Genomic DNA, 1,140,331 nt, shown 5'->3' on the forward strand with positions numbered 1-1,140,331 from the left:
CCATTTGGGTGGGTTACCTCTAATGCTAGCAATTTGGGGGGAGGAGGGGTCCAAATGCCTCAGTGCCCAGGCTACCCTGTGGGGGAGGGATGGGGTGGTTTGGGGCTGTCCCCATGTCTGCAGAGGTGCCATGATATCCAAGGGGAGGTGGGGGTGATATGAGGGGACCTTCAATTTTATTTTGATATTGGGGAACCTTTTAAAAGTGATGACCTGACCTCTGAGGAGCTGGTGTTGCCGGTGTCTTCAGATCCCGCACACCTCTCTCCTAGCAGGAATCTTTCCAACCTCCAAGAAGGTGTGTGTGAATTGCCATCTGGATCATACCGATCCACTTACCAGAATTTTCACAGCTTTTCCTGCTGGAGATGACACTTGGAGGGAAATTTTCCTGTCCCACCTTCCAAGGGAATCATATGGGTGGGAAGTGGGCAAGGCAAAGAGTCGACGATGTTGGGTGGGATTTTACGGTTTTGGGGTGAGCACAGCCAGAAAATCTCACCTTTAGTCATTTTTTGGAAGAATTGTATTGAATGTTAACTTGTTCTAGTCATACTACGCTTCTGTAAGTGCATTGATAAAACCTCCTTAAAATTCAGTAGATTCACCCCTTCTATCTAGTGATTTTCAAGGGCTGTGCAAAATTTCACACTTGTATCCCAGGGTCTATTCCGCCATAGATTGATGGAATGAAAGGTTTCTCTTTCTGCTCTTGTTAATGCTCCCACAGTACTTTTTTGAAGCTGGGATTAAGGAACATGACTGGGTAAGGGAACAAGGGAATTTGTTGGGCATCTCAAATGCTTGGTGATGACCCTAGAGGATAAATTCACAGATCACGTATTGCCACACTCATTTGCCTAGACCAGGAGAAGAACGGCAACACTTTAGTGCCAATTCTTGGACCTTTCTCCCTGGTTGTTTTGGTTCAGTGAATTAACCCTCAGACACCAACAGTAGAAACGGTGTTCCATTGTCCATGGAGAACATTGTCTCAATGTTCTCAATGTTGTCTCAATGTTCTCCATACATTGAGCAAATGCTAAGGCAACATGACTTTCCTGGCATTGTCAGAACCACTGAGTACAATATGCTCATACTGACATTAAGGATACTGAACAAGTTCTAATAAAATTTGCTTGCAGGGAGAAAGGACAATTGCAAGGCAAATAAAGATAGAAGTGGTGTCCCAGGGAAAGAAAGCAATTATTTCATGGTCGTATGGAGGAAGCATGGGAGAGATTTCAGAGCTGGCAGCAAGGGAAGGTTGGGATGAGGCATAAACGGGAAGCATGCCTTAAGCTGCGATATCACAGGTATAAAGCAGTAGTGTCACAATTGGAGAAGAAAGTAGAGTGTGAGATACTTACAGCAGAAGATATATTGATATGGAGAGAGAAATACTGAGATATGGAGAGGGCATGAAGATTTGAGAATAATGAGGGAGAAATCATTTGCTCAATCTAAAATAGCAGTGCTTGAAAAGTTAAAGTCACTATAGTCCCAGATGGCCATCCTTTGATGGGGAGTGGCAGTGATTTAACCTGAGGATCAGCACACCCCAGGCAAGGGGCAATGTTGAGAAGATGGGGCCTTCATGAATAACTTCAGCCAGTACTGGAATTGAACCCATGCTGATGGCATCACACTGCATCACAAACCAGCTGTCCATCCAACTGAACTAAACTGACCCCCAAATACTACAGCATTCCCAAAATAGGCATGTCTATATATACAATATAAATACAATGGCACACTTAAAAAGATGATGAAATTGAACTAATTATGCAGGTTTTCTACATTTACATTTGAAGAATAAAGAATATTCCTTTAAGGATCAGAAACAAAGTCGATCTGAGCAATTCAAATCAGTTCTCAGTAAGTATGACTTCAGTTATAGATGCCTTTGGAAATTAATGAAATCTGAATGAATGCATTGAATTAATTACAAATACCACCCAGAAGAAATGAATGAACCCTTAGCAGAATGTGACTAATCACTTTAAACCTAATGTCGTCCTCATCGTCTTTTTGGAAGGGTTGACCAGACACAGAAAGTAAATCAGACCACATTCAGATTAATCTCCTTTGCCCATACATCAACAATATTAATCTTAAATGAACTAAAATGAGCGAAGGTAATACCAGGGGCATGGCAGATTTCAAAGACAGCCCCATTGTCTACCGCTCCATCAATTCTACAGCCAGCAGGACAAAAACCCTCAAACCGACCGTAAACTGATGACTGCGAGGTCAACACAGATTATGGTGTCATAACCTCGGCGTATATTGTTGTCATTCCTCAGACTGCAGAGCTGTGGAGGGTTGTTGGAAGGGGAAAAAAAGGCTGCATGGTGATCTGTGGTTCTATTTGACTAACCCTTGACTTCTTATACATTTTAAAAATTGCTCGCTGTATGTGATAATGAGAAGTACAGATGGCTGTCGGGGTGCCGTGTTTGAAGGCTTTGTGTGTTCCATTCAGAGTTTTGACTGTAGTTCCCCAGAGGGGGGCAGCATATGGACAGCTCACACAGGTACTGTAAACGCCCCTCGCTGCAGAGTCATTTTTTATGAGCGGAGTATGTGAAATTATGTAACTGATACAACTCAAGCTTCTTGGAAGTCATTAGACTCAGATATCGTATGTACATTTCATCTTTTTACAGTGCTGTGAAATGAAGCACCTTTCTCTGCTTGTAGTAGTCACTGTCTGCCCTTAGCTGTCATCAGACTGTACAGAACTCAGATATATAACTGCCTCCTGAGATTTCGGTGTAATGCGTGATATTACTCAGTAATTCCCGATGAGTAGTACAAACAGGTGGGCAATAAAGTTTTCATGTCGAAAATATTCCTCTAATCTAGAATTGCACACAGTTGCTTTACAGCCATGTTCATTAAAAGTGTTGACAATTCCTACAATTTTGTCAAGGTCACTTCATGTTTATTTTCATTATAATCCCAGTGTTTTGATTTTCTTTCCTGTGATATATAGGATTTGATACACCATCTCACTGTATAACATTGAACAAACCTCCCATTGTGGCTGCAAGTGTATTTCTTGGCTAAGGAATGTGCTTGTGATATATCAGAGGGGTGAATCATAAAGTCAATCAAATAGAAAAAGAATGAATCTTTACTAACTAGCCTAGTAAAATATTGTTGGTATTATATGTATTGTATTATATATAATTAAGTTTAGTTTCCAAAAGCAATTTAACTCAGCTAAAATTATAATTTCATAAGCATTTTTAACCTGCAATAATCTTAAACTTTTTCCCTTATCATAAAATGGTGTTGCATCAAAGCATTGCACCATAAGCATTGTTTCTGTATCCTTTCTGGGATACAGAAACAATGGTTATCTGGGAAAGGCTGAGAATAGAGATAAGGTAAAAGAAATTTGCAAATATATACAAATATAATCTCTGAAGGTTGTGCTGGTTAGGTGTGTTGACCATGTTAAATTCTCCCTCAGTGTTACCCAAACAGGTGCCGGAGGGTGGCAACTAGGGGATTTTCATAGTAACTTCATTGCAGTGTTGATGTAAGCCTGCTTGTGACACTAATAAATAAACTTTTAAAAACTCTTATATACCCTCTACAATAAAAATTACAATAAAAATGAAATTTACAGAAGTTTTGGGGCAGAGTACATCAAAGATTGGTACATGGCACAATAAGATGCAATAGTGCAACAGAAAAAAACTGCTTAGTAAGGTAAAATAGGTCATGTCAATTCTTTCATTTCTATCACTTGAACCTCAATCTAGACCAGCCTTTTTCAATCAGTTCAGAAGGGTCATTCTTGACTCAAACTGTTAACTGAGTTTCTTTCTCCACAGATACTGCCAGACCCACTGGGTATTTCCAGCACTTTCTATTATTAGTTTTCTGTTTGCCTCCTCCTCGTAAGAGCCATCATGATGTTGCTGGCCAGTCTTAAATTGAAAATGCCTCCATACTTCTATGCCATTGCCAAGAAGATAATGTAGGAACTTGCTGTGATCTGAGATGTGATTTCATTGAAAGGAGGAATTTGCAGGTGACGGAGAGCTATTAGTATGTGCTTATTGTACTTTTATTCTATGATGTACTTTTTTTTACGTAAATATGTCCATACAAACTAATTGTGCATGTGAGACAAAGCAGCACCAAGAATAAATAAATGTGCCTTGTGTGTTCATAATATTCTAATTATTCACCTCACAAAGCAAAATGTGACTCTAAGGGTAATTCATGCTTGAACACCAGTCACACTTAACAGAAGTTTGCATCTAAGAACTACCCACCATCTCCTTCATCCATAAATATACAAAATGGAACATATATAGGCAGGCAGCACGGGGGAACAGTGATTAGCACTGCTGCCTCACAGCGCCAAGAACCTAGGTTCGATTCCTAGCTTGAGTCACTGTCTGTGTGGAGTCTGCATGTTCTCCCTGTGTCAGTGCGGGTTTCCACCAGGTGGTCTGGTTTCCTCCCACAGTACAAAGATGTGCAGGCTAGTTGCATTAGTCATGCTAAATTTTCCCTTTGTGTACCTGAACAGGTGCCGGAGGACTAGGGGATTTTTCACAGTAACTTCATTGCAGTGTGAATATAAGCCTACTTGTGACTAATAAATAAACTTAATATATGGTGATGACGAAGAAGTAAAAGGCATGTAAATAAAAGTGGCAGGAGCTTCCACTGCTTCTTCTCTCCCTTTCTTTATCCCACCAAAACAAATTTTCCCATTGCTAACCTTTGCCTTAACAGACAACTCATAGCTTTCTCTACTTTCTCTCCTATCTTCTCTCATACCCTTGTTCATGGGACACTCTCCTGCTCCCTTGACTCTATTTCCACTAAATTGTTACTTCCCCTGAGGCCCCCATATTAGCCAATATTGTTAACAGTTTCCTCTGCTCAGGACCTGCCAGCTCCCCTTTAAACCTGCCATCATCACCCTGCACACTCCCACAAAAAACACCCTCAACTCCTACTTCCTTATCTCCAAACACCTTGTCCTCTCCAAAGTCCCTGAAAGTCCTTCCAAAGTTTCTGTTCCTGCCAAAGTATCGAAATAGCCATTATCAAAGTCAGATATTATGGCCAGAATGATCCTGCCATTCACGCCAGTGGGACTTTCCCATCCTGCTGCAGTGGACAGAGATTTGCCTGTGCGTCAGATTCTCTGACTTCACTGCAGTGGAAGTATAGCATGAACGGCCAGTAAGATTGTACCCATTATCTTATGCGACTGTGATAGTTCTGCAGTCTTTGACAAGGCAGACCACATCAGCCTACACTTAAACCTCTCCTCCATTCACCAGTCGGAATGGAACTTCATGACAACTCGATAATTATGCAAAGCCACAAATCATAATACAGTTACTGGGTTTTATGGCTGAATTCATCACCTCCCCGCTCACTCCCCCTGCCACCCCACCATCATGAACCTGGCTCGCCATCTGAAGCAGTGCAAGGTGGGGCTTTGGTGTTATTAATTACATGGCATGCTGAGCCTGAAGGTCCAGGGTTTCCTCTCCTCCACCACACAAATCACGGGCCACCCTCACCCCCCCCTCACACATGACACAGGCATTAGGGTGACCCAACTCCCACTCAGACCCCCATGCAGGTCCCCTTTACCCTCACCAACCCCCCTACCAGGGGAGCATGGTGAAGTCAACCTCTTGCCCCCAGACTGAACCCACCCAAGCCTATACCCAGGGCCCTTGAGGAACACTTCCTCTGCAGCTTGGCAGTAGCCAGTTCCAATCGCCCTTTGCCACTCTGAGAGGCCGAGATGTCAGTACCAGGGTGCTAAGGTGCTGGGGATAGTGCACCGTTGGTATTGTCAAGGCGCAAGGCCTGAAAAGGGCCCTGAGTGGGAAGGGAGGCGGTTTGATGGGGAAGTAGGAGGGGCTATTTAGGTCGGGCCACCCTCATGCCTGCATGGTGTGGGGGAGCTCCCTGTTATTTGTGGGTGGGAGGAAGACGCCCTTCTTTGGTAAGGGGTTGCTGGTGTTGGGGGGTGGTGGGGGACACAATTTCAGGTTTTGGGACTGTCCCTGAGTGCAGAGATTGGGGCATCCCAATGTCAGAACAGTGGGACTACCTGGCAGGTCCTCCAAGATTAGTTCATTCGCGTCTTTCAGGCGGATGAATCCCACCTGACAGACGATGCCAGCACCAATGGGAAACATTCCTATTTTCTCGCCAGCATCTCTGCAAAAGGGAGAGCTCTATCCCTTTTGTTTCTCTTCCTGATGTATTGCAATATGCATCCCCCCGCCTCCCCATTACCCCCCAGTTCCTCTCATTTCTGCTACATCCACCCACAAACAACATCAGCTTTTGTCACTGCTGTGCGTTTCAAAATGTTGAATTCAATAATTTCAGACTTAATCTAGCATAAAATATCAATTTGATTGTGCAGATCTGGAATGTTAAAGGAATCGATGATTGTTGCCTTTTACCAAGAGAAGTCATAATTCTCAGCTTTTTCAGCTCCTTTTGTGAAGAGGTATGAATGTTCAGATCAATGCTAAACACAACAATTATCCACTTGTACTTCCTTTGGATGAGGAATTTATTTTATTTACATACATTTTGCAAATTAAATGAACAGAAAATGCCCCTTAAGATTAAATTTGGTTACCAGTGAAATCTGGATTATTTGCTATAATGGAAAAGAGTGAAGATTTCAGAAGTGGAAGAAATGTTGGCTACCAACTGATTTACTGAGAAATAACAATGGCCAGGATTCTCTGAACTTGTCTGCAGCTGGGATTCTCCAGTCCCGCCACGGTGAATGGAGAATTGGCTGAGCATGAAATTCTCTTTCCTCGCTGGCAGTGGTGATGGGGCGAATGAGATTGGAGAATGCTGGCCCATGTCCCACAATTGTTTCTAGGTGTTCTCTATTACACATAGGTAAATAAGGAAACAAGGTTTACCTGCTGAAAATTGTTCTTTGTGGCAGCACGCACTGTGGAAGTGTATACCTCTTTAGAGTTTTGCAATCATGTGATTTGTGCACACATGCAATTGACCTCTGTGCTTCACCCCCTGAATTCTGATTGTGATTGGCAGGAACCCAAGGGCAAAAAGGAAAGGTCAGTGGTTTGACTCCATGAGCTGCACTTCCCTGAAACTGATCTTTATAACGGATAGCATTGGGCAGGACAGTTTTGAACAGGTAAATAACTACAACATCAGCATCAAAAAGTTTTATCACCAATTAATAATGAGATGAGGAACTTGAAAAAGTGAGTCGACCATTATTACTTTTTTAAACAATCTTCTATTATAATTCACACTTACAGCCTTCTACCTGATCATTTTCTAAATTTATTTTAAAGATATATTAAAAACATTTTAAATGAAACTAATATGTAAACATTACTGACCGAATGGTGTGGGTGTGACCTCTTTAGTTGTGATGTGGCCATATTTTAAAGATCAGTGGTTCATACTTTATTCTGGTTATTTAGTTAAACTAAAAAAAGTGAAAGCGAATTAATATGAGTAGATTGCGCAGATAGATGTAAGATTAAATTTAATGTGGAAAATTGTGAGGCAATGTCTTTTGGGAAGATCTAAAAGAAGAGAACATATACGGTAAATAACAGCACATTTCAAAAAACTGTTCAGAAAACAAGAGATTTAGGAATTCAGATACACACAAAAGTCTTTAAAAAGGAAGGATAATCTGTTAAAAAATATATTATAAATAGAGATACAGAGTACAAACATGGCGGAAAGCTAAACCCATGCAAATCACCAGTTAGCTTATAAATAGAGCTGATATTGGCTTCAATAGTAGCTTTAATAGTTCATTAAGTGTAATATGTGTGATAGCGAATTCACTGTGCATTTGCATCTCTCTCAATTGTTACTTCTACTGAAGTCAATGGAAATAACAATGAAGACCAGTAAAAAGGGCAATGGATTCACAAGTACCTGCTTTACACTAATCACACAAATTCCAAATCTGTTTAAACTTTGAGTGTCTTGCTTTAGGGAGGATATGTTGATTATATGATGAAGAATATACCGGGAATAAGAGGATTTAATTATGAGGGAAAACTAGAGAAGCTGGAGTTTTTTTTACTTCAGAACAAATTGTTTCAAGGGGAGAACTGATAAAGGTGTTAAAAACTGAGCTTTTACCGGAGGCTAAGAGGTTCAAAGGGGTTCAGTGAGAGAAGAGAATGTGGTTGAAGTACAATACAAGGAAGTGATCATAGATTGCCTTATTGGCCGTAGTTTGATGGGAGCAACAAAGCCATGTAAGATGGCAAGATCAAGAGAGTCACCATGAACATGGCAGGAGAACTTATATGGAGAAAGGGATTTAATGATCAATAGGAAGAGAAGTGTACTTAGAGGAGAGACTTTGAGAAGAGTTGAGGTGTAGGTTGAAATTATGAGGATGGAAAATCAGAGATGCGAAGGGCCAAATGGTCTCAGAGCTGTGAATTTCTCTGGTTGTAAAAAGACAAGAAGTTGAAAGCAGGAGCCATCTATTAATCAATTATTACAACTTCTCTGATTACAGTCCCATTGGAAAAAGGTGAAAGGTTTGTTATGGATTGTAAATTCAGGTGGATTCTGTGAATTTGATGAGGTTTTCAGGGATGGACCATGGAATAAATGAGGCATTGCTGAATTCACAGTAACTAGGTATCATTGGTTATTAAAAATAAAGACAACATTTCAAAATATTAATGTAGCTATTGTTTAAAAATAATAGACACATAGCACTGCCTAATAACACCAGACCTCAAAGGATAATTCAGATCTGTTTTATAAAAGTACTACTTTATAATCATAATAGCTTATTGGAAATATTTTTGAAGCATACAATATAATTTTAGGATCTAGTACATCATCAAATTTCAATTAAAATTTGTTAGGACAAAGTGTACAAGTGAATAAATTGCTCCAAAATGTTACACTAGTGATCAAATGGAGTAATATACCAATTATGTAAAATCTAACAGAATTTCAAACCAGTATTTATCTCTAAGATAAAGACAGCCATGTTAACTTGAAGAATTCTGAAATGGTTGGTTAAAATCAATATTAAAGTCACATATGGAAACAACAAACTCAAAATAAAACTTTAGTAATTATATCAAGAAGTATGTGTGGATATTGTCCAAGGTTGTGATGTTATAAATTATACATTAGTTAGATTTTCTACAGCTGAGGACTATGAAATCTGACTCTGTTTCTTTCCAAAATATCCCAGTCCTGATTCATAGCAAACAGTGATCCTTCCTGTTCTTTTCAATGCTCCATTCTCATTCACATTCTTGTTTCAAACATCTTTTATGTCCATTGCATCATAATCTGATAACTGTTTGCTTTCAAGTCTCTTATAATCATGAAAATGTACTTAATATTTGGGTTGCATATGCATTCTGTAAATTATGCTGCTACAAACGCAATTACAGTAAGTCCAAACTGTTTAAATGACTCATCTTAAAACTATAAAAATGTGGTAGTCTTAATCCCTGTACAGGAATGATATGAATGACAGAACTCATATAGCTTTCACAGTAAATGCTGTGCATGTCTGGAGCTATTTGTACAACACAAATAACTATGTACACTTTAGGTCACATAGTTGTTCAAGATAGGTAATGAAGAAAGATGGTAACTGATGAAAAATAAGATTGATTCCCTAAAGTTCTGCTGTAAGAACCTTCTATTGTTGGCAGAACATGTACAGCATTGAATCAGACAGCTCCACTGTATCTTTCAAGGCACTGGTTGTAACGTTGACCATGTTTGTCAGACTTCAATCCAAATATGCATCAAGTTGGTCTCAGAAGATTTGTTTACCAGCAGTAACATAGAAATGAGACCATCTGCATGAGAGCACACAAAACTTTCAGCAGGCAACAGGCAGTTCTCTAAAGTACAGGGCTTCATTGATGGAACATTTATAGCCATCAGTAGGAGTGGTGCATCAATTGACAAATTATTCATGTCTAAACTGCATTTGTGGCCCTATGTGATTACACTGTAGGTTTATTGATAGCATCTCAGGGCTAATCACCACTAATCATTTCTTCCTAACTGATGGCTCAGCTGTAGTCATCACCATCTCCAGTTAGGTCATGAATTGACTAAGCAACTGCTAGCTGACTGCTCCTGTCCACTAATTGCTTCTGCTGTCGTACTCAGATAGGGCTGGATGTGTTAGACAGATCACCTTAAAAGGTTTATTGCTTGTTTCTGAATTGCTGCAGTTACTGGGTGCCCTTTGCTGATGGCCAGGGCCCTGGTGTGGACAGATTTTTAGCATGGAACATGAAAAACAGTATCAAGCTGCTTTCATGCTGATCTCTCAAGGCCAGAAGTGAGAACTTTCTGGACACTGAGCCTCAAGTCTCAACTGGGATGGACACAGTCCCAGTGAACATCTTTATTTATATGCATCCTCTATCCTTAGGAAAGCTCCTTCATAAATGTCGGAAAAGCAATGCTACATGTTTCACACACACTGTACAGGAAACTCTAAAACTTCTTAAAAAACCTTATGAAGCACTTCTGCTAGTTAGTGACCACAGCTTCTTTTCCTGCCCTAGTAAGGTATGGGTTCATCAGTCCACAAAGCCGACATTTTCTCTTGTTTTTGCTCAGCTGCTACCACTTCAATTCCCCTGTGTTCAAACCAGCATGATGTATCACTGGTTCCCCACTGGTGTGCTTGAAGGCAGGGAATATGTAAAATAAAAAAGGAGGCCTGCCTGTGGCCTTCCCACCTATCCACAACCTGTCTCCTATATTATGGAGGGTGAGCAATGCGCTCACCGCCCTTAGACCTATCGCGGTCCTTAAGCTAACTGCTCCTTAAGGACCTCATTCTGCCTCTGCTGTAATTTTTTTGTCCAATGGGGAAAGGTGCGCAGCCTGAGAACTTTCACCACACGGGCTTTGTTCGGGCATGAAGTGAGTGTACCTCCTTTAGGAGGTCCCCTGTGTTTCATTTACAAATTACATAAAATCTGTGCCTTCTCATTCTCAACCCTCTTACTAGTATGAACAGTGACTGTCCAAACCCCTCATGATTTTGAATACTTCTATGAAATGTCCTCTGAACCTTCTTTTCTCAAGGAAAATAATCCTAACTTCCCCAATTTATCTATCTATCTATAAAGTTCCTCATCCCTGGAACCATTCTCATGAATTTTTTTCTCCATCTTCTCTAACGCCTTCGCATCTTTCCTAAAGTGCGGAGGGTGCCTGGAACTGGACCTCCTCCAAACAGCATACACTATTTCCATCCCCCAGTAAAAATGGAGGTTGATGGGCAGGATTTTACATCCGTGCTTAAACGAGACTGGAAATTCCCACCCGAGGTCAACAGACAGTCTCGTTGTTTGCCCCTCGCCTGCTTTGATTCCCTGATGGAAGCAGCAGTAGAATTCCAGTGTATATGTTTAAAGGAATATACTTATGTAATGCAATTTTTCAGATACTTTTGAGAGTTACTCATCATAAAAAATAATCCCTGAAAATCGCGTTCTTCGAAGATTTCAATTACAAGATAGTAATAAAGAAGGCAATCAGAAAAATTATATCCAATAGTTACTTCACACCTTAAAGAGTGCAACTGCATACTTCACTGATGCAGCATTTTGCATTTGTTTAAAGCTTCTTTGCCTTGGGCACAAAGTTGGGCAGAGCACAAAAATAGATGGTTTCTCAAAAAGATGTGTGACTAATCAGAATGTCTGCTGAAAATATAAGATCAAATCCTTTATAACACAAGTAGATATGATCTATGCACACTAAACATTAAAGTGTAATTTTTCAAAACCAATAAGAAATTTGCACACGCTATCAAATGTAAAAGAAATCACCTTCGGTTGATTAAGTATGTTATTATGGACTTCAGATACTATGGAAGGGCTTCATTTTGTGTAATTATAACCCAAATCCAATTAAGCTGACAATAATTTATAAAATACATTACAGTCTCTAAAGCATGCATCACCACAGAGGGAATTGATGAACATGGCCTCTAGTGTTGTGGTTCTCATCCATATTCAATGCACTTCATTTGACCTTTAAAATGGACATAGATGTTCCCTGGGTGTTTTGATAAGAGGCCTAGAGTTCACTATTTGACAAAGACATACACACACTTGTAAACGTCCAGACACATTGTCCCAACATGATGTTTACTTAGGTGAAAATATCAAAAGTGAAAATAAAGATTGTAAACAGAGCTGAATTTCAAATTGTAAGTTTATTTTTGTATTAATCAATTGGTGAAATACCCAACTAAATTATCTGTATAAATATGTATGGCTTACACATAGAATGTAAGTTTATTGTTTTAAGAATGTTATTTATTTAAACTAATCAATCTTTGTGGGATGTCCTGGAGGGGAGATTCTGACCACATATCTGCACCATTAATAAGTTCACCAATTTCCACCACCATAACAGTGCTGAATTCCAATGCTGCCTCAGCTCATCTGCTGATGAAACTCTCAGTCATGCCTTTGTTACCTCTAAATTTGATTATCCAAACTCACCACTGACCAACCAGACATATCTTACCCACCCAAATCATGAGTTTATCCAAAGCCGTGTTCCAACTCACAATTGTTTCCATTCACACTACAATTGTGCTTGCCAGCACACATTGGCTCCCACTTAAGCAACACCTCAATTTAAAAGTTTTCGTCTTTGTTTTCAAATCTCTCCATGGCCTTTCCCTGCAATATCCCTGACTTCTCCTCAAGCCCCACAATCCTCCAAGAAATCTGCATTCTTCTAATTCTAGCCTCTTAAGCATCCCCAAATGTAATCATTATTGATGGCCAGGCCTTCAGCTGCCAAAGCCCTAAGTTTTCCATTTCTGAAACCTTGTCTGTTTCTCTCCCACTTTTCTCCTTCAAGACACTTGTTAAAACCTTCTTAAGACCAAACTTGTGATCATCTGCCCTAATCACTTGTGTGGCTCAGTATGAAATTTATGTGCTCTTGTGAAACACCTTGGGACATGTTATTGTGATAAAACAATATAAAAAGAAGTTACTAGTGCCAATCTGAGATCAGAATTGGTTTTCATCTGTAGGCTAAGAAAGTGAAAGAATTATCTTGAGTTACCACTTCTGATCAGTAAGCAGAGATCCTTATTAAATGCACAAATGTAGGCATTAGTGGAGGACCCAACCAATCTTGGCCCTGATAGTTCCCACATAGTAACACAGACTCCTGACACTTAAGCTAGGAGGAGATGCATTAACATGTACAGGAGCACTGCTGACACTGAGCAAATTGTTCTCTATGTGATTTATCATTCAATGCCCGTTATAGATAGAAAAATAATGTGAAAGAAGTAAAAGGGATTCATCAAGCAGAGGAACTTACAAAAACAATTGTGGTCATAGCACTGAGAACTTTTAACTCTCCAGAGGTTGACGAGGATTAAAACACATGACGATACAGTAAATGATGAGTTTATGGAAAGTGTCTAGTCAGTTGAAGGTCTATTTTCTAAGTACAATGTTCAATAAAGAAAGATGGAGCAAAAACAGGAAATGCTGAAAAATCACAGCAGAATCTGTGGAGAGACACGAGAGCCAATGTTACAAGCGGGAACTCTGATAAGGGGTCATCCTGACTCAAGACATTGGGCGGGATTTTACAACCTTGCTCAGGTGAGCTTGTAAAATCGCACCCGGGGCTAACGGAGAATTCCATTCTGCAAGGCGGTAGAATTCCGGCCGTTGGCTCTATTTTCTCTCCACAGATGCTATCAGAGCTGCTGAGATTTTCCAGCACTATCTGTTTTTGTTTCAGGTTCCAGCATCTGCAGTATTTTGCTTTCATCTGAAGAAAGATGGAGACCTGGTTCTAAATAATCACCTGGGGCAAATAAGCATTTAGGATCAGCGATCATATCATCACAGGAATGAAGATTGCAATAACACAGGTATAATTAATTGAAATGACCACTTTCTGGGTCACAATCATATTTTTGTGATTCTGTAATTTTTCAGGTGAAGACAGATTTTAAAAAGTTTGAAAAATATTTAAATATTTACATTTTAGTATTTTGCTACTGAAAGTTAAACACTAACACTGCAACTTTTGTTTAGCAAAATGAAGTTCTGGATTGTTATCTAATGAGAAGACATGGCCCAAAAATAATATTGAAGACCATTGAAAATTAAAAATGCTATTTATACTCAAAACACCTCAAGCAAAATAATAAATGGTCTCCAAAAATTATACATTTAGTAAATTGGTGGTGGTTTAATATAATTCATCTTTAATTAGTCTTGAAACAATGTGATTAATCCTTTCTTCAATGCTGTGACACTCAGGTATAAATTGTTGAATGTCAGAATTTAATGCTTCTATAATGGTATGGATTGTGCCCTCTGATAAGAACAACTGTGACATGTGCCATAATTCACTTCCACTACAAGAATCAATCAACTCATCTCTCATAATTGTAGTTTACCAGGAAATCAGCAGATTAAAATGTCTACCCTGGCCCCATGACATCTGAGATGGACGGTGACCTGTAGTTGCAATGATCTCTTCTTCCTAACACTACAACTTCAGGAAATGTTGTCTTTTTCCACTATTTTGCCTGTGGTGTGACACCTAACCTTTCTTAGCATTGCTACTTGTGCATTTCCTTGTGTGAAAATTAGGAGGACATCAAGAGCCCGAAGAATGTTCCTTTCTGCTAAGTAGTAAGGACCAGATTAAATTGTTGAAGTATGCAGAATTCAGGCCCTGTAATTAAGAGCTCTTCTATTTGGGCTTGATCCCCTGAGCCTGAAACCTTTCATTAAAGTATTATAGGTTCTCACTCTCAGTGTATCACCCCTGTCCTGAACTATATGGCCAATCCCAGCCCCTCAGGCATGTTTAAAAAAATATCTTCCAATCTACCTAACTAGACCAAATCAAGTAGACCTGGTTTAGTGCAGTTCCGGTGGTGATGTAAACTAGCCTTGGGGATGCTGCAGAGCAGTGAAGCTTACAAAATAGAAACTAAACCAGCAGTTTGATGAATTATCTAAACTGCCACAGAGACTTAGAGAAAGTTCAATTAAAGTCCTGTATATTGTGACAGCTTTAGAAATGGAATGCCTTTTCATTTGTTGCTTCTGAATTCAGTGGTTACATTGAACTGAATTGTGATTATAAATTAACAATATATAATACTTACAGATCAGCATTTTTAAACATCCACCCTCTTTTTTATTATTTACACTTAGGAAAGTGTTCAGCAAAACATTACTGACTGTGATAGTATATCTGATAATGCATTTCTTTCACTTTTCCTTTGTCAGAATTTTAATAAAAGGTAGCACTGCTGCCCCACAGTGCCAGAGACCCAGGAGTGGATCACTGACTGTGCAGAGTCTGCATGTTCTCCCTGTGTCTGTGCGGGTTTCCTCCTGGGTGCTTCCTCCCAGAGTCTGAAAGGCATGCTGGTTAGGTGCATTGGCCATGCTAAATTCTCCCTCAGTGTATCCGAACAGGTACCGAAGTGTGGTGACTAGGGGATTTTCTCAGTAACTTCATTGCAATATTAATGTAAGCTTGTTTGTGACATTAATAAATATAAAAAAACTAAAATGCAATAGTTTAATGGTGTAAAAACAATAATATTAAAATATATCAAAAATGCACATAGTCAATCATTCGTTCTTCTGCTGTGATGTTTTCATTTGTAACAATCTTAATATCAAAATTCAAATCAGTCCACAAGTATCATGTGAGAAATATTTCACAAGTGTATGCTATAGTTAAAAGTATAATTTCTGATTAATATTATAACAATTTGAATTTAGATTTGTGGCCTACTTACACTTTGAACACCTAAGAGTGTTTTCCTTTTCATAGTTGTTAAAGATTAACTTTAAAATCTATTTAAATATTTTGCCCCTGTTGGGCAAGCTAAATTTCCAATAGCAATGTAATTGGTAAAAGATTTTGGATTAAGATTGCCATACCCATTATGTGATGTAGCTCCTGTTTGGGAGGTTTTTAAAACAGGGGCCAATCACTTCTGCAGGTGGGTGAGAGGCTGCATATATGCTGTAAAAACAATTATAATTATAGAATCCCTTCAATGTTACAAAATATCTCAAGGTGCTTCATAATTGGTGATGAGTTAAATAGAATGGAGTTTGGGTTAGGTGGCTTGAGGTCCTTTTGAAGAACCCTTTTGAAGGTGAGAAGTGAGATGGTAATGTGGGCAAATTTGGGAAGGAGTTGCAAATTGTGGGGATGAGATGAACAAAGTGACTGATGAATAGAGCTGGGGGAGAGCAGTCCTGGAGTAAGTCAGAATTGTAAAAGAAAGGGTACGAGCACCAATGGACTACAGTGAATTGCAAATTAGGGAAGTGAATGGAATGAAGATGAGGATGAGGATTTTGTAATCAATGCACTGAGGGAGGAAAGCCAACACAGCTCAATAAGGGTTGGAGTAATAGGTGACCAGTGTTTCATGGGAGGTATGATGGAATAGATGAAATTCTGAATGAGTTGTAATTTTTGTAGGATGGGGATGAAGAGACTAGTGAGAAGGACTGGAGCTGATAAAGGTATGGGTGAGAATTACAGCAGTAATGGGCATGAAACAATGTCTGCAATTGGAACATGGTGATGAACTGGGTGTGGGGTGAAGTCCAACTCATGGTCAAATAAGACAGCAAAACTTCATACCCTTCTATATTAATGTGTTCTTAATAACATAATCATTCAAAGCAAAACAAAATAAATTAAACTAAATGGAAGTATATAACACAGCTTTACTGTAATAAATACTGTAATAATAACCCTACATGTGTCGGCTTGGCTAAATAGCACCCTTGCGATTATGGGTTTAAGCCCCATACTGAGGTTTAAGTTCCTGAACTGGTTTGACATTTACTAGTGCAATACTCAGGGATCTATCATTAATGTACCATTGAAGTTTCACATATCTTGTTCTTTCTCAACTGTAGCATTCAGAGTATTTATTTATTTATTTTTCAATTGCGCCATTTGAATTAGAACATAGGATCCCAATAGTGCAGAAGGAGGTCATCTGGCCCATCAAGTCCAAACTCACAACAATCTCTCCCAGGCCTCTATCCCGTAATCCTATGTATTCACCTTGCTAATCCCGCTGACACTAAGGGGCAATTTAACATGGCCAATCAACCCAACCCACATATCTTTATGATGTGGAAGGAAATCAAAGAACCCGCAGAAAACCCATGACATGGGGAGAACATGCAAACTCCACACAGACATCACCCTAGGCTGGAATTGAACCCAGGTTCGTGGCGCTGTGAGGCAGCAGTGCTAACCACTGTACCACCGTGCTGTGGACATGTTGGAGTGACATAAGCCAAGAAAACACCTTAATAGAGACTGATTAGTCAGTGAAATTGGTCTGTTCTGACATCAGTTACAGAGCAAGTTCAGCCTTTGAATATTTGCTTTAGTTTAACAAATGCTGCACAGGAACTGGTGAAATGAAGATTGGATTATGGTATTGTACAAACTCTGAAACTGGCCATTTGCTGTCATAATAATTCTAAGCAACAGTTGTATTCCAGTTCTGGTCAGCTCAGCATTTCACTCCATAATTCACTGACTGATATGCAGGATACACGGCACTTAGTTTTCAAAATTATATTGAATTACATTTTATATGTTAGCTACCTGAGGTAGGTTAAGGGAAGCAGCCAATGTTATTTCCACACCTTCCTAACACAGCGGTAGACAGTACCTGGCTTATTCCACTAGTGTAAACAAATCTGCTGGGATCTAAGTGAAATGTGCTGACTTCATTTAATTTTGTTATCAGTGTAATGTGCTACAGTACATTTAAACAATGAACGTAATAATTAATGGAATGTAATGACATAAAATCCAACAGTTTGTTAAAATGAACAGATTAGTGTTTGCCAACCTAACAATCTCTAATTCACGATAGGTGAGGAGCTGTATGCAAATATTGCATTAATTTTAATAATGAATTATTTGAAATTGAAACAAAATTATTTGTAGAATGTGGTCATTTTGTTTCAATCAGATTTATGAAATGACATTTCATATTTTCAGTGTGTATATGTGTGGGTGCACATGTGTGTATGTGTGCACGCGTGTGTGTGAGTGAAAGTTTGTGTGTGAGGAACGTGTTATTGTCATATATCTGTGAAGGCATTTGCTATTGTGTGTGTGTGTGTGTGTGTGTGTGTCATTGTCTGGGTGAGGATGTGTGTCCTGCATGAATGTGTTATTGTGCACTGTACGAGAGTGTTATTTTGTGTGTGTGTGTGTGTGTTGAGGGTGAATGTGTGTGAGTGTGTGTTTGCATGTGTACTGTGTGTGAGAGTGTTTGTGTGTGTTGTGTGTGAGAGTGTGTGTTTGTGTGAGTATGTGCATTGTGTGAGTGTGTACATTTCTGTGAGCAAGTGTATTGTGTGAGAGTGTGTGTGTTTGTGTGCTTTGTGCGAGAGTGTGTGTGTTTGTGTGCCTTGTGCGAGAGTGTGTGTGTTTGTGTGAGTGTATGTATTGTATGTGAGAGTGTGTGTGTTTGCGTGTGAGTCATGTGCGCGAGTGTGTGTTTATGTGTGTGTCACATATGAGAGTATGTGTGATTGTGTGTGTCATGTGTGAATGTGTTGTGTGTGTGTTTGTGTGTGTGTTTGAGAGTGTGTATGCCATGTGTGTTTGTGTGAGTGTGTTTGCACAAGTGTGCATTGTGTGCGAGAATGTATTTGTGTGAGTGTGTGTGTTTGTGTGTGTGTGTTTTTGTGTGTGTGTGTGTGTTTGTGTGAGTGCATGTGTTGTATGTGAGAGTGTGTTTGTGTGAGTTTGTGTTATTCCTACTTTTCTCGACACACTGTTGTTAAGCTGCTTCCTCCTTCTTTCAAGAGGCCTCCTTCCATATTCAATCCCGCTTTGATTCCAAGTCCGAGCTTAATTCCATTGTCATGATTGGAAATTAATTCTGGTAATGTCCTCAGAGAGCTGGGAATGATCCGAAGGGTAAAACTTTATATTGAATGCAAACTGCCACAAACCACGTTGGATTTTCTTTGTAATTTTCTTCGCTGAGTCTAACCAGTTCTTTTGATTTCCAAAGTTCTGAAATGTCAAACCAAAGTAATATTTTTCAGATGACTGAGCTACTCACAGACTTTGTCAAAGAGAAGCTGTCCCTTTTCATGCTTTCTCAACTTCCACATGTATGTTCAGGGCCACACAGAAGAGTCACCTTATCCCTGTCCCTTTTTTTGTTTATTGGCCTTAGCTCCTCTGTCAGGTAGTCCAACTCCACCTTCTGTTATGAAATGGTATGCTCAAAATTATTTCCAGAGCCTCCAATTGTGTATCTTTCTGTTCTAATGTTCTGGATCTTCATTATCATTTTCTGCACATTCTGTGGCAAATTAACAGATCGGTTTCTTTAGTGTCAGAATTTGTTGTAATTATGGTTTTAAGTGATCATTATGGTAGTTATGCTGTTGCGAAATCCATTGTAGTTCACTTGAACATCAGTTAGAACAGTACTGTTTCCCTGAGCATCCATGTCTATGCAATCTGTGTAGATTCATTATCACAGCAGTTCATTTGGAATGATGGTACAGTTTCACCAAATAGTAATACTTCACATCATTGTCCTTTTCTTCTGTCTGCAATCGTAAAATACTTCTGCTTCTCAATCTCCATCCTGAGATTACATATGATTGCTAATTAATCTACATTTTTCGTGTCCTAGATGATGAACTGCTGCCAATGGTCCTGCAGTTTATAATCAGTTTATTTCATCAACCCAAGAACAGGGTTCAAATCAGTCAACTTTTTTTTTGCGTCTATCTCTGCACTTGCACAATTTCCTTCTTCACATCATCTTCTAGAAACTGATTCTCTTTCTCTGCTTTCACCAGTTTTACATTGCAGTCAAATGTTTCTAGTCATGCCTTCATTAACTAAGATTTGTAACTATCCACCAGCCCTTGGTAATGATTCATCTAGACTTTTGGCTGCTGCATTTCAAACTGAGCAAACATCAGCTTCTCCTTCTGAACCTGAGCCAACATGAGTGGATTAAGTCTATGCAGATGTTGCTTAATTGGAACAACATTTTCTACATCTATGTCATGCCCAATTACTTTAGTACCTCCCAGTTTGTTCCATATATAGCTGTCTCTGATTGTAATAACTCTTTCAGATCATTTTGGTTTTACTCCCGAAAATATCCCAGTAATATAACCCAATTTTAGATTACCTCCCTTTGTCCAAACTAATTTGAGGAATGTCAAATTCAGAATCATCTGGATTTGTTTCTTCACTCTGAACTATAACAACTAGTACATCCCTCTTCTGCTTTCGCGATCAAAATACTATTCATTCTATCTAACATTCTGATCAAATAATTCATCTCACTCAATTTTCTTTTGATTTAATAAGGTCCGCTAAGCAATGCTTTTAATGGATCACCTACCAATGGCAATAGTATTAATACATTCTCTGCACTAACAACACTACAAGTTTTTGATCTCTTATCCACTTCTTTTTTCATCACATGCTGTGCCATCTTTAAATGCTGTCTAGCCAACTCACCACTCCTAGTTGATCTCTCCCTAAAGTTTGATACTTTGCCATAAAGCTCAACACACTCATGCTATTATAACGTTTATGGGGCAATCTTACCATTTTGTTCCATCGGCCAATAGACAGGGTGAGCTGGAAAGACTGCAAGACAGCCAAGAAATTGGGTTTGCCCTTAATTTCTCACCTCTTGCGATCTTACCAACACCAGATGTCTGGTGAGATCAGCCTCGTGCCCGTAAAGGTTGATTACAATATTGAGGTTGATTACAATATTTAAATATATTTAACTTGACTCTGTGACTTTGCACGGAAAGATTTTCTCTGCAAGGATCACATATGATCCCCATTAATGGGGCCCAGATGTGATAGCCTCACTGATAGAACCAGAGGCCATTGAGGCCCCCATCCCAGGAGGTCAGGGATGTCTTTGGGCAGTGCCAGGATGCAGGGTGGCATTGCCCACCAAGCATCTGGCATTGCCAGCCAGGCACACTGGCAGTGCCTACCTGGCATTGGGCAGTGCCAGGGGGCAGGACCAGGCCAGGGTTGGCCATTCAGTGGGGGGGAAACCACTGCTGCTTTGTAACAGTAATTGTTAGGGCAAGGAGGGACCGCTGTCACTCTGCAACAGTGATAGGAGGGTTGGCAATCAGCCATGGAGTACTGTGGTAGCAGGGGTTTCAGCCATGAAGGCCAGCTATAGCTAGGAGAAGAATCGACAGATTCCTGAAAATGTTCAATTGCGCCCTCTGGTGCTATCAGCCAGCTTTCGGACAGTTTAGGCCCGTCCACTACCCCCCCACAACCACTGACAGGAAACAAGTTTGTCAAGATATTTTTCCCTAAGTCAAATAAGATTCGATTTTTAAGTCACCTCAAAAAGTGATGTTAATTTCTCCCATTTTCACACTCATTTGAGACTCTGAACTTTTTTGCTAAGATTGCTCCCATTCAAATTTTTTGGGGAAAATTCCATCCTAGAGGGCGAATTTTCCCATTCTGCCCATCACTGGAATTGGAGTGGGTGAGAGGCGCACCATTGAAAAGTCCGTTAACCTTGGGTGTGATTTTCCAATTTTGGGACAAGTGTAGCTGGAAAATCCAACCCTTGTTTTTTGTGTGTAATTGTGTGTGTTTGTAAGTGTGTGCTATCGTGTGACTGTGTGTGTGTGTGTTGGTGCAAGTTGTGTATGCATTTGTGTGTTATCATGTGTGTGTTTGTGAGTGTGTGTGTCATTGTGGCTGTGTATGTTTTGTGGTTGTGTGTGTATGTTATTGTGTGTGAGAGAGGGTGTTTGTGTGAGAGAGGGTGTGTAGGTGTACAAATCTATGTCTGCTTGAGAGCACAAGCTGTGTGTTTGTATGAGTGTTTTATTGTATGTGTATGTTGTGTGTATGTTTGAGAGTGTGAGTTATTGTGTGTTTGAGTGTGTTTTATTGTGTGTGCTGTTGTGTGTGTGTTTCTGTGAATTGTTTCTGTTGTTCCGGTGAACATCTTTTGAGAAAATCTTCATTAGTTTGGAAAAGCTGAATAGTCTGTGAAAATATTTCCCATCCCATGTATTCACTTCCTCTGTACCAAGTATTCCAAAGTGCGAGTGGCTCCGAAAAGAGTAGGGTATTAACAACAAAACCATTCAGGCAAGTGTCATGATTAAACTCTGGCCAGTGAAGCCAGCGAATCCAAATATTCTGGGCAGTTATCCCGTTTGACTGATTGACAAATTCACTGGGATTTTGGTGCCTCGTCCTCAATCTCTAAATGAGGCAGGACACCTGGGGTTCGGGCACACATTTTCACTTCTACACAGTAGAAGGTAACCTACTGGCAATTTAAAAGCAGCAAAATAATGGTTTAAATCATTAATGATTCATCAACTCATTTTATTTCATTGTCAACTTATCTGGAGAAAGAAGGTGGAAGGTTCTGATTTGTCTCTATTATATCATCCTTCAGCCCTGTTCCCATATGTGCCAGTGCTGCTAATGGATCTCCGCTGTGTTAACCTAAAGCTACAGAGCATCAAACTTTTCATTTGGCCAAAGCATAATCCTTTCTTCAAAAATATATTCAGTAAGAAGTCTCACAACACCAGGTTAAAGTCCAACAGGTTTATTTGGTAGCACAAGTTTTTGAGCACTGCCCCTTCATCAAGAGAGTGTGACGCTCAGGTGTTTCACTCAGATGTGACACAACATTGTAATACATTTACCGTAAAAGGGAATTGGCAAGAAAATCACTCAGAGGGTGCACTGTGTTGTTTCAGAAGCGAATGTGCAATGTGTTCCCCGATTACAGGCATGAGACAGTAGCCCATTGGATGAATTGGTTGTTGATGGGGATTGGGTTCTGTCCTTGGTCTGGGTATTTTGAGTGATAGAATTCACTTCATCCCAGGTCAGAGTTTTTAATCTTGGTTCTCAGGGACAGATTACCATTGCCACCAACATTCACTTTGAACTGAACTTTGCAGAAAGATTTCCAGGAAAATGAAACAAACCCTGGTTCTCGTTCATTTCACCTTGTTATACAAAAATCTGTGTCAATGTTTTCTGTGCAAGGCTCTTTGTTCATATCCTCAGAGCGAACATCCCTTCTAATTACACTGTCTGGCATGGAATCAACTGCATTTCATTAAAAAATGATCTCAATCTACCTAAAACTGCAGAAGCACCACCATCCCTTGGAGTGACCCAAAGGCCCATAGGAACTCCAAGGGAGGAGGAAGGGCTTGAGCCCATGCCAGGGCCTCCCAGCCAGGAGGCTGCAGCTGTGACTACACCTTCAGACGCCCCCCTTCCTAATACCAGGCATCTCAGGGACAGCGGTATGAAGAGGATGTCATGGATATATCCCAGACACCTGAAAGCCAGCCAGGGCCCTCAAGGTCCAGGCAATCCAGGGGACATCTGCCACACACATCACAGGCCATGGGGCATGTTAGACAGCTGGCCCCCTCAAACTCCAGTGTACATTCTGGGGACACATCAAAAGGTAGTGATAGGCCACATAAGGTTCAAAAGTTGTAGTAGCACTAAGGCGGCACAGGTGAAGGGCAGTACTAGTTAGATACATATTTAAGCACTTTACCGTTTCCTGTTCACATGTTATTATGTTAGTTAACATCAATTAGACACTTTTATTGGCAGCAATAAATATTTTTTCACTCACCTGTGACGAACTCGTCTCAGATTTTCCTCTAACAGGAATGCTCTTACCCTGCTGGTCACTGGGGGGACTCTTGATGTTGATGTCAGTGACACTTTGTCACTGAGAAAATAAAGGCATGGCACCCCAGAACCTATGAGAGATTCCCTCCTCTCCCCCACCCTACCCATCCCGGGGCACTGTACGGGGTTTACTGACCCGCAGGAGAGGGGCCTGATGTCTGGTGCTGTGCTTGAGGAGTTTGAGGATCCGTTGAGGGAAATAGTCATCACGAGGGAAGAGGTGTTGGGACTTTTAGACAGTATAAAGACGGATAAATCTCCGGGGCCTGATGGCATCTATCCCAGGCTGCTAAGGGAGGTGAGGGATGAAATTGCTGGGCCTGTGACGCAAATCTTTGTCTCTTCTTTGGACACAGGTGAGGTCCCAGAGGATTGGCGGATTGCAAATGTAGTACCGTTGTTTAAAAAGGGTCAGAGGGATAACCCAGGGAATTATAGGCCGGTGAGCTTGACTTCAGTTATAGGCAAGCTAATGGAGAGGATCCTCAAGGATAGGATGTATGAACATCTGGAGCGCTGCAATCTGATCAGGGATACGCAGCATGGCTTTGTTACAGGGAGGTCGTGCCTTACGAATCTAGTGGAATTTTTTGAAGAGGTGACAAAAACGGTTGACGAAGGACAAGCCGTTGATGTCGTCTATATGGATTTCAGTAAGGCGTTTGACAAGGTCCCTCATGGTAGGCTGATAGAAAAGGTGAAGGCTCATGGGATACAAGGCCAGGTATGTAGATGGGTGGAGAACTGGCTTGGGAGGAGGAGACAGCGGGTAGTAGTGGAAGGCTCCTTTTCCAGTTGGAGGTCTGTCACCAGCGGTGTGCCGCAGGGCTCGGTACTAGGACCTCTTCTATTTGTAGTATATATTAATGACTTGGAAGAGGGGGTAGGTGGTGTGATCAGCAAATTTGCTGATGACACTAAGATGGTTGGATTGGCAGGTACTGAGGAGCAGTGCCTGGCAATGCAACAGGACATAGACAGGCTGGTAGATTGGGCAGATAGATGGCAAATGGAATTTAATCCGGAGAAATGCGAGGTGATGCACTTTGGCCGGAATAATGTGGAGGGGAGTTATACGATAAAAGGTAGAACTATCCGGAGTATAGATACGCAGAGAGACCTGGGGGTGCAAGTGCACAAGTCCCTGAAGGTGTCGGTGCAGGTGCAGAATGTGATGAGGAAAGCGTATGGTATGTTAGCCTTCATAGGAAGGGGTATAGAATATAAGAGTAGGAGTCTGATGTTGCAGTTGTATAGAACGTTGGTTAGGCCTCACTTGGAGTACTGCGTCCAGTTCTGATCGCCGTACTACCGGAAGGATGTAGAGATCCTGGAGAGAGTGCAGAGGAGATTTACCAGGATGCTGCCTGGTATGGAAGGGCTGTCTTACGAGGAAAGATTGAACGAACTTGGGCTGTTTTCCCTTGAGAGATGTCGGCTGAGGGGGGATCTAATAGAGGTTTATAAGATTATGAAGGGGATAGATAGAGTAAATGGTGGTAAGCTTTTTCCGCTATTAGAAATGGATAGAATGAGGGGTCACGGGCTTAGGGTGAGGGGAGCTAGGTATAAGACAAATATTAGAGGGCAGTTTTTCACGCAAAGGGTAGTGGGGGTGTGGAATGCACTGCCGAGTAAGGTGGTGGAAGCAGGCACGCTAGGGTTGTTTAAGAGTCACTTAGACAGCCACATGAGCGGGCTACATATAGGGGGATATAGTAGGCCTTACTAAACATTGTAGGCTTGGGATTCCGTTTTTGCCTCAGGGATGTTACAGTCTTTGCCTGTTTAATAATGAATTTTTTGTCTCCACAGGCATTTAAGTCCACCTTGTTGACCAGCAAGGGGCATGCATGCGGCAGGTTGTAGTGGGCTGCTCTTGGATGTTGCTTCGGGAGTTGCCTATTGCTTCATGTCGTTAGTGTGCTTAAACTGGACCATCTCGAGGGCAACATGACAGCTCAGAGACTATCTCTGTTGCTGTGCGGACACATGGATTTGGGCCTGTGTCTGTGGGAGTTTGCGCGTTCTCCCCGTGGTTGCGTGGGTTTCCTCCGGGTGCTCCGGTTTCCTCCCACATCCCAAAGATGCGCTTTTAGGCTGATTGATTGGGTAACAAATTGTCCCTATATTGGACCTCCCTGATCCTCGCACATTAGGCGTAGACTAAAATCATGAATAGGTCACTGAGACAATGGGACGGCGGCGCGGGCTCGTTGGGCCAAAGGGCCTGTTTCCCGTGCTGTGTTGTTCTTTGTTCTTTGTTCTTTGTTTACCCCTTAGCCACTCCACAGGTGTGGGCCCAGGTGCCAGTGTGCACATAAAGCTCAGGTAGGAGCCAGATTAGTTTGCATCGGGGTATCATCATACTGGTGTTTAGCCAGTCATCATCACTCTCCTGCCTGCTAAAGAAACTCGCTATCACAGCGTACCCAGGCCCACCACTCCAGTATTACAATGTTGCAGGACTTTGGGGGTGGGGGGGAAATGGAACCCCAGCAACACAGACCCCTAGTGAGCAAAGTGCCTGATGATCGGGGCCTCCCATATTGCACTCGCATGTCTGATCTTTGCTACCAACCCTCCAGTAACCCTCCTGGGTAGTGTTACTTAGCGTTGTCCTTCTCCCCCTCCTGCTGGGCGGCCTCCTCTCCAGCAACACCCGGCTGGTCAGTCTCCACGTGCTCCTCCACCAGAAGGTCTCTTCACAGCCACAGGTTGTGCAGGGCACAGCACACCACCACAAAGCTGGGCAATATCAGAGGGCTATACTGGAGGGCCCTGCCACAGTGGTCCAAGCACATAAACTGCATTTTGAGGAGCCCTCTGCACCACTCCACTACTGAATGGGTGGCAATGTGGGCCTCATCATATCAGGTCTCCATCTCAGTCTCAGGCCTCCACACAGGCGTCATCAGCCAAGTCTGAAGCAAATAACCCATATATCCCATGAACCATCCCTGCATCCTGGGCTCCTCCTCAAAGACTTCCAGGATATCTGCACTCCTCACGATGGAGCTGAGATGTATGCTGCCGGTGTGTCTGGCGTGGATGTGCATGATCTTCATCTTATGGTCACGCACCAATTGCACATTAAGGGAATGGAAGTCCTTTCTATTCGTGAATCATTGACTCTGAACCAGGGCCTTGAAAGCGATATGGGTGCAGTGTATAGCCCCCTGCACACTTGGCATCCCCACGATGGCCGTGAATTCTGCAGCCCGGGCTTCCTGCAAGTCCTGGTCTGGTCAAATCCAAGATACTGGTGAAATGGCACAGGTGTTGCACTGCCTCCTTCGAAGCCCGAGCCATCAGCAGCACATAATGTCTGCCAGTTGTTCAAAGGACACTCACGTGCGGAACTGCCAGGATCTCGGTTCCCTCCTCCTCTCCACCCACTCCCCCACAGGGTGAATGACGGCCATGTCCTGCCTCTAGTGGCTGTTTCCCTCTCCTCAGGCGAGTGGTAAGGTCTGGGCTCTTCCATTCACTATTCTTCCTCCTGCTGCTCCAGCAGCAACCAAAAGAACAGCAAGGTCAATCTGTTGCATCGCAAAAAGATATCATCAATCTGAGTGGCGGGTGGGGGGAGAATTTGGAGAAGGGGAGAGACAGATGAAGAGCTTCAGGAACTCTGCTTGGCCCTAGCCCAGCCCATACTGCCCATACTTCCCATCCCCTCCACAGACCCCCAGCAACACAGGCCTCCATCCTCCCCCAGCAACACAGATCCCTCGTTCCCCCCAAAAGCTCCCCAGCAACACAATCCCCCCATTCCCATCCCACAGCCCCCCAGCAACACAGCCCCCCATCCTTGCCCACAGACCCCCAGCAACACAGACCTCCCATTCCCCCTCAGCAACACAGTCGCCCCATCCTCCCCCCCCAGTAACACACTCGGAACCAATGCAGTAGTGACCACAGGCAGTGCTACTTGAAAAGATGTAAGGCTGCAGAGCTGCCACTTCATGGGGTTTCCAGCAGCATCCCTACGATCTGAGGTCAGTGCTGAGATCCACGTCTGTGCTGAAAATCCGACATCAGACACCATGATCAGCAACAGGCCCCCACCACACCCACCCCCCAACACACTCGCAGAACTCTCCCAACTCAAAATACAACATGACCACTATGAAACAACCCCCTGTGAACACCACAGAGCCACCCGATTGTAGGCACTTACCTCCTCACTAGCCTTCACTGATGGAGCGCCAGAACCTGGCTTTCACAGGGGAGCTGTTTTCCAGACCAATCCAGCTGGGACAAGTGAGGTGGTAAAGGCAGGCAGGCTGATAAATTGGGACGTGCAGCTTGCTAATTGCATTCAGATGAATGGAAAAATATTTAAATTGACGTCTTGCATGGTTTGGGTGGGCCCTGATTGCGCCCAAATTTTTCCCTTTGTAAAAGAGGAACTGGCAAGAAAATGGGCATAAATCGCGTTCATTGCTTCATGCCCCAATTTACAAGATTTTCGCGCCCAAAAATGAGGGCAACATGTTGGTAAAACTCTGCCCCATAACAAATCACTCCAAGAAAGTACAGCAACACCATAACAAATCTCTGTCCAAAAACCTACAGAGATACCATAACAAATTGCCCCAGAAAAGTAGAGACAATATAACGAATCTCCACAAAAAAGTGCAGAAACACCATAACAAATCTCTCCAAAAACATACAACAATACCATAACAAATCCCCAAAATATAGAGACACCAGAACAAATCCCCCCAAAAAGTACAGAAACACCAAAAGAAATCTCTCCCCAAAAAGTACAGAGACACATAACAAATCTCCCCAAGAAAAGAACAGAGACACCATAATAAACCCCCCAAGGAAAGTACAGACACACCATAACAAATCCCCCCAAGAAAAGTACAGACACACCATAACAAATCCCCTCAAGAAAAGTACGGAGGCATTGTTACAAATCTCCACAAAATATACAGAGATACAAGAAAAAATCCCCCCCCCCCCAAAAAAATAGAGATACCTTAACAAATCTCTGCAAAAAAAGGACAGCCAGCTTAACAAACCTCTGTGCAAAAAATACAGAGACAGTAGAACATATCTCTCCAAAAAAGTACAGAGATACAATAACAAATATTTCCAAGAAGGTACAGAAACACCATAACAAAACTCTCCAACAAAGTAGAGACACCATAACAAATTTCAGTCCAGAAAAGTACAGACGCACCATAACAAATCTCTGTCCAAAAATTACAGCCATCATAACAAATCTCCCTAAAAAAAGTACAGAGACACCCTAACAAATCCCTGCCCAAAAAAGCACAGAGACACCATAACAAATCTTTGTCCAAACAATGCAGAGGCATCATAACAAATCTCCCCAAGAATGTACTGAGACACCATAATAAGTCCCTCCCCAAAAAAATGCAGTGCAACCATAACAATTACCCCCAAAAAAAGACACATAATAAATCTCTCCCCAAAATAGTGCAAAGACACCATGATAAATCTTTTCCCAAAAGAGTATAGAGATACCATAACAAATCCCTCCCAAAAAAGTGCAGAGACAGCATAACAAGTCTCCCCAAAAAAGTAGACATACCATGACAAATCTCCCCAAAAATTGACAGAGACACCATAACAAATCTCCCCAAAAAAGTACAGCCAACATAACACATTTCTGACAAAGCAGTACAGACATCATAACGAATCTCTGCCCAAAAAAATACAGAGACACCATAACGAAGCTCCCCAAAAACGTACAGAGATACCATAACAAATCTCTGTCCAAAAAAGTACAGAGACACCATAACAAATCTCCCCAAGAAAGTAAAACCTTCATAACAAATCTCTCCAAAAAAAAGTACACAGATACCATAACAAACTTCTGTCCAAAAAGTAGAGACACCATAACAAATCTCTCAAAAAAGTACAAACACGCTATGACAAATCTCCCCAAAAACTGACAGAGACACCATAACGAATCTCCCCAAAAAAGTACAGCCAACATAAATCTCTGTCTGAAAAAGAACAGCCAACATAACACATTTGTGACAAAACAGTACAGACACCATAACGAATGTCTGTCCAAAAAAGTAGAGACACGATAACAAAGCTCCCCAAAAACATAGAGAGATACCATAACAAATCTGTCCAAAAATGTAGAGAGACACCATAACAAATCTCCCCATGAAAGTACAGCCAACAAAACAAATCTCTCCAAAAAAGTACAGACACCACAACAAATCTTTGTCCAAAAATGTACAGAGACACCATAACAAATTTCTCCAAGAAAGTACAGCCAACATAAATCTCTGTCTGAAAAAGAACAGCCAACATAACACATTTGTGACAAAACAGTACAGACACCATAACGAATGTCTGTCCAAAAAAGTAGAGACACGATAACAAAGCTCCCCAAAAACATAGAGAGATACCATAACAAATCTGTCCAAAAATGTAGAGAGACACCATAACAAATCTCCCCATGAAAGTACAGCCAACAAAACAAATCTCTCCAAAAAAGTACAGACACCACAACAAATCTTTGTCCAAAAATGTACAGAGACACCATAACAAATTTCTCCAAGAAAGTACAGCCAACATAAATCTCTGTCTGAAAAAGAACAGCCAACATAACACATTTGTGACAAAACAGTACAGACACCATAACGAATGTCTGTCCAAAAAAGTAGAGACACGATAACAAAGCTCCCCAAAAACATAGAGAGATACCATAACAAATCTGTCCAAAAATGTAGAGAGACACCATAACAAATCTCCCCATGAAAGTACAGCCAACAAAACAAATCTCTCCAAAAAAGTACACAGACACCACAACAAATCTTTGTCCAAAAATGTACAGAGACACCATAACAAATTTCTCCAAGAAAGTACAGCCAACATAACAAATCTCTCCAAAAATGTACAGACACCATAATAAACCTCTGTCCAAAAAGTACAGAGGCACCATAATAAATTTCCCAAAAAAGGACAGATACCATAACAATTCTCTGCAAAAAGGTATAGCCAACATCACAATCTCTCCAAAAATCACAGCCACAATAATAAAATCTCTGTCCAAAAAGTACGGACACCATAACAAATCTACCCAAGAAAGTACAGCTACCATAACAAATCTATCCATAAAAGTACAGCCAACATAACAAATCTCTCCAAGGAAGTACACAGACACCATAATAAATCTCTGCCCAAAAAAGTACAGAAACACCATAACAACTCTCCCCAAAAAAGTACAGAGACGCCATAACGAATTGCCCTAGAGAGGTACAGTGACATCATGACAAACCTCCACAAAAGAATACAGAGAATGCATATTGAATCTCTCCCCTAAAATGTACACAAACATCATGACAAATCTCTTCCCAAAAAAGCACAGAGGCACGATAAGAAATCTCTCCCCATGTGATACGGAGACACCATAACAAATCTTCCCAAAAAGGTACAGAGGTACCATAACAAATCTGTGTCCAAAAAGAGTACATTCACCGTAACAAATCTCACAAAAAATTACAGAGACACCATAACAAATCTCTCCCAAAAAATACAGAGACATCATAACAAATCTCTGTCCAAAAAAAACCAAGGAGGCATAAAAAATCTCCCCAAGAAAGTACAGAGACACCATAACAAATCTCCCCAACAAAGTACAGCCACCAATTCTCTACCCAAAACAGTACAGAGACACCATAAAAAATCTCCCCAAAAAAGTATGGAGACCCCATAACAAATCTCTGTCCAATAAATACAGGGGCATCATAACAAATCTCTTCAAGAAAGTACAGCTACCAAATCTCTGTCCAAAAAAGTAGACACCATAACAAATCTCTCAAAAAAGTACAGACACACCATGACAAATCTCCCCAAGAATTTACAGAGACACCATAACAAATCTCCCCAGAAAAGGACAGCCAACATATCACATCTCTGTCCAAAAAAGTAGAGATACTATAACAAAGCTCTCCAAAAAAGGACAAACACCATAACGAAGCTCTCCAAAAAAGGACAAACACCATAACGAAGCTCTCCAAAAAAGGACAGACACAATAATAAATCTCTCTCCAAAAAGTACAGACACCATAACAAAGCCCCCCCAACAAAAAAAAGTACAGCCACCATAACAAATCTCTATCCAAAAACAGAGTTATGATAACAAATCTCCCCAACAAAATACAGACACCATAACAAATCCCCCCAAATTTTACAGAGACACCTAACAAATTGCCCCAGAAAAGTACAAACACACCATGACAAGTCTCCCCAAATATTCACAGAGACACCATAACAAATCTACTGAAAAAGGTACAGAGTTACCAGAGCAAATCAGTGTCCAAAAAAGTACAAATGCCATCACAAATTTCTGTTCAAAAAGTACTAGAGACACAATAGATGTCAATAGTACTAGATAACAAATCTCCCCCCCCCAAAAAAAAGTACAAACACCATACCAATTACCCCCAAAAACAAATCTCTATCCAAAAAAGTACAGACACCTTAACAAATTTCCCAAAAAGTACAGACACACCATAACAAATCTCCCCAAAGAATGATAAAGGCACCATAACATATCTCCCCCAAAAGGTAGAGATAGCAGAGCAAATCTCCCCAAAAAGGTACAGAGATACCAGAACAAATCTCCCCAAAAAAGTAGAGCCAACCAAGAATTCTCTGCCCAAAAAAGTATAGAGACACTATAACAAATCTCCCCAAAAAAGTACAGACACCATAAGAAATCTCTCTTCAATGGAGACATCCTAACAACTCTCCCTGAACAAGCAGAGGTGCCATAACAAAATCATCCCTCCCTCCACAAAAGAAGTACCGAGACACGATAATAAATCTTTCCTTAAACAAATATAGCGACATCATAATGGATCTCTCCTAAAAAGTGCAGACACCATAACAAATTTCTCGCCCAGCCTCACAGCGTAATGGCAGAAAGTGATTCTGTGGGACAGCGGGTTGCAAAAAATGTTTTTAACTTGATCTGTGATTTCATTTGTTCCCTCCTAACAGGTATTTTTAGTGTGAGGTTGTTTATCTATGCTCATGTCTGTCATTTTTGCATTTGTTTGACGCCGTTATTGTTAAAGCCAATATAAATGTAATTTGTACTGTTCTAATTTTAAAGGTAACAATTAAACTACATTCCAAAATTAATTCAAAAATTTCAATGCAGTAAAAACATTGCAACTATTGAGCCTGTCACGAAAATTGCCCAATAATTCGTTTTTAATCGTGAGCTATACAAATAAATTTAACACAAGCCTGCTTGTGTATGATAAGGTATGTTCGAATACGAGTACCAATCTATTCTGTAATCTGTGAAGACACTTGCAGTGAATAAGGTGTTTTGATTGATTAATCTTTTGTTTGGGTGTTTGATTTTTAATTGCTCTGAAACGCAGCCTGTGTAAGCAAACAAAAATAAAGATTGTCCACTTAATTGGGAGACATGGCAAGTTCAGAAACGAACCCAAATAATCCAATCTATCTAAGAAGACACGGGAACAAGTGCGATTGTGAACTTTCGAAGCGGATTTCAGAGCTTTCGCTGCACATTCCTTTTATGCAAAGTGAGAAGGAATAAGATACTCCAGTCCCGCCTTCTGCTGTTCAGTGAGCAGCAGACAGGTGAGTCCATCGAATCTGTGAGTGGAAGAGGTCAGTACAATTCATAGGATGAAACGTCACAAGAAATCACAGAGAAACCCTGCTTATCTATTCTGAAGCTTCGTGTTTGCAAAAGTAATTGCTGCACTTTCATCTTTTGAAGCGTTAGGAACAGTTTGTTGTATTAGATTAAATAAAATGTATCTGACTTTCAGCACGTAAAAATGTACTGAGAGTTTCGCAGTGCCTTTGAACAACTCGCAGAGAAAGACAGTCCACTAAATACGAGTCAACAGTTACTCCACACAGCTCCCATCGTCTTATAAAGGTGGTGGACAATGTTTCCAGTGAAGATTTGTTTCAGTTAAAGTTGATTTCACAAAGTAGCCTGTGGAATCTACCCATGCACTGGGGCAATACCAGGTACCCTGCCTTGAAGAGTGTTGTTAATGTCCCGGTAACATTAGTTTTATTGCGCGCGGTATTTAAAAAGGGAAAGCTTCACTGGTCCTGGGGAAAGAAAGCATCTTATTAAAGCAGTGCCCGGCAGAAGACCGTATTAAATTTGAAAACAAATTTTTTCAAGTTTGAATGCAGGGAAAGTCTATTACTAAAACGCTATCCGAACAAAACGACATGTCCGTTTTAAAATACACGCACAATTGATACTCTGCCCAATTGCGGGTTGTATAGGGATTACAGAACTGCAGTTTGAAGTGGCCAGGGCCCTAAACGCTTAAAATTCCTTCTATAAATGTCTGGACTTCACCCCCTTATTTAAATCGCTCCTGAAAAGTGGGTTGGCCATACTTTGGCGTAGTCTTCATTTCTCCCTTATGTAGAAGGGTGTCTGATTGTGTTTGAAAATGTTCCTCTGAAAGGCCTTGAAGCGTTTTACTGGATAAAGGCGCTATATAAATGCAAGCTGTTAAGGGAATTAAGCGGGATAGGGGTCTATTGAACGTATCTCCGGTCCCTCTCGATGTCATTCTGTAATGATGGTATAGATGATATCTATTACTTTCTGCTTTTCAGAACAAAAAATGTCAAACATCCGAAACATTCATCCAACTTTCTATACCGGTACTTGTAAAGAATCTTACAGGACTCGGAAATGCATTTTCAGCAGTAAATATTCCATTACAATGACGGGTAATATCATTGAGGGCTCTTCATTTCAATTTCGCGTTCATAATAAAGTTTCTCTATCGACTGTAAAGCAGGAATGGAGATCACAAAGAGATAAGTCTTGTGCGATTATTTCTACTCCTGCTTTACTGTGACACAGCTGTGATCCCCCGACTCTCGGTCAGAAGCTCCCAGGTCTCATCGGAGCATTTGATGGCCACGGAAGGTGCGTTCAGAAGTCGGCGAGCGAGGTTGGCTGCCGGGGGTAAGAGTAAGAGATTTAGTGGTCAGCCATGCTCGACACGCAGCGGCGCTTTTCAAGCTAAAACCTCTGGTGTCAGGCTAGCGAATCGTTCCAGAAAAAAAACACAGCCGTGTATTCTGTCCGCCTGGTGTATCGGGCGGGACGGGAAGTTAGAAGCAACTCCTTTAATTCGCAGGAAAAAGTTAAAGAATCAGGAAGCACTCAGGCAGAGAGAAAGATGTACCTGGCGTTACGTTAACACTTGAAATAAAGCATTCATAAAATGCTTAAATAAGAACTATTAACACTCTCATCAGATTTTTAAATTGACCTACCTCGCATTAAGTTGAACTTTCTCTACACCCTAGGCATTATTTCCTGCACTCTCTCTTTTCCTTTTCTATGATCGATATGCTTTGTGTAGCGCGCAAGAAACAATACTTTTCACTGTATACTAATACTTGTGACAACAATAAATCAAATCAAATCAAATTCTCTAATATTGGCTCCAAACTGGCCTCCCAACCTTTGACCCATCTTTCCTTTAAAATATGAATTTAGATCCGAATTCTCGTTTGGTTTACTTGAAAGTACAGGAAGTGGCCGTTTCATTTCAGCAGTGTCGGTTCACCCACACCTTAGGAACTGAAGGAAATCCGAGACTACTCCGTGTTTTGGAACAAGCCCTCGCCACGAAAGATTCGGTTTCAGTTATGTTTATTTGCTTCGCCTAAAGTAAACACACACACACAGTTTCCGGGTAAGTTCTCTCCATTCATAGCCTCCCTTCTCCAACCCAAACGCCGAGCTCAACCCAGCATCATTCTGTACCTGCTGGCAACTAATCCGCGCAATCAGACAATTACAACATCTTCCAAATATAATTGCCAACCATCACTAAATCATGCGTGACAACAGTTCGGAATGTAGGCAATGCTAATGATAATATACAGTCTGTGTAAAATGAATGAATGTTGTAGCCGTGGCTCACGCTAACAGGTCAGCGGCCAGTTTGGTTTTCTATTTACAGGCACTAAAATAGCAACACGTGCAAAGATATCATTCGGCAGGGAAGCCAGCATTGCCACCTTGCACTCCTTGCTCTAACTGCCTTTAATCCACTTTAAATAAACATAGCATCACCTCTTCTGGAGCCCCCTTTCTGTTCCGTTCAAACATCAAGGGTTCAGGGCTGGAGGGAGGAGCAGTAGCATCGCGTATATTTCCCCCCTCTGCGTTGTGAAGTCAGAATAACAGGTTCCTTCTCAGTCAATAAGGAAAGAACTGGGATTAACCTTCTTACGCAAAACTAGATGTCATTGCACAGTCCTTTGAAATATTTGATGTTAAATCATAATGATTAAAATAGTAATAGTGTACACCAACTGTATTCAGGCGAATTCTGAATGCTTAATATTTATGGAACAAATTAGTTCATTGTGTTTGCTGAAGATTACAAGTCGGGTTACAAACTTTTGCACCGTAGTTTTAATATGAAAACAGGTACACGGTATAAATTCTACATTAACTGTAAAATGATAATTGAAATAAAATCCACAATATGGGGGGTGTTGGAATAGCCTAACTATTCAATTGTTAGGCTAAGGTACCGTTCGCAATTCGAATTACACCTACATGAAGTACAATCGGATAAATCCCAGGTTTAAACGCGCAGTTAAGTGATATGCCGCAAATATGTTCGCCATTATATGTGATAAATGTACATTTGGAAACAAGACAACTTCTCCAACCCCTCATTTTCAACTCTAGCTCTGAGCGTGTGCCACGCATTTAAACAAAATAATTTCGGGAAGCTTTGTTCAGTTAGAGTGAACATTTTTAATTAGAAAAGGGGGAGAATAAAGGAAAGGCAAGTTTAAGTACAGAAACTGCAACTGATAGCATCTCAAAGTAACTACAGCATGACAGGCGCAGAATTACAACGCGAAAAAAACACTGCTAAACCAGATGTTTGGTGAATCCCATTCAAGCAATGAACCCGAGGCCTGATAGATACATCCGAAAATACAAATTCAGAAAGGTCCGAATATCAACTTGACAAAAACTGCTGACTTCTCCGTATATAACGCAGTGTTCGACAATCGATTAGTCCGAAACTGCGATAAGCAGAAATATACTTCATCCATCTACCAAATTAATTTACTCATCGGTTACTTAGTGCATTATTTCCCAGCTACAGATTTCAAACAATATTTCGTTTGACACTCCAAACACTTGTCCTTGTTTTGTAATGTTCCTTGTGTAAACAAATGATTTGTGCCGAAACGCTGCCAACTGACAGGGAAGGCAATCGGACTTCTCCATGGCATTAATAATAAGGACACTTCGATAGGAAAACAAGTCAATTATACCAAACAAAAACTACACTAAAAAAATTACTCACATCGTTACTCTATAAAAAAGGGGGCATATTTCTGTTCTAAGTTTGGTATTCTTTATCTTGATGGTTACACTTCTGGGCCGTCTCTGCTGTGAATAAGGTTATTGACGCTGAAGTTGTTGCACAGGGAGCCACTCAGTCCACTCTGTTGGCCTGAAACTGGGGATTGGTAGTAGTTCAACCGATTGTGGAAGTCGCCTGTGTTATGCATTGAGTTGTGCGAAGGTGAGTAAGAGTTAAGTCCGGGGAGAGTCTGTCTGCCTTGTGATAAATCGCCCAGCAGTCCCCCAGAGGAAATAGGCCGGTGCATCCCATTGCTGCTGTTGACCATGGAGCTCATGTTCGACACAAAGTTGCTATAGCAGGAGTTGGATTGCATGGTGGGTGAAGGCGAGGCTTTGGGATCACTTGCGGGCCCCGGGACGTTCTCCAGTTCGGGAGAAGCAGCAGCCCCCAGGATGCCGGCCGGGTCTGCAGCTTTAATACTGCCCTCCTCAGTCTTGTCACTCAGAGGGTGTCCACTGGAGCCCGGAGTGTCCGAACGGCGCTTTCTTTTCCTCCTGAAATTCCCATTGTCAAACATTTTCTCACAGTTGGGATCTAGGGTCCAGTAGTTCCCTTTACCTGGAGGAATAAACACACCGAGTCAATCAGTCAAATGGAAGGAGTTCATGCATAACCAACTCAACATAATGCTTTAAAAATAACACCCCACCCCCTCCCCCCATCAACATCTTGGCTTAATGCTTCAAAAATAACAATTCCGTTCAGCTGAGTATGGAACCACAGAATGGAATTTGAAACAAATTGCAGTTTTTTTTGAATGATCAAGTTCATTCTAGCAAAGTTGCAATTGATTCAAATCTCTCCTACCCCCACCCCCTCCCTTTAAACAGGCACCTGACTGCAACTCGGGAAGGGCAAACGCAATGACAGGTTTTTCGCCCACACTTTCTGAAAACAAACTTTGCAAAGATGTCCCGCTTCCAATTCCGACCCAACTCGGGTTGTGAGCTGAACTTCAAACTTCAGCCAAGCAACTGCCAAGAGAAAACAAGCGGCTTATTATCAACCCGAGTCATTAAGGACAGGGGTTTAGAATTGTTACATGGGGAAAACGATCAGAAAGGGAATGGGGAGGAGGGTCAGAAAGGAGCAGAGTTGTATCCAGAGTCTGTAGCGGGAATTGCCCGGTGAGTGTCTGTATACAAAAAACATTTAGTTCTAGCCCCATTTCCTCTCTCTTTTATCAGAAGGTCATTTTTCTAATCGACTGATTTGCGAATTGGATATAACACAAAAAGCTCCCCAGAGGTGGAGAGAATCAAACTGTACCTGGATCGTCCTCGTCCCTGGGGACTTTCTTGAAGCAGTCATTGAGGGAGAGGTTGTGGCGGATGGAGTTCTGCCAACCCGCTTTACTCTTCTTGTAAAAGGGAAAGTTCTCAGCGACGTACTGGTAGATCTGACTGAGGGTCAGCTTCTTGTCCGACGCGTTCTGGATGGCCATGGCGATCAGCGCAGAGTACGAGTAAGGAGGGCGAACCATCTTAAAGAGTTCCTGCTGACTGGGGAGGGACAGCCAGCCCAGCTCCGTGCCCCCGTAGCCCGAGGGAGGCGGCAGGAACTGCCGCTGGCCCGTCCCGTAGCCGGACGGGATGTAAGCCGCCCCATTGCTCCCGGGGAGGTAAGGAGAGGAGCTCATGGTGGCTCCGTTGAGCCAGAGGTAAGGGTTGGCGCTCGGGCTGGTGTAGTCAGCCAGCCCGTAGCTGGGCGGGTGGGGAGAGGGTCTCTGAGGGTGGTGGTGGTGGTGGAGGTTTTGCGGATACACGCTGAAGTTGTCGCAGTACACGGCCATGTCCAGGATCTCCTGCGCGTTGGGGTGTTGGAGAGGGGAAGGTTGAGGATTAGGAACCGGCTGCTGTCCAAAGGCATTCATAATCCACTGGGGCCAGGCTGGCTGGGGCTTTAAAGAGCAGAGGGGCGAGCTCTGATCCCAAACTGTGCTCTCTGAGAGCCGGAGCCAAGTGCGGCATTTAAATAATGACTCGGTGCATCGCCTGCAGTCTCAGCCAGAACAGGTAGATCCATCTGGCTGCACCTCCCCCCCGCACACACACCCACACTACCAACAGCAGCAACCCACCCCAGCATCCACACAGGAGCAGGGCAGAATCCTCAAAAGTCCCGCCAACTCACAATGTGGGACACGAGACACTCTGCACACTTAATTCACATTTCAATCCTGAATGTGTTGCAACTTTCCACATGTTTGACATCGTTCTCAAACAGGTAACACAAAATCAATGTTTGTTTTCCCCTGGCGGTTAAAAATTCAGAAAGGTTTACAGTGCACCCCCTTCCCCAACTTAATCCCCAACTTAAAATAATTGTACTTACCAATAATGCCAGACAGATGAACTGTTTGGAATTAGAGATTGCAATCCTTTCACCTTCTGCATCCTGTCCTGGTCCCTTTGCAAAGAAAAACAGACTGAAATGTGGCAAATTAGTTTGCTCCGTTTAAATAACTAAATAGGAGAAATCTTTCTGAAATTACCACCAACAGGACTGTGTATGTGCAAACTCAACCCGAGCCAACACTCAGCCTGGGTGACTTGGAAGCTATTCTTTTTGTTGCAGAAATAAACAGCCAGAGATTGATCAATACAGTTAGCAACTCGGGGATCAGGACGAAGAGAAGTTATTTTGCATCACTTGAGGCGAAACATGTATATCTGCTCTTGATGTTTACCGGCAAACACTTCAGCCTATGCACTCTGTGTACTGGTTAGATGGGGAAATCATCAGGATGTTGTGACATGTAATACTTAAGCCTAGTGCCATCTCCCAAAATATTTCGTTGTACACAGAGTTATAAGTGTATTCGTTCATTTTTCCAACTGTAGTGTTGTGGTTTAGAGTATGTGAACTGTTCAAATTATTTTCTGTGTTCTAGGACAGATCCAAGCAATGGGGCTTGGAGGTTGTCCTTTCCTGCCCCCTCTTGGTAGTTCAGGCACTAGGCAGGATCACCAGCACTGCACCATAGCTTCCCACTGACACCCTGTTATGGGGCTTGAAGCACAACCTGGTGTTGTGAGACTTCTTACTGAGGCTTGAAAACAGCCTTATGAGCCAGGTGGCAGGTAAAGCTGTGCAAGGTCGAATGAGAGGGTGAGAGGCAAGGAGATCTGTGGGGGATGGGGAGAGCTCTGAGAGGACGGGTGATCTGCGAGGGTGGGCTCAGGGAGCAGTTAGAGAAGGGGATATCTGAGGGTAGGGGAGGAATGGGGAGGGCTGTGAGAGGAGGGAAAATCTGCAAGGGTGGGCTGGGGGAGCAGTTAGAGAAGGGGGTATCTGGGGATAGAGGGGGAATAGGGAGACCTGTGAGAGGAAGGGGAGATCTGTGGGGGGAGGGGGCGAGCTGTAAAAGGAGGGATTATTTACACTACAAAGCTTTCAAATAAGAAGCACTTACCTTTTCTTTGGCTTTTTTGGAGCAGGAATCAGACCTCAAAGACCAGTGAGTTGGGCCATGCCCACTATTAACAAAAACAAGAATATTAAGGGACCATGTAGCTGTTAACTTTCAGTTCAAACGCCATTGCCGCCATAATCATAGAGTACAGCACAGAAAAAGGCCTTCAGCCCATCATACCCACACCAGCCATTTTCAATTAGGAACATTGAACAAATTGTTACAGAATGATCTTCAAATAATGCAAAGAAAGTATTTGTATTTATGTAGTAATTTTCACATCCTTAAGATGTTGCCAAGTGCCTCACAGCCAGTTAGTTAATTTTGATGTATTCTCGTGGTTGACTATCTATAAAGACAAAACACAATTTATACACAGTCAGTTCACACAAACTGATGAATGGCCAGTTACCATAATCTATTTTTGCTGGTGTTGATTAAAGGAGAAATGATAGTCAGATCATTGAAAACACTTCCTACTCCTCTTTGAATAATTCTAATAATAAAAAGGCAAACAAGGTATAGCTTTGACATCTGAAAGACGGCAACTTTGTCAATCCATTGGAAGCAGTTTAGAGAAGGTTCACTCAGCTAATTTCTGGAATGAAGAGGTTGTCTCATGACGAAAGGTTAGTAGCTTGTGCCTGTACTCATTGGAGTTTAGAAAAATGAGAGATGACCTTATTGAAACACATAAGATCACTGGAGTTTAGAAGAGTGAGAGGGGATCTTATGGAAACTTATAAAGTTCTCACAGAATTAGACAGGGTAGATTCAGAAAGAATGTTCCCAATGGTGGGGGAGCCCAGAACCAGGGGGTCATAGTTTGAGGATAAGGGGTAAACCTTATAGAATTGAAATGAGGAGAAATTTCTTCACCCAGAGGGCAGTGAATGTGTAGAATTCACTATCACCAAATGTTGAGGCCAAAATGTTGTCGGATTTCAAGAATAAATTAGATATAACTCTTGGGGCTAAAGGAATCAAGGGATATGGGAGGAAGGGGGTATCAGGTTATTGAATTAGACGATCAGCCATGATCAAGGTGAATGGTGAAGCAGGCTCAAAGGGCTTCTAATTTCCTGCTTCTAGTTTCTATGTTTGTATTCTGAGGGGGCTTAGATGCTGAGAGGATGTTTCCCATCATGTGGAATGTAGACCAGGGGGTCAAATAAGGTATCTGTAGTTTAGAACAGAGATAACAAGAAATCTCTTTTTCCAGAGGGCTATTCATCTTTGGCATTCTTTACACTTGAGCAGTGGAGGTTGGGTCAGTGAATATATCCAAGGCTGAATTGGACAGATTTTTGATCTATATGGTAGTTAAGGGTTACAGAAGGCAGGAAGGAAAGTGGAGTTGAGGCCACAACATCAGAAATAATCTTACTGAAAGGCAGAGCAGCTCAATGAGCCAAATGGGCAACCTCCGCCCTTTTTTTGTCTTATGTTAATGCCGCACTAGAATATTAGTTAGTTTAGGTCCTGGATTAGGGTTTGACTCAGAATCAAGAGCTCTATAATGGATATATATTTGCTATTTGAAGAGGGATTCGCCAGAGCTCTTGATTTCTGGCCAGTGACCTTTGTCAAAAAGCAAAAAGTATGTTGCAATTGAGTGAGGTTTCGTTTGTTATCCATCCCTAATTTCCCTCAAGAAGTTGATTTTGAGCTGCCTTCTTGAGCCTTGCAATGAAAATACTTTCACAGTGCTGTTAGGGAGGGAGTTTCAGGATTTTGACCAAGTAATAATAAAAGAACAGCAGCACGTTTCCAAGTCAGGCTTGGTGGGTGACCTGGAGAGTAACATGGTGTTCCCTGCAAGTGCTGCCCTCGTCTCTCTAAACAGTGGAGGCTACAGGTTTGGAAGGTGCTGTCAAAGAAATCTTGGTGAGTAGCTGCACTGCCTTTTGCAGGTGGTATACAGGCACAGTGGTTAGCACTGCTGCCTCACAGTGCCAGGGAGCCAGGTTCTTTTCCCGGCTTGGGTCACTGTCTGTGTGGAGTTTACATGTTCTCCCCATGCCTGCGTGAATTTCCTCCAGGTACTCCAGTTTCCTCCCACAGTCCAGAGACACACTGGTTAGGTGTATTGACCATGCTAAATTCTCCCTCAGTGTACCTGAACAGGTGCCGAAGTGTGGCAACTAGGGGATTTTCACAGTAACTTCATTACACTGTGAATGTAAGCTTACTTGTGACTAATAAATAAAGATACTTCACTGTGCTCCCGTGGAGGAAGGAGTATATGTTGAAAGTGGTGCATGGTGGCAATCTGCTTTTTTCTGGATGGTATGAAGCTTCTTGACGGTTGTTGGAGCTGCACTCATCCAAGTAATTGGAGAGTATTCCATCACATTCTTGACTTGTGCCTTTGTAGATCAAATAGGCTTTGAGGATATAGGAGATGAGTTACCTATCACAGAATTCTGAGACTCTGACCTGCTGTTGTAGCCATAGTATTAATGTGGTTGGACCATTTAAGTTTCTGGTCAGTGGTAATCCCATGATATTAATGGTGGGGGATTTAACAGTAGTAATGTTGTTGAACATCAAGGAAGATGGTTAGATTCTCTCTTGATGGAAGTGGCTATCGCCTGATACGTATGTGGTGCAAATGTTACTTGCCACTTATCAAGGCAAACGTGAATCTTCTCTAGTCTTGCTGCATAACGACATGGACATGGGAGAAAGGCAGGGAGCTATAGGCCAGTTAGTTTAATATCTATTATTGGCAAGATGTTTAAGTCAATAATCAAAGATGAAATAGCTAATCATTTAGGAAAGGTGAATATAATCAAACCTAGCTAACATAGTTTTATGAAAGGTAAATCATGTTTGACAAATTTGCTTGAATTCTTTGAGGATGTAACAGGAAGAATAGATAGAGGGAAGCTGTAGATGTAATGCATTTAAATTTCCAAAAGGCATATGACAAAGTGCCACATAAGAGGCTGGTGCATAAAGTAAAAGCCCATGGAATTGGAGGAGTGCTGTGGAACAGACCGAGGAAGAACAGGAACCTAATGTGAATGCACCACATATCATTAACAAGCACTCACATTGGATATTGAGGCCACACTGAATATTCAGCTGGCACCAGTGTGATGTCATGTTGGTGCCATTTACAACAGCTCTACATAAGCATGAACCCGATGCTGTCACCTCCGAGGGGAATATTAGAAGTGAGTGCACAGGTGGTCATTTCTTTCTGGGCAGTTCAACACTCAAGGGGCACCAACAATACTGGGGACACAAAGAAGTGCAGCTCAGGGCTGGAAGTGAGGGTCGCTATCACCATCTAAGGGGAGGGGTGGAGAGGGGATGGTGGGGGGGGGGGATGTGGGTGGGTACCTCAGAAGCCTTACCTTCCCCTCATATAGGGTCACCCCATGCTCCAATGAGATGTGCTGACTGACAAGCAGGCATCACTTCCTGGTTCCTCCATGCTGGATTAGTGTTCAAACAGTAGCTGAATGGGTTCCCTTCCACATTGGAGCTACAAACTGAATGGAAGGCGGCCACAATAGAGGGGCAGTATTGGGCGTGACTATGAGGTCCTGCAATCCTGCTTTCTGAGAAGCCAGACTACAAAGGTAATGTGGGGATATCAGTGGTGGGGAGCTACCTTGCCTCATGAGGCAAAAAGACCCTCTCCCTTAGGGGAGGGTGACTGCAGTGAAACCTGAAACCCTCACCCAGTCAATGGTGTGAAGCCAGACGGATTACTGGACAGGAAGTTTAAATCCACTTCTCTGTGAACTCTGACAGTCAGGTACAGCAGTGACAGTGCATTGATTACTCTCATGCAAGGCTGCTTAACTGCACAGCATTGAAGACCCTGAAGAATGAGGCTGTCCTCTAGGGGATTGCTTCAAAAGCTAATTGTATATCACTCAAGAATCAGCTGTGACTCACCAAGATAAATGTTGTTGGCAGAGGGACTAACTGACAATTCTTTGAGGATTCCAGTGTGTCAGTTTAATATCCAGAGCTAGATCTAGTTATATGGTCTAGGGAACAAGATTCCCTTTGAAACACCAGGCCCCAAGAATGTAGATGCACCTTTCAATTCAAGCTTTAGCAGTTCACACTGTGATGAGCTCCCTGGCAAGGTAGGATGGTGGTATCCGGCACCTCTCCCCTCTATATCACGTCCAGCATCATTTTTGAGGTGCCCCATCAGGATGCAGACCTTGTTGTCATGCATTTTTTCTGATGCACTTTGGTGCTATGCAAAGTTGGGACTTATATTCTTTGGCGTAGGTGTGGGTCAGATGCCATGAGACAATGGAAGCTCAACACTATTCACCCTGCTGGAGTACAGAGTAAGCTATGTCGGAATTGGCTGTAGTAACAAGAGGGAGGGAGAGCAGAAATTCACACAGCTAATGGGAAGAACTGGGGTGGAAGTCACAGACACATGGAACAATGAAGGTCAGGGCTCTGGGATGACTCCTCAGTGCTCACTGTGATGTTCTCAATCTCTCAGTGCCTGATTCAGGATAATCATAGAGTCTGTTGAGTTGGTCTGTCTACTGATCGGGATTGACCAGCTGCAGAGACAATGATGTGTTGCTGCACACGGCCAGGACCAGCAGGCTGTAGCTGCTTAGGGAGCAGGAACTCACATGGAGGAACAATGTCAGAGACAGTGGCAACCAAGGATCTTCCAGCGTTGATGTTCCTACATTCAGTTGTCCAAGCTGCAATGCCGGGGAAGTATGCGTCTGTCCTGGGGACAGTGGGCCACTTCTGACATATATGGCACCACATGGAACTGGAAGACACCCAATGCCTGTGGTCCTGAAACCGATAACCACTCTGAACTTTTATGCAAGTGGTTCATTCCAGGGCAGCACAAAGGACATCTGTGGAATCTCCCAGTCTGCCACCCACAAATGTATGTCGTTTAATTATCCATCACCATTCACGACTGGATATAGCAGGGCTGCAGAGCTTTGATCTCTTCTGTTGGTTATGGAATCAATCAGCTTTGTCTGCAGCATGCTGCCTCTGCAGTTCAATTTGCATATAGTCCTGTATGGTAGCTTCATCACATTGGCACCTGGGTTTGAGGCGCTGCTGCTTACATATTAAAAGCAAATTACTGCTGGAGTCTGAAACCGAAAGAGAACATGCTGGAAAATCTCAGCAGGTCTGGCAGCATCTGCAGGGAGAGAAAAGAGCTGACATATCAAGTCCAGATGATCCTTTGACAAAGCTTTGACAAAGGATCATCTGGACTTGAAGCATCAGCTCTTTTCTCCTTACAGATGCTGCCAGACTTGCTGAGATTTTCTAGCATTTTCTCTTTTGGCTGCTCCTTACATATTGTTCAATACTTGCCTTTGAACTGGAGTTGTCCTATCTCTTTATAGTATAACGTTTATGTACCTTTAAGAATTTTTTTTAAATCATGTTCTCTGCAGATTGCAAGCAGTTTTTTTTTCATTGTGGCACTGGATGCCTGCTTAGAAGACCTTTTATTGCCGCTCCAATTTTTTTTAAATGGAGTTTTGTTTACTTTTACTCTGAGTTTCGTGCAGTGTCTGGGATTTTATGATCTTTTGAATTGTTAAGAAGAAGATTGATTGATAAGTCAAAGTCAGATGGTTCCTCCACAGAGGAATAAGAACATAAAGAACATAAGAGCTAGGAACAGGAGTAGGCCATCTCCGCCATTCAATAAGATCATGGCTGATCTTTTTGTGGACCCCAAGCTCCATTTACGTACCTGCTCACCATAACCCTTCATTCCTTTACTGTTCAAAAATTTATCTATCCTTGCCTTAAAAATATTCAATGAGGTAGCCTCAACTGCATCACTGGGAAGGGAATTCCACAGATTCACAACCCTTTGTGTGAAGAAATTCTTCCTCAACTCAGACCTAAATCTGCTTCCCTTTATTTTGAGGCCATGCCTCCTAGTTCTAGTTTCACCCACCAGTGGAAACAACTTCCCTGCTTCTGTCTTATCTATTTCCTTCATAATCTTATATGTTTCTATAAGCTCTCTCCTCATTCATCTGAATTCCAATGAGTATAGCCCCAGTCTACACAGTCTCTCCTCATAAGCCAACTCTCTTAACTCCGGAATCAACCTAGTGAATCTCCTCCGCACCCCTTCCAGTGACAGTATATCCTTTCTCAAGTAAGGAGACCAAAACTAAACACAGTTCTGTAGGTGTGGCCTCACCATCGCCTTATGCAGCTGCAACATAACCTCGCTGTTTTTAAACTCCATCCCTCTGGCAATGAAGGACAAAATTCCATTTGCCTTCTTAATTACCTGCTGCATCTGCAAACCAACTCCTTGAGATTCCTGCACAAGGACATCCAGGTCCCTTTACACAGCAGTATGCTGCAATTTTTTACCATTTAAATAATAGTCCCTTTTCCTGTTATTCCTACCAAAATGGACGACCTCACATTTACCAACATTGTACTCCATCTGCCAGACTCTCACCCACTCGCTTAGATTATCTATATCCCTTTGCAGACTTTCAGCATCCTCTGCACACTTTGCTCTTCCACCCATCTTAGTGTCATCTGCAAATTTTGACACACTACACTTGGTCCCCAACTACGAATATCTATATGTAAATTGTAAACAATCACGGTCCTAACACTGATCCCTGAGGCATACCACTAGTTACTGATCACCAATCAGAAAAACACCTATTTACCCCCACTCTTTTCTTTTTGTTAGTCAACCAATCCTCTTTCCATGCTAATACATTACCCATAAGACTGTGTACCTTTATCTTACCTAACAGTTTTTAGTGCAGCATCTTGTCAAATGCCTTCTGGAAATCCAGATACACCACATTCACAGGTTCCCCATTGTCCACTGCACATGTAATGTTCTCAAAGGATTCCACCAAATTAGTCAAACATGACCTGCTCTTCATGAACCCGTACTGCGTCTTACCAATGGGACAGTTTACATCCAGATATCTTGCTAAAAGTGAATTCAAGGATTCACTTTCAGTTTTGGTTCAGAGTCAGAGGCTGTTCTAGTTTTCTAGTGTCAAACAGGTTTTCTCTCTCCCTGGTATTGTAAGTTCTGCTGGCTAGTGGAAGCAGGTCTTATTGCCTTCCTCGAGTGAAAATTCTGCTGTTGGTGGTTTGTTAGCTAGTAACTAGAGTGTCTCGCTTTCTCCCTGGTGTTTTGGGAAGCTGTTCTGACTTCAACCTTGCCTATGTATATGTCAAGGCAGCTGCAGAATCCAATCAAAGGACTAAATTCCAGCATCATATGAGCATTCGTATTTTCTGTGCTAAACCTGTGGCAAGCATATGTCTTAAGGAGATTTGTTTGGTTGGAACATTTCATGCAGTTAAGGTTTCTACAATATCATGGTTGTTTTTTACTTGTCAGTAATGGGTAAATGTTTTTGCTTTGTGTCAACTGTATTCTGAAATAAACTTTGTTTGATAAAAACTCTCTAGTGGGTCATTTGAATTGTACTTGAAGGGAAACATCTCTTCCTTACCCTAGCCAAATTCAAATTGCAAAACTTATGATCCAGGCGGACTTCATAGAACACTTTAGAGTTTCTGATCTTGAATTATAACAATAGCAATGGTCGAGTGGGGGATATACTGGGCCATGAGGTTACAATATCTCATGGATGCCCAGTTTTGAGCTGCCAGATCCATTCTGAACCATTTAACATGGTGGTATTGCAACACAACACGGTGGAGGGGGTCCTCAGAGCAAAGATAGGAGTTCATCTCCACAAGGACTGTGCTGTGGTTACAATTATCAATACTGTAATGGATAGGTGCATCTGATAGAGGTAGATTGGTGAGGTCAATATCAAGTAGGTTTTTCTCTTGTGTGGTTGTCATATTCTCTGCTGCCAGCCCAGTCTGGAAGTTATGTCTTGACCAGATCAGCCAGCAAAGGTATGATTCTTGGTGGTGGACACTAGACATCTCCTAGGCAGGCATTCTATGCTCTTGCTACAGTCAGTGCTTCTCCCATGTGATGTTCTGAGTGCTGACACATCAGCTCAGGGAGGAAGTAGATGGTAACCAGCAGAAGCTGTTCTTGCCCATTGTTGAGCTCAAACCATGAGATTTCATGGGGCCTAGAGTCCATTTTGAGAATGGCAGAGCTGCTCCATCCTGAATGTAAATCACTGGGATAGACTCAATGTAGATCACTGGGTCTGTCCCAACTGCCATGGCACAAAACAAATGCAAGTTGGTAATGAAATTCCTTGGATAGATGATGAAAGGTATAATTTTGCGAGGTTGTCCGATTGTGATTTGAATTTATGTCTTTGGATCATTAGACCAGACCTCGAGGTTGCTAATCCAGTAACATACCCATTACCACAATAACGACTGTACTCTTAACCACTATAACGACTATAACCACCATTGCCCTAACCACTATGCTGCCACATCTATCGACTTAAAACTGTAGAAGCTAATATTCCATTTTGTCTTGAAAATTCAAAGATTGGGAATAGCAATCATATTGCAGCATCAGCTTAAACACGTGCTTTGCTAGCCTTATTTTTAATGGAAATCTATCCCCAGTGATGTTTTCTTCTAAGTTTCTCCCGTAAGTACATATTAATTCAACAAGTTTGGTGAACTTTTATCTGTATTCTTCTTTTTATTTTCTTTCTGCATCAACATTAATCTATTTTTTAACTCGAAGCACTGAAGGAGAAATTGGAAGGAACTCTCTTGATTTTTTTTCAGTGTTGGTTCACACGAGGACAGTGGTGTGCAGCGCGTGGGCTGCACTGTAAAATCAACATCCCCCCCCACAGGTGCAGGGAACCTCCACCTCCCCCCCCCACCCCATGAACACAGGGAACCACTCCCCATGAACACAGGGAAACCCCCCATGAACACAAAGAACCGCCCTCTATGAACACAGGGAAACACCCCCATGAACACAGAGAATCCCACCACGAACACAGAGAATCCCACCATGAACACAGAGAACCCCCCCCCTCCCATAAACACAGGGAATACCCCTACCATAAAGACAGGTAACCACCCCATGAACACAGAGAACCTCCCCACCACAAACACAGAAAACCCCCCTATGAACACAGAGCACCCCCCCCCCATGAACACAGGAACTCCCCCCCATGAATACAGGGAACCTCCCCCTTCCACTGATACAGGGAACTGTCCATTGACCTCCCCAGAGGAAGCCCTCCCTTATCATTGCCCTCTGGCATGGCCCTCTGGTACTGTTCCCAAGTGCTAAGGGGCAGTGAGTGGGGCAGTGTCAGGACACATCCCAGGCATGTCTCTCTCCCCCAAGGAGCTGTACATACCAGTGCGTGTATTCTCTTCACCTGGTTCGCATTTCTCCAGACCTGTTGTAAACCTCACCGATGCGACATCACATTGATGAAGGGTGGGATCTGATTGTGGGGGGACGATACAGTGAGAAGCCCACTAACGACATTAAAATGTATTTGAATGGGGTTCCCCACTGTATGGCAGTAAATCTATTACATCACTGGGGACTATCGCGTTACAAGATCTCGCTAACGTGAATCTCATTTTTGGCCTCTCACAAGACTTTGTACCCCAGTAATTAATTTTTACCTGACATTTTTAACATTTGAATCCTGAAATTCTTAAGTTTTTTTCAGTTTTCACACAATTAGGATTTTGTCCCATCACTAATAGAACAGGCAATTATGGTGCAATCAGCACAAGTTATTTATTGAAATTATTTATCTGTGGTATGAGTGAAAATAAAAACTTTCACAAAACTAAATAATTGCACAGAAAGTGCCAACTGAGAATTACATTAACTCTTTTTTGCCTTTAATGAGACGTGAAAGGTCACGTTACTTACTCACACCCATAGAAATAAATAATACAGCACCTCGTCACATTCTTCACACATTTTCATGTGTTCTACAAGCAATCAATTACAATTTTCAAGTGTGTTTAAAGTTGGGGTGGCTTTTGAAGGCAGGATGAGATCAAGCAAACAGGAGTAATTCTGTGTGTGTACTGCTGATGAGCGTGATGGCAGGGAGCACGCATATGTAAATAAGCAAGAGTTTAAAGCAAATTTGCAGCAGTAGGTCAGAGTGAAGATATACATTTGTAAACAAGGATGAGGACCTTGAAATCATTGCATTGGAGCTAATGAATCATCGCAAGGACTGGATCATAGTGAGTGAGCTCAGTAAACTATAGGATATGGGCAATAATGTTCTGGATGAGTCGATGATTGTGTAGAGTGAAGCTTACAGAGAAGTTCGGTTTGACGCATGAGTTGAAGTTGGGTGATATTATCATAGGATCATAGAATCCTTACAGTGCAAAGGAGGCCTATTGAATCTGTACCAACCACAATCCCACCCAGGCCCTATTCAGGTAACCCCACTTTTTTATTCTGCTAATTTCCCTAACACTACAGGGCAATTTAGCATGGCCAAGCCACCTAATCCGCACATCTTTGCACTGTGGGAGGAAAGCGGAGCACCCAGAAGAAATCCAGTCAGACATGGGGAGAATGTGCAAACTCCACACAGACATCCACCCAAGGCTGGAATTGAGCCCAGGTCCCTGACACTGTGAGGCAACAGTGCTAACCACCATGTCACCCCTATTGTATATGGAAAAAGTGAAAATTGGCCTTTAGATGTGTGGTTTGAAACTCAGTTAAATAATATAACAAAGTTGCATACCGAGATGAAGATGAGCAGGGATAGGAAATCAAAAGCAAATTTATGAAGCTTCTGGCAAGAACAGAACAGGATGTCTTCGGTGGTGTTGCTGTTGTTTAATTGGAGGAAGTTCTGACTCATCTGCATCTGATGAATGGCAGGTAGTCAGACAGCACAATAGCAGTTATGAAGCCAAGTTTAATAGCAAAGAGGCGAAGCTGACGATCATCTGTGTATATATGGAAGCTCAACCAGTGTTTCCAAAACATTGACTTCAAAAGACACCATGTATATGAGGAATAGGATGATGCAAGATGTCAGAGCTAAACAAGCTGCCACTGGAGGGGAAGCTATTGCAAGAGATATGTTAATTACACTGGGGCAGTTAGAAAAAAATTGAGGGTGACACGGTGGCACAGTAGTTAGTACTATTGCCTCACATCACCAGGAATCCAGGTTCAATTCCAGCCTTGGGTGACTGTTTGTTCAGAGTCTGCATGTTCCTCTCGTGTCTGTGTGGGTTTCCTTTGGGTGCTCCAGTTTCCTCTCACACTCCAAAAATGTGTGATTTAGGTGAATTGACCATGCTAAATTGCTCCTTTGTGTCCCAAGATATGTAGGTTAAGGAGAATAGCAGAGTAAACATGAAGTTATGGGCAGGGGATGGGCCTGGGAAAGAAACTCTGTCGGCAAGTCAGTGCAGACTCGATGGGCAAATGGCCTCCTTCTGCTCTGGAAGGATTCTACGATTCTATGATGGTGGTAGATCACAGAAAATAAGTTGAATAGAAGGTGGAGTGATTAACCAAGAATAAAACTACAATTAGCTTTTTGCCTCAGCAAAGTCAAAAATGACCCCAATTAACTGTGATCACAGACATTAGGGCCCAGAGCAGGGAGGTTAGCCGGGTAAATATGTGGTGTTATGGGAATAGGCCTGGATGGGATTGTGGTTGGTGTAGGATCCATGGGCCGAATGGCTTCTTTTGCAATGTATGGATTCTATGATTCTATTCTATGTGCTGTAACCAGTCTCTGATTTAACAATTCCCAATTTCATTTTGTGAATGTGTTGTTCAGTATGTTATAATATTCCTGAAGCTGATGTAGACTTCAGAACATCAACACATTAAACGTTTAACAAGATCAGAGACAGACAAGTCTCCATGTGGTATAACTAAAACTTGCTGTATACCTAACATTATAATCTCAGATAATACTTTATTAATAAAGCAGTTGCAGAAAAATTGATATGTTAAAATAATTCACCAGGCTCGCGTAGGGAGAGGGGGGTTTGGTTGGTCAGTCAGTGGGGGTTAGCCAGGGGATGGTGAATGCTCAGGGGATCGATTGGGGCTGGGGGAGTTGGGGGCTGTCAGTAATGGGGTAGGGATCATGTCGTCATTAGAATGGTTTGGTCAGAGGAGGAGTTGGTTGGAGGGGTTGTGAGTGAGGAATCAGTTGACTGAGAGATGGGATCAGGTGACCACTAGAAGTCATTCAGGTTATCAATGTGGTGGGGATGAGGGGAAGAAGAGGCAGGAATGGGGTCAGTCAAGGTGGGTCGAGTGGTTGCATGGGTAGGCAGTGGGGTGGAGTGGTTGGGGGTTCAAGTGGTCAGTGAGCTGATGAGGGTGGGTGGTCAGTGAGGGGGTGGAAGTGGGGAGGTCAGTTGGAGAGGTGAGTCAGATGGAAAGTTGGTCGGGTAGTGTTGGTCAAAGGCTTGGATAGTTAGTGGGGGAGACGGTTGGTTGGTTGGTGGCGGTTCAGTTGAACAAAGTCAGTAACTGGGGTTTGGATGGCTAGTTGGGGTCAGGCGATCAATGGGAGTTTGGGGTTGGGTGGTTAGGGAGAATGATCAGTGGGGGGCTGGGGTCAGGTGGTCGGGAAAGTGGTCAGTGGATGTGGGGGTGGTCAGTGGGTGTCAGGTAGTTGGAGAGTGGAACAGCCTCATGGGGGATTGAGGGGTGAACCCGAACACTGTTCCCCGAGACCCCTGCCTCCAGACATACCAGTACCCCTCAGCAGAGCTGGTCTGTCAGTAGTCCCACCACTCCAAGCTTGTGCTGATGATCTGCAGAACTGTTCTCTTTATTTAATTGATTTGTAGGATATGGGTGTCTGTGGCTGCCCTGCATTTATTGCGCATCCCTAGTTTCCCAAGGGTAGTTGAGAGTCAACCACATTTCTGTGGCTCTAGAGTCACATATAGACCAGACCAGGATAGCGGATTTCCTTCCCTAAAGGACATTAGTGAACCAGATGGGTTTTCTGACAATCAGCAATCTTTTATGGTCATCAGTAGATTCTTAAATCCAGATACTTTTACTGAATTCAAATTCCATCATCTGCAGTGACGGGATTCAATCTCAGGTTCTCAGAGCATTATTTAAGTTTTTGGATTAATAGTCTAGTGATAATACTATTAGGCCATCAGCTCCACTATGAGGGCGGACCTTCCTACCAAGAGAGGGACAGAATTGCCATATAGCAATTAGAATTGCTCCCTGTGTTAAATTGCTCAGGGGCAGCCATTGGAGTCATTGGAGGTCTACCCCAACCCCTGACCATGTAGCTGGGGGTATGAGAGACAGCATCCCATAAAGTACAGCCCTATGCTTCCCACATCAGTGAATCATATTTGACTTGAACAAAATAATGTCTAATTGCTCAATTGCATTCTCTTTCGATTGGCCAAAGTTTATCTTTGCAGTTTTCTCTTTAAAATACCTGGTTAACCACCTATGTCTCTCCCTTTGTTCTTTGTCTCCATCTGTTCAAAACAACGAAGAAACCAGAAACTTCTCAATATAATAGCTTTTTCATTTCCTGGTCAGGTTAGTAAGTTGTTCTTTAATTACAGTTTTCAGGGGAACAGCTGCAAATCTTAACAGAAGAGCAAAATACAGCACTGCTGAACATCTTAAATTAAAACAAAAATGCTGGAAGTACTCAGCAGGTCAGGCAGCATCTGTGGAAAGAGAAACAGCAACATTTTAGGTCAATAACATTTCCATAAGGCCATAAGATATAGGAGCAGAATTAAACCATTTAGCCCATCGAGTCTACTCTGCCATTCAATCATGGCTGATATCTTCCTCAACTCCATTCTCCCACTTTTTCCCTGGAACCTTTAATCCCCTTACCAATCAAGAATCTGTCTATCTCTATCTTAAATACGTTCAATGTGCTGGCTTCCACAGCCTTCTGTGGCAATGAATTCTTTAGATTCACCACCCTCTGGCTGAAGAAATTCCTCCTCATCTCGATTCTTAAGTGTTACCCCTTTACTCTGAGGCTGTGCCCCCAGATCCTAATCTCTCCTACTAATGGAAACATCTTCCTCATGTCCACTCTATTCAGGCCTTTCAGTATTTTGTAAGTTTCAGTGAGATTCCCCCCTCATCCTTCTAAATTCCATCGAGCACAGACCCAGAGTCCTCAAACGCTCCTTGTATGTCAAGCCTTTCATTCCCAGGGTCAGTCTTGTGAATCACCTCTGGATCCTTCCAAAGCCGGCACATCCTTCCTTGGGGATTGGGCCTAAAATTGCTCACAACATCCAAATGGTCTGATCAGAGCCTTATAAAGCCTCAGCAGTACACTTTAAGTTCTTGATTGAAATGAATAGCTTTTTAAAATTACATTTCTAAAAATGTCAGAAATATTCTATTGCTGGTATGAGATATGGAACATGTTAAATTGGGAAATTATTTATAAACTTCACATATTTGATTGTTAACAATAAATGAATAATTTTAAATGCCATATTTCGTTCCCCTATCTGAAAATATTGACATTGTTTGCATTTAAGCATTGAAAAGCAAACATTTAGCCATCATTTAACATAATTTTCTTTCAAAAGCAATCAATTATTAATAATTTCACATTGCAAGTCACGTAATTGATATCATTATCATCAGTTGTCCCAACTGGAGCATTCAAACTTTTATGATGGACAACTTCACTTACTTTAAGCATTCGACATCTAAAACATTCATAGTTTATTTTATATATTTATTCTATTTCTATATATCTGAATATTGGTAGCTTCAAAATCCTAAAATTGAGCTATCTTTAGGAATTCTGGACTCTGTTGCAATGTGTACTTTTTGACAAGTAGCTTTTTTTTTGTGATCAGTGCAGCACTCCTCTTCCCTCACCGCACCCTCCCCACAACTACCCCACAGAGAAATTTTCTTCCACCCCCCCAAATCCCCCAAATTGCAGCAATTTTCTTCACCCATATTCCCCTCCTTTTCTCCCCTCCCTTCCCTCTCTCTCTCCTTCTCCCATCCCCATCTCTCCCTCCACCCACCTCCCTTCCCCCTCTATTCCCCCCTTCCTCTTCCACACACTCTCTTCCCCTTTCTCCCCTTTCCCCTCTCCCTCTCTCCCCCACCTCTCCCCCTCATCCCTCTCTCCCTCCTCTTCTCTCCCTTTCCCCCTTCCCTCTCTCCCCCCTCCTCCCACCCAATCATCCACACCCGCTCCTTACTCTCTGTTATCCCCTATTCTCCCTCTCCATTCCTTCTTCCTTCCCATCTCTCCCACTACCACTCCTCTCCCACTCCCACTCTTCTCCCCCTTGAGTTCAGGGGAGAGGGAGTTTAGACCCTGAGATGGAGGGGAGGGTAGTAACTTTAGATTCTTTGGGTGGGATTTTCCAGCTGCACTCACCCCAAAACTGGAAAATTCCACCTGAGATCAATGGACCTTCGCATGGTCCATCCCTGCCCACTGCAATTTCCGTGGTGGATTGGACAGGCAAACTCCCCGAGTCTGGGGAGCAGGGTGGAAAATATAGACCCTAAGACTAAAGTGAGTTAAAACTGATGGGGATCTCAAGTGTGTACTGAATAATGGAGTGATATTTTGGACTAAGAGTGAAAACTAAATTCAGATATTAAGTAATTCATTTCCTTGTATTTTTCAGTGCAGTTTTCTGAATGCATTTGCTGACTTTGAATGTGCTCGATGCCTTTGAATACTTTATGCCATTTGATCACATTTGATACCAAAGATGAAAAAAATGCAACTGATTGCAAAACACTTTCCAAATGAGGACATTTGGACCAGGATTCTCCAAGCCCACTGTGCTGCTTGAGTAATGCACAGGCTGGGAGACATCAGTGGGGACCTTTAGCGAGACTCGCAATTGGCGGGACACCGTTTGCAAATCTCCGATGCCCATACAATTAGCAGGCCCGGAATGATATTTTCCAGACCCGCCTGCATCTCTCCCCCTCTGCCGGGAGAGGTTCCCACCAGGAGGGTTTACAACAGCTCCCCACTAATGGGGAACAGGTACCCTCTGCCGCTGGTAGGGACAGAAGCCATTGAGGGTCTCCCGGGAGATCAAGGGCAAGGAGGGTGCCCTGGGCAGTGCCAGGCTCTGACCTCTCCCTACTGACAGATCAGCAAATGCGCAGTTGCCTCTTGTGTGGGATTAGGCCCCACCCCCCACTTTCCAGTGTGAATCATTTTGAGGCACTCTATTGCACAGAGTGTCAAAGATTTGTTCAGGTAAGTACGCCCAATAAACTGGTGGGAAATGCTCCCGTCTTCCTGACCATTGGTTTTTTTTCAAGAGAATCCCGATCTTGATGTTAAATTGTTGCTGATTGTTTCTGAGTGCATTTGAAAGTAAAAATTATGATAAAACTTTTGTGTAATGTATCAGATGTGTCAAAATTCAGTATTTGTATGGAAATTGATTGAGTTGCACACAAAAATCGTCATAGCTAAAGGCATGATTTAAAAAATGACGAATATGAAACAGAATTTTACCCTTCTGCCCACCACAGGAATTGGAGCGGGCGAAACGCAGACCATCGAGAGGTCCTTTGACCTCGAGCAGGATTTTCTGGTTTCAGTGCGAGCGAGGCTAGAAAACCCCACCCAGTATCTCTAAATTTCAAATTTAGTAGGAAAAACAAGACAATATTATTAAACATATTCATTGTAGGTAAAAATAATGTATTTAGACACTGCCTCCTGGTGTCTGGTTTAGAAGCTGGTCCAGATTCCTCTCTGATGTTTGTGAGGGGTTTAACAGAAACAAACTCTGAGACATTTTCAATCTGGTCCTTTGTGACTGGAAGTGATACATTAGCACTAAATTGGGAATCAGGTTTTATGGATGGCGTGGTGGCACAGTGATTAGCATTGCAGCCTCATAGAGCCAGGGACCTGGGTTTGATTCCCGGCTTGGGTCACTGTCTGTGTGGAGTTTGCACTTTCCCCTGCATGGGTTTCCTCCAGATGCTCCAGTTTCCTCCCACAGTCTGAAAGATGCGCTAGTTAGGTGCATTGAACTGAACAGATGCCAGAGTGTGGCAACTAGGGCATTTTCACAGCAATTTCATTGCCGTATCAATGTAAACCTACTTGGGACTAATAAATAAACTTTAACTTTAAGATGCCTGCTACCGATTGTGTAGAAAGAATCACTTTGGTGCACTTGTTGGATCCTTAGACAGATTAAAACAATTTGTTGTAGAGTTTTATTCTGTATGTAACTATAGTGCACAGTATCTGACTGTAAGTACATGATTGGATCGGCATCCATCTTCCCCCTCATGCTTCTAGGAAGCACATTTCAATGTCTTTCTACTTTAAGGGCACAGTTTAAAGGCCAGTTTATTGTTGTTGATGATGTTGGCAGTGGGTCCCAGAAATGAAAAACCTTCATGCTACAGCACTGGCATCTCTGAGGTGAACAAAACATGAAATTTTGTAAAACTCCAGAAGATTTTAACTTCCATAAGATATTGACAATGAACCCAATAACAGGGGTAATTTAAGTAAGGGGCGATTCCTTCACCTTAACTGCATTTCTATAATGCATTGCTTTCACTGGGTATATGAAATACTTCTCTTCTGTACACAATACTCCTTATGTTCACACATCCTGTCCCTAAGCTCAGTAAAATGCAGCGGAATATCTGAAAGCTAATGCTGTAAAGAAACATCAATAACAACTGCAATAACAGATATTGGCAGAATGACAAGAAATCAGATTCTTTCGGGTGAAAATTTGATTTTTAAAATAACATTTGCAGTTGACCAAAGGGATGGAGCAAATGTGCAGACTGGAAAAGACCTTGTGATCCTCCTGGCTACTATTAAGTTCAAAAAATATTACACTCCAATTTTTAAAGTTCTCAATCCGTTCTTTCATATGTTGTGACCAAGTTCAGAGGGGTGAATAAATTCTCCTCTTTTCCACCCCTGAAGATGACTATAAAAGAGTTTTTTTAAGTGGTGGTTTCTTCATAAAATCCCTGCAGTGCAGAAGGAGGTCATTCAGCCCATTGAGTCTGCACCAACAACTGCTCTCCACTTGAACTAAGAATGGATTTTCATCCCACAATTATTCCTACTGTCTTTCCTGGGTTCCTGCAGCATTTCCATCAAAGTTACAGCAGATTAGCAGGGAAATCCACAGTGGAAATTCTCACACTTCATGCCCAATAACTTTTCTTGTCTCCAGTGAAATCTCAATTTCTCTAGTTCTCAAGAGAATTTGGTGATTCACTCTCTGTTATGAATGTATCTACTTTCCTCTGTCCAAATGTCTCCACTGCACCTAAAATGTAATGTTACCCCAGGCGTGAAAAAGCTGTTCAATAGCAGCTCACTTACTTCGTGGTATTTTATATTGCTCTGGCTCCAGAATTTAGATGCCTATACTAAGTCCAGGTGGGATGTAGAAAGATTCCATGGCACTATTCAAAGAACACAAGCAGTTCATCCTAGGTCCTGGCCAACATGCAGAATGATCTAAAGTAAGCAAGGACGGCATGATGACACAGTGGTTGGCACTGCTGCTCACAGCACCAGGGACCCAGATTCAATTCCTGACTCAGATCACTGTCTGTGTGGAGTTTGCACATTCTCCCTGTGTCTGCGTGGATTTCCTCCAGATGCTCCAGTTTCCTCCCACAGTCCAAAGATGTGCCGGTTCGGTGGATTGGCCATGCTAAATTGTCCCTTAGTGTCAGGGGGACTAGCTAGGGTAAATACATGGGATTAAGGGAACAGGACCTGGGTGGGATTGTGGTTAGTGCAGACTCAATAGGCCGAATGCACTGTAAGATTCTATGATTCTATGAAGCAACATACAACATGAAGCGGGAAGTTGGAATTTGAAACAAAAACAGAGGAAGCTGAAAAAGCTCAGAAGGGCTGCCACCATCTATGAGAAGAGAACAGAGTTAATGTTTCAAGTCAGGGAACCTTGGTCAGAACACTGACCATCAAACGAATACAAGTGTCACCCACCCACAAAGAAAAGATCACAACTAACTGCAACCAATCATCATCAGACCAACCAGCCCTGGGACACCTTCCATCACCTTCCATTCGTGCCTTACGAATCTAGTGGAATTTTTTGAAGAGGTGACAAAAACGGTTGACGAAGGACAAGCCGTTGATGTCGTCTATATGGATTTCAGTAAGGCGTTTGACAAGGTCCCTCATGGTAGGCTGATAGAAAAGGTGAAGGCTCATGGGATACAAGGCCAGGTATGTAGATGGGTGGAGAACTGGCTTGGGAGGAGGAGACAGCGAGTAGTAGTGGAAGGCTCCTTTTCCAATTGGAGGCCTGTCACCAGTGGTGCGCCGCAGGGCTCGGTACTTGGACCTCTTCTATTTGTGGTATATATTAATGACTTGGAAGAGGGGGTAGGTGGTGTGATCAGCAAATTTGCTGATGACACTAAGATGGTTGGATTGGCAGGTACTGAGGAGCAGTGCCTGGCAATGCAACAGGACATAGACAGGCTGGTAGATTGGGCAGATAGATGGCAAATGGAATTTAATCCGGAGAAGTGCGAGGTGATGCACTTTGGCCAGAATAATGTGGAGGGGAGTTATACGATAAAAGGTAGAACTATCCGGAGTATAGATACGCAGAGAGACCTGGGGGTGCAAGTGCACAAGTCCCTGAAGGTGTCGGTGCAGGTGCAGAATGTGATGAGGAAAGCGTATGGTATGTTAGCCTTCATAGGAAGAGATATAGAATATAAGAGTAGGAGTCTGATGTTGCAGCTGTATAGAACGTTGGTTAGGCCTCACTTGGAGTACTGCGTCCAGTTCTGGTCGCCGTACTACCGGAAGGATGTAGAGATCCTGGAGAGAGTGCAGAGGAGATTTACCAGGATGTTGCCTGGTATGGAAGGGCTGTCTTACGAGGATAGATTGAATGAACTTGGGCTGTTTTCCCTTGAGAGACGTCGGCTGAGGGGGGATCTAATAGAGGTTTATAAGATTATGAAGGGGATAGATAGAGTAAATGGTGGTAAGCTTTTTCCGCTATTAGAAATGGATAGAACGAGGGGTCACAGGCTTAGGGTGAGGGGGGCTAGGTATAAGACAAATATTAGAGGGCAGTTTTTCACGCAAAGGGTAGTGGGGGTGTGGAATGCACTGCCGAGTAAGGTGGTGGAAGCAGGCATGCTAGGGTTGTTTAAGAGCCACTTAGACAGCCATATGAGCGGGCTACATATAGGGGGATATAGTAGGCCTTACTAAACATTGTAGGCTTGGGAATACGTTTTGCCTCAGGGATGTTAGTCTTTGCCTGTTTAATAATAAATTTTTTTGTCTCCACAGGCATTTAAGTCCAGCAAGGGGCATGCATGCGGCAGGTTGTAGTGGGCTGCTCTTGGACGTTGCTTCGGGAGTTGCCTATTGCTTCATGTCGTTAGTGTGCTTAAACTGGACCATCTCGAGGGCAACATGACAGCTCAGAGACTATCTCTGTTGCTGTGCGGACACATGGATTTGGGCCTGTGTCTGTGGGAGTTTGCACGTTCTCCCCGTGGTTGCGTGGGTTTCCTCCGGGTGCTCCGGTTTCCTCCCACATCCCAAAGATGTGCTTTTAGGCTGATTGATTGGGTACTAAATTGTCCCTAAATTGGACCTCCCTGATCCTTGCACGTTAGGTATAGACTAAAATCATGAATAGGTCACTGAGACAGTGGGACGGCAGCGCGGGCTCGTTGGGCCGAAGGGCCTGTTTCCCGTGCTGTGTTGTTCTTTGTTCTTTGTTCTTTGTTCTCTTTGTTCATCAATGGGAGAAGAAAATGAAACCACGCCCACATTCCAGTATGACCTCCACCCACCACCAAGAGCAAAAACTCCCAAAGGGTGACACAGTGGCAGAGTGGTTAGCACTGCTGCCTCACAGCAACATGGATCCAGTTCAATTCCGGCTTTGGGTGACTGTGTGGAGTTTGTATTTTCTCCCTACGTCTGTGTGGATTTTTTCTGGGTGCTCCAATTTCCTCCCACAGTCCAAAGGTGTGCAGGTTAGGTGGATTGGCTTTGCTAAATTGCCCTTTACTGTCCCAAGAAATATAGGTTAGGAGGAATAGTGGGGTAAATATGTGGAGTTATGGGGTAAGCCTGGGTAAGAGTTGATGTAGACTCAATGAACCAAATTGTAGGGATTCTATAACTCTAATCTCTTAAACTAAGGAGAAGCAAAAGGGATGTAAGACCTTCAAACTGCCTGAAGCTCTGATATCAAGGAGTGGAAATGGGGTAGTAAGAACATTGTTAATGCATGATGTTAATGTTTACAATCAAATAGCATAGGGTTAGAATAGTTTGTTGTTGGATTATTAAACTTGGTACATGAGACTTATATTAATGTAAGACATGAAGTAAACTGGAAATAAACTAATGTCAGTCTCTATCCAAGTTATAGAGACTTGGGGGAAGGTGTAGTAGAAGCATCTGGTATCTTAAGGGTTAACATGAGATTGAGTCCAGTACCCACCACGCGATGATGTAAGAAACCATGTGAACTAGAGCCAGGGCCAGTTTAGAGATGTGCAGCAATGTGTAAGGCCCTGATATGGAATCCTCTCCTTATAGTATAAATATGTAGGTTATTATTTTCAGTTAAGGTATAGACAAATGGTCATGTGAGAATGTGATGAAGTGGCTACAAAAAAGGTCACGTGGCGTGTCCGTGGGAGTGACGTGTGGGCAGAGCACATGTGTTGTATTTCATTGCTGAGTTCAGGAATAAACTACCTTTGTTGGAATTCCCTGATGTCGGTGATTTAAGGAACCCCCCAATATTCTACAAAAGGCTTTCTTGTAACTTATATAAAACTGCTTCATGGGGTCCAAGTAACATCCTTCAAGGGCAGTGACAACAGAATATATCATGGTACCAGCAGTAGGATTCATCATATCTCTTAACAAAAACATATTCATTTGTCATTTATTTTAGCTACCATTGGTGACAATTTGACATGTGAAAACTGGCTATCTTTACCAAACACTTCAAAGATGAATTCATTTTAGGTGGAATATTATGCAGATATAGAAAGGTGCTGCATAAATACAAGTCCTTTTTATCTTGATGCAATCATAAAGACATTTTGACTGAATACTGAAAAACAACATTAATATGAGATTTAACTATACATGGATGGCACTGCTGCCTCATAGCTCCAGGGACCTGGTTCAATTCCCAGCTTGAGTCACTGTCTGTGTAGAGTTTGCACATTCTCCCCATGTCTGCAAGGGTTTCCTCCAGGTGCTCCAGTTTCCTTCCACAATTCAATGATGTGTGGGCTAGTTGCATTAGCCATGCCAAATTGCCCCTTAGTGTCCTAAGATGCATAGGTTAGAGGGATTAGTGGGGTAAATTAGTGGGGTTACAGGGATAGGGCCTGCATGGGATTGTTGTCAGTGCAGACTCGATGAGCCAAATGGCCTTGTTCTGCACTGCAGAGATTCTATGTTTTCTCTATGAAGATTCAGGCTGGAACTTACTGGCCATTTAGGTCAGTGGGATCGTCTGGTCATGCAACAGCCCCCCCATCCCCCACCGCAGGGTTCACAGCACTAAGGGACAAATTCACTCGGAAATCCCCTTGACAACAGCAGGACCAGAAGATCCCATTGCTGCCACCCCTGCCGTGGCAAAATCCTGCCTTTTTTAGTCTGTGCTTTTCCTAATCCCACTTCAGGCTGATTTTGCAAACATGAGAATAAACTCCTTTTTTAAGAAGAAATTTTTGAAGTGTTCAAATAAACTACACATTATTCCCTGAACAGGGAACAGCATCAACGGCATGTCTGGTATGAGCCAAGGAGTTATTGTCTTCCTCTGTTGATACTAATTACTTCTATGTTGACAAAATAACATTTTTTCTTACGAGGCTGGAGCGAATGAGTTAGGGAAAATTTCATGAAGTGATTATGCTGCCCTCAAGTGGTTGAAATTTGATATTATTTCTAGAAATGGGATCTGAATGGAACTTAACAAATGATGTACTTTCTAATTTCAAAGGTTAATATTTTCCTCAAGTAATTTATGGAATAAAAGATCATTCTACAGCGTGATTGTTATTTTTCAGATCAAAACACTGAAAACATTTATCCTGGTTCAGAACGAGTTTTTATTTGTTTCTGTTATTTTATTCTAAGTGCAGAATAACTAATAGAATTGTAGGTGAGGTGAGTCAGAATCCTTACACAATATCCAAATTGTAACACAGTGGGGCAGAAGTTGAATATTGCTCAGACATGATATTGAAATTTTTTGGCTTCACTCACTCATCAGGACAAATATAAGAATGCAAAATTTTAAAATTGGCACCCCTTTTCTCCTGTAGTGTAAATTGTTGAGATCATTTTTAGTCTAATGTTCTTGCGTTTGTCCAGATGAATCCACAGCGTAGAGCTTCGGTAACTTGTCACCCTTTTCAGCTAAAACACAAAGATGAGAAAAAAAATGCGTAATTTATGCTGCGCTGCTAAAGAATCACCTCCCCTATAATGACAGGACCCTCAGCAAACAAACCAAATTAGAGAATGATTTATGCTATCCATTTAGAATTTGTTAGTTGCCAGGGTCTTTGTTCCTCCTCTCTGTAGTAATTTACTGTTGTATCTCTGCTGTTAATTACACCTGTAGCGCTATGAATGCTTTCCAAATTTGATTTCACAATTTTGTTTTAATGACCTGAGTGTTATTGCTTCCAGAAACTCAGAAGTTTTCATTTTGAGCATTCCCGATCGAAACGCAGTGCCAGAAGTGGTTGGGACTGGGACTGAGTGATTGAACAAAGAAGAAACTAGACTTGCCCACCGATATAGGAAAAATGTACATTTGGGGTTAAACAATGAATTTTTCAGTTTGAAGCACTCAGTTTGGGGACAGTGTATAAACTAAAGCTGGCACTCTTTGAGTTCACCAAAGTATGTTTTTAATGTGTGAATGCTTCAATACTGGCATTCTGTGATACCTGGATGATAAAGATTTGCAGTTAAAGGAAAGCACTTTCGTTTTGAAACGTAAGTGCATTTGAAATAAATATTCATTGAAAATCACCTGTTGAGGGTTGCTGATGAAGAATTGAGAATTTCAGCTTGTATTATTACATCTACACCACCAGAGGACAGTGTCCCTTCTATTCCCTAAGATCTGCTGCAAGATGAAATTTAAAGGTAACAACAGGACCTACCCACACAATCATTTCCAAAGTTGTTTGCTCAGCTGCTGGCATTCGGAGCTAGACCAGAAGACCCCTGGCGATCTCAGAATAATCAAAGTGGAAAATGCCATAAAAAGACAAAGTTGTTTGATAAGTTAAGATTGCAGGTAAACTCTCCAGTTAATAAATTTTCATCATTCCGGCGGTAAGGCTGAATTGGTCCCATGTCAATAAAATGCAAACACTGCCAATGTTTTCCCTTCTTTTCCTATTCACTAGTACTTTATTTCCAATCAAGATAGTAAATAAAAGCATCTCGCCTGTAATAATTGCAGTTAACTTGACAGGCTATCCAGAGAAAAGCACTATTAAACCCAATTGAAATGTGATTAACTCTGGAGCTGTGTAGTATTGAATCTCCTTCCTGCATCCTTTAAAGCAGAACATTTCACACCCTAACAACTAGCTGTATAAAAATACCCCCATCCCCTCTCTGACTCTTTCACTAATTGGCCGTGATTCTCCCATCCAAATAGCGCAGCGGGCCGGCAGGATCACGCATTGGCCGATCTGTGGGGTTCCCGCGAGCGTTAGTGCAACTGTTGCATCTCCCAGGACCGGATTTCCGGCAGTGTCTGCGCAGGCTGGGAAGCGGGGTCAGCATTTAAATATTATGTAGCATAATTCTCCAGGCCCGCTAGCATCTCCCATCCCGCCAGAGTGTTTCATTCCAACGGGGTTTAGCATAGCTCTACATTATCAGGGAACTAGCGGCCCAACCCCGCGAGAGTGAAGGGGGACCATCAGTGACCCACAGGGGGTTGGGCAGTGGGAGGGTGGAGGTGCCTCCTGAGCACCAGCACCCTGACAGAGCCCAATAGACAAAATGCCCATACCCAGGAGTACCTTTGCACATCCTATCAGGCATAGGGCAGTGCCAAGGGGACAGGGCATATGGGCAGGGCCTAGGGGTAATTGATGAGGATGGGGGCTCCTGCTGCCACTGGGATCAATGGGGGCAACAGGGCAAACAATGATCGGGGGGGCAGGGGAAATGGGGGTGGTCTGCTGTGGGAGGAGGTGTCTGCACTGTGGGGTTGGGGGTTTGGCATTGCAGGAGGAGGGGGCTGGAGATCGAGGCAATTCAGGACGAGGGGACTATGATCGAGCCATGGGGGTGTTGGGGAGAGCAGGACTGCAGGGGTCCAGAGTTGGCCTGCGACCGAGCTGGCCAGGAAACAGGAGGCAGAAGTTTGGGGCCACTGAGCATGACAAGAGCAGCAGGTATCTGGGAGCACCACCACCAATCGGTTCTTCTCCAAACTACTCACCATCCTGACTCGGAAGTATGTCATTGTTCCTATACTGGTATTGGGTCAAAATCCTGGAACTCCCTCCTTAACAGCGGTGTGGGAATACCTCCAACACGTGGATTGCAGTGGTTTAAGAAGGCAGTTCACCACCACCTTCTCAAGGGCAACTAGGGATGGATAATAAATGCTAGTTTATCCAGCAATGCTTGCATCCTGTAAAACTGAAGAAAGAAAATAAAACTCTGTCCAAGGTCTTGATATCCTTTCTGGGACATGGTATCCAGAATTGGACACAATAATCCAGTTGACGTCTGACCAGTGATTAATAAAAATTTAGCACAATTTTCCTGCTTTTCTATTCCATGTTTCTGTTAACCAAGTCAAGGATCTTAAAAACTTGTATGACCAAGAATAGTACAATTATTTTTAAGAGCTTTAGAAACCAGTCTGGTTTTTCTTTACTTCCTATTGCCAGGATTCTCTGGCTTCCCTGCATTGATTTTTTTGGTGTTGGAAGATGGTGAACCGTTTGCCAGGGTTGGGAAGATGTTGCTAAAAGCCTAACTCACCTGGAGGCTGAATATCAGCAATCATCTTTTTGACTGCTTCTGTCCTCCATATGTGATAAGTGACCCGGAGTGTTGGGCCTGCATTCTCATCTTTGGCCATTATCACAACATTCCTGTCTTGCCGAGATCCATTGGTTTTATTTGGCCTTAAGAATTGACTTAAAGATTCTAAATCTGCATCTTTAAACTGCTACATAAGATCATCATCCATATTTCTACAAATGCCGTAAATCTGTCTATGCACTTCTGCCCCTCTAACACCAGTCTAGTTCTTGCTCCTGCTGCTCTATCAGTAGCCATTCATTCAATTTTTTGATTATCTTTGGCAATTATTTGTTTTGCGCCTGGATTTGTCTGTGACTCTCTGCCATGTGTTTAATTTTATTTGTTCTAGCACTATTCTTAGCACCAGTGGATCTCTCAGTGAGGTGGTTGGAAGAAGGGGGTAACCAACAAAACGGTGCTAAACAGGGTCTGACAGTGCAAGAGACATCCTCACACATTGGGCACACACACATATGTATGCTTCCCTTTGGCATGTGATCAGTGTGCACGAAAACCCCTCTCCCTTTCAAAAACACCCTGACACAGCAGCCATAACAGTATCATTTAGAAATGTACATGTCTTATTAATTTTAATATTGAATGCTCCCTTAGAGATACATTCCAATCTCAGTGTGTCACATTTTTAGTGGCTCTGCATATCTTAATTGCCCATACTTGCCAGGGTGCAGGCTCCGGCCTGTCTTCGAGGCAACGGCCACGTCAAACATTTTTCAGGGGCATCAGATAGCCAGATAATTTCCTTCCAGCAACAAGTCACCATGCAACAGTGAAAAATAATCATTTTAAAGCCATTTGCTGTGTGCTGAGACTCTTCTCACAAGTGCTTAACTGTTTGTGGTATCAGGATTTAGCTGTGTTTTCTCATTTTTCACCTATTAATAAGATAAACACTGCATAAGCTGCAAATCTGAAACAAGAAATAGAAAATGTTAGGAACACTCAGCAAATCAAGTATTGTATTTGACAAGATCAAAGAAGATAATGTTACGACTAAAATGTTTACTTACCTGTTGTATATCTTCAATCTTTCAACAACCAGTTCTGCGTTAAATTATTTATACCAGGCAACCTATACCAATTTGTGGCGTAACAGCACCAATACTTAAGTGTGCTGAATCTGAATAGTACCAGATGATACCAAATTTCTAATCCCCACTGTGTTGCACTTTGTTAATTTTTGAACATTTCACACTCTGGATTGTAAATTTCTGCAAGATAATTTGGTGAAGGGTGTGAGATCATTGGTATTACATCATAAGAACATAAGAACATAAGAAATAGGAGCAGGAGTAGGCCATCTAGCCCTTCGAGCCTGCCCCGCCATTCAATAAGATCATGGCTGATCTGTCGCTGCTCAGTTCCACTTTCCCGCTTTCTCCCCATAACCCTTAATCCCCTCTCTTATCAAAAACCCATCAACCCGCGTCTTAAAAATATTTAGCGAGACAGCCTCCACCACTTCAACAGGCAGAGAATTCCAGAGATTCACCACCCTTTGAGTGAAGAAGTTCCTCCTCAACTCCATTCTAAACCGCCCCCCTTTTATCTTGAGGCTGTGCCCCCTAGTCCTACTGTCTTTTTTGAGCGGGAAGAGTCTCTCCACCTCTATCCTATCCATCCCATTCATCATCTTATACGTCTCAATGAGATCTCCCCTCATTCTACTAAACTCTAACGAGTACAAGCCCAGTTTATTTAGCCTCTCCTCATAGCTCAACCCCCTCAACTCCGGTATCAGCCTAGTAAACCTCCTCTGCACTCCCTCCAAGGCCAAAATATCTTTGCGCAGGTGCGGCGCCCAAAACTGCACACAGTACTCCAGCTGCGGCCTCACCAATGCCCTATACAGCTGCAGCAAGACCTCCCTACTTTTATATTCAATCCCCTTCGCTATGAAGGCCAGCATCCCATTCGCCTTCCTGACCACCTGCTGCACCTGCAAGCTGGGTTTTTGCGACTCATGCACAAGGACCCCGAGGTCCCTCTGCACCGTTGCCTGCTGCAGTTTTTCGCCCCGTAAGTAATAGTCCTTCCTACCATTCTTCCTACCAAAGTGGACCACCTCACACTTGCCAACATTAAATTCCATTTGCCATTTCCTGGCCCATTCGCCCAGCCTATCTAGATCCTTCTGCAGACTCTCCACACCCTCCGCACAATTTGCCATTCCCCCAATCATCCCTGTACATTCGCACCTTCCACATGTCACTTGCAGTTAAAGTGTAAAGTACATGAGGATTGCCCAATTGCAGAGTGTCATAGAAATAGAATCATAGAAACCCTATAGTACAGAAAGAGGCCTTTCAGCCCATTGAGTCTGTACCAACTACAATCCCACCTGGGCCCTACCCCCATATCCTCCCACTAATCCCTCTAACCTACACATCTCAGGATACTAAGGACAATTTTTAGCATGGCCAATCAACCTAACTCACACATCTTTGGACTGTGGGAGGAAACTGGAGCACTTGGAGGAAAGCCACGCAGACATGAGAAGAATTGCAAACTCCACACAGACAGTGACCCAAGCTGGAAATCGAATCCAGGTCCCTGGAGCAGTGAAGCAGCAGTGCTAACCACTGTGCTTCCGTGTCACCCTTTTTCTTAACATAGAATCATAGAACGCTACAGTGCAGAAAGAGGCCATTCAACCCATCGAGTCTGCATCGACCACAATCCCACCCAGGCCCTACCCCCATATCCCTAACACTTTACCCACTAATCCCTCTAACCTATGCATCTCAGGACATTAAGGAACAATTTTAGCATGGCAATTAACCTAACTCGCACATCTTTGGATTGTGGGAGGAAACTAGAGCACCCAGAGGAAAGCCATTCAGACACAAGGACAATGTGCAAACTCCAAACAGGCAGTGACCCAAGACGGGAATTGAACCCAGGTCTCTGGAGCTGTGAAGCAGCAGTGCTAACCACTGTACTACTGTGTCAATTGGCATTACCTGGACCAGGAATACTTTGAAACAGATAAATGAGGCATTAGCTGTAATATAGCTGGGAAAGATCATACAAATAAGGAAAACATACCCAACAAGGAACCCTGAGTATTATTAATCTATCCAAAGTAAGTTGCTAACTTTATTATAACATAAACGAACATGTTTATTATACAGCACACATACTCACTTACAAATCCTAATCCAATCATGTTGTCATGTATTGCTGAAGTTCAATAATTAAAATTGGCAAAACACCAATTTGCCTGTTCTCATTCTTTTACATAACTTGACCATTCATTTTTGTTGTAGCCTGGGCATCTGCAGCTGTTAGCAACTGTAGCAGTAGGCATTGTGTTCTTTCTTCTCTGGCTTTCATCAAGCCTTCATCAAGTCCATGTCTCAATGTTATCCACTCATTCAACTTTCTTCTTCCTCTTCTGTTTTCACCTTCAGTTTCTCCTACAACTATTACCAGGATAAGTCTATCGGATCTTCATTTCCAATATCTGTACTTGGCTATTTTTCTTTCTTTGGCAACCCTTTTGATTCCTGAACTTCTACTCTTTATTGAACACACTCATTTGTTTTTCTGTCCATCCAGCAACCTCTGCCACTACCCACGTTTCAAAATGACACAGCCACAGTGAAGAGAATGGAAATTAAGTCTACTGGCAGTGGAACTAATAAGACTATAAGACATAGGAGCAGATGTAGGTCATTCAGCCCATTGAGTCTGTTCCACCATCAGTGAGATCATGGCTGATTTGATCTGATAATCTTCAAATCATGACACAACAAAAAAGGTGGGAAGGCATGTGTTGAGGAAGACACAAAGGATGGAATTCTCCAGCTGATCACACCCTGTCCCTGCTGTCAGCAAGAACTGAGAATCTGACGCTCAGCCAAATCGCTCTGTATCACTTCCTGCCCCATAACCCTTGATTCACTCATTGATTAAAAATCTGTCTATCTCAGCCTTGAATACACTTAATGACCCAATCTCTACAACTCTCTGTGGTAAAGAATTCAACAGACACCTTCCGAAAGAAGAAATTTCTCCTCATCCCCTCTTTATTAGCAACCCCCTGTACTCTGAAACTATGCCGTCTGGTCTTAGATTCTCCCACAAGGGGAGACGACCTCCCAGCATCTACCCTATCACCCCCCGGGAATCCTTTATGCCTCAATAACGTCTCATTATTCTAAACTCTAATGAGCACAGGCTTAACCTGTTCAACTTCTCCTTATCAGAATATCCCACCATATCCCACCTAATATACCTTCCCTGGATTGCCTCCAATGCCAGTATATCTTTCCTTAGAAAAGGGGACCAGAACTGTTCACAGTATTCCAGGTGTGGTCTAACTAGTGCCTTGTATAGTTTTAACATAATTTCCCTATACTTGTACTCCATTCCCCCTGAAATGAAGACCAACATTTCATTTGCCTTCCCTATTCCTGGCTGAACTTGCATGTTAGCTTTTTGTGATTGATGCACAAAGACTCCCAAATCTCTCTGTGCTATAGCTTTCAGCAGTCTTTCTCTGGTTAAATAATATTCAGCTCCTTTATGCTTCCTTCCAAAATTTTCCTACATTATATTCCATCTGCCAAGATTTTGCCCATTCATCAAACCTATGTATATCTCTCTGTAAACTCTTTGGACTGGATTCTCCCACCTTGCCCACAATTGGAATTCTCCAGCCCTGATACAGAGAGATTTGGCTGAGCGTCAGATTCTCAGTTCTTGTTGACAGCAGGGACAGGGTGTGATCAGCTGGAGAATTCCATCCTTTGTGTCTTCCTCAACACATGCCTTCCCACCTTTTTTTTGTGTCATCTGCAAATTTGGCAACAGTACATTCACTTCCCTTGTCCAGGTCATTAACATATACTGTAAATATTTGTGGCCCCAGCACTGATTGCTGTTGCACTCCACAATGACAGGTTGCCATCCTGAAAATTCCCCTTGTCACAACTTTCCACCTTCTATTAGTTAGCCAGTCCCGTGTCCATGATAATATACTATTGCCAACACTATGGGCTGTTATTAAGTAGCCCTTTTGTAGCACATCTTATCAAATACTTTCTGGAAATCCAAGTATATTACACCTACTGGTTCTCTTTTGCCTATTCTGTTTGTTATACCTCGAAGTATTGTAATAATTTTGTCAGGCATGATTTTATATTTTATATATTTCTAAATGCTCTGCTATTACATTATTCATAATGGACTCTAACATTTCCCCAATGACAGATGTTAAGCTATTTGCCTATTGTTACCCATTTTTTTGACTCCCTTTTTGAAAAAGGGTATTGCATTCAGTTTTTCAGTACGCTGGGACTATTCCAGAATTTAAGGGTTCTTGGAAGACTACTGCCAGTGCATCTTACTTTGTTTAATAAGATAATATGCTACCCATGAAGTCTAGGATACGTATTGGCCTTTAGCCTCATTAGTTCCCCTGGTACTTTTTCTCAGTGATAGTTATTGTATCTATTTTCTCCTGTACCCCCTCCTCCTACACTACCCCGCCCCCTCACTCCACCATCACCGGCCTTTTTCCCTATGATTATTTAATATTTTTGAAATGCTATTAATGTCTTCTGCCATGAAGACTGATGCAAAGTGTTTATTTAACTCTCTTGTCATTTTCAGATTCCCCATTATTATTTCCACAGTCTCATTCTCTAAGGGGCTTTTGTTCACTTTGGCCTCTCTCTCTTCTGTTGTAAGAGGCTCTTATTGTCTGTTTTTGTATTACTTGCTAGCTTATCTTCTTTTCTTGTCACATTGTATTTTTTTTTCTTTCTGCTTAATGCTATCCTTAACCTCCTCAGTTACTGTGGTTGATTTATCCCCTTCTTAGAAACCTCCTTCCTCACTGGGATACATCTTTGTTGTGAGTCACAAATTATTTTCATAAATGTCTATCATTGCTGCTCAACCATCTTTTCTACTGAACTCATTTCCCTGTCCACTCCAAGCAATTTTGTCCTCATTTATTTGTACTTACCCTTATTTAAGTTTAGTACAGTTGTTTCTGACCCAAGTTTCTCACTCTCAAACTGAATGCTAAATTCTACCATGTTACGGTCACTGTTCCCAGGGGATCTAGGGATCTAATCCCATTGGTTGCCTAATTGTCTAACATAATTCTTGTCTGAATGTGCTGTAGTTGCAGAACTTTGCTTTTATCTGTCGGTTGTGGTACTACCTAACTCAAACCGTAGTCTTCTGCATTTGGTGTTTAATATGCAGGTGCCCTATATTGTAACTTCATTTGGTCAATGTCTCATTCTATGGTGTGCCATGTGTTACTCTGAGTATTTGAATCAAGATTGGTATCTAGAATCTATGGTAAATGATGAATCGCAGGTGTGGTATATATATTACGTGATATTGTATATTTTGATGGTATATAATTCTGCTGCTGCTAATGGCCCACAGTACATAATGGATACCTAGTTTTGTCTATTAAATCAGTCCAATTTGGACAATGGTAGAGCTACACTATACAAAGGAAGGTTGCAAGATCTGTGAGATAGTTACTTTGACCAATGTAGGTAGATGTGTCTGCCACAAGGAGTCTGGTAAGACTCACTGAAGTTATTATTCCAGTGCTAAAACTATTACTATTTTAAATGTGTCCTCTATTTATCAATTCGCTGACCGGTAGAACTATAATTTTTCATGAATAATTACGATAGGGAAGCAAGAAATGAATGTAACCTTTGCATGCTTCAAAAAATCAGTTCACCTTTTCACATTCATTTCACAGTAGACATAGATTTTATTAAAATGATAAATATTTCCAATTCTTAAGGCACTTAACTTGTTTATTGCAATAAGAATGGCCATCAGTGCTATTCCCTTCACAGCTTACTGCTCCCCACTAATTACAGTCTGTCTGTTTTTAATGGAAGTCTTGGAAGAAATAGAAAGGAACATATCAAGCTGTCATGACTGTACCTCATGTAATGGTTGTGCATGTGAGAGTAATACATTTGTGTTGACATATGCATGAGAAAACGGACAGCCCCTGATGAAATGAACAAGATTCACACCATCTCCATAGAGTACAATGGGTTTTGGTTTTATAACACATTAAAGATTGTGCTCTGGTAACACACTGTTTTGTGAGTACTGCCCTGTTTATTATTATGGTCTCTCTGATACTGGACATTAGCCAGCTAACTTCATTAAAAGGTTTGAGCAATTTGCTGTAGAAGAATTCAATTATTCTGACATTATTTTTTTGTTTCAATTTACGGTCAAATAGCGTGAAACCTGGTCTTACAAATACTCAAATGAAGAATAACTGAAAAATATGGTGGGGGGGAGTTTTCCCATCCTGCCCACCACAGGAATCATAGCGGAAAGAGAGGGTGGACCATGCAAAGGTCTGTTGACCTCAGGTGGGTTTTTCCAGTTTTGGGACAAAGGCAGCTGGAAAATCCCACCCATGGACAACTCATGATAGTCACGAATAATTTACATTATAAAAGATGTAAGAGGTCAATCATATATTGATTGTATTTGGTTACATGCAGGCGGTGACACAATGGGTAGCAGCTTGCCCCTGAGTCAGAAGATCTGGGTTCAAATCCCACCCCAGGGCTTGACAGCTAAGAAAGGTGCGTTCATAATGTGGACTTGCAGCCGAGTGTGTCAACTGCAAGTCCTTCCAACTATACCGACGGTAGGTGGTAAGAGTGGGAGAGGCGACTGGTCAGCCATGGTTGATGCAGAGTAGCACCCCTAAAGCTATGAGCCTCTGGTGATGGACTAGCGACCTGTTCTGGGAATTACTAGCCATGGAAACAAACACAAATTTGCCTTAGAGCACCATTAGGTTCTGGAAAAGAATTGGAATATGTAGATGGTAGGCATTAATTGGAGCTTCACTTCATAGAATCCTACAGTGCAGAAGAAGGCCATTCGGTACCCAAAGGAAATCCATGCAGACACAGGGAGAATGTGCAAACTCCACACAGATAATGACCCAAGAGGAAAATTGAACCCAGGTCCCTGGTGCTGTGAGGCAGCAGTGCTAGACACTGTGCCACCATGCCACCCAGTTAGCTCATATAAAGACAGCATTGAAAGTGCATTGTGGTTGAGTTAGGAAGCGTATGTTTACAATGTTTAACTCTTTAAATAAAAGTAAGACAGATTAAATATCGGCTCAGTATCAAAGTTCATCACAGAATAGCCTCTTTGAAACAATGGATACTACAAATCACAGACTACAGCCAGCCTTCAATGTTACATGACTTATTAACTTAATATATTTTACACATAAACAAGGGGCAAGGGCCACTGTAAACTTTTTAACAATGTTATCTGTGCCTAATTACAATGGGCTGATTTCAGTTACATTTCGCCGAGGAGCATTTCTTCACTGGCCACAATGACTGATGGTGCTCATGTTGTGCTCAAAATTGTTCTGAAATGTGCTTTTTGTCCCCACATTTCTGCTTAAACTTATTTACCTATCACCAGATAAAAAATATGCCGCGAACCGAGTGCAATTTGGCAGTGCTTTGAAACATAATTTGAAAAAAACACAAAAGGTTGTCTTAAAAATGCTTTGTTGAGGTATCTAAGAGTTGTAACTTGGTAAAGTTCAAACAATACAGTGAATCTGGATATATTGCAAAAGATAAAGGTTGAAATTTTCTGATGATGCCGCCAGCGTGACCCATGGGAAAACCCATTGAAAGCGGTGGGACTGGAAGCGCTCACTGCCAGCCAGTGGCATGCCACCTCCACCACTGCAAAACATACACAGGGGGAGGGAATCCAGCCCAAAAGTTTTAAATAGCAATGTCAATTCATAGCCTATGAGTAACCCAGTTCTAAATGAGTCAACGTGATTGAAAAAATATACTAAACTATTTTCCAGTTAGTTTGGGTGCAATATTCAGTTTCTTGGTAAATTCTTAATAAATGGATTCAAAATTTTTGAAAACTTAGCTATTAGGTTCACCCAAATGACACAATTTAACCTTTGGAGCCTCCGAGAAAGCTTAGAAACAACATAATTGGATGAAGCTCCCAGATTAAAGTTTATTTATTAGTATCACAAATAGGCTTACATTAACACTCAATGAAGTTACTATGAAAATCCCCTCTGGCGCCTGTTCGGGTACACTGAAGGAGAATTTAGCATGGCCAATACATATAACCAACATATCTTTCGGACTGTAGGAGGAAACCAGAGCGCCTGGAGGGAACCTGTGTGGACATGGGGAGAACACACTGCACAGATGGTGATCCAAGCCAGGATTAAACCCAGGACCCTGGCACTGTGAGCCAGTAGTGCTAACCATGATTAATGCGGCCTAGGGGGTTTGGCAGTTTCGAGAACAAACCCTTTTGTAAAACTGGTGCAAAAAAAATCACAGATTTACAAGTTATGCTGGTTGCAACTTGCACTTAAATTTGCATGGCCTTTAGTCCCGGTTATGCCTGTATTGGGTAAATAACATCAAAAAGAACAATACAAAGAACAGAAATGTTTGGTCCCCATGTCTCATGATCATGAAATGTAAGGCATATGTTTAAAATTAGGTTCAGGAATAGTTTGAAAAATGGTTCTAAATCCACATGTGATTCATTAAATCCTCATTAAAGGGAAGTCGTGTCTGACAAATTTACTGGAATTCTATGAGGATGTGTCTAGGGCGGTGGATAGAGGAGAGCCGGTGGATGTGGTCTTTCTGGATTTTCAGAAGGCGTTTGACAAGGTACCTCACAAGAGGTTATTGCAGAAGGTCGAGGGACATGGAGTTGAGGGTAGGGTGTTAGCGTGGATAGAGGATTGGTTGTCAAATAGGAGGCAGAGAGTGGAGATCAATGGGTGCTATTCGGATTGGCGGTTGGTGACTAGTGGGGTGCCCCAGGGGTCGGTGCTGGGGCCTCAGCTATTTACCATTTATATAGATGATCTGGAGGAGGGAACCGAGTGCAGGGTGTCGAAATTTGCTGATGACACCAAGATTGGGGGAAAGGCAAATTGTGCGGAGGGTGTGGAGAGTCTGCAGAAGGATCTAGATAGGCTGGGCGAATGGGCCAGGAAATGGCAAATGGAATTTAATGTTGGCAAGTGTGAGGTGGTCCACTTTGGTAGGAAGAATGGTAGGAAGGACTATTACTTACGTGGAGAAAAACTGCAGCAGGCGACGGTGCAGAGGGACCTCGGGGTCCTTGTGCATGAGTCGCAAAATCCCAGCTTGCAGGTGCAGCAGGTGGTCAGGAAGGCGAATGGGATGCTGGCCTTCATAGCGAGGGGGATTGAATATAAAAGTAGGGAGGTCTTGCTGCAGCTGTATAGGGCATTGGTGAGGCCGCAGCTGGAGTACTGTGTGCAGTTTTGGGCACCGCACCTGCGCAAGGATATTTTAGCCCTGGAGGGAGTGCAGAGGAGGTTTACTAGGCTGATACTGGAGTTGAGGGGATTGAGCTATGAGGAGAGGCTGAATAAACTGGGCTTGTACTCGTTAGAGTTTAGAAGAATGAGGGGAGATCTCATTGAGACGTATAAGATGATGAATGGGATGGATAGGATAGAGGTGGAGAGACTCTTCCCGCTCAAAAAAGACAGTAGGACTAGGGGGCACAGCCTCAAGATAAAGGGGAGGCGGTTTAGAACGGAGTTGAGGAGGAACTTCTTCACTCAAAGGGTGGTGAATCTCTGGAATTCTCTGCCCGTTGAAGTGGTGGAGGCTGCCTCGCTAAATATTTTTAAGAAGCGGGTTGATGGGTTCTTGATAAGAGAGGGGATTAAGGGTTATGGGGAGAGGGCGGGAAAGTGGAACTGAGCCACGACAGATCAGCCATGATCTTATTGAGTGGCGGGGCGGGCTCGAGGGGCTGGATGGCCTACTCCTGCTCCTATTTCTTATGTTCTTATGTTCTTATGTGATGACTGGACCCCAAATAAGTACTTTCAACACAAAATTTATCAACTAATGACTCTCTATGTAAAGGTTAGCTAAAACTATATCCAGCAAATGATCATTTGGCATATTCAGACACTGGAAAAAAATGGTTAGCTGTTGCCATTCTCTTTCTGTTCATACTTCACAGTTTCCACTGTTGGGTATAAATAGAAATCCCCCTATGGGGATCCAATAAGGGCCTACCACAGCACTGCGCCTGGCATTGCACCTTGGCACAGGTTGACACTTTCAGGTTGGCACTTTGCCAACCTGACAGTGCAACATGTGACAAGGGGCAATACCAGAGTGCCCCTGTCCCTGGGGCTATACTTTACACCCCCAGAGGGATCCCATAGACTGAATCTCATTTTTGAAAAGCTGTTGTAATCTCGCTGACGTGACATCATGTCGGCGAGGTTTGAATATTGAGTGAGGGGGATCGCCGTGCGGGTGGGGAGGTGGGGGAGGTTGGATAATGATATTCAAATGTTTTGAAATGCATTAAAATGGCATTCTCATCCTTTGTGGGCGTGAACCTTGTGGCATCACTATCAAGGTGCAGGAAAAATCAGGAAACACAATCTGTCTGATGGGAATCGCATTTCTTGATTCTCCCCAGATTTCCACCCCCATTACCATTTTCTCTGGCTGAAAATCAACCAATATTTTTCATTTGAGGCATGGAAAACGTTTGAGAAAATACTTCCACATCATAATGATGTGGAAATGCCAGCATTGGATTGGGGTGGGTACAGTAAAAAGCCCCACAACACCAGGTTAAAGTCCAAATTGGTAGTCGAGCTTTCAGAGCGCTGCTCCTTCCTCAGCAACTTCATCAACACTCACCTGATAAAGAAGCAGCGCTCCAAAAGCTCATGGTACTAAATAAATCTGTTGGACTTTAACCTGGTGTTGTGAGATCTCTTATTGTGCCCACATCATAATATTCATGGTTATGTAGTAAAGGTACAAGGTTCAAAATAATATCATCAATTAATTTTCCTTTATATCATGATGTGGTTTTTCTGTATGGAGCATAGTTGAAATTAATTTTTATCTGGTTAATAAAGCATAAAATGTTGAAAGCAAGACAGATACATGCAGTCACTGCACTGCACTAAAGCTGACTTTAAAATACTGCCTGAACATCACAGAATATTTATGCACACCCACTAAATGGCAGTGTTTACAGTATTCCTTCTCATCATGGCACAGGCAAATTGGCTACTGATACAGTTGTTTTTAACAGTCACCTTCTCCCCTACAGCCTCAGTCCGATACAAGAGGACATTGAATATAAAACAAGGAAGTGTTGTTGAGTTTGTACAAATTATTGGAGAGTCCGCGGTTTAACATTGCCTATAATTCTCTGCACCAGCTCTGCTGTACGGATCAGGCACAGCAAGACTTCACTAGAATGATAGGTCATAGATAGAAAGAAAGGTTTGGAATATCAGGGAGAGTGTCAGAAGTCCCACACTCTTCATGTTTAGACTGCTGGCCACAGAACATACAGTCCGTATGTTTGAAACTGACTTTTGTAAGCAAGAGTGGGGAGGAGTTGAGCAATATGCTTCCCCATTATATTCAACCCTATGTTCCTCCCACTCCAGCCTTTTGTACATCCCCAATTTCCCTTTCCCAATTACTGACATCTATGCGCTCAACTATATGGGATTTAAACTCAGGAATTCCCTCTACCATAAGATGCTTCTTAAAAACCTTGACTAGGCCTGATATCAACTTATATGACTCAGTCCAAGTTTATCTGGTAACATTCCTGTGAGTTGCCTTGGAACATTTTACTGTATTAAAGACTCATCAGTGATGGGAATCATGGATTGGGATATGAATAAAAAAGCCTGTATCCCACCAATGGAAAATTTGTTTGGAATTATGTTCTCCTGACTTTGAGTTAATGGCGGTTTGAGTTTCTATTGAGCTACATTGGGAACCACATTTGCATTCAATTGCATCTTATGAATGCTCATTCCAACCCTTGGAATTACATATCTCCTCCAAATAAAATCCTCCCCTCCCAACAAATAATTCAAATAGTCAATTTTATTACTGTAAATAAGTGGTCTGGTCCTGGCGAACTTCAGTTTATCCCCGACTTGGGGGTCAGTAGAACTTGCCTTCACCTTACTTTAAGACCATAACTGTGAAATAACAGTAATACAGCTACACACAAGTGGTAGGGCCAGAGGGAAGGGCTGAGATGGAGGTAGGACTTGGGGGGGATCATGAGAGGGGAGGGGTGTGAGACAGAGACTGGAGTAGGGGTGTTCAAGGTACAGTGTGGAATAGTGAAAGATTGTCTGGGGGCAAGAGTTAAAACTCTATCCATGGAAGAGTCAGAGACTGTCCTGGGATTGAGGCCACGTTGTTGGGGGAGCGGGGGGAGTGGCGGGATATATTTCAGAGTGGCTATCCTGGGGCTGTAAACGCAGAGCTCTGCATTGCACATATCTTGGATGGGGGAAGGTCTCTCTGGCCTGTAATAGTTATGTACAGAATGATGCACAGGGCATGGCCAAGCACCTCAGACATTTAGTCCTGGGCTTCGAGGCATATTGTGAGGTAGAGGGCGCAGCAGTACGCAGGGAAATCAACCAGCTCCTGAAGATCAGTAGCTGAAAAGTCATGGGGGGATATTGAATGGTTTTGATGGCCAGAAGAAGGATCCCGAAATGTAAGTGTGAATGTGGCATTAAGAATGGGAGGATGAGGTTGATGTAAGGCATGGGAATTTCAAGGTTGAAAGGTTCAGGGGGAGACCAGGAACATCGACATGGACAATGATGGAGCCAAAGGTGACAGGGGAAGGCTGGATAAGTGTCAGGAGCGTAGAACCATAGGATCCTACAGTACAGAAGGAGGCCATTTGGATCATTGAGACTGAACCAATGACAATCCCCCCCAGGTCCTATCCCCATAACCCCATACATTTACCTTAGCAAGTCCTCATGACACTAAGGGGCAATTAAGCATGACCAATCCACCTAATCCGCACATCTATGGAAGGAAACCAGATCACCCGGAGGAAACCCACACAGACACATAGAAACATAGAAAAACTACAGCACAATACAGGCCCTTTGGCCCACAAAGTTGTGCCGAACATGTCCATACCTTAGAGATTACTAGGCTTACCTATAACCCTCTTTCTTACTAAGTTCCATGTACTTATCAAATCCACAGGAGAATATGCAAACTCCACACAGACAGTGATCCAACCCAGGAATCGAACCCGGGTCTCTGGCGCTGTGAGGCAGCAGTGCTAGCCACTGTGCTGCCCCCAAGCAATGGAAATTAGGTGACGATGACAATGGACGTGGTTGACAGGAACTTGGTGAATGATAAGGGGAGTTTGGAATCTTGTCCCATTTACTATATTAAGAGCACCATTTTCACAATCACCAAAGAATGATCCAATGTGAAAAACAAGTTTGAGAAAAATCAACAGGGGAGAGATATCAGGGCATGTCGGGGGAATTAAAAAAAAACAATGTTTGATCAATTGAAACAACATTCTATAACTGCTGCTTAATCTTTGCCTCAGCTGAGTGCCGGATTCGAGGGTCTAATGCACAATGAATGAGCTTTATGCATGGTATGCATTCAGGCGAGAATCCTTAAGTTTTAGTGTTGCGGCGCATTTGGCCTAAATTGGTATCTGAGGGTCAAGCAATAAAGTGACGTGTCTGCTATACAAAAGCAAAATGGATCTCACAAACCTCAATATTCCCACCATGCTTACTGTTATGACATACATACAAGGAATGAGTATCAATAGTTAGTTTGTAGATGACAAGAGAACAACTAACAATAACCTGCCTGAGGCTTACAGCACATTGATTTTCTGAGGCTAATTAGCATTTTAGTTTTTAATACGCAGTCACATTTGAGTGACTAAGCCACCTGTCATCCTCCAGGATGTAATGATCCTGCAGATTGCATCTTAGTCCCTACATGGATGCCATGTAGAGACTGAGGGCAGGTCAAGGGCTACAGACTGGATTCCTGTCTTGAACACAGAAAGAGATCATTAAAAGGGAGCTATCATTGACTGCTCAATTATATCTGTTCGCAGATACAAGGAGGAGTGGAGAATGTAGACAATGCTGCCTTGTTGATAGTTATGATTAGAATGAGGGGAAGATGGATCTATCACTGATTAGTAATGTCATTATTAAACTTCATTAGCACCTCCTTAAGCAAGTCCATAATGCAGTCCTTTCAACCAGGGCATCAACAAGTAATGGGTGTGGCAATTTCAATGGCTAGAAAGCAAATGGACGCACTCATGACAGTAGACACCAGCTTAGCAAAGTGGCCAGAGCAGTAAAACAATCACCAGCGGTTACCGCTTTACCATCCCAGGAGGGAGCAGCATCCAGACAGCACCATCTCTCTAACTGCCAGCTCTCATCAATGAATAATGCATCATCTTGCTACTGACCTCCAATAGCCCTTCGTACATCAGAATGCAGTCATGTATAACCTAATGCACCTATAGCTCTGAGGTTTGTTTGTATGATGTACAAAGAGAGTGCCTCATCATGTCAATGGTTTGATGAATAACAAACACTCAGGACCCTCAATCATCGGGAGTCTGACTAGCTTCATGAGGAGAAACCTGGTCCAGCCAGTATTGACACTGCAGTCAATACCAACTTCTTCTCTTCACAGAACCTGCTGAAGACTTAGGAGATGTGCAAAGGCATCACTTTCAAAACATGACAGGCATTGCCCAGCTCTCAAAGGACAATCCATAACCTAAGTATTGCAGCACAGTGGCATAGTGGTTAGCACTGCTGCCTCACAGTGCCAGGGACCTGGATTCACTTCCAGCCTTCGGGACTGTCCGTCTCTTAAAGCCAATTCCAGAGGCTGATCAGACTCAGACTCAGCAAGGGCTTGGTATCCAGCAGTCTCCCAAGTTTCAGAGAAACTCCGCTGTCACTGCGTCCATGATCTGTGGACTTGTGTCAGTGAGGGTGATCATTCAGTGATGAACCTGCACCTATTCTAGAACTAGGAACCACTGAGATGCATTTCTGCGAGTGGAGGGTGTGGGTAAACGGTTCTTCGACGGTCCGTCTGCTCCCTCAGCTGAGTTGACTGGGGCTGAATGGTTGGAAGGAGAACATCGTTCACCTTTTCTTGCTGGTAACTGGAACAGAGAGAAGTGAGAATTAGTGATTAGCTAGGCAGACATTATAGATGACTCACAACCATCGTCCTCATGTTGTCGATGTAACTGGATGTATCCTCACTGGCTTGTTGGGGGAGGTCAACTTTGCCTTCCACCCTCGAATGATCCCTATTCCCTTCAGCCAGCTCTGCAACCTGTTCCTTCAATGGTGGAGTATCCTCAACTCTTAAGTCTCCATTCCTGTCTTCACTCTCTCCCTTTTTTTTAATGGAAATTTTATCCTGCATAAAGACAGATGGGTTGACTGTGAGCACTATGGATGAAAGAGCAGTTCAGAAGCATGCACGCTTGCTGTGTGTGCTGATCCCTCCCCAGCGAGGGATTAAGATGCCATGTGTGCAGGAACTTCCATGAGATGGGGCTGGCAGACATGCAGCTGGTAGGTATTCAGTGCTGACGTCCCATCCGCCAATAATGCATGACATCCCTGTGGGCTCTATCCCTTAGACTACTTGATGTCCTTATGAGAGTGAGAGTTTGGTAAGTCTCACTTACCCTGGCAGAGCAGAGCACATCATTCATCCTAATTCTATACTAGAGTGTGGGTTTTGTTTTGTTTCTCCTGGGTGCTAACCTTCCCAGCAACCTACTCCCAGACTGGCCTGTCAGGAGGGACTACCTCCTGCACCCATCCTGAAGAAAGAGGGCCTCCTGCCTTTCCTGGATAGACTGGGGGAGAATCCTCCAGACCGGATTTGCTGAAACCTGGTGCGATGGTTTGTTTTTCTCGGTGCCAAGGATTACCTATCCGGTCGGACACTGGGGCTACTGTGTGCGAAAGTCTGTCCTCAAACCATTTAATTATGGCACAATGGTAACAATGGGTCGGGTGATTCTTTATCCACTCCACCACGAGATTCTCTGAGCACCTTTCTGATGCACAACCGATGAGCTGAAAAGTAGATGTTCAGCTAACCGGCCACGCAGCGGGAATTACGAAGCAGTGCCTGGTTGTCTGCGATAGGTCAGCAGTGCCAGGGCTGGCACTCTGGGCAACCCGATGAGGGTGCTCCCCTTATGCGTGTGTTGGGGGGTGTGGGGGGGGTGGAGGTGGGGGTAGAGCTGATGCCTGTGAGGGGGAGGGAGGAATGCCTCAATACTCTCTTAGTAGTGGAGGTTGTGGGGGGGGGGCAATAGGGAACACTGCCCCCAGTACTTGCATGGTGGAGGTGTGGTCACCCTAATGAGAGGTCCTCCGTGTCCGTGAGGGAGTTGGGTGGAGTTTGTTTGCAGCACCGATCAAGGTGTCCTTTAAAGATGGCGCCTCGATCTGTGTGGAGCCGGCCTAGTTGGCTCTATCAGACCACGCCCCACCAGAGTGACAGTACAAACCACACCCCCAGATTCTCTGTGCACGAAGTACCAGAAAATCTAGTCTGAAAATTTGGCCATGCATTGGAGAGATGCACACCAGTTTTCAATCAGAGCCTGACACTCCGACAAATTTTGGTAAAATTCTGCAAGCTAACTTTTCTATCCACCACTGCGCTTAGTCTCCAGAATAAAAATTTCTACCTGTTATTTAAATACAAGTTGTTTTTATTTTAAAAAAATTACAAGTGTATATATATTGTATATACATCCTGTTCAAGGACATTTGCAGCCATGAGGTGACAAATTACCTCCTTACCTGATGAAAATTCTGTAATTCTCTGAAAAAAACAAATGAAATAGTGGAGTTCTTTCTCTCTCTCTCCACTATGATAGAGAGAGAGAGAGAGAAATAGTTGGCAATGCAGGAAGGGAAACAAAGATATCATGAAGGAAAAAAACCTAACATGAAGGAGAGTGACAGATGTGGAGGAAGAGAGAAAAAAGCAGAGAAGTGGAGAGAGTATCAGAAATGAAAGATGGAAATAGCCTGGACCAAGGAATTCTGTCATAATTCTGCCTGAAAGTGACTTAATCAGACACAGCTCATTCATTAGCTCAAGACATCTTGTGGCACAGTGAGGCATTCCTGCCTCTGAACCAGAAGCTTTGGATTCAAGTCCCACCCCGGGATTTGATGGCCAAGGAAGGTTCATAATGCAGTCAATAGGTTGAGCAACAACTTGCAAAATCTTTCCAACACGCCAGTGACAGTAGTATGAATGGGAGAGATTCCTGGTCAACCATGCTTGATAGAAGCCTCTGGTGACAAGCTAGCAACCTCATCCAGGAAAATACCTCACTTTGAGAACAGATGAAAGTCTGCCTTGTGCACCACCAGGTGTGGGAAGGAAAACGACAACAACACTCATTAGTTGCATCACAAAGATCCAGATTCAGATGTTGTTCTAAAAGATTGCACTCTCTCATCCTCCCTCCCCCCTTAACACAAATGTACCTACTTGGAGTGCAGGGATTCAAAAACGCACCTTCTTGAGGGCAATAACTGCTGGCCTAGTTGTTGAAGATATTCTTTGAGACTTGTTGGGACTGGATTATCTCTGAGGGTCTTTGCTAGGCTATTAAATTCAAGCCTGAGTTAGATAGATTTTACATCAGCTAGGGAGTTAAGGATTTTTTTAAAGTTTATTCCTTTTTTGAAGTCATAAAGCCAAAGCCATATCAAATCAGCCTACAATCTTTTGACGATGGAGCATGCTCAAAGGGTTATAAGGGTATAGTCTTATATCTTATGTTCCAATGAACTCCCATGGCTGTTTAGCTAGGCCTGGCATGGTTCTGATGGGAAGCTCAGAAGAAAATTAATTGCTTATTATACCAAGTTCTGACCAGGACTCAAATTGCGCAGTAGACCTTGTATGACTTAGAGCCTCTACACGCTGCTTATCAGGTAATGGCCATGTAGAATCCCTACCCTAGAAATTCCTAATTTTACACAGGGGGCTCAGTTTGGGATGAGAGGAAGTGAAAAGCAATCTCGACATGGAAAATAGTGTGAGACAAAGGACGGGGTTGAAATTTCAGAAATATTTGCATTGCCGCCCTGCTGCAGAGTTTCCAGTGGTTTTCGTCAAGTGGGTAAACCAGATGCACCCATCATGGCATGGGTGTTTGCCAACCCTTTGTAAATGAAATTCCCTCCCGTTGACCATTCATACTCCAGCAGAATCAATGCTGTTGGGTGCACAAGAGAATGATCACGATGTCAATGCCCTGATTGTATTGAGTACATAATAGGCCTGGTGTCTTTGATATGATTTGGTTTGATTTATTATTGTCACATGTATTAACATGAAAAGTATTGTTTCTTGCAAGCTATACAGATAAAACATACCATTCATAGAGAAGGAAATGAGAGAGTGCAGAATGTCATGTTACAGTCATAGCTAGGATGTAAGATAGATTAATTTAATTCAAGGTAAATCCATTCACAAGTCTGACAACAGCAGGGAAGAAACTGTTCTTGAGTTGATTGGTATGTGAACTCAGACTTTTGTACCTTTTTCCCGACGGAAGAAGGCGGAAGAGAGAATGTCCAGGATGCGCAGGGTCCTTGATTATGCTGGCTGCTTTGCCAAGGCAGTGGGAAGTGTAGACAGAGTCAATGAATGGGAGACTGGAGGCTCGTGCCTGGTTCAGGATCTACGCAACAGCAGAATATTTCTGTCCTTTTTTGCACTATCATTTGCTATAATACAGCTTTTTATGTCAATTTTACCAGCTTGATGACAATGTTTTGCACATAACACATCTTTATTGACAAAAATGTTTCATTCTTGTAAGAAGTGCCACATTTATGCCATTAAAGTAGTAAATTGTGCTGATCACTGCTCAGCCATCAGCAAATCAAAATAATTGACTGCACTTAGAATCATAGAATCCCTACTGTGCAGAAGAGGCTATTCGGCCCATCTGCACTGATTCTCTAACAGAATATTTTACCCAGGCCCTCTCCCCACTCTCTCCCTGTAATCCTACACATTTACCATGGCTAATCTTTTCTTATTTGTTCATGGGAAGTGGGTGTCGCTGGCTGGGCCAGCATTTATTGCCCATCCCTGAGGGCATTTGCAAAGGGCAGTGCTGCAAAGCAATTATAATTTCTTCACAATTGATGGCAATTAAGCCTGCTGGTCACCCCAATTTCTAACATAGAATTTCTCTCTCATAGTGATATCAAAATTCACAGCGACAGTTTCTAAGTTAAGAATCATGTGGCTTCAAAATAATTTGGTTTATGTTAGAGATTGAATTGTTATTGAACAAAATACTGCCTGTGAATCAATATATATCTTTATATTAAAAAAAAAGATTATTAACAGAGTATTCAGTGTCCCCTCCAATCTTCTGAGTAAAATATGGATGTGTATGATAAAGGCAAGTTCCAAGCCATTTAAAATCAATCGCTAAAATTTAAATGGACCAAACTCATTAATGAAATGGCAATCATTTTGATGAATCACATAGGCTTGTTCAATTTATAATTGGACTTCCACAAAAAATGCTTTGCACGTTCTAGCCTTGTATTAAAGTTCAAGGATTTTTTGATACATTGAAGAAAATAAGATGTCTGTGCTACTTATTTATGGGCTTGTAAAAGTACATTGCAGCAGCGAGCCTGAAGTAATGGAATCTATTACGTGCCAGGATTTTGCCATTGTAACGACAGTGTCAGCGATCGGTCTCATCCCTCCACTGAAACCAACAGCAAATTCTGGAGTCAGCACATGTGCAATTACGTGCAGTGTTGTCAATGATTCTGTGCTTTCCCATAAATTGTGCTGCTGAAGTCCCAGCAGGCTGCAGTCAAATAGAAATCACCAAATTGATAAGAACTTGTCCCTTTATACCATTTGTCACATTGTAAAAATCCACACCTTTTGAATGAGTTGCAACTGGGTTTTTAATGGCATGTTATATTTACAATTATTGCTGCCCATTCCCACTGTCACAGAGAAATGAATTTCGTGATTTTGGAATGTCATTTTTCTTCTATTAAGGTTATAAACACATTATTAAAATAATATATATTTAAAAATATATATATTCATGATATTTCAGCTTAATCTTCGGGCAAATTTTCCAACCACTCCTGCTGGTGGGGATCTTCTGGTCGCTCTGAAGTCAATGGAAATTTAAATTCATCAACGCATCTATCACAAGGAAACCTGCTGTGACAGAGCCTGAAGGCCTCAGTGTTACTGTATGTCCCAATCATTTATTGCACTTAATTTAATTTAAACATTGCCCACAACTCAGTTCTGGCACTGCTGCGCTAGACTTCCTCCCACTGAGGGGGCAGAAGTCCCAGGTTCACCGACTGCTGGCCGTGCATTGGGCTGTGGTGTGACTTTGTTTAATGACAATTCCCTTGAAACCAACATTTCATCTGGGGGTGGATGAGTAGTAATCTCCCCACCCCTTGTAAAATTCAGCCCATTGCATTTAACATCTCTAATCTTCGGCTGCATTTACAATAAAACTCAACCATAGTGCAGGGTGGACTTACTTCTCACCAGTAAAAATACAATGTCAGGATCCAGCCCGACATTTAAATAAAGGAGGGTGAAATTTCCTAAACAAGCAGCACATTTTAATCCACTCTGCTTCATATTCAGGTTGGGTGCTGAGTGTGGATTTGCACTCATAGGGCAGAATTTACCTGTCCCACCTGCCTCGGGAATTGTAATGGGTGGGACATGGACCATGCAAAGGTCCATTGACCTCGGGCGGGATTTTCCAACTTTGGGGCGAGTGTGGCTGGAAAATCCCGTCCATAATCTCTTAGCAGTATCATGTAAAGGCAGGTGACCACCAAATTGATTAAGGAATGAATGGTTTCTTAAGGTAAGTAACTATACACAGAGAGTGATAGAAAGGCTACCCATACCCCAGACTTCTAACTGCCGAGGAAAACCTGCGCTCAGCTCCAGGATTTGTGTGCTCCAGCCCAATCAGCCAAATGGGTATTATGACCCTCTAAGAGCTTGCCCCTTAAAGGGGCACACTACCACACCCCTCCTCTTTTAAGTTCCCGATGAACACAATTCAATAACAATAGAACTACTTGCAAAATTATACAACAAATGGGTTGAGAAAGTTTAGAGCAAGAACAATTTCCTGTGGTACCACCTTGAAGTTGTTTAACCTGTATACTTCAGAATTCTTTTCAGGGTTATTTTCAACACTGCACTGGAGGATTCTCATTTGCTGGCCCCTGGTAGGCTCTGCTTAATCTTGCATTTGCTTTTAATGTGTCCCCTCATGTGGTATGCATCACGTGTAGATTCCCTGAATTTACATCTCTCCTGGGGGTGATCTCTCCCATACTGGTAGCATTCTCCATAGCTCCTTGTCTGAGAACCAAATTCCCTATATTTCTGCAACCTCATTTGCACTGAGCCTCTTTATTCATTACTTCCACTGCCCTTCTCCATGGCGCCTCAACTGCCAATGGCTTCCCGCCAAACATGGTGGACTTTGCCTGCTTGCATGCTCTGCAATTCCATCACACCGCCACATCGCCCCCCCACCCCCACTTCCTGCCACCCCTCCGCACCCCCCCCCCCCACCCCCCCCCAAGCTTTCAGGACTTTCTAAGGCATGGACAACTCTAATTCCTTCTTTAACGTAATCTCTGCCTCTGCTAATAATTTCTTCTGTATAGTTGTTAACACCACAGACTAGCCTGTCTCGCAACATGTTGTTGTGTGCAGAGCAGAACTTGTACCTATTGGTCTCAGACGTGCCACCAACGCCATTATTAACTCCCCTGAGGCTCTTGTCATTGAATCAAGTTTGTATTGCTGCATTATCACTGAGGGCTTCGGGTGATAATTCCACAAGCTGTGTGTTAGGGTCAAATGGGTCTAGTTTCCCAGAAATGGGCACTTTGAAACTGACAAACCTCTTAATGAGTTTGCTTCAAAAAGACTTTCACACAAGGTCAGTTCTCCCGATTTCTGCAGCAGTGGAAAGGAACACCAATTGATCCTCAGCGCCAAAAGTAGTATCTGCAAAGATGGACAACCACCAAGTTGATTAATAAATAAGCAGTTTATTATAGTAAGTAACTATGTATACAGAGTGAAATACAAGCTACCGTTCTCCTGATTGCCAAGGAAAACCTGTGCTCACTCCAGGATTTGCACACTCTGGCCTGATTGGACAAACAGGTCATATGATCCTTTGAGAGTTTACCCCTTAAAGAGGCACACTACCACAATTAATGTGAAATTACATTGCATTATACAGCACCCACTGTTTCAGTGTAAATGTAGCCTCATTTGTAGACAACGGAAGTTAGTCATAAATGTTTGAAAGCAACTGTCCTTTAAATGTTAACTTGAAGGATCCTACGGAGTAATTTTCACTTTTTCTGCGTGTGCAATAATCTGATGGATCAGATAATCCACGTGTTATAGGAACAGCAGGATTTTCGCTTCCCTTGACTGCAAGCGTAGACAATCTGCCCATCACCTCAGTGCCTGAAGGAGGACGTCAATTGGATCAGTTCACTAGCAAGAAGACAATGGACTCGATGTAGGATGATTTCTCAAGTAAAACAGTTTATTCAAGCTTGTAAGCAGGGGAGAAGCAATCAAGATTGCTCTCAAGGTATTTCTCAAGGTACACGAGTTTGTAAACTACATTTATATCTTTACAAAATTGTATACTCATCCTCCCAACTGCTTATGTAACCAGCCCTCCTCTGTTCTGATCGTAGTTCAGGCTGACCCTTTACATGATTCTCTGTTCTTGCAACTGTATTACTCCCACATTGTTCTTCTTTTCAGTATTCTTTCCTGATTATGAGATTGAATTGTCACATCTGACCACTGGTCTTTCCCCTAATGCAATTATGTCTCCTAACACAATTAGAAGTTACATCTCACCCTTAAGTCTTTTATGTCCCCTAACAGCCCCCAAGTCTTGAAGGTGAAAATTAGCCTGTTTCTTGGGAGTAAAGACCACGGGCCCTATTTTACCATTGTGTTGCGCCCGTTTTCAGGCGCAAAAACGTGGTAAAGTCGGGTGTGAAGCCATTAACGTGATCCGTACCTGCATCTGCGCCCACACAGATGGCCAGTTTAGCGAAACTCAGGAATGGCTACAATCTGCTTCATGCCGGAAACGGCAATTTAAATGGATTTGCATGTATTTCAATTGAACTGCCCGCCCAACTTTATCAGCATTTCCCCCTTTACAGCCGAGTTCACCAATCTGGATTCGCGCCTAAATGAACCTGCTGAATAAAAGTCTGAATCGGGTGCTCCAGCTGCTGAAGAGGCGAGTTCAGAGCTTCCAATGGCTCTCTGACTCAGATCAGTCGGGGGGTGTGTTGGGGGGTGGGGAGTGGGGATGGGGGGGGAATCAGATCACTCTCTGTTTGGGGGGGAGGGAAGTGAGGCCAAAGCATTCTCTGGGGGTGTGGGGGAAGAGGAAGAGATCTGAATTACGCCCAGATTCAGCACTTACAGTGAAAATGGTAAAATCAGGTCCCAGGTGTGCCTTGGGAAAGCTGATTCTGAAACCATCAGTTCTCACTTTACAGTTTAAAGGGGTTTGTGGTTTTTATGAAAAGGGACATTGGCATATGTTTTCTTGTTTGAAATATTTGAGGATTTTATTTTAGTTGCTGGAACAAGTTTCTTGAAGATAATGTACACTGAAGTGGCAATATAAAAGTACTTCAATCATCCATGTAGATAGAGGAACAGCATGCATTTGTGCCTTGCAGATCTGCTCTCTAATGTTCACAGGGAACAAAAATATTGATCTTAAATTTCTACCCTGGGGGTCACAAAATATCTTTAAAAATATGCATGCTCTGCCTTAACTTTAGGACAGATAAAATGTTGACAAAATGTAGACAGAGCTCGCAAGAGACCTGTTGATATTTCTAAATAACATGAGGTCTGAGACTTGTGATTTATGTATTAATGCATCAATTGCAAACATTCTGTGCAAATAACACGACAAATACTGCCTCCCCCGAGGACCCCACCACCATAGATGTCAGTCTTCAAACAATTCAACTCTCTTCAGGTTTTAATAAGAAACAGAGGATTGCACTGGATACTGCAAAGACAATGGGTTCTGACAACATCCCAGCTACAGTACTGAAGATTTGTACTGCAGAGTTGACCTTAGCCAACCTGTTCCCATACAGCTACAATACTGGCATCTACTAGACAATGTGGAAATTTGCCCAAATTTGTTTTCACAAAAAAAAGGACAAATCCAATCCAAACTATAACAATAATGAGTCTACAATCAATCATCCATCAGATAAAATCAACAAGAGAGAATCTAACCATCTCCCTTCGATCTTCACCAGCGGGACGGCATGGTGGCACAGTGCTTAGCACTGTTGCCTCACAGCGCCAGGGACTTAGGTTCAATTCCGGTCTCGGGTTACAGCCTAGGTGGAGATTGCACTTTCTCCCCGTGTCTGTGTGGATTTCTTTCAGATGCTCCAGTTTCCTCCCACATTCCAGAGATTTGTGGATTATGTTGATTGGCCATTATAAATTGCCTGTGTCGGGGGAATTAGCAGGATAAATAGGTGAGGTTACGAGGATACAGCTTGGGTGGGATTGTTGTCAGTGCGGGCTCCATGGGCTGAATGGCCTTTATCTGCACCGTAGGGATTCTATGATTTCCATGAATCTATTGCTGGTGAATGTAACAACCATTAGCTTCCTGCGGGTTACAATTGAACACTGATTGGGCCAGCCTTGTAGATACAATGGCTACAAAGCAGGTTAGAGAATAACAATTCTGCGGTGAGTTAACTCACCTCCTGACGTCCAAGAGTCTGCCCACAATTTACAAGTCCCAAGTGAGGAAGGAATATCATGAGCCTGCATGAATGCAGCATCACCCACACTCAAGAAGCTGAACACCCATCCAAGACAGCAGCCTATTTGAATGGCACCCCATCCACCACCTAAAATGTCCATTCCCTCCTGTGGCAGCGGTTGTAATATTGTGTCTCACTGCTGCAGGGGTATCTCAGTGAGGAGACATTTAAACATGAACTGAGTGCTGCTAGTCCTTAACTACTCATAGACCCAATGGTAAGGCCATGACAGAGTGTTGTATCTAGACTGTTCACTCAGGGTCTCTTAACATATGATAGACCAGGCTTGTCCAACACATGGCCTGCAGGCCACTACCTGACCCATCAGACCTCTCCATTGGCCCGCGGACCCCCTGCTCAAAACATCAGGAAGTGAATTGGAAGAATTGCTCTTCCAATCACAGGCTGTATCTCTGTCAGGTTTGCTGTTGCTAAGATCACAAGTGAGCCAATCAGCAGCAGATATGGGAGAGAACCAGATTTTGATTGGAAGAGCAATTTTCTTCTGCCTGAGGCTTGTAGATACGGTTGGACAGGGGGTCTGCTGGGGATGGAGGTAGATTCTCAGGATAGGGGGAAGTGTCAAAGTGGCTGCAGGGTGCTGGGGGGTGCTGTATGTGTGTATGTGTGCAAGTGAGGATGTGAGCGAGTCTAATTCATCCTCATCTCCACATACCAACATACACATGCTAATTTACATAGTGGTATGGGGGCAGGTGTGTGGATAAGTACCCCAAGACTGAGAGTGAGCTGGAAAAACACAAGTTTCCTTATCACAAAACATCACCATTTCTTTATTATAAAGTTCCGTATGACTCTCTCATACTCTAATGGTCACCTTTATTAATTCTATCATTTTAAGTTCTCAATTTATTGCTTTGAAATTGCTATATTTTTATCAGCAACTTGTTTCTTTTCTTCATACCTCAATATTTTACTGAAATTCATATTTATTGTTGCACTAAACCTTATCTTTTTGAAATCTGCTCATTGACTCCTTGTGTGAGTGAGAAAAGAAATGAAATGTAGCCCCTTCCATGAAAAGATAACACAAGACTGATGTACATCATATCATCAGTGGTGTTATTCTCCAGCCCCATGTTAACTCTTGCTCTGCTGAAACACTTTACAGTACCATGGCAATGCAGGCATTATCACAAGAACCCCCCTTCTTCTCCAGAAATCTTTCCTCACTTTTACTGATCATTACAAAATTGTAGGAGGCTATTAAATTTAACTTTTTTTTGCACAGGTAAAATTGAACTGCCATGTATTTTGTCAACCATGCTTGGGCAGCAACTGAGAGAAAGAAAAGAATAGGGAACAGGGTGTTCATTGCAAATGATACAATTAGTAGTCAGATTGCTCTGTACCAGGAAGCAGTTTAGACACAGATGAGGTGTTGAAGAAGCAGCAGCAAGAGAGAGAGAGGCAGCCATCCGCCAGAACCAGCTTAGCCACAGATTTGAAGCTTAAGGCAGCAGAAAAGCAGAGGAGAGGGGCAGCCATCTCAGGGAAACAGCTCAGCTAGAGATAAAGTGCTGAAGGCAAAAGCCAATTTTGTGCAAAAGGTCATTTTCTATGCTGAACCAAAGACTATTCCCAAGTCCTGGTCACTTAAGCTGAATGGTATGATATCACTGTTTAGATTTGACTAATAATTTATGGTTGTTGTTTGGGAAACAGGGGTCTCAGCAGACTTCAGGATTATGGGGAAAAATAATTTGGATTTTCAGTCTTTGAGGGACTAAGCACTTACTGTTAATTTGTCAATATAAGATTGTTCTTGTGTTGTTTTATTATCTTTCTTCTATTTTAATAAATATTTGTTATTTGTCATTTAATGAAAGAGGGGCCTGAGAGCTCTCTGTTTCTATAATTGTTTCTCACTAATATCCAAAGAAAACCACAGGAAACCAGCGTTTCAGGCTGGAACACTCTTGCACCTAACATCCGTGACAGTTTTGCAACACAATACAATTTTTATTTGTCATCCCTACTCCCCCATCTCAAGTCTCTGGCTTTATGAATTCAGATCGTCTTAAGGTTTGAAAGTTCTTCTACATCATCGTCTGTCATATTTGGAGGAATGGTACTAGTATTCTGTGATCTGTGTTGGATAGCTCCAATTAATTAGCTTATTGCACTCCTTTGAGTTATGTTTCTCTTTGTTAACAACTCTTCTACTTTCTCTGGACACTGTGGGTTTGTCCCAATCCTTTCCAAAGGGAACATGCTTTTTGCTGATTTCTAATGTGGACTGAATTTTCTCTTTCTGTGGTAATGCCATGCTCTTGCTGAATGTTTATGTTTTGAAAACAAAACCTGCATTTCTACTTGTTTCACAATTTCAGCCAAACATTTCCTTGCTGTTTTACTATCAAATTGCCTTGCATGCTTATGAATCTTTTCATCCATCTCAATGGTTTTCAATGTGCCTGAGACATCCAGTGCTTTTCCTTCTGCTAGTTCCCTGTGCTTCAGTGTTGGGTTTACATTTTCCAATCACATTTCTGTCTCCTTTTTCTCTGCCTGTAACAGAACCTTGTCCTTATTTTTGGTTTCACTGTTGTCCAGATCTGTCCCCAGCCAAGTCATAAGTTGTTTCAATTCTATAATTGTGCAACTCATAGCTTCATTATCCGCTTTTAGCCTGGAAAGTTCTTCAACTTTTCCCTTCAGTTTTTCCATTCGCTATTTTCCAGTTCCCTTCACTATTTTCCATTCAGCTGCTTCTCCAGTTCTTCTGTCTGCTTCTTGTAGCCGTTATCTTCCTCCTGGAATATGGAACATTGCTGAATCTACTATCAGTTGATTTGTCAGCTTCAGAGTGATATGAAACTATTTGTCCTTCCCTTTATGATTTTCCAGAAGAATAAACTTTGTCCTGAGAGATTCTTGGAGCGTGTGAAGGACTTTCAACAGGTTTTCCCTTTCTTTACAAAGCTTGCTTGCTTTGCGGCTTGGTGGCACAGTGGTTAGCACTGCTTTCTCACAGTGCCAGGGACTTGGGTTCAATTCCTGGCTTGGGCCGGTGTCTGTGCGGAGTTTGCACGTTCTCCCTGTATCTATGTGGGTTTCCTCCTACAGTCCGAAACACTGGTTAGGTAGATTGGCCATCCTAAATTCTCCCTCAGTGTACCCGGACAGGTGCTGGAGTGTGCCAACTACAGGATTTTCACAGTAGCTTCATTGCAGCGTTAATGTAAGCATACTAATAAATAAACTTAAACTTTATACTTCATCTTGAACTTTCCTGTGATTCAGTCGAGTCACCATGAGTGTCTTCTGTTGTGCTTCTATTTTGCTCTTTGAGACAGTCTTCGTTTCTTCATGGTCATGCATCCATTTGCATTTGATCTTGAAGGACAATCAACAGTTTATTCTCTCAATGCTCTCCATCTGGGGTCTTTAGTTGCCTTCTCTCTGGTATCTTTTGTTGTGTTTTGCGGTTTACTGGGCGTGTGCTAAAATACTCCTGTGTTTGGTGAAGCCATTTCCTCATCACAAATTTGTCTGGCTTTTCTAATTTCCTGTCCACGGGCACTTGTTTTATTTTCATATATTTATCACTTTAAATGTGTTCTCACTTTAAGACTGAGCGTCGTCACCATTCTTTGACCCAGGCTGTAGTTGCTAGGATACAGTTGGCCTCCCACATCTTTTCTGATGTCTTGTTGCTGGGCAGATTTTTGCAGGTCTAGTGTTTCGCAACAAATGTACCAGTAAAGATATGGAAGCCGCAGTCTAATGGCCCTGTTAGCCGCAGGCGCAAATCCCGTAATGGCCACTAAAGCTTCTGAGCAGCCAAAGAGAGGATAGGAACATAGAAAATAGAAGCAGGAGTAGGCTATTCGGCCCTCAGTTTGAGATCTTCCAGCTCCCACTGGTGACACCATTTTTAAGGCATGAATCTCATTTCCATAAATGTTAATATATTGTCATGTGATTACTGGGCTTGATGCTGTAGTGTCTGACTGTGACATATCCTCCCCAATGGCAAAAATGAAAACTGGTCATGGTGACCATGCCAGGGGTGCACAGTAAGGTATAGCCCCAGTTGGTGTTGGAAGTGACCAGGCAGTGCTCCTGGCATTGCTCTCTGGCACTGCAAACCTGGCAGTACCAAGGTGATAGTGCTAAAGGTGGGCACTCTGGATGGGGTTCCTCATTAATGGAGTGGCGGGGGGGGGGGGGCGATATTTTTTAAGCAGGAGGTTGTGTTTGTATTGGTGTTTGGGGAACATGGTGCTTGTTGGGGGGAGGTGTTGTCTACGTTGGAATGGGGTTGGACTGATGCCTATGAAGGGAGGTGGGGATGAAACCTGTGAAAGGCTATGGTGATGGTGCCAGTGATAGAGAGAGGCTGCCCCGAAGCCTGTGAGAGCTGAGAGGGGGGGAGGAGTGACCCGAAGCTGGTGGGGAAGGGGCAGTCGGGTCACCCCAGTTCTTGCACGGTGGGGCATGTTGTGGCTTCAGCCGGGCTAATGAGGTTGGCTTGCTTGAGTATGAGCTACTTGATGAGTCCTAATTGATGGTTAGATCAGGGAGCCTCATGCTCCCTATTTAAAGCAGGTGAGTCAGTCTCCCAGGCTGCATTCTGCAGGAAGCAACTGGAAAACTGGCTGTGTACAGATGTATGGTGTAAATAAAGTAACTTGATGACGGGATTTTTGCCTCTGTGGAGTTATTACAGGGGGGAATGCCCCAATCTTTGTATTGTGGGAGGATGGTGCCCTAATCTTTGCATAGAGGATGGAATTCCCTTTCTGCATGTAGAGGTTGGGGGCTGTTCCCCTTGTCCGCTAGGGTGCCCCAGTCTCCACGAGATGTCCTGATCTCCGTTGGTTTGACGAGTGGGGGGTGGTGGGGGGGGCGGGGTGTTGAATTCTATGGAGGGGAAGGTGGGGCCTTAAATTTAACTTTTTTAACGGGCTCCCTGATCTCAGAATCCCGGTTTTGCCAGGATGTTCAGCCTCTGCCTCTTCAACTGTCTTTATGATCCTCGCCAGCACTTTGAAATTGTACAGAGTGCTGCTAAATCAGGGAAGGGATGAAGCCAATGAGTTTCACACAGCTTTTTCTGTCTGATCCAACACTCTGTGCATTTGTGGGAAAATTGCAACGAGAGCGTTCCAGCTCTTTGTACTGCACTGGGCTTAGAACAAGGTTATGCCTCCGCTTTAAGTTGGAACAAAACGTTCATCATTTTATACCACTTCCCTTCAGTTTAGAGTGCTTTTCAAAACAAGATTTCAACATTTCTGAAATGTTTGGAAGGGCTGCATTCAAAGTTTGTTCTAACTCTGAGGAATTTTTCCTTCTTTTTAACTGTGCTCTTCTAGTTTCTATATTCAACTCTACCTGCCATTTATCCTGCAGGTTTTCCTTTTCTCTACTTGCTGTTTTTGTTTGCTTTTTCATTACTGAAGTTGTCTTTCAGTCATTTACTGAGTCTGTGGGAATGTTATCCTATTCTACAACATAAGTACATCTTTTTTGTAATTTTTTTGCTTACCGTTTCATGAATTAAGTCTTTAATGTTCCTGAGTTTTCTGTCATCAGCTTTCTTCAACTTTTTGTTCAAGTTTTCTTCTCAGCTGCATACCTTTCTAGTCCAGCTTCAATCTTTCATACTTTGGGATCCTGTTCTGGATCGATGTATTTAGCTGCCACTTTTCATATCACCACGGATCAACATGTTGGATTATGGTACTATCTCTGATGTGATTTTTTTAGGAGATCCCACCACTGCCAACCATCTTGTAGTATTGTGCCTCTGCCACAGAGGTTTGTCAATGAGGCGACCCATCGACTTTCATGTTTAAACCCAGTCTTTAGGTATGGTCCAAGGTATGGTCATGCATGGAGATGTCCCAAGCAGGCAGGCTACTTACTTACAGAGTGTTACTTCTAAACTGTTTTCTCAGAGTCACTTAACATGTGACTTTATACCTCATACTATGGGCAGTGTTATTCCCCAGACCCATGTTAACCCTGCTGTCCTGAATACCTTTACAATACAATAGCAAGCAGGCAATGTTACAACAATAACAGTGAGCACCATTTACAAGATAACTGCAGCAACTCACTGATGCTCTTTCAACAGCATCATGTAAATCCGCAATCTCCGTCACTTAAAAGGAAGTGGGCAGGAGAAGCATGGGAACATCACCAATTGCAAGTTTCCCTTCTTGTCACTCACCATCCTGACTTGGAACCATATTGCCATACTTTATTGTTGCTTGGCTAAAACCTTGGAACTCTCTCCTTAACAGCATTGTGGATGTACCACATAGATACAATGGTTTCGGAACACTGCTCACTTTCACCTTCTCAGGAGCAATTAAGGATGGACAATAAATGTTGGCTTCCATAGAATTCCTACAGCACAGAAGAGACCATTCAACTCATCGCATCTGCACCAACTGTTTAACAGAGTATCTTACTTAGGCTCACTCCTCCCCACCCTATCCCCGTACCCCAAACATTTCCAATGGCTAATCCATCTAATCTACACATCTTGGGATACCAAGGAGCAATTGACCATTGCCAGTCCATCTAACCTGCACATCTTTGGAGTGTGGGAGGAAACTGGAGCGCCCAGAGGAAACCCACGCAGACATGGGGAGAACATGCAAATCCCACACAGACAGTCACCCAAGGCTGGAATTGGATCCCTGATGCTGAGAGGCAGCAGTGCTAACCAATGTGCCACCGCGTAGCCAGTGATCTTTATATCCTAAGAGCAAATTTTTAAAAATACATCTTGCACTAACGATCATAACCAAATTACTAATGGAAATATTCAATTAGAAGACGGTAGGATCGGTGCATGACCTTAGTAGGTTAAAACCAACCTATTCTAACTGACCATTTCTCAAAATTCCATCAAGCAATTAGGGTTAAAATCATCCCTATAGCCTCTGCTATTGTTGTAACTTTTGATTTTTCTTCCAGTATCTGAATCTAATGGACTCTGTCAGTCTTGAAGAGAACAAAGGTGTAAAGGCATTGAAGCAATGGAGATGATACATTCATCTCAATTCCTGGTAGTAATTTTTCCCTCAGTCAAGTTATTTATATGTAGCATACATATAATTGTCATTAAGACAAAAGTAAATACATATATTGATAAAATCACTGTGCTGTTTGTCTCCTGGAGAAAGACATTGATATTTACGGAGGAATGCACTGGCACATCGGGTTAATTGGCAAGTCAAGTGATTCCTAATTTCAATCGTAGACAGTTCAATAAATGCTATAACAGAACAACTTCAGCCTATGTGTTATGCATCAGAATTCAGAATAACTGAAGACTTTCAATTCTTCTGACGTGCATTAAGTAACTGCAAGCTTTTTAAGATTTTTGATAAATGAATCAAGGGCTTACCTACGCGGTGAATGGTTTTGCTTTCCCATTAGCATTTCAAATGGAAAGGTAAATTTAATGATTGACTAGTCTAACCTTTTTAACGTTTCCCCCTTTATCAGGAGGTGAATCTTAGGTGAAACTATCCACACACCGCACATATCCTCATGCCCCATCAAAATAACTCTAATCTTACTACAAAGCCTTAAAAGTTGCATATTTGCAAGGACAAGATGAATCATTCAATCCAATGCCGCATTCTTGAAAAAAGTAGGATAAGAAGCCTAAACTTGTTTATATTCAAAATTTGAATTTAAGAACACTGCTCTAATTATTTGAATGGTGTTGGAGTTTTGCAAGCAACCCTGCGTTAGTGAGCTCTGATGCTGAATAATGCAGCACCTTCAGTGACCTATGTTTTTATATGCTGTAGTGGGTTCTCTCCAGTCTCACAAAGCAGTAATCTTCTGTACCATACATTCCATTACAAATCTCATCTGGTGACTATTGACACTGTATAATTTTCAATCCTATAATGGAATTGACTATGCAGTTGTTATTTCTTGAAGGATAAAGTGAATAAGAGGGACACATATATAGTTTATATAGATTTTCTTACTAAATATGAGTTTAAAACAGACAGAAATAAATGCTTTAACCTACTCTGAGTTGTATTTATCATGACTCACAGAAGAAATATTTTTGCTCTATCTATTGCAATGCACTGAATTTTCCATTGTGTTTTCGCATGCAGACTGTAAAGCATCAAGTGAAACAAATATATTAAGCTACATTCATATTGTAGTGTTGTAAACTGAATAATTCAAGAAGAGTTCCTTCTTTTTTTCCGATTTTTTTTCTATCATCTTATCAGCTGAAAAATGACCGTTAACGCTTGAACTTTTATAACTTGTTTTGGTTAAACACACAACCGTTTATCTTATGCATGCCTGAGAATGGAATGAGATATGATAATGTTGCAAACGTGAGCAACATCTTTTCCTTAAGCATTGTGGTTAAGATTCAGGTTGCAAATCACTTCCATACTGAATATTCTTGGTGTTGCAATGAGCATTCACATTCAATTGCCTGTACCTTCTGGGTAAATATTAACAGAGAGGCATCGAAACAAAATGAAGCAATCAAAATACAGCATGGGAAAGCTTTTCCAAATTAATTAACAATTAATTAGCAGCAAAATGAGTGTATTAAGGCTAAGTTAGAAAACAAAGATGGTTTCCACAATTCATACAAAGCTCAGTATTTAATTGATCACACGTTGTTTGGCTTAATATTGGATTATAGCTAATTAGTCATTCAATTACAAAAAAACTGCATGTAATAGAGGAATTGCTGTCCCAGTGTGGCTCCCACCTCAGGGAGTTCTGAGCGCAAGCAGAGACAAACAACAATAATCAATAAAATGCAGAGATCATTTAAACACATGTTGGTTAATTTAAAGTCAGTTTGAAAAGGAACAACCTGAATTAGATTCTTGACCCTCTAGTGTTGGCCTGATGACACTTTTACTTTTAGAGTATGGTCTTATATTAAAAAAAACTCAAACATCCCCCCCACCCCCAGTGTCAGATAGGCAAAAAAAGCATGGATTATTTTTTTAGAAATTTAAACAATAAAGCAGATGGTTTGAGGGAAATGCAAAAGTTTGTTCACCCAGACATCTGCGATGGACTGATGTGAGTCTCTGGGATTCTCAGATACTTAAGTGTCATCAGACAAGGAAATGACTAGAAAAATAATCTGTCTATTGAGCTGTAGTGGTTTTGATAGGTTCACTACTTCTCTGCTCCAGCTCCAGGGCAAGATGTAAAAGCAACGGGATTGACAACTCACAACCTCAGGGAAGCAGGTGAAACAACTTACAAAGCACTTTACTGAACCAGCCAGGGCCCAACATGTGCTAAGAAGAACTTCATGCACAATGGGAGGCGTCCACACTGGGGCAGGTAATGCTTCAGACAGAATGTAACTCTATATTCTCTGTGTCATTATTATTGATGAAACAGGAGCTGAGACTGAGGGCTTTTTAACACTTTGCATAGTTCTGAGCACTCAACCATTCCGCGTCCTCGCCATCAGACTCCTAGATGGGAGACTGTGTTTTTTCCTGTCACATCTTTTGCTGTGAAGATTTTGTTTTCAGCTATAAATCACCTACAGTTTGGAGAATAACAGCACCCTTTAGGGTTATGTCCAGACTAATCCATAATTCCTTCAAAATTTTTTTTCTCTAAAACAAAGGCCATGATTTCAGGCCTCAATTTGTCAGGGCTTCAGGGCTGTTTTTGTCAAACCATGCTTTTAAACGAGGGTTAATCAGATTTTTATCTGGTGCCAAATACCAGAGGAGAGGCAAGGAAAAACCTTCAGCTAGAGGAAAAAAAAACTGAGTTTGCATTTGGCTGTTCGAAGGCCTCAAGCAGTCGTGCTCATAACCTCCCACATAGACTTGCAGCCTAGTATTAATACTTTCATCACCTAGTTTTAGAGTTCATTAAGAGTCTCAGAGTTTCCATCTACCAGGAAATAGAAGTCATGTAGCATCACCTATCAAACTTCTGACACAGTTCCATTACTGAAAATATATCTGGTACTTACCAACTCCCCCAGGAGATCAGCCTACGGTAATGATGGTTCTAACATCATGCACTGTTCATTTCACAAATGCAGAGATCTAACATCTGAGACAGTTGAAGTTCATTTGGTGCCCCTTGAGGAGCAGTTACAAATCAGTCTCCGTCTGACATTCTTTATTTCAAACATTTCCCTGTTCAATATTTGACCAGGCACTAAATTTAGTTTGCACTAAATAATTGGTTCAGCAGAAGTCAGCAATCATTTTTGCTAAATATGTGTCCCTACTAACTATGGGACATTAATTGTCATATTCGCTGATATTGTGAAACAGTACGGATAAAAATTGTGGAATTAAAGTTTATTCATTAGTCACAAGTTGGCTTGCATTATGAAGTTACTGTGAAGTAATGAAGTTACTGCGAAAATCCCTTAGCTGCCACATTCTGCTGTCTGTTCGGGCACACTGAGGAAGAACTTAGCATGGCCAGTCCACCTAACCCACACATCTTTCAGACTGTGGAAGGAAACTGGAGCACCCGGAGGAAACGCACACAGACACAGGGAGAATGTGCAAACCCCACACAGACAGTGACCCAAGCTGGGAATTGAACCTGGTGCTGTGAGGCAGCAGTGCTAACCACTGTGCCAATGTGCTGTCCCAAGGCGTCACTGAATAATTCATTCACATCTTGTACTGCTTGAATTATTCCTGTTTCAGCCAAAATGTTTAAAAAGTTCAAAAGGTCATAAACATATATTTTCTTGGCTTGATGCATGACCTTGTTGAGATCACCAAAGAACAAATTAAAAGCAACATGTTGACATAAGTTTGGCCACCTTTATCCAAACCACTAGCCTCTTCTGCCACTGCTTTGGTTGTATCAGCAACACAATATGCCGCCGATATTTGTATGGACACTGCTGGCTAAACCAGGTACAATCTGCCAAAATGGTAGCTCTGGTAATGAAAACTCATAACTGGAAATAATCTAAAGATGAGTCTTGAAGATTTCAAGTGATGGGGCTGTGATTTTTTTCTTCTGGCAGCTTGTTATATTGTGGGCTTGTCCTTGGGAAAGTAGATTATTGATAAACTGTCTTGGAAATAAATGGTCTTTGTGGTTTGTGTGGATAGTGCTGCCTTGTGTTTTGTCATTGCTGGAGGGCACCAGGTACTTGTGTCTGTCAATTCCCACCAGTCCATTCCATATTTTATAAAACATTTTTTTCCCTTCTGTGTGTAGTGATTCCCATTCCAAATCTTTGATCAAGGGTGTGACATTATTATTTCAAGTACTGATTCATGCATAAATGTGCATCTTTAGATCACGACAACCTTATTTATATCTTTCATTGTATACAGATCCCACATTCAAATTACATATTCCAGAATTGAATGACCGAATGATTAGTACACCATAATTCTGATATTTCTGTTGCAATACCGAAGATCCCTCCTCATAAATCCAAGAACTGTGTTTGCTTTGGATATTATCTGCTGAATGCAGAATCCCCACTAAAGATTGTTTCTAAGCTGAACCCCCAAGTATTGTTGCGTATCTACCCGCTGGAAAATTTGATTACAGAGCTTAAAGTTATCTGTTGGCAGATCTTTTTTTGTGGCAATGAACATTGCATTGCATTTGTTTGGCATTAAATGCCACTTCGCATTGCTCCTGTCACTTCTGCAATTATCAAAGATCATTTTGCAATGAATTAATATAATCATGAATTTTCCCTGATGCATAAATCACACAGTCAGCTACAAACAGTCACACACTGTTTTTCAACTTGCTGGGAAGGTCGTTTCTGTATGTCAAAAATAATTAAGGTCTCAAGTAAAGGTTAATTGGCCATGGTAAATTGCCCCATAGTGTCAGGGGGATTAGTAAGATAAATATGTGGGGTCAAGTTGATAGAAATTAGGTGGGATTGTGGTCAATGCAGACTCAACGGGCTGAATGACCTCCTTCTGCACTGTAGGGATCCTATAACGGTTAGAACATGGTAGATGGAATATATGTTAATAAGTGTGAAGATATCCACTTTGTTAGAAAAAGCAAAGGCAGAGTCTTTCTTAAATAGCGAGATCTTAGGAAATGTTGATTCCAAAGGGATCTGGATGTCCTTGTTCATGAGTCACAAAGTCCAATTCTATGTTGTCCTTCATCGCAAGGGGATTTGATTGCAGGAATGAAGTTGCCTTGCTGCATGTGTATGGAGCCTTGGTGAGACCGTACCTGGATTATTGTGTACAGTTTTGGTCTCTTTATGTAAGTAAGGATATAATTAATGGAGGGAGTGGAACAGTGATTAATCTCTGGGATGACATGATTGTTTGATGAGGATAGATTGAGGAAACTGGACTTTTATTCTCTGGAGTTTTGAAGAATGAGAGGTGATCTAATTGAAACTTACAACATTTTTAAAGGGTGTGACAGAGCCAGCATGAATGTTTCTTCTGGCTGGTGGGTCTAGCACAGTCTCTGAATGGAGGGCAGGCTATTTGGTACTGAGACCAGGAGGAATTTCTTCACTCAGAGGGTGTTGAGTCTTTGGAATTCTCTACACCAGAGGGCTATAGAATCTCAATCATTCAGCATGTTCAAGACAGAAATCGATAGATTTCTGGATACAAATGATATTTAAGCAGTGCAGGCAAGTGGTGCTGAGATTGATAATCAACCATGATCAAATAGAATGGCAGAGCAAGCTCGATGGGCTGAGTTGCCCACTCCTGTTCCTATGTTACAGTGTTCCTTTATGTTTTTTGGGAGAGGACATCTTTAGGAGAGGATGAAATTTCCATCACACACCAACCTGGATTTCAGCTGCACTCAATGCAAAAGCTGTCTGCTGTTATTTTCCACTGGTTGTCAATCAATAGCAGAATATTTAATCTGCCATCAGTTGACCTCTTGTTCCCAGATCTTCAATAGTGTCTCTGGGCGGAAGTTAACCATAGAATCATAGAATCCCTACAGTACAGAAAGAGGCCATTTGGCGCATCAAGTCTACACTAACTCTCTGACACAGCATCTTACCCAGGCCCACCCTCCACCCTATCCCATAATCCCACACACTTACTCCGCTAATCCCCCTAACCTACTCATCCTGGGTTATGGTTTTCCCTGTCCCCGAATCGGACATGAGGGAACAGCCCACCTCTTCCTTTTGAGTCTTCTCACCTGGCAGCCCCGCCCCCACTTGCCACTGGTTGAATACGAGCAGCAATGGAATTAATTGCCCACCTAAGGGGGTCAATTAGTTGCAGGGCAGGACAGCCAACCACAAGCTTTCCCGCTACTGATCTAATCAGGACAGAGGCAGGAAGACAGCAGCAGCACCGTCCTGCTAATTAAATGCCCCTCTGCCTCAAGATCTCCCTGGAGGAGGGCATTAAATTTCACTCCACCGTTAAATTTTTTAATGGTGAGTTTTCATCCTCTCAATTGCTGTTTGGTGGTTCAGAGTGTGAGTGTGTGAGATTGAACTGAAGCATTTGTAATCATTTCTTTTACCTACAGCTGACTGTGTAGCTTACTTTTGTTCCTTGGAGACTCATTATTTCGAGTGGTTTGCTTGATTATTTATTTATTTCAGTGATATTGGGATTGGTTATACCAGTCAGGTACTCTGACTGACCTGTGGAACATTATCCGTAACAAGCCATATCATTAACCTAACTGTTAGGGGGGTGGGAGCAGTAAAACCTAACATGTCGGTGGAACCAGCTTCACAGTGCTTGAGCACCATTTTGCTAAGGTGCTCTGAAATGCCAGTGAACAGGGAGATATCTTCCCACCCACCACAGAGAACGGGCCTTCCCACTTCATCGGAGACATGTGTTTCCCCCCACACCGACGCGGGTTACCGGCACCGGGGCATCAGGGCCCTCCCGATGGGTATCTCTGGCTGATTCCCATCATGACTCCTGACATTCCCCCCCATCATCATGACTCCCTGCACGATCCAGCCCTGCATACATACCCCTATGTAGCCTGTCTGAATAGCCTCCCCCCATCAACGCCATCCAGGCCCCACCATTGGCACCACCAGGGTGTCTGGTGGGCACTGCCTGGCCATGCCAGGGGCTTCAATGACCTCCGAGCCCCCTCTGTCCCCACCCCGGCATGACCAGCTTACCTTGCCTGTGCCAGTGCAGACCAGTCGTGATTCACGCCAACATGAGGGCTCACTGGAGAGGCTTGAAGCGTACAGGAAGGGGGGAAACAGCTGTGCCAAGCTCGCTAATGATTGTGAGATTCTGTCAATCTCATGCTAATAGGTTTCACGCCCAAAAATAGTTGGTGCTATTCAAAAAATTCCAGGAAGATGGCAAACTGTTTCATGCCAGATGTGAATTGGATTGTTTGCCTGGCACTCTGTTTTCCCAGCTTGCCTTGCTGATCAATGGGCATGGTGAGGTGGTCAGATCGTGGCCCTTTTCAGCTCTTTGCTCGTACTCTTGCAGCAGACTCTGGAACCACTGGAGACTGCTACACCTATTGGTATTTCCTCTATCTCGTTTTCACTCTTCTCATATTCTCATTGGGTTCACACATCTTTTATTTCTTTGATTTTGCTTATTATTCCTCCACTTGTTTCCTACTAACTTCACTTCTGCCATTCTGTCATCTCCCATTCTCCACCTAAGCGCACTCATTTCATTTTTATTTCTCTTGCTCAATGTGTGTTTTTTCCTTTTCCCTGACCCTATTCCTTCTAGACTACTGTTGATGAGAAATATCTGAGGAAGGGTCTTGCGTATGAAATGTCAACAGACTAACTTCTGCCCCTCCATAGGTACTACCTGAACCTGCTTCAGTGACTCACTTCTAACCCAAAATGCTACGCAGTTGGCTGAGGTATTTGGAAGGTTTGATTTTAAATCCCTCTGAAGGATGGCTTCACAGGTGGAAGACTCACCATAGTTCAGGGCTCTGCCATGTGAGAAATAATAATCTCACATTTCACAGATGCAAAGCATTGGTTAGAAAATACATTGGCCAGAGCTCTACCACTTCAGCCGCCACGGAGTCCGAGCAGGCACGGATCCGACAATGTTATTCTCTGTTGACCCAGAGCAGGAATTTCCGATCTTGCTCGAGTGAGACCGCAAAATCCTGCCCATTGCCTGGGCTATTTAGAAAATCGAGCATAAAATCTGATGATGCTAAAACCAGGGATTGTAATGCATGAAAAACACTCGGCCATTCCTTTCAATGCACACAGCCCTCACGCTACCTACTCATTTACATGATGAAGTGTCTAACCAATGCTAAGCATGCTGTTACGTGACTGAGAGCCTGATTAAGGGGTTTAAAGCATGAGAGACTCATACAAGTTAAAGTCAGTTTATGTCTCTTAAAGGGGAAATGTATTTTGACTGGAACTTGTACAGGAAGACATTGCCCAAACAGGGAAAGGTACAAGAAAATATTTACATTTATGAAGAAAGACTTGCACCTATTGTAGTGCCTTTCTTGACCATAGAATGCACCAAGGCATTTTACAATCAGTGAAGTATTTCAAAAGTGTAGTCATTATTGTAAAGTAGGAAATAAGTAGCCAGTTTGCGCACAACTAACTCCAACAAACAGCAATGCAATAATTGTCTGATTATCTATTTCTTGTGATGTTGATTAAAGGCCAACTTTTATATCAGCTTGGGAGTGAGACAGGGCCTCGATTTAATACAAATGAAAGACAACACCTCTGCCAGCGCAGCACAGTGTTAACCAAGTTAAAGTCTAACAGGTTTATTTGGTATCACGAGCTTGCGGAGCACTGCTCCTTCATCAGGTGAGTGGAGAGTTTGGTTCACAAACAGGACATATATAAAGAGAGGGATAATCATAGGTTAAAGAGGTATGAATTATCTCAAGCCAGGATAGTAAGTAGGATTTTGCAAGCCCAGGCCAAATGGTGGGGGTTATACCTAGTGTGACATGAACCCAAGATCCTGATTGAGGCTGTTCTCATGTGTGGGGAACTTGGCTATCAGTTTCTGCTTCTGGAATAAGACTTAAAGGCAGGAAGCAACTGATTCTCACAAACAGGCAGACTGCATACTGGAGGGTTCTCAGGATGCAGCTCTGGAGGTGGTCAGAAGAGAGGGGACCAGGTTGCTCTTGATGAAGACACTGTGGAGGTGGGATCAGATTGCCAGCATTGGTCATCTCATCCTGAAGACCTTCCGCAGTGCTGGAAGAAGTTCAATGACTTCTGATGAATGGTCAAGATCAGTGAATACAACTATAAATGCTATCTCCCACCGCTGCACCTCCTGTCTCATATACTGCCCTATTCACCACATCCCCCCGTATCCACCTAACGATAATCTCTATCAAGCATGAGTCATACTTCATGTTCATTGTCTCACTTCACCCTCACACATTTAGCTCCACTGCAAGGCTCATGCTCACAACTCACAGCCTGCATGCACTACAGGCTAATCAACAATCACAGACACATCACCCCAACACATTCAATGGCACACTTCACTCTCTCTTGTCAGATAAGATAATGGAGGCAGCAGCAACGAACCGGCAGAAGGCAGATAAGGCTGCATGTCCTCAATCCCAACGAAAGAGACAATGCTCACTGTCACTGAAGCAGCCATAACTAAAGTAATGGCTAGCAGTGAAGCTGAAAACATTGAAAATGTTGGTGTGCTCGTACCTAATCCACTTTCTCACATGCCCCATCCACCCATACCCTCTTCTGATTTACAAGCTGCATTTACCCACAATCCTACTCTGGTCGGGGCAGTACAGTGGCACACTGATTAGCACTGCTGCCTCACAGTGTCAGGGACCCGGGTTTGATTCCCAGCTTGGGTCGCTGTCTGTGCGGAGTCTGCACGTTCTCCCTGTGTTTGCATGGGTTTCCTTTGAGTGCTCTGGTTTCCTCCCACAGTCCTAAGATGTGCAGGTTATGTTGAATTGGTCCTTAGTGTCAGGGGATTAGCAGGGTAAATACATGTGGTTACAGAGATGGGGCCTGGGTGGGATTGTTGTCAGGCTCCGCGGGCTGAATGGCCTCCTTCTGCATTGTAGGGATTCTATGGTCCCTTTCTCCTTTCAGAATTGTCCCCTGAATGGCAGTGGTGGAAGAGCAAAAGGTGAAAAAGAAACTATTGCTGAAGAGTCAACATCCCTTAGTCTCCCACTCACAGCCATCAGATATTGACATGTGTGTACTTTAAAGGTTAGCTAAAAGGCTAGCAACCAAGTGGCCTATAACCTGCAGGGGGAAAGGTTAGCCCAGAGAGAGTGAGGTTGCAGACAAATTCTCCTGCAGCAGGCTCAGGTGGGACTTCAAGTGCAGCGCACATAACTGGGAGAAAATAGTCTGAGCAGAACCCCTGAAGTAAAAGCAAGACATGTGCTACATCACTGTCTGGAAACCTCAGCAACCTCAACCTCCACATCTCCAAACACTTCAGCAGAAATCAATCAGTAACATGCTGAAAGTGGTTGATGATCCCTTTAAATAGCTCTGGTGGTGGAGGGCCGGGGGGAGGGGGGAGGTGCAGGGTGCTTACTGTTGCTGAATGCGTGTTCAGCTGTGTGAGGTTAAGAGAGAGTGTTGATTGAAGCATTCAAATTGAAAATGCATCAGCGTTGTATGAACTGCCTACTCTGTATTCTTCTGCCGTACACCTTAAACACCCAAACTAACGACCTTTCCAAATGCTGTCCAATGCAGCCTGCACAGGAAATCTGCAGGCACCATTTTGGATACAAAATGGCACTTAGCCCCATAATTACAGACATATTACAACCCTGAAGTTTTTTATAAATATGTGACACATTTGCATTTAAACATTAAGGTCTGTTTCTCCAAAATTGCAGCTTACTGCAAACTGCAGTGAAAAATGCATTTTACTGGTTGGCAAATCGCAAACCTTTCACTACTGTGGAGAAGTAAATGAGTCAGTTGTGATTTATCACATAATACAATCACCTGAACATTTTTCTGCGTATAGAATCATAATCTGAGGGGCTGCAAATTCTTTTTCATTTAGGGCCATTTTTCTGGTTTCACCCATGTCTGTGATTTAAGGGATGTCATCATTTATTCCTCTTTCCCCACACAAGTTGCCTAAATCAGCTTTTGAACTTGGCCAAAAGCTGCTGTACCAAGTGGCATGTTAGATTTGAGGGATGTGTTGTTGAAGAACTGAATTTTAACACCTCAGCAATGTGTGAAAAAGCCTTTATTAGATGCTGAGTGTCTGTTGAAACAAGCACAAGTCTCAGCTTGTCAACAAAGAATGCTGTGCTGTTCCAAGAAAGCTGGATTTTCCATGGGTGGAGTGGGAATCAGAGAATTGTTCCGGCACAGAAGGAGGCCGTTTGGCCCATCTGTCTGCACCAACTCTCCAAATGAGCATCATGAATTAGTGCCATTCCCCTGCCTTTTCCCTGTAACTCTGCACATTATTCCTACCCAAGTAATCATTTAATGCCCTCTTTAATGCTTTGATTGAATCTGCCTCCACCACACTTCCAAGCAGTGCATTCCGGATCGAGACCACTTGCTGTATGTAAAAGCTTTTCTCTCACATCACATTTGCTCCTTTTGCAAATCACTTTAGATCTGTACTCTCTAATTCTTGATCCTTTTACAAGGGGGAACAGTTTCTCCCTCTCTGTCCAGCCCCTTCATAATTTTGAACACTTCTATCAAATCTCATTTGGGCTTCTTGTCTCTAAGGAGAACAGTCCCAACCTTTCCAATCTATCCTTATAACTGAAGTTTCTCATCGCTTGGACTATTCTTGTAAACCTCTTCTCCACTCTGTCTAATGCATTCACATCCTTCCCATAGTGTGCATACAATATTCCAGCTGAGACCTAACTAGTGTCTTGTATAAGTTTAGCATTACCTCCTTGTACTCTATGTCACTACTGATAAAGTGCAAAATTCTAGAAGCTTTAACTGCTTTCTCCACCTGTACTACCACCTTCAATGATCTGTGCACATATAAACCCAGGTCCCTCTGCCGCTGCATCCCTTTAAAATTGTATCCCTTAATCTATGTTGTCTCTCCATGTTCTTCCCACCAAAATGCATCACCTCACACTTCTCAGCATCAAACTTCATCTGCCATCTAACTGCCCGCTCCACCAACTTGTCCATTGCCCCTTTGAAGTGCTACACTGTCCTCTTCACAGTTTACAATACTTCCCAAGTTTTGCATCATTCGCAGACTTTGAAATTGTCCCCTGCACACCAAGATCTAGATCACAGGAATCACTGTTGGAATAGTATCCTTGGGTGGATGTCAGTGAAATAATTATAGAATCCCTACAGTACAGAAGGAGGCCATTCATGTCTAGCTCGCCCCTCCGATGAACTTACCACCCGGCCCCACCCCTTTCGCTATTCCCACAACCCAGCACATCCACCATAGCTAATTCACTTAACCTACGAACTAGGGGCAATTTACCATGGCCAATCAACCTAATCCACACATCTTTGGACATTGGGCTGTGGGAGAAACTGGAGCACCCGGAGGAAACCCACGCAGATGCAGGGAGAACATGCAAACTCCACACAGCCATTCAAGACCAGAATTGAACCCGGGTCCCTGGCGCTGTGAGGCAGCAGTGCTAACTACTGTGTCCCCATGCCACCCATCGGGTGTGTTGCCTTGGTGCTGATGACACCACCCTCCCTCGTCCCATACCAAATGTGTGGCCACGGTGACATTGTTTAAGCTGCAGCCACAAATGTTAATAGGAGACACTTTACACACATTCACACAATAGAGGTGAATGTACTTAAAAGTGCAAAACTTGACAATATTTCTCCTGAACCAGAGTTCATAATCATGATACAAATCTTTCAGACTCAGCGTATCTTAGTGCAGTGTACAATTGCAAAGGGAGTTTGAATTCCTTCGAGTGGTTATTGTGAATGTTGACTCACCAGATCTTCCCGAGCTCTCCATATAGAATGAGTTTGGATGCTGCTAACTCTTTGCCCCCTTGTGTCTTTTTGGAGCTGCTCATTACTTGTCGGATTTTTTTCCTTCTGCTGGCTCGAAGTGGTTATTGTGAATAATTACCTGACCACCATGCCAGCTCCTCTCTGCAATATCATTGTGGGTTCCACATGGTGCTCTATTCCACGGCGCTTACAACTGTACAAAATACTATTTTAGCAGGTAATTAACAATCAGTAATCAAGGAAGTAAATGATACATAATGATCAGATCATAACTCACCTTTTTGCTTTTCCTTACCAACAACTAAACAAATAATTACATATGCATACCTAGTATAATGATGAGATCTGACGCCCCATGACCGTGTCTATTACTCTTTTTTTATTTAGTAATCAAAAAATGCATTTAGCCACATCTGGATTCCTAGTTAACTACTTGTGACTAATGGTGAACGTATTTTCTAAAACTGGTGTAACACTGCTGTGTGCTGCTCTGTGCTCTCTCAGGAATCTCGCCATCTCCTGTGGTGTGGAGAGAATGTTAATGCTTACAGCACATTGTTCTGACACATGCTGAAAAGAATATTTTGGAACAGATTCTGTGAAATGATGGTTCCCTGTGTACTTTAGCAAAGGTCTCCTTTTTGCCGATGGATTTCAGCCAATAAATCTGAAAAGAAATGCAATTTGATATCCATTGTAAATCACACTCTCTTTAGTTCTAGCTGCGTTCCTGATTTTATCCATGGCTGATGTTAAAGGGGTTTTACAAAAATCTGCCAACTTCATCTACTTTAGATAAGAGTCATCTATGAGCACGTTCAATCTCTAGGGCACATTGCTCTCCTGATTGCTAGCTAGGTCTAAGTGGTCAATTTTGACTTGGTGAAAATGAAGTGGAAGTTGGAGAGGTTATGAATTTACCCGTTAAGATGGAGCAGGTTCCCTTACTGCCTAAATCTAGTATTTTAAATTTAAGGTGTAAAGAGTATCCTACCAATGGGGGATTTTTTAAAAAATATGCAGATTGTGTAATGATGCAATAACTTGGGCCTGAGCTATTATTTTAGTGAAGTCTGGTCGAGTGAGGCAATGCTTCCAGCAGAGTAAGTTTTAACAAAAATTGATGTTTCTTGTTGTCTAAAAGGGAATGAAAAGTGCCCCCCCCCGCCTCACTTCCCAGAAGGAAACTGTGGGCCTCCTCTGCCCTAAGCTTCCTTACCTGATGATAAATCCCCTCCTAGAATATTTATGCGACCATTCCTGGGTCCCTTACTGCCCAATGTATTGTTTCAGTCATAAAGACAGCAAGTGACATTGAAACACAAAAATAGGAGCAGGAGTAAGCCATTTGCCCCCTCAGGCCTGCTCTGCCATCCAGTATGAATGTGGCTGATCATCCAGCTCAATAGCCATTGCACCTTCCCCCCATATCCTTTGATCTTTTCCATCCCAAGAGCTGTATCTAACTCCTTTAAAACACGCAATGTTTTGGCCTCAACTCCTTTCTGTGGTAGCAAATTCCATATGCTTCCCACTCTCTGGGGGAAAATGTTTCTCTTTATCTCTGTCCTAAATGGTCTACCCTGTATCTTCAGGCTATGACTCCTTGTTCTGAACTCTCCACAAAATCAGGAACATCCTTCTTGCATCTACCCTGTCTAGTCCTGTTAGAATTTTGCAGATTTCTATGAGATCCTCCACATTCTTCTGGTTTCCAGCAAATATTATCCTAACTGTCTCAATGGGCAGGATTTTCTGGCCGCGCTCGGCCCAAGACCAGAAAATCACGCCCGAGGTCAACAGACCTTTGCATGGTCATGTCCCACCCATTACAATTCCCGTTGTGGGCAGGACAAGAAATTTCCACCCAATGTCTCCTCACATTTCAGTGCTGCCATCCCAGGAATCAGTCTGGTAAATCTTTACTGCACTCCCTCCGGAACAAGAACATCCTTTCTCAGATAATGAGACCAAAACTGCACACAATATTCCAGGTGTGGCCTCACTAAGGCACTATACAATTGCAGCAAGACATTCCTGCTCCTGTACTATGAAGGCCAACGTGCCATTTAATCTCTATACCACATGCTGCATGCTTACTTTCAGCGATTGGTGTACTAGGCCATCCAGGTCTCGTTGCACATTTTGAATAGTTAGGTTAGAATTCTCCTTTCTCACATGCCCCGCTACCTCTGTCATCGAGAACGAAGAATTTGGCACCCAACCATATCTCATACGCTTAGAGCAGCGGGACTGGACAACACCCGCCGTGGATGGAGGTTGGAGCATTTCAGCCTTAAAAAAATTCAACAGCTGAGCGAGTATCTCCATGTGAGTAAACATACCTAGACATGCAAAGCTTCATCCTGCCAGAGGATTCGGAGTTCCAACTGGACAGTATAAATGACATGCTGCTTGGCTGTGATCATACATGCCACCATCAGCCTTTTGAAGTTGACAATATTTCGACCTGTCTGACAGCAAGTCAACAATTTACAATATGAAGCAGATTTTCTCCCCCAATAAGGAGGTTATCAGGATCAACCATTAAATTGGTTATGTGATTGCACCAAACCATTAGAAGCAATGAATCCCTATTTCTGTATGTTGAAGCAGAAATGTTTTCAGATGGGCTGACGGTTTCTGTGAGTTGCAATTACTGCTTTGTCTATTCACAGAGTATTCCAAAGCTTTTCAAAACCTGATCGTCTTCAAAGGAACCATCTGGAGCATGTCAATCATTTGTCTCACATGAAGATTTTTTTTTGCAAGACTTGACAAAAGGAGAGGCCTGGAAGAGGAGTAGCACACTGATCATTCAGCACGTCGGAGCTGGAACAGGAGAAGAAATCATGAAGTGATATCACAGGACAATAGATCACGTGGGGTGAGTATAATGGTAAGCTTTTAATTGAATTTAAATTAATCAACTATAAAAGTAAGACTAGATCAATTAACTGGTAGAAGGAATCTGGACTCTTTTGATAATTTATTATATCATTTTAATCAGTGTTCAATTAATTAATCAGATCCAGGAGATAAAGTTGAAATTAAATAGTAAGTTGCAGTAGCACTAAAGGGTTCTGAATTTTTCAACAAATTAAAATCTGATGTATATAGATAATAAGTTAAGTAAAAACATTTAAGTTAACTGCATTAAAATAACATGATGTCCACGCAAGGGAAGCAGCTGATTGAGTAGCTCGTGAATGCATTTATTGAATCTTAAGTTTATTTATCTTAATTTAGTTAATAGCCTAATAAATAGAGGCACGGTGGAGTGCACATCCTTCTCCAAGTGGGAACTCCAGGATGCTTTTGACTGAAAATGATTACAAATGCTATGACTGTTACACCCACATGATGGGTTCACCATCACTGAAGATGGGATGTTCATGGAGCCTCTACTATCATTGTCCACCATCATTTACAACTAGATGTGGCAGGATTGCACGGCTTCTACCTGAATCATTGGTTGTGGAATTACGTAAATTCATCTATAACTTCACCTATAATGTAACACTGTTTTGTAGCTTCTCCATGTTGGCACCTTATTGTCTGGTAACCTTGGTGCTGTTATTGGCACACTCTCCAGCACCCTTCACTGAAGCGGGACTGGGCACCTAGCTTTATCATAATGGTGCAGTGAGTAATATGCCAGACCATGAGGTGATTGAATGTAATGGAATACAACTCCCCACCTCTGAGGGCCCACAGTGCCTCCTGAATCTAAGTCTGAGTTGCTAGATTTGTTCTTATCCTTTCACATTTGTCACAATGGTAGTGCAACATAACATGAGGGAGATTGTCCTCAGTGTGAATATGGAACTTCATCTCCATAACAATTATTTGGTGGCCAATTCTACCAACACACTCATGAGCAGATGCACTGGCAATAGTTAGATTGGCAAGGAGGAAGCCAGATAGGTTTTTATCTTGTGTTGGTTCCCTCACCACATACTACAAGCTTGGTGAAAGTACACGTCTACCACAATCGATCCTTGGAAGACTGCAAAATAGATGCAATATATGATTGAATTTCTAGGCCTTTTTTTTGTCCCTGCAATTTAGCTGCTTGAGGGGAAAATAATTTTCAAAATACATAATCAAAGATGATTCTTAATTTAAGTATTGTATATACGTAATGAACTAATCTCGCATGGAAGATAAACCAATTAAAATAAATCTTATAAATAAATGTAAAGACCTCCAAGTTTTTTTAATTGTATATGCTTATGAACATGCAAATTAGAATAGATGTAAGCCACTCAGTCTGTCGAACCTACTCTCCCATTCAATAAGATCATGATTGAAACCTCAACTCCGCATCCCTACATACCCATGATAACCTTTCACCCCCTTGCTTAGGAGGAATCTGTCTGGCTCTGCTTTAAAAACATTCAAAGACTCTGCTTCCATAATCTTTTCAGGAAGAGAATTCCAAAGATTCACAACTCTCTGAGAGAAAATATTTCTCCTCATCTTTGTCTTAAATGGGTGACCCCTTACTTTTAAACAGTAACCCCCTAGATCTAGATTCTCCCACAAGAGGAAACATCCTTTTCACATCCATCCTGTCAAGACCCCTCAGGATCTTATATCTTTCAGTCAAGACACCTCTTATACTTCTAAACTCCATCAGATAAACGTATAACCTGTCCAACCTTTCCTCAATCCTCAAAGACTATCCTGGTATTAGTCTGGTAAAGCTTCTCTGAACTGTTTCAAATGTATTTACATCCCTCCTTAAATAAGCAGACCAATACTGTACACAATAGTACAGATATATTCAACTGAAAGATGGGGCAGCACGGTGATACAGTGGATGGCACTGCTGCCTTACAGCACCAGGGACCCAGGTTCGATTCCCGACTTGGGTCACTGTCCGTGTGGAGTTTGCATGGTCTCCCCGTGTCTGCATGGGTTTCCTCTGGGTGCTTCAGTTTCCTCACACAGTCTGAAAGATGTACTGGTTATGTGCATTGGCCATGTTAAATTCTCAGTGTGCCTGAACAGACCCTGGAATGTGGCAACGAGGGATTTTCACAGTAACTTCATTGCAATGTTAATGTAAGCCTACTTGTGACATGAATAAATAAACTTTAAACTTTAACGTCTCTACTTTTACATTCAATTCCTCTCACAACAAATAGCATTCTATTAACTTTCCTAATTACTTGCTGTAGCTGCATGCTAACATTTTATAATCCATGCACTAGGACCCCCAGATCCCTCTGCATCTCAGAGCATGAGTCTGACTCAGAAGGTTATTTACAACAGTGACATCAATGTCATTGTCAACAAAAAGGCATTAGGCTGCTTTGCCAAAAAGATAATTGGTGTCACAACAGATTAGTTCCTGGAAGGTTTTGATAAGATGGAGAATTATTTTTGCACAGACTAACAAGTACCACTATTGTCTGTAGTCAGCATGATGCCTCGGATTTTATTCAGAACTAAGCATACATTATTGCTTTTAAAAAATCAGGAGATAATTAAGTTTGACCTATCTGGATTGGAGACATAATAGGAAGAAAAATAAAAGAAAATCAAGGTGATAAGATGTCTGAAATAAATTATTTGAAAGAGGGAAGAACAGAAAGAGGAAAAATAATGTGATTATTATTCTTTTATAGTTACCCCCTTGCTCCCCATTTTGAATTGTCTGATTCCTCAATGTCTTTTTTGGAAGATCAGCTAACTAAACTGACGGTAGTCCAGTGAGACTACTTCCCTCTCATCACCATCCTGGTAATGTTTAAGAAGGGAGAAGTATGAAATCCTAAGCAAGTCACCAGTAGTTGTGCCAGTTTCTTTCTGCATTGACGTTTGTTCTGATCTTTGAGTGGGCCTACAATCCCGGTGTGGAGAACTTCCATTGGATGTGAGGAAGTGATGTGCGCCAGCATTTCATGTTTTTTTTGGAACATGCTGCTGAACATGACGCCAGGAGAAAAGATCCAAGTTCATCCTTCAGACTTGTCAGATGTAGTGGAATCAAAAGAAAAATATTTCAGACAAGAAGTATCTTTCATCTTCCCAATTGTTTTTGAAAATCCTATTTGTGTGATTAAGAACTGTTAGACTGTGGGGAAGTACAGTTTCAACAATCTCAGATTTTAATAATGAGATCTATAGAACGGATTTTAACTTGCAACCTGCTGCAAAGATGGCCCGATTTTGGCTGTTGGCAGGATTTTTTGGTCCTACCATTGTCAACGGGGTGTCCCACTGAGTGCGCCCCTTGCTGCCGGAAGACCCATGGTGCGGTTGTGCCGTCAGCAGGAAGATCCAGCCGGTGTGAACGGCAGGAAAATTCCGGCCATAATTACATCAATTCAGTGAATTCTGTTACTTAATCTTTATAGGAATGAAATAAATGTTATTGGTGCTGGCAGATAATCTCATGGCTGAATTATTTTAACAAGAAGATCCTTCATTGTTTAGTTCTATTACGTATTGGTGGAGTTCCTCCCTTTGCAATCTCGTCCAGCCCCACGATCCACTGAAAAATCTTTGTTCCTCAAATTCTGGATGTTTGAACCACCTAATTTCAATCACTCCACCTTTGGTAATCACACCTTCAGCTGCCTTTGGCCCTAAACTCTGGGATTCCCTCTCAACATCTCTCTCCCACTCTACATTGCCGTCATCCTTTCAGACACAACCCTAACACCTAACATTGACAAAGCTTTTGGTCACCTCCTACGTAGCTCGGTGTTACATGTTTCATAGGCCAGAATTTTACTGCTTGCCCGCCCTGAAATCTGGATGGGCGAGGCTCGCAGAACAGAATTCTCTGTTGGCCTCAGCGGGATTTTACGAGTCTCGACCGAATGAGGTCGTAAACTCCGGCCCATAATGTGCCAATGAAGTGCATTGGGACATTTTATTATGTTGAAGACATTACATAAATATATATGCAGTATGACTAGCTGCTCAAATGGGCATGTTCTCAATAGTTCAGTGATTTCTAATTGATTGAAGTCAGTGAGGACTCCAGCAGGGGAACCCCAGGAGGAAGTGTAGAATCAGTGGGTTTCTATGTTTAACTGTGCACGTACAAACATCAGAAGTTGCTGTCAGTTTCAGCAGAGTAATGACAATGGACACTGACAGTTGTCTTTATTACTACAAAACCTGAAGCATAATCTCTAATGGGCGATGCAAGCTGCTCAGACCAAAGAAAATTACACAATTTGAAGATGAATTCAATGATAAAAGAAGGAAATTGATGGTTGTTAAAATGTGTGGAAAATTTTGCACGTGCAAATGAACAATAGAAGTGCAAATTACATAATCATTTGAAACAAGGGAATGTGATTTAGGGTCAGTAGAATATCCATAGTCTGTAAAACCAATACCTCTCAATCGCTCAATCCCTTAAGTAGCAAGTTAAGTCCCTCTTAAATTTTGTTATTTTGTCTATATACACTTCCAGTCTTGGTAGTTCATTTGACAGAGTCAACAACTTCTGCTTTAAGTCCAGTAGTTAAATCTAAACCATATTCTATGGTTTTAGCATTTGTGACAATCTCAAACAGACTATCGGGGTTCAGTTTCTCTCTTTCCTGAAAAAAATCTTGGATACTTGTATAATAACTTCCTAAAGCTTCTTTTCTCAAAAGCAAATTCTTCAACCACTCCTCATAGTTTATGCCCTTTAAACTAGAATTTAGCTTTCTTGTTTTATTTCTGTACTGTTTCAATGTCTAGATATATTTGCAACAGTATTGTGACCAGAATGCCATGGAATTGGTTCTCAGAATGTGGCTGTATCAATGCCTTGGACAGATTAATTTATATGTCCTGTGATTTATATTGTCATTTGATTATACTGTGTATCCTACGATGACAAGGTCTGTGGCCCATACCTGCTGTAGCTGAATGGATAGTAAGCAATATTTGTTCCTATGACAGCATTTCAAAGGACAATGCTGCCATAGAATGTCAGAAGGTTTATATCTCATTACCCTCTGTGGGTACAGTAAGCAGAACCAAATGGAACCTTTGTAAGGTTTAATAGGGTAGTTCAAATTAAATATAAATTGATTTAACTTGTGTGCATTATTCAGTTCCAAATCAGCCCGCTAAAATGCTGAAGTTCAGGCAATACTCAATGATAACGCAGGACTCTAGAATAGCAAATAATATCAAAGTCTATTTTAAAAGGAAAAACCGTGTGCTTAGCAAAATGCTCAATAGACTTTTGAAACTTCAATCCAGTTAGAAGTGTAAATTGAGCTCAAGTTTCCACTCTCTGACAGCAATTTCCCTGAAATCATAGAATCATAGAACACTTACAGTGCAGAAAGAGGCCATTTGGCCCATCGAGCCTGTACTGACAACAACCCCACATAGGCCCTATTCCTGTAACCTCATGTTACCCTGCTAATCCACTGATACTAAGGGGCAATTTAGCAAAACCAATCAACCTAACCCACAAATCTTTAGACCATGGGGGGAAACCACAGCACCTGGAGGAAACCCTGTCCCAGGGAACACTTGGTACCTCTTATGAATAAAGTACATCTCTCTCATAACTAACAGTAAAGATGATTCTCAAAACCTCAACTGTTAACTCTTGAATTAGCTTTACCTCATCTTGAATTGGTCTTTTGGGCAGTGGGTAGCTTCCCTGCCTCTAAGCCGGAAGTTTTTGGTTCAAGTCCCACCCCAGGACTCAATGGCCCAGGAAGGTGCATTCATAACGTGGAAAACAGGTTAAATATCCTTCCAGATTGCCAATGGCAGGTGGTAAGAGCAGGAGAGACTCTTGATGAAACTATTCTTGATGTGGAGTGGCACCCCACAAGATATAAAGATTTGGTGATATGTTAGCAACCTGTTCCAGGAACAAACTTGCTGTGGGAATAGATAAAGAAATCTGCCTAGTACACCACTCGGTGTGGGAAGCAAAGCAATTACAACAATAATTTGTTATTACTGGGTTAATTTAATCAAATTTAACCATTTGCGCACATTGCTCTGCTGAACAGAACAAAGAGACTATTCGTGAGGTTTCCCTTATCTGAATTTGTACAAATCTCTTCATTGACATGCATTTGCGGGACATTGATCAGAGACTTTTAAAATCAAACAGGCTTCAAAAGAGCTGAGAGATTGTAGCCAGCTGCTTGCTCAGCCGAGAGCTGCTGGAGTTCTTTCTGCTTGATATTAGATCGCAATCTGAGGGTGTCTCAGTCCCCAAAAGAAAAAAATAGATTTCAAATGGCCATTCAAGTCATATGATTTTCTTTTTTCATGGTGATTTCAAAATGATGTTTATCCATTCTCTGAGACTAGCTGAAGCTTCAGGAATGATAATGTCCCAGCCATTAGTTTTTCTTAAGAGTTTCCCTCAATATGGGTGGCATGGTAGCACAATGGTTAGCATTGCTGCCTCACAGCGCCAGGCTGCTGGATTCAATTCCCACCTTGGATCACTGTTTGTGTGGAGTTTGCATGTTCTCTCTGTGTCTGTGTGGGCTTCCTCCAGGTGCTCTGGTTTCCTCCATCATTCTGAAAGATGTGCTGGTTAGATGCATTGACCCTAACAAGCAACGGACTGTGGCGACTAGGGGAATTTCACAGTAACTTCATTGCAATATTAATGTAAGCCTTACTTGTGACTAATAAACTAACTTTAACAACATTGAGCTTTTTGTGTTGGAAACCCAGTGTCTTGGCAGACCCTCTTATTCAGCTAGAGGGGTAAACTGAACAAGATGCAAATGATGCCCATTGTCCCCTTTTGAAATGGACTTGGACAACCCCCAGTGTAAGATGGATCTGTTAACTCTATGGGACGAACAAATTTTGATCTGTGAGTCCCCTGGTTTTGTGATGATGGCGTCCTTACAATTGGGTGTGAGATTCCATGATGAATGGAGGATTCTATTGTTCTTGTAACTTCTGTTTGTAGCTTCCAAAGCAAAGGGCCAATCCTGTAGTTCAATAGAAGGTCAGTTTTAAAAATAGCAAAAAGCAATAAGTTTTGATTCATACAGTTTAGGATTTATTTTCATGTCTTATTGACTTAACAGTAGTATAGGAGTCTGGCATAGAAAAGGTTAACGTGCGTTTGGGTACAATGCCACCCACAGTTTGATGTAAAGGAACATACAACCTGAGTCTCAGGGACAGTCTTGGACTGGAGAGAGGCAAGCATGGAGCGAGCTCCTAGCTTAGATGTTATACTAATTACATGTATATTGTTACAAGTAGTTAATGAACATTTTACTGTTAAACTATACTCGACTCCGAACCACTTCATGAGACCGACAAAACTACACACAGCATCTTACAATAAAATCCTCATGATAGACAGAGATACATTGGGATAACCTAATCCTTCTTTGATGTTGTCTCACTCGCCCACCCTTCAGTTCTCCTCCTTGTACTCCTAACTTGCCAATTCAAACAGAGATTTTCAAATCCTAAAAGCAACAAAAAACTAAACAAAATTAATTACATTTAATATAGATTAGAGCTGTAATTTCTCATTGTGCAGGAAAGAAAGACATCAGTGGATTTCCAGATAAAGTAGCGGCTGACTCATGTGATATTATGGATGTATTTATTATAGGACTCTGTGGCATAAAAGTTGAATGCGGTGGTGACCTTCATGGATGTTGGTCAGGTATGGCAGATGGTTAACTGCCCTTGCAAGTTTTCATGGGCCAGATGGCATAATGAATCACAGCTAATATGTACAGAGCTGTTTAGTTCTATCCGGACAGCTGACTCTGTTGTAGTACTCCTGGTCTTTTAATCGTTCACCTCCCATGTTGTCGATTTCTAATTATCCCTCCTCCTCCTATGCAATATATAAAGTTGCCAACTCTACTCCTTCATGCTATTTACCTTTCTATTGCTGCAATGATAATTCAAATACCTTTTCATTAAACTCAATGATCTAGATTTCCAGCCTAACCCAGCGTGAGCAAATTTGCAGTGGATCTGGGGATTCCTGGCAGGAAAATTACTTTTTATTCATTCTTAGGACACAGGTGTCACCAGTAAAGCTAGAATTTATTTCTCGTGAAAGTGTAAAGTTGGGCATTTTGTTCTTGAACTGCTGAAAGTGTTCATCCTAATATTACCATCACCTTATACCCAAATCCGGAACTCAGGTCTGATAGGTGATGCTATCACAATTAAACACAAATGAGGAAACTACATTAATGGCTTTTTCCTGAAATTTGCTTAATTTGAACAATTGTTTGCAAAGGACATCTGTTAGCTTTGAGTGTTTTAACATTAAAAATACAGTATCAACTTTGAAAATAGAAAAGCTCTTTATTACTATGTAGCGCAATGCCTGTCCGTATAGCATGCAAGAAACAATACTTTTTCCTGTATGCGAATACATGTGACAATAATAAATCAAATAATAAATAAGTTTATATTTGTACTGGGGGCAGTACAGTGAAGATTCACTAGCTTGGTCCCTGGAATGAGGGGTTATCCAGTGATGAGATGTTAAATATATTCTCTGGAATTTAGAGGAGTAGGAAGTGATCTCATTGAAACCTAAGTTCTGATGGAGCTTGGTAGAATGGAGGCTAAAGATTGTTTCTGCAGGGTGGGGAATCTAAAATTCACAGTCTTAGTTTGAAGGGACAATCGTTTACGACTGAGATGAGGAGAAATTTCTTCATTCAAAGTGTTGTGAATCTTTGGAATTCTCCCCAAAGGGTTGTAGATTTTCCTTCATTAAATGCATTTAAGACTGGGATAGACAGATATTTGGTCTCAGAGAATTAAGAGAAAGGGTGAGGAAATGAAGTTAAAACTCATGAACTGTCATAATTGTATTGAATGGTGGAGACCGCTCAATGGGCCATATGGTCTACTGCTGCTCCTGTTTCTTGTATTAGTGTCTGTGACTCCAACATGTGAATGTCACATGCACTGAATTAACTCATGATGCATTTATTGTAAGGAAGCCACACATGTTTGGGAAGTTATCAGCCTGATGGTTGGTTAATTGGGGATAAGGAGTGCTTCCTGCTGCATTGAGGGGGGGAATCATATGGCAGGGCAGGGTGAGGTGGAGGGGCTCAATAATGAGATTAAAATGTATGCAGAAGTATTAAAATGAGGTTCTCGCCCTTTGTGGGTGTTAACTCGATGACTTCACTGGCAAGGGGCATGGAAAACTAGAAACCACAATCTCACAGGCAAGAATCATGTTTCCTGATCCTCGCTGATGGCCAACGCAGGCTGAAAATCACCCCAATATATTTATCAATTAGATAAATTTAAATAAGTATTGCAGATTTTGTTTTGGGATTGACAGCAGAGCTGGGAGATCAATGAATACATTATTAGACCTACTTATTTATTTTTACCAATCAATTTCAATTTTAACACTCAGAAAATGATTGTTCATGACCAAAGGAAATATGAGTTATGTTTGTCGATATTGATTAATGCATTAACTCTTGGACAAATGTAGCTTCCAAAAAAATACTATTAATGCCACTTATTTTAACATTTAAAGCAAGATTATCCCTGCAGGATTCTGGACCCTGCCATCTGGTTTAATTTGAATTCAGAAACCTGCCCTCTGTGGGGAATAGTCATCAGTTGTAATTTTGCCCGAATTAGCCAATTAAGAATGACGGGTAGGCTCTTTTAGCTAGAGGGCCAATAGGAGGTGACACCCTCTCTCCAACTTCAATATATAAAGTAAAAAGAACAGCAGCTTGGCTATTATTGTTAGGTAAGGAGACAGTACCCTTCCAAAGAGTAACCTTGGGCTACAGGCGAAGCCAGGCAGTAAAGTTAAGTTCAACCTCCAAAAAGAGGCCTTAGTAGGCCTTCATTCATTTGAACCAGCTATGTATTGCTGGCAGACAAATAGCCTTGTACATCACCCGTTCCCGCCTCTGAAAAAGCTATCCAGCTTGAAGTGGAGAATGATGCTTTTTTTTTCAGCACTGGCCAAATTCAGGTGCAGAAGACAGGTTCTTGGTGGCTTGACTTGTTTCCCATCCTTTAAGCTCCGATGAGATGATTCCCCGTTAGCTAAAACTTGGGAGGTTACCTGCTGCTGATCTGTCATTGAGGATGCTGGAGGGCTCCTGAGGAATTTTCTCCAGCAGAATTTCCATGTAGAAGATTTTTTAATTTACTAGCAATTGTAGTTGACCTTTTGGCTCAGTAAGATAAATTCATCGACCCTGGCTGTTAATAAGAGTGTGCATGTTAGGCCGATGCCATTTTACACAAGGTGAGAACGCAGTGGTATTGTCACCAATCCAGAGGTCCAGGCCAATGTTCTGGAGATTGGAAAAAACTGGGTTCAAATCCCACTGTGGCAGATGGTAAAATTGGAATTCTGTAAAACAAATCTGGAATTAAAAATCTAATCATGAACACGAGACCATTGTTGATTGTCATAAAAACCCATTTGGTTCACTAATGTCCTTTAGGTAAGGAAATTTGCCACCCTTTCCCAGTCTGGCCTACGTATGATAACAATGTGGTTGACTCTTAAATGCCCTCTGAAATGGCCTGGCAAGCCATGCAGTTCAAGGGCAATTAGGGGTGGCAATAAATGCTGGCCCAGCCAGAAGTGCTCATATCCCATGAACAATTTTTAAAAAATGATTCTTTAATGCACAGGACCTACACCCGCATAGTGTTACTGATCAGCATGCTAGTTCGTTGGCTCTATCCCACCCCGGGGCCATTTTCTTTAAAGGTAGCAGGCCTGCCTGTGTGCAAACAGGAAGATAATGGCCACTTAAAACAGCTGAAGGAAGTCGATGGTGATTTTCCGGTCGGCCTCCCAGTTTCCCCGGGGTGGGGGCGGGGGCGGGGGGAGTACAACTGGAGGTGTCTTCCTGTCGGCAGGCGAAGGGGAAGGTGAGTTCTCCAGGCAAACATAGAGCCCCCCAGGTCTGGTTGCAGCATCAGCCCTTGTCTTCCAGTGGAAAGGTTCCCCCCACAATGGCCCAGTTGCAAAGACCATGGCATCCTGCTTCTGTTTTCAAACTGAAGACCTCCTATTGACCCTCCAGCCTGAAAAGCACTGTCATATGCTGATCCCACCCTTTGGAGAGTAGTTGGTCAAATTGGAGTGAAACACAACTAAGTAAGTGTTTCCCAAACGGTGCCAATTTTTGACCTCCATTTGCCCCATGGTGGGACTCCGAAGCCAGCAGGAAAATCTTGCTCCACATGTTCTAAACATCAGTCAATAATGATATCTTATAGAAGACCTTTTGAATATCCAAACCTATTACATGTGCTGCAGTTCCCTCATCTACTCTTTCTGTTACTTCCTTCAATGAATGCAATAAGTTATTCACTTTGGAAGCAAAAACAAGAAGGCAGATTACTACCTGAATGGCTGTAAATTGGGAGAAGGGAGTGTGCAGCGGGACCTGGGTGTCCTTGTGCATCAATCGCCAAAGGTAAGCATGCAGGTGCAGCAGGCGATAAAGAAGGCAAATGTATGTTGGCCTTCATTGTGAGATGTTTTGTGTACAAGAACAGGGATGTGTTGTTGCAATTATATAAGGCCTTGGTGAGACCACACCTAAAATATTGTGTGCAGTTTTGGTCTTCTTTTCTGAGAAAGGATATTCTCGCTCTTGAGGGAGTGCAGCGAATGTTTACCAGGCTGATTCTAGGGATGGCAAAACCGATGTATGAGGAGAGATTGACCAGGTCAGGACTGTTTTCACTGGAGTTCAGGCAAATGAGAGGAGTGCGGTGAGGTGGGGGGGGTATCTCATAGAGACTTATAAAATTCTAATGGGACTTGAGAGGCAGCACAGATGTTCCCGATGGTGAGAACCAGGGGTAACAGGCTAAAGATACAGGATAGACCATCTAGGACGGAGATGAGGAGACATTTCTTCACCCAAAGAGTGGTGAGCCTGTAGAATTCATTACCACAGGAAGTAGTTGATGCCAAAAGGGATGGCGAGATATAGTACTTGGGGCAAGTGGGATCAAAGGTTATGGCTAGAAAGCAAGACTAGGCTATTGAGTTGGACAATCAGCCATGATTGTGATAAATGGAAGAACAGATTCAAAGGGCCAAATGGCCTTCTCCTGCTCCTACCTTTTATGTTTCTATGGAAGTTCAGTTTAGAATGACCTTTCAGTTTGAAATTCTAGCTGGCTACTTTTTAATAAAATTTGCAGTTTCTAGATAATTTTCTATTATATGTTTGAGTAAGCCTTTCCATTATCTCCCTTACCACTGACATTAAGCTAATTAGTCCCTGAACCTGCTACAGTGGGATCATTGAATTTCATCTTGCATTAAATGGAGTAATAGATTACCAACTAATTGAAGTCAACTCATTTCTAACATGGAATAGCTTCTGTTTCCTTTTGTGTAAAAATTCAAGTGCTACTGTTATAATTATTAATAAGAAATGATAATAATATTCCCTGGCAACATGGAAATACTGAAAGAAATTCCAAAACTGCATCAGAAAGGTTGTGGTAATAGATGTGCCCTTATTGCATTTATCAGATTTATTAACAATGGGAGCCATACATAAGTCGATTATAATAAAGAATGTATTTTACAATAGCGTTTTTATGGTACTTCCTTATTAATGAGGCATCCATGAATACAGTATATAAGATTTATACCAAAAGATTGTTGTGCTTATATATATAATTGTGGTGTGTTGCAGTGATATATTCTATTGCATATTCCTTACCATTGACCAAACACAGTAACTGTTTCCTTATTGATTGTTTTATGCATCGGAAAAAAGATTTATTAGGATGAATGTTACCGCACAGTGTTTTCCAATGTCATAAATTCCTATGAATAGGCGAACTGAGACTAGGAGGTAAAATCATTCATTGAAAGGGTTGTATTTACATATCGGATCTTACAGGGGAATCTCAAAGTGATCCACACGGTGAATCACTTTGAAATGAAATAAATAAGGCATGGTCTGATTGAGCTGTGTGACCTATTTTGCCAATGTACATTCTATGTAAGTAGGTAAGTATAGCTACCATTTTCATACAGCAAGGTCCCACAGAACGGCAATGAGATTATCTAGTAATTGCGTCGAGCCTCCAAGAGAGGAGCAAAAAGGGGTTCCCACCAATTCCCCAACTAATGGGTGGGACTCCATTGCACACACATACTGAGGGTAATTTTTCTACCTCGCCATGCCTGGCTTGGATCATGTCGATCCCAATAAATAGCATGCAAGCCTAAAAAGTAGGCTTAGTGCCCAGCGCCAAATCATTCCGGTCCCTTTCTATTGGCAAAACCGGATCGTGCCCAAAAAAGGGTGCAAGGTCAATTAGCATATTTAAAGTAGCATTTAAATATGTTGAACCCGTTCAACACTAGATTCTCACAGCTCCCGGGACCTTCCGACCTACAGACAATGGTGAGAGTCACTACTGGTCTCAACTAGTGCAATGGAGGCCCTGGCCCAACAGTGCCCTTTAGAGATTGCTCACCTGGTAGTTCCCAGCATGGCAGAGGCTGTGCCATGGGAGTGGCGACTGAGTAGAGGTGGGATCTGAGTGGGAGCTATGACAGAGTGGTGTCAATGATGTGGAGGCTATAACAGGGAGGTATAATGGGGGGTTTATGATGGGGGTTGGTCTAAGTTGGGGAGGCCAAAACAAGTAAGCTATGATGGTGGGACAATGACAGGAAAGCTATGATAGAGGGTTGGAAGGGGTCATAATGGGGATATGCCAGAAGTCATGGTGGGGTGCATATCCAGGATAAACCAGGGGGACCCATTGGGAATGCCCCAGTCCAGCAATCCATGTTGGGGGGTGGTGGGGAACATGCCGCCAATGAGGGGGGTGGGTGGTGGACAATCCCATGTCCATGGGGGAAGGGAAGGGGTCTCCCAGTGCACTGTGAGATCAGGGCATCCTTGAAAACGACACCCGTGTACTTTGCAGCTGGCCTCACCATTTAGCCTGAACGCCACTGGCATGCAAATCATCACTGTCCAAAATAGTGACCAAATGTGGAACAAATGCGACCTTGAGCCCACTTGACAGACCACCACGGATTGCTCCAATATTCTCTGCGTTATGTCACTTTGCCCCTCGTTCTAGGTGGCGTTGGGCTTATTGGGCTTAGCCAGGACTCATCAAACATTGTTATGGGACTGTTGATGTTCATTTGAACCACCGGCTGACAATGAGAAACCCCCTCAGTACGGCAATGGTCAGTAATTATGTGCTAAAAACTTGGACAGATGCTTGAACCCACAACCTTCATATTCAGAGTCAAGACTATTATCAGCTGAGCCGATGCAACATTCACGCCAACAGTCCTGGAAGTATTTATATCACAAATAGATTGGTGCTTTTCTTTTTTATGCGTGTAGCAGAAAAGTTTATTAACTAGCAGCTTATAATGATTAGTAGGAGAAAAGTTCACTTCCAGATAATGTATTCTAGACACTTAGCAGTTGAATGGCTAATGTGAAAAACGATTAACCCGCATTTACGATCTCTATTTCTCAGAGAATATTCCCTTGCTAAGGTCACTGTTCTTTTGCAGTCGTGTCAAATTTGTCATTGTCATGCCACTCCATCATGTGTCTCGTTCAATGGGTTTCATACTAATTGGAAATATATCTGCCTTCGTCTGAAGAAAATGGTTCAGAACACATTTTTCTTTTATGACAGTGCCTATAGGAAAGTGTGTTTGTTTCATCTGAATTTCCGCAGAACAAAATAACATGGAAAAAATCCAATCTTCTTCTTTCTTTAAAATGGGAACAATCACATTTCACCTCTTGCAGAAGCTATGATCACTTCATATGAAAAATAAATCAGAATGCAATTCCTTTGCCCTGGAAAATATCAGTTTTCTAAGTGTAATAATGTTCTAAACATAAAACCAGTGACAAATATTGATGACTGAATAACAAAATATATGGTATACTAACCATTTCAGAAAGATATACCAGAACATAGTATTACACTGAGCTGCTGAAATAATAATGATGAATGAAGTACTTACCATTAGTCATCACTAAGTAGATCTTTAGAAACTGAATCACAGTAATTCATTACACCCAAATTCCTTATGCATTTAAAATGCCAAGGAGTGGCCAGGCACTGACTAAAATGGACCTTAATGCATTAATGTAACAATTTAATACTATCTTTAGCATCACTTAACAGCACCATGTCTGGAAGAAACCATACATAAGTGTGGAGGAAAGTGAATGTAATGTGGGGTTGAGAGAGTGAGAAAATGATGAAAGTGCACATTACATGAAACAGCCTGAATTGTGCTACCACAAAAATCCATTTATAAGACAATGATGCAGAACCCAGTTACAATATGAACTTAACTATTTGAAATATGAAGGCCTATTGCTACTTTCGTTATAGCTGTATGTGTTGTATCTTAAACTGCCATAAATACTACTTGTAAAGTTGAGATTTTGAGGCCAACTTTTTTGGCCAAAAGTCAGGGGTTGAATTTGATATTGGTTATGTTATCGAGAGGTTGATTTCTGTGCTTGATTTGGGCCCAAGTGAAATCCAAAATATTTACAATGAAATTGAATCATTAACTTTTCCAGGATTATACTTTGGTTCAGAAATTTTTCGGCTTTGACCTTAAACACTTTTACATGAGGTATACGAAAAGCTTTAGGCCAGAAATCATGGGGTCAACTTTTACATGAAATCAAGTAGATGTGGAATATTCTGCAACTTCTTACATATATATTATGTGTATAATATGTATATTTAATATACATATGTATATATGACAAAAGTAAAAGACCACAGGAGGATAGGAGATTGTTTTAAATAAGGGTCATTAGCATTGGGGCGTCTCTGGTAAGGCAAATGGATATGGTACAATAATAATGTTTTTTTTCTTTTCATTCACAGGTTTTAAGTTGGTCCGCCTTGTGTCCAACGTGGGGCATACACGCGATGGGTCATACTTGGGCTGCTCTTGGTTGTTCGAGATTGGCCTAGTGCTTCACTGTGTGCTTAAACTGGACCAGATACTGGGCAAGACGACAGCTCAGTGACTATCACTGTTTGCTGTGCAGACACATGGATTTGGGCCAGTGTCTGTGGGAGTTTGCGCATTCTCCCCGTGCTTGCGTGGGTTTTCTCCGGGTGCTCTGGTTTCCTCCCACACCCCAAAGATGTGCTATTAGGCTGATTGGCAGTAATAAATTGTCCCTAAATTAGTTTCCCTCAATGTGGATGGCCATAAAACAATAGATAAGGGTCATAGGTGGAGGGGGGGGACTGGTGGTGTTAAAATGGCGGCGCGGGCTCGTTGGGCCGAAGGGCCTGTTTCCCGGACTGTTTTGTTCTTTGTTCTTTGATATCAATAGACTGGTCAGGTGAGCAGAGCAGTGGCAAATGGAATCAGAAAGCACTTTTTCCATTAGTAGAGTGGTCCATGACTCGGGGGCTTGAATTTAAAATAAGAGGTAAAAGGCTAAAGGGGAGGTTTGAAAAGAAATGTTTTCATACAGAAGGTGGTGAGAGTCTGGAATTCATTGTCTGAGAGGTTGGTTGAGTCAGAAACTCTCACGACATTTGAGAAATATTTAAACTTGTGCTGCCTATTGGGCCGTAGACCAAGTGTTGGGAAATGGGATTAGTGTGGTCAGGTCCTTGTGAATCTGCATGAACATGATAGGCTGAATGGCCTCCTTCTGTGTTATAAACGGCTATGAATTTATGAATCGATAAATCAATCAATTCCATGGAAATGCAGAAAAAAATCATACTTTACTTTTCATAAAATCAAACATTGCAACTTTATTTTATTCTGGTGAAGAAATATGGGGAAGGGGTTGGGGGGGTGGGTGGGTGGGGAAGGGGTGGGGGGGTGTTCACCGACCACATCAGATGACCGGCAGGAATCCTGATGCCCCGAAGAACGGAGCGTCGGCCACAAATAGGGATTCCCGCTGAGTATGAGGGCCATCTGGATTCACCCAGCCCAATCACGTTCTTGTCTATAGCAGGCGGCAACCCGATTATTATGCAAACCCGCTAATAGAGTGAGTGAGGTTGACAGCCCATTCACCCCCCTCACCCCACTCACCATTCACCCACCTCTCCATTGGGGAATAAACTGGGTGAACTCTGGAGTTGATACTAACCAGCGGGACCTGGCATGCTGAACCCTGGAGGTTCAGAAGCGCATTAATAACACATCATCAGTGAGGGACATCCACACCCCCCACCATTTAAATAATGGGTCACCCTCCCCCTATACAGTTTTATAGTGCAGTATTTTGAAATGACCTTTCATTGACAGCTTAATGGATTTCTACTCAGCCTCCTGTCAGCTGTGTTTATTTACCTTTCCCTTCATGCTTGAATCCACCTCATGTACCCACATTATTCCTAACCACAATGTTTACTAAAACTCTAAGTCCAATTGCTGCAGAATGGAGTGTTGCAGTGAATTAAAAGACCGCCAACCATCCAGTGGGTATGGAGATTTAAGTTTTATAGTTTATTTATTGACGTCGCAGGTATGCTTACATTAAAACCGCAATGAAGTTCCTGTGAAAATCTCCTAGTTGCCTCACTCTGGCACCTGTTTGAGTACACTGAGGGAGAATTCAGCACGGCCAATGCACCTAACCAGCACGTCTTTCCAGCATGCAGACATGGGGAGAACATGCATACTCCACACAGACAATGACCCAAGCTAGGAATCAAACCTGGGTTCCTGGCACTGTGAGGCAGCAGTGCTAACCATTGTGCCACCGTGCTGCCCTAGTAACATGGCCACTTCAAATTTTCACAGCTGACAGACAGGAATAAAAATGTTGATCACAGGGTGTCTGAAATCTCCAAACAAGATGTTATCTTCAGGTCTGCAAGGGCTAGGAGAGCCCAGCCCTGTTGGCAGCTAAAAAAGTAATATCATTCAAGGTTTCCTGCTCACCTTCTCAGCAAGGATTTGGCAGCTGGAACAATGAGATGAGTGAAAAAGGATAATAGAATTAAAATAAAAAATAACAAGTGGAGCATAAAAATAAGATGGTTATAAATTTACACTACAATATATTCACTAATTTCACTTGTGTACACTAAGCTTTCGCTCACAAAATACATGAACCAGTTTTAGGATTTATGTGCCTAAATTAAATACACAGCTTTTCTAATGAATTATGGGTTTACAGTTTTCAACCTGAAATTAGTTAAAATAAGTGCTAGTATTAGTATCTTTGCCTGCCATGAATCTCCCAAAATTTCTAAATTAAGGCTTAACTTACATTTCCTACGGTGTTTCATAATCATATCTTCTTTTGCTAAAATTGAAGTTCACTGATGTTGAAAATAAATAAACCTAATCAGGTATTCATTGATTCCTTAGCTGTGCCATGAATCCCTAAACAAAGTCTGTAATACTAATTTAAAAGTGATGCATGGTCTCAGCATACCCAGAATTCTACTGAATCTCAGATTGCTGCCAATAGTGATTTTATACAATATTTACTTATCCAGCAAGATAATTTTAATAATAAACCCTTTCTAAACAATTTTTAACAACTGTACAAAACATTTTTCAGCAAAAAGCTTTTCACTTTGACATAACACCTGCAAATTTAACGATCCATGTTTTGTCAATGATGAGCTGACAGCATTTGCCTCTGACCTTGAATAAAACTCTCCACAAAGGTTTCTGTAGCATGGATGCTGCCTTTCCTGATATCAGTTTAGTTTAAGTCTGGTGTCAAGTCAAAGCAATTTCTGACAAGTCAAAGCAATTTATTAGTGTCATAAGTAGGCTTACATTAACACTGCAATGAAGTTACTGTGAAAATCCACTAGTTGCCACACTCCAGCGCCTGTTCAGGTACACTGAGGAGGAATTTGTAATGGTCAATGCATCTAACTAGCATGTCTTTCAGACTGTGGGAGGAAACCAGAGCACCCGGAAGAAGCCCACGCAGACATGGGGAGAACATGCAGACTCCACACAAACAGTGATACGAGTCGGGAATTGAACCCGAGCCCCTGGCACTGTGAGGCAGCAGTGCCAACCATTGTGACACTGCTGTCATTAAGCAAGATGAGCAGCCAACCACATTGAAGTATTCACAAGGACAACAACCTGGAAGTAAAATGCACCAACTTTTTCACTTTCAATTAAAATTTCACATAAAGTCAAATCAATAAATCTACCATAGTCAAGGGAAAAGCTGAAATATCAAACCTGAAAAAACAGAAATATAAATCTGTTATTGTTTGATGGAGCAACAGTGAATAAATGGCAATATCGTTTCATCTCAAGATGGTGAGTGACTTGGAGAGAAACTTGCAAATGATGGTGAAACCTTGCATCTGCTACCCTTGTTCGTCTATGTGTTAAAGGTTACAGTTTGGAAGGTGCTATCAAAGTAGTCTTTGTAAGTTGCTGCAGTGCATCTTAATTTGGTACACACTGCCACGATTGTATGTCAGTTGTGGTGAGAACAAATGTCTAATGGGATGCCAAGCAAGCTGGCTGTACTGTCTTGGATGGTGTCCAACTTCTTGAGTGTTGTTGGAGCTGCATTCAACCAAGCAAGTGGGGAGTATTCTATTACATCCCTGACTGGTACCTTATTAATGATGGAATAGCTTTGAGGAGTCAGGAGGCGAGTTATTCACCACAGGATTCTAGACACTTATCTGCTCTTATAGCCACAATATTAATATTGCCGGTGCAGTTAGATTTTTCAGGTCAATGGTGACGCCCCACATCTTGCACGCAGGCAAGAGTTCCTGCATTAGTTGAAGGGCTGTGAATCAAACTGAACACTGTACAATCATCAGTGAAAATCCCCACTCAGACTTCATGATATAGGAAAGATAATTGATGAAGTGGTTGAAGATGTTTAGGCCTAGGACACGACACTGAGGAACTCCTGGGATTCTGATCCAATAAACACACATCCATATTTGTGCTTGCTATGACTGTAAGTCAGTGGAGAGGTTTTACTTATATATTTTACTTATATATATGGTATATCCAAATCTTTTAGTTCTGTAAGGATCCTAGGTGTGTATCAAGAAACTTCACAGCTACATATTGACCAGAATTCTCTGGCTATTCACGCCAGCAGGATTCTCTGGTTGCATCGGCAATGCACCCCTACTAGCAGATTTCCTCCCGGCGTGGGGCAGCTTCAATGGGAAGTCCCATCGAAGCAATGGGACCAGAGAATTCCACCTCCTCTCTCACCTCCTTGGCAGGATGGATTTCCCATTTGTCCATTGTTGAGTGCTCAGCTACACGAAGCTTCATAGAATCATAGAATCCTTACAGTGCAGATGGAGGCGGTTTGACCCATCGAGTCTGCACCAACTGTTTGACGAAGTATCTTACCCAAGCCCTCTCCCTGCCCTTTCCCCAACACCTACACATCTGTCATGGCTAATCCATCTAACCTACTCATCTTTGGACACTAAGGGGAAATTTACCTTGGCCAATCCATCTAATCTGCACATCTTTGGACTATGGGAAGAAACCAGAGCACCCAAAGGAAACCCACACAGACACGGGGCGAACGGGCAAACTCAACACAGACAGTTGCCCAAAGTCGCTATTGAATCCGGATCTCTGGCTTTGTGAAGCAGCAGTGTTAACCACAGTGCCACCATGCCACCCAATTGGTTCCAATTGTATTCATTTGCACAGATGTCAGACTGATGATAGAAACAGTTTTTAGTATCTGACTTATCCGACAGCTAAGAACAAAACAACCAGTAAGAAAGAGATAAAGTTGTGACTAGAACTGAGTTTCTGACTTTCAGTGAATGAGTTGCTGGAGAATGAAACCCACAGGTTGTAGCTTAGACAAAGCTAACCCATGTTGTTTCACTTAGAAAGAATCATAGAAACTACAGAAAGAGGCCATTCGGCCATCGAGTCTGCACCGACCACAATCCCTCCCAGGCCCTACCCCAATATCCCTACATATTCACCCACTAATCCCTCTAACCTACACATCTCAGGACACAAAGGGGCAATTTTAGCCTGGCCAATCGACCTAACCCACACATCTTTGGACTATGGAAGGAAACTGGAGCACCCGGAGGAAACCCACACAGACACGAGGAGAATGTGCAAACTCCACACAGACAGTGCCCAAGCCAGGAATCAAACCCAGGTCCCTGGAGCTGTGAAGCAGCAGTGCTAACCATTGTGCTACCATGCTGCCCACTTCTGATAAGATGCCACTGATTATATTTACAATGTTTACAAGTCTTCTTGATGAGGTGGCATTTTGTTACACTAGGGTATTACATGTATGATTCAAGTAATAATTTTAAATATTTATGTTACCTCTCAACAGGGAAGAAAAATTCATAATTCTTGCAATTAGTGAATTTTGAGACAAGTTCCATGTCATTTCAAACCACTGCAATATGCTGCCTGGTTTGCGTGGAATAACACTGAAGTCCAAATCCACAGGGATATTGTACGTTGTTCTAATGAAAGTGGGTTGCCTGCAGAGAAGTTGAGTTCATTTAATAATTTATCACTATCTCTTGTGTTGGCCAATCAGATAAATTATTAAAGCAATTGATATTATCAAATAACATGCATAAAATCAGTTTGCTATAAAACATTGCAGTCTGAAACTTCACAAATAATCTTTTTATTATAAAGCAGCATTCCAAAAAGATTTTTTAAAATTTTCTCAGCAACTTTCTCTTTTAATGTCCCAAACATTTTTACTAAGTAAGCAAAAAGATCTTTAGAAGATGCAAATTTCAGTATAATTAGTATCTTTGACGCATACTCTACAACAACGATTTTAACTGTATTCCTATAGATCAATACCAAACAGTGAATTCCCATGGCGAGGTTCCTCTGTTTATGATACTCTGAGTAATTCAAACTATCCACCAAATGGTGGCAGTATTTTCAAGACCAAATTTTTAGGTTTGAACTTGATGTCAGAAATGTTTTCTCTTTGTAAATAGTGAATATGAGTGAGGAAAAGGTTCCTTCAAAATTAATAACATACAACTAGACTCAAAAAGTTTTCATTGCATTTTCTGCAATGTTATATCTCCTGCAGTGTTTCACATGCAGAGGGAAAGGCAGCCTCTTCAATCTGCCCTATCTATTTGCTGTACTGTTTGTCTCCATCACTGTTTTCCAGCACAATCAGTACCAGACAGGATGTACTGCCTGAAACTGTAAACCTGCTGTACAGAAACATTTACTGCAAAGTTAAGTATTACAGTGCTGTGTATCTCAAGGATATTACCTGCAATGGCTGTTAAAGGAAAATCTCTGCAGTCTAATTGAAATTGAATGCATAGCAGACTCTAGATCCAAAAGCAAATCTGATGCAGAAGTGTCATTATGCAAACCAATTTCTAATCAGCAAGCATAAAATGTTCCTACGTAATCATATAGTAAATAGGCAGTCTAGCATAATTGACCTCCATCATTCAGACTCGCTCATGCGAGATATCTTATTTTCTATTATAAGTGACTACACTACGCGGGTGTTAATGGTAATTCCTCTGCCCAAGGATATGATAAATTAAATATTGGCTGCCTTAGAGTGTCTTAAAAAGCAGTAAAAGAAATTAAATAATGTACATAGCTTCATAAAACATGAAAGTCTTATCTTAAAGCAAGACAACTATTCACATTTGCAGTATTATGGAATTTTTGCCTATTTCATCCAGTTACCGCCAAGCTGCAATGACAGGACTTAGATCTATTGATCTCAACATTTATAACAGAAGGGCAAAAGGAGACAGGTTCACTTGTAGTAATGATTTTGGGTGGTGTGGATATATGCTGTAACCATCCTACAGTTTTATTCTATTCACACTCAATGATCAATCACACACGATTCATTCCAGAACACATTTGGAAAAGAAACCTATGGAATAGCAATTAGAAGTGTAACATTTCCAGTGCATACTGAAGATGGTATTCTTGATTAAAACTCATTCAGATGAATCTTCTCTACTTGTGAAACAATTCCTGGAACATCCTGCCAGCCATGCAATACTACACTTAATTTAGATTTAGTTAACACTGCGGTAATTTTTTTTGGGGGGGGGGGCGGGCAAATCCATTACATACTTTGCAGGACTTTGCTGCACTATCATTCTATTGAATGAAACCACTGTGAAACTGTGGCTAAATTATACAAATTAACCTGGAAGCATTGTTGCTCTTTAAATCTGTACAAATGTCCTTAATGGCACCTGTTTTAACTTGTTTAAAATTTTAAAAGCACAAAGAGGGATCAGCACACCCAACTGTAGCCACTTGTGTCAAATCAATTTCACATACTGGTTGATGTCTTGTAATATGGCTTTTTGCAGAGCAATAAGAATATTCATTACGTGTATGTGTTGTGTACAATGTATGGCACTCTGTATATCTTTGGATTACTCATACACCCCACATTATAAACTTCAATTTAAATGCTGCAATAAAAGGCAAACAAACACTAAACCTGCCCCAACCCTATATATCAACCTCAGGAAAAACATTTTTGAAGGGATTTTTTTTGTACCCAAAAGTAAAGCAAATTGAAATTGCTCTGTGGAGCGCCTGTGTGATTGTGCTGTAATTCCTCATTACTGTTGTATGGTTATCAGGGATCAATGAGCAGGAATTACCATGGTTCAATGTCAGATGAGGTTCTTCAGTTAGATTGTTCCACAGACTGATCATGGCAGCTGTTCCCAGATGGCTAAGGCCCACCGATGATTATCAGTTAACGGGAAACAACAACAAATGCGATTCTCTATTTCTTTTTCACCACAAATCATTCACTGCCCGAAATAATTGTCCAGCAATTACCTAGAAAGTGGCACTTTTTTGATCAATTAGACTACTAGCAGTGACACAATAGTGGATTGGTCCTATGGTTAATATTAGTCAGGAAACTGCTTTGGCAGTTTTGCTGTGGCCATGTTTGTATTTACACCCCTTTTATAATCAGTCAATTTTTTTTATTCATTCTCAGGACGTGGGTATCACTGCTGGGCCAGCATTTATTGCCCATCCCTGAGGGCATTTAAGAGTCAACCACATTGCCGTGGCTCTGGAGTCACATGTAGGCCAGACCAGGAAAGTATAGCAGATTTCTTTCCCTAAAGGGCATTAGTGAACCAGATGGATTTTTACAACAATGGTTTTATGGTCATGATTAGACACTTAGGGTGGGATTTTCCCATCCTGCCCACCACGGGAATCGTAGCAGATGGGGACAGACCATGCAAAGGTCCGTTAACCTCAGGTGGGACCTTCCAGTCTTGGGGGAGTGCAGCCAGAAAATCCGGTCCTTAATTCCAGATTTTTATCGAATTCAAATTTTATCTTCTGCTGTGGTGGGATTTGAACTCAGGTCCCCAGAACATTATCCTGGATCTTTCTCTCTCTCTATGTACCATTTTATAACTAACAGATAAAGAGACCTTCATTCTATTGATTGGAGCTGAATTCAAACTCAGCTCACAGAGGTAAAAAGAAAATGCATGCTGCCATGTGGTCATCGATCAGACCCTTAAATAGGCCTTGGATGATACTGCGAGCTGCTTGATATTCATTGTCTTTTCCTGTGCTTTCACTCTTATTTGTCAGGATTAGTTTAGCTAGTTGATCTTAGTATGTGCTTTTATTGGGACAAAGTACCCTGGGGCAGAAATGTATCATATCCAAATAATCTGCTGCAAGTATCTTTTAAACCCATCTTTCAATTTAGGTGCTTTGTGTTCGATGTCAAAGGGGTTTTGCCACTTTTTCTTTGATCAGCACCTCAGAGGTAAAAACTGAAAGGCTGACTGGCATGGAAGCCCGCAAGACACGATTAGAGAGATTTAGACTAAAGATTATTGGGCAAATGAAAATATGAAGCATTAACGTATTAAGGTAGGCAAACGAGACCAAGACACAGGCAAATATTTAGTTCAAATAACAGAGTACCTGTTCATTATTTACAGAAAATGCAATGCATTTTCTAATTTGTTTCAATATATGCAACATTTTGGTTGTTTGCACAGAGTTGTGACTTGCATTTAAATGTGACTTAGCGGCGCTGCACAAGCACCAGCTGTTCCTCGGCAAACCGCAGGTGCACTGCACTGATGCAATTTCTTTCTGTCATTTTGCATCTATGTCATTAATCAATAAGCATCTGTTTCCTTTTAATTTTCGCAGATAACTACATTCAGGAATTAATTTCTTTCAGCACCTTCTAGATTAATGGGAAGTTTCTTGCTTTCCATATAATCTCAGTGTGGATAATTCCCGACTCCGTCACGAAGGAATGCAAAGCAGCAGTGCTAATATAAACTGAAGGTGCAACCCCAATTCCAGACTTACCTGTGGCCCCCGTGCTGACAAGGCAAGCGGCCTGACATTTGCAATGACCAAGCTGCCGGTGGAGGTGTGACTGGTGCTGGTAGTTTGTGCATAAACTTTAATGAAGCCTGGAAGCACAATCGCTGTCGACCTTATTCAGTCTGGCCTATACGTGATTCCAATCTGACACCAATTTAGTCGATGCTCCAATGAAATGGCCTAGTAAAATGGCTCTGTTGTACAAAGCCACAGCAAAGAATGACATTGAATATACAGCGCTGAAACGGGGCATTTGGCTGCCGAGTCCAGATCATTTTTGCTTTACACAAGCAACCAACCTACCTTACCCTATTAACATGCCCCTCCATTCCTTTCTCCTTCCTATCTGGTGCTTAATTAATTTTCCTTAAATGCAATCTCACCACACTTATTCCATGGCAAATTCCACATGACAATTAACACAAGACGCCAGCAGCAACCACGTCAGGGGAATGCATAATAAATTTTGTACAAATCTAGATTGCTCTTTTCTATGTGTTTTAATAATCCTGTATGTTTCCAAAGCGTCATCCTTTTCAGGATTAAATGCACAACACTCTCCAAGAGTTTCTTCGTAACTCAAATCTCTGACACAAGGGCCTTTGTCTTACGTTCTTTATACTAACTTGAAAGATGCTTCAACAAAACATATTAAGAGGAATTTTCTCAGGAAATGTCAAACAGGAGAGAAAACGGGAGGTTTTCTTGTCCATTTTTCTAGAAAGGTAAGTGGTAGCACTTTATGGCATTCTACACATTACTGAAATTCCTGCCATTGGTGGGGTAGAACCTATTCACACTGGGAAGATGTCTGCAGACTGCTTGTGGCACCATTGTGCAGGTGCCCTGGTCTTCCAGTCTCCCAGTATATTCTATATTGTAGACTGGGAGATCTGTCATTGCCCAGTGCCCCACCCAGCATTGTGCACCAATACCGCCACAGACCTGCCCCACCCCCTCCAATCGCCACCCCGACCCCCATGGAACCCCCCATTCCCTGGATTGCCGCTCTCAACTCCCAATCACTGGCCTCCCAATTCACTGGCCCATGTCAATCACCACCCCCCCCCCACCCCCAATTGCCAACCCCCTGGTTTCAGGCCCTCTGATCACATCCCCCATCTCTGGCCCTGGGAACCAGTTCTCACTTCCCCGATGCAGAATTCCCCGCCTTCCTACAAACCGCCCCCCACCCCCGACCCCTCCATTCCTCCCTGTCAGGCCTTGCTCCATCAGGGTTCCAGGGTTGCAATGCCCCATGGATGTTAGCTGGCCCTGTCCTCGACCACCTAGATGACTTCAATGGCCTCCAGTCCCATTGGTGATCCATCACAAAGAACAAAGAAAATTACAGAACAGGAACAGGCCCTCTGACCTTCCAAGCCTGCACCGACCATTCTGCCCAATTGAACCAAAACCCCCCTCCCCTTCCGGGGACTATATCCCTGTATTTCCAGCTTATTCATGTACTTGTCAAGATGCCCCTTAAAAGTCACTATTGTATCTGCCTCCAGTACCTCCCCCAGCAGTGAGTTCAGACACCCACCACCTTCTGTGTAAAAAAATTTGCTTCATACATCTCCCTTAAACCTTGCTCTTCGCACCTTAAACCTGTGCCCCCAAGTAATTGACTCTTCCACTCTGGGAAAAAGCTTCTGACTATCCATTATATCCATGCCCCTCACAACCTTGTAGACTTCTATCAGGTCACCCCTTGACTTCTGTCCTTCCAGTGAGAACAAATCAAGTTTCTCCAACCTCTCCTCATGGCTAATGCCCTCCATACCAGGCAACATCCTGGTAAATCTTTTCTGTACCCTCTCCAAAGCCTCCACATCCTTCTGGTAGTGTGGTGACCAGATCTGAACACTGTATTCCAAGTACGGCCGAACTAAGATGCTATAAAGCTGCAACATGACTTGCCAATTTTACACTAAATGCCCCTGCCGATGAAGGCAAGCAGGTTGTATACCTTCTTGACTATCTTCTCCACCTTTGTTGCCACTTTCAGTGACCTGTGTATCTGTACACCCAAATCCCTCTGCCTAGCAATACTCTTAAGAGTTCTGCCATTTATAGTATATTTCCCATCTGTATTCGACCTTCCAAAATGCATTGCCTCACATTTGTCCAGATTAAACTCCATCTGCCATCTCTCTGCCCAAGTCTCCAACCAATCTATATCCTGACGTATTCTCTGATTGTCCTCATCATTATCCGCAAATCCACCAACCTTTGTGTTGTCCGCAAACTTACTAATCAAACCAGTTACATTTTCTTCCAAATCATTTATATATATTACAAACAGCAAAGGTTCCAGCACTGATCCCTGAAGAACACCACTTGTCACAGCCCTCCTTCCAGAAATGTACGCTTCCACTGTTACCCTTTGTCTTCTATGACCAAGCCAGTTCCATATCCACCTTGTCAGCTCACCTCTGATCCCATGCAACTTCACCTTCTACAATGAGGGACTTTGTCAAAAGCCTTACTGAAATCCATGTAGACAACATCCACTGTCCTACTGTCATCAATCTTTTCATCACTTCCTCGAAAAACTTGATCAACTTAGTGAGACACGACCTTCCCTTCACAAAACCATGTTGCCTCTCGCTAATACATCCACTTATTTCCAAGTGGGAGTAAATCCTGTATCAAAGAATCCTCTCCAATAATTTCCCTTCCACTGCTCACTGGCATTTAATTACCTGGATTATTCTTGCTACCTTTCTTAAACAAAAGAACAACATTGGCTATTCTCCAGTCCTCTGGGAACTCTCCTGTGGTCATGATGTGGAGATGCTGGCGTTGGACTGGGGTGAAACAGAAAAGAAATCCCACAACACAACTGGTGTTGTGGGATTTCTTTCTGTTTAACTCTCCTGTAGGCAGTGAGAATACAAAGATTTCTCTGAAGGCCCCAGCAATTTCCTCCCTTGCCTCTGTGTCTTCTGGGTATATCCCAGCAGGCCCTGGGGACTTGTCAACCTTAATGTTTCTCAAAAAAACCCAATACCTCCACCTTTTTGATCTCAACTTGACTCAAACAATCTACACACGCTTTTCCAGACTCATCATCCACCAAGTCCTTCTCTTTGGCGTATACTGACGGAAAGTACTCATTTAATACCTCGCCCATTTCTTCTGACTCCACATATAGATTCCTTCCCCTGTCCTTGAGTGGGCCAACCTCTGGCTACCCTCTTGCTCTATATATATGTATAAAAAGCCTTCTCTGGTCCCAGTTGGTGGGGAACATCTATGATCCTCGTTGGTGAGCACTACAGATAGGAAAGGTAAGTGAGCCCAGATGGTTGCATCCCAGTGTCATTAGTGACGTGCAATCATCATTAACACTGAAATCAGCCTCATGCCCTTCCCAGCTGCTGAAGGGGGAATTCAAAAGGGTTGGGGATGGCTCGAATCTCTTGGGTGGAAGGCCCTGGCATGGGCTCCAGTCCTTCCTTACTTCCTCCCTCATGGTGCCTGTGGGCCCTGGTACACTTCATGGGATGAAGGAGCAGCTGGAGTGTGCTCGATGGGAGTCACAGCAGCGGCCGCAGTGGGTGGGGGGCCGCGGGGAATCGTGGGGTTGCTCGATGCCGTGTTATCTTCCTGGCGTGGCTGATTGTGAGTGCAGTTGGAGTGTTTAAATGCAGCTTCCCCTGCTTTGCAGCACACAGCAGCAGTTTATGGTGAGTCATGTGCCTTTCATTGCACTGAGTGTCAAAAGATTGCGATGCAGAACGTGCCAGTGCAGTTTTCACCCCATTTTTTTCACCGTTATGACACTTAGAAATTCTGGAGGAAAATTCCTCCCTCAAAAGTTTACTTGTATTAAGATTGCTAGTGATACATTGGGCATGCTTGCTTCGTGGCTGCATCTTTGACAATTATAAAAGGAATGGACAGCGAATCACATAATTTCGTGAAAAATCTAAAAGGCAGTGAATGTTAAATGTGATTGTAATGATGATGTACAAATTTGGATTAGACAGCAATCAGTTGATAATGAAATTGCAGCCTAAAACACATGAAGAATGGTTACAATCAAGATGCTCAAGTTCTATTCAATTGACAGAAATTCTCACTGATCAGAAATGTTCACTATTTCCATTTAATATCATCAAGTGATAGGAGATCCAGGGGCAATGAGATGTAATGTGATTAATATGCTCTGCACTGTCTGAATGGAGATAAATCGCATAACTGCCTTTAAGGGAAAGCTAGATAAATATACGATGGAGAAAGGAATAGAAGGTTATACTGGTAGGGTTAGGTGAAGCAGAGTGGGAGGAGGCTGGTGCAGAGGTTAAACATTTGCATAGCTGGGTCAATTGGCCTGTTTCAGTGTCATAAATTTGATGTAATTCTCATGTAAACTTAACCCGAATGTTCAAGAAAAGCTAATTCCCCATCAGGTATTCATGCAGAGAAACTGACATCAAGCTTCTTTCACAGCATGCTAACTAAGCAAGATGTGAAGTCTAGATGAATCAAGGGGCATAACTATTTGTCCTTTCTTAGTTCATCAATTATTCATATATATTCAGTTTTAATTAGTTATTACACTGCTCATTATTTATCTTTTATGTGTATAAGTCTTCTGTAATTGCAGTATACCCATGATGTGCATTAAGTAATTTTGATAACTGCATCTCATAATTGTGGTAAATGGTGTAGCACCTTATTTATGACATTCACTATGGGGAAATCTTCTGCCCCCCTTTCTTATGCTGTCAGATTTCAGAGGCCCTTCTCATCAATGAGCTCAGTGTGGATGAATACATAGGAACGTAGGAGCAAAGGTCATTTGGCTCCTCAAGACTGCCCCACCATTTAACTAGTTCACGGCTGATCCTCCAACTCAACATAATTTTCCCATACTGCCCCTATATCCTTTAATGTCATTGGTATCTAGAAGGCTGTCGACATCTGCTCTGAACATACTAAATGACTGAGCCTCCACAGCCGTCTGGGAATCACTACCCTGTGACTGAAGAAATTCCTCCTCATCCTGGCTCTATTCTGAGACCCTTTTGTGAGAGCCCCCAACCAGGGGAAACATCCTTCCTGCTTCTACCATGTCAAGCCCTGTAAGAATATTGTATATTTCTACAAGATCTTCTCTCATTCTTCTAAACTCTTGAGAATACAAGCCCAATCTCCTAAGTCTCTTCTCATAAGACAATTTTGCCAAACCTGAACATTGATCTTGCTGGAAACTTGTCTGACATGTGATGATAGTTTTCCATTTGATGAAGCCTCCCCAGCCAACTATTTGTTGTAAATGGCCACAATTGTGTAGCACCCCATTTATGATATTCACTATGGGGAAATCTTCTGCTCCTCCTTCTTACACTGTTAATTTTCAGAGGCCCTTCTCATCACCTTTTCCACTCAAACCACTACAGTGACAGGGTAGTCCTTATCACTAAATCATACCACTATTCTTCTGACACTTTTCCCTCCACTGAACATCTTGCCTTGTTCCTCCCGTTTAGTTTATAATGTACAATCCTCACTCTTCACTCAAGTACCATGCCAAGTTTCATGAGATATCTTCACTGTTTTTTACCCTTGGCTTCTGCGCTGAGCACCTTCTCATCCATAATGATTCCAATTTCCATCTGAAGTCATAATGCCCTCCCTCTTCTAGTCTCACAGTCTCCTATCCTCTCAATCTCTTCCTCCATGTAAATATCCCTACCAATATTCACAACCATCCCCTCAGCCTCACCTTCTTCTCAATCTCACCATCTAATGTAGTCTCAGTGCTTCTACCATGCCAATCAAAAATAAGATCACCTCTGCTTGCATCTCTCTCCACTTACTTCCCTCTTCCCCCTCCCAACTTCATTTCCTTCCATACCAGCCCCTGGAAAATACTCTCCACCAAGTCACTTACAATGATATCTTCAAATTCCCTACAGTCTAGCCTTTGGAGTTCCATTCACCACAACATTTCCACAACTACTGCTCTGTTCTGTCACACCTTCAACTCCACCTTTGATTCCCATCTCTCATTAACGTTCTTTCTCACCTTAAGCTCATGCAGGGTTTGAGCAAAAAAATCAAGGCTGGCCCCTCTGTGCAGTACTGAAAGAATGCTGCACTGTTGGAAGTGCCATCTTTTGGATGCAAAGTCAAAGTCTGCCTGTTTGATGGATGTAAAACTTCCTTGGCACTATTTTGAAGAAGAATAAGGGAGTATTCACGGGACAATTTTTATCCATTAATCAACATTACAAAAGAACAGATTATCTGGTCATTATCATATTACTGTTTGTGGGAGCTTCCGCTTCATAAATTGGTTGTGATGTTTCATTCATTACAGTGGGGATGCATGGTAGCACAGTGGTTAGCCCTGCTGCTTCACAGTGCCAGGGATGTGGGTTCAATTCCCAGCTTGGGTCATTGTCTGTGTGGAGTTTACACATTCTTCCCATGTCTGTGTGGGTTTCCTCTGGGTGCTCTGGTTTCCTCCCACATACTGAAAAGTGTGTAAGTTAGGTACTTTGACCCAAACAGATGCTGGACTGTGGCAACTAGGGGAATTTCACAGTAACTTCATTGCAGTGTTAATGTAAGCCTCACTTGTGACAATAAATAAGCTTTAACTTTACTTCAAAGACTATACTTCAAAAGTGCTAAATTAGTTGTAGAGTGCTTTGAGATGTCCAATGGTAATGAAAAGGATTACTTAAATGCAAGTTTTTCTTTCTTCCTGGTTGTTCCCCTATACAATCCTGAGTGCCACTATGTTTAGTATAAGGGACAAAGAATTGGATCTTATGGTGAACAATTGGTTCAGCCTTTTCTGGCTGGGACTGCAGTAAGCACCATCATGTCCTGCCCCCCTCTACTAAAACTCTTCACTAATTCCAGAATCATTCTCAAATGCAAAGACAACTTTTGACTTCTCCATTACGAGATGCAGATTCTACCCTACTCACACCTCCAACCGTATCAGATCAGTCATGGTCTCATTGAATGGTGGAGCAGACTCAGTGGATCAAATGGTGTAGTTCTGCTCCAACATCTTATGGTCTAATGGTCTAACAGGTACAAGGAGCTTGTGGGCTGGTTCGTCACCAAGATTCAGACCATCCACCAGCTACATCTGCATATCCCCTCATCTCTTAATCCAACAAGCCAGCTTTCCCCTAAGCTTGCTCCTAACCAGCCTTGAACTGTAGTTCCTCTCCCATCTCTTGTAACGCTTTCTTCCAGTCCATCTTATCTATAAGTCCATAATTTCTCGCTTGACCTTATTTCCATTTTTGCCAGATTCCTTTTCCCATTCTCTACCACAGAGGGATGTAGGTGCTTAATTGTTGAGTGTATTCAAGATGAGATGGATAGACTATTCGGGCACTTAATGAAATATGGGTATGAGCTGGGAAAGTGGATTTCAGATAAAAGGTTTGCCATGATCATATCGAATTGCAGAGGTTGACGGGATACTAGAACCTCTCCTGGCTCCTGGATATAAGGTAAGATATAAAACGTTGGGCTGGACGTTGTGCTTAGTGGTGAATTATGACTTCATTCCAGACCATCCTCATTATCAGTGAATGTGCGTAGCCTCTGTGCATTTCTAAGGAGTCAGCGTCTTGCAAATAGATAGCTAAAACTGACAAGCTAATGCCCATTAGGTCAAATCAAAATGACTCCTGCTTTTATGCAAACTCAATAAGATAAGAATGTAGATCAAACTGATCCATGCCCCATATTAACAATGGCCATGCTTTAGTGCAGCACCAGGTAAAGCAGCTTAATTTGCATCCTGTTCTGTTAGCTACAAGTTAATTAAGTAATGGAGACTGTGTTATCTTACAGGTGCTCACCACATATTCTGACTAAATGTTAAAAGTGGTTAGGAGTATATCACATGACAATAACTTATTTAATCTTTTTAATAATTTCAAAGATTATGACTGAATCTGAATGGTTGCAGTGAACTAACCACCAGCACAGAACGAGCAGCAAGTGGGTAGAATGAATCTGCTGTTTGGCCGTTTATGCCAGTGGTAGACTCAAGCCATTTTGAGTACCAGGCCATATTTCCATCATGCCTACAAGCTATGGCCGTCCCACAGCAGCTTTCCAGTAGTGGGAGGGTGAGAAACAGTTGGCTTCAACCCTGAGCTGACCAACCATCTCTGAGTGAGTGAGAGGCCTCAGATAGAACATTATATTGGTTCTGAGTTAACTCATCTTCTCTAACTTGAGCAGGCTGGGTGAGCTAATGGATATTGGCTTGGCTTGGATCATTGTGGGACTTCTCAGAGTATGCCATTTCCAAAGATCAGTAACAGTGTTAAGCTGTAGCAATGGAACAATATTTCTTTTTTGTTATTCATACATGGGGTAGGTGAGCATTTATTGCCCATCGTTAATTGCCCTTGAGATGATGATGGTGAGCTACCTTCTCAAACTGCTGCAGTGTCGTAGGTACACCCACAGTGCTGATTGAGAGGGGGGTTCCAGGATTTTAACCCGAAGATAGTGAGGGAATGGTGATATGTTTCCAAGTCAGGATGGTGTGCAGCTTGGAGGGGAACTTCCAGATGATGATGTTCCAAGGTACTTGCTGCCCTTGTCCTTCTCGATGGCGGCCACCATGGGTTTGGAAGCTGCTGTCAAAAAGGGACTTGGTGAGTTCCTGTGGTGCATCATTTAAATGCATGGGCATGCAACATACAAATGTATGAATGGCTTTCATCTTCTTAATGCTTAATTGGAGGAAATTGCAGCTCATTTACAGTCTGAACTTTGGACAAATAGGCTGTCAACATAGAGACAATGGGTGGTCTGAATGGAAGTGAATAATTAGAGCTGGGTCAACAACATGGGGTAATTTTGAGCCCACACTCTCTACAAGAATGGCAGCGTGTGCTCAAAATCCAGAGAGACTCAGAAAGCACGATTCACAGCAGCAGGTTCCGATCTTCCAGCCCTCTCAGCGGTAGTGTGAAACATGCCACGGGACACCAGGAAGCTCATTTTAATACGCTATTGCATTACATTAGCGAGCACTCTCTCCAGGACTCTACCCCCCATGTCCCCCACTGGATAACTAGTGTTTACTACGTGTTCACCTAGACATGAACCTGTTGTGGGGATCCCCCCAGGGGCGTAAAGGTGAGTGTAGCCTTCGAGGGAGTAGGACATAACAAGACAGTGTTACGTTATCCTCAATGGAAGTGCCCCTTGGCACAAGTTGGTACTGCCTGGTTAGCACCAAGCCAGTGTCAACCTGTGTCAACTGACAGACCCCAGTGGCAGTCCCTTGGGAGAGGAATAGATTCATTCTGATTTGTTTGTGGGCCAGGTACAATGGAAGGGCAGAGATTGCCAGTGATGACTCTTTGTGCGGCAGGGGTAGGGGGGAGGGGTGTCAGTTCTGACTGTGGGGATGGGGGGGGAGAAGGGGCCTTTGATCGGGGGAATGGGCCAATGATCGGGGGTGCTGACTCTGTTTGAGGATGGGGAAGGGAGGCCCTGAGACCTGCTTGGTGGGCTGGGGAGGAGGTTTATTCCTGTTATGATTGGGGCGCCCTTTAAAGATGGAACCTCAATCTCAGTGCAGTCAGGTTTTGCTGGCATATTGAGGCCCTGCATTCCCCCCCACCCCCATATGACGGAGTGAAATACACCCCCTTAATTCATTCTTTAGGCAAAGTGTCATAAGATCCAGAGAGAAAACTCATGGTTTTCTCACTGGAAACAACACTGCCATGTTTGGGTAAGGTTTCTCCCCATAAATCTGATGCCACATCTTCAGATGATGTTGCTGAGTGCAACATATAGCTGGGGTACAGATACTCAAAGGTAGGACAGGTAAAAGCCTCACTCAGAGAATGGAGGAGAGGTATTGAGGCCGGATGGTATGGATGGCAATGAACTGCATTGAGGATAAAGTGAGATTGTGCACCAACATTGGAAGGTATCATTTATGACTGTGACGACACTCCTTTCAATTTTGTAGCAAAACTAGAAGGCTGATTGATGAGATTCAAGCATGTATTTGGGAACCAACACCAACACTTTTAGAAATAAATTGTGGCCAAATTGATCAATGGACCCTATTGGGGCAGAACACAGAGAAGTCACGACCAATGAGCATCTTGTAACTAAATTGCAGCAGGATTTCTCCTCCCATGTTGCAACCAGTGGGGAATCATCTCATAAAAGCACAAGGTATGAGTTAGAGGAATGAGAAGCAGTCTATAGGTTTGCCTTTAAACTACTAAAGCCACATGTACTTTAAAAAGGTTTCTGTACAGACGGTGTTATCGTCATAGCTGCTGACCTTGGATTAGTAAGTGAAATGAATACCAATAGTGTTTTTTTTCACAGGAAGTAGATGTTGCTGGCGAACAGTGTTTATTGCCTTTCTTAGTTCCTTGAAGAACTGTGGGCATGTTGTTCTGGATTGGCTACACAGTTGAGAGCATACTCTCTGAGCATACCTCTTTCTACCTGCTCTCCTTCTTTCTGCTTTCCTTCTTCTCTCCCCAGATGAATTCCTTGATTTCGACAGTTAAAAAACAAGTCATGCCTGAAGCCCCTTAACACTTCCAGACATACCATAGTACTGCAAGCAGCTTCAAATGCCAAAACCCCACACACAAGATACAGCAAGAAAGAAAGTATTTTTGAGTACAACTGAGGATCCCTTTAAAGAGCATTTCAAATGATCACTGCAGAATTGATACAACTCAAGTGGCAAAATCATAGAATCCCTCCAGAAGGAAGCCATTCAGTCCATCGAGCCTGCACTAACAACAATCCTCCTCAGGTCCTAGCCCCGTAACCCCATGAATTTACCCTGCCATCCCCCTGACACGAAGGGGCAATTTAGCACAGCCAATCGGCCTTACCCCCATATCTTTGGGCAAATATAACTGAACAAGAGAAATAGAAACAGTGGGAGCAGCAGTAGATATAACCTTACAAAGTGTGGGGCTTGTGATACATGATTACCTGGCACCCATTTCTTCCAATGTAGGCAGCACACAAACCTTGTGCAACCTGCTCATTCCATGATAGTTGCTCACAACCCTGCATTGAACGTGCTGCTAAGTGACTGCACTTCTCAACAGGAGATTCAAGCGCATGCATGGCTAGCATTGCTCAAAGCTAGTCTGAACTACTCTAAGGGGCATTGTTTTATGGATGGAACAGATGCCCGAAGTGACTGAGGAAGATTTTCTCAAGGAAGAGGAAGAAGAGTGATTAGTAGCGTTGCAGGGAAGTGAGAATGATCCAAGGTTCTCAGACGCAGCATTGGAGGCCTTGGTGATGGAACTGAATAGGAGAATTGAGATGTTCTCTATCCATCGAGGGACAGAAGTCCCTCCAGATGGATGCCGAAGAAACAGTATTTCTAGATAGACATCATCAATGCTAACAATGTAACTTCAAAGACATATTTAATATCTCATAACATCAAGGTCAGTGATTCCTCAAATGTCAAATGCTGACAATTGAATCTATAGCCTCAGACATTGCTCAGTTAATTAACTACCCCCTTCAATCACCTACCGGCAAACATTCATACTTGTACTCATGCCTCACATTTATAGTTTCAAATCACCTTTGCTCACTTCACATCACCACAAACCTCATGCCATATTCCACAGCTTGCATACAATTGCTGGAATCTTACCACTGAAAATGCCGGCAGGATTTTCCCACCCCATTACAGTGAAGGAAGATTTAGCTAGCTGCAAAATTCTCCAACCTTGCTGCAGTGGGACATGGCAGATAAGTTCACGCCCACTGATCTTGACAGGGGAATCACCTAAACTTATTGCACCACACCAACTGATACTCCTTCATCTCCCTGCAGGTCAAGGTACCACATCACACCAGACAGCATCACCTCACAGAATCCCCACAGTGCAGAAGAAGTCCATCTGGCCCATCAAGCCTGTACCAACAACAATCCCACCCCATCCCTATAACTCCTCATATTTACCCTGCTAATTTAATCAATTTAGCATGACCAATCAACCTAACCCGCACATCTTTGGAGTGTAAGAGGAAACCGGGACACCCAGAGGGAACCCATGCAGACATGGGGTGAACGCATAAACTCCACACAGACAGTGACCCAAGGCCAGAATTGAATCCGGGTCCTTGGCGCTGTGAGGCAGCAGTGCTAACCACCATGCGGCCAACAAGCCTAACTAGCAAGGGAGAAGCACATGTCCTCACCCCCATGGAGGTTTCAGAACTGGATTACATTGGATTAGCCACAACAGGGAGCCTGGCCAATAATGGCACTGAAAGAATTGAAGATGATGATATTCTCATAATGGATCTCCACTCCCCTCCGATCACACAATCTCTACTGATTTACAATCTGCACGTGGTATGAGCATGCACCTGTTGTGTCGCCCTTTCTCCACCCTCTCTCACCACAACTCTAGTGTTGTATCCTTTTCCTTTCAGATACCAGGTACTGTGGTGATGGAAAGGAAAGTGAGAACACTTGCTCTTACACTAACAACCACCAGCTCAGATAGCGACACTGAACGTACTTTAGAGGGCAGTTTAGGAATCTGCACACAATGAGACTAGGCATAAGTGGCCTGCAGCCAAGCTAGAGAATAAGGGTAGAACAAGCGTCAGCTCGAGGGTAAGGTTGCAGACTCTGTTGCAGACAAGTCAGATGAGGTGGACTACAGAAGAAGATTTGTAAGTTTAAACACACATAGCAAACCAGCCAAACAGCCTGAGGCACATGTCAAGGAGGAATGCAGCCTGAACTTAACAGAAAGTTTTGTGCAGAGTTTGGAATCTACCATTTACAGCATGGAAATGGTGGTCAATGCCAGAACAACACTTGTGGACCTAACTATGATGCACCATCTGATAGCTGATGTCCTCAGTCCGTTGCAGTACAGGCAGAAGCCACCCAGTGTCTGGATGTTGGAGTGGAAGCTCTGACTGAGGTTCAGAGCACTACCATCATATTAGTGTTCAAAGCAGTTTGCAGGGTCGAAGAGCAGTTCAGCAATCTGACCTCAACACCATGAGGTGCCACTCAGGCCAGTGGCAGTGGCTCTGTGGAACGCAAACCTACTGTCCTCTCTCAGGGTGACAACATTTATCTTCACACCATTCCACCAGCTGCCTGTCAAGTAGGGAGCCCAAATGGTTGCCATCCACACCAGGATGATGTTCTGGTGTGCCATCCACACCAGCATTCTAGGTCCAGGGCTGCATGCAGTCACTCTGGTGAAGCTGAGATATCTGACACACAGCATGGTATTTTGTGGAGGTGACACGGGTCTGAGCTCCCTTGTCACCTCTTTCTGGAAAGGCCCATCAGAACCACACCAAGCAAAGGCTTTGAATTGAGGAGGGACGCGGGCACTGGTGAGTGATCACAGGAGACGATACATAGTGGAGGGAGGGTGAAGAAGTAACGGCAGGTGAGTGGCTTTCAGTGGATGCCCCCCTTCCAGATGCCAGAAACTCGATCAGGCACTGAGTGCCTTTGAATGGGGGACTTCCCGTGGAAGCCCAAAAGCAAACAAGTCTAGTGTTTGAACACCAGGCTTCCCCCATGGCAAGCCTCCTGTCTATTACTGGCATAATACTAACAGTAGGCATAAGATTCTGTCCACAGTTTCTCAGAGGTTGAGGCAGAGGAATTGCAGCCTTAAGACCCTGGATGGATATGTCCTCCTGTTGAGAGCCCATCCCCTGATCCTCCTCTTCCCTCTTCCTGCACCTTGTCCCCCTCTGTGATGCTTCTGCTCAATTTGCCTATTAAGATGCAAAGTGAAGACAATACAAATGATTACCTCCAGGTCTGCGAGAAAGTTTGATCAGAACCCTTGAAGGCAGAGACAAGGCCTGCAGCATGTGCCACACCACTCCTTGTTGATCTTAGTACTAGTAATTAGCAGAACAAACCACCAAGAATTTCTAAAACTGTAACATCAAATAATAGCAATCAATTAGCAATTTACTTGAAAGTAGTTGATGATCCCTTTGAACAGAACTGGTGGGGTCTTTCCTGCTGCTGAACACATGTTCAGCTGTGTAATGTCAAGAGAGGGCATTAGCTGGAACATTAAGATCTAAAATGGCATCATTGGTATCAAATAAGCATCACACACTCAACAAAAACAGAAAATGCTCGAAAATCTCAGCAGGTCTGACAGCATCTGTGGAGAGAGAATAGAACCAATGTTTCGAGTCAAGATGATCCCTTCATCAGAATTTTTATGTCAGATTCCAGCATCCGCAGTATTTTGCCTTTATCTTAGCATTACACACTGATCGACGGCCTGCCTACTCTGCGTACTTCTGGCACCACTCTCTGTCCCCACGCTAACATTCTTACCAAAACGGAATCCAGTGTGGTCAGAAGTCTGCACATGTAGCGCAGGCGCCATTATGTACCTGAGCCGCCACTCACAATGCTCAGAGCATGAGCTACACAATCGAATCGAGAGCTTATATTTTCAGCCTTCTCCCCTTTCAGCTGTGAGCACATATAAGGTTGTAAATAATACCAGTATTCTTCACTAAATAAACTTTTCCTCTTTTTTTTTCCAAAGTCAGCACAAAGCAATATTTCTACCAAGTGGAAAACCCTCTGAAAAACCCAGCTCAGGAATATTTGCATCATGCAGAAATTCATTTTCCAACATTAGTTGTGCCAAGGAATGTGTGAAAATGTATGAAATAGCCTCCCTCATTATACCAACTGCAACATCAAGAGGTGAAAATTAGAGCTTCATCTGAGCACTTTCTCTTTGACGACACCAAGTGCATGTCCCAGATTTACAGAGGGTGACTGATATGCAGATGAAGATTGATTTTCAAATTAAATTTAGCTGTTGTCCTCGTTGAGGCCACTGGCAATTTATAGTTCTTTCAAACATAAACTATGTGAAACTGAAACTATTTATGTTACCTTTCCACCGACATATTATTTCCAGATGTTTTCTGCAGATGTCAATGTGGTTCACACATTTGACTTTCATGTTTTTAATTTCTTTGTTCTTTCCTCTGCTCCTTCAACATCTCATTTTACAGGAAAAATTGTCTGCGCAAATGAAAAACATAATTCTTAAAGACTCCACACAGAAGTAACTTTAAGGCAGCATGGTGGCACGAATTGATAGCACAGCTGCCTCACAGTGCTGGGGACCTGGATTCGATTCCCAGCTTGGATCACTCAAAGCTCAAAGCTTTGACAAAGGATTACCTGGGCTCGAAACATCAACTGTTTTCTCTCCTTACAGAAACTGCTAGATCTGCTAAAATTTTCCCACGTTTTCTCTTTTGGTAGCTGGTTAGGTGCATTGGCTATGCTAAATTCTCCCTCCATGTACCTGAACAGGCGTCAGAGTGTGGCGACTGGGGGATTTTCACAATAACTTTATTGCAGTGTTAGTATAAGCCTACTTGTGACAGTAATAAACAAACTTTAAAAACTTTTTAAAAATTAAGAAAATATTTGTGATACGCGTGCACCCCAACTCATCAGCAAACTGCGCAAACTGCAGAATGGAACTTGTGTCCACAGATGCTGTAATGTTTCAAAGAAAGTTTCATTACACACATTTGGGTTTGCTGATCAATTAACAGTCACTGTGAAGTTAGCACAGCTTCATGACACCCCATAGACATCCTGACAAAAATTGTGTGAAATAACTGCAAAAATTGCTTTAGTTGGTAATGTTGGAAACTCTGCGTGACATTTTGTGTGAAAATTCACACAATTAGTTAAGTGTTACTGGTCTAAAAACATTACCAACTGCCTTAATTGTTGTCTCTCACTGATCTCAAAATCCAGATCCTTAATTTCTAAACTAAACATTCATGATTATCCATCTTATCTGCAGCATAACGCTACAGGTCAGCCCTTCATAATCTCTTCTTTCTTAAACTTCCTAAGTTCATGAAGGTCAGGGGTAATAATCGTGGGGAGCTAATAATTGTCAGGTAAGCAGTGACAGCATCAGTTCAGGTCAAATAGAGCAGACTCAGGTGGAAGTTAAAACTCACAATATACTGTCACAATCAACAAACTCAATTTTCCAACGGGTGTCTGGAACCTGATGTTGGGATCACCACCAGGTCCCAGCCTGGCACCCCATGGATGTGCGCCTTTATTTCACAGTAGACAGCCAATTAATAAGTCACCTCTGCGCTCATCATCCATTAAGGAAAACTGGTGCATTCCTGAGATAGGAGTGGAGGAGATCACAGCCCTCTGCAATGCAGAATGGCAGCCACAACTGTGAGGACAGAAACTCAGGTTTGGGGCGTATCTGGGTTTAAATATGGAGAAAGCTCCTGGTCCATTAAGTGGTAAGACAGTGTTAATGACCACCTGGAGTATTGACCAATTTCCTGCTGTTTTTCCAGCTCACACCAACCTAATTTTAAAAAATTCATTCATGGGATGTGGGTTTTGCTGCCTTTGAGAAGGTGGTGGTGAGCTGCCTTCTTGAACTATTACAGTCATATGATGTAGGGACACCCACATTGCTATTAGGGAGGGACTTCCAGGATATTGACCCAGTGACAGTGAAGAAATGGCAACGTATTTCCAAGTCATGATGGAGAATGGCTTGGAGGGGAACTTCTAGGTGGTTGTGTTCCCATGTGTCTGCCGTCCTCATTTTTCTAGGAGATAGTGGTTGTGCATTTGGAAGCTGCTGTCAATGGAAGCTTGGTGAGTTCCTGTAGTGCAATTGTTAGAGTAAATCTATCTGCAGCCAAATGGGAAGAACATACCCTTCAAACTTTCAGTAAAGAGCCATCCTGTTCAATGATCAACATTGAAATTAGTATCGTATGTATTCATCCATTTCCAAGCTGCATTGGTTCTCTTCAGGTTTTTAAATATTGACTGGGATTTTGCCATTCTAGTGACAGCCGAACTGTGTGCTATTTGTTGCCATTAAACTGTGAATCTGCCAGAAACTTCTAACATTAACACTCGTGCAGTTAAACATAGTTGATGTCAGTGACACTTCATTCCTCCCCGGGATGAGCTGGTGTAGTTCACATAGATGAAAATCTTACCAATCAATGGATTTGTTTAAAGTTTATTCATTAGTGTCACAAGTAGGATTACATTAACACTGCAATGAAGTTACTGTGAAATTCCCCTAGTCGCCACACTCCGGTGCCTGTTTAGGGATACTGAGGGGGAATTTAATATTGCCAATGCACCTAACCAGCACGTTAGCACCCAGAAAAACCCATGCAGACACAGAGAGAATGTGCAGACTCTGCACAGACAGTGACCCAATCCAGGAATCAAACCCAGATCCCTGCTGTGAGGCAGCAGTGCTAACCACTGTGCTACTATTTGGGTGGAACTTCAACTGTTTATGCAATTTGTCTTGTAAAAATCCATGGAGAAGTCAACTTTATTGGATGAGGCATAACCAGGTGTACTAGTTCACAATTACTGAACCACCTCAGTATTCTTGGAAAACTAATTTTATACATGTGAAATGTCACATTTCTCTATCATGATTGAAAATGTTCCATAGTCTTTAAATTAATTTAATAATTTGCTTATAACATTTCAACATGTGCCTTAATCCCATCAGTATGTCCCAATCTTCTGTTTACTCTCTGTAAAATGATTTAAGGAATGACAGATAAACTGTGCTCTTTCTCCCTGGTTTGCTGTCTGTGAGAATTCTTCAACATCATTGGCTGTTTACCCCTATGACTACATCACTGTTGCTGGATGCCACAATTAAGCTGCCAGCTGAAAAGATGAAATCAGCACAGGGATCATGAAACCCTTGTGAGCAGCTTTCTTTGAGATCAGTGAGAGCATTAACATTCTGTTACTGTCCACAATATCCTGGCTATTAAATCTAGCCTTTACCCTAATATCTTACATTACATACATGGTTCAGAAATACTCACCCTTAGTTAATTTCTATTTGTAGCTGATTCACTCATTCAAACTTCTATGTCATTATGCAAATATCTTCCATCAACTAGCTGCTGTACAAACTTATTAACTGGTTCAGTCATGTGCAAATCACTCAGCAAGGAGAAAATCAGCCAATTAGACATTGCCACACAAAGAAATTTTAAAATCTTTTCGTCTTCCATTTTCTTTCTTACAAATTTAATGATCTGGAGCTCAAAGTAAGTTTTGTAATGTAATATAAACATTAAAAACTTATCTATTTTGCAATAACATGATTATATTTACCTATAGAATTATCTTTGGTATCATTAAGTACCTTTAACAATATCTATACTCTGAGACCTCAACCTCTCTGTAAGTCCAGACTTGATTTATCATTCTCCCTCAGGCTTCACATTAAAAGGAATTACCAACCATAGATCTGCCTGCAATTCCCAGGAAAGTGCGACCTGAGTAATATGAACAATCTCACAGTATATTTATGTGCATGATTATCTTGGTATGATTTGACAAGTGCTTTCTCACAGAAATTCAGGACAAAACATGTCCAAAAATAAATTTTGGAACCTTAATTTGGAGTAACATGACACATTAAAATGATTGAGTTTCATATGGTCATTGTTTTACTTGAGAGAAGAGAAATAGAGAAATGCACTCAAAGGAGCTGGGCAGCATGGTAGCACAGTGGTTAGTCCTGCTGTCTCGTAGCACCAGGGACACGGGTTCGATTCTGGCATTGGGTGACTGTCTGTGTGGAGTTTGCATGTTCTCCCCGTATCTGCGTGGGTTTCCTCTGGGTGCTCTGGTTTCCTTCCACAGTCCAAAGATTTACAAGTTCAGTGAAAATTGGCTGTGTTAAGTTGCCAATTAGTGACCCACAGATACATAGGTTAGTGGAATTATCAGGGTAAATTTGTGGAGTTGTGGGGATAGGGTCTGGGTAAGATACTCTGTTGGAGAGACAGTAAAAAGTCTGACAACACCAGGTTTTAGTCCAACCTATTTATTTGATAATATACTCACAAGCTTTCGGGGTTAGCTCCTTCGTCAGGTGAATGGAGAGACAGTACAGACTTGATAGGTCAAATGGCCTTTTTCTCTGCTGTAGGGATTCTAAGGGTTCATTAGTGCACTCTTGTTAATAGTGAAAATGTGAAGAGAATAGTTGACTTAAAGATTTATTTTGTGCAGCACAAACAAATAGACCACTTATTTTCCAAGAACCAATTTAAAATTATTTCTTCAAGGCAAAGAGATATTTTAGGAAATCCTTACTGAATTCTTTCACTGGAATGTACATCTTCACCCTCCAAGTTCCTCATCCCCCACATCCTCCTTATAACAGCAATATCATTAATTTACCATGGACAATGCCACATGAGATCCACTACTCTTATTATTAAAACAGTATATCACATTGCAACATGATATATCAATACTCCTTCTTCATGGGAAAAAAACCTGGCAATCAATGTTGTTACAATTGATTGGCCTATAACCAATTTAATATAGCTCACCCAAACATCTTTTACTGATTGATATTTCATTTTAGCCTTTGTGATTCACTCATAAGGAAATGTCTTACCCAATAAAAGGCAAACCAATCAAATTGTTCAAAATACTTCTTGAAAGGGTTTCATCTGCTCTTTCTTTCCCTTTAGCCAGCTGAATATGGACTCAAAATAAGACTTCTAACAGAATAAAAGAAGTTTCTGGCATTCACAATTATATAATTGAGTTCGCGCATAAAGTTGGAGGTCACGGTTGGACACTTTCATTAATTCGTTTACAAGGAGGTACCATAGAATCTCTACAGTGCAGAAGAGGCCATTCGGCCCATCAGTTCTGCACGGACTCTCTGACAGATTGGTTGGGATTTTCCAGCCGGGCACGTCCCAAAACCAGAAAATCCCACCCAAGGTCAATGGACCTTTGCATGGCCCATCCCCCCCACCCATTATGTGGTGGACAGGATGGGAAAATCTCTCCTATTATCTTGTCCAGACCATCTCTCCCACCTATCCCTGCAACCACACATATTTGACATAGTCAGTGAACCTGACAGGCGCAGCTTTGGACTGTGGGGGGAGACCAGTGCACCCAGAGGAAACCCACGCATACACGGTGGGCATGTGCAACTCCATACAGACAGTCACCTGAGGCCGGACTTCAACCTGGGTCCTGGAACTGTGAGGCAACAGAGCTAATCACTGTATAAGCCACTAGTAAAACCTAGAATGGACAGTTTTCACCACTGCAATTTCTACTAGTTGTTAGAAAGTTACAAATTATGCTCAATTTCCAGAATGCCTGTCTCTAGCAATGCAGTATCAAGAATATCCCAGTATCCATCAGTATAATAGACTCAGCTGAACTATGGACATATCTTTCTCTTGACAGTTTCAGTGCGTGTCCATTTTTTCAAATGCTTTGAAGAAGTGCTGCGTGACACATTTTGTACATTATTTTCCCATGCAATATTGAGCAATTTGTACATCAGACAGCAAGAGGGAGAGAGAAATAGAAACAGTCCAATGGCAAGGATTTCTTAAAATTCCTGCTTTTAGAGAAATGATGGGCTGAATTTAATGGCTGTTCCTGGAGTCCTGTCCACCAGCTAGAGAGTTGATGGGAACCCCACCTCAGCCATTTCCAGGGTCATGATGCAATTAAGTCCCAAATAATTAAGTACTTAGCTGGCTGCTGTCAGGATGGAACACACTGCCAGTGGAGGTGGTAGAAGCAGATACATTAGCAATGTTCAAGGCATTTCTTGATAGATGCATGAACCAAAGGTGAAAAGAGGGATAGAAGGCACATGTGGGTAATAAGTAGGGGGTCTAACTAAGGATTAGGAATGGGCACAGGCTTAGTGGGCCAAAAGGCCTGTCCCTGTGCTGTGTGGTTCTTTGTTCTTCTTTGTTGTTCCTGGACCTTTCAAGATGAAGACATGTCCAAGAACTACCAGCCAATCAGAGACGAGGTGCAGTGACCACTATTGGGACTGCAGGAGGCCTGGGATGAGAAACATTGGCCGGAATTTGCCGCTCTCGCACACCCTGCTGCCAGCAAGAACTGAGAATTTGGCACTCAGCCAAATTTCCATTCACAGCAGTGGCGCCAGAGAATGTTAGCTGCAGATCAGGTTGGAGAATTCCAGCCAGCGATGGAAGTCCCATGAAAAGGGGCAGCTTCCTGGGGCTAGCCATGCAATCCTGAGTGAGGGAGAGGTGTTGGGGGTTAACATGGAGGATGGTGGAGGAATCAAAAATATTTGCTTCGTTACAAAGGAATATTTTAGGAAGCCCTTACCAAATTCTTTCACAGGAATGTACATCCTTCCCCTCCAACCACACCTTCCCTATTCCCCACAGCCTCCCTACAACAGCAATATAATTGATTTACCATGGACAATGTCACAAGAGATCCACTACCATTACTAACATATCATAGGAAAATACCAGTGGCAGTGGGATGAATGGTGGTCCTGAACTGATCACCTAAGGATCTCAATTGGGCCTTTCCTGCCTTTGATTTAATTGATGGGAGCTGGGAAGCTGATGGATTCTCCGCCAGCCAACATCTTCTCATTCTATTAAATAGCACCCCTCTTCCTCTCCATCTAAGCTCCCAGCCCATTCCAGATGAAGGGAGGCAACAGTGAGCATTAAGTTCCACCCAATGTTCAAACAGTGGGAATAAATTGAGAGAGAGAGAGAAAAAGACTTTGATTACATTAGCTATTTTTTCTTGACTGCTAGTGTTCATGAATGCAAACACTGAATTACATAGCAGTACAAGTTACATTTTCAATTTCCACAGCGGGTAATGAAAACAAAAGGAGGAAAGATGGATTTTCAATGTTCTGTTCACAAACCCTTCAAAGCAAAATTGTTGTCAACATTCAAGTCTGCAAATCCCCGCAGCCATCTCATCAAATAGTATCAAAGTGAAAGAACTACTGCCACCCCACTGCTGTACATGCTGATCGTTAAAGATGCTAACAGATATAATTAATTAGATGCACAAAGGTGCATACAATAATAATGAAAGCAATTGGTTCAGAATCTTCATAAAGAAATGGAGAGATTCATGAAATTTAATCTTGAAAATGTTGGTTAAAAATCTCAAAATTTTATGCATTACACACTTTTAAGTTAACGGGGAAAAGATTATTTATTAGTGTCACAAGTAGGCTTACATTAACACTGCAGTGAAGTTACTGTGACAATACCCTAATCATCACACTCTGCCACCTATTCGGGTACACTGAGGGAGAATTTAGCATGGCCAGTGCACCTAACCAGCACGTCTTCCAGACTATGGGAGGAAACCGCAGCATCCAGAGGAAACCCAAGCAGACACGGGGACAACATGCAGAATCCACACGGACAGTGACCCAAGCTGGGAATTGAGCCTGGATCCCTGGTGCTGTGAGACAGCAGTGCTAACCACTGTGTCAATGTGTAAGTTATCAGGAGAGGTGGTGGTATTGTCACCGGATTAGTAACCCAGAAACTCACGTAATGCTCTGGAGACCTGGGCTTGAATCCTACTGCAGCATACGATGCAATTTGAATTCAATTAAAAAAGAGTCTGAAATTAAAGTCAAATGATGATGATGTAACATTTGTCATTAAAACCCATCCGGTTCACTAATGTCTTTCAATGAAGGAAATCTGCCATCCTTACCTGGTCTGGCCAACTTGAAAGTATCCAAAGCCACGGCAATGTGGTTGACTTTTAAAATGTCCTTTGAAATGGCCTAGCAAGTTACTTGGTTCAAGGGCAATTAGGGAGGGACAATAAATGCTGGCCCAGCCAGCGAAGCCCACATCACATAATTGAATAAAAAGCAAATGCAAAGTCCATTGATGTAGCACCATTTCAAAGTGATACTATGTAGATTGCACCAAGTGTAAGGATGTACCATAACCCGTGTGAATGTTACTGATGAATCCTGTGCAATTCATGCAAGTAGCATCCTGCAACACTGTCTGGCTCCACTGGGAAAGCAGCATAGCCTACGTAGCGCCATTGTGAAGACACATTTAGTCCCAAGTGTCCTGGCTGGGCTTACATTCATCCAGTCGGGTGCTAACTCAATTTCCACCTTGTGAACCTTTGGAGGTGAAAATATGGAGCAACTTATCTCTGCTTCAATCATTTATCGTATTTGCACCTAGAAACAGTTCCTAGCCAATTCTTCTATTTTCCATTCAACAGTGGACTAACAATGCTAACACCAATGCATTCTTTAAAAGAGTGAAGTTTATGCAAATCTTAAAGAGGCCCACTGCACATTGCCTCCTGAGAATGCATTCATTTTATTTCTTTGATGTTGCATTTGGTGCCATCCAAAGTTAAGGGTTTCGCATAGTCAGCAGTAACCCCAGTGCAAACTTGCCAATTATAGCCAGTTGCTGGGAAGACTCATTTTTACCAGGTCTTCTTGTCAGCTTCCCTTAGTGAGTTTACACTGAGACTGCCACTGGCCTTCTGAAGTTCAATGGCAATAATACAGCATCAGAAAATACAAAAACCCCTGTTAATAAAATCGCCTCTCTGCTGCTCATGACCATTTGCACTGATGCATGTTCACGTCTGCAGTTCCACTGCCAAAGCAGGATAGCCTGATTTAATCAGATAAACACCAAGAGCTGATTCACAGATGTAGAATCTTGGAGTCCAAAATAAGCAAGCACCAATATAAAAATGGCTGTGCGTGTCTGATCTTTCCACTTCTAATTCTACCTTTCAGTAAATATCAGATGGGATCCATTATGGGTGGGCAAATTAAAATTTACCCCATAAATGTCTATGTGAAATGCAGATGATTATTGATGGCTGTAAAGTGCATCTTTATCTCACATTTAAATAGCCTATGATGTTTTTACAGGTGCTGAAAATCTTGAAACTTCATACACTCATTTTCGAAACTTCACCAAAAAAAAATTCTGTAATTTCTACCTAACCAAACACAACGTTGAGCTGCTGCTCAAATGTTCTTAACTTGATTTAACAGAATCAGGGAAAATACAAGCAAATTTAATGCTGGAAAATACTTTTCTTTTTAGCATCTCCCCAATTTAAGAAAATTAGACCCAGCCTCTGGTCTTCAGATACTTATAGCTTATATTTCACAAGGTGACAGCCTTTTAATGTTCCACATAAACAAAAATCTGCTGAAAAATGTCAAACAAATCAGATGGTTGACAGATATTGGGGAATTATCAAACACCACTGTAAATTATTCCTGAAATATGCTTAACCGTAAGGTTTAGAATTTGCATGTACACAAATCAGGATTGATTTGCATTATTAAACGCATGGAAGCAAAGTGCGTACAGGAAATGAATCTCATTAATTTCTTCCCTTGAGACACGTTTCTAATCTATGTTCCTACAGCTGATTTTATTTTCCACATCTTCAGTTTGCCTTCTAGTAGGAGGTTCATTTAAATAGCAATCAGTTACTGTGACATCCTGAGGTCAATTTCTGTCTGGTGACAATCAGACAGGATATAGCAGTTCAAAGTCAGTTGGGGGTGGTGAGGAGAACATAACATAGTCATCGCTTATATATTACCCATGGTGACATAGAATGTTCAGCACAAAATTAGGTCTTTCAGCCCAATCAGTCCATTGTTTATCCTCTATTTACTCATCTCATCTTTCCTCTTCTAAATCTAGTATCATAACCATCTGATCCCTTCTGTCTTATTTGCATAGCCTAGCTTCCCCTTAAACACAGCGATACTACTCAGTTCAGCCTCTTCTTGTGATAGCAACAAAAACAGAACATGCTGGAGAACTCAGCAGGTCTGAAAGCATGAGTGAAGAGAGAATAGAATCAATGTTTCAAGTCTGGATGACCCTTCAGGAGAGCGGTACAGTTGCAAAAGCAGCTTCCATGCCGTAGTGAAGGCCGGAAACATATGGCTGAAGGTGATGAAATTGCAAGACAGGTGAAGTGACTGCCAAGAAGTTGGCAATCATCTGTCAAGTAGTGAAAGCACCCTCTCAGAGCATTCTCTGTGAACAGTAGCCTCTTGCTAGGCCATGGCTGTAACTCTTCAGTTTCACTAATTAAAATCTTCCCAGCCTGTCAATTTCACTAATAAGTACTAACCTACTTGCACTCACCTCATGATTCTGGTGACTTGTTTATAGCTTAGGAAACAGATTCACTGGCAGTTAGAGACAGAACATTTGGTGAAAAATACACATTAATGACCTATTTAGATGTTTAAATTACTTACCCAACAGCTGCACAGAAATTCCCTATTCTTGGATGAAATCCAGAAGTGGACAGGATGATGGTGGGTTCCCAAATCAATACACTTTGAAGGGTTTTAAATGTTGGCATGCACCAAAATATACCTCCTCTCGCCTGTTGAAACTCTATAAGCCCAGAGTGTCTCAGTGAAGATTCTTCAATCTGACAGTCTCAGATTGAAGAGTCTCACTATTTCTTTTCTCTGCTCAGGCACACCACAAATGATGTAGACACGCCTGCGTTGGACTGGGGTAGGCACAGTAAGAAGTCTCACAGCACCAGGTTAAAGTCCAACAGGTTTATTTGATAGCACAAGCTTTCGGAGTGTTGCTCCTGCTTCGGGTGAGTGAGGAGTTGTGTTCACAAACAGGGCAGATATAGACACAGACTCAATTTACAAGATAATGATTGGAATACAAGTCTTTACAGGTAATCAAGCACAGGTTAAAGAGGTGTGAATTACCTCCAGCCAGGACAATTAGTGAAATTTTACCCGTGCTTAATCCTCTCTCCACTCACATTGTCTGTACCTGTAAAGACTTGATTACCTGTAAAGACTCGCATTCCACCATTGTCTTATAAATTGAATCTGTGTCTATATCTGCCCTTTTTGTGAATGCAGCACTTGACTCACCTGAAGAAGAAACAACACTCCGAAAGCTTGTGTTATCAAATAAACCTGTTGGACTTTAACCTGCTGTTGTGAGACTTCTTACTGTGCCCACCACAAACGTATAGGGCACCACACTGGATTCTGACATTGGGTTACAGTTGAGTCTCTGCTCGAAAACCTGCAACAGCTATCTAGTGAATAGTGAGTGCAGATTCTTTGGCACTGGTGCCCAAACTAGGGCCATTGTTTTTAAGTCTCCTTTTGGTTCCTTGTGAGCTAGGAAGAGCAGAGATCCTTTGCTTCCTCAAACAGTCCCCATCGGTGACCAAACCAGGGTTCCCCTCCAAAAACACTCAAGTCTCTGGGGTCCCCAGTAGCAGCCACCTGGTTTTAACAGCCAGGCTGCCATTTTCCACCGACAACTCAGAAAGCGACTTATTGATGGGGTCTGCTCACTCAAACCACTGTATATCCCTATTGATGACTCCAGAAGGCCAACCATTCATCCTGCTACCTTCCCACCCAGTCTTGATTCATGACTTAGGAAATGCCAGAAGTTAATAGTGCTACACTGTTCTTTGGAATCAATGGCAGCAGCTTGCAAATTGCTTATTTTTTAATCATTTTTGAATTGAATTCTAAATTCAAATTGGGCCAATTCAAATTTATTCTCAAATAGCTGGAAATCTAACAGATTTAGACACAGTTATTACTATTCCATCCTCTTAACGACTGAAATAAATTGATTGTATGACCATCAATATGGGGATATTAGTGTCTGAGAACATTATTACTTTGTGCACCCAGTATCATTACTGAACATTCACCAATCCAAATGTAATTTGAGTTAAATAGAGGATCTCAACAAGAGTACTTTTATAAGCTGATGTGTGAGCTTTATTCTTGCACAAATTGCCCTTATGGTCTCTCGGAATGAGATTGCCAAATTAGTCCCAATTAGTTCTGAATGATAGTCAGTTTTATGCAGTGGATTACTAGCTATGAAGAACCGAATAGAAACTGTCCAAACCCAATTAATAAAATGCCCAAGGGCAATACAAAACATATATTCCTCCTATTAACCTGCAACAAATTCTTATTCCAGTAGTTGAAAATATTATAATGGCACATAGTGAAATTTTGGTTCAATTTAGAACCATAGAAACCTTACACTGCAGAAGAGGCCATTTGGCCCATCGAGCCTGCACTGACAACAATCCCACTCAAGCCCTATTCACTTAACCCCATGTATTTAACCTGCTAATCCCCCTGACACTAAGGGGCAATTTAACATGGCCAATCCACCTTAATCCATGCATATTTCCAGTTGAATTTGAATAAATTTGAATTATTTAAATTTAAAAAACACATTTCTACTCATGTACAATCGCCTTCCCTGCTCCATGGTCATATAACATTATGTTGTAAATATAACACTGATTAACCACAAGCCCTATCCCTACAATCCCACCTATTTACTCTGCTAATCCCCCTAAGACTATGTGTGGAATTTTCCCATCCTGCCCGCCATGGGAAACATAGCAGGCGGGATAGGACCACGCAAAGCTCCTTTGACCTCAGGCAGGATTTTTCAGTCTTGGGGCGAGCATGGCCAGAAAATCCCACCCTATGGGGCAATTTAGGATGGCCAAATAAACTAACCTGCATGTCTTTGGACTGTGGGAGGAAATTGGAGCACCTGGAAGAAACCCACGCAGACTTGGGGAGAATATACAAACTTCACACAATCACCCAAGGCCAGAATTAAACCTAGGCCCCTGGCGTTCTGAGGCAGCAGTGCTAACCATTGCGCCATTGTTGATCCATTCAGTGGGAGAGGTCCTAATTAGAGACCATTGGAAAGCATTTTGTTTTGCTTTTAATGGTGTTTTTGCTTTGGTGGAGGTAATGGATGACCTTGGGAATAGATACCCGAGATTGATATTTCCTTAGGTAACCATTGAAATAAATGCTTGATTTGCATAATCAATTGATCACCATGGACACAAAATAAATTAAACAATTAGATCAACAAACACAAAAATTAGAGAAATAAGAACCTGTGTTCCAATTGCCGGCTGCAGAATTCTGCAGAGAAGTAGGGGGTGATTCTCCCAGCTCACTGAGCTACTCAATCAGAGGCCGTGTAGCAGGCTTCCCACTGGGCATCTTCTGCACCATTGGGATTCTACGATTGATTCTATGAAGTCGTTATTTACAAGACAATAGCCAATAATTGTCCGACAGACATATATGCATTGGATGTCAATGCTATCTATTGTGTTCAGAGTCATAGGGTGGAATTTTATGAGTTTTTTTCTAAGTGTCCAACTAGCATGAAAATGCGAGAGTTCTTGATCGGTTTTTCATGTGGGTTTTCACGGGACATCTTTTCAGACTTTGAAAATATGGGCTAGATCATTTCTAGCCACTAGAGTGGAAGAGGCTTAATTCGCCAGACAGCCAGCAGCTCAGATTGGAGTCACCAACTGCTTATGTCCAGAAAAAGCCCACAGGATTCCAAGCCCATGCCAGGGTCTTCCACACAGGAGACTGTGGCTGTGGCTGCATCTTCTGACTCCCTCTTTCCTGATATCGGTGCATCTCAGGGGCAGAGGGGTGAAGAGGGTGTCATTGAAACGCCCCTGACACCTGAAAGCGGCCAGGGCCCTCAAAGTCCAGGATCTCCAGAGGATGATTGCCAAGGGCATCATAGGCCATGGGGCACAGAAGGCAGCTGGTCCTGGGGAGACAGTGAGATATAGTGGTAGGTCATGAAAAGTTAAGAAGTTGTAGTGGCACTAAGTGTGACAGATGAAGGGCAACACTAGTTAAATAGAATATTTAGGCACTTTAACATCTCACATTCATGTGTTTTTATATTATCCTTTATTTTGAAGGCACTCTTACTGACATTAATGAATGTTATTTTGCCCCACACCTGTGGCTAATTTGTACCTCAGTAGCCTCTAACAGGAACGTACTTATCCTGACAGAGACTGGAGAGACCCTGAACTTGATGTCAGTAGGGGAGGCCCCTCACTGCACTGCTACTGTGAAAACCAAGGTGCTCAAATAGTTCACTAACTACAGTGGGTGGCATGCTCAACTGGCAGCATCTGCCATGGCATCTCCAGAATCCATGAGAGATTCCCTCCCACCCTACCCCACCCGCCCCAGGGTCCTGCATGCATGTTTACTGCTCCCTTACCCACCGCCCAGATGTGGGCCCAGATGCCAGCGTGCATGTGGAGCTCAGGTAGGAGTCAGACTAGTTTGCACCAAGGGATCATCACAATAGCACATTGTGCGTCATCATCACCCTCCCGCCTGCCACAGAAACTCGCTAACACAGTGTACCCAGACCCACCACTCCGCTGTTACAACTTTGCAGGAGATTATAGGACTGCGTTGGGGTAGGGGAGGGGGATGGAATCCACATGTGGCAACACAGGCCCCTAGTGACCAAAGCACATGGTGGTGAGGGCATCTCTCGCTGCCCTCAGTGCCTGACCCTTGCTGCCACCAGCCCTCCAGCACCTGGGTGGTGTTGCTCGTCACTATCATCCTCCTCTTCCTTCGCTTCCTCCTCCTGTTGGATCGCCTCCACCCAGCAACACCTGGCTGGTGAGCCTCCATGTCCTCCTCCTTCAAAAGGTCTCCTCGCTGCTGCGCCAGGCTGTGAGGGCAAAGAACGCAACCACAATGCAGGACGATATCAGGGGGCTATATTGGAAAGTCCACCAAAGCAGTCCAGCCACCTGAGCCGCATTTTGAGGAGCCTAATGCACCGCCCCACTATTGAATGGATGGCAACATTGGTGGGCCACATTATACTGGGTCGCCACCTCAGTCTCAGGCCTTCACACAGGCGTCATCAGCCAAGTCTGAAGTGGGTACCCCATATCCCCCACAAGCTATCCTTGCACCCTGGGCTCCTCCTCAATGAGTTCCAGAACATCGGGGCCCCTCAACATGAAGCTGTCATGCACACTGCCAGGGGTGTCTGATGCAGATGTGCATGATGTTCAGTTGATGGTCACACACCAACTGCACATTAATTGAATGAAAGCCCTTTCTGTTCATGAATCTTTCTGGATTCTTCACTGCTATCTCATCAATCTGAATGGGGGGGGGGTGTTGAGAGGCGGCGAGATGGTTGGGCAAGGGGAGAGACAATGGAGAGGTTAAAGAACTTGCTCACCCCCCAGGCCAGCAACACACACACCCCTCCCTTCAGACCCCCAGCAACACATTATCCACCTACCCACCCCCACAGGCTTCCAACAACACACAGTCCCCATATCACACCCTCCCACATCCTCCCAGCAACACACACTCCCCACCCATATCACACCCCCCCACATCCTCCCAGCAACACACACTCCCCATATCACACCCCCCCACATCCTCCCAGCAACACACACTCCCCATATCACACCCCCCCCACAGCCTCCCAGCCACACACACTCCCCACCCATATCACACCCCCCCACAGTCTCCCAGCAACACACACTCCCCACCCATATCACACCCCCCCACAGTCTCCCAGCAACACACACTCCCCACCCATATCACACCCCCCCACAGTCTCCCAGCAACACACACTCCCCACCCATATCACACCCCCCCACAGTCTCCCAGCAACACACACTCCCCATATCACACCCCCCCCACAGCCTCCCAGCCACACACACTCCCCACCCATATCACACCCCCCCACAGTCTCCCAGCAACACACACTCCCCACCCATATCACACCCCCCCACAGTCTCCCAGCAACACACACTCCCCATATCACACCCTCCCCACATCCTCCCAGCAACACACATTCCCCATATCACACCCCCCCACAGCCTCCCAGCAACACACACTCCCCATATCACACCCCCCCACAGCCTCCCAGCAACACACACTCCCCATATCACACCCCCCCACATCCTCCCAGCAACACACACTCCCCATATCACACCCCCCCACATCCTCCCAGCAACACACACTCCCCATATCACACCCCCCCACAGCCTCCCAGCAACACACACTCCCCATATCACACCCCCCCACAGTCTCCCAGCAACACACACTCCCCACCCATATCACACCCCCCCACAGTCTCCCAGCAACACACACTCCCCACCCATATCACACCCCCCCACAGTCTCCCAGCAACACACACTCCCCACCCATATCACACCCCCCCACAGTCTCCCAGCAACACACACTCCCCATATCACACCCCCCCCACAGCCTCCCAGCCACACACACTCCCCACCCATATCACACCCCCCCACAGTCTCCCAGCAACACACACTCCCCACCCATATCACACCCCCCCACAGTCTCCCAGCAACACACACTCCCCATATCACACCCTCCCCACATCCTCCCAGCAACACACATTCCCCATATCACACCCCCCCACAGCCTCCCAGCAACACACACTCCCCATATCACACCCCCCCACAGCCTCCCAGCAACACACACTCCCCATATCACACCCCCCCACATCCTCCCAGCAACACACACTCCCCATATCACACCCCCCCACATCCTCCCAGCAACACACACTCCCCATATCACACCCCCCCACAGCCTCCCAGCAACACACACTCCCCATATCACACCCCCCCACAGTCTCCCAGCAACACACACTCCCCATATCCACCCCTACAGAAACACGCACTCCCCATACACCCCCCACAGGCTCCCAACAACATGCATTCCCAATGCCCTCCCACAGCCTCCTAGCAGCACACACTTTGTACACACCCCTATAGTGCCCTAGCAACACACATTCCCCATACACCCCTACAGCGCCCCAGCAGTACGTACTCCCCATACCACCGCCCACAGCCCTCCAGCAATACACACTCCCCAACAACACACACTCCCCATACCCCCCCCACAGCACCTCAGCATCAGATACTCCCCATAACCCCCAGCAGCCCCCCAGAAACACATACTCCCCATACCCACCCCACAGCGCTCCCAGAAACACACACTCCCCATGCACCCACAAAGCGCTCCAGAATGGCAACACATCCGCCCCCCCATTCCCACACCCAAAACCCATGCAATCATGGTGAAGACAGTGCTGCTTGAGAAGTCCTGAGGCTACAGCACAGCCACTTCAGAGAGTTTCCAGCCCATCCCCCATCAGCAACTAGTGCTGCCAGTACTAGGACCCAGAGCCAACTTTCAGACACAAGGTCAGTGCTCTGGCCCGGATATCCCATGAACAAGTGGAGATCCCATAAACAACAACAGCCCCCAATCCCTCCACACACTCATGGGCCTCCCTGACCTGCAACGCAACAGGACTGCCAGGAAATATTCCCTCCTGACTAGCATGGAGCAGATTGAAAGCAGAGACTCACCTCCTCACTCACCCTCAATGCTCAACCACTTGATGCAACTTTTATAGAGAAAGTATTTTCCTGACTGATCCAGCTGAAGGGAACAAGGTCTTTAAGGCAGGTGGGTTGGGACGATTGGGCGTGAAGCTCACTAATTATATTATGATGAATGCAAAAAAATGCGAATTGACATTCTGCCCATTTTGGAAGGGGTCCCAATTGCATATAATTTTTTTCTTGGTAAAATGGAAATGGCCAAAATTCCCAGTAGTCACATCATGCCTGATTTTACAACATTTTCCTGCCGCAAAACAGGTGCGATGAGGTCATAAAATTCATCCTGTAGTCATAGAGTCATTGAGTTGTACAGTGCAGAAAAGACCATTCAGCCCATCGAGTCAATAACAAACAGTAAAGGAGCACTAATCCCATTTTCCTACACTTGCTCCATATTCTTGAATGTTATTATATTTCAGGTGCTCATCCAAATATTTTTTAAAGGTTGTAAGGTTTCCAGCCTCAATGACCTTCCCAGGCACTGCATTCCAGATTCCCACCACCCTCTGAGTAAAGAAGTTTTTTCTCAAATCCCCTCTGATACTCCTGCCCCTTACCCTAAAAACTATGCACCCCACCCCCTGTGATTGACCCCTCAATAGAGGGCAACAGGAAGCTCCCAAGAGGACTGCAGACATGCTTTTGAGACTTTTAAACTTTGCATGTCAACTCAAAGGCGATCCTGGCTTGTGACTGATGAAAATTGAGATGGTTCAATCGGGAAAGCATCAAACATTGGGCCTGATTTTATCATCAAGTTGGGCCCATTTTCGGGCACGGAAACATAGTAAAGTCAGGCGTGAGGCGAGTAGCATAATCCAGGCCCACCTATGCGCCAGTTCCCCCTTTACCAAGGTCCGAAAATGGCCACAATCGGACGCAAATGGCCCAAAACGGACGCGATGGCTATTTAAATGCATTTGCATGCATTTAAGTTGACACAATGGGCTGCATGCCCAACCTTACCGGCTCTTCCCCTTTAACCCTGAGTTCACCCATCCAGAATCAGTGCGAAACATACATGCTCCACAAAAGTCCGATTCCAACGCTGCAGTTAGTGAGGAGGTAAGTGCCGAGTGCCTGTTGGCTCCCTGCTTGAGATTGGTGGCAGCGGGGGGAAGGTGGGTCCAACGGCTGTCTGCTTGAGAAGGGCTGCACATATGAGTTTTAGGTGAGAACAGAATTAGGCACAATTACTTAAATTGCTTTCATCGAGAAAGAACTTGCCAATACTGTCTCAGCAGCAGCAACCCTATAAAAGCAGAGAGCTGTTGCCTGATGAATCATGTCTCAATACAAGTCAGCAAAGGGAAAAGGACTAAACATAAAGGTAAAAATAACATTCCCACTGCGATTAATTTCTCACTTGTCATAGCCATCGGACATGACATTCAGAATGAACAGTAGCATTGACTTTATAAACACTAGTAATTGTATCCCTCCCTCGTTCTTTTGACTCAGTCCCTTGGGATTGAGTGTGACTTGCTTCCACTGCAGTGCAATGGGTTCTGAGATGTCTGCTGAGTCCAATGTGTGAGCTGCAGACTCTGCCACATTTGGGATGGGTGGTGCTTGCAGTGAAGGGTGGGTGTGTTTTTTGGAGGTTCCCTCGAATGCCTTGACTTCACCTCTGCACATTTCCTGACAAATGGCCCTATTTTACCATTTTGATTCTAAATGCTGAGCAGACTTGAAATCGGGAGTGTTTCATATCCAACGTTTAGGCCCCATATGCACTCTGCCTGCAAAAATATCAGCAATTCTGAATCGGAATGCACAAGCCTGACTGCGGGGTTTAATGCACCAAAATACTGCAGCTTCGATCTAATTCCTAGCTCCCTAAATTCTTCTGCAGGACCTCATGCTTTGTCTACCTGTATCATTGGTACCGATATATACCACAGTTTCTATCTGTTTGCCCTCCCCCTCTTCAGCCCTTCAGTGGTCCTGACACCAGGAAAACAACATACCATCCAGGAATCTCTTTTGCAGCTGCAGAAATGCCTGTCCATTGCCCTTACTATTGAATCCTTTACCATACAGCCGTGACATTCTTCCTCCTTCCCTCGTGCAGCAGACCCACCCATAGTAACATGAAATTGGCTGCAACTCATTTCCCTTGCATAGTCACCACCCCCGTACAGTACAGAAAGAGGCCATTCGGCCTATCGAGTGTGCACCAACCACAATCCCATCCAGGACCTACCCCCATATCCCTATATATTTTACCCACTAATCCCTCTAAACTACACATCTCAGGAAAGTAAGGGCCAATTTTTAGCTTGGTCAATCAACCTAACCTAATCTTTGGACTGTGGGAGAAAACCTGAGCACCTGGAGGAAACCCACACAGACACGAGAAGAATGTGCAAACTCCACACAGACAGTGACCCGAGCCAGGAATCGAACCCAGGTCACTGGAGCTGTGAAGCAGCAGTGCTAACCACTGTGCTATTGTGCCGCCACATGTGTGTACACAGACCTCAGGCGCGCGCGCACGCACACACACACACACGCACACACACACACGCACACACACACACGCACACACACACACGCACACACACACACGCACACACACACACCATCCCCGCCTGATCTTCCAACCCGAGAAAGGCTGCCGCTGCCCATTTTAGTGCCTGATTAGCTTTTGCCACTCAATCTAGCCGACCTTCCTGAAAAGAAGTAAATTGGGGTCCTTTCCGGCTCTCCAGCCAGCAGGGAAAATCCTTGTTGCTGTCAATAAATACCAACCATCAGTTTCAGTCACTGATATTTTTCTCATATTCATTCTTGCTTAGTTCATTTCATACAGTCAGTCATCTCTTATTCCAATTAGTAGATTATGCCTCTGCAGCCTGCTAATCAATATGCTTCCAACAGCTGTAAAATTCATTTGGAAACTGGCAATGAAAAAAAAGTTAATAGGCAATGTTTGTGGGCCAAACAACTGAACTGTGATAGTGAAAAATTAGCTGCTGAAAATCACAGAGACGACAGGGTTGAGCAAAGTGTTTATCTTGGAATTAATTTTCTTCAATACTTCAACCTTATGTAAAAATATTAAAGATAGAAGCTGGTTAATGAGAGAAAAGAACATGCTCACTAATGGGCAGAGTTGCCCTCCAGACATATTATTAAATTTGCATTAATTACAAAACTAAGATATTATTCATTTTATGTGAAACATCAGTAAAATGCATTGATTTCAAACACTGTTGGAAATTAACGTCGGTGATGTATTTTCAATGGAAGATAACCTGAGACAGAGCAGAGATGGGGCAGTGCACCCGAGGTGGAAGTGGGATCCTTGTTGGTGGAGAGGATATGGGATGGGAACTGGTCACCCAGGTCTGAACTCTCTGGTTTATCCTCAGACAGTGAGGATATACATATATGTATACAGTGGTTCAGACTGCAGCCTCACAGCGCCAGGGACCTGGATTCAATTCCCAGATTGAGTGACTGTCTGTGCGGAGTCTACACATTCTCCCTGTGTCTGCATGGATTTCCTCAGGGTGTTCCAGTTTCCTCCCAGACTCCAAAGATGTGCAGGTTAGGTGAAATGGCCATGGTAAATTGCATCAGGGGACTATGTAGGTAAAGGGTAAATGTATGGGGTTATGGGGATAGGGCTTGAGTGAGATTGTAGCTGGTGCAGACTTGATGGGCCAAATGGCCTCCTTCTGCATTGTAGGATTCTATGACTCTAAGGTAGTGGCCAGGAGAGGGATGGAATTGGTGGCTAGTGAATGGAGTTGGTGGTAGAGGCTGCATACAATGGCTTTGTTCTTCTCGATATTTAGTTGGACAAAATTTCTGCTCATCTAATGCTGGATGTCAGAGAAGCAATTTGGGAAATGAGAGACAACGAAAGGGCCAAGTGAGGTAAGGCAGAACTGAATGTCATCAGATTCCTTGCAGAAGCCAACTCCATTCTTCTGGATGATGTTGCTGAGGGGCAGCATGTTGATGGGAAATAGAAGCGGTGGGCTTCGGGGATTGGGGGCAATGATAGATCCCTGGGGGACTCCAAAAGGTAATAGAGTGGGAGTGGGAAGAGAAATTATTACAGATGAGCCTATTGATTGCAACTGGACAGATAACAACAGAACCAGCGGGAGGGAGTTTCACACAGCTGGACAATGGAAGAGGAACATTCAAGAAGAATGGTGTGGTCAACTGTGTTACAGCCAATCAAGAAAAATGAGGAGGTATGGTTTGCTGTAGGCACGTACGATGGCTTATGTAACTTTGACATAGGCCATGACTGAGACAGAAACCTAATTGGAGGGATTCAAACATGGAGTTCCATAAAGACAGGCATGGATTAGAGTCACAGAGGAGTCAAGGCTGACTTTTTGAGAAAGGGTTAATGACAGCAGATTTCAAGGGGATAGGACAGCACTTGTGAAGAGGGAACAATATTTTGAAATGTGGGATATGATGAGAAATTGGGTGGAAGAGGGTCAAAGGAGCAAGAAGTGGGTCTCATCGACAAGATGAACTTAAAGAAGGCTTGCGGCAAGGTGAAATGGAAACTGGGAAATGAATGAGTTCAGGGCCAAGGCAGGAGGAGATTTAGCTTGGTGGGCTAGGGGAAGGCAGCCACGGCGACAGCTGAACTGATCTTCTCAATCTTGGTGACAATATCGGTGACCTTGTTGTTGGAGATAGGGTCATGGGAAAGGGGAGACGAGTTTAAGAAGATTGTTTGTGATGTGGAAGAGAAGCTAAGGTTTATCTTCGCATTCATTGGTATGCCTGAAATTGTGAGCGGTTTTGGCAGAAAGTAAGATACCATTGTGTTTTATATGAAAGCAAAGTGTGGATCTACTTGCTAGAAATCTGAAATAAAAACAGAAAATGCTGGATAAACTCAGCAGCATCTGTGGAGAGAGAAACAGTGTTAATGGTTTGAGTCTAAATGACCATTATCTTCATGATGAGACAGAGTACAGGAAAGAGATAGAGAATCTGGTGAACTAGTGTGACAATAATAATCTCTCCCTCAATGTCAACAAAACAAAGGAGATTGTTCTTGACTTCAGGAAGTGTAGTGGAGAACATGCCCCTGTCTACATCAATAGGGACGAAGTAGAAATGGTTGAGAGCTTCAAGGTTTTTAGGTGTCAGATCACCAACAACCTGTCCTGGTCCCCCGAATGCCAACCTATAGTTACCAATACTCTACTTTCTCAGAAGACTAAGGAAATTTGGCATGTCAGCTATGAATCTCACCAACACTTACGGATGCATCATAGAAAGCATTCTTTCTGTTCGTATCACAGCTTGGTATGGCTCCTGCTCGGCCCAAGACTGCAAAAAACTACAAAAGGTTGTGAATGTAACCCAATCTATCACCTAAATTAGCCTCCCATCCATTGACTCTGTCTACACTTCCCTCTGTCTCAGAAAAGCAACCAATGTAATTAATGACCCGACACACTCTCTTCCACCTTCTTCCGTCAGGAAAAAGATACAAAAATCTGGGGTAATTTACCAACCAACTCAAGAATAGCTTCTTCCCTGCTGCCATCAGACTTTTGAATGGACATGTCTTGCATTAAGTTGATCTTTCTCTGCACCCTAGCTTCTTCTTTATGAACGGTATGCTTTGTCTCCTCTTTGTAGTCTACATAAATGACTTAGAAGAGGGAGTAGGTGGTGTGATCAGCAAGTTTGCTGATGACACCAAGATGGCAGGGTTGGCGGGTACAGAACTGGATTGTCAGGTGATACAACAGGATATAGATAGGTTGGTGCAGTGGGCAGATAGGTGGCAGATGGCATTTAATCCTGACAAATGCGAGGTGATGCATTTTGGAAGGAATAATGCAGAGAGGAGCTATGTGATAAAAGGTAGGCCGATTAGGAGTATAGACGTACAGAGGGACCTGGGAGTGCAGGTCCACAAATCCATGAAGGTTGTGTCACAAGTGGAGAACGTTGTTAGGAAGGCTTATGGGATGTTAGCCTTTATAGGAAGGGGCTTAGAGTATAAAAGCTGCCGTCTAATGCTTCAGTTATACAGAACGTTGGTTAGACCGCATTTGGAGTACTGCGTCCAGTTCTGGTCACCTTATTACTGGAAGGACGTGGAGTCTCTGGAAAGGGTGCAGAGGAGGTTTACCAGGATGTTGCCTGGCATGGGGGGACTGGGTTACGAGGAGAGACTGAAGAGACTGGGGCTATTCTCCTTGGAAAGAAGGAGATTGAGAGGGGACATGATAGAGGTATATAAGATACTGAAGGGAATAGATAGAGTTAATAGTGAGAGACTGCTCCCTAGACTGGGTACGAACACAAGAGGTCATCACTTAAGGGTGAGGGGGGGGAGGTATAATTTGGAGGTAAGAGGAAGGTTCTTTACACAGAGAGTTGTGGGGGTCTGGAATGCGCTACCGAGTAGGGTGGTGGAGGCAGGCACGTTGGACTCGTTTAAGCTGCAGTTAGATAGGCATATGAGTGAAACGAGAATGGAGGGATATGGTAGGGGCTATTAAATAGGGTTAAACCTCAGGAGACACCGGAAGGGCAGGCTGTATGATTAATATGATTTGTCTTTATTCCACAGGTGGAGGTCCACCTCGTATCAAGCGAGGGGCATGCACACGGCGGGTTGTGCGTGGGCTGCTCTTGGAAGTCCGGGAGTGGCCTAGTACTTCATGTCGGTGTGTGTGCTTGATCCTGGACCGATAGACGGGCTCCACAACAGCTCAGTGACTAGCACTGCTAGCTGTGCAGATACATGGATTTGGGCCTGTGTCTGTGGGAGTTTGCGCATTCTCCCTGTGGTTGCGTGGGTTTCCTCCGGGCGCTCCGGTTTCCTCCCACACCCCAAAGATGTGCTCTTAGGCTAATTGGTTTCCACCAAATTGACACTATTTCTTCCCTGAATCTGACTGAGTAGGGTCCCATTCGTAGACATGCAGGGTAGAATAGGTGTAGGGTGATGCGGCGGCGCGGGCTCGTTGGGCCGAAGGGCCTGTTTCCCGTGCTGGATTGTTCTTTGTTTATAATGTGTAAGAATCAATCCTTTTCACTGTATATTAATACATGTGACAATAGTAAATCAAATCAAATCAAATCAAATCAAAATAATCAAATCAAAAATCTTGCTTCAACCAAGTTGATTGATTTGTAAGTAAAGGTTTGAAATGCGACTAGATATTGGAAACAAACAAATAGATAACTGAAAATAAGTGGCCAATAAAATTTTACAGCCCTGCTAATGTATTTTCATTAACCTTCTCCCCTTAGAATATAACTTACTTGCCTGGATTAAAAGAGTACACTGAAAAATGCTTAATTGACTGTGAAACACTATGTTATATCCTGAAGTCATGAACTGAGATATATAAATGCAAGGTCCTTTTTTATTTCCCTTTTGCATTAGTGGTCCAGCTGTGTGTTCACAGGAAGATTATTTTTACAATTTTTGCCTGCTGCTTTTGGCAATCGTTTTATCGTTTTTGATGTATTGTAAACAAAAATTGCAAACTGCGATTAGTGAGTAAATATTTTAAATGAACGTGCAACACTTTCTATGTAGTTGCAGCTCTGTGCTTAAAAGCTAGGTGAGGTTACACTCAGGCACTTCACATTGGCAATGTCACCGATAGCAGGACCTGAATACTCCTGTTCTGAATGCACTAATATTAAATCTAATATTAACAAGTCCATTTCCATAACTGACAGCACCAAGGGCACATCTTTCACTGGGTTCAACAGGCAGAAAGATATCAGCAGCACGGAACAAAAAAAACCATCCTCTAGTCTGGTGAGAGGATCAGAGGTGATAGATATACAGCCCTCTTTCTCCCCATTGACTGTCCAACAGGGTCCACAATGACAGGCTGGCAGAAGTCAGAAATTATTCCCAGGGCAGAAACACAAAGATCCCCAGAGACCCCTGACAATCATTCTCTAATCTTCACAAGTTGCACAACATGGGATAGATGCCACTTTCCATGGAACCAACTCCCAGCACTTGCCACTGCCTTCAGGAGGGAGGGGAGAAATTTTGGAAAAATGCCTTTTGCTAAATTACATTTTGCAAATAAATCAAGGAGGCAGTAAAACAGCTCTTAGCGTGAAATAGGATCGTTTCATTATAAATCACAAAATGATAGGCATCTTCAGGAAAGTAAATCTGCAAGTTTTACTCTCTATGATCTGATGCAAGAGAAGTCATGAGATTCGCATTTACATCCAAAGAATACAAATTCCCTCATTTGGCTGTGTTCCATCAACTCGCACCCTGTGAGGTGTATTCAGAGACAAAGGGCAGTAGATTAAAGCTGGCACAGATCAATGCACTCCTGCTAAATGCTGCCTCATGTTAACTAATCATGAGACAACATTAATAACAGCCATGGAGCAGTCATTGCTGTATCCTAGCATATGAAAATCAGCACGCTATTGGTGACAGTATAAAGAACAAAGAACAAAGAAAATTACAATACAGGAACAGAACTTTGGCCCTCCAAGCTTGTTCTCCATTTCACCCAGAACCTGAAAACTATGGTTAAAGTGAGAAATGACAAGGTGTTTGAAGGCCAGCATACACACAATGGGCCGAAGGGCCTTATTCAGTCTGTAAACTCAACGACTCAATAACAATCAAATCTAAATATCGCTGCTTCACAAAAACAGAGAATCATTTTTTAAAATGATATAAATGGGACCATCAGAGCCATTTGAAAGAGAAAAGGAGGCTGGTTAGTTCCTAATCCCAGCTCTCCTCTGCAATTTATCTGGGAAGATTCAGGTTCTGAAAAGGTGAACATAAAGTCTTGTGAGCCCATCAAGCTGAGTCCCTTACCCACCTTTACATTGTCTGCACCTCAAGGGAATCTCCAGGAAATTTTGGGGCAAAAGTTAAACATAGAAAATAGATAAGTGATCCTGGCTTTCCCAACATATTTTTCTAAAATATAACGTATTCACCAGAAGTCCATCAAAAATCAAGGTTATCTAAAGAAGTTCTAACTCTTGTGTGTGGCCACTTCACATTGGGATGTCTGAAGAACCAAGTAGCAAGATAAAAGAGACCTCAATCGCTAAGCACATTTTTTTAAAACTCCCTAATGGGATCCATTGGGTGCTCAAACATGGAGCCCTTTGGCTGATTATTTTAAGTCACATCCAGAAGACGAGCCTCTGTTGAAGATTTCTCAGGTGCGAAACAGCAATCAGCTTTCCTGCCCTGAGTCAAGCTCCCTTTCTCAACTGCTACATTGGTCTGTGGAAATGATCTGAACCAGCCTCAAGTTTGGTCAGGATGTGCAGCCTTCAAAACACACTGTGCTTGAGACATGCCCATCGCAATGGAAAATGGAAAATTGGGATATTGCTGTCAATACTGCTGTGGGAAGAGCAACTTGTAATAGAGGTGGGAGAAGAGAGAACATGTCATAGAGTCATTGTGGTTTATTGCATGGAAACAGGCCCTTTAGCCCAACTAGTCCACGCTGTCTTTTTATTTTAAGTCCCTAAGCTAGTTCCAATTGCCCGCATTTGGCCCATATCCCTCTATACCCATCTTACCCGTGTAATTGTCTAAATGCTTTTTAAAAGACAAAATTTTATCCGCCTCTACTACTACCTCTGGCAGCTTATTCCAGACAGTCACCACCCTCTGTGAAAAAATTGCCTCTCTAGGCCCTTTTATTATCGCTCCCCTCTCACCTTAAACTTATGCCCTCTAGTTTTAGACTCCCCTATTTTTGGGAAAAGATGTTGACTATCTAGCTGATCTATGCCCCTCATTATTTTATAGATCTCTATAAGATCACCCCTAAGCCTCCTTTGCTCCAGAGGAAAAAGTCCCAGTCTATCCAGCCTCTCCTTATAACTCAAATCATCAAGCCCCGGTAGCATCCCAATAAACATTTTCTGCAGTCTTTCCAGTTTAATAATACCCTTTCTATAATAGGCTGACCAGGACTGTGCACAATATTCCAAGTGTGGCCTTACCAATGTCTTGTACAACTTCAACAAGACATCCCAACTCCTGTATTCAATGTTCTGAGCAATGAAGCCAAGCATGCCGAAAGGTGAAAGCAGAGAATAGGAAAGGCCCAATGATTTCCGAGAGAAGAGAGAAGGAGCACAACATTGAGAATGATATGATTAAGAATCACCTTATCAATAAATATTGGAAAAAGGGCTTGAACCTCTGCCATTATGGTTTTTGGATATCTACAGTAATTCAACAAATTACCATAATTTGGATTCTGTTTCTTTTCATCTTTCTCCCTATAAGGAGCCATGCCTTTTAATCAGGTTCTCTATAGTTACACTTTCTATTTTAATGATTCCACAGTCTGCACCAAAGCTTCTGAAATGCCCTCTGCTTATTAACCCTCAGGCTGTGCTCAACTAAAGTCAAGAAGGATCTTGGCAGTAACCTCCCATTCCCATACATGGTCTCACAGCTCATCCCTCTCTTACAAAAGTGACACAGTCTCTCTAGTCTTTACTTTGAAAAAGGTTTCCAGATGCACCAAAACAGCTTTTGCCATTGTTATATTTTTAAAAGGGTGGCAGCTTGCTTTACGGGCTGATCACATGGTTGATGGCGATGTCATTAGGGTATTTCAGAAGCTTCTGTTTTACTTTCCATTTGTACTCTGTGCAGTGCGGAGAACATCTCCTTCAATAAACCTTGTTGCTAATTTGAATTGTTAATGGGGATGGGGGTGCATGGTCGATCTTACGAGAATTTGGCAAAGTGCTGGTTCCAATGTGAAAAATGGAGTGAGTCACATCAATAGCTCTGACTGAATCTTGAGCCCCATTGACAAAACCTTTTATGGACAATGGAATAACGCCATGCCCGCAGTGACCTTCCTCTGATTCACCCCAGCTCTACTTAATTGCACCAATCACTGAGGAGATACATATAAACAGCTCCCAACACTCCCCAGCATTTATTCCACAGCGACGGCAGAGGATGGCAGGCAGGAAGCCTGCACCATGAGTCTCGGAGACAGCCCTCACTAGAGTGCAGGATGCACTCTACCCCCACTCCAGGAGAAGGCCTCCCACTGATTTTCCTTGTCTTCAGTTCTGACGAAGAGGCACCCTAACTCAAAACATTGGCTCTATACTCTCTCTCCACAGATACTGTCAGAGCTGCTGAGATTTTCCAGCATTTTCTGTTTTTGTACAGCAGCATTAAACGATAGAGCTGTGCAGGTAGAGGTGGCTGCGCTGTCATGTTCTTGGTCCACTCCAGGTGTGGCCATTGTTGGCTGAAATAGCTGCCTTCAGCACTTTAAAATAGCCGGCATAACTCAGAGGCCAACCTCTTAAACACATTCTTTTCACAATTCACTAATTAGTGTAAAATTACCTTCAGCCAAATAACAGCAAAATTCCAGAAATTTTTGTTAACACGGTGCAGAGTTGGGACACAGAAATGATCCCAATATCCAGGTCACAAGCTCAGACTGAAAATCCAGTCCCTCGTTTTTGCCAATGTTGTCTTTAAAGGGTCTATCTTGTCCTTTGGCCTTTTAGCTCCCATCTATGACATCTATGTATGAATACAAATCAGTGCCTGTTTTCTATTCTAGCTGCTATTTGATTTTATATTGCCTTTTTACCTCGTCTAATATTTGTTTTTGTGTGTTTATAAATCCATAATATGTTGTGCTTCCTTTCAAGTACTTCTGCTTGACCTTTTTAGATTATTTTGACCTACTTATTTGACTACAGTTGGTTAGAGAAATGATCTGTACAGCAACCCAAGAGAAAGTTAAAGAATTTGAAAGCTGATCTCAGTGGGTGATGGACTAAATATACGGGGAAAGATGCATGTCTAAAATTAAACGGGAGTGTCACATGGACAATGTGAAATGACTAGCACCAATAAGTAGATGATTAATATTTGAATCTTGTAGGTCAAAATTAATCAGAACTGCGTTAAATGGAAATTAAAGAGCTGAGCACTGATTGACTGAATAAACCTTTATCATTCTTGACTTATTTTAATGTTCTTACCAAACTGGCTTTTATTTACCAGATACTTGTTTGTAAGTTTTCTTCTCCAATCAAATTATCCATCAGGTTCAAAGCCTTGATTACCTTATATTTACACCATCACTTTAGGTCCTTTGTCTGAAGTGGACCACATTTTTCCTCTACGGAATTAACACACCTGCCACCTCCCCCCCGCCCCATCCCCCAGCCATCAATCCACTTTTCCTGACTCCAATTCTCAAGCCAGCCCAGGCCCGTGTCCATCACTGGGCCTGAAATGAATATTTCTGCTCTCTGAACACTAACCTTGACTTTACCTGCACCTCTCACCAGTGTAGTTAATTTGATCGCTAGTGTTCCCATTGTACTCAACTTGGGGTCAACCTTCTGAGAATTAGGCAATGTGTCAGATCCAGCAAGAAAAGCGGAATGAATCTCACCGTTAACTCCAGCGTAGATTCTGACCGAACTTTGAGACTGATTAACCAAAGTTTTTATGGCCACGAGAATCATGAACTCCATGGTGCTGGGCTTCAACTGGATGTTGCAGACATTGGTAAGGATCCACGAGTATCAGCAGCAGAGGGAGGCAGTCTTCTGGATTTCACTCCAGCTGCCCCTCTACACTGTGGAAGACCACCAGATCCATCAGGCGCCTGAAGCAATGGGAATAATCTAGGTCACACCCCAGGGCCTACAACCCAGGAGACTCTGGGAGTGCCCAGCCCATCTGAGTCCCCCCTTCTTTTCAGTGACACATCTTCAGCTCACACACTGATGCAGGAAGCATTGCAACACCTGTGCTGCCCGAAAGCAGGCCAGGGTCCTACAGCTGCAGGCCACCTAGGAGACGCCCATGTAGGTCACCTCAGGAAACAGGATGTGGATGTCAGCAAGCCTCCTCAACCTCAGCTGCAGGTCCTTGGGAAACATCTAGACATAGTGGGGGTGGGGAGATTAAGGAGTGATAAGCATCTAATTGGCATGGGTGAGAGTACGCATATGTAGACAAGTCACCATAGTATATAATTACAAATAATAAAGCACTCTTGTCACTCACACAGCCTCTACCTCGTCATTTCATGCCACGAGCTCAGTGGACCCAAGCACACACCCAGCACTTCATTCTTGTGGAGTGTGAGAATGACTGTGCTATGTCTCTCCCACAGCGAGGACAGAATAAAGAAGCCCTGCCTCAGGCAGCCCCGCGCACCCACTCTCCACCCTTTACAAACCCCTGGCCACCCTTCCCGAGATGCCTGAGGAGTAATGGCTACCTGAGCATTCACTTCCAATATCCCCCCTTGGAGGTGAAGTTGCCAGGTTCATGCTTACGTAGACCTATTGTAAATGCTGAATATTTAGTGTGGCTTCAATATCCGGAGTCCTCACTAATGACATGCTGATGTATCCAAATTAGGTCCCTGGCCTCCTATGGCATGATCCCCATCGCTCTGCTGGCAAGGTTGGTTGAAAATCGGAAAATACAAGTCTAATCTCTGCATTTTGAGCATCGCCATTACTCCCGTGGACAGTGACTCTGGGCTCAAGATTCCACCCACTATCATTGTTGCCTCAGACCTGAGCTCACAGGTCCCTGTACCTTCCTATTTCATTCCATTCTCTCGCTGTCCTTGCTTACATCCTTCATTCCATAGTAACCCTAACTGGAGCAAATGTCTCTAGCTTGCTCTCCTTCTCCTCTTCTTGACTCCTCTCTGACATTTCAGAACTAGACCCTTTCGGGGGAGAAAGCAGAAAGAATTTTCCCATCCTAAAGGTGTTAGAAAACCAGAATTTTCTACCCCAAAAGGCTATGCTCCTCAATGCCAGTGGAATCTCGGACAATTGGAGTTTTGAAGACTGAGGTCAATAGATTTTTGCTGGGTAAGGTACATGCAGTTTAGACAGGTAAATTAATTTAATGTATAGATCAGCAATGAACCAGCTGAATAATAGACAACACTCAAGGGACTGAATGACTATTCCTGTTCTTCTTGTTAAAACCAATATTACATCTTTTCTGGCTCAGAAGTGTGTGCAATCAACAGGAAGCAGAATCTAATTCACTACTAACAAACTGGCAATGCTGCCCTTCAAATGACCTAAGTTGATCATATTGATCCAAATGGAAAGAGTTAATTATTCTTCTGAAACACTAGCAAACTAATGTATTGGCTAAAATGTTGACTGTCAATTTTTTAACCTAACAATTGGTATACCTAAGTCTCAGCATAGTTAGGCTTGAGGTTTATAAGACCTCTATCACCAACAAGCATTTCCTCATTTGCTTTCTACCCTCCAAATTAATTTACAGATAAAATAAGTGGCGAATGTGTAGCAAATGTGCCCTCTCAGATGGATGTAAAAAACCCCTTGGCACTATTCTGAGCAGCAGAGCGATTCCTGATATCCTGGCCAATATTCATTCTTCAACCATCATCAGTAAACCAATATCGGGGGAATTTCATAGTAACTTCATTGCAGTGTTAATGTAAGCCTTACTTGTGACTAATAAATAAACTTTAAAACTTTAAAAACTTCAACTTTAAAACCAGTCATTTTTCCCTGTGGGAGTTGTAGAGCTTGACAAGGTCATTAGCCCTGCTGCTCATAGTCCAATTGGGTGGGAAATGTCAGATGTGACTTTGTTCTCCTGAGGCGGCACAGTGGTTAGCACTGCTGCCTCACAGTTCCGGGGGTGTGGGTGATTATCTGTCTATGTGGAATCTGCACATTCTCCCTGTGTCTGCATGGATTTCCTCGCACAGTCCAAAGATGTGCAGGTTAAATGGATTGTCCCTTAGTGTCCCAAAATCTGTAGGTTAGGTGGATTAGCAGGGTAAAGGTATGGAGTTAGAGGGATAGCGTAGAGGAGAGGGCCAGTGTAGGATGTTCTGTCAGAGACTCGGTGCAGTCTCAAAAGAGCCAAATGGCCTCATTCTGCACAATAGGGGTTCTATGATTCAATACACATGGGTGATGTGAATCTGGGAGTCACATCAGATACACGGCCATTGACCAGTTTATATTATCCCTAGTCCAAGAATGCAAGTAGCCACTATATTCTTTGGGGACATTTCTGAACCACCTTATTCTTATTGTAGATATTGTTTGCAACTTTGCATTTTTCTTTGATATTTATCAGCTCAGTAAAGCACCATGCTTCCTCATTTTATAAGTTTACTGGCATGTGTTCACTACAATTTGTCACAGTGCACAATTACTTGGGTGACCAACATTGAAAGAATGAGAATAACAAAATGTAGTTTACTTACTTTCCTGGCCTGTGTCCTAGATAGAGTATTACTTCTGCCTCACTTGAGGAACATAGTTTTTAAGAGCAAGAGAATGCAATTTTGTCAAAGAAGTCCATTCTTTCTTCGTTGATTATACCCCAACCCTCTTGATTTCTCACAATCATCTACAAACAATAGAAACATCCTTTCTGCTGTATCACAGCTTGGTGTGGCTCTTGCTCTGATCAAGGCCATAAGAAACTACAAAGGATTGTGAACAAAGCCCAGTCCATCATGTAAACCAGCCTACCATCCATTGACTCTATCTATGCTTCCTGCTGCCTCAGAAAAGCATAATCAAGGATCCCATGCGCCCTGGACATATTCTCTTCCACTTTCTTCCATCAGGAAAAACATACAAAAGTCTGCGATCACATACCAACCAACTCAAGAACAGCTTCTTCCATACTGCCACCAGACTTTTGAATGGACCTACCCTATATTAAATTAATCTTTCTCTACATTCTAGCTGTGACTGTAACATTACATTCTGCACCATCTCCCTTACTTCTCCCCTATGTACTCTTTGAACAGTATGCTTTGCCTGTACAGTGCACAAGAAATAATACTTTTCACTGAATCCCAATACATGTGACAATAATAAATCAAATCAAACTTCTCTTTCACCAGAAATATATTTGGTTGCCTTGTTCATGCCTTGTACCGATCCCTCAGTTGGCAGTCAGCAAGTCTGCTTGTCTAATCTGACATTATTGTTGCAGAGAGCCTATATGTATCTGTTTTTATTTGAACATTCTTTCAAAATTATAAGACACAAAATTTATTAAATGCTTTCATGAAAACAAAGCATCTGTAACATCTTATGACATATTGCAGTGTAGAAATAGACATCTAAACCAATACAGAAATCCTGCGCATATGTCTGCCCATTATCCTATATGATAAGAATAATATTGGGAATAACATATTTGCCAAACTGTGCACAATTGTACAGAACACACTTGCTAACTCTCCCTTTTAGTAAGTTCTACTTTCCAGATGAGTGTCATGGCTTCTTCAAAAAAATACAATCAATTCGGAACGTCACTTCCATCGAACTGAAAAACAATGCAATCTAAAACGTAGAAACAGAATCAGTCTTAGCAATTACAGACCCATTTAGTTGAGTAGCCTAAGGTTAGGAATCTATCTTGAATGCAAGCCTCTGTTCTCCCAGTTCTGAGCAAAGTTTTAACCCTGAATGATGTGACCCTGTGAACTACTTACTCTGTCTTATATAAGTAAAGAGAGGCCTTAAGTGACAATCTCAGCGACTGTTTTAGTATGATTCATGTACTTGAAGTGGATCATAAGTCACTGAGGAACAAAAGTGCCTTCAAAGCTCAGCAGCATCAATACTTGGAGCTTTTGAAGATTTTGTGTTTGAAATTACCTTCCTCACTCTCTTTGGAGGGTATGAATGTCTGACACGAAAGCATTCAACCTAGATTCAGCCTATTCTAAATAAAATCTACATAAAAATGGAGGAAATAATATAGCTTATGTTCAACGATAGAAAAAAAAACTTTTTTAATATCAATTTCCTGATATATTATGGAATTCTGAAACTGGGTTGTTTGTAGATGATCCCGACCTCTTATCCACTGAAGACTAAAATGTGTGATAATGAGTTGTATCTCTCCAGCTCACCAAAACCTTTGCCAAGATGACTTATTTTGCTGATCCATTTTTCAGCTAGCTGCTAGCTTAACTCATTAGAATCTGCTGAAAAACTGTTTTCACTATCTCAACATGGGTGTCATGGTGGCACAGTGGTTAGCACTGCTACCTCTCAATGCCAGGGACCCGGGTTCAATTCCTGCCTCAGGTCACTGTCTGTGTGGTGTTTGCACATTCTCCCTGTGTCTGGGTATGTTTCCTCCAGATGCTCCGGTTTTCTTCCACAGTCCAAAAGATGTGCAGATTAGGTTGATTAGCCATGCTAAATTGAAGCTAATATCAGCGGGATTAGCAGGATAAATACGTGGGGTACGAGAATAGGGCCTGGGTGGGATTGTTGTCGGTACAGTCCCAATGGGCCGAATGGCCTCCTTCTGTACCGTGGGATAATATGTGCAAGTTAGGTGGATTGGCCATGCTAAACTGCCCCTTAGCCTCAGGTTAAATGTGGTTACAGGAATAGGGCCTGGTGAGATTGCTGTCAGTTCAGGCTCGATGGACTGAATGGCCTCCTTCTCTGCTGTAAAGTCTATGATTCTATTCTATGATTCTATGATCTACTGCCAAGCAGTCAACAAAAAGATATGGCAATACATTAGGACTCCTAATGTATTCAGGTTGTCTTCTTGGGTGACTCAAGAGTGGTAGTTCTTCAACAGCAGGTTGTAAAATGTTATCTCACTTATAGTTAAATGGGCTTTGAAGAGTATGAAACTGTTACAATGTATTGACTGGTGCATTGGGAAGAGGGCAGGTGAACTCTGAATCATAGTAAGAATGCAATTTTCTTTCAGTTTCAGGTTCCAATTCAGCCATTACGATCCAAAACACAGACATCCATGAAGCTTAATTGAACTTTCTATCCAGTTGCATTGTGAGCTGGAAGATGTAGAAGGTAGAGAAGAGGTAATGTTATTAAGAAACTGTTTAATTTCTACCACTCACTCCCCATACTGTTAATGATTGACTCACGTTTTATGAGGGATTGGGTAGCATTACGTTCATAGGTAAGCCCATTGATATGTAGGCTAAATATTAGTGCCACAAGTCAGGGGTCTGAGGCAGGTGGGGCAACATTTAGTCCTGATATGGAGGTGCCAGTCTTGGATTGGGGTGGACAAGATGAGAGGTCACACGACACCAGATTATAGTCCAACAGGTTTATTTGAAATCACAAGCTTTCAGAGCACTGCTCCTTCGTCAGGTGAAGTCAGAGAGAGGCGTTCAGACATAGAATATGCTCCGCCTACATATCCTGTGCCTGCACATCTTTCTCCACTTCACTTAATGAAGGAGCAGCGCTCCAAAAGCTTGTGATTTTAAATAAACCTATTGGTCTATAGCCTGGTGTGGTGTGACCTCTCAACATTTCATCCAGACGTGAACTGTTATGGCAGCTGTCTTTCATTTCTTTGACAGAAAGTGACAGTAATTTGATCCTACATTTTTTTCACAAAGTCTGATTGGTGGAAGAGAAAATTCAGAATGGAGAATTGTTCTTGCTAGAATGTGAGCTGTCATTTTTGTAGGATGGAAATGGTGAGAAATCCAGCTGGAAAGCAGAAAGACACATACACTTCAGATGTTTAACAAACGGGAAAGCATAAAGTTACAAACTTACAAATGTTATTCCAAGAAAATTGTGCTGTTGCATTCTTCTTCCATGTTGCAGATGGCTGAATGCATTGAATTTATTTAAATGCAATCTTTTGCTTGTTCAATGTAACAAAATAACAAAAGACATTCGATTTATTTTGTGTGTCCAGTAGTGTAATTTAGTATTTGTGAATATCATGACTGGGAACATCCACAAACCTCATGCCTATAAATTGCAGGGTACATTTGTAATCATGAAATGTGCTCTGAAGTAACCTGTAGGCTGCACTTGTAATTTTTTTAATATAGGGAAGTGACATATATTTTTGCAGTTAATAGAAGTCTTATTATATGATAATTAATGTGAAAAGGGTACCCTGGACTTTATTGTGCTTTTCATTTCCAAGCTTAAGATTCTTTTCTTACATCATTTTCTTCTCTGTTCCAGCATATACCCTGCAGGATGAATAATGGACCTAGTTTATGGGATAATTGGGTGACTTGCTTCTAAGTATTCACAAAAACTGTTCTGAAAGCAATCGGTGGGAGCTATACAATATGATCCAAAGTGATCCTTCCGTCACTTGTCCTTTATGCTATCATATGAAATGCTTGACAGTCTTTGCGTAGCAACATGGCCTAGAGGTTAGGAGTTCAGCCTGGCAGGAGATTGAGAGACCATTTAGCCTTCTAGCTAAATGTAGCAGTGTAAAATGAATGAGGAAAAACAAATAATTTACAAATGGCAACCTGAAATAGTGGGTTAGGTGATGTGTGCTCTCTACCCACCAATTTTCCTTTACATCTACCAAATGAGAATAAACTGCAGTACATCAGTAAGGGATCATGTAAAACACTTATATAAACCTTAACTGTCACGTTGAGGATTCCCAAATATCGCTTTGGTTAAATATCGGTGAATTCTGTTTACATACCAGGTAGGCTGATATCATATTCATGTAGCTGTTATGAACTAGTTTATTACTTGTAAACATTGTGACAATATTTGATTTTTTTTTGTAGATCAAAATCTAGTACTTCTGGGCTGTGGATTGAATTTTGTTCTATGACAAAGTAATGTGATTTGAGTAAACATCCATAGCCAAATCTGACTTCCCTCATCAGAATGCATTACAATACACAAGACTAATTATTGTTTGCTTGGTTAATGAGACAGGGAGCTCTTCATCAGAATTTAAATCGACAGTCTGACTTTAATTTTTAGTGTACAGCTAAAGAGTGATCGCAATTATCACTGGAAGAAATTATTCAGAAGTGGCCCAATGTTACTGCTTGAAGCCACACTTTTCATATTTTATTTATTTCTGTTTGAGGATCAGTAGTACTCTGAATCCTGTTAAGTTTATGATTTCACACTTGAACAAACAAGTTGGAAACAAAATGGCTGGAATTTAGAACACCTTCAGTTTCCAATTAGATGGATACTGCTGCTGCAAAGTTAATGGAGGACTATTTGACATTACTTCATCAGCTGCTTTGGACAAAGTTTGTTGTCTAAATATGGCCATTTGCCTCTTATGCTCAACTCTGTTCAGATCTTCAAGCTCTCTGCAATAACATTTTCAGATACAGGGTGGAATTTCCGGTTAAGCTTGCTTCAAAACTGGAAAACCTTGCCTGAGGTCATGGTCCATGCCCTGCCTGCTATGATTCCCATGATGGCTGGGACAGGAAAACTCTCCCCGTAAATTCTCACTCCTTGGGCACTCCTCACTCTCTTTGTCTCACCACTGGCAGTCAAGCAATCAGCCACCTTGACTCTAAGCTCTGCCTGTATGCTTCTCCACCTCTTCATTTTCTTTTCAAGGGCCTCCTTAAGCAATTACCTCTTTGACCAGGCTTTTAGTCATTCTCCATCTTTGTCTGATTGCCCTCTTGTGAAATACTTTGGAAAAATTTCTTTTGTTAGAGGTGCTATGTTGTTGAATTACATGTGTGGGCTAGGTATATGGAAGCCTGCAATTCTTCGCAGAGTTCAGCTCACATTAGCGCTTTGAAACGGAATCCTTGATGAGGAATTACAGATGTACATGCTCAGTGAAATCATCGTAGCCGAGCTTTAGAAATGAGGATGAAGTGCCACTACTAATTTCATCACAGGAACATGTATGCTCATAAACAATAAGCCAGTGATTTGAAGTGATCTTTTTGCCAATTATTCATATTAACCAGGATTTGTCTCTCCAATCCCATTCTGAAGTACAGTTAATATCAGAACCACCAAAAATGCCAACGGAATGTATTTTTGTCAAGTGTTCAGGTGCAGGTGTTTGGTGAATCTTGTCTAATTGGAACCTTGTGTTAAACATTTGCATCTGTAAGATTGTGATTCCAATACAGTGGTGAGCTACTAACATTACTAATTTGTTCATGACAACTATCATAGAATGAATCATAAAATCCCTACAGTGTAGAAATAGGACATTCGGCCCATCAAACCTGCACTGACAACAATCCCACCCTGGTCCCATCCTTGAAACCCCACACATTCATCCTGATGTCCCCTAATACTAAGGAGCAATTTAGCATGGCCAATCACCCTAACCTACACATTTTTGGACTGTGGGAGGAAACTGTGGGGGGGGGGGGGGGGGGGGGGGGGGAGGTTGTTGGGTGGTTGTTGGGTGGTCAGTGGGTGGGTGGGGATCATGAGTTGGGGGGTTGTGAGTTGGGGGAGTCAGTTGGTCAGGAGTGGTCAGTTTATTGGTGGGGGTAGATGTCCGGAGGTCAGTAAGGAGGGTCAGTTGGGGGGGGGGCGGAATGGGGGTGGGGGTGAGGATGGGGGAGGTGTTCAGTTGGGAGAGGCCAATTGAATGTTTTAGTTGGGGACTGTAGTCTGGGTGGGGTATTGTCAGGGATTGTAGTCAGTAGGGTGCAGTGGAGGGACAAATTGAGTGCACTTTGGAGGGTATGGGGGGAGTTATGGTCAGAGCTGGAAAGGTGTAGATGGGACAATGCAGTCAAGGGTGGTGTAGACAGTAGAAGCTGCTCCTAATTAATCTGGAATAAAGTGCTAGCCTTATTATTAATGATCATGAAACTAATGCATTGTCATAAAAACCCTTTCAGGGGAAGACCCTAAAGTGGGCTGGCCTACATTTCACCCACAGAAATGTGATTGATCCAGTCAATTACTGTCCCATCAACCTACTGTTATTTCTGGAATAATACCCTCTTATGAGAAAAGATAATTAAGCAGTTTTAAATAAGTTTGAAACCTCTTGCCCGTGGCGGGCTGTGTGCAAAAGGGGTCACCTGGTAGTTTAGAGTTATGGAAATAAAACACAAACTTGGAAAACTGTGTTCAAAAGTTGGTTTTGGTTCTGGTTCTGTTTGAGAAGAAGAAAGACTAGCTGCTTCTGAAAAGAATTCAGCAGCCTTTCTGCAGTCTAGGGCAAGTCCACAGCTGGAAGTGAATAGAAGCTGATCCTAAGCTACTGTATATGCTGGAATTGAGTATCTGCAAGTGTTCCTCCAGCCCACCTGAAAAACAGCGCGAGTCATTGATTGATTTGTAAATCAACACTGAGGGGATGACCATAAAACCCAGGCGTGATTCAAGGACTCCACCATCTTTCCTTTTCCCTTGAACAATATGCTTTAACCCTTTGGCAGAATTCCTCTACTTTTATTTATTTTTGGTGTTTGTGTGATTTAATGCATCCCAGAAGGGTAATTAGTTTACTCTCATCTATCATACTCTACACCAATAAGCTTTGTCTTTCCATTTGACAAGACTGGTTTCATAATAAACTGATATGTTTGTTGTTTATTAAAAGAAGCTTGGTTAAAGTCTCTTTCATCCTGGGTCTGACAATAGTGAAGGTAAACAATTGGCCATTTCAGTGAGTGAAATAAACTTCTAAACCAAAGATGCAGAGTGCAGAGTAATGGGGTTAATCAAACTGCATATCTGTCCCATCCCAGTCATAACTACTTCTTAAACCTTAAACCAAAGATGTATCATCTAATAATGGGTTTTGAGCTCTAAATTTCTTCCTTCTTTCCCCTCAGGGTAGCATGGTGGCACAGTGCTTAACACTGCTGTCTCACAGTGCCAGGGTCCTGGGTTCAATTCCAGCCTCGGGTGACTGTGTGGAGTTTGCATATTCTCCCCATGTCCATGTGAGTTTCCTCTGGGTGCTCCTGTTTGCTCCCACATACCAAAGATACGGGGGTTAGGTTGATGGGCCATGCCAAATTGCCTGTTAGTGTCGGGGGATTAGCAGGGTATATACATGGGGTTATGGGGATTGGGCTCAGGGTGGGACTGTTGTTGGTGCAGGCTCAATGGGTCTCCTTTGCACTGTAGGGATTGTATGGTTCACAGTACATTTAATCTGCTGGTGTGTAAAAATTTTCCTTAAGATCAAAATCCTTTCCATATATTAGTGACAAATCCTTTCACAAAGTAATCCATCATTCCTTTACCCTTCAGTGTGCATATTCTGATAAATATGGAAACATGTTTTTAAAAACAAAAGCCACTCCATTTACTGTGCTGCCTTTCTCACTCCTGGCCTTACATTAATGGCTACTTTATTGAACTTTACCAGTTCATAACTATTAGGAGTGTGGATTTACAATAATTTAGTATGATTAGCATGAATCTGTAAAATATTTAAGAAAGTCTGTATCATTGTAGAAGTAGGTTGAGGAATAGATATAAAAGGTTATTCATTGGGACTCCTTCAATTCTGCTCACCAATCCCTATTGCTGTTCTCTGCATCAACTTACATTGCAATTCATTTACTGGCATCATTCACATCCTTAAGTTAAGGCAATAAGAATCTATTCAAAAAGTTGCTTTAAAACTGGAGCCTAAATCATTCCCACAAATTGCTGTGTGCCTCTGTGTCGTCCTCTCTGTTTATAAATCCCTGTAAAGCATGTATTCAGTCTATCTGGCCGTTACATGTTAACATTCACTATGAGCATGTCTTCATATTGTGTACTCTTTTAATTTATCCCTGGGTTCACTTTTCTATATTATTTTCCCCATTTACTTTTATTGAAAACAAACCATTTGCGTACAGGCAATATTCTCTATAGTGGCACCATTTGTAAGATTTGCTTAATATACTCCTGATAATGATGGAGTACACACATAGCTTAATGGATATGGAGCCTTAAATATTAAGGCCCACTTTAGATGTAGCAGCATACATTTTTAAAATTACTCCGTTTTGAGTAAATTCCTCTACCACTGATGTCATATTAAAAAATAAATCTTCTGACATTAAATCAATAGCTCTGTTAATTTAGTAAATGAATCACTGAGTATTTGGCTAAATGTAGAAGGATGAAATACTGCAGTCTCTGCAGAACAGCCTAGTTGCCATGGTGCAAATCCCAGCCTTATGATAAATAAGAGCAAAGAATCACATTTTATTAGGTCTTATGTTTTATGTCACGTTTTCTAATCGGAAAACAATGATGTAATGTGAGAATACTTTAATCTGTCAAACGTAATTCTGCCACAAGATAATTATAATGAGGTGGTCCATTTGACTCATTTGGTTTGTCCATTCTGAACCATCTTATTGTCTGTCATGGCAATATCTAATTATTTTTTAAATGCATCCAAGGTTTTCACATCTTTGTTGGGTGGTCCATTCCATGCACTGATTTACTCTCTCATGAGAGGACCTTCATGGGCATAAGAAATAGGAGTAGCTATCAGCCTGCTCAATATGATCATAGCTGATCTTTTGCCTTAATTCCACTTCCTTGCTCCACAAATTCCTTGGATTCCCTGAGAGATCAAAAATCTATCTATTTCAAAAATATGATGGCATCCACATCCCCCTATAGAGAAATCCAAAGATTCAGAACCCTTTCAGTGAAGACATTTCTTCTCAAATCAGTCCCAAATGAGACTAACTGATTAGCATGAATCTGTAAAATATATAAGAAAGTCCGTACCATGCTTGAAGTAGGTCGAGGAATAGATATAAAAGATTATTCAATGGCATTCCTTCAGTTCTGCTCAGCAATCCCTATTGCTGTTCTCTGTATCAGCTTTCAATGCAATTCATTTGCTGGCATCCTAAGTTAAGGCAATAAGTTAACATCTTCTTAATCTAAGACTGGGCCCCATGGTTCAGATTCTCCAGCCAGGGAAACAACCTTGTTGCATCGATCCTGTCAAGCAGAATCTAATATATTTCAATGAGATCTCCTCTCATTTTACTAAACTCCAGAATGTATTGGCTTAAATTATTCAGCCTGCCTTTGTAAAACAACTCTCTCATCTGAGGAACCGAGCTGTAAATCTTCACTGTACTGCCTCCAGCGTAAGTATATGATTCCTTAGGTATGGAGATAAAGCTGCACATAAATTGGTGTTGTCTCACCAAAGGTCTGGACCAGTAGAATAACATTTTCTTGTTTTTGTACTCCAATCCCCTTACAATAAATGCCAACATGCCATTTGCCTTCCTAGCTATGGCAGAGTAAGAAGTCTTAGAACACCAGGTTAAAGTGCGACAGGTTTATTTGGAATCCAGTGGGGAAGGAGCAGCGTTCTGAAAGCTCATGATTCCATATTAACTTGCTGGACTTTAATCTGGTGTTGTGAGACTTCTTATTGTGCCCACCCCAGTCCAACACAGGCATCTCCACATCATAGAAATAACAGAGATGATATAAGTGAGGCACCAGACAATATAAATATGATAAATATTGCCTCTCGAATTGGTTAAGATAATCTAAAATGGGTCAGAGAGGAATTTTCTGTTCTCATTCCATAATTGGCCATGGATTCTTATCTTCTTTTTCCCATAGAGATATTTGAATCATCAATAGTCACAGAGAAGGTGCCTGAAGATTCAAGTATGGCAAATATTGTATTTTTGTTTAAGAAGGGCTGCAGGGTAAAGCCTGGGAACTACAGGCTGGTGAGCCTCACATCTGTAGTGAGTAAGTTGTTAGAAGATAGTTTGAGAGACAGGATCTACAGGCATTTAGAGAAGCAAGGACTGATTAGGGACATTCAGCACGGCTTTGTAAGTGGAAAATCATGTCTCACAATTTTGATTGAGTTTTTGAAGGGGTAGCCAAGAAGGTAAATGACGGCGATGTCGTTGATGTTGTCTACATGCACTTTAGCAAGACCTTTGACAAGGTACTACATGGTAGGTTGTTGTGAGGTTAAATCTCATGGGATCCAGGGTGAGGTAGCCAAATGCATATAAAATTAGTTTGATGACAGAAGACAGAGCATGCTCGTAGAGGGTTGTTTTTCAAACTGGAAGCCTGTGACCAGCAGTGTGCCTCAGGGATCGGTGCTGAATCCACTGTTATTTGTAATTTAATATAAATGATTTGAATGAAAATTTATAGGCATGGTTAATAAGTTTGCATATGACACCAAGATTGATGGCATTGTGGACAGTGAAAAAGGTTATCTAGGATTGCAACAGGATCTTGATCAATTAGACCAGTGGGCTGATGAATGGCAGATAGAGTTTAATTTAGATAAATGCGAGGTGATGCATTTTGGTAGATCGAACCAGGCCAGGACTTATTCAGTTAATGGTAGGTTGTTGGGGAGAGATATCTAGGGATACAGGTTCATAGCTCCTTGAAAGTGGAGTTACAGGTGGACAAGGTGGTGAAGAAGGCATTTGGCATGCTTGGTTTTATTGGTCAGAACATTGAATACAGGAATTGGGACATCTTGTTGAAGTTGCACAGGACATTGGTATGGCACATTTGGAATACTGTGTACAGTACTGGTCACCCTATTATAAAAAGGATATTATTAAACTAGAAAGAGTGCAGAAAAGATTTACTCGGGTGTTACCGGGACTTGATGGTTTGAGTTATAAGGAGACGCTGGATAAACTGGGAACTTTTTTCTCTGGAGTATAGGGGGCTTAGAGGTGATCTTATAGCAGTCTATAAAATAATGTTGGGCATAGATCAGCTAGATAGTCAATATCTTTTCCCAAAGATACGGGAGTCTAAGACTAGAGGGCATAGGTTTAAGATGAGAAGAGATACAAAAGGGTCCAGAAGGCAATTTGTTCACACAGAGGGTGGTGAGTGTCTGGAACAAGCAGCCAGAGGTTGTAGTACAGGCAGGTACAATTTTGTCTTTTAAGAAGCATTTAGACAATTACATGGGTAAGATGGGTATAGAGGGATATGGGTCAAACACAGGCAATTAGCTTAGAGGTTAAAAAAAGGGTGGCATGGACAAGTTGGGTCAAAGGGCCTGTTTTCATGCTGTAAACCTCTATGACTCTATGAATCTACAGGGTTTCTGGCAGATAGGGGTCTGATGCTAATGCTTCACCATTCATAAAATAGCTACAGATGAAGCAGAAAGAAATTAAGGACTCTCACTAGACTCAGTGCTAAAAACATATGATCATTGTACAGTAACAATCCACAAAGCCGACAGAATAACAGAATGTTAAACAACATGCTGTCACCAAAACAATTGAAGATATATCAGAAGAAAGCATGATCAAACCATATAGATCATGTCTTACATATTACGTTCAGTTCTGGTTGCTAAAGCAACAGAAATCCCCAAACTAACCACCCTCTCCTCCTAACAAACATCACCTCAACAACCACCTCTCCCCAACCTAAAATATGGGTGAACCCATGCATCCATTACTCTCTTCCTCCAGGGGTCCTGACCTTGCCTCCCCCTTTTTTTCCCCTCACATAAATATACCACCCCTCCCCCCATCCCTCTGTCCACCACCCCACACAAGAAAAAACTAACGTGAGTAACAAAAAAAAGAAAAAAACCCAGGAGATAAGAAGAGAACAAGGCATAATATAAGGACAAAGCATCACAAGGGGCAACGGTTGGACATGAGCCAAACAAAAAGAGGCAGAGCAACAACAAAAGAGAACATGTCCCCTCTCTGCCCGACCCCAACAACCCTATTGTAGTGGCGTGCCTGGTCAAGAATTGAACTATTAAGTCTAACTAGTGACATGATTAAGGTGAAAAAGATAGTAAGTGGTACGGAAAAGGTAAATCCGGGATATTACTCTGGGTTAAATTGTTCAAATAGGATTTCTCCGATAAGTAAAGCTCAAGCTGAAATTTAACTTAAGATTTTAAATTTGACTTAGAACTTTAAAACTGTAAAGGAAACTGCAATGCAGACAGAAAATTCTAGAAGTTCTCAGTAGATCTGGCAACACTTGACTGGGATTTTCTGGTCCCAACACTATCAGACAGGAACATTTGGAGAACTGTTGACCTTTACCGGTTCTCTGTATTTTAAGTTTATTTATTAGTGTCACAAGAAGGTTTACATTGACACAGCAGTGAAGTTACTGTGAAAATCCCCTATTGGTCACACTCTAGCACCTGTTCGGGTATCCAGTCCTGCCCATGATGACATCGGCCAGTCCATAGGGCTGGCAAATCCAGCCTAATGTTTCAGGTTGTGGTTTCTCATTAAAGAAACTGCAATTTAAGTGACCTAGTTAACAGAAACTGTTCGTCAATGTCAGCTAAATGTCAATTAGTTGAAAGTGGCTGTTTGAATAGGTGTTAATTGCTGTAGCGTGAAGCTGATTTAGCAGCTGCAATTTGGGTCTGAGTTATAAATTCTGCAGACAGTGTTTGCTATCACACACACAAACAGAAAATGCTAGAAAATCTCAGCATGTCTGACAGCATCTGTGGGGAGAGAACAGAGCCAACATTTCAAGTCTAGTTGGCCCTTTGTCAGAGTTGCTGTGGGTTACCACACATCGGGCAGAAATTAATGTAGGAGTGTAGGAAATCAGTTAGATCTATTTCCTCAATGTCATTTTTCTGCACTATCCCCATATCCCTTGATACATTTATCATCTAGATATGCCCAATGCCTGAGTCTCCACAGCCCCGAGTGAAAAAAATCCTCCTCATCTCTGCCCTAAATAGTCTACCTCTTATTCTAGTTTGAATCTCTTTTGAAGAATTGTCATGACTCACTGCACAAGTCAGCATGGCTTGTTCTAAAAGCCTACTGTCTTCAGGGTTCAAAGGAACTCTAACTTCTGCATATGACTCCTGCTCTTCTCCAATCCACTATCTTGGTATAATCTAGCAATAGGAATACAATTTTATCCCTTTCTGAAAAATGCAAATTGTCTAAAACCTGTTTCTGGATGGACATTTGAGACCTATTTTTTGCCCACATCAATGTGGTAGTGTGTAATTCCACCTTGTAATGAGTCCCGTCCATCACATTGAACCTTATGAGAGTGTATCATGCCCATAAATGAGGTCATGATCCGAGGCTGAGAATCTTAAATTTGAAATTGCAAAATAAAAAAATGAGATGACTGTTCATCTCGGTTCAATAATAAAGTTCATTATTAGTCACAAGTAGGTTTACATTAACACTGCAACGAAGCTACTGTGAAAATCCCCCAATCGCCACATTCCGGCACCTGATTGGGTACACTGAGGGAGAATTTAGCGTGATCAATGCAGCTAACCTGCACGTCTTTCAGAGGTGGGAGGAAACCAGAGCACCCTGAGGAAACCCATGCAGTCACAGGGAGAATGTGCAGGTTCCACTCAGACAGAGACCCAAGCCAGGAATCGAACACAGGTCTCCAGCACTCTGAGGCAGCAGTGCTAACCACTGTGCCACCATGCCACCAGGTCACTGCTACACAATTTCTAAGACTCATTATGTGTCACGTAATGAGAATTTATAATTGATGACAAAATATTTTTGTGGTCAGTGTGGAGAGTTTACTTGCTATTCACAGTATGTCTTACCACATTTCTACAGCTGAAATCAGCAGCTCACCATGCAGAAAATCATTCGCACGATAATTATAATGAAGAGGACAATTTGACCCATCCTAATTCAATCTCCAGATTGACCCTATGGTCACCAAATGTAGCATATTATTTCTTAAATTATTCTAGGATTTTCATTTCTGCTCGATCTAAAAGTCTATTACATTTGTTGATTACTTTTTGTAAGAAGAACTTCCAAATAATCAGTCTTAAATTCACCTTTTACTATTCATTTCAAAGAAATTGAAAGGGAAATAAAATTAATCTCAACTAAACACAGAATCATGTGTGCATTTTCATAAATAATAAGTCTTCCAATGAGAGCACTAAAAGTTATTAAAGGCATAAACCAGGCTTGTCTGACCCAGGGCCTGCAGGCAATATCCAGCCTGCCAAGCCTCTCTACCCAGCCCACGGAGTCGTGTTCAAAATGTCACTAAATGAATTTGAAGATCGTTCAAAGAACTGCCCCTCCAATCAAAGGCCGCTTCACTCCCACGTTTGCTGTTGCTAGGATCACTAATGAAGCAGTGACTGTGGGAGAGAAGCAATCTCTGACTGGAAAAGCAGTTTTCTGAGGCTTGGAAATATGGCACAATGGCAGTGCTGGGAGGGAAGGAGGTGGCAGCTGGGCAAAGGGGTGGAGTGACGGCTGGGTAGGGACGGAGAGGTTGATGCGAGGAAATAGAGGGGAGGGAATGACTATCAGACAGGTGGAGGAGACTGGCTGCTAGTGGGGTGAGAGACCCTGGGAGCTGGTGGCAGGAGAGATAAACAGACTGCTGGCAATGTGTGTGTGTGTGTGTGTGTGTGTGTGTGTGTGTGTGTGTGTGTGTGTGTGTGTGTGTGTGTGTGTGTGTGTGTGTGTGTGTGTGTGTGTGTGTGTGTGTGAGAGAACATATGCGTGCGTGTACAAGTGAATGAGTGTTGTGAGTGAGAGAATGTGTGTGTTCTGAATACAGATCTGCGTGTGTGTGAGCGAAAGAGTGTATGAGCAAAGGTGTGGATATATGTGTGTGTGTTAGTATGTGTGTGTGTTTGTGTGTGTGTGTGTGCATGTTTGTGTTTTTGTGTGTATGGGTGTGTGTGCGTGTTTGTATTTTTGTGTGTATGGGTGTGTGTGTATGACTGTATGAGAGCACAGATGTGGGATGTCTGAGTGAGACTATGTGCATGCGTGAGAAAGAGTTTGGCTTACTCCCGGGGCAGGGTTTTCTAGCTGCATTTGCCCCAAGACCAGAAAATCTCCTCCAAGGTAAACAGACCTTTCTATGGTCCATGTCCTACCCACTACGATTCCCATGGCGGGCAGAATGGGAAATTTCACTCCCAGTCTCAGGGTTCACACTGACCCTCACCTCCCTCAACACTAACCCCCACTGTGGGTGAGGGTGAGTGAATAAGTACCCTAACAGCGAGTCAGAAAAACACAATTCGATCCTCATACAACCTAATGGTTATCTTTAGGAATTACTCAATATTTTAAATGATCAGTTTATTGCTTTGACATTGTTTTATTTTTGCTCCAGAAATTATTTATTTTCTTTACACTACAACATTGTATTGAAACGTTGTTTAACATTATGTCATATCTTATCTTTACAAAATTTACTCATCAGTCCTGGAGTGAGAAATAAATTGAAATTTGGCCCCTTGCATGAAAAGGTCTGGCATTTACCCAGAAATTCTGATCATTTGAAATTGTGCAAATGTCTGAGATCTTTATGGAATTTGTAGGAAAGGTTTAGAATAAGGGCAGGGAGAAGATCTGCCACTCTCTGTGAAATACCATTTTGCTGATCGCAAAGAAGTTATCAATCCTCGATTCCATCACTTCCACACTTAAAACTACTCAATCCAACATATGCGACGATAAAACAAGAGCATTTTAAAACAGCAAAAGAGGAAAGTTGACCCTGCAACTTCAAAAGTAAATTATCTTTCACTATGTAGTTAAGATGTGGAGATATCAGCATTGGATTGGGGCTGGCACAGTAAGAAGTCTCACAATACCAGGTTAAAATCCAATAGGTTTATTTGGAATCACGAGCTTTCAGAGTGCAGCTCCTTCCTCACCTGATGATGTGATTCCAAATAAACCTGTTGGACTTTAACCTGGTGTTGTGAGATTTCTTACTATGCAGTTGGACAGAGACTGATAAATTCAATTTGTCAAAATTTGGTGCCATTTTCCTTTCAGGCTCCTCACTTCATTTGGAAGTCTTCCCTGAAATTAATTTTGGTTTGGGACATTTCCTTAAAGTAATGGCATCCTGGAGTTCCCAATGAGGATTGTGGAGCAAAAGGAGGAGGAATAACAAAGATGATGGGAGCACACATCTGTACCGCAGAAGACCCAAACTGCTCCGCAGATCCCCAGCCGTCAGGGTTTCTGGCACGGACAAGATGAGTTGAATGTCCCATTTCAGTTCCAAATATCCTATGAACATAACACTGCAGTTATGCATAAAGAGGTCTTGCTTACGCCAGGGAGCCTTGACCCATACTGGATAAAAGCAAATTACTGCAGATGCTGGAATCTGAAACCAAAAGAGAAAATCAAAGCTTTGATAAAGTTTCATCTGGACTCAAAACGTCAGCTCTTTTCTCTCCTTTCAGATGCTGCCAGACCTGCTGAGATTTTCCAGCATTTTCTCTTTTGATCTCTTGATCCATACTAGTGGGAGATCTGCAAACTTCTTTTAGAATCTTACTGTGGCACAAGTTCCTGGCCAATGTATCACTCCAAAAGGCAACGAGTTAAATAGAGAAATACATAGGAATTACAAGATGGAGTTTGTGAGTTCAGCCTAACCTCACCATGACTACATGATGGAATATTCTGAATGATAATCACACACTCGGTTCCCATATTCTTTCATCTTCTTATCCAGATCATCTTGAGTGTTGGCAGATGTGTCAAATTTCCAAGTGCTTCTCTCTCTGTTGTGACTTCAACAGAAACAACTGAACCAATAAATATCCTCAGAACTTTGCATGAAGACGTTTCCCTTGCTCTGCCCTAACTCTCTTGTACCTAAACTTCCATCTATGGCCCCTCATTCTTGATCCCTTTGCGCAAGTTAATTTGTCACTCATTCTTGCATAAGGACAGTAATTAATGCTGAGTTTGCCAAGGCAGCCCAGTCCAGTTCATTACGTTTGATGTAAGAAAGAGATAAATGGGTGAGTGGACCATTAATTATCAGATCACAATATCCATGAGTGCTTCGAGCTATAGATTGTACTCATGTAGCCATACAAACTCCTGCTGTCAACCCACACTACTATATGAACCAAAAGGGATTTACTTGCATAATGTTCAATTAATATGCAATTACAGGCACAGGCTTATGCGTGTCAGTGCCCAGTATTCGGGAAACTGTCATGGTTCATTCATTCTTCGGTGGCCGTTCCTCCTGCAATATTTCAGAATGAAACGTAAGGAGCTGGCTATCTTCCTGGATACAAGGTGGGTGCAGGACCTCCCACAACTTCATCCTCTGTTACAAGATCATAAAATAATTACAGCTGTGAAAGGCAATTAACCCATTTAATTCATCTATTCAGAGAAATCCAAGCAATGCCGTTGTAAAATCCAATTGTTTTTTAAATGATTTCAGGGATTTCACACATGAGAAAATAATTCCTCTAGCTTTCAGGCACAGACTGGTTTATTTGATAACTATTGGAGAACTCATCTCACTCCTCCCATGGACGTTGATTCTTCAAAGGGCATGCATGCATTTCACAACTCTTTAGGGATAAAAGCTTAAAGATAAGTGCCAGTGAAATGTATTACTTCATATTAAACATAATCCCTGGTGATTCTCAATCATCACTTTCTATTTCCCTCTTATGTCTCTGCACACTCTAGCACATTTCACCAATCATAACCTCTTTCTAGATGCCACTCAAGTGTCTAAAATGCAAGCTGCTGCCTCACAGCACGAGTTTCATAGACGGACGACTGCCTCTGGGAGCCACTGCTCGACAAAAGAGCGACTGCAGGTGGCATCACCAAACCTAGTGCCAGGTCACATTCCAACTCGTAACCTGGCGCTCTGTCTGGACGCTAATTCGTTCAGGCACCTCGAGGACTGACAGAGATGTTCTCTCGACCTTCATTTTCGAGAGCTTCACCTTGTTTACTGTGCATAACTAAAACTGTCTTTCCCTGATCATTACCTCCAGGAAATTTGGAAGTGATCAGATAGATCGTGGGGTGGGCTATTGAGAGCAGAAAGGAGGACAAATGAAACAGCTTGGCCCATTCTTTTCCCCCCAGTATATAAAAATAGGGAAGTCTTGCATTAGTTAGACCTGGAATACTGTGAACAGTTTTAGCCCCCTTACCTAAGGAAAGATATACTGGCATGGGAAGCAGTCCAGAGAAGGTTCACTAAGTTGATCCCCTGTATGGAAAAGTTTTCTTATGAGGAGAGTTTCAGTAGGTTGGGCCAATACTCATTGGAATTTAAAACAATGAGAGGGAACCTTATTGAGACATATAGGATTCTCAGGACACCTGGTGGTGAGAAGTTGTTTCCGTTGTGGGAGAGCCTAGGATCAGAGTGCACAATCTCAGCATAAGGGTAGCCCATTATGAGGGCTATAGAGACTGGTTTGTTAAGTATGTTCAAGGCTGGGATAGACAACATTTTAATCAGTAAAGGAACAAGGGTTATGGAGATAAGGTGGGATAGTGGAGCCAGGAATATTATATCAGATCAGTCTTGATCTCATTGAATGATGGAGCAGACTCGATGGGCTGAATGGCCTACTTCTGCTCTTATGTCTTCTGATCTTATAAATGCCTTATGCCCCTCAGGTGATAGTTTTCAAATATTATTCACCCTGTCCCCTGTAGGCTGCATCTCCCTAGTACTGCTATGCTGAGGATAATATTAATTGTATGTCTCGGTTGCCCCATGTAGGAGTTCAAAGAGCGATTGAGTGACAACTGGAAACTTTGTGACTCTAATGCTGAAAGCTTCAGGTAGTAATGTCTCAGGGCACGATTCTCTCAAAAAAATTCTAAGCGTTGAATTCGTGTGAAAACTGGAGTAAATCCCACTGGCTTTTTCAGCGGGATTCTCAAAATGAATCTCCCACCCTCTGTGCACTGCACCAATGGCCCCCCACCAATGACCCCCTCCACTGGCAGCCCCAGTCCCTCCCACATCCCTGACATCCCCGACAGGCTGACCTCACCCTTCCACCGCAAAGGCCAGCCTTGATCGCTGGCCTCCCTCCTTCTGTCACTCAGCCCCAGTGCAGAGATGCAGCAGGACCCTCCACTCCCTTGGCACTGCCCTATACTCATTGCCATGATGCCCCTGGAGGATTGGCATTTTGCCCCAGGCTGGCACAGCCAAGGTGGCAATGCCCAGGGGCCACCCCCTTCCCTGGCACTTGACCATCAGGAGGGGGCCTCTCCAGTGGGGTCAGGCCACCAGCTCCCGGTAAGTGGGGAGATACAGTAAATCCCGTTGGTTTGAACAACTCCTGGCGGGGGAGAGGCTAGTGGGCCCAGAGATTGCAGTCCTAGGTCCACTAATGCTACTTAAATTATATTTAAATCAGATTTAAAATAAATTATGTAGTATCACGCCAGAAATTAGCACAGAGCTGATGGCGCCTGAAATCCGACTGTTGAAGATGTATGGAGGCCATGGCACCCAGCAGGGAGCCCTTGCGATGACCTTTGCCCCCAAGTCTCCCGGCCCACTGTGCCACAAAAGCAGTGCAGCAGGCTGGGAGAATCACCACGGTGGTGTCTGGATACTTGTGTGGATAGAATGTCAGATGTGATTGTGAACATTGGCTCTTCATCATGTTCTTACTGACAACACACGTAATTCTGGAACGTTGATTAAACCAAAAGGACCACAATCAAAATGGGCCCAGCTGTTTCGTAAGAGGTTCACCAATCCTGCCCAGTATGGGAACGTCATTAAAAAATATTCCACACCCAAGTTGCTGGTCTGGAACTCACTGCCATAACCATCTACCTCTGCAATTTCCTCACTGTTGGACAACTTGGTCTTCTTTTGTATCAAATAATTGCCTGCTTTGCTCTTAATTCTTCACAAAGTGTTATGATCCCTGTAGAGAGTATTCATGTTTAAAGAAAAATCTGAATACCCAGTAATTAACTAAAAGGGCCACACCACAAAACTTCATTTCTTTTAGAGGAGGTAAGACATGGGTTTGGGTGGGGGGAGAGGGGCAGGGCTTCAAGCAGTTGAGAGCTACTGGTCTCCCCACTTGGTACTGGCCTCTATCCAACATGGAAACATTTACAGTGAGGTTGTAAATTGGTCATAATTGACCATTTAAAGGCCTCAATTATTCCCCAGTTAGACGGGCTGCCTTACACCACTTGTGAAATTGCAGTGAGCTTTGGGTTGGGTGGACAGGTGCTGAGCAAGGCATCCATGGCCTTGCACCCAATTTTACGCCCCTCTTCCTGAAACCCCCTCAGGAAGACAATAAAATTCTGCCCCAAATCTGACATCAGGCTTGTCAATTTTGTACCTTTCATCTTCTAGGCTGCAAGTAACAGTTTAGCTAGGCAGCAGGGAAGAAGCTGTTCTTGAGTCAGTTGGTAAGTGACTTCAGACTTTTGTATCTTTTTCCTGACGGAAGAAGGTGGAAGGGAGAATGTCTGGGGTGCGTGGGGTCCTGGATCATGCTGGCTGCTTTGCCAGTGCAGCAGGAAGTGTAGACAGAGTCAATGGATGGGAGGCTGATTTGCATGAAGGACTGGGCTACATTCACGATCCTTTGTAGTTTCTTGCAGTCTTGGTCAGGGCAGGTGGCAGTTTGAGCAAGATCTGGATCAATGTTTCCTGTACAGAAGTAAAAACATTTCTCAGAACCTGAACAAACTGGTCGTCATCTGAATTTTCTTTGGGCGCTTGCATCTCTTGCTGATGGGTTTAGCTGTTGTGTTTGAGGTGACCTTTTTGTGAAATTAAATTGGGCAAAACGGACAATCTTTTTCACCTTTGTCAGACTATGCGGTAGGATTGTTCAAGGCACCTGAAGCATGACTTTAAATGTCCATGGTTTGACCCATCATGATTCTGACAGACGAATGGATAAGGCTAGCTTTAGATATAGCATTGTTCAGCTGACTTCTGGGAAAGTAAACATTTGGCCTCAGAAACTTGCCTTTCTGTGGTAAAGAGGGTGAATCGTCACAAAATAAGCACATTGTGACAACTCTCAAAATTTAACTGTACACGTGAAGGCAAAGATGGGGAGGAAAAGTCATTTTTCTTCATGAAAGTGTTACTCTGCATTGACAGCTGTGACCATATGTTTGGAGTGTTATTTGCACTGGATAGTGGGTCAACTGAAGTCTTTTAGATTGGGATTGACAGAATTGTGCTAGGTCAAGGCACCAAGGGATACTGATCAAAGGCGGGTAAATGGGACTGAGGTGCAGATCAGCCTGGATCTAATAGAATGGCAGATCAGGCTCGAGAGGCATACTCCTATTGTTCTTATAATTGGGAAAAAAAGTAGAGTGCTGTGATCATTGTATTTCTGTCAGAGCTAGTCTCTCTCACTGAAGTAAAAAGCTAACAGGTTCTTCATTTGGTTGATAGATTCACCTAGCTGGTCATAGATTGAGTAGGTTGGTTTTATTTGAAGTTACCAAAATGTGTGTGATACCTCAATGCACTTTCATGCTGATTTTACTGTGGCCTGAATTTTTAGGATGGTGAGTACTCAGCACCAATAATCTGATCAGTAGATGCATTCCCACTGCCATTTCACACTCTAACGAGCATCGAATGGCATTAATTGGCCGTAATTGGAAGAGAGTTCCGCCTTAGAGAGCTGTTGGCTGATCAGATTACCTAACAGCTCTCTAGCCAATCCAGGCATAGTTTTATAGTGCTAGAAGTACTACAGCACTATGTCTGAGACAGACCCCCAGGAACTGCAGTAATGGGAAGTACCAGGGCCCCTCGGGACAGAGTTCACAAAGGGCTGATTTTGCCCCCAGTCTGAGCCCACCCAATCCCCAAGATCCTTGGGAGACCCTTCCTCTGCAGTCTGACAGCAGCAGAGGGAACATGGACACAGGACTTACCTCCTCGACCACCCCCATGGGGTCCAAGGTACCAAACCAGGGTCAGTGTCGTGATGCCAGGGGGCAGTGCATCATTGCCATTGCTAAGGCGCAGGGTCTGAAGAAGGGGCCTGAGCGGCTCAGTGGGGGTGTAAGGGGGGAGGTCTATTAAGGGGGGGGACATGAGGAGGAGATTCTAGTCGGGTCACTCTCATGCCTGCGTGCTGTGGGAGGGAGTGATCTGTTATTTGAGTGATGGGAAGGGGGAGGATATCCCTCTTCACTAAGGGGTTGGTGGTGCTTCCCTGGTTAGCAGTGGGGTGGAGGGTCACCATTTCCATATTGGGGGCGGGGGAGTGTCCTGTCGATGCTCTTTATAAATGTCACCCCGATCTATGAAAAGCCGGGCTGGCCGACATGTTTCCTGAGATGCATTAATTTGCATCCATCAGATGGGGGAATACAACCTGACAGACACTGCCAGTGCCAGCAGAAAACACACTAGGTTTCCCACTGCCGTGGGCACTTAGTCCTAATTCAGGAGAATTGCACCTTTTATTCCATCACGGGAGGAGAGATATCCGTTGTAATTGAGATTATTGCAAATATTGCTGGGAAGAAATAGAGCATTGTATAAAATTAAGAAATAAATGCAATACTGATAAATCATGGAAATCGAAATTAATGTAACCTGAAAAAAACCATGTATTTTTTTTGGAAGACTTCATAAAATTTAATTGATTGATGGATATAAGAACTGGCAGTTAAATAAATGAATGCGATATGTCTCAGTAGTCGCGTACATCAAGTGTGTGCAAAAATTTTATTATAACATATAACTCGATGGAATGTGAGATTTTGGCATTGACAATTAAGAATATCTATCTAAAGGGGAGGGAGAGAGAGAATATTTATATACCATTAAGAAATAACTTGTGTAAAGTAGGGAATGTTGGGAGGTGGGAAAGTTAGAGAGAACAGATGGTCTCCTCTAAATAAATTACAGACAACAGCTCAGTTGGCAGCTGAGTGGTTGATGTAAGTCTCAAATAATCAGTTTGTAAATGTTTTCTAAATTTGCTTACAGCTTTTCTTTGACTTGATTCAAATAACAGAATTGATGCAGTTTTTGTACAACTTATTTGGGCAAAGAAAAACAGGCACAAATAAATAATTGGGAACTTATAAAATTAAATGGATAGTGAAAGACAAATCTAAAATATTGTTATAAGGGAGTTTTTGGAATTGAGTATAAGTCAGGAACTTTTTTGACAGTCATGAGCTGATGTAATATTTCACTGTTCTCTGTCAAGCAATCAAGTATCCCAATAAAATGGCTTGTGTTATTTCTGCATCAATCCATCATTCAGCCTTCCTTGGAAAGTATTTTCTATTGTGCCTAAAGGCAAAGATTGCTATCCTGCATCTTTTAGCTACTATACTTTACATGTTTACATCTATTGAATGTTGTGCAAACTGAAAGCAAGTTGGAGGGAGCTAAAGCAGTTGACAGTCACTGTGCTGTTGATGCTTTTATAAATTAGAGGTGAGTTGAGCAGGTAGATGTTTCCTATGGTATCTCTGAAGTAACTGTCATTATATTGCTTCTTAGCTGTTCAAGATTTAGCTTGACAAGAGACACTGGAAATACTGAGTTGCTTGTTTCCACACAATTGAGCATTCATTTATGGAAAATGCTAATTTTCAAGATTGAGGAGCCCTGGAATTTCTCAAAAGAAGTTACTATGGTGCTGCATGAACTAATTCATATTTATAATGTTAATCATTAAATGGAATGGTAAGTCATGACGTGTTGTCTAGGGGATTGATTTTTTTTTGTGTGTACACAGGTAAGTTTCCTGATCGTTTCTTCCTCTTGATTCTCTGGCAGTGTAGAGAAACACATGAGGCAGATGGAGCACACGCTGACCTGTTCTAGTAGCTTGATTTTCCAATAACAGGTCACTAGACTGAAGCCAGAGCTTGAAAGGCATGACTATGAATCAGGCACAGTTTGATTCAGGGGAGACCAGGAGTTTCTCCCACTCTTATCGCCTGCCATCAGTGTATTGGAAGGATTTACAGGTTGATAATCATGTTTCAAATACACCTTCCATGGCCATGAAGTCCTGGATTAACACTCAAACCCGGCAGAGGCAGGCATGCCACAAGGCCTCCCTTCCAAAGGTTTAGTAGCACAAAAATCGTTGGGGTATTCCTGACTTACAGCTTAGTTTATTTCCCCCAGACACACAAGTATCCGAGACTACAAAACTATAAGTCAGAAGGGATACAGAGAGTGTGGCTAGAATATGGATAGGGAGAGGATATTGGAGCAAGGCTTAGAACTGAGGATAGCATGGTTAGCACTGCTGCTTCACAGCGCCAAGGATCCGGGTTCAATTCCGACCTCAGGTCACTATCTGTGTGGGATTTGCATGTTCTCCCCATGTCAGCATGGGTTTCCTCCAGGTGCTCCAGTTTCCTCCCACAGTCCAAAGATGTGCAGGTTAGGCTGATTGGCCATGATAACTTGCCCCTTAGTGTCAGGGGAATTAATGGGTTGAATGCATGGTATTACAGGGATAGTGGGGCGTGGGTGGGATAGTTGTCAATGCAGATTTGATGGGCTGAATGGCCTCCTTTTGCACCGTAGGGATTCTATGAGATGGGGCAGTGTTATAGACTCAGCAGGAGATGGAGCAAATATAGCAGAGTCAGAGGACAGGGTGGGGAACAGCTAGACACGGTTACAGACTGATTGGGAGTTAAATAAAATGTAAAATATTTGAGTAATAATGTGTCATGTATATAAAGTCTATGCAAATATTTGAATATATTTGCATTCAATTGAATCAAATGGAATATTTTGGCATTGAGATTGAAGAATATATTATATATATATATATAATCTCTATATATAGAGAGAGGAAATGGCAATAATGGGAGGAAGTAAAAGGCCAGGTGAGACAGGCTGAAGTGGAGCAGGTAGCCGCTGCAAACATATTGCGCAGTGGGCAATGGGGTGCTGATAGGGAAGGGGTGGGAGCAGTGATAATGTTCCTTTTTCACCCATTGTGGGAAAGCAACAGCTGTGTGGAGGATCTAAAAAGCAGGAAGATGAACAAGAACTTGCATTTATACATTGCCTTTAACATACTAAAAGTGTAAACAGCTTCATTTTTAAAGAAAACTTTGACATTCTACCAAGATTTATAAGAAGAGATGACTAAAGACATGGTCAACAGATATGTCTTAAGAAGTATCTTAAGCTAAGTGAGACAGAGATTTATAGAGAGAATCCCAGAGCTTAGAGCTAAGTTGAAGGCACACCCATCAATGGCAAAGAAAAGAAAACTGAGGAGGTGCAAGATATCAGAATTGAAGGAGCACAGGGATCTTTGAGGATTACAGGAGGTTTTCGAGATAGGAGGAGTGAGGCGCTGATGAGGTTTGAAAACAGGGATGAGAAGTTTCACACTGATTTATTGCCAGAGCAAGACAAAATGTCAATTTGTGACCATTGAGGTCATTGCCGAATGTGACGTGATAAAAGTTAGGATATTATAGCTTTGCAAGGGATCAGGGTTTGAGAATGCAGGTGGAGGGTCAGCCAGGACAGCATCGGAATAGTTCAGCCCAGAGACAACAAAGGCATGGATGCCTGTTTCAGCAGCAGATCAGCTGTGGCAGGGGTGGAAATAGGTGATGTTATGGAGTTGGAAGTAGAAAGCCTTGGTGATGAGGGCAGATATAGGTTTCAAAGCTCAGTTCAGAATTAAATAAGATGCCAAGTTTGCGAACATGGCTAATGCTTGGGAAAACAACCATTTGACCTTACCAATAAGAATAAACTCCTATTCAAACAATACTGAATAGTGAATGTGCAGCAAGTGCAGTGCAGGGTCAAGCAAGATTATGGTGAGGTAGGGATGAGTGTTAACAGCATACATATGGCCGAGATTTTCCATAAGGAAACTGATGTGTGGCTTGCGAGCAGACTTTTCTTTCTATGCTTTCTAGGACTTAGTAAATGAATGCCAGAGACATTTCCCACACTGTCACACTGGCAGGGCAGAGCCTGATAGAGCTGGCAATCATGTCTGTCTCCCACCCAGGGGCTAAACTTATCAAGGTAAGTCTGGATCTCAGAACAACAGGAAAGTTGTGGCTACGATGCAGAGCCTTCCTATTTGTCTAGGAGGCTCTTTTATAGCTTGCCCTTACCTGCATTGTCATCTGATGGCTGAAAACACCAATGAATACCCGTCCTGCTACATAACTGCATGTATCGCACATGCCTGCTGCTGGCCCTTCATATTTTAATTTTATTGTGTGCACCAGCTCCCAAAATGCAAGTGGAAGCTGCACTCACTTCCATTTCCAGTTCCACCATTGGGACCCAAGTCACTTGTTAAATTTCGCCTTTGATGTTGACATACACCCTGAAACATTCAAGTAAAACTTTCCATTTAAAACTAGATGCTGAAAAATACCAGAGGAGAGCATAGAATTCTGCTCTCTGCCTTAAATAATCAGAACAGATTTAGGAGGGACTAACAAAGAAGTGATGGTGTTTGGTAGCTTTAAAGGGCCCAATTTCACCTTAGCAAAATAACACATTACCAGGATCAATGCCCATCATGGTGCAATATGTGGCTTAAGTAATAATCTTGAGATTACTATTCTGTAGGCCTTGCGTTTTAATCTAAATCCTCTCTCTTGGATCTGACTTCGGATGACCCTGAACTGTGGTCTTTCCTAGTTGTTAGCTCCAATGTGAACGATGACCTCTAGCTGCTCACTTCCCCTTTCCAAGAGTCTGCATCTATTACTTTAGGCACAATACCCTTGCACCATAGGCAACATACCAAACATTGGGTTATCATCAGAAATAGCTATGTTTCTGCATTATTATATACAGCCCTACATGAATTACTTTCCTGCCCTCCAGTTCAATCACCCTTCCCTTATTTCCTCAGGTAGCTTTTTGTTCCATGGTGCTGCTCCTGACCAGCTTTCCTGAGCCATTATCCTTCATGTTCTGTGTATAAAGAACTATATATCTTTTAGACAAGTGCAAAAGTTAAGGGATCCCCTCTGACTTCAATTCATTTTGCTTTCTGTCTCCATGTGAATGGTCATTCACTTACCATCGCTTGCTTCAATTTCAAACTCTGACTGTCCTTCAATCAGTAGGGGTGAACATCATCTGAATTATGTGAACCATAAAATTCTCTTTGTTCTATTTGCTGCGCAGCTCTGAAGTTCCTTGTAATCCGTACCCCCAAACACCTTGTGGATCCACATCATCCATGTTGCACAATTATATTCTGTCCTTGTAACCCTTCTTATCTAGTCTCTACTAAATCTTTCTGACTATTGAAGACAAAAGGACAGTATTTTATGCTCTCCTGTGTGGTAAGCTTGGAGGCAGGAAAGGCATTTATTTGGATGGGGTGGTGGTGATTGGGTGGTGGTTGGGAACCCTTCCATGTTTCCACCTCCACCCCAATTAAGTCCATGGTGGGAAGGCCTATGGGTTGTCTTCCTGTCCCGTTGCCAGTTGAGGTCCTTAAGCGAGCAATGCCTAACTACGTGCATCATCCTGCTGCTGCCGGTATTCAATCAGACAAACAAGCCTGCACTGGTTGTTTTTTTTCTCCCAAGGGAATGGGAGTGGGGTGGGGTCCCTCATTGCAAGACACCCAGTGCCTGCCAAGAACCAGTCCTCTGCCTCAACTGCTGACACCCCTACACCCGCTCTTCATGACCCCACGCTGTGAAATCCCCCTCATCACTCACCTGAATCCAGGGATACACTGAAGATTTGGGTGTGAGCTGGTTGTCATTCCTACAGCAGCCACTGCCTCCTGTGGTGCTGCTCAGCAAAAGAGCTGCCGGCCTCTGATTGGTCACCGGATCTCTCACTTCCTGGGTCCTGATCCTGTGGAAGGCCAGCCAGTGAACTCTCTCTTGCCTGATTGTCAGGTAATACCAGCAGCCCTTCCCAGCAAGAGGTAATGTGGGTCTCTTGCTGGCTCTCCAGCTAGTGGCCTCCATAAAATTCCCTTAGTGCTGCCACAGCATTAAATTCCCTTTAAAACTGAAACCTTTTACTCAGTTTTATGCCTCACTTAACTTATGTGTATCTCTTGAGCTTGTCTCTTTCAATCTGGAGCTGTTTTATATATCTAGTGGAACTTAGACTTTGTTGAGTTAATCTGTCTCTTTGGGCTGAATTCTCTCAAGCTCCTGCTGGCCGGTTTAATGGCAGCCTGGCTGGAAGAATCTGGCGGGTGGTCCAAAAATCGGTTTTATGCTGGTGAGGGTTTACAACGGGAACTTCCGCTGGTCCCAAACATGGCAGATTGGGAAATCCTCTGGAGGCTGGCATGAAACTCAACTGCATCCCACCAACAGGATTCAGTCGAAGGCCTGACCACTTGCTCGATTCTCTGCGCTGTTAGCAAGAAGACACACTGGTTCAAAACAATTCTAGAACAACATGGTGTGGTGTCAGGACTCATCTGAACAATGCCTGGGGCTACCACTGGCGTTCAGGATAGAGGCCATTGATAACCTTGGACCCTGGAATACCACAGCAGTCGGGGGGGGTGGGGTAGCATGTACAGACAGACCTTCCAAATTTGGTGCTGTTGGTGGGGTACCTGAGGTGATCAGTACTGTCAGGAAAATTCAGACAATACAGGACTCACGAAGCCAGTGACTCTGAACCAAAGATGTAACTTTATTTAGAACAGCAGCTGTTGGGAGAAATCAGACAAAGGGTTGAGGCCGCTCTAAGACAGATCAAATCAAGTTCTAATGTATACAGTTCAATACAGGTCAATTGTAGATTTTTCTCACATTAGCTTTGAATAAATCATCTTCATTATACATCAATCAGCAGTATACCTGCCATATACTCTACCCAATCACATCTCTCCCTATAGCATCACTGTATTTCATTAGTTAATTAAAAACAGATGATCCTTCCTCTCTTGACTCAAACTAATTTCCCCGTTGCTGGTTACCCTAGACACTGGCTACAAAGGTTAAACTGTGTGTTTCCATGGGTTCTATTAAAGATCACTGCCAAATCAGATGCACATACACATCTGGACATACGTTCATGCTATTTGGACAGTGAATAGACTCTATTCATGAAGTCTGATTAAGTGCTCTCATTGTTTCTACCACTAGGTAATAAATTAAACTCTCTTAAGGCTATAGAATTCTCTCAGAATATGATTTGACCTGATGGACTTTACCGTGATGCTTTGCGGGGTTTACCTTGACTAAAGCATACAATAATTCTTAAAAAATACATTGATACATTCAAAAATATTACCATATATGCTTTAAATCTCAATCACTTGTTTAAATCTCTTAGTGCATTTCATATGTGTGTAAACTGCCTTTTTATTGGCTTATAAGTCTGTGTTTTAAGAATCTTTTCCCTTAATGCTGGTAGTTCTGTCAATGCCTTAATGTCTAATGTTTCAGGACACTAATCTTATTACCCCTCTTCAGGTGCCTTGGAGGGAGTTAATTTTCCAGCCTTAGAATGTTCCTGGAGATAGTGGCGGCACAATGGCAGTGTTCAGCACTGCTGCCTCGTGGTGCCAGGGACCTGGGTTTGATTCCTGGCTTGGGTCACTGTCTGTGGGGAGTTTGCACATGCTCCCCTTGTCTGCATGGGTTTCCTCCCATGATTTGAAAGCCATACTGGTTAGATGCATCAGCCATATTAAATTCTCTCTCAATGTACCCGTATAGGTGCTGGAGTGTGGCGACTAGGGGATTTTTCACAGTAACTTTATTGGGGTGTTAATGTAAGCCTACTTGTGCCACTAATAAAAAATGTCTTTTTCCACCTTCTGGCCTCACAATGTTCCCAGAGATCCATCTTCATTTTCAGGAAGTCCACCTTCTTCCTTCAATCATGCGTTAGTTCAATAATGGCACCCAGATAGGACAGCACACAGTGTGCCATCAGGCTTGCCCCACTGCGCAAAACAACTGGTTGCATAATTAATTATGTTGGGTTATGGCATGTTTTCCTGCCAGCCTCTGCAGTGGGAAACACTATGTTCCCAGATGGGAGAACTCTGCTCTTTATCTCAGCTGGCGAACCTGACCAATTAAATATTATCACCCACGTGGCTCCTTTTTCCCTGTGAACTAACAACTACATACTTGTATTTGCTAGTGCTACAAGGGAGGATTTAAACTAGATTGGCAGGGAGGTGGGACCCTCAGCAGCAGGGAAGCAAATGAGGGGCTGAAAGGAGATGCAGTACTTAGCAACAACAAGCTGAGTGGACATAATAGGCAGGAGCACGCAGGGAGCAGGGAAAACCTATTGGATTAAATTGCATCTGTTTCAATGCAAGAGGCCTGACAAGTAAGGCTGATGAACTCAGGGCATGGATAGGTATGTGGGGCTGGAATATCATAAGCATAACTGTAACATGGCTAAGGGAGGGACAAGACTGGCAGCTTAATGTTCCAGAGTACAGCTGCTTTAGGCAGGACAGAAGTGGTGGAAAGAGAGGAGGGAGAGTTGTATTTTTGATGAAGGGTAGAAGTCAGAGATGAAATAACTGAGGGATCATCCAGTGAGGCTTGGTGGATGGAACTAAGAAATAAGAAGAGGATGGTGATCTTATTGGGGTTGTACTATAGGCCCCCAAATAGTCAACGGGAATTAGAACAAATATGCAGGAAGGTTGGGGAGACTTGCAGGAGTAATAGGATTGTCATAGTAGGGGATTTTAATTTTCCTAACATAAACTGAGACTGCCATAGTGTAAAGAATTTAGATGGGATGGAATATAAAGTGTGTTCAGGAAAGTTTCTTCAGACAATAATGTGGAGGGTCTTACTCGGGAGCAAAACTTGATGTAGTCTTGGGAAGTAGAGCAGGGCAAGTGACTGAGGTGAACATGCGGGGCCGCTATGGAACCAGCGGCCTTAGTTCAATTAATTTTTAAAGTAGTTGTGGAAGGGAACAAAACAGGTCCACAGGTGCAAGTTCTAAATTGGAGCTAGGTGGATTTTGATGGAATTAGACAAGTTTGATGGAATTAGACAGGAGCTTGCAAGGGTTGATTGGAGTAGATTGTTTGAAGACAAAGGGACCTCTGGCAAGTGGAAGGACTTTATAAGTGAAATAGCTAGAATTCAGGATTTATATGTTGCTGTCAGGGTGAAGGACAAGGCTGGCTGGAGTAGGGAACTCTGAATGATAAAACATATTGAGGTTTTGACCAGGAAAAAGGAGGCATGGCTCAGGTACAAGTAGGGTATTCCCTGGAAGTATATAAGGGATGCAAAAGTATACTCAAGAAGGAAATTAGGAGAGCAAAAAGGAGGCATGAGGTAGCTTTGGCTGAGAGGACCAAGGTGAATCCAAAGGCATTCTTTAAGTCTATTAAAGGAAAAAGATTCTGAGGGGTAAGATATACAAGCATTTGGAAAGACACAGTTTGATTAGGAATAGTCAGCATGGGTTTGTGGATGGGAGATCATGTCTTACAAATTTGTTTAAGTTCTTTGATAAAGTAACCAGGAAGGTTGATGAGGGCAGGGTGGTAGATGTAGTCTATATGGACTTCAGTAAGGCCTTTGTTAAAGTTCCACATGGTAGGCAGCTCTGGAATGTTAGATCACAAGGAATCCAGGGGAAACTGGCAAATTAGATATACAACTGGCTTGATGGTAGGAAGCAGAGGGTAATGGTGGAAGGATGCTTGTCAGACTGGAGGCCTGTGACTCATGGTGTGCCTCAGGGGTCAGTGCTGGGCCCATTGATTTTTTTAAATCTATATCAATGATTTGGATGAGAAGGTACAAGCATGATCAGAAAGTCTGCAGATGACACTAAATAGGTGGTATTGTGGACAGTAAGGAAGGTTTTAAAAATTGCAGCAAGATTCTTGATCAGCTGGTGAATTGAGAAATGGCAAATGGAGTTCAATACAAATAAGTGCAAGGTGTTGCATTTTGGGAAGTCAAATCAAGGTAGGACTTTCACAGTGAATGGTAGGACCTTAGGGAGTATTGTGGACCAGAGGGACTTTGGAGTTCAGGTGCACGTTCTCTAAAGGTGGAGTCACAGGTACAGAGAGCAGTGAAGAAGGCTTTTGGCATGCTGGCCCTCATCAGTTAGGGCACTGAGTATTGAAGTTGGTAACTTAGGCTGCAGTTGTACAGGACATTGGTGAGGCCATACCTGGAGTATTGTGTTCAGTTCTGGTCATCTTGTTATAGGAAAGGTGTTATTAAACTGGGGAGAATGCATAAGAGATTTACAAGGATGTTGCCAGGACTCAAGGGACTGAATTATAAGGAGAGATTGGACAGGCTAGGACCTTTTTCCTTTGAAATGTAGGAGATTGAGGGGTGATCTTAAAGAGGTGTATAAGATCATGACAGGCATGAATAGGTGAATGCACTGAGTCTTTTTCCCAGGATTGGGAAATTGAGAACTAGAGGGCATTGGTTTAAGTTAAGAGTGGAAAGAATTAATGGGAACCTGAGGAGCAACATTTTTACACAGATTGTGGTACATATGTGGAATGAGCTGCCAGAGGAAGTGGTTGAGGTAGGGGCATTGACAACATTTAAAAGGCATTTGGACAAATATATGAATAGGAAAAGTTTAGAGGGATATGGGCCAAATGAAGGCAAATGGGGTTAGCTTAGATGGGCATTTTGGTTGGCATGGACCAATTTAGGTCTACGGGTTGTCTCTGTGTTGTAGATGCTATGAAGGAACAGATATTAACTTTTAGACAACTAGAAAATGTAGGCTTATACAATGGCATGGAATTAATGCTGGATTGTGCTTTTCTTAGTGCAATTCACCTGCCATTGGCAAATCAGCATAAAAGGTCAAGGCATCTAAACTGCAAATTACATCCCACGCAATTTGAGTTTCTGAAATCATTGCATTGATTTTAAAAAAGTATCATGCTGGAAGCTGGCCTGCCCACAAAACTAGGCATGCCCTCAGATTGACTTAATCACTGTATTAATCACTAATGCTGCCAATTTGCAGACCTTCAAAGAGGCTCCTAAACTTAAAAATAAGCAAAATATTGCAGATTCTGGAATCTGAAAGAAGAACAAAGGATGTTGGAAAAACCCCGTACGTGTGGCAGCCTCTATAAGGAGAAAAAATAGACTTAACGTTTCAAGTTTATTTGGCTTTTCATCAGAACTAACAAGGGAGAATTGTGTTAGATATTAAACAGTAACTGTGAGAGAAAGCAACAAAATACAACCTCAAGAACAAAACACAGATGGCTTGGTGTATAGAGTGGGGTGGGGGGTGGAGGGAGGGAGGGAGGGAGGGAGGGAGGGGTGGGTGGGGGGTGGAGGGAGGGAGGGGTGGGTGGAGGGAGGGAGGGAGGGAGGGAGGGAGGGGTGGGGGGTTGGAGGGAGGGAGGGAGGGAGGGTTGCATAAAGGCATGACTTTTCTCCTCCATCTTAAATCCCTTTATAAATATCCCAATCATGCCATTGCCCATCCGCAGTCCTCCCTCACACATATGCCAGGCCATTTGTTAATTTGCTAAATGTTTTACAATCTCTTACAGCTACAGTTTAATTTATTAGTGTTACAAGTAGGCTTGCATTAACAATGCAATGAAGTTACTGTGAAAATTAATGATTTGGATGAAGGCACAAAATGTAACATAAAGCTTGCAGATGGTAGCAAGTTGGGTGGGAACTGTGACGAGGATGCAGAAATCATTCAGAATGATTTGGGCAGGTTGGGTGAGTGGGCAAATCAATGGCAGATACAGTATAATTTGGATAAATGGGAGATTATTCAATTTGGAAGCAAAAACAAGGTAGGTTACGACTTGAATGGCTGTAAATTGGGAGGGGGGAGTGTGCAGCAGGACCTGGGTGTCCTTGTGCACTGAAGGTAAGCATGCAGGTGCAGCAGGCAGTAAAGAAGGCAAATGGCATGTTGGCCTTCATTGCGAGAGGTTTTGAGCACAGGAACAGGGATGTGCTGTTGCAAATATACAGGTCTTTGGTGAGGCCACACCTAGAGTATTGTGTGCATTTTGATCTCCTTTCCTGAGGACGCATGTTCTTGCTCTCAAGGGATTGCAGTGAAGGTTTACCAAGATTGATGTATGAGAGATTGACTAGATTGGGATTGTTTTTGCTGGAGATCAGGTGAATGAGGGGGGATTTCATATAGACTTATGGTGACCATCCAGGACCAGGAGTCACAGTCTAAGGATTCAGAGTAGACCATTTAGGACAGAAGTGAGAAGACATTTCTTCACCCAAAGAACATAAGAACATAAGAACATAAGAAATAGGAGCAGGAGTAGGCCATCTAGCCCTTCGAGCCTGCCCCGCCATTCAATAAGATCATGGCTGATCTGTCGCTGCTCAATTCCACTTTCCCGCCCTCTCCCCATAACCCTTAATCCCCTCTCTTATCAAAAACCCATCAACCCGCGACTTAAAAATATTTAGCGAGGTGAGTGGTGAGCCTGTGGAATTCATTATTACAGGGTGTAGTTGATACCAAAACATTGAATGTATTCAAGAGATGGCTAGATATAACACTTGGGGCAAATGGAATCAAAGGTTATGGGGAGAAAGCTGGATTCAGCTATTGAGTTGGATGATCAGGCATGGTCATGATAAATGGCAGAGCGGTTTTGAAGGGCCAAATACCTCTTGCTCCTATCTTCTATGTTTTTATCCCCTAGTTGTCGCACTCTGACGCCTCTTTGGGTATATTGAGGGAAGTTCTAATGAAAAGTTAAGTGGCCTTGAAACTCTGTTTTCCCTCTTTATTGATGCTGCCATCCGGAGATTTTCCAGCATTGTACGTTCTTGTCCCTTAAAATTGAACCTTTTGTAGGACACATATACTTCCCTTTTAACATTTACCTATAAAAAATGTTTAACATGCCATGAAACTGACTACTTAACTCCCGAGAAACAAGTAAATCTGTAATGTTCTATAATCTTCAGCTATCTAAAATCACTATTTCATGGCAAAATAAAGCAATGCTGAAAATCTGGAATAAGAACAGAAATTGCGGTAAATGGCAGCATTTGTGGAGAGAGAAGCAGTTATGGGCCTTGCTCATCCTGAAATTGTAAAATCCCCCCTGAGGTCAACGGACCTTCCCATGCTCCGCCCCTCGCCCGCACCGATTCCCATGGCGGGTGGGTCGGTAAAATTCCGGCCAGTGTTTCAGATTGTGTCCTTTTATCAGATGCTACTAAGCCTGCTGAGTATTTCCAGCAATTGTTTTGGTTTAAAATCACGTGGCGGACTGAACACTGATTAAAAATGCTTATGATTTGTGATCAATCCGTTTTCAGCTGTATTAGCAGAACTACTTGTGAGACTTTTTACTTAGCAGAACTATACCAGGTTGCCATTCTTCAACGAATCAGGGAATAGTTTTAATACAAGAAAGAAAAACAATTACCTTCCAAAGTGCTGTCCAATTGCATTAACTTACAGAAAACTTTACACATGCGGATGAATTTGAGCAGAAACACGAGCAAAAGAAAAATCAACTCTGAAAATGAGGTGGATTGTCCATTGAGCTCAAAGAGAAGCCTTTCTTCAATGTTCCTTAAGAGATATTCCTAGCTCATACCTACTTCAGAAACCAGCTTACTAAATTACTGCAACAGTTTATCTCTACTGAACTTTGGGCTTTCTTGGCTTTCTCTTCCACTAAGACCCAAAAGGCTTTTTTACTGCTGAGTTGGAAAAACCAATCCAATAACTTCTTCAAATCTGTCAAGAAAACTGACTCACTCTTGGGATACTAATTTGCCAATTTGTATAACTTATTGACCTCTAATGGAGCAGCTGATCAAGATATGCACGTGCTATCGTCTGGATAATTTGGGAGGTTTTCGCATTATGCCTATCTATCTGCACTAAACATTCTCTATAATTGCTGTTTTGTCCCCTTCTAACTAAGGTGATATTAGTTATAGTTTGCATATATATAAAAAAGTACAAAGAATAAAGAAAAATATAGCATAGGAACAGGTCCTCCAAGCTGACCATGATACTCTAACTAAAAAAAAGCCTTTTGCCCTTACTTGACCTATATCCCTCTATTTCTTTCCTATTCATATACCTATCCAGATACCTCTTAAATGTTGTTAATGTGCCTGCTTCCACTACATCCTCTAGCAATGTGTTCCAGGCACCTGCCATTCTCTGTGTGCAAAACTAACCCCCCCACATCTCTCTTAAACTTTCCCCCTCTCACCTTGAAGCTGTGCCCCCTTGTAATTGACACTTCCACCCTTGGAAAAAGCCTCTGTCTATACCTCTCAATTTTGTAGACGTCTATCAGGTCTCCCTTCAGTCTCTGTCTTTCCAGTGAAAACAATCCTAGTTTATTCAACCTCTCCTCATAGCAATATTCTGGTGAACCTTCTTTGCACTCTCTCCAAAGTTTCCACATCCTTCTGATAGTATGATGACCAGAACTGCATGTAATACTCCAATTGCAGCCTAACCAAGGTTTTATATAGCTGCAACATGATTTCTCAACTCCTGTACTCAATGCCCTGGCTAATGAAGGCAAGCATGCCATGTGCCTTCTTAATCATCTTGGCTGCCTGTGTTGCTACTTTTAGGGAATTGTGGACCTGCACGCCCAGATCCCTCCATTAATGTTAACGTTTCTAAGGGTTCTGCTATTTAAAGAATAATTCACACCTAAATTTGATCCTCCAAAGTGCATCATCTCACATTTGTCTGGATTAAGCTCCATCTGCCATTTCAGTGCCCAAGGTTTCCTGTGTCCTATCTGTTTACATTTTGTTGTATTTTCTGACAATCTGTGGCACTATCAGCAACTCGGCCAATCTTTGTGTCATCCTCAAACTTACTAATCAGACCAACCACATTTTCCTCCAGATCATTTATATATACTACAAACAGAGGTCCCAGTGCTGACCCCTGTGGAACATCACTAGCTACTGATCTCCATTCTGAAAAACACCCTTCTACCGGTGCTCTCTTCTCAACCAAGCCAGTTCTATATCTATCTAGCAGGCTCACCCTGAATCTGAAGTGATTTTAGTTTTTGTACTAGTCTGCCATGTGGGACCTTGTTAAAACACCTTACTAAAGTCCATATAAATTATATCCACAGCCCTTCTCTCATCAATTTTCTTCGTCACCTCTTCAAAAAACTCAATCAAGTTGGTAAGCCGTGACCTTCCCCGTCCAAAACCAATTGCATGGTTTATCACTAACTAGTCCACTTTTCTCCATGTGTGTATATATCCTGTCCCTCAGTAAATTCTCCAAAAGCTTCCCTACCACTGATGTCAGGCTCATCAGCCTATAATTTCATGGATATTCCCTGCTTCTTTTCTTAAACAAGGGCTATTCTCCAATACTCTGGAACCTTGCCTGTGGTCAAAGAGGATGTGAAGATATCTGTTAAGGCCTTAGCTATTTTTCCCCTTGCCTCCTGCAGTGACCTGGGATAGATCCCATCTGGTCCTGGGGACTTTTCTACTTTAATGCAATTTAGGATAGTCAGCACTTCCTTCTTTGATATTTTGACATTCTCTATAGCGTTTACACACCTATCCTTAACCTCAACATCCGTCATATTCTTCTCCTTGGTGAATACCAATAAAGTACTCATGAAGGATTTTACCCACTTCCTGAGGCTCTATGCATAGTTTCCCTCCATTGTCCTTGAGTGGGCCTGCTCTTCCTCTAACTATCCTCTTGCTCCTAATATATGCATAAAAAACCTTGGGATTCTCCTTGACCCTGTTTTCTAAAAACATTTCATGGCCTCTTTTAGCCTTCCTAATGCCACGTTTAAGTTCCTTTCTACTTTCACTGTACTCGTCAAGGGCTTTGTCAGTTTTTAGACCTAGACCTACTGTATGCTTCCTTCTTCCTTTTGACTAAACTCACAATTTCTCTTGTCATCCATGGTTCCCAAATCCTGTCATTTCTATCCTTCATTTTTGCAGGGACATGCTTGTCCTGCACTTCAATCAACTGATCTTTAAAAGCCTCTCACATGTTAGACGTAGGTTTGCTCTCCAATGGCTTCTTCTAATCCACATTCCCCAGTTTCTGTCTACTTTAGATGTAATTGGCCCTCGCCCAATTAAGCACTGTCACCCGAGGGCCACTCCTGTCCTTATCCATGAACCTATGAACTTGGAAAACATATCTCTACTCAAGTACTTCATTAATGCAAAACCTGATCTTTTGTGTACTCTGAACAATAAAACCAAAATCAGAAACATCTTACATTTGGATTTTCAAATAGCACCAACTTTTCCAACCCTCGGAGATGAGGGGGTTGGACTATGAAGAGAGACCAAATAGACTGGGTCTGTACTCGTTGGAGTTTAGAAGGATGAGAGACATATAAGATAATGAAAAGGATGGATAGAGGAGAGGTAGAGAGATTCTTCCCGCTCAGAAAGGACAGCAGGACTAGAGGGCACAGCCTCAAGATAAGGGGGGGAGCAGTTTAGAACGGAGTTGAGGAGGAACTTCTTCACTCAAAGGGTGGTGAATCTCTGGAATTTTCTGCCCGTTAAAGTGGTGGAGGCTACCTCGCTAAATATATTTAAGTCACGGGTAGATAGGTTTTTGGTAGGCAAGGGAATTAAGGGTTATTGGGAGAAAACAGGAAAGTGGAACTGAGCCACTTCAGATCAGCCATGATCTTATTGAATGGCGGGGCAGGCTCGAAGGGCTAGATGGCCTACTCCTGCTCCTACTTCTTATGTTCACATCTGCAAGTTTAACAATAGACTAAGGGTGACACTTAACTGAAGGATAAAGCAGACAAAACAAATCTAATTCACTGACAATGAAAATTTCAGCCACTAAAACTTTGAACATTTTTGTTTTTATTTTGGGAGTCAGTAGTGAATTGATTAATCTAGTTTCACTCATATCATGATTACAGAAAATGCTAAAAATTACATTTTAGAAATCATAAAATCATAACAAAAGAATTGTAAAAAGTTAGTTGGCATATTCCATTTCCCATTTTGACCCTATTAAATAAAACAAAAACAAGATCTTTTAGCAAAATATGACCAATAGTTTACAGTCAATAAGCTTCAAAATCTAAAAGCTCTTATTAGGAATAAATCCATTTGCAGAATTATACTAAGCAATTGTAATAAATGTTGACACCATAAAAGGAGTTTTAAAATTTCAGCTTCATATATATATACATACTTCTGTACATAATGATTACACTCCATGGACAAAGCAGTAATTTGTTTCATCAAAGACTATTACTTTACCCGTCTTATTGAAAAAGTAAGCAAAATTTCATATCTGAGAATGAATCAATTATTGAATAACTATTTAAATTGAAAATCAAGAAAAGTAATATATTCTAACGCAAGTGTCATTGGCCCGGATTTTGCAGTGGTAATAATGGTCAAAGTATCAGTGTTTGTTGTCATTACTCCTGTGAAGCTGACAACAACCTCTGGAATATTTGCATGTGAAGTTAAAAGCAGAAATCCAGAAGTTGCTTTCAGTGATTCTACGCTTCTCTATAGGGTGCACTGCTGAAGTCCCTGCAGACTGTAATCAGTTGGAAATGAGGGATTCCCCGTTTACACTGTAATAACACTGTTAAAACCCTCTAAAATGTTATACTTTGCTAATGAGGTGTACCTTATTTGTCTGAAGAACCTGTCTCGCCCTGGATAACTGATTTTCTATTTGTGCAAAATCATTTTTGTTCTGTTCTGATCAAAATTGCTAAATTTTAATATAATGATGTATTTTGATGTTTACCATACTTCAACTTTAGATGTGCCAAATGTTTACTTTATGCTGAGGAATTAAAATACATGAAGGATAATCAGTGCTCCCTGGCTAGTTGCTACGAAAATTCTTCAATGTATCTAGCTATTTTCCCTGCTTTTTTGAGTGAGTTAATTTGTGACAAATGGACAGGCTTTCTCAAGCCATGACAAGTTTGGTTTGACCATCAGCAACAGGAGGACAAATGTTATGGGATATTGCCAAACCATCATCTATCAGCATTGACAATATGGCAGTGAGGTTGATGGCTTCACATATCTAGGTTCCACAATCACTAACAATCTGTCACTTGATACTGAAATCAACATACACACTACAAAAGCTACAGCTGTTATGTCCAAGCTGAGTAAAAGTGTGGAACAACAGCAACCTGACTGAAAATATCAAACTGGAAGTCTATCAAGCTTGTGTCCTCAGTGCATTGTTCCACAGTGGTGAGACTTGGATAATATATGCTAGGCAAAGACCTTCTGTATTGTGAACTGGCTACTGGGTCATGATTTCTAGGCATTCACACCTCTGCTACAAGGGCACCTGTAAATGAGATATGAAGATGGCAGATATTGATACTGAAAACTGGGAGACAGTCACTGATGGCCAGGATTTCTGAATGCAGACTAGAAGGGCATTGGAAGAGTAGAAATGAAAGTTGTCTGAGAAGAGGGCTAGAGAAAACAGAGGCCAGTGGATTGTACATCTTGAAGCTTCTGAGTCACAGGCAATGCTTAGCTGGCCATCATGGCACAAACCATCGTATGAGGCGAAAGGCTTCCACATCCTACCCTATTTGATGTTATCGCTATTGTTGGACACCTGGACTCTTTATTTGCTGTCAAGTTCAAACTAATGTCAGGAAGGATGAAATTCATGCCATTGAGATTGTTAGATCTTTGTAGACATCTCCCTTCAAGTTAGTAATGAGCAACATCACTTTGTTGCTGACCACAAAATCCAGACCATTACATCAGTCCCCTAACCAAATGCCAGGAATTTTCATCCACTGAGCAACATTTCCAATCTTACAGCACAAAAGAAGTTTCAAATATAACATTTCAGCTGTTTTAACATTTTATGTGCATATTATATGTATTAGTTAATATTTAAAATTCAGCAGCAGAATCTGTTGGCTAAAGTACATATTTTTTGTCTCCTTATTTGACTGTTTAGACCTAAATGAGGTGAATTTTTTTTATGTCCCTTCAATTTGAAAGGCAAAAGAATGGACAGGTTGCATTTTCTGTCTTTTGTGTAGCCTGGAATTGGTATTGGGTACAGTGTCAGTACTGTACAATCCCAGAGTCTACTGATGTTTGCTTCCGAGTTGTCTTTGGAGGAGGAGGAGGAGGCGTCTTGCTTGGTAGAGGTGGTGGGAGCTGTTGGAAAGAAAATCACTTTGGTGAGCTGTTCATTTCTCATTTACAGAATCTTTAACAGCGACCTTGGCTTAAATTGAATATTGAGCACTGGATGGCCTTAAATATATTTAATGCTATCAATTTATGACAAAGCTACAAGTACACCAGGATAAAGCACAGCATTGATTTTACTATTTGCTATAACTGTTTGCTATAACTACTTTTTAACCTGTTAAATGTCATCATTTTTTCTATTATGCAGAACACATTTAACTCAGAAATTACTTTGAAAATTACAGTGAGAACTGGACTCATGTGCAATGAAACCACAACTTCAGATGAGGGGTAGATGTGCAGTTAAACATGGAAATCCAAATGCTGGTGTCAAAGTTGCACTGTGAATTTTGCAAAAATAGCATCTTGCTTTCTGTCTCACCACTGAAAGGCAGAGAATGGTGTGATAGTGCTATATTTATACAGTAGATATGAATTAAATTTGTCAGAGCAAGTTAAATTTTGTCTATTTCATTCTAAAGTACCTTTTAGCACTGTGATAAATATTGAATTTACTCTGGCTCTGAAAGTATATGATTACAAGCATGAACTCTTATTCCTTCACAGTTTAATTGTTCATTTCAAAAATATAAAAACTGAAATTGTTATAATTCTTTATTTTTTTCCTTTCAGCCACTTTCTTCTCTCTTAATCCAACCTTTATTTCTCTCTTTTTTGTACAGATTTGGCATTTAACTGACACCCCCCTCTGTTTTACAACAGCAAATTGTGGACAATATATTTATCGAAATATAGAATCAATTTTATTGAGAAAGTTTTGAAGTTTGGTTAAGTTTCTACTATTGTTAAATGTTAGTTGTTCAAAAGTAAGTTCAATAAATTTAAAGAAATTAATCTAAGACTGTTTTTGCAACATTGATAAAGGTTGTTTATATCAACTTATCAGCAAGTAACTTGTAACTTTACAGTTTTATTCCAGTAACTTGATAAAGTGTTACTGGAAAAACTAAATTGAACATTTATCTGAGTAGTAAGGAGGTGATATTTTAGCCCATATTCGCCATCTGAACGAATGGTAATACAGACTTAAAATCAGGAGAGAATTGGGAAACAGAGAGAGATTGCGTTTCGCGATTTTCCCTGGCTTCCCACCTCCCCACCCACTGGTGACATAGTGAGGTTCACACATAAAGGGCAAAAATCTCATTTGAATGTATTTTAATATGTTTGAACATCATTAACACTGCCACCCCCCCCCACCCCCATATATTCCCCACTCGCCGTATTTTCAAACCTCATCAACATGACTTTAGAACGGGTTCACCCAGCCCTGACTATTAGTGGTGGTGGTTGGGATGGGGAGGAGGAGATGCTGGCAATGACTGTTGGTTGGTGGGATTGTAAGTTAGTGTTGATCGCGTTGGCAGGGAGGGGGATGTTGCCACTGATCATGGGGGGAGTGTGTGTGTGTATGTGTTGGGGGGGGGGGGGGAAGATGTCGGTGTTGACTGGGGAGGGGGGCTGGGGGGAGTCAGTTTAAAAAATTGATTATGGAAAGAACAGAGAAGTATTGCTTGTTAACTTCAGATCATAGTTACCCTGGGTTGATGTAGGGGAGGTGTGATAGAAGTGGCGAATTCTTGACTTTCAGTCAATGTTCCATAATCACCACTGTTGCCTTTAACAGGAAGTGGAGGTGGAATTCCAGTCTGCTCAGGATTATCTGCGCCATTAAGATCCACATCTAGAAAGAACAGATTGAAGTTGTATTCGGATTTTAATCATGATCTATTTGGACTGTAGCATTTTCTCCTGGATACAAGAATATACTGTAAAATGCAATTTATTTGATAACTTTCTGAGCGACATGAACTATTCTAACAAAATTGTATATAAAATGGCAAGTACACTAATTATAAGAATATTCAGGAATATAACAGATTTGCAAACAGCTTATAGTATTCTGTGAAAATGATCTTACGGAGGAAAATCAACAAGAATTAAAATTTTTTTTACAATAAGCACCATATGCTCCAAGAGTAATTTATGAACTGAAGCTGTAGAAATTCTACTTAAGTTTGGCCAGCAACATGTAAGTGTGGAAAGTGACATAATTATATCAAATAATACTTCTAGTCATACCAAATAATCTTAATAGCGTAACCTGATGTGACTAATTTGAATCCAAATAATAATAAAATCTCAGGAAGGTTTCAGAGTGCCAAAATCTGGTTCATTATTGACTTATTCCTTCTATATAGAACTCTAAATGATGCAGAATTTACTCCCATACATTTGGAGACATTATCATCTGTAGCTGGAATTGCTCTTTTCAGCATAGACCAGATATTTTGTTTATTTTTGATGAATATATGTTATCTTATATATATCAGTTTTGCTCATCTTGTATCTGGAATTACAAAGGAATTTTTTTTTCTACATTTCTTCCAATTATTTCTATATTGTCCATACACAAACACAATGGCCTTGCTATTTTTCTCTCTCTAACATAGACACATTATTTGATCATAGGCTTTGTTATATTTTTGAGTAAGATAATGCACTGCTGTTGCTGCCCAGGTATAAAAGACAGTGCTGCCTTCAATTTTTTGTCATTTATCAAGTTTTTAATACCTATGAACATACGTATTTAACTGAACAAATCAAATGAACAAAATATTTGGAATTGTAGGCTTATTCCCAATTGTTTTGATGGTCCTATTACAAATTAATCTTGCACAGCAAAATTGATTACAAAGAGCGCTAATTAAAGAAATTACTAAACAATATAATTATAGTCACAACACTAGCTAGTAGCCACAATCTTACGTAATGAGTTTCAGTCTTGAGCTTCACTGTGTTGGTCTATGTACAGAATTCATACACCATAAGCATAATTTTTTGCTGGCAGGAAAAATGGAGGGCAGCTGCCTGCCAGGTTTTCTACTGCATTTCCAACGCTTTGAAAAAATAAAGGAAAAGGGTGGATCCCACAATGTCATGCTGGCAGGGCAGGCTCATTCAACAACTCTGTCTCCAGAGAGGTCGGTCGTGCACCGATCCAAAAAAAATTAGATGATAAATAAAGAACTACCTCCCCCTCCCCCAACAGACATGGAGCCTACACCCCACGGACATGGGAAACCCATGACACCCAATGGACACAGGACAACCTCCTAACGACACTGTACAGCTACCCCATGGTCACATGACCCCTCCCCTCACTGATCAACTCAATGGAAGATTCCCCCCTCCCCCCATCCCCTCCTCCACCCTGGCAGTGCCAAGGTACTGCTCAGGCATGACCATCTCCCCCTAAGGCCTGTACTTATCTGTGCACTCTTGGCGGGGACTGTTCGCTGGGTTCCTGTCAGGACCTGTTGTAAACTCTGCGACATAAAGTTAATGAACTCAACAGGAAATCCTGCCAGTGTAAGCGACATTTTGAGATTGCCTTTGGATTCTCTGTTGCTCCAGTTTTTCCACCTACTGAAAGCGGGGGTTCAAAATTCCGCCCCAATGCCCCCCCCCCCCCCCGATCTGGATTTTGTGCCTAGTGGTGAAGGAAGGGTGTTCACATAACGTTCACTTTCTTGTTGTGAACTTGATTGTAGCATTTTTCAGCTAAGTTAAGTTAGCAGAATTAAGCTACAGTGATGTCATCATGTTATTCAAGCAGTCAATTACATTAAAGAATATTCACAGGCAGTGAAGCAGAAAATTAGTAAGTAAATCACGTTTTATTAATTTTACATATTTTTTAGGGCCAGATTGGTTGTTCTGCAGTAGTTTACCCAGATTATAAACAGTTACATTTCACTGAACAAGATTTAACTTTTTATGAGGTTTCTTACAGTGACACAGGAATTGAAAATAGGACATTCTTGTCAGATCAGCTTATGTCACTGGTGGTGGTTCACTGCGCAGCCAGTGGCATAGTGGTGAAAGACAGTTCGCAACTTCAGGTAGTGTGTGTTAATCTGCGTACGTGGTCAGATTCAATGAGTAATGGTCACCATCAAAAACTCTCTAACTTCCAGGTCAGTGCTATTCATAAATGGGATAGTTCCCAATAACTATCTTTGGATTTTCACCTTCGTGGACCCTTGAGGATAACAAGCAGAACAATCAGCCAGAACAGGCAACTGCCCTTCTTGCCTATGAATTCAGGCACTTCAACACTGATATCCCTGGCCTGCAAGAGACCTGAAGAACAGGCGAAGGGCAGCTGAAGGAAGAAGGGTGTGGTTACAACTTCTTCTGGAGAGGAAAACGCGAGGATCAGCTCAGGATGCATGGAATCTCGATCAGCTATTCCTGAAAATCTGGGCAAGAAGGAATCCCTGCCAGATTCAGGGACGCTACCATCACCACCATGTTCAAGAAAGTCAAAACAGACCGTGGAAAGCACTGAGGAATCTCTCTACTCTCTATCGCTGAGATCATCGCCTAAATCCTCATTAGCCACCTTCTTCCAATCTCTGCCTTCTGGAAAGCCAGCTTGGCTTCTGACCAAATAGTGGAACAAGATATAATTTTCACTACTCCACAACTTCAAAAGGAATACCAGGAACAACATCAACCACTCTACATGGCCTTCATTGATTTGATCAAGACGTTTGACTCAATCAATTGAGAAGTGCTATGGAAGACTCTGTCAAAGGCTGGCTGTCTGGAGGTGGGGAGGCAGTGGTGTAGTGGTTATTGTCACTGAATTAGTAATCCAGAGGCTGAAGATAATGCTTTGGGGATCTGGGTTCAAATCCCACTATGGTACTTGGTGAAATTTGAATTCAATAGAAATCTGGAATTAAATGTCTGGTGATAACCATGAAACTGTTGCTGACTGTCATAAAACCACATCTGGTTCACTAATGTCTGGTAAGGAAGGAAATCTGGTCTGGCCTACATGTGACTCCATATCCATAGCAATGAGGTTGATTCTCTCTAAAATGGCCTAGCAGATCACTCAGTTTAAGAAATGGGCAATAAATGCTGGTGGCCCAGCAATGTCCACATCCCCTGAACAAATTAAGAAAAATAAATTCATCAACATCCTCTGACTCCTCCACAACAAGATGTGAATGGAGAAAACATGACAGAAATATGACTGGAGTCAAGCAGGGATGTGTTATCACCCAACCCCTCTTCTCCATCTTTATTACGACTATCCTTCATTTTGACACGAACAAGCTTCCCAGTGGAGGGGACATCATTGACAGGATGCTCGGAAATCTTTTCAACCTCAACCGATTGATATTCAAGGAAGAAACGACACTGGCATCACTTGTAGAACTTGAGTATGCAGATGACAACGCTATCTCTACTCTCTTGAAAGAGAAACACCAAGTCACTCTTGATGCCTTTGCAGAAGAATATTGAAGAATTGTCTGAGCCTCAACCTCAACACTCAAGGATGACAGTCTTTGACCACTGTGACATCTGTACTGATACTAAGGTCCTCATGCACAAGACAGTCATCCTCCTCATTTTTCTATATGCTCATAAACTTGGACCTTTAGATGCCAACTGAAGGCCGTGGAGTGATACCACCAATGCTGTCTGAGATGGATTCTCCACATCAGCTGGGAGGACAGGCACACTAACATCAACATTCTTGAAGGAGTCAAGAACACTAGCATTGAGGCCATGGTCATCCGAAACCAACTCTGCTAGGCCAGCCACATGCTTAGAATGCTCAAGTCCTGACTTCCACAACAAATCTTCTTCGCCCAGCTCAAGGTAGGCACCCAAACAAGAGGAAGACATAGGAAATGCTTCAAAGAAATGCCTGGAAACTCTCGCTCAGAAGAAACCTATTTGGAGGAACCGCTTGATCAAATGGACACAACTCTTCGAGAATATCTGACTGCAAGATGAGGTCTGGAAAGGGGTCTCAGAAAGGAAAGCCAGAGATCTCAAGTCCAAGGACCAATTCCACCTCTCAGACACAACTGCCAATTGTTCAGTCAGAGATGTGGCTTGGGCTCATCAGCCACGCAAGGACCCGTAGAACACATGGCCAGTGACACAGAGTTTCTTAGTTGGACAATCATACTCATCAGTGACTGGTCACCAAAGAGGAAGAGTTTACAATAAAACTAAGATTAAATAAATCAACGTTGCCATTGACAGAAAAATGTAGGTAATTACAGATTTGGTTTCCACTACTTTTCCAGGTAAGGCATTCCAATTCCCCATAGTACTCCATTTAAAAATAAATGGTCCTTATTGCTCCCTTTCTTTTTTTGCCTTCTACATCACTTACACACCCAACGGTGGAAATAGATTTTTTCCCCTTGTCTTGAGGGGGCGGCACAGTGGTTAGCACTGCTGCCTCACAGCGCCAGGGACCTGGGTTCGATTCCCGGCTTGGGTCACTGTCTACGTGGAGTTTGCACATTCTCCGCTGTGTCTGCATGGGTTTCTTCTGGATGCTCCAGTTTCCTCCCACAGTCTGAAAGATGTGCTGGTTAGGTGCATTGACCTGAACAGGCGCTGGAATGTGGCAACTAGGGGAATTTCACAGTAACTTCATTACAATGTTAATGTAAGCCTTACTTGTGATTAATAAATAAACTTTAACTTTAATCCCAGTTTATAATACTAGACAAGTCAGGGCCCAGATTAAAACCTGGCTTGAAGGTCTTAACTTGTTTTTTGCTTTTTTAGAAACCTTGGAAGAAATTTATTGAACAAATTCACAGAGTTTACTATTAACATAAAGAATAAAATAATTATTAAACAAGGAATAAAAAAACTATACTAGATGAAAGAGTTGGAAAAAACTTAATCCAAACACCAGAAAATGATTCAAATTCCTTCTATTCCTTTTATCCCAGCAATATCCTTACAAACACAAAAATCCAGTGAAGATTTATCACAATCTTTATAGCAAGGTATCTTACTTGGGCTGATCCAGTTGCAAACAATTTCTGATAGATTTTTGAACATTCTCTGGCTGCTTTTTACCCAGATGGTATCTCTCACTGAGACACACAAAACGAACTCACTATTACTTCATCTGTAGATCAAACACAAGTTCCCTAAACTCTAACCCTGGTGACCTTGCAACATTTTTTGTCAGAGAACTTAGAACTCTCAAGGAGCAGAGGGTGCCCATTCGACCTATTCTGTCTTCTCTCTCTGACATAAACTTCTTTTCTATGTTTTTGTGTGTCTCTATATTTTACTGCATCCCTGCTGCTGGGCAACAACAGTTTTTTTCTACTTTGTGTTTTCCCCCAAATCTTTAAACCTTTGTAACCCATCTCTTCATTTCAAGGGTTGTAAAATATATTAAAAGTGTATGTACACAACAAATCCAAAACCTGATCTTTTTGTTAGAAAGCTCTCTAGACTTCCTCACACCACATTCACAAAAAAGCTAAATGGAAATAAAACTGTGTTCCATTTTTCTTAACACACAAATACACATTAAACTTGAATTTATACACTGCTCCCAACACCCTATCATATTGAAACTTCTAATAACATTGAATGCTTATATCAGACATCCTCTTAATCTTTTTATTCCATTGAAAAGAGACCTGGTTTTTCTAGACTCTTATAACTAAAGTTGCTCATCCCTACAATATTGCAATAAATTGTTTTTGTAATCTCTACATAAACTAAACTTCTTCCTGACCTAGTTTTCTCAGATTGGGAACACCATATTCTGGCTACAGCCACATAAATGATTTGTATTGTTTTAGCATTATGTCGTTGTTCTTGTGGTCTATGCCATTATATCTAAAAAAAACTCACTTTCATTAAATAAAAAAAAGTTGTTTTATTATGTACCTTCTAACTTTAAAAGATATATGTACGCATCATACTGCATTTAATTTCACCCATCCAAAAAGATCCTAAATTGCTCCTATTCTGGAAACCGTTTCTGAGCAAATATCAGAGATTTTGCCTCTACCACTCTTACTGGCAGAATATTACATACATTATCACAGTGTAAAGAAAAATGCTAACATCAGTTCCAAATTTACCTTTTACTACTAGCTTGAACTCCATTATCTTATTCTATTCTTGATAGCTTTATTCAAATATTCACCATCTCCCTTTTCCAATTCTTTAACTATTGCCTTACTGTTAGCTTTTAAATGCTTCCTTTCCAGGTTGTAAATCTTGTGTCTTCCCTCATAACTGAGACATCTGCCATTATGGATTGGCCTTGTGTCTCTAGGCCTTGAATTAATCCCTTATGTCTTAGTGACTAGAACTAAGCACACTGCTTGACCTGCAGTTTGTCTTGCTCACTAAGTAGTTTGTCCAAAGTTAATTTGTATTCTATTGCTTTAGTTTTGCAGTTCTGCACTCTATTGGCTTTATTGAGAGCATTGATTGGATACATCGGTCTAGAATTTTGAATGCACTTGAAAATGAGCAAGTATTGCACATTCTTGTTTCTGTGACTACATGTAATTTATACAGGGATCTTATATAATGAGCCAGGCCTGCAGCTATTGCTACCTTTGCTGATTATTGGCTATAGACTTGTCTTGGGAGGCAAAAAATTGAGTTCACTGATGATAGCTGAAGTCACCAGCAACAGTTGGAGGGGCTGTTCACTCGCTACTGACAGCACTGAAGCATCATCAAAGGCTAAAATACTAGGAAGCACAGAAAGTGTGTATAGGTTTTCAATTGCATTGATGGAGGTCCTGATCCATAGTGCACTTTTTTACTTAAAGGGTTGTAGAAGTCTGTAACTCTACCCTCCATTGGCTATGGTTGCTGGAACAATTGAAGCTTTCAAGACTAAGATTGCTAGATTCTTATTAGATAAAGGTATTAAGGTACATAATGGGCAAATGGATTTGAGGTATAGATCAGCCACAGTCTAACTGAATAGCATAGGAGGCTTGAGGGCCTAATGAATTTCTCCTATTCCAATGTTCTTATAACTCAGGACACTTGAGAGGTAACTGAAAAACACCTTGTGTTTTCTGGATATGCAACTGGGTTGATTAATCTTTGCATCAGATTGAAAGTCAAAGTCTTGCGTGATGATACTTCCAATACTAGCTTCTCTGACTTTGTAAAGTTGGCTGAATAGGGAGAACCTTAATGGAGTTTATTAAATTGAACAAATCTGTAATAAATCCCTTAAAGGGATTTCTTGTGCTGATGCGTTGCTTTTCTATCATATCAGTAATGCTGGTTTTGATCAGCAAAGCAGAGTTATATAAGGATGGCAGTGGAGATGGGATGCTTCAACTGCAGCATGTGGATGTTGATGGAGAATTCTGCAATCCAGGACAATTACAATAACTGTCTGCATCTTGGGGGCCCTCAACTCATTTGCTGAGCTGGAATCAGAGGTGTAGACATTGCATACAGAGAGAGAGATGTAACTGGACACTTTAATCCAGGAGGCCGTGGCACCCCTTAGGTTAGGTGCTGGTCAGGGATAATTGTGTGTCACTATGATTCAAGCAGGCATCCTCAGGTGCAGTACTGGAGGTGCCTTCGTGTTGCTCTTTATCTAGCTAATGTTCTTGTTGCAAGTGCTGATGAGGGCAATGAATGAGCAAATTGACCACAGCACTGGTATTGAAGCCCATTCAAGTAGAGTAAAAAAGGATGTGTAAGTCATAGGGTTTTAAGCACAGAAAGAGGTCTTTTGACTCATCATGTCAAAGTGGTAGGATAAAGTACAGTTAGAGGAATAGACACTGCTGTCTGCAGCCACAATTGGTGGTTCTGAACGTTATGTTGGCTGCTTAGTGCTAAGTTTAGAAACACCTCCTCAGATTGAGGAAAAACTTTAAGGGGGAGGATTAAGTTGCTGGGTTCCATGTAGAAATCAACACAATGGGTAGAAATAGGAATGAGATTCTAATCAGAATGTGGGAGGAGCTAGGGTACGTAGAATCATAGAACCCCTACAGTTCAGAAAGAGGCTATTCGGCCCATAGAACCGACAACAATCCCATCCAAGCTCAATGCCCATAACCCTGTCTAAACCAAAATGCAGAACTTCACAAGTAATAATTTCTGGAATGCTATCCAAGCCATGGACTAATAGACATAGGGACAAACAGATTAGAAAGTTAAATGCATGGCTGAAGGAACAGTGTAGAAGATAGGGGTTCACATCATGGCATTCTGCAAACAGAACTGGGAAAAGAGAGACAAAAACACAAAGTACTCGAAAATCTCAGCAGGTCTGGCAGCATCTGTGGGGAGAGAATAGAGCCAACACTTCAAGTCCAGCTGATGAAGGGTCATCTCTCCACAGGTGCTGTCAGATCTGCTGAGATTTTCCAGCGTTTTCTGTTTTTGTTTCAGATTCCAGCATCCTCCGTATTTTGCTTTTATTATGGGGAAAGTGGGAGCTGTTCTCTTGGGATGGACGAGCGAATTGACCGACTGGGGATTTTAAACTAATGAAACGTGAGGTGCGAGGATAAAGAGAAGAATAAATTCAAACACAGTAACAGAAATGTCAAGGCTGTTTAATTGAATAACAATTTGAGTAAAAATAAGCAATGGCTTAAGAAGAGACAAATAGCAATAGGACATTATTGACTAAGATGGCATCAGGAAAAAGTAGATAAAGTTAAAACTAAAGCCAAAGACACAATACCTGAACGTGTAAACCATCAAATAAATTAATACCCTCGTACATAGTGCACTGGGAGATCAGGGTGCATGCTCAAAGTGCCCTCTAAGCAGTCAGCACTCAGCCTGAATAGCCTCCCAATCCCACTCCCCTTACCAGCAAGAATTACACTTTGCCTCATTTTTTTAAGAGCCATAAGATTGCGCTTGGGCGCATTTCTCTCCCGTTTTCACGTTTGTTTGGCACTTAGAATTTTTTTGGTAAAATTGGCCCTTACCACTCCCCTAACCACCTCAGTCTTTTGCGAATAAGGAATACAATGAAATTACATCAGTAACTGAAAAGTATTAGAAAAATAAGCAATCGTTATTAGATAAAGGGACAGAGTATATTGCTGCCAAATTTGCTGTCGGACAAAAATAGGTTGGAAAGCAAATTCTGAGGAGGAAAGAGAATCAGCATTGGGATAAAGTGAATGGGCAAACAAAATTCCAGATGGAGCATAATGTGGAAAAATGTGAGGTTATCAACTTTGATAGGAAGAATAAATAAAACAGATTATTATTTAAATGAGGTTAGACTAGTGAATGCTGCAGTACAACAGGATTCTCAAACATGCATCACGAAAGTTAGCATGCAGGTACAGAGAGTAATAAGGAAGGCAAATGGAATGTTGGCCTTTATTGCAAGGGGAATGGAGTATAAAAATAGGGAAGTCTTGTTACAACCACATAGTGCGGTGGTGAGATCACAGCTGGAGCACTGCATATTGTTTAGGTCTCCTTATTTAAGGAATGATATACTTGTATAGGAAACAGTTCAGGGAAGGTTCACTCAGCTGATTCCTAGGATGACAGGTCGTCTTATGAGGTAAGGCTGAACAGGTTAGGCCTATACTCACTGGAATTTAGAAAAATGAAAACTGATCTGCCTGAAACATATAAAATTTGGACAGGGCTTGACAGGATAGATACAGTGAGGATGTTTCCTGTCATAGAAGAATTTAGAATTACTGTGCATAATTTAAAATTATGGGCTCTCTGGTCTAAGATAGAGGTGAGGAGGAATTTATTCTCTCAGTTGATCAACCATGATTTTATTGAATGATGGAGCAGGCTTAAGAGGCTAAATGGTTTATTCCTGCTCCTATTTTTTATGTTCTTATGTTTGACAAATCCTCAGAACTGATGGGATATAGGAATAGAATAAGAATATTAGATTGAGATATATGATTATATTGAATGGTGGAGCAGCCTCAAATGACCTCCTTTTTCTATTTCTTATGTTCATAAGAATCTGAGCCATGACTTAGAATGTTGATAAACACCTTAACAAACGTATGCAATCACTTGGCAATTGATTTTGGAACTGGATACTTTGGTTGCTTCACTGCTGAAAGCTGACTGGCATGCAGAGAATCTGACAAGTTAGTTAATTGTGGTTAATTGTGTAGGAGTTGTGTTGGGCCTTAGGCCTTTAAAAGCTCTTTGGTCAACTATGAGGGCCAATATAGAATGTGCTTGCTTGATGGATTTCTAAGGAATTAGGCTTATCAATAACCAATGTTTCATGCTTGCACCTGTTTCCAATTTATCCTGGGCAAACAGTGTCTGATCAAGCATAACTCTGAAGTGTCTCCATGCAAAGTAAAAACTGGTTTGGGCTTGCTGTCAGTTAACGTTACCTTTCAACTATTAATTTGCTCATGAGACTGTGCGCTGCAAAAGGAAGCAGGGGAAATGGGTGCGCAGTCAATGTTTTCAACAAGTAACGTGGGTTTGGGATTGCTAAGGTTGGATTGCCAAGGTTAAATTGACAGAAGTAGCTCAGAAAGTTACAAGATGGCATGAGTTGTTAACATGAAATAGTGTTTGTCATTTAAATGGAAACCTAAAACAAGGCCATTTATGTTTCAGTGAAACTTCTTTATATCTTCTCTTAAAAATCAATGCAATCGAATAGTTGACTGCTATGAAAAACAAATACAATGCTTCTGAGATATATCACAATACTTACTCAGGACAGGCTGTAAGGAAAAAGATAACTTGGCTTTGGGAGTTACTGGAGTTTGCATTGGTGAAGAAGAAAACCGTTTATCAGGTGCCATTATGTTAATCACCTGGCTCTTTGGTCTCTGTGGCCTTAAAGGACTGATCTGAAAACAAGACATAAGTTGTTTAACGTAAAGGACTAATATGTGAATAAAATCAATTTGTTTTACAATGCATGAATGTCTTGTCATAATGACAAGTTAATATCCAGACAGAAGATGAGGATTTGCTACTTTGCTGATACGATACATTTGCTATGCATTTGATAAGATGACATTAATATCACAATTCTTAAGTCCTAATTCTATTTCTGTGAAAACATGTTCTGCTGTACTGGACCAAGCAGATCAGGAGGTCTCAAGTTTGATGCTTCTATCTTAATGTTCCAAAATAGGAAAAAGAATCAGTCAACAATTTTGTTTCAGAGTTAATTGGATTTGAGTTTGATGTCATCACTATCCAACAGTCAATAAGCACAAATAATCTGGGATCACACATGAGAAATAGCAATGTACTTGAAGATTGGTAGCTCTTCTGCAAATATACCCAATAGGAGCAACCAATTTCAGAACAGGAGGAAATGTTGGGAAGACAAAATCTCCATTTTATCTTAATCTATTTGATGCAATAGCAGGAACAACTGCAAATATTAGAAATCGTTTTTGACTGCGTGAATTTAGTCCTTATAATACAATCTCATCAAGTTTTTACTCCATACACATCTAGCTTCATGTTCACTATTACAGTAAAATCATAAAGCTCCAAATAAAATCACTATAAGTAGCAATAACTTAATCAGGCAAGATGCAAAACTTCATTTTAAAAACAGAAACACAAAAATAGAAATATAAAAAGATAAATACAAACTGGTTAAATGGGACCTCTGATGTTATTTTGGTTCTCACATTTTTTGATGGGAAGCTAATGCTCAACATGAGTAGGACTATTTAATGTATATTGCGTTACAAAACTTTTTGCAAATAAGTGCCTAGCTGATGGGAGTTTAAAGATCTAAGCAGCCTCCTCCAATCTGCTTCACTTCTCAGTGCTGTTTTCATCATCTCTAAATGGTTGATGCATTTTCCATGTACTTAGTCACTTAGGTGGGATTTTCTTGTCCTCAGCACTTGTGCATCCTTATTATCTCTGTTGTACTTGCAAAAACAACTTTGTTTTGAAAAGTTAATGTGAATCCATTATCTCTTGTTGACAATCTGACTGTGACATTAAAGTTGTTACAATGCAGTACTCAAAAAAAGTGACATAAAGTGAAGTTTTAAAATATAGAAAATCGTTGATAGTAATTTACGTTACATCTTCAATGTAAACTGCTCAGTTTCTTAATGCTACATTATTTCATCTGTACTTACAAAGTGCAATCTTGCAACCATTAAGCAGTTCCTCTTAATTATCTCCTGGTTTTCAGAACTTGCATTTTAAGTAATCACTGAATATTTAAATGACAGTTACTTTATTCGGAAGTTGACATAACTCCAGTCCACAAATTATCATGCAATTACCGTTTCAGAGAGAATCACTGCCTCTGTAGACTGGCTGGAAATATCAGTAGTTTTAAATTCTTTGTCAAACATTTCTTGATGTCTGCTATTTCTTTTCTCCTTTTTGCGCTCTCTCTTGTCTTTGTCCATTTCATCCTTATCCAATTTATCCTGAGATCTTGAATGCATCTTCTTCGGAAGAAGGGGCTCAAGAATAAATCTAAAAAAACAGTGATTAATAAGAAAACCTTTTTTAATAAAAGAAATAATTAAATTGTTGTTCATTGAACTATTTCTATTAATGCAATTTGGAAAATAAGATCTGTAAGAAATATTTCTGGTACAAAATATTTCTGATGGTACTTGGTAAAACTCTATTGCAGCATTCAAGCAATGTCTACCAGCTTTCAACTTTTAATTTTAAATCTTCAACATATACTTATTTTCATGAAGATGCAGAAGTAGCTTCCCAAAGATCAGTGGTCATGTCTGGATTTTCCATACTGCATTATTTTATTTGTGAGAATAACCCTGCTCAGAAAACTGAATGTTAGCCTGTTGCAATATATTCTGAAACATGTCATTATTCTAATGTGAATAATAACTATACTGCACTATACCATAGAAAAATGCTTAGATTATTAGTGATATAGGATGAAGCATTAAGGCTATCTAAATTGGACATAGGAAACAAATTAGACTTTTGTAAGCAAAATTAGACTTTCGTAAGGAATAGTCAAAATCAGTTTCCTTCCTCTCAAAAAGCTTTATTTCTAAATTGAACCTAACAGTTCAGCCTAGCATACATATCTTACTTGTAATACTTTTGAATTTGAAAACTTTTTTATTTTAAGCAAGGCAAATTTTGAAACCAATTTTGTATTTTTTCTTGTTCCAGTCTATAATTAAAAATCATTACCTGACTAGAAATGAGCAGATATATGAAGAAAATAATCTGAGTTCCAGCAGATGGAACCACGAGGAAGCATTAGGAAATCAAGTACATTCTTAGCTTGTCTTTCAGCAACATTTCAATAGATTAATATTAATTTTTCAAAGGTTGCAGGATTGATTGGTCCCATTTACTACGATTAGAGTTTGTCTACCATCATCATCATCATCATCAGTCCTCCTTGTGAAAACTGATGAGAAGAATGTATGTAGTATGTCTCCCATCTCCTCATGATCTATAACAGCTTTTACCCAATTTATCCTTTAATGGACACAACTGACCTATGACCTTCTTTTGATTATCATAGTTACATTCTCTAGAATCATCTTACCCTATGTGATCAGTCTCTACTCTCCTTTGGCACAAATACACTTCCCTCCATACTTATATCCCAGAATGAATTCAAATCACTTTTGTTTCCCTTTATCTTTATTAAGTATTTGTGTTTCATTTTCAGTTAATTTTAACTTCCTTATTAAACTACAATGGTATAGATTTTATTTTTCGGCCTTATGAAATATGTCTTGTTTCCTCATGACTCGTCCTGTATAATAGTATAAAATACATTCTAATTTTCTTTTGTTCTATTCTGGTTTTCTAATTATTGTCTCTCAAGATTTTTCTCAAAGATCCAAACTCTGTTCCTCCGAAGTTTCATACAGTTATAATCCTGGATCATAAATTTTTGTATGAAATCTACTAGACCAATTGCTCCAACCCAGGTTTTCACTAATCTCTACCTTATTTAACAGCTTTGGTAAATTATTAAACATCAAATTCACCATAGGCTGATGTTTAATGGAGGGAAAGGGGGCCTTGCCCACCAGCTAGACAGCCAGTGAGAGCCCCTAGTTGCCTCTTTCTGAAAAGGCTTTACAAATTAAGTGCCATTCAAGCACTTAATTGGACAGCTGAGAGCTTTCCCCCAAGTCCAGGACTGCCGATGGAAGTCCAATCAGAGACTGGCATCTCTGCTGAGTGACACTATCAGAGAGCAGACGGTGGCTGCTGGTGGAACAACACTCACCTCAGGCCTAGGAGTGTTGCTGGATCCCAGGTCACAGGTTAGTTATGGTAGGAAGGGATGTTGGCAGCCAAGTAAGGTAGGGTTCCTCTAAGTGGGCACTCCCTCATCCATGCCTACTCCCCACTTCCAGATAGGACACTGAGTGCCTTTGGGTGAGGGACCCTGCTTGGGAGCATGCAAGGAACGCAGTATAGATATGCTGGTCATGCTCTCTGCATGACAAATTACATTAATGGGGAAAGATGATGGCATAGTGGTAATGTCAATGGACTAGTATTCCAGAGACCCAGTCTGGCAACATGGGTTTAAATCCCATCACGTGATAATCTGCAATATAAAGCTAGTCTCAGCAATGGTGACCTTGAAACTATCAATTATTTTACAATAATTGGCCTTGAAACTATCAATTATTTTACAATAATTGACCTTGAAACTATCAATTATTTTACAATAATTGGCCTTGAAACTATCAATTATTTTACAATAATTGACCTTGAAACTATCAATTATTTTACAATAATTGGCCTTGAAACTATCAATTATTTTACAATAATTGACCTTGAAACTATCAATTATTTTATAATAACTGATAGTTTCAAGGTCACCATTGCTGAGACTAGCTTTATATTGCAGATTATCACGTGAGGGGATTTAACCCATGTTGCCAGACTGGGTCTCTGGAATACTAGTCCATTGACATTACCACTATGCCATCATCTTTCCCCATTAATGTAATTTGTCATGCAGAGAGCATGACCAGCATATCTATACTGCGTTCCTTGCATGCTCCCAAGCAGGGTCCCTCACCCAAAGGCACTCAGTGTCTTATTTGGAAGTGGGGAGTAGGCATGGATGAGGGAGTGCCCACTTAGAGGAACCCTACCTTACTTGGCTGCCAACATCCCTTCCAATGGTCCCTTCAGGGAAGGAAATTGTCATCCTTACCCTGTCTGGCCTACATGTGACATCATACATATAGTAAAGTTGTCCACAGAATTGGACTAGAGATGGACAATAAATGCTGGCTTTGCTAGTGATGCTCACATCCCAAGATAAATTTTTAAAAGTTGGTGATGAGGTGGGAAGGCCATCCATGGGCCTTTCTGCCATGGACTTAAGCGGAGTGGAGGCAAGAAGACAACAGGACACCCATCCATCATCCTCTGGCTTGATTAAATTCCCCCACTACCAAGTTTGCCACGGTGGAGGGAATTAAATTCCACGCACAATATATGTTCTAGTAGCCAACCTTGTCAACTTGCTTATACTGTAACACATTTTAATTGTCCCCATTTGTCTATTCCATCTCTAGAATGTTTAAATTGCTCTATAATTATACTGCAATATTTGGTGTAGCTCTCCTCATCTGCCTAAGCAATTCCCTAAATCTCCCTTTTTTGGTCGATAACAATTTTCAGTTAATAATTTTCTGTCCTCATCAGTTTGATCTGTATTATTCCAACATTATTCCTTCTATTACTATAGCCACTCATTCTATAGATGATGTATCAATAATGTAACTCTCTTTGTAGTTTTATCACTGAGACATTTTATTACACTTGATTTACCCTATATCAATACCAACTTTATTGTTAGCTGCTTTTATCTTGAACTCCAGTACTTTATTTCTGACATTCTTTGCACTTGGATAAAAACATTTAAAATCATCCTTCAAAACTTATCTTTCTTACTTGATGATTGTGTGACTGAAATCATCTATTTCCCCTTTTCAGTCAATCTTTAAAATTCACACTCCCCCACATCTTAGTAGTTAAAATCCTCCCTCTACTGCACTATTTATTTTGTTTTCTGTTTTGGTACCTCTGCAATTCACAATATTTGTATATTTTTGGACGACCCTCATACAAATCAGGAGCATGTAGCAGAAAATCATTATGCCAAGTTCTCTGTACCTTCTTATGGTTCCTCAGAATATTTAGAAAACTGGATGCATTCTTGCAATAGGTACAGGCTCAACACTCAGATGTCAATGGAGCGGTGGGTGGGGGTGGGAGAGATTTCCAGCCTCTATTTCCCAAAGCTTGCTCCACAAGGATCCCAAATGTACAAGTCCCTCAAGAGGTTGGTCATACACTTGTCAGGCCATTCCTATCCAGATCAGAAGATGAGGAGGGAACCCCAACTGAATACTGAAGAGTATCCAAACAATAAATTCCAATTCTCAGCAACTGAAATTTGGGAACCATGGAGCTCCATTTCCTCCCTCATTTTCAGGCACCCTGTTTTGTTATGTATGAGCTCAAATTGCACATGAATATTTATTTATTTAGCAACAACGGTTGTCCTCATATTTGCCAAATTTCTCAGAAAGCTAATCATATGAACTCTAAAACATACCCATCAGAACCAGGCCTTGATGGGGTACTGTCAGATGATATGGAGGAGACTGATGCAACTGATAGCGGTCTTGGAGTTGATGGCATCGTGAAGGATCGTACCATTGAACGAGGCCGGCTTCCTCTACGGTCATCAGGATTTGCAGACTGGAAATAATAAATTTACATGGTAAACTCATATTCAACTTCCAAACGTAATGAATGCTTTGCTAACACTTTTAAGATACAGTACCGTGCAAGTGTGACATTTCTGTACACAGTTACACAATCATCTTGAATGAACATGATTCCGTAAAATGTGACAATACTCAGAATTCATCTGCTGGTTTAATCTGCAAGATTAAAGGGGTTGGCACAGTGGCACAGTGTTTAGAACTGCTGCCTTACAGCACCAGTGATCTGGGTTCGATTCTCGGCTTGGATCACTGTCCGTGTGGAGTTTGCACATTTTCCCTGTGTCTGCATGGGTTTTCTCCCACAATCCAAAGATGTGCAGGTTTGATAAATTGACCATGCTAAACTCTTCCTCAGTGTATCCAAACAGGCGCTGGAGTGTGGCGACTAGGGGATTTTCACAGCAATTTCATTGCAGGTGAGTGTAAGCGTACTTGTGACTAATAAATAAACTTAAAAAAAAGTGTAGGAAAGAAACTTTGGTGTGATACTAAAATTAATGTAAAGTATGTATCCATCTTACAGCTAGTAAGGAAATACTGATCTTGGAACAGTCGTTACCCAAATGCCTTGCTGAGTATGAGAAATATGCTTAGACATGCAAAGTTCTGTGGCAGAGTTTTAGGCGAACCAAATAGTTCCTGAACAGATGGAGGCACCATTCAGTGGACAGACTGCATGTCAAGATGACAATAGCACTATACTCACATATTTAATGCCAAGTTATACAAGTTATCCAAGAAAAATAGGGTGATAATAGTTGAAGATTTTCATTTTCCCAACATTGACTGAGACAGCCATAGTATTAGAGGGTTTCATGGAGCAAAATTTGTTGAATGTATTCAGGAGGAATTTCTCATTCAGTATATGGATGGCCCAACTAGAAAGGGGGCAAAACTTGACTTCCTCTTGGGAAATAAGGAATAAGTGACAGAAGTATTAGTGAGGGATTAATTTGGGACCAGTGACCATAATTCTATTAGTTTTAAGACAGCTAAAGTCCCAAAAGTTAAAATTCTAAATTGGGGCAAAGCCAATTTTGATGGTATACAGCCAGAACTTTCAAAAGTTAATTGGGGGAGTCTGTGGGAAGGCAAACAGATGGCTGGTAAGTGGCATGCTTTCAAAAGTGTGTTAACCACGGTTCAGGATAAACACATTCCTCTTAGAGTGAAGGGCAAGGCTGGCAGAAGTCGAGGACCCTGGATGACTTGGGATATTGAGGCCCTGGTCAAGAAGAAGAAAGAGGCACATGACATGCATAGACAGCTGGGATCAAGTGAATCTCTTGAAGAGTATAGGATGTTTAGGAGTAGAGTTAAGAGAGAATCAGGAGGGCAAAAAGGGGACACGAAGTTGTTTTGGCAGATAAGGCAAAGGAGAATCCAAAGAGCTTCTACAAATACATAAAGGGCAAAAGAGTAACAAGAGAGAGAGTAGGGCCTCTTAAGGATCAACAAGGTCATCTATGTGCGGATCCACAAGAGATGGGTGAGATCCTGAAGGAATATTTCTCATCAGTATTTACCGTTGAGAAAAGCATGGATGTTAGGGAACTTGGGGAAATAAATAGTGATGTCTTGAGGAGTGTAAATATTACAGAGAAGGAGGTGCTGGAAGTCTTAAAGGTAGATAAATCTGCGGAACCGGATGAGGTATATCCCAGAACGTTGTGGGAGGCTGGGGAAGAAATTGTGGGTGCCCTAGCCGAGAAATTTGAATCATCGTTAGTCATGGGTGAGGTGCCTGAAGATTGGAAAGTGGCAAATGTTGTGCCTTTTTTAAGAAGGGCTGCAGAGAAAAGCCTGGGAACTACAGGCCAGTGAGCCTCACATCTGTGGTGGGTAAATTGTTGAAAGATATTTTGAGAAACAGGATCTATAGGCATTTAGAGATGCAATGACTGATTAGGGACAGTCATCGTGGTTTTGTGAGTGGAAAATCACATCTCACAAATTTAATAGAGTTTTTTGAAGGGGTAACTAAGAAGGTAGATGAAGGTAGCAAATGGAGATCATTCCATCACACTTTTGATTTGTGCCTTAAAGATGTTGGACAGGAATTCCTGCAGTGATGACCTGGGGTTGAGATTACTGTCCTCCAAAACCCTACTCCAACCAGCGGAGAGTTTTTTGTTAGGGGGAACTGGAAGGGAGTAGGAAAGGTAGTTTTAGATTGAGTGGACCACTTAACCTGCAACCTGTGTGCCCACTCCACAAACTTGTCTATGACTTCATGTAGTTCTACACTACCCATCTCTCAGTTTATAATGCTTCCAAGTTTTATATCATCTGCAAATTTTGAAACTGTCCCCTAATCTAGATTAATATATATCAAGGAAAGCATGGTCCCAATAATAATCCCTGGGAACTAAAAAAAAAGCAACTAAAGAATGCCTCCAGACTGAAAAATATTCAACATTATTCTTTGGTTCCTATTACTCAGCCAGTTTTGTATACACAACATTACTGTCCCTTTTATTCTATGAGCTATAACTTTTATCACAAGTCTGCTGTGCGTAATTGTACTAACGCCTCCTGAAAATTCATGCACAAAACATCACCAGCATTGCATCCACACTTTATTACTTGTTACCACTCAAAAAATGTCAGCAAGTTGGTTAAACACAATTTCCCCATTAGGAATCGATGCTGGCCCTTCATATCAACCTACATTTTTCCATGCGACTACTAATTCTAACTCAAATAATTGTTTCCAGAGTTTTCCATGAAAGAAGGTAAAATGGTTAGTTTGTAATTGCTAGCTCGTCCTTACAACCTTTCTTGAACAAGGACACAACATTTGCAATTTTTGGTGGCACAGTGGTTAGAACTGCTGCCTCACAGCGCAAGGACCTGAGTTTGATTCCCAGCTTGGGTCATTGTGTGGAGACTGTATGTTCGCCCAGTGTCTGGCTTTCTCTCTTTTTGAACAAGGGTGTCACATTGGCTGTTTTCCAATTTTCTGTTACCCTCCCAGAATTTAGCGAGTTATGAAAATTTTTAATCAATGGGTCCACTAACTCTGCAGCCACTTCAATTGAAATACTAGCTGCACTTAATCGGGTCCTGGCAACTTGTCTACCTTTAGTCCCCTAAGTTAGTTTAATACTCTATTCCTTGCGATTGGGATTTTTGTCAGTGCTACCAAGTTGTTTGAAATTAACCCATCTGATAACTTAGGGATATTTGCAATGTCTTCCATGGTGAAGACTAATGAAATATTTTATTTGGCATATCTGACATTTCTTTGTTTGCTGTTATCAATCCACCAATCTCATTCAGTAGAAGTTCCACATTTACCTTAGCCACCCGCTTCCTACTTTGATATCCATTGAAACACTTATCATTTATTTATATGATGTATGCAAGTTTTCTCTCAAAATTCATTTTCTCCCTTCTTATGAGCTTTTTAGACTTTTGCTGCTGGATCCTAAAAGTTTCTCAGCCCTTTGGCCTACTACTATCCCTTTCCACTGTGCATATCCTGTATTTCAATTCATAATCCTTGACCTCCTTTGTTAACCATGGAATTTGCCTCTTTCTCTTGGAATCACTGTTTTTGATTGGGATAAACTCCTGTTGAGTATTTTGGAGCAGATGTTTGAATATCTGTTCATCTGCTGACCTGCATCTTAGCTTCTTTACCCAGTTCACCTTAGGCAACTCCTCCCTCATACTATTATAATTGCCCTTATTTAAGCTGAAGATACTGGTTATGGACCTATGCCATTCATCCTCAAAGTGTTTCTGAAATTCTATCATATTGTGATTAATACCCCCTCAGGGATCCTTAACCATGAGATCCCTTATTAATTCTTCATCGCTACACAAAACCAAATCTAAATAGCCTGTTCCTGGGTAGGTTCACCAACATACTGCTATAAAAAGCAATTCCTAATGTTCTCCACAAATTATTCTTCTACGCTATCCCTGCTTGTTTGATTTGTCCAACCAATGTGCAGATTAATGTTGCAATCTGTGCTATCAATCCATCTATCTTGTTGCAAATGCTCAAAGTTTCTCCTGATAGGTTGAGACATGAAAGTTCCCATTGTGGGCAGACATTCAATAGTCTGGAGGATCCTGATCTGTGGGAAGCGACAGATATATTGTGCTGGTGTTTAGTGATAGTTTCTTGAACCTTCAGGAAATGCTCCTAATCCTCCTGGCCCACAGGCAGTGCTGGAAAGTGCTTACCTCATAGATTTGACCCTTGTTTCAACCACTGGGTACCACTGGACACCTGATCAGAATGAATGTTCAAAAGAAGAAAGGTAGTTTAAATGACCAACCCACTGCTCACAAGTGGGTAGGTTGCCCGTCCAGTGGAAGTGGATGATTTCAAGGTGGATTTGTTTCCTGTTTTAAATTGTTTGCATTTTAACCTCCAACACAATCTCAACCCATCATTTTTAGGAGTTCTGATCCAATCCATTACGACAGCAGTGGTTCATAACAAGGAGACGTTCATCCATAGATCTCTGAAGGTGGAAGGGCACATTAATAGGCTGGTGAAAAAGGCATATGGGACACCTACATTTATCAATCAAGGCACAGGTTACAAAAGTAGGGAACTCATGTTGGGGTTGTATCAAACAGCTAGAGTACTGTGTGCAGTTCTGGTCGCCACATTAGAGAAAGGATGTGATTGCACTGGAGGCAGTGCAGAGGAGATTCACCAGAATGCTGCCTGGCATGGGGCATTTAGGTTATGGAGAGGTTGGATAGGCTTAGGTTGTTTTCATTGGAGTAGAGAAGATCAAGGTGTACAAGATTATGAAATCTAGATTTCAGAGCAGAGTGGATAAGGAGCAGCTTTTCCCCTTAGTTGAAGGGTCAGTCAGGAGGGGAAAAAAGTTCAAAGCAGGAGGTTTAGGGGGGATGTGAAGAAAGGCTTTTTACCCAGAGGGTGGTAGGTGACAATCTGGAAAGCACTGCCTGGGAGAGTGGGAAAGGTGAGTTGCCTCCCATCCTTTAAAAAGTACCTGGATGAACACTTGGCAAATCATAAGATTAAAGGCTATGGGCCAAGTGCTGGTAAATGGGAGGTCAGGTGTTTCACGTGTCGAAGCAGACTCAATGGACCAAAAAGCCTCTTCTGCACTGTATGATTCAATGAATCTGTAACAGGCAGCTACTAAAGACACATTCTGCTGCATCAAACAGCAGCTTAAAAAATACCCAAGAGGTGGAAGGCCCCTATGTTGATGTAGTAACATGCTACATAGAACAGACTCAGATTAGTATGAGCCTCACAGCCCTCACATTTTGATTTGACTGGCCCGGATGAGCAATCAGATGCTTTGTGGGTCAGCTCATGAAGGTATTCGCAGATATCTTCAACCTCTCTTTACAACAATCTGAGTCCCTATCTGCTTTAAGAAGACGACCATCATCTCAGTACTTGAGAAAAGCCAAGCAACAGCCTCAATGTTTATTGTCTGGTAGCTCTGACATACATCATTATGAAGTGCTTTGAAAGGCTAGTCATGGCACGAATCAATACCAGCCTCATGGACTGCCTGGATCCACTACAGTTTGCCTACCGCCACAACAGGTCCACAGCAGATGCCATCTCCCTGGCCCCTGCACTCCACTGTGGAACACCTAGATAATAAAGATACCTTTGTCAGACTCCTATTTATTGACTACAGCTCAGCCTTCAAAACTCATCTCCAAACTCCATGGTCTGGGCCTTGGCTCCTCCCTCTGTGACTGGATCCTGAACTTCCTAACTCACAGGATAGGCAACAACATCTCCTCCATGATCATCCTCACCACTTGTTCTCCACAAAGCTATGTTTTCAGCCCCCTACTATATGCCTTATTCCCTTATGACTGTGCGGCCAAATTCCCCTCCAATTCGATTTTCAAGCTTGCTGAAGATACCATGTAGTGGGTTGGATCTCAAACAATAATGAGACAAAGTACAGGATTGAGATAGAGAATCTGGCGGACTGGTGTGGCTACAATAATCTCTCCCTCAATATCAACAAAACGAAGGAGATTGTCATCAACTTCAGGAAGTGTAGAGGAGAACATGCCCCTGTCTACATCAACAGGAACGGAGTAGAAAGGGTTGAGAGCTTCAAGTTTTTAGGTGTCCAGATCACCAACAACTTTTCCTGGTCCCCCTATGCCGACGCTATAGTTAAGAAAGCCCACAATGCTCTACTTTCTCAGAAGAATAAGGAAATTTGGCATGTCAGCTACGACTCTCACCAACTTTTACAGATGTATCATAGAAAACATTCTTTCTGGTTGTATCACTGCTTCATATGATTCATGTTCTGTCCAAGACCCAAGAAACTACAAAGGGTACTGAGTGTAGTCCAATCCATCATGCAAACCAGCCTCCAATCCACTGACCCTATTGACACTTCCTGCTGCCTCAGCAAAGCAGCCAGCATAATTAAGGACCTCACGCACCCTGGACATTCTCTTCCATGGGGAAAAAGATACAAAAATCCGAGGTTACGTACCAACCAACTCAAGAACAGCTTCTTTCCTGCTGCTGTCAGACTTTTGAATGGACTTACCTTGCATTAAGTTGATCTTTCTCTACACCCTAGCTATGACTGTAATGCTAGATTCTGCACTGTCTCATTTCCTTCTCTATGAACAGTTTGCTTTGTCTGTATAGTGCACAAGAAATAATACTTTTCACTGTATACTAATACGTGACAATAATAAATCAAGTCAAAATCAAATCAAATCAAATTAAAATCTTCAATTCTAGTAGCTCATTATGACAATGCAATGAGCAATGAGGTGTTTCTTCACAAGGAGTGAGTCAGAAGGCAAATTATTGCTCTACATATTCCTTGGGGCTTATATTTAGGCATGAATCACCACCACGTGCTTTGAGAGGCATTAAGATGCCCAGAATGAAAGGACAGGGTCACTAGAATACTGGCTATAAAGTAAAAGGAAGCGTAGAACAAGTTACTGACTTCCAGGTTGTGCTTTCCTCCTGTTTCTAATTAAAAACATATCAATGACTCCGTGAGCTTAACAAGAATACATATGAATATACACATTAGAAGCAGGTGTAGGCCACCAGCCCAATCGTTTACTCTTTCAATAAGATCATGGCTGATCTGTTTGTGACCTCCACTCCACCTTCCTGCTTACCCCCAATAGCCTTTCATCCCCATTGATCAAGAATCTATCTACTTCCGCCTAAAAAATATTCAAGGACTCTGCTTCTACTTCCTTTTGAGGAAGAGAGTTCCAAACATTTATAACCCAAGCAGCTGGACTAAATGAGATAATCTATTCAGTCTTTGCTGAGTTAGCTAATTTTAATTAGGGTGCTACAACTTTTATCAGTGATTCTTGTCTAACAAGTGATATGTGCACTGATACAAAGACAAAATGCTGCAAGTGCTGGAAATACGAAATAAAGAGGAAAACAAAGCCTCACATACTCAGCAGGTTTTGCAGCATCTGTGGAGAGAGAAACTGTGTTAACATTTCAGGTTAAAGACTTGCTTTGGTGCATTAATTTTTCTGCATAGTTTGTTGTTCAGCAACACATTCTGAAAGTCTGGGTAAATCTTGACTTGGACAGGAGGGCTTTGCTTTGTTTTTACCTTCTACCCACTGTGACAAATTAGTCTTTGATATCCAATAATGGATATTTGATCAGTTTTCCTGTGGGAATGGTAGGTCTGTGGAATGGTACCACGCAAGGAGCAATTGTCTTCACGAGATAAAAAAATTGATGAGAAAAAGAAAAGCATCAATGGGGCATCTTATCTATGATGTGTATCAAAAGGTCTGCAAAAAATACTCACGAATGTTTTGACTCCATATTGTTTCTCCACTTTTTCTTTCAATTGTTTGAAACAGGTTTCCAATCTCTCATGGAAAGGCCTCAATGCTTCGGTTACCTTCTCACCATGAATGCGGACGCCCTCATTCAGGAATGGAATCTAAACAATTTTAGAAACGCACAATGATGCCGATGTTCGACAACAACTTTCAATTGCACATTTCCATTTACAGAACAAATGTCTCAAAAAGCTCTTTGCAGGAGAGAGAGAATTTGGAGGGAACTTGTGAGGGGTGATCAAAGATACTGGTAAAGAAGCAAGTCTAGTGAAATAAAAACAAATGCTGGAAAAACTCAGCAGGTCTGGCAGCATCAATGGAGAAAAGAACAGTTAACATTTTGAGTTCAATATGACTCTTCCTCAGAGTTGAAGGGAGGTAGAAATGTTTTATGCTGTTGAAATGGAGAAGAAAGGTCAGGGATAGGTAAGAGGGAAGGTGAGCTTGAATAACAAAGACATCATGGAACAAAAGTCAAAGGTAGTTGTAATGGTTACAGTAAAGAAACAAAACATTAATCCGGAATAAGAGTTAATGGCAAGCGTTACTGGTAGAATAAAGGCTAACAGGGCCTGAAAGCAAAACCATTGGCCGGGATTTTGCGCTCCTGTTCGCTTTAGGGTGTTTGGTGATGGGAGAAATATTGTGAGAAGTGCAAAGTCATGTTTTACGTCGGTATGATCACATGACACAATTGTCCCCTCCCCTGTCAGTGACAGGGCCTTTTTCCCAATGTTTAACATCAGGAGCATCATTTGAATACATTAACATATATTTATCAGGACCATACGTGGGAATCATCTTCCCCCATCAAAAAATCCATCCATGGCAATGTGACAGCAGAATGGCAGGAAGCCCAACTGGTCTCTAAAAGTGTGCAATGGTGAGTAGACCTTCCAGGTGAGCTCAGGTGAGTGCAGCACTCAAGGGGGAAGAGGGTCATGACTGAGTAATACCCTGGCACGCTGAGCACTGCCCAGGCATCCTGCTGGTACTGTAGTGTCAGGGCAGTGTCCAGATAGAACAAAGAACAAAAAATCAGCCCGGGAAACAGGCCCTTCGGCCCAACGAGCCCACGCCGCCATCTCAACACCACCTGTCCACCTCTCTACCCTCGACACCTGTCTAATGTTTTATGGCCATCCAGATTGAGGGAAACTGATTTAGGCTCAATTTATTCCTGCCAATCAGCCTAACAGCACATCTTTGGGGTGTGGGAGGAAACCGGAGCACCCGGAGAAAACCCACGCAAGCACGGGGAGAATGCGCAAACTCCCACAGACACCGGCCCAAATCCATGTGTCTGCACAGCAATCAGCGATAGTCACTGAGCTGTCGTCTTGCCCAGTATCTTGTCCAGTTTAGGCACACACTAACGACATGAAGCACTAGGCCAATCTCGAACAACCAAGAGCAGCCCCAGTACGACCCATCGTGTGTATGCCCCTCGTTGGACATGAGGTGGACCGACTTAAAACCTGTGAATGAAAAGAGAAAAAACATTATTATCATACTATACCCATTTACATTACCAGGGACGCCCCAATGCTAATGACCCTTATTTAAAAGGATCTCCTATATCCACCCATCTCCAACTCAGTCATGTGCCTGTCTAAGTTACTCTTAAAGGACTCTAGCGTGTTTGCCTCCACCACCTTACTTGGCAGAGCATTCCATACCCCCACTACCCTCTGTGTGAAAAACCTCCCTCTAGTATCTGTGTTGTACCTCTCCCCCCTCACCTTAAGTCCCTTGTCCTACATGTCTCTATTATAGGAAACAGCTTACCTCTGTTTACTCTATCTATACCCTTCATAATCTTATATACCTCTATTAGATCCCCCCTCAGTCGGCGTCTTTCAAGGGAAAAGAGCCCCAATTTCTTCAATCTTTCCTCATACCCCAGTCCTTCCATAGAGTCCTGGTAGTGCCAGGTCAGTGTTCAGATAGCACCAGTGAGGTGTCAGGTAGTGCCTAGGGGATTGCCAAGGGGGGAGGGGGAGAAAATAATATTTTCTCACTCATTCTTGGTATTTAGTGGATTGTCCATAGTTCATTTAAAACCATTGTTCCGAATTTGTAACATGACAGCATTCCTTTCATGCCTAAAAGCACACTTTGTTGTATTGTGTTGTAACTATGTTGCTGGCTTGTAATAAACTCAATTTGTTCATATATTTAATTCTGTAAAGTGTGTTATTACTTTTATTTTAATCTTTTGGATTGAGTGTTAAGTGGAAAAAAATGAATAGTGTTATAGTATTTGCAAATTATAAAGACTTCTTTTTATGACCAGTGTTGGCACCAATTACTCAGTTGCATAGTTTGAAACTATAATGCACTAACACTAAATAAAATGCTATAACTTCAATGAAGTCTCTTTACAACACCAATATATTTTAATTTCTCAAACCAGCCATTATTAAGCAATTAGTGTTGAAATATACATCAATTTATGTACAGTATTGACTGTGATAATTTTAATAAATGTGAATTTCCAGTAAATGGATAAAAATTTAAAGTTTAAGACTTTTACTTTAATACACAAACCAAAAGCTTTGATACGCTGATGTTTTTACTGTAATATACAAACCAGAACATTGTTTAAACACTATTTCAGTAGGTGACTTACACTCTGAATTGTAGAGAAGATCCCCCAGTTAACATTTAAAACAACTGAAAATCTCCATCTATGATTGCACTTTGCCTATCCCTTCTTTCTTGAGGGACCAGTCCAAATGCTTCTTCACTCTACTTTCCTTTCCAGTTTGATAATTTCTAATCTGTGTACTGACTTCCATGGTGTGGATTACTCTGGAGCTGACTCCCTGTAGCCGATACGCAAGCTCTCACCTGCATTTTGCCTGGTGAATAATAAAGATTTTCCAGAGTGGGCCAAAATACGGCAGATGGAGTTTAACGTGGATAAGTGTGATGTCACGCACTTTGGTCAGAAAAATTGAAAGGTGACTTGTTATGTAAACGGGGAGAGACTTTGGGGTGCGCAGAGGGATCTGGGTGTACTTGTCACAGAGTCACAGAAAACTAGCATGCGGGTAAAGCAGATAATAAAGAAAGTGAATGGAATGTTGGCATTTATAGTTAAAGGAATAGAATATAAAGTTGAGGAAGTATTGTTGCATCTATACAAGGCATTTGTGAGGTCTCATTTGGTCCCATTATTTGAGGAAAGATGTACTGGCATTGGAGGCAGCTCAGAGGCGGTTCACTAGATCAATTCCAGAGATTAGGGATTTGTTGTATGAAGAGAGATTGAACAATTTGGTTCTATACTCTCTGGAATTTAAGAGAATGAGGGGAGATGAAATTGAGAAATACAAGATGATAAAAGGTATGGATAACATAGACATGGAGCAGATGGTTCCTCCTATGGGGCGTTCTAGGACAAGGGGTCATAGTCTTGGGATAAGGAGTAGTAAATTTAAAAGAGTTGAGGAGAAATTACTTCTACCAAAGTGTTGTGCCTATGGAATTCACTACCCTAAAGTGGTGGATTCAGGGATAGTGAGTAAATTTAAGGAGGAGTTCGACAGATTTTTAATTGGTAATGGGTTGAAAGGTTATGGGGGAAAGGCAGGAAGATGGGGATGAGGAACATATCATGCCATGATCGAATGGCGGAATGGACTCGATGGGCTGAATGGTCTAATTTTGCTCCTATATCTTATGAACTTTATCTTCTGGCACTCTCTCACTTAAATTCTTGCAGACTGGCCTTGACCGTGAGATTCACTGATGCAAATGACAATTTGCAACTTGATTTTACATTGGCTTTCTATGAACTCTTCCCACTCAAAGTCTATCTCTGTGGCAACATGAATCACACGGGTCTTATATCCAGGTAGAAAAACTCATTAGCTATTCTTTAGACCTCACAATTTCATACTCTCTTGGAATTAAATAGACAGTTTGTAGTGTAATCATTTACAAAACGTTACATTCTTAATACCACTGACAAAGTTATACTGAGTGGCCCATAGTTGTTGGGTTTATCCTTACACCTTCTTCAAACAAGGGTATAATATTTGGAATTCTCCATCCTTTGGCATCATGCCAGTATCTAAGGATTGTAAGAATTATGGCCATCTCGGATGCATCCAATCTGTTCCCAGTGACATATCAACTTTAAAAAGTCAATCCTCCTTATATTACTTTTTTGGTCAAGGCAAATGCAAAGTACTCATTGTATAGAAGACTTTTAGATTCTCTATACTGTTAATTGCCAGCTTCTTTTTATACTCTCTCTCTTCACTGCTCCAATGTCATTTTTCACTTCCTCTCTGAAATTTCTATAGTAAGCCTGGTTCTCACTTGTATTATCAACTGACATAATCTTTTTGCTTCAGCTTACACTCCCTCTCTTTTGTCATTCAGAGACTTCTGGTTTTGGGTTTCCTTCCATTGCCTCTTGTGGAAATGTACCTCAATAGCATGTAAACTATTTCCTCCACTTTTAAGACTACCCTGAAAAGCGTGAAGTGATGCACTTTGGAAGGAGCAACAACACAAGGGAATTCTCAATGAATGGCCGGACACTAGGAAGCTCAGAGGAATTGGGGGATCTGGGGGTGCTTGTCCACAGATCCTGAAGATAGTAGGACAGGTTATTAGGTAGTTAAGAAGGCATATGGGACACTTGCTTTTATCAGTTGTGGCACTGATTATAAGAGCAGGGAGGTTATGTTGGAACTGTACAAAACTTGGTTGTGCCATAGCTGGAGTACTGTGTATGGTTCTGGTCTACAGGAAAGATGTGATTGCACCGGAGGGGGAGCAGAGGAGATTCACCAGGATGTTCTGTGGGATGGAGCAACTGAGTTATGAAGAGAGGTTGGATAGGCTCGGGTTGTTTTCTTTAGAACAGAGAAGACTGAAGGGGGACCTGATTGAGGTGCACAAGATTATGAGGGGTATGGACAGTGCGGATAGGAAGCAGCTGTTCCCCTTAGTTGAGGGGACATAATTTTAAGGTGAGGGACAGGAGATTTAGAGGGGATCTGAGGAAAAATATTTTCATCCAGAGGGTGATGGGAGTCTAGAATGCATTGCTGGGAAGGTAGTAGAGGCGGGAAACCTCACAGTCTTTAAGAAGTACGTAGATGAGCACTCAAAATGTCATAGCATTCAAGGATATGGGTCAAGTGCTGGAAGGTAAGATTAGTGTAGATATAATGTAGTTTTGTCAGATCAGACTTGATGGGCCAAAGGACTTCTTCTGTACTGTATGACTCTATGATCTCATGAAGTCTCATTGCATCAGTTCAAACATGGACAAGGTAACCCTCCACGTACCAATACAGAAAGTTTCTGATTTCAACCTCCCATGAAGCTCATGGGCATCCATACAAATCATGGCAAATGTGAAAACCTGATGTACAAGTTGAAAATTAAAAGCTCTTATATGTGCGACTGTGGTCATGGAACATGGAATACATAAGGGGGAATTTTCCCATCCCGCCTGCCATGGGATTGTAGCGGGCCGGGGGCAGGAGGGTGTTGCAGACCATGCAAAGGTTTGTTGACCTCAGCAGGATTTTCCAGTTTTGGAATGAGCATGGCCGGAAAATCCAGCCCATATGCCAGAATTCTACTGCCACATCCGCCATGGAATTGGAGCAGGTAAGGGGCAGATAATAGAAATACCCATTGACCTCGGGCAGGAATTTCTGGTCTCCCTCGAGCAAGGCTATAAAATCCCACCCATAATGTCTGACTCATAAATATGAAGAGTGTATTACAGCACCACTATTGACTGAGCTGGATTTGTCCTGAAGGACACAGCTGAAAGATGTGACCTGCAGCAAGTCGTGAGTGAACCGACAAGAGGGAAAACCTACTTGACACAGCCCTCTCTGACATATGTGTCCATAACAGTATTGGCAGCAGTGACAATTGCATACTGGTGAAGCTATTGTACTGAACTACTTGCAGTTCAACGCTAAGAGATCCCACAATCAATGGATCAGATCTAAGCTCTGCAGTCTTGCCATGTACAGTCATGAATGGTGGTGGGCAATTAAACAACTAACAGGAGGTGAAGGTTTCACGAATAACCCCACCTGCAATGATGGTGGAGCCAAACATATCAGTTCAAACAATGAGGCATTTGCAATTATCTTCAGTCAGAAATGCCAGGTGAATGATCCAACTCGGCCTCCTTCTGAAATCCCTAGCATCACGTACCAGTCTTCAACCAATTTGATTTCTTCTACATGATATCAAGGAACAGCTGAAGACACTGGATATTGCAAAGCCAATGGGCTCTGACAAGAATGCAATGGCGGGACTGAAGACCTTTGCTCCAGAACAAGCCACATCCCTCGTCAAGTTACTCTTGTACATCTAATTGACAATGTGGAAAATTGCCCAGGTATGTATAGACCATAAAAATGTAGGACAAATCCTACTTGGCCAATTACATCATCAGTCTATTCTTGATCATCAGCAAAGTGGATGGAAGATGTCATCAACAGTGTTATCAAGCGATACTTAGTGAGCAATAACCTGCTCACTGATGCTCAGGTTGGGTTCTGCTTGGACCATTCATCTCTTGGCCTCATTACAGCCTTGGTCCAAATATGGACTCAAGAAGTGAGGCAATATGATGCAGTATGGCACCAAGTAACCCTAGCAAAACCGAAGTCAATGAGCATCAGGGAGAAAATTCTCCTTTGGTTGGAGTCATACCGAGTGTAAAGGAAAACATTTGTGGCTGTTGGAGGTCAATCATCTCAATTTCAGGGCATATTGCAGGAGTTCCTCAGGCTAATGTCCTGAGCTCAAGCATCTTCAACTGTTTCATCAATGATCTTCTTTGCATCATAAGGTCAGATCACAAAGCTTAGTGCCATTTGTAACTCCTCAGATATTGATGTGGACCACGTCCACATGCAGCAAGGCTTAGACAACTTTCAGGCCTAGGCTGAAAGGTGGCAAGTAACATTCGTAACATACTAGTGCCAGGCAATGACCATCTCTGACAAGAGGGAATGTAACCATCTCCTAAGGGTTTCATTAGCATTACCAATGCTGAATTTCCCCACTATCAACATCTTGGGGGTTACTGTTGACCAGAAACTGAACTGGACTAGATATATAAATACTGTGGCTACAAGAGCAGGTCAGATGCAGGGAATTTTGTGGCAGGTAACCTACATCTTGATTCCCCAAAGCTTGACACCATCCAGGACAAAGCAGCCCACTTGACTGGCACCCCATCCACGAACTTAAATATTTACTCCCTCTGCCACACACACAATGGCAGCAGTGTTTACTATCTACAAGATGCATTGCAGCAAACAACCAAGGCTCCATTGACAGCGACTTCAGAATTAGCAATCTCTTCTATCTAAAAGGACAATGCAGCAGATGTATGGCTACATCATCACTTGTAAGTTCTCCTCCAAGCCACACATCATCCTGACTTGGAACTCTATTGTCATTCCTGCACTGTCACTGAGTCAAAATGAATTCCCTTCCTCACAATACTGTGGGTGTACCTGCACCACATGGACTGCAGCAGTTCAAGGAGGCTCGTCAACACGCTTTTAGCAAAGCGTCCCCACAGTAGGCTACTGCAGAAAATGCAGATGCATGGGATTGAGGGTGATTTAGCAGTTTGGATCAGGCATTGGCTAACTGATAGAAGACAGAGGGTGGTGGTTGATGGGAAATATTCAACCTGGAGTTCAGTTACAAGTGGTGTACCTCAGGGATCTGTTTTGGGGCCACTGCTGTTTGTCATTTTTATAAATGACCTAGATGAGGGTGTAGAAGGATGGGTTAGTAAATTTGCTGATGACACCAAAGTCAGAGGAGTTGTAGACAGTGAGGATGGATGTTACAGTTTGCAGAGGGACATAGATAAGCTGCAGAGCTGGGCTGAGAGGTGGCAAATGGAATTTAATGCAGAAAAGTGTGAGGTGATTCACTTTGCTAAGAGTAAAAGAGTACAGAATATAGGGCTGATGGAAGGACTCTTGGTAGTGTCGACGAGCAGAGATATCTCGGGGTACATGTGCATAGATCCCTGTAGGTTGGCACCCAGGTTGATAAGGTTGTTAAAAAGGCATACGGTATGTTAGCTTTTATTGGTAGAGGGATTGAATTTCAGAGCCATGAGGTCATGTTTCAACTGTACAAAACTGTGGTGCAGCCGCACTTGGAGTATTGCATACAGTTCTGGTCACTGCATTATAAGAAGGATGTGGAGGCATTGGAAAGGGTGCAGAAGAGGTTTACCAGGATGTTGCCTGGTATGGTGGGAAGGTCTTATGAGGCAAGGCTGAGGGACTTGAGGTTATTTTCGTTAAAAAGAAGGTTAAGAGGTGACTTAATTGAGGCATACAAGATGATCAGAGGGTTAGATAGGATGGATAGTGAGAGCCTTTTTCCTCGGATGGTGATGGCTAACACGAGGGGACACAGCTTTAAATTAAGGGGTGGTAATTACAGGACGGACGTCAGATGTAGGTTCTTTACTCAGAGGGTAGTAAGGGCATAGAATGCCTTGCCTGCAGCAGTTGTGGACTCGCCAACTTTAAGGGCGTTCAAATGGTCAGTGGATAGACATATGGATAACATTGGAATAGTTTAGGTTAGAGGGTCATTGGATTGGTTCCACTGGTCGGCGCAACATCGAGGACCGAAGGGCCTGTACTGTGCTGTAATGTTCTATGTTCTAACACATCTCAATGGCAATTAAGGGTGTGCAAAAAATGTTGGCCTATAAAAAAAGGAGATGGGGGGCCTCAGGGGGAACTGTCTTTGTCCATTCGTAAACATTAAGAACCCCTTCAAATCTTCGCTGAGCCTCGAGAAACCTAGTAAAACCAAAATTGAACCTTTTCCCAAGTTCTCAGATCCCTAGGCTGCCCTTCATGCTAATAATCAGTGTTTCCAGTAGCACTGCTCTTGTACAGGCACTAGATTCTATGGGACATCTGCTAAAACATAAATATAATTACACCAGTAATTATCAGTTCAAACAGCTTTCTTCCATCATTTTAATTGTGATTTATTTTGATAGTTGTTTGGTTAGCATTCAGAAAAAAAACTGAAGTACCCCTGTAATTGTCAACAGTGTGGCTTTATTATTTTAAGGATTGGACTTTAAGTTCTTTTTTATTCTGCTGTATCATAATCTGAAATATGTCACAATATGTGGGCAAATCTATATTTCAAATACTTGCTGGAAAATGGTTTGGTGGTGAGTGGGAGGTTGTGCCCCAGTAGCATTCTCCTGTATGACTAAGGCCATGGAATGATGCGTGGGTAGACAGCAAATAAGACGAGATACAGATTTATGGAAGGAGCTTTGTGCAGATTTGTACAGCTGCAGGGATAAAACAAATATGTTTTTAAACACTATCTTAAAGGTCAGAAACTCTCCCACTCGCACATAAATTGACCAAACTGTGTGATGGCAGAACGCTATTCCTTATGAAGACAGCTTTTGTAACTGAAATAGGTCTGTGATTCAAATCATGGTACGTGCAAAACCACTGGATAATCTCATTAACTCCGAAACAACATAAATGTTCTGTGCTTAGTACTGGATCAAGGACAATCCTTACAATGAAATTTCCAGAAGCATAAAACCACTTGTTTTATATAGTTATAGGTAGCTCCTTTCTCTTGAGATAGCTTTGGCGTCCAATTTTAATTGTATTCTCCAATAATGTCTAACAAAATATTTCCGGCCATAACCATTTTACATTAAAATAGTTTCATCCTTCAGATCTTGCTTCAGCTTAAAATGTTCGGATTACCTGGGGCTTCAATTTTAATCCCCCCCACCCCTGTGGAAGAAAGAAGGAATGGCAGTTAAAATGCAGCTGTGGGCTTGCGCACTATTCCTTCACTCCAATCTGGCCCCTCCAACTTAAATTGGCAGGCACCAAAGCCACCTGACTGAAGCCAGCGGGGTCCTTCTTAAATATGCTGGCTGTGCTCTAATCTGTTATTCTAACCTGAAGCTTGGGTGAAGAACAGTGGTGCCTTCAATGCCATTCCAAACCTGCCAGGAACAGCAGTCAGGGCCAAAATGTTCTTCCTGTTTGGCATTTCCACGGTTTATTATCTTACAAACCAGCATGCTGCACAGCATTTAATTATCTCTATTTGTGCTTATCCCTATAATGTTAATCATATCCTTAACAAGCCATTCATCTTGCTTTTCTTGTAAATATTAATTGACACACCATTAGCTAGGCGTCTTATCCATATTTCAATTATTCTGTCGGAGAAAATTGAATTTCTTCCAGTTCCAAGTCTTGTTTCAGGATTTCTAATTCATACCTGTATTTTCTGTTCACATTTAACCTTTTGATTTCTGATCTCTTTATACCAGATGTTGGAAAAACACGCTTATTGTAATAGAAAAGCAAAATATTGTGGTTGCTAAAAATCTGAAATAAAAACTGTTGTGAAATGAAAATGGTCTGATTTTTTGAGATACCAACTGCTGGCAATAATTCCGTTTTTGTCATTTTCAGCTCCTCTTGACCCATTTTATGTTTTTCTCTTGTCTCACTTTTACTCTCCTTTCTCTTCCACTAGCATTCCTTCAATCACTTCATGCCTTTCCTCCATCACGGATGTCCCCTTTTCTTCTTCCCCATCTTTCTCAGCCTCTACAATTGTTTAAAACCTGTTTTATCTCTGACTTTTTCCTGTTCTGCTGAAGTCATTAACATTGTTTTTCCCCTCACATAAGCTGGTTGACCTGAATTTTTCCAGCATTCGGCACTTTGATTCACCTGAACAAAGCTACTTAAACAGTACAAATAACATAATTTTATTCCAGATTTAAAGCATTACGGTAATATTAACTACTAAATGAAACACAAAGTAGAATTTATGTCATAAACACATTTAAGCGGCTTTTCATTTGTAATGGCTGTTTTTTACATTTTTTATTTTGACTTCAGTTTTTCCATCCAAGTTTCATCTACTTTAATCCTTTTCACTAATTGGAGTTGATGTGTTTTATTACTTTAACATTTATTTCAATATTTCCTATATCCATTTTAAAGGTGGAATCAAAGATAATGATCTTTAAAGATCTTGTTTGTACAAGCAGCGTAGTTTTGTCACCTCATGGATGGAGGATGAAATTAGTCAATCTAAGATGTAAAAATTGGGTCGGAACTAGGAAGTGCTTCATTACAATAAATAGTATTGTTGCTTCAAAGAGAAGCAAGCCAAACTTCTTCTCAACTGTAACAAATGGTGGGTGTGACAATCTATTTGACAAATGATAGGTCGAGTCAATAAGTGACAGTTAGGATATTCTGGGGAGGCCAAAATCACACCTTTCACTCAATTCTCTATTGGGTCAGAATTCAAAAGGTATACTTTTTGTATCTTAGGATATGATGCTTGGTTTGACATCCTCTAGGATAGACAGAATTAACATCTGCCACTAGTCACCACCCTAATAGATGGGTATATGATGCATACTTTTCTCAGAAATAATCAAACAGATAGACTGAAGTGCATATTTATGACTCAATAATACCTCAGGTGTTTTGTCAGCCAGGGTTAGGTCGAATGGGCTGACTCACAAAAAAAGGGTAAAATTACTAAGTGATTTATATCTTTATCAATGGGGAAAAACACTCTGGCAAATTTTTCTTAACTTCAGTACTCCAAAGTACTAATGTAACAAAACATTAAAAACCCTCTAAATTATGAGACTATATTTGATTTGAACTGAAGCCAAATACATTGGGTACATTAACAATGCAGGCAGATTGCTAACTGGGCAGTTCACACAGATGGATGACAGAGTAAACCTGTCATAGAATCGGAAATAGAGCCATCTTGATTCATTTGAATGTAATTAATGAAACATCTACAAATTTTTCTAAGAAAAAGTTATACATCTAAGGTTGCTCTGATTGTGAAATCATGGCTTGCTAAATGCCAGCTTGCCTTTAAAACTAAGCAATATACCCTATTGGAACATTCTTAAATTAAATAAACATCCTTGCATATAGTTTTGGAATAATTGGTTTTTCAGCAAGTTATTATTTTTTCTAAATTATCTCTGCCATTAACACAATATAATTTGATATTGTTAAGGAAGCTAGACTGATGGAAAATTTATACTCATTAAACACAGTCCAAATCATGAGGTTACAGAAAAAAGGCAGGGTTTCTATGGACCTGGGGCAATGTCATACAATAAACTCCCACCTTCTCTCTTATAGATTGCAAAATGTTGAAGATTTTAGAACCTTGGGTGAAGGTAGGAAGTAGTTGGAAGGATTGGGGCTAAAATCATTGTGGTACATAAATAGCATGGACTCAGGAATTCAAAATACAATTTCAAAACTTCCGGATGGAGCAAGTTAGGGGTTGTAACTGAGGCTTAGCAAGATAAAATGCAAACAACATCAACAAACTTGCATGTAAATATGAATGTAAATGACAAATGAATTTCAATATAGATGTGTGAGGTAGTGCATTTTGTACAGATAAGGGGCCACATAGTCCTTGGAAAATAATACCTATTTAAGACAGAAATTCAAGGGATCTAGGGGTATGGATTCACAAATCTTTAAAAATAGTAATGCAGGTTAACAAAGTCATAAAGTGTGCAAACAAAGCATTGGAGTTTATTTCGAGAGAAACAGAAATTAAAAGCAAAGAAGTTATGTTGAACAGAGGTCAAAAGAAGAGCCATACTGGACTCAAAACATTAACTCTGTTTCTCTCTCCACAGATACTACCAGATCTGCTGAGGTTTTTTATCACTTTTTTTTATATCAGATCCGCACCATCTGTGCTATTTTGCTTTTATTTTAATGGGATGGATCAGGTGGACAGATCAAGTAACAAATGATGAAGTGCTGGAGAATGAACAAACACAGAAAATTGTTGAATCTAATTAGGAAAAGGCAGAGGGACCAGACGGGATACCTTTTAACAGGAAACATACTATTATGAGATGTTACGAAGGGAAGAGATCAAGTAAAACATGGAAGAGGAAAGAAGAGAACATAACATCCCTACTGTACAGAAGGAGGCTATTTAGCCCACTGAGTGTGCACCAACTCTCTGATCGAGCATCTTACCGAGGTCCACCCCCTGCCCCTTTCCCTTAACTTCATGCATTTACCCTTTAAAATCCCTAACCTACATATCTTGGGACACTAAAAGGCAATTTAGCACGGCTAACCCACCTAACCTTCACATCTTTGGAGTGTAGGAGGAAACCAGAGCACCTGCAAGAAACCCACACAGACATGGGGAGAATGTGCAAACTCGACAAAGACAGCCACTCAAGGCAGGAATCAAACTTGGGTCCCTGGTGGCTGTCAGGCAGCAGTGCTAACCACTGTGCCACATGATGCCTTGAAATTTGAACAAAATTACTGCAAAATGAGAAAAAAAACTTGGACAGGGCTATGAGTCATGGAGAAGACGATGAGGCCAGGGTCTACATTTGGGTACAGCATATAAAATGATAACGAAGATGACCAGGTAAAACTGCCCCAATACTTGTGTTTCTTTTAGTTCAGTCCCTCAGGCCCTGGAAGGATATGCAAGGGTTGAATCTTGACCTGGTTTTCTAGTCCTAGGGGAGACCTTTTTCTACTGAAAATCTGTCTGTTAGATTCAGCTCATTTCTGAAAAGGTTCGTCAGGGATTGAACCAGGATCCTCCCCTTGCATTCATAAAAAAAACTCGTAGGACACCTACAAATATTATGTTTGTTAATAGTGATGCCAATAAAAGATAAAGAGAACATAGCATCATTCTCCACTCCCTGTAATTTAATGAATACTGTTATGCGCCCAATTATTGTACAGTTATTGGACAAGTGTGATCATTGTTAAGAAGTGGAATACACAGCACAATCTGGGAGGCATGAGTGATAGCGAGTCATAGCGATAATGCTAATATGTAATTACATACAATATCTACAAACAGAACTTTTCATATTGTTGTACTTAATTAGTCACAGGGCAAGATCTCTTTTAATCATCAGAGATTATTATCAATTCCAGTTTTAAATAACTACTTTATTTTGCAAAAATGTTTTTGAGATCTATAGAAAAAGGTGTTTAAACTGAACTTCAGTTTATGTTATATGATAACTAATTTTCTGAATATGTATTACCAATGTTGCAGAAGGTGCCAATGAAGTACAACAGGCTACGAGTGTAAATGCAGGTTACTGTGTGCAGATTAAAAGCATTGACAGAGAAAATATTAAGTCTTTTAGTCTCATATGGGATTATCTACTGACATCTGTGTGTCACAATCTGAAACTCATGATCTTGTGATACTTTTTCTGTCAGATGAAGTGACAGACAACTTTTCACCAGAAAAAATGCAGTGCTGTCTCACAGGTTGCTGGTTTATTCCTTCCAAGGCTCACAACATCTCAAGTGGTTAAAATCATACGGAACTTACCTGCCATGCAATGAGGTCCTTAAGTTTTTCAATCTTTTCATGGTCTTCAGCGTGTTCCTGCAGATATTTTTCAGTGAAGAATGCCTGGTGTATTAAAAAAAACTCATGTCGTTTTATCGAGAACAATTAAGAATTTATTTTGAGTGTATAATCATAATACAACTTGGAAGTGTTGCTGTCATTATTAGAAAATATGTGAAGGGGGGAAACCAAGCTTCGAACTTTAAGCTTTAGTAAATATAAAACAAACATTTTCACCTGATGTAGAAAAATGTGATATTAAATGATTTATTTATCCATACCCTTGCTTAAATTAACTGACTGTGACGAGGTAAAATCTATCGAGAAAAAATATTAATTTATAATAGATTGGGTAATCTTAAAATTAATCTGATTATTCAAGGACAATGTAATTTAAATAAGGGTTTATGACTTTGACATCTGTACTGTTAAATAGAAAAGAAGGGGAGGAAAAAATCAATGACCAAACCTTTTCATAATTGGTGAATCCTCCCATTACTGCAGGATCCACAATTCCATTCAGCAGCATGGAGAGAGGGTTAATCGGCAGGTTTGGATCATTCATGTGCTGTTGAACCATGTTATTGATCTTCTCATTCGTTAACTCCATTGTTTCTATCGCATTTTCTAGCGGACTTATCTCAACCTACAAAGACAATATATATGAAAAATATATACATATAAAAATATAACCTTCAGACTAGCACTTTTCTGCTTTAAGTAATTATAATTTGAATGAGTTCTGATATATTTGTACCATGCTCAGAAAGAGAGAAATTAAGGTATTTTGCATTTTATTTCAGCCGCAAAAAGCAATTTCATGTTTATCTCTAATTTTCTCTATTATGACCATTAACAGCAATACATGTTCCATAATCTGAAGAAAATCAGGATTCAAAACGGTTTATAATCCTCTGACCTGAATTTTTTTGGTTACTAAGTAATGAGAATTCCATTATCTTATAGAATCCCTACGTTACAGAAGGCAGCCATTTGGTTGCTCGAGCCTGCACCGACAACCATCCCACCCAGGCCCTAACTCATAACCCCACACATTTACCCTGCTAACCCTCCAACACCAAGGGGCAATTTTAGCATGGCCAAACCACCTAATTCACACATCTTTGGACTGTGAGAAGAAACTGGAGCACCCGGAGGAAACCCACGTGGACACAGGAAGTACGTACAAACTCAACACACTGACCCAAAACCGGAATTGAACCTGGATCCCTGGCATTGTGAGGCAGCAATGCTAACCACTGTGTCTCCGTGTTCTATTATGTCAGTTCCAGAAGGTTACATTCCTCACAGTTATGTCCCTGAGAAGTCACCAGTCTGTGCCTAAAGATACATTCAGGTAAGTTATATAAAATTAAACAAATTAAAAATAATTTAGTTTGCTTTAAGCATTGTTGCAGTATTACTCCTTGGATGACAAACATCCTGTCAACTATAATCTTGGATTTCAGTCGCTATGATTCGGTTCAACAATCATATCTAAACATTAAAATACACCTTAGGTAAAACTGGCTGTGTAATCTAATCATTATAGCCAACATCAATAAATATCCACAGCATAGAATAATGGCCTGGATTTTGAGGTCAGCTGTGAACAAATAACATGTCCCATTCTTTATACTGACATCTTCCTACAGATTTTGCTTGGACAGGTTATGATTAAATCCCTCTGCATATACAACTACAAATACCCAAAATCTGGTCACATGCAAACTACTTGGCTTAATAGATTGTGGAAATTTGGATTGGTGAGTTCTGTGCATCATTACAATATGTTTAATCTCCCTTCCCTCTAAAATACCTCTTTATTTGAATTTTGACTGGTAACTTACTCTGTAGTTGACATGACAACAGTAACAGTACAGTAGGACGCCCAGAATAAGATGAATCTAAAATTAATCCATCAAACACTCTGTCCAAACAAACCTATGTCCTCAAAGCTGGCCACATTCTTGCCTCTCCAGTGGAAATATGCTCTAACTGCACTTGTTTGCTTGCATACATCTCAAAATGTTGATAACAGATTCTCAGGCATTGTAGAAAATAAAGTCAATTCCTCTTTTGGAAAGCCAATTTCTTGTCTTGTGATATTGTCTTGCAATATTTTTGAACATTTTTAAAAATTCATTCTCATTGGAGACCTGCATTGTGTTTGCTGTTTCGAATAATATATTTTTATTGCACACGTTTACGTCACATTAAAATTTCAACAATCTGATTGCAGGTTTTCAAACATGCTGTTCAAACATGTGATCTGCATGGAGCATGAATACGTTAGTCGAAAAACATAAATTTTACAATTCAAAGAGGAAACATTTTGGTGTGAAATTGGTGTTTTTTAGGCCCCAATTGTCTACATTAAATTCTGCTTATTTATATCCATTTAAGGTTTGTGCATATCCTGATGAGATTGGGAGGAATGCGTTTTGGCATTGGCAAAAATGAGTGTGACATTGGGCACTTTCCGTGCCAACCTTTAGGTTTGCACCCATGTAGGAAACTTCAGGCCTTGTTCTGGCATAACATGTTTATTTAAAGAAACTTTGCATTTCTGAGTGCTCTGCTATATCTGTACTATTCTGTTCTTTTCTCAACTACAGAGACTCCCCTGAAGAAAGAGCACGCTTCTAAAGCTTGCGCTACCAAATAAACCTGTTGGACTTTAACCTGGTGCTATGAGACTTCTTATTTTACCTATTTACCTCAACAACTTCCTGTGGTAGCAAGTTCCACATTTAACCAAACTGAGTAAAAAAAATTCTCCTTATTTCTCTATTGAATTGGTTAGCAACCATCATGTGTATCATCCCTAGTTTTGGATTCTTCCACAACTAAAAACAGTCTCTCCACATCTAGTTAAACCCATTCAAAATTTTAAAGATCTCCATCAGTTCTAAGTCTTTTTCTAAAGATAACACATTTTAGAATTGAAAGTAGGGAGTCTACAGTTTGTAGTCCAAATATCTAATCAGATGGTAATAAATTTAGTTTGTTTTTGGATGGACAAATCCAAACATTCCATTCGATATTTGAATAAACTATTACACGGCATAATTGGATTTCTTTAAATGATAATGAACTTGTTTTCAGAACAAAGTCACTTAATCTGACTGACAAAAATATTACTGGAATATAGCAATGAAACGCTGATAATGTCAGCCTATCAGCATGGGGGAGACAATGCCTAGTGGTATTATCGCTAGACTATTAATCGGAAACTCAGTTAATATTCTGGGGACCTAGGATCGAATCCCACTATGGCAGTAAAAACATATCTGGAATTAAGAATCTACCAATCAACCATTGTCGATTGTTGGAAAAACCCACCTGGTTCACTAATGTGCTTTAGAGAAGGAAATCTGCATCCTTACCTGGCCAACATATAACTGCAGAACCACAACACTGTGGTTGACTCTCAACTGCCCTCTGAAATGGCCAGCCACTCAGTTCAAGGGCAACTACGGATGGGCAATAAACGCTGGCCAGCCAGCAATGCCCATTTCCACAAATGATTAAAAAATATTGGGCTGTAACTCTGCCATACAGAATTCAGCACCTTAGATCACAACTATCATTCCAAATTTATTGGACAGTAGTTGCAGTAATAGCTTTCCTATAACTTGTTACATGTCGTTGGGGCCCTATTTTGCTTTTTTACTTGTCCCTTTTCTTATTTGTCACAAATAGGCTTGTATTAACACTGCAATGAAGTTATTGTGAAAATCCCTTAGTCGGCACACTCCTGCCCCTACTCAGGCACACTGAGGAAGAATTTAGCATGGCCAATGCACCTAACCAGCACGTCTTTTGGACTGTGGGAGGAACCCTAGCTCCTGGAGAACGTGCAGACTCTTCACAATGACTCAAACCAGGAATTGAACCTGGGACCCTGGCGCTGTGAGGCAGCACTGTTAACCACTGTGCCATCATTGCCTTACAGCATCACACTTTTTTGCATTTAGTCACTCCTGGCCTATCACGTATTACAGATCTTCTCTTTGTTCTCACAAGCCCTCTGATCCTTGTTCTGCACTTGCTAAAAGTGGAAAATCTCTTTAACATCTTGCAGTTTAATGAAATTTATCCACTTGAAGGTTAATCCTGTTTCACTCCTCACAGATGCTATCAGTATGCTGAGTATTCCACACATTTGCTAATTTTACTTTGGATTTCCAGCATTTTGCTTTGGTGTAGGTTTTATTTTCAATATCCAAGTATGCTCTGCCATTGTTTCTACTTAATTTGAAAAATACTCTGCAACTTTTGCAAAACAAACTTCAAAAGGCAATCTATTCTAATCCTTACTGTGATGTTAGTGTCCCTTTAAGAAAGGTTTTTCTTTAAACAATGGTCACAATCTTAGACTTTCTCTCTGTTTTCATTTTGAAGTTTTACCAGTTAGCTGAAAGCATAGCTTAGTGCCATTCTGCAGTAAATAATCTATGTTTTACTGGCTGCAGTAAGGAGTCTATGTTTTTGATGTTTTGAGGAGCAAATGATTACAAGCTGCTCTGAATTTTCAAAGTCATTTGAAATCAGCATTCAACCCAGGGAGCTGGATTCCAGTTTTATGAGAATTATAGCCTGTGCAGTGATAAATCTGTTTAAAGGATTTTGAATATTGGATTTTAATTGGAATACATTAGAGATAATCATTAAGAGTTATACATTACAGTGGTTGTTTTGTTTCTTGTTTGGAATTGATAAAAATTCTCGCTAATTTTCTTACTATACATGTTAACTATATTGAACTGTGTATAATAAAAGCACGCTGTGGATCACTTAAATTATACCTAAAGTGAAACATCTCATGTTCGTCCTAGCCAAGTTCAAAATGCAAAACTTATGGTTCAAGCAGGCTTCATAAAACACTGTGGACTTTCTAATCTGAACCAAAACACTACCCCTGAAATTCTACTCATAGTTCTCATTGCAAAAGGTTGATTCCCATTCAATCCAAACCAAGTGCCAAGAGATGCAAGTAGGCATATACATTAAAATTGTCTGTCTTTGACATATTTTATTGCCTTCTTATGACAAAAAGTCTGTTTGCTTTTCCTAATGTTGCCTTTAATCATGGTGAAGGCCAGGTTAAGTAAATTATGAATCAAATCACATCAAGGAGTGAATATTAATAGATGCAATTAGATTTACTTAGCATCTACATCAGGGTTAACAAAAATCAAATAAAATTTTCTGCAAAGCTATATACTAAGTCGTTCCTTGTATATTCAGTTCTTGACAGGAAGTCTGATGATGATGATAGAAAAATCATTTGTTATGTTCTATGAAAACCTGAAGAGGAAACTTAAAGTAGTTGAAGGGAGACAGCACAACTCACTGAAACTTGAAAGTGATATGGATGGTTGCTACCATGATCAATTTTGGATAGTAAGCTAGTAAAATAATCTGTTTGAATCCTTTTACAATGATAGTCACAAGTTGATACGCTTGGACAAACAAAGCCATAACAAATACTTTTCTCTTCCCACAAAAAATGATGAGAATTTACCCCACTTTAGTGAATAGTAGTTTTCTTAATAAATGCCAGATAATAGATTGCCACTTATCTGGCATAACCATGTTCTACATTTTTGATAAAGCACTTACGAAGTAAATATTCAGTTCAACATTATCAGATCATAAATAGCGTTCTCATTTCATCAGATAGTGGATACTGGTCAATCAATTAATTCATTTTATTGTCCATACAGGGATTCATTCTGGGTAAACTGCTTGCTTGTGAAAAAAGTTACATGTGAATGGGTAATCTTTCTTTTATTGTTATTATTCAATCACAAAGATCTAACTTTAGTTTAAAATTATATTTTTCTTCTTTGGCAGTCCCTTAGGATCGAGGATGATCTACGTCCACTCCAAGGAAGTGGGTTCTATGGTAGCTGCAAGGTCCAATTCTGGAGCTGCAGAACTTGTCAAAGGTTTGGCAGGTAGTGTTTGATGAGGTGGGTGGGTGGGACACTGTGGATTCTACGCTCTCTTTCCCCTGTTTACACTTGGCTTCTGTACCTGATGACGCTCAAGGTGAATGGTGCATTTGCAGATCATCATCTTCAGTTTGTGTATTCCAAAACAAGTGATTCCTATGTGTTGATGGGGATGTTACATTTATTTCAGAATGTCCTTGTAGCATTTCTTCTGCCCTCCTAGGGATTGTTTGCCATTGCGGAGCTCGCAGCAGAGCACTCGTTTCATATGTTTTGTATAGGGCATGTGGACAATAATGCCTGCTCATCAAAGCTGGTTCAGCATGACCAGTGCTTCAATACTGGGGATATTGGCTTGGAAGAAGATGCTCACGTTAGTTTGCCTACCCTGTTAATGAATTTGCAGGATTTTGAAAACGCAAAATTGATTAAACTTCTCTAGGGATTTGAGGTATCTGCTGTACATTGTCCATGTTTCTCTTGCATCAGGAGGGCAGGGATCACAGCTGCTCTATAGACCATGAGCCTGATGCTTGCTTTGAGGTTTTGTTATTTCTCAGGTGACCAAAGCACTGGCACATTGAAATCAATATTGGATTTCATCTTCAGAGTTTGCCTGAGTTGAGAGGAAGTTCTCAGGCAGGGGAAATGATACTTTCTTTCACATTTTAAAGTTTAGCAGAGTTTCTCTCTGTGCCGGAGGACTTGTTGTTCCATCTTGTTGATCCATCTGCATTGGATGGCTTTTTCGACATCGCAGCGAGCTACGGTTGGTGAGGTGGTGGTAGGTACCGTGTCATGGGATAGTATTGAGGACATTTGCGGTGAAGACTGCATCTTGATTCAAGAGGTCCTCACAGTGCTCTCTCCAGCTGGCATTAACGGCCTGTTTTTGAATCTCAGTGGACCATGCATAGTTTTAATTGCACTGAAGCCATGCATATTGTGGTTCATGGTGAGTTGCTAAGTCTCCTGTGCTCTTTCCACCCCCATTTGTATTTTAGGTTGTTGGTTCTTCATTGCACCTTGTCCTGCAGTTGTTACAAACTAGACTCCATTCATTAGCTGAGCAACTATTCCATGTTTGTGCTCTGCCAGCACTCTGGACAGAACTCATATACTCCTGTCACATGACCCGTTTTTAGTTGCGTCATTATATGACCATTCGGACTATATCTTTTCCTTTAAATTGAGACAATCAGTGGTACTGAGATGCAACAGTATACATGAACATTAATTGTGTACACAACATACAGATTTAAAAGGCTAACAATACATAACAGTTTACATATGATGAGACATAGATTAAGCTGCTGCAATTGGTGCGTATCTCATTGCAGTTACTCCACTCCCTCTCTTTTGTTGTATGTAGATGAGATTTAAAGACCAGTTGCAGGCTAAGTGGTGACGTAGTCCTGGTTGATCACACGTCCTGAGCATGTCGTAATGGCAATTGGTTGTGCTAGATTTTCTCAGGCTGGTGTCCTCAGTGTTGACAGCCTAGGACATTCCCTCAATGTATTCAGTGAATGAAGAGCTCGCTGCATTGGCCTCTGGAGTAGTCCACATATAATACAGATGTGTTGTAGGCTGGATGACAGGAATGCTATGGCATCTGTTGGTCCTTGTTCTGATACCTCTAGGAGGTGACAACAATTGTCCATGTAGTGGACATCATCTGAGGTTATCATACAATTGTTCGGGTATGGGCCATGGCTGTGTACCACCATCAACTGGTCATAGTCACACGTGGTCAGGATCCTGGCTGTTTGATCAACTGTTGGAGGGCTGGGTCTGTGGGCATTTTGATCACAGTGCAGGTTGCTTCTCAATTGACATTTCACGAGAATATCATTCACATTGGTTCCAAGTTTGAGCTACGTTGAGCCTTAGCGGTAGGGATTATTGTTCTAGTGCACCTGAAATAGAGCTGTTGAGCCGTTGAGGCCTGGCCCTAGTGGAGCAAATTTCACAAGTTCAGGAGTGTAGCATAATAATGAGATATTCTGGGAACATGTCTCTAGAAGATAGTTGGCTGAGTGCTCAAAGTCCCATGTGTGTAGCGTTTAAGAATTGGTGAGCAATGTCTGTCATGAGTCTCGGAGGGATGCCGCGTGGCAATGTATCTCTTGAGCTTGCTGATGACTGTGTTACACATCATGTTTGGCAGACAGTTGAGTTCAAACCAGCCAGAATAAATCAACTAGGGCTGAATGTTGCTTACCATTCCAATTGATTATATCAGCTCTGTGGATAACTATGGGAGGTCCAGAACTTCATGTAAGTACAGTGGTTCTTTTGCTTGATGCAACTTGAGTGCTTGCATGATACCTATCTGGAAACCTCCCTTTCCACGTCAGCATACATGACAGGGCAGTATAGTGATTGCTTGGCCCTGTATCTGGTTTCTGCTTGAAAGGATTTTAATTTTCTTGAGGTAGGATAATCATGTAAGTCCCTTAGCTGCTGTTAGTACACACTTGTAGTTAGTAACTACGATAATTGTTCTGTTGTTGTCATTCATACGTCCTCTAGATTCATCTTTTGTTTCTTTATTTGTCTCATTACCTCCCACCTTTGCACCATTATCCCTTATGTCATTTAACACTCACCTATCACAGACCTACCCTTTGTTTCCAAAGCCCCCACTTTTTTTGGTATATTTGCTAAAGAAATTAAATCTTGGACCTTTTGCTGTTCTGACTGAAGGTCATAAATCTGAAATGTTAACTTTGTTTTTCACTCCATAGATGCTATACGGGCTGCTGAGTATTCAGGTTTTTTATTTCAAATTTTAAGCATCCACACCATATTGTTTTTGCACAAGAGGTTTTAGAGACAACTAATTTACAGGTATGACTTTATATTCTTTTCTTAACAAGATCACTGTTACATGCCTGTTTAATGGGTTTTTTAAAAGCTATGCAGAATCAGTAGTATAAACCTATATTTACGTACACCTATATTAGTTATGTATCATTTAGAAAGTACAAAAATGTATTACAAAAAGTTAGCCATAAATTGGTCAGTTACTTTTCAGATGCTCCGTTTTGATGTGTTTCTGTGCTGACAACGTTGGCTTTTGAAAAAGACTTAGGCCACAACATTACACTCCCCTCTTGGTGGGTTTTGAGATACTGTGAAAACATGAAACTTCACATATGATATTTGCTCTGGGTTCCCCCTCTGCCTCTACCTGATAGTAATAAGTGATCACTTAAGGGCCCTTTCCCAGCCAATCTCAATTTTTAGGCTGGTGGATGACAGTTCAGGGGAGGAAACACATAAATAAATATAGTTGGAGCTCAACAGCAGGGTGGGTGGTGTTGGAGGAGAAGCTCTCTGCAGATGCTGGGTGCCCTCTCCTAAGCCCTGATCCCTGGTGACCATTGGACTTCCCTCTCCCACCCCCCCATCCACACATGAACCCCATGAAACTCTGGTTAAACCCCTTGCAATCCCCCAGCACGCTCAACCCTTGCTTCCCTGGGGCCACTGTCACTTTTCTTGTCCTCCAGTTCCCAGGACGTCATGCCAGGCAGCTCCTTGCAGTGCCTCTTCCAGCCACTGCAGCACTATCCTTGGAGCACAGCCGACCACTCTGACTGGCTGGCAGCTCTTCCAAGGCAGGACATCCTCCTGAGTGAGAGGTGAATGTTTCACCTTATGCCAATCGATGCTGGTTAGAGCACAGTTTGGCATTGGTGCTGCTGGATTTGGTAGGGATGTGTTCCCCAAGACCCCCTCCCAATCCTGAAAGTTCAGGCCTCGGTGTAAAAACCCAGATCAATCTAGAGATTTTATACAGTTGAACTAAATTATATAGTCATCGTGGTATCATTTTTCATCATCATATGAAATCAGCTTCCATGGACAGTAAGCTACTTTGTGTCCAACCATTTGCACAGATTTACTTGTAAGTGACTTAACTACTTTTTGGGTAGAATTTTACATTGCCCTGCAAATGAATTTGCAGGCTTGCATGGGGTTGGGAGAGGTGGCAGGATGGCATGTAAAATTCAGTGGCTGCCTTTCCACTATTTACCCAACTGCACTTGACCTGACCATAATTTATGGGCAGCAAGTGAGGCCTCAATGGTCTGCTTGCCTTCAAAGTAATTGAAATTCTTAAATAGCCAATTAAAGACTATTTAAGTGCCATTTCCCCCACAGTTGCAATGTTTTGGCCAATAGGAGAAAATGGTTTTCATGAGAGTTTGCTGGGGCCTTAGGTGGATAAGGGGAGGTGCCTCCTTACCACCTTTGCCAACAGGAGGCATCTGTCCCCCCGCTGCCCCTAAGTTCTGTCCCCACTGGGAATCCCTGCCACTTGTGCACCCTGGCACCATCCCCATTACGCTCTCCAGATCACCCCCATATCCCTGAGGCTTCCTAACCTGTCCCCATCGATAATCCCCCCATCCCCAAACATCCAGTCCATACTTCCTATTCTTCAAAGAGTGGATGTTGTCCCAGCAGTGGTCATCACTCCTAATAGTGCTGCTGGGACCAGACAGCTTTTGATCAGACTGGCTGGCAGCACTTGGTATTGTGACTTCCTCCCCAGATGGTAGTGCAAGGCTCATCTCAAGCTAATTTTAAATGGCTGTTGTTCAGAGGGGCAAGAGTTTTATGATGAGGGGGAAAACACTGGCACCCATAAATCCCTGCTCTATGCTTGGTTGATTGAAGATTTTCCAACTGCCTGAGTAAATATTATTTTGCTTGTTAACTGGTACTCATAAAATACTGCAACAATGGAGGAACTCTGGTTGGAAAAGCTTTTGATGAGTTAAAAACTGACCAGATCAAAGGCACCTTAAGGAAATTCTTTTAGATGCTTTATTGTATAGTTATTAGTTCAGGTGATAGCCCAAAGGAAATTCACCAAAGAAAACCATATGCGTAAATAGAATGCTTATCATTGTAAAAGCTTGCATATACCTCTGAGCTGAAACATCAATACATGGCTGATTTAAGCTTCATCTCTTATTGATTGATGTCAGCAGTCAGTGGACTGAATAAATGATAGCAGCAAAATAATTCAAAAGGTTTTCCGTTTAATAAAGAGAAGTCAAGAATTAAAGTATTGATTGTATTTCTGGGAATATGAAATAATTCTTTTGCCCTTTACTGTGCAGCAGTACCTTCAACCTCATCTGAGAGTATTTATAATATTCCTTTGGTCAACTCATCAACTGTTAAATCATAGGAACTTAAGGAGCCCATCAAGCTTGTTCCACTATCCAATGAAATCATATCTGATCTTTATCTTAATCTAAGTACTTTGATTCCGTAACCCACAACTTAGCATTGCCTAACAAAAATCTACCAGTTCTAAAAATCTCACTTGACTGAGCCTCAACAATTTTTGAGAGAGAAAGGCCTCTCTCATCTATACTATCTAGTCCCTCAAAGAATCTTCTATGTTTCTATCACCTATCATTCTTCAAAACTCCAATTAGCATAGCCCAACCAGCTCAACATTTCCTCATGAGGCAATCCTTTCATCCCAGGAGTTAGTCAAGTGAATCATCTCTGAATTGCCTCCAATACGTTTATCCTTCCTCAAGTAAGGAAACTCCCGGTATGGTCTTGTCAATGCCCTATCCAGTTGCAGCAAAACTTTCCTGCTTTTTTATACTCCATTCCCCTTGTAATAAAGACTTCCTAATTACTTGCTGTACCTGCATGTTGAAGTTTTGTGATTCACATACAAAGACATGCAGATTCCTCTGTACTGCAGCGCACTGAAGTCTCTGTCCATTCTGCTTTTCTTGTTTCCTGCCAAAGTGGTCAACTTTACAGACTCTTTGTATCCCCCTCACAACTTACTTTCTTAACTATTTTTCTATCAGCAGCAAATCTGGCTACAATGCAGTTGATTCCTTTATCTAATTTGTTAGTGTATATTGTAAATAAGCCAGCACTTGTAATCCATTTCTAATTGCTCTTGGGAGCTGGTGGTGAGACATCTTCTTGAAGCGCTGCAGTCCATTTGAACTAGGTACACCTACAGTGTTGTTGAGAAGGGGCTTTCAGAGTTTTGATCTAGTAATGGTGAAGAAACAGCAATATAATTCCAAGTCAGGATGGTGTGTGGCTTGGAACGGAATTTGCAGGTGGTCATGTTCCCATTCATTTGCTGCTCATCCATCTTGGTGGTACAGGTTGCAGGTTTCACCTGCAGTTCATGATCCCTGGTGAATTTTTGCAGTGCATCTTGTAGATGATTCACATTGCTGCCACTGTGGGTCACTGATGAAAGGAATGAAATTTTAAGGTAGTGGTTGGAGTGCAAATCAAGCAGGGTGCTTTGTCCTCGATGGTGTCAAGCTTCTTAAGTTGCACTCATCCAGGTAAGCTGAGCCATCTCACTCCTGATTTGTGTCTTGTAATGGTAGACAGGCTTTGGGAAGTCAGGAGGTGAGTTACTCACTGCAGAATTTCCAGTCTGTGATCTGATCTGCTTGTAGTAGGTACTCTATTTATACAGCTGGTCTAACTCAGTTTCTGGTCAATAATATCCCTCAGGATACTGATAATGAGAGATTCAGCGATGATAAAGCATTGAATGTCAAGAGGTGATGGTAAGATTCTCTCTTGTTAAAGATGATTGTTGTGCGAAAGTTAGTTGCCACTTAGCCTGAATGTTGTCCAGGTCAGATCTTGTGGCATATGTGCTACAAGTATTAAAGGATGCCCACATGTCAGTCCTTGGCCTGCTGCAATGCTCCAGTGATGCTCAACTCAAAATAAAAGAACAATAAACCTCAACCTCCCATCGTGCACTTGACAGACTTCTGGACTCAACACTGAGTTCAACAACTTCATAATTTCAAGTTTTCCCTCCATCTTGTCTCCTCCTTTTTTGTTTTCTGTTAGTAATTTTGTCCTGGCTTGTCCCAAAATAACACCACCCTTCCCTAACATGGCCATATTCCCTTGCTGTTCAGTTTTGCTCCCACTGACCATTGACCTATATTCTCCTATTAACACATTCTATCACCGCTATTGACATTCTTCAGTTCCCAATAGCACCATTAACAGCTTCCTTTGTTTTATGACCATGACATTTTTGTCAATCTCTCCTTTGCTCTGACCAATCACTGACATTCCACTCTGCATATGCCCTCCCAATCCCTGTATAAGGTTAATCATACTTCTATCCTTCTTCAGCTCTGTAGTAGGGTCATATGGAATCAAAACATTAGCTGTGTTTTTCTCACCACAGATGTTGCCACCAGAAATATTTGTTTCTATTATAGTATCTGAGCATTTGTGAATGGCACTGAATCATAAGATCCCTACAGTGCAGGAGGCCATTTGGCTCATCGAGTCTGCACCAACCACAATCCCACCCAATTCCACGTTTTTACCCTGCTAGTCCCTCTGAAATAAGGTGCAATTTAGCTTGGCCAATCAACCTAGCCCTCACATCTTTGGACTGGGGAGGAAACCAGAGCATCTGGAGGAAACCCACGCATCAAACACCCCCAGTCCTGGCCTTCTGATGGAGGAATGGTCACTGGTGAAGCAGCTGAAGATACCTTGGCCCAGGACACTACTCTGAGAAGCTTCTGTGGATGTCCTGAGATTGAGATGATTGACCTCCAACAACCACAACAATCTTCATTTGGGTCAGGTATAACTCCAATACATGGAGAGTTTTCCCAATTCCTATGGACTTCAGTTTTGCTAGATGTCACACTCAAGTCACAGAAGTAGGCCGTTCAGCCCATTGGGCCTGCACTGACTCTTACCCAGGGTTTAGCCTGTAATCCCATGCATTGACACCATTAACCTCTATATCTTGGGGCACTAGGGGGCAATTTAGTACGGCCAATCAACCTAACCTGTGCATCTTTGGACTGTGGGAGGGAACCTGAGCACCTGGAGAAAACCCACATAGACATGGGGAGATAGACGTTTCTGTGGCTATAAAAGATACTCCAGGATATGTTGCCTCCCTGGTGCTTCAGTCAAGGATGTCCCAGAACGGTTGTAGGACATTCTGAAGGGGGGAGGGCTGTTGGGGGGAGTACAAATTGGTACAAACGACATAGGTTTAAAAAAAAGGATGAGGTCCTAAAAGCAGAATATAGGGAGCAAGGAAGCAAGTTGAAAATTAGGACCTCAAAGGTGGTTCCCTCAGGATTACTACCAGTGCCACATGCTACTGAAACAGCGAGATATATGGGTTGAATATGTGGCTGAAAAAATGGTGCATGGGGTGGGGGGGTGGAGATGGGAACCGATGTAGGGATTAAGAACAAGGGGAATCAAGAACAAGAGAAAAGGACAGCAAGCAGAATAAGAAAAGGACAGCAAGCAGAATAAGTGATACGCAAAGAAATCAAGGGCCAGAACCAGATAAGGACACAGTAAAAAAATGTAGGAATGGGACAAGGAATTTTAAAAGGACGAGCCTTAAAGTTTAGTACCTGAATGCTCGGAGCATTTGAAATAAAATGAATTAATTAATTGTGCAAATAGATGTAAACGGATATGATATAGTCTCCTTTAAAAGGTGCCTGACGCCATATTTTTGTGTCAGAGAGGCAGGGGTAGGCCTGAAGCAGTAACGGAGGAAGATGGATGACAAGGCTGGCAGGCTGGAACACCTATTTTTCTTTAGTGGGATATGTGCCCAGTTTTAATGATGAATGCCAGGCATTCAGACCCTCATGCCACATCAACCCCTGTGCCCTCTCCACATCATGTCTCCCCTTTAGCTACTCACTATGCACCATGGGCAGACTTCTGGAGGCATGTTCTCATGAGCAGTTAGGGATGAGCAATGAATGCTCTTGCCAGCAATGCTCACATCCCATGAATGAATAAAAAAACTGCCATTTCTTGATTTCCAATTACAACATGAAAGTGTAACAGCTCAATTAAATTAATTTTCATAGAATTTATAGGATATACATAAAAGCACAATATCATTAATATTTAAGAGCCTGGTAAATATAATCATTTAAGTTATAGATGCAAGAAATTATTTGTTATGGTTGGACAGATGGTCAGGTTCCCACATGCCAAATTTCAAAAATACTGAGAACCTGATGATAGCAAGTCTCGTATCCTGCTTGCAAAACTCAGTTGAAGTGTTCACAGATGGCTTGCAAGACTAGCAGACAAAACAAAATGATGCCTTCTTGCAAATGATTCAACAGCAAAATTATGTCAATGTAATTCCTAATGTATGAGTATCTCCTCTCAGAGAGATACTGATGTTAATTTTTAAATTCAAGAAAATTTCTTGGTCATCTCCTCTTAAATGCCACAGAAATTGACTACTTTTTAAAAAAAACACCATATCAAAGTTTTTTTCCCAAACCCATCCTATTCAAAATGTAAATGTAGGTCAATAGATGGTGGGGTCCTTCGGCCTTATAATGGCAAATGTTGCTCCATGAATAGCTTGCTCTTACAGGTGAAATGATCTGATGAGATCTACCAAAGGCAATTTCAGGTAAACAGAGCAAACAATGGCAACTTTAATAGGTTACCCATTTCAAACATAGAGGAAATTTTGAAACATAATGGTGCACAAGTGGCAAAACTTCACCCTTCCAATCACCAACATCCACAAGCAACAAGGGAAGAAAAAGGTTATTAAAGGCTGAGGCAAACTAAATAATTTGTACTCGAATTTATTCACACTGACAGTACTATTAATAGTTACTGTTTTGTTTTTGCTCCAAACTGTAATCATGTAAGATTAGCAGGAGAAACTGTTAAGATGCCAATGTGAAACACTGCTATGTCTAGATTTGATTCCAGTATATAATGAGCAACCTCAAAGATTAAACATCTTAAACATCTCCCTGCCTTTTCAATGCAATTGTGAATATTTTTGTGGAAAGAATTTATGTACACATTTCTCAACATCAGTTTCCAAAGGTTTCAATCAATAGATTTAAACAGGATAAGGAAATGAACTGTATAGCTGTTTTTACTAATCCTTATTAATGTACTTCAGAAAAGACAGAAATCTCACAAATGCTGGCTACAGCTAAAGGTTATTCATTGTACTACATTTCAACTTGAAATTGTGCAGTATGTAGCTTGCTATTGTGCTTTATGTTTGCTTTCTTTAATGTTCTTCAGCTTAGTCCAAATAATCCTTTCCAAAACTACTCTGCCTGGATGTGGTGGTGGGGGTTCAGGTCTCCCTGGGGTTGTTGCGGGGGGGGTTGTTGAGTCCACTCCTGGGATGCCAGGGCCCAAGTTTGCTCCATGAGGTAGTGACTATTGGTGTAAAATTGGCAGATACACCCGAAGGTAGCAATATAAATTGCTTTGTTGAATGGTTTCCAGTGTAGTGCAATTGTCCAGGGGAAGTTAGTGTTTCTAGACAATTGTCACACAAAGCCTTATCTCAAAACTTCCAAGGAGGATTCCCCAGCCCATCTTTGGGCACCCTCCAAATCTGACACTGGGGAAGTTGCAGGCCTGTGTGTTTTGGACTTTCAGGAAAAGAAGGCTTACAATGCCAAAGAGATGGTCTAAATTGGGAGAATAGTGCCACAATGTGGCTGAGGGCAATTGAGGATCTGGCAATTGAGGTTGCAAGAGTGACTTCCAAGCTCAATGTCGGAGATGGTGAATCGCCCATAGCAGGGGCAAATGGCTCTTTTAGAGACATCTTGGAACATGCTGTCAATGATGGAGATGATGGTGATAATGCATGAAGCGGATTGGGAAGTTGATTTGAGGGAGAGTACAAAGGCTGGGTTGCTTGCTAAGAGTTACACTTCCATCAGGAAAAAGATACAAAAGTTTGAGATCATGTACCAACTGACTCAAGAATAGCGTCTTCCCTGCTACCATCCGATTTTTGAACGGACTTACCTTATATTAAGTTGATCTTTTTCTACATCTTAGCTATGACTGTAACATTACATTCTGCATCCTCTCCTTTTCTCCTCCTCTATGTACTGTATGATCAGTATGTTTTGACTGAATAGTGTGCAATTTTCACTGTAGGATCAAGAGAAACCAAATATCCCAATACATGTGACAATAATAAATCAAATCAAAGATGGTTGAAGGCATTGCCCTGGAACTGTGTGTGCTCTCACAAGAGGCTTACTCTAGTCTTAGGACTAAGGTCTTAGTCTTCAAGGCTTACTCTAATTGCTTCCTTTTGTGTCTCATACAGATCCCATCACTGCTTGCCCACCCCAATAGGCTGGTTCATTCCTTTTTTTTTGTTTTTATTCCAATTCAATCAAATCAAGTCCAATTCAGAGTCTCAACAAGTTGAGACATTCGAGATCTGAGCTGACAAGACAGGGCTCTCACCTCCTGTCTTGGGCTTGAACTACATGCTCCAAGCTGATTGGAGCAGGCATTGCACCTCTTCCAAGGCTTGATCTTATTTGCATCTTAGCCAACAGGCTGAGATGCCGCTTTTAAAAATTGCTTCAAATGAAGTTAAAATGTAATCTAATGATTCTAACCAAGTACAGCACGTCGATATTACACTTGATCTTAGCCAAAAGGCCGAGAAGCAAGATACTACACCTTGGGCATCTGGAAGATGAAGAGATGTCTGAGGAAGCATTGTCATATCTTTACAGCCTAAACTCTATGAACACAGGTATTAACCCAATGTAGGGATACTGCAAGTGCTTTAGATTAGTGGCACCTGGTGGAGTGCTGGGACTAGAGAGATGTCTGAATCATGAGACATCCTGTGCACAGTCCTTCTGAGAGGAATAGTTACAATGGTGTTTTAGTAGACATTGAGGTAAGGCCTCAGGACATATATTTTGGGCACAATACTTGAAGCACTAGCAGCAAATGTATGGATATCTGTTATAGTTCCCTGAGGCAATGAGAGCTCACATACATTGAATGGAGAAGTTCATTGAGGTGACGAGCTCAAACATGTCTCAGTGACTTGATTATCTGAGCTCCATCTGTGAGGGATTGGTCATTCTCATGGAGAGATATATGCAGCCTCACACAGAGTACATTCAAGAGCAGTGTGGAGCCCTGCAAAGGGCTTAGGTCTCACTTAGTAGTCTGGAGCAGGCTGTCAGTGTATGAGCGTTGACCTGCATGGAGTAAGTGAGGAGTTGCATTCCCTAAACAGGATATTTATGCAGATGGCACAGCAGTGGAGAGAAGGGATGTGTACTGTACTCCAGCAGCCAGCCCTATTTATCTGCCTGAGTGCCAACCCCAGGCTTTTGAGATGGGTGAGGAGGATAAAGGTTTCAACATCACTGCAGCACCCTCATCCTCCATTGCTTCCCTAGCCCCTCTGCCAGACCCCTCACCTGCGCTATACGTTTCAGTGAGAAGGGCTGTCCGTGGAGAAATGCAGGGAATGCAATCACAGGCAGCTCCCTGATGGGTGTTCCTAAAAGATGAGTCCAGCCATCACATTCCTCAATGTTTTGTAGAGGAGGCGAGCAGTCTTCCTCTACTCAAACAACTGTTACATTGATCTCCAATTACTTTATATATTAGTTAGTCAAAATAATTTGCAAACAATATGCAAGATCAAATAATAATTTAAATAAAAATCTTTCAAAATCTTAGTTGGCAATACTTAAAAGTATCTGCTGGAACTCCTTATAGCAAATTATATTCCAGTACGGCATAACTGGTTTTAGAACGTTTAGGGAATCTGCACACTTGCATTACATCTAACTATAGAATCAGCTACATTAGCTTTAGATATTAATCACTTTAGCGACACTACTACTATTGTTCCATATAAATCTATAAATAATGCAACCTTATGTAAAAGTTTCCAACATTGCGTTTCATTTTGCTGCAAACAAAAACATAATACCCATTGACCAAACGGTTTATGAAGTCTAAATGGACGAATTACATTAATTTTATCTGCATGGTGCATTTAGTAGGTGGCTGATCATGAACTTTCTGGGTCATGCTTACCATCGAGACAGATTTCACTTCAAACCATCTTAGAATGCCAGGCAATTTGTATGCTGTCACATAAGTGGTCCTTTCAATCCACATATTCTATGGAAACAATTTAAAGCAATTAGTTTAGCTTTGGAAAATAAAACCACCGAGAATCACACAATTAAATCTAATCTGCACACAACCGCACTCATCTGACACAATTCAAAAAAATACATTTGACTTCTGTTTGTATGGGTGCGAAAGAACTGAAGCGCCTTTATAATTATGTTAGTTTCTGTGGTATCAGATTTGTTGAAATTCTATCCTCTCCTTTTTCCAAACAGTAGCAAATCAGGCAATGTGGTCATTTATAAGTAAGCAAAGCACTTGCTGTTCGATCTGATTTAAAATCTGCGATGAACAACTTTTCTTAACCTCTGAACAGTTACACAAATATTGTAATGGATAAATTAGATTGTGTTACAACCCAACTGAGAGCTTAGATTATTGAAGATGGGAGAAGCTTGAGTGATTAGATTCACAATAATAAACTGCTCCCTGTAATCTTTCAGCATCCATCCACGTTTTTAAAATTAAAAATCTTTTGCCATTAGGTGATCATACAAACTAAAGAACCAATGATTAGTGAAACGATGAAGCGCACAGATGGTCATAATGCTATGGAGAACAATTTGAGACTTCACAGAAAATCATGTTCTGTTAGATGATGAATTACAATGAAATTAAAATAGAAATAATTGCAACATATTTCCCTATCAGCTTTCAAGTGTACCTTGTTATTGAACACACATTGAAAAATTTGCATTGTTGTGGTCTAACTACATTACACTGTAGCAATAGAACATTTTTGCACAATAGTTGTTTTCTTTTAACTCCAGACATTTTTGTCCTTTCTGTTTTATATCTTTCATACTTTTAAAATATTTCATATTTTTGAATATTACATGGAATGCGGCAAGATGCCTGATCAGATCAGAAATTACCTTAATCAGAGGAAGCAAAAGATACATGAAGCAGCATTAGAAGGGAAGTTGCTGATGAGCAATGGCTGGCGATTAGTGAAATGTCACAGGGATCAGACTATAGTTTAAATCATGTATACATGGTTTTATTGAAGTATCAAGGTTTTGAATGGTATGGATGAAGCAAGTTATAAAAAATTAGTTGATATAAACACAAACTCTATGAACGTGATCTTATCACCCGTTCACATCACACTCCCACTGCAACAAGGTCAGAGAATTTGGCTGCCAGCCAAATCTCTTTTCACTGAGGTGGGATGGGAAAATCCTGCCAGCGTGAACAGTGGTAAGATTCCTGCCTATAAATGGGAGCATAGATTTAAATCTAAGAGGAAAGTTGAATAGACTACGATGTATAAGTATTTTAAGATAATTAAACAGGCTGCTTAAGAATTGAGAGTCTGAAATTTTTTTTTATCTTTGGGACCAACTAAATATACCACAAAAGTATTTTCCAGCCCTCTCCCATTACAATACTCTCTCCTTTAATTAATGCAAATATTAAATAGGAATTCAATGCTTTAAATTGCCAAATAGCAAATTATTAATAGAAGTGATTTTTATAAGTCTATTCAATTTATGCCTACTTCTACTAAATAAGAACTTGCTGAAAAATAAAATTTATAATTGCGACAAACATAGAATACAAATGGAATATCTTACAGCGAATTCATTGTCTGGGTCTTTCTCTCCTTTCCTAATCGGCCTTGAATACTGGAACCGCTGCACCTCATTCACTGCGTAAAAACTGTAAAAGAAAACATCACAAAAAGTGTAACAGTAAAACAATTATAAGTTAAAACACGATTGGCCAAAGCTAAACCTACTGAGTACTTTGATAAAAGCTCTCAGACCATTCCTATGATAAAGAAGAAATTAAGTTCAGAAGTGATACAGTCAACTGAATACAACTGAATTTTCTTAGAGATATTTAATATTCGTAACCCTCTGACATTAAATCATGCTAGAATACAAACTTTAAAACATAACTTATTCCTTGCTTTGGATCTTATTCATGAACAAATCTACTCAGGCATGCAATGTATAGCTGCAAAGAACTATACAGCAGCAATCTATAAGGCATTGACAGCAAGCAGCTGATGATAGAAGATGCCACAAACCAAACATCATCTAAACCCAGAAATGACGTTGCAGTTTCAAATCACTTCCGTGATATAGAATAAATTGTTTGTAATCTTATTTGGTTATGGTCTGAGAGACAGTAACATCTGACACACTCCACAATGTTGGAAGAGCCATGACCTCTACATTGAGGTGGACATGAAGCAAGGCAGAACATCGCTAGCTTCAGGAGAAAGGTACGTGAGGATGATGAAGGGAAGTCGAATTCCTTCCCCCACGACAGTGCAGTACATTTCTCCTTCTCTGGATCCTTTCCAAAAGGCTTTCTAATTTCCCATCTGAGGATTTGTGCACCCTCTTTCCTGAGCCATGCTGAAACATGACACATGTACTTTCTGTCAAATTTAGATTATGGTAATCAGCAATTTGCACCAAGAATTGTGTACTAAATCCACATTTTCAAACAGGTGTGCCTAACTGGTGCAATCACTCTTTTGCCAAAATAACCCCAAACGTGTATCTAATACTATATCACTCGGCTTCAGAGGGAAAAGTTTCTGTAGTAATTCACCCAAATGCTAGTTTCCCATCACTGACACCCTTTATAGTGCACCATAGGAAATGGCTGCTCCCATAGTTTACAGTTAAGTAATCTTCATCTCCGCACCTACAGCACCGGTCCAGGTAAAGTTACAGGCTTAAAAACCCTATTGACAGCTTCCCTTTGGGGAGCCTCTGCTCAGTAAGGCAGCTTGTACTTAATAAAGCCCACATGTTGATCTATTGATGATTCCCCATGGCCTTCATGGTCGTCATGACAGTTTACAAGGATTAGGTATTGGTTACACAAATAGATTGGAGAATCTGGGATTTTTTTACTTAGAGTAGGGAAGACATTTAAAATCAAGAAGCGTTCAGATCGAGTAAATGAAGAGAAACTGTTTCCAACAGAAAGGCTGGTTAGCAGAAGGCAGAATTAAAATGATTGATGAAAAAACCAAGTCACATGAAAAAAGTTTTTTATGTAAGGGGTGGTTAGCATTTGGAATGCAATGCCTGATACGAATGTGGGCTAGTTTAGCTGGCTGATGGCTTCAGTGTGGTGCAGAATGATGCCAACAGCAGAGGTTTAATCCCTTTCATGGCTGTGTTAGTTTCTTCGAGAGCTACCTCCTTGCTTTGCCCCATGCTTTATGGAGAGTGGTGCCCCTAAAGCTACATATCCGACTGTCTCTCCCTAATGGAAAGGGAAATCTATGGTCATTCATGAATTACAGCTTATTTGCCTGATATGGTGGTAAAACAGATTCAATAGTAGTTTCAAAAAAAAGAATAAATACTAAAAGCAGAAATAAATTACAAGGATATGGGAAAAGAGCTGGAAATAGGGACTACCAAGAATCTTCTTCAAAGGAGCTAAAACAAACTTGTTAGTCTGAATGGTTTCCTGTACTGCACCACTCAACGGCACATTGGCACAGTGGTTAGCACTGTTGTCTCACGGAGTCATGGACGCGGGTTTAATTCCAAGCTTGGGTCACTGTCTGTGTGGAGTCTGCACATTCTCCCTGTGTCTGCATGGGTTTCCTCTGGGCACTCTAGTTTCCTCCCACAGTCCAAGGATGTGCAGGTTTGGTTGATTGACCATGGTCACTCCTATGGATGTAATCTATCTGGACTTCCAGAAGGCATTTGATAAGGTGCCACACAAGAGACTAATCCAGGTTAGATCTGAAGGGGTTAGGAAAGAATATTGGCTTGGATTCCCCCAAGGTTCAGTTCTCCGATCACAACTATTTACAATCTATATCAATGATCTACAAGCAGGGACAGAGTGTAACATAGCGAAATTTGCTGATGACACAAAAATGAAGATGATGAAAAGTTTACAAACGGATATTGACAGGCTAGAGGAATGGGCCAGAATCTGGCAGATGGAGTTTAATGTGGATAAATAGGAGATTATGCATTTTGGCTGGAAAATAAAAAGGCAAATTACTATTTAAATGGGAAACAGATTCTAAAGGTGTCTTTGCAGAGGGATCTGGAAAGTCTCAGGAAGCGGTATACAGATGTAGAATGTTATAAGGAAGACATATAGAATCTAGGCATTTATTGCAAAGGGGCTAGAGCAAAAAAGTAGAGAAGTGTTGTTACAACTGTATAAGGCATTGGTGAGACCACACTTGTAGTACTGTTTTCAGTTCTAGTCACCTTCTTTGAGGAAGGATGTGGTGGAGCTGGAGATGGTTCAGAGGATGTTAATTAGATTGACTCCAGGTTTGAAGGGGTAGCGGAGTAGCTGGGGTTTGTACTCGCAGGAGTACAGAAGAATGAAGGGGGGGTATATAAAATACTCAGTGGGTTTGATAAAGAAATGTCAATCAATTGTTCTCCCTTCTAGAACAGTCTAGGACAAGAGATCACAGCTGTAGAGTAAGAGGGGGAAGGTTCAAGACAGAGATAAAAAAAAGCTAGTTCTCACAAAGTGCTGTGAATCAACGGAACTTATTACCCCAGAGTGTCGTGGATGCAGAATCAATGATTTTTGATATGACTTATTGTCACATGTATTAACATACAGTGAAAAGTATTGTTTCTTGCATACTATACAGACAAAACGTATGTTTATAGAGAAGTAAACGAGAGAGTGCAGAACATAGTGTTACAGTCATAAGTAGGGTGCAGAGAAAGATCAACTTTATGCAAGGTAAGTCCATTCAAAAGTTTGACAGCAGCAGGGAAGACGCTATTCTTGAGTCGGTTGCTATGTGCCTCAGACTTTTGTATCTTTTTCTCGAAGGAAGAAGGTGGAAGAGAGGATGTCTGGTGTGTGTGGGATCCTTAATTATGCTGACTGTTTTGCCACGGCAGCAGGAAGTGTAGACAGGGTCAATGGATGGGAGGCTGGTTTGCATGATGGATTGGGCTACATTCACAACCTTTTGTAGTTTCTTGCAGTTTCAGGCAGAGCAGGAGCTTTGATACAACCAGAAAGAATGCTTCCTATGGTGCATCAGCAAAAGTTGCTGAGAGTCATAGCTAACATGCCAAATTTCCTTAGTCTTCTGGGAAATTAGAGGCATTGGTGGGCTTTCTTAACTACAGTGTCGGCATGGGGGGGTACCAGGACAGGTAGCTGGTGATCTGGACAACTAAAAACTTGAAGCTCTTGACCCTTTCTACTTCATCCCCATTGATGTAGACAGGGGCATATTCTCCTTTATGCTTCCTGAAGTCAATGATAATCTCCTTCGTTTTATTGACATTGAGGGAGAGATTATTGTTGCCGCACCAGTTCATCAGATTCCCTATCTCGTTCCTGTACTCTGTCTCGTCATTGTTTGAAGCCCAACCAGCTATATTGAATGGATTGAAGAAAGAGATAGTTAAATATTTGATCAAAAGTGGGATGAAGGGCTATGGGGAAAAGGCAGGGAAGTGCAGTTAGGATGAGATGGAGATCGGCCATGATCATGTAGAATGGCAGAGCGGGCTTGAAGGGCTGAATTGCCTTCTCTCGCTCCTAATTCCTATGTTCCTAAATTGCCTCTTAGTGTCCCAAGATATATAGGTTAGGTAGATTAGCCATGGTAAATCTGTGCGGTGAGGGGGATTAGGGGAAGGGACATGTTGGAGGGGGGGGAAGCGGGGCAGACCAGAGAAAAGGAAGGGTGCAGGGGGTGGAATGAGTGGGTCAGTCCAGATGGGAAGGGGCAGTCTTCCTAGCTCAGTGCAATGGCAATGGCATTATGAAACCAAATGGAGACAAGTGTGAAATATAGCAGGCAAGAAACATACAAAAAGCAACACGCTTTTAATATAATGTAACATAATGCTGTCCACCCTACTGGACTCAACATTTAACAGAACAGTAACTACAACGCTAAAAAATAGTAGAAAATACAAGAACAGAAAATGCTGGAAATCCTCAGCAATTAGGCAATACCTGTGGATAGAACAGATAAATTAACCCCTTGGGTGTGGATTCCTTGTTAAAACCGGTTAATTAATTTATTCTCTCCACAGTTCATGGCTAACCTTCTCACGGTTTCCAGAAATCTCTGTGTTAGTTCCAAATGTCCTGCAGTATTTTTTCCTTTTTTTTTTAAAACAGCAGAATACAAGTCAGAAAACATTGTAATCAAACAATGTATTGCTCTGCTCAGATTGCAGCTTGAGTGCTTTGCCGAGATCCAGTTGCCAAGAAACAAATGGAGAATTCAAATGCTGGAGACAGTGCTGAGAAGAGCCACAAACAAGGTTGAAAACAAGTGGAAGCCGTCTGAGTTTTGATAAAATATGAAATATAGTAAATGTAAATATAGAAAAGCAGACTCTTCATCCTGAAGAGAATGCATCTCAAAAATGATCTCATATAGGCAGCGTGTGCAAGATGGTAAATTAAATGGAAAAGGTCAATCTAAAATACTGCATCAAATTAAATCGTGATATTATGATAAAAGGTAACTTAAGGAATAGTATTACAAAATTCTTCATACAGAAATTGATAAACACCACAAATGAACTTTTTGAGAGGATGGTGAATAAAGAACTATGAAAACATTTAACAAACAATATAGTTGCAGCAAAGGGATTTAAAGGGCTGTTTGTGTTTGATGAATTATGATGGGTCAAAGGGCTTTTTTTGTCCAAATGAATCTTGACATATGTATAAAATAAAGCAAGGCAGGTAGAAGATATTACCTCAATATTTGTTCCGAGACAGTCTTGTTCTTGAACTTTGGTGGGAGTTCACGTATGGCTTGTACTGTGAAACACTGAATATCTACAGGAGTTTGTTAAAGAATTTACTTCAATTTACTTCTCAATTACCATCAGATATAGCTGAATCATATTAAGCACTCTCGAACTTTATCCAACCCACCATGAGCAACCATAACTACACACATCTGGCCACTGCTTGGAATTATCCCCTTAAACTCACTGACCTCCCAGTCCTCCTCATGATCTACAGCTGACCTCTCCTAATATCTCACCATATTTGGTCCACCATCCATTTAGGTTGATGACAACTCCATGAAGCATCTTGGGATAATTTATTTGTATGTTAAAAGCTTTATGCAAATATTAGTTGCTGTTTCACTTCAAAATGTTGCAATTCTAAAGCAATCATCCATTCTTCTTGAAAATCAGTTTTAATCCTTTTCACTACAGCTATTTTATTAAAATATATGAAAATTTAATTTGCAGTATTGAAAATTAAGGATGATATTAAACAGTGAATAGGTACTTTGGTAAAAATTGTATGTTTTATATACTGTAAGAATAGCAATAAAATCCTAAATCCCAAATCTCAGGTAAATATAGATGCTGATTCCTCACAAGATATCGAAAAAAGAGGTTCACCTGTATTATTGTCAATGTACATTGCACTAAATGTATCGAGTACTTGATTTATATAAGGAAGAAATGGTACCTTTATGGAACACTGTTTAGCAATAAAGATTTCTTCACTCCTTCTCTATGTACAGGCAATTAGACTTTGACCACAATATTGTATCATTTTGCCAAAGCTCCTACTACACTATAAACACTACAGGTGGAAAACCATTAACTAGGAGCTATGCTAACCAAATTTGAAGACATATATCAAAGAAAATTGAAATAAACTAAGTTTGGTTTTAAACAAAACTACTTTTTGGCATTCAATCTACCTCTAAGTCCATCCTGACAATTTTAGTTTCAGCCAATTTAAGGAGAGTTTTAGAAGAAAATGCAAGGCATTAAATAACTGGTTAGATAGAAATCATAGAATCATAGAAACCCTACAGTGCAGAAAGAGGCCATTTCACCCATCGAGTCTACATCGACCACAATCCCACCTAGGCCCTACCCCATATCCCTACATATTTACCCGCTAATCCCTCTAACCTACACATCTCAGGACACTAAGGGGCAATTTTAGCATGGCCAATCAACCTATCTCTGATGTTTGTGGCAATACCACGTGAACATAATGCCTAGTGTTGTCATGAGGACTTCAATAACACACACTTAACATGAAAATTTAACTTCAATAACCATCCAGCTGAACAATTATCAAATTTGTCCTTTTAAATATGGCTATAAAGTGCATTTTGAATTTCGCACAAATTAGAGTGAAATGCTGTTGGCAACAATTTATTATTACTGGTTGTTGTACTAGTGATAATAATTTCAGCTTATGAAATAAATAATGTACAAGAAGTGCTTTGGATCCATTACACGAAATAAATCTAATGAAAATTTTCCAAAATCACAACTAGCATGCACACTCATATTTTCTTCATTTGTGCATTTCTATTATTAAAAATTGTTTTGCTCAGGGAAGTAACCCTTCCCTGCCCAAAGATACACATTGCAGCACATTCTAAGGATACACTGTCCAGAAGAATTTTTAATATCATCATTTGGAGGAGATGTTGTCTTCATTTTTTCTGCATTTGGAAATATAGTGAACAGCCTTGCTTCAAAGTCTTCACGTCGCTCGTACTCCTTTCCTCTGTAAATGAACATCTTGTTCTGGAAAAAAAATTAAAACATAAAATTTCATGAAGCTCCTTCGCTAATCAGAACAGTTAGCTCTTCTGCAGTCTCACTGCTGCACAGTATAGATGGAGAAGACAGTAAAATTTGTCACCCCCAGCTAATCTTTGTCATGGCATAACAACATTTCACAGTAATTTTTATTTGGCAGTGGTACGAGTATTACTTGTTCTGGCTCTTTCACAATTTTGCAGTTGAACACAAAAAGAGACTGCTCGATACTTCCAACGTTCTAATCCAGTTTCTTCTATACTGTACTCACCATCTTCTTGCTTCTACGTATTCAAGTCACCTCCTTTCCTATTAAAAGTCTCTCTGTGATTTTGTCTACCCTTTTACATCTGCAACTTCCTCATCCTATCAAAGTCTAAGAACTTTCTTCATCCGAGGTTTTGTTGCTTTTTACATCACCTCTGTTTTATCCCCATCATTCTCATACGAGTTACTTTTTCCCAGGACAGAAGGCATTCTACACCCTTAAGGCACTTAATTCACATGAGGATATTGCATTGCAATTAAGGAATAGAAAAACAGCCATAAAATTAGCTGAGAGATATCTCAGAAAGAAGATAATGTGTAGCTGTAGCAGTAAAGGTAACAGTAACATTTATTGTTAAGTAACTTCAGAAGTGTCATATCAACATGCTGTGCTTGGTTGAAGTCATTAGGTTACATTTTAGCTTCATTTGAAGCAATTTTTAAAAACGGCATCTCGGCCTTTTAGCTAAGATGCAAATGAGATCAAGCCTTGGAGGAGGAGCTACGCCTACTCCAATCAGCTTGGATCATGTAAATCAAGCCCAAGACAGGAGGTGAGAGTCCTGTCCTGTCAGCTTGGATCTGGAATGTCTCAACTTGTTGAGATTCTGAATTAGACTTGATTTTATTGAATTGGAATAAAAACAAAAAAAAATACAATTTAGTCACTAAAAGATACTGTAGGGCAGATTCAAATTGATTCTCAGAATATTGTGAAGCTGCCAAATGACCATTTCCCATAAACCTGACAGGACTTTTAACTTCTTGGACCAAAGCATGCTGGTATTGACTTCTGAACAGGTGTCAAGACCTGAATGGGTACTTGCAAGCCTTGAACAGCTTGAGTAGTGGCACACAGTGGCCTGTAGTGTGCAAAGGTAACACAAAGGTAAATCTGTAGGCACTGAAACACTTGAAGAGAGTAACCCTACAGGTGCATAGCAAGGATCCAGGTGGCTGTGATTTTGCTTCTGGAAGAAAGGGAGGACAAGGTTGAAGATGGGGGCTGAGCTTTATGATATGGAGGTAAGTAGTAATAAACAGCAGCTGCTCACATAGTAAATATAGGCCAGGGCCTCTGAGGCAGGCAGAAGAGTCAGGTGATTCTGTCTGCTTCATCCCTAATTGGGTGCATGGCCACTAATTGATTGACTTGTTCAAAATCCAGAAAAGCAGAGTGTCAGCCTTAGATCCAAAATTCTGCACTACTTGATACTTACGCTCCAGATTGGGGTTGTCAGAAATAACTAGCATTATTAATACTAAAATAGACAGTTACTTCGATAGATTAACAAAATCAAAAAAGCTCCATGGGTGATCAATGGCTGGAATAGGACACGTGCTCTGAAAGATACCTGTCCATGTCTTCGGTTCAGACATAATTTCCTTAGACTGGAAGTTAGCTTCTGTGTTTCTTATTTTTGGAAAAGGGCATAGATCAGAGCTAGGAAACTGTAGGCTTTTATCATCATTGGGAAAAGGGGCCTTTGGAAGTTCACAAAATGGCTTCTGAATGGGGCTTTCGACAGCGATTTCAGGGTCAAAGTGATTCTTGGATGCTAAGTTTATACAGTGCAGACCTGAGTCAAATGGTTTGTTTCAGGAAACAATATCACAAACACTTCTCCTGAGGACATCCTACTAGATGATTGGTGCTTCACACCCACTTGTAGCTTGCATGTCATGCTGTCTTGGACAGACATTAGTGCTAAAGTTATTTCCACAACTGAAAACAATAGATCCAGAGGTGATCTTTATGTAAAGATTTCTCATTCCATGACAGGGATGGACGTATGTTGTCTGAGGCCATTTGGTTGAGACAATGGCGGCATGGTGGCATTCTGGTTACAACTGCTGCCCCACAGCGCCATGGATCCGAGTTCCATTTCAGCCTTGGGTGACTGCCTGTGTGGAGTTTTCACAGTCCAAAGTCGTGCAGCTTAGGTAGATTGGTTGTACTACATTGCCCCTTAGTATCCCAAGATGTTAGGGGGTTTGGTGGGGTAAATGTGTGGGGGTGTGGGAATAGGGCAGGGTGTGAGCATGGATAAGATGACAGTTGGTGCAGACCCGATGGGCTGAATGGCCTTCTTCGGCACTGTAGGTGTTCTATGATTCTATGAATGGCCTCCTCCATTCCAACTGAGGTGAAATTTGAATCCATGTCCCAAGAGCATTGGTCTTTTGGAAATCCAGTGATATTATCACTATAACTCCATTTCCCTCCAAATTAATATCAGTACAAATGTGAAAGACTAGTTTCGGAATGGGCTTCAATTCTGCAGACCAGAAGTTATTGTTAATGGATAAAATGACTATATGGACAGGTGGAGTAAGTACCATGGTGACAGGCAGTGAAAAAGTGTTTTAACAATTACGGTCTGGCCATCATGATGTGGACAGGCTTGGGAGACTAGTTGATTGTTTCCTGCCCATTATTTTCATAGGTTCAAAATGCTACTGGTCTTGCATGTCACTACCAGTCCTCTAGGAGAACAAACTGATTTTTCATTGTCTGCAAATAAAAGGGAATAACATATTTTACAATGCTGCAGAATTTTACTTTGAGGGTCGACACAGGTTATATTTCAAGAACAACAATTTAACTTTGCTAAACATATTAACATACCATTCAACAAAAATGTGCAATCTGAACCGCAGTCCTTGGCTTAAAAGAATTAGGGGTAATTTGCAACTGCTACCACTTACCTGTTATCGGAAAAATGCATGACCAGAAACTAAAATGTCAGTGGGTATCTCAGGCACCTATTAATGTCCAAAGCCCACTTGGAACGCCTGAAGTAAAGCAGCAGCAGGCTTTCTGAAACAGATGACAGTTGTCTTAATTCTGCAAATTGCCATCCCATACCATTGCAGGTCCGTGTGTCCAATTTTCAAGTATAAATGGGTGAAATTCAGGACAGATTTGAATCAACACACAATGAGAATTCTGGCTTTTCAACGGACTGCAGCACTTGCATTGATTTTCTTTACTCTAGTTCACTTATGAGTCAGTGTAAAGGTCAATTCAGTAGATTGACAGCGAAGATGATTGCTAATGTACACCACACACGAATGAAGGCTCCTCATAAAATAGTCTAGGAAATTCATTTTCTCCTTTGCTTTCCAAAAATCTCCACCCTGATAATGAATCACTGCCTCCAAACTCTGCTGGCTGAAGAATGGGAACTGGCCAATCTGCTACACTTCCAAATGCAACTCAGCAGGAGGGAATGCTAATAAGGCTGATGGCACTCTGGCATGAAAAGACATGTCCTGCTAATTTTGCATGTTTTTTTATTCATGCATGGAATGCGGGCATCGTTGACTGAGCCAGCACTTGTTACCCATACTAACAGCCATTGACCTGAGTGGCTTCAGAGGGCATTTAAATGTCGGCCACACTGTTATGGATCTGGAGTAATGTGTAGGCCAGAGTAGGTAAGGATGGAATAGTTCCTTCCCTGATGAACCAGATGAATTTTTATGACAAACTATAGTTTCATTAGAGTTCCGATTCCAGATTTTACTGGGTTCAAATTTCACCATCTGCTGTGGTGGGATTGGCCTCCAGAGTATCATCCCTGGTCTCTAGATTACTGGCCCAGCAGCAATTCCACGACACTACTGCTTCCCACTAATACTTCTCTTTTGTATCCTGTTTGATTTCACTTTCATTGTTAACTGAAAATGTGTCAGTCTGGACATACAAATCCATTCAGTAGCTTGTTTTTCATTTCAAATGAATCAAATGTAAAAATGTAACAGTGAAAATTCATGACTACCTTTTTCATGTTTTACATTTTAAGTTGTTTTCTTTCTTCTGGTTATATCTTCAAATGCAAATTTTTAGTCATTCTTACAGAAAGTTGTACATTTCTACTTTTAAGTGTTCAGCAAAGTAGAAGCTTAAAAATCTAACTGGAAAATACATACATTGATCAATGACAAAATAATTCTTTTTCCAGTGAGATTACATACACAATTTCTAAATGTAGGTTAAGGACCAAAAATATATATTTTTGTTTTCAATTAAAAGCCTAGAAGAAATCTTAATCTTTTAAACCTTCACAGATTGAGAATTCATGTTTTTGAAGGACTGCAGCAGTTGTATTGATCAGTTATACTCTAGTTCACTTAAGAGTCAGTGTGAAGGTCAATTTAATAGATTGACAGTGTAAATGATAGCTAATGTACACAGAAAGGTATTTTAAACTTGGGGAGTTTCAAAAACTACAATGGAACAACTATTATAGACATTTTTAAAGTGTTTTCAATAAGTTGCACTGCTAATTTATATTCCTCTCCATGGAACGCAATGACTTCAGGCAAGTTCCAATGGAAACTTTTACAAGATATTCATAAGACAACTAGAATTGAATGTGAACATACATTTTAGATTCACTTGTAATCTATAAATGTAATTTTGTATTGGATGACATGATAACTTGATTTAATTAATGCAAATAATTAAATTTAGGACATACAGCTAGTGCAGTAAAATTACACATGTAAGTAACTGTTTTAATCTATCAGAGGAAAGGTATGTTCAAAAAAACAGATACCATTGTCATAGAAGAACATTACAACTTTCTTTTCAAATCCTGTAACATGAATAGGGTAACAATACTGTTGTCAACTGTTTTGGGCCATGAGTAAAATTATTCACCTGAAATTAGAAATGTGAGTAACATTTAACATTTTTTTGTTATACAACAAATTCTAAATGGCAGCTAAGGGACTTTGATAGTACAAGGATGCTGCAAAGTCATTTCATATCCAAAAGCTGAGTTAAAATAAAACTCAAATTGATGACACAGCAGTCTAATATTTTCTGTAGCAGTATGGGTCATATCTAAAACATGTTAGGCAATGTCAACCCAACTCTTAGTAGAAAATTAGACATAAATAATCACAAATTGACTCCAAGGAGTACATTTTATGCTCTTTCTCTGAAAAATGGGGATGCCTCATTTTCATTACAAGTGCTAACGTAAACTATAACAAGTTGTGTTTATACAGCATTTTACATACTAAACTGTCCCAAGGCAAAAAGCTGACACCAAGAAATATTAAGGTAGATGATCAAAGCTTTTGGAAATTCCAGGAGTTAACACCTTACCTAAACGCACGGCCAGCATTGATGGTGCAATTAAAAAGGACATGCTCAAGAGGGCAGAATTAGAGGAGTGCAGCCATCTTGGATGGTCTGGAGCTGGTGGACAATACTGAGCAAGGGAGTGGTGAGGCCAAGAAGAGACTTGGAAATTTGTGGTGCTACTTAGCCAGGAGCCAACATAGGTCAGTGAGCAAAGTGGTGAAGCGTGAATGAAAACTTTGTGCCTGTTGGAATATGTGGGCAGTAGAATTTTGTATGTTTAATGCTACATTATTCTGTAAATAAGCAGCTTTGACAATATAATTCAATAAAGTAAATACAAAGCTCCCAACAAGAATGCGCCACTTACAATGGCACTCAGTTCATAGAATACACAGAATCCCTACAGTGCAGGAGGCGGCCTTTGGCCCATCACGTTTGCACCGACTCTCTAACAGAGTATCTTACTAAGGCCCTCCTGCCCACAAAATCCCTGCAACCCTGTGCATTTACTATGGCTAATCCACCTCTGGACACTATGACATAAGTTATGAGAACCAATCCACCTAAGCTGCACAGCTCTGAACTGTGGGAGTAAACTGGAGTACTGGGAAGAAACCCATGCAGACACGGGGAAAATGTGCAAACTCCACACAGACTCCAAGAGCGGAATTGAACATGGGTCCCTGGTGTTGTGAGGCAGCAGTGCTAACCACTGGGCTGCCATGCCGCCCTTGACATCTTGGAAGCATTTAATGAAATTTTAAATCAGTATGAACATTGAAACATTTGTTAAAGCAGATTTTGTAGGTGCAAATTTTGACTAAAATACATCTGCTATAGTTGTGATTACCTCAATTTATTCACCAAGCATTGCACTAACTGTTAACATCTATAATGGAATGCTGTGTACAAATTTTTGATGGGAAATATGGTTCTAGATTTGCAAGATAAGCAAAAACATAGCACAATGTCACTCATTATATGAATGCAGGGTCAACTTGCAAAGTACCTACCGAGAGGTTTGGAGAATTTCCACAACTTAAAGAGGATTACAAAGATGAGACATGCATAATTATTTGAAAGAAGCAGAATAGGATATCTATGGACTTGAAGGAAAGACGTAGTAACAGATATTCAGCCAAATTTTCCTGCAGTAGGGCACGAATGATATTTGCTATTAATTTGACTTGCCCTTGCATATTTAGGTTTTCAAATATTTTCGCATGTGAAGTCGCTGAATGTGCAAGGTGATGACATTGCAGCAAGAGAAACAAGAGAAACAAAGCATCTGGGGTCCGAGCAGACAGGACAAGCAACTGAATACTCCCTTAATGAATCAGATTGAAGCACGATGAAATAATTATCAAAATAATTAAAATGTAAATACAATAATTAGATTAATGCATGACTAAATCAGGTACAAAAGAAAAATGAGGGAAAGGAAGACCAAATTAAAGAAAAAAATGTCAGAACAGTAGAGCAAAAAGGTATTTTTAAAAAATCTCCAACAATTAACATTTGAAAGAATGAGACGCCACTCTTGTAATAGTTAAGTTTCAGGTCAAAGATGTTGACTGGCAGTGAATAAAATGGGGCTGAATTTTCCAATGAGTGACAATCATTGGGGGATTGACACTTTGCTTTTGTTTACATATCTTCATGAAGCTCCACATTTCTTGCCTAGACTACAGAATCAAGCCTCTCTAGAAATGTGGAGCATACGTGTTCCGAGACCACCTTCATAGTGCAGTGGCATCAAAGGAACCAAGACCAGCCCCCTTGTTTTGGCACGAACTGCCAAATTTCAGCAAGTTTAAACATTCCAAAGCCACTTTGAGAAACTACAGAGAAAAGGCAAGGGTGTAAGTTAAGTGGGTGAGGAGGTAAGGTGGCAGGTCTGTGGGTAGGGTAGTAGGTAAGTGGGTGAAGGAATAGACTGGGTTGGGGGATCGTGGGGAGGATCAGATGGGTACAGAGCTTGGTGGTTGGGTGTCAGGGGGAAGATGGGGGCAGAATTGGGAATCAGTAATAGTTACTAAGCCGTTAGAACTGATTTTAATCTTTCTAGTTTTCCCCCGAGTGTTATTCTGTTAAGTGAATTGGAACTATCTTTAATTTTAACTCTGCATTTTGGAGGATTCCAGCCGCAGTGTAAGTATAAACTTTCTGGAAGATTCCTATGTAGTCAGTGTGTGGGCACTTCCAAGGAGACCCCTAGTGCTCCTTGGAGGTTCCTCTGAGATTCAATCATAAAGAGATTGGAAGTTCTGGGCCATTTATTGTGTCATTAAAAGGTTACTTAGACTGAAATGGACAAAGCTTAAATTTTTGCAGCTGAGTTTAGTTTATATCTACCACATAAGTACAGCATTGTTATGCCGCTATTCAATGCACTTTTGATGTCATTTTTGCAAGGCTAAATGTGCAATTGGCAGCAATTTTAGGCATGTGTTTAATCATGCATTTGCCCTTCACTTGAAGTTGTTGCACCACTTGGGTATTAATAATGGCAAATACTATTTACCTCATTGTCATTTTAAACAGAGGGCAAAATTTTCTCTTTTTTTTGCAAAGTGGCATAATGGTGGGAAAATTAGCATGGAAGCCACTGGCCCGAAGAGCAGCTTCCACTGCCATATTTGTAGACAGGAACGTCTACAAATATGGCAGTGGAATGCCATATTTGATGTTATGGGTGGGTCCCATAACATCATGCAGGCAGGCCCGCCCCACCAGTCTATAATAGGGCACCCCAATTTAAAGAATAAAATTAGAACCTTTCCCACCACCCCACAAAATTCCTGTTCCCTCTGGAGCTCATGACGGAACTTCTTTCCTCAATCCCCCATCATGACAGAACACCTCCATCCCTCCTTGGTCCTCAACCCCCATTCTCCACCTCCCTTTGGGCATTGGCAGGAGCAGTGCAACAGAGCAGTGATTGGGCAGTACCAGGGCATTGCACAGGTTTTACCCTCTTTCCACTGGGGGATGTATGCACCAGCACACCTCCAGCAGGTTCTGCCCACCAGTGGAAACATGTAAATAATTTCAAATGCAGATCCTAACATTGAATGGTGGGGGTGGAGACAATCAGGAGGGGAAATCCTGATGGCACGGACCACGTTTTCGGACTCCCACGGGATTTCCCACTCCTGCCACAGATCCCACCACATGAAAACTGGAGCAGACAATCTATCCACCCTTATATTTTCAATATTGATAGGAAAATCCTATCAATATTGAATACAGGAAAGCAAGCTTCAAATTGTCAATCTCACAGTGAAAGATCATAAGGTTAGTTGGAGTTAGAAGCAGAAAAAGATTCACTGATAGTGAAGGGATCACTCCACTGAAGTCGGCATTCAAGCTGCTTAAAGCTGCACTTCTGAATTTAACATAGTTTATTTTAGATGCCTAATATTATTGCTGCATGAAATTGCAAAAAAAGTACTGGTATATAATTTGTTTTCTATTTTGTAGTACAAATACAAGGCATAAGCTTTTCACAGTTAATTTGTCAAGAAAGGGAGACCAGTTAGAACGATTAGTGATTTTTCAGAATTTGAAATAATAAGATTACCTTGTGGTTAATAAACTTTGAGTACATGCTAAAGATGCAAAGCTTTCCTCTGAAAGCTCTTGGCTGCATATTTCCCATTATAACATAATTAACAGTGACAATACATATGTCACTGTGACTAAGTTCTCTGAGAGAAAATATTTAAATAGTTCCTCTGCAGTCAGCTAAGATTTTAGTGTATCAGAAAAATTAACTGTTTCTCTCCATGGATGCTGCTTGCTGAGCATTTCCAGGAATTCACCTGTTTTTACTTCAGATTTCCAGTGGCTGCAGTATTTTGCTTTTGCATAAAGCCTGTAAAAGGTACTTTAGGACTGTTTCATGTTCATGGGATCCTTGCCTGTCCAATATGAGTATCATAGAAACCCCACAGTGCAGAAGGAGGCCATTTGGCCCATCGAGTCTGCGCTGACCACAATCCCACCCAGGCCCTACCCCCATATCCCTACATATTTACTCGCTAATCTCTCTAACCTACGCATCTCACAACATTAAAGGGCAATTTTTAGCATGGCCAATCAACCTAACCTGCACATCTTTGGAGTAATGGAATGTTGAGTTTATCCAAGACTCGGATTATTAGTTTATGTCTCCTTGCATTTTTGGGGGGAATTTCTGAGTCCCCTTGTCACTGGGAGATTTGACATAGAATGGAAGAATCTTTGAAAAGCAATCATACTTGCCAAATTGGAACGATAATTGGGTTTTAGTCACAACTGAAATATTTTCATTTTAACAGTAATAGATGTTGCCTTTTATTTGTTCAGCCCAATATGCTTTAATTTCAAAATATTTTGCTGGAACAAATACTGAAAATCTAAACTTACATATGTATAATTTTCAGCCATTTACACAAGTTAGAACATAACATTACATAGAATTTTACAGCCCGGAAAACGGCCACCCAGCCCAACAGGTCAATGAAAGCATTTATTCTCCACATGAGACTTCTCCCATTTCACTTCATCAAGCCTTCTGCTATATATGAGTCCCTACAGGTGACGGTGTGGCTCAGGTGGTCATCATTAGTGTAATTGCTTGTTTTTACATCATAAGTTTATATTCCTGATTTTCTGAATCATCAGCTTCTGCTAGCTTTCTAAATTAGCATGTAGGTTAACTCATAGGTCACCTTTTCAGAAAAGGTTGTGGAAGCTTGCATATGGCCATGCTTTGCAATGTTTGAATAAGACTTATAGAACTTATCATAAATTATTTCAAGCTAGTCAAAATGATTTTCAATGTGACAAATGACTGTTCAGAATGAAAATTTTAACAGAACTTAATTTTACAAAGTTAATGCAAAAGTATAGCATTCTGCACTAGTGAATCAGAATAATTGGCCTTATTGATGATTAAATAATGTTGGAAGAGGCTTTTGTGGAGCATCATCACTGGTGAAGACCTATTTGGCTAGATAGCCTGTTTTCATGCTGTAAAATTCTTTGCAAGTTTTTGTACTAATTTATGTAAATTACAGAAAATTCAAAATATTAATTTCAGTTTTCAGTATTTATCAAAATATTTTTAAATTAAGGCATATTGTGTTAATTCATTCAGGTTAGTTGTGAAGTAGGAAATCAAGAACTAAGTTTTTACCTGATGTTAGATTTATTTACAGAATGCAACAGTAAAAAATGTTTGCCTCCTCCCTTGGAAATATCCTGTATTCAGTAGTATTGTTACACACTCTTTGGCGTATTTAAACTAATGGAACCAATTATGAAAGGGCACAGGAAAAACACTTGGGCATAAATTATTAGAACTGGTTCCAATCACATTCCTTAGTGAATCTCATCAGCCTGTGAGTATTATTGTACACTTCAACAAAAATCAAATAAGTTAAACAAAAATGAGAGAGAATGGCAGCTCCCGTTGGGACACTGTAACTAAAGTAAGACGTCCGAGGAAACATAAATAACTAAACCAAGTTTCATCTATTTTGCATTCCAGCCCTTGCCCTGTTCATTGGCTGTGGAAGGCTTGAAGCATGCGCCCTCTCCAGGATCACCCAGCTGTGAACACGAGTCAGATGATTTGATTTATTATTGTCATATGTATTAGCATTCAGAGAAAAGTACTGTTTCTTGTGCGCTATACAGACAAAGCATACAGCTCATAGAGAAGGAAATGGGAGAGTGCAGAATGTAGTGTTACAATCATAGTTAAGGTGTAGAGAAAGATCAACTTAATGCAAACTTAATGAAAGATCAACTTATGCAACTTAATGCCAATTCAAAAGACTGATAGTAGCAGAAAAGAAGGTGTTCTTGAGTTGGTTGGTACGTGATCTCAGACTTTTGTAGCTTTTTCTCGACAGAAGGAGGTGGAAGAGAGGAAGTTCGGGGTGCATAGGGTCCTTAATTATGCTGGCTGCGTGCCAGGGCAGCAGGAAATGTAGACAGAGTCAATGGATGGGAGGCTAGTTTGCATGATGGATTGGGCTACGTTCACGGCCTTTTAGAGTTTCTTGCTGTCTTGGGCACAATAGGAGCATAACAAACTGTGTTATAACCAGAAAGAATGTTTTCTACGGTGCATCTATAAAAGTTGATAGAGTCGTAGTCAAAGCTATCTTTTGAGAAAGTAGAGGCGTTGGTGGGCTTTCGTATCCATAGTGTCAGCATGGGCAGGGGGGGAAGTGGTGGTGACCAGGACAGGTTGTTGGTGATCTAGACACCAAAAAACTTAAAGTTCTCGGCCCTTTCTGTTTCCATCCCTTTGATGTTCTCCTCTTTGCTTCCTGAAGTCGATGATAATCTCCTTCGTTTTGTTAACACTGAGGGAGAGATTATTGCTGCCGTACCTGTTCACCAGATTCTCTATCTCATTCCTGTACTCTGTCTCGTCATTGTTTCAGATCTGGCCATTACGGTGATGTCATTAGCAAACTTGAAAATCGAATTGGAGAGGAATTTGGTCACATAGTCATAGGTGTATAAGGGGTATAGTAAGGAGCTGAGAACACAGTCTTGTGGGGCTCCAGTGTTGGGGATGACTGTGGAGGAGGAGTTGTTGCCTATGCTTACTGATTGTCCTTGACCATCCTCTGCCTGAGCCTTTTGAAGGCCAGACCCAGGAGTTGGCTTACATGGAAGTCCTCCTCTCTCCATCCCCTCTTCTGCACCGCGTGACCAAAGATCAGGGGTGAGTATTACCATATATGAGTTCAAGTACTTCATCAAAGTCCTTCACCAGTGTATTATTAATCTTGATAATACAATTAACACACTATTAAAAGATTTTCATCTTTTCTTTAAAACTTTATGACACACAAACAATATTTTAAAATTGAAAAAATGATTTTGCATGTTCAATATACTATATGACAACACAGATGTTCTCCTTCTAAGACCTCCTATAGTTTATTTGTGCAAACATTTCTTTCTGTAAAGCAATCCAACAACTGGTGGCTTGCAATGACCAACAATTAATTCCCTCAGACTGATTATTATCAACTTCAACTTGCAAATTCTCCTTGTCAAGCATCACTTCAAAATTTCTGTTGTTCTGCTTTGGGATATTTTGAGTCACATATGAAACACCTGTTAACAGTCTGTACTTCCTTGAGTTTTGTTTATCTATTATTATTCCTCCAATCTTGGTGTTTGCTAGATTTGCTAAAAATGACTTTGTCCTCATTCCTTCTCTATTTTTCAAAATTCAGATTCAGAAAATAGAGATGGATAATCATACTTTGTCAATTTACACTTGTTTTCAGTTCATTCTTCACAAAACAAAGATTACAATCTATCTAATTTTATATCTTAATTTCCAACTTTTACCTTCACTGACAACCATCCTCTGCTCCCATGTTAAAATATTCATAAGACAGTTAGTGAAGTAGGAAATCAGATGCCAATCTTTTACTTCACACCAGATTTACAAATATTTGCCTCCTCTTTAAGCAACACCCAATGTCCTAATAGTCTTTCTTTATCTGTGCTCAAGGTACTTAATCAATTCCCTTCACCTGTGTACTCTTCACCATAATAATACAACAAACATACTATTAACATATTGGCTGAATAGAAAGTTATTAAAAAGTTAACTGTAATTTTAAATGCACCTTACAAAACATCACTCATTTCAAGCCAAGTATTACAGACATATGTAAGTATTCAGTACATCTCGCAATTTGAAAGTGATCACTTACAAAACTAGCCTTATTTCCTCACTTTCAGTCAATTCATGCAGGGTATGCAGTCTTCACATGCTTCACTTCAAAATTTAGACATTCATTGGTTCAAATTGAAAACTGATTAGTACAGTTGGGAATCTGAAGTATTTTCTGAATGTCAATGTGTCACCAACTCAGTCATACAGTGCATCATCCAAGTTTCATAATAAAATGCTGCTTTTCAAGTGATCATGGTATAATCCATTTCTATAGATTAACATTTTGTGGATCTAATTTTATAAACGGGTACATTTTGATATAAATGGTACATTGCACTTTCTAACTTATAACAATGACATGCAAGTGGTACTGCAATGTACTGTATTATTATGTTTGAATCCGTTCAAACTTCACATTATACATAATTTCATATTTAGTGAAATACACATTGTCCAATAGCTTTCACTGATATTTTATTGTCTATATTCTCTTTTAACATACATCTTGACTTGAGTTGCTGAATATAATTTACTATTTAAATCCCCGGACACAAGGATATCTGAAATATCAATGCCTTGCATCATAAGTACTGCAAATAAATGGACATTAAAAATCAACCATGTTTATCTACATAGATTGCTAGTTGAAGGGGCACAAACACTCTGCCGCACGCTTGGATAAAAATTCTCTCTCATATCATAATTATTGTAATGATTTTGATCATAGAATTCCTATTATGCAGAAGGAGGCCATTCAGCCCAACGAGTCTGCACTGATTCTCCAACAGAGAATTTTACCCTATGCTCCATTCCCATAATTTCACTCATTTACCTCGCTAACCCCCTAAACCCACACATCTTGGGACACCAAGGGGCAATTTAGCACGGCCAATCCACCTAACTTGCACATCTTTGGACAGTGGGAGGAAATCCATTCATACACAGGGAGAACATGTGAACTCCAAACTGTGAGGCAGCAGTGCCAATCACTGTGCCACCCTGATTTACCCAATGTATATTTTAATTATGTTTAAATGTTGGATTAAAGAAATTGAAAATAAGCTAGAGTTATTTGTAAGGGAAAGAGAGTGAATGTGAGACAGCAGGTTGTAACAGGACATTGACTTGGATATATCCATGTGAGACAGGTATAGTATGATGCAATTTGTAATGCACAACTGATCAAAGGAAAGATAGCAGCCTGATGGGTCTTGAAAAAGACACCAGCAATGTCTGATAGTTAAAAGGCTAACTCTGTATCAACAATGAGTAGCATGTGCAAAGAAGACCAGGCACAGGGGCTGATTGGACTGTGATTGTTACAATGCTTTGAACAGACAGTGACTGAATTCAGACCCATCTGTGTCGTACTCCTGACAGAAATATGATCCCCTGACAGAGACACGACTCTGAGCATCTGTGACCGAAAGACAGTGATTTATTAATGCCTGGCTGTGAATACATGACTGAAAGCTCATCACTGACAGCAGGATCTCTCAGGAGAAACAAAGGAATTTCTGAAGCAGACCAACCACTGCAGAAGTTATCTATATGTTGCTGTGTTGTTTCCAGACTGATTATGATCACCATATTTCTATTGTCCACTATGAATATCAAGTTAGAAGCTACTGATACACAACAAAGATTCATATTGTGACTATTCACAACTACTTATGATGAACTGGTTTCTCTAAACCTCCCTTTGTTAAGAGAGCTCAGAGCAAATAAGTCTAGAAGTCTGCAGATTTTGAACTCTGGGTAAGTGCACAAACAATATGAGATCTGAATTCCACTAGTGGTTTTGTCTGGAACTTTCCAGGGAGTTGAGGTAATTCTGGGACTGTGCAAAAATTCACATTACCCTCAGTAGCCTGCTTAACAACATTTTAAAGCCCATTTTTAAAAGCAGTGACACTTCGGGTCAGTTATGTACTGATGGTTTGTCAGGGCCTCCTCTTGAATACCGCAGGCTCATAGATGTCAGTCTTCAGTCAATGTGATATACATCACATGATACCAATACCCTATACTGCAAAGGCATTGGGCTCTGATAATATTTCAGCAATAGTAGTGAAGGCTTGTGCTCCAGAGATAGCAATGACTCAAAGAAAGCCATTGCAGCACAGCTACAACACTGGCATCCAGCTAGAAATGTGGAAAATTACCCAGGCATGTCCTGTCCACAAAAAAAGGGGACAAATCTAGTCCAGCAAATTACCTCCCCATTACTTTACTCTTGATCATCAATGAATTGATGAAAGCTCACTAGTACTCAGGTGGTGAGAACTTTCCATTGGTTGGAGTCATACCTGACATAAATGAAGATGGCTATGGTTTACTTATATATCACTCCATTCCAAGAATATCACTGCAGACTTCCTCAGGCTAGTGTCCTAGCCCAACCACCCTCAGGTGTTTTAGCAATGATTAGTCCCCATCATACAATCAGATGTGGGGAAGTTGCTAACGATTGCACAGTCCAGTATCGTTCACAATTCATCAGATACAAAAGCAATCCATGCAGCAACATGAAACATGCAGGCTATAGGAAGTGCCAGGGAATGGCCATCCTCCAACAAGAGAGAATCTAATCATCTTCCCATAACATTTAACAACATTACCATTACTGAATCTCCCACTATCTGAGGGTTGCGATTGACCAGAAATTGAACTAGACCAACCAAATAAAAAATGTGGCTACAACAGTAGGTCAGAGGCTGGTGAGTTGATGGTGAAAACTCATTTCTTGATGCCTCAAAGCCTGCCAACCATCTACAAATCACAAATCAGGAGTGTGATAGAATACTCTTCACTTGCCTGGATCAGTGCAGCTCCAATAACACTCAAGTAGCTCAACAGCATCCAGGACAATGCAAACTGCTTGATTGGTACCCCATTCACCACTTAAACATTCACTCCCTCTATCACAGATGCACAGTGACAGCAATGAGTGCCATCTACAAGATGCACGGCAGCATCTCAATAAGGCGCATTCAACAGCATCTTCCAAAGCCACAACCACTAAGGGCACCAGATGCTTGAAAACACCACATCTGCAAGCTTTCCTCTAGGCCAATCACCATTGTGACTTGGAAATATAATGCTGCTCCTTCTGTGATACCACTGTACCTTTAAGAAAGGTTTTTTTTAAAGTCATGATCTCTGCAGCTCTCCCAGCTTCTGTGTTTCTCAGCTCACAGCCTTAGCTGAAGTCATTATAGCACCAGCTTGTCTGGAGATGTCCTTTTATTGCTACTTCAAAGGTTTAAATGTGATCTGTTTATTTTAACTCTGGGTTGTTCTATGGTTTTGCATTGTTAGGAAAAAACTGGTTGGCAGGACAGGTGATAGGAGTTTTTTTTTAGTTGAGTTGCAGTTTGGTTGAGTTTTAGATGGGAAGTCAAGATGAAAAGTTGTCTCTCTCCCTGATTTTTGGAAATTCTGCTAGGTAGCTGAAAGCAGTGCATCTTGCCTTCCTTAAGATTCTGTTGTTGATGGTTTGCCTGCAGTCTCTCCCTGTTTTAGGCAGCTGTCCTGAATTAAATTCTTCTGAGTCTATCCAGAGAACTGCAGACTTCATCCAAAGGGCGCAATTCCAGAATTATGTGAGCCTTAGTCTTTGCTGAGTTAAACTTGTTTAAAGGGTTTTCTTGGGATTAGTTTGATTGGAGTACATTAAATTATTTGTTAAGGGCTTTTTACCATTTATATAGATGATCTGGAGGAGGGAACCGAGTGTAGGGTGTCGAAATTTGCTGATGACACCAAGATAGGGGGGGACGGCAAATTGTGCGGAGGGTGTGGAGAGTCTACAGAAGGATCTAGATAGGCTGGGTGAATGGGCCAGGAAATGGCAAATGGAATTTAATGTTGGCAAGTGTGAGGTGGTCCACTTTGGTAGGAATAATGGTAGGAAGGACTATTACTTACGGGGCGAAAAACTGCAGCAGGCGACGGTGCAGAGGGACCTCGGGGTTCTTGTGCATGAGTCGCAAAAACCCAGCTTGCAGGTGCAGCAGGTGGTCAGGAAGGCGAATGGGATGCTGGCCTTCATAGCGAGGGGGATTGAATATAAAAGTAGGGAGGTCTTGCTGCAGCTGTATAGGGCATTGGTGAGGCCGCAGCTGGAGTACTGTGTGCAGTTTTGGGCGCCGCACCTGCGCAAAGATATTTTGGCCTTGGAGGGAGTGCAGAGGAGGTTTACTAGGCTGATACTGGAGTTGAGGGGGTTGAGCTATGAGGAGAGGCTGAATAAACTGGGCTTGTACTCGTTAGAGTTTAGAAGAATGAGGGGAGATCTCATTGAGACGTATAAGATGATGAATGGGATGGATAGGATAGAGGTGGAGAGACTCTTCCCGCTCAAAAAAGACAGTAGGACTAGGGGGCACAGCCTCAAGTTAAAAGGGGGGCGGTTTAGAATGGAGTTGAGGAGGAACTTCTTCACTCAAAGGGTGGTGAATCTCTGGAATTCTCTGCCCGTTGAAGAGGTGGAGGCTGCCTCGCTAAATATTTTTAAGACGCGGGTTGATGGGTTTTTGATAAGAGAGGGGATTAAGGGTTATGGGGAGAAAGCGGGAAAGTGGAACTGAGCAGCGACAGATCAGCCATGATCTTATTGAATGGCGGGGCAGGCTCGAAGGGCTAGATGGCCTACTCCTGCTCCTATTTCTTATGTTCTTATCATGGTTTTGCTTTGTTTTTTGTTTGTAATTGATAAAAGTTCTTGCTAATTTTTTTATTATACATGCTAACTATATTCTTAAATAAACATGTTTGATAGAAGCTTTAGTGGGTCATTTGAATCATACTGAAGTGAAACATTTCATGCTTATCCAAGCCAAGTTCTAGATGCAAAACTTGTGATCCAGGCGAGCTCCATAGGACACTTTGAAGTTTCTGACTTTGAACTATAATATTGTCACTGGGTGGAAGTCCTGAAATTCCTTTTCTACTGGCACTGTGGGTATACCTACATCACATGGAACGCAGTGGTTCAAAAAGCAGATTCACCTTCATCTTCTTGAGAGCAATTAGAAATGGACAATAAATCCTGGCCTAACCAGTGATGTCCACATCTCATGAATGGATAAAAAAGAAAGCATTTATGTTTAAAGCTATGAGCATGCCTTTATTTACACAATAAATTGCCTTTCATTTAGTGCAACAACAGTATATCTGCTGCTAACAATGTGGTTTGCTCTACTGGCTCACTGCTTTGCAGAACACTTCAGTTCAGTCTGCAAGCATAATCCACACTTTCAATGGCTTGCTATTTTAATTCTCCACTTTGCACACTGACAACTCTGCCACAGTATCATGCACTGCTCCGATGAAGCTTCACACAAACTCGAGGGACCTCATCTTTCGACTTGGCACTTTACAGCCTTCTGGATTCAAACTTGAATTAAACAATTTCAAACTGTAATCTCTGCCCCCATTCCCCCGCTCATCAGTTTGCTTTCTTTTTCCATGTGTTGGTCCTAATTCTATTTTTTTTTGTTTTTGCTCTTGTATGACAATATTTATTCTTCTGCCATTCACACTTCTTTTGGACCATCTTTTGTTTCTTTTCTTGTCCCATTACTGCTCCCTTTGGCTGCGCCAAATCTTTTATTTAATGTCTTCCACCTTTTGTCCCATCACAGGCCCTCCTGCTTTTTACCACCTCCCCCATTTACTTAAAAGCCACTTCTAACTATTTCCAGTCCTGTTGAAAGGTCATGGTCTGAAATGCTGACTCTGTTTGTCTCCTCACAGATGCTGCCAGACTTATAGAATATTTGAAGGATTTTCTGTTTTCATTTCAGATTTTCAGCATTCATGGTAATTTACTTCTGGAATAGCAAAGTTATAACCCATGATTGCAATACTGAGCGAGAGAATTTGGGGTTAATTCATTCTCTCAAAGAATTGTTCTGATGTGAATACAAATGTGTTTAGCAAGGATGGCACAGGCAAAGATCCCAATGCACAGATTCTCTGTGCGTTTCCTACTGGCCAAAGAAGTTATTACCTGGAAGCAGGCCAGAAACATGTAAAAATACAGAAAACCAAAGTGGCTACTATTCAATAGAAGATATATGCATTCAAAAAAATCTTATATTTAAAGTACGAGAATTCAAGTTATAATTCTGTGCCAATTTACTAGGTTCTTGAAAATTATTCTTTGCTCAGTCTTGTACAAAGATTTTAAAAATATTATCCGAGAAACTGCCAGCACCATTCTTGAGATAATGAGTTTTAAATGATCTAAATGAGTGTGTTTTAAGTCAAAATAAGTTCAGAATAGAACATGCATTGTTGAAGTCTATGGCTCATAAAGATGTTTAAATTCAGATACAAAATACTAGTGACCGTCAATAAATGTGAATGCATAAGTCCATCTTCGTTTGTATGTTCTTTGTCTACCAATAGTTCTTTTTGAAAAATTTAGAAGGAACTCATCATCTCAACACTGCTTTCTAGTCTGTCCTTTGAATTGTGTATCTATAAAAGCATTGAGCCAGTCAAAAAACAGTAGGCAATGACTATTTTTAGGAAATGGAAATAACAAAGTTAATATTTATGTTTAATGTATGTTGGTGCTCACAATGAGACATTCTTATAAATATTAATATTGGAGAATAAGCATCAAATCTGTCAAGGTATTACTGATGGTGTAGCAGAACCACAGAGGTCAATTTGACTATTGCATCAACGCAGCAGGTTTGACAGTTGTTTTTAGGGACAGGGAAAGAGAAAAATCAATGTTAGTGAATACATAAGGCTTTAATATTGTTTGACTCTTGTCTAACTTTTTCCTAGATATTTATGTTGCAAGATGGTGTGTCTCAGGGGTCAGTGCTGGGCCCATTGCTGTTTGTTATCTATACCAACGATTTAGATGAGATGGTACAAGACATGATCAGTTTGTTTGCAGCTGACATAAAATACGTAATATTGTAGACAGTGAGAAAGGTTATCAAAAATTGCAACAGGAGCTTGATCAGCTGGGGAAATGGGCTGAGAAATGGCCAATGGAGTTCAATACAGATAAGTGTGATGTGTTGTATTTTGGAAAGTCAAATCAAGGTAGGATTTTCACGGTGAATGATGGGACCTTAGGGAGTACTGTGGAACAGAACGACCTTGGGGTTCAGGTGCACAGTTCTCTAAAGATGGAATCACAGGCATTTAGGGCACTGAAGGTGGCTTTTGGCATGCTGGCCTTCCTCAGTTAGGGCATTCAGTATAGAAGTTGGGAAGCTATGTTGAAGTTGTACAGGACATTGGTGAGGCCGCACCTGGAGTACTGTGTTTAGTTTTGGTTGCCTTGCTGTAGGAAGGATGTTATTAAACTGGAGAGAGTGCAGAAGAGATTTACAAGCATGTTGTCAGGACTCAAGAGACTGAGTTATAGGGAGAGATTGGATGGACTAGAACATTTTTCTTGGAGCCTTGGAGACTGAGGGGTGATCTTATAGAGGTGTATAACATCATGAGAGGCATGGATACGGTGAATGCACTCAGTCTTTTTTCCAGGATTCAGGAATCGAGAACTAGAGGGCATAGGTTTAAGAGGGGAAAGAATTAATGGGAACCTGAAGAGCAACTTTTTTTTTACACATAGGGTGATACGTCTGTGGAATGAGCTGCTGGAGAAAGTGGATGAGGCAGGGACATTGATAACATTTAAAAGGCATTTGGACAGATACATGGATAGGAAAGATTTAGAGGGATATGGGCCAGATGCAGGCAAATGCGGTTAACTTAGATGGGCATTTTGGTCAGCATGGACCAGTTTGGGCTGAAGGGTATGTCTCTGCGCCATTGATTCTATGATTATAGAATCTCTACAGTGCAGGAGGCCATTCAGCCCATCAAGTCTCCACCAACCACAATCCCACCCAGACCCTATTCCAATAACCCAACATATTTACTCTGCTCGTCCCCTAACACTTGGGTCAATTTAGCATGGCCAATCAACCTAACCTGCACATCTTTGGGCTGCGGGAGGAAACCGGAGCACCCGGAGAAAACCCACACAGACACTGGGAAAATGTGCAAACTCCGCTCAGATAGTGACCTGAGGCCAGAACTGAACCCGGGTCTCTGGTGCTGTGAGGCAGCAGTGCTAACCACTGCGCCATTGTGTTGCCCCCAAATGATTCTAAATTATAACTGTTCAACATTCACCTGTGCCATAAATATCTTACTGAATAATGCTGGAGTCAGTAATTCATAGTACATTTCTATCCCACCAATTCTTTCGCCACTCTCTGGGAATATTTCTGATTCTGAACAAAAGAAGTTATTGACACCTATGTGAAAGGTATCCCGGTATATTAAACAAATTAATTGAAGTTTTCTGTTTTGTTCAAATATTTTCCATACCAATCTCAAAAATTAAAAATGAACTACCTCTTACCCGAATAAATGAAGGAAAGCCTTGGCCATAGTATCCTACAGCAAAATAATCCGGTTTTGCGCGTATCACTCTGACAATATTTTCATAGAATTGGGCTTGTTTTTGCTGCAAAAGTGATTCACAAATCAGTTTGGATGATTAACAGCTCACGCAAGAAAAAATAATTACAAAGTATGTTGCATGATCCACCATTTAATGTCTTACCAGCAATTCACTGAGTTGTTCATAATCAAACAGTTCATTTTCATATTGTTCTGCAAGTTCTTTGCCTAAAGAAATTGCCTCCTCCCACATCTGATAGAGAGAAAACAGGACACATAAAGCAGAAGCACTTAATGTTTTCTAATTACTCAATGTTGTATACTAATCTCTATGCACATAGTGTTATGTCAAGGTTAGTATGTTCTACTTCAATTCATTGTTTTTGCTAGCAAAGATTCTGATTATACGTGCCTTAGAAATTGTGCAGTAATTTTTGCTCTGAATAACAACAATGTTATTCTGAACACCCATTCCCATTTCTTTCACTGCTCCAAAAAAAGCAGTGTACACATTAATGAACTTGGTTGCCTTTCATCCTGCACTGATTAAATATCCTGGATTTATATTATGCTCTTGATTTGCAGAGCATGAATGAATTGCACAGTTTACCTTCAAAAGATTAGACATAAATTTTACTGAAACAGAGGGACTCAGGGTAGGGTGGAAGTTTGCAGATTGTCATGGGGCATTGGCAAATCAGGAATGTGAATTGGAAGATCGGTGTTACAGCGTGAGAGATCAGGAGTTGGACACCTTGAGGTGGACTGATTAGGAGTGATGGGGAGGCTCCTTTAATGTGACATTGAGAGTAACACCCTTGCTCCTTATGGTACCACAATCAGGTAGGTAACTTGCTTTTGTTGCAAACTTCCATTGGACTGGTTTTCCTGAGTTTAGCCTGTGACAGCGCTGACTGCCTCAAGAAAAATAAATATCGGAAATAGACAATTTGCTTCTATATTGAAAAGTTCTAACACCTGTTTCAACAATAGATAATGGACACCTCTTGTTTGCCCTTACTCGATATGGGAGGTGTCACATTTCAAAGTAGAAATGTACTCCCACTTCCTGCCTGCCATTTTGGGACCTTTGTGGGCTGTGCAACCCCTGAAAAGAAGGTACTTTTAGTCCAGTGAATGCTAAGAGGATATGGATATGTAAATTTTCTTTAACGATTTTAAAGGAATGTATATATCCAATGTCAGGCTGTTTAAAAGAACTGGCAAATTATTATGTATAGAAGAAGTATAAATGTGAACAATTTAACTTTTTGATTGCTAGCAAACCTTTTCTTTAGCTTCTTCATTACAATTAAGTTGATATGTGCATAGGCTGATAGGCTATTCCTTTGCTTTACCTGGAATATTTCAACAAACAGGATATTTACCAAGTTCAGGAAAATACAATGAAGGTTTTGTTATTGATTGTTTATATTTTTGATTCTTTCCAGAGGAGCAGGTAGATGGAAACTAATTTTCAAAAGTAAACTATAAATTGATGAGAAGGTCAATGAAAAATTGTGTTCTTATTACAGAACACAAGAATCCCATGTCTTTTGACCCAACCCAAAATAAAAATTCCCTACTTCAAACAATAAGATTGAGTACTACCACTTGCTATGGGGAGAAATTCATGATGCAGTGATGACTCTGAGATCCACAGTTCCAATTAACAACATGGAACAGAATTCTATCCTGGGAGAAGCAATTGGCAAATGTTGGGACTGATGAGGTCCGAATTTATTAATGGAGGTACCGAGAAATGGAAAAGAGAGCAAAAATGTCAATCTGAATAATTGTCCAAATTTTGCTCCTGAGGGAGATGACTCAAGTTGAGAAACTTTCCAACTTGGTAGTCTTGTCTTAGTTTAATGAACCCCCTTCGACACAATTTTCCTACAGAGAGATGCACCAGGATAGAACCCACAGACCCTTGGAAGCAGATCCTAAAAGGCCTGCCTCAGCTCTCTGGGACTTTGTCCCAGTTATTTTAAAAGCTGTTAAAGCCTCCTTCCTCACATCCCTCAACCCCAAGACTCTGAACAGCCTCATATCACCTTCATGCAAACCCATGCCCTCTCAAGTTCTCCATCCACACCCCATGACCTCTCAAATCACTTCTATAGCCACCCAATATCCACCACAGGCTTCAGGAGCAATCTGGAGATGAAAAAAAATGAACTCCTAACAATTCAAAACAGCTTTCATTCATTCACACTTGATCGTGCAAAACCTACATTCAAAATATCCATTCAAAACTCTTACATCTCTTCAAGTGGTTATCTTTTAAAAAACGACCTTCCATTCAGATTCCAAGTCAAGTAAATCTAATCCTTTAATAGCCTTTTCAAACTATCATTGAATTCAGAACCCTTTGCTGAGTTAATTGTAGCTTTTCAAATTCAGGCAAACATTCATAATTGCATAATGATAGACCTAGGAACTCCACTGGAATTTCATGACCAGATGGTATTCTTTTCTAACCTACACCAGATGGTTTGCCAATCAAAGCAGCCCAACAGAGGGATATTTTTAAAATCTCACTGACAAATTCAGCTAGTTTTATTTTGCATGCTTAAAGAGAGGGGACTTAAAAAACTTCAGATCACAACACTTAAACAGACTTTATCCACCTTCAAGATAATTTACATCTACACCATGAATTTGTGACTCCCATAGGTTAAGACCGCTGGAACAGGTCGGGGTCTAATTGAACTCTGCACTAAATTCAAATGGCTTGCTGAGTTTTTGTTTCCTTTTGGTGTGATTTATGTCTCGCCCCCTTCTTCCCTCTCCTGACAAGATAAGATCTTCAGAAAAGGTGGTAGGATTTTTGCATTCCTGTCCTGTCTGTCATATTTAAAGGTCCATGGCGTCTTCTCGACCTCACAAAATGACGGACCAATGTGAGACATGAAAGTAGAGTTTAAGCATGAATTCATTTCAGGAAGAAGTGTAACAGCTGAATGTGTTGAGTGTGGGAGGTACAATTTCAGGCGGCCTTCATGGAAGAAAAGTGTCAACATGGAATGAAAGCAGACTAATATCAGCCTAACAGGGTAGGTTGGGGCAGTTGGAGCGAAGGAGCAGAAAAGTGGTATATTAAACAATACAATTAATGTAATAGTTAGCAACAAAACAGACCAATTTTTATCACAATAACCATTATTGGGGCGGCATAGTGGCTAGCACCGCTGCCTCACAACATCAGGGCCCAGGTTCGAATCCCGGCTAGGTCACTGTCTGTGTGGAATCTGCACATTCTCCCTGTGTCTGCATGGGTTTCCTCCAAGTGCTCCAGTTTCCTTCCACAATCCAAAGATGTGCAGTGAGGTAGATTGGCCATGCCAAATTGCCCCTTAGTGTCAGGTGGGCTAGCTAGGGTAAATGGGGATAGCACCTGGGTGGGATTGTGATTGGTGCAGACTTGATGGGCCGAATGGCTGCCTTCTGCATTGTAGGATTCTATGATTCTGATTCGATGATTCTAACTTAACTGCAGTGTTAATGTAAGGCTTACTTGTGACTAATAAATAAATTTTAACTTCTCCTTAATTTCTCTACAAAAAAGGATAATCTGTAATTTTTGTCACAATGTTCCATTTTTCCAAATGTTGTACTGATATGGAACTTCTTAAAACAGTAAAGTAGTTCAGGGGTTAAACCAATATTTATGTAGTCAATGGATTAGGCAATATACAATTAATAAGTGTACCATTATCTTCATACGCAATATAAAATTTTTAAAAAATTAATTACGTAGTAAAGTGCACATAAAAATAGAAAACGTGACCTTTTAAGATATTAAATTGTTAATGTTATTATACAATCAATGAAAAATTGTGTGATTATGATTATGTCGGTGTTGGCAGTTGAACAAATGAGACAGTTAAGAAACTAGTCTGATCCAGTTCAAAATTGCGTGGGAAGAATATAAGTATTTAATTAGCATAATTTAGCTCCATGGAAGCACAGCCTGTTAAATATCCCAAGAACAATAAGCTTTTAAATTCAAAATCGTATCTACTGAATGCAGATTTAAGTATAAATAACAATTTAAAATACAATTAGCACAGATCATTAATTATCACAGTATATAGCATTTTAGTATATGTATTAAATCTGTTTAAAAAATGTACAGTTGTTTTAGCTACAAAGGCTTTTAATATGTTGTCATATAAGGAATGATTTTCCTGACACCCCAGTTTCCAGAATACAAAGATCAGGGTAAAAGTGAAAACCTGGGTAATTGGGTCACCATCCCTTTAAATTATTTTGGGAATTCTGGGGGCTGGCTGGGTGAACAGAACTTTACTTGTAACTGTATTAAGTATGGACCAATTAGGGCAATTCAAATTAGTTGGCTGGGAAAATATTCAGTCTTGCACCAGACTTTCAGCACCCAATACTGAATAGACATCATAGCACAGGTGCATGCAGAAACATGGCACTGTGAGGTACCTCCAAAATTTTCAAGTTCTTAGTATATATCGGATAGGGTCAAAACCTGTAAGGTCAGAATTCTTTTGAGTTAAACGTTCTCCCTTCCAGATGTTTACATCTAGTCAGACCTCTGCCGGCAGCAGAAGTTGAAGATTTGGGAAGCTCATCTACCAATGTTATGTCCTGCTACAGGGCAGGCTAATATTCACAAAGGTAGAGGTGAGTAGCAGGGTATCCCAGATCACAAAAATTGTTTGGCAGAGGAAACACAGGTGCCCTTGGGCAGGATATGATTCTTGGCCACACAGCCTTTCAGCCGTATTTAATTTGGAAATGAATAGGCTTAGACTTAGTCTGAAGTAGAATCAAATAATTCCTACAGTACAGAAGGAGGCCATTTGGCCCATCAAGGCTACATGAGCAACAATCCCACCCAGGCCCTATCCCTGTAACCTCACAGATTTAGACTGCTAATCCCCTTGATGCTAAGGGACAATTTAACATGGCCAATCCTCCTAATCTGGAGGATGTCTTTGGCGTGTGGGAGGAACACAGTAAAAAGTCTGACAACACCAGGTTTTAGTCCAACTTATTTATTTGATAATATACTCACAAGCTTTCGGGGTTAGTCCCTTTGTCAGGTGGCCTGAGGCCAGAACTCTCCATTCACCTGACGAAGGGACTAACCCCGAAAGCTTGTGAGTATATTATCAAATAAATAAGTTGGACTAAAACCTGGTGTTGTCAGACTTTTTACTGTGTTTACGCCAGTCCAACGCCGGCATACCCACATCGTGTGGGAGGAAACCAGAGCACGCTGAGGAAACCCATGTAGACACTGGGAGAACATGCAAACCCCAAATAGTCAGCCAGCTGAGGCCAGAGTTGAACCCAGGTTCGTGGCATTGTGAGGCAGCAGTGCTAACCACTGTGCCACTATACTGCTATATATTCTGAATTATATTCAAATGGCATACAGCGAAAGGTTTTTTTTTAATAATCACAGGTTGTATTCTACTTCTTGATCTAGGAATGTTCATGCTTTCTGACTATTATTGCTAACATTTTAACACATTAAATCACTTGTGTTTTAAACTGGAAGTAATCTTCAACACTAGGATGTGCAAGCTAACATTGGAAATCTAGCCAAACTTGAATGACATAAAATAGTGCTGGTTTCAAAATGTTAACGTGGCTTAATACTTATTTAACCAGTTTACGGAAAATCTATCACTGTTAAAGCAGATGCAGCAAATGCAACCTGAGTGTGCTAAATCTGAACCATTAACGCAAAATAGAGCTTATTTCACAGAAAAGGCTCTATCTCAACTTATGGACGCAGTGCTTGAATGGACACAAGTTCCTATTGGTTTAGCGCAAATCAATTCTGAGACCAGGTGCTAGCATCTCTGACAAGATGGTTCTGTTAGGGTGAACATTGGTATCCTGCTGTGCTTGGGTCAAAGAGTGGGTCCTAAGAATTTGGAAGTCCTGTAATATTGCTGCATACAAGTATGTGACTGCCTTACATAAATTTACAGATAACTCATTGGGGATAATTTGTAGAAACATGATGCAATACGTTATTTTATAAATAAGCTCTTTTAGTGGTACTTGCAATAAGTTTTGCCTGGGGACACAACAGTATAAACTTTATAAAGATTTATAAACTACGCAGTATTAATATTGCTAATGAAAACATTATTTTGTAATGACATCTCATATTGATAGGGCATTGAAAAATAATTTTACCTTTCCTTTATCAAAGTAATGGATAATTTCCTGGTAAAGCTGTTCCTTCAGTTGACCTTGGGTCTGTGCTTGATATCCATCTCTCTGATTCAGGTGAGCTGCACAGGGCTGTTCAGACCACTAAACAAAAATAACAAAAAAAGGTATATTTTTATGTAATACACATACATTTCTAAACTCATCAGTATCAACTACACCACTGCACCGTTCATATTTGCTGCATGGATGGAAGCAAATCCCTCACCACACCAGTTTCACCATAATCCCATTGTTCTACATTTTCCCTTAAAAGGATCAAATGGTCTCTGATACAACTACTCCCTGTGACAGTGTAACTCATAGCACATTTTCAATTTAATGATCATCCATAAAGGAAATAATTTGCATTAATAGCAAGATGAGAAAATATAACCTACCAAGTGCCCATTGTGAACAACTGGCAAACAAAGGGTTAAGCACAAAACTGACTAGCTTTTGGTCTTCGAAGATGCAGTTCATTCTCTTGCAGATTGCACAATGAAATTATGAATGCAATTGTGAAGTAAAGCTTGAAACTGGCACAACACAAAGATTCTCCACATACCGTCCAAAAATGCATTGCCAATACTATAGCAACCTATACCTGACTGACCTACAAGAGGTCTTTTTTCAGTTTTTCTTTTGTGCTTCTGCAGTATCAGGATTTCTTACATTAGCCTTTAATTTTATTTTTAAACTTGTGCTGTAGTTGCATTATTTTCTTCTGATAGATATGATTGTTCCTTTCAATCAGGAGATAAAGCTGAGTATATCCCACTGTGTTTGAATTTTCAAAGTAGAATCAAAGGAGCAAGCAAATGGAATAATTCAGTGCTACCCCTTCACACTGCTTCAGGAACTGAACTAAGAACAGTGTCAGCCAAAGTCTGGGAGCACTTCTACTTTTTAAATGCTAACTAAGTATTCAAATCCCTTGATTTCTTTGGTTGAAAATTCTACTTTTAAATATGACCTGTTTAAACTTCATATGCTGCAAAATAATAATAAAGAGTTTAGCTGTGTCTTCTTTCAGCACAAGGGTACTGCCAGAACATACATGTCAATGTATTTATCAGCTATGACATAGAAGAATAGATGAGGGGGAAGAAAAATAATTATCTTAATTAATTATCCATATTAGATGCTGGCAGTATACAATAGGCTTTCACAATTTGGAAAACAGAATCTAGTAGACATTTAGGGGCCTCCTCATGTAAATAGCCATAAAATGTGGGAAGAATGCTACTTAACACACCTGATCAATTTGGAATTGGTATTGGATTTTTATAATTGGGATTGGAAGATTATAATCCATAAATCTGATTACAAATAGAGGATATAACATTAAAATAACATGGCAACGTTTGGAATAAAATGCAGGAGTATATGGTTAAAAATTAAAAAGATTGAATGGTCCAGATTATGCAAGGAAAAATCATTTCATAAGTTCTTATAAGTTTGAAACGTGAAGTGAGAGACATACCACCAGGTCAAAGTTGTGGAGTGTGGCACTCAATGTAGCCAATAATAATATAAAATTTCAACAAATAACCAGGAAATAAATATCTGCGGCATTTTAATTTAATCTGGAAAATTTATTTACTCAGAGTACAGGAAAGAGGTCAAAGCATTATCAGAACTGATAAAGCTTCCTTGCCTTTCAGCAGTTGGAAATAAATTTGAAGCAGTGGAGTAATCAAACAGAACAAAGAATAGTACAGCACAGGAACAGGCCCTTTGGCCCACCACGTCTGTGCCTCTCTAATAATGTTTTTGCCTCTACGTGGTCCATATCCCTCTATTCCTTGCCTAGTCATGTATCTATTCAGGTGCCTCTTGAACGTTGTTATAAAATCTGCTTCCACCACCTCCTCCGGCAGCATGTTCCAGGCATTTACTACCCTCTGAGTGAAAAACTTGCCCTTTACATCTCTTTAAAACTTTCCCCCTCTCACTTTCAACCAATGTCCCTGAGTAATTGGCGCTTTGACTCTGGGAAAAAGACTTTGACTGTCCACTTTGCCAAAGCTTGTCATAATCTTGTAAACCTCTACGTCCCCCCTCATCCTCTGATGCTCCAGTAAAACAATCCAAGTTTGATCAACATTTCTTCATAGTCCATATCCTCCAAACCAGGCAACATCCTGGTAAATCTCTCCTGCTCTCTTTCCAATGCGTCAACATCCTTCTGATAGTATGGTTACCAGAATTGTACATAATACTCCAAATGCGGCCTAATCAAAGTCTTATACAGCTACAACATGATTTTCCAATTCCAATGCTCAATGCCCTGACTGACGAAGGCCAGCATGCTACACACCTTCTTGACCACCATGTCTACCCAAGTTGCCACCTTCAGGGAACTGAGGATCTGCACGCTTAGATCCCTCTGTTTGCTAAGATTTTTGAAGGTGCAATTATTTACTGTACATTTTCCTTCCGCAGTAGATCTTCCAAGTTGCATCACCTCAGATCAGCATATACAGGAAATCATATAACCTCAGCACCATTTTACAGAGCAGAAACTTGTGTCACAATTTCCTTTGAAGCCAAGTGGGAATCTCCTCACCATTTGGCTAGGATTAGATAGGACTTAATCACAAATAATACTATAATGAAGTAATTGTAAAATATTTGATGTGGCAGTTAGGAGGATTTACCCATATCTCCTTTCAGGCCTGAAATACTTTAAGAACCAAAGGCAATCGAGAGGGATTCTATTTCATGGTAGCACTAATATGTTCTGCTATAAATTACTTCAGTAAACACAAGCCTGCTGTACAGTCAAAATATTGATTTTAAATAGTTGAATGTCTCACCTTGGCTCAATTATAAAATTCATGGGCCCTTAAGTCTAATACCACTCCTGTCAGCTCTGGTCATAGGGGTAGTTGCAGTCCCTGAATACTAGGTTGATATCCAACAGGAAACCAGAACCCAATGGGAGCGGAATGCCTCTCCATTGTCACCCTATCAAGCAGGTGATTAGTAATTTAGCCTCTGAATGCTGGGTTGAGATATAATTGCATCCAACAAGAGTAAAGGAACAACATTCCCCTATTTCCTCTCAATCATATGTAACTGATCTGGCATCACGACCCCTTCCACCCACCACTACTGTCAGGCTAATGACCTGGTCACATAATAATTATATTCATTGTGTACGCAACCCAGAGCATGATTTTTTAGAAGAAACATTTTGCCTCATGCAACATAAAGCATGGAAGAGAAAATTAGAACCTAAGTAAACTAACCCTGACACATATAAAATATTGGAGTTGTTCAAAATATTTACTGAAAGCCAAGAATTCAAAAACAAAAAAAACATTATTTTTTGACTAGTAATCGCAGAGGACATAAATATCAGCCAACTGATGACAGCAGACATATTAATAGACTTGACTTACACTAAAGGGTACAAAACGATTGCAAACATCAATTTGGACCCCCAATACAGATGTAAACATATGTAAATATGGTTTCATTTCAACAATGTACTTGGGCATAAGACTTCTGTACTGTTAATATTAATTAAATAATATGTATTGATCATAGAATCCCTATAGCACAGAAGAGGCCATTCGGCCCATCAAGTCTTCACTGACATTCAGACAGAGTATCTTATCTAGGCCCTGTCTCCCGCCCCTTCCCTGCAATGCCATGAATTTAGAATGATTAATCCACCTACTGTACACATCTTGGGCCACCAAGGAGCAATTTAGCATGGCCAATCCATATTATTCATATATAATTTTAAAAAAAGAAAATCAATGCACGTCAGACTCTGTAAAAACTGTCACCATTTACCTGCAGTTCTATTTATTCCTGGTACCATTATCAGTATTTATAATGTTAAAGAATGGTCAAGCAATGATAGAGCAAATACTTGGCCTTTTGGCCTTTAAATCTGATTGGGATAATGTTCGTCTTCAACAACTGAACACAAATCTGGCAGTGCAAAGCAAGTCACCCATCTCTTACAGGGTGACTAAAATGAAAATAAGGCCGGTTCCATAAAAGATGGGGTTGACCGTTTCTTAAATTATTGTATCCACCTACAGAGTGCCAAAAGTCCAAATGTCCACACGGTGTCAGTGAGTAAAAAATCATAATGTGAAGCTGATGGTCCACCACCTCCGCCCACCTCCTCTCACCCCTCTGCAATACTCCACTCTTCTATGTCGCCCCAAATCAAGAATGCAGCACGTGGAAATTTCCTGATGCTTTGAAAGAGAGCTGATACAAAGCTTCTCCAGAACTGCACCAATTGTAAAGAAATCATTAACCACCGTCCAACTTAATGGCAAAACTATAATTTCTTTCTCCGAGACATTTCTGAGTAGACAACATTGTGTCCACTACAACAGATCTCTCTTTCTTTTATAATGTCCTAGAAATTCAGGGCTTTCTCAAAGAAGAGAGGGAAAGGAGGAGGAGGGGCTGAGTTTTGTTTCCAGTCAACATTGCAGGAAATGAGCGGGGGGGCAGACCCTCTCACCTTAATTTTCTAATTGTATGATCAATTCAAACATGGCTACCCCATGAAGTTAGCTTTCAAAAAATATGGATATCAACACAACAATATCATTATTGATCTAACACAATCTGACAGCCAGAGTCAAAAAAATCAAACTTAAGTGGTGTGGGAAACAGAAAATTCACGCGAGCACAACAGAAGCTGCACTTCTGAAGGTAATATTAAGGAATAGTGCTGAGGGAATGCCAATCTACATCTTATCAGGAAAAAACAAACACTAAAACCAACAATTGAACCACCTGCCAGGAGCCCATCAGCTCATCCTATTGGCAGGATGGCTTGTGGAAAGATAATAATTGGCAACAATTCTGGTAGTAGATTGGTAAAGATAATGAAATCTGCTCAGGGAATTGTGAAGAGGAGTGAGTAGTGCAGCGTCAGTCTATTCTCTAGGATGTGCAAGCCCATTAATTGGCAATAAAATGATAATTCTGAAAAAAGTCTGAAATATGGCTGCTACACTGTCCAACCTGATACCCTCTGTGTGCACAACAACTTCTTGGAAAGAGAAAATGTTCCACTTTCTGAATATTCCTCACATTGATGAGACCGCAAATTTACACCTTACACTCATCCCAGCAAACCTACAGCTCAACTTTTAATACCATTATTCCTATGAGACTCCAAACTTTGTGGCCTGAGGCTCGGCTCTTCCCTCTGCAACTGGATCCTAGACTTCCTAACCAACAGTCAGTAAGGATAGGCAATGACACCTCCTCCACGATCATTATCTACACTGGTGCTCCACAAGGCTGTGTCCTCAGCCCCTTACTATACTCCTTATACACCAATGACTGTGTGGCCAAATCCCCCTCCAACTCGATTTTCAAGCTTGCTGATGACACCACCATTGTAGGTCGGATCTCAAACAATGACAAGATAGAAAGAGATAGAGAATCTGGTGAACTAGTACAACAACAATAATCTCTCCCTCAATGTCAACAAAATGAAGGAGATAGTCATCAACTTACAAAATCATACGTAATAGAATCTTCCTATGCAGAAAGAGACCATTTAGCCCATCGAGTCTGCACCAATCACAATCCCACCGAGGGTCTAGCCCCATAACCTCTTGCATTTACCCTAGCTCGTCTGCTGACATGAAGGGGCAATTTAGCATGGCCAATCTACATAACCCGTACATCTTTGGACTGTGGGAGGAAACTCCAGAGCACCCAGAGGAAACCCATGCAGACACGGGGAGATTGTGCAAATTCTGCAGAGACAGGGACCTAAGCCAGGAATCGAACCTGGATCCCTGGTGCTGTGAGGCAGCAGTGCTAACCACTGTGCTACCACGCTGCTGTCTACATCAAAGGGGATGAAACAGCAATGGTCGAAGGCTTCAAGTTTTTAAGTGTTCAGATCATCAACAGCCTGTCCTGGTGCCTCCACACTGACGCTATAGTTAAGAAAGCCCATCAATGCCTCTACTTTCTCAAGAGACTATGGAAATTTGGCATATCTGCTACAATTCTCACCATCTTTTACAGATGCACCATAGAAAGTGTTCTTTCTGGTTGTATCACAGCTTGGTATGGCTCCTGCTCTATCCAAGACTGCAACAAACTACAAAGGATCATGAATGAAGCCCAGTACATCACTCAAACCCAGCCTTCCATCTGTTGACATAGCCTATGCTTCTCGGTGCCTCAAAAAAGCAGCTAGCATAATCAAGGACCCCATGCACCCTGGACATACTCTCTTCCACCTTCTTTCATTGGGAAAAAGAGACAAAAGTCTGAGTCACGCACCAACAGTCTCAAAAACAGCTTCTTCCCTGCTGCCATCGGACTTTTAAATGGACCTACCTCGCATTAAGAAATTTCTCTACACCTTAGCTATGATTGTAACACTACATTCTGTACTCTCTCCTTTCCTTCTCTACATATACTTTGTCTGTATAGCACGCAAGAAACAATTCTTTTTGCTGTCGTGAGGAACCTTCTGGGGGTGCAAATGTGAGTACAGCCCCAGCTGAAAAGGGACATACCTGGGCACTGCCCCCTGGCAAAGGTGCCAGTGAAAGCCTCATGGGGGCAGTGCCAGGATGCCTGATGGACACCGACAGGTGTCAGGTTGATAATACCAGGCATACACTTGGGGTCCCAAGTGGCACTGCCAGGATACCAGGCTGGCAGTGCCAGGCTTGAACTGCCCAAGGGGCACTGCTTGCCCTTGACCACACTGGGAGGCTTCAATAGCCTCCCACCGGTGAGGCCACCATGCCTAGTCCCTGCTGTTGGGGACCATAAGTGATCTTTGTTGGTGAGGGCCTCCACCGGTGAGGCTGTCAAGACGACTGCATCCCAAGCTCACTAATAATATTTAAATAGCCTAATGAATGTTAAAATTAGCCTCGTGCCTGAGATTGAAATGATAGATTGGGCAGGTAATGTTGCGAGAGGTCGGTGGAATAAGCCAGTAAAATCGTCTCGAGTCTCCTGTGGCACTGAACCTCTGATGTGCTGAGGTTAGCTGGATCGCTGCTTGCACACTCTGAAAGCAGCACAGTAGCATCTTCTGCAGGCCCTTCCATCTTGCTCTCCCGCTGCCTTTCACCCCTCTACCTCTCCTCCCAAAGACTTCTCTTTGTAACATTTCCTGTGGACACCTAGCCTCCTCTGAGGAGGTCCCTCTGCAGAGTACACAATCCCCATCTGTTGAAATGCAGATTACAGTGCCCCGTGCACTGATGACTGCAACGGACAGAAATACGCAAAGAGAGTCGATAAAACAAAACTGTCCTCAAATGAAAACAAAAATAACTCATACAGCAAATGCTCCTGCCTTCTTTTATTCTGCCCTTGGATGAGCAAAGTGAAAAAAGCAGGATGGCCCTGCGCACGTTACCTGTGCGACAGGCGTGAAATTGCACAGGCAACATAAAATAACCTTCAACTGCCCTTTTAATTGCCTGAAGTAGCTGAATGTCAGTGGGCCCTTTCCACTCCTATGCCAACTATACTAGCGTATGAGTGCATGATGATGATGTTGGGATATGCATCTAACATTTTTTTGCAATATTTTACAGTCTTCTAGGTTGGGCTTATGCCCGTTACTGCCACGTAAAACTCTGGTCCTGGTCTGAAGTTATTCCAGTTGAGATAGCAGTACTCCTGACATCGAGTAATTCCTGTGTGGCTAGGATTAGTGATTCCCTTATGAAGCATTAATTTAGACTCATTCATCAAAAGTAAACACTCGATAAACTGATTCAAAAAATCTGGTGTTCATAAACAGTACCTTGGAAGGACTCAATATTTTCAAACAAAGGAAGTGTGAAAATCAGAAAAGCGTTCTACATTTCTGTTTTGCATTTGTTTACAAACACAAGGTATTGTACTCTCATAAAGCTTTCAAACTATGGCCATAATTTGATGCCTCCCCAGCAGCAGATTTGGAGATGGAGGATCATTTAATTGGATGAGAGGTACGGAGTGGGGATCTCATCACCTTCCCACCTCCACTCAATTTAGTTCGGGCAGAAAGGTTTGTCCCAATGAGTCATTGAGACCCTCATGTGGGCAATTAATGCCCACTTTAAAGGTCCCCTCCTTTAAGGCAGGCAGTAGAGTTGCCATGCAGAAATCTTGGGAAGCAACTAGATGAGGGCTTGCTAGCAGTTTCCCAGGACAGAATCCTCATTCAAAAGGCACACATGCATAATAGAGGGACCCAGCATCTGGATGGGGCAGCTGTTGACTGGGGGAGATGACGACAGAGATACCCTGTTCCCTTCCTTTCAACCCCATCTCCCACAATGTGAACCCCCTCATCCTGTTCTCACTCACCTTTGGTTTTGGGCCCTACATTATTGTGGTGGGTGCATTACTAGCAACTGCTATTGCTGCCAGTAGTGCTGTTTGCAATACAGAATTGCTGTTCTCTGACTGGTTGACAGCACTGAGGACAAGGGATTTCCACATCCTTAATTCTGGGGAAGGCCTTATGCTGTCCACTTAAGTGCCTGATAGGTACATAACAGGCTAGGCCCTCCCCAATAGAGATGAAAGAGTGCTCTTGACAGCTGGAGTGATTCTCCTCGCCTGGAGTAAATTTTGCCCCAGATCTTTATGAGGCGGATTACACAGGTTTTGTCTGGTCTTTGTGTGAAGCAACCTTTTCGATAAAAACAGTGCCGTGCTTAAAATATAATACAACATATGGCAGGGTGATATCTCCAAACCTTTGAAACACAGTTGGAATTTGGAATATGATGCCACAATACTACATTACTAACTACAATGAGAAATGCAAAATAGGAGATTCACCTACTGGACCCATTACACAGTGAATTAAGTTTCATGAATTTAGTGAAGCCTTCACCATAATGATGACAGTCTTAAAGCTTAGAAAACAATTTGATACCTTGAGTTAAAACATTACCTTAAGAAGTTTTGCATTAAGCAGTAATGTGTAGGCAGCTTCAGTGTAGTTGTCACACTCTTTGTGCAGGTCACACAGCTTGTATAGATACCTAAGGAACAACGTTATCAATTTTGAACATATTGAATACGAAATACTGTACAGTGCTCTGAAGAAACTCCTAATATACCAAATTAAACAGGTTATTCTGAAGTAGAATTTGAACAAATCAACATTTGCTTGTATTACATGGGTGGTTTAATTTTGCCTGGGGACCTCTGAGTTTGGGAGTAATCTTATGCAGGGACTCCTGCTAAAGTACGCATACATGGAATTCAAGCGAGTATAAGTTCAAACAAGACAACACTCCATTCAAAGCACACAAATGATTAGTAACCATTGGGGAATGGGAGGATCTGTGGAACTACACCCAAGGAGCCAAAGTTTGCAGGAGAGTGTGGAAGGGGGAAAATGAAGAGTAGTAACATTTGCTGAATATATTTCAATAGCGAGTAATGCCAGTAAATACTGGCATAGTAACGCAGTCAATTACGATGCTGAGAGCTAGATAGCCATGAAAAAACGTCACAGTGTAGTATTTTTTCCAAGTTAGACGATCACTGGTCTCTGCTCTTGGCCACTGAGCTATTGGTCTGTGATTGGTGGGAATTTACCTTGTAGCACTGAAACAAATCACAGGGTGAAAAATTGAACTTTGCCCAAATTGGGCAGCAGATTAACAAAGCAACTATTTTTGTGTGCCATTCCCCAGTGGCCTGGGCCTCAATTTAAATTTGACCCTGCCTCTTATTCATATTATGCAGGCAGGCTGTGGACATGAATTCAGAGATTCAAAACGGCTCACCAATGGGTCCCAACCAAATTCCTCTTAATTCTTACTTATATGTTGGAAATGAATTATTTGTAATAATCCCACTTCAACTATACTGTGAAAGTGCTTTTGCATACCGGATGTACATTTCTTCTCTCTCAATTTCTTTGTAGAAATTCTGAAATACAGATCAGAAAATATTTTGCTTCCAATTTTGTAAATATACATAATTTTTAAAGTAATAACTATCTTAAAGCAGACAAATAATTTTTACTTAAAGACTAATGAGCTGATATTCAGCCTGTGTTGGCCATCAGAGAGCGAGCTGAGTGGGTGGGAAATATGGTGAGAGTCTGCAAACGCAATTCTCTCTGGCGAGATCGTATTTTCTGATTTGCCAAGCCCCTTGCTGGTGATGTCATGAGGTTCATGTCCACAAAGGGTGTGAAGCTCATTTTCATATTTTTGAATCATTTTGAGAATAATTACCCAGCAACCCCGTGCCAACACGATGTCATGCTGGCAAGGTTTGCAAAAGCTTTATGAAGGCTTGAATCAGCTTTGTAGGCGCAAAGGTAGACATAGTCCCTCGGGGGTTGGGGGGGGAGGGGGGGGGAGAGAGAGGGGTGGGGGAGAGAGGGGGGGGGGGGAGAGAGAGAGAGAGAGAGAGAGAGAGAGAGAGTGCCAACCTAGCAGTGCCAAACTGCGCCAAGGGCGAGTTTGTCTGGGGAGTCACATGTCAGGGTTCTCATTACTATTACAGAATTCGGGACCAAATTCCAAACAGTATTGAGATAAGACTGTGTCTTTGGCCATCAGAAAAATACGAGTCACGGAACCAGATTATAATCAAAACAATCCAGAGATTGGCATGGACTTGCAGGTTAACACAAGTTATTAATGGTGAGTGTACGGTGGTGGGTGAGGCCATTAAGGGGGTGGGGGGGGTATGCAGCTACCAGGAGTGGGGTGTGAGATGGTGAGCACTAATGTGGAATTGCAGGCATGGTGGGGGGTAGTCAGCAGTGCGGGGTGGGGGGTGGTGGTGGAGGGAATGCTGGTGAATCTTCCATGGTGGGATTGGTGAGACCCTTCGATGATTGTGTGGGAGGAGTCATCTGCGATATCTCCATGGTGGCAGTGGCGGTGGTGGTGGTGTAGGGTGGGTGGGAGGGGGGGTTTGTTAATCTTCAGTGCTAATCAGGGTGCCATTTAAAGATGGTGCCCTAATCTCTGTGGAGCTGGACTAACCAGCTCTTTCAGGCTCCACCTCACCAGAGTGAGGATGACAACCCCGTTCAGTTATCTCCTTCCTTCAAAGAGTCTCAAGATCTGGGCTAAAAGTTCAACTGTGCAACTGGAGAGCTCCACTCTGACACCAGAAACAATCTTGCCTAAGTCTAAGAAATGGAGTAAATTCCTAATTATTCTGCATAGCATAACTGGATGCCTGCTTCACAAGAGCAATGGAATTTCAAAATGGCATATTGCCAATACATCAGAGCAGCTTAGCTGAACAATGAATGCATAGAAATGTCAAGTCCCAGTTGCTCCCTTACTGTTGTAATGGTCTCTTAAGGGCAATTTAACTTAGAGGTTAATTCCCATTGTGATACACCGTTTGGCCCTATTAATGGGAAGCACATCCTCTTCATTTTTATGTTCAAAAATTTCTGAGTTGATTTTTATAAAATTAGCTCTTTGAGTTTGTTAAATTTTCACAGAAGTAAATCTTTCACATTGTGAATCTTTAATGCACCTATTATACTGTTCTAACTGGTATAGTATTGATGCGTTTTATTAGTGATGTGACCAAGCAGTTATGGTTAAATTACCCACTTGCAGTGCTGTTGATTGGGAGTAGACAACACTCTGGGGATGTATATTCAAACCGAGATTATTAGACTCTAATTGCCAGTGAAATTTCACATGACTTAGAGATGGGATGATTAGCTTCTTTTAATTATTTGAACTTAAGGGGTGGTGAAGAAGCCTTTAGAATTTGAAAAAAAATGAAGATCACTGCAGCGATGTGCAATATGAGCAGTGCAAGTCTGTCTTTTGCAGTGGCGACCAACACAAATCATTTGTTGCAAAAGATCAAAATGCACTAAAGCCAGGCCAAAATGGTCATATTAGGAAATACTTTTCACATAATGAGTGGTAGAAGTGTGGAACTCTCTCCCTCAAAAGCAGGGACAATTAAACATTTTAAATTTGAGATCTGCTAGCCAATGAAGAGATATGAAGCCAAGGTGGATGGCAGCTAAGATATAGATAAATCATGATGATCTCGCTGAATGATGGAACAGGTTGAAGGGTTAGCCTATTCCAATATTTGACATATATGCAGCCCTGTCAGAAAGATCCAATTGCCTAATTGTTATTAAGCTCTTCAAGTGCTTTTGCCTAGAACATACAAACATTCAGTGACATGAACAGACATGAATGTGCTCAACTGTTTAGCTATAATAATAAAAGTCAGTGGTACACAAAGACCATCTAACTAGCTGCTTATGATTTACCTCTTGCATTTCCGAAGTATATTTGTAAGTTTTTCAGCTTGAACAAGGAATTATTCAACAATGTGATTCTTTAAGGGTTACTTTAAGCTAAAGTAGGCTGGTCAGCCTTTTCCCATGTCTGCTTCAACTGATGGAGAAATATTTCAGATTTCTTTTAAATGGAAAATGACTTAATGTTTTATATTTCATTGTAATACACATTTAGCTGGTAACAGGCTTTGTCTTATTACAATTGTTGCCATGATAGCAGCACAGAGAATCTTGAGAAACAAATGGCCACTTAAACTATTAAGAAAACTCCAGAATTAGTGGGCACATCTAAAACATAAGTCAGTTTATTTGCTTGTCTTACTTTCAGTATCGATTTAATATTTGGAATTTAATGCAACTACATCACTGCATTCCAGATTTAAAAATAGGTGACAAACAAGCTTACTCACCCATGTGGTCTGTTACAAGTCCAAAGTCCTTTTCCAAATAAGGTAGATGGACTGGTCAATAAACATCCTGTGTTTGTCATTTGACACTTTGAAACGTACCAGTGTATGGGTTTGGATGAAGGACCATCATGATGTGATGGGATGATGTGGGGGACCCCTTCACATTTGTCTAATACATAATGTGTTTTTTGTCCATGGTGAACCAGAAAGGCAAGTCAGCTAGAATGTCTTCGTTATTTTGTTGACAGTCCATCCTTAAACAAAGGGATGTGTGAATTTCCCAATGGTTGTGAATGGTCCACATTTAATTAAGCTCAAATCTCAGGACTCTCTGGAGTAGATACTGCCAAAGGCCACATGGTTTTCATTTTAACAATCTGTTCTTGTTCAAAATTTTAAGGTATTGTCTGAAAGTTCATTAATATACTAGAGCATGGTACCATTATATGTACTCCAAATTCCTGAAGTTAATCACCATCATAAAAACATTCACAATAAACACTTACCAATACATTAACTGTACAACTCATTCGGTTTTCTTTGTTTTCATCATGCATGATTGTTCTGTAATCCAAAAGCCTCTCCATAAGCCTGACAACCAGCATGACAAAGGTTTCACCATTCTTAGCAAGGTACATGTGCTTTCTACAGTGTTCCAGAAGGCTGGATAAAGTAGTAAAGAGCATATTAATTTCATGCATAGGGAAAAAATAATTGAGGTCAAATTTAAAGAATTAGGATGTTATATATTATTCATACATTTCCATCATAACAAAGTCAAAATATCCTGAGGTATAATTGTTATGCTATTTGTCTCTGTTACAGGATAATTTTTCTCATTAATTGACACTTACATCTTCTCAAACAGCACTTTGTACTGTTCATCTCCTCTGCCTCCTTCTACTTCATGGTCTAGCTTGGTGATGATCTCATTTTCAAACTATAATTAAACAGTGTATATAAGCAATCAGCATTACATTTTGTTGTTAATTCAATGCAACTATTTCATTTATTTTAGATCTTTTATGATTTATAGACTGAGAAATAATGCATAAAATAACTATTCGTTTCTATCTTGCTTCATTGATCATCACGCAATGCATTTCAAAATGACCCTTTGTTAGTTTTAGTGCATTTGCAAACATTGGCAGGAACAAAGAGTAAATCTGTGGAAACCATGCTAGCTCAAGTAGAACTTTTTGCTCACTCTTTGATGAATGGATTACTCATCTTACTCAAATAAAACAATGTTTAACCTGTATGGATGAAAGTAGACAACTAAAAACACTGAAAAAATTTAAACACTGGAGTGTGAGATCAGATCAGTCAACTCCTTCAAACAGCCACAAACACGATAGAGCGAATAGTTTCCCCTTCTATCTCTACGAGACTTTGCAGATAGAATGCTCTTTGCTTTTTAGTTTTATGGGGTAATATATAGAAATATTTGCACTCTTGGAATGACTGCACAAAGAACATAATCATTAATAGACATTTGTGTCACTGTCGAGACATAAAGAAAATTTCATGTCATGATTCAGGAAGTCTGACTGGAGAGAACATATTACAGAACGCAAAGTAAAACCACTACATTAGTACACACAGTCGTCTCTGGTAGGGACACAATTTAGCAGGCCCAGTCCTGGGTCTGCCTTATAAAAGGCTCAGGTAATGAGTTCTAGCTGGGCAGACCACTGATTGTTGGCAGGGAACTCATACTCAGTGAGCCTCACAGGGAGATCAATCAGTGACTCTCCATGGACCTTGTGGGGGTTATCACAATTTATAAAGTCATTTTTTGCATTTTCCAAAATGGACAATTGCTGAGCTGACAAGATGGCTGTCGCTGCTCACATGCTCTCTTCCAGAAGTCAAAATTAACAAAGGGTCACAAAAAGATGTCCAAAATGGACAACTGTTGAGCTGACAAGATGGTTCTAGCTGGTCACATGCTCACTTCCAGCAGAAGTCAAAATTAACAATGGTTAACACCGCAAATATCTGGAATGTAACACACTTCTTGCACAGTACAAACATTCCAATGTAGCCAATGCAATAGCCCAGCTAGTCGGTCTGCTCCAGCCAACCTCGAACAAAGACAACCCTTCACAGATCCTTATCTCCAATAATGGTGGTAATGGCCTAAACATTAACACAATGGTTTCAACAGAGTCTTTCTTGTTTAACAACTCCAACCTGGTATCACATGATCAAGGCTTGGACCATCTGACTTCCTTTAATTATATAGTCTTTGAACCTTATGGTCAGTTACTATTTTGACCTCCATGAGAACAGAACTCCAAGCAACAATGTGTGCTGTCTACTATCAAGCCGGTGGCAACAAAAACCGTGCCTCCGGAGTATCTCACTCTGCATGCCTTCTCCCTTTGTGAAAGTCTCACTCTGAAAAGACGGATCAATCTATAACCAGTCAACCTTCCCTCGGAAGAAACCTTACCATAGACTTCTGACTCTAAGCACATGAAGCAATAACTTGTATTTTATTGTGGTTGTGCCCTGCACCCTCTTCCTTACCCCCTGCTTATTGTGCAAATGCGAAAGGGATGGATGTTGCAAAGCACCTCTCGCGTGTATATGTGTTGTGTTTTTCTTCTTTACTCATAGGATGTGGGTGTCACTGGTTGGATCTAACTGTCCTCCATTTCAGAGTCAACCACATTGTGACCAAACCAAGTAAGGGTGGCAGATTTCCCATTTGACATTAGTGAACTAAATTATATTTTATGACAATCGACAATGGTTTCATAGCCATCATCAGATTTTTAATTCCAGAATTTTATTCAATTCAAATTTCACCACCTGCTGTGGTGGGATTTGAACCTGGGTCCCCAGATCTTGCCCCAGGTCTCTGGATTCCAAGTCCAGTGGCCATGCCACTATGTCACAGCCTCCCATGAGATGTAAAAATGAACCAGATTTTTCAACTTTACCTTGCCTTGAGTATGCTGTAAGTTATTCATAGCTGATTTAAGGGTTGAGGAAAACAGGCTACCATTTCATAAAGCAGGAAATCAGAATACAAAAAAAAACCTGTTTACGGACAAGTAGGGGAAATCAAGATAGCTAAAATTAATCCCTTCCTACTGTCTGTGACAGATGAATCCACCATTATTGGTTCTTTGAAATGCCATTTTCACTGAACTTTGCCCAAGTCACAATTGGTGTTAATTTAATACTGGCATGAGAAGTCAACAAAATGCTTCACAATTTATTTTGAATTATGTTGTACCTTATACGTAATTAACAAGTGCATATTTCACTCTTTTGCTCAATGTCACTTCGGATGTTATGCATAACAAATTGGATTCACTTTAATCAGTCCCACACATTAGGTGTTGAGGCCTCTGCAAAATTTGAAGCATTATTATGTTTGTATAAAAACAAACATAGTCTTTATGTATCTATAGGAAAAGGTGGACCACAAAATATGTTCTGATGAAAGGTCACAACATTAGGTGTGATTCTCTGATCTTATCTGTTCCTATTTCGCTGCCAGCAAAAATGATGGATTTGGTGCTCAGCCAAGAGTCCATTCACTGCAGCAGCATTGGAAAATCCCAACAGCACGTGAGGTCAGCAGTTTTCAGCATAACTTTGTTCTGTCTCCACAGATGCTGCCAGAACTTTGTGCTACCAGCACTTTTGGTGTTAAATTTGCTTTTGCAGAAATATGTGCACTCAATTCTCTAAAATACATCAGGAGCATTTCATGCAGTTAATCAAGCATAAGAGATGCATTGCCCTCTTCTTTGCTCCAGATCCATCTCACTGACCAGCTTTTTGATTAGTCATCTTCTCTCCTGATGTCCTCTGCATCTTTGTACTGACAGAAAGAAAAAAAACCCAGATGGTGGTAATGTGAAATTTATAAATGGCAGGAGACACAGCAGGTCAATCAGCATCTGCATAAAGGTAGGTTAATGTTTTTGACCTAAATCAGTCATCTGTGTTTTTTTTAAAAGCTATATATATCTCCTATTTTATATTTCTATTTCTTTGGTGCTCAATTGATTTTCTTCTCTCCACCCTGAACTCTGACACTTTTTGTCTCTGAACTCATTCATTTTTTTTGCTACCAATCCATGCTACGCATTTCAGCACAACAAAGTACAACATGCATTTTATATTAATACATTTTAAATTCAGCTTCTTTTGCTTCTTTTTACTCTCTTTCCTTTATAGGTTCCCATTTTATGGTTGCTAAATGTAAATTGTGAGCCAGTGTGCACAAAATTTCTATGATACTCTATTCCCTTCATTGCACACTGCAGTGTCCTCACCAGAATGCTTCGCAATGTCTGATTTCCCACCGCACCCAACCTTGTAACGCCCTATTGCCCTCATTATCCCTATAATGTCTGATTCTTTTCACCTTTTTGTCCAGTGATGTCCAATTCCCCTCACCACCCAGCATTGTGATGTCGGATTCCCCTTACTACTGCCTGAGATATCCAGTTCTTCTCACCTTCTTGTCCAGTGATGTCCAACTCCCTTCACCATCCAACCCTCTGATGCCCTATTCCCTTCACTATTCCTGCAATATTTGATTCCCCATTCCACCCAAATATGCTGTCTGATTTCCCTCGCTATCAATCTTTTGTGATGCCTGATTCTACTAACATTCTTCATGATGCCCAATCCCCTTTACCACTGCTTCTTGATGTCTGAATCACTCACCATTCACCTGCAATGATCAATTCCCCTGCAATCTGATTCCCCTCCGCATCACCTCCACAATGTTTGATTTGCTTTGCCACTTCCTCGTGACACCTCCTCGCCCTCAACCCACTCACAATTCAATTCGCTACACTATCTGTCCACAATGTCCAATTCCCCTCATTTATGGTCACATAATTAGATTTAAGAAAAAAGTTTTAAAACCATAAATTTTTCTCCCCATTTACTTAGGCTGTTGATGAGTGAAATAAAAGCTACCTCTTTTGCAATAAATCGTTAGTTGCTAAAACTGTCCAATAATCCCACTTGATAGACTTGTAGTCTTGACATTATGGCTTTAATTTTGTAATCATACACATAGAATTGATGTTATAGGCTAATTTTATTATTTACATGTACTACATTTCTGCTCCAGTACTTTCAATAAAAATCAGAACCTGATGCGATTGCATAATTAGATAATCTGTTCTTAAAGAAAGCAAAATCAATGTTAGATCCAACATTTTGCAAAATTAAAGTGTTTCAAACAGGTTTAGATTGCATTTGAAAGTAACAACCTTAACAAGAACCTACATTTCTATAACAAAGAAACAGACCTCTTGCTTTATAAAGTAGAGGGAAAACTCAATGACTAGGTTTGTGTGTAAGATGCATAACTTGAGAGAAGTCCCAACAGGGTCCATTTGACTGTATCTCAAAAAAGTTTACTCCCAAAAGAGAGAAAGGAGTAAAAAAAATCAAAATATTTTAGATGCTGGAAATCTGAAATATAAATAGAAAATGCTGGAAATACTCAGCAAGGTCACGCAGAATCTATGGCGAAGGGAACAGTGTTATTGTTTCAGGGCTGTGATTCTTTGTCAAATCAGGAGAGAAGGGATTAAATTGCTGGAAAAAGTTTTAGAGAAGTTAGAATGTCAAATCATAGCAAAGAAACCAGTAGATATAAAATTTCAAATATGGGTGGAGCTAGTTAAGAAAACCCTTTTTGTCATGTAACATTTGTGTATTAAATTTCACCTTTTAAGTGAGAGAAATACTGAAAAAAGGCAATATAAAATGAAGGATACAATTATAAATGGGGTGCAGCAGCAGAACAACCTGGGAGTTTATAGGCACAACTATTGAAGGTAGTAGAGCAGGTTGATAGAGGTTTTTTTTATTCTTCAAAAGGTATGGGTATAGCTGGCCAATCTATCATTTAAGCCCATCCAAAATTGTCCCTGAGAAGGTGGTGGTAAGCTGTTTTCTTAAATCACTGAAGCCATGTGGTGTAGGTACACCCACAATGCTGTTAGGAAGAGAGTTTCAGGGTTTTGACTCAATGACAATGAAGCAATAACAATATATTTTCAAATCAGGATGGGATGTGGCTTGGACGGAAACTTCCAGGTAGTGGTGTTCCCATGCATTTGCTGCCTTTATTCTGCGAGGTGGCAGATTTCAAAGGTGCTGTTGACGTAACTTTGGTGAAGTGCTGAATTATATCTTATAGATGGTACACACTGGTGCTGTTATGCGTAAGTGTGGAGGTGGTAAGTGTGTAAAGATGGTTGATGGGGTGCCTAACATGCAGGCTGCTTTGTCCGTGATGGTGTTAAGCTTCTTTAATGTTGTTAGAATTAGATTCATCCAGGGTAGCTATGGAGTATTCCATCACACTCCTGATTTGAGCATTGTAAATGATGGATAAGCTTTGAGAGGCGGGAGATGAGTTACTCGCCACAGATTTCCCAGCCTTTGACCTACACTTGTAGCCGCAGTATTTTTATGCTTGGTCCAGTTCAGTTTCTGGTCAATGGTAACCCCAGGATGTTAACAGAAGGGAATCCAGTGACGGTAATGCCACTGAATATCAAGAGCAGATGTTTCGATTCATCCTTTTTGGAGATGGTCATTGCCCGATACTTGTGTGACGCAAATATTACTTGCCACTTGTCAGCTCAAGCGTGGAGTTTGTCCAGGTTTTGCTGCATTGGACATTTACTGCTTCGGCATCTGAGTCATCGCAAATGGTGCTGAACATTGCATTCGTCAGTGAACGTCCCTACTTCTGACCATAAGATGCAGGGAGGTCATTAATGAGGCAGCTGAAGATGGTTGGGTTCAGGACACTAACCAGAGGAACAATATCCTGGGATTGAGATGATTGGCCTCCTACAACCACAACAACCTTCCTTTGCATTGGGTATAAATTCAGTCAATGGAGATTTCTCCCCCCTGATTACCACTGACTCTAGTTTTGCCAGGGCGCCTTTATTTCACACATTGCCTTAATGTCAAGGGCAGTCACTGTCACCTCATCTCTTGAGTTCAGCTCTTTTCTTCATATTTGGATCAGGGCTGTAATGAGGCCAGGAGCTGAGTGGTCCTGTTAGAACCCAAGCTGAGCATCAAGTAGGTATTGCTGTATAAGTGCAACTTGATCGCATTATTGATGGTTGAGAGTAGATTAATTGGATGATAATTAGTCAGCTTGGCCTGTCCTGCTTTTTATGGAAAGGATGTTCCTGGGCAATTTTTTACATTACCAGGTACATGCTAGTGTTGTAGTTGTATTGGAATAGCTTGGCGAGATTGCGCTAGTTTAGAGCACAAATCTTCAGTACTATTGTTGGAATGTTGTCAGAGCCCCCTAACCCTTTCAGTATCCAGTGTCTTCAGCTGTTTCTTCATATCACATGGAAGGATCAAATTGCTTGAAGACTAGCATCTGTAATGCTGTACATCTCAGAAGGAGACCAAGATGGATCCACTCCACATTTCTGGCTGAAGATGGTTATAAATGCTTCAGACTACTCTTCTGCACTGATGAGCGCCCCATCATTGAAGATGGGATATTTTTGGGCCTCCTATTCCTGTTAGTTGTCTACTTGTCCACCATCATTTATGACTGGATCTGGCAGGGTTGCAGGGTATCAATCTGAACCATTGGTTGTGGGTTTGCTTAGCTTTGTCTCTTATATACTGCTCCCACTATTTTGCATGCAAGTAGTCCTGTGCTGTAATTTCACCAAGTTGATGCCTCATTTTTAAGTATGCCTGATGCTGAACATGGCATGTCCTTCTGCATTTTTCATTGAAACTCTGGGTTGAATCTCTGGCTTGATGGTAATGGTAATAATGGGGGATATAATACAGACTACATATTATGGTTGCAGCTGAATACAATTCCGCTATTGCTAATGGCCCACAGAGCCTCATGGATGTCCTGTTTTGAGTTGCTAGAGTGTTTAAAAATCTATCCTATTTCCTATGATGGCAGTGATACACATGATGGAGGGTATCCTCAGTGTGAAGATGGGATTTCGTTTCCGTAAGGACTGTGCGGTTGTCACTCCTGCTGATACTATCATGAACAGATGCAACTGCGACAGGTAGGCTGGTGAGTACTAGGTCAAATAGATTATTCCCTCTTGTTAGTTTACTCCCAACTGCTACAGACCCAGTCTTGAAGCTAACATCCTTTAGACTTGGTCAATGAGGCACAGTGTACTGAGTCACTTCTGGTAATGGACATTAAAATCCCACACCCACACTACATTCTGTGCCTTTGTCACCCTCAAAGCTTCCTCCAAGCAGTGATCCACTGAAGTAATATTGAATCATCAACTCAAAGTGGAGCAGGAGGTTTTATTGCCCATGCTTGACCTATGCTTTGAGACTTCATTGCAGACTCTGAGGCAACTCCCTCTTCACTGCAGGTGGGCCAGGACACACCCAGGGATGAGATGGGTGGTGTCTGTTTCATTGTCTGCAAGGTATGATTCCGTGAGTATGACTATGTCAGTCTGTTCCTTGACTAGTCTTCCCAATTTTGGTGCAAGCTCCCACATTAATATGGGGGACTTGGCAGAGTCAACAGAGCTACATGTTTTCTTGTCCAGGTTGATGATGGATGGTCTGCCCGGTGTAATTCCTTGTCCAATTTTCTGCAGTGGTGGTTCGATGCAACTGAATGACTTGTTTGGCCATTTCAGAGGGTATTTAAATATATGCTTTGGGTCTGGAGTCTCATGTAGGCTAGACCAGGTAAGGACAAGCTGTAGTATGGTAACATTTTGTAGCTTTTTTCAACTTATAAAATGTTTTTAAAATAGTGACTTTATTTGAACTGCTCAAGAGTATCTGGTTGGATGTTTCATGATACCTTTTAAAAATAACTGCAGACTGACAATAGTAGTCGCTAAAACATGCAACATTCTGGGATCAGCTGCAATAGGATTAAAGTGGATTTGAAAGCAAAATTGCATGACGGCTCACAACTTCCAGTATAACATTTTCTTCATAACATTATCATGCACATGATTAGAATCATAGAAACTTACAGTGCAGAAGGAGGCCGTTCAGCCTACGTATGCTCTTTGAAAGAGCAACTGGACTAATTCCACAGCCCCACTTATTTTTTTGCAACCCTCTTGAGTTTTTTTATTCAAAAACCTGCCCAACTCCCTTATAAAATAATTTTTAAAAATCAGCTTGCACCATCTTCTTAGAGACAACATTTCAGATCTTGACACGTGAGTAAAACTTTCCTCACCTCTATCCTAGAGCTATGACCTCTGGTTATTGACCTTCACACCCAAGGGTACAGCTGTTCTTTATATACACTATAAAACCTTTCATCCTTCTGAAAACCTCTTAACCAATTCTGTTCCAAAAGAAAAAGCCTTAATTTTTATAATCTCTCCTCGTGACAGATGCTTGTTATCATTGCATCATAATTATCAATATGGATGACTCTACAAATAGTATTAAACTTCACAAAAGAAAATAATCTTTTAGTCAGCATCAATGCTTTGTGAATTAACGATCTCTGCAAAGATTTCTTCGACCTGACCCTTTTGAGACTTTTCAGCTGGAACTTCTGAACCCAAACGAAGCGATCATCAAACAGCCCAGATATCACCAGGGAAGACCATCATCAGGGAAGACAGGAAAATTTGGCATGTCCACTATGACTCTCACCAACTTTTACAGGTGCACCATAGAAAACAGAAATTCTGGTTGTATCACAGCTTGGTATGGCTTCTGCTCTGCCCAAAACTGCAAGAAACTACAAAGGGTCATGAACGAAGTCCCGTCCATCATGCAAACCATCCATTAACTCTGTCTACATTTCCTGTTGCCTCAGAATCAAGGACCCCACCAACCCCAAACATATTCTCTTCCATCTTCTTCTATTGGGATAAAGATATAAAAGTCTGAGGTCGCGTACTAATCGACTCAAGAGCAGCTTCTTTCCTATTGCCGTCAGGCTTTTGAATGGACCTACCTTGCACTAAGTTGATCCTTCTCGACACCTTAGCTATGACTACATTCTGCAATCTATCCTTTCCTTCTCTATGAACATTATGCCTTTTCTGTATAGCATGCAAAGAACAATATTTTTCACTGGATACTAATACATGTAACAATAATAAATCAAATCAGGACATGCCTCTTTTACATGAAGATTCAAGTAGGTTGTTAACGGTGCAAGTATTTCACTAGAGCAGTGAGTCAGTGAGTGTCAGTTCACTTACACTGTTTAGTCTCTGAGTTAGACCAGGTATTAACTAACGTAACATTTCCAGAGTAATTATGCAGGTAAGTCCCACAAATCTGGCGAAAGTTTCCAACACGAAGCTCGTGCAGAAGACTTTTCTGGAGCGCCCCAGACAGCAGAGATAAGTCCATTGGAAGTTTGAACTTCCTGGGAAATTTCTGTGCATGTGTTAGGACTTGATAGGGTCTTGAAGCACATCTCCCATCTTATCTCAAATCTTTAGTGATCCATGCACCAAAAGATTTGGGCCTATATATATTTGTGGGAATAAATATTTATTTGCCTTACAAGTTTTACTTACAGATATATAATGAAATGCAGTCATAGTTAAATGGATTTCAATATGATCTTGAATTCACTTACCATCTGGAAACTTCTTGTTGAATGAAATTCACATTGCATCATATCAAAGAATATTGCAATTGTGGCTTTTCTTAGTTCAGTTTCTGGAATAAGAGTCATCTCCAAGATGGGACCCACCATTTCTGGGATAAATTTGATTTTGTGTTGGCCTTGAAGGAAAGAATAGCTCATAAATAGAAACAATTACATATTTTGTCAAAAAAAAATACCGTAACTGTACAAAATTAAGCAAACTTACAAAGGCCTGTAACTTGAGTTCAATTGCAACTCCATTCATAGTTACTTAACTTGGAATCCAGCTTCTCCGATCTTGCCCGACCTTTTGGCTAAGGCCAGGTGAGATCTGTGTAGTGCAGATGGTCTTCTGTTCAGAGATGTAGCATTGGAGGCGGGCAGGACACTTCTTATGGCATTGGTTGCCATAAAACAAGTAAATTTAGATGTCCAGCCACTTTGACAGGTCAAGGAGAGGGTAAGTGTATGACTTAGAAATCATTGAAAATCATAGAAACCCTACAGTACAGGAGGCGGCCATTCGGATCATCGAGTCTGAACCGACCACAATCCTACCCAGGCCCTACTCCCACATCCCTACACATTTACCCACTAATCCCTCTAATCTACACATCTGAGGACACTAAGGAGCAATTTAGCACGACCAATCAACCTAACCCACACATCTTTGGACTGTGGGAAGAAACCGGAGTACCTGGAGGAAACCCATGCAGACACGAGGAAAATGTGCAAACACTCCTGCGGGGCGAGTGAGGGGTCAGGGAGGATAGTGGGTGGGGGTAATCATGTGGCAAATCTGGGGGCCGAGCAAAAAAGTGGGAGAAGGGTTAGAGTCCCATGTGAATTGGGGTAAGTAATGCAAGGATTTTGAGAGCTTAATGAGGCGGTTGGAGGACTGGTGAACGAAGTCCAACGGAAGGTTGGGATGGGGGAAGTTCTGTTGGATAAGGGGTGGGTTGGGGAAGTCCCTCAAGCGGTTGAGGAGTGAGGGAGGAGTCCAGGGTGGTCAATACAATAGTTATCCATAAGCTTGAAGTGATTTTTGTCGTACTTGTTTTTTTTTGGTAACAACAGCTGTATGACAGTTAGAATCACCCAAAGTTTGTGCTCTAAATCACCTTTTCAGGTAGTTCCCATTGTAAGGCAATTGCCTAAAGTTTGAACTTCCCGGGCATTTGTTATGCAATCCTCTCCTGGGAACTTCTGGACAGGTTTCCCCATAAAAGCTGCCCAGGAGCTCTGAAGTTACAGCCCAAAATGTGCCATGCATCGTAACAATTTCCTTCTTCATCACAAACAATGAATAAAACAAGAATGTAAAGACAATTGAACAGTTTTATGTAGTTAATATAAATTGAGAAATCATATTAACTTTTGTTTTTTGAACTTTAATCAACTGTCTGACGTGGGCCTATCAATAGAACCACAGCAACATTCTAGTGATGTTAATTGCAAAGTCCCATAGGCAGTGGCTGCTCACTGTGGGTGGATTTAAGAAATCACCTAATGTATGTCTTCTTCCGCAAATCAGAACATTAATGAAAGCATGAACTCCTAAAGCAGATTAGGCAGATAGAGAAATTGCACTTTAGGCAATCCTTTCAAATTATGCACTCAGTGAAATAAATAGCAACAAATGACTTCAAACTGTTTGCTACTTGGGTTGGGGGAGAACAATTCTTTATTGTTAATGACTTAGCACCCCTTTGTCCTCCATCTCACCGGGTCATACTAGGATTTGTATGTCATATTTCTGCATTTGGAAGAGTAACTACAATACACATTGAATGGTTTCTGATTATGTTGACTCCACTGAGATGCACTAAAAGGTAGACATCTGGCAGTGAAATGCTCTTGAGTCAGTTCTACTTCAATAACTAGCATTATACCATACATCAAATAATATTACCTTTAGTACTTTTAGCCTATTTCTGTTTATTATTATGACTTGGCATAATATTACCAGTGATAATGGTATTGTATTGATGGAGGAGTATAAAGCTTAACCTAAACTTTTTTGCACATCTATCTCTCCTCTTTGAACACGCTTTGTAAAATATATCTTTTTGGCTAAGCTTTGGATTATCTATCATGTGGCTTGGTCATGTTTTGTTCTGCAATGTTCCTGTGAGGTGTCTAAGAATGTTTGCTATATTTAAAATGCTATGGGAATGAAGTTGTTGCCAACAATGGAAAGATGAATTAATAGGAAAAAAAGTCAGTTCCTTAATCCATTATCACCATTTAAAAGAAAAACTTGAGCAATGCAAACAGTCATGTGAGCAATACATTTATCACTCAAGAACTTGAAGTCTTGATGCTGTCAATGCACCAATTCAGGGTGACTTCATCTGGGGCTAAAAGCCTTCCAAAAAAAAACACATGCAAATTTTAGGAAGAAAATTTGTTGCTTGAATCATTGCAGTCACTTGGGACTCTTGCACCAATTTGCAAAAGGGAAGAAGACAATTGATAACTGGAGGAAAGCGAAGATAGGTGTATTTATCTATGTATGCACCTTTGAAGGGTGCATGCACTTGATACAAGATTAAGGAAGAAACTCCTCTGAAAAGTACAGTTTTAAGAATTGTACACAACCAATGTCCTTCTGAACACACGAGACAGATGGCACACTTCATGAAGGTGGAGGTAGCTAAGATGAACAAGGAGTTGATGGTCCACTGTAGATAATTAACATTGGACAGAATTTTACGTAACCCTGCTGGCAGGTTTGCAGGTGGAAGGTGGCGTAAACTTCTTCAAACTTACCTGGTCCTGGACTCCTGGAACTTAGACTCTAGACACTGCAAGTAGCCCCATTCCACTGCAGCTTTTGAGGCTAGAGGGCTATCGGCCAAACTGATTAGTCAGTGGCTCTCTGGGGTGGGACATCCTCCCAAGTGAGTGTTTAAAAAAAGGATGAAGGAATCATAGAAAGCCTACAGTGCAGAAAGAGGCCATCTGGTCCATCGAGTCTGCACCGACCGCAATCCCACCCAGGCCCTATTTCCATTTCCCTACATATTTACCAGCCAATCCCTCTAACCTACACGTCAGGTAACTAAGGGGCAATTTTTTTTTAGCATGGCCAATCAACCTAACCTGCACATCTTTGGACTGTGGGAGGAAACTGGAGCACCCGGAGGAACGCCATGCAGATACAAAGAGAACGTGCAAACTCTACAGTGACCCAACCCAGGAATCGAACCCAGGTCCCTGAAACTGTGAAGCAGCATGCTAACCTCTGTGCTACCGGGCCACCCACTGTTAAATGGCTATGAGGCAGCCAGTATTGCCAGCACTGTGTTCACTGCCAACTCCTCTGATGTCAGGTAGGGAAACTGTCATCTGAAAAATCCTGGCCATTGTCTCCTTTGGAGGGCATTATTAGTTGGTCAGAAATCATGAATGGAGGAAACACCTCATCTTGTAGGAATCATCCCCTTCCTGTCAATCATGTCTGCCTTTCTTCTGCTTCCAAAAATGGAAAAGACAGCTGCTTCCTGCAAATGATGATCATGGATGTGCATATATTTCTGCGGTTCAGAATAACCTCATTACTAATATAGCGCAGCACTTCATTTGCATTTAGCACTATGGCATCCATAAAGGGAGCTGTTGATACCCATGTGTTTCAGCAATGATTCGGTGGGTAGCACTCTTGCCTATAGAAACATCAGATCAGGAGTAGCTTATTTAGCCCCGAAAACGTGTTATAGAATCATAGAGCAATAAAGCACAGAAAGAGGCCCTTCGGCCCATTGTGTCTGTACCGGCCATCAAACACCTATCTATTCTAATTTCCTTTCCCAGTGCTTAGCTGGTGGCCTTGTATGTAATGGCATTTCAAATGCTTATCTAAATGCTTCTTAAATGTTGTGAGGGTTCCCACCTCTACTACCCTTTCAGATGGTGTGTTCTAGATTCAAACCACCCTATGGGTGAAAAGGTTTCTTCTCAAATCCCCTCTAAATTTTCTGTCCATTTACATGTTCTCCTCGTGTCTGCATTGGTTTTCTCTGGGTGCTCCAGTTTCCTCCCACATTCTGAAAGACATGCTGGTTAGGTGCACTGACCTGAACAGGCGCCAATTTGTGGTGACAAGGGGGAGTTTCACAGCAACTTAATTGCAGTATTAATGTAAGCCTTACTTGTGATGAATAGACAAAATTTAAAAAACTTTGACTAATCTATTTACATTGCACTGTAATTGAAGGCGTATTTCCTCCAATTTTTGTTCCATCATTCATTAAGATCATGGCTGAATCCCACATACTCACCTTTTCCCTGCATTTTTTACCTTTGGATAGCATAGATCCAGAAATCTTGGGCCCGATTCTCCCGTCCTGACGTGCATGATTTTTGATGTGTCCGGATGGGAGAATTGTGTGTTGGCCATTTTGCGCATGCGTTCCCGATGCATGCGTGGTCCCCACAGCCAGAGAGCAGGCACAGTCAGGACTGCGCTGGAAACCGGCAAGAAGAGAGCTAAATCATTTAAATTTGTTTCTAATGTATCTTAAATCTCATTATTGGGCTCAGCATGGGATTTACTGGGCCGATAGCATTTCCCACCCCATCAGGAGTACTTCACTCCGGCGATGTTTAGAGTGGCTCCCCACTTGCGGAAACTAGTGGGACACCCTGCCGGAGTCCAGCAGCAGGTGTGGTGGTGGTGGTGCTCCCTGGGCATGGGCACCATGGCACTGCCAGCTTGTAACCCCAGTACTGCCCGAGGGGCAAAGTGTCAGTGACCGGGGGTGCCTTGGCACAGCCCAGTCATAGGGCAATGCCAAGGGGTGAGGCCTAGGGTACGTGCAGGGCCAAGGGGGTAGGGCCAAGAGGACAGGGCCTAAGGTAAGGGGGCAGGGCCTAGGAGCGATTGGTAGGGGTGGGTGATCCCGCTGTAACTCTGCATTGGGATTGGTTGGGGCTGGAGGGTGGCTAGCAATCGGGACCAGCTGGGGCGGGTGGTGATCAGCCTCCATCCCTCTGTTGCGGGGCAGTGGGGGTCTGCCTCCCAAGTCAGGGGGGGTGTCTGCTAGGATGGGGGTGATGGGGGGTGAAATTGCCACTGCTGGGGAGGGGAGGGAGGAGGTGCTTGGGGATTGGGGCAGGCCCGGAAATGCTCTGTGGGGTTGTAATCAGGCATGGGGAGTTTGGGGAGGGCAGCACTGCGAGGGTCCCAGGCTGGCTAGCAACCGAGATGGCCAGCAAGCAGTGACATGGCAGATCGGGGCCATTGCGCATGTGCAGAGGCCAGAACTGTCAGACTCTACTCCTTGAGCTTTTAATGATAATCATGATTGTAACCTCTGCATTGCACAGAGTGTGGGAGATTCGGGTCTGAAGTTGAACTGATAAAGCAGTTATGATTGACACCAGTTTTCCTGCCAATTCAGCACTTTTGGGAGAATAGGGCCCCTTACTTCTAAAATTAACTAATCTAGAATCAATTGCCATTTACAGAAGAGGGTACCAAACTTGCATCACCCTTTGTGTTGAAATATTTCTTAATTTCACTCCTGAGAGATCTGGCTCACATTATTAGAGAGTGGTCTCCAGACCTAAACTCCCCATCCATTTGAAATTATTTCTCCCAATCTACCCTATTTTCTCTTAATAGCTTGAAAACTTTGATCAAAATACCCATAAGCCTTCTGAACTCCTGGAATACAATCCTAGTTTGTACAATTTCTTTTTATAATTTAACCTTTGCAGTCCAGGTGTGCACTTTCCCCGATGTCATTATAACTTTCCTAAACTGTGGTGCACAGAACTGCTCAAAGTGCTCCAAGTTTGGTCCGACCAGGGCTTAGAGCTGAAACATAATTCATAATCTATCCCCTTGTAATTTATTCTGCTCAACAGAAAAGCCAGCATTCCATTAGTCTTTTTGATTACTTTCTGTATCTGTTCAAGGCGTTTTAACAGTCAATGCACCTGGACTCTTTGGAACTCCACCATTTCCAGCTTTTCATTATTTATTTCCAAAGTGGATGACCGGCTAGCAGATTTCTAGGGATGGAATCTCCACGCCAGGATCCTTGATCCTGGGGAAAGTCTGTTACTGCTCACTTAACCCTCTGACTGGTACTTAATGCAGCACGTCTTCCTGAAAGTAGATGACTATGAGCTCTCTAGCAGATGGACAAGACGTCTGTTGTCTTCATGAAATTCTGCTCCACGGAATTAACATCTGTAGAAATTCTCCAGTTAACTGCTTTAAAAGAAATACAATTCAATTCATCTGGCATGATCTACTCTTTTCAAATCCATCCTGGCTGCCTCTTCAACTGAGAAATTTAAAGATGTTCCACTGTTAATTGCAGATTCTAGGAATTTTCAGACAATGCATTTTAGGCTAACTGGTCTATAATTCCCTGGTTTCATTCTGTTGCATTTCTTAAATAGTGGAGTGACATATGCTGCAGAAATGGTTCCTGAACTGAGAGATCTTTGAAAAAATATAGCTGCGCCGTTGGCAAAATTCTCACTTACTTCTTCCAAAACCCTAGGATGATAACCTTCCAATCCTTATTCTTTAGTGTCATTACCTTCTCCAGTACTGTTAATGTGTTTATGTAAATTAGTTCCTATCTTTGATTCAACAGTAGTTTCCTCAGAATGTCATGTGTGCAATTTCCTTATTTATAGTGATATCATCATTATCAATTTTCAAGGGTCTTCTGAGTCAAAAGGTTGGGAAGACCCATTCCAGAGACTTGAGCAGAAGTTACAGAAACTGCTGTAGAATACAGAAATGTGTACACAGTTGGAAGTGCCATCTCTTCTGTGAAATATTAAAGCTAAGCCCCATCTACTTTTAGCGCCTCTCCCAATGAAGACTGTGGTCAAACAAGATTGTGTCATTGCACTAACTCTCCTCCATTTTCCTCACTGCAATACTGCTCTAATCTCCAGCAAGTTACTAACAGATAAAAAAAATCTACAGATTGATAGGAAATTGCTCAACCTACATTGTCTGCAATCTAAAACCAAAATCATTCTAAACTCAGACTTTCAGCTCGAGTATGCAGACAATGCTAGTCTGTGTGCTCACTCAGAACTGGTCATTGTCAGCCCCTTCTCCAAAGCACATGGGAAAGTGGACCTTTTGGTAAACACCCGAAAAACCATGGCCCTCTTGGCAAGACATCTTATTCATATGCCTGACACCAGACTCCTAAACTGTTCTATTTGGAATTTGATCACAGCAAGAGACTCCCAGGAGGACAATGTAAGCACTTGAGGGATATCCTGAAGTTGCTGAAATGATTAAACATCACCACTGTTGGATGCAACTCCCTGGCTCATGACCAATCAAAACAGAGAAAGTTTATTCTGCGAGATAGTGTGATGAACAGATTGGGAAATTTTGTTGGAGCAGGCAGAGACATAGTAAAGGTGTTGGAGAGAGTGCACAAATCTCCAAAACCTCATCTGCTTTACCCTTCAATCAAAATTGCTAGAAAAAGTAGCAAGCCTGAGGATTGAGTGAAGTTCAGCAAAGAAGGACAAAAAGATTGAGTAAGACAGGAAAAATAGAGTATGAGAGTAAATTTGCAAGAAGCATAAAAGCAGTTTGTAAAAGCTTTTTTTAAATATTAAAAGAAACAATATAAAACAGGAGCATTTATAATAGAGAACAAGTGGCAGAGCAATGAAATAGTTTAGTTCTGTTTTCATTAATGAAGGCACAAATAACTTTTCAGAAATGCTAAGGAATTAAGGGTCTTGTGAAGGAAATTAGTATTAGCAGAAAAATAGTACTGGAGAAATTAATGGGGCTGAAAGCAGATAAAACTTCAGCCTCAAGAATAAAGCAGTTGGCCATGGAAATAGTGTATGCATTGTCATCTTCCAAAATTTTGCAGATTCTGGAACAATCACAGGAGATTGGGGGAATAAATGGATCTTTTTTGAAGAGGCAGGCAGTGACTAGATGGACCCTGCAGGAACTAGTGCTTGAGCCTCAGCCATTTACAACATACATAGATGATTTAGATGAGGGAATCAAAAGTCATATTTTCAAGTTTGCTGATGACACAAAACTTGGTGGAAAGATGAGTGGTGAGGAGGATATTAAGAAGGTACGAGGTGACTTAGACAAGTTGAGTGAGTGGGCAAATACATGGCAGGTGCAAAATAACATGGATAAATGTGAAGTCAACCACTTTAGACGGAGAAACAGAATGGCAGAGTATTATTTAAATGGTGAGTGATTGGGAAATATCGAAGCACAAAGTGTCCATGTACACCAGTCACTGAAAGCAAACATTCAGGTACAACAACCAGTTAGGATGGATAATGCTATGTTGGCCTACATTGCAAGAGGACTTGAATTCAGGAACAAGAGTGTCTTACTGCAGCTGCACAGAGCCTTGGTGAGGCCACATTTGTTCTACTGTGTGTAATTTTGGTCTCCTTATCTAAGGAAGGATATACTTGCCGTAAAGGAGGGCAATGAAGGTTCATCAGACTCATTCCTGGGATGGCAAGATTTTCACATGAGGACAGATTGAGTTGGCTGGGCCTGTGTTCACTAGAATTTAGAAGAATGAGAGGGGGTCTAATTGAAATGTATAAAATTCTGACAATGCTGGACAGATTGGATGCAGGGATGTTGTTTCTTCTGGCTAGGGGGAATTTAGAAAATGGGTCCACAGTCATGGGATACAGGGTAGGTCATTTAGGATTGAGAGGAGGAAAAACATTCTCATTCAGAGGGTGATCTCTTGAGGAATTATCTACCACAGAAAGCTGCGCAGGCCAAGTCACTGAATATATTTAAGAAAGAAATTAATTTCTAGACTTTAAAGATGTCAAGGAGTATGGGGAGTCAGCTGAAGCATGGTGTTGAGACAGATGATCAGCCATGATCATACTGAATGGCAGAGCAAGCTCAAAGGGCTGAATGGCCCAATTCCTGCACCTATTTTCTATGCTTCCAAGATCTGCCCCACGTGTGGCAGAAGCTGTGGATCAAGCACTAGACTATCTCAGAGCCCATCAATCTGGAGAGGAAGCAAGTCATCTTTGATTAGCAGTCTCAGAAAGATACTTTAGTAAGTACTTTATTGGCTGTAAAATGCTGTAAGAAGTCTTGTAAATATAAGTTTTTCTTTCATGGATGATATCAATGAGGTCACTGGAAGAAACGCCACCAACCCTGTTTGGCTGATAATTCCTTTCCACAGGGAAAGATAATGACTATCATCTGCTTGACATATGCGACTTGGGAGAATGTGGCTACACAGAAGTTATGGTGTTGTAGGAAGAGCTGCCCTGTTGCCTGCAGGTCATTCTGTAGAAGGTGGTAGAACTATTTGACAGCCAATCTTCAAAATTTGAGGTACAAAAAGATAAATGTTGTCTGACATGACCAGACATGTATAGAAGAGGGTAGGCAATGTAGATCCTGAGCAAAGTAGACAGAACATTTCAGTTGTCGTTACACCTGCATTTGATGGTCCTTGGCAAAAATTCTCTCCTGATGTTCAGCATGTTTGGAATCTGAATTGGAAGCTAAGATTCAGCACTTCAAATAGGATTATTTAAATGGTTGAAGCAACCAAGAACAGCAAAAGGGAAGTATTGGCCAAAATCTCAAAACAACCATACTTCCAAAACAACTGATACGTGGAGGAAAATGCAGTTGAATTTTCCCAGATATATAAAAGAAACATTGTTTCCTAATATTTAAGTGTTTGTCTATATGTCAGAAATGTGCTTGAGCAGGCTGGGCCGAAGAATATGTACCCATTTTAAATGAGTGAGCAACATGTCACGGGCAGACCCTAGCTGGCATCATATTTGAATAATGATCTGATGTGAAAAGGCACACACACCATTTTCTGTAAAGCATGATCAGAAATCAAAAGCACTGTAATTGGATGCATGTGATTGCACACACCAAATTTCATGATTCCACTAGAATCCAGTATGGTCCTTGTTCAGCTTTGCCGAATCAAAGCCTTGAATTAATTCCATCTGAAGGTTATTGGGGATTAAAAAAAGATTCACACTCACAGAAATACCTGCTACCTTGTGTGATTTGCAACTGGAAGATATGCAGAATAATCCCTTAGTAAAATCAATTTATTTTATATAAAAGGATAAATGGATGATTAAGATGCATTAAAGGTTGTAGTGGCACATAAAGATGTGATAAATATCTTCAGAAGGTCATGCCTTCCATTTTGCTAGATGTGTCTCTTCTGTGTAATGTGAAATAATCACAGTTGAATGATGGATTGTGGGGCTGGTTTAGCAACCTGAAATTTCACCAGATTGTCCTTGAGAACTGGGATCTGTTCATCTTAGAGATTTTGGTTGCCACTGTAAACCACCTCAAGGAGATGAGAAAGAATGTATTGACACAAATTGGGGGCTGGGGTGGAGAAAGCATAACAATAAAAATTATAAGAGGTCTGATGGCCCAAATGGTCTTTAATTCCTTATTTCATTTTCTGTTTGTGGTTTAAATTACTTTAGAGATGACAATTTTTACACTAAGGAGTTATTTCAGGTAACATTCTCCTTATTTGTTTTTGAAAGTGTAATCTTGGTAATATTGGTCAAAATCTTCCCATCTCCAGATTGATGGAGACCAGACATACAACTGAAGATATGTGTCCGAACCCTGCTGCAGTCCTGATGAAATGATAGATTACAACTTAATACAACATCTGGGTAACTACATAAAATGACCCCTACAGTCATGCACGTTGGACCCCTTGCTGAGTAACTCCTAACCTGAGCACCCTCTCAACCTGGTCAGCCACTTCCCTGACCATCTGACTAACTCCTGATGCATCCCCCGCTCCCAACTACCTCCACCATGATTATCTCTCCCAACCACCCAAATACCTCTCTGACAAGACCAGACTACAGCCGGGACCACTCCCTGATCTCATGTGACCATCTCCCAACCTGATCTACAGCTACACCACCAGACACAACCCACGGCGTGCTGTATTTCTGGAGAAGCTGGGCTTGGAAGGTTAAAGGAGAAATGTGAAGCAGCATTAAACTGCTGGAATTATCACACAGAGCAGCAATCAGATGATGATTGCTGTTCCTTGGAAGATCCAGGCCAATACATTGCTTAAAAACAGATTCAAACTAAGGAAATTCTTCACACTTTTTTACTAATTTCAATGTTACCAGGAAAAAAAAGATCAGAAGAAAGCCTGCTGGCATCCCCTTCAATCAACAGCTTTCGAAAAATAACTAATGAGCAATGCATGCCAAATTCTATTGCAGAACATTTGTTTCAAATGTTGAGAAATGCTTTAAGAGAGTGCTATTAACAAGCTTTTGTAGTTCAGAGTGTTAAATCTTATTTGCACTGGGTGACAATATATAGTTAGCATTTCACAATCATACAAGTCATCAGCATTCACAGGCCATCAAAAATTTGCATGATCAAATTTTCCTCACAATTTTTTTATGGAATGAATATCCCATCTTTTAAAACCATAACATCGCAAATCAAAATATACAAAAATACACAGAAAATGACGAACTATCAAAGTTTTTTTTACATTTCTGAAATAAACACTATAACTTACATAGGAATATTAGATATGGGAAATACCAGCAGGAAAGGGTTATTCAATCCCTTGAGTCGATTCCTCCATTCAACCACATCACGACTGACTTTTTAATATAATTCTTCATGGGAAGTGGCTGACTAGGCCAGCACTTATGCCTGTCATTCATTGCCCTTGAGAAGGCAGTGGTCTGCTGGCCTTTGGAATCGCTGCTGTCAATGTGTTGCAGGAACACCCACAGTGCTGTTAGGGAGGAAGTTTCAGGATTTTGACCTAGCAACAGGGAAGGAATGGTGATATAGTTCCAACTCAGGATGGTGTGTGCCTTGGAGTGGAACTTGCAGGTGATGTTATTCCCATGCATCTGTTTCCCTTGTCCTTCTAAATAGTTGAGGATGCAGACTTGGAGGTGGCAGCCTTGGTGAGTTGCTGCTCATCAAATGGTACACACTGCTGCCACTGTGCATTGGTGGCGAAAGGAGTAAAAATTTAAGGTATTAGATAGGGTGCCAATTAGGTGGACTGTTTCGTGCTGAACTTCTTGAGTTCTGTTGGAGCTGCACTCATCCAGGCAACTGGAAAGTATTCCAACATATTCCTGACATGCCTTGTAGATGGTGGACAGGCTTGGGGGATTCAGGAGATGAGTTACTCTCCACACAATTCCCTGCTCTCTGAAAAACTCTTGTAGCCATGGCATTTATAAGGTTGGTCGAGTTCAGTTTCTGGTCAATACTAACCCCAAGGATGTTCATAGTGAGGGTTTCTGCAATTGTAATACCATTGAATGTCAAGGGAGATAGGTCGATTTTCTCTTGGTGAAGATAATCATCGCCTGGCACTTGTGCAGTACGAATGTTACTTGCCACTTATTAGTCCACTCCTGAATATTGTGCAGGTTTTGTTGCACATGAACAGGCTGCTTCAGCATCTGAGTCATTGCAAATAGTGCAGAATATTGCGCAAATATCTGTGACCATCCCCACTTCTTACTTTATGATAGACGAAAGATCATTGATAAAACAGCTTAAGATTGCTGGTCATAGGATACTACGCTGAGAAATTCCTGCAGTGATGTCTTGGGACTGAGATGAACGACCTGCAATAACTACATTTGTACTGTTTGACCAGTGCAGAGGTTTCTCCCTGATTCCCACTGACTTCAGTTTTGCTAGGGTTCCTTGATGGCACACTCAGTCAAATACTACCTTAACGTCAAGGGCAGTCACTTTAATCTCACCTCAAGTTTGGATCAAGACTATAGTGAGGCCAGGAGCTGAGTAGTCCTGGCAGAACCCAAACTGGGCATCAGTGAGCAGATTATTGCTAAGTACTGCTTGGTAGCACAATCGAAAACACTTTTCATCACTGATCTTCTATGTCAATGTCATCTGCACGCACTAGTCCCATATTCCTAATTCTCTTATATCTATAAATGTATTGATCTTTGCCTTGAACATTCTCAACGGCAGTATCTGCGGCACTTGTTTATAAGTTGGGGGGCTGAAGTAGATATGAGAGTGATTTCCACTTGGGGAAGGGGCAGCTGGCCACATATGACCTCATGCTGTTCAGCTTATTACATATGCATGCATGAGAAACAAAATTAATCTTCCAGCAAGGTGGGCAGGAAGTTGCTGTCCCTGTCGGCATTGAAAATCCTGGTGCAATATTTAAAGGGCAACCCAACAGCAATTCATCCACTGCAAACCAGGAGTACCAGCCCGGCTGTCGTTCAACGGAGTGAACTACTGCTAATAACAGGACATTGGAGAGCAATGTGTGGCCTCATAATTCAGTAAAGCCTCTCTAACCTTTCTCTTCCAGGCCATCCAGGAAAACCAGGTGATGTGGCTTTTCAGGAATGGCCGCAGGAGGACCTCCCTTCTGACCACAGTAGCCTGGACAGATGGTGCATGTGTGACGTGCTTACCCCCTTGAACAAGCCCCAGTTGAGTCTATCTTCCTTCCCAGATCAACCTCTTAAATAGTTGTGGATTGAATGGCTTCCTTCCCTTGACAACTCGTAACATGCCTTGGACAGTTTGGCTTCCTTCCCTGGACACTTTCCTAACATGATCTGGACAGTCTAGTTTCCTTTCTTAGACATTCTTCCACCTTAGGCCTGCCTGCCTCCCCTGTCCAGCCTTTGTGCAATTTGGAGTAATGGCACTCGATTTCGATCAAGGGGTTGAAATTCCTGAGTGGCCAAAGCAGCAGCTACTTGCTTCAAAGTCCAGGCAGATGTCTACCTTGACCGACGCACATCATTTATATGCAGTCATAAATATGACATTCTAATTTCTTGCTAACAGAGAACTTCACTTGGAGGAGGCACTTATGACGAGCTAGCCTTTTAATGGGCATGCATGACATACAAATGCAAGCAGAAGGACTTCCCGACACTTTTCACTAGGAAGTTCGATCTGCCTTTAAAATCTCGAGAACTTAATTGCAAAATTCATCCTGCCACTGGGGAAGTGATTTTTGGTGTCCCATCAAATCAAATATCCCTGCCCACCAAACCTCTTGCTGCTAGCAGGCCCGGAAGATCCTGGCCAACAAGTGGGCCTGCACAGCCCTCTGGGGTAGAGAATCCCAAAGTTTCACTACCCGCTGAGTGAAAACATTTCTCATTTTCTCAGTCCTAAATGACCTGTCCCTTATTCTGAGACTGTCTGCTTGGTACTAAATCTCCTCCACCTTGAGAAATATCCTTCCTGCATCTATCTTTCAACCTGTAAGAAATTCCCAAGTTTCACCCCAGTATGAAAATCACAACAACAGGCAGCCATTTTTAATTTTGGCTTTGCAGAGCCAGGAATTCTCCTATCTCTGTGCATCTGACCTGGCAGTAAAAGTATTGGCTAAAGTGTTTGTTTAGTTTCACTGCCATTTCCTTATTCCACATTATAAATATTCCTGTGCCAGCCTATATTTGTCTTCACTAATCCTTTCCTTTTTACATTCTTATAGAAGCCTTTACAATCCATTTTTATGTTTCTCACCAGTCTACTGTCATATTCTATTTTCTCCATTCTTTATCTATTTCTTTGTTGAATTCTAAAATTCTCAGGCATATTATTTCTTTTGCAACTCTATAAGCCTATTCTTTTAATCTAATACAATCTTCTCTTTTTAAGATCTTTTCTTGTTAACTCAACGAATAAATAGTGAAGATCTGAACATGCAGAAACAAGTGGACAATAATCCCGATGTGAAATAACTTTGCTGAGAGCAGGTGAACTCTTCCCTGAGACAGGACTCTGGGATTAGTGCAGTTGAACAGGGATGAGCTGGAGCTGAAGTCTCCCCGGGCCAGCTTCAGGGTTCCGGGTTTTCGACTGAAGACAAACACTGGCCTCGCACAGACACTGATCCTCAGACACAGCTGTTCCCTTCCAGGCTCATTTTAGGATGCTACCTTCAGTCTGGAAGATGTTTTATTTTTTCCTCCTGTTCTGCCTTGGCTTCTTCCAGCTCTCATCTGAAAAACCCCTTTGGTGATGGGAGCAGGTTTGGCCCAAACATGGAGATCTACCCCTTTTTCTTGCTCGTTTCCTCTTCACAACAATGTTTCCTCATGTCTCGCCAACTCATCCAGAACATCTGGCCTCCACTCCACATGGACTGGGCTGGATTCTCAGCTAGTCTTGCTGAATGTTGGCCAGAATTTCTCATGTGCCGGTGATCGGTGATGGAGCAGGGCCATTATGGTCACTCAGCTGCCATTAGTTCCAAGCATTAAAGAGCAATCGATAAAATAAATCTATAGCTATCTACTTTAAATCTCATACAAACTTTTGAACAAATAACCCTCTGCTCAAGCTGCAGACTGTGAATCAATCACCTGCCAAAGTGCTTTTGTGTGGGCATGTTGTAAAGCAAAAAACAAAATGGACCAATTACAGAGAGCATAATTCTTTTCCAACATTTTTTCTTATTTGGCATATTTTACGCTTGAAAATATTATGCGAAAGTTGATTGGATAAATGCGAGGGCATACTGCAAAAGCAAAGGACAAAATTTTGTGGCATACCAGGACAGTTGTCATGGCTCACCAGTACGGCCCATCGGTAGAAAACCATGGTCCTACACTTTGCAAGTGTATGAACTGCGCTTTTGTAAAGATTTGGTTGGTTTATTTTTCTATATTTTAAAAATTGGTATATTTTGCTCACGGCTACACTGTTCATTTCTCGCTGTTATGCAAAGATGAAATTTCAGCCAAAGGAAGTATGTCACTGAAGCATTAAACCACCTTCAGGATTGTTCACTGTAAATTTGACGCATTATTTTATAAAAAGAATATGCAATGCAATGTATTTTTCTGCTGGGACCATGGAACTCTCAAAGGGAAATCTTCCATCAGATCTGCATGGTCTAGCTTTGAACCTTGGCAGACAAAGAACAGGCTACTGCACTATCTTGATAATGTCTGAAATAGCTCCTGATAATACCTCATTTTTCTACCACATATCCTATATCATGCTGAACATATACCTCCCATCATCAAAACTGCTTTCTCCCAGATGAATTGCAACTTATCTCCACTCTTGCATCATTTTCACTGTGCTCAAAGCTTTGTCTATGCCTTCTTACCACTAAGAACTAGATCAAAGTCTTCTCATACTTGGAGATAATTTCGTGCGCACATCAGAATTATTTTTGAGGGGGAGCAATAATGTAATATTTTATGCTATATTGATGTGATTTCTGGCTATAATGACATTTAGTTTATTGAAGCATACTTCTGAGTGTCATTGTATATTATACCGATGTTCTAAATAAAAAGTGATCTTACTGATATTCTCCAAACCTGAGGATTTGTGGTGTCAAGTTTTTCCACTTATTTTTCATCTGGTTGTAATGGTTAAAAACAGAACCAGAAAAAAGTTCTTAAAGTTCTTAAAGTAAATTAAAAGTGGTTTAATGATCCTTAACTAAAATCATTAGAGGAGAAACATACTGACAATTAAAATGATAGACAATAAGAATAAAATGGTTTTTGTTGATGTCGCTTCTGATTGGAGTATTCTTGCCTTGGTATTACAAGTTTGCACAGAACCGTAAAAACTGCATTATTCTTTAGTTATTTGTTTATGGGGTGTGGCCGTTATGACAAGGCCAGCATTTATTACCCCTAACTACCCACAGGAAAGGGTGATGAGTCACCTCCTTGAAAAGCTGTCGTCCATTGCAGAAGTTTTGAAACAATTGATTGACTTGCTAGGCCATTTCAGAGTAAAGAGTCATCCACATTACCAGGTTGGAGTTACATATAGACTACACCAGATAAAGAAAGCAAGTTTGCTTTGTTAAACGACATTAATTACCAGTTCAGTTTTTATGACAATACAACTATTTTATGGCCACATTATTGACTCTAGCCAGATTTATTTTTAAATGACTGAATTTAAATGCCTCAACTGCTGTGGTGAAATTTGAACTCGCGTCTCAGGAATGTATATTAGTCTAGGTCTTGTATAACTATTCCAATAATATAACTGCTATGTTACTATAGATATTTTTGGATGTGGATCTTTTTAAAGAATTGAGGCATTTTCAAGCTGTCCTGGCTAATATTTATTCCTCAACTAACAACAAAATTGATTAACAGATCACTTATCTCACTGCTATTCACCAGACCTTGTCTCTAAAATCATTAACTTTTAGAAGGACATGTGAAGCACTATAAATATGAAGCTTTTTTTCTGTTTATTTTGTGCACTCCAAATTAATATCCATTTTAAACAATGGCCATGTTAATTGCAATCCTGACAAGGACAGTGAGTTAAACTGAAAGTATACTAATTTCCTTGCATCAAAAAGCATTAATGTTACATATTTTTTCAAAGGTACAACTTACCAAGGTTATACCACATGTCCCTGATCTCAAATCCTATTTGTCTCCTCATGTCACCGTACCTGAGAAAAAAACATTAGTGCAAATTTACTTTGATACCCTGAATATTGCACTTGTTTGAATACAGAACCAATTGTTTCTGAGGAATAAAATCTGGCAGCTGAAACATACATAGGAAGATCCCATACGAAAGGACCCTGTTGACACTCAGATCAAACAGCATCTGTTTTAAAAAAGCAGTTCAAAGGGATGGGAAAAGGAAAACAAAATACAAAATGGGGTTCCAACATTCCATTTCTTTTGTTTGTTTTTATATGCTGCTCACCTGCAATATCTTACAGTTCTGAAAAAAGGATAAGGGGCTTTGACTAGAAATGTTAGCGCCGGTCTCAGATGCTGACTGACCTGCTGAATGTTTCCAGCAGTTTGTCTTTGACTGAAACTTCAACACCTGTTACAGGAGGATGTCCTTTTATTTAAAATTACCATTGTTTGAATAAATTTGCCTGCCAAACAGAAGTGTTTAGAATTTGGGGAACAGAACGTGGGAAGAGATACAATGGACTAGACTCTCTCCTCTAACACCTGGGGTGGAATTTTCCTGTCCCACCTGCTACAGAAATCGTAGCATGCAGGACACAGACCATATGAAGGTCCATCGCCCTCAGCAGGACTTTCTGGTCTTTGGGCGAATATGGACAGGAAATCCCACCCTTGATCTCCAATCCGTTAAACTGATATGATATAAAATCTTCTTGGTTCACTTAAATTAATTTCACTTTGAATCTTATTGCAAGTAGTCTCCATGTAGTTCCCACTAGCCATCATAGGCATGAGAAATATATCCAATAGCACACCAGTTCACTAACAGGCAGTTTTTAAGGTTTAGGGTGCAGGGGTAAAGTAAGAAGAATTTAACTTTGCACTCATTATATCTGGTGAAGGAATACTTGATTCCCATAATGTGTTAAGTGAAAAGTGATCCAATTCCTAGGTCCAATATCCATCACCATGATAAGCACGACATAAATAAATAGTAAGAAAAAAACTGGGAATTAATTTTTGAAGATAACTGTTTATTTGACTGATATGATTCCAAATAACAAGCCTTTGCATGAGTTTTGAATCTTTATGAATTTTGTTTGATGTTAAGTTCTGAATTTTAACTAACCAACAGTTAATACCAGTCTCCTTTATTCACATATATTCAAATAAATTCCGATTATCTAAATACTCTTTTATAAGGTACTTACTTCTTCAGAGAATAGCAATCATAAAAATATAAAACACAATTTAACTACTAAAACACGTACAGAGGTTTCGAAGTGATGTTCAAATATTGATTCAGCTTTCATCTCAGCCCCAATTAACTGAGGTAATTTTCATAGTTATATACTTAATTAATATAAAAATCATAAAATGTTTTGATTGCGTTATTAGTATGCATTAAAATGTGTTTAATAAAGCAATCTCCAGGAAGTTCAAAGTCTTAGTGACAAAACCACTGTTGCCAATTACTTGATTCACTGACTCATAATTTTTCCAAATTCCAGGTTTGCTTCTCATTTGTCTGAGGGCAGCACAGCCTTACGCTTCTCAGTAACGTTATACATGCATCATAAAGCACAAGGTGTGTTGCAAGCTCACCTGAGAAAGTAATCTTTACATTTCTAAGAAACAGAAACAATTTTTCGGTCCACTCTTTACTATCAATATTCTCTTTTCTCTACATGCTTTGGAATGTGCACACATGCATATGTACCTTCTTCTACACAACAGCAATTCAAGTTTGTCTTGCAACTGCAGTGTATTTTACACAGCTTTGTTAAAATGTTGTATTGCTAGGTACAAATATAACTGTGACAGTACATTCAAGTGCCAAACAATATTCTAAATATCGTAGGGCCAATTGGCATCTGCCCTGGCATTGTACAGGAGCAGCACATTGTACAAGTCCAGGACCAAAACTGTCACCATTTCCTATTCATGGGCATCTCTGGTTCAGGCTGATCTCTTGGCTAAAAATTTAATGAGCAATTTGGGCTGGAAACACCTCATCCCATCTCTTTTTGCATACTAAAGCTAGCCTACGTCAACTGTAGGCACATCTCTATCACCCCCCAAGACTGCCCTGGAAATCTCATGGAAAAGTAAAAATAGCAAAGATCACTGAAGTTGGTCTCTGTCCCTCGATGTTCACAATTCCATCCAGGAAATGGATAAATCCTAGATACAAGGCTTAGAGAAATCATCTCAACTCTACTGCAACATAATTTGATTTACAGTGTTACACAAAACTTCACATTCATGTTACAGTAATTGGCAGTCAAATGTCTATTCCTAACCACATTTGGTGAATAATAGAGGAAAAATGTACAAGAGAAAGCTGCGAAAACAAATCAAGATTGAATGAAGGTGACACATGGTTCAATATGCCCTTGAGATGTTCTGAGGAATAGCCGTACACTGGCAAAGGGGAAAACATCATGAAGAAAAATAACTCATGGCAATCAAACTACACTGTGTAATTCATACTTTCATAAGCAAAGATTTTAAGCCTCCTGGAGTTGGACATACTGGCTGTGAAACATCAATTATTAGCATAAATTGCTACAGTAACTAAAGTATAAAATCATAAAATATTCACTTTCACATACTAACCTGTTGTCAAAACACAAAGTCTTACGCTATCCTATGCAGCATATTAAAGATATAGGTTATATAAAAAAATTGCCTTGCCCTCCTACTTTGCTATATTTTCTACATAAAACATTTAAAAGAATGTTTGCATAAATACAAAGCAAGCCAGCTTTACTTATTACTAAAGTGCAGCATAAAGTGGCCAGTTCTTCAAAAACTCTCAAACGTGGTATAATGTCTGTGATAGACACCTTTGAGACGCTTTAAAGTACTGACCTTTGCATATATCACTACAATGGAATTCAAAACTGATACTAAACATCAGGTAGTATTATTTTGTTTCCTGAGGTGCAGTGGATATCTATATTTATCAGGCAATTCATTATCATTTATTCAATACTTCTCATGCTAGAAAGCAATATTTTTATGTTTTTATTTCTACCATGAAATAGCATTTCTTTGTTACTCACTCTCCTGGAAGCGCAGGAACTTGCTAAGACACAGCTCTAGACGTTCCAACATTTTTCGAGGATCTCATTGCACCCATTTTAAAAAAAAGATAAACTGCAGACCTTGTAGATATATTGGTTTTGTTCCTATGGATTGGAAGGTAGCAAATGTAACCCCACTATTCCAAAAGTAGGAAGAGAGAAAATGGGGAACCAAAGGTCAGATTGCCTGACATTAGTGGTGAGGAAAATATTAGAATCAATTATTAGGTATGTGTTAACAGTTGTTGTCATCCTTTCATCTGTTTAAGATGATGAACATGCAGCAAATCCACTGGGGATGGGGTAGCTTTAAATATTGAAAGCTGATGGCTGAAGAGACCGATCTGTGAAAAGCAGGTTCTGCCACAAGTGCTGCAGGTGAAATGACTGTTGTTGTGGATTATTTTTTCCCGTGTTAGTGCCTGTCACCTAGCTATTTCAGCCACTGATTACCGTTACGTGCAGCCCCACAGGTGGTGTCACCATTTTTCTTCGTTATCAGCTAGTATCTCGCAGGTGTGAAACTTGATGTTCGAGGTCTTCATGTCATGCTTCCCATCTAAACTGACGAAGTTTTAAGCAGAGTCTCACTCCATGTTCTGTAGTACCAGGAACCACCCAGCCTCCCTGGCTGCTTTGTGCCAGTGGGAGGCTCAGTGGTGAGCACTGTTGCCTCACAGTGCCAAGGATCCAGGTTCAATTCCAGCCTTGGGTGACTGTGTGGAGTTTACACATTCTCCTCGTTTCTGCGTGGGTTTCCTCCAGGTGCTCCGGTCCCTTCCCACAGTCCAAAGATGTGCAGGTTAGGTTGACTAATCATGCTAAATTGTCCCTTTGTGTCCCAAGATGAATAGATTAGGGGAATTAGTGGGATAAATACGTGGGGAGACGGAGATAAGGCTTGGGTAAGATGCTGTGTTGGAGAGTTGGTGCAGACTCAATGGGCCAAATGGCCTCCTTCTGCACTGTAGGGATTCTATGGTTCCCTTTCATGTTTCGAGCAATTGTAAGAGAGCCCTGCTTTTTACTAATGTGCCACAGACCATTTTTATGGGGGCTGGGTATGGCCCATCTGCCATATTCAGGAGAGTCTCACTCACTGACTTAATACCTGGGAGTCATGCCCAGACACCTCAAATTAAATAAAATGTTAAAACGGCTTGGACCTTACATCAACGAACTGGAGTGAGCTCAAAGTTTATTCCACTGACTTCACAGTTGCTGCTGTCCTAAGCTAAAATTAGCACAAGAATGCCAGTACATGCTTGACTATTAACACACCATATATAATGCATTTTGACAGTTAAACTAACTAGGCCTCTTCTTTTACTTAATAGGAAAATAGGTTTTAAGATGTAACACACTTTAATCAAAAGACACAAAGTTCAGTCGATTTATATAGCAATTGATTTGACTGGACAGGAAACTATGCAAGTTGATTTAATAGATTTCATGTCTGTTGACTTAAATTTTTGTATATATGTTGACAGCTGTCTTCTTATGCTATTTTTGTTCTGCAATGAACCACTGTACTCTTCATTCATTTTGGCACACAGATGATGTCTCATTAAGCTCGGAAGAATATCTGTTTTCCTTGTCTGACAACTTCTGATAGATTAATAATGGATTCAGTTATAGTACAAATCCACAAGGCATTAACCCTTCTCAGCTGCCATCTTTAATGTCTATGAAAGTACTGCACCACTAAGGATAACTTGCTGTAATTTGTAACTGATCCTCATTACAAAAAATAATTTTATCTTTTAAATAACCCTAATTTGATCCTCAAAATTTGTCTTCTCAACTTTTTGGCTACAGGTGCTGTACAGAGATTAAAATTCTCAGTTTTTTGCTACTTTTGTTTAGAAATGAAGTTAATGTAGGAAAGATATTTTCAATAAAAGCTAATCTGTTTCCAGAAGTTAAACATAATGACATTAATGTGCAATTTCAATCCTGCCAATTTTTCAGTATGTCAATGATGTTTTGGGTACTCTATGTTCCTTCCAGTAAGTGAAGTAGATAAAAGTGAGGAGTGTTTGTTGTTATTTTGCAAAACGTTTAAACTAACTTTAACATAATTTTGCAATGATGGATATAAGAAAGTTTAAAGCGTCTGACACAAAAAATATCCTTTAACTTTCCCAAAGCCTAGTAGTTAAAGGCACTACACACACTATTGTGGTATAAAGCCCTGAGCAACAGGAGGCCTGAGATTTGGTTTCTAGTTCATACAATGTAGAATGGGACTACGAGGAGAATTACAGGAGGGAAAGAACACATTACATTGGAAAGTGATAGGGGAAAGGATTTTGAGAGTAGATCTGGAAAGAAATTAAGCAAGAGGCATAAGAAGGGGCTGAAAATTGGGGCTTCAATGGAAAGTTGTTTGGAGACAGTTGCTAATGTATTTAAGATATATTATTTAATCGATACATCAGACTTTGATAATGCTGGCTATTGCAATTGTAAGTTTTTACTTTTTGGTCCAACTATTGCAATTGTAGACATTGTCATTTGAGTGAAGATGTTTCTTATTTTTTCATTTGCAAGATATGGGTATTGGCTATCCTCAATTTAAGAAGGTGATACTGAGCATCTTCTTGAACTGCTGGAGTACCTGTGCTGTAGGTACATGTGGATTACTGTTTGGCAGGGAGCTCTAGGATTTTGTTCCAGCAATGAACAGCTCCAAGCCAGTATGGTATGTCACTTGGAGAAATTGCAGGCTGCAGGGTTTCCTGTGCCTATTGCCCATCTTCTAAGCGGTAGAGATCATGAGTATTTTGATAGGTGCTGTCAATGAACCAGGTCAAGTTACTACAGTACATTTTGAAAATGGTACACAATGCAAACACATTGCACCAATGAAGGTTTACGTGGGAGATGGAGTTCTGATCAAGTGACCTTATTTGTCTAGGATGGACATTTTTTGTATTATTGGAGCAGTCAAGTGGACAATATTCAATCACACTATTGACCAGTGCCTTGCAGATGTTGGAAAAGCTTTAGGGACTTAAGGGGGATTCCTTTGCTGCAGAATACTCTGCTTCTGATCTCTTCTTACAGCCGCAGTATCTGGCTGGTCCAATTATGTTTCCGGTCAATGATAACCCCAGTGATGTTAATTGGGATTTAATGATAGTAATGCCCATTGAATGTCAAAGGGATGTGATTAGACTCTTCCTTATTAGAAATCAAAGTTTATAAATTAGTGTCACAAGTAGGTTTACATTAAACTGCAATGAAGTTACTGTGAAAATCTCCTAGTTGCCACACTCCAGCACTGTTTGGGTACGGTGAGGGAGAATTTAGCATGGCCAATGCACCTAAACCAGCATGTTTTTCCGACTGTGGGTGGAAACCAGGGCTGGGGAGGAGGGATGATCTTTCTCTGCACCATAGCTATGACTGTAACATTACATTCTGCACCCTCTCCTTTCCTTGTCTATCTCTGGTAAGCTTTCTCTATATAGCACAAAAGAAACAATACTTTTCACTGTGTACTAATACATGTGACAATAATGAATCAAATCAAAATCAGTCCAAAGATGTGCAGATTATGTTGACTGGCCGTGCTAAAAATTGCCCCTTAGTGTGAGGGGGATTAGGAGGATAAATACATGGGGTTACGGGAATACGGCATGGGTGGGATTGTTGTCAGTGCAGACTCAAAGGGTTGAATGGCCTTCTTCTATACCCTAGGGATTCTATGGTTCTATGAAATCAAATTAAAAACAACGGAGAGTGTCCTTGCTGTGAAGATGGGATTTCACTCAAGGTTATTTTTACAATGTTGTCATGAACAGATGCTTCTGTGACAGATAGATTGGTGAGAATAAGTTCAAGCAGATTTTGCCCAGTCTGGCAGTTATGTCCTTTGTGACTTGGCCAGCTTGATTACTAGTGGTGTTATCAAGATGTTGAAATTGCCCACCTAGAGAACATTTTGTGCTCTCGCTACCATAAGTGCTTCTTCCAAATGGTGTTCAACGTGGAAGAGTACTGATTTATCAATCGAGGGAGGACCATAAATGGTAAAGAGAAGGTACCTTGCCACTGTCAGAAGTTAATTAAATAAAGTCCAATGAGGTCAAACCTTGCAGCTAAGTTTCACTGAATTTTCAAAGGTATGCAGACTCAGCTTTGACAGGTTGAAGCTAGGGGACTCCTTCCATTGCTTTGTATAAAACAAGGATAGACTGATAGGTTAGTAATTGGGTGGAATAAAAACAAAAAGCTTTGGAAAAACTCAGCAGGATTTGCAACTTCTGTGGCGAGTTTGAGTCCAATATGACTCATAGAAGTAGAAGCAGGAGCAGGCGTTTCGGCCCTTCGAACCTACTCTGCCATTCATTTTGATCATGGCTGATCATCGAATTCAATGTCCTGATCACTTCTTCCCCCACCCCCCCCAATATCCTTTGACTCCTTCAGCCCCAAGGGCTATACCTAATTTCTTCTTGAAATCAGAAAATGTTTTTGCCTCAACTACTTTCTGTGGTAGCGAATTCCATACATTCACCACCCTCTGGGGAAAGAAATTTATCTTCACCTCACTCTAAAAGTTCTACCCTTTATACTCAAACCATGACCCTTAGTTCTGGATTCCTCCATCACTGGGATCATTCTGAAACCACTCTGTCTAACACTTTTAAAATTTTATAAATTTCTATGAGATTCCCTCTCACTCTTCTAAACTCCAGCGAATATAATCCTAACTGAGTTTGTCCCTCCTTATATGACAGACCTGCCATCCCAGGAATCAGATAATGACACCAAAACTGGACATAATACTCCAGGTGTGGCCTCACCAATGCCCTATACAATTGCAGCAAAACATCCCTATCTCAATATTCAAATCCTCTCGCTATGAAGGCCAACATCCCATTTGCCTTCTTTACTGCTTGCTGTACTGCGCACTTACTTTCAGTGACTGACTTTCCTCAGTATTTAACTTGAATCATACTGGACTCAAAATGCTAACTTTGGGCCTGATTCTCCCATCACAACTTGCAATTTTTCTGGCAGGTCCAGTCAGGAGAATCGCGTCGTCAGTCGTTTTTTGGTATTGCCAGGAATGCATGCGCATCTCCCAGAGACAGAGAACAGTCGCAGTCCAGACCACGCTGGAAACTGGTGGGAAGACAGGTAAGTCATTCGAATCTTTTTTTTACTGTAGTTTCAATATGTTTTGTATGTCATTATCGGGAACTTGCCGTTCCCCATAGAATCTCCCAACTCGCCAGGGGTACTTCATTCCAGTGGATTTAGAATAACTCCCCATGTTTGGGGAACTAGCGGGAACTGTGTGAGAGCCATGATCGGGGGGGGGGGAGGGGGGGGGGGGGAATGTTGGTGTAGTGTACTGGAGGGGCAGCACTGCAGGGGTCCTAGGCTGGCCAACAATCCAGCTGGCCAGCAAACAGGGAGACTGGCAGATCAGGGCCACTGCGCGTGCGCAGGGTTCCAGAGTTGTCAGTCTTTGACGCAAATAGGCCCCACCCCCTGGGCTTTTAATGAGATTCCCGATTGTGACCTCTGCAGTGCACAGAGTGGGGAGATTCAGGTCTGAAGCTACACTGAAAAAGCAGTTGTGAACTAGAACAGTTTTTGATTTTGATTTGATTCATTATTGTCACATGTATTAACATACAGTGAAAAATATTGTTTCTTGAGTGTTATACAGACAAAACATACCGTTCATAGAGAAGGAAACATGGAAGTTCAGAATGTAGTGTTTCAGTCATAGCTAGGGTCCAGAGAAAGATCAACTTAATGCAAGCTAAGTCCATTCAAAAGTCTGATAGCAGCACGGAACAAACTGCTCTTGAGTCAGTTGGTACATGACCTCAGACTTTTGTGTCGTTTTCCTGGTGGAAGGAGGAGAAAGAGGGAATGTCCGAGGTACATGGGGTCCTTAATTATGCTGGCTGCTTTGCCGAGGCAGTGGAAAGTATAGTCAGAGTCAATGGATGGGAGGCTGGTTTGTATGATGGATTGGGCTACATTTACAACCTTTTGTAGTTCCTTGCCATCTTGGGCCATACCAAGCTGTGATACAACCAGAAAGAATGCTTTCTATGGTACATCTGTAAAAGCTGGTGAGAGTCGTAGCTGACATGCCAAATTTCCTTAGTCTTCTGAGAAGTTAGAGTGTTGGTGGGCTTTCTTAACTATAGTGGTGGCATGGGGGGATCCATGCGAATGTAGGATAATAACTAATTTTAACTAATGGTGTGTTTGTCTAAACAGAGTCAAAGTATTTAACTTTACCTAGGTTTCCCTAGGAATCAGAGTAGTGTTTTCGTTAGGTTAATTTATAGAGACAGATTCATGCGCTAACGGGAGGAGCTAAGCTTTAGAGAAGATACACAGTTTCTCTTTTTTCCCACCAATTCAGCACTTTTGGGAGAATTGCCCCGTTTGTTTCTTTTTCAACAGGTGCTGCCAGACCTGCTGAATTTTTTCAGTAGTTTCTGTTTTTATCTCAGATTTCCAGCATCCATTGTATTTTATTTTTAATTAAGTTCTGATTTAGTTAATTAAGTGGGCCGGATTTGTCCTTTTTATATGGATAGGAAACACCTGGGCAATTTATCAGGTAAATGTGCCAGTGAGTTGTACTGGCACGGCTTGACTAAAGGTGAAGATAATTTTAGAGCATTTATCTTTATTATCACCGTGATGATATTGTGCCTTTAAGAAATGTATTGATATCATGTTTCTTGTAAGGGATATGTTTAAAATTCAACTCTGTGTGTTACTGATTTTGAAGAGGAGTTTTAAGTCTGTAAGTTGAATATTGCTTGAATTGGAACTCATAGGGATGGATTAGCAGTTAAGAATTGTATCTTGTCATGTTTAAGTATTGTTTAATTGATAAAGGTTAAGTTAATTAATTTGCTAAAGTTAAACTTTATTAAATAAAGTTTGTTTCGATTAAAGCTTATAAACAGTGTTCCCACAATTGTTAAACACATTGTTATCAATGCTTATGGTCTGAACTTACACACATAACTAGCTTAGAGTCATAGAGGTTTACAGCATAGAAACAGGCCCTCCAGTCCAACCTGTCCATGCTTTAAGCTAATTCCAATTGCCCGCATTTGGCATCTTGGGTAACACATGGCCTTTGAGTTGTACCCTATCATAAGAACATAAGAAATAGGAGCAGGAGTAGGCCATCTGGCCCCTTGAGCCTGCCCCGCCATTCAATAAGATCATGGCTGATCTGTTGTGGCTCAGTTCCACATTCCCGTCCTCTCCCCATAACCCTTAATCCCCTCTCTTATCAAAAACCCATCAACCTGCGTCTTAAAAACATTTAGCGAGGTAACCTCCACCACTTCAACGGGCAGAGAATTCCAGAGATTCACCACCCTTTGAGTGAAGAAGTTCCCCCTCAACTCCGTTCTAAACCGCCCCCCCCCCTTTATTTTGAGGCTGTGCCCCCTAGTCCTACTGTCCTTTCTGAGCGGGAAGATTCTCTCCACCTCTATCCTATCCATCCCATTCATCATCTTATATGTCTCAATGAGATCTCCCCTCATTCTTCTAAACTCTAACGAGTACAAGCCTAGTTTATTCAGCCTCTCCTCATAGCTCAACCCCCTCAACTCCGGCATCAGCCTAGTAAACTTCCTCTGCACTCCCTCCAAGGCCAAAATATCCTTGCGTAAGTACGGCGCCCAAAACTGCACACAGTACTCCAGCTGCAGCCTTACCAATGCCCTATATAGCCACAGCAAGACCTCCCTACTTTTATATTCAATCCCCCTCGCTATGAAGGCCAGCATCCTGTTCGCCTTCCTGACCACCTGCTGCACCTATCATAAGTTCTCACCTCAGGAAAAATGAAAAAGAACACATGATAAAATTAAAAATGCCAAAACTAAAATGTTTCTTCTCTCCCTCAACAAGTTGTTAAATTTACTTGCAGAGATAGGTGGTGCTTACTGGAGTTCATAGCAAGGCTATGTAGCTAGTTATTGAAACAGAGTCCGCACTTACTGTTTCACATTCATAGCACACACACTGAGACACAAATAATTAGTTTTAGTCCTAAACAATAGCATAATATCTCACTGAACAACAGTTTCTCTTTTATTTTAAAAGTCAGTTCCTGCCTGGTTCTGAACTGAACTAAAAAAAATCAGAACAGTTTGGGACTAAGTTCAAACCAACAGCAAACCAATTACATGATATTTTATGTAGCTTTGCTCAACTTACGGTACAGCTTTGAGTTGCAAAATTAGAGTTTAGCTGTAGTGAAGTTAGCTAATCTACAAAAATATCCCACAATACTTCAGTGACATCAAATATAATTTTATAATGCCACGGACAAGACGTGGGGGTTTAAACTGTCCTGATTTGCCAGTTCTCTACCCATCTGTAAACAGGAAGGTGCTTCTACAAATTCTGATTTCCTCCTTTATAAGTGGCATTGTATTTTCCCCAAGTCTTAATTGAGGTAAGATTCAATAAAAACGGTTAGAGTCATAGAGTCAGAGGAGTTTATAGCATGGAAACAGGCCCTTTGACCCAAATTGTCCATGCCGCCCTTTTTCTTTAAACCTCTAAACTAATCCCAATTGCCCGCATTTAGCCCATATCCCTCTATACCCATCTTATCCATGTAACTATCCAAATGCTTTTTAAAAGACAACATTTGACCCACCTCTACTACTACCTCCGGTTGGTTAATTTATGCTTACACATACACACTCCACAACAAAATACAAGTTAGGGTTGTAGAATCAAAACTCCTAAGGAAAAGTTCCTTCTAAGGTCAGGCTGACTGATCGTAGAATGATCCAGAACAGGACTTCCATGATAGAATAAGGCATGCAGAGGAATTAGGCTGAATTCCTTGGTACCAGTAGGGTGGCAGTTTTGATGATGGCCAAAATTCTTTCTGCTGTCACCTGCTTAAAGAGTGGCAACATAGATTGTCATCAGGAGTTCTGTTCTTGCTGAAGGGCAAAGCAATAACTCCCCGAGTTCAGTTCCACTGGACAATATGATAATCCAGCTTAAGTGATACATGATATCACTACTCTTCAATGTTGGGTAAAAGACGGTTGAAATCTTGAGACCTCTAATTGGAGTCAGGATTCCTTTTATTCTTGGAGACATTAGTTTTGGGTTCACTAAATGAGGCCCTCTTCTTGAGAACATTAAATTAGCACCTTTATTGGACATTAGGATCTGTGAAGGTTTATTTTTGTTCAAAGATGGCTGAAGCAGATCAACTATCTGCTGGCCCATTAAACTGGCTGGGTTGAAATGTTAATACTATGCAAAGGGTGCTACACTCCAGAGATTTGAGATGTTAGCCTTTGTTAACTCAAACTTCTGAAAGACAGCATGTGACCAGTTGGATCCATCTTGTCAGCCCAGCAACTGTCCATTTTGAAAAGCACAAAAAATAACTTTATAAAGTATTCCAGCTGACAAATATTTACCTATTTTCTTTCACATCTCAACTCTATAGAAAGGACATCCTTCCTCATATAAAGACACCAAAACTGCATACAATACTCCAGATGCAGCCTCACCAATGCCCTTTATTATTGCAATACAACATCCCAATTCCTATATTCAAATCGTCTCGCTATGAAGACCTACATACCATTTATTTGCCTTCTTTACTGCCTGCTGTAGCTGTGCACTTGCTTTCAGTGACTAATGCACAAGGACACAAAGGTCTTGCTGAGTAACCATCTCGCTCAATTTATACCCATTCAAGTAATAATCTACCAGCAAGCGGACAATCTCACATTTACCCACAATACACTGCAACTGCCATGCACATATCCACTGACACAGCCTGTCCAAATCACGCTGAAGCATTGCTGCATCCTCCTCATAGCTCACCCAACTTTGTATCATCTGCAAATATGGAGATAATACATTTAGTTCCCTCTTAATATATGATGTGAACTGTTGGGGTTCTAGCACAGATCCCTGTGGTAGCCCACTAGTCACTGCCTGCCAGTCGGAAAAAGACCCATTTTTCCAACTCTTCGCTTATCTCTTAACGACTTTTCTATCCATCTCAAGATGCAACTCACAATCTCATGTGCTTTAACTTTACTCAGTAGTCTATCATGTGAGACGTTGTCAAAAGCCTTTCAAGCAGTCAGAAATCCTTTAGAACTAGAGGTGTGTGGGGTGGCTCAAAATATTTTCCCTATTCCCACGTAACACAGTCAGCAAATTGTAGGGTTTACTTTGCAGTCCTCTGTTCACTGGCACCTCCGTACCTTATGACGTGAATAATTGCAGATTAAGGCTGAACACCAGCTTCCTTGAATTCCCTTTTGTCACTGAGAAAAAACTGCAATAACAGATATGCAAAAGTCCCTCCCATTTCAGTTTTACAGCTCTGGAGGTTCAGGTTTGACCATTATAAGATGACTTGCCATGAGCAGAAACCTGATATAATGATACTAAAGAGAAATAACAGGTCTAGTAAAAAAAACAATTAAGTCCAATTGTGATTTTTTTTTTCGAAATACAGGCCATGTATGTCTGCAATTCAGCTGCACCTTCATCTATAGTAAGGCTCATGATGAACTCCGCAATGTTTGAAGTCTGCTCAAATAGGCACACACGGAAGTCTTGAGACTTTAGGCCTGAGAGCTGAACGTTGGTGGGTGGCAAAATCTAACCAACCGTGGTATTTTAAAAGGGGATACGCATCCCCTAAGGGAAGATTTCTTTTCTTTATAAACTAAACAACTTTATTTTTGTCTTTGACTATTTCCCAATAATGTTTCTCTTGTTTGTTGACATAAGATGGCAATTTCAAGATTTATTAAATGCAAAATATCATGACCGCTCAACGAAGAAAAATACGTACACAGATTGTGATACTAATTGTTCAAATTAGAGAAGCAGTAAACATTTCTTTCCAAGTAGAAGACCAGGCAACATTTTAAGGAATCTGTTTATCATGAAAGTGGAATCATTCACTTACTTGCTGATAATTTTGGCACGTTTTGCACTGGAGAAGTTCTCCAACTGAAGTGATTCTTGAGTGAGAAAAGCAACAGCAAGGTGAAAGTAGTTGTTCCATAACTGTAAATTAGACATCAACAGGAAGTTAGAAACATAAAATCATCAATCAAACCATATGTGGATTGATGACAGATGCTAATTTGTTTGAAGTGCATCACGTTTATATTGGTCAGGATTCTGCGGTATAAATAACAGCAAAGGTATCAGCATTCTTTATTATTAAAGAGTAAATAGGAGAGAAAACTCTGACATCTGCACATGCACAGTCAAACATGGATTCAGGAAATTGCTGATCAAGTTGCCTTGCTCCTCAACAGCTTCGCAGTACTGATATCTGACTTAGAAATTCACTACTGTAATACATGGATAATAATACCCGTTATAGATACCACTAAAATCACCAGAATAGGTTAAGACTTCTCCATTCTAGTGTAAATGGATTTTTAATGGAATTGTGAGTCTTGACTACTACCAAATGACCACTCTGGTACTGAAAATTAACTTTTACAAACATGAGGTTTCATTCCTTCAGATATGAATTATAGTTGGAGATTTAAAAATATTTTATTAATTTTTAAAACCTCTTTCTTTTGTCTCTTTCAAATTCATCTTTTTTCTTGAACCGATTTAGTATTGCATTAAATACTGTAACTTAAACTTCTTGGTTCAAGCAGGCTCTGTATACCTCAGTAAAGATTCCTCAATTTGATTGCATGTCTCATCATACATGTCCCAGTTTTGTTGTACAGGATACCACACTATAATAGATTTCTAATTGCCACAAGAAACTCAATTAAAATCTGTGAGCAAGTGCAATGAAAGGCTTTATTACTGACTGCAAATTATGGCCCAATATTTTAGCATCTTAGAACATAAGAAATAGAAGCAACAGTAGGCCAATGATCATGGCTCTTCTATAACAATACTATTTTCCTGTCCTATACTTCAAATTTCCTACAGGCTAAAAAATCCACCAATCTCAATTCTGAATGTGCTCAACGACTGAACAATTACAGCGCTATGGAATAGAAAATTCTAAAGATTCAGGTCCTTCTTCAGTGAAGAAATTGTTCCTCATCTGTCCAAAATAGCCAACTCCTTACTGTGAAATTTTACACCAGGTTCTACACATTCCTCCTGCTTCTTGTCATCTACCCTGTCAATCGCTTTAAGAATTTTGGATGGAATCTTCCACACCCACCAGCAGTAGGAATCGTAGTGGATAGGGATGTTAAATTTGGTGATGGATGAGGTCCATTTTCTGGGAAATTAGTTTGGAATTTTGTTTTCCAACTTTGATGGTATCTATGTCAGCAACCACCACTAATTTGCATCTCATGAACGCTTATCAAAAGGTAAACACACTGAACTAGGCTCCCCCTTCCAAATTAAGTGCCGATAATTAGAATAGTCTGTTTCCTGACTATATATGAGTAACATGCATCTGGTATGCTTCAGTTCATCAACAATTTTAAGTTACGTAGATGCTTCTTTCCTTTAAGAGCATCGCTGCAATATTTTGCGTGCTGGTATCAGAAGCTGTGCCAAGTATGGACACAGCAGGCAATGTTAAAGGGAGAAGAGGGAGGCAGGGCTAGAAGGGGATGTAGAAGACAGAAGAGAAGGGGAAAAACGGAGGCAGGACTGAGGGGAATGGTTTAAGCAACAGAGTGCAGTAGTGAAACACTGTTCTGGTGCAAAAATTATAGCACTGTCAAGGAGGAGTCAGAGACTGTCTGGAGGGAGGGGTTATTCAGTGGCCTTCAATCCTCTAATCTGTGAACTACAAATTTACAAGCCACTAAGTTATATGTGACAAACATCGTTTTCATATTATTATAGTCCTTAACATTGTCCACATGAAAAGCTAATCCTTCAAATGAACACAAATTCATTAAATGCACAGTCAGACTATGAATTCCATGTCAACTGGCGTTCTGTGGCATAGTAAAAAGTCTGACAACACCAGGTTTTAGTCCAACCTATTTATTTGATAATATACTCACTAGCTTTCGGGGTTACCCCCTTCGTCAGGTGAATGGAGAGTTCTGGCCTCAGACAGAGCATATAAAGCACAGACAGTTTAGAGATTACTGATTAAAATGCGAATCCTTACACCTAACCTGCTGTTCAAGACCTGAAGTGGCTGATAATGTGAGTGGAAGGAGCACTGATCACAGTTTAAAGAGATGTGTATTGTCTCCAGACAGTACAGTAAGTGAGGTTTTGCAAACCCAGGCAAGTCATGGGGGTTACAGATAGTGCGACATGAACCCAAGATCCCTGTTGAGACCGTCATGTCGCACTATCTGTAACCCCCATGACTTGCCTGGGTTTGCAAAACCTCACTTACTGTACTGTCTGGAGACAATACACATCTCTTTAAACTGTGATCAGTGCTCCTTCCACTCACATTATCAGCCACTTCAGGTCTTGAACAGCAGGTTAGGTGTAAGGATTCGCATTTTAATCAGTAATCTCTAAACTGTCTGTGCTTTATATGCTCTGTCTGAGGCCAGAACTCTCCATTCACCTGACGAAGGGGGTAACCCCGAAAGCTAGTGAGTATATTATCAAATAAATAGGTTGGACTAAAACCTGGTGTTGTCAGACTTTTTACTGTGTTCTGTGGCATCACAGAGGGATTATGTGTAGTAATGTTAGGCAGCTCTTTAGGAGCAACGTAAGTAGCTGGCTTCATCAGGATTACTACATACTTCGGGCATCACATGCTTATTCTTGTTTAACGGAGATATCAAATGCCACCAAGTGAAAATAACTATCATCACTCAGCATGATGCATGGGAATGGGAACTAATAAAGGAATAACATTCATCCTTTATAGTACAGACAGTGAAAGATTATGGTGCTCCATGTTAATTAATACATTTACCATAACCTCAGTCATAAAATAAAGGCCAATGCAAAGTATACTTGGGAGAAAAGATTCCAACACTAGTCACATTAATTACTCATACATCCACAAACTACAGACTTCAGCACAGAAATGATCTCTGTCCTCACCAACAACCTGAGCAGCCTCCTCCTCATAGGAGTATACTTGGCTTTGGGGTACCCTCTCCAGCCTTCACTCTCTACTGCCAACTATGAATAAAGACAGATAGATTGACTGTGAACACGATAGATGCAAGAGCAGCTCAAAAGCAAGTCTGCCTGCTGTGTCTGCTGATCTTTCCCCAGCAAGTGAGTAAGAAGCCATTTGTGCAGGAGCCTATCAGAGATGGGGATCTTAAAGTGGCTGGCAGGCATTCAGAGTTGAAGTCCCATCTGTTCATAGTGTATGACATCCCTGTGGACTCTAACCCTTAAATTGCCTGACGTGTTTATGAGAATGAGAGTTTTGAGTGAGGAAAAGATTCACTTACCCTGGTGAAGTGCATCTGACAATTTATTTGTTTCTTGCACTGTAGGGCAGTCCTTTTTTGAATGCCATGGGCATTAGACTCCCCAGTAATTACCTCCCTGGCCACTGTGATCAGATGGGTGGGCCACCTGCTCCCATCCCGAGGAAAATTAACCTCTCGTCTTTCCTGATGACCTGGAGGAAAATCTCCAGGGTGATCTTGCTGAACTGTGATGCAGAGGGATCTCTTTAGTGCCATGGTTTACCTGTTCACCACCACACCTGGTCTGCAATGAGTAAATGTGTGTACAGCCGCTGTTTAAATGTATTACCAGGACGTTTGATCCTGAGGCAACACTGGGGTGAATGAATCATTGCCTGCATTCATTTATCCACCCTGTCACAAGCTTTGGCAAGCTTCTCACCAATGCAAAAATAATGAGCTGGAAAGCGGAAAATCAGGCATGAAAATCCACCCAGCAGGAACAACACCAACTTTTCCACCCCCTGCCACACTTAGTTTATAGAAAATTCCATCCTTATTTTTGAAAGATCACTTTTTATTATTTGAAACTCCAGAGAATATAGCCCATTCTACTCCACCTCTCCTTATAGGTCAACCTCTTATCCTAGGTATCAATCAAATTGACAGTGACTGAAGTTCAACGAACGTCACTGTTTACAGATTTCCATATTATTAACATATAATTTTCATAAAGAGTGTCGAGAGTGAAGCACCAATGACCCTGGAATGCTTATAAATAGCAGTGTTTTGCATCATACTTAAAGGAACTAAACATCCCTTTTATTTGATCATTATACTTTTACACACAAACGAAGGTAAAACTCATTTTCATTAGCAATGACTCATCTTTATTACCTCTTTTCCATAGCATCTTTAGTTCATCCCCATAAAATTCAGATACATATAAAGATAAAAGGGATTTCTCCGTTTTCTTGCTTCCGAGCAAGAAACGTGGGGATAAATTTTGAACTTGTTTTCTGGGTGTAAAACTGGAATGACAAAGTAAATTGCTTTCATTGAAACTGTCCAATTTGTAATTGCTAGAGATTCCCAGCAATCCATTATGAAGTTACAAAGCAAAGCTGCCAAATGCAGGATGCTCTCTCCCTTGTAGTCAGGCCCGGGAACTTCCCTCAGGCACTGGGAATCCACTAGTGAACTATATCTCACATTTCACCCTCACTTCATAAAGGCGTCCTCTTCCACAATGACGTCAAATAAAAGTATCACTTCCCATGTTATGAAACACCATCAACCCATCTCAGTTCTTCCAAAGCTTCCGAAAACTTCCAAAGCTTCCCGATACAACCAAACGCAGAACAATTCTTGTATGTTCCTAAAGTCCAAAACCATTCCATCAGGCTCAGTGTCATATTGCATCCAGTACAAGTTAGCTGCATTTTCCTACCTATACAGCTGAATGGAGGTGTCTTGTGGTGCAGTACTGGTTCCAGGTTCAAGCCTCACTCAGGCCATGGAAAGGCCATCACGAACATCTTCTGAGCATCCACTTTGCTAACCCCCTTAAGGCATTGGCCCAGTGGTATTATTGCAGACTATTAATCCAAATAGTCTAATGTTTTGGGGGCCCCAGTTTGAATCTCACTACAACATGGTGAAATTTAAATTCAATAAAAAATACCTGGAATTAAGAATCCACAGATGACCATGAAACACCCGTTTTGTCAATATCTTTAGCATCCTTTGCTGAATTCCATATCCTCTCAAATTGTGAACATCCTTATTCCACTTAATATTTTGATCTAATTCACAATCTGCCCTAGCCAACTAACACATCATGCCCATTTTTACTGTTATGTTCAGATCCAAGGCCTTAATTTCAAACTTAGTACAAAATAAAATAAACCGTTATTGCAAAGTTATTAGCTAACCCCTTTCTCTTGCACATAACTGGGCCAGGATTTTCTACTACCATCTGATTGGGCGGGTTAAGCAACCGGAATGGAAAATCTCACGAGAAGGCCAAATCGTGTTTCGTGTCTACGTAAATGCATGACGTGATTGTCCTTTCATTCCATCAATGACGAAGCAGTTAATGCCAGGAAGATCATTTGAATAATTTATCACCTCAACATCAGGCCTTTATGCCTGAATCATACATCCCTCCCTTTCCACATAAAGAAGTTAATTCATGGGCAAAATGGTGTGAAACTCAACTGACCTCCAACTGGTCACTCAAAGTGTGCATCTATAGCAAGCAGACCTCATGGGGGATGGGGAGGGGGAATTGGGGGGGAAGAAGGTAATGCCCAGACACTAACCGAACACTGCATCTAAGGTGCAGGGGGCAAGAAGAAAAGTTCCCAAGTGATTTGTTATGCGCTGGGGTAGCTTTTAAAAATGGTGCCCTGGTCTTCAAGGGTCTATGTTGCTGATGGGGCAGGCTCAATTAAAGCCTGCCCCGCCACCGCTACATCATAGGACTTATCTTTTTACGTTTCTCAGACTAAGTCCGGGTCAATAGTGCTTCAACACTGCTTTTCCCATCCGCTACCAGCCTTTGCCAATATTGCACCCTGGATCTAAATAGCCTATTCTCTCGTTGGTTCCTCAACATTCTATGAATTCATCCTTGACACTATTCTGCAAATTTGGTTTACCAAGTCAGTAGAAATATTAAGGACACCCATAATTACTGTATTATTCTTGTTATGTTCCTGTTTTATACTCTTCCAAGCACTACAACTACTGTTAGCGAACCTATAAACTGTTCCAACTGTGTTTTTTGCCCCTTGTTCTTTCTTAATATTTTCCAAATTGATTTCAAAACCCCCAGCTACTGGTTATCTAGAAAGGTATATGTCTTTTGACAGTGCGGAAGATAACAAATTGTGGTGCAATGGACTGGACGGTGATTTCAAGGGTAGATGAAGCTCTTCAGCTTGCTTAGCAACTCATCTATGAGAAGGATATCTCCAAAATCAAACTTGCATCCTTTCAGCTACTAAGTCTGTGAGACACATTGCACTAGGGTAGTATTATTAGCAGCTTGAATGAGGGAATGGGAGAGGCTTCACAAATCCCAGCTACTTAAATATACTCAATATGCAGATTGTTCAGCAAGTTGTCACCAACCAAAATATTAGGCATGCTAAGTTCTGTGTCAATGGGGAAGTGATGAAAGAGACAGACAGAGGATGCTACTGGAGTCTTCAGTCATTACCATGCATACAGGTGGCCTTGGGGTGATGGTCACTCTTCATAGATAGGGGAAGATGTGTGTATTGCATCTTCTTGAAAACGGAACCAACCTTTTACTGTACAGCACTGTTCTCTCTAACCAGGGAAGAGTAAGAACAGGAACCAAACAAATAGCTGACTCAATCTGCCCCTGCCAAGCATTGCTCTTGGTTGGTCATCCATTTGTGATGTAAATCAATGAAGCTTTGCTCACAGAACGTTAGAACACTTCTAGACGACATGAGACCAACGCAAAGAACAATGCGCATACTCAGAATACCAAATTGTTACACTATCAGAACAGCTGGCCTAAGTGAAACAGATCTGGCTGAGGAGTCACAACTGAGAAGATTGGTGCCAACTTCACATTCTATTGGACTGGCAAGTCCAAGGACCAACCCTGCCAATCCGGCATGGGCTTTGCCATTCAATCTGAATTAGCACAAATGCTTGACTTACTTCGTACAGAGATCAACCATCGATTTATAGTTCTTGAGTGGCATGCAGCATGCATTTGTGCCTATGCTCTAACAGTGACAACAAAGCCATCACAAATACAGTTTTTCAGCAAGCAGACAAACTGAAAGTAACATGGACGCACCATCGATTCAAACACTGGCACATGTTGGACAATTTTATTTTACGATGAAGATATTTCAAGGATATATGCTCTACTGTCTCCCTTAGAGGTGCAGAAAGAAAGTCTGAACATCGGCTTGTCAGGGTTGTGGCTTTGAAGGTAAATTATAAGGCAGTTCGATACAGAGTCAAGCCACAAAGGAAGCTTGATGTAACTATTGTCAAAGACATGGCTAAGAGACAAGAATTGGAATACAAATCAGCCACAGGAATCCCGGAAGACAGTAGTGTCATTGAAGATTCTTGGAAAAAGTCCATGTTGGGCAATTTTGTTGTACGAAACAAAGACATTAATCTGAGCTCAATTTACATGCAGCTCATCACAATGGAACAGCTCCCCTTTTCTCCAATACTACTATCAGTGTGAATCAAAGCTCCTGCCTCCCACATCATTCTTTCCACCACACATTTAACCCTCTAATTACTTTATCTTTATTTCAATTTGTAAATGGCACAGGTAACAATCTGGGGATTATTATTTGCTGGCAAAACAATATCCATTCCTAATTGTCCTTGACAAGGTGGTGGTGAGCTGCCTTCTTGAACCACTGGGTCCATGACATGTAGGTACCCACAAAGTGCTGAGAGGGTCCAGGATTTTCATCCAGTAACACAGTTCCAAGATAGGATTGTGTGTGCTTTGGAGGGGAACTCACAGGTATGGTGTTTTCATGCATCTATTGCCCTTATCCTTCTAAGAAGTAGAGAATGTGGGTTTTGCAGGTGCTGTTGAAGGAGTCTTGATGAGCTGCTACCCTGCTGCCACTTTGCATCAATGGTGGAGGGGATGAATATTGTCAATGGGGTGCCAATTAAGACGACTGCTTTGTCCTGGATGGCGTCAAACTTCATGAAGGTTTTTGGAGCTGCACTCATCCAAACAAGTAGAGAGTGTTCCATTGTGTCTTGCAGGTTGTGGATAGGCTTCATGGGTCAGAAGGCAATTTACTCATAGCAAGATTTATGCAGCCTCTGACCTGATACTGTAGCCATGGTATTTATCTTGCAGGTCCAGTTCATATCTGGTCAACGGTAATCCATAGGATTTTGATAGTGGCGGATTCAGCAATAGTAATGTCAATGGGAGGTGGTTAGGTTCTCTCTTGTTGTGATGGTTATTGCCTGGCAATTGTGAAGCATGAATTTACTTGCCACTTATCAGCCTAAGCCCTAATGTCGTCCAGATCTTGCATTTATGGGTGCAGACGGCTTCAGTACCTTAAAATGTTGGTGAACATTGTGCAATCATTAGTAAACATCCTCACTTATGACCCTATGATGCAAGGAAGGTTATCACTGAAACAGTTGAAGATGGCTATGACACTACCCTGAGCCCTGCAACAGATATCCTGGGACTGAGACGATTGACCTCCAACAACCACAACCATCTTCCTTTGTGCTTGGTGTGACTTCAGCCAGTGGAGAACTTTCCCCAATTCCCACTGACTCCAGTTTTGTTAGGGTCCCTTGATGCCACCCTCAGTCAAACAATGCCTTGATGGCAGTCACTCTCACCTCTGAGTTAATTTTTCTGTTTCGACAAAGGCTGTGATGAGAAGCTGAGTGGGTCTGGCAGGACCCAAACTGAGTGTCAGCGAGTAAGATACTGATGACTAAATGCAGCCAAATAGTACTGTTGATGACAACTTTTATCACAATACTGATGATGGAGCGTACACCAATGGGGCAGCAAATTGGCTGGGTTAGTTTCATCTTACCATTTGTGGATAGGACATACCTGGGTAATTTTCCACATTGCCAGGTGGATGCCAGTGATGTTGCTGTACTGGAATAGCATGGCTAAGGGTGCAGCTAGTTCTGGACCAACTTAACTGATTTTTGTGATATAATTAAGGAACTTCCAAATATGCAATTTGATAATTTTCTTATGAATCATCTAAAGTAACATGACTGGCAACCACATTACTAAAAATGACAAGATTGATGCCACTACATTTTAATCATATAAGTTATGCTAATTCATTTGCAAGTTTAACACACTGTTCCAGTGATGAAATCTCTACAGTAAGGAAGTACAATCACATCTATCTAGGTTTGACCTCAACCTCTTGTATAAAAATGTAAACTCGGCAGATTTCAAAATTTGATCAATGATAATATATTTCTGTGAGCATTAGTGCCTGCATTACTGGAAAAAATAAATCAGTGTGTTTACAATAGTGTGAAATGTTCAGAACTTGGTGTTTTATGTTTTAAAGAAATATATTATTTTATCATTTTTCAAAAGCAATGGGGATGGGGAACTAGTGAACAAATGGAAAATACCAGAGCGATTTGTCCTGACACTACTTATATTCAGTCAAACATTTTACTGGATCAAATTCTACACATTTATCTACATTTTAAACACAGCCATGTGCTATTAATTTAGAACCAGTGCAAATTTTACTGTCAGTAATTCTTGTTAGAAGTCTGATGCATTTTCATGCATCACAGTAAGCTGTTTCTTATTTTCATAATTTCAATGTCTTTGAGAGCAAGTATATTAATGGAATTTTATGCAGTTGATATACTCTGCACTTGGTCATACAATTCTCAACTTAATACAAGAAATGCAGCAGGTGAAATGTGAAAACAAACTCATGAATTTGAATTTGTCACTGGATCCGAAACTTAGAATTTCTTGTCAAACAATATGATAGCTGTATCTACACCATATGGATTGCACCAGTTCAAGAAAGCAGTTCACCGTCACCTTCTTAAAGGCAATTAGGAATGGGTAATAAATGCTATCTTTGCCTTGTAATGGGACTTAATATCAAAAAGTTAACATACAGATTTAGTAATCTGGTTAAAAAACCTGCAAACATGTAACAATCATGTAATAACAAAGGTACACAAATACAAAGAACAAAGAACAGTACAGCACAGGAAACAGGCCCTTCGGCCCTCCATGCCTGTGCCATGCATTGGTCCAACTAGACCATTCATTTGTATCCCTCCATTCCCAGGCTGCTCATGTGACTATCCAGGTAATTCTTAAACGATGCCAGCGTGTCTGCCTCCACCATCCTACTTGGCAGCACATTCCAGGCCCCCACCACCCTCTGCATAAAAAATGTCCCTCTGATATCGGAGTTATACCTCGCCCCTCTCACCTCGAGCCTGTGACCCCTCGTGATCGTCACCTCCAACCTGGGAAAAAGCTTCCCACTATTCACCCTATCTATACCCTTCATAATTTTGTACACCTCTATTAGGTCTCCCCTCATTCTCCGTCTTTCCAGGGAGAACAACCCCAGTCTACCCAATCTCTCCTCATAGCTAATCTAGTAGGTAATGGAAGTGGTGAACGGGATGTTAAAAGGGTAATGTTGTATTAAAATTATATTGTATTACAAACCAACGCACCATTTCTACAGTGCAGACACTGAAGCATATATGAATATTATTTAAGTATTTCACTGAGGACCCAAACCATGTAACGAAGATGGCTATATTGGTATGATTTCCATCCTGCATGTTACAGGATGGAATATAATTGAACATTATAGTTGTTTTGGTCGCGTTGGGACATTGTGTAAGTAACCAGCTCCAAAATTGGATAAATCACCTAAGGGATTTCTCAACTTAATACAAGTTGAAACTGTTCATGGTTGTAGACTTTCAAGTTTTGTAACATGAAGGGTGTTGCAGTACGACTGGTGCTGTGGGTTTAAGATCAATCTTAGCACGCACTTTTATATTCTTTCAATGTGAGCACTTTGCATGTGTGAGGCCAAAGTGTCAAACAAGCACAGCGTATTTGACCAAGGGATAGATACAGCCAATGCAAGTCAACAACAGGTATGGACAGGGAGTCTGAAAGGGTGAGTGATCTAACAATGGACATCCATTTATTTGTTTCTTTGTAGTATACTTTCCACTTAACCATCCCATTTCAATTTGGCTTGAATGTTAATATTCAAGATTTTCAAGGCTTTTACCCTAGTCAGGGTGCTGCTGCTGAATTTTGTATCAAGAGCCATGTACTCATGTCTATTTTCATGGCATCACATTTAGTAGCATTTAACTGCATACGGTTTCGCCATACCATTCATTGAAGGTGTTGTGGTGCAATGGGTGGCATGCCTACCTCTGAGCCGTAAGCTCTGGGGAGTTCCACCCCAGGACTTGATGATCAAGGGTAGTGCATTCATAACATGACCAGCAGGTTGAGCCTCAACCTGTAAAATCCTTCCAACGTGCCAATGGCAGGTAGTAAGAGTGGTAGAGACTCCAGGTCAGCCATGCTTGGTGTAGAGTGGCATCCCTCAAGATATAAGCCTCTGGCAGCCTGTTCCCAGTGAAGCTCGCTCACAGAAACAGATAAAAGTCTGCTTTGTGAACCACTAAGTGCGGGAAGAAAAACAACAACACCACCATTCATTGAGGGTGTCATGAGTTTTCTGAACCTCACTAACTGCACCCTACAACCTGGACTTTGTGAATGTTGTACTGTCCATATATCTGAGGCCGGAAGAGGAGACAGCATCATTAACAAGGATTAGGAAAAACAAAATCTTCACGGTATCTGACATACTGAGTGTGGTCAGTGAGGAAATCATTATCCCATTGGACAAGATTCTAATGTACATTTAACTTTCTCAACTTCTGAACCACAACTGTGTGATCAAATCTGTAAAATTCCTTTAAAAAAGATGTTTTAATAATTGTTGAGGGTGGTCTCATCTATTCAGCATTTTTATAAAAAAGGTTAGTAACATCAAATGGACAGTGAGTTGTTAATCTTCCAATGCATTTACCAAACTGATAACAGCCAAATGGGGAATCAATGTTGGATAGTTATCACTTAGTCATGGGCTGCTTTGTAATCTTAGAGAAATGGTCTGTCAGTGTGATGGGATTAAGTTTGCCTAGTGCTGCTGGTTGTTGTTTTGGCACTGGAACAAAACCACTTGCTTCCATTGATGTGGAAGTAGTCCTTTAGCAAGGGCAGCCTTCAAGATATTGCATATCGGAACACTATACTTATCAGCATAGAGTCATATAAACTTGGCTAGATCTCTCTCTCTCTCTCTCTCTCTCTCTCTCTCGAGTAGTTGAATTTCCAGGTTTAACCCTAAGGTTTTCTACAAGTACGTGAAGAGCAAAAGGATGAGATGTGAAGGAATAGGACCTATAAAACGTGATGGTGGGAAAGTTTGTATAGAACCGGTAGAAATAGCAGAGGTGCTCAATGAATACTTTCATAGCGGTATTCACAGTGGAAAAGGATATCGGTAGTTGTAGTGTAGGCTTGCGGCCAAATGAAAAGCTTGAGTATGTGGACATTAAGAAAGAGGATGTGTTGGAGCTTTTGGATAGCATCAAGACAGATAAGTCACTGGGACTGGCTGGGATGTACCCCAGGTTACTGTGGGAGGTGAGGGAAGAGATTGCAGAGCCTCTGGCGATGATCTTTGTATCATTGATGGCTACTGGAGAGGGTCTGGAGGATTGCGGATGTGGTTCCTATATTCAAGAAAGGGAATAGAGAGAGCCCAGGAAATTATCAACTGGTGAGTCTAACCTCAGTGGTTGGTAAGTTGATGGAGAAGATCCTGACAGACAGGATTTATGAACATTTAAAGAAGTACAGTATGATCAAAAGTAGTCAGCATGGCTTTGTCAAAGGCAGATTGTGCCTTATGAGCCTGGTTGAGTTTTTTGAAGATGTGACTAAACACATGGACGAAGGAAGAACGGTAGATGTGATTTATATGGACTTCAGCAAGACGTTTGATAAGGTCCACTATGCAAGACTTATTGAGAAAGTGAGGAGGGGGGAATGGGATCCAAGGGGGCGTTGCTTTGTGAATCCAGAACTGGCTCGCCCACACAAGGCAGAGAGTGCTTGTAGATGGGTCTTTTTCTGCATGGAAGTCAATCACCAGTGGAGTACCCCAGGGATCTGTTCTGGGACCCTTGCTCTTTATGATTTTTATAAATGACCTGAATGGGGAAGTGGAGGGATGGGTTGGTAAGTTTGCCGATGACACGAAGGTTGGAGGTGTTGTGGATAGTTTGGAGGGATGTCAGAAGTTGCATAGATAGGACATAGATAGGATGCAAGGCTGGGTGGAGAAGTGGCAGATGGAAATCAACCTTGGTAAGGGTGTGGTGGTTCATTTTGGCAGGTCAAATGGGATGACGGAATATAGTAAAAAGGGTAAGGCTCTTAGCAGTGTGAAGATCAGAAGGATCTGCGGGTCCGGGTTCATAGGACTCTCAAATCGGCTTCGCAGGTAGAGGATGTGGTTAAAAAGGCGTATGGTGTACTGACCTTCATCAATCGAGGAATTGAGTTTAGGAGTCGGGAGATAACGCTGCAGCTGTGTAAGACCCTGGTCAGACCCTACTTGGAGTACTGTGCTCAGTTCTGGTCGCCTCATTACAAGAAGGATGTGGAAGCCATTGAAAGGGTGCAGAGGAGATTTACAAGGATGTTGCCTGGATTGGGTGGCATGCCTTACGAGGATAGGTTGAGAGAGCTCGGTCTTTTCTCCTTGGAGAGATGAAGGATGAGAGGTGATGTGATAGAGGTGTATAAGGAGGGATGTCAGAAGTTGCATAGATAGGACATAGATAGGATGCAAGGCTGGGTGGAGAAGTGGCAGATGGACTTCAATCTTGGTAAGTGTGTGGTGGTTCATTTTGGCAGGTCAAATGGGATGACGGAATATAATGAAAAGGGTAAGGCTCTTAGCAGTGTGGAAGATCAGAAGGATCTGGGGGTCCGGATTTACAAGGATGTTGCCTGGATTGGGTGGCATGCCTTACGAGGATAGGTTGAGAGAGCTCGGTCTTTTCTCCTTGGAGAGATGAAGGATGAGAGGTGATGTGATAGAGGTGTATAAGATGTTGAGAGGTATTGATCAGGTGAATTCTCAGAGGGTTTTTCCCAGGGCTGAAATGGCTGCCACAAGAGGACACAGCTTTAGGGTGCTGGGGAGTAGGTACAGAGGAGATGTCAGGGATAAGTTTTTCACTCAGAGGGTGGTGGGTGCGTGAAATCGGCTGCCCGCAGTGGTGGTGGAGGCAGATTTGATAGGGTCTTTTAAGAGACTTCTGGATGAGTACATGGGACTTAAAGGATTGAGGGTTATAGGTAAGCCTAGTAGGTAGAGATGTGATCGGCGCAACTTGTGGGCCGAAGGGCCTGTTTGTGCTGTAGTTTTTCTACGTTCTAACTCTTGAAAACACCAGGGATGACCAGTTGAAGCTCAGGAGTTTTTCTTCCAAAAAACTGAAATATGTTTGCTAGTCGTCTTATTTTAGATGACTGATAACAAAATTGTCAGATTGAATCTTGGAGAAGTTCTTCAATTGCAGCAGAATGAGATTAGTCTTCAGCAATATTCAACTTATAACAGTAATAATAATAATCGTGCTTCCATTGTAATTGTAAGATATTCTGCAATATCATGTTTGCTTCACGATACAGATTGGGCACAGCATTTATTATTATTCTCATTTATTACCAAACACACTATTTGGAAACATAACCAATTACATCAGTTGGTACTTGTTTTTATCATGAAAAATCCAATAAGTCTTGTATATATTATTTGTGTTATAATAAACAATAATAGGACTATGCAGGGACATAATTTCCATAAAGGCTGAATACTTAGGAAACTTATTTTCAATCCTGATTATTACTGAATCTATGTTAACTGAACATTGCAGTGCAGCTTAAGCCTTTGAAATTGCACATCTTTAACTGATGAACAACAGAAATAGTTTCTGTGAATTTTTAACATTTAAAAGTAACTCCTCATATTTTCTGCAAGTCCATTTTTGGATCTTTGTCAGAGCAGACAAAGGGTGATCTAGACTTGAAACGTTGGCTCTATTCGTTTCCCACAGATGCTTTCAGAGCTGCTGAGATTTTGCAGTATTTTCTATTTTTATTCTAGATTCCAGCATCTGCAGTGTTTTGATTTTACTATAATCTATCCTTGCATTCTCCCTCCTTTCAGTACTGATGTACAGTCTAAGACTTGAACCATTAACTCTGTTTCTCTCCTAATAGATGCTGACAGACCTGTTAGGTTTCCCCAGGTTGTCTGTTCTTGTTTCAGATTCCAACATCTGCAGTATTTTGCTCATTATAATTTATCCTTATCAGTTCCTTGTCTACATTGTATCCCATCCACAACAGTCACCCCTCACCACTGTGCACAGTAACAGCATCACAGGAACTCATAAAGGCTCCTTAGATAGCACCTTTCAAACCAGTGACCTCTACCATCTAAGAAGGACACAGGCAAAAAATACATATGAACACCACCACCTTGGAAATAGATTGATGTTCCTTCAGTATCACTGGGTCAAAATTCTAGAACTCCCACACCAACAGCATAATAGCTCAAGAAGGCAGCTCATTGCCATCTTCTTAAGGGCAGTTATGGATGGGCAATAAATACTAGCCTAGAAACCCAGGTTCCTTGAATAAATAAAAAAAGGATGACCATTGAAGGTATGTGGTCCAATTTTAACTCGGTTAAAGCCCATTTACTTACACGAAGTTAAAATTGAATGCAAGGAATCAACTTCCCCATTTGTGCTGATGATACTGAGCTCCATCTCTTTGGCAGTTTCAACTTCTCCACTCTCTGCTATCCACAATCAGTCCTGAATGAACTTCAGTTTAATCCAATAAAATACTGAGAAGATGGCTATCATTGTAATCTCACCACTACTCCCTCACAAATTCTGTATCCCATCTCCTTTCATGGACACTGCCTTAGGTTGAACCAGACTGTTTTTAACCCAAGCTTCTTCATTCATCTGAAGCTGTGTTTCAGATCTCAAATACATTCCATCAAAAAGACTGTCTTGTTTCACTATCATACAATTTCATGTCTCTGCACTGCCGTCTGATTGATAGAGACAATCCACTGAGGGTTGGCTATTCCAATACTCACCTGGTTGTCCTCTTGCCCTCCACAGTTCAAAAAGTATCTCATAATTTATTGCCCATATCCTATCCCACCCCTGTCCAGTTCATTCATCACTTTTGTGCCTTTTAACCAACATTGTCTTTGCATTGTTCAAGGACTCCAATTTAAAATTCTCATTCCCAATGTTAAAATCTCCGAATCTCTTCATGGTTTTACTCCTCACCTCTAACATTTTCTAGCCCTACAATCCTCTAGAAACTGCATTTCTTTGATTTTGACTTATTTTACAGCCTCTGACAATGTCAACCAGACCATCCTTTTATTATCCAGTTTGCTCACTTGATTGCAGATTTATTTACCCAATTGTGGTCTGAGCATTGCCAGCAACGGCTTCCCTTTCTATTTCTACATCCTTAAGTACTGAGTCTCTCAGGACAGACTATAATCTATCTTCCTCAGCATCTGTAGGGAGAGAATACAGCCAACGTTTCAAGTCTGGATGAGCCTTCGTCAGAGCTGACAAAGAGTCATCTAGACTTATAACATTGGCTCTATTTTCTTCCCATAGATGCTGTCAGACCTTCTGTCACTCCTCCACTCCATCATTGGCAGCCAATCAACAGTGACATCGTACCTAAGCTTTATCTGTCCTTTCTGAAACCTCTCCCCATTCAAACTCTTTAAAACCAACCTTTGCTTAATGCTGTGTTTAGTAATTATGTTTCTCCCAAGTGCATTGAGACATTTTTCTATGTTAAGGCGAAATTGTAAGTTCAGACTAATTTGCAATTTCATGTTTAAAGGAAATTTAAGAGTAATGCATGTAGGCCATACTCATGGGGTTTACTCAAGATCATTGTTGTCATTCTCAGGAATAATGGGAAATCTTTCAGAACCAAGGAGATGTTTTTCTTTGAAATAAACATATTTTGTAGATACACATTCAGGTAGCAGCAAGTAGAATAGAACAAGCCAATTAATTGGGGTTGTTTGTCTGAGCTAATTAGGAGCTGTTATTTATGAAATTACCTTCAGAATATCCGAACAATCTTTACTGGGCTATTCCCACAGGTATCAAATGAGCTAGAAAATGTCCATGACATATTAAGCTGTCTGAGGTCTTTTGCAAGGAAGAGGCTTGATAGGCTAATTACTCCAGCAGTCTTTATTAATTATGTATGTTCTAATCCTTTTTTACTAGGCCATAGTAAACTCCACAAATGCGAATGACAAGCGTACATACTTTTTCTTCAGTGAGTAACAGAAATGTTGAATTGGGGATTCCCCTTCTTCATATCCTGTGGGTACATCTGCTTTGAATATCTTACATAAAATGAGACATCGTTGGGGTGTGAAGACTCCCCAAACAGGGTACAGCCAAGTAAGATTTATTACCTTGAAACATCTTCAAGGAATATCTCTATTTAAAAATAATTAAATGCTTAAAAATTAAAATCAAGAAGTCTGATGATAATCTGTTTTATATTACATAATTAGAAAACATTCTGTTGGTTGGGAGAAACAGTGTTGCTTTAAGGCCACAAGATCTAATTATTTAGTAAACAGAGCTTCAGGCTATTCAGTTTAAGCATGGTCCATATTGATTTACTCATGCATATGCTGGAATGTAATGCATGGTTTTCAAATCTTCTAAAACTCAATGCTACCCAAGACTGCCTGAAGTGGAAGAAAGGCAACTGAAAAGGAGCTGAACGCCTCAGGTTTCAAAACAAAGAGCAAGCTGAAGCCAGGTGTCAACAGCAAAAGGAATGCTTGACAAGCCAAGCACACTACCCACCCACTTTTCCAACCATCATCTGCCCCACCTGTGACAAAAACTTTAGCTCATGGATTGGACTCCTTAGTCACCTGAGAACTCATTTTAGTGAGGAAACAAGTCATCCTCGACCCCAAGGGACTGCTTAAGAAGCCGCCACATATCTGCTTGGAAAACATAATGATTCATATTAGAGGACCGCAACTGTGCAAGGGAGTAGAAACTGACATTTTCTACCTACTGACTTCCTTTCAAAAGGGATTATTGAAAAATGAATGCATTGAGGAAGGAGAAAAAAAGGCCCAATCAACAACAGAGATATCTCTTTGGGAGCATAAGATGGGAACAGAAACTGTCAGGTATGGGCACAAATGAAAAGTGGGGCTTTTTCAAGGAAGAAATACTGCATGCCCTTGATTGGTATGTCCCTGGCAGGCAGGGAGGAAATGGCCAAGTGAGGAAACTGCGATTCACAAAGGAGGTTGAATGTCTTGTTAAGAGGAAAAAGGAAGCGTATGTAAGGATGAAAAAACAAGGTTCAGTCGGGTCACTTGAAGGTTACAAGGTAGCTAGGAATGAGTTAAAGAAATGGCGTAGGATAGCTAGAAGGGGGAATGAGAAGTCCTTGGCAGGTCAGATAAAGGAAAACTCCAAGGCTTTTTACTCTTATGTGAGAAATAAAAGAATGGCCAGGGTGAGGTTAGGGCCAGTCAAGGATAGTAGTGGCAACTTGTGCATGGAGTCAGAAGAGATAGGTGAGGCAGTGAATGAATACTTTTCTTCAGTGTTCACTAAGGAGAGGGGCCATATTTCTGAGGATGAGTGCGTGATACAGGCTGATAGGATGACGGAGGTAGATGTTCTGAGGGAATTTTTTGAAAAACCTGAGAGTCGATAAATGCCCTGGGCCAGATGGGATACATCCTAGGATACTTTGGGAGTCAAGGGATGAGATTGTGAAGCTTTTAGCTTTGATCTTTGGGTCCTCACTGTCCATGGGGATTGTGCCAGAGGACTGGAGAGTGGTGAATATTGTTCCTGTCTTCGAGAAAGGAAATAGGAATGACCCTGCTAATTATAGGCCAGTTAGTCTTACTTCAGTGGTCGGTAAGTTAATGGAAAGGGTCCTGAGAGATAGGATTTATGACCATTTGGAAAGATTCAGTTTAATCCGGGATAGCACGGTTTTGCGAGAGGTAAGTCCTGCCTCACAAATTTGAATTCTTTGAGGAGGTAACTAAGTGTGTAGATGAAGGAAGAGCAGTTGATGTCGCATACATGGATTTTAGTAAGGTGTTTGATAAGGTTCCCCATGGTAGGCTCATGAAGAAATTAAGGTGTCAGATAGAAGGAAATTTGCCCGATTGGACAAGTAACTGGCTGTCTCACAGACGACAGAGGGTGGTGATGGAAGGAAAATTTTCAGACTGGAGGCCAGTACCCCAGGGATCGGTGTTGGGTCCTCTGCTATTTGTGATTTTTATTGATGACTTGGAAGAGGGGGCTGAAGGGTGGGAGAGTAAATTTGCTGATAACTCCAAGATTGGTGAAGTAGTGGATGAGGTGGAAGGCACTTGCAGGCTGCAAAGAGACATTGATAGGATGCAGAGCTGGGCCAAAAAGTGGCAGATGAAGTTTAACTCTGATAAGTGCAAGGTGATTCATTTTGATAGGACAAACTTGAATGCGGATTACAGGGTCAACGGCAGGGTTGTGAGGAATGTGGAGGAACAGGGAGATCTTGGGGTTCATATCCACAGATGTCTGAAGGTTGCCACTCAAGTGGATAGAGCCGTGAAGAAGGCTTATAGTGTGTTAGTGTTTATTAACAGGGGGTTTGAGTTTAAGAGCCGTGGAGTTATGCTGCAACTATACCAGACGTTGGTGAGACCATATTTGGAATATTGTATTCAGTTCTGGTCACCTCACTATAAGAAGGATGTGGAAGCATTGGAGAGAGTGCAAAGGAGATTTACCAGGATGCTGCCTGGTTTGGAAGGTATGTCTTATGAGGAAAGGATGAGGGAGCTGAGGCTTTTTTCTTTAGAGCGGAGGAGGATGAGAGGCGACTTAATAGAGGTTTATAAGATGATGAGGGGGTAGATAGAGTGGACGTGCAGAGACTATTTCCTCGGGTGGATGTAGCTGTTACTAAGGGGCATAACTATAAGGTTCATGGTGGGAGATATAGGAGGGATGTCCGAGATAGATTCTTTACTCAGAGAGTGGTTGGGGTGTGGAGTACACTGCCTGCTGAGATAGTGGAGTCAGACACTTTAGGAACTTTCAAGCGGTCATTGGATAGGCACATGGAGCACACCAGAATGATAGGGAGTGGGATAGCTTGATCTGGGGTTTGGACATAGCTTGGCACAACACTGAGGGCTGAAGGGCCTGTACTGTGCTGTACTGTTCTATGTTTCTATATTTCTCTATGTTTCTCTCTTTAACTGGTCATATAACTCATTTCTACCTATGGAACTTTACTTTCTTCAGAAAGACTGCTGTTTGCTTACTAAACTATAGTGGTTACAGTTCAAAGGTAACTTGTCACAAGTGAAGGACTTTGTATGACCTAAGAACATGAAATGCACTCAAAGTAATGTTTTCCTTCTTTATAATGTCATCCGTATCCCTGTGAATTGGTGGAAATTAAGATTCTTACAGCACTCTCACTTTTTGGCACAAACATATCCATCTTGGTAAATTAGATAGCTTGAGTGGCTGTGCAGGAGTGTGGTCATCTGCAGTAATTTAGGACAATGCAAAACAACCTAGAAAGTCTAGTAGTGACTGCAGAGATCTCCGTACAAATATGCACGACAGCTTATGAGAAGTGCAGTCCATCATTATGTGCATGACATGTCAGCAACTGATGTCCAATTGTTGGAGCTTTATTCCACAGGTTGTGTATTATTTATTTGGAATCTTCTTTTTACTCATTTTCTTGTTTTTTGCATAAAAGACTACTCCTCTGGAAGTGAGCATCACTCCATACAAACCAACTCTCAAAAACATGTACCAACCAGTCCAATGTCTGTAAATATTTTAAGGCAGGGGCTTGAAATGAAAAACTCACCATTATATTTTAGCTTACTTCATATGTCATTAGATCTCTCTTGATCTCCACAGATTTAGAAAGTGGTACAATTAACATTTAGCAGGCTGCAATTTAAAGTAGTTTACAGAACTGATTCAGATTTAAGAATAAACACAATGCCTTGATAATGCACTATACCCTGACTGGCATCAGGAAATTCTTCTACATGGGAATTCACTTGGCCCATAGGCACATTGTGCCAGAAAGATGAGCTGATGTCAATGCAGCTATGACTCAAATTAGCTATCACTAAAAGGGTAAATTCTGTATGCAACATCAGATAATACAACTAAAGTTACCCTTTCCCTTGCTGGCTGAGGTTATTCACGAAGGCCAGCCTTCATAACCTTGCCCCTTATCTGAGGTGATCCTCAGGTTAAACCACCACCAGGAAGCTCTCCCCTTAAAGGGAAGAGTAGCCTATGGCCATCTGGGACTATTGAGATTTTACCTTTAGTTATCCTTTTAAAGATTACTATTAAAAGTTCTGTTGCAACACACCAATGTAGGCTGTCAACTTGCTTGAGCTGGTAGCATTTTCATCTTTGCACCAAAAGATTCAGTCTGAGCCCCACACAAAATTTGTGCTCATATAACCTTAGCCATCGTCCCCCTACACCAGCAGCCCCGACATTACTCTCCAAACCAATCTGATCCCCTCTATAGAGCTCCTCCCGATCTCTGACCTGCACCCGCCCCCCACCAACCCTAGCTCCAAAACAGCTGACTTCCACCTTCTCCTCAGCTCCAACACCCAACCCTAAGATCCAAAGCACTTTGGTTTGTCAAGGGGCTTAAGTTTCAATGGGACAGTTTACCTGGTTTACAGCAGCTAAGGCTGTTTAAAAAAAAGGAGTAATGGCCTCCTTCAATTTGATGTGCTGCTGTTCAATGCTGGGCCTCAGGAATGAACCGCACTGCCTGAATCTTGCCCAGCATAAGTTGGAAGGTTGGACGAGGCAGGCTTGAAAAATAGTCTCCTTGGTAATTGGGCACGGAGTGGCAATCCAAAGCTGATTTCAATTCTCATGAAGTTATGGCCCAATAATCTATAGGGAGCGATTTGACTGCAGCTGAAATATTATGATTGTGCTGAAACAATTAGCTCATAGAAAAAGTGGTCCAGTAAGGCCCCCTCTGGGAATTGAATCTGACTGGGAGAATGAAGAAAGTCAAAGCAGAGCAAGTCAAGCAGCTAGGAAAGGAAGTGAGGAGGGGAGAAGGGCTCTTAACAGGAGGACTATGATCTTGGCTGGTTGACTTAATTTATAACTGCTGCAGACACGATCAGCCAGGTGGCCTTTTTCTATGCCATAAACTGTCTATGATTCAACTGCGAGGACTTCTGCATTATTTTGAGAGTCCATCCTAGTTAAGCAAAATATCATTTTGCCAGTTGTATTGCAGATAGATTTTTAATGTCACAAGTTTCAAAATGCACGAAAGGAACCTTCCTCTTCCTTGTTCTGTCGAAATTTATATTGTTGTTATTCAATGCTTCATGCATCTAGACTCTATAATCTTCTTAAGGTACTGCCAGTATTTTCTTCAATATTCCACCTTCACTCAACACAAGATCCACCACTTAGAGTGGGAATGCCAGTCTCAATGCATTTTCCCACTTTACCTGATGTCTGGTATAACAAAACAAATTTGAAAATGCACACAAGGATTTTTCATCTTTCATCTCTCCACGTTCAAGCTGGTGAATATTTATAGTGCCATTACTCAATGCACCATGCAACCACTCTACAATCTCAAGAAAGATGTCTCTTTATTGCCCCACCTCTGCCTGGTTCAATATTAAACAATCTGAATCTATTCTCTCATCTTAATTGCCAAGCGAATTTTAAAACAAAGCTGGTAAACGTCTAGTTCAGAAATCCAGTAAGAAAGGTTTGCAGCTACGATAGGAGTTCTGGAGATTATAAGGAATAAGGACTTAATGATAAGTAACATAGTTAAATGCAGACAGCTGCTCAGACTGCCCAAAACAGTTATAGGTTTACCACAGTTTAAAGTAATTAACATCTTTGTAACTAACATCTATAGTAATGATACTATAGGAGGCTGTCTGGGACAAAAGAGGGCTCTGCCGCTAAAAAAGATTCACAGGTAAATTCATCTCACTGCTGTCTATGGGAAGCTAGTGACCAGAAGGATGCCATGTTTATTGCAATAATAACAGAGTATGCATACCAAAGGTTAATCATCAGGTGGAGTGCTCTCAAGTGTTTCAAACTACCTTACAGTAAGATCTCTTAATCATACTGAATTCTGAGGTTTTGTCAGTTCATTTCTCTCTCCACACAAAATGAAACTATCTATCCCCACAAGCTCCATTTAAAGAGATATTCATGATATATTCTTTGCAACTTTTATTCTTCTTTTACAATATGTGCCCTGGAGTCACCCACAAGAATCTGCAAACAGAAACATAATTTCTACTTTAAACAAGACAAATCCCACTGTATGACCCAAAGATCCTAGCATGTTGGTCTGACATCACTTACCTGTAGCTCAAAGTTTGCTTGATCAAGAAATTTCTTGTTTAGCATATCTGCATACTGATTTATTGCTCGGAGGAAGACTCTGAAAGATAAAAACAAATAAAAACACACTGAATTGCCTCCTCAAATGATATCAATTCTGAAAGAACCTGAAAATATCAACAACTTAATGAAAATTGTACAAAGAAAAACACCAATTTCATTAAATATATTTTCGAAGATGTATCAGCTTCCTTTGAATATAAACATTTTTGCAATATTATTTCAGAGATCAAAACGTGCTGCATAATACAGAATACAAAGTGAATGTACTACATACACAAAGGACATTTTTACTAATAGTCAAAAATTAAAAGTCAAAACAAATGAATGACTTTTATTCTGCAGGAGAAAATGGTACATAACACAAGACAGAGGAGTAACTGCCTTCAGCAGCTGCCTGGATTGGAGGTATTGAGGCTTAGCATTTGAGAACAGGGTCACTGGTTGTTTCTTATATCCCTTTACATAACTCAGAAAAACTGCCAGCCTGACAATATTGTGAAATATGTCAAATGCAATGTGCAATCTATGCCAAACTATCTCTTACTCCCTTTCTCTTTCAGCACTCAGTGCTGAAAACCTCGAGAAGAAGATACCTCAAAGTGGGATAATACTTCTCATGAGGAGGCACTGTCACCCCATGTTACACCCCAGAATCAAAGCAGTGACTGGCAATCTGGACTGGTTACAGAATGACTGAGGAAGGTCTGTTTGTTTTGATGCAGCTAGCATGAAGGATTAACAGCAGGGCAAGCACATTGAAGGTGGTTTGCTAGAAACTAAGGACCTTCTTCAGAAACTGGAAGGCAGAGGAAGAGCAGTGTGTGTGTGTGTGTGTGTGTGTGTGTATGTGCGCGCACGCGTGTGTGTGTGCGTATAGCACCACTGAGCTGTCTGCTTTGCATAAGACCTGCTCTCAGGATACTGCAGCTGGGTCTTGTAGCAGGCATTATCAGCCTATGTAGTTTAGTGCAAACAGCTGCCATTGAGACTCCAACTTGGTGAACCTTCGTGGAAAAAGACACCAACTTCCAACAACATATGAATATTGTAAAAATGCCAATATTTATTAATACACAATTAAACAGAAGAGTAATTATTGATGGTATTGAATTATTCCAACATCACACCTGTTCTGTTGCTCGCTCTTGAACAGGAGTAATCTCAATACTTTCCCAATATCGCATATTCCTGTTTTGAAATGCTATTTCAAGTCCCATCTAAATTTAAAATAATTATCTTAATATTCACTTAATATAAGGAATTGAAATAACTCCTAACTTGTCCTGTCATTTTCTATTGACAATCCTGTGTCTTATTACTGCTTTCTCAACTAGTGGAAACAATCTGGTAATCAAATCATTTCATGATTGTGAAATCTCATAGTTTCTCTCTTTAAACTTTTATTAATAATTTTCTGAGCCCTTCTTCAAAGCTGTAACCCCTTGTTCCTGCATTATACCAGTGAAGCTTCACTGTAACATTTCCACAGCTCTAACACACAGGATGATTAGAATACTCTACTGTGGACTAACTAACAAACTGTACAAGCCTAAACTTAAGTTTATTTATTAGTCATAAGTAGGCTTACATTGCAATGAAGTTACTGCAAAAGTCCCCTAGTTGCCACACTCCACTCCTGTCCAGGTACACTGAGGGAGCATTTAGCATGGCCAACGCAGTAACCAGCATATCTTTCGGACTGTGGGAGAAACCGGAGCAGTCAGAGGAAACCCACTGGAGCAGTCAGAGGAAACCCACTGGAGCAGTCAGAGGAAACCCATGCAGACATGGGAAGAACATGCAATCTCTGCACAGTGAGCCAAGCCGAAATTGAACTCAAGTCCCTGGCACTGTGAATCAGCAGTGCTAACGACTGTGTTAATCTATTGCTTCTGCATTCAATGCTTTCAAAAACACAGAAAGCTCTTTGCATCTTCATGCCAGTTTATTTATTTATCTTTAAATATATATAAATATGAATACCTGTAGATTTTTCCAAAAAATTGCAACATTTTCCAAAATGTTCAACTTCACATTTTTTTTGTATTGAACTACAATTGCAACATATCAGCCCATTGCATTATTCCATCTACCAGCTCTTATACTCTTCCTTCGTCATAATCCTAAGCTTGGCATTAGTAGCAAACTTTAAACCAGTTCCTCTTCTGAGCACATCTAAGCCGGAAGCAGTCCAAGTTATATACAAACACTTAGTTTTTTACTGACTCTAATTTCCTTAAATATCTCAGAAGTGTGATAGCATTAGAGGTAGTTTTTATCCAACATCTTGAGCAGAAATTGGGCATCTAGACAACTAAAATTGCTGTACATAAGTATTTGTTTACAAAAAAATTTTCATTTTTGACAGCACGTTGCTTCGTCAGTCAGTTTACATTTGGGTCATGAGACCCAACCATATCACACTTTAGGAATGATAAAAGTGAATTACAGCGGATACTGAAATCGGAAACGACAACAGAAAATGTTGGAAAATCTGAGCAGGTTTGACAGCATCTGTTGGGACAGAATGGAGCTAACATTTCGAGTCTGGATGACCCTTCATCAGGTTTTAGGAATGTCTTGTTTCATAGCTTGTGCAGGAGACTTGTGCTTGGCAGAGATAAAGGAAGTTACAGGTCTGTTGACAGCCCAACAAGCTACTCTGGAAGCTTTTTTCATTTGAGAGAGAAAGAAAGAGTGCTATTGCTATAATATTCAATAAAATTAAGATTTTGACTTTATAGGGCATCAAGTTTTACAGATCTCCCTACCTTGAGAAGAAAATGTTATCACTGACTTCTCACAATCGTCACTGACTAAGTGAAAAGCTTGCTGTCCAAACTTAAAACACCATAGGTAGCATACCAGAACTATCAGAATCATCAACGCAATACCCGAGAGGCCAGCATGAATACTTTTCCGGTTTCACCCTCCCCATCTGCAGATCATTTCACAAAATTTTAAATTATTGCTTTATTGTAAATGCACAGAGTTCAAACAAAAAATCATGAATAATGGTGGTGGATGAAATCAAATTCAATTGTTGCCAACCTCCAGGACCAACAGTGCAAACTATAATACAATGGTAGGCTTATAATGAAATACATAGTGCCCAGGCACAGGGCCCCAACCAAATGGGGGGCCTCTGTGCTGGCCAGTGGCTTTGGGGGCATCAATCAGAGCCTATTAGCAGGCATTGCAGAGCAACACTGGGCTCTGGTTCGTCGAGGCGATGGTGAGTTGAAGGAGAGAGCGAAGATCTCCGAAAAATGTCTGGAAAAGCAGCAGCAGCAGCCAGGTTTGTGACCCAGGGCTGAGGAAGTCAGATATTCAATCCAAGGACTCCCTTCTAAGATTGATGGGGGTTGGATAACTTTTCCAGAATTATTACCTTCTGTGCAAGAGCACATGCAGTTTGCCTTAGAAAGTACAATAAAGAAGTCTTGAGATTTTAAGTTTGTTTTTGTTTCAATTTTGTAGCTGAAATGGAGGTTGCCAGTATATAGGAAATTTTGTGGGAAATTTCTGAGGCCTGCCACAGTAAAATTTCATTTTCAATTTGTTGTGGTTTCCCAAAGAAAGTCAAGGAGCTTGATTCCAAAATCTATGTCCACTTGGATATGTCTCTGTATATGCGTAAATCACTTGGGCAGCTTTGTTCAACAGCCAGTAATTCATAACATAACTTTATTATACATTGCTAATTTAAAAGCTTCACCTGTACACAAGTCTACTTAATTATTATAATTGCTATTGACTCCTCTTCTGAATCAGCCTCTTGCTGGTTTAAACCCAAAATACATGTGGATTCTTCATAAAATGAATTGTGACAATGTAAAAGTGATATATTTTGTTTTAGCACATAAAAACAAGGACTAGTTTCTATCTTACAGTTCATGTGCACTTTTGACCTCAGTTCATTTATTTCCAACATTCTTTTTCTTTTTCTTCTCTTTATCCAGTGGGCATTTCCTTTTCCTTCTCATCATATGCCCTTATATTTCTCCCTTCTAAAATCCCTACACTCAACCCTGAATTACTGCTCAATCTTTCTACTCGCCTGCTGAACATACTCCAACCTTTCAAGAACTTTCCTCCAACTCTGGACCCATGTTCATTCCCCACTTACTTTGCACCACCATTGGCAGCTTTGCCTGAAACCATCCAGGTATGCCCTAAGCTTCGGAATTTTTCCACAAATCCCACCATCTCTACTTCCATCTTAAAGTGGTTCCTAAAGTTCACCTTTTCTCTTTCCTAATGTTTTCTTGAATCGTGTGCTGCTAATTTTTATAGTTATATCTATGTGAAGTGCCTTGGGATATCTTACTTAATGAAAGTGCAATCCAAATGCAAATTGTTATTGTTGGAAATAGCCCTGAACCTAAATGTGAAGCAGGATACATTGTCACTATGGGCACAGATTGTCCTTTATTACCCAGAGATTCCAATTAGAGGATACAAGATTATGCCATTTGTCCCTGCTGGATTATTTAGTCTGAAGTAGCCAGATGAGTTTTAACTAGATACTCTTTTGAGAAACTCTGAATGACAACTTAAAACCAAAACTAATAGTGATGATCTAAAAGAACAGGAGGAACTAAAATAATGCTGTGGCATTTTATATTATATAGCAAAATCCGAAAGGGAGTTCTGAGGTTTTGGTTCAAAGCTATTTCTGTTAAGTTTTCTTGGAAGGAGTGCATGTTCAATTTCAGTCAATCCTACTGTACGCATTTTTAAATATGAATCATTCAGTTGTGTACAATGGATCAGTGAATGGTTTGATTAAGGTCATACCTCTGCCATTTCATTATAATGATCATTTAGAAAGAAGCCTGTGATTTAATACAAAAGAAGTTATCTTGAGACAGAAAGCAATCCTCATAGAAGACCAGCACAGGTATAATTAAACTGGCTACAAGGAGAAATGATCTGCTGAAGGGAACAGATAATAAGTACCGTCAGTTTGACGAAGTCCAGCATTGAATATCTGAACAAAATCCTGCAATTCATATTCGCTTTCGTGAAGTCATAATATCAAAATATAATAGTTTACTTTTCTTAATTGAAAAATGCTTAATTCATATCACATCAATCCATTTTTAATGCTAAGCTCCCATATTACATTATTTACATTGCTTATTGAATAATTCAAATTTCTGAGCATTAAACATTTCAAATGATGAATAGATGGCTTTCTATCATATCTTCAGCAATAAATTATTTAATTAGAAAGCAAAGCCATCTAAAACTCATGTATAAATTGAAAAACATTGTGGGCTTTATTAACTTAAAAGCTCAATTCAGTTATATCTTCTGGCAAAATGCAAAAATGTTGAGATAATCCAGCCAATTCAAGACAACTGTTTCTTATTAAGTGAATAATGAGAGGAGCATGAGGCATCATGAGTTTTGGAAATGGACCTTCCCTCTTAGGCTGAAATTAAATAACATAAATGAGCCAAACCATTAAGGAAACCCCAAACCATCACTGTAATTTCATCATATTACATCTTGCCTAATAGCCCTGGACCAAATTTCCATCCCCCAATGGAAATGCAACTCAAGTCACAAAATACTGAACTTAGTTTGGTTTATTAGAAAAACAATTTTCCTGTGTCTTCCTGAGTTTGAGCCATTTCTGTGCGATTTTTGGCAGGTACTGGAAAGCCTTGGTGTAAATTACATACACACCTTTTCAAGGACAGGGTTCCCATTGTGAAGACCACAGGAAAATTTAATTCCTTTTGCATACTATTTTTATGTGCTGGCATGGGTTCTGAAAGCCAGGTGAACAGGTGCGGCAACAGTAATCTCTCCGTCAATGTCAACAAAACGAAGGAGATTGTCATCGACTTCAGGAAGCATAAAGGAGAACATGCTCTGCCTACATCAATGGGGACGAAGTAAAGAGTCCAGAGCTTCAAGTTTTAGATATCCAAATCACAAACAACCTGTCCTCATCCTCCCATGCTGACACTATAGTTATGAAAGCCCACCAATGTCTCTACTTTCTCAGAAGACTAAGGAAATTTAGCATATCAACGACGACACTTTTACGAATGCACTATAGAAAGCATTCTTTCTGGTTGTATCACAGCTTGGTACGGCTCTTGCTCTGCTCAAGATTACAACGAACAACCAAAGATCAATCCATTGTGCAAATCAGCCTCCCAACCATTGACTCTGTCTACACTTCTTACTGTCTCAGCAAAGCAGCCTGCATAATTAAGAACCCCATGCACCCCAGACATTCTCTTCTCCATGTTCTTCCTTCAGGAACAAGATACAAAAGTCTGACGTCCTGCACCAAATGACTCAAGAACAGCTTCTTCCATGTTGCTGTTAGACTTTTGAAAGGACTTAGCTTGCATTAAGTTGATCTTTCTCTACATCCTAGCTATGGACGAAAAGGGATTGGTTTAGGTTAGTGGGTCATTGTTTTGTAACTGGTCGGCGCAACATCGTGGGCCGAAGGGCCTGTTCTGCACTGTAATGTTCTATGTAACACTACATTCTGCACTCTCTCATTTCCTTCTCTATGAATGGTATGTTTGTCTATATAACACACAAGAAACAATACTTTTCACTGTATGTTCATACATGTGACAATAATAAATAAAATCAAATTTAAAAAAAACGGACCTCCTTAGAGTTTGTGACCACCATGGTGCAGATTGAGGAGGTGGGAACCTTCTGAAAGGCGAGTGTAAATTGTTTTGACACTTTCAAGAGTCACAATTAGATCTTACATTGGAATGCAGATGTGTTTCTATTATTCATCATAGGAATCTGTCCTACAAAATAAGTTGACCCTTACGTTGACCAGCATTGATTAATTGTTATTATGTATTGCATTAGTTTTCCAATTATCTAAAGTCCCATAACCTCCTAAAATTGTAAAAGCAAAGTCCTGTCAGCTTCTTTTGTCATGTTTTGTGCTATGATTCGAAGCAATTGACATCTCTGGCTGTTTGAAAAAAATGCTGCTTTTGAAAGTTGAAAACAAATCTCTGCACCTGTTCCCTTCCACTGATTGATAGGCACTCTCCTCTGAAAATGGTACTCATTCTATGGAGCCATTTCTGGTGAACCGGCAATTTGAACTTCTGTCGTAAATTGGCTCCTTGGAACATCTGATGCCATTGCAACTCTCAATGGTAGTAAACACCTCAGCATTCACTGTTATTGGGATCAGAATTTGTTGCCTTGTCCTCCTTTGATTACTTGACTGGTTTTCCTAATTAGGAGGAGATAGTGTTGTGCAACTCAATAAATTTCCTGTGTTTTGTTCTGGGGTAGATCACAATCAGGTCAATTCTACAATGACAGCAGCAGCTGCCTTTCTTTTAAAACTGTCCCAAAATAATTGGAGTGATTTAAAAAGTGATCAGTCTTTATAATATATGAAAAGTTATGCTATGCTTCAGAAACTGGGTGCAACAGGGATCAATTCTACAGTACAACTCCACCTAATTCAGAAATCTATTGAATTCAGAGTCCTAAAAAGTAAAATGATAAATGATCAGATGCAATGAGGCATGGTAATGATCAGCTTGTATGTGACTAATACCAGTGGGAGAAACATACCCAAGGTAGCTAAGAAAGGACATGTTGTTTAAAAAGTTTAAACAGGAAAAGTCTGGTAATGGATTGTCAAGTTTTCCTCTTGCATGTGGAAAGTACAGTTGAATCCTGGCTTTATATCCTATTGGACTGGTCAAAATAATGGGATTCTAAGGACTGTAACAGACATGCAGAAACTTTCCTGAGAACAGTGTGGAGGTATTTGCAAATGCTTATGAAAGTATTATTTTAATAGTTTTTAAAGCCAATATTTTACTTTTCTAACTGTTAATGACACTATAATAATTCACATGTTTAACAGTTGATTTGGTCTGTTTTATCTTCAAGACTAAATCACAAGTGATTGCTCTTTAAACTTTATCAGACTAACTGATATTTTGAGGCAAACCAGTTCCAAGTTGAGCACTGTATTTTATAGCAAATGACAGAATGCATATGGAGACAAATTGCTGGGAAGAGGACAAGGAATGTCAACGACTTCAAAATTCCTGTAATCCTCCCTAATTTCATCATGTAATTCTGGTTTGGACCAATGCAACACAACAATGTAGCTCAGGGGTAATTTCAACCTCTCTGAACACTGCCAAATTCTTCACTTCCTTTTGTAATGATACCTGCATGGCAAAAGCAGTTTGGGATGCTGTTCAGTCACGTGATCCCAACTTCCAACAAAATTCATTGCATTCAGCAAAGATATTACAAATTCTTTATTGACTCCATAAGAGGTTAGCTTTTGTCTCGCCAGAGATGTCCCATGGTGATCCAAGACTGATAACTTCAGTTTCCATCTGCTGTTCTTATTGAAACAGAGTAAGAAGTCTCACAACACCAGGTTAAAGTCCAACAGGTTTATTTGGTAGCAAAAGCCACAAGCTTTTGGAGCACTGCCCCTTCATCAGGTGAGTGGGAGTTCTATTCACAAACAAGGCATATAAAGACACAAACCCAATTTACAAAATAATGGTTGAAATCTGAGTCTTTACAGGTAAGCAAGTCTTAAAGGTACAGACAATGTGAGTGGAGAGAGCGTTAAGCACAGGTTAAAATGATGTGTATTGTCTCCAGCCAGGACAGTTAGTGAGATTTTGCAAGCCCAGGCAAGTCGTGAGGGTTACAAGATAGTGTGACATGAACCTTATTGAAAGCCAGACAAATTTCACCTTTCTTTGAGTAGAAATTTCAAGTTGCTCAGGGCCGTTATCAACAATGAATAATACATTTCTATTGTAAGCACTTCTACTGGGGAGGTGGTGGTGTAATGGTTTTGTTACTGGACTAGTACTCCTTCCTTTAGGAAAGGAAATCTGCTATCCTTATACTTCTGACCTAACATGTGATTGTTGTAATGGGTGATTTTAACTTCCTAACATAGACTGGGATTCCTTTAGTTCCAGGGGCTTGGACAAGTCAAAGTTTGTTCAGTGTGTCCAAGAGTGCTTCTTGAGGCAATATGTAGATAGTCCAACTCGAGGAGGGGCTATCTTAGACCTGGTTTTGGGAAACAAGCCAGGACAGGTAATTGATAGCTCAGTGGGGATCATTTCTATAAGATTCAAGGTACTTGTAAAAAAGGATAGAGCAGCCCCAGAGTAAAAGTGCTAAACTGGGGGAAGGTTAACTATGACAGTATCAGGCAGGAGGAGGGAACGTAGACTGAGGGTGACTGAGAGTAAATCCACATCTGATACATGGGAGTCTTTTAAAAGTCAGTTGTTAACAATTCAGGACAAACATATCTCTGTAAAATTGAAGGATAAACATGGTGAGATTCGGGAACCCTGGATGGCAAGAGAGATTGTGAGCTTAGTGAAACAGGAGGCATTCAAAAATTTCAGGAAATTGAAAACAGATAAGGTTCTTGAGGAATACAAAGATAGCAGGAAAGAGCTTAAACAGGGAATTAGGAGGGCAAAAAGGGGCCATGAAACGTCCTTGGCAGACAGGATTAAGGAGAATCCTAAGGCTTTTTATATATATGTAAGGAAAAAGAGGGTAGCTAAGGGTAGGTCCACTCATGGGCAGTGGAGGGAATTTTATGTGCAGCCAGATGAGGACGGTGAGATCTTTTGTATCAGTATTCACAAAGGGGAAAGGTATGGTGGATGGTGAGTGTAGAAAAGAGGACATTGACATTCTAGGATATGTTGATAAAAAGGGAGGTGGTATTGAAGGTTTTGAAAAAACATTAAAGTTTGGAGAGTAGTTAACATTATTCCTCTGTTTAAGAAGGATAGAAAAGACAATCCAAGAAATTACAAGCCTATGAGCCTTACATCAGTGGTGGGAAAATTATTGGAGAAGATTCTTTGGGACAGGATGTACTCATACCTGGAAGCGAACAGGCAGCATGGTTTTGTGAAGGGGCGATCATGACTCACAAACTTGACTGAATTCTTTGAGGAAGTGGCAAGAAAAATTGACCGGGGCAGGGCAGGGGATGTTGTATATATGGATTTCAGTGAAGCCTTCGATAAGGATACTCATGGCAGGCTGATACAGAAGGTGACGTCATATGGGATCCAAGGTGATCTGGTAAGATGGATATAAAACTGGTTTGGGCATAAAAGTGATGTGGAGATGCCAGTGTTGGACTGGGGTAAACACAGTAAGAAGTCTCACAACACCAGGTTAAAGTCCAACCAGTTTATTTGATAGTAAACTGTGTGTGCCTTTATATGGTCTTCTCTGATCAGAACCTTGGGCATAAAAAGCAGAGAGTAGCAGAGGAAGGGTACTTTTCTAACTTGAGGTCTGTGACAAGCAGTGTTCTACAAGGATCAATGCTGGAGCCTCTACTGTTTGCAATATATATGTAAAGGATTTGGAAGAAAATCTGATTAGTAAATTTGCAGTTGGTACAAAAATGGGCGGAGTAGTGTAGTAGTAGGAGGATTGTCAGAGGATGCAGCAGGATATAAATCGGCTAGAGTCCTGGGTTTAAAGATGGCAGCTGGAATTTAACACAGACGAATGAGAACTGATGCAATTTGGAAGGTGTACTGCAGAAGTATACAATAAATGGTAGAGCCCTTAGAAATGTTAGCATACAGAGAGATCTAAGTGTGCAGATCCACAGTTCTCTGAAAGTGGCAACTCAGGTGGACAAGGTGATCAAGAAGGCATATGGCATGCTGGCCTTCATCAATCAGGGCGCTGAGTATAGAAATCGGAAAATCATGTTGCAGTTGTATAAGGCCACATTTGCAGTACTGTGTACAATTCTGTTTGCCACACTACTGGAAGGATGTTGACGTATTGCAAAGGGTGCAGAAGAGATTTACAGGACGTTGCCTAGTTTGGAGGATATGGACTATGAAGCAAGGTTGTACAAACTTGGATTTTTTTCATTGGAGCACTGGAGGACAAGGATGGGGGTGGGGGGGGCTTGGTGTGAAACCTGTTAGAGGTTTACAGGCTTGGATAGTCAGAGTCTTTATTCCAGGGTCGAAGGGTCAGTTACTCAGGGGTACAGGTTGAAAGTGAGAGGGGGAAGTTTAAAAGAAATGTAAGGGAGGAGATGGTGGAAACATATTCGATAACAATGTTCAAGAGGCACATGGATAGATACATGAATAGGTAGAGAATAGAGGGATATGAACCACATAGAGGCAAGAAAATGTGTGTCGGCACAGACTTGGTGGGCTAAAGGGCCTGTTCCTACACCCGTACTGTTCTTTGTTCTATTCTGGCAATAGTACTGAAGACTTGTGCTCCAGAACTTGCCACACACCTGCCAAGCTGCTCCAGTACAGTTCCAACATTGGCATCTGCCTAATAATGCGAAACACTGCCCAGGAACATCCCAAACACAAAAAAAAGGACAAATTCAACCTAGCCATTACTGCCCCATCAGTGATGGAAGAGATCATCAACAGCGCTGTCAAAAATATTTGCTTAGCAATAATCTGCACATTGATGCTGACTTTGAGTTCCACCAGGATCAATGAGCTCTTGATTCAATACAGCCTTGGTTCAAAGATGGATAAAAGAGCTGAACTGCAGGGTGGAGGTGAGAATGACTGCTTTCGATGTCAAGGCAGCATTTGACCGAGTATTCAATCAAGGAGTTCTCACAAGTTTGATTTATTATTGTCACATGTGTTAAGATACAGTGAAAAGTATTGTTTCTTGTACGTCATTATAGACAAAACTTACATTCATAGAGTACATAGGGGAGAAGAAAAGGAGAGGGGGCAGAATATAATGTTACAGTCATAGCTAGGGTGTAGAAAAAGGACAACTTAACATGAGGTAGATCCATCTCTTGATCTAACCCAAGGGTTCTTTAAAAGGAAAGCCACTTCCAATTTCTTACATTAGATCACTTGATCAAATAATAAGTTATGAAAATTCCAGTGATTTTTTTTAAACCAGTCAATAAATTCTTCTCCAATGTCATCAAACATATAACCATTGTATGTCAGTGTTGGAATCTGAGATCATTTGGGTGCAGTTAAGGTACATTCCTATGATGGAGAAAGGTAGGGAAAATAAATTCAAAGCTCTCTGACAACGGAAGGGATAAAAAGCGCAAGATGAAGCAGAAAAAGAATGTGAATGACTAATATTAGGTGGATAATATAATTGAAAACCAAGCTGAATACAGAAGGTTCTCAGGGGAGAAAAGAAAGAGAAGCAAAGTGAGAGTATAGGAAAAGGCTGGCAGCTTATTAAAGGAAATCCCAAAGTCTTCAATAGCCATATCAATAGTAAACGTGCTTAAAAAGACATGTGGAGCTGATTGGTGACCTTAAAGGTGATTAACTTATGGAGACAGGGACATAGTTTAAGTACTAAATGAATACTTTGCACCAAAGTTTTTAACTGAGGAAGAAGATGCTGCCCAAGTCATAGTGAAAGAGGGGGTAAGTTGAGACACTGGATGGGCTGAAAATTGAAAATGAGGGGATAGGAAGAGAAGGAAGTAAGGTGGAAATTGTGGAGGCATTAGTCATAAATGTGAGGGTAATACCACATGACTAGAGAACTAACAATTTAACACTCTTTTCAAAGAAGGATTTGAGAATCCGGTAATTACAAATTAGTCAGTTCAACCTTGGTGGTGAAAAAGCTGTTAGAAGCTATAATCTGGACAAAGTTAACAGTCACTTGGACAAATACAAATTAGTTGAGAGCCAAAACAGATTGATAAGGGCAAATCATGCTCAACTAACTTGTTTGAGTTGTTGATGAGGTAACAGAGAAGATTAATGAAGGCAATGCAATTTCTGTGGTGCACATGGATTTTCAAAGGGTATTTGCTAAAATGGAGGAGTCTTACCAAAAAGTGGCAGTATGTTGTTTCTGGCGAGAAACCAGCATGCAGAGAAATGCATTGAATTATCTCCAAATCTTACAATATTCTGCCTAAAAATAATCAAGCGGGCATGTTTCATACCATCACACAGAGGATACACTGACAAAATCTGACTGCACTGAGATCGAGGCGTCGCCTTTCAAGAGTGCCCTGATCATAACAGGAATAAACTTCCCCCTCCACTCACAGGTCTCAAGGGCTCCCCTCCCCCAATCAGAGTCAGCACTTCTCTACCCCCCACACCTACCACCAATCATCGGCCCCTTACTCCCAACCTCCCCCACCAGTGTCACACAATTGACTTGTTAGTAAAGTGGAAGCCCATGGAATCAAAGGGACAGTAGTAGGATGGATGGGAATGATTCCAGGGATGAGGAAATTCAATGGCGTAGATAGACTGGAGAATCATAGAATCTCTACAATGCAGAAAGAGGCCATTTGTTCTATTGAGTCTGCACCGTCTCTCCAAAAGAGCATCCCTTCCAAGCTCATGCCATCGCCCCCATCACCCTGCACATTTACCATGGTTAATCCATCCAACCCACATATTCATAAACACTAAGGGGAAATATAGCATGGCCAATCCACCTAATATGCACATCTTTAGAGAAGCAGAGGAATTTGAAATAGTAAAAGAAAATGCTGGAGATACTCAGCAGGTCAAGCAGGATCTGTGGCGAGAAATACTGTTAACATTTCCACTAAATGACCTTTCATCTGAACTCTCAGAATTACAGGGCTGATTACAATAATTGGCAAGGCCACTAGAAGTAAAATTTATTTATTTATCACAAGTGGGGTTACTGTGAAAATCCGCTAGTTGCCACACTCCAGTGCCTGTTCAGGTGCACTGAGGGCGAATTTAGCATAGCAAATACATCTCACCAGCACATCTTTCAGACTGTGGGAGGAAACTGAAGAGCCTGGAGGAAACCCATGCAGACATGGGGAGAACATGCAAATTCCACACAGACAGTGCCCAAGCCGGGAACTGAATCTGGGTCTCTGGCGCTGTGAGGCAGCGGTGCTAACCACTGTGCCGCTGAGAACAGAAGGAATTATTTAATCGGTGAGTTTTTATTCACAGCCTGAAAGGGTGGTTAGCAGATTTAATGTTTTTTTTAAAAGGGAATTGGATACATATTTCAAAATATTGTAAGGACTTGGGTAAAGTTCAGGGGAGTGAAATGAATTTTATGCTCTTTCAAAGGTCTGCTACTGATATGTTGGCCCAAACAGCTTCCTTCCGCATTGTATTATTCTGTAGTTAGAAGACATTTAATGCACCATCTTTTGTCTGCAACGAAAACATTTTTATTGTTCCAATATCCCAACCAAGAGATCATTACAAATTGCAATATATAGTGTACAACATTGGCTTTCCAGGTCCAAAGAGCATGCAATTATCCCAGGACTCCAATGCATGGAACAGTGCTCATTTTCAAACCCTTCCAAAAACAATATTTTTCAACGCTAAATCCCACCATGTTCTTCTGACTCTGATCTGCTCTGTGCAGCCCATTCTAAAAGCATGTTTTTTTCGTATTGATTACAAAATCCTTTGCTGAATAGTTTCAATATTTTGGATGCTGGAAAAACATACTTTTAAATTCAGTTATTAAAATGATATGACAGCTGAAGGAACATTTCCTCTTGCTAATGATGAACCTCAGACAAATCTTTCTCAGGATAAAGTGATAAATTTGTCTTGACATTTATTATGATATAGAGAGACTTGCTACTAATGATACTATTATACAACCTGGCGCTTTGCAGATCAGATAATTATATCATAAAAGTCACATTTGCCACAACTGCATTTTTCAGTTAAATCAATGAATGTTGTTAAAAGTATGATTAGTTTACTAGAGAATTATTTTTGTTAAAAAAAAATCAGGGTGCCTTTTACAATTTAAATTAATTCTCCATCATATCTCAACCATAATTTATTTCTGCTCAGTAAGATCTAATGGGTTATAAATCAGTTGACTACTCCTGGGAATTAGGGGAATGAGATAATATATGCCCCCACTGCAATCAGGCCTGCCACTTTGTTGCAGGTCAACTGGAGCGTTAAATAGTCAAGAGATCATAATGTTGTCTCTTTCATGTCGTGTGGCTACTCCCTTGGCTTTCCAAATCTAACATGAAGTACAGAACAATCAGTTCTGCAAGATAGCATATCATCTATTGCAAACAGGACAACTTTATGATAAATCTATTTCCTATTTCTTATGTTCTTATGTTCTTATCTGTTTTAACTAAAATCTTTAAATTGTTTTGTTCTACCTTTTTTTGTCAATATTTACATGTTTGAACTATGTAATTCATCAAGTTTATTAACCGACTTGAGGTAACCATGTACTTTGTCGGTGAAATATTATTAACTTGCAATCCCTGAAGGCAACCATATGTTCAATCTCCAATAGTTGTAAAGCTAGCATGGTTGAGCCAGCAACTGAACTACTGGAGCATGAGGATTCCAATAAATAAAACAAAAAACTAACAGTAAATATATCTGAATACATCAGGGGGGTTTAACAACTGATGTTTAATGTTCATCAAGTATTATATTGCATTAAAAAACACTTACATTTCATATATTTTAATTACAAAAAAAGAAATAATGCATGAAGCACCTCAGAATTCTTCCTGGAATTACAGCTTAATGGAATTTGTGTGCATACATACATGCAAGTCTTTTTATTATATTGTCATCCCACATATAATTTTAAGAGAGTAAACATTACCTTCTCCAATAAAAATTCTGTCATTGCATTGTGAACTAATAGCTACATGTAAGTTGATGCAAAAAGTTCTATTGTCAAATTAATTTGAAAAATCAATTGCTCTAATCAAACTGCAAATGGTTATTAATTTAGTTCATGAGCAATATGAATTTTATGATGACAAATATAATAACTTACTGCTTAAAACATGACCCGTTGAGTATTAAGTATTGTACTTTATATAAAGTGCCGTGGGCATTCACACATGACCACAAAGAAAACACATCTAATAATATACTTAGGATTAAATTAACCGTGTGATGAGCTGTGCTCTAAATCTGAAGAGTCTAAAATTCAAATCACAAAAACAATAAAAGTTCACACGATAGACATCTATGTTTTTATATCACCACGTGAGGAGACAAAGAACTATAGCCCTTTGGCACAATATATCTTCAAAATTGCAAACGCGATCATTGCATACTTTATCAAACTTCATTTGACAGCTCAACAAAGCTGCACTACATAGTGGGATAATATGGTTTACGTTCTGGATTTCTGGTCTCGAGTAAAAATATTTCTTAATCAGCCTTTTTACATGTTATGGAAGTTTACTCTAGTATTTACAATCTGGGTTTTTTTTTTAGTTTTTTTGATTCTTTCAGAAACTGCAACTTTATAATCTGTTTTGTATTTTTGCCCATGTTGAGGAATACTGTCCCAAATTAAGTGCTGGGTGGGAAGGACATGATGTGGAAATCCTGTCCACTGGTGTAGAGTTGTCACTAAGGCTTAGTAATAAGTCACTTAAGTCCAATTAAACAAGTTCTTTGCACTTCAGTGGTGGTTTAGGAAACTCACAGGATTCAAACAGTTCGCTGGTGCCTCCCAAAATTGCTCAGCAAACCTTGTCAGTTTGCGTGTGACTTATAAGAGAAGTCCCTTCTTGACAGGTACTCAGTGGCCTATCAAGGGATTCGGCATTAAGAAAGGGAGTGGGGGAAGGAAGCTACTGAAAGCCAACCCCTACCTTTGTCTCCAATGCCTTCACGCTGCCCCACACATCTAGTCCAGGGATCCAGCACCCAATTATGTGACTTTGATTGCAACACATTATTCTCTAATTCCTCTACAGTTTTTAATATGATTGTCCACTCAATTCTCCTCCAATCTTTGGCTGTCCATTTCTATGGCACTGTCTGTTCCAATGTAGCCATGCCATGGCTTGGAATGGGTTCTTCTCCTGTGTGCTGGTATATTGCAGGATTCTAACTTTGGCACTTTCCTATTTCCTATCTGTAAGCAATCTTTCTGCAATGTTATCAGTAAATACTGGATTTCCACGTGCATGCTGATTACACATGGTTTCAAGTTTCTGCCACTAGCCTATATCTAATAACTCTTGTGTTGTAGGGGATCAAGTCAGCGATTAACCTTGAGTAAAAAGCAAGATATCCTAGAATCACTGATAGAATCCCTACAGTGCAAGAAGAGACTAATCGGCCCATTGAGTCTGCACCGATTCTCTGACAGAGTATCTTACCCAGGCTCTCTCCCCACCCCATCTCCATAATACTACACATTTACAATTGTAATTCATCTAACCTACACACCGTGGGACACTGAGGGCAATTTACCATGGGCAATCCATCTAACCTGAAAAGCTTTGAACTGGGGGAGGAAACTGAAACAACCAGAGGAAACACATGCAGACAGGGGGAGAATGTGCAAACTACACCCAGTTACCCAAGGCTGGAATTGAATCTGGGTCCCTAGTGCTGTGAGGTGGCAATGCTAACTAGTGTGCCACCTTGATTCAACATTTTGCCAGCATTCCGAAGTGTACTATGATTCAGTATTAAAGAGGCGGGGAGACACAAAGTGAATTCCGAGACATTGTGAAGAGGACGGCAGAGAGAAAGCTGAGTAACATCAAGGAACGTTATTAATTAATGCATGTGCAAAGCAGGAACATAGTGAGGGGTTGAAATTACATAATGAACTAAATAAAGCTATGTTGTCTATTTCTTCTGCAGGAATTTTACATTATTCGTTTTTGCAATTATTTAAAATTCTCAGGAAGTAATTTTATGGAACGGAGGAGAACATAAATTATTAGAACATGATTGATCTAGAATTCATGTACTTCTTGAAGTAATTTGCCATATTTTTATTATCTGTGATTTTTATCTTAACCTGCAGATGGGTTTGTAGAGAACTAATAAGTAGACTGGATTTATGTTTATAAAGTATTCAGTTCATAGAATCCCTACAGTGTAGAAGGAGGCTATTTGGTCCGTTGAGTTTGCACTGATCCCACCCAAGCCTTATTCCCCCAACACCACATATTTACCCTGCTAATCCCCTAACACTAAAGTCAATTTAGCATGGCCAATCAACCTAAGCTGCCTATCTTTGGACTGTGGGAAGAAACCCACGTAGACACGGGGAGAATGTGCAAAGACACAGACAGTGACTCAAGGCCGGAATTGAACTTGGTTCCCTGGCGCTGTGAGGCAGCAGTGCTAACCACTGTGTCGTGAGTTAAACAAAGAAAACAAATAATAAAATCTCACACTGACAAGTTCAGGTAAATCAAATCATCTGTGCAAATAGATTCAAATTAACTTGCAGGATGCAGGAACACGTACTTGAACATGGGCAACATTCTTCTTTTAATCCCATAAACTGAGCTGATCGATGATGTTTTCCAACTGATGACTTGGCTGACACAATTAAACCTTGCTCAATGAGAATAACTAATTTTGAACATCAGTTCAAACTGCCTATTAGCCTGGTCTTTAACACTTTAAATAATGGAGAACTCTTATTTATTGAATTTAGAATGTCACTAAAGTACCATATAAGTTAAATCTATCTTCTGTATGTGTTTGCCCATGAAGAAACTTTGTTAAATACAAAGGTAAATCATTAGAAACTATTGTATGGCTTTCTACTATCCTGGACACATTATTCAAACTGATGAACAGATTTGTGTTGATAAAGTAATGAAGTTGGATTATACATCTAGGAACTAAAAATAATGGATGCCTTGTACCAAACATTTCTAAAATACAAAATGGGGAATTATTAAATTTAGCTCTGGTTTATGCAGAAAATTTATGAACCAGTTAACAACCACTCCTGAGAAAAACAAAATACCACAGGCACCGAAAATCTGAAATACAAACAGAAAATGTTGAGGATACTTACCAAATCAGGTAGCATTCTGTTGAGGGAAAAACAGACTTAACAATAAACTTCTGTCAAAATTGAAAAATATTGTATTCACTGGAACTTGTATAGAGGAGCTCGAAATACCTGTTGGCTGAAAAATGGGATTAGTGGTTATGATCTCGATGTTGAGCCTGGAAGGTGCCTTATAGTGAAATATGGTTCCTCAATCTTCCATTCAACTTCATTTAGACCGTATAGGAAGCTGAAGAGAGGGGTCAGGGTGGAAGTGGGACAGGGAATTAAAACTGTTACTAATGGCAGGTCAGGGATACATTTGCAGATTGAATAAGAACGTTCAGCAGAGCAATCAACCAATCTGCATTTGGTTTTCCCACTATAGAATAGACCACATATGGTAACACCACTACTCCTGGCCAGTTGGGAGATGATTGCATAATTCCTGTATCAATCATTTCTGCAGAGTGTACTGCTGGAATTGGCTTTTTAACATGTATTATTTTGTATGTAATTATCCTCCAATCACTGCATTTTGTTGGAATAATCACTTTGCTTTCAATCTGAAGATGGTACAGCAGGGTTGGACATACATTCTACTTTCTGTCATTTGTAGAGGATTTTCAAAAAAGCTCTGGAGACTGCTACAGTGTACTGCTTAAGCAGGCTGTTTAAACAGGGATCAAATTTGGAAGGTGTTGTAAACCAAAGAGTAAAGGCAAGGCAAGACAGAAAGGTCCTAATATGGGAAATGATAAAGAGACCATGACAGAAAGTGAGACAGAGCACAAATCCAAGAATATATCAGTAAATAAGGCTAGATGTGGCAAAGATATTAAAAAAGACAAAACTAAAGGTTCTGTATCTGAATGCATGTAGCATTCAAATCGAAACAAACAAACTGATAACATCATTAGAAATAAATAAGGATGATCTATAGCCATTCTTCTTTGGCAGTCTCTTAGTGCTGAGGATAACTTACTTCTACTCCGGGGAAATGAGTTCTGCAATGGCTGAATAGTCCAATCCTGGAGTCGCAGGCAATGCTATAGGTTTGGCAGGTGGTGTTTGATGAGGTGGCTGGGTTGGAAGCTCAGGATTCTGTGCCCCCTTCTGCTGTTAATGCTTGGCCTTCACGTGCTCTGCCCAGTTATACTTGAGGTGATTGGCACCTTCTTGGATGCTTCTTGTCCAGTTTGTGTATTCTAAGACAAGCGATTCCCATTTTTCGATGGGGATGTTGCATTTGGGAGGCTTTCAAAGTGTCCTTGTAGAGTTTTTTCTGCCGTCCTACTGATCACTTGCCGTTGCGGAGCTCTGAGTAGAGCAACTGTTTCGGATGTCTTGGGTCAGGCACATGGACAATGTGGCTCGCCTATTGCAGCTGGCCACGTGTAATCAGTGCCTCGATACTGGGGATATTGGCCTGGGAGAGGACCCCAAGTTGGTATGCCTCTCTTGCCAGTATATTTGCAGGATTTTGCAAAGGCAACATTGGTGATATCTTTCCAGAGATTTAGGTATCTGCTTTACATTGCCCATCTTTCTGATGCATGCAGGAGGCTGGAAACTACCGCTACTCTATAGACCATGAGCCTGGCGCTGGATTTGAAGTCTTGGTCTTCGAAAATTCTGTTCTTCAGGTGTCTGAAGACTGCATAGGCACATTGAAGCCAACGTTTGATTTCATTGTCAATATCTGCTCATGCCGAGAGGGGTCTCTCGAGCAGTGTGAAATGATCCACATTGTCCAAGGTTCGCCATGTCTCTTGATGGTCAGGGGGCAGTTGTGTACGTCAGGAGCGAGCTCTTAGAGAACCTCTGTTTTCTGGATGTTTAGTTTGAGGCCCATTCTCTCATGTCTCAGTGAATGCGTCAACAATGGTTTGTAGCTCGGCCTATAAATGATAGAAATTGGGTTGGTCTTGGTTCTAGCCTGGAGGTTGAATGGATTTTCCACTTGTCCGATAGATTAGTTCCACTCCAGCAGGGAGCTTCAAGCTGATGGTGGAGTGTTGCAGCGAGGAAAACGGAGAGATGACACAGCCCCATTTGATCCCAGTTTGTACTCATATTTGGTCTGTGGTCATTCCATTGGTGAGGATCATGACTTGTATATGAACGTAGAGCAGACAGAAAATGGTGACAGCCGAATTTGAGGAGGGTGTTCCACAATCCCCCACGGAGTCGAAGCCTTCTTCGATCTCACAAAGGCTATGTTCAGAGGTTGATATTGCTCGCTGTGTTTTTCCTGGATTTAGCATAAGCTGGTGATCATGTGTGTTGTGCCTCTTGATGGGTAGAAGCCATGCTGAGATTCAAGGAGGAACTCTTCAGTCACTAGGCGGCAGCGGTTAAACAGGATTCTGCGGATGACCTTCTCCATGGTGGAGAGCAGGGAAATTGCTTTGTAATTTCTACAGTCAGAGCTGTCACCTTTCTTGAAAATGGTCACAATTAAAGCATCACTGAGATCTCCTGGCATGTTCCCTTCCTTCTAAATAAGAATGATGAGGTTGTGGATTCTTATCAAGAGTGCCACTTCGCTGTGTTAATATTTCAGCTGGGATTCCATCTGCACCAGAAGCCATCTTGTTTTTCGGCTGTTGAATGGCTTTTTTGACTTCACAGCGAGCTGGGGTTGTCCTGAGATTGTGGCAGGTGGCAGGTAGCAGGTAGCATTATGCAGGATACTGTCAAGGGCACTTGTGTTGAAGGATGTGTCTTGATTGAGGAGGGTCCTCAAAGTGCTATCTCCCGCAGGCATTGACTGCCACTCTGTCTTTGATGAGCACCTCTCTATTTTTGGTTCTGAGTAGGGTGGGTCTCTGGATGCTCAGAACACAGATGGTTTTAATTGTGCTGAAGAAGCTGTGTACATTGTGATTGTTGGTAAGTTGCTAAGTCTCCTGCACTCTTTCCACCCACCATCTGTTCTTCAGGTCGCAGGTTCTTTGTTGCACCTCAGCTTTATGATCTTATGGCCATTACAGAGATATGGTTACAGGGTGACACAGATTGGGATCTGAATAGCAAAGGGTATATGACATTTAGGAAAGACAGGAAGGTAGAAGAAGGTAGAGAGATAGCTTTGTTATTTAACGATGGTATAAACACATCAGGTAAGTATCACCCAAGTTTAGTAAACCAGGATGAAGAAGCAGGTTTGGGTTGAGGTAAGAAATGATAAAGGCAAGAAGTCACTTGAGGGATTGGTGCACATGCCCCCTAATTTTAATGACAACAGTAAGATAGAGTATAAAGGAAGAGATGATAGGGGCTTTTCAAAAAGATACAGCGATAATCATGGGGGACTTCAAAGAATAAAGCATAGGAACAGGCCCTTTGGTCCTCCAAGCCTGCATCGATCATGCTGCTCATATGAACTGACAAACACCTACCCTTGCAGGGACCATATCTTTCTATTCCCATTCTATTCATGTATTCATCTAGACACCCCTTAAAAGTCACTATCGTATCGCTTCCACCACTTCCTCCGGCAGTGAGTTCCAAGCACCCACCACCCTCTGTGTAAAACACTTGCCTCATACATCTCCCTGAAACTTTGTCCCTCATACCTTAAACCTACGCCCCCTAGTAATTGACTCTTCCTCCCTAGGAAAAAGCTTCTAACTATCCACTCTGTCCATGCCCCTTATAATCTTCTAGACTTCTATCAGGTCAGTTCTCAACCTCCATCATTCCAGTTTTCCAAGTTTTTCCCACCTCTCCTCACAGTTAATGCCCTCCATACCAGGCGACATGCTGGTAAATCTTTTATGTACCTGCTCCAAATCCTCCACATCCTTCTGGTAATGTGACAACCAGAACGGAACACTATATCCCAAGTGCAGCCTAACTAAGGTTCTATAAAACTGCAACATGACTTGTCAATTTTTAAACTCAATGCATTGGCTGATGAAGGTAAGCATGCTGTATGCTTTCTTGACTACCTTCTCCACCTGCGTTGCCACTTTCAGTGACCTGTGTACCTGTACACCCATATCCCCCTGCCTATCAATACTCTTAAGATTATGCCATTTACTGTATATTTCCCATCTGTGTTACACCTTCCAAAATGCATTACCTCACATTTGTCTGGATCAAACTCCATCTGCCATGTCTTTACACAAGTCTCCAACCGATTTATATCCTGCTGAATCCTCTGTTAGTCCTCGTCGCTACTGGCAATTCTACCGACCTTTGTGCTGTCCGCAAACTTACTAATCGAACCAGCTACATTTTCCTCCAAATTATTTACATATATATATCACAATTAGCGAAGGTCCCAACACTGATCCCTGAGGAATGCCACTAGTCACAGCCCTCCATTCAGAAATGCACCCTTCCATTGCTACCCTCTGTCTTTTATGACCGAGCCAGTTGTGTCCATTTTGCCAGCTCAAGTCTGATCCCATGTGACTTCACCTTCTGTGCCAATTCAATTGACATATGGACAGAAAAAAATCAGATGAGCAAAGGTACTGTTGATAAAGAGTTCATAGAATATTTATGGGATAGTTTCTCAGAACATCACATTCTGGTGTTAATTAGAGGCAGGCTACACTAAACTTGATATTGTGCAACAAAATAGAATTAATTGATAACTTCATAGTGAAGTCACACCTAGGTAGCAGAGGTCATAATATGATTGAATTTTATATTCAGTTTGAGGGAAAGAAGAGTGGGTTCAATAATAGCATTGTAGACTTAAATAAAGGCAATTATAAGGGTATAAAACACCAAGTGAATTGGCATATGAGGTCGAAAGAGAGGGCAATAAATATGTAGAGGCAGACATTTAAAGGGATATTTTGTAGTACACAGAATAGACATTCCAATAAGAATAATTCCAAGAGGAGGACCATTTGTTGGTTACTAGCTAAAGATATGATCAAATTTAAAGAAAAAAACATATAACTGCAAAAAAGGGTGACAAATCAGGGGATTGGATGGAATATAAAGAACAGCAAAGAATGACAAAAAGATTAATAAGGAGGGAAAATTAAAGCTGCGAGAGAAAGCTATTTGGAAATAAGGAGTTTTTATGGATATTTAATTAAGCGTTAAGAAAGTGAGCATTGGTTTCTTGAAAGTTTGAGCCTTGGCAATTAATAATGGAAAATAAGGATACAGCAGATGAATTCAACAGGAATTTGGTATCTGTCTTTTCACTACAAAGCAGACTTGTCCAAAGCATGGCCCATGGGTCGGATGCAATTGGTGAAGCCATGTATGCCATGGGTTATGTGTTAGCACTGCTGCCTCACAGCACCAGGGACCCAATTTTGATTCTCGGCTTGGAACAGTGTCAAATGAGCAGTGACCGTGTTCCGGAGCCAGGGGAAGAAATGAACTGGGGCTACTTTGAGGAGACACTTTCTGTGAAGTTCGTGTGAGAGTGTTAGTATGGATGAGAGAGTTAGTAAGTATGTTATGTGAGATTGATAGAGTTTTAGTTTGTGAGGGACCGTGCATAAGTATGTGATCATTAATGTGAGGGTAAGTGTGAGTGTAATTTTGAGAGAGTTAGAGTGTTATGTGAGAGCGATCGGGTTTTAGTTTGAGGATCAGTGAATGTTAATCCGAGAGCATAAGTGTGAGAGTGTAAGTGTGAGAATTAGAATGTTGGAGTGGGGTTTCCAGCCTCGCTCGCCCCAAAACCACTGTGCTACCCATTTTAACGCCTATTCTAGTTGTGCTTTCAAAGGATTAAATCACTGTAACATGTGTTTTTTTGAGTAGTAAAGCATTCATTGTGTCATTTTGCACAATCAGATTTGTGTAAGATTGCATGGAGACTAACAAGTGCAGTGGGAAAGCTATAATGACAATATGGCTACAATAACCTTGCATTTCACTTCTTTAATGTGCAAAGTAGACAGTTAAACCTTTTAAACAGTCTATTTTGGCAGAATCTAAATACTCCAGATGCAGATCACAAAACACAATTTTGAATGAAATTTTTAAGGCTCTGGAGGAGAAGGTGTGCTCTCAGGGAATAACAGCAGAAGATGAAACTATCAGGCAGCAGATGAGGATCAGGGGTACGGCTCTGAAGTAAATAGCAAATGTAAGCCACCTGCACAAATGATAATAGATAAATTAGAATGAATGCAGGTCTCAGCTGGCACTGAACACGGACACAGATACAGATACAGAAGGCTCTGCCACAACAATTTGTTTTTACACAGTAATAAAATGTCCCGGGGTTCTTCACAGGAATGTTCCCAAATAAAATTTGCAATTACTCAAGTAAGGAGGCATTCGAGTGGATAACCAAAAATTAGCACAAAGAGGAAGGTTTTAAGAAGGTCTTAAAAGGATGAAAACAAATCAGAGCAGCGAGGTTTTAGAAGGGAATTCCAGAGCATAGTGACCAGGTAGCTGAATGCGTGTCAACCAATGTTGGAGCTATTGAAATCAGGGATCCTCAAGAAGCCAGAATTAGCACAGGTTTGGTGGAGCATCGTAGGGACGGAGGAAATGGAGAAATAGAGAGTGACAAAGGCATGGGGAAATTTAAAAACAAGGGCAAGAATCTCTTAGGGAGTGCACACCATAAGATCTCCTATAATCAAAATACAGAGAGATCATTTGGAATCTTTGCAGCAATGTGGTATACTTATTTCTTTGGCAATTTATTCAGGAATAGTAGGTTATGTAATCAGGCATTATGTTCCAAGGAATAGTACAGCATGCTAGCCCGAGGAGTAACAGCTGTGATCTTGTAAGCATCTTTTCTGATATTTGGAATTATCTTTTGGGGAGGTAGGTGCAGTGCAGGACAACTTCAATTCAGCTGCGGAGTTATGATTTGCAATATGCTGCAGAACATTTTTTTTTAAAGAAGTCAATGTTAGCTCTGTTCAATACATAGAAGGTATCATTAAAAGTGTGCTTCAAAGATCTGTTGGGCAAAGTGATTATCTTACAGTGTTCTAAAAATACATAAACAAGGCAACCAACAATACGAAAGGAGAACATTACGAAGTGGAGTAGGAGTAAACCATGCAGACCATGAATCTAGCTCCATCATCCAATCAGATCATAACCTAACTTATATATCAACTCAACTTTCATACTCCATGCTCATAAGTTTTAAATCCCCTAGTGGACAAAAATCTATCAATATGTCTTCAATATATTCAATGACTAAGTACTAACAGCCCTCTGAGGTAGCATATTCCAAAGATTCTTAGTTTTCCAAGGTAACATATTTCTCCTTAGTCTTACGTGGTCAAAACCTTATCTAAAGAAGATAATCTCTGTGGAACTGACAGTTTATACTCATCTTTTTACCATAATGTCATAGTTATTTGTGGGATCAGAACATGCCAAGATAAAACAGCTTTCTGCTAAGTAGGATGCATCATGTTAGCAAGTGTGAGGTTATCCACTTTGGCAGAAATAATAGTAGGAGGGATTACCATTTAAAGGGCGAAAAGTTGTAGCAGGCTATGGTGCAGAGGGACCTAGGGGTCCTTGTGCATGAGTCGCAAAAACCCAGTCTGCAGGTGCAGCAGGTGATCAAGAAGGCGAATGGAATGCTGGCCTTTATAGCAAGGGGGATAGAATATAAAAGCAGGGAGGTCTTGCTGCAACCGTACAGGGTACTGGTGAGGCCGCAGCTGGAGTACTATGTGCAGTTTTGGTCGCCGCACTTGCGCAAGGATATATTGGCCTTGGAGGGAGTGCAGAGGAGGTTCACTAGGCTGATACCGGAGATGAAGGGGTTGGACTATGAAGAGAGACTAAATAGACTGGGTCTGTACTTGTTGGAGTTTAGAAGGATGAGGCGGGATCTTATAGAGACATATAAGATAATGAAAGGGATGGATAGGGTAGAGGTGGAGAGATTCTTCCTGCTTAGAAAGGATAGCAGGACTAGAGGGCACAGCCTCAAGATAAGGGATGGACAGTTTAGATTGGACTTGAGGAGGAACTTCTTCACTCAAAGGGTGGTGAATCTCTGGAATTCTCTGCCCGTTGAAGTGGTGGAGGCTACCTCGCTAAATATATTTAAGTCACGGGTAGATGGGTTTTTGATAGACAAGGGAATTAAGGGTTATGGGGAGAAAGCGGGAAAGTGGAACTGATCCACTTCGGATCAGCCATGATCTTATTGAATGACGGGGCAGGCTCGAGGGGCTAGATGGCCTACTCCTGCTCCTATTTCTTATGTTCTTATGTAAATTAGCTGATCAAAAAAAACTTTCTGCTTAAGATTAAGGGACTGATGTAATGTGCAACTTTTACACATTACATTCACCTGAAAAAAACAAAAGGATAGCAGAGATTTTGGTATGAAATTATTGAACTCAAAGTTCAATCGAAAAGACTGTCAAGGACTTAGTCGAAAGATGAGGTGCTGTTCCTTGAGCTTACACTGAGATCCACTGGAACACTGCAAGAAACTGGGGAAAAGAGGTCAGCATGAAAGCAAGGTGGAGAAGTAAATGGCAGGCTGCTGGAAGCTTGGAGTCATGCATGCAGACTAACTGAAGAATGAAAATGGTCGTGCACTCTATGTTTGGTCTCCTCAATATAGCAGTTAGTGAACATAATATATTAAATTGAAAGAAGCATACATAAGTCACTGTTTCACCTGAAAGAAGTGGTTGGGCCATGGATACTATGGATAGAATAAAAAATATATGTGTTTACGTGGAAAGGTGGATATGGAAAGGAGCTGTTGGGGTTGACTGAGACATCACAAATTGTGTCTTTAGAGTGCTGAAATGGAAGGGGAAGAGGTGGTTGATTGTGGCAAAAATTGCAGACGTAATCCATTAAATATGGAGGATGGTAGGGTGGAACACGAGGACAAGAGCAACTCTAACACAGTTCAGGGAGGGAGGGAGGGAGGGAGGGAGAGGGGTGAGAGCAGAAGTGTGAGAAATGGAATGGACACTATTGAGAGCCTGGTCAATTTTAATGGGTTGTTTAAAGGAAAAGGAAGACATATCAGAAGTAATAGTATGAAAGGTTGAACCATTAGAACAGGTATGACTGGGGAATGTAATGCTCTTACAGGACAGGGACAAGGTAGGGACATGTTCAGCACACAACTTTGTGGGCCGAAGGGCCTGTATCATGCAGTAGTTTTTCTATGTTTCTATGAAATAGAATGTGAAGACGTGTATTCAAGGTAATTCTGGAGTTTAGTGAATAATAGCCTATTCTTGGGAATGCAGATGGAGATATTGAGGAAAGCAAGACAATAGTCAGTGATGGGCTATGTGAAGGACAGAGAAGGGTGGAATTTGGAAACAAAGTTGATTACATTTTCCAATTCTGAGTGAGAACAGGAAACTGCACCATTACAATTATCAATGTGCCGGAAAACATGGTGAGGAAAGGGGCATGTGTAAGACTGGAACACGAAGGACATGCTATACAGCCCCAACAAAAGGGAGGCATGGCTAGGACACATGCAGCTGTGGGGCGAGAGAGACTGCATCAAGGAGCCCTAGCAAAACTGGAGTCAGTGGGAATTGGGGAAAATGCTCTGATGGTTGCATTTATACATAGCACAAAGGAAAATGGTTTTGGCTTTTGCAGGTCAGTCATCTGAGCTCCTGGACATCAGTGCAGCAATTCCTAGGCTCATCCACTGCTTCTTCAATGCCCTTCCTTCCACCAGAAGTGGGGATTTTCGCTGATAAATGCACAATCTTCAGAACTCATGACTCCTCAGATACTGAAACAGTCTGTGCCCAAATCTAAGACGAAGCAACCCGCTTGATTTGCATCCTTTCCACAAACATTCAGTGTGCACAGCAGCAGTAGTGTGTACCACTTACAAGATGCAGAATCACGGAATTGTTGTGGTGCAGAAGAGGGCTGCTTCGCCAGTTGTGTCTGCACCAGCTCTCCAAACAAGCATTATGACTTAGTACCATTCCCCTGTACCTCTGCACATCGTTTCTAGTTTATTCTCACATCTCATTTTCTTCTTTTTGCAATGCAGGATTTCACCAAGACTCCCTAGACAAAAATTTCCAAAGCCATGACTGCTACTATCTAGAAAGAAAAGGGCAGCAGATACAATGAAACAACACACGTGGAAGTCCCTTCCAAGGCACTCCCTATACTGACATGAGAATATATCACCTTTCCTTCACTGTTGCTGGGTCAAAATCTTGGAACTCCCTCCCAAACTGCACTATGGGTGTACCTACATCACATGGATTGCAGCATTCAAGAAGGCAATAATCACCACCTTCTGAAGCATAATCATGGATGGGCAGTGATGCTGATTAAGTTGGTGAAATACACATCCCTTGAATGAATGAAAAAAAAATATCCAAAGCAAAACCTTTTGTTTAGAGAAAGTGAATAGAATTAAAAATGAAGTTGTTCAATGTGAAAATAAGTTCAGCCAAGTGCTGGCAGATAGAGGCCGATTGGATCTCCAGGAAGAAACAAAGACCGATCTGGTGGGGGAATGGTAGTGAAGAAAGATTGAATGCCCAAGTGTCAAAGAATTTGTGTTCAACCTCTGTAAGGTTTGTCAAATAACAGAAGGGACGGGAGAGAAGCAGATAATTTGAGACAGATAATGTTATGCTGGCAATGCACAATGAAAAAAATCAACAGAGGACAAGGGGCCCGAGGAAGGGACCCAGGTGAAGGGAGAATACTTGAGAAGGTAGAAAGATCCAACGTATAGTGGAGAACCTCTGGCCAAAAATGTAGACTTGAAGATGAAGACAATGGAAGAAGAATCCAGTGTCATGCCCAACCTGAAATTCATTGAAGTAGTTGCGGCCTTAACCAAAGACAGATTGTTTAAGGTCGAGAGGGGAAAACCAGAGGGCGTTGTGAATGCAAGGCATATGGCAATATTAGAAGAAAGGATGGGGTCGGAGGGAAGTAGAGAAGTGGAAGGCTTTGACAGGGTGTTGCTACACATGAGTTGAAATTCTCCTCAAAAGGAAGAAAATTAGTTTGTTGTTTAAGTGTCACATGAGACATAAGGATGAAACAAAAGAGTAGATAAGGACAGCTTTGAATCGGTACTGCTGAAGTGTGAATCGGTACTGCTGAAGAAAGAGATTAAGGGCATGCATATAATGATGCATGACAAAGTGTGGAACTCAAGACGCAGCAATAACAGTGGTTTGAGGAACAATTCTGGAGGCAATTCGTTTCTGTTTTAAATATGTTAAAAATGATCAGTGAGAATTTGGAAGACAAGGACCAAAAGAAGCAGCAGAGACACTTCTAGTGCTGTTACTGCAACTTTAAGTTTAAACATGCCTTTTCAAAAGCACCATGCACAAGGCAGAGACATCTCAAGATGTCTTCAAATGCTGATTACTACAGGTTGAACTACGCTTACGCACAGAGCCCAGGATTTTCTGTTTCTTTTTATTTTATCAAGTGGGAAATCATAAGATGGTGACCATTAAAGTAGAAAGAACAGCAGAATTCCTGTGTCTATATTAACACTGATTTTTTTTACAGGGGAAATAATTAGCAGGAATGGTGGCATAATGGTTAGCAGAGCTGCCTCAAAATACCAGGGACCCAGGTAACTATCTGTGTGGAGTTTGCACATTCTCCCCTTGTTTGCCTGGGTTTCCTCCAGGTGCTCTGCTTTCCTCCCATAGCCCAAAGATGTGGGTTAGATTGATTGGCCATGCTAAATTGACCATAGTGTCAGTTGGATTAACAGGGTAAATGTGTGGGGTTACAGGAATCGAGCCTGAGTGGGATTGTGGTCGGTGCAGACTCAATGGGCCAAATGACCTCCTTCTGCACTGTAGAGATTCTATGGTTCTATGAAAATACAGTGCTGCAGAAAATTACTGAAACTCCTATACAATTAAAATGTCTTCTACTTAAACCATCCATGTTTGAAATGGACAGCACTTACATTGGTCAAAAAGTTTCAACTATCATCTACCAGCATTAACATCAATTTCAAATTTGCCAGTTATGGTGTCTTAAGTGCTCGGTATACTTTGGATAGACACTTTAATGTTTGTTAATTTATTTCATACTCTGCAAATTGTGGCTTGGATTTTCTGCTTAATTAGCACCACATTAAATCAGTCTGGAATGTGCTGTCCCTTTAATTAAGTTGGCTTCAACATGCGTTTACAGTATGTTGGAAAGCTCCAACAGTGGATGCTGATATTCTTTGGGCCAAGGTTTTACTCATTACATGATCATGTTTAATCTGCACAATTGTGAAGTAATTGATGCTCTTAAATGACTGTACTAATCCTTTTTTTTCCCTACCATTCCCATTAGATCGATATAAAATTATATCCACATTAATTTTGTATGTTCTTATTATAACGTGGTGGTACTATGGAAATTTACAATTTTCACAAATTATAAACAGTATGAATTGGAAGAAATCTTCTTAATTTTGTTGCATCTTTGGGAGAAGTGATGCTCATCTCCTATAAAGTCTGTCAAACATTACACATCACATCATCGTGCACAGTGGGGATACTCATGCACAAGCTATAGGCAGTGGAGAATGTAGTTTGTAAGTGAAATGTCATAAGAGGATATTCTCAAAGTTCCAAATATTGACTTCAAGAGTTAACGTTCTTAGTTTTTTTCCTTACGTGGGATATTTAATGAAACAGGGTTAGAGACAAATTTGAGGGTTACTGAATGGAACATTAAAAACAGATTAAGACAAGGCCAATAAGTGAAATAACTTCCACAAGGCCGGTGTCTCTTCACCAAATCCAGACTTATTTACATTAGTTAGTAATACTCAGACAGGTACTTCCCCATAAAGAATATGTACCCTGAGTGCCAGGAACCCAGACTCCATATTGTATCCTCTGCTGAACTCCTGGATTGGATAGCATTAACTCAATTAGGGAGCTCATAGTCTAACAGGTTCACCTCATGGACCTTGTTAAAGTCATTACAACAAATATTTAATAAAATACAGCTTAATCTCATGTGATAAGGCACTAGGTCTTAGACGGCGAATGATAACTGTACAGAGGCTCACAGGCGACAACTTAATCTTAATTTTAGACCTTACATCCAATCCTTATTTTTGTAAATACTTTGATTTGTTATTGTCTCAAAGTGTCAACGTGCACTTAGAAGCAGAACTGATTGGTGCTCTGGTGTAAAGATTAAGAAACTGGGACTTTTAAAAACGTACAGTGTTGTGAGGTTGGGGGTTATAACTATTAAGTGACAAATTTAGGTAGACAATTCTGTCTGTATTACAAATGCAGATGAAGGAATTGATAACAAGAAAAATTGACAGGAAGTGCAAGCAGAGTTTTACTATATGATTAGGATATAAAGTAAGTGTAATGTACCTACTTATATCTGGCAGGTATACATTTAATCAATTCGACTGAAATCATTGACAGAATTATGACAAGAACTAACATCAAAACATAAAATAAAGAAATTTTGAATCTTGCATTTTGATAAATAAAGCTAAGAACCACCAACTCACTTCTAAACGGTTAATGTAATAAACCATTCATTACATTTACGAGCTAAGAAACAATAAATAAAGCATAAGCATTTTTCAACACAACATGGGTATTGAAAATTTCGGATTTAGTGTAGCCAATTTGGAACTAAAAATTGCTGTCAATTATGGTGTGTTTTTGCAAGGACAGAAAAATATGCCATCATAAGTATCCTTTAAATGACAGCTATGACCTCTACAAATATTGTTAGAGAAATATTGCAATCTAACAGTATTCTTGATAAAATGTAGCTTTTATTGCTACTGCATATAGCAAGGAAACCAAGTTCTAACTTTATCTGTTAACTGTACTAATCACATTGTATGATATAGGTGAAATGCTTCAGTAATTAATTTATATTATAGACTCAAAGGCACATGGGAAGATTAGCAATTTAAGGCCATTAGGATTTTTCTAAAATCAATCCTATTACAAGCACAGATATCAAATTTAATAGATAGTAAACCTAGGGTGAAGCACAGAATAATGTCTTACATTCAAGGATTCAAATAATACAAATCTGAAAGTAATCCTGTGAAAACAATTCGAGTTTAAAATTAGGGCAGCACACAGGCACAATGGTTAGCAGTACTGCCTCACAGCTCCAGGGACCGAGGTTTGATTCCCAGCTTGGGTCAGAGTCTGTACAGAGTTTGCGCATTCCCTCGTGTCTGCGTGGGTTTCCTCTGGGTGCTTCGGTTTCCTCTCACACTCAAAAGATCTGCAGGTTAGATCGATTAACCATACTAAAGCACCCCTTCTGTCCCAGGATGCATAGGTGAGCAGGATTAGTGGGGTAAATACGTGGGGTGACAGGGATAGCGCCTGGGTGGAATTGTTGTCAGTGCAGACTCAATGGGCCGAATTGCCTTCTTCTGCACTGTAGGGTTTCTATGATTCTATATAGTACTGGTGGTCTAATGTTAAAACCTTACAGATAACTCAACAAGGCACGACACCATAAATACATATTATTGAACTTTGGCAGGAAACAAATAATGTAATATTTTCTTCCTCCCACTAGCGATGTGTAGTTTTTTTCCAGTTCCCTCCAAGACATTTGAAATTCCATTCTCCAATTACCTCTGTGCTATATTGTATCAGTAGGCATTGTTCCTCAGACCTTCTCCTCCATGAATGATGATTTTTGAATATGCGCACTACCAATCTCTAGATACGGAAAATAATTTATTCTCCAACCACATTCTTAGCAGCTAGCATTATAGTGGTTTGGTAACATTTTCACTGACATGTGAATAGTTAGTTTTTCAATACTGCCTGGTTTTTGGCAGATAAAGCTGTGTGGAGGAAGTGTGCAGCACAATGGTCTTTAGGCTTTTGGGTTTTGAAAGCTACTTTTGATTTTAATATAATATTTATATATTTCTACTTCACTACTTTTTGGGAAAGCAGACCTGCATTTTTCTACCTAGTGGAATCAACTGTCTCAACTGTAAAAGTGCTGACAAATATGATGTAAAACAGGGGCAAAACAGTGATTAAACTTCAAAAATAACTAGTTGGTCATGAACTGCCTTAGGACATCCTGAAGGTTTAAATTGATGTTCTTTGTTTCATCCATTTTTCAAAATGTTTGGGGTACATAGCTCAAAAATTTATCACTTACATTTGATCAGTGCAGAATTTGACTCATTAGGCAGCAAATATTGGATGAAGTCAACCTTCACTAATGATAGCCAAAAAAACAATATAAAATCTATTCAAATAAATGGTTCATCTGTAAAATATTGGCAAATCTTAGAGGCTACTAGGTAAAGCTTTTATGGAATGGGTTTCATGTGCGCAAGGCTTATGAACAGAGCAGCTGTTCTGTTAAAAATTAATTCGTAGATGCAGCTCTTGGGAACAACATGACAGATGTGATGCTAGACAGAGAAAGGCTTGTGATACGCAAGATCAAAAACAGAACAGGGAAAACATTAAACTGTAACGTGCATTAAAAATGCCAGTTAGTTCAATATTTCATGTAAGAGTAGCATATTAATCCCAACTGAAGAGCAGTTTCAGTAGAAATCTACACGTCCAAGTTCTTCACATAAGAAATCTGCATCATAATCAGAATTGATTTTTGGCAAAAAGCAGCCAATTACACATACTGTTGACACTTTGAACCTCTGAATTTAAACTTACCATTCATTAATTAAAACACATTATTATCTACATGACTACACAAAACTGTAAATTTAGCTGATTTATTACTGATGTCACGGTTGAAGCTACTGGTATAATAGTCCTCAACTTTAAAAGATTGCAGTGGGCAAAAGGCGCGCCCTAATTTAAGAACTAATTGTTAGACAGAACTGGGCAATTGCAGCATTGCCCCATCAAAAGTGTGTTACAGACATACAGCAATATGAATAACAAGCTTGCTTTAAAGTATCGACGACTTTGTTGTACACTATGACAATGTGATTGCAGAATTATCAAGATTGGAATTAAATATTCCAAGATAACTTTATTGTTAGAAGAGATTGGCAAAATGGAAAAGCAGGGAGGTTTGCTCTGAATATGAAGGTTGGAGTAAAGATAGAAGGGAGAAAGGATCTGATCTTGAAAACCTAGCCATAGACACAGGGTAGATATTGCGAACTAACAAGAGACAGAAAACACATAATAATAGCTTATAGACCTCCCTCCCCGCAAATGGTAACGATTGTATCGGGCAGAGTATAAAATGGGAATTTAGAGGTGCATGTAATAGCGATTATGGGAGACTTTAATCTTCACATGGATGGGTCAAGGCAAATTTGCAGAATGATGTGAAGGATAAGTTCATGAAATGAATTCCAAGACAATTTTCTAGAGCAACATATTAAGGAACCAACTAGGGAACAAGCTATTTTAGATCTAGATTTGTACAATGAGACATGATTAACTCATAACTCTTACAGTAAAGGAACCTCTGGGAAAAGTAATCATAATATGTAATATTCCATATTAAGTTTGAGTGTGCTTTATTTAAACCTTAGACTAAGATCTTAAATGTGAACAAAGCAAACAGTGTTGGTGAGAGGTGGGTTCACTAAAACAGATTGGGAAACTACATTAAACAAAATAATGGCAACAATCATTAAATCAAAATTTGCAACAAATATGAAAATCCCTCAAGAAAAGTGGTCCAAGTGTAGTGAACAAGAAAATGAATTAAAGGTAGAAGGAAGGAAAAGGTTCACAATATTGCTCAAAACAATGGTAAACCAAGAACTTGGGAAGATTTTAATATTCAACAAAGCCTGGTTCAGCAAAGCCTGACAAAAAAGATAAAACAGGAAATTAATGTAAACTTGCAAGAAATATAAAAACAGACAAAAGTTTCAACATGTAAAGTTTCAAAAGTAAACAGTAGTCCCTTCAAGGGGTGTTTTGTGGCACAATGGAAACACCCTTACCACTGAACCAGAAGCTCAGGCTCGAATCTCAGTCCTGGACTTGACGGCCATGGACCATAATGTCGTAACATGGTCAAACGGATTGATTATCTATATACAAATCCTGCCAAAATGCCTATGGCAGATGACGAGCAGGAGTGTTTCCTGGTCAGCCAGAACCTACAGTGGGCAATAGCGAACTACTGTAGTAGCTTGTCAGTCAGGTATAATAATGAGCCAATACATGATTGCCAATGCCCTCTTAGAACATGGTACCTGAAAAGAGAGAGAAAGAGAGAGAGAGAAAGAGAGAGAGAGAGAGAAAGAGAGAGAGAGAAAGAGAGAGAGAGAAAGAGAGAGAGAGAAAGAGAGAGAGAGAGAGAGAGAAAGAGAGAGAGAAAGAGAGAGAGAGAGGGGGAGAGAGAGAGAGAGACAGAGAGACAAAGTCAGACACAGGATAAATTATAATGGGGAATGAGGAAATGGCAGAAACATTAAATAGATGAGGTGAATATGCCTTTATGGTAGAAAACATATTCTGGAAGCAATTGGAAACTAAGGGTCCCGTGGAAAATGAGTGACTTACGGATATTGGTAAAGAAAGGTCAATGGGACTGAAACAGGACAAATCCCCTGTGTCTGAGAGCCTACAATTTAAGGTTTAAAAAGAGGTGGCTACAGAGAAAACCATACATTGGTTTTTCCTAGATTCTACATCAGTCCCCATGAATTGAAAAGCAGCAAATGCAACCTACTATTCCTGGAAGGAGGGAGTGAGAAAATGGAAAGTATCCCGTCTGTTCGCCTGATATCAGTGGCCATAGAGAAAATGTAAGAATCTATTATTAAGGATATGGTCAACAGAGTTATGAAAGGGAAATGATGATTGACAAATTTTTAGAGCATTTTCAGGATGTAACTCGTAGGATGGAAATGGGGAAGTCAATGGATGTAGTGAATTTAGATTTTCAAAATGTATTCAACAAGCTATCACAACATTAGGGTAGATGGGATTAAGTAATATTTTAGCATGGATTGAGGATTAGTTAATGGACATAAAACAAGGGTAGGAATAAATGGATCAAAATGAAATTAATTAATGGGATACAATAAATTGTATGTCAGACATCATTAAAAAGGGTGCGAGAATAAATAAATCTTACTATAATTATAGAGGGCCTTGATGAGACCACACATGAAATAGTACACTTAATTTTTGTCTCCTTACCTAAGGAAGGATATACTTGCCTCAGATGACATACAAGGACAAGTGCTTGGGCCTCATTTACTTACAAATTATATCAATGACTTAGATGAGATGATTGTGTACAAAGTCCAAGTTTGCTGATGATACAAATTAGATGTGAAAGAGGGCTGACTAACGTGCAAGTACAGTAAGCAATTAAGAAAGCAAATAGTATATTAGCCTTTATTACCAAGGAATTGGAGAATTAGAGTAAAGAAGTCTGCTGTAAAAGAAGTGACCCATTTCATGAAGAAATTAAGGTGTTAATTGAATTAACAGAAGTTGAGAAAATAGAGTACACTGTGCAACATTTGAACTAGTGCTAAGCACCTAGTGAAAAAAGTACTACACGTCAATGTGGGGATTACTGTTGGAAAAAAGCCAAATACTTGTGACAGAAATTAGATGATAGGGCACAAAGACTCTCAAAGATTCAGTTAAAGGCATCTAAAAACAATTGATGAGACTTATTAAAAATGTTTTCGTGGTTTACAATGGACAATATTAGCCTGTTTCAATGAGCCACAAAGACAAACTTCATGCCTTAAAAAAGCCAATCGTAAAGTCATCTTTAGGACGTAAAGGGTTGAGGTTATCATCAACTCTCCTCAACGGCTGAGACGAAAGACACTCCGAAGAAATAATATAATCTTCTTCAATCAATATTTATTTGAGTATTCAATCTTTAATTAAGGTGGAATTAGACATTGTATGTAAATTTAAAGTGCAAAAGTGATGTCATAATCAGCATTGATTGACTACAGCTTACACTCTCAGGGAATACAGTACTGAATCTGTATTTCTCTTAGAATGATCACGATCAGTACAGTAAAGTGTTTGTCTTTAAGTACCATATATTTTGTTGTGTAGTAATCTATTGATTTGTATAATCTATTGATTTGTATAATCAATATTCATAAGCACGTATAAAAGAGTTGTAGGGAGGAACTTCTCGGAAAAACTTCCTAAGTGCCAAACAAGCATGAAAACAAGAGAGAATCGCACTGACTTTTTGGGTGAGCTCCCAATTGCTACTATACAGTGCTTAGTTTTAAAAAGGCCCAGATTCAGTTCCATTGACAGTGCTCTCTGTTTTAAAATGGTCAGTAATGAACATGTTTAAATTCAGTATGAGAAAAGTACAGGTCTTGGAGGCTCCCACTTCACCTTTAATGAAAAGTATGTTCTAATAGGATTAGAGAAGGCACTGGTTCTCAGCACATAATATGCTCACTGATAATTATAAAATAGAACAGGTATGTATTCTGAATAGTTTGTTTTTCCATGCACATTCAAAGCACTGTTTCTTTAAAACAAAAGCTAGCTTTACTGATTGAAAGTGTGAAATTTATCCTCTAGTTTTTCTCAAAATTTGTTAGAGGAATAACTGGAGTAAAATTGCTCACAGTTTAAATGAAATATTTAACATTAGCAGACTTATGTACCTAAGATAGTGGGGAATTGAGTTTATTGAACATGTTCCGATTCCATCATCTGTGTTCAATTAACAGAATCATAGTTTTCTACATAGAGATCAAGTTGATGCCTAGGTTTGTGGGAAGGACTAAAGTTTCCAAGGAAATTTTTAATGAATGCAGAAAAGACAATTTAATACATAAATGATGTCACTTCATTGAGAAATACGTTTTTTTTGAATTTGTTAGCTTATTAAGGCTTTATTTTCTGTTAATATGCAAAAATAGGCAAAATATTCTTCAGAAAATATTTGATTTGATTTATTATTATTGTCACATGTATTGACATACAGTGAATGCATTGAAAAGATGGAATCATTTGTGGGGGGAAATAGTACTATCCTATGTCGTGGTGTTACAGGCACTAATAAATCATAAGATTAATGTCGAACATCTGAACAAAACACTTACTGGCATTAGATTGATAAGTAATAGGTGTAACAATTAAATGTAACAGATAAGTGTGGACATTTTAACATTGGGTTTATTTGGATGATAAACTATCATAACTATAATTACTATCTTCCTCCAGACCGAGTAAGTTTAAAGAGTGACATTTCCAAACATAAATAATTGGATTTAAAAGTCTAATGAAACCATTATTGATTGTTAAAAAAACATCTGGTTCACTGATTTTTCTCGGGAAGAAAATCTGTAGAGCCATAGCAATGTGGTTGATTCTTAAATGACCTCTGTAACGGACTCAGTTCAAAGCAATAAGGGATGGGCAGTAAATAAATGCATAAATAAATAGTACTTGTGAATGAAGGAAAACAAGTTGAACAGTAGAAGTGAACCGGGGAATAGCAGTAGGCCATCCAGCCCCTCAAGCCTTCTCCACCAAACAACAGATCATAGCTGATTAACTTTATTTCCCCACCTTTGTTCCACACCTCTCGATTGGCATGTTGAACATAATATACCAATCTCAGTCTTAAAAATTTCAAATTGACACTTAAGTGATTTGCAGCTCTCTATTATTTTATATTTCCTGATTTCAGGAAGGAAACCTGCCGTCTTTACCTGGTTGGGCTACATGTGATTCGAGAGCCACAGCAACGTTTTATGCTTTTAAGTAATTGTTTGGTATTTCAGGTTTGAGTATTGCTGAAAAGTGACATGCTGTGGAAACTTTTCATCTAGTGCTCATCAGGACAGTTCACAAGAATATCAACAGTCAAAGGAATAACAATTTATACTGCACGAAAAGAGAGTATTTTTACCTGAGTTAGTTTTAATAGTAAAACTACCTTGTTAGTTAACTCTAGAGATCTGGCTAGTTTATTTCTCCTTATAGCTCTACATACTGTCACATACGTACAAAGTTAAAAAATCTCAACTTTAAAAATTTAAACGCTGTTACAGCCAACTCAGGAGATACTTATTCATTCTTCTAGACTTGGTTGTAACATTGTCCAGGAAGGGGTCAGGGAGATTATCTGCTGCTTCCTGGGGTTACAGTTAATAAAAAGATGTAAAAGGACACAGAATTGTCAGGCTTTAAACACAAGGTTATGAAATAAAGTCTGAGTATTGAAGTTAAAAATTCAAAAGATTATTTTTTGCAGTTGTAGTCTGAACCACTCCCCTGCAGCACTCCACAGTCAACCCCAGCACCGTCTACCCTTCCTATGCAAGCATAAAATATGTAATACCTGTTTTTCTAGCTCCTCTCTTTATCCAACATTCAAATCATGTCTCCCAGATGAAATAGGCACTTACTTGCACTCCGTCTAATTTAGTATACTGTATTTGCTACTCTCAATATGGTCTCCTCTGCATTGGCGAGACCAAACAAAAGACTAGTTGAACACAATGCAGAGTGCCTCAGTCCAGTCTGTAAGCCTGACTCCAAACTTTCAATTGGCTGTCATTTTGATTTTTCACCTTGCTTCCACTGATTTTCCTTTCCTTGGCCTCTTGCAGTATTCCAGTGAAGTTCAACACAAGCTCAAGGAATGGTATATCATCTTTTGATTGGACATTTGACAGCCTTCAGGACTCAACAGTGAGCTCAACAACTTTTGATTGGAACACCTGCTCCCATTTTGTTCTTTTTTTCTTTGCAAGTATGTTTTTTTTTCTTGTTTCTCTCTTTTTTCCTCTTATTTGCTTTCAGACAGTAACTATTCATGATCCCACATTCATATCACTTTTAAACACATATTTTGTTTCTTTATTTGTGTCATAATGACTCCCTTGGTCTTGTATTATATGCATCTTTTTGTTATTTCATCTTGCCTGCTCTCCACCATATGTCAGACCATCCCTTTTGCTCATTGTTGTATGAAAATGCTGCTTCCTACACCAGTCTATAAATCGTTCATTAAAATTAAGAGTAAAGGACCCAAAACTGACCTTTAGGGTACAGCATACACCCACCTCTCAGTCTGACCATCATCTATCCACCAACACTCTGATTCCTGTCACTGAGGCAAATCCATTTTCATACCACCAATTTCCTCATAATTCCATGGATTTTCATCTTCTTAATACATCTCATGCCTAGCACATTATTCAATGTCTTCTGAAAATGCATACATATACTAATCATGATCAGCCTTTTTCGTTACCTCATTATAAGAAAGAGCAAGTTTATCAGACATGATTTGTCTTTAACAATTTGAAATTGTCTCTCCTTGACCAACTCTTTCCAAGTGAAAATATATTATTTTTCTAATAATGGATTCCAGTAATTTCCACGTCGTTACCTGGTTCATTCCTCTTATCTTTCTTGAACAACAACTTAATATTAACAACCTTACAGTGCTCTCGCAGTACTACTGTAACCAATCAGGATTTAAAGATTGTGATCAATGTCTCTGCTACTTTCAGCATCTAAGATGCGTTTTATTTGGGCCAGAAGACTAACCAAATTTCAGTAACGCTAATTTTTTTAGTATGTCCTCTCTACCTGGTAATAGCTTAATAGCTGAAAGTGGATTTTTGATGTTAAAAAAAATTGGCTACCACATTTTCCATTTTGTAGTATTATCATAGTTCCTACAATTCTAAAGTACTTCATTGGTTGCAAAATTATTTTGAACATCCTGAGGTCACTAGAGGTGCTAGAAAAATATTTTACTGCCTTTCATTTCGCTTTACTCTTGTCTTTAGGCCATTTGAATGTACATAGGAACACATCCTCAGGAAGAATGATTTCAACATATTTAATCAAATCCCTGATTAACAGAGTCACTTAAAGGATCATTATAATTTCTGTAGGTCAGAGAACGCAAACAGAATTGATCTCGCCACAATTAACAACTAAGTGATTCTCACAGGCAAAGTTTTGTCTGAGTCATTCTTCCAAATTACCCAACATTCAAATTACAGGAGGTTTGAGTACTTAGATCAGGTTTATTCACACCCAAGTCATAAATTAATACTTGTGATAAACACAATGCTCCAGAAACAATTCCAACCATTTAGAACAATCCAAGGTGTTCAGGTTACTATGTGCTGAGCACTTTTGGGTATTTCAGAATGGATAAGGAGGAGGGTACTTAATATCATGCCTTCTTTTCCCACATTGAATAATCATCTTCAAGATTTCCCCTGACACAAGCTATTCCCTAAAAAAAGTACATTTCTTTAATTAATTTTATATTTGTTAAAAAAATTACTACAAGTGAATTTTACTGAATGCTTTTCCTTACCTTTAAAATATCACATCATGTTGAACTCCAGTGAATGAGTGAATGACATATCCAAACTCAAAAAGTTGCTAGTATAAAGCAATGTGATAAATGTGAACAGCTACTGAGTCAAGAGGTTAAACATACAGTTCTTAATTCATGATTGCCTTCAAAAAGAAGATGGCCAGATACCTTCCTTTCAGGCCCACATTAATAAAAAGGAAACTACCTACGATGTGCGTAAGCTAATAACTCTGTAAATTCCCTATACTGAAAACTAATGCTTCTCAAATCTACAAAGTTTTTGCTGCACATACTTTATAAATTTAAATACTTATGCACTATTTACAGAGAGTTATACCTCAGTAACAATTCCAATTTTTGACTAGAAACACAATTCTTCTGAATGATAGGATCCTACATTTGTGTGACCAATTGTCACAGAAGGAAAAATTCTAACAGGAGAGATGCAAATTGCTTTTCACCAACTTCCACCTGTAATCTATTTCAGTCAGAGGAACACAATATAACTGTCTCAATTTATGATTTTCCTTCTCAACCAACAATGAATTCATTAAACAAAGTCTAATCACATCAACATGAACACCTGAACTATCGCGATTCAGTGCACCGAATCAGAGTTATTTGGCTGTAACAAGATGGTGGACAACACATGAATTTTAAATATCGTCTGGCATTTTAACACTAAGATTGACTCAGAACAGCAAGTTAACGTGAAGATAATTCAATTTGCGAAAGTGGTATGCATTTGACAGATTAAGAGGGGAATAACAAAAAAGCAAAGCCAAAGTTAATTATATCTGGTTATGTTGTTTTTAAAGATATCGGATGTTTTCAAGAATTTAACTTTTTACACTATTAATTTGTGAACATAATTTGTGACATGATTGCTGAACTGAAAGCCAAAATTAAGATTATTTCTATGAACTAATCTTTTGAAATGTTCTCTCCATTTTGTTGTTGATTTCAGGCACAAATGCAATATTGGATGAAACATGAAGCAACAATATTGTAGTAAGTATTCAGTACTTTTCTCAATACTTACTTGTTCTGCATCATGTTCATTATAACCCAGTCAGCAAGATAGACGTTCTTTCCAATGAGATCCTTGAACATAATGAATGTTTCCATCAGAAAGTCCTGAAATAGAGCACATGTTTTTATTGTTTTTGCAAAGAAAAGTTAAGAATGTATTAAAAACCAACAAATGACCAAATAGGTAAATTGTTCAACAGTAGTTTGTGAACAATAAAATTATTTATTTTACAAAATTTGATGCATAATTTCAAGCTTTTTTCTGCAAACTCCTCCAATTCCACATTCATAACTGCAAAGTAAAATTATTATAAGTAATATTTTAATATTGTAATTATTTCTTTGTAGTTCTGCACTTGAGCACAAATTGTCATCTCTACATTATTAGAATTATAATCAGCATTTTATTCTGAATGCTGTCTTTCGCAATGCATATTATATTTTGGGACCACCCAGATGAACTGTGCATAAATTTATACTTTCTTGTTCCAAAGTCTAGTGTGCATTTTGAAATGAGGTAATTCATTCTGAATTACGGTTGGTTTACCCATGACACAGGAAGTTAGAACATAGAACACTACAGCACAAACAGGCCCTTTGGCCCATAAGTTGTGCCGATCATATCCATACCTACCAGGCCATAGAACCATCTGTAACTCACAATCCCATTAAATCCCATGTACTCATCAAAGTTATGCGCTCATTCTCACAAAAATGCAGTACTGACGGATTGCTATACGATCAGAGGTACCATCTTTCCGATGAGGCAATGCCTGGCCTCTCAGATAGTCATGACCAATAATTATCCCTCAATCAACATCACTAAAACAGAACATCTAGTCACTGTTACATTGCTCTTTGCAGCCCTTACTGTAACAAGTTTTCTGCTGTGTTTCCTACACTGCAAGGTGGACTCCAAGTCAAAAGTATTTCATTGGTTGCAAAATACTTTGGGACTCCCCCATTATGTAGATACGATTCCTTTCTTTCATTCAACATTTGTGCCTTAAAGTTGTTATGTAATTAATTTGAATACTTTTTAGTTCTGTATCTCATTCCGCAAGGTTTCTGCTAACATGAGTCATGTGGTAAACCTAGGCGTACTACCTCAAATGTAGGGGCATATTTGTCTGCAGCAATAGTTTTCTCAACCGATGAAATATGATGATACAATAACTATGGACGTGAATTGAGGCTGTTCCACCAGAAACAGTGGCAGAAATAGAATCCACCAAATGTTTTATATCTGAAATTTGAAAACAATAGAGAAGTACAAGAAGGATGGTGTGGATCATTCTTTCGAGAGCTGTGCAGTTACAATGATAGGGCAAGCAGCTTCCTTTTTGCTGAGAATTTCTACAGTTTCCACATGGAAATCAGATATCATCTCAGAAGCTGAGCACAAGGCCCCTGACCTGCTCTAAAGAAATATGTGATTTCTATGTTATTTCAAGTTCCTTAATGACTCAGTTGATAAGATCATTGCCCAATGTGAAACTACAGTATAGGTGTACAGGACATGATCTTATGGCTCATCACACTGATCAACAGGCGTGGCGAGCTGGTAAGATAGTACGACAGATGAAAAATTGGGCTCACACCCGGTTTCTCACCACTCAAGATCTTGCTAACCCCGTTTTGCTGGTGAGTCAGCCTTGCAGCCAGAAAGGGCGCGAAGCTGATTTCAATATTAATGACATGTCTTACGTGTAATGAACAAGCCTCAGGAGCTATCATGTGGCCACCCTTACCTTAGCCCCCTTGCTGATTGTGGTCCTCACTGGTGAAAATCACAGATGGGCTCCACCAATATGGACCAGATGTGACAGCCTCGCCGTGGGACTGGAGGCCACTGAAACCTCCGGGTGGTTGCGGTCAGGGCCAGGCAGTGCCCATAGGGTAGTGCCAGTTACCCTAACTGCCAGCTTGGCATACTGACACTGTCCACCGGGCACGCTGGTAATGCCAAGGGGACAAGGCCTAAAGGAGGGGAGTCTGATGGCGGATGAGAAGGGGGAACTCTCAGGGGGGAAGTGGGTGGTTGACCAGTCATATTTTACAATAAAATTATTAAATGAATGATTAAAATGCCTTTTCCGCTTTCATTATAGCTTTTCCTGCTTCCAAAAGTGATGGCTCGGTGTTTATATCTGTGCCTAGAATTGTGCCCAGAACTGAGAGCTGAATTTGGATTGCACAGTCTGAGCATGTTCAGTTTGCCTAAATTCTCAGGTTGCTTCAATAATGTTCAGTCAACTCTGCTAATGGGACATATTTTTCTTTAACTCTGTGTACTTTCAGTCCAGCATCTTTCCTTCAAATAATTTTGAAAATTATTGTGTCACAAGCATTACTGAGGACAAATTTATATTGTGTTTGCTTTTCTTTTGAAAAGAGTGAAAGAAACCAACATTATGGTGATGCAGCTGGTATAGATGTTGCTTGCTCCTCTATGAAATTTAAAATATATTACAGTTGTAGAAAGGAAAAATTGGAGAAAAGAAATATGTACACTATATGGGAATCTCTGATCTGTTGTAACTTAACCTTAGGGGGAATAAATGGAATGAGAGAAAGCGGATGAAGCATTCAGGATGAGGTGTGTGACAGCAGAGCAAATAAGAGTTGACAGTGTGGGTTTGCATGGGCAATTCAAAAGGTACAAGTACATATTGTGACAGGATTGAGGAAGAAGGTAGTAAAGTCAAGAGGTAGCAAATGTGAGGATAATGAAGGGGGAGAAAGAAGAATCAAATGGGAAGATTGTGATGGACTGCCAATTTATAGGATCCAGCAATATTCCATTAAGCTTTCAAAACCACTCGAAGAGGCTCCAAAGTTTACTTTCAAAAGTGTTATTAAGACGACAAAGTAATTTTTATTATAAATTTGAAATGTATTGTCAGAATGAAGATACTGCAACACTATCACTGTGGCATACATTTCAAACGCGATTGGCATCTGTTCAATGCACCATACACCTCAGTTCAGAAAACCAATTGCGCAATATTATGCAAAATTAGTTGTTCCACTTACCACAACATCTGATCTCATCTTCCCATATGTCTTGATTAAATGGGCATAATGATAATCTTCCATCTGCCTCAGGATGGCCGTCATGCAAGCAACAAAGTTGCCCTGAGGTGAAAAAGTGTAATTACTGTTAGATCAAAAAAAAACTGCCATCATGTGCTTTACACAGCACTTTCAATTATATTATTATCTGGAAATATTCTTTTTTATTTGGTTCTTAAAATCTCTATGGCTTAATACCTCTATATCTAATAGGTCAATGGGTTAATTTAAAGGCAAGTTTAGGATTAATGCAAAGTTATTTTTAAAGCTGTTAAATTGGTAATGTAAATCAAGCGAGGACCCAGCCCATATGCTCAGCAAAACTGTCACATTCCCTGGCACTAGTAGTCTCAGGTCACTTAGATTTGATGCCACAAGGTAGTGTCAGATTTAGTTACAAAGTTTTAATGAGATCTGTTGGATCTTCTGGACGCTTCAGGATAATTTTCAACTTACTGCTGAAGCATTAGCTAACATTGTAGGTCAGGTGCAAGTTTAGAAAGTGACCCTCATATACTGCTTCTTGAAGGAGAGATCTTCCAGATATTGATTCCTTACTGTTGTAGGGTACATTACTGATTTGGGTCTTTTTCTCTGTTCTGGCTCTTGGTACTGTAAAATTTACCCCGTGTACTTTATGTAATTGACTCCACAACATGGAATTAACATAAAGCAAAAATGAACCTTGACTTATGCAGTTACTTTAAAGTTGTTACTGTGGCTTGCAATATTAACTTGGCCAGAGTGTAAAATCTGCATTTCTGGATTGATTTGACTTGTCTGCGTGCTTAGCATAACCACTGACAGAAAAAAAGAGGCAAAAAAGGATTGAGCTGGCAGGTCCTGAGCAGAACGAGGGGCACAAACAGCACTCAATTGCTTCTGCTCTGGTATTGCCTTGTCTCTTGGGAGAAATGAAGCACCTATTGGGGAACTTTTCCATGATACCCTGGCATCTGAGCCACATCATTTTCCTTATTGCACAACTTCCAGCATCAGCAGCATTAGTAATAGCTACTTGTAAAGCTACTTTCAGTAATTTTGAACATCTGTGAGAATTCACCCAATTGACATTTGAGAGAAAAAACAATCTGAGTACCATCCATTACTAGCGCTGTTTGTTTTTCGGCATATGAAGCAGTTCAGTGGAAACTTCCTTGCATATTCTGCTAATTAACTAACATTACTGTTGTGGAGGATCAACAGAAATCTTGTTTAAGTGTAGATACAGGCTTTCCCCTGCTGTTAGTGACTGAGCATGAGGAGGCCAGAGGGAACTCCCATCATGAATGCTTTCTAAATGAATAAATATACACAAAGAGCTGTTGCTTGCTCAGGTGTAAAAATAAATAAAAATAAATTGTGGCTTTTGGTGCAAATATTGTATATTGAACTCATTTACAAAAAGGGACAAACTCACTCTAGCCTGCACTACAAAGAAAATGACTACTGAAATGCACAATGGACAAAAGGTTAGCATATCTGCAAATTACCTTGCATTGTTGCATTTTAAAACTTTAAAATTATTACATTTTTAAATCTCAAAAAAGGTTGGTTTCCTTAGTGCCCAAGCATATCAAACATTTATGAATGGTAATTTTTAATAGATTTAGAGTAAAATATAGTCAATACATACAGAATATGCGCAAATACATGCCAAATATATATGGCATCTTATGGAACATGATTCCACAGTCTAATTTTAGAACATGCACCAGAATAAACTCGTAAATTTGCATATTTTATACCATTTAGCCATCATTGTCAGTTATGAACCATCTGCACTTGTCTAATCCAATTACCATAACACAAAGCAAGCCATCTTTTAAGGTGGCAAATAATAAAAGCAGACCTATTACAACAATTCCAAACACCTGCATTTGATGGATTAATGTTTAAGCTTTGGTATCTGAGCTTGCTAACCAAAATCAGCAGCATTCCCCAATCTACAATTCATCTTCATCTGAAGTTGCTCATCCAGGTAATCAGAGCTCGACTACAAACAATGGTTAGGAGTTTCTAATCTCATAATTATTTAATAGAAAGTCCGAATCTCAGAATAGAGCATAGCTTTGACTTCCCCAGAATAGGAATGCCATATACCTATGAGGCAGGCTTGACTCACTTATACTCTGAATTATTGCAGGGGCTCTAGTCTATTCTCTCCCACCTTTTGACTTTTTACTCTGGCTGGTTTTCTCTCTGTCTCTGCAAAGCACTTGAAGCTACCAGGCCAGGTTTTCGAGTCTTCTGTTTCCCCGTCTGGCAGCATAATGTTACAAGTGATAATAGAGTTAATAGAGACAATAGGTTTCTATTATTGTCTCTATGTAAGAGGAAGGCAAAAATGAGATAAAGGTTAAATGAAAACTGAAGAGCAGAGTATGAAAAAAGAGCAAAAGCAGGAGTGATGGGGAGGCAGGAATGATAGGAAGCAAAATGAGGGGGAAAAAGTATAGCTGAAGTGGAAAGGGAATAAACATGGGAGCAGGGGAAAGAAAAACAAGAGACATACATCAACCAACTGTAATTTTACATACACAGTCAAACATTAGGACTGTGACCGTTTGTTCGATATTCATCTCCCAAATCAGCACCAAATAAAATCCCAGCTACTTGCATTTAAATATTTGCATTTTTGCACAGCTCCACCTTAAACTCACAATGTAATAAATTGTGTGCTTCAGTTTTAATCATCCAAGTGCCACAAGACCACAATTTCACACTTGCTGGCTGAGAAGAAGTGGGTCTGCAAATGCTATGCTCAGTTGATAAATAGGAAAGTAAAAATTAAATGTTTTAACTAATTCCAATATCATTTCATATTTTACTTGAAGCAATCTAAATGTAGTGTTTGTCTCTATGACTGACATGCTTTCTGTATACAGCTAGGTTTCTAGGTTTGGTGTTCTCTTAACTATGCTTGTAGAAGATTATCAGAAGACTCATGGACGTTTTGCCACCAAAAACAAAAAGATTGTTTTGGGTAGGATTTTGGAAGTGTCAATCCCAGCCTAACTTGCTTGAATTTAATGGTGGTGAGATAGGGGAGAGCAATCAAGTTGCTCACAGGGGGTAGGTTTGCAATATTTAGTGCCTCATTTTTCTACTTACTTTTTTTTTAGAATGAGTACATACGCTTGACCAACCCAATTGAAATGTCACCCATCACTCCCACAACTCTTCCAATCACCTCCACAAGGCCTACTATCCCCTTCATGTGGTCTTAGTCACTTTACCTGGCTCCTCGGTGAAGCCCTGATCATCCTTTCAGATCTGATCTGCTCCATTTCCTGATATTTTCTGGCTCCATGCCCTAATTATTCTATGCGTCACCTTCAGTCATAGTGATCCCTGGGTCTGGGTACCAACGTTCCCCAACCTCCATCCTCAAACATCGCTAGCTCCCCTACAGGTACCAAAGGACAGCATTTGACCGGCTGTGGTCAGGAAACTAGACAGCAAGGGAAGTAATTGGGTCACGTTGTTAAATTTGGGAAACGCATTCTACTATATACCCAACCCAATATAACATGATTAAAAATATAAGAAAGGCACCGCAGGACAAGCACTATCACTTCACAGAACAAAGATAGTACAACCGACAGCATAAAGACTAATCTACACCTCAGCCTCATCAATCAATAAATAGTATTGATGGCAAAGGAGAACTACCATTGAAGAAACTCACCTTAAAATCAAAATGTGATCAGACCACATACAAGCTTAAGATCAGATACTGTTTCAAAAATGTGTTAAGAAAGGAGATATGTTTTATGTTAATGTGTGTTCAAGGTCTTATTACAGTAAGGTTAAATATATTTAACTGTATTATGTTGCCACTCTAAAGAAAATGCATTAATGTGAATTTCCAGTCACGTCTGATTGCTGCTCTCATCCATCAACTTGTGCTCTGAAGGCACCTATTCATATAAAAATATGTATGAAAGAAACATAAAATGATTCTGTATGCATGCAGTTTGGATAGTTGGCTCCCTAGATGCATGAAAACCCATTTTCTACTAACAGGTCTTTTACTGTCTCAGAATGGATAAAGTGTTCACATATTCCTCATCAGTCTTAAAATCTCAGATTTAAACTGAATCTAATATTTTGTTTACCAAAATCATTTAAAATTATACCAGGCGACTTAGTTTTCTGGCATGAATTTCACAAAAAATGAAAAGAAGCTACCAGCTGCAATTAGATTTAACAGCATGATTTGATTCTGATTTGCATTTTGAAATTTAACAAAACCATTGCTATCTCAACTATAATAAGCAAATGAGCTCCTGTCCAGATAACAAAAATCACAGCACTTGCTGGTTTTTGTTGGTATGCCTGCCAACAGTTCAATAAGTGCTGTGTGCAAGGTATTGTAGCCACTTTTCTAATGCTATATATAGAGTTTATATCATTCAAAAAAATCCAACAACCACGATTTAAAAAAGATAAATACTGCAATACTGTAAACCCACTCCATGGGTTTCTTCCGGGTGCTCGGTTTCCTCCCACAGTCCAAAGTTGCGCAGGTTAGGTGGATTGACCATGCTAAAATCGCCCCCTAATGTCCCAAGATATGTAGGTTAGATGGATTAGCTTTGGTAAATGCGTGGGGTTTCAAGGTAGGGCGGGAAAGAGAGCCTGGGTAAGATACACTGTCAAAGAGTAAGTGCAGACTCAATGGGCCGAATGGCCTCTTCTGCACCATAGGGATTCTATGACAATACAGCAAGCAGCAAAAATAACATTAACATATCCAATTCAGCTTCTGGGAAATTCATGTTTATTCCATCAAGCATTAGTAAATGACTTGGGTTCAAGTTTTAATTGGGAGCATCCCTGAGGGAAGTGAACTCTACTCTTTCTTGCCGAGGACAAAGTGGCAACAGCTGTAATAATTAAAAAAGTAAATATTATGATAGGTAGTAAACACTTTATACTGTATTTAGAGATGCAAGGACTGATTAAGGACAGTCCGCATGGCTTTGTGAGTGGAAAATCATGTCTCACAAATTTAATGGAGTTTTTGAAGGGGTAACCAAGAAGATAGATGAGGGCAGTGCAGTTGATGTTATCTACATGGACTTTAGCAAGGCCTGATAAGGTACCACACAGTAGGTTGTTGCACAAAGTTAAATCTCACAGGATCCAGAGTGAGGTATCTGAATGGATACAAAATTGGCTTCTTGACAGAAACCAGAGGATGGTTGTAGAGACTCGTTTTTCAGACTGGAGACTTGTGACCAGTGGTGTGTCTCAGAGATCAATGCTGGGCCCACTGTTATTTATCATTTATATTAATGATTTGGATGAGAATATAGAAGGCATGGTTACTAACTTTGCAAAGACACCAAGATTAGTGGCATAGAGGACAGTGAAGAAAGTTATCTCCAATTGCAACGAGATCTTGATCAATTGGGCCAGTGGGCTGACAAATGGCAGATGGAGTTTAGTTTGGACAAATGCGAGGTGATGCATTTTGGTAGATTAAACCAGGGCACGACTTACTCAGTTAATGGTAGGGCGTGGGAAGAGTTACAGAACAAACAGATCTAGGGGTACGTGTTCAGAGCTCCTTGAAAGTAGAGTCACAGGTGGACAGAGCGGTGAAGAAGGCATTCACCATGCTTGGTTTCGTCAGTCAGAACATCGAATACAGAAGATGGGACGTCTTGTTAAAGTTGTACAAGACATTCGTAAGGCCACACTTGGACTACTGTGTGCAATTCTGGTCACCCTATTATCAACAGGATATTATTAAACTAGAAAGGGTGCAGAAAAGATTTACTAGGATGCAACCAAGACTTGATGGATTGAGTTACAAGGAGAGGCTGAATAGACTGGGACTTTTTCCTCTGGAGCGTAGGAGGCTGTGGAGGTGACCTTACAGAGGTCTATAAAATAATGAGGGGCATAGACAAGGTAGAGAGTCAATATCTTTTCCCAAAGGTAGAGGAAACTAAAACTAGAAGGCATAGGTTTAAGGTGAGAGGGGAGAAATACAAAAGTGTCCAGAGGGGCAATTTTTTCACACAGAGGGTGGTGAGTATCTGGAACAAGTTGCCAAAGGTAGTAATGGAGGCGGGTACAATTTTATCTTTCAGAAAGTATTTAGATAGTTACATGGGTACGATAGGTATATAGGGGTATGGGCCAAATGCAGGTAATTGGGATTAGCTTAGGGGTTTTAAAAAGAAAGGGCAACATGGACAAATTGGGCCAAAGGGCCTGCTCCCATGCTGTAAATCTCTATAACTCTATGACTCTAATTCAAGATATAGGGTTTACCAACATATGGTAATTATGTGAAACGGTTCAGCATTTTACGTCATAACGCAGAAAATACATTTCAAGATTACATTTCAGACTATTTTAGTTATTATTATTGTCACAAGTAGGCTTACATTAACACGGCAGTAAAGTTACTGTGAAAATCCTCTAGTTGCCAAACACAGGCACCTGTTCAGGTACACTGAGGGAGAATTTGGCATGGCCAATGCAAGTAACCAGCACATCAACAGACAGAACAAAAAAAAACAATACAGCACAAGAAACAGGCCCTTCAGCCCTCCAAGCCTGTGCCACTCATTGGTCCAACTAGACAATTCGTTTGTATCCCTCCATTCCCAGTCTGCTCATGTGACTATCCAGACAAGTGTCTGGATAGTCAAACAATCCCAGCGCGTCTGCCTCCACCACCCTTCTTGGCAGTGCATTCCAGGCCCCCACCACCCTCTGTGTAAAAAACGTCCCTCTGATATCTGAGTTAAACCTCGCCCCTCTCACCTTGAACCTGTGACCCCTCGTGATCGTCACCTCCGACCTAGGGAAAAACTTCCCACTGTTCACCCTATCTATACCCTTCATAATTTTATACACCTCTATTAGGTCTCCCCTCATTCTCTGTCTTTCCAGGGAGAATAACCCCAGTTTACCCAATCTCTCCTCATAGCTAAGACCCTCCATACCAGGCAACATCCTGGTAAACCTCCTCTGCACTCTCTCCAAAGCCTCCATGTCCTCCTGGTAGTGTGGTGACCAGAACTGGACGCAGTACTCCAAATGTGGCCTAACCAACGTTCTATACAGCTGTAACATCAGACTCCAGTTTTTATACTCTATACCCCGTCCTATAAAGGCAAGCATGCCATGATCAGCAAGAGCAAGCCCTCCACCCTGAAAACCTTGGATGAATCTATATCTGAGGTCACCATTGCAGATGTCAAAGCATCCTTATTGAAGGTCAACCCATGGAAAGCAACTGGCCCAGACTGGATATCCAGACGAGCACTCAGATCCTGAGCTGATTAGCTGGCAGGGTATTTGCAGACATCTTCAGCCTCTCTTTACAACAATCTGAGGTCCCTATATGCTTCAAGAAGACGACCATCATCCTAGTACCAAAGAAAAGCCAAGTGCAGTGCCTTAATGACTATTGTCTAGTGGCTCTGAAATCCATCATTATGAAGTGCTTTGAAAGGCATGAATCAATTCCAGTCTCCCAGATTGTCTGGATCCACGACAGTTCGCCTCTCGCCGCAACAGGTCCACTGCAGACACCATTTCCCTAGCCCTGCGCTGAACTCTGGAACATCTAGATAACAAAGGCACCTTAATTAGACTCCTACTTATTGACTACAGCTCGACCTTCAACACCATTATTCTACAAAACTCATCTCCAAACTCCGTGGCCTGAGGCTCCGCTCCTCCCGCTGTGACTGGATCCTGAACTTCCTAACCGACAGACCGCAATCTGTAAGGATAGGCAACAACACCTCCTCCACGATCATCCTCAACACCGGTGCCCCACAAGGCTCTGTTCTCAGCCACCTTCTATACTCCTGATACACCTATGACTGTGTGGCAAAATTCCTCCCAACTTGGTGTTCAAGTTTGCTGATGATACCACTGTAGTGGGTTGGATCTTAAACAATGACGATACAGAGTAGAGGAATGAGATAGATAATCTGATGAACTGGTCCAACGACAAGAATCTCTCCCTCAATGTCAACAAAATGAAGGAGACTGTCATCAACTTCAGGAAGCATAGAGGAGAACATGCCCCATCTACATCAATAAAGTACTAATGGTCAAAAACTTCAGGTTTTTAGGTGCCCAGATCATCAACAACCTCTCCTGGGCCCCCATGCCGACACTGTAGTTAAGAAAACCCACCAATGCCTCTACTTTCTCAGAAGACTAAGGAAATTTGGATTGTCAGCTACATCTCTCACCAAATTCTACAGATGCACTATACAAAGCATTCTTTCTGGTTGTATCACAGCTTTGTATGGCTCCTGCTCTGCCCAAGATTACAAGAAACTCCAAAAGATTTGGTGCATGCTTCACTGGTGTACTGGTGAGGGGAGATTGAAGGCATGGGCCAGACAGATTTGGTTGCAGGAAAACCCAAGTCCAACAGGTTGAACAATGTTTGCAAATACTAATTCTCATGTCTATTGATTGCTTTTAGAACATTGTTCTTTGTACAGGCTGGACTTTTGCTTAGGAAATGATGAGTGCGAGGCAGGAAAGTTTCCATTGCTTTGAAGGAGATTCACCCTTCTGGATTTTCATTATGGGAATTGGGCTAACCCAAGAAGATGATGTGAGGCAGCAACAGAGGTGGGCAGATGTCAAGGTGTGCAGACTAGGTCTGCCTCCATTTAATCTGATATCAGCTCAATTGTAATCATGACTATCTTTACTCATCATTCTCCTTCTCAACCATACTCACTCCCCATGACCTCTCCATGCAACCTCAATGCATAGCTACTTCCCAATATCCACAATGAATAGGCCACAGGAGCATGTGTTAGCAATGGGAAGTATTTGAAATAGATATGAAAAAAATTAAACATCGAAAATGCCTAACCATTCACACTAAAAGCAAAACTTGAGATCCAATGCAAAGTTAAATCCCCTCAAGCACATTCAGTTGCAAAAAGAAACATCTATTCAGAAACCACATCAAAGGCAGTTAATACTCTAATAGTTCACATGAAATACTTCAATAATTCTTAAGTTGTCAAACTGTTTGTACAGCCTCTTGCTGAGGTAAGTTTTGAAACATAGCCAAATATTCATAATGGGCTCAGCTATCAAACTAAATCATTACAGCTCCAAAAAAATGCAGCATGTTGACATTCAGAGAACAGATTTGTTTGATTTTTCTATGCTTCACTTGATGGTTCATTCAAGGAATTTCAGGATCAGGTGGCTTTTTTTTTAATTGACTCCTACTCAAAACTGGGGCTCCCCCCCACCCTGGCTCACAACTACATTGAGATGCATAAACCATATCCTTTGAAAAAATGGCCCAAATCCACTGAAACTCTGGTGTGTGTTTTGGGAGAGGATGGTGACATCTGGATGTTGCTTTAAAGATTTATAGACAGGTTGGGATTTCTTGAGCCTTCTGCTCATTCCTCGTTAAACTATTCCTTAACTGTGGACTTTTGCATCTGAAACTTTCCCTCTGAACTTGGCTATACCAAAAGTCCAACTCACTGTTAGAAGTCTTTCAGTTAACAAGATTTTAGCCAACACACAAAATTTCAACTGAACTTTGCTTGGGAGATATTTTTTTCTTCTGTAGCTAGCTTGTTCTTTGACCTAACATAAACAGCTTGAACACTGAATCAGATCCCTATAATTAAACTTGTTGACTTTTTTTTAATCTATTGTTTATCCCTAGGCAATCTGGTCACATAATCATTTTCTAGAAGCTAGGTGTTTTACCAGAAATCATATCCAAAAGAAACTGTGTTCGTAAAGGGACCATCACATCTTCACAAACCCCAAAAAAGCACATTGTCTGTCACAGTGGGAGGGTAATTTAAATAAAAGTTAATGAAAATGCCTGCAACACAGGTTAATTATTCCCAATCTAGCATGGTATCCCATCTCTAAACTGTGAAATGTTATCCTTTTCTTTAGGCAAGCTACTACTAGACCATGTTCAATTTCTAAGTCATGTATTTATTTAAGTTCATATACTGAATCCATGTTGTAATAGTGCTTTATGTGGTCATTTTTCCTGAATCTGTTCCTGACATGGAACTTTGCTCAATAAGTGTTGGTTATAGAATCAGCCATGGAAATCTGCATTATCATTTGGCTAGAAGCCTCATCCAGGGAAAACAATACACTATAATGAGGTGCAGTTATGTTACATTGGATATATAAAAGAAATAAGAACACAAGAAATAGGAGCAGGAGTAGGCCATCTAGCCCCTCGAGCCTGCCCCGCCATTCAATAAGTTCATGGCTGATCTGAAGTGGCTCAGTTCCACTTTCCCGCTTTCTCCCCATAATCCGTAATCCCCTTGCCTACCAAAAACCTATCTACCCGCGTCTTAAATATATTTAGCGAGGAAGCCTCTACCACTTCAACGGGCAGAGAATTCCAGAGATTCACCACCCTTTGAGTGAAGAAGTTCCTCCTCAATTCCGTTCTAAACTGCCCCCCCCCCTTTATCTTGAGGCTGTGCCCTCTAGTCCTGCTGTCCTTTCTGAGCGGGAAGAACCTCCCCACCTCTACCCTATCCATCTGACTTGGACAAGTTGCAGAGCTGGGCCGAGAGGTGGCGGATGGAGTTTAACGCGGAAAAGTGTGAGGTAATTCACTTTGGCAGGAATAACAGATGTGTAGAGTGTAGGGCTAATGGTAGGACTCTGAATAGTGTTGATGAACAGAGGGATCTAGGTGTATGTGTACATAGATCCCTGAAAGTTGGGAATCAAGTAGATAAGGTTGGTAGGAAGGCATACAGTGTCTTGGCGTTTATTGGTAGGGGGACTGAATTTAGGAGCTGCAGCGTCATGTTGCAACTGTACAAAACTCTGGTGCGGCCGCACTTGGAGTATTATGTGCAGTTCTGGTCCCCACATGAAAGGAAGGATGTGGAGGCATTGGAGAGGGTGCAGAGGAGGTTTACCAGGATGTTGCCTGGTATGGAGGGGAGGTCCTATGAGGAGAGACTGAGGGAATTGAGGTTGTTCTCATTAGGAAGAAGGCGGCTAAGAGGGGACCTTATTGAAACATATAAGATGATTAGAGGTTTAGATAGGGTGGACAGTGACAGCCTTTTTCCTCGGATGGAGAAAGCTAGCACGAGGGGGCATAGCTTTAAATTAAGGGGTGGTAGTTATAGGACGGATGTCAGAGGTAGGTTCTTTACCCAGAGGGTGGTGAGGGATTGGAATGCCCTGCCTGCTGCAGTTGTAAATGCGCCTAGGTTGGGGGCGTTTAAGAGATCCGTGGATAGGTTTATGGATGGAAAGAGAGTGGTTTAGGTTAGAGGGTCATTGGCTTTTTAATTGGTCGGCGCAACATCGTGGGCCGAAGGGCCTCTTCTGCGCTGTAATGTTCTATCCCCTTCATCATCTTATACATCTCAATAAGATCCCCCCCTCATCCTTCTAAACTCCAACGAGTACAAGCCCAGTCTATTCAGCCTCTCTTCATAGTTCAACCCCCTCAACTCCGGTATCAGCCTAGTGAACCTCCTCTGCACTCCCTCCAAGGCCAAAATATCCTTGCGCAAGTGCGGCAGCCAAAACTGCCCACAGTACTCCAGCTGCGGCCTCATCAGTGCCCTGTACAGTTGCAGCAAGACCTCCCTACTTTTATATTCAATCCCCCTCGCTATGAAGGCCAGCATCCCATTTGCCTTCCTGATCACCTGCTGCACCTGTAGGCTGGGTTTTTGCGACTCATGCACAAGGACCCCCAGGTCCCTCTGCACTGCAGCATGCTGCAGCTTTTCGCCCTTTAAATAGTAGTCCCTCCTACTATTATTCCTGCCAAAGTGGATGACCTCACACTTGCCAACATTGTATTCCATCTGCCAGGCCTCACCCACTCACTCAGCCTATCTAGATCCCTCTGCAGACTTTCTACACCCTCTGCACAATTTGCTTTTCCACTTATCTTTGTGTCATCAGCAAATTTTGACACCCTACACTCAGCTCCCTCCTCCAGATCATCTATATAAATGGTAAATAGCTGAGGCCCCAGCACCGATCCCTGGGACACTCCACTAGTCACCAACCGCCAATCCGAATAGCACCCATTGACACCTACTTTCTGCCTCCTATTTGACAGCCAATCCTCTATCCACGCTAACACCTTACCCCCAACTCCATGCCCCCTAACCTTCTGTAACAACATTTTGTGCGGCACCTTATCAAACACCTTCTGAAAATCGAGAAACACCACATCCACCGGTTCCCCTCCGTCCATCGCACTAGACACATCCTCATAGAATTCCAATAAATTTGTCAGACACGACTTCCCCTTAATGTAAAAAAAAAGTTTTGAAATCTGATTACAAAATAACTGAAGTTATGAATCTCTTTGATCAACAACATTGCACTCTCACAACACCTGAAAGATAAATATTGATGCCTCGTAAAAAAAATTGATGCACCATGATTAAGGCATCATTATGCTACTCCTAGCAGCAAATAGGGGATGAGGATGATGCTAATGTTACATGATTCTACACAATTATTAGAATTTATGAAGATAAAATGGGTTCTGTGATACATTTCCTACCAGTCTAGGACAATTAAAACATTATGGCAGCAAAATTTACTCAAGAATTGCAACCAATATTGATAATCTGGCAGTAGGAATAGCGATTTAAAACTCTCAGCAAAAGGAGATGCCATTCCAGCCTATGTGAAAAGATTTCAAGCAGCTCTCTTCTACCTGCAAGATGAAGTATTAAGATTGATGAAACACTTTTGATACAAAATTTGTAATGGTCATGCTTGTTTGGGTAGAACTGATCTGACATCAGTGATGCCACTTTGGAATTCATCCCTCCAACTAACACCCTCTCATAACCTCACCCAGCTGAGCATGTGTTCGGCAGCAGGAAAACCCTTTCACCAGCATTATTTTTAAGGGAATCATCAACTGTTGAGAAGTTAGTTGCTGGTTACTTTGTTATGGCAGGTTCTTCACTTTTGTAAATGTTTGGTGCTTTCTCCAGTTATTTAAAGTCTTCAGGGAGGTGGTAGATGCTGAAGGAGCTTTTGCATTCCTTAAGATTTCTGCACAAGCCACTTGTTCTCAGAAATAGGTGCATTCAAAGTTAAGTCCTTAGCAATACACCATGATTTGGAGAATGAATACAAGATTAAAAGGGCGCACACAAAACAGGACATACTATTGGAAGGGGGAGGGGGAGGAAGAGGAGTTAAGCCATCAGCAGAAGGCCATATCCACTCAGGGTGTTCTGGAAACAATTACCCTGCCTGACCTTTCACCAGGAATAATGTACAAGATGTCTGTCTATACTTTATTCAGAAATTTTCATTGAAATCTGAGGTCCACTGTAGCTATATCTGCAACTTCAGAGCAAGCATTACCAACGGCTGAAAAGGAGACAGTGCTAATGGGTTCTTAACCATGTGGCTGTTTGCTTGATGGAACTGGATACGATTGGAAAGTCTTGTATTTTGACATCCATTATTGCATAAGGAAAGCTACTGATGCTCTCTATTCATTGCAAGATAACTACATTTCAATCTTTTAAGCCCGAAAGAAGTAGGTGAAGGGAGTACTTGTCATCACCAGTATTGCAAGCTTCCCAATGGCACAGGATGCTTCTGACCGCAAATACCACTTTTAGGGCATCTTATGTCACTTCTGTACTATCCAAGAACTGAATGGAATTTGCCTCCTTCAGCGTGCAGCTGATGTATGACCACAGGCAACAAATCATACAGGCCAATGCCTGGTATTCTGACAGCAGTTATGATTCTTTCATTCTGCAACAATCCACTGTGCCAACTGATGCAACATAATCTGCAGCATGTTAACCTATATGGCCATCCCGAGAGGAAATTCCTTAATTGCCACCAACTATTATAAGGCAAACAGCTCATGAACCAAAGCATGAGCAGCAGCACGTGAAGGAGGAAGTACAGAGGAAGCAAGCTAGCCAGGCATTCTTTGCTGGGCAGTCAGTCAAGTACTCATCCATGTGATACTATTAACTGCAACCCCATTTCACCAAGTTATGCACCAGATTGTCCCTCTGTCACAGATCATCACAGTGTATGCATAACCGCAATGCAAAAGTAAAAGCCACCACAAGATAAAAATTCCAAACCAAATTTATAAATGAATTCATTCCATATAAAAAAGCCGACTGAACCAGCCTGGTGCAATCCTTGAGTGACTGACTTCCATGTGCCTCCGCTTGTTGTACTGCTCATACAGAATGCTATTTCAGTGGCTGCAGCATGGCTGGCTAAACGGTCTTACTTTTCATCGGAGGAGATGGCAGATGACCTTGGAGAAAGACACTGAGCAGCTTTAGGTCTTGAATGCCAGGGATGGAAGGAGAAATGCTATCTTCCTGAGAGTGGAAAGCAAGTTTATGCTCTGTGATGGCACAGAGGTCTTGAATGCCAGGGATGGAAGGAGAAATGCTATCTTCCTGAGAGTGGAAAGCAAGTGGTGGCACTGCCATTTGGGCATCTCTTAACATTATTAAGCTACTGGAGGACAAACTGCTGTACTTGCAAGCCCCTTGCACATTAATTTGCCACAATCTACTACTGCAGCACTCAGACTTCTACTAAAAGCTGCTTGTGCTGCAATGGAAGTAGAAATATCAGCCATGAGATGCTCAATTGTGGTTCAGTACACATGTGCTTAAGCAGTTGATCATTTCCAGGCTGGCAAGGAAGTGCTCCAGCCTGTGCAAGTTTTATGCCATACTGATGCTGGACTTCTCCATGCTCCTTGACATTTCCTGTAGATTTTCCAGGATACCAATAATTGTGTTGTGCTTACCCTTCAGACACATTCTGCACTATCAAAATGTTTGTCTGAGTCCTCCACAGGTGTGACTTTACCCTTTAGTGAGCTGGCACCTGCATTAACTTTCCCCTTCACAATGGCTGCAGGCCATTTGTGCCCTGTATCTCACCATGTGCCGATCCCACTTCTATATTATTCCCTAATTTATGCAGGATGTCAGTATTTGAGCTGGTGGTTGAGTGTGAAATTAAGTGATAGTACATCTTCATCACTATTGTCTTGCTGTTCCTACACTCCTTGGCCAGCTTGTATTTCTTGGGTGTCTGTGGTGCAAAGAGAAGGAAAAAAAAGGTATGTGTTTACGCAACTGCAGCTTGTAAATCAAAAGATATTGCAGAATGAGGCGGGAGAGTGGGAGGAAGAAAGGAGGGCATGAGAAGATTCAAGAATGAACCAAATGCCTCTGTTCTACTCTGCCACCTCCAATTACTTGCCATTTTGTTCTGCAAGAAAAAGGGGAGTGTGGCTAACAATGCTGTGCAATCTGTTTGGTAATGTTTGGTCATGGTAGAATAGCACTGCACTTTGTATAATTTAAAATGTCTGCAGCACGGGTAGGTTTTTGAGGCTGCAGTGGAGCATTTCAATGACTTAAATTGCTTTTAAATGCATGAAGTGTGTGGTGGATCCAAAAGTATCTGAGTTACTTGGTAGGATATAGAATCTGAAGATATTGGGTGGAATTTTCCCCAGAAAGTTTTATGGGCACAATCTTACAAAAAAAGTTTTAAGTTCTGAATGAGCAAGAAAATGGGAGGGAATCACACCGGTTTTTTGACGAGCTGTGAGTCACAATCTTCTGACGCATGTTGCAAGAGAAAAGAGCTCTGATGCAATTCTTGCCAGGAAGGGGCAGGGGCAGAGCCTAAGCTTACCGGTGGAGCCTACGGCTGAGCTCTTGGCGTGCCATTGTGCAGGTGCCCCGATCTTCTAGTAAACTAGGAGATCTCCTGACACTGACATCACCACCCCATTCTCGTATTCTCCCCTTCCCTCCCACCATTGGTATGGAGCTCCCCCCTTCCTGGCCAATCACCACCCTTGCAGGGATTCCTTTCCTTACCGGATCACCATCACTACAAAGCACCCCCTTCCCTTCCCGATCAGCACGCCTGCAAATTTCTCTTTGTCTGTGAAATCACACATAAACAGGATGGTGAAGATGATGTTTGGCTTCACTTGCCTTCATCGTTCAGCGCTTTGAGTACAGGAGTTGGGACATAATGATACAATCGCAGAATACATTGGTACGCCCACCTTTGGAATATTGCGGACAATTCTGGTCGTCCTCCTATAGGAAGGATGTTAGTAAACTGGAAAAAGTGAAAAAGATATTTGTTACTGACTGGAAGGTTTGAATTATAAGGAGAGGCTAGATAGGCTAGTACTTCTTTCCCAGGATCACTGGAGAATGAGGGGTCACCTTATAGATGTTTATAAAATCATGAGGGCTATAGATAAGGTGAATACCCAAGGTCTGTTCCCCAGGGCAGGAAATCCAAAAGTAAAGGCACAGGTTTAAGGTGTGAATCGCATTTCTGACCTCCCATGTTACCTCCCTGATTCACCAGGCTGATTGACTGTCATGGCAAATGTGTAAGATTGTCACTGACCATGACAATTTGTGAGGTCAAATGAATTTTTTGAGGCACTGTATCCACTTCCACAAAGTTTGACACTTGGTATTGACCTCTAAAGAATCTGCTGCCACTGTATTGTAGTGTCTGGAGAGTCTCCCAGCTCCCCACTGATCCAGGACATCTCTTACCTTTTCCATCTCCTCAAACAACATTTCCATTCCACAAACTTTGAAGCCTGCACACTCCCTTGCTATGTCATTCTTCAGTGTTTCACAGATCTGACTTCCTATGTGACCACATCGCCTGTTCCAGCTACATTTCATCTTCCCTTTTTGAAATGTAAGCAAGTTTTAACTGATCTCAGCCACTCACAATACTGACTCCCTGCTCAGACCTCCAGCCCATCAACAACACAATTAGTGCTGCTTGGGCACCACAATGCTTCAGAACAACAGCTACACTCCCGCACTGTACTAAATTAATGCAGGTTAATTATACATTGCACTTGCTGTGCTCATTTTTGAGGATCATAAAACGAACCTCCTTTGTCTTGGAATGAATAAGGAAGGAGACTAGGAAAACCAAGAAGATTTAATGTATCTAGGAAAAACACATTTTCTGTTGGCAATGAACTTATTTCTGATATTCAAGAATTAAGCCAAAATGTGGCATCGCCCCACAAGATTTCTGTCCTTCATGACTGCAGATTATATTTAGAACAGGGAGGAGACTTGGAGAAAAACAATATTTTAAAATAATTCAACTTTATGAGATGGAGTTCTAATTTAGAAAATGAAGTTGTATTTGATTAAGAGAATACCTACATAACATCCCATACTTTCTCTTTCACTTGACAGCGGCATATAATAAATGCCCAAATAGACATGTAATTTCAATGAAATTGGAGATACAAAAAGGATTTTTATAAATTAATTTTATTAGCTGCAAGCAGCAGGATTTTTCAGTCACGTCCAACCCGAGACTGAAAATTCTATTCAAGGTTAAAGGACCTTTAAATGGCTCGTGAAATTTTCCATCCCACTCGCAACAATTCCCACGGTGGGCAGGACCGGAAAATTTATCCGAAACAGCTTTTTCCTTTCTAAGTCAATAAACCAACAGTGGATACAGTTATACTGTCATTTTCATGTCTCTGCACAGTGGATTCAGGTATATATCAATTGGAAAATAATTGTAGCTCTGCCTCTTTAAGAATCTGGCCCTCAAGTGCAACAATGGTGGGAATTCGCTAAAATGAGGTATACTTATAAATTAGCAATGGCTTCTGCACAAGTTCAATCAGGTACGAAGAGCTATTTTTTCTCAGTGAAAACTGCTATGACCACAGTTTACCTCACACAGGTTTGCACTCTACAGAAACTACAGTGAACTTATGTTACTGTATCTGCAGTCTTAATTCTGTGCTGCAGCCTTAATGTGTGTTCTTGACAGTAAATCAAATTGATTAAAATACCATTGAATGTGTTCTACTGGTTATTTATAGTAACACATCCAACAATGATACTCAGAATCTTATTAAAAAAATTGATTTAAAAAATGCCCAAGTACTTTACTTTTCCTCTAATTACGAGTATATGGAATGTGGATTAGTTAGAACACATTGATGAAATGGTTATACATTGTAAAGCATTTGCCTTAATTTCTCTACAATACAGACAAACAATGCTCCAAAATTCAAATTTCAAGATGCTTTCCTTAAGTAAAGTGTGCAAGCATTCTTGATGCCATGAATAACAGAAACAAACATATTAAAGGCTCCTGGTAAAATGAAGAGCTGACTACTTATGAGATTCTGGCAGCCAAATAAGATTGATGTCTTGGATAAAATAGCTATTGCAGCGCAATTAAATCTATGGTTCATCACTATAATCTGTATTATTCATCTTTTTCAAGAATAAAGAAATCGTTAATTTTGTTGCAGCATATTTCTGTAATTGGGGATTTTGCAGCCTCTAATATCAGCTAATGGTTAAATTTCAATTTTGAAATTTTGCAGGTACACTTTCTATTTTAAATGTGTAAAAGTTGCTATTTTTATAATTCAAGTAATGCATTTGAGTATATTTACAACAATCATAATTGCAGCATTTCTGAGTGATTCCGTCGCATGACATTTCACTTAAACAGCTTCTGGTTGTCTGACATAATTAAAATTTACTTTACAATACCAATAATTCATTAAAACAGTAAAAGCTTATCGCCAGTTAATAGACTCAAGCCACATGTATGGCAGCCATTTCTTCAGTACTACTCCAAAACCTCATTGTTATTTTCCATAATTCCCCTTTCAAGACTCATCACAATCCACTCAAATAGATTCTTCGGTAGGATGTTCCAGTCCCACCCAAATTACTGGACGTTTGCCTGGCTCATCACATCTGCCACGGAGGATGTGCCATGCCAGAGTCGAATATCCCACCCCATTCAATAGATTAGATTTTGCAATGCATTTGTTGAACAGTTTTCTCTCGCAAATCACAAAAGTTCCCATAAGCCAAAACATTCCCCAACGATCCAGAAGACGTATTTTTTTGATGATTCTCTTTGCTGAGCCCCATGACCAGCAGATTAAGAATTATCTTTACTTGCAGTAATCTACTTATTGGATTTGCCACAGTATAATACCATTATTTTCAAACTGACAGGGTACTGAGCATAGACCAGAGATTTCACAAGTTGAAGTAACTGGAGATAATTATTTCCAATAAATGGAATTATGAACCACAAATAAATCTTGCAAATGCTGCATGTACTGGAAAGCTCATAGCCTGTTTGATTAGCAGCTCTCTGAGGGAGAAGTTCCTGTTGCTGAGAAGTGGAGATTCCAACTCAAGCCACTTGATGGTTGTGGCCTTCCTCCAGAAGTAGACATGCCCATAGAAACATAAAACCACTCATGTTTGGATGAAGCACAACACATGGTTATTCAAACTATTTTAATTGATTATCTGAATATTGACATGTATTATTCCTTCTTCTCATTCAAACACATGAAAATAAACTATTTTAGCTCTTAGTAGTTCGAAATAAATCTAACAAGCCCACTGGTCATCATGTGTGATTATGGTCTTTACTGGTCCTAGCATCTTGATAGAACTTTTGTTAACATTCGCAGGACAATGAATAGAATATCTTGGTCTGTCAAATCTTTTTAATATTTTGGAATCCCTCTTATTCTTCACATGGTCTATCAGCAGGCTTTGATAAGAATATTCAGCCCCACTGCAGTTACAAAATACTAAAGAAATGTAATAAACATTGATCTAAAAAGTTAGTAACAATATGATACATTGACATATCATATCATCTACCTTCCTGAAATTAACAAGATTTCAAGGTTGTAACAGACCATACTTGTATAAGAAGAAAACATTCATATGCAATTTCCATCCTCCTTATGTCTTTATGAGCTATGCGCTAACCAAAATCTACCTGCATCTAAGTGCAAATTTGATTCAAGAATACTCTGAGAACCATGCTTCATTTGCTCCTTTGTTGCCAAGGCTGGATGGAAAGTCAGAACTGCCAGCCTAATTTTAAATAGAATTCTGTCATCTTCATTCACAATGTTTAAAAATTTGCGTAACGTGCATCGAGACTTCCTCTCAACCCTGTTACCAGGTGGATTTCAACAAACTTCACAACACATGTAGTGAAATCAGTTTGTGGCTACAAGTGGCTTTTAAATTCTCATTTTGTACCCAATTTAGATAATCAGTTATCAGACTAAAACACGGGGAAACATATTTCAATACAACAAGGAGGCTTAAAATTACTGGTAAATCCCATTGCAATTTCATGTGCCTGTAATACTGTTGTTTTAAGCCTACTATACATTTATGGAATAGTTTGCAGATTAAGAACTAATTTCTGTTTCAATCATCTGCCTTTTATCCAGTGAAATATAAACCTTATCAAATTTATCTTGAACCCTCTCATTTCAGGAAAATAAAGAACGTGAGTAATCGAAGTGTTGGTTAATTTGGCTGTATTAGTGAGAAGAACAGATGACCGCAAAATAGAATGGAAGCTTTTACCTACAGAAAATAGAAATAAGGATTACCACATCACTAAATTTCCTCAAAAATGGGAAATTAGAGGAATTTCAGTATGGAACTTCTGCAGCACGACACTAAAGTGGGAAAGTAGTGGGTCATGGTCAAAATTTACAAAAATAACTGTGGTTGATGAAATTCAACACGGAGAATGCTGAATCAGCTAGTGGAGAAGCATGTGACCTGTGACTGCCAGTAGATTCAACGCTTACTATGTTCAGTCCACCACTCAGCTTTATTCGCCAGTCTAAGACTATCATGTTGAATTTGTACAGTGCTTGAATCAGTCCATACATTGAATTCCAAGTTCAGTTTTGTTCACCAGGGCACTAAAGAAACAAGCAGCGTACAAAGATGCAGTGGAAAATAATGTGGCAGATGATTAGTTTCTGAAAAAAGCATTAAGGCTGAAAAATACAAAAACATTCAACTGAAGCATAAACGGAAGAGAGCTAAATGATAAATAATAACCTATCTGGAACACTATGTCAAAGTAAACCATGATAGTTCTGGTAAGAATAAGCTGATCAAACATGCAAAAAACTGAATAGTCTTATAGAGGTGAAAATGGAGGAATAAACTCAAATTTTGCAATTATTAGTTACTCTGCTGGGGAATCCATATGTTTCTATAAAAGAATGGGCAAGATGGGCAAACTGTTCTTCCTCATTTATCTTTGTGTACGTGGAGAATTCAGAGAAGTGTTTCCTATCTGTTATGGAACAAAAGTTACATTTATAATTGTGTAAAACAACTTTGGATCTTAATTGTAACTTCGTCCTTCAATGCAAAACCAGTTGACCATTAATCACAGCTACAATTTTCTGATTAGTTAAGGCTATTGCATTATTTCAGAGACCGACATACTAGACATTAGGTATTAGAGTTAGTAAAGGCAGAGAACTGATTATCTGCAACACACGTTAAGCGTTAGATTCCTTTCAAATGATTATCAGCAAGACACTTTTTCAATGTGACACTGAAATATTCTCAGATTCTCTATCTGGCCAGTACCATCAAATCTCCTTATTATCATGCTACTTTGTTCTGGTTGTCATACAATTTCAAAAGAAGAAGAAAATAATTCCCTTTTCATTTCTATCTTTTAGCATGCTTCAGGCAATAATGAATGTGCTTTGTGTCTCAATTTTCTGAGCATTAGCATCACAGCATCCCTGAAACAAAATCATTGTCTTCCTCATCTAACAACACAAAAAATCTGTAGCATAGAGATTAACATCAAATTTCTTTCCTGATCTGAATGCACATTCTGTATTCATATCCTATTTGGTCCCATCACATATGTTAACTTGCTTCATGTCCATGTGAATGTACTTTCATATTTCAATTGGGATTATTAGAGAATTTTGTACTCTTCATACTGGTCATTTTCTCTGTTGACTTAATATTAATTTCTCTGTTGTTTTTAGCGTATGCAGTATGATTTCATGTTCTTTTATTCACAAGTAAGTGCCTTGGTACTGTACAAAAATATTTGCTCTATGATTCACAGCTATTCATTCTCCATCAATGGTATATAGTCTGCATAAACAAGGCAGCCAGAAATTCTGTTTATGGTCTCAACCTACTAGAATATCTGCATGTGCAAATATCATGGAAAAATGAAGCCAGATGCATCTTAATGCCATACAGTTGATTAGATGTCCACCACATATTGTCAAGGTTCACAATATAACAACAGTCATCAGGCTGAGATAACAAAACAGCAGTTGATACCCCGAAGACCCAGGCTCAGATTTCAGTTGATACCACTGGGAATATTCCAGTTGATCACTAATTAGAAATAAAACTGCAAACTGGTGAGTGTAGAATGTTCAGGCTTGCAAAACTTAATGTGGCACTTGGAAATAGTACTACACATATTATGATGTAGAGAGTCACATGGGAGTAGTATAGTAGTGAGACTGCATTAGAATAGCATTCAATCAGCCTGGATTCTATTACATATGTATGCAGCTATGTGTTATCAATAAACAGCTACTGCTCAACCATACAAGCCTTTAGATTTCTTCATGAGACAATATACAAGCTTTCAACATGGTGGCAGCTGGTGAAAGATGCCAAAATTCTCAAAAATGAAGTAATAAAAAAACTGCAGACTGACTTGTGATATGAGCGCCCAACTTGAAGACCTAGAGATCAGCTAAGAAGCACCATTACAGGCATGGAGGCTGAAGGCAGAAGAAAGGTCGACCGCGCAGTGTAAGAGGACTCCACCAGAGCACATGGAAGTGTTGCAAGACTCAACAAAAGCAGTCAAAGGATCTAGCCAGACCATAAGTAAGGCTGAATTAAGCTTTTAAATTCAGTGCAATAATTAGCAGATCAATTGTTTCAATGAGGGTGGCTTGAAGAACTCTGCAACCTGGATCCAGAGTTGGTGTTATAACACATGGCGATTAAGTGCTAACAGAAAAAAAAGAGAAGTCACAGCAAAAGATTGGCTTCAATTCGATTCCCAAAGCTTAGGAAACTAAAACAATTTGTTCAAAAGATGTTCTACAAAAATGTGTAAGTTTAAAATGGCTCTGTAATTGTGACGGAAACTCAACAAACTCTGATAAGAGCAGAAAGAGAAAGAAGGATCATTGCAAAGTTGCAATTCGCTAGTGAATACTTAAATATTTGTTTTGCCAGGAATTACAGATTCCAACACCTCTCAAGCTCCCAAAGGACTCTGCAATGATACAGTAAGATAGAAAGGGGCATCCACATTGTTAAAATGCTCTTGAAGAAAAGTGACAACTTTTGATATACCCCACTACAATGCAGATTAGCCCCACTGAAGCTGCTGATGGACAGAAAAATTTGTATTCAACTTCCTATGCTACTGAAGAAACTAATCCCAGGATTGGCAGACAGGCATTAAATTCAGGACCAGGAACAGTCCCATCAACGGTGACAAGCTTCCATTTGCAATAAAAGGTACTGTACTAGAAAACTTTCTAGGCTGAACAGCGGTGGCTAGGTTCGAAACAGGGATCTTGACAGAGAACATGTCATTGTCCTGATGGATGAAAATCAATGACAGTCTTACTTCATAGATACCTCAGAAGTCATCTCCTCATGCCTTATGGTAAATCTCTTACCATACATTTGAGTGAACTAGATGTCAAACCCAAATAACTGCAACACCAAGTATTACTATTTCAACTCCAGTCTAACAAAGTCAGTCCAAAGAGGTTGTAACTACTCAAATCTTGAAAAAAAAAGATCTGGAACTTGTAAAGCCTCCAGAGTGATTACTTAAAGTCAGGGACTTGGGGGTGGGGCTTGGTAGAGGTTGCATGCTAATATTGTTGTAAACAAATTTGGGTAAAGACTTGAGGGTGTAGTGTAGTACCAGGATGTTTGGGACTTTAAAAGTAAATGTGGGACTGGGGTAATATTACTATTGTGACCCTTTTTAAAGTGGTTTTGCTTTAAAGTGCTTTTTTTTGTGCCAAGGTTCCACTTAAAGTGGAGTAATCCCTGTTTTAATAGTTATGAACGGGGTGCTTACATCCTCACACCTCAACGTGATGACACCATCACATTGGGGTGCTTGCACAGCCAGCTCCAGAAAATGTGTGTGAAGCCTAGCTTGCGATCGTTGCAATTTTATCCTTTCTCTTCATTTGAGGAGCATTATTTTGCTGTATTTTCAGGTAACCCACTGCACTGAACTAAATTTTAATTTTAAACTTTTTAATGTACCCTCATAGTTTTGGAAGAATTCTCCACTGGACTGTATCTTACAGTACAGACACTGCACCATAAACTTTGTTTTCCAAGTTCCTTTGCTGCTAGTACAGTATGCATTGTACTGTACAGCACTTTGGAGGAACCTGGTGTAAACTTGGTGTTTCAAAACAGTTTCTGCAATAAAGAAACCTGCAAGGCAAGGCACCAATCTTAAACTCACTTACTGTACAGTATTTGAGACTTGTGATCCCACCTGACCATTAGCCAGAGCTGCCCTGCAACAGGTAGCAGTAAGCCTGCTGCTGCAAGAAATAAGGAAAAACCTCACCCTAGCTTGAAATTAGATGTTTGAAAATGGCTTGAGGCAGGAGAATGCACAGCTAATGTTGCGAGTGAGCTTGGCTATCAAATACAATAATGGGAACAATTTATGGTAACACTGACAAAGTCTTACACCTTTAAGTGCTGGCAGGCTGAGTCAGTCTAGAAGCAGCATTATGACAAGCATGGAAAGACTCTTGGCTGTTTGGATTAAGGCCAAAATCAGTGACAGGTGCCTCAGTTTTTGGGATCCAAGAAAAAGCCAAAAGCCTGTACAAAGCCTTACAGAATGAGCAGGTAGGAGTTCACAGCCAAAAAGGATGGTTCAACCATTTCAAGAAGCATGCCTGTCTACACATCATTAGAGAGTCTAGCAAGGCAGCTACTGCTGATACATAAACAGCTGTTGATATCCCTGCTATGTGAAGAGAGTCACTGAAGGAGGTGGCTACTCAGCAAAAGAGATTTTCAATGTTAATGAAACAGAACCTTTCTGGAAATGATACATCAGCAAACACATATTTTGCAAGAGAAGGCAGCACCAGGATTCAAAGCTGCCAAAAACTGACTAACTGTTCTCCTTGCTGGGAGCACTGAAAGAGATTTTAAGTTAAGTTAGTATGTCAGTGTGAGACATTTAGAGGTTACTTTGAGAAGCATCTGTGTGCCATCTGGCACACGAATAAGAAAGCCTGGATGATGGAGGCATTCTTTCAGGAATGGTTCTCTCCATTTGCCATCCCTACCTAGAGGGCATATTGTGTGAGAGAAAATCTTGCCTTCAGATTTTGCTCCTATAGGATAATTACCTGGATCATCTTATCAGCCTCGATGAAATCTCTGAAAACGTGAAGGTGATTTTCCTGCTACCCAACAGGTCTGCAATGATACCTGTCCATAGATTAGGGAGCAATAGCAACATTCAAGGTCTACTGTCTCCACTGTACCTTCTCTCAACTCATCAAGGAAACTGATGGTGAGAACACATCATCAGCCAGGGAATTTTGGCATGGCTACGACCTTGCTGATTCTTGGGAGGAAGTCACATCATTGTATCTGAATGGTATGTAACGGAGGCTGTGGTCTGAGTGTGCTGGTGGCCAAGAATCTCATGACATTCTTCCTGAGGTTTCACATGAAATCATGACTTTGGTAAAGGAGGCTAGCTTTGATGAAGTGAATGAGGCTGATATGCTGAAATTGCTTGCATCCTATGCAGTATAATTGTCTATTGAGGACTTAATGCAGCTAAAGTCAACAAGCTGAAGAGGATGACAGTGCTGAAACACCACCCATTTGAGTTTTATCAAAGGAACAACTGTCAAGATTTTTCTAACTCATGGACAAAGGGATGAAAATTTTAACAGAGAACGACCTGAACAAAGAACACAGTGCCGGAGAGAACAGAGCATTCAATGATTCCATGAGCTGTTTAAAGGTCTACCAGAAAAAGTAAAAGTAAGCTGTCTAACAGACCTTGGATACACTTTTCTAGTGTGTTGGGGATCCTGGCCCTTTATGCCATTAACTCCACCAAGATCTGGTTGTTGCACACAACTTTCAATTCAAAAGAAGCAATGTTTTCAAAAGATCCTCAAAATCCAGTGGCAAGAAAGGTGGTGCAACAGCAAGGTCTTCCCCTGAGCCAAAATGGCCAACATTAAGGCTCTAAATCGCAACTCTGATGCTCTAAATCATTCAAAGCCACCTCTGCTGAAATGCTTTAGGCATGCCCTCAAGCATTTCTGAGTATGTCAAACATCACCAGCAACTTACGGTGACCAACCAGAATGGGAGTTCAGTTGGGAATGTACAAACAAAATAAAACACTTGCCCACATGTGGTAGAGTCTGCAGATTATTCATTGCACTTATTGTATCAGCAATTCCAGAACCCATAACTGGAGCAAAAGCAATTCACCCCCAGCCGGGGTGACTGCTTACGAGACACTAGTTGTCTAACTTATATTAATACAGTATGTCTGTCATATTCAGTGATTTCTCTTCTATTTTGCAATTTATTTCAGATAGGAATGCACAGCATTGCACATGTATTATACAGAGTTTCAATTTTGTATATTGATTTTTCAGGCAAAATTTGTCCTCAGGAACCTAAGTCTGACTTCAACATTGATTCCCATGGGAAACCATGCTTCACATAAAGGGGTTTCACTGAAAGTGGTAATTTTCAGAAACACAACCATCACATTAATTGAACGCTCCCCATATATATGTAGTAAATAAACAGTTATCATTTAACCATTCAGGCCTTGAGACCTTTTCTTGAGACAACAAGCTTTTTTTTGTCCTAATCAGGGAGAAGTTTTTAATCTTACTGCTGGTAAGCTTGTCATGTGAGAACTACAGGACATTTGGTGTGCTCAAGATAATTATGTGCAGAAAGTATCATCAGGACACAACAGTGATAAGGGATTTAACACATAGGGGAATAGATTGGCATTTGTGTGAGTATAGCTGTGATCCCAGGATGGTACAACCTTCCTAGTCCAGGGTCAAGGATATCACTGACAGGCTGTAACACCAAAGAGAGATTACAGAAAATGATAACGCAGGTGAATGCACGGTTCATGATTCCTGGGGAACTGCGCCCAATTCCCCGGAAGGTGAGACATGAACTAACAGTTTGCATGTCAACAAGCTGAGATCAATAGTATAGTATGGGGGGGTGGAATTGGGCAGAGTGAACATTAATTTCTGAAAGGAAGACAAATTTTTGACAACCCTGTTAGAGCCTTCTGAGGATATAACCAATAGAATATATTAGACAGAACCAGCTGATGTGGTGTGTTTGGATTTTCAGAGGGCATTGGATAAAGTCACACACAAGAGGTTAGTTAATAAATTTAGACCACGTGAGATTAGGAATAATATAATGGCATTGATTAGCTAAAGAGCAGAAACACAGACTAGCGGGCTGAGAATAGTGAGGTATGGCAAGGAGCAGGGCCTGGGCCTGCGATGATCTGGATGTGGGAACCATCTGAAATTTATGATCCTTTCCCAACCACCACCACCGACCACCCCCATCCCTCCACCAGGTTCCATTGCCACCACACCACTGACCTCCCCCCCTGCCCCCCCCCAAGATCTATGATAAGGCAAATATAAGGTACATATGAATTAACAAGCCAAATATGTGTGAACATACATTGCACAATAGATGACAGATGCGACTAAAACAAATTCCACGAATTACTCAACAGTTCCACTCAGACATCAGTAGCAGCCAATATCACTGAAACTCTCTGCCTCACAAGGAATTCCAGTCTTCACCTTTGAAGATCTTCCTTGGAATTCTCTCCGACAGTCGCTCCAACTTAGATGACTTTGAAATCCTGCAAGGTGGATCATTTTCAATCTTGTCTCACAAGATTCTGTTCCTCTGGATCCCAGAGTACTCCTTCAAGCACCAACTCACAAGCACAATTTCATCTCCTCAGCCACATCAAGCAGAACACAAATATTCCAAAGGGGTAACTTTGCCCCAGTCGCTCATATCACAGTGTCACTAGTCTTCAGTTGCCTTCTTGGTTCTTCAGGGATTCTCTTGAACCCGCTTCAATTGCCAGACACAGATGGCATCACCAACAGCCAACCTAACAGAGTTTCAATTGCACCTCTTGAGATTCTGTTCCCTTGGATTCCCAAGAATGCATTCAAACAGCAAATTACAGACTCAGCATCTGATCTTTTGTCACACTAAGCAGAATGTTATTGCTCCAAAGGGATACTCTAACCCTACTGACCCACAGTGCTTTCCTGTTCAGAACTCATTTTTCTGTTCCTCTCCTTTTCCTTAACTTAACTGGGGCCTGTTTTTTCCCCTTGTCTCTATCCCTCATCCGTGACTTTGTTTTGGGACGTCTCCCCATCCTTTCACTTCTCTTGGGGATCTCCTCAGACCCTTGCCTGAGACACAATTTCCCCCTCTCTTTATATTCAATTGTGCTGGCCTGTCCTGAGCCCAAAGTACTTATAAATTGTAGCACTGTGCATGCATAGCCCACTCCCGGCACACAAATACACAAAGTCCAAGGTCTGTTAGGAGTTCCCAACCTCTGAATTCATCAGAGTAAGTAGAGCTTACATTCCCTTGGAAGAAAGAACGCTTCAGTACAGATAAATTTTTCATTTTGTTCTACAATTATACTTGCTGTATTATAGTTATGAAAGTTTAACCAAAGCAAAGGTCAATACACGTAATAAGTAGGAATAGGAGGATTTAAACATCAAATAACTATCTTACTCAGAATCTGCCTTTTGTCCTGCACCCTTTCTTTAAACTTTAAATATAATACCAATAATTACATGATTTTTGGCTACAATCCCTGCATGATCAACCAAAGGTATTGAAGATAAATTAAAATTTTCTTTAGAAACATCTTAGCCAGCTTGAACTCTGCTTTGAACTCTGAATTTCAATTTTGCTGGTGTGACTGCAAACCAATACTCTAGCTGCCTTCCCCTCTTCACATATGGATGCATATTTGTCACACTATATGCAACAAGTGACTTCTGCATAGGTATTGCAACTTTAATACGGAAGAATATGAGGGGGTTTTCTTCGTTCTTTCTGTTAATGGAAACATGCCTCCAAAAGGTCTTTAAGTTTGCCAAGGGAACTGGGTGTGTCTGCTGACAATGAGCTTCAAAATTATCTTCCTCAATACTGCCTTCGTAACAGACTTTCTCTTTTCATTATTTTGATCAACAACTGATTAATATGTTTGCATGAAGGGAGTTTTGCTATCTGTACTCAAGTCAATTTTACTTTATTCACAATTTGTGCCAGAGCCTTCAGAACATATTCACACGCTTCCTATTGATGTTGCCAAATTTGAATTATCATTTCCACTTTTTTTTATAATTTTATTTATATACTTGTTTCTTCTCTTATTTTCCAATTCGTTTTTAAGTTTTTCAGTTAGCTGCAAAACCTTTATACAAGTTTAACAACTTTGCATGGACATTCGGGTACTTTTAAAATATGGTTACTGACCACTTTTCAATTCACTCATGAGCTCCTCAATCTTTCTCTTTTAATTTTCCTCATGTGCTTTTAATGTCTGGATCTGCTCTCACATATCAATGTTTCATCTTCCATGTTCTCCAGATCGTATCAGAGATCAACTGCCCTTTTCAAAATGCAGTTCCAACAGTTCATCAGTCTTGATTTTTAATTCTGCTTTCAACAAACTGTTCTGATTCATCACCAACATCTTCTCCTGGTCAAGGCATTTCTGCTGATACTTAGGGACTTCTGATGCTTGAAGTTCAACAAGTTTTACCTTAACATCTACCTTTGTTGAATTTGCTTCTACAAGTTTATCATTCAGACATTTCAAGTTCTCATTCAAGTGTTCTACTTCCTACCACCAACACTCAAATGCTCTCACTAGATCTTGTTTTTCATTAGCAAATTCATTTCTTGTGTGTGAAAGTTGGTCCTCAACACTAATCAGATTTTCCTTCAATTGCTCATTATTGGCAATATGCTTCTCATGTGTGGCCACAATAAGTTTTAGGAGTTTGACAAGATTAGCAGAATCGAACACTGGCTGCATCACAGTAACATGGTGATAACTATCTATGATAGCCAAATCAGTGTCCAGAAAAAAATTTACCCCTTCAATAGATAAACTGGGAACAATTTCCACAGTAACAATTCCATTTACTCAGTCAAACTGTAAACTGACTTTATACAAGGGAACAAGTTCACTTCATCAAACTATCTGGAATACAAAATGCATCATCAACCACCATCAGTGACTTATCTGCCCGAATGTTTCTCAAAATATTGATTTGTTTACTTTATTTGACACAAGCATGAGCAAACATTTCTCCCTTTGAGATAAAACTTCTAAAACCTGCATTGGCATGATTCACTTCAAGGGAGAATTATCTGGACTACCCTGAGTCATATCCTCCTTTCTAGGTCTGAGGGAATGTATTTCACTTGTACTATTGCTATGAGTTTATCACTTTTTTTTTATAAGCCTCTTTAAACATTTATAGGACTGTGACCAGTTTATCATTAGATTTCCAACAACTGGCTTTGAGCTGCCCTACCTTATGACAAAAAAAATACCAGTTTCTTTGCATCCTTTTTATTCTCGACGTCATCATTTTTATTGACTGGAAAAAGCTTCTGCCTTCTGCATAAAGTTAGACTGTTTTCTATTGCCCCAGTTTCCCCAAGGATTTAAAACTGGAGATCTACTGCCCACGAGTTGCCTCTATGATTTATCATATCCATCAGCCAAAACTACTGCCTCTCCTATCCTAGAAAACTTATGGTATTCCAGGTATGACCCATAGTACTATTTTGAAATTCTTCCAGAGTTTGCACCCTTAAATTCCAAATGTTTGTTCTGAGTTCTGTGATTGAAAACACATCATTTCTTTCTCCCTGGAAAATACTATAAATGTCTCACTCAATCTTTTCTTTGAAGATCAAAATTCCAATTGATATGCTGCAGAGACCAACCCGTAAGCAGTAAGTACAGCAGTTTAACTACTTCATAATCGGAAAATCTTTCTTCTGAAAGGCAAGAATACATAGTCATAGCCTGATCAACCAAAACATTTTAGAAAATGAGAGTCCTTGTGTCCTTTGGCTATTTTAGCTTTGCAGCAACATTTTCAAATGAGATAAAATATCTCAACTCCATATTCCATGAATTTACACAATAAGCAAAGGCTCTTTATAATATCAAAGCTCGGAATAGGACTCATTTCCTCACCTGAACTACTCCACTCCCTTTCATCCAGTAATCCTAATATTTTCTCTAGCCAGTTCAGCTATCTAATTTCTTTCTCTCTTGGGAGCTTTCGATCTTTTTTCTTACATCTTTCCTCCCTCAGTGACTTTTCTCTCTGCAGTTCGAGCTCTTTCATTATTTTTCCATCTTAAGTTGCTTTATCTGCAACTGAGTTCCAATGCGAGATGCCGTACTATTACCTCAGTTACATCTGCTTTCATAGCTCCTGCTTTTAACTCTAATTCAACATTTATGCAATTAACCTAGCCTAGGTTAGTTGTTTGAAATAATTCAAAAATAAATCTTCCCTCTTCAGAGAAGTTACAGCAATTAACAAAGCAATTCTGATTTTCAATTGGTGTAGCAAAATTCAACATGGAAATCCTATCAAACTTAACCTCAGCAAATATCAGCACTTATATTTATCCATGCATTTGGAATCCAACGAGATCTTCCTCCAATTTATGTTATGAACCTTGGCCAGACCCCCACGTCTTCGGTAAGATTTGGCCTGGGACCACTGAAGTTTTGTTTAAAGTAGACAAACTCTTAGATTCAATACAATTGCTTAGCAAAAAGAGTCACAAGATTCCAAGTGTTTTGAGCAAATAAAAATGAGCTTTACTATACAAGGTCAGAGCAACAAAGCAATTTACAATATAATATTCAAAGCTAATATGGGTTACGTATGAATCAACAGGAAAACTGTGGTTGAACACACCACACTGCACAACAAATGACAGATGCAACTAAAACAGATTCCACAGGTTTCTCAACAACTCATCCAAATACTGGTAAAACTGGGTCAATCGATCTCACTAAAATCCATGTCTTTCACAAGGGGTTAAAATCTTCACCTTTGAAGATCTCACCTTGGAATTCTCCCCAACAGTCACTCCAACTCAGACAGCTTCAACAAAAGCCCACCTTGCAGTGTTTCAATCTTGTCTAGTGAGGTTCTGTTCCTTTACGTTTCTGAGTACTCACCAAAGCACCAAATTATAAACAAAATTCAGCTCTTCGGCACAGTGGGCAGAACACTGCTCCTCCAATGACTTACAGCATATAGTCACCAAACTTGATCTGTCTTCTCAGATATTTAAGATTATTTGTGAGCCCTCTTCAATTAGTAAACTTGGACATCACCAACAATAGTCTATCTTTCAGGGTTTCAGTTTTGTCACCTGCAGTTTTGTTCACCTGAATGTCCAAGTATGCGCTCAAACACCAAATTACACAAACTTCAGATCTTTGGCTGCGCCATGCAGTACACTACTGCCCTACAGTGGTACCCTTGTACCAAAGGCCAGCAGCCCTTTTCTTATTTGGAGCTTGTTTCTTTGCCCCTCTCTTTTTCCTCAACTTAAATTGGATGCTGCTTCTGTTCACCTGTCTTCTACTTGGGGCTTTTTTTGGGAGATTTCTCCCAGTCCTCTTTCTCCTTTTTTGGACTTCTCAGTCTCCTCTTCCTGCCCTGCCTGGGACCCAAATTTTTCAAGGCACTCCACTTCCCATCACCTTACCCAGATTCTCATATCTTTATTTCACTTACCGTAAGCGCATAGACGCTGAGCCTTTTCTGGGCACAGAGAACTTATGAATTGCAGAACTGTGCATCCCGTTCCCAGCTTGCGCATACTTAAAAAGTCCAAGATCTGTTAGAAGTTGAAGTTTCCAACTTCAAAGCACAATAGGGTAAGTATAGCTTTCATAACAGTAATATTTCCAAATTTGTTTATGACACACAACCAGAATGCGAGTTCTCAGAAACTTTCAAGGGGATTTAGATAGATTAAGTGAATGGACAGGAATGGACAAGAAATTATCCAGTTGAGGAGGATAACCAGAAATGCAGTGTATTTTTTAAATGGTGAAAGAATGGGAAGTGATGCTCAAAGGGACATGAGTGTCTTGTTCATAAGTCACAAAGTTAAAATGCAAATAAGGAAGGCAAATTGTACAGTGCTATTTATTGCAAGGGGATTTGAATAAAAGGAGGAAAGTCTTGTTGCAGTTGTTTTGAGCCTTGGTGAGTAAAATTCAGCACGAAAATCTTAGCAAACTTAACCTCAGCAAATATCAGCACTCATATTTATCCATACATTTGGAATCCTGAGATTCACAAGCCTAAAACCTTTGCCAGGTGCCAAAAATTAAATACTGCAGAGGGTCTAGAGGAGTATATTATATGTAGGGGTGAAGCTACATGGATATTTTGAAAGCAAATAGAGGGTATGAAAAAATATTTGGAAAAATACCCAAAGAAAATCCGAGGATGAATTATAAATACAAAAAGAGCAAGTGAATAAACTAAGAAAGGAGAAGGACCTATTACAACCAGAATGGAAACCTGCCCCTATCTCAGAAGTCTGATATCGTTTGCATTGAACAACATTCATGTGAACTCAATTGATATTGGTGACACTCAAAAGCAATCATTTAGCTATCATTTATCATCCATTGCACTCAAAGTAATGATTTAGCTATTATGTGATATCAATTACACTTAAAAGTAATCATTTAGTGAATATTTGACATTGGTTTTAAGTGCAAACAATAATTTTGGTTATCAAACTGTACAAGTACCATAAGCATCAACTGTCACAAACCATAGTGCTTAAACATTCGCAGTTAAATCACTTAAGCATTTGGACACCAAAAACAATCATAAAGTTTATTTTCCCTATTTCTGAGTTCATAAAGATTCATACACCACAAAACTGAGATAACTTTAGAAGATGCACTCATTTTTGATGAATTTTCTTTGTGTCGTTCTTTGTAACCTTTACTCATGCACTTGCTCTATTTACTCTTCACACTGTAGCCCTCTCTAAGCATAATAGAAACACATTTGGAATTGAACCAACCCCGATGCATACAAACATTTGTCCAACATGAATCTAACTACAGATTTTACACTTCTGGTCACTGCATTATAGAAAGGATGTAATGATACAAGAGGGCACAGAGGAGATTTACAAGGATGTTGCCAAGGCTGAAAGATATTAGCTGTCTGCTCAGGTTGTTTTCACTGGGACAGGCAAAACTGAGGAAAAACTTAATTGGAATGCATATAATAAAATTTGATAAAGAATGGGTAAGAAGGGCCTGCTTCACTTAGCAACAAGTTCAATAGAAAAATTAGAAAAGAATGGAGGAGGGTTTTTACAAATTCCATAACCTACAAGAGTTGGAAGTGGGATTAGGTTGGGTGGCTCTTTCTTGGTCCAATGGCCATTTTGTCATGTAGATTTTTATTATTCTAAAACTGAACACTTTTAAGTGTTCCTTAAGTGCTAACATGATAGCCAGGTGTCTAGTTTCAAGAAATTTGCTGCTTTAGATTGTCCAGGTCCTTTGGAGAAATCACAGTTGAAAGCAAGTCAGTGTCTCACTGTAATCTGATAATTGAGCAACAGTCATTTAAGAATTCTGCTGACAGTGCCCAAAAGACATGCTGTGTAAGCATTATTACAGGAGATTGTTTGGCTGGGATAAATTATTTAGTACTTCAAGGTAGAGGCTGTGAAATATTTACTTCTCCTTTCCGTTGCAAAGGATATCAACATAGAAAACAGCAAAATTTCTACAATGGCCAAATATCAAATTTATTTGAGAAGCAAGGAAATTGTAATGAGTGAAAATATGTTGAGATAGAGAGATTAATAGATGGTTCGGAAGAGCAAGGAAAATTAGGCAAGATACAACCATGTATATGACTTGCCTGTACCTGAATTACATTGATTGCTTCAGCCAGATATTTGCTTTATGTCCCAATAACATGCGTTTTTGAGCATAAATATACAAGAAATTCGACCCCTATTTTTGATATCAACGAGTTTGGAAAACGATAGAGAATGGAACCATAAAAGCGGAACAGAATTGACTTGTGACTAATGCTACAAAGCATAAGAGGAAAATACAACAATGGTGTTGCACTAAAATTAAGATTTGACAACAATATTCATAAAAGTGTCAGATGATTTAGAGGAAAGTCAAAAAAGGGAGCTGAGGTACAGATCATCAAAGATCTAAGTTAATGTCAAAACAGCTCAAATAACTTAGCCTAATCCTGTTCCTAATTTTTCTCTTATATTCCATTGCTCATAAAATACCGTCAACTGCAATTCAGAGAGCAATTAATTGTGCTAAATGTTCTGAAATAATTTGGCGTAGAAAATACCAGGTTAAGTACATGTATTGTTTATCATATAAACATGGAAATTTTGTACACTGCACTAAGTACATAACAGCCTATGTTTAAAATACATGAGGCACTGTGGGCATTCATTACAGCAAATACATATTTAAAAATTTCAATGTTTCTCTGCTAAACATGCAGTTTTTATTTTTAATTTTCCATGAACATCTAGTTATTTCCTGCGGTCACAACATAAATCACTGTTCCATCAACCCACTGATAAATTCCTATGTTCACTATGCTAATTAATTCTATATACAAAAGAAATGCATCTATAATATATTTGCCATTTAACTAACAAGAATCAAAGTTAACACTTTTCTATGTAACTTCCAGAGCACTTCTGCTTAGCATATAGTTCTGTTGGCAAGTAGAATGAATTGACAAACTGAAGCACTTACTGAAACACACCTTTCAGCAAAAATATTTTACGGGCAAAACAAAATCATAAATCATGTAAAGAACATTAGTAAAGTATTCTTTAGAGCTCATATTTAAAGGGCTTGTTAAAACTGAGAAATATATAACTGCCAAATACAGTGGTAATGAAAGAGTTTATATTCTGAAATTTTACAGCAGACTAGTTCTAAAAGATACAAACATTTGGAATGAATCTGTTTCTAGGTAAAGGTTTATTAGGAAATACTGGCCTGGATAGGTTGGCTGAATGTATAAAAACTGCTGTAACATTTCTACATTGAAGCATTAGTTCAGATTATGCTACATTACATCACAGAAAATCAACAGGACAGTATTCTCCCACGTTCCAAGTTAATAATAGCAAAATACAACAGGTAACATCATGATCATATAGATGGTAACAATGATGTTTCCTGTTTCACATACATAGAATGCTATGGAGATATTATGTTGGACTGGGGTGGGCACAGTAATAAGTCTCACAATATCAAGTTAAAGTCCAACAGGTTTATTTGGCACCAAGAGCTTTTGGAGCACTGCTCCTTCATCAGGTGACTCATCAGGACTTTAACCTGGTGTTGTGAGACTTCTTACTATACATAGAATGCAGCAGTTAGTGGGAGTGCAGTCAGCTTGTTGCCTGCAGTTTTTCTTTTCCGCATGTACCGAGATTACCAACTTAGACAATAGCTTCCATAATTGCTAAATGTAATTCTCGGAGCCCTCTGTTGAATTTTGTTAGGGGGCAGTCTTCAATGGTGTGAGTCACTGACTGTGGTACACCACACTGCAGTTAGAGTTTCCAGCAATTTGCTGCACGATCTTAGCGCAGAAACAGCTGAGATGTGCCAGATGGAGAGTCAGTTGCAGGTTGAAGCTGACTGTGGGATCTGTGATCAAAGAGTGGTTTCTGTTGATGACATGTTGGTTCCGTTCCTGCTGCACAGGGCCTCTGCTGTTCTTCCTTGGCACGGTGGTCTTAGTCATAAAGACTAGCGTGGTGGGAGGAGAGCAGCAGGTACATTGGTAAGGTCATTGTGTAGTAGCAGGCTTGACTTGATGTAAACCTTCTCCAGGACCTTTCTTGTTGCAACCTTTGTCCTTATGTGAGGGGGCAAGATGTTGCTCGGGACTGGGAGTCAATGGAGTTGAGTTGATTGGAAAGTACTTGAGATGATATGCATTGCTATTTTGAGCTGGTATCTACAAGCCTGATATGGGATGAGTTGTACCATACTGGTGCACAGTACTCTACAATCAATGCAGAGTTATAAGATAATGGCAAGAGCTGAGGTCCTTAAAGTTTGAGCACCCATGAAGAGTCAACAAGTCTGCTCAAGAGGCTGTTTAATGTTTTAATCTTTGTTGCTCTCTTGCTCAGATTTTTTTTGTATGTCAATTTTCGGTGAAAGGGAATGTCAAGATAAACAGGATGTCGTTTGTGACTTATTCTCTTGATGAGGACTGGGGTAAGCACAGTAAAACGTCTCACAACATCAGGTTAAAGTCCAACAGGTTTATTTGGTAGCACAAGCTTTCGGAGTGTCGCCCCCTTCTTCAGGTGAGCGAGGAGTTGTGTTCACAAATAGGGCATATATAGACTCAAGCTCAATTTACAAAATAATGGTTGGAATGCAAGTCTATTGGTAATCAAGTCTTAAAGCTACAGACAATGTAAGTGTAGAGAGGATTAAGCACAGGTTAAAGAAGTGTGTATTGTCTCCAGCCAGTTTGTGAGATTTTGCAAGCCCAGGCAAATTGTGGTGGTTGCAGATAGCATGACATTAATCCAAGATCCTGGCTGAAGCCATCCTCATGTGTGCGGAACTTGGCTATCAGTTTCTGCTCAGCAATTCTGCGTTGTTATGAAGGCTGCCTTGGAGAACGCTTACCCGGAGATCAGAGGCTGAATGCTGACGTGTTCCCCAATAGGAAGAGAACACGCCTGCCTGGTGATTGTCAAGCAATGTTCATTCATCTGTTGTTGTAGCTTCTGCATGGTCTCCCCAGTGTCCTTGGGGCATCCTTTCCTGCAGTGTATCAGGTAGACAACACTGGCCGAGTCTCAAGGATATGTACTGTGTACCTGGTAGATGGTGTTCTCACGCGAGATGATGGCATCCGTGTCATTGATCTGGCACGTCTTGCAGAGGTTACTGTGGCAGGGATGTGTGGTGTTGTGGTGCAAAAAGCGTCGGTCAACCTTGGACCAATATTATTTATCAGTGCCACCTGTGGAAGGGTCTGTCACTCACAAATTGGCCTCCAAACTGCAACAGAAGATGCTCAATACGAAAGTGACATACATTCTGAGTGCAGCCCATCATCTCTCTAGATAGATGGATGCCTAATTAGCTGACTAATCAATGGCAAGCTTTTCCTTACACTATCAAAACAAATCACACAACTGGAAAGAGTGCAAAGAAAATTTAGGAGGATTGTTGCTAGGACTAGTGGCCTGAGTTATAGGGAGTGGATGGTCAGACTAGGGTTTTATTCCTTGGAACATAGGAGAATGAAGTGTATAAAATCATCAGGGCTATAAATAGGATGAACACACACAGTCTTCTTCCCAGGGTAGGGGAATTGAAAACTAGAGGGCATAGGTTTAAGGTGAGGGGGGAAGAATTTTAAAGGGGACCTGAGGGGAAACTTTTTCACATAGAGGGCGGTGTGTATATGGATTGAGCTGCCAAAAAAAGTGGTTGAGGCATGTTCAATAACAACATTTAAAATGCGTTTAGATAAGTACATGGATGGGAAAAGATTAGAGGGATATGGGCAAAACATGGGCACTTGGGACTAGCTGGGAGGGCATCATGGACCAATTGGGCTGAAGGGCCTTTTCCCATGCCATACTGCTCTATGATTCCAAATTTTGAATACCTCTATCACAATGCCTCTTAATCTTCACTGTTTACTAAAAACACTGCAACTTTTTTCTGCTGTTTTGTTAAATAAGCCTCATTATTATTATCTTACTCAATCACGTTTAGGCCTTTCCAAGGTCTTAACATACTTGAAGTAAGGCACCTGAAACTGAAAACTAGTATAACTGGCCTAATCAAAAATTTGCACAGAACATTTCTGAAAGGACAAATATGTTGTTGACGTTTTATGTCTTGCACTATGTTTCCCTGTGGCTTTCTCCACAATATTTTAACTAATCAGAATTGATTTGTCAACCAATCAATACTTTTTCTTCCTGTAGAATAAATTATGATCATTTGAAAATTGACATTTTTACTTTTATCCTAATAAGTGGGAGACAAAAAGCTTCAGCCACATGTTTCTCCTTTCAGCAATACTCAAGTTCTGTACTACCAAGTGACAAGTGCAAATTTGATATAGTCTCTTGAATTTATATTCTTGGTTCCCATTTATAGCATTCAGGATCTCATATTTTATTTGACACCAGCCTCATCAACTCATCTTCCAACTTCAAAAATTTGTACGTCTAAACCTTGAAAAATCATGTTGCACTTCTACTCTTTTTCAGGTTTTACCATTTGTTGTATGCATCCTATTCTTTCTTCCAAGACCTATTACCTCACACTGCACAACACTGAATTTAAGTCTAAGTTCGCTTGCGATTGCTTGCAGTAATTTTTAAAGTTAATCAGGAAGCACTAACCCCCAGTAACTTCTCTGTCCTCTGTAAATTTTAATACATTTGCTCATACTAGAGTCAAGAACATTTCTATGTATTCATAACAATATGTGTAACATTGATCTGAGTGTAGTGGGGAAGAAATCACTGCCGTTATGTATAAAAACGTTCATTCACGTGCAAAGAAGGCGAGGCATTATCTTAGTGGTATTTTTGCTAGATTATTAATCCAGAAACTCAGCTAATGTTCTGGGGACCTGGGTTTGAGTCCCACTATGGCAAATGGTAAAGTTTGAATTCAATAAAAATGTCTGGAATTAAGATCATGAAATCATTGTCATTTGTCGGAAAACCCCATCTGGTTTAGTAATGTCCTTTGGAGAACGAAATCTGCCTCATTTACCTGGTCTGGCCTACATGTGACTCCAGAACCACAGTAATGTGGTTGACTCTCAACTGCTCTCTGAACAAGGGCAACTAGGGATGGGCAATAAATGCTGGTCCGCGCCCCATGAATTAATAAATAAAAATTCTCATTAAATTTGAATGAGACCATATTTTAGGACTATTTGCTTTTAGTTTGTAAAAACACATCATATTACAGGAAATCTATTTCAGCCCATTTCTTAGCTTCTAATGAAGAATTTGTCATAATTCTTCACTACAACAGAAACATTAAATTTAAGGACTGGAGTCTTCTTAGAATCTGAGTGCATTCCAGCTGTGCTTGCAGTGATTATATAATCCAATTTATCATAATCAATAAAACAAATATGCTTATAATAGTCTGCAAGCACTGCACTTTGCCACTTTCATAACTGAGCACTTTACTTTAGATCAGATTAAACAATAATGGTCGTAGAACTTCCTAACTGTTCCAGTCAATGTAGTCATTGAGATGTAGTCTTCCATTCACCCCTCATTAACACCTGAAGTAGAAAAATATGGACTTACTTTTTATTCAGCTGTGCAATGAAATAAAGCATCTTCATAATTTGATATTAAAACCACTTAAAAGTGAAAGTGAAAAATATAAAGGTCTATTTAGCTATCGAAGGCGAGGAGTTGCGTCAACAAGACAGGAAGAAAAATCTCTTGTCTCAATGCAATTAGAAAAGTCCATGCATGCACCAATTTACTGGCATGTATTGGAAATATAGATTTGCATCTATGATTTTCTCTGAGCTAATTCCCTGGTCTCAAAAATTCCCTCGACAGGAAATATTGGGCAGAATTCTCCCAAAAACATTCTAAGAGTCAAATTTGCAGGAAAACTGGAGTAATTCACGTTGGTTTTTCAGTGGAAGTATACATGAGAATCTCCCACACTCTGCACTGCAGAGACCACCAGTGTGAATATCATAGAACACAGAAAAACTACAACACAAACAGGCCCCTACAGTGCTGCAAGCCCAACACCCCCACGGCCCAATCGCTGCACACCCGACCATTCCCGGGCCAGCCTTGACCCTTCGCACCCCCCCAATCCCACAATGCCCATATTACCAGCCCTCTGCCCTGCTCCCCCCTACTGTTCCACCAGCCCCCTCAGCAGTTTTGACACACCCCCACCCCCAGGCAGTGTCAAACCCCCAGGAGACAGACCCCCGCCCCAGCAGTGCAGGCCCCAAGGAGACAGCCCATGCTCCCCAATGGTTGAACCTGCAATCCACCAGCCCATCTCAATCAATGGCCTTCCTTCTGCCCTGATCAATCCCAAATGCAGAGTGGCAGCGGAACCCACCCACACCGACTGATCACCCCTAGGCCCTGCCCCCCTAGACTCCACCTCATAGGCCCAATGAGTATGCCAAGGTGTCCCTGGACATGGGCACTTTGGCCCTTAGGCAGTACGAGGGGGCACAGGCTGGCACTGCCAGGGTGATGTGGAGATGCCAGCTTTGGACTGGGGTAAACACAGTAAGAAGTCTCACAACACCAGGTTAAAGTCCAACAAGTTTATTTGATAGGAAACCCACAAGCTTTCGAAACGCTGTTACTTTGTCAAGTGAGTGGAAAGTTCTGATCAGGGCATATATGCGTTCCGAAAGCTTGTGGGTTTACTATCAAATAAACTTATTGGACTTTAACCTAGAATTGTGAGACTTCTTACTGCCAGGGCGCCCATGCCCACAGGGCATCACCCCCCTGGCTGCCTGACCCCCTTAGGGGTCCAAATGCCCCCCTTTCACTCCAGCGGGGTTGTTCCCATAGTTCCCTGAAAATGGGGAGCTGGCGTAATCCCCACTGCACTCTGGCCGGATGGGAAATGTTAGCGGGCCCAGGTAATTCATAAGAAATAGGAGCAGGAGTAGGCCATCTAGCCCTTCGAGCCTGCCCCGCCATTCAATAAGATCATGGCTGATCTGTTGTGGCTCAGTTCCACTTTCCCGCCCTCTCCCCATAACCCTTAATCCCCTCTCTTATCAAAAACCCATCAACCCGCGTCTTAAATATATTTAGCGAGGCAGCCTCCACCACTTCAACGGGCAGAGAATTCCAGAGATTCACCACCCTTTGAGTGAAGACGTTCCTCCTCAAGTCCGTTCTAAACTGCACCCCCCTTATCTTGAGGCTGTGCCCTCTAGTCCTGAAAGTCCAATTCAGTCCAATTCAGTCCCGGGCTGACGAATTACACCAAAAACAGATTGAAAATATATGAAAATTACTTACCTGGTCTTACCAGCAGTTTCCAACGCAGATCTGATGGCTCCAGAAATCAAGGCGCTGGAGGATGCGCTTGCAGCGGGAACTCATGCATGAATCCCACACATGCCCGCCTGAGAGATTCTCCCACCCCAATATGCTAGAAAATTAGCATCGTAGGTGAGAAATCACCCCGTTAAATAGTGCTCCAAAGTGTCAAAGGAGAAAAACTCAAGAACAAATCACTTTTTGTACATACCCTGAATATCTGTAAGAATATTTCACACAAAACATTTCAGTCATCATGATCGAAAATGTGAAACATATTTGCTTGCACAAAAATATTGTTCTATTATTATGAAAGTAGATATGTTATAAAAGTAAAATATTTGAATCTCTAGTTTTTAAAACTATTCGTAACACCTTGATCCTAGATGTCACCAATTCAGAGAAATATTCCACATTAGTAATATAGGAAATTTTAGGATTCAGCTATCCCTCAGTCATCCTCACATCAGTTAGCTTGTCCATATTTCCATTGGACCTGTTTTGAATGTACTCTTCAGTGTTCTGCAATGAAAAATACCTACAATGCAATTCAGAGTTCTAATATGATTTATTTAGCTTATTTTGGTATATGAAATTTGTTCTTTGATGATCAAATCAGAAGGAACAGTATGGCAGAGAGTGGGGGTCAATGGGTGCTATTCGGATTGGCGGTTGGTGACTAGTGGGGTGCCCCAGGGGTCGGTGCTGGGGCCTCAGCTATTTACCATTTATATAGATGATCTGGAGGAGGGAACCGAGTGTAGGGTGTCGAAATTTGCTGATGACACCAAGATTGGGGGAAAGGCAAATTGTGCGGAGGGTGTGGAGAGTCTGCAGAAGGATCTAGATAGGCTGGGCGAATGGGCCAGGAAATGGCAAATGGAATTTAATGTTGGCAAGTGTGAGGTGGTCCACTTTGGTAGGAAGAATGGTAGGAAGGACTATTACTTACGTGGAGAAAAACTGCAGCAGGCGACGGTGCAGAGGGACCTCGGGGTCCTTGTGCATGAGTCGCAAAAACCCAGCTTGCAGGTGCAGCAGGTGGTCAGGAAGGCGAATGGGATGCTGGCCTTCATAGCGAGGGGGATTGAATATAAAAGTAGGGAGGTCTTGCTGCAGCTGTATAGGGCATTGGTAAGGCCGCAGCTGGAGTACTGTGTGCAGTTTTGGGCGCCGCACCTGCGCAAGGATATTTTGGCCCTGGAGGGAGTGCAGAGGAGGTTCACTAGGCTGATACCGGAGTTGAGGGGGTTGAGCTATGAGGAGAGGCTGAATAAACTAGGCTTGTACTCGCTAGAGTTTAGAAGAATGAGGGGAGATCTCATTGAGACGTATAAGATGATGAATGGGATGGATAGGATAGAGGTGGAGAGACTCTTCCCGCTCAAAAAAGACAGTAGGACTAGGGGGCACAGCCTCAAGATAAAGGGGAGGCGGTTTAGAACGGAGTTGAGGAGGAACTTCTTCACTCAAAGGGTGGTGAATCTCTGGAATTCTCTGCCCGTTGAAGTGGTGGAGGCTGCCTCGCTAAATATTTTTAAGAAGCGGGTTGATGGGTTTTTGATAAGAGAGGGGATTAAGGGTTATGGGGAGAGGGCGGGAAAGTGGAACTGAGCCATAACAGATCAGCCATGATCTTATTGAATGGCGGGGCAGGCTCGAAGGGCTAGATGGCCTACTCCTGCTCCTATTTCTTATGTTCTTATCTCCCTATCTCCCATTATCATCATCGCAACAAGCAGCAAGATCATAAACTACCAATACCTTGACTTAAGAACATAAAAATTAAGAAAAGAGTAGGTTGCTCGGCCCCTCAAGACCTTTCTACCATTCATTAAGTTCATGACTATCTAATTTTAAACCTGAACTTCACATTCCTGTCTACCTCTGATCACCTTTCACCTATTTGCTTATTGAGAATCAAAGACTTGGCTTCAATCATCCTTTAAGGAAAAGAATTTCAAAGTCTCACACCACCAAGGGGGAAAAAATCCTCACCTCTGTTTTAGATGGGTGAACCCCTTATTTTTAAACTTTGGCCCAGAGACTGAGATTCTGCCACAACAAGAAGCTTCCTTTTCCTCATCCATCCTGTCAAGTCCCCTCAGGATTTTATACATTTCAATCAAGTTGCCTCTTACTCTTCAAAACTCTTGATTGATTTTGGTGAGTTGACTGAAGTGTACAAAATTATGAGGGGAAGAGACAGTATAAACAGGATAAAATTGTTTCCCCGGCAGAGAATTCAACTACCAGAGAACATAGATTCAAAATAAGTGGCAGGTATAGAAGGGGTATGAGGAAGAACTTTATTTGCAGAGGGTAGTGGGTGTCTGCAATTCATTGCCTGAGTTTGTGGTGGAGGCAGAGACTCTAAACTCTTTTAAGGAGTACTCAGATCTGCACTTTTAAAATGCTGTAAGCCGCAGGGCTATAGGCTGGGTGCAGGAAGGTGGGATTAGAAAGAACAACTTTGTGTCCTCAGCTGGCATGAACAAGTTGGACCGAATGGCCTCTGCCGTAACTTTTGCAGCCTCCTTACGTCCTCCTTACAACTTAGTTTCCTACTATTTTGAGTCATCCGCAAATTTAACTATACCATTGATTCCTTCATTCAAATCATTTTGATAAATTGTAAAGAGTTGAGGCCCCAGTATAGATTCCTGTGACATACTGTTCTTCACGTTCTGACAATCAGATAATGACCCATTTATGCTGACTCTTGATTTCCAGTTAACCAGCCAATCTTCTATCCATGCCAATATGTTACCCCTAAACCATGTGCTTTTACTTCCCGCAAAAATCTTTAATAAAGAATCTTATCAAATGCCTTTTGATTTACTGTTATACAGGTCACAATTCTGCTCTCTTCAAACACAAACCTAGTTTTGATGAGCAGCATCTATAGTCGTTGATGTTGGATGCTATTCACAATTCAAGTAGTAGCAATATTAAAATCACACAGAACGTTTTCATATTTTAATGAAATGCCAATGGCGACATGCATATCCCATTAAAAGCTTGAAATGAGTTTTATACACACGTGGTATGTCTGCAGTGGGCTTCAAACTTATTCAGTTAACTTTTCTGCTGAAAGCCTGGAGAAAAAGAGGTATATATTGAGGAGAAGATGATGGATTTTAGATGGGGAATCCAACACAGTGGAACAAATAGGTTTTCAAAAGTGCTTTTGGAACAAGCAAGGTCAAGTTGTTTTCTAAGTGCTTCCAGAGCAGAGATATAGGGCCTGATTTTAACTCTGTGCAAGTGGCTGGGTTTTGAGATTAATCAAAATCACACAAAATCGTAAGTGCTATTAAATATGGAATTGAGTCAGCATTTAAATCCGATTCAAACACCTTTGCTATTCCCAGAAATCATGAATTTTTTTTAAAAAAATGGACAAGTGCACTCTCAACAAGTTGAGAGAAAGCCATCTGGTCTAATAACATTTGCAGGTACAGTAATGTGAAAATCTAGCAGACAAGTGACATATAGAAAGTTCCAAAGACTAAGAATAAATTTTGGATAGGACACAAGGAGTATTCTCTTGCTCTGCCATGGGAGTTTCTTTATTTCCACAGGAGAAGAAAGATGGGTATCATTTGATGTCTCATCCAAAAGACAGCCTGCATTCCGGTAATGCTGAAGGATCAGTATCCACTTGAACTCCTGACCATCTTAATCAGAACGGCAAGTGCTACCAATGAACTAAAGATGGCATTAATTGACTCAATTTCACAACTTGCCATGGTGAACTTTAGAGCTTGATATTACAAAAAGATAATCCCGAGGCTGAAAGCAGATCCCAGCTGTCTGTGGAGGATGGTGGGACCTGGAGGCAGGGTGTGAGATTTTATCAGAAACATCCAATTAAAAGACCACTATAGCTCAGTTTAAGGATAGAGGCCCAGCTATCAGAGATTCCAGCTGAAACGGAGGGCTGGTAGATTAGAAGCACCACCAATAGAGGTGGCTGCTGTTGAGGCAGAGGGAGAAAAGGGCACCTCCATTTAATGATGCCCGCAAAGTGCAGGTGCAATATTTTGTTAATGTGCCAGTGTCATATTGACAGAAACTGGCAATTAGAGGGGTGGGCCCGCCAATGGTGGAGTTGCAGAGAAATGTCAGTGTCATCGAGGGTCCTTCCATGGTATGGCCATAAAGGAATGCACACCCAATTCTCCTCATGCTTGGGAATGGCTTGGAGGCTCCCTCAATTTACCCATCCTGATGCTGGGTAAGATGCTGGCAAGGAGTCAGGAATTAGCCATTAATTGGCCAATGCCATTCCCACTGCTGACAATATCCCCTGGCTTCCATTCTAACACTTCTCACTGCTATATTACAAGAACTCCCGCTTCCCAACCTGACCCCAAGGGCTTCTAAAATTCAGCTCATAGATTCTGAACATCTCAGTGTTCATACCAAAATCATTGCAGCACTGAATCTTACACTATGATCAAAGACCTTGAATAGTGTCCTCTGACAAAATGTATAGATGGACATGCATTCTAGGTGCATTAAGAGTTCTAATTAATAAAGTTGGCAGAGGAACCAAAATGAGCAATTACATATGCTGGGTGATTGCAACGTGAGCAGCACACTAACTTAGTGCTCTCTGCTCATTTCAATTATTTTGACGTTCACCTAGCGCTAACCACACTGTTGATCAAATAAATGCATCAGCAGGGAACCAAAACTGTGCAAAGAATATCATGCCAATGTTTGAAGTCAGGATGACCTTTTGGCAGAGCTCTGATAAAGGGTCACCCTGACTCAAAACGTTGGCTCTATTCTCTCTCCACAGATGCTGTCAGATCTGCTGAGATTTTCCAACATTTTCTGTTTTTGTTTCAGATTCCAACATCCACAGAATTTTGCTTTTAGCCAGTACTGAGTGGCCATCTTAATTGCAGTGAATCAAACTCAGATGACACAAAATTCCGATGTCAATGTAGTCAACCATTCCCACTGGCAGAATAGCAAATCTCAGAATGACATCCATGATAAACCAAAATTCTGCACTGATCACTCCAGATTAGCTAAACCTGACTAAATTCATCATATGACGATGCCAACCAATCAGAGCAGAATTAAGCCATACAATAACATAAAATCATGGAGTACTAGGTAAGCATCATTTGGCATTGCGATCCCCCTGTGAAATGATATACAAAACCTACAATATTAAACCTGTGAAAAGGAAGGTGAAGTTGACACAGCAGGTGTAAAACTGAGGTGCGAAGCTCAAGGCAGACATGCGAAAGAGTGGGAGAGTCCACCATTAAGTTTTTCCACCATTATGAAGCACAAAGTGAACAGCCTAGAACAGTTTGAAAAATAGGCATTTTCTCCAGCAAGGAAGATGATGAGAATGCCAGCCTATCCTGACTTTGAAGAAGCTCTGCTAACACAGTTCAATGCAGCCCAAGCAGAGAATGCTCCTATCTCCAATTCAATTCTTCAGGAAAAGGGAGGTATCTAGCAAAGAAGCTGGACCACATGGAGTTCAACTACAGCGAGGGATGGCTGAACTGATTAAAAACAAGGCACAGTATCATTTTCCATGTGGTTAGGGTCAATGATGAGGGTGCAGCATCTGTGGCAGTACTGCCAGATGATTAGCTCCAAAATGGTTCTACCATGTCTTTATTGGAGTGAAATCAAAGTTAAAGGTCATGAAATGGTTACCTGGCACAAAATGGACTCTGGGAAAAGATATTAAGAGGCACTAACTTTGGGCACAGACAGTACACAAAGAGTTAAAACCTGTAGTGTTTAAGTTACCTTGAGGCACCTTAAACATGAGATAAAAGCAGACCCAAAACAATGAAATTGATAATGAGTTCAGCCATTCTTGGGGGGACATAAGTGTACATAACAAGATCAGCCATTGATCGGGACATAACTGCATAAATATATCTACTCTATGTACAACGATATGATAACTGTCGATGTCCGTACTTGTCTGCTCAACGTTTAACGATGTGCTAATGGCTAATGTCCGTACTGTCTATTATCTAACAAAAGGTATAAAAGATGCTCAACTACCCATGTGTAGTTGAGAAGGTGCCGGCGCTTCTCCCAAAGCTTTGTCCGAATAAAACTGTTTGTCGAACCTCCAAATCTGACTCCGAACTGGTGTCTTTCCCACAGCATCTTGAACAAGTATGAAGAAACCGAGATGAAAGAGGACTGTTTTACTTTCCTCAGGAGTAGATGGGAGATTGAAACTCGAGGGGTGACAGGGGGTTGGAACCATGGGAGTGGATGTGGGTGATTGAACCTGTTACATTGTGGCATTCTATCATCGACAGGATACAGGAAAGTTGCTGTTCTAGGCTGCCCTGGATCAGTGTTCCAGTCTTTACATGCTTATTGCATGATTGTTCAATGATTCTGCCTGAGAAAGGACTCCACCCTCTGGATTGATCATTTACTCTCAGTTTATAATGCTTCCTTAAGTGAGTGATTCACATCTGCTGTACTGTCTTTATTAAAGAGACAGAGGCCACATACACACAGAATGTCAGGGGCGGATGGTATAATGGGACTTCAGCAGGGAATAGGGGAGTTGGAGATCAGGGTTGGGGGGTGGTGTCAGCAGTCGGCGGTGGTCAGAGTTCATAGTTGGGAGGGTGGATGGGGGTGGTCAGAGCTAGGCATAATCAGACATCTGGGATGAGCGGAGTGGGATTTGGAGGACTTGCGGCGGGGTGTTGCAACTCGGATTGGTTTTGTGGAGTCATAGGTTGAGGTGGCAGGGGTTGGTTGGAAGTGTCAGTCAGGTGGGGAGAGGGAACAGTTGGGCTGGATCTGAGGTCTGGAGGTGTTGGAGTCAGGGAATGAAGGTCAGTCTTCAAGTGTGGGTTGGTTGGGTTGGGGGGTCAGGGAGTGTCGGGTGAATCAGAGATGGAAGGGTCAGTTTGAAGATAAGGGTTTCAAGGCTGGGGTGTTCAGCTCATGGGTAGATGGGAGGGAAGGTTTGGAGGTCAGGCTCCAGTTGGACTTTGGAAGTGGAGCGGCTCTAAGGGTAGGATGTCCAGTCAAGCCTGTGGGGCAACTGAGTGGTGGACTGGCGGGGGGGCGGGGAATTCCCATGAGAAGTTGAGGTATCGGGGAAAAAAAAAATTGTCTGTTTAACGGAGTCCCATGAGCTTTGGGGCAGTCCTTTGGGGAACTGGGCCTATGGAGGTGGAATTGTCAGTCTGGGTCTGGGTCAATTGATACCCGGAAGTTCTAATTTTTTTTTGAGTAACTGCTTTTTCGCATTGCGTCTTTGGGGTACCTTCCAAATTCAATGCTGAGGAGTTAGGAAGTTACAGCCCATGACATATGGCCCATAAGTATACACATGGAAGATGTCTTTTTGGAGCTCCAACAGCATTTAGAACACCCAAAAATGGGTGCGTCATATCCCAAATTCTCACCTTAAGGCTGAAATGTACATACCAAATATATGTTACACGTACATTTTCAAAGTCTGCTTCAGTTGTGTAAGTCAGCACTGCACAACATATAGCAAATATTGGTGCCCGCTGAATTGTTTCATTTCATAAATTGGCATAACAAATTACAGCAAATAATTTAGAACTACAAATAGTTCTAGCAGCTTAATTGCAGGTTGGAGATGAAAATATAATGCACATGATCAAAGGAGCACTGAATATGTCTTGTAAATCGGAAAGGGGGTACTACAATTCATTGGCCCCTGTCAGAAATCCAATAGAGCTGTTAAGCCTAAGCACAAGCTAAATTCCTCATACGTTTGTCTTTCAAACAAATGAATAATTATACTGCTAAGAAGATCACTAACCCCAAATACATTTTGTGGAAAGTGTCAAATATATGCTCTGCTTCCAGGAGCAACATATGCCATACTTCATTAACTTTGAAGACAAAAGTCCTCAGTTGAACACCAGAAAATAAGCTTTACCTGCAACAGGTTCAGACTCGAAGTTTTTCAAAATTTTTTTTTAAATACACATTTTCCAACAGGTCAGTTTGTAGTAACATACAAATCTGATTTTGTGAAAATGCATCCTCAAGCCTTAGTATTATTTAGATTTGTTACTCAACATCTAAATGGCCAGGCAATATTATAAACACCAGCATTTTTCTAAAGAATTCAAGACATCTCCATGAGGAATTGTAGTCTCTATCATTATAAAACTATTCCTTAAAGTTACATGATAAATATTCTAAATTCTACTTAGTAAGCTCAACAATACTCATCAAATCCAATTAGATGACAATTCAAAAAAGCCTTGCATTTATATGCACCTTTCATGACGACTGGGTGTCTCAATGCGCTTTACAGCCAATGAAGTATAATCACGGTAGAAATGCAGCAGCCAATTTACACAAAGGAAATACCCATAAATAGCAATGTGGTCAGGATCAGATAATTTGTTCTTTTAATGATGTTGACTGGGGGATAAACATTGTCCAAGATACCATGAATAGCTTCCCTGCTCTTCTTCAAAATAGCGCCATGAACTCACATCAACGTGAACGGACTTCTATTTAATGTTTCATTCACCTCCAAATGTGGAGCATTTCTCTGTACTGCACTGGACTTAAATAGTGCCCTTACATAGTAAAACCTCCCAAAGTGTTTCATAGGAACGTTATAACACAACACTTGACAAACAGCCATATAAAATGATATTAGGGCAATAAAAAATTAAAGCATGATAAAAGAGGTTGATTTTCAGTAGTATCGTAAAGAAGAAGAGAGAGGAGGAAAGGCCAAGACATTTAAGGACAGAATTCCAGAGCTTAGGGCCTTAGCAGCTAAAAGCACAGCCACCAATAGTGGAGCAATTAAAATCTGGGACACCCAAAAAGACGGGCATCAATATCTCAGGGTTATACAGAGGAGGTCAGAGAAATAGGGAGGATTGAGGACTTGGAAGAATTTGAAAACAAGGATGAGAATTTTAAAATCAAATTACTGCTTAACCAGGAATCACTGTAGATCAGCAAATATAAAGGTGAAATGATAAATGATGAACTCATGTGAGTTATGACAAAGAATGCTTAGCTTTAGATGACCTCAGGTTTACAAGGATAGCATTTAATAAGGACCACTACAGTAGTTAACACTGTTGCCTAACAGCATAGGGACCCGGTTCAATTCCAACCTTGGGTCACTGTCTTTGTGGAGTTTGCACATTTTCCCTGCGTCTGTGTGGGTTTCCTCCGGGTGCTCCAGTTTCCTCCCACACTCCAAAGATGTGCAGGTTAGGTTGATTGGCCATGCTAAATTGACCCTAGTTTCAGGGAGACTGCTGGGTAAATATTTGTGGTTGCAGGAATAGGGTCTGGGTGGGATTGTGGTCAGTGCAGACACAATGGGTCGAATGGTCTTGTTCTGCCCTGTAGGGATTCTATGATAACATTATTTAGCTATTCAATAAACTATGCATTTCAGATTAATTAAAGATCATCATAATAACTGAGTTATTCAATAAAATGCACACAGATTCTTCATGAACGATATAAGCAAACCGAATTACAGAAATGCAAACGCCAACCATGTATTACAGCATTTCAGCCCGTAAATCTGAACAGAAAAATAACTTACATTACTTCATTTAAGTTTATGTACAGATCCCAAATAAGAATTGTATAGGTTTGACTTTTGAAAATGAGGGTAGAAGATAACAAACACACAAGTTGGCTGTTATCAAACAAATTGTAAGTATGTTATCAGTGATTCAGATTTTAGTATCACAGCAATCTTAAGGCTTTACTTTAATATTTTAAGAAGTGTTATGCCTTGATTGGCATTGCAGCAATGACTGAGACTGCAAGTGTATTAATTTACTGATGGAAATTTAGGATGAAAAAAAATGATTGATATAAAATAGATTGGCATTCTTGCAACAATGCAGTACCAATTTATCAAACTGCAGTTAAACATTGCCATCTACCATGGTTGGTACATCATAGGTTCATTATTGAATCTTGAAATGCTGGCTGGTCTAGGGGAAGGCAAGACTAGATGAGTTAAGAACACTTTAGACCCTTACAATAATTTGGTATTCATTTAAGTACTAATTACATTATCAATTAACCATGCAAGACATTGCAAATGGGTTGAGAAAAGGATAAGTCTTAACAGAGACAGTCAATTAAAACAGAATCTTACAGCTCAGACTGAAGAAGTATGAACTGTAAAATACAAGTGAATGCTTTTTGCATTTAATAATTTAGCAATAATTTTTTTCAACATCGTGGCCAAGGGGACAGTAGTCAGTAACCGAGGGAAGGTAAGCTCAGGATTCTTATAGAATTGGAAGTTGGATTGTTGGCACCACTGTTGGATGAACTTACCACGACCACCATGGCCAAAAAAGAGAACGTAATAGTTGTTTCCTCCCTTCCACTTACTCTTCTGTTACTCAGCAAATACCTGGCATAATGGGTTGTGCCCTCATTATAGAGAGGTCGTGCAAAAGGCAGTCGGCCACAATAAATCATGAAACATGCTCCACTGAGTGCTGCATCGTTCCTCTAAGCGATCCAGGCAACGGAAACGGTGGTTTGAGCACCGCAATGGTCTGTTCAATTACATTATCAATGACGGGAAGGCAGTGGATAGTGGCAATGCTATTGGACTAGTAATCCTGAGAACCAGGATAGTGCTCTGACAATTAGAGTTCAAATTGTACCATGGGCAGATGGCAAAATTTGAATTTAATAAAAATCTGGAATCAAAAGTTTAATGAAACCAGTCACTAATATCCTTTAGGGAAGAAAATCTGTCATCCTTACCTGATCTAGCCCTACACTGACTCCAGATCGACAACAATGTGGTTGATTCTTTTACGTCCCCAGGGAGGCTGGCCCAGCCAGTGATGCCCACATCCCATGAATGACATAAAATAAAATTGCATGGCAACAACTTGGCTCTCATAAAATGTATGCTGCCCACATGTGGTTGATTTGCTCTAGTCATGCACCTGATGATCAAAGTGCATTCAAAGTGTCAACAATCAATGTGTCCTGCAACTCATATTAATTCTTGCAGCTAGCTGCGTTCTTCATCGATGCACGAGCTGAGTGATCCATCGCTAAGAGTTGTACCAGGTTTCGATTCGGGTCTCCAGAGAGGCTGTCTGATCCTGGACCGCACAAAATGCTCCCCTGCCAACGTGGCTATGGAGCTCCAGCTTGGCGTGGCCCACGGCAAGCCCTCAAGCGATAAGTGAAGAAAAAGGGGCGCTTGAATGGCATTGAGTGGCAACTCTGCTGCCGGGCCAAAGCTCGAACACGCTGTCACACCCCGCAGCAGACAGAGGCAGAGTTCTCTGACGCCATCGTTTGACGGAAGGCTCGAGAGTTCAAATAAGGATGGTCCAGCAGACTGATGCGGAATAAAAACATCATGACAACTAACAGAACACCGACCATTCACTGTAAGCTGTGCTGGATATATTTGCACCTGAAATGCACATTCAAGTTGTGGAAGCCTATGCGGTTCTGGTACATCTCCACATTTAGATGCAGCGTTCGATAAGCAAAACATGCAGCAAATAACACTCTACATCATGGAGAATCCTCCTAATCTGTTGAAGTCCCATGCACAGTCCACCTGCTCATGCCTGGAAAGATACAATGTAACATTTGCTATCTCCTGAGATGCGCATTATTATTCAACCACCTCCCCCCGCCCCATTTTATTGAGCAATGGGTGGAAATATGGGAGGTACTAGCTTTTTCAGCATGGAAAGATCCAAATGTGAAGAAATTAATGAGAATGGTCACCTTCATAGCCATTGCAGCATCACATCATTCTACCCCGAGGTCAAAAGTCTGGCGGCAACAGGTGACACATTTCAGTGAACACCTCCTTCATAAAATGAAATACTGTAAACATTTCTCTTCGTTTAGCTTAAGATGAAAGAACACTTATTGAAGAGCTGGGGTGGACATGGTCTCCCACTGAGAATCCTTCGTTCCTCCTTTTCCTGTTTTTCCGATCAGCATGTCTGTCTTTGCATTATCTTTGCCCTAACCCTCCTTGTGATGATACAAGTCAAGACAGATGGAAATTACAGCAGCCATGACTGAGATTAAGTATCATAAATAGAATCCTTGAAGAGAGAAGAAAGACTGTCACAAAATGCAACACTACTGTCGACAAAGTTCATCAACTTTAAATAAGAGTACAAACCAGACCAACTTAACAACATCTAACAGAAATAAATCAGCAACCGAAATGTAGTTGATGATCCAACTAAATAAAAGTGGTGGGCATTCCTTCTTCCTATTGCTGAATACATAGTTGGCTGTGCGAGGTTAGGAGAGGCTATTAGCAGGAGCACTGAAGTCGAAAATGGCACCCTTATAGTCGAACTAGCACCAAATGCAAACTGATACCTTGATCAGACAATTCTGCATATTTCTGCTCCAAGTTCCTGACATCCGCAAAAGCTATCTCACCAAGAAGGCACCTGGCTCAGCTCACACCAATGGTGTGCATACAAAAATCAAATGCAATTTTATACACAAAATCTCACCAGTAATATGATAAAATGCATGCCATGAAGTCAATTCCCCGGCCGATCACAACAGTGGGATTCTTTAATCACACTGGAAGCACATTCCCAGCCCACAGGTTTCCTGGCGGCATGGGATGCCTTCAAGTGGGATCTCACATCGACACTAGCAGAACCAGAGAATCCAGAAAATTGCTGCCAGCGAACGGCATGCCACACCTCTCCCACTGAGGAAAACACAGGTGGGAAGCCAGAGAATCGCACCAGTTGTCTATTTTTCCCCTGTTCAAATACTCATGCATAGAATTCCCATCCTCCCTTTCCAATGGTCTTTATTTCCAAGCATCCGAGATCACCTTTCCCTCTCCACAAGCTGCTACCGTGCCAATTACCAACACGTACATCAGTAAAATATTGTGGCTCCTGCAGGGATAATCCATGTGCTTTTTTAGGATGGCTTAGCAATCTTTATCTTTAGTAGAGAATTTCTAGGCACAGCAATACTTTGTATGGCAAAGTGTGAACAATAGAAGCACATTACTGACAAATCACACTGTTTTTGCTTATGAAACTAACCACACCAGGTACCATTATATTTTTGGGGTAAAACATTAAAACAGTACTTTTTACACCTAGTTTGTTTCTGTTAATGTGAAAATGATGCATGCCAATCAATTAGCTACAATATTCTCATTTCCAAATTTTCTTACAAATTTAATAGCATATGTTAAGGAGAGCATAAGTTTGTTTGCATTACTTTATGTATCATCTCAAAGTGGCAATTAACATTCCATAGTGTGTTGAACCGAACAAACTAAAAACAATATATTGACAAAGAAATAGTGCACTTGAAAAGATTACAAACTGGATGCTACGTTTCTTGGCAGGACAGGGAAGATGGAAAGGAACTGAGTGATCCGTTTACTCCCAACCTCACTGTCTCTGTTCATTCAATCAAGTGTCAGATGGCTATCTAATGACCATCCAGTTGGAAGGATGTCAATTATAGGTGCAAGGGAAGTTCCATGCCCAATTGATACCACAGAGCCGGGACATCATGTGGCAGAGCAGCACTTCTGTGAAAAGGAAGTCGGTCATGGTTGGAAATGTAAATGCCCCTGCTCTCAGAGTCATTCTTTATTCTGTATTGAAAGCTCAAAAAACACAAAACATGTCATTAATAATCATACAGGCGCTACATCACTTTCCCCAGCAGAATGTGCTGGTACATTTAAACAAGGTCCCAATGGCAGGTATTTTCTACTACCCTGAGCTGTCCCCTTACAGCAGGCTTAAAAGCTGTTTGTTCATCCTTCACCCAAAAAATGCAGGCTATGAAAAATTGCAGATGATTGGGTTATTAATAAGCTTAATAGTTTCTCAATTAACAATTTTGAAATGGCAGATGGCCTACTGATTTCCACACCAGCTCACCTTCCCCAACTTGGGAGAAAGGCTCAATAATGTCATGCATTACTGGCACAATGTTATCATGTCAAATTTTTCAGGGGACAGAGTACTCAGTTTGGGAACGCAGAATGTAACACTGCGTGCACTAAAGTCTGCAATTATCTTGTAGAGGACAAAGTGCAATTTGAACACTTTCAATACAATATTCTGATAACATGCATCCTTCAGTCCTTTAACCAACCTCACAATCCCTTCTGCTACATGTTATAACGTTCTTAAATGTATCGCCTAAGTAAACTTTATAACCCGCACATACATTAAAACCTTCAGGAGTGCAAGCAATAAGACCCTTATAGACACAAATCATTAGTAACAATGACAAGCTCAAACGATTCTTAGACATAAAAAGTGCCTATGCTAAACGTTAAATGCAATTTTGGCCCATCTATCAAATTACATTTCAGTGCTCTACAAAACTAAACTCATACTATTGACTCAAATTACAAACATTTGCAACTCATATTAGCCAGCTTAGTACTGCTGAATACTTACAAACCATTTTTATTGTTAAATAAACTAGTAATTAAGTTTTAGTTCACTCAAATTGAAATTGTAAATTGCAATGAAATATAATAATAGGTTATTCATAAGTTGATATGCATTTGAAAGGGTATTACATAAAAATTCTGAACCTGGACAAAAAAATGGCATTTGAATGATCACATACAGAAAGATGATTTTCTTGGGCAACATGCATAATTTAGCTTCACATACATCTAAGCAGGGGTAAGTACTAACAAGTGACTGTTCAAATGAAATGCATCTGCAGTTTCTGCATGTTATGATTCCCCAATAAGAAAAATCTCCAGAGTCACATTACAAGTCTAAGAGCAGTGACCTATTTAATGTCATTGAAGATGCAGCAATATGAAAAGAATTGCTTTTAGCTCACCAACTAATGATGGTAGTGCTCCCAACTGACTAAACTGATGAACGACTCCCAACAGTTCAACGCTATATGCGTCAGCTGATGCAGACAGCAGTCCCTTCGCAATTAAATAAAAGCTGCCAACTTTCAGTATGCACTGCTCTCACATGACAGCCCTAGCTTTGAAAATATTATGTTATATTTTATCTGAATGCAAATTAACTGTATGAATTTTTGAATTTTGGCTAAAATGGATGCAATAAAATTCAGATACTAAAAGTAGCTTCAATTTAAAAAAATGAGTTTTAAAAGGAATCTATACAGCAAAATATTCTTTAAAACGTAAATGTTCTGTCACTAAGTGGCAGGAGAAAGCAATAATTAACTAAACTCCCATGCAGTTTTAGTTAAACTAATGGTTCAATAGTGCTCAACAGTATGACAAGCTCAAAGACTAGAAAACATTAAGTGAAGTTATATTTTTGGAGTTTTTTTTGTTTAATGATCAATTTACATATTAGTGCATAATTATAAAATGGTCTGAGTATCAGATTCAACAAATTCATCAAATTCACCTACATTTGAATAGGGGTTAAAATCAGTTATATTCTAACTCTCCCTAGTGGGGAGCCAGCAACCTACAATACTACAGGAATTGATTGTTTTCTCTCAAATGTCAGCATGGAACATGTGGGCAGAAAACATCCAATTAAAAAAAACTGCAGCAAAATATCATTTTTCACTCACTTCAAGAAGCCTAGAATTCAGTTTGTGTAATAGCTTGCTGGCATGTATCCACTGTAGAAACATCTCAGCCAAGATGATAAGGAGGCGAGGTCTTGCTTTGCATACACAGCTTGCCAGTAGCAGCTGATAGAAATTGGACTTCCCCAGCAGCCTGGAGAGCTTGCACACGGCAACTCAGTAACAGGAAATTTCATAAGTGCGTGGCTGCCTCTAGCGAAAGCATCGTTGGTCACAGCTGGCTAAATGTCTCACTGTTATGAAGAGAAAGGTGCAGACTAAATACTGTGGACGAGAGGGAACTTTGAGCAATAGCTTAATGTGCAGCCTGGAAAGTAATCTAACAATTCATATTCTTCACTGCTGGATCATTACTGAAAATCTACTCCACATACACATGGATTTTTACAACAGACGCAGCATACAGGCGTTGCGCTTTCATTTCTAATTTATCCAAAGGTAAGCAATCATTTCTATTGGAATTTTAGAACTCTCTCATTTCCCACAACAAATATTTAAATTAATTTCTGACAGATTTAATTTAAAAATGCAGCTGCTGAATATGTATAACACAGACCTTAAATGCAGCATCCTTAATAGATTATCTTGAAAGGAAAATCATGTTTTACTTGCACTTTGTAACTGTAATCATTTCCAAAGTCTACAATACTTTCACATTGAATATAATTGCATTCAATTTGAGAAATCTGTCAACCAGAATCTTGTACAAACATCCAAATCAAAAGAGCTTTTTCACCTGCATCCCCAATGCAGTAGTTTTTCTATCATCAAATAATTTATAAGTGTCTGCTTGACAGAAATAATTTAGAGAACAGGCAAGCAAAAAGCCTTCTGTAATACATTGTCCAGTGAGTTCTGATGGTCAACGATGACAAGTAGAAGCCACAAGACAAAGATGTGAAATAATAAGAACATTTCAGAGTAATCATAGTACAGCTTGCTTTTTATTGTGTGCCTGTTACCCTGGAAATCCCCTTTAAAGATAAAGCAACGCACCATAGCTCTATGCTGCAGAAAACGTGATAAATAATACTCTCATAGCTTTTAAATCATTCATGAAAATATTCCTCAGTTTTGCAACTTTACAAAAATAAATTATTTTTTCTACACTGCGAGCAACAATCTGGAAACAACATCTCTAATATCAATTTTGAGCTTGCTACAGTGGCTTACAAATAGTTAGGCACAAGTGAACAGCAGCCCATCTTACCATTTTGTTTCATACCTCTGGCTTGCAGCATGGAAAGGATTACTTCATTTTAACCCTTCGCTTCCTCCTTAATGGGTAATTTGATCATCAACTTTAATGTTACATAAGATCAAATTTGCTGATGGATTGTGAGGATACTATTTTTGTTTTCCCATCTTTAATATTAAATGATTATAGAACATCTTGAGCATTCCAAAGTCAGACAGCTAAATCAGAATAATCTACCAATCTAACAAACATGACCAATATCTCTCAACAGCTAGATGCATGAGCATCTATAGGTATTTACATTATTTTATATGATTTAATTGGCTTAGTCTGGGAAATAAATAGAAAGCTCAAACAACTAAAGTTATTTTCTGAAAAATAGCTCACACAATTAACACTGAAGGTTTAAAATTAAGAATACATAGTAAAAAAAACTAATTAGGTCCAACAAAAAGTGATGAAAAAAGACACTTTGTGGTGTTTAAAATTGGTTATCTAACTTATAAGCAAATGTTATGATCAAGTAATCAATGCATGATGAGATAACTCAGTTATTTCTTTTAATCTCAGTATTTTGAGAGAAAAAATAATTCTAATATTAGCATTTTACTAATGGTCAAGTACACAGTCAATAAAATTAGAGATACACCATCTCAGTGCTAACACAGTATATTTATTTGAAAGTTTTAAAAAATAAAACCTTGAGATTTTTCATCATATTACTATTAGACAGAATTCCATCAATTCACATCAGCTTTTCATGAAGTTGATTTAGAGTTAGTAGACTTAAAAATTAAAATAACAGGAAAGCATTTATTGTCCAATGTTTTTGAATAATATCAAGTATTAAATAGAATTTACAACTCATGTACCTTGCTAAGGATGGTCTTCATGCAAGTGATACTTTTTACTGGAAGCTCTAAATGAGGTTTTAAAAGGTGTCTGCTTTTATTAACTAGAGCTGTAAAATACTGTAAAAGACTCTACTGATCCTTGACTAAAACTTATTTGTTTAAAGAAATTTATGCATTATCTGATCTTTTTCAATTTGGAACTGATTTGCATATAGAATTCATTGCAGATGGAATCTACATAATAATTGATTCAGTTGAGTATGCCCCTGGTCAGTTTGTCATTGCTAAATTTACATTAGATGCACTGAAACACGACAATTTCAAATAGCACTTCTTGGTAAAAATCTATTCTTGGTACAGAAAAAATGGAGAAATTAATATTTTCTTACTTATACTGAGTAAGAATCATGATTTAGGTATAAAATATGAAAGAATTATAACTTGTAACCCAAAGGTAACATCACAATTATAATGCATAATCCCACTTCAAATAGATCTCACAAACTTTCTGCTTTTCTTTAAAAATTATTATCGCCATACCAAATTATACTGAATTTCATTATTTCCAAGACATATATCTTGACTGCATTTTTATTTATTTTAAAAGTCAAATTTCCAATTATCCACATTATGAAATATAATCCAGTATATATGATAAATAATGAACATCATAGCACAATCAAATAGCTGTTTGAAAGCTAATAAATGTGTTCATTAAGGATAAACTGTAAACCAAACCAATTAATGATTCTGATTTCTCAATTTTTAACAATTAATATTTTCTATCTTTGACTTTTGAAAATTCTTTGTGAATCACTTGATATTAAACAGGAAGTAACTCTTATCATGTTACATGCCATAAAAAAAACAATAGTAGGAAGCAGAAGAGACAATTTTGAAGTATAGACCTCAAAAAGTAAGAGGATTATGTGACAGCCGAGAGGACATAATCCTTCAAACAGTTACACCATAGGTTCGTTACATTTTTAATTGTAAAGTATCCTTAAAGTATGTTAAACATTTAATGGTCTTGTAATATATGGAGCTCAAGATATTCAAATTGTACCTTCCAACACATCCCAACTGGTTGCCTTTGGATCAGGTGAAGAGGTAGCATTGTCCTGGAACTACAATGATATTTGTCCACATCATGAATTATGAGTTACATAACTTTAGGAGGTAATTGTGCAAAATTACAAGTACTTTCCACTTTCAAGGCATTTCTGCCTTTGACATTTCTTATTGACGTCACACAGAATTTCGAAGTCAAAAGAACAAATTATTGCCAGCACAATGTTTATACTAAATTTCCCTACATCACTTTTATTATATCTTAAATTAGCTCCTTTTTTATAACCTGTTACTACATAGGGGCCTAGATGTTGTGTCAGCTGTGGTTCAGTTGGTAGAACTCTGACTTGAGTCAGATGGTTGTGGGTTCAAATATTACTTCACAGACGTGTACAAAATTCTATAATGATACACCAGTGCAATACTGAGGATGCACTGACTGTTGGAATCGTCCTCTTTTGGATCAGATATTAAAACAAGGCCCTGTCTCCTCTCTCAAATGGATGAGTAAGAGAGTATCCTCAGTGTCTTGGTCAATATTTATCTATCAATCAACATTTTTAAATTATTATCTAGTCATTATAACTTTGCTTGTTGGAGCTTGTTGTGTGCAAATTGGATGCTGTTTTTCCAGCACAATGGTGACCTCTCTTCAAAAGTACCTCCCTGGTTGTAAAGTCCTTTGGTGCCTCTGAGGACCTAAAAGTTACAATATAATTAGTCTTTCTTTTTCTTTTTAGCTGCCATAAAATGTACTGTGAAAATAAAGAACTGAATAAAAGAATGAAGAACGTAGGAGTAAAAGGGTTGTATGCATGTGAACAATACAATGACTGTTGCTATGATACATGAAGTTAAGAAAGAGAAAAAAAAGGAAAATGTTCACTTTGGAAATAGTTATCTCTATTCAGCTGTTCAGTGTTATCTGAAGTAGAGTTTTTTTTTATAAACTGTAACAAGACAATTCACCTGTAGCAGGTTTAAAGGAAACAATATCTCTTTATGTTGTGCTGTCTTGGTTGAAAATGTAATGTTTTTAACAAAATCTATTTTATACTTCTTAATGCACTAATTTTTGGGCTTAAAGAAAGTAAATAGAGTTTGAATACCATAAATCATTCTGCAGTAGAACAACAGCCAAGCATTAAAAAAGATACAAAGGTTCAACAGAACATTTCAAAAGTTTCATCATTTTAATTATGGGATACATTTTTGCTGTTGGGCATTGCGAGTCTGCCATTCACCCGTTGGCATTGGCCTTAGCCTTAGCCTAATTAGTTTTCATAGTTGGGGTTCACTAAAATGATTATGGCAAGATGTTACCATTGTGCGAGGATTAAACATATTGGGACAGAGGTGGGGCAAGAAATCAGGAGTCTCCTATGTGAAGCTCAGCCAGATGTGAGATTTAAAAGGAAGTGCTGAGGTACCAGACTAATGGTAGCTTCAATATAAAAGCAAAATACTACAAACGCTGCAAATCTGAAATAAAACCAAAATGCTAGCAAATCCAGCAAGTTTGGTAGCATCTGGTGGAGAGAGAAACAGAATTAAAGTTTTGAATCCATATGACACTTCTTCAGAGCTCTGAAGAAGTTAGAGTGACTCAAAAAAAGACTCAGTTTCTCTCTTCACAAGGTTAAAATGATCCCTATTTAAAGACTAAAACAAAGTAATTAGACTCTAATGTAAAACAAAGTCAATGGCTGTTGAAACATAGTAATTAGTCACATTTAAGGTGTTTGTGAAACTTCATCTGTTGTCCCCATCAAGTTTACTTAGAAAAATAAGATTTCTAATCTTTCCTTTTGGACCAAATATCCTTTTTGGTATGCATCCCATACCTTTCTGTTGTAAGGAGACCGCATTCTTACTGCAAACCAATCTCGGTAAATGAATATTCTCAGTAGCGAAGGTTCAGATTTATTCAAACACAGTCCAATAAAGATACAAATATAAAGTGTTTTTTTAAAATCAGGCATTTACATCATTGCTGTCAAATTGACAATACTTGACTTTTGAAGCCGCTAAAGGGGCTTTTGCCTGCTGATTCCCTGAATGAATTCATCAGCACCTGCTTGTACTTAGCTTGTGCATTGACTCAAATCAAAGATTATATATTTCTTGGAAAGGTCTATTGCTTCATTTCCAGCACCATCGCCATTCCAGGTGTGTACTAATAAATACAGACTGTTATAAAAAGTTTAATTGCAATGAAACACCAACAAGAACAATTGTGATGATATATTCTGAAATGTCTTTTCAAGAATTAGATGTTCATTTGATTTGATTTAATATTGTCAAATGTATTGATAGAAACTTTAGATAGTTTTCAGTTGATCTCTCACCTTGAGACAAACCAGTCTTGCTCCAAAACAATAGTGGCCCTAGCACAGACTAGCAAAACCATCAGATTTATAAATTTATGTTTTTCCAGTTTTGCCATAATGTTTAAGCTGTAATACATTCAGGATCAGAATATTCTCTAGTGAAATCAGTCAGTAGGCCAGTGGGATGGAGTTGAGAGGGATGACTGAATTCAGAAAGGAATTACATAGCCTAAAATTAATTTTCAGTAACTTGCAAACATGTTTATTAGTGCTGGAGGAATTTGGGTTAGAAAATAAGTTTTTGCTTATGTATGTATAAACTTAGCACTTTTAAGTAGGTGTGATCTGAAAGTGGTGTTTACCACTAATATTTTTAAATTACAACATCTTGTTGTGGAGACAAGTTCATTGTATCAGTTCAATAATAATTTTGCAACAAAGCTTTTTATCCTTTAAGTTTGTGACACATTGCAAACTGTGTTTTAAAAATTATCTCCATTGTTTTCAATTATAGGTAAAAGATGGTGAGTAAGGAACCAAGCAAATGCCAACTCAGTACAGAGAATGAAGCTGAGCAAGCAGCTTGCCAAACACTGGAAATGAAGTATGTACTGGATCCAAATAGGCAGATTAGAAAAAGAAATAAAGCCCTACAGGTGAGATTTAAAGATATTCGGGAAGCTCAGAATGAACAAGAGAAGAGGCTTTCTGCAGCACAGCAACTGGACAAAAAAACAATGAAAGCTATTTCTTATAAGGCAGCATATTGCAAATACATGACAGTGCCTGCACGGAGGTCAATCCCAAATGTAACCAGAAGCACAGGTGTGCAGACATCACCTGATCTCAAAAAGCGGTATCAGACATTCCCTTTGGAAAGGAAGAAAGTGAATGTCATTAAAATTGCTCCAACAGTTGACACATTCAGGCGACAAAATAATGATTGGGCAGTTAATAGTAAGCCCAATAAAGACTCAGGAGTACTCACAATTAGCAGTGCAGAGGGGACAAATCAAAAGAACCCAGATACCAGCTCAAATAATATTTTCATCAAAGTGAATAAACAAGCTGATAGTGACAGCTTTGGTGATTCAAGCAGCAAAGATCCAGAAGAGCCCTCTCATGTATTAACGTTGACCGATTCTGACCCAACTGAGCAAAATTACCAGTTGTGCAATATGGCAAAATATGATAAGGGGGCATCAGAAAATCAGAACTTTAATCAATCAGCATTATGTGAGCTGCAGCTAACGGAGTGCTCCTCCTTCCACTTAACAGAAGCCAACTGTGAACTTAAACAGCTTGATTCTTCTAATTCTTTTACACAGGACTCCCCACAAAATGTGACAGCACGGGAAGTACATGAAAGAACTTTGCATCCAACCAGTCTGCATTCTCTGCCAGTGAATAGTCAAGCCTGTTCATTACAATCCCCGCAAAGTGAAGGAGAGCCCTCTGAATCCACTGTATCAAACATTACACCCAGAGATGAAAGTCAAATTCAGTCTAATCAGGCAGCAGTATCTGTAATGGAGACAAATCAGCAAATCATGCCTCTTACAGAAGCGGTGGATCTGAAAGCACAGCTGCAAATAATGGAAAACCTGATCAGTTCCAGTCAGGAAACCATTAAGGTGTTACTTGGGGTTATTCAAGAATTAGAAAAAGGTGAAGCCCTCAGAGAAGGGTAAGATCACAAAAAATTGTTTTATGAAAAGGTATACACGTATATACTAGTTTAAAAATGAATGTCCAAATAACAGAAGTCAGGAATAGAACTGTTACATGACTATCTAGAAAGTGGGAGATAAGAATAAATGTCAAAATTATTAATGAAATACATACTGCATAAAACAGATGATTCAATTTTAATATATTGATCAGTAAAATTCAATGTGGATTCTCCAAATTTCTAAACACCAAGTCTAACAGGACTAAATAAGTTAAACAGCACTTATACGTTTTAGATCAATAGGCAAAGTGCAATACACAACCAATAGTTCTACTGCCAGTTGCACTTCGCTGCAGGTTACAATGAGGTCATTGAAGAAATAACCTCTTCTTATCCCTGTTAAATAAATGTACAAAGTTCTGCTCATGTGACACTCCATTCCAATGTCCCCCAGGAAGTTCTGGACCAGCTGGAGTATTTTCACTGTGGTGATGCCTCTGGTCAGAGTTATACTACAGCCAGTGAGAACTGTAAGTGGTATAAGATGATTTCCTGAAGGATTATCATATTTCACAACTAAAGAGTGAGATTGTGATATGAGGAAAGTATACTGAGTATGTTAGTTATGTTCCACCACACTGTTCCTAAATTAAGGAAAATCTGTTATACTACGTTTGCAAAAACAATTACAATCCTTGTTTGATGTAGGTGGCACTTCATCTCTATTCAATCAAGCAGCATCAACATGAAGCACATAAGTCATATACACATGGCTGAATGAAGTTCCACTGGGAGGAGTTGATAACAAACTCCTTTTTAATTTAGTTCAATCTGTAAAGACTCTTTTAAATGCCTTTAAAAAATCCTTACAAAACTGTTTTGTGAATTAAATCTGAAGTTCTCAGATTATAAGTAATTGTGTTATTTTTGATTTTAAAAAGTAATCAGATTTGCAACCCAAACTAAGAAAAATTAAAATTCCACAAATTAGAAGGCGAGGACCAAAATGGGAAAATAAATAAAACAAGTCTATTAAAACTTAGGCAAGCTAGAAAAAGAAACACAACTGAGACCATTTTAACAATGTCCAAACCAGCAATTTTGAAAAAAATACATCAGGATATATTTTAAGAGTCATGTAGGATTTTAATAGACTAGTCAAGGAAGAGGGATATTTGATAGAAGTGAATTATAAAGGAAAAAATAAAACAGAAGGTAAATTTGACGTACATTTGGAAGCACTTATATTATCTTTTCAAAACTAATCCAATTTATTCTTTATTAATATTTGATTATATGAGGCAGTAGGTAAGAAATCACTGTTGCTGTTATTAGGGGACAAGCAATTAGTGCAATCATATAACATTCTTTCTTCCAGTATTTTAATCCTTTAATATAGTAATTTCTAGTCTTTTATGTATTCAATCCAAGACATCATGATCGATTATTCAACAAAGAGCCATAGTCACCTTGGTGTGAACAGTAACCTTGACAAATGTTTCCAAACAATCAACATTTTTCAGCTTTCAGCTTTTAAGTTACCAATAATTGATTTAGGAAATAGTTGAAATTAAGCTTTCAAACAATTCAAGTAACTAAATGAAAATAATGTTTTTGCATTATGCAAAAAGCAGATTTTATTAAAATATATTTAATTTATTGTAAAGGATTAGACCTATGTTGATGTGAATATCGTCCAACTAAAAAACAATGATGGCTTTATGTGCTTAGCTGCTGTATAAATGGCTTTTCTAATCAATTAATGTATTACATTCATGGAAGTCCTCAATACCATAATGCCTATTTGCTCCCTTTAAGAGTTTTATTTATTAAATTACTATCAGCCTTTATATGTGGTCTTTGTTTTCAATTGCATGATTGGAAATAATTGCCCTAGTATTAGTTTGAAGGCAGGGAGGGAGTAGGGTAGATGCTATTTTGTGGTTAGGATGCACAGAAGACCAGAGGAATAGGAGAGAGGTCAAAGACTGCAGCCAGGGAATGTAAAGGAGGGAAAAAGCGAGAGATTGGAAAGAAAAAAGGATGGTGGGAAATTGCAAATGGAGGGGATGGGGAAAAGGAGCAACATTACCACTGAGCTGCATGGGTGCATTGCCACACAGCCTCATTATAATATTAAAAGGAATGCGCCACCTCCTGGGAGCAGATTAGTTGTCTGCCTTCATCCTGCCTCCATTAAAAGTGGAAGTCAGTGAGCTTGAAATAGACTTAAGACTTAAACATCCCACATGGCTCAAATTCAGCCTTTTTTGAGGTTGAATGATCTTCAATAGTTCATAAATTGCAGCAAACTTTTTCTTCTTCATTTAGAAATATGGGTGTTATGGCTACCATTTATTGTCCATGTTTGGTTGCCCTGAGAAGTGATGGTGGGCCTCTTCTTGAATCATTTTAGTCAATATGGTGAAGATGCAGTCACAATGTTATAGCAACTTGATACATCAGAGTGGCTTTCAATAATGCAAGAAAGTAAGAGTCAACATACAGCGTGGGCTAGGAGCCACATCCGTGTGCTTGATTCGGTAAGGGAGTCAAGTGTTTTTCCATAAGGGATATTCATGCATCAGTTGGGTTTTACTGGCAATCTGACAACTTTGTGGATACTTTTTACTGATACTAGCATTTAAACTCAATTAAAAACTGAAAACATCCATGGTGAAATTTGAAATCTCACTAATATAGTATAGCTATATAAATAAGATTGAATGTGAACAATTGTTCAAGATATCCCAAAGATATTAAGACTGATTGTGCACACTCTCATTACTTTAAAGATTAAAAAAAAAACCTTCTGCATGTGATCCTGCTTTGCATAATAAACAGAATATGGCCTTTAAAAGTGCCAAAAAAGTGCGAAAATGGGAGTTTCAGATCCGCATTTTCAGTGAGGCCACAAATGAAATTTTACGTCACTTTGTGCAAAAAATGATGCACAATCTATTTCCCACCAGTAGGAGAGGGGGCAAGGCTAAGGGCTGACCCCAACCCCCCTCTACAATCACTAGCCTCTTCACTCCTTTGGATATCCCCTCTCCCTCCCAGTCCAGTTGATCCACCCCATCAGCATGGCTGGCTCCACCTGGCCCAGTCAATCAGCCCCACAGACAGTTGCAGAGTGAGCAGCTCACCTCACCCCACCCCCCTCTCCCCTTGTGTTCCCTGATCACATTCCTACCCTTTTCCCTTAGGCCCACCCATCAGGTCCTGCCTCCTTGACACTCCACAGTGCCAGTGTCAGGCTGGCAGAACCAGGATGCCCAGTGGGCAGTACCAGTGCCAGGCTGACACTGCCCATGGGGCACTGCCTATTCCTGCCCCCAATGTCCCTGAGGGCCTCCATGACCTCCAGTCCTACCTGCAAGGCTATCGTATCAAGTCCCAGTTGATGGGGACCATACACGATTCTCGCTGGTGAGGACCTTCACCCGCGAGGCCAGTGAGAACATTCACTGGTGAGGCCGCTAAGACAAGCAAGCTGTACGATAGCATTCCAGAATCACTGATAACATCTGAATCAGCATTAACATTGCTATAAATACTGAGATCAGCCTTGCACCCAGCTAGGGCGTGAGGCTGATATTGCCAGAAATCTCAGCCCAGTATGATCACCAGAGGCGAGAAACTGGGCATGAACCCAATTTTTCACCTCTCGTGCGATCTTACCATTTGCCCACCCATTCACCAGTGGGATGAGGAGGTCTGATTGCCTCCCTATTTGTTCTTTTGGAGTGGTGAAGATAAAGAAGAAAATGTTAAATTAGATCCACAAATATGTATGCCAAGGTCTGAAAATAAGTGGATCATCTAATTAGGCATGCAACTGCTCAATAGCATCATGTGCAACTTAGAACATAAAAATTGTGAATCAGACTGCAATTTCAGGCAGCACCAAAAGCAAGTTAAAGCCCTAGATTTTCGCAATGGTGGAGAGATTCTCCATCATTGCAAAAATGGCGGGTGAGCTTAAAATCCAGAAGTTCCAACCCTGAACCCAGCACCTACCATTTTCATGGAGGTGGAAATGGGCCTGGGTCAGGGTGTGCACTTACAATTTCACAGAGGCAACTGCCCACTTAAATCAGCAACTGCTTCCATTATTTGTGATTTTGGGGAGCCAAGTATGTGAAACATGACAAGCACAGGTTTGACCTAGTTGGAGTAGGACTGAATTTTGGAGAGTTACTTGGGTAGGTGGCTATTCTTTTACAGAAGGAGGACACCGCTTTGGAGATGGTCATGGGCAAACTTTGGAGGAGGTCAGATACCCCTAGGGATTGAAGTAGGAATGAATGTGTGTAAAAAAAGATGAACTTCTTTACTGTCAAGCTCAATGTCAAAATGAACTGTCCAAGGCAACAAACAAACTGGTAAGCATTTAAAACTCCTGCACCATAAATCTTCGAAAAAACTGTCTGAAGTACCTTTTAAAAAAGCTTGCTATTTCGCTTTGTCTGATTTGATTTAATTTATTATTGTCAGATGTATTGGTATACAGTGAAAAGTATTGTCTCTTGCGTACTGTACAGACAAAGCATACCATTCACAGAGAAGGGAAGGAGAGAGTGCAGAAGGTACTGTTAAAGTCATAGCTAGGGTGCAAAGAAAGATCAACTAATGTGAGGTAGGTCCATTCAAAAGTCTGATGGCAGCAGGGAAGAAGCTGTTCTTGAGTCGGTTAATACATGTCCTCAGAAACATATGCCTGAAGGCTTATATTACCAGATTAATGCTGCAGACTTATAACACAACCTTTCATTTTCATAGTACGTTGCCTTCCATTTCACAGCTTTATTGATAGCTCCAAGTGACTATAAACCTATGAAGTGGGACTATAAATTCCAACGTTTGTTTCTAAGTGGGGATTAAGCACTTGAATGAAATACTTGCTTTTATAAGGATGTTGGAATATAAATATACTGAAATGGGTATGCATTATTAAGACTATTATTACTAAATAGTGAATTCATCAATGAATATAACTTTATTTATTTAATCTCGACATGGTTTCTGAGTATGCCCTTGACAGATGCTGGGTGAGTTGGCATGGGTGAGTATAAAAGAATAAAGTTGATTGTCAGGCATTTGTTCACATAAAGTTAGTACTAATTTGGCACAGGGGCTCTAAAAGGCCATAGGGTAGACAGAGAGGGAATTTGTGTTGGTATGGAGGGTATGAGGGTCCATGAGGGTGGGTGGGGCATGGGATGGCATGAATGGGCTTTGGAAGTGTGGTGGGAGGCTTTGCAGCAGTGTGAACTGGAGGGCTATTTTATGTTTTATTTAAACCGTCAACACAGCGCCAGGGCACAGGGAGGCCTTCCAACCAGCCAGCCTTTTCACTTTTGCAAAATGGTGTGACTCTCAAAGAACCCTGCCACTCTAGAACAACTTTTATCCCAGGTCAAACTTGTGGAGCCGAGAAATGTTCCAACCTGCGCTCCCTACCCAAGAGCTAAAATCCAGGCCAAAATAATACTGTTTGCATGCAAAACAATACTGAAAAAGGGCTGCTTTCTTGCAGTCACATATAATTTGCAGCCTTATAATTTATACAAGGAATCTCACAGACTTTAATTTACAATATAGAACACTTTATAGTAAACCTTCTGGCTTTTGCACTAACGTACTCAACTGCTTCTAGACAAACAATACTCTTGGTCTCTTCGAACTAGCAACCAATATTGGCACTACAACAAGGAATCAGGATGTCATTATATTGAGAACTATTTTTGCTACAATAACATTATAGGGAATACAAATGTTTCTTTCAAAATACACATTACAGTTATCTTTTGCTGTTAGCAATTTTCAACATTTCTAAAATCTTTAAGTTTCATTGCTGCCTGAGGGACAATACAAATTGCAAATGCAATATTGCTTCTGATATTACTATTTCTTTGGGGAAATTGTTTTCAATTTCCAACAATAGAAATTCCTGTGCTGTGGAGAATAGAAACTAACTTAAGAACCCTGACATGTAGAATTACTTTTGCACCCCTGCTTTTTACTTGGAAAAACAATTGAATTTTTCCTTATCCTTTAATTTAGAATCCTTTACCAGAACAAAAAGCACGCTGCTTGTTTTTCACTTGAAAGCACATAATAGCTCAAAACAAAATAGAGTTACAGCCAAAATCTTGCTTTGTCAAAAAAGACTGCTTACTTCTAGTTTTTTTTTAATTAGGTTTTTCCTAACTATTCATACCTGGATAGAGCTGGGCAATGGAACTGACTGGACTGCCCTACCGAGAGCCAACATGGACCCGATGGGCTGAATGCCCTCCTTCTGTGCTGCAATGACTTTGGCCAGTAACTTCCTGGCTCCCCAGTGTCAGATTTGGGGGGGTATCCCAAAGATGCACTGAGGAATCCCTCTTGGAAGTTCACAGGTAAGGCTTTATGCGGCATTTGGTCAGAGGCTTTAACATCACCTGGACAATTGCACTGCACTGGGAATTTTTACACCAGTTTTACACCAAAGTTACTCTGAAAGAATTAGAAAAAATAAAAACAATTCTAATTTCAGCGTAACTATCTGAAACACCCAGACCAAGACCTACATGGAATATGCCCCTACAGTCCGAATCCCCCAACCCCTCGCTCTTCAATCCCCAGAGTATTCCCAATGCATCTCCCTCCCACCTGAGGGATTCCCCTAACCCCCTGACCCCAGCTGCATCTTGTAATATTCAACTTGTAATATCCCTCCCTCTGATCTGCCCTGCCCCCCAATGCCCTCTCCCCTTCCCAGGTCAGTCAAATTCCATTCAGAGAAGGCAGTGTGTCATTACTGGACTAGTAATCCAAAGTAATCCAGAGATCCAGAGCAAGATCTGGGCATCTGGGTTCAAATCCCACCACAGCAGATGGTGAAATTTGAATTCAATAAAAATCTGGAATTATAAGTTTAATAGTGACCATGAAACCATTGTCAATTTTCTAAAAACCCATTTGGTTCTGCTATCCTTACCTGGTTTAGTCTACGAGTAACTTCAGATCCACAACAATGTGATTGACTCACAAATGCCCTCTGAAATTGAGGGCAGTTCTAGACAGTTAGTAAATGCTGGCTCAGCCAGTGACATCCTGTGAAATGAATTAAAATACTTACCTGAACACGCGCCTTCTCCCTGGCTGCTCAATTTCACTGGGCCCTTTAAACCAATCTGCTTTCCGGTAGCCAGTGTCATAGAAAAAGAGACCTGGCCTCCTTGTGCTCGGTGGAGTTGCATCACACTGTGGCTTGCAGAAACACTTCCCCTGCAGGCTTCAAGCAGCTCTATTCAGCAGTGGTTTAAATAAAGTTTACCAGAGCAGGTCAGTGCACTTTGAACTCCTTTATTCCAGCAGGCCAGGACCTTGTGCTGTTAGGTGGAAGTAACGGTCCTCTATGACTCACGGCTTTAGGTAGCATACAGATTAAATGATATATAAAAATTGATTTTTTAATGACTATCCCTCCATGTAGAGCACTGGGATCAATCAAATAAACCAAATCAGATCCCTTTATCCCTCCTTTATCTCTCTTATTCTGGGGGTCACAAGTCTTCTTCAACAGTCCTGCTGACACAGAGGTGGGAGATGCAACAAAAATACCCAGACCATATCAATCAAATATTCATGGTTAAAGAGGGAATAAGAATGTAATTGTTATATTTAAAAGTTGAATTAATAAACACAATATACAAAGAATGACAGAAAAGAGAACAAAAATAAAAGAAAATGCTACATCAGGGCTATTATATGTTTAATATTGAAAATGGTCAATTCGCACAGAAGCAAGATGTTCAGATTACAACCTGTTGAACCTACTAAATTGAGAAGATAGCTGCAAAAGATCTGAATTTATAGTAAGGTGGAAGCTAAATGAATAGTAGCTATCTTGAAATTGAAAAAAATCTGAGCTCCTTAGACTTGTTGGAAGTGAGGATAGCTTTTCCCCTCATCCTTTTCATAGTCTTAATATCCTTGCCTTATTTAAAAGCAGTAAAATGGTTACCCAAAATCTGGTACAACTGGCATCAATTCAGATGATATTCCCAACGGTTGTACCTTATTTCAGACACAATATGGTGATCTCATAACTACTTAACTCCCAAAAATATTTTTTGATGGGACAACGAAGAACCAGGCATATCATCAATACTTTTGTGGTAAGGAAAAATTCAATAACTTGGAAAAACTATCTGATCAGGCAACAAAGCTCTGAACTGAGAATGATTGCTTTTTGTGATCAAGCTTCATCTGGTAAGATTAGTGGAAAGGCTAAAACTACAGCAATTGCTCACTGGAGATAGAATTTGAAAATTCTGAGGGCATGTCATCTGAGGAAAGCATTGGGTTTTGGAGCAATTCCAAAATACAATCTGAAATAAAAGTGGAAGAGCTTCTCTTTCAAACCACATACAACAAAATGGCCAACAATGAAAGGAAATCATAACTGCTTCTCCATATTGCTAATAAAATATAGTGGTTCTAATTGTTAAATATAGACTTAACATATCTGTCATCCAAGCAGCCTAAGCAAATGCATCAGATATACCATCAGTGTAATCAAAAATCTTTATTGTAATTATATGTCAGATACTAGGCAAATGATGAGTCAAAAAAATCAGCTGGAATCCCTGTAAACCCTGTGCATTTATGATGGATAATTCCACCTATCCTACACATCTTTGGACATTAAGGGGCAATTTAGAGTGGCAATCCACTGAACATACACATCTTTGGATTGTAGGAGGAAACCCACGCAGACATGGAGAGAACGTGCAAATTCCACAGTCACCCAAGGCCGGTATTAAACTTGGGTCGCTAGCATTCTGAGGCAGCAGTGCTAACCGTTATGCAACGTTGCACACTTTCTCTGTTATTCTTAAATAAGTATACCCTTTCTGCATTTTATTTACGAACGACTGATACTTTTTCTATAACCTTAATGGACAAGTGCAACAACCATGCACCTATAGATTCATTTTGGTGAAAGGCTGCAGAGCACTGGAGAGGTATGTCATACATTGGTGGAGTGGACATCAATATTAATGTTTAAAAATGTTATGATGATTATACTGACATGCAATACACTGAGTGTCAAAGGAAATTCTGCCTGAAATTGTTTTAACGTTAACATGTTTTCCACATTAATGGCATGAAAAACAAATTAAATGTTAGTGTTGAAAAACAAATGTCAAGGTTATTTTTCTATCCTGAAAATGGAAAGAGACATTATTTATCAATCAATTTAAATATTTAAGTTAAAATGAAACTTTTAAAAGTAACACTCACATTAAATGTTGGTAATTTAGTAAATCAATGCTAACTGGAAAACAAAAACTAAAATATGTAAAAAAATTCCCCAAGTTACTTTTCAACTATTCCCTCAAAACTAATTAAATTTACTTTTGCAATATAATGTGCATTTTTATCTTTACAGGCTCTCCTATCGAACAGGACAGGATACTGCAAATTGTGACACCTGCCGAAACAGTGCGTGCATTATTTATAGGTAAGGTACTGAACAAAATAAAAACAAGATCATTTTTGATAACCTACCATCTCCTTAGAAATTCAAATTTCTTGTTCTGTCTCAAAAAAGTATATTTTTAAATATTACTTAATGGTAACAAAGACCTTCCTTCAGTTAATTATTTTTTGTTCTTTGAATGTATTTAAGTCTCTAAAAACAATGCCTTCTCAATCAATGCAAGAAAGCCCAAGACACCATCCTTTGGAATACTAGCAATGGTAACTGCCACACAAGTTCTTTGAATCAAAACTACATTTGTAGGTTTTTAAAATTCTTTCATGGAATGTGGGCATCACTGGAAAGAGCAGAATTTGTTGCGCTCAAGTAATCATCACATTAACTTTGAAGGAAAAGAGTTACTTCAATGGGGGAGATCTGCAAAATCAAGCCACAGGAGAAAAATTAATACCCTGGCAAATACCTCCATTTTAGGTAGATATTGTATTCTTTGGCAGTAATGGTAACGAGGTTCAACGAAGCAACAAGAATGCTGAAATGTCGCAGAAACAATGATACAAATCCAAACTCACACTAAATCAGAAAGAAAATGAGGGCTAAACTGGGCAGGTGGTCCAAGTGTGGAAAATGAACTTTTTAAAACAATGTAGGTAAGTTCATCCATAGTAAGCAATCTTAACGTCAATCTGCAATTGTTCAACCTCCCAAAGAAACAAGTTCCACATGCCATAGGCTGTGACTGGATGTGATCTAATCTAAGGATCATCATACCTCAGGTGAGAGGCAAGGTTGAGAAGGCGGGTCTTCACGAATAGCCTCAGCCAGTAAGAGAATTGAACCCACACTGCTGACGGCACATTGCATCACTAACCAGCTGTCCAGTGAGCTGAGCTAAACTGACCCCCAAATATTGATTCCCAGTGAGCAGGGTTTGAACCTGCATGGGGAGACTTCATTGGATTTCAAGTCTAACATTTTAACCACTCGACCATCAATGTTGAAGAAATAGGGCATAATTGTAAGGTTTGGGAATAAATTCAAAGAAAAGCTATTACTAGGGTTTTCAGTGCCCATATCTTCAGCTTACAACATCACTGCACTGATGTAGCTGGGTCAAATCATGTTGATTGTGCCTGCTTGATGCTTTGTACACAGGGCACGACTCACCCAAATCAACTCTAAGTGACCTTCAGAACAGTTCCAAGATTACAAAATGTTATGCAGTGGGATAAGGATGAGACAAGAGGGAGCAGCTGCAGGACAGGGACAGAGAGCATAAGCCTTAATAGAATGTTCACTGTATGCTTCAACAATGAGGTTTTTGATGTTGGCTGTCTGCTGGTACATCTTTCAGCTGCAACTGGGGCATCTGATCTTCATGTCCACCAGCCTCGGTGATTCTCCTTGCTCATCTGTTGTGGAACTGTCAGTGAAGGGAGTTTCATGAGGTGTGCCAACAGCTTACATTCATTTGTACTTACAAGGGGGAGGAGGTCTTGGTCGATTAATATATCCTGCGAGTGACAGGAGTTGAAAGAGGGCTGCCACCTGCTGGGGATTGTTAAATAAAACCAGGGTTAGGCTAGATTTAGAGTGGATTGCTGATTCAGGTATGCATGGGTCCAGATAACCAAGTTGCATGAAGTTGGCATTGAACATGAGACCTCACAGCTGTTACAGGACATAAATAGGAAAGAACACCTCTATCAGTTAAATGCCTGTCTAAGAGTAAACACACCATGAAGCTGGACAGCCAAGGCACCCCCATCCTGGGTAAGGGGAGCCCCCTGATTTCCCCTCCTTCCCTTCAACACAAACCCACTACTCCTAGTTGTCATGCATTATCTCCCCATGTAACACAGAAGACTTTAAAGCAGGCCACTTGCCACCTTGCTCCCCCTGAATCCCATTGTGCCAGGGCCCAGCTTTTCAGGAGCATCACCAAATTACAACTGTGTGACTTCTGGCTGGGGAGTTAGGTGCTGAATCGGCTTCCAGCCCACTAATGGAATGTAAATCATAGACTTGAATAATTATCAGGTTTCCGCCAGGTTGGGGCGGGAAGCTGATTGGGGTCAGGAGGCAGGCCGAGTAATTTTGCCACTCAGCAGGAATGCCCAATTCAGCAGGAAGTTGGGTGTCCGCCAGCAGCAAGCAGGATCACAACCTTTAGAGGAATCCTGTGCATTTGGAAAGGTAGCAACACAACATTTAGAAATTCCACAATTAAGTGTACAAGTTGGTCTGGATTCCAATAAAGTGATTATGCTTGAAATGCATGTATACTAATGTATAATAATTACTTTTGAAAAGATATGAGGTGACTGATAAAGCTCCTTTCCTTACATCTGGTAGCCTCTCTTGCTCTGAAAGATAGTCAAAGTGCCAGTGGTCAGAATCCTTCAACCCCGCCTGAGGCTGGGATTCTCTGTGAATGGAGTTTTGGCTGAGTTTCAAATTATGTATTCTTGCAGACAGCAGTGGCGGAGTGAAAGAGATCAGAAAATCCCTGCCTTTATCAGTTGATTGTGGAATTTCATCAGTTCTAAGTGGTAGGCCCAATTCATATGGCTGCACTTTGGCCCTGATAAGAATACCCAGCATTTCAGCACTTCAGATGTGTGCAATAGGTACGGATATCTCTTCTCCCACACAAAAATCAAAGCATTTGAAAGTCAAAGACCTCCCACCAAAAGCCTTTCAAAATATCTGAGGGTGCAAGAGATGTGTTCTGCCAAAATTAATTTAGCACTTCATGAATTAAATCAATGTCATTATCTTTCTGTTTTTTCTACCTGTGGAATTATTTAAAATGTAAATAAGATTTGTCATTGCTCTATGTAACAACCTGGCAGTATAGTTTTACTGCATTTTGGATTAAAAAGGAAAATAATATGGCCACATCGTGTTCATCATATTGCTGCTGATCTTTTTAAAAAGAGGCATTGCTATTCCTTTAGCATGCCTGTCCTATAGATAACACATTTGTGTGCAGGCTTTGATCCATAAAACACCCGGAAAAAATTTCTTCACATTGTGCCTAAGGTTGGTTCACTCCAGATTTAACATTGGTTCACCAGGATAAGCAGCTCCATGGCTATGGCTCTCATGGGCTTTTCCAATAGTATTTATGGAGTGTGGTATGTGAATCATACAGGTAGTGGCCCAGTTCCACATGAGAATCAAGATATTTCTGAGTGGTCTACTCGAACAAATTTCTCCTCCTCAGTCTTTTTATTAAAACTATGGGCTGAGTTTAATCAGCATGGCCAAACTGCCCTCAGCAGCCAGAATGACATGGGAAACCATTTAAGCCTTTGAGAGGCCCCCAGGCAATCTAACAACTAATTAGTTGTCACTGGGACTTCCATCTCTTTAAAAGACGGGAATCTATCTCCAACAACTGCCAACCAATCAGAAGGCAGGCAGCTCTTCAGTCTCATCAACACCCATGGCTCAGCCTGCACCCAATGGAAAAGAAGTTATCCTCACCAATGAAAACAGTGGCCAAGGCTGGAAGTGCACTCAGTGGAGAGGATATTGTTCTTATAAACATGAGAGTGAAATCTTGAATTGCCGAGGTCTGTCAGGCAGGTCTGGGAAGGAGATGGGAATGGGTGTTTGGTGGAGTCAGATAGCATGTAGACGCAAGGGTAGCCAATGCCAGATGAACAGAGTGTGTCTGATTAAGAAGGCAGTTCTTTATTAAGCCCACAAAGAGGCTGCTAAGACTCACCAGGTTGTCTCCCCACAAAGCAGAAAGCCCACGACTATTGATAAAATGCTAGAGGTGCTGAAAAGAAACCTGTAATTGGCCACATAAGAATGTTACACTCTAATATAGACCAATAACTTTTTGTTCAAAATAGAGAAATCTCAGTTACCCACTGGAAGAATAAAGCCACAAGATTCCATGGTTTTAAACAAACAAAATAATCTTTACAAATCTGAAAAGTAAAACAATCTACAATCTCTATCATACTCTAACATTCAGAATAAACATGAGATAATCATGGTTAACAGGCAAACCATGGTCAAACCCACACTGCACATTAAATGGCAGATGTAACCAAGACATATCCCATGGTTTTCCTCAGCAGCCCTCCCATACATCAGTGATCACTGAGAGTCACAATCTCTCATTCAAACTCTGTTTTCCTTACAAATGAAATTATAGCTTTTTAGAAGCAGTAGAAATTTGCCCAAGACATCTGAAATACAGGAGATGCTTTAACAAAACATCAAATCCTCACTTTCAAAGATCTGGCCTCTGAATTTACTCAAAAGCCACTTCAACTTGGACAGCCTCAAGGACTGCTGAACTCACAATGCTTCATTTTCATCTCTTGAGACACGGATTCAGGAAGCTGCACTCCCACCTCCAATTATCAGTATACCTCAAAGTATTTACAGTCCTCTAGATTCACTGGATGTTTTTGAACTTCAGTCTCCCTGCCACTCTGTCAACTCCCCAGGAATTCCCTTGAACCGCATCTGCACAGATCAGCTCCCAGGGCCTATCTGGGAGCTACAAACCACACAAAGTCCAAATTGCAATTAACAGCCTTACCGAATGTTCCCAGATCTTATCCTGTGCCCTAACAGCCTAGAGCCTGCTAACAGCAGCACATTTTTAGTGTGGTGCCTCTTCACCTGCTTCAAAATGCTCAGAAAATACACTGATATATTGAAAGCAAAAACCTTATGTTCCAATCATCTCCAGGGTAATGTAGCATTTCATTGTTGACCGAATGATTTTAAACTAATTTAGCTCCAAGTCCCAAAACAAAACAACTTTTCGGACTGCACTTCTTTGCAAGCAGCAGAAACGTCACAGGTGGGATTTTCCGGCCACGCTCGCCCCGAAACTGGAAAATCCTGCCTGAGATCAATGGACCTTTCCATGGTCCGCCCCTCACTCGCTACGATTCCTGGGGAGAGTGGAATGGCAAAATTTGCCCCCTCATTTCTAGCTCTTCAGCTAAATAAGCACACCTGTTTTAGGATCTTACCCTTCTAGCAGTTAATCCCTTAAATCAACATGGCCCCACCTTCTAATTGTAATAGCCTCCAAACTAGTTAGTTGCATTTATCCCATTTTCTGCAATTAAATTTTCATCTTGCCAGAACAAAACATTATCTCTAAAATATTAACATGAACGATGATCTAGATATTTGTAACAAGTCGTGCAATTAGACCTCTTGATAGGAGGGCAGTCCTTCACCGCGGTAAAATGCTATAGTGACAGGATAGAGAGGGCACTTCAAACTCTGATATCCCACGCCATTTTACAGACTCATCTGCTTCCCAGCCCATCCCTAGACAGCTTGTAAAATCCAGTGCTATCTTTCTGTTCTTAATAATTATTTAAAAATACTGGAAAAATGGTGATTTGCTGCAATATGAATCACTGCTTTCCATTTCATTTTTCCTATCCATAAGCTGAAACCAAAGCCACAGTCCCTCTGGAATAAGAACAATTTGAAAATGCTCTTGCATTGTAAATATCAGATTATAAATAAACTGCAGCCATGTTGTTGAGATGTGGTACAAGGTCAATACTGAACTGAGATAGAGGCAATCCTGCCACTTTATAAATCATTTGTGTGACCCCTCTTAAAATACTGTCTCCAGCTATGTTGTCACAGTACAAAACAAAATTTCAACTTTGGAAGGGAACATTAGAGAGAAACCCAAATGACGAGGTGGAGGGATAGGATTATGATGTTTTTAGTTTTATGTACGAACTACACATAATGCTATTGTGCTCTGACAAACTATTTCATCCTGTCTAAGACAGTAGAAGCAGAAAACATATTGGGATGGCATGGTAGCACAGTGGTTAGCACTGCTGCCTCACAGTGACAGGGACCCAGGTTCAATTCCAGCCTTGGGTCACTGTCTGTGTGGAGTTTTCACATGCTCCCCATGTTTGCATGGGTTTCCTCCTACAGTCCAAAGATGTGCAGGTTAGGTTACTGGTCATGCTAAATTGTCCATTAGTGTCAGGGGTAGCTATAGCTCGATATTCCTCATGTGGAAAGGAAGTCTCATTGTTAATGTTCTTGAGTTCTCGCTGCAAGTAACATGGTCACAGAAGACTGCAATAAAGCAATCAATAATTAATTTGTAATGCGTAATCTGTGTTCATGGTCAGTCCTCATTAAGGACTCAACATGTAAACGATTACCCATACAAAATGATACCATTAAGTTGTGATTTTTGTTATCTAACATGCTGAAAGAGGCTTAATCAATGCAGTTTTTCAATATGGAAGTTAACTGAAAAGTAATGAAACAATGCAAGTGCAGGTAACAAATCTGAGAACTTCAATGAGAAATGCAATGACGCAGTTAGTTTGAAAACTGGAAGGATCAAGTAAACTTGCCAAAAATTGATATCCCTCTTACAGCACTGTCAACTACTTCAAGTGATACAGAATGAAAGCTGTAGCACACAAGTATATCAATTTTGTGCTGATTGTTCAAGTACGTCAGTCTGTTCCTTAATAAATGATAAAGCAGTGCTTAGAATTCTTAAACTAATTAATTTTCCCTCTAGACAATTTGTGGTACTTTGAATACTAATATGATAAAACATATGTGTAGGTTAGATAGATTAGCCATGGTAAATGTGCAGGGTTAAAGAGATAAAGCATAGAGGAAGGGCCTGGATGGAATGTTTTCAAAGAGTCAGTGCAGAATCGATGGCGAGATGGCCTCTTTCAGCACTATAGGGATTCTATAGTTCAATGATTGTCTAATGACTGGTTAACATTTCGAAGATAACTCAGTATGCCGAGGTATGGAATCTTTCAAAGTTAAAGCTCTCCTTTATTGCCAACTTATGTTAGTTTTAACATACAGTTCAACATTTCTTGTTAGTGAAAGAGATACCACCTGGACAGATTTATATATATAATGAGATATAAAATTCAAATCACTGCAAATATAGATTTACTATACAGTATAACATCTCAAAAAAGATAACCATGGGACTAAGTCCATGCTGGATTTCAGATCCTGCCAGTTTTGGATTGGCTTGTTTGGTTGGATCAAGGGTCACAAGGCAGCTCTTAAGTGTGAGAATGACAGCCCGCAAAGCTGACAATTATTTACTGTGCCACTATATCAGTTCCAGGCCTTGCCAAACGAGTTGGTAAGTTCAATTAATCATCTAATAATAAGTAAAATTCATGCACCAGTAAGCTTCGTTTAAAAATGAAGGCTAAAATCCCAGTCCCCAAATGTCCACTCTGAAAATCCAAATATACTAAATCCATGTTCCACCTTAAATATTCTGCTAGCTACACCCTGGTCCATTAACTTTGCCCCATGCCTCTCCCTTTCCTTTGGTTTACCATTTCCAAAAGTCACATTCCATAGCATACTTAAGGCCAGATTTTCACTACTGAAGGTAGTCTGAGTCAGAAATCTCCTGACTTGGCAGATATAAAGGGCCCAGTCACGCGCACACAATTTTTGATCCAGGGAAGAAGGGGCAGGACTGAATCAGGCCCATCAACCCTGGAAACAGATCAGTGGCAGTCATGAGGTCAGGCTGGTTAGAAGGCCCACTTCCAAGGTTTTGTTCCAGTTGTTTAAATAGTCCTCTAATGTTCACTCTTCACTCACTTCTCATACCCCTCAAGCCCAGCCACCATGTATGCATGATGTACAAATTCAATGATGTACATTGAATTATCCAATAACAAGTCCTAAAGTGCTTAAAAAATATATAACACCAATTTGGAAATCTGAAAACTGATTGCTGTTCTGACAACCCTATAAAAGTATCAATGAGACGAAGCTGTTTGGAATTTTATCACCAAAAAAAAAGACGGCCAGGTATCTGTTATTCCAAACAGCCTCATTATGAATGTTTGTCTAAACTCTAAGATTCACAAATAGATTTGCTTAGCAAAGGTTCTGTTTTGGTCGAGTGGAAGTGAAACGTTTGCTTTAATTGTAACCTCAAAGATACCTATCGAAAATGTAGTATTCTTTCTTGACAAAGAAATAATAACAATTGTTAAATAATAACAATTATTATTGCCAAATAATGTATGTTTATTTGGAATGCATTAAAAGGTATGAAGTGAGGGAGAGCTTCTGGTACTGGGACAGTAAATGCCTCTGTATGATTGATATTTTTACAGAGTTATGAGAACAGCAATACTTTCAGAGTAGATTTCTAAGTGGGTGTTTTATTTTCCTCAACACTTCAGGATTCGATACTCTTATTATATTGCTTCTGTATATCATACATATGCTAAGTGGACATCAGAGATACAGGTCTAACTGAAGGCACAAAGGGGAATGGGGGCATGGATAAGACCTTTAAGCTTTCTTTCGGAAGGTTCCTGAGTCCAGACTATGGTTCACAATTCCTTTTGGTGCAATGAACTACAAATCATTCAGAAGCTGGCCCAACATCACAAAAAATCTATGAAGTGGGGGTGGTAAGGTAAGAAATGCAGTGGAACTGATCTGAATGGATGTTTACTATTCTGATCCTTGTTATGCACCGATGAAAACTGCTGGCGTAAGAAATTGGGGCAGAAATCACAGTGTTGGATCCTGCCCGCCATTTTTAAATTCCTCTGGAATCGACCATACTTTGCAAAAATTTGGGTCTTAGTTCCCAACCTTGATCACTTTGCTACTATGTCTCAGTAACGTATAATAAATCAAATTCATTTTTCTCTATGGTCAAGATTCATTAATCTTGTTATGAATGCTTTGTGTAGTTCAGATATAGGGCCTTTAATTTTTTTTTTACAACTTTTCCTGACATAGCCTTAGTCGCCAATGCATTATTACCATATCAAACTCTTGGAGGAAAAACTCATTTGCGCAGCCAAACTACATGAATTCCCCACAGATGGGCAACATCACAGAACATGGTGTGGCTTGTCCTCGAGGAATTGACAGAAGTGCAGTAATCATTCCACCTCCTGCTACTATCTGTTGATTTTACACAAATTTCTACCATTCTCTACATATTTGATTTCTCTCTTCAGACTTATAAATTGACCTCTTATCCAAACCCTTTTTTCCTTCAAATCAGTTCAAAGTCCAAATTCCAGTCTAGTTCTTCAATTCGCCAGGACAGTATCTCCAGTCCCAAGGTTATTACCTTTAAGGTTCTGCTTTTAAATTTTGATTCTAGCTGCTCAAGCTCCTTCAGCAGAACCCCACTCGTAGAAATCAATGAGTTAGGTTGAACTACCTGTATCTCAACAGTTGGATACTTCACACGCCTTCAAGTTTTCCAGCCACGAGGAGATGTCCTTAACCCTAGCACTGGGTAGACATTATAGCCTCAGACTGCTGGTTGTAACCTACTTCCTTAACCATACTGATCCCTAACATTACCATATACCTTTCTGGTCCCACAACTTGAGTAGTGCATGGTGCTATGGTCCATTTGTCCATCCTTCTTGCAATCTTTATACTTTTCCATATGAGTAGCAAGTATCTCATCCGAGTTGGACAATGGCAAAGGCCAAAGCTCCTTTGTCAATGCATCTCCAGGCCCCTTACCTCCCTGAGTTGCAGTCACCCTCTCTCTAACTACAAACAAAACCTAAACCACAACCATGCTAAAGGCATGTAACTGTCTCCTGGAAGAAAACTGCCAGCAAACTCCACCCTTCCCTCATGCACTACTTTGTCTACACCTCAAATTCAACAACTCAAAGAAAATTCCTCCAGTTGCACATACTTACCTGAGGCAGGTGCCATGGATCACACTGCTCTCGCAAACTACAGCCTGTAGCAGATGGAGCATATCTCCTGCATTGCCATTCCTAACTACCCATCTTTAGTATATAATTATAGTTTGGGTGCTTTAGATAGTGTTTTAAAATTCATTTGTTTAACTAATTGAAATTATTAATTTTTAAAATATTAATTATACATTCCTAGCTTTGAATGTTTACTGCCTCAAACATATACAAACATATCTTGCACTGACTCTCTAGTCTCACCAAATACAAATCTTCCTACTACTCTTACAATGCATTCCATTAAAGTTGTGAGCTGTGTTACACGCTGTCCTTCAGCAATTATAACATCTTATTCACAATATTTGGTTTTTAATAGATTTCTATTCAAATTAGCTGCACTACATTGTTGTGTTTAGATTGATAGCATGGAGGAGTTGTATCTTGAGCACATAATCCTTTTCAAAATTAGCAATGAAATATGAAATTATCTTGCATTGCCAAGTTTATTCAGCCATAGTACGAGCTATATTCTTGTGAAATAATGTATGTTTTACAATCATTGTAATACAATTTGTTCAGTCATTTTCCATTGTGATGTAGTTTATAAAATGCCAAAAATATTCCTGAAGGATTATGATGGTAAACTGAACATATAAATTTCAAGGTGAGCAGGAAAAATAACTTAAACATTACAGTAAGGAAAAATGGCTGTGATTTGTAGAAAAATCGTTCAGCAAAATCGAATGACACTCCAAGAATTATTATTGTTGAAAATAACTGGGAATTTAAAGGTTGACCTTTTCTTTTCATGTATCATTTAATCTTGTGGTTCTCCAATTCTACATAGTTGCATTATAGGATTGTCTGTTAAATAGCATAATCATATATGATTTATCTTTGCTGATCTTCAAGCCCAAGAACATGAAGCTCATAATGAATTGCAAATAATGTTTTTCGGAGAGTGGGTTCCTTGTAGTCTCATTGCCCAAGCTTTGACTGCTTTATTTGTGATGTAACATTTTCAGTCACAAAGCAACACTTTAATTTTGTTTTTAGATGTGCCTCCATTCCTTATGTTCATCATACAAAAGATAGCAAGAAGTCTCACACCATGTTAATGTCCAACAGGATTATTTACAATCACAAGCTTTCAAAGTGCTGCTCCTTCATCAGGTGAGCGTTCCGAAAGCTCATGATTCCAAATAAATCTGTTGGACTTTAACCTGGTATTGTGAGACTTCTTACTGTGCCCACCCCAGTTTAACATAAAGAGACTTGTATAGAGATTCGATCAGGCCTGTTATCTTTCCTGACAACTGTTGTGAACTTTTTGAGATATGGGTTTGGAAGAATTTAGTTTACCTTTCTGTTAACATTGCACTTTGAAATCATCTGCACATGATGTTGTGCAATTGCTTGGGTATTTCTATATCTTTGGCTGTAAGTGAGTTCTGCAATACTTACTGCAATTTTATCCTACTCTTTAGCGATAATTGTAAAAATGTGATCTTTAACATTGCTGCCATTTCATGTCTCTTTTATTTAGAAATGTACATTTTAAATTTTATCATCATAGAAACCCTACAGTACAGAAAGAGGCCATTCAGCCCATCGAGTCCGCATCGATCACAATCCAGGCCCGACCCCCATATCCCTACATGTTTTACCCACTAATCCCTCTAACCTATGCATCTCAAGACACTAAGGCAATTTTAGCATGGCCAATCAACCTAACCCGCACATTTTTGGACTGTGGGAGGAAACCGGAACACCCGGAGGAAACCCATGCAGACACAAGGAGAATATGCAAACTCCACACAGACAGTGACCCAATCCAGGAATCAAACCCAGGTCACTGGAGCTGTGAAGTGGCAGTGCTAATCATTGTGCTACCATGCCGCCCAATGATGGATGAAGTGTGAGAACCATATTGTTCCTTAGTACCCTACAAACAACAAAAAGATCGCATTTGATGCACTTAGAATATTCAGCACCTACTTAAAAAAACTTTTTAAAATTATAAAAATCAACTCTTTTACTGAGACAATACTCTAACAACAGACATAATCAATTTAAACCACAAACAGTTCCTTACTACTGATCACAAGATAGCTCATGTAAAAAAAGGAAGTAATTGTAGTTTATTCACTACATTTTTGTTGCCAATGTGATTTCAAGACAAATTGATGAATCATGTCATAAACTTCATCCAGAAAGAGACAAATTTTCTAAGTAATCAAAAGTATCAAAATTTCTACAACACACAAAACATTATAGCCTCCCAAATTTTACACAGACTGTCCTTTTGTATCATACCTAGTTACCTGTTAAAATGCTCACTATCTCTGTTAACTAACCAGACTACGTAAACATGGGGCCATTATAAATAGATGGTAATATTATGACATCATCCATGTAGCGCCCCTGAAGAAATCATGCTTCACCCTCTCAGTTTCCTACCTTAGTGATGTGGATATGCCGGCGTTGGACTGGGGTAAACACAGTAAAAAGTCTGACAACACCAGGTTTAAGTCCGTGATACGTTTGCCTAAAAAAACACCCAGTCTGAAAGTTGCTGGCTAGGGTGAATGTTGGTCCTTTAGAGGATGAGAAAGGGGACCTAGTGGTAGGGGATGGGGAAATGGCTAAGGTATTGAATAACTTTTTTGTTTCTGTCTTCACGGAGGAGGACGTGAATAATTTGCCGGGTGTTAGCGATGGAAAGGTGGTAGGACTGGAGGGTCTTAATGACATTACTGTTACTAGAAAGGCGGTGCTCGACAGACTGGAGGGGCTGATTGTGGACAAGTCCCCAGGACCGGATGGAATGCATCCGAGGGTTCTGAAAGAAATGGCAGAGGTGATAGTGGATACCTTGGTGGTTATTTTTCAAACGTCGCTGGATTCCGGGGAAGTGCCGGATGATTGGAAAACGGCTAATGTTACGCCGTTGTTTAAGAAGGGTGCCAGGCAAAAGGCGGGGAATTATAGGCCGGTTAGTTTAACGTCTGTGGTAGGTAAAATGTTAGAGTCTGTCATTAAGGAGGAAATTGCGAGGCATCTTGAAGGGAATTGCTTGATAGAGCAGACGCAGCACGGTTTCATTAAAGAGAAGTCGTGTCTGACAAATTTACTGGAGTTCTATGAGGATGTGTCTAGGGCGGTGGATAGAGGAGAGCCGGTGGATGTGGTCTTTCTAGATTTTCAGAAGGCGTTTGACAAAGTGCCTCACAAGAGGTTATTGCAGAAGGTCGAGGGACATGGAGTTGGGGGTAGGGTGTTAGCGTGGATAGAGGATTGGTTGTCAAATAGGAGGCAGAGAGTGGAGGTCAACGGGTGCTATTCGGATTGGCGGATGGTGACTAGTGGAGTGCCCCAGTGGTCGGTGCTGGGGCCTCAGCTTTTTACCATTTATATAGATGATCTGGAGGAGGGAACCGAGTGTAGGGTGTCGAAATTTGCTGATGACACCAAGATTGGGGGAACGGCAAATTGTGCGGAGGGTGTGGAGAGTCTGCAGAAGGATCTAGATAGGCTGGGCGAATGGGCCAGGAAATGGCAAATGGAATTTAATGTTGGCAAGTGTGAGGTGGTCCACTTTGGTAGGAAGAATGGTAGGAAGGACTATTACTTACAGGGCGAAAAACTGCAGCAGGCGACGGTGCAGAGGGACCTCGGGGTCCTTGTGCATGAGTCGCAAAAACCCAGCTTGCAGGTGCAGCAGGTGGTCAGGAAGGCGAATGGGATGCTGGCCTTCATAGCGAAGGGGATTGAATATAAAAGTAGGGAGGTCTTGCTGCAGCTGTATAGGGCATTGGTGAGGCCGCAACTGGAGTACTGTGTGCATTTTTGGGCGCCGCACCTGCGCAAAGATATTTTGGCCTTGGAGGGAGTGCAGAGGAGGTTTACTAGGCTGATACCGGAGTTGAGGGGGTTGAGCTATGAGGAGAGGCTGAATAAACTGGGCTTGTACTCGTTAGAGTTTAGAAGAATGAGAGGAGATCTCATTGAGACATATAAGATGATGAATGGGATGGATAGGATAGAAGTGGAAAGACTCTTCCCGCTCAAAAAAGACAATAGGACTAGGGGGCACAGCCTCAAGATAAAAGGGGGGCGGTTTAGAACGGAGTTGAGGAGGAACTTCTTCACTCAAAGGGTGGTGAATCTCTGGAATTCTCTGCCCGTTGAAGTGGTGGAGGCTGCCTCGCTAAATATTTTTAAGACGCGGGTTGATGGGTTTTTGATAGGAGAGGGGATTAAGGGTTATGGGGAGAGGGCGGGAAAGTGGAACTGAGCAGCGATAGATCAGCCATGATCTTATTGAATGGTGGGGCAGGCTCGAAGGGCTGGATGGCCTACTCCTCCTCCTATTTCTTATGTTCTTATGTTCTAATTGAATGGCTACAAGTACTAAGAAATAGATTTAGCCTGGGGCTAATTTTATTTTATAATTTCATTGAAAAATATTGATTAGAAATTTGTGATCATACTTACTCAAGGCATTATGATTTTATCTTATAATACAATCTAGTCTATATCTTTCGCTTGGTAATCTTTGCTACGGTAAAGACATCTCCAAGATGAGTGGGAACACTACAGGAAGAATGGGATTCTTTAAAGCTACTGCTAAAATAGCACTTTCCAATCTTCCCCTTCTTCTTGAAAATCCTCCATATGTATTTACTGCTTCTGTAAACTAGTGGATTTATGACTGATGATCTATACATGGGGATACTCATTTCCACATGTCTCAAGGTCCTGAGCTTTCCTCCTTATTTGCTAATGACAGCCTTCCATGTTCAACATCAATGATCAATGAGCAACATGATTAGGAAAGGAATACATGAAGTAGTTCCTCTTTGTCTTCTCTATATGCCCGTCATGAAAATGGAAGTCCTCTTCTCGAGAACCTTCCATGTTCAAAATCAATGAGCAACATAGATTATAGAACCCTACAGTGCAGAAACAGGCCCTTCAGCTCATCGAGTCTGCACCGATCACAGTCCCATCCAGGCCTACCCCATGTCCCTACACATTTACCCACTAATCCCTCTAACCTACACATCCCAGGACACTAAGGGGCAATTTTTAGCATGGCCAATCAACCTAACCCACACACCTTTGGACTGTGGGAGGAAACCGGAGCACCCGGAGGAAACCCACGCAGACAAGAGGAGAATGTGCAAACTCCACCTAGACAGTGACCCGAGCTGGGAATCGAACCCAGGTCCCTGGAGCTGTGATTAGGAAAAAGGCATGAAGTAGTTCCTCATTGCCTTCTCCATGCATCCTTCATGAAAACATGTGAACATTGTCATTGGCCCTGCAGTTTCCAGCCCTTCAGCCATCACTAGAAATTTGCCACTTTTGCCATTGACCATTGCTATTAACCCAGAGTATTGGAGCTTGCCTGGGCCTGAAGGGCTACTCTCAAAAGGGCACAGAAAACCTCTGAGATTCCAAATGGCCTTTCTAACCTATTAGGCCATCACAGTGCTAACTGTGCAACTTTAGGCAAATTTGACAACAGTATTAGCCCAATACAAGGCCACAAACACCCAAATAATGATGTGCTAATGCAGCTACATTTCATCACTTTTTTTTATCTATTCAGAAAGTCTGCACGCTAAAAATATTCACTTCTTTTTACTTCAATTTTTCCTATGAACTACAGATGTATTACTGCAGATTGGACATTGCTTCCCTATCTTTGTCTGCACAACATCAAAATGGAAAACTAGATATCCCTCGAACTAATGATTTTTAAAGGTGACAAAATCTAATATGATTTCTCAAAAATCTTTTTTTGCTTCCCTAATTCTTGGGGTAATTGCAATTATTTTTATTCTGGGAATGGGCAGTCTTCGCGATGGTGCAATCATGCGGTTGTCAAATATAACACCAAGATTGGGAACAGTCCTATCTGCTCAGTGAGTTGCCAGGAAGAGGATGGACTTGGTGGCTAGAGAAACGAGTTTGTGATGGGCAATGAAGATAATGCCTTCAGGCCTCCCAATACTTAATTGTAGAACTATTTTGCTCATCCAGTATTAAATGTCGAACTAGCAGTCAGACAACTCACGCATAGCTGAGAGGGGTGGTGGTAAGGTTGAGCAGCGCATCATCAGTGTAAATGTAAAAACTAACATCTTTGGATGCTGTTGCCAAAGGGCATCATGTAAATAAAAAATAAGAGGGGGAAAAGATAGAGCTTTTGAGCACATAGTACAGGAGTGGGAAAATATGCTACAGCAAATAATTTTGTCTACGATCACAAGTACAGTAAATTCTTCACTACCTGGTGTAAATGGGGAGCAGGTGGTGCCAGTTAATCAAAAATGGCAGTTACCTAAGAGTTTTCATAAGAGCATAAGAACTAGGAGCAGGGGTAGTCCATCTGGCCCCTCAAGTCTGCTCCACCATTCAATAAGATCATGCCTGATCTTTTTGTGGACTCAGCTCCGCTTACCTATCTGCTCACCATAACCCTTAATTCCTTTCAACCAATCCTGGGTGATCGCATGGTCATGTAGGTACTGAGGTCTTAAGTGAGGTGCAGGAACAGACAAATCTAGTAAGCAGTGCAGAGGGAACATGGTTTTGCAGAACTGTGGAAGGCTGAGGACAGTGCAGGGGAAGGTTGCTTATATCATGTATATCCATGAGTTTGACAATTTTTATCTTTTTATACCTTTTCTGTGTATATCCACCTGCATGATAAGTTTGGCTGGCCCCATCTGGTATTTCAGTGTATATACCAGATTCTCTCTCTTTTTGTTTGGCATCCTTTATTAGCTTATCTTCTAACTTGTAGTAGCCACTAAAACCTCTTGAAAATGAGGGCTTATGCTTCCAGTTCCATTCCAAGCATATTCTATGGCCCTTGTTCATGTCAAACAAATTATGATCTCTACTAGCTCTCTTAATTGCTTCTAGACGACTGCTACATGATCTCCGTCTGAAAAACAGAATCCCTTTCACAAATCCATAAATTTTTCCCAGGGTATGACCTGGTCCAGTTTCAGAACTCTCCCAGCGTTTTCTGGCATTCCACATCATTCCTTCATTTTGCCAATCCATGTGCCTTACTTTCTGTCCCTCATCTCACACATTTGGCAAATGTTCAGTATGTCCCAGTGGCTTCTCCTGCTCTCCCTATAAGGGTGGCATCACTGGCCCTTTACTGGCATAGATGTTGTTCTAGTGCCAAGTTTGAGGAGTTAACTTATTCTATACTTCAGAATCACTTTGTCCATATTTAGTCAGCCTCTTATATGCCATATTCTGTTCCTCATAATTTTACAACATATGCGTATATGAAATGCACGGTGCTTGTTCAGATTCTATACATGTATAATCAGTGCCAATTAGCCCCAAGGAACATAGCCTTAACTGAACTGATTGCTATATTGCAAAATTACTGTTTTTCCATCATGACCTACAAACTTACCTGGCCTTTCCCCATTTTCGTCCCTTCTCCTGTGTAATATATAATGTCCCCCGGATTACAATTTATTTCTAATGGCCTTATAAGTTTTGCTAAACTTTCTCTGAAACTTTTGCCTTCATAATTGCCCTTTGCACTGCATGCGGGGCATTCAATTGCTTAGAAAAAATGGAACTAATTGCAATTCCCATCCAAGGGCTGAGAATGATCTTACATCACCAAAGGTATTTTTGGATTTCTCCTATAAACTAATTAATATTTACTAATTAAAATTTACTGGAGTTCTATGAGGATGTGTCTAGGGCGGTGGATAGAGGAGAGCCGGTGGATGTGGTCTTTCTGGATTTTCAGAAGGCGTTTGATAAGGTACCTCACAAGAGGTTACTGCAGGAGGTCAGAGGACATGGAGTTGGGGGTAGGGTGTTAGCGTGGATAGAGGATTGGTTGTCAAATAGGAGGCAGAGAGTGGGGGTCAATGGGTGCTATTCGGATTGGCGGTTGGTGACTAGTGGGGTGCCCCAGGGGTCGGTGCTGGGGCCTCAGCTATTTACCATTTATATAGATGATCTGGAGGAGGGAACCGAGTGTAGGGTGTCGAAATTTGCTGATGACACCAAGATTGGGGGAACGGCAAATTGTGCGGAGGGTGTGGAGAGTCTGCAGAAGGATCTAGATAGGCTGGGCGAATGGGCCAGGAAATGGCAAATGGAATTTAATGTTGGCAAGTGTGAGGTGGTCCACTTTGGTAGGAAGAATGGTAGGAAGGACTATTACTTACGTGGCGAAAAACTGCAGCAGGCGACGGTGCAGAGGGACCTCGGGGTCCTTGTGCATGAGTCGCAAAAACTCAGCCTGCAGGTGCAGCAGGTGGTCAGGAAGGCGAATGGGATGCTGGCCTTCATAGCGAGGGGGATTGAATATAAAAGTAGGGAGGTCTTGCTGCAGCTGTATAGGGCATTGGTGAGGCCGCAGCTGGAGTACTGTGTGCAGTTTTGGGCGCCGCACCTGCGCAAGGATATTTTGGCCCTGGAGGGAGTGCAGAGGAGGTTTACTAGGCTGATACCGGAGTTGAGGGGGTTGAGCTATGAGGAGAGGCTGAATAAACTAGGCTTGTACTCGTTAGAGTTTAGAAGAATGAGGGGAGATCTCATTGAGACGTATAAGATGATGAATGGGATGGATAGGATAGAGGTGGAGAGACTCTTCCCGCTCAAAAAAGACAGTAGGACTAGGGGGCACAGCCTCAAGATAAAGGGGGGGCGGTTTAGAACGGAGTTGAGGAGGAACTTCTTCACTCAAAGGGTGGTGAATATCTGGAATTCTCTGCCCGTTGAAGTGGTGGAGGCTGCCTCGCTAAATATTTTTAAGAAGCGGGTTGATGGGTTTTTGATAAGAGAGGGGATTAAGGGTTATGGGGAGAGGGCGGGAAAGTGGAACTGAGCCACGACAGATCAGCCATGATCTTATTGAATGGCGGGGCAGGCTCGAAGGGCCAGATGGCCTACTCCTGCTCCTATTTCTTATGTTCTTATGTTCTTAATATGGTCTATAGTTTCAACCAGTTGAAGTCTACAGGTGTGTGAGGGGAAAAGGATTGGTAAAGACAAATGTAGGTCCCTTACAGTCAGAAACAGGGAATCAGAGTCCCAACAGTGCAGAAGGAAGTCATTTGGCCCATTGAACCTGCACTAACAACAATCCCACCCAGGCCCCATCCCATAATCCCACATATTTAATCTCTGTGACATTATGGAGCAATTGAGGATGGCCAATCAACCTAACCCACACAACTTTGGGCTGTGGGAGGAAACCGGAGCACTCAGAGGAAACGCACACAGACACGGACAGCATGTGCAAACTCCATACAGTCAGTTACCCGAGGCCAGAAGTGAATCCGGATCCCTGGCGCTGTGAGGCAGCAACGCTCCACTGTGCCACTGTAATGGGAAGCAAAGAAATGGCTGACCAACTGAAAACATACTTTGGATCTGGTTTCATAAAGGAGGACACAAATGAGATATCAGAAATGTTGGGGAACATAACATTTAGTGAGAGAGAGGAATTGAAGAAGATCAGTAATAGTAGTGAAATGGTGTTGGGGGAATTGATGAGATTGAAAGCCAGTAAGTCCCCAAGACCTGATAATCTACATCCCAGAGTTCTTAAGGACATGGCCTGAGAAATAGTGGATGAATTGGTGGTCATCTTCCAATATTTTATGGAATAGTTCCTACAGATTGAAGGGTCACTAATGTAAACCCACTATTTTAAAAGGGAGGTAGAGAGACAACAGGTAGATAAACCAATAAGTCTGACATAGTAGGAAAATTCTACTGTCCATTATCAAAGATTTTGTAGTAAATTGGAAAACAGTAGCAGGATTGGACAGAGTCAGCATAGATTAAAGAAAGAAGAAGTCTGGCTTGACAAGTCTACTGGAATTCTGCAAATTGATGAGGGGGACCCAGTGGGTGTGGTTTAATTGGACTTTCATAAGGCTTTCAAAAAAGTTCCACATAAGTTCCATGTAAAGTGAAAACACATGGGATCAGGAATAATGTATTAGATAGAAAACTAGTTGGTAAACAGGAAACAGAGTAGGAATAAACAGATCACTTTCCAACTGGCAGGCAGTGACTAGTGAGGTACCACAGGAATCAGTGCTGGGACTCCAGCTTATTCACTCAATATATTGATCATTTAGGGAAATAAACGTGATATCTCCAAATCTGAAGATGACACAAAACTGGGTGGGAGAGTAAGCTATGAGGAGGATGCAGAAATCCATCATCAGTGTCATTTGGATAAGTTGAATAAGTGGGCAAATGATTGGTAGATGCAGTATAATTTGGATAACTGAGAGATTATCATCCACTTTGGTGGCAAAAACAGGAAGGGAGATTACTATCTGAATGGCCAGAAATTAGACAAGACCTGGGTATCCTCATACACCAGTCACAGAAGCAGTTAAAAAAAGGCAAATGCTATGTTTGTCTTCATAGTGGGAGGATTCGATTGCAGGAGCAAGGGTGTCTTGATGCAATTATACAGGGCCTTAATGAGGCCCACAGCAGGAATACTGTATGCAGTTTTGGTCTCCTTATCTGAGGAAGGATGGTGAGACTGACGTACAAGGAGAGATTATGTCAATTAGGATTGTATTCACTAGTATTCAAAACATTGGGTTGGAGTGGGGGATCTCATAGAAACCTAAAACATTCTAATGGGACTAGACTGGGTAGATGCAAGAAGGCTTTTCCCAGTGGTAGAGGTGTTCAGAACTAGAGGTCACAGTTTGAAGATACAGGGTAGACGGTTTAGGACAGGGATGAGGAGAAATTTCTTCACCCAGAAAGTGGTCAGCCTATGTAATTCACTACCACAAAAAGCAGTTGAGGGCAAAAGATTGAATGTTTTCAAGAAGCAATTAGATACAGCAATTGAGACAAAGGAGATCAAAGGATGGGGGGGAGGGGTGGTGGAAGAGAATGTGGGATCAGGCTATTGAGTTAGAAGATCAGCCATCTGTTTATTGCTCCTTGGTTACTCATAGGGTTCATTCTCACAATTACCCAATTACTGACATGTAGAGCTACCAAAAGATTCTCTGTTCTTGTTTTTTTATATAGTTCTTCATTCGTATTGATGGTTGTGCTCCCATTGAATCCTTCATTTTTTGTGTTACTGCTGAATAGCTCATTCGTGCCATGAAAGTGCTGGACACAAATGTATCCCCAGAATTTTTTTTTAACCTTCAGAGATTCCAAATGTGTATCTCTTTCTGAGAATCAAATTCCAGACAAAACCAGGCGCTTATCCATGCTCGATACTTTAGCACAGTCCAACAATTTGAAAACAAACACTGAACAAGGAATCTCAAAAAAGAATTTCTGCACTCTTGTAAGTAACTTGTTAAATTTCATGATATAGTCTTCTATGGAATAACCATCCATCCTTTCAAATTTATCAAAGTCTCATCTTCCCCACGTGCATTTAATAGATCATCTTTCTTACCAATTTTATCCCGAAATTTTAAGAGTTCATCCAAACCTCCCTCCATAACCAACTGACAAGCCTCTAGCTCCAAAAATATTTTGCACTGATCCTGCTTCTGTTGGGAAGTAAAAGTGCTAAGTCCAAAGCTAGCTTTTTCTTTGGTGAGGATGTAACCCATGTCCACAGATCTACTTAATTCTTCCATTGGGCATAAGGTTCTGCTTCACAGAACAATTGCGGAAAATCACACCCTGATACTTTATTCTTGGTTTCAGCTGTTCTTTTCCAAAAGTAACTCCAATTAAAATCTTCTGTCTGAAATTAAGTCTTAATTTCCGATCTTCAACTTTAGGCCAACCATTCTGTGATACCAATGTTAACAGAATTCAAGTCAGTTGGTGAAGTCAAAAATCAAGACACACAGCTTTTCTTTACCGAGTCCCACAGCCTTCCTTCAACCCCCAATATCCCAGCTGTCCCCTAGTTATATGATCGAAGCACTTAGTTAAGCAATGCCCTTCATCTGTATTTCTTGACAATATAAACAATACAATCAACATACTATTAATATTATGGACTCCCTTCCTTCCTGTCATCCCCACCTCTACCTAACTTCTTAGAGAAAAGGTCAGCTATCAAAAGGAAACAGGACTTTAATTAGAGAAAATGTATTATTTACATATAGCAACAAAAATAATGCACTAGAAAGCCAAGAAATACAGTGAAGTTAAATTCAGATTCTCTTAATATATCCCAGGATCATTTCATGGACATCAGATTGAAAGTCTTTCCTTTTTTTATGTCCTTACAAATGAACAAGTTTTTCCACACATCTTTTTGCTACATATAAGTAACATTTTTCATATATGTTTACTCAGTATGCTTAATGTCAGCAGCTATATCCAAACAAATTGATCTTCTGGAAAAGAACTATCCAATATCTGTTCATCATCATTCTCATATGATCCAGCAATGTCTCCCTTGACATTGATGAACAATAAGAAATTTTTTCACATACATTTAAATCAATGTAAAGCGCACATATATGTATTAAAGGAAAATACTGCTAAGGCTGATATTTACTCCGTTCAGTTCAGTGAATTTAATATAATTGCCATAATATTGCACAATGCATGGGAAAATAAACTAGGTAAATTGTAATAGTTCATCTCAGTGCTGCTGAAATACTCGTCCAGTCTTTTTTTAACTCATTTTCTGCTCTGATCACAAAAGCATTGAAATGCAAGTTACAGTAATTCATCAATTCCTCCATTTACACAAACAGGATCAATTTATACAACAGCACAGGGAAATAAATTGAACACTACAACCTCCACACATATGCCAGGGATAGGGATTTAAACCACCCGTTCAAATAATTCTTGTGCAACATATAATAGTGCTCATGTTTATAATTTCTGCTACTTACATTAATGCTCTTCCATTATCAACAAAATACCACCACAATAAAGTCTTCTGATATTATATACACAATAGAAACAGACCAATCATGCTGCTGTTTATGCTCTACTCGAGCCTCCTCTCAACTTCCAAATCAAAACCTACATCGCCTTTCCCTTCTCCCTCATATGTTTGTCTGGCTTTTCCTTAATTGCATCTACACTATTTGCATCAACCGTATCTTGTGACAGTGAGTTCCACATCATCAGTCTTTTCTGTAAAGAAATTTGTCCTGAATCAATTATTATTGGATTTGTTGTTGACTATCTTACTCTATAGCCTCTAATTATGTTTTTCCCCATTGAGAGGAAACATTCTCATTATACTCTCTCCATCAAAACCATTCACAAGTTTAAGACAATAGGCCATCCCTCAACTTTTTTTGCAAAGAAAAAACTCAGCCTGTCAATTCTTTCCTGTTATGTATATTTAAATATTTCTGGTATCATCCCTGTAAATCTTTTCTGCGTCCTCTCCAGTATTCTCTATCCTATTAACAGTATGGCAACCTCAACTGCAATTAGTACTCAAAAGTTGGTCTAACCAAGGTTCAGTACAAGCTTACCGTAAACTCCCTACATTTCAATTCTATCCTTCTAGAATTAAAGCCTATGGATTTTTAAAAAATATATTGCTTTGCTAACCTGTGATATAACATTTAGTGATTGGTGTATTTGTACTCTTGAGAGCCCTTTGTTTCTCTACCTCACCTGTACTTCAAACTTCCGATGCATGACATCTCTATTCTTCCAATCAAATTGTATAAGTTCACATTTATCCATGCTGAATTTCATTTGCCACTTATTTGTCCATTCTGCAAAATTATCAGTGATCTGTAACTTTTTTTTGCTTTCATGGCATGTGTAAATCACTGGCAAGACCAGCATTTCTTGTCCATCCACTAATTGCTCTTAAAAAGGTGGTAATGAGCGACCTTCTAGAACCGTACATCTGGTGTAGGTGCACTCACAGTGTGTTACATAGGGAGTTCCAGGTTTTTAACCCAGTGGTAATGAAGGAAGAGGAAAATAGTTCCAGGTTAGGAAGATGTGTGGCTTGGACAGGAAATTGCAATTGCTTTTGTTCCCTTGCACCTGCTGATCTTGTTCTTTGAGATGGTACAGTTCACAATTCTGGAAGGTGCTATTAAAGAAGCTAGTTGCTGCACTGGATATTATATAAGTATATTTTTACACACTGCTACCACTATGTGCCAGTGGCAGAGGGAGTGAATGCTTAATGTGAAAGCAGAAACAAATCAATGATTTTAAAGGAAATTGGTCGGTCACTTGAAAAGAATAAACTTGCATATAGATTAGGGGAATGAGACTGACTGAATTGGTCTGCCAGGTACTGATCAAGCAGATTGCTTTGTCCGGGATGTTGCAAGGATCTTGAACGTTGTTGCCAAGGGGCCAAAATCCCTTATACTCAGACATGTGCCTGATAGCTGGTGGACATGTTAGGGAGTCAGGGAGTGAGCGGACGAACAAATTCCCAACCTCTGAGTTACACACGTAGCGGTGTAGTGGTATTGTCACTGGATTAGTAATCACAAAATCCCTACAATGCACAAAGAGAGCATTGGGCCCATCGAGCCTGCACCAACCACGATCCCACCCCCACATCCCTAATCCCTCTAACCCATGCATCTCACGACACTAAGGGGCAATTTTAACATGGCCAATCAACCTAACCCGCACAGCTTTGGACTGTGGGAGGAAACCAGAACACCCAGAGGAAATCCATGCAGACACGAAGAGAATGTGCAAACTCCACACAGACAGTTCTGGAGACTCGGAGCAAGATATGGGAATCTTTGTTCAAATCACACAGCAAATGGTAAATTATGAATTCAATTAAAATCTGAAATTGCACCAATCAAATAATGACCATGAAACCATTGTTAATTGTTGTAAAAAAAAATCTGGTTCACTAATGTACTTTAGCGAAGGAAATCTGCCATCTTACCTGGTCTGACCTACATGCGATCCAGATCAACCACAATGTAGTTGACTCTCAAGTGCCCAGAAACAGAAGGCTATTAAGAGGGGGGAAATAAATGCTGGCCCAGACAGCAATTCCCATATCCCATAAATGCATTTTAAAAATCCAAAGCATTTATATAACTGAACCTGTTAAGTTTCCCCAGATGTGATGGTGAGGGATTTAGTGATGGTTATGCCATTGGATGACGGTTAGATTCTCTCTGATTGGAGATGGTCACTACCTTCCAGTTGTGTGGCATAAATATTACTTACCATTTATCAATCCCAGGCAGAATGTTGCCAGGTCTTGCTGCATAAGGACACAAACAGTATCATAATAGGTACTAAACACTATGCGATCATCAGTGAATTTCCCCACTTCTGACCTTTTGATGGAGGTAAGGTCATTGATGAAGCAATGTAATCTATTGTTTCCACTGTCCGCCTGAGATCAGTAGCTGCATTTTGAGTTCCAGATAAACAAGCAATTGAAATTTCAGTCAAAGAGAACGACATCTGTCTGAATAACAAGCAGAGTTATCTCTCAGAAGTCACAATTAAAACATTTAGAGAGCAGTGGGGGGACTATTTAGAATAAATTGGGTGAGGAATAATAAATGAGAGCCAGCATGGATTTGTTAAGGGCAAATCATGTTTGAAAAGCTTGATTTCCATTTTTTGATGAGATTACAGACAATAGGGCAAAGCAGTTGATAGTGTATATATAAACTTTCAAAAGGCAATTGATAAAGCAGTCCATATTATCCTTGTTAACAAAACTGAAGTCCGTGGGGTGAAAGGAGAAATAGGAACAGGGAAATAAAAAAGATACAAAATTGTCTAAGCAATTAAAAACAGAAAGTTGTAGTGAATAGCTGTTTTTTCAGACTGGAGGAAGGTATGTGATATTCCCCAGGGATTAACACTTGGACCATTGATGTTTTGATATAGATTACGGACTTGGGGCAGGATTTTCTGGCTATGTTTGCCCAAAAGCCATGCCTGAGGTCAATGGACCTTTGCATGGTCCATGTCCCACCCACTGCAATTCCCGTGGCAGGTGGGATGGGAAAATTCCACCTGGGACTTGGAAATATTGAGCACAATTTTGAAATGTACAATTGATACAATAAGGAATCAATACGAAATGTACCAATGGATCTCAAAAGGACACACAGAGCCTGCCCGAATGGACTGCCAATTGGCAAATCAAATTCAAAAAAGTTAAATGGTATAACTATAAATGGGGTGCAAGAGCAGAGAGACCTGGGCATGATTATGCACAAATATTAGAAGGTGAAACAACAGGTCAAAGAAGCAATTAATAAAGCAAATCCGATCCTGGACTTTATAAATAGCAGTATAGAGTACAAAAGCCAGAAAGTTATGCTAAGTCAATATAACTGGAACAATGTGTTCAATTTTGGGCAGACTTCAAGAAGGCCAAGGTCGAGGTCACCCAGCAGCCTGAATGAAATAATTACAACAGAATTCATGATTTGCTAACTTCATTCAAGTAGGAGTCACAAAATCCTTCAGAAGCCAGAATAGACACACTATTTTCCCCCAAAGTAAAAGGTTTACTGATTTTTTTTTTAACAAACCAGTCAAGTATTTTATTATGTTAATGTATAGCTTATTATAATTCTGAAGAAAATGGTGGAGTGCCAAATGCTTGTTATTTATGTCCCACTTAGCAGCTTTGATTTATTACGGTCACATTAGATTCCTCCACTGAAATGCAAGTTGTTGCAGCGTGGCTATGAGATCATTTTCATTTCAACACATTAAGGAAACCTCTGAATATCTCACTGGTTCTTTTAAATTTAAGTTGTCAAAACAAAATTTGCACCATAATGCAAATACATTCAGAACTTTTCTTATGTTGGAGTATGATGTTGGCAACTTGTCTGCCAACTTAAAAAGCTGACTTAACAGTTTCAAAAAAACTGAACAACCACCTGAAGAAAAGCTTTTGACACTGCTTCAAGGCGACTGTAAAAAAAATCAGACATTAATATTTGTATTCGTGTTTTAGAATCAGAATCCTTAATTCAATGTGCTTGTATGAAAACTGAAATCCAATGACCTTGCACATGAACCACAGAGAAGATACTTATAACAGTAGTGTATGAATCGTGCGTGTGTGTCATGGTTTAACACTGAACCAAATCAATGTTTCACATGGGCAAAACAATAATATAGTATGCTTTTTAAGGGAGGAATGTTTATAATGCAAAATTAATTGTTAGGAGGAAATTGTGGCATACACATCAGGAAGTTTTAATTATTTTACACTTCTTTGGTGCATTTTTCAACCTCTGAGCATCCTTTTTAATCTGTTTTTTGTCATCCCGGCGAACCCCCTTTCGTATCTTTGGTCTGTTAATGCAAAAAGGATGCAGACTACACAATAAGGCTTCACAAAAGAAAAATAAACAGATAATCTGTTTTTGTTGAGGTGAGGGGGAGGAATCTTGGCCAGCATTTCAGAAGTGCCTTGTCTGTTTTAATCTGATAAAATTTTTCCTGTCAACCTGAATAGGCAAGATGGAGCCTCAGCTTCACATCTCACTTGAAAGACAGTGGTTCTAACAATAAATTGTTTTTTTTAAGTCCTTAGGATAGCTTTAATCCCACAAACGTTCAGTTCACAAGATGAGAGCGTACCAAAATTATTTATGTGGATAGAGTAAGCATGTTATCAACTTCTCAATTTTTACAGTTCAGTTCTGTAAATACAATGGGTCAAATCTTTCAATCATCAGTGTTGGACATATGACCGAAGGTGCAAGTCTGGGATCCTGTGGATGTCTTGGAACACGGACCTACATGGGAATTGCCTGGGAAATTTCAACTTTGATAGGCAACATCTATGCTCCTCAAGACCCTCTGCAAATGTCTCCTACTCTGAGTTAGAGTCAGAGACTTTGGGCAGTTCCATGGTACTTAGCTGGATACTTATTCAGGAAATATTAGAGTAATTAAAATTTAGTCTACACCTGGGTAACTCCACAACCAATCATACCTGACTTCTCCTCCCAGTTACCTCTGACAACCCTCCCTTCCAGACCCAACTACTTACCCTCCAACTACCTTCCCAATTATATATCTACGTTCTCAATCTGACCACCCCTCTGATCTGAGCACTTCCTCCAATCTGACACCTCCCACCCGACTATCCTCATAACCACCCCACGACTCCAAGCCATTCGCCCACCTATCCCCTACCCACCTCTAACCACCCATTTAACCACTCAGACATTCACTAACATTCAAACTAGAACTTTAAATTTACCATAAGGCAAAGAGTGCTGTATAAAAGTCGTGTCCTGTCTCTACCCAACTCTATTCCACTCCAAAGGAATTTCCTGATGGGACACTGTATGGCATGGTCTGTGAAAGCTAGACTCAAAAGATCCCAGAAGAACTGCATAGCAGCATCAAGGCAGGGGATTTTTTGAGCTACAGAAATCCAACCATCACTACTGAAGATCTAGGCCAATATTATGTATACAAGTAGTTTGTATAATTTGCACATCATGGTTCATTTCCATCTATAAAAATTAGCTTTAGATATTTTAATTATTTTTCTTGAAGAGGAAAATACATGGCATGTCAATTTTATTTGGCAAGATCTGTATGGTATAATTTTAAGACAATTCCCTCTTGTTGTAGTTGCCTCCCACGAGGACATCTCATCTTTGTGCGTCTGACATATATCCTTTTATCAGTTTAAACCTGTCAATTAGATCTCTTAGTCTTTGAAACTCATAGAAACACAAACCAAATTTATGCAACCTGTCCTCTTCGTTTTACCCTTTTAATCTTGGTATTATCGTGGATTTATGTTGTACTCTCTCCAAGGCCAAAATATTCTTCATGAACTGTGCTGCCCAAAATCAAATGCAGTACTGCAGATGGGAGCGAACCCATTTTCTGCAGTCCCACTTAATCCTGGCGTCATTACGTAAATACACACATCTTTTGAATGATCTATCATAGAGCAGGAAATTGGCATGATTTGCATCTGTCCCCAGACTAAAAAAGGCCTATTGAACATCCCACTTCCAACAAATAACTATTTTTTATTTTAAACATTACAAGATTTTAAAAGGAAAATTACAGGATTGTTTAACATCTTCAGCTGTAAACAAATGTCCAGAATTATAAATTCTACCATAATGGGGCAAGTGGCATCTCCTTAACATGAATATAATTCTCTTTATCATTAGTTAGCCCATGTCAACTGCAATCAGATCTGACTGTATACATTAATTCATATTAAAGGGCAGCTGTAAATAAATAAAGGGTTTCCAGTTAAATAAAACAAGAGTGCAACTTGAGCAGTTTTCAGTGCCTTTAGAAAATGGGTATAAAATTCCAACTCAAATATCATCTATGTGCTGTTGAATATTTTCCTCATGATGTGCAGGTATCCTATTTAGTACAATTTGAGATGAAGCATTAGCACAGATGGAAGGATAATAAATCTCACTGGGATACTTAAACTGATGCATTATACTAGAAGGGGTACTAGTTAACACACTATTAATGTTTACAATCTTTATTATTTTATACCAAATGATTTACATGCTGGACTAGTGGTTTTGTTCTGGTATGATTCGCTAGACAATGTTATGTTTTCATAATCTCCTGGAGAAAGGAAAAGGTGTTGCTCAATGTAACTTCATTGATCCACACAGGCTCAATGTTTGTCTCCTCCTACCAGAAGTTCTGCTATTGAAAAGAGTGTCTGTCATACCTCAGGAACTATTCTGAGCCTCTAAAAAATTAAAATCAAGCAAAATGAGAATTATGAGAAATAATTCCCCAATTTGGTATATCAATAGATACTGGAATCTGTGGGGAAATTGTAAAGTATTCCTCTCAATGAAATCTACAGCACAGAATAGGTTTTCTGCCCATCAAGTTTATACTGGTGCCAATAATCCAACTGGAGGTATCTACTTAATCCCACTTTTTTGCTCATCTTATATACTCTTATTTTTTATTATTTACCCAATTCCCCACAATTAAATACAGCCATTTGCTTCATTAAAATACAGCCCTGCAATTCTCTGAGCCTGCAATAAATCATTGGATAAGCATTCAATTCTGTTTTAATTCAGGTTGCATTAAGATGTATTCTGGAAACAAATCATGCGCATTACTAAATTATTTAGATAATATGACAACATTGTTTCAAAGTCTATCATCTTGACGTATAGAATTTGATTAAAATGTCTTTTGATGACAACATACATGAACATACAGAAACAATACAGTCCTCCACTCATGTCACATAGATTTGAAATGAATAGAAAAATAATGAAAAATCCTAATGGTCCTGGAATAATTTAAGTTGAAAGGGAAAAAGGAAAAATCTAACTCAGATTTAATTTGGTTATAAATCTTCACTACACCAGTTTAATGTTAACTTTGTGCAGGAGCATTTTACATTCAGACTGACCCAGTGCACACAATGGATGTTATTTACATATTAGCATGTAAGATTAACAGTGCAGTCACCCTTTAACTAATTTAAAACTACATGTATTATTATCTCCTAGCGTTGAATTAGACTTCAAGCAACAAGAGGACAAGTTCCAGCCTGTTATGAGAAAACTACATCCTACTGAAGAAACTCAGATTTCAGCCCTGCCTTACTCACAAGAATTCTGTTCATCCGCCTACCAAAAGCAAAAACCTAACAAGACTGAATCTAAAAAGCATGGGAAATGGAAACTGTGGTTTCTTTAACTAAACTATTAAAGATTCCAAATGTCAATTCCATTCATTTGAAGTGACCCCTTTTTGACTGGTTTAGAAGTTAAGCTGAATACTCAAGAGTTTAAAATCAGCCAACAAGTCATTATATGCACAAGGCAGCATTCAGTACAAATGATCCATTTCAAAAGATTTTCGTTCTTATAAATCACTACTATGCAGGGGCATGAAATAGCGTACAGTTTTTGTTTTATTTACAGGTCACAGATGGAGAGTAAAATAATAATTTAAATGGATGTATTCAAAAATTATTTGTATTAATCCTGCAAACACTACGATTTGGCCTGTTAATGTCAAGCTGTCATTTCACTTTGCTAATAAGCAAGATATTCTGATACATTCATCCATTAAAAATATAGCAAAAACACAGAGAAAGTTGTACTTTTATAGGGATTTTCATCGTTATGTTTAATTCAAGAACCTTAAGTCAAGAGCACGAAATTAACATTTTCAAGCACATTACGGATTAGGGAGGGAAAAGCACAATTCTTCAAATAAGCACATCGGTGATAAATGTCAGTGATGTTTGTCAGAAGGTTTTTACTTGCCAAGTGATAACCCTACAAATCTGCTTACAAAATAGAATCACATTTAACTTTAATACATATAATGCTTTCCCAAATCTGCATTATGTATGATCCACATGAAAAATCTGAACTATGCCTAAATGCACAAGCAGTGACACATCTTTAATCATTTCCAGTTGATAGCTCTGAGTGCAGGCTATATTTTTCTCCATTAGGAAAATTTTAATCTACTGGTATTTGAAAATCATGTTGATTGGAAATATCGATCATAAATGTATGTATTTTGTTTTTCCAAGAGGAAAGAAAGAGAAGAATTATTAACAGCTACCTAAAAACAGTTTTTAAAGATCTGTGCATAATGTAAATACGTTATATGAAGCTGCATATAAACGATGATATGATTACACAGGATTAAGAGTTATATTGCTTTATATTGTAAAACTAAATGTTACGAAGAACCTTCACAGAACACTTAAAATAGCATTTATTTCACATATACCTTAGAGTTCACAAGTACTTTGCACTACAAAAAAAACTTTGTTTTCTTGCAAAGTTTCAAGAGTCAGTTGAAGGCAAATATTAAGCTAAAGTAATGCAACGGGCATATATTGAACAGTATATATATGAAACCGTCTAACTGTAAAAACTGATTAAATAAATCACAATTTTGTATGTAGCGTAATCTTGCTGGGAAATTATTTTAACATTTATCTTTGAAAACTATTACAATAAATACCACAAATTTTACATAAATTTCAATATTGTTTTAATTCGCAAACTAAATTTAAGTAGTCCTTGAAACCAATATTTTATTTCATAATATATTAACTTTGAAGCCTTAGAATTTATTTTTAAAAAATAGCTCATCATTATGCCATTGAGAATATAAGGACATGATTATTTTGGAGATCAAAATTACGCCATACCTGGAGCAAACCAAATATTTGAGTTAAACATTAATTGAAAACAAGAATCAACCTAAAGGTTAAAACTATTGTCCCTCAAAAATCTGTATTTAATTTTAAACAATTTATTTCCACATGTTTCTATCTAAATCTCTACAGAGTTTTAATTTTTAAGCAATTTGAATATTTAGCTCATTAACATTTGTTTTTAAACCTGTACAATCACCATTTGGAGTATGACATCTCATACTATTGTAATACAAATGTCCTTTGAGGAAAGAAATCTGCCATCCATACCTGGTCTGGCCTACATGTGAATCCAGATCCACAGCAGTGACTCTTAAATATCCTCTGAAATGACCTCGCAAGCCACGCAGTTCAAGGGCAGTTAAGGATGGGCAATAAATGCTGCCCAGTCAGTGACGCCTACATCCTATCGGTCAATAATAATGAACCCTTTCGCTCTGGGTATACAGATGGGGGAGAGGGATTTCCTGTTTGCCATTTCAAGCAAAATGAGAGGAATCATCTGTCATGGTAAGGGACTAAATCCGAATAGGTAACCAAATACATTTTTTATTCTTCTCCCTAAAGAAAGAGGCTGCCCACATAAATGCATCATTACAAAGGGCATTCAAAACATGAACCATTTTGATTTTCAATTGTGCAGTATCCCAAGAATTTGTGAAAAGGGGCTGAAACTTTCTCTACGTAAGTTGGACAACTTGTATTACAAAATATCACTGTGATAACTCCCATCAGTCCATGGGGATCACTATTCGATGGACAAATTCCCCTGGTAACAGTCATTAGTCTGCCAGCTGAACCTCATTACGTGGGCCTTTTATAAGGCTGGCCCTGTCACGCTGAACTGTAGTCCCAGGAAGGGACAAGTGTGTGTATACAAAGTTTTAATTTGCATTCTATAATAAACAATGCTCCTTTCCAGTCAAGCTTCTTGAGTCAATTGGCGAGCAGGAACCAAAATCAATTTTGGATAATCTTGCCTTGCTTTTCAAGACAGTGATGGAAGATATTGAAAATGTTGCTGTTTGGGATACTAGAAAGTTAAGATGCAGCTGTGGAGGATTGGCCCCAGTATGACAAAAGAATGAGATATTTCTTCTGGGCAAGCAGAATAGAAGGGGAGGACCAGCAAAACGTCATTCCCCTGACCGCCTGAGAGGCCCCAGCTTTCAACATCATAAAGCATTTAACCTTCCTGGCAGTCTCGGATTCAAAATCTTTTGACAAATTGGTAATATGGTATTGGACCACTACGACCTTAAACTGTTATACAGCAAAGCTACAGGTTTAATACGCCAAATAGACTCCCTGAGGAACAGTCACTGAATTCTCACGCGACCATGGAAATTGTGTAACATTGAATACAGATCAGCACTTCAGGAAATGTTACAGGATCATCTGGTCTCTGGAAGTGATAATATTGCAACCCAAAGAAACCTGCTGACTGAATCAATTCTGCACCTCAAAATAGCCACACAACTGGCCTTTTCTTGTGAAAACACGGAAAAAGGAGTCCAGAAGCTTCAGGGGTCCATAGATGGTACCATCCTCAGCCTTGGACAACCTGCATACCGCAGAACCAAATCCCCAGCGGATAACCCTGGCATTTTCCATTTGCTGCCAAAAAAGGGAAATTGGAGTTGGAGGCCGCAAGATTCCAGAACTAGACGAGAAGTCTCTTCACAATTCAGTGAGGAGAGAGCATATCCATGATGCACTTGTAGTCATAGGGTCTGCCCTAGGCAAGGCTACCGGAAAAGGCAAAATGCGTACCACCCAGGCCAAAGAGCCAAGTCACCTCTGAACAGGGCCTTACAGATAAATCAGCTCGAGAACGAGGAATTGATACAGCTAAATTAAATGCAAATTGGCTCCAATCAAGGTTAAACTCCAGATAAATAGCCAACCCCAAGATATGCAGGTAGACCCAAGAGTCGCTGTATCTACTATTGGGAAGCAAAATTTTAGCTGACTCCAATTGGGCATTTTGCCTTTAAGCCCATGGCACGCCAAGGCTAGATTGGCCACATATACAGGTGGGCCCATACGTACTGTTAGGAAAACTGTAACCCCAATTATGCATGGGCAACAGACAATCTATCTCCCCTAACAGTGGTGTAAGGACCCAGGCCCAGCCATTTGGGAAGGGACTGATTACAGAAAACACGCCTGGTTGGCCACAGATCTTTAAATTGGGTACTGACATTTTATACAAAGTCATTAGGAAGCATCCCAAAGTATTCCAGGAAGACCTCAGGAAGATTAGAAGTACTAGGGCCAAGATTGATGGACACCCAGAGGCCATACCTAAACACTTCAAGGCACGACCGGTTCCCTATTCTCCGAATTGGAGTGTCTAAAGGAACTTGGCATTATATGCCTAGTACAGTTTGCTGAATGGACCGCATCAGTGGTCAGTTTTAAAACCTGACAATTCGATCCATCTCAGCAGGAAATGTAAGTTGATGGTCAACAGAGCCTCCCAATTAGACAGATACCACACATAGAAGACTTATATGCAAAGCTGGCTGGGGGTTACATATTTTCCAAATTAGATATGAGCCAGGCCTATCTCCAGCTGTAGCTTAAGTTGTCATTCAAGTAGTATGTCACCATAAATAGAGTATAGAAGATGGTATCATCCTGTGGAGAGCCCGGGTGGTTGTCTTGCATCCAGGCCTGTGATCAATACTTCAAGAATTGTACAATGGCCACCCAGGAATTTCTCAGATGAAAATGCTACAAGGAGTTATGTTTGGTGGCCTGCCATTGACGGCGATATTGGTAACCTGGTCAAGCTATGCAAAACTTGCCAGAAAAACCAGAAGGTCCATTAGCAGCCTTGTTGCCCCCCTGGGAACGGCCAGGTGACCCGAGGTGTGAGTACATGTTGACCCTGCACAGTCATTTATGGGCTCCATGTTTTTAAATTTCATCAACACCAGCATCTTATAAGGTAAAACCCAGGAAGAAGACCTTAGAGAAGCATGTAGATCACCTCCATCACTGGGAACTCTCCACAGAAGCAACTGTTCCTGTGGACACGTCATTGTCGGCTTGTGGAAGGGAAACTCTGTGTCCTAAAACTTCAAGAGTCAGTTATCTGGACAATAAAGATTCTGGCCCGGACATGGATGCAGAGGCATTGGATATCCAGTCAGAGATCGGCACCAAGGACAAGTCCCTGCAGTGGCTTTTCACGGAAGAGGAGTCTCCCTATCCGTTACACACCCCCAGGTGGTTGTCTTGCATCCAGGCCTGTGACCAATACTTCAAGAGTACAACAGCCACCGAGGAATTTCTCAGATGAAAATCTCGGAAGGAGTTATGTCTCGTGGCCTGGCATTGACCCTATGTGTGAGGAAGATGAGGCCACAAAGAGCTCCATCGTCATGGGAGTGAGAGCCAACATTTGATACTTGTTCTCGTTAGAGTTTGTACTCGTTAGAGTTTAGAAGAATGAGGGGAGATCTCATTGAGACGTATAAGATGATGAATGGGATGGATAGGATAGAGGTGGAGAGACTCTTCCCACTCAAAAAAGACAGTAGGACTAGGGGGCACAGCCTCAAGATAAAGGGGAGGCGGTTTAGAACGGAGTTGAGGAGGAACTTCTTCACTCAAAGGGTGGTGAATCTCTGGAATTCTCTGCCCGTTGAAGTGGTGGAGGCTGCCTCGCTAAATATTTTTAAGAAGCAGGTTGATGGGTTCTTGATAAGAGAGGGGATTAAGGGTTATGGGGAGAGGGCGGGAAAGTGGAACTGAGCCACGACAGATCAGCCATGATCTTATTGAATGGCGGGGCAGGCTCGAAGGGCTAGATGGCCTACTCCTGCTCCTATTTCTTATGTTCTTATGTTCTTATGATCCTCGTGAGTGAGGTGGGCAGGGGAGAATAACCCCCACAAGATCATGGGGAATCTCTGATTGATTTCTCTGTGGGGCTTGTTGAATACGAGTTCCCCTGCTAACAGGCAGTGGCCTGCTCAGCTGGAACTATTATCTGAGTCTTCAGACTGGGATTCTGTAATAAACTATGTTCCTTTGCAGTTGGGCTTCCTGAGTCATTACAATCACTTAAAAATGTCCTGCTCTAGGGTGATTACAGATCTCACAACCTTGATTTCTCTTTTACCACCCATTTAGCTTCCAAGATTTTGTAGTTTGTCCTTCTATATTGTAATCTCCCTTTCTCTCACAACCAGTCCTCCCCCAATTCTGTCTCACGTGCTCCACCCATGCAACCCCAGTGTTCCTCTAGCAACAGGAATGTATTGAAGGGGAAGATACCAGGAAAGAGACCATGCTGAATTATAAGACAGAACTAAAACTGACAAAAGAAGTAAAAACATAGCCTAAAAGGAAATTAATTGTGGAGGACTGGGCAAGTAATATTAAAGATAGTCTGTAAGGGGCACAAAGGACTAAGAAGCCAAGAGAGCACATAACAGTTCAGAAAAGACTGCAGGATATGGCTCTCCTGTATGAACACCTTTAACACTTGGAAATAGTCGGTTTTACTACAGATAGTTACATAATTCTATTTTCATGAACAAAACATTGAAGATAAGTGTCAAATTGTGTTTTCTTGTAACTTTTTGCTTTCAATTAACAACTATTTATTTTTATATATTACTTCAAGCTAAAATCATTAGCTTGTATCACGCTGCTCATCATTATTTGGATTTCTTGCTCCATGGATGTTTAAATAATTATCATATTAGGTATGTTTCATTACCTGTTCAGAACAAAAGAGGGAGCCCAAATAAAACGTGGCTTTGGAAGAATGAATTTGGTATTTGAAAGATTAAAAGTATACTTTGCCTCAACGTGGTAGTGGTCACAGACCAGGGAGACTGCAAATAATCCACCCGACGTCAAAAGTCTCCTCGTCAAAATTCAAAATTTAGTGAGATAGTTATTTTTTGATTCTTTTGAGTTAACTGGACTGTTGCAATTTCCATATTCAACAAAATATATTGTTTTTCAGATAATTACTACCAAGTTATACTGCTGCATAATATCACAACATGGTTTAAAATCAACATACCCCAATATAACACAAATGTCTGGAAAATAGTCTGGGATGTATGGGAGAGAAAACTACTATATTAGAACAAAATAATTAAGAAGTTCTTTATACTCCTACATCACCTGCACTAATTCAATATGAGTGTATATATGGTGCTGTAGTAATGGCTTTACTACAATAAAATGCAAATTCCAATATTAACATCCCAGAACAGGGCAGCAACGTTCAATCAGTTATTAGCAAATCAGATTTCACTGCAGTCAAACTTTTAACCAACTACAATAATTTTTTTATTGTTTTAATAACTGGTTAACTTAATTGTCACTCTAATCCGTTTTGTTGAATGGAGAACTTCTAATATACTGTTCATGGATAGAAAGAGGCTTGGAATGTGTAATTTCTAATTTTTACCACATTTCTGCTCTGAGGTCCTCAATAAAAGGATCTGCATCCATAGGTTAAACAATATAATTATCATTCCTTAACAAAGCTTTGTTAAACAATTTCTGAAAAGATTAGTCATAGTGATCGTTCCATTCACCACACAAAGCATGAGTTCTAAGATTATAGGATGGAACCTATAATCTTAGACAGGTGGTGGAGATGGAAAATGCCCAGACTGAGGGGCTGAAGTGTATATATTTTAATGCAAGGAGTGTAGTGAATAAGGTAGATGAGCTTAGGGCGTGGATTGCTGTTTGGGATTGTGATGTGGTGGCCATTACGGAGACTTGGATGTCTCAGGGACAGGACTGGGTACTTCAGGTGCCAGGCTTCAGGTGTTTCAGGAAGGACAGGGAGGGTGGCAGAAGGGGTGGTGGAGTGGCACTGTTGATCAGGGACAGTGTCATGGCTGCAGAGAAAGAGGATGTCGTGGAGGGACTGTCTACAGAATCTCTGTGGGTGGAAGTTACAAACAGCAAAGGGTCGAAAACTTTGCTGGGTGTATTCTATAGGCCGCCCAATAGTGACAGGGAAGTTGAAGTGCAAATAGGAAAACAGATTCTGGAGAGATGTTTTAACAACAGAGTTGTCGTGATGGGAGACTTCAATTTCCCAAACATCGACTGGAATATCCCTAGGGTAAGGGGTTTGGATGGGGAGGAGTTTGTTAGGTGTGTTCAGGAAGGTTTCCTGACACAGTATGTGGATAAGCCTACGAGGGGAGAGGCTATACTTGACCTGGTACTGGCGAATGAACCAGGGCAGGTGATGGATCTTTCGGTAGGAGAGCATCTTGGAAATGGTGACCATAATTCTATCTCCTTCACAATTGCGTTGGAACGAGATAGGATCAGGCAGGCTAGGAAGGTGTTTGTCTGGGGTAAGGGGAGATACGAAGAAGTCAGGAAGTTACTTGGACAAATAAACTGGAAGGAGGCGTTCTTAGGGAAAAGTACTGAAGGAAGGTGGCAGATATTCAAGGAATGTGTGTCTGGAGCTCTGAATGACAACGTTCCGATGAGACAAAGGGGTTTTGGTAGGTCGTGGGAACCGTGGTGCACAAAGGCTGTTGAACCTAGTCAGGAGGAAAAGGAAGGTGTACAAGAGGTTCAGGGAATTAGGAGAGGTTAAACATCTTGAGGAGTATAAGGACTGTAGGAAGGAACTTAAAAGGGAAATTAGGAGAGCCAGAAGGGGTCATGAGAAGACCTTGGTGGGTAAGATTAAGGAGAATCCCAAGGCCTTCTATAAATATGTGAAAGGTAAAAGGATAAGAAGAGAAGGGATAGGACCTATAAAAGGTGAGGGGGGAAAGGTTTGTGTGGAACCAGAAGAAATGGCAGAGGTGCTTAACGAATACTTCGCCTCAGTATTCACAGTGGAAGCCGATCTGGGAGATTTTGTTATGGATTTCCAGCAGATGGAAAGGATTGAGTACGTGAATATTAAGGAGGGGGATGTGTTGGAACTTTTGAATTCCATCAAGGTAGATAAGTCGCCGGGACCAGATGGGATGTACCCCAGGATACTGTGGGAGGCGAGGGAAGAGATTGCAGAGCCCCTGGCGATGATCTTTGCGTCGTCAATGGAGATGGGAGAGGTTCCGGAGGATTGCGGATGTAGTTCCTATTTTCAAGAAAGGGAACAGAGATAGCCCGGGAAATTACCGACCGGTGAGTCTCACCTCAGTGGTTGGTAAGCTGATGGAGAGGCTTCTGAGGGACAAGATTTACGAACATTTGGAGAGGTTTGACATGATCAGGAATAGTCAGCATGGATTTGTCAAGGGCAGGTCGTGCCTTACAAGCCTAGTTGAGTTCTTCGATAATGTGACTGAACACATTGACGAAGGAAGTGCCGTGGACGTAGTGTACATGGACTTCAGCAAGGCGTTTGATAAGGTCCCCCATGCAAGACTTCTTGAGAAGGTGAGAGGGCATGGGATCCAAGGGCCTTTGGCCTTGTGGATCCAGAACTGGCTTGCCTGCAGAAGGCAGAGAGTGGTTGTGGATGGGGCTTTTTCTGAATGGAGGTCAGTCACCAGCGGAGTGCCTCAAGGATCTGTTCTGGGACCCTTGTTGTTTGTCATTTTCATAAATGACCTGGATGAGGAAGTGGAGGGATGGGTAAGTAAGTTCGCTGATGACACGAAGGTTGGTCGTGTTGTGGATGGTCTGGAAGGATGGCAAAAGTTGCAGCAGGACATAGATAGGATGCAGGACTGGGCGGAGAAGTGGCAGATGGACTTCAACGCGGATAAATGTGTAGTCGTCCATTTTGGCAGAACCAACGGGATGAACGAGTACACTATCAAGGGCAGAAGTCTGAGTAGTGTTGAACAGCAGAAGGATCTTGGGGTCCGGGTCCACAGGACTCTTAAATCGGCCTCTCAGGTGGAGGAGGTGGTCAAGAAGGCGTATGGTGTACTGGCCTTCATTAATCGAGGGATTGAGTTTAGGAGTCGGGAGGTAATGCTGCAACTTTATAAGACCCTTGTCAGGCCTCATTTAGAGTATTGTGCGCAGTTCTGGTCGCCTCACTGTAGGAAAGATGTAGAAGCTATTGAGAGGGTACAGAGGAGATTTACAAGGATGTTGCCTGGACTGGGAGGCATGCCTTATGAAGTTAGGTTGAGGGAGCTGGGACTCTTTTCCCTGGAGAGACGAAGGTTGAGAGGCGACCTGATAGAAGTTTACAAAATGTTGAGAGGAATAGATAGGGTGGACTCTCAGAGGCTATTTCCCCAGGTTGAAATGGTTGCTACGAGAGGACACAGATTTAAGGTGCGGGGAGGGAGGTTCAGAAGTGATGTTAGGGGTAAGTTTTTCACTCAGAGGGTGGTGAGTGAATGGAATCGGCTGCCGTCAGTGGTGGTGGAGGCGAACTCGCTGGGGTCTTTTAAAAGACTTCTGGATGAGTATATGGGGTTTAATGAGATTGAGGGTTATAGATAGGTCTGTAGGTTGGTAGGTGTTGATGTGATCGGCACAACTCGTGGGCCGAAGGGCCTGTTTGTGCTGTAGTGTTCTATGTTCTATGAACCAATTACACTAGTCTGGGAACTCCTTACAGTCTTCTAACTCAAACCATATAGCAGAAGCAACACAGCGGTCATACCAGGAGAGACAAACATAAAATTAGAGCCATGACAGCTCTGACGAAGAGTTATCCTTGAGACATTGGTGCCATTCTCTTTTCATAGATGCAGGCAGACCTGCTGAGATTTTCCAGCATTTTCTGTTTTTGTCTCAGATTCCAGCATCCATAATAATTTGCCTTTATCTAGATGGGAAAGCAGGCTGGGTTAAGGAGATACAGAGTTTACACATGGATATTGATAGGCTAGAAGAATGGGTCAGAATCTGGCAGATGGAGATAAGTGTGAGGTTATCCATTTTGGCCAGAAAAATAAAAGGGCAAATTGTTATTCAAATGGGGAGCAGATTCAAAGGGCATCAGTGCAGAGGTGTCTTTGTGCATGAATCACAGAAAGTGGGTATGCAGGTGCAGCATTTAATAAGATAAACAAAATCTTGGCACGTATTGCAAAAGGACTGGATTTTATAAGTAAAGAATTGTTGTTACAATTGTATAAGGCATTGGTGAGATCACACCTGGAGTACTGTGTCCAGATTTGGTCTCCTTACTTGAGGAAGGATGTAGCACTGCAAGCAGTTCAGAGGAGGTTCATCAGAATAATTCTTGGCATGAAAGGGCTGTTGTACAAGGAGTGGTTGAATAGCTTGGGCCTGTACTCACTGGAGTTCAGAAGGAGGAGGTGGGATCTGATTAAGGTATATTAAATGCTGAAAGGGATTTACAAAATGGACATTGAACAGATGTTCCCCCTTGTGGAATGGTTAGAACAATAGGTCATAGATGTAGAATGAGAAGAGGTAGACTCAAAACTAAGATGAGGAGAAATTACTTCTCTCAGAGGGTATTGAATCTGTGAAACTCACTGGTCCAGAGTACAGAGTGCCGTAGATGGTTTTTTTGAACCAGTATATTGAAGAGCTAATGAGGGAACAAGTAGGTTCTGCGCAACGAAGAGGGCTTAATTCATTAACTTGTTGTGTGGGTTCCTTTAGGGAAGAGTGACCATTACATGAAGGAACTCTTCATTAGGATGGAAAATGAAGTCACTCAATCTGAAGCCAAAGTTCTAAATCTAAACAAAGGAAACCATGAAGGTATGAGGGGTGAGTTGGCTACAATAGGTTAAAAAGGCATCACCAGGACAGGCATTCGCTAATATTTAAGGTACAAATGTATGCATTGCTACAGTTATACATTTCTTTCTGGTGCAATAGCATAACAGGAAAAGCAGCCCAACTATAATTAACAAAAGAAATTAAGAATAGTATTAGATCCAAAGAGGAATCATATAAAGTAGCAAGAAACAGTAGCAAGCCTGAAGATGGGATGCAGTTTAAAATTCAGGAAAGGAGGATCAAGAGATTATAAGAAGGGAAAAAAGAATACAAGTAGCCTTGCAAGGAACTTAAAAGATGCCCATTATAAAGGGAGTGATAAAAGAACACTTCAAAAACAACAAAAGGATTAGATAAAGTCAACATAGATTTATGAAAGGGAAATCATGTTTCGCTGCTTACTGAGTTTTTGAGGACGTAATTAATAGAATAGTAGTAATTCTAGTAAGGAGAATTATGTGGTGTATTTGGATTTTTAGAAAGCTCATGATAAAATCCCACATAAGGGGTGTGCAAAACTAAAGCAGGTTTGATTAGGGGTAATATACTGGCGTGGGTTGAGAATTGGTTAGTAAACAGGAAAGAGAGAGTCAGAATATATGGGTCTTTTCCAGAGTGACAGGTGGTGACGAGTGGGGGAGCACAGGGATCAGTGCTTGGGCTGCAGCTATACAATATGTATCAATCATTTGGAATCAGGGAGAAATGTATTATTTTCAAGTTGGCTGACAACGTAAGACCAGGTGGGAACGTGAGCGTTGAGGGGAATGTAAGGGAGCTTCAAGGCAATTTAGACAATTGTGAGAGTGGGAAAATACATAGCCGATTCAGTAAAACGTCAAAATACATTTAAATGATGATAGATTAGGAAATGTTGATGTACAAAGGCAGCTGAGTGTCTTTTGATTCAATTGGATTTAAAATTGTCACATGTATTGATATTCATTGAAAATTATTGTTTCTTGGATGCTATACAGACAAAGCATATCATTCATAGAGTAATAAGAGAGAAGAAAAGGCGAGGGTGCAGAATGAAGTGTGATAGTCATTGCTAGGGTGAAGAGAAATGTCAACTTCATATAAAGTGCATGAACTGCAATGGCTGCACTGATGAGCAGGTATGATGCTGTTTACAGCAACTGCAGTCCATGTCCTCTTTCCATTCTATTGCATTAGAGCATCATATTAGGCACTCCCTGCCTGTAGCACAGCCTGCAGACTGTCATCTGTGAAGCAAGGGGCACAGTGCCCACCTAAACTGGCAGGCCTACCTTTCCCACCTGATGTAGAGGCCATTTTAAGGTCCACTTTTCTTAGGTGCCTTGACTAGCTCCATGTTCCATCCTTGCAACCCCGAGCAGCTTTTTACCAGCTGCCTGTCCTCCTTTTATTTTCTTCCAATGTCATCAGTTAACCATACACCTACCCAAGCTCCAATCCCACTGTCAGTGCAAGACCCATGTCCAGCCAGGATTCATAATGGCTGACCGTTACTTGGCCATGATGTGGAGATGCCGGCATTGGACTGGGGTAAACATAGTAGGAAGTCTCACAACGCCAGGTTAAAGTCCAACAGGTTTATTTGGTAGCACAAGCCACTGGCTTTTGGAGCACTGTTCCTTCATCAGGTAAGTGGGTGTTCTGTTCAGAAACAGGGCATATAAAGATGCAAACTCAATTTACAAAATAATGGTTGGAATGCAAGTCTTTATTTTATTGTCTCTTTTAGTTTATTGTCTTCAGGATGGCTGGAGACAATGCACATCTCTTTAACCTGTGCTTAACCCTCTCTCCACTCACACTGTCTGTACCTTTAAGACTTGATTACCTGTAAAGACTCACATTTCAACCATTATTTTGTAAATTGAGTTTGTGTGGTGATGACAGGGTCAATTGAGACTTTCATAAGGGAATTGGATCATTATCTGAAAAGGAAAGGTATTGCAAAGGGAAAAGTCCTTCAGAGGGCCAGCACTATGTTCTTATGTAGCCATTCTATGAATCCACTCTATGGTTCTACAATTGGCTTGAGCCGATTGCCTCCTCTAGATCTCTCATTAAATACAACTCAGAATACAATGAATTATCTATTTACAATTCATAGCAAACTGGAACAATCCATAATGCACCATTAAGAATCAAATTTATGGATCCTAAAGTAGGTAAAATGTATTACATCTCAGGGTGATGAGAGGATATGAAGTCTTAAAGCTTAGAAGTTCAAATTACCACCCATAAATCTAACCTTCCCCACATACTAATAAAGAACTGGTATAGAACTTATCTATTTTAATAATGATGCTAATTTACTGTGATTATTTTGATAACATAAGAAAATATCACACTAAAATGATATTCCTGTCACGTCAAAGTATGCCAACAATGGTGCATTTTACATGGTTTATATATGACAACTGTTCAATAACTAAACATGTATTGTTTCATACTTCAGTATTATTATTTTACAAAATAAAGTGCTTGGAATGATCTTTCAAGATTATAAACTCAACAAGCAATAGATTGCAATTGCAGTTTGCATTATTTAAGAATCATTCTATTTCCTTATTCACACGAGAATCAGTGGGAAAAATGTTATATTTAAATCTACTTGACAACTATTTGCATTCTGCAGCATTTTAAATAAGAAAAACATCCAACGCGCTTTAGAAGAAAACATTAAAAAGGGTATGCTGAGGCATGGTTGGATAGTCTGGAAAACTGATCACTGCAAAAAGATTAAGGAAAATGAGGAGGCACAATGCCCCATAACAGTCACATATAATTTGTGATTTTAGTTAGCAGGGTCTTGGTCTGCTAAGCCAGACTCAAGGGGAGCATTTAGACATGGGCATGGAGCTAGGGGGCTCCAAGATGCCCAAGAATCTTGAGGTGAAAATAAATTTACAGATGAAGGTGACTGTTGAATGAGGAGAGTTTGAGCAGAAATATACGCTGGTTTTAATACCGCTCATGGAAAAATGTCAACAAACATGGAGTAGGAGAGTGAACTAGTGGTCAGGTGTTGGATTGAGAAACCAGCACTTGGATCTCATGGAAGGGATGAGTATAGAAATGGTGGGAGAATAGAAGAAAATCTGGGAGAAAAATTAGTGTGATAAAAGATCAGTGATGGGAGGATGAAAGGGTAAATGATATCAGGGAAGGGACAATACAGTACGCAGTTTAACTAATATATTGACTGCAATCAATACGGACCTCAATCAAGATATAACTTTATAAAAGGAAATTTTATTGGAAGAGTAACATACTATTCAATTGTTTGACTCTATTAGCACAATGGTACAATGCTCAAAATATGATGGAATCTCAAAATATGAACCAAGCCAAGAAGTTTTTTGTTCCAATTTCAATGGCAAAACTTGATATAATGCAAACATAAATCTATTACTTCTGTGAGTCAATGCTACTTAGGATCTCCATGAAGATTTCGCGATAAAAATGTTAAATTTTAATGTAGACCTCATCAAATACTCAAAGGAAAACTACCATAAACTCAACCTTTACTGACTGAATTCATTCTGGCCAAGAATCACACTTTCTGCTCATCTTTAATACCCCCGATATGCTCTCTTCCATCTTCTTCCATCAGGAAAAAGATACAAATGTCTGAGGACATGTACCAACTGACTTAAGAACAGCTTCTTCCCTGCTGCCATCAGACCGTTGAATAGACCTACTTCGCATAAGTTGATCTTTCTCTACACCCTAGCTATGCCTGTAATGCTACGTTCCATACTCTCTCCTTCCCTTCTCTATGAACAGTATGCTTTGTTGTATTGTGTGCAAGAAACGATACTTTTACAATATACCAATACATGTGCCAATAATAAATCAAATCAAACACAGGAAGGTGGAAAACATTGATAGTCACAATAACAAAAAAGTTCATGAAGGTGACCTTAATGGCCATAAGCAGAGAAATAATGGGGGTGATTCTCCCACCCCATCATTTTTTAGCACAGCAGGCCAGGACAATCATGCAGGGGTGATTTGCAGGATTCCCGTTTCTATCTTGCTAGCATCTCCCAGCACTGGATTTCCGGCACAGTCTGCTCCACACCAGAAACTGGTGGGGAGGCAGGGCTAGCATTTAAATGACATTTTTAAATTGCTGGTTTTAGCCTCCAGGGCAGGAATTGGCCTTGCCACCGAAATGTAATAATATTCACACTGGTGGTCTCAGATTCTAGTGAGAACTCCCACTGAAAAAAGCAGCGTGAATTACCCTCATTTTTCCACAAATTCAATACTTAAAATTTTTTGGGGAGAATTCTGCCCAATATTCAAATTAGAGTGTCTATTCCATCACCAGTGAGTAACTTGATTTTAAATAACTGAAAATGACTTCAAAAACTACACATTCGCTAATTTTATTGGGGCCAACTAGTCAGTTTCTCAGTAAATTAAAAATAATCTATATTCCAGAAGTTTCTATAACTTCCTACTAGCACCCAACAACAAACCAATTCCAATTTGAGAACACAGTCGAGGAGAGTACCTTCTGTCAACCATGCTTTTCAATGCTATGGGAGAAAAGATAATAAGGATGGGTTCAGGAAGAGTTAGCCAGAGAAATGTGGCTACATCATAGAAGGTTGCAGCATATGGAATCTTAGATATGTATATGACAACGCTCTCAAAGCCAGAACAAAGGAACAGCTAGAGCAGAGCTTCCTAAACTGTGGGTTATGACCCCTGGTGGCGCCATGAGACAAGATTACAGAATCTGAGCTCCAATCCAGCAACAGCAGCCCTGGAGTTCAGACTAAATATTAAACAGTTGTGAGGCCCCTTTGAATCCTCACTCTTTTTTCCTGTTGGTGATTGTGGCCCAATCAGGATTGTTTGCTGCTGCAAGCAAAGCTTGTGAAAAACTGAGTGTTTCCTTTTTTTTCCCAAAACACTGCAGATCAAACAATTACCCCCATGCTGAACATCTCCTCCCCACTGTTAACAGCCAACCCCTCCATCTAAACTCAGGAGTTGAAGAAGCAAAAGGATTACTAAGTACAGGTATTGAGAGAGAGACAACCAAATATGGACATTTAAACAAAGAAATTACATCTGTGTTCTGGCAGCAATTGAAGAAGATATTGGGGGTAAAAACAGAAGAGGAAAAAGTAAAAGCAGATATTAAAGTGGACTGAGGGAAGCTTGAAGAAAGCCAGAAAAGGTACAAGACAATGTCAATGGTTCCACTATGGCTATGGTACAAACAATTAACAACAAAGAATTAGCTTAATTTTAAGAGCTTTGTCAAAGGTCTGCAAACTAGATGTGGCTAATTTTGTGGTCAAATATAACTTTTATTGCTGCATTTAGAACTATAGAACATTACAGCACAGAAACAAGTCTTTTGGCCCTCCTTGGCTGTGCCAAACCATTTTTCCACCTAATCCCACTGACCTGCACCTGGACCATATCCCTCCATATACTCATCCCCCAAAGTTTTTCTTAAATGTTAAAAGTGAGCCCGCGTTTACCACTTCATCTGGCAGCTCATTCCACACTCCCACCACTCTCTGTGTGAAGAAGCCCCCCCTAATATTCCCTTTAAACTTTTCCCCCTTCACCCTTAACCCATGTCCTCTAGTTTTACTGTCCCCTAGCCTTAGTGGAAAAAGCCTGCTTGCATTCACTCTATCTATATCCATCATAATTTTATATACTTCCATCAAATCTCCCCTCATTCTTCTACGCTCCAGGGAATAAAGTCCTAATCTAATCAACCTTTCTCTGTAACTCAGTTTCTCAAGTCCCAGCAACATCCTTGTAAACCTTCTCTGCACTCTTTCAACCTTATTAATATCCTTCCTGTAAACCAAAACTGCACACAACACTCTAAATTCAGCCTCACCAACGTTTTATACAACCTCACCATAACATTTCAACTCTTATACTCAATACTTTGATTTATAAAGGCCAATCTACCAAAAGCGCTCTTTACGACCCTATCTACCTGTGACACCGCTTTTAGGGAATTACGTATCTGAATTGCCAGATCCCTCTGGTCTACTGCACTCTTCAGTGTCCTACCATTTACCTTGTGTGTTCTATCTTGGTTTGTCCTTCCAAAGTGCAATACCTCACACTTGTAAAGGCAAAGGTGTACAGAAGATCAAGGCAATTCAAACGCAATTTGCACTTAAAATTCTGTGATCTTCTGAATTGGTGTGGTCAACAAATCATGCCAAAAAAAACACAACCTAGCAGATTTTCCTGGTCAGTACCTTTATACTTAGCCTACCGTATAATCAAAATGACTTATTAACTGTTGTCAAGGATTTTCACATCATGCTAATGCAATATTCAGTCAAATTTGAGTTATTCATTTGTACAAATCAGTACTTTCACACAAGCCACTGAACCAGACCCATCTATAGGTTCTGTAAAAATAAATCCAATAAAGTATGAAATTTAAAAATGGCAGTGTTTTCATCTTGATTGTTCTATGTATTTTTTTGTACGTGCACAGATCAATAATCCCATCCCCCAATCCCCAAAGTAAAATATTCCTTTCAATTTTTGCATCTGTTTTCCCAACCTGTATTATGCCTGCAAACATGCAACCAGATTTGTTATTTGTTTCTTGCTGTGCATTTTTGCTCATTCATTTCTTTCCTTGATATCTTATTTGACTTGATCAGTTTCCTTTTGCTTCCCAGTATCTTGCCTAACTCTTCAAGATTGAATTTAACTCTGGGAGAGCACAGAATAAACAGGATGCAAGCTGCAGAACACTCCACCGCTCCCCCCCCCCCCCCCCCCACTCTTCCCTCCCTCCCCCCGAAACACACTGCAAGGCCCTGAATATTTTAATTCATGGGCCTTATTTCACCCACAAAAGTCCCAAGGATTGAAATCTGAACCAGCAAGTGGAAGTTGAAAATGAGTCAGGAAGCAAACTCCAGCAGCATTAAAACAAAACTCACTGGTGCTTTTTTTGGCAACATGCTGATGGTTGCAAGCATTTGGTGGCACTTCAAAGAACAAAGAACAAAGAACAACCCAGCACGGGAAACAGGCCCTTCGGCCCAACGAGCCCGCGCCGCCGCATCTTCCCACACCTAAGAGCACATCTTTGGGGTGTGGGAGGAAACCGGAGCGCCCGGAGGAAACCCACGCAACCACAGGGAGAATGCGCAAACTCCCACAAACACAGGCCCAAATCCATGTATCTGCACAGCTAGCAGTGCTAGTCACCGAGCTGTTGTGGCGCCCGTCTATCGGTCCAGGATCAAGCACACACACCGACATGAAGTACTAGGCCACTCCTGGACTTCCAAGAGCAGCCCACGCACGACCCGCCATTGGCTACCCAATGCTGCTAAAATCTATTTTATATTACCCATCATGTTTCAGTTTATCAGCACCATTGATGATACCCAGATTTCATGACAGAATAAGCAACTTCACATTATGTATAGGACACATTATGATACAGAAACCACCAATTTCAATACAAGTCATACTATATCCACATACAGACATAAACAATTTTGTGCCTTTGAAGTCAACAATCTGTTCTGCAATCAGGAATTTGTAACAACTGAAATAAAAAATTCAAAAAAATTGCAAACAATCAAGCATATATATCCTACAAGACAGAAGCTGTAAACCAGGTTGATCAGCCAGCCAAAAACAACCTATCTGAATATATGATTTGTAACACAACGCTTTACAAGCATGCTTTAAAGTTTGGTCCGCAAAAGTTTAGTACAGACCAAAGTGTTCCTTTGTTGGTGCCTTCAGCAACTGCTGCATCAACCTATTAATTTCAATTGCCTATTATGGAAACAGAATTTTGTTAAGAACTGACATTTCAGCTAAAATAAAACCATTTTTTATCTGATGCAATAATTTGTGCAAAAAAATCTTAGTTCAGCTTACAAAGCATAAACTTAAATAGTATTCTTTCTACTATCTATTTTTAAATTACAAATTACTATTAATATAACATACTGTGCATGTTAAAAACTATCCAGCTACATGGCATTAAGAATAGCAATTTTACAGAACATTACATTCTGTTTGCACAAAGTTCAAGTTGGAGGCACACAAGCTATTCCTGTGTTATTCTTTGATTATGCAAATGAAGCACAACATTCAGAGGCTGTACAAGATGATGATCAAGAATCTAGCATTTTCTTTGTTATTCCAAACATTTTTTGATTTCTACTCATCTCAATTCCACTCAGCACGGTTCAGGCAAAGTGAAGCATGCAAATGTCAGATAGGTCACCACTCAACATGGGAGAAAATTCCGAATATATGATTAAGAAACAGCAAGCAGGATAGAGAGCTAGGCAAAACTAAGAAAAAGTCATCCATAAATGGAAAGGCTGCACGATTCAATTTTGAATAAAATTGGAAAATGATTTTCAAAAGCAGTAAGATTTGCAATACTGAATTTCTGCTACAGAACAAAGGTGAATAAATATACATTGAGTTGAAATATCTGGATCTGACAGAATATCCTTGAAATAGACGTGCAAGTACAATCATGTTGCAATGCTCCTAGCAGAATACCACTCATCTTAGAGATTTCAACTTAATGTGCAAGAAATCCACAGCAAGAGTTGTGAGCTTGAAATATTAATTGCCAGGCAGTCTAGCCAGCATCCACACTCTGCACATTGTAGAAATATGGAGCTGGATTTTCCTTCTGGTTTAGGGCCCTGATGTTGGGAGAACTTACGGAACCCAGCCCCTCATGGCTTCCAGCTGGATGTAAAATGTGATTTTACTAAAAAAGACTACAATTTGGTCCCCAGGGTCAAAATGGCTGTTGAACTGATAGTGGCAAACATGAGGAGGAGCCAGTAGTTCCAAAGAGTACGCCCGATTGAAAGAACAAACAGCTGCCACTATGGCGCTTGCCATTTCATTAACAGGTAGAAGACAGAGTAGATCTGTGGGCCAGCAACACTTCAGGCACTCATGTGAAGATACTCCTGTTTTTCTGATGCCTCCCTAGGTCATTTTTGGAGGCCAAAGAAGCATACTTTTCTCTAAAAGCCAGAAAAGGCCATCCAACCAAACAAAGGAGACATGGTTGGAGTGGTTCCTGCTGTAAGAAGCTGTGTCACTGTGAAAAGGACATGAGTTCAAATGCCACAAGTGTTTTTTTTTCATTCATTTGTGGGACATGGGCATTACTGGCTGGCTAGCACTTATGCCCATCCTTTGTCGCTCTTGAAAAAATGGTGGTGAGCTGCCTTCTTGAAAAGTCCTGCAGAGTTGAGCAGAATTGCAAAACCTTGAGTCACTAACTGAGTTCCAGCAGTGAGAGATGTCTGCCCTCATCTAAGAGTTCCCTTAGTGCAGGTCATGAGCACAGAATGGAGAGATCCATTGATTAAATATGCTCTGCTAGGTCAAGCTTTTGAGTGCATGAGCCCCTTTGGAAATCAGTGGAAATATATACGTGGCATCACTCAAGAGTGGATGCAGGAGCTGTGTGCTGACATGCAGAGAATGAGACACAAATTCTGTAGATCCAACTAGTCTGTGGGGTTAACTACACAAAGATGTATGGAGTGAATGCATCCCAGCTGTTGATTCTTTCTAAAGGCCACATATGCTATTAAAAGTTTGAAGAATGCTTCCCCTGCCCTTCTGATTGAGGAATGACCTGCACAAAGCTCTGTGACAGAGGCTGTCCCTGCATCATTGCCAGTGCAGCAGTGTTTAGAAATGCCCTCAATGGCAACTGCCAATTGCTCATTCACCAATTTGGTTTATAAGCATGCTGCATGTTAAGCCAAAAATAAAACTTCATTTACTACTAATTCTTTTTGTAGAATCCACCTACACAATGTCACCTAAAATTCTATGCTTTCTATAAAAAAGTATAATTACACAATTTAAACATTATCTGTGCTCAGATCGTAGGAGCGTATAATGGAAAGTTTTAACTTGTCAACAGATTATTTCTGCACTATCAATAATCACTGGGTTCAAATACAAGTCATTATTGTTGCAAGAACAACACATTATAGAGTATCTTTAACAAATAAATCCACTTTAAAACAGCGTCATCAAACAAAATTCGAGCCACATATGGAAATATGGATCAAAAAGGCAAGTTTTCAGGAGTGTCTTGAAGGAGGAAAGATGGGTGGGGTGTGGAGGAGCCCAGAGCTATGGCTTTGACAGCTGAAGGCACAGCCACCATTAGTGCTGCAACTGAAATCAGAGTATACAGTTATCACAAAAGATTGTAGGGTGAAGAAAATTAGAGTTTGGGATGGGCAAGGATATGGAAAAATTTAAAAACAAGGAGAAGAATTTTAAAATGAGGTGTTGTTTAACTGAACCCAGTGTAGGACAGCAAGCACAAGGGCATGAGTGAATGGGAGGTATCAAAAGTTATGCTACAGACAACAGTGTTAATACTCTCAGTTGAACCCCCATCATTATGAAATCTACTGCAAACAACACAGGGGCAAAATATTCATCTAATTGGCTATCTATACATTCCTTTCTGGTGCAAAAAACAAGAGAAGTGGCCCAACCTTACAGAAGTGGCTTACAAAAGAAATTAGTCTCGTGTTAAATCCAAAGAGGAGTCATATAACATTGCTCAAAAAAGTAGCAAGCTGGAGGACTAGAAGAAGTTCAATATTCAGCAAAGGAGGACAAAGAAATTGATTGAGAGAGGAAAAATAAATTGAGAGTAAACTTGTGAGTTGCATACAGTAGACTGTAAAAGTTTATTTTATTACCAAAGACAAATATGGGTCCCTTACAGTCCAAAGCAGGAGAATTTATAATAGAGAACAATGAAATGGCGGAGTAACTAAACAACTACTTTAGTTCTGTCTTCACAAGGACAGACATAAATAACTTCCCATAAATGCTCAGCAATCAAGGGTCTAGTGAAAAGGAGCAATCGAAGGAAATTAGTATTACCCAAAAAATAATATTGAAGGAATTAATTAGACGGGAAGCCAATTAATCTCTGATAATCTATATCTCAAGGTGCTTAAGGAGGTGGCCATGGAAATAGTGGGTGCTTTGGTTGTCATCTTTCAAAATTCTGTAAATTCTGGAATAGCCTCAGTAGATTGGAGGGTTGCAAATGTAACACTGCCAATTAAAAGAGGAAGGAGAGAAAACAGAGAACTACAGACTATTTAGCCTAACATTAGTGGCAGGGAAAATGCTGGAATCTAATATAAAGGAGGCAATAACAGAAAACTTAGAAAATATCAACGGGATTAGACAAAATCAATGTGGAACGGAAATCACTTTTGACAAACCAAGAGAGAGTTTTTTTGAGGACATAACCAGCAGAATAGATAAGGGTGAACCAGTGGATGTGGTGTATTTGGATTTTCAGAAAGCTTATGATACAATTCCATGTAACAGGTTAGTGTGCAAAATTAAAGAACATGGGATTGGGGATAACATATTAGCATGGACTGAAAATTGATTAACAGACGAGAAATAGAGAGTTGAAACAAATGAGTCTTTTTGAAGTGGCAGACAGTCATTAGTGGGGTTCCAAAGGAATCAATGCTTGAGCCACAGCTATTAATGGCATATATCATTGATTTGGATGACGGAACCAAAACTAATATTTTCAAGTATAAGAACATAAGAAATAGGAGCAGGAGTAGGCCATCCAGCCCTTTGAGCCTGTCCCGCCATTCAATAAGATCATGGCTGATCTGTCGTGTCTCAGTTCCACATTCCCGCCCTCTCCCCATAACCCTTAATCCCCTCGCTTATCAAAAACCCATCAACCCGCGTCTTAAAAATATTCAGCGAGGCAGCCTCCACCACCTCAACGGGCAGAGAATTCCAGAGATTCACCACCCTTTGAGTGAAGAAGTTCCTCCTCAACTCCGTTCTAAACCGCCCCCCCTTTATCTTGAGGCTGTGCCCTCTAGTCCTACTGTCCTTTCTGAGCGGGAAGAGCCTCTCCACCTCTATCCTATCCATCCCATTCATCATCTTATACGTCTCAATGAGATCTCCGCTCATTCTTCTAAACTCTAACGAGTACAAGCCCAGTTTATTCAGCCTCTCCTCATAGCTCAACCCCCTCAACTCCGGCATCAGCCTAGTAAACCTCCTCTGCACTCCCTCCAAGGCCAAAATATCCTTGCGTAAGTGCGGCGACCAAAACTGCACACAGTACTCCAGCTGCGGCCTCACCAATGTCCTATACAGCCGCAGCAAGACCTCCCTACTTTCATATTCAATCCCCCTCGCTATGAAGGCCAGCATCCCATTCGCCTTCCTGACCACCTGCTGCACCTGCAGGCTGGGTTTTTGCGGCTCATGCACAAGGACCCCGAGGTCCCTCTGCACCGTTGCCTGCTGCAGTTTTTCGCCACATAAGTAATAGTCCTTCCTGCCATTATTCCTGCCAAAGTGGAAAACTTCACATTTGCCAACATTAAATTCCATTTGCCATTTCCTGGCCCATTTGCCCAGCCTATCTAGATCCTTCTGCAGACTCTCCACACCCTCCGCGCAATTTGCCGTTCCACCAATCTTGGTGTCATCAGCAAATTTCGACACCATACACTCGGTTCGCTCCTCCAGATCATCTATATAAATGGTAAATAGCTGAGGCCCCAGCACCGACCCCTGGGGCACTCCACTAGTCACCAACCGCCAATCCGAATAGCACCCATTAACCAACACTCTCTGCCTCCTATTTGACAACCAATCCTCTATCCACGCTAACACCCTACCTCCAACTCCATGCCCCCTTACCTTCTGCAATAACCTCTTGTGAGGTACCTTGTCAAACGCCTTCTGAAAATCAAGAAAGACCACATCCACCGGCTCTCCTCTATCCACCGCCCTAGATACATCCTCATAGAACTCCAATAAATTTGTCAGACACGACTTCCCCTTAACAAAACCGTGCTGCATCTGCTCTATCAAGCAATTCCCCTCAAGATGCCATCATCTTGTATGCTGATCACACAAATTTTGGTGGGAAGCTGAGTGGTGAGGAGGCTTCATGGTGATTTAGACAAGTTAAATGAGTAGGTAGATATGTGTCAGAAGCAGTATGACCTGGATAAATGTGAAATTATCCACTTCGGATGGAGAAACAGAACGGCAGAGTATAATTTAAATAGTGATAGATGGGAAATGTTGATGTACAAGGGGACCTGGGTGTCCTCGTACAGAAGTCATTGAAAACAAGCATGCATTAGTTAGGAAGGCAAATGGTATGTTGGCCTTTATTGCAAGAGGACTTAAATACAGGAGCAAGAAATTCTTACTGCAGCTCCTTATCTAAGGAAGGATACACTTGCCATAGAGGAATGCAACAAAGGTTCAGCAGATTGATTCCTGAGATAGCATGATCATCGAATGAGGAGAGTTTTTGATCAATTAGGCTTGTATTCACTGGAAATTATTACCTTCTGACAGCGTTCAACAGATTGGATGCAAGGACAAGAGCAGAGGATGCAGGAAAAACTCAGCAGATCTGGCAGCATCTGTAAGGACAGAACGCAAAATAATTCGCCAAAGTCTTGCTCCCGTTCGCGTCAGCAAGATCTTAGGGTCCCACCGATGGCACACCCCTGCCACAGGTTTCCTGGCGGCAAGGGGTTCGTTCAACAAAAAACTCCATCAACAATAGCAGAACCATGGGATATCATTACCAGTGTGCTGCCAAACACACCACAGAGATAGAAAATTCCACCTGACGTTTGAAGTCCCTTTGGCTCTTCATCAGAACTGAAGGGAGGGAGAATGAGTTAGATATTATGAGTTTGACATTAAAGTGCAGCTGTGAGAAATTGCAACAAAAACTAGCAACTTTAAGAACAAAAGACAGATGGTATGGTGTAGGAGGGAGAGATATGGTATGCATTGAGGCAGGGATATTGTTTCCTCTGGCTCAGGGGTGGGAGTCTCAGAGCTTTCATGAGTACCTCAGTCGGTTCACAAGGGCTCACAGAAACCGGGTAGGCCACTTAAATGTATGACTAAAATGATGAGAAATTTCGTCATTAAAAGAGTGATAAACTTGTGGAATACTCTACCACAGAAGGTTGTGGAGGTCAAATCACAATAGACATAAGGAGGATTTCAATCAATTTCTAGACTAAGTGTCAAGGGGTATGTGGAGAGGGCATTATAGTACGGCATTGAGATACAGGATCAGCCACGACCATATTGAATGGCTCTAAGTGTTTCTAACTCTCTCAAACTTCATTGCTGAATAAAATAAATATATAACAAATGAATCTATATTACAAGATCATCCAGTAAAATGGAAAGATTCACTAGATTACTAGACTGCACAAAATGTGATCAGCCATGATCATATTAAATGGTGTTGCAGGCTTGAAGAGCCGAACGGTCTACTCCTGCATCTGTTTTCTGTGTTACGTATGAAGCTCTGGTATCCTAACCACATTATTCCTTCAGTCGACTTGATTAAAAGTGGGCGGGGTTTTCAGTACAGCCCACCGCATGTTTCCCAGCAGCAGAAGTGGCCCACTATTGGCCAGCAGCAACATACTCTGGTCTCGCCATTGTCAATAGGGTTTCCGGTTGAATGCACCTCTCGCTCCATGAAACCCGCAGGAGGGCTCTGCCATCCGGGGGACTGGAAGATCCTGCTGGCGTGAATGGCTGGAAAGCTTGGGTCAGTGGCGTAGTCGGCGCCATTTTGTGGAACCATGCTTTGTGTAAATTGGCCGTATAGGAACAGTGACTGCAGTTCAAAAGCAATTTTTTTGCTAAAGTACTTTATCATATCTTGAGCAAGTGATTAAATGCATGCATTTTTAAACTAATTATCATTGATATGTTACAATTTAGATGCTTATGTCAGATGTTGGACAACTGATTAATGGTGAAGAACAACACCAACAGCATGGCTTCAATTCCCATACTGACTGAGATTACTTATGAAGACTCTGCCTTCTGAACCTTTGCCCTCGCCTGAGGTGTAGGTTAAATCACACCAGTCAGCTCTTCCTCTCAAAGGGAAGAGCAGCCTGTAAACATCTGGGACTATGGTGATTTTATTTTTTTTTACATTTAAGATTAGAAAAAACTTGCCTTTCACATTCCAAGTCACTTTACACATAATGAATTACCTTTGAGTCGCACATGGGCGACTGATTGAGAAGGTTAGAGCACATGGAATTCAGGAACACTTGGCGAGATGAATCAGAAACTAGCTCAATAATAGGATACAAAGGGTAGTGATAGAAGAATGTCCGTGTGACTGGAGGCTGATGTCCAACATGTACCACAGAGTTCAGTACTGGGACTCTTACTGTTTATTACATACATAAATGATATAGATGAAAACGTGGGGGGAAATGTTAAGCAAGTTTGCAGACGACACCAAGATTGGTAGGGTGGTTAATAATGAAAAAGATGGTCATAGATTTCTGGAAGATATCGATGGGCCAAGCAGTGGCAATGGTATTTAACCCTAATAAGTGCAAAGTGATGCACTTTGGAAGAAGAAACAAAACTAGAGAGTATTTAATGAATGGCAGGACACTGGGAAAGTCAGAGGAACTGATGGATCTTGGGTACTTATTGACAGATCCTTGAAGTCAGCAGAATACGTGAATAGGATAATTAAGAAGGCATATGGGATGCTTGCTTTTATGTATCATAACATAGATTATAAGAGCAAGGGGGAAATGTTGGAGTTCTACAAATCATTGGTTAGGCCACAGCTGGAGTATTATGTGCAGTTCTGGTCACCTTTCTACAGGAACGATGTGGTAGTACTAGAGGAGGTTCACCGGGATGTTGTCTGGGGTGAAGCATTTGAGCTACAAGCAGATTGATAGGCGTTGGAGCAGAAAAGGCTCAGGGTGGACATGATTGAGGTGTACAAGATTATGAACGGTATGGACAGGGTGAGTAGGGAGCAACTGTTCCTCTTGGCTGTGGGGTTATTCACAAAGGGGCATAGTTTTAGTATAAGGGGTAGGAGATTCAGAGAGGAAAGAAAAATTCACTCAGAGGCATGCACTGCCTGGGAAGATAGTGGAGGCTGGAAACCTTACAACGTTTAAAAAATATTTGGATGGGTACTTGAATTATCATAACATTCAAGAATATGAAATAAGCACAGGAAAATTGGAATAGCAAGTCTCTAGTGGTAAGTATCGTAGGTGAAGATATGATGGGCCGAAGGGCCTTTCCTGCGCTGTATGAGTCCTTGACTATTAACCTAGATTACATACTCAAAGACTAGAGAGGGGCATGAATCCACAATCTCCTGATTTAGATGTAAGAATGCTACCATTAAGGAGGATGAAACTTAAAGCATTTTCAGTGGACCTCTTTAAAACAATTCCAATCAAATAAATAACACAATTCTAAGAACTAATCTAATCTTGAAAATTAGCTTCTAAATATAAACTTTTTATTGCTTTATCTGAAATTTCCAATTGTCATAGGGTTTGGCAGAAGAAGAAATTTTGACTATTTTGGCTCCATCATAGGACATGTTCTCAATTCAAACTGAATCCAATTTTATACACTGGAAGATAGCAGCCAGGCCATTTGGTGTTTTGTTTGCTATTGGATGGCTGACCACTTGGATTGAAATACAATCTTCTGTCAACTACAAATTCAACTAATTGTAAAGTATGCATTTATTACAAACTGTATTAAGCCTGTCATCAGGAAAAATATAACAAAAACTTCACAATATTGTACCGGGATGATTCAGAACTCTTGACTTTGAAAATCCATATCGACAATGGATGAATTTTAAAAGAAAACTACTACAATATTGGAGAAGATGAAGGCATTACCTAAATGCAAACTGTGTCTTTCTCTTTTAAGAGCTGATGTCCAAATTTATGAAACAAAATATAAGTAAAGTGTCACAATTACTGGAAACCTCAGGACTGAGTCCAGGTCAGGTTTTGGGAAAAAAAATTGGAACCATAATTCAATGAATAGGAGGTACATAAAATTGTGAGGCTAAATTCTGTTGAAATACATATTGAAGTCTTTTCTATCCAGCTGAGTTTCTTGCCTTTCTACAACACATTCATGCCAAGGTGCTTCATCTGTTATTTTTTTACTGAAGCCAACAAAGCTAGATATGATATATTAGGGGTATTTGCTGGTTTTGTTGATATGATTGCTTTAACTTTGTGGCCCTGCACAGTGTATCACAATCACTGCATGCATGAAGAGATCCTTTATCTTTTAACCTATACAGAGTTATCCATTTTATTAGCCACAGGGATTGGGTTGGGCAGGTTGGGTGAGGTGGATCAGGCCGAGATAAATCAGGTGGAATCAAGGATCACTCCAACCACTCAGAGTGCAGGAAATGTCAGGTATGTGAAACGGATAACTACTTGACACTTCAACTTGCCAATGCAGCAACTCTTTGACAGATTGGACAGTCAATTTTTCACTCATTTAATAGCACTTTTCTTGCATGCCCAGCTTACAAAAATATCAAAAGTTTCCAGACACTGCCAATTGGAGCAGAAAATTTCCAACTCTATGATAATAAAATTAATTTGGACAAAAATGACACATATACTAAAATGCTAAAACAAGATTTTTATATATTCTCATGTTGAAGGTATTGTAATCTTCCATCCATAAATCTGGGTGATTGCCATTTTGCTCCAAAAAGCAAGAAAAATTCACACTACCTTTAAATTGTTCCCAAAAGAAGCAACATTTATCTGTCATAGGGCAGCTTTATAGTATAAAATAAATTAAGGCACACCTATTTTCCCCAACCAAGCTGCATTCAAACAAAAGTCTTTTATTTTTAAAATCTCCTAAAAGCACATCAAGCTACCATTTAATATAATTGTCAGTGACTTTAAAAGCTTACGGTGAAAACCTCATCACAAATTGCATGTCAAATACAATATTTTTATTGAAAATGTATACAATTTAAAATTATTTCCCATTAAAGATTTCAAATATTTTCATTTTTAAGTTCACATTTCTCAATGTGAAAGTTCATAAATGAAGGAAATACTGGCTGGAATTCTCCAACCTAACCTGCAGCTGAGGTTCACTGGTCCCTCTGCAGTGATGGAGTTTTGGCTGAGCGCCAAATTCTCTGTTCTTGCCGGCAGCGGTGGCGGGAAGTACAATATCAAAAAATTCTGGCCATTGTGAGCTGCTTTGTATCAACAACAAAGTGACATCTGAGCCTTCCTCTATGACCTGAATCTCTTTATCCAGGAAGGAACTGATGACAGGAAAATCGCGGGTCTTGGTCCACTGACAAATACTTCTTCCTTTTGAATCTTACATAGGCCAGTGTTGAGAACGCACATGTAGACTGTGGGAAATGGTAAGACTACTGCTATATTGCAGTCTGAAATGGATAGATATTCTTGTCTATCAAACAAAAATGTGTCCAGAGGCATACCCAATCAAAGTGATCCATATTCGGGGAGGAAATGACATTCAACCTTCTACTGTCGTGTTTTAAAATATGTGGAAAGGAGGTTGAATATAGTTCTGCCAGCAGGATTTGCTGATACCAGCTTGAATATTTCAATTGAACCACTTGCCACTTTTTCCTGTCAAAGAGCCAGTTTTGATCTGAAGCCTTGAAGTTTATCTATGGCAGTCAGAATTTCTTGTTTTTCCACTACATGTTAACATGCTCATTCAGATAGCTGAATATATTTTAAAGAAAAGCAAGCATAGCACACCAAGAATCATTACATTTTAAATCTTTGTATGACAATGTATGCAGAGCCAAAAACACTTGTGGAGTTAGGGAGCTGAAAAACAGAAAGGGTACCTTTCCCTGAGACAGGCAACGACACCTGCATGCAGGAGAAAACCCTGGTACTCAGCTCTCATCTCTTCATATAAAATAGCAAATAAGCACAATTTCAAAGAACGTGACTTCACTTAATTCACAATTTTCATTGATCTAACACCGCAGCTCACACAGATGGAATTGTTTTGGCAACGAGTGCTTTACGGTGCAGGATATAGTGGCTAACTGGGATGTCAGGATTCTGTTCTTTTATCTTACTCATAAATCCTTTGATTTTTTTCCCATCATGGAAGTGGCTCCATCAGTGCAGATGCTATTGCACTTGGTCCAGTTAAGATTGTTTCCCTCTAGATAAGCAGTTGTGACACACAAGATTTCTTCTTCAGTCGCATGACTAGCCAATTCTTTGCAAACAAAGAAATTCTCTTTCATAGAATCAACATCAATATCTGACATTAGCAAAGAGCTGGCATTGTACGTTATCAGTGCAGGGCAAATTTTCCACTAATTTCTGCTGAAGCACATGTTCAATATCAACTGCTATTTTGGAAATATGCTGCATCATTGTACTATTTTTCATAGTAACTTAATTGCAGTGTTAATATAAGCCTACTTGTGACATGAATAAATAAATTTAAACTTATCAGAAAGTGGTACATTGTTGATTTCTTTGGTAGCATTAGCTCGCATCATTACTCTCAAAAATTTTGCATGCCAGTAGACATAGGATTACAGTAATGGTGTGCAACTTGTTTAATTTTACTATGAGCTCAGTCACCAGATAACATCTCCTGCACATTATCTGAAACCCAACACATGCCATCATGCATTGATTTTGCTTTATGTTTTGTTCTCTCAGGTGCTTGAAGTACTGTACATCATTGCCAGAGAGTGAATGGTGTTTGGTATTGAAATGGCGCTTAAGTTTCCTTGGTGCTATTGCAGCATTTGAAAGCTTTCTTTTACAGATTAGACACTCTGGAACAAGGCTAGAGGAATCATCAATCCACGAAAATCCAAAGGGCATGTAGCTGTCGCTTGATTGTCTGTGCATGAATCTCACCTTTTCTCCTGAAATTCTGTTCTTTCAGCTACATCTAAATCAGAGCAGGATTCTTCACTTCTTATCCATCCCTTCAGAACTTATCCACGTCAAACTGTGGTCAAACACATCACACTGGTTTTGTAGCGGGTAGGTCGTGCCTTACTAACCTTATTGAGCTTTTTGAGAAAGTGACCAAAGAGATGGATGGGGGTAAGGCAGTTGACGTGGTATATATGGATTTTAGTAAGGCGTTTGATAAGGTTCACCATGGTAGGCTTCTGCAGAAAATGCAGATGTATGGGATTGAAGGTAGTCTAGGAACTTGGATCAGGAATTGGCTAGCAGATAGGAGACAGAGGGTGGTGGTTGATGATAAGTATTCGTCATGGAGTTCGGTTACGAGTGGTGTGCCTCAGGGATCTGTTTTGGGGCCACTGCTGTTTGTAATTTTTATTAATGATCTGGATGAGGGTATAGCTGGGTGGATTAGTAAATTTGCTGATGACACCAAAGTCGGAGGTGTGGTAGATTGTGAGGAAGGGTGTCATAGTTTGCAGGGAGACTTAGACAGGTTGCAGAGCTGGGCCGAGAGGTGGCGGATGGAGTTTAATGCGGAGAAGTGTGAGGTGATTCACTTTGGTAGGAATAACAGATGTGTTGAGTATAGGGCTAACGGGAGGACTTTGAATAGTGTGGATGAACAGAGGGATCTAGGTGTATGTGTACATAGATCCCTGAAAGTTGGGAATCAAGTAGATAAGGTTGTTAAGAAGGCATATGGTGTCTTGGCGTTTATTGGTAGAGGGATTGAATTTAGGAGTCGCAGCGTCATGTTGCAACTGTACACAACTCTGGTGCGGCCGCACTTGGAGTACTGTGTGCAGTTCTGGTCCCCACATTACAGGAAGGATGTGGAGGCTTTGGAGAGGGTGCAGAGGAGGTTTACCAGGATGTTGCCTGGTATGGAGGGGAGGTCCTATGAGGAGAGACTGAGGGATTTGGGGTTGTTTTCGCTAGAAAGAAGGCAGCTAAGAGGGGATCTTATTGAAACATATAAGATGATTAGAGGTTTAGATAGGGTGGATAGTGATAGCCTTTTTCCTCGGATGGAGAAAACTAGCACGAGGGGGCATGGCTTTAAATTAAGGGGGGGTAGTTATAGGACGGATGTCAGGGGTAGGTTCTTTACTCAGAGGGTGGTGAGGGATTGGAATGCCCTGCCTGCTGCGGTTGTAAATGCGCCTAGTTTGGGGGCGTTTAAGAGATCCGTGGATAGGTTTATGGACGAAAAGTGATTGGTTTAGATTAGTGGGTCATTGCTTTTTTTTAACTGGTCGGAGCAACATCGTGGGCCGAAGGGCCTGTTCTGCGCTGCAATGTTCTATGTTCTATGTTCTACTACAAAATAAATGCCCTCCAGCATCTGTTTACAAGCACACTTTCTGCTCTTTGGCCATGCCAAGATGAAACTCCTCCAAATGTAAATCCCTACCCCAATGCCATGCATCATGAAGTTATCAACCTTCAATGGCCTTCTCGATCTTTGGGCCTTCTTTTGCAATCTCTTTGACTACAAGGGCTTCACCTCAGCCCATCTCACTTCAGGTATACTCCTTGTTTGTATCCCTTTCTCGAACTGGAGTTTGTTTGTCCTTTTCTTAGCTTTACTGTTATTTCACATGCCTTTCCAAGGTTTTTGCACACTTTATGCACTTTCATATTTTGAGCAGGTGCACAGGGCCTTCCTTGTCTGCTTCTTGGTCAGCATCTCCAAGTCGGAAGAAACCTAGGATCTCCCGTGCATGTACAGTGGTGGGGAAATGCTGCACGTGCATGGCTTGCATTATTTTATGCTGATAATCTGAATTGCACTTGCCAAGAAAGGGCTGTACATGCGCAGTTTGAATACTCTACATTGGTCATGTGCAGGTGCTGTGTGGCCCTTTGTTGGTTAGCACATGTGTGAAAGGCCGAAGGTTCATCTGGACTTGGAGATGCTGACCACAGAGCTGAAAATGAAGGTTAGATTTAGTTTATTTACACTGATTTTTTTCTCATTTTTAATCTTATTTTGCAGCACTGTTATGGGACTTCATGGCAGACCACTGCGTCGTGACACACCAGTTGGGAACCTCTGAGCTAAACCATACACAAAATGCTTGGCATTTCCCTGTCCTAAAAACAAGCCTTTGGGTTAAGAAAAAATACTGACAGACTCTTGCTGTAACAAAGTAAGATCAAGATTTTAAACCCATCAAATAGTTGTTAGTCTAGCCATCATTGACCTAAGCCAGTTACGGATAGCTCTGATTTAGATTCAAAGATTAATTTCCACAGGAACTTACTATTAGATCAGAATCACGCCCCATAGAAATGACTGTCCTGTTGACAGTTCTCAGCAGTTTCTCCATAATTATCTGGACATGTCGCTGAGTTGGTCCCTAGAATAGAAATCAATCAACAGAAACTGTTATTAACAATAACTAACAAAACCAAATATGATGCTTATCATTAGAATCCATTTCATTCAAAGAAAATAAGTTATAATTGCACTCAGAATTAAGACAACAGAATGAATGTTTAATATCAAAGTTTGCAAGATAAAATGCAGGGGTTGCTATCTATTACAGTTTTGTGAAATTATTTCTCACCAATTGTCACTTGCACCAACACAATAGAATGGGATTATAGTCTCAAAATAAGGGGTAAGCCTTTTAGGACTGAGATGAGGAGAAATTTTTTCACCCAGAGGATGGTAAATCTTTGAAATTCTCTACCCTAGAGCTCTGTGGAATATGTTCAAGACAGGGATTGATAAATTTCTAGGTAGTAAAGACATCAAGGGATATGGGGATAGTGTGGAAAAACAGCGTTTAGGTAGAAACCCAGCCATGACCTAATGAATGGCAGAGCAGGCTCAAGAGGCTGAATGGCCAACTCTATCTCCTAACTTACTATGTTCCTAAGTAAACCACATTAAGGCAAAGACTAAATATACCAAAACATGTGCACTATTTTCAAACAACAATTGAAATGATCCAGAAATGCATTTGTCCATATTGGGTAGGCACTATCTCCAACTGAACAGGCCCTTGCTTCCAGGGCTTCTCCAATGCACAAGGGCTCAAGTAGCCACTGGGAGGTACTCCAGTCTGCCTAATTTTCCATTATTTTTGTTTGGAAAGGAGAGTTCTAAAGAAGGTGAAATAATGGCATCCTGATGCATCTGAAAAATAATGAATTTATGAGGCATTTTTATATGCCTCTTCCTATGAATGTCAATATCCACATGCACTAAAAACTTGAATTTTTATTGCACATTTTATAATACATAAGTGGCTTCAAAAGGTAAAGTGAAAAAAAAATCATTCTATACGAGCGGGGTGAAGTGAGCCAGGTCCAGTTCACGAGTGTGGCAAGGCTGCGGTCCAGTCCAAGAGCAAGGTGAGACTGTAGTCCAATCCAGCAATAAGCTGGTAAGGTTGGTCCCAGCCTAGGAGTGAAGTGAGGCCAGGGTCCAGATCAGGAGCAGCAAGGCTGGAGTCCAGCCCAAGAGCAAGGCAAGATCAGGGTCCAGTGCATGAGCGAGGCGAGGGTCCAGTATGGGAATGAGATGAGGCCAGAATGCAGCCCAGGAGTGAGATGAGGTCAGTGAGGCCCCAGGGCCTGGAGTGAAAAAACAAGTAGCTGGAGGAAGAGAGAGGAAGGCAAAGCTGTATGAAACGAGTGGGAGTTTAAAAGGAAGGAGAGGGTGGAGAGTGTACAAGGAGGGGGAGGAATGTGGAGGCTGCAGGAAGCAAAGGAGAATGTAGAGACTGGAGGAAGTGAGGGAGAAAGAAGAGGGAATGAGGCGGTGTATGGAGACAGGTGGGAGGGGCACTGATGGTGGCCAAGGGAGAGTTTAGGCCAAAGGAGGTTTAGACCTTGCCTTTTCAGCAGCAGGGGAGACTAAAATGAATTAAAAACTGATGGGGATCAAGTGATGCTCTCATGCATGTACTATACAGTAGGACAGATTTTTTGGGCAAAATGAAAAACTTAATAAATCTGAGATTATTAATTAAGTACTATCTTTGTATTTTTAAATGCAGAATGCCGAGTGCACTTGATAGCTTTGAGCTCACTGGGACACGTTTGAGCGACCTGGGGATAGCTTTGAGCGTGTGTATCAAATTTGATATCAAATTCATTCGAAATTACAACTATTGATGTAAAATCGTAGTTGGGAGCACTGAATACATGTGAAAGCGCAATTATGTCACTGACTGTTTCTGCAAAGTCGCCATGGTGCTATCCTCAGTTGAATGCTGCCTTAATGTCTACACATTTTGCTGAAACATCATTGGAATTTTGCTTCCCACAACTGATTCTACTGAATTCCTTTTGAAGGAATGCAAAGAAGAAATTATGGTATGACATGATTGGCAAATAAAGAAAGTCAATTAGAGCACTTTATGATCCTGGACTAGACCTCCAAATTTTTAGTAGGGTTCAGTTATGGACGCATAACTTTTTTCTTATAGTAAACAAAAGTTTGAGATTCACAATACTTGCTAAAAGAATCAAGCTGCATAGATTCCATGGGTTTAGGACAAAGAAAAATAAACTTTACTATACATGGTTAGAAAGAAAAAACAATTCACAACATTTACATTATACTCTAACATTCAGGATGAATATGAAGTACATACAACTGTGCTGGAACACACCACATTACACAATAAATGGCAAGTGTAACCAAGGCAGATTTCCCTGGATTTTGTAACAACCCACCCAGACATCAGCAACACCGAGAATCAAACAATCTCACTGAAACACTGCCTCCATCACAAAGGATCCCAGTGTTCAGATTCGAAGATCTCACCTTGGAGTTCTCTCCAAAGAGCGCTCCAATTTAGCCAGCCTCAATGATGGCTCACCTTGCAGGATTTCAAAATCTTTTCCCTTCAATCCATTCCCTCGGATTCCCAGGTCTGCATTCCAGCACCAATTTACCAGCACAAATTCAGCTCTTTAGACGTGCTGAGCAGAACAGTAATGTTCCAAAGGAGTGTGTTTGTCCTAACTTCCCGCAACATGGAGTCACCAACACGCTGCTGCTCTCTTTGATACCAGGAATTCTCCGATTCTATTGCCAGGACTTCTGCTCAGCCCTCATCACTTAAAGCCTGCTAACCACAGACATTTTTCTACTAGGAGCCTCTTTCTCTACTCCTCTTTTTTCCTTAATTAGGATCTTTCCCTGCCCTTGTCTGGGACTCCCTTTGATCATGGTGCTCCTCCCCTGGATCAAATTTTTGCATCGTGTACTTTTTGCACAGTTGCACCAGGCTCTTCCTTGACCCAAATAACTATAAAAATGCCTGACTGCATGTGCGCTGTCCACTCCTGGCTCTCATATCATAGAATCCCTGCAGTGCAGAAAGTGCAGTAAAAAGTCTGACAACACCAGATTTTAGTCCAACCAATTTATTTGATAATACTCACAAGAAAGTGGCCAGTTAGCCCATCGAATCTGCACTGACCCTCTGAAATAGCATCTTACCCATGCCCACCCTGCTCTCTATTCCCGGAACTTCACACATTTACCCCACAAATCCCCCTAACATTCAGATAATTGCACATTAAGAGCATGCCCAATCCATCTAACTTGTACATTTGGATTGTGGAAGGAAACTGGAGCATCTGGAGGAAACCCACACAAACACGAGGAAAATGTGCAAACTCCACACATTCACTCAAGGCTAGAATCAAACCCAGATCCCTGGCACTGAGGCAGCAGTGCTAATCACTGCACTACCGTGATGCCTGTGAAATATCAGAGACTTGTTGAAAATTGAGGTTCCCAGCTTCTAAATGACAAGGTAAGTTTGGTTCTCATGACAAATGAAGAAAAACTTAAGTAATAAGAACAAAGAAAAAACAGATTGTTTCAACATTTATGGCACAGTCAGACAATGATAGTACAGATCAACATCTGATAATAACATCTAACATAACATCTAACATAACATCTAAAATAGAAACAAATTGAAATATAATTTTAATATTGTATTTTAACATGAAAAGACATTAATCTATATAGAAAGATCAACTGTCAAGTTATAACTGACAAAAATGGATAACCTACTAACCCCATCCTTTCTGTAGAGTACTTCTAAGGTGTTGCTCAGCAGCTGGCAGCATGCTTCCAGTTCTTCTTGTTTCTCCAAATGATGCTTCAGTTGTTCAGTCATCATTGGTAAAAGTATGTCTCTGCAGTCTGGATATAGTGAGTGGCACCATTTGAAATAAAACAAAAACACTTATTAGGTAATAAGCAGAAGTTCATTTTTCACTATTTTGTTTGGCTTCTTAAACCTGAAAAAGCACCCAAACTGCATATGCATTTGTGTCAATAATCAACCTTGCAATAAATTATTGCATTTTCAGATACAAGTTGCCTCCAACACCCTCTCAAGAAGTTCACCCCAGACTCCAACCACCCTCTGGGTGAAAATATTTTTCCTCACGACACTTTTACTCCTTTTGCCAATTATTTTGAATTGGTGCCCTCTAGTTCTTGATGCTCTCTAGATGATGTCTAACCAGAGTATTGTACAAGTTCAAAATGACCTTGTTACTTTTGTACTCAATGCCCCTAATAATAAAAGCAATGATACCAAAAGTTTTATTACTGCTATCTCAACATGCCCTGCCATCTTAAATACTTACATACATATACACTGAGGTTCCTTTATTCATATACATCCTTCAGAGTTTCTTCCTTTATTCTGTACTGTCTAGCCATATTCTTCCTACCAAAATGAATCACTCGCACTTCTCTGCATTGAATTTCATCAGCCACTTGTCTGCTCAATTTTCCAACGTCTCTGTCCTTTGAAATTCAAGACTATCTTAATCACAGCTGACAATGTTTCGAATGTTCATATTATCTGCAGATTTTGAAATTATGCCTTGAACACCACAGTTTTGGTCATTAATATATATAAGGAAGAGTAAGGATCTCAATACTGATCCATGACAAATCTTCCTCCAATCTGAAAAACAACCAAAAATAACTCCGTTTCCAGTAACTCAGGTAATTTCTTAACCAAGTGCCTACTTTCCTTTTTATTTCATAAGCTAGAATTTTGCACTCAAGCAGAGCTTTGATCTGATCCATTTGTTGTGGGATTGTTTGTCTCTGTCAATAACATGCTTCTTCTGCTGTCTAGAAGGCATGCAGTCCTGTACTGTAGCTTCACTAGGTTGACAACTTATTCTTGAAAATAGTTGGTGCTGTTCCAAGCACGCTCTCCTTCATTCTTTATTGAACCAGGCTTGTTTCTCTTCCTTAGTGGCAACGGTCAAGTGAGGGATATGCCAAGCCATGGATATACAAATTGGAATCGAATATAATTTTAGTACACGATAGCTCACAGAGTCTCATTGATGTCCACTTTTGAGCTGCTAGATTTGTTCCAAAGAACCCTACCCAGGTATATTCTATGTTCTTCCTACCCTCAGTGTGTATGTGATAATCAATAGGAAGGTTCCTTGACTATGTTTAACCTGATGCCATGAGACCTCATGGGATTTGGAATCAAGGTTGAGAACTCCCCCTCCCTCCTGTTTGTATACCACTGTGACACCACCTCTGCTGTCTGTCCAACCAGTGGGACACAACATATCCAGGGATGAGGACAAGTAGGCTCTGTGATATTTGCTGTAAGGTATGATTCAGTGAGTTAACCATGTCAAGATGTGGTTCAACTGGCCTATAGCACAGCTCTTCCAATTTCGCCACAAATCCCAGATGTTAGTGAGGAGGGTGTCGTGTGGTAAGTTGGGCAGGGTGTCCCTTTATTGTTTTCAGGGCATAGGCGTATACTATTCTTCAGAATGTATTTAAACAGTTGTACTAATTCTCTGAAGGAGGAACTGCTGAAATGTTGTAATGACGCACAGCATTTACTTCGTAGGGAAAGTAAGTTAAGAATTACAAATCTACCTAAATTTCAAGATTATATAAGTCTTCTTGATGATTCCTCTGCAGGATCTATTTGGCACAGAATATTTTGAATAAAAGATTGACAGTTATGCAGTTAATCGGTTTTACACATGCCCTTTGGAAATCATATTTTATTCAGCTCTGCAGATCCAATATCTTCACCAACAGAGACAGGTCCATTGTTCTCATCTTTTTGGAAGCAGGTGAAGATAACAGTTCTACTATTGCCATGTACAGCTTCTCTAGATCACCTTGCTTCCTTTACTTGACCTATTACCATTCCCATTTAGGTCATCAACCTAAAACAGTCACCCTATTTTGTGCTCTACAGATATTGCCTGACATACATTGTATTTCCAACGCTTTCAGTTTCAGGTTTCTGTCATTCAGTATTTTACTTTTGCATTTTTAAAAGGATCATGTGGTTTAGTATATTAAATTCATATCTTTTAATCTCTGAATTTGGATTCAAATCCAGTCTAGACCAATTGAAACAAAATCTACTTGTAAAAGTCATCAGAGAAATGGATTTAAGCCCTCTCAATTCACATGTTACTGCATATATACCACAAAAAGAAATTTGCCCATAATTCAAGAGAAACTGACATTTTGGTCAGGAAAATATGTATTATGTGGGAAACAGAAAACAAATTGGTACAATTCGAATCATTTAAAATTGGGAGAGGAGTGTATTTTTTTTTAACAGCAAAATAGAAGATAATTTGTTTAGTATCTGATTAACGCTGGGAATTCAAAGCAGAAAATACTTATTACTGGCAAATTTATGGCCGTAATCTTCTGGTCAGCAGCAATGCTGGGCACACAGCATTGAATATATTACCCTACACAACGTTACTGTTGTTTCTTCAGGGATATTCAGATCCCAGTTAAAGAAATGTGTAACACAGTCTCTTCTGTCTAAGTCCAACGAGCTGACTACAGTCAGTGAAAGGAGGGAACACATCTCCTTTTTATAGCACTAGCTGCTGTATTCAGGTAATGATGAGAGGTCACACGACGCCAGTTCATAGTCCAACAGGTTGATTTGAAATCACAAGTTTTTGGAGCACTGCTCCTTTGTCAGGTGAAGCGGGGAGGGTCTCCGTTTCATGTGACGAAGGAGCAGTGCTCCGAAAGCCTGTGATTTCAAATAAACCTGTTTGACTATATATAATCTGGTGTCGTATGACCTCTCATTGTATTCAAGTAAGTTCCTAAATGTGCAAGTTTTTTCAGAAGTGTGGATTACTGAATGGATGAGGGTATAAATGGGTGACAAATAGTTAGATTCTTAAGATACATGTAGGTGACTGAGGTGGTTGGGTGATATTATCTGGTCAGGTCGGGATTGTAGCAGGTGTTCGGGGCATGAGGACGTGGGATTGTTGATGGTTGTCACATTGAGTTGTTGGATGGTAGTCACATTGGGTTGAGGGGTCAGTTGGCTGGTCAGAGGAGGTTTTGAGGTGAGGCTGAGAGATAGTCATCGGGAGGACGGTAGTCAAGTGGACTGTGGGTGGTTGGGTCAGATCAGGGGAGTTCGGAGGGGCGGTGGTGGGGTTAACCAGGTATTTAGAGGTGGGAGAGGGGATTGATTGTAGAGTTACCCAACTGTTAGACAAGGTTTTCAAAGTCTAAAATTTCAAGGGTAAATATGCAGAGAAGACCCGTGTTCCTAGCCCAAGTCTCTGCCATAAGCTCAGGACCGAAAACTTTTGCAGACTGTCCAGGGCAGCAGAGAAGCAGCCCATTGGAATTTGAAACTTCCCGGGCAGTTCCTACATTTGTCTGTGTGTAAGGTTCCTGCAGAAGTCCTCTGACAACATCTCATCTCCAATGATCTGGAGATGGAAAGGTTTGGACCTCTAAGTCAAAAGAGGAAGAAAAATACGCACTCAGAGATGCAATAAAAGTCCAGCAAAATTAAAGTTCATTTGATTAGCTCTGATTGTTCATTTATGAGCGACTTGTTACTCCCCTGTTTTAATGCCAACTCAGAGTGGCGTTCTTAAGCTAAGCCCACTATAAATTCTTATCCTTTACACAACTATTTGATTTAAGATTTGCAACTTATGTTATTCAAGCAGAAATGAGATAGTATGAATGGTAGGCTACTCTATAGTCTGCACATTACACAAGAAAACTGGAGAGAATGATGCAAGTAGTAAAAAATTATGAATGATTTGGGTTAGCTGTTTGTACAGACTGTGGTAAAGCATTAAATTACCCAAGACCAGTTCAAAATAGTATTTGAGTTTAAATTTAGCTGCTAATGGAAGAGTGTAAATTAAACAGTAAATAAACAATTCCATATCAGATGGTATGCAATAGTTGGGGTTGACTGGCCCTTGTTGGCTGGATTCATTTTTATAGTATAATAGAAATACTTTATTTGGAATTTAATATAATTGGAATATGTAAAAATGAATATTAATTGTTACCATGGTTTGTGATACAGGGATTTATGGTGTTAAGACCACATTGCACCCTTAGATAATCCGATTAGATACGCAGCTCTTCTTTCTGCCTCCTTGATATTATTCCCACATTTATTCCATTGGCAGGATTGTTTTCTCTTGTGCCCTGCTGAAAGCTCAGTATAATATTTAATCAAATTTGGTCCAAAAAAAAACTGCTAACAAAGGCTAGTTTGAACACTGCCCCCAATTAAACTCTTAAGGTTCTAACAGGAAATGATCAGAGTCTCTTCCTATAACTTTTAGTTTCACGAGCTGCTTTAACATAGTCCCTCAATAAGTGGCTCCATAAAAGCAGCTATAAAACTTTTCTGACAGAAAGACTGCAATTTTCAACTGCCTGAAACCACACAGGATTGTATCCTCAATCCATTCATAGACAATGTTATACTAGCTCACCTTGTTCCACATTAGCAAATGTTCTATATGTTAGAATAGACAGTAGGCAAATCATTCCAAGTGGAATAAGTTTGTGTGTGACATAAGACAGGTCATTTACATCCCAAGTGTTGCCTGTGAATTAAATCTCAAGCCACATATATTCAGTTGTTGCTACTCTTCATGTTATGTACTGTATGTCTTGTCTAACTTGCTGTACTTTGCAAGACAATGCATTATGGGATATCAGGATCCACGTTCCCTTGTTAGTTCAACTGCTGCAGCAATAAAACAATGTTAATCACCTCCTGTGTTTACTTGTGTACTGACTGATCTTGAAAGACACTGGGACCAAAAACATAATTTTGCTAGTTCATTTGAAGGAACAATGCTTGTGGTGGTTGTGAATGCTCATTCCAAATTATCAAAGGTTTCAGTGATGTCCTCTATTATTGCTGAAGGTACAATTCAAAGGTGAAGAAAAATGTTCAATTGTTACTGGTTATCAGAACAACTATCCATTGTGACAGACAATGGGCCTTAATTTGGCTTGCAGGAAGAATTCTTTGAGATGTAATGGAATTCATCACGTCACCTCAGCACCATGCCATTCATCCACCAATGGATTGATACAGAGATGTGTTCAACTGAAAGGCATCATAAGTTCCTCATAAGGACTACTCAAAAGCATCTGGATATATTTCTATTGACATACTGAAACATGTCACATGGTATGACTAAACCACCTCCAGAATTCCTACAAATAGGAGAACAACTGCACACTTACTTTGATCTGTTGATACCAAAAATAATCAAGAAGGAATTAATCTGCCTTCATTAACAAGGCCAGCTTGATCCAATGTTGTATTTAACATACTGACATTTGGTTTGGGCCTAATTTAAGCAACAAAATCATCTGCACACCAATCAATGACTTATATTTGGAATTGGATCAGTGGGCATACAAAAAGGTTTAGTATGTGATCAATGTGGAGGAGGTTATGTGGATAGCCAAGAGACTGGTACTCATTCATGCCTGATATCCATTAGATTTGAGATTGCATCTGGAGTAGAGATCCCTACGTACCAAGAACCAATAGCAAGAACCAAACTTCAAAGTTTTCATAAGGCCTCATTAACTCATTAGTTTTTTTCTCCTTGATGGTCCTTTGGTTTGAGGATGATTTGCTTTCACACCACTTTGATAAATGTGCGCACTCCCTCTGACGCCTCAACATGTTCCACCCACCCAGAGGAGCTGGCTTTGAGCGATGAGTGCTGATTGATCACCTTTTCTGCCGTTGGATTTGGAGGATCTTGTGACGATATTGTTGGTAGTACTTCTGCAGTGTTTTACAGACCCCGCTGAATGGTGTCGAACTCTCCATAGAATAGCAGCACAAAGAAAATGGGCCCTTCACTAAACTAAGAAAACTAAGACTCTCTTCTAACCAGTTTCCACACAAAACACCTCATCACATAAATTTAGATCAATGGCAAGTTCCTAGAAAAGGTAGATCATTTTTGCTATCTTGGAGATCCACTTCTTGAGGGAGGCAAAATACAGCATCATTGCCTCCAAGGTGTAAGATCATGGTTTATTGGGTAGCAGTGATTTATTGGGATGGATAGGATAGAGGTGGAGAGGCTCTTCCCGCTCAGAAAGGACAGTAGGACTAGAGGGCACAGCCTCAAGATAAAGGGGGGGCAGTTTAGAACGGAGTTGAGGAGGAACTTCTTCACTCAAAGGGCGGTGAATCTCTGGAATTGTCTGCCCGTTGAAGTGGTGGAGGCTGTCTCGCTAAATATTTTTAAGACGCGGGTTGATAGGTTTTTGATAGGCAAGGGGATTAAGGGTTATGGGGAGAGGGTGGGAATGTGGAACTGAGACACGACAGATCAGCCATGATCTTATTGAATGGCGGGGCAGGCTCGAGGGGCTAGATGGCCTACTCCTGCTCCTATTTCTTATGTTCTTATGTTATTATGTTCTTATGATTTTGATAAACCATTGTGCTAATTATAATGCTGGCTTCATTCTTAAATATAGAAGTATCGGAAGACAAATGTTATGCGGGTTGGTTACAAATTGAATTTAAAAGTTAGGAGTTGCTATTTGTTGAGTGAAGTCAGACCAAACAGATGAGTTACAGTATGCCACTAAACAAAATTTCACTGGTGGGTTAAAAAAGGAACTTTTGTCAATTTGAACCTAAAAATAACCAAACGAACCTTATAAATATCTCCAAATTTGCAGATAACACAAAGCTGTGGACGAGCTGTGAAAAGGGTGCAGAGACCACAGCTGGATTAGTGTGTGCAGTTTTGGGCTCCTTATCTGAGGAGGATATTCTTGGTCTAGAGGGTGGTTTACCAGAGAAGGTTTACAGACTAACTTCTGGAGTTAATGCGACTGACAAGTGAGAAGAGATTGAGCTGGTGAGGATTATATTTGCTAGACGAACGAGGGGGAATCTCACAGAAACCTATAAAATTCTTACAGGGCTAGACGGGGTAGGCGCAAGGAGGATGTTCCCCATTGTGGAGGAATCCAGAACTAGGGGTCATAGTCTGAAGATACAAAGTAGGTCATTCAGGACTGAGATGACAAGAAATTTCTTCATCCAGAGAGTGGTAAAAGCCTGTGGAATTCACTACCACAAAAAGTAGCTGATGTCAAAACATATTATGTTTTCAAGAAGGGTTAGATATAGCTTTTGGGGTGAAAAGGATCAAAGAATTTGGGCAGGGAAGGCAGGAACATGCAATCGAGTTGGATGATCAACCCTAATGAATGGCAAAGCAGGTTCAAAGGGCCAAGCAGTCTATTCCTGTTCTGATTTTTGATGTTTTTCATGTTTCTATCATACTGCTGTTTGTGGGAATTTACTGTGTGCATATTGGCTGCCTATTCCCAAATTACTACATTGGCTGTAAAATGCTTGCAGACATCCTGTGGTTTGAAAAGAGTTACACAAATTAAACATTTTTTTATTAATAAATGAGATTTCGAACAGTTATTGCCATGAAATGCTTATGAAATTAACAGGAAAGTCTCCTGTTAGTGAAATTATAATACACATCTATGAAAAAATGTTTTTGCCCAGCGAGACACATTGTTGTGTTCACCCAACAAATTGCATTTCTATAATATTCCTCGTACAGTACAATGCTTCAAGGTGGCTAAAAATGCATAGACGCAAAGTAGTGGAATGAAGAGGGAGAAGGGCACCTGGAAATGGAAAATTGTCAATGAAGAGGGCTGGAAGACTTCTTCCAAAGACATGTACAGAAGGAACAATGATGTGGAGATGCCGGCATTGGACTGGGATAAGCACAGTAAGAAGTCTCACAACATGAGGTTAAAGTCCGACAGGTGTATCTGGCAGCACAAGCTTTCGGAGCACTGCTCCTTTATTGGGTGAGTGGGAGTTCGGAGCACTGCTCCTTTATTGGGTGAGTGGGAGTCCTGATGAAGGGGCAGTGCTCTGAAGGCTTGTGCTGCCAAATAAACATGTTGGACTTTAATCTGGTGTTGTGAGACTTCTTATCAGAAGGAACAAGGCAGAGGTCCAAGAGTCTTCACAGGATAGGGGCAACGTGGATGAAACAGAATCTCCTAGTGGTAAAACAACAATGTGTATGCCATTATTAAAGGAAGAAATGGTTTTGTGATAGAATGCAAAGCCCGGAAAGATCATGGAATTAAGTTAGGCAAAACCATGCAAGGACTTAACAGCTGAACAAGAATCTTGAAGCCAATTAATCAGGGAAGAGGAGGCTAGTGCTAACTGGTGGGTAGCAAGGGGCAGAGAGACATAGAGCGCCTTTGCCTGGATCAAAATGCAACACATTGTGTTTCTGACTGTAGGTAATTAAAATCACTGCAACAAAAGCAATATTGCCTCTTGAGATGATTATATCCTATAACTATGGGGAACCTGAGAAAATGGGGAAGAATTAATAATTCCAAGCACAGGTACACAATACTTCAACCTTCATCATTTTGTCTGCTACATGCAATGAACTAGCATTGATCTTACAATGACCTTGGTAAATCAATAATCTTACAATTTTTTTGCGTTTCAAAGAAATCTCTCCAAAAAGGAATGCCAACGATCAGTTATCTGTTCACAAATATGATGCACGATGATGTCAAATAACAATGATTAGCTATCCCTGTTCATTGCATTTTGCACTGATACAAACTTAAATGATTAATAACATAGCATTAGACATTCTCAATGTTTTGCTTATCTTTATAATAGAGCATACATTGAAAAGTTATATATTTTGACAACTGGCATACAAATAACTAACAAAGTAATCTCAGTACATCTATGAACAGCACAGTGGTCGATACGTTGCCTCACAGCATCAGGGACAGGGTTCGTTAACAGCCTTGTGTGGCTGTCAATGTGGAGTTTACACATACTGTGTCTGCGTGTATTTCCTTCCATGGTTCAAAGATGTGCAGAGTAGGTGATTAACCATGGTAAATGTGCAGGGTTATAGGGATAGGCCATGAGTGGAAGCAATTAGGAAGGCAAATCGTATCTCAGCCTTCATTGCAAAAGAAATTGAGTTCAGAAGTACAGATGTCTTGCTGTATTAATACAAGGCCTTGGTTAGACCACACTTGGGGTACTGCATGCAGTTTTGATCTCCCTACCTTAGAGACTCTAATAAGAGGAATATACAGGAGGTTCACTCGGCTGATATCAAGGTCAGTGGGACTGTCCTACGTAGAGAGATTGGTTCAATTGAGTCTGTATTCACTTGAGTTCAGAAGAATGAGAGGTGGTCTGATTGAAATGTATAAAATTCGAACAGGCTGGATAGAATAGATGCAGGGAAGGTATTTTCCCTGGATGGGGAATCTCGAACCAGGGTACACAGTCTCCGGATACGGGATAGAGCTTGTGCATGCAACTGTGACAGAGACTACATCAACGGGAGTGAGACTTCAGCCAGAGAGAAAGTATTGGAAATTTGGAACTGAGTAGGAATTCAATGCTGAGGAGAAAGAGGTGCTCATTTTCAGGAGGAGCGGAGGGGCAGATCTATAAAGGAGGCTCAAGGAATCTCTCTACTTCTACCCTATCCACCCCCTTCATTATCTTATACGTCTCTATAAGGTCCCCCCTCATCCTTCTAAACTCCAACGAGTACAGACCCAGTCTATTTAGTCTCTCTTCATAGTCCAACCCCCTCATCTCTGGTATCAGCCTAGTGCAGAGGAGGTTCACTAGGCTGATACCAGAGATGAGGGGGTTGGACTATGAAGAGAGACTAAATAGACTGGGTCTGTACTCGTTGGAGTTTAGAAGGATGAGGGGGGATCTTATAGCGACGTATTAGATAATGAAAGGGATGGATAGGGTAGAGGTAGAGAGATTCTTCCCGCTTAGAAAAGATAGCAGGGCTAGTGGGCACAGCCTCAAGATAAGGGGGGTGCAGTTTAGATCAGAGTTGAGGAGGAACTTCTTCACTCAAAGGGTGGTGAATCTCTGGAATTCTCTGCCCGTTGAAGTGGTGGAGGTTACCTCGCTAAATATATTTAAGTCACAGGTAGATATTAGGGAATTAAGGGTTATGGGGAGAGAGTGGGAAAGTGGAACTGATCCACTTCAGATCAGCCATGATCTTATTGAATGGCGGGACAGGCTCGAAGGGCTAGATGGCCTACTCCTGCTCCTATTTCTTATGTTCTTACGTTCTTATGTTAAGAGCAAGTGAGAGGTAGAAGGAAATTGAACTGTGAGGTCATAGCCAGCAGTAAGTGATTGGTTGGTGACTAAGTAGCTTTTCTTTTCTTTTTTCCCCCTCTTGGCACTGTAGTTGTTGTTGGGAATTAAGTTAAGGGTTAAGTCATACCAGGGGTTCCCAAGCCTACATCAGGCTCCTCTTGTACGATGTGAGAATTCTTCACGTGCAAGAAATGTGTCCAACTGCAGTTCCTGTTAGCTTGATCGCTCTGGAGCTGCAGATGGATTCACCTTGCAGCATCTACGATGCTGAGGAAGTCGTGGATCAAACTGAATTGGTACATCGCAGATAAAAATTACTGAGGGAGATAGTGAATGGGTCACCACCAGAGGAAGGATCGGAAAACAGTGCAGGGGCCCCTTGCAACTATCTCCCTCCAAAACAGATATACCGTTTTGGATACCACTGGGGGAGATGGCTCACCAGGGGAAGATGGCAGCCAGGTTCATGGCACTGTGGCTGGCTCTGCTGCATAGCAGGGCAGGAAAAAGAGTGGCAGAACTATAGTGAAAGGAGACTCAATTATAAGGGGAACAGAGAGACATTTCTGCGAACAAGACTCCAGGATGGTAAGTTGCCTCCCTGGTGCAAGGACGTCTCAGTGCGGCTGAGGGCATTCTGGAGGGGGAGGGTGAACAGCCAGCTTTCATGGTGCATATAGGCACCAACAATATACATAAAAAACAGGATGAGGTCCTACAAGTTAAATTTAGGGAGTCAGGAGTTAAAATAAAAATGATTACCTCAAATTGCTACCAGTGCCATGTGCTAGTCAGAGTAAAAAAATCTCAGAATAGCTGAGATGAGGAACGGTGCAAGAGGGAGAGATTCAAATTCTTGGGGCATTGGAATCGGTTCTGGGGGAGGTGGGACTGCTACACATCAGACAGTCTGCGCCTGGGCAGGACTGGAACCAATGTTCTAGGAGGAGTGTTTGTTAGTGCTGTTGGGAAGGGTTTAAACAAATGTGGCAGAGGGTAGGAGCTGATGCAGGAAATCAGAGGGAAGTAAAATGGGAACAGAAACAAAAGACAGTAAGGGGAAAAGTGTAAGGCAGAGAAACCAAAGACAAAAATCAAAAAGGGCCACAGTACAGAGTCTGTGGAGAACTCAGTGAATGGGTTCAGTTAGGCTAACAGAAATAAAACACAGGGAGAGTGTACAAAACATGACAGGATAGATGGTCTGAGGTGAGTTTGCTTTAACACAAGGAGTATGATAGGTAAGGCAAATGAACTTAAAGCTTGGAACTGTGATGTTGTGGCAATTATAGAGGCCTGGATGAAAGAAGGGCAGAACTTGCAGCTTAGCATTCCAGAATTTACGTGCCTCAGGTGAGATAGAGAGGGTGACAAAACAAGTGGAGGTGTTGCTTTACTGATTAGCGAGAATGTCACAGTTATACAGAGGGAAGACATCTTAGGTGGGATCATGCAGTGAGGCCGTATGGGTAGAATTCAGCAACAGGAGTGGTACAATCACACTGTTGGGATTGTACTGCAGACCTCCCAACATCCAGCGTGAAGTGAAGGAACTGATATGTCAGCACATTATGGGAAGAAATTAACAACAACAGGGTTGATGTGATGGATGATTTTAACTCCCCAACATAGACTGGGATTCCTTTAGTGCCAGGGACTTGAATAGGGCAGAGTTTGTTCAGTGTGTTCAAAAGTGCTTCTTGACAATAATATGATTGTCCAACTTGGGAAAGGGCTATCTTAGACCTGGTTCTGAGAAACAAGTTTAGACAGGTGATTGATGTCTCAGTGGGAGACCATTTTAGGAACAATGATCACAATTCTATAAGTTTCAAGCCACTTGTAAAAAAAGGCCAGAAGTCGTCCCAGGGTCAAAGTAGTAAACTAGGGGAAGACTAACTATTTCCTGTATTAGGCAGGAACAAGGGATGTAGACTGAGGACAGCTATTTGATGATAAATCCACATCTGAATTGTGGGAGTCTTTTAAAAGTCAGTTGTTAACAATTCAGGACAAACATGTCCCCTTAAAATGAAGGATGAAGATGGAAACATTCGAGGACCCTGGATGGCAAGAGAGATTGTGAGCTTAGTGAAAAAGAAGGCGACATACATAGATTTCAGGAAATTGAAAACGGATAAGGCTCCTGAGAATACAATGATAGCAGGAAAGAGCTTAAACAGGGACTTAGGAGGACAAAAGGGGGCCACGAAATGACCTTGTCAGGCAGGATTAAGGAGACTCCCAATATGCATATATATATATAGGGGAAGAGAGTAGCTAAGGAAAGGGTCGGTCCCCTCAAGGACAGTGGAGGAAATTTTTGTGGACCCAGACAAGATGGGTGACATGCTTAATGAGTACTTTGGATCATTATTCAAAAGGAGGAGGATGTGGTATGTTGAGTGTAAAAAGGAGGATGCTGACATTCTAGGACATGTTAAGATAAAAAGAGAGGTGGTACTGGAGGTTTTGAAAAACATTAAGGTGGACATATCCCCATGGCGAGATAGAGTTTAACCCAGAACACTGAGAGAAGCAAGGGAAGAAATTGCTGAGGCCTTGGATAAAGTCTTTGTATCCTCTTTAGTCATGGGCAAGGTACCAGAGGATTGGAGAGTAGTTAACATTGTTCCTCTGTTTAAGAAGGGCAGAAGAGACAGTCTGGGAAATTACAGGCCTATGAGCCTTATATCAGTGGTGAAGAAATTGGAGAAGATTCTTCGGGACAAGATATATTCACATCTGGAAGAGAATAGGCCTATTAACAATAGGCAGCATGGTGAAGGGAGGTCATGTCTCACAAACTTGATTGAGTTCTTTGAGGAAGTAAGAGGAAAAGGTTTCCATGTCTACTGTTCTTTGTAGATCATTTAGGTCAGAGATGAAAGTTTCTTCACTCAAAGGTAGTCAACCTGTGGAATTATCTACTATAGAAGCCTGTGGAAGCAATGTCACTAAATGTATTCAAGAAAGTGATTTTTTTTTATTTTAATGGCATTAGGAGGTACAGAGAGAAACCAAGAACATATACTGTTTGAGGATCAGCCATGAACATATCAAATGGCGGAATGGGCTTTAAGAGCCAAATGGCCTACTCCAGCCCCTAGTTTCTACATCTTTGTTCTGAATATAGCATTTATATTACAATCAATGTTTCAGGCTAATTTCAAACCCATTGAAAGTTAGATGGAGTAATGCAACAGCAGTCACATGTGATTAATGTACTCATCAGCACTGGAGTTTCTTGACTTTTTTTGTAAATAAACCTCTGGGATTCTGAGGCATTTACTAACACAAAAACATTTTCTTTGAAATTCCTCCTACAGAAAACTGAAATGGAAGTAATAATGAAGGATATTGCTGCTCGTGGAGTTAATTTAATTGGTTCAAACTCTCATTTTTTTCCATAGTACAAGCCTAGATCAAAGCCTGAAAGAAGCCCTAGCACTATAAAAATGTCACTTTAATTACTGAAAATTCTTACTCACCATGCTGTGTGAAGAGGTCACTGTGCACTATTTCTATCAAACAGTACAGCTTCTGACGCACAAGTCTGCCTGGTGCAACATTGTGGATAAAATCTGTAAACAGTTTACTGCACAGAAAGGCAATTAGTCAAACCATGAATAAGTTATGATTGAATTAAAGCCTTAAATATACTATCAAAAAACAGTTTATATTCAAAATTATCTCTTAATGAGGTTCACCACAAGAAGCTAAGAACAATTTTATAAATCATAAATAAATTCCAACACTACTTAATTTTGATTCCTCGAGAGATTCTGCAAACAAAAATAAAATCTACAATTTTGTAGTTTGTAAGGTATTATTGGATTATAGGTTTTTATAACTCAATATTCAAAATATTGTTTTCCAGCATGCATAAAGGATTCTTCAGATTACTTAACCTGTTTTTTGAAACACACACACACACACACACACACACACACACAGATCTATAAGTTGTTAGAATCTGACTTTCAAACAAGCCATTTGTAAAGCAAACATTCGTTCATAAAGTTTCCAAACTTTATGATCACTTTCTTCTCCATATGATAAATTAATAATTATTATTTTAGCCATCAAGTACCAATGTACACATCTCACTGCAAAATATAGATTCCATGCAGGGCTATATCTTCTATGAAAGGAACAGAAGACTTTTGAAAATTAATAGAGGGCGCAGCAATGAAAAGACATCACTAAGAAACTATGGGTTACAAATTCATCCATGATATTTTTATGGCACGGGGTTAGATCTACATGATAAGCTTCAGGATAGAAAATCAGTTGAAGCAATAGCTCTAAAGAGCTTTTTGATCCTTAAGAGAAAATCATTTCTCTGATGAAGAGAATGGAAACAAAGTACTTTATTTTAGGGCTGCACCTTGGGATGTCCTACTGTAATAAATGCAGCAAGAAGTGCAATCCTGGTTTGAGGACTCTGACGGACTTAGTAATTCAAAATCTGAACCACCCAGGTTCATTGTACTCCAGGACCCTGTTAATGAATGATCAATAAACTGGGAGGCATTTGGCACAGTGGTTAGCACTGATGCTGCAGAGCACCAGGGATCCAGGTTTGATTCCAGACTTGGGTGACTGTGCAGAGTTTGCACATTCTTACCTGCGTCAGTGTGGGTCACCTCCAGGTGCTCCGGTTCCATCCCACAGTCCAAAAATAAGCCAGTCAGATGGATTGGCAATACTAAATTGCCCCCTAGTGTCCAAGGATGTGCGGGTTAGGTGGATTAGCCATATTGGGTGCACGGGATTACAGTGATACAGTGGGGGGGGGAGTGCCTGGATGGGATGGTCTTTCAGAGAGCCAGGGTTATAGTGATACTGTGGATGGGAGTGCCTGGGTGGGATGCTCTTTCAGAGAGTCAGTGCAGACTTGATGAGCTGGATGGCCTCTTTCTGCATTGTAGGGATTCTATGGTTCAATAATGGACCCTGCATGGATAAACTCTAAAATATAAGTGACAATCTCAAAGAGTTCTAAGTTATATTGCAAGGAATAAAGAAACATAACTTGGGTAATTAAAATGCATCAAGACAACCCATCCCTTACCTAAGCTCCTTGGGGTCAAATACCAGTTTCACATCGTTGACAATTGTTGGCAGATATTTCAAAGCTGCTCCCTACAAAACAACCATAGATAACATAAGCTGAGCTCTGAAAATAAATAAAACCCTTCAAATGTATTTTTGGAAATACCTTTTTTCAAAGAAGCAATTTAAGCTTTTTTTAAATTACCAGAATTCTTGAAAAATTATAGACACCTGTCCTCTTGTGGTTCCTCTATAGCGAAAGCAATAATAGAAACATAGAAACTAGAAGCAGGAGTAGGCCAATGAATGCTTCACCATTCATTTTGATCATGGCTAATCATCAAATTCAACATCCTGATTCCCTCCTCTCCCCATGTCCCTTGATTCCTTTCGCCCAAGAACTATATCTAATTTCAAACTGTTATAAATGAACAAGCTTAAATATTTTACAGTTGCTTAGTCTGAATTTTCTGAAACAATCTTAAGTAATGCATACCCATTTACAAACCTAGTTTAAGCATAGGTGAAGAAGCATTCTTTATTTTAAAATTACCAGCAAGTTTTACCTTAACTGTAATTGTCTGATCTGAAGCACTGCTCATCATGTCATTGATTGACCTGAAGAGCTGCCTCAAGGAATCCATAAAGTCACTTTCTCCTTTATCTTCATACAATCTTAAAGGAACCAGAAACAAACCGGATCAATATCTTATAATTCAGTTAAAATTTGAAAAGGAAAAAAGCAACTGTACTTGATGAATTAACTTGTCTCCTAGTTCCAAATATTGAATTATTAATTCATCAAAGCTTTTAGATATATTATACATGCATGGTTCAAGTAGACACAGAATATTAAATATAACTATAAATTGAATTCTGCAATGCCATTATATTCAGCCCTTTTCCAGTATCACTGGTATAATATTACATGCATGTGGTCATGGAAGATGTGTAGATTAGCTAAGATTTGCACAATTAATAAAAAAGATTTTTATGGATAAGGTACAGTGGTTTCAGTACTTCTGAACAGAATACAAATTTTTGTTACATATTCTGTATCTGAATAAAAATTGTAATCTGAAGTATTCCATCAAGTAGTCTTGGCCTATGATGACAAACACCACAGACTTCTGATGAAAGTATTTGTTAAAGAAAGGAAGCTCTTGGTCCTATATCAAAAAAAGGGCAGAATATAATCTGTTCCACTAAGGCTAAAGGACATAATAATTACAAATTAATGGCATGCTTTTAAATTGAAGATTGAACAAAACATTAAAAATGATGAGCCTGTAGTAAAAATCCAGCCTTAATCATGCAATACATTGTTCAATAAAATTTGGGTTTCACTGATTGGTGTTATAGCAGATAATTCATCTTCCTATTCCAATTTGTAAATTGTATTAGTACGAATTCTGGGATATCTTATTGTATACAAACATTTGGCATTTTGAAAGTTAATATCATTTTATTATGAGAATAAAGTAGGACCTTTCATAAAGGAAGTAGATAAGTCTCTCTTTTTGCTTTCCTTTATGTTCAAACTGAGAAATGTCATTACTAAAGATACGAAGAGCAGTTAATGCCAAATTACAAGTTATTTTGTGTCGTGAATTCATGTCCCCTTGAAAATGAACTTGGGTTCCAGAAAGCCATATCTCTACCATAGCTGCAACCCTGAAGCTAATGGCCATTGCTACACTTGGAAGGGAGGTAAGAACTGAAACTGATGCTTGGAGAGAAGTGGAAAGCAAAAAACTAGCACTGGGAAAGTTTGAGTGATTGAGCTTGTAAATAACATGATATACAAACATATGTCCAAACATACAAACATAATAGCAAGTACAGCTCACACTCTAAGAGCTCTCACAACTACATAATAAAAGGAATAATGCCACTTTAAGAATAATCAGATTCTGTGACCTTCCCTCAGCACTTTTCTCAGCAGTGGGATCCTCTAGTCACTCTGCTGTCAGCGGGAATTCCCACTGAAGCCACCCCACATCACAGAGAACCCACAGCAGGTGATGCACCACCGATGAGAGAATACCACTGTGAATAATTGGAGAGGTCCAGCCAATAGCAACTAAATAAAATTTGATTTTAATTAAATGATATTCTAGAAATGTTTTTATGTTTTAGGGATTGAGCTTTACAACATACTCTGTAATTCTATGCAGCTGAAAATGAATGGCATGATATTTTCTTTATCTATGAATAATTTTTATCTCTCATCGAAGTTGAAACTGTGAATTTACAACAAGGTAGACGGCAACTCTGTGCCTCACCCTCCCTCACATACACCTCACATGCACAGGTGTAAGAAAATGTAAATATTTTAACTAGTATGCAAAGAGTGATAATTTGAAAAATGCGCTCAAATTAAAATGAGTAAAAATATTTCTCTACCTTGGTCTATATCAGACAAATGCCATTAGTTCAAGCCAACCAACTAGCTTTTGACATAACTATTAATAATCAGATTTAAAAAAGGGTTCAACATTAAAATTGGTTGTTTCCTTTATAAATTAATTCAAATTGTAGTGAGGAAAGATACTCAGTTTAATGCATCCTTAAAATATACGGAACATAAAATAGATGTCTAATCATTATGCTCTTATTTCCTTCTCAGCTTAGAAAATACTAGATATGATACATAGTTAAACTTTGTTTCTCACTCCATAGAGACTGAAGTGTATTTCCAGGCCTTTTTGTTTCTAGTTCACATTTCTAGCATCTGTAATATTTTACTTTCGTTAAATGAATACTGAATGAATAAAGCTTCTGAATAGTTGGCTTGTTTTTCTTCATGTAATTAAAGCAAAGGACGATCAGAAACTGCCTAACGCAACAAAACTAAAATCAGCAGCTCACCGACTGAATGGTTTCAGTGTTCCTAAGAAATTAAGTACATTTCATGTGTTCAGACTACACAATCTATATTAAACTAGCAGCAGAGCTCTGACCAAAAATATGAAACCCATATCCAATCGGTAGCAGTGAAAACTATAAAAGACAATTCATAAACATAATATTATTTTGCATTGTGTAATTTTAAAATTTTTTTTGTTTATATTCTTTTCCAAATTCTCAGATATGCATCTGTAATCTATTTCCGTATCTTAGCATACTACAATCCCGATTTCCAATGAGAGATCTTCTGGTAAATTTAGATTTACCAGAAGATTTACCAGAGGGGCAGCACGGTAACACAGTGGTTAGCACTGCTGTTTCACAGCTCCAGGGACCTGGGTTCGATTCCCAGCTCGGTTCGCTCTCTGTGTGGAGTTTGCACATTCTCCTCGTGTCTGCGTGGGTTTCCTCCCACAGTCCGAAGATGTCCAGGTTAGGTTGATTGGCCATGCTAAAATTGCCTTTAGTGTCCTGAGGTGCATAGGTTAGAGGGAGTAGTGGATAAATATGTAGAGATATGGGAGTAGGGCCTGGGTGGAATTGTGGTCGGTGCAGACTTGATGGGCTGAATGGTCTCTTCCTGCACTGTAGAGTTCTACGATTCTAAGATTTAACGCAATTACTGTTAGAAATTTTCAAAATGGTACATACAACAAACACTTTCTGTTGCAGGAAAACTTCCTAAAGTGTTATGAAAAGTTCACACCTAATTCATATGTTTTAGAATATAACTTTCAGTTTTAGGAATTAAAGATTTAACTATAGGTGAATAGGGACATCTGATTGAAAAACCGATCAATCATCCTGAACTAAATGCAATTCAACAAGCTTGGATTTAATTACAGTTAAAAGTTAACCTGTGTTTATTTTACAGGTCTAGACTTGAATAAAGCTTAGAGAAACATTTCTAGAACTCTTGGTAGAGAAATGATGTATTTTATTATTTCCATAAAAGGAGGTAAAAGTTTTAAATTCTGGGAAAAAGGGTCCAAAACTCCATTAAAGATAGAAATTACTCACATGGGTCACAAAATTGTATAATTGTGTTGATGGTAAAATAATTTGTTTACATTTATGTTGGAATGTTTCCAAAGCTTGCCACATTGCTGTAGAGATAGTGATTCAGGACAGAGCCTTGGTTTACTGTTTCTTTTGTTCCATTTATCCACACGTTTGCTGATAGAGGCAAGCAAATTAGTTTGGGAACAAACAGACAGGTGCAGAATCGGTCTTGATTTAGGCTGCAGGCCACTGAATTGAAGCAGCACAGAAAATAAATGCTAGTAAGTTAAGCCTGTACTGCAAGCAATGTAAATGCGAACTTCATTCTTCATTATGTGGAACACAGGTGGAACACTATCGTAGTTTGGATTTCACGAGGGAAAAGAGGCTGACAAAGAGGACCTTTATGGCAGATAGCAGGGAGCAGATTTAGCTTTGAAAGCTGTGGGAAGGCAGTTGGATATCTGCTGGCAACCCAAACAAGGAACTGAGGCAACCATGCTCGTGAATTCGGTGAAAAGGTGGAAGGTCACATTCCAAACAAAATAATTGCTTTCAAAATTCATTCATTAAATATGGGCATTTCAGACCAGGCCAGATTTATTTCCCAACTCTAACTGCCCTCAAGAAGGTGGCGGTGAACCACTGCAATCCATGTGGTGTAAGTACATCCACATTGTGAGGGAAGGAGTTCCAGGATTTTGGCCCAGTGAGAATGAAGTAACAACGATATATTTCCAAGGTGATGAGTGTTTTGCTGCCTTTGTCCTTTTAGATGGTAATACCAACGGTATGGAAGGTGCTATCAATGAAGCTTAGGCAAGTTCCTGCAGTGCATCTTGTAGGTGGTACACATGGCTGCCACTGTGCGTCAGTGGTGGAGGAAATTAATATTTGTGGGTTGTAGTGACAATCACACAGAGTGCTTTGTCCTGGATGGTGTCAAGTTTCTTGAGTATTGTTAGAGGCTGCACTCATCCAGGCAGGTGGATAAGATTCTATCAGATGCCTGACTTCTGCCTTATAGATGGTGGCCAGGCTTTGGGGAGTTAGGAGGTCATAGAGGTTTACAGCATGGAAACAGGCTCTTTAGCCCAACTTGTCCATGCCACCTTTTTTTCAGCCACTAACCTAGTCCCAATTGCCACCTTTGGCCCATATCCCTCTACACCCATCTTAGCATTTAACTGTCAAAATTCTTTTTAAAAGATAAATTTGTATGTCTCTACTACTATCTTTGGCAGCTTGTTTCAGATACTCACCACCCTCTGTGTGAAAGAAATGCCCCCCGGACCCTTTTGTATCTCTTCCCGTTCACCTTCCCGTAGACCTAAGCCCTCTAGTTTTAGACTCCCCTACCTCTGGGAAAAAATGTTGACTATCTTTCTTACCTATACCCCTCAATATTTTATAGACCTCTATAAGACAACCCTCAAGTCTCCTACGTTCCAGGGAAAAAAGTCCCAGTCTATCCAGCCTCTCCTTATAGCTCAAACCATCAAGTCCCAGTAGCATTCTAGTAAATCTTTTCTGCACTCTTTCTAGTTTAATAATACCCTTTCTATAATAGGCTGACCAGAACTGTAGACAGTGTTCCAAGTGTGGCCTAACCAATATCTTGTGCAACTTCAACAAGACATCTCAACTCGTGCATTCAATGTTCTGACCAACGAAACCAAGCATGCCTTCTTCACTACTCTGTCCATCTTGTGACTCCACTTTCATGAAGCTAAGATCTGTACCTCAAGATCTTTTTGTTCAATAACTCTCCAATGCCCTGCCATTAACTGAGTAAGCCCCGCCCCGATTCAATTCACCAAAATGCATCACCTCGCATTTATCTAAATTCAACTCCGTCTGCCATTCATCAGCCTATTGGCCCAATTGATCAAGATCCTGTTGCAATCCTGGATAACCTTCTCTACTGTTCACTATGCCACCAACCTTGGTGTCGTCTGCAAATGTACTAACCATGCCTCCTAAATTCACATCCGGATCATTAATATAAATGACAAATAACAGTGACAAATAACAGGTGAGTTATTTGCCAAAGGATTTCTAGTATCTGACCTTCTCATATAGTAACATAAATTATATGGCTGGTCCATTTCAGCTTCTGGTTAATGGTACCACCCAGGATGTTGATATTCAGTTAAAGCAACTTTCAAATTTGGTCTTCCTCATTGTGGAATTTCAGGTCCAACTCCGACGAGCATATGCGATCCCCAAATCACAGCAACATGAAACCAAACCGAGTTCCGTACATTCAGTCTTTGCCACAAAGGACACACAACTGCAGAACCTGCTCAACTCAACCTGGATGGCACAGATCCAGCACTGTTACCTTCGAGGTAACAGAAACAGCTGCAGCAACCTCTTTTCTTTGCCTATTTTAGCCACTCGATCTAGACTCTTCTCCTTGGGTGTTCTTCAGCTTGTTTGTTTTGCTGCAGTGGATTCAATAACTGCTACTGATCAAGGTCCTTTTAGATCTTTCAACAAAGTTTCAGTTTTGATTTCTCAATCTCAATTTTTTTCCTTAGAAACTGGGAAGTTCAGTTCCATTTCTACATTTACCATTGTTGCTTCCCTTTCAGCTTCATTTTCAGCTCAGCTTCTGTTTTGAGGTCAGGTCTGCCTCATAGCATAGAAATTAAAGTTAAAAATATAGATTCCCTTACATTCAGGGGAATAAGAGTGAATTCTGGTGGGCGATGGCATACCTTTGAGTTGGTCACAGGAAAAGTGATTGAACCTTCAAGATTTTCATAATGTACAAATCTTGGGGAAAGTAATAAGTGGAATTATGTTCATAGCATAGGTAGTTACAAACCATAGCATTACTAGTGCTTGTTTCTTTTACGTTTTATATACAATAACATTTTTGTTTCAAGATAATGAAATCTTGTGACGTACTACTCTCAGTTAAATACTTGATGTTCAGATTTCTCTCAAACAGCAAGTCTCCAATAGGGACCATGACAAAATCATAGCTGGAAACTGTACCTTCCGGAACATTTCGGCATTTTCATTATAGGAAATCCAACTATATATAATCATCTAGATTTTCTTGAAGCAAGTTCAAAGCTCATACACAATTTGATACTTGGGACCTTACTTGAGTTATGCGACAACACCAAAACAATCCATCACATAAATGTGTGGCGTGGAAAAAATGATTGTACAGCAGCTAGCCTTCTGCTACATCTTTGGAGAGGAGAGGAGAAAGAAATGCGAGTCAAGCGGGATACAGAGGGAAGGATTTTAGGTAAATGCATTTGAAAAAGCTCCTGTAATTTTAAGATGTATGGGTAGTTTTCTGACAGCCTTTACCAGTATAGACAGGACCCAAGAAAACCAGTCAAGAGATTGAGCATCTAGTTCTTAAAGCCAGTCTCTCATCCAGTTATTTCTGATCATTATCTCAAAACTAGATAATTGTGCACAGGCCTGTCACACAAAATGTGTACCAGCTTCATGAAAAGCTCTGAAAAGTATTTTGTTTTTGTGTGCATACTACATCTTAGGTTTCTCACTAAGAGAGAGGTAGTGCTGCGACTTTATAGGACCCTTGTCAGACCCCACTTGGAGAACTGTGTGCAGTTCTGGTCACCTCACTATAGGAAGGACATGGAAGCTATTGAAAGGGTGCAGAGGAGATTCACAAGGATGTTGCCTGGATTGGGAGGCATGCCTTATGAAGATAGGTTGAGGGAGCTGGGACTCTTCTCCCTGGAGAGACGAAGGTTGAGAGGCGACCTGATAGAGGTTTATAAGATGTTGAGAGGAATAGATAGGGTGGATTCTCGGAGGCTATTTCCCAGGGCTGAAATGGTCGCTATGAGAGGACACAGATTTAAGGTGCAGGGAAGCAAGTACAGAGGAGATGTTAGGGGTAAGTTTTTCACTCAGAGGGTGGTGAGTGAATGGAATCAGCTGCCATCGGTGGTGGTGGAGGTGAACTTGCTGGGGTCTTTTAAAAGACTTCTGGATGAGTATATGGGATCTAATGGGATTGGGGGTTATAGATAGGTCTATGGCTTAGTAGGTATACAAGTGATCAGTACAACTAGTGGGTCGAAGGGCCTGTTTGTGCTGTAGTGTTCTATGTTCTATGCAACTTTTTAATTTTTAACCAAAGACTCTAATATACTTATACGGATCACATATTAGATATTATAGTCTTTAAAATGCATGGTAGGATGACACTATACATTAAATATTAAAATACTGCAGTAAAACAGTATAAGCTGTCATTTTGACTAAAATGTGTTAGAACAAGAGGGGGAATGAGCATTTTCTAAAGTGTAAATAACTGTCAGCTTGAATTAAATGGAAAATTTACAGATGCAAGCTGCTATAATTGATCAAATATAAAACAGAACAATAAACAATATGATGGATATAGTTTAATCAATATAAAACTTGGTGCAATCTTCATCTCCAATGAAAACAAATATATTACACATCAACTGTACTCCTGAAACTAAAAATTGCAGTGCATGCCTTTTCTTGAATGCATTTCAGAAATGATGTTGGTGAATTGCCAAAAGATTATATCCATTACAATTAAAATCTACACTTTGGGTTCCCCTGACACCTTGATAGACAAATGTAGCAGCTGGTGTAATACTGAGTTACACTAAGAAAGTCCAAGAACTGATATATCTGATCTTGCCCAGAGTAATGATGAAAATAAACCAATTAACGTAAGCAGCCATGGGATAGGGAGCAAGGGGGAAAATAGCCATAGCAAAAAGTACGATGAACCTCCTAATCCTGATCAGAATTCTAATAATGTACCTGGACACTAGTTGAGGAGAGGATCAAACTCATCTATCAGATTGGTTGAATAGCACACCAACACTTTTTGTCTGGGCTTGAGTCGGTAGCGGGGGGGGGGGGGGGGGGGGGGGAGGTAAGTGAATGATACAGTTGCAGCAAGTGATTTGTTACTTAAATTATACAAAAACTAGCATTATCAATGTTGCTAGATTACTTCTGAACATTACAGAAAAATTTATTAAAGCAGCGTCTGTAGCAATTGCCAGGACTATGCAATCAGTCAAACCGTTTGAGCAATAGTCACGTGAACAATAGGCAAATGACACACTGTTAAGCTTCTGGTAGCCATGGAAATGTATCCTAATTTGAGTTACTTGTCTAACTTTGGGAAGCATGAAAAGAATTGAACAGGAAAACAAAACCACATTGAAAATCAGTGAGGGCGATTGTCCCATCCCACTGCACTGCTTTTTTAGTGCAGTTAGCCAGCAGACTCAAGTGGAGGCCGTTTTGCGGGCTTCCCACTGGGTGCCACAGCCTTCATGCATCTCGCAGCCCAGTGCCTAATATATGAAAATTAGGATCTGCATATATTTTAAATATCATTAGCGGGCCCGCTAGTCTCCCACCCCCTCACCTACCAGAAATGGTTCACTCCAGCGGGATTTACTATAGCTCCCCACTTGCCGGGATCTGGCAACCCAACCCCGATGGAGTGAAGGGGTGACAATCAAGGCCCCCCAGATGGTTGGCCCGCCAGGGAGGAGAGAGGGTGCCTCCTAGACAGTGCCAGCATGGGTCCTCCAGCACTTCCTATCAAGCACCAGGCAGTTCCAAGGGGGCAGGGAACCAAAGGGAACAGGGCCGTCAGGGCACGATCTGTTGGGGGGAGGGGGGGGGGGAATAGTCCCACTGCCACTCTGCACTTTGGGTTGCGACAGAATAAGGAAAGCCAGCAAGTGGTTGGGGTTGGGGGAAGGTGGGGAGCAAGCTGCTGGGGAGAGGGTGGTTAAGGGGGGTGGGGGGCGGGGGGCAGGGGGGGCGGTGGCGCAGGCGCAGGCGCATTGAAGCTGCAGGTGGGGGAGGTGTTGGACCTGCCGGTAGGAGGGTGGGTGGACGGAGTTGAGGAGAAGCTTCTTCACTCAAAGCGTGGTGAATCTCTGGAATTCTCTGCCCGTTGAAGTGGTGGAGGCTACCTCGCTAAATATATTTAAGTCACGGGTAGATAGGTTTTTGACAGATAAGGGAATTAAGGGTTACGGGGAGAAAGTGGGAAAGTGAAACTGATCCACTTCAGATCAGCCATGATCTTATTGAATGGCGGGGCAGGCGTGAAGGGCTAGATGGCCTACTCCTGCTCCTATTTCTTATGTTCTTATTTCTTATCAGAGTAGAGGGGAGATCTTGCCTTGGACAACAGGGCTGTGCCCAGGAGGGAGGGGTCGAGGCTGGCCCGGGCATGTTTGGGGGAGCCAGCAATCGAGCCATGGGTGGATGGGGGGGGCAGTGGGTGGTTCACAGGGCTAGCCAGCAGTCAAGCTGGTCAGCGATCGGGAGTGTGGCAGACATGGACCAACGCGCATGAGCCAATCTTGGGGCAGACAGATCGGCACATGCGCAGTTGCCTGCTCAGCACTATGCTGCCAGCTTCTCCAGCATTAATAGACCCCAGTAACTGAATTTCAGTGTGATTTACTCTAGTGCACTTTGCAGTGCATAGATGTGGGAGATTCATTTTGAAACACCCGCTGAAAAAACTAGCAGGATTCACTCCAGTTTTTGCGCAAATTTTTTTGGGAGAATTGCCCCCAGTAAGATTAAACTAACAAAATTTTATCCTTCCTACATATAAAGTGTATACATCGGTCACTTAATAAACAAAACAAACACGTAAAATGCAAGATCCCGAAATAAGTTGCATACAAAATACAATAAAGATTTATTCCAAAAATCAAAATTTTTGGTTCAATTTCATGGCCCCTGCCACAGATGGGCTTTTCCAGTCCTGCTGAAGTCAATGAATTTGTGAACAGCTCATCACACTTTCCAGCTCTGCCCCTGTCACAAAGATGCTGTAAAATTCTGCCTTGTGTTATTTTGTTATTCAAACAAAATGCACGTAATCTCTAAAATAATCTAACTTCGCTCTGAAGCAGGCACGGAATCATAAAATGGTTAAAGCTCAAAAGGATTCTACCAGACCCATCTTGAACATATCAGCTCTCTGCAAGGGCAACTCATCCAATCCCACTCAGCCATCCTTTCCCCATCATCCTGCATCACCTCAAATGAGTATCCAATTCTCTTTTAAAAGCCTTGATTGAATCTACCTCCATCAAACTATCAGGCAGTATATTCCAGAACTCGCAACATAAAAACTGTTTCCTATAATGTTGTAGTTGTTCCTTAATCAGTGTCCACTGGTTCTCAATCCTTCTGCCAGCAGGAACAATTTCTCCTGATCCACTCTGTCCAGATTTTTCAAAATTTGAATATTTCTATCAAATCACTTCTTCTTTCTCCAAGGAGAACAACCCCAGTTTCTTTAACCTATTCACACAACGAAAGTTTCTCATCCCCAGAATCATTTTCACAGATTTTTTCTGTACCCTACATGATGCCTTCATATTCTTCCCAAAGTGTGCTGCCCAGAACTGGACAGAATATTCCACTTGATGCCGAACCAGTTTTTCTACAAGTTTATCATAACTTTCTTGCTTTAATGCTTTGTGAAGCTCAGAATCCCATATGTTTTATTAACCACCTGTGCTCAGTGCACAAAATCTGAATGCAATCTGTGACCTCCAAACAAATGCAACTAGAGGATACTCACGTTTAAATATCAAGGAGTGGGGGGGCATGATCAGTCATTTGGCACAGGTTCATTTGGATGGAAGGTTTGACAAAAGAAGATGAATGATAAAGGAGACTTGGCCTATTTAGTTTGTGTGTGTAGCCCACGTAGTTGAGGAGAATACTGAGATACAGGCTTTTAGACCAGATGGGATTGAGGTACTTAAGGAGGAGGTGTTAGCAATTCTTGAGAGTATGAAAATACGTAAGTCCCCTGGGCCGGATGGGATTTACCCTAGGATTCTCTGGGAGGCTAGGGAGGAGATTGCAGAGCCTTTGGCTTTGATCTTCATATCGTCATTGGCTACAGTTATAGTGCCGGAAGACTGGAGGATAGCAAATGTTGTCCCTTTGTTCAAGAAGGGGAGTAGAGACTATCCTGGGAATTATAGACCGGTGAGCCTTACTTCTGTTGTGGGCAAAGTTTTGGAAAGAATTATAAGGGATAGGATTTATAATCATCTAGAGAGAAATAAACTGATTAGGGATAGTCAACATGGTTTTGTGAAGGGTAGGTCATGCTTCACAAACCTTAGAGTTTTTTGAAAAGGTGACCAAAGAGGTGGATAAGGGTAAGGCAGTTGACGTGGTATATATGGATTTTAGCAAAGCGTTTAATAAGGTTCCCCATGATAAGCTATTGCAGAAAATGCAGGTGCATGGGATTGAGGGTGATTTAGCAGTTTGGATCAGGCATTGGCCAGCTGATAGAAGACAGAGGGTGGTAGTTGATGGGAAATATTCAACCTGGAGTTCAGTTACAAGTGGTGTACCTCAGGGATCTGTTTTGGGGCCACTGCTGTTTGTCATTTTTATAAATGACCTAGATGAGAGTGTAGAAGGATGGCTTAGTAAATTTGCTGACTACACCAAAGTTGGAGGAGTCGTAACAGTGAGGATGGATGTTACAGTTTGCAGAGGGACATAGATAAGCTGCAGAGCTGGGCTGAGAGGTGGCAAATAGAGTTTAATGCGGAAAAGTGTGAGGTGATTCACTTTGGTAAGAGTAACAGGAGTACAGAATATAGGGCTAATGGAAGGACTCTTGGTAGTGTCGACAAACAGAGAGATCTCAGTGTACATGTGCATAGATCCCTGAAAGTTGGCACCCAGGTTGATAAGGTTGTTAAGAAGGCGTAAGGTGTGTTAGCTTTTATTGGTAGAGGGATTGAATTTCAGAGCTGTGAGGTCATGTTGCAACTGTACAAAACTCTGGTGCAGCCGCACTTGGAGTACTGCGTACAGTTCTGGTCGCCGCATTACAAGAAGGATGTAGAGGCATTGGAAAGGGTGCAGAGGAGGTTTACCAGGATGTTGCCTGGTATGGTGGGAAGGTCTTATGAGGAAAGGCTGAGGGACTTGAGGTTGTTTTCGTTAGAAAGAAGAAGGTTAAGAGGTGACCTAATTGAGGCATACAAGATGATCAGAAGGTTAGTTAGGGTGGATAGTGAGAGCCTTTTTCCTCAGATGGTGATGGCTAACACAAAGGGACATAGCTTTAAATTAAGGGGTGGTAATTATAGGACGGATGTCAGAGGTAGGTTCTTTACTCAGAGGGTAGTAAGGGCGTGGAATGCCCTGCCTGCAGTAGTTGTGGACACGCCAACTTTAAGGGCATTCAAATGGTCAGTGGATAGGCATATGGATAACATTGGAATAGTTCAGGTAGAGGGTCATTAGATTCGTTCCACTGGTCGACGCAACATCGAGGGCCGAAGGGCCTGTACTGCATTGTAATGTTCTATGATCTTTTAAATCACATAATCTGGGTGCTAATGTGGAGGCCTCTATGAATTTCCTCGGGCCATATTAGGTAGCTTAAGAAACTTCCAATTCAGGAAATATAATTAGCCAACATGATAAAATATATTTTTGAACATTTTTCGATGGGTTCATGAGGACAACAAAAAACATTACAACAAATTTAATACTCACTGATTAAAGAGTATTCTTGAACGAACAATGAATTTGAAGACATATTCTAAGGATTTCATTGCTTTGAAGAGTTGGTCTGTCACATTAGGTTTCTCTGCATTGTCCACATAGTTTTTCAATACTGTGGTAAGTTTCCTGGTTAAAAATTAAGACGTAGTCAGTTCAATTTATGCATATTTTGATGATTTAGAAAATTAAACCAAACATATCATTATCAGCAGGAAGCTTGATTGCAGATTGTTCCACCAACCCTTTCCACAAAACCAATTTTCTACTGTTGCTAAACCCCGAGTACATGCATCTCCTGTGTCAGATGGTGATCCTCTCCTAGGATAGTAACTGAGATTTACAAGTAAGATTCAATGTAAATTTCACTACATCATTTCACAGTAGGCTGAAAAACCAGACCCCTTACACTTCAGGGCATCTCTTTCGAGCAAATGTATTCCCAAAACCTAAACAATGCAAGCATGTTGCAACATTTGTATTTTCTTGCAATTTTTTGCAAAGGATCTTAGTACTGGAGAATGGAACATTTAAAACATTTTATATCCAGTTTTAACATGAAGCATTCATGTCTGATGCAGAGAATAGATCCATTTATGTTAACTAATAAATTTATTTTAATCCTGATCTCAGGATTCAGCTCTCCACGCTATCATAAGACTATAGAGACACTGAAGAAGGTACAAAAATCACCTAGAGTGATACCAGAACTGTGGCATTACACTGAAGAAAAACTGAACAGGTTTCGGGCTCATTTCGCTCAAAATGATATAATTGAGGGCACACCTGATAGTGATGTAAAAAGATTATGTGTTTAATAGTGAAATCATGAAGAAGATGTTGCCACATGTAGGGAAAATTAACAGCCATGAATATAGATAGTCACAAATAAATCAAATGGGAATTAAGGTGTAACTCCCTTTTCCTGAGGGGGGGGAGCTTGCTACCACATGGAGTATTTGAGGCAATGAGCATAGATGCATTTAATGGGAAGCTGGTTTTATCTAGCATATGAGGAAGAAAGGAATATAAAGAGATGTTGTTAAGGTGAGATGAAGAACTGTGAGTAGGCTTACATGCACCAAAGCCATGGCCTTGGATCTAAGGTGCTGAATGGTCTGTTTCAGTGCAGTAAATACTATGTAACATGTGCTGCATTACTGCTGCATTTCAATTTCTCCAGGCATCCACTTGAACTGTCAGTGAGACAGTCACCCATAAAATAAAATTTGGAAGCTCTAGACTACGGACTTGCGCATGAGATCATTCCACTTAGGCTCCTAACACTGAGAAGAAAACAGATAATTTAAAATTTCTATCCATTCTATTCCATCATTATAAGCCATAATATTGTCAACGCACCAACAATATAAGGATTATGGTCTTCAGAAATCTTTGTAAATCGTCTAAATGCTCCATTGCAGAAACCTGCTGTTCTCTGTTTATAACTCAGCACAACCTCAACAGCAAGGCAAAATGGCAAAAATGACCACTTATTTAATAATATTATATGATCCATGATAGCATTCTCTTGTTAGGATTTGAAAGCAAGCCAGACCTTTCCAAAATGCGAAGAGCATTATTAGCTTAGAAGAAAGCAAGCAATGTTCAATCAGAAGGCAAAACATCAAATGAAAGTCTGTGCATCATGTCCTTGACCAAAATAAAGTGTCTTACACACATGGATACCTATCACAATGTTTGAGAGTCTCCAGATCAAACTAGGATATATGTCCAAATCAAAGTCGCATGTGATTTGGAGAGGTACATAACAGCACTGAAGTCCTAGCTGAGTGTTGCTCTTGTTCTTTTGGTGGAAAGATCATGTACAGAATGAAAAAAGATGCAAAATGAAAGAGAAAGGATCAAGTAACAAGATTTCCAATGAAGGATAGCTGTTAAAGAAATGGTACTTGCACTTAAAAAGGAGTTGCATTAAATATCTCCCAGATTGAGAATTACAGCTTGCACAACGAGCAAGAAAACAAGTAGTAGGATGAGTGAATCTGAGTCACTGAGATACAACTCCAGTCAACAAACTTTATTCCCTTTGGAGCCGAGCGGGGTTAACAGGCAGTTGGATGGAGTATGCTGAACAAGCAAAACAAACCAAGTCACCTTACAAAGCTACACCAGACAAATTACACCATTGTTATCATATACCACCCTTTGTTTATTACTTTCCTTTCACTTTAAAATTCTTCATAAAAGCTCCTGAAGATGAAGGATGGCTTACTTCCACACCAGTTCATTCAAATAACTAATAACGCCAATATTGATCAGCAGACTCAGCTTGCAGGGCAGATGGTGTTAGAAGGGTCGACTAAGTGGTATTTGGAGTGTGCTCCCGGAGTACCTCGACTTCACCTCTGCATGTTCCTCATGAAATCTCTGTGTTTTTGATGCCAAGCTATGTGATCAGACACAAACCAGTGTCTCCCATGAGTCTATAGGTATGTTTTCATTGTCCTCCTGGGACTCTCCTCTGCAAACAAGTTCTACATAGAGTAATTGATCCATGTGTCAGACATACAAATGATATATCCCACCGTGAAACTAATTTTGATCGATTAGTGGCTTAATGGTGGGAAACTTGGCTTGGGAGATAGTGATGTCGTTGAACTGTCTGTTTTGTCACCAGTTTTGGAGCATCTTGCAAAAGAGCCATTGGTAGTTTTTTCTCCAATATTTTGAGGTGCCTACTGTACATTGTCCAATTCTCCAAAGTATAAAAGATTGCGGAGATCACTGCTAAAGTATGATCTTGGTCTCGGGTTTGAGATCATTGTCCTCAATTATACTTTTCTTCAACCAACTGAAGGCTGAGCTGGCACACTAGAGACAATGATGAATTTTTTCTTCTGCCTGCTTCCATCTAGAGGAGGTTACCTGGAGTTCAGTTGCTAAGTGAGCACACACAATACAGCTGAATGACTGAGATTGCAGTGGTTTTGTTTTTGGATTGAAGATGGCGTATTCAGCAGATTATTTCCGCAGTCTGAGGAGGTGAGATGCAGTATTGCAACAAGGGAAATGGAAGAGTGTAGGTGTAATGACACAGTCTTGTTTGTTTTCCTTCTTCCACCTAACACACAATGCACAATAATTTGCCAACAAACTTTATTTGAAGAGGTATATTACTGACAGCATTCTAACAGGGTTCTCTTCTATTTCTACTGCTGACCCAGAGTTTTCACCAGTACCTCACAGTAACTTAGAACACTAAATCAAACAGTATTTCAGTTCATGAGTGGCAGCACAGAGCACTAGATGAATTATAAAGCATAAGTTAAGGAGAACAGCAATGGAGATTGTCCAAATAGTTGGCTTAAGAACTCACGAAATTAGAGGAGGCAGGAATGAGAGCTTCATTTAGATCATGGGATGATGATAAGAAGTTCAAGTGACCGCATGTTTGGTACCTATTATGCTCTGTACTTGTGGGAAAATTGCCAAACAGAAAATTCCACCAAACACAGAATGAAGAATAATTTGCCATGCAAACTCTATTTGAAAAGCTATATTACTGACAGTATTCTAACAGGGTTCTCTTCTATTTCTATCGCTGCTCAGGAACAGCTGACCCAGAGGTTTCACCAGCACTTCAACTTAGAACACTGAGTCAAATAATATTTCAGCTTGTGAGTGGCAGCATGGAGCACTAGATGAATTATCAAGCATAAATGAAGAAAAACAGTTGTTAACAGCAATGGAGATTGCCCAAACAGAACTGACTAAGCCTCAGAAGGCAGGAATGAGAATTTGATCAAGGCCATGGGATGATGATAAGGAGTTCAGGTGACTGTATGGTTGATACCCATAATGTGCACCCTGGTAAAACTGTTGAACGGAAAAGTTTGTGACTGATAGATTTAATTGATTGGAAATGTAATGCCCTCCACCAAGGCATGTTTGCAGACTGGGAGGCAATTAATTCTCACATAACAGTCTCACCCTAAGCTGCTGATATTCAATTAGAGGCAGTTGTGACAGTCATCACGCCGGCTGTCCGAAAACCAGGGCATCCCTTGTTGTCAAGCATTCAACACCTGATCAGCACCTGATATCGAGAAAGATGAGCCCATCTTTCTTTCCAACACACCCCTAGGCCAAGCCAACAACTCCTCCACCACCCACCACTTGTGGCCTGGGTCCCTCATTAATCCTAAGCCTCTAATTGCCGACAACTTCCACCATTCCCAGTGGTACTGCCTGCAATAGAGAGGTGCCTGCCTCTGATTGGCCAGAGGTTCTTGGGAGGGGAGAGATGAAAATTTCCAGTTGCACTGTCTTCAAAAAGCACTTACAATAGTCAGCCTTCTCCAAAGGAGGCAAACGTGAGGCACTGGCTGCAGGCTTTTGACTGTCCTCCAGCAACTGATGAGGTGACCACTCCCAGATTAAACTCAGAGGGGAACAAAGCGAGTGCTATCTCAAAAAGGCATATATTGCCTCCAGTATGCATTTTCGCACTACATTTTAATTGATTTCATCATCTGGTTGCATAAAACTTCAAGACTGTGGTCATTTTCACAATGGCCAGAGCCATTGTCATTGACCTTATCTGAATGTTCAGTGAAATAAGGAACCTATCTGTTTCTGGTGATCACACATGATTCAGATCTGCTGTGTGTTCAAGTTGCTATTCCTCAGTCCATAATCATGGCAAGTTTAGTAAAGGCAGGTAAGAATCTTTTGCATAAATGGGTGCTTTTTTTTATTCATTTGTGGGACATGGGGATCGCTGGTTGGCCAACATATATTCCCCAAACATTGTTGCCCTTGAACGATACAGTTGAGTGGCTTGCTAGGCCATTTCAGAGGACAGAGAGTCAACTACATTGCTGTGGCTTCACATATAGGCTAGACCAGGTAAGGATAGCAGGTTTCTTTCCCTAAAGGGCATCAGTGAATTCACTCCCAACAACCGATAATGGTTTCATGGTCATCAGTGGATTCTTAATTCCAGGTATTTTATATGAGAGACTTCAACACCAATAATTTCCCAGTGACAGTAGACCTAGGACAGAAGGATGACCCAACTAATTTTCAGACCCCCATACATGAGTATGGTCCTGACCAACACAGCCAGCTACAACAGCTGAAAGGTTTACATTAAGGTGTGACTGCATTGGCAGAAATTGAACTGGGGGCTCTCAGTCACAGCGGTAGTCTTCCAGATATTCAATGGTCAGCAGGATAGCTTCAAGTTAATCAATAAATCACTTTAATGAGTATGAAACAAAGAAGATGTGTATCTTGTGGATACTTCTCACTGGCAAACAATGCATAACATTTTACATACAAGCAAAATACTGTGGATGCTGAACATCTGAATTAAAAACAAAGTATTGGAAGTACTCAGCAGCCTGCCAACATCTGTGGAAAGACATCAATGTCTTGAGTAGAATATGACTCCTTTTCATTTTTGGCACAGAACACCAACTTTTTTCTTTCCACTGGCGCTGTCAGTTCTTCTGAGTGTTTTCCACATTTTACACATATTTTCATACAAACACTAGTTCTCACTAGTTGTCTTGAAAATAACTAATCATAATGCATTAAATTTCATGCAGATTTTAAGGAACAGACCATATGAAACACTTACGTGTAAGCCAAGGTTGCACTGAAGTGTTTTTTGATATAGGTTTCAAGGACAGGATTGAAATGCTGGAATTTTCTGTCAGCAATCAGCCCAATAATAAATACCTGTATTGTGAGGGAAAAAAAAGAGTTGAAATAAACAGTATCCACTTATTGAGCCTGTAACTCGAATAAATCTATATCTAACTGTTTAACATGATATTGTTGGCACAGTGCACTGTACTGAATAAATAATACAGGAATAAATAAATGCAACAATAAATTTACAATTCTAGTAACTCCAAATACTATAATTACACTAAAACTAATTTTGTTGGCAAACATTGACAAATGATTCTGCTGTTTAAGGTAAATGCAAAATAATTAAAGTTTACAGTAAATAGCCATATACAATCAGAGCCTATATCTACTTAGTACCTTTAACTTGCAAAATCTCCCAAGACACATTACTTAAGATACATCAAACAAAATTTGACACAAAGCCATATAAAGAAATATTCTGATAGGGCACCAAAAGCTATGACAAAGAAGTAGGTTTAAGTAACATTTTAAAGCAGACAAGGGAGGTGAAGTGCAAGGAGGGGGATTAGGAAAGGAGTGCAGTGCTAATATTAATGTTCTACATCAAGGTCTTTCTTTGGCTCTGTCAGAAGTTTCTGCTCCCCAATCCTCTAAGCCAACTCCAAGACATGACCTAACCCACCTTTTTCGCTACTTTTTTAAAATCGTACAAGTCATTTCTGTTCCTTAAATCCCTAAGCATCTTCCAAGTTCACTCCTCCTTTCTGCAACATTTTCTTGATCAAAGTAAAATAGTAGGGCAATGTAATCTAACAATAAGTTAAGGACATTATCAAGAAACTGCAAAAAGCAACCATTTGTGAATGGTCACTCAGGAGAATCTACCAAACAAAACAAATAAAAGAAATTATACATTCAAAATGCATTTTCCTTCATTTAATAGTTGTTCTGTCAGGTTCTGTTAAATGAAAGAAGATCCTAAGCATGCGCTATGTGCACAATTTCCGAGAAAGTATCAGGACGAATGGTCAGGGCTCCAGGGAGAAGGTGGCTGAGTGGCATTAGGTAAATTGCTCCTTCGTGAAGGCCACGAGCCGCCTCCTATACTTTAGCAATACTGTAGCATCAGCAAAACTTGAGCGGGTACAAAGCATCCTAGAGTGAGAGGGAAAATCAGACAGATGTCATTGTCCACATGGGCATGAATAACATACGTAGAAAGAGCAGCAAAGTCATGCAACAGCAATTTAGGGAGTTGGGGAGAAGATTAAAATGCAGGGCTTCGAGGGTAGTAATCTCAGGATTATTCCCTATGTTATGTGCTAGTGAGGCTAGGAACAGGGAGACAGCGGCTAAAGAACTAATGCAAGAGGGAACACTTCAGATTTGTGGATCATTGAGATGTCTTGCAAGGAAGGTGGGGCCTGTACAAGAAGGACAGGGGTTACACCTGAACTGCAGTGGCACCAATACCCTGGCTGGGAGGTTTGCTCATGTGGTTCGGGTGGTTTAAGCTAGCGGGGTGGGAATCAGAACAATAGTGTAGACTGTGAATAAGCATGGGACCAAGGCTATGCTAGCTATGAGGAAGAGCAGACTGGGGGAGGTAGAACTTAGTGGGCTTGGAAGCCTGGAGGTCTGGAGTCCATCTGCTTCAATGCAAGGAGTATAATAGGCAAGACAGGTGGCCTTAGAGCCTTGATTCATATGTGAAACTTAGATGTGGTTGCAGTAACAGAGATGTGGTTAAAAGAGGGATAGGACTAGCAGCTAAATGTTCCAGGATATAGGTGGTTTAGGTGAGATGGGGGTGGGGGGGGGGAAGAGGCAAAAAAGGTGGGGGAGTTGCAATACTGATTGGGGAACATACTACAGCAGTAAAGAGGAAGGACACCTTGGAGGAATCATATAATGAGACACTGCGGGAAGAGCTCAGAAACAGGAAGGGGCAGTCACTACTATGGGGGGGTGGACTTCAGGCCTCCCAAAAGCCCGTGGGAAGTTGAAGAATGGCTAAGTAAGTAAATTCTGGACAGATATCAAACTAATAGGGTTACTTTAGTGGGAGAGTTGAATTTTCCTCATATTGACTGGAAATCCCTGAGGGTTAGGGGTCCGGATGGTGAGGAATTTAAGTGTGTCCAGGAAGGCTTTTTGGAACAATATGTAGATAGTCCGACTAGAGAGGGGGCTCTACTGGACCTGGTATGAGAGAATAAACCCGGCAAGGTCATCAAAGTTGCAGTGGGGGAACATGTGGCGAACAGTTACCACAATTCTGTAAGTTTTTGGATAATCATGGAAAAGGACACGTGTTGTCCTAGGGTTAAGATGCTAAATTTAAAGAGCAGTTGATCGGAGTGCGGGACAGGCATGTGCCTGTGAAAAGGAAGGACAGGAAGAGCAGGGTTTGGAAGCTGTGGATGACCAAAGAAATTGTGAGTCTAGTCAAAACAAAATGATTCATACACAAGATTTAGGCAACAAAAAAAAAATGAAGCACTTGAAGAATACAGGGAAAGTAGAAAATAACTCAAACATGGAATTAGAAGGGCAAAAAGGGTGTCACAAAACGTCCTTGGCAGGCAGGATTAAGGAGAATCCCAAAGCATTTCATACATATACTAGGAATAAGGGGGTAGCTCGAGAAAGAGTTGGTCCACTCAAGGACAAAGGAAGGACCTTATGCATAGAACCAAAGGAAGTGGGTGAGATCCTTATGAGTACTTTGCATGGGTATTCAGAAAGGAGAGGGACACGCTGATTGATGGTGTCTCAGTGGGGTATGTAAACCCTCTAGGGCAAGTCATCATTATGAAGGAGGAAGTGTTAGATGTATTAAAAAGAATTAAGGTAGACAAATCCTCAGGGCCAGATGGCACCTGTCCAAGATTACTGAGGAAGACAAGAGAGGAAATTGGTGGGCCTCTAACAGAAATCTGTGTTTTCTCGTTGGCTACAGTTGAAGTCCCTGAGGATTGGAGGATAGCCACTGTTGTCCCGTTATTTAAGAAGGGTAGCAAGAATAACCTGGGTAATTAAAGGCCAGTGAGCTTGGCATCAGTGATAATGAAATTGTTGGAGAAGATTCGCAGGGATAAGATCAGTACACATTTGGAACTGAATGGTCTTACTAGCGACTGACAGCATGGTTTTGTATGAGGGAGGTGAGTTTTTTGAGGAGACGGCAAAAATGATTGACAAGGGAGGGTTGTAGATGTTGCCAACATGGACTTTAATAACACATGTGACAAGGTCCCTCCTGGCAGGCTAGTGCAAAAGGTTAAATCACATGGGATCAAGGATAAACTGACTAAATGGACCCAGAACTGGCTTGGCCATTGAAGACAGACAGTAGCAGTGGAAGGGTGCCTTTCTGAATGAAGGTCTGTAACTAGTGGTGTTCCACAGGGATCAATGCTGGGACATCTGTTGTTTGTAATATAGTTATATGACTGGAAGAAAGCACAGCTTGATTAGCAAGTTTGTGGACGATACTAAGATTGCTACAGTTCTGGATAGTGATGAAGATTGTCAGAGAGTACAGCAGGATATTGATAGGCTGGAAAATTGGGCAGAGAAACAGCAGATGGAATTTAACATGGACAAATGCGAGGTGATGGATTTTGGCAGATCCAATTCAGGTGGGAGCTATAAAATAAATGGCAGAACCATCAGGAGCATAGATACACAGATCTGGAAACACATGTCCACAGACCTTAAAAATGGCAGCACAAATGGTGAAGAAAGCATATGACATGCTTGCCTCCATTCATCAGGGCACTGAGTATAAAAGTTGGCAAATTATATTAGAGTTATACAAAACATTGGTTCGGCCACATTTGGAATACTTTGTCCTATTCTGGTCACCAAACTACCAGAAGGACGTGGAGATTTTGGAGGAAGTACAGAAAAGGTTTGTCTGGTATGGAGGGTATTAGCTATGACGAGAGCTTGAATAAACTGGAATTGTTCTCCCTGGAAAGACGGAGGCTGAGGGGCAACCTGATAGAAGTTTATAAAATTATGAGGGACATTGATAAGGTGAACAGTTGGAAGCTTTTTCTCTGGGCAAAAATGACAATTACAAGAACACAAATTCAAGGTGAGGGGGAAAGGTTCAGTAGAGATGTGCAGGGGAAGTTTTTTTACAGAGGTTGATGGGGGCCTGGAATGCACTGCCAAGTGAGGTGGTTGAGGCAGACACATCAGTGATATTTAAGACTTATCTGGATAGACACATGAACAGGTGGGGAATAGAGGGATCCAGGCAGTTGGTCTAGATAAGACAATGTGAATGGTGCAGGCTTGGTGGGCCAAAGGGCCTGTTGCTGTGCTACACTGTTCTTTGTTGTTCTGACTGCTATCCAGTATTGTCTTCAGCTTCCAGCATGACTTACTGGACTACTGTTCAAAACAGATCGATGGCAAGCTACTAGGAAAATTCCATTATTTTTTCAGTTTCCATTTATTGATTATCTTTCAAAAGAAGGCTGAGTAATTCATATAATTTAAGAATAAGGTTATCATAAAGCTTACAATAGATATAAAAAAATGTAAATGCAATTGAATCATCATTGATGTAAATTGTTTTTTTTGGAAAAAAACCCACAGAACAATCTGTTAATTGAATTGTTGTGGGAAAATCACCACTCGGAGTTAGATTTAAAGATTCAACTTGCATTTTTTCGGACAAAGCTTTGGGAGAAGCACTGGGCTCTCTGCAGTGCTCACAGTCACCTTCTCAACTTTAAAATGGCAGCTGAGCTTCTTTTACACATTTTCAAATAGTGGACAAGTAGGGACATCAGCAGTCAGCACATCGTTATACATTTATGCCCTTCTTTCAACAACTGATCTTGTTAACGAAAGTCATTGTTTTGGTTCCGCCTTATCTCAAGCTAAGGTGATCATCTGGGCCTCAAGGTCTGATTTATTTCCTGTGGTAATTAGACACTAACAGGATTTGACTCATTGTGCAATGTCTGTACCTAAGTCAGCACATCTTAATGTCTTTTCACAGAGTCCATTTTGTGCCAGATAATCATCTTGTATCTTTTAATTACGGGTTTACTCCAACAGATTCAAAAGGGATAGCTGTTATAATTAAAATAAATTATTTACAAATTGTTTCTGTGATGCACCCTGCTTGCTCCAAAATTCTCAACTTGTTCATGATAAGTACAAGGAGAATTAAATTTAAACTGTATAGTGCATCCTCAAAAATATCATTAGAGTGAGTACTGAACAAGTGTCATTCAGAAAATGAATATATTTATAATCTCAGTTTAAGAAATAGTAAAAACATAATCCCTTTAACACTGAAAAGTAGTAAGCCTCCAGTTCTCCAGTAAGCCTACAGTTCTCAATGTTCAAAAACATGCATGCATATTACTCTACTCATCTACACTAGAAAGGAGAAAAATAACAGTTGAATTAAATAAATTACAGCCAAATATATCTTTGTCAATCACAAAAAATATTATGCTTAAAGGTTAATGATTAAAATGTCAGTCATTGTAACTACCAGAAATTTTGATTGATTTAAGTGTTAGAATTAAAAAAATAAAAATAGCTGCAAAAATGAAACTTACCAAAGAATCAAAAACTAATGTGTCAAAAGTGTCACTGTCAGAATTCTCCATCATGATGTTGAAAAGTGCATCAAGTGTATCTTGTAAAAACTGGAAGAAAAATGTTTAGATTTGAGTATCCTCAAAGCGATACAACATCAAGAGTTTATTCTTCAAATAATATCTTATGACAAAGAACACAAAAGCTTTTGGTGGAACATCATTGATCTGTGTAAAATATAACCTGATGCCCTGCACCTTTCTTCATTGCATTTCTAAACATCATAGAAATTTCGATGTGGGAAGTAGCCACTTGGACTATCATGGCTTGGCTAGTGGTAGTTTCACTCCACTCCAATTTTGCTGCTTTTTTTTATATTCAGCAAGAATTGTCTTAAATCTTGTTCCTGCCCAACAGTCACATTTGACTTGGCTTCAATAATCACAAAATATTCCCTATTCTGCTATATCTAACTCGCCATCATGTTACAGCAATAACCTAACATTTATGCTTTCTTTTCACTGATTTCTACAAAATAATCTCTCGGTATTTGCTGCTTAGAACTTTTACATAATCTTAAGCATTGTTATCAAGTTTGCACTAACCTCTCTGCTCAACTGAATACCCCATCATAAATACCCCAGATACATTGTAACTTTATATTATCCTTTCTATCATCTTATTGAATCTGTACAAAGTCTTCCCTTTATATGAATGCCTGGGACTACAGGCAGTACTCCTGGCTATTATCCACGGTTGATAAATAATTCCCTTACTTTTGTATTCAATTACTGTAAAATTCAAATTCAAAATACCAGTTGCCTATGTGGTGGCCTTTTCCACCTGCATTTGTCCTGACTTTTTTTTCTTTGCTTTTTGATAGGAAAAGGGGAATACAATATGCATTGTACACTAACTCCAGCAAACTAGATTCAAGATTTAACTTATGACTTTAAATATTAAATCTGCGTGCAATAACCCATGAACATTAATGATGCAGATTTCAAGTCACAGGAAATTAAGCTTCAATCATCACGATCAAGACTGCAGTCTTGAGCAAAGCCAGAAATATAACAATGCTTCCTGAACACGTGAATCAATGAAACACACTGATCAACTGGTGTACTTTGTTTTTAAGCAACCTCTCCTGAAAGCACTTGACATGGAACTAGAATATTCCTTCTCAAAAGGCCAGGGCTCAAGCTGTGTTATGGATGGATCATGTTCAAACATTCTGTCAGTATGGAACATTTCAGGTGAGTTATGATGTGCACTTGTGATGAAGTTGGAGGAGAGTCAATCCTCCTCAAAGTTATATAACTGAATACAAAGCAGATACTGTGAATATCTAGAGAAAGAAAAACTGCAGAAACTGGAAATCTGAAACAACAACTGAAAATTAATGTAGAAAAGTGTGAAGCAATGGACATTATAAGGAAAACTGAGGAGAAGCAATTAAAACAGAATGATACAATTTTAAAGAGCATGAAGGAATAGAGAGGACTGGAGGTTCACATGCACAAACTTTTCAAAGTGGTAGAGCAAGTTGGTAAGGCACTTAAAAAAGCATGTGTTTTTTTGTAAACAGGGAGATGGTATACAAAAGCAAGGAAGTTATGCAAAACATTACCTTCACCTGAGGTATGACCAATGATTTACTGTGCATCCAATTCTGGGCACCATACTATGGGGTAGGATGCTAAAACCCTTTGAAATGGTGCAGAGGAGATTTATTAAAATGGCAACATGGATGAGAGCCTTCAGCGATTTGGGGCAACTGGAGAAGCTAGGATTGTTATTCTGTGAATCATTAGTCAGGGTTTTAATGAGTAAACAGAGAGAAACTGTTTGCACTGGCAGAAAGATTGATAATCAGAGAAAACAGATTAAAGACATACAATTATGTAAATGACAAGAAGCAAAAGCTTTGACTAAAATGAGTGAAAGCAGGACATATGTTTTATCGCCCAGCATTTCCATTTATAAAATTATTAAACATCAAGAAAAATTGAGCTGAGGATAGACCATTTATGGACCACAGCTGAGTTATAGAAAAAAGATGCAAAATAAATAATTGGTCTCTTAAAAACATTGCTAAGAACATTCAGGGTATATGAGGAATTATAACACGGGTAATAGAACATGTGAATAGGTGACAGAAGAAAATAGCTGAGAGAAAGCATGTAAGGAGAAAGACTGGAGTGCAGGCCTTACATCAGAAAGCATATCAACCAAACTAAATCAAAAAAATTAGTAGCAAAAGAAAAATAAGAAATAGAAAGGAACTAGATTTTTCATGTAGGAGATGCATAATTTCTCAATTACAAATGCTCCCATCTTCATTGTATTTATATGACAGCTTATTAACTGATCAACTCGTCATAGTTTGAATTAATACAAACATTTAGCTATAATATTTTGCCAGAATGGGCACATAAAGTAACCTATCTCCACCAGCAATCAATGAGTAATAAAGCTTTATATTTAGCAACAGTTCTAAAAAGGAAAACTGAAAACTGAAAGAAATTTCTCAGATAAGTACTTCCTTGTTCTGAAAGGAACATTATTGTCTTCGTAGGAGTTGCATGTGCATTACTGATGTAACGGACCTCATTGCTCAAATGTTCCCAATTACACAAGAGGACAAAAATTTAAAGCAGGATAGACCACAGGCTCTTCAAGCCTATCCTGTCATTCAATACGATCATGGCTGTTCTACGCCAGCCTCAATTCCCTTTGTGCTATTTCCACATATCCCTCTATTCCACAATCTATCAAAATGTTTATCCACCACTACTTTAAATGCTTATGATCCAGCTTCCACTACCCTTTGGGGTAGAGAATTCCAGATATTCACCACCCTGTGAGACAAGAAATTTCTACGCATCTCAGTTTTACATCTTTTCGATATGCATAAATTAAGTAATGCAATAAAGGAATAATACTTGCATGTCCTTTATAAAAAGATTATCATGTTATTATATCATACCAATCTTGAATTTGTGTTTCCTGAAGGGACGCAAAATTCTCTTATCAAGTTCATTGCAAAATCTAATTTATTTTCTGATGGATAAAAGCACAGAAAAACTAATTCTTGCCATGGTAAATGTTAAAAATGATGAGGTGTATGAAGATGCACGTTAATTATGGGAAACACTGGGCAGAGATTTTTTCTAAGTGTCCAGCTGGCATGAAAACAGTTCCTGATCGGTTTTTGGGCGAGTTTTCACTTCCAATCTTATGAACTTAGTCATTGAAAATATGGGTTAAACTGTTTCTAGCCATTAGAGGTAATGGGCAGGGCTTAACTCGCCAGACAGCCTGCAGCTCAGACCAGAGCCACAAACTGCACATCCACAGTAAAAGCACAGAAAAAGCAACTCTCCTAACAGAATACCCCTGGGCCAGGTACAGCCACCCCCTACCGCCGTCACCACACGGACATCAGGGACCCATCCCTAACATTACTGACCCCTTACTGTCACACCTCCCCAATCCCTTCACATGGCCCCTTCATCAGCCTCCTGGCCCCAATTGCTGAATGACATGATCTACTCTCTCCCCTGCCCCTGATCAGAGGCACATTACCCCCACCTCCCCTCCATCAGCACATTTGCAAGTACTGACCTGGCATCCCCTTCGAGGTAACAAGGCAAACTGCATTAAGCTCCCTGGAATACTTTAATGGTCGACTGACTCACCCAAACTTTCTGCAGATGATCTTCCTTAACAAAGAAACAGTCCATAAAAACCCCAAGGATGGACAGACAGGCAGGTAGTGCAGGAAGAAATGGCCTCAGGAAAGACCGTCCCCAGCTTTTTGGATGCTGATTTGCCCAGGTTGCTGGCAGTAGAAGAGGCAAAGTGGGGCACCCTCTTTCCGCCAGAAGGCAAAATTTTCTTCTCAAGTTCACTGCAAAATCGAAGCACAGAAAACTCATTCTTGCCCTCAAGGAAGGGATAGAAGTGCAACTGGGAGGCAGTGGCAGCGTACGTGAGTGCCAGGGCACTGGCCAGGAGCTCCACAAGGCACTGCCGCAAGAAACTGAATGACTAATCCGGTCAGCAAGGGTGTGTTTAACCTCATCCAGCATCTTCCCCTTAAATGACACCCAGATCTCCCCCCACTCTTGGCACCCTCCATGGTTCCAGCACCTCCATCCGCCCCCCAAGAATATCATAACCTCTGTTCTCTGAGGGCCACACCTGATATCCTCCAGGACACATGCAATCAGATTTTACATGGCTCCTTCTGTCCCCACAGGAGAAAAATGCCTATAATGGCCTGGAGTGGGCGAAGACAGGGGCAGATCTGGGTCCTTCCCTCTTTGAGGAGCGGGCCCTGGAGCTTGTGGAAGAGGAGGGGATCAGCACCATGAGCGACAGCATGGTCAAGCTGCAGTGCAGAAATGAGCACCTGCCAATCCTCCATTCGTTGGAGATATCTGAAGTAAGTTGCATGCAACCCAGATTCCTCTCCTCCCTTTCACTTCACCTTGTGTCCTGTGTTGCAGAAAGGGACACCTACTTGTCGGGGCCATCTGAAGGGACCTGTAAGGGTAGCAGTAGTTTTGGGTCAGCTTCCACCCTGCAGTTCACCACCCCAGAGACTCTCACATCGGTGGGTCAACTTAGCGGCAAAGCATCTGGGTCACTCACTCCTGCACATGACACATCTACGATGTACATTGGGTGGAGAAGGGCACATAGAGTCATTGTCATAGAGGTTTACAGCATGGAAACAGGCCCTTCGGCCCAACTTGTCCATTTGGATCATATCCCTCTATACCATTTGTACCCATGTAACTATCTAAATGCTTTCTAAAAGATAAAATTGTACCCACCTTTACTACTACCTCTGGCAGCTTGTTCCAGACACTCACCACCCTCTGTGTGAAAAAATTGCCCCTCTGGACACTTTTGTATCTCTCTCCTCTCACCTTAAACCTATGCCCTCTAATTTTAGACTCCCCTACCTTTGGGAAAACATATTGACTACCCACTTCGTCTATGCCCCTCATTACTTTATAGACCTGTACAAGGTCATCCTTCAGCCTCCTACACTCCAGAGAAAAAAGTCCCAATCTATTCAGTCTCTCCTTATAACTCAATCTATCAAGTCCCAGTAGCATCCTAGTAAATCTTTTCTGCACTCTTTCTAATTTAATAATATTCTTTCTATAATAGGGTGACCAGAATTGCACACAGTTTTCCAAGTGTGACTTACCAATGTCTTGTACAACTTCAACAAGACATTTCAACTCCTCTTTCACATGGGGCCTCACTGGAGGCGAGGACTCAGCTGGCCCCAGGCTACATGTTGGGCCTCTCTCAGCTGCTGGAGATGCAGCAAAAGAACCATGTAATGCAGGAGGGACTGACTGACTGACTGGACTGAGTGCAAGGCTATAGGGAGGAGCCCCAAAGCTTTCAGGTGGATCAGCTATTGTCTGTCTTGCATGGTTCCCAGGCCAACACTGCAAGGGTAGTGTCTGCAGTGGAAATCCTAGAACAGGAAATCCTCACCGTGAGTGGCAGAGTCCAAGCTATGGCCAGGTCACAGCAGGCCGCAACAAACTTATCAAAATTCTTCGGCCCATAGCTGAGGGGCTGGAGAGCTTGCAGAAGACCCAGCAGGCCATGGCTGCAGGCCTTGAGAATGTGGCCCAGGCACAAAGGGTTATGGCTGAGAGGCTGCAGAGCTTGCAGCAAACCCAGTAGGACAGTGCTGAGGCATAGCGAACTATGATGTAACCTTTCAGAACATGGCCATTCAAAGGGTCATGGCTGAGGGGCTGCAGAGCATAGCCCAGACTCAGAGGGCAGTTGCTGCTGTCACTGACAGGTGGACTCTGACTCAGAGGACCGTTGCAGAGGGCTCAACCACCATGGCAAGAATGCATGTGGCCCTCCTGGACTGGTAGGGCCAAGTAACACCGGAGCTTCTGCAGCTCACTGCAGAAGCACCCTCGTCGCATGGAGTGATCCAGGGACCCAGAAGAATGCCAACATAGGAGCAAGGGCTCGAGCCCATGTCAGGGCCTTCCATCCAAGAGACTGTGGCTGTGGTTACACCTTCTGACTCCCCCTTTCTGATGCTGAGGCATCTCAGGGACAGGGAGATGAAGAGGGTGTCATGGATATGTCCCTGACATCTGGAAGCCGGCTAGGGCCCTCCAGGTCCAGGTGCTCCAGAGGACATTCGGCAAAGGCATCATAGGCCAAGGGGCATGGCCAGGAAGCTGGCCACTTCCACCTCCAATGCACATCTTGGGGAGACACCGAGATGTATTGGTAGGCCACATAAAGTTAAGAAAGCGTAATGACACTAAGATGGGACGGGTGAAGAATAACATTAGTTCGATAGAATATTTAGGCACTTTAAAGTCTCACTTCCATATGTTTTTATATTATCCATTATTTTGAAGACACTTTTATTGGCACCAATAAATGTTATTTCACCCCACACCTGTGACTAATATGTCTCTGATTAACCTTTAACAGCAATGTACTTCCCCACCCTCTCTCTCTCTTCCACCACCTCCCCAGTACAAACACATGCCCAATAAAGTTCCACTCGGGTCCACTCCTGACACTACCCTGTCACACAGGTTGGCATGGTACCAACTTGGCAGTTCCAACTGCTGCTTGAGGCAGTGTCTATGCTGGTGAACATGGACTGGAAATCACTCTCAATATTTCAAGTCAATGACTTTTCATCAGAACTGGGAAATGGTAGAAATGTGATATGTTTTGAGCCAGCAGTGATAGGAAAAAGGACAAAAGGAAGTTCGCTGAGACAGTAGAATGACAAATAGTTACTTATGAAGTGGAAAAGGAGACGGTGAGAGACCAAGAAAAGAAACAAAGAGACTCAAAATGTACCCAGCAGCAGATATATGAAGTTATCAAAAACCCCTACTATGATTGTCGCCTTCTTGATGGTGATGGTCAAATCAAACCTTTTACAGGCATAAGAGAGTCTGTTCATTTCCCACTGATGCTGTTCCTCCTTCAGAACTCCATACGCTCTTGCCTTGAATCTCAGGCTGGCAAGGCTGAAGGGCTTTCTGCTGGTTCTGGTATATAAGTCTATAGATGAGCTCAAGTTGTATAACAGTAGCAAAGAGAAGAATATGTTAAACAGTGTTCATGTCAGTACACAACCCTGTTTGACCCCACTGTGGATCATGAAGGGTTCCAAAGTTGGCCCATTATTACTGACCTTACCCCTTATGTCATCATAGAATGAGGAGATTACAATGAGCAGTTTCAGTGGCCACCAATTTTCTTCAGCAACTTAAATAGGCTCACATGAACAAATTTCTTGATGAGGTCCATGAAGGCAATATTGTGGTCTCCTCAGCTCGTGGCATTCTTCTTGTAACTGCTGAACTGAGAAGATCGTGTTGATTGTAGATCTTCTAGTTATGAAACCATACTGGAAAACGGGATAATCGAATGATCCAGTCTCATTAATTGAGGAAGAAATCTGAGCGTGAAGACTTAATACATTCAGAGTTACACAAAATAAAGTCCAATGGATGACTTGGGTACAATTCTGCCCCTTCGATGTTCTCCAATGCAGGGACCATTAGAGGCTTTTAGGATGGCACCAAACAGGCATCAGTTTCACCAGCAAGGAAACAGCTCCAGTAAAAACAAAGACATGGAAGATTCCAATGAAACAGATGGAGAGATGGGTAGAACATTAACTTGAGTTGTACTCCAGGGAAAACAATATCACTGAAGAAGCTTTAGATAACATATACAGCCTGCTTCTCATGGAATTGTTAGATACTAAAGGTTGACAAAGCTGAATTCAAGCACCAAAAACCAGCACTCCTTCGGTATCTACACAAAATATTCAGCCTCTCCTAGAGGGAAGCATCAGTAGGATGTGTGTGCTGAACAGATGATGATCCTATACAAGAACAAAGGCAACCACAGCAATTGCAACAACGATTGAGCCATCTGCCTCCTGAATATTGTGGGAAAAACATTTTCTCATGTTACCCTCATCATCTATGTTACAATCATGAGATATATTTTTAAGTTTACTTATTAGTCACAAATAGGCTTAAATTAACAATGCAATGAAGTTACCAGACTGTAGGTTTTCAATTTAGGGCAAAGGTAGGGAGTCATATCATTTGTTCTGCAGTCTGACAGCTGGGCAAAGAGTTCCAAAGATTCACCACTCTTTGAGAGAAGAAATTCTTCTTCAAATCTATTTCAAACAAGAACCCCCTTCTATGACTATGCCTTCTGGTCCTACACTTTTTCATGAGTAGAAACATCCTCCCAACATATACCCTGTCTAACCCCCCCTAAGAATTTGTTTCAGTCATATCATGTCCCAAAACTCTTCCAAACTCCAAGGAGTACAGAGCCAACCTGTTTAATCTTTCCTCACATGGCACTCCCTTCATATTTAGAATCATCCGAGGAAATCTCATTTGAAGGGGTGACCAAGAAAATAGATGAAGACAACGCGGTAGCATTGTCTAAATGGACTTTAGCAAGGCCTTCGACAAGGTCCCGCATGGTAGACTGATCAGTAAAGTTAGATCACAGGGTATTGACAACGAACTAGCCAACTGGATACAAAATTGGTTTGCTGGTAGATAGAGGATGGTGGAAGAGGGTTGTTTCTCAGTTGGAGGCCCGTGATCAGTACTGGGCTAACTGTTGTTTGTCATTTATATGAACGATTTGGATGAGAACATAGGTAGAGGCATGTTTCGTAAGTTTGTGGATGACACCAAAATTGGTGATGTAATGGACATTGAAGAAGTTTATCTAAGAGAACAGCAGGATCACGATCAACTGGGCCAGTGGCCGAGGAATGATAGGTAGAGTTTAATTTAGGTAAATGTGGGGTGTTGCGTTTTGGTATGACAAAACAGGGCAAGACTTGCACAGTTAATGGTAGGGCCTCAGGGAGTGCTGTCGAACGAAGACACCAAAAGATAATCCTTGAAAGTGATATCAAAGGTATCCAGTAGATAGGCTGAGAGACTTCACTAGTGCATTCTGGGAGAAGTCAGTCAGCAACATCTACTAAAAAGTGGAAAGCAGAAAAGGCCACTGTGAGAAGGTAAAAGGGAAGGTAAAAATTTTATACATTTTCTTAAATAATTTAATTGGTGCTGGAAATGTCAGACAGTGGAGTTAAGTGCTGCACTTGTGAGATGTGGCAGATCTGTAATGCTTCCAGCATCTCGGACTAAACCTGCAGGAAATGTACCCAACTGCAGTTCCTTATAGACTGCATGGATAGGTTGGAACAGCAGTTGGATGCACTTAGGAGCATGAAGGTGACTGAAAATGTCACAGATAGAAGCTTTAGAAATGTGGTCACGCCCAAGTTGCAAGCAGATAGATGGGGCAGGCAGTCACAGCAGGAATCCCGTGATCATCCCGCTCTCTGACAAGTAAACATTTTGGATTCTGTTGGGCGGGGTGGGGGTGGGGGGGCTATCAGGGGATAACAACAACAGTAGCCAAAGCAGTGGTATTACAGCTGGCTCTGTTGTTAAGCAGGGAGGAACAAAGAACACAACAGCAAACATTATAGGGGACTCTATAGCTAGGATGCTTCTGTGGATATGGAAGAGACTCCAGGATGGTATGTTACCTCCCCTGGCACCAGGGTTCAGGATGTCTCTGAACAGGCAGAAAGCATTCTGAAGGTAGAGGGTGAGCAGCCACAGATCATGGTACATATTGGTTCTAACAACATAGGTAGGAAGAGTAATGAGGTCCTGCAGCAGCAGTTTAGGGAGCTAGGTAGAAAGTTAAGAAACAGGACCTCCAGGGTTGCTCACTGTGCCACGTGCCAGTGAGGCTAGAAATAAGAAGACAGTACAGCTCAATACATGGCTAAACAGCTGGTGTAGGAGGGAGGGTTTCAGATATTTAGACCATTAGGGTCTCTTCCAGGGCAGGTGGGACCTGTACAAGAAGGATGGGTTGCATCTAAACCGGAAGGGCATAACTATTCTGTAAAAAGTCTGACAACACCAGGTTTTAGTTCAACCGATTTATTTGATAGTAAACTCACAAGCTTTCGAGGGGACTCCCTCTTCGTCAGGTGAATGGAGAGTTCTGGCCTCGGACAGAGCATATAAAGCACAGGCAGTTTAGAGATTACTGATTAGAATGCGAATCTTTACACCTAACCTGCTGTTCAAGTCCTAAAGTGGCCGACAATGTGTGTGGAAGGAGCACTGATCACAGGTTAAAGAGATGTGTATTGTCTCCAGACAGCACAGTGAGTGAGGTTTTGCAAACCCAGGCAAGTCACGGGGGTTACAGATAGTGCAACATGAACCCAAGATCCCTGTTGAGACGCTACGACAACTGATGAATGAACATCGCTCGACAATCACCAGGCAAGACTGTTCCCTTCCTGTTGGTGAACACTTCAGTGGTCACGGGCATTCAGCCTCTGACCTTCGGGTAAGCATTCTCCAAGGCGGCCTTCACGACACACGACAGCGCAGAGTCGCTGAGCAGAGACTGACAGCCAAGTTCCACACACGAGGACGGTCTCAACAGGGATCTTGGGTTCATGTCGCACTATCTGTAACCCCCGTGACTTGCCTGGGTTTGCAAAACCTCACTCACTGTGCTGTCTGGAGACAATACACATCTCTTTAACCTGTGATCAGTTCTCCTTCCACACACATTGTCGGCCACTTTAGGACTTGAACAGCAGGTTAGGTGTAAAGATTTGCATTCTAATCAGTAATCTCTAAACTGTCTGTGATTCATATGCTCTGTCCGAGGCCAGAACTCTCCATTCGCCTGACGAAGAGGGAGTCCCCTCGAAAGCTTGTGAGTTTACTATCAAATAAATCGGTTGGACGAAAACCTGGTGTTGTCAGACTTTTTACTGTGTTTACCCCAGTCCAACGCCGGCACATCCACATCATGATAACTAATCTGGCCAGGAGGTTTGCTGGTGTCACGTGGGAGGATTTAAACCAGCATGGCAGGGGGGTGGGAACCAAAGCAAAGGTGAATTAACTGAAGGGGAACCAGAGAGTAGGACCAGTATGACTCAGAGAAATAGCAGGCTGGGTGTGGTTGCTATTCAAAGAGGACCTGGTGGACTGAAGTGCATTTGTTTCAATGCGAGAAATATAATAGGTAAGGCAGATGAATTTAGAGCTTGGATTAGTAGTGAAACTATGATATTGTTACCATTACAGAGGGAAGGACAGGGTTGACAGCTGAACATTCCCGGAAACCGATGTTTCAGGTGGGACAGGAGGGATGTAAAAGGGATGGCAGAGTTGCATTACTGGATAAGGAGAATTTCACAGCCGAACTGTGGAAGAATACCTTGAAGAGCTAATACAGCAAGGCAATATGGATAGACCTCAGGAAGAGCGTGGTCACAATGTTGAGGGTTTAGTATAGGCCACCCAATGGCCAGCGGGAGATGGAGGAACAGATATGTTGGCAGATTTTGGCATGGTGTATAAGTAGCAGGGTTGTTGTGGTGGGAGATTTTAACTTCCCCTATATTGACTGGGACTCAGTGCTAAGGGTGTGGACGCAGCAGTTTGTAAGAAACATCCTGGAGGACTTCTTGAAACAGTATGTAGATAGTCCAACTAGGGAAGGGGCCGTACTGGATTTAGTATTGGGGATGAGCCCAGCCAAGCGGTCGACATTTCAGTAGGGGAGCAGTTTGGGGACACCGAACAAAATTCAGTAAGCTTTAAGCTACTGATGGATAAAGATAACTGTAGTCCTCAAGTTAAGGTGCTAAATTGGAGGAAGGCTAATTACAATATTAGGCAGGAACTGAAGAATGTAGATTGGGGGCAGATTTTGAGGGCAAATCAACATCTGGCATGTGGGAGGCTTTCAAGTGTAAGTTGATAGGGATTCAGGATTGGTACATTCCTGTAAGGATGAAGGATAAGTAAGGCAAGTTTTCGCAACTTTGGATAAGAGATATTGTGAGACTAGTCAAAGAGAAAAAGGAAGCATTTTAAAAACCAGGTGGCTGGGAACACACACAGTATGGAATACAAGGAAAGTGGAAAGAAACTTCAGCAAGGAGTAAGGAGGGCCAAAAGGGGTCATGAAAAGTCATTGGTCAGCAGGATTAAGGAAAATCCCAAGGCTTTTTATACGTATATAAAGAGTAAGAGGGTAGCCAGGGAGACGGTTGGCCCACTGAAGGACAGGGGAGAGAATCTATGCAGGGAGCCAGGGGGAATGGGTGAATTATTAAATTAGTACTTTGCGTCAGTATTTACCAAAGAGAAGGAATTGGTGGATAATGAGTCTGGGAAAGGGTTTGTGGATAGTTTGAGTCATAATGTGATCAAGGAGGAGATGGTTTTGGGGTTCTTGAGAAACATTACGATTGATAAGTCTCCAAGGCCTGATGGGATGGCAAAGGAGGAAATCACTGGAGCCTTGAGAGAAATCATTGTATCCTCATTGGCTACAGGGAAGGTCACAGAGGATTGGAGAATAGCCAATGATGTTCCTTTGTTTAAGAAGAGTAGCAAGAATAATCAAGACATTTATAGGCCTGTGAGTCTTACGTCAGTGGTAGGGAAATTATTGGAGAGGATTCTTCGAGATAGGATTTATTCCCACTGGAAGTAAGAGGACATATTACTGAGAGACAACATGGTTTTGTGAAGGGGCGATTGTGCTTACTAACTTGGTTGAGCTTTTCGAGGAAGTGATGATGATGATTGATGAGGGGAGGGCATTAGATGTTGTCTGCATGGACTTCAGTAAGGCCTTTGACAAGGTCCCTCATGGCAGACTGGTGCAGAAGGTGGAGTTGCATGGGACCAGAGGTGAGCTGGCAAGGTGGACACAGAATTTGCTCAGTCATACAAGATAGAAGATAGCAGTGGAAGGTATGTTTCTGAATGGAGGGCTGAGACAAGTGGCATTCTTCAAGGATCAGTGCTGGGACCTTATATATGATTTGGAGGAAAATGTAACAGGTTTGATTAGTAAGTTTGTGGACAAACAAAGGTTGGTGTATTTAGATAGCGACGAAGACCATCACAGGATACAGCAGGATATAGTTTGGTTGGAGGCTTGAGCGGAGACTTGGCAGATGGAATTTAATCCGGATACATGTGACGTAATGCATTTTGGAAGGTCTAATAAAGATAGGAAATATACAGTAAATGGCTGAACCTTTTACAGTGTTGGTAGGCAGAGGTATCTGGGTGCGCAGGTACCCAGGTCACTGAAAGTGGCAACGCAGGTGGTGGTGGTCAAGAAAGCATACTGTATGCTTGCCTTCATTGGCCAGGGCACTGAGTTTAAAAATTGGCAAGTCACGTTGCAGCTTTATAGAACCTTAGTTAGGTCGCACTTGAAAAATGGTGTTCAATTCTGGTCACCATACTATCAAAAGGATGTGGAGGCTTTGAAGAGGGTACAGAAAAGATTTACCAGGATATTGCCTGATATGGAGGGCATTAGCTATGAGAAGAGGTTGAAGAAACTTGGTTTGTTCTCACTGGAATGACGGAGGTTGAGGGGCAACCTGATAGAAGTCTACAAGTCTTTCCCCAGGATGGGAGAGTCAATTACGAGGGGTCATAGGTTTAAGGTCCAAGAGGCAAGGTTTAAAGGAGATGTATGAGGCAAGTTTTTTTACGCAGAGGAGGGTGGGTGCCTGAAACACTCTGCCGGGGGAGATACTGGAAGCAGATACAATAGTGATTTTTAAGGGATGGGATGGGAATGGAACGATGTGGTCTCCGGATGGGTAGAGGATTTAGTTCAATCGGGCAGAATGGTTGGTATAGGCTTGGAGGGCCGAAGGGCCTGTTCCTGTGCTGTAATTTTCTTTATTCTTTGTTCAAAGGTAGACAGGGTGATGAAGAAGCCATTTGGCACACTTGCCTTCATCAGTCAGTGCACTGAGTACAGGATTTGGGACATTATGCTGCAACTGTACTAGACATTGGTAAGGCCACATTTGGAGTACTGCATATAATTCTGGTTACCTTGCTCTAGGAAGGATGTCATTAAAGCTGGAAAGGGTGCAAAAAAGATTTACAAGGATGTTACTGGGACTGAATTATAAGGACAGGCTGGATAGGTTGGGACTTGTTTTCCTGCAGCATAGGAGGGTGAGAGGTGATCTCAGAGATAAGATGAATAGCCATGGCCTTTTCCCCTGGGTTGGGGAGATTTAAGGTGAGAGGGAAAAGATTTAAAAGGGACCTGAGGGACAACTTTTTTCATACAGAGGTTGGTGTGTAAATGGAATGAGCTGCCAGAGGAGGTGATAGACGCAGATACAATTATAACATGTAAAATACATTCGGACAGGTACTTGAATAGGAAATGTTTAGAGGGATTTGGGCCAAATGCAGGCAAATCAGACTAGTTCAGTTTAGGAAAACTGGGTGGTATGGGCGAGTTGAACCAAAGGGCCTGTTTCCATGCCATATATCTCTGTGACTCTATCCTTCTTAATTTTTTTCTCTCTCACATGGTCATGAGTCTTTGGAACACTCTTCCTGAAAAGGTGTTGAAAGCACAATCTTTTCATATTTTTAAGGCAGAAATGGATAGGTTCTTTGTAAGCAAGAAAATGATACGTTATCAGGATAAGCGGAATACAGATTTGAAGTTACTATCAGATCAGCCATGGTCTCATTAAATGATGGGAGTAAACTTGAAGGGCTGACAGGCCTACTGTAGCTTCTTGTTCATATGAATGTTCATATATTCATACTCCCTTAGTGCTGCACTGAAATATCATCTTGGATTATGTGCTTAACTCCATAGAGTGGCACTCTGTTTTCTGATTAACAATAGAAGTGTTACCACTGAATCAAGTTTGACACCTTAATTAAAATCCATCTGCAAGTGTAATAGATGGCTTTAACAATATTTGATAAAGCTTCCTGTTACTCTAAGTTATTTTCACAGTTCAAGCAAGTCTTTTTCTGACTTGCACAGATTTTGGCATCAGTATCTAAAGGAATCTAATTACCTTAACAACCTCTTCTCCATCCACTTTCATCAACTGTCTCAAGTTCTGCTGCAGCAAATTTGTGTTTGACCGCCATTTCAAAAGTCCCAGGAGGTCCACTGTAAACAAACCAGATATATAAGACTTCCTTACTGATCAGTAAGTAAAAAGTCAATCTAATCCCAAACAATTAGACAGTACAAAAGTTGTTGTAAGTAGCGACATCTTAATTTTATCATTGTATTTCACATGGCTGTTATGAGTAATTTGTTTTATCCACAATGGTCTATTGTACACACAATCAATAAAATTTAAATTTCATAATGCCCCCACACCAACTCCCATGAGAACATTTACTTTGGCTGAGTTGTGAACGAATACTAAGCTTAAACCATTAAAACCAAACCAACAGATGGGTGTGTTACTAACCACTCTTGATTGTGAGACTGCACCTGGAATATTGTGTACAATATTGGTCTCCTTATAAAAGGAAGGATGTAAATGCATTAGCAGTTCATACTGGATTTACTAACCTAATACCAGTATTGGGCAAGTTATCTTATGAGGAAAAGTTGGACAGGCTAAACTTGTATGTGCTGGACTTTAGAAGACTAAGAGGTGACTTTATTGAAACATACAAGATCCTGAGAGATTTTGATAAGGTTGATGTAGAGAGGATATTTCCTCTTTTGGGAAAAGGTAGAACTGGGGGTCATTGTTTAAAAATAGGTGATGCCCGTTTAAAAAATGAGATGTCATACAACCATTAGAAATAGAAATAGGCCATGGAGCACTTTGAGCTTGCCTTGCCATTTAATAAGATCATAATGGATAACTGGTGGGTGGAATTAAATTTACCCAATAAATTGGTCTTTGTGAAGTAAAGACAGTAGATAGCACAGTTTCTTCTCAGATTTCCCAGAAAAGTCTTATTTAAGCTGGGTCAACATCCTGGAACTCCCTCCCTAACAGCACTGTGGGTATACCTACTTCATGGGGTTACGGGGATAGGGCCTCAGTGGGATTGTTGCTGGTGCAGGCTTGATGGGCTGAATGGCCTCCTTCTGCACTATAAAGATTCTAAGAGGACTGCAGTGTTTCAAGAAGGCAGCTCACCAACATCTTATTAAGGGTTCCCATGGGATGCGACACCCACATCCCATAGGAGCCATAGCGGGTGGGACACAGAACATGCAAAGATCCACTGACATCAGGCAAGATTTTCCAGCTTTGGGGAGAGCGTGGCCGGAAAATCCCACCCTTGGAATTGAAAGATTAAAATGGGATTTTGAATGTATTCTTACTTCAAGATATCAAAACAAAGTTCAACACACAAGTTGAAAGACTGCAACAAGTGCTGAAATAATGTCTACTTAGTGCAAAATTGTAACATTTTGAAATTATATTTTGCTTTATTGCCACAAGTTGAGTTAGAAACTTCACCTTCTTTAGAGAACCTGCATCAGGCCAAGCCGAGTTTCATAAACACATATGGAATAATACTATCACCCACATGGACCTCCAGTGTCTGTTTAAAGAAACAGTTACGTTGCTAATTTCCAACTTGAGGGTTGTCTGAATGGCACGGCTAATTTATTCCCAATTATAGTTAGCTTTGCGCCGTAAGCCCACAAGACACAGAATTAAGATCAGCAAGCTCAATTAACAAAGGGCCATTAGTCAGAGAAGAGACCTTAATCCATCAGTCTGAATTTGATTGTAAAACTGATCTCAGGTTTTACATCAGAAGAGAGACTTATTCTGTGCGTCAATATTGTAATACCATTTGTTTTTATAATTCTCAAAGCATTTACTGACATCTAAATATTGCTCTGAAGTTTCCAAAAGGTAGAAAAGAACCATTATGCCACCAAATTAAGTTTACACCCATACTTCAGATATACTTTCAAACAGAAGCTAACACATTACGTCTTAACCACATGATAATTAGAGGGAAGATGTGCTAACTTCACACTTCAAGTCAGCTAAGAGGTAGTATGTTAATTTAAGATATTTTTCCCTAAGCCTAACCCTAACTTCCCTAACTTGCTTACTTTCACATTGAAAAATCAAAAAATTGATTTTTCCTCCCAATCTTTCTTTATCTCCTGAAGGTGTCCTTCTTGTTCCACAGCTGCCATCAAAATGTTTACTTCCTCTGTTAGTCAGGGAAATAACTCCTGGCAGGCTGTTCTACCATTTGGGTTAGTATTGACCAGAAACTTAACGAAGCAGTCATACAAATACTGTGACTATAAGAATAAGAATAATAGGTCAGAGGCTGGAAATTCTGCTGCGAGTAACTCACCTCCTTTTAAAATTGTAGAATCCCTACAAAGCCATTCGGCCTGTCGAGTCTGCACCAACTCTCTGACAGAGTCTTACCCAGGCCCTCTTCCCCCATCCTATCCCAGTAACTCCACACATTCACCATGGCTAATCCATTTAACTTACACACCTTGGGACACTAAGAAGCAATTTTGCTCGGCCAGCCATCAAACCTGCACATCTTCGGATTTGTGGGAAGAAGTCGGAGCACCCAGAGGAAAAGCATGCAGACACAGGTAGAACATGCAAACTCCACACAGACAGTCACCTGAGGCTGCAATCAAGCCTGGGTCCCTGGCACTATGACACAGCAGTGCTAGATACTATGCCGTGTCACCTGTGCCTGACACCCGAAAGCTGGACTACCTTCATTAGACAGTACTTAGAAATGTGATGAAATATTTGCTTGGATGAGTACTGCTCCAACTACACTTAAAAAGTTTGATACCCTCCAGGTCAGGACTGCCTGCTTCATTGGCACCTCACCCACCACCTTAAACATTCACTTCATCCAGTACTGATACCCAGAGGCAGCAGCACATACCATTTTCAAGATGAACTGCAGCAATTCACAAAGACTCCTTTGACAGCACCTTCTAAACCTGTAACTTCTACCACCAAGAAGGACAAAGCAGCAGATTCATGGAAATACCACTAGTAGATACCTCCCAGCCATAAGCCACCGTGACTTGGAACTACATGACAGCTCCTTCACTGCTGCCCTTGCTAACAACACTGTCAGTGTACCTACATTAGATGGACTGTAGCAGGTCAAGAAGGTGGCCCACAAGGGTAATTAGTGATGGGCAGCAAATGCTGGCCTAGCCAGTAACAACTACATCCTGTGACAGAATTAAAATAACACATAACACACAAAAGTTCTGACAAATGATCCTGAACAGAAATATTAACTCTTATTTTCTCTCCCAACAGAAACTGTCTGGTCTCATAAGTATTTCCAGCATTTTCTTCTCTATTTTAAATTCCCAGCATGTGCCATATTTTGTTTTTATCACAAACTAATTATATTACATCCTACTCTTATGTTGGGCAGTTGAATTAATGTGCAAGTGTTCAATAACCAGAAGAGACAGCAAAGTTTTGTTTCCAGCTACCAAATTAACAGTAACACAAAACTGAATAACCCCTTATAATGCAAGATACTCCAGCCAAATCAAAAATGTGAAACTGCAAATAAGTGTGTACTGAATGAACACCTGGGCATTTGGTGAAAATTAAAATGTTAATCATGTTCCCAAAAACTCTTGTCTGTATTTGGTGCTAACTGGAAAGTACTGTGCAAGTAGAGTACCGTTCTTCCAGTGATAGACAGGATAAATACTCTATTGAGCATAGTTCAGTTGCGTCCCGAAAACCAAAGAAATTGTAATATTTTCCACACTACCAGAAGGATGTGGACGCTTTCAAGAGGTGAACAGAGAAGATTTACCAGGATGTTACGTGGTATGGTGGGCATTAGCTATGAGGAGAGGTTGGAGAAACTTGGTTTGTACTCACTGGAATGACAGAGGTTGAGGAGTGACCTGATACAAGACTACAAGATTAGGAGGGGCATGAAAAGAGTGGATAGTCAGAAGCATTTTCCCCAGGATGGAAGAGGCAATTACTAGGGGACATAGGTTTAAGATGCGAGGAACAAGGTTTGGAAGAGATGTACAAGGCAAGTGGCGGGTACCTGGAACTTGCCACCAGGCGAGATAGTGGAAGCAGGTATGACAGTGACTTTCAAGTGGCTTCTTGACAAATCCATGAATAGGATGGGAATAGAGGGATATGGTCTCCGGAAGAGGAGGAGGTTTTAGTTCATTCGGGCAGCATGGTCGGTCTAGGCTTGAGGGGCCAAAGAGCCTGTTCTTGTGTTGTAATTTTGTTCGTTCTTTGTTTTTAAGTGTTTCTCAGCTCTACCCATACAGATTCCACATCAACTAATATCTTTCCTCACCATTGCGTTCATTTCCTCTTGAACCAGCAATGCAACTCTGCCCCATTTCCTTTTTTGTCTGTCCTTCCTTAATAATGAATACCCAGGGATGTGCATTTCCCATCAGCTTTGACAAAGGGTCATCTCAAAACATCAGCTCTTTTCTCTCTTTACAGATGCTGCCAGAACTGCTGAGATTTTCCAGCACTTTAGGAGGTTAGCTCGCAAATAGAGAGAGATTGTCAACAGTGTAAGAGGGAGGATAGACATGTGACGGAGAAGGAGAGCGTTCAGACCGAAGGTTTGAGATATATCTATTTTAATGCTAGGAATGTTGTGAACAAAGTGGATGAGCTTACAGCGTGGATCGCTGCTTGGAAGTGTGATGTGGTGGCCATTACAGAGACTTGGATTTCTCACGAACAGGACTGGATACTTCAAGTGTCGGGTTTCAGATGTTTCAGGGGGGACAGGAAGGGAGGCAAAAGAAGTGGGGGAGTGGCACTGTTGATCAGGGATAGTGTCATGGCTGTAGAGAAGGTGGACGCCGTGGAGGGATTGTCTACGGAGTCTCTGTGGGTGGAAGTTCGGAACAAGTAAGGGTCAATTATTTACAGGGTGTTTTCTATAAGCCGCCCAATAGTAACAGGGTTGTTGAGGAGTAGGTAGGGAAACAGGTCCTGGAGAGATGTAATAATAACAGAGTTGTCGTGATGAGAGACTTTAATTTCCCAAATATCAACTGGAATATCCCTAGGGTAAGGGGTTTGGATGGGGAGGAGTTTGTTAGGTGTGTTCCCTGACTCAGTATATGGATAAGTCTACAAGAGGAGAGGCTGTACTTGATCTGGTACTGGGTAATGAACCTGGATAGGTATCAGATCGCTCAGTGGAAGAGCATTTTAGGGATAGTAATCATAACTCTATCTCCTTTACACTAGCATTGAAGAGGGATAGGACCAGGCAAGCTAGGAAAGTGTTTATCTGGAGTAAGGGGAAATATGAAGCCATCAGGCAGGAAATTAAAGGCGTCAATTGGAAGGAGGTATTCTCGGGGAAACGTACCGAAGTAAAGTCGCAGATTTTCAAAGAACGTTTGTCTGGAGTTCTGCACGACAACGTTCTGATGAGACAGGGAGGTTTTGGTAGGTTACAGGAACTGTGGTGCATGAAAGTTGTAACAAATCTAGTCAAAAAAGAAAAGCGTACAAAAGGTTCAGGGAGCTAGGTAATGTTAGGGATCTAGAGAAGTATACGGCCTGTAGGAAGGACCTTGAGGAGGAAATTAGGAGAGCCAGAAGGGGTCATGAGAAGATCTTGGCAGGTAAGATTAAGGAAAACCCTACGGCATTCTACAAATACGTGGAGAGTAGAAGGATGAGATGTGAAGGTATAGGACCTTTAAAATGTGACGGCGGGAAAGTTTGTATAGAACCAGTAGAAGTAGCAGAGGTGCTCAATGAATACTTCGGTATTCACGATGGATAAGGATCTTGGTGGTTGTAGTGCAGGCTTGTGGCAGACTGAAAAGCTTGAGTATGTGGACGTTAAGAAAGAGGATGTGTTGGAGCTTTTGAATAGCATCAAGATAGATAAGTCGCCGGCACCAGATGGGATGTATCCCAGGTTACTGTGGGAGACAAGGGAAGAGATTGCAGAGCCTCTGGCGATGATCTTTGCGTCATCAATGGAGACGGGAGAGGTTCCGGAGGATTGCAGATGTGATTCCTATATTCAAGGAAAAAGGGAATAGAGATAGCCCAGGAAATTATCGATCGGTGAGTCTAACCTCAATCGTTGCTAAGTTGATAGAAAAGATCCTGAGAGACAGGATTTATGAACATTTAGAGAAGTATAGTATGATCAAAAGGAGTCAGCACGGCTTTGTTAAAGGCAGATCATGCCTTACGAGCGTGGTTGAGTTTTTTGAAAATGTGACTAAACACATTGACAAAGGAAGAGCAGTGGATGAGGTTTATATGGATTTCAGCAAGGCATTCGATAAGGTCCCCCATGCAAGGCTTATTGAGAAAGTGAGGGGACATGGGATCCAAGGGGACGTAGCTTTGTGGATCCAGAACTGGCTTGCCCACAGAAGGCATGTAGATGGATCTTTTTCTGCATGGAGGTCAGTCACCAGCAGAGTGCCCCAGGGATCTGTTCTGGGACCCTTGCTCTGTGTGATTTTTATAAATGGCCTGGACGAGGAAGCGGAGGAATGGGTTGGTAAGTTTGCCAATGACATGAAGGTTGGAGGTGTTGTGGATAGTTTGGAGGGATGTCAGAAGTTGCAGCGTGACATAGATAGGATGCAAGACTGGGCAGAGAAGTGGCAGATGGACTTCAACCCGGATAAATGCGTAGTGGTACATTCTGGCAGGTCCAATGTGATGAAGGAATATAATATTAAGGGTAAGACTCTTAGCAGTGTGGAAAATCAGAAGGATCTTGGGGTCCGGGTTCATAGGACTCTCAAATCAGCTTTACAGGTAGAGGATGTGGTTAAGAAGGCATATGGTGTACTGGCCTTCATCAATCAAGGAATTGTGTTTAGGAGTTGGGACTTAATGCTGCAGCTGTATAAGACCCTGATCAGACCCCAGTTGGAGTGCTGTGCTCAGTTCGGGTCGCCTTATCACAGGAAGGGTGCAGAGGAGATTTACAAGGATGTTACCTGGATTGGGTGGCATGCCTTATGAGGATACGTTGAGAGAGTTCGATCTTTTCTCCTTGGAGAGGCGAAGGATGAGAGGGGACCTGATAGAGGTGCATAAGACGTTGAGAGGTATTGATCAGGTGGATTCTCAGAGGCTTTTTCCCAGGGCTGAAACAGCTGCCACAAGAAGACACAGGTTTAAGGTGCTGAGGAGAAGGTATAGAGGAGATGTCAGGGATAAGTTTTTCATTCAGAGGGTGGTGGGTGAGTAGAATCAGCTGCCGTCGGTGGTGATGGAGGCAAATTCGATAGGGTCTTTTAAGAGACTTCTGGATGAGTACATGGGACTTAATAAGATTGAGGGTTATAGGTAAGCCTAGTAGGTAGAGATGTGATCGGCGCAACTTGTGGGCTGAAGGGCCTGTTTGTGCTGTAGTTTTTCTATGATTCTATTTAGATGCATTTTCCATCCCTGGTCACCCTGCAGCCATGTCTCCATAATCCTGACTATATCAGACCCATGAACATCTATTTGTGCAATTGACTTATTGCGAACACACATTAAGACACAAAGCCTTAAAACTTGTCTCGTTAACATTACTTGTTCCATTCCCACTATTTTTCACTTTGTTTGGTTCTGGCTCCTATCGCTTTTCTTACACCCCTTACAGTCTTTTGTTCTTGTCCTTGATTCCCCTTCCTCAGACTCCTTTCAGAAAGAAGTCTCAATAGGTTAAAGTCCAAGAGATTTATTTGGCAGCACGAGCTTTTGGAGTCTCAGAAGTAGGTTAACAGTGGAAGGGTGCATTTCTAAATGGAGAGCTGTGACAAGTGGCCTCAGGGATCAGTGTTGGGACCTCTGCTGTTTCTAATATATTTAAATGATTTTGAGGAAAATGTAACTGGTTTGATTAGTAAGTTTGCGGATGACACAAAGGTTGGTGGATTTGCAGATAGCGATGAAGACCATCAGAGGATACAGCAGGATATGGATCAGTTGGAGACTTGGGCAGAGAGATGGCAGATGGAGTCTAATCTGGACAAATCTGAGGTAATGCATTTTGGAAGGTCTAATACAGATAGGAAATACACAGTAAATGGCAGGACCCTTAAGAGTATTGATAGGCAAAGGGATCTGGGTGTACAACAACACAGTCACTGAAAGTGGCAATGCAGGTGGAGAAGGTAGTCAAGAAGGCATACGGCATGCTTGTCTTCATTGGCCGGGACAATGAGTTTAAAAATTGGCAAGTCTTTTTGCAGCTTTATAGAACCTTAGTTAGGCCATACTTGGAATATAGTGTTCAATTCTGGTCGCCACATTACCAGAAGGGTATGGAGGCTTTGGAGAGGGTACAGAAAAGATTTACCAGGATATTGCCTGGCATGGAGGGCATCAGCTATGAGGAGAGGTTGGAGAAACTTGGTTTGTTCTCACTGGAACGATGGAGGTTGAGGGGCAACCTGATAGAAATCTGCAAGATTATGAGAGGCATGGACAGAATGGAGAGTCAGATGCTTTTTCCCAGGGTGAAAGAGTCAATTACGAGGGGGCACTAGTTTAAGTTGCAAGGGGTAAGTTTAAAGGAGATGTACGAGGCAAATTTTTTACACAGAGAGTAGTGGGTGCCTGGAACTCATTGTCAGGGGAGGTAATGGAAGCGGATATGGTAATGACTTTTAAGGGGGGGGTCTTGACAAATACATGCATACTATGGGAATAGAGGCATATGGTCCCTGGAAGGGTAGGGGGTTTTAGTTCAGTCGGGCAGCATGATCGGTGCAGGTTTGGAGGGCTGAAGGGCCTGTTCCTGTGTTGTAATTTTCTTTGTTCTTTGTTCTCATCCCAGTCTAACGACAGCATCTCCACATCCTTTCAGAGTCCCATTCCACTTGCCATTTTAGTTTAGTTCCCATCTCCTGCCAGTTTATTTTACTAACGAAATAAGGTAGTTTAGTAAGGATGTACAGGACAGGAATAGATTTGAATGGGATGTTGTGGTTCTATGGAGAGTCAAACAGCTGTCAAAGGTAAATTATGGATCGAGTGAGTTTATTTCTCATTTCCATTCTAAAAGCTAAAGTAAAGAAATAAAGTAAATCAATTGCGGGGAAATGCATTAAAGAAACTGGATGAGACAATGGAGAGATCAAAAGGAAAGAACATGTTTAAGGAGATACTGAAGCCAATGTGTGCAGCTGATTTAGATCTCAGCAGATAGCTGGAATAGCTGGTCAAATCCCTGCATGTGTGAATGTAGCCCAACATTAAAAGAAAGCTCCTGTTAATTTCAGCGGGGGCCCTCAAGAGAAATTAAAAGGTACTGTATGGTAAAAGTCACTGGACTTTTATATATTTTCAAATCTATAAGATTTGCCAAACAGATACAGGAAAGCTTAGTTATGAAGGTGGTTAAAATAAGATTATTCAGAATTGTCGTAAAGTATAGGGACTGTGTGAATCCATTGTTCTGTTAAAGTGTAACTCTATTTTGTTTTTTCCTCTTTCTTAATAAACATTTACTTTACTCTCAAATCATCACAAGTAGCTGGGGACATCATTTCTGGATTTCAAAACTTCTCATTATACAAACTGCAAAAAGAACAAACATGAAGCAGTTGTTCTAAATTTCTCTTCTGGCATTTGAACAACTTGGCACTTACCATCAGCTATGATTTAACAGTAGTTACTAGCTAACTGGTTTCATGCAGTTTCTGTAGCTACAGTTCAATTACATAAATGCAAGGGTCTTTCATGCAACTAGTAAACAAGTGCAGTTTGTTACAAAGTGAATACCTAGGAGTTTGCCATTGGGGAAGAGTTAGGTTAGGAAGGGAAGGAGATTGCTTTTGCTTTCCTTTTGTTTTTTCCAACATTTTCACCCAATAGAAATTGATTCTTACTCCACTACAGGCAAAGAAGCTAGCTGTTTGGTAAATATCTGCTAAGTATTTAAGGTCAATTCTATTCCTAAGATTTAAAATAGTACAGGAACTGGCAGTATGGCTAATAAAATATATAAAACAAGAAAATAATTGAACAAAATAATAAACACATTAATGATAGCAGTGCAAGTGATGTGTCACAGCTGTAGCACGTAGGTTGCCAGTGTAATACAGAAGAAACAGGTGCACACTAAGTGCCTGCAACACAAGAAGCTTCAGCTCAGAGTCACTGAGATCGATTCCGAACTGCAGACACTGCAACACATGAGGGAGACGGGAAATAACCTGGATGCATATAGAACATAGAACATTACAGTGCAGTACAGGCCCTTCAGCCCTCCATGTTGTGCCGACTTGTGAAAACCAATCTAAAGCCCATCTAACCTACACTATTCCAATATCATCTATATGTTTATCCAATGACCTTTTAAATGCCCCTAATGTTGGCAAGTCCACTACTGTTGCAGGCAGGGCATTCCATGCCCTTACTAGTCTCTGAATAAAGAACCTACCTCTGACATCTGTCCTATATCTATCACCCCTCAATTTAAAGCTATGTCTCCTTGTGCCAGCCATCACCATCTGAGGAAAAATGCCTTGAACCCGGACGCAGTCACACCCCTTAGGATAAGGTTTTCTGATTTAGTCAGTGGATAGGGACAGGACAGGAGAACATGACTACAAGTGAAGCAGGTAGAGGGACCATGAGGGCAGGAACCTCAGCCTTTGCAATTGTCCAACAGGTTTGTGGTTTTTTGAGCATGTTTCAGTCACAGAAGGCACTGTAGGATAGATGAGCTAACCGACCATGGGGTTGTATACCAGAAGCCATTCAAGTGGAGAGACCAAAAAGAAATGTAGTTGATAGTAGTAGACAGTCTAGTAAGGGAGATCAACATAGTTCTCTGCAGCGAAAAGAGTCCAGATGGCTATGTTGCCTGCCTGTTGCAAGGTTTTGGGGCATCTGCTCAAAGGGAAGGATCCAGTTGTGGTGATACATGTAGGAATGAACAGCATAAGCAGGATGATGACATTGCATATTCAGAATAATGAGCTAAGCACCAAATTAAGAAGCAAAACCTCTCAATTATCACCTGAGCCACATGCAGACTGAGATAGAGCAAAAAAGATTCAGGAATTACATGTGTGGCTGGCTAAAAGACTGGTATAGGAGAAGTGCATTCCAGCTCCTGAAACAGTGACACCAATATAGGTAAGTGCGATCTGTACCATTGGGACAGTCTACACATGAACCATGCTGGGATCACTGTTCTAGCAAGCCATGTGACTAGTTTAAGTTTATTTATTAGTGTCACATGTAGGCTTATATTAATATTGCAATGAAGTTATTGTGAAAATTCACTAGTCACCACACTTCAGTGCCTGTTTGGGTATACTGAGGGAGAGTTCAGAATGACCAATGCACCTATCCAGCATGTCTTTCAGGCTGTGGGAGGAAACCAGAGCACCTGGAGGAAATTAACACAGACACGGAGAGAACGTGCAGACAGTGACCCAAACCAGGAATCGAACCCAGGTCTCTGGCACTGTGAGGCAGCAGAGCTTTCCACTGTGCCACCTTCCAAGGAATGGATACAAGACATTTAGGAAGGAGAGAAAGTTAGAAAAAATTGGAGGAGTGGATCTATTGACTAATGAACACATTGAGAGGGATGACAAGTTTAGGAAACCTGGATATAGAACTGGTTCAGATAGAGATAAGAATTGATAAAGTCAAGAAATCATTTGTGGGAGTAGTGTATCGGCCCACCAACAGTAATCATACAGTTTGACAGAGTATAGAGGAAGTAATATGGGAAACTTGTCAGAAAGGTACAGTGATAATATAAGAAATTTTAATCTACACATTGACTGAAAAAAATCAGTTGGGCAAAGATAGCCTAGATGAGGGATTCATGGAATGTTTTCAGGGTAATTTGTTAGAACAGTACAATTTGGAGTCAACCAGACTGCATGCAATACTAGACCTGGAATTATGCAATGAGATAGGACTAATTACTGATGTCATAGTGAAGGCGTTTTTAGATGGTGGTGATCATAATACCATTGACTTTTACATTCTAAAATAAGGGCAAATATGAGGGGATCAAAGCAGACCTCGTCAAAGTTTAGGCAAATTAGGTTAAGAGTTAGATTTATGGAGAGCAGAGTGGAAGATATTTAAGGGGATATTTCAGAATATAAAGAACAGATATATTAAATGAAAAATAAAATGCCAAGGGGAGGACCCACCATCCAGGGTTAATTAAAAGAGTTAATGATAGCATCTAACTTAATGAAAAGGCAAATCAATGTGCAAAGATGGGTGGAAGGTCAGAAGATTGCACAGAATACAATAAAATCAGAACAGCTAAAAAAAAATTAATAAGGAGGAAAAATTGATACATGAGAGACAGTTAGCTAGAAATATAAAGTCAAATAGTGAGAGTTTATATGGATTTTTTTAAAGAAAGTTAACGAAGTGAGGGTTGGTCCAAAAGAAAGTGAGTCTAGGGAATTAGTAATGGAAAAGGAGATGGCAGATGAGTTGAATAGGTGACCAAAATAGAAAATGCTGGAAAATCTCAGGAGGTCTGACAGCATCTGTAAGGAAGGAAAAGAGCTGATGTTTCGAGTCCAGATGACCCTTTGACTTTCATAGGAATGTTCTTAGGAGGAAAGATTGGACAGGCTAGTTTTGTATCCTCTGGATTTTACAAGAATAAGAGGCGTCTTGACTGAAACATACAAGGTACTGAGGGATCTTGACAGGGTGGATGTGGAAAGGATGTTTCCACTTGTGGGAAAAATCTAGAGCTCGGGGTCACTGTCTAAAAATAAGGGGTTGTCCATTTAAGACAGAAATGAGTTTTTTTTCTCTGAGGGGGTGAGAGTCTTTAGAATTCTCTTTTTCAAAAGATGGTAGAAATATTCAAAGACTTGGCTTCTAAGGCAGAGGTAGTTAGATTGTTCATGAGCAAGAGGGTGTAAGGTTATTGGAATGAGTTGAGGTTACAATTAGATCAGCTGTGACTGTATTGAATGGCTCAAATGACCTCCTTGAGCCCTTGTGGGGGAGTGGGCCTACATAGGATGTTCTTTGGGAGTGTCAGTATAGATTAAGTAGGGCAGATGATCTCTTAGAATAGTCTCCTTCTACACTATGCAGTTTATAAGATTCCATGAATGGTTTGACTTATTCAGAGAAAATTAAACAGAACCAGGAAAATATCAGCAGGGGCTGCAAATCTGCCTCTAAACTCAGTGAATTTTTGAAAAAAAATTGTGTTCTCTTCTGTTCCACATTCAATGCTCCTATCATTCATTAACAATCTTAATGATTTATTTTTGTAAAAAAAATGCAAGCAAGATAACCAAAAGTTTCAAATGTTAAAACAAGGTTAGTGGATAAAATTCAAAATGCTGAAAATGAATAATAAGCATGGTCTAGTTAAGAAATTGCCACTTTCCAAACTAAACAGCACATTTAAAATTGCTCTTTTCAATATCTTACCATTCTGTGTGAGTTTTGTTGAACAGACCAAAGTAGAAATTTGAAACGAATCTTTGCTGATGGCAAAGTTTCCAAAACTGTGCATATTTTTCCCAGTCATTGTGTAGCCTTTCTCCTCAAGCATTGGTTTAGTTGCTGGCAAATTTAAGTATGGTGATGCATCTTCCAGTTTTTTGGCATCCCACTGTACAGAAAAAAATCTTAGACTCATAATGTTATAGTTTAATATATGTATGAAAAGAACTTAGCAGATAACCCAATACCTTCTTCAGTTGTCCTGAAAACCATTACATACAAACCATTAAATGCAAACATACCTTGTATACAATTAGGTCATGCTCTCCATCTCTTAGCGTTGTTCCATCATACCTCATCAATTTCACAAATGCCAACGCAAATATCTTCTCAGATTTGTCTTTGGCTAAACAAAGAAAGTCTTAATGAGTCTTACATGATTCTTGTTCAACATGGAACATCATGGTTCCATGTTGAAAAGTGAACTGTTAATGCATGTCTACATTTGTAAAACACATGATAAATTTAGCAACTGAAGAACTGCAATGTGCTAAGCATAGCACTTATCTCTGTGAATTGGAGTAGAAATGTCAGGAAAAAAGGTAGTATTTAAAATAGAGGAAATGTGATATGAATTTGATGGAAGAATCTCTCAAATCCCAAAGACAACAAATTTTTTTTGAAATACTAAATGCACATACAGGGTTTTTATTTTCATTATCTTGCATTTACATTTGCAATGTATTCATAACCTTCATCTAATAGTAGAAATATTTGCTTTCATGCAATATGTGCCAGCAAATGGACAAGACAAGCTGAGAATGGCAACAATGGACACACCTCAGGAGATTATAGATGCTTGAATGGGGCCATTTTAATTCCAATCAGCTTCACTGAAAGCCTGCAGTCAACTTTGTCTCTCTTTCATTGGGCAATTACAAATACATATAGAAAACTGAGACTAGAATCTTCGCCACCTGTTAATTTTTTGCAGTATCATTGCACAGGCCAGATGCGATAGTGAACTCTGACAAGCATTTTACACATAAACACTTTATATCTAGTACACATAGTGCAAATATATATTTTTTTTAAGCACAGATGCTGCTATTGATTATCAAAAATTGCTTTGGAAGAAATAGAACTTTAACTTATCTAAATCTGCTGCTAAATGAATTTACATGTGTCCTAATACATACCTATTATTGAATTTTCAATCTGAACTGCATGATCTATCAGCTGATTATTTTCGACCATTTTGGAGAGGTCAAGAGTTGAGCTTATATGTGCTCACCAACACTAACAATGGAAATTTTTCATGCTGCATTCTAGATACATAATGCACAAGGTCAAGTTTCGGATCATAAGAAGCATGAACCAACGGAAGTCAACTTTTGCAAATAAAAGTGTGGCAAAAATCCCATTCATTACCGTAGGTCACAGTTTTAAAAATACATGCCTAAAAAGTGCAGATTCTTGATTAATAAATGTAAACATGACGAATAACTTCATTTTAAGAACCTAAAATCTTAGGTTCATAAATACTTACAATCTTGAGATGATCGATGTCGGAATGTGAACCTTAAATGGCTTCGATTTACATCTTCAATAGGAATTGCCACCTGCAAAGTAATATCAATATACCCTTAAAATAAGACTAAAATAATACCACTCATGGGTTTATTTTAACTTTTGCAATTCAAGCTTATATTCAGAGGACATACCTTTACTGTCTCAAACCAACGGGGCTGCTTCACTTGATAGTAAATAACAGATTTATATTCAGAGATACCGTCATCTTCCGCACCAGGAAAAATTACATTCTTTTAAAAACAAGAAGCAAACATCAGTATGGACTTAAAAATGTAATAATGCATTTAAGGAATTAAAAAAATACTGAAGAACCTACAAAACAAAATGTTTGAAAGGCTTAGGGAATTTACATGAAGTTTGGGCTCAGCTATCTCTGACGTTCAGGATATAATTCACACAAAAACACAGTTGAAGCAATAATTGTTAAATAACAAAAACATAACACAAAAATACAAGACCCAATTCTGGAAAACATTATTTGTTGCATGCACAACAGCCTCACGGTTGTGTCATTGGTGGTGGTCATACCTCCAAACGCTTGCCTTCTTCATCATATACCATCATTGTAACCTCCACATTCTTGGAAGTTGTCTTACTGCCCTTGTCAAACTCCCCTAGCACCAGTGTAACATAGATGTCATTACGAACATCACCTAGATGGGGAAATAAGGATAAAGATTCTTAAACAATTTATTTTATTATCACTGTAGGTGAAAGAAAAAATATTTTTTCTGTATTAAGTCAAATTACTTATAAATAGAGGTATAATCATCTGAAAATAAATTTTTCATGCAAATTAGAATCGCTATAACATACAAGTAGGATAAACAAAATTGCACACAGTTTAATCCTGACCAGAAATAGCATTTAAACCACTAACATTCAAAAGTCGGCCAAGCATCATTTGGTTACAAAGTAATTTGAGAAAATCAAATAGCAACTTTTGCACAGGCTGAACTTCTGAAAATACAGGACGATCACGTTTGACAGAAACATCAATAGTGGGGCATGACCTATTTTGAAAGGCCCTATTTCCAACAGGACATAACACAAAATACATTTCATGATTTCCTGGCCTTTATCCAATGATAACAATTGGAGATTTTGTGGAGGAGGTTTACAAGAATGGTTCCAGGGATGAGAATCTTTTGTTATGGGGATAGATTGGAGAGGTTGGGAATGTTCTCTTGGGAAAAAGGGGAGATTTAATGTAGATGTTCAAAATCACAAAGGGCTTTGACAGAGTAGGTAAGCAGGACTGTTCCCGCAGATAAAAGAATAGTTTGAATAGAAACAATGCGCAAGGGTGTAGGGAATAGATAGGGAAAATGGCGCCAAATCATAATGCTCATTTGGAGAGCCCACGCAGACACAACGGCTCCTCCTATTCTGTCACAATACTGTGATAAGTATTAGCGACAAAAAGCTACAATTCAGTTTGTATTTAATAATCAATTGAAAAACATGAGGCAGCAGGTAAAACCTAACTACCTCAACTTCCTGAAATAACTGAAATTCAAACAATTTTTTGCACGATGATGTGAACAGGCAGATGTCAAACAAAATATCAGTTCACAGATTACAGATCACAAATATTAGTACAGATTAAATCCAACGTCCTGACAAACAAATGGTCATATCAGCCCGATCAAACTTGGTTATCACAGAATTCTTCAAACACCATTCCTGTTGAAAATAAACATGAACTTCAGGAACATGAACTCTCAGTGAACAGAAAGCATGTTTTTTTCCTGGCAACATTCATTACAAGACAAACATTTTATTTCAATACTGCAGGCCAACAGATTATAATGCCAGCATTCTCTTTGAGTTGAGGAGATTAGATATTACCAAATCCTGCAGAGTTTAAGTCACCAAGTCAGCCTTTAATGGCAAAACAGATGCTTTTCAGATAGATTAGTATCCGGCCATATTTGAACCATTAGATTTCGCCCACGCAAGATCCTTAAGTATTAACTGATGCCAAGTAGTTCCATGAATCAAATTGTGCCATCCAATGGTAGGCTGGGGATTCTTTAGGAACCCCTGGCCACCCAATAAAAAAGATGAAGCATTTAAGACTAGTTTTAGCATAGTATTGGCTTCTTTAATACAGTTACAGAACATGATATATCAAAAACTAACCACTCAGGTAACAAATCCAGTCTAACCTAATGATGGAATGACATCTGCTCAGGTGTCAGATGACACCTGTTCAGTTTCTGTGCCTGCAAAGAACATTGTACAAAACAGTCAATGTGCACAGGTATTGCAAAATAACTTCTTTTTGATAAATTCCTGACAGTAGCATGATTTAATGTAAACATTACACTTGTTAAAACAATAGAACCATAGAAAAACTACAGCATAGAAAGATGCCATTCAGCCCACTGCGTCCATGCTGGCCAAAAAAGAGAAATACAAAACTAGCTGCTCATTTTAATCTCACGTTCCAGCATTTAGCCCATAGCCCTGCAAGTCACAGCACTTCAAGTGCAGCTCCAGGTACTTTTTAAATGAACTGAGTATTTCAGCCTCAACCGCCAATTCAGACTATGAATTCCAGATGCCTGCCCGCTATTCTCTGGTTGAAAAGGTTTTTCCTCATGCCCCCTGCTACCGATCAAGTTAAATCTAAAATTCTTCGATCTATGAATAGTCACTTTTTGCAAAATTTTATTTCCTGACATTGCATTTTCATCACATTATTGTGTGAGCTTTGCCACTATAAGTTCCTCATGTTATAATGGAACTGTCTATCTAAACGTGCTGCTTTAAATCAAACCCTCCCACCAATAATGCACTGTAACACCAAATTTTACACCTCCACAACCCTAAACTTTCAGTTCAAAGAAACTCCTGCGCTCCAATCCTGTTTCTCTGCATTACAAAGTGACACTAATTTATAAATTTATTTATAAATAGTATCAAATCCAAGTATGATAAACTGGTCATTGAAATTAAAATCACTCTGCCGTTTCTTTTCACAAACATGCCATTATTATTGGCATCCTCTGCTTCGGGAAATGCACCCATGGTGAATGTCACTTCAGTATTCAACATTGTCTGTTGTGGTTACAGAGGGCCAAATCATGAGTAACTGCCCCATCCGCAGCTGGTACACATAAACAGCATTGGCTCAAAGTCAACTGATTTTTTTTCTGGTAGGCACTCTTCTGCCATCTGGTCTCTTCTTTTGTCCTCTGTTTTTTCCATGCCCTCTCTAACCACTCGTTTCCAGGCACTCCGGTCAGCAGTGAGGACATCCCATGCTTTGACTCCAATCCCAGTCAACTTGAAGTCCTGCTTTCAGAAATTCTTGTATTGCAAACGTGTGCAATCTGATGATCTTGCGCCAACTGCCAGTTCACTACAGAACACATTTTTGGGGATGTAGCCGTTATCTATTCAGCTCACAGGATCCAGCCAATGGGTTTGATGCCGGCTGAAGAGGGCAAACATGCTGAGGATCTCCACACACTGATGTACTTTTATATTCGGCACTCCATCTCGTCAGGAGATGCCCAACATATGTTTGGAGCAACAGAAGTGGAAGCAGTTCAGCTGTTTTTCTTGGCTTGCATAAGTTATCCATGCCTCATGACAATAAAGAAAGATGCTGAGAACACAAGCATGGGACACACTGTATTTTCAGTTAGTTTGCTGTTGGTTCATGATTCAACTTTTCAAGTTTGACATGACAACTGTGGTCATCCTGATGATTTCTGCAATCAAGGAACAGGTTACTGGTAATTGTTGATCCAAAATACGCAAAGTCATTGATTTCCTCCAGAGTGAGATTGTCAATGTTGATGGAAGGGGCTTTTACAGCCTGTCCCATAATTTTGGTGCTCTTGACATTGATTCTCGGTGTGACCTCCTTGCAGGCCAAAAAGAACCAATCTACAAGTTGTTGCAAGTGGACTTCAGCATGGGACACCGACATACATCATCAGCAAACCGCAACTCACAAATTAGGACATTACACTTTGTACTTGGCACACAATCTTGTTAAGTTGAATAGCTTGTTGTCAGTTTTAGCAAGCAGATAGACACCCTAATTTGAGTCGCTGAAAGTGTACAGCAGCTTGGAAAAAAATATGCCATGACACAGCCCGATTTTAACCCACTGCTGATCCTGAAAGCCTCCAATGACACTCCATTGTAACTGATGAAACTGTGCATGTGCTCATGGATAGAACAAATTATGGCCAGGAATCCTGAGGGACAGCTTATTTTCCACTATAGTTTAAAGAGTCCAACTTTTGTGTCTGTGCTGGGAAGAAAGATTTGTGCCTCAAAATATGTATGACACAAAAATTGTCACCTTGCACAAAAACAAAAGGGATCGCATTGATTGCAACATTACTGAGGCATTCCCTTATTAAGTATTGTGGGGAAAGTCTTTACTCTTATTGCTCTGACCAAATTGCAGACCTTGGCGTTGTGTATTTACAGCAAGCCTCAGTATAGCTTCAGAGCTGGCAAATGGATAACTGTTATGATTTTCTCAGTTCAGCAGGTATAGGAGGTGTGCTGCAAACAGCACAGACCATTTTACATTATTTTCACAGACCTTCTTCAACCTTTTCAACAGAGGCAAATCCCTTTAAATTTGTTTGTAATATTAATATACTTACAAAAACAAAATTACAGACTGACAAAGTATGAACTACACTTAAATTGTTTGCTAACAAACTTACCAGGCATTATTATTTCAGGGAAACCCATTTTTCTTGCAACTGCTGTGGTTCTGTCAACTAGATGTGGAAAATCTTTTCGTATTTGATGAACATCGCCTAATAGCAGCTTCATTGTCACCCACAAACCTAGGTAAATAAAAGATACAAAAAAAACTTTCACAAAATCACCCTTCAAGCTAATAGATCAGAAGATTTATTTTCACAATCGAAAAGGAATTTTTCAAATTTAGTGATATTCACATTGAAATCCAAGGGAGAATAATAATTCACCAATATGTATTTATCCTTTTTAGTTTTATGAATTGTTGATAAGAAATACAATACATAAACGTTTCCACCATATCTATCCAAATATGGAGACAAACTGAAATGGGGTCAGGAAACAAGGTGGGGGACATCGTGGCTAAAAATACAGCTAGATGGATCAGACGAAGGAGGAATCTGTCAATAAACAAGACATCATTCAAACACGTGATGCTGATGTACACATTGAAGGATCTCCGAAACAGTAGGAAAATGGTGGTGAGATCTGACAGGGAAACAGACTGAACTGAAGGTTTAAAGGGGCTGGAGATATTGTAGAAGGCAGTATCTGCAACAGAAGCAAAGATTGAGCAGTTTATTTGGCTGATTTGGAAGAACTAGTGTATGTGCCATGATGAAAAAGTTCGACTTGATGCATCGACTTGGATCAATCCAAAAGGGATTTCAGCTTGAGATGGCAGAAGCTGAGCTGGGGTTTAATGACAGATATTGGCAGGGATCGGGAAAGGTGAAAAGGGTGAATGTCAGTATGGTAAAAGGAAATGGGAACTGAAGACAGCAAAGAAAAGAAAAGATTACATTTTGGAACTAAAAGACAAGGAAACTCAGGCCTGGAGCAGAGGCCAATGTAAGAACACAGAAAGGCATGGTAGTTATATCCTATATATATAAGCCACGGCATGATCTACACCAGAACACTTGATTCTTTTAAACTATAAATTGAAATTGATGCATCAATTGCTCTTCCCAGCCTTCAGAATGAGTTGGCCCTGCCTGACAATTATAGCCATGTGTTCAAAAGTCATCAAAGCATGATCATTATTAAGAATCACCAAGTGAGGAGGTAAATGCCAAACGTCCAACGGCTCTCCGCTCGAGATCAGTGGTGGTGGGTGGGTGGGTGGGTGGGGGGGTGGGGGGTGGGGGGAGGAGGAGGAGGAGGAGGAGGAGGAGGAGGAGGAGGAGGAGGAGGAGGAGGAGGAAGGAGAGTCACTGCCACTCTGACTGCGATCAGAGCGGGAAGGGGCCCGCGATCGGTCTTGGGGGGGGCGGGGGTGGTGGTGGTGGTGGCAACAAGGGGATCAGTAATGCTGTGGGAGTGCAGCAATGTTTGTGGAGGCCCGGGAAGGATGTGGCAGGGGAATAACATTCTATCATCTTTTTTCTGCGCATGCACAGTTGGAGATGCCAATCGGAGCTGCAGGGTATTGAGTACATTAAGCCCCACCCGCAAGATTCTGCACAGTGATTCAGAATCACTAATATTTTTGCAGGCCGAGTGCATATGGGGGCGCCTCAAAACGGCTCTAAAAGTCAGATCTGAAACACTCCCAGTTTCAAGTCTGCCCAACACTTCGGATCAAAATGGCAAAATAGGGCCCAAAAACAAATAGTTTTTGATTTGATTTGATTTATTATTGTCACGTGTATTAACATACAGTGAAAAATATTGTTTTTTGCGCGCTATACAGACAAAACATACCATTCATAGAGAAGAAAATGAGAGACTGCAGAATGTTGTGTTACTGTCATAGCTAGGGTGTAGAGAAAGATCAACTTAATGCAAAGTAAGTCTATTCAAAAGTCTGACAGCAGCAGGGAAGAAGCTGTTCTTGAGTCAGTTGGTACGTGACCTCAGATGTTTGTATCTTTTCCCGTAGGAAGGTGGTGGAAGGTCCAGGGTGCATGGGGTCCTTAATTATGTGGGCTGCTTTGCCAAGGCAGCAGGGAGTGTAGGCAGAGTCAATGGATAGGAGGCTGGTTTGCGTGATGAATTGGGCTATATTCACGATCTTCTGTAGTTTCATTTCGGTCTTGGGCAGAGCAGAAGCCATACCAAGCTGTGATACAACCAGAAAGAATGCTTTCTATGGGGCATCTGTAAAAGTTGCTGAGAGTCATAGCTGACATGCCAAATTTCCTTAGTTTTCTGAGAAAGTAAGGAATGTAGTGATCATGTGATAGATTGCAGGGCCATTCAACTCTGTTTTGGCCAAATTCAACTCTGTTCCTATTGAATATATACTCAGTTTAAAAAAGTTATGATTTTAGTTGTGCCAGAGGAAGGCTGATATAAAAGCTCCACACTGGTATAACAGTGAGTAATTTCATTAGATTTTTCCTATTTATACTCTGTTTTGTTGAAAATAGAGCAATGCACAAAAATTTCAGAATGTTCTGCTAAAGGAAATATATTTTAATCTCTCTCAAATTTATTTTGCAACAAAACAGCACTTACCTTGACCCTTGTGGTTTACTTCCTTGGCAGCAATGACTTTATTGATCACAGTCTGAAGGAAGTCATTCTCCCCTGCTACCCTGGGTGAAAAACGGGATGATATGTTCAGCTGCTTGTGTCGAATGGCGTCATCCAATGCTAGCCTGGAAGGTGCACATGACGACCAACACCACAAGAAACAGAAGGGCCACACAAACCAGAATTCACAGTACAAAGGGACACAAAATATCATTGCATAAATGCAACAAACAGTTATTATCAGCCAACGCAAGGGACAGGACAGATGGATAACAAGAAAGACATAGGAAGATCATTATTCAAGAAAATGCTGATTGCACAAGAATAAATGCAAATCTGCATCACTATGACTAACATCTTCTTTAACCACATAAGCCCTTCCCCAGCAGAGTAATGAAAACAATCACCCAGTAGCCCAGAAAATATAAAATCTTAATGTGCCCATGTCTATTTTCAGAATACAAAGGAGCTCTCCCAAAATTAGTGCTCAAAAAACATCTTTGATACAATTTGATTACAATAATAAGACACACATACACAAACGTCTATTAACTTGCACTGATTTAATCCCTATTCCTATGTTTCATGCATAATATAGAAGAACATTCTCGATATTAATCAAAGTCTACCCTCATACTTCTATGGTGCAATTATTTAATTCAAGTCTTTTTTACTCTTCTTAGATAGATTACTTTCCATGGAAAACCTCTAAAATTGGTCCCACCTTCCGGAAATCAGATGCAATAAGGAGGCTATTGAAAAGGCAGGGAATCAGAAATACCCACATACTTTGAAAGGTGGATCCCTGTAGAGAAATAGTGGAAAACAAGAAATAGCTAATAACAATACTCCTTAGACTCCATTACATATACTGTCTGAATGGTTAACTAATAGTCCACACTGTGGTGGCACTTTTGAGCGAATTTTCCACTTACAAGTCAAATAATTCCCAACAAATTATATTTGCCCACACTGAATTCTATCAGTTAATCGATCAAATTTAAAATTTCTCAGTTTGCTCTCTTGTTATTACATAACTTGCTCTTTTGCAGCTTCTGATTAATAAACTAATATTAACGAGATTGCAAACATAATTCTAAGACTGTGAAAATCCAAGAACACAAAACAATTCCTGCCTTACTTGCACTCAGTAATGTTTCCTACCTTGATAGTTCATTTGCTGCATATTTTGCGGTTTTTGTCATGCAATCTTAGTTAACTGACAAATTCAGCAAAAAAAATCCATTTTTTTTCCAACTGCAGATAAAACCCTAATACATATTCAAATAAACCATAGCTGTCCTAGATCATAGCAGCACTTCAGAAAATAAATGCTGTCAAGTTGGTTCCTACTTTTCTCAGGATATTTATCTGCTTTCTAATATCCTCACCCTCCCTACTCCATGATTCGACTGAAGTTTCCTGACTCCTTTTTTAAACAAAACCATTAACACCTATGTAAAAGCTAGCAAGAAACTTAAATCAAACCTGTTAAACCCCTCTCTCCCCAATGCTCCAAACTTCACCACCCTCCACTCACAATAAATTCTATTTTACGGCAGATCTTCCCTTTGATATTCAACATTATCTTGAATAGAACTTAATCACAGCCTAGCTTTAAATGGACTCCAATATTTCAGGAAACTTTACTAGCAATATAAACAAGCAAGAAAAAGAATCAGAAAAGACATGTAGCTAGAGTTTCCCACATATCATGTTGCAATAATCATAAAGAAATACAGAAACACATAAGCAGCTCAAGAGAGAGAGAGAGAGAGAGAAGCACCAAATCTTGGAAGGGTTGAAAGATTTGCTTATGTAACAAACATCAAATCAACTGAAGTGTAGTCTACTGTAGGCATATCAAATGTGAAGTATTTTTAAACCATCTACCAGAAACATCAAACTACCTCGATTATCTAAATGGATTTTTAAAGGTTATAATATTATGCATGCCCAGGACTTAATGAACAAACTGTTTGATGGTATATTTGATCCTGAATTTCTGAGATCTAACCAGCAGATTTCTAGGTTTTCACTGCTATCATCTTGCAATTTGACAATTGCTCCAAATCTGTTCATTTGCTGCATGAGAAACTAGAAAATGGGGAGAAAGGCTTGCGTCCAATAACTTTCAGCCAATTCAAAAAGGAAATAGGAAGAGTGCAGGTCCAACATATTCCCTACAGGGGGAAATGTAAGAGCAATACGTTCAGAGAACTGAGTGTTTAGGACAATTCAGGACTGGATAAAGAAGAGATTTTAGCAAATCCAAAGGGAGCAGTTCAGTTGTAGCCATAGAGGAACATAAGAAGTGCAAGAAGGTACTTAAGAAAGCAATTAGAAGAGCAAAAAGTAGGCACAAGAAAGAATTTGCAAACAAGATTAGGGAGAATCCTAAGATATTCTATAAATACATTAAGAGGAAGAGCTTAAGCAGGGAAATAGTAGGGCCTATTACGGACCAAGGGAGCAATCTGTATGCGAAGCTGCAAGACACTGGAAGGGTGTTAAGTGAATTCTCATTGGTCTTCACTCAGGAAAAGGAGAACGTAGGTACAGAATTCATGAAAAGGCACTGTGAGGACCTTGAGCAGTTTGTCATAGGAAGTGTAGTAGTATTGGAGGCTTTGACAGGCTCAAAAGTGGACAAATCCTCAGGCCTCGATGAGCTGCATCCCAGGCTGCTGTGGGACGCAAGGCAGGAAATTGCAAGCGCTCTGAAACAAATTTTTAATCCTCTCTGGCCATGGGAGAAGTGCCAGGGAATTGGAGGGCTAATATGGTCCACTAAGAAGAGTAGTAGAGATAAACCAGAGAGTTCCAGACAGGTGACTCTCATGTCACTGATAGGGAAACTATTGGAGAAAATTCTGAAGGACAGAATTAATCTCCACTTGGGAAGGCACGGGTTGATTCGGGATAGTTAGTATGACTTTGTCAGAGGGAGGAAAAGCCTAATAAATTTAAACAATTTTTTTTCAAGAAAGTTATCAAATGTACGAATGGGGGAAGTGCAGTTGACATGGGTTATGTGGATTTTAGCAAAGCCTTTGACAAGGTCCAATATGGGAGGGAAGACTGATTGAGAACGTTGAAGTACATGGAATTCAGGGGAGCTTGACAAGATGGATCCAAAACTGGCTTAGCAATATGACACAAAGGGTAGTTACAGAAGGCTGTTTGAGTGACTGGAGGACAGTGTCCAGTGGCATACCACAAAGTTCAGTGCTGGATCCCTTATTTTTTGTAAATTTGGAGATGACACCAAGAGTGGTAGGATGGTTAATCATGACAAACAAGGTTGTAGGTTACAAGAAGATAGAGATGGGTTGGTCAGATGGGCAGAGCTGTGGCACATGATATTTAACCCTGATAAATGATAATGCACTTTGGAAGAAATAATAAGGGAGCATTTAATGAATAGCAGAACACAAGGAAGCTCAGAGGAATAGATGGATCTTGGGATACTTATTCACAGATCCCTGAAGGCGGCAGAACAGGTTAAGAGGGTAGTAAGGAAGACATAAGTGAGACTTGCTTTTATCAGTCATGGCATCGAGTATAAGAACAAGGAGGTTATGATGGAGCTGTACAGAATGTTGGTCAGGCCACAGCTGGAGTATGTGTGCAGTTTTGGCCACCTCACTATTGTGATTGCACTTAGACAGAGTACAGAAGAGATTCATCAGCACGTTTCTTGGATGGAGCATTTGAGCAAAAAGGAGAGACTGGGAAGGCTTGGATTATTTTCCTCACAGAAGACCAAAGGGGGCATGATTGAGATGTATCTGAAATTTCACCTTCAAAATACTTTAATTTTCGGTACCAACCAGGATTTTCACAGGAAATTGCTTTACTGCTTTACTTAAGACACCGCATCAATCCCTTTTATTTGTATTTCATTATACTGTTGCATTCAAGAAAAGGAAATGTTCAGTTTGTTACTTGTACTTTACTGATCTTCATTTCCATTTTTTACCTACAATGGCATCATATGTATATGCAAAGCAAAGTATTGCAACACAACTTTCTTATTGCAACACAGAAAATTCTGCAATATGGGCCATTTTGGATTTATAAAACAAAGAACAGCATAAAATCGGTTAACTCAATCATTTTAGCTTTTGTGAAGTAATGCAAAGTAAATAATTTCAATAAGTTTGTTATCTACCTAGCCTAATAAAAACATAATCATTGACATTGCACTAAAATACAAACACCTCCAAATATCATTAAACATACAAGCATACTTTATAAGATTAAATAAACAGAAAATATATTGACCAAGGATTGTGAACCACCAAGATCTATGACTACTTACGGTTGGAATGGAATGAAATGCTGTTTGTCCTCATCATCTACTTTCCCCGTAATTATGTCAGTGACATCCATGACTGAAATAATAAGACAAAATGTTTTTTCTTCAATTATTTGAAAAGATTGGGAAATCTTGCAGGATGTTGGTAATACACAAGCTGACAGAGATTCAGCACTCACTTACCCAAATTAACTCCATTTAAGAAAATCACTTTTTGGGCTGAATCACTTGGACTCTGACCTGATGTTCCAACAGGTCAAGGTATCATTGAATTCTGCTGTAGATCTATATAGCCTTTGTTTTAAAAATTGCATCATGTTATCCTTGTCCTCCTACAAAAGGAAAAATAGCACATCTTTGTCTCCTAACCTAGCTGTCAGCAAGCACAGTATCAGATTAACATATACCAAGCAAACTTAACAATCAAACTGAATGAAATAATGAAAAAAGTTGGAAATAATTAGCCAATTCCACAAGGTGGAAGACAAATCCTTGTCAATGGAGGCTGGATCAAATTGACCAATAAGGAACTCATGTTTAGAAAACTGCTTGCAGTTTTAGGCTTACTACCATTATGTACTGAAATGTAGTCAAAGTAAACAAAAAGAGCAACAACGATATAAGAAAGATACAAGACATAATCTTCAAAATGCATGAAGACAAACATGGAACTCTGTTTTCAGTGGTATTTTGCATGGGTATTTGCACATCATAGCATAATTCAGGTCTTTAATGATGTATTAAATAATGCACCAGCAAACAAATGCTGGCAATTTATTTCATTACTTCATTCAGTTTGATTGTTAAGTTTGCTTGACATATGTTGATCTGATACTCTCCTTGCTGACAGCTGGGTTAGGGGACGAAGGAAAGGCTAGATTTGCCATTTTTCCCTTTGTAGGAAGACTAGGATAGCATGATGCAATTTTAAAAACGGATGGATAATAGAAGTGAGGAGCAGGAAGGCAGCAAATGCCATACCCTTAGCATCAGTGTCCTTGAACAACTGCCTGGACATATCAGAGAATCAGTGCTGTAGGAGACTGTGCTGATCTAAACAGATGGTAATTGGAATTAAATGGGGTTGCCATTAATAAGAAAGACCATGATCAGATTATTCAGTACTCCTTGCCCACCCTCCAATGGATTCCAGGGATTTTTCAAAAACCCACCCAGATGTTAGTCACATTGTGAATCTCACTGAAACTTTGTCTCTCTCATGAGGATTTACAATCTCTATGTTCAAAGATCTTGCGTTGGAATTCTCTCCAAAAGTCACTCCCATTTGATGGCTTCAACAATCACACAAGGTTTCAATTTCAATTTCTGAGATGTGTTGGATTTCCGAGTACACTCAAGCATCAAGTTATGGGCACAATTTGAGATCATAGGCTGTGCTAAGAACACCACCACTCCAAAGTGATAGCTTTGCCTCTTTACTTAGTCTCCTTCCTGTAGCCCTTTCTTTAACTTGAAGCCTGTTTCTCAATTTTAATTTAACTGAACCCCATCTCTATCCTTTTTGTTTTTGTCCCTCACCTGGGACACTTGCTGGCTAACTGACTGTACACTGACCCGTGAACTAATTGTGATTTATCACAGCACTCCCAAGAGGGTCTCTTATTGCTAGGCAGGAACAAATGTAATAAGCAGTGGGGCACCCTCTCCTTAAATGTTACAGTCTCCACAGACCACAAGTTTATATAGCACAGGGACACAAAATGAAGGGACTCTCAACAGAATGGACACATCAACATCTGATCTAAGAACATCTCACCCAAGCGAATTCGGCTCTGGCCATGTCCCCTCAGAGTATCTTTGCCAATCTGTTCTGCATCTATAACCAACATAGTGAACTTGATTCACAAATATTTGTATGCAGTGCTCCTCTTGTGGTTTGGATGAGGTTTCCTGATCATGTGTCTACATGCAATGCACATGATGATCATCCTCTTTATTCAGGAGACAGATGAGGCACTTCCAGAGGCTGCTGTACCAACGTCAATGTACAGGTAGCCTACGACATAGGGCCCTTCTGCATAAATGGTCTCTCAGTCAGGGAGGCCAAGGAAGCCAATGATGATGGTGGTGTCACCTGAAGAGTGGTACCCATAACCATCTTCAATGATTGTCTCAGCTTAATTAATAGCACAATTTCAACAGCTACATGTTTCAATGAATGCAGTTTTGCATTCACTTTGCTTCATGCGAGAATGAACAAAAAGTAGAATCTACTGAAGTAATGTCCATTTTTGGCAGAATGAGATCACCAGCATACTGAGGTCTATTCTATCTAGATATATGTGATTTTTGGTCTGTGCCAGTGCAGTATGTGCAGGAGTCCGCATTTTACTTGAAGTTGCACCTGACAAGTTGCATATTATTAGTGCAAAGTTTTATGCTGCATTTAGAGTTATACCTTAAGTGATCCAAATTTTCCCTTTTGCACCATTATGTCTGATTGTGCACATGCAGCCCACTACAGTCCTGTCTCTCAAATATTGCATGCACACCAATCTATGTAAGCACAGCGAGTGGTTTATCAAATTCTTGTCCAGCACTCTTTTTAATACTTTAAACCCAACAGAAATATTGAAGAATTGAAACCTCATTCTTCCTGAAATATCATCCAAAATGGTCAAGATTCATACAAATGAAAAATAGATTTCTCAGGACCTTTAACTATACTTCACAGTAACACTGCTAATGTAAGCCTACTTGTGACACTAATAAATAAACTTAAACTTACACTTGTCAGTAAAGAGATGAAATCAGAATTTTTTGGGGACCACAAATGCTCAAGAAACAAACCAATAAAGAAATGACCGTATAATAAATAATTCAGGCAATCTTTTGGAGATGATGAGGAATCAAGTTATCAATGCTTTCTCAGCAGCCAAATACTGATACATTGATTAGGATCCCTTCTGAAATGCATTACGCAGAAAATCACTTAGAAAATCAAAGCGAAATTAAAGCAAACAGCTGAACAGATGATGTCATACACAAACCATGCAAATCTTTAGAGACGACTTTTAAAAACAGCAATTTGTAAAGTTCAATGTCATTATCCTTTTCAATATAAATATACGTAAAATGTTTCCCCATATGGATGTCCATATCCAGATGAATCATTTGTTATATCCCACTTCATTGAGTAATCATAATTGCTGCTGGACACATTGACAGCTCCCAGCTGAAATATAAAGATAACTGAAGAAATCTAATGAAATTATAATGAAATCCATTATTAACTGTTTTTTAAAGTAATTAGGCATAGTCTACAAGGAATCATAGTCATCCCTCACCATTAGAGAGAGATAATTGGTTATATAGTTTAAGGGGTCCATATTAAGTATGGGACATGGGAAGGGGTCAGGCCTTTGTGAACCATCACAGTCAGTACAGGGATGGAACCGTTGTTGCCTCATTCTACACATTTTAGGCATCCAGCCCCCCTGAGGGCAAGGCCATGGTCACACTATAGCCAGGCAGCCAGAACAGTGAGGTCCTCGAGTGAATAGGGGCAACTTGAACCCCAGGGCTGAGGAGGGCAAAATAGGCCTGCTCTTTCAATCAATTAAAATCAAGGAAGATCAGCCAATTTGAAGCGACACTATTAATCTGGCAGTCAAAGGCTCAAAAGATTAAAGGCCAGGCAAAAGGGAAAACCAAGGCAAAAAGACATTTTGTCATGTTACTTTACAAAGTTTCAAGTATCGGGCAGTGCTCAAACTGCACATTCATCCTCCTCTGCCAAAATTATCAGTGAATTATCTGATATTGCCAATTTCTGGAGATAGCACATCGCTTGAAAAAGAAAAACGAGAAGAAATGAACTTTGAAGTGGGAGTGGAACTGCAAGCTACTGGTCAAGTTCATTATTCTGCAGCTGAAGTGAGGGAAGAAGCCAACGCTGAAGGCATTGCTTTATGGCCAAAATCTGTTCCACTGGGTATGATTGAATACTTTGAAATAAATAGACCAGAGAACACGGATAAAATGGAAAGTTTGACAAAAGAGTTTGATGTTGGAGGCTGAAAACAGTTTAGAAGTCTTCATATGCCACATTTTCTGAGGGTGAAAAGAAATGGCATGATGGAAAGGAAAAATTGGTTGCAAAAAGCATATGAAAAATCAAGTGGCAGGGTGGCACATCGCTGCCTCACAGCACCAGAGACCTAGTTCAATTTAGACTTTGGATGAAAGTCTGTGTGGAGTTTGCACATCCTCCCCATGTCTGGATGAGGTTTCTCATGGTGCTCTGGTTTCCTCCCACAGTAGAATGCATGAAGGTCAGGTGGATTGGCCTTGTTAAATTGCCCCTTCATGTCCCAAGATGTGTTGAGGGAGATAGGAACTAGGTGGGATCCCATTTCAGAGAGTTGGTGCAGACTCAATGGGTCAATGGCCTCCTTCTACACTGTAAGGATTCTATGATTTCTAAAACACTATCAATGTTGTGGCTCAAGGGAAAACAATCTTTTAACACACAAAACCTATGATGACTTCATCACACTAATGGCATAACAGTTCAGAAACCAATTCATTAATAAAGTTAAAGACACCAAATGTTATTCCATAATAATTGATTCAACACCAAACGTGAGTCCTGTGGACCAATTAACATTAATTCTAAGATATGTCACCAATAATGGTAAAGTTATAAAGGAAATTTTCTGTTTTGTTCAACTATAATTCCACACTTCTAAAACAACTGTTTAGGCAATCATTGCAAATTTAGGTTTGGACATCATAAACTGTGGGCAGAGCTTCAATTCTGCTGCAAATATAGCAGAAAAATATTCAGGTCTACAAGCAAGACCGAAAAATGCTAGCCCCTGTGCATTATTCATCCTTCTTTCCAGTCATTCCTTGAATTTAGTCTACAATGCTAATGCTAAAACATGTGAGGCTGCCAAAGATTTTTTTGACTTTGTTCAAAGCTTGTATGACGTTTTTTCGGTTTCCCCACATCCTTGGAATATGCTGCAATCACACTTGGAGAAGGCACATGGAAAACATCTGATGGTCAATCGATATAAAGGAATGCTTATTATACATAGTCACATTAAGTTCAGAGAAACCACATATGAAAGCTAAAGCAAAGTCCTTAGCAAAGCAGTTTGGAAGGGACCATATTGCAGTTTCTACTGCTCTGTGAATCCGTTTACGTCAAAGAATCAATGGCGTCAACAAATCGCTGCAAAATGTTGATACAACTTCAATGAATGCTTCACAATTATCCTTAGACGTTTTGTCATGAAAGTTCGAAATTACTATATCTCAATGGAAGTAAAGATACTAATATTAACAAAGAATATTGACTCTGCTGATGGAGCAAGAATTCATTTTTGATAAAGCTAGAAATAATGAAATCACTTCAAAAGGAAAGAGAAGGTCATCATTGAGACTGTCAATGTTATGTGTAATACAACAATGGTGCAATTGCAGAGTAGAAGTGAATTTCTGAAGAAAATTGTTGAATTTTTTCTGTATTTTTCAATAGAAATTTGGGAGAGAATCTAAGAACCATTGCAGTAAAAAAAAAATTGAATTCTATTTGGAGGACATAAACACAAATCTTTCTGAAGATGAGGTGAAACAATTCATTCATTTCACCAATAATGATGAGCTCCATGCTTTAAGATCATTAGCTGAATTGTATAAACTTGTACATGATGGTTTGTGGGCAATTTTTCCAAATGTGGAGATCATTCTGAAAATATTTTTAACAATACTTGTCACAAAGCTTTCAGTGAACATTCTTTCTCTGTATTGAATAGTGCTAAAAATGATCTGCAAAGTATGATGAGTCAAGACAATCCAAAATGTTGCATCTTTATAAGGTTTTACCTATAGTTATATTGTCAGGAAAAGCTGTCTCGATTGCCATGGATTACAAACAATTGATGAAGGAAGAAAATTTTAAAAATACAGAATTCTTTCATATTCTCTTGTTTAAATTCTATTTTTTAAATCGGACCACGATTTGCTGGGCTGATATCATGGTTGTCACATGTAGACAGTTATAAACAGTGAGTAACTGCTATCCCCCATCACTCTCAATATTGGCCTTCAGAAAGTCTCTTTTGGACAAAGAATGGAATCCTGCCAGACAGTTGCCAGCAAAGCCACTAATATTGGACTTGGACTCACTGGACTCCACTTGATCGAATATTTGCTCCTGCACTGGACTTTTTCTGGGTCATTCTGTCCTGCATCAGCCTGTGCTGCAGTCATATCATTGGCTGATTTCTCCATCTCACGGCTCATTGGCCAGTTCCATTTTGCTTGCTTCTCAAAGATCACAACACTGACCATCTCTACAATCAAGCTGACAACAGGTAGACTTAGGTTTCAGATTAGTTACATACTTATTTTCATAAGCAAAAAGCACTAAAGCAGTTAAGCAGTGATTTGTCATTTGTGTAATTTTTTTTGCATTTTTCCAGCATGCATTGTGAATTTGAATTAATCAGTTACAGGCTTATTTTCACCAATTTCAAAGCATTGAAGCAACGAGCAGTGATTTGTGCACTTGCAACTTACAGTATGGATTTGAATTCAGCGTTTACAGGTTTGTTTTCAGAAGTTAAGTAGTACTGAAGTAGTGATTTGTGTGCTTTTTTGTGAATTTTTGTGGTCTGCTTTGTGCGAGTTGAGGGTGGGAGTGCTCAGGAGGGCAATGTTGTCATTTGGGACGGACCTGGACATCACTAGTGGGTGAGTCTTGACATACTGGTGGGCGGATCTTGATGTCACTGGTGATGGAGTGCCATATCATCAGCGGGATGGGATGTATTATCACGGGCGTACCCTGACACGGAGACAGAGCACTGGACTCCCAAAAGTGTAAGACCCCTCTGGGAACAGCTCAAGTCAGCTTTCTTGGGCAGTCTTTTTTTTTTTAAACAGGCTTCCTGTTGTCTACACATTGAAATACATCAAATTGACAATGCTGAAACAGCAAGCCATTTGGTCCAACTGACCCATTCCAGGGTTTCCCAGCCAGGCAAGCAAATGACCTTATCTGTATTTACCCACTCTGTTCCCGGATGCTTTCATCCTACAGTCCTCCATTAACCTTTTCAAGTGAGTTACTTATTCTCTTCGTCAGCTAAACACTGAACACTCTTCGGCAAGCAGCTTTTATCATGTATTAAACCTTTGGAAGATTAGAATTCTACAAATACCCCTACAAGCAGTAATGTTATTAAAACTTGTTTAAAATTCTAAAATTGCCTAAAGGAAGAAAATTAAAGAATATTTACAGTAGTTAATCCAAGTGATGTCATTAATATATTTTATATTGAACAGCTGAGTCTTTACCTGCTACTCCAAAGGGTCTTCTCAGCCCTGTAGTGAATTTCTTGGTATTATTGTCCTTCAGTTCCATGCGGCCCACTCTGACAATCTGGCACACAAAACTAATTTTTGCTCTTTTAAGATCTTTGCTGCCAAGGTCCTGTGAAAAAACAGAAATATTCTAAATATTTCAGTTCTGATGTGGTATACACATTCATCAAAATACCATTACCTCTCTTTTCCTTTCACAGACGTTGACTTTGGTGGATAAGTTAGTAATACTGTCATCTCTTAGTCTCAAGGTTCTAAATTTCAAGCCGCTTTCCAGGACTTAAGCAAAAATCAAATACTGAGGAGCACTGCACTAATAAACTTCAGATGAGATCTTGAACAGAGGTCCCATCTGCTGTTTCATGGAGACATAAAAGTTCCCATGGCTTTTGAAGAAAAGCAGAGGGGTTCTGCTAAGTGTCTTGGCCAACATTTAATCCTCAATCTTCTCCTCCGCCTCCCTGTCTCAGGAGACAATGGGTATGTGCCAAAAGGGTCACTGGAGTGACCTCTCCATAGCAAGTGCCTAGGCGGGATATATATATATGGAAGTTCAGGGTTGCTCAAACATCAGAACCTTCTTGGTCTTGCTGATGAGGCCCAGAGAAATGTAAATCACAACATCTGACACCTGTTTTATTACAGGCGCTGCTGAAAACATGTTCCATCAAAAGGCATGCATATGTGCATACACACAAACACAAAGTGACAGGCAGTTTTAATCCACCTAACCTGGACGTCTTCGGACTGCTGGAAGAAACCCAGAACACACTGTGACAATCAGCACAAACACGGGGAGAACATTCAAACTCCACACAGACACTTGAGGCCAGAATCGAACATGCGTCCCTGGAGCTGAGGCAGCACACTAACCACTGCACCACCATGCCACCCAACCCTCAATCAATATCTCTAAAACAGATTATCTGGTCATTATTACGTTGTTGCTTGGGGAAGCTTGCTGTGTGTGGATTGGTTACTGCATTTCCCAAAATTACTTCAATCACTATACTTCATAAGTAAGTCCTTGATTGTAAGGCATTTTTGATCATGAAACTCACTTTATAAAAGCAAAATTGTTTATATGCTTCTTTATGCACATTTTTAAAAATTGAGACAGTTTACTGATCTGATTCAAGATATGTTTTAAAGGAAAATCTCTGAATTAATATTCTAATTAAGACAAAACATTAAAGTTGACCTTTAATTACTAATTGACCCTATTTTCAGGTGAGTAATTATGTATCTTGAGACGTTATTTTAAAAACGAACATAAAAAGGTCCTTTGATAAGCAAACTCTACCTTAGAAATAGAAAGCTTTTAAATGACCTTAATTTTTCATGCTAGACAGTGACGGTCACCTGTTTACAGTCAGGGTAGGATTAATGTGGAGGGACAACCTTATTTAAGGAAATTACTGGTCTTCAAACAACAGTTGACACAAGCCTGAGCCAACATCCAGGTATCATTATCCACCATTTCCATTTGATCACAAGAATACTGCTGGAAAAGCAAGAATATGGTGCCTTTTTTTCTCTCAAAACTTGATCAGTTTACCAGTACCACTGCATTTTCAAGGCTGGGTGTTGCCAGAAGACAGAGGACATGGTCCACAACTACAACTACTTATATGCACTGCAACCTGATACATCTGTTGTGAAGGAAAATGGTTTTAAACTAAAGTCTTAGCATTTTTGCAATAACAGCTAAATTAGAGGTAGAAAATTATTTTGCATTGTACAATTCTGAACTGAACATTTATGTAATTAAGTAATGGAAATAATGGCCTATGAAGATCTCGTTATTGAACAATAGGGTAGATAATCTGTATTCTTTTTAGAACCAAAGCAAACGTCTGTGGGTTTCTCCTCCAAATCCTCCAGATGACTGCCACATGGAAGTTTCCAAACTCCACTCCCAAAAACCATGCTTTAAAGTCATCTCACAATAATGTTTTCCATCAGCAATTTGCATTCCAAAATCTAGTCCAGGTTTCCAAATTATTCATTCAGACAAAGATTAATGATCTGGATGAGGGTATAGTTGGGTGGATTAGTAAATTTGCTGATGACACCAAAGTCGGAGGTGTGGTAGATTGTGAGGAAGGGTGTCATAGTTTGCAGGAAGACTTGGACAGGTTGCAGAGCTGGGCCGAGAGGTGGCGGATGGAGTTTAATGCAGAGAAGTGTGAGGTAATTCACTTTGGTAGGAATAACAGATGTGTTGAGTATAGGGCTAACGGGAGGACTTTGAATAGTGTGGATGAACAGAGGGATCTAGGTGTATGTGTACATAGATCCCTGAAAGTTGGGAATCAAGTAGATAAGGTTGTTAAGAAGGCATACGGTGTCTTGGCGTTTATTGGTAGAGGGATTGAATTTAGGAGTCGCAGCGTCATGTTGCAACTGTACACAACTCTGGTGCGGCCGCACTTGGAGTATTGTGTGCAGTTCTGGTCCCCACATTATAGGAAGGATGTGGAGGCTTTGGAGAGGGTGCAGAGGAGGTTTACCAGGATGTTGCCTGGTATGGAGGGGAGGTCCTATGAGGAGAGACTGAGGGATTTGAGGTTGTTTTCGTTAGAAAGAAGGCGGCTAAGAGGGGACCTTATTGAAACATATAAGATGATTAGAGGTTTAGATAGGGTGGACAGTGATAGCCTTTTTCCTCGGATGGAGAAAGCTAGCATGAGGGGGCATGGCTTTAAATTAAGGGGGGGTAGTTATAGGACGGATGTCAGGGGTAGGTTCTTTACCCAGAGGGTGGTGAGGGATTGGAATGCCCTGCCTGCTGCGGTTGTAAATGCGCCTAGTTTGGGGGCGTTTAAGAGATCCGTGGATAGGTTTATGGACGAAAAGGGATTGGTTTAGGTTAGTGGGTCATTGTTTTTTTAACTGGTCGGCGCAACATCATGGGCCGAAGGGCCTGTTCTGCGCTGTAATGTTCTATGTTCTAAAGCTGCCATCCCATTTTTCACAAAGAATCCAATATCTAGATTTTACAGCATCCCTTTCAGGATTTCTTTGCTTTGACTGCTGTACAACTGTTCCCAAATGCTTCAACTCCTGATTCCCAGATTCTATTAAAATTGCATCAAACTCTTAATTTACCTCTGTAATCTGCTTTCCCATTTCAATTCTAATTACTGCAACTGTCTCTTAAACTCAGGACACTTTGTTTACTTTTCCCTTGAACTCTCCTGAACAACATTTTGGTCTCTGTTCTCATCAGTCTTCAAGACATTCTTTCTGTCCCAATTTCCTGGTTATCTGGACTGCATTGGTTCTTTGAGAAGTCTGCCTCTTTGCAGCTCCCTTTCATCTCCTGGTCAGGTTGAGAGATGTTCACTCCTACTGTACTTTCTTCAATTGCCAACAAAGTCAACTAAAAACTAAATTCAAAAGTGCATCCACCTTGAAAGGTCCCTAATTGCTAAGCAATCACTGCTACTTCTGGCAGCTTCTATTTACTCGTCACGCCGTAACTCTATGCAAAATAAAAGCACTGTTTGAGTTGAACCTACCCTCACAAATACAAATACCTTTGTCCAGTTTTTTAATTTTTTTATTTGATTATTGTTACACGTATTGGTATATAGTGAAAAGCATTTTTTGCACGCTAGACAAAGCATACCGTTCGTAGAGTACACATGGGAGAAGGAAAGGAGAGGGGGCAGAATGTAGTGTCACATTCATAGCCAAGGCGTAGAGAAAGATCCACTTAACATAAGGTACGTCCATTCAAAATTCTGATGGCAGCAGGGAAGAAGCTGTTCTTGAGTCAGTTGGTACGTGACCTCAGACTTCTGTATCTTTTTATTGACACAAGAGCATGAATCTAACTATAGACTTTCCTCTTCCTTCCACAGAAATATTAAATCAATCCCACTTAAAACGATACCTTACTTCTAATGTTTACCAATAGATATAAATCCCTTCAAACAATCTTTGTTTTCCTAACACATTACTCTGAGGGACTCCTGCAATGACACCCTGAAACTGAGATGATTGACCTCCAACACCCACAATCAGCTTCCTTTGTGCTAGGTATGATTCCAATCAGCAGAGAGCTTTCCCCTGATTCCGAATGACTTCAGCATTGTGAGGGCTCGTTGGTGCCACACTCAATCAAATGTTGCCTTGATGTCAAGGACAGTCACTTTCACCTCAACTCTGGCATTCAGCTCTTTTGTCCATATTTGAACCAAGGCTGTAATGAGGTCAGGAGCAGAGTACCTTGGCAGAACCCAAACTGAACATCAGTGAGCAGGTTACTGCTGGGTAAAGTGCCATTCTATATGAGCTGTTGATGATACCTTCTATCATTTTGCTGATGACAGAAGGTAAGTTGATGAAGCAATAATCAGCAGAGTTGGATTCGTCCTGCATTTCGTGACAACATACCTGGGTAATTTTCCACATTGCCAGGGAAGGGAAACTAGTTCTCGAACACACGTCTTCAATACTTTTGCTGGATTTTTGTCAGGGTCCATAGACTTTGCAGTATCTAGCGCCTTCAGCTGCTTCTTTATATCACATAGGGTGAATTGAATTAGCTGGAGAATGGCCACTCCATTCTTCTAGCTGAAGATTGTTGCACATGTCTGAGCTTGTCTTTAGCAATGAAGTGGTGGGTTCGCCTTCACTGCAGCCTCTCCTGGTGAGTTGTTTAACTTATCCACCACCACTCATGACTGGATATGGCTGGACTGTAAAGGTTAGATCTGATCAATTGTCTTTAGCTCTGACTATCACATTCAACTTTCGTTGCTTGGCTTACATTAGTCCTATGTCATAGCTTCACCTTGTTGATAAGAGAGGGGATTAAGGGTTATGGGGAAAGGGCGGGAATGTGGAACTGAGCCACGACAGATCAGCCATGATCTTATTGAATGGCGGGGCAGGCTCGAAGGGCTAGATGGCCTACTCCTGCTCCTATTTCTTATGTTCTTATGACAGGTATGCCTGGCTCTGCCCTTTGTATGCCCTCCTGCAATTTTCATTGAACTGAGGTTAAACCCTCCATTTTGATGATAATTGCAGATTGGAGGATATGCAAGGGCATGAAGTTACAGATTGTGGTTTTATGCAATTTTGCTACTGCTAATAGCCCATCGTGTCTCTCAGATATCCAGTTCTAGCTGCTAAAGCTGTTCAAAACCTACGCTATTTTGCATGGCAGTAGTGCCACACATGATGGAGGTTGTACTCAAATGTGAAGATGGAACTTTGTTTCCATTAGAACTGGGCAATGGTCATTTCTAACTTTGCTGTCATGCAATTCTGAAATGTAGATTGGTGAGGACAAGATCTAGTTCATTTTTCCATTCTTGTTACCTCCCTTACCACCTTCCGCAGACTCAGTCTAGCAGCTATGTCCATTAGGACTTAGGTCAACAGTGGTGCAAGTGGGACAGTCTTGGTGACAGGCATTGTAGTCCCCACCCAGAGTACATTGTGTGCTCTATCTTCAGTACTTCCTCCAAGTAATAAGGGGAAGAATATTGATTCTTCAGTTGAGGGATGGTGGTATCTGTCGTCAGTGGTCCCTCAAAATAGAGGACGACATCTGTCAAGTTTTGAGCCTTCAGATGATTGACGAGGTTGATCCTGGATCCACATGTTTCTCTATAGTGGGGGCATGCTGTTGAGCAGGGGAACAGAATTCGCAGCCTCGGGTTGGCCCCTCTCTCCTTTTGACAGGCCAGATTGGATCTGTCGCTGAGGCCAAATGGCCTACACCTGCTTCTATTTTCTATGTATATTTCTATGTATGATTGCATTGTCCTGGGCAGTACCGAGGAATTCCTGCATTAATGTCCTGGCTTGGCAATGTCGTCAATAATTAAAACCATCTTTCTCTGAATTAGGTACGAGTCCAACCAATGGAGATTTTTCCACCAATTCCTAATGATTTCAATTTTGCTAGGGTGCAAATGCTGCCTCAACGTATCACGCGCCACTTCTGGAATTCAGCTCTTTTGTTCACATTTGGACTAAGCGTTTAAAGGGGTCTGCATCTGAGTGGACCTGGTGGGGTCAAAACCAAGCATCAACATGCAAGTTATTTCTGAGCAAGTATCACGAGATAGCATCACTCAATGACACCTTCCATTGCTTTGCTTATGACAGACAGTAGACGACAGCTCACAGTAATTTCATTGCAGTGTTATTGTAAGCCTACTTCTGACACTAATAAATAAACTTCAAACTTTACACTAATAGAGTGGTAATTGGCCGGACTGAATTTGTCTTTCTTTTTTTTAAAGACAGGACATACCTCAGCAATTTTCCAGATTGCCAAGTAGATTCCAGTATTGTAGCTGTATTAGAACATCTTGGCTACTGGCACAGCTATTTCATTAGTCCAAAGTCTTTTGCATAACAACCAGGACGTTATCAGGGCCCAAAGGCTTTGCTATATCCAGTGCCTACAGCCATTTCTTGACATTACTTGCAGTGAATTGTATTAGCTGAAGGCTGGCATCAGTGATGCTGGGCACCTCAGGAAGAAGTTGAGATGGATCACCCATTTGGTACTTCTGGCTAAAAATGATTGCAGAGGTACAGCCTTGCTTGCTGGGTTCCATCATCATTGAGAATAGAGGTGTTTGTGGTGCCTCCATCTCCAGTTAGTGGTTTAATTGTCCATACCAATCATGACTGAACTTCAGAGCTTTGATCCATTGTGGGATTGCTTACCTCTGGCTTAGGCATGCTGCTTCCACTGTCCAGCATGCATACAGCAATATGTTGTGGCTTCACCAGTTTGGCATCTTACTTTTAGCTATACCCATTGCTGCTCCTCGCATGTCCTCTTTATTTCATACTAAATGACCATTGGTCCCCTAGCTGGATGACAATGATCGATAGAGAAATATGCCAGGCCATGATGTTAAAAACTTATTGAATCTACTCAATTGCTGTTGATGGCTCACAGTGCTCTTAAACGTCCAGGTTTAAGCTACAAGGTCTATCCTGAATCCAACCATTTAAACATAATGGTTGTGCTACACAACATAATGGGGCTTGGTCTCCACAAAAGCTGTCTAGTGATCATTCCTAGCAATACTATCATGGACAGATGCATCTGCGACAAGTAGATTGGTATGGTCTAGGGTTCAGATAAGTTTTCCCCTCATGTTGGCTTCCTCTTCACCTGCTGCAGACATATAAAAGCCTTCCCCAGGGCTTGACCACCATGGTGAGTAGTAGCACTAGTGAGTCACTCTCACTAATGATCAGTGAAGACTCAAGCCAATAATATACTCGGTCCTTCTTCCAAAAGGTATTCAACATGCAAGAGCACTGATTCATCAGCTGAGGAAGGGAGCTTTCTTGCCAATGTTTGACCCAATATCGAGTCTCCATTGCACCCAGAGTCAACTGCGAGGACACTGAGGGAAAATCCCTCCTGACTGTATAGCACTTTGCTTTAGCTTCTAGTAATTTTATATATCATTGGGACAGAACATATCCAAGGAAAGCAATAGGGAAGTGTGGGACATGGGCTCCAAGATTTGAATCAGTTTGTATGACTATGTCAGGCTTTGCTTGACTCATCTGTGCAACAGCTGTCCCAGTTTTGGCCATCAGAGGTTCGCATGAGGATTTTACAAATTTAACTGTGCCTTTGTCACTTCCAGTGTCTAGGTCAATGCTAGGTAACCCAGCTGGTTTTATTCTCATTTGAACTTTCTGGAACTGCTTCATTCAACAGACCGACTTGCTAGACCCTTTCAGGCAGCACCTAAGAGTTCCCAACACTGCCATGCGACTAAAGTCAGAAATGGGCCCAACCAGGCAAGCTTGATAGATTTCCTTCTGTGAGGCACAACAGTGAACCAGATAGATTATAACAACAATCCAGTAGGTTCATGATCATCATACTGAGGTTAATTTTTAATTCCTGATTTATGAATTAATTGAATTTGAGTTCAGGAACATCAGCCCAACATTACCACGCTGCTACCATTCCCCATTCTCCTCAGGTGAAGTGCTCTCCTTGTATCATGACAATTCAGAAATTTATTAATGAATGTAGTATATCCAATCTGAATGGCAGACTATATGCATCATTTCAATAAAATTTGAATTTTTTAATTTATTCTAGTGTTGAAGCTTTCCACCTTTTTTTTAAACATTCATTACTATGGTCATATCGTGTTGGCTTTTCTTACACTCTCTCACTTTGATTTCAATACAGCAATTTTCTGAAAAAGATGTCAGAATGCAGTCCTTTAAAACTTTTAAATTAAACCTAACCAAATTAAAGCACAAGGAAAACCTGTTCAACTTCAATCTCATTTCCATTTTTTAGCTAACAGCAAGGCATCAGCTACATCATTAGTCTCTGCATTGCATAATCAATTTAAAGTAAAAGTGAACAAACAGAACAAAATACCAGTCTAACATTTAGTGAGTAAAAAATATTAAAAGGTGAAAATAGCTTACAGTAAATAAGTGAGCTTAAAGAACAAAACACCAGCCTAAAGTTTAATCACTAAAAAATTTTAAAAGGTAAAAATAGCTTACTGTAAATACGGCTTTCAAGTTGTTTAGCCGGTCTATGTCTTTTGGAAGGCCTGAGCTCGCCCATCGAACTAAGTAGTTCTCACTGCAAAAACAAAACTAATTTTTAAATTTTGATATTCATCACACATTCACACACAATCCTCACTACTCCTATCTATTAGTACATTTTATGTAATTTTAGCAATAGAAATCATTATGACACCAAACTATCATTCTGCAAAAATGAACTGTGGAATGCTAACCAATATACAAAATATATTCTCCCAAGTTTACGAGACTATTAGATAGTCAGTATGCATATAGAAATACACAGTTAAGTGTGCTTTTTATGGTCACATCCAGAATGCATTCCACTTTAGAAACTAATGGTAGAAAACAAAACAGTGACAAATACCATGGATGTGTAGAATCATGAATTCATATAGTTAACAAGTTGGTGATTATGTATTTTTTAATTGCATCTGGCATCAGATTACTACACCTAGTAACAGGCCATCTAGTCCGACATTTCCACACTAATGTTTCAGCTCCACAAGAGACTCCTTAATCTATTCCCATCAACATACTTTTCTGCTTATTCCTTTCATCCTCCTATTTATCTCCTGAAGACATTTTTGCTATTTACCTCAGCTACCTTTTGTGGTACTGAGTTCCACATTCCAACCATACTCTGGAGGAAGAAGTTTCTCTTGAATTGTTTATGAATTTATTTGTGACTCTCTTATGTTTATGGCCCTTAGCTTATTCCTACCCTCAAACTCTTTCATAATCTAAGGGCGCTCTTGTTTCATGTTCCAATCTGGTCAAACATTCCTGAGACCTGTAACCTATCAGCTCCGGTTTCAGTTTAGTAAATCCTTTTTGCATCTTCTCCAATGCCTATATATCCTCATGATGGAGTAAAGCTGTTCACAGTACTCCAAGTGTAACCTAATTCAAATTCTATACAAGTTTGACATAATTTCTGCTATTCAATTTTATCCCACTAGAAACAAACCCCGGTGCTGTTTGCTTTTTTTTTAATGGCCTTATTAATCTGTGCCACATTTCTTGTGATTTATGCAGCTCTACCCCTAGATCACTCTGTTTCTCATTTAGACATTTATTTTCCAAGATGTGCAACCTCCTTTATCTTCCCTACCAAAATGCACCACCTCACACATCAATATTGAAGGACAGTTGCTAATGGCATACTCATTCCACAAGTATCTTCCTGTTTTTGTCATTGCCCTTCTCTATATTAACGATAATTCTGTCAGTTCCAAAGTTTGAAACTATATTTACAATGCCTGAGCCAATGTAAATGGTGAACAATGGTTGAAGCACCAATTCCTGTAGAAAACCACTCATCGATTTTGCCAATCCGATTAACTACCCTTACCTCTCTGCTGTTTTCTGATTTGCAGCCAGTTTGCTACTTGCTACTTACATGTGCTGATCTCAAACATAAGTTTACTAGGACAGATCTTATCAACTGCCTTTTTGTAATCTAAATAGATACATTTTCATACAATTAAACAAAGGTTGGTCAAGAATGACGTTCTCTTTTGAAATCTGTGCTGATTACCCTCATATTTTCAGTTTCTAAATACATTTTCATTACATCTTGAGTAAGGATGTCATTAATTTGCTTGCCTCTACTACTACCTCTGGCAGCTCATTCCAGACATTCACACCCTCTGCATGAAAAACTGCTCTTAAGCCTCCTACGCTCCAGGGAAAAAAGTCCCAGTCTATCCAGCCTCTCCTTATAACACAACCCATCAAGTTCTGGTAATATCCTAGTAAATCTTTTCTGCACTCTTTCTAGTTTAACAATATCCTTTCTATAATAAGGTAACCAGAACTGTATACAATATTCCAAGTATGACTTTACCAATGTCTTGTACAACTTCAACAAGGCATCCCAACTCCAGTATTCAATGTTCTAACCAATGAAACTAAGCATGCTGAATGCCTTCTTAACGGCAAATTGTGCGGAGGGTGTGGAGAGTCTACAGAAGGATCTAGATAGGCTGGGCGAATGGGCCAGCAACTGGCAAATGGAATTTAATGTTGGCAAGTGCGAGGTGGTCCCCTTTGGTAGGGATAATGGTAGGAAGGATTATTACTTACGTGGCGAAAAACTGCAGCAGGCGACGGTGCAGAGGGACCTCGGGGTCCTTGTGCATGAATTGCAAAAACCCAGCTTGCAGGTGCAGCAGGTGGTCAGGAAGGTAAATGGGATGCTGGCCTTCATAGCGAGGGGAATTGAATATAGAAGCAGGGAGGTCTTGCTGCGGCTGTATAGGGCATTGGTGAGCCGAAGCTGGAGTACTGTGTGCAGTTTTGGGCACCGTACTTACGCAAGGATATTTTGGCCTTGGAGGGAGTGCAGAGGAGGTTTACTAGGCTGATGCCGGAGTTGAGGGGGTTGAGCTATGAGGAGAGGCTGAATAAACTAGGCTTGTACTCGTTAGAGTTTAGAAGAATGAGGGGAGATCTCATTGAGACGTATAAGATGATGAATGGGATGGATAGGATAGAGGTGGAGAGACTCTTCCCGCTCAGAAAGGACAGTAGGACTAGGGGGCACAGCCTCAAGATAAAGGGGGTGGGGGCGGTTTAGAACGGAGTTGAGGAAGAACTTCTTCACTCAAAGGGCGGTGAATCTCTGGAATTCTCTGCCTGTTGAAGTGGTGGAGGCTACCTCGCTAAATATTTTTAAGACGCGGGTTGATGGGTTTTTGATAAGAGAGGGGATTAAGGGTTATGGGGAGAGGGCGGGAATGTGGAACTGAGCCACGACAGATCAGCCATGATCTTATTGAATGGCAGGGCAGGCTCGAAGGGCTAGATGGCCTACTCCTGCTCCTATTTCTTATGTTCTTATGTTCACCACTCTGTCCACCTGCGACTCCAATGTCAAGGAGCTACGAACATGTACATGTTCTATCACTCTCCCCAACACCCTGAGTGAATCCTGCCCTGGCTCAATCTACCAAATGCATCACCTCACATTTATCTAAATTGAACTCCATCTGCCATTCATCAGCCCACGGGCCCATTTGATCAAGAACCCGTTGCAATCCTAGATAACCTTCTTTGCTGTCCACTATACCACCAATCTAGGTGTCATCTGCAAACTTACTAACCATGCCTCCTAAGTTCTCATCCAAATCATTAACACAAATGACAAGTAACAGTGGACCCTGTTATTTGTAATTTGTGTTAATGACTGATCCCTGTGGCACATCGCTCGTTCACTGGCCTCCAGTTTGAAAAATAATCCTCTACAACCACTCTGTTTTCTGTCATCAAGCCAATTTTGTATCCAACTGGCTACCTCACCCTGGATCCCATGACATTTAACCTGGTGCAACAACGAACCATGTGGTATCTTATCAAGTGCCTTATCTCATGGCAGAACAGGCTTGAACAGGCAAATTCTTGCTCTTATTTCTTATTGTCGTCCTTCAAATGAGCTGGCACAGATTTGATAGGCTGAATGACTTCCTTCTCTGCTACACCAATTAATGAGACTGGCATTGATGTGGATACAGCATAGAATTAGCAGAATCATCCAAGGATTCAGGGCGGCACAGTGGTTAACACTGCTGCTTCACAGCTCCAGGGACCTGGGTTTGAATCCTGGCTCGGGTCACTGTCTGTGTGGAGTTTGCACATTCTCCCCATGTCTGCATGAGTTTCCTCCAGATGCTCCGGTTTCCTCCCACCATCCAAAGATATGCAGGCTAGGTTGATCAGCCATGCTAAATAGCCCCTTAGTGTCCTGGGATGCATAGGTTAGAGGGATTAGTGGGTAAATTCGTAGGGATATGGGGTTAGAGTCTGGGTGGGATTGTGATTCGTGCAGACTAGATGGGCCAAACGGCCTCTTTCTACACCATAGGATTCTATAAATTAGAAGTAAAAGCTGCAAAACTCAGGCTATTTGCTCATGTTTGGATGGCTAAGGGTGGTCTAATTCAAATGATAAAAAGGTAAAGACACTTAATCAGATAATCATAGAGGAACTATTTCCTCCGATGGATAAATCCAGACCAAGAGGGGACATTAGAGCGAAGCCATTCAGGAGAGAAATCAGGAAACACTATTTCACACAAAGTGTAACTGAAACCTGGGCCTCTTCCCCAAAATCTGTTGATGTTGGACCAGTTGAAAGCTTCACGTCAAAGGTCAATACATTTTGGTCAGGTAAGTGAATCAAAGGCAAATAAATGGAGATTAGTTTGATTTTTGTTTATTTGTTCATAGGAAGTGAGCGCCTCTGTTAAGCCCAACATTTGTGGCCCAATCCTAACTGCCCTTCAGAAGGTGGTAATGGGTTGTCTTCTTGAACCGCTATCATTCATGATCAGCCATGATAAAATTAAAAAATAACAGGATTGAGGAACTGAATAGTCTATTCTTGTCCTTAAAGCAAGTTCAGTCTCTTCCTGCCAAACTGAAAAGATCTAAAAAAAAGGCAGAATGGATTTTAACTAACATCCCAGCATAAAGGTGCTACAGCTGAATCTGTTGTGATAGGGTGTATAAAAAATCTAGGCGATTCCTGTTTGATTTTTCAGATTATACAACAGCTTTCTGCCTGCAATCGCATGAACAGTAATTGTGAAACAACAGTGAGGATAATGAATGCAATATTCGAATAAAATCTTATTTTGAAAAGAGATAATACAAAGATGTTGTACAGTGATTCAGGGTGATTTTTTTCCAAAAAGCACATAAAGGTGAACCTTCAGCATCTTTTCATGGGTTGCAAATATGATCATTACTGTACTATATTTAAAAAGATAAAAGTATGAGGGTCTCGTAAATATCAAAGAGACTAGTCTGTTATTCTGATGGCCTTACTGTGGAATGCAATGAATATACATATACCCTTTGTTGAAAATTTTTGCTTAGGAAATAGATGAATTTAGAGTTATCCACAATACCATAATGTGAGCCAAGCCAAAATTAGACTGACCACCAACCTGATAAATTTGGACATAATAGGGTCATATAAAGACATCAAGACTTCAGCATCTTCTCCTATTTTGCAGACAACATTCTTTAGAGTTACAAACAGACTGAAAGAAGGTGTAGCAGCAAACTTCGCTTGTCTGTTTATGTCAATGTTATGCTTCTGAGACTGCAAAACAGACAAGAAAAAGTTATTTTGGGTGCTTAGAAAGTTATCATCTACAAAAAGCAGCAGAAGCATACACTCTGCCAAGAACTAGCTTTTCCATTCATACAAATATCACTTTAAAAGATTTTAATTACCACACGATATGGAGACGTATTTAACCATTCTAGAGAGTGTATTTTATTCCCCAATTTTAAGGCAGAAAATAATTAGAATGGTTTCCTGGAGCTAAGAAAAATGCTCAAATTGGAAGTTACATTTTTATCACTACATTTTCCCTATGTATGAATGCAGAAACTTAGATTGCAAAGTCCCAAATTATCACAATTTAAAATAACTTGCAAGCTTTTAGCATTCAGATTCCAAAGGACTTTTTTTTAATTCTTTAATTAAATGTGAGCATTGTGGACAAGACCTCTCTGTTAAAATATGCTCCAAAGTACAACAGTCTTGGTGCTATCTGCTACTATGTTTACAACGCAATGGCCATGTTGCTGTATTTAAAAATCAAATTAGAGGTGATCTCAGCATACACATTTCATTGTAGAAATACATACTCAACTTAAGAAACATTTTGGTTACAGCTTTAACTTTAAACTAAAATTTTAAAAATCATGCAAGTACAACCACATAAGAACTCCAACATGGAAACTTAATTTAACATTCAGGTCAGCAAGCTGTGAGATATTTGGGGTGAATAAGGGTGTTCATAACTAAAGTTGTGAATAGCAGTAATAACTGCATTGAAAGGAACAGGAGCTTCTATTTACAAAGTTTTGGCAATCTCATAAGAGACAGATCGTTTCTATCAACGAAGTCTGCTCATCTTCCATTGCCACAGCACACTGCAGTCCTGCTCCAAGAAGCAGAATCCCAAATTCACAAAGCAGTCAGAGACAAAGGAAAATAAAGGGGAATGAGGGTTTTTGTTTTGCAATTGGCAAAGTTATAGTTCTATACAATCTTTCACGATGACAGATCCATTTTCAATAACCCATCTCAATACATTGTACATAATGCAATCATAAATCTCTTAATAAAAACAGGTTTTGATTTCTTGATATATAACAAACAAAATGAGACTTCTATGTGATCAATCTAATGTACATAGCTCCAACTTAGGTTTTAAAAGAATACTATAACATTTAAAGATAAATTCCCCTCTTGCTGTTTCTATCGAAATCTTCTCACATCAGGCATCATACTCTAAAAGGGACTCTATAAATGGCCACTTAGAAATGTATGTCATGTATAACATTCTCAGACTGTAATCATAATTTCAGTAGCATCAGCCTGAAGTTATCTTGGGTTGTTTGTAATTCATTCATTCACACATACTGCATTGTCTATATATACTAACCTTGGGGCATTAATAACTTGAGGTTAGAGTCATAGAAATTTACAGCATAGAAACAGACCCTTCAGCCCAGCTTATCCAAGCCATTCCTTTTTTTAAACCCCGAAGCTAGTCCCAATTGCCCGCATTTGGCCCATATCCCTCTATACCCATCTTACCCATGTAAATGTCTAAATGCTTTTTAAAAGACAAAATTGCACCTGCCTCTACTACTACCTCTGGCAGCTCGTTCCAGATACTCATCACCCTCTGTGTGAAAAAATTGCCTCTCTAGACACCCTTGTCATGTTCAGGAAGCAAAACAATGATTATAAACATTATTTTTGACAAAGCTTTGACATAGGGTCATCTGGACTCAAATGTCAGCTCTTTTCTTAAAGATGCTGCCAGGCCTGCGGAGATTTTCCAGCATTTTTTCTTTTGCTTACAAACATTTTGCTTTAAAAGAAAAGCTGATTAAGCCAGTTACTTTACAGAATATCCAGCTATGATGACCAAAATTATACATTAGTTAGGTTTAAAGTTTACTAGATCTGTCAAATTGACCATGTTCAAAAGATTGGAACTGACTGAGTGAGCATCATCATAGAATTCCTACAGTGCAGAAGCAGGACATTCGGCCCATTGGGTCTGCACCCACTGTCCAACAAAGCTTCCTGTCCAGACCCCTACCTGAAACCTTACATATTTACCTCATTAATTCTCCCAAGCTACACAATCTGGAACACACCCCAAGGGAAAATTTATCACGGCCTATCCACCTAGTCTGCACATCTTTTAACTGTGAGAGGAAACCAGAGTACGCGGAGGAAGCCAACGCAGGCACGGGGAAACTCCACATGGACAGGCATCCAAGGCCAGAATTTAACCTGGGTCCCTGGAGCTATGAGTACAAAGATCAAAGAAAAATGCAGCACAGGAACAGACCCTTCGGCCCTCCAATCCTGCATCAACCATGCTCCCTGTCTGAACTAAAACCTCCTACCCTTCTGAGGGCTATATCCCTCTATTCCCATCCGTGTCATGTATTTGTCAAGATGCCCCTTAAAAGCCACCATCATATTTGCTTCCACTACCTCCCCCAGCAGTGAATTTCAGGCACCCACCACACAACTGTATAAAACATTTGCCTTGTACATCTTCCTTAAAGTTTGTCCCTTCCCCCTAGTAACTGACTCTTTCACCCTAAGAAAAAACTTCTGATTATCCACTCTGTCCTCATAACCTTTTATCAGGTCACCCCTCAACCTCCACCAATCCAGTGAAAACAAACCAAGTTTCTCTAATCTTTCCTCATAGCCAATGCCCTCCATATCAGGAAACATCCTGGTAAATCTTTTCTGTACCCTCTTCAAAGCCTCCTTTTGGTTGTGTGGCGACCAGAATTGAACACTATATTCCAAGTGCTACCTAACTAAGGTTCTATAAAGCTGCAACATGACTTGGCAATTTTTAAACTCAATGCCCTGACTGATGAAGGCAAGCATGCCGTATGTCTTCTTGACAATCTTCTCCATCTGTGTTGCCACTTTCAGTGACCTGTGTACCTATACACCCAGATCCTTCTGCCCATCCATACTCTTTGAGAGTTTTGCTATTTACTGTACATTTCCCATCTGTATTAGATTTTCCAAAATGCATTACCTCACATTTGTCCGGATTAAATTCCATCTGCCATCTCTCTGCCTGATCTATAATCTGCTGTATACTGACAGCCCTTATTGCTATTCGCAATTCCACCAAATTTTGTGTTATCCACAAACTTACTAATCAAACCAGTTAGATTTTCCTTCAAATCATTTATATATAAATATATATATTTAATATATATATTATATATATATTACAAACAGCAAAGGTCCCAGCACTGATCCCTGAGGAATGTCGCTAGTCACAGCCCTCCAATCACCCTTCCACGACTACCTCTGTCTTCTATGACCAAGCCAGTTCTGAATGTGAGGAAGCAGTGCTAACCACCATGCCATTGTGTCACACAAATCATCATCTAGAGCAGATTGTTATGGGAATTGTTTTTTGGGGGGGGGGGGGGGGGGGGGGGGGCAGTTTAGGTCGGAGTTGGGGAGGAACTTCTTCACTCAAAGTCTCTGGAATTCTCTGCCCATTGAAGTGGTGGAGGCTACCTCGCTGAACGTATTTAAGTCACGGGTAGATAGGTTTCTGATAGACAAGGGAATTAGGAGTTATGTGGAGAAAGCGGGAAAGTGGAACTGATCCACTTCAGATCTGCCATGATCTTGTTGAATGGCGGGGCAGGCTCGAAGGGCTAGATGGCCTACTCCTGCTCCTATTTTTTATGTTCTTATGGGAACAATGACCAAAAACGTCAGCTGACAGTTTATTAACTAGACAATTATTAGTTCAAAATATAAACTGAATGAATAGGGGTTACTTCCTAGTGTGTCAATACACTAACGGAATATTAAACAAGGGATTCTAGAAATTTACTGCTGCAAACACTAAGCCATTTCAGAAATCAATAGAATATTGACTTGCTAAATGAATTAGTTCACACAACACTGAAGCCAAGTTTTAAGGCAGTTACAACAATTAAAATTAATTCATTTCCTCAGCAATTTTGATTGCTGCTACTACAATTAAATTTTACAACTCTAAAAACAAAAACCTGAAATTATGCTTCAGTAATAATGGTACGACCCAAAGGCAAACAGGGCAAGATTTCTAACGTTTGTTACTTTTTATCAGTCATAAAGATCTGTATAATTTAGCGAAGTATTCCTCCATTCTCTCACTATTTATTGAGCTGATCAGGTCTCACCAAATAATGCTCAGGAAGAAATATTCAAAGAGCTGTTTTCTTTATAGGGAACCAAGACTGAATAAAGGAAATTTCTATTTTTTCAATATTGCAAAAATATTTTTTATGTACAAAATATGTACAATCTTATCACAGATTAAAATGCATTACTTGGCAAGACTTGCATATAAATTAATTAAATAAAACTTGCAATTTCATAAAATCGCAACAATTCTGAATTAATATTTTGTTGGTTTTAACAGCAGATTGTAATATATTGACTGGGCTAGGTTAGTAACTATACATTTCAAAAGCAATTGGAACAGACCTAAGTTGAGGCAAAAAGCTTGCAAAACATCCAAATCCACTATCTAAAAGGGACGAGTTCTTCGAGACTAAACTTTCTTCTCAAAATAACGTTCTATTGAGTCACTAGCATCACATAATCTTATATTTGACATACAAGTTACAAACTAACATTTTTTTCCTGACTGAAATAGCTTTGGTACAAGACATGGAGTGGGATTTTACGGCCTCACTCGTCCCAAAACCGTAAAATCCCACCCGAGGTCAATGGATCTTCTCACTGTCCGCCCCTTGTCTGATCCAATTCCCGTAGTGGGGGGGGGCAGTAAAATTCCAGCTATGAGGTCTATAGGTCTACTCAAAATGATCTCTATCGTCTGCATGCATAATAAGAATGAAGGCTCACTTAAAGCGATGAACCATTTGGGTCACCAGCAATCACCTGTTGACAACTTATTATAAAAGCATAAAAAATAGGAACATGAGAATATCATCAAGCCCCTGGAATCTGTTCCACAATTCATTAAGCTCGTGGATGACCCACTTCAACTCTACTTTCTTGAATTATCACCACTTCCCTCATACAATTAAGGCATGGAATTCTGTATTTTAATCTGCTGTTTCATTCACCACTACATTGTAGGCAATTATTGATCGTGAGAAGTTGATTTTATTATCCACTACGGAAAAATTAAGAAGCTGTGGCACAAATTTCACACTTCAGTGAAGCTAGGTTGAAGCTCCATTTTGAACATCACTAATCTAAAATTGTCAACATCTTCGAAGGTTGTGAAATGGTCAATAAGTTTAATAGTTACTTGTGCCATTTGCATTAATGTAAAAGCATAGCAGAAGCACAATCAGCTGATGAATTCTTATTAACCTTTGGAAGATGGCACTGATTTATTTTCTTTCAGACTTAACCTTGAATTTAAAATGATAGGGGTTTGACACGATTCATGTTGGTCATTTCTAAATTCATCCACAGTTTATCCAATTACAGGAAAGCTGCCTCAGTGTAGGACAGTGAATTCATTTGTCAATGTGCCCTGTTCTTTGGTGGTAGCATATTGGCTTCTAGACTCAACTTTCCATGCCAATTCAGGAAGTAATTCTCAAATACATGCTAAATACATAGAATGGACTTTCAGATAGAGAATAGGAAGAGAGAATCCAAATAGTTTTTAACTAGATTTGTATTTTTCTACACATTCAGCTGTCCTGCTTTGATCACATCTGTAATACCAAGCAATTGGCTTCAAGTTTCGGAATCTAAATAGATGTAAATTAGGAACGGTACTGATATCAAAACTAATTACTGGGTAGACAGTTATCACTTGCCCTCATTTCCTCCCCACCTTAACATATCTCTGAGGCTTATCCTGAATCACCAAAGCTTTAAGGCTTGCATGTATAACATGTTCAATTGCTTTTTGGAGACCTTGATACAACTCACAAGATGTCTAATCACCTCTACTTGTGAAATCATATCATCAAGAAAGATCAAGGAAGTTGGTTAGGAAGCCTTTTTGTCTTCTAAATCAAAAATGATTATTGCTTGGTCTATTATGGTAATATGTTTATTCCTAATAATCAATTTTAATTTTGTATTGTATTGAAGACTAATGGTGTCTGTAATGGACTAATGCAGTTTTATCAACTCTTCTCGAAAATAAGCAGCACATTATCTTGATAGAAGTACATATGCCAGCTGAAGCATGTTGCACAAAATATAAACCAGATATCTATACTGAAAAAAACTTTTGATTTTGTTACAAATAAAACACAATCCTGCTGACCTAAATATTGTTAATGTTGCATTATGCAGAGGCTGCTTTACAAATATTCTTCAATGGAGAATTGCATTGATTAGAAGTGAACATTGTATCACCTCATTTTAAATTACACAAATTTACTTGAAAAAAGCATTATATTAGAGACACTAAGCAAGCAATTAATAACCTCCATTCACAAAGTATTCAGAGGTTATAAAAAAAATTCAACTAAAATGCAGTTTAAAAACTCATTTTGGAAACAGCACAGGAATTTCATTTGCAAAAAGAACAATGCTCTAATTGAGAGGAATTGACTTTAGTAAATATTACCCATAACTTATGATCTTCACTTTGGGATTATCAGTCATATGTTCAGTGCTAAACCACGGCATAACCTAACTTTTGATGGTTGTTTGCCAACACACTGCATTGAAAAATCTTCATCAGGTATGTGATGTAAAAACAGTTCCCAATGGGTAGTTGAGTAGCACTGATTGGAAAAAATGCTTGCTTACCACTAAAAACCAGAATAGGTACCAAATAAAACCTTGAATTTATTTATTCATCTCTTTATAATCCCCCTTTCAAGATTTCTGAATTATTATTCACGGAAAGATAAGTGGCAGGACAAAGAATATTGATTATCTTGTTTTGAGTGGCAGGATATGAAAAATTGAGAGAGAAATCCTGGCTTCAGCTCCCTATTTACACAATATTTGCCCAGACATGGTGCTAGTTTTTTCATTACTTAAAGGTGAAAGACTAATGCTTTCTGTGCATCCACAAAATAATGTTTCCATTCAATTGAAGGAAGTGGGTTTGACAGAATACCTCTCACCTCCTTCATCAGGATAAAAGAGGCATTAATATCCTACTTTCCTCTGCCTTGCAATTAGGTAATGGTGTTGGTACTCAGCCATTCTTTCATCCTCCGCTCCTGCAGCCACCCCATGCCCTTGATTATAAATATGTGTCTGTCACATGTAGCTACTGTTTCAGTAGTGTCAATCGCTTTCTTCAGCGGTCTTTATTTTCTAAAATGCATAAGAGGATTAGTCTTGATTAAAAGTTCTGAAATATTTCTCAAGTAAAAAGTATATCACTAAGCTAGGAAATATCATATCAGTTAGGCAGGCCTGCTGCAGGAACTGACTCATCATGAATAATGAGAAGGAAATCGGATGGAGGCTAGAGATTCAACAGTATAGTTATAGAGAAAAATAGGTCCTGCTTCAAAGGATCATTATAAATTAAAAAAAATGTCACTGAGCCACATAATGAAATATGAGGTCAGATGACCAAAAGCTTGGCAAAAGAGGTGAGCTTTAAGTATCTTAAAAGAGGAAAGGAAGGGAGAGAGTCAGAGAGGTGTAGGGAAAGCACTCCAAGTTTAGTACATAGGTAACTGAAAGCGTGGCCACCAATGGTGAAGTGATTAAAATCGGGGATGATCAAGAGACCAGAATTACTGGAGCTCAGATAAGGGTTGTGGGGCATGGAGGAAGATTAAAGATAGGGAGGGACATGACCATTTTAAAACAAGGATAAGAATTTTAGAATCAAGATGCTGCTTGATCAGTAGCCAATTTAAGTCAGTGAGCACTTTAGGGGTGAAAGGGAAATGGGATTTGCTGAGAGTTAAGGCACAGGAAGAAGAATTTTAGATTGGAAGGATTGAAACAAGGAGTTCCATGAAAGACAGGAACATTTGGAAAGCAATAACATACCAAAGAGAGGAAAGGGAAGTTGGAGATGGAGTGGTAATTTGCAGGGTATAATCCTGAAAGTTTCTATTCTTCAGGTACCAACCCAATTCCTTTTTAAAATTATTGAAGATATCTGCCTTCACTATCTTTTCAGGTAGAGCACTCCACACCTTAACAAATTAGAGTGAAAAGATTTCTCTTCATCTCCCCTCAACAGAAATAAGAGTTTTCTCCAACTATTTTATCAAAACCCCTCAATAACTTGAAAGCCTTTATTAGGTCGTCATTTAACCTTCTTTGTTCTACGACCGTACTATAACTTTTCCAATCTCTCCTCATAACTTCATCCTTGATAACATCCTGGCAAACTTCCTCCATACTTACACATTTTTCTTGAAGTATAGCGCCTAGAATTGTCCACACTATCCAGCTAGGGCCTAACTTCATTTACACCTTTATCAGATGATCTATTTTCTTTTATATTTTATACATCTATTTATAAGCTCACGTACTCTACATTTTTTTTCAATCAGCTGAGCAACTTTCAATCATCTTTAAAGTTGTGTACATCAAATTGTGCATATATGGACACTAAGGTCTCTCTACTCATCAACATTTGTCAAAGTTGTGCTATTTATGATATACTTTTTTTCCATATCATGCATAATTTCATGTTTCTCCACATAGAACACATGCCATCATTTAACCTATTTAACCACCCTGTCTACGTCTTGAATTGAATCCCAAATTAAACCTCAAGGACCATCAATGCAAATCACCACCAGTTTGAAAATCATTCATCCAACATCACCCTTTACTTCACGTCACTAAACCAATCTTGTATCCATATCATCAGTTTGCTAATAATTCTATGTGCTTCAATCTTCTAACAAATCACCAGGGTGGTACTTTGTCAATGCCTTTTGAAGATCCATATATGTACAAGATTACTTCAACCAACCTCTTCTGTTACCTCAAATTGATTCAATCTACTTAGTTAAGTATGATTTATTTTTAACAAATCCATGCCTTTCCAAGTTTATTTTGTCTCTGATAATGGCTTTCAATAACTTCATTACCACCAACGTAAGGTTGACTGATCTCGTAGTTTCAAGGCAATCCTCCAGCAATGTTCCTGTATCCACTGAAGATTGAAAGATAAATCGATGCATTTTATATTTCTATCTTGGGTTTCTTCCAATACTGAAGAAATGCTTAGGAAATCAGAAGCACAAAGGGGCTTGGGAGTCCTTGTTCAAGATTCTCATAAGGTTAGCATGCAGGTTCAGTCAGCAGTTAGGAACGTTAGCATTCATGTTGAGAGGGCTAGAATACAACACCTGGAATGTACTTCTCAGGCTGTATAAGACTCTGGTCAGACCTCATTAGGAGTATTGTGAAGAGTTTTGGGCCCCATATCTAAGGATGGATGTGCTGGCCTTGGAAAGGGTCCAGAGGATGGTCATAAGAATGATCCCTGGCATGAAGAGCTTATCGTATGAGGAACGGATGAGGAATCTTGGTCTGTACTTGTTGGAGTTTAGAAGGATTGGCGGGGGGGGGTGTAATATCATTGAAACTTACAGGAGACTGCGACACTTGGATAGAGTGGACGTGGAGAGGATGTTTCCAATAGTAGGAAAAACTAGAACCAGAGGACACAATCCCAGACTAAAGGGACGATCCTTTAACACTAAGAGGTGGAAATTCTTCACCCAGAGAGTGGTGAATCCATGGAACTCTTTGCCAGAGAAGGCAGGCCATTGAGATAGATAGGTTCTTGATTAATAAGGGGATCAAGGGTTATGGGGAAATGAAAATGGAGATGAGAAAAACATCAGCCACGATTGAATGGCGGAATAGACTCGATGGACCGAGTGGCCTAATTCTGCCCTTATGTCTTATGGTCTAAGGACCGAGGATGCATTCCACTCAGGCTAGGTGACTGGCCCACTTTCAGTAATGTTATTAGTACATCTTCAGTTTGGTACATTTTTAACTGTTAGCACATCTTTATTATTATCCTGTCCATAATTTCCCTTTCTTCTTTGAAGAGTCTATATTTGGCTTCCTAATAAAAGCAAAAAGAAAGACATGTGTAATGTATTTCACATGGCTTAGTCCTGACCTGAAAATTTTTCTCTGGGTCTTCCTTCAGCCCAAAATTTCTCACACAGACCAGACCCACTTACATTTTATATGTCCATAAATTGTTTTAAGGTTAACCTTTTCCTTTAATCCATAACTGCCTCCCAAAAAAGCTCTGCCATTTGTCATCATTTTTTTTTGTTTTATTTTGACTTTAATACTCTTTGTTATCCAGAGTGCTTTAGCTTTGAATGATTTGCCTTTTTCCTTAAAAAGGAACATGTCTATCTAGTCTGTTCATGAACAATTTTCTCCCAGAATGCTCCCCACTACTCACTTACTGATTTATGTGGCAATCACTTTTCCCAATCTACTTGCCCCAGTTCTTTGGTCAAATCTTGGAAATTAGCTTCCCAAGTTGGGCATTTTTACTGTTGATATTTTCAGGTGTCTTTTGATTATTACTTCAAACTGAAATATGTTGTGGTCACTGTTAATGAATTTCAATACAGGATCCAAGTAACGTCCCAGAAATAGCTGTAAATTAGGAAATGGATGGAAGGTAGGAGCTCAAGAATATTACAATCACTGGCAAGTGATACTGTAAAATTCGAGCTGCAGGCTGAGCCTAATGAACATCGTCCTATAAACTTAAAAGTGGCTCACGAGATAAAGTTTTAAATCATTAGTCACAAGTAGGCTAACATTAACAGTGCAATGAAGTTACTGTGAAAAGCTGATGCACTGGTTTTAGTTTTCCAAAATTACCTGGATTCAGGGAAGGTTCCATTAGATTGGTAAAGACAGGATGAATCTCCTTTATTCAAAAAGGGAGGGAGACAGAAAGCAGAAAACCACAGGCCAGTTAACATAAGATCTGTTGTTGGGAAAATATTAGAAGCTGTCATTAAAGATGTTATAGCAGGGATCTTGGAAAAAATCATGATCATCAGGGAGGGACAACATAGTTTTGAGAAGAATTCATATTTAACCAATTTATTAGAGTTCTTTGAAGAGGGAACATGTGCTATGGACAAAGGGGAGCCGATGGATATACTGAACTTATCCAGAAGGCATCTGATAAGCTGTCACATCAAAGATCAAGATAAAAGCTTATGGCTTATGGGTTAACATGCTGGCATGGATAGAGACTGGCGAACTAAGAGGAAATAGAGGGCAGGCATAAATGGATCTTTTTCTGGTTGGCAAGATGTAATGAGGGGCGTGTCACATATCAGTGCATGGGCCTCAATTGTTTACAATTTCTCTCATGACTTGGGACGAAGGAACAAAAGATATGGTTGCTAAATTTGCTGATGACATAATAATCAATAGGAAAGCAAGTTGTGAAGAGGACAAAAGGAGATAGCAAAGTGATATGGATAGAAGAGGGGAGTTGGTAAAGGTTTGACAAATGGAGTTTAATGCAGGAGAATGTGAAATTTCCACTTTGTCAGGAAAAATAATGAGCATATTACCTAAATGGTGAGATTGCATTCTCTGAGATACAAATGGACCTGGATTTCGGAGTGCATGAACCACCAAAGACTGGTATACAGGTGCAGCAAGTATTTAGGAAAGCTAATAGAATGTAATTGTTTATTGCAGTGGAAGTGAATACAAAAGTTAAGAGGGATTATGTTTCAGTAATACAAGGGAGACTACATCTGTATAGTGCTGGTCTCCTTATTTAAGGAAGGATATAAAGGCAACGAAAGCAGTTCAGAGGTGTACTTGTCTAATGCCTAGAACGGGAGAGTAGTTTTAAGAGGAAAGGTTGGACAGGCTAATGTATTTCTGCTGAGTTTAGAAAAATAAGAAGTGACTTGATTAAAACATGCAAGATCCTGAAGGATCTTAACAATGGTGGATGTGGAGGGGATGTTTCCTCTTGTGGGAAAATTTAGAATAAGTCACCACTGCTTGGTTGCCCATTTAAGAGCAATGAGGATTTTTTTTCTGTCAGAGGGCGAATGCCTTTGGAATACTTCCTCAAAAAGCAATGGAAGCAGAGTTTGAATATTTTTAAGGCAGAATTGGATAGATTCTTGATAGGCAAGGGGGTGAAAGGCTATCAGGGGAGGGTGGGAATGTGAAGTAGAAGTTTATAATCAGTGTAGTTATGATCTTATTGAATGGCAGAGCAGGCTCAGGGCCTAAGTGGCCTATTCCTACTCCTAATTCATATGTTCATACATTTATATGATTTTTTTTACTGTAACACATTCTACTTGTCTTACTTTATTTCTGATAAACAGAACATTACTGCTTTCTTCTTAGTTGGACTGGAAACATATTGATCAAGAAGCTGCTCCTGCACCCAATGGTAAATCCTCTCCATCATATCCTTAACACAACATTAGTCAGTCTGTATTAGGGTAATTAAAGTGTCTCAATATTGCTACTGTATTTTTGTTACACACATTTGAAATTTGCCAACAAATTTGCTCACCATTTCCTTCTCACCGTTTGAAGCTGTTGGAATAAAATCACAGCAACATCACAACACTCCTTCTGTTCCTTAATTGAAGTCAAATCGATTCAGTTTTTGGACAATCAGTTTCAAACTGTTTCATCATCTTCATTCAACAGAACTATTGCTCCTCCTCAATTTTCTCTCATCACTTCTGAATACTTGGTAAGGAATATTAAAAATGCATTCAGTATCCCTGATCAGCAATGCCCAATATGCAATCACATCGCAATTCAATGTGGGAATCTGTGCCTACTACTCACTAACCTTATTACATCACAGATAAAGATAAACACAAACCAATACCTCCTTTGGCTCTTTTGCTTTATTCCTCAATCTTATCCCTGCAATTTTTAGAAATACCTCAAAAATACCTCAATTTTACTGCATTTCCTATCTTCCAACTTGTAGAGATTCCAAATAGGACTACCTTACATTGAGGTCATCAATACAAGATAATCATTAATAAATGGGGCGGCAGTGGTGCAATGGTATGGTCACTAGACTAGTAATCCAGAGACCCAGGGTAATTCTCTAGAGACCAGGATTTGAATCCCACCATGGCAGATGCTGAATTTGAATTCAACAAAAAAAATCTGGAATTAAAAATCTAATGATGACCATGAAACCAATGTCAGTTGTCATAAAAATCCATCTGGTTCACTAATGTCTCTCAGAGAAATAAATTTCCCATCCTTATCCGGTCTGGCCTATGTGTGACTCCAGATCCACAGTAGTGTGGTTGACTCCTAAAATACTCTCAGCAATGGGCAATAAATGCTGGCCTAGCCAATGAATTAAAAACAAAAGAATTTTTGGAGAATTTACTCAAGAGAACATGAAACTGATTACAACATGAAGTGGATGAGGTAGCTTTCCCTTAAATGTATTTAAGTGCATGGGCGAGAAAGTAGTTATGTTGACAGGGAATGATGAAATAATGTAGGTTAATCATGGAGCATCAGCATAGATCAGTCAACCAAATAATCTTTTCTCGTGCTGCAAAACTTTGATTTGTGTAACCTGAACATTTCATAAATGAATGGTGGATTAAAAATTGTACCGTAAATTTTCACCGACCAGTATAATTCATGAGATTATTTCTTGTAGATGACTGGAGAGAGTCAAAACATCAGAAACTCCACGTATGTAGGGGGCACAGCCTCAAGATAAAGGGGGGGGGGGGCGGTTTAGAACAGAGTTGAGGAGGAACTTCTTCACTCAAAGGGTGGTGAATCTCTGGAATTCTCTGCCCGTTGAAGTGGTGGAGGCTGCCGCGCTAAATATTTTTAAGACGCGGGTTGATGGGTTTTTGATAAGCGAGGGGATTAAGGGATGATCTTATTGAATGGCGGGGCAGGCTTGAAGGGCTAGATGGCCTACTCCTGCTCCTATTTCTTATGTTCTTATGTATGCAACCCAAAAAGACCCACCCAAAAAAATATGCAGTTCACTAATCCTTTGTGCAGAAATGAGAACTAGGAAAGTAATAAAAGGATGCAAGAAATAAACTGCAGATCACCACACACACAACTAACATTCATATCCAAATTCAAATCCCACAAAAATTAAAGTGAGAGATAAAATAATAGTTTGTCCCAGTTCACCAACTGTGCTTCGATTCTCAATGACTTGGCAACATGTGCAAATGTAACAAAATTACTTACACAGCATTGAAGTCAAGACCCTAACAATAGTGGGATAGCATGTTTGCACTCAGCACCTTAAACTGTGCTATAATGCAATTTCAGAAGGTTGGCATACAGTCATAAAGGTTTACAGGATGGAAGCAGGCCCTTTGGCCCAACTTGTCCATGCAGGCCTTCTTTTTAAACCCCTAAGCTTATCCCAATTGCCTGCATTTGGCCCATGTCCCTCTACACCCATCGTACACATGTAACTATCTAAATGCTTTTTAAAGATAAAATTGTACCCGCCTCTACTACTACCTCTGGCAGCTTGTTCCAGCCACTCACCCTTTGTGAAAAAGCTGCAGCTCTGGACACTTCTGCATCTCTCACCTTAAACCTGTGTCTAATTTCTTTTATATAATAATACTTTCTTCTATTGTATTTGTTTAATTATTTGAACACTTTAGAATTTGTTTATAATATATACACTCCTCCTTGAAGCTGTCTGAAGTCAAGAAGAAAATGATAATTTCAATATATTAAAACTGCATTTCAAAAGCAATTAATTGGACGTATTGTGTTGTGAAAGATCTAAAAATAGTGAAAGGAAGTAGATAACTGAAAGTCATGCCATCTTTCATTATAGATTTTCCCAGCAATTTATGTTGGCATCATTTTCTCTATTTCTACTTCTCGCAAGTGTATAACCTAAACCTATATTCACATTTCTCTTCCTCTTTTTGTTGGCAGTTGTCTGAAACAGAAGTCATCATCTTTGATGGATCGATTTCCTGTTCCTTGAACAAAATACAGCTGTACCTTCACTCATCTGAACTGCGTTTGTTTATTGCAAATTTTCCAGCCATTTTTGAGTTCATTCTGATAGCTTTTTCCCTTTCCTCTGAGCAGCCTCTTCATCAACTTTGAATTTTCACTAATGTCCTGCCTCCTTGGGCTTAGATTGTTCCTATACAGCTTCCAGTTTAAGCACTGCTAACTGGCAAGGACATTCTTGTCCTCACTTTTCTGATATTGCATGTATACTCTGTTACTCCTGCTGCTTTAATAAAATCAGCCTCATTTTCACTTCTATCCAAGATACTATTAAATCTGTTTTTGAAGTTATGCTCTTTCTAGCTATTTGTTACAAATTTGAACAGCATCTTTTTGGTCAGCAATTTGCTGGCCACATTTCTGCATTTCACTCAGCTCTTTCTTTACCACCTAATTCCAAAGTGCACTCTCTCACTGCTGACACACCACAGTGCATTTTTGTACACCAAATGTGCACAGTCCCAGGGGTCACTGGTCTTAGCAATCAGATACATCACAAGTCCTTCTGTGACCTTCCAGACTTCAAAAAGCGGCAGAATAAACACCATCAGACCATGGTTTAGATTATAGACTATGGAATAGGTTTATTAAAAATAGCAGATAAGCAGTAGCAATATAGAATACAGATTAAATAGGACAGTCTTTAAATAGAAAAATATGAAAACACAGCCCTATGCCAACAGCTTTAGTAATATCAGATCTAAGATAGCATCTTTTAACAATAACATCACATGAGATTTGTGTTCAGGACTTCAAAGAGCCACCCACTACTCTCTTGATGGCCTCAGAACAACAGCTACAGACCTATTTAAAAATATACTTTCCATTGCCTTTGAGGTTCAATTGGAAATAAAGGAAATCGAATAGGAATCTTGCAAAAACATTAGGCTGCAAGTGTACACAGAATTGAAACAAAGAATGTTCAGAATAGCAGCAAATTCCAAATCAAAATAACTGTCGCAAATACATTTGCTATTTGGCTCCCAAACTTCATTCACAGAATTAACTGTTCACACAGCAAAGGCAATAGCCATCAGAATTGCTTTTGGTATCAACGTAAAATGGTTTTGCCATTAATGAATATTAGCACTCAAAAGCCAGCTGGACTTATCCCAGCCAGTTTGTCTAGGAGATATGCTGGCACAACACAATGCACAGCTCTCAAACTGGATTATCTCTCTAATGATTGTGTTTTAACTCTGGAATGAGCATGAAGAAAACGAACATCCACCATGGACAGTTTAAGTTTTGTTTTTATCATTTGTAAAGGGCATTATGATAAATCATTTGTATAAAGGTAATTCCTATGATTGCCCAGTGAATCTGTAAATAATATGTATTCAGATCATTAAGTTAACTACAAAATTTAAATGTGGTGCAAAACATTGGCACTTATCCAGGTTTACACTGTTGCTCACAGCAAGAGAGTCAAATTCAATTCTGCCACTTCAGTGGAAAGTTTGCTGACAATCAATACACTGCCTTAAAAAGTCAAATTTTACTTATGTACTTTAAACTCACTTAAGTCAATGGCAACGAGTCTTATGAGAAACAATAAATAAAAGTTGGAGCTTACCTATTATAAAACCATTCTTATAAAATTTATTTCAATTTTTTGTTCAACAATAAGGATTTTACAATCAAGTTGCACTAACTATTGGCAGTATTATGCAGACACAAATTTATGAATCAAAGTGGGAGTCAAGAGGAACTGGAATACTATGGGGCATGTGCAATTTTACAATGTTTGCTCAGAGATAATGATCATCTACACTGTTTGCTAAACTGATCACAACGTCCGGATGCTACCAAACGTGTAATTTAGATAAATGACACTAATCAAAAATTTAAATGTTTACCTCAAGTAACATGGGTGGCACAGTGGCTAGCACTGCTGTCTCACAGCGCTGGGACCCGGCTTCAATTCCCAACTTGGGTCAATGTGTGTGTGGAGTTTTCACATTCTCCCCATGTCAGCGTGGGTTTCCTCTGGGTGCTCAAGTTTCCACCCACCATCCAAAGATGTGTGGATTAGATTGATTAGCCATGCTAAATTGCCCCTTAGTGTTAGGGGGACTAACAGGATAAGTACGTGGGGTTACAGGTATAAGGTTTGGGTGGGATTGTTGTTGGTGCAGGCTCGATATGCCGAATGGCCTCCTTCTGCACTGTAGGAATTCTATCATTCTAAAACCTTGCAACATTTCCCTTACTTCACCGTACGCCATTAAGAGAATTTGGAAGGTAGAGAGGACATCGTCTTCATGTTCCTTTTTTCCCTAAACACACTGCAAGATTATCCAGTATTTAATTAAGTTTCATACACAAAAAATTCACTGCAAATTTGACAAACATTTTCAAGGTCTTTAGCACACAAGCATATTTAATGGGCAATGCATAAACATTGAAACCAGACAAAAATTCAGAACAGCATGAATTACAGCAGTTTAACTGCAATTGACTATTTATTTTAATCACCTTTTCTTCCTCGATTCTTTCTTCTATCCGTTTCAATGCCATCTCGTGAGCTCTAAACAAACTGATGGTGCTAGTTTGATCAGGATCTAAAATGTTGCCATCTTCATCTCTTACCACCAAATCGAGATCAAGGATTCTGGAAATTAATAAGAGTAAAATTGTAATAAATTAAATATATGACATATCTCTAAATGTTCCCTGATAACTCCAGGTAAAGCAAAGCCCATGGTGATCTAATTTCTATGTTGAATAATACGCTCCTGTATGAGTCTGCAAAATTTACTCACCATAAACACCTTTGACCAACACTGTTGTGTGAGCGTGTGCTCACAAGAACTTGGATTGTGGCAACGTCGTATGCATCTTCCCACTACATTTTTAAGATTTAAAGAAGCATGGCAGTAAAATGATCACTCCTTTCACTAGAACGGAGATTAACACTTGTTTTTTAAGAAATAGTGCACTTTTTGTCTGTCCACACTTCTCTGGTGCAAAACAAATCAACATAACCAACATAATGACAATAGGTTAATTAGACATTTTAAAATATCAATTGTAACATTTGGGTACTGAATGCTGTCCACATGGGACACGTTCTTGTTTTAGCACCATTTTAAACCTGATGTTCTGATGTTTTTACATATGTGATATTTCTTATTGCTTTTTCCCAGGATCAGATTCTGTTGAAGTCTTTGCTGAAAGAATAACTATAAATTGTTAGCATTTGCTACCATTGTACAACTTACAAAGGTATCTTAAGGGACTTATGTTTGTATGGGTTGCCATTGGAAGGTACAATATTAGGTAGGTTTAATTTAATGTTTATATGCCTTTCTACTTGGGTTGTGTTTAGATTTCACGTTGAACAAAGTATGTTTGTGTGGGGGTCAGTTCTGGCTCAGATTCTATTGTGGTAGAGGGCTACGGTGTGAAGAATAAATATCATTGCTTAGCTATTAGGGGCCTTGAAGGGTAAATCAAACAACATTCTTTGCTGTTTAGTTTTTAGCTGAAAGCTGGCAGCAGTTGGAGGCTGGTATTGAGCTAGAAGGTAATTCTCGGGTCTGCTTGAAGCTGGAAAAACTGTAGGATGGAGTAATAAGCAAGAAAGCCTGCTCTAGAGGGATGAAAGGACAGTCAAGAGACCCAGGGAACTGTGACAAAAAGATTTCAGAAAACTGAAGTTAAATCAATAGAAACTAAGGTATTATTCAGAAGAATTCAAGGAAGAGGAAACCAGGTTAAAGAGACAATTGCATATAACTAGAGTTAAAGTAGGGAGTTGACCTTCAGAGGTAATTAAAACATTTGATGTTTAATAAGAACCTTGAAAGCAATTGTGGCCCTTCGAAATAGTGAAAGCCATTTGAGGCAGAGAAAGCCAAAAGGGGTTGGTCTGAAATCATGGCACAGCCTTGCTGCTAAAAGTGGAGTTGAAAGCTCTGGTCGAAAGTTTCTTTTGGAATGCAGATGGCTAAGAGAATGAATTGCTATATGAGAAAGTTTTAAAACATATTTTGGGAATAGGGTTTGGAAATTCTCATATGACAATAATTTGGGGAGACAAATTCAAAAATCCTAATTGTGTGCACTAATGAGGATACTGTAGATTGAAATGGATTTTATCATCCATGTCAATCTTAAAATCTGTCTGTATTGGTTAAGCTAAAGAAGTATTATATTATAATCCATTTTTTAGTTTTTTTTTATTGTTGAAACTAGTTAGTAGTCTTGTGACTTTGTTCCCCCATGTTTGATAAAAAAAGTTATAATCTTTAGAGCCAGGGTTCCATTCAGGGATCTTCCGATCCTGTTACAAGGTCATAACAAAATCCTGTATTTAAAGAAGTGCTGATACTACAAAGATGCTATTTTGACTGCAAATATTTTATTGATCTCTACTTTGATGCACATGAAAACATGTGGGGGTCGCAGAGCACTGGTGCGATTTTTTAGGCTCAATTCAGATTACTGCATTAAATTAAACTGAGATGAGTGTGCATCGGACACCTGGGGCAGATTTAGTTTTCAGCACCACTAAATTTAAAAAAAAATCCTTTTTATTCCCATTTATCGCACTCAATTAATCTTTGAAGTATGTGCATGTTTCACAGAGGCAGTCATTCACTGCAGTTTATATTACGCGCAATCTTTTCATACATGCACATCTTTATTTTTCCAAAATCAGAAGTTTTGCTTTTGTTAAAGTCTTCCATGAAAGAATATTTAGAGATGCTGTAATTTAAAAAGTACTGTGGAAATAAATGTTTTTGCTGATCTATGCTACAGTGCATGCAGAGCAAGGACAAGAATATAAGGGCATAGGTTTAAAAAGAGGCCTGTGGCGCAACTTTTTCCATGCCGAGGGTGGTGCACATATGGAATGAGCTAGCAGACGAGATGGTAGAGGTGGGTATAATTACAACATTTAAAAGACATTTGACAGGTACATGAATAGGAACGGTTTAGAGAAATATAGGCCAAACAAAGACAAATAGGAAGAATTCAGTTTAGGAAACCTAGTCAGCATGGAGGAGTTGGGCCAAAGAGCCTGTCTCTGTGCTAACACATCTCTATGAATCTACATGACAAACATGTAGTTGCGAATAGCTGATGGTGGAGGCAGCAAAAACAGCACACGGTAGATACTTAATTTATTATAATAGTTTCGGTCTGCCCACATTTCTGATTCATCAGTGCTTGATTCTGTAGGTAGAGCTTGGAGCATGCAAAGACACATAGGGCACACCGAGGTCTAGACTGTGCATCACACAGTGACTGCCAATAGTAGGTAGCAGGAGAGTGAGGAGGGTTGTTGAAGGAAATCAATAGAGAGGTAAGAGGAGCCAACAAAGGTTATTAGGGATAGGCAAAAATGTGGGGTTGAGATTACAATTCTATCAGCCATTATCTTAATGAGCAGCAAAGCAGACTCAAAAAGGTCAAGTGGCCTATTTCTGCTCCCAACTTGCTTATTTGTATAATCAAAAAGCAGAATATTGCAGGTATTGGAAATCTGAAATAAAAAGCAGAAACTGCTTGTTATAGCAGCATTAGTGCAGAGAAACAAAATTGTTTCAGACCTGTGACTTTTCATCAGGAATGGGCAAAGTTATAGAAGTGGTAGGTTCTCAGCAAAAGATAGGTGAGAGAAGGACAAAAAGGAAGATCTACGATCAGGTGGAAGTCGAGAGAGATTGAATGAAAGAAGAAAGAATATTCCAAGGACAACGATAATGATGATAGGGCAACAAAAGAAACAAATGGTGTGCTTCAAGCAAGTGTGTTGCTGACTGAAAGAACAAACAAAGAAAAGGAAAGAAAATAGAACAGAGGTTAATATCTGAAATAATTGACTTAATATTGAACAGTGAGGGATGCGATCTTACTCGTCATTCACACCACATTCCCACTGCAATGAGGTCAGAGATTTTGGCAGCCAGCCAAATCTCCACTCACTGCGATAGGATGGGAAAATCCACTGGTATGAACAGTGGTACGATTCCAGCTAAGATCTGTTCCTCGAGATTATTTGATCTCCACTGAAGCAGTGCGGTTGTTAGCCTAGCTGGAGGCATCTGGATGGGGGTGGAGGAGACAGCACGGGAGTGATGATTGGTGGTGATAACAGTGAGAATTGATGAGAGGGAGAAAAATGGGAATGATGATATACCTGATCAATTGTGATAATGAGCAGTTTTTGCCTGTCTGTATTGTGCTGATTAATCAGTAGGTTGATCTAGGAGGAGGAGCTTAATTTACACACAGAACAGGAGTGCATGATGCAGATGTGGCTGCCAACATTTTACGGCAACAGCTTGGGGGAATGGTTGGTGAAATTAAAGAATAGAAGATAAATGAAGCCCAACAACATTGCTGACCTGCCTGGAAGAATGGCAATGATGGAGGGGAGTTGTTGGGAGCAATGGCTATGGGATGAGCAAAATACATGGGAGATATTAGTATTTGCTGAATCGCGGATAGAGATAGCATATGAAGGGGGATGGAGTTGATATAGAAGAGATAAAGGAATGTGATGGGTATTGCAAAAGAGGGATGACATGTAATGGGATTTAAAATAAGTACCACTACAATCAAGATACTAATGTGAAATCAAAACTTTGAGTTGTCACGACCATCAACTGGCTGCAGTATATTAAAAAAAATGAATATTTATGAACAGTTATGAATACTTTCTATTCAGGATAAATGAAAATAGCAGTATCCTTATGTTCAATTGGTGATTTGTACCATAAATAGTATGGGAAAAAATTCACCCTATTCACTTTGCTATAGGAAAATGCCAGATTACGTTGGTAATTTTATCTTTCCTGTGACTTAATTGGCCTTACTTAAAGCAGAGTAAATATTATTCCCCACACTTTGATAAAGGCAATATTAGGAACTCATTAATTTCAACATCATTTAAGCAATGTGAAGATCTTCTTCATTTCTGGGGTTAATCAATAATTCCCTGGTTACCCACCTGTTGCCAATTATAAGACCATTGCTAACAATTTTCAAATCATTTCTGTGTGCACAGTCACAAATCTTCACATGCAAATTTATGCCACAAAGCAGCCTATTATGCAGTTTCACAACGGAAGCAGCTATTGTCATGAAATTATTCATCCCTGCTCTTTCCATATTTCTGAAGGTCATCATACTATTGGGACATGAGCATTTTAAAAATAGTTTTAAAAATGAATAGAAATTTGCATATGCATTTTAGAAGAAAAGATCATTTGAGCTGACCGAGGATACGAAGATAACAGCCTTTCCTTATGCGTGGATATCGAGAACTTGGTTTCGATGCATTTTATGGCTTTGCAATGAATGTTACAAATTTATATACAGTTTGAAGATGAAATACATATATTATGTCTCACTTAATCATAGTATTAACAACATCTAATGCCAGTGATCATTAGTAATACCTTCATTCAAGATTTTATATCTGACCACTCAAAACTATAAAACCAAATGTTCATCGATGATTAGGTCAGATTTTTCAAAATTATGGATAATGGTTATTTGACTGTCGAGATAAGCACTCAAGATATTCCCAAAATTAAACCAAGAGAACGATAGGCCGTAAAACAAAAGGAATTACTCCTCTAAGACAAAAACAAATGTTGAAGGAGATTTTGGTGACACAGAAGAGGAGGTTGAAGAGGTGGCAGAGGATAGACGCAAGTACAAAAGCACCCATCTTAAGCACAATGAATTCATAGCCACTCCTCAGTTACTTTTGACAGTTGATTCTTAATTATTGAATTAATCTCATTTGTTCTCAATCACAGAATTAATGCTCGGACTTTGGTCAAATAAGATTACTATTATTTTGGTCATTCTATCAATTCTTAAACTACCACAAAATGTTTGAAGATTTACTAAGACCACAGATGAGCATAAATGCACATCAACTGTCCCATGCAAAAAGTGATGGTCAGCAGAATAAACATTCCATTTAAAATAGACAAGCTACTAGTGTTTAAATTGCATAATTATTGATCAGCAATACCAAAACTTCACTGACTAAAATAGTGTGAAGATGTGAAGAACAATACATGTTAGTTTATATGGATGTGTTATATTATGCAGACCTGTTGCCATAATCTATTTTGGCTGTGACTTTCTGTTTCAGTTCCTTCAGTTCATCTTGTGGGAGTGTTCCAGAAAGTATCTGAGACCGCCATTCAATAAGATCATACATCATGTGCCTAACACGGCTGAACATCTCTCTGCTGTCATTCTAAAGTAAAAGAGATTTGAGTAGAAAATTAAATGCATTGTATAGGAAACAAGTAGAGCTTTACAAAACCATTTGCAACATCATTTAACACAACTGTTTAACAAGTTAATCTTGCAACTAGAATTTAAGGAACCAGGGAGATGGCTAAAAAGCAGAATTTTAAAAAGGCAAGCAACCTCTGGATCACTTCCGGTGTCATATACCAGAGAGAGCAGAAACAGCAGATTAATGTATTTCATCCAATTCAGCTGGTCAATGGTAACCCACAGGATGCTGATAGTGGAGGATTCAGTGATGGTGAATGTTAAAGTTGAATTCTCTCTTGTTTGAGATAGTATTATCCTATACATTAATGGCACGATTGTTATTGGGCAGTTATCAGCCCAAGCCTGAATGTTGCTGCACAATAGACATGGACTGCTTTAGTATCTGAGCTGCGTAGAACACTACTATTGTGTCATGATTGACTGCCAATAATCATAACCATATTCTAGTTATATGCTAGTTATGCCTCCAATCAGTGGAGAAATCACCCTCCACACAATCAGTCAAATGTTGCCTTGACGTCAAGGGCAGACACTTTCACACCACATCTTGAATTCAGCTCTTTTCCCTATGTTTGAGCCAGGACGTAGTGAGCACTGTCAACAACAACTCCCATCACTTTGCTGATGACCAAGAGTAGCCTGACGGGGTAATAATTGATCGGATTGTATTTTTCATACCAAGATTAAGAACAATTTCATTTTAAAAAACAATCGATTATTTTAATATCCTCCCTCAAGTGTTCAAAAATTAATTTTAATATCCTCGCTCAAGAGGTCAAATTCTGGTATAAAAAATGTACCGGAAAAACAAAGTAAAATAATTCAAGAAAAGTATTCAACCTGTCATCCAGTATGATTGAAATCTAGCAGCACTACTTAAATGTCACATACCAAGAAAGTAATCTTCATTACTGCGCTTCATATAATGACAGTATCACTTCAGAAAACCAATGTAAAAGATAATAACCAGCTTAAACCATAAAAGTGTGTGTGTGTGTGTGTGTGTGTGTGTGTGGGGGGGGGGGGCAGGGCAGGGGGGGTGGAAATAAAAAAAAATTTCACTCACAACATATAACTGTCGCCAGATACTTGACCATTCTCGAAGGGTTGTAGTGACTTCCTGAACCAATGGAAGCTCATTTGGTATAACCGTTTCATGTTGCCTTGAATGAAATAAAAAAGTGGTATAATTATATTCTCATTGCCAACTAATTTTTCCCATTTTGATGTTTTCTTTCAAAAATATTTCTGCTTCAGCAACAAGACCAGATTTCATAGAAAATGCCACATCTGCATCTTATTAACAATTGTGTTTTTGTATTCGCTTTCCACAAACTGCAGTACCTGATATCATCACTTCAATCACTTTTTTTTCATCATTTACCGCTGAAGTTGTTAATATCAAAATGTAATTCAATTTCTTTGTGTGACCTGATGCCTGAAGCCTTTGAAAGGGCCAGGTTTGTTTTCTTAAAAAGACACTAAGTCCACTATATCCTAAAATAAGGCTTTAAATAAAAATAAATTTCAAATTGAAAGCAAATTTCAATACAGCTAACACCCTCATTCAAGTTTCTACAGGAAGGCTTCAACCTGATTCAAAAGCCTGAGTTTAAAATAGATTTTTACATTATAATTGTTCAGTTATGATAATCACATTCAGAGCACGATTTGCACATATTCTTAACAAGCAATCTGTACACTAATGGGAACTAAAGGGTAAAAGGATGGAGATTTAAAAAGAGCAACTGAGATCCAAAACAGGGATTTATAAAAGAGGGAATTAAGCAGTCAGAGCAATCATTTAAAGACAGCATGGGCTCAGAGTCAAAGGGAAGCGGGGTCAGGCTATGTGGGAAGCAAAGTAACATCACAGGAAGGCGAAATGTGTGGTGAGTTTGATGGTCAGGTCTTAAATTCTTCTAAATTAATCAAATATGAAGTAAGGCTAGGTTGATTGATTAACAAAATAATTAGTAAAAATACTAAAAAACTGAAACCAATTTTATAACAATTACAATCAGTGCTCAATTAATCAAATCTCAAAAATAAAGTTAAGATTAAAAAGCAAAGGGTAATAATACCAATGTCAACACAAGAAACAGTTGATGAGTGAGTAGCTGCTCAGTCCTTATTTATTTGAGTAAGAAGTTTATCAGTCTGATTAATAGACAAACAATAATATAGCTGGAATGCAGCTATAGTGAAGTCCATAGAACCACAGCTGGTTCAGGTAAACAGGAGGTAAGGAGGAAGAATTGGGAATGAATGTTGATAGGGAATTTGACAATTAGGGGAACAGGCTAGTGCTTGGAGCTCTACAGCCACAGATGTGAATGCAAGATGGTATGTGTCTCCTCGTTGCCGGATCAAGGACAGAACATGCTCAGAAGAAGGATGAACCACTATCAGTCGTGGTTTAAATCAGCAACAAAGACATGAGTAGAAAGAGGTATGAAATCCTGCAGAAATTGGAGAGAAGGGAAGAAAACTAGCAATCAGATCTCAAAAGATAATAATGTCTGAATTGCTCTCAGTTGACATCCTAGTGGATATAGGAGGATACAGCATGTGAATGCATGGTTCAGGAAACACTACAAGAGGGAGAATTTTTGGTTCCTGATACATTGGTTCTGGAGAAGATGAGGCCTGTACAGGGAATATAGGTTGTACCCAAACAGAGCTGGAACCTATATCCTTACGGAGCCATTTGCTAGTTCCATTAGGGAGTGTAAGAACTTGAAAACATGAGCAAGGTAAAACAAGGTGCACAGATAACTGGGAGAAATGAATTGCACTGGAGTAGGAAATAAGGTGGAAATTAGTGGACTCCACATTTACTGTGCATGTGTATGAATGCATCGAATATAGTGAGTAAGTTGGTGAGCTGCAGGTACAGGTACATACGAGAATACGATGTGTTAATAATGAAGACCTACCTGAAAAAAAAATTATATATAAAATATTCCTGCATACGAGGTATTCAGGGAAGAAAACAAAGGAGGTGAGCAATAGTACTGATTAAGGAGAACATGATTGTGAAGAGAAAAAGTGTTACAGAGATGAAGGACACACTCTATTCGGTTAGAGCTAAGAAACAATAGAGGAGCCATTCCACGACTGAATGTATTCTATTGGGAAAGATAGAGACGAACAAAAATGCAACAAAATTTCAGAAAGGTGCAAGATCTATGGGGTAGTTACAAACAGGGGACTTTAATTATCCTAAGAAAGACTGGAATTGTAATAGCATAAAAGCAAAGAAAAGAAAAATATCTGACTCTAAGGACTGAGGTGGCTCAAGTCAATCAAGTGTTAGTAGAGGAACATTTAGATGACAGTGATCCTAGTATAAGATTTAAGTTGGTTATGGAAAAGGACAAGGAGCAAGTAAAAAAAAGTAAGTGCAGGGAGGGTAAATTCAATGCAGTGAGAATGGAACTAACCCAGGCAAACAACGGAGATACATTCTTGGGAGGGTGAAAAGTAGGACAAACAAACCCTAGATGACAAAAGTGATGAGGGTGATATAAAACAGAAAAATAGATGCATATGATAGGTAGCACATAAATAACTGAACTGAAAACCAGGCTGAATATAGAAAGCTCTGTGGAGATGTAAAAATTAGAGAAACAGAAAAAAAAAAGTAGAGAATAGTAGCCAACAAAAAAAATTCCAAAAGTCAAAGCACACAAGAAGGAGAAGGACAGCGAAGTGAAGAGTGATCAGGGATCAAAAAAGCAGATTTTATTCAGAGAGATCTAGGGCATTTCTGAGATACTAAACTGATATTTTGCATCTGTTTTCACTAAGGAAGATGGTGCCCAAGTCAAAACATGAGAGAAAGTGACTGAGACACTGGATGGGCTAAACATTAATCAAATAGTAGTATCGGATAGGTTGTGTGCGCAAAAAGTTGATAAGTCCCCAGGGCCGGATGAGACAATATATGGGTGAAAATTGCATTGACACTGGTAATTCTCTTTCAAACCTCCCAGAAATTATGTCAGGGAACTGGAGAATTGCAAACATTACCCCTTTGTAAAATGGAGTACAAGGATAGCCCAGCAACTCTAGGACAGACTTTAACCTCAGCTGTAGGAAAACTATTGGAAACAGTAACTTGAAACAAAATTAATAGTTGCTCAAGCAAGCATATTTAAACATAATTAAGAAGTGAGTATGGATTAGTTAATCATAAATCACTTTCAACTTGCTTGTGTATTGAAGTAAGAGGGCTGTGCTATTGATATGGTGCAGATGGACTTTCAAAGGCATTTGATAAAGTGCCACATAACCGACCTATCAGCAAAATTGGAAGTCTATAGAATAAAAAGGACGGCCACAGAATGAATAAGGAGCCTAATGAATGACAGGAAACAGTAAGGATTAACAGTTGTTTTTCAGACTGAAGGAAAATATATAGTAGTGTCAATGTCAGGATCTCTGCTTTCCTTGATCTTTTAACACTGACCTAGACTTTGGTGTGTAATGCATGATTCAAAATTTGCTGATGACGTAAGGTTGAAGTATTGTGAACTTTGAGGGGAACAGTGATATGGACGGCACAGTGGCACTGCTGCCTCACTTCCAGGGAACTAAGTTCAATTCCAGGCTTGAGTCATTGTCTGTGGAGTTTGCATGTTCTCCGTGTGTCTGCATGGGTTTCCTCTGGGTTCCCTGGTCTCCTCCCACTATTCAAAAAACACGCTGGTTAGGTGCATTGGCCATGTTAAATTCTCCCGCAGAGTACGCGAGCAGGCACCGGAGTGTGGTGACTAGGGAATTTTCACAGTAACTTTATTGCAGTGTTAATGTAAGCCTACTTGTGACACTAATAAATAAACTTTAAACATATTTCAAGAAGGCTCTTACAGCTGGTGGATGAGCTGGTGGATGGAATGGATGGACAAGTGCCAGATGAAATTTAATAATTTTGGTAGGTAGAATGAGCAGGTGCAACACAAAATAAGAGTTACAATTCTAATAGCATGCTGGATAACGGAGGCTTGGGGATATATGAAAACGTAATTATTAAAACCCAGGATTCCACATGTTTTATGATTAGCAACACTGGGTTCAAAAGTGAGGAAGCTATAATGAACCAGATTAATACTAGATTTGAGATCAGAGTCCAATTCAGGGCACCACACTTTAGGAAGGATGTGAAAACATGAGAACGAGCACAGAAAAGATTCCCAATCATGGTTCCAGGGATAAGAAACTTCAACTATGTGGATAAATTGAAGAAGTGCTGTTCTCCATGCAGAAGGGAAGATTTGATAGAGACATTCAAAATTGTGACGGGGTCGGAATAGAGTAGATAGAAAGAAAATGTTTCTGTTGTCAGAAGAATTGAGAACAGAGGACAGAAATCAAAGATGATCAGCAAAAGAAGCAGTGACATAAGGGAAAAAAACTTTAAATATAGGTGTTAGGATCTGGAATTATCTGCCTGAGTGTTGTGCAAGAAGATTCAATGAAGGCTTTCAAAAGAGAGTTGAATAATTACTTGCAGTGAAAAGATTTGCAAGACAACAGAGAAAAGGTCAGGAGAGCACGGCTAGGTTTCAGAGAGCTGGCACAGTTTTGATAGGCCTAATAATGACCTTCTGTGCTGTAACTATTCTATTATTCTTTGATATCTCATTATCCTCTGAATAAACAAAGGTATCTGTTTTTTGGAGACTTCACATCAAGGAAATATAAAAATATATCAATAATTATGCTTTTCTGTTTTGAATGCCTCACAAACGACAGGAAGTATGCTTGAATAGCTACAGCTGTTTCTGTAATTGCTTTGTTGCAAAGGTAACAAACCTTATTGAAAGAACAGATTAAAGCCAGAAATTTTGCACTCCAGTTTCAGCATCGTCACAAACAATACTCTGCATAATACCGCTGTTTCTATTAAACTTCCTACTCGTTGTGAGCAATGTCATTGCTAATTTCAAAAACACAACTACAGCAAGAATTTGAGGAAGGTACTTTTCTCAGGTGGGGAAAGAAAAAAAAGATGAAGAATTCAACTTTGCTTACCATAGTCTCAAATGAACCATTTCAGAGATAAACTAAAATAACCCAAAAGGAGAATGCAGGTAAAGGTGAGTTTTTGGTAATAGGTACATTTTACTAAACTACTTTTAGTTTGAAAACAGTGCTGCAAACAAAACAGTGGAGTGCTATATTTTTGGGGCAAAATAGGGAAAAAGGAACTGATTTCCATTGTAGTCAAGCATAAATAATGAGATAATTGTTGGCTGTGATATGAAATTAGAGACAAAGATTAAACTACAATCTTCTGTTAATTCATAAGTAATTTAAATAAAATATCACAGAAACAATGTTTGGTCAAAATTATTTCAAATTGAAAATAATTAAGTCTGTGGACTTTGCCTGAGGCTGAGAAAACCGTCACTGCAGAACTTAAATCCAGCTTCCCTTACATATTGTATACTAAGCAATGATACTATTCACAGCTAAAACATTAAAGATTGAACTTTGCTATTAATATCAGAATGCAATTCTCCAGGAATTACCCAATCTTTCCTCGTACGACACTCCTGCCATCCCAGGAATCAGTCTGGTGAAATTTCACTACATTTCCTCCATGGCAAATATACCCTTTCTTGGATAAGGGCAACAAATCTGTACACAATGCTGTGGGTGTGGTTTCACTAAGGTCCACAGATTCACCACTCTGGCTGAAGAAAATCCTCTTCATCTCCGTTTTAAAGGATCATCCCTTCCTACTAGTGGAAACATCCTCTCCATGTCCACGCTGTCCAGGCCTTGCAGGATCCTGTGAGTTTCGATAAGATCGCCCCTCATCCTTCTAAACTCCAACAAGTACAGACCCAGAGTCCTCAACCATTCCTCATACGATAAACTCTTCAATTCCAGGGATCATTCTTGTGCAACCTCCTCTGGACCCTTTCCAAGGCCAACACATCCTTCTTTAGATATAGGGCCCAAAACTGCTCACAATACTCCAAACTTGCAAATGCAAGTTCTTAATTGTATCTTAGAACTCTTCCACTAATATAAATTACTGTTTTTCGAAAGGCATACTTCCTTTTAGCAAAGTCATTCAATTGTTTTCAAATGAGAAGTAACTAATTGTTTTGTTCTTAGTTCAGTTTCGCTTGGAGACTGCCAATTATTATTTATGACTTTATACTGTATATGGGCGGCATGGTAGCACAGTGGTTAGCACTGCTGCTTCACAGCTCCAGGGACCTAGGTTCGATTCCTGGCTTGGGTCACTGTCTGTTTGGAGTTTGCACATTCTCCCCGTATCTGCCTGGCTTTCCTCCGGGTGCTCTGGTTTCCTCCCACAGTCCAAAGATGTGCGGGTCGGGTTGATTTGCCATGCTAAATTGCCCCTTAGAGTCCTGGGATGTGTCGATTAGAGGGATTAGTGGGTAAAATATGTAGGGATATGGGGGTAGGGCCTGGGTGGGATTGTGATTGGTGCAGACTCAATTGGCCTAACGGCCTCTTTCTGTACTGTAGGGTTTCTATGATTAGTTCACTGCTACTGGCTGTTTAATCGCCTTGAAGAATACCTCAAGTCAATCCCAAAAGGGTCCAGAGAAGGTGTTTGGAAACATCAGCAAATAAATTTAGAAATGTGACCCTTAATACAAAAAAAGAGATAGTGATACTGTTGGAGAATACCACTGTCCGCTACCCTCCAGTTTGAAAAATAACCATTTACCATAACTCACTTAAGCTGACTCTTATACTATGAGCCACCATTTGTAGCCAGCCTATTATTTATACGTGATAAAATGCTTTTTAAAAATCCATGTAGAGAACATTCATTGTTTACCCTTCATAAACCTTCTCTGTCATTTCATTAAAAATTCAATTGGTCATTTGGCCGTATGAAAATCGAGTACTGCTGAAAACAGAGAAATGTCTAAATTTTTGTTAGGACACCTCATAATAATACCAATAAGGAGGAAACAACAATTGATATTAGTATGAGAGGCGTACCATGGTGCATTCTCCATGGTAACGCCTCTATCAGAGAGCACTTGCTAATCAATCATTGCTCTTTTGTCATACAGTATAAATTGTTTTCTGCTTATATTGGTATTCTTGTGAGGTGCCCTGATGAGTTCCAGACAAAAAGATTTGATATGCCTCTTTTTTCAGCAATATTTGAATTCAATTAGTTTAGTTGAGCATGATCTGCCTTTTACAAATCTGTGCTAGCTATCCTGAATTAATTCAAATTTCTCCAAATGCCTGTTGATTTTTCTCAAATTATTGTTTTTAAAACCACATCCACCACTGATATTAAACTAACTGGCCTGTAGTTACTAGCACTGTCCTAATGCTCTTTCTTGAATGAAGTTATATTTGCCACTCTCCAATCCTCTGGCAGGGAGGTCCTGCAGCATAATGGCTCACACCCTGCTTCTGAGCTAGAAGTTCTAGGTTCAGGTCCACTCCAGGGCTTACTGACCAAAAAAAGTGCATTCATAACACAGTCAAATAAGTTGATTACCTGCACGTATTTCAAGCACACATACTGCAGTCGGTAAAAGTGGGAGTTACCTTTCTCAATCATGTTTGATGCAGAGCAGCACCCATCAAGCTATAGCCTCTGGCTTCATGCAGAGATATGATCCAGGGAAAAATAAGCTGCGGAAAACAGATGTAAGCATGTGCTGCCTCGTGCATCTCTAGTTGAGGAAAATTTTCCAAGTCTAATACTTTGGCCTGTATACCTCCGCTGTATCTAGACAGAATTAGAAGGTTACCACTTCCTTTAGCAAACTAGGATGCAAGCCATTCAGACCAGTTCAGTTATCCACTCTAAGCAAAACAAGCCTTTCAAGTGCCTCATATCTGTACCATCTCCATTCCAACTGATATTTTGCCACATTCCTCCATCTTCATAAACACCAATATAAAGTAATCAGTAACCTGCACCTCTTATCCTCCTCCCGAATAGAGGGCATATCACCACAGGGATCGGTGTTGGGTCCTCTGCGATTTGTGAGTTTTATCAATGACTTGGAGGGGGCTGAAGGGCAGGTCAGTAAATTTGCTGATGACACCAAGATTGGTGGAGTAGTGGATGAGGTGGAGGCTGTCGTAAGCTGCAAAGAGACATTGATAGAATGCAGAGCTGGGCCAAAAAATGGCAGATGGAGTTTAACCCTGATAAGTGCAAGGTGATTCATTTTGGTAGGACAAATTTGAATGCGGATTACAGTGTCAACGGCAGGGTTCTGAGGAATATGGAGGAACAGAGAGACCTTGCTCATATCCACATATCTCTGAAGGTTACCACTCAAGTGGTTAGAGCCGTGAAGAAGGTTGATAGTGTGTTAGCATTTATTAATAGGGGGTTAGAGTTTAAGAGCTGTGGGGTTATGCTACAACTGTATAGGACCATTTTGAATATTGTGTGCAGTTCTGGTCACCTCACTATAAGAAGGATGTGGAAGTACTGGAGAGAGTGCAGAAATTTACCAGGATGCTGCCTGGTTTGGAGGGTAGGTCTTATGAGGAAAGGTTAGGGAGCTAGGGCTTTTCTCTTTAGAGCAGAGGAGGATGAGAGGTGACTTAATAGAGATTTATAAAATGATGAGGGGGATAGATGGAGTGGGCGTTCAGAGATTATTTTCTCAGGTGGATGTAGCTGTTACGAGGGGGCATAACTATAAGGTTCAAGGTGGGAGATATAAGAGGGATATCCAAGGCAGATTCCTTACTTAGTGTGGCTGGGGTGTGGAATGGACTGCCTGCTGTGATAGTGGAGTCGGACATTGTAGGAACTTTCAAGCAGTTATTGGATAGGCACATGGAGCTCACCAGAATGACAGGGAGCGGGATAGCTTGATCTTGGTTTCGGACAAAGCTCGGCACAACATCGAGGGCCGAAGGGCTGGTACTGTGCTGAGTTCTATGTTCTATTTCTTACCGTCGACTTATTATTTACATTCCAGGAGAAGATTTGGGGTTTTCTTATGTGTTGATTGCCATTAGGTTCATATTTTCTTTTGGCAAATCTCATTTTCTTCCTCACTTTCTCACTCAACAGCATTTTACCTGGCTCTCACTTGATAAAATCATTTTAAAGGAGCCTAGGCTTTGATTCCATTTGTTGGAATGTACCAAGCCTGTACCTAATGCATTCCTTCCTTAAAAATCACCCATTATTCCATTACAGTTATATTTAATCAGTCTGGCTCAGTTTTAGCCTGGTTAGTTCCCTTTTCATCCTTTTGCAAATGCCGAAAAAGAGAGAAACAGAATTTAAGTTTTGAGTCTGTATGATGACTGACTGAAATGTTAACTTTGTTTCTCTCTCAGACCTGCTGAGTTTTTCCAGAATTTTTTGTTTTTATATCACCATTCTAGTTCTTGTCCCTCTTTGTGATTTCCTGGTAGATTTGCTCCTTTGCCTCTCATTATTTGGAGGTCTAGAGTATCCCCTGTTGTTTCTCAACTCTAACCAAATGGATTCTGGCCTTGTGCCTCTCAAGGAGATCCGCTCTTTCCACCCATATAACGTATTCCATAATCAATACTACCACCATGCCTCCTATTGTCCCTCCTAGCTTTACGGAATACTTCACAGCCTGAAATATTAAATATCCAATCCTCACCATTTTAAAATGATGTTTCTGTATTTGCCACAACATCACATTTCCACATAGCTTTTGTATTTGTAGCTCACCAATCTTATTCACCACACTTTGTGGATTTAGATGCAATTTATGAATAGGAGATTTGATTAGATGGTTTTATTTAAAATGTTTTTGTTAATTAGAGATAAAACAATGTCCAAGAATGGAGGTTGTGAAATTATACTGAAATCTACTCATGGATAGACCATGTGATTTGGTTGCCATATGGACAGAAGACCAAGGTGAAACTCAAAGAAATTTAAGTGCTAGCTTTTACACTTGAGACAAAAGAGGAGCGAGCTGATTTTGTTTAACAACGGTCTCTGCTTCAGTCAGAGAGATCTAGGGGAGAAGAGTAAAAACAGCAGCTGCTATGTCAAACAAAGGGAAAGACTATTTCTGTGTTAAATCACAAAACCGAATGCAACTACGAACAGTTTCCCTCATCGGGACCTATGGAGATATAAAAACCAGGAATAGCCCATTCAAATAACTTATGTTGTTTTGAAATTTTACAGTCTTTTCATAGTTCACAATACTTCCAATTTCCATATTGCCCTGTACAGCAAGATCTAGGTCATCAGTTTATTTCAGGAAGAGGTGGAGCCCTACCACTGATCCCTGGGAAAGTCTACTTTATACTTTCCTCTAGTCTGAGGAACAACCGTTCGCCACTACTCTGTTTTCTGCTTCTCAACCAATTTTGTATCCATACTGGCATATTCGCTGCCCAATACTCAATCATATAGATTAAAAATACAGGATAAATGTTTCATTACATCTAAATTAAACAACATTGAACTGAATATTAATATATCAAATGATATTAGTCAGCAGGATTCCATCCTGCTCTGCCCAAGACTGCAAGGATCTACAAAAGGTCGTGAATGTAGCCCAATCCATCACACAAACCAGCCCCCCATTCATGGGCTCTGTCTACACTTCCCGCTGCCTCAGCAAAGCAGCAAGTGAAATTAAGGACCCCATGCACTGCGGACATTCTCTGAGAACGCTTTGCTGCTGGAAGTCAATCCAATTAAACTCAGGAAGGGTTGCTTGAAGGGATCTTTAAAACATCACTGCAAGACTTTTCCAGGTGGTGCAGGGAGGAGAGAGCCTACTGGATTGCCAGAAGGAATTTGAGACTTCATCAGAGGGTATATACCTGCTAAGAATATGGTGTATTCTCTATAGCACACAACATTGGGAATAATCTAGAAATTACAACATGCAAGGTCCTACTTTTCAACTTTCTTTTCTGCATCCAAAAATCTGACCATAGGACCTCAATACCTGCCCTCTCCAGAGGACAACTTAATTCTTACTATTTATCATTTCCTCCTATGCAGTATCATGGCCTGAAATGCACTGTTTCAAGACACTGTCACTTCCAGCAAATCCAATGCAGGTACCTACTGGAGAATAGTAGACACTCCAGGCTACTGTATTCCAAGCCTGTATCTATACTCTCAGATTCCCATCTATCTACTATCCAGAATACTTATTGCCTGTGAAGTAATATGTAAAGGAAAATCATCCTAAACAGCTTAGGAATCATTTTAAATTTGGGCTCTTTCAGTTCTAGTATCATGCTTGTGAATCTGCACAATTCTCAAATGAAACTCATAACACTTTCTCTGCCTTTCACTTGAATTCTGCTGAACAGAACCTTGTTCAATTTATTGTTCTTTGTTCCTTTAACTTAACTGTCCTCCAGGGACACAGAGTATGTCCCAAATTCCCGGGTTTCTAGATTTTCTTCTGTTCAGGGAAATATTTCCCCTGCAACTCCCTTGTCTTCTCCAGCTTAAAATTAACTCAGAAGTTCTTTCTGTTCTAGGGCGGCCCCTGATTACTAAGAAACAACCTAGTTTTCATTTAAGCCTCGTTTGCGTTCACATCATAAATTCTCATTACTGTACAAGCATTTGAACCAAACTGAAATCATTAACCCTTCAAATATAAAACCACAAATTAAACTAACTTCAAGCTTTGCCTTATTTCTAACACTCAGAAATATAGACCATCTTATACCACCTCTTTTTGCTGACAGAAGATTTGGGCAGAGTGTGATGTTTTCCAACTTTTTTCTATTGAATTCAGTGCCAAAGCTCAATTTGAACATTTCTAAAATTCTGCATTGCTGCATGATTCTCACTGTCAAGATCTGCAGCAGTCTGGAAAACTTAGAATGCCAGTGAGGCTCTCTTCATGTCAAAGTCTTCAGCTGATCAGACCACATACCCAAAATATTGTCAACAAATTTCAACAAGATCTTGCAAGTCTTCGTGTAACTACAGTAGAGGAATCATTAAACATGTTGCATATCAAATGCTTCACTTTAGCTGTCAGCTGTGTAAAGAAAGGGTAAATCAAAGGAACAGGAATGTGAATTGATATTGCAGTAATGCTAAGTTTTAACCTTTGTCCTGCCATGTGAAATTACTCCTACATTGAAACATCTTAAAATTTCTATTTAATTATAAAAAGAGAACGTATAAGAAAAGTGACTGAACTTAAAGTTGATAACAAAGACACCCTAAAATTAACCAAGTCACACGATCAGTGATAATATTCTTATAAGAAGGGATAGAACAACTGCAAAACTTTGTTTGTTCTACTGCTTGGGCAATCAGATGTGTTGCAGTTAAGTATTCCAAGTTTAGGTGAAGCACAAAGCTCTGGATAGGGGGAATGATGGGTATACTAAAGCTCTGCCCAGAGACAGGCCATGTGATTTGGTATTCATACAGAAAAAATCCATTCCAACACCTCTTAAAATCAGACAGTGAGAGTGAACGCAAGAGCGAGCTCAAGAAAGCAAGTGAAATTGCCATGAAATGTGTGTTAGCAAACAAGCAGGATGCCGGTGAAAGCTGGTTCTCTGTTCAAAAAGCCGAAACAAAACAGATGGGACTTTCGGAGAGTTTATAGGATAAAAAGTCGCTGAAGTGAACCTTGCAGATGGAAGGTAGTTCTAAAATTCTGGATCATTGTATGATTGGCAGAAGTGTGGTGCAAAGTGAAAGGAGTTGTAAGAAATATCTCAATTACATTAGTTAATGCAAAAGTATCTGTTCTTTAGTTTGATATATCAGTTGTCTGTTAAGTCATGCTTGATTTTTTTTGTTACAGTAAAATCTTAATGTGAAACATCGTCCTTCAATTATTTCCATTGGTTATTTGAGAAATTCATTTATTTTTAAAAGTTATCAGTCTCTAAGGGGATAGTAACATCATACAGAATTGTTTTTAACTATACCACTACATAATGTAAAGACCTGCTGATTGTCAGGTAATAAGGATTAGAGAAAGGTACAAAAGAAGTAAACTGTACCACAAATTTAGATTAGACTATTTAATCGATTGGAATGCTGAACTTAAAGCCACATAACATTGATTTCCCAAACGTCATGCTTGTTGTGTTGTAGGTACTTAAGTATATGCTGAAGTATCATTGCAAATCCTTTCGACATAAAAAATTTATATGTGCTTGACCTCAATGTTTCACAAACCTTATGGAAAATGAAAAATAGACAGAATACATAATGATAAATAAAGGCTTCCGCCAACAGTTCAACATTATCAGCTGCACTTTCTATTTCAGCAGCTTTGACTAAGAATCCTGTATTCCTACTTGTAGAATTCTGACAGAAAACTGGAAAACAAATGCTTAAAGACTACAGAGACCTGCTTTGAAATTTCAATGGCGTAGACTTTCCAGGTCAGTATCAGAGAATGAGCACACACAATACAGCCTTTGCACCGTTTGGTGCCGACTTCAGCAGGGATGCAAGGACAAACAGAGGCAGACAGCCAATTGTTGAGCATAATTACAGCACAGCCATGTCCCCTCTTCTTGTCATGAACTGAAAACATGTCCCTTAAGTTCTGTTTCCTGTTCAATGACTTGCACTGTTTTAAATAGAGCTGCCATCCACAACACTGCACAACGTCCCCTCACTGACCATACTAACCCCTTCTTACCCCCCAAAAAGTTTTCAACTTCCTCAGCTCTGATAATGCTCAACGCTCCAAAAAGGTTCACCCCTTAACTCTTACAATGTTCAGTTCCCTCACCCCATGACAATGTTAACCCTCTATCCTATGAAAATGTTCAACACCCCCTCTTCCCCCATCATCCCACATTTCCCAACAATGCTGACTTTTTAAATCATCAATTGGGCGGGAGCCAGGGATTTAAAAAGGGAAGTCTGGAGAGGACTGGGAGGCATTGCACATTGTCCAGAGGGGGCAGATGGGGTGAATATTGCCGGGGTGGGGCAGAGGTGGGTACACATTACTGGGAAGTGAGGGAGTGAATTTGCCAGGAGGAGCACTGAACGTTGCTGAGTGTGCTTTGACACTCCAACTGATTTACTTAAGAATTGCACTGACTTCATAGCTGCTTTGAAAGGCTCTAAGTAAATCCATGCAAAAACCAGGGGAAATGTAGGACACACAGTCCAAGTCTCTGTGGATATGACCATTTGAACCCACTGTTGTCGGAATCACAAAGCAGTCAGGGCAGGGTAAAACCAGCAACTGGAAGTTTAAATCTTGAAAGCATGCACATCAGGAGATCCTCAGGGTCCCTATACCCAACAGCGACTTCAGTTCCCTTGGAGCTTTTCCCCATTTCTGAAGACTTGGGCCAGGAGTGTTCAGAGTAAGACATTTCAAGTAGAAATTATTGCAGCTGCAAGGCATGCACACTGCAAAATACAACTGGGCTCAGAAGCACTAGGAATATCAACATTTCAAATGTCAAATGTCAACATTTCTGATTTTTCTCCTTTGGAGTTTGGGTCTCTGAGGCAACTCAGTAGAAAATACAAGCCCAAGTTTCTATAAGAGCAGACATCATGAAATAGCAAATGTACTATAAACCACCTTCAGAATATTTATTAACATTCAGATTTTCCCCAGCTTACCAATAATCAGTACATCAAAGTGTGTACATCATAATCTGGAGAACAAATATAAATGCTTAATTTTAAAAGCATTATATGCTAACAATTATCACAATTCAGTTATAATAACTCTCAAAGCATACTCTACAAGATTGTCAGATTACAATATATAAACAAGCTGCCTGCAAAAGACAAAGAAAAGTGCCAATTCCAAAGTCACAACGCAAACCAACAATAGCTCAGCAGTTTACTAGATCATTTTATACATATTTTCAAACCAGTTTAGTAGTATTTCTACAAAGCATAAAGTACATTAAATACAAAGTTGTTCATCTAAGTAAGGAACACAACCTGATAACATTTGATAAATGAACTTCAATTCAAAATGCAGAAGGCAGTAGATTTTTAACTTCTGTAAATTAAGGAAACCTCCATTTTGCAATGATATTGCAATTCTTTGTACACAAATGTTCATCATTGTGCAAACCTTTTAATCACTTGGATCTTCCATGAAGCATTGTTTATGTCAGATTGCCACTCCACTTGAACTTCTCTATGCCTCGGTGTTACTCTGCATTTCTTGCCAAGTCTTCCAAGCCTAACTTCACCAGAAATGCAGAGTGCAGCATCCCTTGAGAAACTCCATTGCAGCAGTGTGGCATCAGTGGAAGATGAGATGCACCCCTTTTTACAGCAGTAGCTGCTCAAACATCCAAAGTGAATGTGAGTAAACAAACGGGTAGGCAAGGTAGTGGGTAAATTGTGGCTAGCAAGGTCGAGAGAGATAGTCAAGTCAGAAGCTAGTCAGGTGGTTGGAGGTAGTTAGGGGGTCAAATGTCGTCAGTGAATCGATTACTATCGGAAGTCACAGAATTATTGGAGGTGCATTCCAGTTTAGCAGTAATCAGGTCTTGAGCAGGTACAATCAGTCCTGTAGTTACCCAGATGTAGACTTGGATTTTTCTCTGTAACGTTTCCTTGGTCACCTATTCAGATAAGTCCCACTGAACTATTCCAAAATCTCTAATTCTGGCATAGAGTTGGAGACATTTGTGGACAGTCCCAGGGAGCAGGAGAATTCCTCACGGAAAGTTCGAATTTCCCAGACAAATCACAGAGGTCAGCGCAATGGTATTTCCATCAGGTCCTGACTCGCATCTTGAGTCATGAATCCATTGTTATTTTATATTAATATTCATCAATGACAATGTTATAAATTTTGATTACTCATTTCATTTGTACTGTCAAGACAACTCAGCACCTGCCACCATGATAATTTTTCAATAAAATATTAATTAGCAAAATGTTTTGGGGTGAAATTTTGCTTTATTCCTGGATTCAAAACTGAAAAGTAGTACTTTCTCTATTTCAGTCACTGAACCATAAAATGTTCTCAATTCATGGACTATATGAATTTACAGTAGAGTAAATTTCTTCCAAATCTATCTCAACTTCAAAACAACACCCAATGTCTCAGTAGTTTGATATTTTTCATTCTTCACTCCAAAGCTTAAAAAGAAATCATCACTTGCAAGATAATCCTGCACTGTAGACCTGAAACAGCTTGAAATTACCCATAACTGGCAAAAAATATCAATTCAAATTCAGGCTCTACAAATAAAATTGCATAATGCTAATACAGTCACAAAATTACCCCCGCCCCTCCATGTATCCTGAGAACATGGCCCCATGTTTTAGATTCTCCAGTTGACGGCAACAATTTCTCAACCATATCAAAACCTTCAGAATTCTGTAGGTTTCAATTAGATCACCTCTCATTCTTCTATATTCCAGAGAATATAAATCCAATTTACTTAATCTTTCATCATTAACCTCCCCCTCCTCATCATCATATGCTTTGCTCATCTCCAAAGCATATATATCCTTTCTTAAATGTGGAGATCAAAACTACGCACACTATTCCCAATTTAGAGTGGTATGGTGACACAGTAGTTAGCACTGCTGCCTCAAAGCATCAGGGACACAGATTCCGTTCCAGCCTTGGGCGACTGTGTGGAGTTTGCACGTTTTCTTCGTGTCTGCATGGGTTTCCTCTGGGCTCTGATTTCCTCCCACAATCCAAAGTTCGGCAGGGTGGCCATGGTAAGTTACCCCTTAGGGTCCCAAGATGTGTAGGTTAGATGAATGAGCCATGAGAAATTTGTGGGGTTACAGGGATAGGGTAGGAGTTGGGGCCCGAGTAAGATGCTCTGTCGGAAGATTGGTACAGACTCAATGGGCCAAATGGCCTCTTCTGCATTATGGAATTCTATAGATTCTATGTGATGACACCAAAATTCTGCACAACTCTAGCAAGACTTCTTTATTCTTGTATGCTAATGAAGGTTTGTGTCCTTCACTTAAAAGCAGCGACTCCAAATTTATACTGATTTTCCCAAAAGCAATAGTTTATTATATATACAAACACTTTTTAAAAGTGGTTTATATCTCCTCTGTTATTGCTGTAGGCTCAAGTTTCATTTAATTTGTATATAAAGATATGGTATAAAATTATCTTATTCACAAAGAAACACAAGGTGGGTTATTAAAGGGTATTTACAGCCAGGAAGACATCAGATGTTATTAGCAAAACTGGCAAAATAGTCATTAGGTATAATTGAGAACAATATTGCTGAGAGATGCAAGTTAATGAATAAAATGCAACACAATTCTAAGGATACAGAAGTATTACTCAGAATGCACAGCTCACCCTTTGCCTTCAACTGTTGCTTCCTTTAACTGAATATAAGAAGCTGGAAAAATACCCTGTAAGAAAACAAAGTTAAGTTAGAAAAAAGTGTCTTTTTGCCATCAGTAATTGCGGTTTTATTTTTTTTTAATTTTACAAAATATTTCAGGATTCTGTCAAGATTGTTACATAGAAATGTTAACTGCCAACTGAATTAGCACAGAAGAAAACATCACATAGTTAACATATTGCTGGACACAACTGTCATATTCCACACACAAATGTATTCATTAATGCACCAGCTTCAATTTAACCAAATGCTGTAGTCAATGTTCCACAACTGTAATGAGAACATTTCGTAATGTCACAAAGCTCAGCTGTACAACTGCACTACAAGCTATTTTCAGCAGACAATAGAACTTGGACACACCCTATATCAATATTGCATTGGGGGTCTCTTGAAACGTCATAAAAAGAGATGAGCCCAAATGAACCATAATCAAATAACTGCAAAACCTTAAAAAGTACCTTTTCTAATTGCCTCCACGAGAAACCTGAACATTTATTTAGAAACACAAAGGTACTTCACATTACAAGATCTCAGTTTACCTAGCAAAAAAACACAGTGGTTTAACATTTATTATCTAAGGTCAAATTAAATCCAAACTCTCAACTCTTTTTTTAAAATCACTGTTTTGTGCATTATAACTTGAAATTGAAAAAAGTATTCCGAAACCAGGCTTGTTGAAATTCCATGTCGCTGAGCACCATTTTTTAAACAAGAATATTTGGATATTTCTGTTTTGAATAACATACAAAAAAGGTGATTTTGTAATTGAGCTCCTTTGTTTATGTAAATCATTCTATTCACATAATTCTGTGTTGTGTTCTTTTAACAAAATGAGAATACATGGGACTTAAAAAAACAATTTGTGGTTGAAGTTATCAAAAGAAATGAAAATGTATGCCAGCCACACAATTTCCTTGTTTTCCACCTTTCATGCAAAACCAAGTTATACATTATAAATAACTAGATTTAGTTTAATTTAATTTTTTGTAATTACATATGAGAGAATAAAAAGCCTGAGCAACATTGCATCGCACCATTTGATGAGCAGCTCTTACACACACATAACTAACAGGTTATGAATCAATCTTTCGCACAGCATCTGAATAACGTCCTGTATTCTTGTTAAATTTGAGTTAGGTTTTGCTGCTGAGAAAGCAAAGATGATGCCCCGAGGAACGCTTATGCACAAGAAGGCTGATTGGCGTTGTTTTGTTTAGAAACAACTATAAATGGAGACAGACTAATTACTTTAATATATTCCCTCAGCAAATACTAAAAATTAATAAATTTCATAATTTAACAAAAGATATACAAAACAGAACATCCAAGGCTAACTAAAATGCATAATCTCAGATTTAAGATTAGCATCTGGCATTAATTGCTATTTCTTACAACTTGTATCGAGAACATTTTCCTAATTTCACTTCTAATAGATCTAGCGCTGAATTTTACACAATGCCCTCCAGTCCTAGACCCTCCAACCAGCAGAAACATTCTCTCTCCGTCTACCACATCCAGCTATCACTTTGGTACAGTGTGCACTCCCTCCAAGGTCAACATATCATTTCTCAGAGTATGATGCTGAGAACTACTCACTGCACTCCTGGTGAAATAAAACTATGGCTTTACACATCTGCAGTAGTTTATAGCTGTTACAGTTCCCAATGCATATTTAACTTTTAAAATTTTATCAAAACATTCAAACACATTTTTATATCCCATTCAACACGAGCAGATGACCCATTTACAGTCAGTAAACAAGGTAAATCAGTTTTTCTTACAAACTGTTTTGAAGGGCACAGGGATAATTTTAACTCCTTTGACTGGAAACAGATATATCGGTCTTCTTTCCGTTCTTCCACAATTTTAATTCAACCTTCTGGTTCAAGCAACCCAGTGGTCCTTCTCAATCAGATGGGAGTCTAATTAATGTATGCAAATTCAGATCCCATGATGTACAATGTGTAATGGGTTAATTAGCCAGGATGTTAATGATGTTGATTATGTCACATGACCAATGGGACAAAACTTGGGTTTACTGTGTCCAGAAAATAATGTAATTATGAGGACTTGAATGTAAGTGAGGTAAATAAATAAGACTATGCCCAATCTGAATAAGAGAAACTTCATTCAGTTAGCAGACAACACAAGTAAAAGGCAATAATTCAAACTATGGTGGTAGTGCTGAAGGTTGCAGTTTAAGAAAACCAAAGCCATAGGTTGGTAACCCGTGACTAAAGTCCTAGGAAAAGCTCATCTTTGCAAAGAACAACAAAAATAAGGGCAAGGGACAGTGAGCAAACCACTCATGTCTACAGCACTGAAAAGCCACTACCCCTTACACAACCCTTCAAAAACATTAAGGATCCACAGCAAGGAGGGTGATTGGAGCTCTGGAGGAGCCATTTTGAAATATACTGAATAGCTTTGGGCTTTTATATGCAACTGGGGCATAATGAATGATAGCCTGTTGAGACAAGGAGTGGAGGAAGCCTCAGCATCCTATGAGATTTTGAGGGACTTCAAGAATTTCTTTTATTAGTGTCACAAATAGGCTCACATTAACACTGCAATGAAGTGAAAATGCCCTTACTGCCACACTCCAGCGCCTGTTCAGATACACAGAGAATTTAGCATGGCCAATGCACCTTATTAGCACATTTTTTTGGACTGTGGGAGGAAACACACACAGGCACAGGAGGACGTGCAAACTCCACATGACCTAAGCCAGGAATCAACCCGGGTCCCTGGCACTGTAAGGCAGCAGTGCTCATCATTCTGCCCTAATTATTTCGTCCCCAAGAAGAATCCATTTATTGAATGTGTGTGTTTCAACCAAAGTAGCCAGCAGTAGGTGAACCCATTGATTCGTTTATTAACATCTCATATAAACTGGCCAGTATTGCAACTACAAAGCTTTAAAATATGAGTTCATTCTCAACCAACTCGATTTGTCAGCATTCTAAATGAGGTGACAGCAGACTTCTTGCAAAGTAAAAGGGATTTGTCGCTTGGGAAGGTCAAACAGTTTGCAAGGCAGGTACAGCCAGCACAGCAGAATTGAGGTGTACTTCAGAGTTACGGCGAGGGTCTTTCCAGTATGTAGACCCAAAGTCAGGAGCTCTGCCAACCAAAATGTTAGCAAAAAACCCGCCAAAGCGGCTGAGTCATTGAAATGCTCCTTGAAGAAATCAAAGATCCCAATAAGCTGTTCAGGCCTTTTGGGCCAGAACTCTGGGGGTACATAAGAACTTAAGAAATAGGAGCAGGAATAGGCCATCTAGCCTGCCCCGCCATTCAATAAGATCATGGCTGATCTGAAGTGGATCAGTTCCACTTACCCACCTGCTCCCCATAACCCTTAATTCCCTTATCGATCAGAAATCTATCTACCCGTGACTTAAACACATTCAACGAGGTAGCCTCCACCACTTCAATGGGCAGAGAATTCCAGAGATTCACCACCCTCACCACCTTGAGGGGGAAAACTCTGTTCTAAACTGCCCCACCCCCCCCCCCCCCACCTTATTTTGAGGCTGTGCCCTCTAGTTCTGGTTTCCTTTCTAAGTGGAAAGAATCTCTCTACCTCTACCCTATCTAGCCCCTTCATTATCTTGTAAGTCTCTATAATATTCCCTCTCAGCCTTCTAAACTCCAACAAGTACAGGCCCAATCTCTCAATCTCTCCTCATAAGCTAACCCCCTCATCTCTGGTATCAGCCTGTTGAAACTTCTCTGTACTCCCTCCAAGGCCAATATATCCTTTCGCAAATAAGGGGACCAAAATTGCACACAGTACTCCAGTTGCAGCAAGATTTCCCTGCTTTTGTATTCTATCCCCCTTGTGATAAAGGCCAACATTCCATTCGCCTTCTTGATCACCTGCTGCACCTGCAGACTGAGTTTTTGTGATTCATGTACAAGGTCTCCCAGGTCCCTCTGCACAGTAGCATGCTGCAACTTTTCACCATTTAAATAATATTCCATCCTACTGTTATTTCTTCCAAATACAAAACAGAATTTAAACTGGATAGTGTAGCTGGGGTCACAGTCTTAACAGACAAATTTGACATGATTCAGGACTGACTTAATGAAGTAAAAATCCAGTTATCCAAAATAAAGCTACACAGTCCAGGAGGGACAGGCCTCAAAATGAAGAGTCAGATCGCTACAACATTTAAGCATAAAAATAAAGAAATTAATGTATCTCTTTATATCTTAGAGAGCCAACAATTTGTCCTGCTCAGCATGGTAGTATGGGCAGGACTTGTTCTTCTCCAAATAGGTGACAGTGGAGCAATATTCAGGAATTCATTTCTAAAGTTTTCCCGAGGATTAGGAAAAAAGTTGAAGTCAACTTATTACACAATGAGCCAATCTTCATTGAAGAAGCACCATCCATCAGACCACAGAAACAGACTGCAGATCTTCACTGCTCCAAGGCTCGAAGAGGTGGAAACAGGATGCACCAACAATGACAGCAATCATCCGCTGGATAAGCTTCTCGACCTTGGTTTGCTCTTTTTGTGACAGAGGTAAAGAGAAAGAAGCCGCCAGAGAGGCAGATGATCTGCAAAGACTGACAGAGGTACCAGACTTTACTGTACTCTAACTCCACTGTCAATCATGGTTACGTCTTTGTTGACTCTTTTGAGGAAAATCATCCGTTTAAGAAGGTAATAAAAAAGTGAATTTGTCTACTTATTCCACTAAGCCCATCAATGACATACATTAACAGTTGCAAGCAACCAGCAAAAGCGGGAAAGGCAAGATGTAGAACTCCAATTAGATCAAGTCAATAGTGAAAGTTCAGAGCTTATTAATTTGTACAAATGTGAGATACAGTTCTCACTTGGACCTCATCCACAAGCCATGGGCGCACTCAAGCTTCTTTCAGTAAAAATCAGAGGCCAAAACTACAGAGCTTGTACAGCTGATGAGCACCTCAGAAAAACTTTTTAAAAAAATCAATTATTAAATGGACCTCAAAGACACTGAAATTAAGCAAGAGTTACCCAAAGAGAACATTGAACTAAAAGCCCAACCATTAGCAGTCATACAGCTCTACCAAGTCATAGAGAAGTGTTTACACAATAAAATGGTACAACGTGCAGTTTTGGGCGCCGTACTTACGCAAGGATATTTTGGCCTTGGAAGGAGTGCAGACGAGGTTTACTAGGCTGATGCCGGAGTTGAGGGGGTTGAGCTATGAGGAGAGGCTGAATAAATTAGGCTTGTACTCGTTAGAGTTTAGAAGAATGAGGGGAGATCTCATTGAGACGTATAAGATGATGAATGGGATGGATAGGATAGAGGTGGAGAGACTCTTCCCGCTCAGAAAGGATAGCAGGACTAGGGGGCACAGCCTCAAGATAAAGGGGGGGCGGTTTAGAACAGAGTTGAGGAGGAACTTCTTCACTCAAAGGGTGGTGAATCTCTGGAATTCTCTGCCCGTTGAAGTGGTGGAGGCTACCTCGCTAAATATTTTTAAGACGCGGGTTGATGGGTTTTTGATAAGAGAGGGGATTAAGGGTTATGGGGAGAGGGCGGGAATGTGGAACTGAGCCACGACAGATCAGCCATGATCTTATTGAATGGCGGGGCAGGCTTGAAGGGCTAGTTGGCCTACTCCTGCTCCTATTTCTTATGTTCTTATGTTCAAAAGTAGATTAACATATTGTAGTACAGGTGTGCCTGCATGGGTTTCCTCTGGGTGCCTCCCACAGTCCAAAGGTACGTAGGTTAGGTGTATTAGCCATGGTAAATGCATGGCTTTATGAGGATAGGGGGAGTGAATCTAAGTAAGATACTCTTTCAAAAGGTCAGTGCAGACTCATTTCTGCACAGGAGAGATTCTAAAGTTAAGGGTTAATGGTAGTGTTATTTAGCTAATGATATTAATGATAATGTGAACATGACATCAGGGTCAAAATACCAAGAAACTCCAAGAGGGCAAGACACAGAACACAATGTCCAAAGAACAATGCACTTGCCATGAGGTCTTAGATGTTAAAAGTGTAAATAAACTGGTTTTAAGAGAAATATTACAGGCTATGTCCCTGTCACTCAAAGGAAAACAAACTCCATCCAGCTATAAGACAACACAAATAAAGAGCAATGAGCCAAAAGAAATTGGATCCTGACACAACAAGAAGGGTATTTTTTTAATCCTTTGTGATACATACACTGCCTAGCAAAACCAGATGGTTGAAAAGAAGCCTCAAAAAGTTTATTCTTGTTAGGGGTAGCAATAGCCTAAATACTGAGGGTCACCCAATTCCCTGCTCCCCCAAAAACCTGCCTTTGTGTCAGCAGAAGCTACTATCAGAGCACCCAATTTTGCACCAGTAAGTTGCAACAGAACACATGTTGGGGCACGCAGCTCATCAACACCTCTGACCCAGGTCCAGCCCAGAAAATTAAACACCCTGGCCTGCAACTAAAGGAATCAGGCAGTCTGCCCAATAGTTAAAAATGACCTCTCACATTCTGCAATTCAATCAACTTATAATTAGGCTCAATAGTTTATGGTGATTACATCAATTTCTATTAGGGCATAAAATTCTGGAATTTTAATGGATTGAGTTCCACAATATCATGCATTGTTTTGTAAAATAGTTGCCTTGACCAGAAAAACAATCTTCAAAACTAGACCGGGAATAATGAGCTAGTAGCAAAATCAATGGAAAAGGCTCCTTAGGCAATGATGGAAGCAAATAGAACTCATTCAAGTGCAGATTTTGTTTAAAAAAAAGCATCTTGGAATACAGTAGAAGTAATTTGAGATGTGACATATGGTAAGTGTAGCATGCTTGGCAGGACATTTGACCAGATGGATCCCAGTCTTTTTACGTCTTTCAATTTCTTGGTTACAGCTCATTCAATAATGTCCAAAGAAACAGCTATGTAAATCCCATAACATACATGTTTATATAAACTTTAAATTACTCACCTTTTTGGCTTTGCGTCGATGTGTATATCCTCTATACCAACCTAAAAAGAAAAATAGCTTTAAACACAGCTAATAATATGAAAATATAACAATGTTAAGTCATTATGCAATATATCCGAATTTAGCTTAAGATCATGTAAAAATGGTTAAGATTAACAGAATAAGGAAAGCAAAACAATCAAAATAAAATGACAGGAACCATGGAAACTCATCATTGCTACTGCTTTGAATGGGAAGGAGTTATATAATTACATTAACCTGTTTCAGTGCAATTCTCAACCATTTAGGACTGAAGTGAGGAGAAATTTCTTTCATCAAAAGGATAATAAATCCTTGGAATTCTCTATGTACCCTTGGTCACTCAGGGGACAGAATTTTACAGCACCACTCCAGTAGATTTGTAGGCAAGCTGAGAATCCCTTCCCATCGCCCTCTCTCTGCAATGTTATGGATGGAACAGTAATCAGCCAGATTAGATTCCTCCCGCACTTTGCGGATGGAACATACATGACCAGTCTTCCACTTTATCAGATAGATGGGTACTGTAGCTGTACCAGAACAGCTTTGCTAGGTGTAGCTAATTTGGAGCATAAGTCTTTTGGACTATAGTCAGGATGCTGATCTCCAGAGCACTCAGCCATTTCTTGACATCACAGGGTGTGAATCGAATTGGCGAATGACTAAGTTCTGTGCTGCTGACGACCTCAGAAACAGGGAGATCAAGTTGGATTGTCACGACTGAGTGAAGACAATGGCAACTCAAGGATGGTAATGGAGGAGTCCAGGACATTGGTTGAGCAGTTTGCCCAATTTTGGTCAAGTTCCAGAGGTTTCTGAGGAGGCCTTTGCTGGGTTGAATGGACTAGGTTTGCCTTTGTTGCATTTGGCATCTAGGTTGGTGCCTTTACTCTATCACATTGATACAATTGAGTGATTTGCAAGGCCATTTCAGAGAGCACTTAAAAGTCAAATCACATTTCTGTGTATATTTGGACTTGCATGTATGTCAGACTGGGGAAGTAAGGCAGAAAGCAGATGTTTATTTTTACTAGTTTTCATTACTTTTTCTTTAAACTGTAGTTTCATGGACACCATTGCCAATACTAGCTTTTTGTCGAGATTTTATTTAGTTAACAGAATTTGAACTCTCAACTGCAGATCATTACACAAACAAACATAATCAGTGTACTGTTCTAATGTTGACTGTGTCACTGAAAGTTGCCCCCCATACCTTCATAATTTCCTTTGTTCAAAGACAATGCCCTGGCTAAACTACCTCACTTTCAAACATAATGGAATATTCTACCATATCATGGTCGTTCATTCCTAAAGGTTATTTTACAAGATGATTAATTAGCCCTTTTTTGTTTCGTAATACTAGATGTAAAATAGCATGATCGTTAGTCAGCTCCTCACTTACTGCTCTAGAATGCCATCCCTAGCACACTCCAGAAACGTGCCCTCCATGGTAGGAGTGCTCATTAGATTTACCCAGACTGCGTACAGATTGAAGTCATCCATGGTTACTGTAGTACCCATGCTACTCTAATCTCCTGATTCATACCATGCCCCACAATGTTTCTGCCCCTTGCAGGTATTTTGTAAGCTCCACTCAAACAGATTCCTCATTTTGTTCCAATCTGAGACCCTCCCTTACTAATGTATTTATTCATTTCTTATTAATGGTGCAACACCATCTCCTTTTCTTTTTTGCTCATCCTTCCTAAATGTCCCTGAATATTCTGTGTCACACAGTCTCCATGTTTCCACAAAGGCAATCAGGTCATGCCCACTTAGTTCTATTGATGCCCTCAAATCTGTGTATTCAGGTAGCGAGACCTTAACTTTGTACTTTTCCCCCCCCCCACAAACAATCTTCCATCAATTGAAATAATGTCTAGGGCAAAGGAAGATGGTGTACTTATTGGAGGCCAATTATCTCAATCCCAGCACATTGTTGCAAGAATTCTTCATGACAGGAAAAACCTAACTACCTTTAACTGCTGCATCAAGGATCTTCCATCCATCATTATGTCATAAGTAGAAGTGTTCACTGATGATTATACAGTGTTCTATGTCATTCACAGCTCCTCAGATAATGAATGTCCACAACTAGCAAGACCGGAACAACATTCAAGTTCAAGCTGATTCGTGGCAAGTAACATTCATTCCACACACGTGGCTGGCAACAACCACCTCCAACCAGGAATGGTTGTTGGCAGTTCTGGGGTGTAGATGTTTCAGTAAGAGTAGGGAAGGCAGTAAAAGAGGTGGAGGAGTAGCATTGTTAATCAAGGATAGTTTAACGGCTGCTGAAAGGCATTTCGAGGATGATCAGCCTACTGAGGTAATGTGGGCTGAAGTTAGAAATAGGAAAGGATCAGACACGTTGTTAGGAGTTTTCTACAGGCCCCCAAATAGTAATAGAGATGTGGAGGAGGAAATGGCAAAGCAGATTATGGATAGGTGCGGAGGTCACAGGGTAGTTACCATGGGTGACTTGAACTTTCCAAATATTGATTGGAACCTTTATAGGTTGAATAGCTCAGATGGGACACTTTTTGTACAGTGTGTGCAGGAGAGTTTCCTGACACAATATGTGGATAAGCCGACAAGAGGTGGGGCCACATTGGACTTGGTACTGGGTAATGAACCAGGCCGAGTGTTAGATTGATTTGTGGGAGAGCACTTTGGAGATAGTGACCACAATTCGGTGTCCTTCATTATTACAATGGAGAGGGATACAGTCACATGACAGAGCAAGGTTTATTATTGGGGCAAGGGTAATTATGATGCGATTAGGCAAGAATTGGGGAGCATAACATGGGAGCAGAAACTATCAGGTATGGGCACAAACAAAAAGTGGAGCTTTTTCAAGGAACAAACACAGCGTGTCCTTGATAGGTATGTCCCTGGCAGGCAGGGAGGAAATGGCCGTGTGAGGGAACCATGGTTCACAAACGAGGTTGAATGTCTTGTCAGAAGGAAAAAGGAAGCATATGTAAGGATGAAAAAAAAAGATTCAGTTGGGTCGCTTGAGTGTTACAAGGTAGCTAGGAATGAGTTAAAGAAAGGGATTAGGAGAGCTAGGAGGGAGCATGAAAAGCCCTTGGCGGGTTGGATAAAAGAAAACCCCAAAGCCTTTTACACTTGTGAGAAATAAAAGAATGACCAGGGTGGGGTTAGGGCTAGTCAAGGATAGCAGTGGGAACTTGTACATGCAGTCAGAAGAGATAGGTGAGACGTTGAATGAATATTTTTCTTCAGTGTTCACTAAGGAGAGGAGCCATGTTTTTGAGGAGGAGTGCGCGATACAGGCTGATAGGATGGAGGAGGTAGATGTTCTGAAGGAAAATGTATTAGCAATTTTGAAAAACCTGAGGGTGGATAAATCCCCTGGGCCAGATGGGGTACATCCTAGGATACTTTGGGAGGCAAGGGATGAGGTTGCAGAGCCTTTGGCTTTGATCTTTGGGTCCTCACTGTCCACAGGGATACTGGCAGAGGACTGGAGTGTGGCAAATGTTGTTCCTCTTTTCAAGAAAGGAAATAGGAATGACCCTGGTAATTATAGGCCAGTTAGTCTTACTTCAGTGGTCAGTAAGTTAATGGAAAGGGTCCCGAGAGATAGGATTTATGACCATTTGGAAAGATTCATTTTAATCCGGGATAGTCAGCATGGTTTTGTGAGGGGTAAGTCCTGCCTCACAAATTTGATTGAATTCTTTGAGGAGGTAACTAAGTGTGTGGACGAAGGTAGAGCAGTTGATGTCATATACGTGGATTTTAGTAAGGCGTTTGATAAGGTTCCCCATGGTAGGCTCATGAAGGAGATAAAGAGGTGTGGTATAGAAGGAAATTTGGCCAATTGGATAAGTAACTGGCTGTATCATAGAAAGAAATCTGACAATACCCCAGGTTAAGTCCAACGATTTATTTGATAGTAAACTCACAAACTTACAGGGTTTCTCCCTTCGTCAGGTCTTACTGTGTTTACCCCAGTCCAACGCCGGCATCTCCACATCATGTATCATAGAAGACAGAGGGTGGTGGTGGAGGGAAAATTTTCAGACTGGAGGCCAGTAACTGGTGATGTACCACAGGGGTCAGTGCTGGATCCTCTGCTTTCTGTGATTTTTATCAATCGCTTGGAAGAAGGGGCTGAAGGGCGGGTTAATAAATTTGCTGATGACACCAAGATTGGTGGAGTAGTGGATGAGGTGGAGGGCTCTTGCAGGCTGCAAAGAGACATTGATAGGATGCAGAGCTGGGCAGAAAAGTGGCAGATGGAGTTTACATAAGAACATAAGAAATAGGAGCAGGAGTAGGCCATCTAGCCCCTCGAGCCTGCCCCGCCATTCAATAAGATCATGGCTGATCTGTCGCTGCTCAGTTCCACATTCCCGCCCTCTCCCCATAACCCTTAATCCCCTTGCCTATCAAAAACCTATCAACCTGCGTCTTAAAAATATTGAGCGAGGCAGCCTCCACCACTTCAACAGGCAGAGAATTCCAGAGATTCACCACCCTTTGAGTGAAGAAGTTCCTCCTCAACTCCGTTCTAAACTGGCCCCCCTTTATCTTGAGGCTGTGCCCTCTAGTCCTACTGTCCTTTCTGAGCGGGAAGAGCCTCTCCACCTCTATCCTATCCATCCCATTCAACATCTTACATGTCTCAATGAGATCTCCCCTCATTCTTCTAAACTCTAACGAGTACAAGCCTAGTTTATTCAGCCTCTCCTCATAGTTCAACCCCCTCAACTCCGGAATCAGCCTAGTAAACCTCCTCTGCACTCCCTCCAAGGCCAAAATATCCTTGCGTAAGTGCGGCGACCAAAACTGCACACAGTACTCCAGCTGCGGCCTCACCAGTGCCCTATACAGCTGCAGCAAGACCTCCCTACTTTTACATTCAATCCCCCTCGCTATGAAGGCCAGCATCCCATTTGCCTTCCTGACCACCTGCTGCACCTGCAGGCTGGTTTTTTGCGACTCATGCATAAGGACCCCGAGGTCCCTCTGCACCGTCGCATGCTGCAGTTTTTCGTCTCGTAAGTAATAGTCCTTCCTCCCATTATTCCTACCAAAGTGGACCACCTCACATTTGCCAACATTAAATTCCATTTGCCAGTTCCTGGCCCATTCGTCCAGCCTATCTAGATCCTTCTGCAGACTCTCCACACCCTCCGCACAATTTGCCGTTCCACCAATCTTGGTGTCATCAGCAAATTTCGACACCATACACTCGGTTCCCTCCTCCAGATCATTTATATAAATGGTAAATAGCTGAGGCCCCAGCACCGACCCCTGGGGCACTCCACTAGTCACCAACCGCCAATCTGAATAGCACCCATTGACCCCCACTCTCTGCCTCCTAGTTGACAGCCAATCCTCTATCCACGCTAACACCCCACCCCCAACTCCATGCCCCCTGACCTTCTGTAATAACCTCTTGTGAGGCACCTTGTCAAATGCCTTCTGAAAATCAAGAAACACCACATCCACCGGCTCTCCTCTATCCACCGCCCTAGACACATCCTCATAGAACGCCAATAAATTCATCAGGCACGACTTCCCCTTAATGAAACCGTGCTGCGTCTGCTCTACCAAACAATTCTCCTCAAGATGCCTCGCTATTTTCTCCTTGATCACGGATTCTAACACTTTTCCTACAACAGACGTTAAACTAACCGGCCTATATTTCCCCGCCTTTTGCCTGCCACCCTTCTTAAACAACGGCGTAACATTAGCCGTTTTCCAATCTTCCGGCACTTCCCCGGAATCCAGCGACGTTTGGAAAATAATCACCAAGGCATCCACTATCACCTCCGCCATTTCTTTCAGAACCCTCAGGTGCATTCCATCCGGTCCTGGGGACTTGTCCACAATCACTCCCTCCAGTCTGTCGAGTACCGCCTCTCTAGAAACAATAATGTCATTCAGGCCCTCCACTCTTACCATCTTTCCATCACTAACACCCGGCAAATTATTCACGCCCTCCTCCGTGAAGACCGAAACAAAAAAGTTATTCAAGGCCTCAGCCATTTCCCCATCCCCTACCACTAAGTCCCCCCTCTCATCCTCTAAGGGTCCAACGTTCACCCTAGCCAGCCTCTTCCTTTTTATATATTTATAAAAACTCTTGCTATCCTTTTTTATATTAAGCGCTAGCCCAGCTTCATAGTTTATCCTACCCTTCTTTATCAACTTCTTTGTCATTCTTTGATGACATTTAAACCTCTCCCAATCCTCTTCTCGCCCACCACTCTTAGCTACTCTAAATTCCTCCGCTTTTAGTTTAACACTTTCCTTCACCTCCTTCGTTATCCACGGCTTATTACCTCTCCTCCTATGGTCCTTTTTGACCATCGGAATAAATTTCTGCTGAGCACCAAGAAAGATCTCCTTAAAGATCCTCCACTGTTCCTCAGCAGACCAACCTTCCAACGCGCTCCCCCAATCAACATTCGCCAATTCCTCTCTCATCCTACCATACTCCCCTCTGTTCAAACAAAGGATACATGTCCGGAAACCCACTTTCTCCTCCTCCATCTGCATCAGAAACTCCACCATACAATGATCACTCTTCCCAAGAGGATCCTTCACCGCAAGGTCCCTAATTCTACCCGCCTCATTACATAACACCAGATCCAAGATAGCTCGCTCCCATGTCGGCTCCAACACACACTGTTCGAGGAAACTATCCCGGCAGCATTCCAAGAACTCCTCCTCGAGCCCACCGCGTCCAACATGTGTCGACCAATCAGTATGTAGATCGAAATCCCCCATAATTATCACCATCCCATTCCTGCACGCCGCATTTATTTGCGCATTAACAGCCCGCCCCACCTCCAGATCATTATTTGGGGGCCTATAAACAACACCCACCAGCGTCTTCCTCCCTTTGCTGTTCCTAATCTCCACCCACAACGATTCCACTTTCTGCTCTTTGGTTCCTATATCATCCCTTACTACCACCCTGATGCTATCCTTAATCAGCAGGGCTACGCCCCCCCCCCCCCACCTCCTTTTTCCTCCTGCCTATCCTTCCTAAACACTTGATACCGCTGATAACGCTGATAAGTGCAAGGTGATTCACTTTGGTTGGACAAATTTGAATGCAGATTACTGGGTCAATGGCAGGGTTCTAAGGAATGTGGAAGAGCTGAGATCTTGGGGTCCGTATCCACAGATCTCTGAAGGTTGCCGCTCAGGTGGATAGAGCCGTAAAGAAGGCTTATAGTGTCTTAATGTTTATTAACAGGGGATTTGAGTTTAAGAGCTGTGGGGTTATGCTGCAACTATACTGGACATTAGTGAGGCCACATTTGGAATATTGTGTTCAGTTCTGGTCATCTCATTATAAGGAGGATGTGGAAGCATTGGAGATTTACCAGGATGCTGCCTGGTTTAGAGGGTAGGTCTTCTGAGGAAAGGTTGAGGGAGCTGAGGCTTTTCTCTTTGGAGCAGAGAAGGATGAGAGGCGACTTAATAGAGGTTTATAAGATGATGAGAGGGATTAATAGAGTGACATGCAGAGACTATTTCCTCGGGTGGATGTAGCTGTTACTAGGGGGCATAACTATAAAGATTCATGGTGGGAGATATAGGAGCGATGTTCGGGGTAGATTCTTTACTCAGAGTGGTTAGGCTGTGGAATAGACTGCCTGCTGTGATAGTGGAGTCGGACACTGTAGGAACTTTCAAGCGGTTATTGGATAGGCACATGGAGGGGATAGCTTGAACTTGGGATTGGACATAGTTTGGCACGACATTGAGGGCCGAAGGGCCTGTACTGTGCTGTACTGTTCTATGTTCTATAAGAGAAAGTCAAGTTATCTCTTATTGACATTCAATGGTATTAACATTACCAAATATCTTATTAGAAACATTCTGGGAAATACCATTGATCAGAAACTTAACGGAACCAATCATATATACCAAATTAAGTGAGAAACTGATGTTCAATGGTCTCATTTCTTGACCACCATCCACAAGGTATAAATCAGGAGTGCGATGGAATACTATCCAGCTGTCTGGATGAATAAAACCCTAACAACACTTAAAAAGCTCAACATCGCCCAGGACAAAGCAACCTTCTTAGTTAGTGCCCATACACAACCATTTGGCCCACTGCATCTGCACTAGCTCTCCAAATGAACATCATGACTTAGAACCATTTCCCTGCTTTTTTTCTCGTACTCCTGCACATTGTTTCTATTGAAGTCATCAGGGTTTGCATGTCTATGGGTTCAGGTTTCATTTCAAACAGTGCGTGGGAATTTCCAGCCATGCTCGCCCTAAGACCGGAAAATCCTGCCCAAGGTCAACAGACCTTTTCACGGTCTGCGTCCATGCTGCTACAATTCCCATGGCAGAGTAACGGTAAAATTCTGTTTAGGATTACAAAGTTTATGGTGTGAAGATAAACAGCCGTTAGAGAAAGATGATGCCATTGCTTAGCAACCAAAGTCCTCCTTTAGATTAGAAAGAATTGAGTTTAGTTTTAAATTGGACCCAATAGCAGTTGGAACAGGCAGCTGGAGAGGGTGCAGCTCCCACAGGAGTTACCAGAAAGCAAGTCCTGGAAGCTAAAGAACAGATAGCTCTAAAAATTAGGGAATGAAAGGAGCAGTTTCAAGAAGACTGAATCAAAGGGACAAAGGAACTGGAAGTTAAACAAGGTACTGTTCAATGAAATTAAAGAACAGAACAGAGTGAGGCTCCCAGGTAAAGACAGCTGAAAGGTGAAGACCTGGTGAAGCTGGCTAGCAAAAAGTCAGGTATCTAAAGTAATCCTATGGTTGGTGATACTTTAATACAGCCTGTGAATCACTGGTTTTCTGTTGGTATGACTAGGTATCTGAAAGATTGTGGAATCTTGAATGCACGCAGCAATTCAAGGCACAGCAATGCTGAAAGCAGAGACTGAAGTCCAGAAGTAGATCAATGCTGAATGCACCTGAAAGAAAACTTTGTTTGGAAGAAGGTTCCATGTTGTGTCATTCTGAGTGTGGCGTTTGGAAACACCCATGTGGAAGCCAGAGTTCCAGTGAGACCAGTTAGCCTGTTGGTTTACAGAGACTGTGTCCTTACCAAAACTAATATATTCAAAGGTATATTCTGTAACTCACATTATCCTCAAAAATCTGTGTACATTTGTGAAGATGTAGGTGGGGCGAAGGAGTATTCTATTATAGTCAATCTTTTCATTTTCAATCAAAGTTTTAGTTTTTTGTTATAAGCAAATTGGCAGTGCTATGACTCTATTCATTCCCATTTCTTAAAAAGGAAAAAGTTATGTCCACTGAGCCAGCAGTATCAGTTGGGATAATAATGCTGTATTGAATACATCAATTGAACTTGCCTCTACCACACTTTCAGACAGTGTATTACAGACCTAAACCTTGTGTAAAAGTTTTTTTCTCACCTCACAATTCCATCAACAATGCATCCATCGCATCCTCCAGATTCAATGGGAGAACCCTTACCCCTACCACCTAGTAAGCTAGATAAAAATAGTTAAAATCCATAACAAGCATCCTGAAAAATGTGAGGTGATACTTTTTGGAAGGAATATTGTGACAAGGAAGCATTCAATGAACGGCATTACACTAGGAAGTTCTGTGGAACAAAGGGACCTTAGTGTGTTTGTCCACAGACCTCTGAATACAGAAGGGCATGTTAGTAGGGCAGTGAAAAAGGCATAGAACAGAATCCCTCTAATGCAGGAGAAGGCCATTTGGCCCATCAAATCTGCACTGACCACAATCCCATCCAGGTCCTAACCTTGTAGCCCTCTGTATTTACCTTTGCTGGTCACACTCACATTAAGAAGCGATTTAGCACGGCCAATCAACCTAACCCACACATCTTTGGACGGTGGGAGGAAACCAAAACACCTGGAAGAAACTCACACAGACATAGGGAAAACGTGCAAACTCCACCCAGATAGTGACCCCCAGCTGGATTTGAACTCTGGCACTGTCAGGCAGCAGTGCTGGTCACTGTGCCACGTCAATTTGCATTTACCAATCATGGCATACATTTCAAAAGCAGAGAAGTCATGTTGGTATTGTACAGAACTGAGAGCAGTTCCGGTTGCCACATTATAGGAAGGATGTGATCGCACTGGAGGGGTTGAAGAAGAGATTGACCAGGATGCTGCCAGGGATGGGACATTTAAATTATGAAGACAGGCTGGATAGGCTTGGGTTGTTTTCATTGAAGCAGAGAAGACCCAGAGGCAACCTGATCAAAATGTACAAGATTATGAGGGGCCTGGAAAGAGTGGATTGGGAACAGCTGTTCCCCTTAGTTAAGGGATCAGTCACAAGATGACACAGGTCCAAGGGTAAGGGGCAGGAGGTTCAGGGGGATTTGAGGAAAAATCTTTGTATGCAGAGGGTGTTAACGGTTGGTATGTGCTGCCTGGAAGGGTGGCAGAGGCAGGATGCCTCATATTTTAAAAAGCACCTGGCATGTCATAACACTCAAGGCTATGGGTCAAGTCCTAGTAAATGGGATTAGGTGGGAGTTCAGGTGTTTCTCGCGTGCCAGTGCAGACTCGATGGGCCAAAGGACCTCTTCTGCACTGTATGAATCTATTATTCTATGATTCTATGAGAGTACTTTCACCAGAAAGAGGGTTCACGAAGGTAGCTCACCATTATCCTTTCACGAGCAAATTAGGGATGGGCGATAATAGCTGGTCATGCCAGTACACAGTCATTCCATTAACAAATATTTTTTAAAAATCTGTACTGAAATTAAATCAATTACACTCAATACAGTAACATTGGCAGAAAAAACAAACAGCCAGCTTGCCTATTTTTTTCTAGCAAATGTTTCCTACCACAAGTTGGAACGTTAAGTTATTGAACAAAGGATGTGGACAGGATAGCGATTAATTGAATTGCCCCAAGGTACCTGATACATGCTGTAACAGTAGTACAGGTCCATCATGTAGAAGCTGCAAGCTTGAATAATAAAAGAAAAATCGATAGAAACTCCAGCCTTTATCCTCAGACCATATAGAGCAGTAAGTTCTTATACACATGCTATTTTAAATTTCCAGAGGGAGATTCAGAGAGATAGTAAAATGATTATTGTCAACAAGGTTTACAAAAATAAACCTCGCCCACTATACTTCATGGTTCTATTTAGATTTCCACAACAATGTGGCCCATATCTTAACTCACACCATTCCATTCACCCATCACCTGTGGTCAGCAATTTATCTTTGCTTTTAGACCGCCAACACATTACTCATCCTCATTTACCAATCACTACATGGCCTCACTCCTTCCTGTTCCTCTAACTTCCTCCAGCCCTTCAATCCTACAAGAAGCTGGCATTGCCCTTCATACATCCTCTCCTTCCTTCGCTGCAGCCTTCAGTTGTCAAGGCCGTAAGCTCTGGAGATCCTCCTCACACTTCACCTCTCTTTTCCTTTAGCTCTTTAACTAAGAATTTGATCACTGTTTCTAATGTCTTCTTCTTTAGCACTGTGTCAATTTTTGTCTGATTATGTTTCTGTGAAATGCCATGGGGTGTTTTATTATGTTGAAAGTACTATATAAATGCAAGTCATTGTTATTGAATATATTGGTCTAGAGTTTGCAGAGCTAATTAATGATAGAAAAACTGTCAGCATCGACCATCATTGTCCACTAAAAATGAGAACAACTTCAGGAGTTCAAACATACAGAGTTATATAAAAAGTCCAGAAGTTGTTGTCGACGATTCTATGCATCTCTGGGGGTGTGCTTTTATTTTAATTCTTGCAATAGATGTGAGCATCGCTGGCAAGGCCAGCATTTGTTGTTCATCCCCAACTGCCCTTAAGAATGTGGCAGTGAGCCACCTTCTTGAACTACTGCAGTCCATCTACTGTAGACATACAGGTATGCATACATTGTTGTTAGGAAGGGACCAACGTTGGTTTGCAGCAGGTAATTAAGGCAAACAGAATTTTGTCCTTCATTGCTAGATAGATGGAGTTCAAAATAGGGAGTTAATGTTGCAGCTATAAAAGGTACTGGTGATGTCACACCTGGAGTACTGTGTTCAGTTTGGTCTCCTTACTTGAGGAAGGATATACTGGCACTACAGGGGATGCAGAGGAGATGCACTTGGTTCATTCCGGAGTTGAAAGGGTTGGCTTATGAGGAGAGACTGAGTAGGCTGGGGCAATACTCATTGGAATTCAGAAGAATGAGGCGAGATCTTATAGAAACATACAAGAATATGAAGGGAACAGATAAAAGCAGAGAACTTGTTTCCATTGGTGGGTGAAACTGGGACTAGGGGGAATGGCCTCAAAATAAGGGGGAGCAGATTTAGGACTGAGTTGAGAGAGAACATCTTCGCACAAAGGGTTGTGAATCTGTGGAAATCCCTGCCCAGTGAAGCAGTTGAGGCTCACTGAATGTTTTAAGGCAAGGATAGATACATTTTTGAACAGTAAAGGAATTAAGGGTTATGGTGAAAGGGCAGGGAACTGAGCTGAATCCACAAAAAAAAATCCGTGATCTTACTGAATGGCGGAACAGGTTCGAGGGGCCTGATGGCCTACTCCTGCTCTTTATGTTCTTATGCTCAGTTCCTTCATCTAGATCAGTGACGTTTAAAGTGAAAAGTTGTGGTCCCAACACTGACCCCAGCAGAACTCCACTTGTCACCAAGGGCCCTTTTATCCCCACTTTCTGCTCTCTGCCAGTCGGTCAATCTTCTATCCATGCCAGTATCTTGCCTCTAACACCATGTGGCACCTTGTCAAAGGCCTTCTGGAAATCCAAGTATATAACATCCATTGGCTCACCTTTGTCTAACCGGCTCATTACCTCCTTAAAGAATTCTAACAGATTGTTAAGCATGACCTCCCCTTGGTGAAACCACTCTGACTTTGCATTATTTTACTTATTTATTCCAAAATTTCATCCTTAACAATGGACTCGAAAATCTTACCATCGACAGAGGACAGGCTAACCAGCCTGTAATTTCCTGTCTTTTGCCTCTCTTCCTTCTTAAACAGGAATGTTATATTAGCAATTGGCCCTCCCTGACTCCAGTGATTCCACAATGATCACCACTAATACCTCCATCATCTCTTCAGCTATCTCCTTCAGAACTCTGGGGTATAGCCCATCCGGTCTAGGTGATTTATCTATCTTCAAACCTCTTAGCTTCCCTAACATGTTCTTCTTAGTAATAGTCATCATACTGACTTCTGCCCCCAACTCTGAGTTTTATAGGTTACTGGTGTCTTCCACCATAAAGACTGATATCAAATGGTTAAGATGCAACAATAGCTCTGATTCTAATGTCTGTATCTTGCATGAAAGATTTTCTTTGGAAAACATTAAATAAAAATATGCGATCCTGGGATATGCTAAAATTACAAAATTCAATTTGAGGAAGGCCTTTAGTTTCACCACATTTGATGCTGTCGTTTTCATACTTTGTTAAGAGGCTGCTGATATGGCACTCCCGTCAAATGATTAAGTGTTGCAACCAAATTTTGCAATTTACCTACATATTCCACTACTGAACAGAATGTGCAAAATCAATGATGTATTTTTACAAACGTATCACTCCTCCAAAGACTTTGTTAGAATAAGATAAAAACTCATGACAAATAAAGGCGATTCAGCCCTTTGAAGCTTGTCCTCCTGGTACTCAGGCCTTCCTAATCCAGTAAAAGATTCAAGACTCCTTAAGCCTTTTAGTTTACCTATATCTAATAAATTCTAAACATTTCATGCCTTTTAGGATGTATTTTTGCAATAATGCCTCTCTGATGTGGAGCTTTTCTAATTAATAGCACATGTAAGGCACAGCAGGCTCGAAGGGCCAAATGGTCTCCTCCTGCTCCTATGTTCTATGTTTCTAAGACATTTAGACAAGGAACATAAGAAATAGGAGCAGGAGTAGGCCATCTAGCCCCTCAAGCCTGCTCCGCTATTCAATAAGATCATGGCTGATCTGATAGTGGGTTCAGTTGCACTTACCTGCCCACTCCCCATAACCCTTAATTCCTTTATTGGTTAAAAATCTGTGACTTAAACACACTTAACGAGGTAGCCTTTACTGCTTCATTGGGCAGAGAATTCCAAAGATTCACTACCTTCTGGGAAAATAAGTTCCTCCTCAACTCTGTTCTAAATTGACTCCCCTGTATTTTGAGGCTATGCCCCCTAGTTCTTGTTTCCATTGTAGACACTACAGGATGTTCCTTCAATCAAAATAATAAGAAAAATGGATGTTTATATACCATTATTGACCTCAGAATAACCTAAATTATTTAATAATCAATGAAGTATTTTGAAAGTGTAATCATTATTGTAGGAAATGCATCAGCCAATTTTCACATATCAAGCTCCCTCATACTTAGTTTTGATGATGACTAGTTTGTTTTAATGATATAAAAGCGAACTACTACAGATGCAAATTTGAAATAAAAAGCTTGAAATACACAGCAGGTTGGGAAGTATCCATGAGGGGAGAGAGAGAGTTAACATTTCAGATCAATAACCTTGCATCAGAATTGGAAATAATATTAGAGGTGCAAGAGGTTTAAATCAACTACAAAAGGTAGGGAAAGGAAAAGGGATAAAGAACAAAAAGGAAAGCTTGTGATAAGATAGAATACAGGAGACATAACAAAAGGTATGATGGTGCAAGGCCAGAAAGGTGGTAATAGGACAAAAGAAGAAATAGGAAGAATGGGGCCAGAGATGTAGCAAATGACCAAAGCAGACTCATCAACAGCTGCTGTCCAAAGGGGAAAAAAGAATGGGAGTAGAGGTTATAATCTGGAGCTGTTGAACTCAACATCAAGTCCAGTAGGTTATAAATTGCCTAATTGAAAAAAAAAGGTTTTTGTTCCTCTCCTGCACTTTCAATGAAACTCAAGACGACAGAAGTCAGAATGGAAGTGGGATGGAGAATTAAACACACTATTTTGCTTGCAGACTGAATTAAGGTGTTTTGAAATCATACCTTGTGTTTGATCATCCTAACATAGAACAGACCATATTGTGAGCACGGGTAAATTGCCATTTCACCTTCAAGGACTGGTGGGAGGGTAGGAGGCAAAGAGATGAGTGTTAAATCTCCTGCATTTGGAGGAGAGAATATGTTTTGTTGGAGATAATTGAGGTATAGAGGTAATAGCCCCTTTAGAATATCATAGGAGAGAAAAGGGGAAAATGTATTTGTTGAGAGCATTGCATTAGCAATGGTGTAAGTAGGGGTTCATATATTACCACCTATTCACACACACACCCACAACATGCAAGTAAAATATGGATATGTGTATTTAAAGCTCATAAATCCCATTTAACAACCTGATTTTATGTCAACGCCATTCTTGAATGGTTAGTTTTTATAAGGCTGTGTCCCACATTTTTTAAACTTTCCTAGGTTGACATAAATGTGGGTGGCATCACAACTTCCTAAATGGCTACCTGAACTAAATCAGAAGCTGTTTGTCTAAACCTCTGGCAAATGTAGGGGTTTATTTTCTCCCAAATACAAAATGAACTGAGCAACAAAGCCAAATGAATTAAGTATTCAAACTCAGGTCATATCCCAAAGACTGGATGAGATAAAAGTCTCAATTTAGTGTCTGAAGGTTGCAGATCAACCACCTGTTACAGAAACATCCAGACTTCTTTTCTATAAATGCAAAGGGGATTAAGGAAACTCCCATCCTTAACTTGTAATCTGGTTGTAACTGTTACAATGCTTGAATCTGGTTTCTTTCCCAAAATATTATCTTGTCTGAAAGTCACAGAATTAAGAAACTTGTTACTGAAACAGAGGTACATGATCGAATTCTATCTCCCAAGTTTTAAGTCTTTCACTTAGTTATGGCCAAGGTCCGTCTAAGCAAATATTGAAAATTACAGAAGAGAATTATCTGCATTCTCTTGTAGAACAGTATCCATATGAACTCTGAACAATATAAATGTTTTTAAACCAATAAATGATCATTGACCAAGCAAATAAAATTTAATTCCTAAGTTGACCACATTAAATGGGTTTCATTGTATCTAGGAATAGTTAACTACATTATTTCTCTGTTCCATGTGAAGTAATGAGAACAATTTTTAAAATGGGGTCTTTAACACACAGTTCGGTTTCAGAGCTCTAAATTGTGCTAAATTTCCTGTGTTTTGGAAAAAGCAGCTTATCTTATTCCTTTCCCTGTCAAACACACATGCAGTCATGATAGCAGTTCTGCAGGAAGCCATTACAAAATAGTCACGGCTTGCAATGGGAACTTTGCTTTTGATGACAAGCCATCCCTCCACTACTTCCGTAGGACTACCAATGATACCTAAAATGACAACCTCTTACATGAGTCGACATCTTACAACTCCTTAGCAATATCAACTTCACACTTTCATACATGAGACGGCACAGTGGTTAGTACTGCTGCCTCTCAGTTCCAGGGACCTAGGTTCAATTCCCAATTTGGGTCACTATGTGGAGTTTGCACGTTCTCCCCATTCTACATGGGTTTCCTCCGGGTGCTCCAGTTTCCTCCCACTATCCGAAAGATGTGCTGGTTAGCTGCATTGGCCATGCTAAATTCACCTGTACCCGAACAGGCTCTGGAGTGTGGCAACTAAAGGATTTTCACAGTAACTTCACTGCAATGTTAATGTAAGCCTACTTGTATGCAAATAAATAAATGTAAAACTTAAACATTGAACTTAAAAAGTCAAGTATGAATGCCAGTTCAAATTAATTTTTTTAAGATACTATCAAAGCTACAAATTTCAATCACAAAGAGAAAGAGAAAGAGAAAGTAAACAGTAATATCCTGATTTTAAACATCCACATTAGAATTCACAAAGTATTAGAACTTGCCTTCATAAGTTTCCAATATGTGCACTGTATCACCAATCTGCAGAGGAAGTTCCACTTCCTCCCTGGAGTCATAATTGTATATTGCTGAAGACATAAAAAAAAGCAAGGAAAATATTTAAATTTAGTTCAATATTACATAAATTTCTATCAAGACTAAATTTTTTAATAACTTTTCTCTTCAAGTGTGAGCAGTCCACAATGTAAACCCACATTTGAACAACTGACAGCATTTGCACACCCAAGCAAGAATATTTCTAATGACAGTACACTTTTGAGTGCTGAGGAGTGTGGTAATGAAGGAAGCAAGGATGTGTGGGTTAGGTTGATTGGCCATGGTAAATTCCCCCTCGTGCCAGGGGACTATCAGGATAAATAAGTGGGGTTTCAGGGCGTGGGTCGGATTGTGATCAGTACAGACTCGATGGGCCACTGTCAAATACTGTTATTTCATGAACAACCAGCATGTCTCCCAGTTGGACTCATTTTGTCCTACTGCTTCTGGAGTCTCATTCTTTGAGCTTTTTTTTCCTCTTTTACCATGTTATATCTTTGACTGGAAGATATATCAGATGTGAAAGAGGACAGTTCATAATTACTCTCTTCAGAAGAGAGCTAAGTCAAGAATCATAACAGACAACAGAAGTAATGATAGATCAAAGTAATTTGGTGTGCAAGTTATATTCTCTACTTACTTTTAATGGGAAAGTATTACAGTATCTGTTTAGCTTGATAGACAGCATGTTCAGCATCAAATCAGAAGCTGTCATTACATAACCTATTCCAGGAACAACAACGCTTTAGACTGATACTCCCACGCAATATTATGGACTACACCTTGCTCAGAGTGGCAATCAGCATTGGACTGCCACTCCATGCCTAATTACCTATATGCCCACCTTGCCCAACCTTCTGAATCAGGCTGGATGAGATCGAGGCCTAAAGTCCAGCAGAATCGGTTTGAAGAAGGGCACACTTCCTTTTTACTGCATTAACTGCCATACATCAGATAAGTTAAAAGCTCTATTGAATTTGCCAGGCTACAGAGAAGTAAGCGAGCAGGGCAAGTGGATAGGATTTAGGAAATATGGGGCTAAATCACTGCTCAGCGAGTGAGAGGTTAGACCTCAGGGGTGAATGGAATGGAGTTCGGGAGGGGGGAAAAAAGCACTGGGACGAAAGGGGAGATTGCACCTCGGAGGAGGGGAGGATCAAAATGCTCACCTCGGGGGGCAGGGGCGGGTGTGTGTGTGTGTGTGTGTGTGTGTGTGTGTGTGTGTGTGTGTGTGTGTCAAAACTCACAGTGGACAGGGCTGGACCTCCAGTCGCAAGTGGTTCAGAGGGAGAGGGTAGTCAAGTCAAGCGGGATTGTCATGCCAGTGGGGTGAACCCTAAGTAGGTGTCAGGGAATACTTTGATGGAGGGTGGTTTGTCGGTGGATTGGGGGCCGGGGGTGTCAGGGGTGTTTAAAATAGTTACTCAGAACTTATAAAGTTTTAATTCTTACAACTTTTCGAAGTAACTATTTGTGTAACAGATCCCAAACAATCCAAAGCTTGATATTTAAAATTGCATTTTCAGATGGTTCCTAGTGCAGGGCAATTGCCCAGAGGAACCATGTGTTTCTGGGCAACTGCTGTACAAACTCATACCTGTGAAATTCCAGGGAGGATTTCCCAACGCACCTTTGGAGTAGCCCCCAAATCTGAGTTTGGAAGGTATGGCCCTATTATGTGCCAGAGATGCTAACCTTCAGTAAATCAAGTAGTAATTAAAAAGTTTCCACTATCTGCAGGTAGTTCCCTGGGTCCTGGACAACATTTCTCCCTCAACACCAAAAAATCAAATTTTCTGGTCATTCATTTCATTGTTATTTTTGACAAGTTGGTATATGCATATTCTAGATAAATGCACCACAAATCCTTCAACACCACAGAACTGAAAAATTTATAACTGTTGCACTTTTGAGACTTCAATCTTAGAATACATAGTTTTCTTTATTTCCTACCAACAACAGATTTTTCTCTCAATAAATGTTTAACACCAACTAACAGAAATAATATGTATTCTTTAACTCATTGTGTAAAGCTAAAACACTCATCTGTAATAGGAAATCAAACTGCAAAGGTTGACAACATTGCAACTGAAATTATTTGCTCCCGCTACCATTATAAATCTACTGCATCCAACTGCATTCCATCAACAATGCCATATTCTCATCTGTTCTGTTAGTTGAAGCCTGTTTTCCATTAAGTTGTTTTCAAATAGAATCATGAAAATACATGAAACTAGCAATATTTGAAGAAAAAGCAGCCAAAGGAACTGAATAAATCATTTTCCTCAAAAGGAGATTTTCATGAGACATGTTAAAGGAAAAAAAAATCAGTCGCACTTTATATAGTTTTAAAAAAGGATCCTTGATTTGTGACCTAGGTTGAAACTGAAATGAAGTATTAAAATCAATTTTTACAAGTTATACCACAGATGAACGTTTGGAAGTTAACAAGACACCTCAACAAATTTGCACAGTCATCTCAGTTCATGCTCAAGTTCATGTCACCATTCTTCAAGAAACCATCTGTCAGCATAACAATAAAACTTGCATACAAAACTGAAATACGTAATATAATCTCAGATTCTAATACAAATTTATCCACACACTGGGTGGCACGGTAGCACAGTAGTTAGCACGGCTGCTTCACAGCTCCAGGGTCCTGGGTTCGATTCCCAGCTCGGGTCATTGTCTGTGTGGAGTTTGCACATTCTCGTGTCTGTGTGGGTTTTCTCCAGGTACTTTGGTTTCCTCCCACAGTTCAAAGATGTGCAGGTTAGGTTGATTGGCCATGCTAAGAAATTGCCCCTTAGTGTCCAGGGATGCGTAGGTTAGAGGGATTAGTGGGTATAATATGTAGGGATATGGGGGTAGGGCCTGGGAGGGATTGTGTTCAGTGCAGATTCAATGTGCTGAAGGGCCTCCTTCTGCACTGTAGGGTTCTATGATTCTACGACTTCGCATAGAAGCAGAATGCATCCTAATAGACTTAATACCTCCGCAGCTGAAGGTGGGCAGAGGTCATGCTTCTGACCTGTTATTTTCAAGCAATATATATCAAAAGCTACTGGATGAATTTCAATGAAACCTGGTCCACATATAAGGTATGGACTAAGGAGGATGTGGATCCCGAATCTTTTGTGTTAAACTGATCCATTCACATGGAGAGATGGTGCATAGAGACTTATCTTTCAAATGTTGCTGATAGTCTTAGAATGTTGCGGATTGTCACAGCTGTCAAAACATGAGCTGTTTTCAGAGCTGGTTGTTGGATGTGGATTGGCCTGAAGTCTCCTCCATGAGATGGAAGCTTTTAATAAAAAATATTCAATTTTTCAGTTTTAAGAATGTAAAAAAAATGAAGAGGCACAAAGTAAGCACATAGCTCCACCACACTGTGCATAATTACAATTACCCAGCTCTTTCAAGGCTTTTTCCTGCCTAACTGATGCTCTATAATTAAAAGGGTGAAAAAGAATATTTTACAAGAGCTTTAGCCATTCCACAGCCAACAATTTGATCTGAAAACTCTGCTCACGTTTTGATAGCGGTGACAAATTCCACTACAGCAGCTGATATAATCCACAACATTCCAGAATAATCAACATTATAAAGATATTCACCATATCATCTGTTAATTGATGCTTCAATAATATTTCCAGGATCCAGATCCACACCTTCACAAAAAATGAATCAGTTCTTCTTTGGGCCATATTCTAGGTGCCAAAATTTGTTGAAATCTATCCATTAGCTTTTGCGATATATTGCTCACAAGCAGATAAATTGAGTACTAGATTAACAGAGGCAGAAACATTACATTTCACATGTTCAGTGGTGGAAGTAAAAAAGGGAACAGAAACAGGAGAAGACCGTACTCCACCATTCAGTCTCATCACTGCTGATCTTGGGCTTTAACTCTACTTTGCTACCCACTTCCCAGATCCTTTTATTCTCTGAGACACCAAAAATTTGTCTATGTTAGCCTTAAGTACAGTCAAAGAACATCAACTCTCATGGGGTAGAAATTCTAAAGGTTCATAATCCCTTGAGTGAAGAAATTTATCTTCGTCGCAATCTTAAATGATCAGCCCCTCATCTGCTTCCTTTTGTTCAATATTCCCCATCAACCTTAAACATTCATTTCTAGCACCACCAACACATCATGGCAGACGTGTATACCATCTACATGATGCACTGCAGCAACTCATCAAGGCTCCTTCGACAACACCTTCCAAACCCACCATCTCTACCAATTAGGTTGATTGGCTGTGCTAAATTGCCCCTTAGTATCAGGGGGTTAGTAGGATAAATAAGTAGGGTTGTGGGGATAGGGCCAGGGTGGGACTGCAGTCGGTGAAGGCTCGATGGGCCAAATGGCCTCCTTTTGCACTGTAGGGATTCTATGATAGAAGGACAAATTCAAGAAGGTGACTCATTACCACATCAGGGAAATTAGGGATAGACAATAAATGTTGATCTAGTCAGCAAAACTCACATCTCAATGTATTTTTTAAAAATCCCCAAGCAGAGAAACAACGAGCCAGATTCTCCAACCTCATCTGGAATGGAGATTCTCCAGTCCCACTGCAGTGAGCTGAGATTTGACTGCGTGCCAAAGTCTCTGTTTTTACTGGCAGCGTGGTGGGGTATGAATGGCAGGAGAATTCTGGCCAACATCTCATTATCTACTTTGTCAAGCCCCTTCATAATTTTGAATGCCTCAATGAGGTCATCTGTCATTCTTCCAAACTTCACAGAACATAACTCTAATGTGCACAACCTCTCATCTAAGGACAACGCCTCTATACCAGGAGTGGATTTACTAAAAACAGCAAACACAGGAGAAGCTCACCAGCTCTGTCAGCAACTTTAGCTTTGTTTCTCTTTTCACAGCTACTGCTTGGGGTTTTCCCAGCAGTTTCTGTTTTTATTTCAGATTTCCAACATCTGCGGTATTTTGCTTTCATCCCAATCTCATGAACCTTCGCTGTACTGCCTCCTATCAATACAAGTATGTCCTCCTCAAATACAGACACCAAAATTGCATTCAGTATTCCAGGTGTGGCCTCACCAAAGCGCAGCACAATTGTAGAAGGGCTTCTTTATTCTTGTACTCCAAACTCTCTGCAATAAAGGTTAACATGCTTGTGCTTTCCTATTTGCTTCCTAAACATTGACGCTAACTTTTTGTGTTCCTTGTACGAGTACACCCAAGTCTTTCTGAAAATCAAATTTTATAACTTTCAGGACTTTTGAGAAGTATTTTGCTTTTCTATTCTTACAACTAAAGTGAATAAATTCACCCTCTCCCAAATTATCTTCAGGAGGGGGAGCAGAGGTGGGGACCTGCAGGAGATACTTCCTGTGTGGGAAGCATAACCTACATTACCAACCTTCAGGAGAGGAGCAGGGAGGCAGACCTGCAGGAGATATTTGCAGATAAGGGCACAAATAAACAGCTCAAGGAGCGCAGCCTACGTCATTCACAATCGGAAGGATGAGCAGGGAGGCGGGCCTGCAGGAGATATTTGTGCAGTGGAGAGAGGAAGTCCCAAGAGTCTAGGAACACCTTAAGTTTGAAAATAGAGTGAACAGTGACATCGCAGGAAAGCAACAGCTTGATTGATTGAGAATGGTCTTGCCCTGCTGCAGCAGTAGAGGCAACAAGGGAGAGAGCTGATTCCTAAGCAGTGCGTCAGTTGTTTACAGCTACATTAAAAAAAGGTATGAGTTCTGTTTTTTTTAAAAATTAATAACTACTTATGCCAAATAGAAAATTATTTAAATAATACAAAGATAAGTAGAATTAGACAAGGAAACTAAGTTAATCTAATAGGAGTATTTTATAAGACTAAGTAATTAGAAATATTAGCAAGTAAGATGAAATATGTTCAAGTTTTAGACATGGCAGGTGAGGTCAGCTGATTGGAATGTGTGATCTGTCATTTGGGGAAGCCGTTGACTGCACTGGCATCCTGGATGACCAATATGCAGGAAGCGCTCCAACTGCAAAAACTTGAGGTTCAGAACTTGAGCATTCATGAGGCTGAAAGTTACATGAATAGCACATTTAGAGAGGTAGTCAGATTGCAGCCCAAGGAATTGAAGGAGAGAAGCATGAGCATCATGCAGCACAAGGTAAGTAGGCAGGTCATACAGAAGTCCCCTGGGTCCTGCTCTCAAGATGTGGAGGTGCTGGTGTTGGACTGGGGTAAACACAGTTAGAAGTCTCAGAGCACTAGGTTAAAGTCCAACAGGTTTATTTGGCAGCACTAGCTTTTGGAGTCTCACGCTCCTCCATCAGGTGAGCGAGGACTTGTGTTCAAAAACAGGGCATATAAAGACACAAACTCAATTTACAAGATAATGGTTGGAATGTGAGTCTTTACAGGTAATCAAATCTTAAAGGTACAGGCAATGTGAGTGTCAGTGTGAGACATCCTGCTCTCAATGAAGTTTTCCATTTTGAAAGCTGCTGGTTTCTCAAGGGAGTGCAGTCAGAGTCAAGCTTTTGGCACTACATGCAGCCTGATTGTACAGGAGGGGAGAAAGAAAGAACGATAGCGATAGGGACTTCATTAGCCAGGGGAACAGGCAGGCATTTCTGCAGCCACAGACCTGACCCCAGTATAGTGTGCAACCTCCCTGGGGGTAGGGTCAAGATGTCACTGAATGGTTGCAAGGAGGGCATCCTAAACGGGGAGGATGATAAGTGTGAAGTTGTGATACACATTGGTAATACCAATATGGATACAATGAAGGATAAGGTCTTGCACCAAGAATGAAGATGAGGTCCTGCATCAAGAATTCAGGGAGTTATGCAGCAGATTTAAAAGCAGGACCTCCAAGGTGGTAATCTCTGGACTATTCCCAGTGCTATGTGCTAGTGAGTACAGAGATAGGAGAATAGGGCAGAGAATGCGCGACTCAAGAGTTGGTACAGGTCTTGGATTCCTGGATCACTGGGAACATTTCTGGGCAAGGTGAGACAATTACAAGTGGGACAGTCTGCACCTGAATCAGAATGGGTTTGCTCGTGCTGTTAGGAGTTTAAAACTAGTTTGGCAGTGGGAGGGGACACAGAGCATTAGTACATTAGGAACGCAGCATGCTATAGTAAAGGAACCAATACAGAGGGAGTCCAGTCATTTTAAGTTCCAAGGGAGTACGGTGAGGCTGGATGGCCTCTACTTTAATGCAAGGAGCATTATAGGGCAGATTGATGAGTTAAGGATGTGGATTGACATGTGGAACTGTGAAATTGTTGCCATCATATATGTGGTTGAATGAGGGGCAGGACTGGCAACGCAATATTCCAAGGTATAGGATCTTCAGGTGCAAAAGGGGAAGATGTAAATTATTGATTAAGGTTCAGTTACTGCAGTGAGGGATGGCATCTTGGAAGGGTCTTCAAATGAAGCTTTATGGATACAGTTTAGGAATGATATGGGGGAGTGCTGTAATACAATTCCAGCAGTCAACAGGCAATTGAGGAGCAGATATGTAGACAATTCACTGAGGTGTGTATTCAGGAGAGCTTTTCACGTCAATAGGCAGGAGGTCCAACATGAGACGACATGGTGCTGGATTTAATTCTGGAGGAAAAAAGCCAAATAGGTGTTCAAACCAGCAGTGGGGGAGTATTTTAATGATAGCGACCACAACACAGTATGATTTAAGTTTGTTATGGAAAAAGATGATCTGCAAAAATCGATTTTGGATTTGAAAGAAGCCAATTTTTTATTAAAGGCAGGATCTGACCAAAGCAGACTGTAAGAGCTTCTTGTGAGAAAATCTACAGCTGAATAACGGGGACCATTCAAAAAGGATAAGAACATAAGAACATAAGAACATAAGAAATAGGAGCAGGAGTAGGCCATCTAGCCCTTCGAGCCTGCCCCGCCATTCAATAAGATCATGGCTGATCTGTTGTGGCTCAGTTCCACTTTCCCGCCCTCTCCCCATAACCCTTAATCCCCTCTCTTATCAAGAACCCATCAACCCGCTTCTTAAAAATATTTAGCGAGGCAGCCTCCACCACTTCAACGGGCAGAGAATTCCAGAGATTCACCACCCTTTGAGTGAAGAAGTTCCTCCTCAACTCCGTTCTAAACCGCCTCCCCTTTATCTTGAGGCTGTGCCCCCTAGTCCTACTGTCTTTTTTGAGCGGGAAGAGTCTCTCCACCTCTATCCTATCCATCCCATTCATCATCTTATACGTCTCAATGAGATCTCCCCTCATTCTTCTAAACTCTAACGAGTATAAGCCTAGTTTATTCAGCCTCTCCTCATAGCTCAACCCCCTCAACTCCGGTATCAGCCTAGTAAACCTCCTCTGCACTCCCTCCAGGGCCAAAATATCCTTGCGCAGGTGCGGCGCCCAAAACTGCACACAGTACTCCAGCTGCGGCCTCACCAATGCCCTATACAGCTGCAGCAAGACCTCCCTACTTTTATATTCAATCCCCCTCGCTATGAAGGCCAGCATCCCATTCGCCTTCCTGACCACCTGCTGCACCTGCAAGCTGGGTTTTTGCGACTCATGCACAAGGACCCCGAGGTCCCTCTGCACCGTCACCTGCTGCAGTTTTTCGCCACGTAAGTAATAGTCCTTCCTACCAAAGTGGACCACCTCACACTTGCCAACATTGAATTCCATTTGCCATTTCCTGGCCCATTCGCCCAGCCTATCTAGATCCTTCTGCAGACTCTCCACACCCTCCGCACAATTTGCCTTTCCCCCAATCTTGGTGTCATCAGCAAATTTCGACACCCTGCACTCGGTTCCCTCCTCCAGATCATCTATATAAATGGTAAATAGCTGAGGCCCCAGCACCGACCCCTGGGGCACCCCACTAGTCACCAACCGCCAATCCGAATAGCACCCATTGACCCCCACTCTCTGCCTCCTATTTGACAACCAATCCTCTATCCACGCTAACACCCTACCCCCAACTCCATGTCCCCTGACCTTCTGCACACAGGCCCAATATGTTCCTTTTGGTGGGGGGGTCTTTCGGGTACAGGCCCCAATATGTTCCCTTTAGGGCGAAATGTAGAAGCAACAAGTCTAGAGAACCTCAGATGTCTAGGAACATACAAGATTGATAAGAAAGAAGCAAGTGGCTTTCCGTAGACATAAAAGAAGCAAATCAAAATAAGTGAAGTATAGAAAGTTAACAAAGCAGTTAAAAGACCAAAGGGGGCATGAAAATCCCTGGATATTCTGTAAGTATATTAAGGGGGAAAAGGATAACCAAGGAAAGAGTGCGGCAAGGGAGGAAATTACAGGGGCTCTGATCCAAATTTTTAATTCCACTCTGGCCACAGGAGAGGTCCCAGAGAATTGGAGGACAGTTAATGTGGTTCCACTTTTCAAGAAGGGTGGTAGAGATCAACAGGGAATTACAGACCAGTGCGTCTCACATCAGTGATAGGAAAAATAGTGAAGAAAAATCAATCTCCACTTGGAGAAGTGAGATTAGAATCAAGAATGCAGCACTGTTTTGTCAGAAGGAGGTCATGCCCAACAAACTGAATTTTTCAAGATGGTAATCAGATATGTAGATGAAAGTAGTACAGTTGATGTAGTTTATATGTTTACAACTAAACAAATTTGTTGCTTAGTCTTTTAGACTCCCTTATATTTGCCATATCCAGAATATTCCCTATCATTAGTTAAAAAGTGATTTAGCAAAGGAAAATGTTTGTAAAAAGAATGCAGACATTGTTTGGACTAATAAATGTGGCCAAGTGTTTCACAAGTAATAACTTCAAACAAAAGGAACCCAGTTGTTTTCTGTCTCTAACTTTTGCCAGGACCACCATCACCATTCAAGACCTTGGGAATTACCACTGGTCAGAAGCTGAACTGAGCTAAACACATCAATATTGTGTCTCAAGAGAAGAACAAAGGCTGAAATAAGTGGTTCAACTTCTGACCTTTCAAACAAAATTATTTTTAATCCACAAGATCCACATGTCTGCTTCAATCTTTTTTTCTGCTGTCTGTAAAATTTATAAAAACAAGTGAAGAATCATCACTTTCTCTTGCTAGTTTGCTGTCTGTGAGAATTCTTAATGCAATTAGCTGTTTTGTCTGCCCGATGACATCACTGTTGTCGGATGCCTGGAGAACCTCTTAACATGGCATGAGAATCAAACTAATACGGGAAAAGGTGAAATCCACACCAACGATCAGTAAATCTTTGTGGACAGCTTTGACATTGGCAATAAACGGTGCTACCTCATTACCAACCATGAAAAAAAGTCTTTAGTGCCAGCTGTGTAAAAAGTGTTAAAAACCTACTTGTCAATCTTTGATCACACAGTACAGTCCAACTCTTAGAGGTTCTGCATTTCATCCATGTTATCCATTTGCACTTACTTAAATTTCAAGTAGTGCTTATGTGCACAACTCTACCACTTTAATACTGATCGAAAGAGCAATAAAAACAAATCACTGAACAGCTACCACTGCTAGTGAGCTGATTTATTGTTTGGTTCCATGAACTGGAGAGTGAGCACAACTGTTTCAACCCAAAATAAAACAGAACACTTTAAAGCACTTTAACTGGAAACTTTGAAATTGATATTAATGTAAATGGTTATCCACTTTTTGGCTGACATTAGTGACTGCCCATATTAAACCTAGATATTTCAAGTAATGAGGAATCTACCTGTAAAACCTTTGCCTATAACATCTGAATTTTGTTTAACTAATACAAGAAAGGTATTATCACAGCTTTGTCCAAGATGACTGCAAATAAGTTTAATGTTATGAAGTTGAATTTAATTTCCCATTTCCTACATCTCAGAAGGAGCAGCTAAAACTGAAGCTCCAGGAAAATTTGTACAGATAATAGGTTTAGCAATATTCACAAAATGATTACAAGAAGATTACATGTACAAATTGTTGTACAGGTTTCTCATTTATCTAGAAATGTAGCTAATTTTATCAGGCACATTTTTCACATCACCATTGCTTCTGCCTGTGTTTAACAAACCAGCAGGGTCTGAATCTAGATCAGGCAAGTAAAATCTCATTCACTTCAGAAAGGAATATTCAGACATAGGTTTTCATGATAGCTCGTAAAATTTGTCCATTTCTCAAACCAACAGAGGGAAAATTTTTGAACATGTCAAGTAGCTGATAGGAATTCAGATATTTTTCAGGTGGTAGCTAATTTGTCAGGCTATATTTACTCTAGTTTAACATATTTCAAGCTCTAAATCAAAGAACAATAAAGAGTACTTCAGCAAGTTAAATGAGTTCAATGGAGGAAGTTTTTAGGAGTGGGGAAATAAGATTTTTCCGGAAGTACTGATAAGAATCAAGTCAAAGCAATACAGAAGAGGCACTTAATGCAACATGAAGCAATATGAATACTAACTGAAGAAATCCAAATTTATTGAAGAGAAGAACAACAATTGTGATTTTTGATGAGGAGACATGAAAATTAACATTGAACTTGAAATGGAGAATTTTCAAAAAGAATGAGAAGATTGTCCTCTCTTATAGTTACGTTCTTACATATTTCTACAGTTTAAGATTACAGCTTTGAGCAATGCTAATTATTATATTAACAAGCATTTATTCTCATTTTTTATTTCTAAATTTCAAAGGGAACTAATATTTACCCAGTAATAGTGAAAATGGGTACAGCTTCAAAATTACAGTTCAAGTTTTTACTGCACAATATCTTTCAATGGTTGGGTTGATTGAACATGGTTCAAATAATTGAATTTCAAGATGAAGCCTAGTAATATCACCACAATCTATTCCTTTTCATTTTATCACTTCTTCCATTTTAAATGAAAGCAAGACCAGAAATCTTTTCCAGTTGAGATGCTTTTGTTACGCGTGATGAGCAGGCCTCTTATGGTTGGTGTTCCAAGTACAAATAGACAATCTTCCAAGTAACAGTATAAACCAACTACTTTCATAGGTTTTTTTTGTCACCAGAATAATTCCGTAGTTCTGCTGTTATACATACTTAGCAAGGTCACTGACACTTCATTTCCAATTTCTGGAAGTAGCACAAACAGCAGAACCAATGTCTTTTGTTATTCCTGAAAGGCTGTCAAGATTACAAAGGAAAAGTGCAAGTCCTGGCACATACAGAAAACTATGAGCAGAATTTTAACTACCTAAAGCAGCACAGGCTTGGATGCGGCCAGGAGGATGAAGTCCCACAAAACAACATTGTGCCAAGAATCACTCATAGTCCCGCCTACTTCTAGGTTTAACCTGGGTGGGATTGCAGGTGCTATGAGGTGGCACAGTGGCATAGTGTTTAGCAGTGCTGCTTCACAGCACCAGGGACCCAGGTTCGATTCCCAGCTGAGTCACTGTCACATTACTCTTCGCATCAACCGGTGAGAGATCCTCAAAAATAGAACAATGATTTGCATTCAACTTTCCCTTCCTTTTTAAGTAATCCTATTCCTCCTCAGAACCAGTGAAATCAGAACTGCAGTCACATCAACAATTATCCTGCTCCAAAGCTGCTCCAGTTGCCTACCATCTACCATGCCCGCATTTCTGAAGAACATGCAGACAATTATGTGTGCGAATAACATTTCAACATCTGTGAGACACTAAGCAAGAATACTCAAGCCCATAGCTCAAATTTATAGTATACTTCAAAGCAAGCTTTTTGTTTGTTTTACCGAACATTTCCATTAATCTCCATTATATCCCCCATCAATCCCAATTAAAGCTGAGATACACTTACCCACATTCTTCACTCTTAAATGAGGTTATAAGACGAGTATAAAATCCAGCTGCTACATTCTCAAAATGTTCTTTTTTAAAAACTTTTCTTTAAAATGAGAACTTAACCCAGATTTTGCAGTGGTAATGGCAGCAAAATTATCAGCGTTTGCTCCATTGAAACAAACAGCAACTTGAGGTCAACAAATGCATAGAATAATGCAGAAGTTGCTGTCGGTGATTCCACACTTGTCCAGTGCATGTGCTGTTTCAGCATCTACAGGTCACAATCAAGACAAATAAACTGATTAAGAAGAACTCCCAATACTGGTAGATTCGCTGGAAAAACTGTTGAAAGGGTGATCTTGTTTAATGAAATTTATAATAGCATACTAATTTGATAATTACCACTAAACACCCTAACCATGGCTAAAAAGATCAAAGTCTCCATGAAACTCCACAATTTAAAAAAAAACTTTCAAAAAGATTTTTTTATTTTAACTTCTATATTAATTCATTTCGAACATAGAACATTACAGCGCAGTACAGGCCCTTTGGCCCTCGATGTTGCGCCAACCAGTGGAACCAGTCTAATGGCCCGCTAACCTAAACTAATCCAATGTTATCCATATGCCTATCCACGAACCATTTGAACACCCTTAAAGTTGGCAAGTCCACAACTGCTGCAGGCAGGGCATTCCACGCCCTTACTACCCTCTGAGTAAAGAACCTACCTCTGACATCCGTCCTATAATTACCAGCCCTCAATTTAAAGCTATGTATGTCCCCTCATGTTAGCCATCACCATCCGAGGAAAAAGGCTCTCACTGTCCACCCTATCTAACCCTCTGATCATCTTGTATGCCTCAATTAGGTCACCTCTTAACCTTCTTCTCCTTAACGAAAATAACCTCAAGTCCCTCAGCCTTTCTTCATAAGGCCTTCCCACCATACCAGGCAACATCCTGATAAACCTCCTCTGCACCCTTTCCAATGCTTCCACATCTTTCTTATAATGACCACCAGCCATTCCAAGAGCAATAGGCAGGTAATTCAGGAGTCCCCTGGGGTCTCACTCACAAATCGGTATTCCATTTTGGAGGCTGATGAGGACACTGGTTCCTCCAGGGAACGCAAACAAATAAAGCTTCCGGCATCACAAGCAGCCTGTCAGTACAGGAGGAGAGAAGAGAGGCAGGACAACAGTAATATGGGATTCGACAGTCAGGTGCTATCATGGTTGTACATGTGACTTGAGGATGGTATGCTGCCTCCCTGGTGCTAGGGTCACGGATGTCACTGAATGGCTGCAGAGCATCCTGAAGGGTGAGGGTAATAAGGCAGAAGTCATGATATATGTTGGTACCAATGACATTGACAGAAAGAGGGATGAGGTCTTGCATCAAGAATTCAGGGAGTTAAGCAGTAGACTGGAAAGCAGGACCTCTCGGGTTGTAATCTCGGGATTACTCCCAGTGTCATGTGCTAGTGAGCACAGAAATAACAGAAGTGTGAAGGTGAACGTGTGGCTTAAGAGTTGATGCAAGAGGGATGGTTTTACATTCCAGGATCACTGGGACCATTTCTGGGGAAAGTGGGACCTATATAAGCGGGACGGTTGACATCCCAACTAGAGTGGAAATAATATCCTTGTGGGATGTTTTGGTAGTGCTAACGGGATGAGTTTCAACTAACTTGACAGGGATGGGGGACACAGACTGTTAGCAGAATAGAGACACAGCACAACACAGTAAACCAATCAAGCCAAGGGAGTGCAGCTGTGTTAAGTTTCAAGGGAGAAAGATCAGACTGAATGGCCTCTACTTTAACACCAGGAGTATTGCAGGTAAAACAGATGAGTTGAGGGCAATGATTGACACATGGAAGTGTGATATCATAGACATAGCAAAGACGTGGCTGAAGAAAGGGCGTGATTGGCAATTCAATATTCCAGGATATAGAATCTTCAGGCAAGAGAGAGGAGGGAGTAAAAATGGAGGTGACATTGCATTATTAATTAAGGAGTCAGTGACTGCAGTAAGGAGAAATGATATCTTAAAGCTTCATTTGATGCCCGCTGTGGGTAGAGCTTAGGAATAAAAACGGGCAACCACATTTATTATAGACCCCTCAGATAGTCAGCAGGATGTTGAGGAGCAAATATGTGCATAATTCATGAAGGCATATTAAAAACAATAACAATAGGGTTATTATATTAGGTGATTTCAACTTTCCCAAGATTAACTGGCAAAGCCATAGTGTTATGGGTTTAGATGGAGTAGATTTCTTGAAATGTGTACAGGAGAACTTTTTAGATCAATACGTAGCAGGTCAAATAATGGAAGAGCTCTGCTGAACTTAATTCTGGGGAATGAAGCCAGACAGGTGGTTGAGGTGGTGGTGGGAGAGCATTTTAGTGACAGTGATCACATCATGGTTTGAGCTGGTTATGGACAAAGAAATAGACACAAGTTACAAAAGAGTTTTGGATTGGGGGCGGGTGGATTTTAGTAAAATAAGGCAGGACTTGGCCAAGGTAGACAAGGAATAGCTACTAATGGGGAAACCTACAGAAGAGCAGCAGGGGACATTCGAAAGGAAAAGGGGAGAATGCAAACCCAACATGTTCCCTCTAGGGTGACAGGAAGGAGTAACAAGCCTCAAGAACCATGGTTGACTAGAGATTTTCAAGATATAAATGAGAAAAAGGCAGGCTTGTATCAACTACTGGGGAGCAAATCGGTGGAGGCATGAGTGAAGTATTTAAAGTGCAGGATGGAGCTTAAGAAAACAATTAGGGAAGCAAAGGGAGGGGAGGGATATGAGAAAACTCTGGCTAGTAAAAGTAGGGAACATCCCAAAATATAAGAGGATAACCAGGGAAAAGGTTGGGGCCCATTAGGGACCAAGGGGGCAATTTGTGGGTGGAGCCAGAGGACATTGACAGAGTGTTGAATAAATACTTCACATCTTTCATCAATCAAGATAAAAAGGATGAAGGTATGGATTTCAGGGAGAGAGATGAGAGGTTCTTGAGCAAATTGACATAGGGAAGGACAAGGTATTGGCAGTGTTGGCAGCCTTAAAAGAAGCTAAATCGCCAGGTATGGATGAATTGTGCCCTAGGCTGCTGTGGAAGACAAGGGAGGAGATTGCAGGGACTTTGACCCAATTTTTCAATTCCTCTCTGGCCATGGGGGAGGTGCTGGATGACTGAAGAACAGCTGGTTCTGTAATTTAAGTAGGGTTGTAGCGATAAGCCATGAACTACAGACCAATGAGTCTCACTTCAGGGAAACTGTTGGAGAAACTTCTGAAGGCCAGCATTTGTCTCCAATTGGAGAGGCAAGGCTTGATCAGGGATAATCAGCATGGCTTTGTCAGAAAGAGGTCATGTCTACCAAATTTGATGGAATTTTTTTAAGGCAGTGACCAGGTGATGACATAGTGCAGTTGATGTAATTTATATGGATTTCAGCAAAGCCTTTGACAAGGTCCCATATGGGAGACTTTTAAAGAAGTTAAATGCACATGGGATATAAGGTAATTTGATAAAGTGGATTCAAAATTGGCTCAGTTGTGGGAGACAGAGGGTGATGACAGAAGGCTGCTTTGTGACTGGTAGTTAGTGACCAGTTGGGTACCACAGGGATCTGTGTTGGGTCCCCCCCATTATTCATCAATTACGTAAATTACATTAATGACTATGTGCGGGGTAGGATTGGTAAGTTTGCAGATGACACAACGACTGACCCGGATTAACAGTGAGGCAGAGTGTCTTGGGATACAAGAAGATAAAGATGGAAGGGTCAAATGGGCACATCAGTCGCAGATGGCAGTTAACCCTGTTATGTGTGAGGTGATACAGTTTAGAAGGAGAATTTGATCAGGAAGTACTCAATACGCTAAGAGGTTCTGTGAAGCAAAGGGACTCTGGTGTGTATATCCACAATTCACTGGAGGCAGAAGGGCATGTTAGTAGTAAAAAAAGAGTGGAACCATGAAAACATTGGCACTTAATAGTTTCTCACAATTTGAAAATATTCTATTCTTGAATTCTTCCCAGCGAAATAACCTCACATTTTGTGGAAGGGTAGGAGGTTTTAGTTAAATCAGGCAATATGGTCGGTGCAGACTTGGAGGGCCAAAGGGCTGTTCCTGTGCTGTAATTTTTTTATTCTTTGTTCTATTTCCCCAGGTTAGTGAAAAAGGCATATGGGACACTTGCCTTTATCATTTGAGGCATAGATTACAAAAGCAGGGAAGTCATGTTGGAGTTGCATAGAACATTGGTAAGGCCACAGCTAGAATACTGTATGCAGTTCTGGTTGCCACATTATGGGAGGGATGGGATTGCACTGGAGGGGGTGCAGGAGAGATTCACCAGGATACTGCATGGGATGGAACATTTAAGAGAGACTGCGTACACTTGGGTTGTTTTCATTGGAAACTGAGGGTAGATCGGAATGAGGTGTACAAGATTATGAAAGGCATGGCCAGAATTGATAGGGAACAGCTATTTCCTCTTGAAGGGGAAGTCACAAGGGCACAATGTGAGGGGTAGGAGGATGAAGGGGATGTGAGGATATTAAAGATAGAAGGATGGTAGGAGATGAGGGCCTAAATGCGATTACTATCACTAGAGAGGTAGTGCTTGATAAACTAATGGGACTGAAGGTGGACAAGTCCCCAGGACCAGATGGAATGCATCCCAGGGTTCTGAAAGAAATGGCAGAGGTGATAGTGGATGCCTTAGTAATTATTTATCAAAATTCGCTGGACTCCAGGGAAGTGCCGGAAGGCTGGAAAACAGCTAATGTTACGCCGCTGTTTAAAAAAGGTAGCAGACAAAAGGCAGGGAATTATAGGCTGGTTAGTATAACGTCTGTAGTTGGTAAAATGCTAGAATCTGTCAAAGAAGAAATAGCGAGGCACCTAGAACGGGTTTGATCGAGCAGACGCAGCACGGATTCGTTAAGGGGAAGTCGTGTTTGACGAATTTATTGGGTTTCTATGAGGATGTGACGAGTGCGGTAGACAGAGGGGAACCAGTGGATGTGGTGTTTTTAGATTTCCAAAAGGCGTTTGATAAGGTGCCTCACAAAAGGTTGCTGTAGAAGGTTAGGGTGCATGGAGTTGGGGGGTAAGGTGTTAGCATGGATAGAGGATTGGTTGTCTAACAGGAAGCAGAGAGTTGGTATCATTGGGTGCTATTCTGGTTGGCAGTTGGTGACTAGTGGAGTGCCGCAGGGATTGGTGCTGGGGCCTCAACTGTTTACCATTTACATAGATGATCTGAAGGACAGGGCTGAGTGTAGGGTGACGAAATTTGCTGATGACACAAAAATGAGTAGAAAAGCAAATTGCGTGGAGGGTGTGGAAAGTCTGCAGAGAGATCTGGATAGGCTGAGCGAGTGGGCGAGGGCCTGGCAGATGAAGTATAATGTTAGCAAGTGTGAGGTTATCCACTTTGGCAGAAATAATAGTAGGAGGGATTATTATTTAAAAGACGAAAAGCTGCAACATGCTACGGTGCAGAGGGACCTGGGGGCACTTGTACACAAGTCGCAAAAACCCAGTCTGCAGGTGCAGCAGGTGATCAAGAAGGCGAATGGAATGTTGGCCTTTATAGCGAGGGGGATAGAATATAAAAGCAGGGAGGTCTTGCTGCAACTGTGCAGGGTACTGGTGAGGCCACAGCTGGAGTACCGTGTGCAGTTTTGGTCGCCGCACTTGCGGAAGGATATATTGGCCTTGGAGGGAGTGCAGAGAGGTTCACTAGGCTGATAGCAGAGATGAGGGGGTTGGCCTATGAAGAGAGACTAAACAGACTGGGTCTGTACTCGTTAGAGTTTAGAAGGCTGAGGGGGGATCTTATAGAGACGTATAAAATAGTGAAGGGGATGGATAGGGTAGAGGTAGAGAGATTCTTCCCACTTAGAAAGGATAGCAGGACGAGAGGACACAGCCTCAAGATAAGTGCGGGGGGCAGTTTAGATCAGAGATGGGGAGGAATTTCTTCACTCAAAGGGTGGTGAACCTCTGGAATTCTCTGCCCGTTGAAGTGGTGGAGGCTACCTTGCTAAATATATTTAAGTAAAAAGTCTGACAACACCAGGTTTTAGTCCAACCTATTTATTTGATAATATACTCGCAAGCTTTCGAGGGGTTACCCTCTTCGTCAGGTGAAATATATTTAAGTCATGGGTAGATAGGTTTCTGATAGACAGGGGAATTAAGGGTTATGGGGAGAAAGCGGAACTGATCCACTTCAGATCAGCCATGATCTTATTGAATGGCGGGACAGGCTCAAAGGGCTAGATGGCCTAATCCTGCTCCTATTTCTTATGTTCTTATAACCTTTATACTAGAGGGTGGTGATGGTGCAAAATGCACTGCCTGAGAGGGTGTTAGGGGCGGGTCACCCTACATCCTTTAAAAAATACCTGGATGAGAACCTGGCACGTCTTAACATTCAAGGGTATGGGCCAAGTACTGGTAGATGGGATTAGGTGAGAGTTCAGGTGTTTCTCGCATGTAGGTGCAGACTCAATGTGCTGAAGGGCTCTGCTGCGCTGTATGATTCTATGATTGGTAGGTAGCAAGTCTAACACCACAATAAGAGAGGAGAGTAGAAATAGGGAGCTTAAGGGCAATTAACCTGACAGCCATTGGGAAAATACAGAAATCCATTATTAAGGAAATGGTAACCTGGCACAAAATTAATCTCATTAATGAAAATGAAATTATATTTGACATGTCTATTACCAGCACAGCAGATAAAGAAGAACCAGTAGATGCAGTATATTTGGATACTGGAGAGGCCTGTGACTAGATGCTATACAAAAGGTTGTGATAATATCAGAGGATTGCTCAAAGGACAGAAAAAGTAGGAATACACAGAATTTTCAGGACAGCAAGTTGTTACTAGTAGGAGGCTGCCAGAATCAGTGCAAGCGCTGCAGCAATTCACAATTAATATTAATGATCATGGAGCCAGTTTTAACTTAATATATGTGCTGACAATGCAAAATTAGGCAGGAAAATAACATGTGAAGAGGATACAAAGAATTTGCAAACTAAGACAGAAGGGTTGTGAATGGGCAAGAGGTGAGATTTAGTATAATCTGGGGAAATAGAACAAAGAACAAAAAAATTACAGCACAGGAACAGCCCTTTGGCCCTCCAAGTCTGCACTGACCATGCTGCCTGATTTAACTAAAACCCCCTACCCTTCCACAAAATGTGAGGTTATTTCATTGGGAAGAATTCAAGAATAGAATATTTTCAAATTGTGAGAAACTATTAAGTGCCAATGTTTTCATGGTTCCAATCCTTATCTAATTAATTGTAGCTGGAGAATTACCCATGATCTTTCATCCCATTCCCACATGGCAAACTCTATGTCCCTGCGGACCTATGCTTGGCGTCCTACGTCTCAGAGAAAAATGGCAATTTCCACACGTACACTAACAAGACACTGTTTTACTTGACAGCCACTTCTCCCCTGATCTTTCTATTGCTGCTGAGTCATCAGACTGCTTGTCTGACATCCAGTACTTGACAAGCAGAAATTTCCTCAAATTAAATATTGGGCTAACACCATTTGTTCGGCAAATCAGCAATTATTGTCCAATTACTGCTTCACCCCGATGCAGCTCTGCATTTCTGTCCAAATCTACCATGTCTGTGAATGGGGAGATGGAAGTGAATGAATGCCCTTGAATCGTGGGGTGTGGGGACTGATTGAATGCTTGTGAATGGAGGTGAAGTGGATGAATGCTCATGAATGGGGGTGTGGTGGTGGTGGTAGTGGATGAATGTGAGAGAGTGGACAGGGTGAAAGTGGATTACTGCTCACGAATGGGTGGGTGGGTGAACACACTAGAATGGAGGGGAAGTGGATGATTACTCCTGAATAAGGGTGTTGCAGGGATGAATGAATATTCGTGAGTGGCGGGAGTAACTGGATGTGAATGCTCGTGAATAGTGGCTAACTGGATGTGAATGTGTGTTTATTTGTGGAGGCGGGTGGATGAATGCTCATGAATGGTAGAGCGGACAACTGGATGTGAATGCTAAAGAATGGGGGTTAACTAATTGAATGCTCGTTTATTTGCTGGGGGGTGTGGATGAATGCTTGTTTATTTTGTGGGGAAGGGGGAAGTGGATGAATCGGGGTAGTCGAGTCATGTGGATAGTCAGGTAAGGTGAAAGGGATGTGTGTGTTATAGAATCCCTACAGTGCAAAAGGAGGCCATTTGGCCCATCAAGCCTGCACCAACAACAATCTCACCTGGGCCTATCCCCATAAACCCATGTAATCCCCCGATACAGTTTAGCAAGGCCAATCAACCTAACCCGCGTATCTTTGGGCTGTGGGAGGAAACCCACGCAGATACGAAGAGAACGTGAGAACTCTACACATTTAGTCACCCAAGGTCAGACGGAATTATCCAACATTTCCAACTTTAACTTGGTCAGTAGTCTGTGATTTCCAGTTCAAGTACATATTCTATTATTCTCTATCTTCTACCAGCTATCCAATCTTCTAACTAGTACCAATTTTGATAATTCTGTTCCACAACAAAATTTGCATCATAAAGGTAGACAATCTTCCCCATAAATTTTAAAAACCCACTTCTCCTTAGTGAAACTCCATAAGTACATCACTAAGAGTTCGGGATATTGGAAAGGAATCATAAGAATTTAGGCTGATCTGAGAGAATGTTTATTCTACAAACTGTGCAAAAATGAATGCTGAACTTGTCACCATCCATGAGCTACTGTTGCCAGCAATATGAAAAGTCTCTTGCTAATCACTCAAATACAATTCCAAATGTACAACAATAAACTACCCCATCCACCATCAGAGGCTACAGGGAAATTAAAATTGGGCAAATTTTTTCTCCTCTGGCTGAAACCTTTGAAGACATTCTTAGTACAGGTGGCGATCCCAGGCCTGTTCCCAGCATAGTTACTGGACTTCTGACCACCTTCTCCCTTCTTTTTCTGCTTCTTCTCCTCCACCCTTCTGGTACCACAGGATGTTGAACTGGTTGAACTCATCATCCAGATTAACTATTCCTTAACCTCTAATCACAGGCTCCCATCCTGCCCTCCTTGCTGCTCCTTTAAATCATAGATTCTATCTCTGGAGGAGTAGGAGTGGGACAAGGGAACCTGAGAGAGGAGGAACCAAGCATGGGAGAGACAAAATCTGTGACTGGAGAAGCAGCTACTCTCAGATCTGTCTCTGCCACACTCCTGCTCCTCGGATCCAACTCTGCATCATTTTCCCACTCACACTGAGACACCTGCATTTACAACTGTTCAGCCATAATTAAACTAATAGGTACAGGGATGATCTTTGTTGAATTTTTTGCCTCAGCTTTTAATTTTTTTGAGGTTGTGGGCGAATCCATCTGTTAGCCCCATGTATTTTGATCCCTGATTCTGCGCTAATATTATCTTACGTGCTTCAATGTGAACTGTTATTTGTTAACACCCTTATAAAGTCTCTTAAGATGTTTCACTACATCATAAGTCACTTTATGAATACAAGCAGTTTTTGTTGTTGCTGCTGAACCTAATTTTTCCAAAACAGCAGAGGCTCACATCAGAAAAGGCTGTTTTTAGCCGACTTAACTTTAGTTTTTAGTCTGCAATGTTCAGCTTTATATGATTCCCAATAGAAGTTAGATAAAGTAGTTTCTTTCTTGCTCCCTCCCTAAATGAAGCTTCTATGTCATTTCTGCTGAAATTTTCTTCTACTTCGACCTTAATTTTTAACTTCGTCATAATTGTATTGTTCACTATTCTGTAGCAATTGACAAACTCCCATGGATTCTCACAATATTACTGCTCTTCAGTTTAAATCTTGGAGTTGACAAATTCAAACAAATCAATATCACCAACTGGATTTTGTCAGTTCATCTGCCAACTTTGTCTGCAGGAAGTGCGTCCAATTGCAGCTCTTCAGAGACCGCATTGTTCAGTTGGAGTGGCAGGTGGATGCACTGTGGAACATACAGGAGGCAGAAGTTTGATAGACACTAGTTACAGGGAAGTTGTCACACCCCAGGTTCAGACAGATAGATGGGTGACTGCCAGGAGAGGCAGGCAGGTGGTGCAGGAGTTTCCTGTGTCTATTCCCATTTTAAACAGGTCTTTCACTTTGGATGCTGTTGAGGGCGGCATGGTAGCACAGTGGTTAGCACTGCTGCTTCACAGCTCCAGGGTCCTGGGTTCGATTCCCAGCTCCGGTCACTGTCTGTGTGGAGTTTGCACATTCTCCTCGTGTCTGCGTGGGTTTCCTCTGGGTGCTCCAGTTTCCTCCCCCAGTCCAAAGATGTGCAGGTTAGGTTGATTGGCCATGCTAAGAAATTGCCCCTTAGTACGTACGTTAGAGGGATTAGTGAGTATGATACGGGGGTAGGGCCTGGGTGGGATTGTGTTAAGTGCAGGCTTGATGGGCCGAAGGGCTTCTTTCTGCACTGTAGGGTTCTACAATTCTATGAGGGGGATAGCCTGACAGGGGGAGATATCCAGCAGTAGCCTGGCCTATGACACCACAGCTGGTTCTGCTGTGGGAAAGGGTCGGGCAAAGAGTAAGCGAGCAGTAGTAATAGGGGGCTCGCTAGTTAGAGGCACGGACAGGCGTTTCTGTGGCTGCAACTGAGACTCCAGGATGGCATGTGCCTCCCTGGTGCCAGGGTCAAGGACGTCACTGAGCGACTGCAGGACATTCAAGGGCAGCCAGAGATCGTTACACATATTGGTATCAACGACACAGGTGGGGAAAGGGATGATGTCCTGAAATGTAAATGTAGAGAATTAGACAGAACGCTAACGTGCAGGAACTCAAAAGGTAGTAATTTCAGGACTACTATCAGTACCACATGCTGGTGAGAATAGGAATAGGAGGATTAGACAGATGAATGCCTGGGTTGTGAGCTGGTGCAGGGGGCAGGAATTTAGATTTTTGGATCATTGGGATCTTTTCTGGAGAAGGGCTGATCTGTTCAAGAGGGATGGGTTACATTTGAACTGGAGAGGGACTAACATCCTGGGGGGAAATTTGCTAGAGCCACTCAGGAGGGTTTAAACTAGTTTGGCAGGGGGTGGGATACAAAGCAGTAGGAAGGCAGAAGAGAAGTTTGAGGACAGCACAGAAGTTAAAGAGAGCACATTAATTAATAAAGGCAGTGTCAGTAATCCTAGCACCAGACAGACCAAACAGAAGCAAGACACAGAGCAAGGGAAGACCAGATAAAACTGCATTTATTTCAATGCAAAAGGCCTGATGGGCAAGACAGATGAACTCAATACGTGGGACTGGGATATTATAGCAATTACTGAAACATGGCTAAGGGAGGGACAGGACTGGCAGCTTAATGTTCCAGAGCACAGATGCTATAGGAAAAATTGAACAGGAGGTAAAGGAGGAGGGAGAGTTGCACTTCTGATTAGGGAAAGCATCACGGCCGTACTGAGAGAGGATATACCCGAGGGTTCGGCACTGAGTCTATATGGGTAGAACTGAGAAATAAGAAGAGGGAAACCACTTTGATTGGGTTGTACTATGGACCCCCTAATAATCAGCGGGAAATTGAGGAGCAAATATGCAAGGACTTTACAGATAGCGCCAAGAAAAGTAGGGTGGGAATAGTCAGAGATTTTAATTTTCCAAATATTGACTGGGACAGCCATAATATTAGAGAGTCGGATGGAGAGAAATTTGTTGAGTGTATTCAGGAGGAATTTCTCATTCATTATGTGGATGGCCCGACTAGACAGGGGGCAAAACTTGACCTCCTCTTGGGAAATAAGGAAGGGCAAGTGGCAGAAGTGTTAGTGAGGGATCACTTTGGGACCAGTGTTCATAATTTTATTAGTTTTAAGATAGCTATGGAGAATGATAGGTCTGTACCAAAAGTTAATATTCTAAATTGGGGCAAGGCCAAATTTGATGGTATCAGGCAGCAATTTTCAAAAGTTAATTGGGGAAGTCTGTGGGAAGGAAAAGGAACGTCTGGTAAGTGGCATGCTTTCAAAAGTGTGTTAACCAGGGTTCAGGGTAAACACATTCCTCTTAGAGTGAAGGATAAGGCTGGCAGAAGTCGGGAACCCTGGATGACTCAAGATATTGAGGCCCTAGTCAAGGAGATGAAAGAGCCACATGATGGGCATAGGCAGTTGGGATCAAGTGAATCTCTTGAAGAGCATAGGGGGTGTGGGAGTAGAGTTAAGAGAGAAATCAGCAAAGCAAAAAGGAGGCACAAAATTGTTTTGGCAAATAAGGCAAAGGAGAATCCAAAGAGCTTCTACAAATATATAAAAGGCAAAAGAGTAACAAGGGAGAGAGTAGGGCCTATTAAGGATCAACAAGGTCATCTGTGTGTGTGGATCCACAAGAGATGGGTGAGATCCTAAATGAATATTTCTCATCAGTATTTACTGTTGAGAAAAGCACGGATGTTAAGGATGTCTTGAGGAGTGTACATATTACAGAAGTGGTGGTGCTGGAAGTCTTAAAGCAGGTGATCAAGGCAGCAAATGGAATGTTGGCCTTTATAGCGAGGGGGATAGAATATAAAAGCAGGGAGGTCTTGCTGCAACTGTACAGGGCACTGGTGAGGCCGCAACTGGAGTACTGTGTGCAGTTTTGGTCCCCACATTTGCAAAAGGATATACTGGCTTTGGAGGGAGTACAGAGAAGGTTTACCAGGCTGATACCGGAGATGAGGGGGTAAGCTTATGAACAGAGATTGAATAGACTGGGCCTGTACTCGTTAAAGTTTAGAAGGCTGAGGGGGGATCTTATAGAGACTTACAAGATAATGAAGGCTAGATAGGGTAGAGGTAGAGAGATTCTTCCCACTTAGAAAGGAGAACAGAACTAGAGGGCACAGCCTCAAAATAAGGTGCGGGGGTTGGGGGTTTAGAACGGAGTTGAGGAGGAACTTCTTCACTCAAAGGGTGGTGAATCTCTGGAATTCTCTGCCCGTTGAAGTGGTGGAGGCTACCTCGTTGAATATATTTAAGTCATGGGTAGATAGACTTCTGACAGACAAGGGAATCAAGGGTTATGGGGAGAAAGCGGGAAAGTGGAACTGATCCACTTCAGATCAGCCATGATCTTATTGAATGGCGGGGCAGGCTCGAAGGGCTGGATGGCCTACTCCAGTACCTATTTCTTATGTTCTTATAAATCTGCGGGACCTGATGAGGTATATCCCAGGACATTGTGGTACTAGGGAGGAAACTGCGGGTCCCCTAGGCAGGATATTTGAATCATCAATAGTCACGGGTGAGGTGCCTGAAAATTGGAGAGTGGCAAATGTTGTGCCTTTGTTTAAAAAGGGCTGCAGGGAAAAGCCTGGGAACTACAGGCCAGTTAACCTCACAGTTGTGGTGGGTAAATTGTTGGAAGGTATTTTGAGAGACAGAATCTGCAGGCATTTAGAGATGCAAGGACTGATTAGGGACAGTCAGCATGACTTTGTGAGTGGAAAATCATGTCTCACAAATTCAACTGAGTTTTCTGAAGGGGTAACCAAGAAGGTCAATGAGGACAGTGATGTTGTCTACATGGACTTTAGCAAGGTCTTTGACAAGGTATGTTATGGTAGGCTGTTGCATCAAGTTAAATCTCACAGGATCAGAGTGACGTACCTAAATGGATGCAAAATTGGCTTCTTGACGGAAGCCAGAGGATGGTTGTAGAGGGTTGTTTTTCAAACAGGAGGCCTGTGACCAGCAGTGTGCCCCAGGGATCAGTGCCGGGCCCACTGTTATTTGTCATTTATATTAACGATATGGATGAGAATATCAGGGGCATGGTTAATAAGTTTGCAGATGACACCAAGATTGGTGGCATGATGGACAGTGAGGAAGGTTATCTCCAATTGCAGCAGGATCTTGATCAATCAGGCCAGTGGGCTGACAAATGGCAGATGGAGTTTAATTTAGACAAATGCAAGGTAATGCATTTTGGTAGACTGAACCAGGGCAGGACTTATTCAGTTAATGGTAGAGCATTGGAAAGAGTTACAGAACAAAGAGAGCTACATAATTCCTTGAAAATGGAGTTAGAGGTGGACACAGAATGGTGAAGGCGGCATTCGGCATGCTTGGTTTCATCGGTCAGAACACTGAATTGAGTTGAGATGTCTTGTTGAAGTTGTACAAGACATTGATAAGGCCACACTTGGAATACTGTGTGTAATTCTGGTCACCCCATCATAGAAAGGATATTAATAAACGAGAAAGAGTGCAGAAAAGATTTACTAGAATGCTGCCCAGACTTGATGGATTAGTTATAAGGAGAGGCTGAATGGGCTTTTTTCTCTGGAGCGTAGGAGGCTGTGGAGGTGACCTTATAGAGGTCTATAAAATAATGAGGGGCATAGACAAGGTAGATAGTCAATATCTTTTCCCAAAGGTAGGGGGCATAGGTTAAAGTGAGAGGGGAGAGATACAAAAATGTCCAGAGAACGGTGTGTGTCTGGACAAGCTGCCAGAGGTAATAGTAGTGGTGGGTACAATTTTATCTTTTAAAAAGCATTTAGATAGTTACATTGGGTACGATGGGTATAAGAGGGACATGGGCCAAATGCGAGCAACTGGGATTAGCTTAGGGGTCTAAAAAAAATAAGTGCGGCATGGATAAGTTGGGCCAAAGGTCCTGTTTCCATGCTGTAAACCTCTGACTCTGTGAAAACTAACCAACAGGCACCCCGCATTACCCTATTCTTATCAAGTCATAAATATAAAGTAACCAAACAGCCCAGAGGATGAGACAAGAGAAAGGGCGTGGGTTTGCAGAAAGAAATTGTTCTTGTGCATTTCCTGCCAGTCACCTCAATACAGCACTGGTAGAGCCTGAAAGGCAGCTTTCCGCTCTCCAGTACATAGATAAGGTATGACACAGAGTAAAACACCCGTAAGAAACAACAACACTTAAATACTTCTCTACGACTGCAGTGAAATGAGATTTATTTTGCTGGTGAAAGGAAAAGAGTATTTGGACAAAATGAAATAAGTTTTTATTCACATTTGAAAGAGGGTTGAGAAATGACGTACAAACAAAATTTCTGAAAGGATTAGGAATATACCAGAAATGAATTAGTTAAGTTTTTTAAAACAGAAGTAAATGTAAATAAATGCCAGCCAGCGCAAGACATATTTGTGAAGGAATAATATGTAGTAGTTTTTAAATAATCAAAAGTATTCATTCATAGATGTCAATAGTTTCTTGACCAGTATTCCACAGCCAAATATTTAAAAACAAGTTTGCCACATGTTGTCATTTTCTACTTTTGAACCAGAATTTCACAATGCCCTACAAAGTGAAAGTAAAACATTAATCACCCAATTTGCACATTTAATTTCCAGGTTCTAACAATGTTCCTCAACTGTGAGAAAAGTTTAGAAACCTTTGTTAGAAATAATAAACTTTGTTATCACTGCACTTTTTCATGCCTTCACCTATCCACAAGTGGCTTTAAGAAACATTGTGTTCTGTAATATTGTCAAGAACTATGTTTGATCGGATTTTAATCCGAGTACATGTTGAAAGTATTCCTTCTCCTTTTGCATTTCTGATCTTTCCATCTATTCTTAAATTGTCTTTCATCACTTACTGTCTCTAATCACACAGAACATTCAGTGTTCCATCCAACAGCCAACTGACAACCAAGGTAGTCAATCAAGACAATTTTAAGAATTCCAGTCATTCAAAAAGTTTGAAAAGTCATAAATTGCTTCAGATAGATTTTCTAAAATTATAAAATAAAAATAATTTGAACTGACTTGCAGATAGTTGAACAAGTTTCTGAAGTTATAAAATAAAAATAATTCAAACTGACTTGCAGATAACTGAACAAGCAATTTACACCCATAATGTTTTCAAAAGTGGTGAATTTCCAGCCGATTTGGGAGGGAAGCTTGTGAGTCTATTTGACTTATTCTTCTTCACAGGAAGCAAACAAAACAAACCCCATCAGGTTCATCTCATTACCACCCATTAGCCAACTATATAGCATAAACTATCTAATGAACCAGAGAATACTGAATGGTGTACATGAGCCTAATAAAGTTTAGAAAGGGGATCTTCTTAATTGCTTGGTATTTATCCAGGTTATATGGTAAATAATTGAAATAAAATTCAAACTACTGTAATTCTAAAACTCCCAAACATTTGTGGTATAAATTTAGAGCTATGTGCTAGCTGTTAGTTCAGTGGTAGCACTTTCATTTAAGTGGCCCGACTTTAAGGGAGGGGGGCTCATCCCATTCCCCCCACAAGGAAGTTCAGTACCATTCCAACCAATGCTGAACAAGGCAGCCCCAAAGTGGCAAATGCTGGGCAATCTGATTGGTTAGCAACTCTAGCCAAAAATGAGTCATGGAAGCTGCTAGGACTACAAATAAGTTCTGGGGTGAAGAGGACATGGATCCCTGAATGAGACTAGTCAAGAGTAAGGATCAGGGAGCTCAGGAAGAGGGGGTAATGAGGGCTGGAGGCAGGTTTTGGTGGCCAAATGCAGAGGAACAAAGGGAGCAACATCTTCAGGTTAATCAATGGGCAAAAGACACCCCCCCCCCCCCCCAAAGAATGTGCCCCCTCCTTCCTTCCCACTTTTAAACAGTTTGCTTCAATAAAGCACCTACTTACTCTTGTCAACACCAATGTTTTATGACATGGGCAGTGTAACATTTGGATCCAAAAGCTTGGTAACAAGCTTGATTGGTCAACAATTATGTATCTAAAAATCACATCCTACTGTATTATGGGGACTGGGTCGTGAATGAGTGGCACTAGTCACTGCTGAAAGCATACGGAGTGTCACAGAACAATACAGAACAGACAACTGCCATCTGACCCACTGTGTGTGAGCTAAGTCTTTGAAAAGAGCTATCCAACAAGTCTCACTTCTGTTTTTTGGTCCAAGAACAGGATCATAAATGGGTTACAGTGCAGAAGGGGTCATTGGCCCATCATGTTCACCAGGAGGAGCAATTCAGCTATTCTCACTCCCTCACTTTTTCTCCTTGGCCCTATAAATCTTTTTGCTTTCTTTTATCTATTTCTCATTTGAAGGCCTTGATTCAATCTTCTTGAATCACCAGTGTGGCAGGTGATTGCAGATCCTAACTACACTCTGCATAAGTAGCTTTTCTGGATGTTACCAATGCTTCTTTTGCCAATCTTGTCAAATTGATGCCTTCAAGTTCTTAACTCTTCCACCAATGGTTGAACAATATAGTTTTTGGCACAATTTTGAACATCTCTATTAAACCTGCTTTCAAACTTACTTTCTTTAAGAGGAACAGCTCCAATTATACCAATCTACACACAATACTTAAGAGCTTCACACTCATTTCCAAAGCCATTCTTGTAAATCTTTTCTGCACTCTAATGCCTTCACATCCTTCCTAAAGTGCAAAATTGAACATTGAGGCTAAACCAAGGTTTGATCCCGGTTTGTCATAAAATCCTTGCTTTCGTACAACGTGCCACTGTTTATGAAGCCCAGGAACCTGTATGCCTTATTACCACTTTCTCAACATACCCTGCAACTTTCAATGATATGTACATGGATCCGCATCCCTTTAGAATTATGCCTTTTAGTTTACAGTGTCTTTCCTTGATCTTTCAAACAAAATGAATTACTTCACACTTCTCTGCATTAAATTTCTTCCACCATTTGTCCATTATTCCATCAGCCTGTTTAAGGTGGATAACGCTTCAATCATTATCCACCTTACACTGCATAACACTTCCAAGTTTTGTCTCATCAATAAATTCAGAAATTGTGCTCCAGAAATCCAAATCTAGGACACTAAAATAGAACCATGGCTTTTCTTCATCTAACGCTGACCCCTGGGAACATATATCTCACTTCTGTCCAAAAAAACATATGTATAGTGCCACTATTCCTTTTATTCCATGGGATTCAGCTTTGTCGAGAAGCCTGTTATGCGACACTTTACCAAATCACATGCACCACATCAGTTATGGCATTCATCAACCTCCTTGTTATCTCAAGCAAAAACGCATTCAAATTAGTTAAATATGATTTGCACCTTAAAAATCTGTGCTGGCTTTCCTTGACTTAATCCACAACTGTCGAAGTGATTGTTCATTTTATCCCTAATTGTCAGCTCTAAAAGCTTTTCCCCAACAAAGATTAAATTGACTGGCGTGTAGTTGTTTGGCTTATCCTAACACCCTTTTTGAATAAAGACGTGCAACACTGGCAATTTTCCAGTCCTCTGGCACCTGCAGGATTATGGCCAGTGCCTCTGCGATTTCTACCCCTGCTTCAAGCAGTATCTTTCAATAGATCTCATCCAGTTCTAGTGACGTGTCAGCTTTAAGCACAGATAACCTATCTAACATCTTTGTCAATTTTAAGCTAGTCTTGTCTCTAAACTTTCACTATGACTTAGCATCTTTTTCCCTCAGAAAGGCAAATGTAGAGTAGCCATTTAGTCACGTAGATATGCCCCCACTTCCATGCATAAATCACATTTTTTATCCCTAATTAGCCACTTCCATTCTTTTACCACCATTTACTTTTTATATGCCTGTACAAGAATTTTGGAGTCTCTTACGTGAGCTGCCAGTTTCTTCTAATACTCCCGCTCTGCTGTTCTTATTTCTCTTTCACCTCCCCTCTGAACTTTCTATATGCAACCTGGCTATCTGCACCTGCAGCTTAGCAACTTTACAGTTCACATGCCATACAGTAACAGATGTGCTATAAACATTTAGACATTATAGGTATTTCATTCCCTCTTAGACTGACTCCATCAAAAACCAAAACATTTCCTGCTCTAGAGCTGTCTGTTTTTTCCCAATTTTCTGTGCACCTTGTTTTTCCTTGCTTATATTACCTAATTCCCATACTCCTATCAAGTTAGTTCAAGCACGCCACAACAGCAATGGCAGATTGATCCACACATATATTGTCTCCAGCTCTGTTCAGGCACAATCTGTCCACCCTGTACTGGTCCGTCTCTCCAGAACTGGACATAGTTTAACATTTCCAATCTTTCAGCCCTCTGCTTTATCCAGAACTGAAAAACAGTGATATATTGTGGTCCAGGCAACCTTGGATTCATCTCATTCAAATGGGGTGTCTTTTTTATTTTAAGCTCTACCAACCTATTACCTAACTCCTAATATATTTCTCTTCTACCTTTCCCTTGGTGGTGACTTTGGTAATATACTCTTTATTGAAGACAGATACAAGCAGTCATTTCATACTTCAAACATGCCCTTTGCGTCCACAAGATAAACTTCTCTTACATAATCAGCATAGGTCCACACCAGTGTTTATGCTCCACAAATGCCTACTCCCATTTTTCCTTCATCTAACCCCATCAATATATCATTTCCATTAACTAGCTCATCTTAATTACATCAATGGCATTCAATTCAATTACTCCTGGGGTAGTGAATTCCATATTCTAATCATGATAAAGATCAATCAGTTTTTCTAAGTTCCCTCTTGGATTTATTGGTGACAGTATATATCCCCAGTCCCTAGTTTTGGTTCTCTCTCCTTGTGGAAACATCTTGTCCATGACTGGCCTATTGAACCCTTTCATAATCTGAAAATTCTAATGACAGATCACCAGTGCCATTCCCCACGTTTTCACTTTCCCAGAGAAAAGGGTTCCAGTTTTTTTGGTCCCTATTATTTCTGTTGACTAATGATTGTATTCCCTTCATTTAACTCATTAATCTATCCTTGTACTCTTTCTCATCATCACCGCTTACTTTTAACAGAGTATAGGTCTGTTCGATTCCAAATCCCTTCATTTCAAGGATTTTTTCTATAAGTTCATCCCTTTTATTTGATTTTACCACTGGAATTTTAACCTTTTCCTCTCCTGTGAAAACAGAATCAAGATAACAAATCTGCTATTACTATGTTGTCTATTACAATATCACCTGTGTCTGTCTCTAATGTGCCCACTACTCTCAATCTCAACCTATTGATAAAAACTTCACATTATTTGTAAGTGTTTTTAATGCATTCCATTTTGCAGCTCTTAACATTTTTCAGTCACTTTGTTGCTTTCTATAATTCTCCCTGTCCACTGGGTTGCCGCTTTACTTGACATCGTGAGTCATTTCCTTCAGCTTCATGGTGTATCATATCTCACATGTTAGCCCTGGCTGTTCGACTACACAAATTGAATTTTTGCTCTTTAGGGTTACATATCGGTCTTCAGTTTCGAACCCTATATCATTATCTTTCATTAGGATCCCCTACTTCAACCTCCACATCACAGCCTTTGCCTTAGCTCATCTGTTGCTGAAAATCTCATCCTCAGCATTGTTACCTCTACACTAGACTATTCCAAAGTTCTCTTGGTTGGACTCCTACTTAGCAGTCTTCATAAATTTTAACTCATCAAAAACTCTTCTGCTCTTACTCTAATTTGCAACAACCCATCACTGCGGTGTTCACCGACTCAAATTGGAACCCAGTCTAGCAATGCCCAAATTTTTTAAAAATTCTCTAAAACAGAAAATGCTGGAAAATAATCATCAGTTATGGCAGTATCTGAGGAGACAGAAGCAGAACTAATGAGTGGAATTTGAGCCCACATTCACAGTTAACATAAACAGTGACGTGACCCAAAATCTCAAGTATAAGAAAGCAAGGTTTTCACTAACAAGATCTTGTTTCCCAATTTTCCACGCCTCTTGCAGGTGATGTAATAAGGTTTCTGCCCAGGAAAGTCAGGAACTTCATTTCAATAAATTAGCATCACATTAGCGGGCCAACCCACCATCACCTCCAACTTAATTGAGTATTCAAACTGAGTTGGCGTGACGTTACACCACTGCAGTTTACAACTGCTCTTCAAAAACAAACCAGTGAAGTCATTCTCAGCGCTGAAGGGGTCGAGTCCCAGTTGTTTGGGGATGGTGGGAGTGGTTGCAGCTCCCAGACCTAGTGCGGACCTCTGTTATTGTCGTGCCATTTGTCACAAATGGATATGACACATGCGGGTGCAATAGTGTCCCTGTCATGCATCTCGTGTCAACCTTCCTGGGGCCTAAGCAATGGTTCTAGGGCGGCAACTAGAAGGGGGTTGAGTGGGAACTGCCACTGGGTCAACACAGGGGGCAAACGCAAGGCCCCAAGGTGGGGTTCAGTGACACTCGAGGTCAGATGGGCAACATGAGAGACTCGCACAGGATAATTTGCTCCAGGACCCTGCCACAGAGAGGACAAGGATTCCATTCACATTTCATCCCCATCCTTAGTCTTTAAGGGCTTGAGAAGTGTGGACAGGTCCAGCCAATGATCCAGGAGGCCAGGCCATTAGAGATGTTATCATGGGTAGCTGGTTGAACAAGATAGAAAGCTCATCATGATCCGCTACCCACAAGAGCTGACGGAATGAAGATTAAAATTAGTAATAACGTTGTGTGTAATCTGGTGGCTTGAATAATGTTCAATGGAGGTCATGGATAAGGTTTCTAGGTCACAGCAGTGTATTGACAGGCGGGAGGCTGGTTTGAAGTGCGTATACTTTAATGCGAGGAGCATACGCAATAAGGTGGATGAACTTGCACTGGTGCCTGGGACTTCAATGTTGTGGCCATTACAGAGACATGGATAGAGCAGGGACAGGAATAGTTGTTGCAGGTTCCAGGGTTCAGATGTTTCAGTCAGAGCAGAGAAGGTGGTAGAAGAGGGAGAGGCGTGGCATTGTTAGTCAAGGACAGTATTACGGTGGCAGAAAGATCGTTTGATGTGGACCTGTCTAGTGAGGTAGTATGGGCTGAAATTAGAAACAGGAGAGATCACACTGTTGGGAGTTTTTTTTAAATAGGCCTCCAAAAAGTTCCAGAGACGTAGAGGAAAGGATTGCAAAGATGATCCTGGATAGGTGCGAAAGTAACAGGGTAGTTGTTATGGGGGGGCTTTAACTTTACAAATATCGATTGGAAAAGCTATAGTTCGAGCACGTTAGAGGGGTCAGTTTTTGTCCATTGTATGCAGGAACATTTCATGACACAGTATGTAGACAGGCCAACAAGAGGTGAGGCTACATTGGATTTGGTACTGGGTAATGAACCAGACCAGGTATTAGACTTGAAGGTAGGTGAGCACTTTGGTGACAGTGACCACAATTCGGTTACATTTACCTTAGTGATGGAAAGGGATAGGCATATACCGAAGGGCAGAAGTTATAGCTGGGGGAAAGGTAATTATGAGGCTATTAGGCGAGATTTAGGATACATAGGGTGGAGTAGGAAATTGCAGGGGCTGGGAACATCTGAAATGTGGAGCTTATTCAAGGAGCAGCTACTGCGAGTCCTTGATAAATATGTACCTGTCAAGCAGGGAGGAAGTGGTTGAGCAAGGGAACCGTGGTGTACTAAGGAAGTTGAATCTCTGGTGAAGAGGAAGAAGGAGGCTTATGTAAAGATGAGATGTGAAGGCTTAGTTAGGGCACTGGAGAGTTATAAATTAGCCAGGAAGGAGCTAAAGAGAGAGTTAAGAAGAGCTAGAAGAGGACATAAGACTTTGGCGGATAGGATCAAGGAAAATCCTAAAGCTTTCTACAGGTATGACAAGAATAAAATATTGGTTAGGGCAAGATTAGGGCCAGAGACAGCAGTGGGAAGTGGTACATGGAGCCTGAAGAGGCACTGAATGAGTATTTTTCGTCAGTATTCACGCAGGAAAAAGTCAGTGTAGTCGAGGAGAATACTGCGATACCAGGTAGTAGACTAGACGGGATTGAGGTACATAAGGAGGTGGTGTTGGCAATTCTTAAGAGTGTGAAAATAGATAAGTCCCCTGGGCCGGATGGGATTTACCGTAGGATTCTCTGGGAGGCTGGGCAGGAGATTGCAGAGCCTTTGGCTTTGATCTTCACGTCATCATTGGCTTCAGGTATAGTGCCGGAAGACTGGAGGATAGCAAATGTTGTCCCCTTGTTCAAGAAGGGGAGTAGAGACCATCCTGGGAATTATAGACCGGTGAGCCTTACTTCTGTTGTGGGCAAAGTTTTGGAAAGAATTATAAGGGATAGGATTTATAATCATCTAGAGGGAAATAAATTGATTAGGGATAGTCAACACGGTTTTGTGAAGGGTAGGTCATGCCTCACAAACCTTACCGAGTTTTTTGAAAAGGTGACCAAAGAGGTGGATAAGGGTAAGGCAGTTGCCGTGGTGTATATGGGTTTTAGCAAAGCGTTTGATCAGGTTCCCCATAGTAGGCTATTGCAGAAAATGCCGATGCATGGGATTGAGGGTGATTTAGCACTTTGGATCAGGAATTGGCTAGCTGATAGAAGACAGAGGGTGGTGGTTGATGGGAAGTATTCAACCTGGAGTTCAGTTACAAGTGGTGTACCTCAAGGATCTGTTTTGGGGCCACTGCTGTTTGTCATTTTTATAAATGACCTAGATGAGGGTGTAGAAGGATGGATTAGTAAATTTGCTGACGACACCAAAGCCGGAGGAGTTGTAGACAGTGAGGATGGATGGATGTTACAGTTTGCAGAGGGACATAGATAAGCTGCAGAGCTGGGCCGAGAGGTGGCAGATGGAGTTTAATTCGGAAAAGTGTGAGGTGATTCACTTTGGTAAGAATAACAGGAGTACAGAATATAGGGCTAATGGAAGGACTCTTAGTAGTGTTGACAAGCAGAGAGATCTTGGGGTACGTGTGCATAGTTCCCTGAAAGTTGGCACCCAGGTTGATAAGGTTGTTAAGACGGCGTACGGTGTGTTAGCTTTTATTGGTAGAGGGATTGAATTTCGGAGCCGTGAGGCCATGTTACAACTGTACAAAACTCTGGTGCGGCCGCACTTGGAGTATTGTGTACAGTTCTGGTCGCCGCATTATAAGAAAGATGTGGAGGCATTGGAAAGGGTGCAGAGGAGGTTTACCAGGATGTTGCCTGGTATGGTGGGAAGGTCTTATGAGGAAAGGCTGAGGGACTTGAGGTTATTTTCATTGGAGAGAAGAAGGTTAAGAGGTGACCTGATTGAGGCATACAAGATGATCAAAGGATTGGATAGGGTGGACAGTGAGAGACTTTTACCTCGGATGGTGATGGCTAACACAAGGGGACATAGCTTTAAATTAAGGGGTGGTAATTATAGGACGGATGTCAGAGGTAGGTTCTTTACTCAGAGGGTAGTAAGGGCGTGGAATGCCCTGCCTGCAGCAGTTGTGGACTCGCCAACTTTAAGGGAGTTCAAATGGTCAGTGGATAGGCATATAGATAGCATTGGAATAGTTTAGGTTAGAGGGTCATTAGGTTGGTTCCACTGGTCAGCGCAACATCGAGGGCCAAAGGGCGTGTACTGCACCGTAATGTTCTATGTTCTATGAAATAAATCTAGTGAGCCTTGCCTGGAAGAAGTTTATTTTGTAGCACATCAATTAAGCAATTAAAGTAAATCAAACAAAGCACCCAGTCTAGAACAGATCACATTGTGAGTGACAAAAACAGTGAACGAGGTTGAAGTAGTTCACATAAATCACTGCTTTACCTAAAGGGGAATAAAAGGGCCTTGTATGGTGAGGAGAGGCAGCAAAAAGGTAGGTGTTACATCTCCTGTTTACATGGATAGGTGGCAGGGAGTGAGGCAGCACTGTCTGAAATTTCTATTTTGTAAATCAAAGAAAAAACATCCGTGAATGGTAACAGTAGACATAAAATGCAAGATGAGAATTAAAATAAAAAACTAACAGGCGTCTTTAAAACATTTTGTGAGCAACATGCAAAATAGTCAAGTTCATGTTAATCCTACAATTTCTCGAAGAAAATATTTTATAGAGGAGTTCTTGGACTGCAATCCGACAATATTGCACATAAGCAGTCCTTGACTTCACAATGTTACGATGAATGGCACTTATGTTGTTTATAAATTAACACCCTGTTTCAACTTTATAATATTGATTTTGACTTTACAATGCCATGCCAGCACATTCACAGATGTGCATTGACATTCTGCATCACCCATCTGTATGACTGGACAATGTCAGTCCAGCCATCATCTTTATTAGATTGGAAATTAGTGTTTTATTCTGTTAATCCACCAATCAGCCAACATCAGGTATTTTGAGGCACAACTGTCATGACAGCGCTCAATGCATCAGACTCTCAAGGTTACAGGCAACTACATTGATTGATGGTCTTGTTATATCCCCCACACTGAGAAACTTATGCTAAGGTGTACAGGCATCAGCAGTCGCCTCAGCAACTTGACAGGGCAAGAACTGAGAGGATTAGCACCTCCAGATGCCCATAAGCCTTGGTTCAGGAACCAATTCCCCACTTATAACATTGCAAATCAGAACTGATTTCCCCATAGGAACAATGTTTTAACTTGCCACACAGTTTTCATGAAATAATTTGTGTCATAATTGCAAGGACTGTCTACACTTTAAGACCCTAATAACACAGCAAATTTAATCCTTGAAAGGGGAGGGGGCTGTGAATAATTGTGATGTATTTGCATGAAAATTATTAGTTTATTTAGTTGCCAACATGTAATACAGCTAAACAACATGTAATAGTGCTGTATTGACCATAAATTGTCATTTAACCAAAGGGATGTCAACATTCATGGTTTCAGAAGTAACATGCCTTTTGAACAATATGAAACCTCATCAATGCAGCAGAGCCAACACAAATGTAACAACTGCTTTCACAGTGCCATCCACCACTTTATTCCAGCAATATTCAGTCTAAGGATTCAGTCCACTCTACACCATTTTAGAGTTAGTACAGATTTATTGCTCACCATCAAGGCAGATTCATCACCAGAATACAGGTAGACACTTCCAACAAAGAATTGCTAGTACATATTTCCATTCATTGACACCAGTGCTGTGGAATTCTCATTATAAACAAGGAAAATTCTTCAAAACTGCAAGCATCAACAGGTTACATAACTGCTTCAAAGGCAAAAAGTTCTCTAACATAATCTAGATGTAAGCAAATGTAAGCAGCTCCCATTGTCCCCACCCTAAAAATTGGTATGTGGAATCTGATATGAAAAATCCAGTAAATTATGACTGGACAAGTTTAAGCCAGTGTGACATGATCATACAGCATTTACAGAGAACCTGGAATGTGTTGTCACAATACAAGGTTTATTTGGAGTTTTCTTGAATATATCTGTAGTAGCAGCAGCAACAGGAGATACAACAAGAGAAAACTATATGCACAGTAACTTTAATCGTGGTTATTGTTGAAAGCACAAAAATTCATAGATAAATTATACTAAAGGTACAAATGAGATTTTCTATAGCCGAATGGATGGTTCAGCAAGGGATTAACTAATAGAAATAGCTTAACACAATGGAAATAGAAGTGACATCAAAATAATACCATATGCAGGAAAAGTGGGAAGATCATTTATAGTGGACTGATAACTAAAGAACTTGTATTTCAGGGCACACAGTCATCCATACTACAATCTAACACCACAAGAACTTATTCAATTTACTGTTCTGATTCACTGAGTATAGGAAATTTCACATTTAAGATACTAAACTCAAAATAGCAAAATGGGATGCCACAATTTTCATTGTTTGCTGATCATTTATTGTCTGTTTTGATTTACAGCACCTCCAAGAACGAAGCTGTCCTGTGCCCGCACACCAGACCCAACAACATTTGGGCTACGGCTACTAAGTGGTGTAGCCTGATGAGTATTCAGTAAAGTGAAGACACTAGCAAAGCCTAACAGTTAAAAGGGCTAACTCTATCAGGCTAAGAACTATGGAAGCAGCAGGAACAGGATGTGAAGAATGGAACAAGCACGAGAGTTGACTGGACGGTGGCTGTTGCTGTACCTTATACAGACAATGAACGAAGACAGATCCCTGTATGTCGTGTTCCTGGCAGAATTATGACCTCCTGACAAAGGCACAACTCTCAGTATTCATGACCAAAAAGGCTGATTGATTAATGCTTGTCACGTAAGTGGAAGCATGATCAGTTCCAGCAAAATCTCTGAGAGACAAAAATACATTTAGCAGCAGTAACCCAGGATTAACCACTGTGGAGGGAGCAGCAAGACTCGGAAACATCAGAGCAAAACCTATCAACAGGGAATCTTTTAAGTTCACCTCACCACAGGTAGTGTCTCTTAAGTCATGACTTTGTGTATTTTGTCAAGTGCTGATACCTTTTAAATACAGGTGTATATAACATTGTAGGTCAAAGGTTGGTTGCTTTGCACGTAACAAAATGTGATGCCTGGTGTAATTTTGTGCTAACTTGGTACAATACAATAAAGGAGATTTGTTGTATAATAATTCAAGAGTTTGAGTGTCTTTGTCCATGGCATCAGATGACCCAAATTCGAAGGCAAATAACATTCATGCCATGCAAGCACTAGACAATTAAAATATTCAACAACGAGTTTAACCACCTTCCCTTGAAATACAATGGTATGAGATAGTACATGCAGTGGTGGTCACCTTTTAAAATTCTATAGATTATGGAATAGTTCCTAGAGATTTAAGATAACAAATGTAGCCCCACTGTTTATGAGCAGGGTGGGGGCGCAAGGAGAGAGAGATAACAGACAACAACCATCAGTACCAGGGAAATGCTGAAGTCTATAATAAAGGATGTGAGAACACAACACTTAGAAAATAATGGTAGGATTGGACGGTGGCAACATAGTACCCAACCTGGTGGAGGGGGTGGCAAAGACTCTGGAGTGGCATTTCAGAAGTCTTAAGTGTAGAAGCAAGACAGCAATGAAATTTCAGAATGATGTAGCCCAGGTAAGGGTGCCTACTAGCTTTGCCTATCCCTGAAGCAGAAAGCAATTGTGCCCTCTAACATTCCTGAGACTCATATTCATCAAACTAACCAGCTTTCATGAGTTAGCCCTGAACAACGTCAGCTGTCCACAATCTCAAAGTCAAGGAATGTGATGAATACTCAAGAGTTCAGGGCTAAATGCTTAGGCATGTGCCGGACACCAACAACAACCCCAACTTTGCTGTTTGTAATATATATATATATATATATAAAAATGACTTGGAGGAAAACGTAACTGGATTGATTAGTAAGTTTGCGGATGACACAAAGGTTGGCGGATTTGTGGATAGCGATGACCATCAGAGGATACAGAAGGATATAGATCAGTTGGAAACTTGGACAGAGAGATGGCAGAATTTAATCTGGACAAATGCGAGGTAATGCATTTTGAAAAGTCTAATACAGATAGGAAATATACAGTAAATGGCAGAATCCTTAGGAGTACTGATAGGCAAAGGGATCTTGAGGTAAGGTACACAGGACACGGAAAGCGGCAATGCAGGTGGAGAAGGTAGTCAAGAAAGAATACGGCATGCTTGCTTTCATCGGCCGGGGTATGAGTTTAAAAAATTGGCAAAGCACATTGCAGCTTTATAGAACCTTAGTTAGGCCACACTTGAAATAGTGTTCAGTTCTGGTTTCCACACTACCAGAAGAATGTGGAGACTTTGGAGAGGGTACAGAAAAGATTTACCAGGATATTGCCTGGTATGGAGGGCATTAGTGTGAGGAGAGGTTGTAGAAACTTGGTTTGTTCTCATTGTAGCAACAGAAGTTGAGGGGAGACCTGATAGAAGTCTACAAGATTATGAGCGGCATGGACAGAGTGGATAGTTGGAAGCTTTTTCCCAGGGTGAAACAGTCAATTACTAAGGGGCATAGGCTTAAGGTGCGAGGGGCAAGGTTTAAAGGAGATGTACGAGGCAGATTTTTTTTTTTACACAGAGAGTAGTGGGTGCCTGGAACTCATTGCCGGGGGAGGTAGGGACATCTTGACAAGTACACGAATAGGATGGGAATAGAGGGATACGGTCCGCGGAAGGGTAGGGGGTTCTAATTAAATTGGGCAGCATGGTAGGTGCAGACTTGGAGGGCTGAAGGGCCTGTTCCTGTTCTGTAATTTTCTCTGTTCTTTTGTCTGCCTGTGAGGATCCATTAGCCTCCAAGTCATACATCATCATCCAATGGACCCTGCCCCATTAGGGATGAGTAGACATATCACCCTCCTGTCTGAAAGCTCAAATGTTATAGAGAATAATAAAGGAGAACCAGGCAGGACCACAAAGGTGACTCTGATTGAGCAAGGGCACAGGCCGGAGCCAGTCCTACAATGGAGATGGGAGGGCGCTTGGGCTGTGAATGAGCGATAGCTGCCAGATAAGGGCTGGGATTGGCTGCATCCAGGTATGAGAGGGTAGAAACTGATGTTTTCCAGCTGTGATACCAACCTGACTCTCCTATCCCTCGCATGTAACTGATCCCCATACTGGTCTAGAGTCAGTGGAGCTGGCTATTCTACTTATTATAGCACTGGAACAGTAGCCATGTGCAGTGGCATCCAAGGAAGACCCAGCTGCAGGACATCAGGAGAAGTGGAGGCTCCACCAGTCATGCAGGGGGCACAAAGGCGCAGAAGGAGACAGAGACAGCATTAATCTAAGTCTTACTTGTGACTAATAAATAAGCTTCATTTTACTTTAAAAGGTTGGGGGTCATTTATTGAAGTGCTCAGATAATTCCTGATCTGGGTGAATCAGATGCTTCAGACTCGGGCATTTTTCACATGAGGAAAAAATTTTAAATGCCTAAAAATTGCAGTCCTGATCGCACCACCAAGGCTCACAGGAATCGCACCAATTTCCTTGCCAAGATGAGACTGCCATTTTTCAGAAAATTCTGCCCCATGTTTTGCAACCCCATTGGAATTTTGAAGATGTAACCAGCAGAATAGACAAGGAGGAACCAGTGAATGTGATGTATTCGGATTTACAGAAAGTTTTTGATAAGGTCCCACTCAGAGGTTAGTAAACAAAATTAAAGCAAATTGGATTGGAGGTAATATATTTGTATGGATTGTGAACTGTTTATTGGACAAAAAACAGGGGTTAGGAATAAATGGGTCATTTTCAGATTGGCCAGCTGTGAATGGGAATCAGTGCCTGGGCCCCAGCTATTCACTACTTAGATCAATGGTTTGGATGTGGGGATTAAATGTAATATTTCCAAGCTTGTAGATAACACAAGAATCATGTTGAGTTGTGAGGAGGGTGAAAAGATGCTTCAAGGGGATTTGGAGAAGTTAAGTAAGCGGGTTAAAATTTAGATGAAATACAATGCGGAGAAATGGGAGTTATCCAATTTGTCAGGAATAACAGAAATACAGAGTGCTTCTTAATTGGTGAGAGGTTGGAAAGTGTGAATTTCAAAGCAACTTGGGTGTTCTTGTTCATTAGTCACTGAAATCTAACATGCAGGTACAGCAAGCAATTAACGTATCAAATGGTATGTTGGTCTTTATAAGAAGAAGATTTGAATATCGGAGCAAAGGTGTCTTACTGCAGTTATATAGAGTACTGGTGAGACTGAACCTGTGTGGTTTTGTCTTCTTCCACAAGGTAAAATATATTTCTTATGGAGGGAGTACAACAAAGGCTCGCTAAATTAATTCCTGCAAAGGCTGGATTGTCCTATAAGATTAAATAGACTGGGGCCTGCATTCTCTGGAGATAAGAAGAAGGGACCTCATTCAAACATACAAAATTCTCTCAGGACTTGACAGGGTAGATACAAAAAGGAAGTTTCTTAGCTGGAAGGGACTGGGGGGAGGGGGAGGAATCTGGAACCAGGGGCACAGTCTCAGAATGAGGAGCAGGCCATTTAGGAGGAAGAATTTCTTCATTCAGTTGATGTACGCTGGAAAACTGGAATCAACAGATTTCTACATATTAAATATAGTCTACTTCTGCTATTGCTTACTTTCTCATTACCATCACTGAATTCAGCATCAACAACCTGGGTGGTAGTCACCGTTGACAAGAAACCTAACAAGAGGAGCCACTTAAATACTATGGATACAAGAGCAGGTCAGAGGCTGGACATTCTCACCACTAACTCAAAGTCTTTCCAGCCTATACAAAGTGCAACTCAGAAGCATGATGTAATACTTTATTGTATAAATGCAGCTCCAGTAAGACTCCAGAAGCTGGACAAGATCCAGAACAAAACAGCCCATTTGATCAGCATCCCATCCACCAAGTTATATATTCACTCCCTCCACTATTGAAATACCATGGCTTTGTGCACACAGTGTTCACATGATGCATTACAGCAACTCATCAAGGCTTCTTCAACAGCCCCTTCCAAGCCCTTAACTTCTACAACCTAGAAGGACAAACATGGGAACACCACCACCACCAGGTTCCCCTTCAAGTCACAAACCATCCTGACTTGGAAATATATTACCATTCCTGCATGCTCCTACTGAGAGGAAAAACTATGCCACACGCAGTAATTGAAGGTAACCAGTCTATCACAACCTTCTCAAGTGCAGTTAGGGATGGGAAAACTCTGCAGCTCATAAGTTTTTTTTAAATCACCCAAGGTGTTATTTATCCTATAGACATGCAGCAGAGGAAAAGGAGCCTTAAACATTTCCTAATGATTTAATGGCTTGTGTGAATATAACTATACTCAATAGACATGTACTGCTTTGTAAACACAGTAAAAAGTCTGACAACACCAGGTTTTAGTCCAACCTATTTAGGTTGGACTAAAACCTGGTGTTGTCAGACTTTTTACTGTGTTTACGCCAGTCCAACGCCAGCATACCCACATCATGACTGCTTTGTAAAGCCAGTGTTTTACAGTTTTAAAGCAAAATATATACGCAATGCATAACCAGTAGATCCAAGCCATATCAATAGTTCTAAATTCAACGTCTAGCTATTACGATCAAACCAACATGACAAAAACTTTCTAATCCTCCACTAACATTTAAAGCAACTTAAATTGACTGTTCAACTACTTTAGAACATGGATGACACGTTGTATTGTGCCAAGTGTAAAGGCAAAATCGTGGAAGATTGCCCACCAGAAATGAAGTCAGACCTCTTGGCAATGATACAGTGAGACAGATCAAGACTTAGCTCCTGAAGAGTACAAGCACTTCTACATTAATGAGTATCTGAAGCTACCTCTGGACACGCGAAAGCAGTACTACAAATACAATAACGTGCTGTGCCATAAGAAGTGAAGAATGCACTCGGGGACTTTCATATAGTTCTTTTAATTATAATTTATTCACATCCTCTTTCCCCAACTTAATGACTAAATTCATGCTATCTTCACAACTGATCAAAAATACAAGTCATTAATGCCTTCTGTTAGTCAATTTTAAGTGTTCAAGATCCCAGCAACAAATAATTCTTCAACCAGCATTTCCTTTCCTCCCAGGTATAATCTTAATGTTAAATTTATCGATGAGCCTAATGTTCATGTATATTTTTATTAGTCATGTAACTTATTTATTAGTCAGTGGGAAATTTTAAGAGTTCCAGTTTAAGAAAAATAAATTTTGCACTGAACGAGTTTTGATCGAACAGTGTCCTTTTTGTATAATTCACTAGTATAATGTTCCCAGAAATACTGAACATTCTAGATTATTTTGTAATCATAAATGTCAAGTCTAAAGATATGTCAATTTATGTCAAAAGTTATGGAATGCATTACTTGAAAGTGTGGTTAAATCAGATTCCATAGTAACATTCAAAAGGCAACTGAATATAAACCTTAATAGAACCAATTGCAAGGTTATGGGGAAAGAAACTGGGTGTGTGACTAAATTGGACAATTTTGTTTCAAAGAGCCAGGACACGTACAATGGGCCAAGTTATCCCTCTCTGTGCTATAAGATTCTATGATGTCAGCTACAAGATGACACCAGAGGCTTTGCAGCTCTCCCTCAGAATTACAATGGTGTATCAGTCTAAACTATGTGTTCAAGCGCCTGGATTGGAACCCACAAGCCTATTGACTTGAGGCAAAAATACAAATTATACTAAATAAGGTTTCAGAGCAAGTTTCCTGGTTTATTTATCAGATAAATAGTTTAGCAACATACAAATAATGGAGATTCGTATCCGAGGTGTCTTTCCTCTTTCCCAAAAACATTGATAACAAATCTGATTTTCCCTGTCCTGCTTTGTAAGCTTGTTCAATAATAGCACTCTTACCCAGTAGTGACAATGTTACAGGCTTAAATTCAAATCCTGAACACAAAACTGAGGCTGATGTCAATGTGGTATACTGGATTTGCAGCAAGTGCTACGCTCCAAATGAGATATTGCAATCCCCTCTCCCTGCTCATATCTCCTTGAAATAACATAATTTGAAGAAAACAGGGATTCTAGCCAATATTTATAACTAGTCATTTACCTCAGCAATGCACAAATTAGCTTCCACAATTGACTATTACACTGAGGTTAAACGTCAAAAAGCATGTACAGTCACATCCAGAGAACACGAAATGAACTACACGAGTTCTGCAGAAAGTCATTTAAACTCAAAACATTAATTATTTCTCTCCACAGCTACTAGCCTTCTGAGTTTATCCAGCATTTTCTGTTTTTAATTTCGGATTTCAAGCATGTACAGTATTTTGCTTTTATTAATATAACTTGAAAGCTTTCTTCTCCTGCCTGCCCTTTATTTGATTTTGTGCAAACAGTTTTCCCTCTTGCCCTCCATTATCGTGGTTATCTAAGATTATTTGAAGATTAATACATAAAAAAGTACCCAAGAGAATTTGTGGTGTCATTAACAATTCACTGGAAAGGTGTCTCCCCCCCCCCCTCCATAACAGCTAATTTAATTGTCTCTAAAAAAACCTATCAAGCTCAATCTGAAGTAAATTCAAAGACCCAGCTCCTTCTACATTCTGGAGAAGAGAGTTCCACAGACCAACAATTCTCAGAGGAAAAAAAACTCATCATGCCTGAGTTAAAACATAGACCTCTTATTCTTCAACTGTGTTCCCTATTATTCTCTCCAAGTGGAAACATTTTCCCGGTGTCTATCCTATCAAATTCTTTCAAGGTGATGTATGTTTCAAGAAGATCCTCTCTCCTTCAAAATTCCAATTGGTATAGGCCCAACCAGGTCAAGCCTTCTTCATAAGATAAGCCCTTCATCCCAAAAATTAGTCAAGTAAACCTTCTCTAAACTCCTTTCAAAGCAGTTATATCCTTTTTCAAATGAGGCCAAAACTGGACTCAATACTCCAGATGTGATCTCACCAAAACCCTGCACAGCTGCAGCAAAATTTCCCTACTTTTATATTCCATTTTTCTTGCAGTAAATGTCAACATTCCATTTACCTTCCTACTCACTCTACACCTGCATATCAACTTGGTGATTCATTCATTTGGACACTCAAATCCTTTTATGACACCAAGTTCTGCATTCTAACTCTGTTTAAAGTATATACTTTTCTACTTTTCCCATCAAAGTGAAAAAGTTCACATTTAACCACATACACTCAGCTGACAAAATTTTGCCCACTCACCTGTCAATATTCCTTTGCAGATAGTACACCCCTTCTTGATAACTTACTTTTCTATCTATCTTGCTGTCATTGGCAAAGTTAGCTACCATTCAATTGGTCCCTTCATCCAAGTCATTGATATGGATTAAAAATAGTTCAGGACCCAGTACCGATTCCTGTGGTCCTCCACTAATTGCAACTTGTGAATCTGAAAAAGACCCATTTATCCCTAGAAACTGCTTCCTGTTACCTAAGTAATCCTACATCCATGCTGTAACCCCCTATATCATGCAATCTTATCTCTTGTAGGATCCTTTGATGTATGTAAAATGTACTTTGGAAATCTAAGTACACCTCATCCATTGGTTTCCCTTTATCCACCTTGAATGTTACTTCAATAAAACTTCTAATGGATTAGTTGGACACAATTTCTCTTTCATAAAGTCATGTTGGCTCTGCCTGATCACATTATCTTAGAATTCTGCCATAACTTCTTTAATTATGGATTCTGGCACATTCCCTATGACTGAGCTTAGGCTAATTCATTACAGTTTCCAACTTTCTGCCTCCCTTCTTTTTGAGTTAAGCTGTCAGCTATTTTCCAATCTGCCAGAACCTTTCCAGAATCTAAGGAAGTTTGGATGAGTATTACTAATGCTATATCTGTGCCATGAAATTAGAAAAAATTAGAACAAATACATTCACTATTTCTGTAGCTACTTCTTTCAGGATCCTAAGATGCAAGCCACGGTATGAACTCATGAACCAGGGGAGAGTTGTTATAACATAACACCCATCAAGAGGTACTCAGCCATATTTTTAAAAGGAGAATCCAGGCTTGTCTTGAATATTGAACAGAGGAGCTCAACCTTAACAATGGGAAGTTATGACCCAAAACCCACCAAGAGGTATTCAGCCAGAAAAATAGAAAAATGCATTATGGTTGGGTGTTCCCCAGTTTCAGCCAGACTCCCTGATAGTAACCATACCTTAAAAGGGAATATGGGCCCCTAAAATGGTCTGACCTAAGCTCATTGGACATTATGACCCTTGCCCTGTGACCCCTTTAACTGATAGCAAGAAAACATTCCAGAAGGGCTCAGAGAAGGGAATAGAAATGGATATCTTGAGGCAATCCCAGGCAAAGATGCGATCAGCCTACCGTGACCCATGCCAACAAAGAAGGACCCACGTGATTCATCTTTACATTAAGAAAACCTTGCATTCATCTGTTGACGTGAGCTCAGTAAATACAATCCAACAGCCTAGTCAATTTCACCAAAACATGTAGTATATATGTTTTTCAGGCAGTCAGCCAACCTTGGGGAAAAGTTAATTTAATTTATTCTGTTTATTAAGTTAGAACCACAGTCCCTTGTCTGTCTCAAAGTAAGAGCACGTGGGTAAGCATGTTCTTGAGTAATAAACTGGTCAAAGTGTCCGTATAGACTATTTCACAGACAACAATTGGTACCTAGGTGAACAAATGACACAGAATCTACCTAACCTTCAGGGAGCATTTTGAGAATAAGACATTTCAATCAAATAGTCAATACAAACTTTTTTTCCAACAGCAGATAAATACAAAGTGCAACCAACTTTAATATAAGGTGGTTGTTTACAAAGTTGATTATGTCAATTTCACTCCAACTGAAAATATTTTGGGACTCTTTGGAAGAACTCAATTCTTCAATGAATGGTATTGAATAATTTCAAACAATATTTAGTATTTATTTATAAACACTAAAATAAAAGTTCCTTAGACAGAATTACGATGCACAAAATAATTCATTAACAATAGCTTCAATCTGCATCTCAGATGTAACCAACTGCCACTTCATGCAGCTCTTCTATGGCTGAAGCTTGCCTCTAAAAATTCCTTACTCAGCAACTGCCCAGGACTCAAATGTTTGTTCTGAACGAAGCAGCCAAATAACTTAAACCAAAGATAATGTAAGTTAATTCATTTTAATCAAAATGTCTCAAACTATCCAACGGGGTAATGCTGCATACGTCGACAAGTCATCCAGCACTTTGTAGAAAGACAAAACAGGAAGCAACAATGCTTTGACTGTAAGCACAAATTTATGATAAGGTACAGGACTCTAAAGCATAAAAGATGTCAGATGGCATTAACTGAATGAAGGTGCCGTTCATGTTTATGACACAAACAGCTAGTAACTGGGAGCGAAAGGAAATAGTATAGAATAGCAGTGAAAAATAACAAATAATAAAAAAAATGAAAGGTAAGAATTGAAAATTAAAAAAAAAAATCAATGAGATGGATGGCATGACTACAATTCAGACCGCAAGGAAATACATGACAAAAAAGTTTCAAAAATGTTTACTTGGTGCACAAATGTCGCAGTCTGAAGCAGTGAGCAATTTTAAAATTTGTGCCTCTGGCAAAAGGCAATTTTTTAAAAACTGGACCTTACCTTTCAGGTAGATAATTTTAAAACATGTGCCTCTGGCAGAATGCAATTTCTTTGGCTTGACCTTACGTTTTCTTTCTAGTTTTCACATCTTAGATCAGTCTGACAAACAAGTCCCAATTCTGTATCCAATTTTATCCCTCCCTTGAGATCCAAGTAGGTTTGCAGTAACATGTCCAGGAAAATTAACAAATATCATTAATTTCCTTCAGTTACTTGAGTTTTGCCATCAGAAGAATCATTCCAATCTCCAAACTGATTTAGCATTACAAGTCCAGACCTCTTAAATTAAAAATGTTAAGTGAATTTATTAAATAAATGAACAAAAGCTTATGAAGCTTTTTACAGTGGTCACCTCTCCAACCAACTAACTCAACAATATAAAGGTTACAACTCTGAAAACAAATCAGCTGGTGATCTGTAAATAATAAGTTTATTAATTGTTTCTTAAATTTTTGTGAGAGCCTAAGTAATATACAGCTTAGAAAACAAAAATTACACTGCCTTTTCAGGAGCTCTTAATCATCAAATTACACCTTGACTTGTCCCCCTACTCTTCTGACACTTTTGCCTTTCAGGATCTCACCATTTGGAACTTCTGACCTCATTAAAAATCCTCACAGCCCATTAAAATTTTCTCATCGTAATACCTTTACTTTCCTTCCTTCGACTGCATCGAACAACTTTTCGTCCTCAGCAATTTCATCATAATCCCATCCCTGAAACCAGGACCTTTTTAACCTCCTTTAATCTCTGCCACCATCGAAACTCCAATCCATATTCAGAGCCACCCCTTTGATCTTAAAATACCATGTGGTTTTGCTACTCCCATTGTTTGAAGGACGGAGATGAAACCATCTCTAATCACATCCTCCCCATAGCGCCATTCCCAAAACTATTTCCTTCAATGTCCATCCCTGAAAAAAATTCTCCCTCAGTATACTTACAACTCTCAAAATCCCATCAGTCTAGCCTTTGGGCCTTAATTCACAACATCACAGGTACTGATTATGTTCAGCAGCCATCTTAGATACAGTACCGTTGCAAAGTTGGTTAGACTAATTGTAGATTGGTGTTCGTAAAATGCTAGGGAGAAAACATTGCATGGTCCATTTAAAACATGGTGCTTTTTCTGTGCTTAGGGAGTTAAAAAAACTGAAAGTACATATGAAGCCCAAAATGAAACATTTGTATCAAAATGCCAAGCAGCAGTGTTACCAAGGCAACTGGCCTGTGAATTTTTTGAATTCAACCAATCAATTTGAATTAGGCACATAAATGCCAAGAATCTATTAAATTTAAATCTGATGGTGTTGACAACCTAGGATCAATCCTATTGTGGGAAATATTGATAGGTCATCACAGGTATAAAAGGGCAGTGGGACAAAAGGCAGAGAGCATTTGAGAGAACTTGAGAGATCCTATGTATGCCTAGCCCTGTTTGTTTCAGTTTATGCAAAGTCTTCATTTTAAAATATTGCTGCCTATGCAATTACATTTAAATGCTAGACTGTAAGGGTTAATTAACAGCTAACTTGACTACATTTTAAAACTCAGAAGGCATGCTGGGTTAGTTAAAATTGTCTGCATTCCTGAAGAATGCACAATGCTAGCAAAACAAGTTTTTTTCATAACAACGACTGCAAGGCTTGTTTGCCAGACAGAGACAGCACGTGAAGGACACTTAGAATAACAAGGTAAAGGTTGAAATATAGTTTGGATTTTACTGTGCGTTTGTGAAGCTTGTTTTAAAGCTCAGTTCAGTGTGATCAGTACAGGGGCTGACAGTAAAATCCAGTCTCTCCAAGTTCACTTTGCTTTTGATTGCTTCTGTTATGGCTCAGTTTTCATGAAGTTCTTTTCAAGAAAAGAAATTCATTTCAAAACCCTGTACCAGTGCTGGTCCCTTGCCTATTCGAATGAATGAATGAATGAATGGACCCAACAAACTGTCACCTGCCACAGTTCACAACTCTTAACTCAAAGCACCATCTGGATAATTTCACCATCAACAGAGAAGACCCAGAATATTATGGAGGATACAAAATCGGGTTGCGATTTAGGGAGTAACTATATTCTATATTTTTGTTAATGAGTGAGAATTGTATTTATTGGAACAGCATACCATTAGAACGTTGTTTTATTCGGAAATAGTTAATGGAAGAGGTTTATTTGGTTTATTAATTGTTTAGTAAATTTGTTCACTATTAGTTAAATAAATTGTTACATATTGATTTTTAGAGAGCCGTGGATTTATTTTGTATTTAACTACTAGGAGTTGCTGAAGAGTAGGTCATATCACTTCACACACACTGTTTACAGATTATGAGGCAAGGTACTCCTCTTTGGGTGTTTTGGTGTTAGTTCTCAGAGACAGGATCAACATCCACTTCGTAAAAATACTCACTAAAACCATTACACTCTCACCTTGGTCACTCCTCAAGGTCTCAACTCCACTCCCTTAAGTCCAAGGGATGCAAACTTAAAAAATATGACAGTGAACCAATTTAACCATTCACTGCCAGATTTGGCTGGACTATTTAAGACACTCTCAGATCCTGGTCTTTGCTGTTAAAACTGCTCACTATTTCAGGATCAGTGTGGAATGCAAACATAAGTCCTTGCTTCTGTAAACCACCTTCTTAAACTCCTCTCCATTATCTCCAATTGTGTGAGGATCTCATGCAATTCTTTGTCACTAGAGATGGAGACCATCCAAATCACCTGACTCTAAGTTTCCTCCCTTCCACTGGGTCAAACTTCTACTGAACTACAAGCTACCACCCCAGTCCTATGGGTGGCACAGTGGCAAGCCCTGCTGCCTCACAGCGCTAGAGATAAGGGTTTAATTCCAGCCTCGGGTGACTGTGGAGTTTGCACATTCTCCCCATGTCTGCATGGGTTTCCTCTGGCTGTTCCAGATTCCTCCCGAGGTCCTCAGGTGTGCGGGTTAGGTTGACTGGCCATGTGAAATTGCCCCTTAGTGTCAGTGGGATTAGCAGAGTAAATACGTTGGGTTACGGGGAAATGGGGTTACGGACGTGCCTTCAGTTGTATGGCCCTCAAGTTCTGGGATTTTCTCCTGAATTCTTGTCACCTCTCTGCTACGCTTTCTTCCTTGAAAAATCTCCTTAAAACCCACCTCTTCAAATCACTGAATGGTCAGAGCACAAGATTATAATTTAACCTGTAAGGAACAATTCACCAAGTGCCACTCCCCCACCTTTTTCCTCATAGACCTGCATTTTTCCACTTCAGATTATCTATTTCCTTTCTGAATGCCTAAATTAAATATGCTTCCAGCACTCTCTCCAACAGTGCATTCCAGATCCTAACTATTCTCTGGATGAAAGACTGTTTCCTCATATCACTATTGCTTGCAGCTGTATAGGGCATTGGTGAGGCCGCAGCTGGAGTACTGTGTGCAGTTTTGGGTGCCGCACCTGCGCAAAGATATTTTGGCCTTGGAGGGAGTGCGGAGGAGGTTTACTAGGCTGATACCGGAGTTGAGGGGGTTGAGCTATGAGGAGAGGCTGAATAAACTGGGCTTGTACTCGTTAGAGTTTAGAAGAATGAGGGGAGATCTCATTGAGACGTATAAGATGATGAATGGGATGGATAGGATAGAGGTGGAGAGACTCTTCCCGCTCAAAACAGACAGTAGGACTAGGGGGCACAGCCTCAAGATAAAAGGGGGGCGGTTTAGAACGGAGTTGAGGAGGAACTTCTTCACTCAAAGGGTGGTGAATCTCTGGAATTCTCTGCCCGTTGAAGTGGTGGAGGCTGCCTCAGTAAATATTTTTAAGACGCGGGTTGATGGGTTTTTGATAAGAGAGGGGATTAAGGGTTATGGGGAGAAAGCGGGAAAGTGGAACTGAGCAGCGACAGATTAGCCATGATCTTATTGAATGGCGGGGCAGGCTCGAAGGGCTAGATGGCCTACTCCTGCTCCTATTTCTTATGTTCTTATGCCTTTGATCTTTAAATAGGTGTCCTATGGTTCTCGACTCTTCCACCAAAGCGAATTAACCACTCTCAACTTGCCCTGCCATCTCCAAAGATTTATGCATGCGTACATCAAGGTCTCTCTGCTTTTTAGAACTGTACCCTTTAGTTTATATTGTCTCTTTGCTTCCTTTCTATCAAAATTAATTACTTCACACTTCTATCTGCCACTTGTTCACCCTTTCAACCAATCTGTTTATGCCCTTCTGAAGTTCTACACTATCTTCATCTCAGTTCACAATACATCCAAAGTTCCATATTATCCATAAATTTTGAAATTTAGGTCATTAATGTATATCAGGAACTGCGCCCTCACCCCAAACCCTGGGGATCTCCACTATAAACTTTCCTCCAGTCTACAGTTCACCACTATTGTTTCCTGTCACTTATCAATTTTATTCCACAAGTGCCAACTTTGTTCAAGTCAACTGTGCAGTGCTTTATCAAACATCTTTTGGAAATCCACATACACATCAACAACATCACCTTCACCTTCATTAAGCCTCTCTTTACCTCATGAAAAAGCTCCAGCAGTTTAGTTAAACATGATTTGCCCACAAATCCCTGCTAGTGTTTCTGAATTAACCAACGTTTGCCCAAGAGACTGTTAATTTTGTCCAGAATTATTGTTTCTAACAGCTTCCAACCACTGAGGTTAAACTGATAGTCTGTAGTTGCTGGGCTTAGCTATAACATTCGCAATTTTTCAGGCCTCTGACACCAACCCTTTGACCATCTGCTTCAATATCACCTTTTGTAATTTAGTGTCATAATTTGCTTCATAGCAAAGAACTTTGGGACACTTTACTCACTAAGACGTGTTATATAAATTCAAGGGGTTTAATGCCATATTGACTTGACTTTTAAGCAGATTCTTATTTGAAATTTAATTTGCTTTTTCACATTCCAGAAGAACTGAACCAAAAATTTATTTATCCTGCCTCTTATTTATCTGATCATGTTTTAAAAAAAACTTGCCACATTATATTGATGGAAGTTTAATATAGGATTCTGGCCAGTATTTTAAAATTGCTTATAAACTGAGACTGGATTTAAGAGGAAAGTCAGTAAATCAAAACTACATGAAGATTCAACATTTACTTACATACTGAACTCAAGATTCACCTGAAGCACAAGTTTAGATTTAAATCTATACCGGGACACTTACATTGGTCAAACATTTTTGGAATGAATGTGAATTTTTCTTTTAACATAGCATTCTATAATTTATACTCCCTAATAATCTGTCAAGACATACAACTATACTGTTGAATATTACATTTAACTACTGCTAAAAGCAAGACATTTCTGTACCATGCACAAAGAAATTACTTTCGAGCTTGCTTCCTTGGTTCCTCCAGCGCCATGCACAGCAATGGACAATTACTTTCAAGCAAAAGACCAGAAAGATATAAAATAACTCAAGTATGCGTCTTTGTAAAAATATCAGAATCCCATGATCAAATTACTGTCTTAAAATTGTCCTTTATTTAACTGTCAATATGGTGCACTAAACTATTAACCATGAGACAAGTTGCACATATTAATACACAGAGACTGAGGTCAAATTAAGGGTGCACGTTATGAAGTCCATTAACAAATCAAAAGAAGCAAGCCAAACCACAATTTCCAATGAACTAAAATAAAATTTCAATGACAAATATAGAAATGTTACATTCTCAAAGCTACGTACCAGCATGCGGTGAATGAAGTATTGTCGATGGATATGGCTAATCAACAAACAGTTAGAAGTATAAAAGAGGGTTCTATAGTTCTGCACTAATTGACAAAATACGAATTTGGAGGTGAGCTCAACCATCATCTATGAACTGGCTTTAACTGATATGCACCTTCTTGTTGACAGGTCTTGCATTATCATAAAAGTCAGTGCTCCCTGTTCAAACAGTTGTCTGTACAAAATGATAAATTATAATCATGTCATTTGTCCACTCTCAGCATATAGGACCAGTCTGAGGTTAAGTGTGTGCACTGAAAAACACTATTTTACAAACATGGTGGCATGTCATTAAAACACGAATACTGATAACCCGGTATTGTAGTGTGTTACATGATTCTGGCCCTTCACTTATAAAAGCAGTTAATTACACCTTTTAAAAATAATATGTATTGATTTGGTTTGGAAAGTTTTCAGATCAGATTTTTTTTAAGTAACAATGTGGAAACTTAATAAACAACTATTCAAAAGTCGCAGCTAAGTATACTGGCGGATGCCATTGTACTCAAGATTGAAAAAAAGTGGAAATAACTATACGACTGGCTTCGTGAGATTGCAAGATATCCGCAGATTTACATTTCAACATTATTCAGTAATTATTTCAAATCAAACGGACCTAAGTTTAGTTGTGCCTTTATAAAACCAATCGCAATAGGCACGGCCTTCGAACTAGGCGCGCCTCAAACCCAAACAGCCCCAAAAGTGGACGGAGGGAGACTTCCAGGATCAATTCATCCTCAAATTATTCATCGAAATTGGGAGGCACACACCCGGGAGGCTACAGGATTTAATATCCTTGACTGAACTCAGAAAGGAGGCAAATGGCCTCGGGGTGGAGTGGGACAGGAAAGAAGCTGCAAACAAAAACAATTAAGAATTAGTTTGAACAGTAAGATTTTCCCTATCGGGAACGGCTGGCAAGCGGGGATGTCACTCACCTACTCCATACTTCTCTTTTTTGCTTGGAACCCAACGCGTCATTATTGCTGCTTAAAACTTCCTTCAACTTCTTTGCGGTGTTGTTTTTCCTCCTCTCTCTCTCCCTCTCCCTCTTCCTTCCCCCAACTCAGTTTTTCCTTATTCCTCCTGGAAACTCCAGGCCGCCATTTTCCACGGGAAGAGAGCGCGAGCAGGCGAAAGTTCCAGTCATGTGTCTCGAGCGTCACCACTCATCAAACTCCCAACAGTCGCAGGAGTTTTCCCAAAAAAACTTCTCTCCAGAGAGTTGCAGCTGCCTCCTGACGGTACGTTCCCAGATCAAAGACTATTACTAACTCAGTTGAGTCGTTATTCCGTTTACAGTACTTCTTTTTCCTTTTCAGTGGGGCGCTGGCTGCTACTATTATTGTGGGAGGGCTATTTATCCCTTTTCTTGTGTCAGGGAAGTTTTTGAACCAATGTTGACTTCTATTTAGTTATGTTAGAATAGACGCCCCCCTCGACAGGCCATTCGGCCCAACCTGTCCAGGCCAACTTTTTTTTTGATGAGCCGTTGAAGCTCCTTCCCATTCCCGCGTGTACGTATTTAACCACATCAACGTTACTGCAGTTGGAGACCTGAAGTAAAAACAATACATGCTGGGAATGCTTAAAAAAACTATCTAGAAGCATCTGTGGAAAGAGAGTTAATGTTTTAGATTTGTGGCCTTTTCCACAGACGAGACCTGAAACATTAATGTGTTTCTTCACAGATACTGCCTGACCTGATGAGTATTTTCAACTTCTAGCAATGTAACCTTCCATCCCCTTCCTCCTACCTGGCTAATCTTAAATGTATCTACTGTATATTCGCTTCGGCTACTTACAAGGTTGCAAATTTCACATTCTCACCCTTGAGTAAAGAAGTTTCTCCCGAATTTTACATTTGACTTTTTTGGTCACTATCTTGTTCTTATAGCCTCTAGTCTTCCCCACAAATGGAATCGTGTTCTCACCTTCTCTTCAAATAAAGTTTTCATTGTTTTAAAGACTTTTATTAGGTTATTCTTTAATGACAAAATGAGACTTGTAAATTAAATAATAAAGGAGACATTGGGTTGCGGCGGTGTCATCAAACAAAAAACCCTCAACAGCAATGGCCCTCTGCTAGGAACTATAAAAGTAAGAAAATTATTGATTTGGCATAATACTTGATCCACCATGCCCTCCAACACTTGTGGTGACTGCCAGACACAGAAAGCCTTGAGCAAACCAGAGCACACCCACACACTCCTCTGCAGCCACCTGAGCACAGACAAGCCTGCAGAAGAACACGTGACCAGTCCCATAGGCCATTCCCCGACCATTCAGTTGCATTGCTACCATTGTGGGTTATTTTTAGAACAAGATAAACTATTACATTACTATTTAACGTTCAAGGTGGAGTTGGACAGATTTTTGATATCTGAGGGGTCACAAAGGTAGTAGCAGACAGGAAAGTAGAGGTAAAGAATTAGATTGGCCATAATCTCATAAAATGTCCAAAATACATTTAATTTGCTAAGTTTCTATAAAAGAAGTTTCCTCCAGCTGTAAAACTGGTTCAGGAGAAAGTGAATCTAAATGCCCAAAATTAAATCCATTCTCAGTAAACAGTCATTTTGTTTTATTGTCTAACCATCAACAATGAATCGTCAATTATTGGTATTGTTTATCACATCATGTTTTGAGCAGTTCATAACAGAAAAACAAAATAAATTTAGATGAATATTGTCATTTCCCTAAAATCAAACATCAACAATTCAAGTTTTGTTTTGTTTGACAGTTTTATTAAAAGGCATAAAAACTCTGAAATTCTCATTGCATTTTGGAAAATTACTACATACAAGTTACACATAATCGGAATACATATAATGGAGGTGGTTAAATTCTATAATCAAACACATAGATGTAGTTAAATCTGGTTCCAACTGTTGCAAGTTGAAACATCAAGTTGAAGCTTTGGCTTTTGAAATTAGCTGAAGCCTTGAAGTAAAAACATTAATGTGAAGATTGTTACAATCCAGTTAAGGACCAGTAGTTTGGGGGACAAGGTTTGAAATCCTCATTACCCATTAAGAGATTAGAACCACAAGGTTCCGTGGTTCAAAAAAAACTTTTTATGCAAAGTCAGAAAAGCAAACAAACTATAGCATCTACCCAAAAGCAAAATACTATGGATGTTGAAAATCTTTTGTCAGTATCAGCACCTTCTTTAGTCTTTAACACTCCTTTTGTCTTGTGCCCATAACACCTTTGTCAAATCTCTCCTCATTCTCATTTATCTCTGAAACTTCCACTCTGCTCCACCCTCTCTTCAATAATTTAAAATCCATCACTTTTCTTCTTCTGTTTAACTTTGAAAAAGTCATGGCTTCAACATTCACTCTGTTTTTATCTCTCCACAGATGCTACCAGACCTGCATTATTTTTCTCACGTTTTCCATTTTATTTTACAATATTTACCTTGTATACAAACATTTTGAATTAACGTGACCAGAGTATTAATCAATAGGCAAATAGGGTCGAACACACACATTGCACATTAAATGGCAAATACGATCAAGAAAGATTCCATATATTTTTCAGTAACCCACCAAGATGTCAGTGAATGCTGACAGTCATAATATCTTACTAAAATTCTGACTCCCTTGAAAGATTTCCAATCTTCACTTTTGAAGATCTAACCTCTGAATTCCTCACAAATTTCTCCAACTCGTACTGCCTCAACAACTCACCACCTAGTGGTTTAATCTCTTCTCCTGAAACTATGTACTATTGGATTCACAAACACTCCCACCTCAAATTATTGGCACAATTTTAACTCTTTCATAAACTGCTCATCAGCACTGTCTTGGGATTTCTCTGAACTTCAGTTGCACAGCTTATACTAAACTATAAATGATTCCCTGGGTTTCTTTGAACCCTGGCATGGAAACCCAGTGAGCCTCTGCACCTTCTCAACTCCCCAGGGCTTTTCTGAGCCCCAGCTACCTGGAGCCTGCTAACAGCTCCCAGGACTTTGCTGTGAACTGTAAACTACCCTGCAGTCCAAACTGCAACCAATTGCCTTTCCCAGCAAATACACAGATAAATTGAAACCAGAGAATCTTCTTAAGCTCCATTTATCTCCACGATAATGCAGCCTTTCAAGAACCGCTGAACATTTTGCAACAAATTTAGCTCTGACTCCCAAAACAAGTATCTCTTGGGATTATACTTCTTTGCAAGCTGTGTCGAGATCATGTCTGGCTCGCGAGCTAAGTAAGCCCACCTGCTGTTGTATGGCTCCCTCTTCTACTGTGACTACTAAATAAACATGGCTAACTTGCTGAGCTTCCATTTTCTTGTCCATATTCTGGTAATCTCTATAGCCCAGCATTTTAATTACCTTCACAACCTTCCCAGAACTGAGCATAACATCTGAAACATTACTATGAAGTGGATATTCATCACAGGATATTAAAATATACATGATAATTCAGTGGTAAATTTACTCAGGCTATCATATTCTATGGAATTTTTGAATTTAAAAAATCTGAATTTGAACATTTTCATTACCAATAAAAAAAAGGTGGACAAAAGTATTTTCAACAAGCATTTTGAGTGATTGTTGGTTCATTAACAATCCACAACAGTGAGATATTTATAACTTTAAAAAAAATTTTGTCAATGTAACATTGTCATTTTGTATGTACTGCTAGGCCTACTGAATTTATCCAGCATTTTTGTATTTATTGCTATTTTGTTGATCTGCAGATTTTTAATTCTAAATGTTGATGCAAAAGTATAATTCAAAATCATGACGAGGTATGAGTTTGAACAACATTTGAACACCATATGCAACGCTCTTAATGTCTGATATATTCGTATATGTATTTTTACTTCTTAAGACTACGTTATATGTTTAAAACTAAGAGGTATATATCACGAAGTAACAGTTGCAATTAGATGTCTGGGCCTCGCAAAATGCCTCTTTCAATGCCTTTCCAAAATGGTGTACAATATGTGTATGGTTTACAATGCCATCCACCATTCTGAACTTACCACATTTAAAGTGGATGTAGTGTCATTGAATTTCTCAGCCTCTGTCTATTTAGGTCTCCTCCTTGATATGGCTTGCTACATTGTATATGACAGTTATGTTTTAAACTGTCTCTTCTAATTTAAGGTGAAACAGAGTGCCCTTGATACACTCAACTCTGTGTGGTGACAGACCCATGTGACCTAGTTGCCATGAGGAACATGTGGGATGGGGAGACAGGTAAAGCCCTATTAAAACATATTTGCGAACTTTACACCTACATGCAAGAGAAGGCAGCAGTTCTTGCTTCTTAGAGACTCTCAGAAGACCAAAAGTAGGTGCTGTGATACCAAGCAAAAGAAAATGATTGCTGTGAAGACAGACCCTGTCAGAAGGCATAGAATTTGCTGTGGAGTGTTGAACACCAAAGAGTCACCAGCCTTGCTTCAAGATGTCTATTCAAGTATGCACAGAAGGTTATGTTTGAAAAAACATTGAAAGATTTACCCTGGCAGGGCAGGGAGGAGGAAACTTGTTGAATTGCTAGTCGACATTTGGGACTGAAGGCCAAGTATCATCTGCGAATGTGCCATAACATATAAATGTGGCAGGGGGTGTTTAGTTATTTTTTAATTATTTCATTATATGTGGGCATTGTTGCCTAGGCCAGCATTAATTGCCCTTGAAAAACTAGTGGCAAGCTGCCCTCCTGAATCATTGCAGTCTTGAACCACTGTACACACTGTGCTGTTAGGGAGTTCCAGGATTTTTATCCACTGAGATGGAAGGAACGGTGATATATTTCTAAGTCAGGGTGGTGTGTGGCTTGGTGGGGAACTTGCAGGTAGGTGATGGTGTTCCCTTGTTCCCTTGTTCTTCTTGTGGTAGAGGACACAGGTTGGGAAGCTGCTGTGAAGGAGCCTTGGTGAGTTGCTGCAGTGCATCTTGTAGGTGGTACACACTGCTGCCACTGTGCATCGGTGTTGGCAGCGAATGAATGTTGAATGTAGTGGGTGGGGTGCTAATCAAAGATTTCTTTATCCTGGGTGGCATTGAGCCTCTTGAGCATTGGTGAAGCTGCACACATCAAGGCAGGTGAGCTTTGTGCCTTGTAGATAGTGGACAAGCTTTGAGAATCAATACGTGAGTTACTTGCCGTAGAATTTCCAGCATCTGACCTGCTCTTGTAGTCACTAATAATATGGCTGGTCCAGTTCAGTTTCTGGTCAATGGTAACCCCTATCAGAATGTTGATAGTGGATTCAGGAATGATAATGCCCTTGAGTGTAAAGATATTTCTTGTTGGAGATGGTCACTGCCTAACATTTGTGTGGCATGAATGTTACTCCCCATTTATCATCCCAAGCCTGGATATTGTCTGTGTCTTGCTACGTATTTAAAGCTTTTGAGATTTTTTACTATTTCTGAAATAACTTTGAAAAAGAATCAAATAAATATTGTCAGCAACCAAAAATGATAACGTCTATCATTTGACAGGCTGAAATTCATCTTGTGAAAATCTAGACACTTCATTTGATGAGACTGCAATACAATTGTGAATTTCTGCAGGTAAATAAGATGACAACCTCAGGATAACTAATGAGAGATACATGCAGACTTATCAACATCAAATAACAAAAGGCCTCTTGTATTGTGTATGATGTAAGACATAAGCTAAAAATTTGAGATTTGGAAATTATTCTGAAAAGGCTACACAAACAGTAACACTCCCAAATATCAGATTGATTTATCATACCTTATTCACAACATCGCCTGTATGAATGAGTGGTTAACTGTGAGTCATTTTTTTTCATTCATGCTCAGAATGTGGACATCACTGGAAAGATCAGTATTTATTGTCAGTACCTAGTTATCAAAGCAATTTGTTACAAGTGAATTGTTTGATAGTCCCCTTCAGAGGATAGATCAAGAGTCAGCTGCATTGATGTGATGCTGGAGTTAGGCTAGAATGGGTGACACTTGTGAACCAGTTGAGTTTTTAAATAACTCATGAATGCTTTTAGTGATAAAGTACCACTTATGTCATTTAGAGTGATAAAATTGTGTTAACATTAACTATTAAGTTGGTAAATACAATAAAGAGAACTAACAACTTAGGAGTCTTTTAGATTGGTAAATACATACAAGGATGTATATAAACTGACCGAAATCATTTGAGGACTTAATTTGGTCTAAAATTGTGTAATTGACTTGTATGTTGTTTGTTGTTCGTCCATTGTCGTCGATGAGGACCTCGACACCATTATGATGATGGTGTCGAGACAAGCGCGTGATTTGGATTAAAGTGAGGGAGAGTTGCGCAGCGTCAGCCTCACTCTCTCTTACTGGATCCCAGATGGGAATTGGTGGCAAGACAAGCATCATGACGGCTGGAGATGGGACTAGGCCCAGTGGATGACAAGGACATCTTCTGTATCTTGTCCTGCTCTTTGCGTTCTACGGCGCTTGCAGAGACTGCCTTCTTGACCATTGGATCTTCCATTGGTCTCGTCTGCTCAATCCGCCAGAGCCTATCTTCACATGCCGGGATAGACATCTCCCTATCTCACCGAGGGTTAAAACCCATCGGCTACCCTCACCTGGTTTAGCTGGCTTATCAAAGCCGTTGCCCGGGGTGTGGCCGCTGTCACATGCAAACAGCTGCGGGGAGCCACGGGTGAGAGCTGAGTGCCAGGTGGGGATGAAGCATGGACAAACTGCCCTGAAAAGGACGCGACATGTTCCCCCACTAGAAGTACTACCCGTCCCTGACACCCTATACACTCGATGCTTGTACGTAATGAGATATAGAAAGTACAATTTCAGCGATATATGTGCTGCCTAATGCTAAGTGGTAGGGACTACACCTTTATTAAAATTCCAGATTTTTCAAACCAATTTCAATTTCTCATACTGCTTTCATAGAATTTGAATATATGTCCTCTGGATTGTCCATGGAGATCTCTGAATTAATAGTTCAATAACAACCACTATACTACTATAAAGAATGGAATTTATGGAAAGCTAAAATTAAAATTCATAAGCAATGAATTACACATATTATATACCTTGTTCAATATTCACCTAACATCAGCATTCCCATGGAGGGAACTCTGATCACATTTCATATAACAGTCCAAACAATAAGTTGATTTTCCAAATTGTATGCCAAGAGACCACCAACCTGTAGACCAATAACATACAAAAGTACAAATCGACGAATTAGGAGCAGGAGGAGGATATTTGGCCCTTGAGCCTGTACTGCCATTTGATAAGATGAAGGCTAATATGATCATGGCCTTCACTTACCTGTCTTTACCTTATACCCTTTGACTTCCTTATCGTTCAAGAATCTAACTTAACCTTAAAAAATATTCAATGATAACATAAGAACATAAGAAATAGGAGCAGGAGTAGGCCATCTAGCCCTTCGAGCCTGCCCCGCCATTCAATAAGATCATGGCTGATCTGTCGTGGCTCAGTTCCACAATCCCGCCCTCTCCCCATAACCCTTAATCCCCTCTCTTATCAAAAACCCATCTACCCGCGTCTTAAAAATATTTAGCGAGGTAGCCTCCACCACTTCAACGGGCAGAGAATTCCAGAGATTCACCACCCTTTGAATGAAGAAGTTCTTCCTCAACTCCGTTCTAAACCGCACCCCCCTTTATCTTGAGGCTGTGCCCCCTAGTCCTACTGTCCTTTCTGAGCGGGAAGAGTCTCTCCACCTCTATCCTATCCATCCCATTCATCATCTTATATGTCTCAATGAGATCTCCCCTCATTCTTCTAAACTCTAACGAGTACAAGCCTAGTTTATTCAGCCTCTCCTCATAGCTCAACCCCCTCAACTCCGGCATCAGCCTAGTAAACCTCCTCTGCACTCCCTCCAAGGCCAAAATATCCTTGCGTAAGTACGGCGCCCAAAACTGCGCACAGTACTCCAGCTGCGGCCTCACCAATGCCCTATACAGCCGCAGCAAGACCTCCCTACTTTTATATTCAATCCCCCTCGCTATGAAGGCCGGCATCCCATTTGCCTTCGTGACCACCTGCTGCACCTGCAAGCTGGGTTTTTGCGACTCATGCACAAGGACCCCGAGGTCCCTCTGCACCGTCGCCTGCTGCAGTTTTTCTCCATGTAAGTAATAGTCCTTCCTACCATTATTCCTACCAAAGTGGACCACCTCGCACTTGCCAACATTAAATTCCATTTGCCAGTTCCTGGCTCGTTCGCCCAGCCTATCTAGATCCTTCTGTAGACTCTCCACACCCTCCGCGCAATTTGCCGTTGCCCCAATTTTGGTGTCATCAGCAAATTTCGACATCATCCACTCGGTTCCCTCCTCCAGATCATCTATATATATATGGTAAATAGCTGAGGCCCCAGCACTGACCCCTGGGGCACTCCACTAGTCACCAACCGCCAATCCGAATAGCACCCATTGACCCCCACTCTCTGCCTCCTATTTGACAACCAATCCTCTATCCACGCTAACACCCTACCCCCAACTCCATGTCCCCTGACCTTCTGCAGTAACCTCTTGTGAGGTACCTTGTCAAACGCCTTCTGAAAATCAAGAAAGACCACATCCACCGGCTCTCCTCTATCCACCGCCCTAGACACATCCTCATAGAACTCCAGTAAATTTGTCAGACACGACTTCCCCTTAACGAAACCGTGCTGCGTCTGCTCTATCATGCGATTCCCCTCAAGATGCCTCGCTATTTCCTCCTTGATGACGGATTCTAACATTTTACCTACAACAGACGTTAAACTAACCGGCCTATAATTCCCTGCCTTTTGCCTGGCACCCTTCTTAAACAACGGTGTAACATTAACCGTTTTCCAATCTTCCGGCACTTCCCCGGAATCCAGCGACGTTTGGAAAATAACCACCAAGGCATCCACTATCACCTCCGCCATTTCTTTCAGAACCCTCGGATGCATTCCATCCAGTCCTGGGTACTTGTCCACAATCAGTCCCTCCAGTCTGTCGAGCACCGCCTCTCTAGTAATGGTAATGTCATCGAGACCTTCCAGTCCTACCACCTTTCCATCTCTAACACCCGGCAAATTATTCACGTCCTCCTCCATGAAGACCGAAACAAAGAAGTTATTCAAGACCTCAGCCATTTCCCCATCCCCTACCACTAAGTCCCCCTTCTCATCCTCTAAGGGTCCAACGTTCACCCTAGCCAGCCTCTTCCTTTTTATATATTTATAAAAACTCTTGCTATCCTTTTTTATATTAAGTGCTAGCCCAGCTTCATAGTTTCTCCTACCCTTCTTTATCCAATTCTTTGTCAATCTTTGTTGATATTTAAACCTCTCCCAATCCTCTTCTCGCCCACTACTCTTAGCTACTCTAAATGCCTCCGCTTTTAATTTAACACTTTCCTTCACCTCCTTCGTTAACCACGGCTTATTACCTCTCCTCCTATGGTCCTTTTTGACCATCGGAATAAATTTCTGCTGAGCACCAAGAAAGATCTCCTTAAAGATCCTCCACTGCTCCTCAGCAGACCTACCTTCCAACGCACTCCCCCAGTCCACATTCGCCAATTCTTCTCTCATCCTACCGTACTCCCCTCTGTTCAAACAAAGGACGCGTGTCCGGGAACCCACTTTCTCCTCCTCCATCTGCACCAGAAACTCCACCATACAATGATCACTCTTCCCAAGAGGATCCTTCACTGCAAGGTCCCTAATTCTACCCGCCTCATTACATAACACCAGATCCAAGATAGCTCGCTCCCTCGTCGGCTCCAACACACGCTGTTCAAGGAAACTATCCCGGCAGCATTCCAAGAACTCCTTCTCGAGCCCACCGCGTCCAATATGGGTCGACCAATCAATATGCAGATTGAAATCCCCCATAATTACGGCCGTCCCATTCCTGCACACTGCACTTATTTGCGCATTAACAGCCCGCCCCACCTCCAGATCATTATTTGGGGGCCTATAGACGACACCCACCAGCGTCTTCCTCCCTTTGCTGTTCCTAATCTCTACCCACAACGATTCCACTTCCTGCTCTTTGGCTCCAGTATCATCCCTTGCTACCACCCTGATGCTATCCTTAATCAGCAGAGCTACACCCCCCCTTTTTCCTCCCGCCTATCCTTCCTAAACACTTGACACCCCTGGACATTCAGCTCCCAGTCCCTGTCACCTTGCAGCCACGTCTCTGTAATGGCCACCAGATCATATCCATTTGTGCTGATCTGCGCCACCAGCTCATCCACTTTATTCCGAATGCTTTGTGCATTCAGATAAAGTGCCTTCATCCCAGCCTTCACCTGGACCCTATTTGCCGGAACACCACCAACCATACTCATGCCCCCTACTCCCTTTATTATTGGGACATCCTCGGCCTCTGCCCTTACCTGTACCCTCTCCTTAACTTTATGCCTTGTAATGTCACCTACCCTCGCACCCTCCCCCCACTAATTAGTTTAAAGCCCTGTCTACAGACCTCTTTACACTATTCGCCAGGACTCTGGTCCCAGCACGGTTCAGACCAACCCCATTCCGCCCAAACAGGTCCCACCTACTCCAGTACTGATGCCAATGCCCCATAAATTCAAACCCATTCCTCCCACACCAATCCCTGAGCCACCCATTCACTTCCTTAATCCTATCAACCCTACACCCGTCTGCACTCGGCTCAGGCAGTAGCCCAGAGATAACCACCTTGTCGCTCCTACTTTTTAATTCCATTCCCAGCTTTTCATACTCCCTCCCCAGATCCTCAGTTTGCATTTTGCCTACATCGTTGGCACCCACGTGTACCACAACAACCGGATTCTCACCCTCCCGCTCCAGGTTCCTCTGCAGTCCAGATGCGACATCCCGGACCCGAGCACCGGGCAGACAACACACCCTTCTGTGCACTTTGTCATTGTGACAAAGGACAGTGTCAATACCCTTCACCCCACTATCCCCAATTACTACTACGTTCCTTTTCACCTTCTCTTTGCCTATGTCCTGCTGCATCACTGTATGGTGTGCAGTTTGCTCACCGACCTCACCTCCCTCGTCCTCGTCCACACTGGAAGCAAGAACCTCAAACCTGTTATGCAGATTGAGAGGCTGAGGCCTCCGCTCCCCACCCCCCTTCCTCCGCTCAGCAGCCCCGTCTTGTTCCTGACCCTTAGAATTAGCCAGTCCAGGAGGGGGTGGATGTCACTTGCCCCCCATTGACAATGGCACCCTCCCTCCCCCTGATGAGCCTCAGCGTCTGTAGCTCAGAGGCCAGCTCATCTACCTTGAGCTGGAGCTCCTCCAGCAACCTGCACTTACTGCAGACATGATCCTACTATCCTGTTTTAAGTCCATTTTGGAGAAATTCCAAAAGACTAATAATACTCAGAAAAAAGATCTCCTCATCTCAGTCTTAAACTGTGTCCCCTAATTCTAGTCTCTTCCATAAGGGGAGCATCCTTTCAGTATCTGCCCTGTAAGTCCCTCAAGGACTTACGTGTTTCAGTAAGGTCAACTCTCATTATTCCAAATTCCGGTGAACGTAGGCACGACCTGTCAGACATTTTCTCATAAGATAACCCCTTCAACACAGGAATCAGTCAAGTCACTTCCCTGAGATTCTAATGCAATTATATCCTTTCTGAAATACGGACACCAAAACTCAGTATTTTTGTTTCCTAAACACCCTGCAGCAAAACTTCCTTTGTATTCCATTCCCCATGTGATAAATGATAACATTCCATGTGTTCATAATCAGTGTTACTTGCATAATAACTTTTTCTCATTCATATACCAGGACACCCAGACCACTCTATGATAGAGTTCTGCAATCTCTCTCCATTTAAATAACATTCTTCCTGCCAAGGTGGACAAGTTTACATTTCCCACTCAATTAACCTATCTATGTCCTTTCATAAACTCCATGGTATGATCTTACTGGCTCAACTGGTGCAGCAAGCTGCTAAGATTGCATGCAAGGCCAGAAACAGGGTTAGCTTCCAGTTTGGCTCCGCATGGCTAGTTCCTGGCCATGTTCTGCCCTTTCTGGCATGAAGCCAATTTGCATATTAATATCATTATTTGCATCCTGCATGGCTGCTTATGGCCTCATGGCGCATACTACCTTGTCGGTGTGACCTCACACCAGCAAGAATCACTACTGGTCTCCATGAGAAGAGACCAGATGTGATAATTATGCCAAGAGAAATCAGAGGCCATTTAAGCCCCTAGATAGTTGGGGGCATGGCCAGACAGTGTCCATTGGGTAGTGCCAGCTTGACAGTGCCCATCTGGAACCCTGGCAGTGCCTTGGTTGGGCACCATAAATGTGCCAAAGGCACTGTTGGGGGTGTGGCCTAAGTAGGGTGGGGGATATGTACAATGACAGGGGGCTTTACAGGCAGAGGTTCTACAGGGAGGAAGGGGTCTCCCAGTTTACTGAGAGATTGGGGCACCTAATGCAATGGCAGCCAAGGATTCTGTAGCCAGCTTCCCCAGCGAGCCTATGTGCTGTCACCCCCAACTAGTGCAAATCTCACTGCTATCAAGAATACTAATAGTATGGTAAGACTGCATTACCCAACTTGACCAAAAAAACAGGTGTGAAACACACCCATTTTCAGCCTTTTTTGATACTTAGAACTTTTTTGGTAAAATTGCACTCCATATGTCCTCTTCACAAGTTACCCTCAGCAATCATACACTTGCAGCCTTCATCCAATTCATTGGTATAGATTGTAAATATTTTAGGCCCCAACACTAATCCTTGTGACACTCCACTGGTTACATCTTGCCAAGCTGAAAATGACCCATTTACCCCTCCTCTCTGTTTCCTGTTAGCTAACCAATCTTCTACACTTACCAATATGTTACTGCCCACCTTGCCCCCCCCCCACCACTCACCTCCCCTCTCCTGCCCGATTACAGTGAGCTTTTATTTGCTCTGTTTTAGTAATCCACATACACCACATAGAGTTTACAGCATGGAAACAGGCCCTTCAGCCCAACTTGTCCATGCTACCTCATTTTTTTGACCCCTAAGCTAGTCCCAATTGCTCACATTTGGAACATATCCCTCTATACACATCTTGCCCATGTAATTGTCTAAATGCTTTTTAAAAGTCAAAATTGTACTACTACCTCTGGCAGCTTGTTCCAAACCACCCTCCGTGAAAAAATTACCTCTCTTGACCCTTTTGTATCTCTCCTCTCTCACCATAAACTATACCCTTTAGTTTTACACTCCCTACCTTTGGGAAAAGATATTGACTATCTAATTGATTTATGCCCCTCATTATTGCGTAGACCTCTATAAGATCACTCCAGAGGAAAAAGTCCCAGTCTATCCAGCCTCTCCTTATAACTCAAACCATCAAGTCCCAGTAGCATCCTAATGCAGTAAATCTTTTCTGCACTCTTTCTAGTTTAATAATATCCTTTCTATAGTAGTGTGACCAGAACTGTACACAGTATTCCAAGTGTGGCCTTACCAATGTCTTGTACAACTTCACAAGACGTCCAAACTCCTGTATTCAATGTTCTGACCAATGAAACCAAGCATGCCAGAATGCCTTCTTCACCACTTTGTCCACCTGTGATTCTACTTTCAAAGAGCTATGAACATGTACCCCTAGATCTCTTTGTTCTATAACTCTCCCCAACGCCCTTCATTAACTGAGTAAGTCCTGCCCTGGTTCGATCTTCCAAAATGCATTTACCTAAATTAAACTCCATTTGCCATTCATCAGCCCACTGGTCCAATTTATAAAGATCCCGTTGCAATCCTAGATAACCTTCTTCACTGTTCACTATGTCACCAATCTTGGTGTCATCTGCAAACTTACTAAAGTTTAGTAGGCACTTACATGCCTCCTAAATTCTTATCCAAATCATTAATATAAATGAAAAATAACAGTGCAGCCAGCACTGATCCCTGAGGCACACCGCTGGTGACAGGCTTCTAGTTTGAAAAACAACCCTCTACAATCACCCTCTGACCTCTGTCATCAAGCCAATTTTGTTTCCTTTTCGTTACCTCACTCTGGATCCCATGAATTTTAACCTTGTGCGACAACTTACCATATGGTACGTTGTCAAAGTCTTTGCTAAAGTCCATGTAGACAACATCAACTGCACTGCTCTCTTTGAGTTTAAAAAACTCAATCAAATTTGTAAAACATGATTTTTCACACAGAAAGCCATGCTGACTGCCCCTAATCAGTCCTTGCGTCTCTAAATGCCTGTAAATCCTGTCTTTCACAATACCATCTAACAACTTATCCACTGCAGATGTGAGGCTACAGTTCCCAGGCTTGTCCCTGCAGCCCTTCTCAAACAAAGGCACAGCATTTGCCACCCACCAATCTTCAGGCCCCTCACCTGTGACTATCGATGATTCAAATCTCTGCGAGAGGACCCACAATTTCCTCCAGCACCACCTCCTCTCTTATATGTACACTCCTCAAGACATCACTGTTTATTTCCCCAAGTTCCCTAATATCTATCTGCAGGTTCCCCTTTATCCATGTTGCTTGTCACTTCTTCAAAGTACTGTAATAAAGTACTGGATCATTGGGACCTCTTTAGGGGCAGATGTGACCTGTATAAAAAGGATGGGTTGCACTTGAATCCCAGGGGGACCAATACCCTGGTGGGGAGGTCTGCTAAGGCTACTGGGGAGAGTTTAAACTGGAATGATTCTCATCCCCCAACCAAAGTGAAGTGACTGGGAGAGAAGAGGTTAGCTCACAAATAGAGAGAGCTTCTCGACACTGAGAGGGAGGATAGGCAGGTAATGGAGAAGGGGAGCGCTCAGACCAAAGGCTTGAGATGTGTCTATTTTAACGCAAGGAGTATTGTGAACAAAGTGGATGAGCTGAGAGCATGGATCACTACTTGGAAATGTGATATGGTGGCCATTACAGAGACTTAGATGACTCAAGGACAGGACTGGATACTTCAAGTGCTGGGTTTCAAATGTTCCAGAACGGACAGGGAGGGAGGAAAAAGAGGTGGGGGAAGTGGCACTGTTGATCAAAGATAGTGTCACAGCTGTAGAAAAGATGGACGCCCCAGAGGGATTGTCTACAGAGCCTGTGTTGGTGAAGGTTTGGAACAGGAAGGGGTCATTATCTTTACTGAGTGTTTTCTATAGGCCGCCCAATAGTAACAGGGATGTTGAGGAGCAGATAGGGACTCAGATCCTGGAAAGATGTAATAATAACAGAGTTGTCATGATGGGAGATTTTAATTTCCCAAATATTGATTGGAATCTCCCTAGGGTACTGGGTTTAGATGGAGAGGAGTTTGTTAGGTATGTTCAGGAGGGTTTCCTGTCACAGTATGTGGATAAGCCTACAAGAGTAGAGGCTGTATGTGATTTGGTATTGGGAAATGAACCTGGACAGGTGTCTGATCTGTCAGTGGGAGAGCATTTTGGGGATAGTGATCATAACTCTATCTTCTTTACATTAGCATTGGAGAGAGATAGGATCAGACAAGCTAGGAAAGTGTTTAATTGGAGTAAGGGGAATTATGAGGCTATCAGACAGGAAATTAAAGGCATAAATTGGAAAGAGGTTTTCTCAGGGAGAAAACAGAAGAAATGTGGCAAATTTTCGAAAAATGTTTATCTGGAGTTCTGCACAGCAATGTTCCAATGAGACAGGGAAGTTATGGTAGGTTACAAGAACCATGGTGCACAAAAGCTGTAATGAATTTAGTCAAGAAGAAAAGAAAAGCTTACAAAAGGTTCAGGAAGCTAGGTAATGTTAGAGATCTAGATGAGTATACGGCTACTAGGAAGGAACTTAAGAAGGAAATTAGGAGAGCCAGAAGGCGTCATGAGAAGGCCTTGGCAGGCAGGATTAAAGAAAACCCCAAGGCATTCTACAAGTATGTGAAGAGCAAGAGGATAAGACGTGAAGGAATAGGACCTATCAAGTGTGATGGTAGGAAAGTTTGTATAGAACCGGTAGAAATAGCAGAGGTACTAATGAATACTTTATTTCAGTATTCACAGTAGAAAAGGATCTTGGTTGTAGTGCAGACTTGCAGCGGACTGAAAAGCTTGAGCACGCAGACATTAAGAAAGAGGATGTGTTGGAGCTTTTGAAAAGCATCAAGTTAGATAAGTTACCGGGACCGGATGGGATGTACCCCAGGTCACTGTGGGAGGTTTGGGAAGAGATGGCAGAGCCTCTGGCGATGATCTCTGCGTCATCAGTGGAGACGGGGAAGGTTCCGGAGGATTAACGGATAGCAGATCAAGAAAGGGAGAAGTGATAGCCCAGGAAATTATCGACCAGTGAGTCTAACATCAGTGGTTGGTAAGTTGATGGAGAAGATCCTGAGAAGCAGGATTTATGAACATTTGGAGAGGTATAGTATGATCAAGAATAGTCAGCACAGCTTTGTCAAAGGCAAATCATTTCTTACGAGCCTGTTTCAATTTTTTGAGAATGTGTCTAAACACATTGGAGAAGGAAGAGCAGTAGATGTAGTTTATATGGACTTCAGCAAGGCGTTTGATAAGGTGTCCCATGCAAGGCTTATTGAGGTGTGGATGGGTCTTTTTCTGCATGGAGGTTAGTCACCAGTGGAGTGCCCCAGGGATCTGTCCTGGGATCCTTGCTCTTTGTGATTTTTATAAATGACCTGGATGAGAAAATGGAGGGATGGGTTGGCAAGTTTGCTGATGACACAAAGGTTGGAGGAGTGTGGATAGTGTGAAGGGATGTCAGAAGTTGCAACAAGACATTGATAGGATACAAGAAGTGGCAGATGGACTTCAACCCGGATAAGTGTGTGGTAATTCATTTTGGCAGGTCAAATAGGATGACAGATTATAATATTAAGGGTAAGACCCTTAGTAGTGTGGAAGATCAGAAGGATCTTGGAGTCCGGGTGCATAGCATGCTCGAAGCAGCTTCGCAGGTAGAGGCTGTGGTTAAGAAGGCGTATGGTGTACTGGCATTCATCAATCGAGGAATTGATTTTAGGAGTCGGGAGATAATGCTGCAGCTGTAGAAGACCCTGGTCAGTCCCCACTTGGAGTACTGTGCTCAGTTCTGGTCGCCTTATTACAGAAAGAATGTGGAAGCCATCACAAGGGTGCAGAGGAGATTTACAAGGATGTTGCCTGGATTGGGTGGCATGCCTTATGAGGATAGGTTGAGCGAGCTCGGTCTTTTCTCCTTGGAGAGATGAAGGATGAGGGGTGACCTGATAGAGGTGTATAAGATGCGGAGAGGTATTGATCAAGTGGATTCTCAGACGCTTTTTCCCAGAGCTGAAGTGGTTGCCATAAGAGGACACAGGTTTAGGGTGCTGGGGAATAGGTACAGAGGAGATGCCAGGGGTAAGTTTTTCACTCAGACGGTGGTGGGTGCATGGAATTGGCTGCTGGCGGTGGTGGTGGAGATGGATTCGAAAGGGTCTTTTAAGAGACTTTTGGATAAGTACATGGAACTTAGTAAGATAGAGGGTTATAGGTAAGCCTTATAGGTAGGGACATGTTTGGCACAACTTGTGGGCCAAAGGGCCTGTTTGTGCTGTAGTTTTTCTATGTTTCTATAAATTATTCAACATAATTAACCTTCCAATAAACCATGTTGACTCTGCTTAATTGCATGAAGATTCTTAAGTCCCCTGCTATTACCTCCTTCATTATAGATTCTACTGTTTTCCATGAAAGATGTTAAAATTGGAGTTTTCTGCTTTCAGTCTTCCATCTTTCTTGAATAAAGGAATTACTTTTGTTGTTTTCAAATCTCATGGGAATCTCGAATTTTAGAAATTGCAACAAATGAATCTACTATCTCAGCAGCCACTTCTTTTAAAAACCCTTGGATGAAGTCCAACAGGTCCTGGAACATGCCAGTCTTTAGTTCTAATGACTTAGACTTCAGTGAGGAGAGAGGTATATGAAGAACAAGACTTCAGCGAGGAGAGGGAAGCTGTAAAGAGCAAAACTTCAGTGAGGAGAGCAGGACTGTGAAGAGCAAAACTTCAGCAAGGAGAGAGCTGTATAAAGAATGACACTTCAGCAAGGAGACCAGGCATCACTGCACTTTGAATCCCAGGGAGAGAAGTCCTGTGAGAAGCAGAAACTAGATTGGTCGGAGTATGTGTGTTTTATGTTGTGGGCGCATACAACAGAGCCTGATCTTCATTCATCTTGCAGCCCCTACCACTGAACCAAGTTGTCGTTCCATCAGACTCATGTGAAACTAGTGTGCAACAGCCATTCCACATTAAAAGAACTCACACAAAGGCATTTCCCTTAAAATGAAATTTAGGACCTTGAATGTCAGAATCCTCCCAGACAACTCCAACTGCAACAGACCAGAACGATGTGCTTTTGTCATTGCCAGGGAGCTCAAACATTTTGACATTGATGTTACCATGCTAAATGAGACCCAGTGGGCAGAGGTAATCCAGAATATGCAATGTCACAAAACCCAAAGTTGCTCTAGTTGAACATTTTATTGGCTTTGGAAGTCAAGCAAATGATTGCTTTAAATCAGTGAAGTACAATATTCCTAGTTAGTCTTTCACTTCACATTGGAGTTCAACCTACTCAGCAGACTTTTCCCAATATCTTTGACATATCTCCTCTTTTTTATGGGGCAGACAAACAATGATGAGGTTGTTAAAATTGATGGTTCAGTTAACCAATCATACAGAGTATTAAGACATCAATCAAGTTCTTATCTGAACAGTGGCAAAATAACAGATCAATCACTGAAAAATATTTTTGACCTGAACAGGAAACATGATTACTTCCAAAGTTGCTGCTTTGTTAATCCTGAAGCTAATCCCTGTTCACAACAATTTTTATTTAAGAACATATTTATATCAGGCAATCCACAAAGTGAAATTTAAATTGTCGTCAGTGCTGCTACTATGAAGGTCAGTTTGAAGTTATAGTAAATGTCATACATCTTAAAGTTATCTTTCATCAAATATTGATTATCGGTAAATATTAACAGTAAATGCAAAATTGGCAAATGGATATCCATTACTGTTTTCTCCCTTTCCTCATTTTAAAATTATTGCAACCCACCAGAGGGCCTCAGAAAGTATTTCATATTGTATTAGTTGTTGAATATGTTCTGGCCTCTTGCAATTTTTGTTCTCATTATGTAATATCAAATCTGCATGTACGTTAATCTGAGTATGTTTATTACAGTAAGAAGTCTCACATCAGATTAAAGTCCAACATGTTTATTTGGTAGCAAAAGCCACTAGCTTTCAGAGCGCTGCTCCTTTGTCAGGTAAGTGGGAGTTCTGTTCACAAACAGGGCATATAAGACACAAACTCAATTTACAAAATCCTTTGTGTAAATCAAAGGAGCACATTGGCTGGTGATATTGGAAAAGGAAGCTACAGCCTCCTGTACAGAAATAACAGAAATGATCTTAGTAGAGCTAATGGCAATGTAAACTGCTCTAGTAAACTACAGCACTGGCATCTACCCAGCAGTGTGGAAGGTTGCCCAGGTATATCGGTACACAAAAAGCAGGACAAATCCAACCCAGCTAATTACCACCCCATCAGCCTACTCCTGTTCATCACTAAAATCATAGAAGGGGTCATCAGCAATTCTATCAAATGGCACTTGCTTAGCAATAAACTGCTCACTGACACTAAGTTTGAGGGCCACTCAGCTCCTGACCTCATTACAGCCTTGTTTCAAACATGGACAAAAGATCTAAACTCCATAGATGAGGACAGAGTGATGGTTTTTGACATCAAAGCCTTATATGACCGAGTGTGGCATCAAGGAGCCCTAGCAAAACTGCGGTCAATGGGAATCGGGGCAAAAAGTCTCCTTTGGTTGAAATTATAACTAGCACAAAGGAAGATGGCTGTGGTTGCTGGAGGCCAGTTATCTCAGTTCCAGGACATCATTGCATTGTTCCTGAGGGTATGCCTAATTATCTTCAGTTGTTTTATCAATGTCCTTCCTTCCATCATAAAGTCTGAAGTGGGGATGTTCAGCACCATTTGGGACTCAGATGCTAATTTGATCCTTTTCCACATGCAGCAAGACCTGGACAATATCCAGGCTTGAGCTGATAAATAGAAAATAACATTTGTGCCACAAAGTGCTAGGCAATGACCATCTCCTAACAAGAGAATCTAATCCTCACCACTTGACATTCAATGACATGACCATCACTGAATCCCCCATTATCAACATCCTGGGGGTAATCATTGACCAGAAACTTAACTGGACCAACATATAAGTACCATGGCTACAAGAACAGGTAAGAAGCTATGTGATACATAACTCACCACCTGACTCTCCTGAGCAAATTACAAGGCAAATGTCAGGAGCATAATGGATTATCCTTCATTTGCCTGGATTAGTGCATTTCCAGAAGCTTGACAGCGTCCAGGACAAAGCAATCCACTTGGTTGGCACCCTTTCCACAATTCCCGCTATCACCGATACGCAGTAGCAGCAATGTTTACCATCTACAAGAGGCACTGCAAGAACTCACCTAGGTTCCTAGAGCAGCACCTTTCAAACTCTCACAACTATCATCTGAAAGTACAAAGGCAGCATACACATGGGAATACCACCACCTGGAATGTCCCCTTCAAGCCACTCACCATCCTGACTTGGAAATATATCACCTTTCCTTCACTGTCACTGAATCAAAATGCTAGAATTTCCTCCTAGAACTAGAAGCACAAGTAATCCACTTCGGCCCTTCGAGCTTGCATTGCCATTCATTTTGATCATGGCTGATCATCAAATTCAATATCCTATTTTCCCCTTCCCAATCAATCCCTTGGTCCTCCTTTGCTGAATCTAAACTGCTCCTAATCCGCAGGTGTATTGCTTTTTCTTGCCAATTTGTATGCTTTTGTACTATATCTAATTTCCTTGTAAGCCATGGTTTGCTTACAGTCCCCTTAGCACTGTTGTGCCAAACAGGAAGAAACAACTTTTGGAGTTCACCTATTTGTTTGTTAAATGCCTGCCATTGCCTGCCCTCGGGGTCCTTGTGCATAAGTCTCAAAAACCCAGCTTGCAGGTGCAGCAGGTGGTCAGGAAGGCAAATGGGATGCTGGCCTTCATAGTGAAGGGGATTGAATATAAAAGTAGGGAGGTCTTGCTGCAGCTGTATAGGGCATTGGTGAGGCCGCAGCTGGAGTACTGTGTGCAGTTTTGGGCGCCGCACCTGCGCAAAGATATTTTGGCCTTGGAGGGAGTGCAGAGGAGGTTTACTAGGCTGATACCGGAGTTGAGGGGGTTGAGCTATGAGGAGAGGCTGAATAAACTAGGCTTGTACTCGTTGGAGTTTAGAAGAATGAGGGGAGATCTCATTGAGACGTATAAGATGACGAATGGGATGGATAGGATAGAGGTGGAGAGACTCTTCCCGCTCAAAAAAGACACTAGGACTAGGGGGCACAGCCTCAAGATAAAGGGGGGGGGGGGGCGTTTTAGAACGGAGTTGAGGAGGAACTTCTTCACTCAAAGGGTGGTGAATCTCTGGAATTCTCTACCCGTTGAAGTGGTGGAGGCTGCCTCACTAAATATTTTCAAGAAGCGGGTTGATGGGTTTTTGATAAGAGAGGGGATTAAGGGTTATGGGGAGAGGGCCGGAAAGTGGAACTGAGCCACGACAGATCAGCCATGATCTTATTGAATGGCGGGGCAGGCTCGAAGGGCCAGATGGCCTACTCCTGCTCCTATTTCTTATGTTCTTATGTTCACTGTCCTTCCTTTCAGTAATGTTTCCCAGTCCGTCATGGTCAATTCACACCTCATACCATCATAGTTATCTTTATTGAAATTCAGAACCCTGGTCTCATAATCAACTACATCACGATCCACCTTAACAAATAATTCTATCATATTATAGTCACTCATCCCTAAGGGTTCTCTCACAACTAGATTGCCAACTAATCCTTTCTCTTTGCACAATACCCAATCCAAGATGGCCTGTTTCCTTGTTGGCTCCTCAATGTAATGGTCCAGAAAACCATCCCATATACACTCCAGAAATTCCTCCTGTATTGTACAGTAACTAATTTGACTCTCCCAATCTATATGCAGATTAAAGTCACCCATAATCACAGATGTTCCTTTATCATTTGCATCTCTGATTTCCTGTCTCAAGCTATTTGCAACATTACCACTACAGTTTGATGGTCTGTCTGCCACCCCCACCAATGTTTTTTGCCCTTGGTGTTTCATAACTCGACCCATTCAGTTTCCTCATTGTCTGTATTAATATCTTTCCTCAATATCATGTTTAATCAACAATGCAACTAAACCACCCTTTTCTTTCTGCCTGTCCTTGCTAAACACTAAATAGCTCTCAATATTTAGTTCTCATCTGTAGTCACCTTGGAGCCATGTCTTTGTAACGCCAATAATATCAAATCTTTTTACATCTATCTGTATTACTATTCATTCATGCTCAGAGAATTCAGGTACAAAACCTTAAGGTGAGCCCTTTTAACAATTCTTATTCCTTTTCACTTTTTTTACTGTGTCCTTATCAGACTCTGGCACTTGATTTCATGCTTATCACTTTTATTTTTCTCCTTGCTCTCTTTTCATCTTGTTCTTAATTCTCCCTGCCCTGAATCCTTACATAGCTCCCCATCCCCCTGCCAAATTAGTTTAAACCACCCCCTACCACTCTCACAAGTACTGCCCAAGGATAGGACAGCAGAACTGGTCCTGCCCAAGTGTATCCCATCCAGTTTGTACAAGTCCCACCTCACCCAGAACTGGTCCCAAAGCCCAATGAATCTGATACCCTTTCCCTCATACCATCTTTTTAGTCACGTATTCATCCTATGTATTCTGCTGTTTCTATTCTGACCAGCGAGTGGCACAGGTCGTAATCCTGAGATCACTACCTTTGAGGTCCTACTTTTCAGCTTGCTTCCTGGCTCGCTAAATTTTGTTTTTAGAACCTCTTTAACCTATGTTGTTTGCACCATGACCATAGCTGTTCATGCTCCCCCTTCAGAATGTCCTACAACTGCTCTGAGACATCCTTGTCCCTGGCACCGGAGAGGCAACATACTCTCCTGAGTCTCATTTGCAGCCAATGAAATATCTGTCTATCCCCTTATAATTGAATCCCCTGTAAGTATTGCATTCTCACACTTTAGTCCTCCCCACATGGACTACAGGGGTTTAACAAGGCAGCTCACCACCACCTTCTCAAGAGCAATTAGGGATGGGCAGTAAGTGCTGCCATAGCTAGCAAAGCCCATATCCCTGTGAATTGACTTAAAAATGTAGGATTGGGAATTCTTCCAGTTCAAAATAACTGAAACCAATATATGACCCAAAGGTAGATATTAAATAAGTTGAAATAAATATTTGGAATTGAGAGGTAACCAGAACTGTTGAAATTATTTAAATTAATTTAAAATGTGTAGATTTTGAATGTCTGTTACCCACATGAGGCCTTATGGCACAGTGGATATTGTCTCTACCTCAGGGCCAGAAGCTTCAGCTTCAAGCTCCACGTGAGGACTTAATGGTCACAGAATGTGTGGTCATTACGTGGCCAAATAGGTTGATTATAAGCCTGGTAGATGATGGTAAGAGCAGGAGAGCTTTCTGGTCAACCACCCTGCTGAAGGCAATGACAAACCATTGCAGTACTTTGGACCAATCCATGGTTGCAAGCATGCTTTTAGGGCATGGTATTTGGAGGAGAAGAAGGATCTCCCAATTAAGACAATTTACTTTGTTTTATCATGTTTTTCTTCTCGAACCATGAACCAAGAGGGTGGGTAAGCTACATGGTCTTGGGTCAGAGCCATTGCTGCTTTTAGCTTGCCTTAAGATTTAACAAGTGTAACCAAGTGAAAGTATCCTGTTTCACCTTTTAAAATGGAGCTGCCTTCCTTCAGCTTGAAACATCATTCTGCAGGGTGATTCATTGGGTAGAATTTTCCAAGGCTGCAAGCCACCAACTGGGTCTCTCGCAGCAACAGTTTATCAGAAAGTTGCAAGTGTATTTCCTGTGGTTTTCTTTCCATTAATGTGCATTGACAAAGAACACTTGTTTTGCTAAATCATTTTCTGCTTCCAAAGTCACACTGGTGGGACCTTGGAAAGTTCTGTCCATTATCTTAGAAATGAAAAGACAGCTTTTCAGCTACAGGAAGCTAAAATCAATTTTACATCAAAATTACACTAGTGAAGTAATTAAGCAAACAGGAACAAAGAAGATGCAAACAAAAAAAAATTGTTCTCATTATGGTGACCCTCATTTTGATTTTGTTCAAGTCACTTCTCTACATTTATCATTATGTTAATTGCACAAATTCCTGTTTAATAGTCTGACAACAGTAAATAAACTGGACCAGTGCCATAGTACAGTGTTACCTTTGTGATACCACAATGGTACCACAATACCACAGGCAGCATCTGCATTGTCTCCTTTGGTCTGTAGCTTCAGTTGCACACAGTGTGCATGCTAATATGTTTCAATGACACAATATTTACCATTTTATCCCATTATATTTAGCACTGTATTCTATGAGAACATGCATTTTTTTCTGATGAAAATTTTGTCTCTGGGTGAGCTAGTTAGCTATGATTAATCAGATGCTATAACATGCTTTACCACAAAAACAAATTTGTGATCAGAACTAAGCAAACATCAGCTTTGGCTCGAAAGGCAGGTATTTCACATTTGATTGCAACATATTTTGCTATTGGTCCTTTGACTGTAGTTATTATGGTGCAGATTTTAAACTATCACAGCAAATTCACCATTTAATATCTGGTGTACAAAGGGATATTTCTGGGAAATTGGCATGAGATTGGTAGCAGTTTATTCTGAATAATTTTGATCCTGAACTGAACAGAGGTTTCATCCAGAAATTATATTTTCATGACTTAGGATTCATTGTAAAATGCTCTGTTTAACTTGAAGAGTCAATATAAATTTCGTGAAAACCAACATTGTTCTTTGGACCCAATTTACCTAATTATGTACATGTGGCATTATAGTAGTGATGATTCAGTTTGACACAAGCAAGGTGTCAGATGACCTCTTAAGCCAAAAGTATAAATGTCATTAGGAACCTGAGGATGTATTAAATTCCAATTATTATTTCATATAATATTCACAAGTTGCATTTACTATATAACTTAACTAATTATGCATTCTGTATATTTAAAGACTCATCTATATACAGAATGATGAGCATTACACCAAATGGTAATGTTAGATAACTGCTTCTATATAGAAAATTAAAAAGTCTTTCAACTGTAACTATTGTTAATAACACCTCTTTAATTTGGCTACAAATTTCTTCCTCACTTCCCTTTCCACTAACTTCAGTAGTTTGTAATATACTGCCAATAATGTTACTGCTTCCTTGCTCTTTCTCTGCACAAATAATAAAAAATCTGTTTGTATTGCCCTCTTTCCTGATGCTGTCATGCTAGGAAATTAGCCTGGAAACTTTGCATAGGGTCTTCTAATGCCCTATTGTAACAAAGGCCAGTTATTAGCAATCAGCTGAAAAGAGCAACTAATGTCTTTTACCTGAGGTTCCATTGGAGCAAGAAATCAGAAAATCTCTGTGGATTTTCCAGGTCATTATTTCTAAATAATCCAACCTGTCCCTCCTGAAGTTATTAGAATAGAGAAGATTTAACCTGTAATGCTGACAAAGGTTTAACTACATTTCAGTTTTAACAACATTTTCTACTTTAATCACTAATTCTAATATCCCAATTTGTTTCCTATATTTTGTGCATTGATAGACAAATGTTATAATTTTGACAATCTTGCCTTGAGAATGTCAATTTTGATTGTTTATTTTCAAATCGTGGATCAGTGTAATAAATCATAGAATCCCTACAGTGCAGAAGGAGGCTATTCAGCCCATCAAGTATGCACCACTCATTGGAAGAGCATCTTTCATAGCTCCACTTCTGAGCCTGTGTCCCTGGTGATGTGAGGCAGCAGTTATCTTGGCCTGCTGAACCCATTTCAAATTCTCTATCAGTTTATGATCTATATACTTCGCAACTGAATTTCTGAATTTGATCCAGAAGCGAGTAGCCTGGCCTGCAGACTATATCATGAAATCATGGTCAACATGCCACTTTTTAATATCTATAGCTGATAAACTCCGTAAGCTGGAGTGCTTCCACTTTCCCTCTCACTGTTTAATTAATTGCTTAAAATAAAAATTGTTTTTAATTCCTGTCATATTTGCTCAGCCCTTCCTTAGAGTTTTAGATCTCCGTATGTTCAGGTGAAGAATATCCCAGCAGTTCATTCATTGCAGCTCCATAACCAGTCCCAGAGTTTAAGAAATGTGAGCCTTTCCATTTCATAGCAAGCCTCTAATCAATTACATCTCTAATCAAGGTGTTTTTGTTTTGTATAACACAGGCTTGTCCAACCTTTTTGTATGGAGGGATAGGCAGCAAGCAAGGAGCAATTTTGGAGATTATGCCCGAGTGAGTCAGAGAGAGAGAGTGAGTAATGAATTATGTTCAAGTGGGAATTTGGTTCATGGCGGAAAGAGGTGTTTTAAATAAAGGTTATTCCAGCTTGTAACGTCTGTTAACTATTCATTGGATTTACCAATACTAGTATGGTTTATCAATAATTGTAAGGTTTGTTAAGGTTTTGCTTAAGGAGCCATTGAATAAATTTCACAAAGATAATGTTTGGCACAAAATAAACACGATTTTCAATCACCTATAGGGCAAGGTCAGAAATGGGCATTCTCTAAGGATTGTGCACATGGATGGCTTATCAGTCTTCTGTTGCCTCCTTGATACAATGGAATTTTTAAAGTGGGGAGGGAAGCAGTGGGTTATGCTTGGCTGCAACTCTCAAGCCGCCAATTAACTTGCTGTTAAGCTTGTTGAAGAGCATTTTTACAGGCTGGCGAGGGACAAAATCAATTTTTAAAAGCTAATAACAGGAAGAGCGAATGGTCTGGGTACGCTAGTGCACAGTTGTCAGGAGCATTGTGCAACTGCTGGTGATGGATCTTGTATGAAAATGGCTTGTGAAATGAAGTACTTAGGCAGTGATGCAATGTTGCTAATGCTTCGGTAAAATGGCTTGAGTACTTGGAGTGAATTTTTGGGCACCTTTGTGGACTGAGACTACTGACCCCATGCTCTCCTACCTGATTTAAACTAGCTAATGAATTGAAGGATCTTTTTATGGGTCAAGCTTTTCAAACCACACGATCAGTAAGAAGCACTTTAGGAGATGATGCCAGAGTGAGTAATGAATTAGGCTCAAGTGGGAATTTGGTGCATGGTGAAAAGAGGTGTTTTAAGTAAGAGTTATTCCAGTTTGTAACGTCTGTTAAGTATTCATTGGATTTACCAATATAGTATGGTTTATCAATAATGGTAAGTTTCATTAAGGCCAAGTAAAATTACTATAAGTAAGCCAAAGTAAAATAAAACAAACGTGAATGAAGTAAAGTTTAGACATGACAGAGCAAGGCAGCTTGGGCATGTGGAGTGTGTGTCTTGTACTGCGTGGGAAGTTGTGGATGCTACTCGTGATCTTGAAGATCTCATGCAGGAAATGTCACCAACTGCAGAAACTTGAGCATGAGCTTAAGATTTTGGAGCTTGAGCAACAACTGGAGTCACTGCAGCGCATCCACAAAGCTGAGAGCTATCTAGAGAGCATGCTCAGAGATGATCACACCACAAGCTCAGAACATGGAGACAGAAAGGGAATTGATTACTGTTGCTCACAACAAGTGGCTGTGATGGAATAATTAATCCAGATTGGTCTTTGAGGTGCAAGCCGATTTATTCTAAGGTACTTCCTCAATGCTACTAACCTACAAGAAGCTGTCCACAAAAGTGTTCCAGCTGTCTCTATTTATAAGGCAATCAATGTCACATGTTTAATTACAAATTCCATTAACAGGGTAATTGCCATACACTAATTAATAGTACTTTGACAGATTCCCCTCTTTTTTAAATTAAAGTGTTCTTTTATTTTATTTCAAATTCTTTGGAAGGTAAACAGAAATTAAATGATCTTATGTTTCCACATCTATAAATCCCATAATTCCTTTACCAAATACACATAAGCCATTATAAAAACAGAAATTAGTTTTTCATTTCATCATAATGCATCAGTACTAATATATTTCGTAATTTCTCAGAATGTGCACTTTTTTTGTAAAACTGTCTAATAGCTGGTGACTTGAGTCAACCCATTGTATTTTAGAGATTTCCCAACTCTAATAGTATTTTATGTCAATTAGGTTTATCTTCGCCTTTTCTCAGTTACATTCTTTGCTGACTGAACGTTGTCAGAGAATGAGTGTCAACATTTCAAATGACTTTTTATGGGTAAACTTTTCTCACATTGCCTCTTACATAACATTTCTGACAAAACATTGGACAAGTAAACCAATGCTTCTACCAATGGTGGTGTTTCAGCAGTTAATTATGCTTTTTTTTAACAACTCTATTTTCTTAGCCTCCCAAGCCAATGGACAACACTTCATTTTTTCCATTCAAGAATATGATAAATCCTGCTGTGCAAGAGTACCCATCTGGGAGATTGGCATGTGAAGCATCACTAAAAATAACGAACCTCATATCTTCTGGCTTACCCTCGGCTGGAAGCTTGAGCATGTATCTTTCCAAATGTAACTTCTTAGTGTTTATTTTCTCTCAGAATTTCTTCAACTGAAGCATGTTTCATCATGGTGCTTCGCTCTGTCACATCATAGTTAGCATCAGGTCTAGTCTGAGTACACAACCAGTTCAACTGCCCAATCAAACTTAAGATATTCTGTTTCTTCCTTAGTCACTGGATCCTGTTTGTGAGGATCTAACTGACTTTATAGAAATATGATTAACATTTGCTAGTTAACAATGTTGATTCAGTGTCATTCCTAACTTGTTTAGCTTAATGTCTAAACATATGTATTTAAACATCCCTGTAACCTGACTTCCTACCATGAATTCCTTCTTTATCTTCTTGATTACCCCTTGCTCAAATTCAACATTACTTCCCCATAACAAATCATCAACATGCATGAAAATTCCAGCAAGTTTCTCCATATGGTATCAGTAGAACATTGCAAGGTCCACCTCGAACTGAATGCTGTTTTCAACAGGACATACTTCAGAGAAAATTACCATACTCTTGACACATCATTCAATCTGTAAACACGCATTCAATTTCCATAGCTTTCCTTCGACATCACTTGCTTCTTTGGGCAGTTTCTAAAAAATGTTCCTTCAAAACTCATCTCCTTGTAAAAACGCTGCCTTTATGTCAATAGATATGCATTCCCAGGGATATGATGCCAAAATAAATCTTAAAACTTACATTCCCTACAGTAAATGAATCCAATTTGACCCCTTAATCTCTCTTCAAAGCCTCTGATTACTAACCTTGCTTCTTCCTTCGACGTGCCATCTAGGAGTACCTTTTCTGTACAGATCCACCCCACTGAGATAAACCTGGCTGTCTCTGTATATACTCCAAATTCCTTCTAACTATTTATTTTAGCTTCCTTTATTAGCTTATTCCCCAATTTAAGTTTTTAAGTTTATTTATTTGTGTCACAGCCATCCAACAAACTCTCTATCATTCATGCTCTGCTGTGCTTCTTCCTCCCCTCCTGTACAGCTGAGTTCACCCATAGTGCCACAATCCTGGATCTGACTGCACTCTTCCGAGGAGCTACTGCCTTCCCCAGCATCCAAAATGGAAAACTGATTTTCAAGTGTGACATCAGGGGACTCCTGTACTGCCTGCTTGTGGTCGCAGATGTGATTCCAGGATGGTGCATTGTCTCCTTCATGCTACAGTCATGGATATCACCCAATAGCTACAGAATATTCTGGAAGGTGGCACAGTGGTTAGCACTGCTGCCTCACAGTGCCAGGGACCTGTGTTCAACTCCAGCCTTGGGTGGCTGTCTCTGTGGAGTTTGCATATTCTCCATTGTTTCCTCTGGGTGTTTCGGTTTCCTGCCACAGTCCAAAGATGAGCAGGTGGATTGGCCATGCTGAATTATCCCTTAGTGTCCCAAGATGTGTAGGTTACATGGATTAGTCATGGGATGTGTATGAGGCTATGGGAATAGGATAGGAGAGGACCTGGGTAGGGTACTCTGTCAGAGAGTTGATGCAAGCTAGAAGGACCAAATGGCCTCTTCTGCATTGTGGGGATTCTGTAATTATGATAGGGTGAGGGTGCACTTGCAGAAGTCATGATCCACATTGGTACCAATGAAATAGCTTTGAAAAATGGATGAGGTCCTGCAAGCTGAGTTTAGAGAGTTAGGAAAGAGATTTGTGAACGGGACCTCAAAGTTAGTCATCTCCAAATTACTCCCAAGGCCACAAGCTAGTAAGTATAGAAATAGGAGAACACACAGATGAATGTGTAGCTGGAGAGATGGTGCAGGAGGGAGGGCTTCAGATTTCTGGGGCATTACAAGGGTTCTGGGAAGGTTAAATCTGTACAAGCTAAATGGTCTACATCTGAACTGGACTGGGATAAATGTCATTGCAGGGAGACTTGCTGGTGTTGGGAGGATTTGAAGTAGATTGGTTACTCAAGGGCAGATTCAGATGGACAGATTCAGAGCAGGGAATGGGAGACAGAAACTTACCAAATGATTCTGCAAGACAGAAGAAGCAAAGGTTAAAAAGTGTATGGTAAGGAATTTTGAAATATTAAAAGGTATACAGTTTATTGCAGGTTTAATGAAGGACGCATATGAGCTAAGGGTACAGATAGATGCGTGGCAACATGTATTATTACTGTAAAGGAAACTTGGCTTAAAGAGGGGCAAAATTGACTCTCAACATCCCTGGAAATAGGATGTTCGGGCAGGATACACAGGACACTAATAAAAAGTGAAAATGTAGCATTATTGCTAAAGAATGAATTATAATTATGTAGAGGGATGACATAGCAAATGAATCATAGAATGGATTGAGTTCAGAAGTACAAAAAGGGAAGTGACACAACGAGGAGTGTAACATAGACCTCTAAATAATAAGTGGGAAATAGAAGTGCAAATATGTAGACAACTTTCTGAGCACAAAAACAATAGGCCAGTAATAATAGCGGACTTCAACTACCCTAGTATCAACAAGGATGCAAACAGTACAAAGGGCACAAAATTCTTCAACTACTTGCAAGAAAATTCTTTAGCCAGCATGTTACAAACCCCGTGAGGGGAGTTGATACACACTGGCTAAAAAAAACTGAGACTTCATCACAGCAAATGAAGCTGGACAAGTGGATGAAGTAGCAGTGGGTGACCATTTTAGGGATAATGGTCGTAACACATTAGATATAGCATAACTACGGGAAAGGATAAAGGTAAACTAGGAGTAAATTACCTAAATGGGGAAAGATAAATTTTACAACATGGAAAGGTTATCTGGCAAATGTGGACTATTGTAGCTACTTGAAGGGAAATCGATGACAAGCCAATGGGAAGTATTCAAAGAGCAGGATTCTACAGACACAATGTAGGCAGGTCCCCACAAACAAAAAGAATGCCATTGCCAAATCTAGAGTCTCTTGGTTATCTAGAAACATACAGGAGAAGATAAAGCAGAAAAAATTTTTCACAGTCACGCAGAAACAAATATGTTAAAAAAAAAGCCGGGGGGAGTAGAGAAAATACAAGGATGAAGTAAAAAACGAAATTAGGAACGTAAAGTGAGGATATGAAAGAATATTGATAGGTAAAATTAAGGAAAACTCAAAGATGTTTTATCAATATGTTAAAAAAGAGGGTAAATAAGGAAAGAGTAGGACCTATTAGAGATGTTCAAGGTAACTTATGTGTTGATGCAGAAGATGTGAGTAGTGTTCTTAATGAGTACTTTGCCTCTATCTTCACAAAGGACAAAGAATAAAGAACAGTGCAGCATAGGAACAGATCCTTCAGCCTTCCAAGCCTGCACCAATCATGATGCCTGCCTAAACTAAAACCGTATGCACTCATGGGGTTTGTATCCTTCCATTCCCATCCTATTCATGTATTCATCTAGATGCCCCTCAGATGTCGCCATTGTACCTGCTACCTCTACTTCCCTGGGCAGCACGTTCCAGACATTCACTATCCTCTGTGTAAAAAAAAACTTGCCTCACACATCTCCTCTAAACTTTTCCCCATGCACCTTAAACCTATGTCCCCTAGTATTTGACTTTTCTACACTAAGAAAGAGCATCTGACTATTTACTCTGTTCATGCTGATAATCTTCAAACCTTGATCAGAACACCCCCTCAACCTCCATCGTTCCTGTGAGAGCAAACTGAGTTTATCCAATCTCTTCTCATAGCTAATATCCTCCAGACCAGGCAATATCCTGGTAAACCTCTTCTGTACCTTTTCCAAAGCACCCATATCTTTCAGGTAGTGTGGCAATCAGAATTGTACGCAATAGTCCAAATGAAGCATGACTAAGGTTCTGTACAGCTGCAGCATCACCTGCCAATTTTTATATTCAATGCCTCAACCGATGAAAGCAAGCATGCTGTGTGCCTTTTGACTTCCTTATCTATCTGTGTTGCCCCTTTCAGTGATCGGCGGACATGTACGCCCAGATCCCTCTGCCTGTCAGTACTCTGAAGGGTTCTACCGGTTACTGTATAATTCCTACATGCATTGGACCTTCCAAAATGCATTGCCTCACATTTGTCTGCCATTTCTCCAAGTCTCCAACTGGTCCACATCTTGCTGCATCCTCTAACAATCTTCTTCATTATCCACAACTCCACCAATTTTTGTATCGTCTGTGAACTTACTAATCAGACCAGCATTTGGTTCCAAATCAATTATATATACTAGGAACAACAAAGGTCCCAGAACTGATCCCTGTGGAATACCGCTACCAAAGGCCCAGGGTAATGCTCTGGAGTTCCAGGTTTGAATCCCACCACAGCAGATGGTGAAATTTGAATTTAATAGAAATCTGGAGTTAAAAGTCTAACGATGACCATGAAACCATTGTCAACTGTTTGGTTCACTAATGTCCTTAAGGGAAGGGAATCTGCCAGCCGTACCTGGTTTGGCCTACATCTGACTCCAGAGTCATATCAATGTGGTTGATTCTTAAATATCCTCAGGGATGAGCAGTAAATGCTGGCCAAGCCCAGGAACGAATAAAAAAAAGCTACAGCCTTCCATTCAGAAATGCACCCATCTACTGCTACCCTCTGTCTTCTATGGCCAAGCCAGTTCTGTATCCATCTTGCCAACTCTTCTCTGATCCCATGTGACTTCACCTTTTGTACTAGTCTACCATGAGGTACCTTGACAAAGGCTTTACTGAAGTGCATGTACACAATGTCCACTGCCTTTCCCTCATCTATCATCTTTGTCGCTACCTCAAAAAACTCGATCAAGTTAGTGAGGCACAACCTCCCTTTCAAAAAAAACATGCTGTCTATCACTAATAAGTTCATTTGTTTCCAAATGTCAGTAAATCCTGTCTCTAAGAATCTTTTCCAATAATTTGCCTACCGCTGATGTAAGGCTCACTGCCTATAATTTCCTGGATTACCCTTCCTGCCCTTCTTAAACAATGGAACAACATTGGCTATTCTCCAGTCCTCTGGAATTTCACCTGTAGCCAGTGAGGATACAAAGATTTCTGTCAAGGTCCCAGCAATTTTCTCCCTTGCCTCCCTCAATAGTCTAGGGTAGATCCCATCAGGCCCTGGGGACTTATCTACTTTAGTGCTTTTTAAGAAACCTAACACCACCTCCTTTTTAGAATATCGACATGACACAGAATATCTACACACCCTACCCTAGACTCCTCATCTACCAAGTCCTACTCTTTGGTGAATATTGAGGCAAAGTATTCATTTAGTATCTTGCACATTTCCTCTGCTTTCACGCATAGATTCCCTCCACTGTCTTTGAGTGGACCAACCCTTTCCCTGGCTACCTTTTTGCTCTGTACATACATATAAAATGCTTTAGATTTTCCTTAATCCTGTTTGCCAAGGACTTTTCATAACTATTAGCCATCGTAACTCTTTCCCTAGGTTTCTTCCTACTTTATATTCTTCAAGGACTTCATTTGTCCTAAGCCTTTTAGACCTTACAGATGCTTTCTTTATCTTTTTGACAAGGCTCATAATATCCCTCATTATCCAGGGTTCCCAGTATTGCCACACTTATCCTTCATCCTCACAGGTAATTCCAATCTGCAGACATTTGAAAGGTTCCCACACATTGGATGTTGATTTAGCCTCAAATAGCCTCCCCTAATCTAAACTCTCCAGATCCTCCCTGATGTCATTGTAGTTAGTCTACCCCCAGTTTAATACCTTTATCCGAAGACCACTCTTGTCCTTATCCACAAGCACTGTAAAACTTACGGAGTTATGATCACTGTTCCCGAAATGCTCTCCTACCGAAATTTCAGTCACCTGGCCGGGCTCATTCTCGATACCAGGTCTAATATGGCTCCTTCCCGAGTTGGGCTATGTATATATTGTTTCAAGCAACCCTCCTGGACGCTCCTTACAAATTCTGCCCCATCCAAGCTCCTAACAGTAAGTGAGTCCCAGTCAATATAGGGAAAATTAAAATCATCTACCTCAACAACCCTGTTGTTTTTGCATCATTCCAGTATCTGTCTGCACATCTGCTTCTCCATCTCCTGTTGGCTGTTGGGAGGCCTGTAATAAACCCCCAACATTGTGACTGCACTCTTCCTATCCCTGCGCTCTACTTATATTGTTTGCCTCAACCTCTGAGGTGTCCTCCCTCTGTACAGAAGTGATATTCTCCTTAACCAGTAATGTAACTCTCCCGCCCTTTTATATGCCCCTCTATCCTGCCTGAAGCATCTAAATCTTGGGAAGTGTAGCTGCCGATCCTGTCCCTCTTTCAACTAAGTCTCTGTAATAGGAACAACATCATAATTCCAAGTACTAATCCAAGCTTTAAGTTCATCTGTCTTACCTATCATACTCCTCGCTTTGTGGGCAGCACGGTGGTTAGCACTGCTGCGTCGCAGCGCCAGGATCCCAGGTTCAATTCCTGGCTTGGGTCACTGTCTGTGTGAAGTTCTCCCTGTGTCTACGTGGGTTTCCTCTGGGTGCTCCGGTTTCCTCCCACAGTCTGAAAGACATGCTGGTTAGGTACATTGACCCAAACAGGTGCTGAAGTGTGGTGACTAGGGGAATTTCACTGTAACTTCATTGCAGTGTTAATGTCAGCCTTACTTGTGACTAATAAATAAACTTCATTGAAACAGATGCACTTCAGACCACCATCTGGGGTGAGGTGGAGGGCGGAATGGATGGGACAGAGATAGGATTTAGAAAAGGGAAGGGAAGAGGGATAAAGTAGAGAGAAAGTGTCAGGGGAAAAGAAAAATGAAGAAAGACAATAAAGAAATAAAAGTAGAGGATAGTAAAAAATGAAAGAAAATAGAATGCAAACAAAGGGGTCAAGGTGGGGTAAAGCAATCATTTGAAATTGTTGAATTCGATGTTGAGACCGGAAGTCTGTAAAGTGCCTAACTTGAAGATGAGATGCTATTCCTCCAGTTTGCATTGAGCTCCATTGGAACATTACAACAAGCCAAAGCTTGATTGTATCCCAGGCTGTTAAAGGAAGTCAAGATGGAAATAGCTTAGGCCTAAGGATCATTTTTCAATCCTCACTAGGTATAGGCAAGCTACCTGAGGATTGGAGGTCTGCAAATGTTATATCATTGTTTAAAAAGGGTGTGACGGATAGGTCAAATAATTATAAACTAGTTAGTCTGAATTCAGTGGTAGGCAAATTATTAGAATCAATTCTGAGTGCTGGGATAAATCATCACTTAGAAAGGCAAGAATTAATTAAGGGTATTCAGCTTAGTTTTGTTAAGGAAAAAAGTTGTGCTTTATTAACTTAATTGAATTCTTTGAGGAACTAACAAGAAGGATTATAGTGCAGTGGATCTTGTCGAGATGAATTTCAGTCAGGCATCTGACAAGATTCCACATGGCAGACTTCCAGAAAAGTAAAGTCCCTTGGACACCGGGGAGTGTGGCTGGTTGGATCCAAAATTGGCGCAGTGACAGGAAACAGAGGGTAATGATCGACATATATTTTAGTGAATGGAAAGCCGTTTCCAGTAGCCTTCCGCAGGACTCGGTATTTGGTCCATTGCTGTTTATTGTACATCTTAATAACTTGCACTTAAATGTGGGAGGCACGATTGAGAAACCAGCTATGTCGTGGATAGTGAAGATAGCTGTGGATCCAGAGTGATACCAATGGTTTGGTTGAATGGATGGACAAGCAAATGGAATTCAATCCAGAAGTGTGAGGTTTTATATTTTGGGAGAGAAACAGAGCAAGGAAATACTCAATGAAAAGGAGGATATTGAGAGGGGTAAAGGAAATGAGAGTTCCCGGAGTGCATGTCCTCAGATCCCTGAAGGTGACAGGGCGGATGGGTAAGGTGGTAAAGAAAGCACACGGAATACTTTTCTTTATTTCATGAGGTAAGTAATGCAAAAAGCCGGGGTGTAATGCTGGAACTTTATAAAACGCCGATTCGCCACAGCTGCAGTTCTGCGTACAGTTCTGGTCACCATAATGGAGGAACATCATAATTACACTGAAGAGAGTACAGAAAAAAATTTACAACAACATTTTCAGGGCTGGAAAACTGCAGCCATGAGGAAAAATTAGGTAGGCTAAAGTTGTTTTCCTTAGAACAGAGGAGGCTAGGGGTGACTTGGTTGAGATGTACAAATTATGAGGTGATTGGTAGAAGAACTAGAGGGAATACCTACTCATCCAGAGGGTGGTAGATGTCTGGACTGGTGATTGAGGTAGAAATCCTCAACTAATTTAAAAGGTACCTGGATCTACATCTGAAAGGCTGTAAACTGCAAGATGGATGCTGGAAGGTGGAATGAGAATCGACAGCTAGTTTTTTTCAGTCAGCACAAGCATTATGGTTGAATGGCCTCTTTCTGTGGTTCTATGGTCCTATTTGAATAACACAAATTATAGCTGTCCTGCAATTGTACTTCTTTTGCACTTTATATGTTACACTACAGAATGTATACAAATTTAAATATGTTGAACATTTTATTATATACAATACTGTAGCAGAGGCCAATGTATACAAGCTTCTCCTACTTTGCTGTCACAAGTTTACTGGACCCTTATGCGCATGCACAGTAAAATTCACGATCTCAAATAGTACACTTTCACTACGTTAATAGACATAAATACAAATTACAAAAAGAAACTTGCATTCACCAGTCCAGGTCCCGCTTCTTCCAGCTAAAGGCCTTTTAGTGCCAAATTCAGAAATGGGCAAAATTCTCAAACTTAAAAATCTGACACTTTGAGTTTGCCCAAAATTAAAGTTATTTATTATTATCACAAGTAGGCTTGAATTACATTAACATTGCAATTAAGTCACCACACTTTGGCGCCTATTTGGGTACGCTGAGGGAGAATTTAGCATGTCAGTGCACCTAACCAGCATATCTTTTGAACTGTGGGACGAAACCAGAGCACCCGGAGGGAACCCATGCAGACACAGGGAGAACGTGCAGACTCCGCACAGTGAACCAAGCTGGGAAGTGAACTCGGGTCTCTGCGAGCCATTGTGCTCTTAATAAAGAAAATACAGCTTTTTATTGATGAATGGACATGATACGGGAGCAAGGCAGTCCAGTATTTGATTCTGTGGGCTTTAAGAAAAAAATTGTTGTTGGTAATCTGCATTTTAATATATGATTATTATATTTAGCTTGCACAGCAAGATAGTTTATAATTAGCAAGGAATGCCTTTCTGTAGGCACCAATAGCACCTATGGCCTCCTTAATTGATCTGTGGACCATGAATTATCGATGCGTTTAGAGTGGCTAAGAGTAGTGGGCAAGAAGAGGACTGGGAGAGGTTTAAATATCAACAAAGAATGACGAAGAAGTTGATAAAGAAAGGAAGGATAAACTATGAAGCTGGGCTAGCGCTGAACATAAAAAAGGATAGTAAGAGTTTTTATAAATATATAAAAAGGAGAAGGCTGGCTAGGGTGAATGTTGGACCCTTAGAGGATGAGAGGGGGGATTTAGTGGTGGGGGATGAGGAAATGGCTGAGGCCTTGAATAACTTTTTTGCTTTGGTCTTCACGGAGGAGGACGCGAATAGTTTGCCGGGTGTTAACGATGGAAAGATGGTAGGAGTGGAGGGCCTGAATGAGATCATTGTTACTAGAGAGGCAGTGCTCGACAGACTAGAGGGACTGATAGTGGACAAGTACCCAGGACCGGATGGAATGCATCCAAGGGTTCTGAAGGAAATGGCGGAGGTGATAGTGGATGCCTTGGTGATTATTTTCCAAACCTCGCTGGATTCCGGCGAAGTGCCGGACGATTGGAAAACGGCTAATGTTACGCCGCTGTTTAAAAAGGGTAGCAGGCAAAAGGCAGGGAATTATAGGCGGGTTAGTTTAACGTCCGTTGTAGAAAAAATGCTTGAATCCGTAATCAAGGAGAAAATAGCGAGGCATCTTGAGAAGAATTGTTTGATAGAGCAGACGCAGCACGGTTTCGTTAAGGGGAAGTTGTGTCTGACGAATTTATTGGAATTTTATGAGGATGTGTCTAGTGCGGTGGGTAGAGGGGAACCGGTGGATGTGGTGTTTCTCGATTTTCAGAAGGCGTTTGATAAGGTGCCGCACAAAAGGTTGTTGCAGAAGATTAGGGGGCGTGGAGTTGGGGGTAGGGTGTTAGCATGGATAGGGGATTGGCTGTCAAATAGGAGGCAGAGAGTGGGTCTCAATGGGTGCTATTCGGATTGGCGATTGGTGACTAGTGGAGTGCCCCAGGGGTCGGTGCTGGGGCCTCAGCTATTTACCATATATATAGATGATCTGGAGGACGGAACCAAGTGTAAGGTGTCGAAATTTGCTGATGACACAAAGATAGGTGGAACAGCAAATTGTATGGAGGGTGTGGAAAATCTGCAGAGGGATCTACATAGGCTGAGCGAGTGGGCGAGGACCTGGCAGATGGAATACAATGTTGGCAAGTGTGAGGTTATCCACTTTGGTAGGAAGGACTACTACTTACAGGGTGAAAAGCTGCAGCATGCTACAGTGCAGAGGGACCTGGGGGTCCTTGTGCAAGAGTCGCAAAAACCCAGCCTACAGGGGCAGCAGGTGGTCAGGAAGGCAAATGGGATGCTGGCCTTCATAGCGAGGGGGATTGAATATAAAAGTAGGGAGGTCTTGCTGCAACTGTACAGGGCACTGGTGAGGCTGCAGCTGGAGTACTGTGTGCAGTTTTGGTCGCCGCACCTGCGCAAGGATATTTTGGCCTTGGAGGGAGTGCAGAGGAGGTTCACTAGGCTGATACTGGAGATGAGGGGGTTGAGCTATGAGGAGAGGCTGAATAGACTGGGCTTGTACTTGAGGGGAGATCTCATTGAGACGTAGAAGATGATGAAAGGGATGGACAGGGTAGAGGTGGAGAGGTTCTTCCCGCTCAGAAAGGACAGCAGGACTAGAGGGCACAGCCTCAAGATAAGGGGGTGGGGGACAGTTTAGAACGGAGTTGAGGAGGAACTTCTTCACTCAAAGGGTGGTGAATCTCTGGAATTCTCTGCCCGTTGAAGTGGTTGAGGCTACCTCGCTAAATATATTTAAGGTGCGGGTAGATAGGTTTTTGGTAGGCAAGGGGATTAAGGGTTATGGGGAGAAAGCAGGAAAGTGGAACTGAGCCACTTCAGATCAGCCATGATCTTGTTGAATGACGGGGCAGGCTCGAAGGGCTAGATGGCCTACTCCTGCTCCTATTTCTTATGTTCTTATGTTAACACTGCAGATGTAAATTGTGTTAGCCTGAATGGCCTGAGTGAATAAATAGTGAGAGCTGTAAACAATGGCAGTGCTGTACAGATGTTGGTTTGTTCCTCATGGGTCACACAAAGTGGATGGCAAAGCTTTGTTACAAACTCCTTGCTGTGCTGTGTATCATCAGGACCTCACAATAGTTTTGTATGGCACCTGATTCATTGGAAGCTATTTGCTGCTTTTGCTGGTTCTCTTTGGTTAATTGCAGTACTAATAGAACTGACCTCAGCCCTGACTCAGGAGTAACAGTCTCATCACAAAGTTGTACTCTAGAGAAGTTGAGCACATAATTTAAGTTTATATTATAGTACTAAAAGAGTGATACATTGTCCATGGCGCTGTCTTTTAGGGAAGACATTAGTTCGAGACCCAATCTTCTCCTTTAAGTAAATGGAAGAAACTCTGTGGTACTGGGGGAAAAAAAGTAGGAAAATTCAACCAGTGTTCTTGTGAACATATGCCTTGACCAACCTCACTAACAAGTTATGTTAATTGTTTAAATGGGATCTTACTGAAATTGACTGTCATGTTTCCCTATAGCAGCGCTTACAGTTCAGAAGTATTTCATTGGCAATGAAGCATTTTGGGATGGCCTGAGATCAAGAAAGATGCTATAATTACAAGTTTTTCATCCTCATAAAATCGTAACGTTATAACCGGTTGCAAGAAGCAGATGACTTGCCACAAACAAGCATCTGCAGCAGTGTCTGAAGGGGCACTTGAATATTCCAACGGTGCGTTGTGTTTGATTACTCTGTGTAAGATCCACCTCATTATATCAGTTTTCAGATGGCAACCTTGGATCTTGTATGAGTGTATGAGTCAAAGCTGCAGAGAATATCTTTGATTATACAGGTACAGTCATGATAAACTTGTTGGTCAAAATATATTGACAGCGAACTAAAGTCGAGGTACAGTGAAAGCTGCCTGATTAGTGAACAATCACTTGCATAATTCTATCCTAATAGTGACAAACAAGTTGGACAAAGTGAAATTCTTTGCAGGACTTGCAGGTAGTAGCATTGTGCAATTTAAGTACGTAGAAAGCCACGAGTTCAATCTATAATCTCCTTGGCCTTCGAAAAGCCTGTCACTGTATAATTTCTGCAGTTCTTTCAAGCTGTTGATGGTTAGCCATAGGGAAAGAGATGAAATAACTTGCTCAAATAATTGAAATGTATATCTAGACTTGCACTGTACATATATTTACTGCAGATTGTCTGATGTGGCACACGCGAATGATCCACAAACATAAGATCTATGGATTGCTGGCAGGGCAACACCTGTGCACAAGTTTAGTTGGTCAGGTTTAGTCTGAGCAACAATCATATAGAAGAATGAAGGGTTGAGCTATCTCTTCAGACTTGTAGTGGAACCCGAACAAGAAAATTTTTGGTCTTGCCAGTGTCAAGCCCCAGAAGATTAATTCGTCCTTGGCTACTTGTAAAGCACAGCAACAGACCCAAGACAGGATTTTTAAAAAATTTTTCAAGCGACATGAATATCACTGGCTCACGCAGTATTTATTGCCCATCCCTAATTGACCTTGAATCACTGCAGTCCATTCAGTGTTGGTGCATGCTCAGTGCTGTTTGGAAGGGGGTTCCAGGATTTTGATCCAGTGAGAGTGAAGGAACTGGAATATGACTTCAAGTCAGGAGAGTGTGTGGCTTGAAGGAGAACTGACAGGTGGCAGAGTTCCCATACATCTGTTGCCCTTGCCCTTGTCCTTGTCCTTCTAGGTGGTAGAGATTGTGGGTTTGGAAGCTGCTGTGGAAGAAGTCTTGGTGAGTTGCTGCACTGCATCTTGTAGATATAGATGGTACCTATTGCTGTTATTTTGTGCCAGTGGTGAAGGGAATACATGTTGGAGCAGATGGATAGGTTGCCAAACCAGGTTACCTTGTCCTTGATGATGTTGAAATTTTTGAGTGCTGTTAGAACTGTACTGATCCAGGCAAGTGAAGAGTACTCCATCACTCCTGACTTGTGCCTTGTAGGCGGTGGATAGGCTCTGAGGAGCGAGGATGCAAATCACAACCTCTGGCTCATAGAATCCCAACAGTGCAGCAGGAGGCCATTCAGTCCATCAAGTCTGCACCAACTCTCCCACAGAGCATCCCACCCAGGCCCTATCCCTATAACCCTACGTATTTACCCCACTAATCCCCCATTCAATATATTTTGAGATACGAAGGGTCAATTTAGCATGACCAAGCCACCAAACCTGCACACCTCTGGACTATGGGAAGAAACCGAGTATCAAGAGAAAACCCACGCAGCCACAGGGAGAATGTGCAAAATCTACACAGATGGTGACCTGAAGCAGAAATTGAACACAACTCCCGGGTGCTGTGAGGCAGCAGTGCTAACCACTCTGACCTGCTCTTGTAGCCGCGGTATTTATATGGCTAGTCAAGTTCAGTTCTGCCAATAGTAAACCCCCAGGATGTTGATGGTAGGGAATCAGTGATAGTACTGTCATTGAATATCAAGAGGATATGGTTAAATCCTTTCTAATTGAAGATGGTCATTATACGGTGCAATGTTCTCCTACTGAATGTGGCCATTCCTGGCACGCTGTAAACAAGGTGGACGCACACTCAAAATACGCTAATACTTCAACCTCACAATTTGAGATATAATCAATGATGTTTTCGTGGAGCAGGTAAAAGTTCTGGTCTGCTAGTTTCATCCAAAGGAATCCAGATGCATTTCTGGTCTATGGCAGCTTGGGTAACATTTTCTTTTGGAGAGTCGATGCAGATTTGATGGACCAAATGGCCTCCTTCTGCACTGTAGGGATTTTGTAGTTCTATGTATTCTGTCCTCAAAGTGAGCAGACAACATTTCTGTAATTGAGAAAGTGACATTCCAAGCCCAGAATTGGACAGAAACAATGGTTCACTGAAACTACATAAACAGCAAATATACAAGCGAATTATGTTACACTAAACAATATTGCTATTGTCCTGTTTTGTCAACTGTAGAGTGTCACCACATGCAGATATTGTAATTCCTCCTTATGCATAGCTGGGACACAGTTCCAGTGTTTCTGGATATCAAAGTTATTGGATGCATCAGTAATTAACAGAGCCACTCCACTTACTTTTACCAGTCTCCAATCTATTTCACCTTGCAGCCGTATCTCTGTACTGGCTATTATATCATACTTATTGCTATTTGCATTCTTAGCTCATCTGTTTTGTTATGAATTCTACATGTATTCAGGTGTTGGAGTGTGGCAACTAGGGAATTTTCACAGTAACTTTAAACAGAGCCTTTAGTTTTGTCCTCTTATTATTTTTACAACCTTTAGTCTTACCTGGAGACATACTCTTTACTTTGGACTTAATATATCTTCCTGTAACTGTCTATCATTTCTTATATTAGTACCTTTCTCTCTTACCTTGTCTCTATTTTTTGATTTTCCTCATCTTCTCAAACTGGATCCTTTGTCCCCACTGCTTAGATTAAAATCCTCTCTACTTCCTTTGTTATTCAGCTCACTAAAACACCAATCCCAGCACAAGTGTAGACCATCCCAACAGTGTAGATCCCACTTTTCGCAATACTGCCAGTGCCCCATGAAACGGAATCCACTTCTCCCATACCAGTCTTTAAGCCACACGTTTATTTCTCTAATGCACTTGGCTAGTTAATAGTCCAGAGATCGTTACCTTTGAAGTTCTGCTTCTTAATTTGATGCCTCCTCCTCATACTGACTATGCACAACTTCTTTCCTAGTTCTGCCTGTACCATTGGTACCTAAATAGGCTGCGATAACTGGATCCTCCACCTCCCGCAGTAAGTTTCACTCCAGCCCTAAGCAGATGTCCCAAACCCTGGCATGGGGCAGGGAACACAACAACATAGCCTTCTGAACACTTGCTCTTTTTTGCAGAAAACAAATCCCCCTTACAATACTGCCCCATGTTACCACTACATGAGTTTATGCTTACCAAATAGCTAGCTGCTGTCCCTGTAGTCAAGCAAGAACCAATTCATACAGGTTGGAAACATTGGAAAAGGCAAAAGCAAAGGAGAGCCTGCTTTCCTCCCTTACCTAATTCCTTGAAGTTATCCAACACCAGTACTCATTATTAGTTTAATCGAGTTTTAAAATGTGCAGGATTAGAAACTTGAGCTGACTAATACTGCAGCACCCAGACACAGCAATCAAGGCACATAACTTATTGTCTTAGGAGTCCAAATGTCTTTCCAAGGATGTGTGAACCTTTCTACATTTCCACTAAACTGACATTTGGGAAATGACACAAAGACATCATGAACTAAGTTTTTAAGTCATATCTCAGTAACATCCATTTTCAGCAGATTTTCAATTGTGATCAGCCCCCTTTTCAGGAGACAAATGGACAGCTGGCAGCTAAGCATCAAACCTAGATGTTTTTGATATCCAGGCTTTTTTAGACATCAAAACACACCTACTAATTGATGGAATGGAAGATCTTACATGTCTAATAGATTATTGAAATGAATGAACTCTCGGGGCAGATTTTCCAGTCCTGCCTACTGCAGGAATCGTATCAAATGCAACAGGATTTGGCAGACCATTTAAAGGACTGAAGCGGGGAAAATCATAAAGATGGTACCTGACACCTAAAGTGGCTGCCTGGCACATAAAAAGGTTCCTGGGAGAGAGACATTAAGTAGACACAATCTTTTAGCGCAGACAGCTACTTGAAATTAAAACATGCAGGACAAACAGTTATTTAATGTTAAACATGCAGGAATCAGATACTGCAGGAAGCCAGTAAAGAGACTGAGGCACTTTAAAGATAAGGACAGACCTAGGACAATAAGAACTGATAAAGAGATTAGCCATAAATGGAAACAGGAATACATGAATGTAAGAAAACCAATTACTGCATGTATAGACTGAAACTAAGCCATTGATAGTCACTGAAGGAGGAAATGTAGTCAGTCTATGAAACAATGCTAAAAGCCGATGTCTGTATATGTCTGACTGTAACAATGTATTAAACTATCGATCCTACTCAACTATAACAATGTGTTAAATGGCTAATGTCCGGACTATGCATTGTCTGGAAAGTATAAAAATGAACCAAATCCTATTGTATTATTGAGAAGGTAGCTGCCAAGTACTGCGGAGTACCAGTGCTTTCTCCCCAAAGCTTCGTGTCCGAAATAAAGGTGTACTTTTGAACCTCCAGTGTGACTCCAGTGGTAATTTCCCACAACAGAACCATTGACTTCGGGCAGGAATTTCTGGTCTAGGGGTGCGTGTGGCTGGAAAATTCCACCCTAAACTCCATGTAGGTACAGTTCCAGATATCCTGGGAAAACTTATAATAACATCATTATTGCTATGAAGTAAACTAATTCTTGAGACAGCTGGAAACATTATACTTTCTTGTTTTTCCTTTTAATCTTTTTTAACCAATTTTGCTCTTCTGTGTATTTTCCCCACAGTATTGCCTGGGCTGAACTCAATGGGTTGAACAGCCACCTTCTGTGTCATAAATATTTCTATATTTTTGCATAAAAATTTCTATGTTTATTGATCCCTTGCATGAGTATGTTTTCCAACTTGGTGGCACCCTCCAGTAACAAACAGGGGAACATTATTAGGTGTGAATCTTAACCTTAACAGTGAGCATGGACAGCCCTGGTAATGGGTTTTTACAATTGACACCAATTTTTTGTTTATTGAGTATCCCGACTGTACAATTCAAAACAGTTTGGTGTGCAGCAGTTAGGAATAGGAATTCCAGCTGGTTTTTCTTGAATTAACAAGTTAACATAAGGCATTGAGTCTGTTATAGTGGCTCTGCCACCAGCCCAGCTGTGAACAGATAATTTAACAGAGTGTGATAACCCCCACAAGATTTATGGGGAATCATTGATTGATCTTCCCGTGGAACCTGTTGAACATGAGTTCCCCTGGTAACCGGCAATGGCTTGCCAAGCTGGAACTCTTAAACCTTTTATAAGGCAGACCTAGAACTGGGCCTGTAGAACCAGTTGTCCCAGGCAGCAACTAATAACATAAGAAATAGGAGCAGGAGTAGGCCATCTAGCCCCTCGAGCCTGCCCCGCCATTCAATAAGATCATGGCTGATCTGTCGTGTCTCAGTTCCGCCTTCCCGCCCTCTCCCCATAACCCTTAATCCCCTTGCCTATCAAAAACCTATCAACCCGCGTCTTAAAAATATTGAGCGAGGCAGCCTCCACCACTTCAACGGGCAGAGAATTCCAGAGATTCACCACCCTTTGAGTGAAGAAGTTCCTCCTCAACTCCATTCTAAACCGGCCCCCCTTTATCTTGAGGCTGTGCCCTCTAGTCCTACTGTCCTTTCTGAGCGGGAAGAGCCTCTCCACCTCTATCCTATCCATCCCATTCATCATCTTATATGTCTCAATGAGATCTCCCCTCATTCTTCTAAACTCTAACGAGTACAAGCCTAGTTTATTCAGCCTCTCCTCATAGTTCAACCCCGGTATCAGCCTAGTAAACCTCCTCTGCACTCCCTCCAAGGCCAAAATATCCTTGCGTAAGTGCGGCGACCAAAACTGCACACAGTACTCCAGCTGCAGCCTCACCAGTACCCTGTACAGTTGCAGCAAGACCTCTCTACTTTTATATTCAATCCCCCTCGCTATGAAGGCCAGCATCCCATTCGCCTTCCTGACCACCTGCTGCACCTGCAGGCTGGGTTTTTGCGACTCATGCGCAAGGACCCCGAGGTCCCTCTGCACCGCCGCATGCTGCAGTTTTTCGCCATGTAAGTAATAGTCCTTCCTACCATTATTCCTACCAAAGTGGACAACTTCACAGTTGCCAACATTAAATTCCATTTGCCAGTTCCTGACCCATTCGCCCAGCCTATCTAGATCCTTCTGTAGACTTTCCACACCTTCCGCACAATTTGCCGTTCCACCAATCTTGGTGTCATCGGCAAATTTCGACACCATACACTCGGTTCCCTCCTCCAGATCATCTATATAAATGGTAAATAGCTGAGGCCCCAGCACCGACCCCTGGGGCACTCCACTAGTCACCAACTGCCAATCTGAATAGCACCCATTGACCCCTACTCTCTGCCTCCTATTTGACAGCCAATCCCCTATCCACGCTAACACCCTACCCCCAACTCCATGCCCCCTGACCTTCTGTAATAACCTCTTGTGCGGCACCTTATCAAACGCCTTCTGAAAATCAAGAAACACCATATCCACCGGCTCTCCTCTATCCACCGCCCTAGACACATCCTCATAGAACTCCAATAAATTTGTCAGACACGACTTCCCCTTAACGAAACCGTGCTGCGTCTGCTCTATCAAACAATTCTCCTCAAGATGCCTCGCTATTTTCTCCTTGATCACGGATTCTAACATTTTACCTACAACAGACGTTAAACTAACCGGCCTACAATTCCCTGCCTTTTGCCTGGCACCCTTCTTAAACAACGGCGTAACATTAGCCATTTTCCAATCTTCCGGCACTTCCCCAGAATCCAGCGACATTTGGAAAATAATCACCAAGGCATCCACTATCACCTCCGCCATTTCTTTCAGAACCCTTGGGTGCATTCCATCCGGTCCTGGGGACTTGTCCACAGTCGGTCCCTCCAGTCTTTCGAGCACTGCTTCTCTAGTAACAATGATCTCATTCAGGCCCTCCACTCCTACCATCTTTCCATCGCTAACACCCGGCAAATTATTCACGTCCTCCTCCGTGGAGACCGAAACAAAAAAGTTATTCAAGACTATTCTATGGTAGTAGTTTTACTTTGCATTCTGTAAATAAATAACGTTCCTTTCCATTCGGCTTCCTGAGTTATTACAATGGTGAAGAGGAACAAGAAATTTTTCAAACAGTCTTGCCTTTCAATGAACCCAATAAACCAGTAATGGGGAGTTATTAAAAGTTTCGCTGTTTGGGAAACTGAAACCTTATGATGCGGGTGTGGAGGATTGGCCCCAGAATGCCAAAAGAATGAGGTACTTTTCCCGGGTAAATGAGATAAAAGGGGATGAATGGGAAAACGTTATCCTCCTGATTGCTTGTGAGCATAAGGTGCTCACTTAAGGCCTCAAATTGCTGTTAGTATTAACTTAGTAGCGGGCAGGTGTCTTGCCGTGCAGGGAGCATGACAAGGAAATGGTGGCGTGTTTGCTTGTGGGCTGCCACTGTAAGGAATTCTGTAGTTCAAAGTAAATCTGCCTGATTGTGGGACATGGCAGCAGGAGAGGAGGGTGCTGAAAGCCACCCTTGCTCTTGCTTCTGATCTGCCTCTCTCAAATCCCAGTGACTCACACCCTGTGGTCTTCTTCCCATCATCATTCATATGTGACTGGTTCCTCCTCAATCCTGGGATTTGGCGGGTATTGTACCAGCAGCAGCCACCATCTCCCCCACTGCTGAGTACAGAAGAAATGCTGGCCTCTGATTGGCCAGCTCACAGTTACCATGATTTCTGCCCCAGGGTCTTTGATCCCAGCAGAAAGCCCACTGCTGGCCTTTTAAGTGAGTGGGCTTTTCCAAAAAGAAACAGAGGTCTTGGTGGTTCTCCAACCAGAATCAGCAGCCCACTTTGCCTCCAAAAGATTCTCCCCTATATTTCATTTTGATTCTTACTGCTGGAATTTAATTATTCAATTTTACTAGAACTGTATGTTGCACTGGACGTTTACATGGTTAGTGTTTAATACAGTGCAAATGCAATATCCTCCTGTACCCCAACTTTACATGATAAGTGGTTGTGCAAGAAATCTTAAATTGCCCAGCTGGTAGTCTCAAAGCTTGTCCCAATTTTGTAAAGTAGCTCTATTCATCAACATAGGATACCAGCACATTGAACCTAATACAATTTTTTCATCCTATCCTGATAGGTTGGGGTGGGAAGGGAAGTTCCAGATGAGCACAACATGGAATGAAAATTGCTTCCTATTTCTGACTGCAGCCATTTTCTGCTTTCCGTTACATAATTACGTTCTGAGACATGCGCAACATCATTACGTCCTTCTCACTCTAGGGGATAAAGGAGCTGCAGATGGTCAGATTCAAGGATTCTCATCATGTCTGACTGTTGAGAATGTTTGATTTGAATGCTTAACCATGCTATTCTGAAATATATTTAAATAATTTAGTGCTGCTGCATAGATGTGGTGATACAAGATAAGTCTCAGGAGGCAAAATTGGATAGCCTCCAAAAATGGTCATGGGGAGCGTGCAGGCAGCGTGTATCTTTTGAGCTGCCTGTTCATTTACATAACAGCTGTATGCAGCCCAATGCCAACGTTTACCAATGGAAAGTGCCAAGGGACATTCCTAGGCCACTGTCTGGTCATATTCCTCTCTCCTGGGGGTATACTCACCCTGTGATCCTGGGAGAATCCTCACAACAGGTTCACATTTGGGTGAATTTTTGTAAACCATGCCAATGTGATGTTGCATCAACAAGATTTGAGAAATGCCTCAAGCTCAATATATGGCAAGGGTGGGGGGGGGGGGGGGGTGGTGTCTTTAATAACATGGTAATCTTTTTAAATGTATTTAGATGATGTTCACACCCTTTGTAGGTGGCTAAGATTAGAAGTTACAATCTCACCAGTGAGATCAGCGACTTCTGGGTTTCCTTGGATCTTGAGCCCCCACTGCCATTCCAGTGGATGGTGAGCACGGGCTCAAGATCGCCCTTGTGGCTCACATCTCACATTCATAACTTCACTTCACTTTCACACACTTAGTACTGCTGAAAACTTCACATCCATATCTCATACTTCCACAAGTCTTCAACCATCACAATAACATCATTCAAATGCATTGCACCGTATTCCCTGAGATATTTGATTCTCTTTTGAAGGTTGTGCATAATTGCATGCAACTGCACCTAACTAATGGTGGGTTGGCATGTATCTGTTTCCTTACTCCCTTGGAGGAAGTGGTATTTCCATTGTTGGAGAGAGCAGAGGCAGGCCCTTCATTCATTTGGGCCCCAATAAGTCTGTCCAACACAACCGCGACATGAATTGGCCTATTATTTTTATGTGAGCAAAGACAGAAAATGGTAGACAAAAGTTGTATGAAAAGATTATGTGTGTGATTGGTTAATGTGGTGGTACTTGCTAATCCTTGAATGGCAACTTTGAAGACATAGAAGAAATTGATTGCTCAGTTTTCTGGTAATTACCCATTCCTTATTAATATGTTTTGCTACTTTTAATTTGTTCACATTTATTGATTGGATATTTGATTAGTAAAAATAAATAATGAAGAGAGCAGTGATATATTTTTCTTTACAGATGTGTGGTGACAGTTCGAGACTATACTCTCAGGAATTATGCATTCCAAATAAGCAAGATTTTTAGTTGCAAAAGATATTCGTTTCCTACTTTAATCATTATTTAAAATAATTTTTGTCAACCAATAAGGGCTGATGGCATCTTTGCAAATATTGACTTAAAGGATTGCTAAGCATGAAGAATCTAAATAGGACTACACCATTGCTGATTTATCTCTGAATACAATGTTGTGCATCTTGAAATAGTAACAGCTTCCTAATCGTAAACCTTGATAATACTTTAAGTCAATACTCTTGATGAAGCTATCAGCATTGGCTGTAAAATTTAAACTCAAAAAATAGAAGCAGGCAGGACAGAAGGATAAGAATTGCAACATTTTTGTGATTATTTGAGTTTTAATTGCAGTCCTGACAGTGAGCCTTTTTTTCCAAGCATGTTTGCAAATTATGATAATTTAGATCTTAAATGTGTGGAATTATAAATATCAGCAAACTACTGAAATATAGGGAAAATACAGAACTAGTAAATTTGCACATTCAACTGCTGACACCCGATCTATTCTTACACACCATGGATTCATTACATGCAGAACTTCATCATTATTTACAGTCATTTTATTTGAAGGTCACTTTGTCAGGCATGTGCATAGTATAGCACATATCCAGAACCTGAGCTGCAATACATTACTTCGTCAAGTCTATTTAATTATTAAACAGAAGAGCAATAATAATGTGGAAAAAATCTTTCAGAACATTGTTAACTGTTAAATAAATAGCCAAACTGAATTTTTATAAAAGTATATTTACAGCCATTGGCTTTATCTTGGTTATCATAGTGGCAGTCATATCTTGAATATTGATGTCTTCATGTCAAACTCAAGCAGGCAGAACATTCTATAAATAGGGTGTTAGCACACCAAATGCAGCTAGTTGCACACAAATTTTTATTTGGATGACTGAAGAGCTCAACTCTAGAATGGTAATACAACAGCGAGATGAAAGTCTTAAGCTGGAAAAATCATTAGTGAGCAGGGTATTCCTGAAAAATATTTGAACCATAGAAGTGAAATGTGTGACTCTGACTTAATTATATAATTCTTCAGCTCACTGGTCACTAACAAAGTTAAACTGCAAATATACTCAAAGATTTCTAGTTTTAAGACAATTAGACTGATAGAAATGGAATTTAGAACAAACAGGTAGACATAGTTTAAGAGTACAACAGTCTGGGAGGTGCTGATTCCCAGCAGAGCCCCAAAAAATGATCTATATAGGCAGCTTCCTACAGAAGTTTATTTTTTCCTTCTCATTTCTATTTCAAACTTTCTCTTGTGGTATTGTTTTGTTGATGCGAAGCGTGCAGAAAAGATGAACACTTGCCTCGTGAGAATATTCTCATGCAACTGATGTTAAAATGTTTTAAAACCAATTCCTCTGCTTCTAAAATTGTTGCTGATTATATTGGTAATAAGGCAATTAATTATTTGAAGCTTACATAACTGGAATACGCCCTGAGTTTCACCATTTGACTCTAATTTACCTTCCCGTATCAGTCAGATAAAGACTTTGGCTGGAAGTCTCCAGCCATTCACCCCAACCGCTGCTGCTGCCAGTGCAAAAGGAAAATTTAATGGTCAGCCAAATCTCTGTTCATTGCTGCAGGACTGGAGAATGCCAGCTGCGGGTGACGTTGGTGAATCTCGCCCCTTGGCACAATTCAATAATTCCTTCTCTTCATAACCACAAATAATGTATGCATTATTTCACAGCCATACCCAGGTAACTGGTTCTCAAGCAGAGATCAGGGATTGCCACGGGTATCTGATGTCAGAGACTGAGAAGGCTGTATGTCATTTGTGCTTTTTCAACCCTCGTGTCTTTTTACTTTTGCGCTAAAAATAAAAACTGGCAATGCTATTTATTATGTGGTGTACAGTATTTGCATCATGCCCATTAGTATTACCCCGATCAAAGTACAGGCAAATGGGTGGGGAGGGGGCTGGTGGGAGGGAAATTCTAAAATGAACATGGGGGAGTTGAATTTCATGATTTCACACTCCCAAGCACCCTTGGATGTGTGTTAGTTGCCATATTACATTGGGCAGTTTTAGCGATACTATGCATTTGGCCTAATTAGTGGGGACTTCATAAAAATAAAAGTCTTTTGTCTGTTGAATTACTAAGATGTAGGATTAATGGATTCTTAACTTCATCCAATGATTCTGGGCATCAACAGTTAAAAAGCAGAGTGTGCATTTGAAATTTGAAGGGATATATCTTCCAAAGAAGAGTCATGTTTAACTCTTCGCCGCTGCCGCCATCACCACCACCAATCCTCTTGCAAAACCTGGCTCTTGCACTAGATGTTTCCCTCAGGGAATAACCACATCGGGCATCTTTGCAACTTTGGTTGTGGTGTGCATTGGCATTGAACTTTGTTTAAAACATGTTGACGTTAATTGGAAAAATTGAAGAACGGGGTCTAGCTGAGATGGACATATCAAAATTATTTTTTTTTCAGGCAAATCAACTCACAACAAGGTCCAAAAGAAGCAGGTTTTTTTCTGACTGATGAAAGACCGGCAACTTACACATTTGATTGCTACGGTCTAGTCCAAAGAAAAAATGTGAAAAGTGTTCACCCAAATGGTCAAAGAATATCTGATTCCAAGCTGTGTGTTATTGCCTCAGGTCATACATATATCAGATAAAGTGATGCTACATGTTGTGTGAGATTATGCAAGTATAATTCATCTGGACCTTCTTTTAGAAACAATGGGGAAGATTCTGAAGTTTTGTGCTGAGGGAGTTTTATATTTGTATTTCAGGTCAGGGTGGTCAAGGAGTGTTAATGCCCATTAATTTTAATTATCAGAAGATCTTGCAGGGTTACATTAGATTGAATGCCCCTCCATCAAGATCTCAACATACCACTAATAATGATTCTCAACTATTTGGTGTAACTTAAGGCATATGTGGTTGTAGTAACAGACTTACCAAGTAAATTGATATATTAAAATTGCTTTGTTTTCTCACCTATAAATAACACCATTTGTCATTTTGATATTAATTGTGCCTACATTCGAGTTACATTTGTCAATAGCTGCAAAAGCCTATAGATGGCGCTCCACTAGCATTTTCCCCATTTATGATACATTTTAGTCACATTTTCACGATCACAACACCCCCATGGTCCTGCAATTCCCTGCTGAAAACACTTTGGGAGGATTTTAATCCTGTGGGTCTCACCCAGTGAATTCACCCACCATTCCAAAATGTGGAAGTTGAGGCTCAATTGGTGGCACTCTCATTTCTGAGTCATAAGCTTCTAGGTTCAAATCTTACTTCGGGGCTTGAGTATATAAAATCAAGGCTGACACTCTAATGCAATGCTGAGGGGCTACTTCACTATTGGAGGTGCTGCATCTGGGATGAGATGTTAAACTGAGGTCCCATCTGCTTGCTCATGTGGAAGTAAAAGATTCCATGGTATTATTTTGAAGAAGAGCAGGGGAGTTGCCCTCGGTGTCCTGACGCTATCCGTTATTCAATATCACAGCAAGTAGATTATCTGGCCATTGTTAATCATATCCATAAATGCTTGTAGAATACATATTAAAGTCTCTGATGCTGACACCATCAACATAGAAGCAGAAAGAGCAATCCTGCAGGATACAATTCAGCCTACTTTTCTGAGAAGGCAATAACATTACAAACTGGAGGGATCCAATTTTAAATATGCCAACTGGGCTCCAATCATGTCATTGGTGCCCAAGTGCTATTTTAGATATGGGCCTAAATGAAAAGAGGGCTATTAAAGACCATTTTAATAATATATCAATTTACATGATAAATCTGTTAGAACAATTGCATATATTTAAGTTACTTCCCACATGCCAATCTGAGAGGAAGACAAAAGAGGGGCATGGAGAAATTGAAACAGCTCTTTTAATTTTTTTTAACTTGCTATTTAGGGTCTGGGGTTAAGAAAATCAGGAATATTCCTGCTCCGCTCCACAAATAAATGCATCCACCATCTAAGCTGAGTGCTGGTCATTTTTCGCTTGATCCCCGGTTGCAGCCTTCCACAGCCTACCAGTGTAAAGTTGCCAGGAACAAGTCACTACCACGTCCCATAATTTTCAAATGAGAAGCCAATCGTGGGCATGCAGAGGTTGGTTGATAGTCAAAATCTCCTGGTGTCATGCTGCGGAGGTTATAAGTTACCACTTGTTTTGACCCCACCTGCCTGACTCCAATTTGGAACAAAGAACAAAGAAAATTACAGCGCAGGAACAGGCCCTTCAGCCCTCCAAGTCTGCACCAACCTCATGCTGCCCGACTGAACTATACTCCCCCACCACCCTCTTGGGGACCATATCCCTCTATTCCCATCCTATTCATGTATTTGTCCTAGGCCCCTTAAAATTCACTATTGTATCTGCTTCCACTACCTCCCCCAGCAGCGAGTTCCAGGCACCCACCATCCTCTGTGTAAAAAAACTTGCCTCGTACATCTCTTTTAAACCTTGACCCTTGCATTTCCTATGCCCCCTAGTAATTGACTCTCCCACCCTGGGAAAAAGCTTCTGACTATCCACTCTGTCCATGCCCCTCAATCTTGTAGACTTCTATCAGGTCTCTCCTCAACCTCCGTTGTTCCAGTGAGAACAAACAAAGTTTCTCCAACCTCTCCTCATCGCTAATGCCCTCCATGGCAGGCAACATCCTGGTAAATCTTTTCTGTACCCTCTCCAAAGCCTCTACAGCCTTCTGTCTGTTGACCAAAATTGAACACTATATTCCAAGTACGGCCTAATAAGGTTCTACAAGGCTGTAACATGACTTGCCAATTTTTAAACTCAGTGCTCCAGTCGATGAAGACAAGCATGCTATGTGCCTTCTTGACTGCCTTCTCCACCTGCATTGCCACTTTCAGTGACCTGTGTACCTTGATCTGCCTATCAATACTCTTAAGGGTTCTGCCATTTACTGTATATTTACTATCTTTATTAGCCCTTCCAAAAGGCATTATCTCACATTTGTCCAGATTAAATTCCATTTGGCATCTCTCTGCACAAGCCTCCAACCGATCTATATCCATTTGTATCCTCTGATGGTCCTCATCGCTATCCGCAAATCCACCAATCTTTGTGTCATCTGCAAACATACTAATCAAACCAGTTATATTTTCTTCCAAATCATTTATCTATATATTATGAACAGCAAAGGTCACAGCACTGATCCCTGAGAAATGCCACTTGTCACAGTCCTCCATTCAGAAACACACCCTTCCACTGCTAGCCTCTGTCTTCCATGACTGAGCCAGTTCTATATCCACCTTGCCAACTTACCTCTGATCGCATGCAACTTCACCTTCTGCATGAGGGACTTTGTCAAAGGCCTTACTGAAGTCCACGTAGACAAACAACATCCACTGCCCTACTCTCATAAATCATCTTCATCACTTCCTCAAAAAATTTGATCGTTAGTGAGATATCACCTCCCCTTCACAAAACCACGTTGCTTCTCACTAATAAGTCCACTTATTTCCAAGTAGGAGTAAATCCTGTCTCCAAGAATCCTTTCCAATAATTTCCCTACCACTGACGTAAGACTCACCAACATGTAATTACCTGGATTATTCTTGCTATCTTAAACAAAGGAACAACATTGGCTATTCTCCAATCCTCTGGGACCTCGTCTGGTCTCACAACACCAGGTTAAGTCCAACAGGTTTATTTGGTAGCACAAGCCACAAACTTTCAGAGCACTGCTCCTCCATCAGGTGAGTGGGAGTCCTGTTCAAAACAAGGCATATAAAGACACAAACTTAATTTACAAAGTAATGGCTGGAATGTGAGTCTTTACAGGTAATCAAATCCTAAACGTACAGATAATGTGAGTGGAGAGAAGGTTAAGCACAGGTGAAAGAGATGTGTTTTGTCTCCAGCCAGAGCAGTTTGTGAGATTTTGCAGCCCAGACAAGTCGTGGGGGTTACAGATAGTGCAACATGAACCCAAAATCCCGGTTGAGGCCGTCCTGTGCGGAACTTGGCTATCAATTTCTGCTCAGCGATTCTGCATTGTTGTGTGTCATGAAGGCCGCCTTGGTTTCAATTGTGGATTCCCTCCCCAAAGCCCATTTTGAGAGCACATCCGTCATGTAGCTATGCGATATTCTGTCAAATGCCTTCTCCTGGTCTAGGCTGATGAGGCAGGGATCTGCCTGCCTTTCCTACAAGTAGGCGATCGTATCCCTGAGTAGAGCAAGGCTAAAACAGAAAGAAATCCCACAACACCAGCTTAGAGTCCAACGGGTTTATTTGTAGCAAACACCCCAAGCTTTCAGAACACGTTGTTCCGGCTATCAGAAATCTTCCTACTGGGTACAGCACAGATTTGATCAGGATGGATCACTGACCCCAGAGCAGACTTGACCCGGTTTGCGATGACCTTAGAATTTTGTAGAATTAGTGAAATGGATCATCAATTTCTAATTTCTTCCCTTTCCCCCTTCTGCTCGTAGATGAGGGTAATGATGCCTTTCCTCATGGGATTCTGACATGCTGCCTTCCAGAAGCATACTCTCGTATACTTCCAGCAGGTCCGGGCCCATCAAGTTCCACAACGCTGAGTAAAACTCAGCGGTAAGCCATTGCTTCCAAGAATTTTACCCTTCTGAAAGGACTCAACAGCCTTTGTCAGCTCATCCAGAGATAACGGTCTTCCACTCACCATTATCTAAGACCTTTGTGATAGATAACAGGAAATACTGGAAGGCTGTGCTGTCTGTTGGCTTCAGGTCATACTGTCTGGCATAGAAGGATTTGCAGATCCTCAGAATGTCGGACTGTGATGACTTTACAGAGCCATCTTCTTCCTTCAGGCTGTTGATCACAGAAGTTTCTCTGTGCGCCTTTTGGAAGAAGAAGCAGACCCTGGATCAGATGACCTTGGAGGCCTCTGAGGCAAAGAGCGAGACTTGCTGGCTCTTCACCTGCCGGAGATCCTCCTTGACATCAGCCCCTATAGACTGCAGTTGGAATAAATTCTGCGTGCTTTTCTGGAGTCGGGACATTTCCCCTGTTTCTCCCTGGCCTTCTGAACCTTTTGCAGACGCAGAACCTCTCGATGTTGCCCTTGATGGTTTCCCACCAGAGCGATGGAGACTCAAAGAGGTTTCACAGTTCTCCAACCCTGGTAAACCCTTTTGAGTTCCTCAAGGTTCTCTGGGATCAACAGTTCTACATTTAGCTTCCAGGACCCCCTGCCCACTTTGTGGTTTTCCTCTGTTCATCCATCATCGTCGATTAGGACCTTGACAACCATTAGTCATTTTGAGGCTGGATGCGATGTGTCCGAAGATGACTGATCAGGCCAGTTTGGGCATGGAATGTCCTGGCATAATGTTTCTCATAATCTTACCGACACTGAATATCCAGCAAGATCAGCCTTGGGCCTGAAATGGGTGCAAGACTGATTGTAATACTTAAATTCTATTTAAAATAGAATTTAAATATTACAAGTGAGCCCAGTATGCTTTGCAACCTTGCTGGTGAAGGTCTTCATCAGCAAGGACCACTTATGGCCACTATCAACTGATGGCCTTGCCAGTAGGACCAGAAGCCATTTGAGGCCTCGGGAGGTTGGGAACAGGGTGGGTGCCCCTTGGGCAGTCCCAGGCTGGCACTGTCCACTAGGCACCCTGGTATTGTCAGCCTCGCACAATGGCAGTGCCCACCGGGCCACGTGGCCTCCTCTTGCACTGTAACAATTCTGTGATGAAGCAAGAATCGAATAGAATCAAAGTGCAGATTAATGTTAAGAAGACAAAATTAAAGGCACTCTATCCAAATGCATGCACCATTTACAACAAGATAGATGATTGAAAGCACAAATAGAGATAAATGGGAATAATTTAGTTGCCTCTGTGGTTGCAGGGTGACCAAGCCTGGGAACTGAATGTTCAAGAATATTCAACATTTAGGAAGGATAGGCTTAAAGGAAAAGGAAATGAGGAAGTGCTATTAATAAGGAGGAAGATCAGTACATTAATGAGAGAGAATTTTAGTTTGAAGGCTCAAGAAGCAGTGTCAGTTTGGGTGGAGTTAAGAAACAGAAAGGGGAAGCAAACATTGATGGGAGTTGTTTACACCAAACTGTAATGGGAACATTGGGCACAGTAATAATCAGGAAATTAGAGCTGTATGTAGATAATACATTTCAGTTTACACATAGACTGTGCAAACCTAATTAAAATTAATGTTATGGCGGTTGAATTCCTGGAGTGTGTACGAGAAGGGTTTCTGGATACTAATGACATCAAGGGATATGGGGATTGCTTGGGAAAATGTAGTTGAAGTAGATAATCAGCCATGATCAAATTGAATGATGGAGTAGATGCAACAGAATGATTGGCCTACTCCTGCTCCCATGTTCCTCAAAATATATCACCCCACATTCCTCTGCATTAAGTTTCACCTGTTATCCATCTGTTCAATCCATTTCCCCAATTGTTCCCCAATAAATAATTTGCACCATTAGTTCTATGCAATCAGCCAATTTGTAAATATTTCTGATTCTCTGTTTTATTCTGAACATAATGGTCAACATCGTGGTATTGAGACAATTTAGGTAGGAGATTATGGTTGACAATCCGTGTGTCCTCTGGTGCATTATAGTGTAATAAGAAGATAATTTTTAATTCTGCCAAGCTATCAGGACACACAGAAGGTTGCAGTTTTCAGTTGAAGGAAGTTTTGGCATGGGTACGGTTATTGCTTTCTTTTGTAAACACAAAATGAAAGTAATTGAAGGAAGCCCACACTTTAACAGAGGATATTTGATAAATATATTTTAAATGAAATTTCTCTCCTTCAAGCACATCATCATATCTTAAGTCTCTCACTTCAACATTTCGTCTGAAATTTGTTTAATCTGAGGTGACATTTTCAAAGCTTGCACAGTGTGCTTCAATTTATAATGTTTGTTCAATATCTATTCCCATTCATTCTGTCTTATGTAACTTTTTTGATTATTTGAATTAATAGCCAGTGGTAGAAGTGTATGACGGTTGAACAGAATGAAGTATTATTAAAATAATCTTTATGGTTGTTTTTATATTGTTTCATTGGTTCTGAGCTAATAAAATTAGTTTGCCAAAAACAGGAGAAAAAGTATTTCCAAATTACAATCTCAATTTAGTGCACAGTGCGCACACATGCATGGTTCAATAGCTGGCTTTGTTTATCATGCAAATGGATCACTCAGGCCAAAAGATTTGTCTTTGAGACACCACTAGTGCTGGTGCAATGAAACCCAGCATTGCTGAAAATGACAGTTATACCGCTTGCAGTCGCTTCTCATGTGAGTCACTCAACATGTAAAGGTGAGCATGATTTTTTGCTTTAACGTTGGGCAGATTCTGACATCAAACAGCCTCTCACACTGATTTGATACAGGTTCTGCTAATTTGAACTGTCAAAATCCTGTGAAGATCTTAAACAGTTCCAACCAAACGTGCATTCAGCTACATGATGGACAATCTTGCCCCAAGCTACTACATTACTTGAAAGACCAGGCATCCAGCTCATAAGTGAAGCACTTTTGCAAAGCTTATGGTGTGTTCTTGGAAGAGTTTTGGTAATCTATTAGAGTTTGAAGGAATATTGTGGCAATCTGATAGGGGGTTGATGGAATTTTCTGTGTACAGAAAGTCTGCTGGAACCAAGAGGCTTTTGTTGCAGTTGATTTTGGCCTGCAACATGACATGCACACAGACCACAGACTGCAAGAAAGGTAGCATTATGTAGAGGAAGATAGAGGAAGGCTCTGGAGAGGCTGTACCTACCAATGGTTTTCTCTTATTTCCATGTTAGCTAGGGACAGTGTGTGACGTGTCAACATTTCACCAAAGCAATGGTTACTGGATTGTGCTACCTCCTTCTGTGTGACCTTGAATTGCATAGCAAATTGAAGACTGCTGCAAATGGCCATCAAGGGTCACCATCAACCTAAACCTCCAACTACTTAACCATCTTAAATTGATTGTCAGTTGAGCTTGCAAAGTAGCCCAATTGCGAGTATTGGAAGCTATGCATATTAATGTACAGGGTCCTGTTTTGGCAGATAGAAAGGACATTGCACCTGTTTCAGCTAACCAAAGTAAGTGATAGCCATCCGCTGATTCATTCCACAGGGCAATGCCTTGATCAATCAAAGTTAAGCTGCTTCGTTTAAAATTCAAACAATGTTTGGCAGTTAACTGTCAGTCACTGTCATCTGGTGCATTTTCCATGGCAAATCAGAGCCCGCATGCCAACCAATTAGCATTCTCTTCTCATACAGTATAAAGTTGTTGTTCCCCTGACATTGATATTGTTGTAATTGTCTTGATGAGTGCAAGAGAAAAAGCTTCATTAAAATGCTTTTATTCAGCAATTCTCAAATTCTGTATTTATAATGAATAAATGTTAATTTCTTTGCCTCCAAATATTTCCACTGATCTGCTGGAGAAATTTTTAGAATCTAATGATCTGTGTATCCCCACGTGATGAATGCATGTTTGTGCATTGCACTGATGACTGGGTTCCCACAGGTATAGGGAATCATAGAAAGCACATGTGGCAATTAAGGTGCCTCCAGATCACTCAGGAGTATTCATCAACCAGAAGGGATTCCACTCCATTAATGTTTAGCTGGTCTTTATCCACTGTAAAACTATTATGCATGTCTGCACAAGACATCCAGATAGCTGCCAGAATGCATTTATCCTTCACTAGTCAACTTTTCCACAGACATTTGTACCATCAAGTTGAGCAAATGGATGGCTTGGAGACGAGGTAAAGCCTCAAAAGATGTGACTTGATGACATTTTTGGGAAACCCTCCTTCTGACACCCAAGAAAGATACAGCTGAAGCCACTTTCGCAAAAGAGCAAGCAAATTGAGTAAGCTATTGGGATACTGAACAATGATTTGAATGCCTTGGCTAAGCCAGGAGCACCCTTCACTATATACCACTTCCTGTGAAAAGAGTGGATTTTATGCACATTGAAATAGAATTTCTCTTTACTCATTGACATTGATAAGAGGCTTCATGGCAGGATTGCAAATGCATCAAGCATTTCTCTGTGCATGCCCATCAAGCTTTTATGTACACCACCTCATCAAAGCCCTCACCTGAGTCCTCTCTAGCAGAACTTGTCTGCAATATTTTCTCCCTGAATGAAATGAACCACCCTTTCTCTTGGGTCTGGCTGTAGCCCACTTGTGCCCCAGTACTTCACCAAATGCTGATCTGAACTCTATATTACACTCTAAAGTGCAGTGCAAGTATCTGCATTAATACTGGCAAGTGTCAAATCAATTGACAATGCTTCTTCATCAGATACAGTACTTCATCAGGTCCCTGCTGTTACTCTCACCCTCAATGGTCAGATTGCACTGTCTAGCTGCACAGCAGTTCCTGAGTGTCCGAAAGCATGAATGCAGAAAGGAAGAGTTGAAGTGAACGGAGGAGGCGGGGGTGGAAAGTAAGATGTACGTGGTCATATCATGTGCAACTTTTACATCATATCAGTTTCTGGGATGAAGCAGAAGTGGAATTTGAGAGAGTGCATTAGGCACGAACATACTATCATCCCTGGTAGTTTCAGCGACATCTGTTGTGACACCAATTATTCAAACACCTTTGCATCCAATAGGTTCAGGAGATGCAGCTGTGCCTGTTATTTTCCCGTTCCCTTTCTCTGCTGCTACATCTATTATGTATCACCATGTCCTGCAATTGCCAGACCAAGGGGGCGATCTTACCAAAGAAATTCTAAGTGCCAAACAAGCATGAAAATGGGAGAAATTTGCGCCTTTTTTTGGGCGACTTAAAAATCAAATTTTACCTGACTCTGACAAAATACCGAGGCCAAACCAGCAGAGGGAATGGATGGAACCCAGCTCACCCGTAAGCCAGCTGATTGCAGCAGACAGCACAATTGCACATACTTAGACCACCACCACCACCACCACCCCCCCCCCCCCCCCCAACCACACACACTTGAGACGAACCCAATTTCTCAGCTTTCTCGCGATCTTACTGGCTTAGCCCGCCCATGAGCCAGTGGGGCAAGAAGGTAAGATCCCACCCCACCCAACAACAGTTTCCTTAATGGTAAGTATGTGAGGATAGACATGAATCCTGATTATTGGTGTTTGATGGGTTAATTATGAGGCTCAGGTGCACTGAACAGTGTGAGGTCAATGATGCAGTGGGTAGCAGAAAGGATTACAAGATATATTCACTTACCTTGATCACTTTTGTAAGGTCTTCGAATGCTTTTTCTAGCACTACAGCCTGAGTATCGGGTTAAACATCTTGCATTTACTGCTGTGGTTAACTGTTCTCATTTTCTTAACAGTGTATGCCTTGAGGCCTTCTGCCACCCTACAGAAAAATGATGTTTCTGCTTTCCATGTTCTGGACTAAGGCTTCCATCTCTGCACCAAACAACCATGGAATCCCTTTCTCTGACCTGCTGCTCTATTAACATTTTTTATTTCTCATAAAAATCATTTTTGAAACAGGGCCAGTACCTTTTGTTGCAAAAGTGCACCTCTCCTTTAAGATGTGCAGGCTTGCTTTTACTATTGCTGGTTCTGAATATGACCCCGATCAATATGCAGCCAATGAACAGCAGGTTTCGTGCTGGACTGCATGTTGCGATCATTGAGATAAGCAGACAGCATAAAATGTATGTGTATACATATAAGAACGTAAGAAGTAGGGGCAGGAGTAGGCCATCTAGTCCTTCAAGCCTGCCCCGCCATTCAATAAGATCATGGCTGATCTGAAGTGGATCAGTTCCACTTTCCCGCCTGCTCCCCATAACCCTTAATTCCCTTGTCTATCAGAAATCTATCTATCCGTGACTTAAACATATTCAACAAGGTAGCCTCCACCACATCAGATGTGTGGTAGTCGTCCATTGTGATCCCTGCACCCTCAAACCAGCCATATTAAATCTTTGGACCTTTAGAATTAAGGACTTCAAAGTAAAATAGGAAATTTGAGTAGTTTTTTTCCATAACAAGTGATGAAGTTATGGAACAGATTACCAACAGGGTGATGAGACAAAGTTATGCCAGTTGTTTATAAAATGTGACTGAATTAATTTCTTGTGGGAAAGTTAATACAGGACTATTAATTCCATAATTATGATAAGAAACCTGATAGGTGGTTTGGAAAGAGAGACTGGTAAATGTACCCAAAATATTATGATGTTACCATGTTATCATCTGCTTCTAAATTCTATTATTAGTTTTAGAACATAGAACATTACAGCACAGTACAGGCCCTTCAGCCCTCGATGTTGCACTGACCTGTGAAACCAATCTAAAGCCCATCTAACCTACACTCCTCCAATATCATCCATACGTTTATCCAATGACCATTTAAATGCCCTTAATGTTGGCGAGTCCACCACTGTTGTAGGCAGGGCATTCCACGCCCTACTCTCTGAGTAAAGAACCTACCTTTGACATCTGTCTTATATCAATCACCCCTTAATTTAAAGCTATGCCCCCTCGTGCTAGCCATCTCCATCCGAGGAAAAAGGCTCTCACTGTCCACCCTATCTAATCCTCTGATCATTTTATATGCTTCTATTAAGTCACCTCTTAACCTTCTTCCCTCTAACAAAAACAGCCTCAAGTCCCTCAGCCTTTCCTCATAAGACCTTCCCACCACACCAGGCAACATCCTGGTAAATCTCCTCTGCATTCTTTCCAATGCTTCCACATCACTCCTATAATGCAGCAACCAGAACTGTACGCAACACTCCAAGAGCGGCCGCACCAGAGTTTTGTACAGCTGCAACATGACCTCATGGCTCTGAAACTCAATCTCTCTACTAATAAAAGATAACACAATGTACGCCTTCTTGACAACCCTATCAACCTGTGTGCCAACTTTCAGGAATCTATGCACATGGGCACCGAGATTGCTCTGCTCATCCACACTACCAAGTATCCTACCATTAGCCCAGTACTATGTATTCCTATTACTCCTTCCAAAGTGAATCACTTCACACTTCTCCACATTAAACACCTTTTGCCACCTCTCAGTCCAGCTCTGCAGCTTATCTATGGCCCTCTGTAATCTGCAAAATCCTTCCACACTGTCCACAACTCCACCGACTTTAATGTCATCCTCAAATTTACTAACCCATCCTTCTACGCCGTCATACAGGTCATTTATAAAAATGACAAACAGCAGTGGCTCCAAAACAGATCCTTGCAGTACACCACTAGAAACTGAACTCCAGGATGAACATTTCCCACTCAAATTTATTCGAAGCAACAACACTAGCGTAGTCTTACAAACATCAGTACACACTTCATGTAACAAAATATAATACTTTAAAGGGAATATGATGGCATGTTGAGGTTGTTTGCAAAGCTAAACAAATGCTAGAACCTACACTTTGGGGATCAGGTTCTGTTATCAAAGGAGACTTTTTTTTATGGAGGGGGGTGCGGGCTAGGGACTCACAGTGTTGAATCATTGTCATAACACAAACCTTTAGTGGACAGATTTAATGGTCAATCCACAAAGGGAGTAGAACTGACCATCTGCTTAAATTGGTGTTACACAGCCCACATCATTTCTGTCCTATTGCAGAGATGGGCATTTGGACAAACTGTTTTGGCTCATAATCAACACTTCTGAAAGAATATCAGATGGAGGAAATGTGCATGGCTCACAAAGGAAATCTTTTCCTATCAATTCTGAGATATCACACTGCTTTCTGAATTAATCATCAGATATATCTTTGAGAGAGTGATCGTGTGCCATCTTTTTGAACTGTTGTAGTCTGTATGGTGTAGGTACACCCACAATGCTGTTAGAAAGAAAGTTCCAGGACAAAATAATGGCATTGCTTTCTCGTTTATCTCAGATATTCTACACAAGCAAATCCAATTTGAATTAAATGTTTTTTTTACATTCACAGAATCCCTATAGTGGAGAAGGGGGCCATGCAGCCCATCAAGCCTGTACCAACAACAGTCCCATGCAGGCCCTATCCCCGTAACCCCATCATTCTAAGCTGCCAGTCCCCCTGACAAACCTATCCTGCACGTCTTTGAACTGTGGGAGGAAACTGGAGCACTTGGAGGAAATCCAGGCAGACATGCGGAGAACATGCAAATTCCACACAGACGGTGACCCAAGGCTGGATTTGAGCATGTGTCCCTGGCACTGTGAGGAAACAGTGCTAATCAATGTGCCATCCTCTCTGTACATTGCACTCTGTAATGATCTGAATGAGGCCCATGAAGTGGGCCTCTTGGTGTCTGAGCTTCCCTGTTGAGGTATAGGTTGCCTGCCCAATTAGGGAGTCTCACCTGTGTATATAATGAAGAGTAAAAAGTCTGACAACACCAGGTTTAAGTCCAACCGATTTATTTGATAGTAAACTCAAGCTTTTAAGGTTAAGCTCTTCTTCAGGTGAAGAATGGTACAGCTCTTCTTCAGGTGAAGAAGAGCTTAACCTCGAAAGCTTGTGAGTTTACTATCAAATAAATCGGTTGGACTTAAACCTGGTGTTGTCAGACTTTTTACTGTGTTTACCCCAGTCCAACGCCGGCATATCCATATAATGAAGAGTGTCAGGTCTAATGGCGCTGCAGACTCTGACTTTGTACCTTAGGAGTGTGTTTCTAAATAAAGAGAATCTGGTGAAGGGACGCCAGCCTCTGAGGAATTATTTCATACTCCTTTGATAAAATTGTGGTTCAATTTGGGAACTCAATGTAATATCTGGATTGCACATCGACAGTTATAAAACTGATGCAATGTAGAAAGCTTTGTACCTTTGTTATTATCAATATAATTCACTAATGCATTAAAAAAAACAATAACTCTCTCAGTAGCTGGACCAGTTATTTGTGAATTCACCTCAGTCTATGATGGTTGATTTTACAGGAAAATCTTCGTTATCCGCCATGCTCCAGGAATTGGAACTGCTGGGTAATCAAATATGGCAGTTAACCAAGATGTTAAGGTGAGATCTGCGTTTTCACTCCATGACAAATCTCCAAGATAATTACGCAGCTATTTAGGTCCCATGAAAAGTGTGGAAGAATGTTAATCAAATGAGAGGCACTGAGGGAGACAGTTGTGCGCAGTAGTGGGAGGCTGAGACCAGAGAAAGGATAGGCTGCCAACAACTAATACTGGTGAACTTGACATCTCCAATTGAAAAAAAGGGACCTGACAGACCTGACATCAGAATTCCGGTCAGTAGAGTATTCCTGTTGGCAGAGTGCTGGATAACAGAAATTGTGCTGCTGACTTTCCTGTCATACTTGCAACATAGAAATTGATTTGGAGCCCACAACCATATATGTCAAAGTTCTAGAACTAAAATAAGAGTTGCTACCTTGTCTGCCAATAAACTAAAGAAAGTAGTCTTGCTATAGAAGATATCTTTTAAAATTTAAATGGTAAAATTGATTAGTGGGAACAGACAATTCACCCATCAAGCCTTCCCCATCAGTATGCTTATTAACTAATAATTAATCTTCCATAATTTTGTTTGCAGAAAAAATTGCAGTTGCTTCACTTAGTCATAGAGTCATATAGCACAGAAAAAGTTCTTTGGCCCATTGAGTCTGCACTGATAATAACTACCAGTAAAGTTGCACTAATCCCATATCCTTGACAGTTATGCTGTTTCAAGTGCTTTTCCAAATACTTAAAGGTTGTAAGATTTCAGACTCCACTGTCTATTGAGGTAATGCAGTTCAGACTCCTACCACCTTCTGAGTGAAAATGTTTTCTCAAATCCTCTCTTAAACTCCTGTCTGTTATGCTAAAACAATGCCCCCTCGTGATTGACCCCTCAACCAAGGGGAGCAGCTGCATCTTTTTTGCCCTGTCCATACCCCTCATGATGTTATATACCTCAAATCATATTCCCCCTTGATCTCTCTACGCTACAGAAAACAACCCAAGCCTATCCTTTCTCTCCTGTTGCTCAAATGCTTCATCCCAGGCGACATCCTGGTGAATCACCTCTGTATCCACTCCAATGCAATTACACTCTTCCTATAGTGAGGTGGCCAGTAGAATCATAGAATCCTTATAGCACAGAAGGCGACTGTTTGGCCCATCAAACCTGCACCGACAATAATCCCACACAGGTCCTAACCCCGTAACCCCACATATTTACCCTGCTAATCCCTCTGACACTAAGGGGCAATTTAGCATGGCCAGTCAAACTAATCTGCACATCTTTGGAGTTTGGGAGGAAACCAGAGCATCCGAAGAAAACCCAAGCAGGCAATGTGCAAACACCACTCAAACAGTCCAGCTGGAATTGTACTTGGGTTTCTAGCACTGTGAGGCAGCAGTGCCTTCCCCCACCATTCTTTGTATCTTATTACTAAGCCATTTTTGGATCCATCTCACCAAGTTTCTGAGTTCTGTGTGTTTTAACCTTCTCAATCAGTCTCCCTTGTGAGACCTTGTCAAAGATTTTGCTAAAATCCATATAAATTACATCAACTGCACTCCCCTCACCAACACACTCGATCACATTTTTGAAAAGTTACATAAAATTTGTTAGACATGCCCTCCCTCTGATAAAACCATGCTGACTATGCCTAATTAACTTGTTCTTTTTTACTCTCTCATTATTTTTTGCACCTGACTTTGTTTTCTATTTCTCTTGCTCTGAGATATTTTTAATTTGGTCTGTTTCTTCCCATTTGTCTCCAACTCTTTACTTGGTTCTACTTCTTTTGTGGAAGTAATTTATTCCTGTCTCTGTCTCAATTTTTCTGAATGCACTGAAGACAGTCAATATGTTCAACAGTTCAAAGATACTGCTATGATCTTGGTTGAGACAGTAACTTTAAAACTAAAATAAATCTAAAATCCTAATTCTTTACTAAAATAATGAAGCCACAAGATTCCACAGTTTAAAACAAAAGAATTTTACTGCAAGGGTTAAAGAAAAAATGAGGTAGGGGGTAAGATATTGGCATGGATACAAGATGGGCTAGTTAACAGAAAACAGAGACAATGCATAAATGTGTCTTTCTGGTTGATAAGATGTATTGAGTGGTGTGTCACAGGGATCTGGGCTGTGTCTTCAATTATTTTACAATTATACCAGTGACCTGGATAAAGGAATCAAAGGTATAATTGCTAAATTTGCTGATGACAGGAATATAGGTAGGATGAAAATGCGAAGAGGACACAAGGACCTAACAGATAAAGTGGAAAAGTGGAAAATTGTCAATTTTGGCAGCAAGTAAAAAAGCATATTATCTAAATGGTGAAAGATTGCAGAGCTCTGTAATGTGAAGGGATTGAGGTGTCCTAGTGCTTGAATTGCAAAAGCAAGTAATTAGGAAAGATAAAGAATGTTATAATTTATTGCAAGGGGGATTAAATACGAAATAGGGAGGTTATGCTACTGTTTGATAGAGCGTTGGAGTACCATGTACAGTATTAGTCTTATTTAAAAAAGTACACGTGTTGGAAGCTATTCAGAGAAGGTTTATTAGATTGGTCAGGATCCTGGATCAGGCGAGTCACATTCTAAGGAAAAATTGGACAAGTTAGGCTTGTATCTGCTGGAGTAAGATTGAAACATATAAGATCCTGAGGGGTATTGACGGAGTCACTATGCAGAAGATGTTTCCTCTTGTGGGAGAATTTAGTGCCAGAGACCACTGTTCAAGAATAAAAAGTCACCCACTTACGTAGAGATGAGAATTTTTTCTCTCAGAGGGTTATAAGTCTTTGGAACTCTGTTCCTCAAAAGGCCATGCAATCAGAATCTTCGAATATTTTTAAGACAGAGGTAGATAGGTTTTTGATAAGCAAAAGGGTGAAAGGCTACTGGGTGTAGGCAGGAATGCAAGTTTGAGGTTATAATCAAATCAGATTATTTAATTGAATGGCAGAGCAGGTTTGAAGGGCCAAGTGATCCACTCCTGCTCCAAAACCGTATGTTCACAACTAAGACAGATATTGTGAATTGTTTCAGCAATCATATTGATCAACAAAATTAATCAAAAAATCCTGCAAAACTTCATCTTTCTTAGGAAGAATTTCAGCTTCTCTTCTTCATTATTTAACTCAATCATCAGCGAACAGCAATGCACAGCCAACCTGAGTTCCATGGGCATGCTCTTCACCAAAAATGGTGCACCTCTGTAGAACATCCTCAACTCTGCTTATGCTCATCTAGATGGTGTAAATCCTCAAATGTTATCTTCAGGTAGGTTTCTACCATAAGTTCTGGTTTCCTTATCAAGGGTCCCTTTTCAATTAGAGTCTGTCTCAAAAACTACAGGTTTTGAAACCATGGGGGCGATTCTCCCATTGCAACCTGCAAATTTTCTGGCTGGTCCAGTCAGGAGAATCGCGTGTCAGCCATTTTGAGGGGTTTGTGCATGTGTCAGGAACGCATGCGCGTCTCCCATGGCAGAGAACAGTCGCAGTTGGAACCACACTGGAAACCGACAAGAGAGGTAAGTCATTTAATTTTTTTAAAATGTATTTTAAATACATTTTGCACGTGATTATCAGGGCCAGCATGGAACTTGCCGTGCTCAATAGCATCTCCCACCTGCCAAGAGTACTTCGTTCCGGCAGGTTTAGAGTAACTCCCCATATTCGGGGAACTCATGGGAGACTCCGCTAGCATGAAGTGGGGGGGGGGGCAATCAGGGCCCCCCAGGGGTTTGGGTGGTAGTGGGTGCCTCCTGTGCTTAGGCACCCTGGCAGTGCCAGTGTGTGCCCCTGGCATTGTCCAAGGGGCAAAGTGCCCATGCCCAGAGGGCACCTTGGCACGGCCCACTGGGCAGTGCCAAAGGGGCAGGGCCTGTTGGGGGCAGGACCTGAGACAATTGCTGGGGGTAGGGGAGTCCTGCTGCCACTCTGCATGGTGATCAGTCTGGGCTGGGGCAGGCTGGGAGTGAGGGGTAGTAGTCTGGTGGGGGGAGGGGTGTTTGCCTCCTGGGGTAGGTCTGACCCTGAGAGAACGGGTCGAGGTCTGCTGGGATAAGGGTGGTGGGTGGATCGCCATTGCTGGGGGTGGGGAGTGGTGGGGGGAGGTGGGCTGGACATTGGGGCAGTTGGTGTCAGGGCTGGCCTGGGAATTGTTGTGGGGGTCGTGGGAGAGGGTTACAGCACTGAGATGGTCCCAGGCTGGCCAATAATCAAGCTGGCCAGGAAACAGAGAGACTGACAGATCGGGACCACTGCGCACGCACAGATTTCTGGAGCTGCCAGACTCTGGCGTAAATAGACCTTGCCCCCTGGTTTTTTAATGAGATTCACAACTGTGACCTCTGCATTGCAGAGTAGGGAGATTTGGGTCTGAAGCTGCACTGAAAAAACAGTCATGATCTGTTTGAGTACTGTTGGGGGGGACAGCCCACCTGGTGGAAGCAGCAGTGGCCATGTCTTTGGCGCAGGGTCAGGCCCTGTAGCTCAGAAGAGTAAGGAAAGGAGAAGGAAGGCAGTATTAATCAGGGACTCTACGGTGAGGGGGTCAGACAGGCGATTTTGTGGAGGCAGACCAGAAACTCCGATGGTAGTTTGCCTCCCTGGTGCCGGGATCCGGGATGTTTCTGGTCGCATCCCAGAAATCCTGAAGTGGGAGGGAGAGGAGCCAGAAGTCGTGGTACGTATTGGTACCGCTGACATAGACAGTAAAAGGGAAGGGGTCATGAAAAGAGAATGTAGGGAGTTAGGTAGACAGTTGAGAAGGAGGAACACAAAGGTAGTAATCTCAGGATTGCTGCTTGTGCCATGAGAAAGTGAGAGCAGGAATGGAATGAGGTGGAAGATAAATGCATGGCTGAGGGATTGGAGCAGGAGACAGGGATTCATGTTCCTGGATCATTGGGGCCTCTTTAGGGGCAGGTGTAACCTGTACAAAAAGGACAAGTGGCACTTGAATGCCAGGGGGACCAGTATCCTAGTGGGAAAGTTTGCTAAGGCTACTGGGGAGACTTTAAACTAGAATGGTTGGGGGGAGGGAATTGAAATGAAGTGACAGAGCGAGGAGGTTAGTTCGCAATTAGAGAGGGATTGTCGACAGTGTAAGAGGGAGGATAGACATGTGACGGAGAAGAGGAGCGCTCAGACCGAAGGTTTGAGATGTGTCTATTTTAACGCTAGGAGTGTTGTGAACAAAGTGGATGAGTTACAGCGTGGGTCACTGCTTGGAAATGTGATGTGGTGTCCATTACAGAGACTTGGATGACTCAGGGACAGGACTGGATACTTCAAGTGCCGGGTTTCAGATGTTTCAGGAGGGACAGGGAGGGTGGCAAAAGAGGTGGGGGGGTGGCACTGTTGATCAGGGATAGTGTCATGGCTGTAGAGAAGATGGACACCGTGGACGGATTATCTACCGAGCCTCTGTAGGCGGAAGTTCGGAACAGGAAGGGGTCAATAACTTTACTGGGTGTTTTCTATAGGTTGCCCGATAGTAACAGGGATGTTGAGGAGTAGATAGGGAAACAGATCCTGGAGAGATGTAATAATAACAGAGTTGTCGTGATGGGAGACTTTAATTTCCCAAATATCGATTGGAATATCCCTAGGGTAAGGGGTTTGGATGGGGAGGAGTTTGTTAGGTGCGTCCAGGAGTGTTTCCTGACACAGTATGTGGATAAGCCTACAAGAGGAGAGGCTGTACTTGATTTGGTATTGGGTAATGAACCTGGACAGATGTCAGATCTGTCAGTGGGAGAGCATTTTGGGGATAGTGATCATAACTCTATCTTCTTTACACTAGCATTGGAGAGTGATAGGATCAGGCAAGCTAGGAAAGTGTTTATCTGGAGTAAGAGGAATTATGAAGCCAACAGGCAGGAAATTAGAGGCATAAATTGGAAGGAGGTTTTCTCAAGGAAATGTACCGAAGTAATGTGGCAGATTTTCAAGGAATGTTTGTCTGGAGTTCTGCACGACATCATTCCAACGAGACAGGGAAGTTTTGGTAGGTTACAGGAACTGTAGTGCTCAAAAGTTGTAATAAATCTAGTCAAAAAGAAAAGAAAAGCGTACAAAAGCTTCAGGGAGCTAGGTAATGTTAGGGATCTAGAAGAGTATATGACTTGGAGGAAGGAACTTAAGAAGGAAATTAGGAGAGCCAGAAGGGATCATGAGAAGGCCTTGGCAGGTAAGATTAAGGAAAACCCTAAGGCATTCTACAAGTATGTGAAGAGCAAAAGAATGAGATGTGAAGGTATAGAATCTATAAAATGTGACAGTGGGGAAGTTTGTATAGAACCAGTAGAAATAGCAGAGGTGCTCAATGAATACTTTCATACCGATATTCACGGTGGATAAGGATCTTGGTGGTTGTAGTGCAGACTTGCAGCAGACTGAAAAGCTTGAGTATGTGGACATTAAGAAAGAGGATGTGTTGGAGCTTTTGAATAGCATCAAGACAGATAAGTCACTGGGACCAAATGGGATGTACCCCAGGTTACTGTGGGAGGCGAGGGAAGAGATTGCAGAGCCTCTGGCGATGATCTTTGCATTGTTGATGGAGACGGGAGAGGTTCTGAAGGATTGGAGGATTGCGGATTTGGTTCCTGTATTCAAGAAAGGGAACAGAGATAGCTCAAGAAATTATCGACTGGTGACTCTAACTTCAGTGGTTGATGGGTTGATGGAGAAGTTCCTGAGAGATAGGATTTATGAACATTTAGAGAAGTATAGTATGATCAAAAGTTGTCAGCACGGCTTTGTCAAACACAGATCATGCCTTACGAGCCTGGTTGAGTTTTTTGAAGATGTGACTAAACACGTTGATGAAGGAAGAGCGGTAGATGTGGTTTATATGGACTTCAGCAAGGCATTCGATAAGGTCCCCCATGCAAGGCTTATTGAGAAAGTGAGGGCACATGGGACCCAAGGGGACGTAGCTTTGTGGATCCAGAACTGGCTTGCCCACAGAAGGCAGAAAGTAGTTGTAGATGGATCTTTTTCTGCATGGAGGTCGGTCACCAGTGGAGTGTCCCAGGGATCTGTTCTGGGATCCTTGCTCTTTGTGATTTTTATAAATGACCTGGATGAGGAAGCGGAGGGATGGGTTGGTAAGTTTGCCAATGACACGAAGGTTGGAGGTGTTGTGGATAGTTTGGAGGGATGTCAGAAGTTGCAGCATGACATAGATAGGATGCAAGACTGGGCAGAGAAGTGGCAAATGGACTTCAACCCGGATAAGTGTGTGATGGTTCATTTTGGCAGGTCCAATGGGATAAAGGAATATAATATTGAGGGTAAGACTCTTAGCAGTGTGGAAGATCAGAAGGATCTTGGGGTCCAGGTTCATAGGACTCTTAAATCGGCTTTACAGGTAGAGGACGTGGTTAAGGAGGCGTATGGTGTACCGGCCTTCATCAATCGAGGAATTGAGTTTAGGAGTTGGGAGATAATGCTGCAGCTGTATAAGACCCTGGTCAGACCCCACTTGGAGTACAGTGCTCAGTTCTGGTCGTCTCATTACAGGAAGGATGTGGAAGCTATAGAAAGGGTGCAGAGGAGATTTACAAGGATGTTGCCTGGATTGGGTGGCATGCCTTATGAGGATAGGTTGAGAGAACTCGGTCTTTTCTCCTTGACGAGACGAAGAATGAGAGGTACCTGATAGAGGTGTATAAAATGTTGAGAGGTATTGTTCGGGTAGATTCTCAGAGGCTTTTTCCCAGGGCTGAAATGGCTGCCTGAAGAGAACACAGGTTTAGGGTGCTGGGGAGTAGGTACAGAGGAGATGTCAGGGGTAAGATTTTCACTCAGAGGATGGTGGGTGTGTGGAATTGGCTGCCGGTGGTGGTGGTGGAGGCAGATTCAATAGGGCTGTTTAAGAGATTTCTGGATGAGTACATGGGACTTCGTAGGATTGAAGGTTATAGGTAAGCCTAGTGCGTAGAGATATGTTTGGCTCAACTTGTGGGCTGAAGGGCCTGTTTGTGCTGTAGTTTTTCTATGTTCTATCTAAACCAATTTTCCCACCAATTCAGCACTTTTGGGAGAATCCCCCCTCCCAATATGTGCAATCTTCCATTCCGGAGTTTAAGTCCAGTGGGGGATTTAAATGTTGATGTGATTCCCACAAGTACAATCTTCCACTGTTCAGCTGATTAATTAAGCATGTCCAAAGAGCTCAACCAATCTCTTGGTGGAGCAAGCAAGAAGTTGCCTGCCACACTATTACCTCATGGGGTTGAAGGTTCTGGTGCCATATTTTAACTGACACATTCCTTCTCCAGTGTCCTTGTGCCTGCAGCCCATACTAGAGAAGCTGGCAGTTATGAGCAACCACGTTCAGGACATCTGAATGTGCATCCAGCATTTTCATTCACTCATTTCTAGATAACAATACCACATGTGGTACACTCATAATCAGATCAATGCTCATTGTTGAAGTGGACCCTACTCACCAGTATCTTGACCTTTTTCAAGCCCCACTGCTTCTTTCTGATCAGGCCCTTGCTTCTTCTGGCCTTGCACCAACCTCTGGTAGCCTCTCCTAATCCTTATCTAAATGAGAACCATTACCTAAGTAGAGTTATCTGCAGCCTGCATCATCAATGCCTCTATGGATCTGTAAACAAATTGAAGTGATAAATTTAGTGTGCATGTCCTTCACAAGTTTCCCTTCATATCAAAACCAACAGGCCTGTGCTGAGCCCTTCTGGCCTCTGCCTAGACATGGCATCCCCAACTCTTCTGGATGAAGGACGTCCTGGGGAAACAGAAATGGGTGCTCATTCTGTTCATACATGATTGCACATGGAGACATTGCTCTTTGACCAGGGCGATGAGAGCCATGAGCGAGAAGCCTCCCTCTGACACCATTCCGCTTGCCTCCTAGAGATTCTTGAGAGACCATAGAAAGCGTAAGAACATAATCCCTTGTCAGCCATGACCAATCACCCAGGAGGATGAAGGTTTAGAGTTACAAATTTGTTGCCTTCAATCAGTAGTTCTGCTTGGGGGCATCCACCTCCCTTCATCTCTGCCACCACTACCTTCTACTTTCACCCTGTCACCTACCAACTTCCCAAATATCACCATTCCTCTTCTCTCTTCACCCTTGAACCTCTCCCCATTACCCTGACTCTATTATGATTCACTTTCACATACATCCCTTCCCTCAGAACTGACACCCATTACCATCTTATGCCTACCATTATCTCTCCCTCCCATTATCTAAGCCACCTGTTTATTTCCCCCTATGTGACCCCTCGAGACTTTCACCTAATAAACTCTCACACTAGACCTGCCACCATGCTGCATCCCACTTCTCTTTCTGACTGTGAATGTTCTCTTCTATCATCAGTTCCCTGAGTTCACCCCTCAGGACCCCATTGCCGACACCACCAACCCTATTCTCTAGGACACTTATTCACTCCCAGCTTTCATATGCAGTCTCCTCCTACATTTTCCATGTAGCCTGCCTCTCATGTCCAGCTTAGGTGCAGCGTTTGCAACCGCACTTAACATGAGTGAAGATATGTGAGGTCCCCAGGAAGCAGCATCTCGTGACTTTCATGTCATGGAAGACATGAAGCTTGGTGCATGCCACTTCTGCACAGCTGTCAAACTGAACATTCTAAATCCTCACTGGTGGAGGTGGGAATCTTAATTTGGAGAATGAATTTAATTCTGCTGTTTCGACCATTTAATCACTACACATGACATACTAATACATGCAAATTCAGTTCCCAACATTGTTTGTCAGGAAGTTCAACCCACCTTGAAAATCATGGGAATAAAATTCAGGCAGTTTATCCCACCATCAGTAAACAGATTTTTTTGCCTTCTTAAGTGCTCCTACCTGCCACGATTCTCTCTGATGGTGGGAATGGAAGATTCCACCCCCTGGATTCCATCTTAGTACTGTGATCTGTCACAGGGAGGTGGTCCAGCTGCTTGGGGACATTTGAAACATCTGGGTACATTCTAGTAGTCTTGTATTTGAGGTTTTTTTTGTAGGGTACCTGGGAGAACCCAGAAATGGTTGGGAGTACTTCAGGTAGGCTCTGGCAACATGAAGCAGGCTGGAGCTAGGGGCAATACAGAAATCTAGGGCCTTGAGCGAAATCATGGCCACTAGGCGCTTATTGTACCTTCTGGGCACTATAAAGTTGTAGCTTTAAATACATGGACCGGAATTTTGCACTCTCCCCGACAGGTTCTGAGGAGAGAGATGTGTGAGATTGCATGGATGGGATTCCTTCCAGGATTCTGCCCACCCAGATCCAGAAACAGTTTTATGGTGGGTGGATAGAGCCTTGGAGAAGAAGCCTGCCCATGCCCCAATCAATGCTGGCAGGCACCATTGGATCAGGGGCCAAACAGAAAAGGTCTTCACCCTCGCTCCTCGGTGGGAAGTGGGGGCCGGGTGGAGGGTCTCTCAATCTGAAGGCTCCTTCAGATTTGAGGCAACCTCCCTTGAGCGACTTGGGAGCTCCAGCACCCAATTCTCTCTCTGGCCTACCCTTGAGACTGAAATCACGCCCTAGTGACCCTTAAGGTATCCCTTACCCTTCAAGCCCCAAGTATTTTCTTGAAGTGTGGTACTGGGAACTCAGCTCAGACACGGCACTGCCAGACCTCTTCTGGCCACTGCAGTGTTTTCCCTAAAGGGACTGGAGAGCTATTGGCCATTTGGATAGCTGACAGCTCTCTAAAGAAGGACTTCACTCCAGAGGCAGAGGGAAGTCCAGCTTGCTGCCAAACAACATCCAATTGAGCTTAAAATCTGCACTAGGCACGTAGTGGTCAGTAGGGAATCACTTGCCATTCTGAAAATTCAGGCCGTGGACTGAGCTGAGGATGGAATGTTCACCAAGATGCAGAGACAAATAGTGAGTGCAGAGATAAATAGTGTATTCAGAAGATTCATAGTGTGCTCATGTGCAGTAGAGAGCAGGAGATTGAGGTCTAAGCTGATGTAGGTGAGTCAAGGTCCAGCTAAATAATCCAGGCTCCACTATAGAGTATTAAGTAAAATTGAGGTTCATGAGAGAGGGGACATCTGTGTGGAAATTCCTTTTAGAGAAATGGAAAGTTAGTTGATAAGTTTTGGTTTTGTGATTGCATTCCCCATAGTTGTTGAATTCTTATTTCTGATGTGATAAGTTTTAGCTTAGGAGAAATATAGGTTTTGAGTGTTATAGCACTGAAATGGACTATTCGACCTACCACGTCTGCACCAAAATGTTTCTCCTCATGGCCCACTGGCAGAGATCGGAGATTGAATAATATCAGTGACTATTAATTCTGGTATTTACTTCAAAGCCAAACTTTTTGAACTATGCATTACCACTTTCAATCAAGCATGATCCATCATGTAGTGTATACAATGTATTAAAGTTTTTGACAAACCTACTGAAAGGCAAAATAAATAGTCAGGAGTCAGAAAATACTCCCCCTCAGTTTTAAAATCCTAGGCAACCACTGTGCTGAGTGGGTTGGCAACTTGTTAGCAGATAAAATAAATCAATTTGCTCTTTATTAAAGGAAGACACTGGGGAAGACCAGTAGTTTACAAAAAACACATATTTTAAACCTAGAGATAATCACAATAAAGTTCTGAAATTACACTGGAAAAGAAATGACTTGTGACACAGCTCTGAACTGCAAACTGCATACCTTCGCAAGTAAAATAAAACTATCAACATGACTGATCTTACTTCACATAGCTGGGGTACTGTTGTGCTAAAGAAATGATTCATACTGTCTCAAAAGGGAGACTTTGAAAATATTGGCACTATTAAGAAAAGGTTTGTTTTTAAACCAATATGAAATTTGGAATATTTTAATATCCCACCAGAATTAACATAATTCGCCAATGTATGGATGTTAATCAGCCATTCAAAAGTTAGGTGCTACAGTTTCCCCATTCCCCAAAGTCACTGAAACACAAGTTTGTACACCAATTAAGAGTATTTAGAAGAGTGGGCTGTCAAAGAAATAATGTAAACTTCATAATAGAAGTGATTAAAATTCCAGGTTTATCAATTCACTTAGAAATTTAAAAACATAGAAAATAGGTGCAGGAATAGGTCTTTTGCACCTGCACCACCATTCAATGTGATCATGGCTGATCATGCACTTTCAGTATCCCACTTTCCATAACACTTGATCCTTTTAGTCGCAGGAGCCACGTCCAGCTCCCGCTTGAACATATCTAACAAACTGGCTCCACAGATTCACAATTCTCTGAGTGAAGAAGTTCTTCCTCATCCCAGTCCTGGATGACTTAACCCTTACTCTTAGACTGTGACCCCGAGTTCTGAATTTCCCCAACGTCAGGAACATTCTTCCCACATGTAGCCTGTCCAGTCCCACCAGGATTTTATGTTTCTATGAGGTCCCCTCTCATTCTTGTAAATTCCAGTGAGTATAAGCCCATTCGATCCAGTCTTTCTTCATATGTCAGTCCTGCCATTCCGAGAATCAGTTAGGTCACTTTCGCTAGACTCGCTCAACAAGAATGTCTTTCCTTAAAGTAGAAGACCTAAACTGCATATAATACTGAAGATGTGACCTCACCAAGGCCCTGTATAACTGCAGCAAGACATTCCAATCCTATACTCAAATCCTCTTGCTATGAAGGCCAGAATGCTATTAGGTTTTCTCACCACTTGCTATACCTACATGCCAACCTTCAGCAACTGTGCCACCATGACACCCAGGTCACATTGCACTTCCTCTTTTCCTAACAAAATAATAATCTTCCTTCATGTTTTTTGCCAACAAAATGGATAACCTCTTATGTATCCACATTGTATTGCATTTGCCAAATATTTGCCCACTCAGTCAGCCCGTCCAAATCAGCTTGCAACCTCTTGGCATGCTCCTCACAGCACACACTGCCACCCAGATTAGTGTCATCTGCAAATTTGGAGATCTTGCATTCAATTCATTCATTCAAATTATTAACATGTGTGAACAGCCAGGGTCCCAGCACTGAACTCTGGTAGTCACTAAATGTAGTCTATACTCCATTATCAATATTTATCACATATCTGTTTCTCTAAAAATGGAAACCTGAAAATAAGCATTTGATGAACATTTGTGTCTAAGTAGTAAACGGAAACAGTGGATTAAGTCATCCACTGAGGTGAGTGCTTGTAATTACACTGTACAAAAAAAGTAGACTGCATTGAGGTACCTTTGAACTTGTATAATGTTTGAAATGATATTTGAAACTTGTACATCTGATGTGCTGTGTAATTTTATAAGATGTAAATATTAAATTTAAACTTAAAGGATCCGTTTATTCCCACTCTCTGCTTTCTGTCTGCCAACCAGTTCTCTATCCACATCAATATATTACCCCCAATACTATGAGCTTTAATTTTGCTCACTAATCTCTTGTGTGGGACCTTGTTAAAAACCTTTTGAAAGTCCAGAAACACAACATCCACTTGTCCCTGCTACTGGTCACATCCTTAAAAAAATCCGAAAGATTTGTCGAGCATGATTTCCCTTTAGTGCTGACTTGGACTGATCCTGTCACTGCCTTCTAAATGCTCAGTTATTACGTCCTTAATGATTGTCTCCAGTGTTTTCCCCATCACAGATGTCAGACTAACTGGTCTACAATTCCCTATTTTCTCTCTCACTCCTTTTTTAGAAAGTGGATTACATTAGCTACCCTCCAATCCTTTAGAACTCTTCCAGAGTCTATAGAATGCTGGAAAATGACAACCAATGTGTCCATATTTCTAGGGCCACTTCCTTAAGTACTCTGGGATGCAGAGCATCAGGCCCTGGGGACTTATCGGGTTTTAATTCCAGCAATTTCCCCAGTACAATTTTCTGACTAATAAGCATTTCCTTCAGTCCCTCCTTTATTCTAGACCTCTCTCCCATAGTATTTCTGGAAGGTTATTTGTGTCCTCCTTAGTGAAAACAGATTCAAAGTATTTGTTACGCTGGTCTGTCATCTCTTTGTTGCCCATTGTGAATACACCTGACTCTAACTGTGAGGGACCTACATTTATCTTCACCAGTCTTTTTCTCTTCACATATCTATAGAAGCTCTGCAGTCAACTTTTATGTTTTCTTCAAGCTTACTCTCCAATTCTATTTTCCCCTTCCAAATTAAACCCTTTGTCCTCCTGTGCTGAATTTTAAATTTCTCCCAGTCCCCAGGTTTGCTGCTTTTACTGGCCAATTTATATGCCTCCTCTTTGGCTCTAACACTCGCCCTGATTTCCCTTGTTAACCATGATTGCACCACATTCCTCCTTTTATGCCAAACAGGAATGTGTAGTTGTTGAAGTTCATCTATCAGTTCTTTAAATGTCAACCCCTTAAGTATCGTTCACCAGCTTATCCTAGCCAATGTACATTTCGTATCATCAAAGTTTGCTTTCCTAAGTTCAGAACCCTAGTCTCAGGCTTAACTGTGTTACTCTCCATCTTTTTGAAGAATTTTACCATGTTGTGGCCGCTCTTGCACCAAAGGATCTTGCATCACAAGGTTGCTAATTATTGTCCTCTCATTACACAATATCCAGTATAGGATGGCCTGCTCTTTAGTCGGTCCTTCGACATATTGGTTGAGAAAATCATTCCTTATACGTTCTAGGAAATCCTCCTCCATCACATTGTTATTAGTTTGGTGAGCCCATTCAATATGCAGATTGAAGTCACCCATAATAACTGTTGTACTCTTATTGCATGCATCTCTAATTTCCTGCCTGATGTCACCCCAACCTTAGTACTACTGTTTGGTAGTCTATACAGAACTCCTACTAACGTTTTTTGTCCTTTGGTGTTCTGCAGCACCACCCATACAGATTCCACATGTTGTCCAGGCTAATGTCCTTCCTTACTAATGCGTTAATCTCCTCTTTAACCAGCAACGCTACCTCACCCCTTTTCCTTTCTGTATATTTTTCCTATATATTGAATATCTCGGATGTTGAGTTGCCATCCTTGGTCACCCAGGAGCCAGGTCTCCATGATCCCAATTACGTCAGATCCATAAATGGGTGTCCGCACAGTTAATTCATCCAGCTTATTGTAAATGCTCCTTGTATTGAGACCCAAAGCTGTCAGGCTTGTTTTTTTTGGCATTTATTGCCCTCTGAGAATCATGTGGCCCTTTTTGATTTTTGTCTTCGGTTTCTCTACTGTCTTTTGTTCCTGTCCCCACTTTACTTCCCCCTGACTTCCTGCATCAGTTCCCCTCCCCCTGTCATATTAGTTTAAACCATCCCCGACAGCACTAGCAAACAGTCTCCCTAGGACATTGGTTCCAGCCCCATCCAGGTGCAGACGGTCTGATTTTTACTGGCCCAATCTCCCCCAGAATCAGTTCCAATGTCCCAGGAATTTGAATCCCTCCCTCTTGCACCAACCTTCAAGCCACGTATTCATCTTAGCTATCCTGACATTTCTGCTCTGACTATCACGTGACACTTAATGTTTCTTCATCAGAAAATGGCACATTCTTTGAATTATATAGCTAAAAATATCTTTTTTTGAAAAAAGTGCATGTGTTTAACAATATAGTATAAAATCCAACATCATTCATAAAACTCATGTTTTGTTTCTTAATATACTTTGAAAGATGTTGCTGAATTTCTCCAGCCTTGTTGTCACCACTAAAAATATTTTGTAAACAAAATGGCTAAAATAACAGTAGCATATTTGCTGAAGAGGGTGGAATATCCCCACCCGAATGATACTTCTAAAGTCCATTTCGTGGGACCAAAACAAAGCACTAATCAATCAGGTGTCCACAGGTTAAATAGTACCTTATCTGTTTGCTTCTCAGATTCTGATTGACCTGCCACGTGTTTCCAGCATTTTTGTTAAAGAAATCATTTTGCTTTATTGCAGAGAAACATCAAACAAAAAATAAATAAATAGAAACACATTAATGAAACTGAAGATCTGGAGTTACATCAGTAATGGGAAAAAAGTCACCTATCTACCAGCAAGTGCTGTAAGCATGTGAAATGACAAATGATACAATTGGACTTCTTGAGACATTCAGGTTTTTGCTAGTTGTTCAATGCAGAACTCTCAGAGAAATGTTATTAGTGAGATTTATGGTTAGCAGAGTGAAATCAATTGCAGATTCATTTAAAATGTGGTGTGTTTACTTTTCAGAATGAGATGTATTAAAATAGTCTAAATAAATGAAATTGCATCTCTTGTGCATTTCCATTTCCCAGATTAATCATCCTTTAAGCTTCTCTGAATGACTGTGCTAAATTAAGCTCCAGTTTTGCAATTGAGGCAAAACTGAAGCCAAACTAATCAATAGTCTGGACAAGTGTGCATTTGCAGCATCAGTATGGTTCTCAGGGTTGACAGTAGCTCTGTACATTGGATCCAGCAGTGAGCTTGCCTGGTAAGTTTGATGTACTGTGGTGGTTGTGCCTCCCATGAACTATTAGTTCTTGAGCTTCCAAGTAAAATACAGGACTAAAACTATAATCATCAGCCATGACCTTAACAATTGGGGAAGCAGGCGTGTGGGGCTGAATGGCATACTCCTGCACCAAATTCATATGTTTGTGTGTAAAGTTTCCAGTGCAAAACCTCAGTCTTCTAGCAATGTAAATTAATCTAAACAGTAGCTAAAATAGATGCTTCAAAAAAATATTAGGGGCGATACTACCATTGCGCCCCACTGACCGATGGGTGGGGCAAACCAGTAAGATTGCAAGAGAGCTGAGAAATCAGGGTCGCGCCTGATTTTTCACCTCTGGCGGTCTTACCAGTACTGGACATCCAGCTTGATCAGCCTCATGCCTATTTTTGGCACAAGATTGAATAAATTATTTAAATTTATTTTAACATTAATTTCAATATGATTAATTAGCCCAGGACAGAATCATCTGGACTCACTTGCCTGTATGGCCTTGCTGGGAAAGATTTTCTCCAGCAAAAATCATGTATGGCTCCTCCATCAACAGGGACCAGATGTGATGGCCACACCATTAGAACCAGAGGTCATTGAGAAGCCACAGGAGATCAGGAGAAAGGAGGATTGCCAGTCTAGCATTGGGCTGTGGAAGGGGCGGAGCCTGAGGTGGGCCAGATCGAGGTGGGCCAGTCGGTGGGGGAGTGAGTCTGCTGCCACTCTGCATAGCGCTTGATGGTGAGGGGAGATGTGGGGAAGAATGAACACTGCTGCCCTGCGTATTGATTGTTTGGGGGGAGAGAGAGGGGAGGGGGGTTGCAAACAGCTGCAGGGCCCCACAGTAAAGTTTAAAGTTTATTTATTAGTGTCAGAAGAAGGCTTACATCAACACTGCAATGAAGTTACAATGAAAATCCCCTAATCGCCACACTTTGGCACCTGTTCAGGTACACTGAGGGAGAATTTAACACCTAAGCTGCACGTCTTTTGGACAGTGGGAGGAAACCAATGCACCCGGAGGAAATCCACACAAAAGCGGAGCGAACGTGCAGATTCCACACAGAGAGTGACTCAAGCAGGAATCTAACCCGGGACCCTGGCGCTGAGGCAGCAGTGCTAACCACTGTGCCACCATGTGCCAGTAGTATGGAGGATGAGTGGGTGCCATGTTTAGGCCATAGAGACCAGCTGTACCAGCAGAGGATGTGTGACAAATCTCTGCTGCTTGCAGAGCAGAGACCTACACATGCGCAATTGCTACTATCAGCTGGCACTCTGGTGATTTAAGCCCTGCCCCCTACCCCTACTGGCAAGAAATGGATTTCCGGATTCTTTCATGCACTGAGTACATAAGATTCAACATTTGGATTCATCGAAAAAATGGTGTCGAGAAAATGGTTCTGAAACTCTCCCGTTTTCATGCTTGCTCTGGACTTAGAATTTTTTTCATAAGATCACCCCAGTGAATTTTCTCTTGACTTGAAAAGGCCTATTTATTCAGGTCAGATTATTGAATAGATACTTTCCTGTTTTATATGGTGCATGGTTGGATTGAAATTGGAGACAACAATATGAAATTCAGTGGGGAACTGAATTACATCTAGCCTAGTCTACTCAGTCTCTCCTCCATGTTATTGGGTGTTTAGGATTGTAAGATTATATGGACCTGGAGAAACCGTAGCACCCTCAATTATGATGTACAGAATCATGTGGGAACAGGAAAGTACAGTGGTAGCATGTTAGAGGTTGGAATGAAGATAGCACATAGGACTAAAATATATATGCATATATATTATGTTGTTAATAAACAGTATTGTTTAACCATATAAACCTCTAGACTTCTTTATGCAGCAACATACCACCTTAAAGCACATTTCACCTTGATTCAAAAAAATTGTTAATGGCCAATTGGTCAGTAATGTTGTAATGGTTAGTTACATTGAATTTGCACACTTTGCCTTAAAGATAAAACAGTGGATTATTTCAGCTTGTATTCTTTATCTTGTGTAGACTCCTTATTTGTTAGGAGCACTTATTAGTCTAGTAATGGGCATTTTGTTTCGATGGTGGCTTTGGCAAAATAATGTAGTTGCTTCCCACAGACACACTCACAGCCCCAAAGAAAATACAATAAAAGACATTCCTATCCATTTTTTAATTGTAATTGTTAGTAGGAGAACAGAAATAAATGGAATCGAACTCTTATGAACTTTCTGATTAATTACTTATTCTTCAACGACAGAGTAATTGAGATACTTCTAATATAACCATATGTTGTTAGCTAGTCTGTTGTTACTTTCCAATACTTGTAGGGTTAGTGTACTAAAATGTTACAAAGGCAGCATTGATTGGATCATAAAATATCTTTGAAATAAGAGATGGACATTGTGGCAGTGAGAAAACAGGTTGTAATTTTCCCCTTCAGATATTTGTAGAACGTAGAACAGTACAGTACAGTACAAGCCCTTAGGCCCTCGATGTTGTGCCAAGCTATGTTCAAACCCAAGATCAAGCTGTTCCCATTCCCTATCATTTGTCATGGGAGGAGTTTTCTCCTACACCACACCAGGTTTTAATGAACTTTCATGAAAGTTCATTAAAAATCCAGCTTGCAGGAATTATAGAAACCCTATAGTGCAGATGGAGGCCATTCAGCCCATTGAGTCTGCACTGACAATGATCCCACCTAGGCCTTACCCCCACTACACCACACATTTACCTCACTAATCCCTCTAACCTACACATTCCAGGACACTAGTAGGCAGTTTAACATGGACAATAAACCTAACCCGCACATCTTTGGACTGTGGGAGGAAACCAAAGCACGCGGAGGAAACCCACGCAAACACGGGGAGAATGTGCAAACTCCATACAGACAGTGGTCAGAAGCCAGGAATTGAACACAGGTCCTTGGAGCTGTGAAGCAGCAGTGCTAACCACTGTGCCACTGTGCTGCCCCTTGAATCACCATTTGCATCATCAAATCTAATTTCCCTACCAACAGATAATTAGACTGGTCTACTTCACAACCAGATATAACTGGCATCTACCTGACGAACTGACTTCACCTGCAACTCACAGTTTCTACGTGCAGTGTTCACCTACTTTTCACTGCGTTACTTTTGCGGCTGCCCTGACTCTGTGCAAAGCTGCTCAGGCAAGACCAACAGGAAGCGAAGATGGGGGGAGTCACACAGATGACTGGGGTGTGGGCGACTGAGACATAGGCAGTCTAAGGCAATATATGGCATATAGTTGGGGCCAGAGAGTGAAACTGTTTTGGGCTGTGTGCATCATGCTACAAGGCAGTGCTTGGGGCACCTGTTTTGATCCCAGTCTAGGGAGGTGGAGGGCCTGTCTGTGCAGTGCTGATCATGCATAGCATGGTGTGAAAGGCAGAGTCAGTGACTCGTACGTTTAGGTCCTGGGGGTTGGTGACTTCATATTGGGAAGCAGATAGCATAGTCACCATTAGGAGAAGCATCTGCAGCCTTAAATAATGAACAGATAAGTAAGAGGGGGACATTTGGTGGTCACATGGGGTGTGTGTCTAAAAGTTTCTGTACATCAAGATGAGAGGGATAAGGTTGATAATGGGCATGGGTACATGCACAGAAAACAGTTCAGGTGTATGGAAAAGCACATCTAATGTATAATGATGGGCTTCAGGATTTAAAGGGGGAAGTAGGTGAATGATCAGAGGGAGGGAGACTTACACATGATGCTCTTCCAGGACAAAAGGAGGGATTTGGATGGTGATGAGGGTGTAGTTTTGAAGATGGTCTCATAGTAGAAGTGGAGCAGCACCATTTTGACAGGTGATGGAATGACACAGTTGAAAAATAACCAAGGAAACAAATAACTATGGGAGCAGTCTGAGGGCTTGTGGGAGGATTCAACCACTGTAGCTTTGAGCTAATTAAAAGGGTAACTTAAGACTTTTTGCTCCAGGACATGGAGAGCAAGACTTAGCTGCGACATATTAGGATGACTCAAATGCCAATTGAAGGATTCAGCATCTTAACTCATGATGCATATTCTTGCGAAAATCAGTTAGGGTTTGGGGCCACATGTAGATTGGGTATGAATAATCATTTGTCCCTCTCATATGAATGTGCAAAGATCAGAGGATCCAACTATGAAGGGGCAAACAGATGAAGTACATATGCAAAATGCTGCAGCACATCAACACATTGCAGCTAAGTTTAGGCTTTACATGGCTCAAAGATTAACAGTCATGACATTACTGTGCTCTACTCTAAAAGAGGCAGCCTGCCAGTGCCCTGGCTGTGGCTGATGGTGCCTGGCTGTGCTCATCCAGATCCAACACATTCTGTGAATGTGCTGTCATGCCTGGGGCATAGGGAGGGAACTCCACTTCCAAGTGATCCTTAAGGCTGTGTTACAACTGCAAGGGATGAACTTGGGATGGAATGTCTGGAGCAAAGGTTGGCCAAGTTCTTCATTGTAATTCTCTAGCTTGGCAATGGAAGGTGAGCATTACATGTTAAGGTTCAATCATGCTTCTGAATTATTATTCCATAGACACCAGGAGAAATATTAAGTGGAAGCAGTAGACAATATTGCCTTCTTCATGGCTTTCATGTAACTGATGAGGAGAAAAAGGATGATCACCATGAGGTGGTGTAAGGAAAGGGCTTTGCCCCCAGGAACATGAACCACTGGAGTCCCATGAAGACCCAGAATCTGAGGATGGAAGATCAATTCATGGTGTGGCCCAAGGTATATTGACAACGTCCTTGTCGATGAGTGAACAATGAAGTCGAAGACTCCTTCACTTGTCGAGGAATGTGATGGCTCCTATGTGTAACATTCTTTGAGAGGATCTGATGTGATACAGCCTGTGAGGCAATCTGTTGCCAGTGGCTTTTAGAGTAACCATCACTACTTTTTTGCGAGTGGCTCATTACAAGTGTCCATTCGGAGGGACTTCTGTGGAATGTCACAATCCTGTACTCATACATGTAAGTGAAAGTTCACCAACATCCTATTCAGTAAGGCACACAATTACATCCAGTTCTCCCTGAAAGAAGCCAGACAGGCTGTCAGAGCAGCAATCTCTGGTTTGTCACAAGTGCAGGGTGCCATTGACTGGACGCATTACAAGCTCCCTGGCAGCAGCCACAATGATTCATCAATAGAAAAGTCTTCCACTCAATGTGCAGCCGACCTGTGATCACCAAAAGTAGATTATAAAATTCTGTGCAAGGGCCTGGGAGTTCGCACAACTCTTATATCTTGAGTCACGTGCAGCTGCCACAGATCTTTGAAGGCCTTTTAGTGCATTCAGAATTGGTTCATCATGATAAAACTACCCCCCAAATGAAGTCCATTCAGCAGTGACACAGTGCTTCAGAGGAGAGGTACAGAGTGGCTCCTGTACAACTGGTATTCTTGATTGAGCATTGGTAACTTGAGGATATCTGATTTCAGATACCTGGACTGGTCAGGCAGTGCTATCTAGTGTCCAACCCATAGGGTCTCCTGAATTATTGTGGTTTGCTGTGTTCTACATACCTGATCATCCAAAGTGGGGATGAGTTGCCAGATGGAGGGACAGAGGAGCTGTGCTTCTCCTCCAATGAGGAGGACGACAAAAGAGATAGCAGGAAGAGGTTAAAGATGTTGACATCCCACAGTAAGAGACCATAGTAGAAGCCAGATGCATAAGACATGCTGTGAGATCCTTATAACCACAAGTTTTCAGATTGCTGAAGATAACCACCTCATTCAAACCCATTTCATGTGTCCCCTCCACGCAGGGTAGATATTAACAGCTTTCTTGTTTTCCTCAATATCGTAATGAGTCGCCACTATCTTACCTGACAATGGCCTCATTCTTGGAGGGCTAGGAAGTCTATGGAGCATGTGGTCATTCTGTAATGGGATAAGAACTCCACCTCTGCTCACTGTGAAGCAAATAAACATGGTGCAGTCCTTTAAATCATTATGCCTACTCTAGCAGCTTTCACAAGGAAGGAAAAGTACTTCAAAGATCAGTGAACTTATGGCAGCATGCCTGGCACATTGTAATCTGCCTCAAGGAGGACAATAATCAATCATTAGTTTTTGCTTGACCTTCTGAAGTCTGATCTAAATCCAGACAGCAGCGTCTCTCCAAAGGCTATCTCTCATGCAACAATATTATCTGGCGTCATCCTCATACTGATTCCCCGACATGAGATTATTCTTTAGAATTCTATGATCTGTCACTCTTAGTCAAGGATGTGAGCCTGTGGCACATAGGGAAAGCTTCAGCAACACCATCGTCTGATCATTGGCAAGCACTCATGATTTAGCCTTTGTCTGGAACTTTGCAATTTCACATCCAACATTTCCTTGGCATCTGGGCATGAGGTGGCCCAGTCAATCTTGACACTGCATTTAAGCATTACTTAGTAATTTCATTGATAATGAGCACATAGCAGATGTTTATTATTAGAGGTCTCCACATTTTCATTCTAACAGATTAAGCTATCCCTAAGGAATTCTAGGAAATTGATGGCACTGTCACAATCAGGTAACCATGTTGATTGCCCTTCTGAGAGTGAGCTCAGCGATTCTGTCAAGCCATGCTAGCCATACCGTTAGGTGCAAACCAGCATCTTTACATGTAATAGGCTGGCATCATGAGGCTGGACACACATCTAAAACATTGCATAGTTGTGGCTGTCGAACAGACATTTCAGGAGTCATCAAGTGCCAGCTAAGTCCATTGTTGTGCATCATGCAGGTGGAGAGCTGGAACTATTATAGGGGTAATGTTTAGATACAAACACAATCATGCTGCGGGAACCATGAATGGCTAAGGCCCCTGACTGTTACTAAAACTGTAATCTACAACCAAATCTGATAGACATTACACTGAAAATGCACCAGATTGGAGGAACTTCAATGTGGGTCACCATTAAATCATGTAACATCCACAGAGGACAGAATTCAGTGCAGTGGCACAAAACTGCAAACTTTGTACTCATGAAGCCCATATGATATGATCTTCTGACAAAAGTCTTACACATGAATTGCCTAACCATCATGTCACTTCACTGGACAGAAAGGCAACTTCCTGAACTGAGATTGAGCAAAACACCATAGGTTTGAGGGACACAATGGGAAGTAAGTGAGGAGAGGGAGAGCATTTGTTACACTTGTATGATCTTGAAACATTGCATCAGATAGAAGCACCTTTCACGAGATGAATCTTCCAGATAAGCAAAATGTATCTACAGATGTGCAAAGTATAATCAGTGAGTGAACATTCAAGACACCATTTTGCTCTCAGTATTTCTTAATTTTCCAAACCCTATTATCTTGGTACATTCCCAGCATTCACAACAAAGGTGGAGGTGGCCTGCTGAATGCTACACTCTGTTGTCTGAGATGAATTTGGTGAACATCCTCTGGAGGCCCAAGGCCTGGAGGTTCCCAGCTTGCTTTGGGTCTCTAGCTGTGGGACAGGTTTAATTTGATTTGATTTATCATTGTCACGTGTATAACATACAGTGAAAAGTAATATTTCTTGCACACTATACAGACAAAGCATACTGTTCATAGAGAAGGAAATGAGAGAGTACAGAATGTAGTGTTGCAATCATAGCTAGGGTGTAGAGAAAGATCAACTTAATGCAAGGTAAGTCCATTCAAAAGTCAGGGAAGAAGCTGTTCTTGAGTCGGTTGGTACGTGACCTCAAACTTTTTATATCTTTTTCCCAAAGGAAGAAGATGGAAGAGAGAAAATCTGGGGTACGTGAGATTCTTAATTATGCTGGCTGCTTTGCTGAGGCAGCGGGAAGTATAGACAGAGTCAATGGATGGAGGCTGGTTTGCGTGATGGAGCAGGCTACATTCACAACCTTTTGTAGTTTCTTGTGGTCTTGGGCAAGGCCGGAGCCATATCAAGCTGTGATACAACCAGAAAGAATGGTACATCTGTAAAAACTGGTGAGAGTCATAGCTGACATGCTAAATGTTGTTTGTCTTCTGAGGAAGTAGAGGCATTGTTGGGCTTTCTTAACTATAGTGCCGGCATGTGGGGCCAGGACAGGTCGTTGGTGATCTGGACACCTAAAAACTTGAAGCTCTTGATCCCTTCTACTTCGTCTCCATTGATGTAGACAAGGGCATGTTCTCCTTTACACGACCTGAAGTCGATGACAATCTCTTCCATTTTGTTGACATTGAGTTGACAGCTGTACTCTCCTCAGCCTGGATTGAGACTGAGGAGAAGATTGATTTGCCTTGACGGAATGGAAAGGATCATTCATCCTTTTTCCTGCACTGGAGAATGTTATTCTGAGATCACTGGCAACCTCCTTCTAAGCATGCATTGTGAAGTCAGTGGACCTCCGACTCCCATCATTGGATTAGAGGGCCAATGACCGGTCCTCTCCTGGCCCCTTTTGCTGATTATCAGAACAAATAGTTTCTTTCTACAGTCTAGAACAAGAAGTTCTAGGCTGTAGAGAGTACTTGTCTGGGTGCCTTTTAAATATGGTGTCCGGCCCAACAAGTTCCGACGGCGCCGGATATCCGGCGCTGGGAGATGCACGCGCGATGGGAACGCATATTGGCCAGCACGCAATTCTCCCAGCTGGCTGTGCTAAAAGATTAGCATGGCAGGCTGGGAAAATAGCCCCCTTAGTTTCTAAAGTGGAAAATTGTGTGTTCATGCAAACAAAAAGTCTAGTCAGGTTAAGTAGGCAACCTAAATCCTACCAAAATAAAATGCCAAACCTAGGACTATCTGGTAGATAATTGATAGGTTTCCTATTTGTTTTCCAGCCTATTCAGTAATGCAAGCCAACCAGCATTGTTCATTTAACTTAAAAAATGATATATTGTTACAGATATTTTGTGTGCATGAGAGATTTCAAATTACATTGATTAATTCTGATTCATGGGGAGTTTTGCACTGTAGGATCTTGGCCACTATTATTTGGATTTAGACTGGTTAAAGTGATCTTACATAGGATGGAAAACTTTAACAGACTATGAGGTTGAAAGTCATCTTGGGTGGTGATGCAAAGCAAGTGGTATCAGATCAGTTGCTCATTATTCTGTGCCTGATATTTAATTCAGTTGATTTCTATGGAACTGAATACTCGGCGCTGTGTACAATAATGACATAATAATGATGGATGATTCAGTATTACTCTCTAATACTCCAATAATCAGAAACAAATCACAAAACTTAAAACATCATACCAAAATGTGGTTAATTAGATCAATAAAACATTCCAATCCCCATGGCTGCTGTTACATAAGAACTAGGAGCAGGAGTACACCATCTGGCCCCTCGAGCCTGCTCCACCATCTAATAAGGTCATAGCTGATCTTTTTGTGAACTCGGCTCCATTTATCCACCTGTTCACCAAACCCTTAATTCCCTTACTGTTCAAAAATATATCTATCCTTGCCTTAAAAACATTCAGTCAGGTAGCTTCAACTGCTTCACTGGGCAGAGAATTCCACAGATACACAACCCTTTGTGTGAAGAAGTTTCTCCTCAATTCAGTCCTAAATTTGCTTCCTCTTATTTTGAGGCTATCCCCCTAGTTCTAGTTTCATGTTTATATTATGCAGTGAATTTGGTAATAATTGAAAAATTGGTCATCTGCAAAATTTGATCATGGTGTAGTTGTTTGTAAAATGCAATGAATAATTTGGCTGAGACTTTCACTGATGCCAGGAGAAGGTGCTTACAGATCAGCAAAACTAAAGGTGGTTAACCTGATACTAGCAATATCCATTTAATCAGAATATAATATAACCATTTAACTTTGTTTTTTTGATATACCTCTCAAAACCCAATTGCAAGGATGATCATATTCTTGTCAAAATTCTATTCTGGCCCCAGAGATGAAAGAAAGATTTGTTGACCTAGCATGTCATTCAGTTCATCAAGATTGGTTACTTGAAATTTGTAACTTCAGAAAGAACCTAAGAATGTTAAACATGGCCAGTACACTTGGGACAGGTGTGTGTCACCTTAGCTCTATCAATTTCTTATCCAGCATGTTCTATCTTACAAGAATAGCCATAATATGATAAAATCATTAAATTATTACTAACTTTGCTGGTTAAAGAACGTATAAGCATGCCCATGATTTCTAAATCAACAGTAGACTAATTAAAAATGAAACTCCTCAGGGAATTTTATTTGAACCATCTAGAAAACTATAATTTGCAATACCATTGATATTATGTTGTATATAATTTGGGACAACTTGTGTGCAGTTCTGATGCATGCAAATCCATTTACTGGCAAAAAAGTAGTTCCCTCTCAGACATAAGACATCAGGACTTATAGATGACATTGCCGATGCACTCAGCTTTTCAATGGTTAGCTATACATTTTATCAATATGATACATCATTTTTAGAATATATCAGTGGGTGTTCTCCTTTCTTAACACAGATGGTAATAATTCAATATCAACAGTGTGAAAAGTATTAGAAAATTAATGTCCTCAAAGAATAAAAACAATGAAAGCAAGCTGAACAACCATACTTATCACAAACATTTTGAATGGATTTCTGTGGTGATTCCATTGAATAAGACCCAGTATTGGACTTGGAAAAACAAAAAAGACCATTGATAACAATCTAGACCACCTAATCATCACCAGAGTATGATTTGACTGGTTGTGACAAATGTAGTGTTTTTGGTCAGATTTTCTTGATTAACGTTTGGTAAAAATAAAAAATATTTAAAGCCTCAATTTAGCTCCGTGCATCGAGCAGAAATACTATAATCAGTCTATTCATATCCAAGTCTGGCTTCAAACAACTTTTTCATCTATCCTTGTATTAGTATTGATCTGATTTTCAAGTGTAATTATGATTCAGCTTTTACTTTATTGACAGAAACAATAGAGACAAAATGGTGATTAAAACTGAATTTAGTTGCTAGATCAATTTATTATCAGTGTTATTGCCCCAAAATTATTTTGATGATATTTAAGATGATCAGAGCTTGAATCTAGTGCCGTAACATGTGACGGGTAGACCAATTAAGCTATCAGAGGAATCCTAGATTTCTACATATCAATGACTTACAGTCCTCATGGTTAACTTCCTTTAGATCCTAATTGCATCTAAAGGGTCTTTATGGTTACTATGAAGTAATATCCATGGCTATCAGACCAGCAATATAGCATGAACTCAGTGCCCTCACCTCCACAGACTAACACTGATGCAAAACCAACTTCTTAGAAGAGTCTAATCGGCTCCATAGACAGTGCTGCACTATTAATTGGGTATGAAGAAACGCTGTCTTTATGTTGTTTCACAAACTTTCATTTGTTTTCAAATACACAAGACAATTGTGTAAATCTGCTCAGAATAAATCAGCACATCACTATGTGTTGTGGCCCATCAGCACTCAGAAAACAGAGCCTCTTTGATTTCCAGTTTTCAGATTTTCAATTTACAGGCATTCATTGTGAAATACTGAAGTGTAAGTTACAACTAGCCCTCACAATAAAGGAATAATTAGAAAAAAAGCAGCATTTATTCTTAAAATAGGTGCAAGATTATGTTTGTATGATAAACAATTAGTAATCAGCTTCATGAAATGCCAAATTATTGAATGGCAGCAATATTCTCTGTTGCTAGGCAATCCCAATGGATACTGATACAAAAGTAAAATACAGTAGATGCTGTTTTATGGCTATATTGCAATAGATCTCTGTTACTATTACAGCACAGCTGGCTAGTGCTAGTGTGGCAGTTTTGAGTACCGTTGTGTCTTCTGCATGAAAAGGCTAAGCACAAATGTTTATATTAATGTCAACAATATTGGAATTTGAATCCCATAGTAAAACCCAGGGTAACAAAATTCTTGTTAAGGCAAAAAGGATAAGCACAAATTTAGAATGTAAATGCACAGTGTTCATTAAATAAAGATTACATGCTTTAAATTAACATTTCACTAGTCAAGGCAAGGCATAATACACAAGTTCAACACATTTTCTAATTGGCAGTCAGTGACTAGTGGGGTTCCACAGGGATCTGTGCTAGGACCCCAATTTTCACATTATATACTAATGATTTGGAAGAAGGAACTGAATGTATTATCTCCAAATTTACAAATGTAAATTTGCAGCAATTTGGGCAATTTTTTCACACAGAGGGTGGTGAATGTCTGAAACAAGCTGCCTGAAGTAGTAATGGAGGCGGGTAAAATTTTATCTTTTAAAAAGCATTTAGAGAGTTACACGAGTAAGATGACTATCAAAGAATATGGGCCAAACGAGGGTTATTGGGACGAGCTTAGTAGTTTAAAAAAAGAGTAGCATGGACAAGTTGGGCCGAAGGGCCTGTTTTCATACTGTAAACCTCTATGACTCTAAATTAAGACTTTTCATCATTAAGCTTATGTCTCGCACAATTTGATAACTTAAGCATTATTAAGTACGCAGATGTGCCATTGAGATGGTCTAACAGTAAATACTCAGCAAGTAGCAAGGTGATGCAGTTTTATATTGCGCACTTTTGGTGTTCAGCCAACTGCCGTAGGCTGCATGATATGATTAAACGTACAGAATATCTACACAGCTTTACTTTGAATGTTTCCCATGAATACCCATTGCACAGCAGGTCACGCTTTGCAGCAGCTTTTTTTCTCTACGTGCTCCATTGCTCAGCTTCCTAAATGCTACTTCTCCAATTAATCATTGTGGATTGTATGTTAAAGCACCGCCATTGCGTTTACCCTGGCAATTGAGTATTATCAGTTTTGTTACTGTAATTTCAGGACAAAATAATACATAAAAGGGAGTGAAATTGCATGGGAAGCTATGTGGGTATCGGACTCCTACTGTCCTCTGTCCTCTCAATCCTTTTGAGGAGAGAATCAGAGACTAAGTACAGCAAAGCCACAGAAGAGGCAGTATATGAGGAATTCAGAGGCTTGGCTTCAGCCCAGAGTTTAAGACAAAATTCAGTCGCCCCTCTTTTCTCTTCTGGTTCACTAGCTTACTACAAAATAGAAATACAATGTTATGTTGTTTATTTAGCAAAATGTTACAAATGGAAAGTAATACCCATTAAATCAAATAATTTTATAATTTTCTTCCCTCTGATTCCCCTGTTTTTTTGCAACTTCTCATCAGATCAGCAACTTCTCAACAGACAAAACCCACTTAAGAATGTCAGTGGAATGGATATGAGCATGTTTCACCTAATTCCTGTCATTGCACATTGATAGATAGGGCCATTAGGTAGCTTGTCATGCTGACGCACATCTGAATATATGAACTACAGATATGAACTTATGAAGTATTATCCTGAAATTGAGATTTCCTAACACAAAATTGAGTTGAGAGTTCAGGTGGCCTTTTTTTTGCTAACTAATGGAACAACAAGAACACTAAGCTAATTTTCGACTCTGGACAAGTCTTGGTGTTGTCATTAAAATGCAAATGATCCTTCCTGTGATAATGGCTGCACTTCTTCAACTAATTATAAAAACTGGGTTCCCAATACTATTACAGCTTCTGCAATTCCAACATGAACTATTTGTGACCCTAGAAGGTGTGACTCTGAAGACGAAAGCTATGGAAGGTGAAGCCCCTAGAATGTTGTAAGATAACTTGCAATGAACTCTATTGTTGTAAAGAGATTGGCTGTTACTGTGCTATTAGTTCCTGATATTGTATTAGTTTGTTGGTTTATTACTTTCTTAATGCCAATGAAGGGAAAATAATCTACCTAAGAACACATGCTCTTAAGCCATGTATAAGTGAAAATCAATTTGGCCATCACTTTTCTACCTGAGAAACTTTACCAGGACTCTGCTATTGTGCCTTGACTGGGGTATGAGAAGAGGCCATGCCTACCAGCTCTCCTCTGTTTGTAACAAGCTACTTTAATGAGTGCAGTTAGTGTTAAAACATCCCTCCAGCTTATGAACTAAACTAAGCTCATCCCCCATCCAATTCTATCAGGTTTCCAGATGGTATCACAAGGTATGGCTAACTGTCAGCCCTAGTATCTTATGAATTATAGAGATTGATTATGAAATTGTTTGTACCTCGCAAAATTGCTGTCAACGAGTAAACTCATTTCATATTTCAGCAGAATGACATGCAATTACCCACTTTAATGGGGTCTGAATATGTTATGCACAGGCTGATTAACCAATGACCTCTAAATTTACACAATATCAAATAGAAAAATGGACTTGTATATTGTATAACAAATCATCATAGAGTCCTGTAATCCTTAGATAGATATAGTATACATGCCACCTGACAAGTTGAAGCTAGAACTATGTTTGCCTAACTTGACCAACAGCAGGTAGTTCTCACACATTTTTCCTGTACATCTCCCTATCATGACCAGTTTTGTAATCTTTTCATCATTCACTACAAAAATGATATGTGAATTATTTCAGTTGAAAGGTTTCACAAAAGGTACTGCAGAGAGAGACAGTGTCACTTCCTTAGGGATAAATTTGGCACTCTAGTTTGTCTACACGAGAAGTATTTTTTGAAGAAACATTAAAGTTGACAGTTTGCAAAACATTGACTTTAAAGCTCATGTCCCAAAGAGATTGGGATATTTTGGAGATTTTCCTTTGCAGCAGGCAACTTCATGAATAGGGTGTAATTCTCTCTAATGTGTTATGAACCAGATATGTTGGACCCTAATAAGGCAACTGGTAATAATGACCTGGACCTTTTTTTTGTCAGATCTGCAGCTCTTGTAATTTCTGTCCCTCTATTAAACTTTTCTATTCAAACAATAGACATTCCTTTTTAAAGGGGGTAATAGATTAGATCTGAACTGTTCCAGGCCAATTTCTATTTTACCCACTGCCTTTCTAAAGTTATGGATAGGACCGTCTATAAGTAGCCAACTTCTTCCTTAGACAGTAATAACATTTTGTCAGTCAGGTTTTTACTCGGGACGTGGATGCATTACAGCTGCATTGAAACTTTTAAATGATGTTATAATAGCCTTAGATTAGAAACAAGCCCTGCTGGTATTTTTATTGATCTATCGAAGGTATTTGACACTATTGATCAGACTGTTCTTATGAAAAGATTGACATTGGTTCAAATAAGGATTGTCTGTTATGGTTCATGAACTACCTTTCTAATCCTATTCAGTGGGCACAATCTTACCAAACAAATTCTAAGTGCCAAACGAGTAAGAAGACAGGAGTTATTCACACCGGTTTTTACAGCACGTCACTTAGTGCAATGAAAGAGCCACCAGGCGATTCTCACTGGAATGGACCATCTGCGCGCATGACTTGCCCAAAGTGGTCGCAGCTGTACAGCATTAACAAGGGAGAACTCCATATAAGTGCTAACTATGGATCCTCAAGTCATGCCAGGAAGATCTGCGTCATCATTCATGACTGTTGTCTGTTGGATGCCGTGGAAGAGGGGAGAGCCATTTTCTACTCTACAGATCGAGGGGTTGGGCTGGCAACGTGACCTGGGAAGCAGTGGTAGCAGTAACGAGTGCCCATGCATTCCAACATGGAGAATCAGAGCAGCACGGTGGCACAGCACTGCTGCCTCACAGCTCCAGGGATCCAGGTTCAATTCCTTGCTTGGGTCACTGTGCAGAGTCTGCATGTTCTCTCCCTGTCTGCGTTAGTTTCTTCCGGGTGCTCCAGTTTCCTCCCACAGTCTGAAAGACATGCTGGTTAGGTGCATTGGCCATGCTAAATTTTCCCCCAGTATACCCAAACACGCACCGGAATGTGGCAGACCTCCATGTGCTTGGTCCCTCGGGCATTCCCAGCACTACTCAGCGTGCATCTACGGCTGTGTTGTGTGCACTAGGAGGTGATCCAGAAGCCTCACTGCTAACATAGCCCCTCAAGGTGAGCATACCTGCTATGGTGAGTTGTGTGGTTGATGCCTGTGTTGATGGTGCTGGTCTCAGAGGATTCCTTGGGCCTTGCCTCCAAGGTGTCATTGCTGCTGTCATGGGCATCACAGTGGGAGCAGTGTGGGTGGGTTAGCAGCATTTCCAGATGAGCCAGACACATTGGGGTCATTTCTCATAATGAAGGACACATGGTTCAGTGCAAGGGAGGAACAACTATCTGGGTAGATTGCAATTTACTTGAAGTTTCTCGTATGAATTGAGGTTTTGCAGATCAAAGTAACTTCATTGCAGTGTTGATGTAAGCCTACTTCTGACACTAATAAATAAACTCAAAACATTACTGTTTCAGTAACATAAGATGGCTCATAGTTGCTTGGAGCAGGAGAAAACCGAAGGTGGATCCCCAAGCTGCATCATCTCATTCCATTTGAGAAGTGCCCACTGGAGCTGGTGGGGGAGGGTGACGAAAGAATGGTGAATGACAGCCAGGTTGTCATGTGACATGGAAGTGAGGATCTGCAAAACCTCAATTCATACGAGAAACTTCAAGTAAATTGCAATCTACCCAGATAGTTGTTCCTCCCTTGCACTGAACCATGTGTCCTTCATTATGAGAAATGACCCCAGTGTGTCTGGCTCATCTGGAAATGCTGCTAACCCACCCACACTGCTGCCACTGTGATGCCCATGACAGCAGTAATGACACCTTGGAGGCAAGGCCCAAGGAATCCTCTGAGACCAGCACCATCAACACAGGCATCAACCACACAACTCACCATAGCAGTTATGCTCACCTTGAGGGGCTATGTTAGCAGTGAGGCTTCTGGGTCACCTCCTAGTGCACACAACACAGCCGTAGATGCATGCTGAGTAGAGCTGGGAATGCGCGAGGGACCGAGCACATGGAGGTCTGCCAGAGTGAAGGAATCAGCTGCTCCAAGCCAGGTGCCAGCAGCTGGGATCCATCATCCAAAGCTGCTGAGATGCATCAGCAGAGCTGGGGATCGCAGGAGGGCTGTCAGCAACACTGTAGCAACTACCAGGCTGTTTGGAGGAATGTACGGTCTTCAGTTGCAGGTGATGGTGCGGGCATCAGTGATGTCAGAGCACTGTCAGCATCTTCCATGGCCTTCACTGAGTTCTCCGATTTGCTTTGCAACATTAAGGTCTTCATCCAGCGTTGATAGGGATATAGCGAAGTGGGTGGGGAGTGAGCAAGATAAGGTGTTGGTAGGAGAGAAAGGTTATAGGAAGGGGAGGAATGAAGCTGGGAGAATGGGGATTGAAGATGTTGTGAGGGTGAAGCTGGGATGGAGAAGGGAGTTCAGAGGGGTGAAGGCGTCAAGGAGGAAGAAAGGGATAGTGAGCCGAAAGATGGAGTGTGGGGCAGGTATCATGGGAGAGAAAGGAGTGATGGAGGGAGTAAGGAATGGTGAAGAAATAGGGAGAGAACATAAATTGAGGGACAATGCAGGAGTGGAGAGATAGGATGGAATAAGGGTGGATGCAGGGGTAAGCGGGAGGTAGAATATCAGGGGTAACTTTTGCAGAATCTGCCATTGTCCATGTTACTGAAATCGAAAGTAAATCACAGCCATGTATTGGATGGACGCAGGTGCTGCATGGGACTGGGTGGGCAGAAACACTGGTCAGCTCAGGTGGACTGAAAGAGAATCTTAGCAGGCAGCATTACAAAGGTTTGGGACATTCAGATGAGTGTAATGGTTGGACAATGCATGTTTGTGGGCAAACGCTTGCACCCAGGTTGTGAAAGGCCCTGCCACAGATATTCCTCCCTCCAGAATCACTCATGGTGGGCTGCATGCAGCTGAACTGTGGGTGTTGGGGTGGGGGAGCTGAAAGAGAACACTAGCACAAGTATGGAGGTTGCCTGTGGAGTTCTTTGCCCTATTGCCTTTGATGACTTTGGTGGCCAGCTCTGGAGAGCTGAGGCCTGAAGGGTTCCAGCTGACTTTGGTTTTCCATTGGTGGGCCAGCTACTTTTTCTGCGGTGACCAAGGACAATGACCAAGGACAATGCTGAAAGGTGGGGGGGGGAGAGGAGGGGAGGGGGGGGGAGTGGTCACAGCCTGAAGGGATTAGGAAGGATTGGCAACATCTGAGAGTTATGAGTGGAAGACTCAAGGCTGTTGAGCTTCTGCTTCTTCTCCCTTAGGGTATCGAGTGTCCCGATCTGAGGGGAAGGATCCTGAAGGAATATGAAGGCACCCTGTTGGCCTCTTGTGTTGCCACTGCACAAACTCACCCTAGGTAACGGTGATGGAGTGCAGATGTGCACACCTGTCAGCATTCTGCTGGACAAGGATGTCTATGCCATCTGTCACCCTCTCCATGGAGTTCTCAATGCGCACAGCACTTAGTTAATAACATCTGACAGCACTTCCCTATGCTCCACCATGAGATGTAAGGCTGCTTCCAGAAGTTGGGACCTCAAAGATGCCTCTCCCCCAGCAGTCATCTGACAGCCAGGGAACTTGACTCAACTTGCCCACTCCTGCAGCTGTCCATGAGTAACCACCAGATTGTGTGACTCCACCTGAACAACTACAAATACCCACCTCGATGTGTGTACCTAAGCCGATGGAGGGCATAAGTGATAGATCTGATGCCTTGACTGGTATGGAGCTCCTTCTTAGCTCCTTACAGGGCTGTGGCTGGTGCTGGGCTTTAAAAGGGGTCCTCCTGACTTTGGTCTCTTCCTGAAGGCACATGCAAGTGTTAGAAGAGACAAGTGACAGCATCAGCCATCCCAAATGGAGGCACATTTCACCCTCAGGTTTTTTTGATGTGAGCAAGCCCAATTCATGCTGAATATTCCATCCGCGCCACGTTCCCACTGACTGCTAATGTGGGCTCAAAATCACAGTTGATCTTTTTAAAATTGCAAATGCACCACCTTAAACCTGCTTTACTGGAGTTATGAGATAGTGACAGCTCTGTTTTATTGGCAGGTTTTATTACAGAGTAAATCTGTGCTTACTTGCAACAGCATTTTCCAAATTATTTTAACAAATATTGATAGAAAGCACTTGACCTGAGTGCTTTCATTTTAGTGTGAGTTGAAAGAAAATCATTACCAAACTGTCCATCTCTCTGTACAGGATCATGCTAGACAAACTAAACAAAAATACCTGTCTGAATTTTAGTAAAATTCTGGCAATTATTTTGACTCTTAGTTTTTTTCTCACCTGTTTAGTTTGATGTAAAATATGGTAGGTTCTCTGAGTTCACAATAATGGTAGTGACTGGATAAATGGCCAGCTACAGTGTATTTTCAGAACAGTGTAAGTAGACAAGTCACTGCTTCAGAAGATTTGTACCAGTGCATGGTACACAATACAATTGTTCCATTCATATGGCAAAAAAGTGAAATACAAAACCTTTTGAATGTCAGAGATTGTTTGGTTGGTTGTAATCAGGGCCTGCAGAAGCATACTTCAACATGTACTGGTCTATTTTACTGTGAGTATTGAATTATTTCAGTATCTTTTATTTTTCTCTATTCTATTTTTGTTGAACTCTTGAAACCATTCCACCAAAACATCAGCTTGGAGGGAAGAATAGGCTAAGCTGCACACCTTGTCAACTGTTGTCAACACCATTGTTTCATTATCCAACAAGAAACATGGTGATGAAGACACCAAAGCTGTTTTACATTTTTGATTGTACCTCACTTCTATTGCAGCATGATTGAGAATTGCTGCCAACAAAATAATACTTGGGTAAATGGGGCGGAATTCTCACAAAAAAAATCCTAAGTGTAGAATTAATGTAAAAACTGGAGTAATTCACGTTTTTTTCAGTGGGAGTTCAGACAAGAATCTCCCACACTCTGTGCACTGTAGAGGTCACCAGCATGAATATCATTAAATTTCAGGGGTCAGGGCCTATTGCTGCTGAAGAGGCTAAAATCAGTGCACTGAGCGGGCCATTGTACATACGCCAATTTGTCAGTGCCGAGATCAGCGCATGCGCAGTGGCCCCAAACTGACAGCCTCCCAATTGCAGGCCAGCTCAATCATTGGCCAGCCCTACAACCTCCTAACGCTGGCTCTCTGCCCCTCATGGCCCGGTCGCTGGCCCCCTGACCAGCCCCAAACCCTTCAATCCCATTGCACCGATCTTCAGCCGCTCCCCCCCGCAACAGTTACCACCTCCCCCCCACCCAAGCAGACTGATTCCCCCTCCCCCCACCAGCTTACCCCACCCCCCTAACCCAATCCCTGGTCTCTGTCATTCCCTCACTGATCCCAATTGCAGAGTAACAGCAGGACCCTCCCCATCAGGGCCCCATCCCCTAGGCCCTATCCCCCATGTATCATACCCCCTTGGCACTGGCCCAAGCCCCATGGACAGTGCAGAAGGCACAGGCTTACACAGCCAGGATGCCAATGCACCCATCCCACCACCCGACCCTCTGGGATGCTCTGATTGCCGCACCCCCACCTTCACTCCAGTGCGGTTGGGCTACTAGTTCCCTATTAGTGGGGAACTAGTGAGATCCCTGCTGGAGTGAAATACTTAAATACACTAGTGAGCCCACTAATAATTTGAAATTGAAATGACCATTTAAATGGTCTGTGTGTCTCTCCACCAATTTCCGATGCAGAACAGACACTGCCAGAAATTTGACACTGAAAGACACAAACCCCACAAATTGGCCGCCGCAAGATTCTCTTGGCCTTCTGCGCTAAAGAATTAATGCAGTGGGATGGGAGAATTGCAGCCATGTTGTCTAAAGCCCCATTTTTCTACAATGATAAACATCAGAACAGAAACAAGCCATTCAGCCCCTTGATCCTGTTCCACCTTTTAATTAGATCATGTTTGACCTGTAACTTAACTCTATCCACCCATCTTGACTCATTTCATTTATTATCCTTGACTGGTAAACATCTATCAACCTCAAATTGAGCTGTCATCTATTAGTTTTGCGAAAGGCAGTTCCACAATTTTGCCACCTTCTCAGTGGCCCGGGTATAATTTTACTGTTGTGTCCCCTTGCCCTGGACATGCACTATTCCACCACACCAACAAGCAGATAAAGCTTACCTTGGTTTGCCATTCCTTTTAAATTCCAAAACACAATCGAATCATGTCTTAACTTTTTATATTGCAGCAATACTGGCCTAGTTAAAGTAGTCATTCCTCATAATTTGCAGCCCTAATAATTTTCTGGTGAATGTGAACTATCGTCCTTCCAAAGTCAATGGGAAAAATCTTACCAAAAGTTAGCAGAAGGTTGGTTCTGGTGTGATAAACAGTGTGATTTCTGCTGATGGCACCAGTGTGATTTCAGGCCGTATTTCATGCCTCATTAATAATAATTTTTATTCCCACAAGAATCACTACCCTCCTCAACATCCTCCTCATCTGAGGAGATATGGCACTCCTCCATATCCTCCAGGTCTAAGTGGTCTCCCCTCTGCAGCATCAAGCTTTTGAGAGCACAGCAGACTACAGTGATGCAGGAACCCTCTTGGCGATATATTTTAGGGTATTCCCTGATTTGTCCACGCGCAAGGACTGCATCTTCAGTAGGTCAATTGCCTGCTCGATCAGCACACACACACACGTTGCAGTGTGAGCCTCATTATAATGAATCTCAGGAGGTACTTGTGGTCTCCACTCTGGCACAATCAGCCACCTCCTTGTCCTCAAAGAGCATTTACCTCCAGCCACCGCTATCCCTCAGAGACGGTTGTGATCTGAGATGCAGCTGTCATGGATGCTCCCTGGGAAACTTGCACACAACCACATGAAGTGCATCGTGTGGTCACAGATGAGTTCCACATTTAGGAAGGAGTATCCCTCACCTTTTATGAATGGCACCACGTTGTGTCATGGAGTGTGCAGGATCATGCGGCTGCAGTCAATCAAACCTTGCACCTGGGCAAATCTGCTAAGCGGGTATAACCCATGGCCCTGACATCTTGGCTCACCTGGTCCCAGTCCAAGTTAATATATAAGTGATCCCTCCATTGCATAAATAATATCTACAGCCTCCAGTTCACCCATGCTGCCCTCGATTGAGCCATTCATATAGAAATCATAGAACCCTACAGTGCAGAAAGAGGCCATTGAGCCCATGGAGTCTGCACTGACCACAATCCCACCCAGGCCCTATCCCCATATATTACCAACTAATCCCTCTAACCTATACAACCCAGGACACAAAGGGGCAATTTAGCATAGCCAATTAACCTAACCTGCACATCTTTGGAATGTGGGAGGAAACCGGAGTACCCAGATGAAACCCACACAGACACGAAGAGAATGTGCAAACTCCACAGACAGTGACCCAAGCAAGGAATCGAACCCAGGACCCTGGAGCTGTGCAGCAGCAGTACTAACCACTGTGCTACCGTGCCGTAGAGTGGTTGTGAGTTCAAGGGCCACAGTCCTGCAGTGTCCGGCAGAGGTGGTCCACCATCCCATGAGATCGACGTAGCCTTCTATGGCACTGAACATCCTATTTACAAGTAGGATGATCACCATCAGAATACTCTCAGCCAATACCTGTGACACTCACACCTCTATCGTGCATCTCCTGGAATTGTGACAGTTTCTCCCTCTTCCTCAGGGTGTTGGTCCTGGCCAGGTGCCTTGGCACAGTGGTGACTCTGGTGCTGCTCTATGGCAATAAGTAGGATAGCCAATTTGACAGGTTCCATGATCCTTCAGACCATGCACTGTAAAGAAGAGAAGAGCTATAAGAGTTCATGACAGAGTCCTAACAATCATCCCCAATTCCTTTGGCATTACCACCCAATTGCGGCACACTCAGTAAGTGCCTCAATGGCAACACTCACACTCTCCACTTTGACACTATAGCCACATCTCTACATTGGTCCCTGTCAGCTCCAGCAGGATGCAGCATTTGGACCACCAGAATCTCAGTGGCACTAAAAGTCCACATTCCCTCAACCCTCCAAAGAATTCTGGTGCCATGATAGTGGCTGCATGTGACCAGTGTTTGCATCCTGACTGGCGACCTTGCTGGTGCACCCTTTCATGATCTCACTTGGGGTGCATGGTGATAGACATCGCCATCACACCTTGCACAGGGCTGCGCATCAGTGTTGTCTGTGATGTTGCAGCCTTTCTGGGAATGTCAGCTCAATGCTTAGGACATGCTTGCAAAGTGTTAAAAGTTGGTTTCCATTGAATGACTGCACATCATTTATTGGCCTAACCACTAGTCAGGGAAGGCTGGGGTGGCTGTTCAGCTAAGTATCTGCCGCTTATGGCATATGCGGCCAGCAATAAGCTGGCCTTCTTCACCAACATAGCATAGTTGTTCGTCCATGGACCATGGCACCATTAGTCATTTTGAGGTTGGATGAGATGTATCTGAAGATGACTGATCAGGCCAATTTGGGTCCGGAATGTCCTGGCACATATTGGACAGACTTGTGCTTCAGCAATGCACCTTGCTTCGTAAGCTTGACAGCCCTTGTGGTTGAGGCAGCTCCAGGTAGGGCGGTTTTGTGCCAGCGTTTCCCAGGTCGTCATGTCTATGTCAAGCGACTTCATGGAGGCCTTGAGTGTGTCTTTGTAATGTTTCTTCTGTGCTCCATGCGAGCGTCTTACTGCAGAGAGTTCCCCAAAAAGAAGCTGCTTGGGTATGCGTTCGTCTGGTATACGGATGATATGACCTGCCCACCAGATCAGCGCTCTCATCAGCAGTGTGCGGACCGATGGTAGACTTGCTCTAGAGAGAACTTCAGTGTCTGGTACTTTGTCTTGCCACCTGATGTGTAATATTCTGCGAAGACAGGTCATGTGGAAATGACTGAGCTGTCTTGCATGCCTTTGATACACAATCCACGTTTCACAGGCATAAAGGAGGGTAGTGAGTACCATGCGCTATAGACCTTCAGTTTTGTAGCTGGGCTGGTTCCTTGACATTCCCATACAGTGGAGTGCAGTCTACTGAAAGCAGAACTTGCCTTTGCTATTCTGCAGTTAACTTCTGTATCAATAGTCACTACTTGAGGGAATGTGCTGCCAAGACAAGTGAACTGGTCCATTGCCTGTAGTTTCTGCCCTTTGATTGTGATTATGGGTTCTGTGCACAGTGCATGAGGAGCAGGCTAGTGCATGACTTCGGTCTTTTTAATGTTGATGGTGAGTCCAAAGTTGTCACAAACTATGGAAAATTTATCCATACTGACTTGCATCTTTGGCTCTGAGCCAGTAAACAGGGTGCAGTCATCAGCAAAGAGGAAGTCTCGAAATAGTCTCCTTCACTTTGGTAATAGCTTGACGTGTCCTCAAGTTGAAGAGCTTTCTAGCCACTCTGTGCTTGAGGCTGATTCCATTAACACTGTCCTGGAAGGCATCATTCAGCATGGCAGTAAACATCATGCTGAACAGTGTAGGTGTGAGCACACAGCCCTGTTTGACACCATTGGTGACTGGGAATGCCTCAGAGAATTCTTCCTGCCATCCAGTACTTTGGCCATCTTGCCATCATGGAGCTGGCATACCATCTGAATGAATTTGGGGGGGCAGCCGAACTTTGACAAAATCCTCCACAGGCCTTGTGGCCTGACAGTGTCGAAGGCTTTCGCGAAGTCCACAAAGGTCTTCTTCACCAACATAGCATATTCCTAGAGGGTACCCCGTTTCTCCCAGGTCACAAGAGATTCAGAGTTGAGCAGCCTTTCATGACCCATTGGGATATACCATTACCCAAATACCTTTGATAATTGGTTTGGACTGCTGGGCAGTTTCTCCCCTTTGTCCTCAAACCACTGCCTATGTGTGCATTCCAATCACACTGTAGTCAACCTCTCCAGAGTACAAGACCCTTCAGACTGCATAAGTGAAGATGCAGCCCATTCCTGAATCCTCCACTGTACCCTCATAGGTCTATCTCTCATTGAACCCCACCAAGGTAATTTACATTTGCCCCCATTGTTGAGTCACTTATTTTCAAATCCACCTACTCTCTTGCCAACCCCAGTAAGGAAAGATGCTCTTTCAGCTGCGATACGGACAGGAATCCAGGATGGAGGACACAGGAAGCGCTGCCTGCATTCCAGCCTTCACAACCCCTTTAAAGTATGAGGCACTCCAAAAGAAAGGCAAGATAAGGCCTGCAAGTGAGCCCTTCGGACCCCCGACCCCCCCCCCCCCCGAAATGATGAATGTGGGATACCTCTCCCCAGGCCCTGAGTTGAACATAGCTGTGTCCCCTGCATCCTCTCCTATGCCCCTGAACAGTGCACATCACAAAGGGTGCTGGCTACCTGAGTGTTCCCTTCTGAAATTGCACTCAATGATGAAGTGCCAGATTCTCGCTTATGTATCTCTGTTGTAAATGGCATCAGCGTGACGTCAACCAGCATCCGCTGAATATCAGTTGAGGGCGGAAAGTCCTGGAGAGCATGCTCGCCAATGACAGACGAATGTATTAAAATGAGCTTCTTGGGGTCCTGCAGCATGTGTCACGCTACTCCGCTGCCGGGGGGACTAGAAGAGTGGAACTCGGAAACTCACCGGTGCAAATTACATTTTCTGAAATTCTCTCCAGATTTTGAGCACATGCCACCATTCCCATGGATGGAAAGTGTGGGCTCAAAATCACCCCATTACATAATTTCTAAGCTGTTGTAGCTGGAATTGTACACAAACCCCAGATGTATAACTATCACTGATAACTATCAGGAAAAAATCTTCCTGTTTATCTTATAGCTCTCTGGAACTACATGAACCTGTAAATCTTTTAAGATTTTCAAAGTTCCTAGCTTTTCACCATTTAAAGAAAAGTCAGGTCAGGCTTATTTTGATTCAAAATGGATGATATAAATTACTTGGTTGAAATCCATCTGCCACAGTTTTGTCCATTTATTTAATTTATCCACGTAATTTAGTGCTCCTATCTGCACTTCTAACTATGCCATCCATCTTTATGTCATTGACAAACTTGGATTTATTTATTGTTATTTAAATTCTTAATAAATATAGTGAATAGATGAGGCCCAGCACAGATCCTTTGATGCTACTGGTCATTTTTTTTCAATTGAACTACTGTTTGTACTATTTGCCTTCTAAGGTAAAGGTGCATGGTATCATGGTATTAACATGGATAGAGGATTGATTAACTAACAGAAACCAAAGAGTGGGAGTAAATAGGTCTTTTTCTGGTTGGCGATCAGTGACTCGTGGTGTGTCTCAGGGATCAGTGCTGGGACCACAATTGTTTACAATTTACACATATGACTTGGAGTTGAGGACCAAGTGCAGTATGTCAAAGTTCGCAGATGACATGAAAATAATTGTTTGAGCAAAGTGTGCAGAGGACACTGGAAGTGTGCAAAGGAATATAGATAGTTTAAGTGAGTGGGCAAGGGTCTGGCAGATGGAGTACAATATTGGTAAATGTGAGGTCATCCATTTTGATAGGGATAATAGCAAAATGGATTATTATTTATGCTGTGCAGAGGGACTTCGGTGTCCTTGTGCGTGAATCACAATAAGTTGGTTTGCAAGTGCAGTAGGTAATTGCAAAGGCAAATGGAATGTTGTCCTTTATTGCTAGACTGATGGAGTTTAAAAACAGGGAGATTATGTTGCAGCTGGTGAGGCCAGAAGGCCTCACCAAAACTGTGTACAGTTTTGACCTTCTTACTTGAGAAAGGATATTCTGGCACTGGTGGGGGTACAGAGGAGATTCACTAGGTTGATTCCAAAGTTAAGACGGTTAGCTTATGAAGAGAGACTGAGTAGACTGGGACTATGCTCATTTGAATTTAAAAGAATAAGGTGAGGATCTTAAAGAAACATATAAAATTATGAAGGCAATAGATAAGATAGAAGCAGGAAGGTTGTTTCCACTGGTGGGTGAAACTAGAACTTGGGGCCATAGCTTCAGAATAAGGGGGAGCAGATTTAGGACTGAGTTGAGGAGGAACTTCTTCACCCAAAAATTGTGAATCTGGAGAATTCCCTGCCCAGTGAAGCAGCTGAAGCTACCCCATTGAATGTTTTTATGGCAAAGATAGATAGATTTCTGAACAGTAAAGGAATTAAGGGCTATGGTGAGCAGGTGGGTAAGTGGAGCTGAGTCCACAAAAAGCCGTGATCTTATTGAATGGCAGAACAGGCTTGAGGGGCCAGAAGGTCTACTCCAGTTCCTAGTTTTTAATGTTTACTGCCTTACCAACAATATGAATAATTTGCCTTCAATTCCATAAGCTTTAAATTTTGTGAGCTGAGCAGATCTAACAGTGCAAAACTGTGCATCCATGAGATGCTGTGGACATCAGCAGGATCAGAATATTATTCAAACATAATGTGTAACCTCAGGGCTGGCATTTTTCTCATTAGCATTAAACCAAACAACCAACCCCGATTCAGTAAAGAGAGTAGGACAATTTGCCAGGAGTAGCATCAGGTGTACCTGAGACTGATATGCCAACAAAATGACATCAGATTTCTAAACACCAGAAGCAGCAAGCTTTGGTCAGCACTCCTTGGACATCCCATTCTCAACAATGTTGAAACTAAGCATGTGTGTGAAAAAGACAAGACTGCAGCATTTGCAATGATCCTCTTCTGGCTGAAGTGCTAAGTGGATGATTCAACCTGTCCTCCCGTTGATGCCCCAGAATCATGGGTGCCAGCCTTGAGGCCAATTCAATTCACTTGTGCTGATATCAAGGAATAGCTAAATGCATTGGATGCAGAAACGAACATGGGCTCCAACAACATTCTAGCTGTAGTACTGAAGCTGTGTGTTCCAGACTAGCCACAAAACAGTGATTCCAGTACAGCTACAACACTGGCATCAACTCAAAAAGTGGAAAGTGGTCCATAGGAAACAGGACAAATCCAATCTGACCAACTGTTGCCCCTCAGCCAATTCTCAGTATCAGCAAAGTGATTGAAGGAATCATAGACAGTTCTATTGAATTGCCTTTACTCAGCAATAACTTGCTGATTGATGCTCAGGTTTTCGTTAGCCAAAAGTATTCAGCTCCAGACCTCATTACATTCTTGACCCAAACATAGACAAAAGAGCTAAATTCCAGAAATGATATGAGAGTGACTGTTCTTGGCATCAGGGCAGCATTTGGTTGAATGTGATAAGGTGATCTATTAAAAGTAAGATCAGTGGGGCTTGAATAGAAATCTTCCCACTCCTTGAGTTATATCTAGCATGAAAAAGATGGTTGAAGTTATTGGAGGCCATTCATCTCAACTCTGGGACATGGCTCCAGGAATTTAAAGAAATGATTTATTAGTGTCACAGCAGGCTTACATGAACACTGCAATGAATTAACTGTGAAAATTCCCTAGTCACCACACTCTGGCACTTATTCAGGTACTTTGAGAGAAAAATTAGTGTGGCCAATGTATCAACAAGCTCACCTTTATAGCTTTCTCTTCTCCACTGCTTTACTCTGCAGGTGTCATTTTGGACAGCTTCAAAATTGCATTTGCCTTGGTGAAAATTCCATAAGTTCTAAGTGCCATTTCTACAATGGTGCTGGCCAACTTCTACATATCAGCATATAGCTTTCCCTCCCAGCCCCTTTCTCAAGCCATCAAAAATGTTTGAAGATGGCAGTGGAGGCAGGACTTAGGTTTTTGTGCCTTGGTAGCCATTTTCTTCATTAATCTAACTCTGTTTGTTTCTGTTTCAAGACCACAAAGTATCTCCATCATCAGCACATCATGGCTAATGTGTGCTATTTAAAGGATCGTTACGGACATGAGTGGAGTTAATTTAAACAGCCCTGATTTCTACTCTCACTACCCATCCATAAACAGAAAGTTTTTTTTTAATTTTTGATTTCCTCCTGTAAAAGTAATGGCCTTTTGTCCTCAACCCTTACATTTGGAGTGTTCCAATCCTCTATTAATAACTTGCATGGCAAACCTGAGGTAAGATAAAATAAAGTGCTTTTCTTATTTTTAAACACACACACACGCACACACATACAATGTCCATCCTTTTTCATTCATAGAAAACAAAGAGTTGTCAGGGAAAGGAAGGTGATCCAGGGCCAAGCCACAACAAAATACAAGTTAGTGTCTTACACATGGAATGTTTCTTTGAGAGGAGGTTGACTGTTGCAGAGTTATCTTCTTTCCAGAAAATGAGACTTCCACCAATGGAAAAGGCACATAGACTTGATTTAGTCCTGAAGGCACAAGTTCTGATGTTTCACTAGCAGTTACTTATAAAAGTTTATTTATTTATTAGTCAGAAGTAAGGCTTACATTAACACTGCAATGAAGTTACTGTGGAAATTCCCCTAGTCGCCACAGTCCGGAGCCTGTTCGAGTCAATGCACCAACCAGCATGTCTTTCAGAATGTGGGAGGAAACTGGAGCACCTGGAGGAAACCCACGCAGACATGGGGAGAACATGCAAACTCCACGCAGGTAGTGACCCAAACCTGGAATCGAACCCAGGACCATGGTGCTCTGAAGCAGCAGTGCTAACTACTGTGCCATCGTGCCACCCAGTTATGAAGAGGACCAGAGTTTTTCTGCTGCTATGTGCTTGATTGTAAGATGGCAGTCAGTGCAGGCTGTTGGCTTAGAATTATTGTATCTCTTAGGAAGTCAAGTTGTAACTGCTTATAATTTCTAGCAGCTTAATCTTCACTGGGGACCGCTGTAGAATATCACAATCCTTTACTCATAAATGTGTTTTAGAGCTTATTGATGCTTCAGTACGGCACATAAATGCATCCAGTTCTCCCTGGATGAAGCCATCTGGGCTGTCAGAGCAATGGGATTTACAGAAATCTCCAACCTCTCATAGGTACAGCATGCAATCGACTGCACATATGTGGCATTAAGAGCTCCCTGGCAGCAGCCATGATGATTCATCAATAGAAAAATCCCAGCAGCTGATTTATGATCACCAAAAACAGAATATGCTTCAGAGGAGAGCTACAATATGGCTCATAATATGGTCCTTGATTAGACAAACTAATGGTGTGTTGAAGATGTGTTTCAAATATCTGGACTGGTCAGGCAGCGCTCTCAATTTTCTCTCTTGAGGGTCTCCCAGATCGTTGTGGTTTGCTGCATGTTACACAACCTGATGATACAAAGGAGAAATCAGTTGCTAGGTGGAGAGGTGAAGAAGTTGCCATCTCCTCCAATGAAGAGGTTATCAAAAGGGATGAGTTCAATGATGGTAAATATGCTGCGGGTTAAGGAAGAGGCCATAGCAGACATGCTTGTGAGATCATTAAACCATGAGGTTCCAGACGATCAAGACAACTAGCTCATACAAACCCCTTTCACCTGTGCCCTCAATGTGGGCTTGACAATTATTGTTAACCTCAGTATCTCAATCAAGGACATTAATCTCAGAATGAGTAGTCAAAATCTTGGGTGACAATGGCCACATCCTTGGAAAGATGGACAACCTCTGGAGCACGCTGCTATTCTGTTATGGGATAAGAACTCCACCCGTACATTCTGTGAAGAAATTGGGCATAGTGCCATCTTCTCAAGCTTTGCACCAACATTTCACTGCCTCCAGCAGGCCAGAGCAATATGACAAATATCAGTGCACTCATGGCAGTATGTCTGGGGCATTGCAAGGAACCTTGCAATTGGAGGCACATTTGACCTTTGCTACCAGGGATGGATCCTTACTTGCCCAAGTTCAACCTTGTCCTCTTTAATGGCTTGGTATGACTCCACCCCTGCAGCTGAACTGCCCTTTCTTCAAATTCCATCAGATGAATTTGAGAGGAGTTACATGTTGCCTCCATTCAAACATTGCAGTTGTCTGGCAGAACATAACTGGGCTACAAATTGTTCGTAAACGTTATAGGCCAGCTCCATCCAGAGCATTGAGCCCATCCATAAGCAAGGAGAAGGCTCAGATTTACAGAGGTTGCTGATGCCCTCTGCATCTAAGTTCTGTTCCCCCCACCCCGCCATTCCATAATTTTCTCTGTATATTGAAGCGCAAAGGAGGCTCAGTGGTCACTCCAGCACAGACTGCATGCAACTATACCAGTGTCACTAAGGTTAATGTACTCTGACATATTGGTCTCATTGTGGTTATAGGACGAGCTAAGGTTTGATTTTAGAACATAAGAACATAAGAAATAGGAGCAGGAGTAGGCCATCTAGCCCTTCGAGCCTGCCCCGCCATTCAATAAGATCATGGCTGATCTGTTGTGGCTCAGTTCCACTTTCCCGCCCTCTCCCCATAACCCTTAATCCCCTCTCTTATCAAGAACCCATCAACCCGCTTCTTAAAAATATTTAGCGAGGCAGCCTCCACACTTCAACGGGCAGAGAATTCCAGAGATTCACCACCCTTTGAGTGAAGAAGTTCCTCCTCAACTCCGTTCTAAACCGCCTCCCCTTTATCTTGAGGCTGTGCCCCCTAGTCCTACTGTCTTTTTTGAGCGGGAAGAGTCTCTCCACCTCTATCCTATCCATCCCATTCATCATCTTATACGTCTCAATGAGATCTCCCCTCATTCTTCTAAACTCTAACGAGTACATATCAGTCTCATTGTGGTATGCAACTAGCTGAGGAATTACTTAGCTTGGTGGAGCAAATAAGATTGTTCACCCTCTTGAGGCATTGTACCACTCTTGACACAATGCCTCAAGAGGGTAAACAACCTTATTTGCTCTTCTTCACAACCTGGCCACTGATAGCATCAGCCACCTGTACCCATGCAGGATTGCTTTTCCTGTTTGGTCTCCTCCCAGAAGGCAGATACAATATATTCACAAAGACCAGGACATAGTCCAGGATATTGCAAAGGGAATCATTTTTAGTCACAGTAAATGATCCTGGTGAAAGAAGCACTTCACACTGATTAGTAGTACATTAACAAGCATCACTAAACTTCAACACTGGGCCTTCACTTCTCTTTCCATAGTTTGTATTTTAAGTATGGCACCTGGATATGAAGACAGGCATGCACCAACCAGCCCACCCCACCACGGAAAATATTACAAAACTCCCAGCTGCATAATTAATGACAACAGGACTGGAAGATACTGCTGGATTTCCTACCATCCCCCAGAAACATTCCCTGTGACTGCCCTGGGACTTAGTTCTGGATTGGAGAATTCTGCCCCTTGTTTCTGCAGTGGAAAAATCTGTATTATCTGTAATATTTGTAATTAGCTAGGAACTATTTTTTATGTGTCAGTGTTCCAGCTGGGATAACTTTTCACAGCTGCACTACGGAGTCATGTGACAGAATAGAACCAGCTCAAATCGGCCCTTCTTGTGTACAAGGCAGCCTGACAAATATTAACTACAAAGAACTCTCACCTTTCCAAGCCTAAGATGTAATTATTATCAAATCTGGGAACCAAAAGGCAACAAAAGGTCCACACCTTGGCTATGAATAATAAAAACAAATTCTCGAATAATCAGTTGCTTTGTCCTTAATTGCAATAACTTCCTCACAACAATAGGTCTATAACATCAGATGATCATTCACCAAAGATAAAATTGCCCAAATTTAGGAGAACTAAGCACAATGTTAATAAATTGCAACATCTCAACTTCAGAAAATTACAATTCTGTATATTTACCCTTTAAAGCAGTCCAACTGAAAGCACAAGAGTTTTCTACTGCAAACAAGCTTTTCAATGTTAATCATTAAGTGACCCTTAAATGTTATGAATGCATGATTGATTGCACACAGTCCTCATAACAGCTTGTATTCACATCAAAGCATTTCCAAAGAACTTCACTGAGCTTGAATTTTGTTTAGTGTTTTCCAAAAACAGTGCCTCATGATTAGAAACCTCAAAAAATTTATCAGTCTGTGCCTTGCTACATATTTAAGGAGGAGGATGTTTTCTTGCTGATTTTTTAAATATGGTGACAGCCACTAAAGTGATGTTTACATGGGTAAGTTATTTTCTGGAATTAAGAATCAGGAATGTTTCTGTTAGCTATGAGTCTCTAAGCAGATGTAGTTAATGTACTGTCAAGTGAAATTTTATCATTAAAAACATTGGATTTAATAGCTGAATTTTGTGGTAGTATAGGTTCCATTCTTACATTTTATTTGCATATTTCATAGAGAAGCCTTTCGTAGAGAAACTATTTCATAAAGAAATTGCTTTTAACGATTGACAGTAGATTACCTGAGCTTTAGGTAGTACTATTTAAAGAATTATAGACAGTTTGTTGTTGTATTATTACAGATTATTATTGATATGATTATGGCCATGATAATTGTATGGTAGCTCTTGTAAATACTTTTTCAAAGATCTGAGCTGGATGACCTAACCTTTAAAAACTCTGCTTTGTTGATTAGATCTGTGTCAGGCATGAGAATAAAAGGGCTTGTAACTATACTTTCTTCATAGATAATAACTTCAATCTTGTTCCAAGACATGATAAATTATTTATAAATAAAATTAACAAAATGCTCCTAGTCTTGGTGTTTGTATATTAATCTATTCAGGGGAATTTGAACATTTGAACTTCTTTTTGTAAAGATGCAAGTTTCAGTACCATTTTAGCTAAGTTTCTGATTTCAATTTTGTCGCTATATGAATCATCATGCAGAGTTCAGATGCCTATTTTTTGAAGGAGGCAAATGAGAGGGAAATTATGATGAGGCTGTGGTTGTATGTTTCCACTGGACATTAGACTGACAGCCTTGATTTTAAAAAAAGGCTGTTTTTCTGACCACCATTTTAACTGTCGCAAGTTGTAATAACCCCCACGAGGTCAACGCAGAATCACTGATTGATCTCTCGATGGGGCTCGATGAGTACATGTTCCACTAGTGACCTGCCCAGCTGGAATTCATTGGCTGTAATTTTACTGCACCACCTGTCACAGGAATTGGAACAGGCAGGAGGCAGACCATGGAAAGATCCATTGACCTCGGATGGGATTTTATGGTTTCAGGACAAACAAGGCCATAAAATCCTACCCATTATGTGAGTCTTTTATAAGGCAGGCATAGGATTGGGCCTGCTAATTGGTAGTCCCAGGCAAGGATTGTTGTGTGTACACCACAGTAGTGGTTTTACTTTTTATTCTGTAATGAGCTGTGTTCCTTTCCAGTCAGTCTTCCTGAGTCATTATGCAAGTGCAATGTAAAATAATAGAAAAAGTAAAGGGGCGAAGAAGAATTCTGTATACTCATCCTGAAACCAAAGTAAACATTTTGAATATCACTTAATTTGAAATTTTTGGCAATTTTTACCGTCTTGTTTTCCTGTCCAATTCTCACATGCTTCGTAAACCACTAAGGATGGAGACTCTAACTTAATGAAAATAGTTCCCAGTCAGTGAAGTATTTTGGGGTGAGAACAAAGTTTCATTACCAAGATTGAGATAAATCATCTGATCTGTTCAATGTGCTTTGGTCAGGATAGCTTCATTGGTTTTCATTAGCTTGGGATCTTTTACATACCCGAACATTACATACCCTTGCATAATTTCATTCTGCAGGTGAGCACATAATATAGTTGACATTCAGTGCAATGCTTTAATGGTAGGAATATGTCCGAGTTGCTTTCTTTTGTGCAAGAGGGTAGACTGAAGCCCTGTGTGCCATCTAAGGTATGTAAAAGATCCCAAACTAAGGAAAACCAATGAAGCTATCCTAACCAAAGTTTATTGTTTTACAAAGAACATTGAACATTGATTTATCTCAACTCTGGTAATGAGACTTTGTTCTTACCCCAAAAATACTTCACTAGCTAGGAATTATTTTCATTAAGTTAGAATTTCTCATTCTTCGTGGTTTACAAAGCATCTAAGTTCTTCCATTGCTGTCTGTCCAGAGCAAGAAATGTAACTCCATCAAAGTATCAGCCTGCCTTGCAACCAGCAGATTGTGATTCTTCATAGTTGATGTTTACATTTATAATAAACTTGTGATCTCTCTGAGTTGTTTCCATTATTAAAAAACATTCTTAGCCTCACAATATGTGAGCAGGAAGATAGGTGGCCTATCTTTCAACCTGTCTGATTTGGGTGGTCACATTCCTACCCGAATGAATATCCTAGAAGCATGTTTCCCTCACACAAAAGCAAACTAGAGTGCTAGTAAAGATGTGCTTTGTAGCATCTTGAGTATGTGCAATGTACTATATAAATGCGATTTGTTCAATGGGCAATAAATGTTGGCCTAGTCAGTGACGCCCACATCTCATAAATGTTTTGTTTTAAAATGACAACTCACTAGCATGCTGGTATAAAAGTAAAAACCCTGCTGTGACTCAGGTTAAATCCATTTCTTCAGTCGATTCAAGTCCAAAGTACAAGGATAAGCAAATAACTGTCAGCAGGAGGATTTTTACTGTTATTTTGTGAAGGCTAAAATCTGATAGTAACTATCCCATTGCAAAATGGAAACAAGCAGTCATATAATGGATAATAACATTCTCCAAATGTAGAAGGTAATTTTATCATAACATGAATTCTGCAGCAAAAATCAACATTTAAAATGCAGTTCTAATGGCAATAGTTAAACACTACCATTACTCCCTGTTTTTCATTATATCAAATATTTCTCCCCCATTATTAAAGATATACTTGTGTACAGTTTTTTCTTATTTTTCTCAAAATAATTTAAACTTCTTTTGATTAAGGTTGTTGTGTTCTTGGCTATAACCATCCAGTTTAGAACTGTGAACAACATCTTAAAAAACAACTGTCAATTTTTGGGATCCAGTTATAATTTGCAAGAATGGCCAGAAGCTAATCAAGAACCTGGATAAAGTGGATCCTGACTTGATGCCAAAGTATCTAGGAAAGTCTGTTGCGGGCAGAAGCATTGCCTATCCCAAATATGCCGATCACCAGAGGGAAGTGAATTAGAAGCTGGATCAGCAAAGTTACATTTCATTGAATCAGTTAACATCCCTGACAACTGGAATAAGAATATAAGAAAATGTGCAGGAATAGACCATATCAGTATGCTTTACTATTCAATAATATATTAAGTTCATATCAACTCCACTTTAGTGGCTTAGACCCTTGAAGACAAGCAGAATTTCTTTTCAACAGACTTTCCCTTGACCCTGTAAACTTTAACATGCAGATCTCAGACCTTGTGCTTAGTTGCAGCTCCTGTGAACTTTGGGATTCTAGTCTCCAGATGAAAATTAGCTCCAAACTCTATTTTTAACCCCCTTCAATATCAAAATATAATATAAGTATAAGTTGTTTAGTAGTTGCTGGAGTGTATTTTTGCTTTGGTGTGTTTACTCGCCAGCATAGCGTTGTACAGGTTAAGGCTGAGTGGTGACAAGGTATGTTGGGGCTTCAACGAACAGCCACATGCATTTGTAGAATACATGTCAATTCTGTGACCTTCCAATGTGGAAAGATACATCTTTGTCAGACAGTGACAGAAGTCTCTTATGCAGAGAAAATTGGACAGTAATGGAAGGGTCATATACTGGAGACCAGTAACAGTGCAATGTTAGGAATGGCCTAGGGGGTGGGCCACCACCTTCTACTAGTAGAAACATTTGGCAAGAATATAAAGATGGAAAAAACATTTCCAAATGAAGTTTCTTTATTTGGAAATTTTTTTCCATCTTTACATTCAAAAACAATACAGTGAACATTTTTTAAAGTCTGGGGGAATATAATGTTCAAAAGGATGAATTCCTGTTGAATATTATGACACAAGAAGGTACTTATTGCAATAACTGAGTAGCTACAAATGGGAACATTTTCTATCACTGTTATTAATGAATTTGAACAACTTGAGGAGCAAATATATTTATAATAATAAATAGGTTATTTATTTATAGTAAAATTCATATGATTTAACAAAACAACCGCAGAATACGTTCTAGGCATGGATGGAAACTGGCCTAACATTACAAAATAAAGAAGTAATTCAATCTGAAAAGATAACAGCTCTATTCTTCTGGATGGAGCCAGTGTGATCTCTGCCTTGAATTCTAACAGAGCTGTCTTTTGTCCATTTTGAGGGGAGACTTTCTCAGTTATTTCATGCATGACTTGAAAATGTTCCAATAGCGACAAAGTATGACTAACAAACAGGTTTTAAGTGTATTTGAAACTGAAAAACAATTTATAGTTTATTGGGTCAATGTGCCTAATACTTGAAAAGACTGAGCAAAGCTGTAAAGCTTTTAAAGTGTAATCAATCCTGAAGTGAGCGAGCAGATTGGGTTACAAAGTTTCTACACATTATAAAACATTTATTTGTGTCGTCTCTTCTTTCATACAATAGAATTGCGCACTGCAATGGAAATGAAGGTAAGTACATGTGTTAGAGAAATGCATGTTGCCGATTTGTAAGAAAATGACCCTTCACAATATCTGTCTTTGTTGGATTTGACAATTTTAACAAGGTTAAATTTATTGATAATGTAATATTGTGGGTTTTTTGCACTTCTCAGGTTCTTCGAATATTGCTGTTCTGTTCCTGAGTGAAATATGTGAGCTGGATCTCCAATTGGAAGAATTTTACTTCCTGATTAGGTCATCAAATAGCAGAAAGTGAAATACACTGTCTCACCTGTAATGCCTGAGAAATACTGACAGCTGTGGAACAATGGAGCTGTCTTTTCAATTACCGACAACTCTCACAAATGAGAAATGTGAGGGCAACTACTGGGAATTTATGATGTCGCAGGTAAAGATTTTGCCATCCAGACGATTTGTGGGAAACAGTAGTTTGGAAAACATGTCATTTCAGGTTCAAAAAACACAGAGAAGAGTCACGGGGGACTTTAAGAAAAGAGCAGCTCCACCAGCTTCCCGGACTGCATCAATGCCAGACCTGTCTGGTGAGCACGTTATACACACACCAAGCTTGAACAACCAGAATGTAAATGACAGATATGGCTACAAAGAAGGATTGAATCAGTATTCTCCAGGTTCTAGAAAGTATACATCCAACATGAAGTACCCCGATATTCCTTTTATAGCATATGCCCACAGGATACAAGATTCTACAGCTTACAGCGCAGCTAACATTGAAACCGCATTTGGTTCAAGCATTGAGACAATACGAATAAAGAACGCATGCATGCAAAAGAAAGAGTATGTTACGCTAGTAACATCTGATACTGTAAAATACCACCAATTACCTAAGCGAAACATTGTTGCAATTTATATTGTCGATGAAAACCAAAGCAACAATAAAGAAATAATACATTACACAGAGGTAAGACAATAATTTCAAAATGCTGATATTACTTCAATTATACTAAAAAGTAATTACTCCCCATTAATCAGAGTATCATTTACAACTTCAGAATACATCTTAAAGTCACTGTTTTTTGTTAGAATACATTGTTGTATATTTATACATTGCAGAGTACATGAGGTTAAAATGCAGAATGATAGGGAATAAGTCCAACATAAAGGCAAATACTTGATGATCCAAAGCACTTTAACAACTGACCAGGTTGTTGGTGTTTCTATAAGTCTGTCTATCCAGATATCTCTCTTCTGTATTTCTAGCAAAATTGGAAACATTCTTTCAGGTATCCATAGCAACATTTTGCTGAAAAGACCTACCTAAGAACATTAATAGGTATTGACTTCATGGACAAAAACCTATAGGGGAGCAAATCCCAGTGTGAGTACTAAAATGCAACAGATAAGGGCCATCATTGATGATCCCCAGGAAAGCTTGCAGGGTCAGTAAAGGGTCAGTTGGTTTCAATTCTGCTAGTATGCACCCACGACACTAGGGATACATCCATGGCATCTACCTCCTCCCTTGTTCCCTCCCTTGAAACAAGTTTGAAATGGCCCTAACAACCTGGTTAAGAAGGAATCCCCTTCATCCTTGTGTCACCTTGGGTTCAATTCTGGGCTGGAAACTCAAGCTCCACTCTAATTAGTTGGTGACGTGGTATGCATCTTATTAGCTGCATCTTGATTTGTTTTGATTTATTATTGTCACATATATTAGTATATTGTGAAAAGTATTGTTTCTTGCACACTATACAGATAAAGCATACCATACATAGAGAAGGAAGGGAGAGAGTGGAGAATATGGTGTTACAATCATAGCTAGGACGTAGAGAAAGATCAACTTCATGTGATGTAGGTCCATTCAAAAGTCTGATGGCAGCAGGGAAAAAGCTGTTTTTGAGTTGGTTGGTACATGATCTCAGACTTTGTATCTTTTTCCTGATGGAAGAAGGGGGAAGAGAGCATGTCCGGACTGCATGGGATCCTTGAGTATGCTGGCTTCTTTTCCGAGGCAGAGGGAAGTGCAGACAGTGTCAGTGGATGGGAGGCTGGTCTGTGTGATGGATTGGGCTACATGCTGTACCCTTTGTAGTTTCAATTGACCTAATGCCCACTTCCATTCTAGAATGAAGAACCAGGAATCTCCTGACTTAAGGAGTCTCTGCTCCCAGTCCAGTCCCCATTTGCACTGATGGCTTTGTCTATGGTAAACAGAGACTCTGATGGCAATTCACTTGTTTGATCATGACCTGGCATATCAGATCCTTGCCTCAGTTCCTACTGTGGGAGAGTATATGGACACAGCTGTAGATTTTCAGCATCATATCAATATTGACGCCTTTGGCCTTGTTAATTTCTGTGTAAATAACTAACTGTTACCTGGAAAATGGGTAGCCTAATAAGTTGTTGAAAGAGACTTCTAGCTCTGTGATCTGATATGGTAGGTTTCCAGCAACCTGCATTTTCCAACATAAAGAATCAAGACTAGAGATTGCTTAACATTTTTCTGTTGGCAGCGTGGTATTTTAGATTAGAAGTGTTTCCTCTCTGTCAGATATTATTTCCTTTAATAAATCTTTAATGTAGGAATTTTAGTAAATAGAACCATGGTTTCATAATCCCTTTGTCAGGTTATTCAGTACACAACGACAATCATTAATATTCCTAAGCTAATCAAGACATTCACAAATCCCAGAACATCTTAAAAGGACAGTTCTGTCACAATTATAATTGTGCATATCTCAACAGTCACTTATTATTATGGTGAAGTATTATTTATGTCCATTTAAACTACATGCCTAATCTCAGAAATGGAATGCAGCTACTCTGATGTTCCAAAGACTCAGGCAATGAAACCAGAAAGTGCTGAAGAAAAAGGTATGGTCAGAACTAATGCTTTACAATGGTCATATTATTTTGGAAATTAGATTTGGCGTTGCAAATTTAAAAATCCATGAAATGACCCATCAGCATACTTACATGTATTTCTGAAATTCATGCCAAGTACAGCTTTCAAATTTTTTACACCTGTTTGCTGAAAATGTAATTCTAATTAATATAAACTATATTTCCTGTTGTCCTCCTACAAAATCTTCTGAACTAGAATCTTTTTCAATATTTTGTGTAACCCACATTAAAGAAAAAAAGAATTTTTAAATTTTAAAAAGCACATTCTCAGGATATCTTATAGAACTTCACAACCAGTTAACTACTTTTGAAATGTTGCCACTGCTGTCATGTAGACGGATACATGAACTAATTTAGTGTGTGATCTCATAAATAGCAAGCGAGATAAATTAGCAGCTTATCAGTTTTGATGTTATTGATTGAGAGAAAATTAGTGAAGTCCCCTCCTTTTTCTTAAATGTTTCTGTGGATGTTTGGTTTAAGATCTGATCTAAAACATTCCATTTCAAATAATGCGCCACTCCCTCAATACTGTAGGAATGTCAATCTACATTACATTCAAGCTATTGAACATGGCTTTCTGACTTGCAACAAGTGAATGATCACTGAGAAAAGTCATTACTTTAAAGTAGACTAATCTTGGAAATTATGGAAGGATTAGTTCCTGTTGACATAAAGGTTCCACCCAACTGCTCTCCACCAATATCCTCCAGAGATCATGATCACAAGAAATTCAGGCTCAAACTTCAAATTGAAGTTGTGTTCTCTGGCTGTGCTGATAATCAGAGGTGAGGTTATTTCCAGACCAAAAATTGTGAAGCAAGTAAATGATAATTTTTGCACCTCTTAGTTGCTGCATACAAACAATCAAACTCTTCAAACATGAGGAATGATTGACAGGAGATAACTGCTAAAGAGAAACAGAAAATACTAAAATGAGGGAATATTTATAATGATGCAATGGCAAATAACTAGCTAAAAACTTAGCTGATATATTTCAAATGTAATCAAAGTGCTGCAAGGATACTGTGTTGATACAATTCTAATTTTGTTTTAGCAGAATGAGAAAGTAAACGTTCCTTTTACATCAGCCTCAACCAAAAGCATTAAAAGCACACAGAATGAAGACCAAGGTAATGAAAAACAATTTTTTAAAAACTGCATAACTGTACAACAGACTATCAATGGCTTTGCAGTCAGATTGGAAGAGTATCAAGGATTATTACTGCCATATTTGGTGCATATTTGGATATATTCTGGTTTGTTCTACTGAAATTCAGATATCCTTGTCCCTTTAAAAAATGATGCCATATATTTGCAGTCAGTTTTGATTTCTCTGACCAGGGAATCTCTGAAATAACAGTGATTGTAAATAATCCAAACAGCCATCTCTGAACCTCAGGAGTTAAGAATCAATCAAAAAGAAAATGAAGAGCTTGCATTTCTTTAGTACCTTCCATGATCTCCAGATGTCCCAATGCAGTTATAATCAGCCAATGAAATGCTTTTGAAGTGTAGTCACTGTTGTAACATAATAATATCAGCAGTCAATTTGCACATAAGGCCCTCCAAACAACATTGTAAAAAAATTACGATTTTGTGTGTGGGTTGAGGGATAAATGTTGGCCAGAACAAGAGAAAATTTGCTGCTTTTGTTGAATAAAACCATGCGATCTTATGGCTGGAATTTTACCAGCACACCTGCCCCAGAACTGGGGAGGGCGAGGCTCACAGAATGGGATTCTCCATTGGCTTTGGGCGGGATTTTACGGGCCTTGCCCGAGCATGGTCATAAAATCCCGGCCCATATGCCCACTCAAGGAGACAGACTTGGTTCAATGTCTTGTCCAAAAGTTATCATCTCAAATGGTGCAGCAGACCTTCAAAAATATCAGCCTGGACTATGTACTCTAGTTTTTGGAGTGGAAAGGAATTCATGATTGTTTGATTCAGAGGTAAAAGAATGCTAACACTTAATCAAGGCTGGTATCTGGCAGGAGTAAAGTCACTAATAATACCCTAAAATGATAGAAAAATCTACAACTTTGAAAAAAAGAATTTCCTGATACAACTGCTGTGTTCTTTTACTCATTATGAAGGATTGTACTTTAAAATAATCTAGGGAAGAGGCAAAACATAGAAACATAAAAAATAGGTGCAGGAGTAGGCCACTCAGCCTTTCGAGCCTGCACCACCATTCAATATGATTATGGTTGATCATGCACTTACAGTATCCTGCTCTTGCTTTCTCTCCATACTTCTTGATCCCTTTAGCCGCAAGGGCCACATCCAGCTCCCTCTTGAATGTATCTAATGAACTTTCTGTGGTAAAGAATTCCACAGGTTCACAACTCTCTGAGTGAAGAGGTTCTTCCTCATCTCAGTCTTGAATGGTTTACCCCTTATGCTCAACATCAGGAACATTCTTCCCACATCTAACCTGTTCAGCCCCATCAGGATTTTATATGTTTCTATGAGATCCCCTCTCATTCTTCTAAATTTCAGTGAGTATAAGCCCAGTCGATCCAGTCTTTCTTCATATGTCAGTCCTGCCATTCTGGGAATCAGCTGGTGAACCTTCACTGGACTCTCTCAATAGCAAGAATGTCCTCCCTCAGACCAGGAGACCAAAACTACACACAATACTCAAGGTATGGCATCACCAAGGCCCTGCATAATTTCAGCAAGACATCCCTACTCCTATACGCAAATCCTTTTGCTATTAAGGCCAGCATGCCATTAGCTTTCTTCACCGCCTGCTGTACCTACGTGCCAACCTTCAACGACTGTTCCACTTCCCCTTTTTCTAAACTGCCACAATTCGGATAATAATCTTCCTTCCTGTTTTTGCCACCAAAGTGGATAATCTTACATTTATCCACATTATTTTGCATTTGCCAAGTATTTGCCCATTCAGTCAGACTGTCCAAGTCACCCTGCAGCCTCTTACCCTCCTCATCATAGCATACACTGCCAGCTAGTTTAGTGTTGCTAGAAATTTGGAGTTATTTGCCAGAATTTTACTGCCTTGTCCACCCAAGGCTCATAAGATCCCACCCAGGAGCAACGGAGTATGCCATTTCGTGAACCTCGCCCACCCTGGAATCGGGGTAGATGTGCTGGTAAAATTCTGGCAATTGTATTCAATTCCTTCGTCCAATAATGCACATGTTTAATAATTTGTTCAAAAAAAAGATGTAGCACCAGAAGACTGGTGAACAGCTAACATAATTCCTACATTTAGGATGTGGCGGAGGGAATATTCCAGGGAATTATAGACTAGTTGGTTAAACTTTGGTGATAGGAAACATAATAGAATGCCTACTAGAGGAGAGAATAGAAGGACATATGTGGTGGAATTTCCCCATCCTGCCTACTGTATGAATTGTAGTGGGTGGGACAGAAAATTTGGCAGACCATTTAAAGCTCTGTTGATCTCAGGCCAGAATTTCTGGTCTTGGGGCGCCCACGTTTGGAAAATCTTACCAATAGAAACAAAAAAAATGTCAATTTTAATTTCAAATGGTGAAGGGTTGAATTCTCCCAAAAAAAATTCGAAGTGCCGAATTTGCGTAAAAACAGGAGTGAATCCACTGGTTTTTCCAGCAGGATTTTCAAATGAATCTCACACATTCTGCACACTTCAGAGTATATTAGTGTGAATTTCATTAAAAATCAGGGGATAAAGCATATTCCTGCTTGGCGCTGAATAATCACTGCACATTTGCTGATCTGTCATAGCGGAGATCTGCACATGCGCAATAGCCCTGCACTGCTGACCGCCCGTATGATCACTGGCCAGAACAGCAACCTCCCATTGCTGGCCATGTGACCCCCTTAATATCTGATAACACCTGATCGTTGCTCTCCCAGATGAGTCTGGGCCAGACCGACCCCTCCACTCCCAGCCTACCTTGATCGCCCAATCCCGATCTCCCAAATCCCCCCCCCAAGATGCTCTGCCCCCATTGACTCCACTCCTTTGGCACTGCCTGGTACCCAGTGGATAGTGCCAAGGTGCCACCTAAACACTGTCACTTTACCCTTCAGGCAGTGCGAAGGGGGCTAGGCTGCCACTGCCAGGCTGCAAATGCCTACAGACACCCCCCTTCTTATTCCTGACCTCCTTGGTGGCCTCCATAACCCCCTTTACTCCAGTGGGATCGGGTCACCAGTTCCCCACTAGTGGGGAGTTATTGTAAAACCTGCTGAAGTGAAACACACCTGGTGGGGGGAGTGAGGCTAGTGGACCAAGAGACTTCAGTCCAAAACCTGCTAAGTATATGCTGATGATTATTAGCATAATTTATTCAGCTCGATTCCTTGTGTGGAGCTGATGGCGTCAGAAATCAGGTGACTGGAGATGCGTTAGAAAACCTGCTACACAGCTTCTTCTTGAGTTCCTGGCCTGCTGCACTGCTAGAGCAGTGCAGTGGACTGGGAGAATTGCTCCCAAAATCTTGACCAACCTTATTGAATTTTTGAGGTGATAACAGTAACAGTTGTAATGCAATAGATGTAATTTACCTGGATTTTTGAAAGTGTGTATCATAATAGACAGATAAATAAAGTCCACAATTAAGGCCATCAATATCAAATAGTCACCAAAATCTTAATAGGACGTTCAGAACAAAATTCTTCGTTCCAGGAATGATGACAATACAGAACTTGTTATTGCAGAGAATGCTTGAAGCGAATAGTAAAGATGCATTTAAAGGGAAGTTGAATGAATCAGCTTCCCTGATATGAGCAAGAGGGGAATTGTATGTTACAATGGTAGATTTAGATAAGAAAGATGGGAAGAGGTTTGACTAGAGTGTAAAAGTTAGCATGATCTGTTTGGATCAAAAGCCTGTTTCTATGAGGTATAACCTATGCAATGTAAAATTAAAATATGTTGGGCTTGAAGAAAAAAGTGGATTTTACTGCTCTAATTGAATGGATTTTTAAATTTTTCTGGGAATTGATCAATTATGAAATAGACCCCTAACATAGTGTACTTAAAATTGACAGTGTAATATTTAATTACTTATTGCTTTTCTCAACAATCCAGAAATAATAAGTGTTCAGTGCCTATTTTCTTTCAGCCGTGGTCTGATTCAGCAATTCCACTACATGAGAGAATTCTGGACAAAAGTGGGTAGAGGTAATCGAAAGGAGGTTAAACAACCAGGACAATAGAAGTTGACGTTGCTGTCGATTGGAAAAGTTGATATAGTTTCAGTGGTTGGTAGTTAAGGGAGTTAATTGGCATTTGAAAGTTTTCAAAGGGTACTCTTTGCCACTTTCTAGATAATTGAGGTAATTAATGCAAAGTGACTGCACTTGCTAAAGATTTCAAAGAAAGCTGTCAACATAAGTCTGGAGAACTCGGTGGCATGAGTTGCACCTTTCCCAATGTTAACTTTATTCTGGAGGCAGCTGTAGGGGATCCCTGATGTCCCGCAAAGTGATGTTATCAAAAAAGCAATGCAGCCAATGACATTGGAGAATTCTCACCTGAAGAAAACCGGGAAGTAACCTGTAGGTTTTATAGTTTTCATTTGGTCATGCGTGATTTGCCTGAAGATAGGTTCAAGACTCATTGTTTGCAGATGCTTCAGCCTGAGAAGTTTTCTTGGCAGTTTGTTGTCAGTGGTGGATTGCCATTACCAGGGCAAGTAGGCGGGTTCCAAATGTCCCTCGCCTGAAATGCTGTTGGTGTTATTCCAAGCGAAAAGCTAGCCAGCTGAGCTAATCAACCCCCACTTTGTTTACGGAATATTTATCATTGAATGAAGAAATTGGACATTCCAGGGATATAAAATTAGTTTTTAAGGCCAGAGACGTTCGTCACTAATTGTAAATACGGTACACAGGTAAAAATCAATTCACAGCTCATTCAACAAGGCATAACTTTTTCAAGGATTTTTATAACACTGAAAATGATAATACAGAAAGTAGAAGTTCATATCAATTAAGTTATTTCTAATTGATTTCCAACAGCAAGGATTCAAAAGCACATCTTACGTAAGAATGTGCAATAGCTGACATCAGCATTTGGATTTTTCTGTTTAACTGGGCAGGTGTGAATGCCAAGAGTTGCTGTCAGTTTTCCAGAACAATGTAGTGATTGCTAACGATTTTGCTGCTATCCTAACTGTAAAGCCTGGGCCAATACATTTCTTTGCCACATGGAGCTAAAAGCAATTTAAATCTCAGCTGTTTCATTTCTTGCATTACGATTGTGCCTAGATTTAAAAAACATTCTTAATTGGATGTAAAGTATGTTGGAACACCTAAAAGATGCTACATAAATGCAAGTCTCTCTTTTCTTTGAGGAGTCGTTGAAAGCTTTCTCAGTTATGCACGTTTTGGCATTCATATCTAGGCATTACATAGATACTCTTGTGAGCTCATTGAACTACTGACACTGCGTGGCAGTTCTTCAGATGTTGGGGGAACACTGATTTTCTCTATGGCCTCCCCGCTTTTAATTACTTCAGACTCTTTAAAGATTATATCAGAATTTTTTTTTTCTTTTCCAGTGATAGAAACCTTTTAGTTGTTCTGGCCCTGCTCGAGGGAGAAGATTAGTGACAAATTTATGTTAGTGGGCAATATTTTCTCTGCTTTGCTAAACCACCATCAGGAGATAATCGAGACTACTGTCTTCAATAGATGAAAGAAAAATAAAATGCCTGTTTAATGATGGTTAATTGTTTACATGGAGTGGAATAAAACTGCACACAATACTCCAGGTGTGGCCTTAACAACACCTTATATAGTTACAATAAAACATCCCTATACTCAAATCTTTTGGCTATTATCATTTGCCTTCTTTACTGCCTGCTGTACCTGCGCACCTTGGGCCCGATTTTACCATCAGGTTGCACCCGTTTTCGGGCATGAAAACTTGGTAAGATCGGGCGTGAGGCGTTCAGAACTTCCAGTGGCTCTGACTCAGCTCGGTGATAGGGCTGAAATGGGTCAGATGACTCTCTGGGGGGGAGGGAGGTGGATCAGTTGGCTCCCTGGTGGGGGGAGATAGGTGGGTCAGATGGCTTTCTAGTGGGGAGGTGGGGCAGTGGATGACAGGGGGGTTGTTGCCACTCTGCGTATGATCGATGGTGGGAAAGGAGGGATCCGTTGCCATTCTACATTTGATCAGTGGGGGGAAAGGGGGTCTGCTGCCACTCTGCATGTGATCAGTTGGGGAGGAGGGTTAGGGGGCCATGATCTGTCTGGGTACTGGGCAAGTGAGGGCATAAGGGGGTCAGTAATGTTGTTGAGTTGAGACAATGTCCGTGGAACCAGGTGGAGGTATCATCCGGTCAGGATAGTGATGAACATTGTCAGAGAATACAGCAGGATATAGATAGGCTGGAAAATTGGGCAGAGAAATGGCAAATGGAATTTAATCCAGATAAATGTGAAGTAATGCATTTTGGTAGATCTAATGCAGGGGGAAGCTATACAATAAATGACAGAACCATCAGGAGTATAGACCACAGAGGGATCTGGTTGTGCAAGTCCACAGATCCTTAAAGGTGGCAACACAGTGGAAAAGGTGGTGAAGAAGGCATATAGCATGCTTACCTTTATTGGGTGGGCATAGAGTATAAAAGTTGGCATATGATGTTGCAATTATATGGAACGCTGGTTAGGCCACATTTGGAATACTGCATCCAGTTCTGGTTGCCATACTAACAAAAGGATGTGGAGGCTTTGGATAGAGTGCAGAAAAGGTTTACCAGGATGTTGCCAGATATGGAGGGTCATAGCTATAAGGTGAGATTGAGTAAACTAGGGTTGTTCTCCCTGGAAAGATGGAGGTTGAGGGACAACCTAATAGAATTTTACAAAATTATGAAGGGCATAGATAGGGTGAACAGTTGGAAGCTTTTTCCCAGGTCGGAAATGACAAACACGAGCGGTCACAAGTTCAAGGTAAGGGGGGTAAGGTTCAATACAGATATGTGGGGGACGTATTTTACATTGAGGGTGGTGGGGGCCTGGAATGCACTATCAGGCAAGTTGGTTGAGACAGACACACTAGGATCATTTAAGACTTATCTAGATAGCCACATGAGCAGTCTTGGAATAGAGGGATACAAACAGATGGTCTAGTTAGGAACACATGATCAGTGCAGGCTTGTAGAGCCAAAGGGACTGTTCCTGTGCTGTGTTATCCTTTGTCCTTTAGGAGCGTTTTTCTATATTTTTTTATTGCACATGCGCAGTTGAAGGCTCCGATCGGAGCTGCAGTGTTTCGGGTACGTTAAGCCCTGTCCACTGGCCTCTGCAGCACGATTCAGAATTGCTGATTTTTTTTCAGGCAGAGTGTATATGGAGGTGCCTGAGAATGGGACTAAAAGTTGGATCTGAAACACTCCCAGTTTCAAGTCTGCCCAGCACTTAGAATTAAAATGGTAAAATAGGGCCCCATGTCTCACTGAGTATCCACCTCTCTCAATTTACACCCATTCAAATAATAGTAGTGCCACTGGGGAACCATCTGCCAGGAGCAGACGATCCTGCTGTCAGGAAGGACTGGAAAATGCCGCCCATAATATATACAGCAGAGTAACAGACCATTCAGCCCAAACAGACCAGGTCAGTGTTTATGCTCAACATGAACCTTGAGGGAGGAAGTACAATTTTAATGTGCTCTGTTTCACATACCCTATATCTTTAAGATCAATACCTATTATTGGACCTCTAGGACATACCTCTCCTTCCTCGCATTTCTTTGTAGATTATCACTTTTCTTTATTTGTTCCAGATCAATAAACAAAAACATTTGTAACACTATGTACGAAAATTCTCTCACATATGAGCAAAATTGATTTGGGAAATGTATTATAGTATTTAGCAGTTAAGAAGTACCTTAAGAAGGGTGCCAGGCAAAAGGCGGGGAATTATAGGCCGGTTAGTTTAACGTCTGTGGTAGGTAAAATGTTAGAATCCGTCATTAAGGAGGAAATTGCGAGGCATCTTGAAGGGAATTGCTTGATAGGGCGGACGCAACACGGTTTCATTAAAGGGAAGTTGTGTCTGACAAATTTACTGGAGTTCTATGAGGATGTGTCTAGGGCAGTGGATAGAGGAGAGCCGGTGGATGTGGTCTTTCTGGATTTTCAGAAGGCGTTTGACAAGGTACCTCACAAGAGGTTATTGCAGAAGGTCAGGGGACATGGAGTTGGGGGTAGGGTGTTAGCGTGGATAGAGGATTGGTTGTCAAATAGGAGGCAGAGAGTGGGGGTCAATGGGTGCTATTCGGATTGGCGGTTGGTGACTAGTGGGGTGCCCCAGGGGTCGGTGCTGGGGCCTCAGCTATTTACCATTTATATAGATGATCTGGAGGAGGGAACCGAGTGCAGGGTGTCGAAATTTGCTGATGACACCAAGATTGGGGGAAAGGCAAATTGTGCGGAGGGTGTGGAGAGTCTGCAGAAGGATCTAGATAGGCTGGGCGAATGGGCCAGGAAATGGCAAATGGAATTTAATGTTGGCAAGTGTGAGGTGGTCCACTTTGGTAGGAAGAATGGTAGGAAGGACTATTACTTACGTGGTGAAAAACTGCAGCAGGCGACGGTGCAGAGGGACCTCGGGGTCCTTGTGCATGAGTCGCAAAAACCCAGCTTGCAGGTGCAGCAGGTGGTCAGGAAGGCGAATGGGATGCTGGCCTTCATAGCGAGGGGGATTGAATATAAAAGTAGGGAGGTCTTGCAGCAGCTGTATAGGGCATTGGTGAGGCCGCAGCTGGAGTACTGTGTGCAGTTTTGGGCGCCGCACCTGCACAAGGATATTTTGGCCCTGGAGGGAGTGCAGAGGAGGTTTACTAGGCTGATACCGGAGTTGGGGGGATTGAGCTATGAGGAGAGGCTGAATAAACTAGGCTTGTACTCGTTAGAGTTTAGAAGAATGAGGGGAGATCTCATTGAGACGTATAAGATGATGAATGGGATGGATAGGATAGAGGTGGAGAGACTCTTCCCGCTCAAAAAAGACAGTAGGACTAGGGGGCACAGCCTCAAGATAAAGGGGAGGCGGTTTAGAACGGAGTTGAGGAGGAACTTCTTCACTCAAAGGGTGGTGAATCTCTGGAATTCTCCGCCCGTTGAAGTGGTGGAGGCTGCCTCGCTAAATATTTTTAAGAAGCGGGTTGATGGGTTCTTGATAAGAGAGGGGATTAAGGGTTATGGGGAGAGGGCGGGAAAGTGGAACTGAGCCACAACAGATCAGCCATGATCTTATTGAATGGCGGGGCAGGCTCGAAGGGCTAGATGGCCTACTCCTGCTCCTATTTCTTATGTTCTTATGTTCTTACAAAAATAATATCTGCCTCATGGAAATAAGTTAGTGCAAACACATGTAGCAAACATATCATAATCCCCATGGAGCATACAAATATTTATTTTTCATATGTTCTTTGTCTGAGAGGTCAGCACAGTGGTCAAGAATTCCCTCTCAATGTCATCAATAATAATTTTATCAGCCCCCCTCGAGAATGGAATGTCCCCTGTTCCTTTGTCATTTAGGCTGATAGGTCCTGATGAATCTTATCTAAGACAGGCAGTTTGATGACCTTCTGGTTGGGAACCAAGTGCTGACTGCTTGAGTTCCTCGGCCATCTTGATTGCTGTAATATTTTTAAATTGCCACTGCCAAATATGCACAATTCTCATTGTGATCTAGTTAAGTCACCTATAACTGATTCCAGTGAACTCATGTCATATTGGTGAATTTATATATAGGAAGTGATTTGCACAGAACTGTTTTTAAAAAATTCTTGTGATAAATGCTCAAAATAATTTTTATTTAAGATCAATTAATGCATTGTTTATCTTTTGAAAATCCTGTAAGCACAATCATTAACTACTTTTTCATAAGGAAGATGAGGACGAGAAAATATCAGCAAGCATTGCACAATTGTGCAATATCTGTGGTTATTTATGAAATTATTATATAAAAGTCCTTATCAAAATGAATAGAGAATTGATTGGATTTTGAATTGTAAAGTTATGCTCATCATATTCAAAGAGAGCTCAAATTGAGTGATACAATCAAAGTTAATTGCTAATTGTAAATATTTGGAACAGAAGCAAGAGCATTTTTATTGTATAATCATTCATGTGGTTATTGTTTCAGATATGAATTTTTAGCAAAGCTCTTTGCTGTCAATCCAGGTTGAAAGATGAAATACAAACAATTTGCAAAATACTGTTTAATGACTAGATGATTAGTTTCCTCAAAAATACTTCAAATCTAGCACTCTCTGGTCTTCAAAAGAATGATTATTTTCTGCATTAATAAGTCATCAAATGACAATTCCTTCATTTCATTGGGGCAGTTTTTTGTGGGGAGTTCTAAAATGGGTGAGCTGGTAAAATTGGGTGCCGGTAGAATTAAGTGGAAAAAATTCTGAGCAGATCAGGAAGCCAAACTCCAACCTACCAACTCCTGTAGGTTCCTCCTATGGAATAGTAGTAGAGGTCATTGCACTGCTAATTCACAAAACTAAGACCACACTCTGCAGTTCCTTGCTTGAATCCCATCATGGTAGGTGATAAATCATCCTGTGGCAGGCATGGGTGGGTTGATCATTGTCCAGTCTGCTCCAAGAGCAATCTACCAACTTCCAGGTTTTACTGTTGGACAAATGGTGTGGAGTCAACGCATTCCCAGGGTAGGGGTTGGTATTTTTAATGCATGGACAAGGCTGGAAGCTTCAGTTCAAATCTGCTTTTCAGGTTTAACTGGGGACAACCAGACATTTCAGATCTGGGGGAACATGACAGCTGCAGCAGGACAAACTTAGGGAGAAGGCAAACTGTCACAGGACTCCTATTATGGCAGGAGCAGCAAGAGTGCTTTCTTACAGCTTGATGAAGTTCTCCACTCCATTCTGCTATCCCCATTACGGCTAAGGATTGGACCCCTTCAGGATCAGACATCCCCTTGAATTCAGGCATAGGACCTACCATAACCTGTGGCTTTCTCCAGTGTGCTTCCTGCTCAATTAATCACCAAACCTGTGAATTAGTTAAAGTTCCACAAGATGCAGGAAAACCCAGACTTCCAAATTTCCTGTGTGCTAACAGGACCCAACATGCTTACCTGTACTGCTCCTAGCATACTGGCAAGTAAAAAAAAAAACTCTGTAAATTTCATTGCTTCAACAGGGGTTTGAAACAAAATCATCTAAAAAAACTGCTACTGAGATTTTCTAATCAACCTGTAAAATGTGGAACATCTGCCTACTGTTTCCAAGACAAATGATACCACAAGGCTGACTCTTGGTAGGTGAGAGAGGCCATGGAACTTCTCACATCAGAATTCCCATTCCCCCAGCTCCATTGGAATTAGACTAGAGGTTGGTATGCTGTAACAGATACTATTTTATTATTATAGTGACTTAACTATATTAAGGATGTGAAAGTATGCAAGGGAGATCTAGGGATGAGGAACTTAAGCTGTGTGAATAGATTGAACAAACTGGGAATGTTCTACTTCAAGAAGAGGAGATTAAGAATGATTTGCTAGAAATGTTCAAAATCATGAGGGGTCAGGACAGAGTCGATGGAGAGAAACTATTTCCATTGCCAGAAGAATCCATAATGCAGATTTAAGATGAACAGCAAAAGAAGCAAAGATGACAAGAGGAAAGCTTCTTTCTGCAGTAAAAATGCACTATCTTAGGATATTGTGGACGCAGATTCAATCAACAGCTTCAGCATGGAATTAAATAATTTATCTGGAGGAAGAGGATTTGCAAGGCTATGGGATAAAGGCAGAGCAATGGGATGAGGTGAGTTGTTCTTGCTGAAAGCAAACATAGACATATGAGCTGAATGGCCTCCTCTGCACTGCAACAATTATATGATTATTGCATTGGCTCCCTTGCATGAGAACCAGCATGAACATAAATGAATCTCAGGGAAAGGTATGCCCTGGGACATACTATGCTGCATGCAAAATTTTCTGGTCAGTTTTCAAGTGCCTGTAGCCTATTCAAAATGGGGAGCAGTATACTGTGAAGTTTGGTGATCAGCCTGATGAACTACATATCCAGGTGTATCTACACATTACAAAAGCAAGTCTAACCACATGGACAGAATTTTATCGACTGGCTGCAGCAGGAGCGGGATGGTAAAATGTGGTGAGCCATTCAAATGTCCATCGACATTGCCAGGACCATAAAGTCCTGTCAATGTAAAATTCCACTCTACATTTTTCTTGTTTGTAAATCGGGGACTATTAACCAAAAACAGCCTTAATGCTGCCTATTTCAAGAGATAGATCATAGAATCGTAGAATCTCTGCGGTGCAAAAGGAGACCATTTGGTCCACCTTTGAAGATGATTTGTTCTAACACACGGGGGGTGGGATAGGTGATCTTAGCAAAAAATTCCAGGAGCCAAATGGATGTGAAAATGGAAGAGAATTGCACCCATTTTTTTGGGCCAGTTCCTAGACATAATCTTATGCCACTTAGAGAAAAAAAATGAGGCAAAGTGTGATTCTCATCAGTAGGCAGAGTGGACAGAGTCTATTCACATGGAAAGCCAGCTGATGACTGCTAGAGTATGTCATTACACTTGTGCCACTCTCCCAGTGCACCAACTCGCAGTGCACCAACTGTGTTTACAAGAGTACACAGTTAATGCACTGGGAGTTATCTCATTCCCCTCATCCCCCCTAACTTCACCACTCCCTGGCCAATCCAGCCCAAGCTCACTAACAATATCTAAATTCAGATGTAAAGGTTGTAATCAGCCTCCTGCCTTTCCTGGGCTTGAGGCTGATCATAATTGCTTCACAGTGTTGTAGTATCACACAAGGCAAAAAACTGGGCACGAAGCCAGTTTCTCGCTTCTCTTGAGATCTTACTGCCTTGCCATGATGATTAACTAGTGGGATGAGTCAACGAAATTGCCCCCACAGGCTTTTAAAATAGCTAATTAATTGCAGTATTAACACATTAGTGATCTATCTTATTTAAGAATAGTGGCATTTGCTTGATGTTCATGTGCCATCAAAAACCCCCATTTGGAAATTGCCTGACATAGATAGAAAATGATTCACTTTTTGTGTTGATAAATTGTATAAATTTAGAACAGAATGGAACCTACTCCTGTGTTGGGTTTCCTTTTATATTAATGTAGAATGATTCAGAAAATGTAAATAGTTCATACTAGCAAACAGATGACAGGCCATTCTTTAGTCTGGTGTTGTTTTTGGATTCAAGCTGCAATAGTGAAATAAGCTAGGACTGTCTGAAATGTAATCTTCGATAGGGTTTTCGAGGAGTATAATATTTCAGGCAGAAACAACGCTGGATTCATTCCAGCAGGAATTGCTCTGTGTAAACAGGATTTATGACTGACAATCTGGAATGATTAAAAACATCTATAAAGTGAACGAGATCTACTTTTCTTCATACTGCTGAACAAATACATTATGCTGCCAAATAATGGCCCAAGCATATCCTTCTTATGATGTTGAACTTCTTCAATAAGCTAAATTTTGTTTATAGGCAACATGGAAATATAAGTTAATGTGTTAAAAAGAAAAAAAACTCAATCAGCAGAAGTGTAAAAAGGTTCTGTTGATTTCACACTTAACGATAAGTGCATTGGAAAATATAATAGTAGTACAGAAAAACATTTTATATTAATTCAATCCATTCAAAGTTGTGGATATTGCTATAGCATCCTTCATGTTATCAGCTGAAGTGGCTTTCAACTTTGGTTCATTTGCCAAAGATACAGAAGTAGACAGTATTGTAAGCACTGTAGCTAGAAGCATAAAATTACAAAGAAAATTGATAGTGTACTATAGCAAGGGGTCAGGCACTGATGTAGGTGGGGTTTAGAGACACAAAGTAGGCAACCAGGAGACCAAGTCAAATCAATAAATGTTTTATTCATTAGCACATGTGAAAGCATGCAGCCAAGTTTATAGTCATATAATTGAAAAAAGGTTCAAGCTACCTAGGCAGTTTCTCATACAGTCAATAGTCAGGTTCTAAATGTGTTCATTGTCTCATCCTGATCATAATCCACATCACAGACAGCAAGGATTCCACCAAAGAAACCATGCCCTCCTTGCTTTCACTTTAAGGTAAGGTAAGGTATACCACGCCCTGAGGCGAGCCATTTTCCTATAGCTCGGTGAACTACTTATATAGTCTGTGTAAGGATTCACAGCTGAAGCTCATCTCCAAGATGAGGTTGCCTGTTCCTTCTGGGATTGCCAGCAACCATCTTGTGTGAAGCCTTGCTGTATTCAGCAGCCATGTTGAGTGAGGGATGGACAGTCTAGAACACGGAGGAACAAGAATATCTGAAACACCACCCCTCTAGCACCTCACCCCTTGTGACATCAAAATAGATTAAGTGACTGAGCAAAGTTATGGCAAATGGATTTCAATTTAGGAAAATACAAGGTCATCCACTTTGGATCCAGAAAGGATAAGTCAAGATGCTTTGTGAAAATCTAGAAACAACGGAGTACAAAGAAAATTAAGGGTCCAGGTAGGATCATAGTCTAAACATTAGAGTTGACCTCTTAGGAGGGAATTAGAAAACATTTTTTCACACAAAGAAAGGGTAATAGAAGTTTGGAACTCTTTTCTACAAATAGCAATTAATTCTAGATCAGTTGTTTAATTTAAAACTGAGACTGATTTTTTTGTTGACCAAACGTATTAAGAGATATCTGGGAAAAAAATGAATGTATGGAGCTAGGTCACAGATCAGCTATGGACCGGAATTCTCCGAACTGGCACACCCCACTACTGCTACCAGCGTAACGGAGAATTTGGCACTCAGCTAAATATCCATTGACAGCTGCAGGACCCAACAATTCCAACCGCAAGTGAGGTTGGAGAATTCTGGCCATGAACTCATTGAATAACTGAACAAGCCTATGGAGTGAAATGGCCTACCACTGTTGAATATGTTTTGTAGGATTAAAGTCGGAATTTATTCATAGATACAGGTCCATTTTCTGTTTCTTTTATTAACTTTCAAATTGACATATTAGTAATGGATGGAATTTAATGGGTGAGTTTAGTGGCGGGGGTCATTTATTCAGGCAGTAGGGAGGCAGGTCAGGAGAGCAGCAGCTTTCTTGTCTCTGGTCTACGTAAGTTTGTGATGGAAAGGTGGCAATTAATGCCCACTTAAAGCTCTCATCCCTCCGCTGCTAGTATTCACCCTGCAGCAGTTTAGGGTGCCCAATCAAGGGCCCTGGCATCAGGAAGGAGGCCTACTGATAACCACCCTGCCCTCCCCTCTCCTCAAGACCCCCCCAACCTGAAATCCCCCTCCCACCATCACTACCCATAGCCTGGGTCCCTCAGCAATGAGCCTCAGGTGGGTACATTATCAGAAGCATTCCCCACCTCCCTACTGGCACTGCTGAGCAATAAAAAGATGCCAACCTCTGACCAGCAATTCTCAAAATGAGGACCTCTGCCTCTGAGAGCCCAGGGAAAACACAGTAAGAAGTCTCACAACACTAGGTTGAAGTCCAACAGGTTTTTTGGTTACAAACGCTACTAGTTTTAGGGCTTTGTCCCTTCATTTAGGTGAATGGGGAGTTCTGATCACAAATAAGGCATATAAAGGCACACACTCAGTTTATAGAATACTGATTAGAATGTGAGTATTTACAGCTAATCAAGTCTTAAAGGTGCAGACAGTGTGAGTGGCAATAGCATTAAGCATAGGTTAAAGAGATGTGTATTGTCTCCAAACAGGACAGTACGTGAGATGTTGCAAGGCCAGGGAAGTCATGGGGGTTACAAATATTGTGACGTGAATTCAAGATCCCAGTTGAGGCCGTCCTCGTGTGCAGAACTTGGCTATCAGTTTCTGCTCAGCAATCCTACACTGTCGTATGTTGTGAAGGCAGCCTTGGAGAATGTATACCCGAAGATCAGAGGCCAAATGCCCGTGACCGCTGAAGTGTTTGCCAACAGGAAGAGAACAGTCTTGCCTGGTGATTGTCGAGCGGTGTTCATTCATCTGTTGTCGTAGCGTCAGCATGGTCTCCCCAGTGTACCATGCCTCGAGACATCATTTCCTGCAGCGTATCAGATAGACAACGTTGGCCGAGTTACAAGAGTATGTGCTTGTACTTGGTGGATGGTGTTCTCATGTGTGATGATGGCACCTGTGTCGATGATCCGGCATGTCTTGCAGCGGTTGCTATGGCAGGGTTGTGTGGTGTCGTGGTCACTATTTTCCTGAAGGCTGGGCAGTTTGCTGCGGTCAGTGCTCTGTTTGAGATTGTGCAATTGTTTGAAGGCAAGAAGTGGGGGCCAGCCGCCCAATAACGTGTCTGAATGCAATGGACCATTACCCAAAAGAGGAGACAGATGCTTTTGCTGTCTCTCCACTCAACAGTGAGACCCCAATGCCTACATTAATATAAACTCCATATTATTATCTTAAGGCATATGAACATTTAAAATCAATAATTCTCATTCTAAAAACATTATAAAATGATGGCACTAAATTCTGGTGAACTCTGCATCCATTTCAGTTGACCTGGAAATTTTAACAATGATTTAGATTTCAGTCATATTTAGATTACAATGCAACCTGAAGCTAGTGACAAGTAAAGCTTTGACTAGAATTGTTATGACATTTGAGCACATTACAGTAAAGTAATATTAGTCCACATAGCTGAATAAATTATGGAAAAGAAAGAAAAATACAGAAAAATATCATATCTGTTTCTACACGAGTGGTATAAACGCATGCATTATTTGAAGATTCCCATCAACCTAAGACCTTGAACATTATATTTGGATGTTTCATGAACAAGCATGTCAGTCTCATTTACATTTTTTCTATCTTCCTTTGAAAAATAACAAAGTTTGAAATTTGATTTTTATAGTCTTGTCTTGCCTGGTTGTTAGGCATTAATCTTTATTTGTCTTGATGTTGCGAGAAAAAACCAGATTAGCTGGCTTGATTCCCATTGGGTTGGCAGGTCTATTCAATACAAAGAAGAATTCACTTGAGTTTCATTTTCAGTACCTGCAACTCAGATTCATAAAGGGGACAGAAGTCTTGTCTTGATGAATTGTGAGGATCTGTGTAATTGTTGAATGAAGTGTACATGGCTTACAGTTGAGAATAAGACTTCCAGAAATCAACTTGTTTTACATCAGTAGTATTTATAAAAACTGTGATGCCGAACTGTGTGCCTTAATTTTACTGTGGATCCATAAAGATATTATATTTGATGATGACTACATTCATTTTCATGTTGAATATTTATATAATTTCTTCCTTATTTTGCCTACATTGAGATCTACGTTAAAAAGAAATGCATCACCTTGTTTGATTCCAGAACTCTATTTCAATCATAGTTTGAAATGACTGTTTCAATCATATTTCTGAAATTTCATAAATACTAATTGCAGGATGCTGTTTTTGATAGTTCTCTTTCCTGTCAAAATGGATTAACAATGATCAATGCCCGACCGACATTTGAACTGAGTGTTACATAGAGAATCTGTAATTTTCTTTATTGAATATCCTGATCCTATTCAGAATCTGACAGCATTGTCCCCAGAAAACTAGACTCTGTTGGTGTTTTTTGGCTCAGTTTTTGAACAATGTTAGAAAATACTGTAAAAGCATTGGGCGGAATTCTCCCAAAAAAATTCTAGGTATTGAATTTGTGTGTAAACTGGAGTAAATCACGCTGGTTTTCTCAGCAGGAGTTTCAAAATGAATCTTCCACACTCTGTGCAGTGCAGAGAGCATGTGCGTGAATCACTCTGAAAAATGGTAGGTGGGACCTATTCCCTCTACAGAGGCTGAAATCAGCATGCTAAGCAGGGCCCCATGCATATGCACATCACTTGGAAATCACAAAACAAATCCTCCCAGCATTGAAATCGCTGGCCTCAACCCCCCACAGACATTGTTGGACGTTCATCACCTTCCCCCCATACAAAACATTTGCTGGCCTCCTGATTTTCCCATCCCCCAGTGACCCGGACATGGCTGGCCTACCCATCTCCAGTGATCTGGACATCAGTGGCCTCTCCATCCCCCAGTGAGCCAGACCCATTCCCCCAGTGACCTGGACATCACTGGTCTCCCCATCCCCCACTGACCCAGACATCATTGGCTTCCCAGCCTCTCCTTCCCCACTGACCCGGACATCGCTGGCCTCCCCATATTGCAAGTCAGCGACGTGGGGCAGGACCAGACTGCTAATTATCACAAGATGGGTTCCCATTCACTGCAGAGTACATGCAGTATGAGTGTCTATGCTAAACACAATACCCCTGCTTGGAGCAAATGATGAGTCTTCAAGCAGCACATCCCTAAGGTCCCTAAAACCCCATCACTTGGTCCAGTCCTTCATCACACTCCACAGAGAGAACAAAGGAACAGCCCAGTGGCTGCAGACATCAGCCTCACCAGCAGTCAATAAAGGGGCACACCCCACTCCACCCCACAGAGACTACATGGGACATCCCTGGACCTGGAGACAGCATTTCCAGATCTCCAGGAAGTTATGCACAGCAAACAGAAAGTTTCCGGACTCTGTCTCCACCCTCCCCTGCACTCCGGGGGGCTGCAGACTGATAACACTAACCTCCTTAGTCCTGTCCAATGCTGCCGTGCCAGCTGCTGACTTTTATACATCTGTTGTAATCCCCATCGGTATGACGTCACGCCAGAGTTGGGGAGATGCTGGCAGGGGCAGAGATTCTAGTTGTGGATCTGCTGATGAAATTAGAAGGCATTAAAACGCCTTCATGTTAATTTGCAGCGTGCATTGTTCCACGCCAAAAACTTAGGCTGGGAGGTGTGCTCAGGTTGGACGCCGAGTGTGAATCCCATGAGTTGGCTAGCGCTCGAATCTTCCAGCTTATTGCACTAAAATATTAGCACAGCGGGATGAGAGAATCAGCCTCATCATCTCCATTGAGATGTATGGAAAGCTACTTTTTTTAGACAAGCTTGCCAGCAGAATGTCATCTATTTAGTGAATGTGCTTCTGAGAATTATCTGAAATGCATGGCCCAGGCCAGCCTAAATTGAGAAAATTGATGATATGGCATATATCTTCTCTACTTTTACATACATATACTCAGTAATCGATAAGTTATTTGCAAAACAGAGTAATTGGACACAATTTAATGCAGGCAACAGCGAAAATTCTGTACTCCAACACCCCCATCAGAACTTCACTCCCAGAGCTACATGAGTCTTTAAGAGATGCAGTTGTTAATTGATAAATTAATCAGGACAGTTTGGACTAAAAGTTCTTGTTTATTGGTTATTGAAATCAAATTGCAAATTAAGTGGTTGTTTGATGACAAATTTGCATTTAAATAATGAGAGTATTATTAATAAATTATTGAATATTAGTACTCATCTTGAAAGGATGGATGTTATTTTTAATATTTTGGGGGAATATTGTGTTATTCCTAAGGATACTGTGGCTGGAATTCTATCATCCCACCTGCCATAAGAATCGGAGCGGACGAGGGGAGGACCATGAAAAGGTTTGTTGACCCCGGGCAGGATTTTACAGTTTTGGGACCAGCGAGGCCATAAAATCCCACCTGTGTGTCTGAAATAATTGACTTAATTAAGTTGGAGAAAGGTTAGTAGAGACAGCTTGTCTGCGAGAGTTGAGAGGTGGAGTGCTAAATGTATACATGTGTAATAAGCAACCATGTTGAAGTGGAGTGACAAGTAAGTAGGTTAGTTTAGTGTTAGAGTGTCATTCTCAGAGCTGAGTGTTCTCATAAGTCTTTTCTTCGATGTAATTGTTTAAGTAATGTCTGTTGAGGGTTCTGAGCATGTATGGGCTTTGGCAGGCTTTTTAGTTTGCAAGAGGGTGACCTGACCTGTTTTACTAGTGCTCCTCTTTGCAAAGTCATTACTGTTCTGGTGAGTCACTGGTATGGTTAAATTTCATAATTTAATTATAAAAAGAAATTACTTTTAAACAATATATTTGACTACCTTATTTGTGGTCTCAAGTCATCGCATTTAGCGATTCACATTCAGAGAAAGATCGGAAAATTGTTTTTTCAACTGTTAAATTTCAAAGGCAGAAAGGCACTTTTACAACTTACAAACATTTCATAAGCAAACAAGGTAAAGTTATTTAATATTATTTGACCCAAAGGGGAGGCAATAGAAAAATATTAAAAATGTTTATATTTTACAAAACTTGACTTTTGCAAACCTTCCTCCAGCACGATAAATATCCATTAACCATTATTGTAATATTTCATATTACTCAGCCAATTTTGCATTCATGTTCCTGCTGTCCCTTTTATTCCATGAAGTAGGGACACTGCATCAAATGCCCTCTGAAAGTCGAAGTACCACATCAACAGTATTATCCTCATATGTTACCTCCTCAAAAACTCCAACAAATTAAACATGATTTGTCTTTAGAAATCTATCCTGGCCGTTCCAAATCAACCCACATTTTTCCATGTAACTTCTAGTCTTATCATGAATAATTGTTTCTTAAAGTTGCGGACCACTGAAGTTAAACTGGCTGATCTGTAATTACTGGGGCCGCTTCCAACCTTTTGTGAAGAAGGGTATAACGTTTCCAATTCCCCAGTCCTCTTGTCATCTCCCCTGCGTCTAGAGAAAACTGGTAGGTCATAGCCAGTACTCCTGCAATTTTCATTCTCACTTCTTTCAATCTCTTTGGATGCATCTCATCTGGTCCCAGTGTCTTGTCAACTTTCAGTACTGACAATCCATTCAACACTAGCTCCTTATCACTTTTGAACCTCTATGCTTAATGACTATTGTCTGGTGCCGCTGACATATATCATTATGAAGTGTTTTGAGAGGCTAGTCATGGCACAAATCAATTCCAGCCTCCTGGACTGCCATGGATCCACTAAAGTTTACCTACTACTACAACAGGTCCACAGCAGATGCATCTTCCTGGCCCTACAGTCAACCCTGGAATATCTGGATAACAAAGACATCTATATCAGACTTCTATTTATTGACCGCAGCTCAGCTTTCAACACCATTATTCTTACGAAACTCATCTCCAAACTCCGTTGCCTGGGCCTTGGCTCCTCCCTCTGCCTCTGGGTCCTAAACTTCCTAACCCTCAGACCGCAATCTATAAAGATAGGCAACAATACCTCCTCCACAATCATCCTTAACACTGGTGCCTCACAAGGCTGTGTTCTCAGCCCGCAACTATATTCCTTACACACCTATGACTGTGTGACCAAATTCCCCTCCAACTCGATTTTCACCACTGTAGTGGGTCAGATCTCAAACAATGATGTGACAGAGTACAAGAATGAGATAGAGAATCTGATGAACTGATGTGACGACAATAATCTCTGTCTCAATGTCAACAAAATGAAGGAAATTGTCATTGACTTCAGGAAGAGTCGAGGAGAGCATACCCCTGTCTACATCAACAGGGATGAAGTAGAAAAGGTCGACAGCGTCAGGTTTTTAGGTGTCCAGATCGCCAACAACCTGTCCTGGTGTTCCCCATGCCAACACTATAGTTAAGAAAGCCCACCAATACCTCTACTTTCTCAGAAGACTAAGGAAATTTGGCATGTCAGCTACAACTCTCGTCAACTTTTATAGAAAACATTCTTTTTGGTTGTATCACAACTTGGTATGTCTCCTGCTGTGCCAAGACTACAAGAAAAGATCATGAATATAGCCCAATCCATCGCTCCAACCAGCCCCCATCCATTGACTCTGTCTACACTTCCTGCTGACTTGGCAAAGCAGCCAGCATAATTAAGGACCCCATGCACCCCGGACATTGTCTCTTCCGCTTTCTTCCACTCGGAAAAAGATACAAAAGTCTGAGGTCACATATCAACTGATCCAAAAACAGCTTCTTCCCTGCTGCCATCTGACTTTTGAATGTACCTACCTTACATTAAGTTGATCTTTCTCTACTCCCCAGCTATGACTGTAACATTACATTCTGCACTTTCTTGTTTCCTTCGCTATGAACAGTATGGTTTGTTTGTGTAGAGTGCAAGAAACAATACTTTTCACTTTTTACCAATACATGGGACAATAATAAATCAAATCAAATCAAAAACCCGAAAGGACAGAAGTTCCTCCACTGTCACCATTTCCTGGGTAGCATCTACCTCCTTTGTACACAGATGCAAAGAATCCATTTAACACCTCAGCCATGCCTCTGTCTCCATATGTAAATTCCCTTTGAGGACCCTCATTGGCCCTCTTTTTACCACCCTTTTACTATTTATATACTTATAGCAAACTTCTGAATTCCCCTTATATTGGCTGCCAGTCTTTTCCATAATCCTCTTTGTTTATTTATTTGTTAGTGTCACAAGTAGACTTAAATTAACACTGCAATGACATTACTGTGAAAATCCTCTAGTCGCTACACTCCAGCACCTGTTCATGTAGACTGAGGGGGAATTTAGCATGGCCAATGCACCGAACCAGCATGTCTTTCAGGCTATGGGAGGAAAGTGGAGCACCTGGACGAAACCACGCTGACACAGGGAGAACTCCACACAGACAGTGACCCAAGGTGGGAATCGAACCCAAGTCCTTGGCACTGTGAGTCAGCAATGCTAACTACTGTGCCATGATGCCGCCCTTAAGGCTTCTCTTTTTTCACCACTCTTCTGAACCTTTGGTATTCTTCTTGATTTTCAACTGTATTTTCTACCTGACACTGTTATAACTGTCACATTTGGTATCATCTTTGTTAACTTCTTTGTGCCCTTCTCAGGGCTTTACCATTATTCCTATCATGGACTATGCAGAACTGTACTCCATACTGCAGCTGAGGCCTGCACTGTGATTTGTAAAAGTTTAGCATGACTTCCTTGTATTTATTTCAGAGATCATATTAACTAAGCAAAGTATCCCCTGTATTTTCTTAACACTTTGTCAACTGCCCTGCTAATTTCAAGGATTTGTGCATCAAATTGAAACAGAAGGTATTGTATAAAATAGTATCATTTTAACCAAACCTACTGTTCACTTTTGAATAACTTGCTAGTTGAAGGTACAACCAAATTGCTTTAAATTCTCTTTACATCATCCCCTATATAGTTCTAAAGGAGAAAAAAAGTTAACTGGTTTAAGGGATAGCTTAGGACAATAGAATGGAACTGTTTTGTTCTAATGCTCTGCAGTAATTATGTAACCCATTATTACTTACTTTTTCACAGGTCATGACTTGATTACACTGACTTCTCATACAGAAGGTACATGGGGTTTGTCTGAATTTATAACACTAGTAATATCTAAGAACGATATTTGCAAGAAGATAGTAAAATTTTACATCTTTAAGTCCTTTCACTGTTGGCACAGTGTAGGAGTACCAGTACAATGGGTGATACAGGGCTGATGTCTTAAACTGCCAAATTTCTCACCTTGTCTGGCAAAATATCTTGATACGTAATGAGGAAAAAATTGAAAGGAAAGTTATTCCTTGTTTCTATCAAACACACTCCTTAGGGCAGCTCAAAGTAGCATAGTAAGGCTACCCAGACTCTAAGCCACAAGAAGTGCATGAACTGAAAAATAAGTGGAACTGAACAACATTTGGTTAAAGTTACTTAAAATGAATGAAGGCAGCTTTAGGAAAGTCATAGGTTAGTTTCTCTTAGTGATCTGTTCATGGTTGGTTGGGTTTGTCAGTTGACAAGATCATCGATTTTTATATACAAGATTAGTGGTCTCTTAGTGCTTCTTCAGCATTGCGTCCAACTCCAAAGTGTTTGAGAAAATATCAGTAATAGTGTATCTATCCTGCAACATCTTATTAATCTTTTAATTGAATCAATACTCAATGCTAACAAACCATCTCAATTCATTTCCAAAAAGCTATTAAAGGGCTGTACATGTTATCAGGGCAGCACATTTCTCTGCTGCATAAAATAATTTGGTGTGAGATATTAATGTAGATAGGTTTCATAATCTTTTTAGGAAGAAACTAGTCAAGCAAAACTAAGATCTCATTAATTTTTCTGCAGACTGATTCAAGCTAATATAGTTTCATCTGACATTTGGTGCTTGGATTGTGATAGTTTTTGCAAGTCTAAAGTTTTTTTTTGGAATTGTCATTATGTCAGGAAATCTGACAGGCAGGAGAATGGCTATGGAAAACCAAAATGTCTCTGATGTGCATACTCCCACATACTCACTGAGGAAAATAATATTTGAGGACTAGAACTCCCAAGAGGACAGCGAAAGTGCTTTAGGGATGTCCTCAAAGTTCAAGCATCCCCTCCAACTCAGTGGAGTTCCTGTCTTGTGACTGACTAAAATGGAGTAGGTTTATGCAGGAAGGCACTAATCACATCAAAAGCTTTAGTCAGGAGCACACAGTGATGAAGAAGAGATGCCAGAGAGCGCGCTCAAACTTTCAGACAACTCATTTGCACAACCATTCATGTAGCACCTGTCCCACATGCACCAGAATCCACAGATCATGTGTTGGATTTATCAGTCATCTCAAACCCATCAATCCAGAATGAAAGCAAATCACCCTCATTCCCGAGGAACCCCGCAGGAAGAAATGGTTCAACTTAATTCATACATAATTCAACATATCTTCTGCATTGTGTTCATTATCTCATCAAGCTGACATGTGTAATATCTTATGAAAGCCAACTTACCTTCTCGACAAAAGAAGAAATCAGGAACTGCCACATCCCACATTTCTGTGAATGCACAGACCAGAAGCAGGCTGCACATGCGTAATGCAGCATTTTTATTTTCTTTAGGTCCTGGGTGCCTCTGAGTAAGGGAAAGTGGAGTGAAAAATCTAGATCATGTGACTGGAAGCAGAGCACCATTGAAAACAAGAGTCCCCAATGGAAGAAGGAGCAGGAAGAGACTCCAATGTGCGAGGGGACAGTGAGAGGTCCCAATAAACAGTCTCAGACCGAGAAACAAGGACAAAAAAAGTCACAGTTAAGTTAAAGAAAAAAGGGGTGAGTAGAAAAGAGATTCCATGCAGGAAAAGGACTGCTGTTTGCATACTTAGGAGAAGCCCTGCTGATGGAGAATGTCTCAAGGAAGCCCTGAATATTCAAAAAAACAGCAGAATATTGGTGACTCTGTGCTGCAGCCTGCTGGTCTTCCTTTGGACCAGTAGTTCTGCTCGGCACAGCCGAAGAGCTCAATTTGTGCTTGTCAGTTGGTTCTTGAATGCAGATTCATGAATCCTGATGAACAGAATCCCAGGAGAGGAGATTCAAACCCTGCCAGTTAGCCCATCCTTTTAGGCCATCTGAATTGGAGTGATTTGTGATGGGAATTCCAAGGCAAGATCTTTGAAGGTAGCGGTGGGAATCACTTGTGAGAAAGATTGGGTTTCAGTGAGATTAGTTGACTCTGTGTTTACTAATGCCTGGGTGGATTGTTGAAAAAGACCAATGGACTTTGTCTTGGTTGCATTTTCCATTGTGCAGTTTGTGTGACCACATTTTGCATGCTAATTCACATGTATTTCCTATTAATCCTATATCTTAGAGTATAAGGTAGATACTTCTGATCTGGTATAGTAAAGTTTATTTTTGTTTGTTCAAAACTGATGGAGTCATGTGTCTTCATCCACTGAGCAAGTATTTTGAATCACAAACTTAATTAAACTAAAAAAAAGTTATTGGCTCCGAACCAGATCTTACCAAAACCTTGGGAGTCCAGTCTAGGATCATAACAAGCAAATTTGCAATTAGCATTGCTCCATCAAGTCTCCAAAACACTAACTTGTTTTCAAGAATTTCTGTCTTTGAACACAGATTATATGCAGTTCAATGAGGAAAAGTCCATTTTTTCTGCTGAACTTTTATAATTCCTGCATAGTGCAGTGCCCTAAGGCAATCACACCTCCTTTTGTTCCATTTTGTTCAGTTCTTACACACAACTAATTAGCTTTTCACCCTTGCTGCTATATCTGGTGTCTTCTTAACATCTTAATTAACTTCACTCTTTACAACTTCAAATGCTGTCAGCACCATGACTCTGTTAAATCTCAGTTGGGAAATCTCAAACTGCACCTTCCTGCTGTTGGGAAACACCAAAGGATTAATTCACTAAATTTTCCTGAACAATTATGCAGCAATTAAATTATCATATTCCCTTGCTTTAACATGGGACACTGCTACTTTAACAATCTGAATGCAAAATAAAACCAACAAAAAGACTGTTCTGTTTTACAAAGTTAAAGAATTTGCTGCAATCTTAAATATTGGGATTTTCTGATTATTATCTGCCAACATCAAGAATAATGATTTAACAGTACTAATTTAAAAACAGCACTATTTAAACAGTACCCATTTAAAAGGATGTTGATAAATGATAAATAGGGAGTTCATAAACAGTTCATCTCCATTAGTGATATTGGTCCTTTCACAGGCTTATTGGAGGGAAAACAAATAAATTCAGTAGCTGGAATTTTACTAGCCCTCCCACATGGGAATTGGAGTGGGCAAGGGACAAAGCATGGGAAGATCCTTTGATCTCGGGCAGGATTTTACAGTTTCAGAATGAGCAAGGCGACAAAATTCCGCCCAGTTTCTTAAATTGGCAATCTGCTGAAATTGATGTGTATTTAACATATGTTTAACTGTCGTGAAAAGTTAAATTCTAACCATTGTAGATCTGTTGGGTTTTAAATGCAGCACTGAGACTCTTTTTACCTGTTTCTCTTCTATGAATTAAAAATTAAGGCATTGTATATTCATTGAACATGGCTACAGCCATAGGAAGAAACATAATTGATGCTGGTGTTTAATTGGTCTCTCTGGCCTGTTGATCACTATTCAATAGCAAAAACATTAGCATGACAAATTTAAAGACACTTTCATTATCCATAGAAACAAAGTTAGAGTTTTAAAGTTTATTTATTGGTCACAAGTAGGCTTACATTAACACTGCAATGAAGATACTGTGAAAATCCCCCAGTTGCCACACTCCAGCACCTGTTCAGATACTCTGGCCAGTGCACCTAACCAGTTAAAGTTAGATAAACAGTAGTTTATTAAAATAGCAATGGCATTTTACAATATATCTAGGACTGTTCCTCAATCAGTGCTTTGCTTGTTGAAGTATCAATGTACAAGAACATGCAAAAAGGAGCAGGAGTAAGCCATTTGACCTCTCAAACTGCTCTGTCATTTGTTAAGATCAGGATTGATTGACTGTGACCTCAAGTATTCTTTCCTGTCTGTTCCCCATAACCCTAGGCTCCCTTATCAATCTAATTCACCTTTCCACACATTCACTGATCCAGCTTCCACTGCTCTCTGGGAAAGAGAATTCCACAGCCTAGCCACCACCTGAGAGAAAACAATTAAAAGGTACAGGTAGTATAATTAGTTAAAATAATAGGATGACAAAACGGCTCTTTTGCACAAGAGATTGAGTATAATAGTGTTGAATTTATAAAGATATTAGGCCACAGTTGTATTAGTTTATTCCTGTTAATTCAAAGTTGCTTACCATAATTTTAATTATGAAACAATTCAAAGCCAAATTGTGCTAAAAAGGAGCTTTGTGCCATTTTAATGAAATTGCTTAATTTAAATTACTGGATAATTTGACTTCTTTGAACGATAAAAATTTTGAATTTGCGGAGTAGATTGTACCAGAAACAAGAAGCTAAATTTAATAAAAGTTCAAACAGAATGTAAATAGTGATAGGATGCTCTGACTGTTTTGAAAATCAACATCAGGTTATAGATTTTGGGCTGAGAAAAGGGAAGGGAACAAGTTGAAAGAATTCTCTTCATGCAGATTGTTAGAGCTGGGAATGCTTTATCACAAATCATTCGAGAGGCCGCGATTATAATACCATTGAATGGCAACTGGATAATTATCCCAGAAACAGAATATAAAAGAATATGGGAAAGAGCAATGAAATGGGATTACTGTGGACAGTTCCAGCTGTAGAGCTAGCACCACCATTATTGCAATTGCCTGAATGACTTCCTGCTCAGTGCTATAATCTTATATTGTCTTTCCAGTTAGTCAACATCATTATATCCTTGCTAACTCAATACAGTAAAATATTCTGATACAGTTTGTCTTTTTCACTGAACTTGTCTGATGAGAAGCTGACTGGATTGGATGACCGCTGGTTTAAAACCTGCCCAGGTTGCCAACCAAACAACTATGACATTGTATATGATGCAAAAAGTGATCTTAACCTTCCTTCAACCCTTGGAATTGCACTCTTATGACTATAATTACTGAATCTAATTAAGTATGAATTTGTAGATGAGTAATTGCTTGACAATTATTTTTCATTAAAACCGGAAAACAGTTGGCTGGTTAATTTTGATGTGATGGAAGGAAGACAAAAGCGACAGTGAGCAAGGTTTTGTCATGCTGAAGCTCAGAATGAGGCAATGAATTATGGACAAATAATTTGAATCTTTGCACTGTAACTGTATTGTTAGCTTAGAATGTTGTTGTTGATTCTGATTCTTTGGGCAGAATTATCCCCCAAACCCCATCAGCGGCAGGAGTCATAATGGGTGAGGGAGGCAGACAGTCATGTGGGAACTGTAATATTCGTTTCCCAAAGGTGGGAACTTGCCATCCTGATCATCTTGGTGGGATAATGGTGGGACACAAATGAACCCCTGACTGGAATTTTCCCTCACTGTCCAATCACTCCCTGCCTACTGGCACAATATCATGCTGGCCCAGAACATGTCCAGATTGGTGTGGCATGCATATGTTGGGACTTATCTGGATGAAGGCTTGAGTGGAGAGTGAAAGGGATGGACATCTCCAGTGACTTCAGACACTGGAAGATCATGTGCAACAGTTGGTGCATGGGGCATCTACCATGTGGATCCTTGAGCTGCCATTGGATAGCTGAATGAGGTACTGTTGGGTGGCGAGTGTCTGAGTAGGAGTGGGGCAGGTGTTTAGGCCAAAAGGGGGAGGTTGCAGATGGTAGCGGAATGCCGCAGGAATATGAGAGTGGGAAAAGCTGTCTTGGAGAAAGGACAGTGGGGATTGGGTGGGCAGGTGAGAAGGGACAGCAAAAAAGGGGAGCAGCCTGTGCTATCAACAGTGAGTCCTGGGGAGTATACTGAGGATGGGATTGTGAGGATTAAAGAGGGCAGTGGGAGCTGGTAGGGTGGGAGGGTGAGGGTTTGGCGATGATGCATGAAGGGGCGCTGAGGGTTATTAGAGGAGATACAGAAGTAAAAGAGGATTTAGCCATCATCAGAATGGGTGGGGGGGGCACAGCTACAGTCACGTAGTGAGCTCTCACAAAGGTAAGGGATGTGGACATTCACATGGGAATGGGGATGGAGAGTGACAGGCTACCATTGCTGCTGCTCATGCATAGAGGGCTTCTCTGCACAAAGCACTGAGGCCTCACTGCAGTCCATCTAGTATTGCTATAAATAAACCTGTTGGACTTTAACCTGGCGTTGTGAGACTTCTTACTATGTTTACCCTAGTCCAACGCCGACATCTCCATCATCCTGCCTCCATCCAGGAAGGAAAAAAGTGTAATGTCGCTACTTGGAAACCTAAGGCTCATGTGTGATACCACATTGGAGGAGACCATTCCATCACTCATTCTCTCCTTTTGCAAATGCAGGTGCCACCAAGAAGAGGGTGAGACCAGATGCCAAGGCTGAGTCCACTACATCTAGCAGCCCACAGCTGAGTGAGGAAGATGAGGACAAACACATTTCACTTGCAGGCTGTCAAAGCAGTCACCTGCACCCTCCACCAACACAGAAACACAATAGTTAGTTCAGGAAGGGTTTCACACCCTGGTGATCACCTCATAAATACTTTTACTACAGCATGAAGAGCCGAGTCACTGGCACTCGGAGGACCACTAGTGAAGAAACTCCTGCAAAGTCCAAGTCAGATGCCAAGCAGCTGGGACTGGTCCTACAAAGGCACTTTACATCCCTCATGTAACGTGGGCGCATTAAGCAGTGGTGTCAGAAGCCCATGACAAAGTGACACATGAGGTGGAGGAGTCTGTCAGCCTTCTCTCTGATGAAGTGGTACCAACATGTGCAGTCCAAATGGGGAAAGTTGCAGATGCCATCGAAAGCCTCGACCTCCATCCAGTTGCCTGTTCTCTTTTGGGGACAGGCAGGGACCCTCTGGCACTAAAAGGAAGAGAAGCAGCTGGCCCCTGGAACCTCCACTTAGGAGTCTGAGGTATGTGACCCCCCCCTCTTCAGAATCCCCTCAGTTTTGACCCATCAGCCTCGGCCTGAGTGCAGAGGCTGCAGCTGCACCAAAGCCGAAGACCCAAAGTAAGCTGAGACCCTCCAGAACACAGAAGACACATGCCAAAGTTATCAAGGACAGCAGAGTCAACATGCTGAGCCCAGCTTTGCTGCAGAGGTATCCTGGCTATCTCATATTTTGTTTGTTAATAATGAAAAATACAACAACAGAAATTGATCTGGAGACACTGTGGCAGGATAAGCAAAAGGTAATCACCAGAGCACTTGCAAGCTATGTGGAAAAACATCTCCCACCCCTTCACACTCTCATTTGTTCCAACATCCTGGCATTGTAGGTACCACATGCAGGAATTCCCCTTCAGTTGTCCATTTAAGAAGACCTTCAACCCCAGCCAATGATCTAATTCACATCCACATCTCCACCATGAGGCTCTGGATAGTTGCAAACTGCAATTGTTCGTGTTATTTTCAATGTGCAATCCAATATCTTTACTGCCCTCATGTGACTACCCCTTTCCCATGACCATTAAGTCCACAGGCATAACATTTGACTTTCCCACAGCTACCCTTGAGCAGCAGCAATGGTAGCCTGTCCAAAGAGGCCCATCAATCACCATTCGCATTCTGTGAGACAAGTTGGAGCAATTGAGGGTTCAGTTACCCTGGCAGTGCTGATGAGGTTGTTCATCCTTTTCTTGCATAGCAGGGCTGTCCTCTGATGTGTGCTGTGTGCACACACCATCCTGGCGACTGTCTCCCATGCATGGTCAGTGAGCCCAGGGGTGAACTCCTTCCACTCTGGGCTCCAGGATATTCCTCCTCTCTACTGAGAGGGCTGTATCAATAAATCTACGTGCTGGTGCTTGCTGTCTCCAAGCTGTTTCCTCAAACATTATTCAGATTTAAAGAGAGCAGCATCTGTCCAGGCATCTTTTAAATATGACACCTGGATATGACAATGGAATGTGCAACATCCTGCCCATCCCACCACATAAAATGTTGAGAAAACCCCAGGCTGCATAATGAATGAGACCAGCAGTATTTGTCTCAACACAATTTCCTGCTGGGCTCAATGGAGGGAAATACCCTTGCATCACACCTCACCACAAGACTTAGGTCCAGATGGAAAATCCAGGTCTCTGTATCTCACTGAATAATTTATTGGAAAAATACACTGGTCAAGCAATTTAAATTGAACCATCAGAATGTACCTGAATAGTTCACAGGAATACATTATGTTTCATTACCTCAGAGAACTGTTAAGCTGAAGTGGTCAGAGTTTTAAAATAGATGCTCCATGTATTGTACTGAAGCTGCTGAAATAATACAATTATTTCTTTCAATTAATTATAACTTTCTGAAACATTCAACAGTAGAATATTTTGTCTTAGAAGAATCGCTTAATTAATGCAGTCATTGATATGCAAATCACTCACATGGACATGCTTTGACTACTCCTTATTTAAATTTATGTATCCTGGCTGTCTCATATTTTGTTTGTTAATAATGAAAAATACAGCAACAGAAATTTATGTGGAGCAACAGCTGTTCATTTATTATCTGAAGTGTGTGCTCATATGAGTAAACTCAATCTGAATACGCACAGGAAGCACATCATAATTATGGTTTATTTTAGATGTAATCCATTGATTGTGATTAACTAAAACTTGTTGAATGCAGGTTAGATTTACAACAATGGAAGTATTTTCAGATGCTGAAATTATAACAAATTTGGTAAATCATATTGCCATTTTTGTTGGCATGGGAATTTCAGGCTTGAAAGTTGCATCAGTGTTTGCATATTTTTTGTTTTGGTCAATTCAAAACTAGGGGGGAAAATTCCCTTGCTCCCTAAAACAGACATGGGGCGTCCCAATGTGTGATTCACCCATGCCTCTTGCTTCCAATATGGGCAAATGCCAAATTTGCACTACCTGCTAATGCCAAATATGCAGCTGCACTCCTCAGTAGGGGCACCATGTTTGAACAAGGCTGATATTGCATAAATCAAGCCTGCACCGCTTGAAGAGGAGACGGGACAGATGTTGGAACTGTTTGAAGAAGATACTATGAGCAGGAAGAAAAGTGAATTACAATACAACAGATTCCCTTTTAGCATATTCCAAGATTCTCTGACACTACAGTGGAGGAATTAGGAAGGAGGAAAGAGCTCATTTGTCCAGAGTGGACAGGAGGCAAACTTTCAGAAGGCTGTGGGGTTAGATAATCATTGTGATCAAGCTCAGGAGTCAAGTCCCAAAGACTTGGATGCACTACCATAAAATATTCAATGACCTCACACGAGTGGTGAAAGTCAATTAATCCATCTTCAAATGCCACACCGAATGAACTTCACTGCTCACTTCACACATGGTAGTGCACCACACCTCCATTACTCATTTACCAGCAATCTCTGTCAATCACAACTCAAAACTGATAGTCATAGCTTCACCTTAACCTCATACACTTAGCACCATTGCAAGCCTCAAACCCACATCTCTCAGCTCTGCTCGCTATTCAGCCAAAACAGTCTAAATGCATTGGACCACAATCACTGATACGATTCCCTCTCTCTTGCACATACCTGGAGGCTGCAGCGCCTAACTGGTAGGGACAGGCATGGTGACATGTTTTTGCCTTAATGGAGAAGATAGCGCCCACCATAATTGAAAATCAATTGCTGAGACTGTGGCCAGCAAATGGACTGAGACTAGATCAGATGATATCCTAATACCCAAACCTGCTTCTCACATCCCACTTCCCTCTCATATCACATTATTTTCTGATTTACAAGCTGCATCTCATGGTTTGCCACCACACCCCCTCACCAGAACCATACCATTATGGTCTATCTCTTTTCAGATATCCACAAAACACAACCTGGATTGGCAATTATGAAAGAACAGCAAGTGAAAAAAGAATAAGACAGTCATCCATAGAATCTGTACAGTGCAGAGTGAGGCCACTTGACTCAAGTCTGCACTGACTCTCCTTGTGCATTCCCGATTTATCCCCAGAACCCTGCGCATTTACCATGACCAATCCATCTAACGTGCACATCTTTGGATACTCAGAGGCAATTTAGCTTGGCCAATCTACCTAACCTGCACATCTACGGACCGTGGGAGGAAACTGGAGCACCCAGAGGAAACCAATGCAGACATGAAGAGAACATGCAAATTCTTGATGAAGAGGAAATATCATCACAGCCACAAGTTCAGATGGAAGCTGTAGCCAGTTCCATTGGTGGGCCCGACCATAACGCAATGTGTCGTGACCGATGCCTCAGCTTCCATTGCAATATGAGCAAAAGACACACAATGTCTGTGCAGTATAGGAGTTCAGACTGAGGTCACACAAGCTCAGCTTGCTGCCATGGAAGCGTAGCCTACTACTGTCATTCCTGCAGATACTGGTGTTAAAAGTAACTTGCGGGGTCACACACAGTTCTGCAATCTTCCCTCCAAGATTGTGAGGATTTTTGAAGTGTTGCCCTGGGAGAGCGACAGTGGTTCCATGGAGTAAGATTGTGTTGTCCTCTCTCAGAATAATAGCAGTCATTCTCCTACCCTTGCTGTTGCCTGTTGGCCAGCCTAAACTACTTATGACAAGATATTGCAGTCCAAATTTGGGCCTTCAAAAGACCAAATTACTTGGGACTATTCTGAAAAGCCAACTGTTGGAAATCAGCAGCCTTCTATCAGCCTGCTGCAGCCTTTGGGGTAGCAGTATGTTGGGACACGAAGATAGGCAAAAGTTCCTGTAAGAGAGACACTGAAGGGATGCTCAAGGATGATTAGTTGACATTTGAATGCATGTTGGAATGATTTGATTTATACATTTGGTTTGGAACATTTATTTTATATTGGCTTTTATTATTGGAATGTGGCCAAATAGATGCTGTGATTGTCGGTGATAAGGAAGGAAACTATGAGACTGTTGGTGAATGGGGAACTGATTGCTTTATTGTTATCACAGGCAGATGAGTCATTCATGGACAGAAGTAAGCTGTGTTTAATGCCTCTTCCCTGCTTCCCCTTCTTGCTCCTCAACTGCTCACTTTATAGCTAGTGGCAAGGATTATTTCCTTGTAGTCATCAGGCTGTGTAGCAGACCATCATGAACCTTGACATCCACTCTGCTAAATACTGCAATGTTCCTCTAGAGGTTCCAGATGGCATAAGTATTTCAGCTTGCCAATGACTGCTCTGTCAGATTTTGTATGACAGCATGGCTTACTTTGTATGTCTGTTGCCCACGCACGCATGGGCTGTGTATTGGATTCATGAGTCATGTAGTTAACAGATAGCTTTTGTCACCTAGTAGCCACTTCCTTTGGGTGAGGGCATTTGTTTCCACATGTACATGTGGAGTGTCTGCCAAACATACACAGAGTAGGCAGATTGTAGCATTAGTCGAAGGATAATGCTGATTTGAATCCAACTATGCCATTTTGGAGCACAACACTTCAATTAATGTCATCCCATAAATATTCACAACTGAACACATGTTCAACGCAAACCACATTGTGATGCCTATCACAGCATGCAACAGTGCCATGGTCATCGAGAAATAGAAGCAATTTTGCAACTCAGGACTCTTCCTGTGAGACACAATCAGCTTCTGATTGTCATAAATAAAATAATCACTCATGGTAGAATGGATAAAGTAAAGTTTATTTATTAGCCACAAGAAAGGCTTACATTAACACTGCAATGAAGTTACTATGGCATTCCCCTAGTTGCCACAGTCCAGTGCCTGTTCGGGTCAATGCACCTAATCAACATGTCTTCCAGAATGTGGGAGGAAACTGGACCACCCAGAGGAAACCCATGCAGACATGGGGAGAATGTGCAGACCCAAGCCAGGAATTGAACCCTGGTCCCAGGCACTGTGAAGCAGCAGTGCTAATCACTGTGCTACCTGTGCTGAATATGAATAAAGTTGTTCAAATGAAAACTGAAGGCAAATCACATTTTGGGTAACTGCAAGAAATAGATGTATTAAAGAATTAAATTCTTGGGTGGAATTCTGTCAACCTGCCCAGAAAGCCGCTGGAGTAAACTCAAGTTGCAACTCTTCTAATGGCAGGTTAATGGTAGGTCGACCATCCCACTGGCAGGTAACATGAACTGCATTTGCACCCCATGAATGCTGATTAAAATAGCTGCCCACTAGCATCCCATCAGGTCTCCCAATCTTTCATCATGTCAGTGGAAAGTCATGTCAGCATCAAACCCAACTGATAAAGAATGGCGTGCACAAGACAGCCCTCAATTTGTCAGTGACTTTGAGGTGAGTGTAACAAAGAATACTTGCCAGAATGCTATACTGCTTCTGATGCACTGAACATCACTCTGCCAGAGAAGATTTTTTCCTGCCCTCCATCTCCATGCCATGCTGTACCATGTTGCTGGACCCATGAACCCTCATTATTTCAGTTCAGTACTGTTCCCAGGGTTGGGGAGTACTGGGGTCTCCTTCCCTCTGGTGTCACACACCAGTGTCCATCTGAACAGCATTGTGCTACACGACTTATGCAGCCACCGCAACAAAGGTCTGAAGTTCAACCAGGCTGGTGCTTGAGCTGAGGCTGGGGACGGTATAGAAGACAAGTGAGGTCTAGGGGAGGGCAATGTGGAAGGAGGGCTGTGCAAGTTAGGGTGGGAGAAGGGTAAGGACTCAAGATGGCAGACAGAGGGGCAAGGAGGTAGATGAGGAAGTCAAACAATGAAAGGCACAGGGAAGACCAAGGAGAGGGAAGTTGGAACCCAAGAAGACTACATGAAATGTAGACAAACAAGAGGTCTAAAAGATAGCAAATATATTATTGAAAGGGGATGAATGCAAACTGCAGATTATGGAGTGGGGGCCTGATAGTGTGACACATTAGGGAACGTTTGCATGAATATTGAACAGGTTGGGGCTGCAGATGTTTGTAAAATTTATTGCTGTTCTTAGACTTCTTTAGAAATAAGAACTATGTTAAGGCTCTCATTGAAGTTGAGGGGCTGGCAGACAGGAGCCACAGAGTGCAGATATTCCTACTGGAATGAAAAGGAGTCACAGATGATTGGCAGTCCAGGGGCTATGTGGACCTCACAGTAAGAAGTGTGGGGTATCGCTAAGCTGGGCTAAGTGTCTCCTTCTCGGAGCACATACTCACTTGTATCAGTGGACAGGGTCCAGGCCAATGACACAGGACACATATCTTATTGCTCTGGAAACGACAGCAAACCAGATTTTTAAATTTAGGTTTTTGTAAGTAGCTTTCTTCAAGATCAGTAGTGGGCGCAGCCACTTTGTGGCTAACTGAAAGATTTAGTTCATTATAGACGTTTGCAGAAATAACCATTTCAGCTTGTTACATAAGATTAGAGCTCATGGGACTATGGGCAATATATTTATTTTATTCATTCATGGAACGTTTATATCAGTGGCAGGAAGTGTTTATTACCCAACCCTAATTGTCCTTGTGAAGATGGTGGTTCACTGCCTTCTTGAATTGCTGCAGTCTGTGTGGAAAGAAGTTCTGGAATTTTAATCCAGCAATGATAGTGGAAGTAGCAGGTGGTGGTGTTTCCATGTGTATTTGTCTTGTCCTTCTAGCCAGTAGATGTTTTGAATTGGAAGATAATGCTAAAAATGCCTTGCTGAGGTGTATCTTGTCGACTGTACAAACTGCAGCCACTGTGAACTGTTAGTGGAGGGAGCAAATGTTTAAGTTGGTGGATTGAGTGCCAATCAAGCAGGCTGCTTAGTCTTGGGTGGTGTCAAGCTTCTTGAGTGTTGTTGCAGCTACAAGTGGAGAGTATTCCATCACACACCTGTTAGTGCCTCGTACATGCTAGTCTAGCTTTGGGAAGTCAGAAAACGAGTTACTCACTGCAGAATTCCTAGCCTTTGACCTGCTTTTCTAGCCACATTATTTATATAGCTGGTCCAAATCAGTTTCTGATCAATGATCAGGAGGCTGATGGTAGGGGATTCAGCTACGGTATTGGTGTTGAATGTCAAAGAGAGATGGTTAGATTCTCTCTTGTTGGAGATGGTTAGTGCCTGGCATATGCTAACCATGTTCATTAGTTACCAGTTATCAGCCCAAACCTGTATGTTGTTCAGGAATTGCTACATTTGGGCACAGACTGCTGGATTATCTCAGGAGTTGGAAATGGACCTGAACGTTATGCAGTCTTCATAACACCTTCATTATCGTATTCCTGGTGGACAAGATAAAACTGTCAATCTTTCCACTTCTTTTGTAGATGCCAGAGTTGCAACTTTACTAGAAAAGCTTTGCTGGAGATGCAGCGAGTTCTGGTGTACAAGGTCCAGATTTTTGCCAAATCAGGTTGAGTCTGGAGAGATTTAAAAATGATAGGCCAGACCCAATTCCAGGATTCCTGACCCCAATCCAATTTCCAGTAATCTTTGCTAGTGCAGGAAAAGTTGTGAGTAGCAAGCCGACATTTAGAAGTCCTGCCTTTGTTAGCTCTGTTGCAGGGATTGGCATTTCAAACCACTTGCACAATTTCGATAGAGTCAGGCCCATTCCATTAGAAGGTGTGCATCATTGTATCTTAGCTCACATAAACCTATCTTGGGATGCAGGACAGTTTTGCAGTGGACGATTTGTTTGCTTTCTGCAACTCGGCTACTGGTAGTTGCACCTAATGCTTCCGATGTTGTGCAGCTAAAATGGCTTCATTGTATCTGCCATTTATTAGAAGAATGTCAATATTGTGACATTTCTTTTTCTCCAAAACATCTTTTTGGAAAGCTTAAATTGGCACTGAACCTATAACTAACTTCATTATTCATTTAGATTTCTCAACTTTGAAAAAAATCAGTTATAACCCTTCTCATAGCACCTGCTGACAAAGTGATCAACTGATTCTTGTGTCTGTTGTCTGTAAACTATTAGCTTTAAATGAGGTATTCTACATTTCACCTTTACATAAAGCTGATCCTCCAGCATGCTCAACAGCTTGACAGGATCCTTCTGATCTTCCTCAGATAGGCCTATGGTGTTGACTCTGTGCAACCCCTTATTTAAAATAGCTATCTTTATTTTCCTGCTTGTTTATTCGGCTTTGTGAAGAATATATCTAAACAACATTGTTCCATTCCTTGCTTAAAAGCCTGAATTCAGATAGAAAATCAATGGTTTGCCCATTCATGCTGGAAAATTTAGTAGTCTCTTTCCTGATGTTTCCTGACTTTTACAGATGCTGTCAATGTGTAGAGGTTTTGTACTTCTCTACTCTATGGGGAGACTTAGCTTTGTTTTTCTGACTGGATTCGGGCTTTTTTTTGTTGCACACACTTTTGCGCTGGAAATACACCTGAAAATGTTACGATGGCCCGACAGCTTCTCCTTCCCAACTCAAAATTGACCACCTGTTCAAAACCAACTGCCTGACTCATCATCAATCCACTAGCTCACATTTGTGGTCACAAATCTGTAAAACACTGTATCAGGACTGTGCCTCTGCGATCTTCATTACATATACAACTTCTTGTCTATGGCTTTTCCTGTGATCTTTAAATCTTTATCATTCTGTTTAAAATAAACTACTGTTGATTGCCACGTTATATCTCTAAGCTTGCTTAATACAAACTTAGCAATCTCACACAGGACTAGGAAATTAAATTAAATTAAGATGTAGTACCGGATTGCTCAGTAAACAGATTTATTATAAAGATTTAACAACATGAAAATACAGTTGTAATCCCTTCACACCTCGTGCTGCTAGCTAAACTGAAAGTTCCTCTGAATGATGTCTGCTGGTCACATGATCTACATTCTGGCCACTCAGTCATGATGTGGATATGCCGGCGTTGGACTGGCGTAAACACAGTAAAAGGTCTGACAACACCAGGTTTTAGTCCAACCTATTTATTTGATAATATACTCTCAAGCTTTCGGGTTAGCCCCTTCGTCAGGTGAATGGAGAGTTCTGGCCTCAGACAGAGCATATAAAGCACAGACAGTTTAGAGATTACTGATTAGAATGCGAATCCTTACACCTAACCGGCTGTTCAAGACCTGAAGTGGCTGATAATGTGAGTGGAAGGAGCACTGATCACAGTTTAAAGAGATGTGTATTGTCTCCAGACAGTACAGTAAGTGAGGTTTTGCAAACCCAGGCAAGTCACAGGGGTTACAGATAGTGCGACGTGAACCCAAGATCCCTGTTGAGACCGTCCTCATGTGTGCAGAACTTGGCTATCAGTCTCTGTTCAGCGACTCTGCGCTGTCGTGTGTTGTGAAGGCCGCCTTGGAGAATGCTTACCCGAAGGTCAGAGGCTGAATGCCCGTGACCACTGAAGTGTTCGCCAACAGGAAGGGAACAGTCTTGCCTGGTGACTGTCGAGCGATGTTCATTCATCTGTTGTCGTAGCGTCTGCATGGTCTCCCCAATGAACCATGCTTCGGGACATCCTTTCTTGCAACGTATCAGGTAGACAATGTTGGCCGAGTTGCAAGAGTATTTACCATGTACCTGGTGGACGGTATTCTCACGTGTGATGATGGTATCCATGTCGATGATCCGGCATGTCTTGCAGAGGTTGCTGTGGCAGGGTTGTGTGGTATTGTGGTCACTGTTCTCCTGAAGGCTGGGTAGTTTGCTGCGAACAATGGTCTGTTTGAGGTTGTGTGGTTGTCTGAAAGCAAGAAGTGGGGGTGTGGGGATAGCCCTGGCGAGATGTTCGTCTTCATCAATGATATGTTGAAGACTCCAGAGAAGATGTCGTAGCTTCTCCGCTCCGGGGAAGTACTGGACAACGAAGGGTACTCTGTCCACTGTGTCCTGTGTTTGCCTTCTGAGGAGATCGGTGCGGTTTTTCGCTGTGGCGCATCGGAACTGCCGATCTATGAGTCGAGCACCATATCCTGTTCTTATGAGGGCATCTTTCAGGGTCTGGAGGTGTCTGTCACGATCCTCCTCATCTGAGCAAATCCTGTGTATACGGAGGGCTTGTCCATAGGGAATGGCTTCTTTAACATGTTTAGGGTGGAAACTGGAGAAGTGGAGCATTGTGAGATTGTCTGTGGGCTTGCGGTACAGTGAGGTGCTGAGGTGACCGTCCTTAACGGAGATGCGTGTGTCCAAGAATGCAACTGATTCTGGGGAATTGTCCATGGTGAGTCTGATGGTGGGGTGGAATTTGTTGATATCATCATATAGTTGTTTCAGTGATTGTTCACCATGAGGCCAAAGGAAGAAAATGTCATCGATGTATCTAGTGTACAGCATCGGTTGAAGATTCTGTGCAGTGAAGAAGTCTTGTTCGAACCTGTGCATGAAGATGTTGGCATATTGAGGTGCAAATTTGGTCCCCATGGCTGTTCCATGTGTCTGGATGAAAAACTGGTTGTTGAAGGTGAAGACATTGTGGTCCAGGATAAAGCGGATGAGTTGTAAAATTGCATCTGGAAACTGGCAGTTGTCAGCATTGAGTACTGAGGCAGTCGCAGCAATGCCATCGTTGTGGGGGATGTTGGTGTAGAGCGCTGAGACATCCATTGTGGCGAGGAGTGTCCCTGGTTCAACTGCTCCGTGTGTGCTGAGTTTCAGTAGAAAGTCCGTAGTGTGTCATGCTCAGTCATGAGCATGTTCTCAAAAAGCGAGATCACAACAGACAGCTCCACTTTTAAATATATCACTGCCCCTGCAAATCGCAGATTTGTGATATATGTCCCACCCTGTTCCCCTTCTGATGAAAACTTGGGCGGAGGACTTTGAGATTCAGGACTCCTGTACCATTTTGGCCAAGACACAGAGATCTTCCATCTTGGTGAAAATATGGACCTTATTACACCATTCAGCAGCAGAGAAAGGGCTGCACTTATATTCTGGTACTTTTCCAATGAAGTGTAGTTGTTTGGACCGACAATTGTAAGTTCATTTTAAGTTTCCAAACAGCCTACATATATCATTAACATTTTTATAACATTTTGGATACTTATAGTTGTTGATTTAGATAGGTCCCAAAATAATCACTATAAATAAATGATCACTACATGTGAAATTCTGATAATGTCCTGTGGTTAAATTTCAAACTAAAAGCTGTCACTTTGAGCAGCAGTGTAGAGTCTTGATGAACACTGTTGAACAGTTGAGCAGGGCTGAAAGCAGCAACTTGCATTAAACTGTAAATTAACTTTGAAAGCTTTGATATACACTATAACCTAAAAAGGGACAAAGCTCATACTTGCTTCATTTGTTCTTGCCACTAAGTCCATACTTGCTCCATTAAGTGCTGTGGTTCTTTGTTTTCATTTCAACAGTAATAGCAATTTAAACAATTGCTTGGATAACTGCCAAATCCATGAGTGTTGCTCAATTTCTCATCCCGTTTAGGATGCCTGCAATATTGTAAAACTTGAGCACTGTTTGGTAATATTCTTAGAAATCAAGAAACAACTGTTTACAGTATAGACAAGTGTTTTATGAAGACAAGAAGTAAGATGCTCAAGCTGAATGTCAATTAGTTTTTTTAAAAACTAACAATCAAATGATTGCGTTCAATAGGTCATTAAACTTAGACCCTGTTAGTATTGAAACCTGTCCCATTTTCTGGGCTTCGCAGCATGACATTCTTTATCCAGATGGCAGGATATTATCAATGGCAGATTATGTACTTTTCAAGTTCAGTTTTATGTCTAGGATAACTCTTGTTAGCACACAGCACATAGGCATAGATTTTTAAAAAACATTTCTATCAGGTAGATAAGACTGACCTTATGAATGACCTTATGACTGGTGAGCAATAACTAGGCACAGCATGTGCAAAAGGTAAATTTTCCTAGCTGACTTATTAGTATGTAACCCAGTACTTCTAAATTAATGCTGTTATTCCCTAGAATTGCTTTGATTAACATTTTTCTCAATTCAAAGTGGTAAATGTAGATTGAATTTCTGATTTAGCTTGGTCTTTCTCTGTGAATGTATATGGAGTAATGAAAGCCAGTCGCTCAAGAATTTCTACCTCCTGTTTAGTAGTTATATCTTATTTGCTCTGAGCAGTTAAAAGAGGCAATGTTCTGGGTTTTTTAAATCGTTTGGGGTCTGGATTGCGGGCAGGTGCTTTGTAATTTCATGTCACTGGTTTCCATTCCAGTTCCCACCAGATCGCAACCCATCTTCAGAAAGGCTAGTTCAGGTTTAGATTTGCTGCTCACCGTGGGCAGCTAATTTAGGCTAATTAGAAGGCCCTGTTCTAATACCCACTCCCCTCCCCCCCCCCCCCCCCACCCAAATCATGCCTAATGAGTTTTTCCAGCAGGCAATTTACACTGTGGTGCGATTAGGAGGTTTTCTGGACGATGTTTTTAAATCAAGAGACAATAACTCCCCTGCAGCCACTGATGCAGCAGCTATGACTACTGTCTGTCCCTTGAAATGATCATTGCCAGGCAGGTATGGAAATTTATAAAAAGGAAAGAAACCTCTCTGCTTTTGTCAGCATCCTCACATTGGCAACTCCCATCTCGACTAGTAAGGCTGCAGATCTGTGTGCTGTAAGGCCTCCCATTGGCTGTGTAGCATTAAGAGCCTACTCAGCATCCCTGATTGGACAGTGTAGCAGCATGACCTTTAAAGGGGGAGGCATGTTCTGTGGGCTGTATGGCCGGCGACGACCCTATAGATTGCTCCAGCGGGAAGCTGAAGCAATCGGCAGGAGGGTGCAGACCGTAGATCAAGGAAGAACTGGCAGTTGGAGCTTGGGAACCCAGAAGAGCGGTCGCACTTGTAGTCTAATCTTACCTTGTTGTAGGTGTATACAAATACTCTGTTGGGAATAAAGCCTTTCTTGCTAAAGATGCAGTGAATCACCCTCAATCCATTACAGATGGTAAGTCTGTTCTCTGGCATTTAATTGGCTGAAACTTTGAAAATGGCGATGGACAAGTTTAAAGTACACTGTGCAGGGTCAAGACCTGGAAGTAGCACCCTCATGATGGAGTGACATCCTTTCCACCACCTTTAACATTAACTCCTTCCACCACTGATGCACAGCGGCATTGGTGTGTACCATCCATAACATGCACTGTAGCAACTCACCAAGGTTCCTTTGAAAACAACTTTTAAACCCACAATCTCTATACCCAAGAAGGAGAAGGATAGCAGATGCATGAGAATACCACCACCTGCAAGTTCCCCTCTAAATCACACACCACCCTGATTTGTAATTATATCACTGTTCCTTCATGTCAGTGGATCAAAATTCATTTGGTTGTAAATTCAAACTAATTGTAGCAAATTCTACTGGAAAAATACTTCAGATTTTAATGCCAGGATATCAAAGAGCAAATGCCTGATGCTCAAGAGAAAATAAGTTGCGAATCATTTTTGTTATCATGTCCTCTGTTAACTGTTATATTTCATATTTTATTTCATGCATGTTGCATTCAGCATTCAGTTTCTTTGAAGCTATTGCTGCTTTGCTGTCATTATCACCTGGATGGGTGGTAGAAATACTTAGGGCGATTCTCTGACTTTGCTATGCCATTAGCAGATCATGCCGCTTCTGGAGAATGGCTTGTAGGTCTAAAAATCCATTTTGCATCCAGTGGCAAATAGTTTGCAAATCTCCTGGCCCCTTCCTAATGGTGTGAACCAGATTGTGCCCAGAAAGGGCACAAGTCTGATTAGCATATTTATTTAAAGTAGTATTTAACTATGCATGACCCATTCAAATCCCAGTGCACAGAATTCACTGGCCTTTGGGTGCAGTGCAATAACAGCAAGAATCACTACAGGTCTCCATGAGTGAAGATATGATGCAATGGTCACACTAGGAGGCGCTGAGGGGCCATTGAGCACTTGGGGCCGTGGCCAGGCAGTGCCCACCTGGCGGATCCCACCTGGCAGACTAGTAGTGACCACTAGACAAGGGGGATTGTAGGGGGTTCTGATGGATAGGTGTTATGCAGGAGTGGATCATGAAGGCAGGCATGATGTGGAGCATGTCACGTCATGATAAGGCAGCAGGCATAGGTCAGGCAGGGGGACCCATCACGTTGGCCCCAATGCTGGCAACCCGTGCCGGGGAGGGGGTGAGGGAATGTATTGCTGATAAGTGGGTTGGGGTACCAATATCCATGGTGGGTGTGGTGCTTTCTTTGCACTGTGAGATCAGGCCACCCTTGCAAAACTGCACCTGGATGCTCTGAAGCCGGGCTCACTGGCATGTTTAGCCATCCCCCCCGCCCACCAAAACCCACTCACGGTACAGGTGCAAAATTCCCAATTCTCCAAAAAAAGTGACTGAGTGTGGGAGGGTTGCAGTGCATGCCCGGAGACTGGCACAGATCACTTCATTATTCTCACTGTTATGGCACTTAGTTTTATGGAGAATTCTGCCCATTGTCTTTCAAGGGTAGAGCTTACAGGTATTTCCAGCTTAAAACAGATGCTATAAACAGTTACCAGTTCTTGAAGACAAGTCACATTAAGAGAGATAATAACCAAGTTTTTGAGACGATGTCTGCTCCCTGAATGAGACAAATCAATGAACATCAAAATGTGACATTAGTAATAAAAGCTTGGAGAGTTTTCAAATGTTTTGTGAAAAGGTCATATTCTTCAAGTTGAGACTAGAATGAAAAGCTCTTCCATATTCTACTGAATAAAATCAGTAGGTAAATCAGCAATCAGCTACTACAGATCCGGGTATGTTAAGTTAATCTTTGAAGCTTTGAAAAACTCTTACAAAGAGGGGAACCAGCTTAAACATCAAAAATAAAATGTGAACTGTTGGTATTGGAGTAGATGATCACTGTTTTGAAATGTGAGAAATTTCTTAGTATTGATAATTCAAAATAAATCAATGTGTTACATTTTATTTAATTAAATAACTCCACAGTGATAGTTTGAATCACAGTTATAGGCCAGGATGTTCTGGCCCCACCTGAGTGGGTTTTCTGGTGGTGAAGGTGTGTAGCCATAATTGATGGGGTTCCCTGGCAACATGGCTGACGAGCAACACAAATGGCCATTGACTTCAGTGGGACCAGAAGATCCCATCGACAGTCAATGGCGAGACGCTTTCACCTCTGGAATACCCACTATGGGGTTGCCGGAAAATCCCAGCTGTTTTAAAGTAAACATCAAAATCATCGTCTTCAGCATCCTCTGCAAAGAGTTCATCAAACTGATCCTAAGTCACCTTAGCTATGGTATCATCATAAGGATCCCATTCCAGCTCAGATTTGTTTGCCATTTTAGCTAAACCAGGTTTGGGGCTTGTGGAGGTCATCAGCCCCCACAAGCTGTGCAATCAATTAAACTCATTAACAGCCTTGTTAAAAGTGAAGAAAGGAGGCCTTTAGTTTCCCTGTATGACTGCCTGGGACTCAGTGGCAGGCCAACATGCCTTCTGTGCCTGTCTAGTCGAGGTGCAGCCAAAAGCCAATCTGTAAAATCCGCCCATGGATGATTTTCCTGTTTTATTTAAAGTTTGAGAAGGCATATTCTTGCTGAGGTGCTCCATACTTCCCTTGTACTGGAGCTGGGTACACCGCTGATGCTGAAAGGCCACTGTTCGACCCTCCAGCTTCAAGAGTTAGCCTACCACCATTAAATGAAACAAAATTATCTCTACGTTCACTAAGGACTCACCCACATGAAAATCTTAATTTTAATCAGTTTTCCACCGAAAGTGGTTTTTGGACCTGGAACAGACCCGTCTCCTGTTTCCTATCTCAGGAAAATTTTAACCCTGACTGAATTTCATATGGCTTCTCTGCAAAGATCAATAAATTGTACTGTGGTTTCTGGAACCACATTCCACACTATGCTGAGAGCAACCACTGACAGTCCATTCCAGTAGCTTATATAATACTTGTACTGTCAGAGAGATGGCAGAAAGTCAGTTGTATATAGAACTCTATTATCAGCATTTGGTAAACTAAAGAGAATGTAACTGTCTCAACAGCAATGAAAAGTTCAATTCACTGGAATGAGCTAGTGATCCAGGCACTGGAGAGGACAGAGCGTGAGGGCATACGTTTATCCTATGAGTAACATACAGGCATCAGAAGATCCAGTGCAAGCATTTACCTTAACTCTGGTGTCTTATTTAGGTGGAGATCTTTGTTGAGATTGAGGAGAGGCTGAACTAAGCCAATAACTTTGAAAAATTGTCCAGAGAATTTCACCATCTACAGACTCAGGAGAGTTATTTTGGTGAAAGCGTGAAAATAGAAACTAAATGGGTGCTGTGTTGATATGGCATGTCGGTTTGAAAGTCTGGTTTTAGACAGCAATTTTGGTCGTAATTGCTGCTTACTGTAATTTGAACTGTCAAATTACAGTAAGCAGCAATTATGACCAAAACTGTTCACTTACACTTTTGGTACTGAATATGCTGAATTTGGGATTGAATGTGCTGATTTTTTATGGAAGAGTATCTTGGGCTTCCACTAAAGGTTTGGACTATGCTGACTAACCTACAGTGGTAGGTTTCAGGATGGCTAAGGGATTGACTGGGAGGAGGTAAAGTTGCTCGAATAAATGCTTGAATGTGGCACTGGCGATCCAGACAGAGAAGGTAGAACAGAGGATGGATGTCCTACACTTCAGGAAGGGCCCTCTTGTCCATCACACCTACAACAGTTTATGTTGCTCTGCTGGTCTTCATTTCACCACTTCCTCCCCTCTAGTCTCCCCAGTATTCCTTCAGACCCTTACAAGATCCCATTGGCCCAAACACTCCTTTTCTCATGATGTTTCTTATAAAGTGTCCAATAGGATGGAGTACCACAGCATACATTCTTATTGGATCTTCAAAGAATATCTGAAATAAATGTTGATGTGTGTTGGTGAATTATTGACAAAGTGTCTCAGAAAGACTGCCAATGTATTTCAAATGTCTTTCTTAAACATCCAGCAAGTGAACAGTGAAAGGTTATACACTTCAATTAGTTCTCAATATCCTTAGCAACCACTTGTTTACTCCCTGTCAGCTCATTGCTGTTAGGAGTGGGTGTTAGTTTAAGCATTATCCACCAAAATATGGCACAGCTTTTTTAATAAACACTGGCAGATAATTTTAGTAGCAATTAGTTGCTTAACTATCTTACAGTCACTCCTTGAGCAGTCTTAACCAAAATGGCATGCTGCATTTAACAAAAGCTAAAATGGCATTTCAGTCTAAATTTTGGCCACCATGGAAACTCTTTAGTGCTAAGAATTCGGGGCTTCAGTTGCTAGATGCAGCACCATTTAAGCACAGTACAATGATAGAGAACTTGTGGTGAAGATATGCTGCAAGGTCTAAAGATGGAATAATGCCTGTTTTTGAATGGCTGCTGGTGATCAGAAATAGACCTGCATGGTATTTATTCAAGGAAATGTTGAACTGGGATGCCTGATCCCCAAGGTCAAATAGTTAATCCCTAATCTCCAAATTTACACCTGCAGAATGGTTATGATAAGGAGCCACCACCTGTGGAGATGTACTTCAAGCAGAATTAATGCCTTCTGCAGTAAAAGAAGGGAGAACATTGTAAAAAAAATTGTTTTCAAATCAAAAAGTTTGAAATGGAAAATTGCTTGTGACTTTTAGAATTTCGAACGTCAATTGAAAAGGTTGATTGACTTTCAAATTTGACATTTGAAGAGAATAATTACAATAGATTCCAAAATTAGACCATCTAAGTCTGCCCATAAAACTGCTTGCAAGATAATTCTAATGGTTAGTTCATTATATTCCTGGTTCTTAAATTCAATAACATACATTTGTATTCAAATGTTGGCCGACAAGCCAACAATACTCCAGTGTCTGGATTTTAAAGACGTATGTAAATGCCTGGTGTTGTTCTCATCAGGTGCTACTCAAGCAGAAATTATTTTTTAAAATATTCACTAGTGCCATTTCTTTTTTAACTGAATTACATTTCCTGATTTTTCAAAAAGTAAATTGACTTTTCACTTTAAAATGCATTATCTTTCAGATAGAAATTACCATTTTATAAAGAGTCAACTTTTGTATATATTTCTAAATTATTATAACTACAATGTACACTGATTTCTGTCAACATATATGTTAACCTTTGTGATTATATTTATTTTATGTCTTGAAATTACTTTGTGTTATTTGAAATATGCTTAATTCCAAGAGGCCCTTGCTTTTAAATATACTTTTTGTAATGGCCAAATTCCTGATTCGGTTCACTGTTTGTGACATTAAGAAACCATTGAATGCACTGGAGATCGTTATACCTATGAATCTTGACAATTTCCCAGTGGTAGTGCTGAAGACCCGTGCATGAGAACGAGCTGCCCTCACTCCATAAACTGAGCTATTGCAGTTCATGAACACCACCATAGATCATGGAAATTTATCTGGTATGTCCAACAGCAAAAAATTGTAATAAAACATCTGAAGGTGCTTTCAAAAATAATATAAATCAGAATATGACACCAAGCTACATAAGGGAATACTGTCCAGAATCTTGTGGAGGCAATGGGAGTCTTGGCCACCGGCTGCATAGCAGATGAGAAAGCCCACTGCATCTTGGTACCATTCAAGCGTTTGACGGACTAGTGGCGGGCCTTCCCCAGGATCACGGAGCCCAACGGCAGAAGCCAGGCCAAGGAGAGCTGCTGGTCAATGGGAGGCTGAAGGGAATCATGCAGAAAACTCATCACTGGTTGGAATTTTACCTGCAAAGGAAATGATTGTGGTTGTTGACAATCAATCACTCAGAACCATGGCATTACTGCAGGAGTTACTCATGGTAGTGCCCTCGGCCCAATAATCTTCAGCTGCTTCAGCAAATCAATAACCTTCCTTCCATCTCAATATCAGAAGTGGGGATTTCCACTGATGAATATGCAACGTTCAGCATCATTCACAACTCCTCAAATACTGAAGCAGTCCATGTCCAAATGCAGCAAGACCTAGACAATATCCAGGCTTGGGCTGACAAGTGGAAAGTAACATTCGCAACATACAAGTGCAAGGCGGTGACCGTCTCCAACCCAAATCTAACAATCACCCCTTGACATTCAATCGCATTACTATTGTTGAATCCCCCACTGTCAACATCCTGGGGGCTACCATTTAACCAAAAACTGAACCGGGCTAGCCATATACATACTGCGACTCGAGCAGACTTGTCCAAGTATGCCCTGTATGCAAGAGATGGGACAAATCCTACCAGGTAATTATGACCTCATCAATCTACTCTCGATCATCAATAAAGTGATGGAAAGAGTCATCAAACAGCACTGTGAAGTGGCACTTACTTAGCAATAACCTGCTTATAGAGCTCAGTTTGGGTTCTGCCAGGGTTACTTAGTTCTTGACCTCATTACAGCCTTGATTCACACATGGACCAAAGCTGAACTCCAGAGGTGAGATGGGAATGACTGCCCTTGACGTCAGGCAGCACTTGACCAAGTATGGCATCAAGGAGCTCTGGCAGAACTGGAGTCAATGGGAATCAGGGGGAAAACCCTCCATTGGTTGGAGTCACACCTGGCCCAAAAGAAGATGGTTGTGGTCGTTGGAGGTCAATCATCTCAGCTCCAGGACATCTGCAGGAGTTCCTCATGGTAGCATCCTAGGCCCAACCATCTTCAACAGCTCCATCATCGACCTTTCTTCGATCATATGATCGACGTGGGGAAGTTCGCTGAAGACTGTGCAATGTTCAGCACCATTTGCCACTCCTCAAATACTGAAGCAGCCCATGTCCAAATTCAACAAGATCTGGACAATATCCAGGCTTTGGCTGACAAGTGGCAAGTAACATTCATGCCACACAAGTACCAGGTAATGACCATCTCCAACAAGGGAGGATCTGATCATCACCCATTTACATTCAGTGACATTATCATCACTGAAACCCCCATTAACAACATCTTGGAGATTACCATTGTCCAGAATCTGAACTGGGAATTCTGTGATTACCAGAGCAAGCCAAAGATGAGGAATCCTGCAACAAGTAACTCACCTCCTGACTCTGCAGAACCTGTCCACCATCTACAAGGGACAAATCAGGAGTGTAATGGAATATTTCTGCTGGATGAGTGCAGCTCCAATAACATGAAGCTTTACACCATCTAGGATAATGCAAACTGCTTGATTGTTGCCCCTTCCACAAACATTCATTCCCTCCACCACATCGACCAACAGTGGTAGCCATGTGTACCATCTACAAAAACTCACCAAGGTTCCTTAGGCAGCACCTTCTAAACCCACGGTCTCTACCATCTAGAAGGACATAAGCAGCAGACTCCTGGGAACATCATCACCACCTGGAGGTTCCTCTTCATGTCACTAATCACCCTGACTTGGAAATACATTGCCATTCCTTCACTGTTGTTGGGTTAAAATCCTGGAACTCCCTCCCTCGTGGCACAGGCACTTCAGAGACTGCAGCGGTTCGAGAAAGCAGCTCACTACCACCTTCTGAAGGGCAACTAGCAATGGACAATAAATGTTGGTCTAGCCAGCAATGCTCACATCCTGTAAATCAATAAAAAAGAGTCAACCGCGTTGCTATGGATCTGGAATTACATGTAGGCCAGACCAGATAAGGACAGCAGAAGTGAACCACCAGGTGGTTTTTAACTACAATCAACAATAGTCTTATGGTCATCATTAGACTTTTAATTTCAGATTTTTACTGAATTCAAATTTCACTATCTGCCATGATGGTATTCAAATCCGGGTTCCCAGATCATTACTCCTGGTGTCTCAATTTCGAGTCCAATGACCACTTCACCACTGCTTCCTCTGACAGTATGTTAAGTAATCCAGCCAGATCAGGTGGGGGAAGGCTAAACAGGTGTCATCCTTGGGACTTAAGGAAGCAGAGGTGAGATTATGTGCTGGGGAAACAGAGTGAGTGAGAGAGAGGGAGGGAGAGTAATGCTTTGACAAAAAAGGCAGGATAAATCAGAGTGAAATAGGATAACTTTATCACTCTGTTAAGTTTATGTATAATATTTGTAATATAGAAAAGTAATTACACTGAAAAGCTGCTAAGTCTAAAGTGATACAGCAATTAAATACATGTATTATTCTAGCTGTGAGTCCATATTAGCCTCGATTCCCTGATCGGATTTATAACTTTCGGGTGTATATCAGGTGAACGCAATTGGAAAAGTGGATGAAAACCTTTGGTCACTTTGTGAAATTAATGCGTTGTCTGATGCAGGAGGCAGAAATCAGGCAGGAACAACTTTCCTGAAGGAGATAGAAATTTCTTCAGAGCATCAAATATCTATCATCTTGATGTTTAAGCACTGAGGATGTGGAATTATATTTATGACCATGAACAATCATGTAAGAGGTTCTGTAACTTGATTTGATTCAACACTTTCAATATCATTTATGCAGCTTCATTTTCTTTCTACAGGCTGTTGTAAATCTTTTTGCCGACAGTTCTAACTTTTTTGTACCTTGCCCCATCAATGATATCAGTAGGTTTTCTACTAAAAATCTCCCAATTTGATGAAGAGACGGATGAAAGGAGGGATAACTGCCAGGTCAAACAGCAGGAGAGGTACTCTGTGTCCACCCACTGCTAAACGGATCTGCAGAAAGAAGTAAACCTGATGGCACCAGCAGATTACATGAATGCCTGATTAACTGTAATATTGGATGCTTGTTCAGAAGCACTCCAATCACAGTATATTATGCTTTCAATAGCAGTGCATCAAAGAAGACATGCCAGGATGAACAACAGCCAGCAACCCTGATTGGCTGCAACTGCCAAATGTAGCTGCATGTCACAAAACATCTAGCCATAACTAAATTGGAAAGATGGGACAGGATTTTGCCCTTTGTATCAGGACGTAACATTGCTGTCAAATGGGGCTCACAACCCGATCTGCACTTTATGGGAAACAGTCACCCCAGCAGTGATTTTCCCTGAATTAGCCAATTACTGGCCTGGGCTGGAGCAGCCATCCAATTGAGGATATTAGGTGGGCTCTCAAAGATGGAGGGCCAAAAGAAGCCCTTCCAGCTCAGAAGAAGGTGCAACTTGCCATCTTTTAGCTTTTTAGTTAAAATTTCCCTCAGCAGCCAGGCCTCCATTGTAGACAGAGGAGGAAGGGGCAGTGGTGAGGTTGGGGGAGGGGTGAGGTGAGACAGTTGCAGCAACTGAGGCCAGACAAGATGGATGATCTCAACTCCTGTTTGAGAGGTGACACCCTGGTCCACCATGAAAAGACCATTTCCAAGCAGCTGATCTAGTCCCAGGCACATTAGGGAGCTTGCAGGCCAAGTGGAAAATTTGAGTTGGGCTGTGATGTTTGGCCTTTGTCTATCGTTAATTGGTTATACATACTTTAGGGTGGGTGGCCCCACCGACTCTGATCCAACTTCCTGGGAAATGACTTGAGTGTAGAAGGAGCCCGAACACGATGGCCAGTGGCTCTAAGCACAAATAATATGAAATTGAAAATCATGTCTTTGGAATTTGGATCATGAGGTAAGTTTGTGCTCACATCAAAAAATCCTTGGAATTGATATTTTTGAGGTAGTATAACAAAACTACCAACATTCATCCATCTTTATAAATGAATTATTTAAGTCAGAGATATAAGCACAGGTAATCAATAATGACTGCTAATAAGGCAAAAAGAAGGAAATGAAAAACACAAAAATTCCTTTTCTTGTTGTATTCCTTGGCACTGTTAGACACGTCTTTGTGAATCCTGCTATTCGTTCTCGGTAAAATATAGTTAGGTTGTAGATTTTTGGACTCTTATGCAATCGACTCCATAAGCTCCCAAGATAATACAAGCATATTTTCAAAATAGATTGTACTCTGTTGGATTATCCTTTTATTAATGCAAAGTTAAAACAAGCAAGTTACATATTTCAAAATAATTTGAATTTATTATGCAAACATTAAGGACATTTTTAAGACAAAATATTGTAAATACCTGTTTGCTCTGTGTTAAGAGGAGCATGGGAGATATAACAAAAGCAATGTTTGTACTTTAATTCAGGTATACTGCAAAGTGCAGCCTTTCACAGGGGTTACACACAAAACCTTGCAAACAGCAGAATTGCAAACAACAAATATACTTACCAATGGGAGTCAATTGGATAGGTTCCAGTCATCCAAAAATGTTACATGTATAAAGGATCAAAGGCAATCGGCATGTTGAGCTGGTGAGATCGTGTGAGAGGAGAAAAACTGAGTTCGCGCCTGGTTTCTCACTTCTTGTGATGTTACCAGCCCCGTTATGCCCACAAAATCAGCCTGGGTACGAAGAATAAAGGTAAGGTTGCAACAAGGCAGTTTTCACATATTATCCTTTATATATATTTAGGTACATGTCCGCTATTTAGCTAACCACTTTGCAGCTCCTCAGATAGTACTACTTTATTATTTGGAATTCTCTATATGTTTTGTAGCAGTGCAAAGAATAGAGTCATAGAGGTTTACAGCATGGAAACATGCCCTTCGGCCCAACTTGTCTATGTTGCCCAATTTTTACCAATAAATTAGTCTCAATTGCCCGCATTTGGTTCATATCCCTCTATACCATTTTACCCATGTAATTATCTAAATGCTTTTAAAAGACACAATTGAACATGCCTCTCATTATCTCTGGCAGTTTGTTCCAGACACTCACCATCCTCTGTGTGGACATAGAACATTACAGCACAAACAGGCCCTTCAGCCCACAAGTTGCGCCAATCATATCCATACCTACGAGGCCTACCTATAACTCTCAATTCCATTAAATCCCATGTACTCGTCCAGAAGTCTCTTAAAAGACCCCAATGAGCTCGCCTCTACCACCACCGATGGCAGCCGATTCCACTCACTCACCACTCACCACCCTCTGAGTGAAAAACTTACCCCTGACATCCCCTCTGTACCTGCTCCCCAGGGAATTGAGAGTTATAGGTAGGCCTCGTAGGTATGGATATGATTGGCGCAACTTGTGGGCTGAAGGGCCTGTTTGTGCTGTAATGTTCTATGTCCACACAGAGGATGGTGAGTGTCTGGAACAAACTGCCAGAGATTAAACCTGTGTCCTCTCGTAGCGACCATTTCATCCCTGGGAAATAGCCTCCGAGGATCCACCGTTTCAATACCTCTCAACATCCTATAAACCTCTATCAGGTCGCCTCTCAAATAATTGCTCCTCTGTATATCTTCCCTCTCACCTTAAACCTATGCCCTCTAGTTTTAGACTCCCCTATCTTTGGGAAAAGGTGTTGACTATCTATCTTATCTATGCCCATCATTATTTTATAGATCTCTGTAAGATCATCCCTAAGCCCCTTACACTCCAAAGAAAAAAGTCCCAGTTTATCCTGTCTCTTCTTTTAACTCAAACCATCAATTCCCAGTAGCATCCTAGTAAATCTTTTCTGCATTCTTTCTAATTTAATTAGATCCTTTCTGTAAGAGGGTGACCAGAACTGTACACGGTGTTCCAAGTGTGACCTTACTAATGTTTTGTAGAACTTCAACAAGAAGTCCCAACTCCTGTATTCAGTGTTCTGCCCAATGAAACCAAGCATGCCAATGCCTTCTTTACCATTCTGTCCACCTGTGACTCCAATTTCAAGGAGCTATGAACCTGTACTCCAAGATCCCTTTGTCCTATAGCTCTCAACACCTTACTGTTAACTGAGTTGATCCTGTCCTGATTCGATCTACCAAAATGCATCATCTCACATTTATGTAAATTAAACTCCATCTGCCTTTCATTGGCCCACTGGTCTAATTGATCAAGATCCCGTTGCAATCCTAGATAACTTTCTTCAGTGTCCATATGCCACTAATCTTGGTGTCATCTGCAAACTTATTAACCATACCCCATAAATTCTCATTTAAATGATTAATATAAATAACAATAAACAAGGGACCCAGCACCAATACCTGAGGCACACCACTGGTCACAGGCCTCCTGTTTGAAAAACGATCCTGTACAACCACCCTCTGTCTTCTGTCATCAAGCCAATTTTGTATCCAATTGGCTACCTCACCCTGGATCCCATGAAATTTAACCTTATGCAAAAACCTACCATGTGGTACCTTGCCAAAGGCCTTGCTGAAGTCCAGGTAGACAATGTCGACTGCAGTGCCCTCATCTACCTTCTTGGTTAACCCTTCAGTAAACTCAACCAAATTCATGAGACATGATTTTCCACTCAAGAAGCCAAACTGGCTGTCCCTAATCAGTCCTTGCATCTCTAAATGCCTGTAGATGCTGTCGTTCAGAAAACCTTCAAACAACTTACCCCTTACAGATGTTAGGCTCACCAGTTTGTAGTTCCCAGGCTTTTCTCTGCAGCCCTTCTTAAACAAAGACACAACATTTGCTTCCCTCCAGACTTCAGGCACCTCACCTGTGGCTGCCGATGATTCAAGTATCTCTGCTGGTGGACCCACAATTTCCTCCCTAGCCTCCCACAATGACCAGGGATACACTTCTTCAGGTCCCTGGGATTTATCTACCTTGATGCTCTTTAAGACTTCCAGTACCTCTTTCTCTATAATATGTACACTCCTCAAGACATCACTATTTAATTTCCCAAGTTCTTTAACATCCACGCTTTTCTCAACAGTAAGTAATGTAGAAAAGTACTCATTTAGGATCTCACCCATCTCTTATGGATCCGCACATAAGAACATAAGAAATAGGAGCAGGAGTAGGCCATCTAGCCCTTCGAGCCTGCCCCGCCATTCAATAAGATCATGGCTGATCTGTCGTGGCTCAGTTCCACTTTCCCGCCCTCTCCCCATAACCCTTAATCCCCTCTCTTATCAAAAACCCATCAACCCGCGTCTTAAAAATATTTAGCGAGGCAGCCTCCACCACTTCAACGGGCAGAGAATTCCAGAGATTCACCACCCTTTGAGTGAAGAAGTTCCTCCTCAACTCTGTTCTAAACCGCCCCCCCTTTATCTTGAGGCTGTGCCCCCTAGTCCTACTGTCTTTTTTGAGCGGGAAGAGTCTCTCCACCTCTATCCTATCCATCCCATTCATCATCTTATACGTCTCAATGAGATCTCCCCTCATTCTTCTAAACTCTAATGAGTACAAGCCTAGTTTATTCAGCCTCTCCTCATAGCTCAACCCCCTCAACTCCAGTATCAGCCTAGTAAACCTCCTCTGCACTCCCTCCAAGGCCAAAATATCTTTGCGCAGGTGCGGCGCCCAAAACTGCACACAGTACTCCAGCTGCGGCCTCACCAATGCCCTATACAGCTGCAGCAAGACCTCCCTACTTTTATATTCAATCCCCCTCGCTATGAAGGCCAGCATCCCATTCGCCTTCCTGACCACCTGCTGCACCTGCAAGCTGGGTTTTTGCGACTCATGCACAAGGACCCCGAGGTCCCTCTGCACCGTCGCCTGCTGCAGTTTTTCGCCACGTAAGTAATAGTCCTTCCTACCATTCTTCCTACCAAAGTGGACCACCTCACACTTGCCAACATTAAATTCCATTTGCCATTTCCTTGTTGATCCTGAAGGAAATAAAGGAGAGTATTAAATTAAAAGCTGATGCGTTTAGAGTGGCTAAAAGTAGTGGGTGATTAGAAGATTGGGAAAGGTTTAAAAATCAACAAAGAATGACTGAAAAGTTGGTAAAGAAAGGAAGGATAGACTATGAAGCTAAACTAGCACTAAAAATAAAAAAGGACAGTAAGAGTTTTTACATATACGTAAAGAAGAGGAGGCTGGCTAGAGTGAATATTGGACCCTTAGAGGATGAGAGGGGGGATTTAGTGGTGGGAGATGAGGAAATGGCTGAGGCCTTAAATAAGCTTTTTGCCTCGATCTTCATGGAGGAGGACGCAAATAGTTTGCCGGATATTAAAGATAGAAGGATGGTAGGAGTTGAGGGCCTGAATGCGATTACTGTCACTAGAGAGGTAGTGCTTGATAGACTAACGGGACTGATGGTGGACAAGTTCCCAGGACCGGATGGAATGCATCCCAGGGTTCTGAAGGAAATGGCAGAGGTGATAGTGGATGCCTTAGTGATTATTTACCAAAATTCACTGGATTCCGGGGAAGTGCTAGAAGATTGGAAAACGGCTCATGTTATGCCACTGTTTAAAAAAGGTAGCAGACAAAAGGCAGGGAATTATAGGCCGGTTAGTTTAACGTCTGTAGTTGGAAAAATGCTTGAATCCGTCATCAAAGAAGAAATAGCGAGGCACCTAGAAAGGAATGGGTTGATAGAGCGGATGCAGCATGGATTTGTTAAAGGGAAGTCGTGTTTAACGAATTTATTGGATTTTTATGAGGATGTGACTAGTGCGGTAGACAGAGGGGAACCGGTGGATGTGGTGTTTCTAGATTTTCAAAAGGCATTTGATAAGGTGCCTCACAAAAGGTTGCTACAGAAGGTTAGGGTGCACGGAGTTGGGGGTAAGGTGTTAGCGTGGATAGAGGATTGGTTGTCTAATAGGAGGCAGAGAGTTGGTATCAATGGGTGCTATTCTGATTGGCGGTTGGTGACTAGTGGAGTGCCGCAGGGATCGGTGCTGGGGCCTCAGCTATTTATCATTTATATAGATGATCTGGAGGAGGGGGCTGAGTGTAGGGTGATGAAATTTGCTGATGACACAAAGATGAATGGAAAAGCAAATTGCATGGAGGGTGTGGAAAGTCTGCAGAGGGATCTGGATAAGCTGAGCTAGTGGGCGAGGACCTGGCAGATGGAGTATAATGTTAGCAAGTGTGAGGTTATTCACTTTGGCAGAAATAATAGTCGGAGGGATTACTATTTAAAGGGCGAAAAGCTGCAGCATGCTACGGTGCAGAGGGACCTGGGGGTCCTTGTGCATGAGTCGCAAAAACCCAGTCTGCAGGTGCGGCAGGTGATCAAGAAAGCGAATGGTACGCTAGCCTTTATAGCGAGGGGGATAGAATATAAAAGCTGGGAGGTCTTGCTGCAACTGTGCAGGGTACTGGTGAGGCCACAGCTGGAGTACTGTGTGCAGTTTTGGTTGCCGCACTTGTGCAAGGATATTTTGGCTTTGGAGGGAGTGCAGAGGAGGCTGATACCGGAGATGAGGGGGTTGGACAATGAAGAGAGACTAAATAGACTAGGTCTGTACTTGTTGGAGTTTAGAAGGATGAGGGGGAAATCTTATAGAGACGTATAAGATAATGAAAGGGATGGATAGGGTAGAGGTAGAGAGATTCTTCCCGCTTAGAAAGGATAGCAGGACGAGAGGGCACAGCCTCAAGATAAGCGGGGGACAGTTTAGATCGGAGTTGAGGAGGAACTTCTTCACTCAAAGGGTGGTGAATCTCTGGTATTCTTTGCCTGTTGAAGTAGTGGAGGCTACCTCGCTAAATATATTTAAGTCACGGGTAGATAGGTTTTTGACAGACAAGGGAATTAAGGGTTATGGGGAGAAAGCAGGAAAGTGGAACTGATCCACTTCAGATCAGCCATGATCTTATTGAATGGCGGGGCAGGCTCGAGGGGCTAGATGGCCTACTCCTGCTCCTATTTCTTATGTTCTTAAGAGGCCAAACTCTCTTTCTAGTTACTCTTTTGCCCTTTATGTATTTGTAGAAGCTCTTTGGATTGTCCTTTGCCTTATCTGCCAAAACAGTCCCGTGTCCCGTTTTTGCCCTCCTGATTTCTCTCTTAACTCTACTCCCACACCCTCTATATTCTTCAAGGTATCCTCCTGATCCCAGTTACCTATGCTTGTCATATGTCATAAGTTTAGCCCCCTCTCTAATCGAGCCATCCATATGCTGAATGAGAAATTCCTCCTGAATACACTTAACAAATTTCTCTCCATCCGTGCTCCTAATACTATGGCTGAGCCAGTCAATGTTGAGAAAGTTAGTGTCCCCTACTATTACTGCCCTATTTTTCATGGAGCTATTTGTAATGTTCTTACAGAGTTGCTCTTCAATTTCCTACTGACTATTTGGAGGCCTATAGTACAATCCTATCAAAGTGATTGCTCCTTATTTCTCAGTTCTACTCATATAGACTCAATGAGTGAACCCTTGGATAATTCCACTCTCAATATGGCCATGATGTTCTCACTAATCAAAAACGCACTTCCCCTCCTCTCTTACCTCGTGCTCTATCTTTCCTGTAGCATCTGTACCCTGGAACATTGAGCTGTCAGTCCTGTCCCTCCCTTAGCCATGTTTCAATAATAGCTATGATATCCCAGCCCCATGTACCCATCCATGCCCTGAGTTCATCTGCCTGGCCTGTCAGACCTCTTGCATTAAAATAAATGCTGTTTAATCTAGATTTCCCTTGCTCTCTGACCTGCTTTCTCAGATGATCTGTTCTGTCATGCTTTGTGCACTCTCCCTGTACTTCATTTCTCTTAGCCTTGCTGGACCCTTTCACTGAGTTCTGCAGTCTCTGTACTTTGTACTGCGACCATTTTTGATTTTTGTTTTTGGTTTCTTTGCTTTTCACTTTTACCCTTACTACCTTTTGTTTCTGTTCCCACTTTACCTCCCTGTGACTTCATGCATAGGTTCCCAATCCCCTGCACATTAGTTTAAACCCTCTCCAACAGCACCAACAAAGACTCCCCCTAGGACATTGGTTCCAGTCCTGTCCAGTGCAGACTGTCTGATTTGTACAGCTCCACCTCCCCCAGAACCAGTTCCAATATCCCAGGAATTTGAATCCCTCCCTCTTGCACCGTCTCTCAAGCCACATATTCATCTTAGCTATCCTTACATTTCTACTCGACTAGCATGTAGCACTAGTAGCAATCCTGAGATTACTGTTTTTGAGATCCTATTTTTTCATTTAATTACTAACCCCCTAAATTTATCTTGTAGGACTTCATCCCATTTTTTTCCCATACCGTACATGCTTACATGTACCATGACAGCTGACTGTTCACCCTCCTCCTCCAGAATCTTTTGCAGCCGCTCCGAGGCATCCTTGACCCTTGCAGGGAGGCAACATACCATCCTGGAGTCTCATTTGCATCTGTAGAAATGCCTGTCTATTCCCCTTACAATTGAATCCCTTACCACTATAGCTCTGCCACTCTTTCTTCTGCCCTCTTGCATAGCAGAGCCAGCCATTGTGCCATGTACCTGACTGTTGCCACCTTCCCTTGGTGAGCCATCTCCCCCAATAGTATCCAAAATGGTGTATTCTGTTTTGAAAGGAGATGACCACAGGAGACCCCTGCACTGCCTTCTTCCTCTTCCTCTACCTGGTGATCATCCAGCTCCCATCTCCGTCAGTAGTTTTATCTGCGGTGTGACCAACTCACCGGTCATCCCATCCACAATTTCCTCAGCATTGTGGATGCTCCAAAGTGAGTCCATCTGCAGCTCCAGAGCTACTAAACAGTCTAACAGGAGCTGCAGTTGGACACACTTCTTGCATATGAAGGAACCAGAGACACTGGAAGAATTCCTGAATTCCACATCACACAAGAGTTGGATTTACACGGTTTAGGATCTCCTTCCATGACTTAATCCTTAAAACAGAGAAAAAAGAAAGGAAAAACTATTTACCTGTTGGCTGTGGTGGCACGGTTCGATTTCTTTCTACCTCTCACTTGCCCTTGAGTCTCCCTCACAGGTCGGCCTCTCAGTCCTCCTGAAGATGAGCATCTTTTTCCCCTCAGTGCCAAATTCCCACTCAGCTCCAAATTCCTGATACCCTCACTCTGGCCGAATCTCACTCAGGCTGTAGTCTCTCTCCCCTTGGCTTGCACAAGCTTACTGTCAAATTTCATCATATAGTTTATTCCCATGCATTCACAAAGCCCACAACTTTTTCCTGCACCAGGATTTCACTCAGTTTAAGATTCCTTCTCCTTAATAGGGTATGGCATTAAGATGAATTAAGTGCACTTTTTCCTTTGAGAATACCTTGTACGTTCAACTCTAGTGATTGAGCATCATTTTATAATACAATGAGAATTATGTTTTGCATGCTGTTCGCTTCACTTGCTAGCTTTTAGCCTGAGCACATGATATACATCCTCTTGGTAGGCTTCTCCAGGTATGATTTTGTGCTTTACTCATCATATCACCCGCTAACTTAAAGGTAACCCATTCTGTCAGTCCAATAATTTATCTGAATGTTCCAAAATACAGGTGTCATTAGAACCAGTTGCACGTGAAAACCTCTACTGTCCACACCTGCTTTAGCAGCCACATCTATGTTATAGGAATAAGTAAGGCTTTATGACACTTAAGAGGTGCCAACCAATATGCCTGCTCATTAACTGACTTTTATGAGCCGCTGCAGGGCTGGCACAGGAAACAATTTCTGCAGCCAAAGAATACAAATAGAGAGTAATTATCTTTTATTATTTGCAGCATGAATGTCCTTCATGCCAAATGCAGAGAACAATGTTCGTAAGTCTGGGCTATTCCCTATCTGGTCTATAATGACATTTTTTTTAATAGAAGAGGTTGCAATGATGGTTCGGACTTCTATCTTGTTATTAGCAACACTTTACTCCTGTTTAATTAACTTTTAGAAATTAATTATGGAAAATGCTAGCATGGTAATTCCCCTACATCATCTATAGTGGTTTTAGAAGCAGAAAGAATCCTATTAGTGATGGTTGGAAAGCTGCATCATGGACAAGCTGTCTTTTTTGAGTGGTAGATTATTAAAACCTAAAACTACCAATAACAATGTACTTCTTTTCCTCTACTGTACATTGTGATATATGGAATTAAAGAAAAATGGGTTGAATCCTGCTCAATGTATGAAAAGTTATTGGGGTTATTTCTTAAATGCTATAGACCCATTGTGGTGACATTTCTTGGCACTTTGGAGGTGGGTTTGAAGGGGACACGGGAAATGGCACAAAAAATGAATCAGGCTTCCTGTTCAGACGTTGCTGGAGGCAACTTTCAAGTCTCCAGTAATGACATAAAGCCAGTTAAGTTATTGATGTAGGTAATCAATAGGGATTTTTCATGAACTTGCCAATCTGGGAGGTGACAAAAATCTATACAGTGTGCAGAACTCAGAAGCTCACGAGAGGCAAATAACCAGCAGGAGGTCATAGCCACTTGACATATACATCCAATCTGACCTTTATTTGTGGAAAATGGAAAGTCAGCGGTCATCCCCAGGCATGGACCTGTGATTGCTGAATTTGCTCATGGAGAATGCTGCCACTGAGAGTGATCAATTCAAAGAATAGCTTTTCAGCATCTTCAAGTCCATCCCCCATTACTCAAATTGTTCTCTCTTTGTGTCCCAGTTCCCATAGTTGCACTCCCACTGCAACCATGGTGAAGGCTGTAAGCCTGTTGCATTCTATGCCTGCTTTATACAAACTTTCCAATGTCAGACACAGGACTGGTAAATGAGACATAGGTTCAGTTTGTTTGGAGACATAGTACAGGATGGCTCAACAGACGAATTTATTACTTCAGCAACTATTGCTCACTCGGACAGCACAGTTGCAATACTACATACACTAGCTACTGGTCACATGCTGCTTTACAGCCTGACCACTTGCTTATTTGCATATTCCTTTAAAGCCATGAGAATCGGAGGGACAGAATGGAAAGATTCATTGAACTTGGGTGGGATTTTATGTTTTGGGGCAAGCGAGGCCGTAAAGTCCCACTCAATGAGTGGGACTTGCCCTTCCCAACTCCTCAGCCCCCAACCTGCAACTGCCCCCACCGCTCCGCCAAATCCCCATCCCTAATTGGATGGAAATCCTTGAGACGGGTTCTTAATTGGCATTCTCCAGGAAGATCATGCCCAGAGTCCCCACCACATGGATATGTTGTGATGTGGAAATCAGCGCAACACCAGGCTCATGGCTCAAATGGGAAAATTCAGCCCACAATATTCCAATTCAGAAGTTGTTTGCCTTTTAAAGGTCCTTAGTATTCATTTAAACTTTTGTGTTTAATAAATCAGTCATAGCACATATGGTGTGGCTAGTTTAGAGAAGGACATCTGTTGTTGGGATAGATACTAGAAAGCAATTAGCCACCCCAATTAAATTCTCTTTCTCTCACGTGTACTTGAAATGATACCAGATGTGTCAGCACATGACTGTTCCAATTACTGCTTTCTTAAATCACAGTGGAGCCCAGTTACTAAAATTGTCTAATTATGTTTGTAGTGGTACAGCTCTTAGTTCAATAATGTATACCTTACATGACTGCCCTAGAAATGAGTGAGGTAACAGTCTGTCTTCACTTGTCCCAGTGCATTTTTACCTGTCCCAACTGGGTAGATTGCTGGTTATTTCTAAACTTTGCATCTGTTGAAGAGAGACTAACAGAGAAACTTTGGCAAACATACTGAGAGCCTGTGAATCAAAAAGTCTGTTGATTGAGTCCCAAGTGAGTCAGACAACATTAAAAATTTCAGTTAAAAAAAAATCTTGTCTCTGATCCCAGCTCAGAGTTGTAAGTTACAAGACCATTGGTGTACTTTCTCTTAAACACTAAGGTCTTTGGCCTGAGATATTATTTGCGTGTAGAGAAATTAGTATTTGCTCTTTTGACAAATGATAACCTTGCTAATTAGAATTTTTTCACGTCATCAGTCAATTGCTCTTGTGGGCTCACCATCCAACTAAGGACACTTTGGCTGGAATCTTTCAACCCTTCATGCTGGCAGGATCTTTTGGTCCCACCATTGTGAATGGAGCCGGCCTTGCTATGGAAAGACCAGTGACGGGACAGGTGCTGGAAAATTCTAGCCTTTGTAACTGATTTTGGGCATGAACCATATCAAGCAAATTTATCTTTAGAGATGACTCTGAATTTTTGGCCCTCACCAAGGCCAGGAAGATAGGCGGGCTGAGGCTCCATTGGCCAATTTCTTTAATTGGATGGAAACCAATTAAGGGGCAACTGCCATGAAAAGCACATAAATTGATTGCTTCAAAATTATCCCAACCCACACTCTGTTTCCACCCACTGTTTCTTAATCCCAGAAGGAAATTCCTGCCCATTTTTCCAAACTCTAATTAAGGCTGAACTGGATGCAGAAGGGAAAGTAAAAAAATCATCACTCTACAGTACACAGAAGAATAAAGACATTATTGAACGGGCAACTTTCATCCATATGCCACATTTCTTAGAATTTAAGTACAAAGTGAGCAAAAGCTTCCGGTCCCACCAGTAGCAGGAGCAATTTTTAAATATTTGTTTACAGGATGTGGGCTTTGCTGGCTAAGGGTGGAATTTGGAGACGCTGTCTGGAGAAGGAACACAGATTGTCTGGGGAGCAAAGACAAACTGCCCAGGATGGAAAGGGATGTGGAAAGGGAATTCAAGGGTGCAGTAACATGGGATGGTCTGCCTTTCTTGCTGGTTTTGGTGGTCATGTAATTCGATGAAGGAACAAGTTTCTGGGCAGGGATGGTATTAGAGAAATGATGCTAGAGTGCAGTGTTTGTGATGTTGACAGTGGGATCCTGGGTGTTTAACTGAGGGTACTAGGCAGCAGAGGGAACAGTCGTAGTAACGGGGGGAGTGGAAGTGGTAGGGTGGCAAGAGATAATAGTTGGATAAAAAGGTAGGTGAAGATCTCATGGGCTGGGATTTGTCATGGAAATAGACAAAACAGATGGCTCAAATAACGAGAGGCGTCAGATTGGGCATGAGAATGATGCATCCATTCTCATGCCCAATCTGAAGTCCCCCTTGATCACTTGTGATCAGCCATCCCATGCTCTGTGAGCAAAAGTCACTCCCACTCCCATACCTGCCATCAAACCTAGTCTCCAGAATGGAAGATTCTGGCCAATGATTCTAAGACATTAAAAGAATAATAAAAATGCAAATTGTACAGTATAAGAGATCATTAGGGAAACTGAAACTGTAACTATAATACTAATTTAAATTAAATTGTAAATTTATGATAAGCAGGTATTGTTTAAACAGATAATGGCAAGTTTAGTAGGAAATCCTTATTCATACAAATAGTGATTATTATTTGGGATGGATTTCTAGATTGAGTAATGGAAGCAAAAACACTGGAATCATTTAAAAATAAATTCCTTCCTTTTCTGCAAACCTCTTGTGAATTAAATGGATTGACAGAAAGAACTAAATACAAATATGTGATTTCTACCAAGGTACAAGATTTATATTTGGTTTAGATACTGCAGAGAAGAGAAATGGATGAGTTAGATTACTTGTTACATCTTACACCCTGCATGTGTTTGGTGCTGTTTCAACCTGCTGTTGCAAACATAATTGATCAGGAGTGTGCTACAAAAGCTATAAAACAGTTAGTTTCTGTAAACAGAGACCTATTTTACAGCCCTCCTGCCATTTTCAGGGAGCCACAGCAGGCGTGTACTTGATGGTCCACTGGTTTTAAGAATTGTATTGTTCAAATTTTGTGGAATTTTCACATGTAGCCATTTCCTGTGTCTGCTTTAAACAGCAGAATGTTAGGTAAGTTTGAATTTTTGTTTCCAGTTGATTATTAAGTATTGCCGCCTTCTGTCTTGCACATAGAACTAGCATGGCCGATTAATTCAGCACAGATTACCGGAACTTGCAGTGAGTAATTAGACAATCAATTACATCAAATTCTATTATTCTTTTAGTGGAACAACAATAAGTCACATGAAGTAGATTCTTCTAAAGGGAATCTAGTATTTGTAATATATTATTATCACAGCCATATCTATACCAAAAATCAAAAAAGCTTACATTAGCTGATAGTATATGGCACAATGGACCATTGGGTGAAATTCCCATTTTTCAGTTACTCAGGGTATCTATGGTATATTTTCTTGACCTTGTGTAATAAAATGAGGTAAAATCTCTACAGTACTCCCAATGCTTAGTGTATGGTGCACTCAAAATCTACATGAACATGTGCTAGCAGATCTTAAAAAGGTTGCTTTAAAGTTATTCTACAACTAAGGAGGGCAAATGGTCAAAGTAAAAAAAGTTTGAAAATTGTTTTGTTTCATGGACACAACTTTGGCAGTTCAGTAGAAAAAAGTGGCCCTTTTTGGTAGCAAGGATCAACCTGCAACAAGGAGCAGCAATAGGAGATCACGGATTGTGAGATACAGAGCAAGTAAGTGTAACTCAACCTGAACCAGGGCACAGGAAAGTAAGATATTTTCTGGACTGTGCAAGGTTGCCAAGGTATGTCCTTCTATATGGCTTCTTTTACAACTTGGAATGCAATTCACTTCAAACCAAATTGCAACAATATCACAAAGATAATTGCTCTGCAGTTTATCAACTTCCTGACTGGTGGGACATTGTGTAATGTTGCTATTTAGTGAATTGACTTTACAACCCATTAAATGTATTAAACAACAAGTGAACTATATGTTGTAAGGGTTTGTTCAGTGGGTCCCATGAAGAGGTGCAGAGGCTTACAAGGTTGAACAATAGTGTTTATTATTAGCACGTAATTGTTTACGTACGAAAACGTATAGCCTGAACTAGGACTGACTTCATGTTGACTCTTAAGTCTCTCCGTACAACTCTGTCTCCTATCATATGATTCTCTGCACCGAACTGTGAGTGATACTGTTCTCCAGCCCCACATTAATTCTTGTTATGACGAACACTGTTATACTGCACATGTATAAGGAGCCTACATGCTGCATGTTTAAACCATCCTGGAGGGTGGCTAATGACTCAGGCGCTTGGATGATATACACAGCTCACATTCCTCTTTCCAACATTGTTAGTAACTCCATTATAAGCTGTCGTGCAGAGCATAAGGGCACTTCTGGTGATTAGTACCATATTAATCGGCCCCTATATGATGGTTGTCTGTTCATACTTGATCAGAGGAGAGTAGTTCGCAGTTTGTCCATGTTGAACTATAGGAGAGTCATGGGTTATGAGAAAAAGCAGGAAAGTGGAGTTGAGGCCAAGATCAGGTCAACCGTGAATGGCGGAGCAGGCTTGAGAGGCCAAATAGCCAAATCCTCCTGTTATTTCTCATCTTATCACATGAAAGAGGATGAAATAGTGATGCAGTAAAAATTAGCCCACCTTCCTCAAAAAAGAAATGCACCTAATAATGCTTATAATTCAGCTGCAAACAATTATGCTCACCTAATGAGGGAATCAAATTGATGTTCAATCAATCTAAATTCTTAAATTATCTCTGTCCCCAGTTTATTGTAGTGAACACTCTGCAAGAAACTCCCAGACATTTTTCACATAATCTAATTAATGTATTGCAGTGTCTTTTCCAGCAGTAATAAAGATTGGAGTCTTCACTATGTCTCAATCTCTTAAGGATTACTCAGAGCTACCAAAGACTTACAGTGGAGCTTGGAGGCAATTAGCAAGTTCAACATATTAACTGGATTCCCAATGGATTTCAGCACAGAGATTTTTACTTACCATAAGAATGAAGCAAATCTATGGTGAAGTAGGGGCCTTTAAGCAGCTAACTTTTCATTTGTGTTTTTTTAAATCTCAAAAAACTTTGAGAATTTCTATACCACTGTCAAACACTGAACAAAATTTAAAGTGACTGATGGTGCAGCTTTTACAGTTATAACATCATGTTATCATATTAATGTTTTCATTCCTGGTAACCTTCTTACTGTTCACTTCATTGTTGCTATGCTGTTTTCATGACTATGAGAGTGTTATATTATCCACAAAGAACATGGGCATCATAGATCTCGTAAGAAGTCTGACAACACCAGGTTTAAGTCCAAATGATTTATTTGACAGTAAACTCACAAGCTTTCGAGGTTTCCCTCTTCGTCAGGTGAATGAAGAGTTCTGGCCTCAGACAGAGCGTATAAAGCATGGACAGTTTACAGATTACTGATTAGAATGCAAATCTTTACACCTAACCTGCTATTCAAGTCTTAGTGGCTAACAATGTGAGTGGAAGGAGCACTGAGCACAGGTTAAAGAGATGTATATTGTCTCCAGACAGTACAGTAAGTGAGGCCAACGTTGTCTACCTAATACATTGCAAGAAAGGATGTCCTGAAGCATGGTACATTGGGGAGACCATGCAGACGCTACGACAACGGATGAATCAACGTCGCTCAACAATCACCAGGCAAGACTGTTCCCTTCCTGTTGGCAAACACTTCAGTGGTCACGGGCATTCGGCCTCTGACCTTCGGGTAAGCATTCTCCAAGGCGGCCTTCACGACACACCACAGCGCAGAGTCGCTGAGCAGAGACTTATAGCCAAGTTCCGCACACATGAGGACGGTCTCAACAGGAATCTTGGGTTCATGTCGCACTATCTGTAATCCCCGTGACTTGTCTGGGTTTGCAAAACCTCACTTACTGTACTGTCTGGAGACAATGCACATCTCTTTAACCTGCGCTCAGTGCTCCTTCCACTCACATTGTTAGCCACTTTAAGACTTGAATAGCAGGTTAGGTGTAAAGATTTGCATTCTGATCAGTAATCTGTAAACTGTCTGTGCTGTTATATGCTCTGTCTGAGGCCAGAACTCTTCATTCACCTGACGAAGAGGGAAACCTCAAAAGCTTGTGAGTTTACTATCAAATAAATCGGTTGGTCTTAAACCTGGTGTTGTCAGACTTCTTACTGTGTTTACCCCAGTCCAAAGCTGGCATCTCCACATCATCATAGATATCCCCATGGGCCTCTTGGAGTCTGAGTTTTGCAATTGAGTGAGCAGGAGCTTGCCCAATGAGAAACAAGCAGCGGGAGTTGAAACCCTTTCAACCTGGATCAAGATATTGTAGGTCTGGAGCTTAGGACTTGTGTTGTAAGTTGTGGAACAGCCTCTTCCTTGTGTTATATAGAGTTGCAATAGCGGAAGACTGGCCTTGGCAAGATAATTACACAGAGGTAGTTTTCAAGCAACTGTGAGAAGAGATTGAATAGCATAAGGTTGTTTTCCTTAGAACAGGGGTGACCAAATTGAGGTGTACAAAATTATGGGAGGCCTAGATAGGATAGACAGGAAAGATTTATTCCCTCTAGCTTAGGGATCCATCACTAGGGGCATAGATCTTCGGTGATTGTTAGAAGGATTAGAGGGGACATGAGGAAAAACCTTTTCACCCAAAGGGTGGTAGCCATTTAGAATTCATGGCCTAAGTTGGTTGTTAAGACTGAAATCTCAATCTTCATCCAAAGTGTTGTAAATCTACAGACCAGCTGCTGAAAAGTGGAATTAAAATGAGCATCTGGTTTTCTTTTTTTTGCTGGCACAGACACAATGGGCCGGATGGCCCCTTTCTGCACTGTACCATTTCCGTGGTTCATGGTGAAATTAGCAAGTAAGCAAAGATTCCACATTTTTTTGCTGCAAATATTAAAAATAATCTAGTTTCTTCAATGTGGAAAAGTAAATATTAAAAGGGTTAGAAGTAGCAATTTCCCGCCAACAGCAGAAATTCATTGAATAGCCAGTCCTTTTTTCAGCACAGAAAATTATTCACAAATTACTTTTTAAAAACTTTTTCTGACACATTTGATTGTAACTGCAAGATTTATTGGTTCAAGACTGTGTATAGTGTGTCAATGGAAATGTAAGTACCACAGCACAAAGGACCATGGAGTATGGATAGAAGAGCAGATCTTGCATTTGAGAATAGGAGGGCCTTTTGAATTTGGTTTTAAAGCTTCCCCCATGCAGATTACAGTTCATACCTCCTTTGAGGGGGCATGAACAACAATCTTTGGAAAAATTGACTTGCTGTAAATTGCAGATAGTAGGACATGCCTAGCTCTGAAAGTGAGTTGGCAAGGTTGAGAATGCTAGATACGGGCTTTCAACAGGAACCAGACCGTGACCTTTAGTAGTTCTCTCATAAATCAGACAACCAAAAAATGGGGTCGGAATCCACAAATTGGGACCCACCTATCATTTTTAAAGGGCTTTCATGTCATTTTGACTCAATGAAAAATATAGCCTAAGAATTACAAAGCAATGTCTCTGTCCAATATTAAAAAGCAAACTTCTGCAGAAGTTGGAAATATGAAATAGAAATAGAAAATGCTATTTTCTACGGAATTAAAAAAATTCTTCCACAGGATGTGAGCCATGGGAGTGTAGTGTAAGGGTTTGGATAGCACAACAGTCTATGGCCTGAAAACAGGAAGATAAAGGGGCAATGCAAATGGGTTGTGATGCTACTGTTACTGGGTCCTGCCTAAAATTTTTCCATTCTTGGTTAGCTGGCAATGTAGCAACATGAAAAAAATGAATGGCAGATTAATTACAGATTACATAGTTACAGTAATACATAGCTCTTCAGAAAGGCATAATTTATGGCCCGAATTGGAAAAAAACTCTATAAATTATATTTTTTTAAGTATTAAAAAAGGTTGCATTTCAAGTAAGAAAGGTAAAATAGCTTTCTAACAGTTTGTGCTTTTAGAGAGATTTACTCGAGTTACTTTCTGGGTCTGATCAGTGGTTTCTGTTTTCATTATGCTAATAAATGCCATGATGAATCTCACCATAATTTTTGTTGCTAAGCAACAGGTTTTATGATACTCAGAAATGTTTATGAAGGCATCACATGAGTGACTCAGTTTCTTAGGTTACAATATTAAAAAACTCTTTCATAAAAGTTACCCAATTTCATTTCTCTGCGATATATCTAATACATATGTACATAATAAAACCCTGCATTTGTGAATTAACAAGTAAACAACACATTAAAGAGCAGATAGATTGGTAAATGGCTGGGAAAAGATGATTACAGCATCAATAACATTCCATTCACGCCAGAATTCACAAATAGATGTATTACCATTTTTCTTACATCATGGCACTTCAATCTTGCAACAACATTCAGCATTCCTAAAGAACAAGGTAAAATTAAAATGGTTATTTTGGTTGTTAAAAATATCATTATACAACTAATATATTTGTGATTGCTAACTATTATAAATCCAAATGCAATTTATGTCATTTTCCGAACCCTACAATCTCATTACCATCATGTTCCTTACCCTTGTGTAGCTAATATTCTATGCAGTATATTCCATCTCTCAACAGAGATGGAGAACTATCTCTCTGGCCTTACTTTGCGGTCATAGAAAACAGTTAATGCAGCAATCATGATCTCCTCAGCATGCCTTTTATAAGACTCCAGCCTTCTGAAAATGTTCATTAGAATTTCCAAAGTGCTGTCTGAAATGCTGCACTGGATATTTTATGAAACTCAGAACAGAGATGATGGTTGATTGCCTGATTATAACTCTCATTTTATCTGGTAGAAATTGCCAGAGGCCCCCTGCAAATTGTAAGACTGACATGAAAAGAATTCTGCACAGGTTTAACTACTGAAATGAAACAAATGCAGCTTCTTGTACAAATCTCACAACTCAGCTGACAATTAATCCTGCATCTGGGGAAAACTGCGCTGACTTCCCATTTATCAAATTATCTTAAGTGAATACGTTGTGCTAGAGATTGATATCCATGAGGTTCATCTGAAGCATCCGGAAAATCAATGGTGTTATTTGAAGTGTAAGCTTAACCTACTGGGAGATTCTAGGCATTATTTTTACTTGATTTGATTGAACGCTTGACTGTTGTAAAAGGCACAAAGATACTGCCTCACATTTTTCGAACATTTGTAACGGCAGATACCCTACGTGCTATCAGATAGTTCCTTACATGTAGGTACACAAAAAAAACTAAATTTAGAATTCTATTACCAATATCTGAACCAGTAGTAATGGGTATCACCACAGTATATGTAAAGTTTGATTGGGGGGGGAAGTGTGGGATAGAGGTAGGGGTGTGTATCAGGAAGAATCAGAATATACTACTGTGCCAGTGCTCAAGCTATTATTTTCATTTTGATTATTTTTAAATCACACATTAAGCTGTAGATTGAGATTGCAGAGACCAGAATTGTTTTGGGATGCTGGGGATGTAGCCTAGTTAAGTCTACCATCTGCTAACATTTTGAATACTTTGTTTGATACAGAGGAAAAGGTTAAGTGACAAAATATTTCTCGGGCTACCTTTTTAATAGAAAGTGGTCTGGCAAATCATTTTTATTCCAGGAGTAAAAAATGCAGGAAAAGCCAAATGTAATTTTTGTCATAAAATCATAATTAGTTAATTAGTTTATTTATTACTGTTACAAGTAGGCTTACATTAACAGTGCAGTGAAGTTACTGTGAAAATCCCCAATTCATGTGCCTTTCACGTGAATTGGGGATGTTAATGGACAAGTGGTTCATTTATTTCTTTGACAATTCTTTTTCCACTATTTTAAAGGAACTGTTAACAAATATTCCCTCTAAGTTTCACATCTATAGAGCAATCAGAGTTTCTGTACAGGCTGCGCACAAGTCATCCCTTTTAAGTTACTCAAGCACTCCTACTAGACCTGGCCCGTAGAGAATCCTGAAACTCTCAATGTGGAAGTGAATGCTTGCTCCTCCTTTTCACTGCTCAAGTTTCCTGACCCCTGTGGTCTAGAACCTGTTCGAGACACATCTTTTTTCCTTACTTGTCCTATTACCAGTCCCTTTGTCCCACACCACCAACTCTTTGGTTGTTTTGCCTCTCCTGTCTTCCACCCTATCATAGACCTTCCTTTTTGTTCTTTTTCCACCACTCATCCCTCTTTCACTTGCTTAAAACGTATTAAGTTTCTAACCTTTCCAACTTCAGATAAAAGATCGTGAAATTGAAATGTTGGGCAGAATTTAATTCCCCTTGCAACCTGCCCCCTCCCCACAACAGGAATAGGCTGAGCGGTGGGGTTGGACTCATAATCGGGGGAAGGCTCGAGGTGGAGAGCCTGTTGACTTCCCAATTTCTCCCCATTTGAGTCCCTCATACTCAGAGGGACTTGCTAGCACCAAATGCGAGTGTTCCAATAACAATTCCTGCCTGCTCTTTAAACAACGCCCCAACACTGCCTTTCCAGAGTACCCCTGACTGGTCCTTGTAATCCCACTTCACAGAACTATGTTCAGAGCTTCCAACAATGATCCTCCTTTGAACCTATTATCAACAGCAGTTAGCGGATTGCCTGTTGAGATTTAATCCTTTTGGGGCTCCCAGAAATAGTTGATGGACAGGTCCACTGCCAGGGCCATTAAAATCCACCCATTAAATCTGTTTCTCTCTTCATAGGTGTTGCCTGATCTGATGAGTATTTCCAGAATTTTTTGTTTTGAACATTCTGAACTTAAGAGTCATAACACAGTCACAAACAGTGGAACTTTTGTCCCACCCAACAACTTCCCTTATGGAGTGATTTACTTAACTTTGTGTTCTTGGCATTGAGCCTTTTTAGCCAAAATACATATTGGAAATTCAAATTTGATTTAAACTCTATTTAACTGATTGAGAAAATCATATACAGCAAGAGGTGAAGTTCCCCATTGAGAAAGTTGGAAAATTACCTTAGGCCTAAGGACCAATTTTTAACACCAAGTTAATGAATTTTGTGTGAGCTAAAATCAGGTCTGTCGTTTCAATCGAACAACCCTGCTCCCACTGTGACTTTCCCATTATCCATCTCAGTCAACTTTGTGACATCTTTGAATGAAATTTTTAATGAGAAGCCTAGGAGAAGGAACAAGACTCACAGTGAAGGAGGCAACTGAGGATGAAGAAATCAAAATGAGATTGAAGTAAATCAGGAAGCAGTGATTGATGTCAAACTTGTGTTTTATAAGGAGGTAGAGAGAGCAGGGATTTAAGCTGTGAGGTACTGGGAATGAGTGGTAGAATCTTGATTGAGGATGTGATCAAGAATAAGAGAATTTGGATAATGTACCTCATATTTAGTACCACTTACATTGAATCAACCAATAATTTTAATAGCCTGCAAAGAAAATTAGACATAAAATCCTAGATTGCATTTGTAGGGTAAGGTTTTCAGGTTTGTTGCATATTGTTAAACATGGACCAATGTATTTGAACAGATTTCAGTGATTGAGCAAACCAAGTCTTCCTGCATGAGGGGAGGTGAAATGCTTACAGTATAAATCTGACTAAAACATTGGTATTTCTTGCAGGTAATGCTGATGGTAGAGTTTCTTTTCCCTGTGCTTCAAGCTGCTACTTTTGCTTCTAGCATTTTTGCTTTTTATTCCATATTTGTTCCGTGACTGCTTTCTGATCTATCCATTTGCTCTGAATCTTTTCTATCTATTCATCCAACGTGATTCTGTTTAATTCCCTTAGGGATGATTAGTAACACTGTGTATGTAGGTAAGTGTGTTTGTGAACCAGATTGTTGGGAGTTCTCTTATTTTGTGCCATTTCTCACTCTGCCACTAAAAATTTAGCAAAAACTCTGTTAAAATGATTAAAATGTGAGTAGTTGATTCATATGCCTGGGCTAGTTACACTCCAGCACTGGCTGATTGGTAGCATTGCTGCTCTGAATGTTGGCATCAAATCTGATGAAGTTCAAACAGAGAAATTATTTATCTTGGTAGCAAGAACACGCAAAACAAATAAAAGATACAACTCTCAAGAAGGTGCAAGAGCAGAGAGACCTCTTGTGTACATATACAAAGCCATTGAAGGTGATGAGATGTGTGAAAGAACAGTTAATACAGCATACTGTATGCTAGGCTTTATTAAAATGGACGTAAAGTCCAACAGCAAGGTGGCTATATTGAACTTGTATATCACCATTTCAGCCTCAGCGAGAGTATTGCATCCAGTTTTGGGTACCACGCATTCAAAAGGATGTGAAAGCATTGGAGAATTCAGAATTCAGAAAAGATTCATGAAAATGATTCCAGGAATGAGGAGTTTCAAGTATGAAAATAGATTGGAGAAGTTAAGGCTGTTTTTCTTGGAGAAATGAAATCTGAAAAGAGATTTGATAGAGATAGTCAAAATCGTGAATGGTCTGGACAGAATAGATGGGGAGAAATTGTTCCCACTTGTGAAAGGATGGAGAATGAGAGGTCACAGGTTTAAAGTAATTGGCAAAAGAAACAAAACTGATATAAGAAAAAACTTTTTCGTGCAGAGAGTGGTTAAAGTCTGGAATATACTTCCCGAGAGAGTGGTGGAGGCACGTTTAATTGAAACATTCAAAAAGGAATTAGACTGTTACAGAGAGGAAAGGGGAAATGACAGTAAGTAAATTGTTCATTTGGCATGCCGGTGCAGACGCAATGGACCAAATGAACTCCTTCATTGCTGTAACAATTCAGAAATGGTAACATCTTGTAAGGGATCTCCTTTGCCAACTGGAGAGCCAGCAAGAGATCCATATTGTTTCTATTTGGGAAGGTCTGCCAAATTACAAGCCAATCAGGCAGTGGCAAGGCCAGCAGGGAGCCTTCCCCTGGGATCAAGATTCAGGGGGTAGAAGTATCCTACCAAGAGCTGCTGGCCAATTGGAGTTTGATAGTTTTTGTGTTCAGCAGCACCATTGGGGAGGCTGTGACTGCTGCCAGAAGGATTGGCGTCAGAATCCTAGGATCACAGAGTGACAAGGTCACAGGTAAGTTAAGAGAAGGAGGTTTTGGAGATGGGAGGGGTATTTCAGGGAGAGGGGTTGGGTGTTGCAGCAAGGACAGGAGGTGGCTCTTAGCTTCCCAATGCCCAGTCTCTGAATCAGATATTAAGCACTGAGTATTTTGGATTGTGAGACACCAAGATCCACCATGAACAAACCATCCCCCACCACCCACCCACCCACCCCCGCATCACGGCCACTCAGGACGTGACAAGCTGGCTACAAGTTTTTAACTACCATGCATGCCTCATGGCAAAAGACCAGTCTGCAGCTGGCTTAGTGCCAGCAGTGACAAGATGAGCCTCTTATGTGGTTATTAATTAGCCAGCTAAGAGTCTCAATGGTTGACAGGACAGGAAAGTCAACCATGGACCTTTCTGCCCAGAAATTAATTTTGGCAAAGATGAGAAAGCAGCAGAGTTCAGGTATGTCACCATTTCACCTAATTGCATAACTTTCCTGTATCCAAGCTCTCCACCAGAAGCAGCAAAAGATTCTACCCTGTGATTCTATGACTCAATCTGTATATGATGATGTGGAGATGTCAGCGTTGGACGTGGTAAACACAGTAAGAAGTCTCACAACACCAGGTTAAAGCCCATCAGGTTTATTTGTGGCAAAATTTGCTTGATCTGCTGTTGTGCACCATTTTAAACATCAAACCCTCTCAGGAATCAACCTTCTCTGAACTGCTTCTATTGCAATTATATTCTTTAAGTAAGGAGACTAAAACTGTACTCCAGATGCAGTTAACTAAGTCACAGTTGGAGCATAACTTTCCCAGTTTTATACTCGATTCCTCTTGCACTAAAAGCCAATATTCCATGTGCCATGTTTTGGACCTGCATAGTAACTTGTTGAGATTTGTATCAGGTCACCCAGAACCTTCTGTATCACAGTGTTCTACTGTTCCTCTCCATTCAAATATTCTGATTTCCTGTTCTTTCTCCCAAAATGTAGAAGTTCACATTTTCCTACAATATACTCCATCGGCCAAATTTTTGATGACTCATTTAACCTATCTAAACCCCTTTATAGATTCTTTGGCCTATATTTTCCAAACTGATGGAAAAGCTCTACAGCATTGCAAAAATGAACCCACACACCATGCGTTCTAGACAGCAGAATTCATGGTTTCCATAAACTCAGCTTCACACACAAAGCACATCTTCTGCTACCTATAATGCAAATGCTGCCAAATTAGCAAGGGCAGCAGGCTAGCAACATTACCTGGAGCATAAATGACATGTCAAATGCTTACATCTGAGCTAATGCGTAACACAGCTGTGTGGATGAATGCATTCCAACTAGCACTCTTGATTGAGATGTACCTGCTGATCACCAGTTTGTGGACTCTCATGGAACATCCCATGAAGTTAAGCATGGATGGGCAATGAAAGGAGCAAGGAACATCACAATGCTTCAGTATTTGAACATTGGATTATAATGTGATCCACTCAATAAGGGTAAAGCATTCAATGCTTCACAAATATTGTTCCAACCTTGATCCTGGTAATGTAAATTTGGGATGGACTTCAGCTTGCTACCTTTGAGTTTTGTAGTGCACAAACACACACCTAATCATTTGTGAGTATACGTCCAAATATTGAAAAAGTGCTCAAATGTGAGAAGTGTAATCACCCATTAGTACTCAAGTCGATACAGCCCCCTTTGCTTGCAAAAACCCTATGAAGTTTTGCTTAGGAGGAGGTGGAGGCAAGTTGTTTAACTCTCAGTCTTCATGGCAAAGAGGAGCATGGTGGTTAGCCTCATTGTGCAGCCACCCTTTGCAGACCTCCTTGAGAGTGCTGCCTCTGCATGTCTGCACAGGCACCCTTGGTCATTGGTACCTGTAGAAACAACAATGAATGAAAAGCTGGGGAGGTGCTTAGGACGGCATGGTGGCACAACGGTTAGCACTGCTGCCTCAGAGCATCAGAGGCCTGTGTTCAATTCCTGGCTTGGGTCCCTGTTTACATGGGGTCGACAAGTTCTCCCTGTATCAGCATGGGTTTCCTCCAGTTGCTCCAGTTTCCTTCCACAGTCCAAAGATGTGTGGGTTAGGTGGATTAACCATGTTAAATTACTCCTTAAGTGTCAGGCAGACTAGCAGGATAAATACATGGGGTTATAGGGATAGGGACTGGGTGGATTGTGGTTGGCACAGACTCAATAGGCTGAATGGCCTCTTTTGGCACTGTGGGGATTCTATGAGGTGGAAGAAGATGAGAGTGCTGAGAAGCACTTGGTACCTTCACCCTCCTCAGTAACCTCCACAGCCCTGGGTTGACCATCATCTGGTGCTTGATGGTGCTGGCTGCTGTGCGCAGCAATTGTTAATTCCAGCAACCGTGTAATCGTCCTGCTCTGGGGACAAATCTCCTCATGAATTCCATGGATGTCAGTACTCATACTTTAAGCAGACTGGTCCAGGTTACTAATGGAGGCTTGCACACTTTTCTGGCCATTACATTGCTCTTGCATCCACTCTGACTGATGCTGCAAGTGTCCCTCAATAAGTTTGGCCAACTTCTCATGGTTGGAGCTCAAGCAGTTGAGCCCCAGGGACAATATGGACATCATAATGGTGATGGACTCCTCAGTTCACAATCCAAGAGCTCTCACGGCCTTAAGAAATTCAGCCAGATGTCCACACACCTTCTAACTGCCCAAATACTATGTCTCAAAAGATGGCAGGCGTGGTAATGAGCAAGTAGCGCCTCTGTGAGGCACAAAAGGGGTTATTTTGGTATAGTTCTTCTCATTGTGAAATCAAGTTCTACTGCATGTCACTGCCTTAACCATGCTCAGGCTGCCCTTTGATTGTAACCCTATACTTATGCTCTCTCTCACACCTTTGCGTTCAGTGAAGTGATGCGTGACTTCCACCATTACCACAATGTTCCAAGATATATTTACCACTGCTTTCATCACCTGCTATCGGTGGTTCACCATCACCAACTGACAGCTGCTCCGTAAACCTGGCTATTTCCATTGCCATCTATTCCACTGAGTGATATTGGTTTCAGCCAGGCTGACCCACCTATCTTGGCCACCACCATGATGTTTTTTGCTTTTTTTGATGACAGTAACAACATGATTTCATGTTAGCTTGATATATTGTACATGCAGAAATGTTTCTCTTTACTGTATGTGTGCATCACAATGCTCACAAACATGTTCAGGGCACAACTAAATGAGCAGCTTACACATACAAGCCTAACTGCTGTAGGGCTATGTGCCAAGTCTCACACCTTAGCTGCAGCACACAGGTGTGACCCTTCACTTGGAAATTTGTGATGATGATCTAAGCTACTCATCATGCCAGAATGCAGCATGTCATTGAGCATTTGTGACAGTGTAACTATGATCTCGTGTGGTTTCCTGCTGTGCCCACCCCAACCACACTTTGAAACCAGGTCTTCTTTGTGATGGCTGGTGGCTTATGCAGGTATTCAGGGTACAGGACTATTCTTCTCCTCAGGACCTCTTTGATTAAACCTTACAAGTCTTGATCTGAAAAGTGTGGGGTAGCTGGACTCATCCCTTCCCCAGTGTCTTCTCTGTATGACATTATAACAATAAAGATTGTGAGCCACAGCTATGTTTATAAAATTTGGGTTCATCAAGCCAGGAATTATGCCAACTTTGTACATCCGACACCCAGACAAAAACTGAGGCCTGTCTGTCCTCTTGACAACTTATATTCCTAACTATCTTTGTGTCATCAGCAAATTTTCATTCGGTCCCTTCATCCAAGTCATTGACATCGATTGTAGATAGTTGAAGCCCCAGCATTGACCACTGTGGCACTTCACTAGTAACAGTTTGCCAGCCCAAAAATGAATGATTTATCCCAAATCTCTGCTTTCTGTTAGCTAACTAATCATCTAACCGTGTGAATGTATTATCCCCTACACCATAAGCTCATATTTTATGTAGTAACCTTTGATGTGGCACCTTAATCAAATTCCTTTTTGTCCATGTAGACCACATCTGCAAATACCCCATATCCACCTTGTCCCTTACTTCCTCAAAGAACTCTAATAAATTTGTCAAATGTGATTTCTCTTTCACTTGCATATCCCATTCCCTTATCACTCATGTTCACTGACTTACATTGGCTCCCTGATTAAGCAACACGTTGATTTTAAAATTCTTATCCATGGGTAGGATTTTCTAGCCTGACACTGACAGGCATCATGACAAGTGGGGTGGGAAAACTTGGAGAACCGTTAAACGTCAGCGTCTGTCCAAATTTTCGCATTCCACCTATAATGAAGGTTGCTGCTGGTGGGACTGGAAAATCCTGAGCCTTGTTTTTGAATCCCGCCTATGGCTTTGTCCCTCTATAATCTTATCCAGCAAAACAGCTCTTCGAGTTATCTGCATTCTTCTATTTTTGGCCTCTAGTGCATTCCCAATTATAATTGCTCCACCACTGATGATGGTGCCGTCAGCTACCATGGCCCCAACCTCTGAAATTCCCTTCCTTCTCCTCTCCATCTCACTACATTGTTTTCATTCTTTAAAACACGTCTTAAAAACTTCCTTTTTGACCAACGGAGAATCTTCTGTTCCTGTCCACAGTAGGGATTGTGGCAGATGGGGAGCAAGATTTGGCAGGAGGCCAAAAATCAATTTCTTAATGGCTGAAAATTAGCTTGAAACCTTGTTCTCCAGATTTTCATGGCAATTTAAAGGCATGTCAATTGTCCCATGGAATTATGTCAGGCACCCATTTTCATCCCGCGATTGCTCATTTGAAGGTTAATACATGACTCGAAACATTAACTGTTTTTCTCTCCTGATAGATGCTGGCTGACCTGCTGAGTTTTTTCAGTTACCATTGTTCTTGTTACACCAATATCTTGTTCCCCCTCCAAATTTAACCCTGCCAGCTGGAAGTTAGAATGGTCACTTTCATGAATATAAATAAGTGGCGTGCATTTAGCAAGGTAGACTTCTTACTGGACTTTCAGGTCAGCAGATCTCTACACCATCCTGAATTTTTTCAAAATATTTTATACCATGACTAACAATCCTTAATGAAGTGTTGGCATCCAATGGCACTGTCTTAGTCCTACGAATAGCATCACTGAATGTTCATTTGCTGATCTTAAACTACAGAATAAAATAAGCTTCTTGCCTCAAGGAGTAAAACTGAAGGACAATTTTCCTGCTCTCATGACCACAAACTGTTTATCTGTAGGGGTTTGATAATGAAACAAACATTGGTGACACAATATGGCACTTAATCAGATTTAATTGTACGGTCACATACTAAGGATACTCTAAAGCAAGTCACGACCAATTAAATAACTTAGTGCTATTATATGGGAAAATGTCAAATAGAGTCATAGAATCCTACAGTGCAGAAGGAGGCCACTTAGCCCATCAAATCTGCACCGACCATAATCCCACCGAAGCCCTATCCCTAAAACCCCATGCATTTACCTTAGCTAGTCCCTCTGACAGTAAGGGGCAAGTTTAGCATGGCCAATCTACCTACCCGCACATTTTTGGACTGTGGGAGAAACTGGAGCACCTGGAGGAAACCCATGCAGATATGGGTAGAATGTGCAAAAATCACACACACAGTGACCCAAGTCGGGAATCAAATCCAGGTCTCTGGCGCTGTGAGGCAGCAACACTAACCACTGTGCCACTGTGCTGTGGGCTTTCAATATATTTAATGATATATGTATACATTATGTATATTGTGCCTATGTGTGTATGTTTATAAAAATTACATAGGAGAGATCACATTTTTTATTGCCCCTTTACCTTTTCCCGGCAAGTACTCTGCTCTTTTTCCCTTCAGTATTCAAATGTAATTAATTCAGGCTACATGGACCCATTATCTTAAACCTTCATCAGTTGTAGTAAATTTGTAGTACAGGAGATGAAGGACTGAGATAGAAGAGCAAAACATCCTGAATCAATCACGCTTTCATTACAGTGAACACAAATAGATTAAAATTCTTAAACTTCTTCAATATACAAAGAAATTCACTACTTAAACTTACATTTACATATTGGAATGTAAATGATCGGTGCATTTGATAAATTTATACTCACTAAAAAAGTATTTTGACATTATTCTTCCATTGAGTTTTTTTCAGAAGTTGGGAAGATCAAGTCAAACATTTGCTGAGTTAAATGGATTGAATAATGTAGTAGATGCACTGTAATTTGATCTAATATATTTATATTATGGACATTAAAGCAATGTAATTAATGTGTTTCTAATTTTAAAAATATGAAGTCCAGTGCTACAATGTGCATTTTAGTGTTTTTTATATTTAAGGATATTTAGACATCTGATGCAATGGGACATACACTATCTTCATTGCCTCATCTAAGACTTTGGGCTTTATTTCAATTTCCAAACAAGGTGGAGTAAAGGTGATTTTGATCGAAAGTTGGAAGAAAATATAGTGTATCAGTTAGTGACTTCTTGATCCTGCTTCTGCAGTCTCATAATGGGCTGTAACGTCTAAGATCTGGGGCTTTGAATTTGGGGGGTGTACACCAAAGATGCACTGGGAAACTGCATCCCTACAGCACAACAGGGGAAAATTATCTGGAAGCATTGTACCAGGAGGTAGTCACACCACAGGGTTTTCTGGTTTGGTCAGTGGATAGAAAAGTGTGACTGAGTGAGGCACAAAAATGAACCTCAATAGCAAAGTTTAAAGTTTATTTATTAGTGTCACAAGTAGGCTTACATTAACACTGCAATGAAGTTATTGTGAAAATCCCATACTTACCACACTCTGGCAGCTGTTCGGGTACACTGAGGGTGAATTTAACCTGGCTAATGCACCTAACCAGCACGTCTTTTGGAATGTGGGAGGAAACGGGAGCACCCAGAGGAAATCCATGCAGACACGAGGAGAACATGAAAACTTCATGCTGACAGTGACTCAAGCCAGGAATTGAAACCGGGTCCCTGGCACTGTGAGGCAGCTGTGCTAACCACTGTGCCACCGTGCCACCCAAGAGTTCATGAGTGTCAACCTCTGCAACTGTCTAATAGGGCTGAGGTTCTCTCAGCTTGTTTGGATGACGGCAGGGGATGCAGGGTGGATGAGCCAACTGTCCATGGCACTCTAATATAAGAAACCATTTAAGAGAAGGAGCAAAAAAGAATGTAGTGTTAGTAGAGGACAGTGCAGTGAGAGGGATTGACACTGCTCTCTGCAACAAAGACCGAGAATACAGATGGCTACATTGCCTATTCATTGCCAGAGTTCAGAATATCTGCTCAGGCTGGAGAGGAACGTGCAGTGGGAAGGGGAGGATACAATTACCATAATCTATGTAGGTACCTAGAGCTTGCATAGACAATGTGGAGAGCTAGGCACTAAATTTAAAGCAGAACCTCAAAAGTTATAATTTATAAATTACTACCTGTACCATTTGAAAATTGGCACGGGTATATAAAATTAGAGAGATGAACATCTGACTCGAAGACTGGTGAGATAGAAATGGGCTCTGGTTTATAGGGGACTGACAACAAACCTGAGAAGAGTGGAGGCTGTGCCATTGGGATGGTCAACACCTGAACCATGCTGGGATCAGTGTTCTTGCGAATGGCATAACAGGGAAATAGAGGAAGTTTTAAACTAAATAATGGGGACAAGGGATCAAATATGGGCAGATGTGGCACATCCAACAGTAGAGACAAGGGAAGAGAGGTAGGTATTCGTATGGGAATTGATAAATAGATCATAACAGGAGGGACAGAGAGTATGTGCAAACTTTTACGAAAAATTGGTGGCGTGTTGGATCCAGTGCAAAAAATTGAGTGTTTTCCACCAACTGCACCAGTGTGAATCCTGGCTAAACCTTATGGCTCATTAGCATTACTTTATATTTCCACAAGTTTCACGCTACTCGAGAAACATATTCTCTTTGATTTATCCATGTAGCGACTTAACTGCTGCAAACACTATGGAGCTTTATATAAACAGCTCCCCAACACTTGTTCCACAACCACTGTAGGGGATGCAGCCAAGAAACCAGCACTGTGCTTTACAGACAGGCACTGACCAGACTGCCTGATGCAAAGGCAGGAAACCCTATGCCACTCTCCAGGAGACGGCCATCCTGCAGGGTGACCCCCCTCATCTGGGTCACCAGTGGCAGCCTTGTGTGCGCAAATGCACTGCAGAAGAGGACAGGGCAGCAGTGTTGGAAGAAAATGAATGCTCTTCATTCAGTCAGGGCAACGAACCAGTACCAGTCTCCCACCGGACCCCTCATACACTCTTTGCACCCATAAGCCCTTCTTGCACTCAGCCACCTTGGACTCTGCCAACACCAGGCACGAGATGTTTGCCCACCACCAACGCCCCCCCCCCCCCCAAACACACACACACACACACCATGCTCCCCCAGTAGCTGCTATGCTCCTCGGATTCCAGCTCACAGCCAAGCCATATACCTGCCACACTTCTTCACCATCTTAAATTTCAATACTCCCATCTACACTCTCCCTATCTGAGTCATTGCAGGACAAACTCAACCGCAACAAGCATGAACGAGCACAGCCAACTAGAGTCATACCCAAGTTGCGAATCCTCACACGCTTTGAGGAGAGGGCCCTCAAGCTGGTCAGTGCTGGTGAAGTGGGAGCAGCATAGAAACATGAGAATCCTCAACAGGAATGCTGTCATTCTTCAAGTCTCAAATGAGTAAACAATGTTCTTTCCTTATCCCAAGATGCCATTGCCTTCACTTGCAGTCCAACCACTGGAACATGCCAGACCATCCTCATGGAACTACCAGATTCAAGCAGTGCAAAGGGGGATTTCTCCGACCCTACTAGGAGATGCACCTACTAGCTGTCACCCACACCTCACACCAGCACAGATATTCACAACTCGGTGGGCCCAATAAGTAGGCAGAATTCTGGGTCACTCAATGATGAGCACCTCACAGCTGATGATTCACAGTTGACGGAGGCAGGGGCGTCCCAGGGAACTGGCACTCAGAAGGATGCCAGAGCCTAGGACTACGCTGAGCCCCAGGCCAATGATGTGCCCCTGAGTCTCGTCATCCTGCAGCTGCTGGAGCTGCAAAGGTAGAGTTGCGATTTTCAGAAAGGGATGACAGCAGTCTTCCTCAGACTGCAAGGCCAATTGGAGGAGTCCATCACCTTCTATCTGAAGAGATGGTGCCATTGCTGTAGTGCACCAAGACCAACACTGCAAGGTTGGTGTCCACAGTGGAGTCCTTAATGCAGGACATACACTTCATGACAGGAGAAATCATAGAAAGACTACAGTGCAGCTGGAGGCCATTTGGCCCATCAAGTCTGCACTGACAACTATCCCACCCAGGCCCTATTCCTGTAACTCCACATATTTACCCTGCTAATCCTTCTAACTTATGCATCCCGTGACAGTAAGGAGCAATTTAATATGGCCAATACTCCTATCCCGCATGTCTTTGGACTGTGGGAAGAAGAAAGCGGAGCACCCGGAGGAAACCCACACAGACACAGGGAGAATATGCAAACTACGCATAGACAGTTACCTGAGCTGGGAACCAAGGTCTCTGGAGCCGTGAGGCAGCAGTGCTAACCACTGTGCCACCATGCCATGGTGCAGGGCTTCAACTGTATGGTGCAGGCACTGGTGGAAATCTGTGTGTCTGTGCCAGAGGATAGCAGGCTCTAGATCTTACTCCAACTGCCCCTCAATGACATGAAGGGATATAGGGGGCCCCAGGAACCTAAAAAAAAGAGGATTGGCAAGTGTACAGTCCAGGCCGCTCCAGCCAGAGGGCACCTTTGGCCATGTAACAGCCCGACCTGTGAGCGACATACCTCCAACCCCTGATACCAAGGAGGAAAGCAGTCCAACATTCGGACTGCTCGAAAGTATGCCTGGACCTTCAAGGCCCCACCTCCACAGGGCTTTGATTTGATTTATTATTGTCGCATGTATTAACATACAGTGAAAAGTATTGTTTCATGCGTGCTATACAGACAGAGCACACAATTCATAGCGAAGGAAACAAGAGAGTGCAGAATGTAGTGTTACAGTCATCTGGGCAAAGTGCTCATTAATAGTATACTATTTTATTAAAATGAGCATCTACAGTCCCGGGGCATGTTTCAGGTAACTGAACCGATGAGGGGCTAGTTAGATTGGAACTCGGAGACTGACTGACCCACCACCTACCCACCCCCCCTTCCCTGTGCCCCTCCTTCCCTGTGACCCCCCCCCCCACCAGAAGTAGATCTGACCCACCTCCCTTCCCCCTCCCTATCAAAGAGCAATCTGACCTGCCTCCACGCCCCCCTCCCCCCCGCCCACCCCCGCCATCACCACCAGTCTGAGTCAGAGAACCACTGGAAGCTCTGTATTTACCTCCTCAGAAACTAGAGCTCCTGAATTGGACTTTTGTGGAACATGTCTGTTTTGCACCGAATCTGGACGGGCGAACGTGGTGGTAAAGGGGGAAATGCTAATAAGTTTGGGCATTCAGCCCATTAAGTCAATTTAAATGCATGCAAATACATTTAAATTGCTGTCGCACCCATTTTGGGCACGGTCATGATCGTGGAGCTTGGTAAAGGGAGAACAGGCGCAGAGGCAATCGTAGATCACGCTACTCACCTCACACCCGACTTTACCAAATTTTTGCGCCTGAAGACAGGTGCAACTTGATGGTAAAATCGGGCACATAGACTGAAATAATCAGATGGACTAAGGTAGCATAGACCATGAATTCATATAATCTTTTGGAATTTGTTAGATTGTTCTGGAGCCAGCAAGGGAGCAAACTAGACCAGACCTGTTACTGTGCAATGAGATAGATGAATTCATGACGTCATGGTGAAGATGCCCCTAAGTGGCAGGGTTCATATAATTGGATTTTACATTCAGTTTAATGGAGAGAAGCGTTGGTCGAGGACTTTTTAAACTTAATTAAGGGCAGCTATGAGGGTATGAAAGTGGAGCAAGCTGGCAATTTAGGTTAAGAGCTAGATCAATAGACATTTCAGAATACCACAGAATAGATAGGTACATTTCAAGAAAAAATGAAAATTCTAAGGCGAGGAATCACATCTGTCATAAACTATAAAAGTTTTTAAAAATTTTAAAGAAGTATATAATTGTGCAAAGATCGGTGACAGATCAGAAGATTGGACAGAATATAAAAAACAGCCAAGAATGACTAAAAGACTAATTGTGGGGAAAGAAAGATGTAAATACTTTGGAAGCAGTTCAGACAATGTTTACTAGAGAAATATCTGGAATGGGTGGGTTGTCTTTTGAGGAAAGGCTGGACATGCTGTGTTCGTCCCACTGGAGTTTAAAAGAATAAAAGGCAACTTGACTGAAATATGTAAGATCTTGATTTGGCAGGGCAGATGTGGAGAGGATATTTCCTTTTGTGGAAGAATCTAGAACTAAGGGCCACTGTTTAAAAATAAGTGGGTGCCAATTTAAGACAGAGATGAGAATTTTTTTCTCTCAGAATTGAGATTTATGAATTCTCTTCCTCAAAAAATGGTTGAGTGTATTTAAGGTAGAACCTCAGATAGATTCTTAATAAGAAAGAGGTGAACAGTTAGCAGAGGTAGACAGGGATGTGAAGTTAAGGTTAAAATTAGATCAGCCATCATCTTATTGAATGGTGGAGCAGGTGCAATGGACCAACCGACCTACTCCTAATTTGGAAGTTCATATTTATAATTCCCAGACCCAATCTGACCCAAAACTCCTAACCACCGCACTCTCCCACCCTGCTACCCCCATCCTGACGTCTAAGCCAATGTCACCCTCACCATCCCCCTTCCTCAAGACCTGTCCCAACACCCCAAAATTCTATCTAATCTGACTCCAAGGCCTGATTCCCCAGAAACCCCACATTCCGACACCTCACCTCATGATCACCCATCCTCCCCCAATCCCCATCCCAATTCCACAACCTGAACCCCCCCACTATCCCCCAACCCAAATCCTATCCACGTACATTGACAAAGGCCTTTAAACTTGGCTGGATCTTTAAATTTACCTAGTTTGTGGCAGCTAGTGCTGTAAAAGGTGGGGGCGGGTGGTGGTGGGGCCGAGGGTTGTGAGTTCACTTACCTTTGGCTCTACAACCCTTTGATACTAAGGATCCATTGCACTACTCAGATCTCGCGCAGAGTCAGAAGTTTGGGTGAGGTAGGATCATCTGAACTTTAAAATAAGAACTTTCAACTGGAGTGGCAATTTGACTCAATTGCCATTGTGTTGGGAATTATGACCCATTGTATCTGCTTTTTCTAATCACTCAGCTTGACAACCCATTCATAGAATCCCTACAGTGCAGAAGAGTCTGCACCGACTCTCTGCCCTTGGCCCAGGCTCTCTCTCTCCCATCCTGCACATTTACCATTGCTAATCCCATCTAACCAACACATCTAGGGATACAAAGGGAATTTAGCATGTCCAATCCACCTAACCTCCACATCTTTGGACAATGAGAGAAAACCGGATTACACGGAAGAAATATATGTAGAAATGGAGAGAATGTGCAAATCCACATGGTCACCCAAGGCTGGAATTGAACCCAGGTCTCTGGAGCTGTGAGGCAACAGTGCTAACCACAGTGGTATTGATTTCAATTCCAGTATTTAAGGAGTCAGTCAGAGCATGAAATCTGATGAATTCCTGAGTCAGGAACTGAACAGAATGAATTGACAGAACAGATTGCATACATTCAAAGACTACAACTTGTTTTAGTGATGCCTCGATCAATGTGATGTCAAGGGTTGTAATGGACTTATATGGAGGTAATACTGACAGGAAGAAGAAACCTCCCAATGAACAAAAGGTGTTGGAGATTATCAATAAGGTCAAAGGTGGAGGGGGGGGTGCCACCCTCATGGGCTCAGTAGCAAAAGTAGTTTAATAATCTAAGCAAGACAGAAGAAGTGAGCGCAGTGTCATCTTCAACTATATTCAGATGTTTATCTCGTGCCTATCTCCTCATTCTATCTTCTCAAACTTCCACATTATTCTTCACAGCAACTTAGATTGCAGATTCACCCATTCGTCTCTGTCAATGCACTTCCTCACATCCCCAACTGTCCATCCACTTCTGGCACTCACCCTCATGTTTATGCAATATTATGCCTCTCCCTTGTAGTCACCCTCAATAAATGTTCTTAACATAGCCATTCAACACATGCCATTAATTTCACTCAGAGATCTCGTCCCCTGTCTCCTTGCAGAAGAGAACACTGAACATAAAGGAGAGAAACATGAAAGAGAAACAGAGAGCCAAAGTCTTGCAACTGACAGCTGCAGAGGAGGCAGGGTTGGATATCAGCAAAGTCAATAAATTTTGTCATCATAGCAGATGGGAGCGTCTCATGCTGACAAAATTAAATTTCATTGAGCCACATGGCATACAACATTCACTTGTTTTACTTTATGATTAGTGAAATATGGTCATGTGTATAATGAGTTAAAACATTCTTACTTTGATAGTTTGAATTCATGTCTTTAACCTTTCACAGAGCCATCAAGCATCTTGATGTTTCCTCAGAGGAGTCCAAAGAGCTCCTGGACCAGTTCAGATACTCACACAGGTAAGGACAAGTTACACATTGTATTGGGACATGGGCATCACTGGCTGGGCAAGCATTTATTGTCCATCCTTAATTAAGAGTCAACCGCCCTGGAGTCACATGTAGGTCATACTAGATAAGCGAAAATTAAATGGGTTTTTATAACAATTAATAATTGCTTCATGGCCATCATTAGACTTTAAATCCCAGATGTTTATAGAATTCAAAATTCACCATCTACCATGGTGGAAACATTGTCTTGCTAATGAACAGACCCAGGTTTCCTAGTTAACGTAGAAAATGAGTGACATTTCTGAAAGTCACTGATTGAGGGATGGCCCTCATGTAACCCACCTTGTGTTATTTGAGTTATTTCCTCCACCCACTTATAATATTATCCTTTTTTCACGAGGTTAGTCATTTCTCAACCAAAATGAGAAATGGATTTGAAACACTACTTTTCATGAAAAATGAGAGGATACTTGTTTTTCTTGTAATTATCAACCCATGAATAAAATTACATTCTCAGAAATCAGATTTCAAAATCGACTGTCTTTGGGATTACATTAGTTAGTCACTGATTATGAAGAAATCCACACTTTTTTTGTTAAAGTGAGGAGACTTTACCCTCAAGCAAACTGGCAAACTAATTCTGTTTCACATATGTTCTTGAGCTGTTTACTAAGAGGTGGGTGAAAAGGCTGTCAGTGAACCCTCTGCTTCTTTCCCCACCTGTTTCTTGCAACTTGACTGTGACCATATGGCAATTCAAATTAGCCTGAAATTGATGCAGACAGTACACCAGTATATCAACATGCTGCACCATGAGGGTACCAGGATATTATATCACAGTATATTAGGTCATGATTTTTATTTTTGATCCTTTCATACTACTAAATATGATGGACTCAGGCTACTGTGCTAATATCTTTCAAACTCTCTGTTCACCCATGAATACAAACTATCATTGTGTTGTTTAGGCGAACAGATTTATGAGCCTTTGATCTTTAATAATTCTGCATTAGCATGGAGTCAAAAACCTTTTGGTACTTTTAGAATTCACCAAATATGAAACAAATTTCCCAATTGATCAATATTCTCTGGATAAGCTAGTTCAGTGTGTAGTAAGCCAAGAAGATATATTGGAATACAAAACGAAAATCAAATACGAGAAAATAGATTTGTCTCAAGATCCATCCATACTTTTAATCTTTAATGTTTTATGCAGGATGAGAATATATTGTCTTGTGTTGTTGTGCTACTTACATGTTCAAGGTACAGAGAGCACTTCTGCAGCAGTACAATGGGCCAGAAGACATCAGAGGAGACCATGCAGCGGGCTTCCTGCTGGCATCACAGCCTCCATGCGTCTCTGGCCATCTGATTTCTGGTGTCGTCAACTCCATGCCAGAAATCAACATGGAGCTGAATAAATAATTTAAATTGCAAATAGTATATCATTAGCAGGCCTCGATTAAAGAATCCAGGCCTGCTAGCCTGTACAGCCCGCCAGGAGTGTTTCACTCCAGCGGGGTTTACAACAACTCCCAACTAGTGGGGAACTGGCGGCCTGACCCTGCTGAAGTGAAGAGGTCCCCCCAAGAGGTTGGAGGGTAAGGGGAAGTCCCCCCTGGCACTGCCAAGAGGCAACGCGGCGCTGCTCACCAGGCGTCAGAGTGTCAAGGGAGCTGGGCCTCCAGGGGGAAGAATCTCTGGGGGAATGGGAGATCTGGAGGTGGGAGTCATGCTGCCACTCTACACTGGGATCAGTGACAAAGGAAGGGTGGTTAGCAATTGAGATTAGCCATCAGGGTGGGGTGGAGCGGATTTAGGGCTGCAGGGGACAGGGTCAGGACTGTGGAGTCGTGGTGGTGGGATCAGGAGATCGGGACTGCTGGGGGGAAGATGGAGGTGGGGCTGGGGGCAGGAGGATCGGGGCTAGTTTGGATATGTCCAGGAGGTCAGCAATCGGGTGGTTGGGTTGGGGGGGAGGTGTGGGGCATCATATGGCAGCGGCGGAGAGTTGCTGCGCTGGCCAGCGATCAGGATGCTGGCAGTGCGGGACTACTGCGCATGCACCGATCTCGGCACTGACAGATTGGCGCATGGTGCTGGCCTCTCTAAGGTGAATACTTCGTGTCCCCTGATTTTTAATGAGATTCATGCTAGTACACTCTGCAGTGCATAGAGCATGGGAGATTCATTTTGAAACTCCCACTGAGAACACCAGTGGGATTTACTCCAGTTTTTACGTGAATTTGGCACTTAGAATTTTTTTATTTTGTGTGTTTATTCCAATTCAATCAAATCAAGTCCATTTCAGAGTCTCAACAAGTTGAGACATTCCCAATCCAAGCTGACAAGACAGGGCTCTGACCTTCCATCTTGGGCTTGATCTACATGATCCAACCTGATTGGAGTAGATATGGCTCCTCCTCCAAAGCTTCTTCGCCAAAAGGCTGAAGTGCTGCTTTTAAAAATTGTTTCAAATGAAGCTAAAATGTAACCTAATGACATCAACTAAGGACAGCATGTCAATACTACACTTGATCTTAACCAAAAGACCAAGAAGCAAGAATCCCACCTATATTTTGTGGAACAGGGGATCAGTGTTACTCTAAATACTGCTGATAATACTGTATCTTTTCTATCTTTCAGGTTTACCTGAAGAATCTGGCATCAGTGCGAAAAGTTGGTTTCCTGTGCCATATTCTAACATCAGAGAACCAAAATCCAAGGTAAAAGATAAATAAGAAAATGGTAGCTTATAATCATAATTTTTGTCCTGCTATCACTCATTTATATGCATTCAGGAAGTAACAGGCCATTGGTTAATCATTGTTAACTTATTTCTGGTGACCTGCATGTTGCAATTTTCAAGTAAATCTTGATTTAGGTGGTCACTAGAAACAGCCAAGAGCCTCATTAATGTAATAAAGGATGGGTCAGATCAGATGATGTTGTTAACCCAACACAACTTTGTTCTTGTTTAGTGCTGCAAATACTCAGCAGGTCTGCCAGCAAATGTGGAGAGTGCAACAGAGTTAATGTTTCAGGTTGTGATCTTTCATCAGTTCTGAAAAGTGAATCGTTAACAAGGCACTACCTGGCCATGTTCCTCTCTGCCAGGGACTGTACTTACCTTTGCGCCCCCAGAGAGATCCCCTTGACAGATTTACATTTTTAAAAACCTGTTGAGAACTTTGTCAACATGACGTCTCATTGGCAAGGTATGAATGTTCTGTGAGGGGGGGATAATGTGGCAAGGAGACTAGATGATTCAATAAATTTATTAAAATCGATCATAACAGCTTCACACCCTTTTTAGGCGATCACACGCACAGAGAGTCTGGGCTCAAGATCCCATTCTGTTTCTCTCTCCACATATAGTAACAGATCTGTACAGGATTCCCAGTTTTGAATTCTATTATGACAGAGACTGCAAAAAAAAAGCTAGGCTGAATTGCCACCTTCTGTCTTGTAATAATTCAGGATTTTCAGCATCCTCAGTATTTTGCTTTTGTAAGGAAAAAATAGGTTGGACTAAAATAGGGAATGAAACAACGATCGAAGAAAGTAATAAAATTAGTGCGTGTGATGTGTTTGCTTATGTAAAATCGCCACAAAGGTCTGATTCTGGAAATACTGTACACTCTAAGAACTGATGACAAATAGAGACACACAAAGTGGTTTTGACCCTTCTGGGATATTTTTACTGGGAGTACAGCAGAAGGCCAAACAATAGACCAGGAGCTGGCTATACCAGTTAATGTAGGAATTCATATAAATCCTTGAAGGGGAGGAGTCTTTACTTGCCAAATGGGAACAATCCAGGGGTGTTTGACACCAGGTAATTTGAAACAGACAGATTGCTTTGATGTTTTAAAGCAGACATTGGGTGGGCTCTTTAAATGCCATATCAGCTATTAAGTGCTATTACAGAGCCAGTAAGGTGAATCTGTAGGGATCAGTACCACATTCAGATAGGAAATGTGACATGATTCAATGGAGAAAAATTCAAAATTGCACTCCAAATCAAATCCACTTGTTGGTTTAAGAAAGTGTCAGTGCAGCTCCGCAGAGGGGCAATTTGTGTTCCTTCTCAGTTATACCTTTGTGTTTTGTGGGTTGAAAGTGAATTACTTTCTGCAGGAATTGCCAGCACAGTCGTCTCTGGTGACCTCATGAAATTGTCTTTGCGTTCTCTGGCATTCTAATGAAATGACGAACAGAAATGTAATAATTGCCTGGTGGTCACTGATTTCAGTTTCCCCTGCTTGCATGTACAATGTTTTATTTGTCAGTTTTAATATGGATTTGGAACACTAATGTTAGGTACCAATTTCAACTGAGTGTTCAGCTTTGCATAGCTGCAATGCATCACACCTGCTCTTTTTGGAAATGACTCCAGGCTGGGCCATCTTTCTGATTTATTAGTTCGCTATTCTGATCTCAGATCAATCTACAAAATGGTTGCTCTAGATTATTTGAACGGATAACAGAATAGCTTTAGAATCTGATGCAATTTGGGCAGAATTCTCCCAAAAAATTTCTTGGGGGGGGCCTCCTTGCCAAAAAAATTCTAAGTGCTGAATGAGCATGAAAATGGATGAGAATCACGGCAATTTTTTGGGTGAACTCTCAGACACAATCATACAGCACTTCAAAAAAAAAAGCTCAGACATGGAGTGGAATTCTCCCAAAAATATTCTGTCAGATTCACGTGAAAACTTCAGTAATTCACGCTGGTTTTTTTTAGTGGGACTTCAGAGAAGAATCTCCCACACTGTGCACTGCAGAGGCCACCAGTGCAAATATCATTAAATTTCAGGGGACAGGGCCTATCTGTGTTGGAGAGGCTGAAATCAGTGTGCCGAGCAGGTTACTGCGCATGCACTGATCTGTCAGTTTCGAGATTGGCACATGCAGAGTGGCCCTGCAATTGGTGGCCAGCCTTGCAGCCCCCCCAACGCTGGCTCTCTGCCTCCGCCCCCTCAAATGGCTAAAGCTCTGATTTCCTCCCCACCCGCTGCGAACACCAGCCCACCCCATCATCCCCCCACTGATTCCCTCCTCCAATAATAAGTCCCCTCGCAGTCCTGATGCCACCCTCCCTCCACAGCGCTGACCGGTAACCCCCCAACCCCACCGATCACTCCCTAGGCCCTGCCCCATCAGGCCCTGTCCCCTAGGCCCTGCCCCCTTGGCACTGCCCCATGCCTGATGAGCAGTACCAAGGTGCCCCCTGGGCATAAGCACTTTGTTCCTTGAGCAGTGTTAGGGGCACAGGCTGAAACTGCCAGGGTGCCAACGCCCAGGGGGTACAACCTGCTGTTTGACCCTCTGGGGTCCCCCCAATTTCTCCCCTTTCACTCCAGTGGAGTCAGGCCGCTAGTTCCCCGAAAATGGAGAACTACTGTAATCCACACTGGAGTGAAATACTCTGGTGTGATGGGAGATGCTAGCATGCCCGGAGACTTCAGTCCCGAGCCCGCTAATTGTATTTGGCTGCTAAGTACAAGTGAGCTTGGAAGATGACATGGTAATTATGTCATGATATTGAAAGAGCTTCACATCCTTTCTGAGCGTGAAACCAATTTCACTAGGAAAACAGGGCTGGTAACATCACAAGAGACCAAAAACCAGGCATGAGCAAGATTTTCTGCCTCTGACCTGATCTCATTGGTTAGCCATACCAATTGTTGAGCAGGATAAACTGGTAAGATCGTCCCTCAAGTTGAGATGGCAAGCAATTCACGCTGGTCTTTTAGGCATGCACTGCATCACAACTTTCCCACACTTACGGCCCAAATTTACCATTGCGTTGCGCCCATTTTCGGGCACGGAAATGTGGTAAAGTCAGGTATGAGGCCATTAACGCGATCTGTGCCCAGGCAGATGGCCACTTTACCAAAACCCGGAAATGGTGGCGATCTGCTTCGTGCCCAAAACGGGCGCAACGGTGATTTAAATGTATTTGCATGCATTTAAATTGAATTAATGAATTGCCTGCCCAATTTTATCAATTTTCACCTTTACCACTACGTTTGCCAATCCAGAACTATGCTGTAATGGCTAAATGAAAGTCTGAATCGGGCGTTCCAGCTGCTGAAGAGCGCGTTCAGTGCTTCCAATGGCTCTCTGACTCAGATCAGTGGCCAGGGGAAGGAGGGAGGTGGGCCAGATCATTCTCTGGTTGTGGGGGGAAGGGGTGGGCAGGAGTAAGGCCAGATCGCTGTCTGGTTGGAGAGGGGGAGGTGGAGGAGGATGTTCCTCTGAGGGGGGTGTGAGTGAGGCCAGGACATTCTTTTTGGGGGGGGAAATGAGTGAGGCCAGATCGTTGTCTGGGGGTGAGGAGGGAGGATGGAGGTGCGTAAGATGTATCCCTGGTGGAGGGAGGAGGCGTGCCATTGCTCACTGGTGGAGGGGGGGGAGGGTGCAGCAGATGGATCTCTGGTGGGGGCATGAGGGGGGGCGGGGGGGTCTGCCACTCTGTGGGCAATCAGTGGGGGGAGGGGAGCAGGGATGGCGATCAGTCTGGGTAGCGGGAGGTGGGTAGATAAGGGGGACAGTGATGTGTGTGGATAGCAGCGGGGATTGATAAGGGGGACAGTGATATGTGTGGGGTGTGGGGGGGGGGCGATAAGGGGGACAGTGATGTGTGTGGGTAGTGTGGGGGTGGATGAGGGGGACAGTGATGTGTGTGGGGGCCATCACTCCCACTTTTCGCTCCCGGACCACTTTCTCTGCTTTCTGCGGCCCAGGAGCGATCTGACACGTGCTTTTTCAAATTTTTTTCTGACTGCGCATGTGCAGTTCAGAGCTCCAATCATTTCAGCTGTACTAAGTCATGCCCATAGTGCGCATGGGACTGGCAATTTTTTTTTCAAGCTGAGTGCGTAAAGGCACCTGAAAGCAGATTTCTAAGTTGGATCTGCCTTAATCTCAGATTCAGTACTTAGAACAAAAATGGTAAAATCGGGCTCTGAGTGTGCAGAAAGAGGCTCCACGTGAAACACACCATTATAGAGTCCCCAGGTGTGTGATCCACTTGAAATGGCTGCAGCTAATCAGGGGGAACTGCATTGAAATGCTAACAATGCACCTACAACCAGTCAGGCTAGTAGAATGGCAATGTGCAGACCAGCCCTACTCTTCAGCGAGGGAGACTTAGGACAGCCGCTGAATGTCATGGAAGAGAGGCAGGCCATCCTGTACTTCCTAGATGGCAGAAGACTCAGGAGCAGGGAGTCTAATGTGGCCTGGGATGAGGTGGTTGTGGCAGTTAGTGACTGCGACCTGTCTCTGAGGACCAGCGCCCAATGTCACAAGAAAATGAACGACCTCATTCGCGTTGCACGGGGAGCGTCCATCCGTCTCATCCTGGCATCAATCCCATCTGTCACACCTGGAATGTCCATCCCAGTCTCCCCATGGCCTTCCACCACCCAGCCCTCCTTAACATTGCCTCAATCACAACCCCAGCCTGCTGAGGCACGGGGTGTCCACATATGGCACCTGCTAGCTCACTTTCATATTCTATATTTCCCTTCTTAATCAATCCCTTGGTCCTCCTTTGCTGAATTTTAAACTGCTCCCAATCCTCAGACCAATTGCTTTTTCTTGCCAATTTTATGCTTCTTCCTTGAATCTGATACCATCTCTAATTTCCCTTATAAGCCATTGTTTGGCCACAATTCCCTTACCACTCTTGTGCCAAACAGGAATAAACAACTTCTGGAGTTCTGCTATTCGTTCGTCAAATGCCTGCCATTGCCTGTCCACTGTCTTTCCTTTCAGTAATGTTTCCCAATCCACCATGGCCGATTCATGCCTCATACGATCATCGTTCAAGGGACCAGTAGTGATCTGCGTCAGTGTAACATCCCGCTGGAGAACGGAGACCATTCAGGGAGGGGTAATGATCACATGCCAGACTCTCTGATGAGATTGAAATCTAGTCAATCTCATGCAAATCAGCCTTGCATCCCTTCTGAGTGTGATTGATTCGTGCCATTAGAAAGGGACCAGGAGAATCACAAACTGTTTGGTGCTGGAAGTAAGACCAACTTTTAGCCCTATATGCTATTCTCCAGGATCTGCACAGTGAGGTCGGAGAATCACTCCCTTGGTCGGATTTCAGTTTCCCATTTGGATCAGTTCAGACTTAAGATGACACATCTGCATCTTATTCTGTACTATTGCCTTAAAATAGCTGAACATCAACACTAAATTCACCTCAAGTCTATTGCAAAGTTCTAAATTTCAGTACTAAATAAGCAATTCAAGCAACACTGAGAGTTAGGAAGTAAACTAATTTTGTTGCAGAAGACTCTCTGGAGTTTGATTCTGAAAATGATCCTTCTGACTTTCACACTCAGAGTGACCTCATCAATGTCGATTGACATAAATGTGTCTGATTGTCTCTTTAGTGAAATATTTTTGGATGTTAGTTTCTTACGTACCTATATTTGTTATTAACTAAGCTGAAGTACTGATGAAATGCACTTTGTTGGTCAGATTTATTTAGAATGGTATTTCTATTATTTCTGCAGACACTTTCCCCTTCTTCCATACCTGACATTAACATGAATTGCTAATATTAATTTTAAAAAATTCATTTCCTATCAATATAGGGATAGTGCTCAACAAACAACAAAGTAAATAACCACAGCAGATTTATGAAGATGAATATGAGGTCAATCCTGGCAGGGACAGGAGACAAGCCAACTTAAATGAATTGATTTTCATTCCATTTTTAAACATTAATAAGTTCACATAACTTAATTTTAGGATCAGTTATTAGTTAGTGTTAGATTACAGTACAAGATTGAACAATACTTGAAGCCAGAACCTTCATTGCACCCAGACTGAATACTGTAAGAATTTCAGATCTTATTGGATGACACATTTTGTGTCCAAGTTCCTTGTGCAAGGTTAATTCAGGGCAGACAGACCTCACAAATGCTATATTTATTGTAAGTGCTGCATGAGGTTTTGATTGTCTAACTTAAAATGCAAACTCCTAAGTAAGTTGTCAAATAGCATGTTTGAAAGAAACTGTCACTATAAACTTAAATCTTCATCTAGAACCAACAATTCCAGCATATCACTTATCACGTGCTCTGAGACAAGCAATTAAGTAGTTTCCCTGTCAGAGTACTGCGCCCACATCTATTCAATTTTATACCATGCAATATGGTAGGTAGTTCTTTTGTGGTGATTATTTAAATACCTTTTAAATGACTTTTGGACCTGAGAGGCTGCATATTAATAGTGATCATTTTTAGCCTTTTATCCTTTATATGGTGATTAGGGAGCAGAAGAATCATTGCCAAAGATGTAACTCACAAATAAATGTAACTCAATATTCAGCTGTCTTACCGCTTTGCATCTACTGTGTGGCCCTACTGCAGCAACTGCAATTTTACAAATTACAAAAAAAAATACTCTGGGAGCATTAAATGTAAAAGGAATTTGTATCCCACTCAAACATTTTGCTTAGATCTGCATGTGTGTTAATTGCCTGATGCAAAATTCCACTGCTTCTGGCTGCTAGATGTAGTGAAAAGCAATAACTGTACTGCAATGCAGAAGTAGTATTGCTAACATTGCAATAAAAGTACTATTAATGCAAGGGAAGAGACAGGTCAGCTGATGCAATCTTTTAGCTGCATTGGAAATCGTACCCATGTTTCAAGTTTGTGGTACCTTTTCTTCAGAGCCATGATCATGAATTTTGTTGTGTTAGTTTGTTTAATTGATAAGCTGTAGTGTATTTGTCCTTCAGTTTCTAAATAATCAAAACCATGAATGCTAAAGCACCAAACAAGGAATGATATTATTAGACAATCACTATGCTTCATAGTTATTTCAAAATGAGAAAATCTTGCAATAACATTTCTCTATCCCAGCCAAAGATCCAAAGGAGAAAAGCAAAGCGCCTTCAATGCCTGAAACCTTCAGCTCTTCTCAGTTGGCTTCAAATCAAATAAAATCAGAGAAATGGAAATGCATCTCCCAGATATCTGTGATTCTATATTCAACTGACATTACCCTTCAAAGAATACACTTATTAAAAATTACATCAAAGTTATTGAATTATAGATGATTGAAAATGTGTAGTGTATATAATGTGAAAAATCATAAATTTTGATATTTACATTCAAATATTACTTTTGGGTGTATTCCAATATCATTTAGTTTACTTTAGTAAATCAAAGATATACATTACTACATGCAATGAACACACTGGGTGCTACTCCCCCATGTTGTGAAATTAATCATTGTGGACACCGAATTACAACCACATTGAAGGGAATTTCTTGTAAATGTATGCCATCTAGCTGAACGAAAAGAGCCCCAACAGCTTTATATATGAGCACTAATGTAGCTGCCTGAATATTGCAATTAATGTCAAGCCTTCAATTATACATGCTTTGTTTTGTCTTATTTAACAGGATTAAAGTTTTAATATTCATTTTCATTCAATTAATAGGAATTGAGCTGGAAAATATTTAAGCAACTTACGCATGTAAACTGAAATAAAGGATCTTAGCACTTTAATTATACAGTGCTTACCATAATACTGTAGATTAATTTGCACAATTTTTTTTTTCAGCAGTATGCAACATCCAGCAAAGCAAATACATCAGTTCCATCAGCTGTAATCTCACTGGCAATCAAAGAGGAAGCAAGCAAAAAGCGTCTGCATGCTTCATCTATTTGTTTACAGCATGCCCAGGCTGGACATTCCCATCAACCATTAAGCAATCCAAACTTATCTCAGATTAATACATTACACACAGTACTGTCAACAACACCCGTTGAGGAAAGCATTCTGGACTCAACAGTGCATTGCAGGAAAGGTAAAACCCTGATTAAATCTCGGAAAGGGTTTTCTTCCATCACAATTACTGCCCGAAAAATAATAAGTCCATCGAATAAATGTTCTAAAAGAATTGTCACTGCTTCCACAAATGAGAAAATGTCAACAGCGTGTGACAGATCTGTGAAAATTCTGAAAAATTTCAAGAGTTGTGAAGGTACTATGCGCATTTATTTCCACGCAGATAACGTCAGTAAGTTTCTGAGTGATGGATATACTGCTGCAGCAACATGCTCTGAGCCTCGCTCAGTGTTACATTTAACAGAAGTCAGGCCAAGCACTTTAAAAATTGATAGTAGGCTTCCTGAAACTTCGCTGCTAAGCAACAGGAATGACAAAAGCTGTCTTCTTGCTCAGCAGGTTCAGTCCATTGTTTCCTTTTCACATTTCAAAGTCCCAGCACAGTGTTTTAAGAGTGCTTACTACTTAGACAAATCCCTTTTGATTGATCTTTGCTCTCTTACAAACAACAGTTCATCTGGATTAATACAAAAAGCAACCCTATTTTTGAGGCTAAACTGCACTTCTTCCACAACATCAGCAGATGGTGACAATGGCACAGTTAAGCTCATTCCATTCATTGGAAACTTAAAACAAAAAGTCTCTTTCACCATGTTGGATAAGAAACCAGTGGATGTATCCCTAAGAACCAATGACTTCATTCAGGAACAATCAACTACTCAGAAAGATTTTAAGACTAAATGTCAACATGATGTGCATGCACATTCTGGTATAAAGGATGCTTCAAGTTTACCTGAGAGGTCTGCTCATCTCCTTATTTTCCTTTCAAATATGAATAATGCAACCAATATTGACACAACTGAACAGAAGTATGAATGTCAACAAGATGACGTGCAGCGTGCATTCTCTGAAATTATTAGGGAATCGGGTACGTGTCAGAAAATATATTATTTTCCTAGAAGTATATTGGAGGGTAAAGTTTCTGCTTGAGAAATTACACCAAAATGTGTAAAATTGCACTATTTAAGTTATATTTGCAAATTTCTGCTAATTAATCATTTGAATAATCACAGATGTAAAACATTCCATGAACCAGTGCAATCTGACAGTGTTAATAGAACATAGTTCTTTTTGCCATTAGAAAATATTCTTTGTAATTAATAATGGCAACAATAATACAGCTGAAAATGGCTTCATCATGAAACCTTTAATAAGGAAGTCCAATCCTGTAAGATTCATGACTTCAAAGTGATTGAAAGTGGCATTAAAATTGCCGAGCCGTTTAATAGTTTCATTAATTTAGTCAGTTTCTTTGTATATTACTTTTTTTAATGTTGAAAATCTTTAAACATTGCTTACCAGTGGCTATGTATGACTAAGGAAATTGAGTAAATTTGATAAGGCTTCCCAAACCTGCACAATTGACAGAATTTGAAATCTTGGCCTGGTATGACTAGTTTTGAAGAAATGACCTAATCCAGGAAAATTGACCCATAACCAATGCAGAAAACAAAAATTTCAGTGACTTTGGCTGGAACTCCCTGACGTTTAAAATTCCCAGATCTTTTGCGTGGTCCAGCTGATTCTGCACAGATGGCACTAATATAACTGATTGAAGCTCAATTTGCATCACAACTTCTGAAGGTATTAGGGTACAACAGAAAGTAATAGTAGTGGGTGTAAAAGGAATGCAAACTAGGAACATTGAAAATCTGAAGTACAATCAGACGATGCTGGGAAAATATTACATGTCCATCAGAATCTGAAAGAAAAGAAAGATTTACATTTTTATAGCATCTTTCACGACCTCAGGACATCACAAAGTGCTTTACAGCCAATGAAGCATTTTTGAAGTATAGTCACTGCTGTCACTGTTGTAATGTCAGAAATGGTATGGCTAATTTGTGTCCAACAAGCTCCCACAAACAGCAATGTGATAATGACCAGATAATTAATTTTTTGATGTTCTTGAAAATAGTCCCATGGAATGTTTTATATCCAACTGAGAAAGAAGTTGGGACTCAGCTTAGACACATCTGAAAGACAGCACCTTCAATGGTGAAACACTTCCTCAGTACTGCAAGGAGCATGAGCCTTGATTTTTGTCCTTGTTCCCAGGTGGGACTTAACCCCATAACCTTCTCACTCTGAGCTGAGATTGCCAAGAACTCATCCATGGCAGACACAGGAGAAAAATTAAATCAATGATTCTGGTAATCCAGCAATGATTTATATTCAAAATGTTAACCTGTCATTTTTCTTTCAGATGCCGATGGATCTGCTGCATGTTTATGATTTTCAGTTATTTGAGGAACAGTGCTAGATTTTGTTAGGGTATTGATTAGAAACCCCAAGGTATAGTATAAAGTTAGAATGGACCCCAGCAATTTGCTATTTTGGCATTAATGTGAGGGTATGATGTTTCACTCCAGGTGCAGTTCTGCTGACACAATGGGAAGCTTTTGTCAAACAAACTTTATTTAAAAACTCAATTTAACTATAATAAATGAATTAGCTTAACATTGAACAGTTGAACAATACTTAAGCGTGACAAGATGTAATTCCTAACTGCTAATCTATACCTGTTAGTTCCAATTCAAGCAATATTCCTGTTATAGACTTAAAATCCTCTTCAAAATCAGTAAGCAAAGCAAAAGGCTTACATGCTTGTACTTAGGTTGCCAGCCCTGGAACATAGAACATAGAACATTACAGCGCAGAACAGGCCCTTCGGCCCACGATGTTGCGCAGACCATTTAAAAAACAATGACCCTCTAACCTAAACCAAACCCTTACCATCCATAAACCTATCCACGGATCTCTTAAACGCCCCCAAACTAGGCGCATTTACAACTGCAGCAGGCAGGGCATTCCAATCCCTCACCACCCTCTGGGTAAAGAACCTACCCCTGACATCCGTCCTATAACTACCACCCCTTAATTTAAAGCTATGCCCCCTCGTGCTAGCTTTCTCCATCCGAGGAAAAAGGCTATCACTGTCCACCCTATCTAAACCTCTAATCATCTTATATGTTTCAATAAGGTCCCCTCGTAGCCGCCTTCTTTCTAACGAAAACAACCTCAAATCCCTCAGTCTCTCCTCATAGGACCTCCCCTCCATACCAGGCAACATCCTGGTAAACCTCCTCTGCACCCTCTCCAAAGCCTCCACATCCTTCCTATAATGTGGGGACCAGAACTGCACACAATACTCCAAGTGCGGCCGCACCAGAGTTTTGTACAGTTGCAACATGACGCTGCGGCTCCTAAATTCAATCCCCCTACCAATAAACACCAAGACACCGTATGCCTTCCTAACAACCCTATCTACTTGATTCCCAACTTTCAGGGATCTACGTACACATACACCTAGATCCCTCTGTTCATCCACACTATTCAGAGTCCTACCGTTAGCCCTATACTCTACACATCCGTTATTCCTACCAAAGTGAATTACCTCACACTTTTCCGCATTAAACTCCATCCTCCACCTCTCGGCCCAGCTCTGCAACTTATCCAAGTCTCCCTGTAGACTAAGACACCCTTCCTCACTATCTACCACAGGAGCCCTGGAGCTCCAAGACAATCTCCAGAGAGAGAGAGAAAAACATCTCGCTTCTTTCAGAACCAGGCAGGAACTGCTTATTAAAAAGAATAAAGGAGAAATTCTTAGCTCTTCCCATTAAACACATGACACTGTCTCTGTCAATCAAAATAGTCAAAACTACTCTGAAACCTCTGAGAAAAAAAACAAGTAAACACAAATGTATAAACTCTGTTTAGACATTTCTTGATAATTATGACTTAGTATCCTAACTTTAAATAGCATTTGAAATTGTCTGCCCCAATGGGTAACTTTTGCATATCGTAGTGGTTCTAACAAGTGAATTTGTCTAGTACATGGCCAGTACTAGAGGAGTACAAGGAATGTGAGCCTTGATTTTTGTCGTCAGTTCCCAGCTGGGACTTAACCCCATAACCTTCTAACTCTGAGCTGAGAATGCCAACAACTCCTCCATGGCAAACACAGGAGAAAAGTTAAATCAATAATTCTGGATATATTTAAATGAGTTTCCTGACCTTCTGTGGTGGGATTGCAGATGATTGACAAACAAGCATGTTAAGTATTTGAATACTAATGTTACAAACTAGAATTTGAAGACTTTAAAGCACAACTGAACATAAATAAACTGAAAAAAAAGACTGGCTACACTGAACTGGAAGGATTCACTTGTGCCCCAGTTGTCCAACCTGCGCCAGGCATGCCTTCAAAGTCTCTCCAATTCCAGGATAGCCCACCTTGATTCCGAGTTAAGTTGGCACCCCTAACTGAAAATCCTACCTGCGAATGGATTTTCTGAGTTCTCTCTGAGCCAAGAGATCTCCTAACTTCGCACACCCAATCCTAAGGCCAGATGTATCATTTCAAATCTCTGATTCAAAATCATATACCTGAAATGTTGATTTTCCAAGTTCCACTCTCCAATCGTCCCTTGTTCTCACTGACTTACATTGGCTCTTGGTTCAACATCACCTTAATTTTAAAATTCTCATCCTTATGTTCAAATTCCTGCATGGCCTAATCCCTATCTATATCTGTAACCTCCTTCAGCCCTACAACTCTCTGAAGTCACTGCACTTCTCCAGTGCTGGCATTTTGCACATTCACGATTTCCTTCCCTCCACCATTGGTGGCTGTACTTTCAGCTGCCTGGATCTTAAGATCTGCATTTCCCTCCCCAGGCCTATACATCTCTTCATCCTTTTTTAAGTTCCATCTTAAAACCTACTTTTTTGACAGGCTTTTAATCACCTCTCTTTATTCTGATTCCATATCAAATTTTGTTTGACCAACACGATTCTGAAGCTTGATGGGTATTTTACTATGTTGAAGGAACTCTGCAAATACAACTTTTCTTTTGTTTTTTGACCTTTGTGGGAAATGCCTTTTCTTGTTTACAATTGTAATTTGTCCCAGGTATGACACACTGGCCAGATTACTGGCTGCAAAACAGCTTTGTAATCAGAAGCAAAATATCATAGATGTTGGAAATAAGTGGATGTTAAAACAGGAAGTGCAGGAACTATTCAGCAGGTCAGGCAGTATCTTTGGCTAGAGAAACAGAATTAACAGGCTAGATTTCAATCCTTGGGGAAGTGGGGGAGTTGGGAAATTTCCCGTTTAGGCTTGCCCGCCTTGGGAGAAAGTGACCATAAAGGAAGGATATGCATTGCTGATGGCTGGGTGAGAGTGGGAGCTGAGGCAGCCACATGGGCTGCTGGGTACAAAGACAGACTGTTTAAAAGACCTGCCTCAATGCCGTGGGATTTTGTCCCAGTGAAAAAAATAACACAATGGCCCTCCAGCCCTCATTCTTCACACCGTCTTTACTCTCCAAACACTACAAAGGCAGCATCCATGGTTTTTGAAAGTGCCTGGATGATTGGCACTTCTATTAGCTTTGAATCCAAACCTTTTTTTTAGTAGAAGAAATCTATCAATTGGGTACTTCTTTTCAAAGCATTTCATTTTTACACTTTCCACCTTATACAGTAATGTTCATTGTTTTTATAAAGTGTACAGTGGACCAATGGACGTAGAAGTGCCAGAGCTTAGCATAGGCAACATGAGGAGTGGATTGGGAGTGCAGAATCTGGACAGGGATCATGAGGGGGCCTTTTTGAACTTACCTTTTTAAAAAAACCCCTCATGTACACTAGGGTTCATGACTTGTCTCTGGGGCCATGAACCACAATTCTTTAAAAACCTGGACTGATTCCATGAAATTTGTGAAGAGGTAGGACATACCTATCTCCGCAATGGAATTGGCCAGGTCAGAAGTGTCGGATGCACCATGGTACAGCAGGCCATTCAAGAGGGGAGAGCAGAAAGATAATTATCAGTTGGAGTTGTAGGGGATTCTATAATTAAGGGGATTGATAGCATCCTTTGTGAGCAGCTTCAGGAGTTCTGCATGGTATGTTGCCTGACCAGTGCTAAGGTGAGGGACATCTCTGACCAGCTTGAAAGGATATTAAAGTGGGAGGGGGAGGATCCAATTGTTGTGTTTCACGTTGGGACAATAACATAGGCAAGACTTATCAGGACTTATTTGGGGATTATCAGCACTAGGACCTAAATTAAAGAACAGGTCTCAAGGGTTATAATCTCTGGATTACTACCAGAGCTATGTGTGAATTGGCATAGGAATGAGAAAATAGAGAAGTAAACAAATGGTTCAAGGAGAAGTGCAAGAAAGAGGGGTTCCATTTCATAGAAATGGCATAAATATTGGAACAGGAGTGATCCATCCCGTTGGGACTGTCTTCACCTGAACTGATCTGGGACCAGTGTTCTAGCAGAGAGGATAAATAGGGTGGTCACAAGGACTTTAAACTACCAGGTGGGGGGGGTGGCACGGCAGGGACAGGGGAAGGGAAGGTTAAAACTATGGGAAGTATAATGGTTAATGGGAAGGAAAGCAGCAGGTTAACATGTGGGGAGGAGGGTTTAAATACATGGAAAATTATGAAAAAAGTTAAAAAGATGGAGAACTCAGGAGATATTATTATTAGAGGTGTTAGGATTCAAAAAGAAGGTATAAAAACTAGCATAAAGACACTTTACCTAAATGCTCGTAGCACTCGAAACAAAGTCAATGAGTTGACAGCACAAATCATCATGAATGAGTATAATTTAGTGGCCATTACAGAGACAAGGTTGCAGAGTGGTCATGACTGGGAGTTGGAGAAAATGGGAAGGTAAGGGAGGTGATAGCTCTGATATTTAAGAATGACATGAGGGTAGTAGTGAGAGATGACTTAGGTTCTATGGAGAGAAAGGTTGAATCCATTTAGGTGGAAATCAGAAATAGTGAGGAGAAAAAGTCACTGATAGGCATAGTCTATAGGCCACCAAATAATCACGGAGGAGCAGACAATAAACAAAGAATTAACTGATTCATGTAAAAATGGTACAGCAATTATCATGGGTGATTTTAATCTATATGTCGATGGTCAAACCAAGTCGGTCAAGGCAGCTTTCAGGAGTAGTTCATAGAATGTATCTGCAATACTTTCCTTGAACAGTATGTAATTGAACCTAGGAGGGAGCAAGCTATCCTAGATTTGATCTTGTGTAATGAGACAGGAATAATTAGTGATCTCAGAGTTTGGGATCCTCTCGGAAGAAGCAAACACAGTATGGTTGAATTTAAAATACAGATGAAGGATGAGAAGGTAATATCCAATACCAGTGTGTTTTGTTTAAACAAAAGAGACTACATAGGATGAGGGAGGAGTTGGCTAAGGTAGACTGGGAGCAAAAACTTTATGGTGGGACAATTGAGGAACAGTGGAGGATTTTGAAAGTGATCTTTCACAGTGCTCAGCAAACGTATATACCATGAAAAGGAAAGATTGTAGGTAAAGGGATAATCAGGCATGGATATCTAAGGAAACAAAGGAGGATATAAATTGAAAGAAAATACAAACAAAGTGGCAAAGGTTAGTAGAGAAACTAGAGGATTGGGTAATCTTTAAAAGTCAAAGAAAGCCACAAAAGTAGCTATAAAGAAAAGTAAGATAGATTATGAGAGTAAGCTAGCTTAGGATATAAAAACAGATAGCAAAAGTTTCTATAAATATATAAAATGAAAAAGAATGGTTAAGGTAAACATTGGTCCTTTAGAGGATAGAAGGGGGATTTAATAAGAGGAAATTAAGAAATGACCAAGGCATTGAACAGGTATTTTGTGTCGGTCTTCACAGTGGAAGACTCAAATAATATGCTAAAAATTGATGACAAGGAGGCTATGGCAAGTGAGGATATAAAAACGATCATTATCACTAAAGAGATATTGTTGGGCAAGCTAATGGGGCTAGAGGTAGACCAGTCTCTTGGCCTTGATGGAATGCATCACAGGGTACTGAAAGAGATGGCAGGAGAAATAACAAATGCGCTTGTGGTAATTTAACAAAATTATCTCAACTCTGGGGCAGTTCCGGCAGATTGGAAAATAGCAAATGCGACAGAACTGTTTAAAAAAGGACGTAGGTAACTATAGGCCAGTTATCTTAACTTATATAGTGGGGAAAATGCTTGAATCTATCATAAAGGAAGAAATAGTGAGACATCTGGAAACAAATTATCCCATTAGGTAGGGGCAGAATGGGTTCATGAAAGGTAGTCATGTCTAACTACTTTACTGGAATTCTTTGAGGACATTAAAGATAGTGGAGGGAATCAGAGGAAATGGGTGAGATAATTCTGTGCACACCACTGGTTTCCTCACAAACTACAGGTCATGCCTCACTAACTACAGCAACATTAGATAGAATCTGGAGAGTGTAGACTGGGGAGGCTGTTTGAGGGTAAATCAACATCCGACATGTGGGAATCTTTCAAATGTCAGTCAATTGGAATTCAGGACTGGCATGTACTGTGAGAATGAAGAATAAGTGTGGCAGTTGTGAGCCTTGTCAAAAAGAAAAAGAAAGCATTTGTAAGGTCTGAAAGGCTTAGGGCAGATGAAGCCCTTGAATATAAAAAACGCAGGAAGAAACTTAAGGAAGGAATTATGAGGGCTAAAAGGGGTCATAAAAAGTCCTTGGCAAACAGGATTAAGGAAAATCCTAAGGCAATTTATACATATGTAAAAAGCAAGAGGGTAGCCAGGAAAAGAGTTCGTCCACTCAAGGATAGTGGAGGGAATCTACGCATGGAACCAGAGGAAATGGGTGAGATACTAAATGAATACTTTGCTCAGTATTCGCCAAAGAGAGGGACTTGATGGGTGAGGAGCCTAAGGTAGGATGTGAAGATATTCTGGATCATGTCGATTTCAAAAAGGAGGAGGTATTGGGCTTCTTAAAAAGCATTAAAGTAGATAAGTTCCCAGGGCCTGATGGGATCTACCCCAGAATATTGATGGATGTAAGGGTGGAAATTGCTGGGGCCTTGACAGAAATCTTTGTATCCTCATTGGCTACAGGTGAAATTCCAGAGGACTGGAGAATAGCCAATGTTGTTCCATTGTTTAAGAAGTGTAGCAGAGGTAATCCAGGAAATTATAGGCTGGTGAGCCTTACGTCAGTGGTGGGGAAGTTATTGGAAAAGATTCTTAGGGACAGGATTTACTGACATTTGGAAACAAATGGACTTTGTAGTGATAGACAGCATGGTTTTTTTGAAAGGGAGGTCGTGCCTCACTAACTTGATCGAGTTTTTTGAGGAAGCGACAAAGATGATAGATGAGGGAAAGGCAGTAGGTGTTGTGTACGTGCACTTCAGTAAAGCCTTTGACAAGGTACGTCATGGTAGGCTGGTACGAAAGGAGAAATCACACGGGATCATAGGGAAGAGAACTGGCTTGGCCATAGGTGACAGAGGGTAGCAGTAGAGGGCTGCTTTTCTGAATAGAAGGCTGTGATTAGCAGTATTCCATAGGGATCAGTTCTGCGACCTTTGTTGTTCATAGTATATATAAATGATTTGGAGGAAAATGTAGCTGGTCTGATTAGTAAGTTCGTAGACGACGCAGAATTTGGTGGAGCTGCAGATAATGAAGAGGATTGTCAGAGCATACAGCAAGATATAGACTGGTTGGAGACTTGGGCAGAGAAATGGCAGATGGAGTTTAATCCTGACAAGCGTGAGATTATTCATTTTGGATGGTCTAATGCATGTAGGAATTATACAGTAAATGGTAGAGCCCTAAGGAGTATTGACAGGCAGAAAGATCTGGGCACACATGTGCATCGATCATTGAAAGTGGCAATGCAGGTGGATAAAGTAGTCAAGAAAGCACATGGCATGCTTGCCCACATTGGTCAGGGCATTGTGTATAAAAAGTTTTAGGCCTCATTTAGAATATTGTGTACAATTCTGGTCACCAGAATGTGGATGTTTTGGAGAGGATGCAGAAGAGGTGTACTAGGATGTTGCCTGGTCTGGAGGGTATTAGCTATGAGGAGAGGTTGGATAAACATGGTTTGTTCTCAGTGGAACGATGAAGGTTGAGAGGCAACTTGATAAGATTATGAGTGGCATGGACAGAGTGGATAGTCAAATGCTCTTTCCTAGAGTAGAAAAATGAAGTACTAGGGGACATAGGTTTAAGGTGCATGGGGAAAAGTTTAGAGGAGATGTGCAAGGCAGATTTTTTACACAGAGGGTGATAAATGTCTGGAACACACTGCCTGGGGAGATGGTGGGAGCAGTTACGATAGTGGCATTTAAGTGGCAACTAGATGTATACATGAATAGGAATGGAAGGATACAGACTCCATAAGTGCATATGGTTTCAGTTTAGGCAGGCATCATGATTGGTGCAGGCTTGGAGGGCCGAAGGGCCTGTTCCTGTGCTGTACTTTTCTTTCTTTGTTCTTTCTTTCTTTCTTCACTGTGATGTTAGCCAGCAAAAGACAGCATGTGACAAAAAAAACTGCTCAGGTTAGCTCTCTATTCAGAATGCTGGGAAAGTAATCCCATTTCTGCTATTTCCCTCACCGCTACCCAGCTAACAATCTCTGCCCAGAAGCTGACGCTGGTGCTGCTGCCTTGCCTAAGGTCCAATCTAAGGCCATGAAAAGATTAAGATCATGGTAAGATTAAGAAAACCTCAAAAGTGCACATGAGATTCCAGCACACAGACTACATGGAGGCTATAAAATAGGATTCTGTTACTCCACTGGCATCAAAGCTTATAATTTCTTAAATGAAAGCTTAACTTCAAGGAACAGATTATTTACACTGAATATTCATGGCTGATGCTCCAAATTTCGGTCTTATTCATGGCCTTAGTTCTTCAACACAGTGCTTCACCTGTATTCTTTGTTGCTGCCCTGCTCTCCATTTCTTCATTCCTTTGTTACCATCAGAGGCTTCAAGCCACTGAATTCATGGCCTTAGCTCCTGCCATGTTGCAACTCAAGAGTCCCGGACTTGCTGTTTTCTCCCTTGCCTCGTGGCATCTTTGTCCTTCAACTTGCCAAAGACACCATTTCCTTCAGGGTGGGATCAACAGGTGCCATCCTGTCTGCTACATGTGGAAAGTAACTTCTCAACAAAATTTCTGTGAACAAACTCACATGAGCAGGCAAGAAAGCTTTGGGGGAGCAAAATATTTAATGCAGCATTTTCTTGAATTTAGTTCAGCCCCACAGTTGCCAATGTGTCTCACCTTGCTTTCACTTGGGGAATTCAGGAAGCCTAGGAAACCAATGGATGCAGCATTAAGTTTGAAAATGAGTTGAATTATCACTCCTATTGAGTGATCACTATTTGTTAATTGGCAACCTGCCTCCCCTAGGGGATGGAGCTCAAGTAGCCATTTGTAGACAGATTAAACCCAGAAATTGGTGGATTGCAGGCAACATCTCAACATACTTACGTCTTCCAGTTTTAAATCCCCCCGCCCCAGTCCCCATGTGCTCCTTCAGATTAAAACTTCTTTATTGTGTCTTCTTACACGCAAACCAGTTTTGTGAGGAAACCTGTGAAATCAGCCAGCAAAAAGCAAATGCTGCTGTTTATCGGACAGAAAAAATATGACTGTTCAGAATACTGGAGCAGTTATCCTATTTCTGAGCAAAACATTGAAATTTAACCATTTTATTAAATTTCCTTTTAATGATGAAGTACATCCTCTTATACCATGTTCTAACAATTCTGTATTCCAAACAGTTTGCAGTTCATCAGTAGAAATGAAATGACAGCAATTGCCTGAGTTAATGTGAGATTTTCATTACAGCTGATATAACATTCCATAAAAATCATGTTGAATTAAATGGAAAATGGAAAGACACCGTGAAACAGGGAAGACAAAAACCCACCTTCAGCATGATAGCCAAGTCTAAAACAGGATCTCCCACTGTAAACCAAGGTGAAAATATTGAGATTAGCCAGTCAGAGCTTGACACTGAACAGGGGAAAGCTGCACTGCAACTGCTCACATTGCAGGTAAGAGGCTTCAAGCCTATTCCAGTTATTGGATATGACAATGTGAAAGTAAAATTGCTTTGATATTATAGAGTATGCTATATTCAAGAATGATAAACTGTGCTGGTATGCGGAATGTTCAATAAAAAATACACACAGGAACAGTCTTGTGCTAAATATTAAACCATATTCCTCAGTACCGTTTGTATAGTTAAAGAAAACAAGCTGGACAAAAAACTTTCTCTCTGAATTAGCTCTCCAACTGTAGGAAAAGCAATTGATTAGAAACTCTCTTGTCTGAGGGAAGCTATTTAAATTAGCATATTGAGAAAATACACTACTGGGGCATTATATGCGCTACACCAGACTTGTTTTGGTTCACTCATGTCCTTTAGAGAAGGACATCTGCCATCCTTACTAGTCTGGCCTCCATGTGACTCCAGAGCCACAGCAATGTGTTTGACTCTCAACTGCCCTCCAAGGACAACTAGGGATGGGCAATAAATGCTAGCCAGCCAGCAATGCCCATGTCCTATAAATGAATAAAAAAAGGAAGATTAAGCATTTTCTATAACTTGTTATGAAGTATTTGGCATGTAATTAATGTATCCAATCTTATTCAAGGATAGTAAACATGTCTGATTTCAATCTTGCAACCCATTGAGATGTAGGAGGGCCACTCTTGTGACTCACCCATTAGCTTAGATTGCTCATCACTGGATCAAATTGTGATGCCCTTCACCCATCATAGTCTAATAATCTGCCAACACTCTGCCAAAGTTCACACTGGAATAATAGTGTGCATATTGAGGCTGTTTGATGCTCTGAAAGTGCCTGCACTTACAAAGAGGAAGGAAAGGGAGAAATTTGGTGAGAAATGAGAGCCTTGATTGTTTAAAATTTATTAATTAGTGTCGCAAGTAGGCTTACATTGACACTGCAATGAAGTTACTGTGAAAATCAACTAGTTGCCACACTCTGACACCTGTTTGGGTACACTGACAAAGAATTTAGCATGGCCAATGCACCTAAGCAGCACGTCTTTCGCCTTATGGGAGGAAACCAGACCATCTGGAGGAAACCCACACAGACATGGGGAGAACGTGCAGACTCCACACAGTGACCCAAGCTGGGAATCAAACTCAGGTCCCTGGTGCTGTGAGGCAGTAGTGCTAAACCACTGTGCTGCCGTCCGTGCTGATTGTGTAATAGATAGTATATAATTGTTTCGCATCTAGGAGCTGAGTTTGAAGATAACTCGGATTGATGGGATGAATATTCATCTCTGTGCTGGCTTTGATAAATTCAGTCAGTTTGACCACATGAAACCACATCTCAGTATGCTTATCCATGAAAGAAAATCATCAATACCTTTATTGTTAATTATCCACAAGCTTTTGGTGTGCCTCACTTCTTAACTTAACTTTGGGCATCATCCTTTTGTACTGTTTTGTAAGGATTCAGTAGTCCTATTCTACAACTTTTAATTGAGTTTGGGAAGTAATTATATGAAAACTTTTGGCAAGTTTTAATGAACTCAAAAGAATGTACATTATTAGAATTTATGATTGAATTGTCACTGAACCACCCAGAGACGAAACTGCTACTTTTAATTTACTGAAGCAATTGACAGCTAATTGTAATTTTCATAATTCAATGGAAAAAAATTATTTCAGTGCCCCTAGCTGTAAATTGATAAAGTTTCTTATTCTCTTATTATTAACTGACCATCAAATTAGGCTATTGAAGGAGTTTTTTAAGAAAGGAAAATACAAAGGAATATCAACTCAATCCAACCCTGGCTAACCTGCTTAGACTGTCCTGGAGTCACCTGGAGACAACCAGTTGAGAATTTCATATGGCAACTACACCTTCCCAAAACTAGCAGATTCCTTTGACATATGAATATTAGCCATGGGGATCTGACTACAATTTTAACTTTGTGGCCTAAGGATGCTATAGTGAGTTTTCTCCAAGCCTACCCCAGCAGAGAGACAGGTCAGGTTCACCAGAACCAAAGAAGGGAAGTTTTTAATTTTTTCTAAGCTTTACTTGAAAGATCTGAGTTAGCAAAATGCTCACAAGAAAGTTAAGGCCTCCAGACATATTACCCCAACTCCCTGGTTGCAAGATCCTCGTGGAATGGTCCTTTTTGCCGGATGGTCTCTGAGCCTCCTGATGTGTCTCAGCTTCCTGGTGATATTTTAAAGTTTATTTATTAGCGTCACAAGTAGGCTTGTATTAGTACAGCAAAGAAGTTACTTTGAAAATTCCCTAGTCGCCACGCTCCCACGCCTGTTCGGGTATACTGACGGAGAATTTACCATTTCCAGTGCACATAACCGCACGTCTTTTGGATTTTGGGAGGAAATCTGAGCACCCAGATGAAACCCACGCAGACGTGGGAGAATGTGCAGACTCTGCACAGACAGTGACCCAAGATGGAATTCAAACCCAGGTTCCTAGCGCTGTGAGGCAGCAATGCTAACCACTGTGTCAGCATACGGCACCTGGAATGGAATTTAAATTTACAGGAAATAAAATAATCCTGCCTCATTTCAGGAGCAGGTGAGTTTCCAATTCACATCAAAGTTTACCCACCATAAACTGTCAAAGAGTTAAACTGAGCTAATAATTTGTTGAAAATTTATTGCTGACAGCTAATCTTCATGAAATTAGTAAACAAATGTCTTACAGTATTTTTAAAACTAAAATATTCTAAATGTGAATTTGAGCTTAATCATTCATGTTTCACTGTCAGTGAGGGAGGTTTTAATCTAAAAGTAGGTGGGTCTGGGTCAGGTTGCAAATTAAAGTTTTAAAAATCTGATGATTCAAATCCACCCTATCCATCCATTTCCTGTAACTGAAGTGAGAAGGTAAGTGGGTGACCAATCCATTCCAAGGGCTAAGTTTGTACTTAGATATGCTAATACCTCAATGTCATTCAACTTCAGCCTCAGGAAACCAAATTACAATCAAGCAAAGCTTGGCATTCCCAAGAAGTGAGTGCTTTTATAACCACCTCCTGAGTTCAGCATGCCCAGTTGCTGTGTAACACCAATGTCATTATGCATTTGATTGGTGGATGTGAGCAGGAGTCAGCTTCACGCCCGCTGACAACTGAACAGCCAGTTAATGGGATCAAAGTGTACATTTCCTGTATAATTTTTAGGTTGGTGCACAGGCAACATGGGTAGGCAGCCATGCCGTTTCCTCAATCTTCTCATCCAAGAATGGGATAAACAGTGGGCAGGAACACTGGCTGCGTAATTGTGAGGAGTTCAGTTTAGAGTGTGCTGTAACACTTATTGAGATTTCAGACCTTTTCCTCTGGTTTCTCAAGAGGTATTGGCAGTGTTAATCTTGTTCTGAGGACTCTTTAGTTTTATTAATTCTGTTGGAGCATATCTGCCATTTCAACCTTCAGTGCATTATGACCTGCATTTCTGCAGATAAGGATTGAATATGCTGCTGGAGGAACTCCCTAGAGGAGAAAGAAGGGACAGGTAACCATGTGTCCACAGGTAGCTTTGCAGAGAGAGACCTTTGGAAGGAGAGGGCCAGGTACAAAAATGCAGGACTAGCAGGATAAGGAAGGTGGAAGAGACCTCAGAAGATGCTGCCATCCTGTTGCCAGAGTGTATAGGCAGTGATCCAGCTACCTCAACATGCTGCAGGTCCAGTGCAGCAGGAGGCTCCAGGGACACTGTTATATAAATGTGCCAGATGATTGGGCCAGAGATCAACTCCAATTGTGTGGATGGGCATCCAATGCTAGTGACTCCAAAAGTCACAATTACCCTTAAGTTCTTTGCATCTGGATCTTTCCATGGGTCAGTGGGGGATTTGTGTGGAGTGTTCCAATCAACTACTTTTTGCTGCATCAAACTCATCATTGATGCTCTGTTCCTATCGGTCTATTCATTACCGAATGGAATAAACCAGTCAGGCTGAGTGAGCCAGAGGCTTAGCAGTTACTGCAGGGTTCCCCATCATCTAGGATTCCATAGACTGCACCCATGTGGCCATCAAAGCACAGATGGATCATTCAGGCACTTTTGTGAATTGGAATGGTTATCAGTCGATGAACATCCAGATAGCATGCAGTCATAGGAGCCAGATTCTGCATGTCTGTGTTAGGTACCCGGGCAGCTCTTATGATGCATATATACTGCAACACTCCCAGGTGTCGTGGCTGTTTGTAAAACCAGCTGAGCTGGATAATTGGTTGCTAGTTGACAAAGGGTATCCATCGAAAAGGTGGCTCTTGATGTCATTCTGTCACTATAGGACAGAGGAAGAATAGAGAAACAATCAGAGTCACATCTCTACAGGGCAGTGATTGAAAGGACAATACTAAAGATGAGGTTCCACTGTCTGGACCATTCGGGGGGATGCTTTGCAATATTGTCCAGAGCTTGTGTCAATTATTGTCATTGTCTGCTGTGCTCTATATAATCTAGCACAAAGGGGGGATCCACTGTAGGATGAGGACATCCAGGCAGATACACATGCCTCAAGGGAAGATTTCACAGATGGATCTGATGAGAAGCTGGGCAGGCAGAAAGTGAGAATGTGAAGGCAGCCTGGATGAACATCCTGGAAGGCAAAGACATCAGGGAGTCATTTTTCAATACTTCGGCTTGGGTGCCAAGGCTTGGTTTCTATCTCAGTCCAGGGGCAGCATCTCCTGAGCACACATTTCTGAGAGGGCAATGTCGTGACCCCAATGTTACCTCGCAACCCTTGTAATTAAGTTTGCTTCCCCTTCTATCCATCATAAGGTACCAGTGCACCTATGAAGAACATGAAGGACACTCAAGTCATTTCAACATAACATTTATTTGTATCTTTCACAGAGTTGCAAACAGGGAACAATGAAATTGTTGGCACAGTTACACAGAAACAAAACATTACTTTGATAAAAATCATCTGTGAAAACCCACCCTGTGCTCACAGTGTCTGAAAGTTACAAGTGCAATGTCTTGGTGCCCACCCCAGCATTATTAAGTTGCACTTGCTTAACTCTAGCTTACTCACTGACATAGTTTGGGTTCTGCCAGGATCACTCAGCTCCTGATCTCATTACAGCCATTTTTCAAACATGGACAAAAGAGCTGAATTCCAGAGTGAGGTGAGAGTGACTGCCTTTGACCTCAAGGCAGCATTTGACTAAGTTTGGTATCAGGAGCCCTAGCAAAACTGAAGTCAGTGGGGATCAAGGAAAAACCCTCTGCTGGGTGGAGCTATGCCTGGCACAAAGGAAGCTGGTTGTGGTGATTGGAGATCAATCATCTCAGCTCTAAGACGTCACTGCAAGGGTTTCTCAGGGCAGTGTCCTTGGCCCAACCATCTTCAGCTGCTTCATCAATGATCTTCCTTCTATCATAAGGTTAGAAGTGGGAATGTTTGCTGATGACTGCACAATGTTCAGCACCATTCCTAACTCCTCAGATACAGAAGCTGTTCATGTCCAAATGCGGCAATACCTACACAACATCTATGCTTCAGCTGACAAGTGACAAGCAATATTCATGCCACATAAGTGCCAAGCAGTAACCTTCTCCAACAAGAGGGAATCCAACCATCAGCCTTTGACATTCAATGGCATTACCGTTGCTGGATTCCCCACTATCAACATCATGGGAATTGCTATTGACCAGGACCTGAACTGGATTCGACGTACAGATAGATACATGAGCAGGTCTGAGGCTAGGAACCCTGCGGTGAGAAATCCACTTCTGATTTCCCAAACTCTATCCACCATCTACAAAACACAAGTCATGATTGTAATGGAATATCCTTCACTTGCCTGGATGAGTGCAGCTCCAACAACACCCAAGAAGCGCAATGCCAACAGGACAAAGCAGCCCGTTTCATTGATACCTCTTCCAAAAACGTTCACTTGTTCCACCAATGACGAACAGTGGAGCACACTATGTGCAGGATACACTGCAGGAGTTTAACAGGGTTCCTTAGGCAGCACCTGGAATTGCTTTTCTAAGTGCTGAAGATCAAAATCACAGCAGCCTTCTTTTGTCATCATCAAAATGGAGGATATGGAGGATGTGGTCAAGAAGGCGTATGGTGTACTGGCCTTCATTAATCGAGGGATTGAGTTTAGGAGTCGGGAGGTAATGCTGCAACTTTATAAGACCCTTGTCAGACCCCACTTGGAGTATTGTGCGCAGTTCTAGTTGCCTCACTATAGGAAGGACATGGAAGCTATTGAAAGGGTGCAGAGGAGATTTACAAGGATGTTGCCTGGATTGAGAGGCATGCCTTATGAAGATAGGTTGAGGGAGCTGGTACTCTTCTCCCTGGAGAGACGAAGGTTGAGAGGCGACCTGATAGAGGTTTATAAGATGTTGAGAGGAATAGATAGGGTGGATTCTCAGAGGCTGTTTCCCTGGGCTGAAATGGTCGCTACGAGAGGACACAGATTTAAGGTGCTGGGAAGCAAGTACAGAGGAGATGTTAGGGGTAAGTTTTTCACTCAGAGGGTGGTGAGTGAATGGAATCAGCTGCCGTCGGTGGTGGTAGAGGTGAACTCGCTGGGGTCTTTTAAAAGACTTCTGGATGAGTATATGGGATCTAATGTGATTGGGGATTATAGATAGGTCTATGGCTTAGTAGGTATAGATGTGATTGGTGCAACTTGTGGGCCAAAGGGCCTGTTTGTGCTGTAGTGTTCTATGTTCTAAAATGGCAACTAGTTGATCTTCCAGCAGTAGGAGTGTCAGCAAAGTGAATGAACTGGAGCTCAGCCACAGCAACAAAGCTGCAGAGCATCCAACAACACTCTATTGTGAGAGTGTTGACACAATCACAGAAAAGGATGAGATCTTCACCACCCTCAACACAACTTGCAGTAAAGCAAGAATGAAGGTAAACGTTGATGCCAGAGCTTAATGCATGATATTATCCAGCAAATGTTATGGGAACTAGATGCATATGCAGCACCAGATCCCAGTACCAAGGGAGACACATGGCTTACAGCAGACAAATCATCTGTACGGAAGGCGTTGCGACTCTTCACTGAGACAGGGCACTTTCCAGTTTAATATAGTGACCAGAACATAAGGCCACTATTAGATCTTCCGCATAGCATTACATTGCAGCTCATTCAGGTTGTTCCAGAAGTCGATGTTTTACATCACAAGGCCCCAGAAATGATGGCGTACAAAGACCTTTTCAATTGTGACACCATTGGTAAGCTATCAGATATATACCACATGAGACTAGAAGATTTGGTACCACCGATGGTTTTGCTGCAAGAACAGTACAAGTCGCCGTGAAGCATAATGTTGTCAATGATCTGCATAGGATGATAACACTAGGTTTCCTAATTCCTATAGACAAGGTCACAGATTGGGTTTCAGCAATGGTGGCTGCAGTAAAGAATGATGGCATGGTGAGGATATGCATTGACCCAGTTCATTTAAACAAGACACTACTCAAATCTCATCTTCCTATGAAAGCAGTGGAACAGAAGATAGCAGACATACCAAATGCAAAGGTATTCCACATCCTGGATGCAAAATGCAGGCAAATCGCATTAGATGAAGAATCTTCTGAGCTTACCACACTCATGCCTCCAGTAAGCAGATATTGTTTTCTTCATATGCTGTATAAGATCTCCACTAACAAGCATGCCCTACACCGCTTGGTTTGACAAATTATCTTTCTAAGTTAATTCCATGTTGTAGTGAGGTCACTGGACCTCTTCATCAATTTCCCCACCAGGATGTTGAATGGTGCTGCCAAAAACACCACACAGTGGTCATCAATAGACTCAAATAGGCATTCACAGTTCCACCAGTACTGCCATGCTTTGCTATTATAGCATCCATACTTATATCAGCAGACGACTTCCAGACTGGTGCAGTCTGCATGCAAAGTGACAGGTCAATAGCCTTTGCTTCAAGGGCCCTCACGGACACTGAGACGCTTTAGCCACAATTTGAAAAGGAATGCTTTGCTTTAATCTTCTCCAGTCAGAAACTTCATGACTTCATTTATGGTCAATCTGCGACTATTGAAACTGATTATCAACCACTCATAGCAATCCTAAAATGGTTTCCAGATGTGCACCATGCAATGCACTCAAACCAACAAGCAAAATAACCGTTGCATTTACATGAGATCCTGGACTTCCCATGGCCATTCACAGTGCTGACATCTATGAATGGAATGGTAAACAACACTTAGTCTTAGTTGATTGGTATCCGGGTGGTTTGAACTTGAATACCTGCCAAACATGACAAGTAACACAGTCATCATCAAGCTAAAGAGACACTTCATCACACGTGGCATTCCTCAGAGACACATGGCAGACAACACTCACCAATTCATCTCCACTGAATTTCGAAACTTTGCACACGCATGGGACTTTGAACATATCATGAGCAGCCCCTTATACCCACAGTCAGATGGTCTGGTAGAACAGGTGGTTCACTCAGCCAAGCATCTGGAAAAATGTGCCCAGGATTGCACAGATTACTCTACTGCCCTACTCAGCCTGTGAAATCTACCATGACAGGACCTGCCCTCATCAGCACAATTCTTTTTCAGGTGCACCAGGACCACTAGGCCTATTCTTCAGGCTCTGCTGCAGCCCAAACTTGAAACCAATGTAAATAATACCCTTGTTCAATGCCAATTAAGAAGCAAAACATACTATGATTGAAATGCCCACAGACTTGGACCAGTAACACCTGATCAAATGGCTAGGATCCTGACCACATGTGACAATGACCAGTTGGCAGCGATACATAGCCATGCCCCTCAAACGAACTGTTATGTGATAGCCTCAGACAATGCATACACAACTGCCATCACCTCCTACAGGTATCAGAACCAGTACCAATATATAACACTGAACTCCACTGACCTAGCCTATAACACAGGCCCCCACTGGACTCCTCCAGAGGCCAATGCACTAAGCCTTGCACTCACCAAACACACTGACAGAACACATCATCCACATTGAGGAAAATTAGCTTAGGAAGACTACAAAACCACCAACCAGCATAAACACGTGCTCAGGGCACCTGAGCAAACCAAACACAATGTTCCAGGACTATATTACTTTTTAGTCTAGAACTGGCTTTTGAATCTAATCTTTCTAAAACAAAAAAAAAACTGGGGCAATAAGTAAGCAAAATGTACAACAAATGGAATTATTCCCATGAATGAAATCAATTATTTTCTATTTAACTGTTCTTGTTATTGAAAATAAAATTGCCCAAGTGGATGAAAATGACTATGAAATGCTCAACACTCCATTATCCGTTATTAGTCCTGAGCTGCTCACTAATGGAGTTCATATTTTAGTATAGCAAATAAAATTGGTCTTTTGCCACTTAGAGGAACATTTGGTCTTCAGACTCTGCACTGCACCAGGATTACAGGGAATCAAGAAATAATTGAACTGAGTACATGAGCAATTTCTTCAAGTCTTATAACCACAGATCACATAAGGTCTCTAAAATCACATTTCTATAACAATATACATTATTTGACTGGAGAATGGGAGGTGAGGAAGAGGAATTAAATAGTTCATGAAATTTATGTTGTTGATGACTACATTTGAAACATGAACAACAATAGCTACAATATAAGTCCATTCAAAATAATTTGTTGTTCAGTGCTATCACAACCTTGCTACAGCACTAGGCAGCAAACAAAGACAATCTGCTAGGTGACTGAGCTTAAAAGGTGATTTTCATTCCTTTCCCTTTGTGGTCTCCTTGGACATGCATGATGTCAGCAATTGCAACATTAAAACTAGTCTCTAGAAGACATGGTAAAGCTGCCCAGTATGACTCATCACTGATTTATTTTCTCCTTTCCATGTGAGGAAGTGGTGAGCTTCCATTTAACAGAGGTGACATGATTTAGATTAGAAAATCAGCTTCTGGAGTGTTGTGTGAGCAAACCTATTTTTCTCAGTATTCTATGAAGTAGTTTGTTCATTCTTCAATGCAATGTGCAGTTTTCTTTAAAAAATGATTATAACTGACTAACATAGGTAGTATAGATATTCAGTGCAAATGTGTACATACATTAGTAAGTAATAAGAGTCACCAACCCATAAGGCTTTTAATTGTAATCTGACAAAGATATTGATTACGGTTGGATAATTTGATTTCCTTGATTATTAGGTGCAGAGTTTGTCACTAAATATAAATGTATCAATTGACGTTAAGTATAAATAGATGGAGGGCACTGAATGGATTGTTACTCGAGTACATATATGGACACACTCAGGAATTAGGAGTTATATATATCAAATGCTTCACTGTTGTTACAGTTATGTTTTAAGACCGTTGCCGGAATTTTACCGGCACACTTGCCCTGACAGAACGACATTCTCTTTGGCCTCGGGTGGGATCTTATAAGCCTCGGACGGGTAAGGTGGTAAAATTCCAGTCTGTGTCTTTGATTTAAGGCAAAATGAATTTAGTAGAAAATTTGAGTATTGCTGGGAAAAGAAATTCTGTTGAAGCTTTTTGTCTTGCACTCATCAGAACAATCACAAGAATAATAATGTCATGGGAATCAAACAGACACAGGGAGAATTGAACAGACCAGCTCATTGACTATGCTGGAATCACACAGACAGAGTCAAGAGGCTGTGAGGAGGATCGCACAGACCCAACTCATCAGCTATGGGGGGAATCACACAGACCCAGCTCATTGGTCATGGGAGAACACAGAGACCCGGTTCACCAACTGTGGGTGAAATCGCGCAGATCCACAAAGATTGTTCTTAATAGTGTCTTTAGTCTTTTGTTACATGACAAGTCCTAATGTGAAGTCTTGTCCTTTCAGCTATTAACTAGAAGTTCAAATTGTTATATATTAGAATTATTGTGTGTTCCATGGTCCCTTTAAGGGTTTGGTCACATGGTCAGTCCATGATGTCATTGGCTATTTTGCAGGCTTTATTTAGACTGGATCCTGCACTGTGGAATAAACAGCTACTTAATGAACCTGTTCTGTCGTCACACCCAAAACCCACGTGCTATCACTTTCTATTCTTTCATCCAGCAATATATACTACAAATATAACAGAAGAAAACTGGCAACGAGGAGTGGATTTCAATTCCACAGCTAAAAAGGAAGACATGAAAAATCAAAATAGCAAAATGTTCCTAGTTAATTAAACTGGCACCCCTTGGAGCTCAGGCTGCAGAGCTTGCCACATCTACTGTTAGAATTGGCACAGAGGTAGCATAGGAGAGAAAAGATATTTGCACTGCAGTGAGTCTTTGGAAAGAAGGAGCCACTACAATTGACTCACATCGCCATTGAATTGAATCCATTTTCCATCAAAGGCACTGTTGCGCAATTTACAATGCTAGTGAAAAATGGCAGGAAATGTTGGCGTGATTAGACCATTCGAGAAAGAATCTGAGAAATGAAAGTCTCATACAGAAAGATTTCACTATCGTATCCAACCCAATATAATACTCAAGCATATTGTAGTCCCTATTTTCCTAAGCACTGTTGACATTAAAACTTTTAATCCACTAAGGAGCCGAGTTCAACCCGAGAAACCTGCTAGTAAAACTCATCAAGAATGAACCAATGTTTTAGAAGATTATGCCCCAAGACCGTTGATCTTAGCAACACATTTTCATTTTCATAAAAGAAACCAGTTAGATGGAGAAAACATTGCAAAATTCATTGTGACCCTGAAATGCCTCGCTGAGCGCTGTGAACCTGGTGATTCTTTAGATGAAGACTCATTTATGGCCTTAGAAATGAAACTATTATTAACAAAATGGAATTTAGAGTTAAAAACAGCCTTGAGAAAAGCTATTTCATTGGAGCTTGCTGCGAAAGAGTCTTCTCCAGTCATAAATGATAACATTGGCACCAACCAGAGGAAGTCTACCTAGCAGTGTGCTGGTCAATGCTATGCAGGAATGGGTTATTCACAGACTGAGTGCTCTAACATGAACATCCAATGCAAAGATTGTGGCAAGATTGGTCACATAGCCAGGGCTTGCTGGAAGAAAACAACTTCTGCAGAAAAGATTATCCCTAAAAACGACTTGGATATACCAAAGAAGAAAAATAAATAAATTTCACCAAGATAATTTCTTGTATAGACGAAAAGAACAGCAAGAAAAATGAATACCCAACACACAACTTAAACTGAACGTATTATCGATTCAAGGAGAATTTCACCGATTTTGTGTAATTCTTTTGAAGAAACCTCAGCTGTCAATCAGGCTTAGAAACTTTGTAAAGATCGCAGTGAAAATATTAAGGCTGTGGTACAGTGGTATTGTCACTGGACTAGTGATTCAAAGATCCAGGCTGATACTCTGGGGACTGGGATTTGAATCTCACCACGGCAGATGGTGAAATTCGAATTCAATAAAAATCTGAAATCAGAAGTCTAATAATGACCATGAAATAATTGTCGATTATCATATAAATCTATCTGATTCACTAATGTCCTTTAGGAAAAGAAATCTGCTATCCTTAACTGATCTGGCCTAGATGTAACTCCAGACTCACACCAATGTGCTTGACTCTTAAATGCCCTCAGGAATAGGTGATAAATGCTGGCAGAGCCAGTGACGCCCACATCCCATGAACAAATACTAAAGAACACCCAAAACCCACATGCATCATTTTCTATTCTTCTATCCCGTGTTAAGTGCTGTAAATATAAGACAAATTTCTTTGTAAAAGTTATGAGTCTCTATGAAGAGTGTAACTGTAAATAAATCTATTCCAAGCAATGACAGGCTTTGGTTTCATTTTTCACCAATTGACTATCAGGAATATTATTCTAAATATCTATTTCATGCAGAAACTGTTTTATTAATGCTACACAATGTCAAATAGTAGGAATAAGGTTGATGCTCTTGATTGCTTACCTCGTGTGTTGTAACAAGTGGCAGTGAGCACAAGTTGACTGAGGTAAGGAGTCAATCTACACACCCATCACCCTGAGATATTTTTATGCCGCATATAAAATGAGGCAAAGCACACAATTAACAGATGTTTAGGACCAATCTCAATTGTTTCTCCCTTCAATTGCAGGATAGTTCAATACTCAGTAAAATGTAAAAGGGGAGGGAAGGAGCAAAAATAAAGATCATTTTAAATGAAAGAAATTATATTTATGCTTTACCTTTCACCATGTCCAAGAACACTTTACAGCAAATATAATATTTTTGATGTCTAGTCACAGTTGTAATGTCGAGAGATAAAGCAACCAATTTGTTCACAGCTAGGTCACACATATAATGACCAGATAATGTGGACAGTAGCATTTAAGACACCAGGGGTTTTTCCTAATCTTCTTCAAAAACTGCCAAGGATTTTTCATATCCATCATATATGGAAGCCATTTATGACCTCAGTTTATTCTGGCATTCGCAAAATAGTGGCCACAATTTTCCAGCCAAATCACACCTGGCGCAGATTGCATTAGAGTGGTGCGGAACCAGAGAATCATGGGTAAGTGGTTTAGCGTGTTCAGCACAGACGCGAAACTCCATTGCGATTCTCCCACCCACCGCACCCTTACAGGCAAAAACCAGATTAGTATATTTAAATAAGTATTTAAATATGTCGAGTCTGTTTGAAGCTGGATTCCCCCTGCTCCCGGATTTTCTAACTCTCAAGTGCAGTGACAACCCAGGTGAGAAGCAGTAGTGGTCTCCTCAAATGGAGACCACGTGTGATGGCCAATCTGGAGGGGTGCTCAGAGGCCATTGAAGCCCTTTGGATGATTGGGGACCTGGCTGAGCAATACCCACCTAACAGTGCAAGTCTGGCAGTGCCAAGGGGGCGCAGCCTGAGGGGGTGGGGCATGAAAAGTGTCATGAAGGGGGTACATGAATTTGGGGGGAGGTCATGGAGGGAGACTCATGAAATGAGGTTCATGAAGGGAGAGTCATGAAATGAGATTCATGAAGGGAGAGTCATGAGAGTGGACTCATTGAGAGGGCCCCAATGCTGGTGATCTTTTTTGTAGAAGGGACTGGGAAACATCCCTTCAATGAGGGAGGGGAACCCTCCAATGTGTATGAGGGGAGGCGTTCTTCAAGTTCACTTTCAGAATAGGGCATCTTTAAAAAATGTTGCCCGATCTCTGTACAGCTAAGCTTGCTGGTGTGTCTAGGCCCCATCTCTCTCTCAGAACCAACGAAAAACTCACCTCTCTCCCAAAAAGTAACTGTGTGGGAAAATTGCATTCTGATTCACACCGGTTTTCTTATACAAAATGATACTGAGGCCGGAATTCTCCTTCATCGCTCAGCCAAATCTCCATTCACTGCAACGGGAGCAGAGAATCCCAGCTGTGTGTGAGGTTGGAGAATCCAGCCCTTAGTCAATTTTTGGGAAAGTTCCACCCAACCTCTCTAATGGTGAAGCCTCTGGAGTGGAGCTTGGAGCATTCTGATTCCGAAGTTAGAATGTTACTGAGCCAAACTTGATGTCAATAATTATTAACATAAAATCATAAAGGAGAGAAGAGACCATCCAGCCCATCATGACCGTCATCTCATAGAAAGAGCTATTCAATTAATCCCACTCCCCTGCTTCTCCACAAAGTTCCAAACATCTGTCAATTGTGTGCTTTAGCAATTTCCTTCTCTTCAAGTATATGTCCAATTCTGTTTTGCAAATTACTGTTGAATCTGCTTCTATGATATTATGAATTTCAGATTATAATAACTTGCTGCGTAAAAATAATTCATCTCTGCTTCTTTTGCTAATTATGTTAAACCTGTGTTCTCTGGTTATTACCCCTTTTCCCAGTGGAATCACTTCCTCCTTACTTACTCTATGAAAGCTTTCATACCTATTAAGTTTTCCCCAACCTCTTCAAGATCAATCCCACCTTTTCCAGCCCCCCCAAATAATTAAAGTCCTTGATCCCTGAGACCATTCAGTATATCTCCTCCCCGCTCCTCATGTTAGGCTCAATATTATTCACTGACATTTGAATAAAAAATGTTGCTCTGCTCCCTGTCAGGTCAGTCTGCAATCTGTTACAATGATTTTTTTCTGAATTTGTTTTAACAATTTTCTTCATGAATTTGTAACCAATATCAATTCCATTCTGTTCTCCCAGCCTACTGCAGTTTTCTGATAGCTCCATTGTGATTGGACCATCCCTCAGTGATGCTTCAACATTTGTGCAATGAGTATACATTACCAATCATAGAAAATCTGTTGTTGCTGCCTTATGGATTATTTTGGAAAATAAATTACTAAAGCAGATAGTCGCTGGAATTCTACCACCTTGCCTGCCACAGAATCGGAGCCTGCAAGGGGCGGCCAGTGGAAATGTCCATTGACCCTCAGCTGGGAATTTCTGGTCTCACTCGAGCAAGACTGTAAAATCCCACCCAGTGTTACATCTGAAACCACAATTCCGCGCTAATAAATCTAGCAGAGTTTAACTACTACATGATATCTCAATGTAAACAGTCCTGAATGTCCCCTTCAATTTCTGTTATTTTCATGAATTCTATTGCTCTAACCATTGTAGTAATGTAACAGAGTAAATAATTCTTTGGGGTTGCCACCTATGCTACAGAGGATATTGTCATTGGTGGATGACTCATATCCCAGATGAAAAGGGAAGAATGTCAATAATGTTCTTTTTGCTGAATCAATTTCCTTCCAATTATGTCCCTTTGATGTTGCCTGGACTACTACTCATGTATGAAACAAACTGTTCTATTTGTACCATATTGGCCTTGAAAGCAATTAGTGCTGGAAAATTGAAAAATGCTCTATAATTTTCTTTTGGAACAATACTTTCTAATATTGTTTCTAATGTTTAAACAAAGGGTATTTGATTTTACCTCCCTCCTGCCTTTAATACTGCTTAGCGTTATCTAGGCCAACGTTTCAGTACAGTTCTGACTGATGGAGTGCTACGTTGATGGAGATGCTGTTTTTGGTTAAAGTATTAAACTTATGTCCTATTTGCCTCTTTGGGCAGACGTGTAAAACTCCTCAGCTGCCACATCTGTTCAGATAACAACTGGATTTTCATAGACAATTTGTTATGAAAATGTTTTGGGACCTCCTGTGAGCAAGGTATTGGAATCTCCAATGACCATGATAAGGTGTCATACAACACAAAGTTCTCTTTTTTTAATGGTGTACTGACGATTAGAATGACTAAAAAGGACTATGAAGAAAATATATGAAGTAAATTGTAATAATTGCAACTGAAAATATAAAAGATGAAGAAATGGCAAAGATCTGAAATTAGTATTTATTCTTGGTTTAAAACCAGAGTGTAGAATAGTAGAATTGGTATGTTTCAAGAGGAGAAAATGAAACAACGATCTAGAAATGACCTAATGAAAGATCATCAATCTAGAACTTGGTTTCTCTCTCCACAGATGCTGCCTCACCTCTGTGTATTTCCAGAATCTTCTGTTTTCATTTCAGATCTCCAGCATTTGCAATGTCTTGCCTTTGTAAAAGGCATGTTGAATCTGACAATTTTAATAGGTTCTTTGCAAACATAGTGTACAGATTTTGGAAGTGAAATGGATGTAATGTATATGAATTTTGATTCATAATCTATCAGACCTCAAGTGAGGCAGTAAAGGTGATTATATTACCAAGTGCTAGTGAGAATTGGAGAAAGGTATGACAGGTTTTGTGAGTTAGATATTTTCTAATAACCAGGACTAATTGTATGCAGTGCTGAGCTCCTGAGTTCCTACTTTCCCTTGATGGAATAATTAGAAGCTACAAATTAAAAATCATAATCAAAAGAAACAAAGGAATAGATTGGAATATTTCACAAAGACGGTTGTAAGGACTCACAAAATATGCAACTGGGAACCTTCATAGAAGAATTCATTATATCTTCTTCAAGACATGTAAAAATATTTGAAAAAGAAAAAAAAATTAAACATATGTGGTGACAGAACAGAGACTAGATTGAGCTAGCATATCATGCTTTCAGAGCACTGGCATGGGCACTTAAGGGGCAGTGTGCCCTTCTTACAATTCTAAATATTTCAAATTGTAGAACTAAAACTTAAATCCATTAATATATGATTACTTTGGATAAAAAAGAAAATATTGGAAAATACACAGCAGTTTGGTTAGTTGGTGAAAGAGAAAAATGTTAATTTCGCCCCCATCATCTTTCTTTTCAAATACTTGCTAATCTGTTTTGTATTTACAGCTAAACTTCAGACATTATTCTTTAGGCAGAAGGTCAAGCTTGGAGAGGGTGAAGAAGAGATAATGATAACAGGGGTGAGGGACTTCAATCATGTGGAGAGACCAGAAAAGTGAGGTGCTCCCTCAAGCAGAGACAGTTAAGAGATTTGTTTGGGGTTCAAAATTATGAATGGCTTTGATTGAGTAAATGAGAAACTGTTTCCACCACCAGAGGGACGAGTAACCGGAGGACACACATTTCAGTCGCTTGTCAAAATAGCTCAAGGTGATATGTAGAAACATTGTTTTACATGATGAGTTGTGACCTGGAATGCATTGTCTGAAAGGACAATGGAAGCAGATCTTACTGTAACATTCAAAAGTAAATTGAATCCATAACTGAAGGGAACAAATTTATATGGCTATGGGGTAACAGCAGGGAAGTGGAATTAATTATGTAGTCATGGTACAGACAGGATGAGCCAAATGGCATTCTTCTTTACTGTATCCTTCTGTGATTCTATGAATATAAAATAATCTTTTCTGCATTTATAACTAATGTAAGTTAACTTTTTTATGGTCCCAGCTGATGTTATTACTGGACAGAATTGTTGTGGCACAGGAGGAGGCCACTTGGCCCATCATGTCTGTACCATGCAATGTGCAATCAAGCAGAAAGGTGCAGGGAGTGATCTTGAGCCCATACTTGTGACTTTTGATTTTCACTCCCTGCACTGGTGATGTAATCAGGTTTATGCCCTGGCCAGACTGCTGGATAGAGTGGGACAGGTGTGGAATACACTCTACCCCTCTTCCAGGAGAAGGCCATCCACCAGTGTTACCAAATCCACCTGGGATGCAGTGGCAGCCTTGGTTAGTGCAAGCGCACTCCAAAGGAGGATGGGTCAGCTGTGTCAGAGGAAGAACAATCTTCTTCACCCAGCAGGATAAGTGAGCCATGCCAGATCCCTCTTTGGACCACCTCGCATATCCGTCACACCTTCAGCTCCATCTCTCACCCAGCCACCTCAAAGATTATCAACACCTGACACAAGGCCCTCTACCTCCCTTCCACAATCACCATGTTCCCCACTGTATGCTCTTCACACTCCACCTCCCACACAAGCGCCACACTTGTCATACCTCATCACCATCGTCAATCTCACAACTCCTGCCTACACTTTTTTTATCAGTATCATTGCAGGACAAACTCAACCACAACAAGTGCAAGTGGGCGATGCCTGCTGGCATCATGCTGAACTCAGAACCCTCATGCATTTCGAGGACAGAACTCTCGAGCTGGCTGAGGATAAGGAGGAGTGTGCCTGCGCTGCTGGTGAAGCGGGGGTAGCAAAGAAACATGAAAATCCTCAAGGCACGCTGTTATCCCTCAAGTCCCAAGTGAGTAATCAATGTTCCCTCTGTATCACTTGTAATGCACTGATGCCATCAGCCTTATTTTGCAGGCCAACCAACTAAACAGGCCAGATGTCCTCATGACCCTGGACCCACCGGACTTCAGCAGTTCAGAGGGAGACTTCTCCAATCCCACCGGGGAAGAGGGGTCACAGCTGTCACCCACACCCGGCACAAACACAGATACAAACACTTCGGTGGGATCACTAAGTAGACAAGCTACTAGGTCACTCACTGGTCAGCACCTCACAGCTGAAGATCCACAGCACGTGGAGGCAGGGATGTCCCAAGGAATTGGCGCTCAGAGGGAAGGTTCTACCAGGCCCTTGTCAGTGATGTGCCTCTGGGTTTGGTTGTCCTACAGCTGCTGGAACTGCAAAGGCAGAGCCACAAGCATAAGGAAGCAAAGACACCATTCCCCCTTGGACTGCAAGTTTGACTGGAGAAGTCACGTAGCTTTAGTCTGAGAAGATGATGCTGCCACTTCAGTGCAACAAGGCCAACATTGCTAGGGTGGTGGTGCAATGGAGAGCTTGGTGCAGAACATGCAGTCCATGGCAGGAAGTGTCCACACCATGGTTTAGCTCATGACCTCCATGTCTGGGAGCGTGAGCTCCATGTTGCAAGGCTTTGACTGTATGGTGCAGGGACTGGTGGCAATTTACAAGTGTCAGCGGCAGAGGCTTCTGGATCTCACTGTATATGTCCCTCTATCCTATGGAGGAGTTGGGGGGCTCCTGGGAACCATAAGGGAAGGGATCGGCAGAAGTACAGCTTGGGGCCTTCAACCCAGGGGACCCTAGGCATCTCGATCTGACACCACCTCCCTGTGAGGAACACACTCCCCAGCCCCAGACACTGAGGAAGACAGCAGGCAAACATCTGTGCTGCCTGAAAGTAGGCATGAACGCTCCAGGTCCTGGCCCCCAAGTGATGTTCACCAAAGTCATCTCAGGCAAAAGGACGTGGAAATTAACAGGCCACCTCAAACTCAGCTGCAGATCCTGGAGATACATGTAGATGCAGCATGAGGGTGAAGAAGATTAGAAACTGTGGATAATTAGTGGGCATGGGTAGAGATAGATCATCATTATATTGAGTGTTTGACATTAAAATTCGTTTTGTTCAGCCACAGAGCCTCCACCCAGTCTGTTAATGCCACCAAACCTGGGGAATCTCACCCAATGCCTCATCCCTGTGGAGTGTGAGAGTAGCTGTGCTATGTCCCTCCCACAGTAAGGAGGCATTGCTCTGGCACACCTATTAAACATGGCGCCCTGATCTCAAGCTGGGCTTGAGACCTGTTGAGGCCCCAATCCTCTACTTGAAGGCTTGAACACTTGCCGAGCTCATACCAGCAGAGTGGGGTAACATCTGGAGGAAAAAACTGTGTTTCTCTGGAGGGAAACTTGCCATTTTTCCTCGCCAGAACCAACATTCTGCCATTTTTTTGGTAAGGTTACACCTGCAATATTTTTTGAATAATTCTTCACAAAGTAACTTTGTAATATCCAGAACAGCTGGATAATGCAGTGGCTCTGGACTTGGATTAGCAATCCAGACAATGTGAATTAATAATCCCACAATGGTTGTTTTGAACAATCTATTCAATAAATCTGGCAATTGATAATTTGATATAAAATACTAGTTGCTTCACTCAGGTCGCACTTTATTTATTCTTTCCTACTCTATGTTATAATTAGTTGATTCCTAATGTGGTCTCGCCCAAATCCTGAAAATATATTTTTTAAAAAGCGATCTGGGAGAGACACCAAATGATACAGAATGGCATTACAACAAAACTGAAGGAGAGAAAATAGCTTCCAGAATGAGTGGAGAAATGTTGAGGAATGTTCTTCTTAGTATAATGAACATAACTTATAGTCAGAAAGTGATGTGCCAACTAGCTGGAATGTGTTGGCAATGGATATAAGAAAGTTCATGTAAAACAGTGTGAGAGAAGAACACAGAATTGAGGTAATCAAGTGAAAGAACTGTAGTCACCATTTAGTTTTAGTTTTTCTGTAATAGAGGGTAACTTTACTTTCAATATAAGTAGCAGTCTGAATGAATGCATACAAATCTATATCCCCCATGATGTGCATGTTAGAAGTATTTTATGCAATCCATTCAGTTGCCTCTTAATATATGCAGAGAAACATTGTTGAAGGAAAACACTAGAGATTCAGCACTATGCAAATTATTGTTGAAAATTTACCTTTTTCCTATTTCCTTTGTCACCAGGAGGCACTGGAGATGTATAAACCAGATTTTATCTCTCGGTCACAAAAGCGTATACAGCAGCTTGAGGTTAAGACAAAGCAGAGGAAAGTCCAGCTAGCCAACCCAATGAAGCAGCAAAGGAAAAGAATGGGACCACCAGTACAAAATGCGCCAATCCCTTCTCCAATTAAAAAACGACAATGCACTGTACCACATCCTTTGAGTGGTAAGTTCTTTCTCATTACAAACCTGACTCATACCTAACAGTGAATGAATAGAATATTGTTTTTCACTTTAGATACTTTCCTCACTTGAGTAAAATTTTATAGTCAGAGATTTGTTTTGTTTGGTTTTTAAATTGTCCGTCAATCTCATTTGGTTTTTTCTGCAGGATAACTATTTCTCCCAAAGTTTCCGGTGTAACCAACAATTTAGATAGAGCACTTAAGTTTGATGGAATATTTGAACAAATCTATAGCTAGCATTCCACTACAAACATTCAGTAATACTTAAATATGGAAATGATTCTACTTGGTCTGTTGTATGAGTGCTTTCTTGAGGTAGGTCATCAGTAGCCAGGCCAACATTTTTTTTGAAAGATTTTGGAAATGTTTTGTTAGGCACACCCAATCCAAAATGGGATTTGCTTTCAGGTCTATTTCATGCCATGCAGTGCCTTACTAACTTATCATAACTGAAAAAAAATGCAGACAGTTAGTATTGTAATAAAAGCTGAGGACCATTTCTGACTGAGTCATGGTAAGTAAATTCATTTTGCTGCAATATAACTTATTAACAATGAGAAATGTTTGATTTCCATATTATGACTGCAGGAGCAGTGTTCTGTGAGTTTTGTATTTTCACAAGTAAGAATTGTTAACCCTTTTAAATCAACTGGGATTGTCCTTGTTCCAAAATACATTGCAAGTTCCCATCCAAATTGAGTCTGCCAAAAAGGGTGGGGGACAAGGAATCCAGCACTGCAGCTCATAAAGAAGCTGAGATGGTCATTTTATTGGCAGCAGGAGAATCAAAGGCATCAAGTAAATTCATACCAGCAGATGTGCATCACTGGAAATCAACTACACAGACCTCACAAAAAACATTAACATTCAATGCTCGTTACTTTCTGATCTTTCACAGAAATAGGCAACTTATATAGTGCATTCACCTACTTCACTGGTGCTCAGGCAGCAAAAGCTGTTCCTCAGTTTCTTGGAAGGCACTTCACCCACCTAGCACTTAACTCACCTTCGGCTGCACTTCTTTGCTGGCCAACCCTCACTACAGCAATTCCACTTTATATCTCTAATGAGGGGCAAGAGCAGAAGCAAAACCACCAACAGCCTTTTTCTCAACCATTTGCACCCTCCATAAGGGATAAACACTGAGGTCAAGTAAAAACAAGTGGAACCCCTCGTGTAGGATCTGCAGGTAGAGAATCAGTTTTCCTGATATGACCAAGCACCAGTGCCTCAGAAAAATTCAGGCTGTCATGCCAGGTCACTGTTGCCATTTTCAGCCTCCTGGAACAACATCATGTTTCCAGTGGGGTAGATGAGCATTCCAATACATGGTCACTACAAGAGCCTCAACCTTCTGAGGCCAGACAGGAAAACCAGAGGTCGAACACCACAGACAGGGAATATTGAGGACAGCCCCAAGTAACTGGGAAATAATGGACCAGGAAGGAGGGGAATGAGAAAGATTAGACAGCAGAATGTTGTGGTGCTGGGCTGTAAAGTGGAAGGAAGAGGAGATGGGGAGAAGGCTTGGGATCATGGGTTTGGAAGTAGGAAATAGGAGGGCTGACTAAGATATTACAATCAGATGTCCAAGCTCTTGAAATTAGAATATAGGCACAATATGAAAATTGCAGGGGGTGCATACATAGCATACCAGGGCTGTACTAAACAATTTTTTGATTTTAAAATTAATTTTGGGATGTGGGCATCATTGACAAGTCCAATTGCCCATTGCTCACTTTTAAAACCTTCCTTGAGGACATGATCTGGGCTTAGATTTAAATGTCATATTTTGGACTATATCAAGTTCCTGTTTGTGCTTGCAGGTGAATGCAAAGGATCTTAATGGTATTAGAAGAAGGGCAGGTATATTTTCCCAGTGAGCTGGTCATTATCTCTCCCTCAAGCAACACTTTGAAATAGAATCTAGCCATTTTTCTCATCGTTGTTTGTGGGAACTTGTGTGTATATTGACCTACATTAACAATAGTGACAACATTTTACTAGTGAATTATTGGCTGTGAAGTGCTTTAGGATGTCCTAAAGGCATGAGGGATTCTTTATAAATGGAAGTGCTTTCTTTCTTAGAAATTTAGTCTGTGCAGGAGGATGGCAAATTCTGCAGAGAGAGGATAAGGTGAACTGAAATGAAGGGGGAAAACACAACCGATATAAAATTATTCAGCGCAGAGACTGTGGGAGGAAGAACACTTAGACATTTGGGAGGACGCAAGGGTTAGATGAAAAGGTAAAGAAGGACAATTTTAAAGATGTGATGCGATAGTTGATATTAAGCAAGGTTTTGTAAGGAAAAATGGGACAAATTGAACAGGACAGAAACCAAGATTTTGTCATAGGGCATGCTACTACCACAGTGATTTGACCAAGCAGGCAATGGATTGAATAGTATTGCAGTTTTGTTTATGTATGCCTTCTACAAGTATTGAAGTTAGTCTCTGAACAAATTACAACTGAGGGTGTTTAACAAAAATCACAATTTATCGAACAAAACAATTTACATCGAATAAGATGTTAATTATTTGTTCCATTGACAAAAATCTGCAAGAAGGCACTGTCTGCCCTCTTATCACTTAATTATTTATGTAGAGGAAAATACAGGAATATACTGATAAAACACATGTTTGTATGTAGCACTTCAAATTATTTTGAACCTGAGTGTAATTTGCAGTTTTTCTTCAAAAATTTCTTTCATTCTTTCTTTAGAACTGGATTAATTAGTCTGTGTCACACCCGATACAAGCCAGTCATATTATGAACTTATTTTCAATGATTAGACACAAACAAGCTGTTAAGGTGGCTGCCGTGAATCATCTGACTTTTGGCGTATGGACGACACTCAGTAGATAGAATGCCCCCAAAAAATTTCTAAGTGTTGTCCCCATGTACCAACCACTCAAGAACAGCTTCTTCCCTGCTGCTATCAGATTTTTGAATGGACTTACCTTGCATTAAGTTGATCATTCTCTACATTCTAGCTATGACTGTAACACTACATTCTGCACTCTCTCGTTTCCTTCTCTATGAACAGTATGTTTTGTCTCTGTAGTGTGCGAAAAACAATACTTTTCACTGTATGTTAATACATGTGACAATAATAAATCAAATCAAATCAAATTAGCAGGAAAACAGGTGAAGTTTCTTCCGGGGCGGTGCAATTCAGATCGCAATTCAACTCTTTGGAGCCTGGAGAGATTCACCCATAATTTTTTTTACTCTGTTTACAGCTGTGCTGATAAATTTGTGTCTTCCCCAGAGCTGCGGTCTAGTGTGCTCTGAGGGGTTGTCCCTCTTTGATGGTGATCCTGAAAAAGGATGTATGGTCAGCTTTTAGGAATCTCAGTGGTGTGGGAATTGTTAGGTTCACTTGATATAGGTCTTCGTGATAAAGGTGCTTTGGATTCTCATTTGCTCGGGTCAGCCTGACCTTGTCCATTCCGGAGCCTCCCATGTGATTGCCAGTACCCTCTCCTCAAACTGTGTGAGGACTTGCAGTTGTGGTATGCCCCCACCCGACTTGCAATTATCACTATAAGAAGCTATCATGATTTGTTTCTTTATCCTTTCATGGGATGTGAGTGTTACTGGCAAGGCCAGCATTGGATGCCCATTCCTAATTGCCTTTGAACTGAAAGGTTTGGCTTGGCCAATAAAGAGGGCAGTTAAGAGTGAACCACAATGCATGGGACTGGAGTCACATGTCAGCCCAGGTAGGGAAGGCAGATTTCCAGGAATGAATCAGATAGGTTTTTACAACAACTGATAGTTTCATGATCACCATTACTGAGACTAGCCTTATGTTCTAGATTTATTGATTGAATTTAAATTCCACCAACTACTGTGGTGGTATTTGAACACATGGCCATTATTCTCCCAAACTGCTGAATTGGCAGGAAAATTGTTCTGAATCCTGACTGTTTTGTCTGTTCAGCTTCTCACCCAAATCTCCATACTCTCTGCACTGCAGAGGTTCCAGTCACGAATCTCATTAAAAATCCAGGCGGTGGGGCCTATTTGCACCACAGTCTGACAGTTCTGGAACTCTGCGCATGGGCAGTGGTCCTGATCTGTCAGTCTCCCTGTTTGCTGGCCAACCTGATCACTGGCCGTCCACCCCACCACCCTGACAGCTCGATTGCGGCACCCACAACAATTCCTGGGCCAGTCCTGACCCACCGTCCCAGAGTGCCCTGATATATAGCCACCCCCCCAGCAGTACCGAACCCCCACCTCTCCTCAGCCCAACAGACCTCCCACCGCCCCCCACCCCCCCCCCCCCCCGCCCGTGCTGACTGGCCCCCTCAGGGTCAGACACCGTCCCCCTCCCCTCCCCCCCGGAGGCACACCCCCAGCAGACCCCATCCCCCCTGCCTTCCCCAATCACTGCTCTCCCTCCATCCCAGGCTGATCCTGTCTGCAGAGTAGCAGCGGGACCCCCACCACCCCAATGAGCATCCCAGGCCTCTCCCACAATATGCCACACCCCCTTGGCACTGCCCGATGTCTGATGGGCAGTACCACAGTGCCACCTGGGCATGGACACTGCCCCTTGGGCAATGCCAGGGGGCACAGGTTGGCACTCCCAGGGTGCCTGCGCCCAGGGGGTACCAGCCCCCACCACCTGACCCCCCTGGTGGGCCCCGTTGCCCATCCTTCATTCTGGCAGGATCTCCCACTCATTTCCGAATGTGGGGAGCCAGTGTAAACCCTGTCAGAATGAAGTACTCCTGGCAGGATGGGAGATTCAATTGGGACTTGCAAGTTCCCGACAATGATCTGCTAAACATATTTAAAATACATTTTAAAAAGAGTCAAATGACTTACTTGCCTTCCCACCAGTTCCCAACGTGCTCTAACCAGCAACTGTTCACTGGCTCTGGGAGATGCGCATGTGTTCCCGGTGCATGCGCAAATCCCGGTACAAGGCTGGCGATGCGCATCTCCCACCTCAACCCACCAGAAAAGTTGCAGGTCACAATGGGAGAATCACGGCCCATGTTTCTAGAGCATTAGCCTGGGCCTCTGGATGACTAGTCCAGTGACACTACCACTACACCACCATTTCCCCCAGATGGGGAGGATGGGGATCTCAGCTTCTGTTCGCAAACTGTTTGTTTCTAATCCTGGGCGATGGCAGTAACCAAACATTCATTACTCAAACCCACATACTGAAAAGAAACAGTTTCTCTCCAGAAAAGTAATGATGACAGTAGAAGTCTGCAGTCCAGAGTTACCACAAAGGATCTACTGTATTTCATTGAACATTTCAATGACCTACACCCTATACTTAGATGTTCATCATATAGAAATTTAGCTTGTGCAGATTGTAAAATGTAGGACTGTATTTTACTGGCAATAAGCTGTAGCATACCAAGACACCTCAAGAAACTAGAAGTGCTGAGTTAAGTAGAATTGCTGTAATAAAACTATTTGGAGACCCCAAGAAATTGAAAGGCAGTCAATCAATCTTGCATTGTTAGATATGTACTGTCAGACAATGTGTGACCTCCAACACAGCCGTTTTTTTATAAAAACCTCATTACATTCTAGTACTGTCACACATCTGAGAACCGTAGTGACAATATCAAATGTGAAAGCAAATAGATTGAATCCACTGTGAGTTTTGCATTTGTTCATCTTAATTGTACATCTCCTACAAAGCACACATATCAAAATTCCTATTCTTGAGATTATGTAAAGTAACTTCCAATAGATTTTCCAGACCTTTTGTGGTTGTACTAAATATATTGCAAGTAATTTCTGAAAATGTGTGAAATAATCTAGATATTTCAAATTTAAACCAGGTAATGGGGAAAATGGAATTATGTTTGGCTGAGTTAGAGGAAAGGATGGATCATTAAATTTACACAAATTAGTTCTAATTTTGGTTGTTGTCATAAATTTCAAGCCAATAGAACTAAAGCTTAGATCTGGTAGTATAGTGAATGTTCCTTCCTACTCATTATAGATCTTAATTTTAAAAAGTAAAATTAATAGCCAGATTAAAAAATATTGTCCTCACGTGGGATTACATAGAATATGCAGCACCATAACAGACCATACAGCCTAAACAGCCCATGTTGGTGTTTATGCTCAACTCAAGCCTCCTTCCACTTTTCAAAATCGACCATCATAACCATATGCTTGTCTAGTTTCCCTTTAAATGCCTCTATAATAGTTACTTCAAACACTCCCTGTGTAAACAAGTTCCAAATTCTTCTGAATTTCCTGTTGGATTTCATTGTAGTTATCTTAAATTGGCGGCATCTAGTAATGCTCTTCCCACAAGAGAAAATATTCTTTCTGTACCCTGACAAGACCTTCCATAATTTTAAAGCCTTCTATTAAGTTACCCTTCAGCCTTCTTTTATTAACAGAAAAGAGACACAACCTATCCTGATATGTATAACCATGCACTTCTTCGGCCAACTTCAGAAATCTTCTCTGTACCCCCTTCGGTGCATCCATATCCTTTTTAATAATGTGGTGATCAGAACCGCACGCTGTCTAAGAATGGTCCAACCAAGGTTCAATATAGATTTAGCATGACTTCTTTACTTCTCAATTACAGCTCCCTAATATAGATTGATGGAGATTATAGATGGAGAGGGCTTTGCTAAGTCACTAACTGACCAGCATTTCCCTCCCCTGGCCCTGATAGGACTGTTGCTGGCCAATTTGTCTCTCCATGCCATATGTCTAAATGGACAGTGTCAAGAGTCTCTGGGAGATTTTCCCTACCTGATACTGCCACTTTTCAGGAACAGAGTGTGGAAAGTGATGTTAGGTCACAGGAAGCAGTAATCTTAAGGTCCACAATGGAAAGAGAAGACAAATCCTGCTCCTTCATACCTTGTTCTTTTTAGGCCTTGGCCTGTACCAAGGTGTTATAACAGCAGATTTTTGGGACACATCTAATTCCATTATTGCCTAATCATCTCATAGTGCTACAGTAGCAGTCCCATTCCAGTGACACGATGCATACCTGATTTATCCTGACCCAGGCAACTAGAGAGGGTTTGCAGAGTGTGTGGGAATCAAGACTCACCGGGATATTGCTGTTGGAAGAAGAATCCAGGTCATTGAACCATGTAGATCCTTATAGAATCTTGGTCCATTGTATCTGTACTAACTGACTGCAAGAGCAATGCTGCGACTGCCATTCTCCAACCACTTCTCCATTGCACCAAAGTGGGAATATGCCTCAATTAAAATAAAAAACAAAGACCTTCCAGCTCGTTCCAGATATATACATAAGCTAAGTAAGCTGAGGGCCACACATTTTGTGGGGTCTCAAAACATGGGGAAAAATATTTACTTTTACATAATCCATTGTATAATAAAGGAGATGGAGAAAAAAGATTCTGAAATTGTCATTTTCATTCTGATATAGCAAAAATATATCACATGGCTAGACAATTATTTGTCGTATTGAGTTCTGAAATCTGTGAAGAAATAACTATAATTCATATCTGTGACGCTGACCTTTCCCCTGACCTCTGTGATCAATGGCAGAGCAGGCTCGAATGTCCGAGTGGCCTGCTCCTGCTCCTCATTTGTATGTTCATACTTTTCATTATTAACTTTCGCTGAATGAAACAGACCGTTTGAACAACATCTAATTTGGTTTTTGAAAGACCCACTCTGATTTCTCAAATGGACTGTTCCAATGTTGATGCTCTGTTGACGCTTTATTGTGACCAGAATGAAATATCAGCCTAAGTCAGGACACCTCAAAGACCAAGATCATTGGACTTTGTGTATCTATTTCCTTCAACTGGGATTTCAGGCTCTGTAATATCCTCAGGTGTAGCAGTTGCATTCACATCTAGAGCCAGGGAGCGAAAAGGAAGTCCTTGTGTGACTCAGACCAGACACAACTGATGCGCAAAATTGTCTCAAGTCAACTGTATCATGGACTATAATTGCATCACATGTGTTTTTCACACTTCATTAGTTTTTAGAATGCTCTTAAAGGAAGACATTTTAAAATTAAAACATATTTAAGTATTTATTTTCTTCTTGAAAAAGTTATATGAGTCACTTATTTAATGATCAAAGAATCCAAATGAAACAAGTGGCTCGCAGAGATCAGGGGAAAGGTCAGCGTCACAGATATGAATTATAGTTATTTCTTCACAGATTTCAGAACTCAATACGACAAATAATTGTCTAGCCATGTGATATATTTTTGCTATATCAGAATGAAAATGACAATTTCAGAATCTTTTTTCTCCATCTCCTTTATTATACAATGGATTATGTAAAAGTAAATATTTTTCCCCATGTTTTGAGACCCCACAAAATGTGTGGCCCTCAGCTTACTTAGCTTATGTATATATCTGGAACGAGCTGGAAGGTCTTTGTTTTTTATTTTAATTGAGGCATATTCCCACTTTGGGGCAATGGAGAAGTGGTTGGAGAATGGCAGTCGCAGCATTGCTCTTGCAGTCAGTTAGTACAGATACAATGGACCAAGATTCTACAAGGATCTATATGGTTCAATGACCTGGATTCTTCTTCCAACAGCAATATCCCGGTGAGTCTTGATTCCCACACACTCTGCAAACCCTCTCTAGTTGCCTGGGTCAGGATAAATCAGGTATGCATCGTGTCACTGGAATGGGACTGCTACTGTAGCACTATGAGATGATTAGGCAATAATGGAATTAGATGTGTCCCAAAAATCTGCTGTTATAACACCTTGGTACAGGCCAAGGCCTAAAAAGAACAAGGTATGAAGGAGCAGGATTTGTCTTCTCTTTCCATTGTGGACCTTAAGATCACTGCTTCCTGTGACCTAACATCACTTTCCACACTCTGTTCCTGAAAAGTGGCAGTATCAGGTAGGGAAAATCTCCCAGAGACTCTTGACACTGTCCATTTAGACATATGGCATGGAGAGACAAATTGGCCAGCAACAGTCCTATCAGGACCAGGGGAGGGACTGACTAATCTGACTAATTTCCCATCTAACCCCAATAGCCATTCACCCTCTTGTTTATTAAAAATCTATCTATGTCTACCTTAAAACCATTCAAAGAGTCAGCTTCCACTGTCTTTTGAGGAAGGGAGTTTCAACTCTCACTACTCTGAAAAAAAATTCTTCTCATCTCTGTCTTCAATGCGTGACATCTTATTTTTAAACAGAGATCCCTAGTTCTAGATTCTCCTACAAATGGAAACATCTGATCCACATCAATCCTTTCAAGACCCCTCTGTCAAGTCACTTCTTACTCTACTAAACTCCAGTAATACAAGTCTAGCCTGTCCAACCATTCCTGGTATGAGATTGGTAAACTATCTCTAAAATGCTTCTAATGCATTTACATCCTTCCTTAAATAAGGAGACCAATACTGTACACAGTTTTCCAGATGTGGCCTCACAATCGAGGGTAGCTTGTATTCTCCAAAAACTGGTTATGTTTACTGTTTTGTTTGCAAACTCTTCTCAATATCATTGACAGCACTGGCTGGTGATGGGTTTAATGACTGTTGGAATTCATTAATCATGAGAACTTTAAGTATCGTTGAAAAGCTTTGCTTACATATCTGACAAACAATGTGGGTTAACCTTGGATTCACACTTGAAGGAGCAGATAAAAAAGAAGCAAGAGTTCTTGAACGTGTTATTGCTATTGTATGCACATTTACAGAATGTGGACTAACTTTTAGGGGACGTAATGAAAAAGTTGACTTGTCACATAATGGGAACTTTCTTGACTTGATAGAACCCATCTTTAGGTTTAATCCATTTCTTGCCATCTGTATAAAACATTATGGGGGAGGTTGTGGATCTGGGAAGCCTCTATACCTATCTGAAACAATGTGCGGGATTTACCAAACATGTTGCATGTTTCATGTGGTGGAGGCAGCCTATCAGTGACCAGTAGAAGGATCTTCTTGTTCTACCATTGTCAATAGAGTTTCAGGTTGAATGTATCCCTCGCCACCTGGAAACCCATGGTGGGGGTGTGCTATCAGTGGAACCAGAAAATCCCACCAGTGTGAACAGCCAGGAAGTTCCAGCCAATATGTAATGAACTCATCCAGCTTATGGCTGGAAAAGTAAGAGGATCTATTTTGGATGACTGAGAAAAGCAGGATACTTCAATTTCTCTGTACACCAGACTGTACACCAGATCTTTCATGTGTTGATCAACTAACTTTTACTTTAGGATATGCGTCACCCGATGATAGCTTTCTCCGCGAACACTTCCTAACTTCCCTTGGATTAGAAAACCATAGTGGTGGAAGTATGGCCAATAGGGTGCTGAATTATCAGCACAATAGCCGCAAAGTTGACTTCAATTAGTGCAGAGCACAGTCGTATGATAATGCAGCTAACATGGCAGAAAATTTTAATTGCATGCAGCAAAAACTTGCATGCAGTAAAATAAGTGTTCGGAATATTCCATATTCTGGACATTCACTGAATCCTGTTGGTCATGCTGCAGCTGATTGCTGCCAAGATGCAATAATTTTTTTTTGATGTTGTGCAACAGATATATGCATTCTTTTCTACCTCTACAAAATGCTGGATCCTAATTCCACCATACCAAAAAATCTCTCTGACACTAAGTGGAATTACATGCAAAGATGACTTCAACCAGAGCTGAGAGTTACGGTTTAATTATTGACGCTCTTCCTTCATACTAATAACAGTGAAATGGGGGATGCAGGGAGAGAAGCTGGCATTCTGTAGGAGAAAATGGAATAATTAGAGTTTGATTTCATGTTAGAACTTTGGAATCATTTATTAGATCAGTCACACAAAACCAGCCAGGCCCTACAGGATCCATAGGAAACCCTTATTACACATGCAAAGCTTTACACATCACTCTCTCACTTGAAAGAAACCTGAGAAAGATTTGATGAAATTAAACTCAGTGCAAACTAAAATCTGCCTAATGCAAATGGTAAATATCTGAATAAAAGAAAAAGGAGAAAAAAAGAAGTCAGTGATGATGATACACCAAATGCTGATAAAACGCTTTCCCTAAGAAACGAGTTTGGAGTGAATTCTTTATTCCTGTGAGGGCTATGCTGGAAACCAACTTGAAGAAAAGTGTAATTGTATATGAAAATATTGTAATTTTTCATGTTTGGTTGTTTAAGATGTCTTTATTGGTCAGGGCAGAATATGAAAATTGGCAAGTCATGTTGCAGCTGTATGGAACTTTAGGTTAGGTCACATTTGGAATACTGCATACAGTTCTGGTCATCACACTACCAGAAGGGTGTAGAGGCTTTGGAAAGGATTCAAAAATAGTTTACAAGAGTGTTTGCCTGGTTTGGAGAGTATTAGCTTTGAGGAGAGATGGGACAAACTTGGCTGGTTTTCACTTGAACACCGGAGGCTGAGGAGCAATCTGATAGAAGTTTACAAAATTATGAGAAGCATGGATAGAATGGATAGTTGGAGTTTTTTCCCAGTGTAGAAATGAGAATTACTGAGGGACATAGGTTTAAGATAAAAGGGGGGAAAGTTTAAAAGAGATGTGAGAAGCAAGCTTTTTGCACACAGGGTGGTAAGTGCCTTGAATACACTGCCAGAGGAGATGATAGAAGCAGATACAATAGCAATGTTTAAGAAACATCTTGACAGATACATGAATAGGCAGGAAATAGAGGAATACAGACCGCAGAAGGCAAAATGTGTTTAGTATAGAAAGGTGTCATGTGTTGGCGGAAGCTTGGTGGGCCAAAGACTTGTTCTTATGCTGTACTGTTCTTTGCTCATTTCATAATGCAGATAAGCTTATTGCAAGACACATGTTTTAATTAGATTATTAGTCTTCTGTTGTGCCTTATCTATGTATATGTGATATAAAGATTTAAAGATTTCTGCTAGTATAATACATTTTTTTGGTGATGAAATGGGGCATCTTAATCTTGACATAGCTCAGGGCCTAAGCATGTTAAAACCCAGCCTTGCCACCAGCCTTACAACTCACAATCAACCATCCTCCAAACAGTCCCCATGCCTCGCCTATGCCAACTCCTGCCCCTCCACCCACCTTCTTGGTTTCTTGTGCTCCTAATACCAAGCTCTGCTCTTCAATACACTTCCATGCCATTGACTTGTCCAGATAAGCATTATGCTTATTAAAACACCTGCATCCCAGAGAAAACATTGTTCGATTGACAGGTCAGGCTCTCTGATATCTATTTCACAATGTTTGTTTATCTAAGCTAAGTGGTTTCAAATGTTTGTGCTTATTGTTGTTGATACATTAACAGGTCTGGATGATTGGCACTATTATTGGCTTGTAGTGAAATGACATTTTTTTAAACATTGAAATAAGGTTATGAATGAATTACTTTCTCTAAAAGTGTTTTTGCACATCCTACTGTGTGGATCTATACGGTATATAGTCAGACAATGAGCATGGAAGTGCCTTGGTTTGGCATTGAGCACATGGGTGGCAATGAGGGGTAGGTGGAAGGGCAGAGATTAGCTCAGAGGGCATGGGGTGCCCCATGGGAGTATGAGGGCCCATAGCGTGTAGCTAGAAGGGCAGAACTTGACATAGGGAGAATGAGGAGGACTTTTGAACTTAGCTATTTAAAGGTTCCCTCATGCAAACTAGAGTTCATGACTCCTCTGATGGGCAGTCAATAATAAGTCTTTAAAAACATCATCCAAAAGCCCAGTTTCTCTCTATTTTCTCTGGACCCCTTATGATAGTGGACACTTCTATCAAACCTTCTCTCAACCTTCTCTTCTCTATAGAGAACAACCCCAGGTTCACCAATATTCTGTGTAACTGAACTCTCTCATCCCTGGCAGCATTCTCATAAAACTTCTCTGCATCCTTTTTGAAACATTCATATCCTTGCTAAAGTGGGGTGTCCAGAACTGGACACAATACCACACCAGTGCTTTATGAAAGTTGTTTTATAAATTGTATAAAAATGTGTTTTCTAAATTTGATAATAAAATACAATGCATACTCTTTGATATATATAAATGAAAATTAAATCACTAGCAACAGTCATAACTTTTCAAATTATAAAGTAAAATTAAAGGTCTTGAAGACTTTAACACAAAAGAGTTTTCAGCATTTGATCGGGAGAATATTTGCAATGAAAGATTTAGAGCTCAATAAATTCTAGGGTCTGAAATGTAATCACTGAAATGACTGAAGTGTATAATTGATTAGAGCTGACACTGTTATAGGTTGAGGTTGAGCTGCCAGTTCTAAGATTGGTGCTGGGATAACACCACTTCCAAATCGGTTGTTACAGAAATATTTACTGCTTCACTAGTCAATTCACTCATACCAAGGTGACAGCAATTTTGCAAAAGCTCCTTTCAACATATTATTACCTGTTTGATTTATGACTTAATTTTTTTTGTTTTTGAAACATACTTTATTTGTAGTCCTTGCTGCCCTGTTTTTATTTTTTTGTACAAACTGTTTGTCTTTGTGCAACTTTATTCACTTGGGGCAGTGAGATAGCTTGATTGTAGATGCCTCCATCCTGCAGTTTATCAAATGTTCAAACTGAACAATAGACTTTCTCATTTTGTTCCATCTGTTTCCTCCACAGTGACTGATTATGCACAGGTAAGCTATCCATGATCCAAGTCAGATAATCAAGAAAATTGTTCCACAAAGGCAGATACAAACTTGAGTATCTCTGTTAATTTACTCAAAAGATCCAATCTTTGACACCTTCATTACGACCATTAATTGTCTCCAAAACTTCAACTGATCCAGTTCAACAACAAATTCCATGCTTTTGGCTCATGTGTTAGACCTGCTTGGATAAAGTCAACCCAGATCATGAGGGCAGATTTCTTCCTTATCTCCAGGATTTTAGTGGCATTGTAACAATGTTTCAATTTTGTCTCTTGGGATAATTTCTTCTGGTACTATTTGACTTTAATTGACTGTAGAAGTTCATCGCATCATTGCCGGATTTAACCAGTGATGGGAAAGGCCCCTGCCAAAAATCTAGTCTGGCAGAATTTCTTGTACAAGCTGGTGCCGGGTTAGGAAGGGTCCCTTTAATTCTGCCTTTTTACCATTTTCCCCTACTCTGACCTTACTTGCTGGTGCACTCTTCTCTTTGTTTGTTTTGTCCTTTCTGTCACACTCTGGTTATCTAAGTTTCTAAATTTCCCTTCACCTGAACCCTCCCATCTACTGTTTGGTTTAAAACTTTCTCTACAGTTATTCTTATTCAGAATATTGGTCCCAGTGCAGTTCAAGTAAAGCCAGTTCCAAAGGAACAGGTCCCTTTTTCTCCAGTACTAATACCAGTGCCTCATGAATTGAAACCTATTTCTCCCACAAAATCTATGAGCTGTGTGTTCAACTCTCCAATCTTATTTACTGGTACCAATTTGGCTGTGAGTCAAGTAGTAATTCAGAGAGTATTATCTTTGTGGTTTTGCTTTTGAATTTAGCCTCTAGCTTAGTCCTACCTATGTAGTTTAAACCCATGTGGATCACAACAACTGGATCCTTCCCCTTTCACTCCGAGTTTCTGTCCATCCCCAAGGAGATGTCCTTAACCTGGGCAAGCAACATAGTCTTCAATACTCACCCTGTCAGCTGCAGAGAAGAGTATCGATTCATCTAACTAAGCTGACCCATTTGCCTACTACGTTCCTTTTTGCTTTGCCTTCTTGAATGGACTCTGTACTATGATGCTATGGTCAGTTTACTAATTCTTCCTGAAGTCTCTACTCTCGTCCACTTAGGCTACGAGAACTTTGTACCCCTGGGATAAATGCAAGGGTTAAGACTCCTGAAACACTACCCTCTGAATTCCCAAATCCGCTTCACTTGTCATCACTCACTCTTGTCCCTGATCACAGACCAAATCTGAAGTATATAACCTAAGGGGTGCGACTGCCTTTTGGAACAAAGTGTTCAGGTTACTTTCTCCCTCCTGAAACACCACAGTATCCGAAGTTCAAACACCTTCTCATCAATTCTGAGCCAAATTTCTTTGAGTTGCAAACATGCAGTGTGGTTGCTGTGGATCACACTGGTGTCCATCCACTTATACATTCTACAGATGCCCTGCCATTTCTATTATATTTCAGTTAATCAGTGTTTCAAGCTTTGAAATATTGCTCAATGTTTATTTATATCTGAATTTATAGTTATATTAAGCAGTTTTACGAGTTAAGCTATAAATTGAATATAGTCCTTATATCCCCCTGGTCTTAGTTTAAACTACTGCCCAATTTAGGGAAAAAAATGTAATACTTATCAATCTACATGCACACCTAGCTAATGCCTCAAGACCTCAGCTCTCAGGACTTGTAGTCTCTCACTCCCTCTCTTAAGCCATTCCTTGTCTTACGAACAGCACCCCTTCCCTCACAGTGATGAATTCCTCATTCATCAAATCCTGGGACAAGTATTCGATGAAAGAGAATCTAGCTTGAAGAAATAATGGATGGAATCGTCAACATCTTGCAGCTAGATAGTTTAATCCTCAGAATCCTCTTCAGCATTATCTTCTTCCCCCTGTGCCAACCATTGCCTTGGGTGGATCTGCAAGAACAGAGCAAGAAACCATAAATCCCTTGGGATTGATTAGGTGGAAGGATGAGTTTCAGCAGGATGCAAAGGCACTGGTGCATTGCTCAGTCTGTAACCCAAGATCTGTCTGATATTTCCATCTACTAATGCATTTACTTCAAAATCTAGACTCTTTTTACAAATCCCTTCATTTGCTCACCCATCTCTGCAGTTTCCTTCAATCCTATAGCCCAGTCAGGTGTACCAGTCCTCTAGCTTTGATCTCCTGTATGTCATGTTCCTACCTCTACCATTGATAACCAGTTTGACCATATTCTGTAGAAGTCCCTCCTTAAAGGCCTCAGCTTTATTCATTTCCTCTTTAACCATGCTTACTGTCATCACACCTTGAAATCTTAGCTAGCTATCCCTAGCTATCAAATCCATCCCTGTCCCTGGCAACAGTCTGCGCTAAATCAGTCTGTTCATATCCTTGGTGCCATACTTGACGCCAAAATGAGCTTCCAACCACAAATTCATCACATCACTCAGACCATCTATTTCCCCTACAGAAGGAGGCCATTCGGCCCATTGAGTCTATACTGACCACAATCCCACCCAGGCCCTATTCCTGTAACCCTACACGTTTACCCAGCTAATGCCCCTGTTATTAGGGTCAATTTAGCATGGCCAATCCACCTAACCTGCTCATCTTTGGACTGTGGGAGGAAACTGGAGGAAACACACGCAGACACAGGGAGAAAGTGCAAATTCCACACAGACAGTGACTCAAGCCGGAATTGAACCTGAGATCCTAGCGCTGTGAGGCAGCAATGCTAACCACTGTGACACCGTGCCGCCCACCTGTGTAACATTTCCCCACTTCACTCCTAACTTAGCTCATCTGCTGCTGAAACCCTCATTCATGCCTTGCACCTAGACCTGACTATTCCAATGTAGTCTTGGCTAATTTCACACATTCTATGATTTCCCCCCCCATCCCTGCCATGTGTCTTTTGCTTCCACAACCCCCATAAATCTGAGGTCATCTAAAACTCTTGATGCTGCTCCAGTCAAAAAGTATCATGATTTTAAAATTCTCATCTTTGTTTTCAAATCATCCCTTAGCCGAGCCTCAGCCTTCTGACCTCATGAATATTTCCAATTTCAATTGCTCTAACATTGATGGCTGTGCCTTCCGTTACCTAGGCTTTAAGCTCTGGAATTCCCTCCCTACAATTTTCAATCTCTTGCATTTCATTTTTCCTTTAAGGCACACTTTGAATCTATCTTTTTGACCGAACTTTTGGTCATCTGACCTAATATCCCCTTAAATGGCTTGGCATCATGTTTTGTTTTATGCTGTTCCTGTGAAGTGCCTTGGGATTTTTCATTATGTTAAAGGTGCTGTGTAAATATAAGTTATTAAGTTAAAGGTGCTGCAAAAGTAGAAGTTGTTGTTGATTGACGGGGACCCTTGAGTCTTCAATCAAATATCATCTGCTTGGCAGACTGAGACTACAAATGTTTCACTTTACAAATTATACTTCATCGTAGTGTAAAATATGATGAGTGAGAGATTTTCTGATGTCTACCTCCTTATTAACTTTTTTTAGATAATCTGTTTAAACCAAGAGAGAGGATGATTCCATCGAAAGAAATGCAGATGAGATCCAAAAGGTAATGAAAGGTCACTTTCAAAAAGATTTTAGATGTTGCAAAGATATTTTGAACGCAAAATCATTGCTCACATTACCCATTGGGTTAACTGTCCAGAAATTCTACTTCTGGCATAGGAGTTTGCTTGACAGCAGCATGGATTGGAGAACCGGAAACTCAACACAACATGCACATTTCTGACATTGCAGTCATTAATTTTAGTATTTGAATTTCCTGATCTCCCCAGTAAATTACTGGAAAATGAGAACGTTGTGACTAGGGTGCGCTGACCCCTGGTCTCTAATCAACAGTGTTACCAAGCAACAGTTTGTGCTGAGAGTGAAACCTACACAAATCTATACCAAGAGATTTTTTTCTAAGCAAAACAAGATGTAAGAAATAATCAATGATCTTGCCCTGAAACATAATCTATCTAACTTCACAAAAAACAAATACCATTACATTCTGCAGATTGAGCATAGATGTTTTATTACTCATCACAAGTTTCAGAAGACAAGAAACTATTCACAATCTTTTGCGGCAACATATTTCTTATTTTGATGGAAAATTGTTCCTTTTTATCTGAAGAGTATACATTTTAAAACTGTTTATACTTTATCAGAAGTAACTGTCCATCATATTTATTCACTTTAACCATAATGTTGTCCATTCTCCTTCTGGTCTGTAAGGGCAACAAATTGTCTTCAGATGTAAACATTCATATTCTCAACTTGAAAATCGTATCCAAAATATACACAGGTGAAAATAGGAACATAGGATATAGGAGCAGGAGTAGGCCATTTGGCCCTTCGAGCTTGCTCCATCATTTAACTAGAGCATGGTTGATCTTCTATCTCAGCACCATTTTCCTGCACTATCCCCATATCAATTGATATCTTTAATATCTAGAAATATATTGACCTGTGTCTTGGATATATTCATTATACTGCCCTGTGCTGTAAATAACTCTATTTATCACCTTTGAGGGAAGAAATTTCTCCACAGCTCAGTCCTAAATGGCCTATCCCTTATCCTGAGACTGTGTCCCCCATTCTAAGGCCCCAGCTAGGGGGAACATCCTTCCTGCAGCTGGCCTGTTGAGGCTTTTTATTCATGTGGGCATTGCTGGCTGAGACCAACATTTATTGCCCATCCCTTTGTAAGGCTCAACCCCATTGCTGTGGGTCTGGAGTCATATGTGGCCCAGCAGATTTTCTTCCCTAAAGGCCACATTGTGAACTACAATGATTGACAATAATTTCATGGTCATCGTTAGACTTTTAATTACAGATGTGTTTTGCCTGTGTGGTGGGATGTGAATGTGGGTTCATTACCTGGATTTCTGGATTACTGATCCAGTGATAATACCACAATGCCACCATCTCCCCTGTTGTGGGTCTTTGCTTTTACTTCATTTTGAACCTGGGAATTAAGTATTCTCTAGGTGCTTTGCAAACGAATATCTTCCCTGAAGTGCTGAAAAAGCTTAGGGCTACATTAGCAACTTCATCCATCTGTAAAGCTGCTATCTATTCAGGAATGGAATTTTGTGATCCTCTTAGCAGGCTGAAGGAAACACAATCATAAACTGCTCCTTCATTTTGTGCAGTTCAATGTCATACAGACCAGTAAACTGAGCTTACTTTGTCTACAATATCAGAGAAATATGTCTGGACTGTTTTTTGTTGTGTTTCTATAGTAATATAAATCTATCTGAAGAGTTTAATGGTGGTGAAACTGATTATGGAGAGGGTGAGAATTAGTACAATCAAAGGACAATTGCATTTGACCTAATTGAGAGTGAAGAAAAAAACCAACTTTCGCTGTGTTAATATTGTTTTATTTAATATTTTCAGCTGAATAGTCAATACTAAAGTGTAAAGGAGAAGGGTGAAAATGATATATGCAAATTATGTACAAAGATATAAGAGCATTTTCTGACAATACCCCTAAATCTTAAACGTATTATAATTTTTTTTACAAAACGTTTAATATTACAAGCAGCAAAGTGACTATTAAAGCCAATAATTACTGAAGAACAAACACCAATGTTCTGCTGAGTGAATATTGTGAGAAACACAGCTCACAGTTAAACAATTTAGTCAAGTCAAGTTCTGAAGGAGCAAGATTTTATTTGTCGTTCTTGCAAGACCGGGTGTCTAGTCAAAATAGGCACACCTTACATAGATTTGCAGCACATTTTATACTGTTTTTCAAACATTGTGATGGCTTGTATTGTGTTATTCCCCCTTATTTGGCTGTTAACCTTGTTAACTTTAAACACTGTAAATGGCTTGTATTGTGTCATTCCTTCAATTAACACTCTCTCAACTCCCATTTTGCGCTTAATCTCATCACTGCGGTTATCTGTTTCGTGTAACCTAGTTAACTGTCTGTCATGTGCCTCCCCCTTTCTGTATGCTGCTGAACTCGTCCATCACTGCTGATTGTACTGTTAGCTCTTGCAGCCTTAAAAATTACACTACTTCTCACAATCCCCCCTTTTCTTTTTACTGTCTGTAATTTTTCACTAGCATCCCTTTTTCCAGGTTTAGTCCAGATATGCGCGAGTAGGTTGTTCCAGTTTGGCTAACATACTATTCACTTGCTCGTCCCAATCTTATATAATTTATCCAATCTACGTTCTTATTTATTGTTACCCACCAAAACAAGGATTCAAACCCAGCTGTAATCTGATTTCGAGCTTTAAATTCATCTGGAACTCCCCGAGGCACTCCTATGGGATCTAGATATATCTTTTCATCAAAAGAAATTCCTATCACTGATCTCTTGTTTTTCCTGATCCTTTTGATTTTTCAAATGCCAGGGTAAATGGTATAGCCAATTGGACAATTGCACATGTACCTTTCCACTGAGGGGGTAGAGTTGGCCTCAGTACCCTTCCTCCACAATACCACCATATATCTGCTCTGGGGATTTTCAATGATGAATAGTTCCCTCCCATTCCGTTCTCTGTAATGCTCCTGACCTCTGAGCATGATTCTAACTCCCCCATATTATGAGTTAACTCTGCCCTTTGTCGGTTCACACATGAAGTGTGATTCACAACGGCAGTGAGAAACTGAGGGGGAGTTTTTAAGTTCTTTGCTTCCACAGGAGGGAACATCAGGGATAGGGATGTGCAGTTCGGGTTGCCCCATGCTTCCTTTTCTTGATACAGGGCTAACATGCACTCCATACCTCTTCTGTCGCGTTTCCATCCCAGAGGGAAGGGTACTATTTGGGCCACTGGCTTCCCAGACGCACAGGCATAGCAATTGCTTTTATTTAAGCTTTTTACAGTGTATTTGACCCATTCTACCCAGGCATTAGTCTCCTCATACCCAGTCTCTATTTCAAGGATTTGTTTTAGGTTGTTTACTTCGACCACTCTTACTGCCCTTGGGTCGTTTTGGGGAACCTTATCATTCTAGTCAGGTGTTTTCAAATTTTTATCTACATAGATTCGGAAACAACATTTCAATTTGCTATCTTTTCCTCCCTCCTTTACCCTAATTCCAAATACTGCCTGGTGCAATTGTTGGTCCCTGGTCCAGTTACCTGTAAAGAAGGGCCCACCAGCTATGGAGTACCGGGAGAGGTTCTTAGGATCTAAGACTGGACCGCTTATTTTTTTTTCAGTCCATTTGGTCCCTATAAGATTGTATTCCTTATCTAGGCATTCTGATCTTGGCTGCATATGTTTCTGATGAAGGGATATTATGGAAGGGAGTTTACCCCAAGGATACTTTTCGTCGGCATAAAATTGTAAGGATTCTACCGAATATTTTTGCTGGCTCACCAGATCCCCACATATTACCAAAGAACACAGGTCTGTCTCTACTACCTGTGTTGTAGTGAGATCCAGAACCGTAACTGAGCTCATAGTGTTTCCCTTGTCCTCTTCTAACTTATCTGAATTATATCCCATACTTGTAAGTACTCTCTTGGACAAGAGGAAGGAAAGCATTATCCAGGTTACCCCTTCCATTCTATCCCTTTCTCATTACCTTTTAGGAGAGAACTTAATTCAAAACAGTTCCTTTCCCGCGCTCACGCCGCAACTAAAAATTGATTATTTAGAGTCTTTTAAATTTCAGCTTCAAAGGTTCTTCAGTCAGTTTGACCATCCACGTGTTGGAATTATCTGGAGGTTTTACCAGTCCCTTGATTATAGTATGATGTGTCCACCCCTTTTCAGCAGTCCTGATTACTGTCTCAGTTGTTAGGAGTGCTTGATATGGTTCCTCCCATTCCGGTTGCAGCTTAGTTTCTTTCCATGACTTTACCAGGACCCAATCTCCTGGTTGAATTGTATGTACCGTGAAGTCGAGGGCTGGAGTCTGCGACAATAATCCTTGTCTCCTAAGGGAAGATATCGAGGAGGACAGGCCCAGTATATATTTCTTTACAAATTGATCATTCATTTCAGGAACCGGTAACTCCCCGACTGCCCCCATATAAGGTAGTCCAAATAGCATTTCATAGGGGGATAAACCCAAATCCTTTCGAGGAGCTGTACAAATACGCAAAAGTGCTTTTGGTAAGCACTTAGTCCAAGGGAGTTTCGTTTCTATTATCAGCTTAGATCCTCTGTCCACTTTAAAACATTAGGTTCTTCTTCTAACAGTTTCAAATATAGTTGTTTAGTTTTCTGTGCGTACCCTTTGATCCACAATCTACAGTATCCTACTAATCCCAAGAACCTCCTAAGTTCCTTTTTAGTCCATAGTATATTTAGATCTAGGATTCCTTGTATTCTTTCTGGATCTATTCTTCTCCTTCCCTCACTGATTAGGTGTCCAAGGTATTTAACTTCCTTCTCTACGTACTGCAGCTTTTTCTTTGACACCCTGAATCCCTGTTGTCCCAGATAATTCAATAAGCTATTTGTGGCTTCTATTACCTTTTCCTTTCCTCCTCCTGTTACTAGTAGGTCATCTACATATTGTAGTAACGTGATTTCATCAGGCTTTTTAAATCTTTCTAACACCTGCTCTAAGACTTGACCGAAAAGATTTGGGGACTCTGTGAACCCCTGTGGGAGCACTGTCCACCTGAACTGCTGTTTCCGTCCTGTGATAGGATTTTCCCACTCAAAAGCAAATAAGTCTCGACTTTCTTCCACCAGTGGGCATGTCCAAAATGCATCTTTTAGGTCCACTACACTGAACCATCCGTGATCAGGAGGAATCTTGCTTAATAAAATATAAGGATTAGGGACAATGGGGTGTCGCATCGTCACTATCTGGTTCAGGGCCCTTAGGTCCTGTACCAGGCGGTACGTTCCCTCAGGCTTCTTTACAGGCAATATAGGGGTATTATAAGGGGACATGCAGGGTTCTAACAGTCCATCTCTAACCAATCCTTCAATTACTGGCTGTAATCCTTTTTTTCCTTGCAAAGGTATAGGGTATTGCTTAACACACACCGTCTCTCCTTTTTTTAAATTTATTTGCAGAGGAGGAGCGTCTAATCCCCCTCGGTTTCCTTCCCCTGCCCAGACTATCGGGTCTATTTGCTGTTCCTGTCCGTCTGTTAATACTGCCATGGTTACTGTTAATTGGTTCTTTTCTACTCCAATTGCCAAACCCAATTTAATTATTAAGTCTCTGCCTAATAAATTACTGCCAACTTCTGGTATGTGTAAGAGTTGACCCTCTATCCGCTCAGTCTGGTATTTAAGCATAATCGGTTCAAACATGGGGACTGTAAAACCTTCCCCTTTTACCCCGATACCATTAATTTCTTATCGATTAACTTTATTCCTCTCGGTATAAAATTCAGAGAGGATCTAGTGGCCCCCGTATCCACCAGAAACACCGCATCTTCTTGTTGGGGACCCACCTGCAGATTTATCAAGGATTCCCGGTGGATCCCCGGGGGTAGGAACCCCTGACCTCCCTAGTCTTCATCCATACTCATGAGAGGGACTACCCTCTCTTTTTGTAATTCAGGGCACTGTCTTCTAAAATGTCCAACCATTCCACAGTGATAACACCCCTTTTGTTGGGTTCTTTGTGTTACCCCACCTTTTAGTGCCCCACCTTTTCTACTTCTTCGTTCCTTCCTTTCAACATACTGATACCCTTGTGTCTTTCCCTCAGTTATTGGTTCCACCCTCTTCCTCACAATCTCATCTACGGCCGCTACCATTATCTTTGCCTTCTGTTTCTCTGTCTCATCTCAGTCAGCTCCTCTTTTTTTTTCCTTTTCTATAAAGATTGGATTCAATCCACGGGGCATTAGGGAAATAAGGGCCTGCATCCTAATTGGTTGTGGGTTTAGGGTTGCTTCTTTTGCTATTTCATTGGCTAGCCTGTCCACGGGCATCTCCTTGATCCTTTGGAATATTAAATGTCCCAAATATAACACCTGTGCTTATCGTCTACTATAAAGAAAAACTTATCCTGTGAGTTCAAGTTCAAAGCTATATCTAATACTATAAATACTTCCTGGGACAATGATAATACCAAAATTTGGCCTTTGAACTCCAGGGCTGGAGTTTTCCCAGTGACACTAGGATCTGATGTCTTTCCCTGGTGTGAAGTATTTAAATTGGTCAATGGATTATTCACTGTTCCTCTCCTCGTTACCGGAGCAAGGTTAAAGACCTTCTCCTCAGTATTAAAGTCACCCCCAGGCGCTGTGAGTTTCATGGTCATACTGCCGGGGTAGGGAGGTGATGTCCCTCTGCAGTAGTCTTCTAACACTTGGTTTTGTTTCTCCAGTTCCCTTACTCTGAATTCTAATTCCTTAATCTTTTTTATCCCCACTCCACTTCTTAGTGGAAGTGACTACTTGTTCAATTAGTCCAGCTAACTGATGTATTAACAATACTGCTATTTTCTTTGTTTGGTTTCTCTTTTCTAACTCTCTAATCTGTGATTCTGACGTTTTAATTTTCTCCTTGTCGTCAGCCCAATATTTTTTTACCCAAGACTGAGATGTGTTCAATTAATCTGGTTTAAACCTGTTCAATTAATTCAAACTAAGAGAATTCCAATTTTCTTAGTTCTGTCCTTTTTTTTTTCAATCATTTCCATTGTTGATCTAGTGGGTGAAATGGATCCCACCCCTAGGTCGCTCTTATCACAGTCCGGTGATACCTATCAGGGGTGATCAGTCCCCTCCGTACCACCGCTTACACTCGTGAGCTTACACCTTTAAGCTCACACTATTAAGCCGGCTTTCTTTCTTACTCACGTCTGAACATCACATCCCAGGCATCCTTCTCTAGCCTTTACACCCACTTCAAACTCCTGAGCTTTGCGTAGGGGGCTACCCCTCTTAACAACTGGTCTAGGGCTAGGTGTAAAGACAGATGCCTCCTTGTCTGTACGTGCTCAGCTCAGACCTCTCACACACACTCACACTTTTTCATCACAGATGAGCACCTACTGTACTTTGATTCACTCCCTTAAATTTGGTAATCTGTTCCGGAGCTCCAGTTGTGGCCATTCAACCGGACCCGTAAACAGATCCCAGGTTTCAGCACCAATCCTTGTAGGTAAAGATACCTCTGAGACTAATTGTGAGTCAAAGTACAGCAGTTTAATTAACTAAAGCCTGATTCAGAAAATCCAAAATAAGATTTATTTTTATCACCATTAAATATCCTCACTAAATCAAGACCCTTGCACCTTACAATTCTGGTACAATAAAACAAAACATCACTTGGAGCACAGATGCACGGAGAAATACTGAAAGCATTCTAATGTGCAATCTATATGTTTAATTATTTCTACAGCTCTGCCTTTGTAACCAACACAGGCAAGTACAAAATCAAATCTACTATGTGCCTAAATGGTTATCTCTCCTCACAACTTTAAGATGCAATATAATGCCACCTTTCCCACTTGGCAGAATTCAAATCTCTGTCCGATCCCTACATAATTTAGTAAACTTAAAAACTTAAAGCAATTCACTTTGATTGGCTATATCTATTACATCACATGAGGGTCTCAATTACACAGTTACACCCTCTCTCTCTCTCTCTCTGTACCATACAGAGTCAGCCTGCTTGTCTCTTTTTAACCCTTTACTGATGGGAGCTCACTGGCCTCTAATAAATTTGACCATGTTTGATTCGGGTGCCTCATGTCGTGACAAATCCCTTTCTCTCTCAAACAGTCATATAGTCATTGCACAATTCCAAATACATAACCACTATTAGCGTTCTCCCCGCACCTCAGTAAAAGCCCATGTCAGGGTTCCCAGTTCCACTGACATACTTCTCTCTACCTCTTTCTGCTCAGACCAATTGTAGGTCCATCCCATTCATGCTGATCCATCTATATACTTCGTGACCCATCCACAAACTCCAGTGCCTCTAGGGGCACCTCCCTTATTCGACTTTCCTCTGCTCCCTCATCACATAACCTCCCCCGCAGCCCCTAAATTAACATTATCCAGCAACTTGCATGATCAATTCCTTCCTGGGACGCCGGCTGCTTCTGTCTCACATATTTATTAAGAATCTGACAAACCCAATCCTCAACCGAACCGTACTTTGGCCAGAAGACAGACGGACTCCTGATTGGTTCCTTCACCCAAACAAAACACAATATTTCATCATTGTCGTCTTGTTTTTATCCCTAGTACTAGTGCCCAAACCTTCCAACATCCTTCCCAACGGACTTTCTGGAGGGATGTTCCCTGGGGCCCCACCCTTCTTCCAACATCCGTCCCAAAGGACTTTCTGGAGGGATGTTCCCTGGGGCCCCACCCTTTCTCCGCGGATTCCCAGCACCTTTCCCGGGGGACTTTGTCCTACTACCCCCACTTCCCATGGTTTACCTACCACGACCCGGTCGCCAAGGCAATACTTAAAAGTCACTTTTCTTACCTTGGTCCGCAGCGTTGCCCGACCACACGACGGTGCCTACCATTTCCCACTTACTCGTTCAGAACAACTTTCCTAGGATTCTCAACAGTCAGTGGCAGAGAAGTCCACCGATGAACACCTGGGACCATTCAATTTGGAACGGGACGCGTCTTCCCAGTTGTCACTGGCAACCTCCCTACCAGGGATGTTAGGATCCCGGACGAGCCCCCAATTGTGAGAAACACAGCTCACAGTTAAACAATTTAGTCAAGTCAAGTTCTGAAGGAGCAAGATTTTATTTGTCGTTCTTGCAAGACCGGGTGTCTAGTCAAAATAGGCACACCTTACATAGATTTGCAGCACATTTTATACTGTTTTTCAAACATTGTGATGGCTTGTATTGTGTTATTCCCCCTTATTTGGCTGTTAACCTTGTTAACTTTAAACACTGTAAATGGCTTGTATTGTGTCATTCCTTCAATTAACACTCTCTCAACTCCCATTTTGCGCTTAATCTCATCACTGCGGTTATCTGTTTCGTGTAACCTAGTTAACTGTCTGTCATGTGCCTCCCCCTTTCTGTATGCTGCTGAACTCGTCCATCACTGCTGATTGTACTGTTAGCTCTTGCAGCCTTAAAAATTACACTACTTCTCACAATATTAGTGTGCAAATGCTGAATCCCACTAAATCATTAATACAAACAGGTTAATAATTTCATAAATCGAAACTAAGGAAGTTTATACAAATATTTTAAGCAGAAGCATCTAATATCCACTGGCTATATTAATACGTGAATTAAACACTATTGTTACCGGCAGTCAAGTGTAAGTAACAATTCAAAGGATTGAACTTTCAAAATGGTAAAAGGCTCCTTTGAATTCTCAGTTAAAAGTACAATCTTGAAAAATTATACCAGCTTTTGATAGGAAAGTGCCTAAACTGTAAATGCATTGAATTCATCTACTCAGATTTAATTTTGCAGGATTGAGGCTTTTGACTTCACACAGTTTTGGCACTCTTTTACAAATTGATATTCCAACAGGGAATTGCAAGCTCCTGATTATAACACTTTACCGATAAATTAAGTGGTCTCAGTAAACCACCATATCACAGACAACAATAAAATGCTGAGACCAAAAACTGAACCTATTACTTTACTGACTTATCCTCAACTTTAAGCCACAGTTAAAGTGTTGGGCCTAAAAGCCTTAGCCCATGGATCTGAAATTGGGACAATCTGGGTAAATGGAGGGATTTTGGAGCAGAACTCATTTCTGCTGCATTTCACATTTTTCTAGCCAATCTAAGAAATTTGCTTTCTGTACATAATTGAAAACTAAATTAAACTTCCTGCTTTAGTCTCTGCCTGGATTAATGAAGCTTTTCCAATTTGACTGGTTGAAAATCCTCACTGTCTCTTGCACTGCCAATACATGTCACAAATATCTTTCAGAGGGAGCCATGCTAAGTCAGATATCAGCCAGGACTCTCTGGGCCTGTTCACCACAGCGCAAATCCTGTTCTGGCAGGAAACTCAGGCAAGACAGCCATAAAGGAGTTTACGTTGGAAAGATCTCAGAATGAGACCTTCATCCCCCCCATGGCAATGTAATCAGGTTTTTTACCCACCATCAGTTTAAATAGATTTAAATAACGCCTTACCTCCCAGGTATGTTCCTCCAGTGGAATGATGTCGTGCTAATGGGAATCATCACTGTTCTCAGGGTATGGAGGACAATGCAGCCCCCAAGTGGTTGGGAACATGGTGTCTGCCCCCGATGCCCTGGTAATGCCAGGAGTCAGTGCTATGTTGGCATTGCCAAGAGGCAGGGCTAGAAGTGGGGTCTGGGGTGGGACCTAGGGGCAGGGCAATGATGGAGGGGGGGAGGAGACTGCCACCGAACATTGATGGGGTGAAGGTGAGAGATTGCCAGCTACCATATCTGATGGGGCAATCCTGATGTCCATTATTGGTAGGGGGGAGAATATGTCTGTTGACATTGAGATCAAACCACCCTTTAAAAAAGATGCCCCAATCCCTGTGGAACCGGCATAGCCAGTGTCTTTAGGCCGTAAGACCTAAGCAAAGGAACAGGGGTAGGCTTGTTGGTCCCTTGATCCTGCTCCATCATTTAATAAGATCTGGTTCATCCAACGTTCCTCAGATCCACTTTCCTGCTCTTTCCCCTTGACGCTTGCTTTCCTTACTGATCAAGAATCTATTCAACTCAGTTTTAAATATACACCATAACTCTGCCCCCACGGGTCTCTGTGGCAAGGAGTTCCAAAGACTTAAAACCCTCTGAGAGAAAAAATTCCTCTTCATTTCATTCTCAAATTGGCACCCCTTTATTCTGAGATTATGCCTTCTGCTCCTAGACTCTGCCACGAGGGGAAACATCCTCTCAGCATTTACCCTGTTAAGCCACTTAAGAATCCTATATGGTTCAATGGGATCACCTCTCATTCTTCTAAATTCCAATGACAAAAGTCCCTGCTTGTTTAACTTTCCATGATAAGATAATCCCTCTAAAGTAGTGATTATCCTAGTGAACCTTCTCTGAACGGCCTCCAATGAAACTATATCCTTCCTTAAAAAGGGAATTGAAAATGCTCACAGTATTCCAGATGTGGTCTCACCAATATCTTGTAGGGTTGCAGCAAGACTTCCCTACTCTTATACTCCACCCCCTCAAAATAAGGGCCAACATTCCATTAGCCTCCCTGATTACCTGTCATTACAAGTCATTAATATATTGTAAACAGTTGCAGTCCCAGCACTGACTCCTATGGAACCTCACTGGTTACTTGTCACTGAAAAAGAACTTTTATCCCCACTTTCTCTATCCATGCTAATAAACTTCCTCCAACACCATAAGCTTTTAACTTATGACTTAACCTTTTGTGAGACACCTTGTCAAACATCTTCTAGAAGGCCAAATAAAACACAGATATTGGTTCCCCTCTATCCACTCTGGTTGAGATAGCCTCAAGAAACACTAATACATTAGTCAGGCATGATTTCCCTTTCATGAAGCCATGTTGATCTGGTTAATTAGATTATGACTTTCCAAATGAGCTGTTATCACTTCCTCAATAAGTGATTTGAACATTTTTCTAACAATAGATGTTAGGCTAATCAGCTTAAAGTTAGTTGCTTTTTGCTTCCCTCCATTTTTGAATAGGAAACTGGCAGTTTTCCCATTGTCAGGTACTTCTCCAGAATCCAAGGATTTCTGGAAAATTACAATCAATATATCCATTATTTCTGTAGCTACTTCTTTTAGGATCCTAGGATACAAACCATTAGGACCAGAGGACTTATCTGCCTTTAGCCTAATTAGTTTGTCTCATACTACATCTCTAGTGATGGTGGTGGTATTTAATTCTTCCCCCTTATTCATTAGTATTAATGGGATGATCAAAGTATCTTCCATCATAAAGAAGGATGCAAAAAATTGGTTTAACTCCTCTATCTTGTCTTGTTCTCTATAACTATCTACTAAGATTCATTTTCTAAGGGGCCTATATTACCTTGACCTGTCTCTTCCATTTGATAGATTTAATGAAGCTCTTATTATCAGTTTTTATATTCCTCAGTAGTTTGCCCCCATAGTTTTTTTTCTCATCATTGTCTTTTTAGTCCCCCATTGCTGGATTCTGAAATTTTCTCAGTCTTCGGGGCTATTACTGACTTTTCCCTCCTTGTATGCTTTAGCTAACTTTATCCTCATTTAATTGGTACCCCCTTTATTTAAGTTAAACACAATTGTTTCGAACTCATGTTTTTCACGTTCAAACTGAATATTAAATTCTATCATGTTATGATCACTACTTCCTAGGGAATCTCTTATTCTAAGGTAATTTATTAAAGCTGCCTCATTGCCCATTACCAGATCCATGGCTACCCTTTCCAACTTGACAATCCAATCAATATGTCCATTCAAGTCAGCCATAATTATTGCTGTATTCTTTTTACATGCTTCTAGTATTTGCTGATTTACACCACTTTCTATAGTATGGCTATTGTGTGAGAGTCTGTACACTACTCATCCCATTGCCTTCTTTCTCTTGCTGCTTTTTTATCTCTACCCAAACGGACTCTATGATGTGGAGATGCCAGTGTTGGGCTGGGGTGGACAACATAGAACATAGAACATTACAGCGCAGTACAGACCCTTTGGCCTTCGATGTTGCACCGACCTGTGAAACCAATCTAAAGCCCATCTAACCTATACAATTCCAATATCATCCATATGTTTATCCAATGACCATTTAAATGCAGTTAATGTTGGCATTTTCTTGAGACAAGAGGAGAGGTCAGACGACACCAGGTTACAGTCCAACAGGTTTATTTGAAATCACAAACTTTTCGAATGTTGCTCCTTCGTGAACTTCACCTCATGAAGGAGCAGGGCTCTGAAAGCTGGTAATGGACATACGTTATCCGAGACTAGGTTGTCTCTCATAACTGATTTCATCTCTTATTAACAGTGCTAGCCTACCACCTTTTCCTTCCCTTCTGTCTTTCTGAAAGGTCAAATATCCCTGCATATTAAGTTTCCAGTTTTGATCTCCTTTTAACCATGTCTCCATAATGATTATAAGATCAAATTAATTTACCTCAGCTCGTACTGTCAGTTCATCTGCCTTATTCTGAATACTTTACGCATTGAGATACAAAGCCTTGGCTGCTCATAGGCATTCAATGCTTACAAGAAAATTAGGCAAAAGCAGAGCAAATTTCCATATGTGACTGCCTGGTGCTGCAACATTTTGGAGCATCAGTGCAGCCTGGCACCGTGAGATGAAATGTATCTCCCCTCACAAACTTCTAGACTGTTTTGTTACTAATTTCATCTATGCCAATATGTGGAGCCACTGAATGAAGAGCAGGTGGTAAAGGAAATTTCCTTCTGGTAAAGGAAAATTGGTCATTATTGCATTCTTCAATCTTGCAATATTTTACATATCACCAATCAGCCCTAAGCCACAGCTTGTATTTGGTCCAAGGATACCTGAAAAACGCAAGAGAAAATATGCTAAAAAAGGTTTTGTCACATTTTTAAAAAAGTAGAATGTCACATTGAACTGATGTAGCAGATATTGTGAATGAAAATAGGTATCATGAAATGATTTCCAGGGTTGTAATTTAATCTTGGTTTTCATTGTAATGGCTTTAAACTACAGTAGTTCCAATCCTGTGATTTACGTCATCTCTTAAACCTATCAATGAACTTGCGGCTTTGTAATCACACCAAGGTATCAATTATTTTCTGTATCAATCAAAAATCAATTTAAATTAACAATTTACATTTCAAAAATGCCCAGTCAAGAGCAAAGAAGAATAAAATTTAGTGTCATGTTCTCTATTATTTTGATGAGCAATTGGAAAGTGGACAAATCTCAGTGCATCACTGTAAGCAAACAATTCCACAATCCATGTCCTTAGAATCATTTTCCATAGTTTTAATAAAATTATTTTATTTTTACCAATATTCGATTTTAATTACCTATCTTCCATTCTAGTTATTGTGCACCCCAATAAAGTGTAACAGGTTACCTTCATAGAGGACACAAGGCATATATCAAAATATTTCCCGGCTTTGACACAACTCACTGGACGGCTTAGAAATTTGATTGTCCCAAAGAATATGGCACTTATTCTCTGCTGGAGGTGTCTCACAGGTCACATTGGATTGAGCTACACATGAGACACTCAGTTCTCATGCCAGAATTTGGCCTGTTGCAGTCTAGAAATTCCCTTCCATGGGCATGCAGTACAAGATCAAAGCCTGGGTTATGATGTGTCATGAGTGTAGTTTAAATATTTGTCTGAAGTGGCTAACGATGGCAAGGCTGGATGCCACTGGTTCTTCTGCTCATTTTAAACCAGATCACAGTATGTTATTTAATTAGGCTTCTTTTCTATGTTACTTAATTAGGCTTCTTTTCAGTTTCTGTAACCTGACTTCTATAAACATTTCAATAGTGGAAGTAAATTTGAAAGTAAATGATTGTAAAGTATGGTGATTCTTGGTTTCAGTCATGGTTATTGGGTAAGGGACATGTATAATTGTAACAATTGTAAATTTTTGTAGCTAATTTAATAGAAGAGAAAGTCGTTAAGTGGAGCGTATTCATAGGCAAATGTTGTTGGCAGAAGAGGAGAAACATTTGAGGGAGTCCTTGATTAGATAAATTCAAATTGTGATGTGTGAATATCAGGTTTGCTGTAGCTCAGTTACTTTTGACATCAATACTGTATTAGATAATTTAGATTGCAGTAATGGTGGAGCAGAGAAAATATTTGGTTTTGACAGTGGTCTCAATAACCTGACGTAACCTTTAGTCAAAGATTATGGAAAGATGCAATATCAATAGGGCAGGCACAGTGGGTGACTTTAACTTCCCAATATTGACTGGGACTTCCTCAGAGCAGGAGGCTTAGACGGGGCAGAATTTGTTAGGTGCATCCAAAAGGGTTTCTTGAATCAGTATGTGGATAATCCAACCTGAGGAGGGGCCACACTGGACCTGGTATTGGCAAATGAGCCTACCCAGGCGACTGAGCTTTCAGTGGGACCGCATTTGGAAACACTGATCACAACTCCTTAAGTTTTAAGATAACTATGAATAAAATAAATCAGGAGCTTGTGGGAAGGTACTAATTTGGGAGGGCAAATTACAATAATATTAGGCAGGAGCTTGGGAGAGTTAATTGGGAGCAGCTGTTTTTGGGCAAATCCACATTCGACATGTGGGAGTTGTGATCAGAGTTCAGGACCTGCATGTTCCAGTAAGGAGGAAGGACAAGGATGGTAAGGTAAGGGGCCCTTGGATAATGAGGGATACTGCAAATTTAATCAAAAGGAAAAAAGAAATATGTGTAAGGTTTAGGGAGTTAAAATTGAACAGGACCCATGAGGAGTATAAAGAAAGCAGGAAAGAACAGAAGCAGGGAATTAGGAGAGCATGGAGGGGCCATAAAATGACATAGGCAAGTAGGGTCAGAGAGACATTTTATACATACATTACAAACAAGAGGGTAACTAGTGAGAGGGTAGGACCATTCAAGTATAAAGAAGGGAACTTGTGCTTGGAAGCAGAGGCTGTGGGCGAGATCCTAAATGAGTATTTTGCGTCAGTATTCACGAAGCAGAAGGATATGGAGGATAGTGAGATTAGTGTGAACCATGCTAAATGCTAGGGCATTTTAAGATCAAGAAAGAAGTGGTATTTGGTCTCTTGAAGAGCAATAAGATGGATAAGTCCCCAGGGCCTCATGGGATGTATTCCAGGTTATTGAGAAAGGCAAAAGAGGAGATTGCTGGGGCCCTGATCCTTGCTAGCCACTGGAACGGTCCCAGAGAACTAGCAAGTAGTTACTGTTGTTCCTCTGTTCAAGAAAGAAAATAGGGATAATGTAGAAAATTGTAGACCAGTGAGTATGACATCGGTGGTTGGGACGACATTGGAGAGGATTCTTGGGGATAGGATTTACCCGCATTTGGAAAACAATGGCCTAATTAGGGAAAGTCAGTATGGTTTTATGCAAGGCAGGTCATGTCTTACTAACTTGATTGATTTTTTTTCAAGTAGGTGATGAAGATCATTGATGAGGGTAGACCAATGGATGTTGTCTACATGTATTTTAGTAAGGCTTTTGACAAGGTCCTTCACGGTAGGCTCATCTAGGTGGTAAAGATGCATGGGATCCTTGGTGAGTTAGCCACATGGATTCAGAATTGACTTGCCCAAAGAAGTCAGAGAGTAGTGGTGGAAGTGTATTTTTTCAGCAGGAGGTCCATGACGAGTGGTGTTCTGCAGGAATCCATATTGGGACCTCTGCTGTTTGTGATATATATAAATGACTTGGATGAAAATGTAAATGGGTGGGTTAATAAGTTTGCAGATGATACAAATGTAGGTTGAGTTGTGGATGGTGTAGAAAGTTGTGAAGGGATACAGCAGGATATAGATCAATTGTAGATATAGGCGGAGAAATGGCCCAAATTAGTACCTTCCCACAAGGTCCTGATTTATTTTATTCATAGTTATCTTAAAACTTAAGGAGTTGTGATCAGTGTTTCCAAATGCGGTCCCACTGAAAGCTCAGTCGCCTGGGTAGGCTCATTTGCCAATACCAGGTCCAGTGTGGCCCCTCCTCAGGTTGGATTATCCACATACTGATTCAAGAAACCCTTTTGGATGCACCTAACAAATTCTGCCCCGTCTAAGCCTCCTGCTCTGAGGAAGTCCCAGTCAATATTGGGAAGTTAAAGTCACCCACTGTGGAGTTTAATCCAGGCAAATGTGAGGTACTGCACTTAGAGAGATCAAATGTAAAGGGTAAGTATACAGTTAACGGTAGGATGCTGAACAGCGTACAGAGGGATCTTGGGGTTCAAGTCAATAGCTCCCTGAAAGTGGCCACACAAGTAGATAGGGTGGTAAAGAAGGTATATGGCATGTTTGCCTTTATTGGTTGGAGCATTGGGTGCAAGAGTCAGGATGTCACGTTGCAGCTTTATAAAAATTTGGTTAGGCCACACTTAAGAGTTCAATTCTGGTCGCCATTACAGGAAGGATGTGGAGGCTTAGGAGAGGGTGCAGAAGAGATTTACCTAAATGCTGCCTGAATTAGAGAGTATGAGCCAATAGGAGAGGCTGGAGCGGTGTTCTCTGGAGCGGTGGAGGCTGAGAAGAGACCTGATAGAAATCTATAAAATTATGAGATAGGGTTGACAGTCAGAGTCATTTTCCCAGAGTTAAAATGGGACATGCACTTAAGGTGAGAGGGGGAAAGTTCAAAGGAGATGTGAGGGGCAAATTTTTTATACAGCGAGTGATAGATGTCTGGAACATGCTGCTGGGGTAGGAGGCAGATATGATAGAGGCACTTGAAGGGCTTTTAAATAGTTACATGAATATACAAGGAATAGAGGAGCAAGGGCAGGCAGAAAGGATGTGTTTAATTTGGCATCACGCTCAGCACAACATCATTGGCCAAAGAGCCTGTTCCTGTGCTGTACTCTTCTATGTTCTATGTTCTAAAAGCAGCTGAACACGATGATACTGAACCACTGAATCACAGCCATTTCAATAACTCCCCTTTTCTGTGACAGATTTTCTACTTTTAAGACCTACACTATGGTCACCAAATCAGTTTTCTACAAGATACAAATGTGTAAAGGCTGATGACTTCTAATGCCTGTTTTTATCTGAAAATTGTATGACAGAATTTATGACATGCTGCCAGAGGTGAAAAGAAAAAAGGAAGAAGAGAAGAAGAAAATTATTTCTCAAACAAATCGATTACGAGCTGAGCTATTCAAAAGGGTAAGATAACCAACAGAGACTTCTTAGCCAGCGTCCATCAAAATATCCCTGGCGTTAAAACACTTTTTTCATTCCTCCTAGAAATTGCTTGACCAAATACTGCAGAGAAACAATGACAGTCTGCAGGAATCATCATGAAGAACTATTTCTGGAAGTTCCCAGAGAAATGTTACCATTGAAGCCACTGCAATTTACTAAAATGCGAATTTCTCATACCCTACTCCTTTGCATTTGAACCCATTAATTTTTAAATTACATTTTCCTGAGTTTGTATGGAGATTCATATTTTGTGAAGCCATTGTTCATTATTATTGCAAAGTACTTGCAGTCAGGTTCATTGGTACATTAATGAGAGCTGCAATTGCATCAAAAATAATGTGTGTTTAATAGTTCAAGCATTCTATTTAATCTTAACCCATTGGATTTAGTTTAACCAGATTTCTTGTCTATCTACTGCATTTGTTGGTTATGATCACAGTCCTGGATGTATGTTGTGTCTTGTCTTAATCTCAGTTTAGGATTAAGAATTCTCAGGCCCTTCTCTCCTGCTCACCCTTTGCCCTGACCATTAAAATACTATAAAATGTGTAAATAATTTGGTCTGTAGAAGGTTTACAGACTGCATTAATATAAAAGCAAATCATATCACAGTAAACTGTACTTAAATAGAACTTTAATATCACTGAGCATCCCCACAGTTTTACTTGGCCCATTAATAGTAGTTCCACATTTAATTGGGCACAGCTCCTCTAAGACTGTAGAGGTGCATTAATATGCCTGTGGTTGGTCAATTGTCTCACTGCCAGACATGATTTGGCATGTTGAGTGAGCTTCCAGGAATAGCTGCAGATGATTTCGCACTTATTAATTACAGACAGAGGCCAAACATCACTCATTCTGATTGAAAAATGTCAAATAAGTGTGAATAGGCACTGTAAGGAATCAACCTGTAGAATTAATGATTGTCTTTGTGGCATCCTGAATCACCTTTTGCGTCAATAGATGCAGAGGATGTGAAGAAGAGTGCCCTTCTGAGCTGACACCCTACAGCAGTGATCAGGAAGGGGTAGCGACATTTATGAACCTTAGTAATCTTGAAAGGGCCTGAAAACAAGACCGCATAAGAGAGGATGAATGACACAATGTACAGAGACCACCTTTTCCATTAATAATGTTCCCCACAAATGCCAATGTGAGCACTGATTATTTTACTGTTTTACAATTTTGAAAAGTGCATTCTGACATGCAGAAATGACCAAGCTATTTTAAAGTCTGTTGGATTAATGTATTAAAACAATGCTGCTACTGTTTTTATATAGTTTTGTAATGCTTTGGTGAACAATTATTAATGAGTAATGTTGGTATGGTGCTTAGTGCAGCAAGCAAGAGGTCACAAAGTAAGGCTTACGTTTATTGCACAGACCTTGTAATGATATCAAATGACAGGAGATGTGAAAAACTTCATTCATCGAATTAGATAGTTTAAAATTTCACAACTAATCAAAAAAAGTCAACAATTTAGTAATCTAGTTGGGTGTTTGAATTTAACCATCTATCTACTGCCAGGTCAAGCGTTACCCTTTCTTAACCATACCAAATAGAATTAAAACTTGATTAACTGCTAACTTTATTTTTCCTTCCTGTCCTTGGATCTATTGTCCAAAAGTATTATATTATTAGATTCTACATATAGATAAGAAAGAATATGTAATGCTTTCTGCTTTAATATCACAGTTCTTCTGCCTTACAACTTTGTTGTAATTGACGGACAATTTGAAATAATCATATTGTGACAGACAAACTGAAGATTTAACTCTGAGGCTGGCTGTGCCTTTATATCCAAAAGTAGTTCATTTTACTATTTTAATTCTGCTCATCTTAAAGAACTGTTACATTTAATAAAGCATTAGTTTGTTCGACTATATTTGTAATTTTTAAATAAGAATTATTACTGGTTATAAATACTAGGCAAAGCTCTAATTATGGCACTGCACAATTGAACTTTTGTCATATTTCTGTGTAAGTATAATGGCAACAAATTGCTTCTCCTCCCTGTAGTGAAGATACATGGTATCTGTAGTGCCTTAAACATTTCTGAGAAAACTACATACACTATCTTTCTTGATATGGTGCTTCCTCTGAGAGGCAAATGATGAAAATATCCACAAGACTGTTCTTTGTGAAAAGAAAATGTGTATTTGCATAACTCTGACTGTTGTGTCAGAGGTTCTCAATAGTCATGTGTTTTCTTTCTTTTTCTCCTCATTTCTTGAAGGCATTGAATCATGTGGGGTATGTTCCATAGATGCTGATAGCTCTTTGGTATCTGACCCAAGTGATCTTTCTCCGTGTATACATTCATTGTTAGCAAGCTATTCAACAGTCTAATCCTATCTGTATACCATGTTCAGACAAGAACTCACATATTTCCAGCAGATGTGGCTGAATGACATTCACAAGCAGCATCTACTTTTTCTCTCTGCAATAATCTCACTAAAGCCAGTCTTCTGTCATCAATATCCTTTATTTGCAACATGCATAAGATACTGCTTCTGTGGCTATAGTGTACAGCTCAAGCCTGGAGTCAATCGACTGCTGGCCTGAGTGGAGCCAGTTAACCCCACTCCCCCTCCCCAACCTTCACTACTCCTTCCCTATTGGACAAGCCTGTATTTGCCTAATAGGGGAGCTTGCATCTATTGACAATCTCCCCTGGGGATCATACCATCTCTCCCCCCTCAAGTCCATTTCTTTTCCAGCACCCCTACCAGGGGAGAGCCTTTTCCACCTGGGGTTGATTAGAGGCAGGACTGGTTCTGAGGGTTGTCCTCTGAATCCCCAATGTAATGTACTTTTATTATATATAAATTATATACTATATATAAAATATATTCATATATTTTAATTTAGATAGGACTGGGTCATTTTGCATCCAGGCCTTAATTTGCCCTACAGACACCTGTATAGTGTCCAAAAAATTGAGGGTCATCACAACCTCTTCCACAGCTGATAGTGAGGTGAGGCTTATGGGCAACAGCAGGTGATTGAGTGCATCGGCATTAGCTATCCTGGTCCTGGGGTGGTGCGCTAGGAGGTATTCATAAGCCCCAGTAACAAGGCCCAACACTGTATCCAGGCAGAGGCAATGCAAGACATTGCCTCGTCTCCTTTAAAAAGTCTCAGCAATGGCTTATGATCAATCACTATAACAAAGCATCTAGAGTAGACATATCGATGGAAGTTTTTAACATTGAAGACAACTATCAATCCCTCTTTCTCGATCTGAGAATACGCCGTCTAACATCTGAGAGGGTCCTAGGTACATACGCAATAGGCTTCCATTTCTCCAGCGATGTGCCAGTACCGCCCCAATCCCGTACGGAGAGGATTGTGGGTCAGGATTAGGTCATTTTGGAGTCAAAATGGGCCAATAATTTAGGGGACAAAAATTGCTGTTTAACGCTGTGGCATCCCCACCAAGACTATCTTTGGTGTTTCCATAGTAGGGTATGCAAGGGGGCAAATAAAGAAGCTAAATTCAGAATAAATTTCCCATAATAATTCACTAACCCCATGAAGGATTTCAATTCCTTTGGGTTCCTTAGAATTGGTGCCCCTTTAATGATCCTCAACTGGTCTTCCACTGGATGAAGGCCTTTGCCATCCACCTGATAGACCAAATACGCCATGGTACTTGCTTGGAAGATGCATTTTTCTTTCTTCAGTCATCCCCCAACCTCCAAGAATCTACATAAGGCCTCTTCCAGGTTCATTAGGTGTTCATGTTCTTGTGACTAAGATGTCATCCAGATACGCAGCTACCTGAAGTAACCCTTGAGTATGTTCTCCATGACCCATTGAAAAATGACGCAGGTGGATGAGACACTGAATGGCAGGTGAGCGTATTCATATAGACCATTCTCTTATAACATGTAACGTGTTCGCAAATAGTGAAGCCTGAAGATGGGCCAAAGTGATTCTACTTTCCTTTTCTGTTCATGAGGTTCAGTCTCAGCCTCCCACATCTTCTGGTCCAGTTCATCCAGTGTGGGTTCAATCAGCTCAATGCCATCAGGAGGCATTTTGTGGCTTTGTCTCGGCGTCGAAGATCATAACACATCAGAGCACTGTGGCCTGTCCTATAAATGTCATATACTTCTGGGAAGCTTGTCAAATAGGAGATATGCATGACTCATGTACAACTTAGAAAATGCTTGGCCACTAGTTAACCTGGTGTACAAGTCTTCAATCTAGGGCATGGGGTATCAAGTTTAGAAACCCTATTGACAGTAAAATTATAGTCTCCTCAAAGTCAGACCAACTTATCCACCTTGAGAACAGAAACAACAGGCCCACTTTTGTATAGGTATTACTGTAGGAATTATATAGGTCTTACTATGTCCAGCTTTTCCAGGTGTTCCAGTTCCCTCTCTACTTTTTCCAATAGGAAGTAAGGAGCTCTAAAATACTTAGATGTAGCATCGGGGTCAATATAGATCTTAGCTTTGGCTTCCCTTATTTTTCCAAGCCCCTCCTGGAAAACTTTGGGGTACTTATTGATGATGTCATACAGTCCCCTATGCCCACCTGAAGATCTCCAGCCAGCTCAGTGTTGGGACCAATCTCTCCCCATAAGCCTAGGTCCTTGCTCCCATGCAATGAAGAGTGGAAGTCAGGCTGATTGCTGCCTATATATCACTCGGATCACTGTGGTGCCTTTTATCTGCAATGGTTCCCCCCGTGTAGGTGGACAGTCTCGCCTTTGTGTTGTCTAAGCTTAGGAGCTGACTGCCACACAGAGGTGATCATAAGTTTGCTCCCTAATGATGGAGACACAGCCCCAGTATCCACTTCCATTTTTAATGGGTGGCCATTTATTAACAACTCCATCATTATGAGGGCAACCATTTTCACGGAAACACAATTTAATTGCACTGTCCCTGTTCTTGACAATTTGCATAACTACAAGGTAGTTCTGCTGGCCTTGATGCTGGCCTTGAAATCTTTTTGAAACAGCCTGTATTTTTACTGTTCCTATATTTTTTTCCTCCATTGGAAATTGGGGGATCTGCTATGGGGGAATTAGAGACAACTTCAAAATCAGAACACTTGAGATTATGAAATTAAGTCAAACTGGGAGAAGTTACCAAGACAGGACAGGGCAAAACCATTTGAAGACAGAATTTTAAATTTAACGTGGTGGTGGTTGAGGGGTGATGCAATGGTAGGGACAGGAAACCAGTGCAGAACAGCAAACATTAAAGGTAAGACAACTTCAGAAGTAGATATAGGCAGGTATGTTTTTCAGTTTTTTGCTTGGGTCAGGGTAGAAGTGAATACCATCACCTGGAAGTTTCCCCCCAAGTCATACACCTTGGGGGGAAACACAGAGTATACTATGTTTTCAAAAATACACATTTAAATTCTCTAACAATGGTTATATGTGTTTCTATGTGAACACTGCCTATGTAACGCTATGTACTTTGTGCTTTTCCTATACCATATTCACTCTAAAATAATCTATTCTGATCTGTTAGTCTTTTTTGTCCCAGGTTATCCTAAATCCCCTCTAACAATGCAGATTCCTCACATTTAGTGACCCAAGCCAGGAATCGAACCCAGGTGTCTGGTGTGTTTTAAAATAAGGTTTATTTATTAATCACAAGTACACTTACCTTAACGTTGCAATGAAGTTACTGTGATAATCCCCTCGTTGCCACACTCTGAAGCCTGTTCAGATAAACTGAGGGAAAATTTAGCATGGCCAATGCACCTGACCAGGTGGACTATGGGAGGAAACCAGAGCACCCAAAGGAAATCCACACAAAGTAGACACAAACCCACAACACAACATTTGGAGGAAACCTTACTAAAATCCACGTAAACAACATCAACTGCTCTACGCTTATCAATCACCTTCATTAACTCCTCAAAAAATCAATCAAGTTAGTAAGGCATAACCTGCCCTGCAAAAGCCATTCTCTAATTAGGCCGTGCTTTTCCAAATGTGTGTAAGTACACGTGGGAGGCATAGTGGCACAATGGTTAGCACTGTTACCTCACGGTGCCAAGGACCCGGATTCAATTCCCGCTTCACTATTTGCGAACACGTTACATTGTTGACCTGTGTTATAAGAGAAAGGTCTATATGAATACACTCACCTGCCATTCGGTGTCTCATCCATCTGCACAGATTCTGTGCGGAATCTGCACGTTTTCCCTGTGTTTGTGTAGGTTTCCTCCCACAGTCCAAAAGTTGTGCTAGTTAGATGCGCTGGCCACTTCTCAGTCAGTGTACCCCAACAGGCACCAGATTATGGCGACTAGGGAATTTTCACAGTAACTTCTTGCAGTTAACGTAAGCCTACTTGTGACACTAATAAAAAACCGTAATTTAAATCCTATTCCTAAGAATCCTCTCCAATAACTTCCCAACCACTGACGTGAGAATCACCAGTCTATATTTCCTGGATTATACCTATTTGTTTTCTTGAACAGAAGAACAACTTTAGCTACTCGCCAGTCCGCTGAAACCTCTTCGGTAGCTAGCGAGGATACAAAGATCTTTGTCAGGGCCCCGATTTCAGTCAGTGTTCAGAATTAATGAATTCACAAACATAGAGAAAGAATTTCCTGTCCTCAATCAGGCCAGCCTGGTGGCACCATGGTTATCACTGTGGCAGCCTCATAAGACACATTTTCATTTCATCCGTCTTAGGCACAATTGGTCATTTTGGCATCTCCACCTTTGAAGAGGAGGCCATGAATTTACTGGGCACACACTCATCTTTAGCCATTGAAGGAGATGGACATGCCAGTGCATCATGACAGCACTCAAGGAGTTATCGAGAATCCATGCTATCATTCCTGGCATCCTGGCAAAGCACCACATGTGACAATGATCTGCTAGCTCCAATGAGTATCAGTGGAGTGTGGTAGGGACATGGGCAATCAGGTGGGGTTAAGGGCAGCAGAACTTTAAGGGTAAATGTTAAGTGTCAACAATTCCCAAAGATTTTGCAGCGAACTGAATAAGTAATGAACCAGACACTTAAAACCACAATGTCTGCATATGAATATAGTAATTGCATGATCATATTCACAGCAAGAACAATCTAACCACAAAACTAAAAGAACTCATAATTTGCTTCTGTTCTGGTTGGTATAGATATTGTCATAGATAATTTCTAGTCTTGTTTGTTTTCCTTTATATAGAATTATTTATTTCTCATCTTGTTATGATCACATGATGTGATACATACCAGGTTACCATCAGCAGGGAACCTATTTACATATCTTAGTCATTTTAGAGCTTAAATAGCAAAAGTGTGTGTAACTTGATTTGAGCCTAACCCCAGGAAGAGACAAGCTGACAGACTCACGTTAAGGTTGTGGATAACCAGATCAATAATGTACAATCTGTTTTTGCCCATGAGATATAACTTAAAGGAACTTCATGTCTGGGTGTTTCACTACAGGTTCTCAAACCAAGATCATTTACAACTATAAATCAAAATGTAGAACATAAGAACATAAGAAATAGGAGCAGGAGTAGGCCAACTAGCCCTTCGAGCCTGCCCCGCCATTCAATAAGATCATGGCTGATCTGTCGTGGCTCAGTTCCGCATTCCCGCCCTCTCCCCATAACCCTTAATCCCCTCTCTCATCAAAAACCCATCAACCCACGTCTTAAAAATATTTAGCGAGGCAGCCTCCACCACTTCAACGGGCAGAGAATTCCAGAGATTCACCACCCTTTGAGTGAAGAAGTTCCTCCTCAACTCCGTTCTAAACCGCCCCCCCTTTATCTTGAGGCTATGCCCCCTAGTCCTACTATCCTTTCTGAGCGGGAAGAGTCTCTCCACCTCTATCCTATCCATCCCATTCATCATCTTATACGTCTCAATGAGATCTCCTCTCATTCTTCTAAACTCTAACGAGTACAAGCCTAATCTATTCAGCCTGTCCTCATAGCTCAACCCTCTCAACTCCGGCATCAGCCTAGTAAACCTCCTGTGCACTCCCTCCAAGGCTAAAATATCCTTGCGTAAGTACGGCGCCCAAAACTGCACATAGTACTCCAGCTGTGGCCTCACCAATGCCCTATACAGCCGCAGCAAGACCTCCCTACTTTTATATTCAATCCCCCTCGCGATGAAGGCCAGCATCCCATTCGCCTTCCTGACCACCTGCTGCACCTGCAAGCTGGGTTTTTGCGACTCATGCACAAGGACCCCGAGGTCCCTCTGCACCGTCGCCTGCTGCAGTTTTTCTCCACGTAAGTAATAATTTTCTCCACGTAAGTAATAAAGCAAACTTTAAAGTTCAAATTTGATAAATGTAACACATTAGATAAGAGTTGGGTATCTGATATGCAGGATATAAAGCTGCATAATGGCAAATAAAAGTGCAAGAAGGTTTTGGAGACAATAGCCAGAGCTGGTGGGCTATTTGTGAGTAAAGAAAATGCAATGGTAACAGAACAATACTGGGTAGAGCTTTCATGGCCAATCACGTAACAATGAAGTAGCTAGACATGGTAAGAGAGAATCAGAGATGAAACAGAGAGTGCACTGTACAAGTTGTGGCAACAGATAGAGCTGGCACAAGGGATGCAAAGAAACCCACTGATCATTGCATCCCACTTTTGGCCCAGGTCCACTACCGTAAAATAAGAAGTACAGCCCTTACTTACTTAGCCACCAGCATCTACCTACAAAGAAATAAATATCACCAGCAGTGCTAAACAGGCCAGGGAGACAAGCAATAAAAATCACACTGAAACAAAGAGGAGAAGACATAGCAGCAGAAGAGTGCAGAAAGAGATATGGGTAACAGCAACATGAAGATGATATACTGGTAACAGTGACTCTGGATGAGATCGTCCTATTTTGTGCTCAATAGCCTGTGACTTTACACCCATTAAAATTAATGGGCAGAAAATTGTAGATTGACGAGCAGAGAAGTGATAAGCCCCAGCCTTCACATTTCTGATTTACTATGTGTTATGCCATGAGAGATTTGCTAGTGAATAAAATATTACTTTGATATCTCAGTTGTACTGAAGCATGAAGTTCCCCTCCATGGCTTCTGAAGTACAATGAACTATATACAATCTTATTCCTTTTGCTTTTATTTTTAATAATTTACTGTAATTTCCACTGATTACAGAGACACATATACATAAAACTTTGTAGAAAATGGTTAAATTCACATGTATAATAAAGTTTATGCCATAACTCTTCAAGAATTATTACTGGTCCAGTTTTCCATTCTTACACATATTTTGATGTGTCCTACTGGCAATGAGGTAAATTGCATCAGTCTATGATTTGGTCAGTCACAGTAATATCAATTACACACAGTGTGCATGGTGTCCTTGCAGGTATTGATCCATCCTTCTGTTGATCCTCAGTGATGAATGAGCCCAATTTTTTTCAAAAAGTTCTAATTTTTGAATACTTTGCTCCATTTCTGGTTTGTCCAATTTAGCAGCACATTATCTGAGATCTACTTGGCTGAAGTATAATCAAATGTATTATTTAGAGGTGTGAAAAAATATCTTTGCCTTATGATCAACAGCATGTAAAAAAAATCTGAAATGGCTCTAGGCCCTATCTTACCATTTTAATTCCAAGTGCTGGGTGGACTTGAAACTGGGAATGTTTTAGACCCGTTGTCAGGCACCCACATACACACTCTGCCTGAAAATTATCAGCATTTCTGAATCGTGCTGCACAAGGCCGTGAGTGGAGCTTAATGCACCCAAAAACTGCAGCTCCAATTGGTGCTTCCAACTGTGCATGCACAGAAAAAATGCTAGATTGCAGCTCCCCTGCCACATCGCTCCCAGGCTAGATAATGCCTCCCTCTGGCCCCCACAGACATTGCCCCACCCCCACAATATTACTGACCTCCCTATTCCTCCACCTCCTCCACGACCTCCCTTCCCCCACACTGATCACAGGCAGAGTGGTAATGGACTGCCCCTTGACTCTCCCCATTGATCTCAAGCAGAGAGCCATTGGACTCACCTTCTCCCCCCACCTCCCCTTCCCCACCAATCTCAAGCATTGGACACTGGCACTTATCTCCTCACTAACTAGAGTGCCTGAATCAGATTTTTATACAGCATGTTTGTTTCGCTCCGAATCTGGATGGACAAAAGCGGTGATAAAGGGGGAAGTGCCAATAAGGTTGGGAGTGCAGCCCATTTCATCGACTTAAATGTCCAAATCGCAGCCATTTTCGGCCTTGGTAAAGGGAGAACTGATGCGGAGGTGGGCGCAGGTCACGCTATTCGCTTTACGCCTGACTTTACCCAGTTTTTGCACCTGAAAAGTGGCGCAACTTAATTGTAAAATCGAGCCTTCTGATTACAATTCAGCAATTCCTATATTATGGCAGCATGGTTAGCACTGCTGCCTCACAGAGCCAGGCACTCAGGTTTGATTCAGCCTTGGGTGACTGTGTGGAGTTTGTATGCTCTCCCTGTCTGTCCATCGGTTTCCTCTGGGTGCTCTGGTTTCCTCCCCAGTCCAAAGATGTGCAGGTTAGATGGATTGGCCTGCTAAATTTCCCTTTAGTGTCCCAAGATGTGTAGGTTAGGTAGGTTAGCCATGGCAAATGCGCAGGGTTAAGGGGATAGATTGAGGAGGGAGAGGGTGGACCTGGTAAGATGCTATTTGGAGAGTTGGTGCAGACTTGATGGGCAGAATGGTCTCCTACTAGATTGTGTGGATTCTATGAATTCTATTCTATGGATAATGAAAAAAGTTACCTTACTTCATATTTAAATATAGGATTGATTTTATGAGCAGTATTTTATGGTTCCCTTGAAGGTGTGTTGCCTTTCCCACCAGCTACCCATTCATCCCTGGCTTGGCTATGGTTTAATGGGTGGCAGGTGAGGCCTTTAAGTAGTCAATCTGTTTAGCCAGCAGCTCTTGAAGGCAAGTTTTCCTCTCTATATGGGGTGGAAGGCCTGTCTCAAGCCATGTTCCTCAGAGCATTAAGTGGCTGTGGGGCAGCCAATCACAGCAGGAATACATTGCATGACAACTTTTATAGGAAACCCCACCACCTGTAAAATATTACCCTACTTCACTTACTGTCTATGTGAAACAAATATATTGTGGCATAACAATATCAATCATACAACTCACAATAGTCCACATATTCCCATTTCTCCAATTCTTCTTCTCCCTTCAGAGAAGACAGTTTTCTGAAGGGAGAAGCCAAAAAATGAGGTATCTTATAAGGCCTGAATCATTTCAACAATTTTGACTTCAGTATTACAGAGTGGCCTGGATGTTACTGGAGCACCAAGTCCTGCATGTCTTTTTAAAGACTGGAATATGGTTTCAGTTACATGATTTAATTGGATCCGCCCTCTAATAATTGGCTAAGTTGATGTTTTAGTTCACTTGCAGTAATCATTTGCTGCTGTGTTAAACCTAGACTGGAATGTGCAGAGTATGCAAACACCACTTTGATTATCTTCAACACCTAGGTTATACTTCTTGGTCTGGCAAAAATCAGACAGTCAAATTATGAGTATTTTGAAAATTTCCCCAATATTGAAGGTGAGTGGTTTTAATTTTTTTGCAAAATGCATCTGTATTTAACTTTATTTAGTCATTTCCACCTTCACACAAACTACAGACTACTTGAGACTAATATAAGTTTACCAGAGTAAGAATTAAATCATCTTGAATTAGTACTTGCGTTTTTTAGTCTATATTCATATTGACTGCCATTCTGCAGTTCAGCTGATCCCTAAGTTCCATCTATCCTCTGATACCTCTACTCTTTCTTGCTTACTGATTGCTATTTAACTATGACTGCTGTTCCACCTTTTTTTGTCTCTGATTGCCTAACCAGGCAGACATGCATCCATTAATTCAGTGATTGCTCTTTCTCTGCTATCATAGCAATAACAAGGGCCATAGGTAATTCAGTACTTTTTTGACATAAAATCAAAAGTTCACTTTATGTTGGAGATGGGCTGGTGGCACAGTGGTTAGCACTGCTGCCTCACAATGCCGGGGACCCAGATTCAATTCCAGCCTTGGGTGACTACCTGAGTGGAGTTTGTATGTTTTCTTTGTGTCTGCATGAGTTTCCTTCAGGTGCTCCAGTTTCCTCCCACACTCCAAAAATGTGTGGATTAGGTTGATTGCCCCTTAGTGTCAAGGGGACTAGCAGGGTAAATAGGGCCTGGGTGGGATTGTTGTCAGTGCAGGCTCATTAGGAGGAATGGCCTCCTTCTATACAGTCTGTATTCTATGATTATGATTTATTTGAAATTATTTGAAATAATTTATTTGAAAGGGAGGAGTGTTCCTCAATATTTTTTCTATTTTAATTCAAGTTATTTAATAATGTCACAGCCATAATGCAACAGAGGGCCAGGGCAAATCTGTTGCGTGTCCACAGGCTATGCTGAACCAAAAATATTGGTCCAGCACTTGTAGTCATTAAGTGACTGTGCTCACTACTGACCTCAAAATCATCTGCTCACAAAGATCTAGTGAGATTTGTGGCATGAAATGCACTTTCCTGGCATTAATTTGTATCTGGTGCCAGATATAGGGGGTATCTGGTGTCCAGCAAAGGGTGATGGCATCAAGGAGGCAAAGCAACCAATCACAATGAAGAATTCCCACAGTCCACAAACCAGGAAATGTCAGGGATCCTGGGCACTAGCAACATTAGGTAGTATTAGGTGCTATAGTTGACTTGGGTACAAACAGTACTAGACACTACGAATACTCAATCTTACAAAGTTTAATTACAAGCGCACAAGGAGAAACAGACTTGCAGCCCTCTGCAGAGAGTGTTTTTGAAGCTAATACAAACAACTTGGCAATTATAGTTAATTGCAGCAAATGAAAAACAAGCAATTTTTCTAATCCTTCATTTGCATATATATTCATCAATCATACCCTAGCTTTTCATCCTTTCTTATTCGATGACGAACTGTCTCCGGCAAATCCTTCATTTGCGTAGCATGCCTCCATGACTTGCCTTTGGTATTCTACAATGGAAAATGTTGATTTTTCTCATCCTCTGGTGAAAGCCAAAAACAGAATGCTTACGGGACTTATGCAGATGAAGATTAGCCATTCCTGCTGAATACACAAGCACTGACCCCATTTGAAAGTCTGTAAGCTGATAAACATTTCCATTACTGTACAGAGAAAGGGTGAAACTTTAATTTGAACAATTTAACTTACACAGAAACAACTAGCAGGTTTTTATAATTTTACACAAAACAAAATATAGATTGGAGCATTCAAATGGAATTAAGGCAGAAGCTAAAATATCTTTCTTTTATTCGGGTAACATCTTCATTATTCAAGAGTTGCTGGATCATGGTTTCTGCTCTGATTTTACTATGGGGCAAGGTGAAGAGGCAAATCTCAAATTTAGTTCAGCTGGAACAGGGATTGAATGCTAACTGCCCCTAAAATATTCTTAACAAACTATAAAAAAACTTATTATTCTAAAAATGTGTCAAAATGTTATCACTAAATGGAGAAATTTGACACACCATAAATTATAAAACTAGTTTTTGTCAGAGCCAGAGAGGTTGTTCAAAAGTATTTATGGTTTAATAAGCTGTTAAAATCCCAGATGAACCTCATTCAACAAGGCATAACTTTTACAAGGGAATTTACAGCAAGAATAATAGCATAAGAAATGGAAGTTTTGTTCAATTCAGTGATTTCAAATTGATTTCCATCCATGAAGACTTCAACAGTGCACCCTGTGGAAGAATATGGAATCACTGACAGCAGTTTATAGATTATATGCTTATTATGATTATGGATTATGTATTTATCTGTGAATGTGAAGAGACCAATGATTGCAGTCACCTTCACAGAGTAACGACAGCTGACAATTTCACTGTTTATACAACCACAAAATCTGAGGTTGGATTCATCATTCCGTTTATGGCACTAAATGTATGTTCTGTCAGATGTATCCTGGATCAATTACTGGTATTGTACCCACCACGATCATCATTAGTGCACTGTAGCTGCAATATATGTGGTCTACAAGGTACATTGCAGTAACTCGTCTGTAATACCACCACACTCCCCGCATCCTATTCCACCAAGAAGGACAACATTCAAGCCCTCCACCATGTAACACACAATCCATAATTGGACATACATGTTACTTCATTGTCACTTGACTAGTATCCTAGAAATCCTTATTGAAAGACCATTGTGAGATCATTAATACCAAAAGGACTGCAGCAGTTTGTGTAGAGGGCTCACCATCGCTTTCCAGGAAAACTAATGATAGAAAATAAACTTGTTAAGAAATTCTGACTTACTTGTTGAGTACAAAGGTTAGGAACTCAAGGTCCCAGTCAACCTCAGACTTTGTGCGCATGCGCAGCCCAAGTGCAAGTTTGTCATCTTTTACATTCTTTGGGCCAAGGACCATCCTGGTATGTTATGCAGAATGAAGAGGGTGCAAAAATATAGGTAAGGTGACTGGGTGTGGGGTGCCATAGCTTGTCCAATGTAGAGGACAAGAAAGGGTGACAGGGAAAGGTCCTAATAAATGACCCAGAAAAGGAACAAGGTCCCTAAAGGAAGTCCCAAGTAAGGGACAAAGAGTGGGGGCAGAAAGAGGCACCAGCTAAGTTCAGTTAAAAGAGTAGAGCAGAGAAACAGGCTCCACGTTAGAGAAAGGGCTGCAGAAAGCAGACTTTAAGTAAAGAGGACTATTCTTAAAGTTATTCTTTGGAGCAGTAGCAAAGATCTGAAATTCTGTCCATAATTTGGTGCTTGAATATGTACTCAGGAATCTAGAAGAATGGAATACTGGACATCAAAATTGAAACAGTATGTGCTGGGCCACCATTGAAACTGTCTGAGTTGGAATGACATTTGGAGAGAATCCCAAAAGATCTTTAAAGGTGAAGACTGAAAACCATTGTGACGTTTCAGTGAGACTGGTTGATTCACAGTGCGATTAATATCTGGGTGAGTTGTTGAGAAATCCATGGAATCTGTTTTGGTTGCATTATTATTTATTGTGCAATGTATTCCTTCTTCCATCGGGAAAATGATCTTCTTCCGTTGGGAAAAGGATACATAAGTAACGTACCAACCAACTCAAGAACTGCTTCTTCCTTGCTGCTATCAGACTTTTGAATGGACCTACCTTGCACTAAGTTGATCTTTCTCTACACATAGCTATGACTGTAACACTACATTCTGCAATCACTTGTTTCCTTCTCTATGAACGGTATGCTTTTTCTGTGTAGCATACAAGAAATAATACTTTTCACTGTATGCTAATACATGTGACAATAATAAATCGAATCAAATCAAATCAAAAATCAAATCAAAGTGTTATGTTTCCGATCACAGTTTGCCTATTAATTTACATATACCTCATACTTACCCTGAAGGTTAGCGTATAAGACAGATATTGTAAATTGTTTTATCTTTCTGACCATGTATAGTAAAGTTTGTTTATATTTGTTAAAAATCTTTGGAGTCTTATGGCTTTATTTCATCATCAAGTGTCTTAAATCTCAAACTTCTCCAGCCATTCACACTAGTGGGAATCTGTGGTCTAAAGAGGCCGTGCACTCCCTGCTGTGGGTTTCCTTGTGGCATGGTATGCTTCAATGGGAATTCCCACTGACAACAGTGAAAGCAGAGGATCCCACCGCCAGTGAATCGTATGCCACTTCCCGCCACCGAGAAAAACATTGAGGGGAGGCTAGAGAATCTCACTGTTTGCCTACTTCAAACAAAATGTTATTATTGATCCTGGACTGGATCTCATCACCATCTTAAGGGTCTGGCCAATGCACAAGGACAAATAAAAAATATTACATCAAAATCCTGAAAACAGAACGTATTGTTTTAATCTAAATCTTTGTTAAGCTTTTATGAGAATGCACTTTTACTCTCAAATCAGATCATGGAAAGATTAATACTTTTGGAGGCAGGTTATTGCTTGTGCACCAGGTGTTAGGATCTAGTCTAAAATTCGATCATTGGAATCAACTTCACAAATACTTAAAGGAATCAAAGGAGAACTGAAAAACTGGTTGAATTCTGTTTCTGAGCATTTTCCCAGCTGCACTGGTTTGCTAGGATCTCAAAGGAAATGGATACTATTAGCATGGCAGTGGAGTGATAGCTTTTTCACTGCTAGGAAACTGGCTGCATGTCATATCATGAGGAATTGGATACTCCTCACTACGCTGTTATTGATCACAAGGTGCACTTGATAAAAAACCTTCCTGAAATAGTAACTCTGTCCCATTGCTTCTGAAAGCTAGTGGCGTTTGCTACAAATAAACTTGTTGGACTTTAACCTGGTGTTGTGAGATTTCTTATTGTGTTTACCCCAGTCCAACGCCAGCATCTCCACATCATGACACACATTGGTTCAGACACAGGGAATGGTTGTTTTCCTGATGGTACCAGGATAACTGTAAATATAAAGGAATATTATTCACCTCTGTTCACTTCTGAAAAGTCAGCCGGAGTCCACAAGGACAAAATTGTGACAATTTTTAATTGAATTGAATCCAGAATTATATAATTTAGAGTTCATTTGGATTCTATTAGTTTTGAAACAACGAAATATAATACTACGTTTACAATTTTTGCTTTGTCAAATCAAATTTAAGACCATAAACCTGAAATAAATGTTATTTCTGATCCTATCAGGATACTTGAAGATTGATGACTGATTCACAGAATTCAAGGGGATCGGGCCAGATACTCATTTCTGAGGTGAGAATTGAGAGTCAGTAAATTTCTTGACTTTGCCATCCTGCTTCCTACTCAGGAGTGTCAACTGGCAGGCAAGATTTTCATCGGGGAGAGGCTGGGACAGGATGGAGTCGGGCCTGAATGGATGGTGGGAATGGAGGGGCATGGAGACGCTGATCAAAGCTGCCTCAGGGCTTATAAAATGGCCATTGCCACAGCCATCTTTGTGCTGCAAGAGAAAGATGGCCTTCAGTGAAATTTCCCATTGCAGCTTGAGCAGCTTGCTGAACTTTGACCTGTGCATACATACTGTCATTGCTGAGGTCATTGCTGGCTAATAGTTTCTTGCCTGTGTAAAAGTTAGCCCATGAGCGAACCCTCAGTAAACTCCCAACCCATTGCATGATTTATTTGTGCCGTGCTTTGCTGCCTGGGAAGACCCAATTCTGAACAATCTGTTAGCCCTCTCTTTCTTTGCACACCCCAACAAGTGGTTGCATTCTGCCAAATGAACATACAGGTTACAGCGTATCTGTACAAGTGGGCACAGCGGCCTAGCTTGGGTGTTGCACCCCCCAAAGTCACACAACCTTTCCACTTAAGACCTCAGCAGACAATGCCAAACACTGAGCAATCCCTTGGAAACTGGTGCAGTGCCTAGTGCCCTTGGATAAGGCTGTAGAAGAAGAAATGGTGTCTCAAATCATGTGAGAACCTCCCTTCTCCAGACAATTTTGCACCACCTGATCCCCTTCTCCTTCTTGTCCTTGCAGGAAAGATGGGCACATAACACCTTTGAAAGAGAAAAGACTTGGGGTAGGATGCCAATGCTGAGGTCAGTAATGGCCGTCAAGGACCATAGAGATTGTGGGGGACCCATCGGGAAAGCATGTTGCTCGTAAAAATGCCTCGTTCCAGGTGCACATTGCCTTGGAAGAGGCATATATGAGAATGGTGTGGTGGTCATTGTCATAGTGGTGGATTTTCAGGAAATGGCTGGGGCTGTGGTGAAGGGGTTGAAAAGTGAAATGATGGCATTCAATCTGTGAGGAAAACTCAATTTGACAACATGCGCTGAATCTTGAGGGGGCTTCCATGCCTACCTCCCATTAGATTCCCCTGTGCCTCACACTGGTCAGCGCTATGCCATCTCCTGAAGTTTAGGAGAGGCTTGGATGTCAGGAGGAGGTAAACATACCTGAGGAAGCACACCAGACCAACTCACCATGGGCACCTTGATGGGTCAATGTAGGATATTAGACTTGATGACACCGGGTGAGAAACACATCTCAAGTGCGCAGGAGAAGGTGTTAGAGGCAAAGGCATCTGTGGGGTGACCCCCTCAGAGAGTGGTGGACAGTTGCAGATGAGTTCCATCATGCCTAGGGGTTTTAAGTGCATGGACACTATCCATTAAGGAGTGGCCAATCTCATGGAGAGCCTAATGTGGCAGCACCTGGAGTGCAGGTAAGAGCAACAGGATATCCTGCATAGGTTGCATGCCTCTTTCCATAGCCTGGACTAATCAGCTCAGAGCCTGGACAAGACAATCCAGAGCTTGGACCAATCAGTTCAGGACCCGGACCAATCAGTTCTTGCCCTTGATGTTCATTCAATGCCTCCATAAGACAGCACATGTTGTGCATTGGCATTGAGTTTAAAAATTGGCAAGTCATGTTGCAGTTTTATAGAACCTTAGTTAGGCCACACTTGGAATACAGTGTTCAATACTGGTCGCCACATTACCAGAACGATGTGGAGGTTTTGGAGACGGTACAGAAAAGATTTACCAGGATGTTGCCTAGCATGGAGGACATTAGCTATGAGGAGAGGTTGGAGAAACTTGGTTTGTTCTCACTGGAACAACAGAGGTTGAGGGGCTACCTGATAGAAGTCTACAAGATTATGAGGGGCATGGACAGAGTGGATAGTCAGAAGCTTTTTCCCAGGGTGGAAGAGTCATTTATGAGGAGGCATAGGTTTAAGGTGCGAGGGGCAAGGTTTAGAGGAGATGTACAAGGTAAGTTTTTTACACAGAGACTGGAAGTCACTGCCGGGGGAGGTAGTGGAAGCAGATATGGTGGTGAGTTTTAAGGGGCATCTGGACAAATACATGAGTAGGATGGGAATAGAGGGATATGGTCCCCAGAAGGGTAGGGTTTTAGTTGAGTTGGGCAGCATGGTCGATGCAGGTTTGGAAGGCCGAAGGGCCTGTTCCTGTGCTGTAATTTTCTTTCTTCTTTGTTCTTTGACAGGGCTGTTTGGCTGCAATGTGCAACAGTTGAGTAGTGGACTGAAACATTGTAAAGGGTTGCATGAGTTAGGGTCATAGGTGAAAGCACTAGAGGACAATTGATGTTTATGGATCTTCCTTACAGATAAATCAATAGTAACTGCTTCCATTGTGTCCCAGGAAATTGTTCTACAATTTGATCTCTCAGGTTCATTCACCGAGATATTGGACAGAATCTTATCAGCTCAGCAGAAGTGGGAGGCTTGGGAATTTTTGAAACATGCACATCAGGTCCTTTACCCAATGTGATCACACCTCTGAATGATCTTGCTAGAGGCAGAGTGATATTGGGCTCACTCACCTGTTCAGCAGTGGCAGGTAACTATAGGCAATAAGGCCTAGGCTCAAATTGTCAATACCATCAGGATCTTACTAAGGCAGACGGCACTGCCATTGAGTGCAAAGCCCAACAGGTGACTCGAGGTGACCTCCCAGGAGAGTCACAGCTACAGCTCTAGTTCCACGATGATGGCCTAGCAGCTATGGTCACAGTCTATTTAACTTTCTTTTGAAGTATTCATAGGACTCATCCACCTTAAAGCCTCCTCATTGTCTTCTACACCCAGTCAGGCTGCCAGTCACCCAAGCCTCACGCTCTCCCATTGTTCTTCCTACCTATGCAACCCACCTAGCATCCTTAATTGGATAAGGCAATGGGAGGTGGCCTTTTAATTGGTCAACTCTGATAAAATTGCACAAGCATGTTCATAAATACGAGAAGTTGTCCTGAATTTCTTTTATAAACTGAGGCAGTAAGATTCTATCCAATTTTTCTTCGGAATAGTTTTGATTTTGCTTCCCCTCCCATTAAGAGCAGTTGAAAAAAACTTTGGCTTAAGTACCAGATTATCTGGTCAATATTCTTGCTACCTTAGTTTAAGTCATATGTCTGAAGTCCTGCTGCATTAGTCACAGCATTATGAGTTGTTAACAGCTGTGCTACAGGCAACAGCCTGTCAAAATCTGGCTTTGAGATTCTGAGCTAAACCCTTCTGGCTTTCATTCGAATATTTACCTTGGAATATGTCCTCTTTAATGTCAGGATTATTATAGCCACAATTTCCAGATTCCATCTCCCACTGTGACCATTTTTTAGGTTTAAGAAAAGGTAGTATTGGAAACCATCTGCTTCTGTGTATGTGACCAAGGATGTTAAACAATAACATCAGCAATGTAAAACCGTGTTTTTGTAGAAAGATATTTCTGCTCATTTCATTTTTTGGCAAATATTTAGGAGTCTAAATCCAACTAATATTGGATATTAACTTTTTTAAACAGCTGATTAGGTGCCACGGGGGCAATTGTGAAATTTCGACAATTCATTTACAAGTTTTTCTGAATTGGTGCCATATTTCAATTACAGGATATTGCTGCCGTTCAAACGTTGTTTACATCTGATCTCCCACTGCCAACAAGGCATCTTTTGGGATTTTTAATAAATCTTTCAATTTTCTGTTAAACCGCTTGAATATATAAAGTTACTTATATCGTACTGTAGATAACTGCTATATAATAAACATTTCAAATATCTGGGCCTTCAGAAAAATCCCAAACTAATGCTGTGTAACTAGGAGTCTTGCCAGCTAAGCATGGAGTCACAATTTGTGAGTCAGTTGAACGTGATTAGACAAAAAAGATTTTATTCAGCCATTAAAATGATTTCATCAACATCAAATTATCATTCTCTGCATGGTGGCATTCTGGTATTGTCTACCGACTAATAATTCAGAGACTAAAGCTCTGGGAACAGGGTTCAAATCCCACCATGAAAGTTGGTGGAATTTGAATTCAGGCAATTAACTTGGAATTGAAAACTGGGCCATGTAATGAAACTATCATCATTAATTGTCATTATTGCTACTTTATTGGTGTTCCAAAAAAACCCATTTAATTCATTAATGCCCCCTTTGGGAAGAAAATCTGCCATCCTTAGCAGGTCTGGCCTACATGTGACTCCAGATTTACAGGAATGTGCTGTGCTCTTAACTGCCCTCCAAAGTCTCCTAGCAAACCATTCAATTGCACCAAACCGCTACAAAAAGGTCCAAAAGGAATAAACCAGATAGACCACCTGCTTTTGACCAAGGTGGGCGCCACAGTGGCACGGTGCTTAGCACTGCTGTCTCACAGCGCCAGGGACCCAGGATTCCTGGCTTGGGTTACTGCTGTGTAGATGCTGCATGTTCTCCCTGTGTCTGCGTGGGTGTCCTCCAGGTGCTTCAGTTTCCTCCCACTGTCCAAAAGACATGCTGGTTAGGTGCATCAGCCATGCTAAATTCTCCCTCAGCGTACCCGAACAGATGCCGGAGCGTGGCAACGAGGAGATTTTCACAATAACTTCATTGCAATGTTAATATAAGCCTATTTGTGACACTGATAAATAAACTTAAAACACTGGAAACAATAAAGCATACCCTGCAGAATCCTCCACGCTGGGTCTCCTTACTTGTATCATAGCAACAGCCTACATAGTCATGCACAACCAATGCAGAGGTGGTGGCACAGTGGTATACAGGAAAAAGGAAGTTGCCCTGGGAGTCCTCAATGTTGACTCCAGATTCCATGAAGTCTCACGCCATAAGATGTTAGGTCACTGTGATGAAATGGGGAAAGAGAAATTCAATAATTCAGAATGTGTTCTGGTGGGTGTATGTTTAAAGAACAAATAAACTTTTTAAAATGGAAATTGGAAAAAAGACAGATTGTATGGATTCAAGGAACAAGGGCTGAATCGCCCTCAGTACTGGGAAAAAGTGTTTAGCTAAGGTAATTTGGTAACAGTGGAAGATGGGGGTGAATTTGACATTTACATTCTAAGAGATGAGCTCATGTAATAAAGGTTATTCATAATAACTTCTGGGAAGGTTAGTTCAAACAAAGGAAGATCGAAAGAAAAAATAGTATATCAGGAACAAGTTCACCCAGTGTAAGGGAACTATTTGAAATTGCAGCCAATGTAGCGGGAAGCTGTGTTCAATCCCAATGAGCTGGAGAAACCCTGTGTTATTTTTTGATAAACCAGTTGTCTTTATTCTCAATCAGAGGCAATCCCAAAAGAAATAGATGCCTCTTGTGGTAACTACTGCTGGATTTTGCTTATCGTTTTAAAATTTATAGGATGCTGTTTGGGGAGTTTTAGTTCTGAGGTTAGGAGAAGAGAAGGTATTGAACAAAGAACAAAGAAAATTACAACACAGGAACAGGTCCTTCAGCCCTCCAAGCCTGCATTGACCATGTTGCCTGACTTAACTAAAACCCGCTATCCTTCTGGGGACCATATCCCTCTATTCCCCTCCTACTCGTGTATTTGTCAAGACGTCCCTTAAAAGTCACTATCATATAAGAACATAAGAACATAAGAAATAGGAGCAGGAGTAGGCCATCCAGCCCTTCGAGCCTGCCCCGCCATTCAATAAGATCATGGCTGATCTGTCGCTGCTCAGTTCCACTTTCCCGCCCTCTCCCCATAACCCTTAATCCCCTCTCCTATCAAAAACCCATCAACCCGCGTCTTAAAAATATTTAGCGAGGCAGCCTCCACCACTTCAATGGGCAGAGAATTCCAGAGATTCACCACCCTTTGAGTGAAGAAGTTCCTCCTCAACTCCGTTCTAAACCGCCCCCCTTTTATCTTGAGGCTGTGCCCCCTAGTCCTATTGTCTTTTTTGAGCGGGAAGAGTCTTTCCACCTCTATCCTATCCATCCCATTCATCATCTTATACGTCTCAATGAGATCTCCTCTCATTCTTCTAAACTCTAACAAGTACAAGCCCAGTTTATTCAGCCTCTCCTCATAGCTCAACCCCCTCAACTCCAGTATCAGCCTAGTAAACCTCCTCTGCACTCCCTCCAAGGCCAAAATATCTTTGCGCAGGTGTGGCGCCCAAAAATGCACACAGTACTCCAGTTGCGGCCTCACCAATGCCCTATACACCTGCAGCAAGACCTCCCTACTTTTATATTCAATCCCCTTCGCTATGAAGGCCAGCATCCCATTCGCCTTCCTGACCACCTGCTGCACCTGCAAGCTGGGTTTTTGCGACTCATGCACAAGGACCCCGAGGTCCCTCTGCACCGTCGCCTGCTGCAGTTTTTTGCCTCGTAAGTAATAGTCCTTCCTACCATTTTTCCTACCAAAGTGGACCACCTCACACTTGCCAACATTAAATTCCATTTGCCATTTCCTGGCCCATTCGCCCAGCCTATCTAGATCCTTCTGCAGACTCTCCACACCCTCCGCACAATTTGCCGTTCCCCCAATCTTGGTGTCATCAGCAAATTTCGACACTCTACACTCGGTTCCCTCCTCCAGATCATCTATATAAATGGTAAAAAGCTGAGGTCCCAGCACCGACCCCTGGGGCATTCCACTAGTCACCATCCGCCAATCCGAATAGCACCCGTTGACCCCCACTCTCTGCCTCCTATTTGACAACCAATCCTCTATCCACGCTAACACCCTACCCCCAACTCCATGTCCCTCGACCTTCTGCAATAACCTCTTGTGAGGCACTTTGTCAAACGCTTTCTGAAAATCTAGAAAGACCACATCCACCGGCTCTCCTCTATCCACCGCCCTAGACACATCCTCATAGAACTCCAGTAAATTTGTCAGACACGACTTCCCTTTAATGAAACCGTGCTGCGTCTGCTCTATCAAGCAATTCCCTTCAAGATGCCTCGCAATTTCCTCCTTAATGACAGATTCTAATATCTGCTTCCACTACCTCTCCCGGCAATGAGTTCCAGGCACCCACCACCTTGTTGGAACTGGGTAAATTTAAATGGATAGCCATTGTTGTAAATAAATGTGTTTTTAGTTGACTTTCTTGTGTTTTACATAGAAACATACATAGAAAATAGAAGCAGGAGTAGACCATTTGGCCTTTCGAGCTTGCTCCATCATTCATTTTTATCATGGCTAATCATCAAATTCAATACCCTGATCCCTATAGACCAAAGAGCTACATCTCATTCCCAGTTGAAATCACACAACGTTTTGGCCTCAGTTACTTTTTGTGGTAGTGAATTCCATAGATTCACAACTCTCTGGATGAAGACATTTCTCCTCACCTCAGTCCGAAAAGCTGTACCCCTGTGGGTGGCATTGTGGTACAGTGGTTAGCATTGCTGCCTCACAATGCTTGGGACCAGGGTTCAATTCTCTGCTTGGGTCACAGTCTGTGCAGAGCCTGCACATTCTCCCCATGTCTGCGTGAATTTCCTCTGGGTGTACTTTTATTTCTCCCACAACCGAAAGACATGCTGCTTAGGTGCATTGGCAGTGCTAAATTCTCCCTCAGTGTACCCGAACAGATGCTGGAATGTGGCGACTAGGGGATTCTCACAGTAACTTCATTGCAGTCTTAATGTAAGCCTACTTGTGACAATAGTAAATAATCTTAAACTTAAACCTTATCCTCAAGCTATGATCCCTAATTCTGGGCTTACCCACCATCAGAAACATTCTTTCTGAAGCGACCCTGTCTAATCCAATTATAATTTCATAAGTTTCTATGAGATCCTCTCTCACTCTTCTAAACTCCAATGAATGTAATTCTAACCAACTTAGTCTCGTCTTAAGTGACAATCCTGCCATGCCATAAATCTGGTGAACCTTCACTGCACACCCTCTATTGCAAGAATATCCTTCCTCAGATAAGGATACCAAAACTGCACACAATACTCCCAGGTGTGGCCTCACCAACGTTCTATACAATTGCAGTAAAACATCCCTATTCCTATACTCAAATCCCCTCGCTATGAAGGCCAACATACCACTATACCATTTACGTTCTTTACTGCTGTACCTGCTCCCTTACTTTTGGTGATTGATGCACGAGTATCCGCCTCTCTCAATTTACAACCATTCAAATAATAATCTACCTTCCTATTATTGCTACCAAAGTGGATAAGTTCACTGTTATCGATATTATACTGTACCTGCCAAGTCCACTCACTCAGCCTGTCCAAATCAGTTTGAAGGATCTCTGCATCCTCCTCACAACTCACCTTCTCACTCAACTTTGTATCATGTGCAGATTTGGAGACAATATACTTAGCTCCCTTGTCCAAATCATTAATTTACAATGTGAACAGCTGGAGTCCCCACACAGATATCTGTGGTACCCCACTAGTCACTGCCTGCGAATCATAAAAAAGACCCATTTATTCCAAATCTTTGCTTGCTGTCTGCTAACCAGCTTTCTATCCATCTCAAAATACTATCCACAATCCCATGCACTTTAACTTTATATAGTAATCTGCTGTGTGAGACCTTGTCAATAGCCTTCTGAAAGTCTAACTAGACTATATCCACCAATCCTCCCTAGTCAACTCTACTATTACACCCTCAAAGAATTCCAGTAGATTTGTCAAGCATGATTTCCGTTTCATAAATCCGTGCTGACTTTTTCTGATTATACCACTACTTTCCAAATGCTATGCTATGAAATCCTTGTTATGGATTCTTGCAACTTCCCTACTAACTAAATTAAGTTCACTAACCTATAGTTCTGTATTTTCTCTCTACCTCCCTTTCTGAATAGCGGCTCACATTAGTTACCCTCCAGTCTGTCGGAACCATTCCAGAGTCCAAAGAATTTTGGAAACTGATAACCAATGGATCTACTATTTCGAGGGCCACGTCCTTATGTAATTCTGATTATCAGGTTTGAAAGATTTATCGGTCTTTAATCCCATTATTTCCCAAAACCATTTCTCTGCTAATACTGATTTCCTTCAGCTCCTCACCAAAACTTGTGTTTCTCAGAATTCTAGTACATTATTCATGTCTTCTTTTGTGAAGATAAAAGCAAGGGACAAATTTAGTTTCTCAGCCTTTTTTTTGTCCCTGTTATGAATTCCTCCATTTCTGACTGCAAGGGGCCTGCATTTGGTTTTGTCAATCTTTTTCTTTTTATATTCCTATGGAAACTTATACAGTCAGTTTTTATGTTCCCCACTAGCTTACTTTTATACTCTATTTTCCCCTCCTTAATTAATCCTTTGGTCCAACTTTGCTAAATTTTAAACTGCTCCCAATCCTCAGGCCTATTGCTTTATCTTGCCTGACTGTATACTTCTTCTTTGAATCTAATACTATTTCTAATTTCTCTTGTAAGCCATGATTTGGCCACAGTTTCCTTTCTACTCTTGTGTCAAACTTTTGGAATTCACCTATTTGTTCCTTAAATGCTTGCCATTGCCTACCTACTGCCCTTCCTTTCAATAATGTTTTCCAGTCCATCATTGCCAACTCATGCCTTATACCATCATTGTTATCTTTATTGAGATTCAGGACCTTGGTCCCAGAATCAACTACATCACTATCCACCTTGATAAAGAATTCTGTCATAAACTGTTTAATAAACATTTATTTTGGTTAAAGTCATCACAAAAGAGTCTGGGATATCCTTCTCTTGTCTTCACCAGATTACCGTTGAGAGCAGGCATTTCTGAGTCTTGAAGTACTCTAGCATCTAACACACTTAACACACAGGTCAAACATGGAAAAAGAAACCTCCTACTGCTTATGACCTACCACCCTCTCTCAGCTGATGAATCAGTTTTCTTCCATGTTGAACTGGAGGAACCACTGAGGATGACAAGAATGTGTGTTTGTTAAGGGACTTTGATATCCATCACTAAGAATAGCTTGGAGGACCATTACTGACTGAGCTGGCTGACTCCTGAAGGACATTTCTGCTAGAATGAACCTGCAGCAGAAGATGAGGAAAACCTACTGGATCATGTCCTCAGAAAGCTACCTAACACAGATGATTCTGTCCACAACAATACAGGAGGAGGAGACCATTTTTCAGTCTTTGTAAAGAGGAAGTCCTGTCCTCCTGCATATTATGTGGCACTATCATCATGCTAAATGGAATAAATTCACAACAGATCTAGCAGCTCAAAACTGGACATCCAAGGGATTCTCTGAGCATTTGGAAGCAGGAGAATTCAAAGGCAGAAGAATTATATTCAACCTCAAGCTATGATCTCATGGCCCTGCATATCACCCACTCTGCCATTATCATCAATTCAGGGGATCAACACTGGTTCAATTAAGAATTCTGGAAGACATGCCAGGAACAGTTCCAGGTATTTTAAAAATGAGGTATCAACCTAATGAGGTTACAACACAAGACTAATAGCCAAACAGAGCTAAGTGATAGACAGAGCTAAGTGATCCCATAGTGATGGATCTGATCTGAGCTCTGCAGCCTTGTCACCTCGAATCCTGAATGGCAATGGACATTTAACCTAACTGAAGGAAGAGGCTCCACAAATATCCTTATCCATAATGAGGGAGCCCAGTAACTCAATGCAAAAAGCAAGACTGAAGAACTTGCAACAATCTTCAGCCAGAACTGCCGAATGAACTTCCACCTGACGTCCCCAGCGTTGCAGATGCCAATCTTCAGCCAATTTGGTTCATGCAATATGATATCAAGAAATGGCTGCAGGCATTGGATACTGCAAAGATTATGGGCTCTACCAATATTCCAGCAATAGCACTGAAGACTTGTGCACCCGAAATTTCTACACTCCTGGCCAAGCTGTTCCTGAACAGTTACAACACTGGCATCTACTCAACAATGTGGAAAATGATCCAAGTATGCCCTGTCCACAAAAAGTAGGACAAATCAAATCTGGCCAATGGCCAATATCCTCGTGATCATCAGCAAACTGATGGACAGTGTTACTGATCATGCTATTAAGTGTCACTTTTGCAGCTCAGTCCCTGGATAGGGGTTCCTCAGGGTAGTGTCCTAAGCCCAACGATCTTCAGCTGCTTTATCACTGACCTTCCCTCCATCATATCCTTAGCCAGACTCCCAAATTGTTGTAGGATCCACTTTGTGACGAATAACATTTTGTTTAAATAAAGTTTGAGATTCAAGACACTTAGTGAACAAAGCCACAAGATTCCACAGATTCTGAACAAACAAAACTAAACTTTACAAAACAAGATCAGAAAGATAAAACAATTTGCAATATCTCAATATCTATTGTATACGCTAACATTCAGGGTTAATATAAGGCACTTGTAAATTGATAGGTAAATAGCAGTCCAATACACCATACTGTGCAGTAATGCCAAACGAGACCAAAACAGATTCCATGAATTTCTCAGAAACCCACCATGGTCCAGTGTCTTGGAAGGCTTAGCAGATTGATGCTTAACCTCTTGGCCACATTACAAACCTTGGCCATCTAATCCTGGGGTGGGTCTCAAACCCAGAGCTTCTGCCTCCGAGATAGCAATGCTACCCACTGTGCCACAAGGACTCCACCCTGGATCTTCATGAAAATAAAATTAATAGAGTATCTTTCACCTTCATGGCAACCAAAAGTATTTTACAGCCACTGAAATGCTGTTCTGAAGAGCAATATGATTGTAATGTTGGGCTCAGGAACCCCAAAGCCCACAGCAGCTCTCACACACACAAAACATGATGATGAGTGAATCTATTTCAGTGATGTTGTTCTGAGGGATAAATACTGGTCTGCATTCCAGGGCTAATTCCCCTGTTGTTCAACAGTGTGCTTTAGGGTATTTTATATCCAGGGGCCTGGTTTAAGTTAACATCTCATTTACCAGTGCTACTTTCCCACAGTCCTGTAATGTCTGCCTAGATTTTTGTGATTGCCTTTGAGCAGGATTTGAACTCTAAACTTCTAACTCAGAAGGAAGTGTGGTCTCAACTGAGTATCAGCTGTACATAACCAGGTGAGCGCTCTGAACATTTTGTAAATGTAGACTAGAGCATTTGCTTTAATAACAAAATAAGTTATAGCTATCACTTGTTTTGCCCCAGCATTGAAAAAGATCACAGAACAGGGTCATAGAATCCCTACATTGCAGAAGGAGGCATTGGCTCATTGAGTCTGTACTAACCAAAATCCCACCCCGGCCCTATCCCCATATGTTTACTCCGCAAATCCCCTGACACAAGGGACAATTTAGCATGACCAATCCATCTAACCGGCACGTCTTTGGAGTGACTGGAGGCTAGAATTGAACCTGGGTCTTTGACATTCTGAGGCAGCAGTGCATCATGTTGCCCCAATCCTTTACGTCCATTAAGCGTGCAGGAGTAGATCTTAGGACAGGGAATGTACAATGCTGGGACAAACAAAATATAATGCACTTTTAACCATTCGGAGTTCGATAGTTAAATATCAAACATAATGATTTGTACATCAGCTCAAAAAGTCTGAAGTCATGTGGGCAAACGTGGCAGCAATTTTGCATTAACAGCAGCGATCAGTGAAGCTTTTTTTTGCCAATGCTGGTTGGCGGGAGTAATTGTCAACACCGGGAAATTTCCCTCTTCTTCAAGTAGTCTTAATTAGCGTTCAAGACTGTCGTGCATTACAGTGCTGACTTTGTTTGAAGATTGTGGTTGTGAAATGCTGTACGTGAACGCGCTGGTGAAATCTCCACATTACAGCCCTGGACTGCAGTCACGCTGAGATCCCGTCAAACGTGTTTCAATTTAACAACCTAGGTTATTTCATTAAAAGTGTATCAGGTATGACTGCGAGTTGAGCCATGCGAACTGATGGTTTTCTGCCTGAGACTAATTGTGGAGGAGGGAGAAAGGTTGGAGTAGGGGGTGCGAGGAGGGGGTCGGGGAGGGGATGGGATGGGGTCGAGGAGCGGGGGGGGGGGAGGAGGAGCGGGGGGGGGGGAGGAGGAGCGGGGGGGGGGGGAGGAGGAGCGGGGGGGGGGGAGGGGGAGCGGGGGGGGGAGGGGGTGGAATGGGGGGAGGGGGGTGGAATGGGGGGGTGGAGTGGGGGGAGGGGAACGGGGGTGGGGGTGGGGTGGGAGGGAGGGGGGGAGGGGAACGGGGGGGAGGGGAACGGGGGTGGGAGGGAGGGGGGGAGGGGAACGGGGGTGGGAGGGAGGGGAACGGGGGAGGGGGGGAGGTGGGGAGGGGAATGGGTGAGGGTGGGGGGGAAGGGAGTGTGGGAAGGAGTGGGGGAGGGGGGGTGGGAGGAGTGGGAGGGGGGAGGGGGGGTGGGAGGAGTGGGGGGGGGGTGGGGGAGTGGGGGTGGGGTGGGGGAAGGAGTGGGGGTAGGGGGGTGGGGAGAGGGGGTGGGGGGAGGGGGGGAGAGGGTGGGGGGAGGGGGTGGGGGGGTGGGAGTGGGGGAGGGGAAGGAGTGGGGGGTGGGGGGGAGAGGGCAGGGGAAGAGAGGGGGGAGGGAAGAGAGGGGGGAGGGGAGAGGGGGTGGGGGAGGGGGGAGAGGGGTTGGGGGAGGGGAGGGGGGAAGAGAGGGGGTGGGGGAGGGGGAAGAGAGGGGGTGGGGGAGGGGGAAGAGAGGGGGTGGGGGAGGGGGCAGGGTTAGGGGGATGTGGTGGGAGGTGGGGGGTTGGGGGTGAGGGGGGTTGGGGGTGAGGGGGTGGGGGTAGGGGAAGGGGTGGAGATAGGGGAGGGGGGAATGGGGAGAGAGATGGGAAAGTGAGTAGGACAGAGGGGAAAGTGAGTAGGGAGAGGGGTTGGGGGAGGGGAGAGGGGTAGAGTGTAGAGAGGGGGTAATAGGGGTTTGTGGAGGGGAGAGGGGTTGGGGAGTGGTGAGGGAGTTGGGAAGGGGGAGGGGGGTTGGGAAGGGGGAGGGGGGTTGGGGAGGGAGAGAGGTTTGGGGGAGGGGAAAGTGAGCACAGAGAGGGGTTGGGGTGGGGAGGAGAGGGGTCGGGTTAGAGAGGGGCTGGTGGAGGGGGTAGACAGGGGTTGGGAGAGGGGAGAAGGAGCTCGGGAGGGGTGAGGGGGTGGGGAAGAGAGGGAGTGGAGGGGGGTTGGACTGGAGAGGGGGTTGGGGGAGTGGAGAGGGGGTTGGGAGTGGGGTTGGGGGAGTGGAGAGGGGGCTGGGGGGAGGGGGTTGGAGAAGGAGGGAGGGCTTTGGGGGAGGGTGTAGGGAGACAATTGAGGAGGGTGTAGGGAGAGGGTTGGGGAGGGGGCGGGTGTAGGGAGAGGGTTGGGGAGGGGGAGTTGTGCGGGTGGGAGGGGGTAGGGAGAGTGGAAGGGGGAGAGGATTGGGTAAGAGGTTGAGGGGATGCCTGTTGGGGGAGGGGTGGGGGAGGGAGAGGGGTTTTGG

The 1,140,331-nt window shown here is 41.0% G+C and overlaps 4 protein-coding genes, 1 long non-coding RNA gene, 1 other non-coding gene and 1 pseudogene across 11 annotated transcripts; 3 read left to right on the forward strand and 4 right to left on the reverse strand.

Annotated features, from left to right (window-relative positions):
• Window positions 1–37,284: 37,284 nt before the first annotated feature.
• foxi1 (forkhead box i1) lies at window positions 37,285–39,156 on the reverse strand. The gene is made up of 2 exons (XM_080205277.1): window positions 38,553–39,156; window positions 37,285–37,841 (listed from the first exon to the last, which is right to left on the reverse strand). Exons 1-2 carry the CDS (start codon window positions 39,154–39,156, stop codon window positions 37,285–37,287), a joined length of 1,161 nt encoding a protein of 386 aa, XP_080061403.1.
• Window positions 39,157–227,556: 188,400 nt separating this feature from the next.
• dock1 (dedicator of cytokinesis 1) lies at window positions 227,557–817,332 on the reverse strand. Of its 2 annotated transcripts, none has more exons than XM_080205635.1 (52): window positions 817,151–817,332; window positions 760,884–760,967; window positions 744,003–744,043; window positions 737,002–737,057; window positions 719,793–719,889; window positions 718,531–718,679; window positions 712,925–713,060; window positions 695,346–695,503; window positions 690,367–690,448; window positions 681,805–681,940; window positions 674,476–674,548; window positions 670,134–670,213; window positions 667,631–667,756; window positions 663,456–663,580; window positions 663,059–663,157; window positions 662,884–662,956; window positions 661,637–661,740; window positions 661,320–661,503; window positions 647,955–648,052; window positions 632,965–633,054; window positions 627,354–627,454; window positions 621,740–621,874; window positions 608,821–608,929; window positions 608,274–608,344; window positions 606,688–606,794; window positions 592,733–592,860; window positions 588,944–589,039; window positions 450,709–450,810; window positions 447,683–447,777; window positions 404,524–404,602; window positions 380,955–381,055; window positions 366,843–366,901; window positions 349,401–349,549; window positions 339,646–339,731; window positions 339,298–339,454; window positions 335,964–336,004; window positions 335,016–335,106; window positions 326,072–326,191; window positions 320,040–320,129; window positions 319,836–319,940; window positions 298,199–298,340; window positions 296,523–296,604; window positions 291,396–291,480; window positions 289,720–289,806; window positions 271,302–271,478; window positions 270,812–270,895; window positions 256,327–256,464; window positions 248,353–248,498; window positions 244,037–244,235; window positions 242,482–242,620; window positions 231,485–231,630; window positions 227,557–229,889 (listed from the first exon to the last, which is right to left on the reverse strand). In XM_080205635.1, exons 1-52 carry the CDS (start codon window positions 817,191–817,193, stop codon window positions 229,794–229,796), a joined length of 5,577 nt encoding a protein of 1,858 aa, XP_080061761.1. In that variant the 5' UTR covers window positions 817,194–817,332; the 3' UTR covers window positions 227,557–229,793. The 2 variants fall into 2 exon arrangements, with proteins under 2 accessions (XP_080061761.1, XP_080061760.1); XM_080205634.1 differs by having other exon boundaries at window positions 670,134–670,276.
• On the reverse strand, window positions 288,123–288,321 carry LOC145354602 (U2 spliceosomal RNA). The gene has a single exon (XR_013888875.1). It is a non-coding gene; the product is annotated as a U2 spliceosomal RNA (small nuclear RNA).
• LOC145354587 (5.8S ribosomal RNA) lies at window positions 503,901–504,076 on the reverse strand (annotated as a pseudogene).
• insyn2a (inhibitory synaptic factor 2A) lies at window positions 508,783–555,735 on the forward strand. The gene is made up of 4 exons (XM_080205278.1): window positions 508,783–509,036; window positions 514,566–515,738; window positions 525,175–525,246; window positions 555,425–555,735. The coding sequence occupies exons 2-4, from the start codon at window positions 514,573–514,575 to the stop codon at window positions 555,612–555,614; spliced, it is 1,428 nt and encodes a 475-aa protein (XP_080061404.1). The 5' UTR covers window positions 508,783–509,036; window positions 514,566–514,572; the 3' UTR covers window positions 555,615–555,735.
• Window positions 817,333–883,339: 66,007 nt separating the features above from the next.
• LOC145354202 (uncharacterized) lies at window positions 883,340–899,490 on the forward strand. Its single transcript, XR_013888825.1, has 3 exons — window positions 883,340–883,418; window positions 886,474–886,649; window positions 899,267–899,490. It is a non-coding gene; the product is annotated as an uncharacterized LOC145354202 (long non-coding RNA).
• A 32,693-nt stretch (window positions 899,491–932,183) lies between these two features.
• c17h10orf90 (chromosome 17 C10orf90 homolog) lies at window positions 932,184–1,111,092 on the forward strand. Of its 5 annotated transcripts, none has more exons than XM_080205636.1 (11): window positions 932,184–932,567; window positions 937,067–937,836; window positions 940,840–940,915; window positions 1,029,931–1,030,002; window positions 1,032,640–1,032,719; window positions 1,040,603–1,041,758; window positions 1,052,584–1,052,792; window positions 1,073,613–1,073,817; window positions 1,090,959–1,091,022; window positions 1,109,074–1,109,173; window positions 1,109,255–1,111,092. In XM_080205636.1, exons 2-11 carry the CDS (start codon window positions 937,222–937,224, stop codon window positions 1,109,309–1,109,311), a joined length of 2,634 nt encoding a protein of 877 aa, XP_080061762.1. In that variant the 5' UTR covers window positions 932,184–932,567; window positions 937,067–937,221; the 3' UTR covers window positions 1,109,312–1,111,092. The 5 variants fall into 5 exon arrangements, with proteins under 5 accessions (XP_080061762.1, XP_080061764.1, XP_080061763.1 ...); XM_080205638.1 differs by having other exon boundaries at window positions 1,040,606–1,041,758; XM_080205637.1 differs by having other exon boundaries at window positions 932,185–932,567; window positions 940,843–940,915.
• Window positions 1,111,093–1,140,331: the final 29,239 nt, after the last annotated feature.

This window comes from Carcharhinus amblyrhynchos, chromosome 17 (assembly GCF_965287045.1).
Source record: "Carcharhinus amblyrhynchos chromosome 17, sCarAmb.v2.hapA, whole genome shotgun sequence".
In the NCBI taxonomy this organism is placed as follows: domain Eukaryota; kingdom Metazoa; phylum Chordata; class Chondrichthyes; order Carcharhiniformes; family Carcharhinidae; genus Carcharhinus; species Carcharhinus amblyrhynchos.

Excerpts from the sequence above, each read along its gene's own strand:
- insyn2a (XM_080205278.1), top strand. The coding sequence starts at position 514,573 with ATGGTGAGTAAGGAACCAAGCAAATGCCAACTCAGTACAGAGAATGAA. Across the intron at positions 515,739-525,174 it reads GGTGAAGCCCTCAGAGAAGG|GCTCTCCTATCGAACAGGAC; the intron begins GTAAGATCACAA and ends TTATCTTTACAG. Across the intron at positions 525,247-555,424 it reads AGTGCGTGCATTATTTATAG|CGTTGAATTAGACTTCAAGC; the intron begins GTAAGGTACTGA and ends ATTATCTCCTAG.
- foxi1 (XM_080205277.1), bottom strand. The coding sequence starts at position 39,156 with ATGAATGCCTTTGGACAGCAGCCGGTTCCTAATCCTCAACCTTCCCCT. Across the intron at positions 37,842-38,552 it reads CAGGGACGAGGACGATCCAG|GTAAAGGGAACTACTGGACC; the intron begins GTACAGTTTGAT and ends TTATTCCTCCAG.
- dock1 (XM_080205634.1), bottom strand. The coding sequence starts at position 817,193 with ATGACGCGTTGGGTTCCAAGCAAAAAAGAGAAGTATGGAGTAG. Across the intron at positions 662,957-663,058 it reads GTTGGTTTGAGACAGTAAAG|GTGGCAATTCCTATTGAAGA; the intron begins GTATGTCCTCTG and ends ATTACTTTGCAG. Across the intron at positions 339,455-339,645 it reads AAAGTGCTGTTTGAGAAGAT|CCTTCTGGAACACTGTAGAA; the intron begins GTAAGTGTCAAT and ends TACTTTATCCAG.
- c17h10orf90 (XM_080205636.1), top strand. The coding sequence starts at position 937,222 with ATGGAGCTGTCTTTTCAATTACCGACAACTCTCACAAATGAGAAATGT. Across the intron at positions 940,916-1,029,930 it reads CACACAGAATGAAGACCAAG|AGCCATCAAGCATCTTGATG; the intron begins GTAATGAAAAAC and ends AACCTTTCACAG. Across the intron at positions 1,109,174-1,109,254 it reads GAGCTGAGCTATTCAAAAGG|AAATTGCTTGACCAAATACT; the intron begins GTAAGATAACCA and ends CATTCCTCCTAG.